This window comes from Lissotriton vulgaris, chromosome 3_1 (genome assembly GCF_964263255.1).
Source record: "Lissotriton vulgaris chromosome 3_1, aLisVul1.2, whole genome shotgun sequence".
Classification (NCBI taxonomy): Eukaryota; Metazoa; Chordata; class Amphibia; order Caudata; family Salamandridae; genus Lissotriton; species Lissotriton vulgaris.
Genome location: NC_141689.1, coordinates 1314973905 through 1316127337, shown reverse-complemented (window position 1 = coordinate 1316127337; position 1153433 = coordinate 1314973905). Strand labels below are relative to the sequence as shown.

General features: G+C 46.1%; 1 protein-coding gene, 2 long non-coding RNA genes and 1 pseudogene across 7 annotated transcripts; 2 read left to right on the top strand and 2 right to left on the bottom strand.

Annotated features, from left to right (window-relative positions):
- The first annotated feature begins 285713 nt into the window (after positions 1 to 285713).
- LOC147727826 (endogenous retrovirus group PABLB member 1 Env polyprotein-like) lies at positions 285714 to 288420 on the top strand (annotated as a pseudogene).
- Positions 288421 to 299682: 11262 nt separating this feature from the next.
- LOC147727825 (uncharacterized) lies at positions 299683 to 310904 on the bottom strand. Its single transcript, XR_015309346.1, has 3 exons — positions 310775 to 310904; positions 302449 to 302651; positions 299683 to 301968 (listed from the first exon to the last, which is right to left on the bottom strand). It is a non-coding gene; the product is annotated as an uncharacterized LOC147727825 (long non-coding RNA).
- A 16-nt stretch (positions 310905 to 310920) lies between these two features.
- PAQR3 (progestin and adipoQ receptor family member 3) lies at positions 310921 to 967863 on the top strand. 5 transcript variants are annotated; one of them, XM_086961798.1, is made up of 8 exons: positions 310921 to 311043; positions 356872 to 357123; positions 405949 to 406111; positions 439057 to 439212; positions 564369 to 564566; positions 761899 to 761989; positions 858356 to 858500; positions 966159 to 967863. In XM_086961798.1, exons 2-7 carry the CDS (start codon positions 356939 to 356941, stop codon positions 858496 to 858498), a joined length of 936 nt encoding a protein of 311 aa, XP_086817924.1. In that variant the 5' UTR covers positions 310921 to 311043; positions 356872 to 356938; the 3' UTR covers positions 858499 to 858500; positions 966159 to 967863. The 5 variants fall into 5 exon arrangements, 4 of the variants coding, with proteins under 4 accessions (XP_086817924.1, XP_086817927.1, XP_086817925.1 ...); XM_086961799.1 differs by lacking the exon at positions 966159 to 967863 and adding an exon at positions 885031 to 885154 and having other exon boundaries at positions 310931 to 311043; XR_015309345.1 differs by lacking the exon at positions 966159 to 967863 and adding an exon at positions 668384 to 668430 and having other exon boundaries at positions 310934 to 311043; positions 858356 to 858491.
- A 156495-nt stretch (positions 967864 to 1124358) lies between these two features.
- LOC147727823 (uncharacterized) lies at positions 1124359 to 1126022 on the bottom strand. The gene is made up of 3 exons (XR_015309518.1): positions 1125911 to 1126022; positions 1125066 to 1125136; positions 1124359 to 1124679 (listed from the first exon to the last, which is right to left on the bottom strand). It is a non-coding gene; the product is annotated as an uncharacterized LOC147727823 (long non-coding RNA).
- Between the last annotated feature and the right edge of the window lie 27411 nt (positions 1126023 to 1153433).

Sequence of the window (1153433 nt, the reverse complement as noted above, 5' to 3'; positions counted from 1 at the left end):
CAGGTCCAGGTGTCTCTGTTTTAAGACGAGGGCAGAGGATGTCATCTCACACCACCCTTTAGGGGCCGAACCATAATGTCCGGACAGTCAAGTCACCACTAAGCAAGAATCTCGGAGCCAAAAGATGTCCCAGTGCTGATGAGCCCGATCGACCTCCATCCAGCCAGGAAAAATAGTGCTAGCAAAAAACCGCCGCCCCAGGAGTAAGTTTAGGCTCTCATTTGAAATACATCTGTGGCGCATCACCTGTGTGCACAGAACCATGGCGACAACAGTGTGAGGTTCAAAGACAATCACACATAACGCTTCCTTGTTCAAGTGTTTCAACACTCCAGTAAATGCTGAGGAGCATCCAGAAGGAGCGGACGTCATGACCGGTGATCACATTCCAATCCACGTGACCAGCATAACATCCAGGAAGAAGTGGATGACCTATCCACCCTGTTGCCACATCAGCAGCCAGACGAGTGGCTCCTGGTCCATAACCAGATCCAACCTCTATTGCCTGCGGGGCAGCAACTGACTCAGAGCAGTCTAACAGACTGTGATGGAGAGCCTTCACAGCCAGGTTCCAGTGGTGGCAAGCAAGGGTTCCCGAGCTATTACCTCCGTCTCAAACCCAGTCCACCAAAATCATAGACTATGTGGTGGACATTTGACACTGATGAGCCATCTACCCCTTTCAGTCAGAGGGAGACCCATATCCTTTGCATAAGTGTACTGTTAATGCATTGCTTCTGTTGTGGTTTTGTTCAGCATTAGAGTGGGATAAGAAAAAAAAGATAGAACTGTTCTTGTGTTTGATTGAAAATTAAGGAGGAATGTAATGTTAGGACCACTGGAGGGGAGGTTCTCTTCCCACCCCGGAGTCCAGAAGGAAAATGGTTTCCGGCGTGGTCATGGGACCCAAGGGAGTGGTTGGTGTGTGCTGAGTTTCCATGCTGTCTCACCCTCGCAGCCCAGGCCAGATGCTAAAGACCTCAGCGTATTGCTGACGTACAAGAAGAGGTCAAACATGTTACCAAAAACATAAGTAATTAAGGAATGTATAACAAGAAGAGTTCTCTTTACTCTTCTGAAGTTCCACTTCAACTAAAACAATTACAAAAGGATACAAAGGTGACTTCCAGTTTAACCCTGGATGAAGCACTACGCTACGCTTGCGTAGTTTGCGAAGCTTGTGCTACTTCGCACTACGCAAATTGCATGTAGCACAATGCAAACACGCATAGCGTAGCGTAGTGTAGCGTAGCGTAGCATAGTGTAGCGTAGCGCAGTAGTCATTTTTTGCTTGCTCGCGGTCCTCAATGTCAAGTTGGCGACCGCGAGCGAGCAAAATTACATCCCGGCGAGACTTTTTCCTCAGCAGCAACAAGTTGCCGATCGCAAACATAGAAAATATACCTCCCGGCGAGATTCTCAACGCGGGAAGGTCAGGTTTCTCCTTGCGAGATGAGAAACTACCAGTCCGCTTTGAGAAAGCTGCAGATTGAGTAGAAATCTACTCGAGCTGCAGAAAATGACCGCTTGCCCTGTGCAAGATACGGTTTGCACTGATTGCACAGTGCGGACAAGCATCCAGCACTGTGCAATCAGTGCGAACAGCATTTTGCACAGTGCACTATGCAGTTCGCGTAGCTCGTGTAGTGCGAAGTGCACTTCGCGTAGCTACGCGTAGCGCTACTACGCAAACTACGCCCAGGGTTATAGCCAGTTGTGAGTCACTAAACCTTCTACCTGTAATCTACTTTCAGCTAAAGAGTTGAAAACTGCTAGTCAGTGCTCCCAGGAGTGCCAGTGAGAAAGGACTAGGCCAGGGTGCTCAGCTACACAGTAAAATACGGCAAAAAACGGAATCTGTAGCAGCTAACCCTGTGCTAAGCTGGAAAGGAATCCCATCAGCCCACCAAATGGCAGAACTTCATCATCTGGGATTTGAGAAACTTTTAATAGCGGAGCTCACCTTATGCAATTGAGAGCTGCCCTAAAACAAAACCACCAGTGATGGATCAAGCCGACAGACAGAGCGGGGCCTCATCACCTGAGCAGTCGCCAGGAGAGGTGAGGTTTACTCCCATGAGAAATTGGGAAAGAATCTACTCTTTGAGTACTCGTCCTGCACATTGGAATTACATGTATGGTAGGATGTATCGTATTACCTATTATTTCTTATCACACAGTATTTCGTACTTTTTGCAGTAGTGTAGTCTTAGGTCCTGAAGAAAGCCAGTGGTTTATTGTCACCTATAATGGCTGAAACATGTAGACCTCTTTAGTCAACTGACGATAGTTATCTTGACAAACTATCCACACTCTGTTTTTAGTTTTGACACTATGATAAGCCTTTACTAAAATTATCCCTGTTATCATGGTAGTCAATTTTAATTGCACATATGATTTTTTCTCACATTTAGTATCACTGCAAAATTAGTTTTTCTGCACCACAGAGCTTACAATCATGGATTGATCCATCACTGGTGGTTTTGTTTTAGGGCAGCTCTCGATTGCATAAGGTGAGCTGCGCTATTAAAAGTTTCTCAAATCCCAAATGATGAAGTTCTGCCATTTGGTGGGCTGATGGGATTCCTTTCCAGCTTAGCACAGGGTTAGCTGCTACAGATTCTGTTTTTTGCCATATTTTACTTTGTTGACAGACCAGTAGAATTCGTTTTGTTATGGTGTACTGTGGATGGAGGATAGAATACTACTTGGTCTATAAATAATCTTCCCCTTGGACCCCTTATTAATTGTGTATTCTGTGCTCAGCTACACAACTGTGTCTCAGTAAGTTATTCCTGCTAGCAGCTCCATCTCTTTGAGCCTCCCCTTCTTTGCAAGGGTGTGATTTGTGAGGTAACTCACAACAGAACTGATTAATACTTATGTCACAGCCATACATAAAAAAGCCGAGCCCCCAAAACTTTTGAGAAACCACTTAGCCTCTTCACCCCTACCAAATACTGTAATTGACCTGTTCTGAATATGAAGTCTAGACCTACCTTTACTTCATAACCAAGTAAACGAACTAGCAAGACGGAGGTGAGTACACTCCTCTTGTTTGCTGCTGTTTAACACCTGAAATGCGTACTGCAGGATGAATCTTCCATGGTTCAGGGAGATTTAATTTTACTGCTCAATTCTCGAGCAGTTGTTCAAAAGAAAAGGGACCTAAAAATCATGGAGTAAATTTTGGGTGGGAACCTGGGACTAAAAGATTCTTGAAGAACGATCACTCTTATGAGCAGATGTACTAATATTTAATTCACAAAAATGTGGTAGAAAATGGCACACTGACTTTTGGCAAATGGAATCAGATTGTGTAACCCAACCTTTGTATTAATTGGTCATTCCACAAAATAACAAACTATAGCTGTTACAGAAAGGCCTGTCAAATTAATAATCATGAGGCAGGTCACAATTTATGACCGCCTGTGATTGTCTGCAGTCATAAGAATGGTGGCTAGCAGGGGACAGCAGACCACCATCCCCATCATTGCAGCCAATCACAGTGGTCCCAGGGTGAACCTTTCCTATTTGCAAATTAGTTACCACATCTTTTGAGGAGTCAGTAATTGGACAATGGTATACAACCAGAATTGTGGTTGCAAACCATTGATGTGTTCAATATCCAACTACAATTTTAAAGAAATTCCCCTTTCATGCTCCTTCCAAATTACGATTCGGTATGGGTCTTAGAACCAATTTTACAAGTCGGGCAAAACTTTTGTGACTAGTAAAATAGATTTTGTGCATTTGAAATGACCTTTTTTGCACTTTGTGTATCACAGGATTTGTAACCGTAAAAGGGCTTCGTGCAACTGCACCTTCGTCCCCAGCCTTCAATTCAGGTGTATTTCTCCTGCGTTTATCTTTAAATCTTCTGTACATAACGTTAGCCTGAATACGCAATTGTGTTGCTTCGTTGTGCATTATAATTGAAGGAGTGGAATATTATCTGAAGGAACTTCAGAAGTTTGAAAGACGGAGGGCTAAATCTTGAGATGAATTCCATAAGAACAAAACAAGAGAAACCCTAATACATGAGTGAAGGACACTATTGTCTGCAAATTTGGCAATGGGAATCCACTTCAGTCAAATCCTATGGACGGTTCATTGGAAACACCTTAAGTTTTATTGGATGGCCTGAACGGCAAATTAAGTCAGGTCATTTGAGGGTGATAGCTGATGGTCTTTTGGTTGACAACTCCTACACATGTTTAAAATGTATTATGAGATGGATTTGGGTAGGACCGTCCCCCATCCATAAAAGAGTAAGTTGATTGCTATTCCCAAACTGCACTTCTAAAGCTACTCCATTTTGTGGCCCCAGCTTCTCAGAGCCCTAAACTGCCCAGTGAGCAAAGACAAAGAAGGTGCCAAGAACACAAAGTTTGTGCTGTGAATCTTTAAAACTGTTATTTTTTCCTCTACCCGATACTGTTCAAATGTATGTCTTGGTCTCTGTGCAAATTGTACTTTTAAACCTGCTGTTTTCTTCTATCTATGACTGTTTACATTTCTCTCCTGATTTTCTCTTACACTGTGATAAGGCCTCTAGAAGGCAATCCTCCCCACCCCCCATTTGTACAAGTTAAAAAGGCAAATACATTCCAGAGCCCCACAAGTGTGTTTAAGAGACTGCTTAATCTGCTTTGTGGTTTAAACTGTGTTTGGGATGTCTATGTAGCACTCGTTTTCGGCTAGAAAAAGGGATTTGTTTAAGTGCGAGAAAAGCAAGATTTTGAGTGCCGTTAGATTTGGGCCTCACCTGCAAGGTTAAACAGGATTGAGCCTGTCTTTCTCCAAGGAGATTCTGACTTCATGAGCACCCCCCTGCCCCTGCCCACCAGGCGGTGGTTAAGGTCACATGCCCCTTATATAAGTTTCCTACTGGCTGTTCCATCTGTGCTCTGACTGGTTCTTAGGGCTATGGTTTCTATTGAAACTAAGGTTTCTGCAGGACTTAGGGCTTAGGGTTTGAGATCTGATTGGTTAATAGAGCTAGGGTTGTGATTGGTTTATAGGGCCAGGTCTCCCATTGGCCCTAAGGCTTAGGGATAGGCATCTCACTGGCCAAAGGTCACCTGACCTAGAGTTATTAAACCTTAGGGCTCAGGGCACCTCACCTCGGGCAAAGAGTCTAAGCGGGGGTGAACAAGGGCAGGTGCCTCTTTGGGCATGTTCAGGCTAGGTCGGACCTAGGGCCAGAAATGTTGCCCATTTTTTTATTTACCAGCAACCACCTTAAGCCAACCATATCTACAAACATATTAACACACTCTCAGCGAATGAATACTACTCACTTACAACAAACAAAACCTATTGCTACTTCAAATTCTCAACAACCACTTAAAACCCTCCAGGCCTCATCTATACACACTTCTGCCCCAACTGCCACACAACGGCACCTTCACTCTCACACAAAACACTACTCTATCCTATACCACTATCAAACCCACGCATCACCAACACAACTCAAACCCACATTATACATAACCTTAATCCCTTCAAACATGTATTTCCTGTTCATACAAACACCAGCTCTAACCTCTACTTGCACCTAACAGACCCATTTCCATCGCCACCAGCCCTATGCTCAACCCTCCCTCATATCATTCACCAGTAACACCCTCCTCCTCTTTCATTCAAAAATATACAACCAAACAATCCTTACACTCCACTCCACCACACATATTACCTCTTTCTCATAGCAAACCAAACACAAACATAGCCCCTGTCCATCCCCTCTCCACACCACATACGCTCTCCTCCATCATACATAACCACCCCCTTAACAGCTGAACTTCTACTCATTAACAGTCCTCTACAGTCAAATCATTCACAGAAATTTGCTACATCAATATCTAATCTCCCTACTCCACGAAACAAAATATAACACACACACCACTACGTCGAAATCTCCCACATACAAAATGTCACACTATATTCCAACACAAATTAGAAACAAACACCCACTCCAACCCTCATGACTGCACAAACAATACACATCCTAAATCATCTTTACTCCCAAAACGTCTACTTCACCAGTGCCTAACACAAACACCCCAACAGGACAACACTCATATACCCGCTAGAGCTTTAAAACATGACCTTCATGCTCCACACCCACCCTAACCCATACACCCTCCACCATAAACAGATACAAACAAAATAAACAACATTCCACTCTTCACAACTTCACAACTCTATATCTATTACACAATAAATCTACTCTGAAAAAAACACAGCTCACCAAATTACTCTCAACCACCATCCCCGCCAAGTATGCATGCAGACCCAACACACTGCCTTCTAAACCCACTGGCAGAAGATTACAATATAGACAGAAAACATGATGGCTATCTTCATACAGTTAATACCTACTCTAATAATACACCTGCTACAAGTTGGAAGAGTACTAATCACTCTTCTAGCCAACAAAGCCACACCACCACTAAAATACGGTCTCTAGACTGCCTACTAATAAATGTGTGATCACTCTCAAAAAACAAGCATTTGCAAAGTAATAGGTCTCACATTAGAGTGTTAGAGCTATTGATACTGTCTGCACTCAACCTAAAAATTGTGAAAATGCCAATAACAGCCACAAAGTTGTGCCGTACTGCTGAGGCTAGCTACTGGGGCTGAAAGCTATTAAAGATTAATGATGTGAAATCTCCATACTTCACGTTGCTGGTGGAGGGAAATTAAGGATTTAAAAATGCCGTCACTTAAACGCTAAGGTGTAACACCTTCTCGTAATCTGTTTTACCAACAATATGCATTCTGGGATCCGAAATTTGACTTTTGCCATTATGTGTATGCTGTTTTTCAAAATATAAGGGCTGCCTAATGGTGCCACACATGAAAGCCTATGTGTGGCTACATATGGTTTTTTGAGTGTTTTGATGGTAGTATAAATAATGACTTAGCCTGTTTCAACCCAAAGGGCTTGCAGGTGTATAGCATAAGGCCCCACGCATTTATTGTATCCTAGTCGGACATAGACCTTGGGTGCATCTCCTCCTCTACAATTGAAAGCTTGCAGTGATTATTTCAAAAGTGCTCATGTTTGTGTTTGTAAATTATTATGCATTAGCCTGACATTCCCTTACCTGGTCACTGGTCGGCACCATTGTTCTGCGTGCAGTTCTGGACTAGGAAGCTGCTTGCAGTGTGGTCATTTCAAATCTGTACAGAACTGACAATAATAGACTATTTTGATGTTATAGCAAAGATCAGAGTGAAAACAAGATCTCTAATATATTGTAAAATTCCACTGCCCCATGAGGTGTCGACTGAGCACATGGATATATGCCCCATATAAATAAAGGCAACTATTTTAAAATAACATAAGAATTCAGAGCATCTATATAAATAAAAGCAACACATTTAAAATAACATAGGAATTCAAAGCAGCAAACTCAGCAAGCAGTGTCGTGCAAAGTGGGGGACGACTGCATGAGCAAAACAGCAGTGGCTTTGAAGGGGTAGTGGGACCCTGCAAACAGCATTGTGAGAGGGCTCAGGGGGAGACATGGGAGATAAGAAACTAAACAGTGTTGTGGGAAAGGTGAGGGAAGGTACACAGCAAGCAAATGAAACAACTGAAGTTCCATTGCACAAGTAAACAGAATAGTTGAGGAGGAAAGAGGCAGGCCAACTTAAAAAAAGAGTTCTCTCTAAGAATAAATGACCTGAACAGTAAGAACATATGTAAGAGGGCCAGTCTTCATGAAAGGATACAAAAGTCCAAAAATGAGAGATTAGTAAGTGTATTCACCAATGAAAAGCCATCATTTCTAAAGGATAGCAAGAGGAACCAATGAAAGAGATGGGTGTTTTTTCAAGCCCATATCCTAGCTAAAGCATGTCTTGAGGAAACAGCGAATGCCCTGCCTAGGCGAGACCTAACAAGGACCTCATCTACGACCTACTTGCTGACCGACAACCTAACTTACTCTTCATGACTGAATCCTGGTGGGGAGATGACATGGCTCCAGTGTTGCATTTAACCGTTCCTTCAGGCTATCAAACTATCACGCAAAATCGTATAGGAAAAAAAGGAGGTGGACTACCTGTTATATTCAAGGAAACAATAAATCTCAACAAAGCTGAAGTAATTTTTATACAAGGTTACTAGGCCCTCATAAGCAGATGCAATCCTACACCTACTACCTCCTGTAACGTCCTCCTTCTTTACAGACCACCACCTAGCAATGCAACATTTCTAGACATGTTTCTAGACACATCTTTAAACCTTATGGCACTACACTCCAACCTATGCATATTTGGTGACCTGAACATATGGTTTGACAGTCCCAGTATGCCCCAGCCAAGAACTATCAGCACTGGCCTAGACACACTAAACCTACATCAGATTGTCCACAAACCCATCTACATCGCTAGGCAAATCCTAGATGCTATTTTTGCAAATCCAGAGCTAGTTACCTTTCAAAGTATCTTTCCAATCACATGATAAGACCACCATTAGGCAGCTTTCCAACTCAAAACACCACAAATCAACATACCTTAGGCCACCATACATGCATCTACCTTTCGACCGTGGAACAAACCTAATTTTGAATACTTAAAAAACACAACTAACTTCCATCGCAGTTCTAGACACAATAAATTTCAACCATAAATGTTATGAGTGGCTCCAGGAAGCGTTTGACATTCTAATACACTAAGAACAATAAAACAGGACAAAAGAAAGCAAGCACATTGGAGGAATGCAGAACTTAAAAAGATAAAACAACAAATTGCAAAGCTGCAATGCACCTGGCAACCTAATTTTAGATTATAATAAATCATTTAAAATGCTAAAAATATATATACACTCAGTAAGGTGTTAAAAATATTATATATTTATTATTTTATTTTGAAATATTTTAACAAGAATTTGTTAATGTGAACATTATTGTAACATGTTTTAAATATAATTACAGTACTTATAATTAATTCTATATATCACCTTTAATAGTTATTAAAGCAGATTAAACTAGTGTTTATAGGAATTTATTATGTAATATAAACTTCTGACAAACGATTTTAATTTAGATTAGAATATGTTAATTAATTAAAAAATATTTACAAATAAAGGTAATAGTGCTCTAGCATTTATTCTTATGTTGTATATTTAAAATAAATATATACAATTACTTTATATTGACATTTAACATAAAATATTTGTGTTACTTGTTTTGAGTTACATATATTTTTTTTTAATTTTTCCTGAACTTTACCATAAGGAGACAGGGGAGATCTCCATATGGTAAAGTATAGGGAAAAAATGAAAATGTTTATTTAACTAAAAAAAAATATGGAAAATATTTTTAAATTAAATATTATTGAGACGTAATTTTATACTTGGATGACATCCTTGTATTTTCTACAGATACAGTTCTTCATGAGCTACATGTATGCACATTTTTTATTTGAGTGAAGAAGAAACACATTCTAGCAAACCCAAAAAAGTATTTCGGCCATATTGCATTGAGTACGCTAAGGGTGCCATAGGCATATGTGCCCATTTTCAGCACTTTGGTCTTACCGAAGGGACTGCAGGCACTTGTGCAGCTCTTTCTGTGATAGAGATTGTGTCAGCACACATGTAGCACCTGCTCAATCCCATGGGGGCATTCCTTTAATTCCATTAGGGCATAGCAGAGGAGCTGTCTCGGGGGGTGCCCAAAAGAGGTGGTGCACTGTCAGTGAGTCCCACCCAAGAATGAATCAGGAAAGGGTGCACAGAGGCTCACATGCGGCCCCAAACATCTCCCTGCAGGCTGGTGGACACTCACTTTCACTAACCTGCAGGTGTATATCTGTGGCTCTTTGAAAGGCAGGCTGCGTTGACACCTGCAAAGTGAAAAATTAACCGCTGCTTGAACCATCCTGTCTGCCTTTCACTAATAGACTGTCTCCAGGGCAGGTGTGAGTGTGCTACTAGCTTGAGAATAGCACATTAGTTGTAATAAGGTGAACTGACCAGGTCTGGAAACAGCACATCCACTAAAATGTGCACCACAATGCAGACCAGGGCAGTGTGAACTTCATATCAATCAATCAATCAATCAATAAAGAAATTTGTATAGCGCACTACTCACCCAGAGGGTCTCAAGGCGCTTGGAGGGGGGGGTCCGTTATTGCTCGAATAGCCAGGTCTTGAGTTGCTTCCTGAAGGAGAGGTGGTCTTGAGTAAGACGGAGATGGATGGGGAGGGAGTTCCAGGTCTTGGCTGCCAGGTAGGAGAAGGATCTTCCTCCCATGGTGGCTTTTCAGATGCGTGACACGGCGGCGAGAGCGTGGCTGGTGGATCGTAGTCGGCGGGTGGGAGTGTAGAAGGTCATGCGGTCGTTGAGGTACCTGGGGCCTAGGTCGTGGAGGGCTTTGTGTGCGTGGGTGAGGAGGCGGAACGTGATTCTTTTGCTGACGGGGAGCCAGGGCAGGTCTTTCAGGTGTCCGGAGATGTGGCTGTGGCAGGGGATGTCCAGGATAAGTCGTGCTGAGGCGTCCTGGATGCGTTTGAGTCTTTTCTGCAGTTTGGCGGTGGTTCCGGTGTAGAGGGTGTTTCCGTAGTCCAGCCGGCTGGTGACAAGTGCCTGGGTGACCGTCTTCCTGGTTTTGGTGGGGATCCAACGGAAGATCTTTCGGAGCATGTGTAGGATGTTGAAACACGAGGACGAGACAGCGTTGACTTGTCTGGTCATCGACAGGGAGGAGTCCAGGATGAAGCCCAGGTTGCGTGCGTGGTCCGTTGGTATGGGTGCGCTGCATATTGCCGGGGGCCACCAGGAGTTGTCCCAGGCAGATGGTGATGGTCCAAGGATGAGGATTTCCGTCTTGTCTGAGTTCAGTTTCAGACGGCTGTTCTTCATCCACTTTCCTACTTCTTTCATCCCTTCGTGGAGGTTGGTTCTGGCGGTGGCAGGGTCGTTGGTGAGGGAGAGGATCAGCTGGGTCTCGCCGGCATAGGAGATGATGTTGAGGCTGTGTTGGCGTGCGATGGCTGCGAGCGGGCTCATGTACACGTTGAAGAGGGTGGCGCGGAGTGATGATCCTTGCGGTACGCCGCAGATGACTTCGGTGGCCTCTGATCTGAACGGGGGGTGGCGGACTCTCTGGGTTCTTCCGGTGAGGAACGAAATGATCCACTCCAGTGCCTTCTCTTGGATTCCGACGTTGCTGAGGCGTTGTACTAGGGTGCGGTGGCAGACAGTATCGAACGCTGCGGAGAGGTCCAGGAGGATGAGGGCCACTGTTTCCCCGTTGTGGAGCAGGGTTCGGATGTCGTCGGTGGCTGCGATGAGGGCAGTCTCCGTGCTGTGATTGGCTCGGAAGCCGGACTGTGAGTGGTTGAGGGATCCGTTCGTCTCGAGGAAGGCGGCCAGCAGTTTGTTGACGGTCTTCTCGATGACTTTGGCAGGAAACCGGAGGAGCGAGATGGGGCGGTAGTTCTTGAGGTCGGTGGGGTCTGCTGATGGTTTCTTCAGAAGGGCGGTGAGTTTGGCGTGTTTCCAGCTCTCCGGGAAGGTGGTGGTGTTGAAGGAGCAGTTGATGATGTCCCGGAGTTGGGGTGCGATGACGGAGTCGGCCTTGTTGAAGACGTGGTGGGGGCATGGGTCGGTTGGTGATCCGGAGTGGATGGTGTTCATCATGCGGGTGGTGTCTTAAGTGCTGACCGGGGTCCAGTCGCGGAGGGTGGTGGTGGGGGGCGTCGGATCCGTGGTGGGGTGCGTGATCTGTTCGCCAAAGCTGTTGTGTATGTCTGCGATGTTGCTGTGGAAGAACGTGGCGAGTGAGTCGCAGAGGTCTTGTGAGGGAGTGATGTCGTTGTTTCCGGCACTGGGGTTGGAGAGCTCTTTGATGATGCTGAAGAGCTCCTTGCTGTTGTGTGCGTTGTTGTCTAGTCGTTCCTTGAATGCTGTCTTCTTGGTGGTGTGGATCAGCTGGTGGTGTTTGCGGGTGGCGTGCTTGAGGGTGGTCATGTTGTCTGTGGTTGGGTTCTTTCGCCAGGCATTCTCAAGGGTGCGACAGTTCTTCTTGGAGTTTTTGAGGTCGTCGTTGAACCACGGGGCTTTCTTGCTTCCGGGCCTGCCGGGATGGGTTTTCAGGAGTGCGAGGTCGTCGGCGCAGTTGGTGATCCACTGTGCGAGGTTGAGGGCTGCTTGGGTGAGGTCCGTTGATCTGGTGGGAGGGTTCTGATTCAGTGATGCGGTGAGCTGCTCGGTGGTGATCTTGTTCCAGTTCCTGCGGGGAACCTGTTGCGGGAGGTGGTGACTTGTGGTCTTTCTGAAGCTGAAGTGGACGCAGCTGTGATCTGTCCAGTGTAGTCCGGTGGAGTGGCTGAAGGAGATGTGCTTGCTGGCGGAGAAGATGGGGTCTAGCGTGTGACCGGCGTGGTGGGTGGGGATGTTCACCAGTTGCTTGAGTCCGAGGTTGGCGAGGTTGTCCTGGAGGGCGACAGTGTTGCTGTCATTGTTGTTCTCCAGGTGGAAGTTGAGATCTCCTAGGAGGATGTAGTCTGAGGAGGTAAGGGCGTGCTGGCTGATGAAGTCTGCGATGGCTTCGCCGAATTGTGTGCATGGTCCCGGGAGTCTGTAGACAAGAGTGCCTCTGAGGGTGGTCTTGGGGTCGGTGTGTATCTGAAAGTGGAGGTGCTCGGCGGCGGTGAGGGTGTCGTTGGTGTTGGTCGTGATTTGGATGGTGTTTTTGTGGACGATGGCGATGCCTCTTCCGGTTTGGTTGACGCGGTCCCTTTGGGTGATCTTGTAGCCCTCCGGGATGGCTATGGTGATGTAGGGGATCCAGGAGGCGTTCATCCAGGCTTCTGTGAGGAAGACGACGTCTGCTGATGTTGTGTCGAGGAAGTTCCAGAGTTCGACGGCGTGTCTGTGGATGGAGCGGGTGTTGAGCAGGATGCACTTGAGGTGATTGTTGCTGGTGCCTGGTCTTGCGGGTGCGGTGCAGGTCCGGAGGCAGGTGAATTTGCATTCTTGGCAGGTGAAGGGTTTGTGGGTGCGTTTTGGGTTGGCCCGGTAGCAGGCGGGGTTCCGGCCGGCATTGCGTGCGTTGAGGGTGGCGGCGTCGTAAGTTTGTCGCTTGGGCTGGCATCGTCGGGGGCCAGGGGTCCTGGCGCAGGGCGCGGTCCAGGCGCGGACGGGCGCAGACGGGCTTGCCTTTGGCGCGCCTTTGGCGTGCCAGCGGCGCGTCCGCTGCGCAGTCGCTTCGTGGTCTCCATAAGTGTGGAACCGGGAGGGAGGAGCAGCCCTCCCTCAGCCAGAACCCTCCCACCAACATGAGGGACCCCAACGAAGCAGCCCGCAACCTCACACAATGGCTCACCAACTGCGCCGATGTCCTCGCGCCTCTGAAGAACCCTCCCAGCAGACCCGGCAGCAAGGAAGCCTCATGGTTCACCAACGACCTCAAAAACTCCAAGAAAACCTGCCGCACCTTCGAGAAAGCCTGGCGCCACGACCAGACAACGGAGAGCATGACAGCCCTCAAGAACGCCACCTGCAATCACCACCAGCTGATCCGCACCACCAAAAGGACAACATTCAAAGAACGTCTGGACAACAACACCCACAACAGCAAGGAACTATTCAACATCGTTAAAGAGCTCTCAGACGGGGTTCCCGCTGATATGTACAAGGCACACTCTCATGTGTGGTCCGTAGTCCTTGCAAATGTTTTTAATCTAGCTTGTATGGATAAATCTAATATACCTACCACTTGGTCACACTCTATCATCATCCCAATTTTTAAGAAGGGCCAAAGGGGTGACCCTAGGTGTTACAGACCGATATCGTTGCTCGACTCGTCATTTAAGATTCTAGGCAAAGTCATTTTAAACAAAATTAATAAGTGGGAAAAAGAAAATGAAATTTTATGCAATACCCAATATGGGTTCAGAACGGGGAGGGGTACTGAGGAACAGTGTCTTAATCTGTATATGACCATTTGTAAATATACTGTTGCTGCTAGGGGGTCAATCCATCTGGCTTTTATGGACCTGTCCACAGCCTTCGACCTAGTTAATAGGTCGAAGCTGTGGACAATTCTTTTAGAGATGGGTTTGGACCATGCACTGGTGAATTTCCTAGCCTACCTGCACAGTGATCTGACTGCATCAGTGCGTATGACAATAGATGGTAAATGCACCACTGGGTTTAGATCAGCTAGAGGGGTAAGACAGGGCTGCATTTTAGCCCCCATGTTGTTTTCATTGTATATCAATTCACTGTATTCAGTTTTATCAACAGCTACACCGGATATACCTAGCATGGGTGGGTCCCCTCTGCCCGTACTGATGTATGCCAACGACACGGTCCTCATTTCCAGAACCCCAATGGGATTACAGTTGCTCCTTGACTCATTTGGGACCTTTATGCAGAAATTAGATCTGGTAGTAAATATGGAAAAATCTCACGTTATGTCAATTGGGAAAGGAAAGAAAACTACAAAAACCTTGCGATGTAATGGTGTGATATTGTCTAAAGTTAAAACATTTACATACCTAGGTGTAATTTTCGATGACCTGGGCACCTGGACCCCCCAGATTGCTAATAAAGCGATGGCTGTACGAAGGTCATTTGCAGCCATTTTGAGCTTCGCAAAGAGACTGGGAGGTAAACCTACTGAAGCCATACTTTCCCTGTATAGAGCCAAAACCCTGGCTCTGGCTAGATATGGGGCTGGGATCTGGGGATATAAGGATCTTGCCCCAATACAGAAAGAAGAGAACAAGTCCATGCGTTCTCTATTGGGTCTACCACAGTCCACTCCCTCTTTTTCTGTCCTTGCGGAATTAGGGCAAAGACATATCGAAGATGCCCTTAACCTGGCCCCACTACTTCTCTGGGTGAAATTATGGCTGAATCCTAGTCTGACTTTAAATCGTAAAATTATCAGCGACTGTATGGGGAGAGATAGAGCTAAAGACATAAAATGGCTGAAACACATTAAATCTGTAGTTACACAATTGGGCCGCCCGGAATTATATTTTAACCCCGAAAGGCTGTGTAAAGATGATGTCACATGGATCAAAGTCCAATTTATGAACTATAGAAACATCCATCGTGAAGCCCAGGAAATTGAGAAAACTACAGTAAGGGCACATTACACAGTAATTTCAACTATGACCATTCAGCCTTATTTGATGGTAGTGAATAAGCCATATCATCGGTGGCTACTGACGAAATTCCGTTTTAACCAGATGCATCTTCTATTGGGTGAATATCTGAAATGGAACAAGCCTAGGGATAATGCTCCTTGTAATTGTGATGCTTTCACTGATCAAGACTTGACACACTTTGTATTTTTTTGTCCCTTTTTTGTTGAGGGAAGGAAAAAATATATTTTACCACTTCTGAGGGACAAGGGATTTAAGCAAGTGAAACCCGCATTGTTGTTTCTACAACTCATGGAGACCCCTATCGTAAGGTTTGGGGTTGCCAACTTTTTGGTAGCAGCGATGCGCGCTAAACGGCATAGATTACTAAATACTCCAATGACGGAATGTATTATGGAATAGCCAAGGTTTAGATTTACTTTTTCTATCATGTGTTGTTCATTTTTGCTCCCTGTTGTGATCAGGCTTTCAGGATGTAGTAACATGGTAATGAAACTACCTATATATCTAATCTGATGGTTTTTAGGGTACATGAATTATTTCTAATGCTTTAATTGTTTCTGACTTTTTCCTACACAATTGTTCTTAACCGTTTTTAACCGTTTTTAACAATTGCCTGTAATTGTATTGTATTATTTATTTGTGTATATATGTGTATTCTCTTATAAATGTGTGTGTAGTATACTTTTATGATTTTAAAATAATCGAATAAAGTATTTTTGACTCTGACTCTGACTCTTAAAGAGCTCTCCAACCCCAGCGCCTGCAACAATGACATCACACCCTCGCAAGACCTCTGCGACTCACTCGCCTCGTTCTTTCACCACAAGATCGTCGACATACACGACAGCTTCGGAGCACAGACCACGCACCCAACCACCGTTCCAGCGCTCCCACCACCACCCTCTGCAACTGGACCCCGGTCAGCACCGAAGACACCACCCGCACAATGAACACCATCCACTCCGGCTCCCCCACCGACCCCTGTCCACACCACATCTTCAACAAAGCCGACTCCATCATCGCACCACAACTCCGGGACATCATTAACAGCTCCTTCGCATCCGCCACCTTCCCGGAGAGCTGGAAACATGCCAAGCTCAGCGCCCTCTTGAAGAAACCCATGGCGGACCCCACGGACCTCAAGGACTTCCGCCCCATCTCGCTCCTCCCTTTTCCTGCCAAAGTCATCGAGAAGACCGTCAACAAACAACTCTCCGCCTTCCTCGAGACAAACGGATCCCTCGACCCCTCGCAGTCCGGGTTCCGAGGAAACCACAGCACCGAGACTGCCCTCATCGCAGCTACTGATGACATCAGGTCCCTGCTCGACAACGGGGAAACAGCGGCACTCATCCTCCTGGACCTCTCAGCAGCCTTCGACACCGTATGTCACCGCACCCTGATACAACGCCTCAGCAACACCGGAATCCAAGGATCGGCCTTGGAGTGGAGCATCTCGTTCCTCGCCGGAAGAACCCAGAGAGTCCGCCTCCCCTCGTTCCGATGCGGAGCCACTGAAGTCATCTGCGGAGTTCCGCAAGGATCCTCGCTCAGCCCCACTCTCTTCAACGTCTACATGAGCCCCCTCGCAGCCATCGCACGCCAACACAACTTAAACATCATCTCCTACGGCGACGACACCCAGCTGATCCTCTCCCTCACCAACGACCCCGCCACCGCCAGAGCCAACCTCCAGGAAGGAATGAAGGACGTCGCGGAATGGATGAAGCTCAGCCGTCTGAAACTGAACTCAGACAAGACAGAAGTCCTCATCCTGGGACCTTCTCCCTCTGCCTGGGACAACTCCTGGTGGCCCCCTGCCCTGAGCACCGCCCCCAAGCCAATGGACCATGCTCGCAACATGGGCTTCATCCTGGACTCCTCCCCCACGATGTCCAAGCAAGTCAACGTCGTCTCGTCGTCCTGCTTTAACACCCTGTGCATGCTCCGAAAGATCTTCCGGTGGATCCCCACCGAAACTAGGAAGACGGTCACCCAGGCCCTCGTCACCAGCCGACTCGACTACGGAATGCCCTCTACGCCAGAACCACAACCAAACTCCAGAAAAGACTCCAGCGCATACAGAACGCTTCTGCATGACTCATCCTGGACATCCCTCGTCACAGCCACATCTCTGCCCATCTGAGAGACCTGCACTGGCTCCCCGTCAACAAGAGGATCACGTTCAGACTCCTCACCCACGCACACAAGGCTCTCCATGACATGGGCCCCAAGTACCTCAACAGCCGCCTCGCATTCTACACACCCAATCGCCAGCTCCATTCTGCCAGCCTCGCCCTCGCCACCGTCCCACGTATTCGCAGATCCACCGCCGGAGAAAGATCCTTCTCCTACCTGGCGGCCAAGACATGGAACTCCCTCCCCACCCACCTACGGCTGACCCAGGATCATCTCTCCTTCAGGAAACAACTCAAGACCTGGCTGTTCGAGCAGTAGCGAATCCCCCTCCCCCCAGCGCCTTGAGACCCTAGCGGGTGAGTAGCGCGCTCTACAAATTTCTTGATTGATTGATTGATTGCAGTATACAGGGGAGCAGCTCCACTACTTCACAGGAGTTCCTGGATCATGGGTGAAGTGCTGGCAGTTTTTCTAGACTTTTGGAGACACAGCAGGTGCAGGACAAGTTGTCTGTGGCGCAATTGTCTGGGACAGGAGGCAGGCTGACGGGGTTGGCAACAAGTCAGCTGCTTGTCTTATGTTCTGGCTTCTTGTGGCTCTCCACTTCATCTTCTTCTTCTTTTAGATGAGCAGGATGTAGGATAGTACACCCTGTCTTAGGGGTATAAGGCCTGCTGTAGCAGTGATGTATCTGGTAAACAATGTTTACCACAAATCTTTCTCCCCGCAGTGAATCACAACGCGGTCGTTAAAACGACCACGTTGTGATTCTGCACATCATTACTCTGCAAGTCGGAACAACGACTTGCGGAGGGGGGGAGGTGTTGCATTTAAAACCCAACACCTTCCCTATTGTCCGCACAGACTGGAGTTGGAATAGTAAATTATACTATTTCAACATCCAGCGCCCCCCCCCCCCCCTCCCCTGCGCAAGTCATTGTTCCGACTTGCGGAGTAATGGTATGCAGAATCACAACGCGGTCGTTGTTACGACCGAGTTGTGATTCCCTGCAGGGAGAAATACAGCGGGATAATAACATACATTCGACTTATCTATACTGCATGCAGTGTCTGCCGGAATGGCACGCAGGCTGTGTGCCATGTTATGTTTTCATTTTTGTCTCAACCAAGACACGCAGGCTGCAAGGGCAGTTTGCATGAGCTTGGTGAGGGTTCCCTTAGGGTGGCACAATTTGTGCTACAGCCTTTGGAATCCACTTTAACCTCCATGCCCTGGGTCCCAGGGTTATCATTTTACTTGGGACTTACAGGGAGTGCTAAAGGTAGTGCCAATTGAGGGAGCAATTGTAAATTTTTGGGAAAAATATCTGGCACCAGAGACCTGGTTTGCGGATACCTAGTGCACTGCCAGTCAAAGTTGCATTGAATACTAGTCAAAAAGAGTGGGTGACCATGTAAAAAAAAGGCACTTTCCAGCACAACCTCCCCAAATGAAAGTGAATGAGACTTAAGTTTTCTCAAGAGAGTCTTCATCGTCTAATTGGAAAAACCTGGAAAGGCTATCTGCATAGGCATGGTCAGCCCCACATCTCTGCTCCACTGTGAAGTTCATACACTGTAGGGAAATGGACAACCTCAACAGTTTAGGGTTTCTACCTTTCATTTGCATCAGCCATCTGAGAGGCCTGTGGTCAGTTTGAAGAACTGAGAACCAAACAAGTATGGTGTCAGCTTCTTCTGCGAACAAACCACTGCAAAGGCTTCCCATTCAATGGCACTTTATGGAATAATACTTTTTATTTGTGTTAACATAGGCATAGTAGGAGAGCTTTCAGAAGATAATTAGACAGTTGCCGATAAGAGAGGTAAAGGCCCCACAAGACCGACACAGCTGAACGTCAACAACCCGGGGCAGGCAGCAAAAACAGCTGGGTACAGTAGGCTACTTGTCTAGATATTTGCTATATTATCTTGGTTCTCTGAAGCCCCACCTCATGCAATGCGAGGGCAACTATACAACATTTAACTGTACTTGTAATATGGAAGAAAGCCATAGGAAAACGTAGAAGGGGAAGAGAAAAAGGAGAAGGGAGAAAAGGATACAGAGAGAGTGCATTAGAGAGGAGCACCCCCACCCACCACCCGTCTCGTCCGCATATCGTATTGTTCCTGTGCTGAGGTTCCAGTGAGGGCTCTTATTCGGGCCTTGTCTAGTCAGGTGTGAATTAGAATGTTGGTCCGCATCAGTGAGTCAAAGGATTTGTAACAGTTTGGGGCAAGTCACTTCTCTGAACACCTTGCTGAGGATAGTTATACAAGGAGCCCATATTTCTAGTTAAACGTCTGCTTTGCCGTCTGCTACTAGGGATAATCTCTCTATTCCCAGCACTGCCCACGGCCACCTAAGCCAAGCAGATTGATCTGGGACTTTCTCGGACCCCCAGTGAGTCAGCAACTCCAGTCAGGCGGCGTTCAGGGCTATAGCTATCTGGCTCCCTCTCATGGAGTGTAAGGAAAAAGTCACGCGGTTGGGAAGGTCTAGCAGAATGTATGCAGGGAAGTGTGGGATGGCTGTGTCGAAGGCTTCATTTATGTCTTGCAATATTAGGTCCCAGTATCTCTCTAACTTAGGGCAGTGCCAGATCAAGTGCACTAGTGAGCAGGTATGTCCGCATCCTCGCCAGCAATAGGCCGGACAGTCTTTGTTCCAATGATTGAGTCTTGCCGCCGTTAGATACCAGTATGCAGCTACCTTGTAGGAAGCTTCTGCACCTGAAATGTCATGAGCTGTATGGTGCAATCTATAAAAAATGTCCTGCCACTTTTTGTTTGTAAGAGGTCTGCCAGTTTCTTCCTCCCATCTGATATGTCCTTTAGTCTTCGCAAACGAAGTGTCTGTAGAGAGGAAAGGCGTTTGTCATCTTCTTTAGTGACAAGCCACTTTTCTAACTGTGCTAACCGTCATGAGGCCCCTGGTCTTATCTCACAGGAGGTGACCCAATGATGTGCTTGATGATATGAGTAGTAGTCCGAGGTAGTAATTTCATAGTCTACCTCAAGTTGATCGAAAGGATAATTCTGCTCTGGACAAAGAGGAATCCTACCCTTTTACAACCCTTCTCATGTCATTGCTGAAAAGGCTCTGACTTACACCCAGGCGGGAAGTCCGGGTTGTCAACAAGCGGAGTCATAGGGGAGGGAAAGGAGGTAAGCCCATGACAAATTGCCGCTGTGTCCCAAACCCTTAGGGTCGTCGCTGTAACAGGGGAGGAGGACAGTCCCCAGGCACTATGTTTACACGGAAGCCAGATTTTGCGCCAGAGATTTATTCCCGCTATCGTTTGATCCATGAACGTCCAGTGTTTCTCTGAGAGAGGACAATTCCACTCTAGAATAAAGCATAAGTGGGAAGCTTGAAAGTATTGTGACACCACTGGGATCCCCATCCCTCCCTCAGGCTTAGTCCTCACCACTTGGGAGAAACCAAGTCTTGGTTGCCCCCCCCCCCCCTCCCAACTAAAGCGATTTATGGCACGTTGAAGTCTCTGCAGAGAGGTCGGAGGGGGGGCAAGAGGAATAGTTTGAAGCATGTAGAGAATGGGTGGCATAATCATCATCTTAACTGAGACCCGGCCACGCCCACATTTCTAGAGTTTTGTTAGTCTGCTCCAAGAGAGGATCATAATTGGCTTTTAGAGTCTTGGCCGGTGTACGTGCCAGGAGAATCCCTAGATACGGTATGTGATGGCTAGCCCAGGAGAACAGCAATGGTCTGACCATTGTTTGCTCAGTGGCACGGGACGTGGATAAATTTAGTATTTACGATTTGTGGAGATTAACCTTGAATCCAGATACCTCACTAAAGCAGGAGAACTCGTCGACTAGAGCCGTTAGGGAGGCTGCCGGGTTTGTCAGAGATAGGATTACATCATCAGCATATAAGCTCATAGTGTGTGTGTCTGACCCAAGAAGGATCCCTGTGATCTCTGGATTATCTCTGAACCTCAGGGCCATTGTCTCCATGTACAGGGCAAACCACAGGGGGGAGAGCAGGCACCCCTGTTGCGTTCCTCTGCGCACTGTAAAACTCCCAGAGGAGTGACCGTTAACCCTGACTGATGCCCGAGGCATTTTATAGATGTATCCCATCCAGCCAAGATACCGTTACTCAAAGCCGAAGCGATGGAGCATCTCCATCAGGAGTGGCCAATGGACCCTATCAAAGTCTTTCTCTGCTTCTACAGACAGCAGGAGGGCCTCCTATCTGGAGCGGGCAATGAGATCTGTGAGGTGTATGAGGCGTTTCATGTTGTCCCCACATTGCATGCTGCCAGTATATCAGTGAATATTTTTGTGTCCACATTGAGCAGCGAGATCGAGCGGTATGACGTGCATTCCAGGGGTTCTCCGTAGGCTTTAAGGTGACCAAAATTGAAGCTTCTGTGAAGGAGTCAGGCAGTGTCCCAGTATCAAGAAAAGAGTTAAAAAGCAGAGTTAGTATGGGAGTGGGAGTCTGGCAAAATTTCTTATAAAATAATGGTGTGAAGCCACGGGGTTACCCAATGCACTCAAACAACAGTAGAACATATGTTATGTAACATGCAACATTTAGTACAAAAAACAAAGCGACAGAAGGTTCTCGGAAACTCCAGAGGGAGAGTAGTCCGTTGGAGTCCTTTAATATGTCAAACAGCCAGCCGACACGTGTTTCATCGTTATTGCGAATCCTCAGGGCTATAATGGCTGTGTCAAAACCAGAAGGTCGCGCAGCTGGTGATAATTCCGACCCAGCCGGGCCCGTGACCGTCGGTGTAGAGATGAGGAGAGAACAGGGAACTGGTCTCCGAACAGTGTGAGGAGGCTGTAGGCAAAATCGTCAGGTATTGAATGAGTGGTCTACTGGATAAGTGGTGATGTACACTATTAGCAAGAAGTAGCGGTCTCAAGGGGTAATATTGTCACAACACCCCAGCCTGGAGTCGGGTACGACTTCAGTTCTTATCGAGAGGACGCCAGAGTCTTAATGTTTCTAAGAGCGGCATACAACGTGTCCTCTCCCCGGGCCTTGCGGGATCCCTATATTGGTGTGAAGCCGTCTGGCCAGGTGACGTGGCTGTTTTGAGGCGGGCGATTGCAGTGATTACTTCGTCCATCTAACTAGGGCTATCGATATGGGAAGCAGCGTCCACCGGTATCGTTGTCAGCTGCACTCTGTGGAAGTAGGTGGCCGAGTCACCGCAGGGGGGTCTCTGTCCAAATAAAGTTCGGAGTAAAAGGCACTGAAGGCCTCTGCAATCCCAGCATCCGTATGAACTGTTGTCCTGGATGGGAATTTAGCTGCTTGGATCAAACCGTGGATTCTCTCTGGTGCAATTTGTAGGACAGCATGTGGCCTGAGCATTTGCCACTTAGAAATAATTTGTGCCATAGAAGTAACAGGGCATATACCGCTATATCTGTTGCAGGGATTCTTCTCCTACACAGAACTGTGCACAGAGACCCAGGACCTCAGTGAATTGTGGTGTACCAAAAAACTCATCTTAGTGCCTAGAAACCCTAACCAGCTAGCATCAGTGTCACATTAGCTCTTCGTCCTATAGCAAAAGAACCAATGATTAGACAACCCAGAACATGAGACTTAGGGTATACTCAGGAATGGTGGGAAGCAAGAGTACTCTTTTGTTATACTCTCATACCAGTCCACAACAGAAGTAAAAAAGAGACACAAGTAAGGTTAAAATCTTTATTTTAATGGCGTGCTCTAAGATGCAGTATCTTTGCTAACATAAGCAGACATATGATTAATAATAATATGATCAGCATTGTTACAATTCCATAAAACACGAAGGGAGAAATCATATTACAATGATGGTGAAAATAGGTACTGCAGCCCCTAGTAATTCACCCTCCCTAGCTAGGAACTATGGGGCATATTATCAAGGGGGTTTATCTCTGCTTTTTTGGCTTTAAAAGCCAAGAAAGCGGAGATAAAATTATCTCCCTATTACCTAGCTGTCGCTAACACCAGTTAGCGACAGCTAGTAGGAGATAGTGACCATCTTGGGCCCCGCTTTGCATGTCAGTGATATTTATCACTAATGACATGCAAAGTGGGCATGCCAAGATGTCAGTGACTGGAAACAGTCCCTAACATCGCTATCTCCTATTACCAACTTTTGGAGATATTCGCACTAAGCTTTATTTAAGCTACCAAGGTTTATTTGCGATAAAAATCGCCGCAGCTCAGCGGTAATTTTTTGTATCTAACCAAGCAATAGCGATAATTATCGCTAGTGCTTGGTAATATGCCCCTATGTTTTATAAAATATAGAAAGTCTCTTAGGCTTGTGTGGGGGACCCCATACCTCTAGAATCAGCAGGAATGGATCACACCAGGATCTGCAAAATCTCTCTGTCTCTCTGGAAAACTGGATTCTTCCATGTGTCTGAAATCATGCTTACAGTGTTATATTAAAGGCGCCAGAATGACGTTGGCTTGCAGCTGCATGTATGTTATGGCTAAAACGTGAGCCGATCAGCCTGAACAACAGCTACCTTGTTATGATAACCTTGGAGGCTTTTAGCACTCAGTGTGCAGACTAGAGTCATGATGTAAGTCTAGGGATGCTGAAAACAAGCCATTCTCATGTGAAGCATTTCACACAGCCTAACTTACAACAACAGTTATAAGCAGTGTCATGTGCAAAAGCAGCAAAAAGGTAAAAGGGCGTTTAAACTTCTAATAAGCCTATGCTAACATAGCAATGTGCGCAACAATGCCCAGCCCACACTACACCCTCCCTTAATCAGAGCACGCACAATTTTTAGAATGCAGAATTCAAGTTCGAATGAGACCGAATCCAAGTTCAAAATTTCGCCAAACTGAAAAATTGTGAGTAAAATCCGAATTAGTAAACCATAAAAATGTTTAATTCCAACATTGGCGTATGGTGTCAAAACACATACAACTAGTAGAATTAGGAAAAAAGTGAAGCTTGTCCATGAAGCAGAAAAAAAAAAAATTTGGTAGCTTCAATCCAACAGCTTATAGGCACAGTACGTTGCAACTGCCTCCAATAGGAAGTTGTTGTTCTTGTCAGTGAACATTTCAGCCATCCAATCTAATAACGGGAAAGAACACACATGTTCTTCAACAGCCGGAGCCTCTAGCACCATCAGAGGACAACTCAGGTGTTCGTCGAGATAACTGCGTGCCAGAAAGTCATGGGCTGCAGTTCATATATTCCAATTGTCCAGGACCCCATTTGCTGCTGCGCAGGCCATAATCCCGACTCCAGAACAGTCCAATTCATGAGCAACTAAGGGGCTCATTAGTAGATCATAAGGAGACACCGTATTGCAGAGACACAAATCCAGAGCCCATTCAAAATTGCAATCCAGGCAGTGGAAAACTGGCTGCATGCATGTAAAGTACGATAACCGGAAAGATAAACCATACGCTGCACTCAGAGTAGCCAGAGGTAGCGATCCATAGTATTCAAGCATCCTGTTACGAAGTTGGAGCAGCCGGGGCTGGCTGTCGTGGGGCACAGAATGTGCAACCATTTTGCAGCAAGCAAATTAACAGCAGTACACCGGAAGCCAAGGCGAGAATTAAGGGGAAACCGCCAAAGACGCTGGAGAAAATGGAATGAAAAAATGCCGGTATCACGTCAAATATAGTTTGGAATGAAGTTACAAGGCCAGAACTTACTACTTTAAAAAAGTGTGCCAAGCCTGTGGTCGAAGAGGCATTAAAGATAGTGTGAATCAATGCTCCAAAATGGAGAGGGAGATCTGTATTGAGTAAGGCATGTACCTCAGTACGTGTATTTGCCACGTGAAGGATGAATGTTTCACACGCAGATGTAAGGGAGACTTCTTTTTGAGACAAAAGACCCCTTATTTGACTCATCTTGTTGAACTCTGCTTTCAAGGTCGGAATGTAAGGCCAGATGGATATATCGAGCTTTCCATGTGTAGAAGGAAATAGTACATTTTTACAACAGACTACATGTTGGGAAACAGTCACTATGTACAGTATTCCCGCCAGCATACCACAGCAATCTTCATTATTTAATAACAAATAACTACAGTTTGCTAACATAGTGAAAGTCGGTGTAATAGCCGGGGTCGGCGTACATTTTAAAATACAGGCCAAATTCGATGTTTCCTGGTTACAAGAACTGTGCAATAGTATATTTCTACAGACCAATGAGTGATCAGGGGTGGAAGTGCAATCTTCACTTTTCAAATAAACTTATTTACCCTCCCTCAGACACCTATAGGTGAACGGAAGAGACCAGACCTCATGGAGATATGTGCTACTCAATGGTTCATATCTGCCTATGGCATAGTGTTTCATGCACGCTTAAAATTTAAACAGTGGGAAAGGTAGTTATTAACCCATGAATAAGCCAAACTGCAGAATTTGTCTCGGCCATAGAAAATGGTAAGGGTTCTAACTTTTCAATTTGCAAAACTGAAAATGTAGCATCTTTCATTGACATAAATTGTTGTTTAACAGTCAGGTTAAATGGTAAAAACAGCGAAGAAGTGTCATATAGTCCCAAGGCACTTTCCCAGCCTTCAACGTTTGGAAAGTCCATGCAAACTGCATAAAAGAACGCAATTGATTTTGCTCATGGTACAAAACTGAGACTTCATCTAGCACAATATCAACAACAGAAGACACATTATTATCTAATGTATAAATTCGGGAAGAAAGTGTGTTAATGCTATTATCTACAACTGCAAGTACTTTTTCTAAATTAACTTTATCAATAGCTCTTAGCCTAGAAGCAGGTTCAATTTGGGACAGTTTCCAAACTTCGTTGTATACAGCATAAATCCATCTTTTGGATTTGCCTGCTGCAGGACCTTTCACAAAGTCATTCAAATCAACATCATCAGACAATTTAGACAAATGCAGCTTAACTGGCGCTAAAGTGGAGTGTTTGAGCCAATTCTGACATCGCTTGCCTACAGAATAGGTAGTGACAGAATGGCCATTCTGAAAACTCGGATCAACTCTAACCTGTGTATAGCCAAGGGTGAAACCCAGAAAACAATGCTGGCATGAATCCGCACTTATGTGCCACAAGAGCCAACCTTGGGATCCAAATTGGAAATGTTAAAAAGGACCAGAGCGACCTTTTTAACATTTCCAATTTTGCCCCAAGTGTGCTCTGGTCGCAGCGGATTTGGAACATATGTTATTTTTGTGTCCTTTGCTATCTGAATTTTGGACGGCTTTAGACAAAGTAATGAAACAAAAACTGACTTACCCCGTCTCTTACTGCACCCTTAATTTTACTGGATATTTGCTCTGTTAACGTACCCCAGCAAACATGAATTTCGATTACGTTGTCATGTGCTAAGTTAACAATTGCCCGTGCATGAATCTCTCCCATTCCTCCACATATCATGGAATGGTGGTCTTTTCCTAACGAACTTTATGTGTTTTGGAATTTGCTCTGGCTAAACAAAGAGGCACAAAATCGGTAATGAAATTTGAGAAAATTTGGGACTCCTTTCTGTAAGTAAAACCTTGTAAATGTCCTAATTGCTGTTATTGCCCGCAACATCTGGTATGGTTATATGGCTTTTCTGTTTGGAGTTATATGTATGAACTCTGTATCAAATGTGATTTTCATTCTGTATTCCTCTTTTTGTGTTAATTCCCTTTTTGTCACAATGTGTATCTTCTGATCCACGAGATGCAGTAAAAAAAATTATTTAAAAAAAAGGAAATGTTAAAAAGGATGAATTTAGTAGCAGATTTTTTAAGTCACTAAGGGACCTGCTGGTGTGATTGTACCAATTGGGGTAATCTCCCAAATTAGGAAATGAGGGGGCATTTAATTTTTTAGATGTAGCCAATCCAAAGCAGGTGGTTTGTGAAATAATCGAGTTCAGAAACAACTTATGGTTCAGGATGAGACATGCACCATGCAAAGCCTCAGTGCATTGCACTTGCCAATAATCAGAACCCCAAACAGATTTAAGATCAATGGTATCTTTTCACAGCCCATAGCCTCCAATTGCCAATTGGTCGATAAAGGACTTTGAATATAATAATTTAGTGTGGGTAAGTCTAACCTTGGAAGAGGACTTCTCAGTCATATTAAAATAAAATGCATCAGGGTTGGATGGATTAAAATCAGTAAAGTAGGAAACCTTTATCAAAAGAGTTTTGGAACTTACCCCGGGAGGAGCTTCGCGTGCAACCGTGATGGCCGCGTGAGCACAGGGCTCCCAGTCCTACGCCACCTCCGGCACTTATCCTGACTATTATCCTGGTTTATGACGACGGGTCATTGAAGATGCAACCCAGCTGATATAATAGCTGTTTCCAGAAATTGATTTGGATCCAGGGAACCGATTTTATGAAACTCTGAACTTTTGCGGCCTGCTCCACGGAACTGCCCCGGGCTCGAGTCAATGGCCTGCCCGGGCAGTAATTGAACAACATCGGCCAGCCTCATTCTACTCTCTACCCAGGTCTTAGCTTTCGGTTTCGCTTTTGGCCTCGTACCCTCCCCAACATCGGTTTCGCTCCTGCCACCCAGGGTTTGCTCCACTTTGCAACTTCGCTCTAGTGCCGTGATTGAATGTCACTGTTCGTTGTCTGGCGAGTGGTAACCTGTTCTTCTGGCGAACCCCTCTGGGTGAGTTGAACATAGTCATTTTAACCAGGTCTCAAGGTCCCCTCGGGGGCGCAGCATTCAAGATGGCCGGCAAACCGGAGATCGAGAGGCAAAAGACCAAGCCTGGCCACCGTGGGGGTACCATACAATCTAACGTTATGGACAGGTACACTCATCCCAAGGGATCCCCCGGTGGGGCGAGTAGGCCTCTGGGAGATGCGGAAGACAACTTGACGGCGGGAGATGATTTGACTCTACGTGATGTCATGGGCGCCATTGCTGGCATGAAGACCTCTATTGGCCAACAATACGAGACTCTGGCCCAAAAACTTGACACCGTTGCGATCGACGTCAATCTGATCAGGGCAGATTTAGCTAAGACCAATGAAAAAGTCAAATCCCTGGACGTGAAGACCTCCAGCCTCATGACTGATGTTTCCGATCTACAAACGGAGGTCCGCAATCTGCGGTCCTCAAATGATTTCTTTTCTCGCCGACTGGAGGGTTTCGAAAGTCGTGCAAGACGAAATAACGTTCGTATTGTGGGTGTCCCTGAAAAAACAGACAGCCCAACTGTTGACCTCCTCGTGGAGGACCTCATCGTAAACCCTTCTTGCACCTAAAGGCCTGAGCAACTTCTTTGCGGTGGAACGGGCACACAGGGTGCCGGGAGGTAAACTCAAGCAGGGTGCTGCCCCGCGGCCCATAATCGCCAGGATTTTCAATTTCCGCGACAGAGACGCTATCCTGCAGTCGTCGCGCTTGGGTGGCCCCACGAAATTCGAAAATACCACGGTGAGCTTTTACCCGGACTTCACCCAGCTTGTGCAGAAACAAACAATGGGGTTCCAGGGGGGTAAGAGACGACTGAGAGACAGGGAAATGAAATAAGCAATGCTCTTTCCAGCGCGGCTACGTGTGGAATATGGAGATCGGACGTTCTTTTGTGATCATCCTGAGGCTGCAAGTGACTGGCTCGACACGCTGCCCAGGCAGCAGTAACACTCTGAACACTCTGGAGGAGCTGAAGGTGGCCCGATGGAGCAGGAATGAGAAACGGACTTGGTTCTCTGGACTACATATAGACCTTCCAGCTGTGGTTTGATGATTCTTAAACTTGCTTTGTTAGAGGTGGCTACCCAGGGGTGGCGGGGGGGGGTGAGTCTCTTCCTCCTCTGGGGTTTCTTATCGTAGATTAGTTATATGTTAGGGCGACAGGCACACTGCAAGTTGGGGTGGCTTTTGAGTCTAACGCAGGGGTGCAGGGTGGTGGGTCTGGTTTTGGGAGTTTGTTGGGGGGTGGAGGGGGGGAGTTGTTGATGTTTGGTTCATTTCAAGGCAATGTATTGATGGACTTCTGGACTTGGATGTCGCATTCATTGTGGGGTGGATGCAGCAATCATTCTTGGGATGGGGTAGGGGATTGAAATTATTGTGTTGGAATGTTAATGGGTTGGGGGACAGGATAAAACTTGGTGTGGTGTTACAACTATTACGACGCCTCTCCCCTGATGTTGTGCTGCTGCAGGAGACACACCTGATAGGAAACACATGCCATGCTATGAATCGACGGGGCTACCGTCTTCTGGTGCACTCTGGATTCACTACAGGCTCTAGGGGGGTGGGTATACTGGTCAGGGGTTCCCTCCCTCTGGAGGTCGATGACATCATCCTTGATGATAGGGGCGGTACGCCGCCATTATTGGAAGATGGGAGGGGAAAGTTATCACCCTGCTTTCTGTTTATGTGCCGCCTGGCCTCCAGACTACGACCTTTGCCGACTTAGGGAGAGTGATTCTGGGGTTCCCAGAAGGCATCCTGGTGGTGGGTGGTGATTTTAATTCGGTAGTGTCCGGAAATAGCGACCGCTACCCCCCCAGGGAACTTGTGAGGTCTCGGTCCTGGCTGGGTGGCTTCCTGGATACTTTGGGATTAATAGATTGTTGGAGACTGCTTCACCCGGGGCAGTTGCAATACACCTTTCACTCTGGTGCTCACGGTAGTCTCTCGAGACTCTATTACATACTGATGCCCGCAACACAGGCCTCCTCTGTCCGAGAGATTAGACACCTGGCCCGGGGTATTTCAGACCACTCTCCTTTATGGCTTGTCATGGAAACAAGGCTGGGAACTGAGGGCCGGGTAGCCCCGATTAACACTTGGTATCTCCGCGACCCTAAGATCCGTGCAGAGTTGGTCAAATCATTGGATCAATACTTCACGGAAAATGAGGGGTCTGTGTCATCTTCTGTCTCACTATGGGAAGCCTTCAAGACTGTTATCCGTGGCCAGGCGCTGTCATTAATCAATAGCGATAAGAAACGTAAATATGAGGCACTTGTCCGACTTGAGACTGAAATAACTGACTTAGAAAGGGAAATGGAATGTGGTGTTGCCCAGGACAAGCTCCACCTCCTCAGCCTTAAACAACTTGACTATAGAGCGCTGGTGACGGATGCCGCCAAAGTGATGAGCAGAGAGCAGCAAGGACGTCTGTATGATGTGGGTGATAAGGCGGGAAAGTTGATAGCTTGGCTAGACAAGAAGGAGAGGGCTAGTTGTGTGGTTCCTTTGATTGAGAGAGTGGATGGGGTGAGAGTAACTGACCTCACTGAGATCGTGGAGTGTTTTTCGGAATACTTCCAAACTGTATATTCCCCTGTATCAGACAGGCCGGAGCAGGACTCACATCTGCTTCTACGAGACATTGCACTGCCCCGCTTATCAGAATTAGACAGGGAACTGATGGACGCAACGCTTTCTGTCGAGGAGGTGGCGATTGCTGTCCGCTCCGTGCGGTCGGGAAAGGCCATGGGCCCTAATGGACTCCCCATTGAGCTCTACAAGCTGCGCCCGGATAAAATAGCACCGTATCTCCGATCAATGTTTTTAGAGTCGCTAGACGCAGGCTCCCTCCATTCTGTTCAACAACTTGCATCGATTGTCGTGATTCACAAGGAGGGGAAGCCGCAAGATCGTTGTGCATCGTATAGACCCATTTCGCTCTTAAACGCTGAGCCCAAGATCCTCGCAAAAGTGCTCGCGAACCGCTTGATAACCGTAATTGGCGACCTGATCCATCCAGATCAATCCGGTTTCATTCCACACCGTAACACGGCATTGAATCTTCGGCGCTTGCACGGCGCCCTCGCGAGGGCGGCGTCGTTACGTGAGCCGGCCATTTTGGCCTCTTTGGACGCCACAATGGCGTTCGATACGCTAGAGTGGCCGTACCTCTGGACAGCCCTTGCTAAGTTTGGTTTTGGCCCTGTTTTTATCGGCTTGGTGAAATTACTGTATGAGGAACCATTGGCCCAGGTGGTCGTGAATGGTCGAGTTTCTGGCTTGTTTACCCTCGGAAGAGGCACGCGCCAAGGATGCCCGTTGTCTCCGCTTCTTTTTGCCCTTGCTTTGGAACCCTTGGCAGCCTGGCTGAGGTGGGAGCCATCGATGAAGGGCATACGATGGACCCCGGACTTCGAGGACCGAGTGTCACTCTATGCGGACGATATCCTGCTGTATCTTACGTCGCCTCGGAAGTCGCTGATAGTGTTATTTGATGTGTTGAATTCTTTTGGGAAAAATTCCGGCCTCGTAATTAACTGGTCCAAGTCCTGTGTATATGTTCTTTCGGGTGAGTCTCCTCTCTTGCCACGTGGGTGCCCCATACAGGTGGTGCAGGCGGGGTTTAAATACTTGGGGCTCTTTATCGCCTTGGACCCTGCGGTCCGCTATGAACGCAACTTGCTACCCCTGCTTCAACGCCTAATGTCCGATGTCAAAGCATGGCGCAAGCTTCCGTTGCCCCCTCGCGGACGAGCGGCATCATTCAAGATGATGTCGCTACCCCGGTTTCTATATGCGTTACAGAACACATTTGACACTATCCCAGCAAGCTACTTCCGAGAGGTGGAAAATCTGCAGAGACAACTGATATGGGGCGGGCGATCCCGTATTGCCCTTGCCAAATTGACACTCCTGTGGTACAACGGTGGAATCGCACTCCCGGATATTAGGCGCTACTATTGGGCCTCCCAGCTGGGGGCGATTAATCATGGTACGTACGGTCCCGCATCGAATCCCGCGTTCGAAATGGACAAGTGGCTGTTGCCTGGTGGGGACTACAACAGGGTGCTCTATACAAAATCGGCCGGGAAGATGGTATTGTGCAAATGCTGCCATGGGATGGAAGAATAGACTGACACGAGCGACTCCACTTTACGCATCCGAGAGTCTGGGCTCCCTGTGGAAGACGAAAGGCTTCGACAGGTGGGACGTGATTGGTATATGCAGGGTGAATGACGTATAGATCAAGGACAGGGTCAAGACTTGTGAGGAGTTGAAGGTGGAGTATGATTTGTGTGACAGAGAGTTTTTCCGTTATGCGCAGATTCAGCACGCACTGCTATCGGTATTTCCGTCGGGTACTACTGTCCCGGAGGCATCCCCGCTTGAAGATTGGATACTGGATGGGTACGTCCCCGATAGTACGATCTCGCTAATTTACAAAAAACTAATAAATAATAGGGTTGACCACCTACACCGTCTCAGAGAGGCCTGGACCAGCGATGGTCTGGAGTTGGACGATGAGGACTGGCAGTCGGCGGTATCCTCGCCGAAGGAGGTTGCAATTCCGGCTCGTCTTCGGTTCGTTCAGCTCAAAATCCTTCACCGGATCTACGTGACTGGTCCTCGCCTGGTTAGCATGGGATATTCCTTGGACGGGATGTGTAGGCGTGGGTGCGGCTTCTTGGGCACTTTTCTCCACATACTCTGGGAGTGCCCGGTGGTTGTGCATTTCTGGAATAGAGTGCATGAAGTTATGGAAGAGGTCACAGGTGTTGCGTTGTTGCCTGAAGCTAGGAGATGCTTGTTGAATGTTTGGGAGCCGACTGACTATGATGTGGCGCAGACACAGTGGGCAACCCTCGGGAATATGATTGCCAAGAGAGATATAGCGCAATTATGGGGATCCCAGAGGCCGCCCACTGTTCTGGCATGGAAGGAAAATATGGAATGGTGTATGTTTATAGAGAAGACGGTATAAGTAGCACGTGGCAAGCCTCGCAAATGGGGGAAAGTCTGGGGCCAGTGGAACTCCTACCGAGGTGAAATATGTACACCTCCCTTCACACATGTAGAGACTGCCTCACCTTCCCCCTGACCCGACATTCCTACTGCTATTTCAGCTAAAATGCCTCCTGACTCGCAATTCCCCTTGCTTTCCCCATCCCGTACTGTTGTTGATCGTATCAAAATTGTATGCTTTCCTCCCTCACAGGACGCTTCACCATTTCAATGATTGTATTGCCTTGTTTCTTTATTGTTTATGTTTTAAATTTTAATAAAAAGAAAAAAAAAAAAAGAGTTTTGGAGCTGCCTTCAATAGGAGCGGGACAATGTTCCCACTGTGTATAATTAACCACATTTCTAAATGTATTTGCTTTGTGCAGAAAGTGATTGCCATAATGTTGGTAACAAAACAAATCACCATAATTCGTAGAGTCTAAATACAAATCTTCAGCATCAAAGGCAGCATAATATTTCAAATCAGAAAACAAAGCATCTATGGCTTGTACGTCCCAATCATCCGAGGGTATATTTTGTTTAACCACATCCCCCATTGAAACACGAAGTACATTCAGAACATTAATAACCTCGGTGGGTCTGTGTTTTTGAAATTTAACAGCATCCCATACCATCCCATCTAAGACAGGCCAAGCAGTGATATTCACAAAAGTCTGGTCCCTCTTCATTCTGTGCGATGAGGAGTGGGGTGCCAAAGTTCCATTAATTAGTCTAATTCCAGTTCTTTTTTTAACATAGTATCCATTCACAAAACGGAAAAAATACACCACAAAACCAATGGACATGAGTAAAGAAATAAAAAAAGCACCCGCAAATGTAAGTCCAAGGTGGAATCAAAAAAAATATTTTAAACCAAACAGCAAAAATTGAAACTTTAGAGGGTGGCTTTGATGTGGTAGAGTCAGTGTCAAATGAAAAACGTGACTGATTAGCCACACAGGTCTGCAAATCGGGCATCGATTAATCTGTGGGGTAAGTGTACTCAGTATCATCAAGAGGATTACCAGCTGGTAGATTCAAAAAAGGATTTGTAACTATATCATCTCAATGGCAACATCAGGCCTGGTGGTAGGTGCTGGAGCCAAAACTGAGTTTCGCAGCATCGCTGGACAAGAGACCGCAGGTGTCATACTAAGAAGAATCGGCCACTGTGTGTAGTTTGACATTGTCAATGGAGATGTACCTGTTTTCCTTTCGACCAGGAAGCAGAGGAAAAATGACTGTTCTTGTACCCTAGACGCCAAGCACAGGAACTGGAACACGATATTAGGGGCCAAACTCCTTCTTGTTTGTGACCTTTTCTCGGACCAGTTCAACAACTTGGGGTAGCCAGCCAACTACCAGAATCTGCAACGCAGCACAGATGTGAAGGGCAAATGTTCCTTTGCAAGACTGTCTGGGATCCTTTGTAGATTCTGGAAAACAGTACAATGTTCATCTACGTCTAAGGGAGCAGCAGACTCCGCTTGGTCTAGGCCTTTAAGGTCCGGAACAAACATTTTGATACCAAAGAGCATTTCATATGGGGTCCGCCCACCAAGAGACCTTCTAGGGAGATTATTTAGTGCATGTTGAACGCTATTGAGGTGGGCTAGCCAGCCTGTACCTAATACCCTAGCTGTCAAGGATTGCTTTAGGTCATAGTTCATCCGCTTCACAACACTATTGCCCTCAGGCCGATATGGAAACGAAAATTTGACTTGGACCCCCAATGAACGCATGGCATCCTTGTATGCCTTAGAGGCAAACGCTGGACCCTGGTCAGAATAGAAGGTACCGCATGCAAAAATTCCCACAAAGACACACAAATCCCATACGACAGTTTGAGAATCAGCACTCCTTTGGGGCCACACCCACACAAAGCGCGTGCAAGAGTCAACTGCTACTAAGATGTACTTATACGCAGTATCAGAGGAGAAAGGACAGCAGTGATCTAAATAAACACAACCAAGTGGTTTATTAGATATATACAACTGAGTCTGTGGCGGAAACGCAGCAGAAGAAGGTTTAATTTGCTGGCAGATGTCACAATGAAGGACATAATTACATGTGTGTTTGTACATCCGCGCCACCAATAACGCTGTTGTAGGAGAGATACAGTAGCCAACACTCCGGCATGCGCTGAGGCCATGCCCTCGTGAGCCGCTGTAATTAAAGTCTGCCTGCGGTCCACGTTGGGAATCAACCTGTCACCAACATCGTTAATTCTCACATAAGGAACTTTATCAGGACTTAAATGATAAGAATATTTAGAAGGGAAACTTTTCGGGTAATTACCTCCCTTTTCTGTTGCGGCAATAGCTCCCAAGATGTCATCATCAATCTTATTTTTGGAACGTGTAACTGCTGCTACTGAATATGTTGCAACTGCTGTCTTGGCCGCTTCATCAGCAAGACTGTTGCCAACAGTGTGAACTCCAACGTGCTGATGACCAAGAGTATGAATTACAAAGATGAGTGGGAGCCGTTCTTTAAGTTAAGCCACTCAAACCCAGATAATTTTATGTTTTATTGTGCGACCTTTGGAGTCACGATAGTCATTTTGAGTCCAAAAGAATAAATTGTCATTGTATGATTGAACACAGTAATAAGAGTCACTTACGACAAGACTAGTCACACTGGGATCTGCGTACTCCAATGCAAGCATCAGAGCACAAAGCTCTGCCAATTGGGCGGTACAGTCCCCTAATGTCCTGTGTATGCACGACATCGGACTTGAATTCACCATCCCCCATAGTACCAACCCCTATTGCGCAGGCCAAAGAATATGCATGCTTTGAACCCGTAGCCGCTTGTGCAGAACCGTCAGTGTAAATGATACAATGGAAATCCTCTAGTGGCCGCATGGTCAGAGAAGCAGGGTGAACAAATTCATACTGTAAAAACTCTTGAGTCTGCAAAGAGGAATCAAAAATTAACGTGACATCCGGAGATGTCAAGGACGTTGCCCATTGTATCCACCCTGGGTGCAAAGCCTTTGAATTTGGTACACTGGCTTTCGTCACTGCCTCCAAGGCAGGATACGGAGTAACAACCAAAATGTGTTTTCCCTGCGACAGTGCACGTTCTTTAAGAATCGCCATTTGCACTGCTGTCAAAACTTTTTCCACAGTGGAAAACCGCAACTCAGCCGAAGTGTACAAGTGTGACTTGTAAGCGATAGGTGAAGTAGTGTGGCTCACTGGTTAGAGGCGGCAGACCCGAGAGCAGAGGACGGCCCGGGACCAGGGTTCGATTCCCGGCGCGGCAGGTTTCTGGACCAGGGTCAGCGGACTTGATAATTCTCTCGCCTCGGTGCCCACTCTGATCAGCGATCACACTCAGCAACTCTGGGCATTAGCTTGCCTCATCTTCACTAACGGCCCCACCAGACCGCCGGGGATGCCTGGTCTCACCCTGGAGATACCCATTAAGGGACCATCTCTCAGGGAAGCCAGGAAGGGTTTCGCAGCGGTCAAAGCGCCTTGGGACCCTCCGGGTAAGTAGTGCGCTATATAAATGCCTATACATTACATTACATTACATTACTGTGTCAACCTCATTAAAATTCAGGTATGTGAAACCCACCGCCCCGGTACGATTCTTATCACCAGGTTTGTCTGGTTATCACAAGTCAATAAGAATTTAGATTCTAGAAGATCAGCCTGCAAAGATTGCAAGATGGCTGAATGTGCAGGCAGCCAGCAAGATTTGGAGAAAGTAGGTTGTACCAAAGCTTATAGAGGCTTGATCAGCTGGCCATAATGGGGAATGTATGTACGCCCGAAATTCAAAAAGCCCAGTAAAGATTGTAGTTTTTTCAGTGTTGAGGGAGCGCGCAGCTGGGTGCATTTCTCCAGGAAGTGAGGTGCCAAACCTCAACCTTCATTGTTGAGCTCATAGTCCAGAAACAACACTGTGTACTCTGCAATGTGATTTTTCGCAAAGTTAAATTTATAGCCAAAGTCCGCAAAACTGCATATTATGCGGTCAACACAACATAGATGCGGCCATAATTTGTCGTCTGTGAGATAAATGTCATCCACATACGAACATGCATCTGTGTCGAGTCCCTCTAAAAGAGAGACAATGCGGGCGGCAAACACACTTGGACTGTTCTTATAGCCCATAGCCAAACGTCGGAATTGGCGCTGTTTGCCACCACTTGTAAAAGCTGTCCATTGACTACTAATAGAGGACATATTGTGGGCAAAGAAGCCATTGGATATGTCAAGTGTGGTTTTAAACCGTTTACGCACAAGACTATCCGCTAGAGCAGAACTGTGAGTATTCTGTACCGCGCTCGAATGACAATGGGAGTTTAAGTGCCGGTAATCCAATAGCCATCAGGCTTGGTCACAGTAAAAAGAGGATTATTCATCGGAGACACACGTTTCAATCACACCTTGATATTCTAATTGTTCAAGGATTTCTGCCACGGGAGCTTTCGCTTCACGTCGCATGGGGTATTGGGGTTGAGGCTGTGGCATAGACCGTAAGGGAATCTCATGTCTGGGGAAAAATTTGTCCCACCCACAGTGAGTACGGTACAAAGCCGGCGCAAGCGCCTTAGCCCAATCTTCCGCAAAATGCAGAGCCTGCTCCTTCGGCACTGTGTGCGCGAAACTAGGGAGGATTACCTCCTCCCCTAGCGGAGCTGCTAAAACAAAAGGTGGGGGCCAGTCGACTTCTGCCAATAAAATGTCATGTGTAGTAGTTAGATTCTCCCAAAATACCCCTTTTACTGTATGTTGTATGTCATCTTCAATTAAAAGGACAATTTCAAAAAGTCTCTCAGGGGGTGCCACTCTAGTGTCAGCTGTCTCAACTTCAATGAATTTGTCAGTCGCTGTCACCTTCAGTAGTGGACGCAGCGCCTCTCGCACTATGGTAACCTCCGCCTCGCTGTTCAACAACGTCAGCGCCCATGTCAGATTCCGAAGCTGCGTTCTCACTATCTGTGGCATATCTCGCTGTTAAAGCAGAAACTTCCTTTTTCTGAAACTGGGGCCTCTGATGTGGAGAGTCATCCTGCTTGCCTTTACTGTCTGTCTTGTGGGGTTGCTCTTGCTTCGCACCCCTTCCTCCTCCCCCGTCTCCTCCACCGGTGGGTGCGACGATGAATCCTGCAAAGAGCGAGGAGAACGTTGATCAGGAACCTGAAAACGATCAAGTGACTAATCGTAGCATGGTCGCGCAATTCATAAGTGAGCTCAGTAGACACAGGTATAGGCGAGGCAGGACGGGACCCCTGTTTCTGTTGCTTTTTCCCCTGTTTTTTATTTTTAGTCCAAGCTTGTTTTGGACCTGAGGGACGATCAGCTTTGTCAGACTTCGCCGCCTGTGTTTGCTTTTGTGCTGCCTTGGCAAAAGACTTAACACCTAAACTATTACGGCCAATGGTCTTATAAGCTGCCGTAATAATGTTCGGTAACTGACGGGGTTTCTCCACGTCAGGAACATCGCGCAAAGCATTAGACACCTGGAAGCTTACCGCATCTCCCTTAAAGTTAGCAAGGACAAGATCGGAAACTATGTCAAACACTCTGATGAGTCTCATTCCCCATTCAACAGCCACCTCCGGCCTGTGCTCATCCTGAACATGTTTAATGACGGAGGGTAGGACAGACATTGACGGTGTGCCGAAGCACCTAGTTTAGACTGTCGCAAAAATCATACCCCTTGTTCCTCACTTATGCAACTGGTGCTATGCTAGGTGTTCTCGTTTCAAGTCAGGTTTCGATGTTTATTATGTAATGCAACTGGAGCCATGCTAGGCGCTCTCATTGAAAATCAGTTTTCAATGTTCCTTATGTAATACAACTGAGGCTAGGCTAAGCGGTCGGAATTGTAAGTCTGTGATCAATGTAAAGTTTAAAAGCCCTCCTTCATGGCAGTCAGCAAGGTATATATACAGTATAGTACCCATTATTCTCATTGTAGTTGCATAAACTAATCCTTGTGGAAGCACACATATCCCTGCTTGCTAAAGAGTGGTGACAACCCGGTTAGCTCGCTTTACTTTCCTGACACATTTTGTCATAGAACTTACTCGTGGAGTAAGAATGTGTCTGGTCAATATGAACGCAATGCTACACATCCATGGGGTGACCATTATTTTCTACGGAATGGTCAAACCATTGACGTTTGTCAGATTGAAACATGACTGCTTACTATTGGCGTCACATCAAGCGTTCCAAGCCGTGGTGAGGTCACATCAATATATTTCAAGTCTTTGATGTCAGTCCCGCGAGGCGCCTGCCTCATGTGTCCCTTACATACAGTATCAGTACTTGTAATGTCACTTCAATACATCCCAGGCCTTTTTGTCACAATTTTAGAAAGTGGCATATGCACGCGTATGCTGTTACACACATGAATTTGGAGTATGTGGTCAAATAGCATCTATGCACCCATCGCAAGTACACGTATGTATTGGAAGTTGGTTGTGTCACACACTAACTCTACACCGGGCTGCTTGTACAGGTATGCAATATATAATTCAGCAGTTGTGGTTATCTCAAGTGGCTATGGCTTGTGCCTAAAGGTAATTATAAGTCAATCCATTGCCACACACCACTAATTACGCCACATATTTCTTCACCCATGACATTTTCTATGACAGCATTGATAATATCACTGCAACATTTGCAGTAAAATTATTGATAAGAAAACTGTGCATGGCGGGAGCGCCAGTTATAGTTACCTCTGATCACAGGTTACAGTTGCTTGAGATTTTGTGTCTGTGGAGGCTGAGCCTAACTATGACGCCCCTGTGAGCTTTAGTTTTAAGTGAATTCACTTATCCATATGTGTACATTTCATTTTTGTTCTCTCTTCCAACCTATTGTAAAGCGCTCTGATATCCTTCAGGATCTTGTTCTCGCTATATAAAACTTTATAAATAAATAAGTGGTACAGTCAGTTACTTCAGGTACTAAGTATTTCTGCAAACTAATCTTAAGAATCCTGTGTTTCTCCACAGGAGTGGTTTTAGGAATTACTGCCTCCAGTTGGTCAAATTTCTCAGCAAGCCAAAAAGGCATTTCATCCTTATCTTGGGGACACTTGCCCATAACCGCATTAGCCATAACGGAACTAAGCTTCAACCCGTTCGGTCCAACTGGATGCGCTGCAAAACCAGGGGCCCCACCCTGCATGTTGTGCGAAATGTAATGAACCAAGACCCTTATAACCTCTACTGCAGAGTTATAAAGGGTCCTCACTTTAGCAAAGGGAGCCGTTCCAGCTCGGGGTGCAGTGTAAATCCAGCCAAAACAGGCCAAGAGGCCCCTGGGAAGGACAAAGGACCTTATCTCACCACTGTCAAAGAGTGGGGAAGGACGCCATTAAACCAAACTCGGTGCTGCCAAGCAGAAATCGGAATCTCCTGTGTCCTATAAGGAGTGTACTCCATAGGCACGGCAGTGTGAGTGTCAAACATGAAACAAATTGGCAGCTGCATTGACTGCAGGAAACGTAACCCACGAGTAGAAAAGCTCAAATGGGTAAGCCGCCTCTGCACTCACAACAAAAACAACTGCTGTGCCTTCCAAGGGACGTTAAAAGCCTGTAAATGAGTGTGAACCGCCATCCTACTATGCTGCGGGATGTCAATGTCACCCATCACGACACAGAAGAAGAAAACTCAAGACAAAGTAACATAGCACAACTGGGTAGTAATCCACTAGAAACCGCTTTAAAATATCAAGCTCGAAAAGACCTATTTAACTATAGGTAGGTTTATCCGTCACCACCGTCAACTGGAAACAATAGTGAGGGGGTCGTGGACTGATATAAGCACTACTCGAGAGTCTCACAATAAGACCACAACGTTAGGTGCGCCATGTCGCAGGGATTCTGCTCCTACACAGAACTGTGCACAGAGACCCAGGACCTCAGGGAATTGTGGTATACCAAAAAACTCACCTTAGTGCCTAGAAACCCTAACCAGCTATCATCAGTGTCACATTAGCTCCTCGTCCTATAGAAAAAGAACTAATGATTAGACAACCCAGAACATGAGACTTAGGTTATACTCAGGAATAGTGGGAAGCAAGAATACTCTTTTGTTATACTCTCATACCAGTGCACATCAGAAGTAAAAAAGAGACACGAGTAAGGTTAAAATATTTATTTTAACGGCGTGCTCTAAGATGCAGTATCTTTGCTAACATAAGCAGACATATGATTAGAAATAATATGATCAGCATTGTTACAATTCCATAAAACACGAAGGGAGAAATCATATTACAATGATGGTGAAAATAGGTACTACAGCGCCTAGTAATTCACCCTCCCTAGCTAGGAACTATGTTTTATAAAATATAGAAAGTCTCTTAGGCTTGTGTGGAGGACCCCATAACTCTAGAATCAGCAGGAATGGATCACATCAGGATCTGCAAAAGCTCTCTGTCTCTCTGGAAAAACGGGATTCTTCCATGTGTCTGAAATCATGCTTACAGTGCTATATTAATGGCGCCAGAATGACGTTGGCTTGCAGCTGCATGTATGTTATGGCTAAAACGTTAGCCGATCAGCAGGAACAACAGCTACCTTGTTATGATAACCTTGGAGGCTTTTAGCACTCAGTGTGCAGACTAGTGTCACGATGTAAGTCTTAGGATGCTGAAAACACGCCATTCTCATGTGAAGCATTTCACACAGCCTAACTTACAACAACAGTTATATGCAGTGTCGTGTGCAAAAGCAGCAAAAAGGTAAAATGGCGTTTAAACTTCTAATAAGCCTATGCTAACATAGCAATGCGTGCAACAAGGCCCAGCCCACACTACATATCGTGGTCTAGCCTGCAAAAAATTAGCCTTTTCCGCTTTAGTTCCCTCCACACCCGAGGGGCACCCGTGCGTTTCTGTATGCATTCTAATTTCCCAAAAGTTGCCTCTATCTCCTTTTTTATGTTCCTTTCTTAGCTTATTATCCCCTGCAGAGATGGCTATTAGTCCCACTACCCACAAGGGTTATTTTATTGATGGGCCCTTGGCAGTATTAAAAGCAAGGCGGCGGATGTGCGTGGAGGTGACTATGGTCTCCCACATCCTGTGTGGTCAACATGTTTCAGCCAGGCCTCATATTGATCTGGCTTTCTTCTGGACATCTATGTGAAAAAGTGGTTAAGAACGTGGTCTATAGAATATATGTGACCAGGTATGTGGCACACTCGCTAAGGTGCAATATAGGTAAGAGTAGAATTTCCTCTAATGGTTTTATACTCTGGAATTGTCAGAGAAAAACTTCATGAGTTTCCGGAAGGGGGTCCGGCTTTTAGTCACACATTCGTCAAAGCTCGATACCAGCGTATTGACCTACTTGGCCTGCATCCGAACTCCGTCGGTCTTTAATGCTTACCATAGAGAGGCTGGTCGTACCTCCTCAGTGTCATTATTAATGAGATAGTCTTTCAGTGGAGTAGAAAACGTCCCTGGTGCTCGTTTTGGAGCGTATACAGTTGCTACCGTAAGCTGTGTGCTACCCCACTGTATTCTAAGCCCTAGTGCTCTGCCCTTTTGCTCGGTGATGGTCTCAATTACTTTTCCGTGGAAACGCTGAGCAATTAGTATGGCTACCCTGCACTTCTTAGATGAATCTGAGGACCAGTACTGCCTGGGGAACTTTGGGGAATGCATGCGTGGGAGTCTTTAGCAAGCACATGGGTTCATTGTAATAAGTAGATGTTCTCCCTGGAGTGCTCTAGGTAGGATAGACTCGCTTTGTGTTTAATTGGGTTATTGAGGCCCAGACATTGAGGCTCGCTAGATGAATATCATGTATCTTAGTAGTTTGCTAGCGCGCTTGCCCCGAGAACGCTAAGATCTTGTTGCAATTGCCGGACCGGCCTAGTGTGTCCTGGTGTGAGGATTTCAGTTAATTTGCCACCCCGTAAGGACCTGGTTTGGTGCGGAGGAGGAGAAGAAAAAGAAGATAGAAAGACCCCAATAATAAACACTAAGGATACTTTAAACATAAGGAGAGAGAATAACTGGATGTCATAGTCCATCATTTCTGACGAATCAGGATGAGGCATGTTCAGCCAAGATGGAACTGCTCCAGCGAAGTACTTCTGAAGAGAACCCATAAGGGTCTGCAGGTCGTGTGGAAGGGGGGTCGTTGAGACGATCAGAGGTTTCTACCCTTCTCTGCCGCCTTAATTAGGAACACATCAGACCCATCCCTACCGCTGGGGGAAGGAGCGGCACCAGATTACGGAGTTGTTGGGGCAGCTGAATCAAAGGAAAGGGCCTGCAACACCGCTTGCCACTCTTTGTTAATGGTTTTAGAGTCTGGCTGAGGCCCGCAGCGATTGTTTGTCACCTTCTGCCAGACCGGCTGTTGACGCTTAGGGGACGAGGGCTGGTCCTCCAAGTCTTCTGGGACATCAAGAAGCAGGAGAGCACAAGCCTCTTTGAGGGATCTGATCTGGTGCAGTACCCCCTCATGTTTAAAGACACGCATATGAGATCTTGGCATTCCGCAGATGTTCTGTAACTGGGCGGAAGTCTCTGCGCTTCTGGAGGGTGATCCAAGAGAGATCCTGGGAGAAGGTTGGGCGTGACCCTTGAATTGAACTGGGTGTCAGTCCCAGGCTGCCTTGAGGATGTTTACTTTAACCTGGAAATCGTGGACACAACCAGGATGTCGGCCGGGGGACCCCTTCCTGGCTTCTCAGGGCCCACCCTGTGTACTCGATCCAGTTGTAGCAGAGAGGTCTCGGGGAGGCCCGATACATGTCTAAGGAAGGTCCGTAAGGTACTCACATAGATTGGAGCCCTCTGCTTTGGATGGCACACCTCTTATTCTGATATTGTTCTTCCTAGAGCTGTTCTTGAGATCTTCATTATGCGCTTCAAGGTCTAGTTGTTGATCTTTCAGTATCAGCACTTCTTGCTGAAGCCACACTACTTACTCCACCTGGCTCAACTCCCTGTCTTCAAGCTCAGCCACTCGGCCTCCCACTTCATCCACGTCACGACGGATTTCTCGAATATCGGAGGCAATTTTTTTTTCTCGCCTGTAGGTCCGTATGTAGAGAGGAGAACAGTGATTCCAGGTACGCTTTGGTGATCTGGCCCTCTACCTCATCCATCTCCAGTCTGGATTCCACTCTTTGGGAGGTGGGCGTATCCTCCGATCCCAGGGTGCTAGCTTTCCCAAACATTTCTCTGAGGGAGCGATCCTTCTTCGACCTTGCCCCAGCCATCCCGTCTTGTTTGTAGTCTTGGAGTTTGTGGGTGTGTGAATCAGGGCGTTTCCTTATCCCGGTGTCTGGTCGTTGCTCCTGGCCCGGGTGGGAGTGCTGACTCTACTGGTGCGCTGTTTGGGCCATTTAACGATAGGATGTAGCTGAAGGGGTACCATTGCATCCACTGGCAATATCTGTTCAGGCCAAATGAGCAGGTGTTCTTCCCTTCGCTCCTAGCTGCTCAGGTACCCCTCCCCCTCAGGTAAGCAACCCCGGAGGACGCTCACCCACTCGTGCTCTGCTTGCGGTGATCACAGGTCTCTCCTCTGCATGCCGGCTTTCTCCCTTTCTGGGGCCGCCCCGGTTTATCTTGCTTGGCCTCCTCCTCCGTTCCACCACACCTGTAGCAAGCCTGTGTTCACCGTACCCTTACGCCTGGAGGATGCAGGGAAATAGGGTTATTCTGCCCCTATTGATTGTTACCCCCGAGCTGGTCACAAATTCCTCCCAGCCTAGGCAGCTCTTTGTGCAGGTAAGTTCAGGGGGCCCCGGTCACAGCGGTCCACGCTGACTGCATTCTTGCTCGTTGAGGTCTCTCTGAAGGGGGGTAGGCCACTCTCCGCACCCCCAAATGTTCTTTCTGTGCCTCCTGGTAGCCGTGAAGTGAGTGGGGGGTGGATGTAACCACTGAGATAAGCCAAGTGTCATAGGCCCACTTCCTTAGCTGGAGCATACTTGAGCGCAGCTGTGGATCCTGGGATCCAGGTCCTGGGGTGAGTTACTCGATTGGACGGGAGAGGCCACCTCACCTCCTTGGGCCCCCTGCCCCAGCTGTGCCGCAGGTCCACCCAGCAGACGCATCAGGAAACGGTCAGACAGCACTGGCAACTCACCGCAGCTCCAGGCAGTCCGCTCACACAGAACTCGGCAGGGTCGAGGCTCAGGCTCCGGGTCCCTGGTCTCGATCTCACCCAGAGCCCGGCGTGGCCTCGTTCAAGGTGTGTCACGGGGCAGGCCTGACTCCACAGGCCATGCCCATCCCCCACTGCTCCATCGAGCGTTGCGTCTCGCGGATCTGTGCTGGGGGCCCAGGTTGTCACCCTCAGCCCACCGGTAGGTCCCTTTGCAGATGTGGATCATTGGCCCCAGTTGACACGAGGTCTCGGTACTCACACACCGTCCATTGTTAACCATGGGTCTGGCCGCTATGCGCAGGCCACGATCGCACCTCACCACTCTGTAATGTGCTGCAGTTCAGGTACCTGCGCCGGGGCCTCGGCTGCCCCACTCAGGGCCTTCCTGCACCCACCAGTGCCACCACACTGCACCCGCTGAGCTACCGGAGCCTCGCACCTTTCTCCCCACTCTGCCGGTTCGTCGCAGCGCTCCACAGCTGTGCCCCACAGCCTCGTCAGGTGCTGCCTCCAGAGGCTCGTGCTGTACCGGCTACAGGTCGTCTCCACCGGGGTCAGGCAGCAGTGTCGGTGATCGGCGTGGATATGTGAGCTCCGGGGTCGCTGGAATAAAGTCGATGGGCGCTAATAACAAGCTTTTGAAGGTGGTGGGGCGAAGCAGTTGAGAAACACGTCTTAGCCCATTGCCATCTTGGCCACGCCCCCTCAATGGCACTTTAAAGCTTCTCTCTGAGGATTAATCTCCTGCTAATGAAAACAACAGGTTGATCATGGCCATCATTATTGATTTGTGATAGGACCACTCTTGTCCCATGCTCAGGGGCATGTGTCTGCACTATGAACTGCCTAGAACAGTCTGGATCTTTCAAAATGGGTGCTGAGCACATTGTTTCCTTCAGAGATTCAACACCCTTTTGACAGCTCACTACCCAGTTTACTTTATTTGGTATTTTCTTAGAGGTCAGTTCTGTGCAGGGTGCCACAATGGCAGAAAATCCCTTCGCAAACCTCCTGTAGTACCCAGGCAAGATAAAGAATGCCCTTACTTGAATCTCGGTGTTTGGAGCGACCCAGTCCACAATTGTCTAGACCTTGGGCTGTAGAGGTTAAAGTTGGCCTTCACCTACAAGGTGGCCCAGGTATTCAACAGAGGCCTGCTCTATCCAGCATTTGCTTGCCCTGATAGTGAGGCCTACACTCTGTAGAGTTTCAAGGACCTTTGCAAGGTAGATCAGGTGATCCTGCCAAGTGGAGCTATAGACAGCAATATCATCAAAATAAATTACTCCAACCCAGCAAGGGCTTTGTTCACCAATCTATGGAAGTTGGCAGTGGTATTCTTTAGTCCAAACGGCATAACAGTGAACTGATAATGCCCATTCGAGGTTGAGAATGCTGATTTTTTTTTTGATCCTGGGATCAGACCAGTCTGCCAGTACCCTGCTTTTAAATCAAATCTACTGAAGCAGTTGGCTGCCTCTAGCCTGTAAATAAGTTATTCTGCCCTTGTGATAGGATGTGCATCTGTCTTAGTGACAGCATTGAGACCTCTATAGTCCACACAAAACCTCAGCTCTGTTTTACCACCCTTGGTGTAAGGTTCAGGGACTAAGTTCACTGGGCTGACCCAGGGACACTCGAGGGCTCAATCACCCCTACCTCCATCATCTTGCTGACTTCAGCTCTGATGCTTTCCTGCACTTGATCAGACTGTCTATACAGTTTAATTTTGACAGGCATATTATCACCAGTGTCCACATCATGAACAGTTAGCCTGACCAGGGGTGAGAAAAAGGAGCTAATCAATGATCATACTTCTCCAGGACTTGTCCGCAGTCAGTTTCCTGTTGGGAAGAGAGGGTGTTCGAAAAGATCACTCCATCAACTGACCCATCTTATGGACTGTGGGAGAGGATGTCAGGGAGAAGTTTACTCTCTTCGTCCTGATCCTCATCAGTGAACATCAGCATGGCCAAACCAGTCCAAGGTATGGTAGGGTTTAAGGTGATTCACACGGATGACCCTCTTGAGACTACTGATGTGCCAAGGTCCACCAGATAGGTGACAGCCCCTTTTCTCTCAGTGATAGGGTAAGGGCCTTTGCATTTGTCCTGAAGTGCCCTGGGAGCCACAGGCTCTTATATCCATTCCTTCGGCCCTAGTTGGAGCACCACCACTGCAGCTTTTATGTAATACCAGCGCTTCTGGAGATCTTGGCTGTCCTCGAGGTTTTTGCATGATTTTTCCATGTGCTCAGCCATCCTGGAATGGAGGCAAAGCACATTGTCCACTATCTACTGCTTAGGCTCTTTGAGAGGTCTCTCCCAGCCTTCCTCCACAAGATATAATGGTCTACTCACAGGGTGACCAAACAGACGTTCAAAGAGGGAAAATCCCTCTCCCTTCATCGGCACTTCTCTGTTGGTGAAAAGCAGGCATGGCTAAAGTACATCCCATCTCCTTCTTAGTTTTTCAGGGAGTCCCATGATCATATTTTTCATGCTTTTGTTGAACCTTTCAACTAAATCATTTGTTTGTGGGTGATATGGAGTGGTTAACTTGTATGACACCCCACGCTCAGCCCACATGGATTTAAGGTAGTCAGACATGAAATTACAACCTCTGTGTAGCACCACCTCCTTAGGAAAGCCTACTCTTGTAAGCATACTCAAGAGGGCCCTGGCAACTGCAGGATCAGTGACAGTTCTAAGGTGAATAGCTTCAGGGTACCTGGTGGCATGATCCACTACCACCAGGATAAATCTGTTCCCTGAGGCTGTTGGAGGTTCCAGGGGTACAGCAACATCAACCCCTACCCTTTCAAAAGGAAACCCCAACCAGTGGAAGTGGAATTAATGGGGCCTTTGGGTGGCTACCAGCTTTGCTGCTGGCTTGGCAGGTAGCACAGAAGTTGCAAAACTCCTTCACCTTTTGGGAGATACCTGGCTAGTAAAACTGGGTGACTAACCTACTCCAAGTTTTATTTTGACCAAGATGCCCAGTTAAGGGAATGTCATGAGCCAAACTGAGTAAGAACTCACTATACTTCTGGGGCACTACCACTCTCCTAGTGGCACCAAGGTTGGGGTCTCCGCCTCAATATATAGGAGTCCCTCCTCCCAAAATGTTCTGTGGGAGCCACTGACATTTCACTCTTCCTGATCAGCAGCTTGTTGTCTCTGGCTCTCAAGAGGGTGACAGGTCTCCTGTTCCTGGCATATATCTTTCCCAGAGGGGCCCCTAGGCCCATGAGCTCTGCTGTGTAAAGCCCAAGTTCCTGGGGCCCTGTTCCCTCTGGGGCTCACAGGTCTTCTTCATGAGGAGAAGCTACCCGAGCTTGTGTCTGATGTGAAGCTGGTTTCCCAGAATTCCTATATTTTCTCTTGGAGTGTTGGGCTAATATTCCATGAAACGAACAGTGGCTCTGCCACAACACACTTTCCAAAGCTAAATGATTTATACGTTTATTATCCCTTTCTACGTTAGGATATCAGTCAATGTTACACATATCTGTCTAAACACATACTCCAAGTAAATAGCATAAACTGATTATGTTATTCTGTAATTTATTTCAAGCAAAAAGGTTTTTGTATAATCTTACAAAAGAAAAAGAAGCAGGTCATACACACATTATTATCTGGTGTAAAGAACAAGACAGAGTGAGATAAAGTGTATAGTTTTCATAAATCACAAGACACAACAAATCCATTGAGTACATACGTAAACAACATTAACAATAAGGCACAGAGTAAAAACATGTTGTTGTTCTCAAAATGACCTCAAATTATTCCTAATTAATTAACTGGTCAAAATGGAATCTAGTGCTTCTAATTTTGCACCTACGTTTCGACCCCTGTGTATCTGTGATACATTTAAGCCTCTAATGCGGGTCTTCATCAGGACAAAACAAGATAGACTGTGTGTAGCCTTATCGATATAGCTCAAAAGTGATCCAATATGAGGAGACTTGACTGGATTCCAAGTGGGGCTCCTATGTAGCTCCTAGGTTGATGACAGACGAAAGTGGGTGGGCACAGCATGCTCTTCGACCACCTATGGCGTCACACGCTTAGTGTCATCATAGTATAAGGTAGAGGAAGGGTTGTTCCACTACCCTCCGTTTTAATGAGTCCATCGCCTTGCACGATAAACTCAGAAGATTAGGAGAGAATGTACCCACGGATATGCTGCCTGCAAACTGACTGATGAGCCCACGGGAACAAACATTAATCATGTGTGTTTCTAACACAATTTTACACAATTTTAAATATGGAACAGAAAAGCCCTTAATTAATCAAAGACTTTGCCTCAGCCCATTGGCTGGATCCAGACACCACACCTCTGAAATCTTGTAACAAGTGGCCATGCCTGCAAAGCAAACTATAAAAAAAACCACTAACTTGACCTACATCCTTTGCCATTCCAGATGGAACAGCCATCTTCATCAGAACCATAAAAACTCTTTCATCAATCATTTCCAAAGTTTCACTCTTTGACCACCACCATCACCCTTTAAGTCCATTTGCACCCTTTCAATCGCACATCCGACCCTCACTGCATTTCCAGATGCCACCCCTTCCTTTCATCACCAATCGCAACAATGACACCCTGCTCTATCCTGCTCCTTCCTCAGCCCCTCCCCCTCTCTACCTTCCCCTCCTCTTCCCTCCCTGCGTTCTTTCTGTATCCCTGCCTAGCCTCTCCCATGCCCTTTCCTCCCACTTCTCTATCCCTCCTCCTCTTCATCAGTCTCATCCTCCCCCCTCCCTCACCCATTCCTTTCTCTCACTTCCCGGACATGTAGGCTCACAGGGCGGAGGGACACCCTCTCTCTTCAAGGGTAACCAACACTGCCCCCCAATCCGTCCATTCCGCCTTTCGCCAAGAAACCACCCTTCCCCTAGCAATGGACGTGGGAACCACTCACACCAATAGTGGAGGGCTCTCTTCCCCCTCGCCGTCATCCCTGCTCTGCACCAGCCCTACTGTCTGCAACACACAGCCCCTGGAGACGCAACCCTCCGCCCCACCACTCCTCTTGTCAGGCAACGCCCTTCAGTACTCCTCCCATTGCATTCCCCCACTCGAGGGTCCCATGCCCCCGCCCCCCTCAATACATATGACTTCTGAGGGACAGGCCCATACTAGGGGATAGGAAATTCCAGGGTTATTACTGAATATCAGATTCTCTTGGATTTTGCCTATCTCCATGTATCTACACTCCCCTTCTTAGTAAACTGTATTGCACTGCTCAGTTTAGCATTGTTCAGAACTTCTACGCTTATATAATATCATAAGATGTTAATGCTGTATACCTTACCTTACTCAATCAAAAATTGCAACACAAAAAAAATTCTATTTGCACATCCTAAGCTGTTATTTCATTCTCAAATATTCTTTTCAACTCACTACACTCATATTTATTTCGCCCCTCACTATGGCCAACAAAAAAACAGCCTTCAGTGAAAGGGAGGGGAGTCTTTTCTGGCCGTGCCTAATTGCTGAAACATTGCTGGGAGATAATTTATCGTCATCCTGCTGCCCTGGTGGAGGTAGGCTGCGCAGGACGTTGTAGCGCCCCGCACCTAGCTGTCATTTTCCACAACACCGCGGGCAAGGACCACAGCCCCCAGGGTGCACCGGTGACTCTCCAACTGCCGCGAGTGAGGGGGAGGCGTGGAGTCTTTTCTGGCCGTGTTGGAGGTAGGCCGTGCAGGACGTCGCGCAAGAACCACACTCCACGCTGTTACTTGAAGCGTAAAAGGCCATTTTATTAGGACAAGGTTGCACTCCTTTAACTTTATTACATGGTACATAAATGCATCAAATATACATTCCCCATCTCTTTAAACTTTATTACATGGTACATAAATGCATCAAATATACATTCCCCATCTCCTTCAGACTCATTCTCCATTCTTCCTTCTCCAAACCATCTCACCTGTTTGACTCTTCCCCCATTCACTCGGTGACCTCCTTCCTCTAACCATTCTCACCTTCACTTGCCCTCCGCACATCCTCTGTTGAATTTCCTTTCATTGCCTCCCGCGCCCCGCTATCAGTCACCAGTGTACCGTTCTCCCCCCCCGAGGGGTGGATCCGCCCGTATTTGACTCACCACCCCTCCAAAGTACCGCAACGCCTATGCAACCTGCCCTAAACTGGCACACGCAGCCCAAAAAACACCCACGGCCATCACTCAGGACCTGTAGGGTGGGTGGGCGGACAAACTTTCTGCGACCCCCCGGTGGTGCTTAGGAGTTAAGAAGGGCTGTTTCCGCCTCTTCCCACTCCTTATAGCCTCCTAAACCCCACCCCATCCCATCCTATCCCATCCCATCCCATCCCATCCCATTCTAATCCCACCCCTACACCTTGTCCTTCCGGTCTCGCGCGAATACCCCAGGGGAAGACTGGTCTGCGACCTTTACTTCCCCTGGGGCCCGCATCGCGCAAGAACCACACTCCACGCTGTTACTTGAAGCGTAAAAGGCCATTTTATTAGGACAAGGTTGCACTCCTTTAACTTTATTACATGGTACATAAATGCATCAAATATACATTCCCCATCTCTTTAAACTTTATTACATGGTACATAAATGCATCAAATATACATTCCCCATCTCCTTCAGACTCATTCTCCATTCTTCCTTCTCCAAACCATCTCACCTGTTTGACTCTTCCCCCATTCACTCGGTGACCTCCTTCCTCTAACCATTCTCACCTTCACTTGCCCTCCACACATCCTCTGTTGAATTTCCTTTCATTGCCTCCGTGCCCCGCTATCAGTCACCAGTGTACCATTCTCCCCCCTCGAGGGGTGGATCCGCCCGTATTTGACTCACCACCCCTCCAAAGTACCGCCAACCAGGGAAACCCCGGAGGGCGGTTCCCTGCCCCACCCCCCGAGCGAAGCGAATGCCTCCGCCACCTATGTGGCCACCTGTGGCTGACCAGCCATAACCCCATCGATGCCTCAAGGGCCCCAAAATACCCTATTTCGAGGCAATCCCCGACCGGGAAAGATGCCCCCCCTGTCACAGTAAAAACACCAAGCCCATAATTGTTTGCAACCCAATAATCCAACCTTCATCGGACCAACCATGCCAGTGACAGGAGTCCCCCTTTGCCGTTGAACGACCATCCACCACTTACAACCCTGCCAGATACCAAGCACATCCTGCCAGGCCAAATCTGGGGCCGGGAAGAAGCCCGCTTCCCCCGTGCACGCCCATCCACCATCCAGGACTGCGTCCCGCATACACCAGCACATAGCATGGGCCAATCTCCACCCTTGAAAGGTGCTCCCCCTCGGGGTGAACGACCATCCACCACCACCCTCGGGCATATAAATAGCATTTTTGGCCAACTTGATAGCGGCAACCGCCCCCTTCCTGGTGAACGACCATCCACCCTTTGCATACAGCCAGAGCAACAGACCATTCCCAGGCCAAACAGTCAGTGACAAGGTCCCCCTCCTCTGTGGACGACGTCCACCCATTTCCTGTCTTCCAAGCAAAACAGCCAGGCTTCATGGGCCAATCTCCACTCTTGAAAGGAGCTCCCCCCCGCGGTGAACGACCATCCACCACCATCCCTGCCCTCAGGCAGATAAATAGCATTTCTGTCCAACTTGATAGCGGCAACCGCCCCCGTTCTGGTGAACGACCATCCACCTTTTGCATACAGCCAGAGCAACCAACCATTCACAGGCCAAGCCGTCAGTGACAAGGCCCCCCTCCTCTGTGGACGACGTCCACCCATTTCTCGTCCTCCAAGCAAAACAGCCAGGCTTCGCTGGCCAGAAATCTGCTCCTGCCAACCGCACCCCTGCGGTGAACGATCCTACCCCCTAGTGTTCGCCCCATCAGAAAACCAAATCTGAAAGTGGGACCGAAACATCGTGCGGCCGAAGTGCACCCCCACGCGGTGAATGACAATCCACCCATTATCACATCCAAATTGAAACAGACAGGATCCTCGGACCAGAAACTTGCTCACGTCAAGCGCCCCCCTGCGCGGCGAACGGCCATTCGCCCATCGGCTTGCCGACCATCAAAAACAACCACCAGAGTCCCCAGGCCACAAAACCTTGCTCACGCCAATCGCCCCCCCCCCCATCCGGGTGAACGACAATCCACCCAAGTGTTCGCCTCCATCCGCAAACAAGTTCTCCAATGGGACCAAAAATTGTGCGTCACAAGTGCACCCCCCCCACGCGGTGAATGACCATCCACCCGTCCGCTCTTCCACCTGAAACAGAGAGGACTCACAAGCCTCCACCATGCTCATGTCAAGCGCCCCCATCCTCGGTGGACGACCATCCACCCCCAGCTAGCCTTCCCTAGAAACAGCTAGGATCATCAGGCCAAAACCATGTTCATTGCAAGTGCCCCAGTTGCGATGCACGACCATCCACCCCATTGCTCGTGACACTCTTGCTTGTGACAAGGATCACCCCTGTGGTGAACGACCATCCACCATCAGTACCCCTCTCTCAGGAACAAGGAACATTCCCCTGTGGACTGGCGGGCTCCTCAACCCCGCTGACGTCCCCCAACCTCGATGCAATTCTTTCCCTTGCACCCGCGTTCAGTGTGGACAAGCGACAACTAGCAGGCCAAAATCGGCCATGACCGGTGACTCCCCCATCCCATGGACGACCGTCCACCTCGTAAATATTGCAATGTGTATCAATGCACCAACAGGCCGACCCCGGCCCAGGAACCTGCTCACCCCCTTCAGCCACCTACACCGCCCTCCAGGTCCAGAGCCCCCCCTTTTGCCCCCTCGTCATAAGGCTCTCCGCTCCAAACGGACACCAACTCGCCCCCAGCCCCACACCGTGCCCCCTTCCATAAGTCACAGTGCAAACCATATCAGAGAAATCCCACTGCACGTCTGTCTATCACCCGTACATGCAGCTCGGGCCCATCCGCTGTCACGCACCAATGCCATCCGCACTGGCCACAACACCCCCCGTCTCCCAGCATTCCTCAACCTTCTGCACTCCTCCGGGAACTGGCCATTCAGCCCCCTCCGTTGAGTCACGCCCAGGAGAAGGGGCCATTCCCCCGCCAGGCGACCGCCTGGGGTCCAGCTCCACACCCAACTCCTGTAGTAGAAAAGAACAATTAGTCCTACTTGAAGGGCATCCCCTTCCCTCATCCCCCTTTCAGCATATGCCCCGTCCCCCCAGCGTTGTTGCACCAGTATGCCGAGCCAGCAGCCCCCCCATATCTCAGACCACCCCCACTACCACTGCACCCCAACAATAAGCAACCACCAAAACCCCACCCCAAAAGCCAGGGACCCAGACCCACCAATCTCACCCGCAACAGAAACGCAAAACGTCACCCCGTTCGAGAATCATGCACCCCGCCACGTGCCCCAACAGACACGTCAGGCACCGCCCTGCCGAACACTGCCACCCCGCCCATGAAACCGCCACTCTCCATTGCCCACAGCAACCCGCCTCCTGGGGGAAACCAGAAACCAAAGACCCCTGTAACCTTAGAGCATAGCACAGCGCCAGTCATGCCACCACCACCAGCAGGCCTCACCAGAAACTTCCGTAGTACTACCCCGCTCTCCTCCAGCCCCACCCTCGCACTCAGCACCCCCCAAAAAGGACCCCCGCTGGACATTCTGCGTAAACCACCCCCTCTCCTGAGGGCCCCCCTCAAACAGACAAGCTGTAAAGACGCCTGCACCCCAGGCTCCACGTATGACACCAAGCCCCCATGGACCCCACCTCACGAGATGACCCAGAAGGACTAACCCACCCCAACGATCCCTCGCACAACGTCGCCCAGCATCCAACCTTCCTTAGCCAGTCCACCCATTCGAATGGTACTCAACCTAACTGTACGCCCTAGCCGCAGGCAAGCCATATCGCCTAAACTGACCCTCCATCCACGAGGCAGCCGGCCCCCGGGCCCCCCAAGCGCTCCGACATGCACATTGGCACAAAAACCCACAATGCTGAAATGAGAACACGCCCTGACCCAACCTCAGCTTCCCCCGCAACCGGAGTGCTCCTACAGCTTCCTGTCCCTTCCCCATACCTACCCAACATGTGCCCCCGTTCCTCCTTTTTACACTTGTTTTAAATGTTTGACAAACAGACCTCCAGCGGCCCACCGCAGCAGCCTGCATCCCCCTCAAGTAGCACAGACCAGTGCACCCCGGCCAACCAGCCGGGACCCCCCAGCCACACCGCCCCCCCCCTCCATTCTCATATCCGTACCTCAGCGTCAAACCAGGACCTTCTCCTATAGCACCGGCGCGCCCATCGCCGCCGTTCCCTTTGTGAGTCCGCACCCAGCGTAGCTCCTGTAGCAACAACAAAACAGCCGTTACCCAGAAACCCCCCCCCACCCCCCTAGTGGCCCCCACCCAACTGCCACCCCACACTCACTGCATCATCCTTCCACAAACCCACGCGCCATCCCTACCGCATCACCACAGCCACGTCAACCAAACAAACCCCACTCCTCCGCAGACACCATACACCGTCACACACTAGCAACTGCATCATCAATTCCATGAGCTGAAATGTTGTGTGCTGCGCGATCCCACGATGGAGGGGCAGGCCGCAGCGGACCCCCCTACAGCTTCTGGCCAGCGCCCCAGAGGCCGTTGTGCGCCCCCACTGGCAGTCCACGTGCCGCTGGTACAATACCGGGCTCACCAGGTTGGAGCGACCCCCCCACCAGGTCGCTCCAACCTGGTGAGCCCTGAGCACCACCGAGCCTCGCGCCGCCAGGCGGTCCCTCACCCCTACTTCCGGCGGTGCCCCCGAAACCCCCACCCGCCCGCCCGACCACCTCCCCAGGCCCTCCCACACAGCAACTCCAAAGCAAGGACTAAGCGCAAAATGCCACGCCCCCCCCCAGACATCAACTGGACCCGCCGGAAAACACACCACAATCCCGCTTCCTGCAGCCGAGACAACAGCAACAAGCGTAAAAAAAGGGGGGGGCACCAGCACCGCCCCCCCATATATCCCCCGGGCCACCCCCCCCCCACAGGGAAAAAACGTCCGAGGAAAGGGAGCACCGACAGCCCAACCAATGCCCGGCCCCCCCACAGTCCACGAGGCACACATCAAGGCTCGCCGACCCTCTCTCCCCCCCCCCGGCCCCCGCGGCCGCCAGCACGCAGTCCGAGCAGAACCAGCCCAAAACCGGGGCATACCGCCGGCAGCCACCCACCCAGGCACGAGCAGCCGAGACAGCCCCCCCCCCGCACGCCAAGGCCCCCTCCTGCTCTGCCCGGGCGCCGAAGGCCGCCCCCCCCCCGCCGGGACCAAGAAGCGTCCTACGCCTCCGCTGAAACAAGGCCCAACCAGGCCCGCCGCCCGCACACACTACCGCCGGACGCCGACACCAGGTGCCACGTACACACACTCGGAGCCCTGGTCCACAGGCCCCAATAGCAAAGCCGGCGCCCGCCCCCCCCCCGGCCGGCCCCACCCGCCCACCCCCTATCACTGTACCCGGCAACATGCACCAAATGCAGCCCACCGGACCAAACGCGAAGAGCTCCGGAACCACAGGAAATACACTCCGTCAAAATTGCAGGCACAATAAAGTATAAAACAAACGCAGACCATGAGAAAAACACCCGCACGCCCCCTACAATAGACAAATTGCAGGAACAACAAAGTATTAAAGACAAACGCAGCACCTGAGAAAAAACACCCACACGCCCCTTACCAAAGCCTACAAACTAAACACCCACCGATCGCCAAATCGGCCCACGCCCCAACCACCCACCCGCCGACGACAAACTTTCTGCGACCCCCCGGTGGTGCTTAGGAGTTAAGAAGGGCTGTTTCCGCCTCTTCCCACTCCTTATAGCCTCCTAAACCCCACCCCATCCCATCCCATCCCATTCTAATCCCACCCCTACACCTTGTCCTTCCGGTCTCGCGCGAATACCCCAGGGGAAGACTGGTCTGCGACCTTTACTTCCCCTGGGGCCCGCATTGTAGCGCCGCAGCACCTAGCTGTCATTTTCCACAACACCACTGCGAGGGAAGCAAGGCATCAGAACTTGGCCCCCTGTGTGACCTGATGATGGCACTCAGAATAAACATGATTTTTTACATCTCCCACCGGAAGCCACACCGCACACAGTTGTTTTGGCCAGCGTTCCAGTGCTCCCTGATAATACCAGGGAGCACCGTTCCACATTGAGAAACAAGGATACACTTGCTTAGCAGCAGGACTAATACAACAGAACATCTTTTCAGTGAATTTAAAATGATCTGCAGAATCCTCTTGTTTGGGAAATCCATTAAGACTCTATCTGGTAACTGCGTGGTCTTGAGTTTTCGCTCCCCACAGTTGGTTTTGCACATTCTGGAGCGTGCAGGGAATAACTTCATCAAGGCGGACGATGTTAATATCTTTCCCCTGGTTTTTTTTTACCAACCAAATAGTGTTAGGCACAGTGAGAGTAGAGGGGCTTCTCAAGCAACTGGTCACTTTCACAGTTCTGTCACCACAAACAATCGCTTTGAGATTCTTAATTCATTGGAAGATATAGATTGACAGGATATGCTCGAGAGTCCCCCTCCCACTGGACCCATAAGCTGCGTGAGCCATCTACGGACGGACTCAGTTCCTCCCACGTATTACATTGCTGGGCCAACAAAGGGTGGGGCCACAGCGGAGGCAAAGGTCATTGACATCGGCAAAATAGATACTATTAAGGGAGTGTGCCCAATGAAGGTGGATATGAATACTGGTGCAGAGGGTGATAGGCACTATTAGCGTCTCGAAAACAAATAACATCAGTAATGCAATCATAGGACCTTTAAACTCACATATGCCAATAGTCTCTTGGAACATTGCAGGTTTAGCATCAAAAATCTCCTCGACTGACTGGTCAAAATATATAGACAGCCATGACATATGGTTATTTCAAGAAACTTGGTCCTTGGCCCAAATATATCATATAGGCTTTATTAACTTTTCCAAAGCAGCAGTAGGTGGGCAGAAGGGTAGACCCAAGGGTGGTCTTACCTGTTGGGTTAGATAGTAAGCGGGTTACAAGGTGGAAGAAGTGCACATAGATGGCCCGGATGTTATGGTCCTGCGCCTACAGAAGGTGCACAAGCTTGACGTGCTGCTTGTCAATGTTTACGCTCGAGGGCTGTCTGGGGGAAGGAGATCAAATGTAGTCACCCTCCTTGACAGCTTTCTAGAAACATACCGTGGTAACTGTAACTTGCTAATAGCAGGAGATTTTAACTGCTCTTTTGAACCACTGGATAATGAAGATAGTTTGCATAGTGCTGAGGAGGATGCCCAATAGAATATCCTGCAACTAGAGCTACACCTTATTAGTAAATGGACTGAAGCTGCACTTCAACTCAAAGGGTTGTGCCTGGAAAGGGGACTGAGGGCAACGAATGGGAGGTCACAGTCTGATAGAAAGGGTTCACACACCTTTAACAATGGTCTGAGTAGCCGAATAGACTATATATTTTTAAACGTTGAATTTTGGTCATCCCTCTTGGACATGGTGGTGCAGGAGAGGACCGAAAGTGACCATAACCCGCTGGTACTTCTCCTGATGACGCCAGGTATAAGAGGCCGTAATGATAATGTTGTTGAGTACATAACAGCTGACACCAGGCTCACAAATGATATGAGGAGAGTAAGATGAGCTAGGATCGCTGATGATGACAGGGATCGGGAAAAGATGAAGGAACTGGTAGCTTGTTCGTTAACTACCCTCAGTAGATGTGACTCACAAGAGGGTATCAACCAGATTATTGCTCAGGCTCATGATGAATTGTTTTTCCAACTTGAACAATCTTTTATAAAAATTCACAAACCCAGGAAAGAATCCGGTCCCAAGGCAGCAGCCTGGTATAATAAATCCTGTAGAGAGGCCTACAGGCTGCTATCAAGGGCCATAAAATCCAAGGCTATGGGTGACATTAAAATAGCCAGGGCTAGGTACAAGATAACCCAATTGCAAGCCAAAAAGGACTGGCATGAGACGTGTTAGAAAGATTTGCTCAATGCCAGTGAAGGGAAAAACATGGTCAAATTCTGGCAACTTGTTAAAGGGGGTAGTGGTGAATCAAACCAGATTCCGCCTAACCATGTTCCTCCTGAACAGTGGGTCACCCATTTTGAGGCACAGTTTACTACTCTTATTTATAGAGACGACCCACTCCACTGGGCTACTCCAAGCAGTATCCTATGTTTTACTAGTGCCGAGGTTGAGTCTGTACTTCGTTCGATCCCGAGAGGTAGGCCCCAGGTCCCGATTGCATACCTGCGGACATGTTCATAAATGACAGGGAACTCTGAGTCACCTACATAAAATTACTGGCAAATGCTATAGCCAGTGGTGCACCCATTCCTGATACTTGGGCAGGTGCCGAGATCTTACCTATATTATGTTGAAATATCTTTATTCGGCAATTTGATCACCATAAAAGAATACATATAAAATTAATTTGCAATGCTCCCATAAAATTATTAAAATACGAATAAAAGAAAGGAGGCACCCCACAGTCACTAGATTTGCTACCAGCGGTTGTATCCTCAACCCGTTGGCCCCCCCATATGCAATTTCAATAGACGGGAGCGCGTCGTCCATGCACTACCCAAGAACTTTGCCACCCCACATATCATGAAGGGAGATGAAGAGTCCGTTGAGAGTACACGGAGTGCCTGGCTATGGCACCTCAACCCCAGTTCTCTGCAAACAGGTTTCAGCCAAAATTTCCGCGCCCCTTTGTAAGCTGGACAGGCAAAAAATAGATGGGCCACAGACTCTGTTGGTGCTGCACAGCCAGGGCATGAGCGCATGGGGGCACCAGAGTTTGCCCACCTCACCGTGAAGTCATGCACCGGAAGCGTCCCATATCGCAGTTTTAGATATAGTGCTCGATCTAAGGGTTTGGTTATCAGGTCGAGGAAGGGCTCCAATTTTCTCACACATTTAACTAACAAAAATTGGTCCGTTAGTGAGCCCCCATCCGTAACCCTCAGTGCACTACTCTGCACCCAGTCCCAATATAACTTTTTGATCACCTCCTTAGGTGGCGGCAGTTGTGACTCCCAAGCATCCCTTAGTCCTAACTCAAGAACCAGATCTTTCAATTTATTCAACCATCCTATTTTTTTACCCGTGTCCAGTTGAAGAAGCTCATCCAACCCCTCGCCATACTTTGCAAGCTCCTCAGTCCTTCTTAAACGAGTCCAAAAGAGCAACGGGCGTAGCCTTACCAGGTCCTTTAGTGCTCTTCTGCCCAAATCTAATCTCAGGGGGATTAGTGGGGTGGAAGCAAGAAGAGCCACCACCTTCCTTAGAAAATTGTTTTCCGCTGTTGAAAGATCTGAAACATTTTCGAACCCCCAGAGTTCGGAGCCGTATAATGCAGCTGGAAGAATCTGACCCTCGTAGATGGCCATAGACGGGGAGACAGGTTTACTACATGAATCACGGAGTTCCCTCAAAATCACCCCCGAAACTCTTTGGTGGCTGAGTAGCATTTTGGCCAAGTGGTCCTTCCAGGTCATTCGACTGTTTATCCGGACACCGAGATAGTCAAAAGACTCGACCAACTCCAAAGGGACACCATTAAGCAGAAAGTTATTTTTGAATCTTTTAGAGGGGGAAAGTGCCATCAGTTTAGTTTTTGAGGTATTGATGGTTAAGCCTCGGATGGTACAAAAGGAGCTAAACCGGTTCAAGAGTTTTTGTAGACCCACTGGGGATTTGGAGATTAATATGGTGTCGTCGGCGAAGAGTAAAGTGGGGATTCTTTCTCCCGCCAGGGATGGGGCATCCGTCTCCTCTCCCTTCAGATGGTCCACCACTCCATTCACGAATAGGGAGAAAAGGGTCGGAGCCATAACACAGCCCTGGCGTACACCTCGCCTCACAGGGACTCTGTCTGTTAATTGTCCCTGGGTTCCCCATCTGACCCTTGCGTAATTCCCCTCATGGAGCTTTACGATTAGGTTCAGGAGGCCACCAGGGAATCCCATCTCTCCTAGGATCTCCCATAATTTTGCGCGGAGGACCAGGTCGAACGCCGTTTTGAGATCTATAAAGGCCATGTATAAGCTGCCTTTCATGATGGTAACTGCCTTCCAATAGATAGCAAAAAAGCGAAAGACCTGGTCCATCGTGCCTACCTTTCTTCTAAACCCCGCTTGTAGGTGGGAAATAATACTGGCCTCCTCCATCCAGTCTCCTACTCTTGAGATGATGACCCTGCCGACCACTTTCTGGATTATGTCTATCAGACTGATAGGTCTGTAGTTCGCAGGGTCATCTCTTGCACCCTTCTTGCACACGGTTACTACTTCTGCCCCCTTCCAAGAGTCTGGCACCTGGTGACCTCTGGTAATCAAGTTCATTATTGCGGCGATTAATTTTGCCCAAGCCTGTGGCTCCGCTATCAACAGGTCTCCAGGAATCCCATCTTGCCCAGCTGCTTTCTTTGGGGTTAGATGTCTGAACGCCGTCACTACTTCTACGGTTGTAAATGGGGGATCGACTACCCCTAAGAAATCTCCATCACCCAAACTATCTACTCCAGGGCTGGCTGGTTCCTCATTACCTCCATATAGGGATGAGAAATGATCAAACCATTGCTGACTGGTTATATGTGCAGCCAATGGTTGCGATTTCCTCTGCCTAGTTCTATTGATCAGGTCCCAAAAAAGGTTCGGGTTCCTACTGCTCACAGCATTGGATAGGTCCTGCCAATGCTGTTCCTCCCACTCACGTTTGGCCAGTGATAATACTTTTAGGTATTCCTTCCTGGCCGCTCTAACCAGTAAAGGATCCCCAAAAATCAGGGCTTTTGTCAGGTTTTTTCTTTTGCCCTTACACTGAGCTGTATACCAAGGTTTATTGGAAGAGGGGGGTTTAACAGTATCCCTATTGCTTTTCCCTTTCGAGGTAAAGAATTGACCGACAAGATCTATTGTGGTTTTATAAGCTAAGTCAAGGGAGGGGTATGGGGACCCGCTAGTCTGACTTTCACCAACCCAGATTTCCAGATCAGAAGATAAACCCTCAACCAATGATTTTATGGCCCCTAGATCTTCCTCCTTTAGTTTAGCCTTATCCCATTTCAATCTACGGTTGTTGTTATATGGGATAATCTCTTTAGATGTTTTTAAGATGACATTCACCCTCCTGTCTTTGGTGGTACCCCAATTAAACTTACAACACAGGGGGTTGTGATCACTGTCCTGACTTGGGAGGACTTCCATATCAATAAGGTCTGCCCAGAAGCTAACATCCATTAGGATGTAGTCAATTCGGGACGGCCCAGTAAGTCTGTTGAAGGTCAGTGCCCCTGCCTGATCGGATATAGTTCTGCCATTAAGGGCTCTTAACTTGTGGTCCCTAGTCAGTGCAGTGATTTGGATTGCCCTGGCTGACCATTTCCTAATGGGGGGCAAAGATAAGGTTGGGATGGACCATTTTGAATCCTCCTCTTCAACACCCAGGGGGTCATCTCTGAGGAGGGGTTCAAACGTGCAATTAAAATCACCCCCCACGATGATTTTTGCTGATGAAGGGCAACTAGCTAGGGCGGAGTCCAGAGCTGTTAAAGTCAGAGAGGCTGAGTCCCCAGGTGACCCTCTAGCATAAACATTAAAAAGGTCAACCCTACTACCCTCCGCCTTTCCTCTTGTGGAGAGGTGGAGTATATCATTACACTCCAGGTCGTGGCGTGTAACCACCCAATCCAGATCTATTTTAATCCAGACCAAGAGGCCACCCGCCGGTCTACCCTTTCCCTTGCTTACTGCTGGCAAAAAGTGGGTGGCATACCCCGATTTGTTTAATGGTAATAGACTCCAAGTTTCCTGAAACAGGCAAACATCAAACCTCTCAATGAACGTGTGCCACTCTGGAATTTCTAGCTTCCTTTTTAACCCCGCAATGTTCCAAGAAAGGAGGTTTACTACCTGCCGTCCTTTAGGCACTATAGTATAACCCTCCCCTTTCACACCCTCATTATCTGCCAAGGGCTTGCAGCTTCCCCCCTCCTGTACCAGGGAAGTAGGGGTTACGGGGCAATCAACCATGCTGGTCATAGGCTCGACTAAGATAGAGACCTCAGCAATGTTGTTAGTAACAACAAGTTGAGCTGGCTTAGAACTACCTTCCCCTGTATCTATATTCCCACAGAGTCGTCTTTGGGCCTCCTCCCCTTGGAATTCCCTTACCTCCCCCCCTGGCACTAAATTTCAATCGCAGTCTTCCAACCCAGAAAGCTGAGAAAACCGATTGTAAGTGTCCAGTGGGGTAAAAGGTCTCAGATGATTCATCCTGGTGCCATGGTTCATTAAGTGTCTATAGGGCACCGTACACCAAGCAGAACGCTGGTCAGGCATCAAGGTAAAGTGTTGCCCAGAATGGGAATAATTGTTATTGTAGGGCAAGGTAAGAGGTGGTCTATAGGAATGAGATATGTTTGGATATTTAAATGGGGTATCCTCTGACCTGGGATAGAAGTATGTTAGGGCCCGTGGGATGATGCAAGTTCCCCTGTTTCCTGGTGGCCAGTTTAAGATATAATCAACCGCCCGAGGGTCTCTAAAGTTGACCACCACTAGGTCCCCCTCCATATTTTTTGTTCTGCTCCCCAGCCAGTTAATCCGTCTGACATGGACTATGTCTCCATCGATATTGGGCGCTATCGGCCTATGCGTCCTCAACCAATGAATAATTTTATTCTTGAGTTCAGCATATCCCTCCTTCTTATTTTCTGCTAACTGAGGGACCCCTGTCAAAACCACCACAAAGGGCACTGCTTCAGGAGGAATCTCTACTTGTGGCACCTTTTTATATGGTATTCTATTATTTTTAGCTTCCCCTAGGGCGTCCTGGTTGTTACTTGCCGGGGCCTTTAAGATTGATTTAACTGGGGCGTCACCTAATTCAGTTACTGGTGTCTTTACATGTTGTGGAGGCAATAAATTTTGGGAGGGAAGGTCAGCTCTACCCTGGGCCTGTAAAGTTTACTTGGCCTGCTGAGCTGGGGCAGATGGGTTCTTGTGAACTGAGGTAGGAGGGGGCCATCTCGCGGGTGTAGGGTGCGCCACCCCACTCCCCTGGGTTTTGGTCAGGGTGGCCATACTGGTTATGGCTGCTTCCAATATGGTCAGTCTGATTTCTACCTTTTTAATGGATTCCTTGATTGGTACAAGGAGAGATCTCAGCAAAAACTCCAAGTTCCCTATCAATGTGGGGGGAGCTAAAGTATCGGCTGCTGTATCACTACTATTGCTATCAGGAGCCACCGGCTTTATAGCTACTTCAGATGAACTATAAACCAATGGTAGTATTACTGCTGGTGCAGAGTCATGAACCGCTGCTGGGATAATCTCAGTTAAAATGGGGGTTTTTGCCCTTTTACCAAACTCAGTATGCAGGATTTTGGCTTTACCTGGAGCCACCCTTTGTTTCCTCCTTTTTTTACTAGGTGGAGGGCGGTGGATCTGAGCAGCAGTTAAGGGCTTGGGTTTCTGTTTCCTAGGTTTAGATTTAACCATAGAGCAACTTGGATTAGGGGTAGGAGAGACTATGGTGATGTTATCCAAAGGTAGGCAGGGTGTGGATACAAAGTCCCGGAACAGTAGGGGAACGCCTTCTTGGCTAGCGTTATCCTCACTCAGGTCAACAGGGCCTCCCTCCTGGGTCAATATGAGCAGGGAACTATCCGTGAGGGGTCTATGCTTCATGCTCTCAACTGAGCGGCGGCGCTCTGCCCTACGTTCTGCTAGGATAGAATCCTTTTCCCCCTCACTCTTCTTAGGGAAATAGTTCTCCAAGGACCCATTGCGTAATCTTCCTTTTTTGCCTGGGGTATCCTCCTCTGTCGTCATGTCCAGCGGGTGCGGGACAAGAACACTGAATTACAGATGTTAAGGGGTTGGCCCAGCCCGGCCTCCTCTGGCCTACGAGGGCCTTAGAGGGCCCGCCCTTTGCCCGGGCTTAGCCCCGGGCGTCCCGCACGCGTCCCGCGTAGCGGGGATCGTCTATTCCTAATAAAGGGAGGAGTCGGGGCTACAGGGAGAGCGTCCAGGTGCAGGGGATGGCTACACAGGGACTCCTGGGAATTGGAGTCCCTGTTCCCTACCTGACGCTCGCAGCCCTGTGTGAATGTTTCCTCCCGCCCTGTGGGTCACGCTGGCAAAGGTCCTGCTCCTCCACACAATGGCAGCCCAGCAACACGGGCGATGCGGGACCCGCACAGCGGGTACCGCGAGGTGCAGCGGAGGCGATGAGTCAAGCAGCAGGAGCGTTGCAGGGATTCTCCAGTCAACTCCCTGGTCAGTGGCAATCCGTTAGGTGTCTCCCAAACTTCCTTCGGTAACTGCAGCTTTAGCCCGGCGGTCGGGGGCGGGGCTACAGGGAGAGCGTCCAGGTGCAGGGGATGGCTACACAGGGACTCCTGGGAATTGGAGTCCCTGTTCCCTACCTGACGCTCGCAGCCCTGTGTGAATGTTGCCTCCCGCCCTGTGGGTCACGCTGGCAAAGGTCCTTCTCCTCCACACAATGGCAGCCCAGCAACACGGGCGATGCGGGACCCGCGCAGCGGGTACCGCGAGGTGCAGCGGAGGCGATGAGTCAAGCAGCAGGAGCGTTGCAGGGATTCTCCAGTCAACTCCCTGGTCAGTGGCAATCCGTTAGGTGTCTCCCAAACTTCCTTCGGTAACTGCAGCTTTAGCCCGGCGGTCGGGGGCGGGGCTACAGGGAGAGCGTCCAGGTGCAGGGGATGGCTACACAGGGACTCCTGGGAATTGGAGTCCCTGTTCCCTACCTGACGCTCGCAGCCCTGTGTGAATGTTTCCTCCCGCCCTGTGGGTCACGCTGGCAAAGGTCCTTCTCCTCCACACAATGGCAGCCCAGCAACACGGGCGATGCGGGACCCGCGCAGCAGGTACCGCGAGGTGCAGCGGAGGCGATGAGTCAAGCAGCAGGAGGTTGCAGGGATTCTCCAGTCAACTCCCTGGTCAGTGGCAATCCGTTAGGTGTCTCCCAAACTTCCTTCGGTAACTGCAGCTTTAGCCCGGCGGTCGGGGGCGGGGCTACAGGGAGAGCGTCCAGGTGCAGGGGATGGCTACACAGGGACTCCTGGGAATTGGAGTCCCTGTTCCCTACCTGACGCTCGCAGCCCTGTGTGAATGTTTCCTCCCGCCCTGTGGGTCACGCTGGCAAAGGTCCTTCTCCTCCACACAATGGCAGCCCAGCAACACGGGTGATGCGGGACCCGCGCAGCGGGTACCGCGAGGTGCAGCGGAGGCGATGAGTCAAGCAGCAGGAGCGTTGCAGGGATTCTCCAGTCAACTCCCTGGTCAGTGGCAATCCGTTAGGTGTCTCCCCTTATATGTCTCCCCTATATATAAAAAGGGTGATGGTTCATTACCAAGCAATTATAGGCCAAAAAGCCTCATTGACTCAATTCAGAAGGTAGTGGCCAGGTTGGTTTTAGGTAGAATTCAGGACTGGATGGAAGAGATGGATATTCTAACCCCATTGCAGGCGGGGTTTCGTGCCCACACAAGCACTATCGACCAGGTCTTCAGGTTTGTGCTCATTTACTTGAGGGTAGTCATTATCGGAGGTGGCACAATCTACGCGGCATTTGTAGATTTGAAATCTGCGTTTGATCTAGTCCCCCGTACCAAAATGTGGAGATCTTTTATGGATATGGGGATGCCGCTTGAAATACTGTCCTTTCTTGTAAAACTGCCCAAATCAAATTACGCACACGCACAGGTCTGTTGGGGAATGCACCGGCAGGTCACAGATAGGTTTGCTGTCAACAAGGGGGCTAGACAAGGGTGCGTTCTAGCCCCAACCCTGTTTTCCTTATTTGTAAATAAAGTTGTTCAGTACTACACCACTTATCCTACTAATGCTCCAACGTTAGCAGGTATGAAGATACCGCTACTCATGTTCGCGGATGACACCCTAATTATATCTAAGACCCAACAGGGCCTTCAAGCAGCTTTATCTCGCTTTGAGGTGTTTTGCCAAGAACATGAGTTACTGGTTAATGTGGAGAAAACAAAGTTTATGGTACACCACAAACACAAAGTTATAAAAGGAAGAGTGTACATGAACAATGTCTCCTTGGATCAGACAGAGGTTTGCACTTACCTGGGGATAACACTAGGGTGCCCATTAGGATGGCGGGCGGTAGCCACGCCTGGCGGGGGGCAATCCGCCCACCATCCTCACTGAAATGACCCCCCGCCACATAAGGATGGCTGGGGGGTCCGCCCCGGTCGCCTTGCAACCGGGGCGGAAAAGGTTTAATATCGTGGCGGTGTCTGTTTGACACGGCCAGCCATATTAGTATGGGCCCAATCTGATGCCTTTCCGTGGCGGCAATGACGCCACGGAAAGGCTGGCGGTCTTCACTTCGGGGGCCTCCTGCGGGCCCCCGGAGTGAAGGCGGGGTGGGAGGTGCACACGGGGGTACCTGTGGTACCCCCCAGCATTTGCATACACAAAGCGGCAGGCACCGCGCGGTGCCTGCCACTTTTGTATGCAAATGCATACATACATTTTTAGCATTGTGACGGCCGGTGCTGAGAGCACCGCCCGCCACAATGTTAAAAATGCAGGATGCGCCCGCCACTGTGGCGGGCGTATCCTAATACCCCCCACGGGACCTCCGCCCTTATGGCGGGCGGTCCCAATCCCCGGGAGGATGGCGGGCGGGCAAAGTCCGCCTGCCATCCTAATGAGGGCCTAGGTAGGGGACTGAACTGGCAGACCCAGATAGACATGCTGTCCCTTAAACACGCCCAACTGGCCTGTGTAATAATTAAAGAACTGAGGCTCTCACAGTCCAAACCCATCACCCCAGTGTTAAAGATCTACAGCTCTAAAATCAGTTCCTCCATATTGTATGGCGCTGAACTCTGGGCCTATGAGAATTTATCATCTCTGGCCTTAGCACAGAATAAATGTGTTAGATCTCTAATAGGCCTTCCTCAATCCACCCCACTTAAGCCTTTATATTTAGATCTGGAGTGTCACAGTATAGAAGATTTGGCCCGCTTTGGACCAATTGCATATTGGAGAAGGCTTTGGACAACACCGGAGCTCGCATTATATGCCAAGGCACTCATTGAAGTTAGGGAGATGGGTCATTTAAGTAGGATACCATGATTAACCAAGTTAAAAATCACCCTATCCAATATGTGGATGAGCTCTTTATGGGTGGCCCCTGAGGACACCCTATTTCCATCTAAAAGGGACCTCAAGGCAGCGTATTGGAATATGGTTAAATCCAAGTGACTTATATCAACCGCAGGGCCCTCTACGGTGAGTGATTTCTTGGAGCTCAAAGAGGAACCTAAACTTGAGTCCTATTGGGATCTAGGGCCCGATGTAGGTAGGGCGTTACCGATCGGTAACGGCCGAAAATACCGATTTTTGGCCCTTACCGATCGGTAAACAGCCATCGAGATGTAGGGAACCAAAAACAGAAAGAATCGGATAGAAAACCGAATCGGAATGAGTACCGAATGGGAAAGAATCCGATACGTACATACCGAAAATCGGATATGTAACGAATCGGAAAAACACCGATTCGGATGCAAAGACCGAATCGGTCCATGTACCGATTCGTTAGTGACACCGAATCGGAAAATCACCGATTCGGTCCAATTACCGATTCGTTAGTGACACCGAATCGGAAAATCACCGATTCGGTCCAATTACCGAATCGTTAGTGACACCGAATCGGAAAATCACCGATTCGGTCCAATTACCGATTCGTTAGTGACACCGAATCGGAAAATCGCCGATTCGGTCCATGTACCGAATCGGTACAAATACCGATTCGGACATGAGCCGAATCGGAAAACATGCCGATTCGTATGAATCTCCGATCGGGAAATTCCCCGATTCCGACAGTTGGGGAGATGTAGGGAGGCACAGAAACACCGAAATCGGCTCAAAATCGGTAGAATTCACTCGGTATTTACCATGGATTGCAATCAGGTGGTAACCAACTCCAACCCATATAAACAGTCCCAAAATGCATTGCAACTTGCAGGATGGCAGCTTTCTATGTCATTGCGAGGCGGCTACGGCTACAGCAGGAAGGACAGAGGGAATGGCTAAGAAATGAACAGGTCTACAGACAGAGGATAACCCTGTTCATGCTCACTGAGGCTGAGATCCTACAGAGATACAGGCTGGACTCTGACACCATACTTGAGCTCATCAGGGACCTTAAGCCATTCTTGGACCACCACACCCCAAGGGCACACGCCATCCCTGCGCACGTCCAGGTGCTATGCAGCCTACACCTGGTAGCGTCTGGCAGCTATCAAAGTGGAGTAGCAGCAGCAGGAGGGGTGAGCCAGAGCAGCCTGTCAAGGTTCTTCCACATATTCCTTGACGCCATGATAGACAGGATGGACCAATACATCTCTTTCCCTGCAACCCACGCAGAACTGCTACAAACTAAAGCTGACTTCTACCAGATGGCACAATTTCCCCAAATCATCGGTTGCATAGATGGCACGCACATTCCGATTTGCCCACCAGCGGACACCGAATACATATACCGCAATCGGAAATCTACACACACCATCAACGTGCAGGTGATCTGCAATGCCAAGTGCACCATCACAGACCTGGTAGCAAAATTTCCAGGAAGTACCCATGACTCCTATATATTCCAACAGAGCGGCATATATGCACGGCTGATGGCTGGCGAATTTGGAGAAGGATACCTCCTAGGTGAGACACATCATCAGACCCCCATAACACATAGTAGGTAGGTGTAATACATGTATGCATGTGTCTAATGTGACCCCTTTCTCTTCCAGGCGACAGTGCATATGCCCTCCGCTCATTCATACTCACCCCCTACCTCAACCCCTCCACACCCAGCCAAAGGAGGTATAACCGGGCCCACATACGCATCAGGAATGTTGTTGAACGGACCTTTGGCATCTGGAAAAGTAGATTCAGATGCCTGCACAAGAGTGGAGGTGCAAGGCAGTATACCCCCATCACCTGCTGCAAGATCATAGCTGTATGTGCAATGTTACACAACCTTGCGGTCAAGAAGGGCACTGAGGTGGAGTTGTCTGACTACGAGACTATGACGACGACGAAGCTGTGCCACTGACACAGCCAGCTGGGGTGTGTACGCCAAGTGATGGCAGATACAGACGTGAGGAGATCACTGAGAACTATTTCTGACTGAGTACAGATGCAAATACAGCTAAATGTTGCTTGCAAAAAACAAATTTTAATAGTGTTGCACCACAGTTACAGCACTGATGTGCATCAAAAAATGGAGTATGTAAAATCAAATAAAGTCCAGGCTTCTGGTTGCCTCATCCGCCCTTGCCAGGCTATTTTTTTGCCCGCTTGCCAGACCCACTGGGGTGTCCCTCAGCCCCCTCTGAATGCCCAGCAGCATCAGCGGATCGCCTGGTGCTCCTCCGTGGCTCAGACGCAGCGCTGGCCGGGCTGCTGCGGCTGCTGCTGTCTCCAGCATCACCCAGGTCCAGGGCAGGATTGGAGGCGGTGTTTGAAATTATCATGGCCTCCATAGCCGTGGTGATCCTGGCCATCCCCCTAGTGAGCTCAGCCGTATGCTGACTAAGCACGGATTCCTGGTTTGAGCTGCGATGGCACAGTTGTGCTGTCGCCGCTGCAAGGCGGGCCATGGCCCGGTTCAGCACCCGGGCATCCCGCCTGCGCGCCAGCTCATGCTCCTCCTGTCTGGCAGATGAGTGGGTGATGGCAGTGGTCAGCCTGCCTAACCCTGCTGCCACCTCCTTGTTGGTTTCCACAACAGCCTGGAATCCCTTCACCAACTCTCCCATCTGCATGTTGTGCTGCAGGAGCTGGCGTTGGCAGGCCATGGTGGATCTTGCCTGTTGCCTCTGGATTTTAACCATCTGTCCCTCCAGGCCCAGGAACACACTGCCCTCCCGTGCTGGTGCAGCAGTGGTGGTGATGGCACGGCGTCGGGCACTGCTGCTTCCGGCCTGCTGAGTGGGCTGGGGTGCCACTGGTGGGGGTGTGGAGCTGGCCGGTCCCTGAGCCCCTGCTCCCAGGACAGGTTGAACAGGTGGCAAGGCCACGGTTGTGGCAGGAGCTGGTGTAGGCGGAATGGTGTGCCTTGTAGGGGAGTTTTCTGGGGAGAATTGCAAGGGGGGTGTGCTGGGCAGTACTGGGGAGTGCACTGCTTGGAAGTCAATGACCAGGACTCCCTCCAAACCTAGCCCTGGGGTGTCTCCTTCCTCATCCTCCTCCTGGCCAGCCTGGCTGGTGCTCGGCCCTGCGACTGCAGTGTTGGACATTGCTGCTTCCTCTGCTGTCGCTGTTGTTCCGCCTGATGGGGCCCCTAGGTACAAAGAAGCATTTGTAAACTGAGTGCCGATGTATTACAGTCAGTACAATTATGGCATTCCACATGTCCTTGCATCTCCTTACACTGTGTCACACTGTTTCCTGTCTTGTGATTCTGCACTGACATATTTGGCTAACTTCTACTGACTACATGTACCAGGATGCTTGTCTCTTGTATGTTGGTGACAGTACAGTGCTGGGGTTTGCCTATGCATTGTGTCTAATGGGGAGGTGTCTGGTAGGGTGTGTCATGATGCGCATGCTTCTTACCTGTAGCTGTAGCTCTCGCAGAGCTGTCCAGGGTCCCGATTCCAACGACACTCTCCCTCTCAATGGTGCTGGAGACCAGTTCCTCCAGCTCGGTGAGGGGTGGCGCCGGGTTCGTGCCTCCTCCTGTGCCTCCAGCCTGCCTCTGGAACTCACCCATCTTCCTCTTAGTGAGGCTGCGGATGTCGTAAAACCTCTTTTTCAGTTCCTCAATGGACCTGGGGGTGACACCCGCAGCATTCACCTTCTGGGCGATGTCGGCCCAGATTCTCCTCTTGGTGCTGTCTGGCACGTTCAGGGACAGCTTGCCAAACAGCTGGCGGTGCACCCTCACCACCTCCTCCACCAGCACCTGCAGTTCGGTGGTGGTGAACTTGGGCTTCCTCTTCTGGGAGGACTTCTGGCTTTCAGACTGCTCTGCCATGTTCTCCAGTTCAGTTGGCAACCTCCTTCTCCCACTGCTGCTAACTGTGAGTGTTGGGCTCAGGCAGGCTTTCCAGAAACTTCTTAATTAGCTGCACCTGCCAGGGTTGCCACTCCCTGTTTGGGTGGGGGAGGGGGAGCCACCTCATTGGCTGAATCGCCTATTGCCGAATCGGCTTTTACCGATTCGGTAATATCCGAATCGGTAAAATCCGATTCGGTATTATCCGAATCGGTAAAAGCCGATTCGGTTCATTCAATGCATTCCTATGGGCTTTTTCGCCATGGGTGTGTTTTCATGGCTACGAATCTATGATTGCCGAATCGGATTTTACCGAATCGGCTTTTACCGAATCGGTATTCGCCGAATCGGGAATTTCCGAATCGGTGGTAGCCGAATCGGTGATTTCCGAATCGTTGTTGGCCGATTCGGTACTTTCCGATTCGGACCGAGCAGAATCGGAACGTACCGATTCTCATTACCGATGCCGACCGATTCGGTATTCATTCGTTTTTTTTTCCCTACATCTCGTTTTCCGATTTCAGAATACCGATTCGGCCCGCCTCGGTATTTTGAAATCGGAAAATCGCGTTTACCTACATCGGGCCCCTAATCACCAGACCAAATGATAGGAAGTTATACCATCAGTTCAGAGTGGGTACAGTTCCAGTCAAAGCTCTCACCAGCAGATGGCAGCCCCCGACTGACGATAATGGGTTTTTTTGTCCAGCCCATACTGAAACACTTGCCCATATCATTTGTGGATGTCCAGCCTATAAGTCTCCCGGGAATAAATGGCTCAAAGCAATCTGTATGAATTTGGGCACCAGATGTGCCATGGTAGCCTTCAGGATCCTAAAGAACAATACAGAGGAACCCATGGTAATAGCAGTGGCCAAGTTTCTGAGTTGGATGTGGGCCATTCGAGGCAAAAAAGAAAAACTAAATGCTCCATAACCTGTTAGACTGTTCAAAGGAGGTCAGGAGGATTAATGCTTGGTGTGGTAGATACATTCTCTACATAGGCCGGCAAGTGTTCCTAGGTTGCCACTACTGGTGTGTTTATTGTATAATCATGGGCTTAGCAGCTTGTATCAGATACATTGTATGTGGTAGTCACTTAACTCTGTTTTAAGTTTTTTACATTTCTAATCAAATGATTTTTTTTATTACTGGTGTTATCTTGCTGAGATTTTATTGTAACGATATGTTAAAATCTGCGAATGGTATTCGATGCTAATGAATTTAAGCCTAGTTGCTAGCAGATCGTAGATTACTGTATCATGACTTTTTAAATCATTTTTTAGTTGTATACTGTCTTTTATGATTGAAACAAATCGAAATAAAGACTATATTGAATTAAATTGAATTGAAGGGAATTAATAAGCACAGTGGGTGAAATCGCCAAAGTTGAGCCCCAAATTTTAGGTACCCAAGTCCAGAAAACTCTTCACAGCACGAGGTTGGAAATGTGGGAGAGGATAGTCAGCACTGTGAATGCAGTTGGAAACATCCCACACACACAGCAGTACAGCAATCACGTAATGGAGGCACAGAGAACTGGCAGAGGGCCTCCCAGCACTCCATTAAGACTCATGACATATATGGAGAAGGTCTTGTCCATCCTACACCCTTAGGGTTTGGAAGGAATACAGGGAGGAATGGACTCTGGTAAGCCATACTACAAGAACTGACAGGATGCTTGTTTCCGGTACGGGGAGGACCTGGCCTGGCAGTTCGGGCGTGACTGTTCCCTTGAGGAACAAGGTCAAGACTGATTTGCATTTGGCTGGGTCTGAACTGGGGTGGCGAAGTGAGCTAAATAACGATGATGGATTTAACCCAGATCTAATAGTGGCTGGGGTGAGTGTCTAAAAAGTTTCAGTGCTCCATCCATCATCTTATTGTGTGTGCACAATATTACAATGTCCTGTCTGCAATCAAAAGGCCTTCCCTCTCCTCATTTACATCTACTCCCTGAACACGGCATGTAGAATCTATCTCTAAAGTTGGTTTGTATGTGGCAAAGAATATTGTTGCTAACTACACTACAGATATTCAAGGTAAAAATGCTGTTATATTCAAATGTTTTCTGTAAGTGCTGCATCCAATACTACAAGAATAGAAGCATGTAATGTGGGATCATGTAAGTGTGTGTTCAATCAAAGATCTGTACAATATGCATCCATGTTACAATACCCATCACAAAAGTATTGAATACCTACATCTACCATGAGCCCTTGCCTCTTTACCACCACCCAGCATGCTACACCCATCACTCCCTCTTCTCACCTGGAAGCCATCTTGCTACTGATCTAACTCCACTCAATGAGCAGAACCCTTCTCTGCCCGTTTAACACATTTACCATGAAGCCTTGTCTCTTCAACACCATCCAGAATGTTACATCCCCACATCGCCTTCTCACCTGGCAGCCATCTTACTACTGAACTAACTCCACTCAAGGTTTACCACTCTTCTCTGCCCCTTCAACACATCTACGATTAGGCCTTGTCTCTTCATCACCACCTAGCATGCTACACCTCTCACCCCCCTTCTCAACTGGCAGCCATCTTGCTACTAAATTAACTGCACTTAAGGAGCATAACTCGTCTCTGCCCCTTCAACACACCTACAATAAGGCCTTGTCTCTTTATCACCACCCAACTTGCTACACCCCTCACCCCCTTATCACCTGCCAGACATCTTTCTTTTGAACTAACTCCAGTCAAGGAGCACAACGCTTCTATGCACCTTCAACACATCTACCATGACGCCCTGTCTCTTCACACTACCCAACATGCTACACCCTCACCCCCTTCTCACTTGGAAGCCATATTGATACTGAACTAACTCCACTAAAGGAGCACAACTCTTCTCTGCCCCTTCACCACACCTATCATGAGGCCTTGTCTCTTCAACACCACCCAGCATGCTACAACCCTTACCTCCCTTCTCACCTGGCAGTCATCTTGCTACTGAACTAACTCCACTCAAAGAGCACGGGTCTTCTATTCCCCTTCAACACATCTACCATGAGGCATTGTCTCTTCACAACCACCAAGCATGTTACATTCCTCATTCGTCCTCATCTGACATTCATCCTGCTATTGAACTAACTCCACTTAAGGAGCACAGCTCTTCACTGTCTCTTCAACACATCTACCATGAGGCCTTGTTTCTTCCCTGCCACCCAGCATACTACACCCCTCACCCCTCCTCACCTGGCAGCCATCTTGCTGCTGAAATAACTCCACTCAAGGAGCATTACTCTTCTCTGCCCCTTCAACACACTTACCATGAGGCCTTGTCCCTTCACCACCACCACCCAGCATGCTACACCCCTCTCCCCCTTCTCACCTGGCAGCCATCTTGCTACTGAACTAACACCACTCAAGGAGCACAACTCCTCTCTGTCCCTTCAACACATCTATCATGAGGCCTTGTTTCTTCACCACTCCAAAGCATGCTATACCCCAACCCCCTTCTCGCCTGACAGCCATCTTGGTACTGAACTAACTCCACTCTAGGAGCACAACTCTGCTCATCCATTAACACAGTCTCATCCAAGTGACTACATCTACTATGAGGCCTTGTCTCTTCACCACCACCCAACAAGCTACACCCTTCACACCCTTCTCACCTGGCAGCCATCTTGCTACTGACCTAACTCCATGCAAGGAGTACAACTCTTCTCTGCCCCTGCAATACATCGACCATTAGGCCTTGTCTCTACACCACCACCAATGAATTCCATACGCCTAAACCCCCTTTTCACTTTGCATGCCATCTTGCTACAGAGAAAACTCCACTCAATGAGCACAACTCTTTTCTGCCCCTTCAACACATCTACCATGAGGCTTTGTCTCTTCACCACCACCCAGCAGGCTACACCCCTCATGCCCCTTCTCACCTGGATGCCATTGTGCTACTCAAATATCATACATGAAGTCTGTCACATTGAGAAATGTACAGAAATTTAATCTGAGGTAGCCATCTTAGGTTGTTAGGGTCATGCACCACCCAGAGCTTTGTTGTCCTGAGCTACTGAATAGCACAACTTTGCAACTAAGAAATATGTGGCAAACACGACACTCAGATAATCTACAATGCCAACTGAGCCCAAGCTCACAAGTCAAAACTTTTATTGAGGACAAAGTAAGTCATCAAAGTGCAATGTTGATAACCTAGCAAACAATATGCCTTATTGCATGTACAGATATACCTTGGAACCATACCCTGTCAGTGTACGTAATTGTTGAAGACTCACTGAGGAAACTGTAACATCAAGAGAATAAGATTTTCACCTTTGAAAAAATTATATGATATATTAGCAGATTTACATCATTACTGTTGAAGATGAGCTATGCCACTAGTTACAGATATCAGTTATTCTGCTCAGCAGTGGACTGGATACAGATGTCCTAGATGTACACACATTAATGCTGCTATTAAATTTCATCTCCATTTCAATCCAAGCAACAGCTGCAAGGCAGATGGAGGAAGTTCAGCCGAGTCCCTCCCAAGACGAAGATGATGACGACAAAACCCTAAGTGACCAACAGACTTTGGGCAGACCTCAACAGTTGGCCACTCTGGGAACACACCTCCTACCACGGTTGTAACAACTCTGACAACATCTGTCCCCACTACCAATTCACCTAGCACAGAGAGTACCCTAGCTTGCCCCCCCAGTCCTGGCTACTCAGACAGCCACCCCAGTCAGTCAAGAGCCAGGACCCAGAGTGAGTGTGCAGTCTATGTCTAGGGCAGAGAGAAGTGGGGCTAGACGTCAGAGTAGGCCCAATGTGCGTCCCCAGTGTGAGTCCATTGATGAGATGGGCACCAAGGCTACCATAACCCCGGTCCTCACCCTGTACCAGGACTCTAAAGGTGCATCGGGCTAGGTTGTCACCGAAGTCAGAGAAATGAAGAGTTGCACCAGTCCACATACTTGGAGGTCGGAAACATATGGGGCTATATGGCCGGCCTCAACAATGAGATAGCGGGCCAACACACTGAGGTGGCAGCAGTCTGTACGGAAGTGGCCAGCCTATGTTCCGAGGTGGCCGCCTTTGGTAGGGGTGCTGAGGGAAATCAACAGCACCCTCTGCAGGGCTTTCCCACCAACAGCTCCCCCTCTCTGTGTGCCAAGCTTATCACCACCAACAATCTATGTAGCTGCCACATGAAGGCAAGCCCTGATAGAGGAGTTCCCACCTGTAGGCACCCTAGGCTCAGATTCCTGATCCCGTCACCCAGAAAAAGGGGATATCCCTGTAAGACTTCAAGAGGTAAGGATGGTAAGACGTGAACCACCGTCAGAGAACCACCTCGACACTAATGTCATTGCTATGAGTTCCACACATTCATGTTGACTTGACCTCCCCATATTTCCCACTCTGATGTGAGGAGTCATTTGGACTTTGGTACCCAGAAACTAGGGGCTCAACTTCAACATTTTCATCCACCATGATTGTATACCCCACTTCAAATATTTGTTTTCATCCATACTCCAGGCACTGTTATCCTCACAATCACTCATTACTTTGGGTTCGTGTAATCTCATGTAGGATGTAAAAATCAATTCACACACTCATATCAATTTGAATGACTTCAATGCATAATCAAGCTACCATACATCCCACTTACCCACAAGCAATGCCCTCTCTGGTGGGAACTGTGACATAATCCTTGGTATGTTACTGTTCTGCAGGATGAAGCTGTCATGAGCAGAGCCTGGGAAACAGCCATAGACATTGGATATGTACAGATCAGCCAAACAGACAACTTGCACATTAATGAAGTGGTAGTGTTTGAGGTTCCTGTAAACTTGATCATAGTCGTGTGGTGCCACTAAGGGAATGTGCGTACAACCAATGGATTCAATTACAAGTGGGATATGACCTAGCCCATAGAAAGCTGCCTTCACTGTGCCCAAATCATCATGGTCAGGCAACTGGATATTGGGGCTCACGTCTTTGAACAATGCAGCACGCATCTCTTTCAGGACACAACTGAACATTGCTTGTGGCATCCCACCTGAAGTGGCGACGGTAAACTAAAAATAACCAGTAGCCAAACAGTGCAAAACAGCCAAAACCTTTACAAGAAGGGTGATACTTGTGAGATATGCAATATCTGGGCGGAGATCCTGCTCTAACTGACTAGTCGGATTCAGGATGGTGAGATACTCCAATCTGTATTTCTGTATGATGTGCCTCTCCTGCATGGTTTGGAGGTCAGGGAATGGACGGAACACTGGAGGATGACTGCCTCCTCCTCTCCCAAGGTACCTGAGTGAGATAATAGTGGACCATCATTGAACTCTGCTAGCAACATCATTAACATCTTCACATGTAAAGCATTGTACGAATGTAAATGACATATGTTGTTAAGTGCAGGAAACTGGGTACTGTGAATTCATTACTGTTCAGCCTGCCTTCCCTAACAGTCACCCACAAGGTCACAATTCATAATCCGACACCTTGATCAGGCACTACATCAAGTGAAAGTAGCTGAAATGTCAAGAGGGTGACTTGTCTGACATGTTTTAACTGGTACACCATCAAACATGAAGCAAAGTTTGCCTACCTGCCATATACATCTATGCATTGCACAATGAGTATAATGTCCAAAACTTTGACTGGGATTACAAGCATGTGAAAAAGTAAGCCTTAACATGTACATGTATTGGTAGTGGTACACATACAATTGTAAACAACAGATACAACTGGGTCTGAGGCCATTGCAAACACATCACAGTCGACTGCAGACATGGCAGTTATCAGAACTTGCGCTAATAGGAAAATATAGGCGAACACCGCCAGCAAACAGACTTCACGCATGGCAGTTTCATGCACGGTGGGCCCCCTCATAGGATAAAGTTGGCTACATTTGATTGTGGTTAGCCAATGGCTATGAGTCTATCTATACATAAGTGTATGTGCCATACAAGTACTCTGCAATTCGAAAATACCCTCACTTGCCTGAAAACACTGCTGCCATTATCCACTCCTAGTGCTCAACTGCTGTGTGCCACCTCTGGGACAAACCATGCCAGGCCAAACCAGTGCGAGGGCTCCTGCCTTCACAGAAGAAGAGCTGGAGTAGAAGTCTTACAAAAGAATGGCCAGCTCTTTGGTTTACCAGAGGAACAGGTATGTTCTGACTGATGATTTGAGAATGCAGATGCCACTCTCCTCACCTGTCAAAGTCAAACATACCCGCTAGGATGTCCACAATCATATCTCTTACATCTGTCGAACTAACTTTCATAATTGTGTGTGCATGAAATATATAAGCATCTGATAGCACTTAACTTGTATGCAATTAACAAACATACTCTCGAAATATGCACTGCACCAAATCTCAGACCTGTGGCAGGGATAATCAACTGGATGAATGTCTGAATGTGGAATCCATTGGCATAGTAATGCGAAACCTGTCCAAGCCTTATTAAAAGTGGTTAGGTAACTATGCACACCAGTCGGGGAAATGGTTTAGTGCTGCATCAGAGGAATGATGGTATGTGTGTGGACATCCACACATCTCAAAACAGGTGACTCAGCATGAACTACTGTGCTAGTGTGGAAGCATTCCCAAAAGTTGTCACTATGAGCAATCCAATTCTGTTTGCCTTTTTATTAGGGACATTGGATATGCATAAAATACTGACATTCAGAAACATAAGTAGAGCTAGTGGTAATATGATGCCTAACTCACAAACAGACAATTCTGACAAGATGACACTATACCTGGGTCAACACAGCTGATGCAATTCTGTTTTGCACAGCATTGTCATGTTATCAATCACAACTACTAATGTGTGATGTCATGTACCTTTTTATCATCTGATTTGTCATACTCTCGACACTCCTATGTTTATTCCTGAGCATCAACTCCACGTCACATAATGCAACGGACCCACATGTGTCTGACAATGGCTGTAAGTCCAGAAATATATATATTTTTTGTCTTAACTATACATCTAACAGTGCTTTAAAATCCAAAATGGAAAAAACACAGTATATCCGACATTACACACAAGACCCATGTTCATGACATGTGTCACTCTCAAAGTCACAAAGATGCACACCATGTTTTATGCTGGAAGTATGAGTCGCCTCACATGGGAGCAATTCAATTTGTAAAAACATATTGGAAAATGTCACAGTAGTCAGAAATATGTGGTGTACTTCATATATGGAGTCAGAGTACTGGCTTGTCATAAACATAGTAAAGTTTGGCATTGTCATCACACCTGTACTGTACTGCCAAAGGTGTTTAGTGTGATCTTTTGACTGATTACACAGACTGAGTTGGCCCTGCTGTTTGTTTGGATGTGAAATCAGCCTGACTCCTTGACCAAGCAAATTGTATCAAAGTATTCAAAGAATATATGTGTGATGTGAACCGATGTATGTGTACCTGCACAAAAATGTTTTAAATGAACTTTATCCTGTAGCAATGTGCTTCTTGCACGTTAGTTTTCCAAAAATGTATTGATCTCTGTTGTAAAAGTCGTGTCATGCATGTGCAGTCCATTAACCATCTGTTTCATCCTTCCAGGTCAATGCCCAGCTGAAGCAAAGGCTTTGGAAAGCCATCTCCAGGAAAGTGCAGACCCAGGGTGTCTTTCACCAACACAGATTCCATTGCCGGAAGAGTTCGGAGGGCCTCAGACGTTGGAGCCGAAAGATAACCCAAGTCCAGCTGGAAAAGCCCTCTCCACTTCGAAGGGGCAAATGCCAGACACTGGCTCCCCTCATGACCCATATACTGGCAGTGGCCTATCCTGAGTTTGATGGGCAGTTGAGGCCCTAACAGCAGGTAGAAGGGGGTGATTATAGCCCATGTCACTATTCTTCCCTGAAGTGCCTGCCCAACCCATATGATGCCTCTCCAGAGAAGTGTGTTTTCAGTGTTTGTTTGGGAAGTGAAGTGCCTTGTTTCCCTTTGAGCTGCCATCAGGATTTATTGACATGTCAGAATGTCATGCCTGATGTGTTATTGTAAATAGGTGTGTTGTGATGTCTGGGTTATTCTTCAGAAATCTCAGCAGTCTGGATCTCTGTGATGTTTTTGGGCATCTCTGGTTTGTTCATGTGCATTCTTGCTTCAGAAAACAAAAATAGGAGACTGAATCAGTAAATGACAGCAATGAATGGAAACAGTTTTAGAGGTCCATGAGTTATATGGATTGACATGTTGGCACACATGGAATGAGGCAGCTCTGAATTATGTTAGTCATGTTTTATGGTTGTCATGACATTGAGGACCTGTGTGAAATTGATACTCTGGTTATGGTTTGATGTCATATCTTACAGAAGTTATTGGTCGACAAATATCACTGTTAAAAGTACTAGATACATTGTTCTTACACATGTTGACAGAGTACAACAGTCCACATGTGCACACAGGTGTACACTATTTTCACATGGCTGATCTGCCTGTGTCCTGGATCCGATATAAGCATAGTATGATGAGTAATGGCCACTGTCCACATTTCCATGACTTGCATGTCAGATAGGAATGGTTAGAACTCTCACCATGTGAATGGCCTTCACAATGCATCTGTGCCCATTGGGCCCAATTCACAAAGGTAAAAAAAGACAAAATTCTAACTTTATGACTTTCGGTATTCACAAAGGGCATTTACTACTCGTAAATGCTGTGGTACTGTAAATCCGGACCCTGCTGTTCCACAGATATCGAGGTCCAACACCCTTACACAAAATATCGTCGTACCATGACGAATTTGGTATCTACGGACCGGTAATGATTAGGACATTATCCCTATGCATTTGCGTCATGATTGAGTGATGCTAACTCCCTTAAATCGTGGTTTCCGTCCCGAACCCTCAGACTCCATTCTGTAAACGGCATCCATCTTATGACTTGCCCTCATATAGTCAATTGATTAAGACCGAGTTTGATCTGAAAGGACACGTCCACCGTAGCTGACTTCCCCATGACCTGGCCGAGCTGCCTCCATTGCCTCCAGCCAAGCTTGTTTGGGCAGCTCCTCGCCCAGTGGCCGAGCAAGATATCATCAAGGCACAACATGTCATAAACCATTTACTACATACAGACCCTGTTTTCCATACACATACACCTGTCCATGATTCTTGTTTATGACCCGTTTTATGATGGGAGGGTGCCCGACCTTATTGGTGTTTCATCGATATCTGATGGGAATTCTGGATCTGGCGGGGTAATCCATCACAAACTGGACATCTAAAATATGTGCTAACCAGCATGACTTCGCTCTTTGTATTATTGTAGAAATATGTGTATAGCCATATCATAAACTCAAGAATTCTTGCCTGCAGCTGTTATTTATGTATATAAGGAGAAGGCTGGTTCTGTAAAAACGAACAGTCTCCTGAGAACTTACGGCCCGTGCTGTCGTACTTCTAGGACACATGTTACTTGGTTGCAGCCAATAAAACTCGATCTCTGACTTCACCTAGAAGACTCCGTGTTTCTGTAAGTCCAGAACAGGGAGAACTCAGAGGTCTTCGGGTGTGGTCCCCTGGCACCACCGGGTCCCTAAAAACCCGGCACCTCAGTTGGCGCCCAACTCGAGGCGATATCAAGCGGTGACGGTCCAAGCCAGATGTTCGTGAGGAGCTTCGTGTGAAAATTCCAGAGGACGGCCAGCCACTTCAGCGACCCCTGTATGTCGACATGGTTCCGAAGGTCTTTGCTGCGAGGTTCCCCGCGTCCCGACGGCTAAGAAGGACTGCTGCCCTGACTATCGCCCTGTTTTGGACCCAGTGATCCTTGGTAGAGCGAAACGATAGACGAGTCTTCTAGTGACGTCACCGATCTTCAATATTCAGTTAAGTATGAGTGGAGCGTCTCCCAGTCCTTAGTTTGGTTCTTAGTTTTGGTATCCCAGAGATACGGTTTGTATTGGTTCTTGCAAGCACCAAAACGGAGGGATTCGTGTATTCATGATAATATCATAATTAGATAATCCCTTGAAGTTTGAAGCTAGACTAGTGAGCGAAGATGCCTGGTCTTAGCAGACTTGGAAACTTGTTTTGTCTTGGTTGTAGTAAGGACTCCCGATTAGAGGATTTGTGTCCGGTTCCTCCGATTGGAACTCCAACATATGAGTTATATATAAAGCACGGAGTAGGTCCTATCACGTATAATGAAGTGTGGATAAAATACACCCACAAGGATGGTGTTTTAAAATGGCCCCAATATGGTAGTTTTGACGCAGAAATATTAGACAACCTCGAGGTCAAATTGTTCAAGAAGAAAGCCCGGCCGGCGATGTTTGACTCTTTTCGCTTATGGCGCAAAGAAGCCAAACAGAAAGAAATCAAATTAGCAAAGAAAAATAAAAGAGGTATGTCGATGGTGCAAGCCGCCATCGCATACAGGGATAATGAGGAAGAGCAAGAAAGTGAACAAATGCTCAGAAGCAAGAAACTAGCGATAGATAAATGCTACCCGATGTTGCCCCATGAAGGACGAGACTCAAAGGGAACATCCGAGAAAGATCCATTAATGTCCCATTTATTAAACTCACCACCCCCATATACATCGAGTATTGTTGGACCACCGAGGCGTATTGTTATACCGCGCCCCGGCGCACGAAAAGCAGCTCTTGCACAAACACCAGCTCCTCTTCAGCTGGTTCCTACTTCTCCGGCGCAGCCTTCTCAAGGGCCGCCGCCTTTGCTACATACTCCATCTACTTCTACAACTTTGCCTACTGCTCCAACTATTCACTATGACACTACGTCTGCTACTGCCTCGACTTCCTCTGCTGTTGCTTCGACTTCATCTTTACATCAGCCTGTCTTTTCTGGCGCATCTGCCTCGCCGCAAGCTTCTCCTTCTGTCAGACAGAGAGTGGCAAGTACTGTCACTGGTCTATTCTCACCCTTCTTTGGGTCACCTAAAACGACCCCTAAAACAGAACGTAGACAGTTGCGTAGTCAACTACCCGACTACGAGGAAAGAGAAGTGCTGAATGAGTTAGCGCGCAAATGGGTTACCGATACTGTAAGATATGATGTTCAGTCTGTTATGGAAGTCTTCCGTCAGTGGGATTCATCCACTCAAAGATATGTATTTGAAGAGATGTGTGTGTACCTCTGGGAAGATTTACAAGACAATGACCCAAAACGCAGAATGCAGGAACTAGCCCGCATGCGATTCAAATTTTACGAAGGCATGATTATAGGTGCAGATGTTGAACGAGCAATGGATCTGTTGTTATCTTATAGGAGTAAGGGAAACAGCTCTAGATCATTTAATGAGGATGATGTGACTGGTAGGAAAAAGGCGCGACAGTACCCCATGAGAGAGGTTCCTCCGGTTTGGAGGGAAGGTGATGCGAATGCACAACCACCTGTTCCACCGCATTTCCAGCGTGTATGGGTACATGTCCCCTGGAAAAGATCTGAAGTGTTAGCACTCAAACAGACACTACCTGATCCACGTAAAAACCCAGCAGGATATTACAAGGAATTATCACAGACTGCCAGCTCATGTGTAATGAATTTAGCAGATGTAGACATGTTGTTTGGGAATGTTGTTCCGCATCCTCTATGGAGTAAAATTCGTCATGCAGATCATGATCAAGAACTAGGTGACTCATGGGCTAATATTACTGCTACTGATGCTAGACACATTGGTGGTTCTAAACCCGAGCCTTTAATAGCAGACCTTCCCGGTAGGATTATCGCGTACATGAAAACGTTAATGCCTGAATTACGCGTAAATTGGGACAAGCTATCTGCATGCAAGCAGAAGAAAGATGAGAATGTGTCTGACTTTTTCACAAGATTTGAGGAGACTTTCACTGATCATAGTGGTCAGGACATGGCTACCGAGGGTGGCCAAAGATTGTTTGTAGACAAATTTGTACATAATCTGCTTCCTGAACTGTGCAATAAATTGAAAGACTCAGAGAGTGCTTGGGCTGTTTCCACGTCAGCTCAGATTTTAGCCACAGCCCAGTACTATGAAAATAGACGCAAAGACGAGCTAGATAAGACAGACAAGAAGACTAAAGAACTAAAAACTAAAGTTCTTCTCCAGCAAGCCTATCCGCCTCGCACTCCTAGTCAGCCCAATTATCAGCAACCACAACAGTATTCGAGAAACGCGCAAGGAAACGAGTTTTCCCATCAGCGTTCTCCGTATGGCCCGAATCAATGTGCATATTGCAAAGAAGAGGGTAATTTCAAAAGTAATTGTCAAGCTCTTGCGCGACGCTTAAATGGTGTTTCCGGCGCAAGAGGTAGAGGTGTTCAACAGGCTCCTAGAGGGAGGGGCGTGGAAATTTCTCCCAGAATACCACTTCTTTTCCGCCTCAGAATTCCATGAATAGCTTTGACCAACAGAACAATATGTCTTCCAGGACAGCTCAGTACTATTCAGACGACTATTACGCAGAAAACGAGAATGAGGGTAATAATTGCTAGGACAGCCATGGGCAAAGAGAGGGAGTTGTTTCAGTTCCAGTAGATCAGAATGGACCTTATGTCGAGGTGATTACATCCGGAGTGTCGGAGCCATTTCTGCTGGATACTGGTGCTACAAAAAGTTCTATTATGCACTCAAAACTTCCTGGCGCACCTTTGTCCAGCGAAAGGAATGTTTCAGTAGGTTTTTCTGGCGCCTCTGTTAGAAACCCGATCTCCAGTCCCATGCCCCTTTCTGTTGGCCCATGCGAATTAGAAGCACCCCTCATTCTTACAACAGGTTGTGGCGAAAATGTGTTAGGTTTGGATTTGTTGAAGAGATTATATGCGACTTTGTACTGTTCTCCTTCGGGAGTACAACTCACCCTTGGTAAGAAAGTGATTTCCCCGATGTATTTGTCAAAGGAAAGAATTCCAACAGAGTTGTCATCTCTTCCAGATGTACTTTGGGGGAAGGGTTCTAATGATGTGGGTCATTTGGAGATAGCACCGTATGTCATAACATTAAAAACTAATGTTAGGTTGCCACGTATTCCCCAATATAGAATATCAAACGAATGTGAAAAGGCTTTGTTAGCGATCGTCTACGATCTGATTACGAAAGATGTCATCGAAGAGACTTCAGGCAACATTTGTAACAGTCCTGTTTTGCCTGTGTTAAAGCGTACCGATCCTTCACAGCCCCCTGTGTACCGATTTGTGATCGATCAAAGGGAAGTGAATAAGATCGTTGTACCACATTTTCCAGTCGTCCCCGACATTACTGCCTTATTGACAATGGTTCCAGCCTCAGCAAATTGGTTTTCAGTGATTGACCTGAAGAATGCCTTCTTCAGCATCCCGATTGCCGAGGAGAGCAGAGATATCTTTGGCTTCAATTTAGGAGGACGAAGCTTCCGCTTTAAACGCGCTCCTCAGGGCTACTGTGAGAGTCCATCAATATTCAGTCAGGCTCTGAAAACACAACTCGATACGATTGTTCTACCTGGTGGCGCGACTCTGATTCAGTATGTAGACGATCTACTGATCGCTGCAGATACTGAAGAGATTTGCAAGCGAGCCACATTGTCATTGCTGCGTCATTTATGCGACATGAAGCACAAAGTCTCGCTTTCCAAACTGCAATTTTGCCGACAAGAAGTAACCTACTTAGGTCACATCTTATCGAAGGAGGGAAGGAGACTGACCCCAGAAAGAATACAGGCAATTGCAGAATTGAGTGTCCCAAGGTCACAAAGAGAAGTGCGTGCCTTCTTGGGCATTACATCGTACTGTAGACAATGGATACCGAACTTCTCACTGTTGGCCAAACCCTTGCTGGCATTAATGCGTAAAGACACACCCAATCCTTTGCCTTGGTCTGAAGATTGTCAGGCGAGTTTCCATGAGTTGCGTGAGGCATTATGTTCGGCTCCTGTGTTGGGCAACCCCGACTACAGCAAGCCGTTTACATTATATGTCCACGAGAAGGAAGGTTGCGCATTATCAGTCGACACAACACTTTGGGGACAAACAACGCCCATGTGCATATTTCTCCGCGACTCTAGATCCTGTAGCCAAGGCATTACCAAGTTGCTTGAGGGCCACTGCCGCAGCAGCTGTCTGTATTCGACAGTCTGCTGGGTTAGTCATGAATAATACTCTGACCGTTATGGTCCCACATGCAGTAGATATCCTACTAAACAGGACGAAAACGCAACATCTAACTAGTGCTCGACTATCCAACTATGAATAGACCCTGTTAGCAAGTCACATTCACATAAAGAGGTGTGATACACTCAACCCTGCTACATTATTACCCATTCCAGCAGAGACAGATGAGGTCGACAAACATGATTGCTGTTTTAGGACAGAGGAAGAGACAAAAGGGAGAGTAGACTTACAGGACACTCCCCTCTCTGAATGTAATGATAATTTATGGGTTGATGGTTCATGTTTCAAGTTGCCGAATGGTGATACGACTGCAGCATATGCCGTGACAACATTACACACGATTGTAGAGACAGCTCGCATCCCCCAGAATTCTGCATAAGCAGCAGAGTTAGTCGCACTCACAAGAGCATGTGTGTTGGCGAAAGGAAAACGAGTGAGTGTGTATACTGATAGTCAGTACGCCTTTGGCGTAGCCCACAGTTTTGGAAGATTGTGGCGTGAACGTGGGTTCCTGACGTCACATGGTGCGAAAATTCAACTCGGCCAGCTAGTACACGACCTTCTCGAGTCACTGACCTTGCCCCTACAGGTTGCGATTGTGAAGTGCAGCGCGCATAGAAAGATCCGAGATGATGTTGGTCGAGGGAATGCATTTGCCGATGAGGTCGCGAAAGAGACTGCAAGGAACACAATGAGTCGGATGTATGTCGTAGGTCCTGCTAGATGGACCCCTGATGTGGGTATGTGTGAGGACACCATCGAAAGCGTGAAGTCTATACAAGCTGATGCTACTGAGAAAGAGGTGAATGAATGGAGAGAAAGCAAGGGTAGGTTAGATGCGAATGGTTGTTGGGTCGAACTGTCAGAACATCAGCGATGGTTGTTACCTAACGCCTATGTGCTCGCAGTGGTGACGATGGCCCATGGAATGGCACACATCAGTGTGAAAGTAATATGTAAACTGTTGGCCCCAGTATGGCAGAATGGTGGTATCCCAAAATGTGCAGAGAATCTGGTTAGAAATTGTATGGTGTGTTTGAAGCACAATCCCGGTAGGGGAACCCCAACCCCAGCTGGTCATTTTGCGCCTCCAACGTACCCGTTCGAGGTCTTGCAGCTCGATTTCATCCACATGGAGAGGTGCAATAACCTGAAATATGTCCTCGTTGTCGTTTGCGCCTTCTCCAGGTGGGTAGAAGCGTACCCCCTTCAGAACAACACTGCATTGTCAACTGCCAAAGCCCTTGTCAAGGAATTCTTCCCTAGATTTGGCATGCCTAGAATTGTCTGGAGTGATAATGGAAGTGAATTTGTGGGACGAGTGATGAAGAGAGTGTGTGAGTGTCTAGGCATCCACCAGAAGTTTCATGCTGCGAATCATCCCCAATCGGCAGGATTGGTAGAGTGCTATAATGGCACGCTGAAATTGAAACTGGCCAAGATCCAAGCCAGCACAGGTCTCAAGTGGCCAGACGCCCTGCCTTTAGCACTCCTGTCTACCAGGATGATTGTCCACTCCAGATTAGGACTTAGCCCACACAAGATCGTGTTTGGGCGCCCAGCAAATATATGGGGAGTACCGAGGCCCAGAAAGCTCAGGGAGATAGAGTACCCTGCACTGTTTGACTATTTGCACGAACTGACAACTAAACTGCATGCTTTACATCAACAGGTCCACAGCTCCTCTCCACCGGTGTCTGACGATCCAGGCCACGCCATCGAACCTGGCTCCTGTATCATGATTCGGAACTTCAGACGAACAAAGAACGAGGAGCCTCGCTGGACCGGACCTTTCCAGGTTTTGCTGTCCACCCGCTCGGCAGTACGTGTCCACGGGAAGAAACACTGGGTGCACGGCGCCCATTGCAAAAGGGTCCCGCTCCCCCTTCCATATGACCGATGGGTCCAGCAAGGAGTCGCTGACTCCGAAACTGAGTTTATACCTCGTTTTGTCCCCTTCAGCGATGCACGACTAAAAGGAACTGGTTCCGACAAAGAGAGCGATTGTATTTTCCAAGGATCTGTCCCACCCTCGATACAGTTGGACACTACAGAACCTGAAACATTGTTTGAAGATCACACCGTGCCTGGAAAGGAACGATATAATCTGAGGTCAAGACCAAGGAACTGACATAATCGAATTAGTACGATTTCCCTTTTTCCCCATGAACTATTTTTGATTTCACAGCTCTCTCGCCCAGGGAACTAGCTCATTTTTGATTTTCGAACCGCCATCCAGTTCTGCTGCTAAGGCCGTGGTTGAAGTCTGAGGAGTGCAGCCGGGGACGCCTAGGTCAACGGTTCTGGTCAGTCTGAGGGAATTACCCCGGACTGGACAGAGCGCACATCTTGGCAGAAGCAACCTCCCACCGCGGGCAGCAACCAGAGGATGGAGTTTCCGAGGGTAGAGAGACCTGCTAGACGCATGAACTTTAAAACAAGAATATGCACTGTAATGGCCAGGAAGAAATTCCTGATAATATGTATTTTGATGATATGTAGCATAATGATGTTCTTGATTGGTTACACCTTATCCACGTTTCAAATCACCTTTGTAAACAACACTCAGCCAACGCCTTCTCCAACTGCTTCTTTACACTCCTTTCACCCTCTTCCTAAACACGAGTCTGCCAGAAGACTAGAGTTAGTAAATAACTCCTTTATCCAGCTCCTACACCAGCACCAGTCCATAATGAACACATCGAATTGTTGGATCTGCGGACTCATGCCGCACACGACAGATAAGGGCATTCCATACTTCATCCTACCATTCAGTTATTACGGTTCTCTGTGGGCTTTCCAGACCATGTTCCTGTTCGCCCTAGAACCATACCCGCCCCGCTCCACAGAGAGCTATTCCAGCAACAAGGCACTAGTGGTAGGAATAAGAAATATGAGTAGGGATGTTGACACGTATCAAACGATTCCTAAAGATGAACTCACTCCCTACAGCCGTTGGAATGTAACTAAATACGGGATCTCTTTGAATAAAAGCCAGAAAACGAAGAAATCCTCCCCAGTCTGGATAGTGCCCCAACGAGGTCACTTGTGTCTGCAAGGTATTGGCAGGGATCCCAAAGCATAGTTGGGGAAGAGCGTATGCACGGAAACATACGTGTTTTCCTCCCGAACTTCCCCTCCATTCTTGGCGGCTAAAGGCACCTACTTCGTCTGCCATGACAAAGCCTATACATGGTTGCCCCCTGACTTCTCGGGCACATGCTTTATCTCGTTTCTGCTGCCACCCACCTACACGGCCGGGGCAGATTACCATCGGACAAGGACAGTTAGGGGTGTCGTGAGTCAAGACAACACCGCGGGTCAGGAGTTTGGAGACTTCGCAAAGGGTTTTCTGCCATTTTGGGGGCCCATGGTGAACAGCAGGAACATTCGACAATTGACTAGGATAGTTGAGTCTGCCGTGACTGAAACGGCCGGTGCCCTTAGCAACTTGACAGCTGAGCTTCAGTCGGATCGACTTATGACCCTTCAGAACAGGGTTGCCCTAGATGTCATACTTGCAGACCGTGGTGGTGTATGTAGAGTGATCCAATCTAGTTGCTGCATTTTCATCCCCGATAATGCTCCGACAGTGTACCAGGCCATCTCCAAATTACACAAAATCTCTGATTCCCTTCACATGGAGAAAGGGGATTGGTCTCTGCTAGGGTGGGCCTGGGAACTGATCTCTGCTTGGGGATGGAAAACTCTGATCTTCATCGGGATGATCTTAGCCGTTCTGTTTATGTTCTGCCTGTTTGTGCAGTGCGCTCCTGCAATATGTGGCCTCTGCGCTACTTCATGTGTAAGGAAGCCTGTATCAAGGGACGAATTGAGCAACAGAATGATGCTACAGAAGCATCTCCATGAATTCATCAATACAGATTTGGACTCAGATTAGCGTGAGTTATTGCCTAATATGAGGGCAAAAGGAGGGTCTGTGGTACTGTAAATCCGGACCCTGCTGTTCCACAGATATCGAGGTCCAACACCCTTACACAAAATATCGTCGTACCATGACGAATTTGGTATCTACGGACCGGTAATGATTAGGACATTATCCCTATGCATTTGCGTCATGATTGAGGGATGCTAACTCCCTTAAATCGTGGTTTCCGTCCCGAACCCTCAGACTCCATTCTGTAAACGGCATCCATCTTATGACTTGCCCTCATATAGTCAATTGATTAAGACCGAGTTTGATCTGAAAGGACACGTCCACCGTAGCTGACTTCCCCATGACCTGGCCGAGCTGACTCCATTGCCTCCAGCCAAGCTTGTTTGGGCAGCTCCTCGCCCAGTGGCCGAGCAAGATATCATCAAGGCACAACATATCATAAACCATTCACTACATACAGACCCTGTTTTCCATACACATACACCTGTCCATGATTCTTGTTTATGACCCGTTTTATGATGGGAGGGTGCCCGACCTTATTGGTGTTTCATCGATATTTATTTATTTATTTATTTATTTATTTACGGTTTTATATAGCGCGAACAAGATCTTTGCAGATATCAGAGCGCTTTACATAAACAGTAGGTAGGGTAAACAAGACTCTTGAAACAATATAAAATTCAGTAGTCAGTGAGTTGCAAAATAGGGTAGCAATCACACAAGAGTATGCAGACTAATAACAATCAAGAAACAATAATATGGAAGCAGTACAATGTCTAATCGGGTAAGATTATAGCACCTCAGAGGGTGAGTAAACACAGTGTGAAAGCAGAGTAGTAGTCAGTAATGGGTGCGTTGCAAGTTAGTGAGGCACTCAAGTCATAGTGTACAACCCAATAGCCAAGTTGGAAACCAATAATATAGCATCCGTGCGATGATTTAGATCCGAAAGCAGTCGAAAAGAGACTCGCATAGGTAAGCAATCAGAAGGCCAAGTACTGTCATTGTTCCAGTATCAATAGAATTCAGGTGAATTTAGCCTGAAGGATGGCCTTCACCTCTTTCTTGAAGAGTACAGTGGAAGGGATAAGCCTGGTTTCTGGCGGGAGTGCATTCCAGATCCTAGGCGCCATTCCTGAGAAGGAGCGTTTGTATGTTTTTTCCTTCCGGAATCTCCGTGGTTTCAGGAGGAGGGTTTTTGTGCTTCTGTTGGATCTTGAGCCTCCTGAAATGGTCAGCTTTTGAGTGAGGTAGTTGGGTGACTTGTGGTGTATGGCCGAGTGCGTCATACAGGCAATTTTCAGCTGAATTCTGGCTTCAATAGGCAGCCAGTTTAGGGATTTTAAATCGGGATATATGCGAGTGTTTTCTTGAGCCAGTGATGAGTCTCGCGGCCGCGTTCAGGGAGGCTCTTAGGGGAGCCGTTGTTGTAAGGGGGAGCCCGCTGAGAGCCGCAATACCGTAGTCTATCCGAGGAATGACTAAGGCTTGAACAACAGTTTGGAAGTCCTTGGGTGGAAGAAAGGGTTTGAGTTTTCTCAGCGTGTTGATTTGGAAGTTGGCTCCTTTAGTTGCTTTGCTAATATGCTGCTGCATGTCGAGATTGCAGTCCAGTGTGATGCCAAGGGATTTCGCGGAGTCCACGATGGTGGGCTGGACATTGAGTGCGGTTAGATGATTGAGCCATGTTTGGGTGATGGCCTTTTTCGTAGGAGGAGAGATCAGAAGGAACTCAGTTTTCATAGCATTTAGTTTGAGGTGATTGTCGGCCAGCCAAGCTTGGGTCTTTCTTAGTGTGGTATTCAACAGTTTGATGTCTTCAGGGGATTGAAGCTTGAGGTAGAGCTGAGTGTCATCTGCGTACATATGGAAGTGTACCTTTGAAGATTGAAGCAAGGTGGTGAGTGGTTCCATGACTAGGTTGAACAGTGTGGGGGATAGGGAGGAACCTTGTGGGACGCCTAGTGTTACTGGCACAGGTGAGGACAGAGCGTTGTTGATCTTGAACTTCTGAGACCGATTGTGCAGAAAGGATGTGAACCATTTGAGAACAGTCCCGGATATGCCCATCCTGGTGTTTAGGAGCTCCAGTAGTTTCTCGTGTTTGACAGTATCAAATGCTGAGGAGAGGTCAAGAAGGATGAGGAGGCAAGACTCATTGTGATCAAGGATTTGGAGGGCGTCATCAATTATGTGTGTCATGGCCGTTTCCGTGCTATGCTTTGCTCTGAATCCTGATTGGTGAGAGTTGAGGAGCTCAAACTGCTCAATGTGTTTTGTCAGTTGGAGTTGTACGCATTTTTCTAACAGTTTTGCCAGAGTGGGGATATTGGTGATAGGACGATAGTTGTTTAGGTCGGTCGGGTCAGCTGTGGGTTTCTTGAGTATAGGCGTGACTTGCCCAATCTTGAGGGAGTCTGGGATGAGCCCTTGTTGCAAGGAGCAGTTGATGATTTTAGTCCAGAGTGGGAGGAGCAGGGGGGTGAGGACTTTAACCGCATTGGCAGGTAGGGGGTCTGTGTGGTGATTGGCGGGTTTCAAGGTGACAAGCAGCTTGTGAATTGATTCTTCAGAATAGGTGTCGAAGGACGACCATGAAGCGTTGTTTTTAGGTTGAGTGTTAGTTATGCCTATGGAGCCGGAGTATCGACTTACATCCTTGAGGAGATCACTTCTTATAGTGTCGTTCTTTTGTTTGAAGAAAGCAGAAAAGTCTTCACAACTTGGAATAGCCTTTGTTGAGTTGTTAGGTTGTGGAGGTTGCGTTTTGGTTTGGGTTTTGACTAACTCAAACAGTTTTTTAGGTCGGTTTTTAGCTTGATCCAGCTGTTGGCTAAAGAAGACTGATTTCGAGCGTTTGATTTTTCTGAAGTAGGCGTTTCTCTTACTCTTAAGCGCTCTAAGGTGCAGTGCTGAGGGGTCAGATCTCCACGAGCGCTCAGCCATGCGCATAGCATGTCTGTCTTCATTGAGGCTGCCATCGTACCATGGGTTCGAGTTCTTGGTGGCTACTCTCTTCAGTTGCAGGGGTGCGGCTTCATTGATTATGGCAGACATGGTGTCTAGGTAGTGGTCCGTCAATGAGTGCACATCAGAGACGTCCATCGGGGGAAGGAGGAGACTGCCTGTGTGGGCAGGCAAGGAGTTTGGGTTGAGATTCTTCATGTCCCTCTTCCAAATCTTGGTTTTGGCAGGTTGAGCTGGGTTAAGTTTGACCTTTTCGTTGATGAAGAAGGTGATGATGTGGTGGTCTGACCAGTCACATGGTTCGATTGCCACCAGCTGGGTAGAGTCTTCTTTGGCGATGATAAGGTCAAGGGTAGAGCCTTTTTCATGTGTTGGACCGTTGCAGATTTGGGTGAGGTCAAGCGCGTTGAGGAAACTCTTAAGGCTCTTCACCACTGCGTCTTTCTGGTCGTTCCAGTGGAGGTTGAAATCTCCCAGGTAAATTTGATTGAGCTGTCGACCGGCGTTGATGGATATCGTGTCCATTAGTTGTTGGGAGAAGGGGAGGTTGTCCCCGGGTGGGTGGTAAATAACATGAAGGGAGCACACAGGTTTGCCCTCACTAGTAATATCAAGGCAGATGAGTTCGCAGGAGGAGAGGGAGGGGGAGGGGCCTTCATTGATAGCGAGGTTGCTCCTGTAGATGCATGCGATTCCCCCACCCGTCTTGCCATTCCTGTCTAGTCTAATAATTAGATAGTTCGGGGGACTAATATGTCCATTATAGGTGTGGATGCTTCAGTTAGCCACGTTTCAGTCAGAATGGCTAGGTCAAGGTCCCTTGATAAGATGAGATCCGCGATGCCAGGGGAGTGTCTCCGGGCCGATCTGCAGTTGAGCAAGATACACTTTAGTCTAGGGGTGAGGAGAGTGGGTGAATGTTCTAAGGAGAGGGGGATTTTTTTGAGATTACAGGGGACAGAGCTCCTGTTGTTCAGTGTGGGTGGCCTGAGGGGATTTGTAGGAATCGTGGGTATGGGGAGGTGTGTGGTGGGTGGGCGTTTTGTGGGACCTGGGCCATATGAGCAGAGTAGAGTGTGTAAGTCTCGGCCCGAGAGGGGGTTTGGGGTGCGACGGGGGCGGCCGGTGGCCTTGCGATCAGGAATAGAGGGCCAGCGCGGGGGGAGACGCGTGGAATGGTTTGAGGGGCGAGTGGAGTCCTTGTTGGGCGGGGAAGTGTAGGGTAGGGGGTGCCTGGGGTGTGTGAGAAGAAGTTCTTTGATGGTATGGAGCTCTTCTTTGACTTGTAGGAGGGTGGAGATGATCATGTCCAGAGTTGGGTTGGGGATGGAATTGGAAGCGAGAGCAGTGGGTGCGTGCTTGAGTAAGGTAATGGGATTGGCACTGGATCGAATGGGGCAGGAAGTGCGCGCGATGGAGCACGGCTCTGGGGTCCTAGTAGGTGGGGTAGCATTCGATGGGAGAGAGAGTTTGTGAGCCGGGGGCGAGGATGAGGAAAGGGGGTGGTTGATAGTGCGGGTGATGGCGCTTGTGGAATGTGGCGCAAGTGCGTTGAGGGATGAGTGTAGGCTGATATCTGATGGGAATTCTGGATCTGGCGGGGTAATCCATCACAAACTGGACATCTAAAATGTGTGCTGACCAGCATAACTTCGCTCTTTGTATTATTGTATAAATATGTGTATAGCCATATCATAAACTCAAGAATTCTTGCCTGCAGCTGTTATTTATGTATATAAGGAGAAGGCTGGTTCTGTAAAAACGAACAGTCTCCTGAGAACTTACGGCCCGTGCTGTCGTACTTCTAGGACACATGTTACTTGGTTGCAGCCAATAAAACTCGATCTCTGACTTCACCTAGAAGACTCCGTGTTTCTGTAAGTCCAGAACAGGGAGAACTCAGAGGTCTTCGGGTGTGGTCCCCTGGCACCACCGGGTCCCTAAAAACCTGGCACCTCAGTGCCCTTTGTGAATACCAAAAGTCGTAAAGTTCAACTTTTGGTATTCACAAAGGGCATTTATGAGTAGTAAATGCCTGGTGAGTGTTACGTACATTTGCTCTTAACTGCTGATTTTTAATTGCTGTTCCTTGCTTTTAAACTGTATCTCTGTCTATTTTGCACACTACAATTTTCGTATTTTTTTAAACTGCATTTCCGCCCACTTGCACACTAATATTTTAACTCATATAGAACTTTGTTCTATAAATACATTTTCGCTTAAACTACTTGCGGTGCTTACTGTGGTCTAAACTGTACCTGTGTTGGTCTTTTGCCTGGTTTCCTTCGATTTTGCACTTTGTGGTATGGCCGTTCCTAACTCCCAGCCACTCTAGCCGTACTAACGCCTCTCGTTGGTAGGTAGGCGTCACCCAGAGCGACACTCTAGCCGCTCTCTCTGGTCCCTGACTCTATTTCAGTGGCCAGATGCAAGCGCGCAGCCTGTGAGTGTTATGTACATTTGCTCTTAACTGCTGATTTTTAATTGCTGTTCCTTGTTTTTAAACTGTAACCCTGTCTAATCTGCACACTACTATTTTTTGTTTTTTAAAAACTGCATTTCGGCTTACTTGCACACTAAAATTTTAACTCATATAGAACTTTGTTCTATAAATACATTTACGCTTAAACTACTTGCGGTGCTTACTGTGGTCTAAACTGTACCTGTGTTGGTCTTTTGCCTGGTTTCCTTCGATTTTACACTTTGTGGTATGGCTGTTCTTAACTCTTAGCCACTCTAGTCGCACTAACACCTCTCGTTGGTAGGTAGGCGTCACCCAAAGCGACACTCTAGCTGCTCTCCTTGGTCCCTGGCTCTATTTCAGTGGCCAGATGCAAGCGCGCAGCCTGTGAGTGTTACGTACATTTGCTCTTAACTGCTGATTTTTAATTGCTGTTCCTTGTTTTTAAACTGTATCTCTGTCTCTTTTGCACACTACAATTTTCGTTATTTTTAAAACTGCATTTCCGCTTACTTGCACACTAAAATTTTAACTCATTTAGAACTTTGTTCTATAAATACATTTTCGTTTAAACTACTTGCGGTGCTTACTTTGGTCTAAACTGTACCTGTGTTGGTCTTTTGCCTGGTTTCCTTCGATTTTGCACTTTGTGGTATGGCCGTTCCTAACTCCCAGCCACTCTAGCCGCACTAACGCCTCTCGTTGGTAGGTAGGCGTCACCCAGAGCGACACTCTAGCCGCTCTCTCTGGTCCCTGGCTCTATTTCAGTGGCCAGATGCAAGCGCGCAGCCTGTGAGTGTTCCGTACATTTGCTCTTAACGGCTGATTTTTAATTGCTGTTCCTTGTTTTTAAGCTGTATCTCTGTCTATTTTGCACACTAGAATTTTCGTATTTTTAAAAACTGCATTTCCGCTTACTTGCACACTAAACCTTTAACTCATATAGAACTTTGTTCTATAAATACATTTTCGTTTAAACTACTTGCGGTGCTTACTTTGGTCTAAAGTGTACCTGTGTTAGTCTTTTGCCTGGTTTCCTTCGATTTTGCACTTTGTGGTATGGCCGTTCCTAACTCCCAGCCACTCTAGCCGCACTAACGCCTCTCGTTGGTAGGTAGGCGTCACCCAGAGCGACACTCTAGCCGCTCTCTCTAGTCCCTGGCTCTATTTCAGTGGCCAGATGCAAGCGCGCAGCCTGTGAGTGTTCCGTACATTTGCTCTTAACAGCTGATTTTTAATTGCTGTTCCTTGTTTTTAAACTGTATCTCTGTCTATTTTGCACACTAGAATTTTCGTATTTTTAAAAACTGCATTTCCGCTACTTGCACACTAAAACTTTAACTCATATAGAACTTTGTTCTATAAATACATATTCGTTTAAACTACTTGCGGTGCTTACTTTGGTCTAAACTGTACTTGTGTTGGTCTTTTGCCTGGTTTCCTTCGATTTTGCACTTTGTGGTATGGCCGTTCCTAACTCCCAGCCACTCTAGCCGCACCAACGCCTCTCGTTGATAGGTAGGCGTCACCCGGAGCGACACTCTAGCCGCTCTCTCTGGTCCCTGGCTCTATTTCAGTGGCCAGATGCAAGCGCGCAGCCTGTGAGTGTTACGTATATTTGCTCTTAACTGCTGATTTTTAATTGCTGTTCCTTATTTTTAAACTGTATCTCTGTCTATTTTCCACACTACAATTTTCGTTTTTTAAAAAACTGCATTTCCGCTTACTTGCACACTAAAACTTTAACTTATATAGAACTTTGTTCTATAAATACATTTTCGCTTAAACTACTTGCCGTGCTTACTTTGGTCTAAACTGTACCTGTGTTGGTCTTTTGCCTGGTTTCGTTCGATTTTGCACTTTGTGGTATGGCCGTTCCTAACTCCCAGCCACTCTAGCCACACTAACGCCTCTCGTTGGTAGGTAGGCGTCACCCAGACGGACACTCTAGCCACTCTCTCTGGTCCCTGGCTCTATTTCAGTGGCCAGATGCAAGCGCGCATCCTGTGAGTGTTACGTACATTTGCTCTTAACTGCTGATTTTTAATTGCTGTTCCTTGTTTTTAAACTGTATCTCTGTCTATTTTGCACACTACAATTTTCGTTTTTTTTAAAACTGCATTTCCGCTTACTTGCACACTAAAATTTTAACTCATATAGAACTTTGTTCTATAAATACATTTTCGCTTAAAATACTTGTGGTGCTTTCTTTGGTCTAAACTGTACCTGTGTTGGTCTTTTGCCTGGTTTCCTTCGATTTTGCACCTTGTGGTATGGCCGTTCCTAACTCCCAGCCACTCTAGCCGCACTAACGCCTCTCGTTGGTAGGTAGGCGTCACCCAGAGCGACAATCTAGCCACTCTCTCTGGTCCCGGGCTCTATTTCAGTGGCCAGATGCAAGCGCGCAGCACGCGCGCGCGCAGTGGGCCGCGGATGGCGCGCCAGAGGCGCGCCAGAGGCAAGCCAGTCTGCGCCCATCCACGTCCTGATGCGTCCGGCGGCAAGAAACTATGGCCAAAACGTGAATAAATTAAAGAAGAGAATTACATACACAGCTGCGCAATTTCATAAATACAGTAAATCCAACTCTTCTGAATGCACTGTATGTATTCCCCCATACCTTGGCTTTATTTGCTCCCAATGTAACTTTACACTGGATCCCATGCGTTCTATAAAAACTATCACCAGAACTGGTCTTCAGGTCTGTCGCAGCCCTGTACCTGCCAAGACGGCCTGTAGCCAGAATTTTCATTTTCAGAGCCTCAATTGTCGCTCTTTGGCCAAAAACAAATATAATATTTTTGATCTTCTTAGAGCGGAACTTCCAGACGCCTTATTCCTAACTGAAACCTGCTCCATGCAAGCTCCGGCCCAGATATCGCTACAGCCCTTCCACCTGGATATGTCATCGTTAGGAAAGACCGGGACACAGGCAAAGGCGGGGGGATTGCTATAATTTTTAAATCTATTTATTTCTGTAAATTTGAAGTCCTTTCAATCATAGATTGTGAAGCTGCCTTGTTCAAACTTTCTGTATCTCCTCAACTGAACCTGTCTGGTATTTTAATCAATCGCCCTCCGGGGAACCCAGGTCCCTGGGTTTCCACTTTTTCTGAGTTCATTGCACCCTTCATTTTGAAGGCAGCAAACTTTACAATTCTTGGTGATTTGAACCTCCACTTAGAGGACGATCAGAATAACATCTGCCGTACCTTTTTGTCTGAATTGGAGGTTTTAAGTTTACGGCTATGTAACCTGGGCCCTACTCACAGGGCGGGACATCTTCTTGATCCAATTTTGTCTAATCTCAGTTATGATTGCAGTATTCCTGCGTCTCGGTTAGACTGGTCCGACCATTTTTTTATCTCATTTAATTTGCAGTGTCCTACATCTAGGGTAGTAGCTTCTGTGACTAACTCAGGTAATTTCGGACTCTGGGATAAGCTGAACATGGAGTCTCTTAACACTCTCCTGGTCACTAGCATACCTAATACCACTTTATCCGTGCTCTCATTAAATGCTTCTGTTTCCAACTGGCTAACCACGGCCATTGATACTTGTTTGCCCCTTGTGTCAAAACATAGTTTCACACATCATCCTCCTGCCCCATGGTTTACAAACGACCTCAAAATCATCAAGTCTAAGTGTAAAGCTCTTGAGAGAAGATGGAGGAGATCGTACTCTCCTACTCGCAAAGATGCTTATAAAGCTGCTCTCAAAAGTTATCACTTAGACGGCAAAACGGCACGCACCTCTTATGTCGCAAGTGCAATCCCTCAGGCATCAAACCGTCCCCAGGCCTTATTTTCTGCAGTAAAGAAGCTGGCTGGTTCCGATACTACCCCCCCTCCCCCTGTTCTTGACGAAAGTCAATGCAATAATATCGCTGACTTCTTTATCCAGAAGGTTGAACTCATTCACAGGTCACTTTTGGCTTCTCCCTCCTTGTACAGTATGACTTCTCCATCTGACCTGATGAATTGCAGTACTTCCAATTTGACAGCCAAACTTTACTCCTGGGATCTTTTTGATGCGACGTCCTTTCAAAACTGCTCAAATAGCGTCAAGTCTAGCTCTCCACTCGACCCTTTTCCCATTAATATCCTACGACAGCTCTCTTTAACATCTAAAGGCGTTATTAGAGAACCTCTCAATGCCTCTATGCGGGAGGCTTCGGTTCCCCCGAGTGGAAGCGGGCCATGGTCATCCCTCTACTGAAAATGGCCAGAGCAGATTCTTCTGTACTATCGAATTTCAGGCCTATATCTCTGCTCCCTGTATCTTCCAAAATTTTGGAAAAACATATTTATACGCAACTGACTGAACACATAGAAAAAGTGGGTTATCTCCATTACTCTCAATCCTGGTTCAGAGCCAATTTCTCTACCGAAACTGCTCTGCTTGGGGTCACTGAGAAGTTGCGCCAACATCTTGACCAAGGGGAAACAGCGGCACTCATTCTATTAGACATGAGTGCCGCATTCGATACCGTGTCACATAACATCTTGCTTAATGCCCTCAGGTCACTTGGGCTCGATAGCATCGCCTTATCTTGGTTTGCCTCATTTCTCAGTGGTCGCACCTTTCAGGTCTTTTCTGCCAAATTATCATCTAAGATCTGCGCATCAGCACACAGAGTCCCACAGGGGTCCACTTTAAGCCCCTTGCTTTTTAACATCTACGTTAGACCCCTGGCTAAAATCGTGGAGGAGGCAGGATTATCTCTCTATTCGTATGCTGATGATACGCAAATTGTTTTTTCATTGTCCAGCACCAAAGACGCTACAACATCTGCGTTTCAGTGCGGCCTACGGCAAGTGATAGAGTGAATGTGCCTCAATTTATTGAAGTTGAATGGGGACAAGACGAAGGTTGTTATCCTAGGTAAGCATAAGGACCTATGGGGCCCTCACCACCGGCCTCACGAAATGGGTCCCTTTCCCGTTCGTGTCACTCTTGTCCGCAATCTGGGCTTCATCATTGATGAAAATCTTTCCATGAGACAACAGGTGGATAATGTGGCTGCCATCTGCTTTACGATCTTGAGATGTCTTTATAAGATCATCTGGATGCTCCCTGTCTCCACCCAACGCAAGGTAGTCTAGGCACTTATCACCTCTCGCCTCGATTATGGCAACGTTCTTTACCTTGGTAGTTGTCAAACGGTACTGAGAAAGTTACAGGTAGTGCAGAACTCTGCAGCACACCTTCTCTGCCAAGTTCCCAGACAGGCTTCCATCTCGTCTTATCTTCGTGACCTCCACTGGCTACGAATCGATCAAAGAATTACATTTAAAACTTTGTGTTACATCTTTAAAATCAAATAAAGGGGTTGCACCACTGTATCTGCAAGAGCTCATCCATCCCTACATTCCTTCCAGTCCCCTGCGCTCTACAGCTCATGGGGACTTTGTTATCCCCAGATTCAAATTAACAAAAATGGGAGGTTGCTCCTTCTCTTGTCTCTGCCCCAAAATCTGGAATTCTCTTCCTGTGTCTTTGAAATAGGACTCGTCTTATCTGAGCTTTCGAAGAAATCTTAAAACTTGGCCTTTTAGCAGTAAATGTGCTTTTAACTACTCGCTTTCAAGCAACTTGCGTGCTAGGCGCCGGGAAACCCTTTTTGGGTATCTGCGCGTATTACAAATTTAATTTAATAATAATAATAATAATCATAATAATAATTTGTGAATGTCAAAAGTCGTAAAGTTAGACTTTTGTCTCCGTTTCCTTTTGTGAATCAAGCTCATTATTAAGTAGTATCTGCAACAGTCTCTTGATACACAGACATGTACCCGCATGCTGGTCTGATTGTCAACATGTTCATTGGAAGCAGTCAATGTCTCACATTAAGATTGGGATAAAATCTCATATTTGACAAATTTTTCGCTGTACTGTGAACGCTATGGACAGTATTAGATACCCTCTACATACTGTACAATGCTCATACAAGTGTCTATTACAGTTGTCTTGACATAGATACCAGGGACTGGTGTAACAAATACAGAGCTAAAATCTTACATTTGTAAGGCACACTTTCTGCCCTAAAACTCACAGTTTTTAACAGACATTTGGGTATTGGAAAACCAACAAATTTGTCTGACTCCTTATCCCAAGCATCGGAGTTCTTCCTCAGTGAATTTGTATGTGGAGCATTGGATACTGACTCAGAAATGTATGAACACACTAACATGTCACATGTGGCCCCTTTCAAACAAATAGCTGACAGTGTAACCATGGTTCGACACAATAATGGTTTACATGAAGTGCCATGTATGATTTTTTTCTGTGGCAGACCCAGCATTGCTCCCCCTATTAACAAGCTGTAACCCCTCTGTCTCCATGTCAGAACATTCTTGTACGCGTGTACATTGATTAAAGCCAATCTCCTCCTGACAATCAGGCTAGTGAGTAGCGACATGCCTGAGGGGATAGCGGTCCCAATTCAAATCTGTCTGTTTTAACACACTCTGTCTCTTACACATGGGTACCTATGTGCCATGGTACCAGTGCACACAGTCTTTGTGGTCTATTCTCCGACAACTCAGTGATTCCAGACCCTGATCATGCATGTGACTTAAGTAGTGGTTATCATATGAAGATAATTACAATGGACAAGATCATGTTATAGCGTTTTACATTTCTGGACAATTGGCATTTACAGTAACAGCAGTTACCAAACTCTTATGGTCACAAATGCATCCACAAGAATTTTCACTCAGCAATGAACAAATGTGTTGTCACACAATAGTAGTCACTCATGAGTACATAAGAGAGTCAGATGGGAAGCCAGGATATGAACTCTGTCATTCATGCCCCTTTCATTAAACTTTCTGTCTCAATTTTGGGAAATATTACACATAACATTGCCAGGATTGCAAGCCTTAGTTTACCATTTGAACTTTGAAAACTAACAGTTAACAAAATGGCCACTGCCTGGCGTTGTTTCACAGACATCAAATGTCAGCCTCGCATGCAGAAGCTGTATACTTTGCATGACATTGGCACTTTTTTAAAGTTGCGAGCCAATGACGGTCTCTGTGCATGGCTAAGATCACCTTTGTTGTGTACGAATACAATGTGGTTAACGATACACTCCACTTGCCTCCTGACATTGCTGCGATCTTCATCTCCTCCAATACAGCTGCTGTTTGTCGTCTCTGTGAGCCATCTTGAGTCATGTGGAAGGTGTGAAGGCCCCAGCCTTCTACCCAGAAGAGCTGTATAGCCTGGTGGAAGAGGTTCTCCCCACTACAGTAAATGTTATGGCTCACCAGAAAAGCCGGTGAGTGCCTCACATTACTTCAACACTCTGTTGCTCTGCACATCTTTGTGTAGATCTGTTTGGAATGGTACTTATGTGGCTATTGGGTATTCTATGAGATTTTAAGGTGGCCTTGGCGGCATGCACTTGTTCAGAGATGTGATATATCGATAAGGTATGTTTACAAATTACCTTCATGATTCAGTTGAATCTACTAGTAACTACACACTCTTTGTAGCATAGGTTGCATGATACAATGAATGATGTACATGTATTTATACTCAGGTGATGTAGATGTGTTCTGTATTCATTGTTGTAATCACATGGAACAGGCATTTATTCTGAAGACATTGGCTGTAAAATTAATGTGCACGCACACACACCTACATTTGACAACTTGTGTATGTACAGGCCACTTGTGATTCATACACAATGTTTAATCATCCTGCTGTCTGGGCAAAGTCTATACTTGTGAACACTGAACTGGGATATTAAATATGCATAGCTGACAAACATGTAATGAAAACTGGAATGTATCCATGCGCATGTGAAACGACTGAGTTTCACTTTGATCTTCGAATGATTTGGATTTTCTGGCTCATGATCAAGGTTGTCTTTGGTTAGTGAGTCGGCTACTTTGAGATACAGGTCTGTGTAATTCCAACTGTTGCTCATTGCGAACTTACATACTTTTGTGAAAGCATACAGCTTCTGATTTGGCTGGCAGTGGCAACTACATTTATGTTGCTGGAAACAAGCTAAGAATGTCCAAGTTCAAGATGAAATGAACCAATCAGTGACATATCCTGATGTGCTGTGAACATATGATTCAGTGCTTCGGTACAGTGCGGCTTCTGGAGTTGAACGAACATTGGTTTTCTGTTCTTCCTTGTGTCTTTTTGTGATTTTTAAAAATCGAATAAAAGTGATTTGACTGACTGACTGTTCTTCAGGCCAGAGTGGCATCATTCCTTACAACCCGTGATCCAATGTCTAATGTGCCTGTATAAATTGACAGGGGATTTGTGTCTCGGTTTGCTAATGGGAATTTTTTACTGATCTGAATGTACTCTTGGCTCCCTTAGATGCTCATTTGACTACTGATCCCCAGTGTATACCACTTCTACTAAATGCTTATGTTGAAGTATGCGGAAATTCATCCAGTCTAAGTGCTCCCCCATTGGAAATGCATCAGTGTGGAATCCATACCTCTGTGGCTGCAGTAGCAACAGGCTGGGAACATACATGCTCAATTAACTTACTTGGACCTCCATCGTTGATACCTCCTACTGCATTTGCTGGCACCATCAATGATGCGTTGAACATTGGTCACACAGAGTTGTAATCAGGTTAAGTAGTGGGGTGGGGGTGAGACCAGTTCTCTGATCTCAGAAAACTTTCAGTCAACACAAGCTAACTAGATATGTTATTTGTGCCAGTTTTTACATTAACATTCATTCAGTGTGCTGGGACAACAAAACAACCTGACTGTCATCAGATAAAACCTGACATACTTAGTTGCTATCTGCTTTCCTACTCATTCGCCAAGTTTTTAGGTTCAGCTGGCTGAACATAATCATTAGATTTAGAAGGCAAATTTTAGGCATTTTCTTTGATTCAGTGCTATTTAGCAGTCGCTCTTTGATGCCGTCCATTTGAGTGAGATGTAGCTATCATGTATGTCCATCACGTCAAACTTTATGTAAACATTTTGTGAGACTTAGTAACTGTATGTAGGTACCACTTAGGTCTTCAAAAGAGGCAAAGAACCAATATGCAAAATGTTTCATTCAATGTGCCTTTATCGTCTCAGTTCATGAAAATAGTAATTTTGGTGGCTGAGCCTTGGACAATGACTGCTAGGATTCACAAACAGTTGTATGATGTGAGTCAAGATGACATACATGGGCTGATATGTGTGTTTCTTGCAAGTATGTTTTCCAAAATTGCATTTTGGCACCATTTTATGAATTGATGTAGCATAGAAACTCCTGGTGACATGTTTGTGTGTGCTCATGCTGAGAGTCTACCTATCAAGCTAATGTGTTTTACATAAGGAGTGTGCATGCATTGTCAACATGTTCTTGATGGACAGCAAATGTGCTATTAAATTCTTTATAGTTGCCTTCACTCAGAATAGACCTATGCATTTGTGCCAAACAAGTCTGAACAGAAATATTTTGGTGTAATTGCTAGACCAAGTTTAAGCTACCCATCAACACGAGTGAGCATGATTGGGTTGACTAGCAGTAATTTGTTTGGTAGAACTATGTGTAAGCATGTATACATGTTTACCTGTTTGAATTTGCTGATCATATGTGCATGTGGGCTATCTACTCTGTCATTGTATTTGTCTGATGTATACATCTTTGTGCCATGTGTCGACCGTGTAACATTACATTGCCATAAATGACCATGAGTTGCGCTACAGTGGTCTTCTTGTTCTATTCGCATTTTCCCAGTGAATATGTTGTATAGAGATGTTGTTTCTGAAAATGTCCGAAAGCAAACACATTTTGGTACTTGATGGTTTTACGTGGTACATGAATGTGGCTAGTGACTACTTATACAGATCATGCATGTGTAGATTGTATATGTGTATCAACAATTGCAAAGTGTATATGAAGTGCACATATCCTACAGGTAGAAAGGAAGCAGGTCATGGACATACTTGGGTATTGAGGAAGCTTGTTAGATGGCTTGAATTTCAGAGTCTATGGTGTATGTTAGTCATGTGATGCATACTTCAGTATCAAATGAGAACTGTTCACATACATTTTAACACATATTTCAAGTACTTTTTTCAAAATCATCGACATATGGTGCTTGTGAAACTCCAAAGCCTACCTCCTAATCCCACACCTAGTGGTGTCACATCTGTCATGTGCCCGGAATGCACATGTGCATTTGTGATCATGTAAATGTGTTGGTTGATGTAAAGAAAGTGCGTTTTGCTGATCATGGATTGTGTATGTATTATGCATATAGACTACCATGTCAAATGATATTGTCTGAGAGGCTGAGGATTCTGAAATTCTTTGTAAGAGTGTAACTTTGTACTCACTGTATTCAACATGTTAGTATCAAATTCAGCAGGTGTAATCCTTCAATCACACATCTTGTGATGTGGCTTTGAATTAAGAGGAATGTAGTTTTCCACGTGGTAATTCTCTGCTATAAACTAACTTGGTTAACATGGTTCATACCCAGTCAACAATGTTGATATTGGTTACTTAGTCAATTTCATTGTGCCCCGAAAATTAGTGTGTCCTGAAAGTGTCACAAGTTGACTCATTTGCATTTTTTGGGACTCTAGAACTGGTTGTGGTTAAGCAGGTACCAACAATTTTTGGATTTCTCTATGGGCCCTTCATGTGTGAGTGCCTATTATGGCAGTGGGTATGTGTTATGACGTGATTCACTGCCTGAAAATACGTTTCGCTTCTGTAGGTATGCGATATGTATGATTGTCCAACATATGATTACTATGTATGATTAGTCTATGTAAGTTTGGCACATACAAATGCATGCATTGGGTCTTCTCATTGTAGAAGTCAGTATGCACACCATTGTTAGGTAGTATGAGGCAGGTGTAAGTTGAGTGTCAGCTGAGTACAGGGTGCATGCTAACATTTTCCAGTGTCCTCACCTGTATGAAAAGCCATTATTGTTTGATTTGCACATGTTAACCACAGCAGGGTACAATACTAGAGGACATGCTTTCCATGTATTGGGTAGGCTGTGTTAGCCAGTGCGTTACACCACAAGGGTGAAGTGTAGTGCAACTTGTTTTTATAGATCGTGTCTACAGTTGGAAATGGAATTTACATTGTGTTTAGTACCTATGTTATGTGGTGAGATTTCACATACATGTTCCTACAGTTACTTCCTTTTAACATTCATGAAGTTGGTAAATTGGATTTGTTGCTACAATCTTTTGCTTCACGTCTTTTGTGTGTACTGGTCAACGCTCATCAGAAGAAGGCATTATGGAAAGCCATCGCCCGAAAAATGCAATCCATGGGGATGTATCACTGGCACAGCGTCCAGTGCAAGAAAAGGGGGAGGACATAGAACACTTGTCCCCTAAGATCATTCAAGTTCAGGTAGGGCAGTCCTCGCCATACCCTAGAAGTGTGTGCTGGAAACTGACACCCCTCATGGGCTGTATTCTGACGGGGCCCAACCCAGAGCTCAATGGGTTGTTGAAGGCCCAACAGCAGCTACAGGGGGGTACGTTTTGTACAGAGTTTGACCGTGTGATTAAACTATTTCCTTCTGTCAAAGGTAGCATTTTCCTTGCAGAAAATGTAGGTGAGTATGTGTGTGGGGATGACTTGTATTCAAGCATGTATGGGTAGTGAAGATGCAAGCATACTTTTCTTATTATACTTATGTTCAAGTTCCAGAAATCAGGTAAGTTAAATGACTTACTTTGTACTTGTAGTAATACCTGGAAGAATGATGTGTCATGTCACATACACATGTATGATGTGATATGTGTATGCGATATCCCACAGAGACCATGTATATTCTGATGTGTTGCAATGTTGACCACACAATACAGTGTATGTTGTCAGAGTAAGTTTCTGACATGTGTGATTGCCTGCATTGCACTAAGGAATAAAGGTAAGACACATAATTGGACTGTGGATCTGATGTGAGGGTGCATACATGTGTCCATGTGTATATAGTTAAATTGGAGAGGCTATTGAACACATGTTTAAGTTTTTCACGATGGATGATCTTAATTTTACAAATAATGAAGTGGGAATAGTAAAATTACTATTCCAACTCCAAAAAAATGCAATAGTAGGGTAAGCATTGAATAGCGTAGGGGTAAAAATTACAATTCCCACTCCAGAGAGTGCAACAGTAGAGAAAACGTTGGATAGCGCAGGGGTAAAAATTACTATACCAACTCCAGAGAGTGAAACAGTAGGGAAAGCGTTGGATAGCGTAGGGGTGAAAATTACTATTCCCACTCCAGAGAGTGCAACAGTAGGGAAAGCGTTTGATAGCGTAGAGGTAAAAATTACTATTCCCGCTCCAGAGAGTGCAACAGTAGAGAAAGCGTTGGATAGTGGGTGGGTAAAAATTACTATTCCCACTCCAGTGCGTGCAACAGTAGGGAAAGCGTTGGATAGCGTAGGGGTAAAAATTACTATTCCCACTCCAAAGAGTGCAACAGTAGGGAAAGCTTTGGATAGCGGGAAGGTAAAAATTACTATTCCCACTCCAGAGAGTGCAACAGTAGGGAAATCGTTGGATAGTGTAGAGGTAAAAATTACTTTTCCCAATCCAGTGAGTGCAACAGTAGGGAAAGCGTTGGATAGCGTAGAGGTAAAAATTACTATTCCCACTCCAGAGAGTGCAACAGTAGGTAAAGCGTTTAATTGGGTAGGGGCAAAAATTACTATTCCCCCTCCAGAGAGTGCAACAGGGCTGGTCGCTCCACACACTGCATGACTCCCTTTGAGTGTGCCAGGCTCCCCGCTGCTGCCTCGAGCTCGCCGCTGCCCTGCAGCTGTGCTTTTGGTTTTCCTTCGGCGGTTTCTGCCTGTGTTTTGTCGCCGCCCCTGCTAATTATTGTATTTTTGTTCCTGTATTTTGTATCTTGCCTAGTGTCTGTGCTCATTGTACTGCCCGTTTGTTGTCCTCTGTACCTGCCCCCTCGCCCGCTTTTCCCGCTCTCCTCTCCCCCGCTCCCCGCTGCTGCTCCCCTCCGGCCCCGCCCCTTTTCCTTTCTCTACCCCCATTCCCCGCCCCGCTCCCGCCTCCCAGCTGCTCCTCCCTCCCACTTCGCCTGTCCGCGCCCAGTGCCAGGACCCCTGGCCCCCGCGGATGCCAGCCACCCAGAAACGCACCCACGGACCCTTCACCTGCCAAGCCTGCAAGTTCAACAAAAAACACTACAGTAGGGGAGGACCTCGGGGAAATTTATACACCTAGCTCTGGATACAGTCCCCAAAGAACCTGAAAAACAACAGAAGGTACCAGAGGGTCTAGGGCAAAACACAGCTCAGAGGTATACCCCTGAGCTGTGTTTTGCTCTACACCCTCTGGTACCTTCTGTTGTTTTTCAAGCCTGCAAGTTCACCTGCCTCCGGACCTGCACCACACCCGCCAAGCCGAGCACCAGCAGCAACCACCTCAAGTGCATCCTGCTCAACACCCGCTCCGTCCACAGGCACGCCGTCGAACTCTGGAACCTGCTCGACACAACATCACCAGACGTCGCCTTCTTCACGGAAACCTGGATGAACGCCTCCTCAGCACCCGACATCGCCATCGCCATCCCGGACGGATACAAGATCACCCGGAGGTACCGCGTCAACCAGACTGGAGGAGGCGTCGCCATCGCACACAAGAACACCATCCGCATCACGACCAACTCCGACGACACCTTCACCACCGCCGAATACCTCCACTTCCATATACACACCGACCCCCAGATCACACTCAGAGGCACCCTCATCTACAGATCCCCAGCGACCACGCACACAATTCAGCGAAGACATCGCATACTTCATCAGCCCGCACGCCCTCAGCTCCCCAGACTATATCCTCCTAGGGGACCTCAACTTCCACCTGGAGAACAACAAGGACAGCAACACCTCCACCCTGCTGGACAACCTCATCAACCTCGGAGTCAAGCAACTGGTGAACACCCCCACCCACTACACCGGCCACACGCTTGACCCACTCTTCTCCTCCAGCAAGTACATCTCCTTCAGCTACTCCACCGGACTTCATTGGACTGATCACAGTGCGTCCACTTCAGCTTCAGAAAAACCACGACCCACCACCACCCACAACAGGTTCCTCGCAGGAGCTGGAACAAGATCACCGCCGACCAGCTCACCGCCTCCCTCAGCCAGCACCCTCCCGCCAGCACAACGGACCCCAACGAAGCAGCCAGCAACCTCACACAGTGGCTCACCAACTGCGCAGTTGACCTCGCACCACTGAAGACCCCTCCCAGCAGACCCGGCAGCAAGAAAGCCTCTTGGTTCACCGACGAACTTAGGAACTCCAAGAAGAACTGCCGCACCCTCGAGAAAGTCTGACGCAATGACCAGACCACAGACAACATGACTGCCCTCAAGCACGCCACCCGCAAACACCACCAGCTGATCCGCACCACCAAGAAGACAGCATTCAAAGAACGACTGTACAGCAACGCCCACAACAGCAAGGAGCTCTTCAGCATCGTCAAAGAGCTCTCCAACCCCAGCGCCGAAAACAACGACATCACTCCCTCGCAAGACCTCTGCGACTCTCACGCCTCGTTCTTCCACCGGAAGATCGCCGAAATACACAACAGCTTCGGCGCACCCACCACGCACCCAACCACCAAACCAACGCCCCCCACCAACACCCTCTGCGCCTGGACCCCAGTCAGCACCGAAGACACCACCCGCACGATGAACACCATCCACTCCGGATCCCCTACCGACCCCTGGCCCCACCACGTCTTCAACAAGGCCGACTCCATCATCGCACGCCAACTCCGGGACATCATCAACACCTCCTTCAACACCGCCACCTTCCCGGAGAGCTGGAAGCACGCCGAGCTCAGCGCCCTCCTAAAAAACCAACAGCTGACCCCACCGACCTCAAGAACTTCCACCCCATCTCGCTCATCCCTTTTCCTGCCAAAGTCATCAATAAGACCGTCAACAGACAGCTGGCCGCCTTCCTCGAGACGAACGGATCGCTCGACCACTCACAGTCCGGCTTCCGAGCCAACCACAGCACCGAGACCGCCCTCATCGCAGCCACTGACGACATCAGATCCCTGCTTGACAACGGAAAAACAGCGGCCCTCATCCTCCTGGACCTCTCCGCAGCGTTCGACACTGTCTGCCACCGCACCATAGTGCAGCACCTCAGCAACATCGAATCCAAGAGAAGGCACTGGAGTGGATCATCTCGTTCCTCGCCGGAAGAACCCAGAGAGTCCGCCTCCCCCCGTTCAGATCCGAGGCCACCGAAGTCATCTGCGGCGTACCACAAGGATCATCACTCAGCCCCACCCTCTTCAACGTCTACATGAGCCCCCTCGCAGCCATCGCACGCCAACACAACCTCAACATCATCTCCTACGCCAACGACACCCAGCTGATCCTCTCCCTCACCAACGACCCCGCCACCGCCAGAACCAGCCTACACGAAGGGATGAAAGACGTCGCCGAGTGGATGCAGAACAGCCGCCTAAAACTGAACTCAGACAAGACGGAAGTCCTCATCCTGGGATCATCGCCCTCCGCCTGGGACGAGTCCTGGTGGCCCCCTGCGTTGGGCACCACTCCCAAGCCAACGGACCATGCACGTAACCTGGGCTTCATCCTGGATTCCTCCCTCTCGATGACCAAACAAGTCAACGCTGTCTCAGCATCGTGCTTCAACACCCTGCGCATGCTCCGTAAGATCTTCCGTTGAATCCCCACCGAAACCAGGAAGACGGTCACCCAGGCACTCGTCACCAGCCGACTGGACTACGGAAACACCCTCTACGCCGGGACCATGGCCAAACTTCAGAAAAGACTCCAACGCATCCAGAACGCCTCCGCACGACTCGTCCTGGACGTCCCTCAACACAGCCACATCTCCGGCCACCTGAGAGACCTGCACTGGCTCCCCGTCAGCAAGAGGATCACGTTCAGACTCCTCACCCACGCACACAGGGCTCTCCACGACCTGGGCCCCAAGTACCTCAACAGCCGCCTGACCTTCTACACGCCCACCCGCCAGCTACGATCGACCAGCCTCGCCCTCGGCGCCGTACCACGCATCCGCAGAGCGACCGAAGAACCTTCTCCTACCTGGCAGCCAAGACTTGGAACTCCCTCCCCATCCACCTTCGGCTGACCCAGGACCATCTATCCTTCAGGAAGCAACTCAAGACCTGGCTTTTCGAGCAGTAACGTACCCCTCTCCCCCAGCGCCTTGAGACCCTTCCGGGTGAGTAGCGCGCTATACAAATGTTATGATTGATTGATTGAGAAAGCGTTGGATAGCAGGTGGGTAAAAATTACTATTCCCACTCCAGTGAGTGCAACAGTAGGTAAAGCGTTGGATAGCGTATGGGTAAAAATTACTATTCCCACTCCAAAGAGTGCAACAGTAAGTAAAGCGTTGGATAGCGGGAAGGTAAAAATTACTATTCCATCTCCAGAGAGTGCAACAGTAGGGAAAGCGTTGGATAGGGTAAGGGTAACAATTACTATTCCCACTCCAGTGAGTGCAACAGTAGGGAAAGAGTTGGAAAGCGGGTGGGTAAAAATTATTATTCAAACTCCAGAGAGTGAAACAGTAGGGAAAGCGTTGGATAGGATAGAAATTAAATATAACATACTTATAAATAATGTTTGTATTTAAAATAATGAATAATTTAAATTTTAAATAACTCAACATCATTTACAAATACCCATTAATAAATATTAAAAACATAAATAAAATGTAATAACTAATTAACAATAAATTAACAATAAATACCAATAAATATAAATAATTAATATTAGTTAAAAAATAATAAATATTGAATAAAATATTTTTCAAAACAAAAAACATATTTATTATTAAAAATTGATTAGCAATTAAAAAACTTTGAAAATAAAATTATTTTTATACCAAAAATTAGTTTTTAGAAAACATTAATTATCAATTATTAAAAAATGATTTCCAAATAAAAAATGTACTTACCAATTAAAAAAATGAATTACCAAATAAAAAATGAATTACCAATTAAAAAATTATTTGCTCATTACAAACATTAATTACCAATTACAAACATTAATTACCAATTAGAAAATGTAGTTACAATTAAAAAAATTAATTACCAATTACAAACATTAATTACCAATTAAAATAATTAATTAGCAATTACAAACAATAATTACCATTTAAAAAATACATTACCAATTAAAATATTTAATTGCCAATTAATAATTAATAAAAAATTAATTAATTATCAATACCAATAAATTAAAATAAATTATTACTTAATTACAATTAATATACTTCCTACCCAAATCCACTATAAACCCACTACCCACTACAAAACTTAAACGCAAAAATTCATTAAAATTAATTTGTAATTCTTAAGAAATAATAATTAATTTAATATTTTTAAATTACTTCCCACCCTATTCCCCTATAAACCCAGAACCAGCTCCAGTACTAAAACAGAAAATTGACTTAAAAATAACAATAATAATATATAAAAATAGTACACATATAATTTAAAACAAGTAAAATACTAAACAAAAAACATGTAACACATACATATTAAATACATAATAAAATACATAACAATAATACAAATATAGATATTAGTAACATCGAAATTAGTAACATCGATATATTTGATATCGATATTACTGTCTTCGATATTACTTACATCGATATAAAAAAAATTGATACTACTTACCTTAGGGTCGATATTCTGTCCAACGATATTCTTGACCTCGATATTCTTTAGATTCGATATTTCAGACTCGATATTTCTGTAGGTCGATATTACAAACTCAATATTTAGACTGTGTACCGTATAGGGTGTGAGTAGGTGCATGAGTGGTTCTGTGGCTGATGTTATCAGTGATGTCACTGGCCATGTCATGAGTGATGTAACATGTTAGGTCATAAGTAGTGCATTTTGGGGGCATAAATTTTAGTTAGCTCGGGTAATTATAACTGCTGAATTTCCTTGGTTTTGAGCAAGTGAAATATGAGCCTAAATATAACATCCCTGTAACCTTTGTTTTTTTCGGTGAATTTCCAAGGTTTTTTATTTCTATTTTCTTCCTATAACCCTTGGTTTTTCCAGTACATTTTAAAGGTTTTTTAAATTCTATTTCCTAACTCTAACATCCCTGTAACCTTTGTTTTTTTCAGTGAACTTCTACGCCTTTTTAAATTTGATTTCTGACTTACGGGGCGTGGCCAAGATGGCGGCGAAGTAGCAGGGCTTTTCCAGAGCTCTGCTCACCAAGGCTGAAAATCTGCATCCAATGGCATTCCCTGGAACCCAAACAAGACTGAATTAGTCCCGTACTCCAGGGGGGCACATAGAGAATGAGCAACGAGGTCTGGAACAGCGGCTGTGAAGGGGCCGTGACGGCGGCTCCTGGTATCCGCAAGCTGGGGGATGTGAGTAGGTGGAAGGAGAGGCCTTCCCTCTGTTTGTGCGCCGCGACCACAGGCAAAGTGAAATACCGCTCAACATGACGGAGGAGCTGTCAGAACGTGAACACCTGAGAGGGCCCGAGCCATCCAGGGGAGGGAGGAACCTGTGGGGCCAAGACCCTCACAGAAGCGGCAAATCGATGGGTGGCCTAAGAGGCAGGCCAGAACAGAACCCGACACCCAGAAGGAGCTGTGGCCCTGAGTAGTGGCTACTGGATCTCCCCCGGCTGGGGAAGAGTATTGAGACCGGTTACCGGGCATGGGGGACACATAACTGAGGTGAAAGCTGCTGGGCCAGCAGCACTGCTGTGGGTGACTGAAACGGGCCCAGCCAGGCCCAAAATATATGTGAAGGCTGCAACCCAGACACAGGTGGAACCGGGAGCTCCCTGGAGCGCTCACCAGGGGCAGATAGAACACATTTGGCAGCCCTCGAGAGTGGCAGGATTGGGCCCCACCCCCAGACATTGCTATAGCCTCCGAGAGCAGAGGGCCCAGGAAGGAATATAAAGGGGTGAAGAATTCTCCCCCTGGGTTTCTCTATTGTTTGCTGATAGCACCTACCCACAAGGGGACCGGAGAGCCAGGCGGGAAGGGCTACAACCCGTGTGTGCCTCTAACGTTTGCTGATAGCTATTTGTGACAGGGGGAGACAACAGACTTACTCAAGCGTCCTAGAGCACGACGCAGTGCATGGCCAGACGGCTGAGGCTCTAGCACTGAGCCGGGGAGAAGGAGCGGGCCTCACAGCGACCTTCAGCCCGGGGAAAAGTGACTGGTGGCTGGCTCCAAAGCGGGGGTGCATACCCATATACCAGCTAAAGGACCCATTGGCATGGGTAGGGCACCGATCTAGAGCTACCTAATTGCCGCATCACCTGCCAGACACTCACTGGGCCCCGGCAATAAGCTAATGGTAAGACAAGTAAACAGAGGGATCTGCAGACACATCAGGGGGCTTGAGAACTTAGAGGAGGCTGGGTGGAACAAAAGTGTTGCCTGAGACTCGGCACCCCATAGAGATGTCCACACACCGAACGAGAAAGGACCCGACTATCAAAGATCTCCTCCAGAAACCAAGTACCAAAAAGGCAGAGGAACGCAGCCCTAAGCAACAAGGGACCTAGCCCCAGGAGAAAGATATGGCCTCAGCAAGACAACACCCGGAGGAGGCAATCACCGCGGATTCCTTGAGCAACTGTTCGGGATGCTCAGAGAAACTTTGCAGGTTTGAGGCAGGATGTTGCCTCCGATATTAAGCAGATCAGGGCAGAGATCCAAGAAATTGGAGACTGAGTCAATTCTCAGGAAAGAAATGGTGACCGCAGGGAGGAGGAGATCACTGAACAGGCCTGTGAGTTGTTGGAGCTCAGGGACTCTACGTACGGCTAGAGGATCTTGAAAACCGTTCTAGGAGGTCTAAAATCCTTATTAAGGGCATTCGTCTCATGGCGAATGGGGGTAAGCTGGAGGACTGGGTGATTCCCTTCTTCCGGCATGCGGCACCAGCACTCGGAGACAAAGAAATCATCTTGGATCGCACACATCACGTCGGAGGGCCTGCCAAAGACCCAGGTCAACAACAAAATATCCTCACCTGTCTTCATTCCTTCTGGCAGAAGGAGATTCTTATGTCTGCAGCTAAAGATAAAGCGACCATTGCCTATGAGGGGCTTCAAGGTGGCATTTACCAGGAATTGTCGCTGCTTACTCTCCAAAGACGTAAAGCCCTGAAACCGGCCACTGCCCACCTGCTCGATAAAGGATTCAGATATAGTTGGGGTCATCCATTTCAACAAAGAGCTACACTCAGTACTCTCCATAAAAGAGGCGCAAGAGGTTCTGGGTCTTGACCTGGAGGGGGGGACATGTCCATGTCTCCAACAGAGGACACTTCCGCGCATGGACCCCTGAAGCTTGGGGGAAGACGAGGGCCAAGACAAGAGAAACCTTCTAAACCCTCCGTGATAGAAAGCCTGAGAGAAAGAGAGGCGCTTTTCCCACAGATACAGGACCAGGACGGATCTAGAGGTACGCTGACTGAATGAGCATGCACGCAGCAGTTGCCCTCTACCCTCGGGCCAAAGACTCTGATAGATGGGTCCAGGAAAGAAGAAAACCGGTCTTGGTGGAGGGGGCTCATTCTCGTCGATGAGATGACCAGCCACCGGACACATGGACCCATGCACAATAGTGCGATTTATGCCAAGTGGATGTATTTGTTAATTTACTTATTTTTTGTATTTCTTATCTTTTCTTCCTTCCTTTCTCTATGCGCGGGCCTTCGGATACATTTGGGACGGAAAGGTACCCTCAGGCTGTGGGGTTCAATACTCAAATCCAAGAGCCACAATACCAGGTTTTACACATTGGGAAGAGGAGGGGCACAGCCACGAGGGGGGCTTCTTGGGGGGAAGAGCAGTGGGAAAGACGAAGGGCAGGGATTGCTCCTACCCCTTGGCACATCAGCACATGGAGCCCGGCTCCATTGTGGGCAGAGGGGGGGACTTCGATCTTCACACAGCTCAGGGGAGCATCACGGCACATCTCCACAATTGCCCATATGTCAACATTTAAGATCAAGATAATGAGCTTCAACTTCCGAAGGGCTCAACTCACCCATTAAACGGCATGCGGTCATCATGTTGCTTAGAGAGGCCAGCTGTGATATGGGCCTGCTGCAGGAGACTCATCTACTATGTGTTGACTGGAAACGCCTCCTGTCCCAATGGTATGATAGACAATACTTCTCCTGGACCGGTGGGGGCAAAGGTAGGGGTGGCCATCCTCATCTCTTCACAGTTTCTGGGAACGGTACCGGGGGTACATGCAGAGGCGCCAGGCAGGATATTGGTGCTGGGAGTTCAATTAGGCCCGCACACATACACTATGGCTTCCATCTACAGCCCTAACGAGCACCAGGAAGTTTTCCTTCGAGATACACTAATAACCATCTTAGACTCGCAGGACGAGGACTTAGTAAATGGAGGGGACTTTAATATAGCACCTGACTCACAGCTGGATAGGTCAGTAACATGGACGGGACACTCAGGCTCTCTTTCAGATTCCATGCTCCAGAGGCTTGGGAAGGTGGGGCTGACGGACTCCAGGAGGCATCGTTATCCCTCCGCCTGGGAATACACCTTTTTCTCAGCGTCACATCAAACCTATGCAGGGATCGACTTACTCTGAACCTCTCCCCGGGTTACGGGATATAGCAAAGATGTTACGATAGGGACAGCGGCGCTATCGGACCACTCCCCAATGTCACTGGTGCTATATTTGCCCAGAGGGTCCCCCCGATAGAAGTCATGAAGACTAAACCACACACTACTCACACACGACTCCAACATCACCGGCATATGAGACGCGATACGAGACGACTTGGCACTTAATGACGGCTCGGTTCTGCTGCCCCAGTTATGGGATGCCCTGAAAGCTGTCATAAGAAAACGTTTTTTGTCCATTATGGCAGGACTGAATAAAGAAAGGAAGGAAAAAAAGGAACTACTTGATATGCAGGTTAGGGAACTTGAGGGGTTCACAGCCGCACAGGCGCGGTCCAGACAAGACGACAACGTAATACTGCACAAAAGCAAATAAGGGCTTTGGACTGTGACCGTGCAAAATACACACTTCTGGGTACTAAACAGCGCTACTATGAAGAAGGAAATAAGGCCAGGAAACTCCTAGCACACTTACTGATGTCCCAGACAAACTCATGCCGCATTCCAGGTATACGGACCCCCCAGGGATAGACTCTCCAGAGGGACATAGATATTGTAGCGAAGTTTGAAGCCTTCTACACTACACTGTACAAGGTGGAACACTCGGATTCTGCCGGGGCCTTGGACTATGTCCAGCAGGCACTAGTTGCTTCCCTCTGACCCATGAACGTGGAGGCTATGGATGCAGATATCCACCCTCAGGAGGTTATGCGGGCCTACCAGAGACTCACAGTAGGGAAGGTGCCAGGATGGCATGGATTTACAGTAGATTTCTATAAAGCTTTCTCTCACTCCTGGTTTGCCTTTTTAATACATTGAGTGAAAAAGGTGCCTTAACTCCCAATGTCTATAGCGGATGTAGTGGTGATACCTAAACCCAGGAAGGACTCTCTGGAGTGCGCCTCGTATCACTGATATCATTACTAAATGTTGATCTAAAGATCTTTACTAGCGTCTTAGCTGCCCCTCTTTCCCCACACATACAGGGCCTTGTGGACCCAGACCAATCCGGCTTTATTCCCAAACACAATTGTAGGAACGGGACGAGGCGTCGTTGTCATTTAATAGATAAAACTGAGCGCTCCCAGCAGCCTACGTTGCTTCTGTCGGTCGATGCCAAGAAGGCGTTCGACCGGGTACATTGGCCATATCTGAGACACGTCTTGGGCAGGTTTGGGATTGAGGAACTCTATCAGAGATGGGTAAACTGCATTTACAAGGCCCTGGAAGCCCACATTAGGTTGAACTGTGTCATTTCTCGCCCGGAGGTGGTAGAGAAGGGCCTTGCTTTTTGCACTCTATATGGAGCCATGTGCTGATTTAAAATCAACGTACAAAAGACACTAGCACTCAGTCTAACTCTTCCCAGAGAGGTACAGGAACAACTGAGACAGAAAATTCACATTCTCATGGGCCCAGGAGGGTGTCTCCTACTTAAGGACTGCAGATATTTCCCACAACGGAAAAGACTGCTAAGGTTACCTAGGCGTCCTTATGAGATGTGACCTGATGTGAGCTCCTCATGTGGAAGAAACATGCTATGTCTTGGCTAGGTAGACTGTTGACCATTAGGATGACCCTTCTGCTTCACATCTTGTATGTAATGCAGTCGCTACCATTGCTCCCCCCACCCCGAACATTAGCACAAATAAAACCCCTTATTGGGAATTTTATATGGGAAGGGAAGAGGACCCAAATGGCACGACATCAAACATTTCTGAAGCAGGCCGATGGGGGAGTCGTGGTCCCATACTTAGAGAAATATTTTCAAGCAGCGCCACTAAGGTTCATGGTAGAATGGTATAAATCAGAGTCCGAGAAACATTGGTGCTTTATTAACCGTGCAATTGCCGGTATGCATATTTGGAAGTTCCTGGCTACCTAGACGGCCTATGCCTGTCGGTGCATATGTCTTGCCAGTTTTGAGAGCTACCATTGGAGTGTGGGATAGAGTGCAGGAACCCCATGGCTTCTCGTCCCTCTTATCTCCATTGACCCCCTTCATTGGAAACCCAGACCTCCTCCCAGCCATGGAAGGGAACAGGTATCTGAAATGGCAAGAAGCCAACTGTAAAAGAATTGGGGACATACTTGATGAGAAAGGAATTATGGACTTCCCCGGGTTGGTGTCGGGTTTTGGAATTCCCACGGACACTTATTGGGCCTGATTCACAGAACTAACTTAAGACAAAATCCTAAACTTACTACCATTTTGGTATTCACAGAAGGCACTTACTGATTTTGGTATTCACAGAAGGCACTTACACATTTTGGTATTCACAGAAGGCACTTACTAATTGATGAGTAAGTGCCTTCAGTGAATAACTTACTCATTTTGAGTGACGTACTCATTTTGGTATTCACAGAAGGCACTTACTCATTGATGAGTAAGTGCCTTCTGTGAATACCAAAATGAGTAGGTGCCTTCTGTGAATACCAAAATGAGTAAGTGCCTTCTGTTAATACCAAAATGGTAGTAAGTTTAGGATTTTGTCTTAAGTTAGTTCTGTGAATCAAGCCCATTGGCAATATTTAGCTATCTGCCACTGGGTAACACAACCTCAGGTGCAGCACTGTGCTAGCTGCCCCCTTACTAAATTTGAGCTATGGTATATAACTCACACTTCAAACAAACGCCTGCTGTCAGATATTTATTCCTTCCTGAATAAGCCTACTGTTGTAACTTAGTCTATGGTTTCTCCCACCCTGCTGTCCCCCCCTCCTTTCTCCCCACCTTGGTTCTGCCTGAGCTGTCACCCGAAGGCAGCATTGGAATGTTGACGACACAAACTGCCGTCCAGCTGGGAGCACCTGTTATTTGAATCTTAATAAAGTCTACTGTATTTCATCAACGTGTAGTGCGTCTTTACTACACTTTTTGGCGACGAGGGTCAAGGAGCTGAGCCAGGGTCAGCGTGGTGCATTCCCTCCTGGAGCTGTTGATGCTGGGACGGAAGGGCAGTTAATCGTAAATCGACTTACCCCTGTTGGTCAACCCTCTACGGTATTACGAATATTTGGAGTGGTAGCGGCGTGACGAGGTGAAATCCATCGAAGCAACTGGTCAACTCACCACTGTCTAGCGAGCATTTGATGTGGTAGCGACATGACGAGGTGACCTCCAGCGAAGCCACGTCCACGGTGAGGGCTGCGTGTCGAATGGAGAGCCGGTGCTGTTAGAGGGAACTTCACCGCCGGGACGGAATCACAGTGGTGTGGGTTGGGAGGTTCTGGGCTTACCTTCACGGAAGTCCTGAGGTGTCCGCTATCAAAGGGAATCGCAGGCGCAGGGAGCAAAGTGAGGAAAATGAGCTGGCGTCTGTGCGGATGAGTAACCAAGAGAAGGTTGTGTGAGAAGTGCCAGTGGTGCGCGAGAGAGATCCTGAGACTTCGTTTCGTCTTCGTCTTGAGGGGGAACTTTGAGCAAGAGAGTCCGTTTTGACTTTGTCTTTTTCCCGGCGGTTTGGGGGCACAGCGCAAGAGGCATCGGACCGTAGGCGGAATGGCATGGTGTTCGGGGAGGTTCTGACGAGGCGTCGACGCTATCCACAGGAAGTTCCCGCCCAGAGCGATTGACTGTGGGGAATCAAAGAGAAAGAAAGAGGACTTGCGTGGTCTCCTCAGTGTGCTGATACAATAAGTGAAAGCTCATTTAAAATTTGTTTTTTGGTTTTCTCGTTTTCTGTGGGGGTAACCTAAATTTATTTAAGTGTCACCCATTGCTGCATGGAAAATTTTACAAGTGGGCTAAAATAGTGTAGCACTCCACCCAGCATCCTCAAGTTTACAGGATCAGCCTCCCTAGCAGCGCAGAGGATTAGAGGGTTTACTGGTTGATGGCCATGGCAGGGGCAGGAATGAGCCAGCCCCCACCCTTTCTAAATGAGCTGGGGGAGCCGGATATACCCTGGAAAAGATGGGAAGGGATATTCAAGTCCTACCTCATAGCAATAGGGGGAGGTAATTACAACAATGTGAGGAAGCAACATATTTTGTTGCATAATTTGGGCATACATGGAAGAAAAGTGTTTGAAGACATAACGGGTAGGCAAGTGGATGATGAACAAGAAGAGGTAGAAGGGGTAAATGTTTATGAGTATACCTTAATGGAATTGGAAGAACATTTTAAAATTAAACTAAATGTAGTGCTGGAAAGGCACAAATTTTACAAAAGGGCACAGAAGAAAGATGAAAAGGTCACAAATTACGTAGCGGTTCTGAGAGGCCTATCTGCAACGTGTGAATTCGGGGCATTGACGCACTCTATGATAAGAGACCAGATCGTTAGGTGCACGAATGACTCAAGGATACAAGAGGAACTCCTTACAAGGAATCCTGATCTGGAAGAGGCGCTGAGTATTGCTAAAGGGTTAGAGCACACTGCTTTGTGCATGAAAGAGATGGAAATACATGTGGGAGCAACAAGGGAAAAAAATGAGAGCAACGGGGCACATGAAGGGGAGACTGTTTGTAAAGTAGGGGAGAAGGCTAAGGTCAGTCAGCGCAGCAATCCCCAGGTATTATTTTGTTACAAATGTGGTAGCCCAAATCATCTAGCAAACAACTGGAAGTGTCCTGCAAGATATGTATTATGTAGGAAATGCAACAAAAGGGGGCATTTTTCTAAGGTGTGTAAGAATTTCAACCCGAAAGTACATATGGTGGAAAATGTTGAAATTGAGGATGGGGGAGAGAAAACTTTCATATTCCAGGTGGGAGATGATGAAGAAAATGAATGTAATGAATATCCCAAATGTGAAATTACTTTGGATGGAGAAAAAATTGACGTTTTTGCGGATTCATGCTCTCCTTACACACTTATAGACAAGAGGGAGTTTGAAGAGAAGTTTGCCAGACGTGGGGTGGTGCTAGAGAAAGCTGACATAAATCCGGTAGGGTACTTCAAGGAACGAATACCACTAGAGGGTATGACAAAAATGAGAATAACTTTTAAAGATAGGCACACGGTATGTCACCACGAGAGGTTCAAATCTCCTGGGTTGGAAGCATCAGAAGGAACTAGGAATTAAGCTAGATCCCAACAACAGTGAGCAAGTGCTTTTAGTAGAGCCCCCTAGTATTGCTGAAGATCTTACTCAGGAATTTAAGGAGGTATTTAGTAAAAAACTGGGGATGCTAAAGAACTATATGCACAGAATAACGCTCAAGGAAGGGGCAGTACCAGTAATACACAAAACGCGTTCCATTCCGCTACGTATGAAAGAGCCATTGAAAAACGAGTTGAACAAATTGGTCAGCCAAGGGCTAATCAAAGAAATAGAGACTTCTGCTTGGTTGGCTCCGGTCGTTATCACGACCAAGGATGGAGGAAAGAACATAAGGCTGTGTGTAGACCTGAGAGACTTGAACGCTAACATTCAGATAGACCGGTACCCCCTCCCGAGAATTGGAGAGATGTTGAGCACTATACAAGGGGCCAGATTCTTTAGTGTGTTGGATTTGTCCTCGGCCTACTATCAGATAGAGCTGCATCCGGAGTCACAGTCTCTGACAGCGTTCACAACTCCTTTTGGCAACTTCAAATTTCTACGGATGCCTTTTGGTTTGGCGTCGGCGGCTGCGGCCTTCCAGCGAGTGATGCAGCACATCCTCAGAGAATGCAGAAAAACAATGTGCTTCCAGGATGACATCCTTATCTATGGCTCAAATGAAGAGGAACACAGCGAGAACTTAAAAGGTGTGCTAAGGAGGTTGAAGGAAGTAGGGTTCACCACCAGGTTGAGCAAATGCAAATTGGGGGTGAGCTCAGTGGATTACTTGGGCCATACCATTTCCGAAGAGGGGATCAAACCTAAATGTGACTTGGTCAACGACGTCAGAGATGCCCCAACACCAACAAACAAAGAGGATTTGGTGTCATTTCTTGGTCTGGCAGAGTACATGGGGAAATTCATTAAAGACTTTGCTATCAGAACTTATTCATTGAGAGAACTGGTGAAGAAAGACAGCATTTTCAAATGGGGTGAGAAACAAGAAATGGCGTTCAGAGATATAAAAAATGCGATCATACAGGCACCCTTTATCGAAAAATTTGATCAAGAAAGAGAAATAATAATTACCACAGATGCAAGCAACCGGGGAATAGGCGCTACCTTATCGCAAAGAGAAGAGAAGCAAGTAAAGGTAGTGGCTTTCGCATCAAGAACTCTCACTTCCCCGGAAGCCAACTATTCTACAGTGGAGAAGGAGGCACTGGCTGTTTACTGGGCCATCAAACACTTCAAGTTCTACGTTGGGGGAGTACCATTCAAGGTGCATACGGACCACAAGCCATTGGTGCCTCTGTTCACCAAGAAGAACATGGAGGAAATGACCTCGCGCATTGCTAAGTGGGTCTTGGGCCTGCAGGGATATAATTTTAGAGCTGTATACATACCGGGACAACAGAACAGAGTGGCAGATTTTCTTTCAATGGCTCCGATTCGCAGCGATTCGGAAGATGAAAAGGTGGAGGACACCATTTTGGAGATAAGTGTAGCAGCTGTGACGAAAGAAGATTGGGAAAATCATATGGAAAAGGAGGAGACATTGAGGAAAGTGAAGAGGTACATTGTTACTGGGTGGCCACAGAAGTGCAAAGAGCTGGCAAGTGAAATCCAACCGTATTGCAAGGTAAAGGATGATCTGTCAGTGGAAGCGAATTTCGTCATGAAGTCGGGGAAACTTGTTCCACCTGAGGGAATGAGGCAGCAAGTTATCACCTTGGCCCATGAAGGTCATCTGGGCAGAAGCCTATGCAAGTCAAGATTAAGAGCAGACTATTGGTTCTCGGAGATGGACCGAGCAATGGAGGAGAAGGTACGAGATTGTTACGCTTGCAGCATCAGTGAAAAGTCCAAAGTATCCAAGCATTCTCCTTTGATTCCAGTGGAAGTACCTTTGGCACCATGGAAAAAACTGGGCTTTGGCATAACGGGACCCATTCATGGAAGAGGCTCACAAGATTGGTACCTATTGGTATTGATAGACTATTATTCCAACTGGATAACTCACAAAATTGTAGTGAATATCAACACAAAGTCATTGATACGTTTTCTAAAAGAGGTGTTCTCGAGAGAAGATATTCCCGCAACGTTAATAACGGACAATGGGGTCCAACTGGTCTCGGATGAAATTAAGGAATTTTTAAAAGACTGTTCTATATCCCATATCCGCACGCCGTTGTATTGTCCCAAGGCAAATGGCAAAGTGGAAAGGGCGAACCGTTTGCTGAAGGAGAATATCAAGCTGGGCAGCAAGTCGGGGAAAAATATGGAAGACGCTGTAATGGAAACTTTATGGGCCTACCATACCACCCCCAACTCCACCACTGGACACTCGGGGCCCGATTCACAGAATGAACTTACTACTTTTGGCATTCACAGAATGCACTTACTACTTTTGGTATTCACAGAATGAACTTACTCATTTCGGTATTCACAGAAGTTAGGACTACTAACTTTAGGACTCCTAAATGCCTTCTGTGAATACCGAAAGTCTTAAAATTAGGATTTTTCTCAATTTAGTAGTAGTAAAGTTAGGACTCCTAACTTTAGGATGCCCAAATGCCTTCTGTGAATACCGAAAGTCTTAAAATTAGGATTTTTCTCTATTTTGTAGTAGTAAAGTTAGGACTACTAACTTTACTACTACTAAATTGAGAAAAATCGTAATTTTAAGACTTTCGGTATTCACAGAAGGCATTTAGACATCCTAAAGTTAGTAGTCTTAACTTTACTACTACTAAATTGAGAAAAATCGTAATTTTAGGACTTTCGGTATTCACAGAAGGCATTTAGGCGTCCTAAAGTTAGTAGAAGAGGTTCTGACCAAACTAGACTGGCTGTACAAGGTTTGGGAGACACTGGGCATGGAGAGGATTCCGGCAGGCTTGTACTGCACCTTATCCAGATTTGACAAAACATGGGCCACCACCATTGAGTTCCACTCCTCCGAATTTATGGAAATCACCTGCCCAAGATACATCTGAGTACTGTGGCTGCAAACTGCCACCCGGGGGACCATCCCCAAGCTGAAAGATAACTCCCCCTGCTGGATATCTGTCAGCGCTACGGAACCAGAGTCTTCTTTGGGCCTCATATTTCTCAATTCTTTCTTCTATACTTTCACTTCTCTCCTTTTCTCTTTGGGTTTCCCCATCGAATGCTCACCTCTTATTGCTCCCCAGTGGCCATGGGGTGTAGGTGGCTTCTATTGTCAATCCATGCATCTTAAAAATTAATAAAAACGATTTAAACCATACATTTGATTTCCAAACTGTAGCTTGTAACCTTTAAAAATGAGTGTGGATGTGAGTGCAAGAGTTCCTCGGTGGGTGAGTGACTGAGTGCATGAATGTCTAAGTGGGTGTGTGTCTGGGTGTGCTTGTGTCTGAATGGGCCTGGAACTACCTGAATAAGTGTCTCACCAGATATGTGAGTGGGAGTGTTTCCCAATTACAAGCAATAGACACTCTGTCCAGCACCACATGACGTCAGTCTTCTCTGCTGCAGTTACAAAGTAACACTGCAGACTGCGAGAAGTGCATTTAAAATGGCTGCATTCTAAATGCCCAGCACACATGCATGGTAGCTCTCCAATCACTTACATGTGAAGTATAATGAAACACGCATGCATAGAGAATCTTCTAACATCAGGCCCGGACTGGCCGTTGTGGGCACCGGGCAATCACCCGGTGCGCTGCATGGGCGCTGCATGGGTGAGGGCCGGTTTAGCTGCAAAAACGGCCCTGTAACAAAATTGGCGGAAAACCGACCCTGGCAAAGAGCGCGGGGGCGGCCGAGCACTTGCCAGGGCCGGTTTTGGTTCCCAGTCCGGCCCTGTCTAACATGCATGCTTATCAATAGGAATGGAGACAGGGCATCTGACTGTCATAATCATCTTGTGGTCCTGCGTCTCCACGGCTACCTGACAACACCAAAATGGAATCTCACAGCCTACAATCAACGCATGCAGTGTAAACAATTGCCAAGTACAGCAGTGATCGACAAATAACACATACCTTTTGGCTATCCGAACCTGCACTTAGAAGAAAATGTTCAGGGCCAGATGTATGAAGACACCTTTTTGGGAATTCGTAATTGCGAATCCTTGCAATTCACGATTTGGAAATTGCAAAATGGCATCTATGAAAGTGTTTTGAACACTTTTTGCAATTCCCAGTGGGTCTCAAATGACCTACCTCATGATTATTAATGAGGTAGGTCGCAATTTGCAACCCATTATGAATCGCAAAAATCACAGGGATCGTAGCTTGCTGAGGTCAGCAGACCACCATATTTGTGATTGCTTTTAAATAAAGCTATTTCTTTTGTAAAGCAGCCCATTTTCCTTAAAGGAAAATGGGATGCTTTATAAAATGACAAATTGTAAGTTTTCTATTTATTTTTCAACAGCAGGCAGTGGACCACTGCCTGCACGTAAAAAAATGCTTTTACAAAAATTCACAAAGGGGAAGGGGTCCCTTGGGGACTCCTTCCCATTGGGAATGGGTTACCACCTACTTGAAGTAGCTGGTTGAATGCAAATGTTTCGCGAACCCATTTTGATGTAAAACATTCATACATACAGATGCGATTTGGTATTAGGGACACCCTAAAAGCATCTCTCCCTAATACCCAATCACAAACCCAAATTGTGATTCAGTAACAGGTTACCGAATTGTAATTTGGGTTTGTTTGATACATGTGAAGAGCCTTTTTTCCATTCGCAAATTGGCCGATTCTGTGAATCACCCATTTGCAACCTTAAAAAGGCTTCATACATGTGGCGCTCAATACTTTCTGCAGAGTTAGCCCCAATGAACAGGGAAAAGTTTAACTAGAAATCGGCACTCCACGATTATCAATTGCCATGTCCTTGTTCCACAGTCCATTCTCTCTGTTCCCATGCACAAAGAGATACCAGCGTGGTTCAGGGAGGCTCAAGACTGGCAAAAACTCCAACATCTTACTCTAGTCCCAGTCAAAAGGTGAACAGGAAAAAAGGAAGTGCAATAGGTCACACTATTCCTATATGTCTATATGGTGGGTGGAGCCTTTTGAAACTTCTAACTCTTTTTTAATGTCAAAGGGGAGATCACCTCATAAGTAATTACTGTGAATAGCACATAGTACGTAGGTATAATATTGACTTGTGCCATCTCACCTGAAGCAGTGTCTGCAAGTGTGTGTCAGCGGTCGCTGTCACGCTGTGTGCTTGGAAGTGTCAGATTTGACTGTGCAAGCACCTCTCAGACTTTGGCAGTGCCACATCAATGTATCTGAATAAAAAACCCAGGGCAGCAAAAGGAGGGTTAAAAAACAGTTTTTAAAAACATAAATGCATTGCACTGATAAAAATGAAACTCATGCTAACTTAGAGACAAATATGCTACTTACCAGTATGCATCTGTTCTTGGTATGTAGGGCTGCTGACATTCATATCTGTGCATAGATCGCCGCCTAGTGTTGGGTCCGAATGATTGCACATTGTTGTCCTGGAAGAGTCTTCGAAGTATCACGAGATAGGTGGCTCCTCCCCTGGACTACAGTGCGCATGGGCATCGACTCCATCCTCAGATTGTTTTTAGCCATTGTGGCCAAGATGGAGTGAAAGTAAGTGAATGATGACCATGCTAGAAGTATGTGTGAATTCTGCAGCTGCTACGGGCGCCGGGGAGGAGGGCGGGCGATATGAATGTCAGCAGCCCTACATGCCAAGAACAGATGCATACTGGTAAGTAGCATATTCGGTTCGAGGCATGTGGGCTGCTGAATTCATATCTGTGCATAGAATACATAGCAGTCCCTCCATTAACGGCGGCCGCCCGCGCCAGCTGCAGCAGTTTGGAAAAGTGTTTTGAGAACAGCCTGCCCTACAGCTGCCTGCTGTTTGGAGTGCACATCAACACAATAATGCTTTGTAAATGTGTGTGTGGTAGACCATGTGGCTGCTCTACATATGTCTTCCAAAGGATTGTTTCCAAGGAATGCCATAGAGGCCCCCAACTTTCTGGTGGAGTGGGCCCTTGGCGGAATGATGAGAGTACGTTTTGCTTTTTGATAGCAGATCTGGATACATTTAACGATCCACCTAGCAATACCAGCCTTGGAAATAGGGTTACCTTTGTGGTGTGGTGCAAAGGCAACAAAGAGTTGCTTAGTTTTCCTAAAATCCTCGGTCCTATCGATGTAATACATCAGGGCCCTTTTGACGTCAAGGGTGTGGAGCATTCTCTCCGCCAATGACTCTGGATTTTGGAAGAAAACAGGCAATTCGATAGTCTGGTTGATATGGAATTGCGACACGACCTTAGGAAGGAATTTAGGGTTAGTGCGCAGCACCACCCTGTTAAAATGAATTTGAATAAATGGCTCTTGGATAGTGAGGGCTTGCAGTTCACTAACTCGCCGTAGCGATGTAATCGCTATGAGGAAAGACACTTTCCACGTCAAGAACTGAATCTCGCAGGAATGCAGTGGTTCAAAAGGAGGACCCATCAGCCGGGTGAGGACCACATTGAGGTTCCAATCCGGAGCTGGTGGGGTCCGCGGAGGAATGACCCGCTTGAGACCCTCCAGAAAGGCCTTAATGGCAGGCACCCTGAAGAGTGAGAGGTGCTGTCTATTTTGGAGGTAAGCGGCCATCGCAGATAGATGTATGCGAATGGAAGCAAAGGCCAGATTACATTTGTACAGATGGAAAAGGTAACAAATGATATTTTGAATAGAAGCATCTAGCGGGTTAATGTTGTGGTCTGCACAATAAATGACAAACCGCTTCCATTTCGCCGCGTAGCATGCTCTGGTGGTGGGCTTTCTCGCCTCCCGAATGATGTCCATACAGTCAGAACGTAAGTGCAGGTAGCCAAACTCTAAGACTTCAGGAGCCAGATCGCCAGGTTGAGCTGTTGCGGATCTGGATGCTGAATGTCGCCATGGCTCTGCGTCAGAAGGCTGGGCGTGAGATGGAGCCTTTGATGCGGTACCACGGACAGTTCCAGAAACGTGGTGTACCATGGTTGGCGAGCCCACGTTGGAGCAACCAGGATAAGAGTCATCGAGTGCTGCCTGAGCTTGCGTGCCACCAGCGGTATCAGAGGTGCTGGGGGAAAAGCGTACGCAAATTTGCCTGACCAGTTCATCCAGATCGCATTGCCCTGCGACTGTGGGTGTGGGAACCTGGCGGTGAAGCTTTGGCATTTTGCGTTCTCCCTTGTGGCGAATAGGTCTATCTCCGGATGACCCCACCTTCGGAAGTACGGCTGGAGTACTGATGGATGTATCTCCCACTCGTGCATTTGGTGGCTGTGCCTGCTGAGCAGGTCTGCCATCTGATTGTCTTTGCCCGGGAGGTGTTCCGCCATGAGGAAGATGTTCCTCTGAATGGCCCACTTCCACATGCTCTGAGCCAGATGAGACAGCTGCGAAGAGTGTGTTCCTCCCTGCTTTTGAATGTAGTACATTGCTGTCATGTTGCCCGTCCGGATCAACACAACCTTGTTGCACAGATGTACTTTGAAGGCTTTGAGTGCCATGAAGATCGCCATCAGTTCGAGAACGTTGATGTGCATCTTCTGTTGCTGTAGCGTCCATAGTCCCTGCACAGTGTAATGGAGTACATGGGCTCCCCATCCCTGGAGAGAGGCGTCCGTCGTCAGGATGATCTGTGGCACAGGCTCCTGGAACGGTCGGCCCTTGCAAAGGTTTTGTGGATTCCACCAATGCAGAGAGTTGTATGCCCGACTGCTCACCAACAATAGGTCTTTTAACTGCCCGTGAGCCTGAGTCCACTGACGTGCTAAGCACTCCTGAAGCGGGCGCATATGTAGTCTCGCATGCGGGACTATGGAGATGCAGGAGGCCATCATGCCTATCAACTGCATGAACACTCTTGCTGGAAGGGAGTGTTGAGGTCTGAATTTTTGTATCAGCGATTGAATGCTGCTGACTCTCACTGAATTCGGCTGTGCTGTGGCCGCCAGAGTGTTTATGGTCGCGCCCAGATACTGCCGCACGTGGGCGGGCTGGAGATGGGATTTTGGGTAATTCAGTGAGAATCCCAGATTGTGCAGGAGGTGAATGGTGTGGGACATGTGGGCGGCACACTGCTGGGCTGACTTTGCTTGGATGAGCCAGTCGTCCAGATAAGGGTAGACGTGGATGTTCCGTCTCCTGAGATGCGCCTCCACCGTCGCTAGGCACTTGGTGAACAACCCAGGTGCCGTGGTGACACCGAAAGGCAAAACCTTGAACTGGTAGTACTGGTTTTGTATGGTGAAACTGAGGTATTTCCTGTGTGAAGGGTGCAGTGGAATGTGAAAGTACGCATCCTTTAGGTCTAAAGTTGCGAGAAAATCTCCTTGCCTGAGCAACGGGAGCACCGGCTGCAGGGTCAGCATATGGAAGTGCTCCGACAGGATGTAGTAGTTGAGTGGCCTGAGGTCCAGGATGGGCCTCAGGGACCCGTCCTTTTTCGGTATCAAGAAGTACAGGGAGTAGACCCCTGTGCCTCTTTCCTGCACTGGCACGAGCTCTATTGCTCCCTTTTGCAGCATGACGGTAACTTCTTGCTGCAACAAGTGCAAGTGCTCGGTCGACATAGGCCGGTTTTTTGGGGGAATGTTGGGTGGAGTGGATGTTGACTCCAGACAATAACCGTGTTGGATAAGTTTTCTGACCCACCTGTCCATGATGATGGACTTCCAGACGGGCAGGAACTGCTGGAGTCTCCCCCCGACCGGTAATATATGGTCGGGGGGCAGTGACAAGGCGTCACTGCTTGCTGGCGGCAGAGGACCTGGAGCTGTTGTTTCCACGACCTCTGCCCTTGGCGTTGTTACCACGATATCCACCTCGACTCTTATTGGCGTAAGTGGTCTGTGTGTTGCCCTTGTAGTATTGCGTGGACTGGGAGAGCTGGCCCCTGGAGATGCCTTTTGCGCCGGAGCGACGAAAGGACCCACCCCGGAACTGCTGGGACTGTAAGGCACCCATGGACTTAGCAGTCTTGGTGTCCTTTTTTATTTTTTCTAGGGTGGTGTCAACTTCTGGGCCAAACAGGTGATCTGGGTTAACCGTTTGGTTCAGGATGGTGGTCTGGATTTCCGGCTTAAATCCAGAGATTCGCAGCCAGGCGTGTCGCCGCAGCATAACACTAGTGTTTATAGCCCTGGCAGACATATCAGCTGCGTCCAGAGCGCACTTAATCGAGGCGTTAGAGATGAGCTTCCCTTCCTGAATCAGTATCTCAGCCCATTCCTTGTATTGATCAGGCAGGTGTTGCAACAGGGACTCTAGAGTGTCGTAGTGTGCCCTGTCATAGCGCGCCAGAAGCGCCTGCGTGGTAGAAATGCGCCAGATGTTGGCTGCCTGTGCTGCTACCCTCTTCCCCGAAGCCTCAAAGACCTTGGATTCTTTGTCTGGGGGAGGAGCATCACCCGTAGTCTGAGAATTAGCCCTCTTCCGGGCATTCGAGACGACAAGGGAGTCCAGAGGCAACTGTCCTTTGATGTAGGTAGGATCAGTAGGCGCCGACTTGTATTTCTTGTCAATCCTAGGGTTGATCACCCGTGCCCTGGTAGGTTCTTTAAAGATCTCAGCCGCATGCTTTAAAACACCTTTCAGCATAGGCAGAGTTTTAACAGTTTTTTCAGATACTGAAAAGGTGTCAAAGAGGAAATCCACATCCACAGGGTCAGCATGCAGCTGGACGTTGTGATTGGTAGCAGCCCGTTCAATGAGGGCATTAAAAGCAGTAGAGTCCTCCGTAGGGGACGTTTTTGCAGAAAAAAGCTGAGGGTCGTGTCCTGATTGAGGATCCCCAGGGTCACCACCAGCTGCCCAGGGTTCATGTGTATCCTCAAGGTCTGTATAGACTGGATAACTGCATTCATCCTCATCATCTCCCTCACCAGCGTCCACATCCTTCTTTTTCCTGAAAGGGATCTTGTAAGACTCCAGTTGGGGTTCTTGGGTGATTTTCCGCTTCAGGAGGGAAAGTCTGCCCGTTTCGGCGTCGATGAAGTGTTCCTGACGCTCGTCCCCTGAAGGTCATCGAGGGCGCGGGCCGGGGACCACCGACGACGCCTTCGGCGCCGAGGAAACTTTTTCGGGTACTCCAGCCACTGCCTTAGGAGCGAAAGCCTTCGGCGCCATCTTAGGCGGCAACGTGAAGTGGATCGACGTGGACGCCTTAAACGGTTTCTCCACAGGTGTCGCTGGCGTAGGATCGTCCTGAGCGACCGACGCGGTGCCGTCCCGGATGCGCTGCAGGGAGTCCGACACCTTTTTGGTGAACGCGGCGGATGGACGCGCCGGTTCAATGGAATCCTTCGTGGCCACTTTCGGAGTCGATCCTCGGGGCGCAGCGCCCTTGGCCTTGTCCAGCGGACGCGAGGCAGGGAGGACCTGTGGCTCATCGAGACGCTTCTTCGGGTCACAGAGAGTCTTCTTCGGCTCGCCGACAGCCTGCTTTGGGTCGACCAGACCTTTACTGGTGTCGATCGGCTTAGGCGCCGACGCGCCTGGTTCGACCACCCTCACCTCAGCCTTCTGTTGGGCTGACTTCGTCCCGACGCCCTTGACTTGAGTCTTCGGCTCAACAGCTATCTTCGGCTTCTTCGGCGCTGAAGCCTCCGAGGCCTTGGAGCCGACCAAAGCGATGCGCACTTTCTGTTTCGGTGCCGGCACCTGCGCAGTATCTGGCGTCGAGACCGTTGGTTTCACTTTCGGTTTTGTTTTGCCAGCGAGTGGCTCGGCAACAATGTCCGTGGCCGGGCCCGAAGGCGGGGCCGTGGAACCCATAGCGAGATCTTGGGTAAGGCCCGAAGGCGATCCCTCGACCTGGGCCTTATAAATCGGCACGGCTCCAGAGCCAGAAAGAGGAAGCTCCTCGTCCGAGCTATCCTCCATGGCCCCGAGGGCCCCGTTGTCGTCTCCTACCTCGTCGACGACTTCTTCGCCTTCGAACGCCTCAGGTTCTGCATTGTAGTCATCCTCGGCGTCCAACGCGGGGTGTGATTCATAAATGTCCTGGGATTCGTCCTCGACATCCCCTGCATCGAAGATGTCCACAGGCGCCGGAGCAGAGTGCTGGGCCTCCAGGCGTGCAGCTCGTCGAAGCTTAAGCGTCTTCTTAGACCTGAAGCGGGAACAATTAATACACTTGTCCTCATCGTGGTCCGGCGACAGACACTTGTTGCACACCGGGTGGACATCGATGTGGGGGTACTTCGAGTTACAGACCGGACATCTCTTAAATGGACTTCGTTCCAATGTGGACGGTCGATAGGTCAGGAGCGTCGACTGGGCCTTCCGCGCCGAGAGCACGCGGGAGTACAGAATCCGGCTCGGAGCCGAGCTAGAAGAAGTAAAGCCGAACGCAAGACAATACCGACTTATAGACTAAAGACCTTTTGGTCTCGAGAAAGTTTTCTATCGATTCCGACAAGAGGGAATTAAAGACATCCGAACCCAATGGCAGAAAAAAACAATCTGAGGATGGAGTCGATGCCCATGCGCACTGTAGTCCTGGGGAGGAGCCACCTATCTCGTGATACTTCGAAGACTCTTCCAGGACAACAATGTGCAATCATCCGAACCCAACACTAGGCGGCGATCTATGCACAGATATGAATTCAGCAGCCCACATGCCTCGAACACATATGCCTTAGCCTCCATCTTGCTTGTGCCACTTGCCAATGTTTGGATCGCATGGGTAAACTCTATTTTCATGTCTCAATAAAATAATGCTAAATATATCTTTCCGAGACAAGACAATGAGTTTCAGAGAAAAGTAAAAATTTAATGTAGAAATGTAACCTGATTTGTTCTAATACAGATCAAATTCATGGGAAGCTTTATGTTATAGAATTATGGGAGTCTTTTGTAATGTATTATCCTGCAACCATTTCACTTTGCTTAATTCTGATTAATCCACACGGTGGGAACCATTTATAACTGTGTTGAATTAATGAAATTCTTTGTTCAGAACCCTTTTACTAGTTTCTTTGATTTTGTATTCTGACTGATTTAAGCTTACTCTGTCATTTTCATGAGACCAATTGAGTTTCACATGTAAATTTTAACTGTCGTTTAGAATACCATAAGAGAACCAGATTAAGTCCAGAGCACCAAAATCCAACAGCAATTAGCACTGCTCCTGGTCCATCTGTTGCTCAAATATAAGCAAGCAGAGAGCAGGACAACAAGGGCACAGGTCACTCACTCACCTAACCCAGAACCCAAAAGACTTCCACAGGGTTCTCAGTCTGTCTGTTTTGTAGTAAGTTGTTTCCCTCACCACACAGCTCCGCCTGGTAGCTATTGCCTCCTGACCTTTCCAGATTCTTAATTAGAGGCCCTTCTCCTCCCACAGGCACCCGGCTGCACCTTATCCCTCGTGGTCAAGTGGGGAGCATCTCTGCTCTGCTGCTACTCTGGCTGCTGTATTCTGCTTTCTGCCTTTTTTCCTCCTCTGCTCTTTATTTCACCTTCCTGTTTTCTATTTCTGCTTTCTTGTCACTTTCTCGCTTTTCACCTTATTTGCTCCTTTTTCCCTTTCTCTTGCCGCTGCTCAGCCTCCGCGGTCTCGACCCCTTCCAGTGCCGTTTTCTTGCTTCCCACCTTCCAACTGTCCATCCCTCCCCAAACACTATTTATTGGCAACCGCTGTGGGACCAGCACAGCTAGTGCTTCAAAGGCAAGCCCGTCTGTGCCTGGACCGCACCCAGCACCACAGAAACTGGTCCTCGGACCATTAACTGCTAAAACTTCAGCACCCTCCATGCCCTCAACACCAGATGTTCAACCTCCTGTCACAGCATGTCACCAAAGAACACCCAAGGCCCGCTCAACTGCTGCACCTGCAACTGCACCTCAGCAGACCACTGACCACATGACCCACAAGAACCGGACGTGACCACCTCAGATGCATCCTACTCAACAGCCCCTCCCTCAAAAGACACGCCATGGAGATCTGGGACCTTCTCGACTCCATCTCCCCCAATGTTGGCTTCTTCACAGAAATTTGGATGAACTCCAACTCAGCCCTGGACATCGTAATCGCCATCCCCGACAGTTACAATATTATCGACAAGTACCCCGTCAACAGGCCGGGAGGAGGCATTGCTATTGTTTACGAAGACACCCTCTGCCTCACAACCAGCTCTCGCCACCACTCAACTGACATGGGGCACCTTCACTTCCAGATCCAGACCAACCAGATTGTCACTCACTGTGGCACCCTTGTAGACAGACCTTCCGACCCCCCCCCCTTCAGCAAAGCCATAACCTACTTCATTACTTACCACACGCTCACCTCAACGGACTACATCTTCCTTGGCTGCCTCTATTTCCACCTGGACAACCTCAAAAATCACAACACCTCATCCCTACTGGAGAACCTCGCCACCATCGGACTCAAACAACTGGTTACATTGCCAACCCACTCAGCAGGACACACACTCAACCCCATCTTCTCCGCAAGCAGCAATATTTCGATTGGGCACACCTCCGAGCCACACTGGACCAACCACCACTGCATCCACTTCTCCTTTACCGAACCCACTGTAAGCCACCATGCTCAAAACATTCCTCGCAGAAGCTGGACAAAGGTCACTGAAGACCATCTAGCTATCTCCCTCAGCAGGACCCCACCACCAACATCCACGGATGCCAACAACATCCTGGACCTCTCCCAATCAGGGTTCAGAAGCAACCACAGCACCGAGCTGGGTCTCCTCGCTGCTTCAGACGACATGCACATGCTCCTCGACTGAGGCGAGACTGCTGCCCTCATCCTCCTTGCCTCTCAGGTGCCTTCAACGCCGTCTCCCACCGCACCCTCAGCGCAAGACTCCATAACACCGGCTTCCACAACAAAGACTTGGAATGAATCCACTCCTTCCTCACCGGCCAAATGCAGAGAGTCAGACTTCCACTGTTCAACTCAGAACCCATGGAGATCAGCTGCAGAGTGCCTAAGGGATCCTCCCTGAACCCAACCCTCTTCAACATCTATATGCCATTTGTTTGAGGCCATAGTTAGAAGCCAAGGACTCAACATCATCTCCTACGCTGATGACACCCAGCTGGTTCTCTCCCCTCACAGGTGAAGCACCAAGAGCAACTTCCACAACAGGATGAATCCAGTTGCCACCTGGATTAAGGACAGCTACCTCAAGCTTAACTCAGACAAAACCAAACGCCTCATCCTGGGCTCCTCTCCCTCCACCAGGGATGACTGTTGGTGGCCCGCAGTGCTCGGTGCCTCCCCCACACCCACGGACCACGCATGAAACTTCAGAATCATCCTGGACTCCTCCTTCTCAATGAACCACCAAAGAAATGCTGTTTCATCCTCTTGCTTCCACACGCTCCACCTGCTTTGTAAGGTCTTTAAGTGAATCCCCACTGAGTCCAGGAAAACCGTCACCCATGCTCTCATCAGCAGCAGACTCAACTACGGCAATGCTCTCTATGCAGGCACTACCCAGAAACCTTTTTTAAACATGCAGAACATCCAGAATTCCTCGTTATTGAAAGATATCCTAGTGGTAGCTATGGAGAGCAGCTTTTCAGGCTAAGTCTTGAAGGAGTGTAAAGCAGCTTGGTTTACCAGATTATAGCCTCTTGAATGTCTAAATGAAAGGAGAACCACACAGGGTATATATATATATATATATATTACCTACTGGCGATAGCCAGTAGGTATATATAGTTAGGATTTTTTCCCTATGGGATTTCTGAAAATTCTATGTCTAATAACTTTGGCGTTTGTGGACGGAATCGGCTGAAATTTTCAGGAAAATGGCACATTTTGTTTCTGAGCAGCTCCTGGAAATTTGGGGGGGGTTCGTCAAGGGGGGGCCGAGAAAAAAGGGGGGTCCCAAAACGCGTTTTTCCCATGTTAATTTCCATAGGGCGGTTGGACTCACTTTTAGCCCGAACGGCTGAATGGATTTCCACGAAACTTGGCAAAATTGTAGGGACTGTTAGCCCGATGTGCCTTTGCTAGGTCTCAATATATGTGCTTCAGTGAATTTTGAGAAATTAACGTTTAAAACAAGATATATATCTGTAACAGCGCTCCGGGCAGCGCTCCGGTTCGCGAACTTTTCGCGTATCGGAACTTTGCGAAGCAAAGCTGATTGGCTCTCCGGTGTCTGTCAACATTCTAAACAGTCCGGAGCGGCCGCCATCTTGTCTCTCGGTAGGATCGAGAGACAAGAGGAGGCCAAAACAAAGGGGGAAATGAAGGAAAGGGGGCGAGGTAGACCCCTTCTGACCCCCTAGGATTGATGAGGGGGATATTATAGAGTCACGCGGGGCCCCAAAAAAAAAAAAAAAATTCCGATTTTTTCGCCGTAGAGACGCGTCCCGGTACGCGAACCGGGCAGCTAACCGGGCAGCTAACCGGGAAGCTAACCGGCAGTGTAACGGGAGTCTGAGGAGTAGCTGATTGGCTGTCAACATTGTAAACAGTCCGGAGCGGCCGCCATCTTGTCTCTATATAGTTAGGATTTTTTCTCTATGGAACTTTTGAAAATTCTATGTCTAATAACTTTGGCGTTTGTGGACGGAATTGGCTGAAATTTTCAGGAAAATGGCACATTTTGTTTCTGAGCAGCCCCTGAAAATTTGGGGGGGGGTCGTCAAGGGGGGGCCGAGAAAAAAGGAGGGTCCCAAAACGCGTTTTTCCCATTCATTTTTCCATAGGGCGGTTGGCCTCACTTTTAGCTCAAACGGCTGAATGGATTTGCACGAAACTTGGCAAAATTGTAGGGACTGTTAGCCCGATGTGCCTTTGCTAGGTCTCAATATATGTGCTCCCGTGGATTTTGAGTAATTTAGGTTCAAAAAAAGATATATATCTGGGCGGAGCCTAACCACACATCTGATCTGATTGGCTGTAAGCACTTCATCCAAGAAGTGTTGGCAGCCATCTTGGGACCAATATACATGATAGCACCTCATTAAAAAGCATTGTAGTTAATAGAGGGTTTTAGGACTTTAGTTACATTATAAAACGTTTGTGATATGTGCACGTGTGGATTTTGTCTCATTAAGGTTAAAAAAATATATATATATCTTTAAGCGTGTTCTGGTGCGCTTACGTTTTGGGTTTGGTTTGCGCTGCAGAGACGATACGTCACGGTTATGCGATGCATCATGAGGCGTCTCACGGGCTACGTGATACGTCACTTAATAAAGAATATATTTTACAGCTATAGATATTAGCTTTTAAAAAACCAATGAAATTCACAGAAAAAACCATAGGTTATAGACCATATATAGTTAGGAATTTGCATTTACAAAACCTTGAAAATTCACTGAAAAAACCATAGGTTATAGACCATATATAGTTAGGGATTAGCATTTAAAAAACCTTATTTTATTTGCACAAAACCATTGAAATTCCATATATAGTTAGTTGCACTAACTATATATCGCGGACCCGCAATCCACTGCTAATGATGTCACATATTACATCATTCATGACATGGTCAGTGACATCACTGATGACATCACTGATGACATCTCAAATGACATCACTGATGACATCACTGATGACAACACCCAGTGACTGTATGTTTCTGTAAAGTTAAAATATGTCTTACATATTGAAGAATGAGTGGATGTATAAGTGTCTGGATGAAGGATTTAGTAGCTGCATGACTGACTGTATGAGAGAATGATTAAATGTGTCTCACTGAGTGCATGGGTTAGTGATTAAAGTGTCTTAATTTGGCAATCATTATTTATGTTCTTCTGTAAACTGCTGCATGTTTAAATCAGTAGCTATATCAGTAACTATATGGGTTATTGAATGGTTGCCCAAGTATTTGTATGGGAGACTGAGTATGTGTGTGGGTGGCTGGGAGGTGTATAACTCTGTGCATAGATGTGTGAGCAGTTGATTCCCTAGGTGTATGGGTTCAAAAGTGCATGTAGAAACAGCTGTATGGACAGTTGACTGTGTGCATGAGTGTATTGGTGAGTGAATGGATATCTCAGTTCTACATGTCAAAGTAAGTACATATGTAAAACACACTCCATGTGAGAGTTGACATATATAAATAACTGAACATAAGAGCCAGTGAATGTGAGAGTGGCTGTATGAATCATTGTGAACTTGTATCAAGGATTGTATGAGAGAGTAAATATGTGTTAGTATATGTTTGAATAAGTAAGGTGTGTATAACTGTATAGTTGAGGAAATGGAGGTGTGATTGATTCTTTGCATGACTGACTAGGTGTGTGAGTAACTCCATGGATGTGTGACAGTCTGTGAGTGCCTGTTTACACTGAGTGTATCTAAGGTTATATTAGAGTCTGAAGATGTATTATCACATAAATGATATCATCAGTGATGTAATCAGTAATGTCAAATGAGATGTCAGTGATGTCATCAGTGATGTCATTTGAGATGTCATCAGTGATGTCATCAGTGATGTCATTTGAGATGTCATCAGTGATGTCATCAGTGATGTCACTGACCATGTCATGAATGATGTAATATGTGACATCATTAGCAGTGGATTGCGGGTCCGCGATATATAGTTAGTGCAACTAACTATATATGGAATTTCAATGGTTTTGTGCAAATAAAATAAGGTTTTTTAAATGCTAATCCCTAACTATATATGGTCTATAACCTATGGTTTTTTCAGTGAATTTTCAAGGTTTTGTAAATGCAAATTCCTAACTATATATGGTCTATAACCTATGGTTTTTTCTGTGAATATATATATATATATATATATATATATATATATATATATATATATATATATATATATATATTGTGTCTGCAGGGGCCCCACCCGGTACCGCGAGAATTATCCATGAAGACGAGGTCGGGGGTGTGTGAAACTTTGAGTTAAGCCACTGGGCTTTGGTCAGCCATCACTGTATGGGCTGACACCGTGAACTCAAAGTACCAGCATGCCTCTGGCCTCGACATCGTCACAGGAGGCATTACTGCTGAAAGCGGAGGCAGGGGATTTACATCTACAAAGGGAGTGACCAGAGTTATGCTCAGGACCCTGATTATCCCCAGCTGTGAAGCGCTAGAAGGAAACGAGAACCGGCACTGAGGAAAGCTAAGACACTCGCTAGAAACGCGTCTGCCTGACGTTTCCTGGACTTTTCTGTGATTTTACGCGGAATAAATCCTGGTGGGAGCCAGCATATGCTGGGCTTATTCTTTCTTTTGAGGGTGAGCGTGGTGTTCATATAAAGAGCCAGTATGCTGTTCTCTGGCTCAACCGGCATGCCCTCTTGATCTGGTGTGACACGAAAAATCAGCAACTTTGGTAACTGTATAAAACTACATCGTGTCACCCCCCCCATGCTGTCTCAAAGTATTTTGGCTGGGACTTACCGCTTTGGGGAAAGAGGCTGCAGTGTGTCTGCAGGGGCCCCACCCGGTACCGCGAGAATTATCCCTGAAGACGAGGTCGGGGGTGTGAAACTTTGAGTTAAGCCACTGGGCTTTGGCCAGCCATCACTGTATGGGCTGACACCGTGAACTCAAAGTACCAGCATGCCTCTGGTCTCGACATCGTCACAGGAGGCATTACCTGGGCTCCTCTCCCTCCACCAGGGATGACTGTTGGTGGCCCGCAGTGCTCGGTGCCTCCCCCACACCCACGGACCACGCATGAAACCTCAGAATCATCCTGGACTCCTCCTTCTCAATGAACCACCAAAGAAATGCTGTTTCATCCTCTTGCTTCCACACGCTCCACCTGCTTTGTAAGGTCTTTAAGTGAATCCCCACTGAGTCCAGGAAAACCGTCACCCATGCTCTCATCAGCAGCAGACTCAACTACGGCAATGCTCTCTATGCCGGCACCACCCAGAAACTTTTTTTAAACCTGCAGAACATCCAGAATTCCTCGTTATTGAAAGATATCCTAGTGGTAGCTATGGAGAGCAGCTTTTCAGGCTAAGTCTTGAAGGAGTGTAAAGCAGCTTGGTTTACCAGATTATAGCCTCTTGAATGTCTAAATGAAAGGAGAACCACACAGGGTATATATATATATATATATATATATATATATATATATATATATATATATATATATATATATATATATATATTACCTACTGGCGATAGCCAGTAGGTATATATAGTTAGGATTTTTTTCCTATGGGATTTTTGAAAATTCTATGTCGAATAACTTTGGCTTATGAGGACAGAATTGGCTGAAATTATCAGGAAAATGGAACATTTTGTTTCTGAGCAGCCCCTGAAAATTTGGGGGGGTTTCGTCAAGGGGGGGCCGAGAAAAAAGGGGGGTCCCAAAACGTGTTTTTCCCATGCAATTTTCCATAGGGCGGTTGGCCTCACTTTTAGCCTGAACGGCTGAATGGATTTACACCAAACTTGGCAAAATTGTAGGGACTGGTAGCCCGATGTGCCTTTGCTATGTCTCAAGATATAGGCTCCAGTGGTTTTTACGAAAATTAACTTTGAAAAATATATATTGGGCTACATTGGGCTATATATATGTTGGAGCCCAAATGTAGCCCAATGTAGCCCAATGTAGCCCAATGTAGCCCAAAGATGGCCACCAGAGACAAAAAAAACCAAATGTAGCCCAAATATCAGCCAGATGTAGCCCAACTATAGCCCAATGACAGATTGTCCCAGAGTGTTCTAAAGAACAACTAGAGTGCTAACAGTCCTACTTATTACAAAGGTATGGCACACCTGAAGCCATCTTGATTGGAATAAAGTGGTAACTCTTAAAACATTTAATTTAAAAAGGAACAAAATGAGGGGGTTCATTTTGCCATAGAAAGTATGATTAGCGAATATATGACGAAATCCCGCATACCATCAGTCCGCAAAAAAAATCCCGCATGTACTATTAGGCCGCAAATTAAAATAACGAAAACTTTTAGAACGAATATGCCTTTAGCATACACTAAACAACTAAACTACCCTAAACCCTAAAACACTACCCCCAGCATGACCCTACACTACACAAACAGTACAACACTACCCTAAACCCTAAAACACTACCCCCAGCATGACCCTACACTACACAAACAGTACAACACTACCCTAAACCCTAAAACACTACCTCCAGCATGACCCTACACTACACAAACACTACAACACTACCCTAAACCCTAAAACACTACCCCCAGCATGACCCTACACTACACAAACACTACAACACTACCCTAAACCCTAAAACACTACCCCCAGCATGACCCTACACTACACAAACACTACAACACTACCCAAAACCCTAAAACACTACACCCCAGCATGACCCTACACTACGCAAACACTACAACACTACCCTAAACCCTAAAACACTACCCCCAGCATGACCCTACACTACACAAACACTACAACACAACCCTAAACCCTAAAACACTACCCCCAGCATGACCCTACACTACGCAAACACTACAACACAACCCTAAACCCTAAAACACTACCCCCAGCATGACCCTACACTACACAAACACTACAACACTAACCTAAATCCTAAAACACTACCCCCAGCATGACCCTACACTACGCAAACACTACAACACTACCCAAAACCCTAAAACACTACACCCCAGCATGACCCTACACTACGCAAACACTACAACACTACCCTAAACCCTAAAACACTACCCCCAGCATGACCCTACACTACGCAAACACTACAACACTACCCAAAACCCTAAAACACTACACCCCAGCATGACCCTACACTACGCAAACACTACAACACTACCCTAAACCCTAAAACACTACCCCCAGCATGACCCTACACTACGCAAACACTACAACACTACCCTAAACCCTAAAACACTACCCCCAGCATGACCCTACACTACGCAAACACTACAACACTACCCTAAACCCTAAAACACTACCCCCAGCATGACCCTACACTACGCAAACACTACAACACTACCCTAAACCCTAAAACACTACCCCCAGCATGACCCTACACTACGCAAACACTACAACACTACCCTAAACCCTAAAACACTACCCCCAGCATGACCCTACACTACGCAAACACTACAACACTACCCTAAACCCTAAAACACTACCCTCAGCATGACCCTACACTACGCAAACACTACAACACTACCCAAAACCCTAAAACACTACCCCCAGCATGACCCTACACTACGCAAACACTACAACACTACCCAAAACCCTAAAACACTACCCCCCAGCATGACCCTACACTACGCAAACACTACAACACTACCCAAAACCCTAAAACACTACCCCCAGCATGACCCTACACTACGCAAACACTACAACACTACCCAAAACCCTAAAACACTACCCCCAGCATGACCCTACACTACGCAAACACTACAACACTACCCTAAACCCTAAAACACTACACCCCAGCATGACCCTACACTACGCAAACACTACAACACTACCCAAAACCCTAAAACACTACCCCCAGCATGACCCTACACTACGCAAACACTACAACACTATCCTAAACCCTAAAACACTACGCCCAGCATGACCCTACACTACGCAAACACTACAACACTACCCTAAACCCTAAAACACTAGCCCCAGCATGACCCTACACTACGCAAACACTACAACACAACCCTGAACCCTAAAACACTACCCCCAGCATGACCCTACACTACGCAAACACTACAACACTACCCTGAACCCTAAAACACTACCCCCAGCATGACCCTACACTACGCAAACACTACAACACAACCCTAAACCCTAAAACACTACCCCCAGCATGACCCTACACTAAACAACCACCACAACTCTACACTACACTAACACAACACTACACTACACAACACTACACTACACTACACAATCACTAACCCACGAAAAAATTAACACAAACCCACTTACCTCTCTCGTCATCGTGGTTTTCACAACGCAAATGCATTTACCATACATGCCTTTAAAACGTAATTCTTTGTAAAGGCATGCGCGATAAATGCACATGCGTTTTGAAAAAATGCGGGATAATGGTATGCGAGCTCAATGACCTTGCGGGATAATGGTATGCGGACTGAAAGTCTGCGGGATAAAAAATGCGGGAAAATGGCTGCAAACCATGATTAGCAGCAGACTTCCCTGGTGAGCACTAGCTTTACTACAGTGATCTAATAAGCAACTAGAGTGCTAACATTCAGAATTTATGGCAAATGTGTGACACATCTGAATGCCTTCTTGATAGAACCAAAGTAAACAAGCATTGAAAATGCAATAGATCTCGCCCTCGTTTAAGTAAAAGCCATTCTGTTTGTAATGAGGTGGCTTTTTAGCTTTGCTTTTATTAGTGTTTTTAAAACTTTCATGTAAATAACATGCATATGTATGCATATATGTATATGTATGCATGCATTTATATTTATATAGATATGCAGATTACATATGTTTATATATGTATATTACCTACTGGCGATAGCCAGTGGGTATATATAGTTAGGATTTTTTCTCTATGGGATTTCTGAAAATTCTATGTCTAATAACTTTGGCGTTTGTGGACGGAATTGGCTGAAATTTTCAGGAAAATGGCACATTGTTTTCCTGAGCAGCCCCTGAAAATTTGGTGGGGTTTCGTCAAGGGGGGGCCGAGAACAAAGGGGGGTCCCAAAACGCGTTTTTCCCATTCATTTTTCCATAGGGCGGTTGGACTCACTTTTAGCTCGAACGGCTGATTAGATTTACATGAAACTTGGCAAAATTGTAGATATGGTTTGCCCGACGTGCCTTTGCTATGTCTCAATATATGTGCTCCAGTGGATTTTGAGAAATTAATGTTTAAAAAAATATATATATCTGTGACAGCGCTCCGGTTAGCGCCCCGGTTCGCGTACCTGACGCGTAACGGAACTTCGCGAAGCGAATCTGATTGGCTCTCCGGTGTCTGTCAACATTCTAAACAAACCGGAGCGGCCGCCATCTTGTCTCTCGGTACGATCGAGAGACAAGATGTGGTGAAAAACGAAGGGGGAAATGAAGGAAAGGGGGCAAGGTAGACCACTCCTGACCCCCTAGGATTGATGAGGGGGATATTAAAGTGCCCCGCAGGGCAAAAAATTTTGCGATTTTATGCCGTAGAGGCGCGTCCCGGTACGCGAACCGGGCAGCTCACCGGGCAGCTAACCGGGCAGCTAACCGGCAGCGTAGCTGTCAACATTGTAAACAGTCCGGAGCGGCCGCCATCTTGTCTCTCGGTAGGATCGAGAGACAAGATGTGGTGAAAAAAGAAGGGGGAAATGAAGGAAAGGGGGCAAGGTAAACCCCTCCTGACCCCCTAGGATTGATGAGGGGGATATTAAAGTCCCCCGCGATTTTTCGCGGTAGAGGCGCTTCCCGGTACGCGAACCGGGCAGCTAACCGGCAGCGTAACGGGAGTCCGCCATCTTGTGTTTTTGGAGCGTCCGGTTCGCGTACCGGGTAGCGTCCCGGTAAGCGTAACAAGGGGAAAACCAAGAGAAACAGTAAAAAAAAAATTAAGGGAATAGATTTCCAGCAAACTTGGCAAAATTGTAGGGACTGTTTATTTGATGTGCCTTTGCAAGGCCTCAAGATATGTGCACGTGTGGATTTTGTCTAATTAAGGTTAAAAAAAATATATATATCTGTAAGCGTGCTCCGGCACGCTTACGTTACAGGTTTTGTTTGCGCTGCAGAACCGATACGTCACGGTTATGCGACGCGTCATGAGGCGTCTCACGTGGCTACGTGATACGTCACGTAATAAAGAATATATTTTACAGCTATAGATATTAGCTTTTAAAAAAACAATGAAATTCACTGAAAAAACCATAGGTTATAGACCATATATAGTTAGGAATTTGCATTTACAAAACCTTGAAAATTCACTGAAAAAACCATAGGTTAGAGACCATATATAGTTAGCTGGACATTTTATTGACATAAAACCAATGAAATTCCATATATAGTTAGTTGCACTAACTATATATCGCGCACCCGCAATCCACTGCTGATGATGTCACATATTACATCATTCATGACATGGTCAGTGACATCACTGATGACATCACTGATGACATCTCAAATGACATTACTGATGACATCACTGATGACATCTCAAATGACATCAGTGATGACATCATGACACACCAATACCAGTTACTACATACGCACTCACTGATTCCTACGTCTACACACACATTCACTCATTCACCCATACAATCACTCATACATACAGTCACTCATTATTACAACACTATCATATGCACTCATACACCTATGCACACACTCACACACTGCCACTCATCCATGGAGTTACTCACACACCTAGTCAGTCCTGTAAAGAATCAATCACACTTCCATTTCCTCATCTATACAGTTAAACACAGAACACCATACTTCAGTGACATCACTGATGACATCACTGATGACATCTCAAATGACATCACTGATGACATCTCAAATGACATCACTGATGACATCTCAAATGACATCACTGATGACATCATGACACACCAATACCAGTTACTACATACGCACTCACTGATTCCTACGTCTACACACACATTCACTCATTCACCCATACAATCACTCATACATACAGTCACTCATTATTACAACACTATCATATGCACTCATACACCTAGTCAGTCCTGTGAAGAATCAATCACACTTCGATTTCCTCATCTATACAGTTAAACACAGAACACCATACTTTTCACACATATACTAACACATACTTACTCTCTTATACAATCACTGATACAAGTACACATTGATATGCACAGAGTCACACACCTCCCAGCCAGCCACACACACACTCAGTCTTCCATACATCCACTCATTCTTCAATATGTAAAACATATTTCAACTTTACAAAAACACACAGACACTAGATGATGTCATCAGTGATGTCATTTGAGATGTCATCAGTGATGTCATCAGTGATGTCATTTGAGATGTCATCAGTGATGTCATCAGTGATGTCACTGACCATGTCATGAATGATGTAATATGTGACATCATCAGCAGTGGATTGCGGGTGCGCGATATATAGTTAGTGCAACTAACTATATATGGAATTTCATTGGTTTTATGTCAATAAAATGTCCAGCTAACTATATATGGTCTCTAACCTATGGTTTTTTCAGTGAATTTTCAAGGTTTTGTAAATGCAAATTCCTAACTATATATGGTCTATAACCTATGGTTTTTTCAGTGAATATATATATATATATATATATATTACCTACTGGCGATAGCCAGTAGGTATATATAGTTAGGATTTTTTCTCTATGGAACTTTTGAAAATTCTATGCCTAATAACTTTGGCGTTTGTGGACGGAATTGGCTGACATTTTCAGGAAAATGGCACATTTTGTTTCTGAGCAGCTCCTGGAAATTTGGGGGGGGTTCGTCAAGGGGGGGCCGAGAAAAAAGGGGGGTCCCAAAACGCGTTTTTCCCATGTTAATTTCCATAGGGCGGTTGGCCTCACTTTTAGCCCGAACGGCTGAATGGATTTCCACGAAACTTGGCAAAATTGTAGGGACTGTTAGCCCGATGTGCCTTTGCTAGGTCTCAATATATGTGCTTCAGTGAATTTTGAGAAATTAACGTTTAAAACAAGATATATATCTGTAACAGCGCTCCGGGCAGCGCTCCGGTTCGCGAACTTTTCGCGTATCGGAACTTTGCGAAGCGAAGCTGATTGGCTCTCCGGTGTCTGTCAACATTCTAAACAGTCCGGAGCGGCCGCCATCTTGTCTCTCGGTAGGATCGAGAGACAAGAGGAGGCCAAAACAAAGGGGGAAATGAAGGAAAGGGGGCAAGGTAGACCCCTTCTGACCCCCTAGGATTGATGAGGGGGATATTATAGAGCCACGCCGGGCCCAAAAAGAAAAAAAAAAAATCCGATTTTTTCGCCGTAGAGACGCGTCTTGGTACGCGAACCGGGCAGCTAACCGGGAAGCTAACCGGCAGTGTAACGGGAGTCTGAGGAGTAGCTGATTGGCTGACAACATTGTAAACAGTCCGGAGCAGCCGCCATCTTGTCTCTCGGTAGGATCGAGAGACAAGAGGAGGCCAAAACAAAGGGAGAAATGAAGAAAAGAGGGCAAGGTAGACCCCTTCTGACCCCCTAGGATTGATGAGGGGGATATTATAAAGCCACACGGGGCCAAAAAAAAAACAAAAAAAAATAAAAAATCCGATTTTTTCGCCGTAGAGACGCGTCTTGGTACGCGAACCGGGCAGCTAACCGGGCAGCTAACCGGGAAGCTAACCGGCAGTGTAACGGGAGTCTGAGGAGAAGCTGATTGGCTGTTATCATTGTAAACAGTCTGGAGCGGCCGCCATCTTGTCTCTCTGTGGGATCGAGAGACAAGAGGTGGAAAAAAAAAGGTGTAAATGAATGAAAGGGGTAAGGCAGACCCCTCCTGAACCCCTAGGATTGATGAGGGGGCTATTAAAGTTCCCTGGGGGGTGAAAAAAAAAATTGCGATTTTTCGCGGTAAAGGTGCTTCCTGGTACGTTAACCGGGCAGCTAACCGGCAGCGTAACGGGAGTCCGACATATTGTGTTTTTTGAACGTTTGTGATATGTGCACGTGTGGATTTTGTCTAATTAAGGTTAAAAAAATATATATATATCTTTAAGCGTGTTCTGGCGCGCTTACGTTTTGGGTTTGGTTTGCGCTGCAGAGACGATACGTCACGGTTATGCGATGCATCATGAGGCGTCTCACGGGCTACGTGATACGTCACTTAATAAAGAATATATTTTACAGCTATAGATATTAGCTTTTAAAAAACCAATGAAATTCACAGAAAAAAACCATAGGTTATAGACCATATATAGTTAGGAATTTGCATTTACAAAACCTTGAAAATTCACTGAAAAAACCATAGGTTATAGACCATATATAGTTAGGGATTAGCATTTAAAAAACCTTATTTTATTTGCACAAAACCATTGAAATTCCATATATAGTTAGTTGCACTAACTATATATCGCGGACCCGCAATCCACTGCTAATGATGTCACATATTACATCATTCATGACATGGTCAGTGACATCACTGATGACATCACTGATGACATCTCAAATGACATCACTGATGACATCACTGATGACATCTCAAATGACATCACTGATGACATCACTGACATCTCATTTGACATTACTGATTACATCACTGATGATATCATTTATGTGATAATACATCTTCAGACTGTAATATAACCTTAGATACACTCAGTGTAAACAGGCACTCACAGACTGTCACACATCCATGGAGTTACTCACACACCTAGTCAGTCATGCAAAGAATCAATCACATCTCCATTTCCTCAACTATACAGTTATACACACCTTACTTATTCAAACATATACTAACACATATTTACTCTCTTATACAATCCTTGATACAAGTTCACAATGATTCATACAGCCACTCTCACATTCACTGGCTCTTATGTTCAGTTATTTATATATGTCAACTCTCACATGGAGTGTGTTTTATATATGTACTTACTTTGACATGTAGAACTGAGATATCCATTCACTCACCAATATACTCATGCACACAGTCAACTGTCCATACAGCTGTTTCTACATGCACTTTTGAACCCATACACCTAGGGAATCAACTGCTCACACATCTAAGCACAGAGTTATACACCTCCCAGCCACCCACACACATACTCAGTCTCCCATACAAATACTTGGGCAACCATTCAATAACCCATATAGTTACTGATATAGCTACTGATTTAAACATGCAGCAGTTTACAGAAGAACATAAATAATGATTGCCAAATTAAGACACTTTAATCACTAACCCATGCACTCAGTGAGACACATTTAATCATTCTCTCATACAGTCAGTCATGCACCTACTAAATCCTTCATCCAGACACTTATACATCCACTCATTCTTCAATATGTAAGACATATTTTAACTTTACAGAAACATACAGTCACTGGGTGTTGTCATCAGTGATGTCATCAGTGATGTCAGCAACTAACTATATATGGAATTTCAATGGTTTTGTGCAAATAAAATAAGGTTTTTTAAATGCTAATCCCTAACTATATATGGTCTATAACCTATGTTTTTTTCAGTGAATATATATATATATATATATATATATATATATATATATATATTTTCCAAAAGTCGTCGTTTTGGCTTCTGCTTCCCTGCAGAACAACGAAAAGAGCAAGACCACAAAGTAGGTGCAGTTTCTTCAGTGCATTTATTCTGTGCCAAAAAGTTACAGCCTGCAATCCACCATGACGCGTTTCACCTCAAAAGAGGCTTGTTCACATAAGTGCCATGGACACAAACAAGGGAATTTAAAGTGCTAGTGCCTAATTGAGTACAGCTGTGCGTGTCACATTCTAGTAAATAGTGAAAACATACTCCACAAGGCTAGTGAAGGATAAAGGGCATAGTGCCCTGCGGGTTCTAGGGCATGTAAATACATAAATGAAGCATGTATTAATTCTAAAATCTGCATATAAATAAATAAATTCATATATATACACATTGTTAAAAAGTTATTTTCTCACTTCTACTTCATATATATATGCATTTTGATCTAAATAGACATCCCCTCGTCATAAGCACATTGGTATGGCTATATGAACCCAAATTTATCATTTTCATTCAGGACTAGAATGATATGTTGGTTACACTGTTACGGAAATCACGCCCAAGTGGGCATAGCCTGACACTGTACATACTTATAAATACAAGACGCACTATTAAATTATCCTTTTAAGGTTACTGCAGATCAAAATTTGTTATAAAGTGAAAAGTGCTGGTGCCAACATTAAAAACATACTACAGTTAACAGCAGGTAGCAGAGTCAGAGAGCGAGATCCTTTTAGGGGGAGTTGGATTAATGTACATTAAAGTGCAAAGTGACTATCAGCAGGTTAACACCAACTATTAGAGACACTGAGGGAGACACCGGGAGTTGGATTACTGTACATTAAAGTGCAAAGTGACTATCAGCAGGTAAACAACAACTACTAGAGACATGTGTATAAGTCCTCGCTGGCGTTCAGACCCCCAGGGCTCTTCGTGTTGAACTTGAGAATAAACCTGGTTTCCAGCAGGCGCAATTTGGCGTCCCGATTTCCCCCTCTTTTCAGAGGCAGGACTGAGTCAACAAGAAAGTACTGAAGGCCACTGGGGTCACTATTATGTTCTGTTTCGAAGTGCCTAGCCACAGGGTAGGCTTGGTCCTTTCCAGAAATTGCCCTGAGATGTTGTAGAATGCGCTTGTGGGCGGGTGGGCGTGTACTGCCCACATATTGTAGGCCACAAGGGCATTGCAAGACATAGACAACGTATTCTGTCTTACAAGTGAGTCTTTTGTTAATCACAAAGGGTTTCTCTGAGAAAGGGCGTGAGACCTGTGTCTTGTTAATCCCGTGGCGACAGGCTTTACACGTTAGGCACTTCTTGAAACCCGTAATTTGATCCATCCAGGACTTAGTGGGTTCTAGTGTGTTACTTACTAATGCACTGGCTAGGCTGGGGGATTTACGGAAAGTGAGGCTGGGTTTGTCCGGTACTAGGCTGCCTATGACTGGGTCACCCTTGACCAGATTCCAGTTTTTGTTCAGAATTTTTCTAATCTGGGAATGTTGGTTACTGTAAGTGACAATAGCTCTCGATTGTATTAGCTCATTGTCGGAGTTCTCTGCAATAGGTCTGATCTTGGGCACTAGGGCTTCCGCCCTTGTTGTCTTTTTAGTACGTCTAATCGCTCCATCAATTAGAGTACTACTATATCCCCTCTTCAAGAACCTGGCTCTGCTGGCTTGTTGGGCCAGATCACACTCCAAGTCAGAGCTGCAGATTCTTCGTAATCTTAGCATCTCCCCATAGGGGATGCTACGGATTAGGTGTTGGGGATGCTGGCTGCTGGCATGTAGAACTGTATTACCAGCAGTCAGTTTTCTGTGCAATTTGGTTTGCAGAGTGTTGTCCCTGATATAGACCTCCACATCTAAGAAAGTGACTTTCTCTTTATCGATATGTGATGTGAATTGAAGGTTTAAGTTGTTCATGTTAAGTTCTCTCACAAATTCTGTTGCCTCTTCAAACGACCCCCTCCAGATCATGAACAGATCATCAATATACCTTAGGTAAAGCATTACCTTGTTACACATAGTCTCTTTGTGTTGGTCCATGAGGACCCGCTCCTCCCACAGCCCCATATGTAGACAAGCGAAGCTGGGGGAGAAGCAGGCCCCCATAGCCACCCCTCTTAGTTGCTGATATATTTGATTATTGAAAATAAAAAAGTTCTGTTCCAAACATATTTTCAACATCGCAACAATCATCCTGTTGTGTTGTACACACTCAATGGGGCGTTGGTTAAGGTAATGTTCAACCGCTTTTATACCATCGCAGTGTCGGATTGATGTATACAGCGAGGTAACATCCATGGTGATAAGCAGCAGTTCATCATCCCAGGTAACTGAGGCCAATTTGCATAAGAAGTCAGTGGTGTCTCTAACATAAGAACCCAGGCTCTTTACCCATTCTTGTAAGAAGTAGTCAATATAGCGGGAAATGTTTTCCGTGGAGCTATCTATGGCCGATATTATTGGCCTGCCAGGGGGCACATTGGCATCCTTGTGCACCTTGGGCAGGAGATAGAAACTAGGGATGACTGGATGGTCTGTTTTCAAGTATTTATATTCATCAAACGAGATTAATCCACTGCTCCGCCATGCCATTAGTTTTGAATTCTGGTCATTCCATGCCGCTCTGATGGTGGGCAAATTGCTCTTTTTGTAGCAATCCGCATCACTCAGTTGTCGCTCAGCCTCTTTGATGTACTCCTCACGTTTCCAGAGAACAATGTTGCCTCCTTTATCGGCCGGCTTGACAATGATTTTATCATCGGCTCTCAATTTCTTGACCAGATTGTGATAACATTGATTTTGTCTGTTGATCACTGTTTCCTTTTTATTCGAGGCAATGTATAGTTTCTTCAAATCTCCTATGATGAGCTCGTGATATACGTCCAGGTTATCATGAGTCGATACAGGCAGGAAGGTGGACTTAGGTTTGAATGGGGTAGTACCAATCCCACTGCCCATGGCTTCATCAGTACCCAAAGGCATGTCCGTACTTTCACATTGTAATTCCCATATTTCTTGCAGTGCCGCTCCCTCACCTGCAGTCAATAGGGAGGGACTTGTTGGTGCTTTGGCTTTGGGTATTCTGTATGGATGTAGACGATGGAATTTATTCAATTTGAGCTTTCTAACATATCTGAAAATGTCCATCCGTGTGTCAGCGTAATTAAAGTCCCTAGGGGGTCAGTATGAGAGCCCCAGAGACAGAATGGCAGTTTCTTTTGTTGTTAGGGCTGTGTCTGTTAGATTGATTACTGAGGGGGCGCAGATGCCTGTCCCCGTTTCTTGTTCCATCTGCCCCTGTTTGTTTTTCTTTCTCCCCCTGTTTTTGCTGCATATATATATATATGTATATATATAATATATGTATTTATTACTAAACACTCTCTAGTAATCTCTTTATGAGATTACAGAGAAAAGTACACACTTTAAGCAAAATAGAACTTCAGTAAATACTACAATATACACTGGGCCCCAGGGGGGATCAAACCATAACTAAAGAAAGTGGTATATGAACCACGACTTGACTAGACACAAGGCCTAGAGCCTGTAGAATCGCTGGGACCACCAGGAACCACCCAAGGTAGTGACACAAGAGACCCAAGCGGGACACGTGCAGTGTGAGAACACAGCCGCGAGACGCCGTTAGCCTCTATGGGGAAAGTCGCAGTTGGAATTTTAAAGATTAGGGACACTTAAGAGAGGACTTTGAGCAATCCCCTTTAGACTTAGGGAGTTCTAGGACCAACACCCACGGGAGCACCGGAGTTCTCAAGTTACCTCACCCAGAGAAGCCGGGTGCATTGGTGTCAAATTGTGTCGGGAATCGTTGTTGATTTCAATGGCGATCTGCTGCAAAGTGCTGCTGCGGTGGAGGAGAAAAGTGTCCGGTGTGATCCAAGACTGGATCAAAGATGTGAGGAACCTGAAAGCAGAGGGGACAGAAAGAAAGCAATGCTCTTGCAACCACATTTACAACGTAATTGAGAAATTGTATCTCTATGGAGTTATGACAGTTAAGTAGTAAGCAAAAGCAAATCTTTGTATCTTTTATTCCTTTTGGAAGGATGTTTATTAGGTCCACATTCAGCCGACACGTGTTTCGTCGTGTTCAAAGTTGAGTCAACACGACTCTTGAGGGCTGGTGGAGAGACCCAAAAGTCTGTGGGTCGATAAAGAAAGAGAGCATTGCTTTCTTTAAGTTGTGAAAGTCTGTGTGATTTTCTATTGAACGGTTAAGGGCTTCCCCGTTCGCTCCTTACGCACCGCGCCCAAGTACTTTTCCAACATAGTTCTTAACGTTTACTCTAGGCAGAGCGCCCTAACTTTCTGAATTTCCTAAAAACCCTTCACAGCCTTTTCTTTAGCAGAGGGGACAGAGTCTGGGTCACTTGCCAGTGACTAGGGTCACGATAGACTAATGATGCCCACCGATGTCGGGTGCTTCAGGTGTGAAGAGGCGAAGCTTGACTCTGCAGCCACGAGGACCAGGAGGGTCGACAACGACCAGGAGCTGGATTCGAGCTTTCCCACAAGGAGTCAGGGCACGTCTGGAGCAACCAGGGAAGCCCAAGGAAAGTTTAAGTTTCCTTCTCAAGGACCCACCAGTCAACGGACCAGGGATCGCGAAGGTACCTCGAGCGAAAACACAAAGGGCCAGCTACCGGAACACTTGTGGAGTGTAGGCCAGCAATCTTCAATGGAAATGCAGATCATTGAAATTCCAGGATTCAGTATCAGAGTTTCGTCCAGGTGTAATCTAAAGTCCTGTAGTCAGGGTTTCCTATCTTATACCCAAGGAAGGGGTTGGACAAACTCTGGGGACCCACCTATGGGAGGGTTTGGAAAGAGGGGTGGCTGCATCGATTTCCTTTGTCCAGTTTCGCACCGGAGCAGGGGCTGGTAGCCCCTGCAACCGGTTTGAATTGGGCTAAGCTCAGGGACACCAAATGTGCCCCAGTGCAGACTTCAAAGCACTCTTGGAGGGCACCCACCGAGACCGGGAGGTGGTGACACCTCCCTGTGATAGGAAACCTATTGTCCAGGCCTTCCCTGCCGGAGTTTCGTCCAGCAGCAGGAAGCCAGACTTGTGTTTGTGGCTGTGGCATCCATTTTGTGATTGTATACAAAAAGAGGGAGAAACAGATCACAAAGATCAGTAGGGCAAAATTACCACTGCAACAAAGAGTGGAAGGTCCAGCCACAGTTGATGCCCTAAGTGAAAATGTTTTACAAAAGAGAACCGGGCTGTTCCTGAGGGGTTGTGTGTGTAAGGTCACAGGGGTGTGTGTGTAGTGGCCGACTCAATGGAGTGCTACCGTGGGGTATCCATTGTGTTGAATATAATGGCCTCACACACCTTTGCAGGTGTCATACTTCATCATAGGCAGTGCTCCTCGTTGGGTAGGCGGTGCAATCCCCAACGGGCAACACCTCAAAGAGGGGTTCTTTAGCGGAGATCTTTTAATCCAACTGCCTATGGGTGAAGTGTGGGTGAGGGGCCAGACTACTGTAGATGGAGTAGTGAGTTAAAATGAAGTAATGGGTACCAGAAAACAACTTTATTCGGGTGCTCCCTTGCTTCAATTAAAATCAGAGACTAGTCTGTACTCGTTGGAAGGTTAAGTTTCTTAGCTCAAGACTAGACTAGGAAGTGAAAGGTGTGGTCGACATGTTTCTCGCTAAACGTACATTGACATGCGATTCATCAGGACCTAAATAAGGGTTAACGACTATCTACAGAACATGATCTATTAAAGTATCAGTTATTCGGGGGGCGCTAGAGGGCGCACTGCGGGATGGCTGGCTGAACTGGCAGCTCCGCCGGACGGGCTCGAAAGCGTGAAATATGTCCCTTTAATGGCAACCGCCTTCAGTGACAAACGCCGTTATCTGAAAGATGAAAATGCACAGCACCTGATGGACGTGTTTGCTGACCGGGGAGGACAATGCAAACGCAGTAATTTAGTCTAAAGGACTGGAGCGTTTGCGGGCTGATACCAGGTAAGATGGCGGCTGCCGCTGCCTACTGCATCGCGCTACCTGCCCCACAGCGCTAAGTGGTTCAAATCTGAGATACTGCCACTACCATCAGAGCATGCGTTCCAAATGCGCTCCATAGCCGCAGTCTCTCCCCACGGAAAGATCACTAATTGCGGGTTCAATGGACTGCTGTGAGAGGTTCTGAAAGGAATGGCAGCTAAAATGGCTACCCCCAACAAGGACACAATACTGAGCTTGGCCAGACCCGGCACTTGTTGAGCAATGATCAACCACTCCCCAGATTAGCCTGATCATTAGCGTGTCTGCAAGCATTGCGAAGAGGCTATACTTTTATGTTTGAACAGACGATCCAAAGCGCTCGCACTAATAACTCAGAAACGGCGCGAAAGCGGCAACAAGATGGCGGCGCCCATATACGCGACTCATAACTGCCGATGTCCCGAGTATCTGCTAACCACCTATGCCAGAAGGCATTGAGGGAATAACAGAACCAAACGAGGATTGCACGAGTCCTGCAGCCCCTCACTGGAGTCTTATGGTGAATCTGTCCAAATCGTGGAGGTCGTGGAGACAGAGTCCCTTACGACGGGGTTGACTGAGGCAGAGCCCGTTATCCGCACTCCCACGGCTGCCTTTCCCCTGGGTACGGGAGCGATCCATGGGCCCTATCCTGCACCAATACTATATCCAGGCCTCCTAGAGAATGAAATGATGCGGCAAACACGCTGTGCTGGCCACTCTGCAGGTCCGAACCATCGTATGTGACTGTACGTCTCCTGAAAAGAAACGTCTGCAGTCCAGAACTCGCTGCGAGGATGCCATAGCGGATGCAGGAAGGCTCCCGACTAATAATGACTCTTTGGGAGGGGATTGTTTCCTCTGCCTCCAAATCTCAACAGCTCTCAGTGCCATTACATGTAATTTAACTGGGGACCCGGAAGGCAAACCTACCGAACATACGGATTTTTAACTGCTATACCAAGACATCGTACTTGTCACGAGTGTGCCTACCAATACACCTGTCGTGCCATACCATAACATATCTCCCTGCTGCATTCCAGCCATACTAGTGCTCCAACATGGGGAAACCGGACAGGCAACAGTCAAAGCTTAGCTTCGAGCAGCGCAGAACGACTCGTGCGCCTACGTCCCACTCAGACACAGAAACGGACACAGCGGCGGATGCCACGCGAGGGATGGAATCCATACTCAAGGCCATTCAATCCAGTCTACAGGATATAAACGGGAAACTGGACCATCTTACTTGTCGAGTAGACAATATGGCGGCAAAGCTGGATAGGCATGGCGAAAGGCTAGATGAGGCGGAGACCAGAATATCGGCAGTGGAGGACGAAGCACATACAAGCACATCTAAATGTACTGGCTTTGAGAAGATACTGGAAGTCATACGATCAAAGGCGGAGGATTTGGAAGCCAGATCAAGACGCAATAACGTGCGCATCACAGGTGTGCCCGAATCCACAAACACAGGCAAAATGGAATCCTATGTTGAGGAACTCTGTTTGGCACTCTTTGGTAAGGAAGCATTATCATCAGTCTTTATTGTGGAGAGGGCTCATCGCACCCTGGCACCACGGGGTCCACCGGGCACACCACCACGGCCAATTGTAGCACGTATTTTAAATTACAGGGACCGTGATGCGATGCTGCGGCTAGCACGGGAGCGCAGGGACCTCGTCTTCCAAAACAACCGCTTAGAGTTTTACCCCGATTACACAATGGCTGTACAACAGGCACGCAGGGAATTCAATGCAGCTAAAGCCAAACTGCGTGACCTAAAGGTGGACTACGTTATGCTGTACCCTGCACGGTTAAAGGTAACCTGGGAAGGCAAATCGACAGTGTTGTCCACACCCAAGGCGGCGAATGACTATATCAAAACCATTGTGGCCTCTCGCCGGTCCAGAGACAGACAAGACCAAGACAACGACAAGGATTGAGGAGATTTTGCGATTTAAACGCTGGTGAGGATGCAATGACTCATGAATATCACAGACCAACATGACAAGGCCTTCCCCGGAAAGGTGAGATCTACTATGAACTACAATGAACTTCTCACGAGCGGTAAGTCCATATTGTAGGATTCCATAGACTGCTATACCTCACTATTGTACAGGTCTTTAACTACACGTCTGGACAGGATCTGTCTGGATGAGTGGATGCCCTATCAGACTCGCCAGAGGGAACAATGCATTGCATGGAGGTACTGAAATATATGGCGGTGCATGCCTCTAGCCCTAGACAGCGTTGCAGAACTACACAGGGATTAGATTGACCAAGAGGGGAAGTGGGAAAAAAGGCCGGGATGAGTTACTGCCACAAACACTAACTAGTGCTATGGGGGCCTCAATTAAGACATTACACTAGAACGCTGCGATGAGTCAATTCACTCCCAGCCTTGTCTCACTTAGCAAGCTTACATACAGATATGGACTGTCATAGGACACTTATGTGGACTCTTTGCAGATTTGAACAGCAGTGACGATTGCATGTTAGTCTGTGATTGCACACTGATGTAGATTTCCTGGGCGGGATGCGGAGACGACATGGCCACAGTAAGGGAACGCAGGTCCGCCTGCCTACCAGGGCATTGACATTTCTATACAAGCACTGTCTTCATGGCCGATACCAAGTCTTGGTCACTGATCGCAAAGATATGAGGAATGACCATTAGTTGTGGAAATGCAGTGAACCGCGATGCGATCTGGAACTGGGCTGAGGCACACACATATCTGATGATACTCAATAGTCATTAACTGCTTGCTCCAACAACCGACATCACCGCTTACGCCCCACAGAGACTCTTTTACATACTGTAATACCTTACACTACTGTCAGTTAAGCTCGGATCAATACTGACTGTACGATATGTTGATCTGCTTTCATTGGTATGAAATCCCAACCCAGTGGTGCTACTGCTCACTAGTACCCAATTGCTCCTAATGTCCTGCACCACTATGTACTGTTAAGACTTGTTAAGACTCTATGCAAAGGTTGTCAATGACTAACGCAGCCCGTCCACATCCGATATCTCGGATGGAGATGTGTAGCCCAAGCGGACCCCCTATGGGAAATCCCCACGAAATGTTCTTGATTTTGGACGGTTTGTTTGGGGTATGGCATCAGCAGGATTGGGCTGCTGTTGTGGGTGGGAGGGGAAACATTTTGGGAATTGTTTTAATTTATGGATCTGTCTGCTTGAGATGCACTGCTTATACCCTGCTGATACACATTGGTTGCTCTCTCGAAGGTGCCTATATTGTGACAGAAGAGGATCTGTCTTCGAACACCATGATGATGATTGTACTATAACTACATGTTACGATGGCTAAAACTCCGTTAACTGCACAATCCTTGAATTTCCTCACCTGGAACATTAGAGGTTACACAAATCCAAAATATATGTGCCAGATATTCACGTGTCTAGATAGGTGGCACATAGATATTGTTATGTTTCAGGAGACGCATGAAGCTCCACACTCAACCGCTCAGGTGGGAAGGAGGTGGGCGGAATCCACTCACTGCTCACGATATTCCTCATATTCTAGAGGGGTTTCCATCCTAGTTAAGAAAGGCACAAACTTCAAGATAGACACAACGCTCTTAGACACGTATGGCAGATATGTCATCCTAAAAGGTAGACTGCGGGGACATCCACTAACACTGGTAAATACATACGGCCCAAACACTGATGCGCCTGATTTCTACCATGCGATATGACAGCAGCTACATTCAACTGACAAGCAAATGATACTCTGGGGAGGAGATCTTAACCTAGCTCTAGATGATAAGCTGGATAGATCGGGGACACAACGGAACATCACACACAGGCTCGCTCCAAACTACTAGACATGATGCTAGATCTACGTATCACGGATATTTGGAGAGCCCGTCATCCAGACATCAAAGAAGCGACACACACTTCAGCTGCACATGGCAGCTGGTCGCGCATAGATTACTGGCTAGGCTCCGATGCTCTACTGTTGTGGACCACAGCGGTCAAACACATGCCCAAAACCCTCTCAGACCACAACCCCATTAAACTTTCTATACATTTTCCAAACTATGTACCACCACCGTATAGCTGGAGGTTCAATGCTACAGCATTGACCAACCCAGTATATGCAGACACCACAGAGAAGGCAATTAGGGAATACTTCCAACTAAATGATAAATCCACGGAAGACGCAGGCCTCTTATGGGAGGCTTTCAAAGCTACAATACGCGGTGTCTGTATAAGCACAACAGCTGGGATACTAAAAGATATACGAGCACAATTAACCAGGTGCGAATCCAAGCTCAGTACGTTAGAACATCAATACGAGATAACGCCTCTCCCGGCAACACTTGCTGCAATACGCACCACATTAACTGAACACCAATCATTAGCGGAGGAAGAGGTTAAGTACCTGAGCAAGAGACATGTTGCCCGAGTTTATGGAGAAGGTGGACGACCCGGGCGAGTGCTAGCTACCAAAATCTGTGCTGGCCGGTTGCCCAATACAGTAACACAGATCAGAGGAGGAGATGATCAATTACACACAGATCCCGCAACCATTTTAGAATGCTTTGTTCAGAATTACGGGGACTTGTATCAATCAAGACCGGTAGCGACGCAACAAGAAACGCTCCAATACTTAGACGACATTGCCATTGCCTGGCTATCTGACTCTCAGAGGCAGTATCTATCACTGCCGATCACAGTAGAGGAGGTAACAGAAGTGATCCAATCTCTGCCCAACGGTAAGAGCCCTGGCCCGGATGGATTCACTTGTGAATTTTATAAAACATATAGGGACCTCCTGGCACCTCGACTGGTTGCTATGTTTGGGGCCGCACATGATGCTCAGCTACTACCGGCTACACTTCGAGAGGCGTTGATAGTGGCACTCCTTAAACCGGACAAGGACCCAGAAATCTGTAACTCATATCGCCCCCACTCCCTGCTCAATGTAGACTCAAAAATACTCGCTAAAATACTCGCGGTGCGACTGCAACCACTCATGCCAAATTTGGTCCTTCCAGACCAGTCAGGGTTTATACCTTCCCGCAATACTACACACAACACAAGAACACTATTTGCGGTTTCACATTATCTAGACCCGACGATGAAAGCTGTGGCGGTGATGCTGGATGCCGCCAAGGCATTTGACTCTATTGAATGGTCTTACTTAATTACTATACTACATAGGATGGGCTTTCCACTGATATACATTCAATGGATCCAACTACTATACACAAAACCCACTGCCAGAGTCAGGATCAATGGCTATGTCTCTGAAGCCTTTAACATAGGAAGAGGGACCAGACAGGGCTGCCCATTATCACCCCTACTATTTGCTCTAGCACTAGAACCTCTGGCCTGCATGGTTAGGCAGAAGAGCCATCATCTCGCTCTGGAATTTCCGAGTAGGCCCCTACACATCTCGCTATATGCAGATGATATGTTGCTATATGTTCGGGACTCGCCACGTAACCTAGATCCCCTCTTGCGTACATATATCAAATCTGGAGGTTTCTCGGGATTGCAGATAAACTGGGAGAAGTCCTTGATTATCCCACTCACAGACACCACCACACCGCACGCAGTAGAGTACCCATTGGAATGGCAAACGGACCCCATAAGATACCTAGGCATATGGTTTCATAGGGACCCGGAAATAGTCATTAGGACAAATTATGGTAGAGCGATTGAGGCCCTGTAGGACAAAACTAAAAGGTGGATTCAACTCCCATTGTCCCTAGCCGATCGAATAGCAATTGTAAAGATGCTAGTGCTCCCCAAACTTCTTTACCTCTTCAACAATATCCCCATTCAGCCGCCAAGAGAAGTATTCAAGCGCATAACTACGATGGTCTTGAGGCTGATCTGGGCAGGCAGGCAAGCATGTATCGACCTAACTACCTTGACGCTGCCACCGTCCAAAGGGGGATGGGGGGTCCCGGATATCTTCCTATATTATCTCTGCGCTCAGGCACAGTATGCAGCCTTCTGGTTTCATAGAACCCCATACATGACTCATGTAGCTGTTGAGGAGGGAGATGCGGATCCCATTCCGCTCGACACCATCATCACACACGTCAGACCGCCACTTCACGATAAGGACATCAATACCATAGATTTTACTAACGCAGCATGGAAGAGGTTAGGCCAGCTAGCCCATAAATTACCACTTTATGCTCCAGCTCTTCCCCTACATAATCACCCGGCGCTGTCGGTAGCAGCTGAACCAGTGGGTATGGGCCTATTAGCACAAGTAGGACTGGTTTCGATGGGAGATTTATATAAAGATGGAACCTTCCTCACAGAACCCGATTTAGCTTACATACAAAACCCATCATTGTTATTTCAATTTACATTCCATAGACTGAAAATGGCGATTCGGCACCTCTATCACACCTTCCCAGAGGAACCACCCACCCTGGATACACTGCAATTGCTTCTAGCGACCTCTAACACGTCTCACTTAGTATCCAGACTTTATGCATCAGCTCAAACAGAGATAGGGCATACCTCTACGAAAGCTCGGGAACGATGGAACCCGCTATTGGAGGACCATGTGTCTCACTATACTCTTTGAGTGGAGTACTCACGCCTAGTTTTAAGCACATACTAGCGGCACTCTCACTAGTATGTCACAGTGTGTTTTCTGGTCACTTGAAGTGTGAATACTGTACCTCACTTGTCAATGATGTGTTTCCATTGTCTCCCAATTTAGGCAAGAAACAGTGTTAAACAGGTACTTCATTCCAGAATTTGTGATGAATAACTGATACTTTAATAGATCATGTTCTGTAGATAGTCGTTAACCCTTATTTAGGTCCTGATGAATCGCATGTCAATGTATGTTTAGCGAGAAACATGTCGACCACACCTTTCACTTCCTGATCTAGTCTCGAGCTAAGAAACGTAACCTTCCAGCGAGTACAGACTAGTCTCTGATTTTAATTGAAGCAAGGGACCACCCAAATAAAGTTGTTTTCTGGTACCCATTACTTCATTTTAACTCACTACTCCGTCTACAGTAGTCTGGCCCCCACCCACACTTCACCCATAGGCAGTTGGATTAAAAGATCTCCGCTAAAGAGCCCCTCTTTGAGGTGTTGCTCGTTGGGGATTGCACCGCCTTCCCAACGAGGAGCACTGCCTATGATGAAGCATGACACCTGCAAAGGTGTGTGAGGCCATTATATCCAACACAGTGGATACCCCATGGTAGGACTCCATTGAGTCGGACACTACACACACACCCCTGCGACCTTACACACACAACCCCTCCAGGAACAGCCCGGTTCTCTTTTGTAAAACATCCATTTTGTGATGTCAGGGTTTTTTTAAACTGATACCAGGTATACGGGTGTGTACATGTCTTTCCCTCTAGAGGGTGGAATCATACCCCTGTCGCCAGAACTGGCGGGGGGGGGTATGATTCCAAAGTGTTTGACACCAAGCACAACATGTTTCCTTGCAGACATTACAAAGTTAGCATTTACCGTGAGGTTATAATGCACTTAAGAGTATATGATCTGGCTGCTTCACAGAACAACCCAGGAGAATAGATTCCGAAGGCTGCAGAGGGGCCCTGCTCATGCATGGGTACCCTCTCACACAAAACCCAGCACCCTGCCTTCAGGATTGATAAGGCCTGCCATAGGGGTGACTGATAGGTTTATATGTGTAGTGATTTAAGGTAGATATTAGGGACCTATATCTAAGTAAGGGGTGCACACACCACCTTAAACAGGTTGCTGTAGCAGACATGTGGTGTCATTTTGGAAGGCTACACAGGGTTGGCATAATATATGCTGCAGCCCCTGGTAGGCCTCTGGGGTAACTATGCCCTTGGTACCTAGGGTACCATATACTAGGTTCTCATAAGGGTACCCCAGTAACCAAACAGGAGTGTAGCTAAAGTACATGGAATCATTTTAGAGAGGAAGCAGCTAGGCGAGGGTCCTTGATAGAAGAGCCCCAGCCAGACTAAAGTCGAAAAACAGTAAAACATCAGCAAAAAGTGGGGGTAACTATAAGAAGCAGATCCTACTCTCCTACATACCCCCCCCCCCAAACGCAGGGACATTAAACTAACCTTGACCAGTTGAGTCTTCATGTTCTAAGTGGAAATATCTGGAGGGTCCATCTGCATTGGCATCATTACTCCGAGGTCTATGTTCCACTGTATAGTCTATCCCTGTAGCAGGGTTTCCGTTCTCCCACAGAACTGTGCACAGAGATCTAGAACCTGGGTGAGTTAGGGTGACCCACAACTCACCTTGGTTTCAGAAATCCCCTTACCAAGCTAGCTACAGTGTCTCATCGGTAGTAATAACTTACCAATGACTTAGACAATCCAGAACATGAACTTAGAGTACCTCAGGTATCGTGGAACACATGAACACTCTTTCGTTATATTATCATTCCAAACCGAAACTGGGAGGCAAAGAATACACGTGCAAGTTTGAAATGTTTATTTTTCAATGCAGCATTCTCAAACGCAGTATCTTGTATAATATCAATATACATATTATAAAAATCAGAGTCAGCAGCATAGTCACTAATCCATAGTAAGCAAAAGGTGATAGCATTTTATGATGCAAAAATCTATAGAATTCTGTATCACCTATATTTCGCGCACCCTAATTAGCATATTATATTATATCTAAGAAGGTCTCATCTGGGTTCTTAGCAGGGCGGACCCATACCTCTAATTCTCAGTAGGAGGAGATCACATCAACAGCTACCAGCTCTCAGCATGCTCAGCATCAAGTGTGTTGATTCATTCCCTGTAACTGTATCTTAAACCCACGTAGAGCCAAATGTTGGCAGAAACATTATTTGTGTTATGACTAACGTGGTGCGAGGATCAGGCCTTCAGCAACCTTGTGTTAGGTTATTCTGAGAGTGTGCAGTTCTCAGTGTGCAGACAGTTGTACCAAGTGTACCAAGCACGACTGATACCAGGGCAATAACATATTATTCTCAAATAAATCACATCTTTCGTCTAGGTTGAAAGCTACAATAACAATTAGGTGTCGTGTGCAAACCGAAGCAGAAAGAAAATATGGCGTTTAAACATTTAATAAGCACATGCTAACTTAACACAATATATAGAAACGTAGTAACCATATGACACCCCCCCAATGATCCGAGGACGGTTAAAAGAGAAAAATATAAGCCAATACTCTATGAGAGGCAAGACATGAAAGCAGAGTTCAATGATATTGAGCCAAGCTAAATGTATGTAAATGTATGTAAAATTTAAAAACACAAAAATGTATGTATGAATGCCTATAGTGGCCACACAAAATATAAAAAGTCGAACTTGAGGCCTACTTTCAGTTAATAGGCCTAGAACATATGAAAAAATCGAATGTTCGTATTGAAAAAGGCACCATTCAGAATTACTAAAAAGTCACGTGCCATAATGATGGAAGTCTTCAGAGTCACTCATCGTTGAATGAATATGCAAAATAGGTAGCTACAGCTTCCAACATGAAATCACTGCCATCATCCGAAAACAGTTCAGCCATCCAATTAAGCAATGGGAAAGAACATACGTGCTCCTCCAACACCGATTCCTCTAGCAACATCAGAGGACAACTCAGTGGGTTCTCGAGAACGCTCTGTGCCAGAAAGTCATGCGCCGCTGCGAATATGTCCCACTGACCCATTAGTCCATGCATCGCTGCTACAGCCATAACCCTTTCGCCAGAACAGACCAACTCGTGAGCCACTACGGGGTCCATCAGCTGATCAAAGTTGACGTCAGGAGAAGTCGGTAAACAGAGACACAAATCAATGGCCCAGTCGAAATCACAGCTCAGGCAATGAAACACAGGCTGGACACATGTGAAATAGGAAAATCTGAAGGATAATCCAAAAGCCGTGCTTAAGGTCGCAAGCGGCAAGGAGCCATAATAATCAAGCATCCGGTTGCGAAACTGCATCAGTAGGGGCTGAGCGTTTCCTTGCGCAGGATGGGCATCCATGTTTTATAAAATAAAATATCACCAGAACGCCTGCAGCCAAAGCCAGCAAAACAGGAAATCCGCCAAACAGGCTAGCGAATATAGAATGAAAGAACGCAGGGATAATACCAAATACTTTTTCAAATGTAGTCACGAGACCACTGCTAACCATTTTAAAAAAATGAGCCAGGCTCGTTGTGGAGGAGGCATTGAAGATTTGATGAACCAGCTCGCAGAAATGAAACGGCAAATCAGTACTTAAAAGTGCTTGTACTTCTGTGCGTGTGTTTGCTATGTGAAGGACATAAGTTTCGCGGGCAGAGCTCAGGGCCACCTGCTTTTGAGACAATAGGGCTCTTATACGGCCTAAACCATTGAACTCAGCTCTCAAGGTTGGTATTCTTGGCCAAATTAAAACTTCTGAATTCCCATGCGTGGGTGGAAACAACACATTCTTGCAGCAAACCACCCTTTCTGACACGGTAACCACATAAGCGATACCAGCCTCTAACCCACAACAAAACTCGTTATTCAAAAGTAAATAACTTCCGTTGGACAACAAAGTGAACGTGGGAACTATTGCAGGAACTGGTGTCCCTTTCAAAACACAGGCCAAATTAGGTTTGTCCTGATTACAAGAACCATGCAACTGGATGTGTCTGCATATTAGTGAGCGGTCAGGCGACTGTGTACATTCTTCACCATTCAGATTCACTTCATTTCCCTCCTTTAGGCATCTGTAAGTGTATGGTAAAGACCATGTCTCATGGAGGAAAGCGCTGCCTAATGGTTCATATCGCCCAATGGCTATATATTTCATACAATTTGTAAATTTATACAAAGCAAAAGGTAAGGTTATAACACCATGGATAAGCCATGTAGCAGCAGTCACCTCAGCCACAGAAAATGGCAGGGATTCTAATTTTTCAATGTGTAACATAGAAAATGTTGCATCTCTCATTGATAGCATGCGCTGTTTTTCAGTCAAATTAAATGGGGCAAATAGTGACGAGACGTTCATAAAATTCCATGGCACTTGACCAGACTTAAGAGTCTGTAGTGTCCAAGCAAACTGCATCACAGAACGCAATTGATTTTGACCATGATATAACACGGACACTTCATCATGTACAATGTCAACAACAGAAGACACAATATTGTTCAACGTGTAGATTCGGGAAGAAAGCGTGTTAATGCTGTTATCAACAACTGCGAGCACCTTCTCTAAATTTGCTTGATCAATAGCTCTCAGGCGTTTAGCAGCCTCAACCTGGGTAACTTTCCAAATTTCATTGTAAATCGCATACAGTCATCGTTTAGATCTACCTTTAGCTGGGCCAATTTTGTTTCTTGGACTTTTGTTGACCACTAGTTTCCGATATCTGACCCTGGGGCTGCTTCTTCTCCTTATCAGGAAAAGCTTTAACCCCCATTGCATTGTGGCCAACCATTTTGTAAGCAGCCACAATTATCCTTGCTAACCGTCGGGGTCGTTCGGCCTCGGGAACCAACGCTAATGCGTTAGCAACTTGAAAGTTCACTGCATCCCCCTTGACATTCGCAAGGATCAGATCGCAAACCACATCAAAGGAGCCACACAGGCGCATACCCAATTCAACAGCCGACTCCGGTCCGTGTTCGTCTTGAACACGTTTAAGGACCCCACCTAGATTGGTCACAGACGGGGAGCCATAGCACCTCGCATAGACCGCTGCAAAAGTCTTGCCCCAGGTCTCACAGTCAACAAGTTCAGGAGCCAAATCTTTCGGCAAACTTAGTGTAAGAATCCGGTGCTTATCACCCAGACTCGTGTTGGGAAACACAGCTTCCAGCTGGCCGAATTTCTCGGCAAGCCAGAACGGAAAATCATCCTTGTCCTGGGGCTTTTTACCCATCACGGAATTAACCATGACCGGATTGATTTTCAGACCAGCATGTTCTGCACGAAGCTGTGCGCCCCTAGCGGCCGCGTCCTGAACATTACGGCTAGTGTAATGAACAAGCGCTCTAATCACTTCCACCGCGACTTCATGAAGCCGCCGCAGATCAGCCACGTTAAAAGTGGCACGTCGAGGGTGAGGAGTAAATCCAGCCAAAGCGGGCCAAGGAGTGCCCGGAATGGACAAAGGACCTAACCTCGGAGCGGTCAAAGCGTGCGGTAGGGCGCCACCAAACCAAACTCCATGCTGCCAAGCGTCAATAGGAACTTCCAGTGCCCTGTACGGAGCGTACGCAACCGGTACATCCGAAGCAGTGTATGAGTGGAACACACCAGAATTAGCGTCCACTGCCGGAAATGTCACCCACAAATAAAACAGTTCGTACGGGTAAGCATGTTCCGCACTCACCACCAGAACCACAGCCAAGCCTTCCAGAGGAACATCATACATCCGCAAATGGTCACGCACCGCAATGCGACTATGCTGCGGGATGTCCACGGCTTGAGCCATGTCAGCACAGGAAAGTGAAAACACAAAGAATACTTTGTAGCACAACTGGGTAGTAATTCAAAGAAACCGTTTTAGATAGATTCAAGCTTGAAAAAGACCTATTTCAAAAATAGGTAGGTTTTTCCGACACTGCCGTTTTCCGGAAACGGGAATGAAGGCGTTAAGGTTTGAATGATATACTACTCGAGTGTCATGATATAAGGCCAATCAACGTATGGGCGCCATGTAGCAGGGTTTCCGTTCTCCCACAGAACTGTGCACAGAGATCTAGAACCTGGGTGAGTTAGGGTGACCCACAACTCACCTTGGTTTCAGAAATCCCCTTACCAAGCTAGCTACAGTGTCTCATCGGTAGTAATAACTTACCAATGACTTAGACAATCCAGAACATGAACTTAGAGTACCTCAGGTATCGTGGAACACATGAACACTCTTTCGTTATATTATCATTCCAAACCGAAACTGGGAGGCAAAGAATACACGTGCAAGTTTGAAATGTTTATTTTTCAATGCAGCATTCTCAAACGCAGTATCTTGTATAATATCAATATACATATTATAAAAATCAGAGTCAGCAGCATAGTCACTAATCCATAGTAAGCAAAAGGTGATAGCATTTTATGATGCAAAAATCTATAGAATTCTGTATCACCTATATTTCGCGCACCCTAATTAGCATATTATATTATATCTAAGAAGGTCTCATCTGGGTTCTTAGCAGGGCGGAACCATACCTCTAATTCTCAGTAGGAGGAGATCACATCAACAGCTACCAGCTCTCAGCATGCTCAGCATCAAGTGTGTTGATTCATTCCCTGTAACTGTATCTTAAACCCACGTAGAGCCAAATGTTGGCAGAAACATTATTTGTGTTATGACTAATGTGGTGCGAGGATCAGGCCTTCAGCAACCTTGTGTTAGGTTATTCTGAGAGTGTGCAGTTCTCAGTGTGCAGACAGTTGTACCAAGTGTACCAAGCACGACTGATACCAGGGCAATAACATATTATTCTCAAATAAATCACATCTTTCGTCTAGGTTGAAAGCTACAATAACAATTAGGTGTCGTGTGCAAACCGAAGCAGAAAGAAAATATGGCGTTTAAACATTTAATAAGCACATGCTAACTTAACACAATATATAGAAACGTAGTAACCATATGACATCCCCAGTAGAGGAATGGACCACCTCAAAAGTTTGGGGTTTTCACCCTTCATCTGTTTAGCCATAAGAGGGGCTTATGGTCTGCCTGAACAGTGAAGTGAGTGCCAAACAAGTATGGCCTCAGCTTCTTCAGAGTCCAAACCAGAGCAAAGGTCTCCCTCTCAATTGCTGACCAACGTTTCTCTCTGGAGGTCAGCCTTCTGCTGATAAAAGCTACTGGCTGGTCCTGACCTTCATCATTCAATTGTGATAACACATCCCCTACCCCGAACTCAGATGCATCTGTTTGGACAATGAATACTTTGGAGTAGTTAGGATTTTGCCGAATCGGAGCAGTGCACATGGCCTGCTTCAGGTACCGTATTTTCCGGCGTATAGGACGACCCGGCGTATAAGACGACCCCCTACTTTCATTGACAGACTGTAGGTTTAATGCTATATTCGCCGTATAAGACGACCCCCACTTCCTAACGTCCTACAGTCCCCTTTCTATCTCCATGGACTGAGATCATGTGGTACTGACGCTCCTCTCCTTCCGATGAGCGTAAGAATTACGGAAGGAGAGAGAGATCAGCACACGTGGAGGAGCGCCTCGTCTGCCTGGGGGATGTGCAGCTGCAGTCTAGGTAGGGCTCACGGCGCCATTTGTTCATTTGTTTTAGTTTAAACCTTGGGGGGATGTGCAGCTGCAGTCTAGGTAGGGCTCACGGCGCCATTTGTTTTACTTTAAACCTTGCGCAGCGTTTGAGTTGCCTCTGGCTGGCGACGGGCTGTAACTGTACAAGTACGGTAATTTATTTTCAAGACCGCCGACGGGCTGATATTGTGTTGTTGCACAGTGCAACCATCGCCTACGTTCTTTGTTGTTGTGCTGGAGTTCCCTAAGCGCCACCATTTTCAACTGAGGAGCGGTCTGACACCTTCGGGTGAAGTCCGCGCTATGTGAAATAAACCGCCAATTTTTGTATCCGGCGTATAAGACGACCCCCGACTTCCCAGAAAATTTTAAGGGGTTAAAAGGTCGTCTTATACGCCGGAAAATACGGTAATCAAATGCCTTTTGACAGCTCACTGTCCACTGAACTTTCTTTGCCATTCTCTTGGAAGTTAAGTCATTCAGGGGGGGGTCACAATCACCAACTAGTCTGATCTGCCAGTAGCCAGCTATCAGATCAAATGTGCTCAGAAACTTGGCTGAGGCCAAAATGTCTATAAGCTCATCTGCTCTAGGTATTGGATGGGCATCAGTCGTAGTGACTGCATTGAGACCCCTGTAGTCTACACAAACCTTCATCTCTTTCTTACCACCCTTGGTGTGAGGTTTGGGCACCAAGACTACTGGATTATGCCAAGGGCTATCTGAGGTTTCAATAACTCCCAAATTCAACATCTTCTAGACTTCATTCCTGATACAGTCCCTGATATAGTCAGGTTGCCTGTAAATCTTATTTTTAACAGGCAGACTGTCCCCAGTGTCCACTTCATGAGTGCACCAGGTAGTCTGACTTGGAGTCAAAGAGAACATATGTCTATACTGATTGAGCACCTGTCTGCATTCAGCTTGCTGTTGGGAAGGGATGCTGCCTGCCAAGGCTACACCATTCACTGACCCATCATCAGGGTTCTGTGAGTGCAGTTCAGGGAGTGGATCACTCTCTTCTTCCTGTCCCTCATCAGTAGCCTTGAGCAAGCCCATGTCTGCCCTGTCAACATATGGTTTCAGCCCGTTCACATGGAGCACCCTGTGGGGGCTCCTGGGAGTTCCAAGGTCTACCATGTAGGTAACATCTCCCTTCTCTTCAACAATTGTATGGGGGCCACTCCATTTGTCCTGGAGGGCTGCTGGGGCCACAGGATTCAACACCCACACCTTCTGATATGGTTGGTAAATAGTCAGCACAGCCATTTAGTCATGCCAAGCCTTTTGCAATTCCTTGCTAACCTCAAGGTTTTTGGTGGCCTTCTTCATATACTCTGCCATTCTGGAGCAGAGACCAAGTATATAGTCCACAATATCCAGTTTGAGAGGTAACTCCCATCCCTCCTTCACTAGACACAATGGTCCCCTAACAGGATGTCAAAACAGAAGTTCAAAAGGGCTGTAACCACCCCCTTCTGAGGAACCTCCCTTTAGGAAAATAGAATTCACTTTAAGGTTTTGTTGAATCTTTCAACTAAACCAATACATTATGGGTGTGTTACATTGCCATCCCACTCAGCAGAACACACGCTCAAACCCATCTTCTCCGCAAGCAACATCATCTTGATTAGGCACACCTCCGAAGTCACACTGGACCAACCACCACTGCATCCACTTCTCCTTTACCGAACCCACTGTATGCCACCATGCTCACAACATTCCTCGCAGAAGCTGGACCAAGGTCACTGAAGACCATCGAGCCTCCTCCCTCAGCAAGACCCCACCACCAACATCCACGGATGCCAACAACACAGCATGCAACCACCACCACTGGATCCTCAACTGCACCAACACACTGGCCCCCTCGGGAAACCCTCAGGCAAACAGCACTCCAAGAGAGCCAACTGGTTCTCCCCCACCATCCAAGAGTCCTGGGGCATCTGCAGACAGCTCGAGGAAAGAAGGAGGAGCACCAATATCTCTGCACACCACACAGCCTTCAAATCCCCCGTTACCTCATACCACCGCCTTATCAGAACAACAAAGAAAGCAGCCATCCAGAAACACATCAACACCAACACACACAACAGCAAAGGACTCTTCGCTGTGGTCAAAGAATTCACTAAACCCAGCACAGAGACAGCAGACATTCCCTTGTCTCAAGACCTCGGCGAAAACCTTGCCACCTTTTTCCATCGCAAGATCAAAGAGATGTACAACAGCTTCACAACCCTAGACCAACAGACCCCACCCTCAACAACCAAATTCAATGGCTCCAAACTCGAGCAGGCCATGACCAACTAGACTACCCTCACCTCTGATGAAACCCTCAGGATCATGAACAGCATCCACTCCAAAGCCCCCTCAGATCCCTGCCCTCAACACATCTTCAACAGAGCCTGCACCTCCATTGCACGAACACTCAGCCACACCATCAACTACTCCATCAAATTTGCAACCTTCCCAGAAGACTGGAAACACACAGAGATCATCCTCCTGCTGAAGAAACCCTATGCTGACCCGACAGACCTCAAAAACTACAGATCCATCTCTTTGCTCCCCTTCTCAGCCAAAGTCACTGAGAAAGCCATCAATGCCCAACTCTCCGAGTTCATGGAAATGAACAATATCCTGGACCTCTCCCAATCAGGCTTCAGAAGCAACCACAGCACTGAGCGGGGTCTCCTCGCTGCTTCGACGATTTTGGCCTGTGACCTGGTCACAGCAAACACATGTGCAGGGATTTCTAACATTTCTGCATGGGTCCTGAGCTTCACTTCAGCAAAAGCTGAAGTCTCTAAATCATTACCAAGCAAGCATTCAACAGGGAGGTCTGCACTTACCACAACCTTCTTAAGGTCAGTTACCCCTCCCCAGAAAGAATTAACAACTGCCAAGGAATGGTCAGTCCTGACATTGCTAGCATTGGTCACTTGGTACATTTCACCAAGTATGATCTGCTCCGGAGCCACAAGGTCTTGTGTCACCATTGTGACTCTTGCTCCTGTGTCCCTGAATGACAAAGCCTCTTTTCCATTAAACAAAGGCTGCTGTCTGTATTTGCCCAGATTACTGGGACTGACATCACAGATCAGTACAGCCTGAGTTGGCACTCTGACTAGGCCAGAGTCCATCTCAGAACCCAGGGTTAACCCTACTACACCCTTGTTCTGAGTACCACCACTTGGAGCTGAACTAGGGGGAAAAGTTGCATTAGGGGCAATGGTGGCTGGAGTTGAGTCTTTGGACTTTGTACAATCACTTGTCCAATGGGTTTTCTGTTTACATATGTTACACCATGGTTTCTTTTGGCCTTTTCCTTTGTTAGATTGGGACTCCCCGCCAGATGCATATTTTTGGTGACCTTGAGAAGACTTCTGGTCTTTACCCTTTTCCCCACCCTTGTCAGAGGTCTTAGAATCTTGCTTCTTAGAGTGACCTTGGTTCTGAACCTTCTGCCTCGGATCTATGACATAATATCGACAGACAGAATATAGACATACAAAAATATCGAAGCAAAAATATCGACATAAAAAATATAGAACTTCTATCTACATAAAGGTAAGTACAAAAATATCTAAACAAATATATAGTTGTACAAAAATATCGAAGTAAAAAATATTGGTTTTTTAAATGTATTAATAATAATGTAAAAATAATTACAAAATACATATAATTTAACAAATTATAGATATAAACATTAAAACATATTTAAAAAATAATAACTAATACATATACATTTAAAATAAATTACAAACTCTACATATAAATTAATATATATCTTTACCTCACATATTGCATCAGTAGGGAAAGCGTTGGATAGCGTAGGGGTAAAAATTACTATTCCCACTCCAGTGAGTGCAACAGTAGGGAAAACGTTGGATAGCGTAGGGGTAAAAATTACTATTCCAACTCCAGAGGGTGCAACAGTAGGGAAAGCGTTGGATAGCGAAGGGGTACAAATTACTATTCTCACTCCAAAGGGTGCAAAAGTAGGGAAAGCGTTGGATAGCGTAGGGGTAAAAATTACTATTCCAACTTCAAAGGGTGCAACAGTAGGGAAAGCGTTGGATAGCGTAGGGGTAAAAATGACTATTCCCACTCCAAAGGGTGCAACAGTAGGGAAAGCGTTGGATAGCTTAGGGGTAAAAGTGACTATTCCCACTCCAGAGGGTGCAACAGTAGGGAAAGTGTTGGATAGCGTAGAGGTAAAAATTACTATTCCCACTCCAAAGGGTGCAACAGTAGGGAAAGCATTGGATAGCGTGGGGGTAAAAATTACTATTCCCACTCCAGTGAGTGCAACAGTAGGGAAAGCGTTGGATAGCGTAAGGGTAAAAATTACTATTCCCACTCCAGAGAGTGCAACAGTAGGGAAAGCATTGGATAGCGTGGGGGTAAAAATTACTATTCCCACTCCAGAGAGTGCAACAGTAGGGAAAGCGCAGGAAAGCGTAGGCGTTATATTGAAATACTTATCAATTACATCTTTTTTTAAAGAAAAAAAAGATGTCATCTTTTATTTACAAAAATATATTACTAAATACCAAATATTTATAATCAATATTTACTAAAATAACAAAAAATTACTTCCCACGCTACCCCCCCTTTAACACACAACACACTACACATACAACAAAACACAATTAATCTAAATATCAATTAATCAATTAATAACAATTAATATTATTAAATTGATGTAATTATAAATTAACTAATTGACAAATATTAATTACAAATTAATAATTAATGACCAATTAATAATTAATTAACAAGAAATGTACAAGAATAAACAATATGTATTAATACATTCTTTATAATTAATATAAATTAATTAAAAAAAACGAATTACCAATTAATTAATCAATAATAAATACCAATAAATAAAAACAATCTCTTTAATTAATTTAATTTAATTATTTCACACCCTATTCCCCTATAAACACACAACCCACTACAAAAATAAATCACATGAAAATGTAATTATCATTTAATCACTTAATAATTAATTATTAATTAACAATAACAAAAAATAAAAAATATTACTACATTAACTCTAATTAATTGAATTAACTAATTAATAATAATTAATTACCAATTAATTCTTTTTTAACAAATAATTATTAATCAAAAATATTAAAAAACATAATAATTAATTAATTATAATTACATTTCTTCCCACCCTATTCCCCTATAAACCCACAACCCGCTCTGATACTAAAATGCAAAATGTAAACAAAATTACCAATTTCTAAACATACATTAAAAAACATGTTTAACAAACATATAAAATACATAATAAAATACATAACAGTAAACAAAATTTCGATATTAATGACATAGATACCTTATAATCGATATTCTGGCCATCGATATTATTGCACATCAATATTCTGTACCATCAAAATTAAAACATAGATATTATTGTATATGGATATTTTAGTTTCGATATTTTGGCTACCTACCTTCGGCCTCACCCTGGTTCTGACCCACTTGTCTGCCTTCTGACCCAATTCTTGGGAAGAGGTCAGATCAGAGTCCACCAGGTACTGATGTAACAGCTGATTTTGACAATTATTAAGGATCTGCTCCCTCATAATTCAGTTGTACAATCCTTTAAAATCACACACCTTACTGCCAAGTAACCAGCCCTCCAGAGCCTTAGTAGCACAATCTACAAAGTCAACCCAGTCTTGAGGCTGTGCCTTTTCGGTATGTTTGAACTTAATCCTATATTGTTCAGTGGTTAAGCCAACCCCTTCAATCAGAGCACTCTTCAAGACTTTGTAATTATCAGCATCCTCTTCTCTTACAGTAGGGAGCTTGTCTCTACCTTTGTCTGCAAAGGAGAGCCACAAGATTGCAGCCCACTGCTCCTGAGGGGCCCTCTGTACTTTACAGGCCCTCTCAAGTGCAGTTATCCATATGTGGATGTCATCCACACTCTGGTAGGGAGAGACAATCTTGTTCAGGTTCCTATGGTAATGAGTATGTTCTCTAACTTCACGGACACTGATGCTGCCGCCATGGGGCTCTATTCCTATCTTTTTAGAAGCTCTCTGGAGCTCCAGGGCTTCCCTGTCTAAATCTAACTGACTCTTCCGATTCTGAGTTTTAAATTCTCAAAAGCAAGCAGTCTTCTATTTCTCTCAGTGGAGGACTCTCTCCTGTAGGAGGCTGTGGTCCTTTGAGAGACAGAGGTCCCTACAGATGCACCAGAGTGATTAGACTTCACCGAGGGAGTTCTTGACCTCCTAGGTACACTGTCAATTCCACCTGAAGTGGTGAAGAGGGGACCACTGGGGTTCCCTTCTTCATCCTCAGGAAGAATTTGGTTATCCAGGTTAGAATCATGCGGATCCCCCTGGTCATCTTTAACCCCTTCGATGCGTGTGACAAAGCCATATCGTCATGGGCGTTACCTGCGCTACGCGGATGACGAGCTGGCTTTGTCACGTTACCCGCGATTTTCAAATTTCAGCGCACAGCGGGAAAACCCGCTAGCGCGCATGCGGTTAGAGTCCAGCTCCTGGAGGTTTTCACCTCCTAGCCTTTCCTCTTAAGCTGCCCCACCAAACCTGCCTGTCTCATCAGACCTAGGGGTCTTTCTGAAATCATCTAAAAGCAGTACTTCTATGAGGTGTTGAGTATCTGGGCGTCTCCCTGTCTTCAATTTCCTAGCTGTACACATGGCCCTCAATTATGGAAATGGAACATGGTCATACTTAGTTAATCTGGAGCCACTGGCTTCAGCCTTTGAAGATATACTAGTGTGGTGGGGTGTCTGCACCTACCTACTCTAGTGGGACTACTAAACTCTTTCTCGATTTGTAGAAAGGGTGTGCCAGGCCCTATGTAAGTATAGTGGTTTTCAGTTAGTTACTCAAAAAGATTAACTGGTAAAGCAATAGCAATAGCAAGCATGAATCCAACCACTCCACACCAATGTGAGAAGTTAGACTGGAATATGCTGTCCACTAGTTATAGTGGGCACCTTGCACCAGTCCAAATAACCCTTATTGATGACAGGTTCATGACAACCTTTATTGAAAGCTATCCTAGTGGTAGCTATGGAGCGCAGCCTTCAGGCTAAGTCTTGAAGGAGTGTAAAGCAGCTTGGTTTACCAGATTTTAACCTCTTGAATGTCTAAATGAAAGGAGAACTACACAAGGTATATATATCAAATATATTTATTGATTACTAAACACTCTCTAGTAATCTCTTTATGAGATTACAGAGCAATGTTCACACTTTAAGCAAAATAGAACTTCAGTAAATAGCACAATATACACTGGGCCCCAGGGGGGACCAAACCATATATTACGAAAGTGTTATAAGAACAAAGACTTGACTAGACACAAGACCCAGAGCCTGTAGAATCGCTGGGACCAACAGGAACCACCCAAGATAGTGACACAGGGGACCCACGGGGGACGCGTGCAGTGTGAGAACACAGCCGCAAGACGCCGTTAGCTTCTATGGGGAAAGTCGCGGTTGGAATTTTAAAGATTAAGGACACTTAGGAGAGGACTTTGACCAAACCCCTTTACACTTATGGAGTTCTAGGGCCAACACCCGGGAGCACCAGAGTACTCAAGTTACCTCACCCAGGGAAGCCGGGTGCATAGGTGTCAAATGGTGTCGGGAATCATCGTTGATTTCAATGGCGATCTGCTGCAAAGTGCTGCTGCAGTGGAGGAGAAAAGTGTCCAGTGTGATCCAAGCCTGGATCAAAGATGTGAGGAACCTGAAAGCAGAGGGGACAGAGTCTGGGGCACTTGCCAGTGAGCAGGGGCACGATAGACTAATGCCCACCGATGTCGGGTGCTTCAGGTGCTAAGAGGCGAAGCTTGACTCTGCAGTCACGTGGACCAGGAGGCATCGACAATGACCAGGAGCTGGATTTGAGCTGTCCCACAAAGGATGTCGAGTGCTGCAGCATCGTTGCCCAGATTGACCCAACAAGCCTTGGCAACAGCCACCCACAGAGGAAGAGAAAAGATGCTTTGGTGTGGACCAGCAAGGTCCAGGGGCCTCCCCAAGTGATGGAGAGTCAGGGCACGTCTGGAGCAAACAGGGAAGCCCAAGGAAAGTTTAGGTTGATTTCTCAGGGACCCACCAGTCAATGGACCAGGGATCATGAAGGTACCACGAGTGAAAACACAAAGGGCCGGCTCACGGAAGACTCGTGGAGTGTAGGCCAGCAATCTTTAATGGAAATGCTGCTAGGGTCCGGGCTACAAGTAACCCAATGCACAGCCTCAAAGGTTGTCAAGAAGCAGATGCCCTTGCAAATGTGCACGGTGTCATGGGGTTCCGGTTCCACGTTACTCACGAGGACTGTAGTTCTCAGCTTTGCTGGGGACTCAGGTCGGCCTCAGGGAAGTCTGGAAATCCACCTCCTGTATTGCAATATTTTCGGATTCCGGCGGGAGCTTCGGCGATGCAAACTGGTCAGATGCGTCTTTGGTGCCTGCCAAGCAGGGGAGTAACTCCTTTACTCCAAGGGAGATTCTTCAGTCATCCAGCGTCGTGCAGATCATTGAAATTCCAGGATTCAGTATCAGAGTTTCGTCCAGGTGTAATCTAAAGTCCTGTAGTCAGGGGTTCCTATCTTATATCCAAGAAAGGGGTTGGACAAAGTCTGGGGTCCCTCTATGGGAGGGTTTGGAAAGATGGGTGGCTACATCCATTTCCTTTGTCCAGTTTCGCACCAGAGCAGGGGTTAGTAGCCCCTGCAACCGGTTTGAACTGGGCTATGCTCAGGGTCACCAAATGTGCCCCCAGTGCAGACTTCAAAGCACTCTTGGAGTGCACCCTCCCAGCCTCAATACACTCCAGCCTGTCTGGGAGGTGGGGGACACCGCCCTGTGACAGGAAACCTATTGTCCAGGCCTCCCCTGCCGGAGTTTCGTCCAGCAGCAGCAGTCCAGATACGTGTCTGTGGCGTCCATTTTGTGATGCCAGGGTTTTTTTAAACTGGTACCAGGTATACCGGTGAGTACATGTCTTTCCCTCTAGAAGGGTGGAATCATACCCCTGTCGCCATAACTGGCGGGGGGTATGATTCCAAAGTGTTTGACACCAAACACAACATCTTTCCTTGCAGCCATTCCAAAGTTAGCATTCACCGCGAGGTTATAATGCACTTAAGAGTATATGGTCTGGCTGCATCACAGAACAATCCAGGAGAATAGATTCAGAAGGCTGCAGAGGGGCCCTGCTCATGCATGGGCACCCTCTCACACAAAACCCAGCACCCTGCCTTCAGGATTGATAAGGCCTGCAATAGGGGTGACTGATAGGTTTATATGTGCAGTGATTTAAGGTAGGTATTAGGAACCTATATCTAAGTAAGGGGTACACACACCACCTTACACAGGCTGCTGTAGCAGACCTGTGGTGTCATTTTGGAAGGCTACCCAGGGGTGCCATAATACATGCTGCAGCCCCTGGTAGGCCTCCGGGGTACCTATGCCCTTGGTACCTAGGGTACCATATACTAGGTTCTCATAAGGATACCCCAGTAACCAAACTGGAATGTAGCTAAAGTACATGGAATCATTTTAGAGAGGAAGCAGCTAGGCTGGGGTCCTTGATAGCAGGGCCCTAGCCAGACTAAAGTCGAAAAACAGTAAAACATCAGCAAAAAGTGGGGGTAACTATAAGAAGCAGATACTACTCTCCTACATAACCCCCCCCCCAAACGCAGGGACATTAAACTAACCTTGACCAGTTGAATCTTCATGTTCTAAGTGATAATATCTGGAGAGTCCATCTGCATTGGCATGGTTACTCCCAGGTCTATGTTCCACTGTATAGTCCATCCCCTGTAGGGGAATAGACCACCTCAAAAGTTTGTGGTTTTCACCCTTCATCTTTTTTAGCCATAAGAGGGGCTTATGGTCTGTCTGAACAGTGAAGTGAGTGTCAAACAAGTATGGCCTCAGCTTCTTCAGAGCCCAAACCACAGCAAAGGCCTCCCTCTCAATTGCTGACCAACGTTTCTCTCTGGGGGTCAGCCTTCTGCTAATAAAGGCTACTGGCTGGTCCTGACCTTCATCATTCAATTGTGATAACACAGCCCCTACCCCGAACTCAGATGCTTTTGTTTGGACAATTAATTCTTTGGCGTAGTTAGGACTTTGCTGAATGGGAGCAGTGCACATGGCCTGCTTCAGGTCATCAAATGCCTTTTGACAGCTCACTGTCCACTGAACTTTCTTTGGCATTCTCTTGGAAGTTAAGTCATTCAGGGGGTCACAATGGATCCATGCCCCTTGACAAATCTTCTGTAGTACACAGTCAGGCCCAGGAAAGCTCTGACCTGAGTCTGGGTGGTTGGAGCAACCCAGTCCATGATCGTCTGGATTTTTCTCTGCAGTAGTTGAACCTGGCCTCCACCCACAAGATGGCCCAGGTACACAACCTGACTCTGCCCTATGTGGCACTTAGTAGCCTTGATAGTTAGGCCTGCCTTCTGCAGGAACTCCAAAACATTTCTCAGGTACACCAGGTGATCCTCCCAGGTGGAGCTAAAGACAGCAATATCATCTAGATATGCTGAACTATAGTCTTCCAGGTCTGTTAGGACTTTATTCACCAACCTTTGAAAAGTGGCAGCTTCATTTTTAAAACCAAAGGGAATCACCACAAATTGTTAATGCCCACTAGGGGTAGAAAATGCTGTCTTGGGCTTTGCATGACCAGCTAGTCTGATCTGCTAGTAGCCAGCTGTCAGATCAAATGTGCTCAGAAACTTGGCTGAGGCCAAAGTGTCTATAAGCTCATCTGCTCTGGGTATTGGATGGGCATCAGTCCTAGTAACTACATTGAGACCCCTGTAGTCTACACAAAACCTCATCTCTTTCTTGCCAACCTGGGTGTGAGGTTTGGGCACCAAGACTACTGGATTCGCCCAAGGGCTATCTGAGGGTTCAATAACTCCCAAATCCAACATCTTCTGGACTTCAGTCCTGATACAGTCCATGACATGGCCAGGTTGCCAGTAAATCTTTTTTTTAACAGGCAGACTGTCTTCAGTGTCCACTTCATGAGCGCACCAGGTAGTCTGACTTGGAGTCAAAGAGAACATATGTCTATACTGATTGAGCACCTGTCTGCATTCAGCTTGCTGCTAGGCAGTGATGCTGCCTGCCAAGGCTACACCATTCACTGACCCATCATCAGGGTTCTGTGAGTGCAGGTCATGGAGTGGATCACTCTCTTCCTCCTGTCCCTCATCAGTAGCCATAAGCAAGCCCATGTCTGCCCTGTCAACATATGGTTTCAGTCTGTTGACAAGGAGCACCCTGTGGGAGCTCCTAGGAGTTCCAAGGTCTACCAGGTAGGTAACCTCTCCCTTCTCTTCAACAATTGTATGGGGGGCATTCCATTTGTCCTGGAGGGCTGCTGGGACCACAGGCTCCAACACCCACACCTTCTGATATAGCTGGTAAACAGTAAGCACAGCCTTTTGGTCATGCCAAGCCTTTTGCAATTCCTGGCTAACCTCAAACTTTTTGGTGGCCTTCTTCATACACTCTGCCATCCTGGAGCGGAGACCAACCAAGTATATAGTCCACAATATCCTGTTTGAGAGGTAACTCCCATCCCTCCTTCACTAGACACAGTGGACCCCTAACAGGATGTCCAAACAGAAGTTCAAAAGGGCTGTAACCAACCCCCTTCTGAGGAACCTCCCTGTAGTAAAATAGAAGGCAGGGCAAAAGGATGTTCCATTAGGCTTTTCTGGGAGAACTTTGATCATGCCCTTTAAGGTTTTGTTGAATCTTTCACCTAAACCATTGCATTGTGGGTGATAGGGTGTGGTGGATTTGTAATTCACTCCACACTCCTTCCACATAGCAGTCAAGTAATTAGACATAAAGTTTACACCCCTGTCTGATACTACCTCCTTAGGGAAACCCACTCTGGAAAATACTCCCAGGAGGGCTCTTGCCACCACAGGAGCTGTGGTGGTCCTAAGTGGAATGGCTTCTGGGTACCTAGTGGCATGGTCCACTGCCACCAGGATAAATCTGTGCCCAGAGGCGGTCTGAGGATCCATGGGACCAACTATGACAATCCCTACTCTTTCAAAGGGAACTCCCACCACAGGTTGTGGTATCAGGGGAGCTTTTTTGGTACCACCTGCCTTGCCACTGGCTTGACAGGTTACACAGAAGTGACAAAACTCCTTTGTGTCTTAAGATATATGGGGCCAATGAAAGTGAGGGACAATCCTGTCCCAAGTCTTGTTTTGGCCCAGGTGACCTACTAAGGTTATAACATGGGCTGGTGTTAATAGGAAGCCCCTAAACTTCAGAGGTATAACTAACCTCCTGGCTGCATCATCCCATGCCAAGCAAGCATTCAACAAGGAGGTCTGCACTTACCACAACCTTCTTGAGGCCCGTTACCACTCCCCAGAAAAAAATAACAACTGTCAAGGAATGGTCAGTCCTGACATTGCTAGCATTGGTCACTTGGTACATTTCACCAAGAATGATCTGCTCAGGAGCCACAAGGTCTTGTGTTACCATTGTGACACTTGCTCCTGTGTCCCTGATTGCCAAAGCCTCTTTTCCATTAATTAAAGGCTGCTGTCTGTATTTGCCCAGATTACTGGGACTGATATCACAGATCTGTACAGCCTGAGTTGGAACTTTGACTAGGCCAGAGTCTATCTCAGAACCCAGAGTTAACCCTACTACACCCTTATTCGGAGTACCACCACTTGGAGCTTAACTAGGGGGAACAGTTGCATTAGGGGCAATGGTGGCTGGAGTTGAGTATTTGGACTTTGTACAATCACTAGTCCAATGGGTTTTCTGTTTACAGATTTTACACTATGGTTTCTTTTGGCCGTTTCCTTTGTTAGATTGGGACTCCCCACCAGATGCAGATTTTTGGGGACCTGGAGAAGACGTCTGGTCTTTACCCTTTTCCCCACCCTTGTCAGAGTTCTTAGAATCGTGCTTCTTAAAGTCACCCTGGTTCTGACCCACTTGTCTGCCTTCTGACCCAATTCTTGGGGAGAGGTCAGATCAGAGTCCACCAGGTACTGATGCAACAGATGATTTTGACAATTATTAAGGATCTGCTCCCTCATAATTAAGTTGTACAATCCTTTAAAATCACACACCTTACTGCCAAGTAAACAGCCCTGCAGAGCCTTATTAGCACAATCTACAAAGTCAACCCAGTCTTGAGTCTGTGCCTTTTGGGTATCTCTCAACCTAATCCTATATTGTTCAGTGGTTAAGCCAAACCCTTCAATCAGAGCACTCTTCGAGACTTTGTAATTATCAGCATCCTCTTCTCTTACAGTGGGGAGCTTGTCTCTACCTTTGTTTGCAAAGGGGAGCCACAAGATTGCAGCCCACTGCTCCTGAGGGACCCTCTGTACTTTACAGGCCCTCTCAAGTACAGTTATCCATTTGTGGATGTCGTCCCCACTCTGGTAGGGAGGGACAATCTTGTTCAGGTTCCTCTGGTAATAAGTATGTTCTCTAACTCTGCGGACACTGATGCTGCCACCATGGGACTCTAGTCCCATCTTTTTAGAAGCTCTCTGGAGCTCCAGGGCTTCCCTGTCTAAATCTAACTGTGCTCTTCTGATTCTGAGTTTTTCATTCTCAAACGTAAGCAGTCTTCTATTTCTCTCAGTGGAGGACTCTCTCCTGTAGGAGGCTGTGGTCCTTTGAGAGACAGAGGTCCCTACAGATGCACCAGAGTGATTAGACTTCACTGAGGGAGTTCTTGACCTCCTAGGTACACCGTCAATTCCACCTGAAGGGGTGAAGAGGGGACCACTGGGTTCCCTTCCTCGTCATCAGGAAGAATTTGGTTATCCAGGTTAGAATCATCCTGATTCCCTGGTCAGCTTCAGAGTCCAGCTCCTGGAGGTTTTCACCTCCTAGCTTTTCCTCTTCAGCTGCCCCACCCAACCTGCCCGTCTCATCAGATCTAGGGGTCTTTCTGAGATCATCTTTAAGCAATACCTCTATGAGGCGTTGAGTATCTGGGTGTCTACATGTCTTCAATTTCCTAGCTGTACACATGGCCCTCATTCTTGAAATGGGAGATGGTCATACTTAGTTAATCTGGAGGAGCCACTGACTTCAGACTTTGAAGATATACTAGTGTGGTGGGGTGTCTGCACCTACCTACTCTAGTGGGACTACTAAAATCTCTCTTGGGTTGTAGAAAGGGTGTGCTAGACCCTTGACTCACAACTCTAAGTTCAGTAGAACTTACTTTATTCTAAACTTGATTTCTATGTACCTATGTAAGTATAGTGGTTTTCAGTTAGTCACTGAAAGAGATTATCTGGTAAAGCAATAGCAAGCTTGAATCCAACCGCTCCACACCAATGTGAGAAGTTAGACTGGCATATGCTGTCCACTAGTTATAGTGGACACCTTGCACCAGTCGAAATAACCCTTATTGATGATAGGTTTAAGACAACCTTTATTGAAAGCTATCCGAGAGGTAGCTATGGAGAGCAGCCTTCAGGCTAAGTCTTGAAGGAGTGTAAATCAGCTTGGTTTACCAGATTATAACCTCTTGAATGTCTAAATGAAAGGAGAACCACACAAGGTATATATATAAAATATATGTATTTATTACTAAACGCTCTCTAGTAATCTCTTTAGGAGATTACAGAGCAAAGTACACACTTTAAGCAAAATAGAACTTCAGTAAATAGCACAATATACACTGGGCCCAAGGGGGGGACCAAACCATATATTAAGAAAGTGGTATAAGAACCACGACTTGACTAGACACAAGGTCTAGAGCCTGTAGAATCACTGGGACCACCAGGAACCACCCAAGGTAGTGACATAGGGGACCCACTGGGGAAGCGTGCAGTGTGAGACCACAGCCGCGAGAAGCCGTTAGGTTCTATGGAGAAAGTCGCGGTTGGAATTTTAAAGATTAAGGACACTTAGGAGAGGACTTTGAGCTAACCCCTTTACACTTAAGGAGTTCTAGGGCCAACACACCCGGGAGCACCAGAGTACTCAAGTTACCTCACCCAGGGAAGCCGGGTGCATAGGTGTCATATGGTGCGGGGAATCGTTGTTGATTTCAATGGCGATCTGCTGCTGCGGTGGAGGAGAAAAGGGTCCAATGTGATCCAAGCCTGGATTGAAGATGTGAGGAAGCTGAAGGCAGAGGGGACAGAGTCTGGGTCACTTGCCAGTGACCAGGGGCACGATAGACGAATGCCCACCGATGTTGGGGGCTTCGGGTGAGAAAAGGTGAAGCTTGACTCTGTAGCAACGAGGACCAGGAGGCGTCGACAACAACCAGGAGCTGGATTCGAACTGTCCCATAAAGGATGTTGAGTGCTGCGGTGTCGGTGCCTGGATTGGACCCAACAATCCTTGGCAACAGCCACCCACACAGAGGAGAAAAGATGCTTCGGTGTGGACCAGCAACGTCCAGGGGACTCCCCAAGTGGTGGAGAGTCAAGGCATGTTTAGAACAACCAGGTAAGCCCAAGGAAAGTCAAAGTTGCCTTCTCAGGGACCCACCAGTCAACAGATCAGGGATTGCGAAGGTACCTCGAGCAAAAACACAAAGGGCCAGCTCACGGAACACTCGTGGAGTGTATGCCAGCAATCTTCGGTGGAAGTGTTGCTCGGGGTCTGGACTACAAGTAACCCAATACACAGCCTCAAGGGTTGTTGAGAAGCAGATGCACTTGCAAATGTGCACGGTGTCCAGGGGTTCCGGTTCCACGGTACTCACGAGGGCTGCAGGTCTCAGCTTTGCTGGGGACTCAGGTCGGCCTCGGAGAAGTCTGGAAATCTATCTCCTGTGTTGCAATTTCTTTGGAGTCCGGCGGGAGCTTCGGAGATGCAAACTGGTGAGATGAGTCTTTGGTGCCTGCCAAGCAGGTGAGTAACTCCTTTTCTCCAAGGGAGATTTTTCAGTCATCCAGCGTTGTGCAGATCAACGAAGTTCCAGGATTCAGTATCAGAGTTTCATCCAGATGTAATCTAAAGTCCTGTAGTCAGGGGTTCCTATCTTATACCCAAGCAAGGGGTTGGGCAAGCTCTGGGGACACACCAATGGGAGGGTTTGGAAAGAGAGGTGGTGTGAGAAGTTGGCCTGATATATGATGTTTCCAATTCTGGAACCACCTTGTATCAGTCCAAACAACCCTTATGGTGTCTGGTTGTAAGTCAACCTTATTAGACAAGCTATCCTAGGGGTAGCCTGGACTAAGCAGCCTTAAAGGCTTAACTCAAGAGGTCGTGTTAAGCGAGCTGTTTTACCAATCACAATCCTGTAATATCAAATGAAAGGACACCACACAAGTATATATTATAAAAATATATGTATTTATTACTCAAAATAATCCCCAGTACTCTTTATGAGCAAAGGGGCACAAGCGTTTAAACAAAAGCACAGTATAACATATGAAAGTTGCACAATTATGGATGAGGCCGGGTGGCCACTCAAACCATATATTAAGAAAGTGGTATAAGAGATACCAATCAAACAGTGGTCAGGCCTAGGGCATCGCTGGGACTGGTCGGGACTAGCAATGCTGAAGTCGGGAAAAGCCAGCAGGACTCGGGTGCAGCGCTTAAAGCACACGCATGCACCAATGCAAAGTCAATGGTGCGTAAAAGTTATAAAGTTACAGTTTAAGGAGACTTCCGCTTAACCTAGAAGGATGAAACTTAAGACACATACACTAGAGGTGTGTACCAGTGTGGGAACACCGGCGTTGTTGAGTTACCTCACCCACAGGAAGCGGGTGCATAGGGTCGAAATTGTGTCGGGTTTCGTCACGCAGGTTGTTGGTGCTTGAAGCTGAAGATGCTGCAGGCGATGTGAAGGAGAAGTGTCCGGTGTGATCCAAGGGTGGATCGGAGTCGCAAAGTACCTGAAAGCAGAGGGGACAGAGTCTGGGTCACTCAGTAGTGACCAGGGTGGAACCAGGACGGAACCAGGCAATGTCGGGCGCAATCAGGTGGTTGTTGAGGAGCTTCTCTCCACTGCCACGTGGGCTCTAGGGCATCTGCAACATCTAGGAGCGGGTCACGAGCTGTCCCACAAAGGCTCTCGCCGTCGGCGCAGTCGGCTTCGATATTGGAGCAAACAACACTTGGCAAGAGCAATCCACGCAGGACAGGAAGATTGCTTCTCACTCGAACCAGGAGGGTCAGAGCAAGTGCTCCTTTTCAGAGGAGCGGGTGCAAGTCTGGAGCAACCAGAATCACAAGTCATATTTCGTAGTTCGTCGGCACAGGGGCCACAAGCCAGCCGGCAAGTGACTGGGCCAACGTGTTGAGCCAAAAAATGCAGAAGGGCCCCACGCAGCACTCGGTGAGTGTGGAGGGGTGAGCTTTGGTGCAAGTGTAGCTCAGGGCTGGGGCTTCTCAACCCCGTTGTACAGCTTCAAGGGTCACTCGTGGGCTGCACGGTCAGCGTCTTGTGGTCTTTTCAAGATGGCAGGCCCCACGCTTCCGGTCGCCTCCACGGGTCTCAGCTCTGCAGGGACTGTGGATGGGGCTGTAGAAGGCAGGCAAGCTTGATCTTGTCGATCTCTGTCGCTCGAGTTCCGGCGGGAACTGCAACAAAGCAGACGTCGAGGTGCTGGATGGTACCTGTTTGTACAGGGTGGTCACTCCTTGACCACAAGGAAGATTCTTCAGTCTTCTACGTCGAGTAGGATGTCGAAGGGTCCAGAGTTTCGTTTCTTATGTTTCATCAGGATAATCTGAGCTGCATTGGCACTGCTCCCACTCTTATTCGAATCTGGTGGGCTGGATTACCTGCTAGGTCCCTCCTATGGGTGGGACCCAGGAAGGGGGTGGTTACACCCCTTTCCCTTTGTCCAGGGTCGTGCTGGGACTAGGGCTGGGAGGCCCCAGAACCGGTTTGACCGGATTATGCAAGGGGAAGCCTTGTGCTCCCCAGGCACTGTCTGGTTTCATTGAAACCTCCCTGCTACAATCAACTATCTCCTGTCTGGGGTGGTGTGACACCTCCCTGCGACAGGAAAGCCTTTGTCCAGGCCTCTTCTGCTGAGTTTCGGTCAGCAGCAGGAGGTCAGACTTGTGTCTGTGGCAGAAGCATCCATTTTGTGGATCTGAGGCTCTTTTAAAAATCAACCGCGTTTTAGCAAAGTAACATGTCGTCCCCTCTAGAGGGGTGGAATGCTATCCCCATCGACAGGACTGTCGAGGGGATAGTATTCCAAATCGTATGACACCTTACACAACATGTTTTGATAAAGCCAAACCAAAGTTGACATATAACCGCGTGGATTATAATGCACATAATAGTATAGCATTATCCTGGAACAGCTAAGGGAATTGGTCCCGACAGCTGCAGACAGGCTCAGCTCATGCTAGAGCACCATCTCACATAAAACCAAGCACTCTGCCTCCAGGATTAATAAGGCCTGCCATAGGAGTGACTGATAGGTATATATGTGTCCAGTTAGGTTTAGATATAGGCATACTATAACTAAGCTAGGGGTGATTACACCACATTGCCCCAGCTGAGTGATAAGCCAGTTGTGTCAATTTTGGATAGCCAGCCAGGGGTGGCAAAAGATATGCTGCAGCCCCTGGTAGGCCTTGGATGCACCTATGCCCTGGGCACCTATAGTGCACTGAACAGGGGCTGATAAGGTGACCCAAGCCAATTTAGTTATGTACCTAGGGTACATGGAATCCATTTTACAGACAGAGCAGATAGCCTGGGGCCCTGATTAGCAGGGAACCAGGCCAACTAAGTCGAAAACCAGCTAAACACAAGGCAAAAAATCTGGGGTAACCATAGTCAGGTAGCCACCTTCCTACACAACCCCCCCCCCCCAAACGAAAGGAGATAAGGCTATCCTTGACCAGGTAAGCCTATATTGCCTGAGTGGCCATATAAGGAAGTACCTGCACTAGCATGGGTACCCCCTGTCTCATGGTCCACTAAGCAATCCCTCACCCTTGGGGCATTTGAGGATCTCCACCATAGGGAATCACTACCTTGGGTGTGTTTTATGCCAAGTTAAAGGCTGGTTTGGATATGGAGTATTGAAGTGAGGCTCCACTAATTTAGGGCTCAGCTTCCTCCAATTATCTTCCACCATGTGTGCCTTTCTTTCTTCAACTGAGTTGCACTTAGCTCTCAGGGTCAACCTCTGGCTACCTAAAGCTGGAGGCTGGGTCCCTCTGTTTGGTTTACTGGAGGGACAGTTCAGGTTTGGGCCCTTTGGGTCCCAGGTTTGGCTGTGCCCAACAGAATCCATCTGTGGGAGGTCCCTAACTACTTTTAAGGGGGTTCCCTCAGGAGTTTTTAAAGTTTTCACCTTACTAGGGCTACTAGTTTCGGTGCCCCTAATCTGTTGATGGGGGTGCTTTATTTGACAGGGGCCCTCTGGGGTCTCACTGTCCTTCTTGTCCTCTGCAGCCCTGGGCTGACTAAGGCAAGGGAGAGAGGGGCAGGTTACCTGCTCCAGACTGGATCCCACCTGAGAAGGTGGATTGCAGGTCCTTACCCAAACATAGGGAGGAATTTGCACTCTTGATGGAAGAACGTATGCCTGACATTGTCTTCCTGGCGGAAACTTGGCTCACCTCAGACTCCGACCCGGCCCTGGTCACAGCTAAGCATGGGCGAATTTTGCGGATCTCGCGTTCGCGAATTTTGCGGATTTGCGGATTCGCAATCCGCAAAATCCGCGAATTCCCGCGAATTTGCGGATTTTTTTTTTTTTTGTGTTCGCCCGTGTTTCTGCCAGTTCGCGAGGGTTTTTACAATTTCGCAATTTGCGAACTTACCTGTCGGGTCGCAAGTTTTGCGAACTTGTTGTTTCTACGTGTCCAGCCTGTTTGGGACACTCTTCTTCATCACTGCCACTCTCTGTCACCACTGCCACTCTCTGACTACTCATGCCACCCTCTGGCCCACCCATGCCACCCTCTGTTTCATCACCACACCCTCTGGTTGTCCAGTGTACATTATTTTCGGCAAAGCAAAGCACACCTTCCCTGCCTCAAGTGACCTGAATTAATTTGGGGCTGATTAATGTGTCACAGAATATTTTTTTAGCTGGCACCTGCTTCCTTAGTGCGCCCTGATTAGTGATCTTTTGCACTTGCTAAGTGCTTTCATTGTTGCAAAATTAGTTACAACACCTGCCCTGCCCCAACTGACAATAATGAATTAGGGGCTGATTAATGGATTTTAACTTCCAGCCTGGCTCCTGCTTGTCTCCCTTAGCTGTAATTCAGGACCTTTGTGGCATATGTGTAACTATTCTGAGGTTCAGAGCAGGGTCACATAATAGTTTCAACTGGCAACTGAACTCTGGAGGGGCCCCTCAGGAAGCACTACAGGAAATGGCTACTAATGATGAGCCTGAACTTTTGAACCTGGTAAGTAGTTACTTTCAGTTTTGCTAAGATCGTATTTCTGCAATTTTGCACTTATTCGCGGGGCGCGAACTCACGCGAACAGTGCGAGCAGTGCGAGCAAAATCCGCTGCTCGCGGATTTGCGGATTTTGCGGGAGATTCGCGAATCTCGCGGATTGCGAATTTCCCGAAAATCCGCAAAATCCGCGAGCGGAACGGATTTTCCGCCCATACTTAGTCACAGCCCTTCCTCATGGCTTCCAAATCTCTCATCAGGACCGGCCTGAAGGTAAAGGAGGAGGCTCAGCAATCATCCATAAAGAGCAGGTCCTCTGCCGAGTCATCCCAGAAACCATACCGGATTGCGAGAGCCTAGCCTTCAGTCTCGAACTTTCCCCCAACAACTGCTTTTCAGGTACTCTAATTTACCGCCCCCCCCTCCCCCGGTCCCCCCAAGCAAGCAATTCCACACCCATCTTGCATCGATTGTGGCCGAACGAGCCAGCACCTCCTCTAACTTTACCCTGCTAGGAGATTTTAACTTTCACTTTGACTCTGCAGCAGACCATACGGCTACCACACTTACAGACGACCTAGCAGCGCTGCAATTACTCCAATCTGTCACCTCTCCAACCCACGTTAAGGGCCACCTGCTAGATCCAGTATTTAGCAACTGCGGAAACCTGGATACTGGCTTACCTATCCCCCTTCCATGGACTGACCACCTATTGGTCCCCTTTTCATGGACCACACCAAGGCCTTTAACCGTCAGACCCACAGTAAGAATAGCCAGACCCTGGTCTCGCCTCTCAACCGAAAAATGGACCACCAAATTGGCCAGCAACCCACCCATCCGTAACGAGGACCCCTGCTTCGCAAACCAGAAATATGAAGATTGGATCACCCAATCACTCGATCACTCCCTACCCAAAAGAAAAACCACAATCAGACGTCCCCATAAATCCGCTCCCTGGTATTCAGAAGCCCTCAGGGCAAAGAAACGCCAGTGTAGGCAAGCTGAAAGGAAATGGCGTCTGGACTCCTCACCAGGAAACAAAACTCAATACCGAAAGGTAATCAAAGAATACAAAGAAGAAATCATAGCCAGCCAAGCAGCTTACTTTTCTAACAAAATGATCTCAGCTAAATCAAAACCTAGAGAAATTTTCCAAATTGTGAAACGCCTTACCAAACTGCCACCTAGCCTGCTTGAGAACAAATCCACAGAACACTGCAACAACATGGCAGATTTCTTCCTCCAAAGATTAACAAAATCTATGAATCCTTTCCCCCCCTTTCCACCACCCCCCGACTCAGAGCAACTCTACCCTAACACCCCCTGTATCCCTACCTCCTCCCGCACTGGACCACTTCCCCCCCCTCAATCTGGCGACCCTAGAAGCCGTGGCTCGGAAAGTCAAATCAGGTTCCCCTGACGACCCAGCCCCACCAGACGTTGTCATGTCAGCTTCCCAAGTCACTCTGCCCATCATAATGGACTTCCTAAACTCTTCCATTACCGCCGGCATCGACCCGCCGGACTGGAAACGAGCCATGGTCCGAGCCCTGCTAAAAAAACCTAGCCTGGACCCCTCAGACCTCAGCAATTATCGGCCAATCTCTCTATTGCCCTGGCTAAGCAAAATCCTAGAGAGACACATCAACGGCCAACTCGTCGCCTACCTGGAAAACCATCACCTGTTAGACCCCACCCAAACAGGCTTCAGACCTAAGCATGGAACCGAAACCGCGCTCCTCATGGTAACAGAGGAATCCAGAACCATCCTGGACCAAGGAGGATCAGTGGCAGTGATCCTCCTTGACCTAAGCGCGGCCTTCGACACGGTCAGCCATGACATCTTGCTTGACCGGATGTCGAACATCGGCATAAAAGACAAAGCATGGCTATGGTTCCAGTCCTTTTTGAAGGACAGATCCTTTAGGGTATTCGACGGCGAGGCAATATCTACTAGCAGACCATTAAGATGCGGAGTACCACAAGGCTCCTCATTAAGCCCGGCGCTCTTCAACATTTATATGAGGCCACTGGCTGATGTTGTCCGTCAGTTTGGAGTTAAGATCATTTCCTACGCTGACGACACTCAGCTGGTGGTCTCATTGGCGCAAGAAGCTGACATGCCTAAGACAGCAGGGCTTAGAAAATGTCTAGAGGAGGTAAAGAGCTGGATGTCCTCCTCTTCACTCAAAACGAACGGGGACAAAACAGAGCTAATGCTTCTGGGCCCGGCCGACCCTAGATCCTTTAACGCTCTATGGCCACCTTGCCTGGGCACCCCCCCGGCCCCCAAGGACAACATCAAGAGCCTTGGGGTATGGCTGGACAGATCCCTCTCCTTTGACACCCAAGCCACCAAACTCTCAGCTACCTGTTTCGGCCTCCTTAAGATGCTAAGGAAGATCCTCCATCTTTTACCCATGGAAGCCAAACAGGTAGCCATCCAGGGCCTGATTCAGTCCCGCCTGGACTTCAACAACGCCCTTTACCTCGCTGCCCCAGAATATACACTGCGGAGACTTCAAACTGTGCAGAATTGTGCAGCCCGCACACTTCTTCAGCTCCCTCGCCGACAATCTGTCAGAAATGGTCTGATCAAGCTACACTGGCTCCCAGTCCGCCAAAGAATCCACTTTAAAGCTATGTGTATCACGCACCAGGCCTTCTGGAATACAGGACCCCTCATCACCCGTAACCTAGTCGCCCACTACCAACCTACTAGGAAGCTTCGATCAAACCAGGCCTTTCTGGCTACAACACCTAGAATAAAGAAGGCCCGAACCGGCGGCAGGACCTTCTCCCACAATGCCTCCAAGACCTGGAATACCCTGCCCCTCCATCTGAGAGCCAATTCCAACCTCTCCTCATTCCGGAAACAACTCAAAACCTTCCTCTTCAATTCCCCCCAGTAATTGTTCCACCTTCCCCCCCCACCCCCCCACCCCCCCCCCGCCGATCCCATCTCTCCCCTCTGTTGGTTCTTAGCGCTTGGACGCCCCTGGGCAGCAATCGCGCTCAATAAATCCACATACAAATACAAATACAAGGGTCCACTGCCATCAGAGGCTCTGTCAGGCCAGGCCTAACAACCTCTGGGACAGCTCCTTCATCAGGGGTAAGATCAGTACCGTGAGGAGGCTGATCCTGTCCTAATGTCTGGTGGGAGGGAGATTTCTCTTCCTCCTCAATGCTCTCAGTTTGTGTGGAGTGATCCATCATTTCAGGCTTCGCAACACATATATCTGTTTGAGTTTGGGCTGTGGCCATCACAGCCCCACCAACCTTTTCTGGAGGAGACTCAGTTTGGGTATCTGCTGTTATCATAACAGCTTTGCTATTCTGTTCAGGAAGAGCTTCTGCTAAAGATGGGGCTGAGTCTTGCACAGCCCTACCAACCTTTTCAGGAAAGACATCTTGAATTGGCGCTATAGCCAGTACAGCCCCACTAACCTTTCCATTGGCATTTACCATTCTAGAATGGATTTTCTGTTCAACCTCAGCCCAGGCTGAGATTTCCAAATCATTACCAAGTAGGCAGTCTACAGGCAAGTTTGGTGACACTGCCACTCTCTTTGGGCCAGTGACACCTCCCCAGCTGAGACTTACTACTGCCATTGGATGATTGGTTTGGATTCCATCAATGTTTGTTACCTGGTATGTGGCACCAGGTAAAAGTTGCTTAGAGGGGACTATACAGTCAGCCACCATGGTGATGCTAGCCCCTGTGTCTCTAAAGGCTTCAACTTTCAAACCATTGATGAGGGGTTCTTGTCTATATTTGCTCAAGGTATTTGGACAATCAGAGAAATTGGCAAACCCCATGCCAGTCTCATAAACAAGATCGTTTGGGGATGGGGACCTGGATAGGCCAGGGTCCACCTCTGCTCCAAAAGTAAACCCACCCAGATTTCTGGGGGTGCTCCCACTTCCTGGGGGATTACTGCTGACAGTAACAGGAGGTGTTGGAGCTGATTTTGGAGGTATGTTCTCTTTATTGCCATTCTTGGGACAACAGGTGTCTGTTTTGGAATGCCCAACCTATTTACAGGCATGACAATAAGGCTTTTTCTGAGTTGATGAAGTGTCTTGGGACCCACCCCCATCCTTGTAGTTTTGGGGCCCTGTGGAAGTCTTTTCTTTACTTTTATCCCCACCCTTATCTTGAGGCTTGGTAGACTCCTTCTTCTGGTTATTGTCCTGATTCTTAGGCCTAATCCTGGTTCTGACCCACTTATCTGCCCTCTTTCCCAATTCTTGGGAAGAGGTCAAATCTGAGTCCACCAGGTGCTGGTGTAAGAGCTGGTTCTGACAGTTACTTAGGATCTGCTCCCTCATAATCAAATTATACAATCCTGTGAAGTCATGTACTTTGCTGCCATGTAGCCAACCCTCCAGAGCCTTAGTAGCACAATCTACAAAATCAGTCCAGTCCTGAGTCTGTGTCTTCTGGGTGTCTCTGAACCTTAACCTGTATTGTTCAGTGGTTAAGCCAAACCCATCTATCAGAGCACTCTTCAGGACATTGTAATTGTTTGCATCCTCATGTCTAACAGTGAGGAGCTTATCTCTCGCTTTCTCTGAAAAGGAGAACCATAGGATTGCAGCCCACTGTTCTTCAGGAACCTGCTGTACCATGCAGGCTCTCTCCAGAGCAGTCATCCATTTGTGGATGTCATCCCCTTCCTTGTAGGGGGGGGCACAATCTTTGTCAGGTTTCTACTATCATAGGACCTGGGTTTCTCTCTAGGAATGTTGCTGCCACCAGTGGAATCTAATCCACCCAATTTTTGCTCCCTTGCTAAAGCAAGTTTAGCTTGGGCCAAGGCTACCTCTTCCCTCTCTATCTGGAGTTGGATAGCCCTCATTCTGGCCCTATGCTCTTTTCTCTGGGGGAAGGTCATTCCCCTTTGAGATCCCCTTGAGACACGAGAAACATGAGAGTCCTCTGAGGGAGATCTCAACCTTCTATTGTCTGAGGGAATTATGTTATAGGGTCTGGGGAGGTGCTGGCCCTCTCCATCCCTATGTAGGTCCAAGCTGGCTCGGCTAAGCCTCCCCACTGGTACCTGGATATCCCCTTGGTCATGATCTGACACATTACCATCTGAATCTTGGTCCACCTCATTCTCTGGGGTGTTCTCATTCTCTAGGGGAGTTACTCCATCTCCTGATCCTAAGGGAGCTATGCTAGCTTTCTCAAGGTCATCCTTTTCCAGGATGGCTATCAGGGAAGGAATGGTGGGGTTGTGACCCCTTTTTAGCCCCCTTGAAGTACACAAGGTACTCAAGTCTCTGTGGCTAAGGTTGTCATTGCGGGAAGGTGCCTTGGTAAGGTCTACCCTCACAGGTGAAGAGCCTGTAGCTCCCTCTGTGCCAGGCATGACTGCTAGTGAGGTGCAAGTGATGCACTTACCTACACTAAGTGTTTTCCTACAGTACCTTGCTAGTGAGTTGTAGGCAGGGTGTGCTAAGCCCTTTGATCTACAACTACTAAGTTCAGTAGAACTTAAATATGCTAAGCTTTTGTTTATATGTACCTAAGGTACTTGATGTGATCTTTCAATTTGATGAAAAGATTGCAATGGTAAAACAACAGCAAGCTCAAATCCGCACCGCTGCGCACCAATGTGAGAAGTTGGCCTGATATATGATGTTTCCAATTCTGGAACCACCTTGTATCATTCCAAACAACCCTTATGGTGTCTGGTTGTAAGTCAACCTTATTAGACAAGCTATCCTAGGGGTAGCATGGACTAAGCAGCCTTAAAGGCTTAACTCAAGAGGTCGTGTTAAGCGAGCTGTTTTACCAATCACAATCCTGTAATATCAAATGAAAGGACACCACACAAGTATATATTATAAAAATATATGTATTTATTACTCAAAATAATCCCCAGTACTCTTTATGAGCAAAGGGGCACAAGTGTTTAAACAAAAGCACAGTATAACATGAAAGTTGCACAATTATGGATGAGGCCGGGTGGCCACTCAAACCATATATTAAGAAAGTGGTATAAGAGATACCAATCGAATAGTGGTCAGGCCTAGGGCCTGGGGAATCGCTGGGACTGGTCGGGACTAGCAATGCTGAAGTCGGGAAAAGCCCGCGGGACTCGGGTGCAGCGCTTAAAGCACACGCATGCACCAATGCAAAGTCAAGGGTGCGTAAAAGTTATAAAGTTACAGTTTAAGGAGACTTCCGCTTAACCTAGAAGGATGAAACTTAAGACACATACACTAGAGGTGTGTACCAGTGTGGGAACACCGGCGTTGTTGAGTTACCTCACCCACAGGAAGCGGGTGCATAGGGTCGAAGTTGTGTCGGGTTTCGTCACGCAGGTTGTTGGTGCTTGAAGCTAAAGATGCTGCAGGCGATGTGAAGGAGAAGTGTCCGGTGTGATCCAAGGGTGGATCGGAGTCGCAAAGTACCTGAAAGCAGAGGGGACAGAGTCTGGGTCACTCAGTAGTGACCAGGGTGGAACCAGGACGGAACCAGGCAATGTCGGGAGCAATCAGGTGGTTGTCAAGGAGCTTCTCTCCGCAGCCACGTGGGCTCTAGGGCATCTGCGACGTCCAGGAGTGGGACATGAGCTGTCCCACAAAGGCTCTCACCGTCGGCGCAGTCGGCTTCAAGATTGGAGCAAACAACACTTGGCAAGAGCAATCCACGCATGACTGGAAGATTGCTTCTCACTCGGACCAGGAGGGTCAGAGCGGGTGCTCCTTTTCAGAGGAGCGGGTGCAAGTATGGAGCAACCAGAATCACAAGTCGTATTTTGTAGTTCGTCGGCACAGGGGCCACAAGCCAGCGGGCAAGTGACCGGGCCAACGCGTTGAGCCAAAAGATGCAGAAGGGCCCCACGCAGTACTCGGTGAGTGTGGAGGGGTGAGCTTCGGTGCAAGAGTAGCTCAGGGCTGGGGCTTCTCAAACCCCGTTGTACAGCTTCAAGGGTCACTCGTGGGCTGCACGGTCAGCGTCTCGTGGTCTTTTCAAGATGGCGGGCCCCACGCTTCCGGTCACCTCCACGGGTCTCAGCTCTGCAGGGACTGTGGATCGGGCCAATCTCTGCCGCTCGAGTTCCGGCGGTAACTGCAACAAAGCAGACATCGAGGTGCTGAATGGTACCTGTTTGCACAGGGTGGTCACTCCTTGACCACAAGGGAGATTCTTCAGTCTTCTACGTCGAGTAGGATGTCGAAGGGTCCAGAGTTTTGTTTCTTAAGTTTCATTAGGATAATCTGAGTTGCATTGGCACTGCTCCCACTCTTATTCAAATCTGGTGGGCTGGATTACCTGCTAGGTCCCTCCTATGGGTGGGACCCAGGAAGGGGGTGGTTACACCCCTTTCCCTTTGTCCAGGCTCGTGCTGGGACTGGGGCTGGGAGGCCCCAGAACCGGTTTGACCGGATTATGCAAGGGGAAGCCTTGTGCTCCCCAGGCACTGTCTGGTTTCATTGAAACCTCCCTGCTACAATCCACTATCTCCTGTCTGGGGTGGTGTGACACCTCCCTGCGACAGGAAAGCCTTTGTCCAGGCCTCTTCTGCTGAGTTTCGGTCAGCAGCAGGAGGTCAGACTCGTGTCTGTGGCAGAAGCATCCATTTTGTGGATCTGAGGCTCTTTTAAAAATCAACCGCGTTTTAGCAAAGTAACATGTCGTCCCCTCTAGAGGGGTGGAATGGTATCCCCATCGGCAGGACTGTCGAGGGGATAGTATTCCAAATCGTATGACACCTTACACGACATGTTTTGATAAAGCCAAACCAAAGTTGACATATAACCGCATGGATTATAATGCACTTAATAGTATATGGTATGGCATTATCCTGGAACAGCTAAGGGAATTGGTCCCGACAGCTGCAGACAGGCTCAGCTCATGCTAGAGCACCATCTCACATAAAACCAAGCACTCTGCCTCCAGGATTGTTAAGGCCTGCCATAGGAGTGACTGATAGGTATATATGTGTCCAGTTAGGTTTAGATATAGGCATACTATATCTAATCTAGGGGTGATTACACCACCTTGCCCCAGCTGAGTGATCAGCCAGTTGTGTCAATTTTGGATAGCCAGCCAGGGGTGGCAAAAGATATGATGCAGCCCCTGGTAGGCCTTGGATGCACCTATGCCCTGGGCACCTATAGTGCACTGTACAGGGGCTGATAAGGTGACCCAAGCCAATTTAGTTATGCACCTAGGATACATGGAATCCATTTTACAGAGAGAGCAGATAGCATGGGGCCCTGATTAGCAGGGAACCAGGCCAACTAAGTCGAAAACCAGCTAAACACAAGGCAAAAAATCTGTGGTAACCATAGTCAGGTAGCCACCTTCCTACAGGTGGATACACCCATTTCCTTTGTCCAGTTTCACGCCAAAGCAGGGGCTGGTAGCCCCTGCAACTGGTTTGATCTGGGCTATGGACAGGGACACAAAATGGGCCCCAGTGCAGACTTCAAAGCACTCTTGGAGTGCACCAACCCAGCCCCAATACACTAAAGCCTGCAGGGAGGTGGCGACAACTCCCTTTGACAGGAACCCTATTTTCCAGGCCTCACCTGCCAGAGTTTCGTCCAACAGCAGAAGGCCAGACTTGTTTCTGTGGCATCCATTGTTTGATGCCAGGGTTCTTTTAAACTGGTACAGGTTGTTCCGGTGTGTACATGTCTTTCCCTCTAAAAGGTTGGAATCATACCTCTGCCAGCAGAACTGGTGGGGGCTATGATTCCAAAGTGTTTGACACCAAACACTACATGTTTCCTTGCAGCATTCCAAAGTTAGCATTTACCGCGAGGTTACAATGTACTTAAGAGTATATGGTCTGGCTACATCACAACCCCGGATAATATATTTTGAAGGCTGCAGAAGGGCCCTGCTCATGCATGGACACCCTCTCACACAAAACCCAGCATCCTGCCTTCAGGATTGATAAGGTCTGCCATAGGGGGGGACTGATAGGTTTATATGTGTAGTGATTTAAGGTAGATATACAAAACCTATATCTAAGCAATGGGTGCACACACCACCTTACACAGGCTGCTGTAGCAGACCTGTGGTGTCTTTTTGCAAGGCTGCCCAGGGGTGGCATAATACATGCTGCAGCCCATGGTAGGCCTCTGGGGTACCTATGCCCTTGGTACCTAGGGTACCATATACTAGGGACTCATAAGGGTACCCCAGTAACCAAACTGGAGTGTACCTAAAGTACAAGGAATCCTTTTAGAGAGGAAGCAGCTAGGCTGGGGTCCTGGATAGCAGGGCCCCAGCCAGACTAAAGTAAAAAACTGTGAAACATCAGCAAAAAGTGGGGGTAACTATAAGAAGCAGATCCTACTCTCCCACAATTACTGATTGATTATTTTCACTCCCCACTCCTGAGACCACCAGTGTGTAATGTCTGACTGCTCTAAAATGTAAAAGAAATGTGCAGTTACAAGCGCAAACAACAATGGGAGTAGGGCTTAAGTCAGGGGTACGTGCAGGTAGAAGGGTGAAAGCTGCTCAACCTCCCGAAAAGTTGGGTCCCACTAAACTATGCTGTATTAGTCCCAGTGTAGGTTTCAGACACCGGTACACTTTCAGCAGTGCCTGCACTGTGTCTGCTTTCGTTCAGCGCAGCAATGTGAGATCGAGAGGAGGCTTTCAGATTTTAAATCCAGCTGGGCCCAAAACAAAGGTCGTAGTTAATGGGTTTCAGGCCTCCTTTTGTTTGAGTATCTTGGATTGGAGCTGTCTAGTGCCTCACACCTAAATGCAATGGAGGGGAAACAACGGCACACAGCTTATCACTTCACATGTACTTAAGAGAGGCATACTTTTGACTTTGTTCAGTTCCTGTACATAGGTGATGTACATGCAGTGTAAGAAATTTCAGATGTTTTGGTCTGTGCCAGTATTTATACAAATAGCAATTTAAATATCACTGACTTGTGTAATGTCTTTTATAGCACTACTCAGCCCAATTCAGATTGTCAGAGTGCTTTACATCACACATAAACAATATACATTGACAATAAATAATGTGTGGAAATCAATGCACAAGATGTGTTACTTAATTGAGTGAGGGTTACAAGGTGCAGGAGTCACATGCACTGCATAGCTCACTGTGATATATTAGAAGGATTACATTTTATGAACAGCAAGTAACAAAAGTATCGTTGTGTAAAAAGCAGTAACCCACTTACCTAGCTACATAAAATAAAATCTGTCATGTATGTGTTGCATGATGTGCTTTGCAGGAGACATGTTAAGCCTCTATGCTACTTTCATTCAAAACGGGGGCTAACGTACATCTCTCCAGAAAATGTGTTAACTCCATTTATCTTACCATTATTAATATGTCCTGAAATTAACTAGACACACAAAGAGCTCTGTCGCAAGTGCCTTAACCCTATAAGATATGTTAAAATGTAGACTTTTCAGCTAATTATTCAGAACAGAGTTACTGCCAGGTTTCTCCTTGTTGCCGATGTCTTTTTACAATTAAATGTATAAGTTGAGGCCCATATTTTGTGTCAGGTTGCGTCACTTTTTTTAAACACAACCAAGACTCAAAAGCTCACTTGTTAAATCTTGTAATGTGCTCAAATGTACCCGTGATAGAACTAACCATATTACTGAGGTTTTAAGATCTGATGTCACTTGCTACAAGGTCATAGGGGGTGATTACACTTTCTATGATGTTATTTCCTGTGATGTCATGTGCGATGTTACATGTTGTGATGTCTTATCTCATGATGTCTGTCACTAGCATAGTGCCTGACTTGGTTAGTCCCCACACTTCTGTTTTTTAGGACTTGTACCCTGAATGGGAGAGTTTCTAATTACTCTTACAAAAGGTATCTTACCACACTATAATCAACTATAAAGTGATGATCTAGTCCTATTGTTCCTATGGAATTATTGTTCTTTTTTTTATTGAACCCTCACACCCTATTGGTGTCATGCTTAATGAAGGGTCCATAATAAAGATATTTAATAATTCCATAGCAGCTTCCCTATTAATCGTTTCCTGTCAACAAAAACATCAAGAGGATACCCTACAAGGCCAAAAAGATCAGGATGGTACACAACTAGATTACATCAGCAAAAAGGGACCTTAATAAAGCTACATGGGCAATCCTCAGGCAACCGAATTATGGCCTAAATTTCTCGCAATAGTGCAGTTTAAAACTCCTGAGAAGGAAAACAAAAATGAAATATGGAAAACCAAACATACATACTATGAGGGAATATGGGCTAAATTGCATTTTGCCAGTAAAACAAGTAATCCGAAAATGTTTTGGGGACTAATAAACAACCTTGAAAATGGTGGTAGAAAAGACAACAGTTTAAATGGGGCCCCTGCAGGCAAAGCCCTGAGCAATATCATCAACTATCCCATGTCAAGTTGCTAGAGCGCGCAGTTTTCCCCAGGTCACCCGGGATACCAATTCTCTAACACGCACTGGGCCCTTGGCGCGAAGAACTCATTAATTTCGTTTGGGTGAACCTGGGTGAGGATTTCTCCTCCTGCACGCTGCTAGGAGTAATCAAGTTTGGATTTACCTCTGCCTACCATGCACCCGACTTACCACAGGCGCAATTCTTTGACGGACCTGGAGCTGTTAAGGAAAAGTAGACAGGCCTAACATCCAATACACCTTAAAATCCACAATATACTTTCCACAGTTTTGTAAAATGACCACAGACACCTGATTAAGTTCGAGTTTTTATATAAGAATTCAAAGTGAAGAAGCCAGAATAATAAGCGATACACAGAGTAATATATCAAACATCAAAATCAATACCAAAAGATAACTTTGCACAAACAATATGACCATTTAGAATATATGGGAAACTACCGGGAGAAGTTTAGCACATACTATTCACTGCAACTTTACACTAGAACATAGGATGGGAATGGGACCTAGAACACGTACTTAACCTAAGTATTTAACTATTCTTGCTACTTTCACTGCAATCCACTAAAGGAAAAGGGAAAACGGGAACATGCTATGGTTTTATAACATCGATGAATTTCTAAAGGAAAGGGGGAGAGAAGGAATCAACTAAAATTCAGGCACATATAGGTTCAATGGCAATAAGGCAATAACACAGGTACGAATGCTTTAACAGATCAGAGAGAGAGAGAGAGGAAAAAGATACGCAAACCCACAATCTATATTTACCTAATTCAGATTGAAGACCAACCCTGGCCACGGGTCAGTTGGGAAGACGGGGACAGGGACCCTCAGAAAAGGAATGCCAGACTGCGAGCAGGTACAGCTCACGGAGAGTAAGGACAGGATACCCCTCAGGTTCGGATCAAGGACTGAGCCTCCCAGGGTACGACCAACACCCACAGCTTCGGACAGCAACGCCTGCGTTACCCCCTCCTGCAAGTAATCCGCCAGAAACCCTGATTGGATTTCGAATTCCCCAGCAAAGTGCTTCGCCAGCACTTAGGATTTTCCACCCCTTGGGAGTTTGTGGAAAGTATGGACAAAGTGCTCCGCAGCACTTTCAGAATGAGCACCTATTGAGATCGTAGGGTCAGTGACAGGTCTGCTACTCGGACAAGTCGGACAATTTTCCTAAGCTAAACTAGGGTAATTATACAATTTTGGGGACCCTCAGACCACCCCCTAATGTTGCAAGTGACAGTTTCCCATATTGTGATTGGTCAGGAGAGGTGGTGTGGTCTTTACCACCTCCTAGAATTCCACTTTCGCACGTTTAATATTCAGTTTTCATACCCGCCCCCCAGGTTCACGTTCTCATGCACAGAATACAGTAATACAGGACAGTCTTTGCAATAGGTAGCAACAGTGTTGCATCTCTCAAGGTGAGACTCCGTATTCCCAGTGATGTTCCCAGGCGCATTGTGCTTCAGGTGCCAGCTGGCTAGGCTTAGCTTCTGCGCAGATGGAACTTTCTCCGGTCACGTGACAGTGCCCAGCAGAGCTTCAAGCATGGCTCCGCTCATGATTACCCAGCCCACAAAGACGCGGTACATGAAAAGTAAGCGAAAACAAATTAGAATCATACATAAAAATGATCGCACTGTATACCACGATAAGAGATAACCAACCCTTACTTTATAATAACTATAGCATTAGGGATTAATGCGAAAGAATAGATAGGCTAAAAGCTGCTGCAGTAAGCAGAGAGCGTGGTGAGAGACAAGCGGCCATATTTAGCATCAATGCGCATGAGCACAGAATCCCTCCAGAATGCGAGTGCGTCACATCACATGGGTATGACCGACGCATGCGCAGACTGAATTGTGGCAAAGCAGCCATTTTCAGTGCAAGCTTCGTTAGTACTTGAAAAGACAAACAAGCAAGCATCCTAGGGACACCCGCGTATAGGGGAAAACACGTTACAAATGACGAACAATGGTGTTAATATTATTATTCCATTTAGACAAGGGTTTTGCATACGAGCAAGGCGCTATACGTGCGAATCCTTGCTCCATCAATCCCCTCTTTGATGATATTTACTATCATCACTACATGAAGGAAACAGATGCCAACTTTTCTCATTCATTCATATCGTCCATTTCGATTTCAATAAACTTATTGTTTAGTTTTCTTTCAGCTTCCCTATGAGAGTGGTGATTTTTCGCCTTTTTATAAATTGCACTTTTCAGCTCTTCTAATTCTAATTCATCAATGTTTCTTTTCACCCCCTTCGGATTGACTGTATATTTCTTCTTACACTTCTGACATTTGCAGCAGATAAAAATGATCAATACAATCACACCTATTATGACTATTGGCATCAGTATTTTCCACAAAATATTTCTACCTAGATTAGTAAACCAACTACCTATTGAGGAGAGACCTCCAGTCAGTCTCGTCCAGGCACTGTCAACCTCCAATGGTTTGAGTTCCTTTTCCAAATTAGTTATGTTCCTCACATATTGTTTTAATTCAATACTCTTGTCAGGAATGTAGGTGCAACAATGTTGCGCCTTCAGCATTCTACAGACTCCGCCCTCTTTTGCTAATAGGGTGTCAAGGGCAAGACGGTTTTGTAAAACCATTGATCTGATCGCAACCATTTCAGTATTGACCAGCAGGAAACCAGCAGCAGTGTCCGTTGATAACCGGTCCACTACTGTAGACAATTTGCAGATTCTATGGGTGTTCAGAACTACCCCCATTCCAGGTATCAGTGCACTAAAAATATCACCTACAATTTCGCCTACACTTTCGCGTCTACTACGCACTAAGCCATTAGTTTCATCATCGCTTCCAGCTGCATTGTTCACATGGTATATTTTCGGGAAAACAATGCCAAAGTAGCAGCTCCCATACCAGTGATCCGGCAATTTGAAATAAGCCTTGTTCCCACATATATAATATATTCCGGGAAACACAGGTTCTGACCCATTTTTGAAACCCCAACCTCCAATTACCTTATAATTATGTTCACACTCGCTGGAACCGATGAATACATTGTTATAGTACTCTGTCCTTTCCCTATGGATACAAAGTTTCCCCTTTCTTTCAAAATCCAGCAACAAGGCAGGACTGGCTTCGCCTTCTGAGGTGTAATTCATGTGCTCAGCCCACTTAGGGATTCTATCCTTCTCGTCATTTGCCTTCTTCTGAAACTTTTCTCTCCTTCTGTCTGCCATCTTTATAAACATCTTTTCCTGCTCTTGCAGTGAACAGGTCAGATTGTCTTCCCTTGCTTGATCTAAGTCTATGTTACCTATAGTCAGGAAATATTCTCCCATATAGCGGGTCACGTCACTTGTAGTATGTACACGGTTCAAATGTCCTCTAACAGGAAGTTCAGAAAATACTACGTCATCATTTGAATAATAGTACTGCAAGGTGCTTCTATAGAACAAGCTAGCCAGTATACTACAGGATATTCCATAGGTCAAAGGTAGGTGGTGGTATGTCACGCCTTCAGCCACTGAAGTTGGCAGCTTCATGCAGACATAACAGTCCTCTATTTCCATAGCTTCTACATAATGCACTAACAAGTTAGCAAAAACATTTAAGTGCGTCCTGTTCTTCATTTTGTGAAAATGTAGTCCATCCTCATCTGGTGCTTCTAAATCAGGTCGTGTGTGTGTCAGTCCTACTCTTTTGTCGCGTCTCTCTAGTCTTCGTGGTGTTTCTGCAGTCGGTACAACCCCTATATCTACTGCTTCGGGTTCAGTAGGGGACAAGTTAGGATTCTTACTTATCATAAAAGGTAGAAAAACTGTTAGTCCTATCCACATTACTATTAGCATAGCTACACTACACAAGCATATCTTACAACAGGTTTTGAGACACCCACAGCGGGATCTCCCAGAGACACTCGGATCAGACATATTTAGCTTACAGGTGGCTTTTGCTACCCCTCTTCGTTTCTCTGCACCAAAGGCTCACTTCGGGCTCTCTTAAGGAGGGTCTTCGTCCGAACTCCGATCAGCAATAGACTCGTGGTCACTGTTGCCACTGTGGTGAGGCTCGTCAATTTCTTCCAACACAAAGTACGTCCACTCAGGGCTCCGATACAGTCGGTTCTGTTTCTTTATTCTGTCGCTCTTTCTCAGCGATTTGCCTTGGGCCGCACTCCTTTCACTTAAAGCCCTTTTTCGGTCTTTATCGTTTTCGTCGACTGTCTTTAGTCTGAGCCTTAGTCTCTTGACGTATCGAGGTGTATTTCTTCCTCCGTGCCTCCCAGTGGTTGAGGAGACTTCTCCTTCTCCGTGCACTCTTTTCACTTTTTGTTGTGGCACTTCTGTTGTCCTGCCTGTCTGACTAGTTCCAGGTCTTTCGTCTATTTCTTCTGCCTGGTCGCTAATCTGTTCCTGCTCAGATTCAAATCGCACTTTCTTCTTACTTTTTTTTACTGTTGTTTCCGTTGTCTGAGCACTTTGATCTAGTTCTATCTGTTCCTGTTCATGCTCTTCGATCTCTTCGTTTTCTTCTGCATGAACGTCAGCCCTAATTTCTAGCTGTCCCTCTCCCTTCTCGGGAGTTTCAGGAGGAGTGTCGATGTCCTGATCTGACCCTACTTGGCCTACTTCCTGATCAGGTGGGTTATGGCTTTCGTTGACCTGACCTGCTTCTTCTATTTCTGACTCACCTGGACTATCCCACTCACTATCTAAGTAAGAATATTTCCGGGTTCGTATTGGATCATGAACCGGTTCGTCGGCGGGATACCATTCAACGTCTTGACTTGTGCTCGGCAGTTCGATGTCAGCTAGCTCCGGACTCTCTTCCTCGGAGGTCTCTTCAGCTGTGCTGCCTTCAGCTCCAGTCGCGTTTTCTCCAGATACCCGCTTTGTGTGGCTGGCGTGGATCCACTTCGGTACACCAGCGCACTTCACAGCAGTGGTAGTGACGAGGATCACTTGTCGTCGCTTTCCCCACCTTGGCTTCAAGCAGCTGCTCCGGGTGTGTTTCTTTAACACCACCCAGTCTCCTGGCTGCAGGTTGTGTGCTGGAGTCTTTGGCCACTCGTCTTCAGTCTCTCCAATCTGCTGAGAGAGAGAACGCACTTGGTCACCCAACTGCTTGCAGTATTCTAGCACCATATCATCAGAAATGCTTAGCAGTTTGTTTCCGGGTACCCATGCCTGGCGCATCACTCTTCCCATCAACACTTCATGGGGACTCAGGCCAGTCTTTCGATTTGGGATACTTCTCAAACTCATCAGTACCAGGGGTAAAGCTTCTATCCAGTTCATTTTTGTGGAATCACACATTTTTCCCAGTCTGGACTTCAGAGTGCCATTTATTTGTTCCACTACCCCAGAAGCCTCTGGGTGGTAGGCGCAGTGCAATCTTTGCTTCATTTTGAATGCTCTACAGAGTTCCAATAGGACATCGTTGGCAAAATGCCCACCTTGGTCCGTTTCGATTGTCTCTGGGATCCCATACCTAGGTATCAACTCCCTGAGCAATAGCTTGGCTGTGGTGATAGCGTCATTTTTCTTAGCTGGATATGCTTCCACCCACCTAGAGAATAGACAAACTATGACTAAAACATATCTGTATCCGTTGCATCTGGGCATGGTTATGAAGTCTGCCTGTATTCTCACGAAGGGACCTACTGCCTTTCCAATAGTACTCTGTTTCACTACAGTCTTCTTTCCTGCATTGAATTGCTGACACACTAGGCACCTCTGGCAAAACCTTTCCGCCTGGTCCCTGAACCCTGAATTGCAGAACACTTGTTCAAACACCCGACACATCGCATCTCTTCCCATATGTGTTGGCTCATGTATCATTCTGACCATGGGGTCGATCAAGCTATCAGGCAGTACAGGCACCCCATCCGGATTTACCACCACACCATCTTCTCGCAACTCGCATTCCTTTGCGGCCCACCTGCCTTTTTCTTGCCTGTCTGTGGCTTGTTGTATCTCTCTTAATTCTTCCCACGTTGACACATTATCAAACAACATAAGTTGGCAGCTGGTTCCATCCCACCGGGCAATTTGTAGGGACATCTGGTGTCGGGCACAAAACTGTGCAATTTTGTCAGCGTACCTATTGCCGGCAGTCACGTCGTCATTTCCAGACCTGTGAGCCGCACACTTGACTACAGCCAATTCTTTGGGCAATTGGATAGCTTCCAGTAAGTTATGCACTACTTTCCCATTTCGGATAGGTGTGCCAGAGGAAGTCATGAATTCTCTTTGCAACCACAATTGGCCGAAGTCATGAACAACCCCGAAACAGTACTGACTGTCGGTGTAAACAGTAATTCTTTTGTTTTTTCCCCTCTTGCATGCTCGAGTTAACGCTATAAGCTCCGCCACCTGTGCAGATTTCACCTCGCGCATGTAAGATGCCTCGATGACTCCTGTCAGAGTAACCACAGCATAGGCAGCACTCAGACTCCCACTCTCATGTCTCAAACACGAGCCATCCACAAACATTGTTTTATCCCCGTCCCGTAGTGCTATTTCACGAATGTCAGGACGGGGCTTGGTGCTATATTCAGTCAGATCAATGCAATTATGTTCCCCACCCTCATCCGATTCTGCATCCAGAGGGACAGGTAACAGTGTCGCAGGATTTAGGACATTGCACCGGGAGATAGTTATATTTTCAGCACCAATCAAAATTCTCTCATACTTAGTCAGCCGACTAGGTGTGAGGTACTGGGTCCTAGTTCTAGTCAGTAGGATGACAACAGAGTGAGGAACATAGACAGTGACGGGATGTCCCATGACAATGCTCTCGCTCTGTTCCAGACTGACGCAAGTAGCAGCAACGGCTTTTAAGCAGCCAGGCAGTCCAGCCGCCACTGGATCTAGGGCGGCCGAAAAGTAGGCGACCGGCCTTCTGACTGATCCGTGCTCCTGGGTTAGGACTGAAAGAGCACAATTTTCTCTAGTGTCACAGAACAGTTCGAAGGGTCTATTGTACTCAGGCATACCCAATGCAGGTGCGGTACACAGACAGTTTCTCAGAGTTACCCAAGCATTCATACTTTCACTGTCCCAATGGACGGGGTCCTCCACTCCTTTCTTTGTCATATTTATCAGGGGTCGGGCTAGAGCCGCAAATCCTGCAATCCATTGCCTGCAGTAACCCACAACTCCCAAGAACATTCTCACCTCTTTCTGAGTTTTGGGCAGTTCCATTGCTCTAATTATTTAGATTCTTTCGGTAGTTACTTTCCTGATTCCTTTTTCTATCTGGTGCCCCAGATACTTCACTGAGTTTTTACAAAACTGCAATTTGTCAGGCGACACTTTATGTCCTCCCTTTCCTAGGTGATTCAGCAAGGCAATTGTGTCAGTGACACAGTCAGACTGGGTTTTAGATGCCACTAACAGGTCATCTATGTACTGCACCAAAACAGACTCTCTTGGCAGCACTAGGGATTCAAGGCACTTTTTCAGTATCTGGTTGAAAATCGATGGACTTTCAGTGTACCCCTGAGGGACACGATTCCAGACATAGATATGGCTGTCGAATTCAAAACTGAAAAGGAATTTGCTTTCAGGGTGCAATGGGATGGAAAAGAACGCGTGGCACAGATCAATGACAGTGAACCATTCTGCATTCCAGGGAATCTGGTAGAGAATGACTGCAGGGTTGGGTACAATAGGACAGCAAGGTACGACAATTTGGTTTACCTTGCGCAGATCTTGCACTACCCTGTACTTCCCACTAGGCTTTTTGATCCCAATGATAGGCGAATTACAGGGGCTGCTCAACACTTCTTCTATTATTTCTGCTTCTAGCAGCCTCGTTATTTCAGTCGCTACTCCTGCCTTCACTTCTGCACTCATTTTGTACTGTCTTGTTTTGGGGTATACAGCATTTGTTTTGATTGTTATTTTAACCGGGTCCACATTTGCCATCAGGCCTACATCCTTTCCCGTGAAATCCCACACTTCGGGTACTACTCTTAGCTGGAGTTCCTCAGGTAAATCCTCAATTGTCAAAGGCTTGATATCAGCATCTTGTCTGACTAACATTAGTTTGTACAGGCCATCTTCATCGGGGGTCTGAATTTCAACGCCATTTGGTGTGCAGTAAATGGTACAACGCATCTTGCACAACAAATCACGTCCCAGTAGGTTTACAGGACTGGAATCACAGACCACAAATCTGTGCATTTCCTTGAAATTCCCTATAGAAATTTCCATTGGTTCAGTTACAGGGGTACTTATTATCTGATTTGATACGCCCACTACTTGGATCGCTTCTCCCGAGAGGGGTAGGTTAGGAACATCCACTGTTCTTACAGTAGATCTGGTAGCACCAGTGTCCAACAGAAAGGTGACGTCTCTTCCTTCAACCTTTCCTTCAATGTATGGTCCAGTCTGGTCTACCGGTAAGGAGGCGCCAAGTACGCACTCCTCATCCTCCCCTCTCAGGCCCCGTCAATCTTGATCTTCACAAAGGAAGGTATCACTTAGCAGGTACTGTGGAATGACCGCATTTCTTTCACTCTCAACCTCCCATACTTCCGCCCTCTCATTCTGCTGACCCTGACTCTTAAAATTCTGTCTAGGAGCGCGAGGTACTGGAGGTAATTTTACCTGTTGCTGGGTTTTCCTTGTCCCCTCTTTCGGCACCTGTGGATTTAAACCATTTACAGGGGCATTACCAGCCTGTAGGTGTGGACACTCGTCTCTCCAATGCCCCATCTGACCGCACCCATGGCACGGAAACTTTTTCATGGCCTCCTCACGACTCATTTTAGGTCTGGGCTTTCCTCCCCCCCCAGAATTGGTATTCTGAACATTATTATCAGAAGTCATTTTACTTAACTGTTTTTCTTGCTGTTCAGCTAATTTCACCTGTGCCCACATCACTTTCTCCTTGAGGGCTTTCTTTTTATTTTCGATCTCATCTTCGCAGTATTTTGCATATTTCAGGACATCATCTATGGGCTTTCCCTGCCAACTGATTTTGTTATCTCGAATCCACTGTGATATTTCAGGCCTTAATCCTAGCACAAATCTGTAACTGAAATGGGTCATGTCTTTCATGTCCACATTATCAATACCACTGTAAGTTTTGAATACCTGTAGTAACCTTTCGTAAAATGAATGCACTGTCTCATCACGTTCTTGGGTTGTTCTATCTATTCGGGTCCAATCTGTCTCTTTGGCTGGCACCTTTTTCTTAAGATACTGTATGACCTGGTCATATTTCCTCATCACATCCGGTGAAGGGGCTCCCGTTCTTTCATCTCTGGGGTATTCATCATTAGGCCAATCAATTTCTATCTTACACTCCGTCCACAGATCCACAGGGACCACAATATCGAAAAACCCATCCAGGTCTTTCAACAGGCATTTCTGAACCTTTATGAACCGCTCTACCTGTCGGTACCAGTCAACTGGTTTCTCACGTAATTTTGGGAAGTCATTTGTAAATGACACAATGTCCTGTCTGGACCAAGGGACATGGACATACTTTCCTCCCGGGACCTCCCTCATGGGACACAACTTTTCTGTTGGGGTTACTTCCTTTAATACAAATTCTGAGGTTACTGACCCAGCCCTGCTGCCTTCCTTTTTCTTCGCCCACCTTGTTCTCCACTTCCCTACTTCGCCCCATTTCTGCAGGAGCTTTAATAATTCCTTTACTTGGATCTGTTTCCCCATCACATTCAGGCTTTCTAAGTCTTTGTCTGTGAAGTCTACTCTGTAAGGTTTCTGAAGAACTTTGGAGCGACTAACATCAACTCCCATTTCTGTGGCGGCATCCATTATCTTTTCGTGGAGCACCCTAGCACTCCGGGTAAGATTTTTACTGATGAATAGTAACTCCTCTTCATTATACGAGCTCAGGCGCTCAACTCCCACGTTCCCAGCCATCATTTCTTCTATTTCTATTCTTAATTTATATATTTCCAATGTTTTAGGCTGAGAAGTGGTCTCTTTCTCTATCTCCTTTGTCCACCGGTCTAATTCTTCAGGGGAAACTAAAGAGGCGTTCCTAATTCCAGATGCACTTTCAATCACCACTTCCTTTTGTCTGGGCTGACTCCTTGTCCCTATTACACTGGCCCTCGACTCCCTTATGGGCAAATCCATTAAACTTCCAGATTCACACTCACTTTCCTGATCCTCATCTATGAATACTTCTTTCCTCGGGGTCTGGCAGCTAGGAGTAGGCAGTATTGGGGTGATGACAGGAGGAAGGGGACTAATCAAGTCATTTTTATACATTGGGATAGCAGGACCAATAGTTACCGGAATGGTCAAGGCCTCAGGATGGGGATGCATCTGTGCAATGGTTCTGGCTAAATCCTCTCGTTGTTTACAGAGGACTTCTCTCTCCTTTTCCTGCAACCCCCTTTCAGCAGTATTGCCATGTAATACCTGGGGTACTAAGGAGGGATAAATACTCGGGGCAGTCGGGGTAACCAATCGAGGGGGACTTTCCCCGAATGGCTGATAATTCGGGACTGTGGACTTGGGTCTGCAAAACTCATCCCTTCCACTAGGTTTACTGCTTGTAGCTATCCTGTCTGTATCACTTTCCCTCCTACTCCGGGGGTAAGTGGTAACAGAGCTTTGAGAATGCATCGAATCTGATTCTGCTACATAGGGAGGTGGATCCTTCATTAACAAGTCTTCCAGGTGTTCATCTTCTACATCCCCCATAGGTGCTAGGTGATGGGTTTTTGCTTTACATTTTCCTTTTTTCTCCTCCAATACTCCCATCATGGGAAACAGTCCTTCAGTTAACATAGACTGCCTCCACTGTTTCATTTTCTGCTCTTTGGTCGGCGTGGGAAGTCTGGGATACCACTTACTCACTCCTTTATCCATTCGGGGTTTATCTCGCTCTGCAGCCTCAATCTCCCATTCCTCCAAAGCTTCGTACTGGGTCAACCTAGGTCTAGGGTGTAATTCATTCATGCGGGTCCTTAAGTTAAACAGGATCCGTCCATTAAATGTACCTTCAACAGGGAATGCCAGGACTCCGTCATCTATAGTATACTTTGCCCAATTTTCTAGCCAGACACAAGTGTGATACCCTTTATCAAACAACATAAAAGAGGCAGGGGTATTTGGCGGGGGAATGAGTACACCTTCTCTCGTTCTAATGGGCTTGTCAGTTTTGAAGAAATTCTTTACTTTATCCGAAAATGACAATTTTCTCTTTATTCCATACATCATGTGCGGTCTACCTCGTCTAAGCTGATCCTTATAAAATCCTAGGTATTTGGGATGAGGTATAAAATCTGGATACCACATATAATCTTCGGGACTTTCTTTGAACTCGGCTTGATCAATTTTGTTTACTTTCGTGCTTCCAATGCTAGCGCGACTTTTATTTCGCGCCACCCAATCAGGTCAGAGAATACAACTACAGTCAACCAATGGGTGCGCGGCCTTTTCGCAAGACAGAGTCTCCCGTTTCGGCACTCACCCCTCCTTCACAAATTCAGCTCCGCTACACGCCCGCTGTCCTGACCAATACCAGCGCGGCACGGAGTGACGTCAGAGCAGCTCTCCGACTGACTCCCGCCTTCACAAGGTAACGGAAACTTTTTACTCTCTCTAAAGTGCGAGTGCAAGTTTTAGTTAACAACACGCAACGTTTGCCACTATGTCTGAGTGTTCTAAAAAGAGAAAAGACTTTTCTTTCGCTACTAGTAAACCACTTCTGTCTACTTTTCATTCACTCTGGATAGACTTCTTTGCCTGTCCCTTCACACTAGTAACATAGAACCCGTTATTCTTCTAGCTCATCCACCTTAGTCGGGGATATGTACTGAGCCAGGATTTCACCAGCGAACTATTTTACTTACCAGACTAGCCTCGGAGACCCTACTACTCCTTCCGTATGCGACCCTTACTAGGTGATATCGCAATGAAAGTTTTATAACGGACTCGTAGCTATCATTCACTCCAGAAACAAAGGTCCTAATTAGTGCTTCCAGTTATCCTTAACCCTGCACTAATTATTCAAACTTAGTGACTTCAACAGCTAACCGGATTCTACTCACCGTTAGCTAAAATACTTCCCCGGGGATTCAGACTACACTGAACATTTACAAACAATTCTGGGTTAATTCAACATGCAGTATTTATAACAGCAATGCAAATTCATGAACATTTACATATAAAAACACATTTCAAAATTATTGTAAAAATACAGTAACAATCAACAGCACGTTTTTGTATTCACGGTTTGTTTATGACTATCCTGTCTACCTAATCTAACTAGTCCAAACCATCCTCTGCTAGCCAGAAATTACTGCTAGAGCGCGCAGTTTTCCCCAGGTCACCCGGGATACCAATTCTCTAACACGCACTGGGCCCTTGGCGCGAAGAACTCATTAATTTCGTTTGGGTGAACCTGGGTGAGGATTTCTCCTCCTGCACGCTGCTAGGAGTAATCAAGTTTGGATTTACCTCTGCCTACCATGCACCCGACTTACCACAGGCGCAATTCTTTGACGGACCTGGAGCTGTTAAGGAAAAGTAGACAGGCCTAACATCCAATACACCTTAAAATCCACAATATACTTTCCACAGTTTTGTAAAATGACCACAGACACCTGATTAAGTTCGAGTTTTTATATAAGAATTCAAAGTGAAGAAGCCAGAATAATAAGCGATACACAGAGTAATATATCAAACATCAAAATCAATACCAAAAGATAACTTTGCACAAACAATATGACCATTTAGAATATATGGGAAACTACCGGGAGAAGTTTAGCACATACTATTCACTGCAACTTTACACTAGAACATAGGATGGGAATGGGACCTAGAACACGTACTTAACCTAAGTATTTAACTATTCTTGCTACTTTCACTGCAATCCACTAAAGGAAAAGGGAAAACGGGAACATGCTATGGTTTTATAACATCGATGAATTTCTAAAGGAAAGGGGGAGAGAAGGAATCAACTAAAATTCAGGCACATATAGGTTCAATGGCAATAAGGCAATAACACAGGTACGAATGCTTTAACAGATCAGAGAGAGAGAGAGAGGAAAAAGATACGCAAACCCACAATCTATATTTACCTAATTCAGATTGAAGACCAACCCTGGCCACGGGTCAGTTGGGAAGACGGGGACAGGGACCCTCAGAAAAGGAATGCCAGACTGCGAGCAGGTACAGCTCACGGAGAGTAAGGACAGGATACCCCTCAGGTTCGGATCAAGGACTGGGCCTCCCAGGGTACGACCAACACCCACAGCTTCGGACAGCAACGCCTGCGTTACCCCCTCCTGCAAGTAATCCGCCAGAAACCCTGATTGGATTTCGAATTCCCCAGCAAAGTGCTTCGCCAGCACTTAGGATTTTCCACCCCTTGGGAGTTTGTGGAAAGTATGGACAAAGTGCTCCGCAGCACTTTCAGAATGAGCACCTATTGAGATCGTAGGGTCAGTGACAGGTCTGCTACTCGGACAAGTCGGACAATTTTCCTAAGCTAAACTAGGGTAATTATACAATTTTGGGGACCCTCAGACCACCCCCTAATGTTGCAAGTGACAGTTTCCCATATTGTGATTGGTCAGGAGAGGTGGTGTGGTCTTTACCACCTCCTAGAATTCCACTTTCGCACGTTTAATATTCAGTTTTCATACCCGCCCCCCAGGTTCACGTTCTCATGCACAGAATACAGTAATACAGGACAGTCTTTGCAATAGGTAGCAACAGTGTTGCATCTCTCAAGGTGAGACTCCGTATTCCCAGTGATGTTCCCAGGCGCATTGTGCTTCAGGTGCCAGCTGGCTAGGCTTAGCTTCTGCGCAGATGGAACTTTCTCCGGTCACGTGACAGTGCCCAGCAGAGCTTCAAGCATGGCTCCGCTCATGATTACCCAGCCCACAAAGACGCGGTACATGAAAAGTAAGCGAAAACAAATTAGAATCATACATAAAAATGATCGCACTGTATACCACGATAAGAGATAACCAACCCTTACTTTATAATAACTATAGCATTAGGGATTAATGCGAAAGAATAGATAGGCTAAAAGCTGCTGCAGTAAGCAGAGAGCGTGGTGAGAGACAAGCGGCCATATTTAGCATCAATGCGCATGAGCACAGAATCCCTCCAGAATGCGAGTGCGTCACATCACATGGGTATGACCGACGCATGCGCAGACTGAATTGTGGCAAAGCAGCCATTTTCAGTGCAAGCTTCGTTAGTACTTGAAAAGACAAACAAGCAAGCATCCTAGGGACACCCGCGTATAGGGGAAAACACGTTACAAATGACGAACAATGGTGTTAATATTATTATTCCATTTAGACAAGGGTTTTGCATACGAGCAAGGCGCTATACGTGCGAATCCTTGCTCCATCAAAGTCCATTAGGCAATGGTACTAGCAGAGCTATCATAAGTGACCGACAAGTCAACGAAGCCAAAACGTTAGGTATGGAAACACGGAAGGTACATAAAGTCGAAATTGCAATAAACTGGATTAGATCAAATGGTGCGCCAGGGCCCAACGGGATTCCGAACTCGGTCTTCAAGGCTAAGACAGACCTCAGGTCAGAAAACCTAACACCACTGTTTAATGATGTTGTAAAATTCAAGACGGTCCCGGATTCATGGTAGGGAAGTATAATCCAGCCAATTAACAAAAGTGGCCCGCCATGACGACGATCCAGCTAACTATAGGCTGATTGCCCTAACAGACGTGGAGGCAAACATTTTCTCAGGCTGTCTGCTCAACGATCTTGAAGAATAGTCAGCTAAAGAAGAAATCATTCCAATATTCCAAACTGGTTTTCGAAGGGGTGAATCAACAATTACTAACGCGACCTTATTGACTTTATTATCTGAAAAAGCTAAGTATAAAAAGCAAAAGTTATATTTTTTTTTTGTTGATCTTAAGGCCACTTTTGATTTTTTCCCCCTGCAGGTTACTTTGGGCGAAGCTATCTGCATGGTGCATTCCCAAACAATTGTTATATATGATTATATCGTTATATTCCAACTTGTGGGTCAAGGTTAAGGTGGGTTAAAACGTTTAGTGGTCTTAAACAAGGTTGTGCCGTAGCACTTTGGGGCATATTACCAACAAGTAGCGATATTTATCGCTAAATAGGCTTAGCGATGATTTTTTTTATCGCTGAGCATCGCCGGAATTTATCGCTGAGATAACGTGCTATTAGCAACGTTTATCTCCAAAGCAATACATTTTCCGGCGATAGCGGCGAAATGCGTGAATATCGCTGAAAATACAGCGATAATCACGCATTAGCGACGGAATGCTCTTAGCCATGTTATCCACCTCCCATTGGATAACATGGCTAAGAACTGGTCTGGGCAGGTGTTAGTATTTGGAGATATTCGCGCTTGAATATTTCCATCGCTACACCTGCCTTGCTAATAGGCGATAGCGATGTTAGCGACTGTTTTCAGTCGCTAACAGTTTGGGTACACCCTCTTTGCATGTCATTACCGATAAATATCGCTAACATGCAAAGCGGGCCCCAAACCGCGCGCTATCACCTAAGAGTTGTCACTAACTAATAGGGCGATAGAATTATCGCCGCTTAGCGGCCGAAAACGGCCGCTAAAGCGGCGAAAATTCCCTATCGCCACCCTTGATAATATGCCACTGTATCTTTTTAATCTTTTTATGGCCTACTACATTCACATGTTAAAAATGTTAATGCTCATTCACCTAACCTATACTCTCATCACGAAATAACTTCTCGCTCCCCTCCCTCACCTTCAAGAGGGTTTTCTTTGATTGTAGTGTTTCTAATTATACAGCCTCAAAAGAGAGCCCTTCCTATTGTCATGATCGCTACTGAAGCGTAGTCTAGAGTAGAACAATGGTCGTCTTCGGGCACATTGCATTAAACTGTAAGCCATGCCTCAATAAAGAATTAAAAACCGAGCAGCAATTGCGCTGTGACGCAATTAGAGCCAACCGAGCTAATGAAACCGAAAAATTGGGAAGGTCTTCACATCCGGCTTCCTGATGCACTAAACGTGACCCCTTTTTTAAATAAGTATTTCCTGCCATTTTTTTTTTTTTTTGCATATTAAGATTAATAGTACGCTTTTAGCAGAGCTTGTTAAAATGGACAATGCTGGTTTCTGCTGAGTTCAGCAAACTGAGATTTGTGATTGGTGTCGCAGCGCCCCCTTTGGGACACTGGGCGCATCTGCCGTGATGTCGCTTTTCCTTAGCAAGAGGACAGGATTAATGAGATAAGTATTTGAACGTCAATGAAGAAGATATCTCTAAAGCGTATTTCATAGTAACCCGCGTATTTCGGACATTTGCAAAGTAAATGCCTTGTATTCCAAACATCAAATTGGTAGGACATCGAGCCAACTCTGTGTCTATAGTCAGACAAAATTAACATACAATAAAAATAGCCAACCAATGAAACATTAAAATGATTTAACTAAGAAGCTTTGTTAAAATGAGACACGCTTGGCTGTCTACAGCCGTCGACAACTCAACCCCTCCCCCTCTTTTTGTATTGCTAAATATACTGACATGATTTTCAATGCATGAATAACAACGTGCCGCCTTGCCTAATGTATGATTTTTGTTGCTTCTTAAATGTCCATAGCAGTCGCATCCCCTGGGACAAAATTAGATGACAGATGCTGTGAAGGCAGATCTGACAAAGGCTCGCTCGTATACAAGCTAAAGCTGAAAGAGAATTAGCTTTTTTTGTAAAAGTACACTGCAGAGAATGGGTGCAACCAAAACTGAAACACAAAGAGCAATAATAGGGAAATTATACTCCACGAGTTATAAGATTTTTTTCCAGTGCAACACTCGAAAAATTTGGAAATGTAAAAATGATGTAACTGAGGTCTGGGGACAGGTTTATATACTGTAAACAATTTAAAATAATTTAATATTTCAATTTGGAATGTAAGTCTGCGGATTTTTTTTGTAAGGCGCCAGCCCAAATAAATAATAGTAAACCAATGAGGAAGTTGTAGTGCGCGGTAGAGCCCTACAAATGGGATTTTGGTGTGCTTGGAAGGGACGATACGGAAGAAAATACTTACAAGGTAGAAAATGTTTGGATATGAATACGATATACATATATAATGTGTGGTCACCTTAAATAATGTCTAAAGCAAAAAGCAAAACGTCTGGTCATTTTCTTTAAAGTGGGGGACAATTATGTTACAGTGGAGAAGACGGGAAATGGAAATAAGGCGCGCGGGTTCAGAAAGACGGCAAATATTAAGGATCCTTTTTTTTCCGTTCCCGCTGCACTGAGCCAAGATAGTTTTAAATTGGAACGGTTTAAACAGAGAAGGAAGATAATAATACCTAACAAAGAACATTTTACGTAATGCGTCGTCTGATGAAAAACAGACTTCCAGTGGTCATTTTATTCAACATTCCAGCGCTGATTAGTTTATTACGACTTGCCACGTTTATTTTAAAAAATGATTAATACAGCCAAGTGACCTTTACTTCGTTTTGGCTTTTTTGTATTAAGAGAGATGAGAAACAAACGACGATCGGACGGCTCGGTACAAAATTCTTAGTTAAAGATTAGGAGCCAAAGAGGAAGACCAGTTGCAGGGCACTTTCCTCATTTGCGGCACCGGAATACAGCAGGGGCCAGATTTACTACGACTTTGTTCTGTCACAAAGTGAAGCAAAGTGACACATTAGTATTTACTTTCCAGTGTAAGAAGTATAGTACCTTGAAAGGCGCCCTCTTTTCTCATTGCAAAAAGCGCTTTGCGCTAGATTGCTCTAAAAGAGGTTGTAATTGTTGCATTCATTGGGTTGACGGATCAGCACGAATACCCACTGAATGTGACACAAATTCAGATCTACTAAAGTAGCCAGACGAGTTTTTCATCAAACATCATTTAAAAAAAATAAAAAAGAACATGCATTGAATGTGTGCTGAAATGCGCAGCACTCATTCAATGTGTGTGTGTGTGTTAGAAAGTGGGTTATTAATAGAGGTAAATATGCATCTTCCACTGGTAATAAGGTCATTTACACCGTCTAAGTCTCAGTATAGGTCTCAATGAATTAGTCCCATGCTCAACCCTTGGTAGCTTGGCTGCGAGCAGGCAGGCTTAACCTAGGAAACAGGTATATAAAGCATTCAATAAAAACAATTCAGCAAAAAATTAGGCTACAACACACAGTAAAAATCCCACACCAATTTATAAAAATGGAAAATATATTATGTTATGTTATGTAAAAATTACTTGTAGAGCACATGTATACCGATTGGTTTGTTAGCGCTTAATCTAGGATGTGCTGGGGCCTTGTTGATCTATCATAAGCTTGGAATTAGTCATAGGCTTGAGTAAATAGCCAGGTCTTAAGAAGTCTTCTGAAATTCATGAGGTCTGTGCATGCTCTAAGGTTTGGTGGAGGAATTCCAAAATCCAGGGGCCAGCACTGCAAATCTGCAGCCACCTTGCCTCTTCAGTTTGAAAGAAGGTGTGATAAGAAGGTTCATATAAGATGAACGCAGGTTGCAAACAGGAATGTGCCTTTGAATAAGGTTGGAGATGAATTCTGGGCTTGAGCCATACATGGACATAAAAAAAAAACAGCAACCCACTTTAAAAGCAGATCTTCGTGAGATAGGGAATCAATGTAACTTCCTCATAAGGGGGAAACGTGTTGCCACCTGGGTTGCTGGAAGATCAATCTAGCGGCCTGGTTCTGCACTAGTTGCAGTCTCCTGATGAGATACAATGGGATGCCAAAGTATAGGGAGTTGGCATAATTTAAATGAGAAATCATTGCTAAAACAGCCTAGATTAGTGCTTCTCTAGTAAGGAGTCTGCTGATCTTCCTTATTTTTTTTAGTTGATGAAGGCAGGTCGAATTAACCAATGCAATTTGGGTTTTTATAGAGAGGTTGTTGTTAATTATCACCCCAAGGCTTTTAGCTGAGGAAGATGGAGTGGGGGAAGCACCCAACTTGGTTGGCCAGAACTGCGGGTTCCAATGATTCTGAGTACCTTCTATCAGGATAAGTTCAGCCTTATCCTGGTTGAGTTTCAACTGTTTGCTGTTCATCCAGTCCCGGATGTGCGCATGGTGGTTTGGAATTCTAGTACAGATTCAGGAGGATTATTAATTGCGAATATTAGCTGTAAATCATCTGTATAATTAAATGTACACACCTTCTTTTCTTTTAAAGACTAGATCAGTGGTACAAGAGAAAGGTTGAACAGTTGGGGAGATAACAAAGGGGTCTAAGGTGCTCCGCAAGTTACGCTCCTTTTGGATGCTGTGAACTAGTATAGGCGGATTGACTAGGAACGGTCTTCCGGGACGACCCTATCTATCTGAGTGCTAAGCCCTGAAGAGCAGTTGCACAATTATGTATGAGGCCAGGGGCCACGCAAACCATATACTAAAATAGTGGTATAAGTATCACTAATCGAACAGTGGTTAGGCCTAGGGCCTAGGGAATCGCTGGGACCAGCCGGGACTAGCAATGCTGAAGTCGGGAAAAGCCCGCAGGATTCGAGTGCAGCGCTTAAAGCACACGCATGCACCAATGCAAAGTCAATGGTGCGTAAAAGTTACAAAGTTACTGTTAAAGGAACCTTCTGACTGACCTAGAAGGACGAAACTTTAGACATATACACTAGAGGTGTGTACCAGTGCAGGAGCACTGGCGTTGCTGAGTTACCTCACCCACAGGAAGTAGGTGCACAGGTGCAAAGTAGTGTCGGGTTTCGTCATGTAGGTCGATGGTGCCTGAAGATGAAGATGCTGCAGGCGTCGAGAAGAGAAGTGTCCGGTGTGATCCAAGGGTGGATCGAAGATGTAGAGTACCTGAAAGCAGAGAGGACAGAGTCTGGGTCACTCAGCAGTGACCAGGGTGGAACCAGGAAGGAACCAGGCAATGTCGGGTGCAATCAGGTGGTTGTCGAGAAGCTTGTCTCCGCTGCCACGTGGACTCTGGGGCACCGAGGATGTCCAGGAGTGGATCACGAACTGTCCCACAAAGGCTCTCGCTGTCGGCGGTGTCGGCTTCCGGATTAGAGCTAACAAACCTTGGCAAGCGCAACCCACGCAGGATTTGAAGATCGCTTCTTACTCGGACCAGCAAGGTCAGAGCGGGTGCTCCTTTTCAGGGGAGCGGGGGGCAATCCAGAGCAACCGGACTGGCAGGTCAAATTCAAAGTTTTGTTGGTACTGGGGCCGCAAGCCAACGAGCAAGCGACCGGACCAATGCATTGAGCCAAAAGATGCAGAAGGGCCCCACGCAGCACTCGGTGAGTGTAGAGGGGTGAGCTTCGATGCAAGAGTGGCTCAGGGCTGGGGCTTCTCAAACCCTAATGCACAGCTTCGAGGGTGCCTCGGGAGCTGCACAGTCAGCGCCTCGTGGTCTTTCCAAGATGGCCGGCCCCATGCTTCAGGTCGCCTCCACGGGTCTCAGCTCTGCAGGGACTGTGGATCGGGCTGTTAGAAGGCAGGCACGCTGGGTCTTGTCGATCTCTGTTGCTCGAGTTCAGGCGGGAACTGCAACAAAGCAAATGTCGAGGTGCTGGGTGGTGCCTGTTTGCACAGGGTGGTCACTCCTTGACCACAAGGGAGATTCTTCAGTCTTCTACGTCGAGTAGGATGTCGAAGGGTCCAGAGTTTTGTTTCATAAGTTTCAGTCAGGATAATCTGAGTGCTTTAGCACTGCTCCCACTCTTATAACAAACTGGGGGGCTGGTGGGGATGCTCATGAATTGTGGTGTCTGTGGCCCAAGGAGGGGCAAAGTGTAATGCTGTGTTTTGCTGCTTATCGGGTGCTCCCGATGGTTGCCCCTGCACTGGGGGGTACTGCTCATGCTATCTTTCGACTAACGATGGAACAGTCACGATTGCAATGTCGAATGCCGCCCTGACTGATCCCACACACACCCCGCACACTCTCAAAATGATGACATGGAATGTACGGGGCCTGAATGATCACCGCAAGTTGAGGAAGGTCCTTAGTTACCTACACCGCCATAGGGTTGACCTAGCCCTTTTACAGGAAACTCATTTGCCTATCCACAGTAGGATGTTGCAGACACGAGGGTTGGCGGGACAAATAGTGGCATCTGGCTTCACGTCACACTCCCGAGGGGTACTGACCTGGGTTAGCCCGTCCTCGCAACTGAAATTGATCCCGGTGGCGATGGACACTGAGGGGCGGTATGTCTTAGCCAGATGTGTAGGTAAGGGGCTAGACCTTCTGGTTGTTAATGTTTACGGCCCTAATTATGACAATTCTGACTTCTATGCAGCCCTGTCCGCACTGTGTAGGAAGCATACACAACCTGGGATGTTATGGGGGGGTGATTTTAACTTTGTTTTTGACCCCGAGAAAGACCGCTCCTCAGGCCCTGCCCGGAGGCCGGTGGCTTCTGCTGCCTATATGAAGGCCGAATTACTCAAACTTGACTTGGTCGATGTCTGGAGGGAGAAGCACCCCACACTCGGTGGCTACACACACTACTCGGCCTTCCATAATGTCCACACTCGTATAGACTACTGGTTGGCGTCGCCTTCGGTCCAGCGTTGTATTGGCAAGTGCGAAGTGCTGCCACGCACCCTCTCTGACCACTCTCCTGTAATTATACATATCACCACAGCCAGGAGGGGTATCCCGGCATTTACCTGGAGGTTCCCCCCCTTTGCCCTGTTAGATGAGGTGTTTAGGGGCGAACTGGCGGAGGATATCGAGGGATTCTTTGCTACAAATCTGGGCTCAGTAGATCACTTTTCCACGATCTGGAAGTCGTTTAAGGTTTTCATTAGAGGCATGGCTATGTCCAAACACTCCAGCACACTGCGTACTATTAGACGAGAGTTAACCACAATGGAGGCCAAACTGGCGGACTTGGAGAATAAACAGCTCAGAGACCCTGGTCCTGACGTTGACTTGGTGCTCACCCCTTTGTTGTCTGAGTACCAGGAGCTGGCGGACAGGGAGGTCCTCTATATGGGGAAATATGCTACGGCCCATGTCTATGGAGAAGGGGATAGGCCGGGCGCCCTTCTGGCCCGTATGGTGAGGGGTTCACGCAAACCTTTAATCGTAGACGAACTGACCACCCCAGAGGGTGACGTGGTCACAGATGAGGAGCAAATTCTAGCGACCTTTCGTCAATATTATGTGGACCTCTATCAATCCAAATCTGTAGGCGCGGAGGACGCCATGGATGACTATCTAGGCCATATAGATATGCCGTTTTTGCGGAATTCCGATAGGGAGTTCCTTATGGCCCCCTTTCATGAGGACGAAATCCTGGAAGCCTTGGCAGGCATGAGAGCAGGTAGTGCACCGGGTTCTGACGGGCTCACGGTGGGCTTCTATAAAGCCTACACAGGAATTCTACTCCCTCACTTGGTCACTCTCTTCGACGAGATTTGTGAGGATGGGGAAATGCCCCTCACCATGCGGGAGGCACTGCTCGTCACCATTCCGAAGCCGGGAAAGCCGCTGAATATGTGCAGTTCATACAGGCCCCTTAGTCTGCTCAACGTAGATGCTAAAATATACGTGAAGGTACTGGCCAACCGGCTGGCCCTCCTAGTCCCGGGACTGGTGGCACCTGAACAGTCTGGGTTCGTCCCAAGTAGAAATCTGACATACAATATACGCACGGTCCTGGGCACCATGCAGCATGTGCGGCAGGAGAATGGCGCGCTGGCGATTTTCCTGGATATGGAGAAGGCGTTCGACTCAGTCGAATGGCCGTTCATGGTCCGGGTACTTCGGAAGTTGGGCCTGGGTGAACCATTTCTGCAAAGGGTCGGCGCCCTGTACCACCGTCCGTCGGCCAGGCTAAAACTGGGGATAGAGTGTCGGCACCGATACATATCAGTAGAGGGACGCGGCAAGGCTGCCCCCTGTCGCCGCTTCTTTATGCGCTGGTTGCGGAGCCACTGGCTTGTGCCATCAGGGAGTACCACAGTTTGGAGGGGATCAGCTTCCCCTGCTATAAGATAGGTATATCTACGTACGCAGATGACACCTTGCTGTATGTTCGAGACCCGGAGTCCAACCTGACATCAGTTCATAGAGAGGTGGTCCGCTTTGGCTCACTCTCAGGACTGCGTGTGAACTGGGACAAATCCATCGCATTCCCCCTCACTCCTGTGACGCAGCCCTTCACTATGGAGTACCCCCTAAGGTGGACTACGGACTCAGTAAGATACCTGGGCATCCAACTGCACACTGACCCGGAAATCCTTGTCCGCGATAACTACGGTGTGGCCTTCGCTAAACTAGTTGAGGATGTGAACGCTTGGTGCAAGCTCCCGCTGTCCCTACTGGGCAGAATTGCTATTATGAAGATGATTGTCCTACCCCGGTTTCTGTTTTTATTCACGAATCTACCAGTGGTGCTCTCGCGAGCTTTCTTTAATCAGCTCACGCAGGTTCTCATTCGACTGGCATGGGCCGGCAAACAGCCCAGAATACGGTGGGCGACACTGATTCTCCCCTGCGAAATGGGGGCCCTGGGGGCCCCGGACATGGAACGTTACTACCGTGTTGCGCAGGCGACCCACTTGCACTCTTGGGTTCACGGAGACGCGCGTACACCGCACTTGCTCCTAGAGCGACTGTTTGCAGACCCGCTCCCTCTTCCAGCAACGATAAGCCTTACACTGGATCGATCGGTCGGGCGCCTTGACTCCCTTAAGGCGACTAACCACGCATGGCATGCTCTAGTGCGCGCCCGCGACTGCAATAGATTATATTCACCCCTGATGCCGATCGAATGGGCGCTATGGGTGGGTCCCCTGAGAGAGAGAGGTGTTGTAGAATCCCTTCGCTCTTTGGGTCTGGAGAGGATGGAGGATCTATTCGCGGAGGGCACACTTAAAACTTGGGGTCAGCTAGCTCTGCAGACTGCGAGCCCCACACTGCTTCAACAATTTCAGTTCCATAGACTGCGCTCGGATTATCGGGAGGAGATGGGCCTGGCTATGGGGGAACCCGAGGAGATCCCAGAGCTGTCCTATATTATTAAAACTAAAACTTCGGCCAAGCTACTCTCGTCTGTCAACAAGTTAGGCGTAACATACCAGAGACTAATGCACTCTAAGGCCCGAGAGGCATGACAGGAGGATCTGCACTCGCCCATAGATGATGGCATGTGGAGATACTGCTGCTCCAGCACCCGTAGGATCTCACTTAATGGCAGGCACAGGCTGGTGCATTTTAAGTTTCTCCAAAGGGTGTACTATACTCCAGAGCGACTGCACCGCTATGGCCTACGACCCTCGGCGGAATGTGAGCGCTGTCGCACTCTGGTTGCCGATTTTTTCCACATGGCGTGGCTTTGCCCCGGTGTGCAAGCATTCTGGAATGGGGTGTTTGCGGAGCTTGATCAGATACTGGACGAAACGCTCCCCAGGACACCGGCGCTGGCATTGCTCGGCTTTTCTAAGCCACTCCCGCCATCGCTTCGCCGACTGGCCGATATGGCGTTATTGATTGCCAGGAGAGTAGTGGCATCCTGCTGGATGCGCGGGCCGCTGCCCACCGTGGCGAGATGGAAGAGGGATCTGCGGTTCTGCTGTACCCAAACCGAGTTGTACAGTGAATTGTTGCCACCTAGGAGTAGACCGAAAAACTTCTGGGACCTCTATAAGGAATATTTACGGAAGGGGGAGGAAAGTAGTTCTGACACGTCTGAGGTGGTGGATCTTCAGGACCAAGTTTCAGAGTAAAGGGCTGGACAGTCAGGGGATTCCCCTATGAGATGGAGAGAGGGGAGGTTGATGGGGGGGGGTGGTGGGACAAACAAGTAGTTACTTGCATGAGAGGGTTTAGCAGGGAGAGTCACTACAGGGTTAGGCGCGTGGGGGTCTGGGATAAGGGGTAGTGCGGGACATGGTATTCACACACCACGTTTATTCTAGCTTGGACTGACTTGACATTTCACGGAACACACAAGGGTGGGTGGGTAGAGTTTGGGATTGGGGTTCGGGGGGGGTTTCTGGGCGTTCTTGTTCTACTATTGACCTTACACAACAAGAGACCTTCCCTTCGAGTTGTTATCAATGAGTGATCAGTTGTCGTGCTGCGATGAGTGCTGCCTTTGTGGGGGAGCTAATAACAATAAAGCTGGGCTGGGTCCATTACATATTGCCGCCGGGCCCCCGGGATGCCGGTTACCATGGCTGTGTAACATCTTTGATTGAGAAATTGTTGTGCTCCGGGTAGCCATGCAATGTATGCTTGACAGTGCATTTGTAACGACGCTGACTTTGATGATAATAAAGGTTTCTTGAAATAAAAAAAAAATTAAAAAAATTAAAAAAAAAAAACTGGGGGGCTGGATTACCTGCTAGGTCCCTCCTGTGGGTGGGACCCAGGAAGGGGGTGGTTACACCCCTTTCCCTTTGTCCAGGGTCGCGCTGGGACTGGGGCTGATGTGACCCAGAACCGGTTTGACCGGATTATGCAAGGGGAAGCCTTGTGCTCCCCAGGCACTGTCTGGTTTCATTCAAACCTCCCTGCTACAATCCACTATCTCCTGTCTGGGGTGGCGTGACACCTCCCTGTGACAGGAAACCCTTTGTCCAGGCCTCCCCTGCCAAGTTTCAGTCAGCAGCAGGAGGTCAGACTTGTGTCTGTGGCAGAAGCGTCCATTTCGTGATGCTGAGGCTCTTTTAAAATCAACCGCGTTTTAGCAAAGTAACATGTCTTCTCCCTCTAGAAGGGTGGAATGCTACCCCCGTCGCCAGGACTGGCGAGGGGGTAGTATTCCAAAGCGTATGACACCTTACACGACATGTTTTGATAAAGCCAAACCAAAGTTAGCACATAACCGCGATGGATTATAATGCACTTAAGAGTATATGGTATGGCAATATCCCGGAACAGCTAAGGGAGTTGGTCCCGACAGCTGCAGACAGGCTCAGCTCATGCTAGAGCACCATCTCACATAAAACCAAGCACTCTGCCTCCAGGATTGTTAAGGCCTGCCATAGGAGTGACTTATAGGTATATATGTGTCCAGATAGGTTTAGATATAGGCATACTATATCTAAGCAAGGGGTGATTACACCACCTTGCCCCAGCTGAGTGATCAGCCAGTTGTGTCAATTTTTGATAGCCAGCCAGGGGTGGCAAAAGATATGCTGCAGCCCCTGGTAGGCCTTGGATGTACCTATGCCCTGGGCACCCATAGTGCACTGTACAGGGGCTGATAAGGTGACCCAAGCCAATTTAGTTATGCACCTAGGGTACATGGAATCCATTTTAAAGAGAGAACAGATAGCCTGGGGCCCTGATTAGCAGGGAGCCAGGCCAGCTAAGTTGAAAACCAGCTAAACACAAGGCAAAAAATCTGGGGTAACCATAGTCAGGTAGCCACCTTCCTACACAACACCCCCCCCCCCCAAACAAAAGGAGATAAGGCTATCTTTGTCCAGGTAAGCCTATATTGCCTGAGTGGCCATATAAGGAAGTACCTACACTAGCATGGTTACCCCCTATCTCATGGTCCAACCAATCCCTCACCCTTGGGGTATTAGAGGGTCTCCACCATAGGGAATCACTACCTAGGGTGTGTTTATGCAAAGTAAAAGGATGGTGTTGATATGAAGTTTTGAAGTGTGGCTCCACTAATGTAGGGCTCAGCTTCCTCCAATTATCTTCCACCATGTGTGCCTTTCTTTCATTGACTGCGTTGTACTGTGCTCTCAGGGTCAACCTCTGGCTGCCTAAAGCTGGAGGCTGGGTCCCTTTTGTTGGCTTACTGGAGGGACAGTTCAGGTTTGGGCCCTTTGGGTCCCAGGTTTGGCTGTGCCCAACAGAATCCATCTGTGGGAGGTCCCTAACTAATTTTAAGGGGGATCCCTCAGGAGTTTTTAAAGTTTTCACCTGGCTAGGGCTGCTAGCTTCGGTGCCCCTAATCTGCTGATGGGTGTGCTTTATTTGACAGGGGCCCTTTGGGGTCTCACTGCCCTTCTTGTCCTCTGCAGCCCTGGGCTGACTAAGGCAAGGTAGAGAGGGGCAGGTTACCTGACCAGACTGGGTCCCACCTGAGAAGGGTCCACTGACATCAGAGGCTCTATCAGGCTAGGCCTACCCACCCCTGGGCAGTTCCTTCATCAGGGGTAAGATCAGTTCCCTGAGGAGGCTGATCCTTTCCTAGAGTCTGGTGAGAGGGAGATTTCTCTTCCTCCTCCATGCTCTCTGTTTGGGTGGAGTGATCCATCATTTCAGGCTTCACAACACAGAGTTTGGGCTGTGGCCATCACAGCCCCACCAACCTTTTCAGGAGGAGACTCAGTTTGGGTATGGGCTGTTACCATCACAGCCCTGCTATTCTGTTCAGGATGGGAGTTAGCTAAAGATGGGGCTGAGTCTTGCACAGCCCTACCAACCTTTTAAGGAAGGACATCTTGGATTGGGGCTGTAGCCATCACAGCCCCACTAACCTTTCCATGGAGATTTATCATTTTAGAATGGATGTTTTGTTCAACCTCAGCCCAGGCTGAGATTTCCAAATCATTCCCCAGTAGACAGTCTACAGGCAAGTTTGGGGACACTGCCACTCTCTTTGGGCCAGTGACTCCTCCCCAGCTGAGATTTACCACTGCTATGGGATGATTTTTCTGAACACCATCAATGTTTGTCACCTGGTATGTGGCACCAGGTAAAAGTTGCCTTGAGGGGACTAGATTCTCAATCACCATGGTGATACTAGCCCCTGTGTCTCTGTAGGCCTCAGCTTTCAAACCATTGATGAGGGGTTCTTGTCTATACTTGCTCAAAGTATTTGGGCAATCAGTGAAGTTGGCAAACCCCATGCCAGTCTCATAGACAAGATCAGTTGGGGACCTGGTTAGGCCAGAGTCCTCCTGTGTTCCAAAGGTAAACCCACCCAAATTCTTGGGGGTGCTCCCACCACATGGGGGACCACTGATATCAGTGACAGGAGGTGTTGAAGCTTTACCTAGAGGTATATTTTCCTTATTACTATTCTTTGGACAACAGCTGTCTGTTTTCTAATGGCCAACCTGTTTACAGGCATGGCAATAAGGCTTTTTCTGAGTAGAGGAAGTGTCTTGGGACCCACCCCCATCCTTGGAGTTTTGGGGCCCTGGGGAAGTCTTCTCTTTTGATTTATCCCCACCCTTTTCTTGAGGCTTGGTAGACTCCTTCTTCTGGTCATTTCCCTGATTTCTAGGCCTAATCCTGGCTCTGACCCATTTATCTGCCCTCTTTCCCAATTCTTGGGGAGAGGTCAAATCTGAGTCCACCAGGTGATGGTGTAAGAGCTGGTTCTGACAATTACTTAGGATCTGCTCCCTCACAATCAAATTATACAATCTTGTATAGTCATGTACTTTGCTGCCATGTAGCCAACCCTCCAGAGCATTAGTAGCACAATCTACAAAATCAGTCCAGTCCCGAGTCTGTGTCTTCTGGGTATCTCTGAACCTTAACCTGTATTGTTCAGTGGTTAAGCCAAACCCATCTATTAGAGCACTCTTCAGGACATTGTAATTTTTAGCATCCTCAGCTCTAACTGTGAGGAGCTTATCCCCCCCTTTCTCAGAAAAGGAGTACCATAAAATTGCAGCCCTCTGATCTTGAGGAACCTGCTGTACCATGCAGGCTCTCTCCAGAGCAGTCATCCATTTGTGGATGGCATCCCCTTCCTGATAGGGGGGCACAATCTTGGTCAGGTTTCTACAATCATAGGACCTGGCTTTCTCTCTAGGAATTATGTTGCTGCCACCAGTGGAATCTAATCCACACAATTTTTGCTCCCTTGCTAAAGCAAGTTTAGCTTGGGCCAAGGCTACCTCTTCCCTCTCTATCTGGAGTTGGACAGCCCTCATTCTGACCCTATGCTCTTTTCTCTGGGGGGGAAGTCATTCCCCTTTGAGATTCCCTTGAGGCACTAGAAAGGTGAGAGTCCCTTGAAGGAGATCTATCCCTTCTATTGCCTGGAAATATTCTGGGTTGGGCCCTGGGGAGGTGCTGGCCCTATCCATTTCCCAGTAGGTCCAAGTTGGCTGGGCTAAGCCTACCAACCAGTACCTGGATACCCCTCTGATCCTGATCTGACCCTTCCTCCTCTGATTCAGGGTCCACCACCTCATCTTCTGGGGTGCTGTTCTCAGTGTCTAGGGGGTTCACTCCATCTCCTGACTCTAAGGGAGCTGTACTAGCACTCTCTAGGTCATCCTTCTCCAGGATGGCTATCAGGATGGGAATGGTGGGGTTGTGACCCCTTTTTAGCTTCCTTGCAATGCACAAGGCACTCAAGTCCTTGAAGCTGAGTTTGTCATAGCTGGAGGGTGCCTTGGTAAGGTCAACCACCACAGGTAGAGAGCTGGAAGCTTCACCTGTGCCAGACATGACTGCTAGTGAGGTGTAAGTGGTGTACTTACCTACACTAAGTGTTTTCCTACTGTACCTTGCTAGTGAGTTGTAGGCAGGGTGTGTTAAGCCCTTTGATCTACAACTACTAAGTTCAGTAGAACTTAAATATGCTAAGCTTTGTATATATGTACCTAAGGTACTTGATGTGATCTTTCAATTTGATAAAAGATTGCAATGGTAAAACAACAGCAAGCTCAAATCCGCACCGCTGCGCACCAATGTAAGAAGTTGGCCTGATATATGATGTCTCCAATTCTGGGGGCACCTTGTATCAGTCCAAACAATCCCTTATGGTGTCTGGTTGTAAGTCAACCTTATTAGACAAGCTATTCTAATGGTAGCATGGACTAAGCAGCCTTAAAGGCTTAACTCAAGAGGTTGTGTTAAGCGAGCTGTTTTACCAATCACAATCCTGTAATATCAAATGAAAGGACACCACACAAGTTATATATTATAAAAATATATGTATTTATTACTAGAATAACCCTCTATACTCTTTATGAGTCTAGAAGCACAAGCGTTTAAACACAAGCACAGTAAAACATATGAAAGTTGCACAATTATGGATGAGGCCAGGGGCCACGCAAACCATAAACTAAAATAGTGGTATAAGTATCACTAATCGAACAGTGGTTAGGCCTAGGGCCTAGGGAATTGCTGGGACCAGTCAGGACTAACAATGCTGAAGTCGGGAAAAGCCAGCGGGATTCGAGTGCAGCGCTTAAAGCACACGCATGCACCAATGCAAAGTCAATGGTGCGTAAAAGTTACAAAGTTACTGTTAAAGGAACCTTCCGAGTGACCTAGAAGGACAAAACTTTAGACATATACACTAGAGGTGTGTACCAGTGCAGGAGCACCGGCGTTGCTGAGTTACATCACCCACAGGAAGCGGGTGCACAGGTGCAAAGTAGTGTTGGGTTTCGTCACGCAGGTCGATGGTGCCTGAAGATGAAGATGCTGCAGGCATCGAGAAGAGAAGTGTCCTGTGTGATCCAAGGGTGGATCGAAGATGTAGAGTTCCTGAAAGCAGAGGGGACAGAGTCTGGGTCACTCAGCAGTGACCAGGGTGGAACCAGGAAGGAACCAGGCAATGTCGTGCGCAATCAGGTGGTTGTCGAGAAGCTTGCCTCCGCTGCCACGTGGACTCTGGGGCACCGAGGATGTCCAGGAGTGGATCACGAGCTGTCCCACGAAGTCTCTCTGTCGGCGGTGTCAGCTTCTGGATTGGAGCAAACAAACCTTGGCAAGCGCAACCCACGCAGGATTCAAAGATCGCTTCTTACTCGGACCAGCAAGGTCAGAGCGGGTGCTCCTTTTCAGGGGAGCGAGGGCCAGTCTAGAGCAACCGGACTGGCAGGTCAAATTCAAAGGTTCGACGGTACTGGGGCCGCAATCCAACGGGCAAGCGACCGGACCAACGCGTTAAGCCAAATATGCAGAAGGGCCCCACGCAGCACTCGGTGAGTGTAGAGGGGTGAGCTTCGGTGCAAGAGTGGCTCAGGGCGGGGGCTTCTCAAACCCCAATGCACAGCTTCGAGGGTGCCTCAGGAGCTGCACGGTCAGCGCCTCGTGGTCTTTCCAAGATGGCCGGCCCCTCGCTTCAGGTCGCCTCCACGGGTCTCAGCTCTGCAGGGACTGTGGATCAGGCTGTTAGAAGGCAGGCACGCTGGGTCTTGTCGATCTCTGTTGCTCGAGTTCCGGCAGGAACTGCAACAAAGCAAACGTCGAGGTGCTGGATGGTGCCTGTTTGCACAGGGTGGTCACTCCTTGACCACAAGGGAGATTCTTCAGTCTTCTACATCGAGTAGGATGTCGAAGGGTCCAGAGTTTCATTTCATAAGTTTCAGTGAGGATAATCTGAGTGCTTTGGCACTGCTCCCACTCTTATACCAAACTGGGGGGCTGGATTACCTGCTAGGTCCCTCCTATGGATGGGACCCAGGAAGGGGGTGGTTACACCCCTTTCCCTTTGTCCAGGGTCGCGCTGGGACTGGGGCTGGTGTGCCCCAGAACCGGTTTGACCGGATTATGCAAGGCTAAGCCTTGTGCTCCCCAGGCACTGTCTGATTTCATTCAAACCTCCCTGCTACAATCCACTATCTCCTGTCTGGGGTGGTGTGACACCTTCCTGTGACAGGAAACCCTTTGTCCAGGCCTCCCCTGCCAAGTTTTGGTCAGCAGCAGGAGGTCAGACGTGTGTCTGTGGCAGAAGCGTCCATTTCGTGATGCTGAGGCTCTTTTAAAATCAACCGCGTTTTAGCAAAGTAACATGTCTTCTCCCTCTAGAAGGGTGGAATGCTACCCCCGTCACCAGGACTGGTGAGGGGGTAGTATTCCAAAGCATATGACACCTTACATGACATGTTTTGATAAAGCCAAACCAAAGTTAGCACATAACCGCGATGGATTATAATGCACTTAAGAGTATATGGTATGGCAATATCCCGGAACAGCTAAGGGAGTTGGTCCCAACAGCTGCAGACAGGCTCAGCTCATGCTAGAGCACCATCTCACATAAAACCAAGCACTCTGCCTCCAGGATTGTTAAGGCCTGCCATAGGAGTGACTTATAGGTATATATGTGTCCAGATAGGTTTAGATATAGGCATACTATATCTAAGCAAGGGGTGATTACACCACCTTGCCCCAGCTGAGTGATCAGCCAGTTGTGTCAATTTTGGATAGCCAGCCAGGGGTGGCAAAAGATATGCTGCAGCCCCTGGTAGGCCTTGGATGCTTCTATGCCCTGGGCACCTATAGTGCACTGTACAGGGGCTGACAAGGTGACCCAAGCCAATTTAGTTATGCACCTAGGGTACATGGAATCCATTTTAAAGAGAGAGCAGATAGCCTGGGGCCCTGATTAGCAGGGAGCCAGGCCAACTAAGTCGAAAACCAGCTAAACACAAGGCAAAAAATCTGGGGTAACCATAGTCAGGTAGCCACCTTCCTACACTCAGCATCACAAAATGGATGCTGCTGCCACAGACATGAGTCTGACCTCCTGTTGCTGGGGGAAACTCCAGCAAGGGCGGCCTGGACAATAGGTTTCCTGTCTAGGGAGGTGCCAGCACCTCCCCAGACAGGGGTTTTGTGTATTGGGGCAGGGAGGGATGCATTCAGTGAATGCATCTAGACACTGCCTGGGCACACAAGGTGCTCCATGCATAGCCCTGTTCAAACCAGTTGCTGGGGCACTCAAACCCCAGCTCTGGCGCAAAACTGGACAAAGGGAAAGGGGTGTAACCACCCCCTTCTCAGGTACACCCATAGGAGGAACCTAGTCAGGTAATCCAGGCCCCTTTCTTAGTATAAGTATAGGAGCTGTGTCCCCAGGACTTTATATTATCCTGGACGACTCTTTGTAAGACATATCTTGGACCTTTGACATTCCATTCTGACTGGAAGATGGAGGGCATCTCCCTTGTGGTCAAGGAGTGACCACCCTGTGCAAACAGGCACCAACAGCAACTTCGCTGGTCTGCAGTTTCAAGGCTCCCGTCGGAACCCGAAGACTCCACGACTCAAGAACTGGACTTCCAGACATGGGCGTCCGCAGAAATTTTTCCAGGGGGGGGCAAAATGTTAACGTCATCACCATCCTCCGACATGATGTGTGCCAGGTGGGGCACAAGAAACACTGGGGTGCAGGAGGAGCCATGGGGGGTATGAAGCAGGCCGCATATGATCTCATACACCATAGGGTTGTTGTGCCACAGCCATCTCTTTCTTTTGTGGCACCCCAAAATCCATACCTGCCCTGGTCCCTATAATTACCCCCTAGCACCCCAAAACCCATACCCACCCTGAACCCTAAAATTACCTGATCCCCCCAAAACTCATACCCTCCCTGAACCCTAAAATTACGTCCCTGGCACCCCAAAACCCATACCCTCCCTGAACCCTAAAATTACCCCTGCCCCCCAAAAACTCATACCTGCCCTGAACCCTAAAATTACCCCCCTGGCACCCATAACCCATACCCACCCTGACCCCTAAAATTGTCCCCCTGGCACCCCAAAACCCGTACACGACCTGAACCCTAAAATTACCCCCCTGGTACCCCACAACCCATACCCACCCTGAACCCTAAAATGATCCCCCTGGCACCCAAAAAGCTGAACACTACATTCTGATTGTGTATCGCGCCGTCTCCCTGCTCAGGGAGGATCTGCTGGTCTGGATCGGCTCGCCCTGGTCTGGTTCTCCTCGCCCTTCTCTGAAGCTGTTCTGCCTGCCCTGTCCCTCTTCCGGACCCACCGAGCCTGCCTCAGTGCACACTGCTTGGACCTACTCTGTCTGGCCTGGTTCTTTCTCCTTTGGATCCGCTGTCTTCACTGGCGGAGTTAGGCCACAGGTCTCATTTCTCTGAAACTGTGCTCCCTCACCCAGACCCCCCACTCCCCCTCCACTTGCTCTCTCATCTCCCTTCCTCATTACTTCTCGGTCTCTCTTTCCCCACTGCTTCTCTCTCTCTTTCTCTCCCCGCTCTTCATTCACTCTCACCCCCACCGTATTAGTCTCCCCGATCCCACCAAGTATTCCTCTGTCTCCCCTCTCTCTACCGCCTCCTCATGTCGGTGATAGGGAGCCCGGGGCCCTCTTTGAAAATGTGAGCTGGAGGTGACGTTAAGTGTGAAAGCATCAAGGTGTGAACCTAGAGAAGAGGCGGGGAAGGAGTGGGCGGCAGGTAGAGGGTCAAATGGGGCACTGGATCTCAGAGAGGTGATAAGGGCTCGGGAGCGGCCTGAGGACAAAAACAATACCAGAGGCAGACGCTCCGCGGGGAGCCTGGTGTAAACTGAAGAAACGTACACTACTTAGCACTACAAAGCAGCCGAAGGGTGCCTTTCACTAGATCCAAGAACCTGAACCATCGCGAACAAACAGCAGCCACGGGAGAAACCAGCGGTGTCATGAAAACAACAAAGGACAGAGTGACAGACGACTGCCGCCGAAACCTGGAAGTACAACTTACACCTTTACACCTTTAAAAAAGGCAATTACTGATGCAAGCACCACACGCCAGAACACTATAAATATATCAATCCCCCATCTTTACTTCGGGAACTGGAGCAGCACCTGTGCTATCCTGGAAATCTTCCTTTCCTGAGGTTTGGGGTGTTAGTTACAACTTGTGGCGCACCCTGCCTATAAGGTCTATGTATGCGAAGGATCTCGTAAAAAGGGTCCTCAATTATGAAAATCTCAAAACCACTACATTTAGACCCTACATTCTTCTAAGCACCTACTGGCTATTTAGTTGGCTGCCTGTGTCAAATGTATGCAAAAATAAAAACACGTGTTATGGCCATTTACAACGCTTTACTGTGATTAAGAACAACTGTGAACAGATGGACAGAAAAAGAGATTCAGCCCAAAGTTGAAAAAGGATGGAAGGATGGCCTTTTTTGACGCGTTACAAAGTACCTAATTATGGATTCTCGACCTTTTGTACTGTATTTTTAGTAATTAGGGAAGGGGATGATACATGAAAATGAAACAGATGTTTCTACAACCTTTTTTACTCTATACCTCACAAATTACATTTACCTCTTGTACTGGTGTTACTTAACTTGGTTACCTTTATCAAGCTCAAACAGTCTTGGAGCATGTGTTGCAATTTTAAAATTAGGTCAGAGTGGAAGTTCGAACTGCTTGGTCATCGCTGTCCCACTAACCCCTTGTTTCTGACGTCACCAGATAGTCACTTAGTGCAGGTGAGGAATGCAGACATCTTTTTGGCAGGATGCTACGGAAATATCTTCCCAAGTTTACTCAGGAGCACCTGCTACTCTGAGTTTGTGTTATGTTTTCATACTTATTTCTGTGTCATTGCATGACTCCCCGGGTTTTACTGTTTTCTCTCTCTGACCGTCTCATTTTGACGACAGCGCAGGCTCAGTCTCCAGTGCACAGGTTGGGAGAACCTTAAGTGTGTATGAGGCACTGTCCTAGTTTTGGGGGCCTGCCAGTGGTGAGAGGTAGCTGCGTAAAGTGGCTCTGCCATCGGCCGCCAGGTGCTTTCCTCACTTTGTCTGTCTACGGTCCTCACCGAGGTCTGAACTCCCTGAGGCCACATTCACCACACAAGCACAGCCACAGCATCTTAGTCTAGAGCACACAGGTAAGGCAGGCCCAGCCTTACTCCACCAATCACACTCCACGCTGTGAGTAGAATATGAGGCACTCAGCAGGGATACCCTAACAGCAGGGCCACTGTAATTATGAGGCAGGGAGGGTCACATAAAGCGGAAGGGTTGAGTGAATTATGCTTCAAGAAAAAGCAAATTATGTGGCACATTTTGTGACAGTATAACTTCATTTTGTCATTTTTAAACTTGTTAACACTGTTTGGGTATTAGTTGCACCTCATTAGTACTAGTTAAACACCCAAATATAGCATCAAACTACAGAAAGTTGGTCAGTCAACCTTTGCAAACGACTTTCAACTGCCCGGCAACACATGTTGCTGCGTTTTTATTAACGTCCCTGCTCTGAACTACAGTGGTGACCTCACATGGACTCAGCCCCTCTCCTCTTAGCATTCACGCTTCCTAACCCATCTGGATATCCCCCTCTGTACTGACTTATGTCTAACACTTCATTTCCAATCGTTTTCTGTTTGTGTTATCTCTCTTGATAAATGCAACTTATTAAATCAAAGATCATCCATTGATGTCCACCATTTTATGTCAGAGCGGTGCCTATGTTAAAATATACTCTATTATTCAAATGTGACTATTCTTTCTGCTTAGTAATGTACTTAACAGCAATTGATCTAGGCAGTCCATCACTATAATCCAATAATTATTTGAAAAGACTTTGCCTCAATCTTGTTATTGTGTCAGAGTGCGCTATAAAGTCCCAGGTCTCCTGGCGCTTCTGACTAACTTATAAGATGGAGGGGGGGGGGGGGGGGGGGGCAGAGGGTACTCAGAAGGATCTAGAAAAGAGCAGAGTCTCCAGGTGTTGTCTAGATGTGACGTGCGATGAGATGCACAGGAGTTCACCTAGAAGAGAGTGCCTAACGGACGGTGTAGGAAAATGAAGCCTGCGTCTTGTCCTACTGAGCCCTGGGATGCAGAGGAGCTTTAGACTAGAACAGAGAGTGCGAGCTGGATAGGTACAGTGGCTGGAACACCATGTGCAATGCATAATGGCACCCAGTGTTACAATGTTAGTTGGCGCCCCCAATTACCACCTCCACCACGGATTCTCTCACTAGCACCCTTTAACAGTGACAAAGTCTCCATAACCACTCTCTCCCAGATGCATTGAATTTGTTATATAGCGCTACTCATACCATTAAAGTATGTCCGAGCACATTGCATCACACACACATTACACTGACAATCAATCATACTTGTGTAAATTAGTGTATAGGAAATGTTACATAAGCCAAAGGACTAAAAGTGTAGGAGTCACGCGTCATACTGGTAGGCAGCATAGTTTAGGGGTGCTTGGTGTGGAGAAGGACAAAGTCAGAGTCGAAAAAGAAACCGCATAGTTGAGAGTTTTCTTTAATAATAAGAATCCATTTCTACCCAAATTAACCCTTTTTGCAACATTAATCAATGTTCTATCCTTAGCAGAGTGTATGCACTTCTATGATGAAAGTTAATACCTCACTCTTCTATATTAGGACTTTAAGTTATAAATTGAAAGTAACAAAAGGATGGCTCTTTTAAAAGAAGTAACCTGCTGATCTATTTACATTAAATGCACTCTGTAATCTACTTGGTACACATTCTTTGCAGAAGGCATATTAACCCTCTGTACTACCTTCACATAAGTCAAAAACCTCAACTACACAAAACTATGATCTCTGGCCAGGAAGAACATTAATCAAAGGATTTATCTTGACATTTCTGTAAGGCCCCGTAATTGCAGGAGGAAAGAAACGGGCAGCAGGTGCTTTTAAAATCATAATTAAGTTGTAAACACGGTGCCCCAAGGAAGCCAGCACTCGGTGCGATGGCACCGGTCGTACCGCCCTAGAGCAGGCCCTGGCAGGGGGGGGCAAGGAGGGGCGCTCCAGGGGGGGCAATCGCCCCTCCTTGCCCCCCCTGCGGACGCCCATGCTTCCAGACTTCTCTGATCCTGACCCACATCCACAGCAAAGCTGAGACCCGTGGCGGACACAAGAGACGTGGGATCAGACATCTTGGACATCCTGCATTTTGCTACCTGCACTCCTTTCTTGAAGCCTCAGTAAGTTGTGCATTGGGGTACAAGAAGCCCCAGCCCGAGCACCATTTGCACAGAAGCCCAGGCCCCCACACTCCGCAAGTGTCCCGTGTGCCCCGCCTTTGCATTTGAGCTTGACGCATCTTCCCGGTTCCTTGCCCATTGGCTAGTGAGCCCCTGAAGACGCCATCTTGAATCTAACTTGCTTTCCTGGTTGCTCCAGGCTTGTTCCAGTTTCCCTGAAAAGAAGAAGTGCCACAGACCTTGCTGGTTTTCAACAGAGCCAATCTCGACATCCTGTGTGGGTTGCGGTTGCCACGGCTTGTTGGGTCCAATCCGGATACCGACACTGCAGTCATCTAGATCCATTGTGGGACAGCTCAAATCAAGCTCCTGGTCATCGTCGATGCCTCCTGGACCTCGTGGCTGAAGAGACAAACTCACCTTCTTCACCTTAAAGCACCAGACATCGCCTGGTTCCTTCCTGGTCACTGGCTAGTGACCCAGACTCTGTCCCCTCTGCTTTCAGGTTCTTCACATCTCCGATCCACCCGGACACTTTTCCTCTGGTCGCCTGCAGCACTTCTTTGCAGCTCTCCATAGAAAACGACGACGAAACCCGACACGAAAAGACACCTATGCACCCGGCTTCCCTGGGTGAGGTAACACGAGTACTCTGGTGCTCCCGTGGGTCTTGACTCTCAAAGTGTCCTAGTTTAAAAGGGTTCCATCCGGAAGTGTCCTTAAACTGTAACTTTGTAACTTTTACGAACTCCATAGAAAGTCAATGGGAACCCGCACCTGGGTTTAGACACTGCATGCGGCTCCCCTGGGTCTCCTACTTCCTAACCTTTGGTTGTTTAGTGTAGCCCCAGAGATTCTACAGGCCTTAGGCCTGCTTTCTAACTCTCACGTGGTACTTATACCACTTTCTTAGTATATGGTTTGTGAGGCCCCTAGGGCATAACATATACTGTGCAATTTATCATATATTAACTGTGTGACTTGTATTGTATTTTTCCCTCTGATCTCATAAAGAGTGCAGAGGGGTTGTGTTTAGATTAAATGCATATATATTTGATATATACCTTGTGTGGTGTCCTTTCATTTGGTATTCAAGGGATTATATATGGTAAACAACTTGCTTAACTCGCCTACTGAAGTCCTAGCCTGAAGACTGCTCTTTCATGCTACCACTAGGATAGCTTTCTATAAGGTTGACTTTACAACCACTATCAATAAGGGTTGATTAGACTGGTGCAAGGTGCCCACTAGAACTAGTGGACATCATATGCCAGTCTAACTTCTCACACCATCCACTAAAATACAGGCAAGTAATTATGAAGTTGACATGGTGGCAACCCGATGCTGTGCCCCGCTGTTGCTGAGAGGGCTTGGATCCAGCCCACGCGGAGTCCGATCGGAGTGAGGCCTGCCGGAAAAGGGAAGTTGTGGCCTTCTGCTGCTGCAGAGAGAAGCCGGACCTACACCGGAGTTTCCATACCTAGCAGAGGAGTCACTGACCGGTTGCCTGTGCGGAGTGATGCTGACCTTGGACTGCAGCTGCGGTGAGGCTGAGTGGCCCCATGGTGGGCGTGGCCGAGGTGAGGACTGGAACGCGACCCCCTCTGGGACACACAATGTGACTGGCTGGTGTGCTTCCCGAGTGCCGGCGTGAACTGTTGTGTAGTTCCTATAAATCGATATAGGATCTGCGCATTTAGACACTGTGGGATTGGTGTCCAGATTAATTCCAGACACCCCCACTGGGTATGTTCGCCTGTATACCAGCTAGCTCACAGTGCCACTGTAAACTCCTCTTACCAAGGATGGGAATAGTTCCTGACAACTTTCGAACATGACAACCCTGTCCCATCAGGGATCGTGGAAACAGTACAGTATTTTTCGCTCAGTCTCTCATGTTAATTTTGTCTCAGAGAGATACACAGAATAAACAGTGGGGACGTTTTCCAATAAGAATTTATTGAACCAGCATCATTCTAGTGTAAAATAGGATTGCTGAAACTACCATAAGACAGAAACAGATATTAATGATTATAAATACCAACAGAGTAAATAGATAGTAGATTTCTACCATAGTGCTAAAACAATGAATATAGTCAGGTATATAAATACATGACAATAATAATGCACACTCCTATGCTGCAGCCCTAACTAGATGTACCTAAGTGTACCTAGCATATATGTAGGCAGAGAGCCAAGAATCCCCCTAGGAAAGAGCCAACCACATAACCTGTTGTGGGAGAATAAAGGACTTTGTCTTAGTCTAGAGATGGACACCCCACGAGGGATGTCAGACCACTGTGGGCTGGAGTGTCTGCGTGCAGGAACCTTAGAGTCTCGCGTCAGGGTGTCAGCATGAAAGTCTTTCTCCTCTGCTTGCCCCAGCAAAGATATGATGTTTATAAACCCAAAGTTACCCTCATGGGTTCAACCTTGCTGTGTCATGTCCGCCGAGGATGACGGAAGGGATAATCCTTTTGCATAGTTATTATGCAGAAGATGATAATCCTGCTGTGATTCTGAGAATCCTCATGCATAATTGATGAGGAGAGTTTTCTGGGAAACCACACAACATTTTATGCAGCACCTAACTAGGTAAAAGGCCAAAATAAAATAAAAATTATGTAGTACAATGGCAGGGAAAATGTAGGTGAAAGGTTAGGTGACTACCAAGGCCTATATTGGGATACATTACAAAACATAACAGAACTGAGCGAACGCTGGCCTGGAAGCGACCCATGCTATACCGAAGTGTTAGCAAGACACCCGCATCCCAATTCCTGTAGCTGACTGGCGCTGAGGACGGGTGGCCGGAGGGCTGTGCGCAGGGGGCTCTGTAGGCCTGGTCCTCCGCCGGAGCCTGACCTGGAGACCGAACGGGCCGAAGAGGAGGCCGGCTGGTGAAGATTCCCTGGCTTGGTGTGGCCGAGTCGGGCAGGAGCAGCCGCTCCTGTCCTCGGCAGCTGCCAACAGAGAACGTGAGGCAGATGAGGAGAGCCTGCATGCTGCAGGGCCCCGGGGCTGATTAGGCTATATCACTGATGGCCGGTCTCGGTCCTGGACTGGACATAATCCTAGCCGGGGACCCCCTGGACTAAAGCCCCAGGAACATGGGAAGAAACAGAAGCCTCACTGTAACAGAGACAGGGCAGGAGGGGGCACCCAGAGCAAAAGCACCCCTGGCCATCCACCAGTAGTGACACTACCGGACACCAATGCATTCGCGCTGAGGGCCTGAAGGGGAGCTGGCAGTGCTGTGCACTTGAGGCTGAAACCCCGTCACTAATTCCAAAAAAAGGAGGATACCAAGTCAGAAGACAAGAAACTGAATTCTGCCTAATTCCTGGCTTAATTGCCCATGCGAAAAAAGGCACAGCAAATTAATACCCACACGAGGGGCACATAATAACCCAGCAGTCAAGCTCCTGCTGCGGGACTAGAGCAATAGGCAGTCCATGATTAGACACTGACCGATAGCATGGACCGAATAAAGAAGAATGATTATCTGACCGACAGCGCTTAGCTGAGGAGCTCACAAACACTACAGATAACGAACGGGTGCTGGGGCCCCGTACACATCAACACTGGGGTATTCAGATAGCCTCTGTAGACGAAAGGGAGGCGACCCAACACTCCCGCAGAATCATCAAAGGGACCCCGCCTCGTAACCAATGCTCCCTACAGTGGGCTGTACGGTCTCAGAATGAGCCGGGCTAAAGGAAAGCAAGTGGATCAAGGCCATTCAGGAGGAGTGCCTACAAACGATACGAATGACTCCCTTCTCTTAGTGGAAGATGAACATGTCACCCCTACGCAGGACTTACCACCCCCTAATAAACTAGACATCGTCCTAAAGGAAATGAGGGAGTCACAGCCAGGTAGTATTGAAAGTGAAACAACAACTGCCACCGTCACTACCAATGTCAAGTTGCTGAGGGCTGACCACAAGAAACTGTCGGAGAAAGTGCAACTGCACTCCACAACGCTGTCTGACATCACGCCCTGGCATAAAGAGCAAACGGAGGCCGTCACTAAGCTCCAACAGCAAGTGGAAGACCTACAAATCCGGGTGGAAGATGCAAGAAGGGCGCCACAAAGAAGTAATGTATGAAGAACAGGCAGCCCTAGAAAAGCGTAGGAAACAACCCCACGCATTTTATTGACAATGGTTGTGCACCGCAGTGGCAACAGAGGGTCTGACTGGTATGTTCAGCATCGAAAGGGCACACAGCGTTCCCACTGGGAGCCGTACGCCGGGAGCACCGCCGAGACCAATAGTGACCCAGATCTTAAATTACAAAGACAGACACACGCTGCTCCGGAAGGCATGAGAAAATGCACCCATACCGTATGAGAATACGAGACTTTCTCTATTCCTGGACTACACCGTACAAGTACAACATCAAACGGAGTCATGCATGGGAGTTAAAAAAACACCTGCAGCAATTTAACTTAAAACATGCCCAACTATTTGGGGCCCATCTCAAAATTATACACAAACATGACAGTTATTTCTTTGATGATGCTGAGGCAGCATCGTCCTGGATTGAAACCACGTTTCTGGACCTCGCAATACTGGAAGAACATAGGCGGCCACCGAAGCGCAACCCCTGCCATGGCAGAAATAAGCACAGCCGCTCGAGCCGCAGCTTTGGCATCTGAGGAATCCCTTCCTGAAGCATGGGACTTGGTACTTGAGCATCAAAGTGCACTCTCTCGGGGTTATAGTGGCATTCACTCTTCCAGTGGCTGACCCTGTTGCAAATGTGACATGATGTGACTTTCTTCAAAGCATTAATTCTTGTGCCATTCACGCTTCACCTTCCTCTACCTTGCATTGGTATACTTTCTTGATAGGGCATGGCAAACTAGCATTTTTGCGCCGCGTTAAAGACAGGGTTTAACCCTGGATTCTTTCACCATTGCTCTGTGCTAACTTTGTTTGCGCAATCATCAACCTTTACTTCAGTTTATTTAATTTATTTATTTGTTTATTTATAAAGGCTTTGCTTCTAGCGTTTCACTAAGATATTTGTAGACTGCAAAATCTCATCAAGGATCTTCCATTGCCAAAAGAATACACCATGTTGTTTCTGAAAACGAACCTTAGGTCGCAATCCGTAAACAAATGATGTGAGGAAATCTCCCATGTTTTCACCAAGCAGGTCGTTTATACCACTATGCTCACTTTAAACTTTCCTTGGGCTCTTAAGTAGTCCTACAAATCTTGGGGTAGTTCATCTCTCTCTCTGGAACCTTTGTTTTGAGGTGAGCAATCACTGCATAAAACCTGGCTTTCACTATAGGGGATGGTATGTTTGTATTTGTTACGCTTGGAGGTTCTTGGATTGGCTAATCCATGGCTGTTTACATTCAGCCCACTAGTCTATCAGGACTAACACTTCAAAAACCATTTTTAGATCTTTGACATTTCAAACACCTTTGAAATAGTGTCAATCGGATTGATTTTGGGTGTACCATTCTTCTGGGTTCCCTCTCAGCTTTGGGAGGGTATTTGTGAAGTGGAAAAGATCTGCTTGGGACCAGGGAACATGTACATAGGCTCCTGCCTGCACCTCTCTCAAAGCTTATTCTTGTACTGTTGTTCCTGCACTTTCTGCCTTTTCATTCCCTATGGCCTCTACTTTTTTTCAACTTCAACTTCTCCTTCTTCAACCACTGCTCCCTGAATTTCTGTAAGTTACTCCATTCTCTGATGCACTCAATCAGCTCCTTCACACGTCTTTACATTTTTAAATCACAGTGATTTCAAGCCTTATCACTTATAATCATCCTGAAATTTTTCACAACTTCTTTTACTGAGTCAAATCAAAGCCCCATTCTTCTGTTAGCCTTTCCATTTTTGAATACAGCTCATGCGCCGCTCTTACTGCTTCCTTAAAAAAGTAGGCTAATACATATTCGCTGTAACTGACTCTTTGTCAGTGAAATTGCTCTCCCACCCTTGCAGCTCCACCATTGAGCGAGGCCTCCCCCAGCCCCTGCACTCTCAAGTGTGAGTGTTTGAGGCCCTCCTCTACCCCCAGGTTCACCTGCGGCTCATCCCTGGTGGTCCAGTGGACCGCTGTCACCCTTTTCTCGCTCCGCTCTGTTTTTTACTAGTTTTTCACTCGTTTTCACCCTCTTCACTGAATCTATTTTTCTGCACTTTTTCTGATTTCTGCACCTTCCTGAGTTTCTGCTTGTTTCTCTGTTTTCACCTTTATTCCTCCTTTCCCTCCTTTCCCGCCTGTTTTCCCCCGCCACTGCTGCCCCGCGGCCCCTCCCCCCAGCACAACCAGCGCGACCAATCCAGCTCCCCTCACAACTCCCGCCTCCCAACTGTCCAGCCCTCCCTGACCCCTACTTAATGGCGCCGGCTGTGCAGCCACGCAGGGGGCAAGCCGCTAGTGCGCCGAAGGCCCACCAAAGGCAAGCCCTTCTGCGGCCGTTTGCGACCAGATTGCGGCCAGCGCCAGGAACCCTAGACCTCTATGCCGCCAATGCTATGACCCAGCGACACTCCACGCACTCAACCCACAACATCCTTGACTCAACAACAACTGCAGGCTAGCATCACTAGCCAACACCCACGGACCCTTCAGCTGTCACCGCTGCCGGGACTCCTGCAGGAATCCCAGCCAAACACCTACGACTACTACAACGCATCCAAAACGCCTCCGCCCGACTGATCGTCAACGTCCCCTGCCGCAGCCACATCACCCCCCACCTGAGAGACCTACACTGGCTCCCCGTCGACAAGAGGATCACCTTCAAGCTCCTCACCCACGCTCACAAAGCACTCCACAACGCCGGACCAGCCTACCTTTACAGCAGACTCAGCTTCTACACCCCAACCCGCCAGCTCCGCTCTGCCAGCCTCGCCCTCGCCGCTGTCCCCCACATCCAACGAACAACCTCCGGCGGCTGATCCTTCTCCTACCTCGCCGCCAAGACCTGGAACACCCTCCCTACATACCTATGGCGGACCCAGGACCTGCTCGCCTTCAGAAGACTCCTCAAGACCTGGCTCTTCGAGCAGTAGCGGCACCCCCTCCCCTCAGCGACTTGAGACCCTCACGGGTAAGTAGCGCGCTTTACAAGTACTCTGATTGATTGATTGATTGATTGATTGCAGCACCGCCAAGAACATGGATCCAGCAGCATAACCCGCCCACAAGAACACAACCAAACCAAAGACCCTGCAATGCATCCTCCTCAACATCTGATCCCTCCACAAACACGCCACCGAAATCTGGGACCCCCTCAACAGCACCACCCCAGATTTAGCGTTCTTCACCTGAAATCTGGACCAACACCACCTAGGGACCGGGCATCGCCATCGCATCCCCCAAGGATAAAAGATCTCCAGGAAGGACCGCCCCACCCGCCTGGCAGAAGGAATCTCCATTGTTCACAAATCCACCCTCTGCCTGAGTACACACCCCGATGAGCCCACAGACCTTATGAAAAACCTTCACTTCAAGATACTGGCCAGACCCACCGCCACCCTCTGAGGAACCCTTATCTACCGACCCCCTGGGCGCGCCAACCCTTCGCCAACTCCTTCACAGACATCATCTCCCCGCAGGCCATTGCATCCACCAACTACACCCTGCTTGGAGACCTCAACTTCCACCTCGACAACCAACTGGACCCCAACACCACATCAGTCCTATACAGCCTCCACAACATTGGACTCAGATCGTGACCGAGCCCACGCACTCTTAGGACACACTATCGACTTCCTCTTCAGTACAGAAAACTCCATCACCTTCAGTCACACCACCGAACTCCCATGGACCATCGTTGCATCCACTTCACCTTCAGAACACCCACCATCCACAGACACCAGCACCTGCTCCCACGAAGAAACTGGACCAAAGTCACTGACGACCAGCTCACCTCCTCACTCAACAATTCCACCACAACCACCACGAAAAACGACGACCCCAACACTGCAGCCCGATCCCTGCATAGATGGATCTCGGACAGCGACAACAACATTGCCCCCCTCAAGAAAAACTACAATACCTGTGCCAAGAAAGCCAGCTGGTTTACCACCGAACTTTGAGAGTCCACACCCACTTGCCACCGCCTTGAAAAGGCCTGGAGGAACACCAAATCCACAGAATCCCACAACAACCTCATAGCCGCCACCAACGCCCACCACCAACTCACCAGAGAAACGAGGACAAAAGCGATTGAAGACAGAATCTCCACCCAAGCGCACAACAGCAAAGAACTCTTCAAACTCATCTAGGAGTTCGCCCAACCCAACAGCGAGTCTACTGACATCCCTCCCTCACAAGACCTCTACAACAAACTCAGCACCTTTTTCCACCACAAAATCAAGAACATCTACGACAACTTCGATGAAGGCAACCAACACACTGAACCCTCACCAACCACCCCGACACCCGGAAACCAGAGATTGACAACTGGACAGCACTCACCACCGAAGACACACTGAAGACAATTAAGTCAATCCACTCAGGGGCCCCCACGGACCCCTGCCCTCACCACATCTTCAACAGAGCAGCGGACACCATAGCACCCATGCTCCGCCACACCATCAACTGCTCCCTGGTGACCGCCTCACTCCCAGACGACTGGAAAGATGCTGAGGTCAACCCCCTCCTGATGAAACCCTCAGCAGACCCCACTGATCTAAAAAACTACAGACCCATTTCCCTGCTCCTATTCCCAGTGAAAGTCATTGAGAAAGCCATCAACAGCTAACTCACCACATTCATCGAAGCCCACAACATACTTCACTCCTCCTAATCTAACACAGTACGGAAAACGCCCTCCTTCTCGCAACAGACGACATCCTCACCCTACTGGACAAAGGAAAAAACAGTGGCCCTCATTCTCCTCGACCTCTCAGCGGCATTCGACACAGTCTCTCACCGCACCCTAATATGCAGACTACACAATGCAGTAATCCAGGACAAGGCCCTCGACTGCTCCTTCCTCTCTGGCAGAACGCAGCGGGTCAGACTCCCCCTTTCCTCTCAGACCCCACACCTACCACCTGCGGAGTCCCCCAGGGCGCCCCCCATAGCCTGACGCTCTTCAACGCCTACATGGCCCCACATGCCCCCATCATCAGAACCTATGGACTGAACATTGTGTCATACGCAGACGACACCCAATTCAAACTCTCCTTATCCAACGAACCCAACACCGTCGGACACAACTTTAGAGAAGACATGGAAGCCGTCGCCAAATTGATGAAAAACAGCTGTCTACAACTAAACACCAACAAAACAGACCTACTCATCATGGGCCCAAACCTCAACGCCTGGAGCGACACCTGGTGGCCCCCTGCCCTCGGAAACCCGTCAACCCCCATGGACCACGCACGAAACCTGGGAATCATCCTGGACTCCGAGCTCAAAATGAACCACCAGATGAACTCCGTCTCATTGTCCTGCTTCCACACCTTCCGCCTCCTTCGTAAGACCTTCAAGTGGATCCCCCTCGGACACAGAAAGACCGTCACTCAGGCCCTGTTCACCAGCAGCCTCGACTACGGCAACGCACTCTATGCCAGAATAAACAAAAACCTCACCCGCAAGCTAAAGAAAATCCAGAACGCCGCCGCAAGACTGGTCCTCAACATGCCAAAACACTACCACATCTCGCAGCACCTGAGCACACTCCACTGGCTCCCAGTTGAGGCTAGAATCACCTTCAAGATACTCACCCACGCACCTCAAAGGATCCTACGATCAGCCCAGCTCTCCTACACCATGGTCCCCTGCACCAGAAAGACCAGATCGGGAGGCCGCTCCTTCTCCTTCCTCGTGGCCAGAGCCTGGAACACCCTTCCGCTCCACCTCAGACAGACAACATCGCTCCCCATATTAGCAAGAAACCTCAAAACCTGGCTCTTCGACAGACCCCCTCCTAAATGGACTGGAACCTGCACCTCCCCTACCCCTAGCGCCTTGAGACCCTTACGGGTAAGTAGTCATGCTTAACAAACCCCTGATTGATTGATTGATATTAGGACCCAAAAACTCTAAGTCTACATTTCCCTTCACAATCTCTTCCAGTTCGTTTTTAAATTGTGCAGCGTTTATTTCTGTGAGGGTCCTACGCTACGCTGAATGGTTGTCCCAGGAGCTACAATTGGGGCAGTCACTCCTGCAACAGGGGTGTCCGTGAGTCATCCTTCCTTACTTCTAGTGGCCACAACACTTGGTGAGTCTACACCCGTGTGGGGAATGCTTAGTGCAGGTTGGATTTGAGCCATGTTTGTGACTATAGGGATAGAGGGAAGACCCAGCCTAGTCAGGGTCTGAGACATAGTCAGGGTAATTTGAGCCATTGTGGTCTGTAAAATTCAAATCTTTTTTTAGCTCGGAAACACTTGTCTCAGCAGAGATCGATGCTCTGATCACGTTCTCAATGGAGTTCTGGGGTGTTGTCCCCATTTCTGAGGCTACATTATATGGGGGTGGTCTTGTCCTCAAGTCATCAAAAAAACGATCCTCTTCATCGCTCTCCTGGTCTGTCTCTTTCTAAGTATCCCTTTTTACTGGGGGCGTTCTCTCTCTAGTACCTCATGATCTATCATAGAGTGGGCACCTACTTTCTCAATCACTTCCTCCTGCCAACTTTTCTGCCTCTCATCATCCTGTATGTATACCGTGAATACACCTTATTGTGAGTCTGAAGCGCAAATCTTTTTCTGCTCTTTTCTTTTGCTTCCTGCTCCCAAAGGCGTAAATACTTAAATTGAGTGGGCCTAGGTTGGGGTTTCAAGACATACATTGTCCCCCTTAAGTTCTCAAGTTTAGTTATGTAAAATGATTCACACAGTGGGAACCACAACTCATCATCCTTCTCTGCATATTGATGTCACTGCTTGAGTCACATACACTTGGATAACCCACTTTTGCTGCCATCTCCCTACTAGTTGTTCCCTCTGGTTGAAATTTCCCCTCCTGATTTGAATGCTTTTTAAGGAGATATTCCCTATATTTTGTCTTAAATGTCAACAATCATCTCACTTCTCACTCCACCCGCAAGCTTCTCACTCACTGATCTCACAATTAATCTACCAATACCAGTGCAACAAAGTCAAAAGTCGTGCCAACCACAGCATGGTCCTGGCTTCTGCCGACCTATTCTTATGTGGCACCCTGTGATCTGTTTTGAAACAGAGTACAGACGATTTCCTTATGAGCTTCAAATTGACAACCTTGTAGTAAGGACGTCCAGGCTGGTTGATGTAATTCAGGAGGTTTTATTGTAGTTAGTTACATGTTCTGTAGATCAGCACCACTAGATGCTTCTCAGCCAACTCTCAACTGTGACTTCTCCTCACAGGCTCCGAACATTCCTAAGCGCATCATCACTGCAACATTCCCCGGGCTGAGTTAATGGTTAAAATGGAATGACATTAACATGGACAGGATACTACCAAACTCCTCTAAACTATCATTATCTTCTTCTTCCAATGGAAAGGAAATTTTTACAATGAAAACTCTCTTACAAGAAATACAGTCATTCAATGGCAGACTCTCAAGCAGCGGGAGTTCCATGACCAATGCGTCCACCCTTGTGCGCCGAAAAATGCACAACCATATACCTTAATTAGTACATTTACTCCTAGTGATATTTTGTCAATATTCTGGTGCAAACTAATAGAGCTTCCCAGCACACCTCACCGTAGCAGACCATTTTAGAAATGTTAATCAAGTCTCGAGATTACAACTTTCACAAGTCCTACCAAGTTAACTGTTACTTTACAAATCAAGAGTTTAGCAAAAGCAATTTATGCAACACTCTCATCAAAATTAAAAAAAGAACATTAAAAAACAGTCTCTAACAGTCCAAAGATCAAGGCCAAAAAAGATGTAAATTCAAAGTCTTGACACTGCATTCCATAGGCACTCTCTCAGTATGTAACATACTGTCTTATGCTCGTTCGGACGTTCTTATGTATTTTGGTCCCTATTGATACTCACTTTGTCATCTTTGGGCAACTGGATTGGCTGTTTCAACCCTCTACAGTCCCAAAGGGTCAGAACTGGGATGTGGACTGGGTCAATTTGAATTTCGGGGTTGAACCGCTTGTACTGTGAAGACACAGTCCTCGATTCTCTAAAGCCAATTTACCTATACAGGTCCAATCAGTACTTGACAGATCCAAAAGGAACCATCCTCTGCTACTAGATGTGACCACGTGCAAACCAACATCTTTCTCTTCTCCACTGTGCACACTGATTTTCTCGGACTGAGAGCGGTGTAGGCCCTATACAATCTTTGGTGCTCCCCGATGGACCCGTCTCTCTTTAAAGGAAATTTAGTCATGCCTTGTCTCTTAATAACATTGAAGACAGACGCGACGGTCCTAAGCTTTACAGATTTACTTTGAAAATGTTCAAAGTACGAAGGCACAAATTGAGGTTAGTCAAATAGGAATTCAGAAAAAGTACTAAGCCTAAAATACAGAAAATCGTGAAATCTGAAGAGTTCAGAGACAAACCTGACAGAGATTTGCCTTCTAAAAGGGGGGACAAGACTCCTTATAACATCATAAAATCAAACAAAGGATCATACGTTCACTACATTAGTACATGGTTCTTAGGCTCATGACCAATAGGAACCAAACACAGAGAAACATTTGTAATAGAATGCAGTCAAGGACTTTCTCACTATTACACTACATGCCTCAGGTACATGGGGACACAGTTAATACATAGTATGTTATTTAAAAGCCGGCCAGGCCTGCTGCGGCCCTGAGACTGCGGGCTCGAGGAGGTTAGCCGCGAAGCCTGGGGTGAGTTAAGGCCTGCAGGGGCCTCCGTTGTCATCCCCCGGCGGGAGCGACGGCTGAGGCCTGGCCTGATCGGCATCCGGGCCTGGTGTTGGTTTGCGGGCTGCGGCTTAGCTGTTTCCTCCCCCCGCCACTGGACTGCTTAATGCCATGCCCCCGTGGGGGGTCTGACATCCAGGCCTGGGCGGCCTTCACGTGGTGCCTAAACGCTTGGGGGTGGTGGGGGCCGGACTGGGGTTCGGGGAAGCGACGCCTGGACTTGAGCAGCCCCTTCTCTCTCCTCTACTGCAGCGAGGCACTGAGGCAGTCCCTTGCTGCAGGTGTGCATCCTTGTCTCACCCCCCACCGCCCGGCTGTGGGTGCATTGGAGGAAGTAATGGGAGATCACTGATCCACTAACATTCAGAAACGTGGCTTGGGGGCCTACATACCGGCGGACTGTGGGGCCTGACTGGGGGCCAGGGGCGGAGCTTCTGACTGGCCGTTCACCTCCACTTCTCTTCTTCCAGTGCTGCACAGCAGCACAACCAGTTGCTTGCTGGGCCCCACCTGGTTCTTCCTTCCCCGCTCACCGTGCGCAATATTGGCATTGGAGACCTGAAACATTGAAAATTGACTTATGACTGGCCTGGCACGTCGGACCGCCCTGGACACCAACCTGATATGGAGGGCGAGATAGACTCTAATATGGTGCCCCCAACACTAGACGGGGCTGCGGCTAGCATGGCAGACCTCCGCGCGGGGTTCGATGCCATAGACGACCTGTTTGACTCTCTCGCCACTAGGCTTGACAGGGTGGAGAAACGCCTTGATAAGCATGATTCGCACTTGGAAACGGTGGAGGAACAAATCTCCACACATGAAGACCAAGCCAAAGACACAACAAGCAGATTGGACAAGATGGAACGGCTAATGAAGACCATGAGGGTTAAAACGAAGACTTGGTGTGAGAAGTTGGCCTGATATATGATGTTTCCAATTCTGGAACCACCTTGTATCAGTCCAAACAACCCGTATGGTGTCTGGTTGTAAGGCAACCTTATTAGACAAGCTATCCTAGGGGTAGCATGGACTAAGCAGCCTTAAAGGCTTAACTCAAGAGGTCGTGTTAAGCGAGCTGTTTTACCAATCACAATCCTGTAATATCAAATGAAAGGACACCACACAAGTATATATTATAAAAATATATGTATTTATTGCTAAAATAATCCTCAGTACTCTTTATGAGCAAAGAGGCACAAGCGTTTAAACAAAAGCACAGTTAAACATATGAAAGTTGCACAATTATGGATGAGGCCGGGTGGCCACTCAAACCATATATTAAGAAAGTGGTATAAGAGATACCAATCGAACAGTGGTCAGGCCTAAGGCCTGGGGAATCGCTGGGACTGGTCGGGACTAGCAATGCTGAAGTCGGGAAAAGCCCGCGGAACTCGGGTGCAGCGCTTAAAGCACACGCATGCAGCAATGCAATGTCAATGGTGCGTAAAAGTTATAAAGTTACAGTTTAAGGAGACTTCCGCTTAACCTAGAAGGATGAAACTTTAGACACATACACTAGAGGTGTGTACCAGTGTGGGAACACCGGCGTTGTTGAGTTACCTCACCCACAGGAAGCGGGTGCATAGGGTCGAAGTTGTGCCGGGTTTCGTCACGCAGGTTGTTGGTGCTGGAAGCTGAAGATGCTGCAGGCGATGTGAAGGAGAAGTGTCCGGTGTGATCCAAGGGTGGATCGGAGTTGTAGAGTACCTGAAAGCAGAGGGGACAGAGTCTGGGTCACTCAGCAGTGACCAGGGTGGAACCAGGACGGAACCAGGCAATGTCGGGCGAAATCAGGTGGTTGTCGAGGACTTTCTCTCTGCTGCCACGTGGGCTCTAGGGCATCTGCGATGTCCAGGAGCGAGTCACGAGCTGTCCCACAAAGGCTCTCGCCGTCGGCGCTGTCGGCTTCAGGATTGGAGCAAACAGCACTTGGCAAGAGCAATCCACGCAGGACTGGAAGATTGCTTCTCTCTTGGACCAGGAGGGTCAGAGCGGGTGCTCCTTTTCAGAGGAGCGGGTGCAAGTCTGGAGCAACCAGAATCACAAGTCGTATTTCAAGTTTCGTTGGCACAGGGGCCACAAGCCAGCAGGCAAGTGACCGGGCCAACGCGTTCAGCCAAAAGATGCAGAAGGGCCCCACGCAGCACTCGGTGAGTGTAGAGGGGTGAGCTTCGATGTAAGAGTGGCTCAGGGCTGGGGCTTCTCAAACCCCGTTGTACAGCTTCGAGGATCACTTGTGGGCTGCACGGTCAGCGTCTCGTGGTCTTTTCAAGATGGCGGGCCCCACGCTTCCGGTCACCTCCACGGGTCTCAGCTCTGCAGGGACTGTGGATCGGGCCAATCTCTGTCGCTCGAGTTCCGGCGGGAACTGCAACAAAGCAGACATCGAGGTGCTGAATGGTACCTGTTTGCACAGGGTGGTCACTCCTTGACCACAAGGGAGATTCTTCAGTCTTCTACGTCGAGTAGGATGTCGAAGGGTCCAGAGTTTTGTTTCTTAAGTTTCATTAGGATAATCTGAGTTGCATTGGCACTGCTCCCACTCTTATTCGAATCTGGTGGGCTGGATTACCTGCTAGGTCCCTCCTATGGGTGGGACCCAGGAAGGGGGTGCTTACACCCCTTTCCCTTTGTCCAGGGTCGCGCTGGGACTGGGGCTGGGATGCCCCAGAACCGGTTTGACCGGATTATGCAAGGGGAAGCCTTGTGCTCCCCAGGCAGTGTCTGGTTTCTTTCAAACCTCCCAGATACAATCCACTATCTCTTGTCTGGGGTGGTGTAATACCTCCCTGAGACAGGAAAGCCTTTGTCCAGGCCTCCTCGGCTGAGTTTCGGTCAGCAGCAGGAGGTCAGACTTGTGTCTGTGGCAGAAGTATCCATTTTGTGGATCTGAGGCTCTTTTAAAAATCAACCGCGTCTTAGTAAAGTAACATGTCTTCTCCCTCTAGAGGGGTGGAATGCTATCTCCGTCGACAGGACTGTCGAGGGGATAGTATTCCAAATCGTATGACACCTTACACGACATGTTTTGATAAAGCCAAACCAAAGTTAACATATAACCGCGAGGATTATAATGCACTTAATAGTATATGGCTTGGCATTATCCCGGAACAGCTAAGGGAATTGGTCCCGACAGCTGCAGACAGGCTCAGCTCATGCTAGAGCACCATCTCACATAAAACCAAGCACTCTGCCTCCAGGATTGTTAAGGCCTGCCATAGGAGTCACTCACAGGTATATATGTGTCCTGATATAGGTTTAGATATAGGTATACTATATCTAAGCAAGGGGTGATTACACCAACTTGCCCCAGCTGAGTGATCAGCCAGTTGTGTCAATTTAAGAACCAGCCAGGGGTGGCAAAAGATATGCTGCAGCCCCTGGCAGGCCTTGTTGGCACCTATGCCCTGAGCACCTATAGTGCATGGTACAGGGGCTGACAAGGAGTCCATTTCCAATTGTGGTATGTACCTATAGTACATGTATGTGAATTTAGAGAGAGAACAGCAGGCTGGGGGTCTGATTAGCAGGCCCACAGCCTCAGTAAGTCGAAAACCAGTGAAGCAAAAAGCAAAAATTTGGGGTGACCATAGGATAGCAGACCCTACTCTCCTACACAACCCCCCCCCCCCAAACGCAGGGACATTAAACTTAACCTTGACCAGATAAGTCTTCATGTTCTAAGTGGAAGTACCTGGAGAGACCACCTGCATTACCACGGTCAGTCCCTGGGCGGTGCTCCACTGTAAAGTCCATCCCCTGTAGGGAAATGGACCACCTGAGCAGTTTGGGATTTTCACCCTTCATCTGATTTAGCCACAAGAGGGGCTTATGGTCTGCCTGAATTAGGAAGTGAGTTCCAAACAAGTATGGCCTCAACTTCTTCAGGGCCCAAACCACAGCAAAGGCCTCCCTCTCAATAGCTGACCAACGTTTCTCCCTGGGGGTCAGCCTTCTGCTAATAAAAGCAATGGGCTGGTCTTGACCATCTACATTAAGTTGTGAAAGCACAGCTACCACCCCCAACTCAGAAGCATCTGTCTGTACAATGAACTGTTTGGAGTAGTCAGGACTCTTCAGGATAGGTGCAGAGCACATGGCCTTCTTCAGGTCATCAAATGCCTTTTGACAGCTAACTGTCCACTGAACCTTTTTTGGCATCTTCTTGGATGTCAAGTCATTTAATGGTGTCACAATGGACCCATAGTTCTTTACACATTTTCTGTAATACCCAGTCAGGCCCAAGAAGGCTCTGACTTGTGTCTGGGTAGTTGGAGGAGCCCAGTCCTGTATGGTCTAGATCTTGCTCTCCAATGGTTGAACCTGACCCCCACCTACTAGGTGGCCCAGGTACACAACCTTGCTCTGCCCTATCTGGCACTTAGTAGCCTTGATAGTCAGGCCTACCTTTTGCAGGGCCTCCAGAACCTTCTTCAGGTGGATCAGGTGATCCTCCCAGGTGGAGCTAAAGACAGCAATATCATCTAGATATGCTGCACAAAAGTCATCCAACCCAGCAAGGACTTGATTCACCAACCTTTGGAAGGTGGCAGGTGCATTCTTCAAACCAAAGGGCATTACCACAAATTGATAATGTCCACTAGGGGTAGAGAATGCTGTTTTGTCTTTTGACTCTTCAGCTAACCTGATCTGCCAATAGCCAGCTGTCAAATCAAACGTGCTCAGAAACTTGGCAGAAGCCAATTTATCAATGAGCTCATCTGCTCTTGGAATGGGATGTACATCTGTCCTAGTGACAGCATTGAGACCTCTGTAGTCCACACAAAACCTCATTTCTCTCTTTCCATCTTGGGTATGAGGTTTTGGCACAAGGACCACTGGGCTGGCCCATGGGCTCTCAGATGGCTCAATCACTCCACGCTCCAACATCTTTTGCACCTCAGCCTTTATACAATCCCTGACATGGTCAGGTTGCCTGTAGATCTTATTCTTCACAGGCAGACTGTCACCAGTATCCACCTCATGGGTGCACCAGTTAGTTTGACTGGGTGTGAGTGAAAACATGTGTTTATGGGCCTGCAACACCTGTCTGCAGTCCATCTGTTGCCGCTCAGTGAGGCTGCCTGCCAAGGCTACTCCATCAACTGAATCATCATCAGGGTTCTGGGAAAGTAGGTCTGGGAGAGGGTCACTCTCTTCTTCCTGCTCCCCATCTGTGGCCATGAGCAAGCTCATTTCCTCCCTGTCCACAAATGCTTTCAAACGATTTACATGGAGCACCCTGTGGGGGCTCCTAGGGGTTCCAAAGTCAACCACATAGGCGACTTCTCCCTTTTTCTCAACAATAGGGTAGGGTCCAGTCCATTTGTCATGGAGTGCTGCTGGGGCCACTGGCTCCAACACCCACACCTTCTGCCCTGGCTGGAACTCAACCAGAACAGCCTTTTGGTCATGCCAAGCTTTCTGTAATTCTTGACTGGCCTCCAGGTTTTTGGATGCTCTCTCCATGTATTCAGCCATCCTGGAGCAGAGACCAAGTACATAGTCCACTACATCTAGTTTAGGCTTTTTGAGAGGTAACTCCCATCCTTCCTTCACCAAACACAATGGACCCCTCACAGGGTGGCCAAACAAAAGTTCAAAAGGGCTGTAGCCAACCCCCTTCTGTGGGACCTCTCTGTAAGCAAAGAGCAAGCAGGGTAAAAGGGTGTCCCATTTCCGCCTAAGCTTCTCTGGTAATCCTTTTATCATTCCCTTGAGGGTCTTGTTGAATCTCTCCACAAGCCCATTGCACTGTGGGTGATAGGGTGTGGTAAACTTGTAGTTTACTCCACACTCCTTCCACATTGCTTTTAAGTATCCAGACATAAAGTTGGTACCTCTGTCTGAAAGAACCTCCTTTGGAAAGCCCACTCTTGAGAGAACTGCAATGAGGGCTTTTGCCACAACAGGTGCTGTTGTGGTCCTCAGGGGAATTGCCTCTGGATACCTGGTGGCATGATCCACTACCACCAGTATAAATCTGTGCCCAGATGCTGTTTGAGGATCCATGGGACCCACAATATCTATTCCAACTCTTTCAAAGGGTACCCCCACCACAGGTAGTGGTATCAGGGGGGCCTTTGTTGTGCCACCTGACTTACCACTGGCTTGGCAAGTGACACAGGAGCGACAAAACTCCTTGACATTTTCTGACATATGAGGCCAGTGAAAGTGAGGGACAAGCCTGTCCCAAGTCTTGTTCTGGCCTAAGTGTCCTGCAAGGGGAATATCATGGGCCAAGGTAAGAAGGAAGCCCCTGAATTGCAAAGGTATGACCAACCTCCTGGTTGTACCAGGCTTGGGGTCTCTAGCCTCTGAATAAAGGAGCCCATCATCCCAATACACTCTATGGGTACCTTGAGCATTCCCTGCAGCCTCAGCAGCAGCCTGCTGTCTGAGGGGTTCAAGGGAAGGGCAAGCTAATTGGGCCTGCCCCAGGTCTGCCCTTGAGGGTCCCCCTGTCCCCAGAAACTCAACCTCATCAGGCTCAAGTTCCTCAGAGACAGTCTCCTCTTGGACTGCAGAAACAGCTCCCCGTGGAGGCTGATCCTCAACCTGGGGCACATGCGAAGGCACAGCCTTAACCCTCTTGCTCTTTCTCTTGGGTTGTGGTTGGTCTATTGTTCCAAGATCCACCACTGGTTCAGGAAGGCACTTCTTAGCCTGAGTCCTTGTCACTGCAAGGACATGTGCTGAAATCCCTAGCATTTAGGCATGAGTCCTGTACTCCACTTCTGACCAAACTTAGCTTTCCAGATCATTGCATAACAGACAGTCTACTGGGAGGTCTGCACTCACAACAACTTTCTTTAGGCCAGTTACCCCTCCCCAGGAGAAGTTCACAACAGCCACACTATGTGTAGTAGTGGAGTTGCTTGCATTGCTCACTAGGTAATTCTCACCTAGTACAATCTGTCCAGGGTCCACAAAGTCAGGTGTCACCATAGCGACACTGGCACAAGTGTCCCTGTAGGCCTGAGCCAGTCTCTCATTTATCAAAGGCGTCTGCCTATACTTGCCCAGGTTACTGGGGCTCACAGTAGTGGACAAAGATAAGTCCACATCATAAAGCAGAACAGCCTGAGTAGGGAATCTGACTAAGCCAGATTCCATCTCAGTACCCAAGGTTAACCCTACTATACCCTTTGGCTGTGTACCAACACTGCTAACTGTACTAGGGGGTGCAGGTGCTTTAGGAGCTGCAGTGGTGGGGACTGGATTTTTCTTGGGGCATTCACTGCCCCAGTGTGAAACTGATTTGCAGGTATTACACCAAGGTTTCTTTGGGCCATCATTCTTCTTTTTCTTGTTTCCATTTTGGGAACCACCCTCCTTATTACTAGTTTGGGGGCCTGCAGACTTCTGGTCCTTTTCTTTATCTTTCTGATTCCCACCCTTCTGGTCTGATTTCTTCTGGTCACCACCATGGTTCTGAGGTTTCTGCTTAATCCTTGTTCTGACCCATTTGTCCGCCTTCTTTCCCAATTCTTGGGGAGAGGTCAGATCAGAGTCAATAAGGTATTGATGCACCAGCTGGTTCTGACAGTTATTAAGGATCTGTTCTCTCATCATAAGATTGTACAATCCTGTATAGTCTGAGACTTTACTTCCCTGCAGCCAACCCTCCAGAGCCTTAGTGGCACAATCAACAAAATCAGTCCAGTCCTGGTTCTGTGCTTTTTGGGTGTGTCTGAACAACAACTTGTATTGCTCAGTGGTTAGGCCAAACCCTTCAATAAGAGCACTCTTCAGGACAGTGTAGTTTTTGGCATCCTCAGGTCTAACTGTGAGGAGCCTATCCCTCCCTTTCTCTGAAAAGGAGTACCATAAAATTGCAGCCCACTGGTCCTGAGGAACCTGCTGTACCATGCAGGCTCTCTCAAGAGCAGTCATCCATTTGTGGATGTCATCCCCTTCCTTGTAGGGGGCTACAATCTTTGTCAGGTTTCTATTATCATAGGCCCTGTCTTTCTCTCTAGGAATATTGCTGCCACCAGTGGAATCTAATCCACACAACTTTTGTTCTCTTGCTAAAGCAAGTTTAGCTTGAGCCAAGGCTATCTCTTCCCTCTCTATCTGAAGTTGGACAGCCCTCATTCTGGCCCTATGCTCTTTCCTCTGGGGGGGGAAGTCATTCCCCTTTGAGATTCCCTGGAGGCACTAGAAATGTGAGAGTCACCAGAAGGTGATCTCACTCTCCTATTACCTATAGGGATGATGTTATAGGATATGGGGAGGTGCTGGCCCTTTCCATTCCCATGTAGGTCCAAGTTGGTTTGGTTAAGCCTCCCCACTGGGACCTGGTTACCCCTCTGATCTTGATCCTCTTCTGAGTCAGGATCCTCTTCTTCTTCCTCTTCCTCCTCCTCCACCTCTGGGGTGGTTTCCTTCTCAGGGGGGTTCACTCCATTTTCTGCATCTAAGGGAGCTGCACTCGCCTTGTCTAAGTCATCCTTTTCCAGGACAGCTATCAGGGAAGGAATGGTGGGATTTTGACCCCTTTGTAGCCCTCTTGCAATGCATAAGGCACTCAAGTCTTTATTGCTAAGTTTGTCATAGCTGGAAGGTGCCTTGGTAAGGTCAACCACCAAAAGTAGAGAGCTGGAAGCTTCACCTGAGCCAGACATGACTGCTAGTGAGGTGTAAGTGGTGCACTTACCTACACTAAGTGTTTCCTACTGTACCTTGCTAGTGAGTTGTAGGCAGGGTGTGCTAAGCCCTTTGATCTACAACTACTAAGTTCAGTAGAACTTAAATATGCTAAGCTTTTGTTTATATGTACTTATATGTACCTAAGGTACTTGATGTGATCTTTCAATTTGATAAAAAGATTGCAATGGTAAAACAACAGCAAGCTCAAATCCGCACCGCTGCGCACCAATGTGAGAAGTTGGCCTGATATATGATGTTTCCAATTCTGGAAACACCTTGTATCAGTCCAAACAACCCTTATGGTGTCTGGTTGTAAGTCAACCTTATTAGACAAGCTATCCTAGGGGTAGCATGGACTAAGCAGCCTTAAAGGCTTAACTCAAGAGGTCGTGTTAAGCGAGCTGTTTTACCAATCACAATCCTGTAATATCAAATGAAAGGACACCACACAAGTATATATTATAAAAATATATGTATTTATTGCTAAAATAATCCTCAGTACTCTTTATGAGCAAAGAGGCACAAGCGTTTAAACAAAAGCACAGTTAAACATATGAAAGTTGCACAATTATGGATGAGGCAGGGTGGCCACTCAAACCATATATTAAGAAAGTGGTATAAGAGATACCAATCGAACAGTGGTCAGGCCTATGGCCTGGGGAATCGCTGGGACTGGTCGGGACTAGCAATGCTGAAGTCGGGAAAAGCCCGCGGAACTCGGGTGCAGCGCTTAAAGCACACGCATGCACCAATGCAATGTCAATAGTGCGTAAAAGTTATAAAGTTACAGTTTAAGGAGACTTCCGCTTAACCTAGAAGGATGAAACTTTAGACACATACACTAGAGGTGTGTACCAGTGTGGGAACACCGGCGTTGTTGAGTTACCTCACCCACAGGAAGCGGGTGCATAGGGTCGAAGTTGTGTCGGGTTTCGTCACGCAGGTTGTTGGTGCTTGAAGCTGAAGATGCTGCAGGCGATGTGAAGGAGAAGTGTCCGGTGTGATCCAAGGGTGGATCGGAGTTGTAGAGTACCTGAAAGCAGAGGGGACAGAGTCTGGGTCACTCAGCAGTGACCAGGGTGGAACCAGGACGGAACCAGGCAATGTCGGGCGCAATCAGGTGGTTGTCGAGGAGCTTCTCTCCGCTGCCATGTGGGCTCTAGGGCATCTGCGACGTCCAGGAGCGGGTCACGAGCTGTCCCACAAAGGCTCTCGCCGTCGGCGCTGTCGGCTTCAGGATTGGAGCAAATAACACTTGGCAAGAGCAATCCACGCAGGACTGGAAGATTGCTTCTCACTCGGACCAGGAGGGTCAGAGCGGGTGCTCCTTTTCAGAGGAGCGGGTGCAAGTCTGGAGCAACCAGAATCACAAGTCGTATTTCAAGTTTCATCGGCACAGGGGCCACAAGCCAGTGGGCAAGTGACCGGGCCAACGCGTTGAGCCAAAAGATGCAGAAGGGCACCACGCAGCACTCTGTGAGTGTAGAGGGGTGAGCTTCGATGCAAGAGCGGCTCAGGGCTGGAGCTTCTCAAACCCCGTTGTACAGCTTCGAGGGTCACTCGTGGGCTGCACGGTCAGCGACTCGTGGTCTTTTCAAGATGGCGGGCCCCACGCTTCCGGTCGCCTCCACGGGTCTCAGCTCTGCAGGGACTGTGGATCGGGCTGGTAGAAGGCAGGCAAGCTTGATCTTGTCGATCTCTGTCGCTCGAGTTCCGGCAGGAACTGCAACAAAGCAGACGTCGAGGTGCTTGATGGTACCTGTTTGCAAAGGGTGGTCACTCCTTGACCACAAGGGAGATTCTTCAGTCTTCTACGTTTCATCAGGATAATCTGAGTTGCATTGGCACTGCTCCCACTCTTATTCGAATCTGGTGGGCTGGATTACCTGCTAGGTCCCTCCTATGGGTGGGACCCAGGAAGGGGGTGCTTACACCCCTTTCCCTTTGTCCAGGGTCGCGCTGGGACTGGGGCTGGGATGCCCCAGAACCGGTTTGACCGGATTATGCAATGGGAAGCCTTGTGCTCCCCAGACAGTGTCTGGTTTCTTTCAAACCTCCCTGCTACAATCCACTATCTCCTGTCTGGGGTGGTGTAACACCTCCCTGCGACAGGAAAGCCTTTGTCCAGGCCTCCTCGGCTGAGCTTCGGTCAGCAGCAGGAGGTCAGACTTGTGTCTGTGGCAGAAGCATCCATTTTGTGGATCTGAGGCTCTTTTAAAAATCAATCGCGTTTTAGTAAAGTAACATGTCTTCTCCCTCTAGAGGGGTGGAATGCTATCCCCGTCGACAGGACTGTCGAGGGGATAGTATTCCAAATCGTATGACACCTTACACGACATGTTTTGATAAAGCCAAACCAAAGTTAACATATAACCGCGAGGATTATAATGCACTTAATAGTATATGGTTTGGCATTATCCCGGAACAGCTAAGGGAATTGGTCCCGACAGCTGCAGACAGGCTCAGCTCATGCTAGAGCACCATCTCACATAAAACCAAGCACTCTGCCTCCAGGATTGTTAAGGCCTGCCGTAGGAGTCACTCACAGGTATATATGTGTCCTGATATAGGTTTAGATATAGGTATACTATATCTAAGCAAGGGGTGATTACACCAACTTGCCCCAGCTGAGTGATCAGCCAGTTGGGTCAATTTAAGAACCAGCCAGGGGTGGCAAAAGATATGCTGCAGCCCCTGGTAGGCCTTGTTGGCACCTATGCCCTGAGCACCTATAGTGCATGGTACAGGGGCTGACAAGGAGTCCATTTCCAATTGTGGTATGTACCTATAGTACATGTACGTGAATTTAGAGAGAGAACAGCAGGCTTGGGGTCTGATTAGCTGGCACACAGCCTCAGTAAGTTGAAAACCAGTGAAGCAAAAAGCAAAAATTTGGGGTGACCATAGGATAGCAGACCCTACTCTCCTACACTTGGTGGCTAGGTCCCAGAGAAATAATATATGCAACGTAGGCCTGGCAGAATTCACAAACATCGGATGCCCAAACTTTTTGTAGAGACATTATTGGCCCAGTTATTCGGCGCTCAACACTTCTCCAAAGTTTTCTGCCTACGGGGGCCCCCCCACGACCTGTGATTGCATGCCTGCCCAACAACAGAGATTGGGACACCGCCCTGCAGTTGGCTCGAGAGAATGCACTGCTGAATTATCAGGGATTGATGCTCTCCTTTTACACGGACCACACCGCTCTCATGCAAGAAGCCCAGCGTAAATTCACAGAAGCTAAAGCATAGCTCCGTAAACTGGGCCTAAAATATGTCATGCTCTTCCCAGCGAGACTACGTTTTTGGTGGGGGGCAAGCCCCGTTTTTTCAACACCCCGGCGGATGCACGCTTCTTCTGTAAATTGCATAGAAACAACAACCGCAAGAGCCTCCTCTCCGCATCTCGGGATGCTCTTACCCGGATCAGCAGCTTGCTAGCAGTGCAGAACCTTTTCCATCGGAATAATGGCGACCTCCTCATCGGCTTGTCAAAGTGTGGCCTCCCGTGTAGATGAAACTTTCCTGTTCTCCATTTCCCTTAATCCTGACATGTGGGGGGCCCCTCCGAAGCTCTACCTTCCCCCTTTTGTTGTATCTTCTCTTGGTACTAGGCAACCGCATACCTGTTCATAAGATAGGCATATAAATAGGATATCTACTGGATATTGCAAATGTTACGAGTTATCCACTATTTCAGTTGACATTGGATCTCTGCCGGGCATCGGGATTTCTAAGTGTTGCCCGTCTCCTACAAATAAATCCATCTGTTTTAGTTTTGGGACGTTTGTTTTATAATTTGGGAAGTTGGGTATTCACTAGGTTGTTTCATACTGGTGTGGGTGGGGGGTGGACTGTTGTAAATCTTTTCTTTTACATTTGTGCTTTAGTTATTTTTCTTAGATTTCCCCCCCGTTCCCCGTTCTCCGTCCCCTCGACTGCACACGACACATCGCGGAACTCCAACATACAAGCACATTCTGTCGCACCCTCATGACAATAACTCAAAAGGCTTCTGTTGAAGCAAAACTTCTCTCTTGGAATATACTGGGGCTCAATAATCCCTGGAAGTGCAAGCTAGTACTTGCATACATGCGAATACACCACAAACAGATAGCGTTTCTATAAGAAACTCACTTACCTCCTCAACTCTCTCCCCCTTTTGCATCAACCTGGGGCCCAAATAGATTTTTCTCCAGTTATAGTACATATTCCCGCGGAGTTTGCATCTTAATATACCCTTTCCTCCCCTTCATACATCTTGACACTGTGACAGATGAGCATGGGCGATATCTCCTAGTGGTCAGATCGCTGCTGGGCAAAAATCGTCTGCTCCTTAACATTTATGTCCCCAATGTTGACACCACTGGGAAGAGTTGCATACACTGCTTCACAGACATGACTATGACATATTGCTCCTTGGTGGTGATCTCGATCTGTAGCTGGACCCCAGCCGTGACTCGATGGCCTCTGCAGAAAGTTCCAAACCACAGGCAGCACGAGCCTTTCGTGACCTCACCCATTCATTAGCACTACATGATATATGGCGATCACACTACCCTGAAGAGCCAGGCAACACATTTCACTCGCACCCCACTCAACCTAGACTAGAATAGATTATTGGTTCACAAATGCATTGGGATGCCAATGGATATGTAACATAGAAAAACTACCTCGTACCCTTTCGGACCATGCACCTGTGCTGCTGCATATGGAAATTCCCCAATCCAAGGGATGGGCTTTCCAGGCCACTGCCTTGTTAGACGCTCTTTTTAGATCCGAATTACACAATGCAATCTGGGAGTATTTTTTTATTGGTACGGGCTCTATGAGGAAATACATGGTATTATGGGATGCCTTCAAGGTGTAGATTCGGGGCATCAGCACTTCCAAACAAGTAGGTGTCCTCTGTGCAATTAGAAGCGGTTTGTCCCAACTGGAAGCTCAACTGACGCACCTTGACAACTCACCTGGTGCTCCTGACACCCGGACTAGACGTGCTGCTCTGCTACTTGAATTCAATGACCATGTAGATAGAGAAGCCACACTGTTAGCCAAGAACCATATGGCCCATAGATACAGGGAGGGGGAGCGCCCTAGGAGGACACCGGCCCGCCTGGTGTGTCCCCCTCGGGGAGCCGGGCATATTACGTCCCTGCTTCGCCCCGATGACTCCATGATTACTGGAAATACCGACATAAGAGCAGATTTAGTAGAATGCTACTGTTCTCTATATGTTACCCGGCTCCCTCCCGATTTTACACAGCACCTTGCATATCTGGAGGAGATTGTCATGGTCTGGCTTACAACGGGTAAGGCGCAATTCCTTAGCGAGCCCTTTACTGCAGATTAAATTGGTCAAGCTATCGATGTCCTTAACGGGTGTAAGGCTCCAGGATTAGATGGCCTCACAGGAGTCTTTTACAAAACATTTAAACAAACGCTTATACCCCACCTCCTTGAGGTGTATGCTGAATCCCTTACTGATTGTGTCCTCCCCCCTCCGATGACAGAGGTAGTGATTCCGCTTCTACCTAAATCTGGTAAAGACTCCACTGCCTGTAATTCTTATCGTCACTTATCCCTGATAAATTTTGACACAAAAATTCTTGCTAAAATGCTAGTGAACAGGATCTCGCTACTATTGGACCAAATTCTCTCCACAGTACAATCTGGATTTATCCCAAACCAATCAACTGCCTTAAATCTCAGAACCATTTTTTCTGTTATAAATAGGATCTCTCCTTCCACCCTAGTGGCTGTAGCTCTTCTTGATGCTGAAAAAGCATTTGACTCCGTATAGTGGACATTTCCTTTTCCTTACCTTGCAAGTTGGGCATGCCCTCTATACTCCTCACCCACAGCTAGACTCCGAGTAAATGGCTTGCTCTCTGCACCTTTCTCAATAACACCCGGCAGGGATGTCCTTTATCTCCATTGCTTTTCATAATAGCGATGGATCTTTTAGTCAGACATTTGCAGGAGAAGCACATACATTGCTGCCTCCGATTCCGCTATGGCCCTGTACTCCTATCCATGTACGTGGATGATATTCTACTCTTTACTAGATGCCCTGTAGAGAATCTGCACCGCCTTATCGCTGAGATTGGTTGATTTGGAGACATGTTGGGTCTGCACATCAAGTGGGGCAAATCCAAGCTATTCCCCCTTACAGATTTGGCCACACAGACCAACTGCATCTCCCCACTTGTGTGGGCAGAGGACACCACCAAGTACTTGGGCATACACCTACACAGGAACAAGGACCAAGTTCTTCATCTAAACTATGGACCCGCAATGGACACGCTTGCCTCACAGGTGGAGCGTTGGATTAAACTACCATTATCCATGGCCAGCCATATCGCCATCATCAAAATAAATGTACTCCCTCGCTTCTTATATTTATTTGTCAAAATTCCCATACCGTTAACTAAGGCATTCTTCTTACAACTGCGTGAACATCTAATACACCTGGTGTGGGCAGGTCTCAGGCCCTGAGTGACCTGGGCCACCCTCACGCTCCCCTATGAGCGCGGCGGGTTCACGGTCCCAGACCATTATTTATATTATCTAATCGCACAGGTCCAATTTGCATACCACTGGTTTCACACAGATGCTCGTCTACCATATAATAGACCAGAGCGTGACCAGGCGGACAACACTCCACTGGAAGCATTGTACCCATCCGGCATTAGGCTGGACCCCACTGACATACAACCTTTATCCACCACCTGCTGGGTCGGGTGAGAACTCCGTCTGTCTTTAGGTTCAGGCTCCCTTTATTCGCCTCGACTTCCTCTACTCCACAACCCATTAATACCACCAACATCTGAGAAAATAGTCCAGCACTTGCTACATTAGGTGCTGCTACGCACTCTTGAAGATCTATTCCTGGAGGGGCATGCTGTAACTCTGATGGACCTCGCTGCACGGACTGAGATGTCTTATATGGACAAATTCAATGTGACTAGAGTTTCAGGTGACCTCTGCTCGGCCCTCCTGTCCTTCCCATGACCTCCAGAGGAACTCACATAACTAACTCTTTTGATAGCAGACCAAGACGGCTCACACTTAGTCACAAAACTCTATCGTAAATGTATGACACTTAAACAGGTGAACGGAGGAGGGGCCCGAAGACACTGGGAAGAGGATCTGGGGAAACCATTGTCTAATAAAGACTGGGCTCGCAGTACTGAACAGATTAAAAGGGTGTCCCCCAAATCACAGACATAAGCTGCTACATTTCAAATGTATTCACAGAATATATGTTACCCCAATTGAAGTGGCTAAATATGACCCCCTCAAAAACTTCTCAATATCCTAAATGCAAATTTTTTGATGCAGACTTTGCCCTTATGACATGGACATGCCCACCTTTCGCTGCTTACTGGACTCCAATATTTCAGTCACTGACTGACATGATCTCCGTTCAATACACACCTAAGCCTAAACTAGCCCTGTTGGGAGTAGTGATAGATATTCAGAGCAGCCACTGTAGATTTTTAGCATTAGCATTGTTACTGGCCAAGAGAGAAATTGCAATTCCTTGGGGTGCCCGGCACTGGCCCACCAAGGAAGCACGTATACGAAGTATGTCTCACTACAAAATGCAGACCGAAATCTTTTCAACTCTTCAGCCCCCTACCTCGCGACCAATGGTTATCTGGCATATAATTTGCTCATATTTACTCAAGCAGAAGCAGGATCCCCCAACATCCCCCATGGCGCCTCTTGGGAGCCCACTGGGATCTTTCGGACCAACACACAAGCACATAAATAAGTGGGATTGGAACAAGGCACATCTTTAGATCTTCTGAATTTCAGTTGTCACATATATCATTAAATCAATCAACAACCAATCTGACACCTTCCACTGAACCATTATAAACAATAGGATCCACCTTCAGGGAGTTTTACAGAAAAAAGGGAGAATCACAATTAGCAGGTCATGTGCATTGCCTACAATGGTGGGAAGCACATAGGCCTAGATGTAGGTAAATGTGATTTACCGATTCATAAATACCGAATTTTACCGATTTGGTATTCATGAATCGGTAAATCAAATGTAGGTAAAAGTTCGGTAAAAAATACTGAATCGGTATGATTCGGTATTTACCGATTCGGCAATTACCGAATCGGTATTTGCCATTGATTCCTATGGGCCTTGAAGCCCATAGGAATCAATGGCAAATACCGAATCTGTAATTACCGAATCGGTAAAAATACCGAATTGCCAAGGGGGACAGGGTGTCACTTTGACACCCTGTTGCACCCCTGTTTCTGGCTTGTGTGCCATGTGACACACATACATGCCCTTAGGGCATGTCTGTGTGCCACATGGCACACAGATGTGCATGTACACTGGAATTCGTTTTTTACCATATAATAGTATTACATGGTAAATAACGAATCGGTAATGGCCTTTGGCACTGTTTTCAGTGCCACTTACATCTGTATTTACCGATTCGGTAAATTTACCGATTCGGTATTTTACAGAATCGGTAAATTTCCCGAATTGGTAAATATACCGATTCTGTAAATTAAGCCTACCTACATGTCAAATCCCAAATACCGGTCGGTAACGGCCGAAATCGGCCGTTACCGACCGGTAATTGGCGACCTACATCGGGCCCATAGTGTTTCTTAAATACCCCTAACACACCAAAAGGGCCCTTGGTGTTGTGCTTCATTATAGGGGTTTACGACCCACTGCGGGACGGGGTGCGCTACGACCTACGATTACATGGGAGCACTGATGCCAGGACTATGTGTGGTGTAGGAATGAGTTAAAAAAGGGTCAGTAGTGAATAGGAAAGTGAGTTAAAAAAATACCAATGTATTTACGGAAAATCTACAAAATAGATTTAAAAAAAGAGGCTATAAACCTAGAGCTCTGGATAACGCAGAGAGGAGGATTCTGATGAAACCTAGGGAGGCCACTTTACTAGATAGGGGGACCCCATGTGCCAGTCAAAACCCACCGTCTTTTATCAATTGTATTATAAAATACAATAAACAAAGCTAGGGAGTTTAATAAAATCCTCTCCAAACATTGGAAATTACTACAGGAAGTACCAGGAGTTAAGGAAGAAAACTCATTGAAACCCAAAATTACTTACCGAAGAGGCAGGACACTGAGAGACATCTTATGTCCCAGGTATGTTACATCCAAAAAACACAGGGGGCACATGGCTACCAACACAGGTACATGGTTTCTTTACCTGCACAGATTGTAACATTTGCCAATTCGGGAAAAACAAAATAAAAGTATTCAGTTACAATACCCAATGCACACATACTATCACATGTAAAACAACATATCTTACTTATGTAATAGGATGTAGCTGTAACATAATTTACGTGGGAAGTACAATCCGGGCCCTTAAGATCAGAAAATGTAGGAACATATATGGGCTATTCGGCATCAAGATACTAGATACCCGATGATAACACATATGAATGAATTCCTTGGGGCAAGGCCTGAAATCTAATTTCATGGAATTGATCATATTCCAGTGAGACCAAGGAGGGGACAGGAAGCTGGCCCTCCGACGGAACGAAGCAGGGTGGATCTGCCGTCTACGTAGCACAACAATAGGACATAATACGGATGACGAGTTCCACTACTTTATGTGATTATCTGCAAACCTTTTATTTTTTGTCTTTTTTTTTAACCAAAATGTGATGAAAAAATTGTATAGGGTCAACTTTGACTATGTTAGGCTTTTCCGAAGTATAAACACTGTAATGATATGCTAACATCGGTTAGGCGATATACCCGGCCATCTTATGTTATTGTTAGTTTTTATATATATCTAGACTTGAGTAACCAAAAGTGGTTGCTGGATGAAATGTAATAACTTGGTCGGGTCGGGGTGGGGTGGAACACAATTAAACACTGTAATGTCAAAATATGCTAACATCCGTCAGACCATATAATCAACCATTTTATGTTATTGTTATCTTTTTTATACATGTAGGTTATAATGACCGAAATGTTTGCTGAATGAAATGCAATAACATGGTAGGGTCAGTTAAACATAATTAAGGTCGGTATGGTTGAATCTTGCACTTCTATCCTTGAATCTCATTTTTCTCTCTCATTTCATATTGCATGATTGGGGGTTTGCTGTTACGTTTTGCTTATGTATTAGGTACTTTTAGGAAATAGGTATCCATTTTGGTGGCATGAGAGGCCTTTGGCTCATATAGAAGATAATTTTACAGGTCTTGGTGGAATTCTTCTTTTATTTTTACCGAAACGTGGTGTTGCCATGAAATTGCCACGAGACCTCGATGCATAGATTAACGTTGGGCATATGCGGAGCACTGATGTGCATATTCAAACCTGAAAGAAGGAGAAGGTTTTGAATTAATTTGACTGATGTCTAGTTTGTTGCCGGGTCGATGCAACTTGTATCAAAGAAATCATTGCGATACTCGGGAGTGGTCTTTGGGGTCATTTTTTGACCCTCCCTGGAGGCTTAAGGAGCGTGATTCGTACAAAAAGTTAAGTAATTTTAAGACTCCCCCCAAGCGTGCTACGACACGCGCTATGACGTAGGGCGATGTCGTTTGACGTGGTCAGGTGCTCAAATAGGGGGAGATAGACCGGGTGTCTTCTTTGAGCACTTGAAGAGCCACACATTCTGCAGCACGATACTTCGCTGTACTGGTGAGTTTGGGAGTAGACGGGGCCCAAGGGGTTAGGATTGAAAGTGATGCCTTTACATCTATGTGTCTTAGATCAGACATATTGATTAAATGCTTTTGTATGATGCCTCAGGCCTAAATGCTTTTATTGGTTGGGGACCACTAATATAAAAGCTTTTGAGGATGCCTCATGCCTAAATATTTGTATTTATTTGGAACAACTATAGGGTTCAATCCGCACAACTATTTTTTGTGCGCGGTTAGCTTAATGTTTGCTACCAGGCTTGGAAACTTTTAAAAGTTTTAATTTGTGAAAGCCCTTATGGGCGCGTAGACCTTGGTACGCATTGGACTTGGCGAAATTACGAGATGGTCTTTTCCTGTGCTTTTTAACAGGTTTAAAGTAATATGATTTGTGTTAGCATTTTTCAATTCATGAAAACTGGCAGGGGCGCTTAGATATTCAGGCGCACTCGATTTCACGCAATGATGGTACGATTTGATCCCGGTGATATTCAACAGGCAAAGATAGGCAGGAACAGCACCAGTATATTCCATCTAGTGGCGCAGACCACATAAGTGGTTCTTACTGAAACTTTAACGACTGGTTACATTTTCATGGGCCAATCCTTACTGACCCATAGCAATTATATTAGGTGTGACATATTTGAATACACCTGGCACGTTACATGGTTGGAGGTGTATTTATTTTGATGACATGGTGGTCATTGGCATTAGGGAGCTATTGCGCAAACTCTCACTCAGTATGACATTGTGAAATTATAAGCAATCACATGCCCGTCTAGTTATTGTATGACCGACACGGATTTCTCACTTGTGTCGGGGATGGGGCCTATTTTTCAATGGGGGTGGTCTCGGTAATTAGACTTGTTTCAACTCTACACTGAGGAATATAAAGAACTGATCATATCAAGTGGTACCATATACGAGCAGTAGTAGTCGTTTGTAACTTTTTTAGGCACATCAGCCATTTTTATATTATACTGCTGCCAGATTTGGACATTCATCCGGCAATTCAGCTCGATAGGTAAAGTGGTGTTCTCTGTTAATTTACATGCAAAATACAGCAGGGACTTAATTGTTAGGATACTATTACTAGAGGGTTTGCCTATTGGGATATGAGTGCAGGAAAAAATTATGTTCAGTTAATTTGTATGGTATTGGTGAATAGATTAGGTTTATAAACAAATCGATATCATATATTTTTCTAGGCACAGAAGTCATAGATTGTCTTTGTTTGTATTCACCATAACAGAGGTGACGCGGAATGGGGAGTTCTTAGTTGAACAAGTCAGATGACCTTTTCTTAGGTTTGAAATTTATAACAACATTATATTCGGTAGGTGCATTGTGCCTTTTTTCTATATGGAATGCCTTGTGTCCAAACCTGAGCCTACTAGGCAATTGATATGAACAATAGTCTACATGAGCCCCCTCGCAGCCATAGCACGCCAGCACAACGTCAACATCATGTCCTATGCCGACGACACCCAGCTGATCCTCTCTCTCACCAACGACCCAGCCACCGCCAGAGCCAACCTGCACGAAGGGATGACAGACGTAGCCAAGTGGATGATGAACAGCCGCCTGAAACTGAACTCGGACAAGACGGAAGTCCTCATCCTGGGATCCTCACCCTCCGCCTGGGACGACTCCTGGTGGCCCCCCGCCTTGGGCAGCGCACCCAAACCAACAGACCAAGCACGCAACCTGGGCTTCATCCTGGACTCCTCCCTCTCCATGACCAGACAAGTCAACGCCGTCTCCTCGTCGTGCTTCAACATCCTGCGCATGCTACGTAAGATCTTCCGCTGGATCCCCACCGAGACCAGGAAGACGGTCACCCAGGCCCTCGTCACCAGCCGTCTGGACTACGGCAACTCCCTCTACGCCGGAACCACCGCCAAACTCCAGAAGAGACTCCAGCGGATCCAGAACGCCTCAGCACGACTCATCCTGGACATCCCCCGTCGCAGCCACATCTCCGGACACCTGAGAGACCTGCACTGGCTCCCGGTCAACAAGAGAATCACCTTCTGGCTCCTCACCCACGCACACAAAGCCCTACACAACCAAGGCCCAGGATACCTCAACAGCCGCCTCAACTTCTACGCTCCCAAACGCCAGCTTCGATCGACCGACCACGCCCTCGCCGCCGTCCCCCGCATCCGAAGAGCCACCACAGGGGGAAGGTCCTTCTCCTACCTGGCCGCCAAGACTTGGAACTCCCTTCCGAACCACCTCCGGCTGACCCAGGACCACCTCGCCTTCAGGAAGCAGCTCAAGACCTGGCTGTTCGAGCAGTAGCAGCCCCCCTCCCCTAGCGCCTTGAGACCCTCCGGGTGAGTAGTGCGCTATATAAATGCTTTGATTGATTGATTGATTGATTGATTGAATAGTGCATATGGTTACTTGTAACTTTTAATATCTGTATTGTACAGTTTGGTTTGTAGAGTGTGACTGGTTTCTGTTACTTCTTCTTTTCCTTCCCTTTCCCCTCCCTCTCTTACCTGTACCTTTACTTCTTCATCCCCTTTTTTCTTTTTCGTTTTCTTTTGCAAATCCTATCCAATGACTGTTTGGTTTCATCATTGGGTAATTGAGACAAGTGTCAGGTATTATTTCATAGCTTACTATTACATGCTACTTATTTATTATTAGTGGGTGCGATTGTAAGCACTTACTATTGATGTAAGGTGAATTGTACGGCCTAGTATTGGGTGCCATATGTATTTAATATCTATTTCCCTTGCAAATGTCTATTAATAATTGATGGCTGGAATAAGAGTTTCCCTAAGGGATGACATATGTTTATTGACATTAAATGTGTCTCAATCATGTATGTTTATGATAACAAATGCTCATCATGTTAGTACATGTCAAACAAGATTGTCAAAACCTGGACTTGTGACAGTGTATCCTTGATTAACTTGTTTTTAATAAATGTCTTCTGTCTTTGCATATTTTATTTAATAAATGGTTATCCATTAATAGACGATATGTTGTATTAGTATTACATATTTGTTTTTTAAATGTTTTTACAGCCCTGATGAAGTTCTTCTAATAGAACAACACGTTTTGGCTGCTTGGTGTATATTTTCAAATAGAATGAAGAGTAAAGATTTCTGAACACTAATAACACTGGACGGACATTCGTAAAATTATTTGTTTATGGACATTTGAATTGGGTGGTGCAACCTATAGTTGGCAAAGTGAAAAAATACCTAGCTCTTGAGGATTAGAAAATGTTAATATTCAGTTGAGCCGGTATTAATAAAAAAGGTGAGTTGGAGGTGTGATGCTTTAATGTGCAATGCCTCCTGTGTGTGTCAACATGTTTCAAAGCGTGCTGCTTCTTCTTCAGGACAAGTTTCTGATCCCTTCTGCTCACAACAAACAATGTTGAAAATGTCAAAAATACATGTAAGAGTAGATAATGCTACGTGACAAACAAGACCGATTCGTCTTTAGTCAAAAATATAAAGGGCCCAGAACAACAACAGAGAGGCCCTCCTGGAGGAAAAAGTACAAAAAGAGCAAGAGGAGAGACCTTTCTGTGTCACCACATTTAACATCCACCATAAAAAAATATCTAAAATCGTGAACAAGCACAGGAGGATCCTTAACTGCGGAAGCCTGAACTTACAAAAACCTATGTTCGCCCATTAGAGGGGAAGGAACTTAAAAGACATGCTAGTCCATACGAGACCTTGCACAGGCCTACCTACAACTACTAGGAATACGCTCCTCCATCCAGACCAGGGGCATCACCCATGTGGAAATTGTAGCAATTGCCCTCTCACCAAGAAAAGCAGACAAATCAAATTCAGGAATAGCAGCGAATGGGAATAAAGAAGGTTCACAAACTGCAACAACAGGAACGTAATATACATGATCACATGCCCGTGCGGATTAGAGTACATTAGAATGACATCACAACCTATCAAAATCCGTATATGCGAGCACAAAAGCAACGTCAGATGTAAGAGGAGCACAACCAAGCCAACACACAGTGGACGACCTACAATGGACGGTCATTGAAGAATCACAAAACGAGAGTGCCCTACTTGAGAAGGAACAACAATGGTTGTTCCGTCTGGGCACCCACATAGAGGGCCTCAACGATGAAATACCCTGGATTCATTTCACTTGAATTTTTCTGTAGGGAAGCATCAGGATACTCTCGTATCGGACGTTTCGGAATTCCACAATTCTTTAATACATTGGAACCACCAATATTCAATGGATCCTTTTCCCAAGATCTTTTGTGATGTTTTTCTGAAAAACTGACCACAAGTTAATTCCCCCCAAGTAATAATTTGATTATTGGGACCCCTCATACGATATGAGGGACAACTGTGGCTATGGTGTCTCCCCACCTTTTAAGTTAACTGGGTGAATATACATTTTGCCAGCAACAATCTTAAAACCATGTTTTTTCCCCTCCAAGTGTATACCACCTATAATAAAAGTTTTTTTCTCCTAATGAGGGACACAACATATCATTTTTTATAACACCTTAGAATTTTTATAACACCTCTTTATGAACTTGGTTTCTCTTTTGAGTAATCTCCCCATTTTTTGCTTTCCTCCAACCGTTTGGAAAGCGTATAGTATTGAAAAACCCTGATTGTGCATATTTCTTATGCAGTCTAGTTTTTTCACCACTTACTGAAGTGTTCTTGTGGTTCTGAAAATTCTGGACTCGTGCAACAAACTTTGTCGTAACACGACGATTTTTATATCAAAAGACTGATAACGGCTAGTACACTATGTACAAGCATTTGCGTCATATTCGAGTGGCGATTTCACCTCTAAATCGCCATTCTCGTCCTGAACCCTTGGCTTCCATTTTACGTTCGGCAGCCATTTTGTGAGTTGCCCTTCACATAGGCTTGTAATTACAGCTGAATTCGGTATCAAAGGACACATACACCTTAATTGACTTTTCTGTGACCTAGGCAAGCTGGAACCATTGCCCCAAGACAAACCTGTTCGGTCAGTTCCTCTCCCAGTGGCCGAACGAGATAGCATCAAAGCACAACAGGCCATAAACTGTTCCCATCGCACACACACCCCCGCCAAAATCTTGCTCAGACCTGTCCCTGCTCTTTTCTCTTCTTTTGCTTTATGATGAGGAGGAGCCCGGTTTTATTGGGGGTACACCGATCTCTGATGAAAATGTTGGGCCTTGCCGGGTAATTCATCACGGACTGGACAAACTGAAATGTGGACTTGTCATCATGACTCTGCTTTTTCTTTGTAGTGAAAATATGTGAATAGCCTACTGTAAATCTAAGAATGTTTGCCTGAAGCTTAATATTTAGTATAAAAAGAGAAGCCTGGCTCTGTAATGTTGAGCAGTCTCCTGAGAATATACACACCGTGTTGTTGTACTTCTAGGACGCTTGTTACTTGGTTGCAGCCAATAAATTCGATCTTTGACTTCACCTAGAAGACTCGTGTTTCTGTGGTCTGAATCAGGAAAGTACTCGAGGTCTTTGGGTGTTGGCCCTGATACCGCTGGGTTACCGGATCAGTACCGGTTCTGAAAAACCCAGTACCTCAGTTGGCGCCCAACATGGGGCGATACCAGCGGTACCGGTCCAAGCCAGAGGTTCGTGAGGAGCTTTGTGTGAAAATTCCGGAGGACGGCCAGCCACTTCAGCGACCCCTGTATGTCGACGTGGTTCCGAAGGTCTTTGCTGCGAGGTTCCCCTCGTCCCGACGGCTACGAAGGACTGCTGCCCTGACTATCGCCCTGATTTGGACCCTTGATGTTTGGTAGAGCGAAACGATAGACGAGTCTTCTGGTGACGTCATCAATACCTCAGTTAAGTATAAGTGGAGCGCCTCCCAGTTAGTCCTTAGTTTTGTTTGGAACTTGCAAGCGCCAAAGCCGAAGGACTCGTGTATTCACGAGAATATCGTAATCGATAATCCTTTGAAGTTTGAAGCTAGACTAAAGAGCGAAGATGCCTGGTCTTAGCAGACTTGGAAATTTGTTTTGTCTTGGTTGTAATAATAGGGACTCCCGACTGGAGGACTCGTGTCCGGTTCCTCCGATTGGGACTCCAACCTATGAATTATATGTAAAACATGGAGTAGGCCCCATCACATACAATGAAGTGTGGATAAAATACACCAGAAAAGATGGTGTTTTAAAATGTCCCCAATATGGTAGCTTTGATACGGAAATCCTGGATAATCTCGAAGTTAAACTTTTTAAGAAGAAAGTCCGGCCGGTGATGTTTGACTCTTTCCGCCTATGGCGTAAGGAGGCCAAACAAAAGGAAATTAAATTAGCGAAGAAAAATAAGAGAGAAAGGGGTATCTCAATAATGCAAGCTGCTATGCAGTATAAAGACAATGAAGAAAAACAGATGAGTGAGCAGTTGCACAGGCAACGTAAAATGGTAATAGATAAATGCTACCCAGTTTTGCTGCATCTTCAGCAGGAAGCAGCAAAAGAGCTTGAAAAAGATCCCCTAATGTCGCATTTGTTAAGTTCACCACCACCCTATGTGCAGAATGCTACAGCACCTCCACAACCTTTAGTTGTGCAACCCATGGTTGTTATGCCTCCTGTTCCTCCACAGCACCCACCAGCTACTCTTCAGCTGGCTCCTGTTCCTCCGGTGCAGCCTCCCCAAAGGCCATCGGCTTTTACACCTACTCCTCCTATATTTCCTGCAACTTTAACTACTATATCGACTACCACTCCTGGTACTCCTCCTGACACTGCCTCTGCATCTGCCTCATCTCACCCTGCTTTCCCACTTGTCTTTTCATCGACTTCTCCGTCTGTCCGCCAAAGAGTGACAAGCACTGTTTCTAGTATTCTATATCCTTTGTTTGGAGCGGCAAGCCCGACTCATGCCCCTGAACACAAACAGTTGCTTAGCCAACAGCCTGATTCTAGGGAAAAAGAAACGTTAAGTCATTTGGCACATAGATGGGTGACTAACCCGATGATATATGATTTAGAATCTGTTATGGATGTCTTCCATCGGTGGGAAGCATCAAAACAGAGGTACGTTTTCGAGAAAATGTGTGTTTTTCTATGCGAAGATTTAGAAGAAAATGATTTGGACTCTAATCCGCCCGAGTTGAACCATGTACGGTTCAAATTTTCAAAAGGTACAATTGTGGGTTCGGATGTTAGGAAAGCCGTTGCGACGTTGTTATTACTTAGGACTGAAGGTGTTTCCAAGTCGTTGTTGGATTATGATTCCTCTGTCAAGAAGAAGGGAAGACAATATCCCATGAGAGAGGTTCCCCCAGTTTGGAGAGATGGGGACGCGAATGCTAACCCGATTATTCTGCCACATTTTCAGCGTGTGTGGGTACACGTCCCATGGAAGCGAGCCGAAGTTTTAGCCCTTAAGCAGACATTGCCTGATCCCCGTAAAAATCCTGCAGGGTATTACAAGGAATTGTCGCAGACTGCAGGTTCATGCATTATGAACTTAGCCGATATCGATATGTTATTTGGGAATGTTGTTCCGCAGCCTTTGTGGGGAAAGATTCGTCATACAGACCATGATCAGGAATTAGGTGACTCATGGGCTAATATTGCTGCCTCAGATGCCCAAAAAAAATGGTGGTGCTAAACCTGAGCCTTTGGTATCAGAACTCCCTGGTAGGATCATTGATTACATGAAAACTATAATGCCTGCGATGCGTGTAAATTGGGATAAGTAGTCTGCATGTAAGCAGAAGAAAGATGAAACGGTGTCCGATTTCTTCACCAGGTTTGAAGACGTTTGTCGACCACAGTGGTCAAGATATGAGCACAGAAGGTGGTCAGCGACTGTTCGTCGATAAATTCGTGCACAATCTGCTTCCAGAGTTATGTAAGAAGTTGAAGGATTCGGAGAGTTCATGGGCAGTTTCCTCTTCAGCACAGATATTGGCTACTGCACAATATTATGAAAATAGAGACAAAGATGAGAAAGATAGAGCAGAAAAGAAAACTAAAGAGTTGAAAACTAAGGTCCTGTTACAGCAAGCATACCCGCCACGTGGTGGTAGTGGTCAGAATAATGGCGGTCAGAATAACTATCAGAATAATTATCAGCAACCTCAACAGTTTCAAAAACCAAGAGTAGAATATACTCAGCCACGCGTTCCTGTGGGTCCCAATCAGTGTTCGTATTGCAAGGAAGAGGGCCATTTTAAGTATAGTTGCCCTATCCTGTTACAGCGCGCAAATGGTGTGACAAACACAAGAGGTACAGGTGTTCAGCAAACACCTAGAGGTAGAGGACGTGGAAACGTCCATCAGAATGCACGCTCTCTTCCGCCTCAGGATTCTACGAATAGGTTTGATCAGCAGAATAACGCATCTGGTAGGACAGCTCAGTACTACGCTGATGATTACTATGCAGAAGATGAGTATATGGAAGGTAATGATTGCTAGGACAGCCATAGACAAAGAGAGGGAGTTGTTTCAGTTCCAGTAGATCAGAGTGGACCATACGTTGAGGTGATTACATCAGGTGTGTCAGAACCTTTTCTGTTGGATACTGGTGCTACAAAGAGTTCTATGATGCACTCAAAACTCCCTGGCGCACCTTTGTCTGGCGAAATGAATGTTTCTGTAGGTTTTTCTGGCGCCCCGGTTAGGAACCCGATTTCTAGTCCTATGTCCCTGTCTGTTGGTCCTTGTGAATTCGAAGCACCCCTTATTCTGACAACAGGTTGTGGTGAGAACTTGTTGGGATTGGACCTGTTGAAAAGATTGTATGCGACTTTGTACTGTTCCCCTTCGGGAGTACAACTTACACTAGGTAAGGAAGTGGTCTCTCCAATGTATTTGTCAAGGGATGAATTTCCGACAGAATTGTCATCTCTACCTAATATTCTTTGGGCTACTGGTCCTAACGATGTGGGCCTCCTGGAAATACCACCATATGTTGTGACATTAAAAGCTAATGTTAGGATGCCACGAATTCCCCAACACAAAATTTCAGGTGAAGGTGAAAAAGCGTTGTTAGCGATCATTTACGATCTGATTGAAAAAGATGTGATTGAAGAGACAAGAGGCAACGTTTGCAATAGTCCTGTTCTGCCTATTTTGAAACGAACTGATCCCTCTCAGCCACCTGTGTACAGGTTTGTGATTGACCTTAGAGAGGTGAATAAAATAGTTGTGCCACAATTTCCAGTTGTTCCTGACATTACTGCCCTATTGACTATGATTCCAGCTTCTGCCACCTGGTTTTCGGTGATTGACTTGAAGAATGCCTTCTTCAGCATCCCGATTGCTGAGGAGAGTAGGGATATTTTTGGTTTCAGTTTAGGAGGACGAAGCTTCCGCTTTAAACGCGCTCCCCAGGGCTACTGCGAAAGTCCATCAATATATAGTCAAGCTCTAAAAACACAGCTTGACACGATTGTTTTACCTGAAGGCGCTACACTCATTCAGTATGTTGATGACTTACTTGTTGCTGCAGATTCGGAGGAAATCTGTAAAGAAGCCACGTTGTCTATGTTGCGTCATTTGTGTGATCTGCATCACAAAGTGTCTCCCTCAAAATTACAATATTGTCGACAAGAAGTGACCTACTTAGGTCATCTCTTATCGAAGGAGGGAAGGAAACTGACCCCAGAAAGAATTCAGGCAATAGCAAAATTAAGTGTGCCAAGAACACAGAGAGAAGTGCGTGCTTTCTTGGGTATTACATCGTACTGTAGACAGTGGATTCCAAATTTTTCTTTACTGGCCAAACCCTTGGTGGCATTAACGTGTAAAGATACACCCAATCCTGTGCCTTGGTCTGAAGAGTGTCAGAAAAGTTTTTCTGAATTGCACACAGCATTATGTTCGGCTCCTGTGTTGGGTACCCCCAACTATAGTAAGCCCTTTACATTGTATGTCCATGAGAAAGAAGGTTGTGCATTATCAGTGTTGACACAATTGTTTGGAGACAAACAGCGCCCATGTGCATATTTTTCGTCGACTTTGGACCCAGTAGCTAAAGCATTGCCAAGTTGTTTAAGAGCAACAGCGGCAGCAGCTGTTTCGATTCGACAGTCTGCTGGTTTAGTGATGAATAACACGTTAGTGGTCATGGTTCCACATGCAGTGGGCACGTTATTGAACAGAACCAAGACACAGCACTTAACTAGTGCTCGATTGTCTGGTTACGAACTAACTTTATTAGCGAGCCATGTGCGCATCAAAAGATGCAGCACACTAAACCCAGCCACGTTGTTACCAATTCCAGTTGAGACAGAGAATGCTGAAGAGCAGCATGATTGTTTTCTTAGAACAGAAGAAGAGACGAAAGGGAGAATAGACCTCCAAGATACTCCTCTTGTTGATTGCGATGGTACCTTATGGGTGGATGGTTCATGCTTCAAGCTTCCGAATGGTGACACGACTGCAGCATATACTGTCACCACTTTGCATACAGTCGTTGAAACTGCACGTATTCCACATAACTCAGCTCAAGCAGCAGAATTGATTGCACTTACAAGGGCGTGTGTGTTGTCAAAAGGAATGAAAGTAAATGTGTACACTGACAGTCAGTATGCATTTGGTGTGGCTCATAGTTTTGGACGACTGTAGCGTGAACGTGGGTTTCTGACTTCGCATGGAGCCAAGATCCAGCATGGTCAGTTGGTGAATGAGCTTCTTGAATCACTGACCTTGCTTCTACAAGTTGCGATTGTAAAATGTAGTGCTCACAAGAAGGTGACTGATGATGTTGGTCGTGGAAATGCATTTGCTGATGAAGTCGCGAAAGAGGCAGCAAGGAATGTGATGAGCAGAATGTATGTTGCAGGCTCTGCAAGGTGGGTTGGTGATGTTGGAATGTGTGAAGACACAGTAGAAAGTGTGAAATCGATCCAATCTGAGGCTACAGAGAGAGAGTTGAACATGTGGAGAGAAAGTACGGGCAGAATGGATGCAAATGGTTGTTGGGTTGAAGTGTCAGAGCAACAGAGATGGTTGCTACCCGATGCGTACGTGCTTGCAGTGGTTACAATGGCTCATGGAATGGCTCATATCAGTGTGAAAGGGATTTGCAAGTTGTTGTCTCCAGTATGGCAAAATGCTGGAATTCCTAAGTGTGCAGAGAATGTGGTCAAGAATTGCATGGTGTGTCTGAAACACAATCCTGGTAGGGGAACCCCAACTCCAGCTGGTCATTTTGCACCTCCTAGGTATCCGTTTGAGGTTTTGCAGCTAGATTTCATCCACATGGAGAGGTGCAACAATTTAAAATACGTACTTGTTGTTGTCTGTGCCTTCTCAAGATGGGTAGAAGCATATCCCCTAAAGGACAATACTGCCTTGTCCACAGCAAAAGCCCTTGTGAAAGAGTTCTTCCACAGATTCCGAATGCCTAGAATGATCTGGAGTGACAATGGGAGTGAATTTGTGGGTCAAGTAATGAAGAAAGTATGTGAAGGGCTAGGCATCCGACAGAAGTTCCATGCTGCAAATCACCCCCAATCAGCTGGACTAGTAGAATGTTATAATGGCACACTAAAGTTAAAACTAGCCAAGATGCAAGCGAGCACTGGTCTTAAGTGGCCTGACGCTCTACCCTTAGCACTCCTATCCACCAGAATGACCATGCATTCAAGAGTGAAACTTAGTCCCTATGAAATTGTCTTCGGCCGTCCTGCCAACATATGGGGGGTGCAAAGACCCACCAAGTTCAGTGAAATAGAACACCCTGTTTTGCTTGACTATTTGTACGAATTGACGGCTAAATTGCGTGTTTTACACCAACAGGTCCATGACTCTCTGCCTCTGGTCTCTGAAGCTCCAGGCCATCAAATCGATCCTGGATCCTGGGTGCTGGTGAAGAACTTTCAGCGAACAAAGAACGACCAGCCCAGGTGGACCGGCCCACACCTCGTCCTTCTTTCCACAAGATCAGCTGTTCGAGTGGAAGGAAAGAAGAACTGGATCCACGGGATCCACTGTAAACGGAGCCCCCTGCCTTTGCCCTATGACCGTTGGGTCCAGGAGGGTGTCGCCGACTCAGAGACTCAATCTGTGCCATGGTTCCTACCTTTCAGTGATGCTCGTGTAAAAGGAACAATTACTGAACAAGAGAGTGACAATATTTTGCAACCAGCTGTACCACCATCAGCCCGATTGGACACTACAGAACCTGAAGTCTTGTTTCAAGACCATACAATACCAGGAAAACAACGGTATAATCTAAGGCCAAGAAATATGAACTAATAAAAGTGAACTAATAAAAGTTTTTTCCCCAAGTACTATTTTTGAAAACGCAGCTCTCCCATCTGAGGAACTTGCTTATTTTTGTTTTTCGAACCGCCATCCGGGTTCCGCTGCTAGGGCCGCGATTGCCCAAAGTCTTTGGGGTGCAGCTGACGACGTTAGGTCGGCAGTTCTGGTTGGTCTAAGGGAGTTGCCCTGGATCAACAGAAGCATTCCTTAGCAGAATCAACCTCCCATCGCGGGCAGCATTGTAGAGAGGATGCAGTTCTTTAAGATGGAGAGACCTGCCAGAACTGTGAACTTTAAGGCCAAAATATGTGGATTAATGACTAAGAAACGTTTTTTATTATAATGCATTTTCCTGTTATTCAGTGCAATAATGTTTTTAGTAGGATATGTATTATTTTCTTTACAAGCGACATTTGCACCCACTACATCGCCCGTACCTCCTCCTACTGTTTCTGCACATTCTTTTCAACCCCTTCCTGAACATGAGTCAGCTAGGAGATTAGAGTTTATTAATAACGCTTTCATCCAGCTCTTGCACCAACACCAACTAGTAATGAACACGACTAACTGTTGGCTGTGTGGTCTTATGCCTCACACGACGGATAAAGGTATCCCTTACCTTGTCCTGCCATTCAGCCACAATGGTTCTGTGTGGGCATACAGAACAATGTTCATTTATGCACATGAAGTCTACCCCCTACGTTCTGTAACAGACAATCCTAAGAATAGTGCTCCAGTTAAGGGTATAGTGGATATGATTAAGGAAGATATTTCCTATGAGACTATTCCAAGAGATGAGACACTAGTATACATAGGATGGAACGTGACCGGATATGGAGCTACTCTGAGTGAGAAACAGCAAGCTAAGAGATCTTCCCCGATTTGGATTGTACCCCATCAGGGTCATCTGTGTCTGCAAGGTACTGGCAAGAATCCCAGAGCTCAGTTAGGGAAGAGTGTCTGTACTGAAACATATGTTTTCGCATCTCAGACTTCCCCTTCGTTTTTAGCAGCTAAGGGTACCTATTTCATCTGCCATGATAGAGCCTATACATGGTTGCCCCCTGACTTTTCGGGCACATGTTTTGTTTCGTTCCTGTTGCCTCCCACCTACACAGCAGCGGCAGATTACCATAAGACAAGGATAGTTAGAGGTGTCTTGAGTAATGAAGACACTGCAGGGCAAGAATTTGGGGATTTCGTAAAGGGTTTTCTGCCGTTCTGGGGACCGATGGTTAACAGCAGAAACATAAGGCAATTAGCAAGGGTGGTTGAATCCACCGTAATTGAAACTGCTGGTGCCCTTGGTAACCTGACTGCTGAGCTTCAGTCGGACCGTCTTATGACCCTTCAGAACAGGGTCGCATTAGATGTCATACTTGCAGACCGAGGTGGGGTATGTAAACTGATCCAATCGAGTTGCTGTGTCTTTATTCCAGATAACGCTCCAACAGTGTACCAGGCCATCTCCAAACTGCATAAAATTTCCGAATCTATTCATGTGGATAAAGGAGATTGGTCTTTTATGGGATGGTTCTGGGAACTGATATCCGGCTGGGCTGGGCTGGGGATGGAAAATTCTTATGGTCATTGGGATGGTCTTAGCCATTCTTTTTCTGTTCTGTCTGTGCGTGCAGTGTGCTCCTGCAATATGTGGCCTCTGCGCTACATCATGTGTAAGGAAGCCTGTGTGAAAAGACGAACTAAGTACCAGAATGATGTTACAGCAACATCTCAATGACTTTAGGAATATAGACCTGGACTCAGATTAGCATGAGATTAGGTTAAATTGCCTATGTAAGGGCAAAAGGAGGGTTTGTGGTTCTGAAAATTCTGGACTCGTGCAACAAACTTTGTCATAGCACGACGAATTTTATATCAAAAGACCGATAATGGCTAGTACACTATGTACAAGCATTTGCGTCATATTCGAGGGGCGATTTCACCTCTAAATCGCCATTCTCGTCCTGAACCCTTGGCTTCCATTTTACGTTCGGCAGCCATTCTGTGAGTTGCCCTTCACATAGGCTTGTAATTACAGCTGAATTCGGTATCAAAGGACACATACACCTTAATTGACTTTTCTGTGACCTAGGCAAGCTGGAACCATTGCCCCAAGCCAAACCTGTTCGGTCAGTTCCTCTCCCAGTGGCCGAACGAGATAGCATCAAAGCACAACAGGTCATAAACTGTTCCCATCACGCGCACACACACCCCCCCCCCCCCCTGTCCCTGCTCTTTTCTCTTCTTTTGCTTTATGATGAGGAGGAGCACGGTTTTATTGGGGGTACACCGATATCTGATGAAAATGTTGGGCCTTGCCGGGTAATTCTTCACAGACTGGACGAACTGAAATGTGGACTTGTCATCATGACTCTGCTTTTTCTTTGTAGTGAAAATATGTGAATAGCCTACTGTAAATCTAAGAATGTTTGTCTGAAGCTTAATATTTAGTATAAAAAGAGAAGCCTGGCTCTGTAATGTTGAGCAGTCTCCTGAGAACATACACACCGTGTTGTTGTACTTCTAGGACGCTTGTTGCAGCCAATAAATTCGATCTTTGACTTCACCTAGAAGACTCGTGTTTCTGTGGTCTGAATCAGGAAAGTACTCGAGGTCTTTGGGTGTTGCCCCTGACACCGCTGGGTTACGGGATCAGTACCGGTTCTGAAAAACCCAGTACCTCATTCTCATGTCCACGTCTGCCCTGGCAACCTATCTAACTTCCTTTTTCCCGACCTCGAGCGGTGGAGAGGTCAAGTCTACCACGAACGGAATCAGCTTGTGTCATAATAGAGTTAATGACTTGTATTACCTCACAGACTCCTGAAACTTTCCCTATAGAGTGTGTGATTTATGTTGTGTGTTTTGTATGTCTTGTATTGTCCCTTTATTTTGCAGGGCATGACACGAGTAGAAAATCCTCACGTTTAGGACCAGGGCTGGACTGGCTGTAGCAGGCACCGGGCAATTCCCCGGTGGGCCACCAGGGTGGGGCGGTTTTGGGCCCCTAGAGGCCGTTTTTGTTACCGGGGCCAGCAATATCGGCCCCCTGTAACAAAAACGGCCGAAACGGGCCCTGGCAAACAGCTTGGCAGCACCTCCCCTCCTCCCCCCAGGGGGCTGGCGGAGCTGTTTGCCAGGCCTGGTTTCAGTTCCCAGTCCGGCCTGTTTAGGACATAGTGGAATAATACACACCACTTTTTTCTTAGATCATCACAGGCTGCATTTGGCATGCATCACAACCTACGTTTTTAACTGCTGTGTTTCTCTTACAGATTACCTACTAGGAAATACCTTGGGTATTGTATATGTGTATATATATATATATATATTTTTTTTTTTTTTGGGGAATATTTTTATTAACATTGCTTATGATCTCATTCAATATACAGCAGTTTTCAAGTGGCATGAAGGAGAACAACATTTCATGGTACAATCGAAGGCAAACTTGGCAGTACAACGGACCAATTACAATTATACCCCCTGCCCAACCCCACCCCGTGTGGCTCAATACTTCCACCAAGGCCCCCATACTTTCTTCCATTTCTTTACACAGTCCCTGGACTTGTAGATCGTTTCCTTTGCCCTCTGGCACTAGTCCAGATCTCGTGGCCATTAGTCCCATTGTGGGGGTGCCTGCGCTCCCCAGCAACTGGCTATATTGCGTTTCACCACCCTGGCTGCCATTGCCAACCAGATCTCATTATACTTGGACCAGTCCGTGGCTGCTTAATCATAAGTAATAGCCAACTGGGCTCGACCGGGACGAGCGATCCCACTACTGTTGCCATCCTGTGTGCTACTTTGGTCCAGAAGGGCACTATATTCGGGCATTCCCAGAAAATACGGTAAAATGTACCTTCCCCCTGACATCCCCTCACACACAGGGGTGACAGGCTCTTGCCCCATGAGAACAGATGGGTTCACGGGTAACACACTTGATGCAAGATTTGAAATTGCACGAGACGGAACCTAGTCTGGATTGCAATTTTGCGGGGGCTTTGCAGGGCATCCTGCCAATCCTCAATCTTCCTGGCCTCTGACGTCCCATTCCCATCTCTCCCGCAGGTACACCAAGGGGTCAGGCATAATATTTATGAGCTTACGGTAAATAGTGCACGTGGGTTTTTCTAGAATGGGGTCGAGCAGGAGCCTGTCTTCCATAGGAGAATATTCTGGGATCAAAGTGTCTGTGTGTATGTGAGAGCGCGGGGTGTGTGTAAGGCGCAGATAGTAATAGTGCTGAGTCGTGTAGTTGGTACTCTTTTTTAAGATAGTCGAAGGATCTAGGGGCATTCCCTTTCCACACATCGCCCAAGTAGTCAATCCCAATTATTTTCCATCCCTTGAAGCCCGTTTGTCTTGTCACCTCCGTTAGCTGGTCTCCGAGCCAGAGTGGGTTCTACCCTTTAGGGTGCCTGCCCACCCCAGAAATGTATTGGCCTCCCTCCAGCACTGAAGCACGACCCCCATATGTGATGGTAGATCCCTGCACAGTCTTCATGAGCATAGAAGCGGCTCGCAGTTGCCTCCCGGCATGACATACCTATCTACCCTGTAAGCTGGTTCTGAACCTGCCACATATACCCAGTCGTTGATCATCTGCAGCTGGGATGCCCAATAATACAGTTGGACGTCCGAGGGGGGCCAGCCACCAGTCATACACCCCTCTTGTGAGCTTTCGCAACGCTATCCTCGGGTTCCCACCCTCCCAGAGCAGCGTCCGCAAAGCCTGGGATATGCGCCTGAACACCCCGCCGGGGACCGGGTATGGTGTGTTTTGTAGTATATATAGGAGTCGCTGCAATGCCAGCATCTTAAATAGCGCGGCACGTCCCATCAGGGAGAGAGGCAAGGACCTCCAGTGGGTCACGTCCGATTGTAGCCATGCCAGGTGAGGCTCAAGATTTTTGGTGAAGAACTCCGCCCTGTCTCTGGTGACGTACACCCCCAGATATTTGAAGGGGATTGTATATTTTTGACTAAAGACGAATCGGTCTTGTTTGTCACGTAGCATTATCTACTCATACATGTATTTTGGACATTTTCAACATTGTTTGTTGTGAGCAGAAGGGATCAGAAGCATATCCTGAAGAAGAAGCAGCAAGCTTCGAAACATGTTGAAATACACAGTAGGCATTACACATTAAAGCATCACACCTCCACTCACCTTTCTTTATAATACCGGCTCAACAGAATATTAAAATGTTCTAATCCTCAAGAGCTAGGTACTTTTTAAACTCACTTTCCTATTCACTACTGACCCTTTTTTCACTCATTCCTACACCACACATAATCGTGACATCAGTGCTCCCACGTAGTCGAAGGTTGTAGCGCGCCCCATCCCGCAGCGGGGCCGGAAGACCCCTATGATTAAGCATGACACCAAGGGCCCTTTTGGTGTGTGAGGGGTATTTAAGAAACACTATGTGCTTCCCACTATTGTAGACAATGCACCTGACCCGCTAATTGTGATTCTCCTTTTTTCCTGTAAAACTCCCTGAAGGTGGATCCTATTGTTTATTATACATTACAAGAGGAGGACGTATCCACCACCAGTGTCCATTTCGAGGACTCTACCTCTTCGCTCCCTATTTTGTTAAAAAGTGACCTTCCACTGAACCACCACTTCTCGTTCTATAGACGTGCTTGAGCAAAAATGCGACTGTGTCCTCCCAGTAGTGTCGTGCTAGGCCCTGACAATAATTAGCACAGACACACGTGTTTTAACTGTGGTGGCCAGCAACTTACTGAACCACGCCCAGAGCCTTGGGCTATTTATTTATTAGGCTGCGTGCCGGCCCGTGCGGACGCAGGACCAGCCCATTAAACTCATGCTCCGGGGGGGGGGGGGACTGCCATTATAACCCTAACAATGGGTGTCACATAGATCAGCCCGATTCGCGGGCAACATTACATTCCTCCTTTACCCAGAAATGCAAAACATTATAAACCGTAGAACAAATGAGCATTTACAATATAGTACTTCACAGTCTCTGACAAGTTTACAACACTTGGCCCAGTCTTACTTGTTCTTCACTGGTGCACTGGTTCCCCAAAACTCACGTGGCTGGCAGCGGGTAACAAAGTCTCGATGCCTCTGTGATGTCTGGGGATGGGGTCTCAGGGAATACTTGCTCTGGTTGCTTCTGAATGACGGGGTCTGGAACATGTTTTCGTAACCGTCCACTTCGAAGGTGTTTTGTCCGCCTTGCGCCCCTTGTGACGGAGGACTTTCTGGATGCATGGCCGCTTGGTGGCCCTTCCACTGGAGGCAGGTTTAAGAGTGTGATCTTCTGTCGCTAACGGGCTGCATCGTGGTCGTGTTCTCCTAGCTCTGGGAATTCTTCCCAGTCGTCCACCTGAACCTTTTTAAAGAAGGATACGTTTCTGGTGACTCTCTCTGTTCCCCGTGAGGCGGTGACTATGGTGCCCTTGATTCCTGTCACGGGCCAGGGGTCCAATTCGAAAGGTAGACGGAATTTTCCCCCATGGTGGCGATCTTTTACTAGCACCAGGTCGCCAACACCAATCGGACTGTCCACGGCTCGCCTCCTTCGGGATGCGTCTAGGTTTGTCTTGGTTCTCCACTCCATGGATTGGCTCAGGGGAATCGGAGATGTCGCCCATGTAGGGTAGTGTGGGATGGTGTCCGTTACAACCCTGCCAAAACAGAGGCGGCTTGGTGGGACACCCGTGGTGCAGTGGGGGGGGTAGGCTATACTCTTGAAGAAATTGATAGAGGTCTAGTTCAAGACTTTGGCCATCTGCTAGAGCGATTTGGATGGTCTTGTTCAGTGTTCTCATTAGCCGTTCTACTTCCCCGTTTGCCTGGGGCCACCGCGGGGTCACTCGGCAGTGCTTGATTCGGTGGGCCGACAGATATTCACTCAGTTCGATACTGTTGAAGGGTGGGCCATTGTCTGTACTCAGCTCGCCGATGAGGCCATGGGTGGCTATCACTTTCTCTAGCTTTGGTGTGACTTCTGAGGCTGCGGTGGAGGCCAAGATCTCCACTTCTGGATATGTTGAGAAGTCAGCCACCACCACGAACATGTACTTTCCGCCCGGGAGGCTGCAGAAGTCAGCACTGGCCCTTTCCCATGGAGATGTCGGGCCCTCTTCAGTGATCACTGGCGCTGGGCGGTTAGGTGAGCTGGTCGCTAGTCACACGGGGCAACGTTGGATTAAGGATTCCACTACCTGGTCTAGACCTGGAAACCAGAGTTTGCTCTTTAGGCGATTTTTCGATTTCACTATGCCTTGGTGGGCGCCGTGCGCTAGGAGAGCTGCTTGTTGAGTGAGACATTCAGGTAGCACCAGGCGGGGCCCCTCAAAAGGCAAATTTCCGTGGAAACGGACAACTCGTGGCGGACTTGATAGAGAGCCTTCAGCGTGGCTTGTGCTTCAGGTGTGCGGAATGAGGTCGGACTTTGGAGAAGCTTCCAGTTCCCTGATGTGAGGGCTTGAATAGCGATTTGGAGGCAGTCATCGTCCTTGGTGGCTCTCGCTACTTCGTCTAGGGAGATCAGGAGTGGTCTGGATCTGTCCACAATCATCCGGACATATTCCTCAGTGGCCGCAGCTTCAGCCGCCTCTGCGACCGGGCGGGCATGACGCGACAGGAAGTCGGCGGGGTTGCGGGTGCCTGGTCGATATTCCACAGTAAACTGGAACTCCTGGAGCTGAAGTACCCACTTCTCAATTCCGGGAGGAGGACGCGAGGAGGATCCATGGAACAGTGGAACCAGGGGTGTGTGGTTCGTTATCACCACAAAGGGATGCCCGTACAGGTATATGCGGAAGTGGCGGCATCCCCACAGGATCGCGATGGCCTACTTTTCGATCTGTGAGTAGCGCTGTTCCGTTGGTGTGAGGGTTCTGCTCGCGTAGGCCACGGGGGCCCACTCCTCACAGGCTTGTTGTTGGGCCAAAACAGCTCCCAGGGCAGTTGGACTAGCATCCACTACTACTTGTGACTCACGCCGGGGGTCGAAATAGGCCAGGGTCGTATCCGCGGAGAGTGCGGCTTTCGTCCTCTGGAAGGCTTCTTGTTGTTCTGTGCCCCACACCCACACGCTGGTTGACTTGGTGAGGTCACGAAGGGGGCCTGTGAGGTCTGACAGGTCTTTGATGAATCGCCCGCAGTATGTGACCATCCTGAAGAAGCTGTGCACTGCGATCACGGACGTTGGGGCGGGGGCTTTGTGGATGTCTTTGACTTTGTCGGGGTCCGGGCCTATCCCTTGGTCAGAGAAGCGATAGCCGAAGAAGCTGATGTCCTTGCGCAGGAACTCGCATTTCTCCCGGTGGAGGGTGAGGCCTCTGTCTTGAAGTCGAATGAACACGGCGTGGAGGCGTCAGATGTGCTCGTCAAGGGTGGGTGCGTGAACTAAGATGTCATAACTGACGTTTAAGACACCGTCAAGCCCTTGAAGGACGTTCTGGAATACCTCGGCAGCGCTTGATATACCAAAGTTGAGGCGTGTGTAACGCCAGAGGCCAGCGTGGGTGGAGAAAGTGGTGATCTGGCATGAATCTGGGTGGAGAGGAATCTGGTGGTACCCTGAACGCAAGTCCATTTTTGAGAACCACTTTGAGCCCGACAGCTCACCAATGATGTGGTTTATGGTCGGTGTCAGGTGGCGTTCCCGTTTGATGGCAAGGTTGGGGATTCACATATCCACACAGATGCGGATGGCGTGGGGCTGTTTTGGTTTCTTCGCCACAAGGATGGGTGACACCCACGGGGTGGGGCCGCTTACTCGATAATCCCATCTTGCTCCAGAAGGCGTAGCTCCGCTTCTACTTTGGGCCGCAGGTGAAAAGCGATGCGCCGGTGTCGAAGGGCTACTGGGGCCACTGACTTATCTATGTGAAGGCGAACAGCGGGTCCCTTCAGGCGTCCGATACCGTCGAACAGGGTTGAGAATCCTTGCAGCAGATGGTCGAGGTTGTGGGCTTGAACCGTGAGGGCAAAGTGGATCAGGCTGACATCTTGCGCTGTCCTGCATCCCAATAGGAATCCCGAGCCTTCTTGAGACACATGCACCTTGGTCTGTTGGCGGGCTGTGTCGTGTGATAGATCCGCTCGGAACACCCCGGACAGGCGGAGCGGGCGTCTGGTGCCATAGGCATATACTTGCACTCTGGTCGGCTGGAGTGCCGGGGGATTAACAAGTGTTCGGTACACGCTGGCAGCCATCAGGTTGATGGTAGCTCCTGTGTCAATGAGGGCTGCCACTGCTTGGTCGTGTACTTTGATGGTGCACATGGGTGCTGCAGACGGCGTGGCCGCGAGGGTGTTAAGCATCCGGACCACATGGACAGACGCTGTGTCCGCTTCGTCGTCATCCATGTCGCTGGTGGCGGGGCTGCTGCGAGTCATTTCCACCATTCACACCCCCCGGGGCTGGCCCCTCTGCTTCTTCCTTGGTGTTGACCGGCATACCGCCGAGAAATCATTCACTTTTCGCAGGCGCTACAGGTTTTTCCTTGTGCCGGGCAGGCGTCGTCATGGGGTGTGGGGCCTCCGCACCACACACAGGCACAGCCGCATGGTGGCTGGGCGGACTTGGGAGCTCCTCGCCAGGGAGGCTTCGGGCGGGTGCCCGAGGTGTCGGTTTGCAGGGCGCACACTGGTTCTGTCTTGACCACTACGGAGGGCGTGAGGTCCATATGCGCGGCCCTGGCTTTGGATAATTCCTTTGAGCGCCTAAGTGTAAGGATGTCTCTCATGGGCATATTGTTTTCCTTCAGAACTCTTTCTCGCAGTTTCGAGGATGCGCAGCCTTGGATGAACTGGGCGCGGATTTCATCATCTGCATCTGGGAAGGTGCACGTACAAGCTAGTTTTTGAGCCTGGCATAAACGACATCGACAGACTCCTCCGGGAGTTGGCGGGCTTGGCGGAGGAGGAATCGCTCGTAGTCAGCGCTTGCAAATGGTTCGAAATACTTGGTGATTGCGTCGCGCATGGATGCGTAGTTTCGGGGCAGGTCTGCCTCCCTGACATCTTTCGAGATCTCATGAATGAATGTACCCCCTAGGTGTAACAGCATGGAGAAGTGTGGCTCAATGGTTAGAGCGACAGACCCGGATGCAGAGGTCTGGCCCGGGACCAGGGTTCAATTTCCCGCCTCGGCCGGTCTTGGGCTCAAAATTCCACGGACCTGATAATTCTCGCCTCGGTGCCTATTCCAATCATGAAGTCCCACTCTGCAACTCTGGGCAATAGCATGCTTAATCTCCACAACGGCCCCCACAACGCTAAGGATGCCTGGCCTCCACCTTGGGGGTGCCCAGGAGTGGACGCCTCACAGGGAAAGCCAGGATGAGTTCCACAGCGGTATTCGTACAAGCGCCTTGAGACCCTTGTGAGTGAGTAGTGCGCTATACAAGTATCAATTTACATTACATTTACATTTACATGGGTCTCCGCCGCGGGGCAGCGATTTCCGCCGCTTCAAAGTAGTTTTCAAGCCGTTCCACCCACACCTTCCACCTTGCTGCTTGGGATGGTGGGGGGCCAGTGATGACAAACGGTTCCAGGGCGGGCACGGCTGCAGGCTCTGGCAGTGTGGATGGTAGATGAGCTCCTTACAGGCTCAGTGGGGCACCCTAGGGTGTGGGGCGCATCAGGCATTGTAGGACAGTCTGTTAGCAGGCTTCGCGGGGTGTGCAGTGGGGCACACAAGGGCGTGTGGCGCAGCAGGCAGCGCAGGATAGTCTATATAGGTGCCCTGTGTGGTGTGTGAAGGCGTAAGCGTAGCCAGCCGGGCTTGCAGGGCGGGGCACGTGGCACTTTCACAGCGAGGGATATGTGAGGACCCTTGCTGGAAATACCAGGCAGCTCTGCGGCGTGAATGTCCTCTCAGGGGCGACCCAGGGTATTGCCTGGTACAGTTCAATGTTTATCGTTGCCCGGTAGCAGGGGCAGATGAGAAGCGTCAGCTGGTTAAAGCGCTGTCATGCGCGCTTCAGTGCGACGTGCGCACTCACCTCCTGTGGTGCGGCCCTTACGCGGGCTGGGAAACGGAGCAGGCCAAACCTGGTGCGTGCATGCGCGGCCGGCGTGCTGGAGGGCAGGCAGCCATTAAATATAATGGGGTGGCCCAGTGACCCTCAGAACCTGGGTTCCAAGTTTTTATAAAGACAATGGTTCTGTTGGGAAAACAATCTCTTTCATAAACCTCATATGTAGGTGAATCTCTTAATTTATTCTACACTATTATTAGACAAGTTATTTCATCTAATAATAACAACACGTTGGAACAGGAGAACACCCTGTAAGAAGGGACCACACACACCTCTTTTAGAGGATTATATCCAATTATATCCAATTTTATCTTATTTTTGGAATTTTAACATCAATATATCATAAATACACATTTAAAATGGCTGTCCTAAACATAAATGACATAAAAATATATCCGTGACAGGTTTGTGTTCAAGTGAAAAGTGACAAGTGCTCTAGTTTGTGAATTGGTAAATATATACAAAAAGGTAACAATGTGACAGTCCCAAACTCAAAACAATAGTTTCAACAGATGCATTTTTCTTCTTTGTATTGAAACTTAGATAAGGACTGATCCGTATTATAACGTCGACGTTTCGACCCTAAACAATGGTGCTGATTCTATCTCAACCGGGGCGCCATTTTTTGGAAAGGTCGGTAGAGTGATTTAGAGTCCACCTGCGGGAAAAAAGCTGAGGTGATCGCAAGTGCGGCACTTACCCTGAATACATCCATATGTCTCCGCCGGCTGGTGGAGAAATCAAGAACGGTTACCTATTAAGATATCAGGATTGGTTCCTCGGTGTCAGATAGTGTCGGCTGACACATCGTTTCTGCCCTGCCTTTAATGAGATATACGCAGGACATCTTCAAAAGCAACAGGTTGTCCAACTGCACTATAGTCCTGATGAAGACCCACCCCGGTTGTGATAGAATCAGCACCATTGTTTAGGGTCAGCCGCCCGTGATGCAGGGCCACAGCGCCACACGGGAGGCGCTGAAGAGACAAGGTAGGCCGCCGGGGGGGGGGGGGCACAACGGGTCGCTCCTACGATGTCTGCGGTGGCAGCAGGCACAAATACAGCAGCGAGTGCGGCGGGGTGGCGAGACCACCTCGTCGCCAGTGTAGTGTTGTGCTAGGCCCTGACAATAATTAGCACAGACACACGTGTTTTAACTGTGGTGGCCAGCAACTTACTGAACCACGCCCAGAGCCCTGGGCTATTTATTCATTAGGCTGCGTGCCGGCCCGCGCGGACGCAGGACCAGCCCATTAAACTCACGCTCCGGGGGGGGGGGGAAGCCTGTTTGTCTTGTCACCTCCTTTAGCTGGTCTCCGAGCCAGAGTGGGGTTCTACCCTTTAGGATGCCTGCCCACCCCAGAAATGTATTGGCCTCCCTCCAGCACTGAAGCACGACCCCCGTATGTGACGGTAGATCCCTGCAGTCTTCGTGAGTATAGAAGCGGCTCGCAGTTGCCTCCCGGCATGACATACCTATCTACCCTGTAAGCTGGTTCTGAACCTACCACATATACCCAGTCGTTGATCACCTGCAGCTGGGATGCCCAATAATATAGTTGGACGTCCGGGAGGGCCAGCCCCCAGACATACAGCCCTCTTGTGATCTTTCGCAACGCTATCCTCGTGTTCCCACCCTCCCAGAGCAGCGACCGCAAAGCCTGGGATATGCACCTGAACACCCCGCCAGGGACCGGGTATGGTGTGTTTTGTAGGATATATAGGAGTCGCTGCAATGCCAGCATCTTAAATAGCGCAGCACGTCCCATCAGGAAGAGAGGCAAGGACCTCCAGTGAGTCACGTCAGATTCTAGCCGTGCCAGGTGAGGCTCAAGATTTTTGGTGAAGAACTCTGCCCTGTCTCTGGTGACGTACACCCCCAGATATTTGAAGCGTATTGTATATTTTTGACTAAAGACGAATCCGTCTTGTTTGTCATGTAGCATTATCTACTCATACATGTATTTTGGACATTTTCAACATTGTTTGTTGTGATCAGAAGCATATCCTGAAGAAGAAGCAGCAAGCTTCGAAACATGTTGAAACACACAGAAGGCATTGCACATTAAAGCATCACACCTCCTACTCACCTTTTTTAATAATACCGGCTCGACAGAATATTAAAATGTTCTAATCCTCAAGAGCTAGGTATTTTTTAAACTCACTTTCCTATTCACTACTGACCCTTTTTTCACTCATTCCTACACCACACATAGTCGTGACATCAGTGCTCCCACGTAGTCGTAGGTTGTAGCGCGCTCCATCCCGCAGTGGGGCAGGAAGACCCCTATGATTAAGCATGACACCAAGGGCCCTTTTGGTGTGTGAGGGGTATTTAAGAAACACTATGTGCTTCCCACCATTGTAGGCAATGCACCTGACCCGCTAATTGTGATTCTCCTTTTTTCCTGTAAAACTCCCTGAAGGTGGATCCTATTGTTTATTATACATTACAAGAGGAGGACGTATCCACCTCCAGTGTCCATTTCGAGGACTCTACCTCTTCGCTCCCTATTTTGTTAAAAAGTGACCTTCCACTGAACCACCACTTCTCGTTCTATAGACGTGCTTGAGCAAAAATGCGACTGTGTCCTCCCCTTTCCCTCCCCCCTTTTATTAAGTAGGTTTGATTTGTGTTATGAGTATATTGTCTTTTTTTTATGATGATGTAACGCTATAATTAGGAGAATCTGTACAACCTACTCCCCCGATGGTGCGTATCTCTAGATCCACCCCAAGCAATTACTCTCTGGAAATATAATAGGCCTCTCTGGTGGCATCGCACCTCCCTCTCTGACATTTTATTACTCATTCTTTTAGTGTTGCACACCACGAAGACCCTTTGATTGTATTTTCACATTGACACCACAATTGTATGTTGTATTGTTTTATTATGTGGCTATAAAATCAATTAAAAAAAATTGTATGTTTTTTAATATGGTACAGCTAAACTCAGGCTCGAGAAAATACATTTAGCTTTCAGTTTGCTCCGTGGAGCCTAGTAATTCTTTATTCTAGCCCAGAATGAAACATGGTGTAGTACAACATCATGTTATAGATGGATGAATAGACTAAGTGAGCTTACACTTGCAGGCGATATCTGTACCAACATTAAACTTCTATAAATTAGCATCGCCCGAAATAATCCAGACCCAATGCAATGAGACAAACATCACTGGTAGCATAAAAGGCCACTTTTATTCGTTAGATCAGGCAATTTATAAATATCTGTAAACCTTCAAACAGTTGTAATTTTACACTTATCTTCAGAACCGTTGAATTTGCATATTGTACCAAAACCATAACATTTATTTCTGCACTTGTTTGTTTATAACTGTATTGTTCCAAAACCAATATAACTTCCTTTTTCTTGAATTCCCCACCATGTTTCAAAATCTTTAACTTTTCCATCTTTTCTTTCCTTTTCCCCCCCATCCTGTACCTCCCACCACCCTCTCTCATGAAGGACGGTCAAGTCCGCTCTAGATCTTGACCTCCCCCTATTCCGCCACTCCCAGATAATAAGATACACATCAATTGCCTGACCTACAGTGGCATATTGCATGTCTAACATCTCTGTCTTTCCATACAAAGCTTGTTAACAACATAAACCATTTTATTGAACATCTTGTCATCAGAGGGTGGGTGGGCGGGCCTCGCCTAAAAACTCCCGCCTCCTATGCCTGTAAACTCCCATGGCGCCTCTCCCCTGACTAAACTCCTACGCAGCAATCTACGCGCACACCCTGTCCTAACGCGTCATTGCTCCGGGTCCGTCCACCCGGGCGAAAATCCGCGGAGGGGAGACTGCTTCGCTCTGCTCCCCCCCGAGGATCGCATTCTCAGAGACAAAAGGGGGAAGGAGAACAAGCAAAGAGATGGCATCACAACTATAAAAAATGCATAAATTAAAGTATATAGTTGCCCTAGCGGTATTTTGTGTGTAAGCGGCGGGTGCTATTTTCCGACTCTGGCCACATCCTTAGTGGCTTTAGCCAGTCAATCTTGGTTTCACTAGAGAGAGCCCGCTCTGGCTCAAGTGATTTAGTTGGAAGATTGCGGCGTGGGTGTCTGCCTTTGAAAGCCTCTGAACCCAGAATGTGGGGCTTTATAAGGTGGGGGGAGTTTGCATCGAGCCAATGCGATTAACGTCTCGGCGATATTGGACTGCGGATTTGTCATTACATGGAGCGTCCGATCGAACCTTATTAAAAGCATCACGCACTGGAGGCAGACAGCATGAAAACATTTTTCGTTTGTTATAGACTGGTGTAGAAACAGAAACGATGTCCAGAGGCAGTGTTTCGCTGCTTCTTTACTGTGGTAAGTAGGTTCCATAGTGGTACTGGTCCCTTTTGTTTCAGCATTTATTTGGATATGTATGTGGTACACTGAAGCGCCCGCCTATGTTGCCTGGTTGGTCAGTGCAGGGGTGAGATTAGACGGGTGTTTAGTAAAGTGATTATCTTTTCAACTCCGTTTATGGTTTTTGTTGTGATCGTACCCATGTCAAAAAGGAAGATCATCCTGGAGTCATTCTGGACTCATCTGATGATTACAGTCAGGCTATTCCTGCAATTATCTGGGGAAGTCATCCCAAGCCATCATGAAGTATGCCTGTAGGACAAAAAATGTAAATGTGATGACGAACCTAGACTCATCACAAAAACTACAGTAGGCTGGTGTTCTGGTGACTTCTACTGGCAGGGAGTGATTACCTTTTACAACTCCACGAATACTAATTGACAACTTCAGGATGAGGGAGAATTACTCCAGGATGGGTTCTAGCTAATTTAAGGATGACTGTCAATTATTCCAGGATGATCCTATAACCAAGTGGATTACTCTGGAATTATCCCATGACAATTTCTGGATGAGTGTGGATTATTCCTGTATGATCCTATGACAGCTTCAGGATGGCTATTGGTTACATCAGAATGGCCCCATTATATTTTCAGAATGAGTGTTGATTACTCTAGGATGAAGTGGTGAAAGGGAGGCTTGAATTTGTCCTTAATATTTGGATTTAAGCGGGGACTCCAAGACAAGTTCATTTTCACGGTCTGATGCGTCATTTTTAGTTGTGGATTTTTGATAAAGGACACTAGCCATCCCTGCTAAAAGGGCCAGGTTTTCAAGTTTCTGCAAATTCATCCGCGAACTTGCATCACCAGGCTGAGAAGTTGTGCTTTCAGCATGAGCTTTGTTACCAACTCTTATATAATCCAGTCCACTCAGCTTGGCTTTTTTGTCCTTGCATCTTTTCTCTGCAATTTCTTCCTCTTGTAGTTCGCGTAACACCCTCTTAAGTCTACCAGCGCTTCCCCGATTGCCACAGTCCATTAACATATGCTTTTTCTCCAGTGCCCTTTGAAGTAACACCTGTTTTAGACCCTCTGTTGTGCCAGAATAGCTTGCAATTATCTCTTGAAAAATATCCTGCATCATTAGACACCGTTTCTTCACTAAAAAAAAGCAAGAGAAAAAAAATATATATTTACATATAAACTTTAAAACAGAAAAGAACACATTGACCACTTGCAATATATCTTCACGGTCTAGCCATAATAAATAAAGAGGTATTGATAATAAAGGACAAATGTACAATCTATCCATAACCAAGTAAGTAAGTTTTCCTTAATAGACAGTACACATTGTAAGCCTGAACTTGAACCTCCTGAAAAAAGTTGCCTAAATAAAAGTTTATCCAAAAATGGCTGCCTTATAGTAGTGCCACAAGCTAAACGTTTCAGTCCTTTTCATAAGTGTTACATTTGTCTCTGGAGAGCAATCCAAGGCATATGTGGGGACATGCATGTTCATTTTTACTGTCCATTATTGGATTAATTAATCACAAATGTAGGTTTTTACTGAAACAGGTTGGTAATTTGTACCGTTATCCTGCAGTTGCAAACTTATTATAAAGGTTTACTTATTGTGCTTACCAGATGATTGGAACAGAATCATAGCTTTAAAATCTCTCTCTTCGGTGATTGGCCGACCAGCTTCATCTACATTTTCGACCAGCCATTTACAAATAACTTCCCCGGGATTGTCCAAAAGCAGGAAGTCACCATCTTTTCGAACACGCACAGAATGATCGCAAGTGAAAAACAGGGACGTTGAATGAAGCCATGATTATGTCCTGCTAGATATAAAAATCAGGAATTAGTTTGTGTGTGGTTTAAGTTTCAGGAGGTAAAATACAAAGCATATCAAACTGATTAACAGATTTAATTGGAGAAAAGCACCCCAAAAAGTACACTGACCTGGTGCAATTTCTATCTAATACGCCTAGATTTTGGACTACAAAGTGTTTGGGCATGCACTGAAGGCCATTGAGGAAATTACCTAATAATCATCGTTATTTTTGGAAAGCCAGAGTGTATGCTTAGGTCTTGCTGCTCAGGACAAATAGTAATAGCAAAGTAGAGGCATTATGAGAGAAATAGAAGAACTATCAATAAGTGTATCAATAAGTGAACTTTCACACTGGGGTTTGTGACGGGAAATCAAGTTACCTATCCCCACAGATGCATAGAGAGTCAGATGCCTGCTACCCTCTGCCCACCGGCACCCCCAACATGAAAGGACAAGCGTTAAAAATGCAATAGGTTTCACCTTTTATTAAGCTAAAGATATTAGCTTTGCTAGTAGTATTGTACGTTAATTGTGCAATATGTAATGGCTTTATAAATTAAACAAAAGGCATTACAATGGCAAATACATAAAGCAAAAGCATTGGCATAGCCAATAGGTCTCCCCTCTGGGACCTTATAAGTGTTTTGCCAGAGGTGTTTGGAAGTTTGGTAAGAGATGCAATTTAACATAAAGGGATCCCATACCTCGTTGACACATGCAGTACCCGCAGTTCAAATGAGAAGAGGGCATGGGGAAACCTCTTATAAGATCTCAATCAATGGGGAAGGCACGCGTTACTGCATCTTGTGCGTGCTTTCACCTTAATGCTAGAAGGGGGGGGGGGGACGGGGGGAGGGGGGAGGAGAAAGAGATATTAATGTGATTTATCTCAGGGCTCGATCCCTCTGCCCTTAGCAGTAGGTCAGGTTGTAACTGGATAATATATGGCTGGGATCGATAGAGGCACCTTTCTTTCGAGCAGAGCTGACCTTTGGACTTCAGTCCCTACCTAAGAGGAATCCCTGCATCTGAGGCCGCCGCAGCTGACAGTGTGTAAAACCTCACCGGACCCGCTTCGCGGGTCCCGCAGCGCCTTGTGTGTCAGAGGCGGCTGGCTGTGTGGGAGTGTTATAGAGGAGGCGCGGGCAGGTGAGAGCGTCGGCGGGGCTGCGAGCACGCAGGCAGGGACTCCAGTGTCCAGGAGCCCCTGCGCGCCCATTCACCACACCTGGGCTGCTCTCCCCGCTGGCCACACCCCCCTGTCCTTCAACCTATTAGCTAGCTGTAACTGAGTTTAAAGCCGACCACTCCCTCAGCGGGAGAAGCCCGGAACAAGGGCGGGACCGTCTGTGGCCGAAGGAGGCCGGGCTGGGCCACCCCACTGACATATACTGAACTGGTATTCTTCTTTGTTGGAAGTGTTAGTGACTTAACCTGCTTTTATTTATTGAGGTGGTAAGAGGGTCGCTAATATGGCTTGTTCTACAAACACTCCTACCTTGCTATCCTCTTTGAATGAGACAGGGGCTGCTATCATGGGCCCCCTAGATACCTATTTTAAACGGCTGCCTCAGGATATGGATAGGGAAATTACCCTGGCAGAAAGACGTGCGGGACGCAGGTTGTCCATTGAGCTTCTAAAAACCTCTGTTGATAAACGTCCAACCCAAAGTTTTCCATCATTGGTCACGCCTTTATCATCCATCACGCTGCCTGTTGCACAGGAAATCCCACACCTCTCTCCCCCAACAATTGAGCCATTGGCTACTTTTCCTTTGGAAATAGTAACCTCTACTTTGCCTGCAACCCCTCCTAGTGTTCTTATTAATCCATTCACTGGGCAGCAGCCTATAGCTCAACCCAGTGTTTTAATACATGTTGAAAAACCCAAACCCTGTTCCAAAAGGAAAAGGAGTGTAGTCCCAAAGAAATGTCATGCTCCAAAACAATACAGGAAATTAGGAACATGTACACGACCTCGTGATACTACTGGGAGTAATCCCAGTGGGCCACCTATGGGCGAGGGAGAAGCTGTTCCATCAGGCTCAGATCCCATAGTAATAGCATCCCCTGGGACACCACTACCATCAGGCTCAGATCCCATAGTAATAGCATCCCCTGGGACACTACCATCTAACCCGCAACTGTTCTTGGAGTTGGAAAAATTAATACGGTCCCTCCTGAACCCCTTTGAAGACAGACTTAAAAAGCTAGCTGACCAGCTAGGAGCAGGCTAGTCTAGATAATTTCTTTTCAACAAAATCACTAATCAAGTCCTGTCTTAAAACGGGCGAGAATAGGAATCACCAGCAATCAGCTGAGCGAGATGGAGGTGCCCCCTCAGTTGAACTACATCCTCCCGTGGCTAGTATTGCAACTGGCCTACGGGGGAAGGGACAAAGCAGTAAGACTACTACCGAATCGCCAGCTATCCCAAGCAAAAGCAATTGCGGGAAAACCAAGCCCCCTAGTACGGTGGTTAAAGGTAGTAAGGAATGCCCAAAAAATGTCACCCCTGCTAGTAATGTTATCCAACCTCTACCAAGTACCCTGATAGCTTGCCAGGGTCCTTCGGTTAGTGATGATAGAAATTCCTGCAAAAATAGTGTTGAAACAAATAAGTCCCATGTTCCACAAGTTCAAAACAGGGGTGGTTCTGTAACTGGTGGTAACGATAGCTTTAGGAAAAATAATGCTTCCTTGGTGTCAAATAATGCTCTCCTTCCACGCCCTGTTGTTCCAGAACAAAGCCGACCTACACCCTGTGTGACAAAACCTCCAACTAGGATACCCCCAATAAATCTTACCCAGGATTCTTATCCCTATGTGGCTATTCTTACCAATGTTCCATCTCTATTGGTAGGTCAAAGAGAAACCTTCCAGATGTTAAAAAATAAGGTTATGCACTGGTTAAGGGTTAATAGACCACTGCCCGGGGAAGTGGATGGTTTGATTATCGGGGTAAGAAGGGTTAACTGGATAGGATGTACCCCGAAAAATCTGGGGAGAGAATGTATTATAATCAACTTTCAAGATCCAAGGGTGGTAGGATTGATCACGAGGCTAGGCTGGAGCACTAGCAGTGGTGGGATTGGTATTGTAGTTCTCACCTTTTTCTATCCAAGACCAGTTGGCGCCCATCTTGGTGGGAATAACGAGCTAGGGAGATTCAGCTTTCCTCCACAGGCAGAGACCATCCCTTTTAATGTTCCTTTTCCACGACCAAATTTTTGTTATGATCAAGTTTATAACTCATGATGGGAAGAAAAATTTGAGGTGGGGATGTTGACGAAAATCGGGCGATTTCTTGGAAACTGGGGGCAACATGGCTAGGGAGGATATATCCGAGAATTTTGTGGCATCAATTATGGACGTAATAGTAAGTCCAAATGAAGTGACTATTGACGGGAAGAATGAGAATTGGAGGGGGGACAGCAGGGTGTGCATGGAAAGTTTTGGGGGTGAAATAAGGTCCATATTAAATACTGCTGTTATCCAGGGAACTGATGTTAACTGTGTGGATATTGTTGTAGACGAGGAAGGTAATTGTGAGAGTCTGGCCAACCTTCCGCCTATGCCAGTCCTCGATGCGGGAACTTGTAATGGCACTAGCCCGGGGAGGCTTTTTTCGTGGAATATCGTGGGGCTAGGTACTAGACTATTGTCCCAAAATTGGATAGACTTTGTCAACGGGTTTGAAGTGTGTCTATTTCAGGAGACATGGGCTTGCGATCCGATCTTCCTCCCAGGCTATTTAAACTTTTATATTCCAGCGAGCAGAGGCCCTAGGGGTCGACCCATGGGAGGTTTAACAGTTTGGATCAAGCAAAGTCTACAAGTTAAAATAAAAGTGCTTGACCTGGGTTGCAAGGATATCCAATTGATAAGAATGTCATCAGATAAGGGGGGTGTGATAGATATATATAACATTTATGCTAGGGGTACCAATACCGGGAATTCTCCCACCCTAGAGGCCCTATCTACCTTCCTTGAATCACAGTCCCTGGGAAATTGAGTGGTTGTGGCTGGCGATCTCAATAGGACCTTTGAACCGTTGGAGAATACGGAAAATCCGATAGGGCAAGAGGAAGACGTCCAATGGGGTGTCCCGAATCTAAATCTTGCACCAGTCAAACGGTGGACAAAAGACATACTGCTATTAAATGCACTATGTTTGGAATATGGATTGAGGGCCCTTAATGGAAGGACAAAGAGCGACCAGGGAGGCAACTGTACATTTGACAATGGTCATAGTAAAAGTAGAATAGACTATGTCATTTGTAGCCTTAATTTATGGTATCGGATAGGCGATATGGAAATAAAGGGTAGATTGGAAAGCGATCATAATCCCCTTTGTGTCACCCACACTTGGTGGACGGCCACGCCGGACAAGCTACAATCGCGTAGTGAAGTATTACCTGTTATGGCCAATGATATGCGTAGAGTCAAATGGCCAAATGTGCTGGCAAATGTAGCGTCCATGAACTATATAAGTTCCGAGGTGGATACTGCAATTGCCGCCATGGAGATAGTAAATCCCGTAATACCTGGGTCCGCTTCAACGACAGCCATACATGATAAGTTCTTTTCCCTTTTAAAACCACATTTTATGAGATTGACTAATGCAAATAGAAAAGCCCCACTCAAAATGGCTAGGTGGTTTAATAAGCAGTGCAGGTTAGCTAGATTGGAACTGGGTAGGGCAATCAGAAGTAGGGACAGGGTCTTGATTAGTGTAGCCAGGAAACACTACAATGTTAGTATTCGCCAGGCTAAGAAAAAGTGGGATGAAGAATATTGGGAAGAGTTGCTGGAAGCCTCCGGGGCAAGGGATTCCAGACTTTTCTGGAAAACTGTGAAGTGGGGCCAAGGTGGTACCCCTAACAACCCAGATAATAATGTCGACGAGGCATCCTGGATTGAGTATTTCAAACCCCAGTACGCAGAGAACAGGGAGATTGTGGTTATAGAACCAATTCCAGTTGTATTTTGCAAGGAAAACTTGTTTCCAAACAAAGAAGTAGAATTGGTAATCTCCTCTTTACAAGGGGGAAAGGCACCGGGTTTAGATGGGATACCCTCTGATATATTTAAGAATGATAAGGTACGGTGGGCTAGGTATGTGACCCTACTGGGAAACGCCTTAGCTAAAGGGGCTGTAATCCCAGAAATATGGAAGGGGGCAATAATCATACCCATCTATAAGAAAGGTGATCGGTCACTCCCGGCCAATTACAGGCCGATAAGTTTGATTGCCACTGTCCAAAAAGTGGTGGGGAAGATGGTGGTTAATAAACTTATGGACTGGGTAGAAGAGAACAATGCTCTTTCCCCTTACCAGGCAGGCTTTAGACAGGCGACCAGCACGGTAGATCAAATATTTCGATTTACCATGTTGCGGTGGGGGACGGTACTCCTTGGCGAGGGCAGCCTATATGTCGCTTTTGTAGACTTGAGGGCTGCCTTCGACCTGGTTCCAAGGAGCAAGCTCTGGGCAGTTTTGAAAGGGATAGGGGTCCCACTCGAGTTGCTCACCCTGATAATGCGACTCCACGAGTGTAACTTTGCAAAAGTCCAATGGGGGAGGAACGGGGAATCTACTGTTAACTTTCCTGTCGAGCGGGGTGTACGGCAGGGATGTGCAATGGCACCCCTGCTCTTCTCCCTATTCATCAATGGTATTGTGGATAGGATGTTGGACGCAAGCGTGGATGCACCTTCGCTAGCGGGCATCAGGGTCCCGATCCTGATGTTCGCTGACGACACCCTAATTGTGTCCAAAACCCCAGCTGGACTGCAGCGTGCCCTAAATATATTTGACACTTTTTGTAGGGAGCATGGCCTTGAAGTTGATGCTGGTAAAACTAAGCTGATGGTTTTCTCCCAAAGGTGCCGACCTCAACCAAGGGTATCTCTGAATAACATCGAGCTCGAGGTAGTAAATGTTTTTACCTATCTTGGGGTAGAGATCGAGCAAGCCAGGTTGGTCCCGCCATATAGAAAAGGCGGTACTTAGACACCAGCAGATTGCAGGGGCGCTTCGGGTAGAGCAAGCTAAATCAAAAACTAGGCCTATAAAACCGGTCCTCATCGTTTATGATGCCAAAGCTTTAGGGTCAGCCCTGTATGGGGCAGAAGTATGGGGTTTTGAGAGGTTCCCTACTCTACAAATATCAGAGAATAGGTTTCTGAGGGGAATTACGGGTCTCCCCCAGAGCGCGCCATTAATCCGCTTGGCCTTGATCTAGGGAGGAGATCGGTTAGTGACCGTGCTCGATTAAGGCCTATCCTTTATTGGAGACGGCTTTGGACAACCCCAGAGATCCGACACTAGGCTGATGGGTTTTTAGCCTTAATTAAATCAGATACTTTTCATAAAATATCATGGTTGAAGACACTCAGGGTTATCCTTGGTGAGCTTGGTCTCCCTAACCTTTGGGAAAATCCCTCCGGGGAAGTATTCCCAAGCAAAAATACCATCAAGGCCATCTATTGGGATCACGTAGAAGAAAGGCTCTGGAGGAGTACACAATCCGAAACAATGGGGGGTAGATTTCTGGAAATTAAAACGAGACCTGTATTAGAACAATACTGGGACAGTATTACTGTCCAGATAGACAGGAAGTTATTTTTCCAGCTAAGGTCAGGTTCCCTCCCCCTGAGGTCATTGACGGGTAGGTGGAGGAGTTCGAACACCTCATGCTGTCCGGTGTGTGGTGCTCCTAACGAAAGCATAGCCCACTTCTTATTTTTGTGTGAGGCCTATGCAAACCCAAGGAGAGCATGGTTGGCTCCAGTTTGTAGAAACCTTGGGGTATCTAGTGGTGTTGAGAATCATTTGTACCTCCACCGACATGCCCATTGTGCTGGGAACAGCAAAGTACTTGGGGTGGGCATGGTCCATTAGGCGGAGGGCTTCATCTCCCAATATGAATTGAAATTTTATAGTAATTCTTATCATCCTTCTTGTTAAAGCTTGCACAACTGCTCAAAATGTATTTTTATGTATGAAATATGAATTTTAACTATAATGTATTTTAAAATGTATGTATTTTAAAATGTATGTTTGTGCTTTTATGAGTCTATAACTCGAATAAAGCTTTTTCAATCAAGATAGAGGCAGATGTAACAAGAACTGCTTCATTTTTACAGAGGTCTTAGCGGTCAAGGTAAATTAGCGCAAACAGGGAATACGTAATTGGCCCTATCTAAATAATATATACAAAAGAGTTAAAAACATTGCATGCACATGGAACAAAACCAGAATGATAGCCTGTTTTGCGAAAGTAGATATTGCAAGATGTTGGAATGCGTCGGACTACGTTTCCTAAATAGGGCGTAAACCTCAATCGCCACAGGCAACCAGGCCTTTCAATTACACAAATAGCAAACAAAATAAGGAACCAGCATTACAACGGCTAAGTTATTTGAAGCATTTATCCTTATGCTTTGAAACGCATCCAGGAAAACTGCCAGTGTTTTAGAAGATGTGCTGCTCTGCACACTACACAGCTTGGGGAACGTGACCAGGATTCAACAATAGAGCACACATTCATTTAGTAATGAAAGCTCACTAAAAGTTGCAAGGACACAAGTAATGCTCAACAATATACAATATTCACATAAATAAATGTGTTTAGCCTTCTTTTATTGACAACTTTTCAGTAGATCTAAAACTGTTCCATTTGGTCGAGAATCTTGAATACACGCAGGTGCACTTGGAACCAACATGGGACCTACAATATACGGGCAATAATTTATTTTTCCTTACGGCGAAGAACTTGCTGTAAAACACATTTTTTAGGCTTTTTGCAATTTTCAACAACTTGCACAGGCACGCACTACGTCACACATACAGAAAAATACACATGCTCAAACACAAAAGGTGCATATTAAACAAGCAGGCAGGCTGATACAGACAAACATCAAACACACTTAATACACACACATTGCAATGCAGGCATTAATTATAACACGTACGAAGCACACACATGCAGGGAGCTGCGTCTGAATTTGCCCCCTTAATGAAAACTCGTGCTTTCCGAAAAATGAAGAAGCTGGTCTGGGACGTAAGCCTGGACCGAGAGCGGAAAATCGATGCTGCTCTTTTTTAACAGCTGCAGCACTTACCTGAGTATACGCTGGAATCGATGAAGGAAGTGGAGTTGGAAAAATAAAGAGACCGATGCCAATCCACCTGTCCCTTTAATGGCCATTGCACTCACTGCAGTCTTCGTTCTTGCCGCAGGACAATGACGTCACTTCCGGCGCTCCCAGATGTGCGTAGGCTTTTGCTAGAGGAATCCACCGGCTTCCGGCATATGAATAGGTGAGAGAGCTGCTCTCCATGGAGGATCTGCGGTTCGAGTCCCAGCCAGCCGGCAGACTGATGGTTTACAGTAGGTGATTTTGGCATTGTGTTCGAGGCAGCTGTGCTTTTTAAAAATGTATTTTAGTATTGTGATGGAGTGAATTCGGCAGTCACCATGACGACAAAGCTTGTTTTCCTTTGCAAGACCTATTCCTCGGGCCATGAGCAGGTCTGTCCGCAGTTGTTTAAAGAGTCTAACAATCGGATTCTACTAAACATTGGGGCAGATTTATGTCCGACTTGCGGCGCTTTTGCGCCACCGTTGCTGTGACGCAGCGGCGGCGTAAACCCTGCACCACGTTGCAACTTACATCGTGACGCATCTATGGAGATGCGTCACGGTGTAAGGCCCTGCGCCACATGAAACCTGCGTCAGGTTTCATATGGGCGTTTCCACGCAGGAGGGGGGCGTTCTGTCGCAGGAACGCCCCTGAAAAGTGACTCAGTAAAATCTATGAGATTTCACGGAGTCACTTTCCCAACGCTGATGCGTCAAAACCCTGCGCCTGCTTGAAGCAGGCGTAAGGCTTGACGCACCATGTTAACAGATAGGGCAAGTTGGCGCAGTGCTGGAGATGCGTGCCGCATGCAACACACCTTCAGCATTGCGCCAACTTCACTCCCTAGATGAGACACGCATCTGTTTATTCCTGCGACATGGTGCGCCGCATTGTAAATGCGGCGCATCATGGGTGGCGCAAGGATAAACTTGCGTGTCGTATGTTTCCTGGTGCATCTCTGCTGATTTGCAGAGATGCGTCAGGCAACATAAATCTGCCCCTATGTGTTTATGGAAATACTCTATGAAGGAAGTGCAGCCTGGGGGTACAGAAAGTATCATATCACAGCAGCGCCTCCCGGCATTCCGCATTCATAAAAAGTTTGGGGGTTTGTTGGGCTTTTGGATTTTAGGGCGTACATGGTCATTTTAGGGTTGATGGTGGGTTTGTGTTTTGGGGGGCCAGGTGTAATTTAAGGGTTTAGAGCATGTTTGGGTTTGGGGTGCGAGGGTTAATTTTAGGGTTTAGGGTTTGTTTGGGTTTTAGGGTACAAGGGTTAATATTAGGGTTTAGGGTGTGTTTGTGTTTGGTGTGCAAGGGTTAATTTGGGGGTTCAGGGTGTGTTTGGGTTTTGGGGTGCAAGGGTTAATTTGGGGGTTCAGGTTGTGTTTGGGTTTTGGGGTGCCAGGGTTAATTTTAGGGTTTAGGGTGTGTTTGGGGTGCAAGGGTTAATTTGGGGGTTCAGGGTGTGTTTGGGTTTTGGGGTGCCAGGGTTAATTTTAGGGTTTAGGGTGTGTTTGGGTTTGGGGTGCAAGGGTTAATTTGGGGTTTCAGGGTGTGTTTGGGTTTTGGGGTGCCAGGGTTAATTTTAGGGTTTAGGGTATGTTTGGGTTTTGGGGTGCAAGGGTTAATATTGGGGTTCAGGGTGTGTTTGGGTTTTGGGGTGCAAGGGTTAATTTGGGGGTTCAGGGTGTGTTTGGGTTTTGGGGTGTCGGGGTTAATTTTAGGGTTTAGGGTGTGTTTGGGTTTTGGGGTGCCAGGGTTAATTTTAGGGTTTAGGGTGTGTTTGGGTTTTGGGGTGCAAGGGTTAATTTGGGGGTTCAGGGTGTGTTTGGGTTTTGGGGTGCCAGGGTTAATATTGGGGTTCAGGGTGTGTTTTGGTTTTGGGGTGCAAGGGTTAATTTGGGGGTTCAAGGTGTGTTTTGGTTTTGGGGCTCCCAGCTGCAGGAGGTCAGACGTTTATCTGCAATTCATTGTGCAATCATCCAACAGTTTGCATTTTTCTGGAAAGCTGAAACCAAAGTGGTGGACGTGCTCTTTAACCTCTTCCATGCTTGTGACGGAACCGTTCCGTCACCAGCCATGGGTGGGCTGTGCTGGTGACAGAACGGTTCTGTCACGGCCCTGCCGCCGCGCCTGCGCGGCGCAAATTCCGCGCCTGCGCTGACGTTCTAAAGAACGGGCGGGGCCGTGACGGACCCGTTCCGTCACAAGCACAGCTCACCCGCGAGCCGTGACGGAGCAGTTCCCTCACAAGCACGGAACCGCCGCGCGGCCACCCCACCCCCTTAGCGCTGCGGCGGAATAGCCGCCGCAGCGAAGGGGTTAAATAGACAAACAATTCCTGTTAAAATCACCAGACGCAAAAACATCTTATTGAAAACACAATAGTACCTTTGAAGTATTCAGATGCTTATTTTCAAATCACCCCAAAGTTTCAGGAACAATGTCATCTTGTAAAGTTATCGGAGAGTCATTTACAAGTCATCCTCAGATCATCGGGAATAATGACACCTTCTGAAGTCAGCAGATACTAATTTTCAAGTCCTCCTTAAATCATCACAAATAATGACGCCTTCTAAAGTCATCAGATACTCATTTTCAAGTCATCCTCAAATCATCAGTCTGAGCTTCTGCAGCTTGCTGATGACTTCAAGAGCTTGATGATGTCTGATGACGTGTAAATGACTTCTAAGGTAGTTGGATGATTATCCAATGCCTCTGGGATGGCTTCTAAAGTAATCCTGTTTGACTTACCTGGTTACTGCACTGGGTTGTCCAGTCTGAGAAAACTTTTTAAAAATCTGATATTCCTAGGGTGAAGAACTGTCTGTGATGTGATGATAGACATTTGTTGCCAAACTTCTAGAAGCGAGAGGAGCGTTGGTTTAGCGCTAACGTTAAGGGCGTGGAAGTGTTCTGGTCGCAGGGTTGTTATATTTTTTGCATATATAGGTTTAATCTATTCCATAGTTTCTGAGATGTCTGGCTAGTGTAGTCTTTGTTATCTCCATTACTATCTCTGAACTTAAAAATGCATGTTGATTTGTAACAGCCCGATCATATTAAGTTTGACACTTGAATGTACTCCTGTTCCACAAGCATTTTTCTCACTTGTCCACTACCACGCACTTTCACATCCCCTAATAAAATATATGAAATAAAAAAAAAAACTGATGGTCCTAAGTTGGCATGATTGAAGAGGGAGATGGAGAGGGGATCTGCTGGGATATCATTTGTTACTATCATCCCAATCGAATTGTTATGGTGAATCGTAAATAAGCCGTCATTGTTTAAAGTTAGTTGGGATTTGCAGTAGTTCAGTAGATTAGTCTTCGATTGGTCAGGAAGCATGTGGCAGATCTTTTCAGTTTATTCTGTAGGTGATGGCTGATTTATGGACTTTAACACTAATAGGTGTTGTACAAGACCCATAGCATATACCTTATGCGATGGTAAGAGCATTAGGCCATATAAAGGAGGGTTTCCTTGTGTGAGCGACAGACAACAGTTGATTCTGGAGTGTTTTGGTATTAGGATTAGTGTGTGGCAAAAATATGTGTGAGAAAGTGTTCTCTTTCTGCATGGTTGCCCCTAGTTTTTGCAGAATTGCTGATGTGCTTTGACTGAGTGTGCCATGGGCTCCTGCTAATCAGGTACCCAGGGCCTATGTTCTTTCCCTAAAAATGGCATTGAAGCCTAACCCCAATTGGCATCTCTGGCCACAGGTCAGCCCCTGGTAAATGGTACCACAGGTACTCTGAGCACTGTGACCAGAGAAGGCCTCTAAGGGCTGCAGCACTTATTGTGCCACCCTTAGAGGTCCTGTACCATTACACTCACACACTGCCTTTGCACGCTGCGTGTTTTGGTGCAGAACAAAGTGAAGAGTCGACATGGCACATATCTCTGTCTATCTATAAACAGTGTTGATAGCCTGCATACCAAAGTATTAAATTTCACCAAACTATACAAGTTTCCAATGTTAATCCACGGTGCTGCCCTTTGATCCTGACTAGCCCCTGTTGGGTATAATAATACTCCAATAAACAAACAGATCCTGTTTGTATATAAGGACGCACTATTCACATACCCTTACGGTACTCTTTTTAAATCAATAATACATTCAAAGTAATCCCATAATCTGTGCTGTTTATAATTTTTCAGCAATGGTTATGCACGTATACCGTTACACATGTATTTCATATTTTGCATGAAAGTTTTTACATACATTTTTACACAAAATACCACAAAAATAAATATATCAATCAAATAACAATGTATTCTTGTTTGTTTTCTTGCTCATTTTTTCACTTTCTTATTTCTTCATTGTTCTGGCAAAGTATTTACATCTCCCATTGCATTTCGGTGAGATACCTTCATCAGGGGAATACTGCAAATAATACAATTTAGTCTTTTAACACAAATTCTCTTCTGTATGAAAATAATGCTCTATTGCTACTATGTGGTGAAAAGGAGTGTTGGATAAACCCCAACGGTCCCACCATAAAAAATATATTAATTGTGTTTATCTTGCTCATGCAGATCCAAAACACGCAAAATGGACACCACAGAGGTGAATGCCTAAGTGAAAGTGTGTGCACTACTGTCACCCAGTGACGCAATCAAAAGTGTTTAAACACACCTAAACAAACTCCATAACCTGTGCCAACTTAAACCTTCCACCAAAGAACCAAAAAAGCTCACCTTTGCATGGACTGAAACTGAATACACTGACAGTCTATGAAGTCTACAAAAATTGAAACATAAATTATGTACACAATGTACCAACATATACTAAAAACATATCCATCGCATGCCCCCTTCAGGGCTTTAACAAAGAGACCTACTTGTTATCCACCAGTCGTGGCTCTCGGCTTTCCTGAGAAGTGATAGTAAATCCCATCTTCTGCTGTAAATGACCAAAATAATCATTCATATTCATTCATAGTGTCACTGGGTGACAGTAGTGCACATACCTTCACTTAGGCATTCACCTCTGTGGTGTCCATTTTGCGTGTTTTGGATCTGAATGAGCAAGATAAACACAATTAATATATTTTTTATGGTGGGACCGTTTGGGTTTATCCAACACTCCTGTTCACCACATAGTGGCAATAGAGCATTGTTGTCATACAGAAGAGAATTTGTGTTAAAAGACTGAATTGTATTATTTGCAGTATTCCCCTGATGAAGGTATCTCACCGAAATTCATTGGGAGATGTAAATACATTGCCAGAACAATGAAGAAATAAGAAAATGAAAAAATGAGCAAGAAAATAAACAAGAATACATTGTTTGTTATTTGGTTGATATATTTCTTTTTGTGGTATTTTATGTAAAACCGTATGTGAAAACTTTCATGCAAAATATGAAATACATGTGTAACCGTATACGAGCATAAGCATTGCTGACAAATTATAAACAGCAATGATTATAGGATTACTTTGAACATATCTCTGTGTGCCATGCCTAAAATCCACTGCCCTGGCATAGATCAGCCACCCCTCTAGCTGGATGCTCTATAACAGTGGTGAGGGTACATGTGCATGAGCCCTGTGCCCCTACAGTGTCTTAGGCCATTCTTAGACCTTGTAAGTGTAGTGCTGCCAGTAATAGTATATGGTGCTGGGAGTTTGTCATTACGAGCTCCACAGCACCATAATGGCTTTAAAACTGAGACGTTTGGTATCAAACTAATGCCAATGTGGGATTTAACGAAAAATGCACACACAGGGCATCTTAGAGATGCACCCTGAAAACTAACCTACCACTAGTGTCCAGTCTGAGTGGCTGCTTTCATCCGCAGGGTCCTCAGGAAGGGAGTATGTAGGTTCCATACGGGCGCTGAGCTTTGGCGTATGTGTGACTATAATCAAACGCCCCCCACCCGGGCCCATGGTACAAGGTCACCGGATATTTCAAATACACATGGCTTTCACCAATTCTGAAGGCACTACTTACACCGTAAGTCATACCGGTTCTTTTTTACACCACAGGTTAGGGTGCGCCTTAGCGTGCGCATGCCGCCTTGGTGTCTTGGTCCTGACAAAAGCCTTGCAAAAAGCGAATGGAGGCAGAAACATGTTGACCACACCTTTTTCTTTTCTGTGCTATGGATGTATCTGGTCAATTTAGCCAGTTGCTATAACATCCATCACATTGTTTTTAAGTAGTGCATGGTTCTACATGAATAAAGTTTGTTTACGGAGTAACTAAGCACTTTTTAAACCACTTTTCACTTATTCACATTTGTATCACAAAAAACCAGCTCCGCTGTAATCAGGCGTTGTAGCACACTAGAAAGGCACTCTGGGCCTCTGATGGGAACCCAATGATAAAGCATGTCACCAACTAGGTTGGTGAGTGAGGGCTCTTTTAATAGACAAGAGTGACTTCTTGTGCCGTTTTTCTTTTTCTTTTGGCCACACTCTTTTGTTTTTATTTAATACTACCATTAGGGGGATTAAGAGTGACTCCTTATATTTCTCCCTCTCTCTTTGTTGATTACATATATGCTTTCAGCTGCCACCACCAGACATGTTTCTGGACCCCTGGGTCGAGAGCCTGCTGCACTCTGGGGCCTGAAACAACGCACATCCTAGGACAAGGGTGCCAAGCCTCCTCCCCCAGGATGGGCAGGGTTCACAAAGGGGAAGCTTCAAAGGCTTGCCTTCTTTGTGAGCTTCCCCAGGCCACTTGCTGCTTTTAGCAACTGTTACCCACTGGTTCTGACCCCTACTTTGGGCGGGGGAACCAGCAGGAAAAACAAGTGAGGTAGAGAGGTGTGCCCACTTCTACCAACTCCACCCTTCAGATGGGGGAGGCGAGGTGAAGCACAACTCCCAGTCCCTGCCATCTTGCTGATGGGGGGGACTCAGCCAACCAGGGAATGGCTCATGCCCCCCTCCCACTGGAGGGTGACACAATAGGGGGTGTACCCACCCCAAGGAAGGGACCCAATGGTCCCTACCCTTTTCCCTACCTGTAATCCCCCCTGAATCTAGTATTTAGGGGCACCTTGCTTCCTCAGACAAGAAGACACTACAAAGAGAAGAAGGGCCAAACAGCTGTGCAGCAGCTAACAGGAGGAAGACACCCACTGACTTGTCCCCAGCCCTACCGGCCTGTCTCCACCTCAAACCTGCTCTTGCGAAATCCTGGTGTGTCCTGCAGCTAGCAACCTTGAGAACCCCGGAGGACCTGCCTTCCTTCAACTCCAAAGATTGCGTCTCCCATGAACACCGGATTTGTTCATCTGCAATCTCTGGTTCCGGGCTGTACACAGTGGATCCGCCCCACTCTGCACCCGCTGTCTACGGCCTGAGCTCGATTGGGCAAACACCATGAGGAGGTCTCCCCGGCGATCCTGACCCGAGATCCGGCGACCCCTGACCTGCCTCAAGCCTCCAGCCGACGCCTGCAGCCTAAATCCAGAAGGTCCCCCAACCGCGACCAGGAGCTGGTAAGAAGATCCAAAAGGCACCCCTGCAGCCAACGCCCCACGGCCTCGGGTGGCCAAACTGACGGTGCCTAACCAACTCCTAACTTCCCAACTTACCTCTCGAAGTGGTGGTCGCACCCAGAAGACCTTCATCCCCAAGCCTGCAGTGCCTTTGCAAACCGGAGGTTCCCCATTGCAAACAGGGCGCCCGATGTTGATACAGCACCCTGCACCCGGCTGACCTAGTGCTGCTGAGGGTGCACCCTTGGTGCTACTTTGTTTCTCCATTTGTCCTGAGCTAAAGTCTAGAAGCTTTGCTCCCATACCCAAGTGGCCTGCTTGTCAACAGCCACCAACCGGAGGCCCCCTATCCCCCAATGGATAACATTGGGCATCAGCACACTGTACCCGGCTGCCCTAGTGCCGCTGAGGGTGTAACTAGAGTGCATCCTTGACCCCGGGGGACCCCTGAGTCTACCCCCAGAACCTCATCTCCCACTACCAAATACTTACCTCAAAACCGATAACACTATTTTCCTCCATAGGATAACATTGACTGTTTTTCTAGGAAAAGTTTCTGGTGGAGTTTGAAAACTAAAGAAATTCTTTAAAATAGTACTATTTAACTAAAACGATTTTACTTACCAGTTTACAGGAAATGTCCCAGGGTAGTATCCAGGCATACTACTCTGAATAAGAAAAGTAGTTTGAAAAGTAACTTACCTGGTATTTTACTGAAAAGCCTATTCAAGTCTATGTACTGTATTTACAAAGTATTGCATTTCTCTGCAACCATCCTGTAAATTGTAAATCAAAACAAAGTGCATATACAATTTCAACTCAAACTGTTTACAAACTAAATTACTACTGTAAAGTATTTATTGCTTACCTGTGCCAGGCTTGCTTGGGTCTACAAAATAAAATAACTAAAAGGATATTTTTATACAAAAACAATTGGTCTTTGAGTGTGTGAATTCATTTGCTGACTGAGTGTCTACAACAAATGCTTAACACTGTCCTCTGATACTGCCTTACTTCTCGACCACACTACCACAGATAGAGAGTGATGTGCTATCTAAATTTACCTCTGCCTACCTTTGGGATTCCTCTGGACTCTGTGCACACTATACCTCATTTTGGTATAGTATATACAGAGCCAGCTTCCTACAGTATGGCATTACTATTCAATACCCAGTCTTGCCATAGGTCAACCCTTCATAACTTAACTGTGCACAGAAAGTAGTGTGTTGTTTGGGCTTTTACAGATCTGCGGGCTGTAGATTGTATTTGAAGGTGCAATTATCATTATGAATTCTATCCCTGTGGAACTTATGACATTACCACGCATGCCTTTGCCACACAGCCTTTAGCATGGAAAGTAAGGCAAGTAACAGTGTTGGAGGTCATTAACTAAGTGAGTGAAATTATCCAGGAAGAGTGCGGCGTTTTTCTTTCAAAGTTGTTTGGAATTAATTGACAAAGCAGTCCTTACTTCGCCGCCGGCACCAGCATATTAGTGCTCCTCCCGTAAGGAGATATATATATATATATATATATATATATATATATATATATAGTGAAATAGGTTAAAGTTACTTTCTAATTTGGAATTGTAGTAATCTGCCACTATACAAATAAAAATCGTGGAAATTCAAAGGAAAAAAACAAAGGTGAAATGGACATTATAGTTAGCTGAAAATGGCAGTTAAGATATGCTATTTTAAACAAACTAAACACTGAAATTCACCTGTTACAGTTACCTCAAGTAACTATAACTCGCTCCCCCGCCATGGGGTATGTTGTCACTGATTTAATTTCAGATGTCAAAGTAATGTTATTAATAATGTCATAACAGATGTAATATCTGAGGTGTTTAGCAGTGCATAGTAAGGCTCAAGGTTATTGTTACTTTAGTGCATTTTTCTAGTTAACCCCTGCTGCTGCGCACGGCTGGCCAGGTCATGTACCAAATAAAAGGCATCATTTTAAGTAAGGGAGACCTACTGTCTTTGCCAAAGGCTCAACATACCTAAATAGTACTGGCTGGGCCCCTATGGACCTACTGACTATCAAGGGGTCAGCACATCAACATATTGGCTTTGCCGTAAAGTCTCTATTAACCATAATCAAATGTATATTTCATAAATTCACACATTGCAATGTTTAATAATAATGTTTATTTTTTTTAAAGCCTTTACTGAAAATATTTTATGATAATCACTAACATAGATGTCTTTTAAAAAAAACATTTTTCAAGCAACAAAGAACATAGAACCAACCATGAGAGGTTCCTGCACTCCATCTGAGGAGCACACAGCTCCCGCTTGGAGTGCTTTAAAAAAATGATGTGGACTCTCCTAGGGCCATGGATTCAATGACCTAGGAGACTTACTGTGGTTATTTTTATGTTGCTGGGGGGCTTCTGCACTCTCTGCAGCCCCCCACAACTATAAATAAAATGGTTGGTGATCCCTCTGCCTCTTGTCACCACCAGAATGAAAAAAAAATATTTTTTTAAGAAGCCGTAGGGTATTATGGGGGTGCTCCTTGCGGAGCAGTGACTAATAAATGAGTGGCTCCTGTTGCTCATTTATTATATTTTGGGGACTTTTTAAAGACGTTTTTTTGGGTTCCCCGGTGCCCACTCAGTGAATCCACACATCTTTTTTAAAATTTGTATACGTTTGGACTGTGGGGGCAGCCCTAAGGTTCCTGTGGCCCCTGCTAGCTTCCCACCAGCATCCATACTTGAAGCTGGTATTTTTTTTGTATTAAGTGGGCCCACATTCGGCCAAATGTTCGGGGGCTGCAGGCTAAGCACCTGCGGCTCCTGCCGGCTCCCCACCAGCAACAATACTGAGTACCAGTGGGAGCTAAGTGTGTGTCTGAGTGCCTACCTGGGGCACCCATATGCAGCCAAATAGTTGGAGGCCGCAGGGGTTGCCCCAATGCCCCTACAGTCCCTGCGGCTCCCCAGTCGGCACCCATTGTATAACTGGTAGAAGCTGGCTCCGTGACTTTGCTCCTGCCCGGGGGAGAGAGGCCTTTTTAGTAGAGCTGTGTTCTTTGCTCAGGAGAGGGCAGGTAGGATATGCATGAAGTCTCCCAAACAAAACCCCAAGTGTCCCAGGTATGTGGCTCCCCTCACACCACTCACATCAGGCCTCAGGGGTCAATAACTACCTTGGGGTGGGTGCCGCATGCCCCATCCCTAAAAACAAATTGACCTGAGGGAATGGGGGCACCAACGCCTCTATGAGCCTTTGGAAAGGGAGGTCTGCGCGCCCCTCCCCATCGAAATTTTTGGCCCCAGGGGATGGGGATCCCGGAGCCTAATTAAGCTTAGGGGAGGGGTAACTGTGTCCCCTTCCCCCTTTATTGAGATGCAGCCTTCAGGGATGGGGTCCCCAGGGCCTAAGAAAGGCTCATGGAGGGGAACTGTGTGCTCCTCTCCATAAATCAACTGCTGATCGCTGGGTCCTGGCCCACTCTGGGGGGCTTATTTTGAAAGCGGGCAGGAGCCTTTTTTTCCTCCCTCGGGCTGAGAAACAGCGGAGGAAAAAAAATAAAGTTTTTGGTTTGGGGGTTCGCTCTAGGAAGGGTACTCTACACTGCCTCCTATATGTTGTTTTGAGACAGGATCCCCGAAATCTAATATTGCTACATCACATCTTCATTTATGTGGTGGCAGTAAATCAGATCTCACCTAGAGGTCTGCTGGCTCTGTGGATCCTCTGCGGCATGAAATATTTATACATTTGAGTTACCTAAGATGGCGGACGCAATTTAATTCTGGCTCCAGGCCTGATCCCCCAATCAGTCTGACCATTGTCGAGTTAAACTTACTTTAACAGCGCTACAGGCACCGAGGGAGTAGCAGATATCCGCTGCACCCAGCAGTTGGCTCTCCGAGGCTGAGGGCTTATCAGCGGCAGAGTTCTTCAGGGTGCGGCCTTCCCCGACGCTTCCTCATGTACAGGCCTGTACTGCAGGCGTTGGAGCAGATTCGCTTGCACCCATGTCCAAGAGCGGGTCACCAGCAAGAGTGAGGGAAGGAATTTGTGTCGGGCTGTGACCAGAGGAGCCTAACGGATGGCGGGCATCTCACGCCTGGGACCGAGCCGGCCGGGCACAGGAGCGTTCTGGGGCTTGCGGCGGGCTGCAGCGCATCGGGGACTCTGAGACTGAGCGAGAGTGGGAGGACCCCGACCTGGCCTCCTGCTCTTGGCCTGATCAAGTGCCTCGTGGTCCCCCCACTGCCAAGAGAAGGAGCCACCCCGGCAGGCCTGTTGATCCCAGATACTGCAACCCCAGTGGAGGTGAGCCCAGCAAGCGCTTACACAGCATTTGGCTGTGGGAGGGGTCAATCAGGGCCAGGCCCCTCGGCAGGCATGATGCATAGATAAATGCGCAGCTTAGAGTAGCTGCTCTGCGCTGATGTGGAGAGACTCCAGCTGCAATAGGGGGTATTAACCTTACCGGATAAGGACAGCACAGGGGTCGCTTTGGGCCCAGGATGTCCCTCCTCCTGTCACCTACAGATTTGGGGGTCTTTGTTGCGTTACCCAGTCAGGGGGGCAGTCGGGCCTAAGTTACCTTCGGTAGATGGCACACACAGTGATAACCCACACAGCGGACCAGGCCGGATCACCATTGGGGTCACGTCGGGCCCGGGCTGTTTCCTCCCCCATGCTTGTAACATTTGTGGCTGCAGACAACCCCCTGTTTCCCAAGCGGGGGACGCTCTGTGGGGAGGGACTGCTCCGAGCCTCTCCTCACGGGCCCTTACTCTAGCTTTGCCACTTACGGCTATGCCATCAGACTACATTGTTGAGCACTGGGGCCGTTCCTTGGACTTTAGCAAGGCCCGCCATTAGGTCCTCACTCTCCCACACTTCACATCACAGCCATGCCATAAAGTTCTTTGGACTATAAAGGGGCCACATTGCACACAGGTCAGGACTAGACCGGTTCGGGTGACATCTGGGTATCTTTTGTTTGCCCCCCCTCGACAGATCCAACCACAGTCTGCGGTTGAAGATGCACTGTACTTTCGGACCTGTCTTGACTCTCCTTACGATATTCAGACCGCTTGAGCCCTCTCACAGGGCGTAATCAGTCGGGTACTGGCAATGACGCCTATGATACGATTCTGGGCTCCATGGAGCTCACATGGTTGGTAGCGGCTAACTCGCCTCCCCCTCTCAGTCACAATAATCAGGAACTGTGTACAGTCTGCTTCCTATGCCCAGTGCACTGCAACTAGCTATGGAATGTCTCCGCTCCACCAACCACCAGGGTATTCAGCCCCATGGCGCGGATGGGGGAATCGTCTAATGGGGCAGTGAATCCACCAGAGCCAAGCCGCCCTGATCTCTCAGTTAAGCTAGACCCAGTACTGGCAGCAGTGGAGAAGATCAGCGCAGCGCTGGACCTGACCTGCGCGTCTCTTGAGAGGAGGATAGACAAAATCACATCAGACGTTACGCTCTTACGGGTGGACCACCAGAAAGTGTCCGATTGCGTGCATGAAGCAGAACTCACACTGGTGAACCTTCAACCCAAATCCCACAATCACACAGTGACCCTACAGGATTTGCTATATCGGGTCTGCACCCTCGAAGAGAAACTAGACGATGCGAAAGGTAGTTTGCGTCGGAATAATGTGCGTGTAATTGGCCTAACTGAAGGGAAAGAGGGGCAGGACCTGGTTGCTTATACAGAGAACTCGTTCAAGGAGTTTCTCCCCCCAGGAACACCCCCCCCCATTTGTGGTGCAGCGCGCACACAGGGTTCCCGCCCGCAGATCACGTTGTTTTGGGCGTGCGTCTGGAAAATGAAGTCTAGTAGATCACCAAATTTGATTCTTAAATTCTTTTATTCTTTTATTTCATATGCATGAGTTAAAAGTTCCTTAAAGTCCAACCAACCCGTTTTGTTCTCTTACCGAGAACTTCATCAGGGCTTTAAAGTATGTAGAATCTCCAGAATTTCCTTATTAGCTGCCTTCTGTGCAGGGAGAATTGTGGAGCAGGGTTCAGACGTGTCCCAAAAAACTCTCTATAAGGGACCTATAAGCAACGTCCAGTATGTCGAATATTTATAAGTCGAACATCCACGGTAGAATAACAAATTGTTGCCAGAAAAATTTCTTTTATATGAAAAAATAACTTCAATCTGTGCGCCAACGGAGGATAATAAGCCTTCTTGAGTTATATAATGAATAAAACAATGATCCTCGGTGCCTCAACCAGACCTCGTCATGGTTGAATCAGGTTCAACAGATAAAAACACTGTTAGTCAGTACTCCTTGTTTTGTAAGTGCATGTATCACAGGGAACGTTCCCCCACCACGTCTTCAACAAGGCCGACGCTGTCATCGCACCCCACCTGCGGGACATCAACACCTCCTTCGACACCGCCACCTTCCCGGAGAGCTGGAAGCACGCCGAACTCAGCGCTCTACTCAAGAAACCTACAGCGGACCCCACCGAACTCAAGAATTACCGCCCCATCTCGCTCCTCCCGTTCCCAGCCAAAGTCATCGAGAAGACCGTCAACAAGCAGCTGGCCGCCTTCCTCGAGACGAATGGATCCCTCGACCCCTCACAGTCGGGCTTCCGAGCCAACCACAGCACCGAGACCGCACTCATCGCTGCTACCGATGACATCCGAGCCCTGATGGACAACGGAGAAACAGCGGCCCTCATCCTCCTAGACCTCTCCGCGGCATTCGACACTGTCTGCCACCGCACCCTAGTGCAACGCCTCAGCAACGTCGGAATCCAGGAGAAGGCACTGGATTGGATCATCTCCTTCCTCAACGGAAGAGTCCGCCTACCACCGTACAAGTCAGAGGCCACCGAAGTCATCTGCGGCGTCCCTCAAGGATCCTCGCTGAGCCCCACCCTCTTCAACGTCTACATGAGCCCCCTCGCGGCCATCACACGCCAACACAACCTGAACATCATCTCCTACGCTGACGACACCCAGCTGATCCTCTCCCTGACCAACGACCCCGCCGCCGCCAGAGCCAACCTTCACGAAGGAATGAAAGACGTAGCCGAGTGGATGACGACCAGCCGCCTGAAACTGAACTCAGACAAGACGGAGGTCCTCATCCTGGGCTCTTCACCCTCCGCCTGGGACGACTCCTGGTGGCCCCCCGCCCTGGGCAGCGCACCCAAACCGACAGACCACGCACGCAACCTGGGCTTCATCTTGGACTCCTCCCTCACCATGACCAGACAAGTCAACGCCGTCTTCTCGTCATGCTTCAACATCCTGCGCATGCTACGGAAGATCTTCCGGTGGATCCCCACCGAGACCAGGAAGACGGTCACCCAGGCCCTCGTCACCAGCCGACTGGACTACGGCAACGCCCTCTACGCCGGAACCACCGCCAAGCTCCAGAAGAGACTCCAGCGGATCCAGAACGCCTCAGCCAGACTCATCCTCGACATCCCACGACACAGCCACATCTCCGGGCATCTGAGAGACCTGCATTGGCTTCCCGTGTAAAAAGGGGTTCAAAGACAACCAGTAACCAAAGACCCTTTTTCGTTGCCCGGCGGTGTCGCCTCTATGACCCACCAATATTAATCAATGAAGAAGCAGGCGCTGGAGACTGGAAGGCAGGAAACGAGGATTTTATTCTCTCCGGAGGAGAACACATCAATTCAGACAGCAAGTATCGTCACGAGGTGCTCTAACCACATTTCTGAGGCCTGGCCTCTTATACTAGGGTTTATGACCTTTATTGCACGTAACACATTTTCGCAATACTTTGATGTTTGAAAGAACATCCTCAGAATCTCCCCTACAGGCCCGTTCCCACATACATTTACAGTTGAATTCCCCACCCCGGTCATAACAGGTGATGATTGTCGCGCAGCAGGGCATTCCGCCGATTCACGGAATGCATGGGGTTGATCGGATCTCATAGGGTGGGGGCTTTGATCGGCTCGAGGGTCTTTTGATGGGGAGGGGAAGCCTCCTACTGTACGGGGTAATAAACAGTATCCGCAGGGCCAGGTGGTGGCCTGGGAATAAGGAAGACAAACGGGGACACAGGAAAAGGGGGTTTGCATCAAAAGGATCTGAGACCATGAAAGGAATGAAGGGAGGTGTCGCGCTGGGAACAGGATGGGATTCTGTGGCGGAGCTGCGCTGACGAGGGGTTTATGACCCAAGGCATGAGAGAGCGGGGGTTGTCAACGTGCGGGGGATGTTTGCGAGGTTAGGAGAGAGAGAGAGACGCGCTGGCTATCAGCGAGGGGCCGGGAGACCATGATGCTCAAAATGGCTGCTGCCTATGCGCAAGGCATGTGAGAGTGGGAATGACCGGTGTGGGGGGGTCTTACGTGAGGGTGATTCTGATCGTGACGGCTAAAATATGGCAGATGTGCATGACGGAAAGTGTGGCATCGGAGAAAGGCAAGATGGCGTAGATAATGTTCACTAAACTGTATTGATTTTCCACAGTCCTCCCTTTAACATTTCCAAGACATCTTGCTGGCCTATTTCCTATCTATACCTATTGCAGCGGTCATAAATAAGGGAGAGGGGACTTAGGCAAATGAACTGTACATAAACATCACATTATAACCATCACATCATCTAGTAGGTGGGTTCATCGTTAAGTTGGTTGCAGAAAAAGTCATCGTAATGCAATATCAGACTAGAATTATGTAGCGAGGGCGTTGGGTACAGATCATAGATACTTATAGTCATTTGGAATAGGAACTGGTAAGTTATCATATAAGTACGTCCTTTTTGTACTCGGCGAGAGCATAGTCAGTCCAATGGTGGTTGGGAGAGGAATGAGATATAATAAAAATAAAAATCAGAGTTCACAGTGTCTTTGTCGTCTTCTGTTGGCACTGTTAAGCACCCGGATTACAATTCGTTCTGTCAACAGGAATGTTCATGTGGATTGAGCCGTTGGAGGTCTGCGGGCAGGGGTACATTTTGTTTTGTTTCGCCAGACCTCATAGGAGAAATGCATTACGGTTTTGGAGCAGGTGCATTTTCTTCCGTGACCCAGAGCATAGTTATTAGGAGGCAGAGGAAGGATTGTGATGAAAAGTGCAATTGTCTTTGAGTTGTGGGGTCTGTTTGTTTCTTGAGTCTCTGTGGTGGGTATTTCCTGTTGCTTCCATCATCATCGAGGCGTTCAGCAGCGGGTAGAACCACATACTTCGTTCATCTTCTCTTTAGGGGCGACCCTTGGTGGAGTTCTAGGTCACCGTTCTGAGATTAACATAGTTCGTGGTCTACTTAGTCGGAGCTCCCTCCCTTTTGACGCAGGGAATACCCTTCTCTGGATAGCTCAGTAGGATTTGGAGGAACTTGGAAGTTCAGGTGGAGAGGTGTGTGTGTGAACAGTCCTTATGGTAGGTCGGAGGAGGAGGGGATGGAGCAGGGCCAAGTCGGGAACAGATCAGGGGGACGGAGAATTTGAGACAGGCGGGTCCATAACCAGGTTCAGAGAGCGGGGACTTTTTGGCACACGTCGATCATAGAGCAGGGGCTTCAGGTCAGCCCTTTCCTTAGCTTTGTCTGAAACAGTGCCTCATCCTGCGACTCTTTACTGCTGTATTCTCGCCTTGGCCTCCGTCGCTGAGGTTCCACGATCCGCAGTCAGGCCGCGTGCTCTCACATCCGGTCTCTTTCTCCTCCGACAGTGGTACCCTTAAATGAGTTTGAAAAGACAGTCTTTAGAAATTTTGCAGAAGAAGGTAATTACATAAATCTATTTCTCTCCCAACACCAAGCAACTGGGGTAAACACCCGCTACATTTGAGATTTGCAGCTAACGTATAAACAATTGATGATGGGCTTGCTGGATTTCCTACAACTTCCCTTTGTGGCTAATTTTTTTGGCGTTTTGTTGGTTATCGCATTCATTTGTCGTGGTATGAGGTCTGGTACCCATTCATTGCATTCGTCTATTACAGTAGATGTCAGTTCTTCTGGTAGAGACCCATTTCCCTAGTACGAGTCTTGCAAGGCTAGGCCGGTCTTCAGGGCTTTGTATCTTACGAAAAAGTGCAACGTGCTATTCACCATAGTCTGATAGGCATCCTTCTGAGGGATGAACATAGGCTAAACGACTCTCCATTACATCAAAACATCCTATTTTCAACAAGGTTTACTGCAACAAGTTCTTTCGGTTTTCGATCTAATTTTAACTTTGCACACATCTTTCTAACTTTCTATATAAATTCTCGCAATCTTGTTACTACAAAAACTCGGGGGGGGGGCTTGCGATCATTATTAAACTTATCCTTGGGGCGGGTGGGATCTTATGGGAAACGATAGGAACACGGCGAATTGGAGCAAGGGGCGTTTTTCAGATTCTCGTTCAGGGCAGCTGATACCAAACTGGGGGCATTTTGGGAAGACGGGGGTGTCTCGATCATTTCTTACTGCTTGGGGTATGGAGACAATTTGGAATGGGGAAGGTCGCATTACCACAGACACATTTTTATCATAGAAGCCACTGACAAATAGCTCCCTGACTGTGGGTCAAATTTAGGGAACCTTAGTCGTCTTACCTGTCCCTTTCCTTATGGCCAATTTAAATTTCATCCATATTTAGCAGAAAAGGAGAGGTAGTAACGTGGTATCGATACAGTTTTGTTTAGGACGAATTTGTGCAAATACTTGTGGTATTTGGGGCCAATCAGGAGGTGCACCAGGTTCGCCAATTAGGTGCCCGTCGCTAGGAAGAGGGAAAGTGTGGAGGGGTGAAAGAGAGAGAGAGAGAGAGAGAGAGAGAGAGAGAGAGAGAGAGAGAGAGAGAGTAACAATAGGCCAAACAGTACACGTGTGACATGGAGAATGACCGTGTATTGTTTGGGCTATTCAGTGCGTTACCCAACGTTAGTCGTTTCGGGTCTGTGTTAGGATGTAGAAAGCATGCAGTTTTGAGACGGAAGAGCATTAGGTCAGGTACAAAAAAGGTCGCGCATTGGGTAGGGCGTCTTTTTTTGTGTCGTCTTGCAGCGTTAGTCCGTTTTCATGCATCGGACGTGACGCGGCTCCAGATCCCTTACGATACCCTAATCGGGACTCCAATGTAACCTGCAGAGGAAAAAAAAGGAGGAAAAGGGAGGGGGACAACATTCGAGCACATCAAATGTACGGGCACGAAAGTCCTTTACTTACCGCATACTCGTACTTATCTCCTCGGGATATAATCCCTAGGGTCTTGGTTTCTGAAGTCAAGGGGGCGGACAGTGTGATAGGTGGTTCATGGGGGGTTCGAGGATGACATTATGGATCGTGTGTAGGGAAACGTTAAAAAGAGGAATCAGAGGTGTCTAGCGCGAGGTACCCGGTTTTGTAGATGTATCTGGCCATCGGGATCCTTAAATCATTCCCAAAGCTGTGATGTTCTAAGGCATATCAGTTCTTCGGTCAACCCTGTCCCTTAGTATTTTCGACCACCATACCTTTATAACATTTTAACAATCACACCGCATTACTTTACCCATTCTCAGAAGTCGAGGTCCTTCTTCATACGTTAGTTCACACATCTTAGTTGCATATTTTGGAGGCAGCGTATCATACCTTTTGATTCGATCATCAATTCAGGGTCGAACAACCATTTCTCAGATAAAAAAAAGAGCAGAACGGTTGTGCACAGGAAAAGCCCTCCCATCAATCCCCACATTTACAAAAGCATGTGATGCCTATTCATAGTTTAGAAAACCTTTATTTGCATAATCGTTCAGTACGTAAAATGTGAGAGCGCAATCATATTCTGGTCGGACATGTCGACGATGGAAGCACATACAGTAGGGGGGTTATTTTGCGGCACAAGAACATGTTAAAAAGGCCTAATTAATTATTTGCAAGTAACTAAAAACGTTTCATTGCGTGATGAGGGATCAGGGGCATTTCAGTCCGTAAATGGAAACACAGTCAAGCTCATTGTAATCACATTTCCTAGATGTATACCATGGGTGTGCATCATAAGCGACGTTATGTACCAGTTAAAATAAATATCAAAATAAATCGTTCATTGAAATCAACATTTTTACGGGACCCCTGTCAAATGTTCGTCAAGTGAACCCTCCTCCCTTTTTCATCAAGTGCGCAAAGGTTCGTATATAAATCTTAGTACATCAAGTTTCAGTGGCTAAGGAAAACCACGAGGCATCTGTTAGTTCCTATTGATACCGGCGCCATTTTTGGGCGAAGCCGGTTTAGTCCGGAAGTAGCATCAGGGGCAAAAATGTCTCCGACGATTTGGCGGTTGGACCAGGGTCCCTTTCGGCAGTTCAAAAAAAACTGTGCTAACAGAGGGGCTGGTGGTGTGGGCCGTCAATCAAGAGAGGGAGGGGGGTAGAGTCTTTCTTACCGGGTCATGTTGATGTTCAGCCGGAACTTACTCGAGTTCGTTAGCCCATAATGATCCTGGGTGGTTCAGACGGAAGCTGATGCAGACACGAGAGCATCGCCATCTTGTTGCTGTGCCGTGGTTATTTCATTTGTGATCAATGCAGCTGTTCCCCACCGGAAGTCTGAAGGGGCTGAGGGCTCTTGGGACTTTGGTAGAATCTTCAAAGTCGAGGGGATGTTTGTCGATGGTGGGGGCTTGCGCCCAGGTGGGCAAATGCCCGAGTTGCAATTTCGGACAAAGTTACTCCAGAGGCCTAGACCCGCCTTCCGAGGGCCCAGACGCCATTTTGCGACCCTGCGGCAGCCGCCCTCCGTCGTATCTTTCAGGAGTGGAAGAAACTTCTTGTGGCGAGAATGACAGAACATCATGCTGTTGGAGCAGGACATTTTGGTTCGGGGCGCCAGGGTGCAGCAGTGGAGCCTTCATCTGGGGAGGTGAGGGAGGCTCGTCCGTGCCGCCTCCCTCTCCCGGCGCATCCTACGCCGTCCCTTCGAATCAGGGGTGCACATGATGACCACCCTACACCCCTGATTCCGACTCTTGGGGGACCATTGTACGTCCGGTGCTATTCAGGTATGCCCGTCGGACATTGTATGTCCTGTGCTGCGAAAATATACCAGCCGGACATTGTAAGTTCTGTGCAGCGCAGGTATATGGCCGTCGCCCGGCTGGAGGACATCGGCGCCGGACCAGGGCAGGGAGGCCTCCTACCTGCGGAGGCGGGAGAGGGCTCGTCCGTGTCGCCTCTCCCTCCCCGCCCACCCTGCATCCGTTCGATGGAGGAATTCGTGATGGCCGGACCAGGAGATACGAGGGAGGGGGTCATTTGCATCCGCCCCCTCCCTACTCGCGGCCCGGGGGACGCCATCCCTGGAAGGGTAGTATGGGAAGACCATTTCATTGCCTGCTTTGTGGAGCCTCCGGTACCTTCTCGCCGGTGATCTCTTTTGGTCCATGGCTGCTGGCAGGCCCCGCCCCACACGTGCTATGTGTTTCAGGTGGGCGGGACCTTCGAACTGTTACATTTCGAGGACTTCCGGAGTGAGCATAATATGTTTTGTATTTCTCCTATTAGTACAGTTTGTTTTAGAGAGAGTTCTACTAGTTATTCTATTTACCGTTGGTTGTGTGTTTTCTTTACCGTAATTAAATCCTAAGTTATATAATAGACGTTTGGCTTCCTTGAGTCCTTTCTCTAACGGGGGTTGTTTACACTGGCCTGTAATTGTGTTTGTTTTTCAGAGTGGGGGGGAGCAACAGAGAGCAATCCGTCCCAGAACTCTAACATGTCGTTAAAATTGGTCTGACGAAACCTATGCCATCGAGCATAATCAAACGGGGTGGTTCTATCTGTTCCGTCTGCACTAGTCTGATTGGTTTTTATCTCGCGCCTTTTCCCTTTCTGCCGGCCTGTTCTTTCTGTCGACCCTTCGTTCTTACCTATGCTCTGCAGAGTCGGGCATTGGGCTTTCCAGTGTCCGAGACGTCTACAGAAAGCACATTGGTTTTGTTTTAAATCTGTTCGTCCTGTGCATAGTGTCGGGGGATTACTTTCGGGTCGTCGCGTCCCGGGGTTGTCCTGTCGACACATCCCTTTATACCGTTCCCTTTTCATGTCTACTCCTCGGAGCTGTGCCATCGCTGGCCCTTCCCTTTGCCTACTAGACGTTTGGAGGGTTGTCCGCCGTGTCCCTTCACCTTTTCTGAATTCGTCGCTTTCCCTTCGTCGTGTGGCTTCTTTGCGCCACATACCGAGACTATCGAGCATAATAGGTGTTGTTTCATTCCTACGAAGGGCTATTTCTACCGTTTCTATTTTGTCAAGATCGAAGGATCCTCTCAGTGGCCACTGACTTTCTCGATCCCTTTTCGTATAATTATGCCACAGCTCACTATAGGCTATAGCGATCAATCCATGCTTCATGAACATGTCCTTATTAGGGGTGCCTTCCAGCGGAGCCGGATGGTTCATCTCTAATAAGCGGTCCGGGCTAAACAGGCTACTAACCAGGGGGGAGAAGACAGGCATGACGGATCACAATGGGATAATAGTCAGCACTACCTATCTTATCACTGCTTGCAAAGACTAGACAGAATATTTCTATTCTACGTTGTTTGCAGGTAGTGAATACCTCATGAACCAATCTTGAGCAATCAATGTTAGGTCAAAAATAAAAAATCAATATGGTCAATGGGGAGAATAAGTAGGCTCGCAAAGGTCCGCGTCACCTACTCTTTCACTATCTGCAAAGAGGGGACCTATTCTTCCCTGTTTGCAGACAGAGAATCTCCAGAAAACAATCTATAACAGTTAATCAATGGGGGAGGGGCAATTGTTCAGTGGGGGAGAAAGATAGGTCCGACGGATGCGTACCTATCCTTCGCTGTTTATAAAGGGAGAGCCTGTTGTTTCTCCGTTTGCAGACAGCGAATCTCCAAATAAATTAACAAAAAGTAATACTAGTATTTTCTCATCAATTATCAATCACTTTCAATTATCAATCACTTTCGCAATTCGTCGTGTTTACACGACCTTACCCGGACCGCATGGACAGTTTCTTGTCTTCCGAATCCAGCGCCCGATCGTCCTCTTCTCTTCGTAATCCACGTGGCACTCCTGATGGTTCCCAGTCAGGACCGCAGATCACTCGAGAGAGGTCTGTTCGGAACCAGTGAAGTTCGGATGATCGGCTGTCAGACGAGGGTCTATCGGACAGGGTACCTTCCGATCGTTGCAGTCGTTCACTCTGTCGTCAGGACCTCTCCCACTGGATCCACGAGTCGCTGATGGGCCCCACGTTGGGCGCCAATTGTAAAAAGGGGTTCAAAGACAACCAGTAACCAAAGACCCTTTTTCGTTGCCCGGCGGTGTCGCCTCTATGACCCACCAATATTAATCAATGAAGAAGCAGGCGCTGGAGACTGGAAGGCAGGAAACGAGGATTTTATTCTCTCCGGAGGAGAACACATCAATTCAGACAACAAGTATCGTCACGAGGTGCTCTAACCACATTTCTGAGGCCTGGCCTCTTATACTAGGGTTTATGACCTTTATTGCACGTAACACATTTTCGCAATACTTTGATGTTTGAAAGAACATCCTCGGAATCTCCCCTACAGGCCCGTTCCCACATACATTTACAGTTGAATTCCCCACCCCGGTCATAACAGGTGATGATTGTCGCGCAGCAGGGCATTCCGCCGATTCACGGAATGCATGGGGTTGATCGGATCTCATAGGGTGGGGGCTTTGATCGGCTCGAGGGTCTTTTGATGGGGAGGGGAAGCCTCCTACTGTACGGGGTAATAAACAGTATCCGCAGGGCCAGGTGGTGGCCTGGGAATAAGGAAGACAAACGGGGACACAGGAAAAGGGGGTTTGCATCAAAAGGATCTGAGACCATGAAAGGAATGAAGGGAGGTGTCGCGCTGGGAACAGGATGGGATTCTGTGGCGGAGCTGCGCTGACGAGGGGTTTATGACCCAAGGCATGAGAGAGCGGGGGTTGTCAACGTGCGGGGGATGTTTGCGAGGTTAGGAGAGAGAGAGAGACGCGCTGGCTATCAGCGAGGGGCCGGGAGACCATGATGCTCAAAATGGCTGCTGCCTATGCGCAAGGCATGTGAGAGTGGGAATGACCGGTGTGGGGGGGTCTTACGTGAGGGTGATTCTGATCGTGACGGCTAAAATATGGCAGATGTGCATGACGGAAAGTGTGGCATCGGAGAAAGGCAAGATGGCGTAGATAATGTTCACTAAACTGTATTGATTTTCCACACCCGTCAACAAAAGAATCACCTTCCGCCTCCTCACCCACGCACACAAAGCCCTACACGATCAAGGCCCCAGCTACCTCAACAACCGCATCAACTTCTACGCTCCCAAACGACATCTCCGATCAGCCAACCACGCCCTCGCCGCCGTCCCCCGCATCCGAAGAATGAAAACGGGAGGAAGATCCTTCTCCTACCTGGCCGCCAAGACCTGGAACTCCCTACCGACCGACCTGCGCCTGACCCAAGACCACCTCTCCTTCAGGAAGAAACTCAAGACCTGGCTTTTCGAGCAGTAGCAGCACTCCCCCCCCCCCCCCCTAGCGCCTTGAGACCCTCCGGGTAAGTAGTGCGCTATATAAATGCCTATGATTGATTGATTGATTGATAAGGCAGTGTAATGCCTATGAAATGATTCAATTCCGTGCTCCGTGGGCAGATCACCTCCTGGGGCTTACCTGCGACCCTTCCTTTTTTGCCTATGACATTTCTGTGACAGAGATGCAATATTAAGAGCGATAGGGAGACACCCAGGGCCCAAGATCCAGAATATCACGGTCTCCTTCTTCCCAGACTACACTGCCCAGGTACAGAAGAGCATGCCACCTTAGGGGCAGTGAAGCGCCAACTGCGGTATCTGGACTTATGATTCTCATTTCTCTTCCCGGTCCGCCTCTGTGATTTGAAATGGCACTGCTCGTTTTATTTTTTTACTCCCCCTCCGATGTTTGGGACTGGCAGGAGGAAAATGGATTGAAAACTTCTTCTAGATCGCATGAGGACACCGCGGTGCACAAAAGGAGCAGGCGAAGTCGACGGAGGATCACGTCGGCGGGCCTCACCAATTAATATCCCAGGTCCAGCACAGATCCTGTCCGAATGCCAGGAAGCGCTGAAGGAGGCGCCAACCCTTCAAGCCGTGAGAGCGCCATCAGTTTCCACACCATCTCGATCCAGGGGGGGCGAGGACTACATACCAGCATTGTCTGCTGACTGACTTGCTGCGCCTTCCGGATGTCACACCTCAGACAATATCTTCTAACAGCTCTGTTTGCACTAGCCCTCCATCACGGACATGATGCGCACCACCGCAGCATTTTACAATTAATCGCATCGGCCACTCCCTGATCTCCTATGCTACGCGCTCATGCCATGTCACACATATACAGAAACACTCTGAGGTACTGGGTTTTTCAGAACCAGTACTGATCCGGTAACCCAGCGGTGTCAGGGATAACACCCGAAGACCTCGAGTACTTTCCTGATTTAGACCACAGAAACACGAGTCTTCTAAGTGAAGTCAAAGTTGTAGTTTATTGGCTGCAACCAAGTAACAAGCGTCCTAGAAGTACAACAACACGGTGTGTAGGTTCTCAGGAGACTGCTCAACATGACAAAACCAGGCTTCTCTTTTTATGCCAAAAATTGGGCTTCAGGCGAGCATTCTTAGGTTTACAATACAACATTTTTAGATTTACAGTAGGCTATTCACATATTTTAACTTGAAAGAAAAAGCAAAGTCACGCTGACATTTACACATTTCAGTGTGATCGGTTCGTGATGAATTACCCGGCAAGGCCCAACATTCTCATCAGATATCAGTGTACCCCCAATAAAACCGGGCTCCTCCTCATCATAAAGCAAAGAAGAAGAGAGAGCAGGGACAGGTGTGAGCAAGATTTGGGCGGGGGGTGTGTGTGCGATGGGTACAGTTTATGGCCTGTGTGCGCTGATGCTATCTCGTTCGGCCACTGGGAGAGGAACTGACCAAACAGGTTCGGCCTGGGGCAATGGTTCCAGCTTGCCTAGGTCACGGAAAAGTCAATCTAAGGTGTACGTGTCCTTTGATATCAAATTCAGCTGTGGCTACAAGCCTATGTGACGGGCAACTCACAAAATGGCTGCCAAGCGCAAAATGGAACCCAAGGGTTTGAAACGAGAATGACGATTTCGAGGTGAAGATATTATTCGATTGTGACGCAAATGCTTGTGTATAGTGTGCTGGTCATTATCGGTATTTTGGTATGAAAATCGTCATGTTACGACAAAGTTTGTTGCACGAGTTCCAGAAATTTTTCAGGAACTACAACTCTTTGCTGCTACTCCATAATGTTACCTACTCGTGGGATGGGTTACTCTGTCCCCTCCCACCTCTCTTAAACACCCCCTCTCAGAGCCACATCTGACTAACTGTTGGTTGCCATGGTTGAGCACACCTGTTTGGGTTTACTCCCGTTAGGGGTGCGCTCTTATGTAGTTTTACGTCTTAGTTATAGCACGTTTGCCTTTCCCCTTAAAGTTACTGACACACCTAGGGCCCTGATGCCATATTACACACACTTACCCTGCATATCTGCTCTGCTGACTGAGCCCTGCTGATCATATCCGTTCCCATGACAAGTGCTAACATCATCACTTGAATGTAGGAGGCATTCCCGCGCACAGGTATTCTATTTAGGCATATTTACTGCCAGGTCTGCTGGCATTGCTTCACTCCAGGAGGCACACTTGACAAGCCTAGAGGCTACTCAGTTGCGTTGCCGCTGGCATGGGCATGTATATTTGCACTAACTTCTTTTCCCTGCCTAGATGCGTCTTGGTCTGGGTGAAAGCAGGGGTTCCTTGGGAAGAAGAGGAGGTGGTGATCGACCCCGCAGGGCGCTACGTTTTCCTTAAGGGTAAACTTAACGGGCAACCCCTTCTAATGGGCTCAATTTATGCCTCAACCTAAAGCCGAATGCCTTCCTTCGTGGCCTCTCTACATTGTTGTCTTGCTGGGGGGATATTTAATGGCTCGGGGGGTGGGGTGGGGTTTGTGTGATTTCAGTTCGGTCCTGGATGTCTTGCTAGATTGTTCCTTCTCACCTCTTAACTGCATCACAGCCTCTTCGAATGAAAGGCGTTGCGTAGCTGGCTGTGGTAGTGGTCCTTCACGGATTTGTGACGTGCACATAATCCCGACTCACGGATATATTCCTTCGACTCACCTGTCCATAACCTATATGTGTGGCTGGACCGCATACAGGCCTTAACCGCGTTCCTTCCCCTAATCCAAGACAACATGTATCTAGGTCGCACACATTCAGACCATAACCCAGAAACCTTGCTGCTTAGTTGGGAAAAGAGAACCCCCGGTCTCTACCTGGCAGTTACAAACAGCAGCACTTCAGGCCTTCCGTAACTCCCTGGAAGCGGCATTGCTTGAATACTTTGAACACAATTCTGGCTTCACGGACTCCCCTTCGATAGAATGGGAGGCATTTTAAGTCGCAACTAGGGGACACTGCCTGGGCCTCACCTGGAGCATCTGCAAACAACTAGATGCCTCTCTGGCCGCCATTGAGCAGAAGCTCCTTCGCTGGGAATGCTTGTCAGTCAACCAACCTGAAGCCAAAACACAATTAGACGCGATGCAAGAGGACCAGCTAGAACTCCTAGATAAGTTGCATTGTCACAACTACTTATCACACTCGGCACGTACCCACGCAACATCAGATAATGCGGGTAAATTATTTGCATACCTAATAAGGCAGGAACACCCCCACCGTCCCATACATTCTCTACAAGATGAGCTAAAGCGTATGAGATATACGCAATTGGACATCCAGACAGCCATGACTAGGCACTACACTACACTTTAGACGTCCAGCCCCCATGGGAACTCCCAGCAAAAAGGCACTTTCCTGGGCTCTGTTGAGTTGCCCACACTATCTCTTGACCCACATCTAGATTTGGATTCTCCCATTTCGGTAGATAAAGTGCGGGAGGCGCTCTCGACACTGGCATCCATGAAAAAATCAGGGCCGAACGGACTCCCTGCTGAGTTCTTTAAGACATACGCGGAAGTCCTCGTCCAACGCCTGCATGCTCTCTTTACCTCTGCAATAGATAGTTCTGCCCTGCCGCCGTCTCTTTGCATGGCCAATTTGGTCTCCTTATTGAAATCAGGCCGGGATTCCACAGCCCTGGGGTCCTATAGACACCTGACGATCTTAAACACAGACTATAAAATCCTGGCGAAGATTCTCGACAACTGGCTTGCGCCCCACATTCCCTCCTTGGAGCATTCGGACCATAATGGGTTTGTGCCGGCCCGAAATACCTCTCTCAATCTCTGCCAATTCTTCATAGTGAGTGAATACGCCCAGCTGACCTGGCCACGCTCGGGCTGCCTGGTGCTAGACCTTGAGAGAGCATTTGACTCTCTAGAATGGGACTATCTCTTTGCAGTACCAACGTCCTCGACCCCACGAAGAATGTGTTCCGTGCTGGTCACAGCACGGAGACTGCCCTTCTGGCAATGGTAGAACATCTGCGGAGTGTGTTGGATGCAGGTCAAACGGCAGCGCTTATTTTATTAGACCTCAGCGCTGCCTTTGACACGGTGTCCCATCGCATCCTTCTACACCGCTTGGAGGACATTGGCATCTGTGGCCTTGCTCTGCAGTGGTTCCGCTCCTTCCTTAGCGATCGCTCCTTCTGTGTTGCCATCCCTCCTTTTCAGTCCAAATTCCATCAACTGGACCTGGGGGTCCCTCAGGGCTCCTCGCTGAGTCCCACGCTTTTTAACCTGTACGTGCGGCCGCTGGCTGATGTCGCCAGGCAGTGGGGCCTAACCATGGTCTCATATGCCGACGACACGCAGCTAGCGGTCACGATCAGCGGGGATGCCGAACAGGATGCCCCCAGGTTCCGAGATGGGCTGAGAGAGATGGCCAGCTGGATGAATAACAACTGTCTCCAGCTGAACGCGAAAAAAACTGAGGTGATGATCGTTGGGAGGGGAGCGGATTGCTGGGGGGACGTCTGGTGGCCTCCGGAGTTAGGGCCGGCCCCTACACCAGTGATGGAACTAAGAAACCTGGGAGTGTGGCTAGATCACACCCTTTGCTTCACTACCCACACCAAGAAAGTGGCGGCTTGCTGTTTCGGTGTCCTGCGTGGGCTAAGGCCGGTGCTCAAATGTTTTGACGCCCCGACGAGGCAGTTGATCATCCAAGCGACGATTATCTCCCGGTTGGACTATGCCAGCTCTCTCCTGCTGGGAGTTAATCAATCTGAGATCGTCCGCTTACAGCGAGTACAGAACGCGGCCGCGAGAGCAGTGGTGGGTCTGCCGAGGTCCTGTCCTACTTCCAACACCCTGCGGTCCCTGCACTGGTTACCGATTAAAAGTCGGATCCACTTTAAGGCCCTCAGCCTTGCTTTTAAAATTCTAAAAGGATCGGCACCTGAGATCCTCAATAACCTTTTATCCGCCTATGTCCCAACGCGCTCTCTTAGATCACTTGGGCAATCTCTTGCGGTTGTTCCGCGTTTTAGGCTTAGCCGGATGGGCGGTCGTTCCTTTCGTGTGAGAGCTGCGGCTCTCTGGAACTCCCTCCCTTTGGAAATCCGCCTGTTAGAGGATCTATTAGCATTCCGTAGGGCCGTGAAAACTCACTTGTTTTAATTTCCCTCACACTGATCTCTGCACTTTTTGTTTCCTTTTGCGTTGTGTTATGTTCACCTTTTCCATGCGCCAGGACGCTCCTTAGCTGGAGCATCTGTGCGCAAAATAAATGATAATAACATAACATAACATAACAGTATTACCCAGGTTCGGCATAGGCCCCTTCTTTATTAGCCTGGTCAGGCTGCTGTATTAGCACCCGACTGTTCGTATTAAAACTGGGCCCTATATCTCAGAGCCCATAAATGTGGGCGCGGGACCGGTCAGGGCTGTCTGTTATCCTCCTCCTCCTCCTCTTCTCCTGAGCAGTGGAGCTGCTGGCTGCGTTTATCCGCTCACAGGTGGACTTGGGCATCCCCCTGGGAGATGGCATACACACAATCTCTTTGTATGCAGATGACATTCTGCTGTATGTGAAAGATCTTCACTCCATTCCCCCCTCTTTAGATTCAGCTCTTTAATTATTTGTCACACATGTCAATGCAGCGAAATCCATTCTCCTCAGATACCCTCGACCCGGGACACTCCCTAGGCGGTGTCTTTGTGCCGTGGTGTGTTGATGCCTTTCGTTACTTCGGTGTCTGAATGTATTGGAAAAAACTGATCTATTTGAGGGCAATATAGCCAGTGCCTCCTCTGCTTTTCAGTCGCAGATGGCCTTCTGGTAACGTCTTCTATTGTCTGTCTCTGGTAGAGTGGCACTCACGAAAATGGTGGTCCTTCCTCGCCTCCTTTACTACTTCACTATCCTACCCTTCTACATCTTTCCGTCTTTCTTCAGTAAATTTGAAAAGGTAATTAGAGGTTTTATCTGCGGGGCTTTATTTACCAATGGGGCAGGGCGGAATCATGGTGCCTAACTTATAGCACTATTACCTGGCCGCTCAGTTACAGTGGATAGCCAGATGGCTAGCCTCCTGTCACTTATCAGACGCAGCCACGCTACAATCTCCTGCATCACATCACACTCTACTTTACATGTTCCACCCATTTGTAAAACCCAGGAATATAGATTCCCTGCTACTCTCCATAGCATACAAATGCTACAGCAGAAGTCTATTCATAACACGCAGCACCACGCCATACGCCCCTGCGATCCCCCCCCTATTAGGGACACGAAGGAGACATTCACCCATCACAGCAACGGTACTACGCTATTGGGAAACGGCGGGTATCTGTGACACAGGGGACCTCCTTTGCCATGATACCCTTATCCCATACACTGGGCTCATTTCGGAGGAGGGTCTACACCCTGGACACTTCTTACTACCTTGGAACCTCCTACACACCATATGATTCAATACTTGCATATTATGAGGGAAGGGGGTCACCTGATCCGTTGGTTTGCATCGTCCCTCCGACAACATGCGGCGATCTCGCTGGTCCCCCTTAAAGCAGCATTGGGAGGGCAATCTGGAGTGTTCCCTCTAAGATAAGGAATGGACGGCCATATTAGTGGGCCCTACCCGCGTCCCTCGCAAGCAGCGCTTTCGCAGGATTCAGTTTTCCCAGGCATACCTCACTCCAGCCCAGATTAATAGGTACTTTCATCGCACAGACTCGGACTGCCCTCGGTATTGCTTACCCGATGCTGATTTACTATATATGCTATGGCATTGCAATGCCATGGGGAGGGGGGGCTTGGCTTGTTGCTCAGAACGTGACATCCCTTTTCACTGGGAGGTATATAATCGACAAATCTTCAAGAAGGGCATGAAGATCAGCCGCCTTATCCCTCCCAGTGCCTTCTCCTTCCATGCCTCTCTCCATTCCTTGGTTCTGGCAGCACAGGCGGCCGTGGCGGGGCTGCTCCCACGGCTGCTGCAGCAGGAAGCGGATGGCAGAGGAACAATGGCCAATAACGAAAGCGCCCGGATGGGAAGAGGAGGTTGCCTGGCCTCGTGCATGGGCGTGATCATCCATCTCAATATCGGGAGACACCAGGTAAGCACAACAAATTGCTTGGCCAAGGCGAGGCCGTCAGTGCTGCTGCAGCCGAGAAGAGGCTCTCAGGCTATAAGGAACTCTGGGAGGCACACCGTTAAAAAAAAATCTGCTCTTTGACCTTTTTTTAACAACGTGGCACGCTTGCTAGTTACAGTTTGCAGGACAACTGCTAAGATTCATTCATGGGAACCAGCGTCGATTTTTCTCCCGAGTTTCGGAAGCGTTGGATACAATGTTGATTGATGTGGGAACGAAAGTTTCTGAACCATCTCACTGACCCCCTCAACATTGCGTGGCTCAGCTGTAACTTTTTTAAATAAAAAAAACAAAACGTTTTTTGAGTCCTCTCCTGATTCTGGCTGGTACACTGTGGGTGATCTTTCTGCTGTGCTCTGGAACTCAGTCCTCCGCTTCCCAGCCACAAAACCATTTTAACCTGCAAGCAGTTGAATCGGGCCCACAGAAGAGAACGCATTCTACAACCCCCAGAATGCAGTAGGTTATTAAATGAATCTGCGCTGGTGGAAACACTGAGGGCCAGATGTAGGAAGCCTAATACCGGTCGGTAACGGCCGAAATTACCGAATTTCGGCCGTTACCGACCGGTATTAGGTTTTTCAGTTGTAGGAGGCCACATTTCCGGATTCGAATCGGTAATTTAAGAAATCAGTAAATTACCGAATTTTTAAAATACCGATTCTGTAAATTACCAAATCTGTAATGTAGGGAGCACTCAAGTGAGTGCTTCTTACATTTAAGGATTCGTTATTTACCACCAACTATTAGTTGGTGGTAAATAACGAATTCCGTTAAAAACATTTTTTTTGCTTTTTATTCAGTGTCATGTGGCAGACATACATGCCCTTAGGGCATGTATGTGTGCCACATGTGCACCCATGCACTATTCAGGGGCGCAACAGGGTGTCAATGCCTCCAGGCCCCTAGGAATGAATGGGAATTACTGAATCGGTATTTACCGATTGGGTAAATACCGAATCTGTAAATACCGATTCTTAATTACAGAATCTTACCGATTCGGTAATTTTTGCCGAAAAATTATCTACATCCCATTTACCAATTCTTAAATACCGAATCGGTAAAATTCTGTATTTAAGAATAGGTAAATTGGGATGACCTACATCTGGTCCTGAGTCTCTAAAGCCATCCAGCCCTAGCGAGTGTTATACCCTGTGAAATTGTCCACCTCACAGATTGACATTAAGTGCCCCAGCCTCTTTATTTCATGTATTTTAACCCTCTGGCCATGCAGCAAAAAAGTCTCTGCAAAGCATGTCATCTCTAAACTTTGCAAGAAGGTGTTCAGCAGGATAAACAGTACAGCATGAGTGCTACTCGCATGTGAAGGCACCCCAGATCTATGCATTCACAAAGGTTTGCTCGGGCAGAGTTAGCTCGTGCTGCAGAGCTGGGCAACTTTTTTCGAGCTTTCACCTCTTTTGAATCTGGATAACTGTGTCTACCCAGGTACGAAGTGCTGAAGGAGATAACAGCCTTGCTTATCCTAATAAAGCACTTTTTGCTGCTTATGTAAGCAGATCCTATTTTCATCTGAGACGAGCAGGGCTGTACAAGACGAGCTTGTCCAAGATCACAAATGCCTCCGAGGGAGTAGTTTATTATTTTTCTTTTCGGTTGAGTAGATATTTTTTGCACAATTTTCTCCTTTTTGTTTTTAGGATGTTGTTTTTTTCTCCCCAAAGTTGTATGTTTTAGTTCTACCCTATTATAAAATTTTGAAATGACAAAAATAGTTTCAAAAAAGTTAGAAAACATAAAATAAAGTATAGTTGTTATAAAATGGTAACAAAAACAGCTCTTTTCAGAGCTACACTATACTTTTTATTATCTATGTTCTATGTAGTATGTTACCATTTTTTCGCTTCTTAAAAAGTCATGGGAGAGGCAGGTAGACAATCCCTTGCATGCAGCCCGAGGGGGCAGTGCTGCCTGCTTTAATCTCGTGAGACTTTACCAAAATTTGAAAATCTTCTAGTAGAAAAGGTCATAAGGTTTATCAATCAAGTGTGCACCATATAGACAACAGTTGGTCACAACCTAATTTCCTTTTTTAAAGGTCAAATATCTCCCAATTACAATTGTAATTTTGCCACCCTCCCATTTATTTCTCTCCTTGTATAACTCCTGGTGTTTACTAATTTTGCTGCGCACCCCTCTTGTAACTGAGATCTGCACTTTGCACCATGGTTCGCCTCTGGATTTTTGGACACAGCTTCATCCACTGGGCTAGAGAATATGCCATTAATTGTGGTATTGACAAAAAGTTTGGATTTCCAAACTTGGACATAACTTGGATTGGCCACAGAGGTATGAAATGGCATCATTTGTTACAAATCGTTGAGAGCATTTGGATTGTGAGCACCCAGACCTCATGATAGTCCACTGTTGTGGCAATGACTTAAGTACAAAGCAAACACAAGGAGCTGATGGAGCGCTAAACCTTTTGGTTTGAAGCCGTTATCGTTCTTTAGCTCACTTCGCCACCCCAGTTCAGACCCAGCCATAAGCAAATCAGTCTTTACCCTGTTCCTCATGGGAACCGTCCACCCCGAACTGCCTAGCCAGGTTTTCCCTGGGACGGAAGCAAGCATCCTGGGACTGGTTTTAGGGTAACACCCCTCATCAGACAGGCTAGCTTGAATACAGTGGCAAAGTGAGCAAGGGACCCACGTCTGGGCATGACCTAGGTACAATCACATGGGGTTGTGATTGAAATCTAAATGAGGGAGACCTTTTCACAATTGACGTCTCTCTTTCTCACACTGGCTTTGTATATTCTAATAAGTGTCAAAGGCAAAAATGGAAATGGTCAAAAGAGTTTTGTCCTAAGGTAGAGAAGTCCGGGAAGCATGTCAGTGTAACTGTTTCTGCATTTCTTCATTGCCCTGACTTGGGCTCTGTATAATAGCAGCATCCAGTTTGATATGGGGAGCTCTTCATATGCTTTCACACCTTTTCAACCTGGATACACTGTGACGCTCAGGTACTTGCTGCTGAACAACACAATAATCCTGCTTCACTTAATAGACTCATTTTTACAGCTTAAGTAAGAAATAATTGTTTCTTTAGCTACAAGTAGGCCTGCACATGACCAGGTTATGCAAGCCCACAAATTACCCCATAGGCAATAAGAACATAATCCCTTCTGCAATTAACATTTTTTCTCATGCATTTCCACACAGTTATTTTTTCCTGTTTTTCGAAAAAGTTAACAACTTTTCTTTTTCTCCTCCATGTATTTTTGGACATGGTACTTTTTCTTTTTTACAATCAGGTTTCCATTTTCTTTCTACAAAAAGACCAAATAACTAGAAAATGTAAACTTACGTACTGGTCAATAATCAATAACTGTGATTCATCACTATATTCTCTAAACATCTCTACATCTTTCACCCACAATCTCATATTTACAACTACTTTACCACTACAGTTTCCAAATGTGACAGTTGTGATCTTGTAGACTGCACAGGTCAAAGTCCCAGTAAGTTCTCAGTTTGTTGTGGCCACTCCTTGAGTCTCATTGCCTACATAACTCTGTGTACACCTCAATTGTTTCTCAGTGGGAGAGCAACATTATATCTTTTTCTTTTCATCCAAGTATTCAAACTTCTATTGTTTTGTAGCTGTAATTACTTTTTCGATCCAAGTATCTTTGTGTAAAGACTTTCCTTTTGTGGTTAAGCAATCTCCAATCGCTTGTTTTTTTTGCATACAATAAATCCTTTATTTTTGTTGTGCCAATTTCTAAACATCTCTTTTGGCAGACCCAGCCACTAACTTGTTGTTCCTTTCCCCTTAAAAAATCCACACTATCAACCAATGCGTTCTTTATTTCACAATTAAATTATAAAATGCCATCAGCCCTGGCTCCATAAATGTTTATAAAGTAACACATCCTCTTGAAACACTTTTCCTAACAGTGAGCATGGTGTTTTACTCTAGAGTAGCAATATATACACTCAAACATCCTATGGGGTAAAGTATGTGTACAGTATGGTTCATAAAAACACTAGAGCTTGTATTTACAGATTGCAAATTTGTGTTACCTATTGAACAGTTCATTTTTCAACACAATTTACAATACTTGTCATTATCTCTCTACATTCTAATCTCTACTTTTCAGAAGCTATATTTAGAAATCTACACCGCTACTAACATCTTTTCACTCAGTAAACCTTGTTTAGAATACTTTTACCAATAGTAATGTACTTATTTATACTTCTCAACAAAGTTCATAAAATATATTACCATATACTCGAACAACACGCCGATACATTTGGCGCGTGCAACCGTTTTAAATCACAGCTGTATGCCGTCCCGCTTTTCCCCGTGCCGCCAACTCATCAAACTGCTCGTGTTTCTTGCTCATTTTTCACATAATCTTAACACTATGAGCTGCACTTTTATTCATTTGACCATAGACCATCCTAATAAACGCACTTATCTGGGTGACACTGTTTTTTTAAAATCGACCGAATGTTTGTACAGAAATGTGGCGCAGTACTAACCAGACGTCTATCTGACTATGCCACAATAATAGCAAGTTAACGAACTTAGAAATACCTGTACCGCCATGTAAATAATGCCCGTTTTTGATAAATCACTAAATACAGAATTGACTTTCCTTTTTACAACAATGTTAAAAAAATATATGTGTAAAAAAATGTGTAATTAATATGTATAGCTCGGCCATTATTTTTAATCATGTGTCCTCTTGAATATAAGAACTAAACAAACCCCTTTCAATAGAGGCCACTCATGACCTTGTTACAGGCACGTTCTAACTTAATGTTAGTTACTAGAACCATCACCAGTTTGAACTATTTACCAAGACATGATCCTTTGATGACAGTTCTCGTGATGCAGACACAATAGCCAGGTTTAACCTTATTGAATAAAAGGCACTACCCCCAATGGGTTACATCAACTTTGAGAAAATGATTTATAGTAACCATATTAACTAAAATCGCAATAACCTAATACTAATTTTGTAAGATAGCACGAACCCTGCCACTCACTTTTGCAATTTTTGTAATGTAGATAGATGTTTTTATATATTGTAAGCATGTTTATACTCTTCACAATGTTTTATCTGACATGCTATGCGAAAGATTGACTGCCAAAACAATTGTATTTACGAACTCTTCTGTTTGAATTGACAGAAAATGTTTTATTTCTGAAGAATTATATTTTCGCAATTGGGACACTGTATCTATATGGAAACCACAGCCATTTATGTCAATAAGCTAAACTAGGTATTATGATTATATTCCATCCACCACACTGTACCTTTCTCTACCCACCCATCATCTTCTGTTCTGGTACTTTGGGACTTTTTTTTTGATTGTAAAACTGAATATCGTGACACCTTTCTCTACGCTAACTAGATCTTGCCGTCCTTTTAAAAAAACTCTAAAAAAACACTAATATCGCTTCATTCTGAATTCTCTTCTGCGCGGTTCTGGTACAACTCAAATCACTACATTTGACTTCAGTTTCACCACTTTTCTTTGAGCATGTTGATAAGGCTTTTTATGCTATGACGCCACTAAATCACCCTAACCACTCCTTCACTCTAGGTGTTCTCTCTGTTCCTCTTGGGGTCAACTGCTCTCATACCACACAACTAAAATATTCTCTCTTATCCTCTTCAACAGCCTTGAGAAAGCCCCCGGCGCAAATCGCCAAGAGGGGGCGAAACACGTGTCGGCTGTCCTTGTCCTATGAATAAAAATAAAGAAACTTCACTGCAACTAAAATGTCTCTGTCCTCCGTACCACGATCTGGAAAGAATAGATATTAATCTTGCAAAATTGATGTTAATTTTTGTGGAGAACACACTTACCACTTTTCAAAACGTACTTAGAGGAGAGCTGGGAGAGAAACTTTGAGCACAGTTGTTGATTGGCGATCAGTTGTGGAGTTTTCTATTTTTGGTGGCCTTGTACCGCATTATAACGGATCTGGGCTTTACTATATCAGCGCAGAACTGAAGAAGTTATCCTCGCTATTTTTACTGCGGGACGTTTGTCTTTTGACCTCAGAGGGGCTTAGGGGCGAGTGAGCTGCTCCCTGGCAGCTCCCTGACCGCAGCATTACTGGTGACCATATTTGGGGAAACTCTGCCGCTGCCGGACACCGCGCGGCCACAGGGACCACATTCCCCAGCTTGCTTTGCGGCGGATGCCGCCCACGTGACTTACGCGCCCGGAGGCGCTTGAAATTGGAGCCCAGACACCGCGTCGCAGGATCGCGCGCGGGACGCGCCTTGAAGCCCGGGACAAGGGCGGGCCCTCTGTGGCCCTCTGTGGCCCTCTGTGGCCCTCAGAGGACTGAGGAGGACGGGACGGGGCCACCCCCTTTGGCTCTTGGTTATGAGGAGGTAAAGAAAGACTTTTGCTTCCTTTTGGTTCTCCGCTTCTTGACTTTGCCTTTCTCCAAGGACATATTCCCTTCCGAAGCGTATTTTTTTTGCCGATAACCATTCTGTTACACCCAACATCACACCATGACTCGCAAGGGGGATAATATAACCAGCTCAAATTTGTCCATTGCTAGAGAAGTCAATAAAGGTGTATCTCCCCAGCCCACAAAAACAGTAGTCGCAGAGCACGCTCTTGCATGGTTAGATGATTTAAACACCCTGTGTAAAACCAAACATGCTTTAGTGGAATCGCCGCTTCCTGCTGATAGCCCCTGTGTGTCACATGATATTGTTAGCCCCCTGCAACCCTTCCCATCAACCAAAACACCCAACATTGAAAACACTCAAAGGATAGTTTCCGCCCAATTTTCATCTGTTAAGAGGAAACGTAAGTGGGATTAATCACATTGGGAATCAATCAAAATTCCAAAAATTGTGCTCAAGCCCCACAGTTCCAGTCAGTAATTCTCCCACGACTCCTGAGGCTGCCGAGACATTAGTCATTCCAGCTTCTCCTCCACAGCGGGATTTATTATCCCTTATTGAACAACTGGTCAGCTCTATTATATCACCACTAATAGAAAAAATAAACATACTAGGGGACAGGCTGACTGGAATGGAGGAAACTATCAAATCGAACTTTCTAGCCAATAAATGCAAAAAATGCTTCATAACACCTAACTGTTCCGACCCACCTACTACTCCCAATGACCCCAAGCCAGTTACGCAAGACAAAAGGGCTGCAATCCAATCAAAAGTCCCTATCGCATCAGCCCCAATAGCCCGTAAAACTTTTTTAAAACCTCTTTTGCCACAGATTACTGTTCCTAGAGCACAGTATAAAAAAGCTACCCCTATCCAACTCCCTCCGGAGGCAGCTCCTTTTGTATCTGTCCTCGCGGGAGTACCATTACTTACACCTGGGAAAACCTAGAGACAACATGATTTGCTGAATAAGGTCAAATTTTGGTTGGCAAAAAATAGACCCTTGCCACCTAACCTTGAGGGTACAATAGTGAGTGTCAGAAGGGTGTTTTGGCTGGGGTCCCTCCCAAAAGACATTGATGGTGACCTAGTACTGGTTAGATTTAGGCAGAGAAACATCGTCCCATACCTGCGTACCTGTGCACCCCAAGTGGGTAACGGCCCAATCTCCGTCTGGGATCTGCATGATTTTTTACCCTAGAATGCCATGCATCCCCACATCTAGCCTAAAGGTAGGCTGCAACATGATAATGGGCAGAGGACTCCATGTACCGAGCGGCCGTAGCTTTCCCTCCTATACCAGACGGGAATCACCGTTTTATAGTCCCAAGTATTGGAACCCCTATTAATTACTGTTTGATCTAAGCTCAACCTGTGAAAAGAACGCTATAATTAAGATATTTATCCCCACGGGTTGGGGAAAAGCTTTTTAACCTCAAATATTATGTGTCATTGTATGTATGTTTTTACTTGTAATTGATTTTACCTGTACGCTTTTACGATTTTAAACCAAAATCGAATAAAGCTATACTGACTGACTGACTCTTGCAGGATCGTAATACACCTCATCACAGGTTCAGCAGTTTTCCATGCAGGTCTCGCAGGATCGAATGAGCCTCATGAAGCAAGCTTCATTCCCTCTCGTGGGACTCTCATGGAATTGCAGCAGTATTGTGGGTGATTTGTAGTATATGGAAAATACTACCCCTCCAATGACCACCCATTCTTGCATGATGGGTTTGCATACTAGGGTGTGAGGAGGGACTGCCCTCTCCTTTCAAACATCTCTCTTGGATGACTGGTATGCACAGTTGGTTGTGTGAAGGGGCAGGCCTCCCCACTGAGACCTCTCTCTCAGATGACGGGTGTGCGTAGTATTGAGTGGAGAGTGACTGACCTCTCCTTTGAGACCTCCCTCTGATCTGACAGGTGTGCGTAGTAGGCTGTGTGGATGGACTGGCATCTCCTTTCAGATGTCTCCCTCAGATAACAGGTGTGCATAGTAGGGTGTATGGGGAGTGAATGTCCTCTCCTTTGAGACCTCTCTAGGGTGTGGAGGCACTGGCCTGTCTGCTCAGACCCTTCTCTTGGATGATGGGTGCGCACAGTACGTAATGGATAGAGCCTTAACTCTACTATTAACTCTTCCCAAGCTCATGTGTGTAAATAGTGGACTGATAAACACCATCTTCACTAAGACTCCTTTCTACAGTAACAGTACCTGAGTTTATTCAAAGAACATGTACTCCTTTCTGTTTTTCACAATCCTGCGAGTGTTGCAAGATTGTAACATTTAAAAAAAAAAAAAGTATCCACCTTCAATGCCTCACAGTACATACGTCTTACAAACATCCTCCCAGTAACAAACACCGCAATCTGCATTTCTACTAGTAGAGTATATTGAGAACTCACCTACTCCTTTTTGCTATTCACGATCTAGCGAGAGTCCGGCAAGATTGTAATTCATTGTTACAGTACTTATACCTTAGAGACCTCCTCTCCAAATCTAGGGGGACCGTATGCATTTCTGCTTCCCCCTTATAAAGCCTTTTTACTTCATTTCCACATCACTTGCAGTTTATCACAGTTAACAGTAATGGCGGCCATTTCATTTCTAAAATTCCAACAGCCAGCCAACCAGATTGCTTGCTCTCGTAAGGCACGCAGAAGCGTTTACGCTCCTGCGAGAGTGTGAAAGCTCACGGCAAAAACGGGCCTCTCACCCAGTCAGTCTAACCTCCTTATTGGGTTAATAAAAATCATAAAAGTGCAACACATACACCATGTTACACAGCACAATAAAAAACCTCTTAACCTCATAGCTGCTATTACACATTCCTCCCCAGTGCTGCGCTGTCCATTCGAACTAGTGCTGAATGGACGTTCAATGGTCGTGCGCAGCACTGGGGAGGTAGTGCTGCCGTCGGCCAATGCACCGAGGCAGCACTTAAGGGGTTACAATATAATTCATTAATAAATGTGGGCGGCCTAAAAAACCTTTAAAAATTTTATTTCATTCAGACGTAAGAACACTTGAGTTGCCATTAATACATATATGGTAACGAATAACTGTTATACCAGACTAGCAGCCCGTCCCGACCTTGTCCGGGAGCATTCAGGCTTCCCCACCTGACCCGACATTGTCCAGCAGCCCGGGCCCCCGCCCGCCTCAACCTCCGCCCGCCCCGGCATTGTCCAGCAGCCCGGGCCCCCGGCCGCCCTGTCTACCGCCTTCCCCGTCCCCCGACCCCCGCCAGCCCCGACCCCTGTCTGCCCCGACCCCCGCCTGCCCCGACATTGTCCATGGGTCCCCCAGAGCCTTACCTCAGCCGCCGCCCCTCCCCCGCGCTCCTCAGTTCACCGCTCTGCCGCTCCTCGCCGCTTGTCACCGCTCCTCCCGCCTGTCCGCCGCTCCTCACCGCCTGTCCGCTGCTCGTCACCACACCTCCCCCGCGCCATGTCCGCCGCTCCTCCTCGCGCTCCTGGACGTCGCTCCTCACCGCGCTCCTGACGTCAGCACGCAGGTCGCGGCCGGTGCTACTTCGAAGGGACTACTTCTTTTTTAATGTACATTTTTTAAATAACGCATATTTTTATAATAGTAGTATAGATAATAGTAGTATAGATATAGATTGACCATGCTGCATGCTTGCTGTACTGCATCGCCAAAAGGGTTAGACCTGCTTGTTTCGCCAATGCTTGTTAATACGCATCTCTAAAGTGCAGTCAAGCAAGGGTGGTTCCTATGCATTTTTGTGTCGTTTGTTTTCTTTGTATCCTGAATCTAATTGTTTACTGCTAGGTTTTCAGTAGGTGACAAATTGAATTATACAGAGTATAAAAGGGGAAGGCTGCCAAATGGCCTAATGGTTGCCTTTGCAAATGCATGTAAATTTGAAGATGAAACCATATCATCACCCTCTATTTTATTAACTTTACTCCCCATATTTGCACAATATACATTTACATTTTAGGCTCATGTTTTTAATTTTTCCTATCAATGTCAAAGCTGCGCTCTCATATTTCTCTGCTGCTTTTCCACCAACTGAATTTTAAAGGAAAGTAGTGTTTTTAAAGTTGCATATACACACACACACCCATCGCTGTTAGGAAGTCACCTAAAATTGAAAGTTGTTTGTAATCGAAGCGTCAGCCGATGCCCAGTGTAGCCCTGTTCTTACAGTTCTGTTCATAACAAACAGAAGTCTTTGGAGCGCAGACACGTATACTGACTGATCTGTGCATGGCATATGCAAAGATTGATCCGGTGTCAGTGTGCAAACGTTAGAATAGTACTTCTAAATCTGTTCCTTGGCGTCTGCAATATTTTGCTACATTTTCGTTTTTGAATTGTAGTTTAATTCTTACAGGGTAGGAAGGTGGGCGCCTTTTCATCCCTGTTAACGTGATTTCGGCAAGGCATTACTTTCATTCGATCTTAAAATCAGGAATGTCAGGCAGCAACATCCCAGTGGTCCTGCTGTAGGCACACGGCTGTTTACCGATTTGTTAAAGATTCTCAGCTACTGTTTCGTACAGATGCATACTACATAATGAAGAGGCGTGCAGTTCTATGTGGGGAAGTACTGGACAGCCGTGTTCATGCTTGCATTCTGTAAACACTGATAACTGTAAAGAGCTCTGATACCCGCTGGGGTCGGGTTCGCGCTATATAAATCTCTCAATAACTCACATTTTGCAAGCACACATCCGCTGCTCCGCTCCTCTGACGCTGCTCTGACGCCGCTCCTCGACGTGGGCACGCACGTCCCGGACGGCGCTACTTTGGGGGGACTACTTTGTTTGTTTTTAAAATACATTTTTTAAATAAGGTTTATTTTTTAACTTAATCTAGCCTATAACCATCTACACACCCTGACGTTTTGTACGGTGTATCGGGTGTGTAGATTGGCGCAGTGGTTCCTGAGTTTACCCGCCTCAAAGCCTGAAAGTTTCTCCTTTATAATAGTAGTATAGATTAAAAAACAGTTCACAATTAAAAATCCAGCATTAAAACAGATCTTGTTTAATCATACAGGTGTTCTTGAGATGCTTTTCAGGGGAAGCCGATTCCTCCCAAGCCTAACGGCTGCAACTAGGTAGCTTGTAATATTAAATATCTCCCATGGGTTATTCAACAGCTGAAGATAAAGAAGAGCAGGTCAGACCTGTATAAAAGCTTTTCCCATTAAAATTGGCAATAAAAACCTGCTACAAATAACCCTGTAATGATCGCAAAACATTAAAAAGTGCATAGTATCCTGGGTTGAGTAATTGTCACAGGTACAAGCGCCCAAATGGCACGCCCTACTCCAGTCAAACGGTTCGGCTAATAAAAATGAATATGGTTAAAAAGAAACCTAGTTAAAAGTAGACGATGGAAGGGCTTGGTGACAATTGTCATATAGGGTTCAATCTGGGGACAAGTTTTTAACAGAAAATGAGCTTTAACTGAGATGTGGAATTCCTATAGCCCGACGCCCAGGACATATTGTTTGGGGTCAAGGGCAACAAGTTTCCATATGTATTTTGTCCTTGGGACAAGTAGGCCCACCCCCTGCAGCACAAACCCTTTGGCTGCCAGTTTGCAGTACCACATTATGGAGAAGGGAAGGGCACTGTTTCCAGTCAAGGTAATATTTTTGTCCATATATCAATGCTGTTCAAACTTGTATTTATGGTTCATTAGTTGAAAGCCTTAATTATTAGAGTGAGCGCTCTAAGTAAATGTTGTAAGCTCTGACTGCACTATTGATGGTAGTTCCAGTATAACAAATTTGAAAACACGTTTTCAAAGTCTAGCAATATGAGGCTCTGTATAATGCTCCCAGAATGCTCTTCGATTTGATGCAAATATTTGCTTGAAAGCAAAACTGATGATGCTTTGCTTTCAAAACAAAATGTTCATAAAAAAATGAAAGCAGAAAAAAAATCATTTTGCTAAACTACTGTAAAACTTCAGGTACCATTTCTTTGCAGCGTCATTTAGTAACATGTGATGATACATGCTAGTACTTCCCCAAAATATTCATAATGGAAAATCAGTGTAACCAGTTTCAATAAGATTATGGGAAACAAAAATAAACAAGCATTGGCAAAGCCAGTAGGTCTGAACTTGGTGGTCAGCTTTTTAGTTTTGTCAATGTGCGACTTGTTTTGGCATGGTTTATACCATGGTGGGAGCTGCCAGATCCTCACCATTCTAACAAACATTGGCAAAAGCAAATATTGTTTTTGGTCTCAAAAAGCACACACTGCCACAGAAGTTACTGGCACTGAACAAAACGACTAAGTGTGCTGATATGCTCCTTGTGAAAGAGCAGAATACTGTCACTCACAGTGAAGCCAGCCGATACAAAGAGAGAGAGACAGTATTTTAATAAACACAAAAAGTCACGGTCAACGCCAGACCAAATTAGGGGCCCAATTATTAAAGAAAGTTTTAAAAGTGCACCCTAGATATATGTCCTTGCTTTAAGTGCAGCTCTGTGGCTTTCGTGAATTACCAAGAAGTTACAGAAGTAGGACAAGAAATAGTAGTGGTAGAACATATTTGTGAACTGTATTTTAGAATGAGCAAATAAGCATGTGTAGATTTGCTCATGCGAAAATCTGAGTGTTTGCAAGTTCAATTTCCCTCCAACCACTTATTTCCCAACTCTGGAGGAAGGTTTACGTCTGCCATTGTCAGGAGTAAATTTCCAACATTTCTCAGTATTGGAAAAGATTAGAGAAGAGTTGGTGAAAACTCTTAAAACATGCAAGTTAGTAGGTTTGCACAGACTCAAAAGGCAATCTAATCCTGGAACTATTACTTACCACTACCTTCAGCACAAGTATGTAAATCTGCAGAAACGTGGCAACATAAGAGGATTGCAAGTAGTCATACACTACTATGGTATGAGCCTTGGCATGGTCAGAGAGGCTGTATCAGAGCTCTCATGTAATGAGATTGCTGCCATAATTTGTCGCCTCACTACATGGCACCAAAAAGACAAGTTGATTTTGTTACAGGACAAGTATATTTATGAAGTAACCTGCCCCATGGACTAGTCCACACCCCTGACTCCCATCTCTTCTCTCTCACTGAAAATAAATTCATGAAATGTGTTTAAACCCAACCCAGATCTTCTTTTCTTATTTTGTCTGGGAAACCGAAGGGGTCTGGTCGCCCCAATTTATGTAGGCTTTGATTAACATATTGAAGACACTGAATACGGCTGACTCTTTCCATGGAGAGACCAGACCGTCCCTGATAATCTCACCCAATCACAGGCCTGCATTTTTAAATGTACGCTCTTGCAGGACACCCATGAGGCTGTCGGGTGCCCAACCGTCCAAATATCTTTAATTTTCAGACCCTTAATATTGCAAAAATCACTTAACAAATTTACACCAAACCACAAAAAGCATACTCCGAGGACCAAGATGTCCCTTCCTGCCAAATATGGTGTAATTCTGTTCAGCAGTTTTTGCTGTAGTCTTGTCTAAAAGTGATGGGGTTGGTTCTTCCCTAGGGGATTCTTGGATATATATACATGCATATATGCTCATATGCATGCTACACCTACATATCTAGGCTAGGTACATTTAGGCAAATTACGTAGGACGTGCATTATAGGAGTATGCAAGTGCTATTGTCTTATCTGAACTGTATATGTTCATCTTCTTAGCACTATGGTAGAAATGTATCTACTGTTTACCATATTGGTACCTGGGATTTCTTTCGTATGCTTCTGTCTCCTGTTTGTCACAACAAATATGTTTTACAAGAGACTGACGCTGGACCAATTAATACTTATTGAAGCGTCCTAATCACCAACCTGTGTATTTTCTGTGAATAAGTAAGCATGAGTGTCTGAGCGAAAAATACTGTACTGTTTTCCATGATCCCTGAGGAATTGGGGTTGTCCTGTTCTGTGGTTGCCAAAAACTACCTACATCACTGTAAGATACAGGGGGATGGTAGTGGCACTATAGGGGTAGCTGGTCTAACGGCTGACCTATCCTGTGGGGGTGTCCGGAAGCAGATTGGACACCAAGCCCTCAGTTTAGGTCATTCAAAACGTGCAGGTCCTGGGATTCCTAGGAACTACACAACAACTCCTTATTCAACTTCTGGAGCTGAGGACCATCCACTTGGTGTTGAGTGCCTTCCTTCCATCCATTAAATGGAGGCTGGTACAAGTATCCATGTACAACACTACTGCCATGTTGTACTACAACAAAGTATGTGGTAATAAACACCTAACCTCATCCAGTATTGATGTTTTATTTTTAGAATGGGCAGTGGGGGTCTTAGGCATTTTTTGTTTTCGCTGCCTCTAGTAATCCCACTGTAAATCCTGTAAATTTGGCTTTAGGGGAGTATTAACAATAGCTTGAACTGGCATAGGTTTAAATGAAGCATTGACAGCCCCAGGGAATACAGCTTTGGTTGGTGGATGGTAGAGGTAAGGGATGGTGGGATTGGTTGATATTTAGGTGAACCTGAAGGAAGGGATGTTACTAGGAATGTGGTATGATGACTTATTCTGAATTAACAGGCATATAATATTAAATCTGATTAAAAACAATTCTTCGTTTTGTTTGCTTTGCAGAAATGTATCTACATCGTTTACATTTTTACTTCGGTTTTCTTGCTCTTTGAGTAGTAGTTTCAACAACATGCATCAGAAGACACAGAAGAGCTCTCATTACATTGAGCTTGGCAGTTATCAGTATTGGCCTGTTATAGTCCCACGAGGAATTCGCTTATATACCTATGAACAAATTCCTGTGTACCTCAAGGACAATCCTTACATTACTGATGGGTACAGAGCTTACCTTCCTTCTCGGCTGTGCTTAAAAAGGTAAAGTCAACTCCTTATTGTGTATATAAGTATGTAAATCAGTAGATTTTATAATGTAGACAAGCACAATAACTCAATTGAAAACAATCCATTACTGCCTGAGCAATGTTTACCAGCTGTTCTGATTGTTTTTAAACAAATATACATATTGAATAATGAATCTAAATGGAGCAAATACAGCAAAACGTCTTTGACCCATCTAGAGAGGGACAGGGAAAGACATTCCGATTATGCTGTATGAAAACATGCAATCCAAATGTATGAAGGAAAGAGCAATTCTGCACCATTTCGCTTACTATGCTGTTTTTCAAACTGAGAGAGGCAGAATTTGCAGCTCAGATCTCCATATTACTCTCCGATGATCTCAATATTGATTTGATGAAAGTCTGTTTTTCTACACAAGTGTGACTGATAATCTTCTTCCGTATCTACTTTTGTGTATTTTCTTTTTCCTGTGTGGTATAGCATTTCATTTCCTTCTTAGTTTTGTAAGACATACTTTGCCTTCCTTATGAATTTAGCTTTGGCAAGAACGCGCTCTGCCACACTTTCTACGCAATCAAGCCTTGCCTGGAGAGGCCTAATACCATACATGTGCCGAGAAACACGTTTGGAATCTATGGCATGCAGTGCTCAATCACGTACTTTTCTGGCCGTATTTTATCCCAAGGTCCTTCTCGTTTTCTTCTGTTTGGCAGTTGTATTGTGAGATCTGTGTTTGTGTTTCTTTTACAGTGACGTGGTGACCACAGGCCAGCACTAACTCTTTTTGGCGTTAGCCTCTTCCTGGTTACGTGTTAGATAGCAAAGCTTGCTAAAATGTGTTTTCTACCTACAGTAGTCACTTCCTGAGTGGGGCTATAGACTTAGCACTGTAACCACTTAAGTGCACTAAACTATAGTGCAGAGAACGTGAACAGTTTATAAAGTGGTATGGAGTGCAGTGGTTTAGAGTAGAGTGGTGTAGAGTAGACTGGAGCAGAATTAAATAGTGCAGAGTGGAGTAGATTGGCATAGAAATAGCGTAGAGTAGAGTGAAGAGGTGTGGAGTGGTGCAAGGTAGAGTGCAGTGGTATAGAGTAGTGGCATAGAGTGGAGTAGTGCAGGACTGGAGTAGTGTAGAGTGCATTGGCAAAGAGTACAGTGGTGCATAGTAGAGTATAGTGCAGTGGTGCATAGTAGTGTAGAGTGCGTTGGCATAGAGTGGTGGAGAGTAGAGAGGCGTAGTGCGCATTAGCGTAGAGTAATGCAGAGTAGAGTGCAGTGGCACAGAGTAGTGTTGGGGTGTGTATTGATGTAGAGCGCAGTGGCGTAGAGAGCAGTGGTGCAGAGTAGAGTGCAATGGTGTAGAGTCGCAGGGTAGAGCGTTGTAGAGTATAGTGGCATACAGTGTGATAGTGCAGGGTAGATTGGCGTAGAGTGCATTGGTGTAGAGTGTATTTATGAGTAAATTGGTGTAGAGTGCAGCAGCATAGAATAGAGTGGCGTAGAGTAGAGTGGCATTGAGTAGATTGTTTCAGAGTACAGTGGAGTGGCGTAGTGTGCAGTGGCATAGGGTGGAGCGAAACAGAGTAGAGTGGCATAAAGTATCGTGGCGTACAGTGCATTGGCGTAGAGTGCAGTAGATTGGTGCAGGGTAGAGTCAGTGGCATAGCCTGCAGTGGCATAAAGTAGAGTGGTGCAGAGTAGAGTTCAGTGACTTAGGGTACAGTGGCATAGAGTTCAGTGACAGTGCTGTGTTCAGAGTAGACTGTCGTAGAATGCAGTGGTGTATAGTAGAGTGACGTTGAGTGCAATGAAGGACGGTGCAGAGTAGGGTGGGGTAGAGAGCAGTGGTGCAGCGTAGAATGCAGTGGTGTATAGTAGGTTGAGTGCTGTGTATATTGGCGTCGAGTGCATTAGTTTTGAGTAAAGTGGTATAGAGTGGGTTGGTGTAGAGTGGAGTGGCGTGGCCTAGACTGGTCTAAAGTGAAATAGTGTAGAGTGTCATTTTTGCGCAAGGAGGTCTGATTATACGGCACACCAGTTTTGATGTGATTTGCAATGAAAGGGCTTATCAAGTACCTCTATTACTAAAGGGACCTCCTATTTCCCTTTACTTCAGTACAAGGGTATACACTCAGCAGCCCTTTATTTCTGGGCTTGGACTTCGTGTGATATAGAAGATAAATCTCCACTCCGGGAGGAGCTACTTAGGCTTAGCAAATTTTCTCCTATTATGCCACAGGATGCTCAAATTGAAATTCAGAGATGCCATTCAAGAGCCCCAGATGATCCATGCCCGCCCAAATTATGGAAGGTGCTACCACCCTCGTTGGTGGATGGGTTGCTACGTATTTGGTAAACATCCTTAAAAACTGGCATCTTCCCAGATAAATGGAAGCATGCGACACTTCTCCCACTGAAAAAAAAACAAAATGGAGACCCGGGCGATTTAAAAAACCTGCATCCTATTTCTCTTCTACCCGCTCCAGGAAAAATGCTGGAAAAACTGGTTCAACGCCAATTGACGAGCTTCATTGAGCAGAATGGGATTTTGCATGATACGCAATCAAGTTTTTGAGCAGGGTTTTGCACAGAGTCTGCTCAGTGGAGGTGGCAGAGTCGATTAGGTGGTCACTGGATTCAGGAGCACCGGCGCTGCTGGTGCTCCTGGATCTGTCAGCAGCTTTTGATACTGTTGACCATACTATCCTTGGTGAGCGCCTAAAAGAAGCCGGACTGGAGGGAAATGCTTTCACATGGCTGACCTCCTATTTGAGTGGATGCACTCAGAAAGTCGCCCTCACGCCATATGAATCCCAAGCGAATCAACTCTGGTGCGGGGTACCCCAGGGCTCAGCATTGAGCCCTTTACTTTTTAACCTTTACCTAGCTCCTCTGTTTTCTCTGATTGCCAACTGGGGGGTGAAGGCTATTTCCTATGCTGACGACACCCAGCTGGTTTTCTCCTTTAAAGGGCAGACGGTGGATGGTTTCAAAAATTTCAAAGGGTGCTTACGTGATATAGCTCTATGGATGAATTCTAATAAACGAAAGCTAAACGCGGAAAACACAGAGGTTCTGTTTTTTGGGCAAGGTAATGTGCCCGAGTCAGAACTTTGGTGGCGAGCTGAAATGGGCACTCCTCCATCCCCAGCCACCTCTATTCGAAACCTAGGAGTGAAATGGGAAGCAAATCTGACCTTCTCAGCCCAAATACAACAAGTCTCTGCGACCTGTTTTAGTATGTTAAAAAATTTCCGGAAAATCCTGCACCTGTTACCGGAAGATTGTCGCAAAACAGTTGTACACGCTACAGTTACATCAAGGTTAGATTATGCTAATGCATTGTACCTTGACCTCCCTAAATATATGCTATCCAACGCCTTCAAATGATTTAAAATGAGGCTGCGAGACTGGTTTGCCGGATTCCATTCCGACAACATGTCTCTCCGCATTTACACAAACTCCACTGGTTACCAGTAGCGAAAAGAATCATATTTAAGGTCATGACAATGGCCTATCGGGCTCTGAATGGAAACTGCCCAAAGTATCTGAAGGAAAGACTCTGCCCCTACAAACAAAACCGGGTGTTGCGTTCTAACTCCTTCAACTGGCTGCAGACTCCGCGCTTTGAGAAAGCATGACTGGGTGGAAGAGCATTCATGGTCAAAACAGCCATATTGTGGAACACCCTCCCAGCCACTCTCTGAAGTGCCAAGTCAGAATTCTGTTTTAAAAAAGCCTTGAAGACATGGCTTTTCAAGACAGTAGCATTGTAGACCTAAAATACGCACTCTTGCCTCTGACGCCTATCTACCTAGTGTTTTTAGCACCGGGACACCCCTGTGTGGGGCGTAGCTGTCGCGCTTAGTAAATCACAGTATTATTATATAGACACGAGACAGATAAGTTGCAGCTTCCTTTGCCACTGCATGGAGGAAGTTTAACTCGGGGGGTAATTAAATAAGTACTTACTTTTTGGTTGGGTCGGCACATTAGAGGACATATAGGGCCAGATCTAGGTAATCACATATTACCGATTCCTAAATACCAATTTTTACCGATTCGGTATTTAGGAATCGGTAAATGTGATGTAAGTAATGATTCGGTAAATGTTATCGAATCTGTAAAATTTGGTATTTACTGATTCGGTATTTACCGTTTATTCCTATGGGCCCTGAGGCCCATGGGAATGAATGGGAATTACTGGTTTGGTAAATACCGAATCGGTAATGGGGGGAAGACTTACAAGGGTGGCAGGGTGTCACTTTGACACCCTGTTGCAACCCTGAATAGTGCATGGGTGCACATGTGCCACAAGTCTGCCACATGGCACTTTTAAAAAAGCACAAAATCGCTTTTTTAATGGTTTTCGATATTTACCACCAACTTGTAGTTGGTGGTAAATAACGAATCCTTAAATGAAAAATGCACTCACTTGAGTGCTCCCTACATTAAGGATTCGGTAATTTACCAAATCGGTATTTAAATTACTGTTCGGTAAATTACCGAATTCTTAAACCTGCCTCCTACATCTCAAACCCTAAATACCGGTTGGTAATGGCCGAAATTCGGTAATTTCGTCCGTTACCGACCGGTATTGGGCTACCTACATCTAGCCCATAGACTTGTACTCAATCCTGATTAGACATAGCCTTGAAAAAGTCCCATTGTAGGGAGGAAACATGTATCAGCTTAAGGAACAACATTCTCAACACTTATGTAATCTTTTTGTAAAATGATGTCATCAAAGTGATGATATTGTTGTATTCTTGCTTATAACCACCAATAAGTGCAAATCTTTTCTACTGCCACATTTGGAAAGTTTCAGATATTTTTTTCCGAAGAATACATGCAAGTTTTTATCATACACACTGAGACATGGTATATGGACTATATGTAGATTATTACGCTTTGTAGTATACACATCTGAAGAGTGCTCTACTATTTTCTGTTTCAAATGTGCCTGGATGGAGAAATTCATTTTCTCTAATATCCATATACACGATTGCTGCTTAACATTTTTCTGTTACCACTCAAAAAGCAGAGATGTGCGACTGTTATACCATTGTTGCATTTTTGTACAAAGATAGAGTGAATTGGTGCAGGGTTGAGTGGAGTGGTGCTGGGTAGAGTTCAGTGGGATGGAGAGGCGTGGCATGGTGCAGAGTACTCTACTCTGGCATGGTGCAAAGTAGCGTGGGTGTGGCGTGGTGCAGATGAATGTGAAGTGGTGTGGAGCTGAGTAGCGTGGAGCACATTAGTGTGGAGTGGAGCAGAGTAGAGTGGATACAGAGTGGAGTGGAGTGGAGTGGAGCAGAGTGCCGTGACCGTGTGGAGTGGTGTAGTGTTGAGTGGCGCAGAGTAGAGTGCATTGGCATGGAGTGGTGTAGTGTTGTGTGGGGTAAAGTGGAGTATACATGGTTTGGTAGTGCACTACCACTACAGACAGCAGATCTTAATTTGAAATGACCTTTACATTTGCACAGATATACTGTTTTACAGATAAAAGTATACAGCGCACAAAGGATAATGTGTGCAAATTTCATCCCCTAGTGTATTGATTTGTTTTGATCATATTAAAATATTTGTTTCCATCACACTTCAGAATTACCCAAAATGTTCTTCATTAGTGCTTTCCTGATTCTGAAATATCTGCACAGTTAATTTAGACATTTACATTTTGTTGTGTACTAGATTTTTTTTTACATCGTACAGCCTTCCTCCAGCACATCCGTACTAACCAGCATAATTTTCACATAAATCCTCTCACTTTGAAGTCCGAGAAAGAAAAGTAAACACCAAGCTGCCTCCGAAGATGCACAGCAAATGTGACCAGATAAGAACAAGATTTAAAGACCTTTTTACAGAATACGAGTACTGGTGGAAGAATACAGTACATAAGGCATGGGCCGTGGCAGGGACAAGCTCAAGCTTGACAACCTAAAACAAATAAAGCCAGCAAATGGAAAGCAAGCAAATGTGAGTTACAAAACACAAAGCCAATGGCAAGCAATGGGCAGAATGCTTTCTCAGGGAAGCTTTCCAAATGTCTCTAAGATGTCATTAATAAACCAGATAGCTGTTCTGTCGGTAGGCTTTGATCTATAAAGGAGAAAAAATGGTGGGGCAGCCTGGCCATGCAATATTTCTACCCAAACCCACTCCCTCCTACCTGAGCTGGAGGAGGGGAGGGGGGAGGAGGGGGTCTGGGAATAATATTTTTTAAAAAAATGGGGAGGTCACATGTCTGCTTTGAGCCATTTGGTTATATTCCCAGCCCTAAGACCCAACAGTCTTTTGTCCCATATGGTGAAGATTGGAGTAGTTACCTCTAACCTGTGCCTGTGTGGGAGAAGAAAGCCCACTGGATGATAGGGATATTACAAACAAATTGGGGGGAGGGGGAGGGGATGACCTGTCCTGTCCTGTGATTAAGCCCATCCCTACCCTTAATGCCCCAACAGTTTTTCTCCAAACCCCAAGCATCCCCATGGCCAGCGAGAGGGCATTTTCATTCTTTGGGGCGTAGTTTTGATATAAGGGCCAGCAGATACGGGTTAAATCCCAATTTCCTCTCACTTGCTATACTGAGCGGCTGCACTATTCAGGCTCTGGATCAGCTGGCTACTAGGGAACCTTATGAACTCGGGGCATTTCTGAAACCTTGCGACACAGTTGAATCCAGAGTTGTTGTGGCTTATGTGGATCTTACTACATTTTCTTACCTAGAATGCCCTGCAGATATTAAAATATGGCTAAAATCATGTGTGTTCCTTGCATTTGTCTGAGGGAATGTTCCAGAATAAGTGGGTATCCACAAAATTCCTACCACCAGCTATCCCGACACTTTCTAATAAAAATGGTACCTCACTTGCAGGGCGTTCTGGGTAAGAAAACGTGGTGCGATCCACATGTTATACCACCATAGAGACCCCTGGGTGTCTAGTTTTCAGAAATGTCTGTGTTTGGAAGGTTTCCTTGGGTGGCAGTCGAGCATATACATAAATACCCTACTCGCCCAAATACCACAGCCATCTACATCGGCAGAATTGATCAATTTTCAAGGCAAAAACTTGATGTCTCCCCGTTGTATTTTGGGGCCTTTGCTGTTGCAGGCGATGGATCCACACACTTGAGTGAGTATCTGTTTTTATTTGTGGAAGTGTGAGAACATAGAATAGTAGAACATTTATTCTCAATTGAATTTCTCTTTATTTTTGACTTCCTAATGGAAGTCGGTGTTCAAGAAAATACATTTTGAAAAATACACTATGAACACATGTTGGTATGGATAACCCCAAATTCAAAGTTGTATAAATAACCACTATACCTAAACTCTGTTTCTTGGGTGCAGATCACAAATACAAATATTTTCTTTATTCCCATTTTTAATTCATTCGATTTTACCATATAAACTGAAGCATATTCAATGCATACACAAGAATCACTAAGTTTCAGCTCAGTTGTTGGCCATTTGTCATCACACCTTTTTGCACAACCAACAAACACAATATATATTTGCAACCAGACATGTCTGCCAGATCCACCAGTATGTTACTTTTGTAAATCAGTCATTGAGGAATACATTTACCATCAAAACTTTGTTAAATATCCAAATGTTTCCTAATTATTTTCTTCATTTCTTGCTTTAATTTATTAGTTTGTTTCGGTTAGCCATGTGAGAGTTACACAAATGATCCCTTGCTGAATTATGAATGTTGTCGCCTTCCTGGGTTCACACCTGGGTTCACACTTGGGTCACATACCTTTCCTCCACAATCTATAAGTAGGCAGAAACCACAACCAATATATAACTGTGGTTAAATATTTTTTTTACAACTTGATTGGTTCATAAAAGTCCCACAAAACATTGGTGCCTTTTGATTTTTCCCAACAAGTTCGGAAAAAAGGAAAGATATTTGGTCTGGAGACCTTTGGGGGGAAAAAAACGCGTGAAGCTTTAAAGACATCAAAAAAAGGTTGAGCCTGTGAAGAAGGGGATATGGGGGAATCTCAGCAGTTAAAGGGGTAAAATACTTTCTAATAATCTCAGAATGCTAATTGTTGCTGATGCAGTAGATTTGCTATTTTTCCACGGAACCCTTTCTTGTAGATCCGTTCTTTTTTGATTTAACATTATTATTGACTAACAGACTTCATCAACTTGTCCGGTGTATGGGAGCATTACAAGTTACTTATACATCCAGAAATTTCATGTACGTGCTACAACATACATGTACCAGTATGTCTTGGAATAGTAGTTTTTCCTCATATGACAAATAACTGCATGTTACTCTCAATTTAAAAAGAATCTATCTACCTTCCAAATATCCTGTTATGCTTTCAAGCTCCTGACCCACGCACACAAGGCTCTCTACAACACCGATCCAACCTACCTCAACGACAGACTTTCCTTCCACGCTCCCACACGCCATCTCCGCTCCGCCAACCATGCTCTCGCCACCATCCCCCGCATCCGCCGCACCACCGCCGGGGGAAGAGCCTTCTCACACCTCGCCGCCAAAACCTGGAACTCTCTACCACTCCAGCTACGCTAGAGCCAGGACATTCTAACTTTCAGGAAATGCCTCAAAACATGGCTCTTCGACCAGTAGCATCCCCCCTCCCCAGCGCCTTGAGACCCTAACGGGTGAGTAGTGTGCTTTATAAGTATACTGATTGATTGATTGATTGGTTTGTGTACACCCTCTTGCCCTGTAGAATGAGAATTCTGCCAGTGAGCATCTACCTATTCATGTCAACCATTCCTGTATTGGTGATGCTATTCTAGAACTCTACTATTTAGCTATTTTTTTTTTAACACTAGTAGTCCTATTCCTATCATTGAGCATTACCCTTTTGTATCTCCTCCTTTTTATATCATTCCCAAGAGTGCCATTTTGGGCTGGAGAGAGTTAATTGCCATCTCTTTTCTTTCTTAAAATTCTAATGGGTACACATTCCCATATAACATAGAAATATTTTTCAAGGAGGACCCACATCTTGAACTTTTAGGCAACGTACTCCTTCCACAGTCGCTCTGGATCAGCAGCCAACACATGCTATGAATGGAGTATGTTACTTACCCTGCAAACATTTATCTGTAGAGTGTAGTGCTGCAGATTCACTTGCACCCTCCCGCCTCCTAGGCAGGCATTAGATGGTGACAGATATACACACAAGTACAGCATGTTCCACAGCATCGCTAACTTAGCAGACCATGTCTTCGCGCCCTATTTGGAAGGGGAAAAAACATTATCTAACAAAGAAGCCATTGAACATGTGCAGTACCTCGAGGGAGAGGAGAGACAAACCATGATGCCAATCATAAAACTTCTTTGAGTAAAAACCACTTGTAGATTCTATGTGTATGCATAGCATGTAATCTGCAGCACTACACGCAATGAATACATGCTTACAGGATAAGTAACATTCTCCTTATTGGCTTTATCATCGCATTCCTATACCCATCCAATTACCACTACCCTCATCGATCGTTATTTGCCTTATCGCTATTCGTGTAGCTTCTATACTGCGTAGAAGGCTCCCTCTTCTAAGGGTAAAGTATCATTCCAGTCTGAGAAGTTCTGCTTCTAAATTAGGTATTGATTCTCCCTACTATAGCCATGGTGTTTAAGATAGGACCTTGTCCACCCTTTAATCATTGTGTAGCCCTTCAATAGTGTAAAAGAAAATGTGACTGAACCATCATCCATCCTGAAATGCATTTCTGTCTCCTCTTTGAGGTGGTCCATAAAATCTTGATCTGTTAACAACCATGCATTGTTATCAAATTCCCTACTGCACCCCATGGTTGTGGTCAACTGAAAGTCTGATATACCCAAATCAGTATAAGGGCACCGGAACGCCATGGCACATCAGGATCACACATAGAATAAATAATGTGGGGAAAGAATTGGGGTGTGTAGTCAATAAAGGCTTTTGTCTGTGTGTGAAAAGTGTGCCACACATCACATAGTCCAAGTCCCATCTTCCAGTTCGATAAAGGCAAGGACGTACGTAGGCTCTTCCTTCATATAGTGCTGCATATGACATTAATAATTACAGCATTGAAATCTCCTGCAGTAAAAATGTGATTCCCTTAAGGGGCCTCCGCTGTCATGCTGCTGAGGTTTTCGAGTGTTCCCTGTGTTGATAGGGTGGTATGCAAGTACTTCTGAAGAACCGTGGAGTGTGCCAGCCTCCATCACATGACTACCCTGACTCTCAGAATGTTTTAAAAATCATCAGTGGGAATGTTTTGTGCACCATTTTGTGAATTCATCATGAAACACCTGCGTGTAGCCATATTGTCTTATGAATTTACATTGTGTACTTGGCAGGTGTTTCTTGCATCATCAATGCTCCTGGGCAGTGACGCTTAGCAAATTTTAAAACTGCTCCCCTCTTAATGTGTTCATTAGGTCCATTAACGTGTCATGGCATTATACTAAACGTATACAGAACTTGTGCAGGCTCTATTTTTTTCTTTTCTTTTTACCATCCACTGCTAGTTAGTTGGTGTTAGTGGCAGTAATGACCTCACATAAATAGATTTGGATGATGGCTGGTCAATATTTACTATAACAAAATAAGAACCTTACCAGAAACATCACCCCTCCGCCTCCCCCACCTGCACTACCGCATTTGGGAGCTGAAACATATTGTTGCCCCTTCACTGTTGTGACATAAACACTTCTACAACATTTCTCCCACCCATCCATTCCACCTGGCAACTAATATAATGATTTGTTTTCTTTTTGAAGAGTTTCTTGCTTATTTATGGCCGAATACGTCCGGGCTCCCAGTTTGGGCCAGCCCCTCCTGTGATGCTCTATTCTCATGTCTTATATGATTTATATCTGAGCGTTGGGGTCTTGTCTATTTTATATTAAACTTCCATTGTATCAAGTTATCTGGGGATGGGTCGAAATGTACTAGATTATTTTGTGCATTTAGCCGTTGATTATAATGGATACGTGCCTGGATGCTATTGTCTGATCATGAGCCCATAGTATCTCAGATGGAAGTTTGGGTGACTGGTCAATGACTGCTGGGGCCCCGTCCTCCTTCAGTTCAGACCCTGCTGGCCTGAGGCTTAAGGCTGGCGTCACTTTGTGGTTTTACTTTTATGTATCCACTTTTCTCTTCATATATTCGGATATCCACGTATCCGAGTGCATGCATTTTATTTATAAATGCAGGAAGCATTTATTATAGCCTTATAGCCCGCCGTAGAGGGCTATACCAGCTATTAAAGTCCCTCTCCAGCGTTAAAGGCCCCGAGCCGAAGGCGAGGGCCTTTAACAAGGGAGAGGGACTTTAATAGCGGTATAGCCAATCTACGAAGGGCTATAAGGCTATTAGAACATTCTGTCACTAGAGGACAGAATGTTCTAACAAAAAAAACAAAGCCTTTTGGGAGCGTGAGGGGATTGGAATTCCCTCAGGCTCCCTGAAGCCTTTGTTCACAGCCAGAGCTGTGAACAAAGAAACATTGGAATGTTGGAGCTCCAGGCTTATACCAGCCATTATAAGCCCAGAGCACTCCATTGTTTTCAATGGAGCTCCCAACATTCCAATGTTCTAATATTGATTACACATGCACAGCATATAACATTTTATGTATTATAGAGTGAGAGCGCATCAATTATTCAAATATATGTATGTATTAATGTGCTTTGTAATTTGTGATTGTATTTAGTGACGGGGCTGGTGAATTCATATGCTAATTCTTGAATTTGACATCATTCATAATGAAGTCTGCTCTTTTTTAAACAATTAGAAAAGTGAATTATAGCATGGTATAGACACCTATTAGGGAGATAGAAATCTTCAGGGTCCTGGTAGATTCATGCAAGCTGAGCTCCAAAAGTCACTAGCGAAGGTCCTCTATTCTCTGGAGCCAGGGCCTTTTTATCAGCTCGGGAACACCGTGACTGAAACCGACAGGGACCTACTCCAAGCCTAGAAGCTAACTAAACAACAAGGGCCCCATTACATCTTTTGGCGGTGCGAGGGCTTGCGGCTCGCCACTGCCATGCCCCGGCACCGCCAAGAGTCTCCGCTGCCCGCCTGCCAAATGACATGTGTTTTGTAGTCTTGCGGGTGGCTCGGTCCTCCCGCAGCAAAGCTGTTTAAAAGCTCAGTATGAGCCTGAAACGGCACTGCTGCGGGACTGCCAGTGCATGTTCCAGCACAGGAAGAAATGCACCATGCCATGCATTTCTTCCTGTGCAGAAACTGGGGGTGCAGAAATACAAGTGCCCCCCTGCATGCACCCCTGTGCACAGGGGCAAGAGGGCGCCCTGTAGGGCCCTCTTTCTTTTCTCTTTGCTAGCCTTTTCATGGAGGAAGAACCTCCATGACAGGCTGATGGTGAGGAAAGTTGTAATATGCTTGCTGGTGCCTCAGGACACCACAGAGCATGTTGCAGCCCTCACACCACTGTAGGACCGCCCGGGAACAGTGGTTCCCTGGCGGTTGCGGCAGTGCAATGCCGGTCTGACCGTCGAAGTCCTAATAGGGTGGTTGGACCTCTGGTGCGGCGGTGGCTGGACCGCCCATCTCTTAATTAGGGCTGATGATTCTTTTTTTAAGCCCTGGAAAGCTGGCCAGACGACATTTAAAGAAACTTCGAAAGGCACTTTCGAGTGCTAAGAAAGCTTTGCTGGGGGCTTTAAGAGAGGGCTTAGTTACCAAAGACTGGTTGCATCTATCACTCAAATGACCTAATTGAAATACGATCACAATGTGGCAATTAATTTTAATATTTTGTCCATTAATTTCATTTGATATTTGATATTTGAGGGGGTATTTCTAAAGCGCAGCGTTCGCTCCGGAGGGAGCATCATGGCGCTGGAAATCCTGAATGCCCGGTCGAATGGTGGCGCGAGGGAGGCTAGATGGCGGCTCTGGTCCAGTCGTCGGGAAGGTTAAAAATCCACGTTTTGAGAAGTTTTCTGAAAGGCTTCTCTAGGGTCTGTTGTCTCAGGTGTTTAGGCATGCTGTTCCAGGCTTTGATGGCCAGGACGCTTAAAGTTTTCCCACCTTTTGACTTCAAGTTGTACCTGGCGGAGGACATAAGATTGTCTTGGGCAGAACGAAGGGGACGACTCGGGTTATAGTGTGGGAAGCGTCTGGTTAAGTATTTAGGGCCAGTTTTGTTAAAAGCCCGAAAAGCAACGGTAAGTATTTTGAAAAGTATTCTCTTATGGAGGGGTAGCCAATGCAGGGTATTTAGGGCTGCAGAGATTGAGGATTTGCGGGGTAATTTTAGGACCAGGCGGGCAGCCGTGTGAAGGACGCTTTGGAGTTTGGACAGAGTGGACTTTTTAGTCCCAGCAAGGAGGCCGTTACAGTAGTCAACGCACGAGATTATGAGGGCTACTGTTACAGTTTTTCTGGCCTCAAGGGGGAGAAAGTCGAAGAACTTTCTAAGAGATTTAATTATACCGAAGCATCTGCCGGCGACAGTCCTGGCATGCTGGTCGAATGATAGATCAGAGTCAAAAAGTACACCGAGGTTTCTAGCAGTAGTGACGGTCTGGGGAGGGGCAACAGAGTTATCCGGCCACCAGAGGGCTGGGCAGACGGAGGTGTTCTTTCCGATGGGGAGGATCTCTGTTTTGCTAGAGTTACATCGGAGGTGGTTAGTGTCCATCCACTGGAAGACTGCAGTTAAGCAGTTTTTAAGATTAAGCTCAGCTTTATTTGAGTTGTCCTCTAGGGGTACGATCAACTGAGTATCATCGGCATACGAGGTGACAGGTATGCCGAATGATTCAATCAAGGCAAGGAGTGGGATGAGGTAAATATTAAAAAGGAGGGGACTCAGGATGGACCCTTGGGGTACTCCAGAGGAGACCTTTTTCTCCTTAGATTGAAAAAGGCCAAGGGCGACAGTTTGGGACCTGTCGCTGAGGAATGATCTTATCCATGATAGGGCTGTGTCTGAGATCCCAATGTCCATCAATCTGTTGATCAGGATAGAGTGAGATATGGTGTCGAACGCTGCCGTGAGGTCGAGAAGTATCAGAATGGCTTTCTTCCTCTGATCTTGCAGCGTTTTGATTGTGTCAGTCAGTTCGATCAGAGCAGTTTCAGTTGAGTGTTTAGGCCGGAAACCGGATTGTTGAGGATGAAGTATGTTGTGGGTTTCCAGGTAGATTTTGAGTTCTTTATAAACTAACTGTTCGGTTATTTTTCCCAAAGCAGGGAGAAGGGTGATTGGGCGAAGATTGGTCAAGTCCACTGGGGATTTGTTAGCCTTCTTCATGAGTGGTTTGACAACACCCTTTTTCCATACGCGAGGGACAGATCCGGAACTGAGTGACGAATTGACTATGTCATTGATGGTAGGGTTCACCACATCTATGATTTGATGGAGAATCTTGGGGGGGCAGGGGTCGGAAGGGGAACCGGATTTGCAGGATAGAATAGCATCTCTGGTTTGGGCCAGAGTGACAGGGGTGAAATTTTTAAGACTGCCAACTGGCGAGCTAAGTTGGTCGGGATTAGGAGGCCCTTGGGGGGTTTGAGGAGGGGGGAAATTCCTTTGGATGGAGGCGATTTTTTCGTCGAAGTAATCTGAGATCTTGTCGCATAGATCTTGGGATGGGGGGATTTCGGGTTGGAGAGCTTTGGGCTGAGTGAAAGTTTTTACTATAGAGAACAAGGTTTTTTGTTTTTGACTGGCTTCTTTGATGGCTTTTACGTAGAAGATTCTCTTGGCCGATTTAATGTTAGAGAGGTAGTTTTTCCTCTGTTGGATAAAGGCGAGACGGTCATCATTGTCGTAGGTTCGGCGCCATTTTCGCTCAGCTTTCCTGCAAAGTAGGTGAGCGGTAGCTAATCAGGGGTGAACCAGGGAGCGTTGTTTTTTGTTTTCTTATGAATTCTGCCGGGGCGATTGGTGGGGCTCCGGTTTATAATTTCTTGTGTAATCCAGTTATGGCAGAGGTCAGCATCCCTATCAATGTTACCGGATAGAGTGGGGAAGTGGGATTGAAGGATGGGATTAAGAATAAGGTTTTCCTGGACGGTTTTCCAGTTGACAGAGTAGTCACGATGAAGATTTGTTTTATTGATAGTTTGAGGGTGGCTACTAGTGATGCGGAATGGGATCAGGCTATGATCTGTCCATATCTGGGGGAGTGGGGGCTGGGAGGTGAGAGAAGGGAGATTAGAGCAGACACCATCAAGGGTGTGTCCAAGTAAATGGGTGGGCAAAGTGACACTTTGTTGAAGATGGAAGATTTCAAGTGTCTGTAGAAAGTTAATAGTTTGTTAGTCAGCTGAGGACTCAAGGTGCATATTAAAGTCTCCTAGAAGAGTAAAGTGTGGATAACGGAGTAGGAAGTGTCCCAGAGCGTCGTTAAGGGAGTCAAGAAATTTGGAAGCATTACCGGGTGGGGGGTAGATCAGACCACCTGAGAAGGAAAGGGATTGGTTGAGTTTGATGGAGAAGCCCATACCTTCTGTGTCAGTTAAGGGGTCTAAACTGAACGTATGACAGTTGAAGGTGTTTTTCAGGATAATTGCAACGCCTCCGCCTCTTCCTTTCAATCTATCTTGTCTATGAAAGGAATAACCTTGGGGGAGGGCAATGGCTATATCTGGGTTGCTGTCTTCTGTGAGCCAGGTTTCTGTAATCATGAGACAGTCCAGATCGGAGTCTATGATGAGGTCGTGAATATCTTGGCTATGTTTACACATAGACCGAGCGTTTATCAGACCTCCTTTGAAGGGTGGCAGAGGGTTCTTGGGGAGAGGGAGGGGGGGTTGACTGGGCTGGGACGATGGTGAGTGACCAGCGGCATTGAGTGCAGCAAGCCGAGCCGGATACTTTTGACAGGTCAAGTTTGCAAGAGCAGTCGAGGTTACCTCGAAGTCGGTGGAGGTCGCTAGAAAGGTACCTGATATGTGAGGAGATTAGGGCAGAGTTTCCTGCGCCTGTCGCGGTCTTGGCGCGGACGGGCGCAGACGGGCTTGCCTTAGGCGCTCCCGCTGCGCTCGTCCGCTGCGCGTCCTATGCATGCACATATCAAGCGATGAAAGGGGGCGTGGCCTAAAAGGGGGCGGCGTCAGCGCGCACGCCTGGGCTGATGGCGGCCGCTGAGTGCGAGCGAGGAAAGGCGCACCAGCTATTAGGATCAGCTGTGCGCTGTAAGCAGGTAAAGCTCGAAGGTATGCGTGGTTTTAAAAACACAGAGAAGTGACACCACACGAAAGAAATACAATTTTCACAATTTTAAAATCAAAGTGCGAGTACCACCAGCTCCCGGCTTCCGCCTCAGGACTGGGACAGGAGTTGTCTGTCTGCCGCTAGGAATCAGCGGGTTAAATAGTGAAAGCAGAGGGGCGTGGCCTAAAAGGGGGCGGAGTCAGCGCGCACGCCTGGACTGATGGCGGCCGCTGAGTGCGAGCGAGGAAAGGCGCGCCAGCTATTAGGATCAGCTGTGCGCTGTTAGCAGGTAAAGCTCGAAGGTATGCGTGGTTTTAAAAACACAGAGAAGTGACACCACACGAAAGAAATACAGTTTTCACAATTTTAAAATCAAAGTGCGAGTACCGCCAGCTCCCGGCTTCCGCCTCAGGACTGGGACAGGAGTTGTCTGTCTGCCGCTAGGAATCAGCGGGTTAAATAGTGAAAGCAGGGGGGCGTGGCCTAAAAGTGGGCGGAGTCAGCGCACACGCCTGGACTGATGGTGGCCACTGAGTGCGAGCGAGGAAAGGCGCGCCAGCTATTAGGATCAGCTGTGCGCTGTAAGCAGGTAAAGCTCGAAGGTATGCGTGGTTTTAAAAACACAGAGAAGTGACACCACACGAAAGAATCATTGCCATTATTGTGTTTACTTTTATGTTACATCTATACATATCTGCACTAGGTTAGGACATTCATTTTTAAAAAGTCATGCAACATATAGTGTGTATTTTTTTGTGTGCGTCCATCCATGGTGCAAGTTGTATTGTAACTCACAAATACAACATATGATCTTCTAGTCTTACAGAACTAATTGTTGCCCTGGACACATCATCCTCATGTAATACATAGGTGATCTGTGAGTTATAGACTGCCCAATTCCTGTGCTCCAATTGGTAAATTGACTCAGCCTGTGCTTTGCCTGAAGGTTTAGGGTGTGTAAAAACTGGGTTATATTTTGCTAAAGAGGCAAACATGTATTACAACTATTGTCAGAGCATAACTCACCGACAAGTAAGTGTTCATGAAATGCGTTAGCATTTCTCATGGATGTTAAAGCAAAATCAGGCACTGGCAGATCCACATTGTATTCCTGCCCTCTGAAGGCTCATATTAAATGCTCCTGGTGTCGTTATGGTTTGCAGCAGTAAGGCAACATGAACTTATTAAATTACTCAACTGCCCTGCGTACGCCCCTTGAAAGTGTATCATACAGCGAACTCTCACAAGCCTGTGGAAAATGGCTGTTTTGTGACCCTTGTCATGTACAAAATCGTCTCCCAGTCCTGCCTTTTCAGCCAATGGCACTTTTAACAATGCTATTTTTTAAAATTGTACTTGCAGTTTTAAAATGGAAACTGCATTTCTCAGAATGGAAATTGGCATTGGCAAAGCCAGTAGGTATCAACTATGAAAGCTATTAACTTTGGCAATGTTTTGTAGCTATGCTGTAGAGCAGCGCGGATGCTTTGCAGTGTGGGTAAAACTGATGTAAAGAAGTGCTATGATGTAGCCAGGGCTAATATGCTATGTTTTTTGCATCCTATTCCTTTTTAGGTCTCCCCTACGCAGCATGCATGCGCTGCATTGGAGGAGACGTAATGCCATCGGTCCCCTTTTTAAGCCACAACAGTGCACGAGTTCCATTGTCTTCAATGGAAACGCGTGCATGTGTGGCTATTCCCTTGCGGGCTCGAGCGCTGACACCATATGTTTGTAATTAAATTGCAAACATATGGTGTCTTCGCTCTTTCCCGTAAGGGAAGCAGGCGCAGGCTCCCTCCTCTCTCTCTCTCTCCCCCCCCTGCTGCCAGCGCAAGGCGCAGCAAGCTCTTTTTTTATGTCAGTCCCCACGGGGCACAAGCAGGCATCCACTTCTGTCTTTTTGCTACGATCAGCTGTATTGACAGAAGTGGATGCCTGCTTGTGCCCCAGGGGAACTGCAGGACTTCAGACACAGCTGCACATGAGACATGCAGGCGTTAACACATTGGAGACTTGGAAAAGTCCGTATTATTTATTATCGCCCCAGCTGGAGTTTATTCTCCAACAGACGGGGTCCCTCTTGCCTGGTGCTCTGCAGCCCTGGGCACTTCCACGCTTGTGCCCCTAGCGGCTCAGACTCCGTGACCAAACTTTGTCCGGCTGTATTGTGAGACACCATGGGACACATCACCCAGCCTCATGAGCGTGGACAGCAGGCCGAGGCAAGAGACCCCACCGCCGCCCAAAAAGAACAGTAGAGGGGGTGTCCATGCGGGCGGTGGTTTGAGGGGAGGGGGCGACACCTGCTCAGGACTGGCATCTGCCACCGGACCTAAAGGAGAATGCCCGTCTCCTCCCTGGGCGCACTGGACTTCGGGCGCCGCGTCTGTGGGGTGAGTGTGACACACTGCTTCATTCTGGCACGGAAGGCAGGGAGGGGCAAACTGGGAGAAGGTGTAGCGCTGTGCAACAATGGGAAAACCTAGCGCTGCACAGCTGAGGTGTGCTCAGTGTCAACCTAGAGCACCGCCCTCGTTGGAGGCAAGCGAAGGAAGCCTGGGGCCTGGAGCAGCCCAGTCGAGTTGTGTTTGCATGAAACATGTTAAGACCGCATGAGAAGCGCGCCTGTGCCTAGGAGACTGGTGTGTGTGCTGGAAACCTACTGCATTCCAGTTGGAGGTGGGCGACCAAATGCAGGTCTGCTGAGATGTGCGCACCCACGGGAAAGCCAAGCTCACATGCAGACTTTAAACTTAGCGTGCGTGGGGGCATGGCTAGCATTGGTGCTGCAGATGCAGTGGCACCGGGGCCCACCTCTGACTGACTGTGGTGATGTGTGCGGACTTTAAACCTGGAGTTGGGGGGCGGAGCAGGAGTGTAGCTATCAATGGTGTGGCGGATGCTGCTGCACAAGGGCTGAGTGCATAAGGGTTGCACTGCTGTTTGTTTTAAAACCCATCTCTGAATCGTGAGGCAGAAAGGGGCGGTGGAATTGTCCTTCCTTGGGATGTGCGCACTGACTGAAAACCCGGAGTAACGCTGATGAGGTGTGCAGCATTTTAGCCAAGCGAGAGCAGCAGAGGTTTAATGGTGCAGCGGGTGCAGTTCCACCAGGACTGCACACTGCTCCTTGATTGTGGCTTCCTTTTATTCTCCGAGCCAGAACCTGGCGTCATTTTCAGTACTTGCGTTACGGCTCATTGCGCCTTGCGCACAATAAGGACTGCAAACTGGACCCTCCCTGCTGCAGTCCACCTGAAAGTGCGCCAGTGGAGCTGGGAACCTATCCCGGGGCAGCTCTTGTGTACCAACTGACTGGCAGGCCTGGCGCAGCCCACCTGAGTCGCGCGGCCTGGAAACCTATGGGGGGATTGTGCGCACTGGAACCAGATAAGAGGGCGTGTACACCATCGAGGGGATAGTGCACACTGGGAACCGAAGGGAAGGAACTTGCCCTGGAAACCTAGCTCAGCCACCTGAAGCTGAGGTGTGTGCTCGGACTAGGATATGTAGTATAGCTGTTTGCACGCACTGAGGAGCTATCTCAGCTGTTTTGTGAAGGAAGACACTGCCCAGCTGAGATGTGTGAAAAGAAAGGCAGATCCAGAGCAGACCGGCTGCAAGCTTGAAGTGCCCACTGAGAGAGGCACGCCTACAAGGTACTGCTTACCAACACTGGGAACGCAGGGGTCACTGATGTAGCGTAGCCAGGCAAATGTGGGCAAAATAGCAGGGCTTAGCTGGGGGTGTGATCACTGACATAGCAGCCAAGCGCTATACATCTGGTGTGTGCAATCTGATTTGCACACATAGGCAGGTAAACCGAGCTCAGCACTGTCGGGGTTGCACACACTGCCAGTGAGACCCACTGGTGCACCACTGGAGTTGTGCACACAAGCACAATCCTGCAGGGTGTGTGCAAACAATCAGGAAAACCAATCTGAGATCAGCTCGCGATCTGTGCACTCGGAAATGCCTACCTAGCACAACCCCCGGTGAACATACTGTCTATGCAATTTAGTTAGGCCCAGACTTTGAGGTGTGCACACTGGACAGCCAATCACTAAAAGCTGGAGGTGTTAAAACTAAAGAGGAAACCTATCGCCGTTCAGCTCGCGTTGAGCACACTCGCGCATTCAATGCACGGTCGGCTGTGCACAAAACAGCGTATAATTTACACCACCGGCCGAGGGCATGCAATTATGCATGCAGTCAAGGCAACGTGTGTGGAAGTACAGCACAGGCAGTCTTTAAGACCGTACCACCCATCAGTGTATTGTGCGTAAATCCAGCGTGTAGTGTGCTTTGACCACAGAAAGCATGCTCTCATCAAGGCTACAGTTTGTGCTGACCCGGTCAGCGACCAGCTGAAGGAGTGTTCACTGACACATTATAATATAGTGGCTTCCGGCCCGTGAATGTGTGCACACCAGCAGTGTGCACTAAATAACCCAGTATTTTTATAGCGGGAACTAATCACTCGTGAGGTTCTCGAGGCGCTTGGGGCCGCCGTGGAGATTAAGTAAACTATTGCCCAGAATCACATGATGCTGAGCCGATCTGCCTCCAGCGCTGGAGATCGAACCTCGAACCCTGAGCCCCATGCTCCGGAGTCAGCTGCTCATGCCACTGCACCACACCTCTTCCAGACTTTGATGCAGTTTGTTCACACATACTAGATATTATATAGCGTTTCTAATAACCTACCACCGTCGAGCTGAATCTGTACACAGATATAGTGTAAACCTTCCTCAAACGCATCAAACCAGCTTAAGAAGTGCCCAGGGATCCAATATGATGTGTGTGTGCTAACCCACTACAGTCCAGCGTACTCTGTGCACGCAGATGTACTGCGCGCAAGTTGCGTTGTTAAGAGTGCAGTAACACAGACACCAGCCAGTGTGCTTACCCACACAGTCTTGCACGCCCGTGCACGCGCACACACATACACAGTCACTCGAACGCGCGCGCGCATACACGCGGCATACACTCGTGCTTAGGTTCTACAGAGAGAGAGATCGCTAGCTTCTGAATAGCAGAGAATTTGGGCAGACAGCAGGGCCCTTTCAGTGTAAACTTGTGCCCTCTGGTCTAGAGAGCTGTATGCCGGAGTTAGTGATGGCCTGAGGCGGTGCACACCGCATGGAGGCTGGCTGTGTGTGTTTGGTATAGTATAGGTACGTATATACGTACCTATGTTAACTGACCCAGGTCAGAGAGTTCTTAGGGTATACCCCATTGTAAACTCACTACTGTGTGTGTTTGGTGGCGAGAAGAAAGGTCAGAGGGGGCTGGCGGGTGGATATTAGGCTAAGCACGGTTGGCGATGGAGATGATTTCTTGCGTTGAGTGAGCAGTGCCCCCCCACCTCCAGTAGAGGAAAGCTATCAAGCCTGCAGTTGTCTCTTTCCTGTGTGGGGGTGTCACACCGGTGAGTGGAGTGGTAGGCTGTAACTTGTTCCACTATCTACGCACAGGGCACCTCCGCTTTGTACAATGATTGTGAGGTTTGGGCACGGGCTTGGTTTCAATGCAGCAGTGAAGGAGGTGGGGCAGATGTGTGTTGCCCTGTTTTGTAGAGGGCCCAAAGTTAATGCTAAGGACCCTTTTCTTTAGGGGACTGGATTGATGCGTTACAGTGTGTGGGGTGCAGATGTGTTCTCTGATAAGGCACCGGCTGTGGCACCAGAGAGACGGCCGGGGTGCACTTGCTTGGTGCTCTGGGTGGACGCCCTAGATGGTTTGGGGAGTAGACTCGGTGCATTGGATTTAGACTGAGGTGAAGGCCAAAGGCTTGTTGCTCTCGATACAAAGGGCAAAGGCATGGCACATTGGCAGGGGCGTTGCCTCCAGCGGTACAGCAGGTGGAGTGACACTGGGGTCCAGAGGCCAAAGGGGGCCCTCTGAACACTGATTATTGTTGCACTTTATAATTCAAACGGCAGCCAGGGTGGTGGTGGGGGTGGGTTATCTTCCCGTCCTTGCACTAGCCCCAGTGGCTCACTGGGGAGATGAGAGCACTGAGATATAGGACGGATGTCACGGAAAATGGCTACACTTGCCTCTTGCACTGGAGTGTGAGGCAACAGGGTACTACTCTCTAATCCCAGTAGGTTGTAGATATTTAAGGCGGACTAGGATAGAGAACAAGCATTGGCATAGCCAATAGGTCTCGCTTTTGGGACCTTATGAGTGTTTAGCCATGCAACAGTTGATGTTGTTGCACCAAGGATATTATGCTAGATAACTGAACACTTATAAGGTCCCAAAAGCGAGACCTATTGGCTATGCCAATGCTGGTTTATTATTATAATTAGCCATGCTGCACAGCAGCAATGCTGCTATACGGCATGGCTACAACCCATTGTCAAAGTCAGCTATGCCCACACTGTACATCATGAACAGAAGACAATGGTAGAGCCAATAGTCTCAAAGGTAAGACTTACTGTATTTGCCAATGCTTGTTAGGTCTCGGCACAACACTCCTCCGATTCGGAGAAAATCAGTTAATCTTGCCATGTGTGGAAAAAAAATGACATCTGTTAAAAATCCTATCACAAAAACAAAGCAACTGTGCCCATGTTTGTGTCTTAGGGAAAATACATTTGGAAGTAGATGACACCTGGGTCATAGTAAAATCAGATATTGTCTATTGTCACAATAAACATTCATTTCAAAGGAGAAAAGGGCTTATTTGAAGTGAGATGCCTAGTAAAACATAGCTATAAATGACAAGAGATTCAATAAGGGCGACTGAGAAGAAGACAAAATAAAGGTGGTACCTCAATCACAGTGCGATCAGCGGAAGAACAGCAGTAAATCTGAAGCAATTAGTACTTGGTCCATGCTCCAGCTGAAAGAAGAGGAAGTGAAGCCAGCATGAGCTGGCCAACTAGAAGGCAACAAATAAGAGTGACAATGTAGCCAACAAATGTTAAGCAGTAGTCGGTCTGCAAGCCCCAAGTTGTATAATATATCTCTCGAAAGCGAGTACACATGCAGCAGAAAAGCTCACTGGGGAAGAGACCTAACAAGCATTAGAAATGCAATAGGTCTCGCAGCATTAGAGTTAGTGCTTTTAGAATTGTTTATGGGTTTTTTTGTAAATCTTTAGCATGAGGTTGAGGATGAGTGAGGGTGAGTGAGGGTGAGGGGTTGAGGGTGAGTGAGGGTGAGGCTGAGGTGTTGAGGGTGAGTGAGGGGGTGAGGGGTTGAGGGTGAGTAAGGGTGAGGGGTTGAGGGTGAGTGAGAGTGAGGGTGAGTGAGGGGTTGAGGGTGAGTGAGGGTGAGGGATTGAGGGTGAGTGAGGGTGAGGGGTTGAGGGTGAGTGAGGGTGAGGGTGAGTGAGGGTGAGGGTGAGTGAGGGTGAGTGAGGGTGATGGGTTGAGGGTGAGTGAGGGTGAGTGAGGGTGAGGGTGAGTGAGGGTGAGTGGTTGAGGGTGAGTGAGGGTGAGGGTGAGGGGTTGAGGGTGAGTGAGGGGTTGAGGGTGAGGGGGAGTGAGGGTGAGGGGGAGTGAGGGTGAGGGGGAGTGAGGGTGAGGGGTTGAGGGTGAGGGGTTGAGGGTGAGTGAGGGACCGCAAAGCTATGGGGGGCAGAAATACCACAGGAGGGGGCTATAGCATAAATACCACTGGGAGTTGATAGAGCGGGAAAACGGCCAGAGATTTGCAGGGCAGAGAGAGCACCACAGCGAGACAGCAAGGTGCGAACTCTGTGAGATATTGTGACCGGCGCACGGTGGGGCATTCCCAGGGTAGAAACGCACTGGGACAGTGGCAGGACAGAGAACCCGCGCGTAATCTCAAATGACGGGATTACGTCCAAGTCTTTAAACTTTGAATAAGCAGTGTGCCATGAAAATACGTTTCAGGAAAGAAGAATGTATGTTTCTTGACTTAGATTTCTTCTAAGAGCCAGCGGCTGTTTTTTTTTATGTTCTCGACGGGCCTGACAATGTCTTCTAAAGCACGAATTCACTTTTAAATTGTAAAATTATATAATACGGCCAATTTTTTTCATTTCTTGGTACAAAACCATGAGAAATACAATAGCTTTCTGGGGGCATTAACGTGTGTGCATGCCTGCAGTAGTAAAGGGGAGCGACGAGGGAGGAACAGGGGGAGAGAGTAGACCGAAGGACCCCCTGATGAAATAAAAAGTTAATGGGTGAGAGGGCAGCCGTGAATCGTGATGAAAGGAGACGTGAATCGTGATGAAAGGGGAGGGCAGGAGTGACAGGAGGCATGTGATGATATAATGCGAGGAGTATGGAGATAAAGGGAGCCTTAAATGAAAGAAAATACAGGGGAGGAGAAGAGAAGCACCGTTGTGATGGAAACGAAAGCATAGAAAGTAAAGAAGAACAAGTCGATGGTTTTCATTACGTTGTTTTTAAGGAGGGAAGAGAGGGGAGGGGGGAGGAGAAATGCGAGACGGCGGGAAGGGGGCAGACATGGCGGGGAGGGGGCGGAGCGGGGGAGAGGGTGTGTGTGTGTTGTTAGGAGACGGACGTGCACGCGCACGCGCTTTTAAGGTCAATGCGCATGCGCATAAGCTCAATGCGCATGCGCATTGACCTTAAAAGTCACGGGCACTGCAAGGAATCGCCACGATTCCTTGCAGTGTGGATAAAGAGTGGATAACTCGCAATAGTCTCGCTTGCTCGATGCGCATGCGCATCGACAGGCGAGACCTAAAAATGAAGCTAGCTTGGGGCTTTAGTATGACTTTGGTGGTGTGGCAGGGGGCCGCCATGCTAGCGCCCAACTGCCACACCTCCAAAGCCATATTGAGACTGCCCACCGGATTTCGAATGGAATCCAGGTCGGCCGGTCCTGCGATGGGTGGCTTGTGGCGGTGCAGTGCTAAGGCTCACACATGAGCCTTAGCAAGGCACCACAATTTTGAATGGCATTGCATGTTCCTTCAGGGCATGGACTGTCCAGTCCATGCCCTACAGGAACTGGGGGTGCATGCATACAAGGGGGCACATCATGTGGCCGCCCACCCCCACCCCCGCGTGCATCCCCTGGCGCCGATTCAACAGGGGGTGTTTCCTCACCGCCTCACTTTTCTTGGGGGGCTCACCGCCATGAAAACTACGGCAGTGAGGAAACTCCTAATATTTTTGGCGGTGACACAGCAGCCCCGCCAATATATTAGGGGCCTCAGACCACTGCAACAGCTGTCCCATGGCGGTCTGACCGCCCTACTTCCCTACTTGTAATAGGGCGGTTGGACAACTGTGGGTTTTGCACCTCTTAGCTGGAATAGGAGCTTTGGTGGTAGCTGTGGTAAGTAAACATGGTGTTAAATGTTGTGTGCATGCTTGCGGGTGAGTTCACAGTATGTGCATTAAAAGCATGTGTTGAGTGTATGTGTGCCGGACAGAAGTACAATACACGAAGGGTGAAATGTTTTTCAGCCGTGCATGCCAAGTGTGTCTGCTGGTAGTATGTGTGTATTTACAAGTAGAACACCATTGCACAATACAGAATGGAAACCTTACTAAGCATTGTTCCCAGAGTGATTGTGTGTGCTGGATGTATATACACTGAGTGCAAGTATGGGAAAGCCCAGCTGGGTGGGGCTGACTGGAGGAAGGGAGAGAGGGAGAGAGACCTACCCCTGTACACTTTAAAAGGGTGTTCTTTGATTCAGTGCTAAATTACAAGAAAAGGGCCTGGGCAAATCTCAGGAACGAGATGGGACTGGTAAGGGAATAATAAAGAGTGTGCCTTTGAGCTTGGGATTAAACATTTGATGCACATATCACTATGGCCGATGTCCAGGTGTGGACTTTGGTCACTTTGATTGCCTATGTTGTGGGACTATCAGCTTCGGATTCTCTCCTGCTGTGACCAGCAACCTTTTAAGAGGAAGGAGATAGATAAAGGTGTGCTCTTCAAGTAAAGTAGAACCCCAGCTTCAAAGACCTTAAATCATATTTGGTGTGAAGATGGACTGTAAGAAGGGGAGGTTGAGACCCCAAATTTTGTCATCAGACAATCAGCCAGTCCGGCTGTGTGTGGAGGGGAAGCTCTGCAACACTTCTGCCTGTGACTGGGACTGTGGGCCAAGACCTACAAGTCTCCCTGCTGGGTGAGGGTACATCGCCCAACAAAACCAAGATCACCTGTCCTTGAGCATCTGCACCTGCCTGTTTGCTAAGACCAGTGTGCCCTGTGAGAAAGAGTGTTGGAGGGAGCGAAGTCCACTGGGGACCCCCTGCTGAGTGAGCTCCCGGTGTGAGTGACGGCTGCGCACTGATCGGGTCATCACCCATGTGCACTAGCAAACTGTCGACCCGTGTATGCCAGGAGAAGCCTCCTGTGGACTAAGCTGTGTATTTATGCCGTGCAGGGAGCGTCAGGCCCATATCACCTTGTTGCGATGACCCCGTATGCCAGAGGGGGCCACTGTAGAATGACTGTGCCAACAAAGCGCCAGTGTGAGTCTTAGCCGTGGTATCGCTGATTCCATAGGAGAGTATACGCCTTGCCGGCGGGTAACGCAACAAGCTTGTATGCCAAGATGTCCTGCCAGTTCTGAGTATTGCCATGTATGTGCTACTACCAGGGAAAAGGGAAGCTGCTTGCTGGTCGAAATTGGGCACAGAGACCTGCCCCTGGACCAACCCCGTGGACTCCGTAGTACGCCAAGAGGACTCTGAACACTGTCAGGAGAAAGAAGATCAACTCCCTCCTCCTGTGTGAGGAGGAGCTAAACCTATTGTTCCAATAGAAGCCTGAAGCTCCTCCAATCACTGTTGAGGCTGGCAGCCCCGCTCTGGAGATAGCCTGCCAAGTGTTGCCACGATCCACTAGCAGCCCAGCTCAGCTGAGCAGGATTGAAGTATTCCGTATTGCAGGAGCAGGTAAGACTTGTGCCCTGGGGGACTCACTGTTGACGGTGCAGGAACACCTTAGAAACTTTGGACTATTTACTAGCAGTCAAAAGAGACTCTTGTGTTAGACTCTGACCCATTGCAAGGAAGAGGGTGGAACAGCAATTTGCCAGATAAACACAAGCGCCCGACTTCAAGGGGAGTGTGTTGTTGCTTACGAATGTTATCTACTTCTTTAAATTCGTAGAGTTAGAAATAACATACTTTTTTTCATATAAAAATAAGTATTTGACTCAACATTGAATTATTGACATTACTGAGTGCATTTTGAGTTATGAGTGTTGTGTTCAATTACCTGTATGTACTCTTCCCCATTCCGGGAACCTTTGACTGCTCATCCATAGCTACCACTGAAAGTCAACTGCAGGAGTACTAGGCCCAGTTGCTCAGGATCCATAGTAGATTGGGCCGTGTAATATCAGGAGTAAAAAGCCTCAACCCCCACGGTTGGGTCCAGTAGCCTCTCAGTGGCACTCTGAAAGAGTTCTGACAGTATTAGACTTTTTAGAAAAAAAATATAACTGCGTAGTGTTAAAAACAATTACTATAACCAGGTCCTGGGTCAAGTGTGTTATTCCTATGAATAGATAGTTTTAATTACTAGACTAGGTAACATTTTAATGGTTTTTCAAGGCCTGTCTATCTGACCAAGGGAGTGGCTACTGCTCCTTTCTACATTGTGTAAAATACTGACGGTGATGTGAGCAAATTTTAGCAAGAAGACACATGCCTTGTACCCTGTGCTTGCTTGTGGCACCTGTCTGCAGGGTTTCCACATGTAAGGTTCTGTCCAGTCACTGCTTTACTGCTTCTTTTGTTTTTGTTTTGCCCATTCAGGTATGTTAAGGTTGCCAGCACATCTATGTGTGTGTAGTTTCGTCTAGTGTGAGGTCCAATTGTATGGTCGGCTGGTTTAGTGATAAAGTCCATCTTACTTTACCTGTGTAGTGATGACCAAATTGTGGCTGGCTATATTTGAGGCTACTCAAGGGCTGTGCTGGACCCAAGAGCCTGCATTTTTTACATTCCTATTCTTTCTGCCCTGATTAGTTGTCACTTTGGGTAAGAGGCAGAATGTAGCCACTACCCTCATTGAGAAAGTTACTAGCCCCTCCTCTCTCCTGTTGTGATACGCATAACTTTAGTATACACCTTTTATATGTGTCTATTTGATATGTCACAAACCACTTCAAACCCGCCCAGGAGAAGCTTAAGGAGGACATCCTGCAAGTTATAATCATGCCATCCGTGGTTAGTTAAACCCCCCAGATTCAATGGATGCATTCAATTAAATTGGCTAGGCCTGTGCATAAGTACCGGGTCCCTTGACCAGTACACCAGTCTGTTTTTCCATCATCCAAGAAGTGGTTGCACACCATATATCTGCAAACATTTGCTCCAGTGTCAAGCCTGAAGAATTTGCTGCTAAAATTGACCTATGCAATTAGATGAGAAAGTCCTGTCTACCTGAAGGAAGAAGCTGAGCAGCGAAAGTGTACCAAAATAAAAAGAACATGTGGTAAGTTCAGACGTGATTTGAGGTGGACAGAGTTAGGGAAATTAGCTTGGAAACTTAAGGAATATTATTGTGAATATTAATATAGAGATTGAACCATCCGCCTGACAAAAGTGACAGTGCTGGGCTGCAAAGTGGCACAATGGAACCCCACATTCATATTGCATACAGTAGTATGTATGTGCACAAAGCTGGTACTGTGCCATTTCGGTACGATATTTTGTGCTTGGCTTAGGTCATTGAGCAGTCGGTGGAGTGAAACTCCCCCCCTCTATGTCGACTTAATCGACTATTAGAAGGCATTAGACAGCGTAGACAGAGTGACCTTTTGGAAACTCCTCCGCGACTACAGTGTGTGAGATAAACTTTACGAGGGAATGACCTGCAAGATAGTACATGGAGGACCACTCACAGAAAGAAGCCTTTAAAGAGGGGACCGGAGTCTGACAGGGTTGTTTGTTCTCAACTTTTCTCTTCCTTTCAGCCATAGACTGGGTCATGAAGACATCCACAGCAAGGAGAAGAAATTAGATCCAGTGGACACCTTGGACGCAGCTTGACAACCTGAACTTTGCAGATGACCTGACCCTACTCTCCCATACCCATCTGCAGATGCAAGAGAAGACTGACCATGTGGCAGCCGCATCAGCACAACTTCCCCTCAATATCCACAGGGGGAAAGCCAAAATCCTGAATGCCTACATGGCCAGCACAACTGCATTCACTGTTTCAGAAGATGTATCGCAAGTGGTTGAGGCTTTTATCCTCAAGGGCAAAGTAGGTGAGAACGGTGGGAGTGTAGGTTTGGCAGGCCACCAGGTGGAGTCCCATAGCGAATTGTCTTTGCCAAAAATTGCTTCTTCTGTCCTGTGTGTTGAGCTTGTGGCAGCTGGTTTTCATTCATTTGGCGACTTCAGTTATGTGTGTGTGTGTGTATGTATGGGGGAGGGCATTGGTCCAGCTGTTTGTTGTCTTTTCTGTGAGGGAGAGTATGAGCTTGGTGTCCTCTTTGAAGGATATGAAGATGATTCCATGGGTGCGGCTGATTCTTCCCATTGGAGTCATGTAGGCCTTGCACAAGGTGGAGTTGAGTGAGGATCCTTGTGGCACTCTGCAGATGATGTTGGTGGCATTGGAGGTGAAGGAGGCCAGGCTGACCAACTTCTGGTCTGTCAATGCACGTTTGTTCTGACCAGCAGCAACCTGTGGCATTCAATGCTATTCTATTCCGGGATCAAACACACAACTCTGCCTGCAGACCTCAGTACTATTACTGACCACTCTCACTCTCACCCTCACTCTCACTCTCTCTCACACTCTTGATTAACACACTCAGTTGTACTGCCCCCTCTGACCTACTGCATCCTCCACTACTCTGCCAGGCCGTGCAATTGAGCCCTGACCTACAGCACTTTATATCACTTCAGTCTCTGCTGTTCCACACCTGATGGAAGATGGCTCCTTTAGCGCTTTTCAGCAATGACCTGCAGGCAAGCAACTTCAAATGTTTCAATGTTGATGCTAATACAATCTGTAGACCCACACCAAACGATCCTACTCAGGGCTAGACTGGCAGTAACGGGCATCTGGCGTTTCCCCAGGAGGCTGGAAGGATGGGGTCTGGTTTTGTTACTGGGGGCCGATTTGGCAGTGATGCTGCAATATCAGCCCCCAGTAACAAAAGCAGCAGTGCTTCACACTTGCGCCAGAAACCTCCCCAACCCTGGCTGGTTCTATAAAATTACTAGGGCTGCTTTAAGTTCCCAATCTGGCCCTGACCCCAACACACACCCCTCAGTGAGTGACAGTGAGCTTGGCCAAGACACCTAATGTACAGCCCCCCTTCCCCCACTACTCTAGTCCCAGTTAACATGTATGTACTGGTCTGGGAATGCCCAGACATGGGTCCTGTGCTCACTATGTCACTGGAAAAAAAGTAACAACAGATAGAGCCCCAGTCAGGGTCAAGCAGATCTTAGGTTGCTTTTGTTCTGGGCCAGGACGACCTTACCTGACAGTTAAGACTGGACATTTCCTATAGGAGCAGACTCAAGACTGATTTGCATATGGCTGGATCCAAACTGAGGCAGCATGGTGAGCAAAAGAAGGATGGAGTAGAATGCTACCCTGAGCAGTTGCTTCGATTTATTGCAAGCATTCCACACACTGACTTTTGTGTGTTTAATGTACTAATGCGCCTACCACTCTGTCTGGAGTGCTAATAATTTAGATTTTCGTGGCTCACAAACTAATATTTTTGCCAGTGCACTCAATTCTGAAGTTCTAAGTGCTGCCTCAAGCAGTATGACAAGCACAGATACACGTACTAATGCACACTCACACACTCACTCACTCATGTACCGACTACACACACTCTTATGCACACACAGCATATGTATTTGTCGAAGCCCATATTCACCAGTTGGGGTATCTTGGCATTGAGTTATCTTTAAACAGCTCAGTGGTACTCATTTTATCGACCTCAGAAGGATGAAAGGCTTAATTAGACAATGAGTTAACAACCTGTAACCAGGACACACTCTGATTCCTGCACCCACACACACACTCATGTGCACATTATGCACATTCTCAAATACTCACAAATTAACATGCACTGCACTCATATGCAGATACGCTCCTGTACACTACACTTAAAAACACGTACACTTACATGCCACACTCAAGTGTACACACATACTCAGGGGAACACATCCTAAGGATGACTTTATCGGTTATACTTAATTGGAGAGAGCAGAACAGCACCCCCCTCTCCTTCCCGCAAAGAACTCCGGAAGATCCGTCTGAATGTGGCTATCGGAGTAGGGCATCTCGGCCAAAGGCTCATTAGATTGGAATCAGACAATTCCTTGTATGCGAACTTGCCATTGCTGTCTCTGATACGTCGCATGAAGTCAGTAGGGCCACTGAGATTTCAGTGACCGGTACCAGTCGGATCACAGTATCAGTTTCCTATCTTGTAGCTTGGCCCAGGACAGGACATACTCTGCACTGAGGGAAACAGTCAACTGTGAGCTATTCGATCAAACAGTCAGCGATGGTATTTTAACCGACTGACAGTAAATAGAGTGGTGGGCTGAATGTTCACTCCCCCGTTCCCCTACTCATCCCCCCACCCCAGAAGATACGAACCTGCCAACTGATCTAAAAACATTTTTTTTTAAATGAAATGAGTTATTAACCTGCTGTTTATCAAACCTTTATTTCGGCTGAGAGCCATAAAAAGCTACAATCACAAGAACATACCATTACCATTTAAGAAGTCTTTATTCGATTATTTCATCTTAAAAGACGTACATACACAATATACATAATAAAAATAACAAGTTCATATAAAACAGTTGTAACCGACATACATATAGTGGGTACAAAACATTAATTAATTATGGCATTAAAAAAGTATTAAATCAGTTGATATAGACATTCTTATAATGGGTACATAACAAGAGATTAAAAAACAATATAAAAACCAGGAAGATCAAGATCTGCAGTTAAAAGTTACTATTTAAATGTACAAAGGCAATCCTAGAACTGGTTGTTTTTTATATAACAAGTTCTAATCACCCACGCCCATCCGAGGAATTTAGCCACACCAGTAACAATAAGAGGGGTTAGATTGGTTCTTAAGAGTCTGCTAGCCTCAATAGCTGAGCGAGTACCCAGGGATCTACAGACTGGGCCGAGCCATTTGGACCTTGGAGCTGCATAAAGTGGGCAGACAAACAAGAAGTGATCAACACTTTCACTCAAACCTTGACAAAGAGGACAACATTCTGACCCCCTTGAACACCATTTGTTGGTAAATACCCTTAAAGGCAACGTACCACATCTAAGTTGATGGAACAGCTTACGGTCCATGGGTTTAGTAATTAAGTCCCAGTATTTTTCAAACTTAGAGGCATCTTTGTATTCAATGAACTTACTAGAAAGGTTGTTAGCAGGCAATCTCTGATGACGGTTTGTGGTCACCCAGTCCCAATACAATGCTTTTAATGTTTTCTTTGTGGGAAAGACCGCCGAATCAGGGGCCACCCAACGATTACTTAACCCTAAAGCAAAAAGTGACAATTTAAGATCTCTAAACCAACTTATATTCGATGAACCAGGAATGTTTCTAACATCAAGACAGGCCTTTGCATACAAGTTAAGCTCCGGCGCCAGTGGGCGAAATCTAGCCTGCTCTTCAACCGGAAGACACCCTAGATCGTACATAAGTGGGATCCTTGGTGTTGACTTTGGCAACCCTGTGGCTACCCTGAGAAATTTGTTTTGGGCTAATCTCAGAGGGTCCAAGTTGCTATACCCCCAAGTTCCGCCCCATAAAGAATATACATTTCAAATCACATTCAATAAAAGCATCATACAACGTCCTATTTACATTGGATTAAAAGAATCACCAATATATAAAATTAGTATATAGTAAATAAAACAGACCTGCTAGACCCATCAACATGAAGATAGTCATACAGACAAATATACCTCTTGGAAATAAATATTCATATGTGGTTAAAATAAGTTTGTGAATGAGCATTTAAAAAGCACTACCCTAGTGGGAGTGTTAGTGAAATTGCACATATGTGATAGTAGGACGCTGCGTAAGACAACTATGCCTTTTGCTACGAGCTGGCTAACCTGGGTGGCGCGTTATCTATAACCTTCCTCTGGCTCCAGGCACAAAGCAGATAACGTGATACTGCCAGTGCAAATAATTCCCTGGTATCACTTTCAAGAAGCCTTAATGCTTTCCTCCATTGTCTCACTCCCTTAACTTTCAGCCATTTCGTACGCGGAACTCTATACTGTGGGTATAAGAACATAAAGTGTTCAACTGTTTCTGTGATACTGGGACACATTGGGCAGAATTTAGTGTTTGAGGGCATCCTGTCCCATTTCACAGCGTGAGTTCTCAATGGCAGCATGCCACTCCTAAATTGTACATATAGACACTTTGAGCTGCATGGATACATGCGGTCCATGTAGGGCTCTGGACTATTGGAACATTTATGGAGGAGGAACAGGCCGGTGATGGTATTTTCCTGGTGTACTTTTGATGTTTGCATTACAATTTCCTCCCAGAACCGGCTTTTAACTTCACAGGCGTCACCTTTGGTGATCTGCTCTGGAGTATTCCATAAGTTGGCCATGCCTATTCTATACTTTTATCACCTTTAGTCAGGGTGTACTTAAATCCTTGTCAAGGGACACCAACTCTTTCACACAGTCCCTATACGTTACTAATTCCCTAGTAGACCAAAGTCTTATCCAGAATAGTGAGGGTTTAAGTTGGACCACTAGATGTATAGGTTTGAGAGCTAGATCAATTGTTAGTGGGGTAATAGGAACATTTGGAGGAAGATTAAAAAGACCCCTTATAAGCTTTTTTTCATTTCTTGTCAAAACTTCTGCTTGGACATGACCCCAGAGTTCTGCTCCCTAGGTTGCTGATGCTACTGCTGTTGATCTGAACACTTAGAATTACAATCGGAACCCACACAGCCAATGAGTGCTGCGTGGTCAAGCCTTTTTTTTAGCACAACATTTATTTTTAATTATAGGACAAATCTTCAAAGTTAATGGGAACGTGACATCACAGGAAAAACACACCATCAAAACAGTTAAGTCACAAAACAAAAACAAGCAATTGTATACACCATGAATACAAAATATACAGGCATGAATAATAAATCTATATACATTAAGTAGACACCAAAAAACAACTCAAAATTCCATATATACTATCCAAATCAATTGAAAATAAAGAACATATAACATAAAGAATCAATACAAGACCAGTCCTTTGACTGCAATACCGGTGGATAGGCGGAATGCAAGGTGGAAAACAGCTGCCTGCCTATCCACAAGACCTGTGACTACGTGTTCTGTCTAGTTGTACACTAGGGCCCACATCATTGGGGTAAATTGATCCCAAGTCGCACACTTCCTTCTTGTCACAGGCTGGGGGTCTACGCGTTTCGAACCGGCATAGTTCTAGGTTCTCCTCAGGACAGGGACTGGGTAAAGTATTCACTGTAGGGAAAGTTTAAAGGGATGGTGTCAAACTGGTGGTCTCACAATATACATACCCTCTCTATCTCATCATATATACATGAACAGGAAAAGTTACCTGCACCACGAGCACAGGTGGTTGCACGGGTGGCAGCAAAAACTGTAGAGCAGGACAATGGCTCTATGTGGAAATAAATAAAAGAAATGAAAGGAAAGGCAGTCAGGACGGAAGATTAATAAGCTGGGGCATACTCGCAGAGCTTGTATATAAACAATAAGAGCTCCATTACCTGAGCCAAATTGGTCGGTGTCAGAGGTTGAGAGCGTCCGCCCAGCGGTACGCTGTTGTAAAATGTAGCAAAACTCACATCCTTTTAGTATGCTGGGGAAAGAAATTCAAGGAATCATAAGTGCCCGCAGGAATCGGCAGCCGCCAGACGCATGCAAAGTAACCACAAAGCATTGTATTTAAATATGGCGTCAAGCCTACCTGAACGCCGTCTGAAAACGCGAACGGCTTCAGAGATTCTTTGACGGGTGGGGCGGGAATTAATCTGCTGCAGGGGATTACTGTAAAAGGCAAAGATCAAACACATAAAGTGTTGTATAAGAGAGCAGATGCTTCTTCTGCTAAAATCGGCGAGTAATGTCAGAATAAGACTTACATATTAGTTGGGGCTCGGGTCCGCTACTGAAGGCGTTCCAAGAGTCCTTGGCGCGGGCTCAAAAGCCAGGTGCTAAATGCTCACACGGTAAACGAAAGCGAGAAAGGACACTATTAGGGACCGGGGCTGCTGGTACTGGAAGTCCAGCGGGATGTTGGATCTTATCCCAATACTATTTAGTCAGGCGGAAAGCGTGAGCGCAACTCGGTGGAAGGGATATTTAGCGTGCATCCCAGCCTGAACGGCACGTCTTAGCACGCGCTTGTATATATCCTACACTAGTTGTGGGCCTGACCTCAATGAATGCGGCATTACACCTACGAAGCTCTTAAACAAGAAATACGTATTATAACACATTCTTATAGTATTTGTTAAAAAGCAAGTCTGGAGTGCCTTTTTACATATGTACACATCAGTAGTGGCAATGGAGAAATCAAAAATGTGGTTCTCACGGACAATGCGTCGGTGCACATAACATATATGAATTATGTATACATAAATGATATATAAACTATTACATTTCTTTAAACGAGTTACACTCGTACCATTATGTACAGTTTCAAGATGAATTAGGAAACCAAGTGAAGAGGAGCATTCACAATACATCTAGTGTTCTAAAGTTTCTATACATGCACTCACAACATTGTGTAGTTCGGTGTACAAAATCCAAGTGGTACAGGTAGTTACAACTAAGCATGGCCACTGCTGGCCAATGGGCCACTTCCCCAAACAAAATGTGAAAGTCATAATGAGTGTCAAAAATGAAAAAATGAAAAACACAGCATTTTATGAAGATGAAACAGTTACAAATCATAATCCAAGCAGCACGGCTAGAGCTAGACGCAGAAAAGAGATTAGAATTGCAGATTACCAAGTTCAGACATTTCGTTCAGCCCCGAGTTGGAGGTATCAAATTTCAAAATGAGGTAGGCCTCTTTTTGAGCGAGGCGTACATCAGGGTCTCCACTGCCACCTCTGATGACCGCAAGCGCGGTCCATTTAATGTCATTGGCTGAGTGTTTGTATTGCATAAAATGAGAAACAATGGGGGCTGTCAGAGTCTTGTTATTTATTCTGGATCGATGTTGAATGATTCGTTGACGAACCTCTTGAGTGGTCTTCCCAATGTACACCTTTTTGCACGGACATTGGATGGCGTACACTGTGTTTTTGGTTTTACAGTTCGGGTGTTCATCGTGTCTCCAAAATTTTTTACCATCTGTAAAAAGAGACCCCTCCATAGTGAGGTCACAGACAGTGCATGTACCGCATTTCCGGTGCCCCTTCACAGGATTGGACCCGAAGATGGTGCTTTGTGGATCTTTTTTGATCGGCGGCCGTGTCGATGTGATCATCTGGCCAATGCTCCGGTTCTTCTTGAGAGCAAACAAGGGAGCCCCCACGTCTGGTAGCACTTCTTCCACCAAGTGCCAGGACTTCTTGATGATTCTTTGGAGCTGGTTGGTGTGAGGCCCAAACGTGGAAACTCATACCATCCTTTGGGTTGCGGGTCTAGATCTTTTTTCAAGGAGGTGCTCCCTGGGCGTCCATCTTGCCTTTTTCATAGAATGCTTCAACAGCTTTTGGGGATACCCTCTTTCATGGAGTTTATTCACGAGTGCTTGGCCATGGAGATCAAACTGCTCAGTGGACGAACAATTCCGTCGCACCCAGAGAAATTGTCCGTATGGGAGGTTATCCCTCAGACTCCGGGGATGGTAACTTCTGTAATGAAGTGCATTGTTTTTATCGGTTTTCTTCTGATACAGGGAGCATGTAAGTTCATCTGTATTGGCTGACACCTCGACGTCCAGAAAAGGTAGCGACTTGGAATCGTAACTGAGGCTGAATTTAATGTTGGGGCTTCTATCATTCAGCCAGGTGTGGAATTCTTCAAGCAGAGCAGGGGACCCATTCCAGACACACCAAACATCGTCTATATATCTGAGCCATTGCTCAATATGGTCTCTGTAGGGGTTGTTGGTATACACGTCTCTCTCCTCGTATTGACCCATGTAGAGGATGGCCATTTCAGGCGCAAAGGGACAGCCCATAGCTGAGCCTTTGATTTGCAGGAACATTTCTTCCTCAAAGGTAAAAAAATTCTTTTTGAGAGCCAATGTTGCAAACGAGACGATGAGATCTGTGGGGACCCTGTGTGGACGAGGTCTAGTCTCCAGATAGAGTTCAATGAGTGTAGGATATATACAAGCGCGTGCTAAGACGTGCCGTTCAGGCTGGGATGCACGCTAAATATCCCTTCCACCGAGTTGCGCTCACACTTTCCGCCTGACTAAATAGTATTGGGATAAGATCCAACATCCCGCTGGACTTCCAGTACCAGCAGCCCCGGTCCCTAATAGTGTCCTTTCTCGCTTTCGTTTACCGTGTGAGCATTTAGCACCTGGCTTTTGAGCCCGCGCCAAGGACTCTTGGAACGCCTTCAGTAGCGGACCCGATCCCCAACTAATATGTAAGTCTTATTCTGACATTACTCGCCGATTTTAGCAGAAGAAGCATCTGCTCTCTTATACAACACTTTATGTGTTTGATCTTTGCCTTTTACAGTAATCCCCTGCGGCAGATTAATTCCCGCCCCACCCGTCAAAGAATCTCTGAAGCCGTTCGCGTTTTCAGACGGCGTTCAGGTAGGCTTGACGCCGCATTTAAATACAATGCTTTGTGGTTACTTTGCATGCGTCTGGCGGCTGCCAATTCCTGCGGGCACTTATGATTCCTTGAATTTCTTTCCCCAGCATACTAAAAGTATGTGAGTTTTGCTACATTTTACAACAGCGTACCACTGGGCGGACGCTCTCAACCTCTGACACCGACCAATTTGGCTCAGGTAATTGAGCTCTTATTGTTTATATACAAGCTCTGCGAGTATGCCCCAGCTTATTAATCTTCCGCCCTGACTGCCTTTCCTTTCATTTCTTTTATTTATTTCCACATAGAGCCATTGTCCTGCTCTACAGTTTTTGCTGCCACCCGTGCAACTACCTGTGCTCGTGGTGCAGGTAACTTTTCCTGTTCATGTATATATGATGAGATAGAGAGGGTATGTATATTGTGAGACCACCAGTTTTACACCATCCCTTTAAACTTTCCCTACAGTGAATACTTTACCCAGTCCCTGTCCTGAGGAGAACCTAGAACTATGCCGGTTCGAAACACGTAGACCCCCAGCCTGTGACAAGAAGGAAGTGTGCGACTTGGGATCAATTTACCCCAATGATGTGGGCCCTAGTGTGCAACTAGACAGAACACGTAGTCACAGGTCTTGTGGATAGGCAGGCAGCTGTTTTCCACCTTGCATTCCGCCTATCCACCGGTATTGCAGTCAAAGGACTGGTCTTGTATTGATTCTTTGTTATATGTTCTTGATTTTCAATTGATTTGGATAGTATGTATGGAATTTTGAGTTGTTTTTTGGTGTCTACTTAATGTATATAGATTTATTATTCATGCCTGTATATTTTGTATTCATGGTGTATACAATTGCTTGTTTTTTTTTTGTGACTTAACTGTTTTGATGGTGTGTTTTTCCTGTGATGTCACGTTCCCATTAACTTTGAAGATTTGTCCTATAATTAAAAATAAATGTTGTGCTAAAAAAAAGGCTTGACCACGCAGCACTCATTGGCTGTGTGGGTTCCGATTGTAATTCTAAGTAGTCTGGCCAGCCAAATGCTTTTCTGTTTTTGCAATTGTTGAGGTCCTGGCTGGTCAGGGTTTCGGACCCAAAACCTCCTTGTACGCACGTTGATCTGAACACGGCACAAACCGGAGACAGAGCGCCTCCAGAGGCAGCCCTAAATTTTCTCCCTATGACAGAAGTTTTCAAATGGAGGGTGGCTTTACTTTTCTCCAGTTGGGGGCCCCACGTCTGATTATCACTCAACATAACTCCCATGTACTCAAAATATCACACTTTTTCGAGGCAGGCTCTCTCTATGTGCACACTGCCTCTATATGTTCTGTGGGGGTTAATGTCATGGCTTTGAGGAATTAAGCTAAAGACCTTTTTCCTCGCAAAAGTAGATAAAAGCATTTAGTTGTGCTTGCAGCTCCGTTGAGTGAGTGAAATTAGCAGGGTGTCGTCCGCAAACATCAAGATAGGCGTCAATACACATGCTAATTTAGGGTCATCGTGAGTACAATTCATCAGTCTACTTACTGCTCCATAAATGTAGAGGCTAAATAGGGTCGGGGCAAGAACACACCCTTGTCTAGCCCCTTGGTTGATCTCAATCCTGTCTGACAGGTCCCCAGCAGTATTCCACCTTACCTTAGCATAGGTACTTGTATGCAAGACTCTCAGAATCCTAAGTGGGTCTGCAGGAATACCATATCCATCCAGTATCTCCCGCAGAGTTTCCTTTGGGACCAGCTCGAATGCCGCCCTTAAGTCTTTAAAGGCGACATATAGATGGTCACGCTTCAAGGTAACATATTTCTAGGTTATCACCTTGAAGCGGAGGACCTGGTCCAATGTACTAATCTTGGTTCCAAACCCAGCCTGTGCCTCTTCTGGGATGTTGTTCTTGTCCATCAAGTCGTTAAGTTTGAACAACACCTGCCTGCAAAATATTTGTTGGGTGTTATCCAAGAGGCTAATCAGTCTATAGTTTGAGGGGTTGGTTCTATCTCCCTTTTTAAAGATGGGTATGATAATTGCTCCATGCCATTTAGACGGGATGACATTACCTTTTAGAATACTATTACACACAGCTTTCAGATATGGTACCCAGCTGTCCGGTTGAGACAGGAAAAGATCCCCTGGTATACCATCTACCCAGACACCTTTTCTTTTTTTCATTTGCTTGACTGCTAGGTGTGTTTCATCAAAGGTAAATGTAAGGTTAGATTTTTATGTGTCTGATCTACTATACTTGTCTTGAGCTGAGATTCCCGTTGGGACACTCACAACTCCTGTCGGGCAACTTGTTGGATTGTTATGGTTCAGCTTGCCTTTGTACAGACCACTTAAGTGTGAGACCCATAGATCAGGTTGTAGAGTTAGCTCCAGATGGTTAGTGCTGGAGGAGTTAACAGGAATTAATTTCCAGAAGGTCGTGTGGTCTCCCATCTCTAAAGCTTCTGCTATAAGTAACCACTGATCCTCGTCCCAGTCTCTTTTGGCCTTTTCTAATGTAGATTTATACTTTTGCCTGGCCTTTGTGATTTCAGCTCTTTGTCCCTTTTTGATTGCATTTAATAAAAGTATTTTGTCTAAACTGCAAGATTTTGAATACCAGGTGGGGGCTCTTTTTTGGGAAGCCCCTCTTATTTGTTTTTTTTACAAAGCACGGTCTTGGTGTGACCATCAATTTTGAGTGGATAAGGACAAAGTTGATATCTGTGTCTGCAAGGTCTACCTGCTAGAGTTTCCACACAACGAGATTATATAAGTGAGTCATTCGCTTTGTATCCATCTCTATGGCTACCCATCTAATGTTTCTTAAGTTAGATGTAGGGACCATAGGTGAAAGGGTCACAACTTGGTTTGATTTTGCATCAGCAAACGCAGCCATGGAGAAGGATGCACTGAGGGCTTGGTGGTCACCATCCGGTCTGGGGATCACCTTCATGTCATATAGGTCAGCCCATAGCTCCGTGTCCAGGAGAATATAATATATTCGAGAAATACTAAAGCCTCTTTTAAAAGTTGTAAAGGGGGACAGTCTGACTTAGAATTCCCATTAACCACTCTTAGGCTATGATCTAATATAAAGTCAACAATTTGACTCACACTTTAGTTATATTGGTTACTTCACCAGAACTTGACAGTGGCGACATGGGAGTTTGTGTAATCATCCCACTTGTTGTTTCTGTAAGATTCTGCCTGACATTTGTTGTTATTTGGGTGTTAATATCACCTGCTACAATCACAAGAGCCTTCCTGTTAAACGGTCCCATCAGAGCTTCTACCTTCACCACTATAGGGGATTGGGCATAAGGGGGAACAGACCTGATCTATACGCTGACCAAAGCTATGTATCTTGGCTCTGTTTGGGTTGAGAGTTGGGTTTTGATCGCTAGTACATCACTAGAGCTAGCTGCAACTAGTCTCACAACAGGAAACAAGTCAAGGCGTAGCCATAATAATAGCCCCCCTGATGGGCGTCCAGCCTGGGAGGGGATTGCATACTCGCTAAAGGTTTGGAAGCCTGGTCAAAAATTGAATTAGTGGCCTGCTGTTTGTAGAATTAAAAAAACTATCATCCTGCTTAACTGGTAATCCCCTACAGTCCATCCTTTGTACTGTTACTACTTACTTTGTCCATTCATGCTTTTCATGATTTTTTTCGTAGTAGTAAGAATGTGGCACCGATTAAATCGAAGAACAAACTTGAATATTGTTTGCTTGTTTTTTTGCCTCATTTTTTTCTGAAGCGCTTTTTTTTTTTTTAAACAGATTTTATTAGTTGCATGGTAGAAATACATCATGTAATTCTCTGAGCACCAGAGACAATCACTAGAGCAAATGATCAATGACTAGCATGCAAACATTTTCATAGGCGGTTAATCAGGAGAAAAAGTCAAACAAAGAAATGTCCAGTTGTGCAAGAAACCCCCCCGCCCTTTTTCGCCCACCCTCAACTCTCCCCTCCCCCCTCCCATCCGTGCTGCTGCCTACTCCGTCCGTATCGTGCCATGCACCGTACATTGTTCGCCATCACAAAGGTCATAAGACCGTCAGATTAACTGTACAACCTCCTCCTCTAAGGGTGGGTCTCAGTCCAGGCCTCGATAGTCCGCCCACCGCTTCCAAATTTTATAGTGCTTGAGAGGGCTTCCCCGTGCGACATATACAGGCTGTTCCAGACCCATGCAAAAGTCCATCCCGTTCTGCCAAGCTATGAAGGAAGCAGCGCGAGGCGCCTTCCAGGATCTCGCTATGTCCCTCTTGGCCAAGGTCAGCCCCAACAGTAGTAAATGACGCTTGTATGTGTTGCCCCCAACCCCAGCCAGTACATGAAGGAGAGCCAGTTTAGGGTCCCTCTGCAGCTCCCAAGCCAGTACCTCATTCAAACACTGAAACACTCTGTCCCAAAACCTCTGAAGAGCCCCACAGCCCCACACTGTATGTAGCAACGTCCCGACCTCTGAGTTGCACCTAAGACAAGTCGGGGACGCAATCAATCCCGCCCTCCACAAGCGCTGTCTAGTGTAATATGTACGGTGAAGGTACCTTAATTGTATCAATCGCAAGCGCGTGGAAACGGCCGCTCCCCTAGGTCCTTCCAGGGCCTCCACCCAATCTTCCTCGTCGAGCTCCCCAACATCCCGCTCCTATTGGGTCCTGAGATGGGCAAGGTCCGAAGCACTGTGGCGCACCAGGGTCTGGTATATGCGGGAGATCTTTTTGTCAGGCAATTCACCCATGAAGACCTTGGCCTCAATGGGACTGAACTCTGGCATGTCTTCCACTCCCCGGATATATGGGGTTAGAGCATGCCGGAACTGGAGGTGCTTGTAAAATTGGGCATGTGGCATTTCAAACTCCTCCCGCAACATGGCAAAGGACTTGAGCGCCCCGCCAGACATGACGTCTCCCAGAGTAGATATTCCTATCGCATCCCATTGTCGAAAGCCCACCAGGGCCGCTAGTTGAGGCAGTCCACCATTCTGCCACAATGGAGTCTCCAGGGTCAGGACATTCCACCAACCTACCCAGCGCAGGGCCTGCCGCCAGATCTGAAAGACTACTCGCGTGACGGACGGTAGCGATCTCCGAAGGGGCGCCGAGTACAACAGTGTGTGTAGGGAGGCAGAGCCCATGAGGAAGCGCTCCTCCGCGTATGCAGGATCCCCCCTGTCTGCGTACCACCAGTCGTTCAGTACCAGGAGGTGAGATGCTTCATAATATGACAGTACGTCAGACGTGGCGAGACCCCCCATATAAGTGGAGCGGAAGCAAGTCCGCAACGCAACTCGTACCGCGCCTCCTTCCCACAAGAAGCCACTCAATGCCGCGTTCAGGCGTCGAAACCAAGAGTGCGGGACCAACGCCGGGTGGTTCTGTAATTGATACAATAGGCGTGGGAGCGCGACCATCTTAAAAATGGCAGATCTACCCTGAATGGAAAGCGGCATCCTGGCCCATGCCTTGAGATCTTCTCGCGTACGTTCCCAGACCGGGGTGATATTGCGCACCAGGGCCACGGAGGTGTCCTCCGTGAGGTATACCCCGAGATATTTCACACCGTCAACCGTCACCTGCAAACCATCGGGCCACTCACCCAGTGGTTGCGGACCCCCTAGAGTCCAGAGTGTGGACTTCCCAGGGTTCATATAGAGCCCCGACGTTTCTCCAAAAATTTGCAGGATCCGCATTATGCGAGGCCCAGAACGATCCAAGTTGGTAAGAAAGAATAACACATCGTCGGCGTATAGGGCTATTCTATCCGCCACACCCGGTGACCACTGGAAGCCCCTCACCTGGGCATCAATCCGCACCCACGCCGCGAGGGGTTCTATCGCGAGCGCAAAGAGGTACGGGGAGAGGGGGCACCCCTGCCTGGTTCCCCGCTGGATACTAAAAGAGCGGGAGACGCCACCTCCGACACGAACTGCTGCCGTCAGATCTGTGTAGAGGAGCCATATATATGCCATGAATCGGGGACCTAGATTTAGGCGACCCAAGAGAGCAAAGAGGTATGTCCAGCTCAAGGAGTCGAACGCCCTATCCATGTCCGCCAGCAGCAACGCAGCCCGCTCTCCCAAACCCCGCCAGGCCGAAATGGCAACCTGAGCTCGCCTGATGTTATGTCGAGCGGCCCGCTGGGGCATAAAGCCGGCCTGGTCCGGATGGACCAAGTCCGTGATGTGGGGCTTAAGCCTGTTGGAGAGGGCCTTCGCCAAGATCTTGGCCTCAGTATTGAGCAGTGAAATAGGTCTGTAGGACTCATGTCTCTCTGGGGGGCGTCCTGGTTTCAAGAAAACCACTACCTCCGCATGTCTCCAGTCCGGAGGCAGCAGACCCCTTTCACGCGCCTCCTCAATAACCGGCCGGAAGTGGGGCGTCAACTGCGTCGCGTAGTGTCTAAAAAATTCGCACGGAAATCCATTCGGGCCCGGTGCCTTGCCCGAGTTCAGCTCGCCCAGGGCAGTAGCCAGCTCGTCATCTGTCAGTGGCCGGTCCAGTAGGTCGCGAACCTCGTCTGACACGGCCCATGGCGGAAGGTCATCTATGAAGCGATGCACCATGGCGGCATCTAGGCACTCCCCGGGCGTATACAGGGACTCGTAGCAGGAGGCAAAACTGCCCGCTATCACTCCGGGCTCCAGCAGCGGCTCCCCATCAGGGGCGATAATCTGGGGCAGCGGCTGTGCATGCCTAATGCCCTGACACAGGCGATGAAGCATTTTGCACGATTTATCGCCCCATTGATATATGCGGCTAGCCAAGCCTGGCGGGCCTCATCCAATAATATCGAGGTATACTGCTGTTGTGCCAGTACTAGCTGACGTCTTAGCTGCTCATCACCGCCCCCCGACTCCTGCGCTTCAGGTCCTCCAATTCCGCATCTCGCCGCACCAGGTCCCTACGCTTTTCCCTCCGCGCTGCTGAGCACCACGAGATATCAACACCCCTCATGGTGGGTTTCATGGCCTCCCATAGTATTGCTGGGGACGCTCCTGAGCCCACATTGGCGGACAGGAAGTACGCAAGTTCACAAGTAACGTGGGCGCGATAGGAGGGCTGTGTTAACTGCCAGGGCGACAGGCGCCACCTGAAAGGCTGCCTGGTGCGCCCAGTGTCGACCACCACAGAGATCGGAGAGTAATCGGAGAGTGCCCGTGGCAAGATATCCGCAGACATGAGCCTGCCTGCCATCGCTCGCGGGAGGAAGATGTAGTCCAAGCGCGAAAACAAGTCTCGCGCGGTGGAGAAATATGTAAAGTCCCTACGCGCCCCACTCTTGTACCTCCAGGAGTCAATCCAGTCCAGCCCCGTGACCATTGCCCTCAGTCGAGACGTTTGCCCTCCCTCCCCACCACCTCGCCTGCAGCGCCCCGCCATCTGTCCCAGGAGACGTCTATGACGTCATTCCAGTCCCCCCCTACAATCGATAAAACTGTCGGCATATCAACCCATAGGGACATCAGCTTCTCCACTAGGGCCCATTGCAGCGGGGGCGGCGCATATACGCTACCAAGGACAATCATCTCACCACCAATCTCGCCCTGTACGAACACATACCTGCCCTGCGCATCCAGCCATGTGCGTCTATGAGTAGGGGACTCTCCGATGGATCAGTATGGCCACACCCGCGACCCCCTCGTAAAGCCGGCATGATATGTCTGTGTAAAACCTTGCGCTGGAGGCAGAGCGCCTTCGTACCTAACAGATGGGTTTCCCGAAGGAGCAATATGTCAGTTTCCCTGCCTTTGGCCCAAGTAAACACAGCCCCTCTCTTCACCTTATCCAGCATTCCTCTCACATTCCAGCTCAGTATACGTGTCCCACCTGGACCTAACCGAGAGCCCCCAGCATCAGATGACATTTATGTAAAGGCATATAAGTCGCACATGTCGTATCACAGCAGCACTCACCACGGATCGGACGCAGCACATCCCGCACAGACCCCTCCCCTGAACAAGAACAGTCTCAATCCCCAACAAAGCCCCCCCCCACCCCCACCCCGCACCTCCCAAACATGGAAGCACCTGTCGTGGTCAGAGAGTGGTCCCAGCCCCAACGGGCAGCCAGGGAGCACCCCTTCCAATGGATCCCCTCGGCACAACCCATGTCGAACTAGGCTGTGACCCCTTCCCAACCCTGAGTAAGCGTGGCTTCCAGCCAAGCTAATGCGCCCTGGTCAAAGAGAACGATCGATCAGATGAGCAAGTGTCCTTTCCTCCCCACAGTCAGAGCACATCTACAGAAGCTTCCTGCAAGTTCTTGCCGTTGCGCGTGCTGGATTGTGATTTTGAGCTGCGGTGCGATCGGGACCTGCCTCGTCGCTTACGTTGATCGTCAGGACCCCTACCCGAGGGCCCCCCGGTCGAGGAGTCAGACTCACCGCCTCTTACCGTATTGACACGCACCCTGACAGTCTCGTCTGTCCATTGAAAGACGGCCTCCGGGGTATCGAAGAAGAGGGTATGGGATTGGAAGACAACCCACAGTTGAGCCGGGTACAATAGGACATAGGGCAGCTTCAGGCCCCGAAGGCGGGCCTTGGCTGCGGCGAAGGACTGTCTCTGCTGTTGCACCAATTCATGTAGTCCGGGAAGATAAGAATAGGAGAATTCTCGAACATGAGCTGACCCTTCAATCTCGCCTGTTTCATAATTCAGCAATTTAGCGATCATAGGACGAGGGCGTTCTCCCACCGGGGGCTTCTGCGTCAAGGCTCGATGGGCCCTTTCCACCACGAAACAACGTGAGAGGGTATCAGTCGGCATCCACCCTTCCAGCCATTTTGTTAGGAAGCGCTCGGCATTGCCCTTTTCGCAGTCCTCTGGAAACCCCAGGAAGCGAAGATTACTGCGCCTGGCGCGTCCCTCTGCCTCCTCCGCTCTCGCCACCAGGCCTTTCTGCGTCCTCTCGAGGGCCACGACCCTCTTTTTAGGGTAGTCATGTCGTCTTCTACGGCTGAAATGCGCGTCTCCGCGCCGGTTATGCGTTCCACGGCGTTTCGCAGGTCCTGCCGAAGGAGCATAACGTCGGAGCCCACTGCCCCAATCTTGGCATCCAGGGCATCTCTGGACTGCGTGATCGTGGCCAAGAGGGCAGCATTATCTGGCACCGATGGCTGCGTCCCCTTCGCACCCACGGCCTCTGTGAACTTATCGATGGGGCCCTGTTTGCCCTGGCTTCCACTGCCACCCCGTGTCATGGTGTGATGGGGAGTGGGGTCTCTCACCGGCCGGCCGCAGCTCAAACCCCTCAGCCGCTGACCAGGATGCCCACACTATAATCCGTCAGTAGCGGCCTCGCCCCCCAGCCAGAGCCCAAATATGTCCAGGAAGCTGTATAGGGTCACTAGACTCTTGCCGGGGGGGAAGGGGAGGGTGGGGGCCACCACGCAGATCACTCCACGAATATCCGGCCCTGAGGTCCGATCCGACCCCCGAGGTGTAGCAGGGCCCCGACCACCCCGGCAGCCCCACTGTCCGGCCACCCAAGGCCCTCCGCAGCGACTTGCAGGCGCCGGTCCCGTCCTCCTCCCAGCTTGGCCTGGGTTTCTCAGGTGGCGCGGCAACTCGCCGTGCAGGGAGACAGGCAGAGGTGGGACCGGGGCCCGACACGACCCCCGAATAGCTGTGCGGCACCACACCCTCTCCACCTGTCCACCCTCTGACCTTAATCCGCCGCAGTCTCACACCAGGTCCCGGATAGGCGCCAGACAGGGTAGCGCTGCACTCCAGCGCCGATGATGATGTCCTTCGCGGGCTAAATGGCGGCCGCGCCACTCAGCTCTCCCAGCCGCCGGGACCCACCAGGCCCGCTCCGCAGCCGCCACCCGCAGCGTCTCTCTGCGGGGGCAGCCCCTCCTGGGTCCGGGGGCCGCTGCTGCTCTGCAGCACCGAAGCTCCGGTAACACTCGGAGCCGGCACTCCAGTAACTCTCGGCGCTGCTCCTCTCGCCCGGCGGGATACCCCAGAAATCGAGGCCCCGGCTCCAAAGGCTGCACCACGCAGCCCGGCTCGCGATCACTCTCTGGGGCGCTCCGCTGCCTGATGGCGCAGTGCGAGCGGCTCCAGCCGCGAAATTAAAGGGTCCCGATGTCAGGGGCCAGACCCAACTGCAGGGAGCATAGAATTTCGACCAGGGTCAGGATATAAACGGCAGGATGATGATCGGCTGGTCGGAGCTCCGGCTCTACACGACCGCCATGTTCGCTGGCCAAGCCACGCCCCCGAAGCGCTTCTTTTTTAATATTACTTTTTGATGCTGCTTATTAACCTCTTCCGTGCTCATGAAGGCCCCCCCGGCCGTCATGAGTCACAGTGAAGAGGTTAAAGCTTTTGAATATTTAAAAATACTTCGGAAAAGTTCACAGGCAAAGAATATGTACCATGCTTTCAAAGAATATCTTCATCACATGACATAATTGGATCAAAGCAGCTTTTACCTTCCATTTCAATTTTGCAATGGTGTGCTCACCAGGAAAGGAAAAACATTTTAGGGTAGAATAAAACTTGTGTGTGCAGTGGCTTTTTAGTTTGATGTAGCATCTATGCAGGCAAGCATCTACTCCGCTTTTGTATCTGGAAATTAGTGTTTTAATACTTAGTAAAGCATATACGACTGTTATTTCTATTCTGTTGATTTTGCTATTGTCAAAAACACAATTTTACCTAACGAAAGAAGTATGTATCCATGATAACGTTTGTAATGCTGTTCTTACTCTAACAAGACGTTTTCTTAACTTTTTCCCATTATGAACCTGTTTGCTCCCATTTGGTTTCGTAATTTTGCATATGGTGTTGGAGAATGGTTGAAACTGTTTGTGTTTTTTTAGAAATGCAAAATAAACTGCATTCTTATATCTAACTGTTGTTTTTATTTGGCAGTCTGTTTATTTTGTCCAATGAGACTGTCAACATATGGAGTCATCTACTGGGTTTCTTCCTCTTCTTCAGCTTGGGATTTTATGACCTGATGTTTGTGTTACCATTAGCAAATGCCTCTAGGGAGGATTTTGTCATCTGCTCCATCAGTCTGTTCTGTTTCCAGGTAAACATTTTCTGTTTAATATTGTGACTTACAGATGTTCCTCAAGACTGTTTTTTTCTTTTGTACCACCTCTAGCAGTATATTAAGTGGGTTAGTCTTTTATCCATTCAGAATTGCAATACTACATAGTAGACTCTAAATGTCATAGGAAATAATGCAGTAAATAATACATGGTACATTCATTCTCCTCTCATCTATGAAAGCAGAACATTTCAAAACTAGCAACACAATTTGGTGAAATTAAAAGATGAGAGCTAGAATATTACTCATGCCAATGACTCCCGATTCCTGCAAATGCTCCTTTGCATACAAATGTTTTTTGTTTTCTTGGCTTAGAAAGGCTGTTTTAGTATAACCGTTTAGGAAATTGTCTCTTCTTCATCTTCCATAAACTGTTTTCTCCCAGTCCATATTTCCTAGGTTTGTGGCCCCACACAAAATGTTTTGTGAAAGCCCATCATGAGGTAATGTATTGCCCATGATCTGCCACGGCTGGCGGCGCAGAACAGCAGGGGCTTCTGGGCATCAGCTTTATCAGTTGTGTTTTGTTTAAAGTGCTCTATAGTCTGGTGCAATGGTGCTTTCTAACAGATTGAAATAAATAAATATACTATGGTGGCTACGGCAATTTGTTTATTTATTTATTTTATTTATTTTTAGAGTTTTCTATAGCGCGAACTTGAACCGATTAGATTATCAGAGCGCTTTACATAGCACCAGTTCTGTTACATGTTATCACAGCACTTTACATAGAATCAGTTACGTTACACATTTCAGGAACTTGAACCGATTAGGTTATCAAAGCGCTTTACATAGCACCAGTTCCATTACATGTTATCAAGGCACTTTACATAGAATCAGTTACGTTACACATTTCAGGAACACATTTCTTTTTGTTCTAGTGAATAGGGTTATCTCTTCACACGGGGGAAGGGATACACCTGGCTATATTCCAACAGTCACACAGGCGATTAGTCGTTAAAGCTATAATTCTAAACACAGGGAGGGGATACACATGGATACAATCTAAAAATCACATAGGATACTAGTCGTTAGAGTTATCTTCTATCTACACAGGAGGGATGTGAGTGGAAACACTCTAAGGGTAACATAGGGGTGGTAGAGAGTACAAAGGTCCGCTGCAAACACTAGTGATAAGAGTCAACTACATACACATAGGAAGGGATATGACTGGTTAAACTCTAAGAGACGCATAGGGGTGGTATATGGTGTAAGGACTTCAGCGAATACCAAAGCTTAGCATTATTGCAATCGGTCTAAGATGCAGTCACAGCATAGAGGAAGGGTGGGTGGGATGCAAGGTATGGAGGGAAGGGCTAGAGTCCAACGAAAACTGTCCGAAAACAGCAGCATTCACAGCATAGAGGAAGGGTGGGTGGGATGCAAGGTATGGAGGGAAGGACTAGTCCAACGAAAAAACTGTCCGAAAACAGCATAGCATCGCCATCTTGGAGAGCCTGCGACCCTCAGAGTCCACCAGAGGCACTATCCTCTGCGTTCGTGTCCCTGGAGCCTGTGTCCGCCGGTCATAGGAAGCGTGTCCCCAAGGGCGCCATCTTGGAGTCAGGCACCGTTGGCGCGAAACAGCGTGGTCAGCAAAGGGGGGGGGCACATCTCTGCCCTCGGGCCCAGGCCCGTCTGTGGCGGAGAAAGGATGTATGGCCCCCGGAGAAGGTAAGTAGGATGGTTTCAAGGCGGCGCCGTCGTCAGCAGGGGCGCCGCCGTCAATCACCGGCCCTTTACTGGTGTGCCCATGGAATGACCGCAGAGTCTCGGCGGGTGGCAGCGGGGGACGCGGTAGGAGCCCTACATACCGCTCGGGTGATCAGCGCCTGACAGACTCGCCCCCGGTCTGCGCTCCTCTTCCTTGTTGTTGTTTAGCCCGGGCAGGTAACGGGCGGCCGCCATGTTGGGTCCCAGGCAGGGATCGGGAGCAGTCAGCCAACGCCGCTCCACAGGCACCAGCAGCGATCGGGGTAGCCCTGCAGGTGCCCCACACCTTCCGCTTCAGTTAGGAAGCGTGTGCATCGCGGGGGGCCTCCTAAGGACGCTGGGCTCCAGGCCGGAGCAGCGCGCGGGCCGGGAGCCAAGACGGTCCACGTCTGTCCCGTCTCGGCTCCTCCTGTCCCTGCCACTGATGTTCTGTGGTCCGTCCTACTATGCCTCTGCCAACTGGGACATGTAAGCCCTTTAAGCACTTGACTATCAGGGCAGTGAGGGCAATCAGTCAAAGTCTTCTCAGGAAGGTAGTATGGGGGCAAGATAGTATGGCGCAAGAGCTCTGGACTCAACCAACAGATACAATAAATGCATTGTCCAGCCCGCTGCTTATCTTATTAAAAGAAAGTTCTTTATTAGGACAGAAAACCGTAATATGACACAATTCAATGGGACTCAGTTGCAAGACCACCCTCAACACTATATACCCCTCTCCATATTACAGGAGTGTTTATGGTGTCTATAGATCTTGGCAAACACAAGGCCATGATGGACCAGGCGCTGAAGCTTTTCAGACACTCTCCCCCAGTCACAGATGTGGGTTGAATCCATCATTATTCTTTAGCTCACTTTGCCACCCCAGTTCAGACCCAGCCATATGCAAATCAGTCTTGACCCTGTTCCTCATGGGAACAGTCCAGCCCGAACTGCCAAGCCAGGTCTTCCCTGGACCGGAAACAAGCATCCTGGGACCGGTTTCTGGATTCAAGCACCCCTTATCCCCAGGCCAGCTTGAATCCAGTGACAAAGTGAGCAAGGGACCCACGTCTGGGAATAACCTGCCAACTAAGGGCGAACAAAGCAAACACAAGGAGATGATGGACAGAGCGTTCAAACCTTTCAGACACTCACTCCCAGTCACCGATCTGGGTTAAACCCATCATCATTCAAGCTAGCCTGGCTGATGAGGGGTGTTACCCTGAAAGCGGTCCCAAAATGCTTGTTTCCCATCCAGAGAAGACCTGGCTTGGCAGTTCTGGCTGGATTGTTCCCATAAGGAACAGGGTCAATACCTATTTGCATATGGCTGGGCCTTGACTGGGGTGGCAAAGTGAACTAAAGAACGATGATGGATTCAACCCAGATCTGTAATTGGGGGTGAGTGTCTGAAAAGTTTCAGTGTTCCGTCTCCATCATCTCCTTGGGTTTGCTTTGTCTATAGATCTTCAACTCTGGTGTAGTCATAGGTACAGATTAGGCACAGGTTTCCACTCATTTGAAGCTTGAGGTTCAGGCCTGTACCCAAATTATAGGCAATCATGTTGGCAATAGTCTCTAATACTTCTGCAAAACTGTCTGTGTGTCTAAATTAGACTTTTGTATGAGACAGAAAACACAATTGCTATGTCAAGGAAGCCTTTAATGGTAAAAGCTTGCATCTTCTGTTTTTTGCTTTTTTGTTGATGAGCTAGCGCCAGAAGGCTCAGCCATAAGTGATAGTGCGCTTTATAAATACCTTCTGTCTTTATCTATCTATCTATCTATCTATCTATCTATCTATCTATCTATCTACGTACCGACCTCCAGAGAATCTGAGCCTTGCTAGGTAATGGTGTGTTTGTTAGGCGCACTGCTTTGTGGGCCATACATGTATGGGTTTTTGCCCATATGTTTCCACCACCAGTCTTGCTGCTGGATGCAGGTTTGCTTTGATTGGTGCCAACCTTAATTTGAGCATGCTGAGTACATTTCCTTAACTTATCTTATTGAGGACCAAGGTTTAGGTAACTAGATGAAGGTCATTCATTGGAATGAAAGGATTCAATTTTCGTATTATCTTCATTTGACCTTTGACTGCTCTCACCATATTTTTGATCATCAAGAGGAAGACTTGTTTAGGATGAATCCCTGTGATTTATCCTTTCTTTGGCACACTCTTGTGAGATTCCATGGTATAAGCCATTTGTTTGCCATGAATTGATCTTTTGAGGACAATAGTTACAGGTATTCAAAGTTTACTGTGAAGTATAGCAGAGTATCAACAGTATATTGGTGGTACTTTATGTCCTGGTTGTTGAGGTGTTCACCCACATGAGACTGAACAACATGGGAGTGTGTAGAAAGTGTTGAGGGACACCGTGAGGTGTGGTAATAGGAGAGGAGTCGGGATTCACTGTGTGGATTTCTGATTTCTACTGGAAAGCCAAGGAGTAGACCATTTTAGTACCATATCCTCTAAACCCAATCTCTTTTTTAGGGTGTCGGGGGAGTGATGTGGTTAATATTGTCAAATGCTGCAGACAGGTCATGCAGCACTGAAACGTATAACTGTTCTCGGTCTAAGATACTTAGTGAGACACGTCCTTTTTGAGACAAGCTCTGAGGTGGAGGTGAGTCGGAAAAACTGATAGAGCTACTCGCCCAAAGCTGCAAGATTGAGGCCTGGAGAGGAAGGAGTTGAGGTCTGAGAATGTTCACATGGATTGAGGCCATGCAACGAGGCTAACCGAGTCATGCAAGCACTGGTGATGTGTGGCTCACCTGAAACTGATCCAGAGGACAAAGCAGGTGAACTGGAACATAACCAGGAACGCAAGAATGGCCGATCTGTGGAGCTGAGCAAGAGGACTGCTGTATTGAAAAGGTTGATTGTGGCCTGATATTCACCACCAAGAGCATGGGGAAAGCCAAAAGCCATGAGAACTATTGAGACTGGGACATTATCACGGCATCAGGCCCGACTGACGAAAGTGTTTGAAATGGATAAGCGACATATCACAAACCTCTCACGACCTCCAGAGGGACGAGTACGATCTCCCCATCAGTACCCCAGTTAGGTCGAGTTAATGAGTGCTGGAAATGAATCTCCTGTAGGTGCCAGTGAACGGAAGACTGCCTTCCTACAGAATGTTTTGTAAGGGAGATTTTAATTTTATAAAAGCAGTTGAGCACAAACTGTCTTCATCTATCAGCACTTTGAATAGAAAACTTGATATCACTCAAGTCTTATATCAGCACAGCCAGTTCACATTGGCAGTGTGTAAGCCCAAATCCACTAAAACTAAAGGCCTGCCTTTGCAACCTAAAGGAGCAACCTCACAATAAGTGATTATGAAACCTGGTGGTATGGCAAAATATGACTCACACAAGCAGTCCAGATATATTGGACATGATTCTTGCTGTCATCTTTACCATGAGAGGAATTCTATACAACAAGCATTTGAATGAAATAGGTCTCGCATTATAAATGTTTAAGATATTGGTATTGCAAATTATAATGCAAGTAAAATAGTTGTTAGTGTGTTAATGTGTGTTAAAGTATGTTGAAGAACTGGCAGTATTTGTGTGAGTAAACTAAACCGCACTGAACTCCTTGTTGAGTGGAGCAAAAGTAGTCAGAAAGATATCGGGCAGACAGTGGGGTTCTTGTGTATGTGCATGTAGAAAGTTGTAGGCATTGTATGATGCCTGTTATGTTGTACATGCAATTGTACAAATTGTATGTTATATTGTGGCGGGTGGTGGTGCTCACCTTCTTTTAAAAGTTGCCTCAAAGCAAATTACAATTTTTTAAATATTGCCTGATAAAGAAAGGCGGCAAGGTGCACGGCTGGTTTTATATATTAATGGTGGCATGTAAGCACAGAAACTTTCTACTGTCGAACTCCTAATGCAAATTTCATATTTATAACTTGCATGTGCTATATGTTTTATGTTTTGGCTGCCTAGTGCGCAGCAAAAAGAACAAAAATAAAACAGTATTAGTTACTATTTCTTGTTTGTGAAAGCTTCAGAAAGTTTGTAATGCTGTTAAAGATGTTTGTATTGACGTTGGCTAACAAAGTTGCTCAAATTTGTAAGACGCATGGCGAGAAAAAACAAGCATTTACAATGCAATGGTTTTGCCTTTGTTAAAGTTAGAGCTATTGGCATTGCTCTTGACATTATTTTTATTTATGGTTTTTTTTAAAAACATAAATAAATGGCATTGTCATTTATAATGCAACTAGCTTTATCTCTCGCAAATGACACCCACAAACACCCACAGAGAGCCCCCCCACACACACACAGAGCCCCCCCCCACACACACACACACACAGAGCCCCCCACACACACACCCACACAGAGCCCCTCACACACACAGCCACACAAAGCCCCCCCACACACACCCACACAGAGCCCTCCACACACACCCACACAGAGCCCTCCCACACACTGCGACCCCCATTTCAATAGATGTGTGATGCTTACCTGGTACTAAATTGGTCCCTGCAAGGCTGAAAGGTTGAAATGGTGTAGGAGGCAAGGGGACAAATGTGAGCATGGAGAGAAAGGAGTATAAGTTTGAGATTAGTGACTGGGTGAAAATAAAATCAGGAAGGACACAGGGTGGTCTTTCCAAATTAGATGGTCTATTTCAGGATGAAAATCTCAGTAGGTTCTTTGTGTTCTTGAGGGGGGATAGGTCCAACCGGCTCCATAATTGGACGTTTATTGTTTATACCCATTCACAACAGGCAACTAGGCAGGATGGTCGTCTCAGAGCCCAATCAGCAGTGAAGCAACAAGGTCCCTAAACCTCCGTAAAAGCATGTGTAACACTGAGGGCCCTCCTCACCACACACAGGGCTTGATAGAACTTAATTAGTTCCATACTGACAATTATTGCCAGACCAAAAATGTGTTTAAAACAGTAACATACACACTTGATATCTAGGAGAGCTCACCGTGTAGCACTGCAGACCCCAATTTTACCCCCATTTTTGCCTGCACACCCTAAAAAAGACCACATACAGCATGTATACACTTTACGCGTTTAATAGCTGTTGACTAGGAAGTTCAGAAAGCTTTTTACAAGCGAGTAGTCCGCCTGCTCACGTTTTTTCTGGGTTTTCCGCTGCTCGAGTTCGCATTTTTAACATGAAAAGCAAAAGGAAAAACATAAACAGACTCGATGGGCTACTCAACCTATCTAATAATATACAACCGGATATTTGCGTGTCTAAAGTTAAAAAATGGGTTTTGGCAACTTCCAACTGAGCGTTGAAGGGACTGACTGAGAAATGTGTGTCTCCGAGGCAGGGTGACAGTGTAAACAAGCATTTACAATGCAATGGTCTCGGCAATATTAAAGGTAGAGCTATTGGCATTGCTCATGAAATTTTTTTGGGGGCGTTTTTTTAAAAAAAATCATAAATAAATGGCACTGTCATTTACAATGCCAATAGCTTAATCGCTCGCAAATGCATGACCTATTGCATTTTACACCCACACAGAGCCACACACGCAAAGCCACCCACACACACATAGTCACCCACACAATCTGCACTCTGCACTCTGAATCTGCACTCTGAATCTGCACTGTGCACTCTGAATCTGCACTCTGAATCTGCACTCTGAATCTGCACTCTGCACTCTGAATCTGCATTCTGCACTCTGCACTCTGAATCTGCACTCTGAATCTGCATTCTGCACTTTGCACTCTGAATCTGCACTCTGAATCTGCATTCTGCATTCTGCACTATGCACTCTGAATCTGCACCCTGAATCTGCACTCTGAATCTGCACTCTGAATCTGCACTCTGAATCTGCACCCTGAATCTGCACTCTGAATCTGCACTCTGAATCTGCACTCTGAATCTGCACTCTGAATCTGCACTCTGAATCTGCACTCTGAATCTGCACTCTGAATCTGCACTCTGAATCTGCACTCTGAATGGAATCTGCACTCTGAATGGAATCTGCACTCTGAATCTGCACTCTGAATCTGCACTCTGAATCTGCACTCTGAATCTGCACCCTGAATCTGCACTCTGCACTCTGAATCTACACTCTGAATCTGCACTCTGCACTTATTGGCTCCTTTGAGTGTCTTTTAGATTGGTTTTCATTGGTTAACTTATTTAGTAGTCCCTCCTTCTCTCCTGTTACAGCCTCCCATGAGGACTGCCCTGGTTACATGTGTTCTTCTGGTGTACGTTTTATTTACGTTTAATGAGCACTATTTTGTTAATGTCTTTCCTAGTTGCTGTAGTAGGCACGACATGCAGAGGAGATGACATTTGTTAAAAGCTGCTGTTGAGAGTTGCTCCCGACCGTCCTCGCTCCACGGCCAGCGCATACCTCGTATCTTTGGATTTGTTTTTTTTATTATAGCTTTAACAATATCGGCCGCCCCCCTTTCTTTTGTTTAACGCGTGGCTCAGCCAACTCTTTACATATCTTTCACAAAGGCATGCTCACAATGCACAGCATTACACTCTGTGTGATGAAAATCCGGCATCCCGTTCCACCCATGCTATAAGCAAGCAGAGACATGGCGGCTGTGCGCGTTTCTTTTATATTTTACATAGTCTGCCAAAATACATGCAGAGGAGATGACATTTGTTAAAAGCTGCTGTTGAAAGTTGCTCCCTACCGTCCTCGCTCCACGGCCAGCGCATACCTCGTATCTTTGGATTTGTTTTTTTTATTATAGCTTTAACAATATCGTCCGCCCCCCTTTCTTTTGTTTAACGCGGTGGCTCAGCCAACTCTTTACATATCTTTCACAAAGGCATGCTCACAATGCACAGCATTACACTCTGTGTGATGGAAATCCGGCATCCCGTTCCACCCATGCTATAAGCAAGCAGAGACAATGGCGGCTGTGCACGTTTCTTTTATATTTTACATAGTCTGCCAAAATGCTGGTCACCAGAGCTCTGGGAGTCAGACAACCATAATCTGGCCGCCTGCATCACGTTCTTGAAGACACAAGGGATCCCCCACTAGGCTGGATGATGCCTTCAGCGCACTTTATGCTCTCACCACAGTCTGTGATGGACCCAGCAACTATCATGAAGATCCTGGGCTATCACAGGGTCAAGGGGGAGGAGAGGCGAAGAGGAGACCACGGGTGCCGTCAATGCCGGCCCAGATTCGGGGGCGTTCCCGAGAACAGGCTTTCGGCTGACGTAGCCAAAAGCCAAAAATTCTCGGGAACGCCCCGAATCTGGTCCGAGATTGACGGACAGAGCCCTCTCCCAATGGCTAGCCTCCATTTATGGAGCTAGCCAATGGGAGGAGGGGGCGTAGACCCGACTGCACACACAACTCATTAGGTTTTTTGGCGCATGCGCACGTAGTGCGCATCGCCAGTCAAAACCTAAAAATGGGACGTGCTAGTACTTGGCTTTCGTGCGCACACACATTTTGTTAATGGTGGTTTGTTGTGGACCTTATGTGAATGTTGGCATACAGCGAAGAGCAAAACAGCTATGTACACGTATTTTGAAATATCATTGGAAATGTAAGTTTTTTGGGACAATGCTAAGGAACTAATTAATTTAATACTTTTAAATATGCAGCCTGTAACTGTCTATGTTTATTGTAATTGGATTAGTGGCAGTGCGGTGTTAGCCGTGTGGTGTTTGTCACTAGTAGTTATAATATTGCGCGTTTAGGTTTTTGAGAAAGGAGGGGGGATTTGTGTTAGCGGGGCATGAGAAAGAGCAAGAGTTGTAAAATACTAATTTGGAGCTTACGAATGTAAAAATTAGAAAATTGCTTGGTATCGCCTATTAGCCGACAGACTATATCTAAGGAATTGGGGATGCTGCTTTTAACACAGGAGCAACAACTATAGAGCGGTATTGCTTTGTGAACGCTTAGCATGAATTCTGGCTAGGCTTTGAAAAACAGGTTCCGCAGGCGTGCAGGCAATGAAAATATTGTGTTAAGTAAAAATGCCTTTTGTTGCGTAGGTTGTTAATGATCAGCATGGCATTATGTAAGGGGTTGCTTTTGGGTGGTTGGTGTTTGTTGATATGGAGAACGATGAAATTGCAGGTTGTGTGGAAGTCTGGTTATTGGTAGTGGAATACAGCTTAAATGGGGAATATTAGTGAGGAAAGGGGGGGTAAAGCGAAGGGGGGAGTACTGTAATAAAGAAGTTAGAAGGCATGAGAAGGTGTTGGCTATGTAGGTTGTTGCGGGAGTCTCGTGTTGAATGTGCAGCGCCGGTTTGGGCAATTCCCCCTTAGTGGAGCATAGCTAGGTATAAAGTGCTGAAGAAACAAAAAGCTGGTGTTCCGTGTGCAAATAGTTATGATATTAGCACTGCTCAGTATATGTTTTTGTGTAGTAAAGAGCAAGTGCTGGAATTTAGCGTTTTGGGCCGACTAATAAAGGATTGAGACGGTTGCTGTGCATTGCCTAATAGCGGTTAAGGTATTTATGACGTATTGAATGCCGCTTTTAACGCTAGTGTAACGATTAGTGCTGTAATATTGCTCCGCAGACGCTTTGCATGTATATTGGCAGGGCTCTAGAAGAAGGAGTTTAAGAGCAGTTGGGCAATGTAGTGGTACTGCTATTTGAAAGTGACTTTGATTGTGCCAGATATTAACAAAAGGTATGACGCTATTGGAAGGGTTGCTTTACGGCAATTGAAGTATTTAGATAACAAGAATTGTAGGATTGTTGGCTGTGCAGAAATGGTGTTGTTTGTGAATAGGATACAGTATAAAAGACGAACATAACTAGTAAACCAGTGTAGTATTATTCACTATTTGTTAGTTCATATGTGTTTAACATACAAGTAAAGGCATTTGCAATAATGTAAGCGGCAAACTCTACGGCATGTTGCAATGAGATCATTGATTACTCCGTGCAGGCCTTGCTTACTGAAGCACTTATTTACTTCCTTTACGATTTGGTATGCAACAATTTGCACAAATATGATGTCTGAGGGCTTTTTTTTAAAATGCAAGTTTTGCTGATTATGCAGCATGTTATTGGAGGGTGAGTGGTTGCACCAGAGGTTTTGGTATTTTTATACCTTTTTGGCTCTGGCTTTTATTATGGTTGGCGAATTTAGAAGTGTACTGTTTGACGGTGGGCACTTTTACCAAATGTTTTTTACCTTGAACATTTTAGCCCTGGCCCCGGTTTTTTTTGTGGTGTACAGCAAGTTTGGCACTTTATTTGCTTAGAAAGGCATTAGTTTTAGGTTAATACTTACAGTGCCTTCGCTTGCGCAGAACATTGGTGATAGTATTGCACTATTAGAAGAGTTGCTTGTAGGCGTGTAAGTTTGGTCGATAATAATAGGTTTTTTGTTACGAATTTAGCACATTTGATCACATATATGGGTATGTAAAGTGAATACTTAATATGCCAGATCACAATAGTTCAATGTTAAAGCACGCTCACATTTTTTATATGCTTGTAAGAACCACATATGGCACCAGTTACCCGGACACTTTTTCCCCAACTGAGAGTTATTGGAAATGTACTGTTTGATGGTGGGCACTTTTATCGAATGTTTTTTACCTTGTAAGTTTTAGCGCTGGGCCTGGGTTTTTTGTTGTGTATAGCAAGTTTGGCGCTTTGTTATTTAAGAAAGGCAGTAGTTTTAGGTTAATACTTACAGTCCCTTCGCTTACGCAGAACATTGATGATACCATTGCAGTATTAGAAGGGTTGCTTGTAGGCGTTTAAGTTTGGTCGACAATAATAGTTTTTTTAGTAATAATTTAGCACACTTGCTCACATATATGGGTATGTAAAGTGAATACTTATGCCAAATAATAATAGGATAATGTTAAAGCACGCTCAAATTTTGTATATGCTTGTTACTAAACCACATAAGGCGCCAGTTAGCTGGACACTTTTTCCCACAACTGAGCGTTTCCGCACTACAAAACAGAGGCTTAAAGGTGAAACAACAAAGCAGGAAGCTCATAAACGCGGCACCAGCTAATCACATGCCTATCCCCCCAGGAGGTAAAGTAACGGCTCACAGTACACTGAAAAGCAGTAAATAACTTGCTTTTACCAGCTAATCCGCCACAATTAAGGCAACAACACGTGCCAGGCGCCAGTTGTAAACCTGCAGATTTCTCCTTTATGGACATACAAAGTCACTCTCAGAAGATGCTGAGAAGCAGAAAATAACTGGTTTTATCAGCTAATTCACTGCAAATAAGGCACTAACTTTCTTTGAACAGCAATTCCCCCACAGATGCTTACTTACACTATTTGTTACTGCCGTGTCACAAATACAAAGAATGTACTTTATTAAGTGCACTTTGTTAAAGCACACTTCCATTTCTTAGATGGCATTGCTCTGTGCACGCGTTGCTTACTGAAGCCATGGCGCCAGAAAGACGCCACTTATTCCCTTTCCTCACACTTGGTAAAAGAAAACAGAAATAAAGGCGGATTTAAAGCGCACATGTCCGAGGCGATGTTTGTACTGTACGCTGATAAAGCATTGTAGTTTGCATGTTAAAACGTTTTGTTTTGCTTTTGGCGCTCCTGACAGTTGGAAAAAGAAAACACTAATAAAGCCGAATTTGAAGGGCACGCTGACCGCACACTTCCATTTCTAGTGTGCTTGTTAGTAATTTACACAAATAAAGCAGCATTGAAAGGGCACTTGCAAATGTTGCTTAGTGCACGCCTTGCAAGCTATGGGGCCAGAAAGACGCCACTTATCTCGTATTTTGACAGGCGGGAAAAGAAAACACAAATAAAGCCGTTTTGGTTTAGTGCGGTCTGAAGAATCAGCAGCAATATGGTGTTGACCGCAATGATAGTGGCCACTGAAGACGGTCAGTTTAGAGTGCAATTTTTTTTTAGGAGGTTGGGGGGGGGGGGTGGTTGTTAAAAATACGCATGGCAAGAAGCAAGCGCAGGGACAATATGCCGTTAACGGCTACAGGACGCTAATAACGTTGTTTACTTTGCATGTTAAGGCTTAGTGTTTTTGCCTTTGGCGCTTTGTTTCATTGCGGTGCCGAGAATTAGGAGCAATATGGTGTTGTCCGTGATGATATTAGCCACTGAAGGTGATATTAGAGTGTGCTTTTTTTTTTAAAGATGTGTTGGGAAGGGGGAGTGTTAAAAGTAAGCATGACAAAAAGCAAGCGCAGGGAAGAATTGTGTGTGACCCACGAAAAGAGAATTGAGAGAATTAGTGGACATTGCCTATGAGCGAGTAGACAGCGTTTGACAAATTGGGGATGCTGCTCTGAAACCTAGTAAAACCAGCATTTGCAATGCAATAGGTCTCGCATTATTAAAGTTTGAGCTATTGGGGTTGCATTATTTACCAATGCCAATAGCTCAAACGTTAATAATGCGAGACCTATTGCATTGCAAATGTTTGTTATTGTATGTGGGAAATAGTTGAGAGGAGCTTGTTTGCGCTTGGGGCTGCTAATGCGTGGCCATACACCTGTGTGGGGTTTTGCCCAGATGTGGGGGTGGCCACCGTTGGCAGTGGGTGTTGATGTGTGCTATGGTAAAGTGGGGAAATGGTTGGGGGAGAGCTTGCTTGGACTTGGGGACATCCTGGGTTTGACCTTGCACAGATGTAGATGCTTGTTGGAGTGATGCTCAGACATAGGGTGTTCTTCATTAGCTGTGAGCGTAGAAAGGTGTTATTTTGTTTTTATGCAATGAGTAGCTTGGGAAGAGCTTTCCTTGATGTCAGTCCGTTTGGTGGTTTGATCTTGTTTGAACGTGGAGTCACTATGGGATATTGCTTGGGCAAGGGGGCAATTGCGGATGGGAGTTCAGGCCGTTGGGGTTGGTGTACCTTGAAACTGAGTTTTGGTTGGTATTGCTTTGGTTGCATGTGGTGAATGGCTATGAGGGAATCTGTGCTGATAGTAAGGTTTGTTTGTGAGAGGGTGGGTAGATATGGGGGTTGGGTTTACTCAGACACAGGGGTTGTTGGAAAGTAGGTGTTAATGGGTCTTATTTTGGTTGGATGTGGGGACTGCTTAGATCGACTTAGATGACTGGAGAGTGGGGCTGGTTCCATGTGGCATGCACGGGCGCGGGGGCTGGTTGGGAGTTGACCTTACTGGCGTCTCTGTCGGATCATGTGGGTGTTGAGGGCACTTACTTTGTTTCTCTGCTGCCAGCACGTTTTGGTGGTCATGCTCGAAGGAGGGGTGTACACCGTGTATTGAAGTGGTTTCGCTCGTATTTGAGAACTTACTAGCCGGTTCCCTCGGCAGACACTGCCAGGGAGTGACGAGCAGACGAGAGGGGGCGGGCACTGGAGCGGGGGTAGGGACAGGGAGGAGACTGGGGAGCACCGGGGAGGGCAGAGACCGAAGCCGAGCTCGGTTTGGGGGCCGAGGGGGCTCCTCTCCCCGCACACCCTCGTCCCTCGGCCGCCGCTTCGCATCCCAGATAAGGGCTTAGCCGAACATTCATTCCATTTGAAGCCTTTGTCAGGGTGATGTTACCCCCTCTTTTCGCCATTGCGGTGCTCGCTGCTGCTGCTCGCGGATTTTCGGATAATTTAGGGACGCAACAGAAGAGAGCGACGGTGCGAGGGGTCATCTGAGGTAGAAAGGAGGGTGGCGGGAAGAAGGGAAGAGGGCTCATGTGGATGATGGGGTTAGAAAAGAAGGAAGGGGTAAAAGAGGGAGCAGAGGGAAGATATGAAAGAAGGAGAAAAGGAGACGGAAAGGGCGATACGGGAGGAATGAAGGAAGGAGTCTGAAAGAATGAATGGGAAAGGAAGGCGCGGGGACGAATGAAAATAAGCAGAAAGAGGGAGAGGAAGAAAAGATGCGGGGACATAAGGGGTCATTGCGCCGAGAAAGAAGTTTGGAGAAGATGAAAGAAGAGGAAAGAATCAGAGAAAGGAGGCAGAAGGTACGAAAAGAGAGAAAGAAGGAAGTACAGAGAGAGAAGAAGCATGATGAACTAAAGATATATGACACTGGATGGGAGAGGAGCGAAGGCAGGCGAGCACTAAAGAGAGGCAAAGTGGGACCGGACTCACGCGACTTGCGTTAGCACTGCTACGCAGTGCACCGCAGGTCGCGAGACCTAAGAAAAAAGCTTGTAATTGGTAAAACGCACGCGTGCGCGCCACAGCAAGGCGTGTCATTTCTATTAGCATGCCCGTCGCTGTGTTGCTTCTCCCACGGCCTATTGGTGTCTGTTACGAGCTTCCTGCACGTAATAGACACCAATAGGCCATGCGAGGAGCAATGCTCGCGCCAAAAGCCAATAGTGTGAAGTCTTTTATTATGGAAAGAACGCCAAGGCCAATGAGGTAACACTGAACAAAAAAGCACAAGCACGAGGGTCTTAGAGTCCAAGGTGACTGCTGGAACCCCGTTTTTCGATAACAAAATGCCTCGCGCTGCGCTAAGCACTGCTACGCAGTGCAACGATAGGCGCGAGACCTAAAAAAAATAAAGCTGTGTTTGAAGCACACTCCCTTAAAGCACACTTCCATTTCTGAAATGGCATTGCTCCGTGCACGCGTTGCTTACTGAAGCTATGGCACCAGAAAGACGCCACGTTTTATTTTGTCTCTTGACACTTGGTAAAAGAAAACACAAATAAAGCCGTATTTGAAGCGCACGCTGTTAAAGCAGACTTTCAAGACTTTTATTTCTTGTATGCTTGTTAGTAAAGAACACTTCCAGTTCTTGTCTGCTTGTTACTGAAGCTATGGCGCTAGCGAGGTGCCACTTATTTCCTTTCCTGAAAGTAGAAGCCGTAAATCTTGCATGCAGATAGCAAGCACCAGCTGAACATGATTAAGAATGAAAGTAAAAGTTACAAAGTTAATAAACGGGAACGGCTCACAGTCACAGTGGATGCTAGCGAGTGTTCATGCGCTCGTCCACATATACAGTCTGGTCTTCAGCCTGCGCGTGCCCATCTCCTGTCTCCCCTGTTTCCCTTGAGAGCCAAGCCAGCGACTATAGGTCTCGGTGGCGACAGCGCTTCGCGCTGCGTCACCAGGTGCGAGACCTAAAAAGGATAAGTTACTTACCTGTAAACCTTGTTCTCTTCCAGGGGTATCCTCATCACAGTCATAAGCACATGAATATTCCCGCGAAATTTTCAAAACAAATTCTTTGTTGATATCAGCTCCTATGTTGAAAGTTTAGGGGTGATTCGTCAAGGGGGGGCCGTGAAAAAAGGGGGGTCCCAAAACGTGTTTTCTCCATGTTAATTTCTATAGGAAACTTTAGACAAGGCTACAGGTCGAACGGGTGAACGGAATTCCCCCAATATAGCAGGGAGAAGGGTCTTAGTCTAGAAAGCACGCTTTTGGTTTATTTGGTGTAAATCTGTTCAGTAGTTTTTGAGAAATATCGAAATTTACAGATATCTCTATTTGGGAATTCTGCCATCTGATTGGCTGTGGCGCTACGAGCACAAACTTGCTGCTGAGTGGCTGCGAGCGGTTGCAACTAGGAAGTGTTGGCCGCCATTTTGTGATTCAGTTGAAGCGCGCAAGGGGATAAAAGTGAGAAAGAGAAGGGTAGGAGCTATGTAACCTCTGTGGGGTGTTTAGGGTGTGCTATAGAGGGGGTGCAAAACGGAGTATTCACCCCTACCGGTGTAAAAGTGGTGGGCTACGGAACTTAAGTGAGGTGTTGCCTAGAGTGTGATGCTGCTAAGGTGAGCTCGTGCGGGACTCGGGGATTAAAGCGTGAGCCCAAATTGTGTGTCTTATACTGGGAAGTCATGTGCCATGGCCGCTGCACTACACTTGTGGAAGTAGTGTCAGCATGTGTTTATAACTACTAGGACGAACTACTGACCCATACTGGTCTGAAAGTCCTGTGGTACGGAAAATATGTGAGGTACTGTCTAGAGTCTCATGCTGCTGAGCTGAGCTGCTGCTGGATGAAAGCATAAGTCCAAACTGTGTGTTATATGCTATGAAGTCATGTGCTCTGGCCGCTGTGCCAGATCTGTCAAAGTAGTGTCAGCATGTAGTTATAGCTACTTGGATGAACTTTTGTTTCGAACATTATAGCTTGTGTATGGTGCTTAGGGGGCTTTATAGAGGGAGTGCGAAGGTAAATTTGCACGTATCACATCAATTCGGTATTTGTGAAGTGCTAATTACCCACTCCTATTAGTCTGATGGCGTAAGCTGAGATGCTGACGGATTCGGGGTAAAGCCATTGAACTACTGACCCCCACCGGTCTGAAAGTGCTGGGTACGGAAATTAAGTGAGGTATTGCCTAGAGTGTCATGCTGTTAAATTGAGCAGCTGCTGGACTCTGAGATGAAACCGTGAGCCTAAACTGTGTGTGCTATGCTGTCAAGTCATGTGCTCTGTGCTCTGGGCACTGCGCCACACGTGTTCAACTTGTATATGGTGCTTAGGTGATGTTGTATAGGGAGTGCGAAGGTAAATCAATACGGTATTTGTAAAGTGCCACCTACTCACCCTTATGGGTCAGTAAAACCGGGGATCAAAGCGAGAAGTCTGTGCTGCAAAGTGAGATGGTCTGGCCGCTTCGCCACAGCTGTGTGGAGACTAAATTTGGGCGAGGGTCCAGGAGTTGCCGTTATCTGGCCCCAAAATAGCGGGCTTAAGTTGTAAGTTATAGGGTGGCTCTAAAAAGAGCCCTTGTGTTTATTAGTTGGAGCTACATATAAGTGCAGCTGCACAACTTCAAGTAATTTAGGAAAACTCGGTTTCCCTGATCTGTGAAGTGTACTCCATCACTTCTGTATATATCCGCCATATCAAAGCGTATGTTGTTGTTGTAGATGGAGCCCATTTTGTGGTCTCTGAGGTATGCAGTGACAGCTTTGTTGACTTTCTTCTGAGATTTTTCAATCTGAGGACAAAATAGTTTGGACCATTTCCACTTCTGTCTTTGGCATATATTGGAATATACAAAGACAGTTTGAGGCAAAAATAACACCAATTGTCCAAAGGTGTCCTTCATAAGCATTTCCAAACCTACCCCAGTAAATGCGCCTAGGTCGTTTCCACCACAGTGCACAATCATGAGGTCAGTGTGTTTGAGATGGAAACAAGTTTTAACCAAAGGCAACAATTGGTGCCACTTCAATCCTCTTTGTCCAAACCATTTAATGTCCACATTTTGTAAACCTAGGTCTAAGTCAATATGTCTCTGTTCTGCATACCTCTTGCACCAGAAAACATAGCTATGTCCTACGATCCACACTAGCATTTTGAAGGTATGGCTGGAAGGTATGGAAAGATGCCTGTAGCTCATGCAGTTCATTCGTAGAATAAGAGATATGTTTAAAGATGGGGAACTAGTTTCTTTTCGCATACAAAACAGTACCTGATTGGGAGATGTAAAGCATTGTTTTTTTAGTATTAAATCTTTTTATTGAAAGATCATCGCACATACATAAAAAACATGTAGCCGCATGAGCCCCGTAGCTCATCGTATAGTGAGGACCAAAGCGCAGAAGCAACAGACAAGGCCATTCCAAGCTGCAGAGAAGGGCCCGTTGTTGGGCGTACTTTATGTACCAACAATCAGCTTTACTTAGAAGAAAGTACATAATCGAACAAAGCTCAGAAATACCCACCCTAACCCTCCCCTTCTTACCCCCACCCATGTTCCAAGTCCACCACTCAACTCGTCCAAGGGCAGCCCCCCATTAGTCTGTTGTCCACTGTTCCACATCGGGTAGTTGTAGTAAGCGCAGATAACGGGGACAGGTGACCTCCCGAAACTCCAAGGCCAACAGGGACAGAAAGGGCCGCCACAGCTCTGCGTACTTAGTTGCCTCTCCCGTCCGCGTCAGGGAGAGCTTCTCCATACCCAACACATGCCACAAACGATGGAATGCCCTGGAATGTGGGAACGCGTGTGGAGCGCCAGTGTGAAAGGATATTCTGAATGGCGGAGCCTAAAGCAATAGCAATCAAGTGGCCTCTGCGGGAGCGCAACGGATAAGTGACTGGGTTTGGCAATCCTAACAGAACGTATGAGGGAAAACGCGGGATCTCTGTATCAAAGTGTGCATCAACCTCGTCCAGAATTTGCTTCCAGTACGCCTGTAGATGGACGCAATCCCAAAGCAAGTGTACCAGTGTGCCTATCTGACCACAACCTCACCAGCACGTTGCCTCTCTAGAGTGATCCGTCGCATGCAGCTGCTCAGGGGTGTAGTACCAGTAGGTTGCAACCTTAGTTAGTGTGTCTGTAAGGCCCATGTGATCTGCACAGTGCCGTGCTCTATAAAAAACACCCTCCCATTGCTTATGGCGGAGTACCCTCCCCAATTCCCTCTCCCAGCACGCCTTCCCGCGCTATAAACATGAGTGTACTTAGCTTGTAGCAACTTGTATAAGTCCGAGATTCGTTTTTTGTCCGATTTGCATGTGATCAACCAATGTTCGTATGGTAGCAGCCGCCATTCAGCCGTAGGACGTACAAGTTCACTAAGTGCCCAGTGTCGAGCCTGTAGGTATCTAAGTTTCTCTGATTCAGGCAATCCATACTCCTGTCGGAAAAGAGGAAAGGACATGACACCGTTCTCCGCATATAAGTGGAAGAGGAACCGACACCCAGCTGGCCTCCATCTCGCGTAGGCCACTGAATCCATTGAAGTCAGGGTTGTCCATTAAGGGTGTGAGTGGGTACGGGAAGGTGGTGAGCTCATGTTTGGCATTGGTGGGGTCCCAGACTTCCATGGGGACCCTGGTGATATTCGAGGCATATAAATTGGGGGGTCTGTGCTGTCTGCGAGGGAAGGGAATTATCCTGAAGTGGGCGGCCCGACACGGCCTGATCCTGAAAAAGCCAATGCTTTTCAGACTCCCATCTGCTCCACTCCACAAGAAGCACAATTGGGCTGCTTGAAAGTAGAGGAGTAAATCAGGGAAGCCAATTCCACCCCTCTCAGGGGGAAGTGTCGCCAGATGCAACTTTAGACTCATTTTTCTTCCGTTCCAGATAAACTGAGCCAGCTCCGACTGTGTCTGTTGGATCCAACCCACAGGTGGCCGCAGGGGAATGGTGCGGAACAGGTGTAGGATCTGAGGGAGGATTGTCATCTTCACAGCCGCTACTTTGCCCAACCAGGACAAAGGATAGTGTTTCTACCTCCCCAGTTCCTGCCTAATTTTCTGACGTAGCTGGGAATAATTAATGCAAACTGTGGCCGGGAGCGAGGGAGCCAGCTGGATCCCCAAATACGGGATCGCGTCAGCCGCCTAACGAAAAGGAAATGTTCCCTGTAGAAACTCCCGGGAGGAGCCCTCTAAGGACAGATCCAGTGCCATCGACTTGCTCATGTTAACCTTAAATTCGGCCGCTTGCGCAAACAACTCCAGGTCCTCCAGGCTTGCAGGCAACGACTCTCTTGGGTGAGACAACATGAGCAGGACGTCGTCAGTATAGAGACTGATGGTGTGAACATAGGCTCCGAACTTGATTCCCTGTACCCTCGGGTTAAGTCTCAACCTCTGTGCCAACGGCTCCATGTAGAGGGCGAAGAGTAGGGGCGAAAATGGGCACTCATGCCTCATTCGATGGCGAACCGGGGGGAATTACAGCCATTAACTCGGACTGTTGCAGTCAGAAATTTGTAGCAGTTCATGGCGTAAGTTCGAAACTTCTCCCCCATCCCCACCTTCTTTAAGACCCTTTCCAGGTAGGGCCAATGGACCCGGTCGAACGCCTTCTCGGTGTCAATTGCCAGCATCATGAATTGCCCTGGGGTACGCGTAGCTTTCTCCACAAGATGCAAGGCCCTCTTGGTCTTGTCAAAAGTTTGATGTTCCGGGATGAAGTCCACTTGGTCTGGGTCGATGAGACCACTCATGTGAGGTGCAAGACGGGCCACCAGGATTCCTGTGTATAATTTAAAATCGACATTAAGGAGAGATAAGGGGCGGTAAGCCCCACATTGCATGCGATCCTTCCCCGGTTTAGGAATGACCGTAATAGTAGCTTCCAGGAGGTCCCTAGAGATCGCCCCTGGTTCTGAAAAGGAGTTGAAAAGCGCCGCAAGGAGGGGAGCCGCCTGTGCACAAAACGTCTTATAGAAGCTCTGGTGTTTTCGCCAGTTTTAAGCGAGAGATAGCTGCCCCCTCCTCTGGGTGAATGTTGCGCTCTAAGTGTTCTGCTTGGTCTTTCGTGAGGGCTGGAAGGGGAATGGAGTCAAGGAACAACTCCAGCAGAGGCCCCTGTAGAGGAACCAGCATAAAGGTTGGCATAAAAATCGTGAAAGACACTGGCGATGTCAGCATCTTCTTTAACTTGCTCACCATCCTGCCGGAGAATCTCCTGCGTGTTCTGGCATTGCCGAGCTTTGCGCAACTTATGAGCTAGTAAGCGTCCACACCTCTCCCCCCCGTGTAGTATGCATGCTTCAACCTCAGAGCCGCAAACTCTGCCCGATCTTGATCTATGGCTGTCAGCTGTTGCTGCACTGCCTTAAGCTGCCTCCAAATTCGGGGCACCCCTGTTCGCTGGTGCATTTGCTCCAGTTCCTGGGTCTGCTGTGTAAGTCCCTCCCTCTTGTGTGCGCGCTCAACATCATCTGCCGCTGAGATTGCGATAAGCTCGCCCCGTATTACCGCCTTCAGAGCCGCCCATTGTGTGGCAAGTGTGGTGTCCGCATTGCTATTATGTGAGAGATACTCAGCAATAACTCGCTGAATTCTTGTAACTACCTCCTTGCGATGCAGCAACGCTTCCCGTAGGCGCCAGCCTCCTATCCAGCACGGGGCAGGGGGAAGGGAGAGGACAACGGTCACCGGCGCATGGTCTGAAAGGGATGCAGTCCCGATTTCTACAGTGGTTGTAAGTGCTCGTACCGAAGAGGAGGCAAGCAAGTAATCTAAGCCGGCACATGTTTTGTGCGCGTTAGAGAAGTAGGAGTATTCCCGGCTACGGGGGTGGAAGCAGCTCCACAGATCTACTAAGCCTAACTCGCACAGGTGGGATAACCCCTCAGAGGAAAGGGCACCTGACTGGGATGTACGCTGGCATGACCGGTCCAAATCGTTGTCGAAGACCAAGTTAAGATCACCCCCCAGTAAAATATGACGGTCTGTCGTGTTGGAGGCTTCAGTGATATCTAGGTGAAAAAACCTCTCCTGACCTTCATTGGGGGCATAGATAGTGCCAATAGTGAACGTGGAAGTGCCCAGGGAAAATCTATATGTCAGCAACCTCTCCTTAATCTCCGCCCCCCTATGCAGCACCCTGCCCCTAAATCTCTGAGCCAACAGAATTGCAACTCCTGCAGTTTTCGTAGCATTAGAAGAAAAAAACTGTATTGGAAACCTCCGAGATTGGAGGCGATGGCAATCTTTCTGTAACAAGTGTGTCTCCTGCAGGAGGCATATGTCCGCCTGGGAATGCTCTAATAGTGGGAGGACTGCTTTGCGTTTTACCGCGTTGTTCAGCCCCCTCACGTTTAACGTAAGGACTCTAAGTTCTGCAACTGGCATCTACTCGATATGGGTCAGGGAATGCCAGGGGGGGGGGACAGACCTGTCCGCACTGATTCAGGCCATGAACATCTCGTCTCCCTAAATGGCGCAAGCAAGGGGCACCTGACTCAACCTTCAGCACTCGGTGGACTTGGAACAACCGAACCCTTCTGACTTCTAGGCCTCACAGTCCTTGCTCCTCAGGAGACGCGCCATCTGCCTCATTACTCAGGGGGAGGGCCGCACTTCAAAGCCCCTCCAGCCAGGGACCTACAATAGGCGCTGCAGCACGGTAGCCCCTATCTCCTACTAGCAAGCTGCCGCCAGTAAGAGGGCTCTCCTCACCCCCGCAGTTCCGGAGGGACTCCCGCTCTGCACCACGATGCTCCCCTCTCCGCCCTCCAGCGACCTTCACACTCCCATAGCCACCATATGGACACCTCGTCCACACCAGGAGGCCACAGGACACCAGTGCCACCACCAGCCGCCTCCGAGTCCAGGCGGGCCCAGCAGGGAGCCCCAGCCACGCCGCTCACCATCCGCTGTCTTGTGAGCCGCCGAGATCGCGGGACTCCTCACCCCCTGCGTCCTTTTCTTTTGGGGGAATGTCCCCGCTGCTTCGCCCACTCACCTCTGCGGGCACAGTCGGTGCTAGCCACAAGATGGCGGCCCGGACGAGGCCTCCCCTCGTCACTCAGGGCCCCGGCCGCCGGAATCCGACACTCCACCTCTTCTCGGGCCGCTGTAACCAACACCGGGTCCCCCACGTCCACGCCGGCACGTCCCGTTCTGCCGGGCCGCCGCCGCACTCCCCCGGGATCTCGCCTCCTGCCTCCGTGTCAGTGTTCCTCCCTGATAGCGAGGCCACGGGCCGGATGATTCCAAGTCGCGGGCACAGAGCGTCTCCTCCGTGATTACCACCGACCCCAAAACTAGCTTACGAGGCTCCCGGACAAAGGCGCCACAGATGCTTCGGCCGACGTATGCTGAATCGCCCCGAAAGCCGGTGCTAGTTTAGGCCGTCGGCGGGAGCTTCAGAGCTTTCTGTCCGCTCACGCCGCCATATTATCCACGCCCCTCAGCATTGTTTTTTAAAAGTAGGGTTTACATTCGTTTTGTGGAAAAGCATCTTTGTGATTGGTTAAGAAAAAGAAGTTTGAACGTGGAGTACATATTATAGGATAAAATATGCTCAACTCAACCACACCTGTTACTTGCATTTGAAAGGCACTGTTCGAACATAAAAAAATTGTGAACTTTTAACCTGCACGTGCCGTTAAATGTTTGAGAAAATGTTGCAAAAAAATATCGTTAGGTTTAAAAAAATTGATGAACTTTTAACCTCCACGTGTTGTATAATGTTTTAGAAAGTGTGTTGGTAGAATATGTTGCATTTCTGACTTCTGTGTATAGTTGAATATTAATAAAATTGTTTATATGGAAAATTAGACAGTAATAGAGAGAAGTTTTGAAAGCTAAAAGAATCAAGGAACTATTCTAATTTGTTCTTTATTACCTACTGGCGGTCGCCAGTAGGTAGTTATAGAGTTAGGACCGAGTTTCCATAGGAAGAGCATTTTTTGTTTTGCTTATAACTTTGGCGTCATTTAATGAATCTTCATGACATTTTGGAAATGAATTTGTTCTTCATATCAGATCCGATGTTGAAAGTTTGGGGGTGATTCGTCATGGGGGGCCGAGATCAAACGTGTTTTCTCCAATTTAATTTCCATAGGAATGTTATCCAATGGGGGATAGGGGGCCTCCGGTTGGTGGCTGCTGGCAAGCAGGCCACTGGGTTGTGGGAGCAAAGCTCCTAGGGTTAAGTTCAGGGCAAGTCGGGGACCAAAGTAGCACCAAAGGTGCACTCTCAACTGCACAAGGGTGGCCAGGTGCAGGGTGCTGTTTTGAGGTCGGGTGCCCTGTTGTTTTCAAGGGAGAACCTCAGGGACAAAGAAACACTGCGGGCTCGGGGACGAGGATCTTGTGGGTGCGACCACCACTTTGAGGGGTACTTTGGGGGGTCGTGGGTTGGTTAGGCACCGTTGGTTTGGGCACACAAGGCCGTGGGGGGTCGGGTGCAGGGGTACCTTGTGACGTTAGATTTTCTTACCTGCTCTGGTTGCGGTAGGGAGGTCATCTGGATTGAGGCTGCAGGCGTCGTCTGGGGGCTTGAAGTAGGTCAGGGTTCGCCGGAACTCTGGTCGGGATTGCCAGGGGGGACCTCCTCGTGGTATTTTTCCACTCAAGCTCGGGCCGGGTTTAGCGGGTGCTGAGTGGCATGGATTTGCGGTTCCTGACTGCCACCAGAAGCTGCAGTTTAAACACGTCCAGTGTTCATGGGAGAAACAGTCTTGGAAGTGAAGGCAGGCAGGTCCTCCGGGGTTTGTGAGGTTGCTGGCTGCTGGACACGCCGGTGTTTTGCAGGAGCAGGTTTGAGGGGGTACAGGCCTGTTGGGCTGGGGCCAATTCAGTGGGCGTCGTCGTCATGTTAGCTCTGCACAGCTTCTCGTCATTCTTCTCTTCTTTTCTTGTGGTTGCTGGTTCTGAGGAAGGAAGGTTCAGGGTGCCCCCTAAATACAAAATTTCGGGTCATTACAGGTAGGTAAAGGGCAGGGACCAATGGGTCCCTTCCCTGGGGTGGGTTCACCCCTATTCTGCCACTCTTCATTGGGAGGGGGGCAGAAGCCTCTCCCTGGTTGGCTGAGTAACCCCATCCTCAAGATGGCGGGGACTCAAGGTTGTGCTTCACCTCGCCTCCCTCACCTGAGGGGTGGAGTTGGAAGAGGTGGGCACACCTCACTTGTAGTTCCCGCCGGTTCTCCCGCCCAAAGTGGGGGGTAGAACCAGTGGGGACCAGTTGCTGAAAGCAGAAAATGGTCTGGAGAGGCTCACAAAGGCGGCATTCCTTTTGAAGCTTCACCTTCGAGAATCTTGCCCATCCTGGGGGAGGAGGCTTGGCACCTCGTCCCAGGAAGTGCATTTTTTCAGGCCCCCGAGAGCAACAAGCTCTCGACCCAGGGGTCCAGAAACATGTCTGGTGGTGGCAGCCTAAGCAGCCACTCCGTCAGATCACTAGGAGTTGGTTGAGTTTCAGGGGGCATCTCTAAGATGCCCTCTATTGTGCATTTTACATTAGGTCCCACACTGGCATCAGTGTGGGTTTAATGTGCTGAGAAGTTTGATACCATACTTCCCAGTCTTCAGTGTAGCCATGATGGTGCTGTGGAGTTCGTAATGACCCACTCCCAGCACCATATACTCTTAATGGCAGCACTGCACTTACAGTGCCCATGAATGGACTTGGGCACTGTAGGGGTACAGGGTTCATGCACCTGGACCCTCACCACTGGCATAGGGTACCCAGCTAGAGGGGTGACTGATGTATGCCAGGGCAGTGGTTTGTGGGCATGGCACAAAGGGATGTGTGCCATATCGACTCTTCACTTTGTTCTGCACCAAGACACGCAGCCTGCAAAGGCAGTCTGTGAGTGTCAGGGTACAGGGCCTCTAAGGGTGGCTAAATGAGTGATGCAGCACTTAGAGGTCTTCCCTGGTCACAGTGCCCTGTGTACCTGTGGTACCATTTACCAGGGGCTGACCTGTGGCCAGGGATGCCAATTGAGTTAGTTTTGAGGAAGAACACAGGCCCTGGGAACCTGATTGGTAGGCCCCCAGGGCACACCAAGAAAAAGTGCTGTAGTCTGGAAAAAGTGGGAGGTTACTGCAACAGAACCCCACTTTCCTACACCCCAGAGGACTTTTCTCCCGGGGCTGATAATTTCTAAATGGGGAAAGTGGCGCAGGTCTACCCCCGCCCCATAATCCTCAAAGAGGCCACAGGGACTCGCACCTCCCAGGGCCAGTGTATTTTTGGGGGGAGAGGGTGTGCCTCATTGTAGGACACTGCAGTCCTCGGCCAGGGAGAGTGCGGGCAGAATAGAAATCTATTCTCTTCTTGCGCTCTCCCAGGCCGGGAACACAACTTTGCTCCTGCCTGGGTGGAGCAGAGAAGTAAGCTGCTCCTGGCCCAGGTGTGAAAAAAGTAATAGAGCTTGCTCCCACCAGTTCCCAGTATGGTGCTGGCCGGCTGGTACCTGGAGGGCCATGATTATCTACCCCGGGGTCCCCAACATTAGAAACATTGTGGGTGTCCCGGGCACCCCCAATAATGTAAGTGGTCGACTCCTTGCCCCCCACCAGCACAAACACTTTAAAAAATAGGTGTGGATGCCCATGGTGCCCAGTGTTAAAACTAAAAATGCCATCTCCTGGTGTCTGTGTGGGTAGCCAGCAGGAACAGTGTGGGGTTCACCCGTCCCTGTGGCCTCCAAATTAAAAAAACAAAAAAAGGTGTGGGTGCCCCAGGTGGGCACAGAGGCATCAAAAATATAAAGAAAAACATGAATAATAAATGAACAGAAGAGAAGGAGGGCGCCATAATACCCTGCAAGGGCCTTTTACCTATATTTCTTGGAGCCAGATGCTTCTAGAAGGGGCAGGAGCGAAAGGCCATACACAGCGGGAGGTTGAGTGCCAGAGAGGGTTGGTCCCAGGGCCCAGGCCAGGCTCTGGTCCCAACCCCATGCTACGTGCAGCTAAGGACCATTCACTGCAGAGGGTAGGGCACCCACCACCCTTGATACGCACAGCCAAGTCTTGGACACAGTGGTGGTGGAGGTGGGGGTGGGGGGGTTGGGCGCTCACCTACACTTTGCAGACTGTGGTGAACATCTTACTTTTCATTTTTTTTTAAACATAGAAATTCACAGAAAAAAAACAGAATGATAAAGTGACGTTCTAGTTGGGAATATGACATTTCCTAGCTTTCATAATGGAAAGTTTCAGTTCCATTAAGAACACAGTGGCGAGGATTATGCTCCTATTTCGTAACTTTTTGTTGGGACGCAGCCTTGGAGCCAATAGGGAACTGCCTTTCCCATGGACCCTTGGGAAGGGGGAAGGAATGTTGCCCATTCATAGTCCTATTTCTTGTGTATATATAGTCTATCAGCACTTTCGACACCCCCTCTTTCTATGTGCAACAGTTGCCTCCCATTTTGCGATTCTCATTGTTGCTTAGCAGCTTCATTCCTTTTAAAAAAGGAAATAACTCATCCAACCCAAGGCGATCAAACCTCATCCATGAGTAAATTGTGTAAAAGTGACACAATTGCTGAATAAGTCATAAGTACAATTATGGATACAAAAGACATATCTTCATTCCAATCATCTGAATAAAGTAGCCCAAAAATGTGTTCTTATGCTTATTTCATAAGGTTCCACCGTCCATAAATCCAAGATAAGGGAAGGACAGAGAGACTCTCTGAATCAGGTGGGAATAATCCTTGCCTCCGTGTCCTTAATAGAATTGAAACTTTCCGTTATGAAAGCTAGGAAAATTAATATTCTGTGGCAGGACCAGAGAAGAGGATTTTGCTCACTCAAAGCTTAATTAGCACCAATGTCGCCATGTTGACTACAGATTTGAAATAAAACGTCTTGAACGTAGAATTTGGTGCCCAATCGCCCTCATTCAAGATATCTTTCAACCTAGCTCCCAAAGAAAAAGCTTTGGATGCCCTAGTGCCTCTCGCTGAATGTGCACCAAAGATAGAAGGGTTAATACAAGACTCCTGCATGACTCCTCTCACCCATCAAGCTATGGTGGGAGATGATACTGCCTTAAACAGTTTATGTAACGAAATTAGGAGCCAACGTTCCCCAGTTGGGCAAACCTCCTCAGTCATGGATTCATAACCCTTAATGCAGCTTACTAGACCCAGGTTTGGTACTTCATGGAAAGCAGGATGAGAGACTACTCTGGAATTACATTTAGTTCTTCTTGAAATATGAAAGGGGACCCCCTCTTGGGTGAATTTCCTACCTGTAATGTCCAGGGCTCTAACATCTGGCACTCGTCTCCATGAGGTCAGGCATACCAACATGGTCAACTTACCTGTGGATTCCTTCCTAGTGAGGTACTTATGGTGTTGCCATTAAAGAAAGTCTAAGAACTTTGTTCACATCCCAGAGCGCGGAATATCTGGGTTCTTGTGCAAAAGGCAATCTTATACCCCTCATCAATATCCTAATCAGAGGATGTTCATCCACTGGAACACCATCGAGGGTGACCTGTGCTCCAACTACTCCTTAACCAAAGAGGATACAGAGATTTAAGATGTGGATCCCTTTGCACTTCACAGGATCTGTATCCCTTTGTAAATACCAACTTAACCTTTGCTCCCAAGTGAAATCTGTACCCCTTAATTGTTGTATCTGTCCATGCTTTTGATGAGAGGCACTCTGCATCCTCTGTAATCCTCCATGTCATGTTGTGTAACGTCCCATCCTGAATCATGTGGTGGGGATTCCCCAGGGTGTCCAGAAGAATATCCAGCCTCTGGGATAGATAGTTTGGAAAATCCCAGGAAAATTCCATCACCACTGGAAACCAAACTCTCCATATTTGGATTGATCCTACCACTGTTCTTGGCCTGTCTGGGGGGGCGTTGGAGATAAAGCGGACAGTCAAGCTCCCCCTACCATGACCAGCCCCAATGAAAACCTTGGAGGGGAAAATATTTTTGATACAGACCTGTGATTTGTCGAGAGAGGTGAAAGTGGCAACAGATTTGCCTTACTCCCTGATGAAAGTCATCAAACAACCCCCCTTGGGCTATGTGGCCAGGTTCCAAAGTTGCTAAGTCCTCCAAATTTGGGTCGCCCTCGATTAGAAGAGATGCCTCACCATTGACATTGCACAATTTGCGTTGCCTAAGAATATAACTGCCCTTTGGGCCCAGCCGATACGATCTCTGGGGGTATGAGGGGCTTGGACTGTTTTTCCTCCTTGGCCATGTCTAGGATTTGGTAAGGGGTCCTTTAACATCCAACAACTTATCCGGACATGACTTCCATAAGTGGTCTATGCCCTTCTTAGGACACCTTGTATATTTGGCCAAGAATGTTGCCATGCGTGCATTGATTTTAGGGATCATAGCCACCTTGCTCTCCAGGGCTGGCAGAGGGAATTCCGCCCCTCTAGTGGGCCTGAACCTCCTTGTCCATGAGTCTCTGTAGATGCCCCACCACAGAGGATGCCACTTTCTCGTTCGGGGACCACATAGAGGACCGGGGGTGCACCAAATCTTCTGGATCTAACATGTCCGCCACCAAGTTTCCCCGACCCCGGGCTCAGGGCTCAACCGGGGTTGGGCTACCTCGTCTGAAGATGGGCACCATGGTCTAGAAGACTGCGCCAACTCATTAATCTTTCTCTCAAGGAGTGCTAGGGCTGAAGTCACCACATGGCGTTTAGAGGCATCCACAGCCTCACAAAATTCATCATCCAGGAACAGAAAGTAGGTTGACTGCCCTTCCAAATAGGCACTCTCAGATACCTGCAATTTAAAATGCCAGTATGGTGCTAAGTGACCTAGCACATTTAAGTGACTCTGGCTATCACTTCCAGATCAAATAACCCGAGTTTAAAAGGGTCACAGCCTAAGCCCGGACCAAAAATACAGACCCGCTGAAATGGGCGTAGCTGTCCCCGCACTACAACAGAAACGCTAGGGAAACCCTTCAAATACAGACCTGGGAGGACCCTCTCGACGGATCTCCATCTATGAAAAGGATTGTATCGCGTGGCCGCTGCATACCCAGAGCAATATCTGCATGGTAAGTGAGCCCCCTATAGTTGCGGGCTCTCACCAACGTGCCCGCGCATGTCCCTGAATTTCAAGGATTAAAGGCCGCGTGAAGAGAGCTGCGATCCTGTGGATGGCTTGAAAAATAAAAGTTAGTGCATACAACACAGTAAGCATCACATGAAATCCGTATAACACCCCAATGACATGGGGAATAAACAAAGCACTTCACTTCACGTCTGCTGGAGCAGTGAAGAAATAGAAGGTGTAGAAAGTGCTGATGAACTTTATACATGAAGGGAGACTATGATTGGTTAACGTTATTTATTCCCTTTTCACAAAGGTTCGTGGGAGGGGTGGTTTTCTGTTGTTTTAAGGCTGCTGTTTAGTAGAAGTGTGAAAATATGAGCATAATCCTCGCCTCCAGTCTGCAATAGAATTGTAATTATATTTGAGTTTATGTAAAAAAAAAGAAAAGAGATTCACTGAAAAAAGTCCCCCTGCCTGTGGGGGTCCCCTCTTTCGCCCGCTAGTGTGACTTGCCAAATACAGAAGAGAAGAGAGCCTGCTGCGACGGCACCGGTGAGGAGAAGGAGCCGGACGCGAACGTGGTTCACCAGTGCCCGGCCAGTCCCCGCCTGTGCCACATTGTGTAGGTACGCGGCCCCCCGTTGACTGCAAGGAGGGGGTACCTCACAAGCCTGGTGACTGAATGCCTATTTTACGCACTCCGGATTTCCCTGCTGCAATACCCACCTAATAAAGGTCCCAGTCGTGAGGAAATGGGCTAATGCACTGGCACAGGGCCGAAATGATGGGAGGGCGAGCTAGAGGGTGAGGCGGACGGCGTTTCCCAGTAACTCCGGAACTGGTGCTGCCGATGGAACTATGACGATGCCCCCATGGCTGAAACCATGAAATGTTGTAATTACAGCGGAGAACGAGCAGCCAGACATTGGACATAGTTTTTCCTTGTTCTCCCTGTTATATTTCCTATCCTCCTCCGCCCCCTCCCTCTGAGATCCTGTGACTGCCTCCTCTTTCCATCCCTTCGTGAAGACGTAGAGTCTGCTACCTTTATGGTTTTTGGATGGATTTTTTTATATCGTCATTTTGTGGCACTGCTGTCGGCTCCCTTGGGTTCTCCATCTTGCGGTTTCGGTTCTGTCCCCTTTAAGTACTTTCCCCCTTGCCGGTCTGCCTGACACTATCTACTTTCCTCACCCCCTTTTTTACCTTTCCCCCTCTACCTTCCATTCCCCATTAGACATGTGTCTTGGCTATGCTATGCGCTAATAACTCTTGTTATTGTATAATCACTGTTTTTCTCCTATGTTTATATTTGGCTCCTGTAACTGATGTCGTTTTGTAACCTGTAACTCGCTGATCCTCATGTAAAGCGCTCTGATACCTCTGGGTCTAGTGAGCGCTATATAAAACTCTGCAATTAATGATCTTAGGCTTCCCAACTCAGAAGGGACACTGGGGTTACCAAACTGACTTTGACTATTACTCAGCACAGTTGTAATGGGTGGCTAAGTGGTTTGCTTAACCATTGTCATTGGAGGTGCACCGGAGCTCATGACGAGCTGAGCTCATCATGACCGCACCTGTTAAATGGAACGCTCACACGCTGGGCTAATTCCCCTGCTGTGCTGAGTGTTCCATTGGAACGGGCGTGGTCATGACGAGTTCAGCTCGCCATGAGCACCGGAGCGCCGTGGCTCATGACGAGCTGACCTAGTCATAAGCACCGGGGTGCTGTGCGCGCCCCCACGCCCCCCAGCACAGCGGGGGGAAACAGCCACGTAGTGAAGGGGTTAAAAAAAGATAATCGCTATACTGGTGACAGGCAGATCGACATATAAGAAACTGCCAAGACTACTTAAAGTAGCTAAATACGGCTTGAAGTGGTACTTACAAATAAGAACTCCCTTGAGTTTTTATATGCTCCAGGGATCTTGATAGCAATGTTGAACAATAAGAGAGGTGAGGGCTTTAATTAATGGGACACCTGCAGTATCCCAAATTTGGGTGACCTATAGAACTCGGCCACATCCATAAGCATCCTGGATTAGACGCAGGTCCATGAGGTTGCTAAGGGACATTTCTTGTAGTTTGGCAAGTTGGCCATAACCCTACATTTACACTGGAGAGGAACGTTGCCACTGAACTGCAGTGTAGTACATTGCAATTGTTACTTGGCCTGGGAAATGGGAGGAATACAACTTTTATTGATGTACTCAAGACTGGCTTATTAGACCTCAAATAAAATGGTCATATGACATGGGGATGGAACTGTCCATGGGCGACTGGTCATCAGTGCTACGATACATGCCTAAAATTTCTAGGAATATGAGGTTTAAAAGTTTGAAATAGTAGGAGTTCTTACACAGAATGTGCTTGACAGATAAGAGGTTATCAAGGACAGTGCTCCCAAACGTCTGAGAACCATGGCCTAATTTTCATATCGACTTTTGCGACCCATCTGGTTCTAACTGAGACGAGGTGAGCAATTCTTTTAATTTTTGTTGTTGTTGTAGTAGTAGAGATGTTTTTTAAAATGCTGTGATTTACCAAATAAGAGAAATTGTTTGTAAGAAATGTTACACCTTTGACCAGAGTGGAGGAACACACAGATATGCACACCATTCTACGGCGCATGCATGGCTGCCTGATGGACATAATGATGAAAACATACAGTCTGAGTGCCCAGATGGGCATGATTTTGTGCAAGCTGTAAACATTTTGTTTCTTAGCCCTTAACCTGTCACCCTATCACCCCTGGCACTGAGGCAATAGCTTTCTGCCATCGGAGATTTTAGGCCATTAATAGGCTTGAGAGAAACTATTGGTCTTGATACATCGTCTGAGATTGAGTGTGCCATTTTTGCAGGATAAAGTAAGTATCTGTGGCCTTACTCAAAGTCTTCTGGAATACTTAAAGGCAAACATGCTGCAGTTCCTAGTAAAAATGTAGCTTTCAAGCTGTCTGTGAAGTTTATGATGATATGAGTGGGATCATATTATTTGCCACCTGAATTCTGTTTCAATGTCTGCTGTGTAGCTTGGACACAATTTTTAGTCCGAACGAAGGTTCTGATATTTAATTTTGGTTCATTTATAGGTGTGTATGCTGTGCTCAGCCGGATACCATCTGTTCTGCTGTCACCGTTCAGAAAAGACGAGCCGTCGATGGATGGCGTTGGATTATGCAGGAATTTCAATTGGTATCCTGGGTTGCTATGTATCAGGAGTGTTCTATGCGTTCTACTGTAATAGTGTAAGTGTCTGGATGTTAATGTTTGTGTGATTTTTGTTTAAAATGTATTACTGTAAAATGAATCCGCATTCTTGGGTGAAGTCGGTAATGGGCATTGTGTTGGTGCTTTAAGTAAATTTCTTTTTTTGTGAGTATGCAAGTACAACAGCAAATATAATGTGTTAAGGTGAACGCAATATTCCCTTGTGTTTTGATATACTTTCAGTGGAAATAAAATTGAGCCAACTCTGCAAATGTTTTCCTTTTTTTGGAGTCTGTGATGCATTTACACATGAGCTCCCCCAAAACGTATTTTTCCTACACCTTGGTAGAATTATTTCAGATAAGGATGACTGCACCAGATATTGAGGACTCTCTTCACTTTCCAGGTCTCGCCTAGGCAGCGCGAATGCGCTGCTTCAGGGGATGATCTTTTGAAATAGGTCTGCTCCTTTTCAAGCACACTCGTGCTTGTGCTGGCATTCACCTTGCATGAGCGAGCAGCGGGGCGCGTGCTAATTGAAAGCATATGGCTCTCGCGCCGCCGCTGCTCGCTCCCGTAAGGCGGATGACAGCACAAGCACAAGTGCTTCAAAACAGCTGCTGCTTGTGCTCTTTTGAAAGATGGGAAATGTTGGCCACAGTACAGGTTTTCAGAACATGCAGATTATTTGTTACTTGTCTTCCATGTGATTTTTTTTTTTACAGGGAAGATATGTTTTGGGGTAATTAACAGCTGTTTGCCGTCGGCCAATTGCATCTCAGCACGGTGACTGCCAGGTAGTTAAAAGAGAAAAGGAACGCCACCATAACAAAACATAAATTATTCAGAGTTTAATGGAAAAAAAATGGAGTGATTGTAGAAGGGCGTGCTTGTGGCATGCTGCCCCCCCCCCCACCCATTTGTAGTGCTTCCAGTGCCTTCATACATTTTGGTTTGTAATCTGTTTAAATATAGCCCTGCTATTGCGATTGCAAATGTTCCTGTTTTTTTGTGCTATGTACTCTGCTCCTGTTTGAATACTTTGCGAAAAATTCGGAGACTGACCCGTCTGTTTCAATTGTATTCCACTCAGTTCCACCCATATTTTGTGTTGGATGGTAAAACACAAGATTTAATCTAAATGGAGGTCGAATTCTCACATCTGTGAAAATAACACTGAATCACCTTATCTTCTAACTTTCCTGGCGCACATGGGTTTAACCCTGTTACAGTATTTTTGGCCTAGGTTTCTACTATGCAGAATCCAGAGGTTTCATGGGTTTAGTCCTGAGGTTAGCAGTATTTTTTGGCCTAGCTTTTTACCACTATACAAAATCTAGAACAAACGAAACCGTAAATCGTGGGTCACTAGTCGAAATAAGTATCGCAATCTACATTGTGTGATGGTGGCCCAGAGAAGCTGTGGGCTTTCAGACTTTTCTTTGTCTTGGGTAAGAAGCAAATTCATTTGCTAAGATAAATAGGCGCCTCTCCCAAAGGTGTTCCCAGTGGGCACTTCCTGAGGCTGGGTGTTTGGAGTGAGCTATCAGGGCCATCACACGCCGTTCCCAAGTGTTCTTCCAGAGGAAGCCCTCATTCCAGGAATGCTTTGTTTGACACCCCTGCAGCTATGAAAGGAGCGATCCACCTCTCTCTGGAATGCTGACCCTTTTATGGCCACTGGAGCTTCTGCTGACCTCTGACCCCATTTGTTGCCCTGGCCCCCCTGAAGAGCCCTTGAAATGGTATCGCACTCATCCTGTACAGTCGCCCCTATAGCTGGCGTGGTTAAATTTCGCTTTGTGTGCATGGCCGCGCTTGTTTCCATGTCCGTTCATGCGCCCACCAGGAGTTTAATGAGTCTGCCCTTCCCTTTCTCGCTCGTCCCATAACATGAGCAAACATGTTCGCTCCATTTTCATTACCGCGGTCGCTTTAACTTTCGCTTTGTGTGCATGGAAATTTTGCAGAATAATGTGCTTGCATTTTGTGCACCACATATAGTGTTTACACGATGTGTGAGTATTCCATCGGGTCTGCGCCACTCAACATGTGCTCCATAGATATGTAATACAGATCATAGTTTATAGTGTACATTGCCTTGCGTGAGTATGTATGCCTTCCATTTACGCAATATTGTGAATAATGCCACTTGATGAACAGTAGGCTGTGCTCTGTCGTCTATTTAATTTATTGTTTGTGCGTTCTGTTGATTTACAAAACAACATAGGTGGATGCCGCCTATGCAAGGCACAGGTTGTATGCATTCCGCATCTGCCTGCTGTGTGTTTAGAGTATATTGCGTGGGCGTGGCTTGTGTGTTTAGCACATGTCTGCACGCTGTTTTTAAACAGTATAGTCTGCCTGAATGATATGTGAATGCTATAGGTTGACAGTATACTATAGAGTGTACATGATGTGCTTTACAGTGTACTGCTTTTGCATGTTTGTTTTCTGTGTTGTATGTATTTTGGTGACTGTACAGTTCATTGTGCATGCAAGCTCTGTGTCTGCAGCAGCATAGTGTGTTGGAAAAACACTACAAAACACAGTGCAAGCAGTTATTTTTACAATTTGTTTGTGCTGATTGCACTGTATATTGCGTGAACGTGTTGTGTGATTTGTGTGTATACTGCTCCTGTTTGTACAGAATATTCAGTGTTCACACCGTCTCAAGGCGCTGTGCATACATTGACCTTTTTTCTTTACTGCGTTTCTCACCATTCACACGTCTTCTGGGGCTTTTCAATGTCCCCGGCCTGACCAATGGGATTCCCCGGTATTTACACATTTCAATCGGCCATTTATCACCCATGGCTGCGGACATCTTACATTGTTACTGATGTATAATGATTCAGAAAAGGGGGTGGTGATGAACAGAGTGTCTGAATTAAGCAGACCACTCTTACCCAGTCCAAAGATCAGGGCTTGATCCATCACCGTTATTTATCTCACTACACCATCCCAGCTTAGAACCTGGCTATATGCAAATCAGTCTGTCCCTGGCCCAGTGCATCATGGGAACAGGGCAGACTAAACTACCAAGCCAATTCTTCACCAGAAAGGAGACAAGCTACCGGGGACCGGTTTCTGGCATTTCAGCCGTCTTCGGCCCGGCTTGCTTGAATCCTGATGGTGCAGTGAGAAAGGGACTCATGTCTGAGTATACCCTGCCACACCTATAGTGGCCAAAAACGATTCAGAAAAGGGGGTGGTGATGAACAGAGTGTCTGAATTAAGCAGACCACTCTTACCCAGTCCAAAGATCAGGGCTTGATCCATCACCGTTATTTATCTCACTGCACCATCCCAGCTTAGAACCTGGCTATATGCAAATCAGTCTGTCCCCGGCCCAGTGCATCATGGGAACAGGGCAGACTAAACTACCAAGCCAATTCTTCACCAGAAAGGAGACAAGCTACCGGGGACCGGTTTCTGGCATTTCAGCCGTCTTCGGCCCGGCTTGCTTGAATCCTGATGGTGCAGTGAGAAAGGGACTCATGTCTGAGTATACCCTGCCACACCTATAGTGGTGAAGAATTGGCTTGGTAGTTTGGTCTGCCCTGTTCCTATGATGCACTGGGCCAGGGTCAGACTAATTTGCATATAGCCAAGTTCTGAGCTGGGATGGTGCAGTGAGCTAAAAAACGGTGATGGATCAAGCCCTGATCTTTGGACTGGGTAAGAGTGGTCTGCTTAATTCAGACACTCTGTTCATCACCACCCCCTTTTCTGAATCATTTTTGTCCACCATAAGCGTGGAAGGGTATACTCAGATGTGAGTCCCTAGCTCATTGCACCATCAGGATTCAAGCAAGCCGGGCCGAAGACGGCTGAAATGCCAGAAACCGGTCCCCGGTAGCTTGTTTCCTTCCCAGTATAAGAATTGGCTTGGTAGTTTGGTCTGCCCTGTTCCCATTATGCACTGGGCCAGGGTCAGACTAATTTGCATATAGCCAAGTTCTGAGCTGGGATGGTGCAGTGAGCTAAAAAACGGTGATGGATCAAGCCCTGATCTTTGGACTGGGTAAGAGTGGTCTGCTTAATTCAGACACTTTGTTCATCACCACCCCCTTTTCTGAATCACTGATGTATAATGGCCTAGTCTTTAGGGCACATAAGCTCAGCTGAATCCATTGTAAACGTTTTAAAACCAGGTCCACAAACGCATCAGACGTTAATCCACGTCTGAGTGTTGTGGCGAGCGGCTTGGGGGCACTGCGGGCACTGATGACTTCCATCCCACTGCATCACACCATGTGACGTGGCACTGTGCCCCTCAAATGTCTCTATATCACTGAATGCAATAGGCAAGCATCGTGATCTTGCTGTTACTCCACTAATAATGAACACCCCGGGCAAGTGTCTGTCAGTGTTTCACAGGTGGAAACAAGAGCACCCCTGTCACTTCTACGAAATAAAGAACTCCCAGACATGTCTGTCACACTGCCTCACTGCATTAAAATAGGGCACCCCCTGATATTTCTATAGCTCTGCTTGACTGCTAGAAATATAAAGAACACCGCAGATATGTCTGTCACACTGCATCACTGCAACAAACATACGGCACCCGCAGATATGTCTAGATCACTGTAATAAAAATAGAGTACCCAGATATGTCTATGATACTGCATCACTGCTACAAATATACAGCATTTGTAGATTTGTCACACTGCATCACCAAAATAAAAATAGGGGACCCCATACGTCTATTGCATTGCATATATGCTACAAATATAAGCACCGCAGACATGTCTGTCCCACAGCAACACTGCAACAAACATACATCATCTGCAGATAAGTCTATCTCACTGCATCACTGCAGAAAATATAGAGCATCCCTGAATATGTATTTCACTCTGCAGTACTCCGAGAAAGTAAGAGCATCTCCAGGCATGTCTCTCACACTGCACCACTGCAATATAAATAGAGCACCTCCAGATATGTCTGAAATATAAAGAGCACTGCAGACATGTCTGTCTCTCTGCATCTTCCCCTAAATATAACACTGTGTCAGTAACTGTGATAAATAAGAGTACCTCTGGGCATGTCTATCACTCCGCATCACAATGTCAGTTTTCAGTTTTTAACGTCTTTATTTCGAATTTTCTTCATAAAAGACATACATAGTAATACAAACCATATAACAGAATCATGAAAATTTTATACAGACAAGAAGAAATTTGTTTAAAAAAGCTCAATTAAATATACATAGGAAGACGTCTATAAAATTTTTAAAACATTTGTATATGAAAAAGACAATTCATTAATACTACCCAAATATAATAGGCTAACGGACTAATTTGATTTTTCAGCTCGAAGTACTACGAACATGCCTAGATCTAATTAACCAGGCCCACCCAAGGAATTTTGCCAGACCTATGGATAACCATTCGGATGTGTTGAATCTCAGGATGGTCAATGCTTCTCTGCTCATCCGGGTGTTTAATCTATTACATATTGGCTTCAGCCACTTATGGCGTGGCTCGTGGTAAGCAGTACATACAAATAGAAAATGACCTATAGATTCTTTGCTTTCAGTACAACAGGGACAAGAAGTGGACTCCGACTTCTGCCAACCACTAGTAAAATCCCTTAATGGCAATGTACCTATACGAAACTGATGGTAAAGTTTCCTGTCTAAGCTTTTAAGGATTACATCCCAATAGGTCTCTGTGTGTGGAACTACTTTATGAATCAAAAACAGGCCTGTCAGGTTAGGTTTTTCCGAAAGTGCAACGTGTTCTTCTTTTACCATGGACCAAAAGAGGAGTTTAAAATCTTTCTTTGAGGGAAAGATGTGAGAGCCCGGCTCGGACCAAAGCATAGGAAGGCCCATTCCAGTGAGAGTATTCTTAATTGCCTTAAACCATGGTATTTCCCCTGCCCCCTGTTGCGCTCTTACATCCTGTATCTCCTGGGCAAACATGGCAACTTCCGGGGTAGACCATAAGCGTCTCCATAACGCCACCATCCTAAAATGGGCTTGGTGTTTAATAGAATAAAAGCCCATATCCATCATGAGTGGTAATGCTGGCGTTGAGGGAGGAAGACTGACTAAATTGCGACAGAATTTATTCTGGATCCTATCAAGGACAGCCAGATCCACACTCCCCCATATGTCAGCCCCGTATAGTATGGCTGAGCTAATTTTGGCGCTATGAATTTTTAGTGCAGGTAAAACTCTTTTGGTCAAAGAACACCGTTGCTCCTTCACTAAACAGCCAGACAAACGAGCAAATTTCAAACTAAGCGCCGCTATTTGTTCTTTCCAGCGTAACCTATAGTCCATTGTAACACCTAGGTATGTCATGACTTCAACCTGTTCAAGGCTAGACCCATTCATCGTTACATGGCCCCTCAGTGGTTTATTTTTTGTCAGGACCATGAACTTGGTTTTAGAAATATTAATTTCAAGGTCATTTTCATTACAAAAGTCCACAAATTTATTAATAGCCACCTGAAGGCCCGTCTGAGTTTTAGCCAGAATTAGGGTGTCATCAGCAAAGATTAAAAGGGGGAATTTGGTCCCTTCCAGTGTTGGTGCATCTGTCGGGGTAGCTGAGAGGAACTTAACCACCTGGTTGATAAAGAGTATGAATAGGGTAGGGGCCAGGACACAGCCCTGTCTCACTCCACGGGTCACAGGGAAGGAGTCTGTAACCTGACCCTGGCGACCCCATCTGACTCTAGCAAAATGTCTTTTCACACTCCATCAGTGTGTTTTTTCACACTGCATCACTGTCTTGTCCAAGGCCACTGGAATTATGCGATTGTGTGGCTGCTGCGATTTTTGCATCATTATAGAGTTGCTGCATTTGCTGCATAATCTGTATATTTTAACCCAACAAAATGTTTCTTGCTCAAACAGTTCAAAGTTTACTAAAAATGCGACGGCACGTGTTGCTGCACAGTGGAAGAACCTTTGCAAACCTGGACAGGTCAAATATTGCTGTATTTGGGTTTTTCATTGGTACTAATGTAATGCAACCAATGCCCGAGAGTATTACCAAGTTTAACAAGCACTGTCATAGCCAATAGGTCTCACCTTTGGGACTTATGAGTATTTAGTTATGCAGCACAATATCTTTGGTGCAACAACATCAACTGTTGCATGGGTAAACACTTTTAAGGTCCCAAAGGCGAGACCTATTGGCTATGCCAATGCTTGTTTACTGTTGTTCACGGTGACAAGGCCTTCACTCTGGAAGAAGACATTCTGCTGCTTCCGGAGTGCCCTATGAGAGAAGAAGATAAAGGGCCAGGCCCAGTGGGCTGAAGTCATCATGAAGGATATCTGTTTGTGGCTAAGGGCCACAAAGCCCTTGCAAGCTGTCTGTCTTAGCCAAAAACCAGCAGTTGTTAGATCTAGATGTCTAGAATCCAAGATTGTGAGGCTGGTGGGGTTACACTTTCCACATCTTTCTGTGTACACTCGGGGAGCCCACAACTACACTGATCTTGCCCCAGAGATACTTTACCCCATGAGCTACTACTATGTGATCTAATTATTTTGCAGGTTGCTTGGTCTGTAACCTTTCTACAGCTAGTCTGCATTTAAAGTTGCAATTGACCACTGACCCTAAATCCTTTTTGTCAGTCTTGACTGAGACAGCCTGTGAGGTAAGGGAGTGTTCCAGATCTTGCAGGTGACCTACCAAACAAAAAAAACCTTGTGAGCACACCCTTCCTAAATCAGTTCTTAAAAGCGGCCCGTTCTGATGGATACTTATAACTGCAGATTCCTCAACTTTTGAATATCCTTCAGGCGCCAGACAGAATCCAGATAATTTTTTGCCATGCTCCCATGCGTAGGTTGGATGGCGTTATGGCCATATGAGACGCATATAAGTGGCACCTCTGCATACTGACATCAGTTCCTTCTTTCCACGCCTGATGCAGATTTAGAGCTCGACTCCTCACTTTTTCAGTGTTCCGACATTTCTTTGATTCTCAAAAGATAGTGTACAAGGAAGAATGTCCCTACTGATAATGCAAGGCTTTAGGCTGTGGCAAGAGTGCTGCAAGCAGATGCTATTTATGGGCCCCCACAAGATGTCTTTGCTGGTCGCCCATGTGACCAATGGGCTCTAATGCTCCTGAAGGACATACAAGGCCTGGGGCGGAGCTTTACATTTCCAACCATCAGAAGAAGTTGCACACATCACACAGTTCCCTTCCCAGTCGTGGCCCAGTCACAAGGCTCTTCCTATGACGCCCCAGTTTCTAGCCAACATTTTCAGCTAAGCCAAAATCAATCACAAGCAAGCAAAGCGGTACTGGACCCCATCCCAATAGTCGAGCTCCAGAGAGAGCGCGTAAAGAAGTCAAGTTCTAAGACACACTACCTTGAGGCAGAACAGATACCTCAGTTGGTCTAGACAAGCCCAGATTTTCTGTTGTCAACCCCCCTACACATTGTGGCCTTCAAGGAGGCCATGGTGCAAATGTTTAATGTGTTTGTCTGCGGTGCACCTCAGACCCTATGAAGCAGCATGTGGTTTCCAGTTGAGTTACTGCTGGTGGTCCCCCACCACCCCTGCCTTGGGGCAGTCTGACACCTTGCGAGCTATAACCGGGCCCATAATGACAACGGTATAATTTTTCATGCCGGCACCATGGTCGACGGCAGATTGTGCGATTCCAGTGCCGTTGCCAGCTCCACTGACCTTGATTAATGAACCTGTGCCAATGTCACTCCCCAAACTGTTGTTGTTCTGTGTTCGTCCGATGTCATGGCTACAAAATAAATAATGGATAGTCAGTTATTCTGCCTGATTCTAACTTAATGCCTCTACTCTGATGAGGTTATCAGCAGAACTCTTTTTGGCTCTGACTCGGATTCTGTACCAGAACAGGGAGTACCTGAGGATATTTATGATGATGAGGATGGTTTGTTTGATCCCCCCTCATTATATACAGATAATACCTTCTAACTGAACTTTAAAACGTGTTAGTGGGCTAGACACTACCCTGAAATAGTTTGACTTTCTACATGAGTCACCAAGGCAGAACAGTACCTTATTTGCGGTGGTAGCCTGGATGACACCTGAGGTACTAGAATTGCAATTGCCTTCCATTGACACCAAGACAAATATTCTGATGAAGAGTGTCCAAACTTGGTCAGCAATATTGGAGCCCCTACTCCCATTCATTGACGCCCTCACTGATATCTTGAGGATTATGTGGTCAAAACCATTTTCTTGCCTGCCTGTTTATCGATATGCAGCTAGTCAACACATGCCTGTCCCTGGTGATCTGGATATCCTCATCTATCATCTTGCTTCGGAAACTCTTATTGTGTAGGCTTACAACAGTAAGGTTAATTTACATACTGTTTCTGCCCAGACCTCAGGAGGAGAATCCAAAGATATTGATGCTTTCAGCATATAGGTGTTTTCTGTTGCGAGCTTTGCACAATGGTCTATTACTACAGTCTGCCTTTTGGTCTAATATATGCATTCCTTATGAGACATGTGAATGTGAGAGGGTGATCGTACTCTGGTCCAGGAAGACCTGAGGGCCTTCCTACCTCAGGCAATCCATGATGAGCAGGATGCAGGGGAATACGCTATCCACCCAGTCTTAGACACCACGGACTCTATTGGTAGAGCAGTTGGCACCAGTGACATGCTTCAGAAGTATGTCCAGATGAAATTGATCAGGTTTTCTGGCGTTGGGCAAGTATCGCTAATGGACATTACCTTTGGGGTGGTCTAGATCCTTCAGAGAGGAGGTAGACTCTGCACTGGACAGATTTAAAGCCAGTAGGGTCAGAACAGCTCCGTGGAGCTACTGATTCCTGCAATACAAGTTCCCCATCATTTCCCCAAATATACATATAGATATTACAGTCAGTGATGCAGCACACTGTTCAGCCTTTTTGGGGCCATAGACATGGCATCAGCAGAAATTACCAAGAACAGCACCGTCACCAGTACTTCAACTCCTCGCCCCTCACTGCTATAGCTACCAAGCCTCTTTAGTTTGTCCTCAATAACTCCAGTCCAACCGGTGAAAGGCAGGATTCATTATTTCCTCCCAAATTGGCAATATATCACATACAACAAATAGGTCTTACTAATTGTTCAGAGGTCTGTGCCCTGTCTTTTACTTCCTTCCCATCTCACTCTCCTCTAGCACCAGAGCAAATTTAAGAAGAGCATCTGTCCATTCTACTGCTGGAGAGACATCTGTCCAAGGGCGCCATTGAACGGGTAATAGACTCTGGGCTTTTAATCGCTGTACAGGATTGTTCCGAAAAAGAATGGTGCGTGGAATTATTGTGGACTGCTGCCTCTAAAGGCCTTCCTGCAGAAGGAATGATAAGTTCTCTAGGACTTTCTAGAGCCGCAGGGTTCAGTTTTCTGACACCCTGGCAATAAGGACTCATTCAGTGTACCAATCGTCGAATCTGAAACCCAGTTGAACTGCAACCGATACACAACCCACTGTGCAGTGTTTGCTTAAAAAGTGTTTCTATTAACGATTTGTCCTACCAGATGGGTCAGGGACAATTAGTGGACATCCAAGCCCTCTTTCGTCAGGGAATATCATACTCAACCAGCATTGGCATATCCATTAGGTCTCGCCTTTGAGACCTTGTAAGTGTTTAGCTATGCAGCACATTATCCTGAGTGCTGTGCAACTAAGGACTGAAGAGCTATACAATTGCTACACACTGGATTATGTAGTCTGATTCAGGAATACAAGCTTGCCTCAGGAAACAGTTATTGACACATTCACCATTCACCAGTGCACTGCACTCTGAGATTTCACATGTACCACCAGCGCACTTCAGTCAGAGGTGTTGCAGGTGCCACCACACACTTCACTCTGAGATCTCACATGTTAAAACCAGTGCACTGCAGTCAGACAGGTCTCAGGCACCACTGTGCACTGTACTTAGAGATGTCCTGATTTCAGAAATGTCACAAGCACCCACAACCTGCCATAATGTGAAAAATCTGAAATCTCCCAAAAATTACCTGGTGTCGCAAATGACATAAGGAGACCTAACAAGATGGCTGCCTGATTAAACACCCTCTGCTGGCATCTGCTTTACGTGTTTGGGAAGCCTTGGGCAGTATGTAGGTCTCTTGTGTTACATGGAATGTACCGATTTACCAGACAGTAACTACTTGGATTGCGTGGGTAATAAGGTTAGAAATATTTTCTGGCACATACGTTCACCTCCCTTCCCTAGCAAAGTAATAGCCCTAAAATATGTAAAGATATACAATGCAAATTGCTAATGATGTCATAAATCAATAGGTTTGAAAGAACAGGAGTATTTTTATGCACACATTGTCTGAATTGTTTAAAAAAAAACATGTGGCAGGTTAGGGTGACAAAATGGTGTGCATTCAGTTTGTGTGCTAATAGTGAGGGTAAGGGCATACTGTTTTAATGCACCTTAACTATGTGCTGATTACCAAAATTAGGATGGCATAGTGATTATTTATGTATTTGTATGGTGTAGAGTTTGCATGTGGTTACGTTATTAAATACCTGCTTTGTTTTAAGAGCATCCCCCAAATGTAAACAGAGAAGTAGTCTTTAAAACATACACCTGATAAGTAATGTATTCCAGATGCAGCACTCGTTTGACATGCTGTTAACAGGACAGTATCTGTATCTTTTTATTGTAACTTTGAGTTTGGTATAGGATTAGGTGCGCTTGAAAAAATGCACATTTGCTTTGTGTTTTGCTTCTTATGCGGCATATTATGAGAGCGTGCTTATGATTTTGTTGCTGTGTATTTATATTGTAATTGTCGTATTCAGTGAAAAGAGACAGGCTGCCAGCATGCAAGCTGTTTGGTAAGCGCTGACACCTTGTTGTCTAGGCAGTGAAGAGGGTGCGATAAGGAGGGAGGGGTAACTGAGGAGAACTGAAAGCAGAGGCATAGATATAAAGATCGCTATCGCTCTTCCACACAACAAATGGGCTTTGTTTGAATGCAGTGACGTTTCAGTTAATAAAGAAAAACGAAAAATACATATTTTAAATAAAGTGGCAATGCCATCAGCGTCCTTGATTAGTTTCAGTGCACCAATGCAGCAACAACATGCTAAAAAGGTTAAATAAAGAAAAACAAAACTCGCACTAAAATAGTCCATAAAGCGCCAGAGTCTGTTTTCTTAGTGCCCACTGAAACTAACGAGATAAACAAACCAAAGGAAAACAGAAACAGAAAAAGAAGTGCACATATCAAACGAAATAGACCGAGGAGCAATTATAAATTGACCAGGGCCAGTCACCAGGGAAAGATACCACCCACCAAAAGGAGAGACACATGCGAAAAAGAGCCACTGAACGAAAGGGATTTTTGACAAGTAAACAAGTAAACAAAATAAATAATGAAGAGTGAGGGGTGTGATTAATGTCCACTTAAGAGATACATGACGCCTTGCAGAGCAGCGCATGCGCGCTACTAGGCTCGACTTAAAAAGCACAAGGAAGCAGAATATACTTTAAAATGTTTATTTTAAAAGACATACCTAGTGCATATTATATCAATTGTAACCATACAGAAATCAAACAGCAATGTAGCAAAGCAATTTATAAGTAATGAAAAAACCAGAAATAATTCTAACATGGTTATCACATTTTTAGAGTCAACAATCTTTGTGCTGTTTAGAAGCACTATACTAGTTCTAGAAAATTGGTAAATACATTTCCCAATTTTGAGTTTCAATGGTGGTTTGCTGTTGCATTCCTGTATTTCAGACCAGTGAGTCCTTACAATTTTGTCTGGATGGGCAAAAGGCATGGATGAGCGCACAGCCGGCAAGTCGCCTGTGAAGGCCACCACCCACACAGAAACCTTCATTTGGAGTCGATGCTGAAGTTGTGCCTCTCTTGTCCGATATCCCTGGTGCAAAGCTCCTCATTAACCTATATCTTTTATGTAAGGTTTTATAATGTTTGGTGAGCGAACCTGTTGAAAATTGTTGTAGTAGATATTAAACTAAGTTTAGCCTATGAGCTTGTTGAACATTGTTAGAAAAAAACACAAAAAAAGCTTAGCCAGAGAGTTTGTTGAAAATTGTTAGAACACATTTTTTTTAAAAGTGCCCTGGCAGCCATTGCAGAATTGTTTTGTAATGTTGTCTTCTGAAAGTTAACAAGGCAGAGGGACACAGTCACTAACCTTCTAGAAACTAAGGGCCTGATTTAGATCTTTGCCAACGGGTTAGTCTCCCACAACAGTGACGGATATCCCGTCCGCCGAAATATAAACCCCATTATATCCTATGGGATTTATGTTTCATCAGTCAGTATATCTGCCACCGTTGTGGCAGAGTAACATGTCCGCCAATAACTAAAACAGGTCCTCTGTGTAATAGTAACTCTTAATTATTATATGCTCAAGCGAAAATATTTAACTGTCCTGAATGTATTTGCACAACTTGATTGTTACCATCACACATTTGTAATGTGAAAGATCATGCTATGATTGTGCGTTTGAGAAAACCATAATGATTCCCTTGTTACTTATTTGCAAAAAACACATTTCATAATGAAGTGAAAGGTCTCTATACTAGAAGAAACATAATATTTACATAATCTCCGAATGATAGTGAAGATAAATGCATAGGAAAACTTCCATTATATTCAATGATTATATGCGCAGTAATAAAGGAAAGGTACCTAAGCAAGCCATTTCATAATCGATTATTGCAGTGGGTGCAGAAAGGAATAAACGAGCAAAAATGTAAGAAAGATACAAACTGTCCCATAAAGCTTTCTTCATATAACATAAAAAAATGTGTTTTGGCCACTTTCATGGTCTCTCAGCTGGTGAGATTGACATGAACTTTCCATAATAATCGGATGTCAAAGACATATTAAGCAGTTTAGCTTCTATTGACAAAGCAGATGTTGAGATGACCTGTGAGGCGGCAGCAGTAGAATTGAACATCATAGATCAGACGTTGATGGAGAAGTGGAAGCATGTAGATTAATTAAATCAAACCGAGGAGAGCCCTTGTAGCCTTATTTGCAATAGAGCATGTGTTGGCTTTGTTGGTGGATTGAAGTTTGGTGTTGTTGATGGCTCATTAATTATTGCATACTTTGGTATGGGTAACTGCAGTGTTGGTTTGGTGCAGTCAGATCTGTTAGATTAACTTTTTTATGTTAACTTGTGCAACAGGTGACTTTTATGTTAACTTATGCAACAGATGTCATTTCCAAAGAAATGATCAAGCAAATGGTTTCATAGCAGTTCATACTTCAAAGGACTGGTCTCCCTTGTGTAGCTCCTAATTCGTGGAAAAAAAAGTGAACTGCTCGCTTTTAGCCATTCTTCTCCAAAGTAGAATGCCATGATTGCCCAGAATTGTACTTCAGTAGGATAACCATTATCCTTGTTCCTGGTCTGACTGGCTCTTTATTACTTGACATGAAAGAAAATAAGAACGACACAGCCAGCTATCAGAAATGTATAATGTTAAAAAACTTATAATGCGTTTTGCTTACACTAAAAACAATGTGTTTAACAGTTATCTACAGCAAAATGTACTGTTTTGGCTGTTTAGGGAAAAAGTTGATGCATGTTGCCTTTTTAAGCATATTTTCTTTTCAGTTTGATTGGTAAACATGAAATTATGTTACGGGATCTCACATGTGTACATTGGTATTCAGTCGTTCTTCATATAAAGTGTGCTTACAATATATCGAGTAATTGTAAGAAAATGTACTACAAAAAAACAAGTGTAAGTTGACATAGTCACTAGTCCTCTTAATATTTTCATTGAAGTACTGAACGAGAAATAGACTTCAATTTTGACATACTACTCGGATGCTAAACAAAGTATAGAAGCGTGCTTGACTTGGATGTCAATGCAAGATACAGTATTAAATCATTTTTACTAACGATGTGGAAGGTTGTGGGGTTAGAGGAATGAGGTAGGGGTTAGACAGGTGGTAGAAGGGAAAAAAGTTCATTATCATCATTAACCACATTATAATCTTTACTATTGTTATCAATTTAGTTAACAATCCCTATGGAAGTCACTAGTGCAAAGTGCCCATACTTACGACAGTTGCACATCAGGGACCTTGAAATTGAAACAGGCCCTTACTTGGACCAGTAAATATGTTGAGAACAGGTAAAAGACAATATGGCATCACATATTCAGGGTACATAAACCATGTATCCTGATCTTTTCTTTAATCTAGGAACCCCAGTTATAGTTGATGCAAGCCCATTTGGGGCACTAAAGGGTGCTGCCAGGGAATGAGGTCTTGAGGACTAATTTGCTTCTGCAGGTAGGAACAGTCAAACTGTTACCCGTTGTATAATACAGGCATGCTGTATCTTATGAATGGGGTTGCATGAAAGGATCCCATGTTTAGGAGAAAATCATCATCTGGTCCTGATCTTTCTAAATGATTTATCCAGAGTCAGCTACTTAAACATTTCAACTACCTTGTCATTGAATCGGGGATGGTCACAGGTCCCCAATAATCTGTTCCATATGATATTGTGGACCAGTAGTCTGAAATGTGTGGGCACACCCAAAATACGTGCAGTAGTTCACAATTTGGTTGGCTGCATCTTCCACAGTCCCTGTGCGGAAGGGGGCCTGTGTTATTTAATCTGTGGGGTGTCTACTATCAGTTGTGCAAACGTTTAAAATACAGGAATTTAAGGTACAATTCACAAACCTTTTTCATGCGTGGAATGTAAAAACACCCAGGCAACCTCAGGATAGTATATTCATAGGGTCATATAACAGAAATGTTTGAAAGCCTCCACAAGTGGCTTTAAAGAAAGACAGCCATTAAATACCCCCTTGAGAGCAGAGACAATTCCCCTAAAGATACAGCATGATGTAATATATTTATGGATGGGGGATTTGTGCAATACTGTGGGATTGGGGCTTTTGATATTTTCAGAAGTCATTACCATGAATGCCAAAACGTGTTACTCTGTATACCAGAAGACATGAGAATGCCCTCAGAAAACAAGTGTCTAAACCCACTAGATTACAATCTGCTCCAGTGAATGGTATTTTTCCCCATTACTTTACTAGGTGTTAGTTTGGTATGCCAAATGTGAGCAGATGATTGAAGGAAGGAGTTGACCCCAAGTAATTTACATCAGAATTGCAGTCATGGGGCAGGATTTGTATCTCTGGATTGTGTAATGTAGAGGGGAAGCTTTATGCTGATAAACCTGTGTTTCTCCTGGAGACCTATCCAATAAATACCTTTCAAACATGGCCCATATTGGAATGGAAGTGAAGCTGGGCATGCAGTAGATCAATTGCAATAGCTGGGAGGCAGTATGTTTTCCTTTCGGTTAAGTGCAGTTCACCAGCTTGCAAATGTACTTGTAGCTTTGAGTTTCATCCTTGCCTAGATATTGGTAGGGCTTCACATACCATACAAATAATTTGCTGGGGACCTCCACGTGGTCACAGATGAGATGGAATTTCGAGACAAGACAGGAAGCTAGCATTATACATAACATTTTATTCACTCCTTCCGAGCAGCAACCTTCAAAAGATTCCAAAACCGAACTTAAATCATCACAATAAATCTTTAGAACTTTCAGTCCCATAAATACTCTTTGACGTCCACCTTCCTCCTTCTTTGTTTACTGCTTCTGAGCAGATACGCATTACTGAGCCTATGAGTTTTTAGTCTGACTTCTTTGTGATTTTATTAAGGAGAGGTTTATGTAGCTACCCAATTTATGGGTACAGGTGTTTACTTATCTATGTGTGATTGAGGTGGAATGTTAAAACTTTAAAAGTGAATACAAGGCGTTAAATACATTTTATTAACCGGAATTCAGCTAGGTAAACGTTGAGGAGAGCGATTTGAGGAAGTAGCATTTGAGAATTTTACAATATCAATTGCTTAAATGGGGTTTGTTTAAAAAAGTAAATGTGCTGAGGTAGAGCAGCTCAAACTACATAGCGTGCTATTACCGGCGCTTGGAGGTTAGGTTAGACGCTTTGCTCCGAATCAAATTTGAGGGACCGTAGCGTCTCAAAGGAGTTGGCAGCTTCCTACATTCGACGCTTAATCCATGATTTCACAAGGCCTTGCTATTGGGCCTTGTAACAAAGCCCTGCATGTGCATATGATCAGCTGATCAATGCGCATGTTCGTTTTTATAGGCGTTTGGGCAACATTAAACAATACGCCCTTTCTCTAGGGGAATTAGGTATGCAAGGACTATTTTTTGCCAATCCCTAGATCCTTTTGGGGAGAAGTTGTTTGACCCAATAGACATACGGCATCCCAGAGGCAAGGACTGGTGGCCATAGGACAATATGTCTAATTAAATTAAGGCCAGATTATGTAGACCCCTTGAGAAGCAGGAGAGAAATATAATTATTGCCTAGTGTTTTCACCCTATGATTGATGATAAGGTAACAATGAGACAAAATGTAGACCCCAAACTAATTGCATATCTTTTCAAGTTGGTTAAGGACCCAAGAAAGGGATGGTATAAGTTTCTTGAGCAGTGCTAAGACAGATTTGTGAATATTCTGGAACCATTAAAAAAATAGTTGATGCTGTAGAGGAGGCTTTTTTGAAAGGTATGGATTTAGATATAAATGCATTAGGAGGATGGTGTCAGCGTGCTATTTGTTTTTTGGGGAACGCAAATGCAGTATATGGCAGAGAAGCGCAGAACTGTGCTTATGCACATTAATTCAAATTTGAGTGAATTAATTAACAAGCATTTGCAATGCAATAGGTCTCGTATTAGGAAAGTTTGAGCTATTGGTCTCGTAAATGACAATTTTATTATTTATGTGTTGGTTTTGAAAATAGCTAAACTAATAGCTTCGTCATTTACAATGCCAAAAGTTATAACTTTCGCAAATGTGACGCCTATAGCATTTGTAATGCAACATGTTTTGTATTTACGTGACTTAGATGTATTGATATTACAAATTACAATGGCTTTTAATTTTTTTAAATAATTAATACTTAAATAAAAGTGATTGTAATTTATAATGGCAATAGCTTAAACTTTTGTAAATAACTTTTGTGGAGATTATGTTCAGCGTATTTTATTGTGACGAAAATTCAAGAACAGTGAAATATTAACATATTTTTGTGACATTTGTAATAAAGCTTGAAAACATTGACAGGGCATATTTTAACCAGTTGTTGTTGAATGGTTGCTGGGGTGGCACTGAGTGATGCTGTGGTGGTGCAGAGTGGTGCTATGGTGATGCTGAGTGGTGCTGAGTGATGCTGGGGTGGTGCTGAGTGATGCTGGGGTGGTGCTGAATGATGCTGGGGTGGTGCTGAGTGATGCTGGGGTGGTGCTGAGTGATGCTGGGGTGGTGCTGAGTGATGCTGGAGTGGTGCTGAATGATGCAGTGGTGGCGACGAGTGATGCTGTGGCGTTCAGTGATGCTGTGGTAGTGCATAGTGATGCTGTGGTGCCCCTGAGTGATGCTGTGGTGGTGCGATAGATAGAGTGAGGGCAATAGATAGATAGAGGGAGGGCGATAGATACAGTGAGGGCGATAGATAGAAAAATAGAGTGAGTGCAATAGATAGATAGAGTGATGGCGATAGAGTGAGCGGGATAGATAGAGTGAGGGAGATAGATAGATGTGTGTGGTTGTGTGTGTGATTGTGTGTGTGTGATTGTGTGTGTGTGGTTGTGTGTGGTTGTGTGTGTGTGGTTGTGTGTGTGTGGTTGTGTGTAGTTGTGTGTGTGGTTGTGTGTGTTTGGGTGTGCGGTTGGGTGTGGTTGTGTGTGTGTGGTTGGGTGTGGTTGTGTGGGTGGGGTTGTGTGTGTGGTTGTGGCTGTGTGTGGCTGTGGTTGTGCTGAGTGATGCTGTGGTGATGCGATAGATAGAGTGAGTGCGATAGATAGATAGATAGATAGATAGATAGAGTGAGGGCGATAGATAGATAGAGGGCGGGCGATAGATAGATAGAGGGCGGGCGATAGATAGAGGGCGGGCGATAGATAGATAGAGGGCGGGCGATAGATAGAGTGAGGTCGATAGATAGATAGATTGAGTGAAGGCGAAAGATAGATAGATAGATGGAGTGATTGCGATAGAGTGAGTGCGATAGATAGATTGATGGATAGATAGAGTGAGGGCGATAGAGTGAGGGCGATAGAGTGAGGGCGATAGATAGAGTGAGGGCGATAGATAGAGTGAGGGCTTTAGATAGATAGAGTGAGGGCTTTAGATAGATAGAGTGAGGGCTTTAGATAGATAGAGTGAGGGCTTTAGATAGATAGAGTGAGGGCGATAGATAGAGTGAGGGCGATAGATAGAGTGAGGGCGATAGATAGAGTGAGGGCGATAGATAGAGTGAGGGCGATAGATAGAGTGAGGGCGATAGATAGAGTGAGGGTGATGGATAGAGTTAGGGTGATGGATAGAGTTAGGGTGATGGATAGAGTTAGGGCGATAGATATATAGAGTGAGGGCAATAGATATATAGAGTGAGGGCAATAGATAGAGTGAGGGCAATAGATAGAGTGAGGGCAATAGATAGAGTGAGGGCAATAGATAGAGTGAGGGCAATAGATAGAGTGAGGGCAATAGATAGAGTGAGGGCAATAGATAGAGTGAGGGCAATAGATAGAGTGAGGGCGATAGATAGATTGAGTGAGGGCGATAGATAGATTGAGTGAGTGCTTTAGATAGATAGAGTGAGGGCTTTAGATAGATAGAGTGAGGGCTTTAGATAGATAGAGTGAGGGCTTTAGATAGATAGAGTGAGGGCTTTAGATAGATAGAGTGAGGGCTTTAGATAGAGTGAGGGAGATAGATAGACAGATAGATTGAGTGAGGGTATAGATAGAGTGAGGGCGATAGATAGATAGATAGATAGATAGATAGATAGAGTGAGGGCGACAACAAAATATCCACTATAGTTTACATATATAAACAGAAGCCTAAAACAAATTAAGTGTGAGTACTTGTGTTCAATTTTATACTAGATTAATCGAGAGCGCCCTGTAAGAAATACCATGAAAACATCCCATAAAGAAAGATCTAGTGGTGACCCATCAAAAGAGCCAATTTCTTACGGTCCAATGTCAAAAGGGTAACAAAAAAGAAATAAACTAGATGTAATTTATTGATCAGCTACAAAAACGCAAGGAATCTATTTAAAAATATATAATAATGTAAATACTTCAATCAGGAATAAGAAACAGTTTACTCCAGGAAATCCTCTTGTGCCGATTTCCACAAGTAACAAGCAAGATTAGCCAGGACGGAAGGCAACCCCAGCAGGCCAACCAACAAGATGAAAACAAATGTAAAACCATGATGGAGTAGCGTTTATTGCAGTTTTATACAGCGCAAACTCCACACAAAGATATTGGATCACTGTGCGTGAGCACCAGTTGAATTACACAAGATCACATTCATGTCTTGAGGCACGGGGAGAAGTGATGTGCCCAGAATCACAGGATTTTCAGCACGCCGAGATTTAATCACTGTTCTCAAATTCCAAATGTTGCAGTTCTGGTTGTAACGCCACAGTGAACCCTGCAGCTGGACAGACATGCAGAAGCAGAAAGCGGATCAGAGAGGGAGGGAAATACAGGGGAAACGATAGAGGGGCAGAGACAGACACAGTGGAAATCACAGAGACAGGGAGGCTGATACACAGAGCAAGTCAGAGGCGGACTGTGGAAAGATAGATACAGAGACAGACACAATTGAAAAGACACAGACATTCAGGGGCAAAGATAGAGAGAAGCGAAGAATGACAGTGGAAAAGAGAGGGGCGCAGACTGAGGCACAGAGAGAGGCAGATAGCGACAGCTGAAAGGAGAGAGGCAGAGACAGGCTCAGTGGAAAAGATAGAGAAGCAAAGGCACAGAGAGAGAGAGCGATAGACAGTGGAAAAGAGGGCACGAGAGAGGCAGATATATTAGAGGAGAAAGAGCGGCGAAAGAGAGAGAAAGAAGGAGAGACAGAAACAGGAAATATTTCTGAGGTTTGTTTTGGTTCTGGCTGGCGGCGCCTCGGCCATAAATAAATGAAAGATAAAGGGAGACACTGCGGCATGGGGAGCGGGGCAGAGACGGGCTGCAGAGGAGAGAGCGCACGAGGTGGGAGGGGGTGACAGACAGTCATAGAGAGACCTCCAGCAGAGTCAGAGGAAATAGAGCGCGCGGGATAGTACCTCATACCCTCCCAAAAAAGAAATTTCGTATTAGTAAAGATCCCCAAAAGAAAATACATCTGATGCAATTCACCTGCAGGACTTTGGAATGGAGAATAATTCGATATATGTAACCCAATAAATGATTCCAGGAGGATGTTTGGCTTTGTCAATACTTTGCTTTGTCATGCTCTTTGTAAAACTGTATTGTTGGGGAAGCTGCTGTGCCGTCAACAATCCAATCAAAAAGTGGCTAACAGCTAAATATATTGTTTTGTCTTAAAGAGCAGATATTGCCACAGTTGTCCCTAACACAAAAGAAACTTTTTGGGAAGCAAATATGCTCCTTCTGAAATGGCAGAGTGCTATCCCTCACAGACAAGTTAGCTAATTGCTAAAATGGACTGACCCATTGCCCCATGTTGTGCGCTGTAGTGGTCGGGAGAAACCCTGAATTACAAGACACCAATAGATGAGGAGGGCTTTCTGAAATTCCCCTTTAGTATATTACAACTATATTTCTAAAAAAAGTTTGTAAAATTTTATAGTGCCAAATGAGCAAAACATGTATATTTGGAAACCAGTAAGGCAGTCTAGCAAAGTAAAGTTAAGTGCAAAGGGAAGCAGCGCAGCAAGTAACAGCACTGTATTTTTACGGTACTATAACTTGCTTCCCCTGGCTTAGTCATTTAGGCCAGCACCTCAATGGCTGCAATTAAGTAGATTAGTAACACAAAGGCCGTGGAGGTGCCACAGAGTTTGGTTTTGAGTTACAGACCTTAACTAGGATACACAGCTACGGGTAGAATTTAAATACATGTTCACTACTACTTCCAGAAACGGAGGCTTGTACCACGCTGTGCTTTATGCAGGGAAGAAGGGGGAGAGACAAGGGGAACCAACAGACAGACTGTGTGTCTGTTGTATCTGTGCGCATGTATGGTTGTTAGTCGGTGTGGAAGGGAGCTTGTGTGTCTGTGCGCATGTATGTTTGTTGGTCCGTGTGCAAGGGTGCTTGTTTGTCTGTGCGTATGTATGTATGTTGGTCCTTTTATAAGACGTACCTCTACTATTCTGGAGGGAATACGTTTTGCTTCTAACACAAACATCCGCATCAAGATGTCTGCACTATATGACTGTCCGTAATCCTTTGACACGGTATGTTCGAAGGTGAACCCAACAGGCCAACCCAATGCGAATGCAGATACTTAAAACAGAGGCTAAATCCGTACCAGTTCCAAATGGGGAAGCCTCAGCACTTATAGTTTCCCGGAAAGAAAACGGGAAATAAATATTGTGTTAAAATTGCGGTAAAGAAACTCGTGGCTTTCATCTCTTGCTACACAGTCACATCGCTGCTGTCAAAAGACCAGAAGTGTAAAACCCATCAAGGGCCAGATTATAGGTGCACGACCTTGAGAATTACTGTTGCATACAAGCTTCAAAGCACCGCATGAACACCCGAATGGTACACCACATTTAAACAAGGGAGGAAGGGTGACGAGACTGCTAGCTCTTTGTTTCTAGTCGTGTGAAGTTGAATAGAAAAGGAGGTTGTGGGAGGGCAGAACTCTACGGGAAAGAAAACACAAATGAAAGAGCAATGAAAGAAGGGAATGCATTACTAGCTACCAGCATTCGCTGCTTAATTTGTGCCGGTGTTTGCAAGTGTAGGCTCAGGCTATCGCTGTTAGAGTTATATTTCAACATTACACTTTGATTTACATCAAGCGAGAGAAAGGGAAGGAACGAGATAAGTAAAGACTAAGAGAAAGATAAGAAAGCAGGAATGAAAACGAAGCTGTAAGAGTGGACTACAGGCAGTAAGCGCAGGCCGTGGGACAAAGTGGCATGTGCGGGAATCAAGACTAACCCTGGTGTTTAAATGTAAGTATTCGACGGCGCCAGCAGTGGCCTTCCTATAAAAACATTTGTCTGTTACAATTATTAACAGTTTTTTATCTTCTTTACAAATGGATCCCCGTGAATTACATTGTTGTCAGTCTATGTACTAAAAAAGAGTTTACGCTGACAGTTACAAGAAACAAAACACTAATCTTATTGGTGCAATGAAACACAAATGTGACTACAGGTCTGGGAACGGCAGGTGACAGGACATGACAGAGACAAGGAAGGGTTAATCTGTAGGGATTCATCAGCAGACCAAGCATTAGGCGCATTTCAAGATGTCATTTAAAACTCAGTGGGTCATTTCGTTCCAGGAAGAAATGCTGCAGGGTAAAGCTGCACGTTTTGTTCAAGACAGGAGTTCACGTGTTAATGAAGCTGGTCGGGGCAGCGCTTTCTGGATTAGCAGCTACGTGTGAATTTGAAGGCTTGGTCTGCCAAATGCCGGAAGGCCAATTAACGCGTTATGCACACAACACAAAGGTGGCAGACTGTGGATCAGTAAAATGCAAACTATAAGCAGACAATTGTGATAATACAATGAGCTGAGCAGTCTATGGCCAGTGAAGAAACAGCTTCTGATGAGAGCCAAAATGAAGCCCGTGGAATGTCAGGCAAGAGTAAATATACGGTGAATAAAAATAACACGAGAAAGAGACATGACGAAGTGCTGTGGATGTGGCAGTATTACCCCATAACGAATAATAAAAGATGTTCAGCAACTGTAAAGCTCGACAAAGGGTTTGAAATAAACGAGTCCTACGTATACCTATACAAACAAGCAGCAAAAAGCGAAAACTAAATGCACATATATAAAACAGCTCAGAAACCGACCCAACGGTGCAGAAACACAAGCAGAAAGACAAGACAGGCAGTGGCGCTGTGTGTGAGTAGAGACAAGAGAGACAGGCAAGCTCACACGGGGAGTTATTCACAGCTGAAGTATAGACGGACGGGGTCTGAAAACAGCCGCGCTCAAGCACACATGATATGTAAGATGGCAGAAAGGCAACAGTAAGGTAGGACGAGGCGAGCCGCAAGTGTTTTTTGGGGTAAATAAGACCTACAGGGGGAGACGCAACAGAGGCAGATTGACAGTATATATGTGTATATGTATATAAGCAAAGGCTATAGACAGGCAAAACAGATAAGTAAACAGACCAGCTGTGTATGTGTGCTTGGGTAGGTATACTGACACGGGCAGCTTGACTCATGATGGAGGGAGCGCTTGATTGTAAGAGTACAACGCGGCTGAGACAGGCTAAGAAGAAGTGGAGATAGGCATGACAGACAGACATGGCAAGAACAGACAGTAGCAAACATGAGAGGCTGAGACAGGCTAAGAATAAGTGGAGATAGGCATGACAGACAGACATGGCAAGAACAGACAGTAGCAAACATGAGCAAATAAAACAAACTGACAAGCAGCAAAAAGTGAAAACTAAATGCACGTATGTAAAACAGCGCAGAAACAGGCCCAAAGGTGTAGAAACACAGGCAGAAAGACAAGACAGGCAGCGCCGCTGTGTGTGAGTAGAGACAAGAGAGACAGGCAAGCTCACACGGGGAGTTATTCACAGCTGAAGTATAGACGGACTGGGTCTGAAAACAGCTGCGCTCAAGCACACATCACAAATGTGCAAACATAAAGGCAAGCAACTGGCTGTCTAGACAAGCTGCAGCCATGAATAAGTGACAGCGGGGGGGCAGCAGAAGCCTTTAGCTGGGGAAGTAGAAGGGAGGCATGGCCGTGCAGCAGGGGGCGGAGAGCAGGGGGCGGAGCGGGAAGAGCTGCTGGCGTGGGAGGGTGATTGATGGGCGGGGGGAGGGGAAGCAGATCCCTTTGAAGCTGCTGCCTGCTTGTGGGGACTGGGATGAAGGGTGACGATATGGGAGGAGAGCGCACCATATGGAGAGGGAGGGGGGTGGGCCGAGTGCAGGAGAAATGCTGCTGGCAGGGGGAAGCCTGTGGGGAAATGCAAGCTTGTGCACGAAGGAGCTTGTGGTCACGTGATTTCACGTGAACTGTTGAGAATCCTCATCATAAAAAAGTGGATGGATAGGAAAAGGTCTCTCTACGAGACCTAAAAAGGAATATATTGAGGAAGCAAGAGGTTTGCTTTTCGGAGAGAGGATGGTGAAATCCTTAACAAAGTATGTGCAGGCTTTCAGGAGCCTGGATTGGGTGCAGTACTCAATGTGCAGAGTTCTTACTGGTAATAGTTTTTATGGCAGTTCTGGTAGAAGAGGGTTACTCTTCTGGCCGTACACACTATAGAGCTATTACCAAAATGTTGGATAGAAGGGGTATGGTTACTGCAGAGGGAACCAAGGGGATTCCCAATTACATCCCCAGGCCGAGGTTGTTCAAACCGAGGAAGAGGTCAAAGTACCAGTCAAAGTCAAAATCAAGGTGAGTACGGAGACTACTTCTTGTTCTATCCCAAAAAGTGTGGGAGGAAGGTTGAGGTTCTTCTAAGATCAATATAAAGTGTAAATAAAAGATTCATGGGTGTTACAGGTAATAATAGAAGGGTAGCAAATAGAGTTTGACACAAAACCTTATCAATTGAGTCAAACAAATTAGTATTTCAAAAGGAATTGGAGCAGATTTTGCAGGAGGAAATTGTAAAGGATACAAGTTGGTTCCGCAGGAGCGTCAGGAATCCGAAGAATATTCCACAGCCTTCCCCTACGGCCTTCCGACTCTATCAAACACTAGAGTACGAGAGACGCGCCAGGGGAAAACAGGGAGACAAAACAAGGAAAGATTGGGGGAAAAAGTGCTTGATGGTGGTCTTCAGATTGGATGCGCGGCAACTTCAATTGGGTACTGGACAACAGGTAGCCTGAAATAAAAAGTAAGTAAGCACCCTTATCTAAAGACAACACTATCCTCACATCCACTATGACACCTTTATGCATATAAACTTTTCATACCAAAGGGTTTTCTTAAGTTTCGCAAAATTGATATGTAGGATCTTGTTTAGGAAACTCGTCTGGAGCTGTGGCAAAGATGACATAACATACCAATAAGCAACTGCTTACTTCAATACAAATAAGTGAAATACGATTTGACTAGTTACACTTCTCACTCTGGTTGTTGTAGAGGGCTCAAGGTAAACATCCACTAGTCTGATGGAATGCAATGACCCTAGTGCCAACACCCCTGTTGGTTGTACAAACATCTAAGAAAACAAAACATGTATTCAGGCTACTGTCATGACATAAACCTTAACCAATATAATGTGCAGCGCAACAGCGCTGTTACCGTGATTCTACGACGTGAAGAAGTAGCTGCACCCACTCAGGTCCACGCAAGATTCACAGCAAATACGTGAAGCTAATCCCAGGATTAGATATCCAACAAGGGGAATGCTTAAACAAAAAGGGGGAGTAATAAGGAGGCAAGGGGATCCCAGAAGAAGGGAAAGGGAACTAACTAGCTACCTAAACGGATCACAAGAGAAAACCAAGCCCGGCTGCCGGGTGAAGCAACTCAAGTGGGAGTTTACAAGAATTCAACCCGGCCGGACAGCGGAGAACAAGCCCGGCTGTCGGGCGGAGCAAACAAGAAGGAAACAAGGAGGCAGAGCCCAGCCGGATGGCGGGGAACAACCCGGCCGCCGGGCGGGACTCTAGAGCGGGGAAAGACTTGTTCACGGAGGCACCCGTGAACGTGCAGCAACCACACAACAAGCGCAACAGGAGAACGCCCGTAGGAATGCTGGAAGCTGCAGAGGGAGAGATAACCGGCGCCCGTACAGGAACACGGGGGCCAGGACGCTCCCTCCGATCTGAAATGAGCCAGAAGAACACAAAAACGGAAGTCAGGCAATTAGGAACACGACAGACACTGAACCAAACGGAGCTAGACGCAAGAACGTGAAGCGTCGCTCCGTAGGTCATGGAGTCCTAAATAGCGAGAATTTAAAGGGACAGTGTGGTAGGAGGCTCGAGGCATGACAGAAATATTGCATATGTTGGAAAAGAATGTGACAATATGGATAGGAGAGAAAGAGAAGAAATTTCTAAGTACTTTGTTTCTTGTGGAGCACAAAGACAAACAATGGAGACCCGTGAGAAATCTGAGGAGTTTAAATCAGTTTGTTATGTTTAGGCTTTTCAAAATGGAAGGTATAAATTTACTAAGGGAATTGTTTCAGGATTTGGATTGGATGGTAAAGTGGCGATGATGTGCACTAGGAAGACGCCGTATTCGGGGCTGGGCAGACCGCCAGGCTACCAACGTGGAGCCAACTTGGATACTTGAAGTGACACTACCTAGTAATTTCGTACATTCAACTCTTGATGACATACCCACGTCTGTCCAGACTTTAAAATCGGCCCAAACCAATTGAGTACACCGCTACAGCGTGTCCATTGACTGTCTTTTCTCACCCGCCGAACAATCTACAGATACCCGAACTGGGTTGGAATTATCACCAGTTGTGGGGGATTAATTTTTCATATCTATTAGGATCTAGCCCTGAAGAATTGGAGTGTACTGTACTCCAATGAAACACGTTTCGGCTGGCGCATTAAAACAACGAGATCAACAAGCGTCAACTGCTTTTTTCTTCTATTCTCAAAAATTTTCATATTACATGTTTGATTGTCGTGTGTGCACAGGTTTCCTGTAAAACTATATTTTGTATTGGAGACGGATCAGAGAAATTCAGGTTAGGGAGCTACATGCTTAGGTCAGGAGACAGTTGGAGTTTGGACTCCGTTAGAGAAAAGGAACTTATAAATCTGGAGTTGCAGGCAGATTAGTTTGCACCCCAAGGTTTCAGGACGAAGTAGAAGAATTCAGTGTTATTAAAGATGGACAATATGACTGCGTTAACATATATAAACAAGTTGGGAATAAGCAGATCCAAGAAATGATCAGAATTAGCAAGATGAGGAATTTTGCCTGATGCGCAAAATAGAGTTGATAGCAGAATGTTTTCCAGGATTCACAATGTGACAGCAGACTGGAATTCGCACAATATGACAGATTTCAGAAACTGGAAGTTAAGGAAGGATATATTTCACTGGATTTAGAGGCTAATTGGGCCATAAGCGGTAGATCTTTTTGCTTCCAGACTGACTTATCAGTCACCAAGTTATGTCAGTTGGAGACCAGATCCGGGGGGTAATAGCAGTGGATGCACTTACGCAGAATTTGAAGGAAATGAGAGGGTATTTTTGATGGGGAAATACTGGCACCCTCCTAGGAGCAAAGGAATGAAACTCACCTGACATAGCAGGTTTGCTCAGAAACAGACTAAAATCTATTTATTGGTGTAGGAGAGTAGGGTCTGCAATCCTATGATCACCCAGATTTTTTGCTTTTGTTTCACTGGTTTACGACTTTCTCTGGCTGTGGGCCTGCCAATCAGACCCACAGCCTGGCTGTTCTCTTTCTAAATTACGAGATGTACCCTAGGTGCATATACCAATTGGTACTGGGCCACCTTATCAGACCCTGTAACTCAGGGCGTAGGTGTACCCAGGGCCGCCAGGGGCTGCAGCATGTATTATGCCACCCCTGGCTGGCCTCCTAAATTTGACACAACTGGCTGCACGACAGCTGGGGCGAAGACGTGTAATCACCCTTTGCTTTAGATATAGTAGCTCTATATCTAACCATACAATGGACACCCGAGTCCCTATCAGTCACTCCTATGGCAGGCCTTGACAATCCTGAAGGCAGAGTGCATGGGCTCGTGTGAACTAAGCTCTGGCCCGAGCCGAGCCCGGTTGCAGCTTGCGGAATCAAGACCCAATGGCTGTTCCATGATAACGCGTACCATATAGGTAACTTCGGTGTCGCGTTATCAAGACATGTCGAGTAAGGTGTCATACAAATCGGGATGCTGCCCTCTCATCAACTCTGGCGACGAGGTTAGCATTCCGCCCTTCTAGAGGGACACGACATGTACGTGACTGTGAACCCCGGTTAAAGTTAACGAAAGCCTCAGCTCCACAAAATGGATGCTGCCACCACAGACACAAGTCTGACCTCCTGCTGCTGGGAGTCCTTCCAGCGAGGAGCACTTGGACAAAGGGTTTCCTGTCGAGGGCAGTGTTCGCACCGTCCCAGACAGGGTTTGTGTATTCTGGGTAGGTAGGGCTTTTGCGAGAAGGTGACTGCGGAGTGGCACCCCGGTGCTCACTACGCATCTGCCGGTTAGAACCAGTTCCAGGGGCGACAGCCCTGGCCTGGGGAAAGTCCGGCAGGGGAGAGGGGTGTAACTACCCCCCTTTCTGGTCCCACCCTTAGGGCAGGACCTAGTCATGTACCCACCCCTTTCTTTAGGATAAAGGCCGGAGCGGGGACCCTTCCAAATTAGATCATCTTTGAATCAAGAATACTTTCTACGAAAGGACTTCAAGACTCTTCTCAAGATTTCTCCCTTGTGGCTAAGGAGTAGTCACCCTGCATCAGCGGGCACCATCTAAGAACTCTGCGGTTTGCTGTAAGTCCTTCCTCAAGGAATCCGACGGCCCAGCTCGACGAGAACCGGCTTCCCTGGCACCTCTGACCTCTACCCACGTCATCAGCTCAGCTGTGATCTGTGGGTGCGACGAGACCTCGAGGGACCGGCCATCATCAGAACCTGCACGCTCTTAAAAACCAGCACGACCATCGAGGTAACTCTCTGGTGAGTGCTCTGGGGTCCGAGAAGCCCCGACCCTGAGCCGCTCCAGCACCGAAGTGCAGTCTCCCAGCATCTCCACGATCTGCGTGGGGCCCTTCTGCTCGCTGCTCAGCACGTTGTCTGGTCACTTGCCGCTGGCTCGTGCCCTTCTGTGACGACGACCAAGAATCAACACTGCCGGTCTGGTTGCTCCAGACTGGCCCCTGCTTCCATCTTTTGAGAGGCACCCCGGACCCTCCTGGTCCACCCAAGACGCCGACAGCGACATCCGTCGTGGGACAGCTCGCACCTCCACCGTGGTCGCCGACAACGCCTCCTGGTCCGAGAGACTGCAGAGCCTAGCGTCGCCCACTCACCTGGTCGAGGTGACGGCCAACCGGTGCCTTCCTGGTACCCTCTGACTACTGGCTAGTAGTACGAACTTGGTCCCCTCTGCTTTCAGGTTTCATCAATCTCTACGAACTATTCAACACTGGTCGCCGGCCAGCAACTCCTTTTCTTCCGGCTCCTGGCTCGTCAGCGAAGACCCCGACGCCTGTAAGACTTGTGCAGCCGCAGCCCTCGTGGCTAGGTAACTCGGCATTTCGGTGCCTGCATAGCCTCCTTACTCTAGGGTCCCGAGTCCCTCGCTTCCGACTTGCCTTAACCTTTCCGTGTCCCCGGACACTTGTTTTAAACTGTGCACTTGAAGTATTTGCTAAAGAGATTTGGTTTGTGCTTAGTACCCTGTCCTCATAAAGAGTACAGGGCTGTTGTGATTCTTAATAAATATACTGTTTATTTTCATAACACTTGTGTGGTGTCCTTTCACTGGGTGTTCAAGGGGTACATGTGTGGTAAACAGCTGGCTTAACGCGCCCTCTCGAGTCTTTAGCCTTAGACTGCTCGTATCCATGCTACTAGGATAGCTGGTCTATAGGTTGACTTACAACCAAACACCATAAGGGTCGTTGGAACGATACATAGCGGTCGCTAGAATAGCGAACGTTGCATATCGGGCCAACTTCTCACATTGGTGAGCAGCGGTTGGGATTTGAGCTTGCTGTTGTTTTACCACACGTATCCTAAGAATATCTTGTTGAAAGATCGCACAAGTACTGTTAGTACATATAACTAAAGCTTAGAATACTCTGAGTTCTACTGAACCAGCTGTTGTAGCTCCGCAAGGCTTAGCACACCTTGGCTACAGCTCTTAGCAAGGGAAAAGTAGGAAAACACATAGTGTAGGTAGGTGCATCACTTACACCACACTAGAAACAGTATGTCGGGCCAAGGAGGAAACTCTGAGTCTCCCCTTGTGTCAGTTGACCCTCCACAGGTCATCCCTTCAGGATATACTGTGCTGAGCTTCAAGGAGTTAAGACGATTGTGTCACTCCCGGAAGATTCAGCAGGGGTCTAACCCCACAACGTCCTTTCTGATTGGTCTCTTGGAGACTTATGATGCCAGGAGAGCTGAGAAACTTCGTAGCTCTTCTAATCCAGAAGGAGACATGCCTCCCCTCGAGGGAACCCGAGACGATCCTGACCTCATTCATCTCGCAACCGAGAACGAGGATGTGGAGGAGGATGAGGATGAGGATCTCTCTGGGGACGAGGCAGATAAGGGACAGGTAGAAGTCGTCAGACTAAGCAGGTCCAACTTAAGCAAACATGATAGCGGTACTGGGGGACCCCTGGGGCCACTATCAGGTCAGCTTAACATGGGGAATGGACGAGCCAGATCTCTATCAAGAGGCTCTGGCAGATCCCTTCATACCAACGGCTCTCACAACTCTTCTCAAAGAGGGATGACGTCCCCTCAGAGGAGAGTGTACGAAGCGAAGGAAAGGGCAGCTAATCTGCGGATCGAAAGGGAAGAACTTGCCCTGGCCAAAGAAAAGCTTGCTTTCGCTAGAGAGCAACAGTTAAGTGGGGCAGTCCCCACTGGTGGCAGCAATGTACCTAGTAATAGGGAAAAGAGTTTCGATACGAAACACCTTGGGAAGATAGTGCCCCCCTTTAAGCAAGGGGACGACATCCACAAATGGATTACTGCTTTGGAGAGGGCCTGCACTGTGCAAGGCGTTCCCCAGAGTCAGTGGGCAGCTATCTTGTGGCTCTCCTTTGAAGGTAAAGGAAGAGACAAGCTCCTCACCACAAGGGTAGAGGACGCTAACAATTACCAAGTCTTGAAGAATACACTCGTTGAAGGGTTCGGCCTAACCACTGAGCAGTACAGGGTGCTGTTCAGGGATACCCAGAAAACGCAGTCTCAAGACTGGTCTGATTTTGTCGATTGTGCCACTAAGGCTTTTGAGGGCTGGTTGCTGGGCAGTAAGGTTACTGATTACAAAGGATTGTATAATTTGATGATGAGAGAACAAATTTTAAACAATTGTCAGAACCAGTTGTTGCATCAGCATCTTGTCGACTCGGATCTGACCTCTCCTCAAGAATTGGGGCAGAAGGCGGACAAATGGGTTCGTACGAGAGTTAAACAGAACCAGGGCCAGAATCAAGGTGGTCAGAAGAAAGCAGACCAGAAGGGTAAAGATTCTAAGGGGGAACAAAATGACCAGAAGTCTTCGACAGGTCCCCAACAACCCAAAGAGGGTGGGGGTCAGGCTCCCCAAAAGAAGAAAGAAGGCCAATCCAAACGTTGGTGCCAGTACTGTAAAAGTAAGTCTCACTGGTTTAGTGAGTGCACCAAGAAAGGAGGAGGGCAGACTCCTGCCACTGCAGCCCCTAAGGCACCTGTGCCCCCTAGTACAGTCAGCAGTGGTAGTGCGCCTCCCAAGGGTTTAGTAGGGTTAACCCTGGGTTCTGAGGGGCGTGACAACTTAGTTGGCACACTCACTCAGGCTGTCCTTGTCAGTACAGGGGACGCGGACGTATCCCCTGACGTAAGCCCCAATACTTTGGGCAAATACCGACAGACGCCTTTCATAAATGGAAAGATGGCTCAGGCCTATAGGGACACTTGTGCCAGCGTCACCATGGTGACGCCTAACTTTGTGGACCCTGGACAGATCATGCCAGGTACAGAATTCCTGGTGACCAATGCAAGCAATGTCACTACCAATCACAGTATGGCAATTGTAGCTTTCTCCTGGGGAGGGGTAACTGGCCAAAAGAAGGTTGTAGTTAGTCCAGACCTCCCAGTGGATTGTTTGTTGGGCAATGATTTGGAGTCGTCACAATGGTCAGAAGTGGAGCACCGGACTCACATGGAAATGTTAGGTTTGCCAGCACATGTGTTCGCTGTGACTAGGTCGCAGGTCAGGAAATGCCCCACTGAACAGGTGCTGGATCCTGGAACAACGGACCAGACACCTCCCAAGAAAAAGAGCAGTAGGGTTAAGGCTGCGCCTTCCCCCTTGCCCCAGGTCGAGGATCAAGTCTCAGAGGAGGCTGACCTACAGGAATTGAGGGAAACTGAGCCGAGAGAGTTCGAACTTGACCAAGTTGAATTCTTGGGCTCAGGGGGACCCTCAAGGGAAGATCTGGGGAAGGACCAATTAGACTGCCCTTCTCTTGAACCCCTCAGACAGCAGGCTGCTGCTGAGGCTGCTGGGAACGCCACAGGTACCCACAAGGTATACTGGGAAGATGGACTCCTGTACACTGAGGCAAGAGACCCCAAGCCTGGCATGACCAGGAGGCTGGTCGTCCCCTTGTCTCAGCGTGGTTTCCTACTTACCTTGGCCCATGAGATTCCCTTAGCAGGTCACTTAGGCCAGACGAAAACGTGGGACAGGCTTGTCTCGCACTTTCACTGGCCTCACATGAACGAGGATACCAAGGAGTTTTGCCGCTCCTGTGTCACTTGCCAAGCCAGTGGTAAGTCAGGTGGCACGACAAAGGCCCCCCTTATACCAATGCCTGTGGTGGGGGTGCCCTTTGAACGGGTGGGGATCGACATCGTCGGTCCCATGGAACCACCGACAGCATCAGGGCACAAGTTTATACTGGTGGTAGTGGATCATGCCACCAGGTATCCTGAAGCTATTCCCCTTAGGACCACTACAGCACCTGTTGTGGCAAGAGCCCTAGTTGGAGTATTCTCCAGAGTGGGCTTCCCTAAGGAGGTCGTCTCCGACAGAGGTGCAAACTTTATGTCGAGCTACTTAACTGCTATGTGGAAGGAATGTGGTGTTAACTACAAGTTCACTACCCCCTATCATCCACAATGCAATGGGCTTGTTGAGAGATTCAACAGGACCCTAAAAGGGATGATTCATGGACTACCGGAAAAGCTTCGGCGTAGATGGGACGTCCTGATCCCCTGCCTCTTGTTCGCCTACAGAGAAGTCCCACAGAAGGGGGTTGGCTACAGCCCTTTTGAACTTTTGTACGGGCATCCTGTAAGAGGACCCCTGTGTTTGGTGAAGGAAGGATGGGAGAGACCTCTCAAAAAGCCTGCAGCCAACATAGTGGACTATGTGCTCGGCCTCCGCTCGCGGATGGCTGAATACATGGAAAAGGCATCCGAAAACCTTAAGGCCAGCCAAGAACTCCAAAAAGCTTGGCATGACCAAAAGGCTGTCTTGACTGTTTATCAGCCCGGACAGAAGGTGTGGGTGTTGGAGCCAGTGGCCCCAGCAGCACTCAAGGACAAATGGTCCGGGCCCCACACCATCCTGGAGAAAAAGGGAGAGGTCACCTACCTGGTCGACCTGGGAACTCCCCGGAGCCCCCACAGGGTGCTTCATGTCAACAGGCTAAAAGCATATGTCGACAGGAAGGACATGAGTTTGCTCATGGCCATAGATGAGGGACAGGAGGAGGAGAGTGATCCTCTCCCCGACCTGCTCTCTCAGAATCCTGACGATGGCTCGGTAGATGGTGTTGTCTTTTGCGGCAGCCTCTCCGACCATCAACAGAGCGACTGTAAACAGGTTCTTCAGTCGTTCCGACATCTGTTTTCTCTGACACCCAGTCAGACCGATTGGTGCACCCATGAGGTCGACACTGGTGACAGCCTGCCCGTAAAGAGTAAAATCTACAGGCAGCCTGATCACGTCAGAGACTGCATCAAAAGTGAAGTGCAGAAAATGTTGGAGCTGGGAATCATTGAACCCTCGGATAGCCCTTGGGCTAGTCCCGTAGTTCTAGTGCCGAAACCTCACACCCAGGGTGGTAAGAGAGAGATGAGGTTCTGCGTAGACTACAGGGGTCTCAATGCAGTCACTAAGACTGACGCCCACCCAATACCAAGGGCAGACGAGCTTATTGATAGGCTGGCTTCGGCCAACTACTTAAGTACGTTTGACCTGACGGCTGGGTATTGGCAGATCAGGTTAGCTGAGGACGCCAAGCCTAAGACAGCATTTTCAACCCCTGGTGGGCATTATCAGTTCGTGGTGATGCCCTTTGGTCTGAAAAATGCACCTGCCACCTTCCAACGGTTGGTGAATCATGTCCTTACTGGGCTGGATGACTTCTGTGCGGCATATCTTGACGATATTGCTGTCTTTAGCTCCACCTGGGAGGATCACCTGGTCCACCTGCGGAAGACGTTGGAGGCACTGCAAGCAGCAGGTCTCACTATCAAGGCCACCAAGTGCCAGATAGGGCAGACACAGGTTGTATACCTGGGCCACCTTGTCGGTGGAGGTCAGGTTCAGCCACTGGAGAGCAAGATACAGTCAATCAGGGACTGGGCTCCTCCAACCACCCAGACTCAGGTTCGAGCTTTCTTGGGCCTGACTGGATACTACAGGAAGTTTGTCAGGAACTATGGGTCCATCGTGACACCGTTAAATGAACTGACAAGTAAGAAAATGCCAAAAAAGGTTCAGTGGACAGCGAGCTGTCAAAAAGCATTCGATGACCTAAAGCAGGCCATGTGCACGGCGCCTATCCTCAAGAGTCCGGACTACTCCAAACCATTCATTGTCCAAACAGATGCTTCTGAGTTGGGTGTGGGAGCTGTTCTTTCTCAACTGAATTTTGATGGTCAAGACCAGCCCATTGCTTTTATAAGTAGACGGCTGACCCCTAGAGAGAAGAATTGGTCAGCTATTGAGAGGGAGGCCTTTGCTGTGGTTTGGGCCCTGAAGAAGCTGAGGCCATACTTGTTTGGCACTCACTTCAAGATTCAGACCGACCATAAGCCCCTCTTGTGGCTAAATCAGATGAAGGGTGAAAACCCCAAACTGCTTAGGTGGTCCATTTCCCTACAGGGGATGGACTTCACAGTGGAACATAGACCTGGTACTGATCATGGCAATGCCGATGGGCTCTCCAGATATTTCCACTTAGAACAAGAAGACTTACCTGGTCAAGGTTAGTTAGTTGTTCCGACGTTTGGGGGGGGGGTCATGTAGGAGAGTAGGGTCTGCAATCCTATGATCACCCAGATTTTTTGCTTTTGTTTCACTGGTTTACGACTTTCTCTGGCTGTGGGCCTGCCAATCAGACCCACAGCCTGGCTGTTCTCTTTCTAAATTACGAGATGTACCCTAGGTGCATATACCAATTGGTACTGGGCCACCTTATCAGACCCTGTAACTCAGGGCGTAGGTGTACCCAGGGCCGCCAGGGGCTGCAGCATGTATTATGCCACCCCTGGCTGGCCTCCTAAATTTGACACAACTGGCTGCACGACAGCTGGGGCGAAGACGTGTAATCACCCTTTGCTTTAGATATAGTAGCTCTATATCTAACCATACAATGGACACCCGAGTCCCTATCAGTCACTCCTATGGCAGGCCTTGACAATCCTGAAGGCAGAGTGCATGGGCTCGTGTGAACTAAGCTCTGGCCCGAGCCGAGCCCGGTTGCAGCTTGCGGAATCAAGACCCAATGGCTGTTCCATGATAACGCGTACCATATAGGTAACTTCGGTGTCGCGTTATCAAGACATGTCGAGTAAGGTGTCATACAAATCGGGATGCTGCCCTCTCATCAACTCTGGCGACGAGGTTAGCATTCCGCCCTTCTAGAGGGACACGACATGTACGTGACTGTGAACCCCGGTTAAAGTTAACGAAAGCCTCAGCTCCACAAAATGGATGCTGCCACCACAGACACAAGTCTGACCTCCTGCTGCTGGGAGTCCTTCCAGCGAGGAGCACTTGGACAAAGGGTTTCCTGTCGAGGGCAGTGTTCGCACCGTCCCAGACAGGGTTTGTGTATTCTGGGTAGGTAGGGCTTTTGCGAGAAGGTGACTGCGGAGTGGCACCCCGGTGCTCACTACGCATCTGCCGGTTAGAACCAGTTCCAGGGGCGACAGCCCTGGCCTGGGGAAAGTCCGGCAGGGGAGAGGGGTGTAACTACCCCCCTTTCTGGTCCCACCCTTAGGGCAGGACCTAGTCATGTACCCACCCCTTTCTTTAGGATAAAGGCCGGAGCGGGGACCCTTCCAAATTAGATCATCTTTGAATCAAGAATACTTTCTACGAAAGGACTTCAAGACTCTTCTCAAGATTTCTCCCTTGTGGCTAAGGAGTAGTCACCCTGCATCAGCGGGCACCATCTAAGAACTCTGCGGTTTGCTGTAAGTCCTTCCTCAAGGAATCCGACGGCCCAGCTCGACGAGAACCGGCTTCCCTGGCACCTCTGACCTCTACCCACGTCATCAGCTCAGCTGTGATCTGTGGGTGCGACGAGACCTCGAGGGACCGGCCATCATCAGAACCTGCACGCTCTTAAAAACCAGCACGACCATCGAGGTAACTCTCTGGTGAGTGCTCTGGGGTCCGAGAAGCCCCGACCCTGAGCCGCTCCAGCACCGAAGTGCAGTCTCCCAGCATCTCCACGATCTGCGTGGGGCCCTTCTGCTCGCTGCTCAGCACGTTGTCTGGTCACTTGCCGCTGGCTCGTGCCCTTCTGTGACGACGACCAAGAATCAACACTGCCGGTCTGGTTGCTCCAGACTGGCCCCTGCTTCCATCTTTTGAGAGGCACCCCGGACCCTCCTGGTCCACCCAAGACGCCGACAGCGACATCCGTCGTGGGACAGCTCGCACCTCCACCGTGGTCGCCGACAACGCCTCCTGGTCCGAGAGACTGCAGAGCCTAGCGTCGCCCACTCACCTGGTCGAGGTGACGGCCAACCGGTGCCTTCCTGGTACCCTCTGACTACTGGCTAGTAGTACGAACTTGGTCCCCTCTGCTTTCAGGTTTCATCAATCTCTACGAACTATTCAACACTGGTCGCCGGCCAGCAACTCCTTTTCTTCCGGCTCCTGGCTCGTCAGCGAAGACCCCGACGCCTGTAAGACTTGTGCAGCCGCAGCCCTCGTGGCTAGGTAACTCGGCATTTCGGTGCCTGCATAGCCTCCTTACTCTAGGGTCCCGAGTCCCTCGCTTCCGACTTGCCTTAACCTTTCCGTGTCCCCGGACACTTGTTTTAAACTGTGCACTTGAAGTATTTGCTAAAGAGATTTGGTTTGTGCTTAGTACCCTGTCCTCATAAAGAGTACAGGGCTGTTGTGATTCTTAATAAATATACTGTTTATTTTCATAACACTTGTGTGGTGTCCTTTCACTGGGTGTTCAAGGGGTACATGTGTGGTAAACAGCTGGCTTAACGCGCCCTCTCGAGTCTTTAGCCTTAGACTGCTCGTATCCATGCTACTAGGATAGCTGGTCTATAGGTTGACTTACAACCAAACACCATAAGGGTCGTTGGAACGATACATAGCGGTCGCTAGAATAGCGAACGTTGCATATCGGGCCAACTTCTCACAATTGGTACCAAAAGCATGCATCATTGCTAATTAGCAAGCAAGAAGTCAAATCTGCCACCTTAGGGGCTCTCAGACCGCTTCTTCCCAGAGTGACAGATTTCTAGGTGCTATATACCTAAAGTAATGCCATGTCAGCGGAACTAGAATAAAGCACCAAGCCAAATATGACTGACATGGATGTGCAATGTCTGCACCATGCAAAACAGCCAGATATTGGCAGACCAAAAAGGCAGGCTCTGCACTGTGTAACACTTGCACTTTTGAGCTCCAGGCCTCATGTTAATGTGATCTTATCTAAGCATGATATCTTTTGAAGTGCATGAACATGAATTTATATGGTTCTGTAGTAGAGGATCTCTGTGTATAGTCATAATCTAGTGAATAGTCCCGCCCATGTGCGTGGACCCCGGCAATCAAAAATAATCTCTTAAGTTGTCAAATCATGCAGAAACTGCAAAGACACTTAAGAGAGAATTTAAAGACAAATAATGCAGCCTATATCCACAGGCTACACTGTCCAGTACTTCAACTAGAAATTCCACCAAACAACACCACACACAACACAGCCTGCCCAGTTTCTACCATAGAGAAACTTGCCTCTACCAGTAAAAGACTCTGGAATGATAGAGAGGAAGGCATGGACAGACAAGCCCCATAGGCTGCCATTATGTGGCTTAAATAGGTTCTCTTCCAGGGGATCCTCATCAATAGTCATAAGCATTAGAATATTCCCGCCCATGCGCGGGACCCCGGAAACACTATATTACATGTGCCCCACATATATATACTCATATATATATATAAATACATATATATATAAAAACATGCAATAGCAGCCAAATAACATCAGAGCTGAAATATGCTGTGAAGAATTTCCATCATACATGAATAATAAACATTAGAAACATGAGAAACAACACCAAAGATTATTTAGAAACTGTTTTAATGCTCAGAAAGCAGTAGAAATTCTCATAACTCACTGGAAGCATAGAAAGCTCCCAGGCTGCATTGCAAACATACAATCTAAAAAGATTGAAAAGCTAACCTGTAGCTCCATAGCAATAAACTGACACCCTGCCTTTAAGGCACCCCTGACCCCCTGTATCCCATCATGCCTCAGGGGTGACAGTTAGGTCAGTTGTTCTTTCCGGCTTCTTCAGGAAGGATCCTGGTTACACTGCTCCACTAATTTCTGTTTTCTGACAGAAAATAACTTCACTTTGAACAACTTTTTCACTTACTTTGACATTTTTCAACTAGTCAAGTAAGGAACTGCCTTTTTAAGTCAGTTTAGTGGGCATTTTCACCTGAAAATGCCTTCACTTTTTGATAAGTGTCCTTCTTGTGGCAACAAGAAAGCAAAATCAGACAACCACGATGTTTGTATCCTGTGTCTGCCTGAAGGACATGATCCAGGCACCTGTCCTCACTGCAAGCACCTGTCAGGAAGAACTCTCAAAGACAGGGAGAGAATTTGCATCTATGGCCTGGCTCATAGGTCATCCAGAGGAAGGTCTCCGGGGAAGAAGGGTTCCAAGAAGACTAAAACATCTTCAAAACACAGGTCTTCCATCCCTTCAGCTTCAGCGTCAGGCTTGGCGCTGAGGAAAGAACCACCGGTGGATCGTTTGGCTTCAAAAATGCCCTCGACGGCGGGCTCGCCGTCGAAAAGAAGAACAGGTACATCGACGACGTCGAAGGACCCAATTCCGTCGTCGAGATCCCCTCCGCCGTCAACCGGGCGACGATCGGCGTCGAGAGATGTGACTCCGCCGCCGTCAACCGGGCGACGGTCGGCGTCGAGATCAAAGGCCCCTCCGCCGTCGTCAACCAGGCGACGATCGGCGTCGAGGGAGGTCACTCCTCCGCCGTCGTCATCCAGGCGACGACCGGCGTGGAGAAGTGTGACCCCTCCGCCGTCGCCCAAGAAGCGGCGTTCGGCGTCGAGGACGAAGTCTCCGTCAGTGTCTCGTCGACGCTCGGCGTCGAGGGTGTCCAATACCCCTCCGCCGTCGTCGCACAGGCACTCGACGTCGAGGCAGAAGGCTCCATCGACGGCTGGTCATCGCCGTTCGACGTCGAGGCAGAGAACTCCGTCGACGGCCGGTCATCGCTGTTCGACGCCGAGACAGAGAGCTCCGTCGACAACTGGACATCGTCGTTCGACGTCGAGAGAGAGGCCTCCGTCGACGACTGGACATCGTCGTTCGACGTCGAGAGAGAGGGCTCCGTCGACGGCCGGGCATCGCCGTTCGACGTCGAGACAGAGGACTCAGTCGACGGCTGGTCATCGTCATTCGGCGTCGAGACAGAGAACTCCGACGGCTGGTCATCGCCGCTCGACGTCGAGACCATAGATCCTCACATTGATCGCCGTCGAGGCATTCGAAGTCGAGATTGTTTGACCCGCCGACCCCCCCAAAGGCGTTCGGCGGCGAGAGAAGAACGCTCGACGTCGAGACATTCAGAAAGAAACTCTGTGATCATGGTAACGGAGTCAGCTTCTCGTCATTCCACTTCACGGTCGTCTGGCTCCTCAACTGCATCTTCAAGGTCCAGAAGTCCTGTGCGCAGATCTCCTGTGCGTCAGCCAGATCCTTCGGCTGAGCAAGTCAGACTGTCACCTAGATGGTACAAGTCTTTGGACCATTGGCGAGATTCTGGGGCTGCCAAACGTATGCAAGAATATGTCAGCCCACAACACAGGTCTCCTCTTCAGAGTCTGGTAGAGGAGATGGACAAGCGTAGTCCTCCCAGGCGCAAATCACATGTGAGAACACCAACCAGATCTCCCAGAAGATCCCGATCTCCCAGAAGAGAAAAGCTGGTCAGGCCTCGTTCAGAAGATCGGGTCAGATCTCACTCTCCTAGAAGGGATGAGCGTTCAAAAAGATCGCGGGAGAGGAGGCACAGTGCTCACCGTAGGCGTCGACGAACTCCGTCTACTTCATCTACCTCTTCTACCAGGTCTTCCAAGAGGGATTACTCCCCTACGTTGACGGACAGTCCTACGTCCAGATCCTCCCCAGTGGATGACATTGGAACTTATCTGGATGTCCTGCAAAGAGGAGCTCAGAAGCTGAGCATTGAAATGTCTGTCCCTCAGGTTACAACGACAGTAATTTTTGAGACTTTACACAAAAAAGCTATCTCTCGTCCACTGCTGCCTTTAGTCCCGGGGATTATGGATCCTGTCAAAGAGGTTTTCCTAACTCCAGCGGCAATCAGAGCGGTACCAGCCCGCATTCAGAAGAAATACAAACCGGCCTCTTCTGACCCGGTTTTTGTAAAATCTGACCCTCCAGCAGACTCTGTAATAGTGGCAGCGGCGAGGAAGACGCACGTAGTTGCCGGTTCCTCTTCAGTCCCACCAGACAAGGACAGCAAATCTCAGGACTCCTGGGGTCGCAAGGTTTGCAATTCAGCTGCCTCCACTCTGAAGGTTTCCAGTGCGGCTGCACTTCTGGGTCGATACGACAGAGCCTTATGGGACTCCATGGAAAGGTTCAAATCCAAACTGCCGAAGGAAGACCAGCAGAATTTTGAAGAGACTGTGACAGAAGGGTGTCTGGTGGCGAATCAGATGATAAGCACAGCTGCGGATGGTGCAGTGCTTGCGGCGCATTCCTATTCACATGGGGTTTGTGCCAGGAGGTCGGCTTGGTTGCGCCTTACAGGTCTGAAGCCGGATGCTCAGCATCGCATCCTTAATCTTCCTTTTTCGGGTTCCTCTCTCTTCGGGGAACATGCTGACGGAGAGATGACCCGTATGAAGACGGAACTAGATACAGTGAAAGCGGTGGGTTTGGAAAAGAAAAAAGAATTCAAACGCCGCTTCAAGACCAACAGGGGGAGAAGGGCTCAACAGAGGGTTCAAACCCCTCAGTGGTCCCAAAGGAAGAACCAGGGTAAATCCCAGTTTCGAGGCAAAGCCAACAGAGGTAGAGGAGGTCACCAACAGTCCTCTAACACCACAAGAGGAGGAAAGGCCTGAGCAATGGCTTCCTCTGGCGCCGTTGCCCACTCCAGTGGGAGGAAGTGCTTCACAACACCTGGCAGAGTGGGTCAGCATCACAAAGGATCAGTGGGTGCTGAATATACTGCGCAATGGATACAGACTACGTTTCCGTGCGCCTCCGAAGAGCATTCCTCCAATGAACTCTTGCCCTCACCAGCTAAGCTTGCTCCGAAGAGAGGTGAAAGTTCTACTACAAAAAAGAGCTATAGAGGAAGTTCTTCCCTCTCAAAGAGGAAAGGGAGTCTACTCCAGATACTTTCATGTCCCCAAAAAAGATCAGGAGGACAAGTTCAGACCAATACTCGATCTGCGTCTATTGAACAAAGTCATCGTCAAAGAAAAGTTCCGCATGTTAGCGCTTCACCAAATATGCCCACATCTTCAAGCCGGAGATTGGATGTGTTCGGTGGATCTGCAAGATGCGTACTTTCATATCCCAATTGCTCAGCAACATCGCAAGTACTTGAGGTTTGTCGTAGGGAGCAAACACTACCAGTACAAGGTGCTACCCTTCGGTCTCAAGTCCGCACCACGAGTCTTCACCAAATGCATGGCAGTGGCGGTGGCTTGTCTTCACAAAAAGGGGCTCTTCATCTACCCATACCTGGACTACTGGCTCCTAAAAGGCCCATCTCCGGTACAGGTAACGCACGATCTACAACTTTGCCTGCACCAGTTGCACAGACTCGGCCTCCATGTGAACCTGGAGAAGTCAGTCCAGCGGCCTACACAGTCCATCCACTACCTAGGCGCCATTCTGGACATAAGATTGGGAAAAGCGTTTCCTTCGGAGGAGAGACTTTTTTCCATGAGTCAGAAATGTGGGATTCTGCTAGAGTCTCGGCTTCCAACAGCCCGACAAGTAGCATCCCTGCTGGGTTCCATGGCGTCCTGCATTTTTATCATCCCAAACGCCAGGCTGAGAATGCGTCCTCTGCAGCAGGCTCTGGAGGACCAGTGGGACGAAGCGACAGGGCGTTGGGAAGATCATATCACTCTTTCCCAAGCGACGAAGGAGGCCATCAAATGGTGGACTCGGAGAAGGAATGTGCTGGTGGGAGTACCGTTTCATCAACCTCTTCCGTCCCAGTCTATAGTGACGGATGCCTCTCTGCAAGGCTGAGGAGCGCACATGGGTCCGCTTCAAATTCAAGGCCAGTGGTCTGCGCAGGAGCAGACATACCACATCAACATGCTGGAACTCAGAGCGGTATTCCTGGCTCTCAAAGCTTTTTTTCCAGCGATCGAGTCCAACTTTGTCCTGGTTCAGACGGACAATACGACCACCATGTTCTATCTGAACAAACAAGGAGGCACACGATCTCGCCCACTCTCGAGAGAGGCTCAGACAATCTGGCATTGGCTTCTCTCTCGACACCTCACAGTAGTGGCAGTGCACCTTTAAGGCGAGTTGAACATAAAAGCAGACGCACTCAGCAGGCACTTCGAAGATCAGCCAGACTGAGTGCTAAACGACGAAGTGGTAGAAGAGCTTTTTCGTTGCTGGGGTCGTCCAACCATAGACTTGTTTGCAGACGACGAAAACGCCAAATGCAACGCCTTCGCGTCCAGGTTCCACCGGCCAGGAACGCAGGGGAATGCTCTCCTGATGGATTGAATAAACAAACAAAGGAGCCGGACAGTGTAACTTTTTAGAAACAAATGCACACCTAGTATAATGAATTGCTAGGCTGAAAAACCATTTGTGTTTAGTCACTTATTTTTTATGAAAGATTATAAACCAAGTTTTTTAGCATCAAAGGATACACCACCACATTTACAGAGGAGACAATTGTGATAACAATAAATATAGACAACAGTGCAATGCCTCAACAAATTACGTCATTGAGGCACCAATCCTGAATAAAAATTGAACAAGTGGACTGGCAAGATGAAGAACTAGCCTACTTGTTTCACCCACCACAAAATACACAGTGAATTTGTCACATGGTGCGAAAAATAGGAAGACACATAAACTATACAACAGTGTAGAAATGTGTAAGTTCTATTCCTATTACGCCCTAGTAGTTTGGTATCTGGGTGGAGCTGGACGACGACGCGTTTCGAACCCAATCAACGATTTACGGGTTCTCCTCAGGACATGGATTGGGGGGGTCGTTGTCGCTTTGAATTAAGTTAAAAAATTGTATCAATGACAAGCTAACTAGCAGCTCACTGAAACTCAAACATCATGGAGAAACGTGAAAGTACCTTATACTTGGAGTGTCAGGATACTCCCTGTGAATAAGATGGTGTAAACCTCAGTTATTATCGGTTTTGTACAAGTCCCTATGAGCCACCCTATTAAATTAATGAATTTTAGCACATACCTCGATGTGTTAGACACTTGTAAGTGGTTGGGGTGCCGGTGCACCTAAGGTGGTTTTTTTATTTTGGAGCGCCTACAAGAAGCAAAAGCACTTCTTAGTATAGTCCTGAATATTGCAACACTATATGAGGATGTAAAAAAATATATATAAAAAAAATCCTACCTTCGTGTGTAGGCATGTGGATTTATTTGTGCGCGACTGTAGGCGGCAGCCGCCGCAGGAGTTCGACAACTGCAGAGACAGAGAATGGGCGTTTTAGAACGGATCCAGTGTAGCGCTCGCTCGACAAAAAACTGATATTTGTATTGCGGGACTTACTTCCAAGACGATGGATTGAAGCTCTGCAACCGGCACCCAAGCGGCAATGAATGACAAGTCGAAGCTTGGGGGGGCGTGCCCAATTGTATTTAACACGGACAGAGTCCCGGTGCATATTGGGATATGTAGTTCGAAATTGCGTCATAGCGCAATGTCCATTGCTGGTATTGGAAAAGGGGGCTCGAAAAGGGGATTCACAGTTGGGGACCCTTGTCATTAGGATGTCAAAGGCACATGTTCGTTTAAAAAATATCGGCAGTAGAAAGTTTAGCGGACACGTGAGCAGCAGCAAGCGAAGACAGACAATCGCCGCTGACAAGATATCTACAGGCTACTAAATTCGTTGAGATCATTGAGTCCAAACATGGCAGAATTAAATCTCAAAATGAGGTATGCCTCTTTCTGGGCAAGGCGTGCATCAGGGTCCCCGCCCGCTCCTGGAGTGTTCTTAATGTTTGCTAAGATTGTCCATTTTAGATCATTGGGCGAGTGTTCCTTTTGCAAAAAATGGGATACCAAGGGTGCTGTCAAGACTTTGTTGTTAATCCGGGATCTGTGCTGGATAATGCGTTGGCGCACTTCTTGAGTTGTTTTGCCTATGTAGACTTTTCCACATGGGCACGTGATGGCATAAACTGCATATTTGGTCTTGCAATTTGTGAAGTTATCATGTCGCCAATGTTTTTGACCATCCGTAAAGAGAGTTCCTTCTGTTGTCAAATTGCACACAGAACATGTGCCACACTTGTGATGACCCTTTACCGGGCCCATGTTAGAGGGTTCCCTGTGTTTCTCTTTTGGTGGCGCCTCGTGTAGATGAGATCTGCTGTCCAATACTTCTGTTTTTTTTGAGTGCGAACAGCGGTTTACCAATATCAGGTAGGATTTCTTCCACCAGATGCCAGTTACTCCGGATGATTTTCTGTACCGGGTTGGTGTGAGGTCCAAAGGTAGAGACACAGACCATCCTTTCCACCTTAGGTTTTTCTCGCTTTTGCAATAGATGTTCCCGAGGTGTCAATCTTGCCCTCTTCATGGATTGTTTCAAGAGTTTGGCTGGATAGCCTCGCGCCTTCAATTTGTTGGTCAGTGCTTCTCCGTGGGTGATGAAATCTTCAGTTCTCGAACAGTTCCGTCTCACCCTAAGGTATTGACCGTAGGGGAGATTGTTCTTTAGACTTTTGGGGTGGAAACTTGCATAATGTAGCGCATTGTTCTTGTCAGTTTTTGTCTGGAAGAGTGTGGACTTCAGGCCTTCTGGTGTCAATTTGATCTCCACATCTAAGAATGGCATGGTTCTGCAGTCATATGCCAGACTGAATTTTATATCTGGACTATGGTTGTTCAACCATTCATGGAAATCTTCAAGAGACTGTGGTGTACCATTCCAGATACACCACACATCATCTATGTACCTGAGCCACTGCCCAATGTGGGCTCTGTGCGGGTTGTTATTATAAACATATTTCTCTTCATATTGGGCCATGTAGAGTATAGCCATTTCCGGGGCGAAGGGACACCCCATCGCCGACCCCTTTATCTGCAAAAACATTTCATCCTCGAATACAAAGAAGTTCTTCTTGAGGGCGAGAGATGCCAGGTTCACAATCAACTCAGTCGGCACTCTGTGGGGGCGAGGTCTGGAGTCGAGATACATTTCAATGACGTCCACTCCATCCTGCTGCGGAATTTGAGTGTAGAGGGATGATACGTCCATTGTCACTAGGAGCTGGGTATTTGGATCAAATTCTACTCCCTCTACCTTGGTTAAAAAATCCATGGTGTCCCGGAGGAATGAAGGGACTTTGATGGTAAATTCCTTCAAAAAGACGTCCACAAACTTCGAGATTGGCTCCAGCACCGAGTCACAGCCCGACACTATCGGGCGACCCAGTGGTACCCTTGGATCTTTGTGTACTTTTGGGAGAAAGTACAAATGTGGGGTGCGCGGAAAGCGCTTCACGAGAAATTCTGCTTCTTTAGGGCCAATGATCCCATTTTCTCTAGCGTCTTTCACCATCCGTGAAATTTCGTGGGTGATCTCAGCTGTAGGGTCTTGTATGATAGGACGGTACCAGTTGGTATTATACACATGTTTCCTTCCTTCGGCTTTGTAGAGATCTTTGGACCAGAGGACCACCGCCCCTCCTTTGTCCGCCGGTCTGATGACAGCTTCTTGCTGGTTCTTTAAGGAATTGATGGCTTGTCTCTGATCTTTTGAGAGATTTGTTGGTATAAATCTTCTCTTCTTCTCCAACCCATTGAGTGAGGATAACACTTTTTGCTCAAAAGTGATGATATTCCTCGCCATGTTGTTGCTCGGTGGACAGAAGGGGGATTTATTTCTGAGACCAGACACCTCAGTTTGTGGTTCATTAGTAGAGTCTTTGAAGAACCATCTAAGTCGTATTTTTCGGAAGAATTCAATCACCTCCAGTTTCACTTTGGTGAAATCAATGTGTGTACCCGGTACGAATGAAAGACCCAACTGTAGCAGTTCTTCTTCTACTTTCGTCAATATTTTATTAGAAATGTTGATGATAGAGGAAAAGTTCAAGACTTGTAGTTCCACTTGCGCGTTGACATTTCCCATTGCGGCTGTTTGAATTTGCTCCGCTGTTGCTGTTGGCCCTGCAAACAGCCGCAATGGGAAATGTCAACGCGCAAGCGGAACTACAAGTCTTGAACGATTCCTCTATCATCAACATTTCTATTAAAATATTGACGAAAGCAGAAGAAGAACTGCTACAGTTGGGTCTTTCATTCGTACCGGGTACACAGATTGATTTCACCAAAGTGAAACTGGAGGTGATTGAATTCTTCCGAAAAATACGACTTAGATGGTTCTTCAAAGACTCTACTAATGAACCACAAACTGAGGTGTCTGGTCTCAGAAATAAATCCCCCTTCAAGAAGCTGTCATCAGACCGGCGGACAAAGGAGGGGCGGTGGTCCTCTGGTCCAAAGATCTCTACAAAGCCGAAGGAAGGAAACATGTGTATAATACCAACTGGTACCGTCCTATCATACAAGACCCTACAGCTGAGATCACCCACGAAATTTCACGGATGGTGAAAGACGCTAGAGAAAATGGGATCATTGGCCCTAAAGAAGCAGAATTTCTCGCGAAGCGCTTTCCGCGCACCCCACATTTGTACTTTCTCCCAAAAGTACACAAAGATCCAAGTGTACCACCGGGTCGCCCGATAGTGTCGGGCTGTGACTCGGTGCTGGAGCCAATCTCGAAGTTTGTGGACGTCTTTTTGAAGGAATTTACCATCAAAGTCCCTTCATTCCTCCGGGACACCATGGATTTTTTAACCAAGGTAGAGGGAGTAGAATTTGATCCAAATACCCAGCTCCTAGTGACAATGGACGTATCATCCCTCTACACTCAAATTCCGCAGCAGGATGGAGTGGACGTCATTGAAATGTATCTCGACTCCAGACCTCGCCCCCACAGAGTGCCGACTGAGTTGATTGTGAACCTGGCATCTCTCGCCCTCAAGAAGAACTTCTTTGTATTCGAGGATGAAATGTTTTTGCAGATAAAGGGGTCGGCGATGGGGTGTCCCTTCGCCCCGGAAATGGCTATACTCTACATGGCCCAATATGAAGAGAAATATGTTTATAAGAACAACCCGCACAGAGCCCACATTGGGCAGTGGCTCAGGTACATAGATGATGTGTGGTGTATCTGGAATGGTACACCACAGTCTCTTGAAGATTTCCATGAATGGTTGAACAACCGTAGTCCAGATATAAAATTCAGTCTGGCATATGACTGCAGAACCATGCCATTCTTAGATGTGGAGATCAAATCAACACCAGAAGGCCTGAAGTCCACACTCTTCCAGAAAAAAACTGACAAGAACAATGCGCTACATTATGCAAGTTTCCACCCCAAAAGTCTAAAGAACAATCTCCCCTACGGTCAATACCTTAGGGTGAGACGGAACTGTTCGAGAACTGAAGATTTCATCACCCACGGAGAAGCACTGACCAACAAATTGAAGGCGCGAGGCTATCCAGCCAAACTCTTGAAACAATCCATGAAGAGGGCAAGATGGACACCTCGGGAACATCTATTGCAAAAGCGAGAAAAACCTAAGGTGGAAAGGATGGTCTGTGTCTCTACCTTTGGACCTCACACCAACCCGGTACAGAAAATCATCCGGAGTAACTGGCATCTGGTGGAAGAAATCCTACCTGATATTGGTAAACCGCTGTTCGCACTAAAAAAAAACAGAAGTATTGGACAGCAGATCTCATCTACACGAGGCGCCACCAAAAGAGAAACACAGGGAACCCTCTTCAACATGGGCCCGGTAAAGGGTCATCACAAGTGTGGCACATGTTCTGTGTGCAATTTGACAACAGAAGGAACTCTCTTTACGGATGGTCAAAAACATTGGCGACATGATTACTTCACAAATTGCAAGACCAAATATGCAGTTTATGCCATCACGTGCCCATGTGGAAAAGTCTACATAGGCAAAACAACTCAAGAAGTGCGCCAACGCATTATCCAGCACAGATCCCGGATTAACAACAAAGTCTTGACAGCACCCTTGGTATCCCATTTTTTGCAAAAGGAACACTCGCCCAATGATCTAAAATGGACAATCTTAGCAAACATTAAGAACACTCTAGGAGCGGGCGGGGACCCTGATGCACGCCTTGCCCAGAAAGAGGCATACCTCATTTTGAGATTTAATACTTCCATGTTTGGACTCAATGATCTCAACGAATTTAGTAGCCTGTAGATATCTTGTCCGCGGCGATTGTCTGTCTTCGCTTGCTGCTGCTCACGTGTCCGCTAAACTTTCTACTGCCGATATTTTTTAAACGAACATGTGCCTTTGACATCCTAATGACAAGGGTCCCCAACTGTGAATCCCCTTTTCGAGCCCCCTTTTCCAATACCAGCAATGGACATTGCGCTATGACGCAACTTCGAACTACATATCCCAATATGCACCGGGACTCTGTCCGTGTTAAATACAATTGGACACGCCCCCCCAAGCTTCGACTTGTCATTCATTGCCGCTTGGGTGCCGGTTGCAGAGCTTCAATCCATCGTCTTGGAAGTAAGTCCAGCAATACAAATATCAGTTTTTTGTCGAGCGAGCGCTACACTGGATCCGTTCTAAAACGCCCATTCTCTGTCTCTGCAGTTGTCGAACTCCTGCGGCGGCTGCCGCCTGCGTTCGCGCACAAATAAATCCACATGCCTACACACGAAGGTAGGATTTTTTTTTATATATATTTTTTTACATCCTCATATAGTGTTGCAATATTCAGGACTATACTAAGAAGTGCTTTTGCTTCTTTAGGCGCTCCAAAATAAAAAACCACCTTAGGTGCACCGGCACCCCAACCACTTCCCAGTGTCTAACACATCGAGGTATGTGCTAAAATTCATTAATTTAATATGGTGGCTCATAGGGACTTGTACAAAACCGATAATAACTGAGGTTTACACCATCTTATTCACAGGGAGTATCCTGACACTCCAAGTATAAGGTACTTGCACGTTTCTCCATGATGTTTGAGTTTCAGTGAGCTGCTAGTTAGCTTGTCATTGATACCATTTTTTAACTTAATTCACAGCGACAACGACCCCCCCAATCCATGTCCTGAGGAGAACCCGTAAATCGTTGATTGGGTTCGAAACGCGTCGGCGTCCAGCTCCACCCAGATACCAAACTACTAGGGCGTAATAGGAATAGAACTTACACATTTCTACACTGTTGTATAGTTTGTGTCTTCCTATTTTTCGCACCATGTGACAAATTCACTGTGTATTTTGTGGTGGGTGAAACAAGTAGGCTAGTTCTTCATCTTGCCAGTCCACTTGTTCAATTTTTATTCAGGATTGGTGCCTCAATGACGTAATATGTTGAGGCATTGCACAGTTGTCTATATTTATTGTTATCACAATTGTCTATATGTGTATCATTTGATTGAATGTATTGTGTATGGTTTATTCAATGCATTTGTGAACCTCTGTAAATGTGGTGGTGTATCCTTTGATGCTAAAAAACTTGGTTTATAATCTTTCATAAAAAATAAGTGACTAAACACAAATGGTTTTTCAGCCTAGCAATTCATTATACTAGGTGTGCATTTGTTTCTAAAAAGTTACACTGTCCGGCTCCTTTGTTTGTTTATTCTATAAGAGTGGTCCAGGCCGGCCAGGGACAGGACCCAAGCCTTTCCCCTTTTTCCTCCTGATGGATTGGTCAGGAACATTCGCTTACGCGTTTCCTCCCCTGGCTCTGATTCCGAAGGTAGTATCCAAGCTTCTCAGGTCGGACATGGAAATGATCCTGATAGCTCCGGATTGGCCAAGGCAGTGGTGGTACCCGGACCTTCTACATCTGTCTGTGTGTCCACACAGACAACTTCTTTGCAGGCCGGACCAGTTGAGCAAGATGAACGGGAGGATAATGCATCCCAACCTCCCATCACTGAACCTAACAGCATGGCTCCTAAGGTCCTGCAGTATGGACATTTGAACTTGCCTCCCGAATGAATGAACATTTTAAAGGAGGCTAAGAGGCCTTCCACGAGAGCGTCCTATGCGTTCAAGTGGAAAAGGTACTGCTTATGGTGTAGGGATCACCACTTAGATCCGACTAAAGGGCAGGAGGAGGTCATCTTGCTATACCTCCTTTCCCTGGCTACTGCTGGTTTGAAGTATACTTCTATTAGGGTGCATTTGTCAGCCATAGTACCATACAGAAAATCACCTGATCAGATTTCTTTCTTTAAGGTTCCAGTGGTTAAGGACTTCCTCCAGGGGTTGAAAAAAGTGTATCTCCCTGTGCGAAACCCTTCTCCTCCATGGGAATTGAACCTGGTTCTATCCAGGTTAATGTCACCTCCTTTCGAGCCCATCCACAAGGCCTCCTCGCAACATCTCTCTTGGAAGGCGGCCTTTTTGGTGGCGATTACCTCTGCGCTCAGAGTAAGCGAGATACAAGCGATCTGTGCGATGGAACCATATACTGTTTTCCACCACAATAGAGTAGTCCTAAGGGCTCATCCATCTTTCTTGCCTAAAGTCATTTCTGATTTTCATATAAATCAGTCCATTTCCCTCCCTTCGTTTTTTCCAAATCCTACGACCCCAGCCGAGCGGTCACTTCACTCCTTAGATCTTAAGAGAGTGCTCAAGTTCTATTTGGAAAGGACTAAAGGGATTAGGAAAACGAATCAACTGTTTGTGAACTATGGTTCAATGCGGACAGGTTTTCCAGCGGCCAAGAGGTCCATCTCCAGATGGATTGTCTCTTGCATTAAATTGGCCTATCAGCTTGCAGGCAAGCCTTTGTTGGTGTCACCCAAAGCGCATTCCACTAGAGGGAAAGCCGCTACAGTAGCTTTCTTGCATGACATTCCAATGTCAGAAATATGCAAGGCTGCAACCTGGAAATTGGTTCATACCTTTACGAGGCATTACTGTCTCGAATCTGATTCCAGGGCCGATACTCAAGTAGGGCAAGCTTCCTTGAGGAATCTGTTTGGGTAGTCTATAACCTACTCAGACTTGTTGATGAGATTACTGTCTTATCATTCCTTTGCCCGCAGGGAAGAGGAGAGGCTCGCTATTCTATTCTAATGCTTATGACTATTGAGGAGGATCCCCTGGAAGAGAAGGATTAGTTACTTACCTGTAATCCTAGTTCTCTTCCAGGGGTATCCTCCTCAAAGTCAGAGGGATTACAGGTAAGTAACTAATCCATACTGTGCCTTTAAGAGAACTTTCCAGAACTTTCTCCCAGTATCCCAGAATGCACAGCAGGTCCCTTTTACTTTCAGTTCTTTTTTCCGGCTCCTGCCAACAGGACCCTGGCATTGAGCTCTCCCCTTTTTCAAGGGTTTATTGGATTTTTTTGTCACTTTTTTGGATAAAAGTGTTTGAGTTATATTCCTTGGTGCTTCTCTTCTCTCCTGTGTGTGCGTTCAGGCTTTTTAGGGCTCTAAAATGCCTGGTCTTTTCGACAAATGCCAGCATGTGGAAGGAAGAAGGCCAAGAGTGATCCACACGACGTCTGCATTGTCTCTCTCCCTGAGGCACATGTCCCTGAAGACTGTGACATCTGCCAGCAACTTTCAGCAAGGACCCTGAGGGACAGGCTGAAGATTAGGCTTCAAGGCCTTGAAGAGAGACAACTGCAGGCTACAGGTGGGTCTCGGCAGGCTGGGAAGGTTCCCTCTGCCTCTGCTGAGGCCTCTGGGGGGCTCCCCAGAGGCAGGAAGACCAGCAAACGGTCCCGGTCTCCATCGGCGTCTATTGCATCGACGACAACGTCGAGAGGGATGACGGCGGTGTGTTCCCCATCTCCCCGGGGCTCCGGGTCGAGACGGCGTGAGGATTCAACGTCGAAGGGCCTGGATAGGCCGCCGTCGAGACCACCGCCGACTGCATCTTCATCGTCGTCGTCGACGTCAGCATCGAGCTATCGACGTCGAAGAAGGCGCTCGCCGTCGAGGCGACACCGCCGGTCGCCGTCGAGACGACGATCGGCGTCGAGGGGATCCTCTACGTCGAGAACCTCGAGAACGAGGAGTCGACGCTCGTCGTCGCAGAGGCGGCGTTCGGCGTCGAGGAAGAAGAGGTCGACCTTGCGGAGGCGGCGTTCGACGCCAGAGTCGCGGAGGCGACATTCGACGCCGGAAAAGCGACGCTCAGCGTCGAGAAGGAAGAGATCGGCGTCTAGGAGTCGTTCCAACTCTCCTAAACGGCGCAGAAGGAGTTCTGGCGCCAGAAGTCAGGCTGGATCTAGTGGAGGGCGCAGGAGAAAGCGATCGCCTGCTGGAGGGGCTGGGTCACAGTCCCCTCTCCCGAAGAAGTCACCGGGCTCGGTGTACTCGGTGGTATATACACCACCTCGGCCTAGGTCGCCCCCTCCTCCCTTACCTAAGGAGGACCCTCCCACCAACCCTCCGCTTCCACCAGGACGACCACTACCAGAGTTTCCACCGCATGGGCCCGCTCTCGGTCGGCGATACCTCCTGTTCCTCCGCCAAGGTCGTCGTCACTACCTCCTCTTCCTACACCACCTAGGGGGACTCCTAGACGAAGGCCCCAGGATGGACCACGGAAGACACCCCCACGGAAACCTGCGGAGCGTCCGCGTACCGGGAGGTCACGCTCTCGCTCCAGGAGGAAGGAGCGATCGTGCAACAGGTCGTCCACGCGGTCGAGACGCCGCCATAGGAGGCACAGATCTCGCTCTCGCACAAGGTCCTCAGGGACCAGGGACTACTCTCCGACTGTGTCGGGATCGCCGGACACAAGGGTGTCTCCGGTTGATGACCTGGTGGCGTTTCATGATGTCCTACTGAGAGGCGCTGCCAAATTGGGCATATCCTTGACGGTGCCCACGCCTAAGATATCAGTCATTTTCGAGACACTGCACCAGAAACACATGTCTCGTCCACTACTACCTCTGGTGCCGGGCCTGGAGGAACAGGCCATGGACCTTTTCCTCACCCCTGCGGTGACTAAGGCGGCCCCATCGAGATTGCAGAAAAAATACCGGGCTCCTGACTCGGACCCAGCTTTTCTAAGGATGGAACCTTCTCCGGATTCTGTGATTGTGACGGAGGCCCGCAAGCAGCATGCCACCACCCCGTCATCCACAGTCCCCCCGGACAAAGTCTAGATGGATGGATTCAACTGGGAGGAAAGTATGTGGAACATCGGCGACCTCTATGAAGGCTGCGAGTGCCACAGCTTTGTTGGGATGATACGACCGCGCCCTCTGGGACTCCCTCCAGCAGTTTGCGGAACACTTGCCTTGCGAGAAGCGGGAGGATTTCCAGGAAGTGCTAAACGAAGGGATGCTGGTAGCGAATCAAATTATCAGCGCTGCAGCAGATTAATCCCTCTTGGCGGCACATGGCTTTTGCCATGGGATTAACCAGCGACGACACGCCTGGCTCCGCCTTACGTCACTGAAACCAGATGCGCAGCAAAGGGTGGCCAATCTTCCATTCTCTGGCAGAACCCTAATTGGGAAACATGCGGATGACGAAATGGCCCGCATGAAGGCGGAGGCCGAAACACTCACTGTGGGTCTAGAGAAGCCCAAAGAAGCGAAGAAATCGTACCGCCCGTTCCAACGGTGGTTCGGTGGGCAGGGCAGAGGACGTGGCCAAGCTTCGGGACAGTCGCAGCAACAACAACAGTTCCGTAAGCCGTTCCAGAAACGCCCGAAGGGCAGAGGAGGCCAACAGTCGGCACCAGCGACCAAAGGCCCAGCCGGGTCTAGGCCCTGAGCGCTTACTTCCCCCGGATCTGTTACCCACTCCGGTAGGGGGAAGCATTCAATTTATTCTGGCAGAGTGGAGAAAAATTACTCAGGACAAGTGAGTGCTGAATATTGTTTGCAATGGATACAGTCTTCGGTTCACCAGCCCGCCTCCTGCAATTCCACCGGTCAGCTCGCAGTTTCAGCTGCGCGAGCTCCAGCCGGAGGCAGATATCCTGTTAAGGAAAAGGGCGATAGAAGATGTACCACTGTCTCAGAGAGGAAGAGGTCTGTACTCCCGGTTCTTCCTGGTTCGCAAGAAGGACCGGAACGAGTTCAGGCCCATTCTGGACTTGCGACAGGCAAACAGATGGATTCGCAGGGAAAAGTTTTGCATGCTGTCGTTGCATCAGATTTATCCTCAGTTGCAACAGGGAGACTGGCTATGTGCTATAGACCTACAGGATGTGTACTTCCATGTGCCCATTGCACACAAACACAGAAAGTTCCTGCGGTTCCAAGTCGGCGCCAATCATTATCAATACACAGTACTCCCATTCGGACTAAAGTCTGCGCCGAGAACATTCTCGAAGTGCATTGCGGTGGTAGCAGCACACCTGAGGAAGAACAAGGTGTTTGTCTACCCGTACCTGGACGATTGGTTGATCAAGGCATCCTCCTTCTCGGAAGCTCGAGCACTCTTCCAGAAGACGTGCGTTCTCTTGAACAAGCTGGGGTTGCACATCAACATGTCCAAGTCTGTCCCGACTCCGGTCCAATTCATACAGTACTTGGGAGCCTCCATCAATACGCTATCAGCAAGCGTGTCTCCTTCGGAAGAGCGACGATTATCACTCCTTCGGAAGGCTCAGGCTCTTATGACCGCTCCATCTACAACAGTGAGGACGGTGTCTTCTCTACTCGGATCGATGGCCTCTTGTATTTTCCTGACGCCACACGCACGGCTGCACATGAGACCGCAGCAGGAGTGCTTGGAGGACCAGTGGGATCAGAGGAAAGGATCTTGGGACGACAAGATACGGCTGTCTCTGCATGCTCTTCAGTCTCTGAAGTGGTGGTGTTCAGCAGAGAATCTCCTCAGAGGGGTTCCCTTCCACAAGGACATTCCCACGCAGACTGTCATGACGGATGCTTCTCTCCACGGCTGGGGAGCGCACTCCGGAAACCTACAGATTCAAGGAACGTGGTCCCCGATGGAGGCCACGTATCACATCAATTTCCTGGAACTCAGAGCTGTTCACTTGGCACTGAAGGCCTTTCTTCCGTCCTTTCAGACCAACTCTCTGCTTGTACAGACGGACAATACCACCACAATGTATTACCTCAACAAGCATGGGGGCTCGAGATCGCGCACTCTGTCACAGGGGGCGCAGACGTTCTGGCACTGGCTTCTGGCCAGAGGACTGACGATAACAGCTACCCATCTGCCAGGTGTGCAGAATGTTCAGGCGGACGCACTGAGCAGACTGATTCAGGAAAACCACGAATGGGTCATAAACGACGAAGTACTAGGAGAAGTCTTCGCAAGGTGGGGGACTCCAGACGTAGATCTGTTCGCCACCGCCGAAAACAGCAAATGCCGAGGCTTCGCCTCCAGGTACTACCAGCCGGGGACGCTGGGGAATGCGTTATGGATCAACTGGTTGAACAGCTTTCTGTACGCTTTTCCTCCCATTCCCCTGATTCCGGCAGTACTCATCAAGCTGGCCCGGTCCAGGGCTCAGATGATACTCATTGCCCCGGAATGGCCCAGACAGTGGTGGTTCACAGACCTGCTTCACCGGTCTCTCCTTCCTCACATTCGGCTGCCGTGCAGGTCGGACCTTCTCACGAAGTTCGGGGGGCAGATGTTGCACCCCAACCTCTCGTCTTGGCGGCATGGCTCCTGAGATAGTGCAATATGGCCATCTAAATCTGCCCGAGGATTGCATGGACACACTGAAGGAGTCTAAAAGACCTTCCACTCGGACTTCCTGTGCTTACAAGTGGAAGAGGTTCTGTAACTGGTGCCAGTCTAAGAACTATGACCCGACGACGTGCAAGGGAGACGTCATCCTTCCTTACCTTCTACATTTGGCGCAGTCTGGCCTTAATGTTCATTCCATTAAGGTTCATCTTGCTGCATTGACTGCCTACAGGAAATGCCCTTCACAGACTTCCTTCTTCCAGATCCCTGTGATCAAAGACTTTTTGGAAGGCTTGAAGAAAGTGTTCCCTCCTGTCAGGCTTCCTTCCCCTTCATGGGAATTGAATGTGGTGCTGTCCAGATTGATGAAGGAGCTTTTTGAACCTATTCATAAGGCTTCGTTGCAGCACCTGTCCTGGAAGGCGGCGTTCCTCGTGGCTATTACATCGGCCCGCAGGGTGAGTGAAATTCAGGCGTTGTGTTGCCAAGAACCTTATACTGTATTTCATGCTGCTAAGGTTGTTATGCGTACTCACCCTAAATTTCTTCCCAAGGTTATTTCTGATTTTCATGTCAACCAGACCATAACGTTGCCTACGTTTTTTCAGAATCCTTCATCTCCAGCGGAAAGGTCTCTACATTCCCTGGATGTTAGGAGGGTGTTGAAATTTTATCTGGATAAAACCAAAGATATTCGTAGGTCAGACCAATTATTTGTCAATTATGGATCGGTCAGGACAGGTCTTGCTACCTCTAAGCAGTCCATCTCTAGGTGGATTGTGTCCTGCATACAGTTGTGTTACCAAAAAGCTAATAAGACCTTAGGGGGTAAACCTAAGGCTCATTCCACCAGGGGAAAAGCTGCCACGACAGCTTTACTCCGTAATGTTCCGACTGCAGAGATCTGCAAGGCGGCCACTTGGAAGTCGGTTCATACCTTTGCTAAGCATTACTGTCTGGACACTGATGCCAGGGCAGATGCTCAGGTTGGGCAGGCTTCGCTGCGGAATTTGTTCGCACAATAGTGGTGTTAATTTCTTTTCTCCACCGCCGCTTTGGTGTGGGGATGGGTTTGCCATTCTATTCACTAGATTATGACTATACACAGAGATCCCCTACTACAGAAGGAGTAGTTTCTGTCCTGTAACTCCAGTTCTGTAGTAGGGGTATCTCTGTTACAGTCATAAGCGCCCGCCCTCCTCCCCGGTGGAGATAATTATTCATGTAAGGAATGCTACAGGTCTGGCGTGCTACGCCTTCAAAAAGAACTGAAAGTAAAAGGGACCTGCTGTGCATTCTTGGATACTGGGAGAGTATCCTATTTAAACCACATAATGGCAGCCTATGGGGCTTGTCTGTCCATGCCTTCCTCTCTATCATTCCAGAGTCTTTTACTGGTAGAGGCAAGTTTCTCTATGGTAGAAACTGGGCAGGCTGTGTTGTGTGTGGTGTTGTTTGGTGGAATTTCTAGTTGAAGTACTGGACAGTGTAGCCTGTGGATCTAGACTGGATTATTTGTCTTTAAATTCTCTCTTAAGTGTCTTTGCAGTTTCTGCATGATTTGACAACTTAAGAGATTATTTTTGATTGCCGGGGTCCACGCACATGGGCGGGACTATTCACTAGATTATGACTATAACAGAGATACCCCTACTACAGAACTGGAGTTACAGGAGAGAAACTACTCAATTCAATTCAATTCAAAGATAGCTTTATTCGGTTATTTGGCAAACACCATAAAAGCAGACAATACAAAATACAATCAAAAACACGACATTAGAAACCTGGGTATTAAAAAGAAATCACTACAACAAATACACTTCGTTACACTTGTCAATCAATTAATCTAGTCTTAAAAGCCATAAAATCTTTTCATAAAGATACGTTTTGATACAAAAATGAATTCATTAGGTTGGTAAAACGGTTGAGGTAAATATAACATATTTATGTATTATATGGTGTTATTAGGCACAGAATAATACTCATGCAAACCCTCAGCTTTCTAATCGCTTCTCATGGTTCCTCTACATTTTATAATGAACGACAAAAATTTTATCACCACTACAATAGTAAGCTCATCTTGGAGCAAATACAATCTATGGAGGGCAGTTTTACAGCTTCTCAAACCCCACAGCTTTAATAATGGTAGCAGGTGTTTTTTCCTCCCCCACTGATAATACTGGCAGAAAAGGATACAATGTATATTAGACTGGGTGGCTACTCCATCACACGGGCATTTTATCAATTTCCCAGACCAGTCATTTGGAGCAGGGAACGTTATTAGCCTGAAAAAAGAATCCGTCCTCAATCGTGCTAAAAGCATTCTGTGATAACATGAAAAATTTGGCGCCAGATAAGGATGAAGGCCACGATCATGGAGGATCTGGCGATGGGCTACGATGGTAGACTTATTCCCATCTAGATAATATCTCCTCTCCTCCAAAAGACCAAGGCAAGTCTCTTTTAATACTTTTTTTGACATTTGGGCACATGAGGTTGGGTTTGAAAAGAATTCTGGTTGGCCGATGGAATTCAAGAATTTTTTAACATAGGCCAGCCATGGTTGCTTAGCGCCTTTAGCTTGCTGCAGGCAATCATAAATTACTTCCCTATTGAATGTCGTGTCCTCGCATGTCCAAATCTTGTACCACAGCATGACTGGCGCTATCTTTATCAGATCACTAATATGGGATCTGTCAAGTTCCTTGTGGCATATGGTAGTAGATGTGGAACGCGGGACTCCTAAAAGATACCTCAGGAAAGCATTTTCCGCCCTTTGAATTTGAGAGCTATCTGCAAGTCCCCAGATCCCTGCCCCATAGACAGCTGTAGACACACATTTTGCTGCATAAATCTTAAGTAGTGTGTCTACCGGTTTCCCGCCGAGTTTTTTAGCAAATTGCTTGACCGCCCCTATTGAGCGGGCAAAGGCCAAGTTCCGGGAGGTAATCGCTGTGGACCATGTCCCCCTATTGTTAAAAATAATACCCAGATAAGAAAAAGTTTTAGACATTGCTATCTTTGAATCATTAACAAAGGTTTTGCAATCAGGAACTTTTTTACTGGTGGTACATGACATCGTTAAAGTTTTCCCCACGTTTATTTTTAGGCCTCTAGAGCTCATGAAGGTTGCAAAGCCCATTAGTGCCTTTTGGAGTCCCCGCTGTGTGCGGGCCATGATCACCGCATCATCGGCGTATAACAATAGTGGGACTGCGAGACCATTTATCTTGGGGTAGTCCACCTCCAGATCATTCAAGAAAGCTGCTACCTCGTTGATATACAGGTTGAATAGAAATGGCGCAAGTATGCAGCCTTGGCGAACACCCTTTGCTATGGGAAATTTTCTAGTTTGCTCGCCATTTTTGCCAAATCTCACCGTGGCGCCTGCATCTCTATACAACTCCTGGATAAAACTTAAAATATTTTTATCTATCCCCATTGTGGTCAAGGTTTTCCACAGCATTCCATGATCCAAACAATCAAACGCCGAAGTTAAATCAACGAATGTTAGGAACAGATTCCCTTTTTTTGTTTCAATATATTTATTCATTATGAGGGACAGGTTTAGACCCTGCTCTATGGTTCCCAAACCCGACTTAAAACCATATTGAAATTTTGAGAGTATCCCATTACTCTTGGACCAGGTTTGTAATTTGGTTAGCAACACCCTGCCTGCTACTTTCATTAGGTTATCTAACAAGGAGATGGGGCGATAACATTTTGGGTCTTGCCTGTCCCCTTTTTTAAATATTGGGATGACTATTGCTTCATTCCATGTATTGGGAAAACCTAGTTTGGTATAAGCATTCAATACATTTGCTAGTAAGGGGGCCCAAAGATCTACGTTCCCTTTAAACAAATCAATGGGGACTCCATCAGGTCCAGGGGCCTTTAAACTCGCACTCTGGCAAATCGCTTGTTCCACGTCTACAGGGGTAAACATTACTTTTAGTGGGAAATTTCCCTGAAACGGTAGAAGAACCCTTTGCCCCGCATCCATCTCAACTTGTGGGATCGAAGCAAGTGATTCTTTCTTATAGAGGGAGGTAAAATAATTAACCCAAACATCTTCTGATATGCCTATTTCCAGGGAGTCTACCTTCCTATCCAGAAAGAAGGGGGCATTAATTTCTTTCCAGAACGATGTATTGTCCCTTAGAGCGCTTGCCTTTATCAGGGCTTCCCAAGCTGCGTTTTTGAGTTCTTTCTTTCTGGTTAGAAGGGTCTGCTTATAAGTTTGTCTAGCCTCCTTAACTCGGCCGCTATCCCTAGGGACGATCTTTAAGGCCTGTAATAGGGCTTTGTGTGCTTTTGTACAGGCTCGATTGAACCAGCCATGTAATCTCGTGTCTTCCCCTAACTTTAATTTTTTAGTTAACTTGGCATTTATTGTGGCTTTGATCCCTTCATACGCCTGTATTATTAGCTCGGGGTTGTTACTTGGTTCCAAACAGGTGGCAAATTGTCTAGATTCTTTCTGGACCAGGTCTTTCAGAAAGTTTGTGGGTTCAATTTTTGCCCATTTAATGGCATAGCCATTTTTTCTGGCCAGCGCCACTGAACGACCATGAAGTATATTCATAGTACTTATTTTTTGGGTCCCCGATTTCCCTAGACTAATGGAAGTGCTGATAGGAAAATGGTCGCTTATTGCTAGATCCTCCGTATCAAAACCCCCCACCCAGCCTTGATTCCTGTTAGAGACTAAAATAAAGTCAATTACAGTGCCTGCCCCATGGCCAAAAAAAGTTGTCTCGAACGCTACGGGTGGCTGACAAAGTTCATTAGCGAAGGCCAAATCCCACTCATGCATGAGTTGATTTAACAGATTGCCCCCTATGGAGTGTTCAAAGTGTGTAGTAGGATCCCCTTTTAAGTCAAAAATGCCACAGTTTTTTGTTTGACTATAGGGGCATAAGTGACAATTAAAATCCCCTGCTATAAGTAAGCAGTCTGCCTCCTGCCCACCTCTCTTTAGCAATGAGTCCAACTCCGCTATTAAGGTTTTAACCTCAACTTTTGGCGCGTTGTTATAAAGGTTGATCAGGAAAAAGGAGCGACCATTTGATTTAATGAACAGGCCTTGTAATAAGCTCCCTGCGCCTGCTTTTGGTCCGCTTGCCTCATGCGTACTCTGTTCTATATTACAGAGGTTAGAGGTGAAAATACACAGTCCCCCTGAGCCTCTGCCTCGGTTGCCTTGAATCGAGGGAACATAAAAAGTGCTAAAACCCTCGATATGGGTCTCATCTAAGTCCCAGCACTCCTGTAGGCAGATTATGTCCTGCCTTTCCATGAAGGTTAGGAATAACTGGTCCCGCACTTTTTTAGCCAGCCCAGCAATATTCCATGATGTTATTTTTAACGAACATTTCCCCTCATTGGGTGGACTGGATTCTTCCTGACTAGTTAGTGGGACATTACCCACGGGCAGGGCTCCAATCTCATTGTGAATTTGAATCTTAGTCTTATCTACTGTGCTCAGATGTGGGTCCATGCTGGTGGTTTCGGTTGTGGACTCAAGTCCACTCTCCTTCAATGGCTTACTAGGTTTTTCTGTTAGACGCTGGCCTGACAAATTTCCACCACCCGTGTCATGATCTGATGTAGTCTCTATCATCACAGGATTAGTGTTTTCTACCTGGGGAGAGGCATCATGGATCTTAAATTGGGGGGCTAAGATTTCTGATACCCCTGTAGTGACCTTTATTGGTCAATCGACCATGTCTAAGCAATCGTATCTGTTCCTTGTAGGAACCCCCCCCCAATAATCAGGATTTGGGTTACCTCTGCTATGGTACCAGGGGCGAGAATCCCAGCCTCTGTTCCAGTGATTATTGCTGTTCCTGTTTCTACTTCTATTGGTGTACCCCACCTGCGTCCAAGGCCAGTCTTGGACTTCATCCCAACCAGTTGTATTACCGTAATTGGGAATATTTAACGGTGGATAGAAGAAGGAAAGACGCTGTACGTCAACCCCCCCCCTTTTTTCGAGCGCTAGCCAAGAAGAAATATAGTCAACCATGGCAGGATCGTCACAATTGACTATAACACAGTCACCCTGTAAGCTTTTTTTCGTGTCCCCAATCCAAAACACTCTTCTAACTGAGTTTATTCTGCTATGATGCGATGGCTGTATGGGTCTGTTTTAACTTAACCATTGCAGAACTTTGTTCCTTAGTGACCACGGGGGCTCATCCGAGCCGTCCGGCAGTTCTGACACCCCTGTTAGGACGACAGTGTACGGGGTAGCCTCGGGTGGCAGATGGAACGGCCGCCTGAACCTAGTGCCCGTCCTCTGTTTTCCCTGAGATTGAAGAGACTGGGTTTTTTGTGATTTGTGTGAAGTCTCCTTTAAATTAGCTAGCTGAGTATTCAAAGCCACAAGGGCTGGGGTGGGTTGCGCATTATCGCTGGTGATATCGGATTGGCCCTTCCCCTCTGCAATTAGGGGTTTAGGGGTATTTTGTGGGTTTGGTTTAACGCTTTTAGTAGTCTGGGTGTTTACTTCTTTATCTTGTACACGGGGCTTTGGACACGCAGCTGGTAAAGTAAGTGGTTGAGCCGGTTTAGCCGGTTTACTTGGCTCTTTGGTTTTCCTCTCCCCTGTATCTAGGGTGCTCAGTGACTTCTGAGTGAATGCAGGAGTATTTAATTTAGCAAGTTGTTTTTCAATTATCCTTATACTTTTTTCCAAGGGTTTCAGATGGTATTTTAACAATTCCCCCATGCTATTTGTAAGAAAGTCATGTAGTGTCACACATGTGGTGCATGGTTTGTGTATACCACCTACAGCACCTAGTGCATCCAGGTTCCCCAGTGGCGCAATGTTCTGTGGGGGCATGTTAGAGACCACTCTATTGGTGGATGGGGGGGTTTGCAATACTACAATATTGTTTCTATTCTTATTCAGGTTGCAAGGATTCACGCAGTTAGGAGGAGCCGATGTGCTCTCCTGTATAATCAACCCCTTGCTTAACCTCTTGGATATGGCACCCTCCCTTTCCCCCGTGGAGTTAGGTTCTAATGCCATGTCTTGATTGTGTAGGAGTTGTAAGTCCGGTGTTTTTTCCAAGTCCTCCACAGAATCAGATCCTAATGACAATTGTGTTGCTGACAGGTCCACAGTATTTGGAACTGTGTGAACTAGTGCACTTGCTTGATTTAACAAGGGAGTGATCGGACCCTTGTGAATTGGAGTTTGTGCTAGAGCCAAGGGGCCCATTGACGATCTTTTTCTAGCAATCTCCAGTTCATGTGACACCCGTCGATCTATCAATTGGATGGTATTATCGATAACTGCATTGGCCTTGTTTAAAAATAAGTCAATGGGTCCAGTTATGTCAGTAGTTTTATCTGTCTTTTTACTTCTAGTGGCTCTACTCATGATCGGACACTATGCGTCTCAGACTACACAAAGATGATGGGGCAAAAACAGACTGGTCTCTCTGTTGACTAGGATATGGGTGTAAGTCCCCGCAGTTTTTTCAGAACAAGTCTAAGAATAGATAGGAAAAAACACAAATACCGTGGCCCAGTCCAGTCCTGCACAGTCTATAACGGGCTGAAACGGGCCCGCCCTTGGCCCGGGCTTCGCCTCGCGCTTCTCCTCGCGCGCGTCCCGCGTTGCGTGTGATGCGGTTGATTTTGAGGGGAGGTTTAAGGGGCGTTACCGCCGGGGGAAGAGGCACCAGGTGGAAGAAGCAAAGGCTTCTGGTCCTCGCAGTCCCCCGGTGCAGGCAGCCAATGTAAATGGGGTCAAGCGCTCGCTGGGAGCTGGTAGGCACACCGTCGACCACGGAAGAGCTCCCACCAGCGGCGCGACCTCCGAGGAGTCTGGACACAGCTGAGGACGATTTGCACGGAAGTCGTCCTTCGTTCAACAGCAGCAGAGGGATCCGTCAGGTATGTGAGTGGCACCCGCGAAGCGGGTGTCACGAAAAGTAAATAGGCAGCAGCAGGTGGAGGGCGTTACCGCCGGGGGAAGAGGCACCAGGTGGAAGAAGCAAAGGCTTCTGGTCCTCGCAGTCCCCCGGTGCAGGCAGCCAATGTAAATGGGGTCAAGCGCTCGCTGGGAGCTGGTAGGCACACCGTCGACCACGGAAGAGCTCCCACCAGCGGCGCGACCTCCGAGGAGTCGGACACAGCTGAGGACGATTTGCACGGAAGTCGTCCTTCGTTCAACAGCAGCAGAGAGATCCGTCAGGTATGTGAGAAACTACTCCATATTCATATATATTTCGTAATGTTTTCCCTCCTTGGTGATTCAGAGGGTGTTACTTCAAGTGAGGAGACAAATGTCAGCTGGAACTAGTTATACCCTTTTGAAAAACCCAGGCATGGTTTCCAACATTGATGTAAATGGACGAAACATGTTTGGTAATGTCTTGCAAGGGTCTTTTGCTGGACATAGAAAACAAGAAGCATCTTTGTTGGAGTCGTGTTCACTCAACTTTCTAGTATGGAGGATATCGCGTGTTACTCCAGTATTGGAACTTTCATAGATTCACATGCCTGAATTATTCCCCGTCGTCGAGACGGGAGTCTACTGTACATAAAAAAGCAATGCATAGCAGTATAGCAAACTGAAAAGAGGCCTAGGCCCATTTCCCTTTTTCAACCCATAGCCTTTATGTAAAAAGGCCCAAACTTTTCCCTGAACCAATCAGCTGTCCTCACCCTCTAGAACACTCCTGAGAGAACCTCTTGCCCCTCAGATTTTCTACTGCACGTTGTGCTAGGGAGTCTCCTTTGAGCTCTGCTTTTCATTTTCTACTTACTTTGACTGGAATTTTGGTTTCCCGTTTTTCTAGATTGAGTTATTGGAAGCTTCTCTTTTTCTTCTACCATGGCTGACAAGGAGAAGAAAAGTTTATTTAGAGCTTGTGCCACCTGCTCTAAGAAAAGGCTTTATACAGATTATCCTCATGAAGTCTGTGTATATTGCCTTTACCCAGATCATCAGGCGAAGGATTGTAAGATTTGTCTCACTTTCTCCAATAAGACCTTGAGGGATCGTGAAGGAAGGCTCCTGCTCTGGCTCCAGAAGGTTAAGGCCAGGAAGGAGATCCTCTCAAGTGACAGCGAGGAGGAGTCAGGATCATCCAGGAGATCTCAAAAGAGGAGCAGATCTCCACAGGCTCATACCTCACGTGAGAGGCCTGAAAAACACCCTAAAAAGACCACACCAGGGTCTTCGGGTCGCAGTCCTTCAAAATCTCCTTCAAGAAAGTCTAAGGAGAAGAAGAGGAGAAACAGGCTAGGAAAACTACATCAGAGCCGTCGAAATCTGCTCCAAAGGTAACAATTACCATCAAGAAATCTTTTTCTACACCTTCTGAGGCGAAAAAATCTGAGTCGTCGACGAGGAGAACATCATCGCGACGAAAACACCATAGTCGACGAAAACTGAGGTAAAAGCTGTATCACCATCGACGACGATATCGACGACGAGTCCTTCGTCGACGAAGGCAGTAACGACCATGACTACGCTCGCGTTGTCGACGGGATCGTCGACGACGACATCGACCATGGGACCATCGACGACGGTGACAACAACGTCGACGATAGCGTTGACGGTTGTGATTTCGTCTACGGCGACGATCTCGATGACGGGCTCGGCGACGATCTCGTTAACGAGGGAAAAAACTCAGGAGAAGCAACTTTTGGCCTGGAAAAGAACAATAACCCCAGAAATTACATAATCAAATAAGGTATCACCATTGGTTCCTTCTCACCTTCTGGAGGAGGAAGATTCGGAGGAAGAGGATGATGGTGGTCCTTTTGGATATGCAAGTAGCCCATCTCAACTAAGGGTGAAGTACCAAGAGGAAGACTCACAAGATGAGTATGAGGATTTTCAAAGTCATCCCCAACAACATCACCACCAGGAACAACGAGAAGAGATGACTAGTGTGCCCTCTTCTTTACTAAAAAATCTTCAATCCATGCTGGAAGATTATAATAAAAGATAACCTACACCTCAAACGTCTAAGGAAATCCCTGACGTTACACCTCGACCACGCTCTGTACCGGGTACGCTAGTGCGTAGGCGAGAGATCTTGTCAGAGCCCCTGCCTAAGTCTCCGCCATCAAGACCTCAGCGGGATCCCGACACTACTGATGAGGAACATGAGGATGGGGAGATTACGGATCCTAGCAAGGAGTGGGACGATTATCTCATTCCTTCACCTTTGTCCCCTTCACCGAAACCCGTGGATTCCCCACCAGAGGACATTGGGGGTTTCATAACCTGATGGAAAGGGCCACTAAAAGATTCGCACTTTCCATGCAAGAGGATAAGGCTGAATGCTTCTTATGATTTTAAAGAAACCTATCGCAAATCGGTTAGATCTTTGCCGATTGTGAGTCATATTTGGGGAGAAGGCATAAAGGTGATGAAACACCAGCTAGAGTGACTCCAGTACTCGCGAGATTAGATAAAAAGTATAAAGCGCCAGCAAATGCCCCAGCCTGCCTTTTGGGTCACCCCAAACCAGACTCGGTGATTACACAAGCGGCGCAACAGAAATCAAGAAATCCGTCGGCTCCGATTACGACACCCCCGGAAGGAGGCCGGACAAGCAGGGAAGAGATTCTCCTCGATGTCAGCTCTATTGGTAAAGGCCGCACATGCTCTAGCCATCCTGGGAAGGTACGACAGGCAATTGTGGTGCCACCTGTCGCCTTATATTGATCACATGCTGGATGCGGCGAAACAAGAGGCCAGAAAGATTCTTCAGGAGGGGGAGAGGACTTCGGCTGAAGTCATAGACTGCGCTATGTATATAGCGACTACAGCTTTCAGGTCTCTAGGAGGAGCGGCTGTGCTGCACAGACAAGGGTGGTTAAGGGCTGCGGCATTTAGACCGGAGGTCCAGAATAAAATCTTGGATCTTCCGTTCAACGGCGAAGACTTATTCGGCAAGCACTTGGATGACGCGCTGCAGAGTATCAAGAAAGACACTGATACTGCGAAAGCTTCGGGAACTCTGCAATACAGAAAGGTTCCTTTTCGTGGCTCTAAGGGTAGAGGCCAAACATCATACAGAGGAGGATATCAGCAGAGGAGATATTCTTCTTATACCTCCACTTCTCAGCCCTACCGTCAGCAGTACACACAGCGACAATCAGGGGGTTATACCAAATCTGCTCCAAGAGGTAAAGGAGGTCATCAGGGTAAAGACAACGCCCGACGACAATGACAACCTTCGAATGCTGATCACACCGGATACACTGAGATCGTATGTTCCCCTGGGTGGAAAGATTGCCCGGTTTCTTCACAATTGGCAAATAACCCCGGACCGATGGGTCCTCAACAATATTCGATTCGGCCACACTCTAGAATTTTTTCAGACACCCCCTCGTACGCCACAGATGCATCACAAGGTCAATCATTTGCATCAAATCCGGAAGGAGATTCGGACAATGCTCCGGAAGGGAGCAATAGAACCGGTACCGATTCTCAAAACGGAGACGGATTTTACTCCCGATTTTTTTCTGGTCAGGAAAAGCACCCTACAATGGCGTCCTAATCTGGATCTCAGATCCCTAAATACCTTTCTCAAAAAACAGTCATTCCGGATGATTTCTCTACAGAACATCCTTCTACTTTTAAACCCGGGGGATCATATGACCACCGTAGACTTATAAGACGCGTACTTTCACGTCCCAATCCATCCGGCACACAGACAGTACCTTCGTTTCATGGTGGCTGAGGAACATTACCAATTCAGAGTACTGCCTTTTGGCCTCAAATCGGCCCCAAGAGTGTTCACAAAATGCCTGGCTCCAGTGGCGGCTGTTTTAAGGAAACAAAAACATCAGGTATTTCCTTACCTAGACGACTGGTTAGTCAAGGCACTAATAGAAGCACTAGCCAGAGCGCCAACAAGGCGTGCATAGACTTGTTCACCAAGCTGGGATTGACTCTACACGAGAAAAAATCATTCCTTCAACCAAGGAAACAGATCACTTTTGTAGGAGGAAGCGCAGAACATATGGGAATGGTGTAGGAGAGTAGGGTCTGCTTTCCTATGGTGACCTTGCTTTTTGCTTCACTGGTTTTTTACTTAATGTGGCTGTGGGCCTGCTAATCAGACCCACAGCCCTGCTGTTCTCTCTCTAAATTCACAACCATGTACTTTAGGTACATCACCAATTGGGTATTGGGTCACCTTATGAGCCCCTGTACAGTGTGCTATAGGTACCCAGAGCATAGGTGCATCCAAGGCCTACCAGGGGCTGCAGCATATCTTTTACCACCCCTGGCTGGCCATCCAAAATGACACAACTGGCTGATCACTCAGCTGGGGCAAGGTGGTGTAATCACCCCTTGCTTAGATATAGTATACCTATGTCTAAACCTATATCTGGACACATATACACCTATAAGTCACTCCTATGGCAGGCCTTAACAATCCTGGGCAAAAGGAGGTGGTGATGGACGGAGCATCTGAATCAATCAAACACTCACACCCAGTCAAAAGATCTGGGTTTAATCCATCACCGTTCTTTAGCCCACTCTGCCACCCCAGTTCAGACATGGCTATGTGCAAATCAGTCTGACCCAGTGCCTCATTGGAACAGTCCGGCCCGAACTGCTAAGCCATGTCTTCCCTGGACCGGAAACAAGCTTCCGAGGACCGGTTTCTGGCATTCCAGCCGTCTTCAGCCCGGCTTGCTTGAATCCAGTGGCAAAGTGAGCAAGGGACTCACGTCTGAGCATACCCTGCCACACTAATGGCGGCCAAAAGCGGTACAAAAGGGGGTGGTGATGGACGGAGCATCTGAATCAATCAAACACTCAAACCCAGTCAAAAGATCTGGGTTTAATCCATCACCGTTCTTTAGCCCACTCTGCCACCCAAGTTCAGACATGGCTATATGCAAATCAGTCTGACCCTGTGCCTCATGGGAACAGTCCAGCCCGAACTGCAAAGCCATGTCTTCCCTGGACCGGAAACCAGCTTCCGAGGACCGGTTTCTGGCATTCCAGACGTCTTCAGCCCGGCTTGCTTGAATCCAGTGGCAAAGTGAGCAAGGGACTCACGTCTGAGCATACCCTGCCACACTTATGGAGGCCAAAAACGGTACAAAAGGGGGTGGTGATGGACGGAGCATCTGAATCAATCAAACACTCACACCCAGTCAAAAGATCTGGGTTTAATCCATCACCGTTCTTTAGCCCACTCTGCCACCCCAGTTCAGACATGGCTATATGCAAATCAGTCTGACCCTGTGCCTCATGGGAACAGTCCAGCCCGAACTGACAACCATGTCTTCCCTGGACCGGAAACAAGCAAAAAAACAATGGATTTAGACCCAGATCTTTGTACTGGGGTGAATTTAAGACATTGTTCTGCATTCTGTCCATCAACTGTGTTTTTTGCAATTTTCACCCAGAGTGGGCTGGGTATGCTCAGACGTGAGTCCCAGGCTCTCCACATCACTGGAGTCAAGCTATCCAGGCTGAAGAAGGCTGATAGCCAGAAACCAGTCCTTGGATGCTTGATTCCGGTCTAGGAAAGACATGGCTTGGTAGTTCGGGCTGGACTGTTCCCATGAGGCACAGGGTCAAGGCTGATTTGCATATAGCCATTGTCTGACCTAGGGTGGTGTGGAGTGCAAAAAAACGATGGATTTAGGACCAGATCTTTGTACTGGGGTGAATGTAAGACATTGTTCTGCATTCTGTCCATCAACTGTGTTTTTTGCAATTAACAATCCTGGAGGCAGAGTGCTTGGTTTTATGTGAGATGGTGCTCTAGCATGAACTGAGCCTGTCTGCAGCTTTCAGAACCATGTCCTTATAGCTGTTCTGGGATATTGCCATACCATATACTCTTAAGTGCATTATAATCCTCGTGGTTACATGCTAACTATGGTTTGGCTTTATCAAAACATGTCGTGTAAGGTGTCATACGCTTTGGAATACTACCCCTTCGCCATTCCTGGCGACGGGGGTAGCATTCCACCCTTCTAGAGGGAGATGACATGTTATTCTCCTTAAACGAGGTTAAATCTAACCAGAGCCTCAGCATCACACAATGGATGCTGCTGCCACAGACACAAGTCTGACCTCCTGCTGCTGACCGAAACTCCGGCAGGGGAGGCCTGGACAAAAGGTTTCCTGTCACAGGGAGGTGTTACACCTCCCCAGACAGGAGATAGTGGATTGGGGCAGGGAGGGCTGAATGAAACTAGACAATGCCTGGTGCACACAAGGTGTCCCATGCAAAGTCCTGTTCAAACCGGTGCTGGGGCACTCCAGCCCCAGCTCTGGCACAAAACTGGACAAAGGGAAAGGGGTGTAACCACCCCCTTCCTGGGTCCCACCCATAGGAGGGACCTTGCAAGTGATCCAGCCCATTGATTTGGAATAAAGGTAGGAGCTGTGCCATAGCACATCAGATCATCCTGACTCAAACTTTGATACGAAACTCTGGACCCTTCGACATCCTACTCGACGTAGAAGACTGAAGAATCTCCCTTGTGGTCAAGGAGTGGCCACCCTGTGCAAGCAGTACAAAAGGGGGTGGTGATGGACGGAGCATCTGAACCAATCAAACACTCACACCCAGTCAAAAGATCTGGGTTTGATCTAGCAGGCACCATCAGCGCTCAAAGGTTTTCTTTGCCGTTGCTCCCGCCGGAGCTCGAACGACAGAGACCGACAAGACCTGGACTCCCAGACTTCCAACAGCCCGATCCACAGTCCTAGCAAAGCTGAGACCCGTGGAGGCGACGTGAGACGTGGGACCGGCCATCTTGGAAAGCCAGCGAAGTATTTCCTGTGCAGCTCCCGAGGCACCCTCCAAGCTGTGCATTGGGGATTGAGAAGCCCCAGCCCGAGCAGCCTGTGCACCAAAGATCACCTCTCCACACTCACCGAGTGCTGCGTGGGGCCCTTTTGCACTTTTCCTGCTCAACGCGTTGTCCGGTCGCTTGCCCGTTGGCTAGTGGCCTCTGTGACGACGATCTTCCGAATTTACATTGCTGATCTGGTTGCTCCAGACTGGTCCTCGCTCCCCTGAAAAGGAGCCACCGATCTGACCTTGCTGGTCCGATCCAGAAGCCATCTTCGATTCCTGCGTGGGCTGCATTTGCCAAGGCCTGTTGACTCCGATTCGAGAACCGACACCGCTGACAGCGAGAGCCTTCGTGGGACAGCCCGTGTTCAACTCCTGGTCATCATCGATACTTCCTGGTCCACGTGGCAGCGGAGACAAACTACTCGACATCACCTGATCGCAACCCGACATCGCCTGGTTCCTTCCTGGTTCCATACTGGTCACTGGCTAGTGACCTAGAGTCTGTCCCCTCTGCTTTCAGGTACTCTACATGTTCGATCCACCCTTGGATCCAACCGGACTCTTCTCTCCTGGTCGCCTGCAGCATCTTTTCCTCCAGGCTCCATAGAACTCCACGACAAAATCCGACGCACTTTGACACCTATGCACCCGCTTCCTGTGGGTGAGGTAACGATAGTACTCCAGTGCTCCTGTAGTGGTTTACACCTCTAGTGTCCTAGTTTTAACTGGCTAAGTTCTAGTCCAGTCGGAAGTCTCCTAAAACAGTAACTTTCTCATTTTTACGCACCATTGACTTGTATGGTAAACGCGGTTGCCTATAGACACTGCACCCGTACCATTGTTCATGACGTGGTTCTTATACCACTATTTTAGTATATGGTTTGAGTGGCCACCAGGGCCTATACATATTTGTGCAACTTTTGTATGCTGTATGAATTTCTTTGTTTAACGCTTGTGCTTCTGTGCTCATAAATAGTATAGGGGATTATTATAGTAATAAATACATATATTTTATGATATATAACTTGTGTGGTGTCCTTTTATTTGATATTAAATGGATTGCATATGGTAAAACAGCTGGCTTCACATGCCCTCTTGAGTTTAGCCTAAGACTGCTTTTGTCCATGCTACCACTAGGATAGCTGGTCTATAAGGTTGACTTACATCCAATCACCATAAGGTCATTTGGACTGGTGCAAGGTGCTCACTAGAATTAGTGATCATAATATACCAGGCCAACTTCTCACATTGGTGTGCAGCGGTTGGGATTTGAGCTTGCTGTTTGTTTTACCAATTGTAATCTTTGACAATATCATTTGAAAGATCACATCAAGTACCTTAGGTGCATATAAACAAAGCTTTAAATACTTAAGTTCTTCTGAACTTAGTGGTTGTAGAACAAAGGGCTTAGCACACCCTGACTACAACCTCTAGAGAGGTTCAAGTAGGTAAACACATAGTGTAGGTAGGTGCACACACCTTCACCTCACTAGTCATGGCTGGAACAGGTGAACCACTCAGTTCTCTACCTGTGGGTGACCCTCCCAAGGCACCATCCAGCTATGAAAAACTCAGCTTCAGAGACTTGAGTGCCTTGTGCGTCTCAAGAGGGCTGGTGGCAGCAGTATCCCTAAGGATAATGACAAGTCCTATGATCATAGAAACGTAAGTAAGATTGTACCCCCCTACAAAGTTGGGGATGACATCCACAAATGGATGACTGCTTTGGAGAGGGCCTGCATGGTACAGCAGGTTCCCCAGAGTCAGTGGGCAGCAATCTTCTGGCTTTCCTTTTCAGAAAAAGGAAGAGACAAGCTCCTCACTGTTAGACATGAGGATGCTAAAAGCTACACTGTCCTGAAGAGTGCTCTAATTGATGGGTTTGGCTTAACCACTGAACAGTACAGGTTAATGTTCAGAGATACCCAGAAGACACAGACTCAGGACTGGACTGATTTTGTAGATTGTTCTACTAAGGCTCTGGAAGGTTGGTTGCTTGGCAGCAAAGTGCATGACTATACAGGATTGTATAATTTGATTATGAGGGAGCAGATCCTTAGTAATTGTCAAAACCAGCTTTTACACCAGCACCTGGTAGACTCAGATCTGACCTCTCCACAAGAATTGGGCAAGAGGGCAGACAAATGGGTCAGAACCAGGATTAGACCTAAGAATCAGGGTGGTGACCAAAAGAAAGATAATTCCAAGACTCAAGAGAAAGGTGGGGATAAATCTAAAGAAAAGACTTCCCCAGGGCCCCAAAATTCCCAAGATGGGGGTGGGTCCCAAAACACTTCCTCTATAGTTAAGAAACCTTATTGCCATGCTTGTAAAAAGCCTGGCCCCTGGAAGACTGACAGCAGTTGCCCTAAGGCCAGCAATAAGGAGAAAATTCCTCCAAGTAATACTCCAACACCTCCTGTTACTACTAGTAGTAATCCCCCAGGTGGTTGGAGTGCCCCCAAGAATTTGGCTGGGTTTACTTGGGGAACTCAGGTGGACTCTGGCCTAACCAGGTCCCCTACCACAGCTACTCTTGTCTGTGAAAATGGCATGGGGTTTGCCAACTTCACTACTTGTCCCAACACTTTGAGCAAGTACAGACAGGAGCCCCTCATCAATGGTCTGAAAGTTGAGGCCTATAGAGACACAGGGGCTAGCATCACTATGGTGACTGAGAGCCTAGTCCCCTCAAGGCAACTTTTACCTGGAGCCACATACCAGGTGACCAACATTGATAGAGTACAGAGAGATCATCCCATGGCAGTAGTTAATCTCAGCTGGGGAGGTGTCACTGGCCCCAAGAGAGTGGCAGTGTCTACAAACTTGCCTGTGGATTGTCTACTGGGGAATGATCTGGAAATCTCAGCCTGGGCTGAGGTGGAACAAGAAACCCATTCTAAAATGGTAAATCTCCATGGAAAGGTTAGTGGGGCTGTGATGGCCACAGCCCCAACCCAAGATGTCCCTCCTTAACAGGTTGGTAGGGCTGTGCCAGTCTCAGCCCAGTCTCAAGCAGATTCCTTCCCTGAACAGGTTGGCAGGGCTGTGATGGTAACAGCCCATACCCAAACTGAGTCCCTTCCTGAAAAGGTTGGTGGGGCTGTGATGGCCACAGCCCAACTCAAACAGATTCATATGTTGTGAAGCCTGAAACTATGGATCACTCCACACAAACAGAGAGCATTGAGGAAGAAGAGAAACCTCCCTCCCACCAGACTTTAGGAAAGGATCAGCCTCCTCAGGGAACTGATCTTACCCCTGGTGAAGGAACTGCCCCAGAGGTAGTTAGGCCTAGCCTGACAGAGCCCCTGATGTCAGTGGACCCTTCCAAGGTGGGATCCAGTCTGGAGGAGGTAACCTGCCTCTCTCTACACTGCCTCCGCCAGCCCAGGGCTGCAGAGGTCAGGGAGGCCAGTGGTGGACCCCAAAGGGCCCCCTGTCCACAAAAACCACCCCATCAGCAGATTAGGGGCACCAAAGCTAGCAGCCCTAGCAAGGTGAAAAAGTCAAAAACTCCTGAGGGATCTCCCTTACACTTAGGAGCCTCTCCCAGATGGACTCTGTTGGGCACAGCCAGACCTGGGACCCAAAGGCCCCAAACCTGACCTGTCCCTTCAGTAAGCCAACAAAAGGGACCCAGCCTCCAGCTGTAGGCAGCCAGAGGTTGACCCTGAGAGCACAGTGCAACTCAGTTATGGAAAGAAAGGCATCCATGGGGGATAGTGATTGGAGGAAGCTGAGCCCAACATTAGTGGAGCCTCACTTCAATACTCCATTCCCACACCAGCCTTTTACTTTGCCAAAACACACCACAGGTAGAGATTCCCTATGGTGGAGACCCTCTGATACCCTTAGGGTGAGGGATTGCTTAGTGGACCATGAGACAGGGGGTAACCATGCTAGTGCAGGTACTTCCTTATATGGCCACTTAGGCAATATAGGCCTATCTGGTCAAGGATAGCCTTATCTCCTTTTGTTTGGGGGGGGGGGGGTTTATGTAGGAAGGTGGATACCTGACTATGGTTACCCCAGATTTTTTGCCTTGTGTTTAGCTGGTTTTCGACTTTGTTGGCCTGGGATCCTGCTAATCAGGACCCCAGGCTATCTGCTCTCTCTGTAAAATGGACTCCATGTACCTTATGAACATCTCCAATTGGGTATTGGGTCACCTTATGAGCCCCTATACAGTGTACTATAGGTTCCCAGGGCATAGGTGCATCCAAGGCCTACCAGGGGCTGCATCATATCTTTTGCCACCCCTGGCTGGCCATCCAAAATGACACAACTGGCTAATCACTCAGCTGTGGCAAGGTGGTGTAATCACCCCTTGCTTAGATATAGCATACCTATGTCTAAACCTATATCTGGACACATATACACCTATAAGTCACTCCTATGGCAGGCCTTAACAATCCTGGAGGCAGAGTGCTTGGTTTTATGTGAGATGGTACTCTAGCATGAGCTGAGCCTGTCTGCAGCTTTCGGAACCATGTCCTTATAGCTGTTCTGGGATATTGCCATACCATATACTCTTAAGTGCATTATGAACCTCGCGGTTTACTGCTAACTTTGGTTTGACTTTATCAAAACATGTCGTGTAAGGTGTCATACGCTTTGGAATACTACCCCCTCGCCAGTCCTGGCGACGGGGGTAGCATTCCACCCTTCTAGAGGGAGAAGACCTGTTACTTTCCTTAAACTCAGTTAAATGTAACCAGAGCCTCAGCATCACAAAATGGATGCTGCTGCCACAGACACAAGTCTGGCCTCCTGCTGCTGACCGAAACTCCGGCAGGGGAGGCCTGCACAAAGGGTTTCCAGTCACAGGGAGGTGTTACACCACCCCAGACAGGAGATAGTGAATTGGGGCAGGGAGGGCTGAATGAAACTAGACACTGCCTGGGGCACACTTGTGGTCAAGGAGTGGCCACCCTGTGCAAGCAGGCACCATCAGCGCACAAAGGTTTTCTTTGCCGTTGCTCCCGCCGGAGCTCGAACGACAGAGACCGACAAGACCTGGACTCCCAGACTTCCAACAGCCCGATCCACAGTCCCAGCAAAGCTGAGACCCGTGGAGGCGGCGTGAGACGTGAGACCGGCCATCTTGGAAAGCCAGCGAAGTGCTTCCTGTGCAGCTCCTGAGGCACCCTCGAAGCTGTGCATTGGGGATTGAGAAGCCCCAGCCCCGAGCAGCCTGTGCACCGAAGATCGCCTCTGCACACTCACCGAGTGCTGCGTGGGGCCCTTTTGCACTTTTCCTGCTCGACACGTTGTCCAGTCACTTGCCCGTTGGCTAGCGGCCTCTGTGACGTCGATCCTTCGAATTTACACTGCTGGTCTGGTTGCGCCAGACTGGCCCTAGCTCCCCTGAAAAGGAGCCACCGATCTGACCTTGCCGGTCAAATCCAGAAGCCATCTTCGATTCCTGCGTGGGATGCATTTGCCAAGGCCTGTTGACGCCAATTCGAGAACCTACACCGTCGACAGCGAGAGCCTTCGTGGGACAGCCCGTGTTCAACCCCTGGTCGTCATCGATACTTCCTGGTCCACGTGGCAGCGGAGACAAACTACTCAACATCACCTGATCGCAACCCAACATCGCCTGGTTCCTTCCTGGTTCCATACTGGTCACTGGCTAGTGACCTACACTCTGTCCCCTCTGCTTTCAGGTACTCTACATCTTGGATCGACCCTTGGATCCAACCGGACTCTTCTCTCCTGGTCGCCTGCAGCATCTTTTCCTCCAGGCTCCATAGAACTCCACGACGAAACCCAACGCACTTTGGCACCTATGCACCCGCTTCCTGTGGATTAGGTAACAAGAGTACTCCAGTGCTCCTGTAGTGGTTTACACCTCTAGTGTCCTAGTTTTAAGTGGCTAAGTTCTAGTCCAGTCGGAAGACTCTCAAACCTATAACTTTCTAAATTTTACGCACAATTGACTTGTATGGTAAACGCGGTTGTCTATAGACACTGCACCCGCATCCTGTGGGCCTCCTATGTCCTAACCTTCGTTAGTCCAGTTTAGGCCCAGCGATTCCCAAGGCCCTAGGCCTCTTCATTGTTCATGACGTGGTACTTATACCACTTTTTTAATATATGGTTTGAGTGGCCACCCGGCCTATCCATAATTGTGCAGCTTAGTGTATGTTATATGAAGTTCTTTGTTTAAAGCTTGTGCTCCTGTGCTCATAAAGAGTATAGGGGATTATTCTAGTAATAAATACATATATTTTATAATATATAACTTGTGTGGTGTCCTTTCATTTGATATTAAAAGGATTGCATATGGTAAAATAGCTGGCTTCACATGCCCTCTTGAGTTTAGCCTAAGACTGCTTTTGTCCATGCTACCCCTAGGATAGCTGGTCTATAAGGTTGACTTACAACCAATCACCATAAGGGTCGTTTGGACTGACGCAAGGTGCTCACTAGAATTTGTGATCATCATATACCAGGCCAACTTCTCACAACCTACAAGGAATCAGAACACCAAGCAGATTCTCTCAGCAGACTCAAAACTTCCTGCCACGAGTGGGAGTTGCACCGGGATGTCCTGGACGGCATTTTTCGGACATGGGGTAAACTAACGGTGGACCTCTTCGCCACAAGGGAGAACAAGAAATGCCGTTTCTTCGCAAGCTGGCTTACCCAGTGGGGATCCTGGGGGAATGCGTTTTCGATGGCATGGTCCAACGTCTATGCCTACGCTTTTCCCCTGATTCCCCTCCTGCCAAGGGTCCTGAGGAAGATAAAGAAGGAACCGTGCAGGCTGATCTTAATAGCCTCATGGTGGCCCAGACAACACTGGTTCGTGGAGCTTCTGCTGCTGTCGGAAGCACAGCCCATTCGCCTCCAGCCGATACCATCACTTCTGACAATGTCCTAAGTCAGAAGTGCTCCATCCGGAACCGAACTATTTGCACTTAGCAGCCTTTCTCCTGAGCACTGTGAGTTCCAACATCTGAATATTTGGCAGGAGTGCAGAAACATCCTATCGAAGGCTAGGGCAGAGAGCACAAACAAAACCTACAGAATGAAGTGGAAGAGGCTTTGTCTCTAGTGTCAACGGAATGGTCCCGATCCTCTGGTGGCGGCACCTCATGAAATCATACCATACATCTTGCTACTAGCCAAGACTGGATTAGCTCACGCTTCTTTAAAGGTGCATTTAGCGGCAATATCCCGATACAGGAGATCTGCATCAGGCCCTTCCTTATGGTCAGCTCGGATCATCAATCAATTTATGAAGGAATTAATTAGGGTTTTTTCTCCAATAAAACCTCCACCACCGCTCTGGAATCTCAACATAGTATTGTTTCAATTGATGAAACAACCTTTCGAACCCATACACAGAGCAGACGTTAAATTCCTATCTTGGAAAGTGGCGCTTCTCCTCGCCCTAACTTCAGCTAGAAGGGTAGGAGAACTACAAGCTCTCACAATTCGAGACCCTTTTTTACAGTTCGAAGAGGACGGAATAATTCTAAGGACTAATCCTAGATTTATTCCTAAAGTGCTTACTGATTTCCATTTGAATGAACCATTGGGGTTGAAGCGTTTCTTTCCTCAACCAACAACCGCGGCGGAAAGAGTCACATTCATTAGACGTTATACGATGTCTCAAGTTCTATCTTAAAGAAACCAAAGGTTTTCGAAAATCTTCACAGCTCTTTGTAGCCTTCAGTGCGCCCAGGAAGGGCTTTCTTTATCAAAACGCGGAATTGCCAGATGGATTTCCAGTGCAATTGTTTACTGTCATCAAGCTGCTGGGAACCCTCTGAACACACGAGTTTGTGTCCATTCGACGAGAGCAGTGTCCACGTCCACGGCGTTATTTGCAGAAGTGCCTATACAGGATATTTGCAGAGCAGCGACCTGGGCATCTACGCACTCATTTACCAAGCACTACTGTTTGGAAGCAGCCGCATAGACGGAAGTGGCGGTGGGAGAAGCGGTGCTGAGAAATATCATCCAGTAACGGTGAGCCTTTTTCTTTGCATCCCTCCATCCTTTTCTCTTGTTTACAAAGTCACATTTATGATATTGTACTAAGCTTTGTAATGTACAGGCTGTGTTGCAAAATGATGAAATGTAAGGAACAAATGTGCTTTGTGATGTTACTGCTCACTATTCTAATTCAGGCATGTGAATCTATGAAAGCTTTGATAGATTCACATGCACCCACCCTCCTCCCCTGAGAGGCTCACCTTGGATTCAGCACGACAAGTGTTTGGTATGCACAAGTGCGCGAAAATCTCAGGGGCAAGAGGTTCTCTCAGGAGTGTTCTAGAGGGTGAGGACAGCTGCTTGGTTCAGAGAAAAGTTTGGACCTTTTTACATAACAAAGGCTATGGGTTGCAAAAGGGAAATCAGGCATGTGAATCTATGAAAGCTTCCAATACTGGAGAACTACAGTTTCACGTAAGTAACTTGTTTTCTTCAGGAAGATTCACAGGACTTATGGGTACACCTACGAACTTAATGAGTCCTGGGCACCAGGAACTAGGAATAGGTACAGAGGTACATGGAAGGTATTGTGAGAAGTTGGCCTGATATATGATGCTCACTAGTTCTAGTGATCACCTTGTATCAGTCCAAACAACCCTTATGGTGATTGGTTGTAAAGTCAACCTTATAGACCAGCTATCCTAGTAGCGTGGACAAAAGCAGTCTTTAGGCTAAACTCTGAATGGCATGTGAAGCCAGCTGTTTTACCACATATAACCCCTTGAATACCACATCAAAGGACACCACACAGGTTATTATGAAAATAAAAGGATATTTATTAACTAACATACACCTCTGAACTCTTTGAGGTCAGAGGGCTAAGCACATGACAATACTACAAAAGAAATACGAGTTCGCACAATATTTACAAGTGCGCCTTAGGGGCACGACAAACCATATACTCAAAACAATGGAATGAGAGGAAAGAAAATACTGTAAGGAGATCCAGAGGCTGGAGGATCGCTGGGACTACGCTACAAACTGGGTAAGTAAGGAGCAGGAGGCCCACGGGACTCACATGCAGAGTGGAAACTCTCATGCGGGATGCGTACCAACGTCTATGGATGCTACAGTTTAGAAAGTTACGGATTCCAGACGAACCCGGCTGGATGGAGGGAAAACAGTGGACCTGAACAGTAGGATAGTGTACACAGACTTCAGCACTTAGGAGCTTTAGTTACCTAACCCACAGGCTGCGGTGCATAGGGCTGAAGTTGCGTCGGGTTTGCTGCGGTGATCCCGGTGATGCCTGAAACAAGGAGTTGCTGGCAGGCAGCCAGATGGAGGAGTCCGATGGTTCCAAGGATGGAACTAGGAAGAAGAAGTCCTGAAAGGGAAGGGGACAGAGTCTCGGTCACTAGCCAGTGACGGTGCTGGAACCAGGAGGGAACCAGATGCTGTCGCCGCAGTCAGGTGAAGGAAGGGTTGCTTCTCTCTGTAGCTGCGCGGACCAGGAGCTGTTCTTCACAACCAGGCTGGAGGCACGAGCTGTCCCACGTAGTCTTCTGCTGTAGGCGGTGCTGGATCATCGATCTGGTCAACAGGCCTTGGCTAATGCAAGCCACGCGGTGGAACAAAGATGGCGTCTGGTGCGGACCAGGAGGGTCCGGGGTGCTTCTCTGTCACAAGGAAGCAAGGGCCAGTCTGGGGGACCAGACCAGCAGTGTTGGATTCTTCGGGTCGTCGTCTCAGAGGTCACGAGCCAGCCGGCAAGTGACCAGACAACAAGACAAGCAGCAACCAGGCAAAAGGGCCCCACGCAGATCTCGTGGTTGCTGGGGGGCTGGTCTTTGTTGCAGGAGCTGCGTCGGTGTGGGGCTTCTCAGACCCCAAAGCACTCACTCAAGGATCCCTCGGCGGTCGTGCTGGAAGCGCTGTGCAGGTTTCTCAAGATGACCGTCTCCACGTTGCTCGTTGCACCCACGGGTCTCAGCTGTGCTGTGGATGTGGGTAGAGGTCAGAGGAGTCTGGAGGTCCGGGTCTTGTGGAGCTGGGTCGTCGGATTCCGGGATGGAAGGACTTGCAGCAAACCGCACAGGAGCTTGATGGTGCCCGCAAAGCAGGATGGTCACTCCCTGACCATAGGGGAGATTCTTCAGTCTTCTGATGTTCAGGAGGTCAAAGGTCAAGAGTTCTTCGTGGAAGTTGTCAAGATTAATCTGATTTGGAATGGGACCAGCTCCTACCTTTATTCAGCTAAAGGGGGCTGCACTACGACTAGGTCCCTCCTCTGGGTGGGACCAGGAAGGGGGGTGGTTACACCCTCTTTCCTTTGTCCGGACTGGTGCCAGATCTGGGGCTGGAGTGCCCCAGGAACTGGTTCAGACCGGTGTATGCACAGGGACACCTTCTGTGCCCCAGGCATGTCTCATTCCTTTGAGCCCTGTCCTACCTAATACACAAAATCCTGTCTGGGGTGGTGCTAGCACCTCCCAAGGCAGGAAACCCTTTGTCCAAGCCTCCCTCGCTGGAAGGACTCCCAGCAGCAGGAGGTCAGACTTGTGTCTGTGGTGGCAGCATCCATTTTGTGATGCTGAGGCTCGAGTTAACTTTAACCGGGGTTCACAGTTACATACATGTCGTGTCCCTCTAGAAGGGTGGAATGCTAACCCCGTCGCCAGAATTGGCGAGGGGTTAGTATTCCAATTCGTATGACACCTTACTCGACATGTTTTGATAATGCTATGCCAAAGTTAGCATTTGACCGCGAGGTTTATAATGCACTTATGAGTATATGTTATAGCGTTATCATGGAACAGCTATTAGGACTTGGTTCCGCAAGCTGCAAACGGGCTCAGCTCATGCCAGAGCACCATCTCACATAATTCCAAGCACTCTGCCTTCAGGATTGATAAGGCCTGCCATAGGAGTGACTGATAGGAATATATGTGTCCACTTTTAGGGTTAGATATAGGGATACTATATCTAAAGCAAAGGGTGATTACACCACCTTGCCCCAGCTGTTTGATCAGCCAGTTGTGTCAGATTGGATGGCCAGCCAGGGGTGGCATAATACATGCTGCAGCCCCTGGTAGGCCCTGAGTGCACCTATGCCCTGGGTACCTAAGGTACACTGTACAGGGGATGATAAGGTGACTCAGTATCCAATTAGATATGTACCTAGAGTACATGGAATCCATTTTACAGAGAGAGCAGTGGGCCTGGGGTCCTGAATAGCAGGGCCCCAGGTCAACTAAGTCGAAAAACCAGCAAAACACCAGGCAAAAAGTTGGGGGCAACCATAGTCAGATATCCACCTTCCTACATAACCCCCCCCCCCCCCCCCCCCCCAAACGAAAGGAGATAAGGCTATCCTTGTCCAGGTAAGCCTATATTGCCTGAGTGGCCATATGAGGTGGTATATGCACTGGCATGGTTACCCCCTATCTCATGGTCCACTAAGCAATCCCTCACCCTAAGGGTATCTGAGGGTCTCCACCATAGGGAATCTCCACCTGTGGTGTGTTTTGGCAAAGTAAAAGGCTGGTGCTGGGATGGAGTACTGAAGTGAGACTCCACTAAAGTTGGGCTCAACTTCCTCCAATCACTATCCACCATATGTGCCTTTCTTGACAAACCTGCCTTGCTGTTTGGATTGCCCGTGGATTCCTTGCATCTCCACCAACGCCTCGCGGAACCCGCTGCGCGGGTCCCGCTTCGCAGAGGGGCGCTCTCCTTCGTGGGCTGTTAGCTGCTGCTGGGGTAAGACAGGGGCTGAGGGCTGCGAGCAAGAGGGCTGGGACTACATTTCCCAAGAGTCCCAGTAACCCCGCCCGTTCCACCTGGGCTGCTCTCCCTCCCCGCCCCGCCCCCAACGACCGGGTGATCAAATACCGGCTTGCCCTGCACTTCGTGGGACACCTTGACAAACCTGCCTTGCTGTTTGGATTGCCCGTGGATTCCTTGCATCTCCACCAACGCCTTGCGAACCCGCTGCGCGGGTCCCGCTCCGCAGAGGGGCGCTCTCCTTCGTGGGCTGTTAGCTGCTGCTGGGGTAAGACAGGGGCTGAGGGCTGCGAGCAAGAGGGCTGGGACTACATTTCCCAGGAGTCCCAGTAACCCCGCCCGTTCCACCTGGGCTGCTCTCCCTCCCCGCCCCGCCCCCAACAACCGGGTGATCACCGTAAGAGCTATAAATTAACGTGTGAATACCGCTGCGCGGGAGCTCGCCGGGAGAAGCCCGGGACAAGGGCGGGACCGTCTAAGGCCGTCCAAGGCCGATCAAGGTCGGGTCGGGGCTACTCCCTTTCATCAGTGATCACAGATCTCATATTTTAAACTGTTTGGTTGTAAGTTTTAGCACTATATATTATATTATATATTTAGCTGTTTCCCAGAACTCACATGATGTCCCTGCGCTCAGGGAAGGGTAGACAGGTTACTGTAAAAACGAACAATGGGAAAGCCACTGGAACTTTAGATGATTTTATAAGTCGGGCAACTGTGATCTTAGAAAAAGAAATTGCCCTTACAGATAAGCGTTTGTCCCTAGACTTAGTAAAAGGAAAACGCTCATCCCTGGGAGATATTGCCTCTAAAATCACCCCCAATAAGCCACCTACTCTTGAGCAAAGTGCAGATAGTAACCTAGAGGCTAGTCCAAATTTAGTGGTAATTTCTGATTCACAGACCACTACGATAGTAGACCCAGGGGATTCTCAAGCTGAAGCACCTATACTCCTATACCTATTCCATCAGGTATTACGGGGGAAAATGCCTTAGATGGCAACTTGAGTAACTTGAGCAACAATGGGCCTATCCTTCCACAAGATCATGTAGTACTTTGTGAGCGGGAACCTAACAATCCAAATAAACGTAAAAGAGGGGGAAACCATAGAAAAGGAACTAGATCTAAGTCAGCTAAGCCAGCACCACCTAAAGCTTTGACAATTCCTCCCAAGCAAAAGGGCACCCACCTAGTTGATGCGGGTCAGAAAACTTTCTCATTTAATATCAATAATAATGACCGACTTCTGGGAGAAATTGAGAAAACAGTGCAGAGGCTCTTGCTGCCCGTCCTAGAGAAAATTCAAATTGTTAATTTAAAATTAGACCAATTGGAACATCTCGTCTCTCTTAACACCAATTCCCTTGAAACTTTAGCACTGAAGAATAAATTACCTGAGGAGGGGGGCATTAATAACAACAATAAAAATGGTAACACCAACATTAGTAATCCAAAAAAAGGGGGAGAAAATAAAAATGTGAGTAAAACTTTTAAAGCACTCACAACTGGTGACCCTAGGGCAGCACCGGTCCCCTTAGTATGCACAAAACCTGTACCATTAGCTCGTACTAAACCTGCAGTGGCGGTCACTGTGGGGCCCCCTAGTAAAAATATGGGTAGTGCAACACCAACACCAACACCAGAAGCTACTATCGCTAAACAGGGAACTACCCAAGGGCCCAAACAAACATGTTCACAGGGGCCTGCAGTAAGTAACGACAACGAGAGAGCACACAAAAGGAAACTACCACCTGTAAACTTGCCCCCAGACTCAGCCCCTTTTATGGTAATACTCACTGGAGTACCCCCAGTTTTGCCCAATAAAACGGAATCAATTCAGGAACTAAAAAACTAAATAATATACTGGCTTAACATTAACAGACCACTCCCTCCTGATTCCAAAACAAAAATACTTAGTGTGCGCAGAGTCCCCTGGGTGGGCCCAAGCGAGAAGGACCTAGAGGGGGACTGTATCCTGATCAACTTCAGTGATACCTGGGTAAAAAATATTATCTGCTGTAAACCGAGATTTGCTAGAGTTGGGGATATTCAATGTATAGGTCTAGAATACTTTTACCCAAATTAGATTTTTGCTCCCCCGACTTTGCTTTACAAGAACACTGGGCAGGCATTCAACAGTGAAACACACCCTGGGTGGGCCCGGAGAAATAGGGCCGTATGGCCAAATCAAAACAACTGGGGACCTCCGCAACAGAGTGATGGCTTCCATTGGGGATCAATTTATAACAATAATAACCCCTCGCAAACTTGGCACAACGACCTAAGACCAAGATATCAGGGGGAAGATTACCTAGGATGGTTCCCAAGCAATATCCCCTTAAGAAACCGTTTTGATCCACTTGCAGGTATGGAAGAGATAGATTGACCATCACAAAATCCTCCCTGTATTACTAATACCTTAACAATAGGTGAGCCCAGCCAGAAGGAGAAGGGAGAAAGTTGTAACGATAACTCACGGGAGAATGTTTTCGTTGGTGACGATCGTACTTCTAACGCCCAAGCCCCTGAGGCAGACCTTACTAAAGAAAGTGAACCAAGTTCAATCATCTTAAGGTATAACCTGGAAGTATTACCTGAACCAGTCAGAAAGAACCAAAATGAACTAAGGATGCGTCTAATTTCTTGGAACATTGCTGGGCTCGCCTCAAGGTTGGAGGATGAGGCATGGTTAGACTTTGTGGGTGACTCTGACATCTTGTGCCTTCAGGAAACATGGAGCCGATCCACCCAGAACATCGAGGGCTTCCAAGCCTTTAATACCCTAGCGATACCTTCACAAGTGGGTAGGGCAAAAGGTGGCCTAATGACAGCAACCTCCTTAAAACTATGTAAACTTGTAACTTTTATGATAGTTGACTCCCCATGGTTTCAAGTGTTGATGTTGGTTAATTTGTTTCCTGAACCATTGTTGCTGATTAACTGGTATTATAACATCTTTGACAACAATGAGACATTCGTAATGTCGAAATTGGAGTAGGCCATAGCCAGGGCACGCCAAGAGCAACCCCTATTATTTGTCATCTGGGTGGGAGATTTCAACTGTTCTTTATGCACCTATGGGGACTCGAAGGTGTGTGGCTTGAGAGACTCCCATGATCAACCCCTGTTACACTTCAAACATACACCCCAGGGGGACGCCTTAAACAACATCATTATTCTAAATGATTTATGCATAGTGGAGCCCTGGGTTGGCCTAAATTCTACTCCAATACCGACGTTTCAGGGTACCAGAGGTACGATGAGTTTTATTGACTTTGTAATTGTCTCCAGTGGGCACTTTTACTATGTTGATAAGTTGGAAGTAATTGCTAATGCTGCCAGTGACCACAACCCTCTAATACTATCCCTGCTTTGTCCTATTAAACCCACACACCCTGTTTGGGAGCAAGCTGTAAAGTATAGCAGGAACCAAGGCATTACTCTTAAATGGGGTAAAATAGATGCGGTGGGTCTTGAGGCAGAGATCCTAAATGGATATAGCTCTGAATACGAGGCATGTCTAACACCTACAACTAACCCAGAAAAGGTCATAGGAAACTTTGAATCTTTATGTAGGCATGTAGCCGAACGCCTCACAAAACCAATTGGTAAAAACAAAAGGCTAGGCCCAAGATGGTTTGATGCTGCATGTTCGGCAACAAACAGATCTCTGAAAGCGGCATTAAAACAAAAACCTAGGGATATAGAACTGGTTAGAGCATCCAGATTGGCCTATAAAGAAGCCATAAAAACAAGAAAGTCGGATTCAAAAAATCAAGCCTGGGAAGATCTAGAAAAGGCCTCGGAACTGAAGGATAGCAGGCTTTTCTGGGAAGTCATCATCGCCCCCTTTTTACAAATAATGGCAAGGACAATATTGTGATGCAGATTGCATGTGAAACATGGGAATCACATTTCGGGAACATTTTTAATCCCCATGGAACTTTACCCAACGAACTATCACCAGGAGATGCAAAGGAAACAGTGGTCTCTCAATCCTCCCTGTCCTTGAGCTCATCGCTCACCCTGCAAGAAGTGGAAGATGCTCTGTCGAAAGGCATACCATTAAAAGCACCTGGCCCTGATCTAGTGCCTTTGGACTTTTTTAAGCACAATGTTAAGGCTTGGGCCCCCGTGCTGTTAAACGTTTTTAGAGCAGTTGTCATTAGCCGTATTCCGGCATCATGGAAGGAGGCAGTAGTGGTGCCAATTTTTAAGAAGGGCGATAGATCAGACCCCCAATGCTATCGCCCAATCTCATTAATTGATGCATCATGTAAGATTCTGGGTAGGGTCATTTTAGCCAGACTAGAATCATGGGCAGACTCTGTGGGCCTTATTGTGAATTCCCAATATGGATTCAGAAAAGGCAAAGGTACTGTCGAACAGTGCCTGAACCTGGCCCTGATCATAGGGAAATACATGAAGGCAAGGAAATCTTCAATTCATCTTGCCTTCATGGACCTCTCAAGTGCATTCGACACTGTGTGTCGGAGCAAGCTGTGGCAAATGATGGAGGTCATGGGTTTCGAGGAACCCTTGGTCACTTTGCTCCGTAGACTCCATGAATCTACTACTGTAGCCATAAGGTTTGGGCCAGGGGGAGAGAAAACTAAGTCTATCCTCTCAACTGAGGGCGTCCGACAAGGATGCATATTAGCTCCTTTTTTGTTTCTTGTATACACCAATGGTCTAGAAAAATATCTGTTGGACCACTGTCATGATTTCCCAAAGGTCAACGGCAAGAGCATTCCAATGCTTTCTTACGCCGACGACACGGTACTCATGACACTCACAGCAAATAGTATGCAGAATTGTCTTGATGCCTTCCACAAATTTATGTTGGACCTAGACCTCAAGGTAAACTTTGCCAAATCCTTTGTTATGGTCTGTGGCCCAAAGGGCACTAAAAGTAGAAAGTTTGTAGTAAGTAACTCCATTATTGAAAAGGTTGAAAATTTTAATTATCTGGGAAACCTTTTCAACAACAAACTAAGCTGGGCCCCGTTAATGAAGACACGAGTTCAGAGTGCTAGTCGCTCAATAGAGGGTCTGTTTAGTTTCTGTGGCAAATTAGGCCAAAAACCTGTCATACATCTAAAAACCTTGTACAAAGCTAAATGTTTGTCGGTTGCTACCTATGGGGCAGGGCTTTGGGGGACCGATAGCCCTGACACGATACAGATTATGGAGAATAAATTTTTAAAACGTGTATTGGCTATTCCATCAGGCTCTTCAAACAGATTTGCCCATAACGAAATAGGTCTAACCTATGTGAGTGACATCATTCGCCTTTCCCCTTTATTGTTATGGGGCAAAATATGGCTATCAGAGGACTTACAGCTTACCAGAGATATCCTCCGGGACTGCTTAGAACTGGCAAATATGAATCAGATCCCCTGGCTATCTTATGTAAAAGAAATGCTCCATAGAATAGGCTTGGGAGATATATTTGACAATCCCGAAAATATACAGGGAGATATCAAAACTGTAATTAAAACAAATTACTGGAAATCACCGCTTGCGAACTCCCTGGTTAGCCCTTATGTTCCTAAGGCCACTTTGTAGCACCAGTTTTATCTAACCTTCACAAATCATGTGCAATGGCGATTTTATTTGACAAGGTTTAGGTTACACACCCTGCACTTCCTTTATGCGTTTCCTAAACAGGGGGGCTGGTGCGAGAAACTGCCCCCCTGTCCTTGTAATAACAAAGACAGCCAAAGCATGATGCATATTGTTCTTTTCTGTTCTCTATACAAGGACCCGAGAATCAGGTTTATTAAGCCGATCCTCAAGGAAAAACAACCATGCCATTACAAAGAGGGTTATGATTATTTATTATCTTTGTCATCATCTGGTGTTTGTTGTGCAATGTTAAACTTTATACAAGTGTCACTCTTGATTAGAAAACGGTATGGCTAAATATGGCCCCAAGAAGCTGACCCTTTGATCATGTATATCGTATACTGTTGCATTGTGATTTTCTATTACTTATCTTACCTGCCTTCTAATATATACCCCGGTACGAAGAATTCATGAACCATCTGAATTAATTGAAAGTAAAACTATGGGCTTTATTTGTGATTATATTAACTAATGAATTTTATAGTGTTATAACTGTAAGACTCTCTTTAAAAATGAATTTTAAATTATGTTTGTAAATGTAATTGTTCAACTTTTATGATTCTTTTGTTTTGAATCGAATAAAGTTTTTGAAACGAAAGCCTTTCTTTCCAGGACTGAGTTGCTGTGAGCTCTCAGGGTCAACCTCTGGCTACCTAAAGCTGGAGGCTGAGTCCCTCTGTTTGGCTTACTGGAGGGACAGGTCAGGTTTGGGGCCCTTAGGTCCCAGGTTTGGCTGTGCCCAACAGTGTTCATCTGTGGGAGGTCCCTAACTAAGTTTAAGGGGGATCCCTCAGGAGTTTGTTTTATTGTCACTTGGCTAGGACTACTAGCTTCAGTGCCCTTAATCTGCTTATTGGGGAGTTCTTTTGGACAGGGGGCCCTTGGGGGTCCCACTGGCCTCCCTGACCTCTACAGCCCTGGGCTGACTGAGGCAGGGTAGAGAGGGGCAGGTTACCTGCTCCAGACTGGGTCCCACCTTGGAAGGGTCCACTGACATCAGAGGCTCTGCCAGGCTGGGCCTGACTACCTCTGGGGCAGTTTCTTCACAAGGGGTCAGATCAGTTCCCTGAGGAGGCTGATCCTTTCCTAAAGTCGGGTGGGAGGGAGATTTCTCTTCCTCCTCAATGCTCTCTGTCTGAGTGGAGTGATCCATAGTTTCAGGCTTCACAACACTATTATCTGTCTGAGTTTGAGCTGTGGCCATCACAACTCCACCAACCTTTTCAGGAAGGGACTCAGTTTGGGTATGGGCTGTTACCATCACAGCCTTGCCAACCTGTTTAGGGAAGGAATCTGTCTGAGATTGGGCTGTGACTGGCACAGCCCTCCTGACCTGTTCAGGGAGGACATCTTGGACTGGGGCTGTGGCTATCACTGCCTCACTAACCTTACCATGGAGGTTTACCATTTTAAAATGGTTTCTTGCTCTATCTCAGCCCAGGCTGAGATCTCTAAATCATTCCCCAGTAGGCAATCTACAGGCAAGTTTGACACTGCCACTCTCTTGGGGCCAGTGACACCTCCCCAGCTGAGATTGACCACTGCTATGGGATGATCTCTCTGCACTCCATCAATGTTGGTCACCTGGTATGTGGCCCCTGGTAAAAGTTGCCTTGAGGGGACTAGGTTCTCAGTCACCATGGTGATGCTAGCCCCAGTATCTCTATAGGCCTCAACTTTTATACCATTGATGAGGGGCTCCTGTCTGTACTTGTCCAAAGTGTTGGGACAAGCTGTGAAGTTGGCAAACCCCATGCCTGTCTCACAGACAAGAGTATCTAAGTCAGGGGACCTGGTTAGGCCAGAGTCTCCAGGAACTCCCAAAGTAAATGCACCCAAATTCTTGGGGGCACTCCCACCACCTGCGGGATTACTACTAGTAGTAACAGGAGGCTTGGAAGTGTTACTTGGGGGTATGTTTTCCTTATTGTTGTTGGCCCTTGGGCAACTGCTGTCAGTTTTCCAATGGCCTACCTGTTTGCAGGTATGGCAATAAGGTTTCTTTTGGGTATTGGAAGGATTCTGGGACCCACCCTTTTCAGAGGATTTTTGGGGCCCTGATGTGGTTTGATCAGAAGATTTATTCCAACCCTTCTCTTGAGGCTTGGTTGATTCTTTCTTTTGCTCACCACCCTGGTTCTTAGGCCTAATCCTGGTTCTGACCCATTTGTCTGCCCTCTTACCCAATTCTTGTGGAGAGGTCAGATCAGAGTCTTCCAGGTGCTGGTGTAATAACTGGTTCTGACAATTATTTAAGACTTGCTCTCTCATAATTAGATTATACAATCCTGTGTAATCAGTAACCTTACTTCCCAGTGGCCAGCCTTCTTGAGCCTTAGTGGCACAATCAACAAAGTCAGTCCAATCCTGAGACTGAATTTTCTGGGTGTCTCTGAACAGCAACCTGTACTGCTCAGTTGTTAAGCCAAACCCATCAATCAGTGTATTCTTCAGGACTTGGTAATTGTTAGCATCCTCAGCTCTAGTAGTGAGGAGATTATCTCTACCTTTACCTTCAAAGGAGAGACACAGTATAGCTACCCACTGACTCTGGGGGATGCACTGGACAGGGCAGGCCCTCTCCAAAGCAGTCATCCATTTGTGGATGTCATCCCCTTGTTTAAAGGGGGGCACTATTTTACTCAGGTGTCTAGTATCAAAACTCCTGTCTTTATCTCTAATGATAATGCTGCCACCAGTGGGGTCTGCCCCACTCAATTTCTGCTCTCTGGCAAAGGCAAGTCTTTCTTTGGCAAGGGCAAGTTCTTCCCTCTCAATCCTCAGATTGACTTCCCTCATCTTAGCTTCATGCTCTCTTCTCTGAGGGGATGTCATCCCTTTCTGAGAAGATGCCTGAGAGACATGGGTGTGAATAGATCTGTTAGAGCCTCTGGAGTGAGATCTAACTCGTCTATTCCCAAGGTTAAGTCTACCTGAGGGTGGGCCTGGGGGTCCCCCAGTTCCATTCTCATGTATGCTTAAGTTGGTCCTGGTGAGCCTACTGACTACTACTGGACCTTTGTCTGCCTCATCCCCTGATAATTCCTCTTCCTCTTCCTCCTCTTCACTTTCTGCTCCATGGAGGTTAAGGTCAGGATCACCACGGGTTCCCTCTAAGGGGGGCATGCTCCCATCTGGATTAGAGGGGCCTGTGTTAGAAGCCCTTCTGGCATCATATGTCTCTAAGAGACCTATCAGAAAAGGAGTGGTAGAGTTAGAACCCTGTTTTAGTTTCCTGGAGGTACACAATTGTCTCATCTCCTGGAAGCTAAGGGCTGCATATCTGGAAGTGACCTGTGGAGGGTCAACAACCACAAGGGGAGTCTCTGAAGACTCTCCATGGGTAGACATGCTTCTAGTGAGGTGTAAGTGGTGCACTTACCTACACTATGGGTTTACCTACTGATCCCTTGCTAAGAGTTGTAGTCAGGGTGTGCTACTCCCTTTCTACTACAACATCTGGTTCAGTAGAACTCAGAGTATTTCTAAGCTTGTTATATGTACCTATGGTACCTTATGTGATCTTTCAAATGATATCTCAAGATTATAATTGGTAAAAACAATAGCAAGCTCAAATCCCAACCGCTGCACACCAATGTGAGACGTTGGCCTGATATATGATGCTCACTAGTTCTAGTGATCACGTTGTATCAGTCCAAACAACCCTTATGGTGATTGGTTGTAAAGTCAACCTTATAGACCAGCTATCCTAGTAGCGTGGACAAAAGCAGTCTTTCGGCTAAACTCGGAATGGCATGTGAAGCCAGCTGTTTTACCACATATAACCCCTTGAATACCACATCAAAGGACACCACACAGGTTATTATGAAAATAAAAGGATATTTATTAACTAAAATACACCTCTGAACTCTTTATGAGGTCATAGGGCTAAGCACATGACAATACTACAAAAGAAATAAGAGTTCGCACAATATTTACAAGTGCGCCTTAGGGGCACGACAAACCATATACTCAAAATAATGGAATGCGAGGAAAGAAAATACTGTATGGAAATCCAGAGGCTGGAGGATCGCTGGGACTACGCTACAAACTGGTTAAGTAAGGAGCAGGAGGCCCACGGGACTCACGTGCAGAGTGGAAACTCTCACGCGGGATGCGTACCAACGTCTATGGATGCTACAGTTTAGAAAGTTACGGATTCCGGACGAACCCGGCTGGATGGAGGGAAAACAACAGTGGACCTGAACACTAGGATAGTGTACACAGACTTCAGCACTTAGGAGCTTTAGTTACCTAACCCACAGGCTGCGGGTGCAAAGGGCTGAAGTTGCGTCGGGTTTGCTGCGGTGATCCCGGTGATGCCTGAAACAAGGAGTTGCTGGCAGGCAGCCAGATGGAGGAGTCCGGTGGTTCCAAGGATGGAACTAGGAAGAAGAAGTCCTGAAAGGGAAGGGGACAGAGTCTCGGTCACTAGCCAGTGACGGTGCTGGAACCAGGAGGGAACCAGATGCTGTCACCGCAGTCAGGTGAAGGAAGGGTTGCTTCTCTCTGTAGCTGCGCGGACCAGGAGCTGTTCTTCACGACCAGGCTGGAGGCACGAGCTGTCCCACGTAGTCTGCTGCTGTTGGCGGTGTTGGATCGTCGATCTGGTCAACAGGCCTTGGCTAATGCAAGCCACGCGGTGGAACAAAGATGGCGTCTGGTGCGGACCAGGAGGGTCCGGGGTGCTTCTCTGTCACAAGGAAGCAAGGGCCAGTCTGGGGGACCAGACCAGCAGTGTTGGATTCTTCGGGTCGTCGTCTCAGAGGTCACAAGCCAGCCGGCAAGTGACCAGACAACAGGACAAGCAGCAACCAGGCAAAAGGGCCCCACGCAGATCTCGTGGATGCTGGGGGGCTGGTCTTTGGTGCAGGAGCTGCTTCGGTGTGGGGCTTCTCAGACCCCAAAGCACTCCCTCGAGGATCCCTCGGCGGTCATGCTGGAAGCGCTGTGCAGGTTTCTCAAGATGGCCGTCTCCACGTTGCTCGTCGCACCCACGGGTCTCAGCTGTGCTGTGGATGTGGGTAGAGGTCAGAGGAGTCTGGAGGTCCAGGTCTTGTGGAGCTGAGTCGTCGGATTCCGGGATGGAAGGATTTGCAGCAAACCGCACAGGAGCTTGATGGTGCCCGCAAATCAGGATGGTCACTCCCTGACCATAGGGGAGATTCTTCAGTCTTCTGATGTTCAGGAGGTCGAAGGTCAAGAGTTCTTTGTGGAAGTTGTCAAGATTATTCTGATTTGGAATGGGACCAGCTCCTACCTTTATTCAGCTAAAGGGGGCTGCACTACGACTAGGTCCCTCCTCTGGGTGGGACCAGGAAGGGGGGTGGTTACACCCCCTTTCCTTTGTCCGGTCTGGTGCCAGGTCTGGGGCTGGAGTGCCCCAGGAACTGGTTCAGACCGGTGTATGCACAGGGACACCTTGTGTCTCATTCCTTTGAGCCCTGTCCTACCTAATACACAAAATCCTGTCTGGGGTGGTGCTAGCACCTCCCAAGGCAGGAAAACCTTTGTCCAAGCCTCCCTCGCTGGAAGGACTCCCAGCAGCAGGAGGTCAGACTTGTGTCTGTGGTGGCAGCATCCATTTTGTGATGCTGAGGCTCGAGTTAACTTTAACCGGGGTTCACAGTTACATACATGTCGTGTCCCTCTAGAAGGGTGGAATGCTAACCCTGTCGCCAGAATTGGCGAGGGGTTAGTATTCCAATTCGTATGACACCTTACTCGACATGTTTTGATAATGCTATGCCAAAGTTAGCATTTGACCGCGAGGTTCATAATGCACTTAAGAGTATATGGTATAGCGTTATCATGGAACAGCTATTAGGACTTGGTTCCGCAAGCTGCAAATGGGCTCAGCTCATGCCAGAGTACCATCTCACATAATTCCAAGCACTCTGCCTTCAGGATTGATAAGGCCTGCCATAGGAGTGACTGATAGGAATATATGTGTCCACTTTTAGGGTTAGATATAGGGATACTATATCTAAAGCAAAGGGTGATTACACCACCTTGCCCCAGCTGTTTGATCAGCCAGTTGTGTCAGATTTGGATGGCCAGCCAGGGGTGGCATAATACATGCTGCAGCCCCTGGTAGGCCCTGAGTGCACCTATGCCCTGGGTACCTAAGGTACACTGTACAGGGGCTGATAAGGTGACTCGGTATCCAATTAGATATGTACCTAGAGTACATGGAATCCATTTTACAGAGAGAGCAGTGGGCCTGGGGTCCTGAATAGCAGGGCCCCAGGTAAACTAAGTTGCAAAACACCAGGCAAAAAGTTGGGGGCAACCATAGTTAGATATCCACCTTCCTACAGGTATGGTTACGGTGGTGCGTGGAGAGGTACTTGGATCCCGTGGAGGCAGATGAAATAGAGGTGGCAAACATTTTAGCAGGGTTATTTGCTAAAAAAAATTTGCAATACAGGACAGCAAATTTTTACAGGTCGGCAGTGACAGCCTGACATTCATTACAAGCTCTGTCTGTGGGTAGAAGTCCTCTGATTTGCAGATTGATGAAAGGAATTAGGTTAAAGAGGTCATCTAATGGGAAGTATCAAACGTTGTGCAATAAGGGTTTGGTATTACAGTTATTTGTGAATTGGGCAAACAAAAGACATTTGAAGGTGAGAGAGGTAATTTGGTAGCTGTTGAAATTACTTTGCCTATTTATTTCAGAATAGTCTCAGATGTTTGTGCCTTTGTAGGATCACATAGTCTTTCAGCCAGATGGAGTAGTTTTTGAAGTATGCAAGCGGACAACTACTATGTCTGGGTCTATTTTCTACCCAAGATTTAACAATTTTCCTAATTTGTGTGTAATGAGATGTTTGAAAGAAAAGGGGTCCAGAATTTAGATTAAAGATGGGCTGGGCTAGATAACAATTGCTAGTTGTGTAAAAGCTGCATTGAGAGAAACAGGTGTAGATATGTCAACATTTACGGCTCACTCTGTCAGGTGTGCTATGACAGGTAAGTTGTGTATGATGGGAGGTTGATTGGAGGATATCATGAAAGCAGAAGATGGGTCTACTGCTCAGACGTTCAGGAGGTTTTATTTCAAAACTTTAGAACATGTTTTGAAAGACTTTGAATATGCATAATGCTAGCATCCTGTCTTGCCAAATTAATTTTTTTAACGTGTTCTTTCCCCTTGTCTGTACTAGCTCTATGCTTGCCTGTATTTATCCTCCAGAAGACCAGTGGGGTAACAATGTCCAAAGCCAAGGCTTATTTTGATTGCGGAATGATCTGATATAACTTCCTCTAAAATGTGACTGGACAACACCAAAGCCAATGTAGAGCAGTGTATGAAAAAATAATCTGTCCATGAAGATGAGCTGTGTAGCAGAAAGAGTACTCCTTTTCCTTCAGGTGGAGTAGTGTTCCTATATCAATTAATCCATGATCACCCAAGATATCCCCAATTGAAGGTCTGTCACTATTGTTACATTTGTCTACCAGACCTGATTTATTTGTTTCTATTCATTTAAAAAAAAGATAGAATTTCAGTTTTCCAGACATGTCTTTCAGCAGTCATAAAATATGAGTTTAAGGCTTTGTCCTGTGCAACATTCAGTTGGATAAAGGTGGAAAAATCAACAATAAAAACAGCTGAACAACATTTTCTGAGGGATACGTCTGCCTTCAGATTCCTCACCTGTTGAATCTTCCCAGGTGCCAGACTGGATCTGGAAATTTTACATGGATCTCGTATGCTGGTAGGGGAAGCTAGCTACACCTCTCTGCAGGAAACTTTGCAGGACTGACATCACTGGAACCATATATTGCCCGCCCAGGCGCAATGATATCAGTTACCTTTCTATGTTTCCATGCTTTTTGAAGCAAAGCTAATAAAACAGAAAAGTCATGACAGTGCAATGCAACAACTAGATTGTAAATGTGTTAAATGGTGGCCTATGGCCATCCTTGAAAATGGAGTTGGTGGCTGAGGACGATAGAGTAACCACCAGAAAGATTATTATTGAAGGTAAGTGACTTTATTCTGATGGATACTTCTACCTCCACATTTCTCACCTACCAGGGATTGAGTCTAAAAGAAAGGTCAAATAAAGAAATCCTGAAGCACAGAACATGTGAAATGGCCTTCCCACTTCTGAATCCAAGCAAAAATGCTTAGTGAAAATGAGAAGTGATGCCTATGTCAGTGGCTCACAAATGCCAGCCACTAGGACCCATTTGGCCAGCCTGTCATAGAAGATTTTGCTCTGGTGAAGTAAGCATTAATTTCCCTCAGCTGGTTCCTTCTTGGCAAGAACATAGCACATCTTTATGTACAAAATAATCTAACAAGATCCTCACATCGATTGTTATGCACTTTTTGTTGCCTACTTGCCCCCAAAGAGCTGGTCGTCAGGCCTGATCTCCTTCATGGAATCAATATAGTAGCTGACCATTTTGTGGAGGTCCACCACTTGTAATCCGTTCTCCTCCTTAGTTGTATGTGGCAGAGGGTAAAGATGGAATCATAGTGATCTTCCTCAAATCAAAAGGGATCACCGCTTCAGGAAGCAATACCACTTTAGTTCTTAGAACCTGCTTGTCTGGATAGACATACATGAAAGAAGGGTGAACGTACTGGGCCTGCACTTCACTCACATGTCTTGCTGAGGTAATGGCTACAAGTAAAACACTTTTAAAAGTAAGATGTAACGGGCAACTGTGAAGAGGTCCAAATGGAGAATCCACCAAATTTGTCAAAACCAAATTCAATTCCCATTGGGGCTTGACAAATGGTGTAGGTGGAAACCGTTGCATACTGTTTTCCAAGAGCCTGATCACAATAGAGTGCGTTCTCACAAGTGGCGAAAAGTTCCACCTGATGAATGCTATACAGAGCAAGGATGGTCTGGACCACCTTTGGGTGGCGATGCCTCTCATGGTCAGCAAAATTATGCTGACTGAGATCATTGGGCCTGTTGTTCATGGAGCGGTCTAGATGGTTGGTGACTAACCAGATAATATGCTGATGTACCCAAGTACACAGTCTCAGTGCTTCTGGACAGAGAAGGAGAGATCCCAGTCCGCCCTGCTTTTTTGACATAACACATCGCAGTTGAATTGTCAATCAACATCTGGAGAGCTCAGACACGAAGGGAAGGAAGGAAGGCTTTCAGGTCTGAGTGAAATGCCCATAGCTTGAACAGGATAATGTGAATCAATTGCTTTTCTACAGACCAAAGATCCCTGACCTCCAGCTCTGCCAGTTACGTAAACATCTCCCATAAAGGGGGATCAATCGTGGCTACTGCCGGAGGAGGTTAGAAAGACATCCCTTGTGACAGGTGCTCCTCCACTAACATTGATCTGCCACAGTGTCATAAGAAATCTGATTGTGCCCCACAGATTTCCAGCAGGCCACCGGATAGCCTTCATGTGTCAGTGTGCACACATGACCAGCAGGAGGCTGGAAGCCAGCAGAGCTAAAAGCAAAGAGCCACCAGGACTGGAACTCGATTCTTCCCTAAAAACATCAGCATCATATCCAGAATGTGTTAGATCCTCTGAGGAAGAGGAAACACTTCAATGGATGTTGTGTCCAATACTGTCTCAATGAAAAAGCAGGTGCTGAGAGGCTCTAGGTGAGACGTGGTGACTTTTGATCGAAAATCCCATGTCATAAACATAACATAATATAAACATAACATGTACTTTTGTATAGCGCACGTATCACCCGAAGGTCTCAAGGCGCTGAATAACAGATGTATATTGTTACCCAACTCAATGGTACTCATTTTATCGACCTTAAATGGATGAAAGGCTGAGTGGACCCGCCGGGATTAGAACCTGTGACCTTGAGGTCGAACACAGGCCCCTGCTGTGGATGCATTTGTCCACTTCGCCACCAGACGTGGCTGATGTCAGAGAGCAGCAATGCCGTTGCCTGCCTTTGGACTCGCATCGTCTGCTTCAAACTGGCCTTGAGCAGCAAGTTGTCTAGGTATGGGAACACAGAGACCCATGACCTTCTTAGATGAAATGCAACTACTGCCATCACCTGGGTGAAGCCTCAGGTGGTGGTGTTAGTTCATTTGTGAGGACCGTGGACTGGTAGAGAGTGGATGTTAACACTAAACTCCGGTTGCTCCTGTGTGACTGCCGGATCACCATGTAGAAATGCATGTCTTGAAATTATAGTGACACCATACAATCTTTTACTTCCAGTGCTCAGCCTGGGTGAGCATCTTGAACCTTCCTTACCCAGGAAATACATTCTAGATTACTAAGGTCTAGGGCCGGACAAAGACTTCCATGCTGCTTGCAAATCAGTAAGTACTAAAACTGGCTACCCTAACCATTGTCTTTGTCTGAGACCAACTCCGCTGCTCCTTTCTGTAACAGGAGTACTATCTCCTGCTGAAGACTCCAAAGTTGATCCTCTGGTGAAGGGACTAGAGAAGGTATGATCGGCGGAGGAGATTTTTTGAATTGGCATGCCCTTCTAATTATTATCAGTAAGTCCCACTGGTTGGAAGTTATGACCTTCTAGGGCTAACAAAAGCAGACACCATGCTTCTTTAAGAGGAAGCTAAAGCGGCTTTTCTGGTGGTGCAGGGAAGATTGAGGAGGAGGGCCGCTGTGGTCGACGACCCTGTCCTCTGCAGTGGCAAAGTAGCAGGTGTGGCTGTTGGATCGGTTAGGAGAGCTGGTGCCTGCCAAAGGAGAAACCTTTTTTTTTTTAAAACAATTTTATTGATATGAAGAATAGTCATTGGGCATATATAACACATTCCTTGCATACAGAGAGAGAGTCAAATCAAGAAATCCAGTACATTAATACATAGAAGAAGGCAATTCAGCCGTGTCAATTAGGAGGCCGTCCTCAGATCTGCACCTCCCTCCACTCTACTCCGAATCACTGTCGCTATCAAGCTGTGGTGGCTCACAAATACACCCTCGGTATTCATTCCATGCACCCCAAATCCTGACCCATTTCCGCGGACATTTGCGATTCAGATATACTGCCCTTTCAGCCACCATTGCAGTATCTAAATCTGAACACCAATCCCGGAGTGTTGGCACCAAATGAGACCCCCAGAATCTGGCAATATTTCTTTTAGCATACATGACACCCAATGTGACCCAGTCCTGCATGGAGTGATTAAGATCAGTAGGCTCCCAAATGTTTAATAAGCAACATCGCGGTTCCGGGATCAAGGAGTCTTTCACCACTTGTGATATAGTCCGCATAACCTGAGCCCAGTAATCGGCAACCCGGGGGCAGTCCCAGGCGGTATGAAAGAATGTCCCCTCCTTTCCGCAACCCCGCAGACAGTACTTATGTGCGGCTTTCCGTATCTTATGAAGGGTGACCCTAGTGTAGTAAACACGGTGTAACATTTTCAACTGTATTAATCGGAGTCTAGATAGTATGGCAACTTCCCGTGGTGAGGAGAGCGCAGTTTGCCAATCCAACTCGTCGAACTCTCCCACCTCCGTGGTCCAGGCCGCTCTGAGCTTCAGAGTGGGATCAGGCAGGTTATTAATAAGTTTGCGATAGACATACGAGGTCGCCTTTTTGGGCATATGCTCCATCAGAAGCCTATCCTCTAGTGGGGTGGATTCAGGAAAATCGTTGCCGGGGTGGACAAGCGACCTCAGGGCGTGACTACTTTGCAAATACCGGAATCGTTCCGTGTGCGCTAAATCATATTGTTCTACAAGCTGTTCAAAGGAAGAACAGCACCTCTCCTCCAGAGGTCTCCCACCGTGGAGATGCCTATCAAGTCCCAGGCCTCAAAGCCTTTACTGTTACATAGACGGCCCAGTCGACGTGACAACCAGAGTGGCGTCATCTGCGTAAGTGTATCCTTCCATTTCAAGCGGGCCGAAGCCAAATACCACAACCTCACCGTATGGGCCGTGGAGCCAAGCAAGGCACAGCACTTTTTTTGTCGTAAAGTGCGGTCAATACGCCGCCATTGCCTAGGTCATACCTGTCCGCCTTGAATGCAGGCTCAGCCTGCGGAGTGTGCAGCCATTGGTTTATGATCTTCAACTGGGCCGCCCAGTAATATAGCTGAATATCGGGGAGTGCTATGCCTCCATCAAACCAGCCCCGAACTAATTTATGTCGGGAAATGCGTGCCGGTTTGGCCCCCCAAAGGAAACCCGAGACCAGCGCGTCTATGGCCCTGAAATATTTAGGAGGTACAAGGAATGGGGTATTCTCGAGGATATAAAGTAGCCGAGGTAGAGTGATCATTTTAAATAATGCCGCCTTTCCCAGAAGAGTCAGCGGTAAGGTGTGCCAATGCTTTACGTCACTTTGAAAACGCTCGAGAGGGGGCGTCAAATTATGTCGAAAGAAGGCCTCCTGGTTGGGCGTCACCCAGACCCCCAGGTATTTAAAGGGCTCGGCAATGACCACCAACTGACAGCCAGCCAGAAGCTGCGGTGGGGGGCCTTTAAGGACAAATAAAACGGACTTGGACCAATTAATGGTATACCCCGAGGCCCATCCAAAGATTTCAAAGATGTTAAGAAGCACTATAATCGAGCGTCTGGGCAGGGTCAAATAGAGAAGGATATCATCAGCATACAATGATATGCGGTCCTCCCATGTCTCAGTCCAGCTGAGTCCTTTAATCATGGGGTCCCACCGTATCCACGCGGCCAACGGCTCAAGGATCAGGGCGAAAAGCAAGAGCGACAGGGCATCCCTGACGTGTGCCGCGACGGAGTTGGAAATCGCTGGAGATATGGCCGTTAGCCACCACATGGGCTGGGGGCTTAGTGTAGAGTAGCTTCACCCATGCACAAAATTTGGGTCCGAAGCCAAGATGCCGAAGAACCGCAAAGAGATAAGGCCATTCAACCATGTCGAACGCCATTCGGGCGTCCAACGAGAGGATCACCGCCGGCTCTGGAAGACTCGGTATCTGTGCCATCACCGCATGGAGCCGGCGCAGATTAAGAGCAGTATTTTTGTTTGGCATGAACCCAGATTGGTCCGGGTGAATCAGTGTCTCAAGATGTGGGGTCAGCCGGTGAGCTATCATTTTTGCCAGTATCTTTGCCTCCGCATTCAGTAAGATAGGACAATATGAGGTGCACAGGTCTGGGGGTTTGCCAGGTTTCGGAATAGCAATTATTGTAGCTGTTCGTTGGTCTCGTGGCAATTCCCCCTTGCTCAAACTATCTAAGAACATCCTCAATAGGTGCCGAGCAGTTAGGTCAGATACTCGCTTATAAAGTTCTATGGGATCCCATTGGGACCCAAGGATTTACCCGATTGCAAAGAGTAGACTGCAGGAAGAACTTCGTCCTTCGTGAAATCAGTGTCCAGAGCCGAGGCCTCGTCCTCCGATAGGGAAGGCATTTTTATATCCTTGATATAGGTTTGCGCTTCTTCTGTGGACATATGTGAGGTGGGGGTATAAACTGTTTCAAAATGATCAGCTAGGGCGTCTGCAATATCTGCTGGGGTAGTGACCAATACGCCCTCCGGGGTGCAGAGTTGCGCCAGCGTCCTTTGGGCCTTTTCCTTCCTATCCAACCAGGCCAGGAGCTTCCCCGCCTTATCTCCTATCTCATAAATAGTGTGCTGCGTGTGTTGGAGCCGTTGTCTAACCCGTTCCCTTTGATATTCCGTGAATTCAGATTGTTTGAGACGCAGATGTTGTGCGGTCTCTGCAGTGGGGTCGGTCTCGTGTCGAGCATGTAGCACAGACAGGTCAGTTTCGAGCATTTGCAGGTCGCTGTTTTCCGCTCGCCTGTGACCCGTTATCGAGGCTATAGCTTGTCCCCTTAGCACCGTCTTGTACGCCTCCCACAGGACACCCGGTGATTGTACCGAGTCAGTATTTTCTTGGAAATAATGCTTTGTAACAGTAATCAGCTCTTTCCTAATCTTTGAGTTGTGTAAGTAGCCGGGGGAGATCGGAAAGATAAGTCTCCGGGCTTTAACATAGGAGGTGTAGGTCATGGTGACCGGGGAATGATCGGAAATGCCGCGCGGGCCTATTCTAGTCTCCATCAAGTGAGGTAAACTGTCGGCGGAAAGGAGAAAATAATCAATTCGGGAAAGACTATTGTGAACCCCAGACTAAAGTGTATCCACAATCCCCACGATGTTGGACCCTCCACCCGTCCGTGAGACCCAGTGCATCTAGATAGCCTACCAGTCGGGACCTGCCTGCACCAGGCGTCCTGCAGGGGTAGCGGTCTAGCTCGTCATTTATAACTGCGTTGAAATCGCCTCCTATTATTAGCTCCCCATCCGGCAGCGTAAGTAAAAATGCACTTAGGGCCGGAAGCACAACGAAATGAAGGGCCGGGGGAACATAGACTGTCACCACATTAAACTTTCTCCCTCCCCACAGGCATGAGACCGCCGCAAATTGTCCCTGTGTGTCTTTCCAGACCTGCTGTACAATTAATGGGAAGCGTTTGCGTACTAGTATGCCCACCCCTCTAGAGCCCGTTGTAAACTCTGAGTGCACTACCATTGTGTACCCCCAACGGTCCATAGCTTTGCTGGACGAACCCACCAGATGTGTTTCTTGAAGCAACACCAGTGCCGGGGCCGTGCGGCAAACATACTGCAACACCAATCCCCGTTTAATTTTATCCCCCAGCCCGTGCACATTCCAGGTGAGTAAGGTCATAGGAGACACCGGGGCCATCAGGGGGGCACTAACATCCGCCGCAGTGCTCATCAAGTCCACTTCTTCCATCATAATTAAGACATCTCTGTGAACCAATCTCTGCAGCATGGATCTTAGTAGATAGAATTTTGAAATGCAGCCCAAAACTAGAAACTAAGAACAAAACTTAACAACCCGTACCCCCTCCTCTGCCTTTGCATTCAAAATCTGTGCATTGACATAGCAAACAATACCACCACCCCTCCTTACCCCTGGAACGTCCCACTGAATCCCCTCCACCCCCTCCCTGCTCCCCTGCCTGTGGACCTCAAACTGCCCACCCCCCAACGCGGCAGAGTGCCTGTGTACCCCCCAACCGTGCTAATTGTGCAGAGGTGAAGCGAGCCCCTCCCCCCGCGGCAGTCTATAAAGCCAACAATACCGTACAGCCTTCAATCGTGGATAGCATCCTAAAGAAAAATATCATGACATGTCTAGACAAATTGCAAATTAAGCACGTTACATACCCGGAACCTGTAGGCCCAAGCACCTACATACATTCACTCCTTCGGTGATACCCCCCCCCCCACCCCGCCCAGTACTTGTGAATGTCTACCCGGACTGGTCCATCAAGAGGCCACGGATGTCTCTCATTCCTGCTCAGACAGGCCGCTTGCCCCCAGCTTGGCCCCCGTCGTTGTCTTCTCAGGCCTGCCACCGGTCCTCCGCTCTGTAGTATTGCGACGGCTGCCATTCGTGTCACCAACCTTCGTCCAACCCTCTAGCCAGTCCCAGGTCGCATTAGGTGAGTCGAAAAACCATGGTTTACCGTCCCATTCAACTCTCAATTTTGCTGGAAAAAGGATCGCATATTTAATGTGTCTGCTGCGGAGTTCCTGTTTAACTGCCTGGAAACTTCATCGCTTCGCCTGGACCCTTGCCGTAAAGTCAGGGAAAAAGGAAACCTCGTAATTGTCAATCTTTAACGGAGGGCCTGCTCTGGAGGCTTGCAAAATATTATCCCGGTCTCGGAAATTGAAAACTCTGGCAATCAGGGGTCGAGGCGGGGCCCCAGGCTTGGGTCGCCCGCCCGGCACCCTATGGGCCCGCTCTATGGAGAAATAAGCAGAGAGCGCCTTGGGCTTTAGATGTTTCATGATCAGTTCCTCCACATAAAGGTCCGCTGCCTGCCCTTCCGTTTTTTCCGGAACCCCTAGGATTCTTACGTTATTTCGGCGGGCCCTCCCTTTGTAATCATCCAGCTGTTGTGCCATACGAGTCTGTTTTTTTTCCATGTCAGACATTTGGCGCTGCAGTTCGGTAGTGTCTTCTTGTAACGCCGCGTCACCACCTTGAGTTCCCACACTTCGTCGTTCATCTGCTTAAAGTCAGCACGGAGTAGGGAAACTTCCACAGTGACTGAGTCCACGGATGTGCGCATTCCCCCTATGGCCGCCAGGACGTCGTGTAGCGTGGGTTCTTTAGCAGGGGGGGACGACATTATTGCACCGTCCTTGTCCGTTCTCGGCGAATCGGGTTTGTCTCCGCTTTGGTTCGAGGCAAATTTGGACAGCTTCGTTTGAGCGCTACTCCTTGAACCTCTGCCCCCGTAGCCATTTTCCTTGCCGACATGGGAGACAAGCCAGAGATATGCACAGGAGCGACTGCGTCGGCGCTTTGCTATCCGCCTCTTGAACTGGGATCCCTGTGAGAGGCCCAGATCCACGTGCAGCAGGCCGCCGGAGAGCTTGCCGCCCGTCCCACAGCCTTTCAGAGCCAGGTCGCGCCCACCAGCCACAGCCGATCCGACAAATTGGCTCCAGCAGGATGTGACCACTAACAGGGGCACCCCTGCGGAAGTCACAGGTCCACACCGTTGGCCACAGGTCAGCACCACACTCGGTGCGCAGCAGGGCCAGGGGGCACCTCCAGGTAGGTATGAGGTGAAGAAACTAGGCTGGGTGCGCCCCTGTCGGGGGGGGAGGGGGGAAAAGATACAAGCCGTCCCGCGGCGGATCCTCCGGGGCTCCCAGGCGCCGCAATATGCAGGATGCACTGCGAATCTGGCTGTAGCCTCCAGCACTGATAGAGCCCAAAGATCGTACCCCGGGAAGCAAGCGCTGTCCCTTGAATGGCAGGTGCGCTGCCACCTGTAGAGTGCACTTTAGTAGGACTTGGGAAACACGCAGGCGGTGGACAGCGTCTCACGGGCCACGGGGGCCCCTACAATGGGGGAGGACACCAGTCAGTGCCGTCTCGAACCTGTCTGTGGCGCTCCTCTCGCCAGCTGGGTCGGGACCGCGTCACAACCTCTGTAATGCCGCCGGCCGCCGGTAGGCCTCAAAGCCGGGTCCTCGATTTTCGCCCCTCACCTGGGCTGATACCGCCACGCAGTCCGGACTGGAAACCGGAAAGCTACTGTCTCGGCTCCCCCATGGCGCTTCACCGTCGCGCTCAGGGGTCCGGGCCTTCAGCCGGGGGGGGGGGGGGGGGGGGGGGGGGGGGTTAGGGGTCCGCAGGAAGCAATCTGGGTCTCCGCTCCGGTCACCACGTCGGATTCGCCATCTTGTGTGCCTCGGCCCGCAAATCAATCGGACGTTCCAGCACCGCTTCCAGGGGGCAGAGGCCCCTCAAGCACTGCACCGGAGCCACCCCGAGGGTGCCACCATCCAGTTGGGTACTTTGGCGCGAATCGGTCCGGGTCCGCAGGCTGTACATGGATAATTCACCACGGGCAGGGCAGAGCTCGCTTAAGCTGCGGCCATTACTCTTGGCCGCTAGCCACGCCCCCAGGAGAAACCTTTTTAAAAGTTCCAGAACAGGGATTTTGGCCAGGGCAGAGACCTTGCACAACATGGTCCTGCTAAGCTTCGGTCTGCAGCTATGACCAGGCTGCAGGAGTTGCCATACAGGCCCTGTTTCAAGTATGAAGGAGTAAATATCCAGGATCCAAACCAACAAGTCCTGGTTGGAGGCTCTTAGAGCTGTACTGACGTGGAGATACTTACTGGCATTGTTGCAGGCCTTAGTTAGCAATCTTTGGGGCGGTCTCCTGGCCTGAGGCTGACAGAGCACATTGGGAGCAGAGGCACAGCTGCACCTGCAACAAGTATCAGGAGCAACAGAGTAGATGGAGGGACAGACTGAGGTACTCCACCTTCCACAGTAGAGCATAGTAGTGCTAGGCACAGAAGATTAGTTCTTGGCACTATTTGGAACTCTGGAGGGAGAGTTGAGGGAGACACGAAGGCTGGGTGTGGCTGAGCGAAGCTTGGACAAGCCAGGTAGACATTTGGCTGGCTAAAAAACAAAATTATACACCTACAGTCTTAGACATGTGTACGTAGTGTTTGTATGGTTGTCCTATCTCTCTCTAAACTAGCAAAATGTGTTATACACAAGGGAAAGGCATCCCTTAAGGATAAGACCCCTCACTCACCCGAGGGTGACATGCTTAATCATATGGGGCCTCCTTACCAGTGTGGAAAACCTAGTCACCACTGGGAGCTACTACTTCAGGATTAAGCAAGGAGCTCAGAGATGTTTTGTTAGGGAGTAGGATGGTAATCCCATATGTGTGATGATGGGTTATAGTGAGGTTTGCAGCGCTGTATGGGATGAAAATGTGAATTAAAACTGCCTAGATAGAATCACTAAGTAATTTTATTGATGTGTTCTACCTGACAGGATTAAAAAGTAACAGCACAGTGGTATGGATTTAAAACCACTGTCTCTATGAGGTCAACATGTTTCAGCCTGTTGATCAACCTGTGTATCAGCGGCTTTCTTCAGGACCAGATGTAAACATTGCTGCTGCAAAAATGTGATAAATAATAAATAGTAAATATTACTACACCACCAGTATTCCTGCTTTTTCCTTTTGGTTTGTCAGGTTATACACAGGGTATCTGTGGATGAGACACAAAAACAGGACATGTGGGAGGTTATAGAAAAGAGAGAGGAGAAGAAGCAACCAAACATTAAATCACATGAAAAATGTGCGTTGTGCTTTGTCACTTTGTCACATTAGAAGTATTGCTTATTAACTTTTCATAAGCAGAATGGACTTACCCTCAATTGTAGGATAGCCCAGCCTCACCTCTACCTGACAGGCTGCTCAGGAGGGAGGCCCCGCTCTACGGGAAAAAGAACACAAAGAAGTGTAGAGATAATTACTGATTCCTGCACTTCTTATGTTGTGAAATATCCTTAATTCTCTGTCAAAACAGGGGATCAAAAGGGCACAACTAGGTATAACAGGATTAACTCAAGTGCATTCACGCCATTTGTACAGATTGGGATGGCATTTTATGGATTTGTATGCCTGTTAATTAAAAACAAAGGCAAACAAGAAACCAATAGCCTAATATTAGTTCAGGCTATTCTAAGTATTTATACAGATTGGGTTGGCATTCTGAAGGAATCAGGATTTTTTGTGCCTTATCTTATAACTGAAAACGAAGGCATAACCCAAATGTTAATTAAAGGGGAACAAGGGGGAAAAACGCTTTAGCTAAATGAAGTTATTATAGGTTCCCCTACTCGAAACTAACCTGTCCGTCGGTACCTCGTCGCAGAAGAGCTCGCCCCGGGAGGTACTGAACGGTAGGTCTAATCGTGTTTATATGGTGGAGACTTAATTGTTCTCCGCTGTGCATCGAACAGGGGGCCTTTCATATTTAGCGGGCCGATCCATTGCCTGTAGTTTTAGTGTATCTCGCGCATGCGCCGGAGAACAGAGTTAACTTTCCGCGCATGCGCTGAAGGAGACACTATGTTGCGTGCGCATGCGCTGTTCGTCTAAAGTTGTTAATGCGCTGTTCGTCTTAAGTTGTTAATGCGTAAATTTGACGGATTGAATTAAATGGAAATGCTTATCCTGCTCCATATGTAGTGAGACCTTTTCGAAGAACGGATACGTTGTATGATGTGTAGAATTACTAAAGGGCTATGACATTGAGAGGGGAGGGCATATACAATTTTGAAAATACACAAGGATAGTTACAAAACCGTGTATGCAGTGTATGATATGTATATGTACAGATGGTAATGTCCCGTTTATAAAGCTACTCCCAGATCAGAAAATGTACAGTACGTAAAGGTTATGTCATGTATTGTAATGTAATATATTTCTGAGTGATATGTCATGGACATGCTTCTTAATCTTTATGGAGAAGGCGCAGACATTATTCTCATTCTGCCACTTGTCTGTAATTACATTATTAGATTAAGATCCAGGGTATTTCATCATTTAGACCTCCTGAGTCTGTTTTCAATTTGTATACCCACTGTTGTTCCTTGCGGAATAGAAGCTTGGTAGGATCTGTTAAATGTGGAGGGATCCAGGGTTTTTCTAAGACCACCCACTTTCGATCTGATTCAGTATGACCTGTGTCTAGAAAGTGATTGGTCAGTTTCGTTGACCGTTTCCCACACCTAATCGTGCTCTTATGTTCTTGGATGCGGATTTTGATTTTTCTAGTGGTCATTCCCACATAGCGAAGCTGACATGGACACCAGGTCAAGTAGATCAAACACTCGCTGTTACAATTGGTGTGTTTCTCGATCTTCCAAGGATGGGAAGTACCGATATCAATCTCTAAGGTTTTTTTAGGTCTCGCCTGTCGATGCGCATGCGCATCGAGCTTGCGAGACTATGGGGGCTTAAACAGACTTTAACCAACTTGCAAGGAATCGTGGCGATTCCTTGCAGTGCCCGTGAAATTCAAGCTCAATGCGCATGCGCATTGAGCTTAAAAGCGTGTGCACATGCCCCCAGCCGCCTGCGTTGCATGTATTTTCCCTCAGGCGCACTCCTCCCACACCCCCGCTCCGCCCCCTCCCCTGCCTGCCGTGTCGCATTTCTTCAGTTCCCTCAGCCGCACTCCAGGCCCCTGCTGCTTTCACACCCTCATGCCGCTCTCCCCGCTCCTCCCCCTCCCCTGCCCGCCGTGTCGCATTTCTCATCCCCCCTCCCCACAGCAATGCCCTCAGCCGGCCGTACTTTCACTTTGACGGCCGTGTTTCTCCTTGTCTCTCGTGTCACCAGGCTGTGTGTGCTGCCTCCAGGCTGATTACAATTGTTTTCGAGATTGTTTGCCTGCTGTGTTTGCATGCCTTTGTAGCTGCTCGTTTGTGTCTGGACTGTAGTGAGGTGTTTTTTTTCAATTAAACATGTTGCTCTTCTTCGAACCTGAAATAAAGATTGTTTATAAAAATAGATCTGCCATGGTTTTTGATTTGGGTTACATTTTGTGGGTCAAACGTCAGGCGGGATAATTTCCTGTGAGGTCATCTGCCCCGAAGAGCATTGGAGCTCCCTCGAGCTGCCTGTCTGATCTTGGTCCAGTGACGTCAGTGGGCACTCTTCCATGTATTTCCTGGTGTGTTTATGAAGCTTGCTTGTTTCTATACTGGTTGCCAGAAAGAGTTCCGCTTTCGGCTACAATGTTTGTTGTTAACATAGCGGTTGCTGTCCGGTCTATCGGCTTTTAGCCGCTGTGTTTCTGTTATTCGAGCCCTGGCTTCTCATTTTATTCACCTGGGACGGATGAAAGGTATTCTGAACGTGTAAATCTTCTGGGAGATGTGCATAATGCATGCATGAACAAACCAGGACACCTGCGCCTCTAGGCGCTTTCTTACTGAAGAAAGAGCAGGCAGGCTTGTTGAAGGAATTGTGTTTTCATTCGTGAAATCGTATTCTAAATATGAAAAAAAAATATTTTTTAATTTCTGTTTATTTTTTCGGGTATACAAACTCAACATCAGCATTATTGCAATCAGTTCAAAACACAGTTTGGGTCCATTTACAACATAAAATATGCATTGCTAACTCCGAAGCAAGTCTCGGTAAAGGAACAACATGGTAATGGTTAAAATAAATATGAAACTTGCTGGTTGCATACGACAACTGCGGTGACATAAAAACCATCAGAACCGTGACCTTTTTATGTGCGCCTTCATTTCTGTATCCGGTGCATTAACGCACTCCGCTGCCTCGTTGGCTTCTCGAGATATACACACAGTTTCGTCCACGGTGCTTTTTGCCGGGACTCAGCCAGTAGTCCATGTCCTCAGGAGCCTGTGTCATTGGCCTGCCTTTTTAGGGCTCGCCTGCTGTGCGCATCAAATCGCCAGTAATTCGCCAGCAGCACTCCTCCCCTGCTGCTTCTCATCCACCACCACCGCATCCACCACCACCGCATCCACCACCACCACATCAACCACCACCACTACATCCACCACCACATCCACTACAACCACCACCCCATCCACCACATCCACCACCACCGCATCCACCACCACATCCACCACCACCACCACCACCACATCCACCAACACATCCACCATCACCTCCACATCCACCATGACATCCACCGCCACAGCCACCACCGCATCCACCACCACCGCATCCACCACCACCACCACCACACCCACCACCACCACACCCACCACCACATCCACCACATCCACCACAACCACCACCCCATCCACCACTACCACCACCACCGCATCCACCACCACCACCGCATCCACCACATCCACCACCACATCCGCCATCACCACCACATCCACCATCACATCCACCATCAAATCCACCACCACCACATCCACCACCACATCCACCACCACATCCACCACCACATCCACCACCACATCCACCATCACATCCACCATCACATCCACCATGACATCCACTGCCACATCCACCACCACATCCACCACCACCACATCCACCACCACATCCACCACCACTTCACCACCGCATCCACCACCACATCCACCACCACCACATCCACCGCATCCACCCCCACATCCACCCCCACATCCACCCCCACATCCACCCCCACATCCACCCCCACATCCACCACCATCACCACCACATCCACCACCACCACCACATCCACCACCACATCCACCTCCACCATATCCCCCAGATCCACCACCACCACATCTACATGTGTGTGGCTCTGTGTGTGTAGGTGCAAATGCAATGTTCTTGGATTGTCGTCACAATAAAATACACTGAACATAATCTTCACAAAAGTTATTTACAAACGTTTAAGCTATTGCCATTATAAATTACAATAACTTTTATTTAAGTATTAATTATTTACAAAATTAAAAGCCATTGTTATTTGTAATATCAATACATCTAAGTCGCGTAAATACAACACACATTGCATTACAAATGCTATAGGTGTCACATTTGCAAAAGTTAAAACTATTGACATTGTAACTGACAAAGCTATTAATTTTGCTACTTTCAAAACCAACACATAAATAAAAAAAGTGTCATTTACAATACCAATAGCTCAAACTTTCCTAATGCGAGACCTATTGCATTTCCAATGCTTGTTTCAGTTTGGGGGCAGACAGTGCAGGACCCACAGGGAAAGTGGCCTACCACTGGAGGCATGTTCCATAGTGTGGTCTGCGCCCCAGTAATTTTTCACTCTTTGTGGGCGGGTATGGACTAGTTTGTCCCGCAGATTGGCACTCCGTTTATATGCAAAAAGTGGTCGTGGAAGCTCATTATTTGCTAGAGTCAAGATAGGCCAGTGCTTGTTTATGCTTTTTTTAACAGAGTTTGAGAAACTGGAAAAGGTGTTAACAAAAGTCATTCTTTGGTTTGTTTCTTTTTTGGTTTTTGTTCTAATAAAAATTCTCTGTTATTATTGGCCGCTCATTTGGCTGGGGCCAATCAGAACCTACATTGTCGACACCTGCACACCCGTCCCATATTTAGTTCATCTACTCTATGAGCATAATGCCCCTGGAGGTAATTGATCTGTCACAGGGATGTTTGCTCCAGCATACAGTGGGATGCGTGATTGCTGTTCCTTGGTCCTAGAGGGCCACCTGGCATGTGGTTGCTGCTTGGTTCTCCTCCTACTTGGGATAAACAAAAGGCCTGCTTTGCAGAGTGCCATTTTCTAGCTCATGCCTCATCGGATTAGCCCGGTCCCAAGGTTTTGAAGATCACTGCAAGATGACACACAAAAAAGCCCTACCAGTCATGGCGTCGCACAAAAACAAGCAGGCTAAGACCCCTCCACCATCAAAATGCTGCATATCCTGAAGCCTGACTTAAAACGTCCCAGAAAACAGCAGTAGCGAAGAAACCCATACATAAAAAAAACTGTAGACCCAAACTTGGCCAAAGCAAGAGAGACATATGGAGACATCCAGTTGTTGCACAAATTCAGGTTTGAACTCGCTGAGACCTCACCAAGATCATCTCCAAATTCAACCACTGTCTACAGAAGGTGGAGATAAAACTTGGCCTTGCCAAAACCTTCATAGCTGGCTAATCCCAAGAACAAGGCACATTGGCTCTTGATGGAAAAGCACATGCAATCTGCAGCCTGGACAAGGCTTGTATGTTGTGGCCGTGGTCCTCTCTAGTGTGGGATACCAGATGGCTCCCAACAACGCAAAAGGCGTGACTATGCAGTCAGGGTGGAGAAAGGTTTTGGGATTTTGCTGTGGTTCATAATTTTGCTGTAGGTTGTTCTGTATTGTAATGATGGTTTCACAGTGCAAGGTGACAAGGGGGTGGTGGACTTTGGTTCAAGAGAAGAATGTTATCCACAGAATTTATGGGCAGTTCATGGGAGAGCCCCTTGGACATAATGTGGGTTTGGTAAAAGGGAGAGTGGGATGGCTGCCATATCAGAGCCTGGGTCCAGACATGTACGACTCCACGGAAATAAGACTATTGATTTATGCTAGTGTTCCCTCAATGTCCAGGGTCTGCACATGTCTGTTAAATGCTGAACAGTACTAAATGACTTCCAGGTAAGGACTTTGGAGTTTGCCTTCATATAAAAATCACATCTGATCCGCCAAGATGACCATAGACTTGGAAACACAGTTTCACAATATACCGTTTCCTTCCCAGGCTGCTAACAAAACAAAAGGGGTGTTCATATTTATAGGCTATCAACTACCATTTAAATTGTTAAATACCAAGAGGCTCGTAGGATGGGAGTATGTGGCACCCTGCATGGCACTGACTTCAATATAATTTCCATATTTTAGCCAATTGAGAATGGATGTAAATTCTTTTATAATCTGATCATAGGAAAAGGAAGGTGCACTCCAATAAAGTCAGTTGTGCAAGAGGTTTGTGTAAAAGTTCTTCTCTTTATTCATTCTTTTAATAAAAAACCAGCACAGCCAACGCGTTTCATTCCCCTAGTGCCACGGGAACTTCGTCAGGGCTGCAATAATCATGTTATACACAAACATAAATATACATATTTAAAACATATATACACAGTACAAAAATAATATTGAAACACATACGACTAAACATTACATGACACGTGTATAGATCCAAGGCAAGAAATTACACAAATATATTCAAGACATACATATACATCACATTCGGATCATTAAAGCCAAAAGACAAAAAATGTCTCCTACAGGACAAAAATCTAATAATTAAAGAGCTATGTAAGGGAACAAATTAATTCCTCAATATTACAATGTACAAAGTCAGCTTCTTTGCTAAAAACATGCTCTGTTGTGATAACATCATTGAAATGCACAAATAAATAGATTTTACCAAAAGGCAGATGAGAAAAGTTAAAAAGTAGAAAAAAAGTATATAGAATAAATGGTAAAAAAAAAACAGGAGAAAAAAGAAGAAAATAACAACCAAGTCCTAATATATACATCAATGAAAGGGAATAGATTCATCCTGTGGCCTCTCACCTTACATAGAGAGCACCTAAATAATGGTAAACTTGAGACAGAAAAATGATAATCCTCACTAGGTTCCATCACCATGGCTGGGTCATCTCAGACATCCACGTTCTAACAATAGGGAAATATTTATTTTATTTTATTCATAAAGTTTTATATAGCGCAAACAGAAGTTAGTGTCTTCAACCACTTTTCCGTGCATAAAAAATAATAACAATACTACCATTTTTCAGAAAGCAAGCAAGCAGTTATTTTTTATAGAATTAAAAAATAAAGAGACATTAATATGACATGAGAACAGATAAGTTAAATGTAGATCAATAGGGTGCCATATTATCAAATCGTGTTTAGGTCAAATATATATACCTCGCAGCTAGTCACAAAGGTCAGCAATGATGATGCTTCTGAAAGAAGTGTCCTTATTCGAAAGTCAATAACTAGTATCTTCCTGTAAAAGGGGTCCTCCTATGTTCAAAATGACCACATAATCAATTCCTGTCAATACATAATAGTGGGCTAAATACAAATAGAAAGAAGATTTTTTTTTTCTTCTGATCAATATATCCCACAGTGAGGCATTAAGTCGCCCTGTAACAGTTTAGCACCAACATTATTAAGGGTACCGAAGGCTATTTTCACTTCATATCTCTAAAATATCTCACCTAATTCTTAATTCGAATTTAGAACAAAAACCCGTAGAAACGAAATTTAGCAGGAAAGTCGTTATTTTCCAAATTGCAGATTGTGGTCCAATTTCACGTTACAACTGTTTAGAGAAAATTGGCTATTAAAGGTTGAACACTGTATTCATATACTCCATACCAAAAAAGTTCTCAACTTTAAAAACACAGGACGATCAGACAATACGCAACAAGATCTAATAACTTCTCACCTATTTGTGAGCACTCTATTAAATTGAAGGTGCCAGGATTCATAGGACGTTACATCAGTATTGGCGAATCGTATCTACAACATACAAAAATTGGTGATCAACAGTGCAGCCTAAGGCTCAAAAGCAAGACTGGATCCCCTGTGGCACGTAATACATACCAAATGGAGAAGTAAAATGACAAAAAAGGGGGGAGGGAGGATGGATTGATAGTGACCCACCCTACAACAGCCCACCTAATTTGTGGCGCAATCCAGAAAGTTGAAACATATACAATCAAACAAACAGTTATTTAAGAGAATCAAAATGTCACCACAAGCACTTTGTATACCACAATTACCTCTAAAGGGTTTGCCCAAAGGGTGCAATGGTCATCGAAACACGCCCCTCCCAGTATCCGACGTCAAGAAATTTCGCAACATCTTTGCCTAGTGATGCACATAAACAAATGCAAAAAACCATGAATGGTGAGACATAGTCAATGGCAAACAGGTTGATAAGGTTCACACTTTAAACATACCTATGATAGGGCACTTTTCCAAGAAATGGAGGTGGGAAGTGGAGAATGTACGTCGCCCTCAAAGTAACCCGACGTCCACCCTATCGGTATTTCACCCGTAATGAGGATGAAGCAAGTCCACGACACCTAGAATTAAATATAGGGCGAAGTATCCATGAAAGTGCCATTAAGGGTAAACGGAGCCCCCATAGCTAAATCAATAGTCCCCCCATACCTGTGATAAGGCGCAGTCGTTACGTTCATCTGATAGCCAGCAAAGACGAAACCCGGCGTTCTGCGCCATTTTAAATTGCAATCAATCACATACTTCGCCAAGACTAGTCACGTGTTAGCAGGATCGGTCCCAATGTCTCAACTGTGTGTTCGTAACTCAATGTGGCGGCCATCTTGAGATGGAGCCTACTGCTCATAGTGTGTGTACCAATAGAGAATGCCGGGGTATGACGCATAAGTATATGATCCACGGGGATCTAGTCTCGTTTTTGAGCACCAATATATACATATAATTTTTGTTGTAGATACGATTCGCCAATACTGATGTAACGTCCTATGAATCGTGGCACCTTCAATTGAATACGGTGCTCACAAATAGGTGAGAAGTTATTAGATCTGGGTGTGTATTGTCTGATCGTCCTGTGTTTTTAAAGTTGAGAACTTTTTTGGTATAGAGTATATGAATACAGTGTCCAACCTTTAATAGCCAATTTTCTCTTAACAGTTGTAACGTGAAATTGGACCACAATCTGCAATTTGGAAAATAGCGACTTTCCTGCTAAATTTCTTTTCTACGGATTTGTGTTCTAAATTCGAATTAAGAATTAGGTGAGATATTTTAGAGATATGAAGTGAAAATAGCCTTAGGTACCCTTAATAATGTTGGTGCTAAACTGTAACAGGGCGACTTAATGCCTCACTGTGGGATATATTGATCAGAGGAAAGAAAAAAAATCGTCTTTCTATTTGTATTTAGCCCACTATTATGTATTGACAGGAATTGATTATGTGGTCATTTTGAACATAGGAGGACCCCTTTTACAAGAAGATACTAGTTATTGACTTTCGAATAAGGACACTTCTTCGAGAGGCATCATTATTGCTGACCTTTGTGACTAGTTGCGAGGTATATATATTTGACCTAAACACAATTTGATAATATGGCACCCTATTGATCTACATTTAACTTGTGTTCTTATGTCATATTAATGTCTCTTTATTTTTTAATTCTATAAAAAATAACTGCTTGCTTGGTTTCTGAAAAATGGTAGTATTGTTATTATTTTTTATGTACGGAAGAGTGGTTGAAGACACTAACTTCTGGATATTTCCCTTATGTTAGAACGTGGATGTCTGGAATCACCCAGCTGTGGTGACGGAACCTAGTGAGGATTATCATTTTTCTTTCTCAAGTTTACTGTTATTTAGGTGCTCTCTACCGTAAGGTGAGAGGCCACAGGATGAATCTATTCCCTTTTATTGATGTATATATTAGGACTTGGTCATTATTTTCTTCTTTTTTCTTCCTTCTCCTGTTTTTCCCATTTACTTTCTTCTACTTTTTAACTTTTCTCATCTGCCTTTTGTTAAAATCTATTTATTTGTGCATTTCAATGATGTTATGACAACAGAGCATGTTTTTATCAAAGAAGCTGACTTTGTACATTGTAAAATTGAGAAATTAATTTGTTCCCTTACATAGCTCTTTAATTGTTAGTTTTTGGTCCTGTTGGAGAAATTTGTTGTCTTTTGGCTTTAATAATCCGAATGTGATGTATATGTATGTCTTGAATATATTTGTGTAATTTCTTGCTTTGGATCTATACACATGTCATGTAAGGTTTAGTCGTATGTGTTGTTTCAATATTATTTTTGTACTGTGTATATATGTTTTATATATGTATATTTATGTTTGTGTATAACATGATTATTGCAGCCCTGACGAAGCTCCCGTGGCACTAGGGGAACGAAACGTGTTGGCTGTGCCTGTTTTTTATGAAAAGAGTTAATAAAGAGAAGAACTTCCTCACAAACCTCTTGGGCAAATGACTTTATTGGAGTGCACCTTCCTTTTCCTATGAACATTTTGTGTTTTATACATCCTCTGGCAGCGAGTGTTGGGAGAAGTAACACCAACGTATAAATTAAAACTGACGGAATTGATGTGCTTGACCTTGTTCTGCTGCTGTGCTTTTTGTATCTATCTCTTTTATAATCTAGTTCCAAACTTTAAAGCTTTGCAAGGGGTTGCTTAAATATTGGTGGGGGCTTCAGTGCCATGCTCATGACATAATGAATTACTTATCCTCCAGATGGGTATCTCACAGTACGTTGGAGGAGTTAGCGAGTAGTATGGAAGCCTTGGCATGTGCTGTGTACATATGAGAGAGGCTATTCTTTCTATGGAGGGGTTCATAAGACTCATTCAAGAATTGACTTTTTCTTAGTGGACAGGCACGCCTTCGATATATTACTAACAACACTGATAGACATTAGGTTGCTTTCCAATTATTCCCCAGTCACTGTAGCCCTTGGACTTCAAGTGCCTAAGCCATGGGGCTGTTGGATGTGGAGTCTAAACAAGAGCTATTTCTCAATATCACATTGAGGAAAGTAATAGCCGAGGCATGATTAAGCCATTACTTTAATTAAAATGATTCAAGCCAACTTTCGCTCTGAACGGTGTTGGATGCAGCAGAGGCAGTCATGAGAGGCAAGTTAAAATTCAGATCGCAGCCCTCCAAAAGTGTAACAGAGAGCAGAAGCAGGAGCTGAATATCCAGACTTCTGCTCCCGAACAGCAATATAAAGTAAACAACTTGTCCAAGACTTTTAAAAACGTAATTAATGCATGAGGAGAACTGGAACACTTACTAATTGGTCAAATCCCTTGACTCTACATGGACCCAAAACTTTAAATAAAGGGAGGCATGCTGACAAATTGCTTACCTGTAATTGCGAGCCGTCTACATCCGAAACTAGATATGCATGATCCTGACTGAAGCTGGGGCAGAACTGAGCTGAACGCCTGATATTTTACAAACATTCTACAAGCTCAACCCCACCTTATACCGAGACCAGGTGTTTGATGTGAATTGGCAAGATTCCTTTTTGACATCCTAAAGACTTCCCATAATGTCCTAGGAAATACTTTTAGAATTGGAACAGCCAGCCTCCCACTTGGAAGTGTAGGTATGACCTGGAATAACATCCCGGGGTCTGCTGGGTTTTTAGTGGTATTTTGGTTTTTTTAGTAGGCATTCCAAGACTCCTTAGCCGACCCATTCGCGAAACAATTCAATCATATGGAAGAGATGGTGAGAATCCCGGATACTGTGGTGGAGTCGACCATTATGTTCCTCCTAAACTGGATAAGAACCCCAAACAAATCAAATTCTATCACCCATATAGCTCTCTTTAACCTCTTCGCCGCTAATGACAAGGGTAACTCGTCATGGACTTTCCATTGATTTCAATGGAAAGTCAATGGCAATAGTAATAATGCCTTAGCAGTAAAGGGGTTAACAATGATGCCAAACTATTAACCAGGATTCTGTTCTCTAGGTTGCACCAGATCAGGACGGAATTGATGTCAACTTCCACTCGGAATTTGTGCCAGAATGGCAATGGTGCAACAACACACGGGTCAATGCCAAGCTTATACACTTATTAAGGAAGCTTAAAATCCCAATGTTCTTTCTCCAGCTTGATATGGAGAAGCCCTTCCACTGGGTTGTCTTGCACTTCCTTTCATAAATTTTGGCCAAGACGTCTATAGGCCAGGCAATGACCTCCTTAATCCTGGCCATATTCAACAGCTGATTGTATAAATCAAGATGAATGTTGAACTCGCACAGCAGATTCCACCAGCGAGGGGTCTTAGGCATCGGTGCCCTGTGTCACCCCTGTTGTTTGCCCTAGTGACAAAACTGTTGATTCAGACAGTCAATGGACCTAAGCTATAAAGAGATTATTTCAAACTATGGGACTGTGAGAAGTTGGCCTGATATACGAGGTCTCCAATTCTTGGGGCACCTTGTATCAGTCCAAACAATCCCTTATGGTGATGCTTGTAAGTCAACCTTATAGACAAGCTATCCTAAGGGTAGCATGGACTAAGCAGCCTCAAAGGCTTAACTCAAGAGGTCGTGTTAAGCGAGCTGTTTTACCAATCACAAACCTGTAATATCAAATGAAAGGATACCACACAAGTTATATATTATAAAAATATATGTATTTATTACTAGAATAATCCTCTGTACTCTTTATGAGTGCAGAGGCACAAGCGTTTAAACAAAAGCAAAGTTAAACATATAAAAGTTGCACAATTATGGATGAGGCCCAGGGGCCACGCAAACCATATATTAAGAAAGTGGTATAAGAGATACCAATCGAACAGTGGTTAGGCCTAGGGCCTAGAGAATCGCTGGGAGCAGTCGGGACTAGCAATGCTGAAGTCAGGAAAAGCCCGCGGGATTCGGGTGCAGCGCTTAAAGCACACACATGCACCAATGCAAAGTAAATGGTGCGTAAAAGTTATAAAGTTACTGCAAAAGGAGACTTCCGCTTAACCTAGAAGGACGAAACTTTAGACACATCCACTAGAGGTGTGTACCAGTGTAGGAACACCGGCGTTGCTGAGTTACCTCGCCCACAGGAAGCGGATGCACAGGTGCGAAGTAGTGTCGGGTTTCGTCACGCAGGTTGATGGTGCCTGGAGACGAAGATGCTGCAGGCGTCGTGAGAAGAAGTGTCCGGTGTGATCCAAGGGTGGATCGAAGATAAAGATGATCTGAAAGCAGAGGGGACAGAGTCTGGGTCACTCAGCAGTGACCAGGGTGGAACCAGGAAGGAACCAGGCAATGTCGGGCGCAAACAGGTCGATGTCGAGAAGCTTCTCTCCGCTGCCACGTGGACTCTGGGGCACCGAGGATGTCCAGGAGTGGATCAGGAGCTGTCCCACGAAGGCTCTCGCTGTCGGCGGTGTCGGCTTCCGGATTGGAGCAAACAACCCTTGGCAAGCGCAACCCACGCAGGATTCGAAGATGGCTTAACACTCGGACCAGGAGGGTCAGAGCGGGGGCTGCTTTTCAGGGGAGCGAGGGCAAGTTTGGAGCAACCAGACTCACGAGTAGGATTTCAAAGTTCGTCGGTACAGGGGCCACAAGCCAACGGGCAAGTGACCGGACCAACGCGTTGAGCCAAAAGATGCAGAAGGGCCCCACGCAGCACTCGGTGAGTGTAGATGGGTGAGCTTCGGTGCAAGAGAGGCTCAGGGCTGGGGCTTCTCAAACCCCAATGCACAGCTTCGAGGGGACCTCAGATGCTGCATGGTCAGTGCCTCGTGGTCTTTTCAAGATGGTGGGCCCCCCGCTTCAGGTCGCCTCCACGGGTCTCAGCTCTGCAGGGACTATGGATCGGGCTGTTAGAAGGCAGGCACACTGGGTCTTGTCGAACTCTGTCGCTCGAGTTCCGGCGGGAACTGCAACAAAGCAAACGTTGAGGTGCTGGATGGTGCCTGTTTGCACAGGGTGGTCACTCCTTGACCACAAGGGAGATTCTTCAGTCTTCTACGTCGGGTAGGATGTCGAAGGTCCAGAGTTTCGTTTCATAAGTTTCAGTCAGGATAATCTGAGTGCGTTGGCACTGCTCCCATTCTTATACCAATCTAGGGTGCTGGATTACCTGCTAGGTCCCTCCTATGGGTGGGACCCAGGAAGGGGGTGGTTACACCCCTTTCCCTTTGTCCAGGGTCGCGCTGGGACTGGGGCTGGTGAGCCCCAGAACCGGTTTGACCGGATTATGCAAGGGGAAGCCTTGTGCTCCCCAGGCACTGTCTGGTTTCTTTCAAACCTCCCTGCTACAATCCACTATCTCCTGTCTGGGGTGGTGTGACACCTCCCCGTGACAGGAAACCCTTTATCCAGGCCTCCTCGGCTGAGTTTCGGTCAGCAGCAGGAGGTCAGACTCGTGTCTGTGGCAGAAGCGTCCATTTTGTGATGCTGAGGCTCTTTTAAAAATCAACTGCGTTTCAGTAAAGTAACATGTCTTCTCCCTCTAGAAGGGTGGAATGCTATCCCTGTCGACAGGACTGTCGAGGGGATAGTATTCCAAATCGTATGACACCTTACGCGACATGTTTTGATAAAGCCAAACCAAAGTTAGCACATTACCGCGATGAATTATAATGCACTTAAGAGTATATGGTATGGCATTATCCCGGAACTGCTTAGGGAGTTGTTCCCGACAGCTGCAGACAGGCTCAGCTCATGCTCGAGCACCATCTCACGTTAAACTAAGCACTCTGCCTCCGGGATTGATAAGGCCTGCCAAAGGAGTGACTTATAGGTTTATATGTGCCCAAATATAGGTTTAGATATAGGTATACTATATCTAAGCAAGAGGTGATTACACCAACTTGCCCCAGCTGAGTGATCAGCCAGTTGTGTCAATTTAAGAACCAGCCAGGGGTGGCAAAAGCGATGCTGCAGCCCCTGGTAGGCCTTGGATGCACCTATGTCCATGGCACCTATGGTACACTGTGTAGGGGCTGACAAGGTGTCCAGTACCAATTTGGTTAGGTACCTATAGTACATGTATGTGAATTTAGAGAGAGAACAGCAGGCTATGGGTCTGATTAGCAGGCCCACAGCCACATTAAGTCGAAAACCAGTGAAGCAAAAAGCAAAAATTGGGGTGACCATAGGATAGCAGACCCTACTCTCCTACAGGGACATATAAGGCCGTCCTCTTTGCAGCTGGCATTCTGTGTTTCCTGACGGAACCAGCAATCTTGGTCCAAGATTTGGTTATGGAGTTAAAGATTACCTCTAGATTCAAATCAAATATTCTAAATCAATAGGTATAGGGGTGGCCAAATCAAGTCACACGTCAAGCCCACACTTGGTGCAGCAGAGCTTCTAATATATACGGAGTGCACCATACAATATCTAGGAACTAAAATTCATGGCAATTGTTCTGCCCTCTTTGCCTGCAATGTCCCAACTCCATTAGACACACTCTTCAAGGACCTATATTGTCGGGGTCGACTGGACCTATCCTGGTTCAGCTGTATTAATGGTGTCAAATGAACTTCCTTCCCTGTCTGCTCTGTTTTACTCAGACACTACTGCTATGATTTCCGAAAGCCATACTCAAATATCCAGTTTTGCCTACGATACTTTATATGAAGTAACAAAGCAGGGTGGTGAAGTTTATTCTTTAAAAAAAAACACTAGAAAGTGGCTTATGTTTCCCAGGCATTACACACTATATTTTGTCAGCACTTGTCTTCCCGGAATTGGAATGAAGGCATCTTCAAAGCTAAAGCTGCGCTTGGTGACGGAAGAGGCTTATTCCCCAGTCCCTCTCAAATATTTTGCGGCTGTCTCCACACCACTGACCCAAACCCAACACTCTTCTATAGGCATACATAGTTGGGTGATTGGATGAGAAGGACAATTGCACCTATATACCATTCTCTGCTGCCCTCCCTCAACTATGTTTTAAACTTTCATAGTGTGATCTTAGTCGCAAGGCAGTGGGTGGCAGTACAGGGTCAAAGATGAGAAGAAAGCCAACAAATTATACGAGGGATAGCTAGGATGTGGTGGTTAATCATTGTGACGTAGTGTTTTGTGAGTTTTCAACTCTTTTCTAAATTGGAGCAGCATCAGGACGGTCCGGATGGATAGGGATGTTGTTTCAGATCCTGAGTTCATATATGGAAAAGGCCTGCTGCCGTGTTTTTTCTTTTGTACACTTCTTGTTGATCTGCAGTCTGATGATTTACTGCCTGAGGGTGTGCCCTGCAAGATAAGCGGGGATACTGGTCATGGTGGCTTTGGAAATGATGTACCTCTTTTTGAAGATGGTGCGAGCTAGCAATGGGGGCCAATATAGTTCCATCAGAATTAAGGTGATGTGATCAAATTTTCAGGCCCTGGATCAAATGTGCTCCTGCATGTAGGATGGCTTAAGGGGTACCAGTATGGAGTCGAGGGGGCCATGGAGTAGAGCATTATCACCATCCGGATGCTAGATTAAGTGTGTGTGTGTGAACAGCTGTCCTGAAATCTCTTTCAGGAAGAAACTGCTTCATTTTCTTTTGAAGAGACAGCTGGAACCAGGCATCTTAGTTTATTTTCTTTGCAATGTATTCTTTGAGGGTGATTTTGGTGTGCAGGATGAATCAAGGTGACGTGGCAGTCTGTGAAAGTTGGGGCCCGAAGCCGCCATAAAGGTACATATGATTAAGTCTGGTTGGTACTGTTTCTTAAGCTGAGCTTCAGGTAGGCGCTGGACATCAAGTTCTGGATGATGTGCAGGCAGAGCTTTTAGACATTAGATGTCTGTAGTGTCTCTCTCTTCTTGAACAGGAATTGACAGGATCCTCAGCGGTTTGGTGAGTTCTTTAATGGGATAGACGTCAGAATAAGAACAGAATGCACAGATATCAACCGAATCTAACATAGAGACAACTTTAATGTAGCACAGGAAATGTGTTGTGAGGGAATGGGTGACCGACACACAACGAACGAAGGGAGCTGGCTCAAATAGAGACTATATTTTCACAGAAAATATGGTATGCAAGAAGATGTTTTTCATACCAATGTTCGACCCTAAGCCTGAGCTCCACCTTTGTCTGACATGATTATATGCAGAAGTTGGAGGAGGACCTAACGTGTTCTTTACCAAAGTAGAAGTGAGAGGCAATCTGAGTGAGGGCTGCAAAAAGTAGTGATTTGCAATTCTTGGCCATCTGTGAATTATTCAGACTACTTTGTGGACATGCGACTAACAGAAGTGCAGTCTGGAAAAACACATGTTAAACTTTTTATAAAGATTTAAAAGCTGATTTTAAAAACAAAACGTTTGTATGGGGTACCCGAAAATGAATTTCATTTTAATTTCTTTCTAATGAGAATTTGTGTAAACAAATCAAAATGGAATGTAAAGCGTAGTTGTCCTGAAGACATAATTCTAAATTGATTCTATAGGTAACCCTGGTTTCGTCATCATCTTGTGTGTTTTGCTGTTTCGTCTTCTTTTAGTACTGGCGGCAGATGTACTTGATCACAGTACTTGCTATGATCCTGGCTGTGTTCTTTGCTCAGATTCATCCCAGCTACTTCACCCAGCCGTGGCATAGACTACGCTCTGTTATCTTTTGCTCTGTGTCTGGATATGGAGTAATTCCTACAATACATTGGATCTGGCTGAATGGAGGATTTGGGGCACCAATCGTCCAGGTAAGGTGACAGATATGGGAAGTGCCCCTTTCTGGGCGTGCTTCATTTTTTCAAAGAGGACTCATACTGTGGATTTGCTTGAATGTCTAGAGCAAAGATTATGAACGGGGAAATATATTTGTATAGTTTTGATCCATCTTTTTTTAGATGTATGGCACATGTAGGATTGCATCTCTTCTTAAGTGTTATGACGTCATTGCTTAATTTAAAGTTCAGATTTTCATATCTCAGAAAATAATGGTGTCTGAAAGTGCACTAAAGACATTTATGTCTGTTTATTCTGTGTACTTTCCAGTTTTTTTAAACAAAATCGGTGATAAAATGACTAAAAGCACACAGGAGGAAAAAGCTTACCTTTTTCAGTCTTTTATCTTGGGAATTCAGCCTGAAACATTCCAAGCCTGTAGCTATGCAAACCTTTTAAAGTTCCTGTATTTAAAAAAAAAAGCTCAGTATTATGAATTTATGCAAGTTTTAATAGCACGTGGCCCATAGGCATTTGTGCATTGTACAGCGACAACTTAATGGTTTTATAGAGCACATTAAAAAATGGAGCACAAGTATGGGATTAAGATTGCTCATAAATTGCATATGTATAGTGCACTGGCAAAACAATATGTTCATCTGTATAGAGCGCAGTACAAAGGTAGTAGAAATTTGCTAACCGTTTACAGAGCCTTAAACCAAAAACGCATAGCATCAGTAGTACATGAATAAAGCTAAAAATAGCTTAAGTATGAACAGTACACTGATAACAAAAAGTTTATATGATGCAAAAGTATTGAACGTAAAGGAGTGGAGCAGAGCATTGGGCTACCCTCGTAAGGTCAGGTCACTTTCAATGCCCGGTTCCTATATATCCAGCTTAATATATTGCACAGAGCCTATTTAACGCCAGACAAATTACATAGAATATATCCTGCAGTGGTGCCTGAGAGCCTGAGCTGTTGGACCCCTGTGTCGGATATGCCACATATGTTCTAGAGTTTCCGCGGTTTGGGGACAGAGGTCTGTGTGACCCTCTCTCATGTCACACGCTGTTTTGACCTAGACAGTGCGGCCAGTTGCCTGCTGGGCCTCTACAGACTCCGAAAAGCGGGTGGCGCCGCAAACCGCTTCATAGATCTCACACTGATGCTTGCCAGATGGGCAGTTGCAAAGTATTGGAAGGCCTCTGCGCTCCCAATCACAGCACAGTGGTGGGGGTTGGTGGCCAGATGGTGTAGGGTGGAAGCGGTGGTGCTTCGTCGGGAGTTGGTGCAGGGACTGAGGAAGTGCTCCATGTCCACAAAATGGGACGAGCTCCTAGTGGACCTACAAAGAACTGTGGAGAGTGATGTTGGCTCTGCATAGCGGGGTGGGTCCACTAAGCAGGATAGCTTCATCGCCCGTGTCTTGATCTGTTAATCCTCCTCCAAATTCCACCCCTCTGAAACACTGCAGCGATTGTCACTTCCACTCCATTAGTTCTATCTTTAACATACAGTGGCTAGATACATGTAGTATGGTAGAGTGCCAAGTTCCTAGTCCTACATTGATAAAGGCAGCAATTAGATTGTGCCCAAGTCTCCTCATGTGAGAGGACGATAGGCTCAAGATTGTTGTTATATTCTTGTTTCAAAGCTGATACCATCTTGATATAAAGGGCTACATTGGCATTGAACATCAATGTTACATAATGATGTACCTTTACTCCTGTATTGTGATGCAACAACCAATGTACTAAAAAAGCCAATCAAGATGGTTTAAAATAAATACTGCAAAATTATAATGAGTGAATAAAACTGCTTGCAAATAACGTGAATTAGAGGGAATAGAAAGGAGTATAAGAGGGCAGGAAGCAGGTTGCTTAGAAATCTAGAGAAAAGAGGGAATTGTGGTTAAATGGGAGGTGCGAGGTAAAATAAGATGATTGCAACTGGAGCTGAAAAGGAAGTTTGAGAAGAGAATAACAAATTGAGAGGCTGGCAAGGGAATCATTGGATTAAAATATTTTAAGAGCAGATAGGATGATGCCTTTCAAACAGAAGTAGTTTCAGCCTCTTTTTCAAAGCATCGCCCACCTAAATATAAATCGGGCCCTAAGGCACTTTTGTGGAGCTTGAATTCGTTCACTGGGGCAAGGCTGCAGGCTGCAGCCAAACAGTGCTCAACAAGAATGTTTACCTTCTCCATGAGTTCCCACCAAATCGGATTTGCTGCTGCGGAAAAGCTCAGCATGGGAGCTACTTGGATCTTCAGTGTGACCGCAGCTCTCCTTTGTCAGATCGGCTTGGCAGGTTTATTCCAGTCCCTCCCCCTATTCTTGAGGAGCCTGGGGGAATTTACATCTTTTAAAAAAGGCCTGAAGACTTACCTCTTTCCCAGGGTAGTGTAATTTTGTGATTGTGTATCTGGTCAGGTAGAGTCAAAGCGCCAGGATACCCTCTGGGTGATAGTAGCGCTAAACAAGTGTGCAATACATACATACATACACTGGAAGGCTTTAGAACCAAAACGTTTCTAAGTGGCAGGTTTCAGGAGATGTTAGGAGGAGTACACTTTTGAACAAACCTTGGATTCTAGGGCCTCAAGAACAGCACTTGTGGGTCAAGAGTCACTGCAGCAGAAGCCTCAGACAGGGTCCAGGGAAGGTCCGGCTGAGCAGTTGCAGGAAAGGCCTCTTGTAGCTTGTGTCCCTGTAGCTTGAATAGGAGGTTGGCCATAAGCCCATTCCAGCCCACGTCTTTGCACAGGGTAGAAGAGGGAGAGCAAGTCTCTAGGCTCTTCTCGGGTGTCAGGGAGCAGCCTGAATCCTCTTCTGATCTTCCACAGGTCCAGTGGTGTTATCATAAGGATACTGTGGGCGTTACATCTAGGCCTATGGGTGGATGTGACTCTTGGCTGCTCCCTAACAAGTGGGATCCAAGTTCCCTGGGATTACCCAGCTAGGCTTTGTAGCACTTCATGTGTGCCTTACTGCAAAGAATACCACAGTTCCCCTCTCTGCCTATATCTAAGATGGCGAATTGCTTCTCCCCTTGTACAGATTCTGTGTGCCTTTCCCAGAGGTGTGGCTAGGGAAACGAGCAGCCCATCCCCTGTAGTCAATCGAAACGAGTTCTGCGGGCAGCTCCTGCCCACTGTGATTTGAAGCCTTCCTGTCCTAGGGGAGCAAAGAAAGGCCATGCCCATGTATCAGCTAATGCTTGCCAGTGAGAGAGTAGGCCTCTTTGAAGTTAATCAGGTTCCTAGGCACAGCCCAGATAATCATGCCAGAAGAACAGAAACGCCTACCCACACCCAAATCTGTGTTTCCTGTGTTGGGATAAGATTTCACACCTCATTCAGGAATAGGCACTCAGAGTGCTGCAGCTAGAAACTAATGGAAATGACACAGGCAAGTTTTTCTGTAACATTTCGAGGCAACAGGATGACGAACCAGTCCATGAATCCACCATCATTTGACAGTGTGGGATCTTTTCAAGATAAAAGCTACTGGCTTAGACATAGTGTGAGTACACCAACCTTGATTCGCCTGTGAAGGAACCTCCAGTACATTAATCCACCATCGTTTGAGTAGGAGGGCTCATTCCAAGAAAGAAACTGTGAGCAAATTACACATCTTTTGAGGACATCACCCTTGATTTTCCTAGGAAGGATTTCCAGATTAAACCCTCTGGTTGTGGGCCAGTACATATTCTAATGTTAATTCCACATCTAGAAGAAGGACATAATTTATGGTCAAATACATTTGCCAAATACAATAATGGTAACATCCTCATTCAAGCCTCAGACCGAAATCTCAAGAGCTTTGACAGAATATTTATGGGTATTAAAAATACACTTAATAACTCGAACCCTGCCAGTCATCATCCTATCAGTCTCCCCACTAATGCAGAACCTTTGGTTCCCTCCGCCTCTCTCTCCTCCTGCTCCGCTTCCCCCTCATTTCACATGAACAGGTCTGTCAATTCCTCCATCACGGAAGGTGAGTGTAATACCCACATACCTAACCCTGACAACCAGGTTAATCCTCACCTTGGCTCCGTTACTTACTATCAACTCACTTACCCACACTACTTTCTCCTCCCTCAGTGCGTCCCCCATCTCTTTGGATAAAATCAACTCACCCACACTACTTTCTCTTCCCACATTGCGTCACCCATCTCTTTGGATAAAATCACCTCTTGTTTTTGGATTGCTGTGTGGTGCATCTCTACACTTTATTTTGGTACATTTATCTTCTAAATTGAGCAATCTGAAAGGACCAGGGTGTGGTGGGGGTAGGCATAGTGGTCTGAAAAGTAATACAGGCACAAATGGTAAATAAAGTTGAGGCGTTCCTCTTCAACTGGTCTATCACCAATATTACTATGAATTAGCTTACATCTTAGTTGGTCACTTTTCTAACTCTAACCTGTTCCAGACATCCAGGTACGATGCTATGTTACAATGAATTTTGCCACAATTATCTCCTTTATAGATCTGGCTTGGAGACTGATTTAGCCGTTTCGGCAGCCTCCTGTTTTCCAAAAATATCCCCCTGTCTCCCTTTTCTTCATTCATTGCTCTGTTTGTGTCATTCACATTTTGCTTCCACCCACAATACCACAGGACTAATAGTCTGTTCACATCAGTCGTTGCTTCTCTTCACTTTCTTAAATTTGTACGTTTTGCATATGCACATCTGCCTAAAAACCAGTGGCTGATGGGCCTATTTCCTTTTATTGAAATGTTTGTTTTTGCAGTGGGTCGATTTTGTGGGGTTTTTTGTTTGTTTTTTTAATGTAATTTTTTAAACCTTGGTATTCCTGTAGAGACCACATTTTTATGTATTATTTCTTTTGAACCTTTTATGCCTATTGCATAGGTTTGCACACAAAAAAATAACAATAAGATGAAGATGGAATGCCAAAGCAAAAAATTTTGGCTTTGCCAATGTGTACCATCTCACCGTATTACACTCTGTTGGTTGGTTCAAACATTTGATGTAAGAGGGGTTGAGGTAAAAAGTGACCTTCTCACTCCTATTTAATTCTGCCTCCAGGGCCTCAGCACCTGCTCCTTCTGGATATAGTTAGTAGGTGCCTCAGGAAGCACAACTCCTTGTACAGGTCTACATCCGGACATGCCCAGCTTGATTGAGCTGGACTTTACTGCGTGAAGCCGACTTAGAAGCTCAGAGATGCACACATGGTTTCCAGTGTGTCACCGTACCCTAAAGTTAAGATGTGGGCTCCTAAACCATTTGCTGGATGCAGATTTCTCCCCTATCGGGGAAAAAGCCCTGATCACCTCACAGTGGCCTAGGCATGTATGTAGGTTATTTGGTTTGACAAATCCAATATGACCCATCCAAAAACAATAATCACTGGCCTAGATGCACTGAACCTGCATCAGATTGTCCACAAACCCACACACATCGCTGGACATATCCTAGATGTTATTTCTGCTAATACTAAACTAATTACCTTTCAAACTATAACTTCAGTCACATGGTCAGACCACCACTTGCTTGCTTTCCAACATAAAACAACACTAAGGGACTCACCTAAAACTAGCCTACATCCATCCACCTATCAGCCATGGAACAAACTCAATTTGGAACACTTAGAAACACAACTAACATCAAGTACAAATCTGGAAACAATAACTTCGGTTCAAAATCCATATGAGTGGCTGCAGGAAGCTTTGACATTCTGATACCTCTCAAAACCACACAACAGCACAAAAGAAAAAAGCGCCTTGGAGAAACTTAGAAATAAAGACATAAAACGACAAATTAGAAAGCTGCAACATACCTGGCTCAAAACAAATTCCAAACAAAACAAACTTCACCTACAAGAAATTAACAGATTATACAAGTCAGCTATCAAAAAAGCTAAGAAAAGGTACTACTCCTACAGAATTCAAAATGCTAAATGTGCAAATAAAGAATTCTATAAAATGCTCAATGAATTTCGCAAACCAAATTGCCTAGAAGCAATTCATCCTGTTACTCAAGATTTCACAGACAAACTGGCAAATCATTACACAGACAAAGCAGACACATTGGACTCATACTTAAAACAGAAACAAAGCACCAGCACTAACCCCTGTACAAAACAACATTCCAAGAATACTCTAATCCACCCTCTCCGTTTCTTCCAACACATCTCACACAATCATTTTATGGACCTGGTCAAAGCAAGCAAAGCAAGCAGGCCTGCCTGCAGCCCGTCTGACCCCTGTCCACCCCACACTTTCAAGACCATTCTTTTAACAACCTCTGCTGCCACTCCAGTAAGAAGAATCATCAACGATTCCTTAACTACCGGAATATTTCCAGAAGAACTAAAAAAATCGCACATACGCCCTTTACTGAAGAAAACAAACTTGGACCCATTGAACCCTGACAACTACAGACCCATTACAAATGGACCTTTCCTAGGCAAACTGATAGAAAGAGCAGTGTTCGCCCAGATGTCACAATTCATTGAAGAGAATGACATACTGTCAGACTTCCAAACAGGATTCCGTCCGGGAAGAGGCACTGAATCTGCCCTCCTTGCTATCTGGCATGACTGAAGAATACAGTTGACAGCAGCGGGGTTGCTGCGCTACTCCTCTTGGACCTCTCGGCTTCCTTTTACGCGGTTGAACTGCTCTAGACTGGATCGCATCCTAACTTCGAAACAGAACTAATGTCATCCATACCCCACCTTTCTCGTCCAAACCATACTCCACAAAAGTAGGGGTCCCTCAAGGTTCTATCATCTCACCCATGCTTTTCAACATCTACATGAAGTCATTACTGGTACTGATCAATCAATTTCACCTCACATGCTATAATAATGCAGATAACACACAAATACTCCTTCATCTGGAATGCCCCAAAGTCAATGAAAAATCCTCAATTTTCAGTTGTCTCAGAGCCGTGGATCAGTGGATGACTTGGAGCCATCTCAAATTGAAGGCTTCAAAAACAGAAATACTCACGTGTGGCGATTGGAAACATTGCGACCCGCTTGCCGCCTGGCCTGATGAACTGTGAGCACCGCCTAAAGTATCGAAGGAAGTAAGAAACCTCGGAATGACCATGGACTCCAAGCTGTCGATAAATGCCTAAGTGGACAAACTAGCAAGATCAAGCTTTGTCACTATAAAAACGCTGCGTCGAATTTTCCCCCATTTGGGATTTCCACACAAGGTCCAAGCTACCATCTCCCTTGTTTTGCCCAAACTTGATTACGCCAATAGCCTCTACCACAGTTCACCTTTAACGACCATGAAAATATTACAACTGATTCAGAACTCGGCTGCCAGAGTACTCTTGCATATCAAACTGCAAGACCACATCTCACCTGCCTTGACAGCCCTGCATTGGTTACCGGTTGCCAGAAGATCCACGTTCAAGCTACTTTGTATCACCCACAAAGCAATACATGGAATGGGACCACTCTTCATCAGGAATAAAATCACCAAACACATTCAACAAAGGAACCTACGCTCTAAAGGGGCATCACGCCTCAAAATTCCATGATACAAGAAAAAAAACACTGGTGGCACATCCTTCTCTGTTCAAGCAGCCAAACTATGGAACTCTTTACCACCAACATAAGATCCACCAACAACCACCTTATCTTCAGAAAACCATTCAAGAATTGTCTCTTCCCCCCATAATGTAAGAGAAATTTACAGCATATGCCTCTGTATGTAAGTATTTATTTTCACTATAGATCTGTACCTATCTTTGTGTATTGCTTTGTATAAACATGTATAATAATTGTTGTTGTAAATAAATAAATAAAAAATCGTCTTTGATCAGTGGTTCCCAAACGTTTGACTCCTGAGGACCCCCATTGAGTCACCACTGGAAGGCGGGGACCCCCAAGCAATTTGTAGGATTTACATTTCAAACATTAAAACAGTCATTCGGAAAAAAATTAACCCACGTGTACACACAAAACAAAAACACGAATAACTAATGATTTTAGGGGCATATTTACAAGCCCCAATCACCATGGGAACATCACTTTTTGAGACGTTCCTGTGGTGATAGGGGCTTTGCCTCATTTACAAGGCATTGTTAAGCCACTTTACATGGCTTAATGGTGCCTTGTAAATAAGACCCCCTTTCACCAATGCTTAGCGTGAAAGGGGTGGGCAGTGGGTGTTACGGTGGGCATTTCCCCTGCAACACCCATTGATTTTGACCCTGCCCCCTATTTACAAGGGCAGCGTAAATGGGAAGCAGCGCCAAAATTGAGACCAGGGAAAACCTGGCCTTAACTTGGCGAAACAAGAAGAAATGCTTTATTTCTCCTCATTTATGCAAAACGCCTTAGATTGTTTATGTTCAGGAAGGTGACCCTTCCTACACATCAACAATCTTTTTAAAAAATTACATTTTGTAACTTCCATGTGTGATACATTAAGCAGCACACATAGAAGTGACAACACAACATTTCAAGATTGTTTATGTGCAGGAAGGGGACCTTCCTGAACATAAACAATCTTCCCCTGGTAAGTGTAGCGCCAGCACAGGGGAAACGCAGGGCTGTACCATATTCTTGTAAATATGGTGCAGCCCTGCGTTTCTGAAGTGGCGGAGTGTGTTATTATGCCAAGGAGACTAGCGACACTCTCCACCACTTCTGTTGTATTATATTGAAAGAACTTGCAAGAAAATGAAAAAAGTTAATGGGAAGGTTGGTGCTGCATCTCCGTGACTAACTTTTCAATGGTTGGTTTTATTTCGCAGTACAAAGCTCCTGGACTGGAAACCCAAAGCAGCCCTGGCAAAGGATTTCAGACCCGTCCCCATACGGTGCACATCAAGTGCAGTGAGTGAGCCTGACCACTACAAAGGGGGCTTTGGGAGGCTCTCCCCTTAAGAAATTTAGTAAACAATGGTGCATTCTGCAACACATTTATCATTATATATTGAATTGTATTAGCTTTTAAAGAATAGTAAATGAAGACCTGACTATGCACAAGAATACGACAATCTTTGTGGGGGTTCTTCAATGATTCCCCCACTATCAACCTCCAACAGTGCCTCCCATCGCTCCATAGCCCGTTCGTCACATATATTTCATTTTTTATAGCATCTCTCATACCATTGTAGGATGACAGAGCACTTTACATCACACACATATAGAGACAGTGTATAGAAAATGCTACATAAGACAAAGGGGACTTCAAGGTGTAGAATTCACATGTCTTTCATACTGGTAGGCATTTTTAAAGATTACTGGACTGGAGAAGCACAACCTCAGGATTCAGAACATAACACGGTGGTTAGCATTGACTTTAACAATAAAAATGTGTTTCCACCCAAATAAACCTTTTTAGCAGCATCAGGATAACGAAAGACTGAGAAAAAAGTCACTAACTTGTACCTTGCAGTTTGCAAGCAGCTGTTGGATGACAGTTTGTAGGTCACTATGCTAGATTACGATGTCACTTATGAACTGCACTGTAACAAAAGAATCTCTCTGACAAAAGCAGTAACCCACTGACCTATGCATATAAAATACTGTTTTTTAAAATGCATGGTACATGTTCTTTGCAGTAGGCATATTAACCCTCTGTGCTCCATTAGTTAAGTCAAAGCTGCCACTGGACAAACTCTCATGCCTCTCCAGCAGAGACATTAATCACTGTTGTGTTATCTTGACACTTTTATTGGTCTTTGAAAACTGCTAATTAAACAAGATACTTTGCAGTGGTTTTACAAATGCTGCCTGCGGACCCCCTGGGAATGTGTCAGGGACCCCTGGGGGTCCGCGGACCACAGTTTGGGAAACGCTGGTCTACATGTACTTACTTCCATTGTGCATCTATGTACTTTCCATGTACTTGGATCTGTGTGTCTGTTACCTTTCTCCTGAAAAAGCATATCCAACGCACTACCCTATTTTTCATCCTGTACCTCTATCAATATCTTTAATCTATATATACTTACCTCCTCTATGCATATAAATACTTTCAATGTACTTATGGATCTATATATTTATCACTTTCCTCTAATTTAGCATTTCAAATGCACTACCCTATTTCTCAGCCTATACATTTCTCAATATATCATCTGGCCCAACATTCTGACTCATCGCAAACTTATTTCTACTACTATTTCCAAAGCACTACCTAATCTCTCACCCTATACATGTATCAATATATCCTCTACATCCCCTCGCTCATTTATTCAAAACCCAATAGCACTACAATGATCCCCAAAATAAACCTTTTCTAGACTCTCTCCTACTCTACCCCTCCTTGCATCATCCAACACCTCTTTTTACTATACTGATCCCCAAAAATAAACCTTTATAAACTTTTCCCTCTGACTCTTCCCCTCAAAAATCCCTTTTACATATCCTCCTACTGCTATGACATCAAAAGAAAAGAAAAATCTCACTCTTCTGTCCTTCCACTATCCTTTTCAATAAAAATAACAGATTAACATGTTCACTTCTCAATTTCCATATTCCACTATACTAATTCACCACCAATCCTTTATGGGTTTAAGAGTAGCGTGCTACTCGCCAATGAAGCGCCTCAAAACCCCATCAAGGGGTAGCACGCGCTATATAAATACAAACCTCTTTCCCTCTTCTATCCCGCAACCTACCCTTCGCTATCCAAATAACTGAATAACATATCCACCACTCAAATTATTTCATACTTCACTATACAATTTTTTTTCAACACTATTCCTTTATGGGTTCCAGAGTAGCGTCCTACTTGCCAGAAAAGCTCTTCAACACCCATCCGGGGTAACTGGTGCTACATGCATGCAAACCTTTCTTCCCTTTTATCCCTCCGCTACCCTTCTCACTCCAAATAACTGACTAATATCCACCACTCATATTACTTTCATATTTCACCATACTAATTCAGCACTAATCCTTTAAGGGTTTCCTGAGTAGCGTGCTTCAAGATTCTGCTATATTTCCGAATCCAAATAACTGACTAACCTATAACTGACTAACCTATCCACCACTGAACATGTACTAGCATGTTTCACTATACTAATTCAACACTAAACCTCTATGGGTCCCGGAGTAGTGTGCTACCTGCCGAAAAAGCGCTTCGACACCTCGCCAGGGGTAGTAAACGCTATATAAATGCAATTGCAATACAATACAATACGAATCAAGGATTATCTCTGCATCCGCCTACACCGTGTCCTACTACCCTCTATGCCAATCCGCATCCCCTAGTGGTTATTAAGTATAATCTCAAGACAGATTCTATCTCCCCCTACAACCTTTGTGAGGGATTTATTTTGCCATTCAACACCCCTCTTCCAAAGGGGACTTCCCCTATATCATACTCTAGGCTGACCGCTGACTGCGACAGCGTCCCTTACCTTGAGGAGAAGATGGCAGATCTCAAGCAAGATCTCCTTACTGTCAAAGATAACCTGCAGACCCTTTTACAGTACTCCCTGAAGATGGAGAAGTTTTGGAAACTTCTCCCCTACCTGAGGACCGACCAACCTAGTCCTCCCCTAAGGGCTGAACACGGAGGGGGTGAACTGTCTTCTCACATTTACCCACTTAGCCCTCTCTGGAGAACCCGACCTCTTCCAAACCACCAGTCTAAGCCCCTTAGGTTTCTGTCGCAGTTGTCGAACGGGGACACCCTCACTCTTCTTATATCATACAATGGCTCTAGGCGTGGCCCCTCTGACTCAACTTTTAACATCCCAACTATCTCCCCTAATCCTGGTAGAGAACCTAGTGTAAATCTAAGATCTATTAATAGGGATAACCTTCTTTAGATCTCCACGTCTCACAGTGAAGCAGTCACTACGAGCACACACATCAAATTGTTGCTTCTCAACTGCTGATCTGCTGTGAAACACGCAGTAGATATTTCGGATCTCATCATCTCGCAAAAATTAGACCTCTTGATCCTTACTGAAACTTTGCTTAATGACTCCTCCTCTCCAGTTCTCGACATCTTAATCCCTCCTGAGTATGACATTGTCAGATGCCATCAACCTGATAAAACTGGGTGGGGTCATGTCATTGTTTGCATATATCGCTCCAATCTCGTGCTGAAACAAACTCAAAATCATCTGATGTCCTCCTGTGAGCAACTAGTCACCGAAATCTGGAACAACAACAAGATTGTCTGTGTGCTCCACATGGTTTATCAACCACCAGGGGACAATCTTCTCTTCATCGAGCAAATGATGGAGTTCATAACCTCATGCTCCGACTAACTCAGCCATATCTTCCTTAGAGACTTTAATCTTCATTGGAACAACACTGATGATCCTTTAATATGCTCCTTTAAGGCCTTCCTCTCAGAACTCTATTTCACCCAGGTCTGTAAGGGACCTACCCACAACAAGGGCGCCACCGTCGACCTTATCATAGCTAAAGACAACATCATTAAACTTGATGACATTTTACCCTGTGACTGGTCGGCTCATCACCAAATATCCTTCCGCATGCTAGAAAAAGGCATGCACAGACTGGGCCAACCACGTAAACCCAAACAACTGTCTCATAACCTAAGAGACATCAACATTAGTTATATAACATCCATTTGCAAGAATAGTCACAAGCCACCCCCTTACATGACCAATTTGGACGACCTTACTGATCACTACATTTACTCTATTTCGAGTATTTTCGACTCTATTGCTCCAAAGCAATTCAAAGGATTCAGATGAAACAATCCAAACCCTGGTTTAATAACTCACTAAATGATGATCGTCGCAAACGTAGGCTTTCATAGAGACTTTGGAGAAACTCTCCCTCCACTACCAGCCAAGGAAGATGAGAAGCACATATTGCAAACGTATTTGCAATGCTGAAACCAATCACTTCAGGGCTCAACTTGACAGCTCTAAAAACAGACCCAATAAACTCTTTGAAATCATCAAACAGCAAATTAACCACTCTACTAACACATAACCTCCTTTTCTAGTGGGGAGGACTTCTCAACACACTTTGCAGAAAATCTAAGGAAATTTGAACTTGAGCTGCAACCTACCAATTCTAATCTGCGCCATCTGAACTCCCCTGCATCATCACAAGAACCTAGGGAACCTTATGCAGCGAGTGCACCTTCCTTCCACATAAATTGCGCTCCAAAAAACAACACATCATGGAATACTTTTATTCTACCAGATGACTCGAAGCTGCTCCAATCTATGGGTCTCTGTGGTCCTGGATCATCCAAGAATCCCTCTTACAGGGGAAGATTCCAGATTGCCTCAAGTCAGGTCAAGCCACTCCTATCCCAAAGAAGCCCAATGGCGACTTAGCTAATCTCAATAACTTCCGTCCGATCACCAGCATCATGACTAGCTAAATTGCTCAAGAAATGCGTCCACACACAGCTCTGCAACCATATTGAGAAATTTCAGCTCCTCGACCTCTACCAGTCGGGTTTCAGAGCGGGACACAGTACTGAAACAGCACTAACTCATTTGGTTACTGATGCCTTGAGATCCCTTGATCAAAACGTCCCTTGTCTTCTGATTCTTCTTTACCTGTCCTCGGCATTTGACACCCTCAAACATAAAAACCTAATTGCTCTACTTCAATATAGGATGGGAGTTTTGGGCCCCGTCTTAAACTGGTTTGCCTCTTTCTTACAGAACCGCACCCAAAGGATCAAAGTTAATCAATCCCCTTCAACCAGTACCCCGGTTACCATTGGAGTACCTCAAGGCTCTGCACTTTTGCCCACTCTTTTCAACCGTTTTATGGAACCGCTCTCCGATATTCTGAACCGCTCTAACATCCAGTACCATATGTATGTTGATGACACACAACTATATTTGAAGATCGCTTCTCCTGAAGACATACAATCTCTAAATGATGCACTCCTGAAAATTCAACAATGGTTAAACCTTACCCACCTACTGTTAAATACCCTCAAAACTGAGTTCCTTCTGATTGCCTCCAGCAACCACTCTGCACCTACCCCTGGACTGGCTCAAACATCTTACTGTGGTTAACGGCACTCCGCATGTTGTCGACTCGGCTAAATCTTTAGGTATAACCTTGGACAAATACCTAAATATGCAAGATCACAACAGTGCAACTATTAGGGAAGCCAATCTTCAGCTCAACACTCTTAGGAAAATCAAGCCTTTCCTTCCACCTGAGGACATCCAGCTTGCTGTACAATCCCTAGTTATCTCACGCCTGGAATATGGTTTGGTGACCCTTGCTGGGCTACCTAAAACTAGTTTGGCTCCATTTAGAGCCACCCTGAACGCTTCGTCCAGACTCATCTCTGGCTCCAGAAAACATTACCACATCACCCCAGCCCTAATTCAACTAAAGTGGCTGACAATTGAAGCGAGGGTCAGGTTCAAGATAGCATGCCTGAGGCACAAAGCTATTCATCACAACACCCCAGCTTTCCTGCTAAAAAAACTTGAGCTATTGCGGTACTAGTCTGAACTTAAGAAGATCTAACACCCTATTATTGAAACCTCCCAAATTCAACAAGACAAGAACTTACAATCGTGATTTCTCCAGTCTTGCTCCAAGACTATGGAACACTCTTCCCCCTGTGATCAGAACCAACCCATCTACTGCGTCTTTAAAAAAACATGTCAAATGGCTACTCCTGAATGACTTTCAACACCATTAACCTGGATACTATTGCTATCTACTTCTGTCTCTGTCTGGATACTCTTTTTAACATGGTTTTGTTTTGTTTCTTCTCTGTTGAAACCTTACAAGTCCCACTAGATAGGCAGTCTCCCCCTGCCCCCATTTGACCTTGTGTGTCCCCCCTTGACCTTTTGCTTGTTAAATTATCTCTTTTGATCCATTTTGTTGTTGTACTCACACTTTCACCGCTTTATACAGCACTTTGATACCCATCTGGGTCTTGTTCGCACTTTATAAGACTTTTCAAATGAATAAATACATTTATGTGGGGTCTTGAACTGTGGCATTCCTAATGAAGGCGCATACCGCCGAAACATGCATTGAAGAGAATTTACTGCTGTCACAAAAAAGTGCAAAAGTGAAGAGATTTTATTGTAGCCACTACTGTGTGAACAAATTAAAATGCTAAAGTTGTAATGTGGATTATTTACATGTGATTTATAAGACATATGACTATAAAGTGTATGTTGGTACAGCACCAGGAAAGAAAAAATTTGCAAATAGTGTCCTTGAAACCCAATTTCAAGCTATTGATGCTCAAGACCTGCCATACCACAATGTTCTAAGAGTTGTGTTATAGTATGGAAGGATGAATGTGTTTGTGAAAAGTGAGATAAGAGAGATGGTATGATTGATTATTTTAATTTGAATGAATTAAGAGTTTGTATTCTATTTACCTGAATGCAAAAGATTCACAATATTTATTGAGATTTCTATAAGTGACATATGAAGTATTTCTCTATTTATTCGGACAATAAGGAAGATACATAACAATAAAACATCAATAAAATAAACATTTTAATAAAATTATCTAGTATGTTCTGTTGGACCATTCATGTAAAATTGATGCATGACTTAATACCTTTTGAAAACGTGGAAGGTTGCCAAGGTTTGTTCTAAAGATAACTTTTGCCCTGCCCTTAGAACCAGGAATCTGATAGAGACGTCTAGCTGCAGATGCCTTAACTTAGAACATTCCCCAGGCGTCAGACTGGTCCGGAAAATTTTGCGCAACAGCACCTCTGCACGCCGAGGGGCGGCGCTGCAAGACTCAGCCCGACGTCATCCATGGACGTGACGTCAGCGGAGCCATATAAGCCCCGCCGCGCCGACAATAGTTTTCTTCTTTTCCGCGCGGATCCTGGAAACCAGCAGTTCCTGGCCTACTTTCGGGCCTTCTCGACACCATTGGTGTCGTACCGGAACAGTGTGCAATGCCCTCTGGGTTCAAAGCCTGTGAGGCCTGTGTTCGTCAAATGTCTGCCACTGATCCGCACCTTATTTGCATGTGGTGCCTTGGTGTGCACCACTATTCCAAGCAATGCGGCGACTGTCAACAGATGAAGCCGAAGTCCCTTCGGGAACGCCGTATGAAGCTGTTGGCCGCACGGCTGTCCGGCCCTCTTCTTCTTGTTGCCGCTCTCCCTCTCCAGAGGGAATTCGCTCCCGAGGCCGCTCAAACTCTCGTACAGGGTCAGCAACGGGCACCCGTAGGTCACCGCCTCCGTATCCTCCTTTTCCAGGAGTTGGAGCGACATGCGCCCAAATGGAGGCCTACTCCCGGACTCTTCAGGCCTACTTTGAGTCCCCCACTCTTCCTGGCGCACCTTCGGGCCCCACAGAGGCGAAGGGTACTCAGGCCGGGCCCCCGTCGGCGGATTCTTCCTCAACCAGGGTTCTGTACTCCGACGCCGAGGCGACGACGTTGGGCCGTGGCCCAGACCGCCCCGGTCGCTGTAGCACACTCCGCCAGTCAACGCATAGCTCTGTGCGGCTTCCTATGCGGATGGCGGAAGCATTGTCGGCGACGCCGGCAATTCCGGCGACCCCGGGTTTGACGCCAGTCTCACTGCCAGTCAACGCATAGCCCTGCACGGACGGCGGGGGCGGCGTCGACCACGCCGAGCTTGGAGCTGGGCTCCACGTCGGACACAAAGACGGGCTCATCGTCCAAGCCCACACCCAGCTCTAAGCCTGAGCCCACGTCTGGGGCAACACTTCATCCGAGGCCGGTCGACGTCGGGGTTGCATCCCTCGTGGAGGCCATCGACATCCAGTCAACCCCGACACGGTGCCCACCGACACCACTGTCGACACATCCATCGCCGCCGGTGTCCATCCATTCATCGACACCGGTGTCCATGCCTGAGGTTGACCTCCCTCCGGATTCCTCGTTTGTCTCCTCAGCGAGGTCGGGCGACACCGGTATCCGCTACAGCCTTTTCGGATGCTGCTGCTTTCCCTGGTCGGGAGCCACTGGTGCAGGTTCCTAGTGTGACATGGCCTTCGGGTCGTTCCCCCAGCCCCGATCTTTATGGCAACTGGGAGAATTAGTCTCCAACCGTCTCCGAAAGATGGCCTCTTGCTCCCTCTTATGCGCGGACTATCAACCGGGCAGCTGCTATCCTCGGCTTTCAGCCTCCTGTTTCTCATTCCTGATCCCTTAATGGATCTGCTTTATCTCGAGCCCATTACCGTGGGGCCCTTGCTACCCCTTGGGGGTGCTTTATTTATTGGCGCATGGGCATGGCCCTCTTCCGGGGCACCGGTTGATCAGGCCATTGCTGGTAGGCACTGTCCTGCCCCGGTGGGATCCACTTTGTCTATCCCTCCACCCTACTGCTCAGGGCCTGGTGATTCAGGCGGCCTTTAGGTTACAGGACTCCACTTTGCCCCTGATATCCTTCGGGATCAAGTTTACGCTATATAAAACTTTATAAGTAAAATAAACCCTGGAATCCAGGTGGCTGGATGCATGTGGAATACAGCTTTTTGCTTCTTCTAGTGCGGCCATCTGTGATTTAAACACCACATGCGTGTTTGCACGGGCGTCCTCCACACTTTGGGACTCCGTGGCTAACCTTATTGCTTTCTTTCCGGAGGAATTGCGCTCAAAGCTTCTCCGTCTTGTTCTTCACGGCAAGGAAATGGCACATTTTTCAATCCGCTACTCCCTGAATACCACAGACTCTGTGGGCCGTGCTCTTGCACGGTCGGTGGCTTTGCGCCGCCATGCCTGGATGCGTGACAGTTGAATCCCTGATAATATTCGGGAAAGCCTCCAAGACATGCTGTTTAACGGAATAGATCTTTTTGGGTCCCATCCAGACTCAGCGATTTCTAGGTTTCCGTCAGGGCTGCCGTAATTCTGCTGTAACTAGCTGACTTCTTCTTGGTTGCGGGTCTTTCTTTACGACCCCGTTTTTATCAGAGACGGGTTGGTGTCTTTTTATTGTCTGTACAGCTGTATGGCTGGTTGGCTTTGTTTTCAGTCCTCTGACTGTCTGTTTTGCCAAGAGGATGCCCCCTTCTTGACAGGGGTTGACCCTTGCCCTATGTAGGGTATTGGCTGGTGGCAGATGTCTGTATTCGCCTTTTGTTTGCTCCTGTGGAGTTTTCATTGTGGGTCTCCCTCTGGGATTCATATACCCCCTTACTGCGTCCCGTAGTATCGCATCGCTCTGTTGTCTGTGCTGCTTCCACTCCTGGTCTGGGTCTCTGCTGGGTCTCTGCTGTGTAGTATCTACCTCGCATGCCCTGCCATCATGCTTTTGTCACATGGTCCATTCGTTGACGCCAGCCCCTTCTGGGTTGTTCTTGCCGATGAGGAGTTGATGTGGTCCTCTCTGTTATACAATTGTTATGGGCATTTGGCTTATTCCCCAGAAGTTTTATCCACATCCCAGCTGCTTCCACATAGGGATTTCTGCGTCCTGCTGGCATTCTTAATGTGGCGGATTTGTGGAGCCGGTTCTCCCTGAACTCCGCTCTACCTGGCGTCTAGGACCCGTGAGTTGGTTCTGAGTACTCTTCTAAATTGTCCTGCAAGGGTACTACTCTCTCTCTTCCGGACTGGAGGCAAGAGCTGCTTATAGCCTGGACTACTCCCACCTTCTGAATAATGCCGGTAATTTTGAGCATTGTGAGAAGTTGGCCTGGTATATGATGTCCACTATTCTAGTGGGCACCTTGCACCAGTCCAATCGACCCTTATAAAGTCAACATTACAGAAAGCTATCCTAGTGGTAGCTGTGGAGAGCAACATTCAGGCTAAGACTTGAAGACAAGTTGTTTTACCATTTATAATCCCTTGAGTACCAAATGAAAGCACACCACACAAGGTATATATCAAATATATATGTATGTATTCTAAACACAACCCCTCTGCACTCTTTATGAGGTCAGAGGTAAAAGTACAATACAAGGAAATTAATTAGCATACGATAAGTTGCACAGTATACGTTTTGCCCTAGGGGCCTCACAAATCATATACTAAAATAGTGGTATAAGAACCACTTCTGGGATAGAAAGCAGGCCTAGGACCTGTGGAATCGCTGGGGCTTCTAGGAACAACCAAGGGTTAGGAAGTAGGAGGCCCACGGGAGATGCGTGCAGTGTCTAAACACAGCAGCGGGTTACCATTGACTTTCTATGGGAAACGAACAAGTTACAATTTTACAATTTAAGATCCCTTCTAGGTTAACTACGATGGAACCCTTTTAGACTTAGACACTTCGAGAGTCAAGAACCACAGGAGCACCGGAGTACTCGTGTTACCTCACTCAGGGAAGCCGGGTGCCCTTTTGGTGTCTGGTTTCGTCGTCGATTTAAATGAAGAGCTGCAAAGAAGTGCTGCAGGCGACCAGACGAAAAGTGTCCGGGTGGATCCAAGGGTGGATCGGAGATGTGAAGAACCTGAAAGCAGAGGAGACAGAGTCTGGGCCACTAGCCAGTGACCAGGACGGCGATTGGAAGATGCCACCAAATGTCGGGTGATTTCAGGTGAAAATGTGAAGTTTGTCTCTTCAGCCACGAGGTCCAGGAGGCGTCGACGACGACCAGGAGCTGGATTCGAGCTGTCCCACAAAGGATCTAGTTGACTGCGGTGTCTGTATCCAGATTGGACCCAACAAGCCTTGGCAAACGCAATCCACGCTGAATGTCGAGATTGGCTTCGGTTCAGACCAGCAAGGTCTGGGGCGCTTCTCCTTTGCAGGGAAGCTAGAGCAAGCCTGGAGCAACAAGGGAAGCAAAGTAGTTTCAAGATTGGTCTTCTTGGGGGCTCACTAGCCAACGGACTAGGAACCGCGAAGACTCACCGAGCTGAAATGCACAAAGCGGGCCCACGGGGCACTCGTGAAGTGTGGGCCTCTGAGCTTCGGTGCAAAAGGTGCTCTGGGCTGGGGCTTCAAGCACCCCAATGCACAACTTCGGGATACCTCGGGAAGTAGGTGTAGTTTGCAAAATGCAGGATATCCAGGAGTTCCGGTCCCACGTCTCTCGTGTCCGCTACGGGTCTCGGCTTTGCTGGGAGCTCGGTCAGTTTCAGAGATGTCTGGAAGCCCGTGTCCTGTGTCGCAGATTCTTCGGGATCCGGCGGGAGCCTCGAAAATAAAGACCGGCAAAGATGCAGTTGGTGCCTGTTTGGACAGGATGGTCACTCCTTGACCAAAAGGGAGATTTCTTCCGTCTTCCAGTCAAAATGGAATGTTGAAGGTCCAGGATATATGTTGCAGAGTTTCGTCCAGGGTAGTGTGGCTCACCGGTTAGAGGCGGCAGACCCGAGAGCAGAGGACGGCCCGGGACCAGGGTTCGATTCCCGGCGCGGCAGGTTTCTGGACCAGGGTCAGCGGACTCGATAATTCTCTCGCCTCGGTGCCCACTCTGATCAGCGATCACACTCGGCAACTCTGGGCATTAGCTTGCCTCATCTTCACTAACGGCCCCACCAGACCGCCGGGGATGCCTGGTCTCACCCTGGAGATACCCATTAAGGGACCATCTCTCAGGGAAGCCAGGAAGGGTTTCGCAGCGGTCGAAGCGCCTTGGGACCCTCCGGGTAAGTAGTGCGCTATATAAATGCCTATACATTTACATTTACATTTACAGGGTACTCTAAAGTCCTAGGGACTGGGGTTCTATACTTATAGCAAGTTTAGGGGTTGGACTACCTCTAAGGTCCCTCCTATGGGTGAACCTGGGTAGGGGGTGGTTACACCCCTTCCCCTTTGTCCAGTTTCGCACCAGAGCTGAGGCTGAGTGGCCCAGCAACCGGTTTGAACTGGGAAAATGCATGGAGCACCTTGTGTGCCCCAAGCAGTGTCTGAAAAGCATTCACTGAATGCAACCCACCCTGCCCCAATACACTAAAGCTAGCACCTCCCTGGACAGGAAACCTATTGTCCAGGCCTCCCCTGCCGGAGTTTCGTCCAGCAGCAGGAGGGCAGACTCGTGTCTGTGGCAGCAGCATCCATTTTGTGATGCTGAGGCTCTGGTTAGTTTTAACCGCGTTTAAGGAAAGTAACATGTCTTCTCCCTCTAGAAGGGTGGAATGCTACCCCCGTAGCCAGGACTGGCGAGGGGGTAGTATTCCAAAGCGTATGACAACTTACACTACATGTTTTGATAAAGCCAAACCATAGTTAGCATTTAACCGGGAGGTTCATAATGCACTTAAGAGTATATGGTATGGCAATATCCTAGAAAAGCTATAAGGACATGGTTCCGAAAGCTGCAGACAGACTCCGCTCATGCTAGAGCACCATCTCACATAAAACCAAGCACCCTGCATCTAGGATTGTTAAGGCCTGCCATAGGAATGACTTATAGGTGCATATGTGTCCAGATATAGGTTTAGACATAGGTATACTATATCTAAGCAAGGGGTGATTACACCACCTTGCCCCAGCTGAGTGATCAGCCAGTTGTGTCAATTTGGGTGGCCAGCAAGGGGTGGCATAATACATGCTGCAGCCTGTGGTAGGCCTTGGATGCACCTATGCCCTGGGTACCTATAGTACACTGTACATGGGCTCATAAGGTGACCCAATATCCAATTGGAGATGTACCTAGGGTACATGGAGTCCATTTTAAAGAGAGAGCAGATAGCCTGGGGCCCTGATTAGCAGGATCCCAGGCCAACTAAGTCGAAAACCAACTAAACACTAGGCAAAAAATCTGGGGTAACCATAGTCAGGTATCCACCTTCCTACACAACGCCCCCCCCCCCCAAACGAAAGGAGATAAGGCTATCCTTGAGCAGGTAAGCCTATATTGCCTAAGTGGCTATATAAGGAAGCACCGGGTAAACCAGTAACTACAGGTCTTCTCCCTCTAGAAGGGTGGAGTGCTACCCCCGCTGCCAGAACTGGCCGGGGGGGGGGGGGTAGTATTCCAAAGTGTTTGACACCTTACACAACATGTTTTGATAAAGCCAAACCAAAGTTAGCATTAACCGCAAGGATTATAATGCACTTAAGAGTATATGGTATGGCTATATCATAGAACAGCTATAAGGAGATGGTTTCGAAAGCTGCAGAGGGGCTCAGGTCATGCTAGGGCACCCTCTCACACAAAACCAAGCACTCTGCATCCAGGATTGTCAAGGCCAGCCATAGGGGTGACTTATAGGTATATATATATATATTCACTGAAAAAAACATAGGTTATTGACCATATATAGTTAGGGATTAGCATTTACAAAACCTTAATTTACTCGCACAAAACCATAGAAATTCGAATATATAGTTAGTTGCAATAACTATATATCGCGCACCCGCAATCCACTGCTGATGATGTCACATATTACATCATTCATGACATGGTCAGTGACATCACTGATGACATCACTGATGACATCTCAAATGACATCACTGATGACATCACTGATGACAACATCCAGTGACTGTATGTTTCTGTAAAGTTAAAATATGTCTTACATATTGAAGAATGAGTGGATGTATAAGTGTCTGGATGAAGGATTTAGTAGGTGCGTGACTGACTGTATGAGTGAGTGATTAAATGTGTCTCACTGAGTGCATGGGTTAGTGACTAAACTGTCTGAATGTGTGCATCAGTATGTCTATTGTTGTGTAAGCTGCTGCATGTGTTGATCAGTAGCTATATGAGTGGCTATATGGGTTATTGATTGGTTGCCCAAGTATTTGAATGGGAGGCTGAGTATGTGTGTGGGTGGCTGGGAGGTGTGTGACTCTGTGCATAGATGTGTAAGCAGTTGATTCACTAGGTGTATGAGTTCAAGAGTGCATGTGGAAACAGCTATATGGGCGATTGACTGTCTGCCTGGGTGTGTTGGTGAGTGAATGGATATCTCAGTGCTACATGTGCAAGTAAGTACATATGTAAAACACAGTACATGTGAGAGTTGACATATATAAATAACTGTGCATAAGAGCCAGTGAATGTGTGAGTGGCTGTATGGATCATTGTGAGCTTGTATCAGGGATTGTATAAGAGAGAAAATATGTGTTAGTATATATTTGAATAAGTAAGGTGTGTATAACTGTATAGTTGAGGAAATGGAGGTGTGATTGATTCTTTGCATGACTGACTAGGTGTGTGAGTAACTCCATGGATAAGTGACAGTCTGTGAGTGTCTGTTTACACTGATTGTATCTAAGGTTATATTAGAGTCTGAAGAGGTTCATCGTATTATCACATGAATGATATCATCATTGATGTGATTAGTAATGTCACATGAGATGTCATCAGTGATGTCATCAGTGATGTCATTTGAGATGTCATCAGTGATGTCATCAGTGATGTCACTGACCCTGTCATGAATGATGTAATATGTTACACCTTCTAACCTTCGGTTTGAAGGATGAAGAGTACCCTCAAAAACTCAATGCAATCGGAGGTGCGGTATATTTGGTTCATCCGCCCGCATTGTAGTTGTGGCAGTTATCATCGGGTTATCTTCTGTGTGTAAACTGCCAGCCTCAGCCCGAGGCACCTCTGGGTTATTTGGTGCAGTGTCCAGAGATATGAGGGTTTCCCCACTATACACAGTGCAAAGAAAAAAGTGAAAAAGTGATGTGCAAAAAATTGGTTTTAAAAAAGGGGAAATGGCCCCGTGGTTTTATTGATGGGTATATTTCCACTATGGTTAAAAAGGAGATGTACTTTGTGTAGACCGAGTTACTGGGTCTATAAGTATTTGTGAAAAAACGTCAACATGTTTCAGCTCCTTATGCCCTAGGGTCTATGGAGCTTTCGTCAGGACTTGTACAAACAAAAAACAATGAACATAGAGGTTATACTCACACTATTTGTGCGGTGTTAGATTCGCATTTTTCAATTTCTGCAAAAAGAGTTGCATGTTAGTATACATATTTGTAGTCACAGTACAGTTACTATGCATCGGGGGAACTGTGGATGAGCATTGTCCTATTATGGAACCAGTTAATCATGCACTACTTTCAGGGCAGGGTAACAATGGGGAGGGGTTCAGTCTTTACAAATGATAGGGAGATTTCGAATTTCTAGGCAGGTATTTCTGAGTTGTGAATCATTAGGGGTAGATATTATCCTTTAGGTGCACAGAATTTCAATTCACAGTATAGTACAGTTATATAGTTTGTATGGTATGATGTGTATATTAACCATTACAAAGTATGGCTTGGTAACATGCCATAGTTAATGGATATAATAAATAAAAGCAGCATAGTATGTGTTGAAAAGAGCAATGCGTTTAAGTTTTATCCCACGTTGTGCCAAGCTGTTTGAAAACATACTGCTGGGTAATCTTTAAAACTGCTCGGTAAAGCGCTGTGCAGAGCGTAGCTAAATAAAGCGTTTGAGGACAAATAATCCTGCCTTAGTAATTTACACGTTTGCCCCAGCGGAGAAGTTTCGCTATTAAGACAAGCACAGGGCTGTTTGATTAATTTAAGGCTTGTTCGGTAAGGCGCTAGGCGCTGGACATTAGCGTGCAAAGTAATGTATTTCAGGATCAAGCGTCCTACCTTAATGAATTGAGCCCTTTTTATGCCTCGGGGGAATTCGCTTTTTTGTAGAAAGCACAGAGCTGTTTAAAGGAAGGAGAAAGGAGTTTTTAAAAGAGCGCGGCTTAAGAAATAAATCTTACCGATATAGCAGTTCTCCTTCAGTCGCCATTACCCGCGTGTGGGAGGTGTCCCGACTTGTGCTGACTCTGCCCCCGGATACCAATGGTGTTCCGGCAGCTCAGTTTTAAAGGGGCATGTTGCAGAATTGCAGTCTGTTTAAAGGGGACACATTACTTACGCATTGTAGGTTTTCAAAACCAAATATACCGCACCTCCGATTGCATTGAGTTTTTGAGGGTACTCTTCATCCTTCAAACCGAAGGTTAGAAGGTGTAACAAGTGTCCATTTTTACTTTTGATTAACCTTGTCTAAATACCCAGGGGAAAGAAACGGACACTAACTTTTCCTCATCCCTCCTACCTTGATGAACATATATATAAGCAGCGCACAGCTGCGGGATTATATATAGTAATTTCAACTTTCCAGCAACCAGGGAACAATGGAGGGTAATACGGGACTCAGTTTTGATGCAAGTGACATAGATGAAATTTTGGCAGGACAACCCCTCCTACAAAATACGGACCTTGCAGAAGCACTGGCAAAAACAGATGATTGGGAATCACTAACAGAAAAAAAACGAGATCAAATAAGAACCGCCATACACGGTATAATTATGACAGAGTATTTGAGAGCTAAAACTGCACCAAAGGGACTATGGTTAAACAATGCACCGCAAATCTTCCTACACGATTTATTATTTCGCAAGGATTGGTCCTCCATCTCTTGGAAATGCACTTTAGATTACCTTGTGCTAATAATCAAGACAGCTAAACGCCTCTCAGAAGCACTCTTAGCAGAAATTCAAGAATGTGAAAACAAGCTAAAAAATGGAATAAACCCAGTAGTTTTTAAGAAAAGGTTGGATGAAATTAATAAAGAACTGGACGAAACAAAAGAATTCATCATGCAGAGTAAGCTCCAAAAATTGGGCAAAGACCTAAAAAAGTTCAGTCAGGAAAAGATGCATCCTTACACCAAGGAAGATTATAACCCTCAAGACCAGACCTCAGATGATTAATCCATTGGTAAGAACTCCTCTATTAATTCATCCCATAGCTCAGATGACAACAGTAATAATAGAGGACGGAACAATTTTAGATACCAAAGACCTAGAAGGGGCAACAGATGGCAAAGACCATACCGCCAGAACTACAACATACCATATTATCCACCGTTTAGCCCTCAATATGGTGCATGGATGGACCCTTACAACCAGGGGATGCAGCAGATGCAGCATTCTGGAGATCACCTCATGACAGGTCAACAAGGTACACATCAACAAGAGCAGCCTTTTTTATCCAGGGGCCACAACCAAACCAGAGGAAAAAGAAAATCATTAACCTGGCGCGATCAACAAAGAAATGTGCAGACACGGAGCATGGCAGCTGCCCAACCATCAACCAGCAAGACCAATCCCTAATTGTGAATCTTTCAGAGATTGATTTAACGGAGGAACAGAATGCCGTCTTGAATAAAGGCCTGGGATTTGTCCCAACCCCCAATACAGACACCTTTAAACTCAAATGCGAGTTATCAGAGTTTTGCAGAACTCTGAAATTAAAAGCCTTTTTTTCAGGAAAAGACACCTCCCAATGACGGAGACACCCAACTCAGGAGGAAATCAACCTTTAACCCACCAACAGGGAGCGTCCCTCCGGAACTCCATACGTTCGAACAAGCTCTACTAAAAGGTGCAGATGCAATAGCCAAAAATGAAAAAAGAACCTATCAGAATCTCACAAAGAAAGAACGCATAGCTCTAGAAACACTAAGGAACAACGACAACATCGTGATCAAACCTGCCGATAAGGGCGGAGGCACAATAATCCTCAACAAAACTGATTACAATCAACAGTGCCTAACCCTCTTGTCAGATACAAGGTTCTACAAAAAAATAAACACCGATCCTACAGAACGACTACAAAACGCCATTTCAATCATGGTATATGAGGCAGAGATAAAAATGTGGATCTCAAAAAAGGAAGCAGAATTCCTCATACAAAAAGAACCTAAAATTCCATATTTCTACTCTCTCACAAAAACTCATAAAAATAGGTCACCACCCCCTGGTCGACCTATTGTCTCCGGGATAGGTTCGGTCCTTGAGCCCCTGTCTAAATTTGCCGATGAATTCCTCAAACCATTGGTACAAAAAACAGAAACCTATATAAAGGATACCAGGGACCTTTTGGTGCAGATCATGGACATTCCTTTCGATCCAAACACTATGACCATGGTTGGCCTAGATGTAGAGTCATTATTCACAAGCCTACCTCATGAGGAAACGTTACAGATGTTGGAGGATGTACTCTACATGCAAGAATGGCATCACAACACACCAAGACATTTTATCCTACAATGTTGCAAAATGGCTCTAAAGGAAAAATTTTTTGAGTATGATAGTGATCTGTACATACAAATCCATGGAACTTCCATGGGCAGTGCCTTTGCCCCTTCGGTGGCCGGTTTGTATGTTAGCCAATTTGAATCACAACATGTTCTCAATGAAACCAACCCATTCTCTTCCAGTATATTATACTGGAAGAGATATATAGATGACATTTTTTTGATTTGGGACATTAAAAAAGATCTACCCAACTTCATTATTTGGCTCAACAACTTGGATCCCTGGCTCAACTTTACCTATTCCTGCGATAATCAAAAACTGGATTTCCTAGATCTAACTATCTTCACTGAAAACAATACACTGCAAACCAAGAACTTCACGAAACCAACAGCGAAAAACAGCCTATTATCGTATAAGAGCTTCCACCCTAAACCACTTAGGGATAATTTACCTTATAGCCAATTTTTAAGGCTTAAGAGAAATTGCAGTAAACGTGAGGATTATAAAATTCAATCGGAGGAACTCAGCCTAAAATTTAAAAACAGAGACTACACCGAAAAAACAATCAGGAAATGCAAGAAAAAAGCTGGCAACCAGCCGAGAGAGTGCCTCCTACAAACCCACCAAAAGGAACCAATACCAGATTTAACAACCTGTGTGACAACCTACAACCCAGCCACGTATGCCATACAGAAACTGGTAAACAAAAACTGGCACATTGTTAACACGGGCAAATTCAACTGGCCTAGACCCAGATTTGCAAACCGTAGATCGAAAAACTTAAAGGACACCCTGGTGCATACACGCCCCCAAAAACCAAAACCTATAACAGAAACAAGAGACGCCACAATGATGCCAGTAACAGGACATTACCCCTGTGGGAGTTGCATAGCCTGTAAGACTACGTCAGCCTCAAAAACACTACAACTTTCTGAAAATCTCTTGTGGACACAAAAACAACATACAACATGCAATTCTTCCCATGTCATATACATGGTGACCTGCCCTTGTAAAAAACAGTACATAGGGATGACATGTCGCAAAATTAAAACAAGAATCAGCGAACACAAAAGTAACATCAGGCTGAAGAAAAATACCACCAAAATGTGTTCACATTTTATAGAAATGAATCATTCCTGTGACGATATACACTGGACAGTAATTGAGATGTTGACCGACAAAACAAATAATGCAGAAAGGGTGCTGTATGAAAAAGAACAGCGGTGGGTTGACCGACTACGTACTTGTGAATATGGTTTAAATGATGACATCACTTGGCATCATTTTGCTCGATAAATATTAACATTTAGAGAAATGTCATCCTGCCAAAACTATTCACCCAAAATAAGAAACATATCCCTGTATCCTGCTCTTCTGATCTCAACATTGATTACCAATTCAGTCAAAAACGAGTACAGCAATATATGTGCACCTTTGATAACCTATCAGCAATATATGTGCATTTTTGAAAACCTACAATGCGTAAGTAATGTGTCCCCTTTAAACAGACTGCAATTCTGCAACATGCCCCTTTAAAACTGAGCTGCCGGAACACCATTGGTATCCGGGGGCAGAGTCAGCACAAGTCGGGACACCTCCCACACGCGGGTAATGGCGACTGAAGGAGAACTGCTATATCGGTAAGATTTATTTCTTAAGCCGTGCTCTTTTAAAAACTCCTTTCTCCTTCCTTTAAACAGCTCTGTGCTTTCTACAAAAAAGCGAATTCCCCCGAGGCAGCAAAGCGCTCAATTCATTAAGGTAGGACGCTTGATCCTGAAATACATTACTTTGCACGCTAATGTCCAGCGCCTAGCGCCTTACCGAACAAGCCTTAAATTAATCAAACAGCCCTGTGCTTGTCTTAATAGTGAAACTTCTCCGCTGGGGCAAACGTGTAAATTACTAAGGCAGGATTATTTGTCCTCAAACGCTTTATTTAGCTACGCTCTGCACAGCGCTTTACCGAGCAGTTTTAAAGATTACCCAGCAGTATGTTTTCAAACAGCTTGGCACAACGTGGGATAAAACTTAAACGCATTGCTCTTTTCAACACATACTATGCTGCTTTTATTTATTATATCCATTAACTATGGCATGTTACCAAGCCATACTTTGTAATGGTTAATATACACATCATACCATACAAACTATATAACTGTACTATACTGTGAATTGAAATTCTGTGCACCTAAAGGATAATATCTACCCCTAATGATTCACAACTCAGAAATACCTGCCTAGAAATTCGAAATCTCCCTATCATTTGTAAAGACTGAACCCCTCCCCATTGTTACCCTGCCCTGAAAGTAGTGCATGATTAACTGGTTCCATAATAGGACAATGCTCATCCACAGTTCCCCCGATGCATAGTAACTGTACTGTGACTACAAATATGTATACTAACATGTAACTCTTTTTGCAGAAATTGAAAAATGCGAATCTAATACCGCACAAATAGTGTGAGTATAACCTCTATGTTCATTGTTTTTTGTTTGTACAAGTCCTGACGAAAGCTCCATAGACCCTAGGGCATAAGGAGCTGAAACATGTCGACGTTTTTTCACAAATACTTATAGACCCAGTAACTCGGTCTACACAAAGTACATCTCCTTTTTAACCATAGTGGAAATATACCCCTCAATAAAACCACGGGGCCATTTCCCCTTTTTTAAAACCAATTTTTTGCACATCACTTTTTCACTTTTTTCTTTGCACTGTGTATAGTGGGGAAACCCTCATATCTCTGGACACTGCACCAAATAACCCAGAGGTGCCTCGGGCTGAGGCTGGCAGTTTACACACAGAAGATAACCCGATGATAACTGCCACAACTACAATGCGGGCGGATGAACCAAATATACCGCACCTCCGATTGCATTGAGTTTTTGAGGGTACTCTTCATCCTTCAAACCGAAGGTTAGAAGGTGTAACAAGTGTCCATTTTTACTTTTGATTAACCTTGTCTAAATACCCAGGGGAAAGAAACGGACACTAACTTTTCCTCATCCCTCCTACCTTGATGAACATATGATGTAATATGTGACATCATCAGCAGTGGATTGCGGGTGCGCGATATATAGTTATTGCAACTAACTATATATTCGAATTTCTATGGTTTTGTGCGAGTAAGTTAAGGTTTTGTAAATGCTAATCCCTAACTATATATGGTCTATAAGCTATGGTTTTTTCAGTGAATTTCATTGGTTTTTTAAAAGCTAATATCTATAGCTGTAACATATATTTTTATTCTAATTCACAAATATATTTTATATATATTTGTATTATATTTTTTTAATTCAATTTATATTATAGTTTAAATTATTTTTTCTTGTTTCGTTGCCGGTCCGCGAAGCGGTAAACGTTCCGTTAGTGCAAATACCGCGTTAGAAAGGCACATCGTGACGCGTCCCGTAAACGCAACATATCGCGTTACTACGTAATGCCCCTTGTGACGTGCTGCGTTAGCGCACCCGGAAGCGTTCTGGAACGCGAACCAAGGCGCGAAACGTAAAGCCCCGGAATCGATCCGAGGCGCGGCGCGGAACGTAAGCATAACAGGTCATGTGACTAGTTAATAAAACTTTTCATTGGTTGATTTTACTTTTAGTTTCCTAATGATGGAACGCTTGATCATATGACGTAAAACAAACACTTTTCATTGGTTTAGAACATTTTCTTTTCTCAAATGATGAAAGTCCCACCTTTTTTCCTCACTCCGACTTTCATTTTTATGAGAGAAAGACCTGTTTTTGTTTGCTAAGACATGGCATTTCTATTAGCTGCAGCTGGTGGATCTCCACCACCTCCACCACCACCAAAGAAGAGAGGACCGACTAGCCAGGTGATCTTTGACCAGGAAGAAGAAGAAGAGGAAGACGAGGAACAGGAGCAAGGGACAAGTGGCTTTCTGAAAGAAATGCCAAGAAGGTCCCGTGTGAAAGTGAATTTTATCTGGCAATTTTTTTCTTTTCCTTCTCATGAAAAGAAAGTTAATGCCAGGTACGTTACCTGCCTCATCTGCAAAAAAACACTCTCGAGAGGGACCGAAAAAAAATATAGCTTTGGTAATCATACCATGCATCGGCACATGGAGACTTGGCACCCTCTTAATTATTCCAAAGCACAATTTCGAGATTTGGTGGATAACCCCCGACCGGCAAAAACATCCACCAATGACTTAGCAATAAGTGAGTCAGAGGCAAGGGAAACGGTTCCAAATCTGCAAAAGAACTTTGGGCAGATGAGATTGACTTGTGTAGAGTGTGGAAAATTAATTTCATGCGGAGAAATGAGTATTACTTTAATAAATAGATCATTTGGAAATCATCAATGTCCAAAACGTCCTAGAAAGTAATTTTTTTTTTGTTGCTCCTATTGAGCCCTTTGAAGTAAATCATTTTTGTTTCCCCTTCCTCAAAAAAAATACAAAAAAAATATAAAACATCAAAAATAATAAAAAAAAGTTCTTTTCAGAACTACCTTCCCTTTTAAAAAAAATTGCTAGAATGTTTACCACTCTAGCATCCTCTATTTCTTTTGATACGCTTCCCGGTTAGCGTTCGGGTACGCGAACCGAGAGCGAAGTAAAAAAAATATTTTTTAAAAAAAGACGAGTTAATAAACAGAGAGTAATGTGAAAAGAAAGAAAAATAGAGGGAGTAACACACAGTTACTGTTGAAAGAGGGACTGATAAATGAAGTGAAAAGAGTAGTATAAATAAGTAATAGAAAAAGAAATGAAGGAAGTAGCAAAGACAGGAAACTAAGGGTTAAAAAAAAGAAGCAGAGGAACTAATAAAAGTTAAATCTGATAGACCTGTAACGTAAAGAGTACTAAACGCTTACCTTATAATTGTCATTACCGTACTGTATTATCATTTTCATACTTTTAATCTGTGTTAGAAAGAACAAAAAAATTTAAATTAATACAAGATGGTAAAAAAAGAGTGAGCATAAGACAAAATGAATGTTAAATGTGGTATACTAGTAAAGCGTACAGCTGACCCAGCAAAGAGGCGTCCCGGCGCTGTATACCACTGGGAACCCATCCTGGCTTTCCCTGTGAGATGGTCCCTCCTGAGCATCCCCAAGGTGATGCCAGGCATCCCCGGCGCTGATGGGGCTGTTAGTTGAGATTAAGCAAGCTATTACCCAAAGTTGCTGAGTGGGACCCATGGTTGGAGTAGGCACCGAGGCGAGAATTATCGAGTCCGCTGACCAAGGCCCAAGATCCTGCCATGTCAGGAATCGAACCCTGGTCCCAGGCCGACCTCTGCTTCTGGGTCTGCCGCCTCTAATCAGTGAGCCACACCAATCAATATACATTTTAGAAATCACAATTCAAAGTAGAAAATTAATTAAACATATTTAATGGTTTATTTTTGCTGTTATCAGAAAAATCAAATTTCACTGAAAACAGTGAGTTGAAGGTATTCATCATATAACAGCGGGGAAAAAAAACACAATCAAAATGATTGTGTTTAAAAAACCCAAATAATATAAATAAGCAGAAATAGGAACTTCTCCAAAGTAACTTACTTTCTATGACGTCAAAGGATATCCTATGAACAGCTTATACTCTGTTGTGCTGTTACTATTTTCTGCCCGCCACTTTCTGAAAGATAAACTCAATTGTTTTAAGAAAACTGAGACATACAAAGCAATTTGAAACAACACACTAAGTTACAGCAACACCTAGAATCATTGTAGTCCAATTACCTACCCTAAATTCTGACTTCGAAAATCAAGTTAAAAGGCAACATTGCTTCATACTCAATTAGTAATGTTTGCTGAAAGAATAGCCATTTTTTAAATTTTAAATAAGCTGTGTAATATCCAGATGTTGTCAAAGGACCAGCATATTATGTAATAACTGCAGTTGCAAATGTTCTTCCTGAAATCGATGACTGTGTAGCAAAAACATTTTTAATTAGACTGGACAACTTATTTTCTTCCAGTTTATGTAGTTGAAATTGTAAAATGACATTTCATCCATAAGTTTTCAAAAATAATGTGGACAGCATTGCAGACTTACATTTCCTCTACTCCTTATTTTGATCTGCTGCTTGATTTTGCTTATAAAAACAAACAGTCTTCGCTCTGTACTACAATTATCCACAAGGCCATATATAGTAGGAGCAATTAGAACCTCTGTAAATTCCTCTAAACAAATCCCAAGCTTCCTTTCCTAAATTTTTGGTTGTAAGAACACCAGGTAAGAATTTTGAAGGTGGAAAGGCAATCTTTTTTTAAAAGTTCAAACGGAATCATTGCAGAATGACCAACCGTTTCCAGATTTCAAATTAGCTGTGTAATGTCCTGAATTAGTCGAAGGACCGTTATGATATATAATTGCAGTAGTTTTAAAAGTCCTTCCTGATATTGACAACTGTGAAGCCACAAAATTATTAATTAAAGTTGTCAGTTTAGTTCCATCAGGCCTACATTGTTGGAACATTAAAATGACATACTGGCCATAACTTCGTAAAATTAACGTGGACAGCATTCCAGACTTACATTGGCTGCACTTCATATTTTGATCGGCTGCCTTTACTAGCTTATTGAAGGATACTGATTTACTGTCAGGCAAAGTTAAATATATAAATCTTTCTGAGTCTACACTATTAGTACTTGATAGCCTACAGTTCTCGCAGTCATGCTGCCATTGATAAGAAAGGCCAAATAGATAATCTACATCTACACCCTCATCTTGCAATACATTAAGCATATACATTAAAAACTCCTGACAATCCTGCTGAATATTTTCAGAGAATTCTGTTTGACCTGAACATTCGTCTAACAGAAAACGAATTTCAGACACACTTTCTACTCTCGTTTTATCAGCACTACATTTCTCTAACACAGAATTCAACAAACAGCATAAACTTTGTTCCGAATTGATCACAATCTGTTCTTTGAAAATCTCTAGTGAAAAGAGAACATTAACAACTACATTAGCATAGCAGTTGACACCAGAACTATTTTCAAATTTAAAACCAACAACATTTTCAACAGAATTCATTTTATTCCTGCTTCCACTTTTGGGTTCATCGACTTTTTTGGTCTTTTTGCTTCAACCTCCCTACTATTACTGATATTTCTTCGTTTCCGGCCTACCACACGTTTCTCAAACAAAGGATATTGAGGCAAATGTGGCGCATACTCTCTTCTTAACCTATTGTATTCCTTAACACAATCTAGATCTGCACAAATGTTTGTGACATCACAGTCAATCAAGTACAAACCCGATAAAGTTTTGACTCGTGACAATGCTACATAAGCCATACCCTCTTTGAATACAGAACTGCCAATATTCACTAAAGCAGTGTCTACACTTAAACCTTGCGATTTATGAATTGTCACCGCATATGCCAAGCAAACAGGAAACTGCTTACGGCGAACATATAAGTCTTTAACAAGCAAAAACCTAGCAGAGCAACGACCAATTAGCTGTACTTCCTCAATGCCATCAAATTTAATTTTTAAAAATTCTATTCCATCTCTATTTCTGTATTTCTCAAAATCAACAACATTACCCATTGATCCATTTACCAGACCTCTTTCAACATGTAAATTCCTTCTCAAAATGATTCGGCAATTTAAGCACACATTCAAAGTCTTTTCAAAACCCGCAGTTTTAGATATAGTCTTCTCTAATGAATCCAATTTAGATTTCAAATTCTCTGACAAAATAATTGTTGCTCCCATATGCTCTATTTTGTCAATAGCTTCAAGTTTCACAATCTCTTGTTTTTCTAAATTCAACATTTTGTTGTTGAAGATGGAACATTCTGCAAGAGTTGGCATCAAATATATTCCAGATTTCGTCACAGTAATTTTCTGAAACATATCCTCTGGCAAAACGTCTTCTTCTGGATATAAATTTGACAGTAAGCGTGCATGTAAAGCTTCTTTACCACGGTCAGTCACTCTCCCGATTCTAATATCTTGTAGAATATTCTTGTAATCTTCGTCCTTCGCCTGACGCATATTTTCACGCAGCTCAGCATAACTGAAGTTTAACCATATGTTAACGTTGCCAATGCTCCCTAGGCACTTCTTGGTATCTTCATGTGTAAGCAGTTTAAAAACTGGTTGTCCTTTCACTGGTGTCAGCTGCAGAAGATCACCAAAAACAATGATGTGTTTGCCACCGAATAACACATCATACTCTGTTTTAAGAACTTCCTGCATTCTTAAATGCACAAAAGCAAGCATGAGATTGGAAACCATGCTTACTTCGTCAATGATAAGAAGTTTCATCTTCTTCAAAACTCGAGATACTTCACAACAAGCATCTCCAGATAACTTGTGGTATTGTAATTTGTTATCATGCTCCACTGGCAGCATCAGTAACCAATGCAAAGTAATCCCTTTAATGTTATGAGCTGCCAGTCCAGTTTGAGCGGTCACAACACAAGACAGCGATGAATCAGTCCTTTTCTGCATATAACATGAAATTGCTTTAATAAGGAAACTTTTTCCAGTTCCTGCTTCTCCACTCACGTACAGTCGGACATGCTTCAACGACGTACATGAGCACTCTTCCTTCTCATGACTTAATCCATGCTCAATTTGGTTGGTAACTTCGACATATATTTTCCTCTGCTCAACGTTAAGTTGTCTTTCCAATTCTTCTAAGTTAACCGCATCCTTCTGAGCATGTGCCATGGCTCTTTCCACTTCAATCATGGCAGTGGCAGCTTCATTTTCAATAACTGGTTCTCCTAGTGGATCCTGACTCAATGAAACAGAACTCTGACTGTCCTGAGAACTGTCTCTAGCAATCTTGGCTGCAATTGTTGCTTCCTGCTCAATTTCTGCATTCAACATTTGTAGATATTTTGGAAAAACAGGACATTCTATGGACTCCTTGGCTGCATTGACAGAGTCTTCGTAACAGAGGAAATCCCCAAGCAGTTCCTCTTCTGCACGCCAAGGCTTGAAAAGTTGCAAAAGAGCTAAATAGAAAAACTCTTTTCTTTCGGGAGATTCGCAATCCAATTTTCGATGATTTATCAATTGACATTTTTTTTGCTTGACCAGACATCCCTCACTTCCAATTACAGCATACACTCCTTTATCAATATCTTCTTTGATGTTCCTCTTGAAAACGTAATTTTGAAGAACTTCATACAGACAAGCATTCTCCAGATGACTGCTTCTATTTAGATAATATGTATCCAACATGTTGCTCTTCAAAATATCTGTACTGTTTGGCTCCTTCTCCGCCAAATACTCAATTTCCCATACAGGTTTCAGAACTCGATTACGCTTTGTAGCAAGACCAAGACTCGCCCAAATGATACTCCTAGATTTGGCATAGAGACTTGCTGAAGATAACCGGTCAGAACATTCGTAAGCTCCAATTTCTCGATGCGACAACATCTTCAGACTGAAACTGTACAACTTCTTATTGAGGCTCTTTTCATGGGAAATATCCTCCCACATATCCTTCAATTCTGTCTTTTCTTTTTTAGTGATGTAAGACGTCACATACCGAGCCACAGCCATACAGTTGTCAGCCACAAACTGTATATCCATGTTAGCATTCCACATGGACAAAATCACTGGGTTGTAGTCGTTGATGTACTTGGACTCTTCGTTTCTTTTCAAATTGTATGTGTTTTTGGGTGATTTCCTCGTCACATTATGTCGCAGCGATGACATCAAATTGTTAACTCTTCCTTTTGATAACACCGACCGTGGAAATGCAAAACGACATTTGGTGTACTATTTGTCCTTGTTTCTGAATTTACGACGACAGTACTTTCCACAACGATGGCTTTGAAACCGTAAAACTTGTTCTCTTAGACTTTTGTCTTCGTTTGTCTTTGGAACAGCACGTGTAGCATACTGTTCTATGAAACTCATCACTAAGTCATCCGGATCTGTTCCAAATTTGGGTGCATCTTTAATCCAAAGTAGCATATGTATATGTGGAGCACCTCTTGCTTGATACTCCTTTCTCCAGAAGAAATCCAACACCTCTCCAAGAGGTGGATTTTTCTTGTTCGTGATGAAAGACATCATAGCTTCAAATCTATGATTGAAGTACCTGCAAACATTCACAGGATCCAAAGAGCACAGTTCTCCGGGTGTCTTAAATTTAATATTTTCAATGTTTCCATTTACCTCTTGTAGAAATTCAAGTAAGTCTTCCCAGCCATACTCAGCACAGCTGAGAGTGAGGAACCATGTGGGAGTTCCTAAGTTCCTCAGCATACATTTTAAGTCACCATGACGGCGGTACCAATACTCATTAGTACCACGCTGACAAGCCATGAGATTAATCAGGTGAGAATCCAAAATACTGTCTTGCACATTGACTTTATCCATAAAGTCCCTTGCCGAGATATTTCGCAGTTGTATACCACTTTTCAAGATGTGGTTCACTGCATAAGACAATCCAGAGAGATCACTTTCAAACAATAGATGAAATAAATAGGGAATGCATTGTCGAAACCTAGGATCTTCTGTATACAATCGTAAAGTCCGGTATTCTGAAGCAGGAATTTGAACAGGTCGCTCATCATAACGTCCTCCTCGACCTGTGGGAAATAACTGTGGGAAACACCGAGCTTCCAAACTTTCCTCCCAAACACTAATAGGACTCCCTTTGGCTTGTTTCATTTGAAACAACTCAATAGCATTCCCCATGACTGACTTGGAATGCAAAGGATGAACACTATAATGTTCATATATTTCTTCCTTTTTAGAGGCTTCTACTTTCTCAATTTGACCAGGACACAAATCGCTGTCCTCTTCTTCACTTACTTCCTCTTCTGCAACACATACATTCTTGTAGTACTTATTATTTTTTATCAAATACAATGTTGCCTTTTTAACTTTCCTAACATCCACTAAATCTTGCCAGATTTTCTTACTCTTTGTCGGAACACCATTAACTATGATAACCAGAGGTTCCTCTTCCACTTTCTCTACTCCAATTGTATTAATGTTTTTCTTCAAATCCAAAGGCAAATAAACAACCCTTCCCTTTAATCCTCTCTGTAAATCTGATGGAGGCAACTTCCCTGTCTTTGGCTCCATTCGTACAATAGCCTGGAAGGGATGGACACTTTGAATCAAAATAGATTCATAAGTATTTAAATCCTTCAATTCATAAGGAATGTCCTCTAATTCCAGATTATTATAAACCGCTCTAGCAGGCATCTGGTTTTGGTTTAATTTGTTATAGCAATAAGTACACATACGTTGGTCTGCTCCCAAATTAAAACAATTTTCTACCATCAAGTATGTGGCAAAATCTTTCCATTCACTATTGTTTTCCATATCACTCTTTGCATATATATCCACTAACTTAGTCTGATTCTTATAATAAGTCCGTCGACAACACACACAAGTGAAATTAGGCCTCTCACTTGATTTCACCAAAAACGTGGAAATTTCCTTGTGAAACTTATCTGTACTGAAAATCTGTTCACTGTCTTCCACATTACCATCTTCTAGTGGTTCAATATCAACATTGTTCTCTTTACCAGCAAAATAACAGAACTCAATTTCTTGACAAATATTCTTCACATCTACTTCAGAACCATGCAAAAGAGCTCTGCTTAATTTTTTAAGCATAATTGCTGGACTCTTAGCATAATACAACATTCTAACTAATTTCCTCACTTTATTATGATGCACTGCTAGCATCCTGAAATGATGAAATACACTCTGACATACTCTCCTAGAAAGACAAGCCAGTGAATGACCACGCAAACCTGTCACTTGTCTCACTCTGCAAGGATCTAATTCTTGCAACAACTTTATTTTTTGCTTTACACTTTTCTTATGAAATGTCCGTATAAAATCACAAAGCAAATTGATGGAATCCTGTCGCACACTGCAAATAGAACTACACTTCCAGGTGTACACTGGTCCCTTAGGACGTCTCCCTAAAACCTCATCACTTAGCGCCTCTTCTGCATCTGCAGACACAAGTATTTCTTTTTCAACCGGATGACCATCTTTTAACTCATATGCTCGACCACTGCTGTCAACTGCATGCACCAAAACATTGTCCTGAAAATAACTCTCCTCATTAAAAAATGCCTCACTATTTGAACTATGCATCCATTCTCCTAAGAAAACTTCACAAAAATTACTTCGATTAACGTCTCTCTTCCATCTACTATTAGATTTGAAAACATAGATTACCTTGTTTAGTTTCCTAATTCTATTAATTACCAAAATAAATAACTTTCGCTTGATTTCGAAAGCCTGATCAATAATTTTCTCTACATTTTTCTTTATCTTATAAAATGACACTTTCTGTTGACCTTTTTTAAATTGTTTTACCAAATTGACAATTACCCTGTTGCGGAACATTCGCTTACAAATGTCCCTGAAAATATTTGCCCTTCTACTGCCATGCACAGAGTTATCTCCTGCTCTAGCACAAACTTTTTTCACAGGCCTTTCCTTTCCATTTAAATTGGCTCTCTTTTTCTGGACTAAAACTTGTTCTGTAGTTATACTTTTGTTTCTACAAATGTTTTTAAGGAATGATTTCGTTCTCTTACCCGGTGTTCTCTTCGTCCGTTGAGGTAATACTAATGTAGAGGACTGCTGCAAAATGTTAGGTAACTGCTGTCTTTGACGTTTCGTAGCCTTTCGAATTCTATCCTTAGACGGCATTGTCTAATTTCCAAATAATCTGCAGTTGAATCTGTGGTGAAATATAATAAAAAATGTTATTAACCACTATTACCAAACAGTAAATCAATAACAGTAAGAACTAGATTCAACAATGCTATAAAAATAAATAAAATAAAAGTATTCAAAAGGGTGCAGGGGGTATCACTTTGACACCCTCTGGCACCCTCAAAACAGGCACAGGTGCCATGTGGCAGGCAAACCAGCCCTAAGGGCAGGTCTGCCTTTCACATGACAAAGGTGTGCGAGCACACATGTGCATGCACACCGGAATCGGTATTTTACCATGAAGTTTGATTTCATGCTAAAATACCGATTCGTTAAGGCCTTTGGGACTCAGAAGACTCCCCCCTACATAGCAAATTTACAGAATCGGTAAAATTACCGATTCGGTATTTTACCGAACAAATAATTTTTCCGATTCTGTAAATGTAGATTTACCTACATGTGGCCTTGGATTTAGACCCCTACATACCGATTGGCCATTTAACGGTCGGAAACGGCCGAAATCGGCCGTAACCGGTCGGTAAATGGCCTGAAACGACCACCTACATCTGGCCCTAAGTGTGCATGCATTTGATTTCAAACAAAGTTTTAAAACATTTTATGTAAAACAATAATACACCTACATTCAAGGGGAACAGACTTAAAATGCCCTAATATACATGAAAACGTTTTTTTAAAGAACTTGCACCTTTTTTTCAATAACTTTTAACATGGCTATGTAACTCAAACAATCAAAATAAAAATTTGCCAAGCACACATGGGGCGTATTTACAAGGGCCTTGCACTACGAGGAAAGTGACTTCAAATGACCAGACACACATGGGCACGTATTTACAAGGCCCTTGAACCCGGGGGAAGTGACTTGAAATTGCTAAGCACACATAGGAGGGTATTTACAATGCCCGTGCAACACTTATGCATCATTTTTTACATATACACCGTAACATTAACAACACAATTGCATCATATATCTGTTCCGCAAAAGCGACGCATTGCAAGAGTCACATCATTTTACCATCAAAAACAATTTTACCGATTCTGTAAATGTAGATTTACCTACATGTGGCCCTGGATTTAGGCCACCAACATACCGATTGGCCATTTACCGGTCGTAAACGGCCGAAATCGGCCGTAACCGGTCGGTAAATGACATGGAACGACCACCTACATCGGGCCCTAAGTGTGCATGCATTTGATTTCAAAAAAAGTTTTTAAACCTTTTATGTAAAACAATAATACACCTAGGGCCAGATGTAGGTAAATCACATTTACCGATTTTGAAATACCGAATATTACCGAATTTTACCGATTCGGTATTTCAAAATCGGTAAATGGGATGTAGGTACCAACATCTGATTTATTACCGATTCCTTAAAAATTCGGTATTTACCGAAAATACCGAATCTGTATTTGCTATTGAATCCTATGGGCCTTGAAGCCCATAGGATTCAATTCAAATACCGATTCGGTATTTACCGAATCGGTAAATACCGAATTTGTCAAGGGTGCAGGGGGTATCACTTTGACACCATCTAGCACCCCCAAAACGGGCATGTGTGCAATGTGGCACACAGACATGCCCTAAGGACACGTCTGTCTGTCACATGGCACATGTGTACATGCACAGATGTGCATGTACACAGGAATCAGTATTTTACCATGGATTTGTATTCCATGGTAAAATACCGATTCTGAAAGCCATGTGCCAATGGAAAATTGGCTACCCACATTTCAATCTTGCATTTTCGGTAAAATTACCGAATGTGTAAAATTACCGAATCGGTAAAATTACCGAATCGGTAAAATTACTGATTCGGTAAAATTACCAAAAACACAACATTTAAGGGCCCCTACATGTCAATGGCCATTTACCGGTCGGTGGAGTGGAGTGGAGTGGTGTGGCTCACTGGTTAGAGGCAGCAGACCCGAGAGCAGAAGTCGGCCCGGGACCAGGGTTCAATTCCCGGCACGGTAGGGTCGTGGACCAGGGTCAGCGGACTCGACAATTCTCGTCTCGGTGCCTACTCTAACCTGGGGTCCCACTCGGCAACTCTGGGCATCAGCTTGCCTAATCTCCACAACGGCCCCATCAACGCCGGGGATGCCTGGCTCCACCTTGGGGATTCCCAGTAGGGACCCTCCCACAGGGAAAGCCAGGACGGGTTCCCCAGCGGTATACAGCGCCGGGACGCCCCTTTGCTGGGGCAGCTGTGCGCTTTACAAGTATACAACATTTAACATTTAACATTTAACGGCCGAATTCGGCCGTTACCGATCGGTAAATGGCTATTTTCGGCCACCTACATCTGGCCCCTACATTCATGGGGAACAGACTTAAAATGCCCTAATACACATGAAAACGTTTTTTTAAGGAACTTGCACCTTTTTTTCAATAACTTTTAACATGGTCATGTAACTCAAACAATCAAAATGAAAATTTGCCAGGCACACATGGGGGCGTATTTACAAGGGCCTTACACTACGAGGAAAGTGACTTCAAATGACCAGACACACATGGGGACGTATTTACAAGGCCCTTGAACCCGGGGAAAGTGACTTGAAATTACTAAGCACACATAGGAGAGTATCTACAATGCCCGTGCAACACTTATGCATCATTTTTTACATGTACACCGTAACATTAACAACACAATTACATCATATATCTGTTCCGCAAAAGCAACGCATTGCAGGAGTCACATCATTTTACCATCAAAAACAATTTCACTGATTCTGTAAATGTAGATTTACCTACATGTGACCCTGGATTTAGGCGCCTACATACCTTTTAGCCATTTACAGGTCGGAAACGACCGAAATCGGCCGTAACCGGTCGGTAAATGGCCTAAACGACCACCTACATCGGGCCCTAAGTGTGCATGCATTTGATTTCAAACAAAGTTTTAAAACCTTTTATGTAAAACAATAATACACCTACATTCATGTAAGGGCAGGTCTGCCTTTCACATGACATACGTGTGCATGCACAAATGTGCATGCACACCGGAATCGGTATTTTACCATGAAGTTTGATTTCATGCTAAAATACCGATTCGTTAAATCATTTGAGACTCTGAAGACTCCCCCCTACATAGCAAATTTACAGAATCGGTAAAATTACCGATTCGGTATTTTACCGAACCAATAATTTTTCCGATTCTGTAAATGAAGAATGCAAAATCGCCTTTGAAAGCAGAATGCAAACACTTGACGCAAAACATCATTTTAAATACACAGCTGACTTTCTTATTTACGCAAAAAAGCATACTACTCTTTAACTAAAATATATAAACGATAACTCACCTTTACAAATTCTTTTTCAAATTGAAAACAGTCTCAGAAACACACCAATTATTCTGTACCAGAATTAAAGGTATGCACTCCAGAGGCTGGAACCAACAAAGGCACCGAAACGCTGATATTCAACACACATATCTCTCATGTCAGCCAATAAAAACTCTTCCCTCACTTTTTTCAAATCAACACCCTTCCCCCCTCTGCCCTTTCTACCTCTTTTCCATAGCAACTACCGCCTGCCTGACCTGTCATGGCCACAAGTTCACGCAACAATGTTTCAAATGAACTCTGAACTCTCAGTACACCTGCTAATCCACTGCAATCTTTCATAACAACATTTTTAAATAACCATTCAAAATACATCTTTCAAAGAACACATCCATGCACCCTAACTTTCTCTTTTCAGCAATGGAAATACACCAATCACTGCTAATGAATCATTTGCACTTAAACTCCACCGTTTTTTTACATTACAAGCATCACTATTTCAACTGCCATTTCATTCCCACACTTCATCTGACTGCAGCAAAAACTCCTCTAGCCATGTTTTCAGTCTGGATTCTGGGACATAGCTACATCCACCGGGCTCATAGGTATGCTGATAACAGAAATTTACACAACCTCAATTTACAAAATGTGGAAATCAAATGGATTGGTCGAAGAGGATTGAAATGTCACCAATTGATACCATTGGTGAAAACCTTTTTACATTTGCCAACCCCTGACCTCATAATAGTGCACTGTGGAGGAAACGATTTGGGCACTTTGACTGGGGTAGGTCTGGAAATGCTTTTAAAGGACACCTTTGAGCAATTGATGACACTTTTTCCTCAAACTGCCTTGGTATATTCTAATATATGCCAAAGACAAAAATGGAGGTGGTCCAATCAATTTTGTCCACAAATTGAGAAATCGAGGAAGCATGTAAATAAGTCTGTTTCAGCTTACATGAGGGACCATGGAATGGGCTACATCTACAACAATAACTTGCGTTACTACATGCAAGATATCTACAGAGGAGATGGCGTGCATTTCTCAGATGAGGGAAACAGAGTTTTCATACTAAATTTAAGAATGTGTATTGGTTCCTACTTATAAGTTTCTAGAACATACACAGAACCAAAAAGCTCTTTTCAGAGCTACCTTAACTTAGTGTACTCTTTTGAAATTTCAAATGTACCTTTTTTTCACTTATTTTCACCTATATTCGCTTCCCGGTACGTTACCCAGTTCGCGTACCTGCAGCTAACCACGCGAAAAATTATTTTTTTTTTTATCGACATATATGAGCCTCCTCAGCCACCCTCAGAAAACTTAGGGAAACAGCATACGTCTAAAGTACCCCAATCTACCCATTCTGAACATTATTTACCCTCCATCTTGTATCTCAATTCTACCGAAACAGAAAATGGAGGACTCCCGTAACACTGCAAGTTCGCGTACCGGGAAACGCACTGACAAGCACTCGTTTAAAAAAGGTGGGAAAGTAATTTACAGAAAAACCACTGGAGACACTTTCACCAATTAAACAGTAGCTCATACTACATACCAATCCCTACCATTTTCACAAATTTAGTTGGAATACCATTTAGCCATTTAGCATGTAGAACTCTCTAAAATCCCTGAGGTAAATTACTTCACAAAACATATCGAAAGTGTTGGAAATGTCAACCAATTAAAATATTACTTTCAATTTCTACTATTATATCATGACATTTGATTGGTTATGTACCTGAATATATATAAACAAAGAGAGAGAAACACAGCCATTTTGACTACTACTTCGTGAAGTGCAGAACAACAAAAAATCAACTGATAACTTCAAGTTATATTTAAAAGGTAAGATATTATTTTTAAAACTGAAGTATGTTCTGTACTGAAAGCTAATTAGAAAAACATTTTCAAACAGATTTATTCTTTCACTCTGTAATACTTATAGAATAAAATAGACTTCTCTGTTTTAGTTATGGCAGGGCCAGTCCAAGGATTTGCGAGGCCCTGAGCTAAAAGGGAACGTGCGCAAGGCCCCCTCCAAATTACATAACTGGCCACTTACAAGGAGAACATGCACAGACACTGTCGGGGCCCAATTGTCCATCATTTTGACGCCCCACAGTTTTAATTTTTAATCCACACGCATTTCTCACACCTTCATAGGTGTGAGAATTGATTGTGGTCTAAAAGTTAAAACTGAGGGTGCGCCAAAATGCTGGACAATGGGCCCCCCACAGTGTCTGTGAATGGCCTCCTTGCAATTGAAGGAGCGTCTCCTTCTTCCTCCCCTATACCTCCTGACACCATCCATGAGAGGCCCAAGGAAGGGCCCCCGCCAATGGACCTTAATTGCAGGCAACACCTTTCTTTGTGATAGATCTCCAGGAAAACAAAAGGACACATCACCAGTGCGGCCCCATGCTGGTGGGCTGAGTGCGAGGCCCTGAGCGGCAGCCCACGCTGCCCATGCCTAGCGCCGGCCCTGAGTTAAGGATAGAGTTAGACTTCTCTAGTATAATTCAGAATTGACTAAGAGTTTATTTGATAATTTTCTTCATATTTCTACTTCCAATTTGATACCATACACTGCCCAAAGAAAAAAACACTGTTTAAGTAACCAAACTGCCTGTCTGTACTGAAACCCAACAGTGCCCTTTCTGTACTGATATATTTTGTAAAAATTCATTTTTCAGAATTCAAAATGGAAGGACAAGAAAACAACTTGAAAACTGAAACGGAAAAAAAATGGAGACAGAAGTTGACAAGGATTTCTACGACGACACAATAAACAATGAACTTGTGCAATGTGTAGATGCAGTAGATTTTCTACTGAAAAATGAAGAAAAAAATGATCACGATTTTTTAGATTTTCTTTTAAATTTTGAAAAACAATCTGAAAAATAAATTATAATTTCTTAATTCAAAAATTGTTTGACACATTATTTATTTTTATATGTATATTGAAAACTAGTAGCAAATTGATTATAACGTGAAGTCGGACTTTAAATATACTGTGCAACTTTTTGGTGTTACATACTAACTTTGTTCATAGTTACTTCCTTCCTCCCACTATATTATCTCCAATGTGTATTTAACATCTCTTTATCATCTCCTGCCTCCATGTTGTTTCGGCTTTCCAGACAGACTATGGTATGAATTCCATATACCACAATAACTTCTTTAACAACAAGCAAGATATCTACAAAGGAGACGGCGTTTATTAAATTATAGACTCTACATTGATACCTACATGTAGCTACGTAAATAAAAAAAAACAAAAAAAACCCAACAAAACGAACAATCAATAAACATACAATAAGTTAAAAGTCAATCATTCTTGTTTCCTTATAGTACGCTCCCCAGACCGCTTTCCGGTACGCGATCCGGGCGCACCCCACGAAAAATACAAATTTTTTTGGGCCCCGCGGGGCACTTTAATATCCCCCTCATCAATCCTAGGGGGTCAGAAGGGGTCTACCTTGCCCCTTTCCTTCATTTCCCCCTTCGTTTTGACCTCCTCCTGTCTCTCGATCCTAACGAGAGACAAGATGGCGGCCGCTACGGTCTGTTTAGAATGTTGACAGACACTGGAGAGCCAATCAGCTTCGCTTCGCAAAGCTCCGTTACGCGAAAAGTACGAGATCTGGAGCGCTATCTAGGACGCTGTCACAGATATATCTGTTTTTTTAAACGTTAATTTCTTGAAATCCACTGGAGCACATATATTGAGACCCAGCAAAGGCACATCGGGCTAACAGTCCGTACAATTTTGCCAAGTTTCGTGCAAATCCATTCAGCCGTTCGAGCTAAAAGTGAGGCCAAAGGCCCTATGGAAAAATGAATGGGAAAAACGCGTTTTGGGACCCCCCTTTTTTCTCGGCCCCCCCTTGACGGAACCCCCCCAAATTTTCAGGGGCTGCTCAGAAACAAAATGTGCAATTTTCCTGAAAATTTCAGCCGATTCCATCCACAAACGCCAACGTTATTAGACATAGAATTTTCAAAAGTTCCATAGAGAAAAAATCCTAACTATATATACCTACTGGCTATGGCCAGTAGGTAATATATATATATATATATATATATATATATTACCTACTGGCGGTCGCCAGTAGGTAGTTATAGTTAGGATAATTTTCAATGTTAAATCTCAACATTCTATTTTGAATAACTTTGGCGCCGGTTGTCGAATCTGCCTGAAATTTTCAGGAAAATGGTCTCATGGCGGTCCGGTCCTTCCCTGAAAGTTTGGGGGGGATTCGTCAAGCGGGGGCCGAGATAAAAGGGGGGTCCCAAAACGCGTTTTCCCCATGTTAATTTCCATAGGGCGGTCGATTTCACTTTTAGCCCGAACGGCTGAATGGATTTCCACCAAACTTGGCAAAATTGTAGGGACTGGTAGCCCGATGTGCCTTTGCTATGTCTCAAGATATGTGCTCCAGTGGATTTTGAGTAATTTAGGTTCAAAAAAATATATATATCTATAGGCGCTCTCCCGTGCGCGCACGGGAGAGCGCTCCAGGCGCGACACGCGACTTGCGCGCAGGAAGCTGATTGGATCTCAGTTGTCTGTAAACATTCTAAACAGTGCGGAGCGGCCGCCATCTTGTGTCTCGGTAAAATCGAGACACAAGGGGTTTGAAAAAAAAAGGGGCAAATGACCATAAGGGGGAAGAGTAGACCCCCTCTGACCCCCTAGGTTTGATGTAGGGACTAAAATAGGGTCCTGCAGGGCATTAAAAATTTTTTTTCGTTTTGCGCGGGGATAGGCGCTCTCCCGTGCGCGCACGGGAGAGCGCTCCAGGCGCGACACGCGACTTGCGCACAGGAAGCTGATTGGATCTCAGTTGTCTGTAAACATTCTAAACAGTGCGGAGCGGCCGCCATCTTGTGTCTCGGTAAAATCGAGACACATGGGGTTTGAAAAAAAAAGGGGCAAATGACCATAAGGGGGAAGAGTAGACCCCCTCTGACCCCCTAGGTTTGATGTAGGGACTAAAATAGGGTCCTGCAGGGCAATAAAAAAATTTTTTCGTTTTGCGCGGGGGAAGCGCATGGTACGCGCACCGGAAGCACGGGGAAAATCCAGGACTATATTTATGAAGGCCTTGCGCTGTTAGTTTTGCGCTTCCTGTGCGTCAATTTTTGTGACGCACCAGCGGTGTAAAAAAATGCGCATTGTTATGCAATATTTAAAAAGTGACGCATCTATCTAGATGCGTCACTTTTTAAATATAGTGCAACGAGGTACATTTTATTACACTGCTGGTGTTATGCGTCACTTTTCTGTGCGCACTCCTTATGACGTTCCAGATGTGTCATATTTAATGTATGACGAATCATGTTGCAGATACAATATGGCGCAGAGTTTTAAAAAGTGACCCATGTACCTAGATGCGTCACTTTTTAAAAATAGCGTCAGGTATAATGTATGCAGAGGGGGTGTTCTCCCGCAAAAAGCTTTGTAATAGCGACGCAGTGAAATCTTTGAGATTTCACTGCGTCAGTTTTAGGATGCTGTTGCGTCAAAATCTTGTGCCTGCTTTACAGCAGGTGTTAGACTGAGGCAAGACCTTTCATATGCTGCTTTCCCCATTTGAAAGGACACATTACTGGAGTTGCGTCACTTTTGTGACGCACTCCAGCAATGCGTTACTTGGAATGTCATAAGGAGTGCGCACAGAAAAGTGACGCATTGCACCAGTAGTGTAAAAAAATGTGTTGCGTTGCGTTATATTTAAAAAGTGAGGTATCTAGGTAGATGGGTCACTTTTTAAAATCAAGCGCCACATTATATCTGCGTGAGGTATAATGCATGCAGAGGGGGTGTTCCCCCACAAAAAGCTTTGTAATAGCGACGCAGTGAAATGTTTGAGATTTCACTGCGTCACTTTTAGGATGCTGTTGCATCCTTTAAATATAGTGCAACGAGGCACATTTTATTACACTGCTGGTGTGATGCGTCACTTTTCTGTACACAGTCCTTATGACATTCCAGATGTGTCATATTTAATGTATGACGAATCATGTTGCAAGGAGTTACAGATACGTCAGTATTTCTGACATATGTGTAAACATAAAAGTGATGCGAGGCCGGCGCAAAATTTTGACGCAATAGCATCCTAAAAGTGACGCAGGGAAATCTCATAGATTTCAGTACGTTGTTATTACCAAGCTTTTTGCGAGGGATTGCCCCCTCTGCATACATTATACCTGATGCAGATACAATATGGCGCAGAGTTTTAAAAAGTGACCCATGTACCTAGATGCGTCACTTTTTAAAAAATAGTGTCAGGTATAATGCATGCAGAGGGGGTGTTCCTTGCAAAAAGCTTGGTAATAATGACGCAGTGAGTCACTTTTAGGATGCAGTTGCGCCAAAATCTTGCGCCTGCTTCACAGCAAACCTTTCACATGGTGCTTTTTCCATGTGAAAGGAGACATTACTGGAGTTGCGTCACTTTTGTGACGCACTCCTGCAATGCGTTACTTTTGTGTTTAGAGATATGTCAGAAATACTGACATATCTGTAACTCCTTGCGAATTGATTAGTCATATATTAAATATGACATATGTGGAATGTCATAAGGAGTGCGTCCAGATAAGTGACGCATCGCTATGACGCACTCCAGCAATGCGTTACTTGGAATGTCATAAGGAGTGCGCACAGAAAAGTGACGCATTGCACCAGTAGTGTAAAAAAATGTGTTGCGTTGCGTTATATTTAAAAAGTGAGGTATCTAGGTAGATGGGTCACTTTTTAAAATCAAGCGCCACATTATATCTGCGTGAGGTATAATGCATGCAGAGGGGGTGTTCCCCCACAAAAAGCTTTGTAATAGCGACGCAGTGAAATGTTTGAGATTTCACTGCGTCACTTTTAGGATGCTGTTGCATCCTTTAAATATAGTGCAACGAGGCACATTTTATTACACTGCTGGTGTGATGCGTCACTTTTCTGTACACAGTCCTTATGACATTCCAGATGTGTCATATTTAATGTATGACGAATCATGTTGCAAGGAGTTACAGATACGTCAGTATTTCTGACATATGTGTAAACATAAAAGTGATGCGAGGCCGGCGCAAAATTTTGACGCAATAGCATCCTAAAAGTGACGCAGGGAAATCTCATAGATTTCAGTACGTTGTTATTACCAAGCTTTTTGCGAGGGATTGCCCCCTCTGCATACATTATACCTGATGCAGATACAATATGGCGCAGAGTTTTAAAAAGTGACCCATGTACCTAGATGCGTCACTTTTTAAAAAATAGTGTCAGGTATAATGCATGCAGAGGGGGTGTTCCTTGCAAAAAGCTTGGTAATAATGACGCAGTGAGTCACTTTTAGGATGCAGTTGCGCCAAAATCTTGCGCCTGCTTCATAGCAAACCTTTCACATGGTGCTTTTTCCATGTGAAAGGACACATTACTGGAGTTGCGTCACTTTTGTGACGCACTCCTGCAATGCGTTACTTTTGTGTTTAGAGATATGTCAGAAATACTGACATATCTGTAACTCCTTGCGAATTGATTAGTCATATATTAAATATGACATATGTGGAATGTCATAAGGAGTGCGTCCAGATAAGTGACGCATCGCTATTTTCACGTAGCGATGCGTCACTTTTCAGAAATGAGGCCTCCAGTTTATTCACTGTGTCATAAATTTCTTTTCTAACACTCACCTTCTTTCAGTCCTCCTACTTCACTTCCTTTCACCTCTCATACCTTTCTGTTCTTTCTTACTCATTCTCCTTTCAATTATCAATGCACTATATTTCACTTACTCTTCATTTTTTAAGATTATAGCTCTTTGATGAGAATTGGAGGTAGTTCTGAAAAGAACTTTTGGTTTTCTTCTTTTAACTGAAGAGGAACAAAAACAGGGAATAGAAACTGCTCAACAGGAGCAAAAAGAAAAGAAAAAAATTAGGGGTGGGAAGGGCAGTGATGGTTCTCTAATGCCCGAACCATGAGCAGGACACTTTGCTCCCCATAGGTGAGGAGTTGATTGCAGTATCTGCATCTGACGACCCCATGGTTGAATGCAGGTTGGATGTTTGCTACCTGCCCCTGAGCTTGTTCTCTTCCAGAAGAAGTTGCTCCTCCGGTTGATGTAGAGGCCCCATCTCTAGGAACCTCCTGTGCCAGAGCCCTGACACTTTCCCGGGCAAAATTCTGGGGGTGCTTGGTCTCCACATGGCGAATCATGGTGAAGTTGCCAAAAGAGTATTTTTTTAGGGGGTTACCCCGTGACAGGACCTTTTTGCAGATCCTGCACTCTACTTTTGGTGCATTCACCTTTTTCTGGTCTGCAGGAAACTTAAAAAATTTCCAGATGAAATGTCCCTTCTTCTTTGGGGTAGGTGGCTCTTCATCAATGAAGTCATCTTCACTGCTGGATGATCTGGCAGCCATGATTATCCAAGAAATATGCAAGAGCAAAACAGGCAGGTCTTTCAGTCACAAAAGTGAAAGAAGAAGTGAAGGAAATGGGTGGGGATTTCATTCATTGTAAAAAAAAACTGTTAGCAACCAATGAAAAGTGTTATTTTAGGGTCACATGACCCGACGCGCTTACGCTGCGCGCTCAGGTGCACTTCCGGGTGCGTTTACGCAGCGCGATCGTAGGCGCTTCCGGGGCGCAAACGTGGCGCGATCGTAGGCGCTTCCGGGGCGCAAACGTGGCGCGATCGTAGGCGCAAACGTGGCGCGATCGTAGGCGCTTTTGCGTGCGTTTAGGAGCCGCGCACGTAGGCGCTTCCGAGGGCACGTACGTTGCGCGCCGAAGTGACGTCATCAATCTTTCATAGAAATGCATAATCATTTTCCATATTAAAAAAAAAAAATTTTATTTGTATGGTACGAAATGTTTTGCATTATTATTAACTTTTCATTCATATTTTTTTTTCACGAACGACAGTTGCGCTCTGGGTGCGCTTTCAGATGAGCGCACGGAGAAGCTTACAGGAGAGCTTAGCTGAAAGCTTCCCCGAGCGCGCACCCAGAGCGCAAAAGAAAAAAATTATAAAAAAAATGAATACTTAAAAAAAAACAGCAAATTGTAAAAAAAAAAAAGGTAAGAAACTCGATATACAAAGGAATTAGCATTTAAAAAACCTATGAAATTCACTGAAAAAACCATAGGTTTCACACCAGTTATAGTTAGGAATTAGCATTTAAAAAACCTATTAAATTCACTGAAAAAACCATAGGTTTCACACCAGTTATAGTTAGCTGGAAATTTTACTGATATAAAACCATTGAAATTCCCACGTTATAGTTAGTCGGACTCACTATAACTTGCGCGTGCAATGCACTGCTGATGACATCACATATTACATCACTCATGACATGGTCAGTGACATCACTCATGACATCACTGATGACACCATCCAGTGAATATGTGTCTTTCTGAAAAATAAATATTAGTGAGTTATGTTTAAATATTTAAATATATATATTAGTGTTTCACTTTGTGTATAAGTGGCTACATGTGTTGATAAGTAGCTACATGCGTATGTATATGGGTTATTAGATATTTTTATTAGTATCAGTATGAATGTCTATATGGTTTGGTGGGGGTATTACTTAGCACATAGATGCATGAGTGACTGACTCTTTCTTTGTATGTGTTTTGAAGACAGCATATGTACAGGACTGTATGGGTGGATGAGTGTCTATATGTGTTTGTTAGTGAGTAAATGACTGTCTCACTAGTGTCTTTATCAGTAACTACATATGTTTTAATCTAGTATATATGAATATTGATGTATATAAGTGAGTATATGTGAGAGTAAGAGATTGTAAGAGTTCCTGTTTAAATAAGTATGTGTTTCTATAAGTGATTGTTTAAGAGAATAAATATGTGTAATTTTCAATAGAAGTAAGGTGGAAGTGTGTGTATAACTCTATATTCAAATAAATGGTTGTTCAATAGTTTATTTGCACGTGTGAATATGTGTGTGAGTAACTTTTGGATGAATGTCGGTGTGTAACAGGATGTATAGGTGTATCTCTTCATATGATGAGTGAGTATATGTATGAGTGACTATATAGAACTGTTGGTGAATGAGTGGATGTGTATATAGATAGTGGAATTACTGAATTGCTTGTTGTAACTGATATAGGTATCTCCATTTTTTTAAAAATTTCAGTTTCTATTTTTGAATATGTGTCTCAAGGGTTACATTATAGTGAAAGGAGGTCTGTCAATATGTCACAAGGATGGTGTCATGAGTGATGTCACTGACCATGTCATGAGTGATGTAATATGTGATGTCATCAGCAGTGCATTGCACGCGCAAGTTATAGTGAGTCCGACTAACTATAACGTGGGAATTTCAATGGTTTTATATCAGTAAAATTTCCAGCTAACTATAACTGGTGTGAAACCTATGGTTTTTTCAGTGAATTTAATAGGTTTTTTAAATGCTAATTCCTAACTATAACTGGTGTGAAACCTATGGTTTTTTCAGTGAATATATATATATATATATATATATATATATATATATATATTCACTGAAAAAACCATAGGTTATAGACCATATATAGTTAGGAATTAGCATTTACAAAACCTTATTTTACTCACACAAAACCATTGAAATTCCATATATAGTTAGTTGCACTAACTATATATCGCGCACCCGCAATCCACTGCTGATGATGTCACATATTACATCATTCATGACATGGTCAGTGATATCACTGATGACATCACTGATGACATCTCAAATGACATCACTGGTGACATCACTGATGATATCATTCATGTGATAATACGATGAACCTCTTCCGACTCTAATATAACCTTAGATACAATCAGTGTAAACAGACACTCACAGACTGTCACTCATCCATGGAGTTACTCACACACCTAGTCAGTCATGCAAAGAATCAATCACACCTCCATTTCCTCAACTATACAGTTATACACACCTTACTTATTCAAACATATACTAACACATATTTACTCTCTTATACAATCCCTGATACAAGTTCACAATGATCCATACAGCCACTCACACATTCACTGGCTCTTATGCACAGTTATTTATATATGTCAACTCTCACATGTACTGTGTTTTACATATGTACTTACTTTGACATGTAGCACTGAGATATCCATTCACTCACCAATACACTCATGCACACAGTCAACCGCCCATACAGCTGTTTCCACATGCACTTTTGAACACATACATCTAGTGAATCAACTGCTCAGACATCTATGCACAGAGTCATACACCTCCCGCCACCCACACACACACTCAGTCTCCCATACAAATACTTGGGCAACAAATCAATAACCCATATAGTTACTCATATAGCTACTGATCAACACATGCAACAGTTTACAGAACAACAGACATAATGATGCACAAATTAAGACAGTTTAGTCACTAACCCATGCACTCAGTGAGACACATCTAATCACTCACTCATACAGTCAGTCATGCACCTACTAAATCCTTCATCCAGACACTTATACATCCACTCATTCTTCAATATGTAAGACATATTTTAACTTTACAGAAACATACAGTCACTGGATGTTGTCATCAGTGATGTCATCAGTGATGTCATTTGAGATGTCATCAGTGATGTCATCAGTGATGTCACTGACCATGTCATGAATGATGTAATATGTGACATCATCAGCAGTGGATTGCGGGTGCGCGATATATAGTTAGTGCAACTAACTATATATGGAATTTCAATGGTTTTGTGTGAGTAAAATAAGGTTTTGTAAATGCTAATTCCTAACTATATATGGTCTATAACCTATGGTTTTTTCAGTGAATTTTCAAGGTTTTGTAAATGCTAATTCCTAACTATATATGGTCTATAACCTATGGTTTTTTAAGTGAATTTCAATGGTTTTTTAAAAGCTAATATCTGTAGCTGTAAAATGTATTCTTCTTTAAATCTTAAAATATATTTTACATGTTTTTTATACAATTTAAAAAAAAACATTTTTTTGTTTCGCTCCCAGTCCGCGAACCGGTCAGCTTCCCGTTAGCTCAATTTAAAGCCGCGACTCGGTCCGCGAACCGGTAAACGTTCCTTTAGCGTAACTGTTACGTTAGAATGACGTTTTGCGTTGTCGCGTAATACGTCATTTGACGCGCCAAGTTAGCAGACCCGGAAGCGGACCGGTAAGCGGAGCAAAGCGCGAAACGTAAACACAGCAGGTCATGTGACTCGGTAATAACACTTTTCATTGGTTCATTTCACTTTTGGTTTCCTAATGATGTAATACTAGGTCATGTGATCTAAAATTAACACTTTTCATTGGTTTAGAACTTTTGCTTTTCCCAAATGATGAAAACCCCTCCTTCTTTCCTCACTCTGACTTTCATCTTGGTGAGAGAAAGACCCTTTTTCAAAGTTGAGCAATGGCTTCAGTAGTTGCTTCAGCTGGTGCACCCCCACCACCACCTTCACCTCCTCATGGGAAGAGAGGACCGCCTGCTCAAGTAATCATACAACAAGAAGAGGAAGATCAGGAAGAGGAGGAAGAGCAGGAAGAACCAGAGTTTTTGCCAGAGGAGCCCAGGAGGTATAATCGAAAAGAAAACTACATTTGGCAATTATTTAAATTTCTTGCGGGGCAAAAAAAAAGTGAATGCAAGATATGTGTTTTGCCGTATATGCGATGATAGACTGTCAAGGGGGACTGACAAAAAATACAGCTACGGCAATTACACTATGCATAGGCATATGAGTAGGTGGCACCCAAACAACTATAGTGCTGCCCAGCTTCGTGATGAGCAACAAAATCCCCCTGCGATGGCAAGAAGATCCGTTGTTCAAGAAGTGTTGGGACCAGAGGCGAGGGAGATGGTCCCAAACATTCAAATGAACTTTGGGGAAGTCAAGCAAGTGTGCGTGCGCTGTAACCAAATCATTTGCTACAGAGAAAGTAGCATTACTCTAATTATGAAAGCTATTAATAATCATGTTTGCCCGAAACGCCCCAAACAATAAATTCTTCTTTTTTTCGTTGCTCCTGTTGAGCCCTTTTCAATGAATCATTTTTGTTTCCCCCTCCCCCCAAAAAACAAAAAAATATCAAAATGTTCAGAAAATACAAAAAAATAAAAAAAATGTTCAGAAAAATAATAAAAAAAATTTAAAACAACAAAAACCAAAAAAAAAGTTCTTTTCAGAACTACCTCCCCATTATAAAAAAAATTGGTAGAATTTTTGAAACTCTGCCAACCTCTATTTCTTTTAGTTCGCTTCCCGGTTCGCACTCCGGTACGCGAACCGGGAGCGAACCAAAACATTTTTTTAAAAAAAAGAACAGTAAGTATAAGGGAAGGAAACAGACAGTTATGTTACAAGAAAGACAGCTATAGGGAGTAAACAAAAGATACTGTTACCCGCAATCCACTGCTGATCATGTCACATATTACATAATTCTTGACATGGTCAGTGACATCATCAGCAGTGGATTGCGAGTAACAGTATCTTTTGTTTACTTCCTATAGCTGTCTTTCTTGTAACATAACTGTCTGTTTCCTACCCTTATACTTACTGTTCTTGTTTTAAAAATTTTTTTGAGATCATTCAGAAACAGTAACATTAATAGAGACAGAATGAGTGAATAAGAATGAAGAAGTATGAGAAGAGAGGGACTGAGAAAAATACTGGAAGGAGTAGAATAATTAAGTAATAGAGAAAGGAATGAGGGAAATAGCAAACGCAGGAAAGTAAGGATTAAAGAAATGAAGCAGTAGAACTAATAGATGTTAAATGTGATAGATTAAATGATTGATTCAGGATGACGATAAGGTGTGGCCTCTCCAAAAGTTTGTTTAAGGTGAGGCCTACTCAGGGTTGCATATCAAATTTATGCTTGTTGAAGAATACAGAGGAGATAATACATGTGAAGGCCTACCATTGAAGTAAAACATGTCCACTTCACTCTTGAACAACGGCCAGACCTCTTCTGTGTCCATAGACAGACCTAAACTTCATCTGCACAATGTCATTCGTAAACTTAGAAAACACAAGTAATGTAATTGAAAAATGTGGAGTTTCTTTTGCTCATTTCACAATCACATCACCTGTGTTGCCTTTGCTTAGGTATCTCATAGTGCAGATGTAGTCCAGCATATGAAACAGTACGCAGAAGTGCAGCAGTGTATGCATTAATACATGTGAAGGCCTACCAATGAAGTAAGTCATGTCCACTTATTACATCATTCATGACATGGTCAGTGACATCATCAGCAGTGGATTGCGGGTAGAAAGAGTAGAAAACATTTACCTTATAATTCTTGTTAACTTTTTCAATTCTTTTTTCATACTTTCAATCTGTAAAAGAGAGAACAAACATTTCAAAAATATTAAAACATGTATTTAAAAATTAGAAAAGACAAGGGAAAAGGTTCAAGAACAAACAGTTTTTCAACAACTTTGACATTTACAAAAGCCTCTGCTTCTCTACGTCCCCTACACAATCCTAAAGATATATATTTTAAACAAATAGTATCTTGATGCTGAAAAACTGAGGCCTATTTTGGAACATGGTGCATCTTTTGCACTGCTGATGTCTCACAATAGTGATGCAATAGCAGCGCAAAAAAGATGTAAAGCCATCATAAAATTGTGTCTAACATTTTAAATGATTGTTTCAGGATGCAAATAAGATGTGTCCTTTCAAGAGGTTTCTTTGAGGTGAGGCCTATTCAGTTTTAAAAAAAAACAGTACCCAGAAGTGCAGCACTGTAAGCATTAACTTTGACACTTACAGAAGCCTCAGTTTCTCCATATCTACCTCACATTTCTAAATGTATATCATAAGTACAAAAAGTAGAACATTAATTATACATGTTAAATGGTTTATTTTTGCTGTTCTCAGAATGTATCAAATTTCACTTAAATCAGTGACTTGAAGGTATTCATCATGTAACAGCGGGGAAAAAAAAACACAATCAAAATGATTGTGTTTAAAAAACCCATATAACCTAAGAAATCTGAATTCAAAACTCCTTAAAATTAACTTACTTTCCATAACGTCGAAGGATGTCCTATGAACAGCGTACACTCTGTTGTGCTATAAATATTTTCAGCCCGCCACTTTCTGAAAGAAAACCTCCATCGTTTTGAAAAATATGTTACATACAATAAAAGACTTCTCACATTCTATCACGTTTCCACTTGGCCAAATCATGTTGCAGCGTTTTTCAACTCTTGTAATTCTTATAATGAAATCCCGTCATTTTCTATTTTCGCAACTTTCAAAAAGAAAACATTTAAGATTACTTTCACAATCCTGGACTACTAATATCTTACCCTTCTTTCTCACTCATGTTCTACTTTTCCTATGACACTGATACTGCTTACTATGAAGCAGACTTACTTGCATCAGGTTTATATAGTTGGATTTTTAAATTGACATAATTAAAAGTTTTGGACCAATAATTTAGACAGCATTGCAGACTTACATTCCCTCTACTTCATGAACCTTTTGCAATTCCTCAGAGGAAATCCCGAGATTCTTTCCTTAAAATTTTGGTTTTAAAAACACCAGGTAAGAATTTTTAAGGTCAAACGGCAATTTTTTTTTGAAAGTTACAACAGAATGGTTGCAGAATGACCAGCCGTTTCTAGACTTTAAATAAGCTGTGTAATGTCCTGATGTTGTTGAAGGACCATCGTGATAGATAATTGCTACAGTTACAAAAGTCCTTCCTGATATTGACAGCTGAGAAGCAACAACATTTTTTATTAAAGTTGACAATTTTGATCCATCAGGCCTACATCGTTGGATCATTAAAATGACATACTGGCCATATCTTCGTATAAATAATGTTGACATCATTTCAGATTTACTTTGGCTACACTCCATGTTGTGATCAGCTGCATTTACTAGCTTATTAAAGGAGACTGATTTACTGTCTGGCAAAGTTAAATATATAAATCTTTCTGAGTCTACACTAGTAGTACTTGATACCATACAGTTCTCGCAGTCATGCTGCCATTGATAAGAAAGCCCAAACAGGTGATCTACATCTACACCCTCATCTTGCAATACATCAAGCATATACATTAAAAACTCCTGACAATCCTGCTGATTATTTTCAGAGAAGTCTGTTTGACCTGAACATTCATCTAACAGATAACGAACTTCAGACACACTTTCTACTTTTGTTCGATCAGTGCTACATTTCTCTAACACAGAATTCAACAAACAGCATAAACTTTGTTCCGAATTGAACACAATCTGTTCTTTTAAAGTCTCTAGTGAAAAAAGAACATTAACCACTACATTTGCATAGCAGTTGACACCAGAACTGTTTTCAAATTGAAAACCGACAACATCTTCAACAGAATCCGTTTTCTTTCTGCTTACAATTTTCGGTTCATCGACTTTTCGGCTTTTTGCTACAACCTCCCTACTATTAGTGATATTTCTTCGTTTACGGCCTACCACACGTTTCTCAAACAAAGGATATTGAGGCAAATGTGGCGCATACTCTCTTCTTAACCTATTGTATTCCTTAACACAATCTAGATCTGCACAAATGTTTGTGACATCACAATCAATCAAGTACAATCCCGATAAAGTTCTAACTCGTGACAATGCCACATATGCCATACCCTCTTTGAACACAGAACTGCCAATATTCACCAATGCACTATCTACACTTAAACCTTGCGATTTATGGATTGTCACCGCATATGCCAAGCAAACAGGAAACTGTTTACGGCGAACATATAAGTCTTTAACAAGCAAAAACCTAGCAGAACAACGACCAATTAGCTGTACTTCCTCAATGCCATCAAATTTAATTTTTAAAAATTCAATACCATCTCTACTTCTGTATTTCTCAAAATCAACAACATTACCCATTGATCCATTTACCAGACCTCTTTCAACATGTAAATTCCTTCTCAAAATGATTCGGCAATTTAAACACACATTCAAAGTCTTTTCAAAACCCGCTGTTTTAGATATAGTCTTCTCTAATGAATCCAATTTTGATTTCAAATTCTCAGACAAAATAATTGTTGATCCCATATGCTCTATTCTGTCAATAGCTTCAAGTTTCACAATCTCTTGCTTTTCTAAATTCAACATTTTGTTGTTGAAGATGGCACATTCTGCAAGAGTTGGCATCAAACATATTCCGGATTTCTTCTCAGTAATTTTCTGAAAAATATTCTCAGGCACAATGTCTTGTTCTGGATATAAATTTGACAGTAATCGTGCATTTAAAGCTTCTTTCCCATGCTCGGTCACTTTTCCAATTCTAATATCTTGTAGAATATTCTTGTAATCTTCATCCTTTGCCTGACGCATATTTTCATGCAGTTCAGCATAATTGAAGTTTAACCATATATTGACGTTGCCAATGCTCCCTAGGCACTTCCTGGTATCTTCATGCGTGAGTATTTTGAACACAGGTTGTCCTTTTACTGGTGTCAGCTGCAGAAGATCTCCGAAAACAATGATGTGTTTGCCACCAAATAACACATCATACTCCGTTTTAAGAACTTCTTGCATTCTCAAATGCACAAAGGCAAGCATGACATTGGAAACCATGCTTACTTCGTCAATGATAAGAAGTTTCATTTTCCTCAAGACTCTTGAAACTTCACAACAAGCATCCCCAGATAACTTGTGGTATTGAAATTTGTTGTCATGCTCCACTGGCAGCATCAGTAGACGATGCAAAGTTATACCTTTAATGTTATGTGCTGCCAGTCCAGTAGGAGCGGTAACAACACAAGACAACGATGACTCAGTCCGTTCCTGCAAATAACAAGAAATTGCTTTAATAAGGAAACTTTTTCCAGTTCCCGCTTCTCCACTCACGTACAGTCGGACAGGCTTCAACGACGTACATGAGCACTCTTTCTTCTCATGACTTAATCCATGATCAATTTGCTTGGTAACTTCATCATATATTTTCCTCTGCTCAACGTTGAGTTGTTTTTCCAAGTCTTCTAAGTTAACCGCATCCTCCTGAGCATGTGCCATGGCTCTTTCCACTTCATTCATAGCAGTGGCAGCTTCATTTTCGATAATAGGTCCTCCTAGTGGATCCTGACTCAGTGAAACAGAACTCTGACTGTCCTGAGAACTGTCTCTGGCAATCTCGGCTGCAATCGTTGCTTCCTGCTCAATTTCCAAAGTCAACATTTCTTGATATTTGGGAAAAGCAGGACATTCTATGGTCTCCTTAGCAGCAGTGAAAGAGTCTTCGTAACAGAGGAAATCTCCAAGCAGTTCCTCTTCTGCACGCCAACGCTTGAAAAGTTGCAAAAGTGCTAAATAGAAAAACTCCTTTTTTTCTGGAGATTAGCCACTCAATTTTCGATGGTTTACTAATTGGCATTTTCTTTGCTTAACCAGACATCCCTCACTTCCAATTACAGCATACACTCCTTTCTCAATATCTTCTTTGATGTTCCTCTTGAATATATAATTTTGTAGAACCTCATATAGACAAACATTCTCAAGGTGACTGCTTCGATTTGGATAATATGTATCCAACATGTTGGTCTTCAAAATGTCGGTACTGTTTGGTTAATTTTCTGCAAAATACTCAATTTCCCGGACAGGTTTTAGAACTCGATTTCGCGTTGCAGCAAGACCAAGACTCGCCCAAACAATACTCCTGGATTTGGCATAGAGACTTGCTGAAGACAACCGGTCAGAACATTTGTAAGCTCCGATTCCTCGATGCGACAACATCTTCAGACTGAAACTGTACAACTTCTTGCTGAGGCTCTTTTCATGGGAAATGTCCTCCCACATATCCTTCAATTCTGTCTTTTCTTTTTTGGTGATGTAAGATGTCACATACCGAGCCACAGCCATACAGTTGTCAGCCACAAACTGTATATCCATGTTAGCATTCCACATGGACAAAATCACTGGGTTGTAGTCGTTGATGTACTTGGACTCTTCGTTCCTTTTCAAATTGTATGTATTTTTGGGTGATTTCCTTGTCACATTATGTCGCAGCGAAGACCTCAAACTGTTCACTCTTCCTTTAGAAATCACCGGTCGTGGAAAGTTGAAACGACATTTGGTGTAGAACTTGTCCTTGTTTCTGAATTTACGACGACAGTACTTTCCACAACGATGGCTTTGGAAACGTAGAACTTGTTCTCTTAGGCTTTTCTTCTCCGTTGCGTTTGGAACAGCACACGTAGAATACTGTTCTATGAAATTCATCACTAAGTCATCCGGATCTGTTCCAAATTTAGGTGCATCCTTGATCCACAGCAACATATGTATATGAGGAGCACCTCTTGCTTGGTACTCCTTTCTCCAGAAGAAATCCAACACCTCTCCAAGAGGTGGATTCTTCTTATTTGTGATGAAAGACATCATAGCTTCAAATCTATGATTGAAGTACCTGCATACATTCACTGGATCCAAAGAACACAGTTCTCCAGGTGTCTTGAATTCAATGTTTTCAATATTTCCATTTGCCTCTTGTAGAAATTCAAGTAAGTCTTCCCAGCCATACTCGGCACAGCTCAGAGTGAGGAACCATGTTGGAGTTCCTAAGTTCCTCAGCATACATTTTAAATCACCATGACGACGGTACCAGTACTCATTAGTACCACGCTGACACGCCATGAGATTAATTAGGTGAGAATCCAAAATACTGTCTTGGACATTGACTTTATGCATAAAGTCACTTGCCGAGATGTTTCGCATCTGTATACCACTTTTTAAGATGTGGTTCACTGCATATGACAGTCCAGACAGATCGCTTTCAAACAGGAGATGAAACAAATAGGGAATGCATTGACGAAACCTAGGATCTTCTGCATACAATCGTAAAGTCCGGTATTCAGACGCAGGAATTTGATGAGGTCGCTCATCATATCTTCCTCCTTGACCTGTTGGAAATAGCTGTGGGAAACACCGAGCTTCCAAACTTTCCTCCCAAACACTAATGGGACTCCCTTTGGCTTGTTTCATTTGAAACAACTCAATTGCATTCCCCATGACTTCCTTGGAATGCAAAGGATGAACACTATAATGTTCATATATTTCTTCACTTTTAGAGGCCTCTACTTTCTCAATTTGGCCAGCACACAAATCGCTATCCTCTTCATCACTTACTTCCTCTTCTGCAACATATACATTCTTATAGTACTTATTATTTTTCTTCAAATACAATGTTGCCTTTTTGACTTTCCTAACATCCACTAAATCTTGCCATATTTTCTTATTCTTTGTCGGAACCCCATTAACCAAGATAACCAGAGGTTCCTCTTCCACTTTTTCTACTCCAATTGTGTTAATGTTTTTGTTCAAATCTAGATGCAAATAAACAACTCTTCCCTTTAATCCTCTCTGTAAATCTGATGGAGGCAACTTCCCTGTCTTTGGCTCCATTCTTACAATAGCCTGAAAGGGATGGATACTTTGAATCAAAATAGATTCATAAGTATTTAAATCCTTCAATTCAGAAGGAACCTCAACCAATTCCAGATTATTATGAACCGCCCTAGCAGGCATCTGGTTTTGGTTTAATTTGTTACAACAATAAGTACACACACGTTGATCCGATCCCAAATCAAAATAATTTTCTACCATCAAGTATGTGGCAAAATCCTTCCATTCACTATTATTTTCCCTTTCACTTTTTGCATATAAATCCACTAACTTAGTCTGACTCTTATAATAAGTGCGTCGACAACACACACAAGTGAAATTAGGCCTCTCACTTGATTTCATCTGAAACGTGGCAATTTCCTTCTGAAATTTATCTGTACTAGAAACTTGTACATTATCTTCAACATTACCCTCTACTTCTGGGTCAATTTGAACATTCTCATCTTTACTTCCAAAGTAACAAAACTCAATTTCTTCACAAATATTCTTGACATCTATTTCAGAACCATGCAAAAGAGCAGCACATAATTGTTTAAGCATAATTGCTGGACTCTTAGCATGATACAACATTCTCACTAATTTTCTCACTTTATTATGATGCACTGCTAGCATCCTGAAATGATGAAAAACACTCTGGCATACTCTCCTGGAAAGACAAGCCAGTGAATGACCACGCAAACATGTCATTTGTCTCACTCTGCAAGGATCTAATTCTTGCAACAACTTCATTTTCTGCTTCAAACTTTTCTTATTAAATGTCCGTACAAAATCACAAAGCAAATTGATGGAATCCTGTCGCACACTGCAAATAGAACTACACTTCCAAATGTACACAGGACCCTTAGGACGTCTTCCTAAAACCTCATTACCTAACACCTCGTCTGTCTCTGTTGTCACTAGTTTTTCTTTTTCAACTGGACAACCATCCTTCACTTCATAAGCTCGACCACTGGTGTCAACTGCAAACACCAAATCATTATCCTGAAAATAACTCTCCTCATTAAAAAATGCCTCACAACTTGAACTATGCATCCATTCTCCGGAAAAAACTTCACAAAAGTTACTACGATTTACTACTCTCTTCCATCTACTATTTGATTTGAAATCAGAAATTACCTTGTTTAGTTTCCTAATTCTATTGATTACCAAAATAAATAACTTTCGCTTAATTTCGAAAGCATGATCAATAATTTTCTCTACATTTTTCTTCTTCTTATAAAATGCCACTTTCTGTTGGCCTTTCTTAATATTTTTTAATAAATTAACTATTATCCTGTTGCGGAACATTCGTTTTCGAATGTCCCTAAACTGTTGTTTCCTTCTACTATCATGCACAGAGTTATCTCTTGCTCTAGCAGTAACATTTTTGATTGGTCTTTCCTTTCCATTTAAATTGCTTTTCTTTTTCTGGACTGAAACTTTTTTGGGAGAAATACTTTTTTTACTACAAATATTTCTTATGAATGATTTCGTGCTCTTACCCGGAGCTTTCTTGGTGATTTCACCAGTTTTTTTGGGAGAGGACTGCTGCAATAATAGATGATCTTGCTGTCTTTGACGTTTTCTAGCCTTTCTAATTCGATTCTTAGTTGGCATTTTTCAAATTTTGAAATGATGTGCAGTTGAATCTGTGGAAAAATATAATAAAAAATGTTATTAACCACTATTACCAAACAGTAAATGAATAACAGTCATCAAAAACTTAACACCCTACTTATTATTTAACATAGCAAATCTTTTGCACCACCACTGCGTCACTAAAGTGACACACAGTGGTACAAAACAGGCATACACCTATCATAAATCTCTCCCTAACATTTTAAATGATTGATTCAGGATGACGATAAGGTGTGGCCTATCTAGAGGTTTGTTTGGGCCCAGATCTTTGGACTGGGGTGAATGTGTGTCATTGATCCACATTCGGTCCATCACCTGTTTTGTTTGTTTGAGGTGAGGCCAACACATGGTTGTAGATGAGATTTTCGCTTGTTGAAGAAAACAAAGGAGATAATACATGTGAAGGCCTACCAATGAAGTAAGTCATGTCCACTTCACTCTTGAACAAAAGGCAGACCTCTTTTGAATCTGTGGTCACACCTAAACTTCATCTGCACAATGTCATTCATAAACTTAGGAAACACTAGTGATGTAATTGAAAAATGTGAAGTTTCTTTTCCTCATTTAAGAATTACATCACCTGTGTTTCCTCATTGACTTAAAATGTCCTTAAGACACTTGAAAGCGTTTTTTTGATTGCCCTTGCACCATTTTTGGGACATTATTAACATGGCTATGTAACTCCCATAATCAAAATCTAAATTTGCCAAGCACAGGTGGGAGCGTATTTACAAGAAACTTGCCCCATGAAGAACGCTTTCCATTTAAAAAGGGAAAAATAACATCATAGACACTCAAATGCTTTATAAATATGACCCAAACAACCTATGAAGCTCTAGCAGTGTATATCCAGAAATGTAATTGATTTCAAAAAATCGTTTTTAAACACAACATATAAATGAATTGTATACCTACATTCAGTTGGAAATGAGTGTAAATGTCCTTGAGACACATGAAAGCGTTTTTTGGAATGCCCTTGCACCATTTTTGGGACATTATTAACATGGCTATGTAACTCCCATAATCAAAATCTAAATTTGCCAAGCACAGGTGGGAGCGTATTTACAAGAAACTTGCCCCATGAAGAACGCTTTCCATTTAAAAAGGGAAAAATAACATCATAGACACTCAAATGCCTTATAAATATGACCCAAACAACCTATGAAGCTCTAGCAGTACATATCCAGAAATTTAATTGATTTCAAAAAATCGTTTTTAAACACAGCATATAAATCAATTGTATACCTACATTCAAGAGGAAATGACTAAAAATGTCCTTCAGACACATGAAAGCGTTTTTTTGAATGCCCTTGCACCATTTTTGGGACATTTTTAACATGGCTATGTAACTCCCATAATCAAAATCTAAATTTGCCAAGCACAGGTGGGAGCGTATTTACAAGAAACTTGCCCCATGAAGAACGCTTTCCATTTAAAAAGGGAAAAATAACATCATAGACACTCAAATGCCTTATAAATATGACCCAAACAACCTATGAAGCTCTAGCAGTACATATCCAGAAATGTAATTGTTTTCAAAAATCGTTTTTAAACACAACATATCTGTTTCAGCTTACATGAGAGACCATGGAATGGGCTCCATGTATAACAATAACTTGTGTTACTGCATGCCAGAATGCTACACCGAATATGCAATTACAATTTCTCAAAGAAACAAAATCTATTTGTATATCACTTGAGACAAAGCCACATTTTAAAAACACAGCTTTCTTCATCATTTTCTCCTTAAATCATACTATTCTCTATCTAAATTAAATAAATCTTTTCTCACCTTAGCAAATACTTTTTGAGTTTCAAAACAGTCTCAGAAATACTCCAAATTGTCTTCAGTAGAACAAAGAGGATGCACTCCAGATGCTGCAGCTATAGAAAGCACAGAAATGCTGATATTCATTACACATATCTCTCATGTTAGCCAATCATAACTCTTCTCTCACTTTTTTCAAATCAAAACCCTTCCCCCCTCTGCCCTCTCTGCCTTTTTTGCTTAGCAACCACCTCCTGAAAGACCTCTCATGTTTGCAAGTTCACACAACAATGTTTCAATTGAACTCTGAACTCTCAGTGCACCTGCGTATCCAGGGCAATCTTTCATTAAATGTTTTTTCCTTGACCATTCAAATTACATCTTTCAAAGAACACATCCATGCACCCTAACTTTCTGTTTTCAGAAATGGAAATGCACCAATCACTGCTAATGAATCATTAGCACTGGAAATCCACAGTTTTTTTTTCTTTACAAACTCCTACTGTTTCAACTGCCCTTTCATTACCACACTTCATCTGACTGCAGCCCAACCTTCTCTCACCATGTTTAATGTCTGGATTGTTGGACATAGTTACATCTACTGGGCTCAAAGGTATGCTGAGAACAGAAATTTACCTAACCTCAATTTACAAGATGTGGAAATTAAGTGGTTGGGCCAAAGAGGATTAAAATGTCACCAATTGATACCATTGGTGAAAACCTTTATGCATTTGCCAAAACCTGACCTGTTAATTGTGCACTGTGGAGGTAATGATTTGGGCACTTTGACTGGGGTAGGTCTGGAAATGCTTTAAAAGGACACCTTTGAGCAATTAATGGCACTTTTTCCTCAAACTGCCTTGGTATATTCCAATATATGCCAAAGACAGAAATGGAGGTGGTCCAACCAATTTTGTCCACAAATTGAGAAAGCGAGGAAGCATGTAAACAAATCTGTTTCAGCTTACATGAGAGACCATGGAATGGGCTCCTTGTACAACAATAACTTGCGTTACTACATGCAAGATATCTACAGAGGAGATGGAGTTCACTTCTCAGATGAGGGCAACAGAATTTTCATTTTGAATTTAAGACTGTGCATTGGTACCTACTTATAAGTACCAAAATGTACCATAAACCCAAAAGCTCTTCTCAGAGCTACCCTACATCTGATCACTCACAATTATTATTTTTCTCTAACTTTTTTCTCTAATTTTCAACAAACTACGCTCAGAGCGCTACCCGGTACGCGAACTGGAAGCTAACCGCGCAAAATTTTAAAAAAAATGTTTTTTCCCCGCACATATGGTCCTCCTCAGCCACCCTCAGAAAACCTAGGGGGTCAAGATACATCTACCGTGCCCCCTTCTACCCATTCTGAACATTATTTGCCCTCCATCTTGTATCTTAATTCGACCGAAACACAAAATGGTGGACTCCCGTTACGCTGCTGGTTCGCGGACCGGGACGCATACCGGGAAGCGGTCCAATAAAAAAGGTGGGAAAGTAATTCACAGAAAAACGACTGGAGACACTCTCACCAAATATACATTAGCTCATACTACATAACAATCCCTTTCATTTTCACAAATTTGATTGAAATTCCATTTAGCCATTAAGCCTGTAGACCTCTCTAAATACCGTGAGGTAAATTACTTCACAAAACACATCTGAAGTGTTGGAATTGACAACCAATGAAAATGTTACTTTCATTTTCTACTTTTATTACCTGACATTTGATTGGTTATATACCAGAATATATATAAAGGAAGAGAAGAAAACACAGCCATTTTGACTGCTATTTCTTGTTGTACAATACATTTGAATAGTTACTAAACACTTCAACTTGTTTGTGAAGGTAAGTTGTTATTTTTAAAACTGAAGTATATTGTGCACTATAACTTAATATGGTAGACTTTTTCTGATAGTTATATACTATCCCTCTGTAGTAGTTATAGATTTAGATAGACTTCTCTGTTATAGTTATGGATGGAGTTAGGCTTCTCTTGGTTAAATCACATACACTTTTTTATAGTCCCATTTCCACTCTGATACTATACACTGCCAAAAGATAAATTCACTGATAAAAACTGCCTATCTAAAATTAATCCCAACAGTGCCCTATCTCTACTAATATATATTTTTTTAATCCAAATTTCAGACAAAATGGAAGGCGAGCAGCAAGTTCAATTTAAAATTGTACTGCAAGAGAGCAGCCAAGGAAACATTGATGAAAATCAAAATGAATTTATGGATGAAAGTAGGGACCAGGAACTACTACAATGTGTGGAAGCAGTGGATAACCTGCTTAAAAATGAGGACATTTTACACCCTCATAGACTTCAAAATATATTCAATGACAATTTTGAAATTTCTGACAATGAAATGTTAGAAAGTTTAATGAATTATGAAACACAATCAAAATAAAAAAAAAGCTTTAAAAATAAAGAAAACAAAAAAAATCAACAAAAACAACAAACAATTAACATACAGTATTTGAAAAGTCTATCATTCTTTTATCCTTATAGTACGCTGCCCAGAACGCTTTCCGGTTCGCGGACTAGGCGCTCACCACGCAAAAAAAAAAAAAAATATTTTTTTTTGCCCTGCTGGGCCCTTTTAAAACCTCCACATAAAACCTAGGGGGTCAATGAGGATCTACTATGCCCCCTTATGGTAATTTCCCCCTTTGTTTTGGCCTCCTCTTGTCTCTCGATCCTACCGAGAGACAAGATGGCGGACGCTCCGGACTGTTTAGAATGTTGACAGACACCAGAGAGCCAATCAGCTTCGCATCGCAAAGTTCCGTTACGCGAAAAGTACGCGAACCGGAGCGCTACCCGGAGCGCTGTTACAGATATATATCTTTTTTTGAACGTTAATTTCTCAAAATCCACTGGAGCACATATATTGAGACCTAGCAAAGGCACATCGGGCTAACAGTTCCTACAATTTTGCCAAGTTTCGTGCAAATCCATTCAGCCGTTCGGGCTAAAAGTGAGGCCAACCGCCCTATGGAAATTAACATGGGAAAAACGCGTTTTGGGACCCCCCTTTTTTCTTGGCCCCCCCTTGCCGAACCCCCCCAAATTTTCAGGGGCTGCTCAGAAACAAAATGTATATAAACAAAGAGATTCTATCAAAGTGTAATGATTTTTATTATTTTTATTGTTTTCTGTGGGTGATAAAAACTAATAAATGAGCTCTCTCTTAGGGTGGTAAAGATGAGAGCACAGTGTGCTTTTTAAAATACCCCTCACACACTAAAAAAATCCAATAGTGTCATGCTTCATCATTGGGGTCTTCCCGTCCCTCTACGGGGCGGGGCGTGCTACGACCTGACCGACTACGCGGGAGCACTAATATAGTGACAGGACTATGTGACTGTGCAAGTGTGGGTGATGTCAGTGAAGTGTAGGGACCTAATTATGTGTGGGAATAAAAAAGGTTAAAAATCCTCTGGCTAGTGGAAAAAAACAATTTATTCACTTCCCTAGCTGGGGACGTTAAGAAGGGGGTTTTGTTGAGGTAGAGCGATTCGCTACTACCTGGTCTACATGTTTCGTAGGCAGTCCCCTACTGCCTACTCATCAGGACCTTCTAATGGTCCCTACTGGAACAAAGCTCAGTTGCTAAATGTAATAAGCCTGTCGTCCTAGAAACCAGCAGTGAAAATCCACTGCTAGTTTCTGCTTCAGGGCATGAGCTGGCCCTCTATAAGCAAAAGGTATCAAAAATAATGACCTGAATGTGGTCTCTGTAAAATAAGGAGAAAAAAAAAGGGGGGGGAGAGAAACATACAGAATTATACAATGATACTGTAATCTGTCTGTGGATGCTCATTATTGTTAGCGCCACAGGTCCCACATTTTAGTAGCAATTGCCCATACCACAAACGATACACTTAAGACTTTATGGACAGAATGATGGTTCAATCCTCCATCCCCTAAATGTTTGTTTCATAACAAACATTGTCACGCCCCTTGTAATATAGGCTGTTTTTTATGGCGCGAATGATAATGCAATCTGCCATCCCCTATATGTTCGTTACTGTCGCCGAACATAGGGAAGCCCCTTGTAATTAGGGCTGTATCCATCTTCAACATACACAGACTCTCATGACTCAATACATACAACGGAATTCTGCAGGGTAAAAATAGAGGAACCCGACTTGATCAATAACAATGGTGATCTGAGAAACGATCGTTCTAAAAACCAAGGGGCACTCCCCAATCATTAAGTAGTGTGCAATACATACTGCTGTTGCGCAAAAGATATGCCCCATGAGCTGGTACTTGGTAGGTATTCAACGCGGCGTCCTGAAAAAAGAGAGACCGCGCCCTTAGCAAACTCGTCAATGTACACCCATGTCATATAGCCCTCGTCTTGATTAGCCAAGTGTTTAGCGACTTTTGGCAAAGTCAAATACTCACAGTGACCGCTATATCATTAAGGCTTACTTCTACCACGAGGTACCGCTCCGAGGACTAGTCGCATCTGCGGCTCAGTGGTTAAATGAGCTCTGCTTACGCCCCTGTGTCGCGTGGGGAATCACCCGCAAACACTAGAACGCTCACCCCAAGATGGCCGCCCTGAAATGGACCAAGCGTGTGCTAAAAACGGAAGTCTGTCTTCCGTGTCCATTAGGTAAACCAATGTGATTGAATATGAAGATATATTTTCAGAATAGCAAAATATCGCATCCTAGCTCCTTGCATTAATACCAGATTAATTAAAAAACGAACATGTCTTATTATATTACAGAGAAAATGTTAACTGAAATGCAATATAATGAAATCGGCTTCTGAGTGCCTCAGGGATGAACATCTTGGCCGAACAATTATATTACCCATGTTACCTCAGATAATTAAAACAACGATTAATACATTACAGAAAAACATGTTGTCTGAACTACAGTATTATAACACGCTTCTTCAATTTCTCAGGGGTTACTGGCGTTGCCCGACAATTATCTTAGATAAACTATAGATCTTTTTGGGATGCATACATGTCCGGATATCTAGTAGGTTGTTATGACGGAGTGCCTCAAACCGCAGGGTTGAGACCTGTGATCCCCAATGTATAACAAAATGTGGGCAATGGGTTGTAGAATGCTAAGGTGGGTATTATCAGTGGATCACTGATAGGACGCAGGGGATCTCCTCGAGGCCACGGATGAACTGCCTCTCAGTGGGATGATGGTACGAGGCTTATAGCTGACCCCATGGAATTTCATCGTTCAATCCATGTTTGTTTGACTGGACACGAAAAACCCATCTCTGTTCTTTCTCTAGTAGATGTTTCTCGTTGTCAATCTGTTCGATGACCGTCCAAGTGATATCCTCAGGTTTGTGCCCACTTTCCAGGAAGTGGTTTGTTAATTTCGTACTCGCCTTTTTACATTTAATGGTGCTCTTATGTTCGCCTATTCTCAACTTCACTGCCCTGCTTGTCATACCAATGTATTCGAGATGGCAGGGGCAAGTAATGAGATAGACGACGTTCGAACTGTTGCAGTTGGTAAAGGCTCTTTGTTCCCATGAGGTCCCGTTGTTAAAGGTTAGTTTTTTGCTCTTTTTGGTTAGGCAGCATACCTTACATCCGCCGCACGGGTGATGCCCTTGTACAAAGTTGGGATTGATTTGGGTGTTGGCTTTACTGTCCTTAGGTCTCGTGTGTACTAGTATATCTCTGACACTCTGTGCTCTTTTGTGTGAAAACATGGGTTTAGGAATGTCGAGACCTCCACTGTTCAGAATTTTCCAGTTTTTGTTGATGATCTTGCTAACTTGGTTGGAATTGGTGTTATATGTTGTAACACATATTGGTCGCTGTACTTCCACTGTTTTCACTTTTTCTTCCAGGAGGCTGTCTCTGCAGTTATTTCTCGCTCTTTTGTAAGCTTGGTCAATGGTTCTCTGTGGGTAATTTCTCAGTTGTAACTTCTTCCTTAGGTCATTAGACTGCGCTTTGAAACTAGCTACTTCTGTGCAGTTTCTACGAAGTCGCAGAAATTGACCGTAGGGTAGATTATCCCTCAGATGCCTTGGGTGGAAGCTCTGATACAGCAAGAGACAATTCTTAGAGGTGCTCTTGAAATGTGTCGTTGACATCAGTCTTCCATGTTTGGGAAAGATGTTTAAATCCAAAAATACCAGATTGGTTTTGGTGGTGACACTGGTGAATTTGAGAAACTCGTCTTGGTAGTTGAGCCACGTGAGGAACTGCTGGGCGGTCTTATCATCTCCATCCCAGATGATCAGGATATCATCAATGTACCTCTTCCAGGTCAAGATCTTTTGTCGAAAAGGGTTGCTGGTACTTAGTATTTTTGTTTCCTCAAGATGGTGAACATAGAGACCAGCTATGCTTGGAGCAAATGTGCTTCCCATGCTGGTCCCATGTTTTTGGAGGTACAGGGTCCCATTGTGCTCAAAAAAGTTCTCCTTAAGTGCCAAGGAGCAACACTCCATAACCATGTTCCGTGGGGTCTGGTACTCCCAGTCGTCTGCAAATAGTACATCTTCAATTATTGCCAAGGTGTCGTTGTGTGGCAAACTGGTGTACAGACTTTCTACATCACAGCTAATTAAGAGCTGTGTTTCTGGGTCGAATGACACCTCCTCCAGTAGGTTTAACACATCTTTTGTATCTCTCAGGTAAGTGGATGTCCTCTGTACCATAGGTCTTAAAAATGCGTCTGCAAACCTAGAGACTGGTTCGAGAACTGACCCAATCCCTGATACTATGGGTCTCCCTGGTGGGTTCTCGAGGTCCTTGTGAATCTTGGGTAGGATGTACAGGTAAGGGGTTCTAGGGTTCTTTTGGCACAGGAACTCTCCTTCCTTGTTGGTAATCCAATTGTGTGACAGTGCCTCCTCTACCATTGTTTTGATCTTATTTGGTATTTTTTCAGTTGGATTGGTCAGTAGGACTTCGTAGTTCCTTTTGTCTTGGAGCAATCTGGAACACTCCTTGTCATATTGTTCCCTTTTCATAAGGACAGTTGCACCCCCCTTGTCTGCTGGCTTTATGACAACCTGTTTGTTACTGCTCAATTCGCGGAGTGCCTGCCGTTCATCTTTAGAAACGTTTTGAAAAACCCGTTTCTGTGCTGGGTCCAGTGCTTCAAGGTCCTTCATGACCGCCTTCTCGAAGGTCAGGAGTTCAATAGGGAGAGTGTGATTCATGGGAGTGAAGGTGGACCGTGGTTTCAGTCCCGTGTCTCCCTTGTCTTGATTGTCTGTTTTATCTTTAAAGAAGACCTGCAGTTTCAGTCTCCTTATAAATTCCTGGATTTCCTTGCAAAGGTGAAATTTGTCCATGTTGGCAGTAGGAACATATCCTAGGCCTTTCTCTAGAACTTTTTTCTGTGATTCCGATAATTCACTGCCCGTAAGGTTTACAACTAGGCTTACTTCTGGTTCTTGGATGCCCCTGTCATGCTCCTCGTTGATACTCTTGGAGTTCCTTCTTCTTCGTTGCTCCAGTGTACCGAATTGCCTCTCCGGTTCCTTCCTTTGTTCTGCCCTCGGCGTGACCCTAAAAAAGGAGCCGAGTTGTCGAAATAGCCATAATCTTGCTGAAAACCCCATGGCGGATAAGGGGCATTCGGGTGTTGGAAGGGTGGTGGGCCAAATTGTTGTGGAGGGTACATCATTGGTTGGGGGTAGCTATTCCATCCTCGCATGCCACGGTGATTGGGTCGTCGGAAGTTCCTTCGATTGCCTTGATACTTGGGGCTTTTGTTACCACTAGAGTTGGAGCTGTTGGATCCAGCGTCAGATGAACCATCATTGGAAAGATTATCACTTGATGGTTTGTAGTTGTCTTTAATATAAGGATAAATCTTTTCTTTACTCCATCTGCTCGTGTCTTTCTGGAGTTTCTCATATTTACTATCTTTAAGATTTACTTCAAAATCGTTCAATGTTTGATTTAGTTCATCGAGGTACTTCTTCAGGTTGGCTGGGGATTCATAGCTCTTGAGGCGCACTTCTACAGCTTGTATCTCCACCTTTAGATCGCTAGCTAGTCTGCTTGCTGTTTTTATGATCAAAACGATCCAATCTCGTGTACATCTCCATGAGATTTGGGACCAATCGATTTTGAAGGTCTTGTCCTCGAGGAATATAAATGGTTCCTTCCGAACCACGAGGCCCGCTGGGGCCGTGTTGACCTTCAAGTATCGGACATTAGTAGTCCATGGATGGCTGTTTTTATTTGAGTCCTCCTCAACTCTTCCAGCTCATCCCAGTCACTGTTTTTTAAAGAGGGGCAACCAGAGTTCAGTCCTTCGAAAGTGCCTAGAGAGGCCATTAGATTGGAGATCTCATCTTCAGTAAATGCCAGGCCAAGGTCGGCCATTTTGGTCAGAAAAAAGGAGGGGGAACCTCTATCCTCCCTGCTGATATGCCGTCGGATGCAGAATCAAAAAAGTGGTGTAGAGAAGATGAGTCCTTTCTGTTAACTTCCGCAGCTGCACGCTGCCAGGAATTCCAAAACAGTTGAGGAAGTGAAGAGGTATTGACAGAATCACCCTCCGATCAGATATATATAAACAAAGAGATTCTATCAAAGTGTAATGATTTTTATTATTTTTATTGTTTTCTGTGGGTGATAAAAACTAATAAATGAGCTCTCTCTTAGGGTGGTAAAGATGAGAGCACAGTGTGCTTTTTAAAATACCCCTCACACACTAAAAAAATCCAATGTGTCATGCTTCATCATTGGGGTCTTCCCGTCCCTCTACGGGGCGGGGCGTGCTACGACCTGACCGACTACGCGGGAGCACTAATATAGTGACAGGACTATGTGACTGTGCAAGTGTGGGTGATGTCAGTGAAGTGTAGGGACCTAATTATGTGTGGGAATAAAAAAGGTTAAAAATCCTCTGGCTAGTGGAAAAAAACAATTTATTCACTTCCCTAGCTGGGGACGTTAAGAAGGGGGTTTTGTTGAGGTAGAGCGATTCGCTACTACCTGGTCTACATGTTTCGTAGGCAGTCCCTACTGCCTACTCATCAGGACCTTCTAATGGTCCCTACTGGAACAAAGCTCAGTTGCTAAATGTAATAAGCCTGTCGTCCTAGAAACCAGCAGTAAAAATCCACTGCTAGTTTCTGCTTCAGGGCATGAGCTGGCCCTCTATAAGCAAAAGGTATCAAAAATAATGACCTGAATGTGGTCTCTGTAAAATAAGGAGAAAAAAAAAAGGGGGGGGAGAGAAACATACAGAATTATACAATGATACTGTAATCTGTCTGTGGATGCTCATTATTGTTAGCGCCACAGGTCCCACATTTTAGTAGCAATTGCCCATACCACAAACGATACACTTAAGACTTTATGGACAGAATGATGGTTTGTTCCTACTGCCAACATGGACAAATTTCACCTTTGCAAGGAAATCCAGGAATTTATAAGGAGACTGAAACTGCAGGTCTTCTTTAAAGATAAAACAGACAATCAAGACAAGGGAGACACGAGACTGAAACCACGGTCCACCTTCACTCCCATGAATCACACTCTCCCTATTGAACTCCTGACCTTCGAGAAGGCGGTCATGAAGGACCTTGAAGCACTGGACCCAGCACAGAAACGGGTTTTTCAAAACGTTTCTAAAGATGAACGGCAGGCACTCCGCGAATTGAGCAGTAACAAACAGGTTGTCATAAAGCCAGCAGACAAGGGGGGTGCAACTGTCCTTATGAAAAGGGAACAATATGACAAGGAGTGTTCCAGATTGCTCCAAGACAAAAGGAACTACGAAGTCCTACTGACCAATCCAACTGAAAAAATAACAACTAAGATCAAAACAATGGTAGAGGAGGCACTGTCACACAATTGGATTACCAACAAGGAAGGAGAGTTCCTGTGCCAAAAGAACCCTAGAACCCCTTACCTGTACATCCTACCCAAGATTCACAAGGACCTCGAGAACCCACCAGGGAGACCCATAGTATCAGGGATTGGGTCAGTTCTCGAACCAGTCTCTAGGTTTGCAGACGCATTTTTAAGACCTATGGTACAGAGGACATCCACTTACCTGAGAGATACAAAAGATGTGTTAAACCTACTGGAGGAGGTGTCATTCGACCCAGAAACACAGCTCTTAATTAGCTGTGATGTAGAAAGTCTGTACACCAGTTTGCCACACAACGACACCTTGGCAATAATTGAAGATGTACTATTTGCAGACGACTGGGAGTACCAGACCCCACGGAACATGGTTATGGAGTGTTGCTCCTTGGCACTTAAGGAGAACTTTTTTGAGCACAATGGGACCCTGTACCTCCAAAAACATGGGACCAGCATGGGAAGCACATTTGCTCCAAGCATAGCTGGTCTCTATGTTCACCATCTTGAGGAAACAAAAATACTAAGTACCAGCAACCCTTTTCGACAAAAGATCTTGACCTGGAAGAGGTACATTGATGATATCCTGATCATCTGGGATGGAGATGATAAGACCGCCCAGCAGTTCCTCACGTGGCTCAACTACCAAGACGAGTTTCTCAAATTCACCAGTGTCACCACCAAAACCAATCTGGTATTTTTGGATTTAAACATCTTTCCCAAACATGGAAGACTGATGTCAACGACACATTTCAAGAGCACCTCTAAGAATTGTCTCTTGCTGTATCAGAGCTTCCACCCAAGGCATCTGAGGGATAATCTACCCTACGGTCAATTTCTGCGACTTCGTAGAAACTGCACAGAAGTAGCTAGTTTCAAAGCGCAGTCTAATGACCTAAGGAAGAAGTTACAACTGAGAAATTACCCACAGAGAACCATTGACCAAGCTTACAAAAGAGCGAGAAATAACTGCAGAGACAGCCTCCTGGAAGAAAAAGTGAAAACAGTGGAAGTACAGCGACCAATATGTGTTACAACATATAACACCAATTCCAACCAAGTTAGCAAGATCATCAACAAAAACTGGAAAATTCTGAACAGTGGAGGTCTCGACATTCCTAAACCCATGTTTTCACACAAAAGAGCACAGAGTGTCAGAGATATACTAGTACACACGAGACCTAAGGACAGTAAAGCCAACACCCAAATCAATCCCAACTTTGTACAAGGGCATCACCCGTGCGGCGGATGTAAGGTATGCTGCCTAACCAAAAAGAGCAAAAAACTAACCTTTAACAACGGGACCTCATGGGAACAAAGAGCCTTTACCAACTGCAACAGTTCGAACGTCGTCTATCTCATTACTTGCCCCTGCCATCTCGAATACATTGGTATGACAAGCAGGGCAGTGAAGTTGAGAATAGGCGAACATAAGAGCACCATTAAATGTAAAAAGGCGAGTACGAAATTAACAAACCACTTCCTGGAAAGTGGGCACAAACCTGAGGATATCACTTGGACGGTCATCGAACAGATTGACAACGAGAAACATCTACTAGAGAAAGAACAGAGATGGGTTTTTCGTGTCCAGTCAAACAAACATGGATTGAACGATGAAATTCCATGGGGTCAGCTATAAGCCTCGTACCATCATCCCACTGAGAGGCAGTTCATCCGTGGCCTCGAGGAGATCCCCTGCGTCCTATCAGTGATCCACTGATAATACCCACCTTAGCATTCTACAACCCATTGCCCACATTTTGTTATACATTGGGGATCACAGGTCTCAACCCTGCGGTTTGAGGCACTCCGTCATAACAACCTACTAGATATCCGGACATGTATGCATCCCAAAAAGATCTATAGTTTATCTAAGATAATTGTCCGGCAACGCCAGTAACCCCTGAGAAATTGAGGAAGCGTGTTATAATACTGTAGTTCAGACAACATGTTTTTCTGTAATGTATTAATCGTTGTTTTAATTATCTGAGGTAACATGGGTAATATAATTGTTCGGCCAAGATGTTCATCCCTGAGGCACTCAGAAGCCGATTTCATTATATTGCATTTCAGTTAACATTTTCTCTGTAATATAATAAGACATGTTCGTTTTGTAATTAATCTGGTATTAATGCAAGGAGCTAGGATGCGATATTTTGCTATTCTGAAAATATATCTTCATATTCAATCACATTGGTTTACCTAATGGACACGGAAGACAGACTTCCGTTTTTAGCACACGCTTGGTCCATTTCAGGGCGGCCATCTTGGGGTGAGCGTTCTAGTGTTTGCGGGTGATTCCCCACGCGACACAGGGGCGTAAGCAGTGCTCATTTAACCACTGAGCCGCAGACGCGACTAGTCCTCGGAGCGGTACCTCGTGGTAGAAGTAAGCCTTAATGATATAGCGGTCACTGTGAGTATTTGACTTTGCCAAAAGTCGCTAAACACTTGGCTAATCAAGACGAGGGCTATATGACATGGGTGTACATTGACGAGTTTGCTAAGGGCGCGGTCTCTCTTTTTTCAGGACGCCGCGTTGAATACCTACCAAGTACCAGCTCATGGGGCATATCTTTTGCGCAACAGCAGTATGTATTGCACACTACTTAATGATTGGGGAGTGCCCCTTGGTTTTTAGAACGATCGTTTCTCAGATCACCATTGTTATTGATCAAGTCGGGTTCCTCTATTTTTACCCTGCAGAATTCCGTTGTATGTATTGAGTCATGAGAGTGTGTGTATGTTGAAGATGGATACAGCCCTAATTACAAGGGGCTTCCCTATGTTCGGCGACAGTAACGAACATATAGGGGATGGCAGATTGCATTATCATTCGCGCCATAAAAAACAGCCTATATTACAAGGGGCGTGACAATGTTTGTTATGAAACAAACATTTAGGGGATGGAGGATTGAACCATCATTCTGTCCATAAAGTCTTAAGTGTATCGTTTGTGGTATGGGCAATTGCTACTAAAATGTGGGACCTGTGGCGCTAACAATAATGAGCATCCACAGACAGATTACAGTATCATTGTATAATTCTGTATGTTTCTCTCCCACCCCCTTTTTTTTTTCTCCTTATTTTACAGAGACCACATTCAGGTCATTATTTTTTATACCTTTTGCTTATAGAGGGCCAGCTCATGCCCTGAAGCAGAAACTAGCAGTGGATTTTTACTGCTGGTTTCTAGGACGACAGGCTTATTACATTTAGCAACTGAGCTTTGTTCCAGTAGGGACCATTAGAAGGTCCTGATGAGTAGGCAGTAGGGGACTGCCTACGAAACATGTAGACCAGGTAGTAGCGAATCGCTCTACCTCAACAAAACCCCCTTCTTAACGTCCCCAGCTAGGGAAGTGAATAAATTGTTTTTTTCCACTAGCCAGAGGATTTTTAACCTTTTTTATTCCCACACATAATTAGGTCCCTACACTTCACTGACATCACCCACACTTGCACAGTCACATAGTCCTGTCACTATATTAGTGCTCCCGCGTAGTCGGTCAGGTCGTAGCACGCCCCGCCCCGTAGAGGGACGGGAAGACCCCAATGATGAAGCATGACACTATTGGATTTTTTTAGTGTGTGTGAGAAGTTGGCCTGGTATATAATGCTCACTAGTTCTAGTGATCACTTTGTACCATGCCAAGCAACCCTTATGATGATGGTTGTAATTCAACCTTGTAGACCAGTTATCCTAGTGGTAACGTGGACAAAGCAGTCTTAGGCTAAACTCTGAAAGGCATGTGAAGCCAGCTGTTATACCATACACAACCCCCTTGAATACCAAATGAAAGGGACACCACACAGATATATATTGAAAATATATATTGATTTATTAACTATTAAAATCCCCTGGACTCTTTATGAGCACAGAAGCACAAGCGTAAAATCACAAGACAGTTTAAAATACACAAAAGTTGCACAATATGGATGAGCCCTAGGGGCCACCTAAACCATATACTAAGAAAGTGGTATAAGAGATACCAATAGGAAAGTGAAGAGGCCTAGGGCCTTGGGAATCGCTGGAGCTATTCGAGACTGGAGTTAACTAGGTCGGGAAAGGCCCACGGGACTCGGGTGCAGTGTTCAAAGTGCACGCACTTCTCAATACAAAGTCTATGGTGCGTAAAAAGCACAAAGTTAGAAAGTTAGGAACCTTCCGAGTGACCTACGGAGCTGAAACTTAAAACACAGGCCCTTGGGATGTGTACCAGTGCAGGGGCACCGGCGGAGCTGAGTTACCTCACCCACAGGAAGCGGGTGCACAGGGTCGAAGTTGTGTCGGGTTTCGTCACGCTGGTCGATGGTGCTTGGAGCTGAAGATGCTGCAGGCGGCTCGATGAGAAGAGTTCCGGTGGATCCAAGGGTGGATCTGAAGATGTGAAGACCTGAAAGCAGAGGGGACAGTGTTCAAAGTCACTAGCCAGTGACTACCGTGGAACCAGATTGGAACCAGGCGATGTCGGGTGCAAACAGGCGTTGTCGGGTAGCTTCTTTCTGCAGCCACGTGGATACCCGGGGTCGAGGACGTCCAGGAGTCGGTCACGAGCTGTCCCACGTAGGCTTCTCGCTGTTGGCGGTGTCGGCGACCTGATCGGAGCAAACAGGCCTTGGCAAATGCAAGCCACGCAGAAGTTGAAAGATGCTGTTCACTCGGACCAGCAAGGTCAGAGCGGGTGCTCCTTTTCACAGGAGCTTGGGTAGGTCTGGAGCAACCAGACCTGCTGTTTAAATCTTCGGGTTCGTCGCCAAGATGGCCGCTGACCACGTGGCTAGTGGCCGGGATGGCGCGTCGAGTGGCACAATGCAAAAGGGCCCCACGCAGATCGTGGAGATGCTGGAGGGCTGATCTTCGGTGCAAGGGCTGCTCGGTGGTGGGGGTTCTCAATCCCCAAAGCACAACGTCGAGGATGCCTCAGAAGCTGCGCAGTCAGCTTTTCGGGTGTCTTTCAAGAGGTCCGGTCCCACGTCACTCGGTGCCTCCACGGGTCCCTTCTTCGCAGGGACTGTGGATCGGGCTCTGAGAGGTCTGGGAGTCTGGTTCTTGTCGGGCTCTGGGCTCGGTCTCCGGCGGGAGGCGGCGGCAAAGCAGACGTCGAGTTGCTGGTTGGTACCTGTGTTCACAGGGTGGTCACTCCTTGGCCACAAGGGAGATTCTCTTCAGTCTTCTGTGCAGCAGAATGTCGAAGTCCAGTCTTCTTCTTGTTTAAAGTTGATTTCGGGATGATCTGCTGTGCAATGGCACTGCTCCCCCTCTTATTCCAATCTAGGGGGGTGGATCACCTACTAGGTCCCTCCTCTGGGAGGAACCAGGAAGGGGGGCGGTTACACCCCCTTTCCTTTGTCCAGCTCCGCGCCAGGACTGGGGCTGGAAGGCCCCAGAACCGGTTTGGGCTGGCCTATGCACGGGGACACCTTGTGTGCCCCGGGCATGTCTGATTCTATTCAGCCCTGTCCTACCCAATACACAAAATCCTGTCTGGGGTGGTGCTCGCACCTCCCAAGGCAGGAAACCCTTTGTCCAGGCCACCATCTGTCGAGTTTCGGTCAGCAGCAGGAGGCCAGACTTGTGTCTGTGGTGGCAGCATCCATTTTGTGAAGCTGAGGCTCTGTTTAACTTTAACCGGGGTTAAGGCTACACACATGTCGTGTCCCTCTAGAAGGGTGGAATGCTATCCCCGTCGCCAGAATTGGCGAGGGGATAGTATTCCAATTCGTATGACACCTTACTCGACATGTTTTGATAAAGCCAAACCAAAGATAGCATTTAACCGCGAGGATTATAATGCACTTAAGAGTATATGGTATGGCAATATCCCGGAACAGCTTAGGGAGTGGTTCCCGACAGCTGCAGACAGGCTCAGCTCATGCCAGAGCACCATCTCACATATTTCCAAGCACTCTGCCTCCAGGATTGATGAGGCCTTCCATAGGAGTGGCTGATAGGAACATATGTGTCCAGTTTAGGGTTAGGCACAGACATACTGTACCTAAGTAAGAGGTGATTACACCGACTTACCCCAGCTGAGTGATCAGCCAGTTGTGTCAAATATGGAGGCCAGGCCAGGGGTGGCACAATACGTGCTGCAGCCCCTGGTAGGCCTTGGATACACCTATGCCCTGGGCACCTAGGGTGCACTAGTACAGGGGCTCATAAGGTGAACCAGTTCCAATTCGTAATGCACCTAGAGTGCATTGGCAGTAATTTAGAGAGAGAACAGCAGGCTGTGGGTCTGATTAGCAGGCCCACAGCCACATTAAGTCAGAAACCAGTGAAGCAAAAAGCAAAAATTTGGGGTGACCATAGGATAGCAGACCCTACTCTCCTACATAACCCCCCCCCCAAACGCAGGGACATTAGACTAACCTTGACCAGTTGTGTCTTCATGTTCTAAGTGGAAGTACCTGGAGAGACCATCTGCGTTGCCATGGTCAGTCCCTGGGCGGTGCTCCACTGTAAAGTCCATCCCCTGTAGGGAAATGGACCACCTGAGTAGTTTGGGGTTTTCACCCTTCATCTGATTAAGCCATAGGAGGGGCTTATGGTCGGTCTGAATCTTGAAGTGAGTGCCAAATAAGTATGGTCTCAACTTCTTCAGGGCCCACACCACAGCAAAGGCCTCCCTCTCTATAGCTGACCAACGTTTCTCTCTGGGGGTCAGCCTTCTGCTAATGAAAGCAATGGGCTGGTCCTGGCCATCTACATTAAGCTGTGAAAGCACTGCTCCCACTCCCAACTCAGAAGCATCTGTTTGGACAATGAACTCTCTTGAGTAGTCAGGACTCTTCAGGATAGGTGCAGAGCACATGGCCTTCTTCAGGTCATCAAATGCCTTTTGACAGATTTCTGTCCACTGAACCTTTTTGGGCATCTTCTTGGATGTCAGATCATTAAGAGGAGTCACAATGGACCCATAGTTCTTAACAAACTTCCTGTAGTACCCAGTCAGGCCCAAGAAAGCTCTGACCTGAGTCTGGGTAGTTGGAGGGGACCAGTCCTTGATGGTCTGGATCTTACTCTCCAGTGGTTGAACTTGGCCTCCACCTACAAGGTGGCCCAGGTATACAACCTTGCTCTGCCCTATCTGGCACTTTGTTGCCTTGATAGTGAGGCCTGCCTTCTGCAGAGCCTCAAGCACTTCCTTCAGGTGGATCAGGTGATCCTCCCAGGTGGAGCTAAAGACAGCAATATCGTCCAGATAAGCTGCACAAAAGTCATCCAACCCAGTGAGGACTTGGTTCACCAACCTTTGGAAGGTGGCAGGTGCATTTTTCAAACCAAAGGGCATCACCACAAACTGATAATGCCCACTAGGGGTAGAAAATGCTGTCTTGGCTTTAGACTCCTCAGCTAACCTGATTTGCCAGTAGCCAGCTGTCAAGTCAAATGTGCTCAAATATTTGGCAGAAGCCAACTTGTCAATGAGCTCATCTGCCCTTGGAATAGGGTGTGCATCTGTCCTGGTGACAGCATTGAGTCCTCTGTAATCCACACAGAACCTCACCTCTCTCTTGCCATCTTTGGTGTGAGGTTTGGGGACCAGAACCACTGGGCTAGCCCAGGGGCTCTCTGAAGGCTCAATGACACCTAATTCCAGCATCTTTTGCACCTCAGTCTTTATACAGTCCCTGACGTGGTCAGGTTGCCTGTAAATTTTGCTTTTTACAGGAAGACTGTCACCAGTGTCCACCACATGTGTACACCAGTTAGTCTGACTGGGTGTCAATGAGAACATATGCCTGTATGCCTGTAGAACTTGTCTGCAGTCATGTTGCTGATGTTCAGTGAGGCTGCCACCTAAGGCCACACCATCAACTGAGCCATCCTCAGGGTTCTGAGTGAGCAGGTCTGGGAGAGGGTCACTCTCTTCCTCCTGTCCCTCATCTGTAGCCATGAGCAAGCCCATGTCTGCCCTGCTGACATATGCCTTCAATCTGTTCACATGGAGCACCCTGTGGGGGCTCCTGGGAGTTCCTAGGTCCACCAAGTAGGTAACCTCTCCCTTCTTTTCCAGAATTGTATGGGGTCCAGACCACTTGTCTTGGAGTGCTGCTGGGGCCACTGGCTCCAACACCCATACCTTCTGTCCAGGCTGAAATTCAACAAGGACAGCCTTTTGGTCATGCCAAGCTTTTTGTAATTCTTGGCTAGCCTCAAGGTTTTTAGATGCCTTTTCCATGTACTCTGCCATCCTGGAGCGGAGACCAAGTACATAGTCCACTATGTCCTGTTTAGGCTTTTTGAGAGGTAACTCCCATCCTTCCTTCACAAGACACAGGGGTCCTCTTACAGGGTGCCCAAACAACAATTCAAAGGGGCTGAAGCCAACCCCCTTTTGAGGGACCTCTCTGTAAGCGAACAAAAGGCAGGGCAGAAGGATGTCCCATCTTCGCCTGAGCTTTTCAGGTAATCCTTTAATCATGCCCTTTAGGGTCTTGTTAAATCTCTCAACAAGCCCATTGCATTGTGGGTGATAAGGAGTGGTGAACTTGTAGTTTACACCACATTCCTTCCACATAGCTGTCAAATATCCAGACATGAAGTTGGTACCTCTATCTGATATTACCTCCTTAGGAAACCCCACTCTGGAGAAAACTCCAAGTAAGGCCCTGGCCACAACAGGAGCTGTTGTGGTCCTAAGGGGAATTGCCTCTGGGTACCTGGTGGCATGATCCACTACCACCAGTATGAATCTGTGCCCAGATGCTGTAGGGGGATCCATTGGACCAACAATATCAATCCCCACTCTCTCAAAGGGAACCCCCACCACAGGTAGTGGTATCAGGGGGGCCTTTGTTGTTCCACCTGCTTTACCACTGGCTTGGCAGGTTTCACAGGAGCGACAAAACTCCTTGGTGTCTTCAGACATGTGAGGCCAGTGAAAGTGAGGGACAAGCCTGTCCCAAGTCTTGTTCTGGCCTAGGTGTCCTGCTAAAGGAATATCATGGGCCAAGGTGAGTAGGAAGCCCCTAAATTGCAGAGGTATAACCAACCTCCTGGTAGCACCAGGCTTGGGGTCTCTAGCCTCTGAATAAAGGAGTCCATCGTCCCAATATACTTTATGGGCACCTTGAGCATTCCCAGCAGCCTCAGCAGCAGCCTGCTGTCTGAGGGGTTCAAGAGAAGGACAGGTTAACTGAGCCTGCCCCAAGTCTGCCCTAGAAGGTCCCCCTGTCCCCAGAAACTCAACCTGATCAGGTTCCAGTTCTTCAGGGACAGTTCCTTCAGGGGTCTCAAGATCAGTTTCCTGTGAAGCCTGATCCTCACTTGTAGGCAGTTGGGAAGGCGCAGCCTTAACCCTCCTGTTCTTCTTCTTGGGAGGTACTTGGTCCATTGTTCCAGGATCCAAGACCTGAGGTTCAGAGAGGCACTTTTTGGCCTGTGACCTGGTCACAGCAAGGACATGTGATGATATCCCTAACATCTCTGCATGAGTCCTGTACTCAACTTCTGACCATAGAGAGTTCTCCAGGTCATTGCCCAACAAACATTCTACTGGGAGATCAGCACTAACCACAACTTTCTTTAGGCCAGTTACCCCTCCCCAGGAAAAGTTAACAAGTGCCACACTATGTGTAGTAGTGACATTGCTGGCATTGGTCACCAGGTAATCATCGCCTGGCATGTATTGTCCAGGGTCCACAAAGTTAGGTGTCACCATAGTGACACTGGCACATGTGTCCCTGTAAGCTTGAGCCACTTTGTTGTTAATCAAAGGTGTCTGTCTGTATTTGCCCAGGTTACTGGGACTTATGTCAGGGGTCAAATCTATGTCCCCTTCACAAACCAGAACAGCCTGTGTAAGAGTTCTGACTAGGTCAGAATCTCCTCCAGTTCCCAAAGTGATTCCCACTAAACCCTTGGCTTGAGGACCAGCACTGCTAACTGTACTAGTGGGTGCAGGTGCCTTAGGGGCTGCAGTGCTGGGGGCTCCACCCTTTTTACACTCACTTGTCCAGTGAGAGGTGTTCTTACAAGTTTTACACCAGGGTTTCTTCTGACCTTCTTTCTTCTTCTTCTTGGAAGTTTGGGACCCACCCTCTGTCTCAGTTTGGGGCCCTGTTGAAGACTTCTGGTCTTTAGCTTTCTGCTCCCCACCCTTCTGGTCTGTTTTCTTCTGGTCACCACCCTGGTTCTGGTTCTGGTTCTTTTGCTTAACTCTGGTTCTTACCCATTTATCTGCCCTCTTTCCCAATTCTTGTGGAGAGGTCAAATCTGAGTCAACCAAATGTTGATGCAACTGCTGGTTCTGACAATTATTTAAAATTTGTTCTCTCATCAGCAAATTATACAATCCTTCATAGTCTGTAACCTTGCTTCCCAGCAACCATCCCTCCAGAGCCTTAGTGGCACACTCAACAAATTCAGACCAGTCCTGAGTCTGTGTCTTCTGGGTATCTCTGAACATTAACCTGTACTGTTCAGTGGTTAAGCCTAACCCATCAATCAGAGCACTCTTCAGGACCAGGTAGTTTCTAGAATCCCCATCACTAACTGTGAGGAGTCTGTCTCGGCCTCTACCTTCAAAGGAGAGCCACAAGATTGCTGCCCACTGCTCCTGAGGGATCTGCTGTACTCTGCAGGCTCTCTCCATTGCAGTAATCCATTTATGGATGTCATCCCCAGCTTTGTAGGGGGGCACAATCTTACTCAGGTTTCTATTATCAAAAGACCTGTCTTTATCCTTGTGGATATTGCTGCCACCAGTGGGTTCTATTACCCCACTCTCTCTAGGCTGTCTTGCTCTAGCAAGTTTCTCCTTAGCCAGGGCAACCTCTAACTCTTGCCTCTGGATCCTAAGCTCAGCCTCTCTCATCTTGGCCTCATGTTCCCTTCTCTGAGGGCTAGTCATCTCCTTTCTGGAGTGACCATGAGAGCCTCTAGAGACATGGGAGGTATTGGATTCACCTGAGTGATGCCTCCTCCTCCTATGGCCCTGGTTAAGTCCACCTGAGGGTCTGAATGGGTTGTTACCTGATTCATTCCCAAGTTGACTTAAGTTAGCCTGGTTCAGTCTACTGACCAGCACCTGACTATTTCTGTCATCATCTGACTCACTGCTTTCCACCTCTTCCTCCTCTTCTTCTTCCTCTTCCTCTTCATCTACCTGAGGAGCTCCAGTGGTGGAGGCTTCCTCATCTACTAGGATGATAGGGGCAGGGGTGTCTACAGTATCATCCTCTGAAGGATGGCCTCCTTCAGCATTCCCTGTGGGGTTTGCTTTAGAGGTCTTTAGAGCCTCAGACTGATCCAAGAGCTCTCTTAGGTGGTCTGTAGTAGGGGAAGGCCCTGTCTTCAGACCCCTTAAGACACAAAGCTGTCTTAATTCCTTAAAGGGAAAAATAGCAAACTGGGATGGTGCCCTTGGAGGGTCACTCTCAACAGGAGTAAGTCCACTGGACCCCTCTGTTCCAGACATTGCTCTAGTGTGGGTGGATGTGTTGCAATCTACCTACACTGGTGTTTACCTACTAAACCTATCTAGTAGTTGTAGCTAGGGTGTGCTACTCCCTTTGCTCTACAACAACTAAGTTCAGTAGAACTTAAGTATACTAGTCTTGTTTTATATGTACCTAGCAGGTACCTGTGTGATCTTTCAGATGATAATCTCAAAGATTGTAATGGTAAAACAACAGCAAGCTCAGATCCCACCGCTGCCACCAATGTGAGAAGTTGGCCTGGTATATAATGCTCACTAGTTCTAGTGATCACTTTGTACCATGCCAAGCAACCCTTATGATGATGGTTGTAATTCAACCTTGTAGACCAGTTATCCTAGTGGTAACGTGGACAAAGCAGTCTTAGGCTAAACTCTGAAAGGCATGTGAAGCCAGCTGTTATACCATACACAACCCCCTTGAATACCAAATGAAAGGGACACCACACAGATATATATTGAAAATATATATTGATTTATTAACTATTAAAATCCCCTGGACTCTTTATGAGCACAGAAGCACAAGCGTAAAATCACAAGACAGTTTAAAATACACAAAAGTTGCACAATATGGATGAGCCCTAGGGGCCACCTAAACCATATACTAAGAAAGTGGTATAAGAGATACCAATAGGAAAGTGAAGAGGCCTAGGGCCTTGGGAATCGCTGGAGCTATTCGAGACTGGAGTTAACTAGGTCGGGAAAGGCCCACGGGACTCGGGTGCAGTGTTCAAAGTGCACGCACTTCTCAATACAAAGTCTATGGTGCGTAAAAAGCACAAAGTTAGAAAGTTAGGAACCTTCCGAGTGACCTACGGAGCTGAAACTTAAAACACAGGCCCTTGGGATGTGTACCAGTGCAGGGGCACCGGCGGAGCTGAGTTACCTCACCCACAGGAAGCGGGTGCACAGGGTCGAAGTTGTGTCGGGTTTCGTCACGCTGGTCGATGGTGCTTGGAGCTGAAGATGCTGCAGGCGGCTCGATGAGAAGAGTTCCGGTGGATCCAAGGGTGGATCTGAAGATGTGAAGACCTGAAAGCAGAGGGGACAGTGTTCAAAGTCACTAGCCAGTGACTACCGTGGAACCAGATTGGAACCAGGCGATGTCGGGTGCAAACAGGCGTTGTCGGGTAGCTTCTTTCTGCAGCCACGTGGATACCCGGGGTCGAGGACGTCCAGGAGTCGGTCACGAGCTGTCCCACGTAGGCTTCTCGCTGTTGGCGGTGTCGGCGACCTGATCGGAGCAAACAGGCCTTGGCAAATGCAAGCCACGCAGAAGTTGAAAGATGCTGTTCACTCGGACCAGCAAGGTCAGAGCGGGTGCTCCTTTTCACAGGAGCTTGGGTAGGTCTGGAGCAACCAGACCTGCTGTTTAAATCTTCGGGTTCGTCGCCAAGATGGCCGCTGACCACGTGGCTAGTGGCCGGGATGGCGCGTCGAGTGGCACAATGCAAAAGGGCCCCACGCAGATCGTGGAGATGCTGGAGGGCTGATCTTCGGTGCAAGGGCTGCTCGGTGGTGGGGGTTCTCAATCCCCAAAGCACAACGTCGAGGATGCCTCAGAAGCTGCGCAGTCAGCTTTTCGGGTGTCTTTCAAGAGGTCCGGTCCCACGTCACTCGGTGCCTCCACGGGTCCCTTCTTCGCAGGGACTGTGGATCGGGCTCTGAGAGGTCTGGGAGTCTGGTTCTTGTCGGGCTCTGGGCTCGGGCTCCGGCGGGAGGCGGCGGCAAAGCAGACGTCGAGTTGCTGGTTGGTACCTGTGTTCACAGGGTGGTCACTCCTTGGCCACAAGGGAGATTCTCTTCAGTCTTCTGTGCAGCAGAATGTCGAAGTCCAGTCTTCTTCTTGTTTAAAGTTGATTTCGGGATGATCTGCTGTGCAATGGCACTGCTCCCCCTCTTATTCCAATCTAGGGGGGTGGATCACCTACTAGGTCCCTCCTCTGGGAGGAACCAGGAAGGGGGGCGGTTACACCCCCTTTCCTTTGTCCAGCTCCGCGCCAGGACTGGGGCTGGAAGGCCCCAGAACCGGTTTGGGCTGGCCTATGCACGGGGACACCTTGTGTGCCCCGGGCATGTCTGATTCTATTCAGCCCTGTCCTACCCAATACACAAAATCCTGTCTGGGGTGGTGCTCGCACCTCCCAAGGCAGGAAACCCTTTGTCCAGGCCACCATCTGCCGAGTTTCGGTCAGCAGCAGGAGGCCAGACTTGTGTCTGTGGTGGCAGCGTCCATTTTGTGAAGCTGAGGCTCTGTTTAACTTTAACCGGGGTTAAGGCTACACACATGTCGTGTCCCTCTAGAAGGGTGGAATGCTATCCCCGTCGCCAGAATTGGCGAGGGGATAGTATTCCAATTCGTATGACACCTTACTCGACATGTTTTGATAAAGCCAAACCAAAGATAGCATTTAACCGCGAGGATTATAATGCACTTAAGAGTATATGGTATGGCAATATCCCGGAACAGCTTAGGGAGTGGTTCCCGACAGCTGCAGACAGGCTCAGCTCATGCCAGAGCACCATCTCACATATTTCCAAGCACTCTGCCTCCAGGATTGATGAGGCCTTCCATAGGAGTGGCTGATAGGAACATATGTGTCCAGTTTAGGGTTAGGCACAGACATACTGTACCTAAGTAAGAGGTGATTACACCGACTTACCCCAGCTGAGTGATCAGCCAGTTGTGTCAAATATGGAGGCCAGACCAGGGGTGGCACAATACGTGCTGCAGCCCCTGGTAGGCCTTGGATACACCTATGCCCTGGGCACCTAGGGTGCACTAGTACAGGGGCTCATAAGGTGAACCAGTTCCAATTCGTAATGCACCTAGAGTGCATTGGCAGTAATTTAGAGAGAGAACAGCAGGCTGTGGGTCTGATTAGCAGGCCCACAGCCACATTAAGTCAGAAACCAGTGAAGCAAAAAGCAAAAATTTGGGGTGACCATAGGATAGCAGACCCTACTCTCCTACAGTGTGTGAGGGGTATTTTAAAAAGCACACTGTGCTCTCATCTTTACCACCCTGAGAGCTCATTTATTAGTTTTTATCACCCACAGAAAACAATAAAAATAATAAAAATCATTACACTTTGATAGAATCTCTTTGTTTATATATATCTGATCGGAGGGTGATTCTGTCAATACCTCTTCACTTCCTCAACTGTTTCAGAAACAAAATGTGCCATTTTCCTGAAAATTTCAGCCAATTCCGTCCACATAACGCCCAAGTTATTAGTTTATATATACCTACTGGCGGTCGCCAGTAGGTATATATAGTTAGGATTTTTTCCCTATGGGATTTTTGAAAATTCTATGTCTAATAACTTTGGCGTTTGTGGACGGAATCGGCTGAAATTTTCAGGAAAATGGCACATTTTGTTTCTGAGCAGCCCCTGAAAATTTGGGGGGGTTTCGTCAAGGGGGGGCCGAGAAAAAAGGGGGGGTCCCAAAACGCGTTTTTAACATTGAGTTTTCCATAGGGCGGTTGGCCTCACTTTTAGCCCGAACGGCTGAATGGATTTGCACGAAACTTGGCAACATTGTAGGGACTGTTAGCCCGATGTGCCTTTGCTAGGTCTCAATATATGTGCTTTAGTGGATTTTGAGAAATTAACGTTCAAAAAAAGATATATATCTGTAACAGCGCTCCGGGTAGCGCTCCGGTTCGCGTACTTTTCGCGTAACGGAGCTTTGCGATGCGAAGCTGATTGGCTCTCCGGTGTCTGTCAACATTCTAAACAGTCTGGAGCGGCCGCCATCTTGTCTCTCGGTAGAATCGAGAGACAAGAGGAGGCCAAAACAAAGGGGGAAATTACCATAATGGGGCATCGTAGATCCTCGTTGACCCCCTAGGTTTTATGTGGAGGTTTTAAAAGGGCCCAGCAGGGCAAAAAAAAAAAAAAAAATTAGTTTTTGCGTGGGGCGCGCCCAGTCCGCGAACCGGAAAGCGTTCTGGGCAGCGTACTATAAGGAAAAAAGAATGATAGACTTTTCAAATACTGTATGTTAATTGTTTGTTGTTTTTGTTGATTATTTTTTATTTTCTTTATTTTTTAAGCATTTTTTTTATTGTGATTGTGTTTTATAATTTATTAAACTTTCTAACATTTCAGTGTCAGAAATTTCATAATTCTCATTGAATATACTTTGTAGTCTTTGAGGGTATAAAATGTCCTCATTTTTAAGGAGGTTATCTACTGCTTCCACACATTGCAGTAGTTCCTGGTCCCTACTTTCATCCATAAATTCATTTTCATTTTGATAAATGATTTCTTGGCTGCTCTCTTGCAGGACAATTTTAAATTCAATTTTTTGTTCGCCTTCCATTTTGCCTGAAATTTGGATAAAAAAAATATATATTAGTAGAGATAGGGCACTGTTGGGATTAATTTTAGATAGGCAGTTTTTATCAGTGAATTTATCTTTTGGCAGTGTATAGTATCAGAGTGGAAGTAGGAATATAAAAAAGTGTCTGTGATTTAACCAAGAGAAGCCTAACTCCATCCATAATTATAACAGAGAAGTCTATCTAAATCTATAACTACTACAGAGGGATAGTATATAACTATCAGAAAAAGTTTACCATATTAACTTATAGTGCACAATATACTTCAGTTTTAAAAATATCAACTTACCTTTACAAACAAGTTGAAGAGTTTAGTGATAATTCAATTGTAATGTACAACAAGAAGTAGCAGTCAAAATGGCTGTGTTTCCTTCTTTTCCTTTATATATATTCAGGTATATAACCAATCAAATGTCAGGTAATAAAAGTAGAAAATGAAAGTAACATTTTCATTGGTTGTCAATTCCAACACATTAGATGTGTTTTGTGAAGTAATTTACCTCACGGTATTTAGAGAGGTCTACAGGCTTAATGGCTAAATGGAATTTCAATCAAATTTGTGAAAATGAAAGGGATTGTTATGTAGTATGAGCTAATGTATATTTGGTGAGAATGTTTCCAGTCGTTTTTCTGTGAATTACTTTCCCACCTTTTTTATTGGACCGCTTCCCGGTATGCGTCCCGGTCCGCGAACCAGCAGCGTTACGGGAGTCCACCATTTTGTGTTTCGGTCGAATAAAGATACAAGATGGAGGGCAAATAATGTTCAGAATAGGTAGAAGGGGGCACGGTAGATGTATCTTGACCCCCTAGGTTTTCTGAGGGTGGCTGAGGAGGACCATATGTGCGGGGAAAAAACATTTTTTTTTTAAATTTTGCGCAGTTAGCTTCCAGTTCGCGTACCGGGTAGCGCTCCGGGGAGCGTAGTTTGTTGAAAATTAGAGAAAAAAGTTAGAGAAAAATAATAAATGTGAGTGATCAGATGTAAGGTAGCTCTGAGAAGAGCTTTTGGGTTTATGGTACATTTAGGTACTTATAAGTAGGTACCAATGCACAGTCTTAAATTCAAAATGAAAATTCTGTTGCCCTTATCTGAGAAGTGAACTCCATCTCCTCTGTAGATATCTTGCATGTAGTAACGCAAGTTATTGTTGTACATGGAGCCCATTCCATGGTCTCTCATGTAAGCTGAAACAGATTTGTTTACATGCTTCCTCGACTTCTCAATTTGTGGACAAAATTGGTTGGACCACCTCCATTTCTGTCTTTGGCATATATTGGAATATACCAAGGCAGTTTGAGGAAAAAGTGCCATTAATTGCTCAAAGGTGTCCTTTAAAAGCATTTCCAGACCTACCCCAGTCAAAGTGCCCAAATCATTACCTCCACAGTGCACAATTAACAGGTCAGGTTTTGGCAAATGCATAAAGGTTTTCACCAATGGTATCAATTGGTGACATTTTAATCCTCTTTGGCCCAACCACTTAATTTCCACATCTTGTAAATTGAGGTTAGGTAAATTTCTGTTCTCAGCATACCTTTGAGCCCAGTGGATGTAACTATGTCCAACAATCCAGACATTAAACATGGTGGGAGAAGGTTGTGCTGCAGTCAGATGAAGTGTGGTAATGAAAGGGCAGTTGAAACAGTAGGAGTTTGTAAAGAAAAAAAACTGTGGATTTCCAGTGCTAATGATTCATTAGCAGTGATTGGTGCATTTCCATTTCTGAAAACAGAAAGTTAGGGTGCATGGATGTGTTCTTTGAAAGATGTCATTTGAATGGTCAAGGAAAAAACATTTAATGAAAGATTGCCCTGGATACGCAGGTGCACTGAGAGTTCAGAGTTCAATTGAAACATTATTGTGTGAACTTGCAAACATGAGAGGTCTTTCAGGAGTGGTTGCTAAGCAAAAAAGGCAGAGAGGGCAGAGGGGGGAAGGGTTTTGATTTGAAAAAAGTGAGGGAAGAGTTATGATTGGCTAATATGAGAGATATGTGTAATGAATATCAGCATTTCTGTGCTTTCTATAGCTGCAGCCTCTGGAGTGCATCCTCTTTGTTCTGCTGAAGACAATTTGGTGTATTTTTGAGACTGTTTTGAAACTCAAAAAGTATTTGCTAAGGTGAGAAAAGATTTATTTAATTTAGATAGAGAATAGTATAATTGAAGGAGAAAAAGATGAAGAAAGCTGTGTTTTTAAAATGTGGCTTTGTCTCAAGTGATATACAAATAGATTTTGTTTCTTTGAGAAATTGTAATTGTATATTCTGTGTAGAAATCTGGCATGCAGTAACACAAGTTATTGTTGTACATGGAGCCCATTCCATGGTCTCTCATGTAAGCTGAAACAGATATGTTGTGTTTAAAAACGATTTTTGAAAACAATTACATTACTGGATATGTTCTGCTAGAGCTTCATAGGTTGTTTGGGCCATATTTATAAGGCATTTGAGTGTCTCTGATGTTATTGTTCCCATTTTAATTGAAGAGCTTTCTTCATGGGGCTAGTTTCTTGTAAATACGCTCCCACCTGTGCTTGGTAAATTTAGATTTTGATTATGGGAGTTACATAGCCATGTTAAAAATGTCCCAAAAATGGTGCAAGGGCATTCAAAAAAACGCTTTCATGTGTCTTAAGGACATTTTCAGTCATTTCCAACTGAATGTAGGTATACAATTGATTTATATGTTGTGTTCATAAACGTTTTTTGAAATCAATTACATTTCTGGTTATGTTCTGCTAGAGCTTCATAGGTTGTTTGGAGCATATTTATAAGGCATTTGAGTGTCTATGATGTTATTTTTCTCATTTTAATTGAAGAGCTTTCTCCATGGGGCAACTTTCTTGTAAATACACTCCCACCTGTGCTTGGCAAATTTTGATTTTGATTATGGGAGTTACATAGCCATGTTAAAAATGTCCCAAAAATGGTGCAAGGGCATTCAAAAAAACGCTTTCATGTGTCTCAAGGACATTTTTAGTCATTTCCTCTTGAATGTAGGTATACAATTGATTTATATGTTGTGTTTAAAAACGATTTTTTTTAAATCAATTACTTTTCTGGTTATGTACTGCTAGAGCTTCATAGGTTGTTTGGGCCATATTTATAAGGCATTTGAGTGTCTCTGATGTTATTGTTCCCATTTTAATTGAAGAGCTTTCTTCATGGGGCTAGTTTCTTGTAAATACGCTCCCACCTGTGCTTGGTAAATTTAGATTTTGATTATGGGAGTTACATAGCCATGTTAAAAATGTCCCAAAAATGGTGCAAGGGCATTCAAAAAAACGCTTTTATGTGTATTAAGGACATTTTAAGTCAATGAGGAAACGCAGGTGATGTAATTCTGAAATGAGGAAAAGAAACTCCACATTTTTCAATTACATCACTAGTGTTTCCTAAGTTTATGAATGACATTGTGCAGATGAAGTTTAGGTCTGACCACAGATTCAAAAGAGGTCTGCCCTTTGTTCAAGAGTGAAGTGGCCATGACTTACTTCATTGGTAGGCCTTCACATGTATTATTTCCTCTGTTTTCTTCAACAAGCGAAAATCTCATCTGCAACCGTGTGTTGGCCTCACCTCAAACAAACAAAACAGGTGATGGACCGAATGTGGATCAATGTCACACATTCACCCCAGTCCAAAGATCTGGGCCCAAACAAACCTCTAGATAGGCCACACCTTATTGTCATCCTGAATCAATCATTTAAAATGTTAGGGAGAGATTTATGATAGGTGTATGCCTGTTTTGTACCACTGTGCGTCACTTTTGTGACGCAGTGGTGGTGCAAAAGATTTGCTATGTTAAATAATAAGTAGGGTGTTAAGTTTTTGATGACTGTTATTCATTTACTCTTTGGTAATAGTGGTTAATAACATTTTTTATTATATTTTTCCACAGATTCAACTGCAGATCATTTCAAAATTTGAAAAATGCCAACTAAGAATCGAATTAGAAAGGCTAGAAAACGTCAAAGACAGCAGGATCATCTATTATTGCAGCAGTCCTCTCCCAAAAAAACTTGTGAAATCACCAAGAAAGCTCCGGGTAAGAGCACGAAATCATTCATAAGAAATATTTGTAGTAAAAAAAGTATTTCAACAAAAAATGTTTCAGTCCAGAAAAAGAGAAGCAATTTAAATGGAAAGGAAAGACCAATGAAAAATGTTACTGCTAGAGCAAGAGATAACTCTGTGCATGATAGTAGAAGGAAACAACAGTTTAGGGACATTCGAAAACGAATGTTCCGCAACAGGATAATAGTTAATTTATTAAAAAATATTAAGAAAGGCCAACAGAAAGTGGCATTTTATAAGAAAAAGAAAAATGTAGAGAAAATGATTGATCATGCTTTCGAAATTAAGCGAAAGTTGTTTATTTTGGTAATCAATAGAATTAGGACACTAAACAAGGTAATTTCTGATTTGAAATCAAATAGTAGATGGAAGAGAGTAGTTAATCATAGTAACTTTTGTGAAGTTTTTTCCTGAGAATGGATGCATAGTTCAAGTTGTGAGGCATTTTTTAATGAGGAGAGTTATTTTCAGGATAATGATTTGGTGTTTGCAGTTGACACCAGTGGTCGAGCTTATGAAGTGAAGGATGGTTGTCCAGTTGAAAAAGAAAAACTTGTGACAACAGAGATAGAAGAGGTGTTAGGTAATGAGGTTTTAGAAAGACGTCCTAAAGGTCCTGTGTACATTTGGAAGTGTAGTTCTATTTGCAGTGTGCGACAGGATTCCATCAATTTGCTTTGTGATTTTGTACGGACATTTAATAAGAAAAGTTTGAAGCAGAAAATGAAGTTGTTGCAAGAATTAGATCCTTGCAGAGTGAGACAAATGACAGGTTTGCGTGTTCATTCACTGGCTTGTCTTTCCAGGAGAGTATGCCAGAGTGTTTTTCATCATTTCAGGATGCTAGCAGTGCATCATAATAAAGTGAGGAAATTAGTGAGAATGTTGTATCATGCTAAGAGTCCAGCAATTATGCTTAAACAATTATGTGCTGCTCTTTTGCATGGTTCTGAAATAGATGTCAAGAATATTTGTGAAGAAATTGAGTTTTGTTACTTTGGAAGTAAAGATGAAAATGTTCAAATTGACCCAGAAGTAGAGAGTAATGTTGAAGATAATGTACAGGTTTCCAGTACAGATAATTTTCAGAAGGAAATTGCCACGTTTCAGATTAAATCAAGTGAGAGGCCTAATTTCACTTGTGTGTGTTGTCGACGCACTTATTACAAGAATCAGGTTAGGTTAGTGGATTTATATGCAAAAAGTGAAAGGGAAAATAATAGTGAATGGAAGGATTTTGCCACATACTTGATGGTAGAAAATTGTTTTGATTTGGGATCGGATCAACGTGTGTGTAGTTATTGTTGTAACAAATTAAACCAAAACCAGATGCCTGTTAGGGCGGTTCATAATAATCTGGAATTGGTTGAGATTCCTTCTGAATTGAAGGATTTAAATACTTATGAATCTATTTTGATTCAAAGTATCCATCCCTTTCAGGCTATTGTAAGAATGGAGCCAAAGACAGGGAAGTTGCCTCCATCAGATTTACAGAGAGGATTAAAGGGAAGAGTTGTTTATTTGCCTCTAGATTTGAACAAAAACATTAACACAATTGGAGTAGAAAAAGTGGAAGAGGAACCTCTGGTTATCTTGGTTAATGGGGTTCCGACAAAGAATAAGAAAATATGGCAAGATTTAGTGGATGTTAGGAAAGTCAAAAAGGCAACATTGTATTTGAAGAAAAATAATAAGTACTATAAGAATGTATATGTTGCAGAAGAGGAAGTAAGTGATGAAGAGGATAGGGATTTGTGTGCTGGCCAAATTGAGAAAGTAGAGGCCTCTAAAAGTGAAGAAATATATGAACATTATAGTGTTCATCCTTTGCATTCCAAGGAAGTCATGGGGAATGCTATTGAGTTGTTTCAAATGAAACAAGCCAAAGGGAGTCCCATTAGTGTTTGGGAGGAAAGTTTGGAAGCTCGGTGTTTCCCACAGCTATTTCCAACAGGTCAAGGAGGAAGATATGATGAGCAACCTCATCAAATTCCTGCGTCTGAATACCGGACTTTACGATTGTATGCAGAAGATCCTAGGTTTCGTCAATGCATTCCCTATTTGTTTCATCTCCTGTTTGAAAGCGATCTGTCTGGACTGTCATATGCAGTGAACCACATCTTAAAAAGTGGTATACAGATGCGAAACATCTCGGCAAGTGACTTTATGCATAAAGTCAATGTCCAAGACAGTATTTTGGATTCTCACCTAATTAATCTCATGGCGTGTCAGCGTGGTACTAATGAGTACTGGTACCGTCGTCATGGTGATTTAAAATGTATGCTGAGGAACTTAGGAACTCCAACATGGTTCCTCACTCGGAGCTGTGCCGAGTATGGCTGGGAAGACTTACTTGAATTTCTACGAGAGGCAAATGGAAACATTGAAAACATTGAATTCAAGACACCTGGAGAACTGTGTTCTTTGGATCCAGTGAATGTATGCAGGTACTTCAATCATAGATTTGAAGCTATGATGTCTTTCATCACAAATAAGAAGAACCCACCTCTTGGAGAGGTGTTGGATTTCTTCTGGAGAAAGGAGTACCAAGCAAGAGGTGCTCCTCATATACATATGTTGCTGTGGATCAAGGATGCACCTAAATTTGGAACAGATCCGGATGACTTAGTGATGAATTTCATAGAACAGTATTCTACGTGTGCTGTTCCAAACGCAACGGAGAAGAAAAGCCTAAGAGAACAAGTTCTACGTTTCCAAAGCCATCGTTGTGGAAAGTACTGTCGTCGTAAATTCAGAAACAAGGACAAGTTCTACACCAAATGTCGTTTCAACTTTCCACGACCGGTGATTTCTAAAGGAAGAGTGAACAGTTTGATGTCTTCTCTGCGACATAATGTGACGAGGAAATCACCCAAAAATACATACAATTTGAAAAGGAACGAAGAGTCCAAGTACATCAACGACTACAACCCAGTGATTTTGTCCATGTGGAATGCTAACATGGATATACAGTTTGTGGCTGACAACTGTATGGCTGTGGCTCGGTATGTGACATCTTACATCACCAAAAAAGAAAAGACAGAATTGAAGGATATGTGGGAGGATATTTCCCATGAAAAAAGCCTCAGCAAGAAGTTGTACAGTTTCAGTTTGAAGATGTTGTCGCATCGAGAAATCGGAGCTTACGAATGTTCTGACCGGTTGTCTTCAGCAAGTCTCTATGCCAAATCCAGGAGTATCGTTTGGGCGAGTCTTGGTCTTGCTGCAACGCGAAATCGAGTTCTAAAACCTGTCCGGGAAATTGAGTATTTGGCGGAAAAGGAGCCAAACAGTACCGACATTTTGAAGACCAACATGTTGGATACATATCCAAATCGAAGCAGTCACCTTGAGAATGTTTGTCTATATGAGGTTCTACAAAATTACATATTCAAGAGGAACATCAAAGAAGATATTGAAAAAGGAGTGTATGCTGTAATTGGAAGTGAGGGATGTCTGGTCAAGCAAAGAAAATGCCAATTAGTAAACCATCGAAAATTGAGTGGCGAATCTCCAGAAAAAAAGGAGTTTTTCTATTTAGCACTTTTGCAACTTTTCAAGCCTTGGCGTGCAGAAGAGGAACTGCTTGGAGATTTCCTCTGTTACGAAGACTCTTTCACTGCCGCTAAGGAGACCATAGAATGTCCTGCTTTTCCCAAATATCAAGAAATGTTGACTTTGGAAATTGAGCAGGAAGCAACGATTGCAGCCGAGATTGCCAGAGACAGTTCTCAGGACAGTCAGAGTTCTGTTTCATTGAGTCAGGATCCACTAGGAGGACCTATTATCGAAAATGAAGCTGCCACTGCTATGAATGAAGTGGAAAGAGCCATGGCACATGCTCAGGAGGATGCAGTTAACTTAGAAGACTTGGAAAAACAACTCAACGTTGAGCAGAGGAAAATATATGGCGAAGTTACCAAGCAAATTGATCATGGATTAAGTCATGAGAAGAAAGAGTGCTCATGTACGTTGTTGAAGCCTGTCCGACTGTACGTGAGTGGAGAAGCGGGAACTGGAAAAAGTTTTCTTATTAAAGCAATTTCTTGTTATTTGCAGGAAAGGACTGAGTCATCGCTGTCTTGTGTTGTTACTGCTCCTACTGGACTGGCAGCACATAACATTAAAGGTATTACTTTGCATCGTCTACTGATGCTGCCAGTGGAGCATGACAACAAATTACAATACCACAAGTTATCTGGGGATGCTTGTTGTGAAGTTTCAAGAGTCTTGAGGAAAATGAAACTAATTATCATTGATGAAGTAAGCATGGTTTCCAATGTCATGCTTGCCTTTGTGCATTTGAGAATGCAAGAAGTTCTTAAAACTGAGTATGATGTGTTATTTGGTGGCAAACACATCATTGTTTTCGGAGATCTTCTGCAGCTGACACCAGTAAAAGGACAACCTGTGTTCAAAATACTCACGCATGAAGATACCAGGAAGTGCCTTGGGAGCATTGGCAACGTCAATATATGGTTAAACTTCAATTATGCTGAACTGCATGAAAATATGCGTCAGGCAAAGGATGAAGATTACAAGAATATTCTACAAGATATTAGAATTGGAAAAGTGACCGAGCATGGGAAAGAAGCTTTAAATGCACGATTACTGTCAAATTTATATCCAGAACAAGACGTTGTGCCTGAGAATATTTTTCAGAAAATTACTGAGAAGAAATCCGGAATATGTTTGATGCCAACTCTTGCAGAATGTGCCATCTTCAACAACAAAATGTTGAATTTAGAAAAGCAAGAGATTGTGAAACTTGAAGCTATTGACAGAATAGAGCATATGGGATCAACAATTATTTTGTCTGAGAATTTGAAATCAAAATTAGATTCATTAGAGAAGACTATATCTAAAACTGCGGGTTTTGAAAAGACTTTGAATGTGTGTTTAAATTGCCGAATCATTTTGAGAAGGAATTTACATGTTGAAAGAGGTCTGGTAAATGGATCAATGGGTAATGTTGTTGATTTTGAGAAATACAGAAGTAGAGATGGTATTGAATTTTTAAAAATTAAATTTGATGGCATTGAGTAAGTACAGCTAATTGGCCGTTGTTCTGCTAGGTTTTTGCTTGTTAAAGACTTATATGTTCGCCGTAAACAGTTTCCTGTTTGCTTGGCATATGCGGTGACAATCCATAAATCGCAAGGTTTAAGTGTAGATAGTGCATTGATGAATATTGGAAGTTCTGTGTTCAAGGAAGGTATGGCATATGTGGCTTTGTCACGAGTTAGATCTTTATCGGGATTGTACTTGATTGACTGTGATGTCACAAACATTTGTGCGGATCTAGATTGTGTTAAGGAATACAATAGGTTAAGAAGAGAGTATGCGCCACATTTGCCTCAATATCCTTTGTTTGAGAAACGTGTGGTAGGCCGGAAACGAAGAAATATCAGTAATAGTAGGGAGGTTGTAGCAAAAAGCCCAAAAGTCGATGAACCGAAAATTGTAAGCAGAAAGAAAATGGATTCTGTTGATGATGTTGTCGGTTTTCAATTTGAAAACAGTTCTGGTGTCAACTGCTATGCTAATGTAGTGGTTAATGTTCTCTTTTCACTAGAGACTTTAAAAGAACAGATTGTGAACAATTCGGAACAAAGTTTATGCTGTTTGTTGAATTCTGTGTTAGAGAAATGTAGTGCTGATAGAACGAGAGTAGAAAGTGTGTCTGAAGTTCGTTATGTATTAGACGAATGTTCAGGTCAAACAGACTTCTCTGAAAATATTCAGCAGGATTGTCAGGAGTTTTTAATGTATATGCTTGATGTATTGCAAGATGAGGGTGTAGATGTAGATCACCTGTTTGGGCTTTCTTATCAATGGCAGCATGACTGCGAGAACTGTATGGTATCAAGTACTACTAGTGTAGACTCAGAAAGATTTATATATTTAACTTTGCCAGACAGTAAATCAGTCTCCTTTAATAAGCTAGTAAAAGCAGCTGATCACAACATGGAGTGTAGCCAATGTAAATCTGAAATGATGTCAACATTATTTATACGAAGATATGGCCAGTATGTCATTTTAATGATCCAACGATGTAGGCCTGATGGATCAAAATTGACAACTTTAATAAAAAAATTTGTTGCTTCGCAGTTGTCAATATCAGGAAGGACTTTTGTAACTGCAGCAATTATCTATCACGATGGTCCTTCAACAACATCAGGACATTACACAGCTTATTTAAAGTCTAGAAATGGCTGGTCATTTTGCAACGGTTCTGTTGTAACTTAAAAAAAAAAATTGCCGTTTGACCTTAAAAATTCTTACCTGGTGTTTTTAAAACCAAAATTTTAAGGAAAGAATCTCGGGATTTGCTCTGAGGAATTGCAAAAGGTTCATGAAGTAGAGGGAATGTAAGTCTGCAATGCTGTCTAGATTATTGGTCCAAAACTTTTAATTATAATGTCATTTTAAAAATCCAACTATATAAACCTGATGCAAGTAAGTCTGCTTCATAGTAAGCAGTATCAGTGTCATAGGAAAAGTAGAACATGAGTGAGCAAGAAGGGTAAGATATTAGTAGTCCAGGATTGTGAAAGTAATCTTAAATGTTTTCTTTCTGAAAGTTGCGAAAATAGAAAATGACGGGATTTGATTACAAGAATTACAAGAGTTGTAAATCGCTCCAACATGATTTGGCCATGTGGAAACATGTGGTAGAATGTGAGAAGTCTTTTATTGTATGTAACATATTTTTCAAAACGATGGGGGTTTTCTTTCAGAAAGTGGCGGGCTGAAAATATTAATAGCACAAAGGAGTGTAAGGTATTCATAGGACATCCTTCGACGTCATGGAAAGTAAGTTAATTTTTATGAGTTTTGAATTCAGATTTCTTATATTGTATGGGTTTTTTAAACACAATCATTTTGATTGTGTTTTTTTTTCCCCGCTGTTACATGATGAATACCTTCAAGTCACTGATTTAAGTGAAATTTGATACATTCTGAGAACAGCAAAAATAAACCATTTAACATGTATAATTAATGTTCTACTTTTTGTACTTATGATATACATTTAGAAATGTGAGGTAGATATGGAGAAACTGAGGCTTCTGTAAGTGTCAAAGTTAATGCTTACAGTGCTGCACTTCTGGGTACTGTTTTTTTTTTAAACTGAATAGGCCTCACCTCAAACAAACCTCTTGAAAGGACACATCTTATTTGCATCCTGAAACAATCATTTAAAATGTTAGACACAATTTTATGATGGCTTTACATCTCTTTTGCACTGCTATTGTATCACTATTGTGAGACATCAGCAGTGCAAAAGATGCACCATGTTCCAAAATAGGCCTCACTTCATCAGCATCAAGATACTGTTTGTTTAATATATATATCATTAGGATTGTGTAGGGGACGTAGAGAAGCAGAGGCTTCTGTAAATGTGAAAGTTGTTGAAAAACTGTTTGTTCTTGAACCTTTTCCCTTGTCTTTTTTAATTTTTAAATACATGTTTTAATATTTTTGAAATGTTTGTTCTCTCTTTCACAGATTGAAAGTATGAAAAAAGAATTGAAAAAGTTAACAAGAATTATAAGGTAAATGTTTTCTACTCTTTTCGTTACATTTCAATCACATTCACCTACTTTAGGGCTTCAGACTATAGAGCTTTAAACAAAGATTATTTAAATGTGCAAATTTGGAGCTGTGCCCGTGGGTTTTGGTTCAATACACAAGTGCATTGACCTAAAATGCGTGTGCACATTACCAAATCGCCGTCTGTTTCCTCAGGCGTACTCCTCCCACACCTTTGAAGTGAAGTTTAGCTTCACTATAAACGCCCCGGCTGCTTTACCTTCTCACTCTACTGTCCTCGCTTCGTCCCCTCTCCTGTCTGCCGTGTGCATTTCTCCTCTCCCCCCCCTCACAGTAACGTCACTCACACACGCAACGCCATTCACACACGCAACGCCATTCACACACGCAACGCCACTCACACACACAACGACACTCACACACACAACGTCACTCACACACACTACGCCATTCACACACGCAATTCATCCACGCAATGCCACTAATCCACGCAATACCACTCATCCACGCAACACCAATAATCCACACAAAGCCAATTATCCACGCAATGCCTCTCATCCACACAACGCCACTCATCCATTTGCAAAACCAAACGAACAAACTCTTCTATTGTGAAACCTATTGCATTTTCAATGCTTGATTCTTTCACTTCCTTATGTATTTTGTTTTCCACAATTATATCCTCTTCCTTCTTTTCTTAGGTAAATAAATCTATTAAACACCATTTCTGGTTTAGTCCCTATAGCTGTCTTTCTTTTTACATCACTCTCTGTTTTCTTCTCTTGTACTTACTCCTTTTTTTTTTTTTTTTTTTTTAAAAAGGGGTTAGCTCCCGGTTCGCGAACCGGAAAACGAACTAAAAAAAAACAGCTTGCCAGAGTGTTACACTTTCTAGCAATTTTTGTAAAAAGGGGAGGTAGTTCTGAAAAGAACTTTTTTTTTTTTTTGTTTTATATTTTTTTTGTATTTTTTGAACATTATTTGTTTTTTTTGTATTTTTTGAACACTTTTTTGTTTTTTTTGTTTTTTTCCAAAGGGAAAGAACAGAAAGAGGCATTGAAAAGGGCTCAACAGGAGCAAAAAAAAAAAATTAAAACTTCTTGCGTTTGGAGCATTGGTGCTTCTCGAAAGCCAGATTAATTAATTTCACACTCATGTTTGCGCATGAAATTAAGGTGCCACAATATAAGCATGTCCGCTTTAGATGGACAACATTTTTTTGTATATTTGGCACTGTTTCGTTTGCCTCTGCCACTGAGAGAGAGATATCATTAGATGTTCTGGCCACCGAAGTTGGGGGGGTTCTGTTGTAGTTCACGCATCTCTGCACGACTATAGTTGATTGGATGCCACCTCTGCATATGTCGGTGCATCGTGTAATTTACAAAGCTGTATTTTTTATTAGTTCCCCTGGATAACTTATCTTGGCAGATAAGGCACGTAGCATGGCGTGCATTGACTTTTTTCTCTCCTGGTGGAATGGAGAAAAATTGCCAGATAAAGCTTTCTTTGCGATGAGATACCCGGGGTAACTCTTGGACAAATCGTGGTCCCTCTTCTTCCTCTCCGTCTTCTTGTTCCTCTTCCTCCTCTGTGTTTCCAATAAACTGTGCAGGTGGTCCTCTGTTCCTATGAGGAGATGGTGGTGGTGGGGGTGCAGAAGCTGAAGCTACCATTGAAGCCATTTTTTAATTAGAGCAAATGATCAGGTCTTCCTTTCTCAAAGTTGAAAGTCAGAGTGAGAAAAAAGGTGGGGGCTTTCATCATTTGGGAAAAAAAATGGTTCTAAACCAATGAAAAGTGTTATTTTTAGGTCACATGACCTAGTCTTACATCATTAGGAAACCAAAAGTGAAATGAACCAATGAAAACTTTAATAAACAAGTCACATGACCTGTTCCGCTTACGTTATGTGGAGCGCACCGCGCCTCGAATCGCTTCCGGTTCGCGTTCCGGAGCACTTCCAGGAGCGCTAACGCGGCGCGTCATAAGACGCATTACGCGACAACGTGATATGTCGCGTTTCCGCGACGCGTCACGATGTTGATTTCTGATGCGGTAGTTGCGTGAACGGAACGTTTACCGGTTAGCGGACCGGGTCGCGGCATCAATTTGAGCTAACGGAAAGCTTCCCGGTTCGCGAACCAGGAGCGAACCCCAAAAATATTTTTTTTAAAAATAATCATAAGCATATAAAATATAATTTGGGATATAAAGAAAAAGACATTTTACAGCTACAGATATTAGCTTTTAAAAAACCATTGAAATTCAATGAAAAAACCATAGGTTATAGACCATATATAGTTAGGAATTAGCATTTACAAAACCATATTTTACTCACACAAAACCATTGAAATTTCATATATAGTTAGTTGCCCTAACTATATATCGCGCACCCGCAATCAACTGCTGATGATGTCACATATTACATCATTCATGACATGCTCAGTGACATCACTGATGACATCACTGATGACATCTCAAATGACATCACTGATGACATCTCAAATGACATCACTGATGACATCACTGATGACATCTCATTTGACATTACTGATCACATCACTGATGACATCATTCATGTGATAATACAATGAACCTCTTCAGACTGTAATATAACCTTAGATACACTCAGTGTAAACAGACACTCACAGACTGTCACTCATCCATGGAGTTACTCACACACCTAGTCAATCATGCAAAGAATCAATCACACCTCCATTTCCTCAACTATACAGTTATACACACCTTACTTATTCAAACATATACTAACACATATTTACTCTCTTATACAATCCCTGATACAAGCTCACAATGATATATACATTATGCACAGTTATTTATATATGTCAACTCTCACATGTACTGTGTTTTACATATGTACTTACTTTGACATGTAGCACTGAGATATCCATTCACTCACCAATACACTCATGCACACAGTCAACCGCCCATACAGCTGTTTCCACATGCACTTTTGAACCCATACATCTAGTGAATCAACTGCTCACACATCTATGCACAGAGTCATACACCTCCCAGCCACCCACACACACATCCAGTCTCCCATACAAATACTTGGGCAACCAATCAATAACCCATATAGTTACTCAAATAGCTCCTGATCAACACATGCAGCAGTTTACAGAACAACAGACATAATGATGTACAAATTAAGACAGTTTAGTCACTAACTCATGCCCTCAGTGAGACACATTTAATCACTCACTCATACAGTCAGTCATGCACCTACTAAATCCTTCATCCAGACACTTATACATCCACTCATTCTTCAATATGTAAGACATATTTTAACTTTACAGAAACACACAGTCACTGGATGTTGTCATCAGTGATGTCATCAGTGATGTCATTTGAGATGTCATCAGTGATGTCATTTGAGATGTCATCAGTGATGTCATCAGTGATGTCACTGAGCATGTCATGAATGATGTAATATGTGACATCATCAGCAGTGGATTGCGGGTGCGCGATATATAGTTAGGGCAACTAACTATATATGAAATTTCAATGGTTTTGTGAGTAAAATATGGTTTTGTAAATGCTAATTCCTAACTATATATGGTCTATAACCTATGGTTTTTTCATTGAATATATATATATATATATATATATATATATATATAAATATATCATTTCAAAATGATTCTTTGCCACAATGCGCACAACTGAGGGTGCTCTGCAGAGGGGCCGGATCGTGGCCCATTCACCAATTCAATCCAAAGATACGGCACACAGGTAGAGTAATATCACCAAATACTTTATTTACTCCATGCTCGCACCAACGCGTTTCAGCCTAGCAAAGGCTTTGTTCACTGTAAGTGGGCATGTTTCTATGTCTACTATTTATCTCAGTTAGCTATTAGGGTGCTTTCTGGGACTAGTAGTTCATTGCAATATACAGTGTAAGAAATGTGCGCATTGGGGACGCTGCTGCTACATTTATCAACTGTTTTATATTGTACATATTATTTAAATCAAAATCTGATCGCTGCTAAATTCGCGTTGCATTATTTAAATGCGTAAATTACATTGTTGCCATGCAGGGCTTTACAACCGCAATTTACAATTATGTTGACCGGGTATAGTACCCATAAAAAATAATTGTGTATACGTTATCTATCAAACTAACCATATTAGCAATATTGGCAATTGTATACAAAATATTACAGTTCATGTAATCAGGGTGTAGTACCCGGTTAGATAGTGGTTGTCACCTCTGTTATGGTTCAATCAGTTCAATTCAGATGGTAAGTTATTCAAGATGCGTCTGAGAGGGGGAAGAGTGTTGGTTTGAAAATAGTAAGGGAAGACTTTTGATTGGTTGAAATAAGGCATATGTGTGTAAAGTTAGAGATTTTCTATGCCAGTCTTGGTTTCAGTGTATTGAGTGCACACCTTTTGCTCTGCTAATGAAACATTTGTGTGTGTGTCTGACACTGTTTTCAATCTCCCAAAGCATTTGTAAAGGTAAGTAATGATTTATTTAATTTACATTGAGACTTGTTTGCTCTATGGAGAATATTTGGAAGCAGATAGTGAAGTTTCAGTAGTGAAATTGATTCCTTGTACATAGGACTTGTGCTGTGTTTGTAAAAAGTTATTTAAAAAACGATTTTGGGGTAAAAGAATGGCTTTTATATTTTTGAGAAGTAATTAATAGTGTTTGCCTCATTAAATAAATATATTTGAACCATTTAACATAATGTCACTTGCATTACCTCAGATTTGGAAGCAGATTGAGATTCTTTCTTATTGGTTTGTGGCATGTTTTTTGGAAACGCTTGCTATGAACATTTGCAAGATAGGGGATTTGTATTTTGTGAAACAGTGAGGTTTCAGTAGTGAAATTGAATGCTTTTACATAGGTCCTGTGTTGTGTTTCTAAAATGTTATTCAAAAAACGATTTTGGGGGAAAATCAATGGTATTTACATTTAGCCCTTATTTATGATTTCCTTGTGGCACCAGTGCGTCTCTTTTAACATGGGACGCACTGGTGGCGCAAGGCCTTCATAAATAAGGCCCTGAGTTTTTTTGTTGTTGGTTTGTGTCTTGCTTTTTGATAATGCTTGATATCAACATTTGCAAGATAGAGGATTCGTATTTTGTGAAATAGTGAGGGTTCAGTAGTGAAATTGAGTGCTTGTACATAGGATCTTCGCTGTGTTTCTAAAATGTTATTCAAAAAACGATTTTGGGGGAAATCAATGGTATTTTCATTTGGCCCTTATTTATGATTGCCTTGTGCTGCTGTTGCATCACTTTAAACATGTTAAAAAAGTGACGCTCTGGTGGCGCAAGGCCTTCATAAATAAGGCCCTGAGTTTGTTTGCTGTTGGTTTGTTTTTTGCTTTTTGATATTGCTTGATATGAACATTTGCAAGATAGAGGAAAAGGATTGCATCTGAAATACGTTTTTTGAAACCAGATATATTGTGCCTGCAGGAGACCCACCTTCCCTGGGAGAAAGGAGGGTTGGCCACTGAATTAGGATATGTAATTTTGGCTGCATCTAAGCAAACTAGTCTGATAAGAGGGGTAATGATTATGATAAGACCCAATCTAGGCACACTTGTACGCAGTCTATCTGACAAATGGGGTAGATGGGTAATACCAACATTAAATATAGGAGACATAAATATTACGATATGTTCTATATATGGATCTAACTTGGATGAGGGGGAAGTATTTACATATCTAAATTCTGAGCTGGCTAATTGGGATTCTCCCCTAGTGCTATGTGGTGACTTAAATATAAATTTGGTAGGGGGGGGATTAGAGGCTGGCCCAGAGAATTATAAGGGACGAAAACCTTGTGTATTTAAGGCATTATATAATCTTACTCAAGATTACGCGTTGGTTGATATATGGAGCAAAAACTTTCTAGCATTACCTGGCTATACTTATTATTCTTCACCACATAGAAAGTACGTCCGGCTGGACTACTTCTTTGCTTCAACCAGCATCCAATCATATATCCAGATTCAACTTTACCCTAGGGTAACTTCGGACCATTCCCCATTAATGATAAAGATTACCAAATTAGGTCAAAAGCGACAAAACAGAAGCTTCTCATTTGATAGAAAATTATGTTTAGATGTACAATACAGAGAATATGTGGGTAACTGGATAATAGAGTTTCTACAGAGTAATATGGGCTCCGCAAATATTGAAGTAATATGGGATACCTGGAAAGCTTGCTTTAGAGGGGAGGCAGTGAGCTTTGGACTTTATAAACAACTTTTACAACAGGGGAAGATGCGGGAATTGTATGATCAGCTGTCTAAAGCAGAAGAAAATCTGATAAAAGAAATAGAAAAGAGAGACAACTTGACTAAAATTCAGGAATATGAGGGATTAATCGCCAAATGTCGTGCTAATATAACAGGAGTCTGGAGTGAGGATATAGCTAAGAAATATATAACGTACAGAAGATATATCCATGAGTACGGAGAGTCCATAGGAAGAGCACTAGCCTTAAAATTAAAAATGAAGGACTCAGCTCGGCAGATTAAGAAAATGCAAGACCAAAATGGGCTAATGACTGAAGACCCAGAGAAAATAATGGAAATACTATATCAATTCTATTCTGAACTATATACATGTCAACCTAATCTTTCCCCTGAAGATTTTTTACAAGAGGTAATAGTCAATAAATTAACTAAAACTAAGAAAGAAGTATTAGATCAACCCTTCTCAATGGAAGAACTGGAAGAGCAGTAAAAAATATCCCGAATGGAAAAGCAGCTGGTCCCGATTATATTCCAGGGGAAGTGTATAAATGTTTTTTCGAACCCTTAAAATCTTTTAGGTTAGAGACATTTAGAAAGGCACAACTAGGGAGGGCCCCACAATCCTGGGATGATGCTACAATTGTAATATTTCCTAAAAAAGGGAAACCTCCGGAACAACCATCTTCATACCGACCCATATCCCTGCTAAATTGTGATAGCAAAATCTATTCAAAGATGTTTGCAAATGGAATATCTACGGTAATAACACCATTAGTGTCACTCAGTCAGCATGGGTTTATCCCAAATAGAGGGACCATATCACGCATTAATAAGGTGATCACCTTGATAGATATTGCAGAAACTGAGAAAAGAGATTTGGCGTTGATATTACTTGACGCTGAGAAAGCGTTCGATCGCGTAGAGTGGGCATATTTGTGGGAAGTAATGCAAAGAATAGGATTTGGCGAGTTGTTTTTAAATGCAATCAAAACACTGTGTCGCTCACCTAACGCGAGAGTTATAGCAATAGGTAGGAAATCTGAGAAGATAATTATTACAAGAGGTACTCGCCAGGGGTGTCCCTGTCCCCCACTTCTTTTTGCTCTATTTATAAACCCATTTTTATTAAAGCTTCTGCAATCACCTTACATTAAACCTTTTGTAGTTTCATCTATACCCCACTCTGTATTCGCATATGCGGACGACATCGCTATTACTACTGTAGATCCAAGACAGGTTATGACAGAGATTGAACGCCTAGCTCTTGATTTTGGAAATAGCTCTGGCTACAAATTAAATGCTGCAAAAACGCAGGTGCTTTGCTCAGATACTGTTCAGTTGAATGATTATAGGGTCACTCATGAAGTGACATATTTAGGCATTACAATCAAATCTCATACACGAGAGATAGTAGAAACCAACTGGGATAAAAATATGTCACAAATTAAACAATCTTTAGATAGATGGGGGAGACTTCAAATGACTATAATAGGGAGAGGCAACATCATCAAGATGAACATATTAGCTAAAATTCTATATTTATTTCGCAGTATTCCCTTGTGCTGCTGGTACATCACTTTAAACATGGGAAAAAAGTGACGCTCTGGTGGAGCAAGGCCTTCATAAATAAGGCTGTGAGTTTTTTTGTTGTTGGTTTGTGTCTTGCTTTTTGATAATGCTTGATATCTACATTTGCAAGATAGAGGATTTGTATTTTGTGAAATAGTGAGGGTTCAGTAGTGAAATTGAGTGCTTGTAAATAGAATCTTCGCTGGGTTTCTAAAATGTTATTCAAAAAACGATTTTGGGGGCAAATCAATGGTATTTTCATTTGGCCCTTATTTATGATTGCCTTGTGCTGCCGGTGCATCACTTTAAACATGGGAAATAAGTGACGCTCTGATGGCGCAAGGCCTTCATAAATAAGGCCCTGAGTTTGTTTGCTGTTGATTTGTTTTTTGCTTTTTGATAATGCTTGCTATGAACATTTGCAAGATAGAGGATTTGTATTTTGGGAAACAGTGAGGTTTCAGAAGTGATATTGAGTGGTTGTACATAGGTTCTGCGCAGTGTTTCTTAAATGTTATTCAAAAAACGATTTTGGGGGCAAATCAATGGTATTTACATTTGGCCCTTATTTATGATTGCCTTGTAGCACCGGTGCGTCTCTTTTAACATGGGACGCACTGGTGGCGCAAGGCCTTCATAAATAAGGCCCTGAGTTGCTGTGGTATAAACTTTAATATGTTGCAAATTAGTATTTATATTGTTTGCTTTTTGTCATTACTTTGTTGTTTGCTAATAGTGGTCTTTAATGTGTTATTTTTTTCAGAACCACAGATTGAAATCAACATTTTAAAAGCAAGCAAAAATGCCGTCAAGGCAAAGGAGTAGAAAAAATACCATACGTAAAAGAACAAAATCATCAAAGGAATTAAATGAATCCTCTACAACAAGTACTTCAAAAAACACCAGAAAAGCTCCTGGTAAGACAATTAAGTCTTTTCTTCGCAATTTATGTAGATCAACAAGAAATGTTAACGGTAATGTGAAGATCCAGAAGCAGAGAGCAAATCTAAAAAGGAAGGAGAGGCCCTCAAAAAATGTCTCTATTGAAGCAGGAGAGAAGAGTATGGATAGCAATAGAAGGTTAAATCAATTTAGGGACATTCGTAGACGAATGTTTCGCAATAGGGTAGTTTTAAATTTGCTAAAAAATGAAAAGAAAGGTAAACAGCTGCTTTTTACAAGAAAAAGAAATGTGTAGAGAAGATTGTTGATCAGGCTTTTGAAGTTAAGAAAAAATTATTTATTTTAGTAATCAATAGAATTAGGATACTTAATAAGGCAATTGATATTTTGAAATCGAACAGTAGATGGAAAAGAATTATTAATCAGACTAATTTTTGTGAAGTATTTTCTGGAGAATGGATGCATAGTTCAAGTTCTGAGCCATTTTTTAATGAGGAGAGTTACTTTCAGGAAAATGATTTGGTGCATGCAGTTGACACCAGTGGTCGAGCATATGAGGTGAAAGATGGTTGTGTGATGGAAAAAGAGAAACTTTTGTCTAGAGATGCAGAAGAGGTGTTAAGTGATGAAGTATTAGGGAGACGTACTAAGGGTCCAGTGTACACATGGAAGTGCAGTAGTATTTGTAGTGTGCGACAGGATTCAATTGATTTGCTTCGAAATTTCTTACGTACATATAGTAAGAAAAGTCTAAAACAAAAAATGAAAATCTTGCAAGAGTTAGATCCTTGCAGAGTAAGAGAAAACACAGGTTTGCATGGGCATTCACTGGCTTGTCTTTCTAGAAAAGTATGTCAGAGTGTTTTTCATCATTTTAGGATGTTAGCAGTGCATCATAATAAGGTGAGGAAATTAGTGAGAAGGTTGTATTATGCAAAAAGTCCAGCACTTAAGCTTAAACAGTTAAACAGTCCTCTTTTGCATGGATCTGAAGTAGATGTGAAGACTATTTGTGAAGAAATTGAGTTTTGTTATTTTGGGAACAAAGAGGACAGTGTAGAAATGGATATAGTAATGGATGGTAATGTAGAAGACAATGTACAGATTTCAAGTACAGAAAAGTTTGACGAGGAAATTACCAAGTTTAAGGTGAAATCAAGTGAAAGGCCTAATTTAACTTGTGTGTGTTGTCGACGGACTCATTATAAGATTCAGACTAGGTTAGTTGATTTATATGCAAAATGTGAATTGGAAAATAATAGTGAATGGAAGGATTTTGTAAGTTATTTGTTGGTGGAGAATTCTTTTGATTTGAGTTTTGATCAGCGTATTTGTAATTATTGTTTGAAAAAATTAAATGAAAATAGAATGCCTCCAAGAGCTGCTCATAATAATCTTCAGTTGATAGATATTCGTTCTGAATTGATGGATTTAAATACTTATGAATCAATTTTGATTCAATGTGTCCATCCTTTTCAAGCTATTGTTCGCATGGAGCCTAAGATAGGGAAATTACCTCCTACAGATTTACAAAGAGGATTAAAGCGAAGAGTTGTTTATTTGCCTCTAGATGTCAAGAAAAATATTGATACAATTGGTGTAGAAAGAGTAGAAGAGGATCCTCTGGTTATTCTAGTTAATGGGGTTCCGACAAAGAGTAAGAAAATCTGGCAAGATTTAGTGGATGTTAGGAAAGTCAAAAAGGCAACGTTGTATTTGGTCAAAAACAATGAGTACTATAAAGATGTAAGTGTTGGAGCAGAGGAAACAGCTACAGAAGAAGACAGTGATTGTTCAGTTGGCCAAATTGAAAAAGTTGATGTGTCTAGAAGTGAAGAAATATATGAACATTATACTGTTCATCCTTTGCATTCCAAAGAAGTAATGGGGAATGCAATTGACTTGTTTCAAATGAAAGCAGCAAAAGGAAGTCCCATTAGTGTATGGGAAGAAAGTTTAGAAGTTCGTTGTTTTCCACAGTTATTTCCAACAGGTCGTGGTGGACGATATGACGATCGACCAGTTCAAATTCCTGCAGCTGAATACCGGACTTTAAGATTATATGCTGAAGATCCAAGGTTTCGGCAATGCATTCCGAATTTGTTTCATCTACTGAATGAAAGTGATTTGTCTGGGCTTTCTTATGCAGTTAATCATATATTGAAAAGTGGAGCTCAGCTGCAAAATGTTTCAGCAAGGGACTTTATGGAGAAAGTCAATCTGCAAGACAGTATTTTGGAATCTCAGCTAATCAATCTCATGGCATGTCAGCGTGGAACAAATGAGTATTGGTTCCGTTGTCATGGGGAATTGAAATGTATGCTAAGAAACTTAGGAACTCCTACATGGTTCCTCACTCTTAGCTGTGCTGAGTATGCATGGGACGACTTACTTCAATTTCTACGAGAGGCAAATGGAAACATACAAAATATAGAATTGAAAACACCTGGAGAACTGTGTTCTTTGGATCCAGTGAATGTTTGCAGATATTTTAATCATAGATTTGAAGCTATGATGTCTTTTATTACCAACAAAAAAAATCCTCCCCTTGGAGAGGTTTTGGATTTCTTTTGGAGGAAGGAATATCAAGCGAGAGGTGCTCCTCATATACATATGTTGTTATGGATTAAAGATGCACCCAAATTTGGATTAGATTCGGATGAAACAGTGATGAGTTTCATTGAAGAGTATTCAACATGTGCTGTTCCTAAAACTACTGAAGAAAACAGTTTAAGGCAACAAGTTTTACGTTTTCAATCTCATCGTTGTGGAAAGTACTGTCGTCAAAAATTCAAAAACAAGGAAAAGTACTACACGAAATGTCGTTTTGCGTTTCCACGACCAGTGATTTCTAAGGGAAGAGTAAATAATTTGATGTCATCTCTACGATATACTGTGACGAGGAAATCTCCCAAAAATACATATAATTTAAAAAGAAACGAAGAGTCCAAGTACATCAACGACTACAACCCAGTGATTTTGTCCATGTGAAATGCTAACATGGATATTCAGTTAGTTGCTGACAACTCTATTGCTGTGGCTCGATATGTGACATCTTACATCACAAAAAAAGAAAAGACAGAACTGAAGGAAATGTGGGAGGACATTTCACATGAAAAGAGTCTAAGCAAGAAATTATACAGTTTCAGTCTGAAGATGTTGTCGCATCGAGAAATTGGAGCATATGAATGTTCTGATCGGTTATCATCAGCAAGTCTCTATGCCAAATCAAGAACAATCATTTGGGTGAGTCTAGGTCTTGCTGCAACACGAAACCGAGTTTTGAAATCTGTACAAGAAATTGAATATTTGAGGAGAAAGAACCAAACCGTACAGATATTTTGAAGACAAATATGTTGGATACATACTATCCAAATAGAAGTACTCACCTTGAGAACACTTGTTTGTATGAAGTTCTGCAAAACTACAGTTATAAGAGGAACATCACAGAAGATATCAATATGGAAAATATGCTGTCATTGGGTATGAAGGATGTCTAGTGAAGCAGAGAAAAGGCCATTTGATTAATCATCGAAAATTGAGTTGCGAAGCTCCAGACAAAAGAGAATTTTACTATTTAGCTCTTTTGCAACTCTTTAAGCCATGGCGTACAGAAGAGGAACTACTTGGAGATTTTCTCTGTTATGAAGACTCTTTTAATGCAACTAAGGATACCATAGAATGTCCTGTTTTTCCAAATTATCTGCAAATGTTGAACGAAGAAATAGAGCAAGAAACCACAATTGCTGAAGAGATTGCTAGAGACAGTTCTCAAGACAGTCAGAGTTCTACTTCATTGAGTCAGGATTCACTAGGAGTACCAATTATCCAAAATGAAGCTGCAACTGCCATGGATGAGGTGGAAAGAGCTATGGAACAAGCTCAAGAGGATGGAGTTAACTTAGAAGATTTGGTAAAGCAACTAAACGTTGAGCAGAAAAAGATATATGACGAAGTTACAGAACAGATTGAACATGGATTCAGACATGAGAAAAAAGTGTGCTCATGTACATCATTTAAGCCTGTTCGACTGTACGTAAGTGGAGAAGCGGGAACAGGAAAAAGTTTTCTGATTAAAGCCATTGCAACTTATTTGCAGAAAAGGACTGATTCACCGCTGTCTTGTGTTGTAACTGCTCCAACTGGACTGGCAGCACATAACATTAAAGGGATTACTCTACATCGTTTACTGATGCTGCCAGTTGAGCATGATAATAAATTGCATTACAACAAGTTATCTGGAGATGCGTGTTCTGAAGTTTCCAGAGTCTTGAAGAAAATGAAACTTCTTATCATTGATGAAGTAAGCATGGTCTCAAATCTAATGCTTGCTTTTGTGCATTTGAGAATGCAAGAAATTCTTAGAACAGAGTATGATGTGTTATTTGGAGGAAAACACATTATTGTTTTTGGAGATTTATTGCAGTTGACTCCAGTAAAAGGACAACCAGTGTTTAAAATGCTCACGCATGAAGATACCAGTAAGTCCCTTGGAAGCATTGGAAACGTTAATATATGGTTAAAATTTAAATATGCTGAACTGCTTCAAAATATGCGACAGGCAAAGGATGAAGATTATAAAAATATTCTACAAGATGTAAGAATCGGAAAAGTAAGTGAGCTTGGGAAAGAAGCTTTACATGCTCGATTACAAATTTGTATCCAAATGAAAACATTCTTCCAGAGAATATTTTTTAAAAAATGACTGAGAAGAAATCTGGGATATGTTTGATGCCAACTCTGCAAGAATGTTCCATCTTCAACAACAAAATGTTAAAGTTAGAAAATGAAGAGATTGTGAAACTGGAAGCAATAGATAAAATAGAGCATATGGGTGCAACAATTGTTTTGTCAGAAAATTTGAAAACAAAATTGGATTCATTAGAGAAAAGTATTTCTAAAACAGCTGGTTTTGAAAAGACTCTGAATGTGTGTTTAAATTGTCGTATCATTTTGAGAAGGAATTTAAATGTTGAAAGAGGTCTGGTAAATGGAGCAATGGGTTATGTTGTTGATTTTGTGAATTATAGAAATAGAGATGGAATTAAATTTTTAAAAATAAAATTTGATGGCATTGAGCAAGTACAACAAATCAGTCGTTGTTCTGCTAGATTTTTGCTTGTAAAAGACTTATATGTTCGCCGAAAACAGTTTCCTGTTTGTTTGGCATATGCAGTGACAATTCATAAATCTCAAGGTTTAAGTGTAGATAGTGCTTTGGTGAACATTGGAAGATCTGTGTTTAAAGAGGGTATGGCATATGTGGCATTATCACGAGTCAGAACTTTATCAGGATTGTACTTGATTGAGTGTGATGAGACAAAGATTTGTGCAGATCTAGATTGTGTTAAAGAATACAATAGGTTAAGAAGAGAGTATGCTCCACATTTGCCTCAATATCCTCTGTTTGAAAAACGTGTGGTAAGCCGAAAAAGAAGAAATGAGAATAATTGCAATGAGGTAGTAGCAAAAAGACAAAAAGTAGATGAAACTGTAATTCAAAACAGAAAGAAAAAGGATTCTGATGAAAATGTTGGATTTCAGTTTGAAAACAGTTCTGGTGTCAACTGCTATGCTAATGTAGTGGTTAATGTTGTTTTTTTTCTTCAAACTTTACAAGAACAGATTGTTGAAAATCGGGATCAAAGATTGTGTGGTTTATTGAATTCTGTGTTTGAGAAATGTAGCAGTGATAGAGCAAAAACAGAAAGTGTAACAGAAATTCGAAATATTTTAGATATGTGTTCTGGTCAAGATAAATTTTCACAGAACATTCAGCAGGATTGTCAGGAATTTTTAATGTATATATTTGGTGTTTTGGAAGATGAAGGTGTAGATGTAGATAATCTTTTCAGCCTTTCTTATCAATGGCAGCATGACTGCCACAATTGTAGTTCATCAAGTAATACTAGAATAGACACTGAAAGATTTATATATTTGACTTTACCAGACTGTAAATCAGTGTCATTTAAAAATCTAGTTAAAGCAGCAGATCATAATATGGTGTGTACCCAATGGAAGTGTCCAATGCTATCCACATTATTTATACAAAGTTATGGTCAGTATATCATTTTAGTTTTCCAACGATGTAGACCTGATGGAACTAAATTGACTACTTGTATCAAAAATTTTGTGGCTTCTCAGTTATCAATTTCAGGAAGAACCTTTACAAAGGTAGCTATTATTTATCATGACGGTGCTTCGACAACATCAGGACATTATACATGCTACTTAAAATGTAAAAAAGGTTGGAGTTACTGCAATGATTCTCATTTGAGTTATAAACTATGTCTGCCTTATGACTTTAAAAATTCTTACCTAGTGTTTTTAAAACCAAAGTTTTAGTAAAGGTAATTGGCCTTTGAAGACGGGAATAGTTAATAAAAGTTAGTTAGTTAGTTAATCTAATGTTTAAAATTATTTATCTCATATAGGTACTGTTAGTGGATCTCATAGTACAAAATACTCATATATCTGACACGATTTGGCCGTAAGGAAAGTGTAAGGTATGATGTTCTTAGATCTTTTTTCATAGGAAGTCGATGAAATGGAAGTTATAGAGAACAGCAGACTTTTTTTCCACCAAAAGGACCTTCACTATCTTCTATTTGGCCTCACGGAAAGTGAATCAAAGATTAGTGTACATATATGAGTTGTAAGTTTTTATGTTTTTTTTTTAAACACAATCTTTTAGATTGTGTTTTTTTTTCCCGCTGTTATATGATGAAGAGTTTGAACTCACTAATTTAAGTGAAATTCAATATGTTCAGCAAAAATAAACAATGTAACATATTGTATAAGTTATTCTATAGTTTGCATTTTGTAATTTATATTGTATTCCCATTGTCTCACACTCATTTTCCTTTTTCCACCCTTATTTAGCTCTCTTTACTCACTTACACTGCCTTTTTTTAACTTTGTTTCATCGCTGTTCCTTTACTCCACTTCATTCACAACTCCTCAATCCAATTTCAACTGTCTGCATTTCCTCTCTCCCTTCCACCACTTTTCATCTTTCTCACATTCTCTCAGTACCACTGCTTTAGTTCTCTTCCCCTCTCTTTCCTTCTTTTGCTCCTTTACTCTTTTTCCTTTCTCACTCATTGTACTGCAGTTTACTCAGTCCTTCCCTTTGTCTTTCTGTGTACTTACTCTCTCACTCCTTTTTCCTCTATCGTTCTATATTAACCTCATTCCTTTCATCCCTTCACTCTGTGACTCCCCTTCACTCACTCTCAGTCATCTTCTATTCCTCTTTCTTAGTAATAGTTCCTCATTTAGACTCCTCTCCATTTCACTCATTTTCCTTTTACTTTCTTCTCTTTCCAGATTTCGTTTTGGTATCTCGCATTCTTTTAGTATCTTACTTATCTTCAGTAATTTGTTCTCTTTCTATTTCTTCTTCCCTCTTTTTTCTCTTTCTACATTACTTTATTTCTGTTTTTGTATCCTTCACTATTGCTTTATTTCTTAGTAAACTTTTTTAGATTTTTTACCTCTTGACCTGTTTCTTCTATTTTAAAATATATATTTTACTAAATATAACTTGTTTTTTCCTTTGTCTTTCACAGATACAAAGTGTAGTTTAAAGATGCAAGTAAGTTTTCATTAATTATATGGTAAGTGTGACTACAAAATTTAGTTTATCATCACCCTTTGTTTTAACCTCACTACTTTTCTCGCACCCTACCTCACCCCTGTTTTCTTACTCTGCTTCCCTCACTTATTCTTATCCTCCATATTTACTTCTCTTTTCCTTACTTTCCTATCACATTCAACTTCTTTCAGTGCCCCTGCTCACCCACACTCCCTCTCTTTCCTTTTTTTTCTGCTTGACTTAGTCCCTTTCTGACACTCCTTCCTTTACTCTCTCTGTTCTTTCTTTCTGTCACTCCCCATGTCTTACCCTTATTCACTTTGTTCCACCCTCTTTCACTCCTCTTTACTTACACTCACTGCTATTTTCTTTCCCTCCGTCACCATTGTTCCTTTCTCTGGTTCCGTCACTACCTTTCATTCCTCATCCTTTACTCTCCTTCCTTTTACTGTCATCACCCATTCACATTCTCCCAGAACATCTGCTTTAGTTTTCTTCCTCTTTCTTCTCTTCTTTTGCTCCCTTATTCATTTTCCTTTTCTCAGTTACTTCCTCTTATACCTTTTCTCTGTTTTACTATCTCTTACACAGTCCCTCTGTGTTTCTCCCTCTAGCTCTCTTTCTCTTTAAACCACTCTCTTTTTTTCCCCATTCCTCATGCTCACTCCTTTTTTTTTTTCTTTTTTTTGTTGGTGCGCTGACGGGACGCGCCCTGGTACGCGCACCGGGGCGCTGACCGGTACGCGCACCGGGGCGCTGACGGTACGCGCACCGGGAGCGCTCCAGAGTGAAATATAAAAAAAATATATATACTTTTTAAAAAAAAAATATTATATTAACCCCTTGTCTGCTCGTGACGGAACCGTTCCGTCACGAGCCTCGGGTGGGCTGTGCTGGTGACAGAACGGTTCCGTCACGACCAGCTTGCAGCGCCGGCGCGGCGCGAATTCCGTGCCTGCGCTGGACATTCTATTAGGCAGGCGGGGCCGTGACGGAACCGTTCTGTCACAAGCACAGCCCACCCGAGGCTCGTGACGGAGCGGTTCCGTCGCGAACACGGGAGCGCCGCACGGCCGCCCCACCCCCTTAGCACTGCGGCGGAATAGCCGCCGCAGTGAAGGGGTTAATATACAATATAGGATTCATTTTAAGAAAAACATACCTTTCTAAACTATAGATATTTGCGAAAAAATAACCTTAGAAATTCACTAAAAAACACATAGGTATGAGTCCGTATAAAAAGTTAGGAATTAGAGTTAAAAAACCTATGAAATTCACTGAAAAAACCATAGGTTTCACACCAGTTATAGTTAGGAATTAGCATTTAAAAAACCTATGAAATTCACTGAAAAAAACATAAGTTTCATACCAGTTATAGTTAGGAATTAGCATTTAAAAAACCTATTAAATTCACTGAAAAAACCATAGGTTTCACACCAGTTATAGTTAGGTGGAAATTTTACTGACATAAAACCAATGAAATTCCCACGTTATAGTTAGTTGGACTCACTATAACTTTCGCGTGTAATGCACTGCTGATGACATCACATATTACATCACTCATGACATGGTCAGTGACATCACTCATGACATCACTGATGACACCATCCTTGTGACAGAGTGACTGACCTCCTTTCACTGTCAAGTAACCCTTGAAACACATATTCAAAAATAGAAACTAACATTTACAAAAAAGTGGAGATACCTATACCAGTTACAACAACCAATTCAGTAATTCCACCATCTATATACACATCCACTCATTCACCGACAGTTCTTTATAGTCATTCATACATATACTCACTTATCATATGTAGTGAGACGCCTTTACATCCGTTAACACACTGACAGTCTTCCAAAACTTGCTCACACACATACTCACACACGCAAATAAACTATTGAACATCCATTTTTTTGCATATACAGCTATACACACAGTACCACGTTACTTCTAAGGAAACTTACACATACTTACTCTCTTAAACAATCACTTATAGAAACACATACTTATTAAAACAAGAACTCTTTCAATCTCTCACTCTCACATATACTCACTTATATACATCAATACTCACAAATACTAGATTAAAACATATGTAGTTACTGATAAAGACACTAGTGAGACAGTCATTCACTTACGAACACATACATATACACACTCATTCACCCATGCAGTCCGGCACATATGCTGTCTTCAAAACACATACAAACAGTGAGTCAGTCATTGATGCATCTATGTGCTAAGTAACACCCCCACCAAATCAAACAGACAATCATAAAGATACTAAAAATAATCTAATAACCCATATACACACACATGTAGCTACTCACCAACCCATGCAGCCACTTATACACAAAGTGAAACACTGATACAAACATTTAAATATTTAAACAATACTCGCTAATATATGTATTCACTATGATACACTTATTAAGCCAGTTAACCAATCAATTTTTTTTTAAAAAACATCCATTAAGACACTTATTGAAACATTTATTCTTCCATCGACCTTTACATATACATATATAAAACATGTTTATTTTTCAGAAAGACACACATTCACTGGATGGTGTCATCAGTGATGTCATGAGTGATGTCACTGACAAGGGGTACAGGGGTATTTTTAGGGTTCAGGGCTAGGTTTGGGTTTTGGGGTACAGGGGTATTTTAGGGTTCAGGGCTAGGTTTGGGTTTTGGGGTACAGGTTTATTTTTAGGGTTCCGGGCTAGGTTTGGGTTTTGGGGTACAGGGGTATTTTTAGGTTTAGGCTTTGGGGTACAGGGGTATTTTTAGGGTTCAGGCCTAGGTTTGGGTTTTGAGGTACAGGGGTATTTATAGGGTACAGGGCTAGGTTTGGGTTTTGGGGTACAGGGGTATTTTTAGGGTTTAGGGATAGGTTTGGGTTTTGGGGTACAGTGTATATTTATAGTGTTAAGATGGGTTAGTGTTTAAGGGTGTTGGGGTATTTTAAGGAGTAAGGGTGGGTTATGATTATGGGGTGCAGGGGTATTTAAAGAGAGCAGGGTGGGATTAACACGCGATATGAGACATGGCATGAAGGGCGGAACGTACCACACGCCCCCAGCGTTTGTCACTTCCCCAGCACACGCCCACAGCACAACGCAAACACGCCCACAAGGGACTACTTTGCTGGCACGGTTCTTTTACCTTTTAATTGTATATGGTGGGCGTCTGCATAGCCTATGTCCTTCTGCTGCAACTGCCCTTTCCAACGCTGTATTGGGTGTTGTGATTGGTGCTGTGGTTCCTGAGATTACCCGCCTCAAAGGTTTGGGCTCTCTCTTTATTATATTAGTATGGATGAAGTCGACAAAGCCCTTAGGTCGGTCCAGGCAGATGCTCCACTAATTGTTGGCAAGTCCGTACCTGTTTTATTATATGCAGATGATGCGGTGCCTCTCTCCAGAACCCCAGTTGGTTTACAGCGACTAATGGATAACTTTAGCCTTTTTATCAATAATAAGAAATTTCTGATCAATAAGGCTAAAACCAAGAAATATAAGACTTTTTTCATAGAGAACTATCAGGTGGAAGTTGTTAATACTTTTTGTTACTTCAGGAAATGAAAAATGGTTACACAAACTTGCTAATGTTTGCTCTAAGATGGTTAAGAGGGTCCACAGGATTTGCAGATTTGCAACCAAACTAGGTAATCGTCGTATCAAGGATATGGTAGACATATATAAGGCTAGATGTGTTGCCATAGCCCTCTATTGTGCCGGGGTTTGGGGTCATAAACACAACCAGATTTTACAGCATGAGAAAACTCTTTTTTTAAATGCCTTTTGGGTCTACCCTCATCAGCATCTACCGAAATTATACACCGTGAAGTAGGCATTCACTACCTATCGGACCATATTGCTAAGCAGCCTTTATTGCTATGGAGATCCATTTGGGCGAATGAGGAGACAATAGTTTTAGTATCCCTTGGCTCAAATATATTTGTGACTCATTTAGTAACTTATTTAACCTTCAGATCCAGGGAGATCCAGGCTGTGTGACAATTTTATCAAAACAGGTGATCAAGGATACTTTTATAACTCACCAAATAGAGACTCGCAAGAGAGTGGTAGGGAAGCAACTCACTGTTATATTTTATCAGCAGTTTGAAATCAGAATGGGATTTCAAGACTACCTATCAGTAGTGACTAGGCACGCACACCGCTTTGTTTTGACTCGATTGAGAATGGGTATAGTACACCACCTAGTTGCCTTTCCCGTCATGAAAACGTGCCCATCGACCCCATGCCCCTGTGATGTTCTATCAAAGCAAAGCACTATACATTTTATGCTCTTCTGCAAGTTTTATTCATTTTAAGACGTTTTTATCTGAAACCATTGTTTCTAAAATTTTATGTGCGAACAATCCAGGCTGCTATGAACTTATTGGTTATACTTGATAATCCGGGAATATGTTTTTATGCTGCTTCTTTTATTAAAAAAACAATTGCTGCAAAGAAAGGTATCATGCTTGATAATTAATTGGACGGTTTTTATGTATTGGAATGTTTTCCACATGTGTTTTAGATGTTGCCCCTGCGTTTATGGTTGTTGTACATACCGAATAAAGCTCTTTGAATTGAATTGACTCCATAAATCATTCCAGTATCTGGGAACTATAGATTTACGGTAATGCACTTCAATTATCTTCATCAAACGTAGTGCTCAGAATATTTGGAACTAGCTGGGAAAATTGCGTCATGTGCTTCATTACTAATGCAGATCACATCCACATGATAACTAACTGTCTTGTGCTGCATCGTATTGGGTGAACATAATGATTGACATAAATACTGCAGCAAATTATCACCTGGGGGTATCCCATAAGGTATATTTATTGGGAGAATTACCTCATACCAGCTGAAAGAAGTTTGACAGGAGATTCCCTGATTTAGCCTTGCAGTTGGTGCACTCTGGAATAACTATGTGTTGGAAAGCCGTATGTTCTCTCCCCTTTGGGAAACGTTGTGTTTTGTGTAACATGGCCATCCATATATGCAGTGTGTTGTGGTACGCAATTGTAAAATTCAGTGAAGTTTGTTTAAAAAAGTCAAATGGAACACATTTCCTAGAACCTAACACATGCTTCTAGCAGTGACTTGATGTACTGTCCTATACTGTTACAGCTAACTATCAACCCATCTTCCAGCTCTCAACAACACTCACCCCTAAGAAGCACTCAACAGCACTTAGCAGGACTCATTAGACAGAACATTGTGCATACATCCAACATAGCGCAGGTGTACCATATAGTTTGGCACCACTGTGTACACAACTGCACTCGTGATCAGGACGCACTATACATTATCCTACAACAGAACACATCAAGGCACAACTCAAAATAAATCTCAATTTTACAGAAATTCAAATATGTACCTAAAATAAGACAAGCATTGCAAGTCATGACAGATCAAAAATTTGATAAACCTCATTTCATTTTTTTCAAAATATATGAAGTACATTCTCTATACCAGTAAATAATTATACCAATTATTTTCAATTCACATTCACCATTTTTGTTCAATTATTGTCACAAAAGTATCCAGCGCCCATGCATTTTTCCTAATTATAACTATTTTTCTCACCAAATGGTATCATACATTTCTTGAACCAAGGTTCCTGCTTACTGTCATTGTCTGTAAGTTTTTTTACCATCTCTGCCCATTCTGCTAAATTCCCTGTCCATTTTTCATCTATTCTTGTGGTTTTTTTATATTTTGCTCATCCGTTATAGCCTATTGAATTAGGTCCTTTCATGACTGAGATCATCAATCATGCTTGTTGCTTTTGCATTCTCAATAGCCTCCATGTTTATAAGCATTTGTCCAAACAAATCCGCACCCATCCTTAATACATAGCTTGGCGTTTTTATCAATATTTAATCTCTTCTATAGCTCTATGATTGTGTCCACTGTTTCTATTTGGCCAGCTTGGGGCTCAAGGAGGAGCAGGCAAAAATACTTCAGAATTGCATTCCCCCATGGCAACACCTTGTTCCCTCTCTGAAAGAAAGGATTTCAGAAGGGTGAGCGCAGAACCACTGATATCAAGGTTAAAAAGCTTTCAATCAGGCGGTCATGATTAACCGTGTCAAACGCCGCAGAGATCCAATAAAATAAGAGCAGCCACCCCTATCAAGTATGGACTTTAACACTTCCGATGCAACGATCTGAGACAACTGGGTACTATGAGCTCCTCTAAATCCAAATTATGTAGAATCAAGAAGCTTTTTGGCATTGATGACAGAGGCAAGTTCCAAATTCAGTGCTTTTTCTAACATTTTAGATGGAAACAATAGTCGGAAAATGGGCCTATAACTACAGGGATTCAGCAGGTTGAGGCTAGGTTTCTAGAAGAGAAGAAGAATAGAAGCTGTCCTCTATTCTGATGTAAAATATCCTGACTTGATTAGCTCATTATAGTACGGTCACATGGGCACTTATAATTTCCGTGCCAATAATGTACATATTTGGTGGACAAGGGTCTTTGGGGGGTTTAGACCTGGCTTGGTGAACTTGAGTAGGGTCAGTTCCAAGTTAGGAAAGGGTAGATTTCAGGGCTGGGAAATGTTTCACTTTGAACCTGAATGTCTGGAGTATGATGTTTACTGGTCACACAAATATTAAAGACGTCCTCCATTTTGGCTTGGAAAAAGCCCACAAGAGTGTTACAGAAGGCTTGACTGCAGTTATTGTTAATGTTCTCGGGCGGGTTTTTAGATGTAGGCCTCCAATCAGAGCAAGGGTCAGGACCGCAATATCCTCTGCATATGCAAGGATCTTTACTTCATATTGGTGCAGTCTCAGAGATTGCATCTCATCCATCCATTTAAGAGATTGGATAAATGGCTCGATATAGATAGTGAATAACTGAGGGGAAAGAAGGCATCCCTACAGTGTACCGCAGAGAACAGAAATAGGTTCAGATAATAGACCCACGCTGCGTATCTTTGCCTTGATGCCAGAGTAAAGGCTTCTGAGCCTAGAGACCAAGATGGAGCCTAAGCCAGAAGACTCCATTTTTTTTTTTTTTGTAAACAATTATTATTGCAGATCAAAGCACAGAATATATCAATCACATAATTATCATCAGTGTGAAAACCCCCCTTTCGTTTGTAAGCCCCCCATCTAGTATACACAGCCGTTCAGCCCACATCCCGGAGGTCGGGCGGCAAGATCACAAAACAGTGCAATCCTCACAGTCGGAGGTCATTGTACGGCGCATGGGGGGGGTTCCACTGTCTGCTTTTTAATTTTTGCCCTAAGCCCCACCCTCCCTGTAGTGTCTGCAACTGAACATCCCAATGACACCGCCGGTAAGGAGTTCCTTCCCCCCCCCCCAGAGCTCGCCCTCCCCCCCCGTGTCACCAATCGTTCTCGGTTAGGAATTAGGTCTGTATGACTGCAATCAGATGGCTGTAGTTATCTACTGTGTGTGTGTGACTGGTGTTGGTGCTGACGTCCCGTGGTCGTTAGTGGTAGCAGCCGTCACTTCTCGTTCATCCTCCTCCTCCTCTAATGCGCTATCTCGCAGTGCTTGCACTAAGAGTTCCCATTCCATAGCCGCCTCCAGGGCCCGTTCGTCTGCCCTTCTACGCGCCAACTGATATCTAATCGTGCTCTCGCTCGCCGCCCACTTCAAAAACTCCGCGAGCCATCTGCGATGTGTCAGGCTCGTTTTCGATTTCCGTCCCCTTGTCAGTACCCGTTTGGCTAAGAGGAGGCCCATATCAATGAACCTGCTCGACATCTTATTTTTTGGTGTGTGCGGAAACCAGTGAAGAATGCTGACAGCTGTAGTATATTGGAGGTCTCTGTCCGCGGCCTCGTTCAAGGTGTCGCCGACCTCTCTCCATTAGTCCTGTAGGTGGGGGCATTCTCTGAGCATGTGAGTCAGATCCGCCCCTAACGTATTGCAGCGTGGGCAAGCGGCCTCCTCCGCTCCAAAATATTTCTGTATGTTACCCGGGGTAAGGTAGGCTCTGTGGAGAATATAGAAATGAATGAGCTGGAAACGTGCGTTCCTCGTGCTCTTTCTAGCCCGTCCCACCAGTTGCATCCACGTGGTATCTGGGATCTCCACCTGCAGATCTGATTCCCACTTGGTCTTCAGAGTAGTCAGCGGCTGCAGTGTTTCCCTCAGCATTCTTGAATATAAGCACGTAACCGCCTTATAGGTGCCTGCCGACATCATAATGTACTGGCAGGCCTGGGCTACCGGTGGCTCTGCGAGCCCCATGCCCCAATGTCCCTGTATGGCTCGCACTACTGCCGCATGCAATAAATAGTCGCCTCGTGGGAGGTCGAAACGTTCTTGTAGCATCTGATATGGGACCAATGCTCCATCCTCGAACAAGTCTCCCACCACTTGTAGTCCCGCCTCCTCCCAGCCCTGTAGGTGTGACCAGTCTCCCCCATGCGGGAGCGCCGTCACCATGCCGAGGGGGATCTCGGGCGCATATGGGCATTTAGTCCTCGCGCGCTTCGCCGAGCGGTTCCAGCACAGGCGGAGAGTTCGCTCCTCTAGGGACAGGTCCCTCAGTGGTAACCTCTGTCGCAGGGCAATGAAGGCAAGCACATGTTGAGGGATGCCCCTGTCTCGGACTTGTTCTGGACCGCGGTAGACTCTCGCAATTTCTTGCGTTAGGGTTTGGAGCTGGGCTGCTAAATAGTTGAGCTCAAAGTCTGGGACAGCCAGGCCTCCCTCGTCCTTCGGGCGGATCAGCGTGGACAGTGCCACCCTTCGTCTGCCCGTGCCCCACAGAAAGGAGATAATCATTGATCGCAGTTGTCGGAAAATCGCGGCTGGGACCCAAATAGGCAGGGTTCGGAAATAATACAACAATCGGGGCAACGCTATCGTCTTAAGTAGCGATATGCGGCCCGTGACCGATAACGGGAGAGTGGCCCAGAAGGACATATTGCCCTTCAGGGCTCGTATACAACGTCCGACGTTCCCTTCCAGCATGTCTGCCTCTGCATGGTAAATATGCACTCCTAGGTATTCCAAGCAACTGGGTTCCCATCTAAGTAAAGGCCGGAGGAAGGGTTGGATCTCGCGCTTACGTAGTGGAAACAGGCAGGTCTTGGCCCAGTGAACCCTCAGGCCAGATATCTCCCCGAAGCGCTCTAGGAGTTTTTCCGCCCCTGACAGCGCCTCATCGGCATCCTCCAGGAAAAGAAGGTCATCCGCGTATAGCGAGATGAAATGGTGAGTCCCACTGTGGGCCAAACCCCCATAGTAAGCGCCCCTCCTAGCCATCGCCGCCAGAGGTTCCACCGCCAAGGCAAACAGCAGCGGAGATAGCGCGCAGCCCTGCCTGGTGCCACGAAGCACTTCAAATTGATCCGATATCAGGGTGCCCACCCTTACCCTCGCCTTCGCCTCAGTATATAATACTTTCGTCCACTGTATGTAGCCCTCCCCGAGCCCAAAGCACTGCAGCACTCTATAAAGGTAATCCCATTCCAGGCTATCAAACGCCTTTTCTATGTCCACCGCCAATACCAGGGGAGCTCTTGCCTCTGGCGGTGGGCTGCTCAACAGGCGGGTCAATCTCCTAATATTGTGACTGGTGTTTCGCTTGGGGATAAACCCGGATTGGTCACTATGGACCAGAGTTTGCATGTGCTGTAACAACCTGTTTGCTAACACCGTGCTCAGGATCTTATAGTCGGTGGTCAACATTGACAGCGGTCGGTAGGACGCGGTATTAGTGCTCTCTCTCCTCGGTTTCAGTAGGGGGATCATTAAAGCTTCACGCATTGAGGACGGTAGTCGTCCCTTAAGCTTAGCTTCAGCATAAATAACTTGAACCCGCGGGCCTAGCTGATCGAGATATCGCCCATAGAACTCAATCGGCAATCCATTTAGGCCTGGGGTCTTATTCCGGGCCATCCGCTTCACCGCCCCCCTGATTTCCGTTAATTCTATCGGGCCCCCCAAGGCTTTTGCCTGGTCTTGGTCTAGCCGCGGCAGCTGCAGGTCCTCTAGGAAAGCAGCTATGTCCCTCTCCTTATCGCAGAGGTCGCTCCTATATAGTTGTTCATAATAGGTCCTGAAACTATTCAGGATCGCCGACTGCGTGGTGCACATGTTGCCTTCTCCGTCTGAAATGGCCAGAATCGGGTGGCTGCGTCTGGTGGGGTTGGCCAGCCAAGCCAGCACAGTCCCCGCTTTATCCCCTTCAGCGTGCGTTTTCACCAGATACGTCTTGTAATCATAACTGCGGAGGCGTTCTAGTTCTGCCGCCACCGCTTCCCTTGCTGCACAGAGACCTCCCTGGAGGTCAGGCCGGTCCGGGTGCGCCCGTTCAATCTCGCGCAGTTTGCGTTCCGCCCTGTCCAAGTCATCTAACAATGTCTTGTGGGCTCCCGCAAATTTCCCGATGCAATGCCCGCGGATTACTACCTTAAGAGCGTCCCATTCCGTGGCTCTGGAGTTGGTGGACCCTTCATTCTCCGCAAAATACTGCTCAATCCTGTCCCCCAACGCCTCGCGGAACGGCGGGTCATCCAATGTGTCCGGGCGGAGCTGCCACGTCGGGACCTTAGAGATTTCAGTCATCCAGTCAAGCGAGAGCAATAAAGGGTTATGATCCGAGATCGTACGCGCTAGGTATTCAGTGCGGGCGACCCAAGGGAACACAAGCGGAGAGCACAAAAAGGCGTATATACGGACGTGAAGGTCGTGGAGGCCAGAGTGGAATGAGTAATCTCGCTCTAGTGGGTGCTGCGTGCGCCAAGCATCAGTTAACCCCCATTGTCCCTGCCAGTCCAATCTGCATTTCGCCAGTCTGCGTACCGGGGAGGCGTGTAGCGGGGGGTGCGATCTGTCTAGGTCAACATCAATTACCGAATTATGGTCCCCCCCCAACAGAACAGGGCCTGCAAGATAACTAGCCAATGTCCCGGAGAGCCGCGCATAATACGCAGCTTGGTCCACATTGGGCGCATACACGCTGCAAAGCACTATGTGGCGCCCTCTAAGGGTACCCTCCACCGCCACAAATCTTCCTTCCAGATCCACCACCTGCCGAGTAACTTGGAACGGGGTACCCGCCCTTACCCAAATCAAGGCTCCCCTAGCGAAGGCCGAATATGTAGTATTAAACAAGTGTCCCCTCCATCTACGCTGCAATGCTATTCCCTCCTGTTTCGTCAAGTGTGTCTCCTGCAGCAGCGCTATATGAACCCCTCTGCGAACTAGATAGGCGTGTATCTTGTGTCGTCTGGACATGGTGTGCAGCCCCCTCACATTCCAAGTCACACACTTTATCATCCCCGTATTAGTCATTGTCTCACGCAGTGTGGTACTGTGCCCTGTATCCGTACCCCCGATCACTCATGATGACACATCCCCTCCTCCCCGCAACAACAACCCCCCTCCCCCTCCCACAACTGTACCTCTGGCTACCCCAATTGCCTCGGGTCCCCCTCCCTCCCCCAGAACAGGACCTAACTGTGCTAGAGTCGCTCCCATCCAAACCATGTGCAGGCAACCTTGCCCTACCACCCACCTAATCCGCAGTCTGCACTGCGGAGGCCTTATGGGCCTTAAGAGGCGCGGGTCGGCTACGGGTTTTTGGAACTTCCGTCCGCATCCCCCGCCCTCAAAACAGTGTTACTCACAACATTATCTTCCAAGATCTGCCTGCTCCGGCCTTTAGATCAGCCAAGGTCCGCCAGCAAAGGGTAGCACCTGATCGGCAGAGCATCCTTAGCCTTCAACAATCTCCCCCGAAGTTTGCGGCGTGACCTCTGGGCCCTTTGTGCCGCCAAATTCCGATAGTTCTGTTTCAGAGTCCGTTGCTCGAGCCTCAGACCCCGAGGCTCGGTCCGATTGAGTCAGGACAGCACCCGACAAGTCAATTACCGCCTGTAGTGCGGCCTTCCGTTCACTCTCCGTCTGCGAGACCGTTGGTTTACCAGTCTTCCGTTTACAGCCCCTCACCCTTCGAGATCTTCGCAGTGGCTGCTGCAGCCGTTCATCCTCCTCACTCATACGTGCTCCATCCGTTCCGGCTTTGTATGTGTCCCACCAGGCCCATACCTCCGCTGAGAAAGGAAAGAACAGGGATTTCTCATCCACTATCACCCGCAGCCTGGCCGGAAAAAGTAGCGAGTACTGCAGGCCCTCTGTCCTCAGTTGTTTTTTGATGGATAAGAAAGAGGCTCGTAATTTCTGGGTCTCAAAGGTATAATCCGGAAACAGCGTCACCCTACAATTGTCCACTTGGAAGGGGCCCGCTGTTCTCGCCCTTTGCAGTAGCCAGTCCCTGTTCTTGTAATGTAGCAGTTTGATTACTGCAGGTCGGGGTGATTGTCCCGGACTGGGTGGTTTGGCTGGTACCCGGTGAGCCCTTTCGATGGTGAAGAAAGGGGAGAGTCCCTCAGGTGCCACTTCTGTCTGTAGCCAGGTGGTCCACAATGTCCTGGCCTTCTTTATTTTCCGGAAGGCCCACAAGGCGCACATTGTTGCGCCTGCTGCGATTTTCCGCATCCTCCGCCCGCCGCTCGAGGGCCTGTATTCGGTCCAGAGCTTCCGTTAACCGTCCTTCGACAGATTTGTGTGCGGGTACCAGCTCCTTCAGGGCCAATTCCGTGGTTTTGACCCTGTCCGACAGTTTCCCATGGTCCGCTCGCAGGAGCCCAAGGCTCGTGGCCACTTGTGCTATGTCCTGGTGCAGGGCGTCTTTTGTGGCGGTGATGGCCTCTAGGATCCGGTCCTATATCTGCTGGAGATCCGGCGGGGCCGGCAATGTGTCGTCAGGAGCCTCCGTGCCAGCACCCCCCTCTCCCTTCGGGTCTCTAGGTTTCCCCATCGTGGGCTATTATTCACAGACCGGGGCTGTACAGCACCGAGAGCGATGGCTGGCGCTCGTCCCAGCAAGGAAAGCAGCTCGCAGTTAGTAGGGGCCGATAGGTCGGTGGACCGCAGCTCACAGATATCCAGTCCGCCTCCTCTTGTCGCTCTTCGCTGGCAGCTCCCAGCGCCGTTCACCAGCGTACTCCTCGTGGCTGCAAGGGAATGCCGGCCCTGACGCTCTCCAACCAGTGATAAGCGCCCAAGGTGGCGTATGCGGGGGGCAAGGTAGCGGGCCAGGCGTGTGCGCCAATGCTTCCTGTCTGGCACACAAGTTCCGGGGGCTAGGATCAAGGGGGCTCTCCCAGAGCGGCCCTCAGCAATGCCAGTTCCCCGTTGTCTCCGCCGGGGTGGCCCGGGTCCCTCTAGTGACAGCCGGAGATCAGGCGCAGGTCAGAGGGACTTTGGCGCCCCACAGGCGTTGTGCACTCGGTAGGGCAGGCCCTAGGACATCAATTGGGTGCCTCACCGTGTGTTGTCCCCGCGAAGCTCGTGGCCGTCTGGTGAGGCTGCTGAGCAGGCGGCCCCAACGTTATGCAGCCCCAGGCAGCGTCAGTGGGCCGGTGATCGTCCGTTTCAGCGGGTCCCGGCTCTAGGGAGCCGCACCGGTGGTTTGCACCCCTGAGGCGGTCCAAAGTTTTCCCGTGCCCCCCCATCCCCGGGCGCTCCTGGCCGCCAAAGGCCGAGGCCCCGAATCAGCAAGTGTGCGGGTGGGGAGGGGTGGTGTCTGCAGGCCCAGAGGCGGACCGCACTTCCGCTGATCTTGCAACGGGGCCGCCACTCGTAGCCGGCGCCCCGCGGTCTCAGCAGTCCGAGGCGTTCAGATGATCAGGGGAATCCGGGAAGAGCAGCGCAGCCCGGCCCTCCGCACCTCCGGCCGCCGCAAGCCCCTGGAGCCGGGCAGTCGAGTTGGTCCGCTCCAGGCGGGGGGAGGGGCCTCGCTGGGGCCGCGAAGCGGCGGCAGGCACAGCCCCGGGTCAGGGGTCCAGCGACAGACGCTCGTTCCTCCGGCCTGCGCCCCGCAGCAGATCAATCCTCGCTGGCAATCCTCAGGGGTGGGCGGGCAGGCTGATCGGGAAGTGGCTCTTCGCAGGTCGCGGGATCGCCGCCATCTTATGCTCAGGCAGATCAGAGCTCCGTCGCCAGGTCGTCCCTTCTCCGCGGCGGCAGGAAATCACCTCCTAGACCGGAGCAGGCACAGGAGCGTCCTCTGGGATCACCCAAATTTCGGTGGGGATCCCAGGGCTGCAGAAGGAGAAAAGGACGGATTAGCGGGCGGGGGGCCGGGAGACTCGTTAGGCTGTGACCATCTTTGCCGGCAACAAGCCCCGCCTCCTGCCAGCAGACTCCATGACCCCCCAAAGGAAGGACCAGGATTCCCTATTGAAGGCCTTCTCAGCGTCCACAACAGATCATACCAACTGGACTCCCTCCAGGAGAGGCCACCTGCATGGCTGTGATTGCTGTATTAACATGCAAAGTTGTCTCCTGGCCAGGGATGAAGCCATGTGGGTTTTGGTCCACCTATTCCGAAATAATTACAGACAGACGATTAACGGGAACGTGCATATAGATTTTAGATTATGCATTAATTAAGGAAATTGGGTGGTATGACCTGCAAAGTGTAGGCTTTCGGCTTTTTTTTTAAAAGATGACAATATATGTCTCCCTCCAAGACGCAGGAACACTATTCAACAGATCAAAAGAATTGAACAGATCCCTTTGCACATGTGCCAGAATCTGCGAGATGGTGGCATAAAGTTCTATGGTGTCTGGTCAGGAGCCAAAGCCTTCCCACTCGCAAGAGACCTAATGGCATCTTTAACCTCGAAAAGAGTAATAGGTGCCGCCAGCTTAGATCACTGGGTGAGGGTCGCCTTATGAACTAAATGTTGTTGAATAAATCGAGAAATGTCCTTCGTGGAATAAAAAAACATTCCTCCTATAGAGGTCCTTGTAGAAAAACCTTGCAGACTGAGACTAGATCGGCAACTAAAGACCAGCTCTATTCCCTGATCTGCTGGATACTATTCGAGCTAGATCTATCTCTTACTCTGAATGCAAATTCTTCTATTACGTCACATTGCAGCCTTGATAAAGTCAGGCAATAAAGAGACAGACAATTCCAATTCCCTCAAGATTCACTGTTATTCCAGACACCATCATGCCCAACATTTCTAAGCTGATCTGAATCTTTTGTGTGACAACAGCACAAGCTCAGTGACCGAACACTGCAACTTTGTTCAGTAATCCTTGGACAATCCAAAATACCTGGTAATGCTCCAGGACATAAACAGCAGGATTCCCTCTGTGGTGAGCCTACCACATGGTCTGCCTGTGAAGTCAGAAACTAGGGAAGAAAGATTGGAAAATCCAGGCAGTTTTTCCAGAAATGGAAACTATACCTGAAATCTCAAAATCTGCATAGCCAGTATTAAGTTTGCCACTGTCTTCTCACCTGCCGTAAGCCTCATGATCATGGCTAATTGAGGGAAGACATAGAAATTCTTGCAGAAAATGCCCTTTGCCCCTGGGTCTATACTCTAGCTGAAGCACTTCGTATATTAGCACAGTTCATCTGTATTTTGAACAGATCAAGCTTGGTCCTCATCTGTCCATGAGAGCCCATAGGATGCCTGGAATCCAGCTTCCAAGACTTGAATCCTAAAACCTTGTGCACTGCCAAACTGTTATTGTATTCTGCCGGCACAGGAGATACTTCTTTTCCCGGCAGAAATGGCAACAATCAGTGGTCAAATCTGCAAGAAATATGGAGCGAGCCCTCCCCACACCATCCAGCTTTCATGTCCACTCCTGCGCCCCTAGCTGATTTTTGTAACTCAGTGCTGAGACATTCATCTTCAGCAGGATACAATAGATGACCCTGTCCTTGGTCATACAATTGGCAGAAAGAAATTCCTCACTAGAGCCAGACAGTTCTTAAGGAGCCTCCTTTCTTCTTCTGACTATTTCCCATTGGTAGAGCAATTCCCATATCTGTTCCCAAAAGCTAGGGACTGGCGTCTGACTCTATCATGGAATTAGGAGTTAAAATGAAGATCACTTTTCCGTTCTATGTTGTGAGATGTGCTTGCTTCCAATAAAACATCAATTTCCTCAAAGCCTGAGCATCAGTATTGGCCCTTCCCCACAGCAGGCCCCAGGCAGAGGGGAGGAAACGGCCCTCTCCATGCAAGAACTCTGAGGAAGGGACAAAGAAGCAACACTGTGGCATTTAATGTAGGCAGCTGTCCAAACACCGCAAAACTGCCTACTGCACATGTGATCCAGCCACCAATGGATTTAGTGAAGAGCTCTGTCAGTTCTGAATAAGTGAGGCCTCTCTTCAAATGGGGGGACTTAGACTCTCAGGGGCCCGTAACACACAGTTCTGAGGAATATCATTTGAATTGACTACCTGTGTCTGGAAACTCAGTTCCTCCTGGAACCAGCATCTTTTTGAATTCTCAGAAGCGATTTACTGGTGGTTACCAGTAATTCCAAGAAAAAGTTGCTTGAAATAAAACCCTTGGTGTACACCAGATATGACTATGGCACCTTTTATCTCCTAACAAATATTTGCTCTTCCTCTTAATAGCTGTGAGGCTGACAATAAACGGATGCCAGTTATTGTGGTAAAAACTCCCTCAAAGGTTATTGCTGATCTAAACAACATGAACAACCATGTGATCTAAGTGGTCATTGCCCACGTTAATGCCTAGCAAGATTATACAAAAGTGACAATACAGGCCCCTGTGTGTTATCCTATGGGTAGAGGCAGAGAAACCTATAGCTCTTTGAGGTTGGTAAAAAAGGAAAGAGTGAGTCAAAAGAACAAGCTCCTGAAGATTGCTGCACAATCCTGACGCTGCCCTCTAGACATACCCCTCAAGAGATACAGAATTGACTTCCTGCTTCTGGCTTATGATGGGCTGAATATGGTGATGTGCATGGTCAGATCTGTGCTCCTCCGCACACTACCTAACAACACAATTGCACGGGCTCATCATTGCTTCTCTTTGCACCTGTGACATCAGGCACCTTTAGGGACAGGAGTCCCATTCTAAGCAAGTTCTGATTGCCTGAAGGTGGAGGACAGTTTGCTAGGTATAAAAGTATGTTAGTGCGAAGCCAACACCTAGTCCAATATCCTCAAACAAGTGCCCTCATCAACACAATAAACATTTGAAATTTGCATCAAAATCAAGCTGTAATCAGAGTAGATAAGAAAGTCGTTTAACTGGCTACTGACCTGTGAAGAACATGTCCATCTACAGCACATTTAATGACCAGTGTGTCGACAAGGGTTTCCTCCATCGATTGTGACATCCGAGCTGTCTAGGTTTTTAACACACATAACACCTCATCGACTATGTTAACAACTGTGCTGTCAACGGACCCATCAATGAAGCTTACACATATCAGTCCAAATCAAACATTTCCCAGCAAGGTCTCCCCGCACCACCTGCGCACCTGGTGGAGTTGCAGGAGCCTGACAATGGCGAAGAAGAATGCCCCTGTCTCCCAGCATACAGTCCATCTCAGCTGCATGTCATATCCCAAGACAAATGATGATGATGACAACACCTACCTGGAAGGGGATTCCTCCTATACCACTAGACCGCTGACTAAAGTAAAATATATATTGAGGCATTCCAGGAAAATTACACATGTGATGACAACTACGATGAGCATGGTTATAAGGAACCTATGATGCAGATCCCTCTGGATCTGGCTACTGATCTGTGCCAAATGCTCTTTGACTACTACTACAAGAGATTTCCATTCTCTAGTATCCCACTTCCTTCCCCACAACTCAATCCTGCTCCTCAAGACTCTGCATCACCGAAACACTTCACTTTTCACACCAGTTGTGAAGACCAAAAGACCAGTAAAAGAAATCTGCCACCAAGAGTTTTGGAGCCCATCACAATCCATGATGATTGAACACAGAATGATCATGAGGTCCGGGAGGAAAGGGAAATTGTTCATGACTAGTCAGCTGCCACAGAAGATGAAGGAGATAACTGTTTGGTGCCCCTTTCAGCCCCTTCCACGCCACCAGCCGCTAATTCCCCACCTGATGAAGGTTGGACGATGTCAGAGTCTCTTAGCGCAAGCATCTAAGAGGTTTGACTTTCCGGTACTGGTTAAGCAAAAAGACTATTTCCTGTATGATTTCAAAGAGTCTGCATGCATGTTGGCGAAAGCTAATCCAATAGTAGACCACTTATGAGCCAAAGATTTGAAACTCACGAAAAACCCTGCACCAGTGGCTGCGGTAATGCCTTGCTTAGACAAGATGTAAAAGGTACCAGAGGATCTCCTGCTTGCTTTTCCAGTTATCGAAAGCCAGACTCAATGGTAATGCAAGCAGCGGCGTAAAGACAATGTAGAAAGCCTTCCACTCCTTGTTCCATGCATCCTGACAAGAGGGTAGCTGTTTAGACAATGTCTGGTAGAGATATTCTGCCTTGACTGCTACCACCATTAGGGCGTCTTAAGTCCTTGGCTATTCTGGGCAGTTGTGACCATCAAATGTGGTCTGATCTGGAAGTATGTATAAAATTGCTGCTGGAGAGCAAGCAAAAGGTGGCAAAACCCATTTTACGTGGAGGGGAAAAGTAATCAACAGAAATAATAGAAGCATGTATGGACTTAGTCTACTTTGGATTTAGGCAGATTTGCAGCGGTTCTAAGACGCCATGGGTGGGTAAAGGCGACCCTCTATCAGGACAGAGGTTGAAACAAAGGTTTTGAATATTGCTTACGATGTAGTAAACCTTTCTGGAAAACATGTGTACTAGGCACTCCGGTCTCTAAACATAGACATAGAAAGACCGCAAGGTATCCAGGAATGTTGCGACAAAGCCCTTTCACTTTGCAAGAGTGAGAGTGCAATACTCCTACAGAGGCACCTTTCCAACAGCCAGGTATCAGCGGTATATCCACAGTCTCAAGGGTATTAACAACAGTACTCACAGCAGCTATATAGAACCCCACCAGCAGCGGCTGTTTTGAGAAAAGCTTCTAGGAAAAAACTTCTAGCATCAGAAGGAGGACAACAGTTCTCTAGACAACAGTGACGACTTACATGCACCAGTCACCGCTCCACTCTACATCTCTTTTTGATAGTAAAGGACTTTCAAGATATTACAACAACTGGAATTTCATCTCCTCAGATTGCCGGGTGTTGTATCTAATACAACATGGGCACACCCTGGAATTTATTCCAAAACCTCCCCAAAATCCACCTTTGAGGCAGCCACATCAAAACCTTTGCCTCCTAAAGAAGGAAATTCAGTCACTCCTACACAAGAATGCAATAGAGGAGATACCCTTCACTAATCGAAACAAGTTTAAATTCCAGTGTTTTCCTAATAAAAGAAATATTTTGAAGATGGAGACCGGTCTTAGATTTGAGACAGTTAAATGAATATGTAAAGAAACTGTTGTTTAGGATGGTCCCATATCCGGATGCATTGCATCTGCTTAGTACAAGGATTTCATGGCATCCTTAGACCTTATGGATGCCTATTGTCACATCCCTTGCCATATAAAGCACTCAATATTGTTAAGGTTCAAGGTGGCTGGTTTTATTATCAGTTCAAGGTCCTCCCCTTTGGCCTAAAATACGCTTCCTGGATATTCACCAAATGCATGGCTCCAGTAGCGACATACTAAAGAATGAATGGACACCAGAACGTTACATTTCTAAAAGACTGGCTCATAAAATTTCAGCCATTACTGGCAGCAAAATACTCTACAACAGCTTGGCTCCAGATCTTCAAGGATTTAGGACTGAAACTGAATAAGAAAAAATCCTGCCTCAAACTTTCCAAAAAGTTAAACTTTCAGGGTGCAATGGTAGATACGGTCACATACAAAGCTTACTCCATAAGAGAAAGATAAAACATTTTACATGACTGGCATCATCTATAGAACAAGAAATGGTACTTCAGTTTCAATGTACAAATCATTCTTGGAGATGTTGTCTTCCTGCATCCCACTCATACCAAACTGTTGTCCCTGCATAAAACTCCTGCCGAAGGAGATAAACAATTGGTTCAAACGCAAGACTCCTTCAAATAAATCAGCAGAATCAGAAGATGGTTATGCCTCTGGTGGATGCAAATGCCCAACATTTCAAATGGTCTCATGTTTATAAGTCCACAATCTCCGTATGTAATAACCACAGATGCATCCGTGCGAGGTAGGGGAGCACATTTGCAGGATTTGGAAGTCAGCAGCAAATTGTCTTTGTAGAAAAGAATGCATGTAAACCTGTTGGAATTGAGAGCAGTTGCCATAGGCCTTCAATCTTTTCTCTCAAGAATACAGAGCACAGTGGTGTTAGTTCGAACCAGCAATATGACTACAATATACTCTCTGAACAAGCAGGGGGCAACACAATCTGAACTGTTATCCCTGGAAGCTCAAACACTTGGAAATTGATTTTTCAAACCCTTTTACTTTGAAGGTGGATCACGTACCAGGTATCAGTGGCAAACTTTCTCAGCAGAACGTCCACAGACTGCCCCACATGGGAGGTGGTTCAACAACAGCTGATGAGGATCTTTTAAAGATTGGAAGTCCAAAACTGGGGTAATTGGCAGCAGAAGCCAACTACAGATGATGATGTTATGCCAGCAGATATCCCCACAAAGGATTGTGGGGAAACCCCTTTACAGTATGTTATGTTATGTTATGTTATGTTATGTTAGTGCTATTTGTATTGCGCACGGCTGCTCCAGCGAAGGAGCGTCCCGGCGCACCGACAAGGTGGCGAACACAACACAACTGGGGAACAGAAATAATTATTAAGAAAATGGGGAGTGAAGGGTTTAACAAAGCTCAGAAAATAAATGAGTTTTAGCGGCCTTGCGGAAGGAGAGCAGGTCACCAAAGGTCCGGAGTTTCAAAGGGAGAGCGTTCCAGAGTGCGGCTGCCCGCACCTTAAAAGAGCGACCCCCCCACCCGACTGAGTTTGAACCGGTCGCTACCGCTAATTCTTGGTCTAGCGAGCGCAGAGTGCGGCCCGGGATGTAAGGGCGCAAGAGTTGGTGCAGTAAGGGAGGTGATAGGCCTTTCAGAATTTTGAAGGAAAGGCACAAAACTTTAAAGTGGATCCGCTGCCTAACGGGTAACCAATGCAAGGCTCGCAAAGATGGACCGGCCGAGCAAAACCTAGGAAGACCTACGATCGCTCTGGCCGCAGCGTTCTGCACTCTCTGAAGTCGGGTCAACTCAGCCTGGTTTAATCCTATAAAAAGGGAGCTGGCATAGTCCAACCGCGCCAAAACCGTTGCTTGCACCACCAATTGACGAGTTGCGGCATCGAAGTATTTAAGGGCAGGGCGCAGATTGCGCAGGATGCCGAAGCAGCAAGCCGCCGTCCTTTTGGTGTGGCCAACGAAGTTGAGGGAAGGGTCCAGCCAAACACCAAGGTTTTTGATCTCCGCAACCGGAGTAGCAGGTGCATGGATATTTGCTTAGCCATTCCCTCCCCTGCCACAAATACCAAGAATACTCAACAAAACGAAGATCGAGCCGTGTCGACTTATCCTAGTTGCCCTAGCGTGGCCAAAGCAGTTCTGGTATATGAAGCTGTTACTCCTCTCAGAGGCAGGAACATATCCCACTCAAAACTGTTTTAGGATTGATGGACATGAATAGGGATCAGGTTATGCATCCCAATCCAGAATCTCTTATATTATTGGCCTGGCTCTTGCGTAGAAAGATGAAAGATGAATGCCCCCGGGGTTCACACCAGAACTAGCAGTGCTCCACTTATCATGTAAGAAAGGTGAACGTAATTGGCGCAAAACCTACGATCCTGCCCACAAAATCCTTTATGTCCAACAGAGGAAAATATATCTAGCCTCTATCAAAATCGCTAAGAAGGAGTATTACACTAACGCTATAAGGGAAGCAAAACAAAAACAAAAAACATTATTTTCCATCGTAAAGACCTTTACGCATCCAAAAACCCTACAGCCGGAAATTCCACCCTCCTTAGAACTTTGCAATCAAATTGCAGACTTCTTTGTGGAAAAGATTGACCTTATACAAAAGGATTTCCCAATTCCTAAAGTCTACCAGCCCTCGACCCCCTTTCACCAAGGAGAAAATGCAACTGGTAATCTTAACACCTTCACACCAGTATCATTAACCCAAACCAGGGAAGTAATTCTTGCCTGCAAATCAGGTGCCCCTTCTGATTCGTGCCCCCCACAAATTCTCCATCAGGCAATCGAAGTGGTCAATCCTTTGATTAACAAGATTGTAAATACCTCTCTTAATACAGGCATAGTCCCATGCCAATGGAAACAAGCAGTCGTAAAACCACTGATGAAAAACCCAACAAACCCCCTACAGAGCTGGCCAATTTACGCCCAATCTCACTTCTCCCAGTTCTGGGCAAGATTACAGAACAGATGGTATACAAAGAACTAAAAAGATACGTAGAGACCAACAATATCTTGCATCCTCAACAATCGGGTTTTAGGCCGAGCCATTCCACAGAAACAGCCCTGATTGAACTTACTGACTCCATAAAAATCTTGCAGGACCAAGGAAAGAACGCTGTTCTAATTTTATTAGACCTCGCAGCGGCGTTCGACACCATCTCCCATACAATACTGATAGGGAGACTAAGAGATATTGGAATCTCAGGGGTAGTATTGACATGGATCATCTCTTTTCTGACGGAAAGATCACAAACAATTGCATTAGGCCCTTTCCTCTCCAAGGAAAAAAAGGTTTTGTCAGGAGTGCCTCAGGGCTCTATTCTGAGCCCACTCCTGTTCAATATTTACATGGTTCCTCTCATCTCCCTCATTGAATCATACGGCATACTTGTAACATCGTATGCCGATGATACTCAGCTCATTGTACCTCTTGAGAAGAACTCTACCAATGTTGAACAAAACCTTAAGAACTGTTTGAAGGATGTGTTTCTCTGGATGGATAAAAACCATCTTAAATGCAATGTTAATAAAACAGAGATTCTTCCTATGGGAAAGTCCCAACATTTTTGTCCCAGCAAATGGTGGCCCGAAGACTCTCCCGCTTCCCCACAAACTGTGATATCAGCAATAAATCTAGGGGTCTTATTTGACACCGAGCTTTCATTTGACCAACATGTGAGGAATGTTGCAGGAAGTTTCTTTAGCATCATCAAATCCTTAAAGAAATTCTTCGACTTCCTGCCCATCGACTCACGAAAAGCTGTCACTGTGGCCCTAATCCTCGCACGCTTGGATTACTGCAATGGCTTGATGGCCGGCGTTAAGAAAACCACACTAAAAAAACTCCAGAGTGTACAACACGCAGCGGCCAGACTTGTCCTTAAATTGCCAAGGAAATCCTCAGCGTCAGCTGCCTTAAAGACTTTACATTGGCTGCCCCTTCACAAGAGGATCTTATTTAAAATCTTGATTGTTGCCTTTCGAGCATTCAATGGTGCCGGCCCGAAATATCTCATTAAGCGTTTCCCCCATTACAATCCAACTAGGACATTATGATCCGCATGAGGAAATCTCATTAAACTGGCCAAATTCAACTTTAAAACCAAGGGGGGTAAGGCCCTAACCTTCCTAGCATCCAAGGCCTGGAATGCAATGCCCAAACACCTTAGATTGCTGACTCAGGAAAACCAGTTCAGGAAACTTCTGAAAACCTGGATCTTCAAGCTTCCAGACGAGTACGTAATGACAGCCATTTAACTCTGTACCTGTAATTGTATGCACTTTGTTTTATTAGCGCCAGGATGCTCCTTCCGGAGCGATAGTTGCGCTCTACAAATAACCAATACAAATACAAATACAAATACAAATAACAAATTCCATCTCTTAAATATTTCTCAGTACAGTAAAAATAAAATTGCCAAAGTAGATTCCATGAACAAAACTTACATAACAAAGGGGTCTCAATTTTGTACATGGTGCTCTCATAATGACATTCATTCTTTGTCTATGATGGAGCAGATCCAACCTTATCTACTCTACTTAGTACTTTACAGTCTTTCTCACAATTCAGTTAAAGTCCATCTTGCTGCGATTTCGCAGATCCCCAAATCAAAAATTGATATGGTCAAATAGACTGTTCAAAGAATTCCTAAGAGAGCTCTTTAGGATTTTCCCTCTGGTGAAAATGCCTCTTATCAATTGGCAGTTGAGTACAGCTCTGGCTCAGTTAATGAAAAGTTCCTTAGAGTGTATTCATAAAGCAGATCTGAAGTTTTTTTTATGGAAAGTGGCTGTCTTTAATCTTGCATCTGCCAAGTCATCGAGATCCAGGCATTTGCTATAAAGCTACCATATCTACATTTCAGAGATGATGGAGTTATTCTGAGGACAAATTCTCATTTTATTCCTATAGTCCTATGTAACTTTCATCTAAATGAACCAATAATTCTAAAAACGTATTTAAAACATCAATCCAACATAGCAGAACGTGTAGGCATCTTCTGATACCAAGAATATGAAGGGCTCCTTCATATTCTTAGTATCAGAAGATGCCTAAACGTCTACATTGAGAGGATTAAGTTGTTCACAAAATCTGGCCAGTTTATTTATAGCATGGCTCCATCAAAGAAATGCAACGCTCTATCCAGAAGTAGCATAGCACTTAAGGTTTTAGTGTTTATAGTTTTATGCCACGAAAAAGCTGAGCATCCTTTTTCTGGAAGGTTTTTTTTTGTCCTAATTTGCCTCAGAAACACCATTCCGTCTCCTGTTCCTGGGTTTTCCTGCCTTTTGCTGGAAAAGGGAGAACATTTTCCAAACAAGGACATACCTGTTGCCCCTGCTGACCTGCACAGTTGCTCCTGGGTCCCACATGCTGTAAGCCTCCCCGCCGCTGTCCTGCACCATCTTGCGGCCGGAGACTACAGCTCCCAGTGAGCTTTGCGGGCACTTCCGTTTTTTCGCCCTCATTGCGCCCAGAGGAGCTACTAAAGCACAGACGCTCCCTCGGTGGAGCGGGGGGACATTTTCCAAACGAGAACATACCTGCTGCCCCTGCTGACCTGCACAGTTGCTCCTGGGTCCCACATGCTGTAAGCCTCCCCGCCGCTGTCCTGCACCATCTTGCGGCCGGAGACTACAGCTCCCAGCGAGCTTTGCGGGCACTTCCGGTTTTCTGCCCTTATTGCGCCCGGAGGCGGTACTAAAGCACAGACACTCCCTCGGTGGAGCGGGGGGACATTTTCCAAACGAGGACATACCTGCTGCCCCTGCTGACCTGCACAGTTGCTCCTGGGTCCCACATGCTGTAAGCCTCCCCGCCGCTGTCCTGCACCATCTTGCGGCCGGAGACTACAGCTCCCCGCCGCTGTCCTGCACCATCTTGCGGCCGGAGACTACAGCTCCCAGCGAGCTTTGCAGGCACTTCCGGTTTTCCGCCCTCATTGCGCCCGGAGGCGCTACTAAAGCACAGACGCTCCCTTGGTGGAGCAGGGGGATATTTTCCAAACGAGGGCATACCTGCTGCCCCTGCTGACCTGCACAGTTGCTCCTGGGTCCCACATGCTGTAAGCCTCCGCGCCGCTGCCCTGCACCATCTTGCGGCCGGAGACTACAGCTCCCAGCGAGCTTTGCGGGCACTTCCGGTTTTCCGCCCTCATTGCGCCCGGAGGCGCTACTAAAGCACAGACGCTCCCTCCGCGTCGCGGGACGCGCGCGGGACCAGCCGGGCTAAGCCCGGGCAAAGGGCGGGCTCTCTACGGCCGGAGGAGGCCGGGACAGGGCACCCCCCTTTCTATTTTGAACTGTGGAAGGAAGTAAAACAAAGACATAAGGTACAGATACTCATTGACATTCCCCAGTTTATTACAGGTCCCTTCAGAGCGTCACCATAGTTGAACTTTTCCCCGGTGGTTGTTTTTGAACCGGTTTTAACTTATATAAGCCATTTCGCTATGACCCGCAAGGAGGATACCAGAAATACTCCCTCCCAGAGTGACTTGCTTAAGGGAACGATGGACTACTTCATTAAGAGGGCAACTCTCCCCATTTCCAGTGAACTAGAGAGAATGGAACGATCCCCCGTCATGGATAGTCCTTCCAGTATATGTTCTCTCGCACAGACTGCCGATGCAGCACCAGATTTATCACTGCTGGAGGAACTAAATAAATTATGCAAATCCAGGTACGCCCCTGTGGAATCAGGAATTGTGCAAATTAGTGCCCCTATTTGCACTAGAGCAACCATTAGTCCCCAGCCCTGTAGACAATCCCAACTAGCTGAAAGCTCCCAGGGTACTCCCCATTTTGTACGACCAAAGTTAAATTTCAAATCTATAGTGTCATCACAGGTCTCCTCTGCTAAAAGGAAGAGAGATGGGGTTAAACAAATGGGGAGTCAGGCAAAGCAACAAAAACTAAACCCAAATCCCCCACTGCCCAACACTCCTAGCCCTGCCACCCCTAAAGCACCTATTCGGGCTTCTTTATTGGCCTCGATCGAAAACATGTTGAAAACATTAATATCTCCCCTGATTGAAAAAATGATCAGCTTAGGGGATAGGCTCACGGGTGTCGAGGAAGCGATTAAGGCCAACTCGCAACTCATAAAAACTCTGGTAGGACCCTCTCAGCCACAGCGCCCAGCCTCCACAGAAATGCCTAAAACCACCATACAAAGTAAGACCACCCTTAACCAAATAACCCAACAAAAGACGTTAAACTCCTCGAAAGCAGGCCCAACAGCACGGAGCTCTTACTCTAGAGTAGGGCCGAACAAAGCATCTATAATACATAAGAGGTTAGCGGCTAACAGTGAGAATATGCCATATGAACCCAATCTCCTACATTTGCCACCGGAGGCCGCACCATTTGTGTGCGTCCTCTCGGGAGTACCAGAACTCACTAAGGGGAAAAACGAAAGACAACAGGACCTAAAAAATAGGGTCATGTTCTGGCTAACTAAAAATAGACCTCTGCCATCCAACATCGATGGTACTATACTAAGTGTTAGAAGGGTGGGCTGGCTAGGACCTCTTCCAAAAGACATTGCAGGCGATTTGGTAAAATTCAGGAGTAAATACGTCGTCCCACATCTTCAATCACGGCAGCCACAAATAGGAGATGGTCCTATATCCACCTGGAGCCTAAGTGATTTCTACCCCAGAACATTATATGTCCCGTCCCCATGTCAAAAAGCACAGAGTAATTACCTGATGGGTAGAAGTGGTTTTGTATCGAGTGGTTACATCATCCCCACTTTTAATCAATTTGACCCACTCTCGGGTCTATCTCTGATGGATTAAAATGTATGGACAGAGACACTATCCATATGGGAATTTTAAAAAGCAATGAATTTAAATCTTTTTCTGTAGTAATAATTCTTTTATCACTTTGTTTTTTCACAGTCTGTGACTGCGGAATTACACTTTTTACTGAAATCTTTGGTCATTTTATTTTTCCTGTGAATGTAATATTGTGTGTCATGCTTTTATGGTTATATTTCTAACCGAATAAAGTACTTTGAATTGAAATGGGAGAGCAGAGGTATTCAAAACGTTACAGCCCTTGGAATGTGGTGACCCCTTTTTCTCCTGACCGCTATTCCTACAAGCCTACTACTGCTACTGCCTGTTAGGATGTGCGCCAGCCGAGGCGGAGAAGGCCTAATCCTTGGACCCCTCTTCTGACTAACTACCTACTTTCATCTAACCAGCTTATAAATGGCTGCCAGTAATCCTATCTTTTCTTTCTATTATGTCCAGACTTGCAATACTTTTTATGGCCAATATCCAGTCTTCATGACGTGGGGGGGTTGAGACTACCCATTTTCTGCAGATTTCCCTGCGTGCCAACACCATTGTGTAAAACAACAACTTCAGGTGCCCCCTATCTTCTTTTAAATGGACCTCTAAACATCCGAATAAATCAAAGTAAAAGCTTACCTGGATTTGTAGCTTCAGGTAATCAGACCTGGTTCTACTCGTATCATCCCAGAACTGCTGAATCTTAGGGCAATGTAAAAACATCCTCCTTCAGTTGATCGCATTTCGGGAAAGCCACATCTCCTCCTTTCCCAAATTTCGATAGCCTCATTTGGGTCCAGTGCTCCCTATGGAGTGTAAACAGATGGTTTCTCCTTAAATAGACAGGTTTAACTATTTTATAACGGGTAGACATAGATACTTGCCATAGGTTCTCCAGCGTGGTCTCCGGCAAGCATCTCCCCATAGCTCCCTATCCTTCAGGTCCATCATGATCCAATACCAGAGAGATATTTCCTTTTTCACGGATAACCTTGGCAAGATAGCCATTTTTATCAAGTTAGCACGGCCAAATATGGTGAGCAGGAAATGTGACCGATTCCCCAACAATTTGCACGCTTCCTTCTTTACTTTTTCTAAATTTACCTTGGCCAACTCCGTAAAGTCTTGAGTTACCTTGATTCCCAAATACCTCATTTCTCTTTTCACTATTTCCTCCACATTCCAGGCCATTATCTCTGTCTTTCCTCTGTTGATTTCATACCCTGAGACCATGCCAAAGTCTGATGTTAATACCATGAGCTGACTCATGGTTTTCTGCAGATGTGTCATATAGATCAAGAGATCATCTGCATAGAAGGCTAGTTTCTTTTCCCAATTCTTAAATCTGAAAGGCAGGATCTCTGGGTCATTTCTTATTTTCCTCGCTAAAGGTTCGATATACAGATCGACAAGTAGTGGCGACAGAGGCCAACCTTGCCTCGTACCACTGGTTATTTTAAGAGGGTCTGTCAGAGAACAATTCACCAACACCCTTGCTGCTGGCGAGGCATAAATCCCTGCAACTGTTTTACGGAAATTAACCCCCAGGTTCAGAGATTTCATAACTGTTTGTAAAAAAAAAACAGTTGACCCGATCAAATGCTTTTGTGGCGTCTAATGCAATAACTGCGAGGGGGAGATCACATACAGTATCCAAATCTATAGAGCTGACCAGAGTATATGTCAGCTCTTTTAAATATCTCCCTTGTATAAACCCCTTTTGGCCCTTGTGAATAAGATCTGCCATGACCCCTTTCAGCCTTCCCGCAAAAATGTTAGCAAAGATTTTGTAATCATAATTTAATAGCAAGATTGGTCTATAAGCGTCACAGGTTTTTGCACTTTTCCCTAGCTTAAGAATTAGGGTGATAATGGCATTCTGGCTTCTTTCAAAAACAATTCATTAAACATCTCCATTAATATTTGAGCTAACGTACCTGCCAGCACTTTGTAGATTTCGTGGGGCTACCCATCCGGACCAGCAGCTTTCCCCAGTTTCCCATCCTTGAGAGCTTGATCCTCTTTCCTTCTGTTTATTTTCATATACAGAGTCCTACTCTTCTTTTCCGTTAGAACTTCAAAGTGCTCCAGCTTTAGCCAGTCTTCTGCCCCCTCTTCATTAATCACTCCCTCTTCCTTATAAACTTTTTCAGAGTGGCTAAAATGTAGCTAGTCTTCTGCCCCCTCTTCAGTAATCACTCCCTCTTCCTTTTAAACTTTTTCAGAGTGGCTAAAATTTAGCCAGTCTTCTGCCCCCTCTTCAGTAATCACCCCCTCTTCCTTATAAACTCTTTCAAAGTGGCTAAAAAAAGTCCTCAATCTCCTTTTTTGCCACTCAACTCGCCCCAGAGCGCTCACACTTGATCTGCTTGATTGTTTCTCACCTGCTCCCCTTTAATTTTCCATGCCAGCAGCTTGCTACAGCCCTCACCATATTCAAAATGGGCTAGCCTTCTGGCCTCCCATCTCTTTCTCACCCTGCCTTCTAATACATTCACCAAGTTAGCTTAAGCCTCTGATAATTCCAACAACAGAACCTGAAGGTCTCTCTGCTCTGATTTTAAGATGAGCAATTTCTTTTTTAATTCTCGAATTGGCTCTTCTAGACTTATAATTTTCTCCCGAAAAGTCCTTCTTTTAGCTGCAGATAAACTACCTCTTCTGCCCCTGAAATAGGCTTTTTATGCGTCCCACACTACTCCCACCGAGGAAGAGCCTAGATTAATGTAAAAAAACGTTTGTTTCCTTACTTAATAACTCAACTACCTCCTCCTCCAATAGCAGGGTGTGATCCACTGTCCACCTAGTTTGGATATTATTTGCAGCTATTCTTCGCTCTAGCATCACTGTTGAGTGGTCTGAAAGATGCGCCCCTATATGTTGGATATCTTGCACCATGTCTTTTAAGTTTACATCCATTAAAAAAAATCTATTCTTGACTGGTAACCATATTTCCTGCTGTTATATGTATAACCCCTCTTTAATTTTACCCTCTGACGCCAGATTTCACATAATCCAATTTGCTCTATGATTCACCTTATCTGTCTTGCCATTTTTAGGTTTACCACAGCTCTACTATTAGTGGATCTATCAAGAAAATTATCTAAGACTATTAAAATCCCCCTCCATAATGTTCGGATCCGAAAAGTTTAAAAGCTCTGTTAGTAACTCCTCAAGGGGGGCGATATCATCTTGATTTGGTCCGTAAAACCAACTAACGTAAATCCTTGCCCCAATATCCTGAGTTTTGCAATAACCCATCTGCCTGCACTCTCCGAGACGTTTTCCAAAATGGTAATTTGTGCATCTTCTTTTACCAAAATGGCCACTCCCTTTGTAACTAAGCCTTGTGTACACTACTTTTTGCACCCATCTTTTAGCCTTAAAAATCTCCAGACACTTTTTTTCTGTCAGATGGGTTTTCAGTAAAACTATCACCTGAGCTGGACAGTCTTTTAAATCCTGGAGCAGCCTTTCCCGTCTCCCTTTCACACATTCCCCTTCTCAACTGAGTATACCGATGTTACTGAGACCGCTGAGGATATTTTTTATTTTCTCCCTCATGCTCCCCACCCTGTGACATTACCCCTATCCCCCCTTGGAGAACCCATCACTGACTCACCTCAAGTGTGCCTATCTCTTAGTTTACAAAAGAAAAAGTGGAAAAGGAGATAATGCCCCTATCTGTCAGTATGTCACCGGAATTTATTCTGGAAAATACTCAAACCCCTGGCTTTCTGCTCTCAATGAATTCATCAACCTCCCTGACAGACCGAAAATTGTGCATTTTGTTATTTAAGATCACTCTCAAAACTGCTAGTAATTTTCGCTGAATTGGCTCCCAATTCCTTCAATGGGTCAATATTTTTTCCCAGTTCCCATTGTCAGTTGGAGGTGAGATTTGACAGGTCAGACCTAATTTCACACTTCACCCCATGTACATTCAGGGCTTTCTTACTCAAAGCCTTGAGCAGAATTTTATCTTTTAATGTACAGGTAAGAAAATTCACTAGTATTTTCCTTGGTTTTGTTCTGTTGGTATTTAGCCTGAAGGAGTCCCTGTGGATCCTCTGAATATCCTTGGCAATATATTGCTCTGACTCTTCCAACTGTAATTCGTTTTTAAACAGTTTGACTACAAAAGTCTTGAAATCTTCTCAGATTATTTTGCCTTTGGAAGTTTTCCATTCTCTCCAGTCTATCTTGCTGCTCTTGCTCCTTCAGTTCTAAGCTCTCAATCCCTGCCCTGTTATCATTCACAAATTTACTGAGGTCACTCACAGTTTTTTCCAGAAAAACTGTTCTAGCAGTTAAGTCCTTTATCTTTCTCTCCCTGTTCTCACAAGCTAGCTTTATTTCCTTTTGATTAAATTCTGACACCTCAAACCTGCATTTGATCTCAGAGGAAAGTGCTGCTAAGAGAGCCTACCGAAGGTTCTTCGCTGTTCAGGTTTCCATCTCCCCCCTGCCCCCCTCCTTTTCCTTCCAAGTACTTTCTCTCCTATGCTGCCTAGGACAAGGCCTGGGGCTTGGACATCTTAAGTTCTGGATGCTATTGCCAGAGCACTATTTCCCCCATCCCCTGCAACTGTTGAGTCATCTGATGACAAAGGTTGGAAATGATTGGGGGTTAAAGCGTCAGACAATTTTGCCATATCTGAATCTAATTCTGCCTAGGGGTCAGACCGCCCCTTATTAACAAGCCAATTAACCGATTCTTTAGTTGCCATATTCACCTTGCTGTTTTCACTTGGTAACAGAGTTTTTGGCAGAACCTTAAAATAGGTCCTAAGGGAAGGTGTGATCCTAAGTCTCTGATCTAGATTCTTCTGTTTTGTTTTTAATACCTTTTTATGGTCAGTTTGTTTAAATGTAGAAAGCTTTTTGCAAACTGTTGAGATTATGATTTTATGTTCCCCCCTCTTTATCTTCATCCCTTTCTGACTTAGTTTTAGCACCGCCAGAGACCACAGAACCTCCAATGCCACCAGCACTCTGCCCCAGCAACTCTCTTTCCCTGCGCTCCTTCAATATATAGCGAGACAGCCCTTTTCCCCCCTCCAGCATAATTTTCACCTGATGTCTTCACTTGAAAACCTCTTTAACGTCGTGCCTCCTCGGTCTGCTTTTCCAGGCGTTGTTCGCTGGAACAGGGGCCAGTCCGGAGGTGAATCTCCTATTAACTGCACCTCTGCGTCTAGAAGGTTACATCACATTCCACAATGAGTGTCACCACTTCAATGGCCATGTTCCCCAGAGTATCACTAACTGACATATGTTCGGCTCCTACATTGAAGAGCAGACATACTTTCACCAGACCTTACTATCTGGATCCCACAATGAAGAATGGCACTGCAGTGGGCCAAGCGGTTCTTTGCCATCTGTTCGTGTGAGGTAAGCTGCTTTATGTATGTGTATATGTGTGTGTTTGTGTGTGTATATATATATATATCACCAAGAAAACAAAATAGCAATATAGTTAGGGGAATTTGTCAGTGACAACATTAATGTTTTGAACTAAGAAAGCCACAGAAGTTATAGTTAGCAGTGCTAACTATAAATTACTCGACCACAATGCACTGCTTATGACCTCACATATGAATGGTCTTACTGCTAAAGTAATGTATGACAATGGTAGAAGATCATCAGTAATTGATTACATTATAGTTAACACTGAAGGTTGAGAATATGTGTATGAATTGGCTGGTATTAGAAGAGTTGAGAGTGATCATGGCCCTGTGGTTCTATGCATGAAGCTGAGCTTTCCAAGGCATACCACTATTGGCTACCTGAGTAAGGTGAATTATGGCCACAAGAGTTTTCCAACTAACAGAAAGAGCATAATACTCACATGGTGACTCCAGCTTTTGGCACTTAAAAGTACATGTTACAAAGAATCACTACACACTGCTATCACATAATTACTGGGACTCAGCAACCTCTAGCTTAATGGAATGGGAGGCCTCCAATGTGGTGATCTGTGGGCATGCAGTGCGCATGTGGCAGTCCGTGGGGGTCTGTAAGGAGCTAAATAGTGAGCTACACACATAAGATGCCACAATTCATATGAAATGCCAGAAACCGGTCCCTGGTAGCTTGTTTCCTTCCCAGTGAAAGAATTGGCTTGGTAGTTTGGTTTGCCCTGTTCCCATGATGCACTGGGCCAGGGACAGACTAATTTGCATATAGCCAGGTTCTGAGCTGGGATGGTGCAGTGAGCTAAAAAACGGTGTTGGATTAAGCCCTGATCTCTTGACTGGGTGAGAGTATTCTGCTTAATTCAGAAACTCTGTCCTTCACCACCCCCTGTTGTTTAATCAATTCATATACAGGACAATAGTTTTGGAAGGGATCCCTTCGCACATCAGAGTTTTATTGGTGAAAAGGAACGTTCCAATGCCACCCTAGAACACGTACAATGTCACGACTACAAAACTTACATAACCTGGGCACACAAGGAGGAGGGTAAATCTGAAAGAGACACGTTAGTGATAGATTCCTTACCTTAGAATATCCCCAGGCGTCAGACTGGATCCGGAAATTTTTGCGTAGCAGTACCCTTGCGCGTCGGTAGGCGTCGTCTGCGGCTCCGCGTCCGTCGTCGGCGTCGTGGGCTCCGTGATGAGGTCGTCGGAGTACTTAGACGCCGCCTCCGCGTGCTGACGTCAGTTTTTTTTTTCCACGACAGCAAGCGCAGATCTCGAAAAAGCAGTAACCCTTATTCATTTTTTGACTAACTTTTTGGTTCATTTTGATCATATTTTCGAAGTCGATCGACTCCGGACGGTGCCTAGGGATGCCTAGTTTTAAGCACTGCGAGGATTGCGACTGCACGATGTCGGTCACGGATCCTCACCGTCGGTGTCTCCTATGCCTCGGCGTCGACCACGACGACAAGACCTGCCCCGATTGCCGGGCCCTGTCTTCGAAAGCCAGGCGGGAGCGGTCCCGCAGGCGACTCGAACTCTGGCAGTCGGCCCCGCGCTGCGAAAGGTCCCGGTCCCACGGGAGGTCAAGGGACAGGTCGCGGGGTCGGAGCCATCACAGCTCCGAGAGTCGACACCACTCCTCCGGGTCGAAGTCGTCGACAGGTAAGAAACACAAGAAGTCGAAGAGACGTCATCGCTCTTCTGACTCCCCCGACGCTCGCACGACGCGGCCGGGGGTTCGGGTGGCACCGCCCACGCGGCTCCGTTGGAGTCGCGGGCGCAGAGTCCTGCTCCATAATCTCCGGCCCCTGGGCAAGACACGACGCCGGAGGAGTTCGAGTGCTTCCTCATGGCCATGAGGTCCCTCTCTCCTCCGACAGGCTTTGCGGCGCCTTCGGGCCCAGCGGACCCGTCTGGAGCCCCTAGTGGGTCGGCAGCTTCGGACCCGACGCCGTCGGGTGCTTCGGCCTCGACGCCGCCGACGCCTTCGGGCCCAGCGCCGCAGGGCCCCAGGGTCCCAACGCCGCCAGCACCTTCGGGCCCGGCGCAGCAGGGCCCCACTGGATCCGCTTCGGGATCCGGGTCGTCGCCGGTGGACCTAACGACCCCCCCGGCGTCGGTCCGTCAGGTGTCACCTCCGGCGCCGTCCTCGGGCGGCGCCGTCCCCGATGTCTCCCTCGCTCCGGTTCCGGCGTCGGAACGGCGCCGCTGGGTGCCGCTTTCGACGCCACTTGGGGAGTTTACCTTCTATGAACCGGCCTCATCGTTTGACGACCCTGACTATCAAGGGATGGGTGAAGAGGAGTATTGGGACGAGTCTGAGGACCCTCTGACCCGAGAGTGTCAGTCTCAAGAGGACTGGACAGGTGGACTTGGGGATGCGAGTGGTCTGGACACATCTCCAGACACTGGTTTTGTCTCACCTCCTACCGTGGTTTTGGAGGAGGGTGCAACCTACAGTGTGGTGTTGATGAGGGCAGCCAAGGCCTTGGGCCTTGAGCTCCCCGTCGCGGCCGTGAGGACTAACCTCTCCACTGAGGTCCTTAAACCGCAGTCATGCTCGGCCGAGCCTCTGCTGCCGTTTAATGAGGCCTTGTCCGTCGTTCTTTTGGGCACTTGGTCCAGGCCCGCTACGGGTTCGCCCGTACATAGGAACGTGGCCAGACGCCACCACCCGGCCCCGGGCGACCCATGTTTCCTGTCCACCCACCCCACCCCCGAGAGCCTGGTCATCCAGGCATCCAATTCCCAGACCGCATTCCCGTCGGCTACGCCGGACAGGGAATCCAAGAGTTATGAGCAGTACGGGAAAAAGATCTTCTCATCCCTTAGCTTGGGACTGTGGTCTTCCAACACCGCATGCCTCTTGGGCCGCTACACCCACTCTCTGTGGGATACGGTTGCGGAAGTGCTGCCAGAGTGTCCGTTGGAGGTACGGGCCAAACCCGGCCAAGCCCTTGTGGAGGGCCGGGATGCAGCCAAATATTTAATACGGTGTGGGCTGGATACCACCGACTCACTAGGTAGAGCGATGGCAACGACGGTGGCGATTAGACGCCACGCCTGGTTGAGGTCCGCCAACTTTTCGGCCGATGTCCAAAACACACTGATGGACATGCCGTTTGATGGCCGTCGCCTTTTTGGCGACAAGGCAGACCATGCGCTTGAACACTTTAAGGACTCCAGGGCTACGGCCAAGTCCTGGGGCCTCTCGGCCCCGCGCCAGCAAACGGGTGCCTTTCGCTCCTTTCGTGGCCAAGGAAGGGGCGCCCCCACACGTGCCGCCAGCCACGCACCGCAGACTAACATCCAGCGCGGTGGCGGCCGTGGAAATCGCCGTGGAGGCGGTCGGGGACAACGGCGAGGCCAGTCCACACCCTCCCCCGCAGCATCCGCGTTAAAACCCTCATAGTCTGTGCTTTTCGGCCCATGTGGCGCCAGTGGGGGGCAGGGTTCGCCATCACCACTCTCACAGGCGCACTGTCACTTCGGACAGGTGGGTGCTGCAGATCGTCCGAAGGGGCTACTCCCTCCCCTTCGAGACAACCCCTCAAGCCATGCCACCTCAACACCACCTCGTATCGGGGGATCATTTGCGGCTTCTGCAGGAGGAAGTTTCGGCCCTCTTGGCCAAGGGGGCCATTGAGCGCGTTCCTGGGCCAGAAGTAGGATGTGGTTGCTACTCCCACTACTTTCTGGTACCCAAGAAGGGCAAAGGGGGCCTACGCCCTTTCTTGGATCTACGTAACGTCAACCGCTTCCTCCGGAAGGAGAAGTTCAAAATGCTGACTCTGGCTCAGGTCTTAGCTGCCCTAGACCCAAGAGACTAATTGGTAGCGTGGGACTTGCAGGACGCTTATTTCCACATCCCCGTCCTGCCGGCCCACCGGCGCTACCCGCGGTTCATGGTAGGACACGAGCACTTTCAGTTTACCGTGCTCCCCTTCGGCATTACCAGCGCCCCACAGGTGTTCACCAAGGTGATGGCGGTGGTCGCAGCTCATCTGCGCAGGTTAGGAGTTTCAGTCTTCCCCTACCTCGATGACTGGTTGTTGAAGGCGGGCTCGCCCCAGACAGTAGTCGACCACCTCCAGAGAACGGCATACCTCTTGCACCAGCTGGGGTTCTCCATCAATGTGCCGAAGTCACACCTGTGCCCCTCTCAGAAGCTCCTTTTCATCGGAGCGGTTCTCGACTCGGCACAGTTTCGGGTTTACCCACCCGAACAGCGGGTTCGGGATATACAGGCTCTGATTCCAATCTTTCAGCCTTTATCCAGAGTTTCGGTCAGGTTGACGCTGCGGATTCTGGGGCTGATGGCTTCCTGCATCCTTCTGGTGCATCACGCCCGTTGGCGGATGCGGGCTCTGCAGTGGGACCTGAAGTTACAGTGGGCCCAGCATCAGGGCAACCTGTCCGACCATGTCCTGATCTCGGAGGGCGCTGGGAGACAGCTGCAGTGGTGGCTCACGGACCGCAATTGGGTCAGCGGCAGATCCCTCTCCCTTCCCCAACCGGAGCACGTAGTTGTGACGGACGCGTCCCTCCAGGGCTGGGGAGGCCACATGGGAGAGGCGGAGATCAGAGGCCTCTGGTCTCCGGCGGAGTCCCGGCTCCATATCAACCTTTTGGAGCTGCGGGCGATTCGTCTTGCACTGAAGGCATTCCTCCCCTCTGACTGGGGGAGTGTAGTGCAGGTGTTCACAGACAACACCACCGCCATGTGGTACTGCAACAAACAGGGCGGGGTGGGGTCGTGGACCCTCTGCCAGGAGGCTCTGCGCCTTTGGCAGTGGGTGGAACATCAGGGTGTGAGCCTGGTGGTTCAACACCTGGCATGTTCTCTGAATGCCAGGGCGGACGAACTCAGCCGCCGGTGCATGATGGATCACGAATGGCGTCTGAACTCGGATGTGGCGCAAGGCCTCTTTCAGCAGTGGGGAGAGCCTTGGTTAGATCTATTCGCCACCGAAGAGAACTCGCAATGTCATCAGTTCTGCGCGTTGGAATTTCCAAGGCGGCACTCGCTCTGAGGCGCTTTTCGTCGCGAGTGGAGTTGCGGTCTGTTGTACGCCTTTCCACCTTTACCACTTCTGCCCAGAGTGCTGAAGAAGATCAGGCGCGACCGGGCACAAGTCATCCTTGTGGCTCCGGACTGGGCACGAAGGGACTGGTATCCTGAGCTACTCAATATGTCAGTCGATCCCCCGGTTCGTCTGCCTCTTCAGGAGGACCTTCTGTCGCAGCAGCAGGGGACGGTCCTCCACCCGAACCTGTCCAGTCTCCACCTCCATGCTTGGAGATTGAGCGGCGACAGTTGAGGCCATTTGACTTGCCTCCTGAAGTCTGTAACATCATTCTGGCAGCCGGGCGTCCCTCCACAAAGTCGGTATACGCCTGCAGGTGGAACAGATTTGTGGCATGGTGCTCAGCAAAGGCTGTGGATCCTCTCTCTGCCCCTCTTTCTGAGGTTCCTGTCTTCCTTCTTTCTCTTGCCCAGCAGGGCTCTGCTCTGGGCACTATCAAGGGCTACCTTTCTGCTCTTTCAGCCTTTTTGAGGCTGCCTGATCAACCTTCTTTGTTCAAGTCCCCTATTGTTAATCGATTCTTGAAAGGCATCGCACATACGTTCCCTCCTGTTCCCTTTGTGATGCCTCAGTGGGACTTGAACTTGGTTCTTACTTTTCTGATGTGCGGTCCCTTCGAGCCACTTCACAACTGTCCATTCCGACTTCTTACATTGAAGACTGCCTTCCTGGTAGCCATCATCTCTGCCAGGAGAGTGAGTGAGCTCCAGGCTCTATCCTGTAAACCTCCTTTCCTTTCGGTCCATCCGGACAAGGTTGTGTTGCGGACAAGGCCCTCTTTCCTGCCCAAGGTAGTCACAGCCTTTCACATCAGGCAATCCATCACCTTGCCCACCTTCTTTCCGCCTCTGCATCCCTCAAGAGAGGGAGAGAGGCTCCACCGTCTGGACCCAAAACGTGCGCTCTCTTTCTATCTGGATCGCACATGCCAGTTCCAGGTGGATGTCCAACTCTTTGTTGGTTACGTGGGCGCTAAGAAGGGAAAAGCGGTACACAAGCGGGCCATCTCGCTGTGGATCATATTGTGTATCTAAGCGTGCTACTCCTTGGCTAAGAAGGAACCCCCTGTTGGGCTGAGGGCTCATTCCACTCGAGCCACGGCTACTACTACTGCCTTGGGCCGAGGAGTGCCCTTGCAGGACATTTGCCAGGCAGCTACATGGGCCTCGCTGCACACGTTTGCGAGACATTATTTCCTGGACAGCCAAGTCCGGAGGGATGGCTTCTTTGGCCGTTCCGTCCTCCAGGACTTTCTGGTGTGATTATTGGTTCGCAGACCCACCACCGGGGTTGGTATTGCTGGGGTATCTATTCTAAGGTAAGGAATCTATCACTAACGTGTCTCTTTCAGGTGCACAAGTTACTACTTGTGTAACGATATATCTGTAAGAGACATTAGTTAGTGATAGATTCCTTACCGACCCACCCATCCTCCCCGTTCTGCGAACCGATATCTAGGGTTAAGGTCATCCCATTTCAGGGCCCTAGTTTCAAGGCACCAGTGTTGGGTTTTGGCATAGCTCTGCGTTTCTGGCGCGGAAAAGCTGTGTCTAAGAACTGACGTCAGCACGCTGAGGCGGCGTCTAAGTACTCCGACGACGTCATCACGGCGCCCACGACGACGGACGCGGAGCCTCAGACGACGCCTACCGACGCGCAAGGTTACTGCTACGCAAACATTTCCGGTCCAGTCTGACGCCTGGGGATATTCTAAGATAAGGAATCTATCACTAACTAAAGTCTCTTACAGATATATCGTTACACAAGTAGTAACTTGTGCATTAGGGAGGCTCCTGGCATGGCTCATTCTCCTGGAACTGTGAGGTACATCTTTTACACACCTCCAATATGCTGCAGGAGCGCATATATATACCCAGGGGGCCACTAATGACAAGTTCAGGGCTTACTATGAGATGTTCTACCACCGTCTGGAGGCGCTACCAGAAGACTCACAAGATGACTTCCTGGAGAGACTACTGTGGGAGGCAAGGGAGGCTCTCTAAGACTCAGTCACAGTACAGGAGATAAGACATGCTATTAAGGAAATGGCCACTGGCCAGTCCCCGGGCCCTGACATACTCTGAGTATTCTGAGTAAGGTACTGCCGTGTAGGTTGTTCCCCTACCTGCCAACTTTGGTTCATAGGGATCAAAACAGTTTCAAATGAAACCAAAGCTCCGCTGTTAATCTCAGGAGACTATATCCTGTTCTTTATCACCCCGTGGGGCAGACGCTGCCAGAGGCAATGCTCATATCAGTAGACCTCGAGAAGGCCTTTGACTCGGTATGGTGGGACTTCTTGATGAAAACCATGCATAAGATCGGATTGGGGAGACTTGGATTAAATGGGTCACACCTCTCTGTTTCGGGCCGATGGCACGGTCAAGACTGGCAATACGAATTCTTTTTTTTTTTTTTAAGTTCAAAAAGGTTTTATTAAACCTTGCTTAAATACGACAGCTGTGTGCCTACAACCTGGGGGCTGGCAGCGTATATTGAGAATAATAACCTTCATGTAACACAGCCCATCAGCCGACATCCCGGGGGACCGGCAGTGGTTCAGAACTAGGCACCCCGAGAGGCTGCAGTACATGGTAGACAAAAAATGACAAATCATTTCCAGGTGAACTTTTGCTTTTTCATTTAACCAATACAACAAAAACGAAAACAATGACCCAGGCATGTGAGCAATCAAGCATCAGGGCGAGCAGCATGTGATCTTTCAGACATCAAATACACTTCGCAGCGACTGTACAACATATCCAGTACAGCAGACCAGACAGAAATTAAGGGAAAAGGGTCAGCATGCACGGGTCAGCCTCACCACACCGTCTCCTCCCATAACTAGGAACCTCCTACAGGTATGAATCAGCATCCAGAGGTGCGTTAGGGTCGGTAGCAGGGGCGATTCCCATTGGGCTATCCCGCTCCATATCAGCAGCCGCAGCAGTCCCATCTGGCTCATCTGAATGAACCGCACCTTCCAGCACTGCAGCCCAGAAGTTCTTAGGCCTATTCTTGGGGGGCAACAGGTCACTATATAGAGCCCAGTCTGGGTACAGCAATAAACCAGTTCTCTCTTCCACGCTCGCACCGTAGGCGGGGGGCCTCTCATCCAGGCTCTAGCAAGACAGTGCTTGGCCATCAAGAGCACTAGATCCACAATACGTCGCTGAGAGGAGCGCAAGGGTTTGGAGTAGCCCAGATGAGCCAGTAAGGGTTCTGGGGTTAGGTCAAGTTCACCGTCTTATTTATCTTAACATAGACTGATTGCCAAAAGGAAAATATCTCGGGACACGACCATGCAACATGAATGAAATCCGCCAGGGGGGCCCTGCACCTCTCACATTCCGAGGATACACGCAGTATCTATGAAGCCTCTCCAGCGTATAATATGTTCTGTTCAGAAATTTAAAATGCGTGAGCCTATGACGCCCATTAAGAGAGATCTTGCGAACGCTGGCGCAGCAATAGCTCCAAAGGTCTTCAGTCATCTCAGTGCCCAGGTCACGTTGCCAGGCCAGACGTGGCTTGGTATAATCCGCATACCGCTCCGTCTGGGCCAACCGATAAAGAGTGGAAACCAATCTCTGAGGAGACTTGGCCGTGACCACATGATCAAAGGTAGTTACCGTCACTGGTTCCGTCATGTCTGGTCCCAAAAGGTCCCGCAGAGCACAGCGTACCCTATGGAACTGAAAGCGCGCCATCGAGGGAGGGTTCTCCATCTCGGTGGACACCTCATCCCACGTCCGCGCCACTCCGCCTGAAAACAAGTTGCCCATGATATGTATACCGATCCGCCTCAGTGCTAAAATCACTCCCTTTTCCCTGCAGGGACTCAGCCAATAGCACCACTCAAGATCAGCGCTCGGGGAGTATAGGAGCGAGCATGCTTGGGCGTTCGCCCTATAGTGCCAGGCGTGGGTGACCAACAATAGAGAATCGACCAGGCCCGTACGTCGATCTCTAGGCCTCATTAACAGAGCCGGTAGAGGAGTCGGGTCCGCGACTATCCATTCAATACGGACGTAAGGGGCGTCCTGCGGACAGTGAATCCACGCGTAAGCCTGGGCAGCTTGCGCCGCAGGGTAGTAGAGTTCCAAATCTGGGGCATTGAGCCCGCCCGCCGCATACGGTCGTACTAAAATATGCCAAGCAACTCTAGGTTGTTTACCCGCCCAAGCGAGCCGTACCAGAAGCGATTGAAGCCTGCGGAAAAACTGGACAGAAAGGACCATGGGGATCGTGTTAAACAGAAAAAGAAACCGCAGGAGTATCACCATCTTCATTAACGCAATGCGTCCCGAAAGAGACAGTGGGAGGGAAATCCATCTCTCTACATCATCCTCCAACTTCGAGAACGCGCAGCCATAGTTTCCACGGAGAACGATCTCCGAATCGGTATGGAGTCGGATGCCAAGTTATCTGACCGCCTCGGTAGTCCACTGTAGTGGAAACTCAGGGTCAAACTGCACCGTAGCCGCTGTGAGCGGAAACATGATAGACTTCGTCCAGTTCACCCGGATGCCGGAAAGCGCGCCAAACCGGACTACCTCTCGCAATACCGGGGAAAGATGATTCTCGGGGTCTCTAACATACAGGAGCGTGTCGTCCGCGTAGGTAGAGACAATGAGCTTGTACGTAGGGAAGCGAATACCTCGGTGAGCGTTGTACTTTCGGAGGGCACATGCAAGGGGCTCAGCCACCAAAGCATAAAGCATCGGGGAGAGCGGGCATCCCTGCCTCGTGCCCCTGCCAATCTCAATGGGCTCAGAGGTGAGAGGTCCAATACGAATCCGGGCCCTTGGCTTAAAGTACAAGACCGACAACAACTGCAGGAAGAGAAGGCCAACACCCATCTTGCGAAGAACATGATGCATAAAGGTCCATTCTACAGAATCAAACGCCTTCTCCATATCTAAAAATACGGCAACAGCAGGTACCTCCGGGCGAGTATGTTGAAACGCAGCAAAGACCGTTCTAATGTTATATACAAGATTGCGTGTAGGAACAAAACCAGACTACTCTGGGGCCACCAGCGTCGTGACCATAGGATGTAGACGGTTAGAGAGCACTTTAGCAAAGATTTTCACGTCAACGTTCATCAGGGAGAGCGGGCGATACGAGGCGCAGTCATTCGGGTCCTTGCCCGGTTTAAGAATTGCCACGATTATAGCCTCGCTCATGGAGGGCGGCATAGAACCAGAATTGGCCATATCATCGAGCAGGCTCAGCAGGTGGGAAAGCAGCAAATCGGAGAAAGCCTTGTAAAAAGCCACCGTGAGACCGTCGCTACCCGGGGCGCCTCCACCCCTCATGGAGGACAGTGCCAACTCCACCTCCTCTCTCTCAAAGGGGTGAGCCAAAAACTTACGGTCCGAGTCAGAGAGCCACGGGAGCTCTATGTGCGACAAGTAGTCTACTATCCCCTCCTCCGGAGCAGGCCCCCTCGAGGCGTACAAAGCCTCGTAGTAATGTTTAAAGCGTGCAGTTATCTCATCGTTCGTCAGCGGAAGCCCAGCGTCGCAAGACCTCATAATTGGAACAGAAGAACGTGCTTTGCCCCGCCTAGCCAAGCGGGCCAGTACCGCGCCCGGGCGCTCACCCTCGCAGTAAGACCTGGCGATGGCGTACTTCCCTAAATGTTTAATCTCCAGATCTACCTCGTCGTTGTACTCCCGAAGGACCCCAGCAATCTCCCGATCGATAGATCCGTCATCAGGCCGCAAACGCAATTCTTCCAGATCTCGAAGCTTCCGCTCCAATAGCTCAAGGCGGCCCCTGATCGCCTTCAACATGCCGCTATGTTTAGAGATAGTAACACCTCTGGCATAAAGCTTAAATGCTTCCCAGACCGATTGGAACGAATCAACAGAGCCCACATTGGCCTCAAAGAAAGTCTCCAGAGCCGTAAACAGTTCCTCCTTAAAGAGAGGGTCAAGTAAAGAGTAAGGGGAAAATCGCCAAGAAAAAGGCGGAATCCGTCGCGCTGGTACCGTGAAGGTGAGTAATATAGGCGAGTGGTCCGAATAGGTCCGCAGAAGAACCTCGCAGGAGCGCACGTTCCGCAGGTAGGCAGAGGACGCGAACCAATAGTCAATCCTCGTATGGATATTGTGGGGGGCCAAGTAGTGTGTAAACCCTCCCCGCATCGGGTATCTATGCCGCCAGACATCAACCAGGTCGAGGTGAGTCAAATGTGTATCTAGTGTACGTGCAGAGGCCGAGGGCGTCCGAGGTGGACCATCCGATCTGTCCAGCGTCGGTTGCAGAGTAAGGTTAAAATCTCCTCCCCAAAAAACAACCCTGTCCTCAAACGCAGAGACCCTCTGGGCCAGTGTAGTGTAAAAGCTAGGGAGATCAAAATTGGGGCCATATGTGTTCACTATGCACATGTCAAGACCTTTACCAGAGCAGGTCGTGATCGTGAATCGACCATCACTATCAGTGGTCACCGGTGTCCAAGAAAGGGAGGATCTAGGATTGAGCCAAGTAAGAACCCCTCTAGCATGGGAGGTAAAACCGGAAGCATGGATATTATCACGGAGCCCTCTTTAAGCAAGGATGGGACTATGCGGTGCTAAGTGCGTTTCCTGCAAAATTGCAATGTCTACCCTGTTCTTTGCCAAATATTGAAGAACCCTACGGACCTTGCGATGGTCATTCAAGCCCCTCACATTCCATGTAAGGAGCCGCATTGTGTCAGGAGCCTCCACCCCATTTCTCACGTCCCCTGCCATGGAGAAGAAAAGAAAATCGTGTTGGTCCCATACAGTTTAGTAACTAGTGTGATTGGGTGCCTAACGCTGTCGCTCCTACCTATTAGATCACATGCCTCAAGCAACATCAGCCCCGCACCGCAAGGCAACAAAGAAGTCTCGAAAACCAAACCTTCCCAACCCCCCATGCATGCTTGCCCTGCCCCAACTAGGCCGCGCTCATCCATCCACCCCAACAAGCATTCCCCCCTTCCCCAAGCAAACCTCAGCTCCATAACAGTCACAAACCCTCTTGTCACCCGCATAACAACCACCCCGTCCTACCCCCCCCAAAAACCATAGGAACAGTGGTAAGCACACTAGGGCAGAGGTAGCCGATCTAGCTCGTACCAAGGGCACACAACAACAGAGCAATAATCGCCCCCGCCCCAGAACCCTGATGAAAACAAACGTGGCATCATTGCCACCACAAGCACATTTGGGAACAAAAAATAGGAGTAGCCAGGAGGTAGTACATCAGAAGAAATCGCCCCGCCCCAAGGGGGTACTAGTGTGGCCGCAGCCAGGCAGCAAACAAAGACATGAGGTATAACATATTATAAGTGGCAGTAGTAGTCCAACGAATACAGTGGTAGCCCCAAATATATATAGCCCCCCACTGAATGCAACCACACAAGAAATCGGAGTTCTAGTTGGCTCAAGTTCGGAAAAGAAGGGCTGGAAATACCTGAGAAGAAGACAGTTGGATCGACCGCCTCCAGGGCATCATGTCCTCTCGGGGCAGTCAGTACCCCCGTCAGTAAAGAGTATTGAAAACAGTACCCAAACCTGAGGTGACCCAGTCGGGCAGCAACTATCTTGGAAAGTGCCCCAATCAGTCCTGATCTTCCATGGAACCCCCATCAAGTTCAACATCATCCTGTCGTGGTTGGCGTTTCTCACGTTGCCAGTCTTTTAGGGCCTTTTGCAGCACCTTAGGGTCTGTAAAAATTAGGGACTTCCCCTGTCGATTGACACGCAGCTTCGCCGGATACAGCATCGCATAGTCCGCGCCCATATCTCGCAGCTGACGTTTCATAGGGGCAAACTGTTTCCGGGCCTCCTGAACACGAGCCGAGAAGTCAGGGTAGATAGATAAAGTGGAACTCTCAAACTGCAGTGGCTGCTTTTCTCTAGCCAACTTGAGCGCGACATCCCGATCGCGATAATTTAAAAGTTTGGCTATAATGGGTCGTGGTGGCGCACCCGGCTTGGATGCGCCCTTTCCACCATAAACATATGTAAATGTAAATGTAAATTGATACTTATATAGCGCACTACTCATCCGCAAGGGTCTCAAGGCGCTTGTACGAATACCGCTGTGGAACCCATCCTGGCTTTCCCTGTGAGGCGTCCACTCCTGGGCACCCCCAAGGTGGAGGCCAGGCATCCTTAGCGTTGTGGGGGCCGTTGTGGAGATTAAGCAAGCTATTGCCCAGAGTTGCAGAGTGGGACTCCATGATTGGAATAGGCACCGAGGCGAGAATTATCAGGTCCCAAGACCCGCCGAGGCGGGGAATTGAACCCTGGTCCCGGACTAGACCTCTGCATCAGGGTCTGCCGCTCTAATCATTGACAATACACAAAACAGTGGTCCTGGTTCAGATATGACTCATATGCTGTGTAAAGTGTCTATTACATCAAAATCACACTCACCGCAAAGTCATTTACCATACGTCAAATCACATTAGTATATATAAATTTAAACCAAGTAAATGTTTTCTATGCATTTATTTATGCATAATCCATATTGACGCAATCTTATTTTTGCGAGCTTATAGCTTGTATCAAATATAGTAAATAACACATAAAAGTTAGAATGCAATTGTATAATCATTACATTTCAATGTGCTCTCAGAAGAAAGGGAAGGGAAAGTGTGCAGGTTGTGAGGGACCGGGTAAAGGTGGTGTGACTGATTAGGAACATCACGTTAAAATCAAGATGCCTTTACACTCAGTGTATACAAGGTTCCAAAGATGCATCTAACATAGGTTTAGACTAATCAATTTCTTTATATCCTATGATGTGCTTGAGTGGCGTAGTCTACGTTTCGACCCCCGAAATACGCTGAAAGGGTAATTGCTGCCTCATGTTGGGGTCTTCATCAGGACTGTGTGATATGAGAGCCTACGAAAATATTAAGGAAATTAATTACCTGTCATAGAGCGGTGACTGTGCTAAGTATTATAGGTATTAGATAAAGGAAATTATTTACATACATCGAAGAAACGGTAGATATCTGTGCCGTCTCGGGAAGGGCCGGGTGATGCTCCTAGAAAATCTGTTGAAAGATTAACGGAGACTGGGATTCAGTCACTAGCTAGACCAGGCTGCTAGATACAGAAAGCTCATGGCTGAAAGGGGAACTTACTTGGAAACTGCTCCTTACAGGTGTAGTTAAGTTAGTCCAGGCTTACATCCTATTGTTCATAGTTCTTGAACGCGCTGTGTGGGAAAAATATTCAATAATGAATAACCACACGGATGGCTAACTGTGGTGTATTCACAGAAAAGACAATTCATTACCGAAATGATGCGCTCTGTGGCGCTAGATCTTGCATTATCAAATTGAGCAAAGTAAGCACATACAATCTATGAATGCTGTGCGCTTTAACGCGCTGAGCAATAGTGCAAAATAGACAATTTACCCTTCGGCCAATTCCTCCGTTTACGCAGGAATTGCTCCCATAAAGAGGACTTCTTCAAGGAATCTGACGATCTAATTAACCGCCTTGTGGATAGGGGATATCCACAACGCCTGGTAAAAAGATCACGCAAACGAGCCTGGTACCAAGACCGGCCATCCCTTCTGATACCGAAGGCACGGACCCTATCAAAATCAAAATCACGGATGATCTGTGTGACTACATTTTGCACTAAGAGCAATGCAATACGCAAAATAGTCAATAAACACTGGAACCTCATTGCAGACACCCTAGACAGTCCGGACCCTCCAATGCATGCTTTCAAAAAAGCAAAGAGCGTAAAGGACCATGTAGTACGCTCAATGTTGGATACCCCAGCAGCACCGAGCATACAACGAATGTGGATCTCCCGGAGGTAGTGGGCCATTTCAAATGTACAACATGCAAGGCATGCCCAACATGCTGGGAAACTAAACAATTGATGTACAATGATCTGACTATAGACCTTAAATCTTTCACAAATTGCAATACAAGTGGAGTCATCTACGCTATTCTATGCCCCTGCAATTTGATGTATGTTGGACAAACCAAACAGAAAGTAAAAAATCGGATTTTCCAGCACTCCAGCAGAATCCGATGCTCTACAGCTGGAGCGCCCCTTGTGGAACATTTTAAGGAACATAACCACACTCCTGAATCCATAAGATGGCTGGTCCTCGAAAAGATCTCACTGGGACCACGTGGGGGGAATCTAAACTCCATAATGAACATCAGAGAATGCAAATGGATGTACCTGTTGAAAACCATCAGCCACGGGCTAAATGAGATGGATGCCAACTTTGCCCAAATGGCAGGACTAAACCCGGAATGACCGCCTTTCCAACTGGCGGTTAGATATCCTGAACAAACAGCAACCACGGGCTTAACTGAACACACTCCAACTTTGACTCAATGGCTAGAATTTCTAAATGCTTGTTTTTCAAACTGATCGATTCTCTAAATGACTGCCAGCATCATGACCAAACAATCACGATTCAAATCAGATTAGTCTCTGATAACACCAAGATAACATATAGTAACAACTGTCACCAATAATAATTTAGATTACCTAACAATAGGAGAGATATCGACATTGTTTTTTGTGCTCCATCCAATAATAATAGCATCTGTAACCGTTGATGATTTATATAACAATTGCTTTTGTCTCCCAAAAAATCCATTATTTGTTGGTTAAATGATTGTATTCTGATTGCATCCATTTCGTGATTTGTCTAACCTCTACCAGAAAAATGTTGGCATTCACCGCGTTTATATCACCAACTTCCAAGATAGAGGCACTTTACAGATATTCCCACAGTCGCTCAACATGTCGACGTTTGTAGACATTCCCTTCCCCACGCAGGACACGTTAGACGAGTACGGCGCTTGAAACCCTATCTCTAAAGTGATTGGCCCTTTGCAGACGAGCCTCCAACCTGACAAGTAGTCAGCGGCTGCACCGCGAGTCGTTTAGTTCCAGCCCAGAACCCCAGAGGTCGGACATGAGACAGCATGCTAAAAGTAAGTCTCCCTTCCTGACAACTTAGCGATCGGCCTCCCACTCGCGGAATGCCTTAAACATTAGCTCATATCTCCAACGCGACCTTGTTGCTTTTAATGATTCTAATTAAAAGACGATGCACTTTGAAAATGGTTTGTGTCTGCGCTAAATAATGATTCCAGCCCAAGTCCCTTGAATCTATTTTGCACTATTGCTCAGCGCGTTAAAGCGCACAGCATTCATAGATTGTATGTGCTTACTTTGCTCAATTTGATAATGCAAGATCTAGCGCCACAGAGCGCATCATTTCGGTAATGAATTGTCTTTTCTGTGAATACACCACAGTTAGCCATCCGTGTGGTTATTCATTATTGAATATTTTTCCCACACAGCGCGTTCAAGAACTATGAACAATAGGATGTAAGCCTGGACTAACTTAACTACACCTGTAAGGAGCAGTTCCAAGTAAATTCCCCTTTCAGCCATGAGCTTTCTGTATCTAGCAGCTTGGTCTAGCTAGTGACTGAATCCCAGTCTCCGTTAATCTTTCAACAGATTTTCTAGGAGCATCACCCGGCCCTTCCCGAGACGGCACAGATATCTACCGTTTCTTCGATGTATGTAAATAATTTCCTTTATCTAATACCTATAATACTTAGCACAGTCACCGCTCTATGACAGGTAATTAATTTCCTTAATATTTTCGTAGGCTCTCATATCACACAGTCCTGATGAAGACCCCAACATGAGGCAGCAATTACCCTTTCAGCGTATTTCGGGGGTCGAAACGTAGACTACGCCACTCAAGCACATCATAGGATATAAAGAAATTGATTAGTCTAAACCTATGTTAGATGCATCTTTGGAACCTTGTATACACTGATTGTAAAGGCATCTTGATTTTAACGTGATGTTCCTAATCAGTCACACCACCTTTACCCGGTCCCTCACAACCTGCACACTTTCCCTTCCCTTTCTTCTGAGAGCACATTGAAATGTAATGATTATACAATTGCATTCTAACTTTTATGTGTTATTTACTATATTTGATACAAGCTATAAGCTCGCAAAAATAAGATTGCGTCAATATGGATTATGCATAAATAAATGCATAGAAAATATTTACTTGGTTTAAATTTATATATACTAATGTGATTTGACGTATGGTAAATGACTTTGCGGTGAGTGTGATTTTGATTTAATAGACACTTTACACAGCATATGAGTCATATCTGAACCAGGACCACTGTTTTGTGTATTGACATTTGGACCCCGGTCCTGGAGTTCTAAGGGTCTACCCCTTTACCACTCCTGCTCTAATCATTGAGCCACACTTCTCCACAGAATACATCCTCCCCCAGCAGCTTCTTTAACAGGGCCTCCATAAACAACTCCATGTTACCAGTAGGGGTACTTTCCGGAAGGCCCGTGACGCGCAGGTTACAGCGGCGCGAACGGGCTTCCAAATCCTCGGTTTTATCCAGGAGTGCCTGCATAGCCTTGCCAATCTGTCTATTGTCAGTCTCCAGCGTGGTGTGCGCCTCTTCCACCTCGGTAAGTCGGCGTTCGGACATATACAGCCGTTCCGCATGTTTGTCCAGTCGTTCCGCCATGCGGTCCATGCGGTAAGTCAGGGCGTCCAGTTTAGTGCTGATAGTCGTCATTCCTCCCTGAAGATTCTTCTCCATGGCCAGGAGTATCTCCTTAAGGTCCTGCTGCTGCGCCTCCTCTGGCTTGTTCCACACCAGTTGCGCCGCCACTTCCAGCGCAATCCACCGTCTTCGAGTTCTGCCTCGCAAAGGAAAGTTTTGGTTGTGATTTATCATAGCGCCCCATTTCAAGGCGAGGAGTTGCACCGGGCCCCCGGCGTAGAATCATGGGCTAAAAGCGCGCTAAACCAGTCACGCCTAGGCCAACAAGGGCATAATGGCGCGCAGCGTAAGGGGGAGACAGTGTCGCAGGATAGTCTGAGGCATCCGCTAACTCCACGCGGTCCGCCAGTCGTCCCTCAAAACCTCGGCACCAGTGAGGCAAGCAGCCAGCTGTAGCACCCGGGGAACCAGGCAAAGACACGCAAAGTCCAGAGAGCGCCAAACAACATGTCCGGTCTACGGGACCCGGACCGTGGAGTAGACCCAGCTCGTCTCCAGGTGAGGCTGCCTGCAGACAGATCGGGGTATAGGCGCACCAGGTCCCTCGAAGTAGTCCCAGCAGAGGAGACCCACCAGTGCAATCAACGGGGTGTTAGCCGTAGTGGGGGAATGATATCCGCCGACGTCAGGTAGGCTGCCCAGCCACCGCAAGGCAAATCGAGGCAAGAGCGGGCGCCGCCGCAACCGCGGACCTCCAGGCAGCAGCCTCGCGGCAGCGCGACCCGCCGCACCAAGGCCAGACGCTACGACACACTCCCGTACCTCGCAGGTCGCCAATGCTCCGCACGCCGATCCCGACTCAAGGAACTGGCAAGACCAAGCTTGAGGCAGGGGAAGCAGGGATGGCCCCCCCCTCACGATGAGCGCACACCCCCGTGCGCCGCAGGCTGTATGGGACGCGGCCCGCCTCCCAGCGTGGGGTCGCGTAGCTCTCAGTGCCAGGCAGCACCACCTCCGGGCCAGTCAGGGCTGCAATCGAGGCCGCGGTCTCGTGGGCCCGTCCCTCCTCACCACACCGGATCGCAGATATCCGTTCACCGGTCAGGGAGGCCGGTCTTTCCACCGTCAATGGCACCGCGATGGTCACTCTGCCTTCTGGGCTTGAAATATCGCTGTGGCAGTCCCAAATGTGCAAGATTATTCAAGGATTGTGGTTCAGAGCGCAGGAGCTCCGGACTCAGGCGGCCATCTCGGTTGCCGGCTAGCTCCGCCCCCCCCCTGGCAATATGAATTCTACCACATATGACCTATTCCCAGCAGGGTACGAGACAGGGCTGCCCCCCTGTCTCACTTGCTGTTCTTAGCCATTGAACACCTAGCAGAGTTATTTAAATGAGAGAGTGGTGGCAGTGGCATGCTGATAGACAGGCATGAACACACCATCTTGCTTTATCCAGATGACCACCTCCTGTATCTGTCTGATGGCCTACTGGATCTCCAGATATACTCTGACGCCTGGAGGAATTTGAGGCACTCTTGGCCCTACTAGTCAATGGAGCCTTCCTCGGGGTCTTGCATGGGCACCCACGACCTTTAAATACCTGGGTGCTCAGATATATTACACTCTGGATGACTTACTGGAGGGTAACCTGGGCGGAGCAAATGGCTCTCTCAAAACATTTTTCCTTTCTTTTTTAGATTACCCATTATGGCCCAACTATCAGTCTCCAGAATGGTGATTCTCCCTTACCTGTTGTATTTCCTAACAAACCTCCCAATCAGGGTGCTTGTTGCATGGTTCAGGCAATTAGATGTCCTGCTCAGGGAACTAATATTGGACGGGGCCACCACAGAGTCTCACTCGAGCTCCTGAGATGTTCACCAGAGGAAAAAGGACTGGGGTACCTGATGTTGCCATCCATCTTCCCCTTTGGTTTTGCTTTGTTCTCCCTAAGTTGGCAGGGTATGTCCAGACCTGGGTCCCTTTCTCACTTTGCCACTGGATTCAAGCTAGCCTGGGTGATGACAGCCGATTAGCCAGAAACCGGTCCCAGGATGCTTGTTTCCGGTCCAGGGAAGACATGGCTTGGCAGTTCGGGCTGGACTGTTTCCATGAGGCACAGGGTCAGACTGATTTTCATATGGCCATGTCTGAACTGGGGTGGCGGAGTGAGCTAAAGAATGATAATGGATTAAACCCAGATCAGTTGACTGGAGGTGAGTGCTTGCAATAAAAACACTCCGTCCATCATCCCCTTTGGTTTTGCTTTGTTCGCTCTAAGTTGCCAGGGTATGCGCAGACGTGGGTTCCTTGCTCACTTTACCACTGGATTCAAGCTAGCCTGGCTGATTTGCCAGAAACCGGTCCCAGGATGCTTGATTCCGGTCCAGGGAAGACCTAGCTTGACAGTTCGGGCTGGACTGTTCCCATGAGGCATAGGGTCAGACTGATTTGCATATGGCCATGTCTGAACTGGAGTGGCGGAGTGAGCTTAAGAATGATGATGGATTAAACCAGTATCAGTTGACTGGGGGTGAGTGCTTGCAATGTTCAACACTCCATCCATCATCCCCTTTGGTTTTGCTTTGTTCGCCCTAAGTTGGCAGGGTATGCCCAGACATGGGTCCCTTGCTCATTTTGCCACTGGATTCAAGCTAGCCTTGCTGATGGCAGTTGATTAGCTAGAAACCGGTCCCAGGATGCGTGTTTCCGGTCTAGGGAAGGCATGGCTTGGCAGTTCAGGCTGGACTGTTCCCATGAGGCACAGGGTCAGACTGATTTGCATATGGCCATGTCTGAACTGGGATGGCGGAGTGAGCTAAAGAATGATGATGGATTAAACCCAGATCAGTTGACTGGAGGTGAGTGCTTGCAATGTTCAACACTCCGTCCATCATCCCCTTGGTTTTGCTTTGTTCGCCCTAAGTTGGCAGGGTATGCCCAGACGTGGGTCCCTTGCTCACTTTGCCACTTTGGATTCAAGCTAGCCTTGCTGATGACGGCTGATTAGCTAGAAACCGGTCCCAGGATGCGTGTTTCCGGTCCAGGGAAGACCTAACTTAGCAGTTCGGCTGGACTGTTCCCATGAGGCACAGGGTCAGACTGATTTGCATATGGCCGTGTCTGAACTGGGGTGGCGGAGTAGGCTAAAGAAGGATGATGGATTAAACCCAGATCAGTTGACTGGAGGTGAGTGCTTGCAATGTTCAACACTCCGTCCATCATCCCCTTGGTTTTGCTTTGTTCGCCCTAAGTTGGCAGGGTATGCCCAGACGTGGGTCCCTTGCTCACTTTGCCACTTTGGATTCAAGCTAGCCTTGCTGATGACGGCTGATTAGCTAGAAACCGGTCCCAGGATGCGTGTTTCCGGTCCAGGGAAGACCTAACTTAGCAGTTCGGCTGGACTGTTCCCATGAGGCACAGGGTCAGACTGATTTGCATATGGCCGTGTCTGAACTGGGGTGGCGGAGTAGGCTAAAGAAGGATGATGGATTAAACCCAGATCAGTTGACTGGAGGTGAGTGCTTGCAATTTTCAACACTCCGTCAATCATCCCTTTTGGTTTTGCTTGGTACATGATTTTGAGCTATACTACCTGGCGGCACAACTGCAGTGGGTAGCTGATGGCTCAATGGGTCTCAGAGAGACGAGATAGATCTCCTGGGGTTGACACTCCACAAGGCAGTCTTAATGGCCCGGCTACTGCACTCAGAAGTGACTATTCTCCAACCGAGCATCCTATTACTTTTAGATCTGCAGTCTTGGTGTTGCTGCACGGTACAGACCTGTAGGCCTCTGCTTTATGCCCCTCCCTACCATTGGTGGCCCTAGGTCATGATCCTATTGTTTGTTTCACAGTTGGCCAACTCTCAGAATGAACAGGGGCTGGACTGACGGCAGTAGGTAACTGCTACCAATTAGGCTCTCTTATACCCTTAGAAGAGTTGTTGGAACAATATACACCACCCCGGGAGCATTTTCTGAACTGTGAAGCACTGGTACTGACTTTCGCAGATCTATGGAATGGTGACAGGAGGAGCCCACAACCCTTGCAGTACACCAGCTTTTGCTCTTTATGGGGTCAGCGAGGCACCTGGTGACATGGTTTTAGAAGTTTCTGACTGATATGGTGCAGAGACCTTTGGCAGCACTCGGGACAGGGTTTTAGGCTGCGAGGGGGAATGGTGTAGCATATTGGCCTATCCTGAGAAAGTATCTCACAGTACAAGACTGAAATATGTACAATTTAACTTTGTACATATGACCTATCTCACACTCCTTAGACTGCAGTTCATATATGGTGAGGAACCTTGCGTATGTCCCAGGTGTCGGCTACCTGATGCATATTTTTGTCTGATGAGATAGGGGTGCACTATTCGTCAGTCGTATTGGACTGCAGTCCTCAGATTGCATGCCTCATTGAGCTGCTCTCTCCCTCACACGATTAAGACCTGCCTCTTGAGTGGCTTCTCCAGACCCAAAGCACACATAGTGGGCAATAGATTCCTCACCCTCATTTTCTCCGAATGAAGAAGAGCAATGGTGTGGAAATCAGGGATGGGACCCGTATTTGAAGTGTGTTACCACATGTGCCAGAGCTGACGAAAGAACCCTCATTGGTGAAGACCCAAAAGGGGTTAGGAGATGCCCTATAGCTGACTTGTAGACTGAGTTGCTGGGGAACTGGGAGCTTCCGGGTGGTTATGTGCACTCAGACCAGGACACTCAGGATGATCCAGAAGATGGGCGCCACAATGGGGATCCGACTAAGAGGGAGTAGCTGATTCTCATGTAGGTGATTAGACCACTCAAGGATAGGAGAGTTTTGCACCTTACGTAGATTGTACCTTCCAGACCGTCATATTCGGTGGACCGCTCAACCCCACATCTGGATGTAGAAACTTTATTCTATGGTGTAGGAGAGTAGGGTCTGCAATCCTATGATCACCCCAGATTTTTGCTTTTTGCTTCACTGGTTTACGACTTTCCCTGGCTGTGGGCTTGCTAATCAGACCCACAGCCTAGCTGTTCTCTCTCTAAATTGACACACATGTACCTTAGGTGCATTTACCAATTGGTACTGGGCCACCTTATCAGTCCCTGTACAGCATACCTTGGGTATCCAGGGCCTACCAGGGGCTGCAGCATGTATTATGCCACCCCTGGCTGGCCATCCAAATCTGACACAACTGGCTGCACGACAGCTGGGGCAAGGTGGTGTAATCACCCTTTGCTTTAGATATAGTATTCCTATATCTAACCCTAAAATGGACACATGTATTCCTATTAGTCACTCCTATGGCAGGCCTTATCAATCCTGAAGGCAGAGTGCTTGGAATTATGTGAGATGGTGCTCTGGCATGAGCTGAGCCCGTTTGCAGCTTGCGGAACCAAGTCCTAATAGCTGTTCCATGATAACGCGTACCATATACTCTTAAGTGCCTTATAATCCTCGCGGTTATTTGCCAACTTTGGTATCGCTTCATCAAAACATGTCGAGTAAGGTGTCATACGAATTGGAATACTAACCCCTCGCCAATTCTGGCGACGGGGTTAGCATTCCACCCTTCTAGAGGGACACAACATGTATGTAACTGTGAACCCCGGTTAAAGCTTAACACAGCCTCAGCTCCACAAAATGGATGCTGCCACCACAGACACAAGTCTGACCTCCTGCTGCTGGGAGTCCTTCCAGCGAGGAGAGCTCGGACAAAGGGTTTCCTGTCAGGGGCGGTGCTAGCACCATCCCAGACAGGGTTTTGTGTATCCCAGGTAGGCAGGGCTGAGAGGAAGGTGACTGCAAGTGGCACCCCGGTGCTCACTGTGCATATGCCGGCTTAAACCAGTTCCAGGGGCACACCAGCCCCTGAGCTGGGGAAAGTCCGGACAAGGGAGAGGGGTGTAACCACCCCCCTCCTGGTCCCACCCATGGGCAGGACCTAGTCGCGTGCCAGCCCCTTTTTTTAGAATAAAGGTAGGAGCGGGCCCCCTTCCCAAATTAGATAATTCTGAATCTTGACTACTTTCCACGAAAGAACTCTTGACTATTTCCGAAGACTCTCCCTTGTGGCTAAGGAGTAGTCACCCTGCACCGGCGGGCACCATCTAAGCACTTGCGGTTTGCTGTAAGTCCATCCTCCGGATCAAGACTGCCCAGCTCGACGAGACCCGGATTCCCTGCCATCTCTGACCTCTACCTGCATCATCAGCCCAGCTGAGATTCGTGGGTGTGACGAGACCTGAAGGGACCGGCCATCTTCAAAACTGCACGACGCTTATCCAGCACGACCTCCGAGGGATCCTCGAGTGAGCGCTTTGGGGTTTGAGAAGCCCTAACCCTGAGCAGCTCCAGCACCGAAGTCCAGCCCCCCCAGCATCCACGAGATCTGCGTGGGGCCCTTCTGCTCTTTGCTGCTCACCGCGTTGTCCGGTCACTTGCCTGCTGGCTAGTGGCCCTCCTGACGACGAACCACGACGATTACATCGCTGGTCTGGTTGCTCCAGACTGGCCCTTGCTCCCTTCCAAGAGAGAAGCACCCCTGACCCTCCTGGTCCACTCCAGACGCCATCTTGATTCCGCCGCGTGGGCTTGACTTTGCCAAGGCTTGTTTCCCCAATCCTGGGTCCTTGAAACAAAAGAGGGTTCGGCTTAAGCGCAGTAAGGCTGCGCCTGAATTAGTATGAAAACAAAACAACTGCCAGTACTGCTCTTGTTATTTTATCAAAGATAAGAGGAGCTGAGTGAACCTTTCTCAGCTTCTTTGACCAATCATTCAGTCCACACCTAATGTTTGTGGGAAGGAATTTTATTTTCTACTTCCAAAAATTTGTGATTACTTTTTAATTTTTCAAAAAGTTTTTTCAAAATTTATATATATATCAAAGAAAGATCAAATGACATCAACGACAATTAGACACAAGTTTTTTCAATAAATATACTCTCAAATGGGAATAAAGTGTGGGTAATGCGGGGGTATTTACAAAACACAACAAATATCCACTACTGTTCTCTCGTAATTCACAAGCTCACCATTCATACTTCCAATCATTCTACATAGAAACACTGAGACAAGTGAGGGAATCTCGTGGGGTTATGTACAAGGGAAAAAGGGTTCTTATCTACTATATACAATTTAAATCAGCAGAAGAAATCAAAGAAGTTATATTCGACATGAAAAAATACAATCCAAAAGAATGAATGCTCGGTCGAATCAATTTAAATGCAATGTATGCATGACCTAGATAAGTCTCAATCAGCCGGATGACACAAGGTCACCATGGGGAGAAATTAAAAGGTTATTCTATCTAGAGGGGTCGACGCGTTTCGAATCCCATTATTTCTTGGGATTCTCCTCAGGACCTGAAACAGACATGGATCTGTCCGAGTTGCTTGATGAAATCTTCGAAGCAAATAGAACGTATTTTGTTGTCTCCTCCGGAGATTCACGTTTTTTGGGGTCTGATGTCAATTCGTTTGGCAATTGAATTGGGCGCCCAATTCAATTGCCAAACGAGAGACACAGACAGAGACGGCGGACGATGGTCCCATAACTGCAGGCTCCGCGTCTAACTTCTGATTGACATCAGACCCCAAAAAACGTGAATCTCCGGAGGAGACAACAAAATACGTTCTATTTGCTTCAAAGATTTCATCAAGCAACTCTGACAGATCCATGTCTGTTTCTGGTCCTGAGGAGAATCCCAAGAAATAATGGGATTCGAAACGCGTCGACCCCTCTAGATAGAATAACCTTTTAATTTCTCCCCATGGTGACCTTGTGTCATCCGGCTGATTGAGACTTATCTAGGTCATGCATACATTGCATTTAAATTGATTCGACCGAGCATTCATTCTTTTGGATTGTATTTTTTCATGTCGAATATAACTTCTTTGATTTCTTCTGCTGATTTAAATTGTATATAGTAGATAAGAACCCTTTTTCCCTTGTACATAACCCCACGAGATTCCCTCACTTGTCTCAGTGTTTCTATGTAGAATGATTGGAAGTATGAATGGTGAGCTTGTGAATTACGAGAGAACAGTAGTGGATATTTGTTGTGTTTTGTAAATACCCCCGCATTACCCACACTTTATTCCCATTTGAGAGTATATTTATTGAAAAAACTTGTGTCTAATTGTCGTTGATGTCATTTGATCTTTCTTTGATATATATATAAATTTTGAAAAAACTTTTTGAAAAATTAAGAAGTAATCACGAATTTTTGGAAGTAGAAAATAAAATTCCTTCCCACAAACATTAGGTGTGGACTGAATGATTGGTCAAAGAAGCTGAGAAAGGTTCACTCAGCTCCTCTTATCTTTGATAAAATAACAAGAGCAGTACTGGCAGTTGTTTTGTTTTCATACCAATCCTGGGTCCAGCATCGCCGACAGCCGACACCTTCGTGGGACAGCTCGCACCTCCATCCTGGTCGCCGACAACGCCTCCTGGTCCGAGAGACAGCAGAGCCCAGCGTCGCCCACTCACCTGGTCGAGGTGACTTCATCCGGTGCCATCCTGGTGCCCACCTAATCACTGGCTAGTGATTAAGAACTGAGTCCCCTCTGCTTTCAGGTCGTCTCCATCATCGATCCAGGCTTGGATACCTCCGAATATCTTCACTGGTCGCCTGCCAGCAACTTCTTCTTTCAGGCTCCATAGACTTCAACGAGGATTCCCGACGTCTTTTGAACCCTATGCAGCCGCAGCCCCTGGGCTAGGTAACCTGAGCATTTCGGTGCTCCAACTTAGGTTCACTATCCAAGTGTCCAGATCCTTTGTCGTTTTCAGTCTATCTAGTCGGATTCGTCCGATAACTGTAACTTTACGAATACTAGTATCCATAGACTTTGTCCCGCATCCCGCGTGAGAGTGCACACTCTGCACCCGAACTCCCTAGGCCTCCTGCTCCTAACCTTAGGGCTCAGTAGTGTAGTCCTAGCGATCCTGAAGCCTCTGAATCTTGTTACTTACCTGCTAGTATTTTGCATTCCACTTTTAGTGTATATGGTTTTTCGTGCCCCTCGGGCATTTGTGTAAATTGTGCAACTTAAAGTATTTTCCTAAGAGTTTTGTATTGTGCTTAGCTCCCTGACTCATAAAGAGTTCAGGGTAGACTTGTTATAAATAAATATCCTTTTATTTTCATAACAACTTGTGTGGTGTCCTTTCACTTGGTGTTCAAGGGGTATATGTGATGGTATAACAGCTGGCTTAACACGCCCTCTAGAGTTTAGCCTAAAGACTGCTCTTGTCCATGCTACTAGGATAGCTGGTCTATAAGGTTGACTTACAACCAATCATCAATAAGGGTCGTTTGGAATGATACAAAGTGATCACTAGAATAGTGAGCACTATATATCAGGCCAACTTCTCACATATGGGAGCCACAAGACTTGCATACACAACTGAGACATGCTGTGACATTTGCTCCTGGCTTATCCCCCTTCAACTGGGGGCTGAAAACCCAGAGGCACATCAGTTATACCTTTATTTCTTTTCTTTACACCCCATCTGCTATGATTTTCCCAGTTGGGGAAATTTGTTTTTGTTATTTCCCCAGTTCTTCCCTTTCTCCATACTTCTGACTCAGAGTAATTTGGGATACCTGCAACATGATTTTTACGATGCAGGCTCTGAGGTTAGGCTTGGAAGAACGTAATTGTTACATAGTTGTGAAATCGCATATGAGTGCCATGGCAGGGTTTGAAACAGAAATAAGATATACTACTCAGCTGGTAGTATATTCTAAGCTGCTTAAGGATTGATTGCTAAGTGTGTATCCTTTTAACTGCTGTTAATCTTCAACTCGCCTCACTGATTTAATGTACTGCCACCATGAAGAAATGGCCAGGCCTACTAAACAACTGTTTGTATTACCCCCACATGCTAATAAAAATATATTTAAAAAAAAGAAAACAGCAGGAAGAGCATAAGGAGGAACAAAGAGAAAAATAAACTCCCAACCCTTGAAAGTAGAGTACCAAAGTATGGAGCTACAATTTTGAATACCCCAACTGACAACAGTGAAATAACCTATTGGCATATGATGCCATGGTAAAATAACTAGAGTCTCTCTGGTCAAAGCCGATTGGGGACAATGTTGCTGGTCTTACTGGTAGGAGACAGAACAGCTGGTATGACAGTGAATGCTTTCGCCTGAAGCGACTTGTTTCACAAGCCCTGATACGGTGACATTGCAACCTGCTGAGTGAATTATTATTTCAAAGATGTAGGCAAGAGGAGCAAAAATGCCTACTAAATACTAAGAAATTGATGTTCCAAAATGTACTGCGGGCAGAACTAAGAGAGAGAGAGACCACTCTTGCAAAAAGCACTAAGATGTTTTGGGAGCCTGTCACATGTGTGGAGAAGGGGGCAGCAAATATTTTAGAGAACCACATTAGCCCTGTAGTCTGGGAAAAGCACTAGCGCTATGGTGTGTTAAGACCAAGGATCCCTCTGGTACCCAGTTAGGTTGTGAGGATCTCTATAAGGTTTACTTTGCAATTAATATCTTAGCACCAGAAGTGGAAAGAGCTCTGAGGGGTATGAAGAAACATAAAGCACCAGGCTGTGCCATAGTGCCTACTTATATCTACCAGGAGGAGCCCTACGTCTGGGCTAGAGTTCTTGCTAAAATATTTGACCCTAGCCATTAATAACGTCCCACCCTATTAACGTTCAGTTATTCTTGTACCCATATTTAAGAAGGGCGATTTTGGTACCCATTCAAACTACAGCCCGATCTCCCTTCTGAATGGAGCAGGAAAAATTCTCTGGAACGTCCTACTTAATAGGCTGCAAGGCTAGGTGGACAGCCAGAATAGCCTAACGGAGGCCCAAGCTTGTTTTAGATTACGTGGGTACAATTGATCAATAAGTCTGTCTATACATGATTTTGTACAAGTGCACTATAAAAAGAAAATCCCTCCTGTATCTAATTTTTGTGGATCTGAAGGCAGCTTCTGATCTAGTTGAGCAATAGAAGCTGTGGAAATCATTGGTAGATCAAGGGGATGATATTAGCCTGGTGCAAGCAATAATGGCGCTTCATGCAGATAATGCCGCCAGTCGGGTTTGGATCCGGAGGCGAGTGCAAAGAAACCTTTTCAGTAGAAAAGGTTGTACAGAAACTATGTGTGCTAGCGCCTCTACTCTTTAGCCTTTTTTAAGCGGCATAGTGGAATACTTCCTGGAAGAACCCATGGCTGTCCCAAATATAGCAAGGAGAAGGGTTTCAATACTATTATTTGCAGGCGATGCAGTATTAATGGTGCAAACAGAAAATGCAACCCATAGGTTACTAAGGTGTTTTGCAGACTACTGCCACAAGAAGTCCCTGTCCAATTGTTGCACCAAAACAAAAAGTAAGTTCTTGAGCCCATCTTCGCCTCAAGCGGAAGCTGCAGATAAGCGGTGCGCCCATCAAGACTGTCAAGCAGTACGACTTCTTGGGAATATAGTTCGCTGAGTAATTGCAATGGAGGAGCCATGTACAGAAGACAGCTATAATCCTGAGTCAGACTTCAGGGGCAATTTTAAAGTTTAGTCAGGTGGTTAGAGTATTAGCATTATCCTCCAACTCTATAAATGAAAGGCAGTAGCAGCAGCACTATATGGGAACCTGCACTCACTGCAAGTGGCTGAGCTCAACTTTTTAAGAGCGCTGCTGAGATTGGCCCGAGCACCCCCCAGCTAACACTCTTTGTAAAACTCAGTTTTACCCAATAGTGGAGGTAGAAGCTCTCAACCCAGTACTGTACTGGGTCAGGCTGGTGAGGAACCTAAAGTCAACAATTTTCTTAAAATCTTTGGAAGATGCAGCTTTGATAGAGGCCATGGTAGGAACACCTGGCTGTCATATGTAAAGCATACTCTAAATAAATTACAGTTGTGGTTCCTATGGTGACCCGAGCAGAGAAAGGCGGGATACTGTTAGTCTGATCAAGGAACGCTACTATGAACATAAGCAGATGAGGAATCTCTCTACGTTGAGGCCAGGGTCTATACTGGGCAACTAGTTAGCAGCGATCATGGCCCTCCTATATGTTTTACCCTGAGCGCAAGAATACACTTTATGTTAATTTTCGATTGGGTATTTTGCCAACCAGAGAATACCTAGTTGGATGCTTCAGGCACACTGCAGATACTGATTATTGTGACTGCAAATTTGGGGGAAGGACAACCTATTGCACTTTCTGCTGTTCTGCACTAAATACTATCAAGCACGTAAGAGGTAGCTCTTTAGATTATATGAGATTAAATGTGTTAAACGAACACTGCTGGTTTATATCAGAACAGATTATGAGTATGTTCTTAATTCCATGGCTTCGTACTTATGGGTAGCTTAGCCATGCTTGAGAGAGTTGCCTTAGGAATGAATATGACTCATTACAATGCATACTAATACCATGCGTGCCATTACAACACGGATATTACTACGCGTTGCAATTACAACGACATGCCATTACATCTCATACTTTTACCACGCATATACCTTTACCACGCATACCATTACAGTGCAAAGGCATGCGTTGTAAAGCTATACTCATGGTAAAAGTATGCAATGTAAGCGACCCTGCCCTGCCCTAAACCCTAATTTTGTACCCCTGCACGACCCTCCCTGACCCCCAGTACTCTCCCTACATTGACTACCCAGCGCAACCACTACCCTAAACCCAACAACACTACCCTGCAGTACACACACACGACAGGACTATCCTAAACCCTAAAACACTACAGTGCACTACATACACACCACAGCACTACCCTAAACCCAAAAACACTACCCAGCACAACCCCCTGACACTACATCAAACCCTAAAACACTACCCTGCACCACACACACACCACAGCACTACCCTAAAACACTACCTCCAGCACAACCCTCCCCCGACCCCCAGTCTGCTCCCTACACTTAAACACTACCCAGCACAATCCCCTGACACTACATCAATCCCTAAAACACTACCCTGCACCACACACACACCACAGCACTACCCTAAAACACTACCTCCAGCACAACCCTCCCCCGACCCCAGTCCGCTCCCTACACTTAAACACTACCCACACAACCCCCTGACACTACTCTGCACTACACGCACACCACAGCACTACCCTAAAACACTACCTCCAGCACGGCCCTCCCCAACCCGCTCCTTACAGTTAAACACTACCCTTCACGACCCCTCCGACACTACCTTAAACCCTAAAACACTACCCTGCACTACACACACTACAGCACTACCCTAAAACACTAACTCCAGCACGACCCTCCCCAACCCCCAGTCTGCTCCCTATACTTAAACACTACCCTGCACAACCCTGACACTACCCTAAACCCTAAAACACTATCCTGCACTACACACACACACCACAGCACTACCCTAAACCCTAAAACACTACCTCCAGCACGACCCTCCTCGGACCCCCAGTCCAGTCCCTGCACTCAAACAATACCCTGCACGACCCCCGACAGTACCCTAAACCCTAAAACACTACCTAACAGTCACAAACACCACAACACTACCTCAAACCCTAAAACAGTACCCCCAATCCCCCTTACCTTGCTCTCCTCGTGGTTCCTCTCCCTGGTTCCTGCTTCGCTTCATGTCGGCTGAGGGGCGGTGCACGATGCTAAGACTCCTGAGGCGGAAGCCGGGAGAGGTCGCATTTGCTACTTTGCACAGATTGTTTTTAAAACTTACTTTTAACTTGTGATAAAACTTGTAACACTGCGCACTTTAGGGCACGGTAGAGCGGACCTAGCGCCCACGTGACCCGAGCACCGGCTGCCTTCGCCGCTGGACACGCCCACCTTGAGGCCACGCCCACTTCCCGCCCTTAAAAGCGCTGATACGCTAGCACTCGAACAGAAGCTAAGACTCCTGAGGCGGAAGCCGGGAGAGGTCGCAATTGCTACTTTGCACAGATTGTTTTTAAAACTTACTTTTAACTTGTGATAAAACTTGTAACACTGCGCACTTTAGGGCACGGTAGAGCGGACCTAGCGCCCACGTGACCCGAGCACCGGCTGCCTTCGCCGCTGGACACGCCCACCTTGAGGCCACGCCCACTTCCCGCCCTTAAAAGCGCTGATACGCTAGCGCTCGAACAGAAGCTAAGACTCCTGAGGCGGAAGCCGGGAGAGGTCGCATTTGCTACTTTGCACAGATTGTTTTTAAAACTTACTTTTAACTTGTGATAAAACTTGTAACACTGCGCACTTTAGGGCACGGTAGAGCGGACCTAGCGCCCACGTGACCCGAGCACCGGCTGCCTTCGCCGCTGGACACGCCCACCTTGAGGCCACGCCCACTTCCCGCCCTTAAAAGCGCTGATACGCTAGCGCTCGAACAGAAGCTAAGACTCCTGAGGCGGAAGCCGGGAGAGGTCGCATTTGCTACTTTGCACAGATTGTTTTTAAAACTTACTTTTAACTTGTGATAAAACTTGTAACACTGCGCACTTTAGGGCACGGTAGAGCGGACCTAGCGCCCACGTGACCCGAGCACCGGCTGCCTTCGCCGCTGGACACGCCCACCTTGAGGCCACGCCCACTTCCCGCCCTTAAAAGCGCTGATACGCTAGCGCTCGAACAGAAGCTAAGACTCCTGAGGCGGAAGCCGGGAGAGGTCGCATTTGCTACTTTGCACAGATTGTTTTTAAAACTTACTTTTAACTTGTGATAAAACTTGTAACACTGCGCACTTTAGGGCACGGTAGAGCGGACCTAGCGCCCACGTGACCCGAGCACCGGCTGCCTTCGCCGCTGGACACGCCCACCTTGAGGCCACGCCCACTTCCCGCCCTTAAAAGCGCTGATACGCTAGCGCTCGAACAGAAGCTAAGACTCCTGAGGCGGAAGCCGGGAGAGGTCGCATTTGCTACTTTGCACAGATTGTTTTTAAAACTTACTTTTAACTTGTGATAAAACTTGTAACACTGCGCACTTTAGGGCACGGTAGAGCGGACCTAGCGCCCACGTGACCCGAGCACCGGCTGCCTTTGCCGCTGGACACGCCCACCTTGAGGCCACGCCCACTTCCCGCCCTTAAAAGCGCTGATACGCTAGCGCTCGAACAGAAGCTAAGACTCCTGAGGCGGAAGCCGGGAGAGGTCGCATTTGCTACTTTGCACAGATTGTTTTTAAAACTTACTTTTAACTTGTGATAAAACTTGTAACACTGCGCACTTTAGGGCACGGTAGAGCGGACCTAGCGCCCACGTGACCCGAGCACCGGCTGCCTTTGCCGCTGGACACGCCCACCTTGAGGCCACGCCCACTTCCCGCCCTACGGCCCACAAAGATGTGTAACCCCAGAACGCGCAGCGGACGAGCGCAGCGGGCGCGCCGTTTGCGCGCCGAAGGCGCGCCTAAGGCAAGCCCGTCTGCGCCCGTCCGCGACCTGCCGGGACCCGGGACCACAAACCCTGGCTCCCATGATATCCATAGCGGGGCATACAGCTCAGCAGCCCTACATAGCATAGGTGGGACTGCCACTTCTCAGTGTTCCCATACTTTTGCTCCGTTAGAGCTACCCGATCGATGTCCAGGGTGCAAGCACACATTCCGCAAATCCCCGCCAGCCATAGCACTAACGTACCGTATGTACGTATTAAACTGCCGCTCTCTGCCCAAGCACAGCTTACAGATTGCCATGCTGCTTGAAGAACATAGGCCAGACGTGGTGTTTCTAACAGAAACGTGGCTTACCGGGCACTCTGAGCCGGACGTAGTTCAAGCCTTACCCGTAGGATATCATATCCTTAGAGCAGATAGACCGGTAGGAAGAGGCGGAGGGCTGGCAATCATTCTGAAGAACCAGTTCCGATGTCGCTCCACAGCAGAGACCATTCCTGAATGTGAGAGCATAGCATTTCATATAGAGTTCAACGCGAACAACACTTTCTCCGGTACCTTGATCTACCGTCCACCAGAGCCTGTAAAAGAGTTTCACAGGCATCTTCCTGAGATTACAGCGGGAAGAATTTTGTCCGCTGCCAACTACACGATTTTAGGAGACCTTAACCTCCACTTCAATTCCCCTTCGGACCACATCGCCCAGGAACTACTAGAGGATCTGGAAGCCCTCCAACTGTCCCAACTGGTTTCTGCTCCGACCCATGAAAAGGGCAACTTGCTTGACCCTATATTCAGCAACTGCCCGGATTTAACGGTTGATCAACCCATCCCCCTCCCATGGTCGGACCACTTCCTAGTCCCATTCACCTGGGTCAAACACAAAACCCCCCAGCCCCCTCCCCAAAATTCCTCTAGAAGGAACTGGCCAAAACTTTCACTGGAGGCCTGGCTACATAAACTAGACTCCACCCGCCCTTCACCTTGCCCGGATCCCAATGTGGCTAATTCCAACTACGAAAAATGGATTACCCAGTCGCTAGACTCGATTCTCCCGACCCACAAATCATCCTCTAACAGACTAAAGAAAACCGCCCCCTGGTTTTCCGACTCTCTTAGACAACTAAAACGCCTTTGTAGGCAACGAGAGCGAGCCTGGCGTTTAGATTTTCTCCCAGACAAAAAGGCCTCTTATAAAGAGGCGATTAAAGTCTATAAAGAGGGGATCAGAACAGCCCAGGCAACTTATTATTCTGAGAAAATTTTAGAAGCCAAATCCAAACCTAAAGAAATTTTCCAGATAATAAAGCACTGCTCCACCACCAGCACAGCACCTCCACCTAACAAAACCAAGGATCAATGTAACGAGCTTGCGGACTTCTTCCATAATAAAGTCACAAAAATCTACTCCACCTTTCCCACCTCAGACACTACTCTGGATGTATCCCTCGCCCCCCCCACTAGAACACCTCTGCACTCAGATCAGCCTGCTCTGGATCACTTTTTTCCTCTGGATCTTGACACTTTAAGCAAAGTGGCAAAACAAGTAAAATCCGGTTCTCCCCGTGACCCTGCTCCTCCAGAAGTCCTCATGAAGGCAAGTATAGCTACTCTGCCTGTCATTCTGGATCTTCTAAATGCCTCCATATCAGCATGCTCAGTCCCCACACCCTGGAAACAGGCTATGGTGAGGGCGCTGCTGAAGAAGCCCAGCCTGGACCCAGGTGACCACTCTAGCTACCGTCCCATCTCTCTTCTCCCTTGGGCCAGAAAGGTATTAGAGAAACACATAAACACGCAGCTGGTCCAGTTCCTGGAGGACCACTCCCTCCTACACAAATCCCAGACCGGTTTTCGACCAAAACACGGTACTGAGACCGCCTTGCTGGCCGTCACCGAAGAGACTCGAAGGTTACTGGATCAGGGAGGATCAGTGGCAGTGATCCTCCTTGATCTAAGTGCGGCCTTCGATACGGTCAGCCACACCACCTTGCTGGACCGTCTCCATAACACCGGAGTCTCAGGTGACGCCTTAAGGTGGTTCGAATCCTTCCTGTCTGGGAGGTCGTTCCAGATTTTTGACGGAGAGATGGTGTCCTCGAGTAAACCCCTGAGCTGTGGAGTTCCACAGGGCTCCTCTCTGAGCCCTGTACTGTTCAACGTTTACATGGGGCCGCTGGCGGGTGTTGTCGAGCCATATGACATTAAAATTGTGTCATATGCCGACGACACCCAGCTGGTGGTCTCATTGGCCACTAAGAACAGTAGACACTCCGCAGCCGACCTCCTAAATTGCCTAGTGGATGTCAAGGGATGGATGTCCAACTCCTCCCTAAAACTCAACGGTGATAAGACGGAGCTTATGCTTCTAGGCCCTACCTCTCCCGTACCATTCACTTCACTGTGGCCCAGTGTTTTGGGCACCCCCCCCACCCCAAAGGACAGCGTCAAAAGCTTGGGGATATGGCTTGACAACAAACTCTCCTTTTCTACTCAAGCCAAAAAACTGTCCTCCACCTGCTTTGGCCTACTTAGGATCCTGAGGAAGGTCCTCCCGCTACTCCCCCTGGAGGCCAAAAAGGTGGCGGTACAAGGCCTTATCCAGTCTCGCCTGGACTCTAACAATGCCTTGTATCTAGGGGCACCAGAGATGACCTTCCGGAAATTACAGGTCATCCAAAATTGCGCAGCCCGCACCGTGTTGGAACTCCCGCGCATTCAATCAGCCAGACCTGCTATGAAAACTCTCCACTGGTTGCCAGTGAGGCAGAGAGTGACCTTCAAGGCTCTGTGCTTGGCGCACCGCGCCTTTTGGAAAACAGCCCCAGCCATCAATACTGACCTTATCACTCCTTATCAACCTAACAGGAACCTCAGGTCGACAGAGGCGTTCCTCGCGGTTGTCCCCAGAGTGAAGCGAGCCAGGTCCGGGGGCAGGATGTTCTCCTTGAACACCGCCAAGCTCTGGAATGCTCTCCCCTTCTCACTTCGTTCCAACCCGGACTTACTCTCGTTCCGTAAAGGTCTGAAGACCCTGCTGTTCGTTAACTCCGACTCCCCCTAGATCCCCTCCAGGTACTTCTGCTTCTACTCAGCGCTTGGACGCTCTCGGGCAGCAACGCGCTCTACAAATGCTTTTACAATTACAATTACGTTGTTGTGAGGAAACGGAAGAGCCTCAGTTTCCTCACAACGAGGTGGATCTCCATTACATTGCATGCATTGTAAAAGCGAATGCGATGTAATAACATGCGCAGTAAAGGCTACGCGTTGTTACATCGCATGCGTTGTAACGCTTGCGATGTAATGGTATGCAGTGTAAAAGCTGCGTTGTAATGGCTGTTTACCCTTAGGAATATAAGTTTGTTTTAGTTGAAAGATTTATTAAGGTGGGTCTTTTACTGCTTGTTTCTCTTTTTCATGCTCTTATGAACGTGCACTTTTTCAGGATGTTGATTTCTAGTTGCTGATTGCATGAATACTATTGCTTAGGCGCTATAGAGTGTTAACCATACCTATTTGATCTAATTTTACATGCCTTTACTGTATGGATCTATTACATTATCTAATTGTTTTTATCTGGAACAATTTGTGTGGATGGTCTTCTGCTGCTTGTGCCTCCTCTTCATGCTTTTATGAACACGCACCCCTACTAGGATTTTGATTGGTATTTCCTCTGTATACTTTTATGCACATGCACTATTATCAGGTTGCTGATTTATAGTTGGTAACCATATAGGCACTATTGCATATGTCCTAAAAATTGACAACCCCCCTCATTGACTGGTTTTCATCTAATTATATGTATTGATTAATCACTTTTGTCTGGAACATCTCTTACAGAGGGTCTTCTACTGCTCGTGTCTCCTCTTCATGCTGCTATGCACATGTATCTTATCAGGATTCTGATCTGTAGTTGCTGATCATACAAGTATCATACTTATATGTGATAGGTTGTCAATCTGTTTTTTCAACCGTATTACATATGTTTTTAGGTATCTTTGCATTATGAGGTGATGTATTTATTACTCTTTTTTATCTATTGTAAGGCTGGGGGCTGAAACAATAAACTTTAATTGTAATAGACCTCTAATATGGCATGACATTGTTTATGGCAACACTGATGACATCTCAGGTGACACAGATTTTGGCCCCAGGGACCCCAATCCCACAGAACCTGGCCAACAAAAGATGGGAGCCCTGGTGCCCACCCAGGGCACCCACCACACTATTGTTGGGGGCCCCAGGAGCAATATTTTGATGTTTGTTCCTGCCTGTATCGCTGCGGGTAGGGAAACAGATCTAAAGTCTACTCCCAGCAGGCAGGAGCATTTTAAAGCTCCTGCCAGCTGGGGGCGGACTTGGTGTTTGCTCCTGCAAAGCGAGAGCACACGCAGGTTTCCCTGCCCATGCTTGTGCATGCAGGAGAACAGCTATGCCTTGGGGATGGTCACCATAGGACATAGCTGCTAATTCAGCCTTGGGGTATGTGGTTCCCAAGGCCATTGATGGCTTAGGGAGGGGGCGCGTAAGCCTCCCCTCCCTTAAAAGAATCAGTCCTCAGGAGTGGACTCCCTGGGGCCTTTTCAGGCTTGGAGACGGGCCACTGGATCCCCTTCCTATTTTCTCGATTTTTAGCCCCAGGAGTGGGCTTCCCATGGCCTTTTTTAGACTTAGTGAGGGGGCCCGCGCAGCTCCATTCCCCATACAAATCTAGGTCGACTCTGGTGGTGGGCTTCCCGAGGCCTCTAATGACTCGGGAGGGGGGATGAGCTTTCTAAATAAAAATTGGTTTTGTTTCCAGGTTTAGGCTCCCCTAAAGCTTATAATAAATAAATGCGTCCCAGACTCCTCTATTTTTTTTTTATACCACGAGAGTCTTATGGGATGTTTGCTGGGTTCTTTTCTTTGTTGGCACCCCATAAGGCTTAAGGGTCAGGGATCCCTACCCTACCATACTATACCTTTTTTTTTTTTACTTCAGGATGGAGGACTGGGATCCCCTAGTCCTGTAACAAATTCCAGTAACATTGTTCTCATGTTGCTGGCAGCCAATCAGAGCGCTCACTCTCACAGGAGTCTGACTTCCACCGTAGCGAAATGGCACAAGGCAAATAAAGCTCTCTGGACCAATCAGAACACTCTATTTCTATATTGGCGCTCATGTAAAAGTCAGAGTCTCAGAGACTCTCGCGAGCCCAACTGCCAAAATATACAATTATTTTTTACCCTTAATTTCTCAAAATCTATTGAATGTATTTACACCAAATCACTAAAAGCATAACCTGCGGACCAAGATCTAGCCTCTTGATGAATTTGGTGTAATTCCGTTCAGCAGTTTTTGCTATAACCAAGAAGTCTATGGAAAATGCATGGGGATTTTATGTTTAGGGACCCCTTTTTTCTGAGCCCCGCTTGACAGATTAACCTGAAACTCTCCAGCAAGAGGGCCTGAGATGAATTAACTTGTTTTTCGTAAAGTTTTGTGAAGGTTCATCAAACGGGGCCAAATAAATAGCAATCCAAAAAAACTCTCAGTCTAGGGAAAAGCAGAACTAACTATAACTACCTAGAGGCAACCATTTACTGAAAAAAACAAAGGTTACAGGGAGATTATAGTTAGATTGACGTTTTACGCACATAAAACCATAGAAATTTAGCGGTTATAGTTATACTTATGGTAAGAAACTATAACTCGTGGCCCAAAGCTACTTAATGGCACAAGTTATCGTTTCTTCAGATAAGTATAACTATAGTTGAAAAATTGTATTTGTTTTGTGTGGGTAAAACACTAACCTAACTTTATAGTCCCTGTAACCCTTGGTTTTATCAGTTAACTTCTATTTTTTTTAAGTAAAGTAATATATAATTACTGTATGTTAATGCAAACCCCCGCATGCATCCAACCACCAAGCACGACCAAAGCAGTTTGGTGTGTGAGTAGGTGTATTTTTTTTCCACCATGGATTTCGGATCCGCAGATCCATCGCAGATAAACACTGAGAGCCACAGTAGATTTGCAGATAGGCCACAAAAAAAATCACATTTCTTATAGACCACTTCATGTGTCCAATGGTGTCAGGATCCCTCAGTCCGGACCCCTTATGTTATTGTTCTTTTTTCTTCCCCTTTCCTGGGCCAACCAAGAAACTAAATGGTGGCTGCAACTTTCCTTTCAGGTTGCGCCCAGCCAATCAGGGCTCTCCTTTTGCCTGGATCTGTGGATCCCCCCACGGGAAGATTGTGAAGACTAGGCACCGCTAGATATCAGTATTTTTCTTTCTTTAATAATTCTCAAACTACTGAACAGATTTACACAAAATTACAAAAAAGTGCTCTTTCTAGACAAAGATCTACCTTTCTGCAAAATGTTGTATAAATCTGGTCCCCCCTTTTTTTTGGCCCGCTTGACGAATTACTCTGAAACTTTAGTACCCGGTACACTGCTTTTGAAAATTAGAAAATTTGTCGAATGACAACAAAGTTGTTAGCAAAACAAAAAAACGCTTTGCCTATGAAAAAGCAGAACTAACTATAACTACCTACCCCCGCTATGCAGAGTTTTCTCATCCATAATTTCACTGCAAATGTTGGAGTGATATTATCAGTGATGTCATAGAGGATATGATGAGTGATGTAATCTGTGGGTAATTAGTGCATGGCGAGAGTGATAGTGAGTGATAGTTAACTTGGGGCACGGGTTATAGTTACTTGAGATAACTAGAACTATAACTTCTGAATTTCTATGATTTTGTGTTTGTATAATCTGAACCTAACTAGCGTCCCTAAAACCTGTTTTTTTGTGAATTTATCTTTTTTTACATTTCAATTTTCTAACTATAACACCCCTGAAACCTTTGTTTTTTGCAGTAAATTCCTAGATTATTTCAATGCCTTTTTCTAACTTTAACGTCCCTTTGGTTTATTTTTTTGAATTTCTATGGCTTTTTAATGCTATTTGCCGACTATAAAGTCACTATAACCTGGATGTGTAAGTGGGTGTAATAATGTGTGGTGGGTGCGTCAGTGCATGTGTGACTGGCTGTGTGGGTCTATCAGTGGGTGTGTGAGTAGCTGTATGGGTATTGGGTATGTGAGTGCCTCTGTGGGTGTGTGAGTGGTTCTCTGTCTCTGAGTGGGTATATGAGTCGCTGCATGAGTGTGTGAGTGCGTTTGTGACTGGCTGTGTGGGTCTGTGAGTGATGTTCTGGGTATCTGAGTTGGTGTGCAAGTGGCTGTGTGGGTGTGTTAGTGGCTAAGTGGGTGTATAAGTGAATGTGTGAGTGGGTGCATTTTTAAAAAACAAATTGAGACCTGGATCTGTGGGTCCATTGTGGATTCACACAGGGGCTGCAGTGGATCCACGAATCCTTGCGCGCCCCACAAAGAACTGGTTTTGGACAATTTCTTGCCCATGAGGAGTCCATCACAGACCCCTCGATCAGTCCCATGGGGTCAGGATACCTGTAGCCTGAACCCTTATATCCTGTTTACACTTTATTTCTCACCCACCCCCCACGTCCCCACTGCTCAGATAGCATGTCCCGATTGACTGAATGGCAGAAAGAAACCCCAAGTTTATTCTATGCTGATGACACCCTTCTTTTAAGCTAAAACTAGGATGAGGCTCCAAAATTTAGTGAGCAGGTTTAGTGGATTTTGTAAAGACTTCGGCCTGAAAGTAAATGTTGCTAAGACCAAGCTGATGGTATGTACAAAAAGAAAGAGGCTCCATGGTGTGGTTTTAATAAATAACGAGACGCTGGAAAGGGTTGCTGAGACTGATTATGTAGGTGTGAGATTGACAGACACTGGGTCCTAGCTCCCTCAGATAACTAAAAGCTCCTAGATCACAAGCCACTGTACAGGGGCCATTATTTGAATGATAAAAAAGCACAGTGGTTCCCAGTTAAACCCTGTGGTAGACATCTATTAACTGCAGGTAAGGGGCGAAACCCTATATAGGGCAGAACTCTGGGGACACAGTAATTTGAGTACCTTGAGCATCAAGGAGAATGATTTTCCGGGCAGACCTGGCCTAGCAGTTTGGGCTGGACTGTTTCCATTGGGAGCAGGGTCAAGACTGATTTGTATACGGCTGGGTTGAAACTGGAATGGCACAGTGAGCAAAAAAACAATGGTTTTAGTCCCAGATCTCTGTACTGTGTGTGAATGTTTGACATTGTGCAGCATTCCGTCCATCGATTGTTCTTTTTGCAGTTGTCATCCTCAGTGGGACAGGTATGTCCAGATATGGGTCTTTTGGTCTCCTTGCCACTAAAGTCAAGCTAGCCTGGCTTATGAGGGGTGATACCCTGAAACCTGTCCCATGATGCCTGTGTCCGATCCGGGGAGAACTTGGCCTGGTAGTTCAGTCTGGCCTGTTCCAATGGGGAACAGGGTTAAGACTGATTTGCATATGGCTGGGTCCAAACTGGAATGGCATGGTTAGCAAAAAATAATAATTTAGCCCCAAATCTCTGTACTTAGGTTAATGTTTGACATTGTTCAGCATTACACCCATCAATTGTTCTTTTTGAATTTACTGCATGCTGGGCTTCTTCAGTAGCTGGTACTAGAAGTTGCAGATTTTGCAAAAGCACTGAAGAAACAGACAAACATCAACTCTTTTTCTGTTCTAAATGCATTTTGCCCAGAAGGAGGTGGATTGCCCATTTATGTTGAAATTTGTTAATTACAGATCAAATGAATGCCCTCAGGATGGGCAAGAGTGAAACACCCCAAGTGGTAGTGGTTTCGGTCTCCAAATATCTTTTCACAGCTTGATCATCAGCCAAGAAGGATGATTGAAGCTTTAATGGCTCTTTCTCTGAAACCTAGAGTGATGTTGATATATGTAGATTACTAACCATGGGATTTATTTGATTTTATGATATTCAGTATGCTAGAACCTTTTTTATACATGTTTATCTACGTAAAGTCTTATAATCTTATAATCAGTATATGTAATTATTGAAATGAATGCTGACCTGTTTTACTTGTGATATGATGATGAAATAATTTATTTCGGCCTGTCAAACTTTGAATGGTGGCAGCAACTTCCCTCAGGTTGCATCCAGACAATCATAACATTGTCGTTGGCACATGGATCCGTGTCTCTAGGTATACATACATAATTTTTCTTTAATAGCTCCAAAACTACCGAATAGATTTGCACCCAATTACAAAAAGCACTCTTTCTGGACCAAGATCTTGCTTTCTGCCAAATCGGGTGTAATACTGTTCAGCAGTTTGGGCTGTAGTTGTATCTAAACCCCTACAGGAAATTGCACAGGGAAACCTGTTTTGAGAACTCTCACCCTTTTTCTTTGTCCTCACTTGATGAATCACCCCGAAACTCTCCAGACATCAGCTGAAGTGAGTGGCAAACTAGTTTTGAAGATTTCATGAAGATACATCAAAAGGCACCTAAGTAATTAACAAAACAAAAAACGCTTTTCCTGTAAAAACTAGTTCCCAACTATGTCTTTCATAGTTTTTTTGTTTTATGTTTTACTCTTCCCACCACAAAGTTGCAGCACATTCTGTCTAGTTTGGTACTGTTTGCTATTCGGATTCAAGCTTGTGACTCTATGAAAGATTCAATATTGGAGAAAAACAAGTTACTTACCTGTATACTAAGCTTCTCCAGTACTGATATATTTTTAGAGATTCACTTGTGACACTCCTTCCCCCTAATTTACGGAGCTCATTACATTAGATACCTCATTTATATTACCTTTACACTTGTGCTTCAAATTCTGATGTCTGGTAGCGCTTGAGGGGAATAGTGAGTCAGGGACCTCTTCCTGATTGGCTGAGTTTTGGTTTTAAAAAATAAAAATTATGTGAATTGGTTAACAGTGTCACTTTCTTAAGGTTTCCTGTTCATTGCTTTGCACTACTTTTTATAATTACTGCGTGACTCCCAACTCCATGATGATAATGATTCAAGCATGTGAATCTCTGAAAGATATCAATGCTGGAGAGCCAATATACAGCCAAGTAACTTGCTTTATATCCTAGCCAGTCAACCGGCTATGCTTGGTCATACAGTGCTAAGAGTTTTCTTCCAAACATTTGCATCATCCACAGGATAGTCACAATTTATAGAGGGTACTAATTTACATCATATGCAGAGCATGTGATTCTACAGCTACATGTGCTATGAAAAGGAAAATGTTACTTGCTCTGCAAACATCTGTCCATAGCATATAGTGCTATAGATTTGCATATGCCCACACTGCTCCCTGGAGCATGGGTCTCCTGCAAATCTCTTCTCTTATCTCAGGTTAGGGTTAGAGAGTAATAAACGAGCCTTGGTTAAGAAATCCAAAAAGGTACACTTATGTAAGAGTGAAAAGCAGTGCTCTGTGAAGACTCCATCACTTGCGATAAAAAGTAATCTGAACTGTGCTGGCTTCTAGAGAGGATCGACTGTGGAGCACATTCAGTTGATTGGCTAAAGTTTGGACAATTTCCATTGGGGTAAATGTGCTACTAAGTACCCACTTTTGTATTGTGTAAATACATGTTACATATACGATTATACTGCTACATACACGATTATCAGAAATTCTCATCCTGAAGCCTGACAATTATTCAAGCATGCGACTTTGTGCAATAAATCACTGGAGAACTGTAGTGATGGATAGTTAACTTGTTTCTTGTTCTTTATAACATTTTTAACATTTTTAACTTTGTTATTTTTTATATAAGTTGCATTATTCTAAGGAGATATGTGTGTTTTAAACCTAGGCAATCCTTTCCCCTCGAAATAATGTAAGTTTAAAAGGTATAAAAAGCTTTGATTTACTTTTTTTAGTATCCATAAAATTCACACTGATGAAGATATAAAATAAAGATTGATGTTCATAAAGATGGACATAAGGGAATGTGTAGTTGATTGTGATTGGGATTTGCAAACTTGTCTTAAGCGTGACCCTATTTTCGTTTAATAAGCACAGGTTTTAACAGCTCCATAAACCCCCTATCACAATGATATGTAGTTTTTTTAACAGTAAAACCCAATATGGTTTCATCGGGCCCCAACAATCAACTCCCAATCTAGCCTTCTACCAATCCCACAGGGTTTACCAGTCGCAGGTTTTAGATTTATATGGGATGGCCTACCTGCATTGTAGATATGAGGATATACTACCCTAAGCTACATACAGTAAAGACAGGTTTTTATATCATGGACTACTCATGGCTCCTAAATGTTTTCTTTGAACAATGCAAAGTCGGAATCTCCCTCGGTTGGGCGCAAAATAATTATACTGTGAGTTTAACAGTTAAGAGTTGAATCAGATGCCGCAAAGACGTTCTACGCACTTTCCTATTTTTTTATATAAAGATTGTATGAGTTAACCATAAATATTGTTATCAATAGTTGTGTAAAAATAAGCCTACAAAATGTTTAAAAAAAGACATTTGAATGTAGAACATGTATTTGTGTTTTGTGTACATATGTGTTCATTGTTAAGCACTTCTCGCGGCTGCATTTATACAGATATCCTGCCCAATGCTCGACTCCTCAGATTGTGTTTTTTTCTATTTTTGTAGGAGTTTACTCCCCGTGTGATTGTAATGTACTTGATTGCAGCCGTTGCTTTTCTTTTCTACATCTCTAAGGTTCCAGAGCGATATTTTCCAGGTATAAAACTTAATTCTTCAAATCTGTTATTCTTGAAATAATGTACTGAATGCTATGCACTGGTTTTTGTTTATTGTATTTTTCTGTCAGTTGAGATTATTTTACATGGTACCGGTACTATATATTATGCATCCAGTTCTTCAAAGCAGCCCTGGCAATACAATGTGAAAAATAGATGAGAAAGAAACATTCAAGGGGGCAGGTAGCACATAATCAATACATTTTAACATAACCGCTATTGAAGAAGTCAATTTATATATTTTTTAAAATAGCACCCCCTTTCGTATTTCAGCATGCTTGAACTTATATTTCAAAAAAAGAAGTGCTAATAAAACAAAATGTTTCTTCAAAATATATTGTTTTTTCGTAACAGACCTATTATGATTGTATGTCACTCCTCTTAGGAAATAATAATACAGATTTGTAAAGATCACAACTGCCCAGAGGCGTCCCAGGCACCAGATGGCTGCCAACACTTCCTGGTTTGGAGTGTTGACAACCAATTAGCATAAAGCTCGTTTTCGGGAGGATAAGCGTACCCTACTTCGTCCATAGATATATCTATTATTTACACCATTTAACAAAAAGCGTGATCTGTGAACCAAACTCTACCTTTTTGTCAAATTTGGTGTAATTCCGTTCAGCAGTTCGGGCTTTAGCCGTGGCTAAAGGTCCCTATGGAAAATTGCATCGGGGAAACACCTTTTGGGACCCCCCTTTTTCTCTCGCCCCGCTTGACGAATCACCCCGAAACTTTCAGGATAGGAGCGGAGCGCCCCATCTTCTTGGAGAATTTCACGAAGATTCGTCGACCGGCGCCAAAGTTATTCCAAATAGAATGTTGCGGATTTCCTATGGAAACTAGATCCTAATTATAACTACCTACTGGGCCTGCTTAGGGGGTCCCACAAGGACCCCCAAGGCCCAAAAATTTAATTTTATTTTTTTTAATCGCGGGATGCACGTAGGATACGCTTATCCCGCGAAAAAAAAAAACAAAGTCTGCTTTTTTTTCTAATTAACCCCCGGGGTGCCAAGTCCCAGGGGCAATGTGTTTTATAATATTGGGGGCCCAGAGGGGCCCCGGGGACTGCCACCCCCGGGGCTTTCACATTACGTATGCGGCCCCGAGGACCGCCACCCCGGGGCTTCTTTATTTTTATATTAATGGGGGGCCCGGAGGGGCCCCCTAGCCCAGGGGAATGCCCCCCCCCAGGGTTTTCACATTACGTATGCGGGGGGCTCACGGCCCCCGCAGCCCCGGGGACTGCCACCACCGGGGCTTCTATTTTTTTTAAATAAAAAAAACCTGTGTGGGGGGCTTCCGCCCCCTCCCCACGCACCCCCGGGACCGCCACCTCCCCAGGGCACTACATTTTTAAATTGGGGGGCACCCCAGCCCCGGAGAATGCCCCCCTGCAGCCCTGGGGACCGCTACCGCCTGGGACTTCTTTGTTTTTATAATAATGGGGGCTCAGAGGGGCCCCGGGGACCGCCACCCCCGGGGCTTAAACATTATGTAAGTGGGGGACTCACAGCCCCCCGCAGCCCCGGGGACTTTTGTAAATAAAAAAAACCTGTGTGGGGGGGGGCTTCAGCCCGCCCCCGGGACCCCCATCTCCCCGGGGCACTACATTTTTAAATTGGGGGTCAAAAGCAATGACGGCTCCCGCAGGACGCGGGGAGCAGGCAGGGACCGTGGGGAGTTTGGGGACCTCCCCCCACGGTCCCCAACGAAGGGGGCCAGCCCCGGGGGATGGGGGTCCCCAGGGCTAGAAGTTGCCCGGGAGGGGGGCCACGCGACACCCTCCCCAAATAATATATATATATATATATATATATATATATATATATATATATATATATATATATATATATATATATATATATATATATATATATATATATATATATATATTCATATTCATATTCATATTCCCTGGGGCTGTAAGTGACCATAGCGCACTGGAGGTATCTGGTGGGCTAGTTGGCCCCCAGGGACCCACAGGATTGATTAGGAATTAATTCTCTAACTTAAAACGCGCCACAGGGCGTGTTTGCAGACATGTCACATCAGGCCACGCCCCCTTCCTTCATCAGTGTGCAAACGCGCCCCGTGGTGCGTTTTAAGTTGGGGAATTAATTCTCTTTCAATACTGAGGTTCCCTGAGGGCCAAATAGCCCAACAGGTATCTCCAGTATGCGCCAGGGAGCTGCGTTGCAGACAGGTTTTCAGAGGCCACGCCCCTTGTTACATCTCTCTTCAACGCAGCTCTGTGGTGCTTACTGGAGGTACCTAGTGGGCTAGTTTGACCTTAGGGATCCTTAGGATTGAAGGGGACTTAATCTCTCAACTTACAACGCTGACAGGGCGCGCTTAGACAGTGGTTAAGGGAGGGGACGGGGCCTGCATGATGTGTGCAAACACACCCTGTGGCGCATTTTAAGCTGGGGAAAAAATTCAACTTCAAACCTGAGAGACCATGGGGCCCAAATAGTCCACCAGGTGCTTCCAGGAAGCGCCACTGCGCTGCGTTGCGGAGAGGTGGTGCATGCCATGCCCCTTTTTACATCTCTCTGCTAAGCAGCTCTGTAGCGCTTACTGGATGTACTACGAATTCCGATTTACTCACCTGTTATGAGGAGGGACCTCAGTGCTGTATCTTTGAGTCCACTACTGATCCTGAAAAGTAATTCTAACCATACTTACCAGTAACTTGAATTTCCTTCCATAGGCTAACATTGACTGGTTTCTCTTGGAAATTCTTCTAAGTGTGGAGTTTTGGAACTTTAAAATATTCACCTAAAATCATCCGAACAACGAATTCCGATTTACTCACCTGTTATCAGGAGAGAACCCAGTGCTGCATCTTTTAGCCCAGCACTGACCCTGAAAAATAATTGCTAACCGTACTTACCAGTAACTTGTATTTCCTTCCATAGGAATCCATTGTCTGGTTTTCACCAGAAAAGTTTCTAAGTGTCTATTTTCACAAATTAAAAATATTCCTTAAAAATCGCCTGTATGACTTAAACGCATTATTTCAACTGTTTACAGGAGATGCACCAGTGCTGGATCCAGGATCCACCACTGAGTAAGAAAAAGTAATGATAACACTACTTACTTACTAAGTAAATTTCCTTCCATAGGGTAATATTGAGTGGTTTTAAAAAGTAATTTTAACCGTACTTACCAGTAACTTGAATTTTGTTCCATAGGATATCATTGCCTGCTATATAAAATATATATGAATTTTAAAAAAAGGAAAATAAAAAAACAAATATTACAATTTCAATGTTTTTAAAAACATTTTTTTCAATTTATATAAAAAATATGTAATGTAATTAAAAAAATTAAATATCTAAAAATAAATAGAACAATGTAGTAAATCAGTATAAAAAATAACAATTAATACATTTAAAAATTATAATTTACTAAACCTTTGATATTCACTGAAAAAACCATAGGTTTCAAGTCAAGTCAAAGTATGCTTTATTCGAGGTTTCACTCATAAAAGCAGAACATTCAACATTTTAAAAATACAAATAAATTTACAGTTAATTATGTTAAGAACTAAAGCATTCATTTTACAGTTATTTGACTTGGGTTGCAATTCCAATTTTAGGAATTTAGAACAGTGCAGGATAATCAATTTGTTAAAATTAGTACAAAAGTTAAAATTTACCAGTTTAAAACAGTTATGTATATAAAAACATAGGCATAGAATACAGATAAGTTAATTGGTCAGAGAATAGTCAAATGGACTAGCAGTCTCTATCTGATCGACCATGCCCATCCAAGATACTTGGCAGTAGGTATTAATAACGATGTCAGACTGTTAGTGTGTATAATACGCAAGGCAACAGTGCTGCTAGTGGTTCCCAAGTTCTTGCACATCGGTGTTAACCAAATACGCCGTGGATCAGAATAGGCTGTGCAGGAAAATAAACAAGCATTAGAAATGCAATAGGTCTCGCAGCATTAGAGTTAGTGCTTTTAGAATTGTTTATGGGTTTTTTTGTAAATCTTTAGCATGAGGTTGAGGGTGAGTGAGGGTGAGTGAGGGTGAGGGGTTGAGGGTGAGTGAGGGTGAGGCTGAGGGGTTGAGGGTGGGTGAGGGTGAGTGAGGGGTTGAGGGTGAGTGAGGGTGAGTGAGGGTGAGGGTGGGTGAGGGTGAGGGTGGGTGAGGGTGGGTGAGGGTGAGGAGGGGTTGAGGGTGAGTGAGGGTGAGTGAGGGTGAGTGAGGGTGAGTGAGGGTGAGTGAGGGTGAGGGGTTGAGTGAGGGGTTGAGTGAGGGTGAGGGGTTGAGGGTGAGTGAGGGTGAGTGAGGGTGAGTGAGGGTGAGGGTGAGTGAGGGTGAGTGAGGGTGAGTGAGGGTGAGGGGTTGAGGGTGAGTGAGGGTGAGGGGTTGAGGGTGAGTGAGGGTGAGGAGTTGAGGGTGAGTGAGGGTGAGGGTGAGTGAGGGTGAGGGGTTGAGGGTGAGTGAGGGTGAGGGTGAGTGAGGGTGGGTGAGGGTGAGGGTGGGTGAGGGTGAGTGAGGGTGAGGGGTTGAGGGTGAGTGAGGGTGAGGGGTTGAGGGTGAGTGAGGGTGAGGGGTTGAGGGTGAGTGAGGGTGAGGGTGAGGGGTTGAGGGTGGGTGAGGGGTTGAGGGTGAGTGAGGGTGAGGGGTTGAGGGTGAGTGAGGGTGAGGGTGAGTGAGGGTGAGTGAGGGTGGGGGGTTGAGGGTGAGTGAGGGTGAGTGAGGGTGGGGGGTTGAGGGTGAGTGAGGGTGAGTGAGGGTGAGTGAGGGTGAGTGAGGGTGAGTGAGGGTGAGTGAGGGTGGGTGAGGGTGGGTGAGGGTGAGTGAGGGAGGGTGAGTGAGGGTGAGTGAGGGTGAGTGAGGGTGAGGGTGAGGAGGGGTTGAGGGTGAGTGAGGGTGAGTGAGGGTGAGTGAGGGTGAGTGAGGGTGAGTGAGGGTGAGTGAGGGTGAGGGGTTGAGTGAGGGTGAGGGGTTGAGGGTGAGTGAGGGTGAGGGTGAGTGAGGGTGAGTGAGGGTGAGGGGTTGAGGGTGGGTGAGGGTGAGTGAGGGTGAGTGAGGGTGAGTGAGGGTGAGTGAGGGTGAGTGAGGGTGAGTGAGGGTGAGTGAGGGTGAGGGTGAGGGTGGGTGAGGGTGAGGAGGGGTTGAGGGTGAGTGAGGGTGAGTGAGGGTGAGTGAGGGTGAGTGAGGGTGAGTGAGGGTGAGTGAGGGTGAGTGAGGGTGAGTGAGGGTGAGTGAGGGTGAGGGGTTGAGGGTGAGTGAGGGTGAGGGTGAGTGAGGGTGAGGGGTTGAGGGTGAGTGAGGGTGAGGGTGAGGGTGGGTGAGGGTGGGTGAGGGTGAGTGAGGGTGAGGGGTTGAGGGTGAGTGAGGGTGAGGGGTTGAGGGTGAGTGAGGGTGAGGGTGAGGGGTTGAGGGTGGGTGAGGGTGAGGGGTTGAGGGTGAGTGAGGGTGAGGGGTTGAGGGTGAGTGAGGGTGAGGGTGAGTGAGGGTGAGTGAGGGTGGGGGGTTGAGGGTGAGTGAGGGTGAGTGAGGGTGAGTGAGGGTGGGGGGTTGAGGGTGAGTGAGGGTGAGTGAGGGTGAGTGAGGGTGGGTGAGGGTGAGTGAGGGAGGGTGAGTGAGGGAGGGTGAGTGAGGGAGGGTGAGTGAGGGTGAGTGAGTGAGGGTGAGTGAGGGTGAGTGAGGGTGAGTGAGGGTGAGTGAGGGTGAGTGAGGGTGAGTGAGGGTGAGGGGTTGAGTGAGGGTGAGGGGTTGGGGGTTGAGTGAGGGTGAGGGGTTGAGGGTGAGTGAGGGTGAGTGAGGGTGTGAGGGGTTGAGTGAGGGTGAGGGGTTGAGGGTGAGTGAGGGTGAGTGAGGGTGAGGGGTTGAGGGTGAGTGAGGGTGAGGGGTTGAGGGTGAGTGAGGGTGAGGGTGAGTGAGGGTGAGGGTGGGTGAGGGTGAGTGAGGGTGAGGGTGAGTGAGGGTGAGGGGTTGAGGGTGAGTGAGGGTGAGGGGTTGAGGGTGAAAAAAATCCATAAAAGTTCTAGGCCAGTCATATCCGATAGTTAACACCACAGCATAACCTGGCTCAGCCTCGAATAATGCTAGCTCTGCGCGATTTTCCATCTGGGACAGGAGATACGATACAGTCTAAGAAAGATTTAAATAACAGCTGTGGAACTACAGAGATGTAGGAAACATCAAAGGATAAAAAAAACAATCCTAAACTAATGATAAACCCGGATATGCACATGCTTCAGTGACCGCCAGCGAGGCATTTACTGCTGAATGAAGGCCATGCACAGAGTGTGGAAATCTGTGGTCAGTGTTTAAAATGCCGTAACCAGCAACGGCATGCATTTGTAAAGAGCTCACAACATTCCTTTGAAACTAAACATTGAGAGATTTCTCTCACTCTTTGAACGAATGCTATTTTGTCCAGCAAGACTTTCTGAATTCAGTTTGGGGCTTACTGTGGTGGGCCATCCAAAAGTCACAAGAGAGAATGTGCTTGAATGTGTGTGATGGGGGAGGGGGTGTGATGAAATCATGAAGAAAGTTTCTGGTTGCACACCACGGTCTATGCCCCAGCCACCCTGTTCACTTACCATAACACTGAAAAGTTTTCATATTTTTAGAAAAATATGTTTTTAATCTAAAAAAAAATCTAAAATAAGTCTCTCCGCATACGCAGTCCGCAGTTATTGTTCATGCTTTTTTGGTATCATACTGAACGCGCCTGGTATCCATTAGTCCATAGGACAAGCAAGTGCAGCAATCCCTAATGCTCGCTTGTATGGGGGCAATGCCTATGCCAGTTCCATGTGCCAAGGACCGCTTTCATCAGACCACAGTGAAAGGAGGGGCATGCACTTATACGGACCCTTCGCAAGAAGATTACAGGCTATCCCTAACAAGACGGACGGACGGAAGAGAGGGGAGGGGGGAGGAGAAATGCGACACGGCGGGAGGGGGCGGAGCGGGTAAACATAGACGAGAGGGGAGGGGGGAGGAGACGCAGTTATTGTTCATGCTTTTTTGGTATCATACTGAACGCGCCTGGTATCCATTAGTCCATAGGACAAGCAAGTGCAGCAATCCCTAATGCTCGCTTGTATGGGGGCAATGCCTATGCCAGTTCCATGTGCCAAGGACCGCTTTCATCAGACCACAGTGAAAGGAGGGGCATGCACTTATACGGACCCTTCGCAAGAAGATTACAGGCTATCCCTAACAAGACGGACGGACGGACGGAAGAGAGGGGAGGGGGGAGGAGAAATGCGACACGGCGGGAGGGGGCGGAGCGGGTAAACATAGACGAGAGGGGAGGGGGGAGGAGACGCAGTTATTGTTCATGCTTTTTTGGTATCATACTGAACGCGCCTGGTATCCATTAGTCCATAGGACAAGCAAGTGCAGCAATCCCTAATGCTCGCTTGTATGGGGGCAATGCCTATGCCAGTTCCATGTGCCAAGGACCGCTTTCATCAGACCACAGTGAAAGGAGGGGCATGCACTTATACGGACCCTTCGCAAGAAGATTACAGGCTATCCCTAACAAGACGGACGGACGGACGGAAGAGAGGGGAGGGGGGAGGAGAAATGCGACACGGCGGGAGGGGGCGGAGCGGGTAAACATAGACGAGAGGGGAGGGGGGAGGAGAAATGCGACACGGCGGGAGGGGGCGGAGCGGGTAAACATAGACGGACGTGCACGCGCACGCGCTTTTAAGGTCAATGCGCATGCGCATAAGCTTAATGCGCATGCGCATTGACCTTAAAAGTCACGGGCACTGCAAGGAATCGCCACGATTCCTTGCAGTGTAGATAAAGAGTGGATAACTCGCAATACTCTCGCCTTGCTCGATGCGCATGCGCATCGACAGGCGAGACCTAAAAATGACCAATTGTTTCTTTGGCGATACCACAAGCAGGACAACTGTCGCTCGCTCCGCCATCCCATTTTGCTGTCAAAACTCTAAGGGGGAGTGCACCTGCTCTTATTTGGAAAAGGAGCTTTCTATCACCGGGCCTTGTTATGATATCCCAATAGGGTTCTAGGCAGGGATAAAGTTTAGCTTCTAGGAACGTTCCGGCCATAGATCCTGTATTCGAACTACCCCAGCTCCTAGAGGCTACCTTCTCCCAGTAAATTTCTTTTAAGACTCTTTTAGACGGAAAAGGAGTTCCCGCTGGGTCTTCCCAAAGTAAACCCAGACCAAACTCAGTCAAAATTGCACTGAGTGATTTGAGCCACTCAATTTTGTGAAATACATCTGCCTTAATAATGTCTCGAAACCCCTCGGCATAATGGGAAAGCTCTGGAGTCGTCCAGAGCCTTCGCCAATACAGAATCGGTCGAAGCCTGACCAAGACTGTGACAGCTTTTCTGCCCAGATCATACCTCAGGGGGAGCAAGGGAGTACTTTTGGGTACACCAGTTATTGCCCGGAAGAACTTATTTTCCGAGATTTGAAGTGCAGCTACCTTCTCAAACCCCCATAGCTCAGCACCATAAAGTGCTGAGCCGGGAGCCTTTGCTTCATATAACTGGAGGGCTGGCTTTACAGGTTTGGTCAGGGATTTTCTATGCTCTGAACTAATAGCACCTGACAGTTGTCTGTGTCTCAGTGTGGCAAGATCTATATGCTGTCTCCATCTGTTCTTGCTCGATATATGAAACCCTAAATATGTGAAAGCATTCACCATCTCTAGGGGGCGGCCATTCATAGTAATTTTAGATTTAAAACTGCGGTGGGGGTTGAAAACCATAAGTTTTGTTTGGCCACGTTGACCTCCAGGCCATGCTCCTCACAGAATAAATCAAAGATGGACAAAGCGCTCTGGAGTCCGCTCGGAGTCTTTGATAGAATGAATATGTCGTCTGCGAACATTAAAATAGGCCTTTTTATGCCAGATAATGAAGGAGCATCCACCTTCGCAGACAACATACGGGCTACAACGCCATTAATGAATAGTGTGAAGAGGGTGGGTGCCATTGAGCAACCTTGCCGGACGCCCCTCTCGACAGGGAAATCCTCAGTCACCTTACCATGTCCCCCCCACTGAATCCTAGCAAAGTTTGTTTCGTGGAGTCTTATTATTGATGACAGTAATTCTGGAGGAACACCCATAGTCTTAAGGACTGACCACAGCTTGGACCGTGGCACTAGGTCGAAGGCAGCCCGCAAATCGACAAAGGCTGCGTATAAACAGCCCCCGCCCAGTACCACGGTCCTCCATTGCAACAAGGTAAAGCGGAAAACCTGGTCCACCGTACTTGTGGACCTACGGAATCCGGCTTGGAAAGGTGACAAAGCGTTGTTCTCCTCTACCCAGTCAAGCAGCCTGTTCACAATCACACGGCCCATTACCTTTTGGATGGTGTTGATAAGGCTTATCGGCCTGTAATTGCCAGGCAGGGATCGGTCACCCTTCTTGAACACTGGTATAATTACTGCACCCTGCCAGGAAGTTGGTACCTCTGCACCCTGGGCAATAGCGTTAATAAGGAGGTAGATATACTTACACCAGCGTTCCTTATCGTTGATAAAGACATCCGCTGGAACTCCATCTAGTCCAGGAGCGCGCCCGCTGGACACAGAGCTCAAGGCAGCCATTATCTCTTTAGAGCTGAAGGATTTATCTTTAAAGTGGATTGAGCTTATACCCGCTAATGTGGTAACCTGTTAAGGCTCAGCATACTGCGTTTTAAAATATTTTATCCACTCCTCTTCTGGAATGTTGTTACCTGGGGGCTCGGGTTGCCCCTCACTACCCCACTTAACAATGCTCCAGAATAACCTAGAATAATTTCTATCACAGTCTACTTTTAGCTCAGACCAGTGATGCTCGTCCCAGTCTTTCTTTGCCTTCGCTATACTAGCCTTATACTCCTTTCTAGCAGATTTAATAGTAGTGGGCTGTCTCCCTTTTATGGCAGCTCCTAGGGCCAGTCGTGCTTCCCTGCAATGGGCATTGAACCATTTTGCTTGTTTGGGGGCTCTCGCTCTAGTGACTTTTATGGGCTTCAGAAAGTGGTTTTTAATTACACAAAAGAGTGTCATGAATTTCAACCACAGTACTTGACCCAATACTAGAGGATTTGATGTGTTCTAGGGCTAGTATTGCTTTATCTGCCTCACAATTAATGTTGGCTATGGCCTGCTGGTTGGTTGCTACATTTACCCACCTTAGCCTGCGCTTGTCATTTGTAGGGACTATTAGGGGAGGAATAAGGGCATTAGAGCCTATGGGCCCATTGGTGGAAGTCCACCATTTATGCTCTGTGCACAGAGGATTGTGGTCACTCTCGCTCCTCCGCACAACCTCCATGTCACAGACCAAAAGCCATAATTTTAGGCTACATAAGACATAGTCAATTCTGCTTTTATGGCGCCCGTTATCAAATGTACTAGACCCAATTTTGTCACTCAGAGGCCTCCCATTTAACGCTCTTAGGCCTTTTTCGTAGCATAAGGCATTCATACTAATGACATCCTCGGTCCAGCGTACAACTGGGTTCAGCTCTAATTTGGGGACTCCCCATTGCATATCTTCTTCGTCCCCAAGAAGATCGTCATCTATGGCTAAGGGTTCAAATGTTCGATAAAAATCACCTGCAATAACAATTGTGAGAAGTTGGCCTGATATATGATGTTTCCAATTCTGGAACCACCTTGTATCAGTCCAAACAATCCCTTATGGTGTCTGGTTGTAAGTCAACCTTATAGACAAGCTATCCTAGGGGTAGCATGGACTAAGCAACCTGAAAGGCTAAACTCAAGAGGTCGTGTTAAGCGAGCTGTTTGACCAATCACAATCCTGTAATATTAAATGAAATGACACCACACAAGTATATATTATAAAAAAAATATGTATTTATTACTAGAATAATCCCCAGTACTCTTTATGAGCAAAGGGGCACAAGCGTTAAAACAAAAGCACAGTTAAACATATAAAAGTTGCACAATTATGGATGAGGGCGGGTGGCCACTCAAACCATATATTAAAAAAGTGGTATAAGAGATACCAATCGAACAGTGGTTAGGCCTAGAGCCTAGGGAATCGCTGGGAGCAGTCAGGACTAGCAATGCTGAAGTCGGGAAAAGCCCGCTGGATTCGGGTGCAGCGCTTAAAGCACACGCATGCACCAATGCAAAGTCAATGGTGCGTAAAAGTTATAAAGTTACTGTTTAAGGAGACTTCCGCTTAACCTAGAAGGATGAAACTTAAGACACATACACTAGAGGTGTGTACCAGTGTGGGAACACCGGCGTTGCTAAGTTACCTCACCCACAGGAAGCGGGTGCATAGGGTCGAAGTTGTGTTGGGTTTCGTCACGCAGGTTGTTGGTGCTTGAAGCTGAAGATGCTGCAGGCGTTGTGAAGGAGAAGTGTCAGGTGTGATCCAAGGGTGGATCGGCGTTGTAGAGTACCTGAAAGCAGAGGGGACAGAGTCTGGGTCACTCAGCAGTGACCAGGGTGGAACCAGGACGGAACCAGGCAATGTCGGGCGCAATCAGATGGTTGTCGAGGAGCTTCTCTCCGCTGCCACGTGGGCTCTAGGGCATCTGCGACGTCCAGGAGCGGGTCACGAGCTGTCCCACGAAGGCTCTCGCCGTCGGCGCTGTCGGCTTCAGGATTGGAGCAAACAACACTTGGCAAGAGCAATCCACGCAGGACTGGAAGATTGCTTCTCACTCGGACCAGGAGGGTCAGAGCGGGTGCTCCTTTTCAGAGGAGCGGGTGCAAGTCTGGAGGAACCAGAATCACAAGTTAGATTTCGTAGTTCGCCGGCACAGGGGCCACAAGCCAACGGGCAAGTGACCGGGCCAACGCGTTGAGCCAAAAGAAGCAGAAGGGCCCCACGCAGCACTCGGTGAGTGTAGAGGGGTGAGCTTCGGTGCAAAAGTGGCTCAGGGCTGGGGCTTCTCAAACCCCGATGTACAGCTTCGAGGGTCACTCGTGGACTGCACGGTCAGCGTCTCGTGGTCTTTCCAAGATTGCGGGCCCCGCGCTTCCGGTCGCCTCCACGGGTCTCAGCTCTGCAGGGACTGTGGATCGGGCTGTTAGAAGGCAGGCAAACTTGATCTTGTCAATCTCTGTCGCTCGAGTTCCGGCGGGAACTGCAACAAAGCAAACGTCGAGGTGCTGGATGGTGCCTGTTTGCACAGGGTGGTCACTCCTTGACCACAAGGGAGATTCTTCAGTCTTCTACGTCGATTAGGATGTCGAAGGGTTCAGAGTTTCGTTTCATATCTTTCATCAGGATAATCTGAGTGCGTTGGCACTGCTCCCATTCTTATACCAATCTAGGGGGCTGGATTACCTGCTAGGTCCCCTCCTATGGGTGGGACCCAGGAAGGGGGTGGTTACACCCCTTTCCCTTTGTCCAGGGTCGCGCTGGGACTGGGGCTGGTGAGCCCCAGAACCGGTTTGACGGATTATGCAAGGGGAAGCCTTGTGCTCCCCAGGCAGTGTCTGGTTTCTTTCAAACCTCCCTGCTACAATCCACTATCTCCTGTCTGGGGTGGTATGACACCTCCCTGCGACAGGAAAGCCTTTGTCCAGGCCTCCTCGGCTGAGTTTCGGTCAGCAGCAGGAGCAGCAGGAGGTCAGACTCGTGTCTGTGGCAGAAGCATCCATTTTGTGGATCTGAGGCTCTTTTAAAAATCAACCGCGTTTCAGTAAAGTAACATGTCTTCTCCCTCTAGAGGGGTGGAATGCTATCCCCTGTCGAGGGGATAGCATTCCAAATCGTATGACACCTTACATGACATGTTTTGATAAAGCCAAACCAAAGTTAACATATAACCGCGAGGATTATAATGCACTTAATAGTATATGGTATGGCAATATCCCGGAAAAGCTAAGGGAATTGGTCCCGACAGCTGCAGACAGGCTCAGCTCATGCTAGAGCACCATCTCACATAAAACCACGCACTCTGCCTCCAGGATTGTTAAGGCCTGTCATAGGAGTGGCTTATAGGTTTATATGTGTCCAGATAGGTTTAGATATAGGCATACTATATCTAAGCAAGGGGTGATTAAGCCCCTTTGCCCCAGCTGAGTGCTCAGCAAGTTGTGTCAATTTTGGATAGCCAGCCAGGGGTGGCAAAAGATATGCTGCAGCCCCTGGTAGGCCTTGGATGCACCTATTCCCTGGGCACCTATAGTGCTATGTACAGGGGCTGATAAGGTGACCCAAGCCAATTTAGTTATGCACCTAGGGTACATGGAATCCATTTTACAGAGAGAGCAGATAGCCTGGGGCCCTGATTAGTAGGGAACCAGGCCAACTAAGTCGAAAACCAGCTAAACACAAGGCAGAAAATCTGGGGTAACCATAGTCAGGTAGCCACCTTCCTACAACAATGTTATGATCTTGTGAATGAGTGTCAAGGAGAGAACCCAAGGCCGCTAAAACCTCTGACCTCCCACCCTTATTACTCCATACATAAACATTGTAGATGTCAAGCGACCCCAGAGTGGCAGAGCTCATTCTGATTAGTTGTATGTCTCTATGGGAGGTATCTATTACCTTGACAGCTAGTTTTAGAGTCTGTCGGACCCAAATGGTTAAACCACCCATAGGTCTCCCCTTTGGACCCTTTAGTGCAGGCACAGAGTAATTCAGGTATCCCTGTGCAAAGGATGGATCACATAACCGTGTCTCCTGGAATATACATAAATCATAAGAATTAACAAAGAAAAGCCAGTCGCAGGAGTCCAGTTTAGAACCCAACCCAGCAATGTTCCATGAGAATAGTTTGCCCACATTATCCACAATACCAGCTGGGGGCTTCAGTAAAGAGTTCACATGGTTCACCAGAGATGAATATTGTTCCATTTCCTTTAGCAGACCTTGATGTTGATCAGAAGCAGTATCAACCGCACTCCCAAGGACCGGCTCAATGTTAGGGCTTACTATGATGGTAACATCACACTCTTCAGGACTAGGTGAGTCGTTTCTTGCCAGGCTGAGCATACCTTCCCTTTCATTGGCTCCCATCCAGTTCTCACTGCATTCTGTCTGTGAGTCCAATGATTGTCAGTCATTATTGTCTAGCCCAGAGTTAAACCTGCTACCTAGTCTTTCAGAGGGTGCAGGGGTGGACACCAAGGTGTGGGGGCATGTTTTCCTTAGCTGAATCTGAGAAGGAGATGGGGCACTACTTCTAAACTCCAGTGCGAAAAGGTTTTCTCCAAGGGTTGGGGATTTCAAAGTTAACTCTATAGAGTCACCTACAAGATTTGGAGAACTCAATCTCTTCGCCTCTACAATAGCCTCCCTAATCACCGAACGGCATCCTCTAACATGGCGCAGCCAGTGGATGGCTTTGTTCGTTCGGGAATCCGGGGGCTCGCTATTACCAGACTTTCCCTTCGTTAATTTCGGAACATTGGTCATGTATATTTTATTCTTAGAGGAGTATACTTTATTATAGAGGCTGCTTGGTTTGGGACCCAGGTTATTTGTCCCTAAAGTTGGTAGACCCTCGGAGACTTTAGCAGAGTATAAATGGGGACCAGCCGGCCCATTAACAGTTTGACTTCTTATTTGGCTGAACCCCCCTCCTCTAGGGTCTCGGGAAGGCTGGTCTGTGTTCCTCAGTTTTGTGGCTAGGCATCCGGAGCTTGATCCTACTATTTTCCCCTGTCTCTGGGTATTTGATTGGTTCGGGGTTTTAACAACAGGTGCTTTGCTTGCAACGTCAGTACGAGTTTGGGATGAATTATGTACTGGCGGCGCCACTTTGCTTATTATTTTTGGTACGCCTTTCCGTTTGTCAGTGATCATAGAGGTTAAATTTACGATCAATGACCTCAGGGCACCTATTTCATCCCTTAGTAGAATAACTAAATTGGACAGAGTACCAACGTCCATGGGCAGTATCTTATCCCTACTACTATTATCGCTAGAGTGAGAGGGAAGCTCTTCATGGACCTCGGCCAGAACTGCAAACCTATTTCCCGTAAGAACCTGCGGGGCTGAGACCAATGGCTCAGTCTCACTCTCAAAATCAGGGGGAGCAATCCTGCCTGCTGTGCTAGCAGACTCACTTGGTGCAATTATACAGTCCTCAGTAGGGTTTGTCATACTTTTCTTGGGTTTGCATTTCCTTTTTGCCTTGAACATGGCTGGTATTTTAGGATGATCATTTAGAGCATTTGATAGATTCAAAGTGACCCCAACAATATCGGTATCAAAGTTCTCTATTTGCTCGTCATCAAGGATTTCTCTACACTCGTTCACAAGGGTGTCGATACGATCCATAACATCACTATCTGCTGCTTGGCATGCCTTTTTAGATGCTCTCTTCCCCTTGTGAAGCTTTGGTGCATTGCCTGCTCCGTTCCCCCCCTCCATCGATTTTCGTTTCCCCATGTAACTAGGGTATACGGGGGATCGTCTTTACAGAGAATACAATGTGTTGCCCCTAAGGTAAAACAGTCACGGTACAATATTAAGTTCCTCTTACGGTTTTTTCTGGTATCAATGATCCTTTTTTGGGGAGGATGTTAGAGATGTGGCCCGTCCCGTCCCAGGTCGTCCCCGGACGGCCACAGACGGCCCGCCCTCTGCCCGGCGTCGCCAGCGCGCGTCCGCGACGCGGAGGGAGCTGTCTGAATTTGAGCGCCTCCAGTCGCGCTCTACAGGAAGTGGGCGGTGTCCTCTCAAAGCAGGCTGGGAGCTGTAGTCTCAACCCCGCTCCGCTGCCGAGCGTTGCCACCAGCTCGGCGGCGGGGGAAACCACAGCGTCAGGGACCCAGCGTTGTTAGGCTGCCCAAGATGGTCCAGTGGGGCAGGTAAGCTTTGTCGCCCCTCACTGTGCGCTCACTCGAATTAGTCAACGACCCCCCATAGGTTTCAGCCACGTTATAGTTAGGAATTAGCATTTTAAAAACCTTAAAAATTCACTGAAAAAACCATAGGTTTCAGCCACGTTATAGTTAGGAATTAGCATTTTAAAAACCTTAGAAATTCACTGAAAAAACCATAGGTTTCACACATGTTATAGTTAGCTGGGCATTTCACTCATACAAAACCATTGAAATTCCCCCGTTAATGTTAGTTCAGCTAACTATAACTCGCGGGCCCGCAATGCACTGCTGATGACGTCACATATTACATCACTCATGACATGGTGAGTGACATCACTCATGACAACACTGATGACATCTCAAATGACATCACTGATGACATCATCCTTGTGAAAGAGTGGCAGACCTCCTCTCACCGTAATATAACCTTTGATACACACATTCAAAAATAAAAAGTAAAATTTTCAAAAAAATGGAGATACCAACACCAGTTACTGCAACCTATTCAGTAATTCCAACATCTACATACACATCCGCTCATTCACCAACAGTTCTATATAGTCACTCATACATGTACTCACTCAGCATATGTACTCATACACCTATACATCCTGTTACACACTGATACTCTTCCATAGAGTTACTAACACATACTCACACATGCAAATAAACGATCAAACATCCATTTACTTGCATATACAGCTATACACACACACACACCACTACACCGACTTCTACAGAAATGTACACATACTTAAACAATCACTTATAGAAACACATACTTATTTATACAGGAACTCTTCCAATCTCTCACTCTCACATATACTCACTTATATACATCAATACTCATATATACTAATTTAAAACATATGTAGTTATTCATAAAGATACTATTGAAACAGTCATTCACTCACTAACACACCCTTACAGACATTCATCCACCCATACAGTCCTGCACACATGCTGTCTTCAAATCACATACAAACAGTGAGTCAGTCATTCATGCATATGTGCGCTAAGTAATACCCCCACCAAACCATACAGACACTCATACCGATAATCAAAAAAACAACTAATAACCCATATAGACACTCATGTAGCTACTCACCAACCCATGCAGCCACTTATACACAAAGTGAGACACTGATACAGATATTTACATATTTAAACATTACTCGCTAATACATGTATTCTGTAAGATACACTTAATAAGTCAGTTATACAATCAATTTTACAAACACAAAACATCCATTTAGACACTTACTTACCCTTTTATTCTTCCATCGACCTTTAGATATACATATATAAAAAATATTTCTTTTTCAGAAAGACACACATTCACTGGATGATGTCATAAGTGATGTAATATGTGACGTCATCAGCAGTGCATTGCGGGCGCGCAAGTTATAGTTAGCTGAACTAACTATAACAGGGGAATTTCAATGGTTTTGTATGAGTGAAATGTCCAGCTAACTATAGCATGTGTGAAACCTATGTTTTTTTCAGTGAATTTTTAATGTTTTTTAAATGCTAATTCCTAACTATAACGTGGCTGAAACCTATGTTTTTTTCTGTGAATATATATATAGTCCTGAGGTGAGCCTGAAATCTATGTGGCTACAGCCTACACATGTTTTTTACAAATGCTCCACGTGCAGAGCTTGCAAATTTGGAGCAGACAAGACACATTATCAAACTCCTTTTAGCACTCAGGAAATTGCTATAGCTGGCAACTTCAACTGCAAAACTGATCATGCTGTGTACGTCTTGACATGCACCTGTGGCTTGAACTATATTGGAAGTACCAAGCTACAGGTGCATGTCAGGATTTTACAATATCTTAGGGCAATTTTACACAGCGATCAATCTTATCCTGTGGCACGCCATTTTAAGAGATTTCACGACAACAATCTGACATTTTTAAAATACTATGTGGTACCGGCCATTCCTAAACTACGCGTTTCACGGTCTCACGCCGCTTCTTCGTGGGCTGCTCCTAAACACACACTAAGGCACGCATTTGATTTTGCATTTCCAGCTGAACTTTATTAACATGCTCGCCCTCAATGGGCGTGTGCTGAAGAGCATTCTTTTACTGTTGCATAATGAACTATAGAGTTCCCAAATGTGAGTCACAATTCACTTTGAGTAAGTTCAATGTGTGTCCAAATTAAGAGCAAAAATTATTTCAAACCTTTGGTAAGGGTCGGAGCATTGCTGCCAGCTAATGTGCATATTGGGTAGTGTGCTTCACGATCACGAACAGCTCGAAATCAAAGCCTCAATCAGCTAAATATCTTGCTTTTCCAGCTGGCGATGGTGCCCCCTCCATGGCAGGGATGCTGTGTGATTAGTTTTCCAACAAAGTTCCCAAAGCAATGAGAGGGCACACGACTCTGCTCAGCCATCCGGCAGTGAAATGCAGCTTGCTTTCATGCTCTCACTTAATTATTACTGCCAACGCGTTTCACGCCGCTTCTTCCTGGGCTGCTCCTAAACACACACTGAGGGACGCATTTGATTTTGTATTTCCAGCTGAACTTTTATTAACATGCTCGCCCTCAATGGGAGTGTGCTGAAGAGCATTCTTTTACTGTTGCATGATGGACTATAGAGTTCCCAAATGCGAGTCACAATCCACTTTGAGTAAGTTCAATGTGTGTCCAAATTAAGAGCAAAAATTATTTCAAACCTTTGGTTAGGGTCGGAGCATTGCTGCTAGCTAATGTGCATATTGAGCAGTGTGCTTCACGATCACGAACAGTTCGAAATCAAAGCCTCAATCAGCTAAATATCTTGCTTTTCCAGCTGGCGATGGTGCCCCCTCCATGGCAGGGATGCTGTGTGATTAGTTTTCCAACAAAGTTCCCAAAGCAATGAGAGGGCACACGACTCTGCTCAGCCATCCGGCAGTGAAATGCAGCTTGCTTTCAAGCTCCCACTTAATTATTACTGCCAACGCATTTCACGGTCTCACGCCGTTACTTCCTGGGCTGCTCCTAAACACACACTGAGGCACGCATTTGATTTTGCATCTTTCTGCTTAACCTTTAGTAACATGCTCGCCCTCAATGGGCATGTGCTGAAGAGCATTCTTTTACTGTTGCATGATGGACTATAGAGTTCCCAAATGCGAGTCACAATCCACTTTGAGTAAGTTCAATGTGTGTCCAAATTAAGAGCAAAAAGTATTTCAAACTTTTGGTAAGGGTCGGAGCATTGCTGCCAGCTAATGTGCATATTGAGCAGTGTCAAGTCAAGTATTTCTTTATTCGGTTTTTATCACAAAAAAACCATAAAAGCATTGTCACAAGTAAATTTCATTTTCACATTCTACATTAAAACGAAATACTACCAATATAAAAACTATTATTTATAAAACATGTTGTGAGAAGTTGGCCTGATATATGATGTCTCCAATTTTGGGGGCACCTTGTATCAGTCCAAACAATCCCTTATGGTGATGGTTGTAAGTCAACCTTATAGACAAGCTATCCTAAGGGTAGCATGGACTAAGCAGCCTTAAAGGCTTAACTCAAGAGGTCGTGTTAAGCGAGCTGTTTTACCAATCACAATCCTGTAATATCAAATGAAAGGACACCACTCAAGTTATATATTATAAAAGTATATGTATTTATTACTAGAATAATCCTCTGTACTCTTTATGAGTGCAGAGGCACAAACGTTTAAACAAAAGCACAGTTAAACATATAAAAGTTGCACAATTATGGATGAGGCCCAGGGGCCACGCAAACCATATATTAAAAAAGTGGTATATAAGAGATACCAATCGAACAGTGGTTAGGCCTAGGGCCTAGGGAATCGCTGGGAGCAGTCGGGACTAGCAATGCTGAAGTCGGGAAAAGCCTGCCGGATTCGGGTGCAGCGCTTAAAGCACACACATGCACCAATGCCAAGTCAATGGTGCGTAAAAGTTATAAAGTTACTGTTAAAGGAGACTTCCGCTTAACCTAGAAGGACGAAACTTTAGACACATACACTAGAGGTGTGTACCAGTGTAGGAACACCGGCGTTGTTGAGTTACCTCAACCACAGGAAGCGGGTGCACAGGTGCGAAGTAGTGTCGGGTTTTGTCACGCAGGTTGACGGTGCTTGGAGCTGAAGATGCTGCAGGCGTCGAGACCAGAAGTGTCCGGTGTGATCCAAGTGTGGATCGAAGATAAAGATGATCTGAAAGCAGAGGGAACAGAGTCTGGGTCACTCAGCAGTGACCAGGGTGGAACCAGGAAGGAACCAGGCAATGTCGGGCGCAATCAGGTCGTTGACGAGTAGCTTCTCTCCGCTGTCACGTGGACTCTGGGGCACCGAGGATGTCCAGGAGTGGATCACGAGCTGTCCCACGCAGGCTCTCGCTGTCTGCGGTGTCGGCTTCCGGATTGGAGCATACAACCCTTGGCAAGCGCAACCCACGCAGGATTCGAAGATGGCTTAACACTCGGACCAGGAGGGTCAGAGCGGGTGCTCCTTTTCAGGGGAGCGAGTGTAAGTCTGGAGCAACCAGACTCACGAGTCAGTTTTCAAGGTTCGTCGGCACAGGGGCCACAAGCCAACGGGCAAGTGACCGGGCCAACGTGTTGAGCCAAAAGATGCAGAAGTGCCCCACGCAGCACTCGGTGAGTGTAGATGGGTGAGCTTCGGTGCAAGAGAGGCTCAGGGCTGGGGCTTCTCAAACCCCATTGCACAGCTTCGAGGGTCACTCGTGGGCTGCACGGTCAGCGTCTCGTGGTCTTTCCAAGATGGCGGGCCCCACGCTTCAGGTCGCCTCCACGGGTCTCAGCTCTGCAGGGACTGTGGATCGGGCTATTAGAAGGCAGGCACGCTGGGTCTTGTCGAACTCTGTCGCTCGAATTCCGGCGGGAACTGCAACAAAGCAAACGTGGAGGTGCTGGATGGTGCCTGTTTGCACAGGGTGGTCACTCCTTCACCACAAGGGAGATTCTTCAGTCTTCTACATCGAGTAGGATGTCGAAGGGTCCAGAGTTTCATTTCATAAGTTTCAGTCAGGATAATCTGAGTGCGTTGGCACTGCTCCCATTCTTATACCAATCTAGTGGGCTGGATCACCTGTAAGGTCCCTCCTATGGGTGGGACCCAGGAAGGGGGTGGTTACACCCCTTTCCCTTTGTCCAGGGTCGCGCTGGGACTGGGGTCGGAGTGCCCCAGAACCGGTTTGACCGGATTATGCAAGGGGAAGCCTTGTGCGCCCCAGGCACTGTCTGGTTTCATTCAGCCCTCCCTGCCCCAATACACTATCTCCTGTCTGGGGTGGTGTAGCACCTCCCCGCGACAGGAAACCACTTGTCCAGGCCTCCTCTGCCAAGTTTCGGTCAGCAGCAGGAGGTCAGACTTGTGTCGGTGGCAGCAGCATCCATTTTGTGATGCTGAGGCTCTTTCAGAAATCAACCGCGTTTTAGCAAAGTAACATGTCTTCTCCCTCTAGAAGGGTGGAATGCTATCCCAGTCGACAGGACTGTTGAGGGGATAGTATTCCAAATCGTATATCACCTTACACGACATGTTTTGATAAAGCCAAACCAAAGTTAGCACATAACCGCAATGGATTATAATGCACTTAAGAGTATATGGTATGGCATTATCCCGGAACAGCTTAGGGAGTTGTTCCCGACAGCTGCAGACAGGCTCAGCTCATGCTCGAGCACCATCTCACGTTAAACCATGCACCCTACCTCCAGGATTGATAAGGCCTGCCATAGGAGTGACTTATAGGTTTATATGTGTCCAGATATAGGTTTAGATATAGGTATACTATATCTAAGCAAGAGGTGATTACACCAACTTGCCCCAGCTGAGTGATCAGCCAGTTGTGTCAATTTAAGAACCAGCCAGGGGTGGCAAAAGCTATGCTGCAGCCCCTGGTAGGCCTTGGATGCACCCATGCCCTTGGCACCTATAGTGCACTATATAGGGGCTGGCAAGGTGTCCAGTACCAATAAGGTTATGCACCTAGGGTGCATGGAGTCCATTTTAAGGAGAGAGCAGATAGCCTGGGGCCCTGATTAGCAGGGAGCCAGGCCAACTAAGTCGAAAACCAGCTAAACACAAGGCAAAAAATCTGGGGTAACCATAGTCAGGAGTCCACCTTCCTACACATATGGAATTCTAAAAAATGTATTTACAATATAATCTGTGCAACATTTCTTTTAAAAAGTTCTAGCTGTATACATGAAGCCTTAAAAAGGAACATCATCTCACTTTTTACTAGCATAATTGGATTGTTAAATTCATAATGAATACGAAGTTTGGTACAGGTTTAATCAATGTCGAAAAATACATTTCAGGAATTTGACAGTATACTTCGATATCCACTCCTCACCCAAATACTGTAAAGAAAGCAAGGCCGGACGGCATCTTCTAATGCCCATAAATTTTAGTATCGGAATCCGCCAGATCTTTCTATATTCAATATAATATTTACAGAAAAATAGGGTGTGAATGGTTGCCTGAATAGAAGTGTTATCACACGGACATGATGGTAATTCTAAGTCCCAGTTATTTCTCTTTGGAAAGGCAACCAAATGGTGAAAAACATTTAACGTAAATCTGGCCAGAAGAAATCTCTCAAACGTGGAAAAATCATGAGTTAAATAAGGCTGAATAGAAAAAGTAGTTTGAACGGCCATACAGTGTTGTACAGATGGTTTAATGGCCTCTTTAGTCATTCTTATTTCTTCCAGATGTGCGAGGCACAACACCTGTAGTGCCTTCCTTGATAGTGACCGAATTGAGGATGGTACAAGATAATATTTTTCCAACCTCAGGTCATTCAAAAAACGTTTTATATATAATAGCCAGCCGATTTTATGAGAGTGGTCCAGAGACATACAATCTAGAATGATTCCCTGTATAAAAACATTTTTATCTGAAGACCAGATTCGATGCCACAGAAGGAGTGCTAGTATTTTGGCTATATCTGATAAATGTGAAATACCCAGTTCGGTATGGCATGAGAAAGTAGCTGTGGTCCTTGGTACTGCTAAAAGAAACCTCAGGAAGGCATTTTCGACCACTTGCAAACTGTTGGTATTTACATTCCCCCACACACCAGCCCTGTACAGTGCAACTGTTTGACATTTGGCTTTATATATCTGTAGAAGCTCTACCGGGGTCCTCTTTCCCAGTTTTTTTGAAAAGTTTACGAGGGCCATAGTGGCTCTCGTAAGATGGAGTTTCCTAGACTCAATTGCTGGTTTCCAGTTGAGTCTGTGATCGATAATTATTCCCAGGTATGGATACTGATCTGTGGTGGCCAATTTCTCTTTTTCTAAATAAATATTCTTTATCCTTTTTTTCCCGGTCCTGCTGTCATGACAAAAGTTTTTTTGATATTTATACGTAAGTCCAGATTACCCATGATTTGGGAGTATCTATTTAGCGCCTTCTGTAGTTCTAGGGGGGTACGGGCCAGTATCACTGCATCGTCGGCATAGAGAAGAGCTGGAATCGGACGGTTGTTTATTAAAGGAAGGTCCCGGCTCCCATTTATCATATCCCTCTCCAAACCGTTGGTATAAAGCGTGAAGTGGAAGGGAGCCAAGACACAACCTTGTCTAACTCCTCTCTCCACTCCAAACGGTGCGGTTAACTCGCCCTGTACCCCGAACCTCACCCTAGCTGATGCGTTAGAATATAATTCACTCAAAAAATTCACCAATGGTAAATCAACCCACATTTCCAATAAAACGGACCAAAGTTTGGTGTGGCAGACGCAGTCGAAGGCTGCTGACAGATCTACGTATAACATATATATAGAGCCTGCCTTCGCACTTACGTATTTGCCTAATAGCATTGTCAGGTTTAGGGCCTGTTCAATAGTCCCTAGGCCTTCCCGGAACCCAAATTGGAGGTCCGAGAGAATCCCGCCATCGACCGCCCACTGCTGGAGGCGTTCAAGAATGACTCTGCCCGCCACTTTGCCCAGGGAGTCCAGCATTGAGATCGGGCGATAGCAGGATACCTCCTGGCGGTCCCCCTTTTTAGGTTTCGCCCTGGCCGTAGCACCTGCGAAGCAGGTGCTCCGCCCAGGGGGAAATCTGATGATCTCCAGTATCGGGCTTCGTCCCGCCTCTGTCTTCCATTGGCTAGCTCCATAAATGGAGGCTAGCCATTGGAAGACATTGGCTGTCAATCACGCTTTCCCCGTGAAAACGCGATTCTGTGTCTTTTTTCAAGTCCCGCCCTCTCCTCTTCCCATTGGCTGGAATTTTACCTTCCAGCCAATGGGAAGAGGAGAGGGCGAAAAACACGCCCCCGAATCTGCCGGCCGGGACACCCCCGTGACGTCATTCCCCGGGCCGCGCTGTGATTGGCTGCCGGCCCGGGACCTGATTTGTTCTTTCTTGAAAACACATGACTAATCCCACTAGCCAAGAGCACCATTGGATTAGCTACTAGCCTTGGGTTTAGGAGTAGCGTGCTGCTCGCCATAACATGCTTCAAACTCCTCTTCAAGGGTGGTAGACGCTATATAAATGCCATTACAATAGTCGCCGATGCATGTCACGCACGTGCGCTGACATTCGTGTATTTTTTTTTTTAAGTTTGCCGAAAATAAGGCAGTGTTTACACTTTCCCGAAACATTCACATCCTCGACACTGCCTCTGATACTTGAGGGTGCTGTGCCTCCCCGACGGGTTCCAGAACAAGCATAGAAATTTGTGCACTTTCGAGAGGCATAGACGACGGATCATAGGTGGGGTGGCTAGTACACCGAAGCAATATGTCAGCGTGCTGTAGGAAGCTATCGCTGCCGGGCCTGTTTGTTTTCCTTCCCTTTCTATGAAATATGTGTACAGTGTATGACCCATCGGCGCTGCGCAGTCCGTCCTCTGTTTTGCCGCTTGGTGCGTAGAGAGGGGAGAGGGCGGGGCGGGCCCGGCCCGGGTGTGGCCTTACATTCCTGGCAGCCTCACTCCGAGCACCGCGCGAGCAGCAGCTGTACCGCTCCAGCTGTGCTCCTCGTCGCTGCTAATCCCGCCGGTGAGTAGGGGGAACGGCTGTGATTACATGTTCTGAGGGGGCTAGAAAAGTAAGGTGGGCTACGGAAGAGTCGCCGTGGTGGGCCCCAGGGAGGGTGCAGTATAGGACTGCGGTAGCAAGGAGATATGACTGCAGCAGGAAGTGGAGACTGTGCTACCGAGGGTGCTGTGGGGCTAGCAGCTTCTGTGCTGCGCGGCCTTTGTGGGGGCTGCAGGGAGTAGTTTCAGTGGGACATTTCTGGAAGGATTATCTTTAGGGGTGTAAGTCACGAGGGTGGTCCTTTGGGGGTAACACCTTGGGGTGTGAGGGTCCTTTGAATTTATGGATTGGGGCTGTAGTGGGGGCTTTAAGAAAGAGTAGTGATAATTGTGAGCTGTGAGAAACCGCACTGTAGTACTTTTGCCCCTCGGGATACTTGCTGAGGGAAATGTCACTGTGAAAGTGGCATAAGCTCTTGCCTTCTAAATTAGTCTAATTATATATTTTTTTTCATTGGTAATACCGCTTGGAGCTATTAAATACTAACGTCTGGTTAATTTCGAAAGAGTAAATACGTGAAGTTAAATCAAAGGCCACTGTTCGAACATACCTGCAGGCGCATTAAAACAAGCCTTGTGCAGAGCATGGGTCTTACAGGCTGTTTGACTAGAGAAGTCTTATGGTCTTGTGTATTGCTATATCTAGATTCTTTTTGGGGTAAGGCTTGCACAAGAGCAGATTATTATGGTGTGTGTGTCTAGCGTGCTATATAGATTCTTTCGAGTGCTTTCCCGTAGCTTTATTTTTAACATTTGTGTCCGTGGAAGATTAGGAACCAAAGACCAGAGTGCTCATTTTAAGAGTTCACCATGTGTGTGAAGGTTTATATGTGCTGCAGTGAAACATCAGCTCTCCCTACAGTCGTAAACGTTTAGATTAACGAGCATGAGCTAAATTAGACCGTGTTAGTCCCATTGTTTACTTTTGTGTTCGTCTCTGCTGTGTAATAAAGTTTTGTTTGCGTTTTTGTCGCACATGCGCTGTGTAACCGCTTTCAGCGTTGCTAGTCATGGCATTTTCTTTGAGCTGATTTTTAGGCTTTGGTGAGTGTAGGATGCGGTTTCAGAGGCGGGCCTGTCATTGTGTTGTGAAGTAGCCTTTATTAGAAAAAGAGGTTAGGGTGGTCGTCAATACTGTATGTACCCCTTCTTACCCCCACCTACTGATCGAAAGGCATAGCCACTTCCCAACCCTTCCGTCCCGAGTAGGACTCCTGATTTCCATCTCTCTTTCTCTCGAGTTGTTGTTGATCTGAATCTGACAGTTGCTCCGCTGTCAGTTTCCTTCTCAGCCTCGGGGGCTTCATTTAAACCCCCGGCTGGCCCTTGGCCAGGTTTCCACATATCAATGTTGCTAGTATGGCTGCTCCCGAGAAAGAGGTTGACCGATCAGCCACCTGTGGAGCTCTTCTGGCAGGAAGTGAGGATAACACCTTCCTCCCTCTGAAAAGTCAGAACCCAACAACCTTTGTATACAGATCTCTAATATGTAACATAGGCACTGGAAGTAGGTTTGAAGGGGGTGCTGTAGCACCGCCAAATAACCGTGCTGGAGTCCGAAGGTGATTTAACAATAAAGGTGCCTTTTAATTTTTATTCATATGAGAATCTTGCTGGTGGGAAAAGAAATGTTGTGGGATGTCACTTGATACGCTGCTGAAGTGGGTGTATAGAGCTGCGTTTCCTTCATTGGTACGTCTACTATCTTCAGGGCCATTGAAATTATTTGGCTGCAGTTTTTTCTTCTCTTAATTAAGGATTTGCCACATAATCTTTGCCCAGACATCATTACCATGTGCAAAAATGACCAAATAATGAAATACTATCAAAATATGGACTGCATTATGTTTATAATATCTTGCCTCATAATTCATTCAACTTTTAAACATAATTTTTTGCTCCCCTGTTGCACAATTCGTTGCTCTGTCTATGTGTGTGGCTCTGTATGTGTGTGTGGCTCTGTCTGTGTGTGGCTCTGTGTGTGTGTGTGTGCAAATGCAATAGGTCTCGCATTTGTGAGAGATTAAGCTATTGGCATTGTAAATGACAATGCCATTTATTTATCTGCTTTCAAAACCAACACATAAATACAAAATTTGTCACAATGCCAATAGCTCAAACTTTTACAAAGGCAAAACTGTTGCATTGTAAATGCTTGTTGAAAATAGGGACCATGATTGATTTAGACCATGAGTCCAATAGCCCCACCTCACAAGATGCCTTAAGTACCCTAGTCACGAGTGGGGCCCACAGATCTAAGTTTGATTTAAATAAATCTATTGGGACCCCATCGGGGCCAGTGGCCTTACCGTTTTTACTAGACTTTATGGCCTGAAGTACCTCTTCAATAGTAATATCTAGAACAATTGGATAAGGAGGTGCAGGTTGAGCTAAAATTGTATTTTCTTGCCCACCAGTATTAACTGGACCTTTCGCAAAGATCTTTGAAAAGTGCTCCACCCAAACTGTTTCGTCTATGGCCACGTCAATGGTAGGTGAATCTTTGTTGTCAATTAGGTATGGGGATTTAACCACTGCCCAAAAGGCAGAACTATTTTTTTGTGTGCAGCTTTTATGTAGCTGATCCCATAGTGCCTGTTTTAATTCGGATTTCCTGTCCTTAATCGCTGTATTGTATTCCCTCCTAAGAATTTCTATTTCTTGAGGGACCCTGTTCATTTTTTGCAGGGCTATTTTCAATTTGGAGTGGGCTGCTGTATACCTATAATTTAACCACTCATTGAATGTTTTTTAATTTTACAAAAAGTGCCTCTTTTAATAATTTAAGATCACCCTGAAATTACTTAATACTTCCTCATCTGGAGTAAACAAATCTAAACATTTGAGAATTGGAAGGAATGCTGTGTTTATAACTCTCCTGGTGATCTCTGGAGGATCGACTTTCTCCCAGTTTATGGAAAATCCATTGGTTCTATCCAGGTATAGGGTGTGCTTATAGAGCGGTCGAAATGTTATACTAAGCGCACAATGGTCGCTCAGTACATTTATGTATGTTGCAAAGTTTGTGGCACGTTCTCCAGTTATATTAGATATGAGGATAAAATCAATGGTGCTCTGCCTGCCCCTACCAAGGAAGGTTGGATCGAATAGCAGAGAGGAAGCATTCTTTTTGTTTGCGATTACAAGATCCAAATCAAAAAGTATTTCATTTAAACAATTTCCAATACTTGAATGGGAAAAATGGGCTATTGGATCATCTTTTTCGTCTGTTATCCCACAAAAAATGGGGTTGCTATGATGGCATGGATGCTGGTTAAAATCACCACCCCAGATAATTGTGGCGCCTTTTACAAGTCCCCTTGTCAGGACAGATAATTGAAGACGCAACTGTCGCAATACTGTCAGCAGTTCTCCATCTGGAAAGTTGTTTTAAAAGTTTACCAAGAGAACTGTGTCCGCTTTATTAAAACGAAGACTGAGTATCTGGAAATTGGCCTCCAGTTTTATAGGGGTTATTTCCAGTCCCCCTATCAAATTAGAAATGTATATAATTAAACCACCCTTTGCTCTGCCAGATGCTACAGTTTGAGCGGAGGAAAAGTAAGTTTTATAGCCTACCAGGTGGATTTCGGTGGTAGTCCATGTCTCCTGGAGACATATTATACCAAAATTCAAAATAATTTTCAGCCAGGTGCTATTGTCTACCTTAGGACTAAGTCCAACTATATTCCAGAAAAGTATCCTAATTGAGGAATTATCTAGGCCTGGGTTATTGTCCGATGCCATTATGACCGATTTCAATGAGAATCGGCGTTCGATCTAACTTCCACAACCTTTTCCTGGGGAAGAGCGGCTGGCACTATTTCTATTGACCGGATCTGTTTACTGCCTGTTTCAGAGTTGCCTCACGCACATGGGATCCGTTGAGTTAATCAGTTCACCTTGAAGGCCAGCCTTTGGGACCACTAACATTTCTAGTTGTTTAAGTGTATAGTGGTCCCTGGGCACCTGGTTGGGGAGTCAATCTACTCATCCAAACCGGAAAGCATGGCGAAACGATTAAAGGTGGGGATGTTATAACTAGAGTTACACCTATATGGGATCCGGGGTTTTCCAACAAAGTTCCCAAAGCAATGAGAGGGCACACGACTCTGCTCAGCCATCCGGCAGTGAAATGCACCTTGCTTTCATGCTCCCACTTAAATATTACTGCCAGTGCGTTTCACCAATAGTTTAACTACTCATAATTCGGCCATTTTAAACACCTTGCTAGGGAACATTGTCACGTGATGTGACTACAAACCCAGTATAATGAACAAAAGACTTGTAGTTTTTACCATTTCGCCACTTATTTTGGCGTTAATCACAAAGTACATTTCTTTAAATGCAAAGTATCTCATATCAGTACGTATATTTATACATTAAGAGTTGGAAAAATAAATATTCCTTTCATATAGGTATTTACAAATTGACAAGGTTAACATTTCTGCCGAATTCTGTCTTTCAATAAAGTTTAAAAATAAAAACTTTTCTATGGGAAGCTTCAAAACATTATCGCTCCGTCCATACTGACACTACTGATATATTGACATGTGTAACCGTGATTACTGTGTTAAGTTAGCATGGGCTTTTTAGGAGTTTAAACGCCATTTTCCTTTCTGCTGCTTTTGCACACGACACATATCAAGTCAAGTCAATACACACAACACATATCTACTGCTTTAGCTTTGAGCCTAGTAAAATGTTTTCGGTTCATGCGAGAATAATATGTTGTTGCACTGTCTTGCTTGGCGAGCTGTGTCTGTACAGTGAATGCTGGACCTTCAAGGATATCTCAACACAGTAGTTGTTATGAGCACTGATCTTCGCACGTTCCTAGACATAACATATATGCAGCTGCAGCCAAGTTCTGGCTTTAGGCGCGTTTTATATTGCTTTGCACAAGAGCATACAAACACACTTGATGGTGCTTCGCATGCAGAGAGCTGGTTGCTGATGATGTGATCCCTTATCCCTTATCACTAGGCTCATGAGGTATGGGGCCGCTCTGCTAAAACCCACAAGAGACCTTCTTAGATATAATATAACATACTAGCTAGGGAGGGTGAGAATTAGGTTTTGTTAAACCCTATTCATTTTAGCATAATACTATGCTTTCACCGTTTGTGTTCTTTGGACTAGTGACTATGCTGATTACTTTGTTTCTTATAATATGTTTGCTTGTATTGGCTAAGATACTGCGCTTGAGAGCACGGCATTAGTGAATAAACATTTCAAATATGCACGTGTCCTCTTTTACTCCTAGTTCTGGATTGAAATGATTGTATAACGAAAGAGTGTTCATGTTTTCCACGTTACCTGAGGTGTACTAAGTTCATGTTCTGGTTTGTCTAAGCATTGGGAGTTTGTAACAACCAATGAGGCACTGTAGTTAGTCTGGTAGGGGAGTTTGGGTACTAAGGTGAGTTTTGGCACACCCTAATTCACTGAGGTTCCAAGCCTCTATGCACAGTTCTGTCTGAGCACGGAATCCCTGCGACACTACCCTTCTCAAATGCAAGGTAGGCACTTCATTGGTTATGCACGCGATCTTACTATAACCCCAGTGGGTAGTCCAGCACCTCCCTCCAACTCTCATTCTTCTTGTGAAGAGAAATATGTTTCGCTAACATCAAGCCCCAGTGGGCGAAAATTACAAATTAAAAACTCCAGTCTCCTCTAGTCAATCATACCAAAGTGCCTCACATATGACAATGTATACCCTAATACTAAAAAAAGGAAATCGTTTAAACCAAATTCATGAAGGGTGCTCATGTTCTTTATAGTTACATTACAGTTATTGTTACCTAACAGTGTACCTATACACAACTTTATATGTGTATTAAGTTCTATAATATAACAGGACTCTAGTCTCCTTGGCTTCTTTTTGCGATTGCCTCCCCGGATGTTAGATGGGACGCAGTCTGTAACAAAATAGCTTAGACCTTGAATGTTTTTGTCGTGATGAGCTTCAAAGTGGTGTGCTACTGGGTACGCCTTATCTCCATTTCGAATGGCCCTCAGATGTTGCAACACCCTCTTGTGGACAGGATGAATCGTGCTGCCCACGTACCGTAAGCCACATGGGCACTGCAGTACGTAGACCGCATACTCAGTCCTGCATGAGAGAAACCCTTTGATCTTTTTCTCTCTTTTAGATAGACCGGGTGTGTAAGTATGCATATTCTTCCCATGCCCACAGGCTTGATGTTAGCGACACGTATTGCTCTTCACAAGAAGAATGAAAGTTGGAGGGAGGTGCTGGAATACCCACTCGGGTTATAGTAAGATCGCGTGCCTTTTATTTGAGACGGGTAGTGTCAGTATAGACGGTGCGATAACGTTTTGAAGTTTCCCATTGAAAAGTTTTTATTTTAAACTTTATTGAGAGACCGAATTTGGCAGAAATGTTTTTTGTCTCTAACCTCGTGAATTTGTAAATACCTATATGAAAGAAATATTTATTTTTCCAACTCTTAATGTATAAATATACGTATTGATATGAGATACTTTACATTTAATGAAATGTACTTTGTGGTTAACGGCAAAACGAGTGGCGAAATTGTAAAAACTACAAGTATTTTGTCCATTATACTGGGTTTGTATGGGCCCTCAGGATTGAAGGGGAATTATTTCCCCAACTGAAAAGGGGCCACAGGACGTACTTGTACATGTCACCTCAGGCCCCGTCACCACTGTGTAAACACGCCCTGTGCCATTTTAAGTTGGAAGATTAAGACCCCTTGAATCCTGAGGGTCCCTAGGGTCCAACTAGCCCACTGGGTACCTCCAGTAAGCACCACAGAGCTGTGTGGCAGAGAGGTATAACAAGCATTTGCAATGCAATAGGGCTTGCATTAGTAAAGTTAGAGGTATTAGTTTTGTAAATGACAAATTTTTCATTTATGTTTTTGTTTTGAAAATAGCTAAATTAATAACTTTGTCATTTACAATGCCAATAGTGTTAACTTTTGCAAACGTGACACCTATAGCATTTGTAATGCACTATGTGTTGTATTTACATGACTTAGATGTATTAAAATTAAAAATAACAATGGGTTGTATTTTTTTCAATATTTAATACTTAAATAAAAGTTATTGTAATTTATAATGGCAATAGCTTAAACTTTTGCAAATAACCTTTTGGCAGATTATGTTTAGTTTATTTTATTGTGATGAAAATACAAAAACAGAAGTGAAATATTAAAAAAAAATTGTGACATTTTTAATAAAGTTTGAAACATTGAGAGAACATATTTGAATCAGTTGTTGTTGAATGGTTGCACAGATTGATGCTGTGGTGGCTCTGAGTGATGCTGTGGCGTTCAGTGCTGCTCTGGTAGCGCATAGTGATATTGTGGTGCCCCTGAGTGATGCTGTGGTGATGCGATGGATAGTGAGGGCGATAGATAGATAGATAGATAGATAGAGGGAGGGAGGGCGAAAGATAGATAGAGGGAGGGCGAAAGATAGATAGAGGGAGGGCGAAAGATAGATAGAGGGAGGGTGAAAGATAGATAGAGGGAGGGCGAGAGAGAGAGAGGCAGGGCAAGGGATGGAGTGTGGGCGAGGGATGGAGGTTGGGCGAGGGATGGAGTGTGGGCGAGGGATGGAGTGTGGGCGAGGGATGGAGTGTGGGCGAGGGATGGAGTGTGGGCGAGGGATGGAGTGTGGGCGAGGGATGGAGTGTGGGCGAGGGATGGAGTGTGGGCGAGGGATGGAGTGTGGGCGAGGGATGGAGTGTGGGGCGGGGGAGGGATGGAGTGTGGGGCGGGGGAGGGATGGAGTGTGGGGCGGGGGAGGGATGGAGTGTGGGGCGGGGGAGGGATGGAGTGTGGGGCGGGGATGGATGGAGTGTGGGGATGGATGGATGGAGTGCGGGGATGGATGGATGGAGGGGGGATGTGGAGTTGAGCGGTGGTGTGGAGTTGAGCGGTGGTGTGGAGCCATAAAAGCACTTCTTCTATAGCAATAGGCGCAGGCTAACTATTATTGTGCGTGACGTGTTACCACGAAGGTAACAAATTTGAAATGTGGCTCAGCGTCAGGGCTGGATTAGTATATCATGCGTCATATTGGGTATACAAATAAGCAGTACGGCATTTATTTTCATAATTTTATAATGTACTAGTAACGGCAAATGAACTGTGTGCACATTACACGTGTGTTTTTTAATATGGTGTGATAACGGCAAATGAACTGCGTGCACATTACGCACATGTGTTTTTTAATATGGTGTGATAACGGCAAATGAACTGCGTGCACATTACGCACATGTGTTTTTTAATACCACACGCATGCTGTGCTAGAAATTTAGCACAACATGCTCCTAACATATAGAGCAAAAGGGTTAAAGGCAACTTTATATACAAATGTTACTGAAGCGCTAGTAAGGGAAATAAATCACCAATATGGCGCTAGCTGGACGCGCCACATTGACTGTCTCGATGTATTTAAAAAGAGCGAAAGCTGAAGGGTGAGGCAACTTTATAGACAAAATGCTATTAACAATGCAAACTATAGGGCTCACCATAGAAAAGGTACATATAAAATGCTAAGAAACTGATAACTAGTAGATTATTGCAGCATAATGGGCATACAAATAAGCATTACAGCATTAATTTTATGGTTGATAATGCACAAATAACGGCAAACGAACTGCGTGTATATTACGCACATGTGCTTTTTAATATCACAAGCATGCTGCGCTAGTAATTTAGCACAAAATGCTTTTAACAACATATAAAGCAGAAGGCTTAAAGGCAACTTTATATGCAAAATGCCATTACCGATGCAGAGAAGAAGACGTTCTATAGAAGCACTTCTTTTGTAGCAATGGAAGCCAGCCTAACTCAATTATCGTGCGCTAGGTGTTACAAGGATAGGAACAAATGGGACATGTGGCGAGGCGCCAGGGTAACTTAATTGTTAGTGTTGAGGTGCTAGCAGGAAGGAAATAAATAACCAATATGGCGCTAGTTGTACGCGCCACATTGTCTGCCTTGATGTATTTCAAATAACTAAAGCTAAAGACTGCAAACACGCTAGCAAAGCTGCATACATAGCTAGATCGTAAATTTAGTCAATGTATTTTAAACCTGTTAAAGCCGAAAAGTGCAAATACGGCAGCTAGCTTACATAGATAAAACGCAACTTTAGCTAATGCAATTTTAATCATCGAAAATGTACAGCTGAAAAAGTGCGCGTTCACAGATTGATGTGCAACATTGTCTGCGTCCATATATTTTCAACCAAAATTTGTAAAAATGCTTAATAACGCATGTACGCCAAAGCACAAGGCCTGGCACAGAAGCAGTTTTTGTGCAGCAATGGGCGTCAGGCTAACATAAGCATTCTGCATGAGTTGTTCTCAAGAAGGGCAAATATTAGAAAAGTGTCGGGCCATAGCAATTTAAGTGCTGTATTTTGAGGCGCTAAGAAAGAGAAACAAATCACCTATATGGCGCTAGCTGGACGCGCCACATTGACTGTCTCGATGTATTTAAAAAGAGCGAAAGCTGAAGGGTGAGGCAACTTTATAGACAAAATGCTATTAACAATGCAAACTATAGGGCTCACCACAGAAAAGCTACATATAAAATGCTAAGAAACGGATAACTAGTAGATTATTGCAGCATAATGGGCATACAAATAAGCATTACAGCATTAATTTTATGGTTGATAAGGTGGGCACAAGGAAGGCCCTGATTACAACTAAAGGTTTAAAAATCGCCTCGTTCCTAAGCGAAAGGGAGTGCCAAAATAGCAAAATACATTTTATCTGAGTTTCTGAAAACACTTCTACAAGATCTATAAGCACCATGGGGCTTATTTACAAGCCCCTTGCGCTACTTCTGCGTCACTTTTAACATGGGAAAAGTGATGGAAAAGTGGCGCATGGGGCTTGTAAATCTGCCCCCATGTTCCGTTTAGCTTACCTTAGATTTGTGATGTTTATGCAGTAAGATTATTCTCTGACAGCCTCTCTGCTGCCTCTTGAGGCAGGTATGTACTAATTCAAATACCTAAAAGTAAAATGAATTAATTGACCTTATATGCAGGAGTGAGCCCAGAAGTTGCATGTGTCTAACAGATTGCCTAACTTATGCCTGAGATACCGATAGGGGAAGTTTGACTGACTGATTATTTGTTTTTTTTCTAATAGAATGTATGATGCGTTCTCCTCAAAAAGGGTTCCACAGTTCCCCTTCCAAACGCAGTAGCAGGTCGAAGAGTTATTTTTTAAAGAACATGAGCAAAGCGTAGCCCACAAGCAGGGATCCCCGAAACTGGCTACCAAGCATGTAGTGTGTGTAAACTTTGTTTTAGTGGGTAGGGAGAACTGAAAGTGCAGCTTTCTATTGCTTACGGATCCATGACAGAAAATACAAGCCAGGATGCTGTTCACAAGTGGAGCGTGTTCTTCTGATAGTAGTGTCAGAAAAACCACTAAAGGGCTTCTGTGCCTGGATCTGAGGAAGTGTAGTTTGAAATAGTGCAAAAAGCTATTTCTGTACCCGAGGACTCCTGCCGATAATGCTCCATCACCAGCAGGGGGTGCCGTTTCACCCGCAGTTACGTGCCTTGATCTTGGTTTGAATGGTTTTATATGTTTGCTCTTTCAAGTGCTTGCTTGCAAGGCTAACGCCCTTTTAAATAACCACGCAAGCAGTATTAATCGCTGGCTGATGCAAAGATCAGCAGACCGTCTGAAGGAAGAAAACAGGTTCCGATTGCGGCAGGGCCTACTTGGGATTTCATCATTCTAAAACAGATGAAATCTGGAGCAGTCTTTTTCTACACTAGACGTTCTTAAAGCTTTTGAAAAGTAGGTGACACTGGCTGACCTTAGGGTTTCCATGTTCAGCTGACTGACTGCTCAAGCGAACTTGAGAGGGCGCATTCATTATTGGGAGGATGCTCATGCGGCAGAAAGTGCACAGTCGGTGTGAGGAGGGTGCAAACTCTTCCTGAAGAGTGTACTCACTCTGGGACGATGCACGTGCTCTGTGGAGACGGCGCATACATACATTTGCAAGAGCCAGCCAGCTGTCTCGGAAGGTTGGCAGTGCGCGCAGTATGGGCCGAGGGCACATGGTTGGTGCCGGTTGGTTATCGGCTGTGGTGAAGATGAATGGATGTTGAAATACTGAATGTCCCTCCCCCGGTCTACTAGGGGTTTTCCCCCTCCGCTTGGACCACAGAGCACGCAAGTTCAGATTAGTGCTGCTTATGTTATGTGGCTACATGAAAGTCGGGAGCAGTCGGACCCCACTGAAAAAGTATAGGTGGTGAGACCTGTACTAGGGGATGGCAAATGCGTTTGCGCCCTCTTTAAGCATCATGTGCAACGTGCTGCAATGGTCACGCATTTTTTTATTAATTGTAATATTCATAGAAACAATAATAAAAAAATAATGGCATTATTAATAACCGCAGCGAAAATAACTAAGTGTGTTGAAAGGAAATATAGTAGTCCAATGGCATGGCAACACTAACATCAAATCGCTAGATAAATACAGACGGTGACATTTTCCATGGCTAAGATCTTAACCTTGAGGACACTGATTTAAGGCAATGTATTTTTTTTTTGTTAACTCTTTGTTGGCATCAGATTTCAACCAATAATTATCGTCCAACCCTGATAAAATTCGCCTACACCATGGGGCAATCTATACCGAATCCGCAACGTATATTTAACTTGTTCAGAAAGCGAAAACATAATGATAGTAATGTTATTATAAAGCGCTTCGCCAGAGGGGTTCAAAGAGCTGTACATGGCAATGGGGGTAGAGTGAGCTCCAACTTCAAATGAAAATCTGCGTGCACCTTTCTTACCGATTAGAAGCATTTCGGGAACACGATTAGTGGGTGAAATCCATTCTCGCCCCTCACTCGGCAGAGTAAGGAGAAACTCTCAGATCCAATTAATGAAAAGGAGCATGCAGCAAGTTCCTCTTTTCATAATAGCGCAGAGAAGCACTGTCAGCGCTTAGAGGCAGATGAGGCGCTACTCTACCCAGAGCACGCTCAGCCTTCTCATAGCTGAAGCTTATTTACATACGATTATTGTCAGTGCTGTTAAAGGCAGGTCATCTACTGTAAATACCACTGGGAGAAAGATAATAACGTGCTGCACTGAACCCAATGAGAAGGCAAACAATGTCACGGAAATAGAGCGACAGACGTGATGTAGGCAGAGAGTCCAGGCAGGCCCTACCACAGATCACTGGCACGTTATAGCTAATTAAGCAACATGTATATCTGTCTCCCCTGAGCCACCGCAAGAAAGTGCTGTTTGACGGGACCACCGTAAAGCCCGACAGGCCAGTTAAAAGTACAGAATGTGGCCAGGGTAAAACCACAGCCTGGGATTTAAACGGCTGAGCTAGGTTGTGAGCAATTAGACGAAAAGGGAGATTGGAGAAAGAAAATAAAGTGGGCACATTCTGGGGGTATAGAGAGTGGAGAAACAGAGGTGTAGGTAAAAGAGCGTGATAGAGAAAAGAAAATAGCAGAGAGGTGCTTAAAATAAAGAGACATGGCCTGGCGGCCGTGAATAATTAGGGGGGAGGAGAAATGTGAGACCCGGCCGTGAAAGTGAAAGTACGGGGGAAGCTTTAGAAGCCTGTGGGAGGAAGGCTGATTGCTTTGATGTGGACACGAGGAGGGGGGGGGGGGGGGGGGGGGAAGAGAGATGCACGGCCGTGAAAGTGGCTCTCGAGGCAGGCTGGTTAGGAAGCAAATGGCAAGGGAGGGAGGCTGAGGCTTTGATGTGGGGAGTCATAAGTGAAGTGAATAATTAGGGGAGGAAACTGTCAGGCTGATGGGCAGAAGGCTCAGGCAAGCTCGTGCACAAGGCGGCGTGCATTTCCCAAAATCCTCTGATAGCCCTTGGCCTTAAGAAATGGTTTGACTGCATTAGGGCTCATTTCCTATTCCTGCGTAATAGGAAAGGACGAGCCCTAAAAAGGGGCATGGCCTCTGAACACCTCTCTGCAACGCAGCTCCCTGCCCCATACTGGAGGTACCTGGTGGGCTAGTTGGCCTCCAGGGACCTCCAGTATTGAAGGGGAATTAATTCCCCATTGTAAAGCGCGCCACAGGGCACGTTTGTAGAGTATTGCTGGGATGGGGCGGGGCCTCCAGCACAATCGCAATGTTTTGCATTTTTTGCATTTTTAGAAGGGGACTGTGTGGCCCCCTTCTTTTGACTTTTTATGGGCCCTGGGGACCCCATCCCCCAGGGCCTTACCCCCATTAAAACATTTTTAAAAAGTGACCAATTCCAGCCCCGGGGACCCCATCCCCAGGGCATGGTCACATAAATATATATATTTTATTTTTTTTGGGAAGGGGGCTGCGTGGCCCCCTTCCTAAGGCTTCTATTGGCCCCGGGGACCCCATCCCCCGAGCCAGCCTTTATTTATTTATTTTGAGGTGGGCTACATGGCCCCCCTCCCGGGCCACTTCTGGGCCGGGGACCCCATCCACCGGGGCCTGGTCATAGTTATTTTAATTTATTTTGAGGAGGGGGCCGCATGGCACCCCGGGACACTGCAGGAGCTGGCCCTGGGGGGTGGCGGTCCCCAGGGCCATCACTGGCTCCAGGAGGGGTGCTGCGTGGCCCCCCTCCCAACCTTGACAAAGCCCCGGGAGGTGGTGGTCCCTGGGGCTCGGGGGTCCCCGCATTTAAATATTAGTGCCCCGTGGAAGTGGCGGTCCTAGGGGCGTGTGGGGGGGCGAGCTCCCACAAACATATTTTTTTTTAAAAGAAGCCCGAGGGGTGGGCGTCCCTGGCGAGGTGGGGGGGGCAGTGTGCCCCCACGATAAACTATTCAAAGCCCCCCGGGGTGGCAATCCCTGGGGCTTTGGGGGGCCTTGGAGGCCCCCCAAACTGTAAAAAAAAAACAAGCCCCGGGGGGTGGCGGTCCCTAGGGCTGCGGGGGGGCCATGTGTCCCCCACAAATATTTATGCAAAGCGCGGGGGTGGTGGTCTCCGGGACAGTGTGGGGGGGGAGTGGGGCCCCCAAAATGTTATTACTGCCTGTGGGCCCTGGCCCACCCGGGGGCTTAATTAAACTAAGCGCTGGAGCCCGCACTTAGTTTTTTTTTATTTTCAAGCGGCCGAATTTACGCTGGGTTCGCGAATCCGGCCGATTCGTTTTTTGTAATGCTTTTTTGGGCCCTGGGGGTCCTTGTGGGACCCGCTGAGCAGGCCTAGGGGTCAAGGTGTTTCTACCCTGCCCCCTTTTCTTGTTTTGCGTGTTTCTTTCTCTTTTTTTGTGGCTCGGTTCTACAGAGGCACAAGATGGCTGCCAACACTTCCTGGTTTGAAGTGTTGACAGCCAATTAGAATGCAGCTCGTAATCGGCAGGTTGCGCGGATCCTCCGTGCCTCTATATATCAAAACTTTTATTTTTTGATTTTCTCAGCAACTACTGAACAGATTTGCACCATTTAAGAAAAAGAGTGCTTTCTGAACCAAGCACTACCTTTTTGCCAAATTTGGTGTAATTCCGTTCAGCAGTTCCAGCTGTAGCCGTGTCTAAAGTTTCCTCTGGCAAATGCATTTTTTCACCTCTTTTTCTTGAATTTCTCAGGAACTACTGAACGGATTTACTCCATTTTACAAAAAGAGTTCTTTCTGAAACAAGGACTACATTTTTGCAAAATTTGGTGTACTTCTGTTCAGCAGTTCGGGCTGTAGCCGTGTCTAAAGTTTCTTATGGGAATTAACATTTAGAAAACACGTTTTGGGACCCCCCTTTTTTCTCGGCCTCCGCTTGGTGAATCTCCCCGAAACTTTGAAGATAGGAGCGGACCGGAGCGGGCCATACGTTTTGAGAATTTCGAGAAGATTCGTCAACCGGCGCTAAAGTTATTGGAAAAAGAAAAAACGCTTTTTGAATAGAAATAAGGTGCTAACTATAACTACCTACTTGCGACAGCCAGTAGATAATATATATATAAATATATTTATTTAATTTTTTTCACACAAAAACCAAAGATTACTCGGACTATAGTTAGCAATTATCATTTGAAAAACCATAGAAATGTAGTTAAAAAAACAAAGGGTACAGGGACGTTCTAGTTAGACTGACATTTCACTTGTACAAAACAGACAAATTCAGCCATTTTAGTTACCAGAGTTAACTATAACTTGCGCCTCTGCAATGTGCTGCTTATGACCTCACATATTATATCACTCATGACATGGTCAGTGACATCACTGATAACATCTCAAATGACATTACTGATGACATCAGTTATGACATCATCTAGTGACTGAGTGTTTTTAAAACGTTTATGAGTGTTAAATATATATTCCTAAGTGTATTGAAAATCAGTGGGTGTATGAGGGACTGTTTGGATGACTGAGTGGGTGTGTGACTGACTGTATAAGTGATTAATTAGGTGTCTCAGTTAATTTATGGATGAGTGACTGGTTGTAGGAATGTATCTGCAGTTGATGCTAAGCGGGTTTATGAGTTTGTTAGTTGGTATGTGAATGGCTATATGGGTGATTGATTGGTTGACTATCTCTATGGTTGTCTTGGTGTCTGTGTGAGTGAGGAGGTGTTTGACTGCCTGTATGGATGAGTGAGTGAGTCAGTGCATGTATGGGATAGTGAGTGCGTGTGAGAGGCTAAATGAGTGAGTGTCTGTATGGATGTGTTGGTGATTAAGTGCTTGTGTCATTATGGGTCAGGAACTGTGTATGTGAAAGGCAGTATAGGTGAGTGACTGAGTATATGAGTGGCTATGCATAAATGAGTGAATGTGAGAGTGGCTATATGGATGAATACATGGTTTTCTCGGTGACTATATAGGTGAATAAGTATGTGTTACTATTTGTATTAGCAAGTAAGTGGATGTGTATGTAACTGTTTGGGTTAGTTCGTACCTGTATGATTCACTGTATGGGTGAGTGTGTGGATATGTGAGTAGTTGTATGGGTGATCCACTTTGTGTGTGAGTGCCTGTATGTGTATAAGAGTGGATATGCCAATGGCTGTATTGGTGGCTGAGCAGGTGTATGAGTGGCAGTATCGGGGAGCAAGTGGATATATGTGTGTTGATCTATGAATTAGTGAGTGGCTGTGTAAGTACTGGAATGGCTCTGTCAATCGATTTGTGAATGGTTGTGTGGGAGTGCCAGTGGCTGTTGAAATATTCTATAGGAGTGTGAGATGTCGTGTCAGAGATGATGTAGATGACGTCATCAGTGATGGGATTTGAGATATCATCAGTGATGTCACTGACCATGTCATGAGTGATGTAATATGTGAGCAGTGCATTGCTGGGCGCAAGTTATGGTTATCTCTGGTAATTATAACGGCTGAATTTCTATGGTTTTCTATGAGTAAAATGTCAATGTAACTATAAAGTCCCTGTAACGTTTGTTTTTTGTGAATTTCTAAGGTTTTTTAAATGCTAATTCCTAACTATAACATTCGTGTAATTTGTTTTTTGTGTGTGAATTTCTAAAGTTTTTTAGCGAGCAGTCGCGTTTGCAGAGTGGTGGAGAAAGGGGGCTGGGCCTCCGACCATCTCTCAGGAATTCCGCTGCGTAGGGCTTACAGAAAGAACCAGTAGAGCTTCTTAGCCCTCAAGGTCCCTCTGGAGCCAAGGGGACTTTATCACACAACTAGTAGTGTGCCAGGAGGCACATTTGCAGAGTGGTGGAGAAAGGGGGCTTGACCTCTGACAGTTTCTCAGCAATCCTGCTGTGTGGGACTTACTGGAGGTAGCAGTAGGGGTAGTTGGCCCCCATTGATGTCCTTGGGGGCCAACTACCCCTCCCTATTACCTCCAGTAAGTCCCACACAGCAGGATTGCTGACTGATAGCACGCCACACCATCTTTCTCCACCACTCTGCAAACGCACCTCCTGGTGCGCTCTTGGTTGGGGGATGAAGTCCCCTTCGCTGCTGAGGGTCCTTAGGGGCCAACAAGCCTACCCGTTACCTCCAGTAAGCCTCACACAGTGGGATAGCTGAGTTGTGGTCGCTGGCCACGCACCTTTTTACACCACTTTGCAAACACTCGTCCTGGCATACTACTATTTGGGGGATGAAGTCCCCTTGCCTCTTGAGGGTTAATGTGGGCCAACTAGCCCTCCTGTTACCTCCAGTAAGCCCCACACAGCTGGATTGCTGAGAGGTGGTCGGAGGCCATTCCCACTTTCTCCACCACTCTGCAAACGCGCCTCCTGCCACACTGCTCCTTTGGGGATGAAGTCTACTTTAGTCCTGAGGACCTCAGGACGCAAGGGGGCCTCATCGCACCACCAGCAGTGCGCCGTGAGGTGGTGGTGCCGGGGGCAGCAGGTGGCTCGTGGCCCCGCAGTTCCATACATTAGCCCCGAAAGGTGGAGATGGCTGTGTGGGTGGCATGAGCCCCCCCCACTCTTTTTATTATAATATTAGCCCCGGGGAGATGGCGGTCCCCGGGGCTGCTGGGGCCCACAAGACCCTCATTATTACTTCAGATTGCCCCTGGAACTGGCCCACCCAGGGGCCTAGCCTAATTAAACGAAGCGTGGGAGACTACGCTTCATTTGCAACAAAAAAATTCAGCGGGATTCGCAGATCCTTTTTTTTAAATTTTTTTTGTCCTCATATATGCCACCAGAATATGTATGCTCTAGATGGGTCTCACTGTTGCCTCTTATACTGTTATTTTTTGAGTCCGCCATGGAAACAGTATCATAGCAGACAGAGATTTCCCAGAGGTAGGCTGCTTTCCTTATCCTACTCCTCCAGGCCTATTTTAGGCACCCTAGGCCTGGTGGAGGACAGGACCGACACAACCTCTGGCATAATCACAGGACCGCTCACCTATTTATCCAGACCATCAATTTAGACCAGACATTCTCAGTGTTCTCACTGCGGCCAACCTGATCCATTTTACACACTTCCATTATGTACTTCAGGCATACTGCAAATCTAGGGGGAGATGCTGACTTCCACTCCATGCAAATTTGTCTCCTTGCGATAGCTATTATGTAAAAAATGAACTGAGTATCCAAACTCTTGATATCATAGTCTTTCAATAGACCAAAGAAGACAAGTCTGCGTGAGCACATGATGGTTATTGAAAGTACATCACCCAGAAAATCCATTATCGCTTTCCAGTAGTCTTGAATGACTGGACATTCCAGAAAGATATGGATATCATCAGCAGCGTTATGGTTACAACGGGGACAATAATAGTTGTTTCGTGTAATCTTATGCAATTTGGCCGGAGTCCAATAGACTCTATAAGCCGTAAACAGGTGGTTGCGTCTTAAATTGGCTGGTTTAATTAGCCTCTGTGGGAGAGAAAAGGAATCTAACCATACTTTACTGACTTCTTTGGGGGGCTCAGATATACAATTTCCCCATAACTTTATTATCTCCGAATACAATTTACTCTCCTCTTCTTTGATCATCAAATTGTACCAAAATGAAAGCTCTTTTACCCATTTCCCCCTCTGCCAATTGCCTCAAGAATATCTGTATCTTCCTCCCTTTGCATATTTTGACTGGACCACCAGGCGGATAGTTGATAGTATTTGAACCTAGTCAACTGTCCATCTGTAAGTTGTGCTAACGAATTCCAACTCACTAGGCCCGAATCTGCCCAAAGATCCCCCCCATTTTTTAAACCCAGCTGTTTTCAGGGGTTGTGACAGTTGATCCTGGAGGCATGGAGGTGTACCAGGAGAGTCCCATATTGGGGAATGTGTATGGTAATAGGGAATATTAAATGTCTTCCTGATGAACCCCCAGTTTTTTAGTGCAGTCTGTAAAATTTTAAGGCGAATTAAAAAAAAAAAATTCTGGTCTCCAAACTTAAATATAAAGTAATCATGGTCATAAGGTGAGTCGGTTAACAAAGCTTGGAACAGGCTGCCCTGTGATGATGCATCAAGCTTATTCGCAAGAAGCCTAAAGTTTTTAAAGTGAAATGCATGACAGTATGACAAGAGATCAGGGAGGGCTAGCCCTCCTATTTTTAAACCCCTCCTCAGTTTCTTCCATGCGATTCTTGTTGACTTACAGGCCCATATAAAGGATCCGATTTTACCCTGTAGAGTATTAATGTCTTTCAATGAGAATGATAAGGGAATGCAGGTAAATAGAAAAGTCAATTTTGGAAGAATTGTCATTTTAATAAGGTTGACCCGACCATAAATGTTCAAAGGCAAGTTCCCCCATCTTGTTAAAGTTTTATTAATATCTTTAACCACCTTTTGCCAACTGAATGATGTAATATTGTTTAATGATTGAGTTAAGTAAATTCCCAGGTACCTCATATTCTGTTTTGCACCCAATATATGTGTGTTATTATTCCAACCCATAATCTCCGTTTTCTCCTTGTTAATCTGGTACCCAGACAATTTCCCAAATTCTTCCGATAGATGAAATAGCCTCGGAATTGCTACAGAGTGATCAGAGGTATATAAAAGAAGGTCGTCTGCGTACAACGCCACCTTCAAGGGCAGATTTCCAAGCTGAAATGGTTGAATGATATTGTCCTCTCTAATCCCACAAACAAAGGGCTCCATATAAATGTCAAACAAAAGGGGAGACAGAGGAGAACCCTGCCTGGTACCTCGAGATATATCAAACCACTCAGATAAAATTCCGTTAACTAAGACCTTTGCCTTTGGACTGTGGTATAAGGATCTAACCGCCTCTATGAAGATTTGAGGGAACCCAAAAGCCGCCATTGTGGCCCATAGATACTTCCAATTGACCTGATCGAAGGCCTTAGCCGCATCTATGGCAACCAGAGCCAGTGGGAGATTTTTAGCGTTGGCGTAGTCTATGGCCCCTATTGCTTGAAACGTTAGTTTGTTTAACTGTCTCCCTGGGATAAAGCCTCTCTGGTCAGGGTGAATTATAGATTTTATGACCTTCGATAGTCTAGTGGCTAAAATACCAGAGTAAATCTTCATATCCGTGTTCAGTAATGAGATGGGTCTATAGGACTCTATTCTTTTCAAGTCTTTATTTAGTTAAGGTATAAGCGTTATAATGGCTTCTCCCCATGAGGGAGGTGTAGAATAGCCATGAATCAATAAAAGATTGAAGAGTTCCCTTAATGGAGTTATTAATTGATCTTTATTATCCAAATAGATCTCCACTGGCAACCTATCTGAACCCGCAGCTTTCCCTCTTTTCATTTTCTTCAGTTGACCTAGAATTTCCCCTTCTGTTATCTCACTTTCCAAGTATGCTTTATCCGATTCGGATATTTGCGGCAGATGTTTTATAACCAGCCAGGATTCTAAATCCTCCCCCTTAGGATCTTTGTCTTCCGTGTAAAGACTCCTCATGAAGGACCTTGCTTCTTCTCTTATCTCTGGGTCTGTTTCTATCAAATCTCCTGTCTGTCTTTGCAATAGGGCTTTGATGTTATTTCTCGTTCTCTCTTCTCTGGCTTTCCAGGCAAGGAGGGCTCCACACTTCTCTCCATACTCACAATTTTTTAGTCTACTAGACTCCCATTTTTCATTAAGAGTTCTCTCATCCGAAATTTTTAATTGAAGCTGTAAGTCAATAAGTTCCTTCTCTAACAAGTGTATTTCCCTGGAGTTCGTTAAGATTGCATTTTGTAATTCGAGATCCTTTCTTGTTATTGCTGCCAAGTCTTCCCTTCTTTTTATTTTTATACTCTTTCCTTATAATACATTAGAGAACTTAAAACACCCCTCAAGTAAGCCTTATAGATTTCCCATACTACCTGGGAGGAGGAGGATCCTGAATTTATTATAAAGAATTCTGATGTTTTATCTTTAACTTCTACTTTTATCTGATTATCTAGTAGAGACGATCTCTCCAGTGTCCACCTTGGTTTTGGTGAAGTTATATTCAGTTCAATTACAGATTCTAGAACAGCGTGGTCCGATAATCCTGTAGGCGTGAAGGAAAGATAGTTAATATCTTTGAGAAGGTGTTGGTCAACTAAAAGATGGTCTATTCTAGAATAATTCTTGTATTTTTTACTATAAAAAGTGAAGCCTGGTTGAGATCTATACTTTTTTCTCCAGACATCTACTAGAGTAAAGTCTTTCATTAAGGCATCTAAAATGGCAAGTGATTTTAAGGGAGCATGGTATTTAGCCCTAGAGGTTCTATCTAGTTTTTGATCGAAGACCAGATTAAAATCCCCACCTAAGATTAGAGGGCCAGTTGTCGTAAATAATGCTAATTCTAGTTTGGACAGCGGAACCGGATTGTCCTCGTTTGGACCATAGTACACTGCGATTGTATATGGGATAGTTTGAATATATACTTCTGCGACTAGCCACCTTCCCGATTCATCTGTCTCAAAACTTCTCAAGCTTATCCCTCTGTTCGCTCGAATTATAATGGAAACTCCCCTTGTAACGCCAGATTGCCTGGAACTAATTATGTCTTGAACCCACCTATACTTCTTAAAGAGAGAATCACATAATACTGCCTCTAAGTGTGTTTCTATAAACATTATAATTTGAGCATCCGAATTTCTTAAGAATTCACGAATTCTATTCTGTTTTATTTTTTCCCCTATACCATTAATATTCCATGACAGAACCTTAAGCTTATACGGATTAATCATGAATCTGATGTACGCTCGTGCCCATCCATACCTTTATGCATCAAACATTTGTTTATATATGAGGATTTTTTATTTTTCCCCTTGACTCCCCCCACCCGTTGAACCCCTCCCCCCTGAGGAACCCCCCCAACATACCTGGCGATGACTTCGCCTTCCGGAGCAACCGAGTAGTGCCCTTGACCAGTTTACTGTATTCTAGCGAGACAAATTAAATTACAAATAAATCATCGTGTCCCCCCGTTTTGTCATACAGCCTACCTATACAATCAATTGCTTTCTCAAATTTTCCCCTGCCATTCCCCCTTTCTTTTTTTTTTTTTTTTTTAATTTCCTTTTATTATTTTCTTCCTTGAAGTAATCAGCTTATCTGCCCAGTTGTATTCCTCCTGCTCGCATCTTATTCGGTCTAAAAGATTGTCGACCTCTTCTGGCTGTGTGAAGCTATATGTCTTGTTCTTCCACATAATCCTGAGCATGGCTGGGAATCTCATCTGGACATGTGCTCCCAGTGACCTTAAATCCGGCATTCTAGTGCCCAGCTCCCATTGTCTTTGTGCAGTTCTTGCGCCAATATCGGACCTGATAAGGTAAGGACTAGACTTATAGCGTAGATCTGTTTTCGTAAGGGATCTCCCTAGGATGAGCTCTTTAACACTGTATGTCTGGAAGTTTACAAGTATTTTCCTAGGAGTTTTCCTATCTGTACGCCTCTTGTAAGGGTCTCTATGTACCCTTTGGATTTCTGCCTCCAAATCTATATCCGGACGATCTTTTAAAACACCGTCTCTCAGGAGTTTACAGACAAATCCCTTTAAGTCCTCCAGCTCTTCCCCTTCTGGTATTTTCAAGATCCTTAAGTTATTCCTCCTAGCTTGGGTCTCCAGCCGTTCAATGTCCATAACCAGTGATCTGTTCTGGGCTTTAAGAAGTTCTAAGTCCTTTTGATTTCCATGTACAGTTTTGTTCAAGGCAGCTGCTTCTATTTCAAGTTTCCCTGTGCGCTGAGTGACCTCCTCTAGCTTAGATTCTAACACATCGAATCTGTCCTGTATTGTTTTTTGATTGGCTTCCGATATCTCGAATTTCGACATCATGTCACCTCTCAAGGAACGAAAAAGATCCCCTTGTCGGTCACTTTCCTGCTCGCTTGAATCCTCAGACCTCCTCCTTATTCCTGAAGTTATTTGGGCTGAATCTGATTGATTATCTTTGCTTGCTTCTGCCTCCTTAGAGCTGCTTTGTACAAGTTTAACCGTTCCAGCCTGACTCTTAGGTCTAGTGTCTTGGTTTCCTCGCACTTTATCTACTGGGGGTGCTTTATTTGGATTAGCCGGGGCAGAAGTCCCTGGATTTAGTGTTTCTATTCCCTCATCCGCATTCTCCATATTTCCCAAATTTTCTAGGACCCCGTAGCGGTTTTTTAAAGATGTAGTGCCAATGTTGCCCTCCAACTGCACTGAGGAACGCTTAGCCTGATCTAGGACCTTAAAAAAAGATTTGAGGGATGGAGTACTTTTCACCACTTGGCCCTCATGGGATACTCCTTTAAGTTTTTTGACTAAAGTAGTCTTTTTCTTCTTGCTTTTGCAGGGGGTTAATGGCATAGGTCGCTCCCTCTCTTCAAATTGTAAAGCCCCTTTCTCTTTTAATTCTACCCTAGATCTCAGCTGGTACCTGTTTCTTCTTATTGGAAGGATATTTCCCTGTTTTACAGGAATTGAGCTTATCTCAACATTAGCTAACTCAATATTCCTAGGTATAACCGCTTCCTTTAATTCTTGCCCTCCTGTCTCAGGAAATTTCAACAGAGCCGGCTCTTGAGCTAAGACTTCAGTGTTCTTATAAACTGGGAGACCTAGCTGTGTTTGATCCATGCAACCCCTCCTCCCAGTAATAAGCCCGTGAGTCTCTACCACCTTACTCCCCCTCTCCCCACACCTTGTTACAAGAGAGTAAAGCTTCTTTCTCTCAAAGTCCGTTTTGTTGGGCTGTTGCTCGAGTGTATGTGTTACCAAACTTCCAAGTTTAAGTTTAAATAGTGCGGAGCGAAATCTGCTCCATAGGCACCGTCGGCGTTCTTCCAGCGTAAATGTTAATGAGCGCTGGTCCGTGATCAGACCAGCCTTGGCCAGCTACAACCTTAATAGAAGTAAAGTCAAGCGGGTTGTAGATTTTCTATCTTGCAGTGATTTTCTATAATACTCCAGGGACTTACTACTATCCCCCCTTGAATACCTCCTTACCGCTGATTACCGCTGAATACTGCTTTCCAATAGGACATTCTTGAATACACAGCGCGCCGATCTCAGAAGCATTAGATTTAAGGGATGCATAACCTGCAAACCCTGCATACGTTTCCTGGCCAGCCGCCTCCGTCGGCGTTCACCCGGTAGAGGCGTTTCCTCTCGCACTGAGCCGAACCAATTCTGAGACCATGCTGGTCCTAACGCCGCCTGCTGCAACACCTCCTGAGACAGCCGTTGATCCTCGGAAGAAAGAAACAGAGGAGCCGGCTTAGGATAATGATCGGCGGTTACAGGGGAAAAAGCGCGTCTATCTCTCACCTGGACAGGGGGAGACTAGCGACCTCTCGCTATCGTGCCGCGTTCATTTCGGTCATCAGGGGCGCCTCGGTGCTGCCGCGACCGGCTCTCAGCCCGCCGCCATGTTCCTCGTGGGCGTGGTCCCGGTTCCCTCCTCCCGAATTTCGGGATTCGCAGATCCACCGCGATTCCCGCCGTCATTTTTAAAAGATGCTTCTTTGGGCCCTGGGGGTCCCTGTGGGACCCCCCTGAATAGGCCCAGGGTGTCAAAGTGTTTCTGCCCTGCCCCCTTTTCTTGTCTTTTCATGTTACTCGGTTCAACCAAGTCATAAGATAGCTGCCAACATTTCCTAGTTTGAAGTGTTGGCAGCCAATCAGATCTAAAGCACGAGATCGGGAGGGTTCGTGGATCCGCTATGGCCACAGTTGTATATCTGAGAAATCTTTACATTTCTCAGGAACTACTGAACAGATATAGACCATTCAAAAAAAAAGAGTGATTTCTGAACCATGAGCTACCTTTTTGACAAATTTGGTGTAATTCCCATCAGCAGTTCTGGCTGTAGCCGTGTCTGAAGCTTCCTATAGAAATTAACATGTAGAGAAAGCGTTTTGGAACCTCCCCTTTTTCTCAGCCCCTGCTTGGCGAATCACCCTGGAACTTTCAATGCAGCAGCTGAAGTGAATGGCGTATTAGTTTTGAAAATTTCATGAAGATTTGTCAGAGGCTAAAGATATTGGCAAATGCAAAAACTCTGTTCTTATATAAACGAGGTCCTAACTATAACTACCTAGTGGCGACCGCCAGTAGGTAACATATATATAAGTATCTGTGTGTGTAAAAACACTTTATACTTAAAACATTTAATACTTACATGTACTTACCTTTAAAACTTTAACAGCCCATATGCCTTTACTATTCATGCCTTTACAACGAAATTCGTTGTAATGGCATGCGTGGTAACAGCATTTTTGTTGTAAAGACATGCTTGGTAATGGCGTGCGTGGAAGTGTTGAATGTCTGGTAAAGCCTGCGTGGTAAAGGCATGTAGGGTTCTCGCTTCACTACAAAGGTTGTTTCCCCCTTCACAGCAGGATGTACAAATACATAGTATCCTAGAGATCCCTTGAAAGAGAAAGTTTGATATGCTGCACCAGCTATATAAAACTTTATAAAGAAAGAAAAGAAAACAAATGTAACTGGTGTCTGGTGTCTGGTGTTTAGGGAAAAGAAATCTGTATTGATTTTAACAATCAATCAATTAATCGTGATAACTTTATTGCGCCACTTCAAGTGACATAAAAAGTATTCTACAATAATCAGTCAATAACATTACAAACATATAAAATATCAAATGACAAGCGGGTGCATAAAACCACATTATAAACTGCAGATTAAGAATAGAATATATAACAATAATTCATATATGTCATTACACCTGTTGCATATACACTTTGTCATTTTAATTTAATTTTCTCCACCTTAAAGCAGACAACAGAAATGAAGCTACACAGTAATAAACAAAAGGGTTTAGTAATAGTTGGAGATAATGTTTCACAGGGCGACATTGTCTAAAAGGAAGCTTCCTTTCCTCCGCATAAAACTTACAGAAGAATAGATAGTGAAGGGCATTCTGTGCAGGTTGTGCGTCACATTGACAAAGTTGCAGTGCATCAACGGAATATGTTGTAACAGGCTATTTATTTATTTATATATAGCGCCTGAATCACCCCTGAAGGGGTATCTCTACGCTTACAGACATGCGAGAAAGTGCTGATACTATGTGAGGCGTCTAGAACAGGAATGTTTTCATGGACTTTCTGAAGTGAGGATGGTCCGGGCACTGACTCAGTGTAATAGGGAGCGAATTCCAGTTCTGTGGTACAAGATAAGAGATAGCCTTCACCCCCAGTCCTAGACTTATTAATCTGGGGCACTTTGAGAAGGGATTTGGAGCTTGATCAAAGGTCTCTGAGGGGAATATATTGGCTAAATGTCTCCGCAAGATATACTGGACTATTGCCATACAGCGCCTGGTGGACGATGTAGCAAACCTTGAATTTTATGCGTTTGCGCATCGGAAGCCAGTGGAGCTTACACAGCAACGGACTCGACGATGATCTGTAGGGAATTTTCAGCACCAATCGTGCTGCTGTGTTTTGAACTACCTGTAAGCGGTCTAACGGGGCCTCGTTAGCCGAAATCAATAAAGCATTACAGTAGTCAAGACGACTCAAGACTAACGTCTGAATAAGAGTCTTCTGTGTGTGGTCAGGGAGAAACGGAAATACTCTTCTCAGCACACTCAATACATGAAAGCATGAGCTCACTGTATGAGTCACCTGCTCCTTCATATTCAGACTCTGCTCAATGCAGACCCCGAGATTTTTAACTGATGCCTTCGAGGCGGGGGGACACCCAGCTCACCTGGCCACCACTCTAGTGTCCACCACAATTCGGCCTCTATGAAGAGCATAATCTCTGTTTTCCTGGCATTTAGTTGGAGGAAGTTGTTACACATCCACTGAGATATTGCTAACATGCCGGCAGAGAAATTGGCCTGGGCTGTTGTGGAAGATTTATAAAAAGAGAAGGTAAGCTGGGTATCGACTGCATATGATATTGGTACGAACCCATATGTCCTCATAAGATTGGCCAAGGGAGCAACAAAGATATTAAATAAAGTAGGGCTTATACAAGACCCCTGCAGAACTCCCTTGGTCTGCTTCTTGGACTTAGATCTTAGATCTACAGGGTCCCAGGTTGACTGTCTGGGAACTGTCGGAAAGGAAGCTAGTCATCCACCGCAAGGCCACTCCTTTTATACCAGATTCCTCTAATCTTCTGAGCAGAGTCTGGTGGTCGACTGTGTTGAAAGCCGCAGAGAGATCTAATAGCACCAGTAAAGTGGGTTGTCCTCTATCTAGTGCTAGCCTGATGTCTGTGACATCAGTCACATTAATGGAATGCCTAACATTAATGTAATGTCTTTCAGCTGGAATCGTAACAAGACAAATAGATGCTGAGAATTAGAGACAGATGTCAGATATGAATCTGTAGAATTGTCTATACTAGGTGTTAAGGAATATTGTTTAACAGTGCTCTTGTTGCAGTTCCTTACCCATCTGTCTCTGCTCAATCTATCCAATAACCGGCCTTTCAGTTCTTTTCTAGATACTGTCATGCATAGGGTGGGATGCTTAAACATATTTCCAAGGGCAATTAGTTCTATATTTGACTCAATGTATTTTAGCCATCGGATTTTTGATATGCCATCTAAGTTCAAACAATCTTTTACATTATCTCTAGTTAGACACAGAGTTTCTTTCCTCCAGATTGAGTGCCACATTAAAGTAGGGGCAATGGAGATTTGGTCAGTAATATAGGGGAGACTAAATTCCGAATGGCATTTAAATGATGAGCAAGACTGCAGAAGGCAGCCCTGTCACTTTAAAAAAACATATTTGATACTTTGGATTTTAGGAGCCTTTGTTACACCCCATACAGCTGCTTTATAAGTGGTGACTGAAACTACCTTTGCATGATAAATCTTTTTTATAGTATCAACTAGCAGCCCGTCCCGACGGTGTCCGGGTATGAATTGCTGCCGGTCAGTAGTATATTGTTTTGTAGGATTTCGTTTTGATAGCATTTCTTATCTGTGACAGGCCTGTGAAACGCTCCGATTCACAGTGCACTGCTGATGCACTTAAGAGTGCGCGTTCAGTAGTGTGTGAACTCGAGTTTCCCTACTTTATTTTTCCTTGCAATATTATATAGCGCAAACTCGACAACATGGAATGAGCACAATTTACATTACAGAAGAACACATTCATTTGTGGTAGGCACGGGGAGACAAAGTTATTTGCCTGGAATCACAGGATGTTGAGCTGATGCCGAGATTCGAATGTAGCTCCCCAGCTCTAAAGTTCGCAATTCTAAAACTTGTGGCGGGAGGTGTGTCTAAAAGTGTATGTCGGTGCTGGCCATCAATGAGAGAGACCTGTGCATTTTTCAAATGGGTGGTGAAAAAGTACTTTACCGGGGGAGGGTAAACACCCATTATTCCGCAACTTTCTTTCCGCATACCATCACTCCGCATACTTTCATTACCAAAGTACCATGACTCCGCAATGCCATTATAACGCATGGCATTACATTTTATATGCTTTTACCACACATACATTTAAAACGAAAATCGTTGTAAATGCATGAATGGTAATAGCATGTTTTTTTTAATGTCTGGATAAGGTAAGTATGGGTATCGGGGTATATGTTTTGGGGTACTGAGGTATATGTTTTGGGGTGTTTGGGTATTTTAAGGGTTCAGATATAGTTTTGGGTTATGGGGTACAGGGGTAGTTTTAGGGTTTAGGGATAGGTATGGGTTTTGGGGTACAGGGGTATTTTTAGGGTTCAGGGATAGGTTTGGGTTTTGGTGTATAGGGGTATTTTTAGGGTTCAGGGGTAGGTTTGGGGGTTGGGGTACAGGAGTATTTTATGGGTTCAGGGCTAGGTTTAGGTTTTGGGGTACAGGGGTATTTTTAGGGTTCAGGGCTAGGTTTGGGTTTTGGGGTACAGGGGTATTTTAGGGTTCAGGGGTAGGTTTGGGTTTTGGGGTACAGGGGTATTTTTAGGGTTCAGGGGTAGGTTTGGTTTTGGAGGTACAGGGGTATTTATAGGGTTCATGGCTAGGTTTGGGTTTTGGGGTACAGGAGTATTTTAAGGATTTAGGGATAGGTTTGGGTTTTGGGGTACAGGGTATATTTATAGTGTTAAGATGGGTTAGTGTTTTAGGGTGTTGGGGTATTTTAAGGAGTAAGAGTGGGTTATAATTATGCGGTGCAGGGTTATTTAAAGGGAGCAGGGTGGGATTAGCACACAATATGAGACATGGCATGAAGGGCGGAACATACCACACGCCCCCAGCACATGCGCCCAGCACAACGCAGACACGCCCACAAGGGACTACTTTGCTGGCACGGTTCTTTTACCTTTTAAATGTATATGGTGGGTTTCTGCATAGCCTATGTCCTTCTGCTGCAACTGCCCTTTCAAACGCTGTATTGGGTGTTGTGATTGGTGCTGTGGTTCCTGAGATTACCCGCCTCAAAGGTTTGGGCTCTCTCTTTATTATTTTAGTAAGGATTGGTTTCGATCCAAGGTTTTTTTATAAACTTAAAAAGCCCTCCAATACTTTTTTCCATTTGCAACCTCCTATTAGTCACCCTACTTTTCCAATTACTCTCCCTATCAAGTCTAACCCCTAATAGTTAAAAGTATCCACGACCTCAGGGATATTTCTTACGCTTTGAACCTGCCACAAGAACAAAGGACTTCGATTCATTGACTTTTAGGGCTAAATTCCCCATAAAGCTTGTATACCCGACTACGAGTCTTTTCAATGCATTGCCAGTTCGTGCCAGCAGTACCGTGTCATCTGCATAGAGGAGTACGTGACTGCAGATGAGGTGACTAAGAGGACGCCTCTAGTCGATCCCATCAGGGCCGATTCTATGACGTTGGTGTACAGCGCAAATAAAAAAAGGGGCAAGGACGCAACCCTGTCTGATACGTCGAGTAATATTAAAGTGTCTGGTGCACTCACCCTCTCTGCCATATTGGAAGCATGCAGTAGCGTCGGTATACATCTTGTGGATAAAGTTAATAAATGTAATATCGGCTTCTATTTCTACCATGATTCCCCACAGCTTGGCATCAACTACTCAATCAAAAGCGGCCGACCGGTCCATTAAGGCCAAATAGAGATGGCCAACTTTAGCTGCAATCATGTTTAAATTTAATCACTGGTCAATTGTCCCCTTTCCTAAAACCATATTGCGGGGGAATAATGATATTCCTTTCAGCAGCCCATTCCTCCACTCTATTTGAAATTAGCCGATTAATTAGCTTGGCCGTAGTATTCAATAAGGAAATAGGTCTATAGTTTATTGGATTAGCCTTATCCCCTTATTTATAAATAGGAATAATATCTGTGTTTTTCCAAGAAGGTAGAATGGCTGTATTTATTATTACATTAGGAACATTTGTGAGAAGGGGGCCCGCAATTCCTGATTATCTAAGAAGATATCTATTGGGACTGCATCAGTCCCTGGTGCTTTCAATGTACTACACTGTTTCAGGGCACCCTTCATTTCTTCCAAGGTAAATGGTATGAGGGTTCCTATAGTGGGGACTGGTAAGCCTATTTGCAAGATAGATGTCTCTCCAAATGTTCCAAATACAGTATTGAAATGGCCCACCCAAGCATCCTCCATGACATATGGTTCTAAACTGGTTTCTGTGTCTTCTTTTAAGAAGGGAGCATAACTCAGAAACCTTTGCTGTCTCTAGTGACTACTGAGCTTTGTAATTTCTCACATGCGACCTCTTTCAGTGCCCTCAGTCTTGCTATTCTCACAAATTTATATGCCTTGCAAAGTGATCTCACAAAGATAATATCTGATGTAACGGGGTCGGGACGGGTGGCCGGGAAGACTGGTGGACCCCTGATGATACCTCCCCTTCTGCCCTACAGTCGGAAACATCGAGGGATGATTGGAACCCACGACAGGAATCAAATGAGGAAGCATCCACTGGTTCCTTTAAGTGGGCGTACGACGACTGCGGTGAGGCCCCGCCTACTACTGACGTGGACGCGTCTGGATGGCTGAAAACGGGGGAAGCCCTATACGCGGCGTGTGATGTCACCGACGGTTCGAGGGAAGGAGAAGGCGAGGAGAACCATACGGAGGAGCGCGAAGAGGACGGAGGAACCGGATTACCCGAGAGCGGAGGAGAGCCAGGAGGTCAACGACCCTGTGTTCCGCCGTGCCACACTCCCGAGGGAGGAGTGTGGCTTGCTCAGGTACGGCGGCGTTGGGCGGCCTGGGTGGGGAGAGAGTGCCCCATGTAAATAGTATACAGTTTCCCCCTACGTGACTTTCCTTTGTATTTCCCGATACCCGTTTCCCGCGCCCCCCCCTCCTTTCCCCTACCTCCCTTCCTCACCTCGCTCCTGCCTTCCCTAAGCACCAAAACACGAGTGTGCCTGTACTTTAACACCGGTGTTCCTTCACAACCACTGGGTCCCCTTGGGGGAGGATTGTTATCAGACTTGCGACTAACGGCCTCCCTCTGTCCGTCTTCTTTCCCTTGGGTTCCACCATCGCTGCACCGGGGAAGGCGATCCTGCGAGGACAACACGTGCCCAGAGCCCTGGTAGAAGACAGCCTCACCACGGATAACCGGGAGTTCGCGAAAGAGAGACTAACTTACCGGACAAGACGAACTTTGAAAATAAATCCAAGTCTAATCAAATATTCTGGTCAGCCTCTTCCTGTTGCGGCACCTGTTCCAAACATAGAGAGCGTCCCCAGCCCCTCTCCCACGCCTACACTGATGGAATAGATCGTAAAGCTACATGAAGTGATCTCTGGAATTTGGAGAAGGCATCATCAAACCACCATATTTCCTTATGGTTATTATGTGATTTTGAACAGAGTAAATTCTCTTTAATATCTATTAAGATACGGTCAGAAGCTAAAGGTATGGAGAAACCAGTTGAATCTAAATCTAAACATTTCTCAATTTCCTGCCTCCTTCTATGCAGCACTCCCCCTGTGAATTGTTTTGTATATATTTTTTCCCTTTTCACGTCGACCTGAGTGTGATGCCCCAGTTATCTGGATAGCATCTGAGGGTTGATGTTGTTACACCGAGAATTTCTCATCTGTGTATGCGGTGCTGCACTGGGGAGTATGAATGTGTGTAGTATGTGTCAGTGATATGAGTGTTAACTATGTGAATGAGGTGTCAATGTGGGGAAATTATTTTCTGTTTGTAAAATTGTGTTAGTTTACCGAGAGGAAAAGCTCAAAGAATTTCTGTACAGATTATGAGTTTTGGAACAGATTATGATCATTATAAGAAAATGTACTATTGAAACTTGTTGATATATTGCAAAGAAATAACAATGTTTAAAGAAAATGTCATAATGTAAATTAAGATCGTTATTTGATTGCTTTTAAAGAAGTGTACAGTGAAATAAAAACAAGTTTTTTAATGAAATTTAGACGCTTGTGTGGAGAAATCAGAAGTTAATGACCCGTTTATATGCTATATATTAGGAAGCACCAAAGTGATTAAGTTCATGTGGGAAGTTGGTTATTAATTTTGGGAGTTCATAAGGTGTCTGATATCAGTTTCTATCGGATCTAGTACAGTCGCCATAATTATACCAAACTTGTTATAATAATTGGTGATCCAGTCAAGCCCTTTATGCCCTTTGTAATTTTTACATAGTAGGATGTGATAGTGGGGTGAATTGGCTAGAATTATTTTTACCTTAAGCCCTAGTAAGTTAGATACGAAAGTTAATAATCCCCCGCTATGACGGCCAGCATTAGAGGGTAGAACAGGAGTTTGGTAGGAGAAATACCCATCTATGTGGACATCATCAACTTCCCATGTTTCTTGGAAACATAAAATATCATACTGCACCCCCAGGGCCAGCCAGTCAGAGTTGGCTCTTTTCTGGTTGTAGTCCGCTATATTCCAATACATGATTCTTAAATAATCAGAATCTACTTTTGGGATGGCGAGATTCACTATTGAGGTGTTACTTAGTCAATCACAAGCTTCAAGATCTTGCGATGGTGCAAATCTGAGTGGTAGGGTAGGGTTTGTTTTTCAGGGTGGCGATTTGACAGAACAGTAGCGTTAGGCAAGGAGCGTAAAGGGTTAAAAAATCTTAATTTGGCATGTACTGGAGTAATAGTAGCAAGGGGCTTATAGAAAAAGCCTAATGTTTCTGCAAAAATCTCAGTATCAAACAATAGAGAGTTAGGCAAACATTGTAATAACTCACCCTCCAAAGATTGGTTACTAAAGTTAATAACCATACAATCGCCTCCTATTGTTTTCATTGTAGGCCCCACCCACTTTACTCTTCATGCCATAATGAGGTGATGATGGATATTAGTCCCTCTAGTATAGAATTTAGACACCCAATCTACAACCTTGCTTTTCAGTTGCTCTATTGTTTAAAGTTGGTGTCATATCAGGGTTGGAGTTCAAGCTAAAAATGATAACAAAGGGGCAAGCAGCAGGAAGGAGTTCAAGAGTCTCTCCAAATCCCTGTGGAAAGTTTGGATGAAGGTTTGCGTACTCATAGTTAGTAGTGGAACTTGCAGCGCTTCGGTCTCTGGGGTCATTAGACCTTTTGGCGCGTGCCCTGATGGCGGCTCCTCTACCCATCCACCTTGGTCTGTTATCATGAATTATGTCTCCCATAGATGAACAATAGAGGTTCCCGCGGACTCTCTTCCTGCTTTCGCAGAGTCAGCTGGTTGAGTTCTTAAATCATCTACCTAGGGTCTAGCCATGAGCACTGGCTAGTTAACATGAGGTGCCAGGGCAATGGCAGGAGGAGGTAGCTGGCAAGAAAGTGGAGCATGGGAATGCACATCGGAGCCCTGCCCATCTTCCCAGAAGTCATCACCAAGGACCACTCTGGATAGCATTAATAGAGACCCCTCTATTTGAGGTAATCTGGCTTCAGTTGGCTGAAGACAAAAAGAAACAACTTGCTGTAGTTTCTGAAGGAAGTCTTCATTAACGGTGAACGAGACAGGCCCAGGAGTAGTAATTAGGTAAGCAGCCAGATAGAATCCAGAATGTTAGATCCATTTGCAACAGGGGGCTTAACAGTCTTAGGAATGTTAGTCTGGGCTCGCTTTTTTGCCCCTCCCCGCTTCTGTTTACTTGGAGGCTCTGCCTCTAAGAGTGAATCATCAGCAGAAACTCTAGGAGGACCTAACAGGACTGAAGCATGGGCAGGGGGGATGAGCGACAGCAATATTATTATCAGTTGATAAGGGTGCTGGGATAGTGAGAGGCTGCGCCCCGTAAAGCTCTATCTCCTTCGAGAGCATGTCCGCCGCTCTTGTTAATGATTCCAGGGTGTTTGTAATCCTCCCTCCTGCATCGATGGCTTTGGTCTTCCTCTTAGTCATGCTGTAGGACACAAAGTTCCGTAGATTTTAGGACAGCAGACACCCCACAGAGTAGAAGTTAGAGGGGGGGCTCAGCCCAGCCTCCTTCCTCCAGGCGATGACGGTTGTGGCCGGCCCGCCTTTGGCCCGGGCACGACGCCGTGCACGTCCCGTGCCGCGGGCCAGTGTCTCGCTAATAAGCGCATTCAGGGGGATGACAGGAGTCGTAGTTTCCCCCTGCAGCTTGCTGCTGGCGTTTCTCTCCTGTGGAATGGCCTTGGCGGCTACAAGAAGCCGCGGGTCCGGCGTTGCGCTAATAAGCGCATTCTCCTCGCAGGTGTATGACGAGAGTATTAGTCTTCCCCTGCAGCTTGCTGCTGGCGTTATTCTCCCCTCATGGGGAATGGTGTTGGTGGCTACCTTTTTTAGTGGCTTTGGCTGCTATTGATTTTAACACCTTTAGTGTGCTATGAAGATTAAACACTTTTGCTTACAGATTTTATATTTAAAAAATTCCTGATAACTTTGTACTTGCCATGCTCAGTAGATTGTATCAAGGCAGGATGAGTTGGCATTCAGTACCTTTTGGTTTTGGTGGGCTAAAGAGAGAGGAGTGGCTAACCAGTTGATAAATGTATTGTGTAATTCTCTGGTACTGAGTACTGTTTTGGATTGTTGTGCAAACGGGCAACTTAAAGTACATTTGGATATCACAGTTGCATTAGTGGTCCCCTTCTAGTTGTCTAAGTCCATGTTTTGATGGAGGGCTCTTCATGTCAATCTTGGACTCAGAGTGGATATAAAGAAAATGTCTGGCCTAGACCCTGATTTATTGCATCCCTTGTTTACTTAAGCACATCTTTAGTCATCTGTTTTATGTAGTAAGCTTTGGATTTAGTCCGTGCTTAATTTGTAAAAGATTAAGTGCCAGGGGCCTTCCCGGAAGGCCACTGCAGCCTGCACCACCCATTGGCCCTGCCAGCACTGCCAACAACAGTACCAACAGAACAACTAACCATTGCACTCTTACAACCGCGGCAGTTCAGACTATTTCAGGCCACTCAAAGCTATAATAATGGTTTAAGAGACTGCTATTATTGATTTTCAATGCAAATTGACTTAATAAACATTGGTTGTTGAACTCATCTCAGAATTAAAAAGATATTGCTACCAAGTGGTGGACTGTCACTAGAGCCAGTGCTGACAATTAGCCTTGACTTTGGTCTTCGGTGCCCCAACCTTCGGCTCAATGACCTTTTTGAGCTTCTCGGTATCGACTGCCTTTTTTGTTTCTTCGGCTCCGAGGGGTTCGAGGCCTTGGAGCCGACCAGAGCCAGCTGCACTTTCGGTTTCGGTTTTGGCAGTGATGCTTTCGGTTTCGATTTCTTTGGATCGACCGATGGCGGTTTCGATACCGATGGCTCTTTATATATGCAATCATGACTTAAAATGGCGGCTGAACACAAAATGGCGCAGCAAATGCTTACTTTACATAGAGCAATACACTGGCAGAGGGAATGCATAACATTTACATTTCAACAGCCCTCCTTTTAACATGAGCTAACGATTTGTGTTGGGAGAATAGACAGTGCAGCACAGCGTGTATACAACACTATCTTAGCTCAAGTTAGGAAAACTTTCTTCAAAGCCAAAAGGCTTTCGACACCGTCGGTATTGTTTCGTTCGGTACCGATAACTTTGCTTCGAGTGGACATCGAGGAATTAGCCGGGTTTTTTCCACACTCGACCCGATATTCGATCTACGATGGAAAGAAGCCCATTCAAAAGGTGTCCACTTTGTAATGCAAAATACCCGCACATCGATGTCTACCCGGTGTGCAACAAGTGCCTGTCCCCGGATCACAACGAAGCCAACTGTATGGCCTGTGCCCGGTTCAGGTCGAAGAAAGCTCTTCGGATTCGACGCGCGGCTCGATTTGAGTCGCAGAGATCAGCGCCTGTTCCAGAAAACCTCTTCAGGACCGAAGACGAAGAGGTCGTTGATCTGGAGGATCAGGAAGAACACTCTGATCCGGCTTCGGGCCATGACTCCGAGTATGACGCCGAAGACGAAGAGGTATTAGAAGAAGATGAAAACGTCGTAGAGAAGGTAGGAGACGACGCAGAGGCCCTTGGGGCCGTAGAAGATAGCTCAGGGGAGGAGCTAGGCCCAACCGGCTATACGGGGGCCGACGATGAAGCGCTCGATAAGGCTCAGGTCGAGGGATCGCCACAAGGCCTTACCCGAGATCTACAGAATCGTTCTACAGCCCCGCATAAATGCCCGGCTTCGAACATATATAAAGAGCCATTGGTATCGAAACCGCCATCTGTCGATCCAAAGAAATCGAAACCGAAAGCATCACTGCCAAAACCGAAACCGAAAGTGCAGCTTGCTCTGGTCGGCTCCAAGGCCTCGAACCCCTCGGAGCCGAAGAAACAAAAACAGGCCGTCGATACTGAGAAGCTCAAAAAGGTAATCGAGCCAAAGGTTGGGGCACCGAAGACCAAAGTCAAGGCTGTCGAACCAACGAAGCCGACACCGAAGGGAGTCGACACACACAAAAGGCCCGAACCAAAAGAAGGGTTCGATCCTCGGTCGAGGCCTGCGGACAAGATGAAGACTGGCTCCAAGGACCCTGTCGAGTCGACGCAGCCGAGCCCGTTCATAGCCAAAGAGGTGTCGGAGTCACTCCAACGCATCAAAGATAAGGCTACGGCGGTCGGGCCGAAGAAGGCCCCAACACCGAAGCTGGTCGGAAACATTCAGACCGCATCGACACCAATCAAATTCGGGTTGCCACCGACGGTGCGTCCGAAGATGTTCGAACCAAAGAAAGGAATCGGAGCAGTTAAAAGAGTGTCGATGGAAGTGGAGGTTACAAAGGAGCCTGAAGAACAGGAGTCGAGGCAGTTCATCGACTCGGAAACTGGTAGACTGTCCATATATAAAAGGAAGAAAATACCAGAAACACCCATGGAGTCATATAGGATTCCCTTAAAAAAGAAGAGGGATTCAACAACTTCGCCAGTTCTTGTGGAACCTCTCCAATCCTATGGCCAAGAACCTCAGACTTTTTCACCCACATACTCAGATGTGGATGCAGGGGATGACGAAAATGAGGATGACACTTATCATGTGGACACTGATCCCGATGATCAAAACCAACCATGGGCAGACCCAACTGACCCAAAAGATCCGCAGTCTGCACCTTACAGTGTAAAAACATCTCCTACTGAGAGGACACTACTGCCTTTAACGCCCTTATTGAAAGAGCAGCAAGTAACCATGACGTACAGCTACATGCTGACCCTGTGGAGGAAGACTTTCTGGTCGACACCTTTTCTACTTCAGAAAGAACAGTCAAGACCCTGCCCATGCTAAAAGGGGTCCTTTAGCATGCTGGTGACATTTTTAAAGAAACCACCAGGGCCAGGGTATTAAACCCAAGAATTGAAAAGAAATATAGACCAGCACCTGTGGACCCTACTTATATAAGAGAACAGTTGCCATTGGACTCATTAGTTGTTTCTAATGCACGTAAGAGAGCAAACTCCCAGACTACAGGTGATGCTCCTCCTCCTGACAAAGAGTCGAAAGTACTGGCAACTTCGGGGAAAAAGGGTGGCAGCGCAGGCAGCTAACATCAGGCGCATTGCCAACACTCAGGCACTCTTAGCCAGATATGACAGGTCCCATTATGATACCCTTGAGACACTGTTGCAACACCTACCAGATCAGTACAAGGAGGGTGCAGAACTACTAATCCAAGAAGGAAAGCTTATAACCAATGCTTCCATCAATTGCACGCTAGACGCGGCTGACACTGCAGCTAGGGCCATCAACACTAGCGTCATGTTAAGGAGACATGCCTGGTTAAGAATCTCAGGATTCAAACCAGAAATACAAACTTCTATCCTCAATCAGCCAGTTAACCCGGACTACTTATTTGGACCTGAGGTTGACACCACCCTTGAAAAAATTAAAAAAGACACCGAGACTGCAAAGTCTATGGGGGCTCTGCAGTCCCAGCAGTTTCGGGGTGGCTCCTTTCGTCGCTCCAATACTAGAGGACCTTCAAGAGGCCAATCCACACAGCAGACACAGTACAATAAAGGAAGTTCACAATCCACCTACAATAAAAACAACAGGGGTGGATATCGTGGAAACAACATCAAGGGCAGAGGAAGAGTAAACAACAGTTCCAGATCCTCTGCCAATAACAAACAGTGACGCCCTGTCACTGCCCCCGACCAATATAACACCTGTTGGGGGAGACTACAACAGTTCCTGCCGGTCTGGAAATCCATCACCACAGACAGGTGGGTGAGAGACATTGTCCAGTACGGGTATTGTCTGGAATTAACATCCACTCCACCCAACATACCACCAAGGCACCGTCTTATGTCTGCAGAGCACTTACACTTATTGCAGCAGGAGGTCGTCAGCATGCTGCAAAAAGGAGCCATAGAGCTCGTGCCTGTAGAAGACAGGGGTGTACTCTCTGTATTTCTTAATAACCAAAAAGGATGGGTCTCTCAGACCTATACTAGACCTCAGGCCTCTGAACAGATACATTCTGTCAGAGCATTTTCATATGCTCACCTTACAACAGGTTCTGCCGTTACTCAGTCAGGGAGACTTCCTCGCAACACTGGATCTAAAAGATGCGTATTTCCATATACCCATACACCCATCACACAGACAGTATCTCAGGTTCACTATTCAAAATCAACATTACCAGTTCAAAGTCCTCCCTTTCGGAGTAACAACGGCACCCAGGGTGTTCACAAAGTGCCTGGCGACAGTAGCAGCACACCTAAGGAGACAGCACATACATGTCTACCCTTATCTGGACGACTGGCTTATTCAAGCAAAGACGGCCCAGCAGTGTGCGAGCCACATGTCCCACACCATTCATCTTCTTCACAATCTGGGATTCTCGCTGAATTATCCAAAGTCACATCTTCAACCCGCCCACGTGCGACAGTACCTGCGCGCGATAATAAACACTCTGGCAGCCAAAGCTCAGCCAAATTTGGCGAGAATAAACAGCATGCAATTGCTGATACAAAAATGCAGACCTCAACACTCGCTTCCAGCAAAAGTGTTCATGCAGTTGATAGGTATGATGGCCTCCTGCATCTTCGTAGTCCCGCACGCGAGACTACATATGCGTCCGCTTCAGGAGTGCTTGGCACGTCAGTGGAATCAGGCTCAAGGACAATTGAAAGACCTAGTGTTGGTGAGCGGTCGGGCATACAACTATCTGCATTGGTGGAACCCACAAAACCTTTGCAAGGACCGACCGTTCCTGGAGCCTGTGCCACAGATGATACTGACGACGGACGCGTCTCTCCTGGGATGGGGAGCTCATGTACTCCACTACACAGTGCAGGGACTATGGACAGCACAGCAAAAGAAGATGCACATCAACCTTCTGGAATTGATGGCAATCTTCATGGCAATGAAGGCTTTCAAAGTACACTTGTGCAACAAAGTCGTGTTGATCCGGACGGACAACATGACTGCCATGTACTACATACAGAAGCAGGGAGGGACGCACTCTCCACAGTTGTCTCATCTGGCTCAGAGCATTTGGAAGTGGGCCATTCAAAGGAACATCTTCCTCATGGCGGAACACCTCCCGGGCAAAGACAACCAGATGGCGGATCTGCTCAGCAGGCACAGCCACCAGATGCACGAGTGGGAGATACATACATCGGTTCTCCAACCGTACTTCCAGCAGTGGTGTCATCCAGAGATAGACCTATTCGCCACAAGGGAAAACGCAAAATGCCAGAGCTTCGCTGCCAGGTTCCCACATCCGCAGTCACAGGGCAATGCGATGTGGATGAACTGGTCAGGCAGATTTGCGTACGCTTTTCCCCCAGCACCTCTAATACCGCTGGTGGCACGCAAGCTGAAGCAACACTCGATGACACTCATCCTGGTTGCTCCAACGTGGCAACGCAGGCCATGGTACACCACGCTAGTAGAACTTTCCGTGGTACCGCATCAAAGACTGCAGCTAACACCCAGACTTTTAACGCAGAGCCATGGCGAAATTCAGCACCCAGATCCGCAACAGCTCAACCTGGCGATCTGGCTCCTGAAGTCTTAGAATTTGGCTACCTCAACTTGCCACCGGAATGCATGAACATCATCAAGGAGGCAAGAAGACCCACAACCAGAGCACGTTATGCGGCTAAATGGAAGAGGTTTGTCATATATTGTAACAATAATGACATTAACCCACTGGATGCATCTATTCAAAACATTATCTGTTATTTGTTGCACTTATACAGATGTAATCTGGCGTACACTTCCATTCGTATACATTTGTCCGCAATAGCAGCTTATCTTCAAAACAGGCAGCACCTCTCACTATTCAGAGTGCCTGCCATTAAAGCTTTTCTGGAGGGACTCAAACGAGTAATCCCTCCCAGACACCCACCTTCACCTGTATGGAACCTGAATGTGGTCCTCACCAGACTGATGGGATCACCCTTTGAGCCTCTACACTCTTGTAAGATTCAATTTCTTACCTGGAAAGTTGCTTTCCTAGTAGCCATTACCTCACTAAGAAGAGTTAGTGAACTCCAGGCACTAACCATTAAAGAGCCATTCATACAGGTCCACGCAAATAGAGTTGTACTACGCACCAACCCTACAATTCATGCCTAAGGTGATTTCGCAGTTCCACATGAACCAAACCATAGAACTGCCAGTTTTCTTTCCTAATCCAGAAAATGTCACAGGGAGATCTCTACACACATTAGACGTCAAGAGAGCTCTTATGTACTATATAGACAGATGAAGCCCTGATCTTTGGACTGGGTAAGATTGGTCTGCTTAATTCAGACACTCTGTTCATCACCACCCCCTTTTCTGAATCGTTTTTGGCCACTATAGGAGTGGCAGGGTATACTCAGACATGAGTCACTTGCTCACTGCACCATCAGGATTCAAGCAAGCCGGGCCGACAACGGCTGAAATGCCAGAAACCGGTCCCCGGAAGCTTGTCTCCTTTCTGGTGAAGAATTGGCTTGGTAGTTTGGTCTGCCCTGTTCTAATGATGCACAGGGCCAGGGACAGACTAATTTGCATATAGCCAGGTTCTGAGCTGGGATGGTGCAGTGAGCTAAATAACGGTGATGGATCAAGCCCTGATCTTTGGACTGGGTAAGAGTGGTCTGCTTAATTCAGACACTCTGTTCATCACCACCCCCTTTTCTGAATCTATATACACAGAACACAGGTTTTCAGGAAAACAAAACAACTGTTTGTTGCCTTTTCTCCACAGCACAAAGGCAACCCCATTTCCAAAGCAGGAATAGCCAGATGGATAGTTAAGTGTATACAGATTTGCTACGCAAAGACTAAACGCACATTAACCCTTCCTCCAAGAGCACACTCCACACGTAAGTTAGGAGCCTCCATGGCTTTCCTGTAGAATATTCCTTTAGAAGAGATATGTAAAGCAGCCACATGGTCCACTACACATACATTTACAAAACACTACTGCGTAGATGTACATTCAAAACAGCAGGCAGCTGTAGGACAGGCTGTTCTCAAAACTCTTTTTCAGACTGCTGCAGCTGGCACGGGCAGCCGCCGCTAACAAGAGGGACTGCTATATAATCTATGCACAGATATGAATTCAGCAGCCCACATGCCTCGAACCGAATATGCTACTTACCAGTATGCATCTGTTCTTGGCATGTAGGGCTGCTGACATTCATATCGCCCGCCCTCCTCCCCGGCGCCTGTAGCAGCTGTAGCATTCAGAATTACTATGTAGCATGGACATCACTCACTGTATTACACTCCATCTCTGCCACAATGGCGAAAAACAATCTGAGGATGGAGAGGATGCCCATGCGCACTGTAGTCCAGGGGAGGAGCCACCTATCTTGTGATTCTTCGAAGACTCTTCCAGGACAACAATGTGCAATCATCCGGACCCAACACTAAGCGGCGATCTATGCACAGATTTGAATGTCAGCAGCCCTACATGCCAAGAACAGATGCATACTGGTAAGTAGCATATTCGTTAGGGGCGTGGTCTGGGATGGATACACAACAGCTACTGCCAATGACTCAAAACTCTGGTGAGTCGATGTATATTAAGACTATTAGACATAGGGCCCTAAAAGGGTACAATACCTTTTATGGCATCTATGAACTGTTGCAAAGTGGTGTCTGTCTGATCTATGTCTTCTGTAATAATAAGCCTTCTAAACCGGGCAGGTATGCACACCTACCCTGCAATCGATGGTCCTTATGGTAATTGCTCAGTGCTATATACACTGGGGGAAGAAGAAAAGAGGGATAGCATTCACCTGACCATCCCCTAAGAAGCCAAATATAAGCTTGGTAGCCGCAAACAAAATAGACATTATGTGGTGGGAGCTAAGGCGGGCTACTAGTCATGCTCAACGTATATGTGTAATTGCAAATACTCTTCCCTACTTTCACCTTTTCAATTCTGGCACTGGCATCGCCTTATCCTTTATAATACTGCATATTTGTAAAGATCGGAAATATTCAGTAGCATTAACCCCCTGAAAATCTACCCTTTCATTTCGAAGCCATATCTCGTTCTTTACCTGCTCTTATACATTCATGCAAGCTGATGGAGACAATGTACCAGGGGTCTCTTGTTCTCCTTGCCTCGGGCTATATACCCATGGTGGTAATGTATATATTCTAACACAGTGCGGGAGTCAGCAGATGTCATATTCATTGATGAGAAATGAAAATGATAATGCACCATAGTAAACAGTGCAAACCATCCCTCGCAACTTCCTAGATAGGATAATGGCATTGACAACAAAACATTACTCTTATGAGTTACTGAAGGAAGCAGTCCACAGATCCAGCAATTAGTAGCATTAGAAGTATCAAGGGCCTGGTGCAACATTTGTAAAAATACATTGTCTACATAAGTTTTCTGATGCTCTCCTTTGTGAGGGGCCAAAGTAACAAACGTGTTCAGGGGGAACGGGTGTTGTCCAAATCAAAGAACGTGTGGGATACTTTTCCTCTAAAAACCAAGATATCCCCAACACAAATATCAACGCAATTGCAATTATGGATAGAAAAACTATTTTATTTTTAGTGGACCAACCCCGCTCTGGGAGCGGAGATGCAGTAATGGGCCGACCAAATGGATACGTAGTGGAACCAGAGAAATAAGAATGCATTAAGACTAATGGCAAGGACAAATGTTTCCAGTGTCCGTTAAAGCCTCAATGGTAGACTCCTATTGTGCATCAACGTTGGCGCTATTGAGCACCGGTGGTGGAGCTGTTCGATCTTGGCTCTTGAAGAAATCCCACGGCGTCCAGGATACTATACCTCCCTCCAAGGAAGAACATTAAGTCAAACCTGTCCAATGTCCCCACAGTGCACCAATCTCGTCTTTCAATCAGTCAATCAATCAATCCTAGCATTTGTAAAGTGCACTTTATACCCGTGAGGGTTTCAAGGCGCTGGGGTGGGGATGCTGCTACTGTCCGAAAAGCCAGGTCTTGAGGAGTCTCCTGAAGGATGGAAGGTCTTCGGTCTGCCGTAGGCGGTTGAGGAGGGTGTTCCACGTCTTGGCTGCGAGGTGGGAGAATGATCTGCCGCCGCCGGTCACTCTTCGGATGCGGGGGATGGTGGTGAGGGCGTGGTCTCCAGAGCGGAGCTGGCGGGCGGGCGGGGGTGTACAGGCTGAGTCATCTGTTGAGGTACGCTGGTCCGGTGTTGTGGGGTGCCTTGTGTGCGTGGGTGAGGAGCTTGAAGGTTATCCTCCGGTTGATGGGGAGCCAGTGCAGGTCTTTCAGGTGGGGTGTGATGTGGCTGCAGTGGGGGATGTCCAGCATCAGGCGAGCGGAGGCGTTCTGGATGCGTTGGAGTCGTTTCAGGAGTTTGGACGGAGCTCCTGCGAAGAGTGCGTTGCCGTAGTCTAGTCTGCTGCTGACAGGGCCTGGGTGACCGTCCTTTTAGTTTCGGTGGGGATCCACTTGAAGATCCTGTGAAGCATGCGGAGGGTGTTGAAGCAGGAGGGGGAGACTGCGTTGACCTGCTTTGTCATGAAGAGTGTGGAGTCAAGGATGACCCCTAGGTTTCGTGCGTGGTTGGTGGGTGTTGGGGGTGCTCCTAGTGCCGTCGGCCACCAGGAGTCGTCCCAGGCCGAGGGGGTGGAGCCGAGGATGAAGACCTCCGTCTTGTCCGAGTTCAGCTTCAGTCGGCTGTTCCTCATCCAGTCGGCGAGGGCCTTCATTCCTTCGTGGAGGTTGGTTTTGGCGGTGTGGGGGTCCTTGGTGAGCGAGAGGATCAGCTGGGTGTCGTCGGCGTAGGAGATGATGTTTAGGTCGTGTTGTTGAGCGAGTGGTGCCATGTAGACGTTGAACAACGTTGGGCTGAGAGATGAGGCTTGGGCTACGCAGCAGATGATCTTGTTGGCTTCGGAGCGGAAGGTGGGGAGACGGACGCTCTGGGTATTCCCGGAGAGGAAGGAGGTGGTCCAGTCCAGGGCTTTCTCTTGGATTCCGGCATCGTGGAGGCATGCTCTTAGTGTGCGGTGGCAGACTGTGTCGAAAGCGGCTGAAAGGTCCTGGAGGATGAGGGTTGCGGTTTCTCCGTTGTCTAGAATGATCCTGATTGTAGGAAGTTGGATACCTGACTATGGTTACCCCAGATTTTTTGCCTAGTGTTTAGCTGGTTTTCGACTTAGTTGGCCTGGGATCCTGCTAATCAGGGCCCCAGGCGATCTGCTCTCTCTTTAAAATGGACTCCATGTACCCTAGGTACGTCTCCAATTGGATACTGGGTCACCTTATGAGCCCCTGTACAGTGTACTATAGGTATCCAGGGCATAGGTGCATCCAAGGCCTACCAGGGGCTGCAGCATATCTTTTGCCACCCCTGGCTGGCCATTCAAATTGACACAACTGGCTGATCACTCAGCTGGGCAAGGTGGTGTAATCACCCCTTGCTTAGATATAGTATACCTATATCTAACCTTATGTCTGGACACATATACACCTATAAGTCACTCCTATGGCAGGCCTCAACAATCCTGAAGGCAGAGTGCTTGGTTTTATGTGAGATGGTGCTCTAGCATGAGCTGAGCCTGTCTGCAGCTTTCGGAACCATGTCCTTTAGCTGTTCTGGGATATTGTCACACCATATACTCTTAAGTGCATTATAATCCTCGCGGTTAGATGCTAACTATGGTTTGGCTTTATCGAAACATGTTGAGTAATGTGTCATACCATTTTGAATACTACCCCGTCTCCATTCCTGGCGACGGGGTAGCATTCCACCCTTCTAGAGGGAGAAGACATGTTGTTCTAACAATTCCCGGTTAAAGTTAACCAGAGCCTCAGCATCCCAAAATGGATGCTGCTGCCACAGACACAAGTCTGACCTCCTGCTGCTGGGAGTCCTTCCAGCGAGGGAGGCTTGAACAATAGGTTTCCTGCCTTGGGAGGTGCTAGCACCACCCCAGACAGGACTTTGTGTATTGGGACAGGGAGGGCTGAAAGGATTGAGACACTGCCTGGGGCACACAAGGTGTCCCATGCATAGTTCAGTTCAAACCGGTGCTGGGGCTACCCTGCCCCAGCTCTGGCGCAAAACTGGACAAAGGGAAAGGGGTGTAACCACCCCCTTCCCTGGTCCCACCCATAGGAGGGACCTAGCAGGTAATCCAGCCCCTATGATTCGTATATAGGTAGGAGCTGAGTCACAGGACTTAAGATTATACTGACTGAAACTTTGAAACGAAACTCTGGACCTTCATCACTCTACTTTGGAAGAAGACGACTGAAGAATCTCCCTTGTGGTCAAGGAGTGACCACCCTGCACAAGCAGGCACCATCCAGCGATCGACGACTTGCTTTGCCGCCGACGGAGCCCGAGCCCAGAGCCTGACATGAACCGGATTCCCAGACATCCAACTGCCCGATCCACAGTCCCTGCAAAGCTGAGACCCGTGGAGGCGACGTGAGACGTGGGACCGGCCATCTTGAAAAGTCTGCGACCTGCTAACTGTGCAGCCCCCGAGGTCCCCTCAAAGCTGTGCATTGGGGATTGAAAAGCCCCAGCCCTGAGCAGCATCTGCACCGAAGATCAGCACTGCACACTCCACGAGTTCTGAGTGGGGCCCTTTTGCATTTTCCTGCTCGACGCGTCTGCCCTCTCACTTGCCCGTTGGCTAATGGCCATCTTGGCGACCATCCCGTGAAACTACGCCGCTGGTCTGGTTGCTCCAGACTGGCCCTTGCTTCCCTGAAAAGAAGCAGCCCCTCAGACCTTGCTGGTCTGAGTAAGAAGCCTACATCGATTCCTGCGTGGGGTGCCTTTGCCAAGGCTTGTTGCCTCCAATCTTGAAGCCAACACCGCCGACAGCGAGAGCCTTCGTGGGACAGCTCGTGACTCCATCCTGGTCGTCGTCGATGACTCCTGGACCGCGTGGCTGCAGAGACAAGCTTCCCATCAGCACCTGATCGCATCCCGACATCGCCAGGTTCCGTCCTGGTTCCTTCCTGGTCACTGGCTAGTGACCCAGACTCTGTCCCCTCTGCTTTCAGGTCCTCTACATCTTCGGTCCACCCTTGGATCCACCTGGACACTTCTCTTCTGGCCTTCTGCAGCATCTTTACTCCAAGGCTCCATTGATCTCCACGACGAAACCCAACACACTTTTGGACCTATGCACCCGCTTCCTGTGGGTTAGGTAACGCAAGTACTACGGTGCTCCTGTAGAGGTTTACATCCCTAGTGTCCTAGTTTCAAGAGGTTAAGTTCTATTCCAGGCGGAAGGCTCCTAATTCTTTAACTTTATAACTTTTACGCACCCATTGACTTCAATGTGTACACTTGTGTGCTTTTAGACACTGCACACTCCTCCCGTGGGCCTCTTGCTCCCTAACTATTGTTAGCTCAGTGTAGCCCCAGCGATTCCCAAGGCCCTAGGCCTTACCATTGTTTGTGTTGTGGTACTTATACCACTTTTTTGATATATGGTTTGACGGGCCACCCCGCCCTATCCATAATTGTGCAACTTTTGTCTATTCTATTAAGTTACTTGTTTTGCGCTTGTGCTTCTGTGCTCATAAAGAGTTCAGGGGTTTGTTTAGAAATAAATACATATATATTTTCAATATATATCTTGTGTGGTGTCCTTTCATTTGGTATTAAAGGGATTTCATATGGTAAAACAGCTGGCTTCACATGCCCTCTTGAGTTTAGCCTAAGACTGCTTTGTCCATGCTACCCCTAGGATAGCTGGTCTATAAGGTTCACTTTACAACCATCACCATAAGGTTTGTTTGGACTGGTGCAAGGTGCTCAGTAGAATAGTGAACATCATATACCAGGCCAACTTCTCACACTGATGTTGTCGGTGGCAGCAATGAGGGCAGTTTTGGTGCTGTGGTTGCTGCGGACCACTGACTGGGATGGGTCCAGGATGTTGTTCTCTTCGAGGAAGCTGGTCTGTTGTTTGTTGACGGCCTTTTCGATGACCTTCCCCGGGAACGGAAGCAGGGAGATGGGTCGGATGTTCTTGAGTTCCTTGGTGTCTTGCCTTGGGTTTCTTTAGTAAGGCATTGATCTCTGCGTGCTTCCAGCTCTCCGGGAAGGTCGCTGTCTCAAAGGAGGTGTTGATGGTTTTCCGGAGGTGGGGTGCGATGGTGCTGCTGACTTTGTTGAAAATTTGGTGTGGGCAGGGGTCTTCCGGGGATCCGGAGTCGACGGTGTTCATGATCTTCATGGTGTCGTCGTCGTAGATGTTGGTTCAGGCGAGCAGGCGGTTTGTGCGGGTGATGGTCGTGGGAGCAGGGGTGTCAGCTGTTGCCGGGGTGGTGACGGAGTCGAAGCTGTCGTGGATGTCTGCAATCTTGCGATGGAAGAAGGTGGCCAGCGAGTTGCACAGGTCTTGTGACGGTGGGATGTCGTTGGTGTTGGAGCTGTGATTGGAGAGTTCCTTCACGATGCTGAAGAGCTCTTCGCTGTTGTGTGCGTTGTTTAGGCGGTCTCTGAAGGCGGTCCTTTTGGCGGATCTGATGAGTTGGTGGTGTCGGCGGGTGGCGTTCCTGTGCGCTGTGTAGCTTTCCGGTGTTCTTTCGCGGGTCCTGTTTTTTTCTAGTTTTCTGCAGGTTTGCTCGGAGGCCTGGCGGTCTTCGGGGAACCAGCTGTCTCTCTTGCTGGTGTGGGTGTTGTTTTTTTTTTTGAGCGGGCGAGGGTGTTGGCGCAGTCATTGATCTATTGTTTGAGGTTGCGGGCTGCAGCGTCGGGTCGGTTGGATCTGGGGGTGGGCTCTGAGCAAGGGCGGCGGTTAGCTGGTCCTCGCTGATCTTGCCCCAGGTGCGGCAAGGCATCTGCTGGGTGTGGTGGTGTGTGGTGGGTTTCCGGAAGTTGAAGTGGATGCAGTTGTGGTTGGTCCAGTGGAGTTCGGTGGTGCGGTCGAAGATGACGTGGGTGCTTGCTGAGAAGATGGGGTGAAGCGTGTGGCCGGCGGAGAGTGTGGGTGCTATGTCGAGTTGTCTGAGCCCAAGGTTGCCGAGGTTGTGGATCAGGGTGGAGGAGTTGGCGTCGTTGTTCTCGAGGTGGAAGTTCAGGTCCCTGAAGAGGATGTAGTCCGTGGAGGCGAGGGTGTGTGTGCTGACTAGGTCGTTGATGGAGTCGCTGAACTGCGGTCGGGGCCTGGGGGTCTGTAGATGAGGGTGCCTCGGAGGGTGGTGTTGGGGTCGGTGTGGATCTGGAAGTGCAGCTGTTCGGCGGTTCAGAGGGTGTCATCGGCGTGTGTCTAGATTTTGAGTGTTTCTATGGACGATGGCAATTCCTCCCCCTATTCCGTTGGTGCGGTCCTTGCGGGTGATCTTGTAGCCTTCCGGGATGGCTATGGCGATGTCCGGTGCAGAGGAGGGGGTCAGCCAGGTCTCCGTCAGGAAGGTGACGTCTGGGGCGTTGGTGTCGAGTAGGTCCCAGAGTTCGACTGCATGTTTGCGGGTGGAGCGAGTGCTGAACAGGATACATCTGAGGAATGTGGTTTCCATGTTGGGCGGTTTGGCGGACCGGATGCTGGTGAAGCTGCAGTTCCGGCTGGAGAAGAGTCCTTGGGTGCATTTCGGGGTGGCCTGGCAGCATGTGCGAGTTTGTCCGGTGTTGAGTGCGTGGAGAGTGCTGGGGTCGTAGCGGAGGCGGGTGTCGTGGTGTGTGCGGGACCAGGGTTCCTGGCGCTGGGCGCCTACGGGCGCAGACAGGCTTGCCTTAGGCGCACCTTCGGCGCGGCCGCACATCATCCAACATATATGGGGTGGTGGGAGGGAGGAACAGCTGGGAGGTGGGAGCAGCGAATGGGCACGGGGCAGTCAGGGGGTGGGGCCGCAGGCGGCGGGGGAAACAAGTGGCACAGAAAGCAAAAAGGGGCACAAAAGAGGGGGAAACCAGTGGCACAGAAGGCAAAAACGGGGCACAAAAGAGGGGGAAAACAGTGGCACAGAAGGCAAAAACGGGGCACAAAAGAGGGGGAAAACAGTGGCACAGAAGGCAAAAACGGGGCCCAAAAGAGGGGGAAAACTGCCACAGAAAGCAAAACGGGGCACTAAAGAGGGGGAAAAAAATTGTGGCACAGAAGCAAAAAAATGGGGCACCAAAACGGAGGATGAGCACACTTACGAGCGAGACCTCAGCAGCGGCAGCTGGGGCAGGGGCACACAGGCGGAGCTGTGCAGAGGGGGAGCGACCTACCAGGAGGGTCAGGGGTCGCTCCCTAAACTACTGTTGGTACCCCAGGCAAGGTGCATCCTATTCTGCACAGTCCATCCCTACTAACCTGATTTCTCCTTTGGTGCACTGTTCCTCCGTTGTCATGTAAACACCTTCCGGAGAACAATAAATGGTCACATGCAACATCTCTAATAAATCTAAGCCCATCAAATTCTCTCTGCAATTAGATGTCAACAAAAATGTTGAATCCACAGTAAAAGGACCTATAGTCAATGTGAGAGGTTTGGGAAAGGGTCTTACAACCGATACACCAGAAAATCCTACTGAAACATTATTATGGCCAGAAGGAGCTGCCCCGGGAACCAGTGAACGGAAAATAGAGATATTCATAGCACCTGTATCCACCAAAAATTTGTTAGCTGAGCCATGCAAATCTGCAGTAAGATAAGGGCCACGCTGATCTACAGGTATCTGAGCTGGTCCCTCACCCTGTCCCTGGCTGTCCTAGCTGAGAGACATCCCCGTCACCTCATCCACGTCATAGTCATCGTGGTAGTACTGTTTGCCCCTAGGGTCATCTAAGTAGTTCTGGTCAGTGTGACCCTTTGATGTCCTAGCTGCATGAACCCTAGCTTGGCCACCGTCTCCGTGACCCCGTCCACGAGACCCTCGTCCCCTCCATCTTTTGCAAAGCACAGGTCAATCGCTGCGCCAGTGTCCCTCCTCTTTACAGTATGCACACTGATTCGGTCCTACAGGTGTGGTGTTCCTGCTAGCACGTGGAATCTGTCGGTCAGGACCACCACGTTCTCTACCATTCCCTCGAGAACCTGTTGCAACAACACTTTTGTCTTCAATTCTTTGTGCTTTTTCCCCACCTTCTCTTCATTTTCCCTGTGTTTATAATACTGTGCTCAATATTACAGAAGGGGAGGAGGTAGTCCAAGTGCTCTCCGAGGCCTGCAACTGAGTCGGGATCTCAGGAAGCAGGTTCGTAACAAATTTGTTAACAAACAATCGGGCATCTCCCTCCACCGACAAGTCCTGTCTGCTAAAATCCCATCACACACCTTCAAATCGAGTGAAAAAATCAGAAACACTTTCATCTTTCTTCTGACGACATGCCGTTAACTTGTCCCAATCTACCCATCTCAGTGGAATCAGAGAGTGCATATAGGTGATAATTCGGCCAGGCCAGGCAAGGCTAGTACTTGACCTTAGGCTTCTCACCAGGGTTCCTTTCCTGGTTCCATGCTTTAATCTGTTCCCAGGTACCACCCAATTCCGCAACATGGTTCTGTGTGTGCACCTTCCTCCAAATATCAACGGGCACCAATAAACCAAAGAACATTTCAATATCCCCAAGCGTCATCAATGTCGATGAAGCGGCCTCAGTTAATTCCTTATAAAATGCAGTAAGATTCTTCCTAGGTTCAGGTAGCTGTGTCTTGAGGGACAAATCCTCACTCCTTTTCCATGGAGTATAAACCCATTGTTCCTGGAACTAGGCCTCTACCCGGGGTATAGTACAAATGTTATGCTGATCCCGCAGCTCTGGTATTTCAGGGTGATATATAGGGTGGACTTCCCTCATCTAGAATGGGACACTGTCTTCGGGCTCTTCTCCAGCAGCCTGCCTCGATAAGCAACCAGCGTTGTGACATTATTGAAAACCTTGCTAGGTGCCATATCAGTGGCATATACATGGTCCCTAATATCTTAAATAATCTGGGGTGCTACATCATTGAAACACTGTTCCCACAGTCTAATCAAAGTAGCTGACGTGCTTAAAGGCATGCTCCTGCACAAACAACTCATAATCTCTCATCACAGTCCACACATCTTTCACACTGAAAATTGGGTAACGAGCACACTGAGCAGCCTGATTGGCTACCACCCTTTTCCCACATTAGATTGTATCAATATCCCCCTACCACAACCCCCCCCCCCCTTGTCGCTCCCTAGCAGTCGCCCAGTCTCGCTCCCCTATTACGCATACAGGCATTCCGCTACTCAGTAATGTCAGGGAATGGGGAACAGGGAAGGAGTAGTAATAGAAGTAGTAGGCACCAATGTCGCTAGTGACTGTGTCATAGGTGTGAGGACTGGCGAGAGAGATGCTGAAACAATAGGCGTAGCAGGGAGTCTGGCAGTTATAGTAGCCGCAGAAGGTGAAGCCAAAGAAAGGGCAGGAGGCGCTGTGGCCAGAATATGTTGATTAATAGTAGAAGAAACAGAGACAGCAGAGACAGAAGAAACAGATGACTGAGGCTGTGGGATAGCGGGATATATTTTCTGCGGGGCTCATGGAGGTGGAGGTCGAGCATCTATCAATTCTTCCACAAATGTATTAGTTTCTTCTCAGGCAACATAAGACTTTTCACACTGTAATCAAAACTAATTTTCTGTTCATCAGAAGGGCCAGTCAACAGCCACTGCAACTTGGCGTTGTCCCTCGTATATTTGTGCCATAACATACTAAACATAATGGGTCCAAGGCCATGTTTCACATACATGTCAACATTTGGAGTGCCTTCTGGAGGCTTTGTCTGATTTTCTTCCAATCGAGCATCAGCATAACAACAGCCCAAACAAAGCACTTTGCTGAGACACAACCTTTTCAAGAAAACAAATTCACTATTTATGTCGAGCAGATATTTGAAAATATCTTTACCAAAATTGGTCCTCAGACCTCATCAAATGCAAACCAAAGTGGTACCATGTTCACAAAGAACTCAAATAAAGGAAAGTGCTTGTCCAAAGACGGGCCTCAGACCGTACCAAATACAACTCAAAATGTCACCTTATCCACAAGGAACCAAAGCAAACTCACCTGGTGCACACAGGTCAAACGAAGGTATTCTCAACTGCCGACTCTTCAGACCAAACTGTCAAATCCAAGGGTTTTGCCGTTCAGGAACCCAGTTGGGATGACCACTGGCTGAGGCACTGCTCGGTCAGACAGACTGGGCAGCTGCGAGTACAAGACTTTCTCGTGCATGGATTCCCGGTCCGCCCGTCCAACCCGACATGGCCCCGACCTCCTCACCCCGGATGGGCCATCCGATGGAGTCCCTGTTCCGGCACCGACTGAAGGAAGTGACCTGATTAGTAACCAGGCGCTTTACAAATGGCTTCTATTCTATTCTATATTAGGGCCACCGGGGTCACTCATGACCACCTCTCAGCCTTCCTAACAAATGAAGAGTCGGTCAGACAGTAGAGAATACAAACCAAAGTATTTTATTAGTAATACACTCTAGTGTAGTTGGTCTGACCAGTCTCCTTGGATTGCTGCAGAGGGACTGACTTCTACTCCCAGGACAACGTATATTATACATTTTCAGAATCACGAAAGACACGCCCAGACTGGAATTTTCCAGTTGGTAGCTGGTGAACAAAGAAGACACACAAAGATGAGTTGCGATCCCAGGACCGGGTACATGCTATCTCAGCGTCAAGGTTTCTCTGCCTGTCCCCGCCTCTCTAAGGGTGGGAGCAGGCTTATCTAATGCGAAAGGTATGTGACTGCAAAAACAGTCTATTCATTAGTACAGCAAAACTCAAACTTGGAGAAATACAAAATTGATACTTGTAAATGTAAATTGATACTTGTATAGCGCACTACTCACTCGCAAGGGTCTCAAGGCGCTTGTACGAATACCGCTGTGGAACCCATCCTGGCTTTCCCTGTGAGGCGTCCACTCCTGGGCACCCCCAAGGTGGAGGCCAGGCATCCTTAGCGTTGTGGGGGCCGTTGTGGAGATTAAGCAAGCTATTGCCCAGAGTTGCAGAGTGGGACTCCATGATTGGAATAGGCACCGAGGCGAGAATTATCAGGTCCGTGGAATTTTGAGCCCAAGACCCGCCGAGGCGGGGAATTGAACCCTGGTCCCGGGCCAGACCTCTGCATCAGGGTCTGCCGCTCTAATCATTGAACCACACTAATTGCAGCTGCTTTCTGCTGAGTCAGACAGAGTGAGACAGAAATTAGCTTCGATCATGACTCAAAATGGCGGCTGAACACAAAATCGTGCAGCAAATGCTAACTTTACATAGAGCAATACACTGGTAGAGTGAATGCATAACATTTACATTTCAAAACAATACCACCTCAGATTAGCCCCAGTCATATATAAATCAGCTTGGATCCTGCTCCAATAGGCAAATTTCAAGCCAGGTGCTATCTGAACCAGAACACAAGCAACCCAAGACTGTTTTCTCCCTAGCTGTGCTTCACCAGTCTGGTGCAGCCTGGTTGCAGTGGCAAAGTGAGCATGAAACCTACGTCTAGGCATATCCTTTGCATTTAGGGTGTCGCACTAAAGTATACAAAAAAGTGATAGGTGGGATTCTTGAATTAATTTCAGCCACTGTTAATTACTCTGGGCTGCATCCCGCTCCATCTTTTCTTTCTGCAATGCCACTTCGGATTAGACCGAGCCAAATTCAACTCCGTATTTTTCCTGCTTCAATAGAAACAGTTCGCCCAAACGGCCAACCAAGTCCTCTCTGACCTGAAATACCAACAATTCAACAACTGTTTCACCGTCGTTGGGGCTTGCCAGTCAGGTGCAGCCGAGTTCCAATGCAATGTGAGCACGGAACCTACGTCTCCGCATACCTGTTTCACTTAGGTTGTCGCACAGAAGTATACAAAAAAGTGATAGGTGGGATGATTGAATTAATCTCACCCTCTGGTAATTACTCGAGCCGCATCCCAGTAAATCTTTTTTTTGCCTGCAATGTCACTTCAAATTAGACCCAGCCGTATGCAACTAAGCTTTGATCCTGATCCAATAGGAACAGTCCAGGCAGAACTGCCAAGAGAGGCATGGAATCCTCTACTGTTCCACAGTGGAAAGCTAACAACTGAGAGAAACCATGACCACTAAATGGTTCAATGGAAGCTTCAGTCTAAGCAAATGCTCAGTTTTGCATGAGACTCCCCTCGATGTCCTGGAGTATTGGAGCTCAGTGCAGATAACTCTCCTCACCACCCTTTAATCAAGTTATCAATGTAGAGTTTAAAGTCAGCACTGGTTTTCTGAGAAGAGAGGAGCATGAGTGCTGCCTAAGCTTTAATTAACCTAGCAGTCCATTTTTTACCGAAAGGCTGGATTATCAAAAGATTGGAGAACCAAATTTTGCACAAGAACAAATACCAAGATAAAGTAGGTTATAGAAAGGGTGTTTAAAAAGAAACTAGAGGCCTCATTTACAACAGGTTGGCTGCACCGCAATATTGGCTAATTCCCTTAGCAGTGCAGGTAATCTGAAAGCCTTCATACTGCAAAGTGGCTGGTTGGTTTTAAAATTCACAAACCTCTGCATCATTATTATTAAAAGGGCAGGGATCAGTGGCCTGTTGTGATTGGTGGGATATAAGCACGCATGATACAGAAGACCTCCATCACAGAATTCACATTGGCAAATGCCATTTTCTTGATTGGAATCCATGTCCTATGTGGCAATGGGGCTGCAATAAAGAAATAAAAACATCATGATTCAAAGAGCCCTTCCCACTGTATTCCCCGCCCACCAATGTCCTCGCCCATGCTCACAAGTGAAAGCTGTCCCTCACTGACTGCTTCCACTTTGCAAATCCACTGCCTCTTCTTTTGAAGTGACAGTATGTAATCAACGGTGTAAGGACACAACTGTCGTTGCAAATATTCATAAAGAGGGGCAGTCCCTTTCACACCTCTGTGTCCTCCTTCTGAATTTTAAGGAGGCCATAATGCACGTAGTAATTCGGAATTACTTTTCTGTCTCCCAGTATCCTGTGGTACATTAGGACTTTTAGTTGTAGGGTCGTAAAGCCCATAACTTTGGAAATTATAAACTTTGTGACCACAAACCTAAATAATGCATCATGCCGTAGATCTTTCAAAGCTCCTGTGCAGGAATAGTCCTTACACCTGCAGGATGTAAAATGGTGTGTCTTATTTCATACGCAAGAAGGCTAGGCTTTTTAAGTTGCCTACATTTAGATTGAAAAGAGTGGGAGGCTGCTAATCCTTTTTAATTACTGCCAGCGAAAACATGGAGTGAGCTTCCGCTATCTTTGCACACATTAAGTAATACACTCTTTATTGATTGGTTTAAAAAACCATTTACAATTTAAAACATGACTAAATCGAACGATAAAAATGACAGTGATAAATCTTAAAATCTGTGGATTTAAAATTACTTAAAGTTAGGGGGACCATTATGGGCTAATAATGTTCTGATGTTCTGATGAGGGACATCGCTCCGGATTTCTTGTAGTCTCTGGTTTGATTATTGAGTCTGTTAACTCAACCGCCATGCTACGATGAAGAGGATTTGGATTTGGATGTGGTTGTGGCTTCCAATAGTTTTGATGCTTTGTGGACGAATTTCGTAAGCCCAATGTTTAGCTTGATGTTGTCAGGGTTAAGAGCGGCAATTATTGCTTGGCGGTAAGATCGAACTCCCAACCTGATACATTGGCCTCGCAGCAGTGACCGTCTGGCCATGAGCAATGCAGAGCATGCACAGACGATGTGTTCCATTGTTTCAGAATGATAGCCACACAACCTGCATTCAGTGCTACTACCTGGCCGGCGCTATTCGGGAAGGTTCTTCAGAAAGGGCCAGTCACCCATCCTCAGGGCTAAAAACGTATGTTTCCAATAAAGTACGTATGTGCTTGATAGGTAGAGCGGCTGAACATCCACTTTAAAATTAGCGATTACAGCCCAAGCGTGTCTCCTCTTTGACAGTATTGCCCTGACCGAGTGAAAGGACCACAATCTAACGTTTTTTTTAATGGCGGTCTATAACACCGGGTGAAAGGGCTTTGTTTCCCAGAGGTCTTTTACACCCAGTAGCTGTAAACTGCGATCCCGGAGTTGTTGATGCTTATGGCAGGTCTGATTTTTCTGTATTTCCTGCCATAGTCGGGCCTCCAAGGAACCCTTCCGGGCACGGCGCAGTCTGTGCATTGTTTAATAAATGCGCCTGCCTCCACCCCATGATGATCTTGAAGTCCCAGTTCGAGTCCCACTTGGGCTGGCGAGGTAGATCTTGACAACCGAAAGGCTCTTTTAAAAATGTTAGTTCTTAACTTGTTTAGTAATGTACTGGTTGTGCCCTTGGTGATCTCGTGCCCATACGTCAAGGAGTTGATTATCTTAGCCTTCATTACTTTCAGCATGGGAGTTAGGCTGGGACCTAGTAGCCGTTTTGCTAATTTTGCAGCGGCCTTTTCTAACGACAGGGCTTTATTTTTCAATGCTTCTTAATGCTTGATAAAAGTGCCTCTTGTGTCGAGAAAGATGCAAAAAGTATTTATAACTGGGGGTTGATTCTTGCTTTGTTTTGTTGAAGTGACCTTTTTTGCTTCCCAAAAGATATAGTTTTGGTTTTTGACAGGTTAAGCTCTAGATGGTTTCTTGTCCTGTAAGGTAGTTGTTCATCCAGTAGCCTCTGGAGACCCACTTTTGTGTGGCTTAACAACACCAAATCATCGGCGTAAAGCAAATTGGTGATGCGGGTCCCGTCTAATTGAGGAGGATGGCAGTTTACACTGTCGAGTACTAGGAAACGGTCAGATATAAACAAATTAAAAAGAAGTGTGGCCAATACACAACCTTGTTTGACGCCAGTTTCGGTTTGAATCTTCCTGGAGAAGTGGGAGCCTTCACCCAGCTTGATTCTTATCCATGTTTCCGTGTGGAGTTGGATTATTGCTTGAAGAAGAGGCTGGGGTATGCCCCACGATTTTAGTTTCTGCCATAACAGACCCCTGGGCACACGGTCGAAGGCCGCTTTGAAGTCTACAAAGCAAGAGTGCTGCTGGAATTGTTGGACTGTCGCTTTCTCTATCAGGACTGTTAGCGTTAACAGATTGGTTGTAGTACCGGTGTTAGCCACAAAGCCTATCTGATTAAAGGGAGGCCTGTAGCTCCTCCAATAGAATGTTTGCATAGTACTTAGACTCCACGTCGAGAAGTGCAACCATTAGGTAATTTTTGGGCTAATTTCTCTTCCCGCTTTTGTAGATTGGGTGAATGATTGCACCTCACCAGTACTCTGGGGCCATGTTGTTTAGACTGCAATAGAGAAACAGGGAGGGTCAGGTATTCTGACCATAGGCTGACATCGGATTTGAACATGGACTGAGGAAGGCCATTCGGGCCGGGGGCTCCTTCAGCTCTGGCTTTTGTTATGAAGCACGAGATCTTGGTTTTTAAGACATCAGGAGTCACAGTGGGCTCTAGTGAGGTATCGTTCCTTTTCGCTGATTCCTTGTGTGTTGGATCTTCAAATGGAATTTTTACAGGGCGAGCTCGCCTCCGGCACTCCCGTCCCGGGGGGGAGATCTTACGGTTAACAGGGCTGTAGGAATTGGTGCAAGCTTTGTTTATATTAGTGTCCCCAAAGTGAAGAGATAAATACGTACTCCAAACGGCTTCACTGATATTTGCACTGCCGTACCCACTTATACTTAGTTTGCTCCTATTTACAAGAGACCAGAATTGCTTCGGGTTAGGATTGCTACTTTCATAGATGAGCTTCAGCCAGAATTGATCCAAGGCTGCACGTTTTTCCTTTCGTGTAGAGATTCTAAAAGCTGCTTGGGCTTGCTTATAGTTATTGAAATTGATTTTATTGCTGGGGTTCTTTCTTGATAGACGAAGTGCTCGGTTCCTCTCAGTTCTTACTTTCCTTGTGTCTTTTGAGATGTAGAATTGAGAGATTTGGTTTCTCGGGCCCCTCCTGATTAGCAGTTCATTGAGAAGGAGGTTTGTAAGAAAGGTCCAGCCACTAATGACATGAGTATTTAGCTCTAGAGATTGATGTAATAGGGCTCTGATTTTTTCCATCTGGGAAGGGGCCGTGGAGTCTGACCACTTAATCCACTTTAGATCCTCTGTGTGGCTGCCTGAGTGAGTATGGGCAAGTTCTTGATGGTGTGGAATGCTGGTGGATAATGTTAGCATTTGTGCCCAGTGGTCATTCTCTCTTTGTGGTGCGATTTGACAACTCTTGATCCAGGGCAGTATTTCTCTACTCCCTAGAGTGAAGTCCAAAAACGAGAAGGATCTTCCTTCTGACTGGGTCCATGCGGACGGGATGTCGGTGGGAAGGCGCCCATTAAATAAGGTAAATCCTAAGCTGCTGAACTGCATTGCCACATATTCGCCCAGTGTCGAAGATTTATTTCCAACAGGAATTGACTGGGATGTAAAGTGTGGAGGGACTCTTTGTGGGTCCGGTCCTGTGTCATCTGCAAGATTGCAGTAGAGATTTGTATTAAAATTGCCTGAGATGATGCTTGGTGTGCTGCCATCCTTGCTGATTAAGTCACAGATGGGGTTGATCAAGCTGTCCATTTTGGGGTTTTTCTTGGTGGTGCAGGGAGAGATATAGCCGTTGAGGGTGAGCAGCTGAGGATCCGTATGTGAACTTCCCAGAGTTATTCCAGAGAGCCAATGCTCCTCAAATTTAATCTGTTTAATACATTTGGATAGTTTTGTTGATACTTAAATCGAGAGACCGCCACATGGTCTGCCGAACTTGAACTGCCTGGTGGCGGGTGTCATAAACTCCAGGAAGACCACTATTGGGATACTTTCTCCTGCCCATGTTTCCTGTAAAAGGAGGGTGTCTGTCGTATTTGTTTAAAAAATCCAGGAAGCACGCTTTCTCGAGCCTCTCCGACGCCGATCCTGCATAGCTGCTAACAGCGGGGTCCCGAGGCGTCCTGCCTGCACAGTTTGTTCGGCGGAGGCTGCCGAATGCTGGCGGTGTGCTCCGGTGTCATCACCGCTGCGGAGAGTGATCGGCGGGAGCCGCCAGAGGCGATCCGAGCTGCGGCCTGCGAGGCGGCGGCCTCGCGTGAACTGGAGGCCGGAGGAGGCGGAGCAGACCCGAGCCCTGGAGCAGCGCCGGAGCCGGCCTCATCGGCTGTGCGTGTGAGGTGGGGGCGCTGGGCGCGCCGGTGGAGGAGTGATCAGCGCGGCGCCGAGGGGAGCGCTGGCGGGACGCGCTGGTGGGTGTCCGCCGCCCGGGGCTGATTGGAGAGCCGGCAGTGAGGCGTGGGGCGGGCCCTGGCCCTCGGAGCGGTTCGGAGCGCTACGGCCCGACGGAGGAAGGAAGGAGCAGGTGAAACCCACTTCTCAGGGGCAGTGAACTGAGTGCCTTCCAGCGAGGGAGGGCGAAAGCAGCAGCGAGGTGGCACGGACGGATCTCCGCGTGGGAACGCACGCCACGCTGGGGCCTACGAACATTGGACTTGGGGAGTGTCTGTGGCTGGAGAGACATCGCGTGGTCCTGCACGCGCCTGCCGCCGAGCGGAGGTCCACTCGGCCTGGTGGCCGGACCAGGTAGTGGCGGAGCCTTGGACACCATCGGATCGGTGGCACTGCTGGTGGATACTGTGGAGTGGTCTAGTGCTGCACTTTGCGGTACCTTCCGGCGGCGGGCCCATCGGCGCGACTGCGCCCCACGGCTGAGAGTGGGCACCTGGGGAGAGTGGAGTGGGCGCTGCCCGCAGGCGCAGATTTTGAGGAGCGGAGCACCCTGAGGGCACCTAGGCCCGGCTATTGGAGAGAGCGGTTCCGGAGGCCTTCCACGTGCTCACGGCTGAAGCACCGCCATCGAGGTGAGGCCCTTGCCTCGGACGCCCACTCTCCGGACTGGAGGGGGATCCCGGCGCTCGGGGCGCTGGTGAAGTAGCGGACGCTCTGGGAGGCGTGAGGCGACACTGCTGACGGGGAGTCCTGTGCGGCGGGCCATCACTCTGGGATCCTGTCGAATCCCCCCCCCCGGCAGCGACTACCTGATACCTAGAGGTGGGAGGGCGGAGGCGACTCACAGCCATGTCTACTTCACAGCGCAAGGGGACGAAAGGGGCGAAGGATGCAGCCGCCAAGTCGTCGCAGCAGCCGGCATCGCCGGGAGCCAGCGGGTCCTCGAAACAGTCGGACGACGAGGCACCAGCGACTAAAGCATTTATGAAGGAGCTCTTCGCTACCATAAAGGAGGACATCTCCGAACTTCGGACACAGCTGGCCTCGGATCTCAGGGAGGTGCGGAGGGACGTGGACGGGCTGGGCGAGAGAGTGGCGACACTGGAGGACCATGACCTTAGCGTGGCCAGTGATGTGCACCAGCTCCAACAGGACATTATACGCCTCACAGAGCAGAATTTGGATCTGCAGACCCACGCGGAGGACTTGGAGAACCGCTCCAGGCGTAACAACATTCGTATCAAAGCGGTGCCGTGGGACGGTGAGGCGGGGGATCTGCGTGGGTATGTCCAGGCCTTGTTTCTCCAGATCTTGGGGGAAGAGGAGGAGCGCGACATCCAGATGGACAGGGTGCACAGAGTGGGGCTACCTAGGAGAGGAGGGGGCCCGCCGCCGGACATCCTCGTCTGTGTGCATGACTTTCAGGTGAAAGAACAGATATTGAGGAAGGCTAGAACTATCGCCTCGTTGCAATTTAGGGGCCATCGCCCCCAGCTTTACCAGGACTTGGCGGCGACCACCTTGCAGAAACGTAGGGACTTCCGGCCGGTGACCGCCTTCCTCCGGGAGCGCGGGATATCCTACTCCTGGGGTCACCCTTTCCGGATCATCTTTCGGTGGGAGAACAGACTGAGACAGATCAACTCCTTGCGAGAGGCAAAGGATCTTCTGGGCATCGAGGACTCGGAATCTTCACAGGAGGCCCGGGGCTCGCCATTCCGGAGGCGGCGCCGCTCTTCCTCCTGGCACAGGGTGGGCCCCTCCCCGGAGCGGCGGCGACCCGACCCGGCGACTCGTGAGCAGGAGAGAGGGGCCGCGGTGGCATCGGTGGCCTCCGCCACATTGGCGGATTCCCAGATGAGCTCTGGAGCAGCGTGACCCCGAATTCATGGAGCGGCGTCGGGGGGGCTCTTGGCCTGAGGTCCCCGGGGTATAATGGTACTTTTGGTGAAGACACCCCGGACCTTGGACCTGGGGGTCACCAGGTTGACACCCCTGCCCCGATTCCAGTCCAGTGGGGGACTTTCGAACCACGACCTGCTGGAGCTGGAATTGCAGACTGCGAGGTTCAGGTTCAGTGCCTTGCGTTGTATTTTGTTGTTCCTTGTTTTTGGGGGGGTTGGGAGGGTCTGTTGGGGGCTTGGGGGTCTGGGTGGGGGATGGGGGGCCGGTGGTGGCGGCTATTGGATGTGTGTGTGGGTTGAGGTGTATGGGGATGGGTGCGTAGCACACGACTCCCTTCTGCTCCCTAGTTTCTGGGAATTCTGCCCGTCTAGCAGTTCACGATGGGGGGAAGGTAGATGGAAAGATGTAGGGCGCAGGTGGTGGGTGGACGCGGGTGAGGGCCAGGTGGATGGGCGGGAGGTGATGCCGCCGGCCTCTTTGCTGGCGTGTGACACGGCTATGAGATGTACGTTGGTTTCTTATGACTATTAGCATAGGCACCTGGAACGTGAAGGGGCTTAACTCCCCGCAGAAGCGGCAGAAGGTGTGGAAATACCTGACTGACCACCACCTGGATGTGGTGGGGCTGCAGGAAACTCATCTAGCGAGGAGGGATGAACTCAGGCTCCGTCATAGGCACTTCCCACTCATATACAGGGCATCTGCATCCACTAAGCACAGGGGGGTTGCCTTACTGTTTCGTGCGTCCCTCCACTTTCAACCTGAGGGGGTGCGGGGGGATAAAGAGGGCAGGTGGCTGATGGTAAAAGGGTCGCTCTATGGCCGAGTGTGCACGTTTGTGGTGATGTATGGACCTAATGCCTCACAGAATAGCTTTCTGCAGTCTCTGCTGGATAAGATGGGGGAGTTTGTGGAAGGCCAATTGTTTTTGCTGGGGGACTTCAACATGGTGTGGGACAAGGTCCTGGATAGCTCAAGCACGCAAAGGGCGGGGACGGGAGTCTTTACTGCTGAAACTCAGAGGCGGGTGGAGGACTTAGGGCTGATTGACGGTTGGCGCTTCCTGTACCCCCACTCCAGGGACTACACCTACTTTTCCCATGTCCATTTGTCCTATTCCCGACTTGATCACATCTTCATCAGTCAGGCCTTACGGGGGGATGTCCAGGTGTCCAGTATTTTTCCACTCTCGGTGTCGGACCACAGCTTAGTGGTGCTTGGGCTGCAGTGGTCGATGGGGGGGGACGGGTGGAGGAAATGGTACTTTCCCGAGGCACTGACCCGGGATGACGTGTCATGTAAAAAGTTAAGAGGCGCCATTCGGGAGTTTCTAGAACTCAACCCGTCTGCGGATACTTCAGTATACAACACTTGGGACGCATGTAAGGCCTCGTTGCGAGGCACCTGCATCGCTCTCAATGCCGATCTGAATAAACAGAGGAGGAAGGAGCGTGAGGCTCTTGAGTCCGAATTAGCTGCACTGGAACAGGCGCATAAGGCCAATCCGTCTCGAGTGACCCTGCGACCCTTGACAGCGGTGCGGGGGAAACTCCGGGCTCATTACAATAATAGAGCGGAATTTACGTTACTACGGCTGCGGAGGACTTCCTACTCGATGGGAAACAAGGTGGGGAGGCATCTGGCGAGGCAACTTCGGGACAAACGGGAGCGGGAGTATATTGGAGGGATCAAGGATGAGGCAGGAAAGGACCAACACAAGGATGAGGACAAGGCTGCCATATTTGGCCGCTTCTACGCTGCCCTATATGGGGGGGAGGATTTGGACCGGGCGGCTCAGTCCGCCTTCCTGGCGGGCCTTCCTATACCCCAAGTCTCAAGGGAGTGGAATGAGCTACTCTCGGCACCTGTCACGAGGGAGGAAGTGCTTGACGCCATAACAGCCCTTAAGCTCCACAAGGCCCCCGGGCCGGACGGGTACACGGCCTCATTCTATAAAACATTCGCGGGAGAGCTCTGCGAGTTCCTAGTCACCCTGTTCAATTCCATGGCTACGGAGGGGCGGACCTCAGGATCGATGGCAGAAGCTTTGGTTACCATCCTTCCCAAGCCTGGGAAAGACCCCACTCAATGTTCTTCCTACCGCCCGATTGCGCTCCTCAACTTAGACGCCAAGCTTTACTCAGGGATTCTTGCAAAGCGGCTACGAGACCTGATGCCGTCTGTCATCCATCCGGACCAGTCCGGATTTATCAAAGAGCGACAGACGCATGACAATCTGCGACGCGTGGTGCATCTGATCGAAAAGGCGGAACGGTTCCGTTTGCCTGCTGTATTGGTGGGCCTAGATGCGGAGAAGGCATTTGATCGTGTCGACTGGGGATTTCTAAACTTGACGCTGGAGGCCTTCGGGTTCTCCCCCCGCTTTGTACGAATGCTTCGAGCTAATTATGACCGGCCTACCTCTAGAGTGCTGGTTAACGGACATAGGTCTGCCTGCTTCCCCCATACCCGCGGTACGCGGCAGGGGTGTCCGCTGTCTCCACTGCTCTTCGCGCTTAGTATAGAGCCGCTGGCGCTAGCCATTCGGGAAAGGGAAGAGATTGTGGGCATTCCCTTCACTGGAGAACAGCACAAGATCTCCCTGTTCGCGGATGATGTTCTCTTATCATTGGGAGACCCGGTCCGCTCGCTGCCCCATGTCCACGGGGTTCTCTCTGACTATGAGAAGGTGGCGGGATTTAAGGTTAATATGGCCAAGTCGTACATCCTGAACTTGACATTGTCGCCAGCAGTGGTGGAACAGGTGCGTCCTCTTACGCCCCTTTCGTGGTCCTCCGCCTCCTTGCTGTACTTGGGGGTTCACTTGACCCCCACCTTGGATGGGTTGTTTGCAGCTAACTTCCCACCTACCTTCGCGGCGATCCGGGGGGACCTGGAGAAATGGAAACCGAAATTCATCTCTTGGCTCGGACGCATTCATGCGCTTAAGATGGTGCTGCTGCCCAAATTTTTGTATCTCTTCCAGGCCCTTCCCATAACGGTGCCCCTAGACTTCTTCCGGCGCTTGAAGACACTCATGCTGAAATTTGTGTGGCAGGGGGGCCGGGCTCGTCTCCCGTTTGCAGTACTTCGCCGGCCGCGGGGGGAGGGGGGAGTGGGGTTCCCAGACATGCATTTATATTACAAGGCGGCGCAATTGAGAGTGCTTGTGGAATGGTCTCAACGCATGTCAGAAAAGCACTGGCTACATATGGAGCGTAGTGTGGCTGGGAGATCCATATGGGATCTGGCCTGGAAACCGAAGGCAGATCGACCCAAGAATGCCTATATATGCACTCCTACGGGTACGGTCCTGAAAATCTGGGACACGTTGGCTGGGGATGACCGTTGGACCACCTTCCCATCTCCATTCACCCCTATACATAGGAACCCGTCCTTCCCACCGGCGGTACGCGATGGCCCGTTCGCACAGTGGAGTGAGGGGGGCTGCAGGGCGCTTACCCACCTGTTCCATGGGGCAGATCCACTTACATTTCACAATTGCATGAGGGACTATGGGGTACCTCCCACCGAACGGTTCCATCATAACCAACTTCTACACTGGGCAACCTCGCCTGGGGTGAGAGAAGCGGCCACGAGACAACTGACGGCTTTCGAGGCGTTCATTGCTCGCACCTCCTGTATGAAGGGGACAATATCCTTCATATATAGACTACTCATGGACACAGTAATATTCCCTAGGCCCCGCTATAAGGAGCATTGGGAGACCTGTCTTGGGAGGGATATTTCGGAAGCTGAATGGACTGGGTTGTGGAGGGACATCAAAACCCACAACCACTCGATTGGACTTCGGGAAGCTCATTTGAAACTTATGTATGACTGGTATCTCTATCCATCCAAGCTGCACCGCATTTTCCCATCGACCTCCGACAGATGCTGGAGAGGATGTGGCCAGCTGGGAGATTTCCGCCATATATGGTGGGATTGCCCGACCATCAGGCCTTTCTGGACAGAGATACTGGCTCACATTAAGGAGGTGATTGGGTATCCGATCCCGGAGACCGTGGACTATGTTCTATTGGGGCTTCGTGATCCGATGCTGGCGCATCAGACTAGAGCCGACAAGCGGATTATATGGCTGTGCCTGGGTGCGGCTAAATTGACACTGGCGGCGGGATGGAAGAAGCCTACGGCGCCGGCGACGTCGCTGTGGCATGCGCGGTTGTGGCGACTATTGAGTTTGGAGAGGGTTTCCGACATCTTTCTGGGCAATTTCAAGAACTTCATGTTTACGTGGGGACCCCTAGTCAGGTTCTTGTCCCGGGGTCTCCCATCGGCAGTATGCCCGTCGGGCTTGCGAGCACTACACTTGTTCCAGATCTGATAGTGGAGTGGTATACTTCCCGGTATGAATGAGGTGAGCTGCCACCACGGGGGGTGGGGGGTGGGGGGGCGGGGTTGGGGGGGGGACGGTTAAAGTTGCTGTTTACGCGACACGTAGCTGATTAATGGGCTATGGAAGACTCCGATGCGGGGACGCACCTCAGTGGCGGCTAGGCTTTGCTCTTCTGCAACTGAAGGAGGACTGATGTGAGCCACTTAGGCGAATGGACACTGACTTGGCGGTCATTACGCCCTCTAGCATTGTGTACTGTGCTAATGGCGATCCTGGAGTCTACCCGTTGGGTCTATTGCTTTTGTCGCTTTGTTGATTGTTTCTTCCTTTTTTTTTTGTGTTTGCTTTCCTGAATCAATAAAAATAAATTTGAAAAACAAAAAAAATCCAGGAAGGCTTCAGATTGGTTTTCCTGCCCAAATCCTTTGATGTTCCAGGAGCATATTGTTAGACCATAATTAATCGTGGTTCAATCGGTCCGGTTTCTGGATAGAACCCCCCCGGCAGCCATAACCAATCTGTTCAGTTGAAGTTTCGCTGGTCGGTTGCGGGCTCTGGGATTACTGTTGGTGAGCTGCCTCTTGCGGACCTCAGTACTGAAAAGGGGACTAAGGAGGAGCTGGAAGTACGGCCTGATTGTTTTCCAGTATTGAGGGGTAGCGAGGAGCACTTGGTACTATTGTTGTAATACCCCAGGATTTAAATTGGTCAGTTTTTTTCAGGACCGGATCCTGGGCTACCGGGGTACCCATGTTACTGGCGTAGCTTCACCCGTATTAGATCCGGTAGATGGAATGAATTCAATAGCGATTATGTCTCTTGATTGTAGGTGGCTTAGGTCTGGTAATGATTTGAAAAGTTTTTGTAGGTTCTGTGGCTATACTCTGTGTGCATGATTTGTTGTCCTCGACGGTAAGAAGACGAGAGAAACTAACTTCTTGTGCTGAAATCTGGGAAGATGCAGGACTCTGTTGCCTTGCTTCCAATGTTGGGTGCTTAGTTAGTGGTTGTTTAGGGCCGGGTTTTGCTTGTATTGATGGTTGCAAGGGGTGTCCCATAGCCTGAGGTAGCCCTGACTGCAGACTGGTCTGATGTGGAGGTTCTGTGTGTGGGGGCAACTGATTCGATGTTAATTGCGGGCTTGTCTGTTCTCCTTTCAAAAATAATGTTGAGGGGGCATTTCCTGGAAGCACTGTGTCGCTCATAGAGGGAATACTCATATTTGAAGTTGTAGTGTCAATTTCTTGTTTGTACTAGCTTTTTAGTTGACTTTTCTTTTCCCTTTTCGACAGCTGATGTGAATTATGATTTTTGGATGGTTCAATAAGGAGTGATTTGGCGTCTCCTATCTCCGTGAGGTACGAGGGTTTGGACTTTTGGGGGTGAGATGGGCCCTGTGCCGGGCTTGGACCCTGAGGTGAGGGGTCTGATGACTCGGTCACCGAGGGCTTCTTTATTTCCGTTAGGACAGCTGAGAGAAATTGAGGCAGAGATGATAAGGAGTCAATTATAGGGGAGCAGCAGCACACTGATTGCACCAGTTGAGTTTGGGATTGGGCTTTTTTTTATAAGACACCGACGACACCCTGAGCACCGCGAAACACCTGCACTTCCAGATCCACACCAATCCCAACACCACCCTCAGAGGAACCCTCGTCTACAGGCCCCCTGGACCCTGATCACAGTTCAGCGACTCCATTGCCGACTTCGTCAGCACACACGCCCTCGCCTCCACGGACTACATCATCCTAGGGGACCTGAACTTCCACCTCGAGAACAACAACACCAACTCCACCACCCTGATCGCCAACCTCGGACTCAGACAACTCGTCACAACTCCCACCCACACCGCCGGCCACACGCTTGACCCCATCTTCTCAGCGAGCCCCCACGTCTCCTTCAACCACACCACCGAACTCCCCTGGACCGACCATCACTACATCTACTTCACCTTCCGGAAACCCGCGCGCACCACCGCACCCAACAGATGCCTCGCTGCTGCTGGAGCAAAGTCACCGAAGACCAGCTAACAACCACCCTCTCCCAGAGCACACCCACCGACCCTGACACCACCACCCACAACCTCAGACAGTGGATCAACGACTGCGCCAACACCCTCGCCCCGCTCAAGAAACCCTCCAACAGCCACACTAGCAGGAAAGCCAGCTGGTTCACTGAAGACCTCCAGGATTTCAAGCAAACTTGCCGAAAGCTGTAGAAGAACTGGCTCCGTGAACGAACACCGGACAGCTACACAGCACACATGAACGCCACCCGCAGACACCATCGCCTCATCAGAACTGCTAAAAGGGCCTCCTTCAAAGACCAACAACGCACTCAACAGCAAAGAGCTCTTCAACATTGTGAAGGAACTCTCCAACCCCTGCTCCAACACCAACGACATCCCACCTTCGCAAAACCTGTGCGACTCGCTGGCCGTCTTCCTCCATCGCAGGATCGCAGACATCCACCACAGACATCCACAACAGCTTCAACGCCACAACCACCCCGACAACCACTGAGACCTCCGTCCCCACGACCACCACCCGCACCAACCGCCTGTTCTCCTGGACCAACATTAACGACTACACCATCTAGATCATGAACATCATCCACTCCGGATCCCCGTCAGACCCATGCACACACCACATCTTCAACTAAGCGAGCACCGCCATAGCACTCCATCACTGGAAAGCCATCAACATCTCCTTCGATACAGCAACCTTCCCGGAGAGCCTAGATCAATGCCTTACTCAAGAAACCCAAGGCAGACCCCAAGGACCTCAAGAACTTCCAGCCCATCTCCCTGCTCCCGTTCCCAGCGAAGGTCATTGAGAAGACCGTCAACAAACAACTGACCTGCTACCTCGAGGAGAACAGCATCCTGGACCCATCCCAGTCCGGGTTCCGCAGCCACCACAGCATCGATACTGCCCTAATCGCCGCCACCGATGACATCAGGACCCTGCTAGACAACGGAGAAACCGCGACCCTCATCCTCCTGGACCTGTCAGCCGCCTTCCACGTGGTCTGCCACCGCAAATGCCTCCACGACGCCGGGATCCAAGAGAAGGCCCTGGACTGGACACCTCCTTCCTCTCTGGCAGAACACAGAGCGTCCGCGTACCCCCATTCCGCTCCGAAGCCACCAAGATCATCTGCGGCGTACCCCAGGGCTCATCCCTCAGCCCAACGTTGTTTAACATCTACATGGCACCGCTCGCCCACGGCGCCCGATTGCACGACCTCAACATCTTCTCTTACGCTGATGACACCCAGCTGATCCTCTCCCTCACCAAGGACCCCAACACCACCAAAACCAACCTCCACGAAGTAATGAAGGCCGTCGCCGAATGGATGAGGAACAGCCGTCTGAAGCTGAACTCTGACAAGATGGAGGTCCTCATCCTCGGATACTCCCCTTCGACCTGGGAAGACTCCTAGTGGCCGACCGCACTGGGAACAGCTCCAAGACCAACCGACCACGCACGCAACCTATGGGGTCATCCTCAACTCCACCCTCCATGACTAAGCAGGTCAACGCCGTCTCTTCCTCCTGCTTCAACACCCTCAGCATGCTCCGCAAGATCTACAAGTGGATCCCCACCGAAACGAGAAGAACGGTCACCCAGGCCCTAGTCAGCAGCAGGTTGGACTACGAAAAACGCCCTCTACGCACGAGCCTCGACCAAACTCCTGAAACGACTTCAACGCATCCAGAACGCATCTGCACGCCTGATCCTCGACATCCCTCGCTGCAGCCACATCACACCCCACCTGAGAGACCTGCACTGGCTCCCCATCAACAAGCGGATAACCTTCAAGCTCCTCACCCACACACACAAGGCACTCCACAACACCGGACCAGCGTACCTCATCAGACGACTCAGCCTCTACACCCCCACCCGCCAGCTCCGCTCCGCAGACCTCGCCCTCGCCACAGTCCCATGCATCTGAAGAGCGACAGCCGGCAGCAGATCGTTATCCCACCTCGCCACCAAGACCTGGACACCCTCCCCACCCACCTACGGCAGACCGAAGACCTGCTGACCTTCAGAAGACTCCTCAAGACCTGGCTTTTCGAGCAGTAGCAGCATTCCCCACCCCCTAGCGCCTTGAGACCCTCGCAGGTAATTAGTGCGCTTTACAAATGATTTTTCAATTTTTTATCGATCCCATCGGTGTACACCGCATGTGTATTTAGTTGGTGCACCTGCAGGTCCATCTTGTTTGAATGATTTGTTAGTGCAGCTGACGTTGTTTGAAAGGTTTTGCGAATACTACAAATTCCTTAATTGTGAATTGCAAATTGTGATTCACAATTAAGGAATACCTCCCCATTCATTCCTATGGGCCTAGAGGCCCATAGGAATGAATGGGAAGACATTCTCAATTTGCGATTCTCATTTAGAGAATCGCAAATTGAGACTGTAATTTCAAGGGTGCCAGGGTGTCAAAAGGATACCCTGTTGCACCCCAGAAATGTGCATGTGTGCACGTGTCACACATACATGCCCTAAGGGCATGTATGTGCACCACATGGCACTTTGAAAAATGCAAAAAAGTGCATTTTTCAGAGAAATCGCAAATTACCACCAACTTCAAGTTGGTGGTAATTTGCGATTCCTTAAGGCCAAATTTTACTTTTTCTGTGCTTCTTACATTGCGTTTAAGGAATGGCAATTTGCGATTCCTTAAATGCAATCGCAAAGTAGGGAATCGCAAATTTTGCGATTCCTTATTTTGCAAGGCAGTTTTTCTTTCATACATACCACTGAGCCCAATTGCGATCGCAATTTGGAATGATACATATATATATAATACAATACCTCTCTAAATCAATAAAAAAAAATGGTTAAAAAAAATGCACGATCCATGTCAATCATTTCACCAACTAAGTGAATTTGGAAGACCTGTCTGATGATTGTATTAGCTAAGACTAAGTTGAGACTACCTGTGTGTGCCATGTGGGATGTTCTGCACAGTCCGTATATCTAAAGAGTTATAGCTCTGTGAACTTGGTCATATTTTTTAAAACCACGATACGAGAATGTTAATGCTATGTTTAAATGATGTTGCATTTTATTGGAATGATGAATGTCAACAATAGAAATGTATGGTTAAAGAACAGTGATTCGAAGTATGACGACCAGAAATGCAGAGAGAGAAGTAGAAAACCTGCAGCCATTTATCTGCCAAGCTTTGCTTTTACCTTGATGTTTTCATTTTGTTTAGTAATAGAGAGAGTACTGTGATATTAACTGTTGATAATTTGTAGAACATGCGGACTGAAGCCACTTTAAAGCATTTTTGGAGTAATACTCACAGAAGGAGTTACACGTTTTTCTCCTTTTTTCTTACAGGTCAATTAAACTACCTTGGATCAAGCCATCAATTGTGGCACATCTTTGCAGTGATAATGTTGTATTGGTGGCATCAGTCTACAGTGCATATTATGCGTTTTAGACATAGTAAACCGTGCCCTGACTTTGAAGGAAATCTGTAAGGGTAGGTATGGCAGCATGGAGAAAGTTTACATTTCCGTCCTCACTTTCTTATCCTTGTTGTTCTCAAATAAGCAACCTACGCTACTTTCCAAATATCATGACACAGTTATAAGCTAGAGGCTAGCTACCATCTTTTGTTGTTATCCTGAAACGCCTGTGCCAGCTTTGGTTGACTTTTTTGTCATCGGCATGTGCAAAGGGAGCTCTAGATGCTGACGTTTAGCTTTGACATTTCTTTATAGAAAGTATATGCTGTAAAGCGTGCTTGCACATAAACCTTTGAGGAGCCATTCTAAATGATAAACTGTAGTTTATGCTTCTTGCTATGTGCTGTTTTTGTTCAGTATTTTATTAGAATTTTGTATTACATTCAAAAAGCTTGATATTTCATCAGCAGATGACACCAAAAGGTGTCCTGTGTATCCTGAGGTATCTATGCTTCTCTCCCCAGCCATCTCCATAAAGACAGACACGTATGTATCACCTCCAATGTGGGCCTTGCGTAATGCCTTTGAACGATGTCACATACTTCCTCCCTCCTCCCCTGGGGGTGTGCAATGCCAGCAACATCTTTCACAACGTAATGTGAGGTTATTTTTCTACTGCTTCTTGTTACCTCCTTGCCTATGGATCTTCAGCACCCATCTCCTACAGTTCATACTATTGGAGTCAGTCCTCTGTCTCGTTTGGAAGTCTATCAGTTGGCTCTGTTCCACTAAACTCTGGATGAAAGGTTGCCACAGTTTTACAATTTGCTTTCTTTGCTGATGCAGGTCATTGGTAATCTCAAGGAATAGGATCTGCCAAAGATTATGTATCCATTGTGTCATTGAGGGTCTGTCAGGTCTTTTCCAGTAAGCTTCAGAAAATTATCTGGCTACCACCAGCATATGGTACAACAAATAGAATCCTTGGGGATTTTTTTCCTGCATCCCAGTGCCTAGACCCAGAAGGGTCATTCCCGGGTCCACTTTTGTAATTCTTCCAACTAAGCGCTCCCACAATAAGACTAAGAATTTCTTTCCAAAATGTTTGAATGGCTATGTACTACCCTGAGAAATGTAATGACGTCCCCGCCCGTGTACTTTAATTCCGGCACCTTTTATCTCTGTTCCCCTGTATCCTGTTGAGCCAGTCTTGAATTGGATGTCAGAGAAACATAAATGTATATGATGTCGTTCTGTGTGTAATATTTTTGTAGCTCTTCGATATATCCCTCCAATGATCTTTCCAATCAGTTTCTGAGATGTCCCTGTTTAGTATCTTTCCTCACTTCTTTTGAAAGGGCTATTTGTGTTAGGGTCCCTCCGCCTCAATAATGGCATACAAACGGCTGACCAGACATCTGGTACCCTCCACTGACTTCAAAAATTGCTCACAAGAGCTGAGCAGTCTGTTCACTAGATGTTTGATTACTGGGTAAATAACCAACTTTGTTAATTGCCATACTGCAATCTGCCCTGTTCTCTTACTTTTGTCGATTTTCAAGTTTAAAAACCCACATAGTGAAATGCTTTTCACCCGTGAGCAAGGCGGCAGGTAGGCCGAAACACGTTGGCTGTACCGTTGGTTGTCCTGGTGGCTGATTCTATGGATTGCATGAATTAAAATTTGTTTGAAGCACATTGTCTTCTTTTACCCTAGATGCGGCCTGGCTTGCCTGGACGCACACTGCTGCTGTTTTGACTTCGGGCAGGAGGCCCCTTGTGTTGCAGCAATAACAAATACATATATATATACATATTTTCATGGACACCAGGCCCCCACCGTTTTATGTTTGGTGACATAAGAATCTTTCTGGTTATTGTGCTCTTATGTCTCACAATGTAAACCTCTATATACTTTTTTGTAGGATTTTATTTCATCACCAGGAGTGGTCATCGGGAGTGGAAAATAAAAAGTAGCCATAGGATAATAGTCATTATAATCATGTTAATTTGACTCAGCCACGAGATAAAGTGGCTGCTATGTTGCCAAATCTGCTAATAGTTGGATTTTATGCAAGTACCGATTTGCAGTGTACCAGGTCTCCACTAAGCCTGCCGAGTTGGATCAATATTTAAGTGATTACTTGGCCCATTGATGAGGGTAAAAGGTTCTCAATGCAGACAATCGGTCCAAGGACATGTATATGTCCAGAACCTATGGCTTTTCCCTATTGCTTTTGAGACCTGAGGCTACCTCGAATTTAGCTAGCTTTGCATGGTTACCTGAGTGAAAGTGTCTAGTTCAGTAAGGGAAAGAAGAACATCATCAATGAATAAACTGATTTTGTGTTCTACTTCCCTATATATCAATCCCCTCACCTCCGAAGAGGTTCACATTTTAATGACCAGTAGTTTGATGACAAGAGAGGCTGTAAAGGGAAGTCCTTCCTGTTTTTTTTTGTGAAGAGCAAACCTCTTGGATAGGAAGCCAATGGCTCTGATCCTAGTTCACGGTCCTTGGTAGTTGGCCATTAACTATTCAGTCATTCATAGCTAGTGTTACCCTCATTAAGCTCCAGCTCAAATAGCCAACTGAACTCCCTGTGGCTCGGGGGGGGGGGGGGGGGGGGGGGGGGGGGCGCTAGAGAGCGCACTGCGGAATGGCTGGCGTGTAAGTCAGCTCCGCCGGACGGGTGCGGGAAAAACGGTCCCAATACCCCCAAAACTGCATCTTCACCTGCCACGAACGGAGATATGGAAATCGGAAGGTGGTGGTGATAAGACGCCGAAAACTGCAGCGCTGTGGCAGGGAACCAAAGGGAGAAAACGGCGATCCAAGATGGCGGCGACCGCGACTCAGTGCACCGAGTCGTGCAAGAGCTAGCGGCCCCTAACAACGCACTGTGTGCGGCGATACCACCACTCTGCTGAAGCGGAGACACCGCGCTGCCTGGGCCGAAGCCTTTAATGCCCCCAACAAACGGTGCCGGACCGGCGGAGGGGATGCGTTCCACGAACAGCAAAATGGCGGCCGCGGTGACACGCACAAGCGGAGGACCCGCGAACAGCGCTGCGAGCCCGCTGTGGCCCCGAGTAAGTGCCCGAGAGACTGGCAGCGGCTCATGTGTGTGAAAGACGGCTGAGAGGGGACGGCTGGAGGGGAGACGGATGATGGGAGACTCCTCCTGGAGCGCCAACATACGCCATTGAGAGGCGAGCGCTACAGTACACACACTGCGCAACGGCTGCATCCCAACGGTGCACACTACCGGGAAGGCGGCGAGGCGGCAACGCAGGGAGGCAGCCCTGACGCTCAGCCCTTCAATGCGAGTTGGGATCTACGCGGAACAGCACCTCGCAAGGCTGCCCATCACCACTTCCACCAGTAAGGGCGATACAGACGACACAGAAACGGCGCGACAGACCCCGGCCCGACGCGACAGGGTGTCCATGAGCAAACATTGCGTGTGATGCCAGGCTACCGCGACACTCGCAGGCACGACTTCTGGTGGCAGCATGAATAGTGAGTGGCCCAATGAATAAACCTGTGACGGTAGGGGCGCAAGGCATTCCACCAAGGCGTAAACGAACAACAGTAGTGCCCCCGGCCACAGCCAGTCCAGCGCAGCGCATCAGTAGTCCAACTGTGGCTTCCAGCGGCATGGGGAAGCCGGATAAAAATCAATCAAAACTACCCTTTGAAACCAGGAAACAAACGCAAAAAACCGCGCCCGCCACAGACGCGGAAGGGGATCAAGAACTGGAAGGCGGTGCCAACATGGAATCGGTACTACGTGCCATCCAGCAGAGCCTGCAGGAGATGAACACCAAGATGGACGCTGTCGTCCTGAGGGTGGACGCTATGACGGCGAAACTGGAGAACCACGAGGAACGACTGGTGGAAGCTGAACAACGGATCTCAACGGTCGAGGATCTCTCCAGGGACACATCGAAAACGTGCGGAACCATGGAAAAGACACTGGAAACCCTGAAAGCGAAGGTGGAAGATCAAGAAGCCAGGTCTCGCCGCAATAACATGCGCATTTCGGGCCTGCCGGAGACGACCAACACTGGCAAGATGGAGTCGTACGTGGAGGCAATGCTGAAAGACATATTTGGTGCGGGGAGCTTCTCAGAGGTCTTCCTGATCGAGCGCGCACACCGCTCCTTCGCGCCCACCCCGAAGCCGGGGGCCACTCTCAGGATGATCATTGCCCGCATCCTCAACTACCGAGACAGAGACACCATACTCAGACTCGCACGAGAAAAAGGCACAGTCACGTATCAGGGAAATACCCTGGAGTTCTACCCTGACCACACCATGGCGGTGCAAATGGCGCGGAAGGAATTTGCCTCAGTCAAACAGAAACTCCGGGACATGGGAGTCGGGTATGCAATGCTCTACCCCGCGAAACTCAAAATTCTTACAGAGGGCAAACCGGTAATCCTCCCGACGGTGCAAGCCGCACAAGAGTATGTAAAGAAGCTAGGCAAACGCCGCAAAGAGCGGGAAAGGGGAGACGGAATGAGCGACAACGACTGATGGCCTTAATGGCGGGCTACCGCGAGCGAGTTGGATGTTGAGTTTTAACTGGCTGCGCATGGTGTGCAGCGGATTGTTTTGTGCTGCAACAAGTGGACGGCGATCTCCCTTGGTCGCGATGAGTGCCAGCAGGAATGTTGAACAGTGAGTAGATATTACGCTACAAGATGCAGGATGGCTGTACGTAACATGTGGCTAGCAATACTCGGGATGCATAGCCTTTGAACTGCTGGGCCCACACCGCTGCACTCCTGTACTGAGTAGGACCCTCCGCTGGTGGGACACCGTGGGTGCAGTGGAGCGCACTGCCTAACACTATCCAGAACATAGTTAGACCGTTACTGGAGGTGGTGCTAGCTCATCTAAAAGTGTCACAAGGTGGGATGGTAAGGGACAAACTCTGTTACATATGCAACTGAATTCCGCACCCGTCCACATCCACTATGTGGATGGAGACGTGTGCTCTTGGCGACACCCCCATGCGGGTGTACCCCAACTCAAGTTCCGAGATTGTTTTGAAGTTTATATGGGGATGGCTTTGGCAAAGTTTGGGTGCTGAAGTGGGAGGGGGAGGAAAGGGAAGTTGGGGAATGTTCAAATATATGCACTGTGTCTGAGAGGCATTGCGACTTCATCCATTGCTTGTAATGATGTTGTTATGACTACACTCCCTGTCTGTGGACTATGGCACACACGCAGCCCGGAGCTGCAAAACCACATATCGGACGCTCTACTAGGCGCTAACGAACAGACTCAGTAGCCAGACACTCAGAAATGGCACGTCCTAGTACGCTGAACTTTATCACGTGGAACATACGAGGCCTAGGGAACCCAAAAAAGATACGACACATGTTTGCGTACTTAGATAGAAATAATGTGGATGTGGCCTTCCTACAAGAAACACACATGGCGCCCAATAACACGTCGAAGCTGGGGAGTAGGTGGGCAGAGTCGATCACTATCTCCAACTATTCAACCTTTTCAAGGGGCGTTAGTATTCTGATAAAGAAGGGGACCCACTTTCAGATCACGGACACACGCAAAGACACGGAGGGCAGATACGTGGTGGTGGTGGGAAAGGTGAGACAACAGCAGATTGCATTAGTAAATGTATATGGCCCGAATATAGATGACTCCACCTTCTACAAAAACTTGTGGCACACGCTAGCTGATGTTACTGCAGACAATGTACTGTGGGGGGGAGACTTCAATGTCACGCTTAAAGATGGGCTTGACAGAACACTGCATACCCTGGAACCACATGTAAAGGCGAGGGCGATGCTACTAGAAGTGATGACTGACTTGCGCCTGGTTGACGTGTGGAGGATAGCACACCCTGGGGAGCACATGGCGACTCACATTAATGCGGCTAATAGCAGCTGGTCCAGGTTGGACTTCTGGCTAGGCACACAGGACACATTAACATGGGTGAGAGACGTCAAGCACCTCCCCAGAACACTATCGGACCATAGCCCTGTGCTCTTAAAGCTACAAATCCCTCACTATGTCCCGCCGCCATATGTATGGAGATTTAACGCACAAGCCCTGAGAGATCCATTGTATGCTGACACAGTCCTGAAAGCGATCACAGACTATTTTGATCTAAACTCACCTACAACGGAGGACCCTTGCCTCCTGTGGGAAGCATTCAAAGCGACTATCCGAGGTGTATGCATAAGCACAACTTCTGGCATACTGAGGGACATACGACACCAATTACAGAGGCGGGAGGAGGCAATACAAGCGCTGGAACGGCGATACACGCAAACGGGGGATGCTGCTCTGTTGGGAGATATCAGGGCCCTCTTGTCAGAACACCACAAATTTGCTGCAGATGAACTGAAATATATCTTCAAACGGACGACTGCCAGGAGGTATGGTGAGGGGGGTAGACCTGGCAGGGCACTGGCTGAGAAAATCTGTAAGGGCAGGGCACCTCAGCACGTTGAGGTAATACAAACTACGACTGGCGAACGCACACACAACATACAGAATATCATGGGAGAGTTCATGGGCACATATGGGGCACTATATGGGGCACGACCAGTCATACCGCAAGAGGACCTGCTGGCCTATATGGCGGACGTAGAAATAGCGTGGTTGGCTGACGGACGCAGGGAATACTTGGCGCGCCCTATCACAACACAGGAGGTTGTAAACACCATTTGACGACTCCCCAATGGCAAAGCCCCGGGGCAGGACTGTTTTGTGATCGAATTTTACAAAGCATACGCGGACATCCTCGCGCCCCATCTAGTGAGGCTCTATGAAGCCTCACACGAAGCGCAGACACTACCGGCATCGATGAGAGAGGCGCTCCTAATTGCCGTGTTGAAGCCTGGAAAGGATGAGGAAAAATGCGACTCTTATCGCCCTCTCTCGCTAATAAATGTGGACACCAAAATACTAGCGAGCATACTGGCGGACAGACTGAAACCACTCATGCCGCTGTTGATTAGGCCTGACCAGTCTGGGTTCATCCCGGACAGATCAACCACGCATAATACCCGAACCTTGTTTGCACTGGCGCACTACCTGGCCCCGGACATAAAGGCGGTGGCGGTCCTACTGGATGCAGCCAAAGCTTTTGATACCATTGACTGGCCTTTCCTCCACGCAGTACTGATACGAATGGGTTTCCCGCCACTGTTTACAGGCTGGATTACCATGCTATACACGAATCTCACAGCGCGAATTCGGATCAATAAACACCTCTCTGACCCAATTACCATTGAACACGGCACCAGACAGGGGTGTCCGCTCTCGCCAATGTTATTTGCCCTTGTACTCGAGCCATTGGCGTGTAAGATCAGACAGCATTATCATCATTCGGCCATTCAGCTCCCAACGCGACCCATACACATATCTTTATACGCTGATGACATGGTCCTATATGTAAAAAACCCTGAACAACATCTCAACCCGCTACTGCGGGAATATATTAAATATGGCCAATACTCAGGGCTGCAAATTAATTGGTCCAAATCCCTAGTGCTGGCGCTAACTGACGGTACCAAGCCTACCGCACTGGACTATCCTCTGGAGTGGCAGGACGAGCCAACTAGATATCTAGGAGTATGGTTCCACAGGGACCCGGAATTGGTTATCCGCACTAATTACGGGAGAGCCATATCCTCGCTGGAAGATAAAATTAAAAGATGGGTTGGGCTGCCGCTGTCCTTGGCTGATAGACTCGCTATAGTGAAAATGGTGCTGCTACCTAAATTTCTGTATCTGTTCAACAACATACCTATTAAAACCCCCGCAGAGGTGTTCCGTAATATAAAATCACTCATGCTGTCATTAATATGGGCGGGTAAACAGGCCAGGATAGATTTACAAACAATGACACTGCCATACGCTCAAGGTGGGTTTAAGGTTCCAGATATTTACCTTTATTATCTCTGCGCCCAGGCGCAATTCGCGCACTACTGGTTCCATGAGATACCCTTCCTAACACACGTGGCGGTGGAAAAGGGTGACGCAGATCCAATCCCGCTGACAAGTATTCTGCCCCACAGCAGACCACGATTACATGCACATGATATCAACCCGGTAAATGCCACAATTGAAGCATGGAGATTACTAGGCAGGACAGCGCGCAGCACGCCACTTTACGCACCCGCACTCCCACTAGCTCACCATCCAGCCATATCTGTAACTCAAGAGCAAGTCGGTATGGACCTGCTAAAACAAGCTGGCATAGATAGATGGGGCGATCTATACAAGGACGGGAAGTTCGTAACGCTACACGAGCTGAGCTACATTAAAAATCCGACATTGCTCTTTAGCTTCAACTACTATAGACTACAAAGGGCGGTGAAGGAGTATTACCCGACATTCCCGGACGAGCCACAGACACTAGCCCCTCTGCAACTGGTTCTTACCTCTCCCTCACACTTGGTTTCTAGACTCTACAGCAGCGCGCAGACACACATTGGGGGTACCACTGCACGGGCCCGGGAAAGATGGTGCGCTGCGCTAGAGGATAACCTCACGGACGTGGAGTGGGAGACATCCTGTGTACTGACGGGAATGCTGACACCAAATGGCAATCTAAGACTCCTTCACTATAAATACTTGCATCAAGTGTATCACACACCTCACAGGTTGCACAGGTACGGCTTGAGGGATGACTCCAACTGGGTAAGGTGTGGGCAGGACAATGCTGACTTTATGCACTTAGCATGGCACTGTAACTTGGTAGCACAGTATTGGGTACAGGTGATACAGGCCATCAACGACATGCTGGGGGCGACGCTGCCATGCACGGCCAAGGTATGTCTGCTAGGGCTGGTGCCGCAGCTAAAAGCGCAGAGGCGGAGACTGTGCGTGATTGCCCTGCTCATGGCGAAAAGGAGAGTATCATTGCATTGGAGCAGTAAACTGAAACCTAGGGTGAAAAGCTGGTTGGAGGACTTGGCGTATTGCTGTGACACACTAGCCACATACGAGGAGGAGCTGCCAGCGGGCTCGCGCCCCAGAGACTATTGGGCGCCCTTCAGACAATACCTGGTAACGATCGAGGCGGACCGGGAACCGCAGACAGAGCTGAATTGACACTGACCGAATGTTAGAAAGGGGGATTACTCGATGAAGTGATGGAGGGGGGAGAATGCTGTGATGCAGTGCTTTATGTTTTTTAGGGGTTGTGTTGAAGTGTTCCTCTAGGTTACGGATGTTGCAACTTTAATGAACAAAATGTAAGACCATAAGCGTCACTGTACCAGCGTAACACATTGTCTAATTGCACACTTGAAAGTCGAAGCATTGACACGCCGCCGGACCTACGGTTGTCGGCTGATGGGCCGTGTATGTACAGAGATATGATCAATGACACCAACAAAAGCAGTGCCGCCCTCATCAGGTTGTAGGCGAAGTGAGTGTATATTAACTCTGTGACAATGTGAAATAAAAGTCTTGCACCAAAAAAAAAAAAAAAAAAACTCCCTGTGGCTCAATTGAATTATCCAACTCTACGGGTAAGGTGAACATTGTGAGGTTCTCCAGGAAATCTCTCTGTGCCCCCATAGTTCCTGACTCTTTGGCATAAAAGTGTCTATACAGTAAAATAAGAACATAATCCTTTCCTCTTTCGCCTGTCACCCTACTACCATCAAGCTGTTTTAGCTGGGCAATACATTTCCTAGCCTGCTGTATGTGTAGTGTCCTAGACGTTTGTCTTTTTTTCACCCATCTCATAAAAAGGTCTATTTAAATTTTTTCAATTTCTTTTTAGAGTTTTATATAGCGCAAACTTGACTTGAATCGAGTATCAGAGCGCTTTACATAGCATCAGTTGCATAACATGATGATACATTCATTTTTGTTAGGCACGGGGAGATTAAGTGATTTGCCCAGAATCACAGGATGTTCAGCGTCATTGCCCGAGACTCGAACCCATTCCCCAGATTCGAGGTCGACCACCCTAGCAGTTAGGCCAACTCCTCTCCCCAAATAGTGATACTTCAGACCTGTTCATCCTATGTGTCCAGCTATCCTTTTACGGCCTCGGTCTTACTGCTGCTCTCTGTGGTCTGGCCTTTATTGCCCTCAGTGCTAATGTGTCCCCATCAGGGTTGCTGTGAAGACACCCTAGTGTGTTTGTGGTGGGTGTATCATGACACACATTCTTTTTGTAGTATTGATGTATCTCTAACCGTATTTCAGCCCTGTAGGTTGGCTTTCCTAGTAAAGCGTTTTCATTATCTTTATTTTGGCAAATTGCCATAAAAGAACAGAATAAATACATCCAACTGTAAAATGTCAATTTTAAAGAGACGTTGAATTTAAAAACAATTTAGAATTAAAGCAAGTAGTTAACCTCTGGCAGCTTTATTCATTACGTGCAATTGCAATCGGCAGCAAAGGCTTGCACATGATCTCACTGAAGCCCAGATAAGTACAACCCCACAACAACAAATTCCTCAGACTCAAAGGCCTTTGGTGGCATCTTAACAAATGTATGTCCTAACAAACTGCCTTCCTTTTCAATACGAATTCCAGATATAAAATATAGTTTATCCATAAGTGTATGAATGCAGTCATAGAAACCACTTACGTGTGCACCACATTATAAACAAATATCTAGAAACAGCAAAGAACATAGGTTGATAGGTGTCCTATTTCAAAATCCTCAATGCCTCCTGACTGTGGAGTTCCCAGGTACCTGCACAATTGAATCAGCCACATCTGTCATATTTGCACTGTTTATGCCACAAAGTCTTGATATAAAGAAACTGCTGTCATAATAGTTAATTGCCTTCAGTGATTTGGCTTGTAGCTTAATTTCCTCTTTGTTAGGTTAACTGGAGAACTTCTTTGCAGTATATCTAGGATGCTACATTTTGCTTTTGGAGACCAACTGTATGTGCCCTCTCTATGCCAATATGGAAGTTTAGGCTGCTGTTTAGGACACCTTGAAATAGTTCTGGTAAGTATCAGCTCATGTCCTCTTCTTGAGTGTTTTCTTTCAGTCATCAATTTCAGATATTGCCTCTTAAAGACATGTCAAGACGCTTTAAATTGTCATCACACGTGGCCAATTCCAGCTTCATATTTATGTTCTAGATGTCTGCTTTGACTTAAGGAGTGTTTTTATCAATATCCTCTCTGAGCTTCATGAAGCCTTCTAGAAGTGATTCGGCAAAGTCTGACTTAAGTTCTGCAAAGTAGGCTTTTAGATCCTCTTTAGTTAGCCCACTTGTTGGTTTTGCAGTTATTGTGCTAGACATGGTGGGAAAAGTCCTTTTCCATCTTTCCTCTGACCTGAAGAAGAAATCTAAATTTTTCTGGGGGCTCTCAATACTCACTGAGATATAAGTGTGGTTCAATTCCTCCTTTTGTAGCATCTCTGCATGCTATTCATTCAATGAAGATTAACCTCATAGCTTCTTGGCACCTTGTGTCCAGTGCTGCTTAGGTTTGTTATTTATATTTTCTCTGCTGTTTTCGGGTGGGTGTGGTGGATACATGTGTTGCATCAGCATTTAGATGAATGGAACTGGGTGGGCTGCCCCGCTGTCTGTCTTATGTTCTCCTCCTGGTGTGGGCCCCAACCAGTATGCTTACCACCTCCATATGCTTCTATTTTGTGGTAGGGTGGTTAATGGGACATGTCCACATCCTTCTGCTAACAATTTTAAGGCGCCTTCCCTCTCTGCTTTGCATCTGTTCAGGGTGTGTGTTTCTATCTCTATTCACTCTTCAGCTTTCCCCATTTTGGCTTTGCTCCTGGCTGCTACGTGAGTTTCTTTTGCGAGCAGAGTTCCCATTCCTGAACTGGAACACAAACAACCCAAGACCATTTTCTTCCTGACTGGGGATCAACAATCAGGTGTGTTTGATGTAACGCTTTAAGGGTGAACCCAATCTTGGTGCTCTTCTGTTAAGGTCAGGCAGGACCTGGCCGGCAGTTCGGCTGGACGGTTCTTATTGGAACAGGGTTAGGTTTGATGGCATGGTGGGCAAACGAACATTCGGTTGTAGTGCTACCCCTAGCGATTGCCAGTGGTTAAACTTATTGCAAGCATTCCTCCCATCACCTTGTGTGTGTTTGATGTATCGCCCTAAGTGGCAAAGGTATGCCCAGTTGTGCGTCCTGTGCTCAATGTCGTGCTGGAACCAAGCTAAATGACACTGACTGCCCCAGTCAGGGTGAACCCAATGTTGGATTACTTGTGTTTCGGTTAAGAGGGGAACTGGCCTGGCAGTTCACAGTGGACTGTTCCTATTGAAGCAGGGTCAAGGCTGATTTGTAGGGGCGTAGCTTTACCACCCTAGAATATAGCAGCTCTGTGACAGAATTTTGTCCAGTTGACTCCTTGATCGATTTTGGCAGTGCGTAGTAGGGCCGGTATGGGGTATGTGCTCATCCACCCTCATCAACCATGACGGGGTTTTGAGCACCGTGCCTGCTTTAGAGAAGGCAATCAGACTCACCCCTTCACCACATCGAGATACGAGCACAGAGACACATGGCATCTACACCCTCCGGCCCATGAACAAACGCGCCTCCTTCATCCCAGGTGCCAAACCAGCAGGTGAATCCCATCAGGGGAGGCGGTAGTGGTGGTAATGAGCATCCCAGTGGACTGCCCTGAAAGTCTGACCACATTTGTCTACACTGACCTTTGAGTGGTGGAACAGTGAGGCCTAGTGGAGAGGAATCGAGGACCCCTTGACTATTTGTACTCTGATAGAGACATCCTTGCAAACCCTGATGCTTGGCCCATCTTTCTACTGCCCCTTGCCAGCCCAAGACCCTTCACCTTCATCCACTGCTAAACACCGTGACCTAGCGGGCCCCGTCTCACGTCCAGCAATGACATGGAGGACGCCACAAAACTGCACCCACAATTAGGACCCTTCCAACAGTGCAGGCCTTAGTTGTTGAGCCGAGAGTCCTAATAGACAAACATCGATGACCCTTCAACCCTCGGAACCCAAACAGTATCATCCTTGTGGACCCTGACATTTGACCCAAGGCGAGCCTAGCCTAAGTGCATTCTGACACGCCTTGACTGCCCAAGACACTTACACTCCATTAGCTGATAACCACTGTGACCTGACAAGGGCAGGTGCTCCCTGGGAACCGCTGGGGATATAAATTATGGAACATCGTTGGAGGGGCATTCCTGATCAGAACTGGAGCAAAAGTGAGACAGAGGGGGACTGAGCGCCCATAGGGATCCAGCTGAGATTGCTGCCTGTTGAGGGAGGTCTGCTACTGGACTACTGCTGGGCGCTGGATAGAGGCTGGTACGACAGTCCATATTCGGTCTGGAGAGATCACGCCGCCATAGCTTCCTCACTTCCCACAGCGCCAGGCAGCCACCGGAACCCGAGTCAAATGACACAGTGGTGTGACAGCTAGGGGCCAGGGTCACACAGCCCTGAGAGGTAGTGGCGGCCCCTCCACTAAGGTGGAGGAACATCGCCCCACTGATCTTAAGCATTGTAACTAAAGGAAAAATAAAACGATAATAACTCAATGTTATTATCATTTTATTTGTTTCTGCGGCTTTGTGGGTGGGTGCGGGTGGGGCTGTTCTGCCTTCAGAGCAGGGTAGGGGAGGAGTGGTTTATCCACACCAAGTGCGCATGAATATTTGGCCGGCCCTCTTGGGCTGGTCAAACAGCCATGCACACTTTTCATGTTCTCCACACATGCTGCATTACAGCCTTCGTGTAGAACATGCACAGGCCCTCATCCCCATCTGAGTGCGGCACTTAGACCAATCTCAACGCTGCATTGCAGCGTTGTAATTGGTCAGGGGAGCTTAGGTTCTTCCTGCTTACTGTTACGGTCCTAGTCCGATGCAGAGGAGAGACGTAAAGATGCAGCAATAAGGTAAAGTGTTTTTTAATTTAATTTGCATTCCACCCCGCCATCCCCGATCCATGCCAGCCGCCACTCCTGAGAGGGACCATCTCCCATCCACAACAAGAACAGTCCTTGCTGTATCCACCATCCATGTGGAGTACGAAGACAGCCATGCAGTTATCCTTTGATGAAGCTCTGTCGCATGGGTCCACAACAGGAGCCAGTAAACCTGATACCATGGTAGAGAGTACGCTTGCTGCTATCCTCAAATAAGTTACAACAATAAGCTCCAAAGTCACTGCTTTCAACTATACGATGAACCATTTTGCGGCGGACATTAAGCCTCTCCATTAGGGCCTAACACAGGTACACACTTGCCTAAACTCTACAGATAATAGATAAACTTGACAGACTTTACAGTTTGAAACCGGATTGGGGAACGGAAATACTCAGACTGCAGAAAAAATGTCATTATTTTAAGGTGTCAGGGACAATGTGGCAGTTGAACGCACCTTCTGAATTGCAATTACCAAATTGTTTTTTCTGCGAATTGCAATTTGGTAATTGCAAACCAGAATGTACTTATGTTGGCCGGGGGAAATTTGCGACTTTCAAATGAGTTGTTTCGTATTTTAGAAATCTTATTTAGTGATTTCCCAAATTGCAAATGTAGTCGCAATTTGCGAACAAGCTCACAAACATGACAAAGTTTTTCCTGGTTCAGGATGAAGACCCCACACCCAGGAAGTTGTGCACATCCCAAGCCAGGAAAGCAGCCAGACTGAGGATGGAGAACTACTGTATTGGTGATGTGACCTGGGGGGCATCAAATAGCAACTCCCTACAATAGGAATGGCCAGTGAAGACCTGGAGAAGTGAGGTGCCGGGTTTTTAGGAACCCGGTGGTGCCAGGGGATAACACCCGAAGACCTCTGAGTTCTCCCTGTTCCGGACCACAGAAACCAAGAGTCTTCTAGGTGAAGTCAGAGATCGAGTTTTATTGGTTGCAACCAAGTAACATGCGTCCTAGAATTACAACAACACGGGTCGTAAGTTCTCAGGAGACTGTTTGTTTTTACAGAACCAGCCTTCTCCTTTTATACACAATATTACACTTCAGGCAAGAATTCTTGAGTTTACAATACGGTCATAGACATATTTACACAATAGAGCAAAACGCACAGTCATGTTGGCCAACCCATATTTTAGGTGTCCAGTTTGTGATAGATAACCCAGCCCAGCCTGGAATTACAATCCGATATCGATGAAACCCCAATAAAACAGGGCAGCTCCTTGTCGTAAAAACCGGCCATAAACAAGGAACATGGACAGGTGTATGTGTGTAGAAAACATGGTCTGTAGGTAGTGAATGGTTTATGGCATGTTATGCATTGATGCTATCTTATTCGGCCACTGGGCGAGGAGGTGCACAAACAGGTTTGGCTGGAGGCAGTGGAGTCAGTTTGGCCAGGTCATGGGGAAGTCAGCTAAGGTGGACGTGTCTTTTTAGATCAAGCTCGACCTTAATCAATTGACTTATATGAGGGCAAGCCATAAGATGGATGCCGTTCGCAAAATGGAGTCCGAGGGTTCAGAACGGAAACCATGATTTGAGGGTGTTGGCATCGCTCAATCACGACGCAAATGCACAGGGATAATGTCCTAATCATTACCGGTCTGCCGATACCAAATTCGTCATGGTACGACGATATTTTGTGACACGAGTGTTGGACCTCTGTACCGGTATTACAGCAGGGCCCAGAATTCCAGAACCACAGTCCCTCCTTTTGCCCTCATATTAGGCAATACCTCATGCTAATCTGAGTCCAAATCTGTATTAATGAATTCATGGAGATGCTGCTGTAGCATCATCCTGTTGCTCAGTTCGTCCCTTGACACAGGCTTCCTTACACATGAAGTAGCACAGAGGCCACATATTGCAGGAACGCACTGCACAAACAGGCAGAACATAAACAGAATGGCTAAGATCATCCCAATGAAGATCAGAGTTTTCCATCCCCAGGCAGAGATCAGTTCCCAGAGCCACCCTAGCAGGGACCAATCCCCTTTTTCCACGTGAAGGGAATCAGAGATTTTGTGTAGTTTGGAGATGGCCTGGTACACTGTCGGAGCATTATCAGGGATGAAAATGCAGCAACTGGATTGGATCACTCTACATACACCACCACAGTCGGCAAGTATGACATCCAGGGCGACCCTGTTCTGAAGAGTCATAAGTCGGTCCGATTGAAGCTCAGCTGTCAAGTTACTAAGGGCACTGGCCGTTTCGGTCACGGCGGATTCGACTACCCTCGTTAACTGGCGAATGTTCCTGCTGTTCACCATAGGCCCCCAAAACGGCAGAAAACCCTTTGCGAAGTCCCCAAACTCTTGACCCGCAGTGTCGTCTTGACTCACGACACCCCTAACTGTCCTTGTCCGATGGTAATCTGCCCCGGCCGTGTAGGTGGGTGGCAGCAGAAACGAGATAAAACATGTGCCCGAGAAGTCAGGGGGCAACCATGTGTATGCTTTGTCATGGCAGACGAAGTATGTACCCTTAGCCGCTAAGAATGGAGGGGAAGTTCGGGATGCGAACACATACGTTTCCGTGCATACGCTCTTCCCCAACTGTGCTTTGGGATCCCTACCAATACCTTGCAGACATAGGTGACCTCGGTGGGGTACTATCCAAACCGGGGAGGATTTCTGTGTTTTCTGGCTCTTACTCAAAGAAATCCCATACTGAGTGCTGTTCCATCTACTGTACGGGGCAAACTCATCTTTGGGAATTGTCCGAGACGTGTCAATATCCCTGCTCATATTCCTTATTCCTGCCACTAGTGCCTTGTTGCTGGAATTGCTCCCTATGGGACGCGGGGGATATGGTTCTATGGCAAGTAGGAACATTGTCTGGAAAGCCCACAGAGACCCATAGTAACTGAATGGCAGGACGAAGTAAGGGATGCCCTTATCGGTTGTGTGCGGCATAAGTCCGCATATCCAACAGTTCGATGTGTTCATTATAGATTGGTGTTGGTGTAGGAGTTGGATGAATGAGTTATTTACAAATTCTAATTCTGGCAGACTCGTGTTCAGGTAGAGGGTGAAAGGAGTGTGTAAGAACAGTAGGAGGAGGTGTGGGCTGAGTGTTGTTCACAAAGGTGACTTGAAATGTGGATAGGGTATAGGCGATCAAGAACATCGTTATGCTACACAACATTAAAATACATAGTATCAGAAATCTTTTTCTGGTCATCACTGTGCATATTTGTTTTTTAAAGTTCGTGGGTCTAGCAGGTCTCTCTACCCTCGGAAACTCCATCCTCTAGTTGCTGCCCGCGGTGGGAGTTTGATTCTGCCAGGGAGTGCATTCTGTTCAGTCCGGGGTAATTCCCTCAGACCAACCAGAACCGTTGACCTAAACGTCTCCAGCTGCACTCTCCAGACTTCAACCGCGGCCCTAGCAGCAGAACCGGATGGCGGTTCGAAAATCAAAAATGAGCAAGTTCCCTGGACGAGAGAGCTGTAAAATCAAAAATAGTTCTTGGGGGAAAAGAAGAATTGTATTAATTTGTTTTTATTAGTCTCTTGTTCTTGACCTCAGATTATATCGTCGTTTCCCAGGTACGGTGTGGTCTTCAAACAACGTTTCAGGTTCTGTAGTGTCCAACTGCATTGACGGAGGCACGAATCCTTGCAAAATACGATCACTCTCCTTTTCTGTACCAGTTCCTTTCAATCGTGCATCGCTGAAGAGTGCAAAGCGAGGTACAGCTTCGGTCTCAGAGTCAGCGATTCCGTCCTGGACCCACCGGTCATATGGAAGAGGCAGAGGGGCCCGTTTACAGTGGGTCCCGTGGATCCAGTTCTTCTTTCCTTCCACCCGAACGGCTGATCTTGTGGAAAGAAGGACGAGGTACGGTCCGGTCCACCTGGGCTGTTTGTTGTCCGTGCGCTGAAAATTCTGCACCAGCACCCAGGTGCCGGGTTCAATGGAGTGACCTGGGTCATCAGAGGCTGGCGGAGAGGAACTGTGAATCTGTTGGTGTAAAACATGCAATTTAGTTGTCAATTCGTGTAAATAGTCAAGCAGTACAGGATGCTCTATTTCGCTTAGCCTCCTAGGCCTTGGCACACCCCAGATGTTAGCTGGGCGGCCAAATACTATCTCGTAAGGGCTAAGTCCTAATCTAGAATGGACAGTGATTCTGGTGGACAGGAGTGCTAAAGGCAGGGCGTCAGGCCATTTAAGACCTGTGCTGGCTTGGATCTTGGCTAGTTTCAACTTTAACGTGCCGTTGTAGCACTCTATTAATCCCGCTGATTGGGGGTGATTTGCAGCGTGGAATTTTTGGCGTATGCCTAGACACTCACACACTGTCTTCATCACTTGTCCCACAAATTCTCTTCCGTTATCACTCCAGACAATTCTAGGCATGCCAAATCTAGGGAAGAATTCCTTGACAAGGGCTTTGGTAGTTGACAAGGCGGTGTTGTCCTTAAGGGGATAGGCTTCCACCCACCTGGAGAAGGCGCAAACAACGACAAGCACATATTTCAGATTGTTGCACCTCTCCATGTGGATGAAATCGAGCTGCAAAACCTCGAACGGATACGTTGGAGGCGCAAAATGACCAGCTGGAGTTGGGGTTCCCCTACCGGGATTATGCTTCAAACACACCATACAGTTCCTGACCAAATTCTCCGCGCATTTTGGGATACCACTATTCTGCCATACTGGGGCCAATAGTTTACAGATTCCTTTCACACTGATGTGTGCCATTCCATGGGCCATTGTCACTACTGCGAGAACATATGCGTCAGGTAATAGCCAGCGCTGATGTTCTGACAATTCGACCCAACAACCATTTGCATCCAATCTTCCCTTGCTTTCTCTCCATTCGTTCAGCTCTTTCTCAGTGGCATCGGATTGTATAGACTTCACACTTTCAATAGTGCCTCACACATACCCACGTCAGTGATCCATCTCGCCGGACCTACAACGTACATCCGACTCATTGTGTTCCTTGCAGTCTCTTTCGCCACCTCGTCTGCAAATGCATTCCCACGACCAACATCATCTTGAATCTTTCTGTGTGCACTGCACTTCACGATCGCAACTTGTAGGGGCAAGGTCAGTGACTCGAGAAGCTCGTTAACTAATTGACCATGTTGTATTTTCGCACCATGTGACGTCAGGAACCCACGTTCACGCCACAATCTTCCAAAACTGTGGGCCACGCCGAAGGCGTATTGGCTATCAGTATACACATTCACTCGCTTTCCTGTTGCCAACACACACGCTCTTGTAAGTGCGATTAACTCTGCTGCTTGCGCAGAATTGTGGGGAATGCGTGCAGTCTCTACAATTGTGTGCAATGTTGTTACAGCATATGCTGCAGTCGTATCACCATTTGGCAACTTGAAGCATGAACCATCAACCCATAAATTATCATTACATTCGGGAAGGGGAGTGTCCTTTAAGTCTACTCTCCCTTTTGTCTCTTCTTCTGTCCTAAAACAGCAATCATGTTTTTCAGCCTTATCTGTCTTTGCCGAAATGGGTAATAACGTAGCGGGGTTCAGTGTATCACACCTCTTTATGTGTATGTGACTCGCTAACAGTGTCAACTCATAGCTGGACAGTCGAGCACTAGTTAAATGCTGTGTTTTTGTTCTGTTTAGTAAAATGTCTACTGCATGTGGGACCATAACGATCAGAGTATTATTCATGACTAACCCAGCAGTCTGTCGAATACAGACAGCTGCTGCAGCAGTGGCCCTCAAGCAACTTGGTAATGCCTTAGCTACGGGATCTAGAGTCGCTGAGAAATATGCGCATGGGCGCTGTTTGTCCCCAAAGGATTGTGTCAAGACTGATAATGCGCAACCCTCCCTCTCATGAACATATAATGTAAAAGGCTTACTGTAGTCGGGTTTGCCCAACACAGGAGCCGAACACAATGCATCACGCAACTCGTGAAAACTCTTTTGACAATCTTCAGACCAAGGCATAGGATTGGGTGTATCGTTACAGGTTAGTGCCAGCAAAGGTTTAGCCACTAGTGAAAAATTCGGTATCCATTGCCTACAGTACGATGTAATGCCCAAGAAAGCACGCACTTCTCTCTGTGTCCTTGGGACACTCAATCTTGCAATTGCCTGTATTCTCTCTGAGGTCAGTCTCCTTCCCTCCTTCGATAAGATGTGACCTAGGTAGGTCACTTCTTGTCGACAAAATTGCAGTTTTGAAAGAGAGACTTTGTGCTTCATGTCACATAAATGACGCAACAATGACAATGTCGTTTCTTTGTAAATCTCTTCAGTATCTGCAGCGATCAACAGATCGTCTACATACTGAATCAGAGTTGCACCAGTGGGTAGAGCAATTGTGTCAAGTTGTGTTTTCAGAGCCTGACTGAATATTGATGGACTTTCGCAGTAGCCTTGTGGAGCGCGCTTGAAGCGGAAGCTTCGTCCTCCTAAATTGAAGCCAAAAATATCTCTGCTCTCCTCAGCAATCGGGATGCTGAAGAAGGCGTTCTTCAGGTCAATCTCCGAAAACCAAGTGGCTGAAGCTGGAACCATTGTCAATAAGGCAGTAATGTCGGGGACAACTGGAAATTGTGGTACGACGATCTTATTCACCTCTCTGAGATCAATCACAAACCTGTACACAGGTGGCTGCGAAGGATCAGTACGCTTTAAGACAGGCAAAATAGGACTGTTACAAATGTTGCCTGTTGTCTCTTCAATGACATCTTTCTTGATCAGATCATGAATAATCGTGAACAACGCATTTTCACATTCGCTAGAGATCTTGTATTGGGGAATACGTGGCAACCTAACATTGGCTTTCAATGTTATGACATACGGTGCTATCTCCAAACGACCTACATCATTAGAACCAGTAGCCCAAAGTATATCTGGAAGAGATGACAATTCAATTGGAATATTTTCCTTTGACAAATACATTGGAGAAATCACTTTCTTACCAAGGGTAAGTTGTACTCCCGAAGGAGAACAGTACAAAGTAGCATATAATCTTTTTAACAAATCCAAACCTAACAAATTTTCGCCACAACCTGTTGTAAGGATGAGGGGTGCTTCTAATTCGCATGGGCCAACAGAAAGGGGCATAGGACTAGAGATCGGGTTTCTAACAGGGGCGCCAGAGAAACCTACTGAAATATTCATTTCGCCAGACAAAGGTGCGCCAGGAAGTTTTGAGTGCATAATAGAACTTTTTGTAGCACCAGTATCCAGCAGAAATGGCTCTGACACTCCGGATATAATCACCTCGACATAAGGTCCATTCTGATCTACTGGAACTGAGACAACTCCCTCTCTTTGTCCATGGCAGTCCTAGCAATTATTACTCTCATTCTCGTTTTCTGCGTAATAGTCATCAGCATAGTACTGAGCTGACCTAGAAGACGCATTATTCTGTTGATCGAAGCTATTCATAGAATTCTGAGGCGGAAAAGAAGTGGTATTCTTGGGGACATTTCCACGGCCCCTACCCCTAGGAGCCTGTTGAATACCTCTACCTCTTGCACCGGAAACACCATTTAGGCGTCGCGCCAGAGCTGGACAATTATTTTTGAAATGACCCTCTTCTTTGCAATAGGCACACTGATTCGGGCCGTACGGCAAACGCTGATGGGAAAACTCGTTCCCTTGTGGGTTTCTCGAATACTGCTGTGGTTGCTGATAATTAGGCTGACTAGGAGTGCGAGGCGGATAGGCTTGCTGGAGAAGAACCTTAGTTTTTAAATCTTTAGTCTTTTTGTCTGCCTTATCTAGCTCGTCTTTGCGCCTATTTTCGTAGTACTGGGCTGTGGCTAAAATCTGTGCTGACGTGGAAACAGCCCAAGCACTCTCTGAATCTTTCAATTTATTGCACAGTTCAGGAAGCAAATTATGCACAAATTTGTCTACAAACAATCTTTGGCCACCCTCGGTAGCCATATCCTGACCACTATGATCGACGAAAGTCTCTTCAAACCTTGTGAAAAAGTCAGACACATTCTCATCTTTCTTCTGCTTGCATGCAGACAACTTATCCCAATTCACACGCAATTCAGGCATTAAAGTCTTCATGTACGTGATAATTCTACCAGGAAGTTCAGCTACTAAAGGCTCAGGTTTAGAACCACCAATTTGTCTAGCATCTGTAGCAGTAATATTAGCCCATGTGTCGCCTAGTTCCTGATCATGATCTGTATGACGAATTTTACTCCATAGAGGCTGCGGAACGACGTTCCCAAACAGCATGTCTACATCTGCTAAATTCATTATACATGAGCTGGCAGTCTGTGATAATTCCTTATAGTACCCAGCAGGATTTTTACGTGGATCAGGTAATGTCTGCTTGAGTGCTAAAACTTCAGATCTTTTCCAGGGGACATGTACCCATACACGCTGGAAATGCGGTGGAACGGGTGGATGCGCATTCGCATCACCTTCCCTCCAAACTGGAGGAACCTCTCTCATGGGGAACTGTCGTGCCTTTTTCCTACCTGACACATCATCTTCGTACAATGATCTAGAGACATTTCCTTTACTCCTATAGGATAATAACAGATCTATTGCTTTTTCAACGTCGGCACCTACAATCATGCCTTCATAGAACTTAAAACGCATACGAAACAATTCCTGCATTTTGCGTTTGGGATCATTTGTCTCCAAGTCTTCGCAAAGGTATACGCACATTTCCTCGAATACATATCTCTGAGTGGGTGCATCCCATTGTCGGAAGACCTCCATAACAGACTGAACATCGTATCTAACAGTGTCAGTAACCCATTTGCGCGCTAACTCATTCCGCACTACTCTTTCCTCATAATCGGGCAGTTGACTACGCAACTGTCTACGTCCTGTTTTAGGGGTCGTTTTAGGCGACCCAAAGAAAGGTGAGAACAGACCAGTGACAGTACTTGCCACTCTCTGTCGACCAGAAGGAGAAGTTAGCGGAGAGGCAGATGTGCCGGAAAGTACAGGCTGATGTAAAGAGGAAGTCGAGGCAATAGCAGAGGAAGTCGAGGCAGTGGCAGAAGAAGTATCAGGATAAATAGTCGGAGCAGTAGGCAAAGTCGTTGAAGAAGTAGATGCAGTATGTGGCAAAGGCGGCGGCCCTTGAGAGGGCTGCGCCGGAGAAGTAGGAACCAGCTGAAGAGGAGCTGGTGTTTGTGCAAGAGCTGCATTTCGTGCGCCGGGGCGCGGTATAACAAAACGCTTCGGGGGTCCAACAATACTCGATGTATATGGGGGTGGTGAATTCAATAAATGGGACATTAATGGATCTTTCTCGGGTGTTCCCTTCGAACCTTGTTCTTCATGTGGCAACATCGGGTAGCATTTATCTACTGCTAACTTCTTGCTTCTGAGCATTTGTTCACTTTCCTGCTCTTCCTCATTATCCCTGTACGCAATGGCAGCTTGCACCATTGACATACCTCTTTTATTCTTCTTTGCTAATTTTATTTCTTTCTGTTGGGCTTCTTTGCGCCATAAGCGAAAAGAGTCAAACATCGCCGGCCGGGCTTTCTTCTTGAATAGTTTGACCTCGAGGTTATCTAAAATTTCTGCGTCAAAACTACCATATTGGGGCCATTAAACACCATCCTTGCGGGTGTATTTTATCCATACTTCATTATACGTGATAGGACCTACTCCATGCTTTAAGTACAGTTCATATGTTGGAGCCCCAATCGTTGCGCCATAAGCGAAAAGAGTCAAACATCGCCGGCCGGGCTTTCTTCTTGAATAGTTTGACCTCGAGGTTATCTAAAATTTCTGCGTCAAAACTACCATATTGGGGCCATTAAACACCATCCTTGCGGGTGTATTTTATCCATACTTCATTATACGTGATAGGACCTACTCCATGCTTTAAGTACAGTTCATATGTTGGAGTCCCAATCAGAGGAACCGGACACGAATCCTCAAATCGGGAGTCCTTACGACAACCAAGACAAAACAAGTTTCCAAGTCTGCTAAGACCAGGCATCTTCGCTCACTGGTCTAGCTTCAAACTTCAAGGGATTATCAAATTATGCTATTCGCGTGAATACACGAATCCCTCGGTTTTGGCGCTTGCAAGTTCCAAACAAGGTGTACCTCAAGGATACCAAAGACTAAGAACAAACTAAGGACTAGGAAACGCTCCACTTATACTTAACTGAAGTATTGAAGATCGATGACGTCACTAGAAGACTCGTCTATCGTTTCGCTCTACCAAGGATCACTGGGTCCAAAACAGGGCGATAGTCAGGGCAGCAGTCCTTCGTAGCCGTCGGGACGCGGGGAACCTCGCAGCAAAGACCTTCGGAACCACGTCGACATACAGGGGTCGCTGAAGTGGCTGGCCGTCCTCTGGAATTTTCACACGAACATCTGGCTTGGACCGATACCGCTTGATACCGCCCGAGTTGGGCGCCAACTGAGGTGCCGGGTTTTTAGGAACCCGGTGGTGCCAGGGGATAACACCCGAAGACCTCTGAGTACTCCCTGTTCCGGACCACAGAAACCAAGAGTCTTCTAGGTGAAGTCAGAGATCGAGTTTTATTGGTTGCAACCAAGTAACATGCGTCCTAGAATTACAACAACACAGGTCGTAAGTTCTCAGGAGACTGTTCGTTTTTACAGAACCAGCCTTCTCCTTTTATACACAATATTACACTTCAGGCAAGAATTCTTGAGTTTACAATACGGTCATAGACATATTTACACAATAGAGCAAAACGCACAGTCATGTTGGCCAACCCATATTTTAGGTGTCCAGTTTGTGATAGATGACCTAGCCCAGCCCGGAATTACAATCAGATATCGATGAAACCCCAATAAAACAGGGCACCTCCTTGTCGTAAAAACCGGCCATAAACAAGGAACATGGACAGGTGTATGTGTGTGGAAAACATGGTCTGTAGGTAGTGAATGGTTTATGGCATGTTATGCATTGATGCTATCTTATTCGGCCACTGGGCGAGGAGCTGCCCAAACAGGTTTGGCTGGAGGCAGTGGAGTCAGTTTGGCCAGGTCATGGGGAAGTCAGCTAAGGTGGACGTGTCCTTTTAGATCAAGCTCGACCTTAATCAATTGACTTATATGAGGGCAAGCCATAAGATGGATGCCGTTCGCAAAATGGAGTCCGAGGGTTCAGAACGGAAACCATGATTTGAGGGTGTTGGCATCGCTCAATCACGACGCAAATGCACAGGGATAATGTCCTAATCATTACCGGTCTGCCGATACCAAATTCGTCATGGTACGACGATATTTTGTGACACGAGTGTTGGACCTCTGTACCGGTATTACAGCAGGGCCCAGAATTCCAGAACCACAGAAGGAGGCATGGGGAAGAAAGCGTAAATTGAAGTTCTCACAAAAATAACTTGGCATTCTAACGGAAGAGTGCCGCAACAATCATGACCTTCTGTTTGGGCAGTCACCTTTGACTGTGCCAGAGACACAAAAGCGCAACATATAGCAGAATATGCAGCAAAAAGAAAGTGTACACTTGATTGAAACATTTCTTAACTTAAAACAGTCTTCTACATGCATGTAAAATTAAAACTACTACAGACATTTTAGTATGGGAAGATTCCATAGCAAAAGAACCATCTATAGTGCATTATGAGACTAGTAGTTAAGAAGAAACACATTGTAGTCAGTGTCAGACATTTATTAGAAATGTGTTCCTCATGTACCAACATTACTAATATATCTATAATTCAAAACGATGCACCTGAGGAAGACAATGTATGTACAAATAATCAGGGAGAAGAACAGGCACAAATGGTGTAGGAAGATCCAATTTTCTTAGAGAGTCAGCCCACTACACCTCATGGCCACTCCAGCAATTAGTTTTTCTCTCCACAGTCACCAATAGTTGAGGATGAGTATTCCATCCAGCTGCCCACTCGAATCCTGCAGCCAGTTGTCAGGCTCGACAGCAGTGTCCCACAGTGCGTGCTCGTAGGCGCTGTGATGCGTCTCATGGAAACCAGCCTTCTTAGTCTCCGGCAACTGCAAAAGATCAAGCGTTGTTTGGTGGGCTTGAGGCTTCCATGCTACATGTTCAGCATCTGCAGCAGAAACAAATCAAATGTTGGACAAAAATTGCAGAACATGCAGAAAAACATTTCTGTGGGTTTAAATAGAGTGACCTATCAGTTGGCAGACAATCAGTTTAAGATAGACACAAAAGTGCCCTAGAGAAACTATGTCTACAGATGGCAGAGGACAATGCCAATCAAAGGCAAAGAGAGAGGAGTAGTGCTGCACGTATGGATGAATTTACATGGTCTGTTGGAAGGCTAGTCCATGCCACCTCTACCATATCTAAGTGTACTTTGCCGCTACAGGTAGAAATGGACCACTTCAGTGGGGATGTATCAAGAGACCTTGGGCAGAGCACCACTGAATTGGAAGCCATAAAAAACTGCACAGTTTGCAATTGGGGTTTGTAGAGAACATCCTGATAGTGAGGAGTTGTCCAACGTCAGCAGCATCTCTGCCACAGATGGACGTGTGCTACGATGCAGTAGCAGACGTACACCTACACCTCAACATGGTGGCACATCCCATTCTGGACGGAGTTACAACCAACATTGCATAGCCAATAGGTCTCACCTTTGGGGTCTTGCTTTGCCAATGTATTTAAGCTATGTTGTTGAGCATTGTGGTTGCTGTAGACCATGTTGAAAAGTTATAAAAACATTTTTTTTAGGAAAGCAGTCACAGAGCACGACAAAAAGTAGAGCAGAGTGAGAGTGCAAGAATCACAAGAAGTTAAAGAGAGAGTAAAAGAGACATGCTAGATGGAGGAACGAAGCAGGTGCATGAGGCTGGCGTCCAGGAACAGTATTGGAGCTGGGTCTGCACGGTATAGTCGAAGTACTTGGCACAGGTAAGTGGGACAGGCATGGCCAGGTAGTGCTTGCTTAAAGACTGGTTAGAGCTGCAGCTGAGCTTAAGTAGCAACATGACTGGGAAGGACTTCTGGGGGCAATGGGGGCTGGACTGGAGATGGGCAGCAGGAAAAGCAGGTAGTAGTGCAGCGCTGGGAAAAAAGTTGGACGGTCACGAGGTGGTTCAGAACAGGGAGCGGAGAGCAGAAAAAGCAACAAAAAGCTGAAGTAGAGGTTAATCTTTTGTTCCTGCTATTTATGCATGAGGTTATTTTAGATTTTTGTATTAGTATTTTTAGTTTTACCTCTAGCAATTCTATGCCTTCTCCAGATAAGAAATAGTCCAGGGAAAAAGTGTTTAAATACCAAAGAGCATTGGTGGTTGTGCTCACAGTTTCATGGCATTCCCACTAGTAGAATACCCATCTCTCTATAGGAGAATTACACACACAAAATATGTATGCGCGTAAATCTTTCTGGAGTGTAGAACACGCTTTTTTAATGTCAAGTTGCATTCCGACTGTAAAAATGCTATCTTCACCTGTACACTTAACATACACTGATCCAGGGATGGCGAAGACAGCGAAGATAGCAAGATCGAAAGATGATGCATCGCGAACACTCTACTACAATGACCAGAGTCCTTAGGGGCAACTTCTGCCGGTGTGTGAGTAGTGTGCGACCCCACCCCCTTTTTGTAACTTAAAGCTCCCTTGAGCAGCGGGCTGACGAGCCTGGGATCCCGCACCTATGCGCCGGAGTGGTACTATACCTGGCAGATATTGGCAGCCATCGGCGACCCCAGAACACTGCCTATCCCTGCTGACGAGGGTTGAAAACCCGAAACACATGTCCAGGGATGGCGAAGACAGCGAAGATAGCAAGATCGAAAGATGATGCATCGCGAACACTCTACTACAATGACCAGAGTCCTTAGGGGCAACTTCCGCCGGTGTGTGAGTAGTGTGCGACCCCACCCCCTTTTTGTAACTTAAAGCTCCCTTGAGCAGCGGGCTGACGAGCCTGGGATCCCACACCTAGGCGCCGGAGTGGTACTATACCTGGCAGATATTGGCAGCCATCGGCGACCCCAGAACACTGCCTATCCCTGCTGACGAGGGTTGAAAACCCGAAACACGTGTCCAGGGATGGCGAAGACAGCGAAAATAGCAAGATCGAAAGATGATGCATCACGAACACTCTACTACAATGACCAGAGTCCTTAGGGGCAACTTCCGCCGGTGTGAGAGTAGTGTGCGACCCCACCCCCTTTTTGTAACTTAAAGCTCCCTTGAGCAGCGGGCTGACGAGCCTGGGATCCCGCACCTACGCGCCGGAGTGCTACTATACCTGGCAGATATTGGCAGCCATCGGCGACCCCAGAACACTGCCTATCCCTGCTGACGAGGGTTGAAAACCCGAAACACGTGTCCAGGGATGGCAAAGACAGCGAAGATAGCAAGATCGAAAGATGATACATCGCGAACACTCTACTACAATGACCAGAGTCCTTAGGGGCAACTTCCGCCGGTGTGTGAGTAGTGTGCGACCCCACCCCCTTTTTGTAACTTAAAGCTCCCTTGAGCAGCGGGCTGACGAGCCTGGGATCCCGCACCTACGCGCCGGAGTGGTACTATACCTGGCAGATATTGGCAGCCATCGGCGACCCCAGAACACTGCCTATCCCTGCTGACGAGGGTTGAAAATCCGAAACACGTGTCCAGGGATGGCGAAGACAGCGAAGATAGCAAGATCAAAAGATGATGCATCGCGAACACTCTACTACAAAGACCAGAGTCCTTAGGGGCAACTTCCGCCGGTGTGTGAGTAGTGTGCGACCCCACCCCCTTTTTGTACACTGATACATCCGTTTGCACTCAAGCCGAGGCTCATTTTAAGTTGTGGAAGGAGGCTTAAGCAGGTTCAATATGGAGAGTTCTGCTTGGTCTAGTATATCCGTTCATTTATATAATACATCGTGGTTTATTCCTCGCTGTTAGTTTTCCAAACTGTTGCTTTGTCAGTGACCTTTTTTGCATTTTTATTTGCATAATTGCGCTTTAACTGGAACTTTATCGTATCACATTCTAGATTTTTCCATGCCTGAAGAAGGCCGCTTTGCTAACACTACACTTAGTAAATATTTAAAATGATTATGACTGTGTGTATAGCGGCCATACTAAAAACTGTCTGTTAGCAAATAGCGTTGCTTTCCAGAAGCGAGGCAGAACAAAGTCTTTTCTCCTATAAAATTGTTGTTCAACTCTCCTTTCTTGGCAAATGAAACGAAGCCTGGGCATGCTTTTGTGAACCTAACCGGGGGAAACTGTTCTTCCAAGCGCTATGGTGAATTCCAAGCTTTGAGAATGGGACTGTCCACTCGACACAGGGGAGCAGTCAAGCATGGGTAGTCTTCTACTTGCACTGCAGAGGGACCACCCATGTCATGAGAATGCAGAGGAAACATGCACTTGTTTGAAAGTGAAGACTGGCCCATAGTAAAACCGCAATATCATTCTAAAACAAGAATGAACCATAGAACTGTGTGAATTGTTGAGCAGGGGTCAACAAATGCATTGTTACTTGCAGGAATTATACTTATAAGAATTGCATGGGGGGAGGGTGCAGCACACAACATTATGCATGAGGCTTAAGCAAGGGCCTCTGTCATTACCTGTGGCTCCGTTCTAGTTCCACAGCAGGCAATTTTGGTCTGGGAGGGACCGATCCTGCAGGGGCCCCACCTCCTGCTGGCTAGGAGGCTTGTCTGCTACCTAATGCATGAGTTCTGAGCTTCCGTTTATGTTGCGAACCCCCAGGGGACGGGCTTCCTCACACCCCCCTTGGGCTCCTACGAAAGCTGCTGGATGAAATGCTTCAAGGCGAGCAGGCTGCTGGAGGGTGCCATTGGGCGCAGGCACTCCAACTCCCCGTGGGCAGCACAAGAGTGTCTGCTGTCTCCCAGTGACACTCGATCTCTTGTATGTGCACCGCGCTGCATATCATTCAGTATATGGAATAGTGTCTGCAGGTTGTGCAGGAAAGTGCGATGGGTAGCCCCTTCATGCCCTCCGGCGGCACCAGCCGGCAAGGATCCGTGCTGAGAGCAGCAGCCATGGAGCCCTGGGCCAGGGGACTTGCCCCCTTCCGACCTCTCAACACTGGAGACGTCGCCTGGGGAGACGAGGCGCTACGACACAAAGTCCAAAGAAAGATGCACAGTGTTCCAACAAGGGCAACTTTTTTTCCACATGAAAACTGTGTTTATCCTATGAACTAGCCTACAAGATTGTTATGTCACTGGATAGAACCATGCCTCCACCTGATTGGTTAGAGTCACGAGCCCCAGTCACCATGATTGGCTTAAGTTACTCCATTCACAAGTTTGATTTTCGATGCCGGAGCAAGAGTATACCTAAAAATCAAACTAGGAATGTCTATCATTATATAAGGGTACATGCAGTAGTTTGACCAATATAGCTTTCTGACTCCCTGAAAATTTAATGGCCCTGAACATCCAGTAGATTTTGCCTCTGTTTGAACAAATGAATGCAGACAGAGCTACCAATGGGATTAAAAAATAGAGAAAACATTTTTTTGGGCTGCTCTGCCAGAGACGGAAATGGACCGTCGACTGCTTTCTGCTGCTTGTAGGTATTCTTAAACTGACTTGTTGCTGCTGTGGAACACAGTTACTCTTCGTACAATATATTTGGTATACTTAAAAACCCTACGGTTTTGCCAGTAACAAGAGCAGCTAATAGCTAAAGCTTCAAGGACTCGAAGGCAATTATAGAAAATCCTCAGGCCGAATCGGCAGACAAGCGTGAAACGAAAACACACTTTACCTGTAACGGGTCTAGAATTGGCTGCTTTGCATTTCCTTGCCATGGAAAGAGAAAGAGTACAGTTAGAGAGGTGCAAAGACAGAAATAAATTACGAACAGGGGCGAATCAGAGGGAAGAAGACAGAAAGATGTGCCGACAACAATAAGCACTCATCGGCTGCACTCCCAGGTCAGCACTGCGTGTAGGGACCTCATGAGCGTCGATGCTCGTACCCGCAGTAATACTTCATGAGAGTGAACTTTTCAGAAAAGGTGGGACATGCACCTGATAGAGCGCGCAGGTCACCCAACTAACTTTTATTTCCAAATAGTGCACACTTGGGCCCATAAGAATAATTTTCATTTATACATTAATCAGGTAACCTACACACTATTATCAGCAATTCAGTTTCACTACTTTTATATTTCCGTGTACCTGACTTACCAATCCTCGTCACAGGTACCTAAGATCACAATGGATCAGGGAGCTAGCTGTGGGAGAAATAGACAACACAAATACCATATACACATTGAATAATGTTTATACCTTTTATAATAACCACAAACTCAGGAAGTTTTGAAAACCTTTATCTAATCATCATCATCATCATATGCCATGAGCCACAAATTTACACAGATCAAACTGTCTATTACTATAAATATCGTATAGCTATGAATAAGGCTAAGAATCATTTAGAAATCGAAAAATAAAGGGAAGGAGAAATAAGGAACATGCTATTTTAGATTAACAGACTTTCACAATTTCATTAAAGGCGGGTAAAGAAAGGGAACATACTAATCAAGTAGACTTTCGAAATTCACTAACGGTTCAGAGGAAACAAAACTCTGGCTATTTGTTTATCCAGATGTACTTAATTTCTATAGGGAGGGTAAGAATGGAACAAGCTATATATGCAAACGATTTAGTACTTTACTAAAGGTAGGTAGAAAAGTGGAACATACTATAAGATCAAATAATTCATGAAAATCTCATTTATAGAGAGATAAGGAAAGGAAAGAACGTCTGCAATTATGCTTTATTTGAAACACGAAAAAGAAAGTTTAGATAGACAAACACCCACGTAGAATTTATTTTTACCTAGGACAGAATGAAGACCAACCCTGGCCACGGGTCACTTTGGAAAGGCGGGAAAGGACCCTCAAGGACTTAGGTTGCCAGTAGGCGAGCAGGTACTGCTCATGGACAGTCAGGACAGGATAACCCCAGGATTCGGATCAGGACCGGGTTCACCAAAGGGTACGACCAACACCTGCAGCTTCGGTTGCAACGCCTGCGCTACTCCCTCTCTGCAAGGAATCTGCCAGTAACCCCGATTGGGTTCTCGAATCTCCCAGCAAAGTGCTTCGCCAGCACTTAAGGTTCCCAAAACCCCGAGTGGGTCTGTGGAAATTAGGACAGAGTGCTCCGCAGCTCTCTGTATCAGTCACCTATAGAGTGCATTGGGTCAGTGACAGGTCAGCTATTCGGACAAGTCGGACAATTTCTCTAGCTAAACCTAGGCTAGTTATACTGTTTTCGGGTCAGTGTACCACCCCCCAATGTTGCAAGTGAAAGAATTCCCAAGTTCTGATTGGACAAAGGAGGAGGTTAAGTCATCACACCACCTAAATTTTAGACTTTCTCAGGCTTAATATTCAATTTTCGTACCCACCCCCTAAATTCAACTTCCCATGGCATATGTTTTATAGAGAACAATAGGGTACACAGCAGTGTAATACAATTGTAACAGTTTTAGGTACAGTTCAGCTTCGTCTTGCTGGGTTACAGGTCGGTTACCAGGAGCATCTTAGCTTCGGCTGCCAGCTTGCTGAGTTCCACTGCTGCATGATGCATAACTTTCTTTTCCCTTGTCACATGACAAGTACCATACAGGCTCTTCAAGATGGAGTAGCAAGCGCCTCCCAGGCCCATAGAATACGATACATGAAAAGCAAGCGAAAACAATTTAGAAACACAGAAAAAATGAATACACTGTATACCATAATTGGCTATACTACACCCTTTACTTTATAATAACTATTGCATTAGGGTAAGTGCAGAACAAACAGCTTTGCAAAAGCGGCTATGCAAGCTCGGAGCATGTGAGAACATAGAGCAGCCATTTTAGCTGTATTTGGCATGAGCAACAAATTCCCACCAGAACTGCGATTGCGTCACATCACATGGGTATGACCGACGCATGCGCAGACTAAATTCCCGCAAAGCAGCAACCATTTTAAAGGCAAGCGTATTACGCTTTAGAAAACACATAGGCAAGCGTCTCAGGGACACCCCGTGTAGTGTAAAATGTGCAATATTAGTAAGACAAACAGATTGATTACAAAGTTAAGGTTATTTGAGGTTCTTGATACAAGCAAGTCGCTTAACGTGCGAATACTTGCTCCATCAATCCCCTCTTTGATGATATTTACTATCATCACTATTAAAGGAACCAGATGCCAACTTTTCACATTTCGCCCAATTCAATTTCTTCAAACTTTTTGTTCAGCCTTTTTTCTGCATCCTTATTTGGATGATAATTTTTCACCCTTTTATATATCTGATTATTCAGCTCTTGTAATTCAAGTTCATCAACATTCCGTTTCATTCCTCTCTTGTTCACCGCATACTTCTTTTTGTGTTTTCGACATTTGCAGCAAATTATTATGATCAGCACGAATAAGCCTATTCCCGCTATTGGTATCAGTATTTTACTCACAAGTCTTTTACCTATGTTGGAAAACCAACTACCTATGGAGGAGAGACCATCAGTTAGTCTCTTCCAGGCACTGTCAACCTCCAGTGGTTTGAGCTCTTTTTCCAAATTAATTATTTTTCTCACATATTTCTTAATTTCAACACTTTTGTCAGGAATGTAAGTACAACAATGTTGCGCCTTCAACATTCTGCAGACTCCGCCCTCTTTTGCCAATAGAGTGTCAAGAGCAAATCTATTCTGTAAAACCATAGATCTGATCGCAACCATTTCGGTATTGACCATCAGGAAACCTGCAGCAGTGTCAGTTGATAACCGATCTACTACTGTAGATAATTTACAGATTCTGTGTGTATTCAGAGTCACTCCCACTGCAGGTATCAATGCACTAAATATATCACCCATTATTTCTGCTACACTTTCTCTTTTACTATGCACTAATCCATTAGTATTTTCATTGCTTCCAGCGACTTCATTCACATGGTATATTTTTTGGAAGACAATTCCAAAATAACAGCTTCCATACCAGTGATCCGGCAATTTGAAATAAGCCTTGTTTCCACATATATAATAAATTGCGGGAAACACAGGTTCTGACCCATTTTTGAAACCCCAACCTCCAATTACCTTGTATTTGTGTTCACATTCACTGGAACCAATGAATATGTTATTGTAATAACTAGTCTTTTCTCTGTGAAGACAAAGTTTCTCTTTCTTTTCAAAATCCAGCAACAAAGCAGGATTAGCTCCACCAATTGAGGTGCTCCCCATGTTTTCAGCCCACTTAGGAGTTTTCTGTCTTTTATCATTCGCTTTTCTTTGGAAACTTTCTCTTCTTTTCTCTGCCATATTTAGAAACATTTTCTCTTGTTCGTGTAATGAACATGTTAAGTTATCTCTATGTGCTTCACCTAAATCTATTGTACCTATGGTTAGAAAGTATTCTCCCATATAACGTGTTACATCACTTTTAGTATGTACAGGATTCAGGTTTCCACGTATAGGAAGTTCAGAAAAGATTACGTCTGAGTGAGAGTACTGTAACTGTCCTCTTTTATAGAACAAACTAGCTAAAATACTACAGGTGATTCCATATGTTAGTGGTAAATGATGATAGGTCACACCTTCAGCTACTGAAGTAGGTAGCTTCATGCAAACGTAACAGTCTTCTATTTCCATTGCTTCTACGTAGTGTACTAACAAGTTTGCAAATACATTTAAATGAGTTCTGTTCTTTATTCTGTGATAATGTAGTCCTCCCTCATCTGATGCATCTAAGTCCATTCCAGTTTGTCTAAGGCTAACTGCTCTCTCTAGTGTATCTACTCTTTGTGGTGTGTCTTTGGTTCGTTGCTCTTCTGTGTCATCTGTCACTATCTTAGTAGGGTACAAGTTAGTATCTTTACTCATTTACTCATCATGTAAGGAATAGTAATTGTTAGTCCTATCCATAATATCAGTACTAATGCTACACTACACAAACATACTTTGCAGCATGTTTTACAACAATTGCGTCTAGGTCTTCCATTCACAGTGGAATCAGACATTTTTGCTTAAAATACGTTTTTCAACCCCTCTTTGTAACTTTACACAGGTTGCTTACACGGGCAATTTTCAGGTTGGTTCCTCTTCTTCGGTAGTCTGGTCAGCAATCAGTTCTTCATCATTCTCATCACTTATATCAAGATTTTCAAATTCTTCCAACACCAGATAAGTCCATTCAGGACTCTGATACTTATTGTTCAGTCTCTTTATTTGGGCACTTCTTCTCTTAGGTTTTGCTCCAGACTGGTCAATTTCGCTGGAGTCTTGATTTTCTTGCTCAAGTTTTTCCTCTACAGTCTTCAATCTCAGTCTCAGTCTTTTGACAAATCTTGGTTCTCTATTCTTTTTCTTGAATCTTTTAACTGGGACTGTAATTTGGCTTTCTTCAAATGCTCTTTTATTTTTGTTTAGTTGTGGCACATCTGCTTCAATGTTTTCTTATTCCCTATCTGTCTGACTAGTTCCAGGTCTTAGGTCAGTTTCTTCTGCCTGGTTACTAAGCTGGCCTTGTTCAGGTGTATACTGATTTTGACTTTTGGTTGTTTCAACTTCTATTTTCTGAACACATTCATCTAGCTCTATCTGATCCTGTTCAAGCACTTCGAACTTTTGATCCTTTTCCGCTTGAACTTCCGCCCTATTTTCTATCTGTCCCTTTTCAGTCTCAGGAGTCTTTGGAGGTGTGTCGATAACCTGTTCCGTCCCTATCTGATCTTCCTCATCATCAGATTTGACATGTATTTCGATGATTTGATTATCTCCTTCTATTCCTGTCTCGTCCTCACTATCCCACTCTCTATCTAAGTAGGTTTGTCTTCTGGTTCTTATTGGGTCGAATGTCAGGTCGATTACTGGGACCCAATCATCTTGACTGGTGATCGGTTGTTCTTCTTCATCTACTTCAGGACCAATGTCTGGAGACCTCTCAGCTGCACAACCTTCAGCCTCAGTTTCTTCGTCTTCTGTCTCCTTTTTCGTATGGCTGGCATGGATCCACCGTGGCACACCCGCACACTTCACCGCTGTTGTGGTAACAAGAATCACTTATCTTTTCTTTCCACACTTCGGTGCTAGGCAACTCCGTCCGAGTGTGTTTCTTAATTACAACCCTATCACCAGGGTTCAAATCATGGGCTGGAGTTGCTGGCCTGGCGACGGCGTCTTCCCCAATCTGGTGAGAGATAGAACGCACTTGGTCACCCAGTTGCTTGCAGTACTCTAGCACCAAATCATCAGAAATGTTTATCAGTTTGTGTTCTGGCACCCATGCTTGCCGCATTACTCTTCCCATCAGAATCTCGTGGGGGCTCAGGCCTGTCTTCCGATCCGGAATACTTCTGAGTCCCATCAAGACAAGGGGCAAAGCATCTATCCATTGCTTTCCAGTACATTCACACATCTTTCCCAATCTGGACTTGATAGTGCCATTCAGTTGTTCTACCACTCCAGAAGCCTTTGGGCGATATGCACAGTATAGTTTTTGTGTAATTTTGAATGCTTCACAGATTTGGCCTATTATTTCATTCTGAAAATGCCCACCTCTGTCTGATTCAATTGTGACTGGAAAACCGTACCTAGGTATTAGTTCCCTCAGTAACAATTTAGCTACAGTGATGCCATCATTCTTTCTTGCAGGATAAGCTTCTACCCATTTTGAAAATAGGCAAACAATGACGAGGACGTACTTCATTTCTCGACAGGGGGGTAACTGAATAAAGTCAATTTGTTCTCTTATAAAAGGACCTTCTGCTTTTCCAATTCTACCTGGTAAAACTACTGTTTTCTTTCCAGGATTGAATTGATGGCATATCAAGCACCTCTGGCAGAGTGCCTTTGCTATGTTCCTGAATTTCGAATTGAACCATGTCTGTCTAAAGACACGGACCATTGCATCTCTTCCTAAATGTGTATCTCCATGTATCAATTTAGCCATAGGAGCAAGCAAGCTGTCTGGCAACACAGGCATACCATCAGTGTAAACAATGACACCATCCTCATTCCTTTGCTGACAACCAAATTTTCTCCACCTTCTCTTTTCCTTCGGTCCTGCTGCTTTCTGCAAACCTCTTAGTTCTTCCCATGTTTGTACATCTTCAAACACCATAAGTTGGCAGCTGTTTCCGCTTCCCCCCAATTTGATATTGACCGACATTCTATGTTTTGCACAATGTTGGGCCAGTTGGTCAGCATATCGATTACCTGCTGTCACATTGTCATCGCCAGATTTGTGAGCAGCACACTTGACCACTGCCAATTCTTTAGGTAACTGGATTGCTTCCAGTAGTTCTTGTACAACTTTCCCGTTTCGGATAGGAGTAACCAAAGAAGTCATACATTTTCTTTGCAGCCACAACTGGCCGAAGTCATGCACAACCCCATGACCATACTGGCTGTCGGTGTATATGGTTATTCTCTTGCTTTTCCCAAATGTACAGGCTCTTGCCAATGCAACCAATTCAGATACTTGTGCAGACTTTACTCCAAACAAATAGGATGCTTCTACTGGACCCCCTAATGTACACACAGCATAGGCAGCGCTTAGGCCTCCATCCTCATGTCTCAGACATGAGCCATCTGCAAACAGCTCGAAATCTTCTACAGTCAGGGGCATTTCCTTGATGTCTGGGCGTGGTTTTGTACTAAACTCAGTCAGATCAATGCAATTATGCTCGACCTCTCCCTTTGCTTCTGCCACGAGTGAATTTGGTAATAAGGTAGCTGGATTCAAAATATTACATCGGGTAATGGTTACATTTGCTGCACCTAATAGAATTCTCTCATACTTAGTCAGCCGACTAGGTGTGAGATACTGGGTTTTAGTTCTGGTCAGTAATATTACAACTGCATGTGGAACGTACACAGTTACAGGATGTCCCATAATGATGGATTCACTCTGTTCGAGGCTCATGCAAGTTGCAGCCACTGCTTTCAGGCATCCAGGTAATCCAGCAGCCACTGGATCCAAAGTAGCAGAAAAATATGCCACTGGACGTCTAGTCAAGCCATGCATTTGAGTTAGGACTGAAAGTGCACAATTGTCTCGTGTGTCACGAAACAGTGCAAAGTCTTTCGAGTAGTCAGGCATTCCCAATGCAGGAGCTATACACAGACATTCTCATAACTTTGTAAAAGCTGACATGCTTTCATCATCCCACTCCACTGGGTCTTTTGCTCCTTTCTTTGTCATCTTGATTAATGGTCTTGCTAGGACTGCAAATCCCACAATCCACTGTCTAGAGTATCCCACAACTCCAAGAAACATTCTGATTTCCTTTTGAGTATTTGGTATTTCCATGTTTCTGATTATTCTAATCCTTTCTGTGGTAACCTTCCTGATACCCCTCTCTATCTGGTGCCCCAGATATTTCACTTAAGAGGTACGAAACTGTAATTTGTCTGGTGATACTTTATGTCCTCCTTCACCTAAATGGTTCAGTAAGCAATGGTGTCAACAACACAGTCTTTCTGACTTTTAGACGCCACCAAGAGGTTGTCTATGTATTGCACCAGGACTGATTCCCTAGGCAATACTAAGGATTCAAGGCACTTCTTCAGAATTTGATTGAAAATCAAAGGACTTTCCGTGTACCCTTGAGGGACACGATTCCAGACGTAAACATGACTGTCGAATTCAAATGAGAAAAGAAATTTGCTGTCTGGATGCAATGGGGTTGAAAAGAATGCGTGATATAGGTCAATGACGGTAAACCATCCAGCATTCCATGGAATTTGGTACAAAATCACTGCAGGGTTTGGCACAATAGGACAACAAGGAACGACAATTTTGTTAACCTTGCGCAGGTCCTGCACTACCCTGTACTTACCACTAGGTTTCTTAATTCCAATTATGGGCGAATTACAAGGACTGCTCATTACCTTCTCCTGTATGATGTTTGCTTCTAACAATCTTTTTATTTCAATGGCAACCCCTGCTTTTACTTCTGCACTCATTTTATACTGTTTAGTATTCGGGTAAACTGCATCTTCTTTTATGGAGATTTTAATTCGGTCTACATTTGCCATTAATCCTACATCTTTTCCAGTAAAATCCCACACCTCTGGTTTCACTGTCCGTTGGAGTTCTTCAGGTAATTCTTGTATTGTCAGTCTTTTGATTTCTGAGTCAGGTCGTATTAACATTAATTTGTAAATTCCATCTTCATCTGGAGTCTGAATTTCAACGCTTTTTGGTGTGCAAAAGATGGTACAGTTCATTTTGAACAGCAAATCTCGTCCTAGTAAGTTCACAGGACTAGAATCGCAGACAACGAATCTATGCATTTCTTTGAAATTACCTATTGTGATCCCCATGGGCTCTGTAACTGAGGTACTAATTAATTGATTAGAAACGCCCACTACTTGGATCGCTTCTCCCGAGAGGGGTAGGTTTGGAACGTCTGCTGTTCTCACAGTAGAACGGGTAGCACCAGTGTCCAACAGGAAGGTGACATCATTTCCTTCAACCTTTCCTTCAATGTATGGCCCGGACTGGTCTACCGGCAAGGAGGCGCCAAGCACGCACTCCTCGTCCTCCCCCCTCAGGCACCGTCAGTAAGGTTCATCACAGAGGAATGTATCATTCAACAAAAATTGCGAAGTTGCTGCATTTCTATCCTCCCTTCCCATACCTCTGCTTCCTCACCCTGTTGTGCTTTGCTCCTATAGTTTGGCCTAGGTGCACGAGGCAACTGATTCGGTTTTACCTGTTGCTGTGTCTTCCGTGGTCCCTCATTCTGCGCCTGCGGATTTAAATCATTAATTGGCACATTATCGTTCTGCACAGCCTTACACTCGTCCCTCCAGTGCCCTATCTTTCCGCACCCGTGACAGGGGAACTTCTTTCTGGCCTCCTCTCGACTCATTTTTACTCTGGGTCTTCCTCCACCCCCAGGGTTCTGATTCTGAGTATTTGTCATTTTATTTAACTGCTGTTCTTGGTGCTCTGCCAGTTTTACTTGTGCCCACATAACTTTTTCTTTTAATTCTTTTCGTTTATTTTCCAGCTCATTTCACAATATTTGGCATACTTCAGAACTTCATCTATAGGTTTAGCTTGCCAACAGATTTTATTGTCTTTGATCCACTGGGAAATCTCAGGTATTAACCCTAACACGAATCGATAAATGAAGTGGGTCATGTCCTTCATCTCAATGTTATCTAGCCCACTGTACGTTTTGAACACCTGTAACAGTCGTTCATAATATGAATGCACAGTTTCATCTCTATTCTGGGTAATTCTATCTATTCGGGTCCAATCAGTTTCTTTTGCAGGCACCTTTCCTTTCAAGTACAGTATTACCTGGTCATACTTTCTCATCACCTCCGCTGAAGGAGCTCCTGTCTTTGTGTCTCTGGCATATTCTTCACTTGGCCAATCAACAGCAATTTTACATTCTGTCCACAAATCTACGGGAACTGCAATGTCAAAGAACCCATCTAGATCTTTCAGGAGGGATTTTTGCACTTTAACAAATCTCTCGACCTGTCTGTACCATTCTACAGGTTTCTCTCTTAATTTTGGGAAATCATTGGTAAATGACACAATATCCTGTCTGGGCCATGGGACATATCCTCCACCTGGCACTTCTCTCATAGGATACAATGTTTCTGCTTTGTCAGCTTCTTTTAGGACATATTCAGAAGTCACTGGTCTGGATCTACTGTCTTCTTTTTTTCTTTGCCCACCTGGCTTTCCATTTTTCTAGGTCTCCCCATTTCTGTAACAGGTTCAGCAATTCTCTTATCTGCACCTTTTTCCCTGACACGTTCATGTTTTCTAAATCTTTGTCAGAAAATTCTGCTCTGTAGGGTTTTTGCAAAACTTTGGATCTGCTAACATCTATTCCCATATTAGCTGCTATGTCCATTAGTTTCTCATGGAACACTCTGGTTTTTCGAGTAATACTTTTGGAATGAATAGTAATTCTTCCTCACTAAGGGTGTTCAACCTGTCTAGTTCCATGTTCCCAGCCATCAGTTCTTCCAATTCTATTCTTAATTTGGAAATATCTAATGGTTTTGGCTGAGGATTTATTTTCTCTAATTCTCGGGTCCATCGATCTATTTCTTCCGGAGTCACTACCGTGGCACTTCTAGTACCTGAATATGTCTTGATCTGGACTTCTCTTGCACCAATCTGAGAGTTCTTTCTCTGTGAATTACCTTCTGGTTCCCTTATGGTCAAATCCATTAGGGAAATTACAGACTCGCATTCACTTGCCTGGTCATCAACTATTAAGGGATCTCTTGTCGGCTGCACCACAGCTGGAGTAATAACTGGAGTCTTTGGACTAGCCTGTTTATCCCCGTAAAGAGGAACAACTGGGCCAATAGTTACTGGAATTGTCAAAGCCTCAGGACTTTTATTTAACTGGGATATTTTCTGGATAAGTTCAATTCTCTGTTTAGCTATAGCCTCTCTTTCTCGGTCCTGTAAGACCTTTTCCATGGTAGTTTCATGCACTACTTGTGGAATCAATGGAGTGTAAAGATTCGGTGCAGTCGGATTTGTCATACTTGGTCTCTCACCACAGGATGTCCTATAATATGGAATAGTCAGCTCAGACGTACTCGACCCCTGATTACAGGGAGGTCTAAAGAATGGATTTTTCGTACTCAGGGACCTAGACTCCTCATTATATGGTGGAGGATTTTTCATTAATAAATCCTCCAGGTATTCATCCTCAGAATCACCAGCAGTCATTAAGTGTCTGTTTTTTTCTGTCCTTTTTTCTCCTGCGGGTTCGTCTACTGTTAATACTGGGAACAGTCCTTCTATCATCATGTTCTGTCTCCACTGCTTCATTTTTTTCTCTTTTGCTTCTCCATGCATTTTCGGATACCATTTGCTTATCCCTTTGTCAATTCTAGGTCTATCTCGCTCAAAGGCCTCAATCTCCCATTCTTCTAAAGCCTCATATTGCGTCAATCTGGGTCTGGGATGTAAATCATTCATTCGAGCCCTCAAATTAAACACAATTCTACCATTAAAGGTACCGTCTAAAGGAAATGCTAAAATTCCGTCATCTTTGGTATATTCCACCCAATTTTCCAACCATAGACAGGTATGATACCCTATGTCAAATAACATAAATGATGCGGGAGTATTAGGTGGTGGAATGATTATACCCTCTCTAGTTTTGATGAGTTTCTCCTTCTTAAAATACTTTTTAACTTTGTCTACAAAAGTCATCTTTCTCTTGTTTCCGTACATATTGTAAGGTCTGCCTTTTAACATCTGTTCTTTCGCAAACCCTGAATATTTCGGATCAGGTAAAAATTCGGGATACCACATATACTTTGCATTCCTGTTTACTATATTCTTCCAATGCTAGCGCGTCTTTCAATTTTCAACAACCAATCAACACTGTGGTTGCAACTAGTTTCGACCAATGGGAGCGCGGCCTTTCCGTGAGACGTGTTCTCACGCTCCTGCGCTCACCCCTCCCTTACAATACCAGCTCCGTTACACACCCACTGTTTCGACCAATACCAGCGCGGCACAGAGTGACGTCAGCGCAGCTCCGCGACTGACTCCCTCCTTCACAAGGTAACGGAAACTCAATTTCTTTTCTTAAAGTGCAAGTGCTTTATTTAATTTACAACGCAAAAACATTCACCACTATAGTTGAGTGTCTAGAAAGGAAAGATTTGTTGCACTGCAAGTAAACCTCTTCTGTCTACTTTTCATATACTGCGGATAGACCCTTCTGCCTACCCTTCACACAAGCATTAGAGAACCTGCTACTTCTTTGACTCATCCACTCTTTTCGGGATATATACGAAGTCTAAAGTTTCACTAGTGAACTCTTTTGCTATCACTCAAGCTCCGATGAACCTACTACTCCTTCCGTGTGACCCTTACTAGGTTATATCACAATTGAAGTTTCATTAGCGAACTCGTTGCTATCATTTATTCAACTATTCATACAGAAAACCCTAATTAGCGCTTCCAGTTCTGCCTAACCATGCACTAATTTCCCTCCAGCCACTGACCTCACTGCGAGGTGGATTCTCCTCACCACTCGCTATTCTGCCCCCGGGGACTCCATACAAACATATACCAATCACTAACGAGTTGTTTTAGTACATGTATCAATATAGCAGCATTTCATCAAAATTATTTCAAAAACATTTCATAACATTTCAAAGCAATATTTTTACATTCGATCGATCGATAGTTTTAGCAGCAATAACATTTTAGCAGCAATTTTATTTCATACAGTTATCAGCAAATAACCTATCTACCTATCTTAACTAGTCCCTAACCATACTACTGCTACCAGAAAATTACTGATAGAGCGCGCAGGTCACAGACTAACTTTTATTACCAAATAGTGCACACTTGGGCCCATAAGAATAATTTTCATTTATGCATTAATTAGGTAACCTACACACTATTATCAGCAATTCAGTTTCACTACTTTTCTAATTCCATGTACCTGACTTACCAATCCTCGTCACAGGTACCTAAGATCACAATGGATCAGGGAGCTAGCTGTGGGGCAAATAGACAACACAAATACCATATACTCATTGAAAAATGTTTATACCTTTTATAATAACCACAAACTCAGGAAGTTTTGAAAACCTTTATCTAATCATCATCATCATCATATGCCATGAGCCACAAATTTACACAGATCAAACTGTCTATTACTAGAATTAAAAATATCCTATAGCTATGAATAAGACTAAGAATCATTTAGAAATCGAAAAATAAAGGGAAGGAGAAATAAGGAACACGCTATTTTAGATTAACAGACTTTCACAATTTCACTAAAGGCGGGTAAAGAAAGGGAACATACTAATCAAGTAGACTTTTGAAATTCACTAACGGTTCAGAGGAAACGAAACTTAGGCTATTTGTTTATCCAGATGTGCTTAATTTCTATAGGTGTGGAACAAGCTATATATGCAAACGATTTAGTACTTTACTAAAGGTAGGTAGAAAAGTGGAAAATACTAAAAGATCAAATAATTCATGAAAATCTCATTTATAGAGAGATAAGGAAAGAAAAGAACGTATGCAATTATGCTTTATTTGAAACCCGAAAAAGAAAGTTTAGATAGACAAACACCCACGTAGAATTTATATTTACCTAGGACAGAATGAAGACCAACCCTGGCCACGGGTCAGTTTGGAAAGGCGGGAAAGGACCCTCAGGGACTTAGGTTGCCAGTAGGCGAGCAGGTACCACTCATGGACAGTCAGGACAGGATAACCCCAGGATTCGGATCAGGACCGGGTTCACCAAAGGGTACGACCAACACCTGCAGCTTCGGTTGCAACGCCTGTGCTGCTCCCTCTCTGCAAGGAATCTGCCAGTAACCCCGACTGGGTTCTCCAATCTCCCAGCAAAGTGCTTTGCCAGCACTTAAGGTTCCCAAAACCCCGAGTGGGTCTGTGGAAATTAGGACAGAGTGCTCCGTAGCTCTCTGTATCAGTCACGTATAGAGTGCGTTGGGTCAGTGACAGGTCAGCTATTCGGACAAGTCGGACAATTTCTCTAGCTAAACCTAGGCTAGTTATACTGTTTTCGGGTCAGTGTACCACCCCCCAATGTTGCAAGTGAAAGAATTCCCAAGTTCTGATTGGACAAAGGATGAGGTTAAGTCATCACACCACCTGCATTTTAGACTTTCTCAGGCTTAATATTCAATTTTCGTACTCATCCCCTAAATTCTAACTTCCCTTGGCATATGTTTTATAGAGAACAATAGGGTACACAGCAGTGTAATACAATTGTAACAGTTTTAGTTACAGTTCAGCTTCGTCTTGCTGGGTTACAGGTCGGTTCCCAGGAGCATCGGTGAACCATACCATCTTATTACACCGTGTCGAACAAGCTGGTCTGCGAGGCTTGGCCCTCGGCTGGGTGAAGTTTTTTCTGAGCGACCGGACCCAGGCAGTTAAGCTCAGGAACTTTTTAGCGCCCAAATTATCCACCACCTGTGGCGTCCCGTAAGGTTCGTCACTGTCCCCCCTCCTGTTTAATCTATATCTCAAACCCCTATTACATTCCTTAAAAAACAGGAGGGTCACGATTTATAACTATGCTGACGACCTGCAGCTAATTTTCCGCCGTGGAATTCCAGGCTACCATGCTGCATATTCAACGGTGGATGGAGTTGAACCACTTAAAACTTAACCCCGGGAAGACCGAGTTGGTACTCCCAGGTAAAAGCTCGATCAGCTGAGGCCCTCATTTCTGGCCGTCAACAATGGGATCCCCTCCTACCCCCTCTCTCTCGGTGAAAAGCCTCGGGATCACCATTAACTCCGATCTCTCTCTGAAAAGTCAGGTGGGAGTGGTGATCTCGTCCAGCTTCCTTCAGTTACGCAAAATCAGAAAAATTGCCCATCTACTCACTCACCCTGCCCTCATTCAGGTGGTTCTCGCCTTGGTCCTTTCCCGATTAGACTTTTCAAACTCTATCTATTTAGGCCTGTTCTTGTCTAAACGCTTGCAAAATGTGCAAAACCAAGCGGCCAGATTAATCTTCAAGAACCGAGGTAGGAGCTCGGCGAAACCATTGCTGGCCACTCTTCACTGGCTACCCATAGCCCAAAGGGTAATGTTCAAAGTAGGATGCTTGGCCTTTAAGGCTCTTCACAGGAAAAGTCCCATGTTCATCAACAGCCTAATAATCAAACATGGGCCGATCCGCAATCTCCGCTCTGCTCATCAGTCCCTTCTCACTCTACCCTCCTTTAAACGGACTCGCCTTGGCGGATGCCGATTTGCTTATCTTGCCCCAAAGGTTTGGAACTCTTTCCCCTTGTCACTCAGGAGATGTACCAATCTCATGGAGTTCCGGGGTGCACTGAAGACCTGGCTATTCAAGCAAGCTTCAGGATAGGTTAACTGTTCTGTTATTATTCCTCACCACCAGTGCCATGAAACCTCTGGGTGCCTGTGCGCTTAACAAATTTAGAATAACATAACATAACATAACATCTTAGCTTCGGCTGCCAGCTTGCTGAGTTTCACTGCTGCATAACTTTCTTTTCCCTCGTCACATGACTAGTACCATACGGGCTCTTCAAGATGGAGTAGCAAGCGCCTCCCAGGCCCAAAGAATACGATAAATGAAAAGCAAGTGAAAACAATTTAGAAACACAGAAAATAATTGGCTATACTACACCCCTTACTTTATAATAACTATTGCATTAGGGTAAGTGCAGCACAAACAGCTTTGCAAAAGCGGCTATGCAAGCTCGGAGCATGTGAGAACATAGAGCAGCCATTTTAGCTGTATTGCGCATGAGCAACAAATTCCCACCAGAACTGCGATTGCGTCACATCACATGGGTATGACCGACGCATGCGCAGACTAAATTCCCGCAAAGCAGCAACCATTTTAAAGGCAAGCGTATTACGTTTTAGAAAACACATAGGCAAGCGCCTCTGGGACACCCCGTGTAGTGTAAAATGTGCAATATTAGCCCTTTCCGTGCTGATGACGGAACCGCTCCGTCATCAGCCGCAGTGGCGCTGTGCTGATGACGGAGCGGTTCCGTCATGGCCCTCCCGACGCGCCTGCACGGCGCGTTCTAGTAAGCGGGCGGGGCCATGACGGAACTGCTCCGTCATGAGCACAGCTCAACCGCGGCTGGTGACGGAGCGGTTCTGTCACCAGCATGTGCGCGCCGCGCCCCCCCCCCCCGCCCCCTTAGCGCTGCGGCGGAATAGCTGCCGCAGCGAAGGTGCTAGTAAGACAAACAGATTGATTACAAAGTTAAGGTTATTTGAGGTTCTTGATACAAGCAAGTCGCTTAATGTGCGAATACTTGCTCCATCACACCCACCATTAGCAACATGCAGGCTACAATTTTTAAATGACACACAAAACCAATCCAAAGCGTGGGAGGAGTCAGACCCCACAAAGTACAGACAACAGATCACCTAACAGCGCAGCACTGCCTAGGCTCGACCTACAAAGCATTGAGGGGCACCAATCGGGGAGTAAGAACAGTTTAAAAAAATTGTTTTCATGTTGGTGCTGTAACCTACTTTCATGATGACATCATGTTGCATTTTCTTGTGAAAGTTACAGATTTTTCGAAAATTGTGTGGAACACCTGACATTAAAAGTATCTTTACATTGAAATATCAAGCAATTGTGGTACCATTTTCTTTTTACATTCTGTGGAATCACATATGCCTTACCTTGAGAAGTAATGTGTGGCAATGTGGTTCTTGCACCTTCTCCCCTCCCCTCAACAGCTCTGCTCTCATCTCTAGGCTGCTGAAGACTTGTGCCATGATCTTCATCATGTGAATCTGAGTCCAAAACCACAATGTGTAGGTCTCTCCACCTGGCAATATTGTGTAGGATGGCACATGTTGCCACTATCTTACATGCAATATCTGATAGAGACATCTAGCCGCAGAACCTCCAAACCATATCGGTCCCATTCTGTCTTGAGGGTATGTAAGCTTGTTTTATAGCGTTTCCCCACTCAAAGGATTTCTATAAGCAGGCAGTTGTCTTGATGGAGCACCCTATGTGAGGTCTCATTCATGGCTCCTTGCATGACATATAAACATCAAGGAAGTATTACCTTTTTTATGAGTGCAATTTTCCCCATGAGTGAAAACTTCAATGTGTTCCAGAAAACAATGGAGGGGTGCAGGTTAGAGATCACCCGGCCGATATTCAGTTTGTATGCCTGATGTTACCCATGGTTGGTATGTATCCCAAGGTATTGAAGCCATCCGTCTTCCACGACAATCCCGCATCAGGCAGGCAATTCATCGGCAAACCCTTCATTTGCCCCAGTGGGAAAAGAGCCAACTTGGCACTGTGAACCCATAGTCTCAAGAATTCCTAATAACTCCCGGTGGAGATTAAGAAGGAGGGGTACCAAAATAATAAGGTTGGCGCAGATAAACCATTGCGTCATTTGCATGTAAAGAGACCCCATACATCATATTGCCTTCCTGCTCCCTCCAACCATGCAGTACATGACGGAGCTGACAAGACACCGGCTCAATTGCGGGGCAAAGATCAAGGAGGATAATGGACACCCCTGGCACGTACCTCTTTGTAACAGGATCTCCACCGACATAGTGTTCAGTTTGCACTCTAGTCATTAGGCTGTTAAAAAGCAGCTTAACCATCCACAGTGGGATCCAGATCCCTCCTGTCCAAAACCTGTCAGATATAGTCCCATCATATTGAGTCAATGGCTTGTTCCACATCTAAAAAGGCAAGTGCATAGGGATCATTTTCCAGGTCAGGGGCATGTAGGACACTTGACAATCAGTACAGTTTTCATAGCGTATTCTGATGCTGTCTGTATGAATCCCGATTGGTCTGTATGGATTAAGCAGGGGAGATAGACCAACACTCTGGGCACCAGAATATGACTGAGTAGTTTCTGATTCACATTCAGCATAGAGATCAGATGGAACAAGCCCACCACGAGGGGGTCCTTACCTGGTTTTGGTATTAAATCTGTATGTGCTTCCCTCTTTGAGTTTGGGAGGTACTCCTTCTCTAACGCCTCGGCATAAACTGGTATCAATCTGTCTGCAAGAGCCCCAGAGACAACCTCATAACATTTTGCTGGCAACCCATCACCCCCAGGCGATTTAGCTGTTTTCAAGGCATTCACCGCCCAAACAATTCTTGTTGAGTCAGCTGTGCCCTCACCTGGTTACAATCCTCCATGGGGAGGCACGGAAGTGGCAGCCGCGCCAGATACTCCAGGAGCAGGCGCGCCTTCATCTTCGCACCCGGTTCGGTATACATGTCACTTAAATGGGCCGAAAAACATCATTTACCGCTTGTTAGGTGTGCACCGTACGACCCCACCCATCTCAAAGTGCGAAAATTAGCTGTGTCGCGGTTTGCGATATAACCAGTCATGCCTTGTCGCCCTCCATATAAAACCTCCTATTTCTGGTATGTCGATTATGTTTTCCAGGCAGTCCCAAAGTTCACAGACCTTATGTTGTCTATCCCAGGCCCGCAGGGCTGCTAGATAACTGGACAGTGCTCTCTAGTGCAGCCTCTTGATGAATCAAATCATCTTCTAGAGTACAGGGTATACGTAGCATAGATGCCATGCATACCCCATAGAACACCACCTTCATGGTGTCCCGTTCAGTCACCCTGCTATTTGTACTGTCCCAGTTATGTTCAAAGTGATTGACCAGAGCCTCCAAGAGAACATCCCGAAATAATTGATTGGTCAAAGCATAGTCCATAGAGGCACCCTCAGCATTCACCTTTCTAGGGAGTATATAGGCAGTAAGGGTGAGTGGTCCGATTTGTAGCAGGCTAGATATTGCACATCAACCACTCTATGGATAGATTCTAAGTGGGTATAGTAGTAGTCAAGCCGGGTATGGGTCGCCACATGTAACACTAAAATGCATTTTTGTGGGTGTATTTGTCACCATATATCGGTAAGCACATCAGTATTTGTGACAGTGCTGATGTCATTCGAGGTTTTGTGTTCTTTTTTCAGCAGTCATCCATTAATCTGACCATCGAATACACACTTAAAGACACCTGCCTTGGCTACCTCTCAGTTCAGAGATACCTGAGCTGCCGCTAACAGTGTACCAAGGAAAGCACCATTGTCTGTGTTAGTAGCATAGATATTTATAAGACATAGCTCATGGCGTTCAATGTACCCTCCTAAATAACATATCTGCTGTCACGATCAGTCTGTACCTGTGTGGGCTTAAATCGAGTCCCTGGGGCCACCCAAATAAAGGCATCTTGTGCATAACCAGAGTAGGACATAGCAAAAGCCTGTCCCCTCTATCTATCCATAGATATTTTATGCAATCTCCCCACAGATTTCCTGACGAAACTCCACCAAATACACCATATCTTCATAAATATGTGCAAACTCTATTGCGCTTTATCGATCCCTGTAGGCCTCTCAAATTCCAGGTCAGTAATTTATATTTGGTACCCAGGCTAGACATACTCGACTTGAGTAGATATCCAGTATCCTACTGCCCCTGTAGTCTCCTAACCCCTCTGACCGAAGTGCCATACTGCAATGGAAGCCACTCTCCCCTACATATAAACCAGCAAAAACATGGTCACAGTTATACCAGTTCGTAAAGAATAAACTCCAACAACAACCATTCACACCACTCTTTACCGCCCACGGGCAGAATCTGTTCCCCCTACTCTACCGATGGCCGAAGAGGACCCCCCCAAACCCACCCCAGTCTCCCTCCCCGAACCACTGAGTTAGCTTGCTATTAGCACTATGTTTAGAAACAGTCCAGGTGGCTAGAACCCCATGAGTCGCAAGCCCCATTATGACACTCAACAACCTTTGGCTGTCCCAACCTCGGTCCCTCCCAACATAGAGGTATGGTGTGCCCTAAATTCTCCAGTGCAATAGTCCCAAAGTATCAGTTTGAGTCCCAGAAGAAGAAGGGTGATACCCCTGTTTTAAGTTTATATGGTACATCCTGTCCCCAAGGCACAAGACATTTCCTCATAGCCATCGTGACACCCCGCCAAGAATCTGGACCTCACCCTTTCAGCCGTCTCCACACCATCGCTTTAAGTCTCAGGAACACGACTCCACTGCGAGAATGAGTAGGGTCTTTCTAAAGACGCCAGCGCTGTCTGCAATGTACCATCCAGGCCAACAAGGATATGTTCCTGCTTCATTGATTCTGGAGAACCAATCTGCTACTGTGCTGGCTTGCAGTTCCATTGCTGGGGCAGCTGTTTTTGCGCTTTAACAAAGGGTTAACATAACATAACACACCGATTGTTGCATCCCACTAAGTTGTGTCTCTCTTCATTCAGATGTTCGTTGTCCTCGACCCATAGCCAGCGACTCGAGCCATGCCACTGCCTCCTGCTGCCTGCTGGGAGTCGTGAATATGGACTTTCCCTTCACGTTGAACCTGGGAGCCTGGCCGGAAACGTTAGACTGTACTTGATGTTGTGCTCTCGTAGCTGCCTCTTTACGGACAAAAAGGTGCTCCAAATATCATGGGCGGGGGCCCCCGTCAGTTCCCTATGAGCAGGCTCTATAGAAAAGAGGTACCTGGGTTTCATTGTGTTAACGATTAAGTCCTTCAGGAAGAGCTCTGCAGAGGGGCCCTCCGCTTGCTCTGGAAATCCTAGGAAGCGTAAGTTGTTCCTCCTTGAGCAGCCCTCGACGTCTTCCACACAACCTTCCACATGTGTTGCGCTACATTTAAGTATAGCAACGGCAGCCTGTACGTCTTTGATTTCCCTTTTAAGAATAGCAACTTCCTCTTCAGTGGTTTTGTCCATAGACATTGTTTCCATTTTGGATTCCAGTGCATGTCTGGAGCCCTGTATCGCAGCCAAGATCTCAGCCTTATCGTGTGTGGTCCTCGCGGGCTCTTGGGCTGTCCTAGGTCTCTGCTCTTTATCTTGAGGGCCAGGGACCGTATACCCTTTTATAGTTTTGGCTTGCACTGCCTTGGAGCCTTTGTCCTTCACCATTTTGAAGTCAGTGTGCCCAAGCAATCACTCAAGGGCTGATCCACACCTGCTGTGCCCCACCCCAACCCGTCATATATACTCAAGGGACCCCACAGCCTCGCTTTGGCGTCCCACCAACAGGGTAGGCTGTTGCATCAGTAAATATTTTGTGCAAGCAGAAAAGATTGCCCTCTAGGCAACTCCAATGGTCCCGGTGGTGCCATAAGTTACCTAGTATTCGCCACAAGCCCTGGCAGCGCCATAGGTGCCCTAGCATTCCCCACCAGCCTTCCCAGGGGACCATCTCCAACATTCCGCTCTCCTGTACATTGAGGAGAACCAGCCCACAGAACTCCTCCGGGGCCAATTTCATACAAACAAAGGCTCCATCATCCTCCAAGCTCCCCACTGCCTTCACCTTCCAACGGTTAAGCACAGGTGGCAGGCCACGCCGCAGCCGCCATCTAGAGGAATGAGAGTCCCCCTCCAGATGGACCTCAGTCCCAACTCCAATCCAGGCCCCAGTAACTCTGTTCGCTGTTCGCCCGCCAGAAAACACTGCCCCCAAACTGGTCACAGAGGAGGACTCCTCATTTTCAGACAATGTGTAAGTTTAAACAATGTCACAGCCACTCTGCTTCACAGTATTCGGCTGTTTCGGGCTATAATCAGTGGCAACCGGGGTGGTAGCCAGCTCAAGTTTCAATCATTCCTGGGGGGCCTCCACTCCTCCTCCAAGGGTAGGCCTTTCCTAGCTGGTACACGGACACCTTCTTGGGGCAGAGTGCCACCATCCTCTATTGGCGCTCCGCACGTTCAAACCCCACATGGGCTGTCTCCTCTGCTCCTCTGTTGCAGCTTGGCCTTAACTTTGTCTGCGCTCTCTGCCACAGCTGTTAAGACCTTTACGTGTAGGCAGCCTCGAGCCCTTGTCCAGCCCTCAATATGAGCTCACCACAGCAAGGCAGCTCTGACAGCCCCCTGATAATGCCGACCACCGGGAGTGCCACTCCGCCACAGGCTGCACTCTCAACCCTGTCTCAGGAGTCCTCCGCCATCCTGATTCAAGGGGCGAAGTGCAGTCTGTAAAAGAAATCAGGATGCCGGGGTGCAGTGCCTCAATCCGCTGGCAATCATCTTCAGTGCCACAAGATTATGCAGTATTATAGCCTTTATGGTGGGAGCTGCAGCGGGGCACAGCTACTTTGCCATCTTGGTTGGCCACGCCCCCTCACATTTGTCTGTTGCCAGCAAAACCCTCTATCTGTTGGCCATTTGTTTGAACGCAGACATCTGTCTGATGCTTGTATCTGACCTTCTCTTCTAGGATTGTTCTTGAGTTTTCAAAGACTGAACATGAAGTTTCACCGCACCTAGTGACCTGTGTCACAATAGAATTCTGTAAATGCCAGAGACTGTCTCCTGGTTTAAGTCTTCGCGAAGTGGTAGAACGTGAAGTGCTAACATAATGTTTACCTTGGCAGACAAAGTACACATTGACAGACTCTTGATTTTGGCTTTTATCTGATTTAAAAAACACAACGTCTCCCTAACACGTCTCCCTGCTTATATAATGGCTTACTGTGGGGTTAGTCCAGGAATTCTTACACCACGAGTTTCAGGCTCTTTTGACCAAAGTGAGGGTTCTGGCATCTGAAAAAGGGACTGGTTATTATTCATGTTACTTCCTGGTGCCGAAGAATAGCAGTCATCTATCCTATTCTAGAACTTTGGCCTCTCATGCCTTTCTGTGCAAAGACAAATTCAAGAGGTTCACCTGATGGCCCAGGTACTTTCTGCCTTGGATTTTGGATACTGGATGTTGAACCTGCAGGACACCTTTTTCACATCCCTGCCTACAGGCCCCCACGCACTACCTGTGGTTGAAGGTGGGTCACAAAGACTTTCAGTGTGTCATGCTCCCTTTCGGCCTCATTAGTGCTCCTCAGGTATTCATAAAGATGATGGCGGTGGTCACTACCCATCTGAGAGGAAGAGAGGGACCAGTCGTCCTCCTCCCTCAGTGACTCGCCATTTAAGGTGAGTATGCCACAGTCGGTTACGGACCTCTTTCAAGTAATGGAGAACCTCTTGACATTGTTGGGGTTCTTGATCAACCTGCTGAGGTCACATCTAACTCCTTTGCAGAGGCTTCCATTCATCTGAGCAATCCTGGATATGATGCACTATCAAGCTTTTCCTCCAGACCACCAAGTCCAGGACATTTGGGCTATAACACCAATGTTCCATCCTCTGCCCTGGGTCTCACTGTGGATGGTTCTGATGCTCCTGAGCCTATTTGCTTCCTGCATCCTGCTCACCCATCATGCCAGATGGCACATGCGACATTGCAGTGGGCACAGCACAGAGCAAACCTGTTTGATTCCTCCCAGGTGTGGACACTGCAAAAGATATGTAGTGATAGCTGCTCAATCGCAATTGGACTAGCGGTAGACCCCTCTCCCTACTCATACCCTACCCAGAACTGACGGTGGAGACAGACGCATCATACTGGGTTGGAAATGTCATCTTAAAGAGGTGGAGATCGGAGGCCTCCAGTGTCTGGCAAAGTCCCGCCTCCACTTAAACCTGTTGGAGCTACCTGTGGTTCTTATGGATAACACCACTGCCATGTGGTACTGCAACAAGGAGGGCAGGTAGGGTCCAGGGTCCTGTGCCGTGGCGGGATCTTTAAATGCCAGTGCAGACAAACTCAGTCATCAAAACCCAGTGTATTACAAATGGCAATAACATCTTAAGCTGGCACAAGGCATCTTTCGACTGTGGGGATGAACCCTAGCTAGATCTGTTTGGCACCACTGAGAACACTAAGTGTCAGCACTTTTGTACACTGGATTTCCCAAGAAGTCTCTCTCTCTGAGATGCATTCCATTTAGAGTGGAGCATGGAACTTCTGTATGCCTTCCTTCTGCTGCTTCTCCTCCCCCGATTTTTGAAGAAGATCAGGAACGACTAGGCCCAAGTCATCCTAGTAGCACCAGATTGAAACAGGTGAATGTAGTACCAGAATTTCTGGGCCTGAGCATTTGCTCCCTTATCAGGCTTTCACTATGGGAGGACCTCCTTTTGCAAGAGTAGAGCAGTGTCTTGCACTCGAGCCTGTGCATTCTACAACTCCATGTGTGGGGATTGAGTGGTGGCAGTTGAGTTCTTTTGATCTTCCTCCTGATGGCATTGATTTTATTTTAGCAGCCAGGTGCCCTTCTATGAAATCTGTATATGCAGTGCACTGGGACAAGCTTGTGGAATAGTGTTGTACATAGCAGTTGTACTCCTTTCAGGTGCACTGTCGAAAGTTGTGTTGTTCACTTGTTTTTGACCAAGTGAGGCTACACACTTGGAACATTTAAAGGTTACCTGTTGTCTCTTTCAGCATTTTTACATTTACTGGACCAGCAAGTCACCAATTGTGATGCATTTTATAAAATGTTTGTAACATATATTTCCACACATACTCTTTGTAATGCCCCAGTGGGACTTGAATTTAGTCTGCATCTGTCTGATGTGTACCCCTTTCGAACCAATGCACAGTTGTTTGTTGCGGTAAAACACCTTTACAACAAATCTTTCATCCCGCATACTATCACTCCGCATGCTTTTACAACGAAACTACCATCACTCCACAATGCAATTATAACGCATGGCATTATATCTTATATACTTTTACCAAGCATGCATTAACAACAAAATTCGTTGTAAAAGACTGAATGGTAAAAGCGTATGTTTTTAATATTTAAGTTTAAGGTAAGTATATGGTTTTAGTTTGGGGGTGTTGGGGTATATGTTTTAGGGGTTCAGGGGTATTTTATATTTATTATTTTCTCATTTATTTTATTAGATTTTAATTTTTTTAGGGTTCAGGGTGGGTTTTGGGTTTTGGGGTACAGGGGTATTTTTAGAGTTCAGGGATAGGTTTGGGTTTTGGGGTACAGGGGTATTTTTAGGGTTAAGGGTGGGTTTTGGGGTGCAGGGGTATTTTTAGGGTTCAGGGCTAGGTTTGGGTTTGGGGTATAGGAGTATTGTTAGGGTTCAGGGCTAGGTTTTGGGGTACAGGGGTATTTTTAGGGTTCAGGGCTAGGTTTGGGTTTTGGGATACAGGGGTATTTATAGGGTTCAGGGCTAGGTTTGGGTTTTAGGGTACAGGGGTATTTTTAGGGTTCAGGGCTAGGTATGGGTTTTGGGGTACAGGGTTCTTTTTAGGGTTCAGGGCTAGATATGGGTTTTGGGGTATAGGGGTATTTTTAGGGTTCAGGTCTAGGTATGGGTTTTGGGGTACAGGGGTATTTTTAGGGTTCAGGGCCAATGTTCCCTCTAACTTTTTTCCTCTGTGTGCGGCAGTGGAGGGTCTCTGTGCGCTGCAACCATGGCTATGTGCGCTAGGAGCCAGACCTTGCGTGCAGTGCTAAATGTCACCCAAAAAGTTTACTTAAAAAAGTGAAAAGATGGTGCGTTTTCACACATACAGTGCCACGTTATGGGTCTTTGTCTGTCTGACTGTGTGTCTGTCTGTGTGTCTGTGTGTGTTTGTCTGTCTGTGTTTGTCTGTCTGCGTGTGTCTGTCTGTCTGTGTGTGTGTCTGTCTGTCTGTGTGTGTGTCTGTCTGTGTGTGTCTGTCTCTGTGTCTCTGTCTGTGTGTGTCTGTCTGTGTGTGTCTCTGTCTGTGTGTGTGTGTCTGTCTGTGTCTGTCTGTGTGTGACTGTCTATGTCTGTCTGTGTGTGTCTGTGTAGTCGGCCTATGTCTGTCTGTGTCTGTCTGCCTATGTCTGCCGGTTTGTCTGTCTGTGTCTGTCTGTGTGTGTCTCTCTCTGTCTGTGTGTGTCTGTGTGTGTCTCTGTCTGTCTGTGCCTGCCTGTCTGTCTGTGTCTGTCTGTCTGTGTCTGTCTGTCTTGGTCTGTCTGTCTGTCTGGGTCTGTCTGTCTTGGTCTGTCTGTGTGTGTCTGTCTGTCTGTGTGTGTCTGTGTGTGTGTGTGTCTGTCTGTGTGTGTCTGTGTCTCTGTATGTATGTGTGTGTCTGTCTGTATGTGTCTCTGTCTGTCTGTGTGTGTCTCTGTCTGTCTGTGTGTTTCTCTGTCTGTCTGTGTGTGTGTGTGTGTGTGTGTCTGTCTATGTGTGTCTCTGTCTGTGTGTGTCTCTATCTGTGTGTGTCTCTGTCTGTGTGTGTCTGTCTGTCTCTGTGTGTCTCTGTGTGTCTGTCTGTGTCTGCCTGTCTGTGTGTGTCTCTGTCTGTCTGTGTGTGTCTCTGTCTGTGTCTGTCTGTGTGTGTCTGTCTGTGTGTGTGTCTCTGTCTGTCTGTGTGTGTCTGTCTCTCTGTGTGTGTCTGTCTGGGTCTGTCTGTCTGTGTGTCTCTGTGTCTGTCTGTGTGTGTCTCTGTCTGTGTGTGTATGTCTGTGTGTGTCTCTGTGTGTCTGTCTGTGTCTCTCTGTCTGTGTCTCTCTATCTGTGTGTGTCTGTGTCTGTATGTGTGTGTCTGCGTCTGTCTGTCTCTGTGTGTCTCTGTCTGTCTGTGTGTGTATGTCTGTGTCTGCCTGTCTGTGTGTGTCTGCCTGTCTGTGTGTGTCTGCCTGTCTGTGTGTGTCTGTCTGTCTGTCTGTGTCCGTCTGTGTGTGTCTCTGTCTGTGTGTGTATGTCTGTCTGTGTCGGTCTGTGTATGTCTGTCTGGGTCTGTCTGTCTGTGTGTGTCTGTCTGTGTCTGTGTCTGTCTGTGTCTCTCTGTCTGTGTCTGTCTGTCTGTCTGTCTGTCTGTCTGTCTGTCTGTGTCTGTCTGTCAGTCTGTGTGTGTGTGTAACCATGCAGCACAACTCACATTTTAGGCGGTACTCAATGTGCTCATTCCCCCCCCCCTTCACTTTGGGCATTGCTGCACCACAAAGACCGCCACCTCACTGCTAATTTCTGTGTTAGTTAAACTTCCAGGCAAGTTACAGACTAAGCAATAGGCAGTGGATGGCAGGTTTGGATTTGGAAAGTAATGTTATAAATCCAAAAGATGTCTAGATGGGTTTCACCTTCCACTGTGAACCTGTTTACAAACAGGACAGCCAAAAAATCAACCGTCTTTTAATCCCACTTAAAATGCCCGTTTCGATCAGCCAAGTTGCAGCATTTTGCACCTCCTGTAATCTTGCTGTCATACGGTGAGGAACGTCCTAGTACAGAGAGAGTCTGTAGTCCAATGGGAGAATATGACGACCTCCTGCAATGTTTTCGGACAATGTGAAGTAATGCATGATTCAACGATTTAAGGAGTTATAAAGAGAGATTGGTTGTGAGGATATGAAATGGCTACGGCCTGGTAGCCACCATGTGAAAAAACATAAGGAACAGAAGTATTAATGGCTTTTTGCCTCTACTCCACACTCCACTGAATTCAGAACACAATCAAAGAGGCATCAGTAGGTGTCTGTATTGTAAGCCTCAGGCCTGGCGGAAGTGACCTCAGCATTCCATGGAGGAGGCAAAGCCTCAGTGCAAAGTGTCACTCCCTACAACTGTTGTGCCTGACATATTTTTCTGTGGTTGTCGTTGTGAATGTGAAAGTGCTTTCAAGGAAGGACCCCAATGCTCTGCCCTTTACACAAACAGATGAAACAGAATAAGAGTAACACAGAAATACCTTCACCTGTTCGTATCAGTGGGCTCATTTGCATACATGCCAACATTTCAGAAGAGCAAAGAGGAAGATTTTAAAAAAGAAATCGGGAGAATGGGGCCTTGAATCGGGTTACTGGCATGTATGGGCTTTGGAAGTGTGCTGCTGCAGGATCGGACATTTGAAACACAAATGCATGTTTTTTTACCTTTCCGAAGCATGGAGCAAATGGCAGGCAGAGAGAGGGTGATGCAAGTGTTGTACACTGGCCTGGCAGGTTGCTGGCAGTGTATGCACCCCCCTCCCCGTGGCAGCCCGGGCTGAAACAGCTTCCCCTGCATACACACAGCTGCCCCCCCCCCCCCCCAGTACTTCACAGGCCAGACCCTTGTTAATGACGCTTTGTTGGTTTTTCACCTCTTCGAGAGCCCCTGCATCGCTACTCTTTGCTGGAAGAATTAGCACTTTACACTGACACATACCAAGCCCTGTCAGCTGAAACCCCCAAGGAATCGGGTTTTTGCTTGTAAATTACGTTTAAGGTCGGGAACCCGCTCGACCCGAGCATGGATGCAACTAAAAGTCCTTGAGCGGTTTCCTGCTCAGATGGCATATGGAAAAGTAGCCCCCCCCCCCCTCCACAAAACCCCCGGTACCACCCGCCGCTGTCCCGTGGCCTCCTGCATGTCTGCCATTAATGACTGCTAAGAGCCCTCAGCCTTCTCGGCGCTGTTTATATACAATAGGGTGTCACTCTTCACCAATCACGGCCGCTGGGTTTCTTTTTAAATAAATTACATATAAATGGACTCGGCGGCAGCGTCACCTCTTCTGTGCCCTTCAGCTGAATCCACAAGCGCCTGCGGCAGGTTCTATCTGCTGGGGTTAGCCACAAAAGCAAGTGCCCACATTGTAAAACTTACCTGCCACTTCAAGGTGAACACTTTCGCCGTCTTTTGTCCAGGAAATGCCAGTTTTTCGCGCCGCTCGCCTTTTAAAAGCGGCGACGCGAAAACTCTTGCGGGATGGACTGTGTGTGGGCGCTTCACACCTGGCAATGTGCGCTCGGGGCTACAGTAGTGCGCAGCCGCGCAGCTTATTGGGAACCGTGTTCAGGGCTAGGTATGGGTTTTGGGGTACAGGGGTATTTTTAGGGCTCAGGGATAAGTATGGGTTTTTGGTTACAGGGGTATTTTTAGGGTCCAGGGCTAGGTATGGGTTTGGGGTACAGGGGTATTTTTAGGGTTAAGGGCTATGTTTGGGTATTGGGGTGCAGGGTGTATTTTTAGGGTCAGGGTGCTGGGGTATTTTACGGAGTAAGGGTGGGTTATGATTATGGGGTGCAGGGGTATTTAAAGGGACCAGGGTGTGATTTTTTTTTAGGGTGTACAGGGTAATTTAAAAAAAAACATAAATATATATATATATATATATATATATATATATATATATATATATATATATATATATATATATATATATATATATATATATACATATATATATATATATATATATATATATATATATATATATATATATATAACCTACTGGCGGTCGCCAGTAGGTATATATAGTTAGGATTTTTTCTCTATGGGATTTTTGAAAATTCTATGTCTAATAACTTTGGCGTTTGTGGACGGAATTGGCTGCAATTTTCAGGAAAATTGCACATTTTGTTTCTGAGCAGCCCCTGAAAATTTGGGGGGGGTTCGTCAAGGGGGGGCTGAGAAAAAAGGGGGGTCCCAAAACGCGTTTTTCCCATTCATTTTTCCATAGGGCGGTTGGCCTCACTTTTAGCTCGAACGGCTGAATGGATTTGCACGAAACTTTGCAAAATTGTAGGGACTGTTAGCCCGATGTGCCTTTGCTAGGTCTCAATATATGTGCTCCACTGGATTTTGAGAAATTAACGTTCAAAAAAATATATATATCTGTGACAGCGCTCCGGTTCGCGTACTTTTCGCGTAACGGAACTTTGCGAAGCGAAGCTGATTGGGTCTCCGGTGTCTGTCAACATTCTAAACAGTCCGGAGCGGCCGCCATCTTGTCTCTCGGTAGGATCGAGAGACAAGAGGAGACCAAAACGAAGGGAGAAATGATCATAAGGGGGCATAGTAGATCCTCCCTGACCCCCTAGGTTTGAAGAGGAGGTTTTAAAAGGGCCCCGCGGGGCAAAAAAAAAAATTTTTTATTTTTTATTTTTTTGCGTGGGAAGCTCCCGGTTCGCGCACCGGAAAGCGGTCCGGGGAGCGTACTATGAGGAAAAACGAATGATTGACTTTCAACTTATTGTATGTTTATTGATTGTTTGTTTTGTTGTTTTTTTTAATTTATTTATTTTGGTTGTACTTCATGAATTAGATATAACAATGAATAATGACTCAAACAATTTTTAATTATTAAATAAAAATTTATTGGTCAGAATTTTCATAGTTCAATAAAACTTCCAGCATTACTTCATCTGGAATCTCCTCAAACATGCATGTTTCTATGTCTTGTAAGCATTCAATAAATTGTTCATCCAAAGACTGATCCATAAAATCTTCATCTAAAAATTCTTCATTTATAATCTCTTCAGATGTCATGTCGAAGGAAACATTGATATTTTCTTGCTCCCCTTCCATTCTTTTGCTGTAAATTGCAAAAAAAATAATTATATTAGAAGAGTTAGGGCACTGTTGGGTTTAAGTTTAGACAGGTAGTTCTGTTTTTTAAACAGTGAAGTTAAAGTAAGTAAATTCATAATTATAGCAGAGAAGTGTAAGTCAATCAATAAATATAACAGAGGAGCCTATCTGTAGCTATAACTATAGCAGGGGGACAGTAATTAATTATCAAAAAACGTTTTTACAAATTAATTAAAAGTGCCCCATACAAATTATCAATTTACTTTACAGGGAGGTGAAAATGTTCTTGATATGTAGTTCAGGAAGTAGTAGTGAAAATGGCTGTGTTTCCCTCTCTTTATATATATTCAGGTACATAACCAATCAAATGTTAGGTAAAAAAAAATTGAAAATGAAAGTAAAATTTTCATTGGTTGTCAATACACTTCAGATGTGTTTTGTGAAGTAATGTACCTCAGGGTATTTAGAGAGGTCTACAGGCTAAATGGCTAAATGTAATTCCAAACAAATTTATGAAAATGGTAGGGATTGGTATGTAGTATGAGCTAATCTATATTTGGTGAAAGTGTTTCCAGTCGTTTTTCTGTAAATTACTTTCCCACCTTTTTTAATGGAGCGCTTCCCGGGGAGCGTCCCGGTTCGCGAACCAGCAGCGTTACGGGAGTCCACCATTTTGTGTTTCAGTCGAATTAAGATACAAGATGGGGGGCAAATAATGTTGAGAATGGGTAGAAGGGGGCACGGTAGACGTATCTTGACCCCCTAGGTTTTCTGAGGGTGGCTGAGGAGGCCCATATGTGTGGGAAAAAAAACATTTTTTTTACAAATTTCGCGCGGTTAGTTTCTGGTTCGCGTACCGGGTAGCGCTCCGGGGAGCGTACTTTGTTGAAAATTAGTGAAAAAATTAGAGTAAAATAATAATTGTGAGTGATTAGATGTAGGGTAGCTCTGAGAAGAGCTTTTGGGTTTATGGTACATTTAGGTACTTATAAGTAGGTACCAATGCACAGTTTTAAATTCAAAATGAAAATTCTGTTGCCTTCATCTGAGAAGTGAACTCCATCTCGTCTGTAGATTTCTTGCATGCAGTAACGCAAGTTATTGTTGTACATGGAGCCCATTCCATGGTCTCTCATGTAAGCTGAAACAGATTTGTTTACATGCTTCCTCGACTTCTCAATTTGTGGACAAAATTGGTTCGACCACCTCCATTTCTGTCTTTGGCATATATTGGAATATACCAAGGCAGTTTGAGGAAAAAGTGTCATTAATTGCTCAAAGGTGTCCTTTAAAAGCATTTCCAGACCTACCCCAGTCAAAGTGCCCAAATCATTACCTCCACAGTGCACAATTAACAGGTCAGGTTTTGGCAAATGCATAAAGGTTTTCACTAATGGTATCAATTGGTGACATTTTAATCCTCTGTGGCCAAACCACTTAATTTCCACATCTTGTAAATTGAGGTTAGGTAAATTTCTGTTCTCAGCATACCTTTGAGCCCAGTAGATGTAACTATGTCCAACAATCCAGACAGTAAACATGATGAGTGAATTTTCTGCCGCGGTAAGATGAAGTGTGGTAATGAAATGGCAATTGAAATAGTAGGAGTTTGTGAAGAAAAAAAAACTGTGGAGTTTCAGTGCTAATGATTCACTAGCAGTGATTGGTGGCTTTCCATTTCTGAAAACAGAAAGTTAGGGTGCATGGATGTGTTCTTTGAAAGATGTAATTTGAATGGTCAAGGAAAAAACATTTAATGAAAGATTGCACTGGATACGCAGGTGCACTGAGAGTTCAGAGTTCAATTGAAACATTGTTGTGTGAACTTGCAAACATCAGAGGTCTTTCAGGAGGTGGTTGCTATGCAAAAAAAGGCAGAGAGGGCAGAGGGGGGAAGGGTTTTGATTTGAAAAAAGTGAGGGAAGAGTTTTGATTGGCTAACATAAGAGATATGTGTAATGAATATCAGCATTTCTGTGCTTTCTATAGCTGCAGCCTCTGGAGTGCATACTCTTTGTTCTGCTGAAGACAATTTGGTGTATTTCTGAGACTGTTTTGAAACTCATAAAGAATTTGTTAAGGTGAGAAAATATTTATTTAATTTAGATAGACTATAGTATGCTTTAAGGACAAAATTATGAAGAAAGCTGTGTTTTTAAAATGTTGCTTTGTCTAAAGTGTTTTACAAATAGATTTTGTTTCTTTGAGAAATTGTAATTGAAAATAATGTGAAGTATTAGCACTGTCAGGGTGTTTTTGTACATAGGAGCTGTGCAGTGTTTTCAAATTATTACTTGAAAATCGTTTTTGAGGAAAAGGAATGCTTTTAAAATTTATCACAAGGAAAAAATGGTGTCTGCTTCTTTATAAGGCATTTGAGTGTCTCTGATGTTATTTTTCTCATTTTAATTGAAGAGCTTTCTCCGTGGGGCAAGTTTCTTGTAAATATGCTCCCACCTGTGCTTGGCAAATTTAGATTTTGATTCTCTGAGTTACATAGCCATGTTAAAAGTGTCCCAAAAAATGGTGCAAGGGCAATCAAAAACCCTTTTCATGTGTCTTAAGGATATTTTAAGTCATTTCTTCTTGAATGTAGGTATACAATTGATTTATATGTTGTGTTTAAAAACGTTTTTTTAAATCAATTACATTTCTGGATATGTACTGCTAGAGCTTCATAGGTTGTTTGGGGCATATTTATAAGGCATTTAAGTGTCTCTTATGTTATTTTTCCCATTTTAATTTAAGCCTTTTCCCCGTGGTGCAAGTTCCTTGTAAATATGCTTCCATCTGTGCTTGGCAAATTTAGATTTTGATTATTTGACTTATATAGGCATGTTAAAAGTGATCCAAAAATGGTGCAAAGGCTTTAAAAAAACACTTTCATGTGTCTTGGGGCATTTTAAGTCACTTAGGAAACACAGGTGATGTGATTGTACAATGAGGAAAAGAAACTCCACATTTTTCAATTACATCACCTGTGTTTCCTAAGTTTATGAATAACATTGTGCAATTGAAGTTTAGGTCTGTCCACGGACACAAAAGAGGTCTGGCCTTTGTTCAAGAGTCAAGTGGACATGACTTACTTCATTGGTAGGCCTTCACATGTATTATCTCCTCTGTACTCTGCAGCGGTGGTGCAAAAGATTTGCTATGTGGCGACATATTTTCAACTTGATGCATCTAGACAGATGTGTCATGCTGTAAAGTCCTGTGCCACATGAAATTTGCGTTATGTTTCATATAGGTGTTTTGTTGCAGGGTGGGCATTCATTTGCATGAAAGCCCTGTAAAAGTAACACAGTGAAATTTAGAAGATTTCACTGAGTCAGCTTTATAGCATTCCTGAATCAAATCCTTATGGCTGTTTGAAACAGGCATAAGGAGTGAAGCACCATGCAATGTGTGGCTTCCACCTGTGCATTGCAGTAGACATGTCGTGTTTACGACGTGACTTGTGCAATGTGTTGCTTTTGCGGCACCGATGCGTGACGCATCTGTGCTGTTTTTATTCAATGGTGTTCCACAATGTAAATGTGCCACACCATGAGTAGCAGAGCAGTGGTGCACATTAACTGGTGCATTCCTGGGGATGTGTCAGTTAATATAAATCTGTCCCTATACATTTAAGTATGTGTAGGGGACACAGAGTCAGTGAGGCTTATCCTAGGTTAAGAAGAGATGAGTCCTGTTTACTGAAGACTTAGACATAGGCCTCACCTCTTCAGCATCGCAGGACATGGCTAAATAATAGCTGCAATATGATTCTCTTGTTAAACAATTTTACTATTCTAGCCTCTGAGATTTGTGTCTTAGTCTCCAACATCTCATTGTTGTTCTCTTTTTTTAAAGATAACGACAACATCAAGCATGAGTGATAATGAGCAATCAGTTGATCTCGATCTTATCGTTGAACTTGTCATTGAAACGTCAGTGGAAGTAGATCCTTTAGATCATTTAAATCCTGAGGATGATGAAGAATATGATGAGAATGCTGATTTGTCAAAATTGTATGATATAGGGTGGGAAGCTGATCTGCTTGAGCCTATGTAGTAAAAATGTAAACCATTTCATTTAAAATTAAACAATAGTTCAAAAATAGTATGTGTGTAGTGTCTTTATTAAAATAATTAAATATGCTCGTAAAATTAGTTCAGATTCACAAATAAAAGAACACAGGTAAAACAATTAGCAATTGCTACTATTTGTGATTTCTAAATTTGCCAATGCACTAAAAATTATTCTATGTTAAAATAACAAGCAGGGTGTTAAGTTTTTGATGACTGTTATTGATTTACTGTTTGGTAATAGTGATTAATAAATTTTTTTATTATATTTTAGCACAGATTCAACTGCAGATTATTTCAAAATTTGAAAATGCCAACTAAGAATCGAATTAGAAAGGCTACAAGACGTGAAAGACAGCAGGTCCATCAATTACTGCAGCAGTCCTCTACAAAAAAAACTTGTCAAGTCACCAAGAAAGCACCGGGTAAGACAACGAAAACATTCATAAGAAAAATTTGTAGTAAAAAAAGTATTTCTACAGAAAATGTTTCAGTCCAGAAAAAGAGAAGCAATTTAAACGGAAAGGAAGGGCCAATCAAAAATGTTACTGCTAGAGCAAGAGATAACTCTGTGCATGATAGCAGAAGGAAAGAACAGTTTAGGGACATTCGTAAACAAATGTTCCGCAACAGGATAATTGGCAATTTGTTAAAAAATATTAACAAAGGTCAACAGAAAGTGGTTTTTTATAAGAGAAAAAAAAAAGTTGAGAAAGTTATTGATCAAGCATTTGAAATTAAACGAAAGTTATTTATTTTGATAGTCAACAGAATTAGGAAGGTAAACAAGGTAATTTATGATTTCAAAACTAATAGTAGATGGAAGAGAATAATTAATCGGAGTAATTTTTGTGATGTTTTCTCAGGAGACTGGATGCATAGTTCAAGTTCTGAGGCATTTTTTAATGAGGAGAGTTATTTCCAGGATAATGATTTGGTGCATGCAGTTGACACCAGTGGTCGAGCTTATGAAGTGAAAGATGGATGTCCAGTTGAAAAAGAAAAACTTGTAACAACAGACACAGAAGAGGTGTTAGGTAATGAGGTTTTAGGAAGACGTCCTAAGGGTCCTGTGTACACCTGGAAGTGTAGTAGTATTTGTAGTGTGCGACAGGATTCAATCGATTTGCTTTGTGATTTTGTACGGACATTTAATAAGAAAAGTTTGAAGCAGAAAATGAAGTTGTTGCAAGAATTAGATCCTTGCAGAGTGAGAGAAGTGACAGTTTTGCATGGTCATTCACTGGCTTGTCTTTCCAGGAGAGTGTGCCAGAGTGTTTTTCATCATTTTAGGATGCTAGCAGTGCATCATAATAAAGTGAGGAAATTAATTAGAATGTTGTATTATGCTAAGAGTCCAGCAATTATGCTTAAACAATTATGTGCTGCTCTTTTCCATGGTTCTGAAATAGATGTGAAGAATATTTGTGAAGAAATTGAGTTTTGTTACTTTGGAAGTAAAGAGGAGAATGTTCAAATTGACCCAGAAGAAGAGGGTAATGTTGAAGATAATGTACAGGTTTCCAGTACTGATAATTTTCAGAAAGAAATTGCCACGTTTCAGGTGAAATCAAGTGAGAGGCCTAATTTCACTTGTGTGTGTTGTCGACGGACTTATTATAAGAATCAGACTAAGTTAGTGGATTTATATGCAAAAAGTGAAAGGGAAAATAATAGTGAATGGAAGGATTTCGCAACATACTTGATGGTAGAAAATTGTTTTGATTTGGGATCGGATCAACGTGTGTGTACTTATTGTTGTAACAAATTAAACCAAAACCAGATGCCAGCTAGGGCGGTTCATAATAATCTGGAATTGGTAGAGATTCCTTCTGAATTGAAGGATTTAAATACTTATGAATCTATTTTGATTCAAAGTATCCATCCCTTTCAAGCTATTGTAAGAATGGAGCCAAAGACAGGGAAGTTGCCTCCATCAGATTTACAGAGAGGATTAAAGGGAAGAGTTGTTTATTTGCCTCTAGATTTGAACAAAAACATTAACACAATTGGAGTAGAGAAAGTGGAAGAGGAACCTCTAGTTATCATAGTTAATGGTGTTCCGACAAAGAGTAAGAAAATATGGCAAGATTTAGTGGATGTTAGGAAAGTCAAAAATGCAACATTGTATTTAAAAAAAATAATAAGTACTATAAGAATGTATATGTTGCAGAAGAGGAAGTAAGTGAGGAAGAGGATAGCGATTTGTGTCCTGGTCAAATTGAAAAAGTAGAAGCCTCTAAAAAGGAAGAAATTTATGAACATTATAGTGTTCATCCTTTGCATTCCAAGGAAGCTATGGGGAATGCTATTGAGTTGTTTCAAATGAAACAAGCCTAAGGGAGTCCCATTAGTGTTTGGGAGGAAAGTTTGGAAGCTCGGTGTTTCCCACAGCTATTTCCCACAGGTCGAGGAGGACGATATGATGAGCGACCTGTTCAAATTCCTGCTTCAGAATACTGAACTTTACGATTGTATGCAGAAGATGCTAGGTTTCGACAATGCATTCCCTATTTGTTTCATCTCCTGTTTGAAAGCGATCTGTCAGGACTGTCATATGCAGTGAACCACATCTTGAAAAGTGGTATGCAGATGCGAAACATCTCGGCAAGGGACTTTATGGATAAAGTCAATGTCCAAGACAGTATTTTGGATTCTCACCTAATTAATCTCATGGCGTGTCAGCGTGGTACTAATGAGTACTGGTACCGTCGTCATGGTGATTTAAAATGTATGCTGAGGAACTTAGGAACTCCGACATGGTTCCTCACTCTCAGCTGTGCCGAGTATAGCTGGGAAGACTTACTTGAATTTCTACGAGAGGCAAATGGAAACATTGAAAATATTGAATTCAAGACACCCGGAGAACTGTGCTCTTTGGATCCAGTGAATGTATGCAGGTACTTCAATCATAGATTTGAAGCTATGATGTCTTTCATCATGAATAAGAAGAATCCACCTCTTGGAGAGGTGTTGGATTTTTTCTGGAGAAAGGAGTACCAAGCAAGAGGTGCTCCTCATATACATATGCTGCTATGGATCAAGGATGCACCTAAATTTGGAACAGATCCGGATGACTTAGTGATGAGTTTTATAGAACAGTATTCTACGTGTGCTGTTCCAAATGCAAAGGAGAAGAAAAGCCTAAGAGAACAAGTTCTACGTTTCCAAAGCCATCGTTGTGGAAAGTATTGTCGTTGTAAATTCAGAAACAAGGACAAGTTCTACACCAAATGTCGTTTCAACTTTCCACGACCGGTGATTTCTAAAGGAAGAATAAACAGTTTGATGTCTTCACTGCGACATAATGTGACGAGGAAATCACCCAAAAACACATACAATTTGAAAAGAAACGAAGAGTCCAAGTACATCAACGACTACAACCCTGTGATTTTGTCCATGTGGAATGCTAACATGGATATACAGTTTGTGGCTGACAACTGTATGGCTGTGGCTCGGTATGTGACATCTTACATCACCAAAAAAGAAAAGACAGAATTGAAGGATATGTGGGAGGATATTTCCCATGAAAAGAGCCTCAGCAAGAAGTTGTACAGTTTCAGTTTGAAGATGTTGTCGCATCGAGAAATCGGAGCTTACGGATGTTCTGACCGCTTGTCTTCAGCAAGTCTCTATGCCAAATCCAGGAGTATCGTTTGGGCGAGTCTTGGTCTTGCTGCAACGCGAAATCGAGTTTTAAAATCTGTCCGGGAAATTGAGTATTTGGCGGAAAAGGAGCCAAACAGTACCGACATTTTAAAGACCAACATGTTGGATACATATTATCCAAATCGAAGCTGTCACCTCGAGAATGTTTGTCTATATGAGGTTATACAAAATTACATATTCAAGAGGAACATCAAAGAAGATATTGAGAAAGGAGTGTATGCTGTCATTGGGAGTGAGGGATGTCTGGTCAAGCAAAGAAAATGCCACTTGGTAAACCATCGAAAATTAAGTGGCGAATCTCCAGAAAAAAAAGAGTTTTTCTATTTAGCACTCTTGCAACTTTTCAAGCCTTGGCGTGCAGAAGAAGAACTGCTTGGAGATTTTCTTTGTTACGAAGACTCTTTCAATGCCACCAAGGAAACCATAGAATGTTCTGCTTTTCCCAAATATCTAGAAATGTTGACTTTGGAAATCGAGCAGGAAGCAACGATTGCAGCCGAGATTGCCAGAGACAGTTCTCAGGACAGTCAGAGTACTGTTTCATTGAGTCAGGATCCACTAGGAGGACCTGTTATCGAAAATGAAGCCGCCACTGCCATGAATGAAGTAGAAAGAGCCATGGCACATGCTCAGGAGGATGCGGTTAACCTAGAAGACTTGGAAAGACAACTCAACGTTGAGCAGAGGAAAATATATGACGAATTTACCAAGCAAATTGAGCATGGATTAAATCATGAGAAGAAAGAGTGCTCATGTACGTCGTTGAAGCCTGTCCGATTGTACGTGAGTGGAGAAGCGGGAACTGGAAAAAGTTTCCTCATTAAAGCAATTTCTTGTTATTTGCAGGGAAGGACTGAGTCATCGCTGTCTTGTGTTGTCACTGCTCCAACTGGACTGGCAGCACATAACATTAAAGGTATTACTTTGCATCGTCTACTGATGTTGCCAGTAGAGCATGACAACAAATTACAATACCACAAGTTATCTGGGGATGCTTGTTGTGAAGTTTCAAAAGTCTTGAGGAAAATGAAACTTCTTATCATTGACGAAGTAAGCATGGTTTCAAATCTCATGCTTGCCTTTGTGCATTTGAGAATGCAAGAAGTTCTCAAAACAGAGTATGATGTGTTATTTGGTGGCAAACACATCATTGTTTTCGGAGATCTTCTGCAGCTAACACCAGTGAAAGGACAACCTGTGTTCAAAATACTCACGCATGAAGATACCAGGAAGTGCCTAGGGAGCATTGGCAATGTCAATATATGGTTAAACTTCAATTATGCTGAACTGCATGAAAATATGCGTCAGGCGAAGGATGAAGATTACAAGAATATTTTACAAGATGTTAGAATTGGAAAAGTGACCGACCATGCGAAAGAAACTTTACATGCACGATTACTGTCAAATTTATATCCAGAACAAGACATTGTGCCTGAGAATATTTTTAAGAAAATTACTGAGAAGAAATCTGGAATATGTTTGATGCCAACTCTTGCAGAATGTGCCATCTTAAACAACAAAATGTTGAATTTAGAAAAACAAGAGATTGTGAAACTTGAAGCTATTGATAAAATAGAGCATATGGGAGCAACAATTATTTTGTCTGAGAATTTGAAATCTAAATTGGATTCATTAGAGAAGACTATATCTAAAACTGCGGGTTTTGAAAAGACTTTGAATGTGTGCTTAAATTGCCGAATCATTTTGAGAAGGAATTTACATGTTGAAAGAGGTCTGGTAAATGGATCAATGGGTAATGTTGTTGATTTTGAAAAATAGAGATGGTATTGAATTTGAAAAAATTAAATTTGATGGCATTGAGGAAGTACAGCTAATTGGTCGTTCTTCTGCTAGATTTTTGCTTGTAAAAGACTTATATGTGCGCCGTAAGCAGTTTCCTGTTTGCTTGGCATATGCGGTGACAATCCATAAATCGCAAGGTTTAAGTGTAGATAGTGCTTTAGTGAATATTGGCAGTTCTGTGTTCAAGGAGGGTATGGCATATGTGGCATTGTCACGAGTTAGAACTTTATCGGGATTGTACTTGATTGACTGTGATGTCACAAACATTTGTGCAGATCTAGATTGTGTTAAGGAATACAATAGGTTAAGAAGAGAGTATGCGCCATATTTGCCTCAATATCCTTTGTTTGAGAAACGTGTGGTAGGCCGGAAACGAAGAAATGTGACCAATAGTAGGGAGGTTATAGCAAAAAGATGAAAAGTTGATGAACCTGAAATTATAAGCAGAAAGAAAATGGATTCTGTTGAAGATGTTGTTGGTTTTAAATTTGAAAATAGTTCTGGTGTCAACTGTAGTGGTTAATGTTCTCTTTTCACTAGAGACTTTCAAAGAACAGATTGTGATCAATTCGGAACAAAGTTTATGCTGTTTGTTGAATTCTGTGTTAGAGAAATGTAGTGCTGATAAAACAAGAGTAGAAAGTGTGTCTGAAATTCGTTTTCTGTTAGACGAATGTTCAGGTCAAACAGAATTCTCTGAAAATATTCAGCAGGATTGTCAGGAGTTTTTAATGTATATGCTTGATGTATTGCAAGATGAGGGTGTAGATGTAGATTATCTATTTGGCCTTTCTTATCAATGGCAGCATGACTGCGAGAATTGTAGGCTATCAAGTACTACTAGTGTAGATTCTGAAAGATTTATATATTTAACTTTGCCAGACAGTAAATCAGTGTCCTTTCATAAGCTAGTAAAAGCAGCTGATCACAACATGGAGTGTAGACAATGTAAATCTGAAATGATGTCAACATTATTTTTACGAAGATATGGCCTGTATGTCATTTTAATGTTCCAACGATGTAGGACTGATGGAACAAAATTGTCAACTTTAATAAAAAATGCTGTTGCTTCGCAGTTGTCAATATCAGGAAGGACTTTTGTAACTGCAGCAATTATATTTCATGACGGTCCTACAATAACATCAGGACATTACACAACTTATTTAAAGTCCAGAAACGGCTGGTCATTCTGCAACGATTCTGCTTTAACTTTCAAAAAGAAATTGCCTTTTGACCTTAAAAATTCTTACCTGGTGTTTTTAAAACCAAAATTTTAGGGACAGAATCTCGGGATTTGTTCTGAGCAATTTATAGAGATCCATGGAGTAGAGGGAATGTAAGTCTGCAATGCTGTCTAGATTATTTATCCAAACTTTGGATCATAATGTCATTTTAAAAATTCAAAAATATAAACCTGATGCAAGGAACTCTGCTTCATAGTAAGCAGTATCAGTGTCATAGGAAATGTAGAACATGAGTGAGCAACAAGGGTAAGATATTAATAATCCAGGATTGTGAAAGTAATCTTAAACGTTTTCTTTCTGAAAGTTGCGAAAATAGAAAATGACGGGATTTGCTTACAAGAATTCCAAGAGTTGTAAATCGCTCTAACATGATTTGGCCATGTGGAAACATGTGGTAGAATGTGAGAAGTCTTTTATCGTATGTAACATATTTTTCAAAACGATGGAGGTTTTCTTTCAGAAAGTGGCGGGCTGAAAATATTAACAGCACAACAGAGTGTAAGCTGTTCATAGGACATCCTTCGACGTCATGGAAAGTAAGTTAATTTTAAGGAGTTTTGAATTCTGATTTCTTATGTTGTATGGGTTTTTTAAACACAATCATTTTGATTGTGTTTTTTTTTCCCGCTGTTACATGATGAATACCTTCAAGTCACCGATTTTAGTGAAATTTGATACATTCTGAGAACAGCAAAAATAAACCATTTAACATGTATAATTAATTCTCTAATTTTTGTACTTATGATATACATTTAGAAATGTGAGGTAGACATGGAGAAACTGAGGCTTCTGTAAGTGTCAAAGTTAATGCATACAGTGCTGCACTTCTGGGTACTGTTTTATTTTGAAACCTGAATAGGCCTCACCTCAAACAAACCTCTGGAAAGGACACATCTTATTTGCATCCTGAAACAATCATTTAAAATGTTAGGGACAGTTTTATGATGGCTTTACATCTCTTTTGCGCTGCTATTGCATCACTGTTGAGACATCAGCAGTGCAAAAGATGCACCATGTTCCAAAATAGGCCTCACTTCATCAGCATCAAGATACTGTTAGTTTAAAATATATATCTTTAGGAGTGTGTAGGGGGCCTAGAGAAGCAGAGGCTTCTGTAAATGTCAAAGTTGTTGAAAAACTGTTTGTCCTTCAACCTTTTCCCTTGTCTTTTCTAATTTTTAAATTCATGTTTTAATATTTTTCAAATGTTTGTTCTCTCTTTCACAGATTGAAAGTATGAAAAAAAAGTGAATAAGTTAACAAGAATTATAAGGTAAATGTTTTCTACTCTTTTCGTTACATTTCTATCACATTCACCTACTATAGGGCTTCAGACTATAGAGCTTTAAACAAAGTTTAACTAAATGTGGAAATTTGGAGCTGTGCCTGCGGCTTTTAGTTCAATGCGCAAGTGCATTGACCTAAAATGCGTGTGCACATTAACAAATCGCCGTCTGTTCCCTCAGGCGCACTCCTCCCACACCTTTGAAGTGAAGATTAGCTTCACTTCAAAGGCCCCGGCTGCTTTACACCCTCATTCTGCTGTCCCCGCTCCGTCCCCTCCCCTGTCCGCCGTGTGCATTTCTCGTCCCCCCCCACAGTAACGCCACTCACACACGCAACGCCACTCACACACGCAACGCCACTCACACACACAACGTCACTCACACACACTACGCCACTCACACACGCAATTCATCCACGCAACGCCACTAATCCACGCAACGCCACTCATCCACGGAACGCCAATCATCCACACAACGCCAATCATTCACGCAACGCCACTCATCCGCGCAACGCCACTCATCCATTTGCAAAACCAAAAGGACAAACTCTTCTATTGTGAGACCTATTGCATTTTCAATGCTTGATTCTTTCACTTCCTTATCTATTTTGTTTTCCACAATTATATCCTCTTCCATCTTTTCTTCGGTAAATAAATCTATTAATCAGCATCTCTGGTTTAGTCCCTATAGCTGTCTTTCTTTTAACATTACTCTCTGTTTACTTCCCTTGTACTTACTCCTTTATTTTTTTTAAAAAAAATTTGGGGTTAGCTCCCGGTTCGCGTACCGGCGAGCGAACCGGAAAGCGAACTAAAAAAAAACAGCTTGCCAGAGTGTTACACTTTCTAGCAATTTTTGTATAAAGGGGAGGTAGTTCTGAAAAGAACTTTTTTTTATGTTTTTGTAGTTTTATATTTTTTTTTCTTTTTTGAACATTATTTGGTTTTTTTGTATTTTTTGAACAATTTTATGTTTTTTTTGTTTTTTTGAAAGGGAAAGAACAAAAAACAGGCATTGAAAAGGGCTCAACAGGAGCAAAAAAAAAATTATTGCTTGGGGCGTTTAGAGCATTGGTGTTTTTCAAATGCTAAATTAATTAATTTAACACTCATATTAGCACATGAAATTAAAGTGCCACAATATAAACAAGTAAACTTCATATGAACAAAATTTTTGGGGATATTTGGCACTGTTTCTCGTGCCTCTGCAACCGTTAGAGAAATATCAGCTGATGTCCTGGCCACAGAAGTTGGAGGGTTCTCTTGCAGGTCACGCATCTCTGCCCGGCTATAATTTAGTGGATGCCACCTCTGCATATGACGGTGCATAGTGTAGTTCCCATAACTGTACTTTTTTTCAGTGCCCCTGGATAATTCATCTTGGCATATAAGGCACGTAACATAGCGTGCATTAACTTTTTTTTTCCTGCTGGAATAGAAAAAAACTGCCAGATAAAACTATTTTTGTAATGAGATACCCGGGGTAACTCTTTCAAAAATCGTGGTGCCTCTTCTTCCTCTTCCTCTTCTGGATCCTCTTCCTCCTCTGGGTTTCCAAGGAACTGTGGAGGTGGTCCTCTCTTCTTATGAGGAGGTGGTGGTGGTGGTGGTGGGGGTCCAGCAGCTGCAGCTACTACTGAAGCCATTTTTTTCACAGAGCAGAATAGGTCTTCCTTTCTCAAAGTTGAAAGTCAGAGTGAGAAAAAAGGTGGGGGCTTTCATCATTTGGGGAAAAAAAATAGTTCTAAACCAATGAAAAGTGTTATTTTTAGGTCACATGACCTAGTCTTACATCATTAGGAAACCAAAAGTGAAATGAACCAATGAAAAGTTTTATAAACAAGTCACATGACCTGTTCCGCTCACGTTACGCGCTGCGCGCCGCGCCCCGGATCCCTTCCGGTTCGCGGTCCGGAGCACTTCCGGGAGCGCTAACGCGGCGCGTCATAAGACTCATTACGCGACAACGTGATATGTCGCGCTTCCGCGACGCGTCACGATGTTGATTTCTAATGCGGCAGTTGCGCAAACGGAACGTTTACCGGTTAGCGGACCGGGTCGCGGCATCAAATTGAGCTAACGGAAAGCTTCCCGGTTCGCGAACCGGCAGCGAAACAAAAAAAAATAATAAAAAAAAATACATAAATAAAAACATTAAATTACAAAAATTTTAAATATATTTTTGAATTAGAATAAAAATACATTTTATAGCTTTTGATATTTGCTATTAAAAAACCATTGAAATTCACTGAAAAAACCATAGGTTATAGACCATATATAGTTAGGAATTAGCATTTGCAAAACCTTGAAAATTCACTGAAAAAACCATAGGTTATAGACCATATATAGTTAGGAATTAGCATTTACAAAACCATATTTTACTCACACAAAACCATTGAAATTTCATATATAGTTAGTTGCCCTAACTATATATCGCGCACCCGCAATCCACTGCTGATGATGTCACATATTACATCATTCATGACATGGTCAGTGACATCACTGATGACATCACTGATGACATCTCAAATGACATCACTGATGACATCACTGACGATATCATCCAGTGACTGTATGTTGCAGTAAAGTAAAAATATGTCTTACATATTGAAGAATGAGTGGATGTTTAAGTGTCTGGATGAAGGATTTAGTAGGTGCATAACTGACTGTATGAGAGAGTGATTAAATGTGTGTCACTGAGTGCATGGGTTAGTGACTAAACTGTCTTATTTTGTGCATCATTATATCTGTTGTTCTGTATACTGCTGCATGTGTTGATCAGTAGCTATATGAGTAACTATATGGGTTATTGATTGTTTGCCCAAGTATTTGTATGGGAGACTGAGTATGAGTGTGAGTTGATGGAAGATGTATGACTCTGTGCATAGATGTGTGAGCAGTTGATTCACTATATGTATGGGTTCAAAAGTGCATGTGGAAACAGCTGCATGGGCAGTTGACTGTGTGCATGAGTGTATTGCTGAGTGAATGGATATCTCAGTGCTACATGTCAAAGTAAGTACATATGTAAAACACAGTACATGTGAGAGTAGACATATATAAATAACTGTGCAGAAGAGCCAGTGAATGTGTGAGTGGCTGCATGGATCATTGAAAACTTGTATCAGTGATTGTATAAGAGAGTAAAAATATGTTAGAATATGTTTGAATTAGTAAGGTGTGTATAACTGTATAGTTGAGGAAATGGAGGTGTGATTGATTCTTTGCATGACTGAGTAGGTGCATGAGTAACTCCATGGATGAGTGACAATCTGTGAGTGTCTGTTTACACTAAGTGTATCTAAGGTTATATTAGAGTCTGAAGAGGTTCATCGTATTATCACATGAATGATGTCATCAGTAATGTCATCAGTGATGTCATTTGAGATGTCATCAGTGATGTCATCAGTGATGTCACTGACCATGTCATGAATGATGTAATATGTGACATCATCAGCAGTGGATTGCGGGTGCGCGATATATAGTTAGGGCAACTAACTATATATGAAATTTCAATGGTTTTGTGTGAGTAAAATATGGTTTTGTAAATGCTAATTCCTAACTATATATGGTCTATAACCTATGGTTTTTTCAGTGAATAAATATATATATATATATATACATATATATATTACCTACTGGCGGTCGCCAGTAGGTAGTTATAGTTAGGATTATTTTCAATAGGGAAATCGCAACATTCTATTGTGAATAACTTTGGCGCCGGTTGAGGAATCTGCCTGAAAATTTCCTCAAATTTGCCTCGCGGCGCTCCGGTCCTTCCCTGAAAGTTTGGGGGGGATTTGTCAAGCGGGGGCCGAGAAAAAAGGGGGGTCCCAAAACATGTTTTCCCCATGTTAATTTCCATAGGGCGGTCGACCTCACTTTTAGCCCGAACGGCTGAATGGATTTCCACGAAACTTGGCAAAATTGTAGGGACTGGTAGCCCGATGTGCCTTTGCTATGTCTCAAGATATGTGCTCTAGTGGATTTTGAGCAATTTAGGTTCTAAAAAATATATATATCTATAAGCGCGCCCTGGTACGCGCACCGGGGCGCTAACCAGCGCGCTACGCGAGTTCGCGCGCGGAAAGCTGATTGGCTCTCGGGTGTCTTTCAACATTCCAATTAGTCCGGAGCGGCCGCCATCTTGTGTCTCGGTAGGATCGAGACACAAGAGGTGGCAAAAACAAAAGGGGAAATGTCCATAAGGGGGCAAAGTAGACCCCCTCCCTGACCTCCTAGGTTTGATGTGGGGGCTATAAAAGGGCCCCGCGGGACAAAAATATATATATATTTTTCGATTTGCGCCGGGGGAGCGCCCGGTACGCGCACCGGGGAGCGTACCATGGGGAAAAAAAGAATGACAGAGTTTTTTAAAAATGTAGCCTCTTTTTATAAATTGGAGGTAGTTCTAAAAAGAACTGTTTTTTTCTTCTTTTTGTTTTATATTCTTTTAATGTTTTTTTGAACATTTTGTACTTTTTTTGGCTTTTATGAACTATTTTATATTTTTTTATGGGGAGAAACAAAAAACAGGGAATTGTAAACGGCTCAACTGGAGCAAAAAAAAAATCAGGGGGCAATTATGGTTGTCACCAGCACGGTTGATGAGCTTTATGCTTTGCTCACCATAGGTGATGGTCTTACCACAAAATATACAAGAGATCTTGTATTCCCCAAACTGTGGTTGTATGTTTGGGACCATCTCCCTTGTCTCTGGTCCCGATGGAGTGGGTTGCTTTCGTTTGGAGGTGCTGGGTGAAGATTGGGAAGGGTTGCTGGCCAGTTCTCTCACCTCTGCCGCAGCATAGTTGTTGGGATGCTTGCGCTGCATGTGCCGAATCATGGTGTTATTGCCAAATGAGTATTTTTTATTAGGGTTCCCCCTTGAAAGTTCAATGCCACAGATTTGGCAAGTCACCTTTGGCGCATTCACTTTCTTCTTGCCCTCTGGGATGGAAAAAAACTCCCATACAATGTGCTGCTTTGGCCTTTATGGGGTATTGTCTTCTGGTAGGAATGTCCTACTCCCCTCCTCCTCCTCCTCCCCCTCTTCTTCATCTCCACCACTGTGGTGTTGTGGTGGTCCTCTTGGTGGTGGTGCAGATGCTCCAGCTGCTGCTGCTGCTACTGTAGCCATTTTAAAGTACAAAATATTAGTCACATATCTCCAAATAGGTCTTCCTCATTCAAAGGACAAAGTCAGAATAAGGAAAAAAGGTGGGGGCTTTCATCATTTGGAAAAAAAAAACTGTCCTGAACCAATGAAAAGTGTTATTTTCAGGTCACATGACCCGACGCGCTTACACTACGAGCCCCCGGGCGCGTCGCGTAAGCGTGTCGGATGCTTACGTTGCGCGATCGTATTCGCTCGAGTGCTTCCGGGTGCGCTTACGCCGTGCGTATCACGCGGACGCGGCTACGCGATGATGATGTTTTCGTTCGCGGCAATAGCGCTAACGGGACGCTCACCGGTGCGCGCCCCGGGGCGCGCCGGAAAACTGCTCTTTCCGGTGCGCTCACCGGGGCGCGCACCGGGAGCGCTCCAGGGCAAAAAAAATTAAAAAAAATAAAAATAGTATTATATAAATATACAATATAGGATTAATTATAAAAAATATTACATTTCATAGGTTTGAGGCCCTATATATAGTTAGGAATTAGCATTTAAAAAACCTATGAAATTCACTAAAAAAAACATAGGTTTCACACCAGTTATAGTTAATAATTAGTATTTAAAAAACCTATTAAATTCACTGAAAAAAACATAGGTTTCACATCAGTTATAGTTAGCTGGAAATTTTACTGACATAAAACCATTGAAATTCCAACGTTATAGTTAGTTGGACTCACTATAACAAGCGCGCCTGCAATGCACTGCTGATGACGTCACATATTACATCACTCATGACATCGTCAGTGACATCACTCATGACATCACTTATGACACCACCCTTGTGACAGAGTGACAGACCTCCTTTTAGTGTAATGTAACCCTTGAAACACATATTCAAAAATAGAAACTAACATTTTCAAAAAAATGGAGATACCCATACCAGTTACAACAACCAATTCAGTAATTCCACCATCTATATACACATCCACTCATTCACCAACAGTTATATGTAGTCACTCATACATATACTCACTCATCATATGTAGTGATACATCTATACATCCTGATATACACAGTCAACAAAAAGTTACTCACACGCATACTCACACATGCAAATAAACTATTGAACATCCATTTATTTGCATATACAACTATACACACACTACCTCCTTACTTCTAAGGAAACTTACACATACTCACTCTCTTAAAAAATCACTTATAGAAACACATACTTATTTAAACAGGAACTCTTACAATCTCTTACTCTCACATATACTCACTTATATACATCAAAACTCACATACACTAGATTAAAATATATGTTGTTACTAATAAAGACAATAGTGAGACAGTCATTCACTCACTAGCACACACACACATATACACACTCATCCACCCATACAGTCCTGCACATATACTGTTTTCAAAACACATACAAACAGTGAGTCAGTCACCAACCCATGCAGCTACTTATACACAAAGTGAAACACTGATACATATATTTCAATATTTAAAAGTTACTCGCTAATATATGTATTCAATAAAATACACTTAATAAGGCAGTTAACCAATCATTTTTTTTTTTTAAAAACATCCATTTACACACTTATTTAACCATTTATTCTTCCATCAACCTTTACAAATACATATATAAAACATATTAATTTTTCAGAAAGACACACATTCACTGGCTGGTGTCATCAGTGATGTCATGAGTGATGTCACTGACGATGTCATGAGTGATGTAATATGTGACGTCATCAGCAGTGCATTGCAGGCGCGCTTGTTATAGTGAGTCCAACTAAATATAATGTTGGAATTTCAATGGTTTTATGTCAATAAAATTTCCAGCTAACTATAACTGGTGTGAAACCTATGGTTTTTTCAGATATATATATATATATATATATTACCTACTGGCGATAGCCAGTAGGTATATATAGTTAGGATTTTTTCTCTATGGAACTTTTGAAAATTCTATGTCTAATAACTTTGGCGTTTGTGGACGGAATCTGCTGAAATTTTCAGGAAAATGGCACATTTTGTTTCTGAGCAGCCTTTGAAAATTTGGGGGGGTTCCGTCAAGGGGGGGCCGAGAAAAAAGGGGGGTCCCAAAACGCGTTTTTCCCATTCATTTTTCCATAGGGCCTTTGGCCTTACTTTTAGCTCGAACGGCTGAATGGATTTGCACGAAACTTGGCAAAATTGTAGGGACTGTTAGCCCGATGTGCCTTTGCTGGGTCTCAATATATGTGCTCCTGTGGATTTTGAGAAATTAACGTTTTAAAAAACAGATATATCTGTGACAGCGTACCCGATAGCGTACCAGTACGCGTACTTTTCGCGTAACGGAGCTTTGCGAAGTGAAGCTGATTGGCTCTCCGGTGTCTGTCAACATTCTAAACAGTCCGGAGCGGCCGCCATCTTGTCTCTCGGTAGGATCGAGAGACAAGAGGAGGCCAAAACGAAGGGGGAAATGAAGGAAAGGGGGCAAGGTAGACCTCTTCTGACCCCCTAGGATTGATGAGGGGGATATCAAAGTGCCCCGCGGGGCCAAAAAAAAAGCGATTTTTGGTCGTAGAGGCGCAAATCGGTACGTGAACCGGGCAGCTAACCGGGCAGCTAACCGGCAGCGTAACGGGAGTCTGAGGAGTAGCTGATTGGCTGTCAACATTGTAAACACTCTGGAGCGGCCGCCATCTTGTCTCTCGGTAGGATCGAGAGACAAGAGGTGGTGAAAAACGAAGGGGGAAATGAAGGAAAGGGGGCAAGGTAGACCCCTCCTGACCCCCTAGGATTGATGAGGGGGATATTAAAGTGGCCCGCGGGGCAAAAAAAAAAAAAATTGAGCTTTTTCGCCGTAGAGGCGCGTCCCGGTACGCGAACTGGGCAGCTAACTGGGCAGCTAACCGGCAGCGTAACGGGAGTCTGAGGAGAAGCTGATTGGCTGTCAACATTGTAAACAGTCCGGAGCGGCCGCCATCTTGTCTCTCGGTAGGATCGAGAGACAAGAGGTGGTGAAAAACGAAGGGGGAAATGAAGGAAAGGGCGCAAGGTAGACCCCTCCTGACCCCCTAGGATTGATGATGGGGTTATTAAAGTGCCCCGCGGGGCAAAAGAAAAAAAAAGAAAATTGCGATTTTTCGCGGTAGAGGCGCTTCCCGGTACGCCAACCGGGCAGCTAGCCGGCAGCGTAACGGGAGTCCGACATCTTGTGTTTTTGGAGCGTCCGGTTTGCGTACCGGGTAGAGTTCCGGTAAACGTAACAAGGGGAAAACCAAGAGAAACAGTAAAATAAAATTTAAAGGAATAGATTTCCACCAAACTTGGCAAAATTGTAGGGACTGTTTGTTTGTTGTGCCTTTGCAAGGCCTCAAGATATGTGCACGTGTGGATTTTGTCTAATTAAGGTTAAAAAAATATATATATATCTGTAAGCGTGCTCTGGCGCGCTTACGTTACGGGTTTTGTTTGCGCTGCAGAGACGATACGTCACGTTTATGCGACGCGTCATGAGGCGTCTCATGTGGCTACGTGATACGTCACGTAATAAAGAATATATTTTACAGCTATAGATATTAGCTTTTAAAAAACCAATGAAATTCACTGAAAAAACCATTGGTTATAGACCATATATAGTTAGGAATTTGCATTTACAAAACCATGAAAATTCACTGAAAAAACCATTGGTTATAGACCATATATAGTTAGGGATTAGCATTTACAAAACCTTAATTTACTCGCACAAAACCATAGAAGTTCGCATATATAGTTAGTTGCACTAACTATATATCGCGCACCCGCAATCCACTGCTGATGATGTCACATATTACATCATTCATGACATGGTCAGTGACATCACTGATGACATCACTGATGACATCTCAAATGACATCACTGATGACATCACTGTTGACATCTCAAATGACATCACTGATGAAATCACTGATAACATCTCATTTGACATTACTGATCACATCATTGATGATATCATTCATGTGATAATACGATGAACCTCTTCAGACTCTAATATAACCTTAGATACAATCAGTGTAAACAGACACTCACAGACTGTCACTCATCCATGGAGTTACTCACACACCTAGTCAGTCATGCAAAGAATCAATCACACCTCCATTTCCTCAACTATACAGTTATACACACCTTACTTAATCAAACATATACTAACACATATTTACTCTCTTATACAATCACTGATACAAGTTCACAATGATCCATACAGCCACTCACACATTCACTGCCTCTTATGCACAGTTATTTATATATGTCAACTCTTACATGTACTGTGTTTTACATATGTACTTACTTTGACATGTAGCACTGAGAAATCCAATCACTCACCAATACACTCATGCAGATAGTCAACCGCCCATACAGCTGTTTCCACATGCTCTTTTGAACCCATACATCTACTGAATCAACTGCTCACACATCTATGCACAGTCACATACCTCCCAGCTACCCCCACACACACACTCACTCTCCCATACAAATATTTGGGCAACCAATCAATAACCCATATAATTACTCATATAGCTACTGATCAACACATGCAGCAGTTTACAGAACTACAGAAATAATGATGCACAAATTAAGACAGTTTAGTCACTAACCCATGCACTCAGTGAGACACATTTAATCATTCTCCCATACAGTCAGTCATGCACCTACTAAATCCTTCATCCAAACACTTATACATCCACTCATTCTTCAATATGTAAGACATATTTTAACTTTACAGAAACATACAGTCACTGGATGTTGTCATCAGTGATGTCATCAGTGATGTCATTTGAGATGTCATCAGTGATGTCATCAGTGATGTCACTGACCATGTCATGAATGATGTAATATGTGACATCAGCAGTGGATTGCGGGTGTGCGATAGATAGTTAGTGCAACTAACTATATATGCGAATTTCTATGGTTTTGTGCGAGTAAATTAAGGTTTTGTAAATGCTAATCCCTAACTATATATGGTCTATAACCAATGGTTTTTTCAGTGAATATATATATATATATATATATATATAGATATATATAGATATATATATATAACCTACTGGCGGTCGCCAGTAGGTAGTTATAGTTAGGATTTTTTTCAATGTTAAATCTCAACATTCTATTTGGAATAACTTTGGCGCCGGTTGACGAATCTGCCTGAAAATTTCCTCAAAATGGCCTCGCGGCGTTCCGGTCCTTCCCTGAAAGTTTGGGGGGGATTCGTCAAGCGGGGGCCGAGATAAAAGGGGGGTCCCAAAACGCGTTTTCCCCATGTTAATTTCCATAGGGCGGTCGATTTCACTTTTAGCCCGAACGGCTGAATGGATTTCCACCAAACTTGGCAAAATTGTAGGGACTGGTAGCCCGATGTGCCTTTGCTATGTCTCAAGATATGTGCTCCAGTGGATTTTGAGTAATTAAGGTTCAAAAAAATATATATATCTATAGCAGCGCTCCGGTACGCGCACCGGTACGCGCACCGGGCGCGCCACGCGACTTGCGCGCAGAAAGCTGATTGGCTCTGGGGTGTCTGTAAACATTCTAAACAGTCCGGAGCGGCCGCCATCTTGTGTCTCGGTAGGATCGAGACACGAGAGGTGGCCAAAACAAAGAGGGAAATGACCATAAGGGGGCAGAGTAGACCCCCCCTTGACCCCCTAGGTTTGATGTGGGGGCCATAAAAGGGCCCCGCGGGGCAAAAAAAAAATTTTTTTTTTTTGATTTTCGCGGGGGGAGCGCCCGGTACGCGCACCGGGGAGCGTACCGGGGAGCTTACCATGGGGAAAAAGAATGACAGTTTTAAAAGTAGCTGTTTAGAAAAAAAAATGTTTAGTTGTTTTTTTTATACATACACATACATATATATAAATGCATATGCACATATATATATGCATATATGTCTATATGTGTTGTGTAGAGAGAGGTAGAGGTCTAGAGGTGTAGAGGTAGAGAGGTAGCGGTAGAGAGGTAGAGATTAGTAGAGAGAGAAGAAGAGAGAGGTAGAGAGGTAGAGAGTAGAGAGTGAGTAATAGAGAGTAGAGAGTGAGTAATAAAGAGTAGTAGAGAGCAGTAGAGAGAGTAGCAGAGTGAGTAGTAGAGAGTAGTAGAGTGAATAGTAGAGTGAGTAGTAGAGAGTAGTAGAGAGTGAGTAGTAGAGAGTGAGTAGTAGAGAGTAGTAGAGAGTAAGTAGTAGAGTGAGTAGTAGAGAGCAGTAGAGAGTGAGTAGTAGAGAGTAGGAGAGAGTAAGTAGTAGAGAGTAGTGGAGAATATTCCAAAGTTTGGCACAGCACCACTTTCACAATGAGTCCAATCAAATCATATCACTTAGAGTACTTATTGAAGCGCTGAATCTTGGTGTATATTCAAATGCTTTTATTTTCCTTAAGTTTATGTACCACAGCCAGCCGAAACGTTTCGTTCTGTACAACAGAACTTCTTCAGGGCGTTCTTATTTCCTTCAAGTTATGTCGGTATCCCGTTGTCATATAACTAGATATTTCTTCCAAATGTTAGACGAGACATAAGTATATTCTTATTAAAAGTGACTAGGTATCAATTTTAACCACACAATTCGGGCAGACTTGAGTAATTTATAGCATCCTCAAAGTCAGTCTTTCAAAAATTCCAAAGTATAGGACATGATAATCCAAATCCAAATGTTTCTCAAGAAAAGTCATTTACAATCGTTCGGAATATCGGTGTTTGGGCAGATATGATCCAGGGACCCCCAGTATGCAAGGGGAATTAGTCCCCCCTCTGCAAACGCGCCAGTGGCCTGCATTGCAGAGAGGTGTAACAAGGGTGTGGCCTCGTTATACTTCTCTGCAATGCAGCTCCCTCGCGCATACTGGAGGCTCCTGGTGGACTAGTTGACCCCAGGGACCCCCAGTATGCAAGGGGAATTAGTTCCCCCTCTGCAAACGCGGCAGTGGGCTGCGTTGCAGAGAGGTGTAACAAGGGGCATAGTCTCATTACACCTCTGCAATGCAGCCCCAGGCGCATACTGGAGGTTCCAGGTGGGCTAATTGGCCCCCAGGGGCCCCCAGTATGCAAGGGGAATTAGTTTCCCCTCTTCAAACATGCACGGGGGCTGCGTTGCAGAGAGGTGTAAAAAGGGTTGTGGCTTCATTACACCTCTCTGCAATGCAGTCCCCTGGTGCATACTGGAGATTCCTGGTGGGCTTTCAGGTCTTATATAGTTAGGAATTAGCATTAAAAAACCTTTGAAATTCACTGAAAAAACCATAGGTTTCACACCAGTTATAGTTAGGAATTAGCATTTAAAAAACCTTTGAAATTCACTGAAAAAACCATAGGTTTCACACCAGTTATAGTTAGGAATTAGCATTTAAAAAACCTATTAAATTCACTGACAAAACCAGTTATAGTTAGCTGGAAATTTTACTGACATAAAACCATTGAAATTCCCACGTTATAGTTAGTTGGACTCACTATAACTTGCGCGCCTGCAATGCACTGCTGATGACGTCACATATTACATCACTCATGACATGGTCAGTGACATCACTCATGACATCACTGATGACACCATCCTTGTGACAGAGTGACAGACCTAATTTCAGTGTAATGTAACGCTTGAAACACATATTCAAAAATAGAAACAAACATTTTCAAAAAAATGGAGATACCCAAACCAGTAACAACAACCAATTCAGTAATTCCACCATCTATATACTCATCCACTCATTCACCAACAGTTCTATATAGTCACTCATATATATACTCACTCATCATATGTAGTGATACACCTATACATCCTGTTACACATCAGCAGTCATCCAAAAGTTACTCACACACATACTCACACATGCACATAAACTATTGAACATCCATTTATTTGCATATACATTTATACACACACTACCACCTTACTTCTAAGGAAACTTACACATACTTACTCTCTTAAACAATCACTTATAGAAACACATACTTATTTAAACAGGAACTCCTACAATCTCTCACTATATATACTATACTCACTTATATACATCAATACTCACATATACTAGATTAAAGCATATGTCGTTACTAATGAAGACACTAGTGAGACAGTCATTCACTCACTAACACACACATATACACACTCGTCCACCCATACAGTCCTGCACATATGCTGTCTTCAAAACACATACAAACAGTGAGTCAGTCACCAACCCCTGCAGCCACTTATACACAAAGAGAAACACTGATACAAACATTTAAATATTTAAACAATACTCGCTAATATATGTATTCACTAAGATTCACTTAATAAGCCAGTTAACCAACCAATTTTTTTTAAAAAAAACATCCATTTACACACTTTTTTAAACATTTATTCTTCCATCGACCTTTACAAATACATATATAAAACAAATTTATTTTTTCAGAAAGACACACATTCACTGGATGGTGTCATCAGTGATGTCATGAGTGATGTCACTGACCATGTCATGAGTGATGTAATATGTGACGTCATCAGCAGTGCATTGCAGGCGCGCAAGTTATAGTGAGTCCAACTAACTATAACGTGGGAATTTCAATGGTTTTATGTCAGTAAAATTTCCAGCTAACTATAACTGGTTTTGTCAGTGAATTTAATAGGTTTTTTAAATGCTAATTCCTAACTATAACTGGTGTGAAACCTATGGTTTTTTCAGTGAATATATATATATATATATATATATATATATATATATATATATATATATATATATATATATATATACATATATATATAAATTCAATTTAAATTAAAATATTTTTTTAAATTAACAAAATATATATGTGTATTTTTATATATATATATATATTCACTGAAAAAAACATAGGTTTCAGGCCTTATATAGTTAGGAATTAGCATTTAAAAAACCTTTGAAATTCAGTCAAAAAAATATACGTTTTAGGGGTGTTATAGTTAGCTGGACATTTCACTCATCCAAAACCATTGAAATTGCTCCTATATAGTTAGTTGTACTAACTATATTTTGCACACCCGCAATCCACTGCTGATGTCACATATTACATCATTCATGACATGGTCAGTGTCGCAACGGATCAGGATCTGTCCATGCAGAGACCAAGTGCTACATCTGTGGCACAGAACTTAGCAAGAACAAGAGATGAGACACCTGCAAGTTCATCAACAGGACAGCCTTTTTTAGAGGCAGGCCAGGGGGACAAAATACCTCCTGACAAATCAACAACAGGAAATGGAGGACCCGCAGGGGACAAAACAAAAAAGGTTACACAGACAGAAACGGGGAGACCAAGGAGAGAAGTGAAGAATTGAGTTCGGATGAATCATTGGTAATCAATATTTCTCATAAAACACTGAATAAAACTGAACTTCAGATACTCAACAGAGGAGCATCTTTTGTACCCACGTATACCACAAATTAGTTAGAGACCGAAGTGTCTTTATTTAAATTCATGAGAAAACTAAGATTACGATGATTTTTTTCCAATCAAGCTACTAGTGAGACAGCATCTCCCACAGAACGACAATTCAAACCTAAGAGTAAATTTCTTTCTCCCATTTCTCATAAGACATTGGATAACTTTGAAATTCTCGTCAAAAAGGATTTGGAACAAGTGAGATATAGGCAACCAACCCACTGTAACTTTACCATGCAGGAAAGAAGGACTCTTAATAAAATGAAACAAGACCCCTCTATAACTGTTCAACCTGCTGATAAAGGAGGAGCCTTAGTAATACTCGACACTGAATTTTATTATCAAGGTGTAAATACACATGTCCAGAATGATGACAACTACATCCAGTTGACTCATGATCCAACACAAGAATTTCAACAGATTCTGATTAAAATCTTGGATAAAGGACTAGAGATGGGAGTGATTGACGACAAAGAATGGCAATTCTTGTTCAACCAACATCCTCAAATTCCATCAATATATATGTTGCCGAAAGTGCATAAGAACAGGGAGAATCCACCATTTCGTCCGATTGTAGCAGGGTGCGGATCCATACACAAAGCTTTCGGATATTTTCTTGACCATCATCTACAACCACTTGTTCAAACGTGGTCGACTTATGTGAAAGACACTACAGATTGCCTAAAAAAGCTTGAAGCAGTACAAAAGAGATTTCATGAAGACATACTTTTATGCACCATTGATGTAGTGGCGTTTGTGAGAAGTTGGCCTGATATATGATGTGTCCAATTCTGGAACCACCTTGTATCAGTCTAAACAATCCCTTATGGTGTCTGGTTGTAAGTCAACCTTATAGACAAGCTATCCTAATGGTAGCATGGACTAAGCAGCCTTAAAGGCTTAACTCAAGAGGTCGTGTTAAGCAAGCTGTTTTACCAATCACAATCCTGTAATATCAAATGAAAGGACACCACACAAGTATATATTATAAAAATATATGTATTTATTACTAGAATAATCCTCTGTACTCATTATGAGTGCAGGGGCACAAGCGTTTATACAAAAGCACAGTTAAACATATAAAAGTTGCACAATTATGGATGAGGCCCAGGGGACACGCAAACCATATATTAAAAAAGTGGTATAGGAGATATCAATCGAACAGTGGTTAGGCCTACTCCTAGGGAATCGCTGGGAGCAGTCGGGACTAGCAATGCTGAAGTCAGGAAAAGCCCGCGGGATTCGGGTGCAGCGCTTAAAGCACACACATGCACCAATGCAATGTCAATGGTGCGTAAAAGTTATAAAGTTATAGTTTAAGAATACTTCCGCTCAACTTAGAAGGACGAAACTTAAGACACATACACTAGAGGTGTGTACCAGTGTGGGAACACCAGCGTTGCTGAGTTACCTCACCCACAGGAAGCGGGTACACAGGTGCGAAGTAGTGTCGGGTTTTGTCACGCAGGTTGCTGGTGCTTGGAGCTGAAGATGCTGCAGGCGTCGAGACGAGAAGTGTCTGGTGTGATTCAAGGGTGGATCGAAGTTAAAGATGATCTGAAAGCAGAGGGGACAGAGTCTGGGTCACTCAGCAGTGACCAGGGTGGAACCAGAAGGAACCAGGCAATGTCAGGCGCTTTCAGGTCGCTGACGAGTCGCTTCTCTCCGCTGCCACGTGGACTCTGGGGCACCGAGGATGTCCAGGAGTGGATCACGAGCTGTCCCACGCAGGCTCTCGCTGTCGGCAGTGTCGGCTTCCGGATTGGAGCAAACAACCCTTGGCAAGGGCAACCCACGCAGGATTTGAATATGGCGTTGCACTCGGACCAGGAGAGTCAGAGCGAGCGCTCCTTTTCAGGGGAGCGAGTGCAAGTCTGGAGCAACCAGATTCACAAGTTAGTTTTAAAGGTTCGTCGGCACAGGGGCCACAAGCCAACGGGCAAGTGACCGGGCCAACGCGTTGAGCCAAAAGATGCAGATGGGCCCCACGCAGCACTCGGTGAGTGTGGAGGGGTGAGCTTCGGTGCAAGAGAGGCTCAGGGCTGGGGCTTCTCAAACCCCAATGCACAGCTTCGAGGGTCACTCGTGGGCTGCACGGTCAGCGTCTCGTGGTCTTTCCAAGATGGCGGGCCCCACACTTCAGGTCGCCTCCACGGGTCTCAGCTCTGCAGGGACTGTGGATCAGGCTGTTAGAAGGCAGGCACGCTTGGTCTTGTCGAACTCTGTCGCTCGAGTTCCGGCGGGAACTGCAACAAAGCAAACGTCGAGGTGCTGGATGGTGCCTGTTTGCACAGGGTGGTCACTCCTTGACCACAAGGGAGATTCTTCAGTCTTCTACGTCGAGTAGGATGTCGAAGGGTCCAGAGTTTCGTTTCATAAGTTTCAGTCAGGATAATCTGAGTGCTTTGGCACTGCTCCAATTCTAATACCAATCTAGGGGGCTGGATTACCTGCTAGGTCCCCTCCTAATGGTGGGACTCAGGAAGGGGGTGGTTACACCCCTTTCCCTTTGTCCAGCGTCGCGCTGGGACTGGGACTGGGGCTGGTGTGCCCCAGAACTGGTTTGACCGGATTATGCAAGGGGAAGCCTTGTGCGCCCCAGGCACTGTCTGGTTTCTTTCAAACCTCCCTGCTACAATCCACTATCTCCTGTCTGAGGTGGTGTGACACCTCCCTGTGACAGGAAAGCCTTTGTCCAGGCCTCCTCGGCTGAGTTTCGGTCAGCAGCAGGAGGTCAGACTCGTGTCTGTGGCAGAAGCGTCCATTTTGTGATGCTGAGGCTCTCAACCGCGTTTTAGCAAAGTAACATGTCTTCTCCCTCTAGAGGGGTGGAATGCTATCCCTGTCGAGGGGATAGTATTCCAAATCGTATGACACCTTACACGACATGTTTTGATAAAGCCAAACCAAAGTTAACATATAACCGCGATGGATTATAATGCACTTAATAGTATATGGTATGGCATTATCCCGGAACAGCTAAGGGAGTTGGTCCCGACAGCTGCAGACGGGCTCAGCTCATGCTAGAGCACCATCTCACATAAAACCAAGCACTCTGCCTCCAGGATTGTTAAGGCCTGCCATAGGAGTGACTTATAGGTTTATATGTGTCCAGATGTAGGTTTAGATATAGGTATACTATATCTAAGCAAGAGGTGATTACACCAACTTGCCCCAGCTGAGTGATCAGCCAGTTGTGTCAATTTAAGAACCAGCCAGGGGTGGCAAAAGCTATGCTGCAGCCCCTGGTAGGCCTTGGATGCACCTATGCCCTTGGCACCTCTAGTGCACTATATAGGGGTTGACAAGGTGTCCAGTACCAATCAGGTTATGCACCTAGGGTGCATGGAGTCCATTTTAAGGAGGGAGCAGAGAGCCTGGGGCCCTTATTAGCAGGGAACCAGGCCAACTAAGTCGAAAACCAGCTAAACACAAGGCAGCAAATCTGGGGTAACCATAGTCAGGAGTCCACCTTCCTACATAACCCCCCCCCCCCCAAACGAAAGGAGATAAGGCTATCCTTGACCAGGTAAGCCTATATTGCCTGAGTGGCCATATAAGGAAGTACCTGCACTAGCATGGTTACCCCCTGTCTCATGGTCCACTAAGCAATCCCTCACCCTTGGGGTATTAGAGGGTCTCCACCATAGGGAATCACTACCTTGGGTGTGTTTATGCAAAGTAAAAGGCTGGTGTTGATATAGAGTATTGAAGTGAGGCTCCACTAATTTAGGGCTCAGCTTCCTCCAATTATCTTCCACCATGTGTGCCTTTCTTTCTTCAACTGAGTTGCACTGTGCTCTCAGGGTCAACCTCTGGCTACCTAAAGCTGGAGGCTGGGTCCCTGGTTTTGGCTTACTGGAGGGACAGTTCAGGTTTGTGCCCTTTGGGTCCCAGGTTTGGCTGTGCCCAACAGAATCCATCTGTGGGAGGTCTCTAACTACTTTTAAGGGGGCTCCCCCAGGAGTTTTTAAAGTTTCCACCTTACTAGGGCTACTAGTTTTGGTGCCCCTAATCTGTTGATGGGGTGCTTTATTTGACAGGGGGCCCTTTGGGGCTCACTGTCCTTCTTGTCCTCTGCATCCCTGGGCTGACTAAGGCAAGGCAGAGAGGGGCAGGTTACCTGTTCCAGACTGGGTCCCACCTGAGAAGGGTCCACTGCCATCAGAGGCTCTGTCAGGCCAGGCCTAACAACCTCTGGGTCAGTTCCTTCATCAGGGGTAAGATCAGTTCCCTGAGGAGGCTGATCCTGTCCTAATGTCTGGTGAGGGGGAGATTTATCTTCCTCCTCCATGCTCTCTGTTTGTGTGGAGTGATCCATCATTTCAGGCTTCACAACACAGGTACTACACAAAATGGGAGTCTAGAGGGAAAGACAAACCGAACTAGGACGCCCTCCACTCTGAAAGCTAGTCAACAACAACAGTCCTAGTTCTCGTGGCAATTTTCCATTGTGACATTGTAAAACATCTCTGGCCCACGTGCCTAGTCCAAGAGATTTCTTTAATCTTAAGGAAATCCTGTGATGCTTCAATGTATTGCCTTTTAAAACAACAACCTCTCTGATTGAAACAAACAGGACAGCACAAACAAAAAATGTGTGAAGAAGCGAGATGGCACCTCACGGGCGCACCACCAATGGGGCCCCTGATTGGTACTCACCAGGATGGCCCTGTTCTCATCATTGGTGCCATCAAGCTAAAACCAAAAAAACCAAAAAAACGTGTCTCGAACCTCAAAAGTAAAAAGACAGTGAATGGTGCAGTGGACACAACTTATATGTGACAAAACTAACAACATTTAACATATAAATCACTGTGCAACTGGGACTATAAACTTTACTTTCATTCCCTTCTTTGTTGCAAACCAATGAACACACATATACTAAAAAGGAAGAGAGTAAATACTACCTATCGATTTACTCTCTACTCACAGCCAACATGTTTCATTGCCTTGGTTTCTATCAGGCAATTTCTTCAGGGCAATATACTTTGAATGCCACTGCAAGAGACACTGAGGCTTGGGTGCCTGCATATAGTTTTGCCTCTCATACCAGTGAAGAAGGAATGCTAAAAAACGGAATCCAGCCCCCTTAGGTGAGCATGGTCCTTACTCCCCGTTCGAGAAAGTAACGGTAGAGCAGTAGCGGTAGGCGTCCTCTCAACCCTCGAGCCGCTCGAGGGTTGAGAGGACGCCTACCGCTACTGCTCTACCGTTACTTTCTCGAACGGGGAGTAAGGACCATGCTCACCTAAGGGGGCTGGATTCCGTTTTTTAGCATTCCTTCTTCACTGGTATGAGAGGCAAAACTATATGCAGGCACCCAAGCCTCAGTGTCTCTTGCAGTGGCATTCAAAGTATATTGCCCTGAAGAAATTGCCTGATAGAAACCAAGGCAATGAAACATGTTGGCTGTGAGTAGAGAGTAAATCGATAGGTAGTATTTACTCTCTTCCTTTTTAGTATATGTGTGTTCATTGGTTTGCAACAAAGAAGGGAATGAAAGTAAAGTTTATAGTCCCAGTTGCACAGTGATTTATATGTTAAATGTTGTTAGTTTTGTCACATATAAGTTGTGTCCACTGCACCATTCACTGTCTTTTTACTTTTGAGGTTCGAGACACGTTTTTTTGGTTTTTTTGGTTTTAGCTTGATGGCACCAATGATGAGAACAGGGCCATCCTGGTGAGTACCAATCAGGGGCCCCATTGGTGGTGCGCCCGTGAGGTGCCATCTCGCTTCTTCACACATTTTTTGTTTGTGCTGTCCTGTTTGTTTCAATCAGAGAGGTTGTTGTTTTAAAAGGCAATACATTGAAGCATCACAGGATTTCCTTAAGATTAAAGAAATCTCTTGGACTAGGCACGTGGGCCAGAGATGTTTTACAATGTCACAATGGAAAATTGCCACGAGAACTAGGACTGTTGTTGTTGACTAGCCTTCACAACACAGGTGTCAGTTTGAGTTTGGGCTGTGGCCATCACAGCCCCACCAACCTTTTCAGGAGGAGACTCAGTTTGGGTATGGGCTGTTATCATGACAGCCCTGCTAATCTTTTCAGGAAGGGAGTTAGCTAAAGATGGGGCTGAGAGTTGCTCAGCCCTGCCAACTTTTTCAGGAAGGACATCTTGGATTGGGGCTGTAGCCATCACAGCCCCACTAACCTTTCCAGTGACATTTACCATTTTAGAATGGATTTCCTGTTCAACCTCAGCCCAGGGTGAGATTTCCAAATCATTTCCTAGTAGACAGTCTACAGGCAAGTTTGGTGACACTGCCACTCTCTTTGGGCCAATGACACCTCCCCAGCTGAGACTTACCACTGCCATGGGATGATTTGTTTCTATGCCATCAATGTTTGTCACCTGGTATGTGGCACCAGGTAAAAGTTGCCTTGAGGGGACTAAAATGATTCAGAAAAGGGGGTGGTGATGAACAGAGTGTCTGAATTAAGCAGACCACTCTTACCCAGTCCAAGGATCAGGGCTTGATCCATCACCGTTTTTTAGCTCACTGCACCATCCCAGCTCAGAACTTGGCTATATGCAAATTAGTCTGAACCTGGCCCAGTGCATCATGGGAACAGGGCAGACCAAACTACCAAAACAATTCTTATACTGGGAAGGAAACAAGCTACCGGGGACCGGTTTCTGGCATTTCAGCCGTCTTCGGCCCGGCTTGCTTGAATCCTGATGGTGCAATGAGCTAGGGACTCACATCTGAGTATACCCTTCCACGCTTATGGTGGACAAAAATGATTCAGAAAAGGGGGTGGTGATGAACAGAGTGTCTGAATTAAGCAGACCACTCTTACCCAGTCCAAGGATCAGGGCTTGATCCATCACCGTTTTTTAGCTCACTGCACCATCTCAGCTCAGAACTTGGCTATATGCAAATTAGTCTGAACCTGGCCCAGTGCATCATGGGAACAGGGCAGACCAAACTACCAAGCCAATTCTTATACTGGGAAGGAAACAAGCTACCGGGGACCGGTTTCTGGCATTTCAGCCATCTTCGGCCCGGCTTGCTTGAATCCTGATGGTGCAATGAGCTAGGGACTCACATCTGAGTATACCCTTCCACGCTTATGGTGGACAAAAATGATTCAGAAAAGGGGGTGGTGATGAACAGAGTGTCTGAATTAAGCAGACCACTCTTACCCAGTCCAAGGATCAGGGCTTGATCCATCACCGTTTTTTAGCTCACTGCACCATCCCAGCTCAGAACTTGGCTATATGCAAATTAGTCTGACCCTGGCCCAGTGCATCATGGGAACAGGGCAGACCAAACTACCAAGCCAATTCTTATACTGGGAAGGAAACAAGCTACCGGGGACCGGTTTCTGGCATTTCAGCCGTCTTCGGCCCGGCTTGCTTGAATCCTGATGGTGCAATGAGCTAGGGACTCACATCTGAGTATACCCTTCCACGCTTATGGTGGACAAAAATGATTCAGAAAAGGGGGTGGTGATGAACAGAGTGTCTGAATTAAGCAGACCACTCTTACCCAGTCCAAGGATCAGGGCTTGATCCATCACCGTTTTTTAGCTCACTGCACCATCCCAGCTCAGAACTTGGCTATATGCAAATTAGTCTGACCCTGGCCCAGTGCATCATGGGAACAGGGCAGACCAAACTACCAAGCCAATTCTTATACTGGGAAGGAAACAAGCTACCGGGGACCGGTTTCTGGCATTTCAGCCGTCTTCGGCCCGGCTTGCTCTAATCCTGATGGTGCAATGAGCTAGGGACTCACATCTGAGTATACCCTTCCACGCTTATGGTGGACAAAAATGATTCAGAAAAGGGGGTGGTGATGAACAGAGTGTCTGAATTAGGCAGACCACTCTTACCCAGTCCAAGGATCAGGGCTTGATCCATCACCATTTTTTAGCTCACTGCACCATCCCAGCTCAGAACTTGGCTATATGCAAATTAGTCTGACCCTGGCCCAGTGCATCATGGGAACAGGGCAGACCAAACTACCAAGCCAATTCTTATACTGGGAAGGAAACAAGCTACCGGGGACCGGTTTCTGGCATTTCAGCCGTCTTCGGCCCGGCTTGCTTGAATCCTGATGGTGCAATGAGCTAGGGACTCACATCTGAGTATACCCTTCCACGCTTATGGTGGACAAAAATGATTCAGAAAAGGGGGTGGTGATGAACAGAGTGTCTGAATTAAGCAGACCACTTTAACCCAGTCCAAGGATCAGGGCTTGATCCATCACCGTTTTTTAGCTCACCCCACCATAGATTCAGAAAAGGGGGTGGTGATGAACAGAGTGTCGATTCAGAAAAGGGGGTGGTGATGAACAGAGTGTCGATTCAGAAAAGGGGGTGGTGATGAACAGAGTGTCGATTCAGAATCATTGCACCATCAGGATTCAAGCAAGCCGGGCCGAAGACGGCTGAACTGCCAGAAACCGGTCCCCGGTAGCTAGTCTCCTTTCTGGTGAAGAATTGGCTTGGTAGTTTAGTCTGCCCTGTTCCCATGATGCACTGGGCCAGGGACAGACTGATTTGCATATAGCCAGGTTCTGAGCTGGGATGGTGCAGTAAGATAAATAACGGTGATGGATCAAGCCCTGATCTTTGGACTGGGTAAGAGTGGTCTGCTTAATTCAGACACTCTGTTCATCACCACCCCCTTTTTCTTAATCGTTTTTGGCCACTATAGGTGTGGCAGGGTATACTCAGACATGAGTCCCTTTCTCACTGCACCATCAGGATTCAAGCAAGCCGGCGCGAAGACGGCTGAAATGCCAGAAACCGGTCCCCGGTAGCTTGTCTCCTTTCTGGTGAAGAATTGGCTTGGTAGTTTAGTCTGCCCTGTTCCCATGATGCACTGGGCCAGGGACAGACTGATTTGCATATAGCCAGGTTCTGAGCTGGGATGGTGCAGTGAGATAAATAACGGTGATGGATCAAGCCCTGATCTTTGGACTGGGTAAGAGTGGTCTGCCTAATTCAGACACTGTTCATCACCACCCCCTTTTCTGAATCGTTTTTGGCCACTATAGGTGTGGCAGGGTATACTCAGACATGAGTCCCTTTCTCACTGCACCATCAGGATTCAAGCAAGCCGGCGCGAAGACGGCTGAAATGCCAGAAACCGGTCCCCGGTAGCTTGTCTCCTTTCTGGTGAAGAATTGGCTTGGTAGTTTAGTCTGCCCTGTTCCCATGATGCACTGGGCCAGGGACAGACTGATTTGCATATAGCCAGGTTCTGAGCTGGGATGGTGCAGTGAGATAAATAACGGTGATGGATCAAGCCCTGATCTTTGGACTGGGTAAGAGTGGTCTGCTTAATTCAGACACTCTGTTCATCACCACCCCCTTTTCTGAATCGTTTTTGGCCACTATAGGTGTGGCAGGGTATACTCAGACATGAGTCCCTTTCTCACTGCACCATCAGGTTTCAAGCAAGCCGGGCCGAAGACGGCTGAAATGCCAGAAACCGGTCCCCGGTAGCTTGTCTCCTTTCTGGTGAAGAATTGGCTTGGTAGTTTAGTCTGCCCTGTTCCCATGATGCACTGGGCCAGGGACAGACTGATTTGCATATAGCCAGGTTCTGAGCTGGGATGGTGCAGTGAGATAAATAACGGTGATGGATCAAGCCCTGATCTTTGGACTGGGTAAGAGTGGTCTGCTTAATTCAGACACTCTGTTCATCACCACCCCCTTTTCTGAATCGTTTTTGGCCACTATAGGTGTGGCAGGGTATACTCAGACATGAGTCCCTTTCTCACTGCACCATCAGGATTCAAGCAAGCCGGGCCGAAGACGGCTGAAATGCCAGAAACCGGTCCCCAGTAGCTTGTCTCCTTTCTGGTGAAGAATTGGCTTGGTGGTTTAGTCTGCCCTGTTCCCATGATGCACTGGGCCAGGGACAGACTGATTTGCATATAGCCAGGTTCTGAGCTGGGATGGTGCAGTGAGATAAATAACGGTGATGGATCAAGCCCTGATCTTTGGACTGGGTAAGAGTGATCTGCTTAATTCAGACACTCTGTTCATCACCACCCCCTTTTCTGAATCCTTTGAGGGGACTAGACATTCAGCCACCATGGTGATGCTAGCCCCTGTGCCTCTAAAGGCCTCAACTTTCAAACCATTGATGAGGGGCTCCTGTCTGTACTTGCTTAGAGTATTTGGGCAAGCAGTGAAATTGGCAAGCCCCATGCCATTCTCATAGACAAGAGTATCTGTGGTAGAGGACCTGGATAGGCCAGAGCCCACCTGTGCTCCAAAAGTAAACCCACCCAAATTCTTGGGGGCGCTCCCACCACCTGGGGGACCACTGCTAATAGTGACAGGAGGTGTTGGAGCTGGTTTTGGAGGAATATTTTCTTTATTGCCATTCTTTGGACAACAACTGTCTGATTTCCAATGGCCTGTTTACAGACATGGCAGTATGGCTTTTTCTGGGTAGATGAAGTGCCTTGGGACCCACCCCCATCTTTGGAGTTTTGGGGCCCTGGGGAAGTCTTTTCTTTAGATTTATCCCCACCCTTATCTTGAGGTTTGGTAGACTCCTTCTTCTGATCATTGCCTTGATTCTTAGGCCTAATCCTGGTTCTGACCCATTTGTCTGCCCTCTTACCCAATTCTTGTGGAGAGGTCATGTCTGAGTCCACCAGGTACTGGTGTAAAAGCTGGTTCTGACAATTACTTAGGATCTGCTCCCTCATAATCAAATTATACAATCCTGTAAAGTCATGTACTTTGCTGCCATGTAGCCAACCTTCCAGAGCCTTAGTAGCACAATCTACAAAATTAGTCCAGTCCTGTGTCTGTGTCTTCTGGGTATCTCTGAACTTTAACCTCTATTTTTCAGTGGTTAGGCCAACCCCATCTATTAGAGCACTCTTCAGGACATTGTAATTTTTAGCATCCTCAGGTCTAACTGTGAGGAGCTTATCTCTCCCTTTCTCAGAAAAGGAGTGCCATAAAATTGCAGCCCACTGTTCTTGCGGAACCTGCTGTACCATGCAGGCTCTCTCCAGAGCAGTCATCCATTTGTAGATGGCATCCCCTTCCTTGTAGGGGAGCACAATCTTTGTCAGGTTTCTAGTATCATAGGACCTGTCTTTCCCTTTAGGAATATTGGTGCCACCAGTGGAATCTAATCCACACAACTTTTGTTCTCTTGCTAAAGCAAGTTTAGCTTGGGCCAGAGCTATCTCTTCCCTCTCTATCTGGAGTTGGACAGCTCTCATCCTGGCCCTATGCTCTTTCCTCTGAGGGGGAAGTCATTCCCCTTTGAGATTCCCTTGAGGCACTAGAAATATGAGAATCCCTTGAGGAGGATCTCACCCTTCTATTACCTGAGGGAATTATACTATAGGATCTGGGGAGGTGCTCGCCCTCTCCATTCCTATGTAAGTCCAAGTTGGTTTGGTTAAGCCTCCCCACTAGTACCTGGTTGGTCCTCTGATCTTGATCTGAATCTTCATCTTCTTCTGATTCAGGTTCCTCCTCTATTTCTGGGGGGGTTCTCAATCTCAGGGGGGTTCACTCCATCTCCTGCATCTAAGGGAACTGTACTCGCCTTATCTAAGTCATCCTTTTCCAGGATGGCTATCAGGGAAGGAATGGTGGGGGTGTGACCCCTTTTTAGCCCTCTTGCAATGCATAAGGCACTCAAGTCTTTATGGCCAAGTTTGTCATAGCTGGAGGGTGCCTTGGTAAGGTCAACCACCGCAGGTAGAGAGCTGGAAGCTTCACCTGTGCCAGACATGACTGCTAGTGAGGTGCAAGTGGTGCACTTACCTACACTAAGTGTTTTCCTACTGTACCTTGCTAGTGAGTTGTAGGCAGGGTGTGCTAATCCCTTTGATCTACAACTACTAAGTTCATAAGAACTTAAATATGCTAAGCTTTTGTTTATATGTACCTAAGGTACTTGATGTGATCTTTCAATTTGATAAAAAGATTGCAATGGTAAAACAACAGCAAGCTCAAATCCGCACCGCTGCACACCAATGTGAGAAGTTGGCCTGATATATGATGTTTCCAATTCTGGAACCACCTTGTATCAGTCCAAACAATCCCTTATGGTGTCTGGTTGTAAGTCAACCTTATAGACAAGCTATCCTAATGGTAGCATGGACTAAGCAGCCTTAAAGGCTTAACTCAAGAGGTCACGTTAAGCAAGCTGTTTTACCAATCACAATCCTGTAATATCAAATGAAAGAACACCACACAAGTATATATTATAAAAATATATGTATTTCTTACTAGAATAATCCTCTGTACTCTTTATGAGTGCAGAGGCACAAGCGTTTAAACAAAAGCACAGTTAAACATATGAAAGTTGCACAATTATGGATGAGGCCCAGGGGCCACGCAAACCATATATTAAAAAAGTGGTATAAGAGATACCAATCGAACAGTGGTTAGGCCTAGGGCCTAGAGAATCGCTGGGAGCAGTCGGGACTAGCAATGCTGAAGTCGGGAAAAGCCCGCGGGATTCGGGTGCAGCGCTTAAAGCACACACATGCACCAATGCAATGTCAATGGTGCGTAAAAGTTATAAAGTTATAGTTTAAGAATACTTCCGCTCAACCTAGAAGGACGAAACTTAAGACACATACACTTGAGGTGTTTACTAGTGTGGGAACACCGGCGTTGCTGAGTTACCTCACCCACAGGAAGCGGGTGCACAGGTGCGAAGTAGTGTCGGGTTTTGTCACGCAGGTTGCTGGTGCTTGGAGCTGAAGATGCTGCAGGCCTCAAGACGAGAAGTGTCCGGTGTCATCCAAGGGTGGATCGAAGTTAAAGATGATCTGAAAGCAGAGGGGACAGAGTCTGGGTCACTCAGCAGTGACCAGGGTGGAACCAGAAGGAACCAGGCAATGTCGGGCACTTTCAGGTCGCTGACGAGTCGCTTCTCTCCGCTGCCACGTGGACTCTGGGGCACCGAGGATGTCCAGGAGTGGATCACGAGCTGTCCCACGCAGGCTCTCGCTGCCGGCGGTGTCGGCTTCCGGATTGGAGCAAACAACCCTTGGCAAGGGCAACCCACGCAGGATTCGAAGATGGCGTTGCACTCGGACCAGGAGGGTCAGAGCGAGCGCTCCTTTTCAGGGGAGCGAGTGCAAGTCTGGAGCAACCAGATTCACAAGTTAGTTTTCAAGGTTCGTCGGAACAGGGGCTACAAGCCAACGGGCAAGTGACCGGGACAACGCGTTGACTTAAAAGATGCAGAAGGGCCCCACGCAGCACTCGGTGAGTTTGGAGGGGTGAGCTTCGGTGCAAGAGAGGCTCAGGGCTAGGGCTTCTCAAACCCCAATGCACAGTTTCGAGGGTCACTTATGGGCTGCACGGTCAGCGTCTCGTGGTCTTTCCAAGATGGCTGGCCCCACGCTTCAGGTCGCCTCCACGGGTCTCAGCTCTGCAGGGACTGTGGATTGGGCTGTTAGAAGGCAGGCACGCTTGATCTTGTCGAACTCTGTCGCTCGAGTTCCGGCGGGAACTGCAACAAAGCAAACGTCGAGGTGCTGGATGGTGCCTGTTTGCACAGGGTGGTCACTCCTTGACCACAAGGGAGATTCTTCAGTCTTCTACGTCGAGTAGGATGTCGAAGGGTCCAGAGTTTCGTTTCATAAGTTTCAGTCAGGATAATCTGAGTGCTTTGGCACTGCTCTCATTCTTATACCAATCTAGGGGGCTGGATTACCTGCTAGGTCCCCTCCTATTGGTGGGACCCAGGAAGGGGGTGGTTACACCCCTTTCCCTTTTTTTCCAGGGTCGCGCTGGGACTGGGGCTAGTGTGCTCCAGAACCGGTTTGCCCGGATTATGCAAGGGGAAGCCTTGTGCGCCCCAGGCACTGTCTGGTTTCTTTCAAACCTCCTTGCTACAATCCACTCTCCTGTCTGGGGTGGTGTGACACCTCCCTGTGACAGGAAAGCCTTTGTCCAGGCTTCCTCGGCTGAGTTTCGGTCAGCAGCAGGAGGTCAGACTCGAGTCTGTGGCAGAAGCGTCCATTTTGTGATGCTGAGGCTCTTTTAAAATCAACCGCGTTTTAGCAAAGTAACATGTCTTCTCCCTCTAGAGGGGTGGAATGCTATCCCCGTCGACAGGACTGTCGAGGGGATAGTATTCCAAATCGTATGACACCTTACACGACATGTTTTGATAAAGCCCAACCAAAGTTAGCATATAACCGCAATGGATTATAATGCACTTAATAGTATATGGTATGGCATTATCCCAGAACAGCTAAGGGAGTTGGTCCCGACAGCTGCAGACGGGCTCAGCTCATGCGAGAGCACCATCTCACATAAAACCAAGCACTCTGCCTCCAGGATTGTTAAGGCCTGCCATAGGAGTGACTTATAGGTTTATATGTGTCCAGATATAGTTTTAGATATAGGTATACTATATCTAAGCAAGAGGTGATTACACCAACTTGCCCCAGCTAAGTGATCAGCCAGTTTTGTCAAGTTAAGAACCAGCCAGGGGTGGCAAAAGCTATGCTGCAGCCCCTGGTAGGCCTTGGATGCACCTATGCCCTTGGCACCTCTAGTGCACTATATAGGGGTTGACAAGGTGTCCAGTACCAATCGGGTTATGCACCTAGGGTGCATGGAGTCCATTTTAAGGAGGGAGCAGACAGCCTGGGGCCTTGATTAGCAGGGAACCAGGCCAACTAAGTCGAAAACCAGCTAAACACAAGGCAAAAAATCTGGGGTAACCATAGTCAGGAGTCCACCTTCCTACAGCGTTGTATACGTCCATTGCCCATGGAGAAGGACTAGAGGCAACAGAATGTAGATTACTAGATTCGGATCTTCCTGGTGACAAGTGTGTGTTTTTACTTGAACTTTTACATTTTGCCCTCTATCATAGCTACTTCCAGTGGCAGGACCAATTGTTACGTACAGAGGACAGGTACCTCAATGGGTTTTCCGGGGGCACCTGCATATGCAAATACATATATGGCATACTTAGAGCATCAGTTTATACTGAGTCATCCTGAATGGCAACAACATACTATTTTATTTATGCGATACATTGATGATATCCTTGTAATCTGGAAGGGATCTAAACAGCAGTTGGAGAGGTGTTTGGTTGAACTAAACACATACAACAACAGAATACAATTTACATCAGAGATTGACACGAACAGGATACATTTCTTGGACATTGAAATCCTTAAAACAGACAAAGGTCTTGAAACGAGAGTTTATCGCAAACCTACTGACGTGAACAGTGCTTTGCATTTTTCAACTGCTCATCCCCTAACTTTGAAACAACATCTACCGGTTTCACAACTGATGAGGATCAAGAGAATTACCTCAGATGATAATGTATGTCAACAAGAGATTGAAGAACAAATGAAACAATACAAGAAGAGAGGTTATCCTGAACTCACATTGAATGAAGCAAAAAGGACAGTGTCCACCAAGAAAAGGGATGACGTTTTGAAAAAACAAACAAAATCTTCATCCAAAAGAGAGGTGTATGTTTTAAAACAATCAGCGCAGGCTCCTAAGATAAAGTCCATAATTCGGAAAAGATGGGAACTGATAGAAAATGAGCCTGACTTTCGGAATATCTTCATGCAACCACCTTTGTTCGCACACACTCGTGCTCAGAACTTGCGAGAACTTTTGAAAAAGCCCAAAATAAAACAACGCATTAAGACATTTAAGGGCATGAGAAAATGCCACAACTGTGGCCAGTGTGGAAATGTCATCATAGGGAAGGAATTTCAACATCCAAGGACTGGAAAACCTATATCTTTGAAACACACATCCGATTGCACAACAGAGAATGTTATTCACGCAATCAAGTGCCCGTGCGGCTTATCCTACATCTGCAGGACCAGTAGAAAAATCAAAACAAGGATCATAGAACATAAAAGTCGCATTTGGAATAAAAACATGAACTCATCACTAGCAGCCCATTGGGTTAATGCCACACATACTATCCCTCAACTACGTTTCACCATCTTAGAACACATTACACCACATTCAGGCATGGACATCAACACCACACTAGCCCCCAAAGAGACAGAGTGGATAAAAAAACTGGGGACCATAATCCCGGGGGGTCTGAATGACCATTATGAACTTTTATGTTTCCTGTAACATTCATCTTGATTAATAGAGTGTAAGGGGTAATATTGCATTCTTTCGCTATATCAGGTTATTGTGTCACTTCAGCAAAAGTTTTTAAATGCACTTTTATTTCTTTTTCATCACCTTATTATTTAACACTATTACGTTGTTTTTCACTCATTTAGAAGATTTTTAGGGTAGTCTTGAACCCTGTACTGGCAATATAATTTACCCGGTTTCGGATCGCCATGTTGGAACAGGTTGCTGTTGACAATAGTCCACTTTTCATGTTTATGCTCGGGCGCACGCTTTCGTATTAACACTGAGGACGCGTGTTGTTTGCGAGTCGTCTAACTCTGGAGACAGATATCGAATGACTGGACATTAGATTTCCCCACAGGTATGGGACGCTTAAGTAACAGCGGTGTTTCTTTCGGGCTTGTAGCGTTTATAATAGACATGTACCTGACAGTTACATCTATTTCTTTAGGTGTACTTTTACCACGAGTGAAGCTTTTCAAACGGAATTCAGTAGCACTGAGAACACATAGTTTTGTCGACTCGGGCAAGAGGGAAACTGGGTCGCGATGTTGAGTCTGGAAGTAAGCCTGATTAAAAATTGTTCTTTACACTGGGTGCTTTGTAATTTTTTTTGCATAGATTTGGATTCAGGACGCCTACATTTGAGTAGAATTGAATCTCGTTGGTTCTATCCCGCAATACAAGGATGGTAGGTTGGTTGTTTAATCAGGCACTGATGTTAATGGTAAGCAGATTCACAATGGCATATATCATTTGTCTCGTTTACAGATCTATTCTAATATATAACTGATGGTTCCTTTCAACCACTCCATTGTAGTGAAGACGCTAAGGTACTCAGCGTTATAGTTCTTGGTTCTAAGCATGTCGCACTATAGTCAGAGCACGGTTATTTCACTGTCTTTAAAAATAATTTCTTTTGACACTTAACCCTTAAGGACACCACTTTATAGGGACAATTCACTAAGGGTTAGGATCTATTCATGTTCACTCCATTCTGATGACATTTTAATTTCACAGCATGGATTCTATCATTTCTTTTGGTTCTTTGATTCTCTGGCCTTTTTTACTGTCCTTACACATACCTTGATATTTAGGAGAATGCAAACGCTGAGGGTGAAGGTGTCGGTAATTACTAAATGTAACATACATTACATTCATCTAATTTTGGATACTATGTATTTCTGTTGTAGATACGTTAACTGAACCATTCCGGAGGATTTTGAATTTGAAATTTTGAAACTTTATTATAACCCCTTAGGAAGGGTTCAATAGAACCCGAAATGCATTCGGTTGCTTTAATTTGGTTAACAATCTTCACACGTTTTCAAAAAGTATCTGTTTATTGAATTTGATTTCATATATCAATGAATGAGTTTCTTTAAGAGTTATTCTATTACGTTTTTTGAGTATGTTGAAGAATTAAAAATACATGTGTTTAACATCGGAAAATGTTCGTTAAAAATCTGTTTACAACCTTGGAGGCATGATTGTCATGACTATCTGTCAGGCAACTCTGTGGGGGTCAGTGCATATGTTCACGAAGCATTACTGCCTCGACAGGTCAGTAGAGGTGGGCATTTTGCTAACTCGATTCTGCAGTACCTTTCAGTATGAGCCATTCAACAAATCTACCTCCTTAGGAGGTACTTCTTTGTTATTCATTCAAAAGGTAGAGAATCTGCTCTTAGAAGTATCCATCAGAAGAACAAGATACTGAACTTTGATAAAGTATTTATGGTAGATAATCTACCTAACCACAGATCTCTAACCACCCTCCCCATTGTGCATCATGGTCGCTTCGATCTAATAATATACCATTCTAGGAATCTGTACACTGGCTAGTTCAGTTAGCCCCATCTTAGTGCACAGAAGAGTTCCTGAAAGAAACTTATGTTAATGTACATGGGTGGCACTTATATGCGGCTCTGCTCCGGATGCGTAGTTGCACGGCCCACTTGCTGGTGTGCAGTAGCACTGCTTTGAATTTCCCGATTCCGGTCTGGCCCTTGGGGATATTGTCAAGGAGAGAAATCTGCAGTTAGAATATTCACTAATAGGAGCGTTATGAAAGGTAAGTAATTTCTCCTTTAATACCTTATATTTTTTTGTTATCACTTACCTTTTCCACTCTGGAGCAATATGCAACTGCCATTGAAAATTTTGTTTCCTAAATTACTTTGTGGACTCAGCTGGGTTTGGCATACCATATTTAATGTCTGGATAGGAAAAGATTCATTTACACAGGACACGATTATGTACTTAAGTGGTTACTGCACCTGCTGTAGAAATGTGTGTGCAACATGAAGGTTACAGCTTTACAACCCTATATTCAAACTTTACCAAGGAAATCTGAAATAGTTTTTTGGGTGAACTACTAAAAACTGATTAAACTATAGCGATTCGCAGTTTCTGAGTTGGCTGGACCAGAAAATTGCTTCTCAAAGTCAATCATGAAAAAAACCAGATGGCCATCTGATACTTTACATCTTAAGTGTGTGCCTGACCACCCTTATTAATTTCACCCTTAATTCATAGATTTATTGGTTCATGGTTACCAAAGCCCTCATTTCCATTAGCAATGAGCACGGAAGTAAATTGTACCTTTTAGAATCATTTCACCTAAGGGTACTTCAGCGACTGTGGACCTACTATGTGTATGTTTTATGTGGATTGGTAGAGCTGCTTGTGCGTGGCGAGTAAGTAAAATTCACTCTGAACCTATGAGAATAAACTTGTTTTAGGTCTTCCTTTGCCCTCTACCTGTTTAACCTAAAATTGCCTAAATAATCTGCATATAATTTGCATATGAATTCAAAAGGTGTAGTTGTTCTTTCAAATTAACAACGACAGTGGACATTGAGATGTAACCACTAGTTTTGCTGTCAGTTGCCTTCTAAATAGCTAGTAGCTGGAGCGGCACAATAAGGACATTTCAAGAAGGCTTGCACAAATGCAGGGAGCGTTTGTAAAAGGTTAGAGCATAGATAGAGGCAGCTTGAGATTGAGTATGGAGTTGTTTACTATCGGCCTTAATGCTACTTCTGGCCAAACGTCGCATTGCAATACTTTAGGGTTCATCCAGGCACCCAAAGCCGACACCTGGGTACATGATATCACATATTGTCAGGAGATGCTGACGGCATATTGGGACCTAATGCCCAAGGCCTCACGGCCCAAGGACATATGGACCCTGTTCGTGACATGGGCTGGGGCCCGCGCAGCAACAACTACCTCAACTACTACCCTAGGCCCATTGTCGCCTGTCTCCTGACCTTGACTTTCCCTCTGAGCCCTTGGAGAGAAGTGTAACACATCCAAAATACTTTACCACACCAAGACACTAGGATTGAGCCCCGTAGGCGACCTGACATATTGAAGTGCGCACGCACCCTTGGGTAAATTCAATACATGTAGGCTGGGATAAGGAACTTGGATCAAGATGTATACTGCCAAAATTTTACAATGCATAAATGCCTGCTGTCAACTTTGAAAGTACTAGCCTGTTAACATACTCCTGTTTTGCTGCAATTAGGTGCTGCCCTGTACTCGTTCATATTACTGCATGATGCAAATCTATAAATAAAAAATAAAAAAGATGATCAAACTTGCTCTTACAATGGTGGGCAAAGCGAAATGTTATTCCATTTGACGATTATCACAAAAATGGCATGATGAGAAAATGCAGTGTACCGAATTATGTATTCCTTTTTACCTTCCTCGGCATAAGGATTCTGTAATGCGCTGACCACAGGAGGAACCAAATACCAGTCCATCTAAACTTGAAACGTGTGGTGCTAATCTTTCTCTATGTTTTTCTGATGTGACTGCATGCTCTAGGCTCAATCAGCAAGCTATATCTCTGAACCATCGTTAGAACAATAATGAGATCACTACTAGGTGTGGTCATGTGTCCCAGAAACCAGGATATTTGGAGGAATTTGATATGTAAAGATGTATGTTTATTATTTTCTACATAATGTTGTTTCTATTTCCAATTATATTGTTTTATTGATATTTCGTAGGAAGGAAGAGGGTGTATCATCATACATGTACTCCTCCTCTTTATTTACATTACCTGTTATGATTTGTATTCTCGTGTGCTCTTCTTTCTCATGTGCGTTGCTTTACATGGTAACAAGTTATGTAGAATGTTCTTATGCTGCCGTTCTGACATTCGGAAGCATGCATGTGTTCTAGCTCAAGAATTTGGGGGGATTAGGCAGTTGGGAACTGAAGCTGAATTGCATGGATGGTAGCTGGTGGGCTTGCATTACTTGCTCAACCTTTACAATAAATACAAACCTGTATTGATAAAAAAAAGTATGGAGTTGTTTCAAGCATGGGAATAGACATAAAGTACTGGCAGGTCTAACCAGATGTCATTAGCTATGAAGATGTTATCGCTTATTTGCAAGTGATGTTAAATTGCCAAAACTTTCATTTCAATTTTTCAGGTTTCTGTCAGCAAAACAAAGATTTCCTTTCGGTAATCGCCCAAGCAAATCAGACAAAGGTTATACTAGGAGACCCAGTGAAGGCCCCTGACAAAGTTGGGGTAGATCACCTGGAAAAGAGGACAGTTTCCAATCAGTAAATGTCTTGCAATAAAATCGGGGTACACTTGCTTCCATACAGGAGCACTATAAGAACCGTGTTGCTGCTTTGGCTCCAGTATATGAAAGTGAAATGACAATGTGATGAAGCTCAAGAACGTGGGATGCCATGATCGTTTGGCCAATCACCAGCACGTCTTTAAAGATGATGATGATGATGACATTTTTAATCTATTCTACCATGCTTCTTAACATTTGACACTTTGAAGACCCATTTAATTTTTGCCATTGCTTTTAAGGCTCACGTACATGGGTAATGTATTGGCTTGCTGTCTTACGTGCTTGTCTAAACTGAATGATCTTCTTCCAGAGAGAGAATGAATGAGCACTATCTTGGTTCCGTGCCTTTTATCTTCTTACCTCAACTCTTGAACCTGCCTGTATTTTGCCTCTTACACGTGATCTAAACTCTGGCATTTTTTTCTTGTATCCCTCAGTTCATTCTGCACATTGCTTTTGTTCTTCTGATTTCTGCACTTTCTCTTGTGACCGAGGCTTTTAACGGACTGGGGTTAAAGACTCGGGCATGGACTAATTTCATATTTCCAGTATTGGGATAAAGTACATTGTCTGACAAAACTCTTAAAACACAGTCTGTGTATTCTGCTATTGAAATACCTTTATGCACATTCTGTGCTAAGCAGCTAAGTGCGTTGGAGAGGCACCCATTTCAATAACGATAGTAAAAGTCTTTTCTCATAGCTACACTCCATCCTTTTCACGGGGTCCATTCTTTTCTTGGGGTGCTTTTGGATAATATCTGGCAGGGCTGTCTACATATATTCAGCGCTGCAAAAATACAGTATTAAATCTTGTGTTCCAAAGTAGGTCTAAGAGGCCCAGATCCATGCCAGATTTTCAGCATACCCACTATGTACTTGAATTCCATTTAAACTAATTGTACATTTATCATATTGGAACCCCCATATTCTTGCATGGATCTAGGTTCTAAAGAACACCCTCAACTTTCACCCACATGTGGAACTCCTTTGAACACCACTAATCTGTGGATATTCTAGTCTGCAACAGTTACTGAAATCCTACTGTCCCAGTCACTCTCTTCGGTCTAGCAACCGAAACCTCTGTAAGAACCCCAGGGTTAAAAAAGCTGGCTAGAACAGTTATTCATTTTCTGATCTGAAACACGCTGCCCTATTCTCCGAGAAGCTGTCAATCTTTGACCACCTCACGTAAAAGTCTTAAAACATTGCTGTTCATCTGGTTCTTTCTGGCTAGTGACCTACCTCTGTCTAGTGCTGGGAAACCCTTTTGGGTAGCTATGCACTATATAAGACCTTATAATAATAATTTGTGATGTTGTAATTGTTTGATTAATTTGAAATATTGTGTTTTCAGTATTGTACATTAATATTGAATTCTAGCATGCCTCCTAGCAGTGATAAACTATTGCCTTTGGTTTTATTGACCTGTGAACATGTATCTAGCATGGGACAAACCTTTTATATATTTTTATCTTTGTTTTTCACTGATCTCAACCCTGAAGGGTTAAAAGGCATCAATAAAGAAAAATGTTCTGTTCACAAAACACCGTCTTTGCATCAAGAAGCCTGGGTGTCAAGTTGTAGTGGTATGCGGCTACCATGCTGCATATTCAACGGTGGATGGAGTTGAACCACTTAAAACTTAACCCCGGGAAGACCGACTTGGTACTCCCGGGTAAAAGCTCGATCAGCTGGGGCCCTCATTTCTGGCCGTCAACAATGGGATCCCCTCCTTCCCCCTCTCTCTCGGTGAAAAGCCTCGGGATCACCATCAACTCCGATCTATCTCGGAAAAGTCAGGTGGGAGCGGTGATCTCGTCCAGCTTCCTTCAGTTACACAAAATCAGAAAAATTGCCCATCTACTCACTCACTATGCCCTCATTCAGGTGGTTCTCGCCTTGGTCCTTTCCCGATTAGACTTCTCAAACTCTATCTATTTAGGCCTCCCCCTGTTCCTGTCTAAACGCTTGCAAATTGTGCAAAACCAAGCGGCCAGACTAATCTTCAAGAGCCGAGGCAGGAGCTCGGCGAAACCATTGCTGGCCGCTCTTCACTGGCTACCCATAGCCCTACGGGTAATATTCAAAGTGGGATGCTTGGCCTTTAAGGCTCTTCACGGGAAAAGTCCCATGTACATCAACAGCCTAATAATCAAACATGAGCCGACCCGCAATCTCCGCTCTGCTCATCAGTCCCTTCTCACTCTACCCTCCTTTAAACGGAAGCGCCTTGGAGGGTGCCGATTTGCTCACCTTGCACCAAAGGTTTGGAACTCTTTCCCCTTGCCGCTCAGGAGATGTACCAATCTCATGGAGTTCCGGGGTGCACTGAAGACCTGGCTATTCAAGCAAGCTTCGGGATAGGTTAACTGTTCTGTCATTCTTCCTCACCACCACGCCATGAAACCACTGGGTGCCCGTGCGCTTAACAAATTCAGAATAACATAACATAACATAACAATATTATAAATGTTAAAGTTTGTACCATGCAGTTTTGGGACATTATATCATCATTGTTGTCCTCTGGCTGGAGAGAAGCCTCATGATTACTTTTCTGCACAAGGGACATTAATACGAAAAACAGATTCTGTAGTAGGGGATCTCTGTGTGTAGTCATAATCTTGTGAATAGCCCCGCTCATGTGCGGGCACCCCGGAGCAATCGAAATAGTCTCTTAAGTTGTCTTCCTCTGCAGTCCTGCGTAGACACTTAAGAGAAAATCAAAGACAAATAATGCAGCCTAAAACTACAAGGCTACATTGGCCAGCACTTCGTCTGGAAGTGAAAAAGGATAGCCAAATAATGTCAAAATGTACACATTTTGTTAAGTTTCGCACATAGTGAGACTCCCCTTCACAAAAATCCTTTGAAATGATAGAGAGGAAGCGTTGGACAGACAAGCCACCATAGGCTGCCTTTATGTGTCTGGAAAAGGGATACCGTGCCTTTAAGGAACTCTCCAGAGACCCTCGGTATCCCAGGATGCACAGCCAAAGCCTTTTACTTTCAGTTCTTTTTTCCGGCTCCTGCTAGCAGGACCCTGGAGCATTGAGCTCTACCTATTTGGGTATCTCTTCAATTTTTGTCACTTTTCCAGTGTTTTGAGTGTTTCACTCGACGTCTGGGGTCTTCCTCTTCCAATTGCTGTGCTTTTTAGCCAGTTTTGCCACCTCTTTTTGTCGAAAATGCCAGCTTTGTTCGACAAGTGCCCTGAGTGTGGTAGGAAGAAGGCTAAATCTGACCCCCACAGAGTATGTATACTCTGCCTCCCCTCCACCCATGTCCCTGACTCCTGTGAAATCTGTCACTCTTTCTCCAGGAGGACCCTGCGTGACAGGGAGAAGATTCGTCTCCAAGGCCTGGATCAGAGGAGACACCAAGAACCAGGTGGGACTTCTGGGCATGGAGGGACTCTGTCATCGTCCTCTGCCCGTGCATCGGCCTCTGGGGGGCTCCCCAGTCAAGAAAAGGCCCAGAAAAGGCACCGGTCCCGGTCGACGTCGATGGCTTCGCAGTCGCGTCGAGAGGTATGACCACCAAATGTTCCCCGTCGACTCGGCTGTGGGTTGAAGCGGCGTTGCCGTTCGACATCGAGGGGTAGGACATCGAGACCTCGGTCGAGGACTTCACCGGCGCCGACACACCATCGACGTCGTGATGTGTCCCGAAGGCGAAGGCGCTTGCCGTTAAGGCGACGCGAAGGTCGACGTCAAGGAGAGACAAGTCGACGTCGAGGAGAAGACATTCGACGTCGAGGAGTTCGTCGACGTCTGGAAGATCGACGTCGAGAGCAGGGAAGTCGAAGAGGTCGACGTCAAGGAGAGAAAAATCGACGTTGAGGAGACACTCAAGGCCCAGGACGGTGTCCAGTGCCTCGGTGGTTAGTCTATCATCTTCATCGGCGAGTTCCCGGTCGCGGCGGCGCCTGCGCTCGTCCGCAAAGAGGTCTGCCTCCAGAGCATCCTCCTCGAGGCTTGCTTGTAAGAAGAGGAGAGGGCTTAGGTCACTGGAATCTGATTATTCACGGACCTATTTGCCCTCTAGGCCCAGGACTCCTACGCCTCCTACTCTTCCGCCACTGCCTCCAAGGAAGCCTCCGCCGCCTCCACCTCCTCCACCGCCTCCCTGGCCTCACAACCACAGCCTGGGGTTCCGGCTCAGACTCCTCCGCTTCCGCCTCCTCCAAGGCCGGCGGTTCCTGCGAGACCCAGGAGGTCTAGGTCAAGGTCCAGAGGGAGGTATCGCTCTTGCAGTGAGCGTCGCTCCTCGACAAGGTCCTGTCATCGCCATCGGAGGGAAAGGTCACGTCCCGTCACATGTACTCTTCCAGTGACCGGAGGTATTCTCCCACGTTATTGGACTCTCCTCCTACGAGAGTGTTGCCTGTGGATGACATTGTGACATTCCAGGATGTGCTGCTGAGGGGGGCAGCGAAGTTAGAGATCACTTTGACGGTACCCACTCCTTCTACCTCTGTGATCTTTGAGACTTTGCATAAAAGACATCTCTCTCACCCTTTGTTGTCTTTGGTGCCAGGACTGGAGGAGCCGGCCAGGGAGCTGTTTCTGACGCCGGCCTCGGTGAAGTCAGCGCCATCTCGACTTCAAAAGAAGTACAGTTCTGATCCGGCATTCTTGAGTTCAGATCCAGTCCCGGATTCTGTAATCGTGACAGCGGCCAAGAAGCAGCATTCGACTGCCCCTTCTTCTGCAGTCCCTCCGGACAAGGAGAGCCGTCCGATGGACTCAGCTGGACGGAAAGTCTGCAGTATGGCTGCCACCTCAATGAAAGCGGGGAGTGCCTCGGTGCTCTTGGGTCACTATGAACGCTCTTTTTGGGAGTCCCTGCAACAGTTTATTGAGCTCCTCCCGAGGGATAGGGGAGAAGACTTCCAGGAGATATTGAACGAGGGTATGATGGTCTCAAATCAAGTCATCAGCTCGGCGGCAGACGCCTCTCTCCTGGCTGCTCATGAGTACTGCCATGGCATCAACTTGATATGTCATTCCTGGTTGCGCCTTACCTCTCTTAAGCCAGAGGCGCAACAGAGGGTCGCAAATTTGCCATTCTCGGAATCAACCCCCTTCGGGACGCATGTGAATGAGGAAATGGCCCGCATGAAGGCGGAAGTAGAGACGCTGAAGGCTGTTGGTTTGGAGAAACCAAAGGAACAACGGATGTCCTTCCGTCCTTTCCAGAGGCGGTACGGTTCCCAGAGGCGAGGGCAAGGTCGTCAAGCTGGTCAGCAGCAACAACAGCAGCAGCAGCCCTTCCAGAAGTGTCAGCGGGGCAGAGGCGGCCAGCAGTCCTACTCGGCGAACAAGGGCCCGGCCGGGTCTAAGCCCTGAGGAGTTACTTCCCCCTCGTCCCTTACCTGCTTCGGTGGGGGGAAGCATACAAAATTACTTGGCAGAGTGGACTAAAATAACTCAGGACAAGGGGGGGCTGAATATTGTTTGCAATGGATACAGTTTTCGTTTTGTCAGCCCTCCTCCTGCAATTCCACCGGTTCACTAGCAGTACCAGCTGCGCGAGCTTCAAGCGGAGGCCGATACCCTGTTAAGAAAAAGGGCGATAGAAGACGTCCCTCTGTCTCAAGGGTCTATACTCAAGGTTCTTTCTGGTACGCAAGAAGGATAAAAACGAGTTCAGGCCCTTTCTGGATTTGCGACAAGCAAACAAATGGATTCGCAGGGAGAAGTTTTGCATGCTGTCTTTGCACCAGATTTATCCTCAGCTGCAAAGAGGAGACTGGCTTTGCGCGATGGATCTGCAGGATGCGTACTTCCATGTGCCCATTGCACGGAAAGACTGGAAGTTCCTACGCTTTGTTGTCGGCACCAATCACTATCAGTACACCATACTACCGTTTGGACTGAAGTCTTCACCCAGGACTTTTTCAAAATGCATGGCAGTGGTGGCAGCGCACCTGAGAAAGAACAAAGTGTTTGTCTACCCGTACCTGGACGACTGGTTGATCAAAGCCTCCACCTTCCAGGAAGCACAATTACACTTCAACAGGACGGCCGTTCTGTAGATCCAGCTGGGGTTGCGCATAACCATGTCCAAGTCTGTTTCGACTCCTGTTCAGTGCCTACAGTACTTGGGAGCCTCCATCGATACTCTCTCAGCAAGCGTGTCTCCTTTGGAGGAGCGACACTTATCGATCCTTTGGAAGGCTCAGGCTCTCATGTCCGTTCCATCTACGACAGTGAGGATGATGTCTTCTCTTCTGGGGTCGATGGCTTCTTGCATCTTCCTCACGCCGCATGCACGCCTCCACATGAGGCAGCTGCAGGAATGTCTGGAGGATCAGTGGGACCAGAAACGAGGGAGCTGGGACGACAGGATCCGCCTGTCTCTACACGCTCAACAGTCCCTGAGATCGTGTTGCTCAGCAGAGAATCTCCTCAAGGGGGTTCCATTCCACAAGGACATTCCCATTCAGACTATTGTGACGGATGCTTCTCTCCATGACTGGGGAGCGCATTCGGACCATTTACAGATCCAAGGAACGTGGTCCCCGGCGGAAATCACGTATTACATCAATTTTCTGGAACTCAGAGCTGTTCACTTGGCACTGAAGGCTTTCATCCATCCTTCCAGACCAACACCTTGCTTGTACAGACCGACAATACCACCACAATGTATTACCTCAACAAGCAGGGGGGCTCGAGATCGCGCACACTGTCACAAGAAGTGCAGGCAATCTGGCACTGGCTGCCAGCCAGAGGACTGACGATAGCGGCTACCCATCTGCCAGGTGTGCAGAATGCTCAGGCGGACGCACTCAGCAGGCTGGTCCAAGAAAATCACGAGTGGGTTCTAAACGACGAGGTGCTAGGAAACATCTTCGACAGATGGGGCAGTCCAGAAATAGATCTGTTCGCCACCGCCGAAAACAGAAAATGCAGAGACTTCGCCTCCAGGTTCTACCAACCGGGGACTCTGGGGAATGCGCTATGGATCAGCTGGTCGAACAGCTTTCTGTACGCTTTTCCACCCATTCCCCCGATTCCGTCAGTACTCATCAAGCTGTCTCAGTCCAGAGCACGAATGATCCTCATTGCTCCAGAGTGGCTTCGACCGTGGTGGTTCACAGACCTGCTCCACCGGACTCTTCAATCCCACCTGTGGCTGCTGTGTCAGCCGGACCTTCTCACGAAGTTCGGGGGAGCAGATGGTGCACCCCAACCTCTCATCGTTGAGTTTGGCGGCATGGCTCCTGAGATAGTGCAATAAGGACACCTGAATTTACCTGATAATTGCATGTAGATACTCAAGGAGGCGAAGTGACCTTCCACAAGGACCTCCTATGCCTATAAATGGAAAAGGTTCTGCATCTGGTGCAAGTCCAAGAACTATGATCCTACCACCTCCAAGGAAGATGTCATTTTTCCATACCTCTTGCATTTGGCTCAATCTGGCCTTAATTTTAATTTCATTAAGGTTCACCTCGCAGCATTAACTGCGTATATGAAATGACCTTCACAAACATCCTTCTTCCAGATTCCTGTGATTAAAGATTTTTGGGAGGGATTGAAGAAAGTGTTTCCTCCTGTTCGGCGTCCTTCACCTTCATGGGAGCTGAATGTGGTGCTGTCTCGCTTGATGAAGGAACCTTTTGAACCTATTCATAAGGCTTCTCTACATCATCTGTCCTGGAAGGCGGCCTTCCCGGTGGCTATTACATCGGCCCGCAGGGTGAGTGAAATCCAGGCCTTGTGTTGCCAAGAACCTTACAATGTATTTCATGCTTCTAAGGTAGTGATGCAAACTCATCCGAAGTTCCTTCCTAAAGTGATTTCTGATTTCCATGTCAATCAGACGATAACCGTACCTACGTTTTTTCAACATCCTTCCACTTCAGCAGAGAGGTCTCTTCATTCCCTGGATGTCAGAAGAGTGTTGAAATTCTATTTGGATGAGACTAAAGACATTCGTAGGTCAGACCAATTGTTTGCCAATTACGGACCCGTCAGGACTGGTATTGCCACTTCCAAACAGTCCCTATCTAGGTGGATTGTGTCCTGTATCCAGTTATGTTACCAAAAGGCTAACAAAACCTTAAGGGGTAGGCCTAAGGCTCATTCCACCAGGGGCAAAGCGGCTACAACGGCTTTCCTACGTAATGTTCCCATTGCAGATATCTGTAGGGCTGCCATTGGAAGTCGGTCCATACCTTTGCTAAACACTACTGTCTGGACTCTGATGCCAGGGCAGATGCTCAGGTTGGGCAGGCTTTGTTGAGAAATCGGTATGCACAGTAGGGGTGTTGTCTGTTTCCTCCACCGCTGGTTTGGTTGTTGGGATGGGCTTGACATTCTATTCACAAGATTATGACTATACACAGAGATCCCTTACTACAGAAGGAGTAGTTTCTGTCCTGTAACTCCAGTTCTGTAATAGGGGTATCTCTGTTATAGTCATAGGCGCCCGCCCTCCTCCCCGGTGGAGAAAATGATAATTGTACTGTATGCTACAGGCCTGACTTTATACACCTTCAAAAAGAACTGAAAGTAAAAGGCCTTTGGCTGTGCATCCTGGGATACCGAGTGTCTCTGGAGAGTTCCTTAAAGGCACGGTATCCCTTTTCCAGACACATAATGGCAGCATATGGGGCTTGTCTGTCCAACCCTTCCTCGTTATCATTTCCAAGGATTTTTGTGAAGGGGAGTTTCTCTATGTGTGAAACTTAACAAAATGTGTATATTTTGACATTATTTGGCTGTCCTTTTTCACTTCCAGATGAAGTGCTGGCCAATGTAGCCTTGTAGTTTTAGGCTGCATTATTTGTCTTTAGTTTTCTCTTAAGTGTCTATGCAGGACTGCAGAGGAAGACAACTTAAGAGACAATTTCGATTGCTCCTGGGTCCCCGCACATGGGCGGGACTATTCACAGGATTATGACTATAACAGAGATACCCCTACTACAGAACTGGAGTTAAAGGTAAGAAACTACTCCTTCTAATGGCCACTTGCTACCTTAATTCAACTCTTTCCCTTGCGTTAAGACTGAATCTGAAACATTTTCAAGCAATTCTGAGTAGCGGGCACTAGGTGGCACGACCTTGTGGTTATGATTAAAATGAAAAGGCTATTGAAATTCAGATTTATGGTTAGTGCCTCAATCCATAACTCGCACCACAGCCTTGCAAATCTTAAATCGCAAACCAAATGCAATACCTACTACTTCACAATATTAATAACAATAAATAACAACTAAAAGCAAAATGTAAGAACACATAACTCGACCTAAATAATGCTACTTTCATAATGGTCTCTTTTAAAATGGTTAAGGTAATGTAAAATGTAATCTCACCCCTATGATTATTGACAATATTTGTCACATTCAGGGTGAGGTTATGAGCATGACAGTCGGAACGCCCCTGAAATCTGCCTGCTATTTATTTATGTATTTTATTTGCTAAGTTGTATATACTGCTGGCTATGGTATGTATACTTTAACTCATTACACCCACCAGCAGCAAAGTGGTTTAATAAGCGTACAAGGCAATTTAAGTGATGGTAGGTGTTGCATACCATAACCTGTGAATTTCAAGGATTTTCTAGGTTTATAATCTTTGAACCACAACTTATCTCTCTGTATTTCAGTAAATATGTGTATGTATATTTTAATGAAAAAAGCAAAGGTCAAATTGAAACTCAAAAGCAACTTAAATTAACCAGTTATAGTTTACTGAGCAAAGTATAACTTGCAGAGGTTGTGGCCAAGATGACAGCAGCACTGGACGTTCATTAAGAAGCTTCCTGGCCAGCCCATGAAACATCCTTCGGTTCTCCTGACTATCCTGCAGCTACCGGCCTGGACGGACATCTCCCACTGCTGATGTACCTGGGAGGGGGGGGGAGGCTGCTGGATCACCTGGGCTTGTTGCCTTCACCTGCCTCTGTTGAAGTGTGCCTCCAGCCCGTGGCTTCTGATCAAGTGCCCCTGTATACTGTTGGAACCGGCATGGAGCGCGAGTTCAGATGGCAACTCTTGGGGAAAGCGGAAGCCTGCCTGCTCTGAATCCTGCTCCAACATAGTTCTTCAACCGCTGGCTCCATCTCCTTCCTTAACACCGGGCACTGCCTGCCGCGCAGTGGCCACCCGGCCCCTGCTCCCTCACATAGGAGCAGTAGGAGCAGCTGTAACCTATTAGCAATCATTTTTGTGTGGAATTTTACATCAACGTTAATTAAAGAGAGAGGTCTATATGAGTCACAAAGATTTGTTTGCTCATCAGGTTTTAGAAGGGAGATGATCACTGCCTCCCGCATAGTTGGTGGCAGTGATCCGCACTCTAACAATTCTTGGTACACTTCTAGCAATCGGGCTCTAGCTCTTCTGCGTATGTCTTATGGAAAGAAGTCGTTAACCTATCTAGCCCAGGTGCCTTCTTGCCTGGTAAGCTACTGATGACCTGTGTTATGTCTTCTACCCAGAAAGGTTTGTCTAGATAGGCCCCATAGGCTTTGCTGAGCCAAACAGTTCAGTGGAGTCAAAATATGTGCCTAGCTCAGGCTGAGGTGTGCTTTACGTGGCAGAATATAATGAGGAGTAGAATCTGGTAAAATGCTTATGTGTGGCTAGTTGTCCTTTGACAGGAGTTAAATATTCATCGAGTAGCTCAGCTATGAAAGTTGAAGATGTGTGTTGTTTGAGTGCATTAGTGAGGTTTTTGCCCGGCCTTCGCCGGAGCTGTGCGCTCTGGCGTTTTTCCCCAGGAAGCGGGGCTCTCTTTCTGCCTCCACCTAGAAATCTGAAATTTTCTACTGTAAGGATGCAAGATGTATGGATGCTCTTGACTGATAAAACAGCTGTTCTGTGGATCTATTGTCATTTCCCAACTTAGATAATGTTGCTTGTATGGACTTTAGAACCCCTGATTGCTTAAAGATACATGCACCTCTAATAACTGCCTTAAAGGCTTTCCACAAGGTGCAGGGGGAGTCCACTGACCCTTCATTTGTGGAAAAGAACTGGGGGATTTCAATCCCAATCTCCTCTTTAAATACAGCATCTGAAAGAGCATGTTGTGGGAGGCGCCAGCTAAACGCACAGTGCAATGTTTGTGGCTCCGCCCAGTGCAACGTGACTGAGGCATGGTCAGATAACGTGCAAGGCATGCTTGATTCCGTTCTGGGAAGGACATGGCTTTTGTAGTTCGGACTGGACTGTTCCCATGGGGCACAGGGTCAGAGCTGATTTGCATATCGCCATTGTCTAACCCAGGGTGGTGTGGAGTGCAAAAAAACGATGGATTTGGGCCCAGATCTTTGGACTGGGGTGAATGTGTGACATTGATCCACATTCTGTCCATCACCTGTTTTGTTTGCAATTGCCGCCATAAGTGCGCTGGGGATGCTCAGACGTGGGTCCCAGGCACTCCACACCACTGGAGTCAAGCTAGCCGGGCTGATGAGAGGTGTTACCTCGAAACCGGTCCGGTCCTCGGATGCTTGATTCCGTTCTGGGAAGGACATGGCTTTTGTAGTTCGGACTGGACTGTTCCCATGGGGCACAGGGTCAGAGCTGATTTGCATATCGCCATTGTCTAACCCAGGGTGGTGTGGAGTGCAAAAAAACAATGGATTTGGGCCCAGATCTTTGGACTGGGGTGAATGTGTGACATTGATCCACATTCTGTCCATCACCTGTTTTGTTTGCAATTGCCGCCATAAGTGCGCTGGGGATGCTTAGACGTGGGTCCCAGGCACTCCACACCACTGGAGTCAAGCTAGCCGGGCTGATGAGAGGTGTTACCTCGAAACCGGTCCGGTCCTCGGATGCTTGATTCCGTTCTGGGAAGTACATGGCTTTTGTAGTTCGGACTGGACTGTTCCCATGGGGCACAGGGTCAGAGCTGATTTGCATATCGCCATTGTCTAACCCAGGGTGGTGTGGAGTGCAAAAAAACGATGGATTTGGGCCCAGATCTTTGGACTGGGGTGAATGTGTGACATTGATCCACATTCTGTCCATCACCTGTTTTGTTTGCAATTGCCGCCATAAGTGCGCTGGGGATGCTCAGACGTGGGTCCCAGGCACTCCACACCACTGGAGTCAAGCTAGCCGGGCTGATGAGAGGTGTTCCCTCGAAACCGGTCCGGTCCTCGGATGCTTGATTCCGTTCTGGGAAGGACATGGCTTTTGTAGTTCGGACTGGACTGTTCCCATGGGGCACAGGGTCAGAGCTGATTTGCATATCGCCATTGTCTAACCCAGGGTGGTGTGGAGTGCAAAAAAACGATGGATTTGGGCCCAGATCTTTGGACTGGGGTGAATGTGTGACATTTATCCACATTCTGTCCATCACCTGTTTTGTTTGCAATTGCCGCCATAAGTGCGCTGGGGATGCTCAGACGTGGGTCCCAGGCACTCCACACCACTGGAGTCAAGCTAGCCGGGCTGATGAGAGGTGTTACCTCGAAACCGGTCCGGTCCTCGGATGCTTGATTCCGTTCTGGGAAGGACATGGCTTTTGTAGTTCGGACGGGACTGTTCCCATGGGGCACAGGGTCAGAGCTGATTTGCATATCGCCATTGTCTAACCCAGGGTGGTGTGGAGTGCAAAAAAACGATGGATTTGGGCCCAGATCTTTGGACTGGGGTGAATGTGTGACATTGATCCACATTCTGTCCATCACCTGTTTTGTGTGCAAGGCAAGTGCAGCACGTCTGTGGTCCAGGATGTATTGTCACATGTAACCAGCCTATAATCCAGTCTGGACCAGGCACTGTAAAGTGATCGATGTGCCCTCCCTAGCTTCCGGATTTCTGCTATACCAGATATCAATAAGACTATGGTCAAGTATAATGGTGTTTAGTTGCTGAGCTGCCCTTGTGTGTGGGCAGCGAGTGGCTCCGACCAGGTCCCATAAATTTTTTAGGGTGGCTTTAAATCCCACCCCAAACAACTGTGTCAACCCCAGTTGCCAGTGCCTTAGCCCACACGGTGAGAAAAAATTGTGGGTCATTCCGATTTGGACCATATATAGCCACTAAGGTAACCTATGTGGACATTAGGGTACCATTTAAAATAACGCAACGCAGGTTGGGGTTGATCTGCGTGTGAGTAGTTGTCCAGCCCAAGCCACGCCTGATCAGCACCCAAACTCCTCTTGCATATTTGGAGTACGTGGCCAAGTGTATCTCTCCTGAGTATCTGTTGTGAAGTTTGGGGTCAGTGCCACATTTCAAGTGAGTCTCTTGCAAGAAACACATCTATGCAGTATCAGATTAAATATGTATGCATTAATCTCAAATTTCTAAAATCATTCAGCCCTTCAATGTTCCAGGTAATGTTCCTCAGTCATGTTACAACTGGTATGTGATATAGTGTGTTACTGGTGTAGAAAAGGTGCACATTGGAGCAAAAAACAAGGCAGATGACTTTGCGAACATAACCTTGGAATTCAAATATGATTTAAAAAAAGGCTGTGAAATAAAACAAGATGTGAACTACTGTAAGCATATTCAGTATGGTTAACTACTGTATTTTGGAGAATGCTGTGAACACCCCATCCCACCCATCACCCACACCAACCTCCCAATTAGGTTGTGACATGTTGCCCCACCCCCGCAAGTCCCATATAACAAGAAAGCAAAAACACATGGGAGTTCTCCCTTAAGGGCTTAGGACGCCAACATAAACCTGCCTGATGGCAGGGAGGCCAGACTGTAACAGAGTGTAGTCTGTGAAAAAGGAGAGGGAGTTCCCCTGGTGTGTTGTAGGGCTCTTTTCTCTGGCTGCTCTGAGAATCGCGTCTCTGTCTCTATAATTCAGAAGGCGCGAGATTATGGAACGAGACGCAGTACCCACCGGTGGTCTGCGACCCAGTGAACGGTGGGCATGTTCTATAATCATCACTGACGAAAGTGCCAGCCCAAACAGTTCGCGTAGTAGGCTCTCTATATATGGGTCCATTTTCAGGATGGCAGTGGACTCTGGCAGACCAATAATTCTGAGGTTATTGCGCCTTGAGGGCGCTTTTATGTCCTTTGCTTTAATTACCGCCAGTACCTCTTCCATATTGAGTAGTCGTACCCTAGATTCGGCTTGGAAGTCCTGGGTGTCTGAAATTCTCTTCTCCAGGGTATCTAGGCAGACTTCATGAGCGTCTACTTGCTTTTTAACCTTGTCTAGGCTTGAGGTAAACATATCAATCTTATTGTCAATGCTTTTAATGCTTGAGGCACATCAAGCAATATTGTGCGCAAGTCCTCTTGATGTTCCCCAGAGGCTTTGACGCCATGATCAGTGTCCGGCTCCGATCCTGCGTCTGTCATGCAGGTTTGGTGCTTGTTTTTTCAAATGGGAGTTTAGATTGGCTAGGGTCGGTCTTCCCCATTGTAGCAGGTGGCTCGCAAGGGCGCAGGGCCATGTGGACCTTTAGATATTGCTACTGCAGTGGCACACAGCAGGTCTTGAATGGTTCAATATGTTTCTACTCTGTCCTGGGTGCCACCTCTGTGCACGCTAGTGTACTGGTACCACTGCACCAGGGTTGGTGCTCCACAACCTGAGGAGACAGAGCCTGTTGCTGAAGGAGAACATGCACCAGCGGAGATAAGGGGGGGGCCTTTACCCAAGTTGGTCCCCGAGCAGGTGCAGAAGGAGCAGTCCCCCGCACCCCCAACCCCACTCACACTATTTATACGCGTGGACAACTCCTGGAGTTAGCCTGGCAGGGGGCTCTCTCACAAAGGCTCCGCAGTCTTGCAGCGTTTTTGTGGGATACTCCGGCTACAGGCAGCAGCGCCGGCCCCTCCACTCCACGTACAACAGCTGAGATGCTGCTTGGGGCCGGGAGCCTGCAGCAGCCGACGAACCGTCTCCAACGCACTGTCTGCGGGGTCACCGCAGCCCAGCTGAAGCGTAGGGGGGCCCAGGTAAGCCTGGTTATTTTCACCCGCTACGTGGATACTTGGTGGCCATTTTCCTGCTCAAGCCAGGCGGCACCACGTCGGTTCCGATATTGTAATCCCGGCTTCACTGTCTCGCCTGCAAAGTTGCTAAAATGAAGCAGGCAGTATTTTTAAATAATTTCCCCTATTTTGCAGCGGCAGATTCCAAGTAAGAATGACGATATCTTAGGATATGTTAGCCTGGCCTGCAGAGCCCCACTAGAAGGCAGGCATACTGCAGCTCGGCGAAGCCACACCACCTTTGGCTTTTAGTTTAATGGTTCCTTGCCACATGCTTTTCCTTTGGTACTCGTCATGGAGAGAGGTCTATCTCTAATTAAGCTGAGTTACTGTGTTATGCCCTTCTTCTGGAAGGGTTGGGAATCTTTGGGCTGTATTTGGGCTGTTTTGTGCAGGTTCCACTGGGTGGTTACCTGTGTTTTTGGGCATTTCATTTTAAGAGAGGGACACAGGATGTGGCTAAATGGTCCTGTGTGGACCCCCATAGCAGCCTTCAGGGAAATTATGGTGGTGTTGCTAATCAATTTGATGGAATTTCCTATGTACAGGGGTCATGGTATTGGATTTTTCCAGTCGTTTTTTAGAATATTGCTACCATCATTGCCATCACTGCCCTCTGTGTGTTGAGGAATTGGGCTCCTGATGCCAATGCTAGAGCAGTTGCCACGTTTTGGAACTAAAGATGGGCATCCATTTGGAGGAGGGGTGAAGAAATGTTGAAGAATTAAGTTCTTTCGATTTAGGGCATGCCCTAGTGACTTGGGCAAAGGGACCTAGATGCCTACTTCTATGTAACAGCTGGGGGTGTGTCCTGTTCCCTCGTCATTCTGTCCTACCCCTGGGGGCACAGTCAGCCAACTCCTCCCTGGGGGATCAGCAGTAGTGGGGTTCCCGGACCCATGTGGGCATCCGGATGGCAGATTCTAGCTGGATTCCCAGTAGATCTAATATGGCTGCCTCGAAGTTGTCTTGTGAGTAAAGGCTTGCGTCTTCCCCACTGCTGTGTCGCAATCCCTTCTTATTGTACTGAGTTTTCTGGAGTGGGTGCTCTACCGAGGTCTTTGGTTCACTACGTACTAAGCTAGTCCTAGGGTTTGTTTGGTGGGTAGGCCAATCAAAGCAAAAGATCTTTATTTTGCTGTGTTTCCACAGCATATGAAGTGCACAGGCTAAAGGTCAAATCTAGAAAACCACTTTTAACACTTTGAAACAGTAGTTAACACCGGAAATTGACGCTTCTTAAATTGTTTAATACACTCTAACTTATAAATAAGTCTTTTAGTGTTGGGGCACAGTATTCCAGAAAAGGACAATGACAATAATGTAGGTTTTATAAAGTGCAAAGTGCCAACAAATATAAGTACCATCATATTTTGACTTTCCTCAAGGCACCCAATCTATACAAGGTCTCCTCCATTTCATAGACAATCAAAGAAATGTGGCTATTGCAGAGCATACAAATGGGTCAAAGAGTGTTTGATTAAATAAAGGGCTGGGCAACATTGTCTAAAATCGTATTTACGCAGAAGAGGGAGAATGTACCTTGTCTTTTGTTCTTTATAAAAACTTCAAAGGAAAACTTTGTGAATATCAGACTGCTCAGAACTTCTATCACATGTGCATGCTGTTAAAAGAGCTATTGAATACCACTTTGTTGGAAAGCCCATCATCAAGTGGATTAAGTTGAGTCAGAACCTCAACAAGATGAATCTTTGTGATATAACCTATCAGATAATTTTAAAAGATTTTTCTCCTTTCTATCAAATGCTGCCTTTGTGAAAAGATTTACTTTAGTCTCGCTTTGGAAAAGTTCATGTAGCTACTAGGATTTGTATATAATTTGACCAGCCCCAATGAAGTGAGTGTGAATTTCCCATACTGCAGCTAAACAATCTTATGTACATAATCCAGGGAAGGACAATCTCAAATGTTTATTTGAGTTATGTTGCCAATAGTTCTCCTCCAAATTGAATGCCATTACAGGATGAGGGCAGGCCTAATAGCATCAGACAGATATGGTAAACTGAGTTCGGTATATTATAATTTGAGCAGATGCAGGGAAGGCCCAATTATCTTTTAAGGAACATGTCCTCTAAATGTTGCAGAGAATCTATTGCCACCATCCCCCAAACCCCTGCCCCATAAATGAAGGCAGAGATGGTCTTTGCAATATAAACCTTTTTTTATTGTCTCAAAGGACTTAGACCCAAGCTTCATACTAAAACTTAAGATGGCCATCACGCTTCTCTCCATTACAGGGGTCCTATTGGCCACCATATTTAGCCATGAAAGCTTCTTATCAAACAAGACACCTAGGTATGGGAAGGTGTCCACCATCTCCAGCCTTCAAGACCCTATATGGAAAGCTGGTAGTTTATTGAAATGTGCCCTTGCCACAAGTACAAAGGATCTTGATTAATTTGCCTTTCATGAAATCTATGTACAGCACAATTAGTCTTTGTAATATCATCCCTGTTCTTGCTATTAAAACAGCATCATCTGCATACACAAATATAGGAAGAGGAACTGTGTTAAAAGAGGGGACGTCTGAAGTAGAGGATACGTCTGAAGTAGACCATAACACTTCAGCCTCTACCCTATTAGTATAAATTAGGAATAAAAAGGGGGTGAGGATGCAGCCTTGTCTGACACCCCTCAGACTCTGAAAATATCTTGTGCACTCACCATCACTGCCATAGTACACACATGCAGAGGCTTGTGAGTACTTATTGCAAAAAAAGAGGGGACCCCAAAGAAACTAGTGTGAAGTACACCTAGACAGGGAAAATACACTTATGTAAACTTTCTAGGGCTACTTCAACTTAAACAATTCCCTATAGCATAATTAAAGGGAACACAATAGTGACACTGAAACCAGATTTCTTTTTTTTGAAAAAATACAAAATATTTATAAGTGTAATTTTCTGATTATTCAATATATTATAAAACACAATTAATCACCTAAAAAGACAATGAAACAAACGATTATCATGGAGACTTTCACAGACGCACAACATACATACCACATAAGAAACAGCAAGAAAAGGCAGTAAGGATATAAATGTTGCACTACCCCCAATATACACAGAAGTCAAAGCAAAGTCTTATTTGCCAATGTTGCCCACCTCTTAGGTCCACTGCCTGAGGACCTAAATTTTACATGGAAAGAGAGAATAGAGAGGCATCAAACAATCAAGTACGATACATCAAAATTTTCAAGAAAAATATTTATCGGCGTTCACAAATGAGTAGTGGTCCTTCATTGATGTTCATCAGATATTTTTATTGCTATCTTCATAAAGTATCTTAAAATCAATACAGCCAACGCTTTTCGCCCAGATCAGGCTTCCTCAGGGCAGATAATTATAAACGACGAAAGCACGAAGGTAGGGCATTCTCAATCAATCAAGCATTTGAATAGCGCACTACTCACCCGGAGGGTCTCAAGGCGCTTGGGGAGGGGGGGGTCCTCTACTGCTCGAACAGCCAGGTCTTGAGCTGCTTCCTGAAGGCGAGGTCGTCTTGGGTCAGGCGGAGGTGGGTCAGGAGGGAGTTCCAGGTCTTGGCGGCCAGGTAAGAGAAGGACCTTCCTCCTGTGGTGGCTCTTCGGATGCGGGGGACGGCTGCGAGGGCGTGGTTGGTCGATCGAAGCTGCCGTGTGGGAGTGTAGAAGTTGAGGCGGCTGTTGAGGTATCTTGGGCCTTGGTTGTGTAGGGCTTTGTGTGCGTGGGTGAGGAGACGGAAGGTGATTCTTTTGTTGACCGGGAGCCAGTGCAGGTCTCACAGGTGTCCGGAGATGTGGCTGTGTCGGGGGATGTCAAGGATGAGTCTTGCTGAGGCGTTCTGGATCCACTGGAGTCTCCTTTGGAGTTTGGCGGTGGTTCCGGCGTAGAGGGAGTTGCCGTAGTCCAGTCGGCTGGTGACGAGGGCCTGGGTGACCGTCTTCCTGGTCTCGGTGGGGATCCACCGGAAGATCTTACGTAGCATGCACAGGATGTTGAAGCACGACGAGGAGACGGCGTTGACTTGTCTGGTCATGGAGAGGGAGGAGTCCAGGATGAAGCCCAGGTTGCGTGCGTGGTCTGTGGGTTTGGGTGCGCTGCCCAGGGCGGTGGGCCACCAGGAGTCGTTCCAGGTGGAGGGTGAAGAGCCCAGGAGGAGGACTTCCGTCTTGTCTGAGTTCAGTTTCAGGCGGCTGTTCATCATCCACTCGGCTATGTCTGTCATCCCTTCGTGTAGGTTGGCTCTGGCGGTGGCGGGTTCGTTGGTGAGGGAGAGGATCAGCTGGGTGTCGTCGGCGTAAGAGATGATGTTGAGGTTGTGTTGGCGTGCGATGGCCGCGAGGGGGCTCATGTAGACGTTGAAGAGGGTGGGGCTGAGCGAGGAGCCTTGAGGAACGCCGCAGATGACATCAGTGGCTTCTGATCTGAACGGGGGAGGCGGACTCTGTGTCCTTCCGGCGAGGAAGGAGATGATCCATTCTAGTGCCTTCTCTTGGATTCCGACGTTGCTGAGGCGCTGCACTAGGGTGCGGTGGCAGACAGTGTCGAAAGCCGCATCTATGGATGGCGCAAGTGGGTCTCTGTTTCAAGATTTGAAACGGTCTACAAATTAGGGTATCCAAGAGCTTCTTGTTTTTACTAAGAACAGCAGTGTACGCTGAGCAAATATGTAGGCCTTTCACAGAAGTGGAGCTTTCATCGGTACAGTCATTCCGACTTGGTATCAAATTTCAGTGAACTACTGCCGGCGAACACTATGATATGTGTCCCTGGATATTAGGAGTTAAAGTCGGCGTGCTGCTCCTACATCCGTCTCGTCCATTTCTCACCGGCGTATGGGTCAGAAAAAAACTGCACACGTTTTTTTTCTGACCCAAACGCCGGTGAGAAATGGATGTAGGAGCAGCACGCCGACTTTAACTCCTAATATCCAGGGACACATATCATAGTGTTCGCAGGCAGGAGTTCACTGAAATTTGATATCAAGTCGGAACGACTGTACCGATGAAAGCTCCACTTTCGTGAAAGGCCTACATATTTGCTCAGCGTACACTGCTGTTCTTAGTGAAAACAAGAAGCTCTTGGATACCCTAATTTGTAGACCGTTTCAAACCTTGAAACAGAGACCCACTTGGTCCATCCATAGAGTGCCCTACCTTCGTGCTTCCGTCGTTTATAATTATCTGCCTTGAGGAAGCCCGATCTGGGCGAAACGCGTTGGCTGTATTGATTTCAAGATACTGTATGAAGATAGCAATAAAAATATCTGTTGAACATCAAAGAAGGACCACTACTCATTTGTGAATGCCGATAAATATTTTTCTTGAAAATTTTGATGTATCGTACTTGATTGTTTGTTGCCTCTCTATTCTCTCTTTCCATACATACCACATTCATTCATTCCCATATATACTCAATTCACACAAATGCAAATATTGGAATTAATTTTCACAAGATATGCAATATGGATGAAATGCAATCTTGTAAGACCAAAAACATAATCAATTTATTTGGATGAATTGATAGGTCTTTTTGTAGAAACGGGTGCAAGGCTGACTCAACGCACGTTTCGACAGAAATACTGTCTTCATCAGGAGTTTCACCTCTAGATGTTGTGCAAGGAGTCTCAAGATAACGTTTCCGATGTAAAGGAGGAGCAACAACTGAAAGGTCTTCCACAGAAGTAATAAAATCTGATAAAAAAAGACAAAATCCTTGCAGAGCACAGGGCCCAAAATCGCGATGCTAATGATGGTTATAAATTGTGTATCGACGTTCGAGGTTCTATCTGTCCCTCTGATTAGTAGTGGACCAAACTCGAGCCCAAGAAAGGTGCACAGCGTCCAGCGATAAAAAGTGATTGACAAAATCGAGATTTGGGAGGACACAAAGCTGATGTAAGCCGGCAGCCAATTCTGGATAATTGCGAGGCCTAAGGCAATAAACGTGTAGAGACGGCACGTGGATGACGGCTGGATTCTAGATAACCGGCTGAACGGGCGGAAAGACTCTTTCCAAGATGTATCACCTGGCGAATAAAATTAATTATTGCAACATCTATCCCCATCTTCTCCATTATCAGCCATAGCTTGGGATGAGTCACGCAAAGAAATGCAGGTGACAGATCCATGAAAGTCTGCCTGCTATTGCCGCTGTATATTTTGTATTTGTCAAGCTCAAGTTCAGGCATAGATCTATCATCCTCCTACCCCTTTGGAAGCCATATTGCACTGGTTTCAAAATATTCTTCTCAAAAACCTAATCTTCCAGCCTAATCAACAGTAAGTTCCTCATCAATTTTGCAGTACTGTGTAATAGAGAAATGGGTCTATAATTCTGCGGTTAAGATTTGTCCCCTTTTATTTTTTTTATAGATGAGACCATTATGATGCTTCTCTAAGGAGCTGGGGGACCCACCTTACTTATTGCATTAAAAATGTTGGTCACAAATGGGGCCCATAATTCTTGGTGCTCTAGAAAGAAATCTATGGCCACCCCATCTGGACCTGGAGCTTTAGCGGAGCTACATTGGACCAGCCCACTACTCACTTCGACCAGCTCAATACCAGATGCCCCATAGGTGCTGACTACGTAATAATATTTGGGAAGGCCAGGAGACCATCCTCCATTCCAAAAATCTTCCCAAAATGAGATACCCGAGCATCCTCGCTAACCTGAGTGTCCAGCGTTGGGTCACTATAGTCTTTAAGGAAGGGAGCATTTATAACGTTCCAAAAAACCCTATTGTTTTTGGTGATTGCAGCATGATACAAATTCCCCCATGCATCCTACCTCAAACCCCTTATTCTAGCTTTCCGCGCTGCCCCGTACAAGTTTTTGCAGTTCCTTAATCTGACCATGGTCTCTGGGCGACGATCTGAGAGCACAATGCAGATCTCTTATGGTCTTTGTACAAGCAGCATCAAATCAGTGGATTGATTGAGTGAGTGTTAGTATTTATATAGCGCACTAATGCCGAGGCGTCTTGGCGCTATGCAAGGCGGCAAGCTGAGAGGGATGACCTCAATCCTATCTAGTAAAAAGCCACGTTTTGATTTCCTTCCTGATTGGAGGGGGCTCTTTAACAGGTTTGGACCGAATCTGATTGCATTTAATTTCACCCAATTTCACAGAAAAATATTTTAATAGACATTCTGGGTGAAGATCACAGTTTAAACTATCAATACCTCTTGTAACTTTATGGATAATATCCGTGAGACAACTTGCTCCTTATTAATTTTATCCCATTTTTGTTTAAAACCATTCTCTCTGCCAAAAATTGGCTTTGGGGCCTTTGCTGTTACCAAGGTTTTACTGCCCTCCCAGTTCATAGATGAGATATTGAATCGTGTGATCACTGTATGCAAAGAATTTGGAATGCACTTGGGTCATTTTCCCACGCACTCGTTTAGAAGCTAGGACAAAATCTATAGTTGACTCCTATTCATTGCATACAAATGTCTTTGCAAAGCCTCTTGTGACTGGATCTATCCTATTAATTATCTCCAGATTTCTAGTCCATAACATCTTTTTAACCTGTTGTCATAAACATTATGTGTAAAATGGGCAGTTGAGTCACCCTCGACATCCGCTAAACCACAGGCGGTATTCATTGTATACTTACAAGAGTGGACATTAAAATCTCCTACTCATAGGATATTAATGCGTTTTTTGTAGAATGCTCCGCAAATGGCATCAATCTGTTTTCTCAAAAAATCCACCACAGAAGCCATGTTTCCACCAAAATGTTTAATATAATAACGAATCAAAAGCCAATCCAATCTCCTTGACCTTCACATAAAAGATATGGAAATGTGACATGGCTCTCAAACTTTTTAACCTTTAGGGTCAGCGTATTTGATATTAACATCACCATACCACCTCTTGTTCTGCCTGTCGGGGAAGGGACTGCTGCTGTTTGGAGTGATCGATACCCGTCCAAAAATATTGCACCAACTGGCCAAGTCTCCTGGAAACATAAGATATCCTGCTTTGACACAATGGCTTTCCTCTCTGCATTGCCCACGTTTTGCTATTTTCAAACAGGAATCACCTTACCCTATTAAGATTGCCCCCTTCTGAATTATTGTCTCTTGCAGTTTGGCCAGATGAGGGTTTAACTCAACAGGGGGTAGTCAGTTACAGGAGTCTGGGTCTATCAGGGTTCTAAAGCGATTTTCAACCCATATACAGTAGACCTACCCACAGGTTTGTGCATTAATGGTCTATAAAAATGGACTAATGGAAGGGCAAAAATATGCATGCCCAAAGATGGGGTGTTCGGAAGTTCTCTTAGCAGGTACCCGATCACCCTTTGGTCACTAAAGTTGAATATTATACAATCTCCCATTACTTCTTTGATAGAAGGAGCCACCCACCCCACTCTTCTGGTCATAATGATTTATCTTTTGAGACCACCAACTCTTCTCATATGCCTTGTCAGCAAGTGTTATGCTTTGGTCATGAGTTGCTCCGTTGTTTCCCTGGCAGGGCTCAGATGACGAGCACCCACAAGTCCCCATGCATCATGGTGGCATCTGTAGGGCAACTTGCAAGTGCTATGCCCTTAAAAAGAAGAACTCAAGTGATTGTCACCAAGAGTTGAGCCAGAGGACGGGTGCACATACAATGGAGGGGCGCCAGACTAGTTGCGGGACTAGTCTCTCGCATCTGGCTCCAGGCATGAGGACAGAATCTGCAGGGAAGTGCGTCGGCAGAATTCTAAGCCACGCACTTCACCAACGTTCTTGTGCTGTGAGGACTTAGGCATTATTCAGGCAGGAATAGTTCCGAGTTTGTGCTAGTGTTTCATTTCGTGTCATCGGACAGTTAGTCAGGTTCCAGTTTAGGATAAAAAAGAAATGAAATTATCACTTACCTGTTGAATCTTCTCCAGAGTCTCGGGCGAAGCGCAGGTGGCAGTAATCTTCCTGAAGGTCACTGAATTTGAGATTTCTGTTGCCAGTTGTGCGCGCAACCGCAAGTATATGCCTGAAAGAAAAAATACATTTTGGGACTATTTAGTTCTCTGAATAATCTAAGATGTGAAACATTTTAAAAATCATATCCAGTCAGCTTCTCAACACTTACCTGAAGACAGCCTTGGTAGTCTTCTACTCACCTGAAAAGCTTAATAGATAAAGCTCCTTTGCATTTTGAGCTACTACTTTCGCTGATCATACAGAAACACATATAAAAACATTTCAGAAGAAAAACACGAAGATGAGCTAAAGCCTATAGCTAAATGGGTAAGAGAAGGTAGAGTTCAGCTAATTCTTTGAGAGAATCTTGGAGGGAGGTTTGGGAAGCTCTAACGTGTTGCTTGTTGTTCCTTTCCACTTCCCTCATTCGAGAGAGAAAGAGCTGAACGAGAAGTGAATAACAGACAGAAGGGCTATAAGCAGAAGCGAGTGAGGAGAACCATGGAAAGGGAGGCAGTCTCTTCTTTATCCCCTACCCCTTTCCCTGGCAGGGTTCACGCGAGTTCATGTGCTTTTGGGGATCGTTGGAAGACCTGTAGGGAAGATTGGGAATATTCTACGTTCTGCTCCCGGGAGTATTGGAATTGAAGTGAGTACTCTGTGATCAATGACATTCCCTCTGCCCCTCCCTCAATTCTGGCATTTGCCAAAACTATAATATGCAGAGAGGCGGCTGGAGGAAGATCTAATGTTTGATGCCGTTTCCCGCCTTGCCTCGCCGCACCTCTAGAAACCTCCCCCTTCGCTCTTTCCCCAACATTTGCGTTTATCTAGCCAGAGATCTAGTAGCCTCCGCAGCCCTGTCTCTTGAAGGTGCTAGACTCAGAAGATGTTGGGTCACTTCAGTGGGGAACTCTGGGGCCCTCTGGGAGCTAGAATGGATTGGATGGGTAATCATGCTCTTCCCTCCTGTGCTAACGCATTGTGCTATGAGCTCACCCAGTGGAATGAGGTGAGTTACTGATTTCAGACCCCCTGCACCCAGCATACTGGCATCCCTTCCCTTAATAAGGGCAGATAGGCTCTCCTCAATCATAGTCAATCTATGCAGTAGTGGTTGGAGGGACAGGGAAACAGCATTTTCTAGTCTTACACATAAGACATCGTTGCAGTTAGGAGGTCTGTCTTTTGTGGGAAGATCTGGGTCTGTGGTCTTAGGCACTTTGGAAGCCTTGAGCATTTTGGCATCTTAGTCTTTGCACCACTTCTTTTTCTTTTAACCAGTGGTTCTATTAGTTGTGGTGACCCAGCTTCGCAAGGGCTTGAAGAAAGACATCTAGAGAGTGTACGTGAGCCCTCTCAACTGACAATAGGCCCTCAAGGGGCTGGGGGACGCTGCTGTTAAATCTGCAACTAGCATGCCCTCCTCCAACAAAAGGTGTTCTGTCAGTTTAAGTTCCTGTTACAATATATTGTCCGGCCTTATCAGGAATGAGTCGAAAGTGTTAACTATTCCGCCCCTTCCCGGCTGCTCATAACTCGCATTTCTCTTACCAATTGATGATCGACTTACTGCAAGGAAGGCTGGGAGGAGTAGTTCATTCCCTCTCCTGGACACTCCAGCAACACAGGCTGGCTCCCCCACTGACCAGGAGTTCTCGATGCTACCAAATCTATTTGAGCATGCCCCTCAGATTCCTGGTTACAGCAGTCAAATGGCAACAATGAGGTGCCTGATATATTCTGGTGAATAGTCCACATGGTAGGGCCTGGTCCTCGCCAGTTCAACTTTGAAAAATATGGCATGGGTTCCAATGCCAGGCTATCGATCCTCTCTCTAGTAGGAGTGGGGGGTTCGTACCGCAGCTCATAGGCCCCACATATACCCTCGGTGGCCATCGAGGAAGCACACATCATTCAAAAGAGCCTCCAGTCTGCTAACGGCCCTCAAGTTCACCACCTCAGTCTGGCCGCAGTCAAATAGTCGTGGTGGCCGTCCGGGTCAGCCTTGCTCTTCTATTCACCCCGCCGGTTAGACAAGCGGGGAAAGCAGCCAAGTACTAGGACAAAGTGCAGTGCCACAAGGCAGGCGGGACCAGCCGCCTGCACTCAGCACACACCATTGGGCACAACACCTCCTCTCCTGGTCTCCCTGTGGTGACCTTGTGGTCCTCTCAACTCCCAGTCTCCCTCTGCAGCCCTGAGTCAGATGTCCTCCCGCCGGTATCCTCGGGGTAAAGAGATCAAGGCAGGTAAGTCACCTATTTAATTATTTTTTGTATAGCCTCCACCATTTGTTCCTTGGTGCAAAAACAAACAGAAATGCAGGGGATTTGGGAATTAGTGCTCAGAGTGTTCAGAATCAATTTTGCTTGAAAGAAAAAACATCCTTCGCTATCTTATCCGTTTATCGAGTGCCCTGAGTTGCTATAATCGTGGTTTGCCATACTATTTAGTTTTAGTGGAGCCCCGTGAGGTTCCCTCCAGCCAACATTAAACCCGGATCCTGGCACACACCTGCTCAAGCTACGCACCTCCAGGAGTGAACCTGGTACTCCTGGGAGGCAGGTTGGTCACTCCTTCGCTGTCTGCAGCGTCTTTCCCTGGGTTAGAACTGATGGTTTCTTGCAGTGAATTGAAGACACTAGTCAAGTGCACTCCATAACCTTTTTCTACTAAATCTTTCTACCAGCAGAATAGAATTACACGATCGCTAAGAGGGAGTTGTTAGCAATTAAATTAGCCTTACAGGGATGGTAGCACTATTTGTGGGTGGCTTGTCATGCCATCATCATTTATTCAGATCACAAGAATCAGCAGTTCTTTCAGCCCGCAAGAGCGTTGACCACACGCCAAATGAGATGGTTCCTCTTTTTGAACAAATTTGATTTCATTATAACTTACAGTCCTTGGGAAAAACGGTCAAAAGCAGATGCTTAATCCAGAATTTTCACTTTACTTCATAAGGAGAAGGCTTCTCAGAGAGAGATACCCATGATTCCAGAAAACAGAGAGACTGGTAATTGCACTACCAAATAGTTTTTTAAGAAATTAAAGGAAGTGCTCAAGGGGCAAGATCAAAACACCTTGTTCTCCAACCCACACAATTCCATTAAGGAGGGGCCCTTTTACCATGATGAGAAATTGTTTGTCCCCCCACCTCCAATTCAATAAATCAGGTTCTCCAAAGCTGCCATTCCACTTCCCTAGTGGACCAACCTGGGAAGTTGAAAACTAAGAATCTAAGTGCATGATGGTTTTGGTGGAATACCTGTAAAATCCTGTCCCGTGTGTGCTAGAAGAAAGGCTTCTCATGTCTCTCCAGCAGGTCTTCTACAACCAACTCCTGTTTCCCCAAGCATCTGGCATACCATCAGTATAGATTTTTTCACCAACCTCCCTAAAGCCAAAGGTTTCACTACATTTTCGTGGTAGTAGATTTATTTTCTAAGATGTCTCATTTTATTCCTCTCCCTAAGCTACCAACCGCAACTGAATTAGTGAACACATCATCTAATGTGATCAGACCTTATGGTTTACCTTGTGCAAAATTTTAAACCAAGGGCTCCAGTTTATTTCCACATTTTAGCAAGAGGTCAGCCCGGCCCTCTGCATACCATCCGCAGAACGATGGAATATGGAAGAAACCAACCAGTCCATGCAACAGTATAGATGTTGTTTACTCACCACAATGAGAAGTAGTTGGGTACAGGATTTGCCGTTGCCGGAGTTCACCTATATTAGCATTCAGTCAGCTCTTGGGATGTCTCCATTGTATTGTAATCATGAGTGTCATACTAGGACCCTCCCACCTTATTTGTCTCAAAGAGTGCAAGCAATTGAGATGTTCTGAAAGACTTGCAACACTTTATGACTACTGTCAAGAAACAGCTTTTGGTAGCAAAAGAACTTATGAAGAAACAGGTTGATCATTACATGCATCTAGCACCTTCTTATGTAGTGGGCAACTATGGTTGGCTACAAAGAGGCAAATAATAGAACTAGTTCAGAAATTGGCCTCAAGTCTTCATATGGTGAAATAGTAGATCAACGAACACTTATGTAAGTCTTACCTGTTGTAGTATGTAACGAGTGAATGAGCATCACACGATAACATTTGGTGAGTGACATAGGAGGAAGCACTAAATATTTTGAATTTTTGCTTATTGAAAAGTGTATTTGCTTACCATAATGTAATTTCCTCCCTGTGTTTCCTTTTGGAAAAGGGGAGCTGAGTGAGAGGCTAAGAGCACCTGACCAGCAAAGAGAAGACCTGTTTCCCAGCATCCGAACCTAGCAGAGCCGACCTAGCTGAGAGTGAAACTATTGTGTACATCCTCTTGATTCTCCTTCTCACTTTCCCAACCTCATTTCCCCTGGAGACTTATCGCCCACAGTTGCTCACGACTCAAGTGTTGAAGGTTAGCCACTCACCTGAAATTCAGGTGAGTGGTACCCTGACATCATCTCTCTTCTCTTTAGTTCTAGCTCTCTCTTGTGGTTTCTTTCTTTCTGCCTTTCCCATCGTGGTATACACCCCTATGCTCCCAATAATGCTTTCTCTCCATTCTGCTGTGAGTCTGACATCATATCCCTCCAACAATGGACCTTATTTCTGGCTTAGGTCTGACATATCTCCCTAACTTTCACATGTACTACATGCTCCCTTGTATTCAAATCCACATATAAAGCAGGTCTAGGTGGGGGTTTCATCTCAAATAACACTTGCATTACATTTTCAATTACCTGTCCTTGGGTGTCATTTAATGCACAGATATGCCCTCCAAAGGAGCCCGCTCACGTACAGGTAGTCTTGCATCATCTGTAACCAAAGCTTTGAATTTTGGAAAGGTTTAATCTTTATTCTGTACACTACACTACACAAAATTAGTAAACTTCAATTGAAAATGGTAAATTCCCAGCAAATCACAATGAAATTCTTAGTGGCAAAACCATCCAATCCTAGCACAACACCACTGAACTGACGACTCACAGCATAGTACCCAATGATGTAACGAACAATGCCAGGGTGCCCATACATCAACCGTCCAATATCAGTGTGAAACCCTATGATGTAACTCACAGCACCTCACAAGCATTCTCACTCCACAGCAATCAGCTTCGCATTGGTAAAATATTGAAAATTAAAAAACAAAACAATAATTCTTGTCTATCCCACTAAAGAAAATGTGAAGTCAACAATTATGTTAAGGGAAATGGCAAATAACGCACTCATGGAGCTATCACACACATGCAGTGAATTCTCAACCAGCTGGAAATCACCATAACCAGTTTGGTCTACCACAACCAGTTTGGTCTACTAAAGGTGCACAAAGTGTCAACCAAATACCAATCTCAGTTATTACTCTCTCAAACTAGAAGTTTAATAAGCCCCTATCTTAGTATGGTCAATAGTGCTTCTTGGTCCAATACGTCAACCATAACCGACAAGTCAAAAACTTTAATGTAACTCAATATCCATCCCGGGATATTAGATCATTACATATCCCATAACTATGTTCAGCTCTTTGCTGCAAGCACATTTATCATGAGAAGCACAAGCAATATACATGACAAAGCCTTTGAATTCTCCTGGACCCAAATTTGACCGCAAAGCTCAAGAGGCGACAACTCATCCAAAAACTGCAAACATAACTAATCTTAGTAATGCACAATCCAAAAACTCATAATAAAAACTCATAATTTTACCCATATTCAGTCCTCAGTCTCCTAGAACACTGCAACTGCTTCAGGAACGGTTGAACACTACCAATACTCTGCATGGGACCATGGAAGCTCAGGAATGCCAGCTGGGTCAAGATAATTCTAGCTCTCTCTGGGGCATGTTCTTACTCCCCAAGCCTCAGTGTAAACCATTCTCTTCTTAGAAGAGAATGGTTTACACTGAAGCTTGGGGAGTAAGAACATGTGGCGGCTCGCAGAGTGGGTCCGGTGGGGCGGGGGAGGGGCAGGGTGGGGTGTAGTGGAGTCGGTCATATGACAGCCAAGATTAAAGTAAGTAAATACATGAATAAAACTATTTACCTTGCTCTCACTGCATCTCTGAGTTTGCGATGCAGCGAGCGCAAGGTAAATAGCTTATTTATTTACTTACTTTACTCCTGGCCGTCGTATGTCCGTCTCCACTACCCCTCCACCCTGCCCCTCCCCTGCCCCACTGCCCTGCAGCACTCCCTCTGTGAGCCGCCACTGCTCTGCTACCAGATTTTGTTGCAGCATTTTGCAAACTTCTTATGCAAACTTGAATATAGGCTGCATTCAAGCTGCTGGACCTTTAGTTCTGGACTGAGGCTGACACCGCAAACCAATACATTTCAACAATGTAAGCACATTTGTCCTGACAAAGATGACAGCGTATTAGATTCAGAAACCATGAAGATTTATTAATAGATTAGCAAAGTTCCAAATCGTCAAATTAGTTGTTATTCAGTAGTCAATATATGAATGCATTAGTCAATATATAATTCAAAACAAACCAAAACCATAAATGCGAAGACAAACTATTTTAAAATTGTCTGAAAATAAACCTAATCGGACCCAGTTTCCCATGAAGGGAAAGTCTCTTCTTATCTAAGATAGAGAAGGTCAGGGTAAATTTGAGAGGAGTCAGACAGGAGTTGTCCCCTTCAATAGTCTCTAAAAGGTAGAATCGATTGAATCAAGTAAAAATCATGAGACAAGTACGCCTTTGGGCGCAAGGAATAAAAGTATCCTCTCTAAAGGGAGTAAAAAAAAGTTTCTGCTAACTAACTCTGCATTGCCTTAGTTTGAATAATCTTCCTACAGTCGATACACCTACACAATTCCCATGAAGGAAACCAATCCAGATAAACTACATTACGATAAGATTAGACTTGCTTTTTTCATAGTTGTCAATTGGGTGGTGGCCTATTCTTTTTCTTCCCTTCTGCCGCTGCTGTAGTACTCCGGTCCATGCTGGTACTGATAGTTGGGGGTGTGGGCTTTTCTTCGGCCCTGTCTTTATTGGACAACAGGTTGGGGGGTTGTTTAGCATTTCCTGGACTCCCATAGTGCGGTTGCATCTTCTGCAGGTTCGTCCATGGTGGTCTTGAACCTGTGTTGGTTTATGTCGTGGTAGTCTGCTGCTGCCCAGAGGTGTTATTGGTATCCTTTCCTTTTTCTGGGGTTGCTTGGTTTGCCCCCCCCGCCTCTTGGTGGTTGTGTTTAAGTGGACGTCTGTGGTTTGCATGCTGTTGGCCCCTGTGTTGGTTGTGGGGCAGTCATTTCTTGCTTCTATGAGGGCTTTTGGTGCGTCCAGCCGGGGTGGCCCATTTGTCTTTTTCATGGTAGGGGTTATATTGGGGTGCCTCTTCCGTGGACGTTTCCAGGATTCAACATGCGGCTGCTGTCTCTCGATCCACCCCTACCCTTGGTTTGGTATTAGTGGTAGTCATCCAGGTGGGTGGTCGATTTATCTTGTTTCCGTTGGTTTGGGCTCCTCTATGACTGTGCATTGGGTGACTCATGTAGTGGGGGATGGTTCCTATTGCTTTATGGTCCCCTCCCTATTCATGGTTAAGGCTCTCCTTGTCCGGTGTTGAACGTCTTGGCACAAGCCTCGATGATGTACTCCTGTTGCTTCTATTCGAAGGCGTTCCTTCCGGCCTATCATTCTCACTGAGGGGGCTATATTCTTTTTTCTTTTTGGTGGTTAGTCGTTCTGGTGATCTTTGTCCTGTGGTGGATTTGCAATGGTTATCCCCTTCTTCCCTCATGTGTAGATCGAGTCGCTGTCTCTTGTTACCATGGGTTGGGGGTTATATTCTTCCTTATCTGGAAAGCTTGCTGGTCTTTGCTTCTTTTTCGCAGGCAGTTCATCAGGTCTGGGTGGTTTGCACTGTGATATGGTTTCATGGTGTCAGGTGACCCTAGTGTGGTCTTGTCTGGTCATGACACTGATTCTGCCTTTCGCTGGGGTGATTTTCATTTCATGGGTCAGGTTGGTTTTCCTTCTGGTGTCCCTAGTGTTGTCCCTGGTGACGGGGATTCAGGGGGGTGTTAGAAATGGGATTTCTGGTTGGCTGGGGCTTGTACCTAAGCCAGGCAGAAACCACCACTATAGTCAGGGCAAGGGAGTTACACATAAAAGATAACCCCTGCTCACCCCCTTAGTACCTTGGCACGAGCAGTCAGGCTTATCCCGGAGGACATGTCTAAAGCATTTGCGCAACCCACACAGCAACAACATACTAGGCACACCACAAAAGGAACTCCACACAAGGTTATATCAAAAATAGCCTTTGTATTATCATAAAACACATTAGAATAGTAATCACACAATATACACTGTGCCAACTTGCACTGGGCAATATTTACAGGGGCTTATATACACATGACAGGGCCACTTGGACCACTGTCAGAACCATCACATTAGTAAAGATAGTAAATGGAGAACATTTAATAAGCATAGAACAGAACCAGTAATTACTGGCAAACACTGGACTCCACATCATCCTGTGAATAAATCATATTATGCACAGTATCCCATTAGGCGTGAAATACATCCTGCGCCAACCTCATAAGCCTATACATATTAGACCATAACCTCCTAAGCATAACTCACATTAGGAAGTAATCTCACTAGCATAAACCACAGTTGAGGATAACTCAAACATAAATACAGTATGCAAAACCTCATAATCATAAAACCACATTTAGAGGCATAAAACAGGGTGCGTAAATCATACTACCTAAATCACATTTCCTAATACCACATCCATCACATTAGGGCCTGGCGCCCTACAAACCTAACAGTCCCCCTGGCCAACTGGCCTTCTCAAAGGGGCTCAAAATGTCCTATGTCCAAAGTGCCAATGCAGCAGAATCCATGTGCGCAATTGCACAGACCTAAACGTTGCACCTCGCACTAAGTGCTGCACAGCTTTGAGAGTATGGGGCTTAAAGGTGGGCACTCAGCGGCACAGCTCCTCAGCTGCAACGGCCCACAACAGCGATAGCGATGATTTTCATAGTACGGCAAATGCGGGCACTCAGCGGCACAGCTCCTCAGCTGCAGCGGCCCACAATAGAAGCGATGATTTTGGTAACACAGGCAAATACGGGCTCTCAGCGGCAACAGCTCCTCAGCTGCAGCAGCCCACAATAGCGATAACGATGATTTTGGTAACACGGGCAAATGCAGGCTCTCAGCGGCAACAGCTCCTCCGCTGCAGCGGCCCACAATAGCGATGACTTTCAGTCCGCGTTCCCCCTCAGTAGAACCAGAGGCTCTGGAATTCTCAATAGAGGCCTCACCTGCAAGTAGAATTCCCCTCAAATAGGAATCCGGACGGCTGATGGGTGAAGTCTAATGTCCCTGAGACTTCGGTAGGAGGCAAGCTCAAATCAGGCCCTTGGGTAGTTTCTTCAGCAAGATGGATGAAAGTTTCAAAGTCTTTTTCCTCTCATTACACGGACAGAGGTTCATCTTGACATCCAGAAGGAACACGTTCCTCCTCCAGGAAATAATTAAAATATATCGCTCACAGGGCGCAGGGAGCCATACCTCCAAAAGCAAAAGTCCTCAGCAATCAAGCGGGCAATGCAAGGCCCAGGGAGGCAAGCCCTCATGGCAGTTCCTCCTGGGCCCCAGCCGTGGCATACCCCCGTAGGATCAGGAACAGCACATCATCTTAGAAGAGCACCATGGAACTGAACAATTTCATGGGGTCACAGCCCCTTTACTTATACCACCAAAAGACTTTGATCTCACAGTGGGAGGTGGAGCCATCATTCACCTTGCCAGGCATAGCCCTGCTCAGATCAAAAGGTCACCCCTCCCCATACACCAACTGCAGATCTCTATTCAACCCATGTCTGGCTCAGTCTACTCTGTCCCTCCAAAACCAGACATGCAATTCACATCAGGTAGGCAGACAAATAGCACACAGAAATGCCAACTTCTAAAAGTACTGAGAAGAGGGGTCCCAGCAAATGAAAAAGGATAACAGAAAATAGTAAAGAAACAATTAATTAACGTACATTGTTATTTATTCACAATGTAGGTATGTATTGAATAGCACAAAATTCCATATATAAATTACAAAATATTCAAAAGTGCCCCTGGGAGGAAGGGAAGTGGTATAGTGAAGGGTAGTGTGGGTAAAGGATAGTGACATAAAAAACGGCCAAGCGGCCTCACTGTGCTATGTATATTCAGTCAAACATAGACATAAAGACCATCGGTTCAAAAATTCATTATGAAAATATCATGCTACACTATTACAATCAATGTCAAGTTCATGGGGTGGAGCTAAAGAGAAAACAAAGCTGTCGACGTTTCGACCCCCTGACCGTGGCAGGCACTAATTAATTCCTTGCAGCGGGGTCTTCATCGGGACGGGGCAGGAGACCTAATTAGTAAGTAACGAATGTATGATTTAGTAAATTGCATGAGTGAAATGAATTAAGCGAATGAGCACACAAGAAAAGATAGACAAGACATACCGAAGGGTTGCTTGTCTCAGGTAGGGATGGAAGAGAGGAGGAACGCTCTTGGAGAGAGGAAACTTCAGATCCTAAAAATCAGAGAGATTATAAATAGCGGCCCAACTTAAGTGAAATGGTCAAAAAAGAAGGGGGGACGGGTTGGTTGCAAAAGGGAGACTTACTAAAATTGGTAGTGGTAAATCGGCCATCAGATTGTGGTTAAAATAGCAAGAGCGTTCTGGGTCCGCCCGTAGGTCGGGCACATCGCGGTGAAAAACGCTGCAATGTAGATAGTTGTGAAAGTGTACAACGTCTGTAAGATAGAAGGCCAGAGTCTACTTATGAAAAAAGGCAAGAACAGCCAAGAAATGTCTTGACCAGAGAACGTGTACATACCAGAAATAGGTAGAGTTAATCCGTCTCAGTACGAAGCGCGGTCAGCAATGGAGACCGGCTTCTTCCTGATTGTTGTATAGCCATGGTAACAGGAACACGTGAGCTGAGACGACGTGCTCAATCAATGGAAAAAGAAACAGGACTGGTAGAACGGGCAGTGGAGCTACGAGGAGTGAATTAAACCATGCCAGTTTGAATCGCCGGTTTTTAGCTGTAAAAATTGCAGATTGAAATCGGAGAAAAACAGTTAAATAAATACAACCTTACAATTAATTAGCAAAACTTAATGAATGACATCAGGAACCATGCAGAAGACTGATCTAGCCCCACCCCAATATATACAGTGTGTATAAAGGATAATTATACCACAATTCACATGTCAAATGAAGGTAAGGCCACATTTCAATATAGAAGCAAAATGACAAATAGCAGTTAGTAAAATCCAAGGCAGTGTAGTACATAAAAAGTATCGAGGATCATGTATGGCACAAAGAGATATTCAGTATTTCACGGCGTACCTGTCACATGACTGTAAGGCCCCATCAATGCAGAGAAAACAGTTAATAGATAGGAGTTAATGAGATGGAGATATTAGCCAGAGCAAGTTTAGAGGTGTAAAGAGTAGTGACCCCATTAGTTCAGCGTAGCTAGTTGGGTAAAGGAGCTGTCATTCTCATTCAAGCCATTTTGAATGGAATCAAAGTAAAAACATCCATTTTAGTTCACGTGTGTTAAGAATGTTGGTGATGTTGCCACCTCGGGGCCCCAACGTGGCTTTTTCAAGAATCACCCATTTGGAGCTGTCCGCAAGGTGTTGGGCAGATTTGAAATGCTCAACCAAAGGTGCGCCTTGTGCTTCACATCGTAAATGACTGGTATGCTGCAGGATTCTGACTTTGGCCTTCTGTTGGGTCTGGCCAATGTAAATCTGGTTGCAAGGGCACACTATGGCATAGATGATATTAGTTGTGTTGCAGTTGGTATGTGATTTGAGTAGCACTTTATGTTGATTATGATGAAATTCTTTGGTTTGCACCGTGGTACCACAAGCCTTGCATTGTCCACATCTATAATGGGTGGGAGATTCCACATAGTTGTTACAGTTTGTTCCTCCTTAGGTTGCATAAACGAAATCACCACATGGTCTCTTACGCTTTTCGCTTTTCTGAAAGCATGTAGGGGTGTATTCTCTTGTCCTACATCGTCCGCAACCAGTTTCCAGTGTTTATTGATAACACGTTTTATTTTGTTACTTTTGGTTGAAAATGTTGTAACGCACACAAGTCTCTGTTCATGCTGGTCTGTTTTTTCTTTGAGAGTCAATAAATGCTCGCGAGGGTTTAACCATGCACGTTTTCTTGCCTTTTGACAATTCTTTTAGGCTAGCCACGCTGTAGAAGGCGGTTACCAAGGTCGACAGATTCTTCCATATAATCTTCTTTATTTGAGCAGTTCCTACGAATACGTAGGAACTGCCCAAAAGGCAGGTTGTCTCCAAGGCTCTAGGATGGTGGCTGTTGTATTGTAGGAGTGAGTTCCTCTCAGCCGGCTTCCGGTATAGTGTGGTTTGAAGAATCCCAGCCTCCTCATAGATGGTAATGTCCAAAAAGTCAATTTTCTTGTTATCTGAGTGAATCGTGAACTTCAGATGGGGTGATTGCTGATTAAGCCATGAATGGAAAGATGCGAGTTCAGTTTGGTCGCCGTTCCGGATGAGTAGTATGTCATCTATATACCTCATCCAGAGACCAAGATGGTCTCAGAATGGATTGAAATTGTTCAGGATGACTTTGTCCTCAAACGTAGACATGTATATGATTGCTACATCAGGAGCAAATGTAGCACCCATGGCTACACCTTTAGTTTGGAGGAAGAATTGATTCTTGAAAATGAAAAAGTTTTTTGTCATGGCTATCCTTAAAAGGGCAACAATGAATTCTGTTGGCTCTGCCACAAGCACAGGGTGTTTGTCAAGAGATCTGGTTACTACTGTTAGGGCCTCCTCCTGGGGGATGCAGGTGTAGAGGGAAACCACGTCACATGTAGCTAAGATCTGCTTACTGATGTCGAACGGTAAGCCTTCCACGATATTAATGGTGTGCATTGTATCACGTAGATACTTCTTGGTTGACTCCCCAGTGGGTTTAAGAAAGAAATCCACGTATCTTCCAAGCGGTTCAAGCATGGAGCCACAGCCCGAGACAATGGGTCGTCCCGGGGGGTCTACCATGTTTTTGTGTATCTTGGGTAGTGTGTAAATCGTCAGTAACCTAGGATTCTTTTGATTCAAGTAGTCAAATTCTTGTTCCGTGAGAAAACCTTGATCGAGACCTTCTCTGGTGACTTCAAGAATTTTGAGAGCCAAAGATAGTGATGGGTCAGCCATGAGTTGTTTATAGCTAACCCCATCGTTCAATTGTCTAAGGATCTCTGATTCGTATTTAGAGACATCCTGTACGACTATCGCCCCACCCTTGTCGGCTGGTTTAATAACAACCTCTTTGTTTTTGGCAAGCGACAAGTACAAGTTCTCTGGTCAAGACATTTCTTGACTGTTCTTGACTTTTTTCGTAAGTATGACTCTGGCCTTCTATCTTACAGACTTTGTACACTTTCACGACGATCTACGTAGCAGCCTTTTTCACCTCGATGTGCCCGACCTACGGGCGAACCCGGAACGCTCTTGCTATTTTAACCACAATCTGATGGTCGATCTACCACTACCAATTTTAGTAAGTCTACCCTTTGCAACCAACCCGTCCCCACTTCTTTTTTGACCATTTCACTTAAGTTGGGCCGCTATTTATAATCTCTCTGATTTTTAGGATCTGAAGTTTGCCCCAGTATTGGAACTTTCATAGATTCCCATGCTTTGTATCATTCCCCGTCGTCGGAATGGGAGCCTCGATAGTATCACAACCATAGAAACAAAAGAGAAACATAGGCCTAGGCCTCATCTCATTTTGTATCCTATCGCTCTCTTTGTGTAAAAGAGACCAAACTTTTGCCAGGACCAATCAGAGCAGCCTCACCCCATAGAACCTTCCTGAGAGAGCTCAGAGCCTCAGATTTTTCTACCGCACGTTGTGCTAGGGAGTCTCCACTGAGCTCTGCTCAGTTTTTCTCATTCTTTCAAGTTATTTCTACAACTTTTTCAACTTCAATCAAGACATGTCTGACAAGGAGAAGAAGGCCTTATTCAGGTCCTGTGCCTCTTGTGAGAAAAAACGACTTTTTGTGGAAGATAAGCATGAAAACTGTATATGTTGCTTATACCCCGACCACAAGGCCACGGACTGCAAGATTTGTAGAACCTTCTCCACAAAAACACTTTGGGACAGAGAGGGCCGGCTGTTGACCTGGCTTCAAAAAATGAAGACTCGGAAGGAAGTGCTTTCATCAGATGAAGAGGATTCGACATCTATGGCTTCCTCTCACAGATCCAAGAAGAGGGGTAGGTCTCCTCCTTCTTCTTCAGCCGAGCCCCCTATCAAGGCCCCTCATAAGATCTCTGACAGGTCTGAGAGGGCTAGTCCCATTAAATCTCCTCACGGAAGTAAAAAGGAGAGGCAGGGACAGGCTGCTGGATTGGTTACAGCCACTAAGGATAAAAAGGAGGTTGCTTTCTCTTCTCCTCCGTCCAAAAAGGAAAAGACTGGTGAAAAACACTCTACAGTCATTCTAGGGACTGTTCCTGAGAAAAAACAGCGTCCGTCGACGACAAAAACATCAGGTACGTCGACGACGAGTACTTCTATGAGGATGTGACAATGCCAAGAGGCAATAGCGGCCTCCTGGCTCTACCTACTTTTCCTTCCCTCCCAGTAACATCAGTGGGGGGCAGGATATCCTTTTGTCTGAACAGCTGGAAGTGTATAACATCGGATCAGTGGGTCCTGAATATTGTTCAGAGTGGCCATACGTTGGAATTCCAAGATCTTCCTCCAACAAGAGCTCCGGGCACCAAACACACAAAACATCTGAGTCTGCTCCATCTCGAAGCCCACCAACTGTTCATCAAGGGGGCAATAGAACCGGTACCTCTCTCTCAGAGGGGCAGAGGTTTTTATTCCAGGTTCTTCCTGGTTCGGAAGACAGCAGAGACTTGGCGTCCCATACTAGACCTACGAGAGCTCAACACTTATCTCATCAAACTCTCTTTCAGGATGGTCACTCTCCAAGATATTCTTCCTCTTTTGAACCCAGGCGATTTTTTGGCGTCTCTGGATTTAGAAGATGTGTATTTCCACATACCAATACACCCAGCTCACAGACAATATCTACGCTGGCTCGTCAAGGCTCCATCTCTCAAGGAAACTTCTCAAGCCGTTTCAACTTGTATCCAGTTGTTCAATCACTTAGGCCTTCAGCTAAACAAACACAAGTCAGTTCTGCAGCCAGCAAGATCCACAAAGTTCCTTGGTGCCATTTTGGACACGACGCAATGCACAGCTCGTTCTTCGGAGGAACGTCAACAAAAGTTGATCGTCTCGGCTCGCCAGGTGCTCAACAAGAAATGCCTTTCAGTCCGACAATACAAGTCCCTGCTCGGGTCGATGTCATCCTGCATACCATTAATACCGCATTGCAGGTTGCGAATGCGTCCTCTGCAAGAAGAGCTAGACAAGCAATGGTGCCAGGCAGAGGGATCATTCAACGACAAGGTGTTTGTGACGCCACAAATGAGAACAGCATGCGAGTGGTGGCTAGTAAAAGACAATATCGCGAAAGGTCTGACATTCAGGATTTCACCATCCCCCCTGATTATGACTACAGATGCCTCTTTGGAAGGCTGGGGAGCAGTGCTCCGAGAGCTTCAAGTCAGCGGACACTGGAGTCCAGAGCAGCGCCAGTGCCTTATAAATTTTTTGGAGCTGACGGCCATTCAGTTGGCGTTGCAGGCTTTCCTTCCTAGAGTTCAAAATCAGACAGTGCTGGTCCGGACGGACAATACGACGGCCATGCACTACATCAACAAGCAAGGAGGAACGAAGTCACAAACTCTATCCAAAGAGGCTCAGAGAATCTGGGATTATGCTATTCTGCACGGGATCAATTTGAAGGCTGAACACCTGGCAGGTTCCCTCAACTCAGACATGAGTCCCTTTCTCACTGCTCCATCAGGATTCAAGCAAGCCGGGCCGAAGAAGGCTGAAATGCCAGAAACCGGTCCCCGGTAGCTTGTCTCCTTTCTGGTGAAGAATTGGCTTGGTAGTTTAGTCTGCCCTGTTCCCATGATGCACTGGGCCAGGGACAGACTGATTTGCATATAGCCAGGTTCTGAGCTGGGATGGGGCAGTGAGATAAATAACGGTGATGGATCAAGCCCTGATCTTTGGACTGGGTAAGAGTGGTCTGTTTAACTCAGACACTCTGTTCATCACCACCCCCTTTTCTAAAAGGTTCCCTCAATGTCACTGCGGATGCCCTGAGTCGCCAGACAGAGGCGAATCACGAATGGAAAATGAATCAGTCCATTCTGGAGAGTGTGTTCTCGGTCTGGGGGACACCGACCATCGAACTCTTTGCCTCTCCGATGAACGCCAAATGCCGGTTCTAAGCAATCAATGTTCACCATCAGGGATCTCTGGGGAACGCTCTTTCGATTGCCTGGTACGGCGCGTTCTTTTACGCTTTTCCGCCAATTCCCCTCATCCCACGAGTACTCAGGAAGATGAAGGCGGAAAGCTTGCAAGATGATTCTCATTGCACCGGCGTGGCCCCGGCAAATCTGGTACACAGAACTCCTACTCTCCCAGGATCATCCAATTCGCTTGAGACCAATTCCATCCCTATTATCGAGGAATCAGGGGCAGGTGTTCCATCCGGATCCGCAATCGCTGCACTTGACAGCGTGGCTCCTGAACACAGAGAGTTCCGTCATCTGAATCTCCCCAAGGAGTGTAGAGAAGTGTCATCCCAGGCAAGGGCACCAAGCACTAATAAAACTTACAAGGTCTCCATCCTTACAAATCTCTACTGCATCAACTTTTGCCATATATACTATCATTGGCTAAGTCTGGTTTGGCACATTCGTCTGTGAAGGTACATCTTGCAGCCATATCGAGGTTTCGGAGCAGTTCTTCAGGCCCGTCCTTATGGTCCTCTAGGATTGTTAAACAATTCTTGAAAGGCTTGTTTTGGATGTATCCTCCTGTTCGCCCTCCTCCGCCAGTTTGGCAGCTCAATCTTGTCCTGGCTCAACTCATTAAAGCTCCGTTTGAGCCGGTGCACAAGGCGGACTTGAAATTCCTGTCTTGGAAACTTGCCCTCCTCTTAGCTCTTATATCAGCGAGAAGAGTTAGTGAGCTTCAAGCCCTATCCATAGTGCATCCATTCCTTCAATTCAAAAAGGATGTGCTTATTCTTCGCACCGATCCGAAATTTATTCCGAAAGTGCCTTCTGAGTTCCACTTGAATGAGCCTTTGATTTTAAAGTCTTTCTTTCCGCACCCTTCTACGCCTGCGGAACGCACATTACATTCTTTGGACGTTCAAAGATGCTTGAAATTCTACTTAGAACGCACACGACCCTTTCGGAAATCATCCCAATTGTTTGTGTCCTACAGCGCACCACAGGGTTTCCTTTGGCAAAAAGTGGCATTTCCTCACTGGATCTCAAGTGCGATTCAATTCTGCCATCAAGAGGAGGGCAAGCCACTGAGCAGAAAGGTCCGTGCACATTCCACAAGGTCTGTGGCATTGTCTGTGGCTCTTTTCTCTGGAGTCGCCATTAAGGACATATGCAGGGCAGCAACGTGGAGCAGTACTCATTCCTTCACGAAACACTACTGCCTGGAATCTGCAGGACGAGACGATGCGGCTGTTGGTCAGGCAGTTCTGCAGAATCTTTTTCATTGAGAGGTGAGCTTTCCCTACTGTCCCTCCTTCCTGGTGAGCACATTTTGTTTCTTGTTTTTGCTATGCTATAAGTATTGCTATGTGGTTATGTGATACCATGTATTTACAAAATGTGTCTTGGTAATTTACTGCTAGCTACTCTGATACAAAGCATGGGAATCTATGAAAGTTCCAATACTGGGGCAAGAAAACAAGTTACTTACCTGTAACTTTGGTTCCCCAGTATTGGTAACTTTCATAGATTCCCATGCGCCCACCCTCCTCCCCTGGAAAAGCTCGGTCTTTTTACAGAGTTTGTGGCGGTTTGCACAACGGCTACGAAAATCTGAGGCTCTGAGCTCTCTCAGGAAGGTTCTATGGGGTGAGGCTGCTCTGATTGGTCCTGGCAAAAGTTTGGTCTCATTTACACAAACAGAGTGATAGGATACAAAATTAGATGAGGCCTAGGCCTATGTTTCTCTTTTGTTTCTATGGTTGTGATACTACTGAGGCTCCCATTCTGACGACGGGGAATGATACAAAGCATGGGAATCTATGAAAGTTACCAATACTGGGAACCAAAGTTACAGGTAAGTAACTTGTTTTCTTCCTCTCTCCAAGAGCGTTCCTTCTCTCTTCCATCCCTACCCGAGACAAGCCACCCTTCGGTATGTCTTGTCTATCTTTTCTTGTGTGCTCATTCGCTTAATTAATTTGACTCATGCAATTTACTAAATCATACATTCGTTACTTACTAATTAGGTCTCCTGCCCCATCCCCCGTCCCTGCTGCAAGGAAAAAATTAGTGCCTGCCACTGTCAGGGGGTCGAAACGTCGACAGCTTTGTTTTCTCTTTAGCTCCACCCCATGAACTTGACATTGATTGTAATATGTGGAGCATGATATTTTCATTATGCATTTTTGAACTGATGGTCTTTATGTCTATGTTTGACTGAATATACATAGCACAGTGAGGCTGCTTGGCCGTTTTTTATGTCACTATCCTTTACCCACAATACCCTGTACTATACCACTTCCCTTCCTCCCAGGGGCACTTTTGAATATTTTGTATTTATATATGGAATTTTGTGCTATTCAATACATACCTACATTGTGAATAAATAACAATGTACGTTAATTAATTGTTTCTTTACTATTTTCTGTTATCCTTTTTTGATTATTATCTTTTCATTTGCTGGGACCCCTCTTCTCAGTACTATCATTACCCAGGTCCCAGTGACTTCTAGTGGGTGAACCCTTTCTCATACCTAACTTCTAAAAGTGGCATTTCTCACATAGTCATAATAAATCTGCGCACACCATCACGAAGCATTTATTCTCACAATTTCATACGTACCAGACTTGACCATACTGCTTCTCTTATAATAGGAGTTACCACTGACACACACTGAGCAGGGAATCCCCCATGCATTCCTATGGAAGGGCAGGCCACTCTCACTCCCACTAACTGTAACAGGAAGCGCACGCACTTTGCACAGGACCAGATGGCAAAAATGCCCAGCGGCCTAAAACCACTAACACTACACAGAGAAAAAGGCTGGGAGAAATACAAAATGTTTAGGGATGAACCTGAAAAAAGGGCCAAGTCCAACAAGGGGGATGCACAGCTGTGTCCCCTGGTGCCTCCTTGGCTGTGTTTTTAGGCTCTTTTGTCTGATTCCCTTATGGTGCTTCCTTGGGGATGTCTCTGTCTGTGTCCGTTACACTGTCAGGTTTACTCCCACTGGTTACCATGTTCTCAATCTTTCCTTCCAGGTTTACCTATGACTGCGCTTGTGGGGGAGTTTTGGGTTGGTGGTTGGGAAGGTGATTACTTTTTCCTGCCCTCTTTTCCATGTTGTGCTTTCTGACATTGTGTCCATGGATGCCCGCCTTCTGGGCAGGGTGTACTGCTTTGTCGGATTTGTCTGCACAGGCGATGTGGCCATAGGTCCAGCCTACATGTTCTTCCTGCTCCAGGGACTTTGAAGCTGTTGAACTAGGACTCCTTACATCTGCCCCTCCCATGTGTGTTGTCATGTTCAGGTCTGCTCACCCTCCAGCTTGGTCTTTGGGTGTGTGCCCCCAAGGTGTAGTCCCTCTTTCGTCTGCATCTGGTCCTTTGCTGTTGGGCTGTCCTGCTGCTCTGATGTTTGTTTGCGCTTTCCTTCTCCTGGACTGTTTGCTGGGTGGCGGCACCAGGTGTGTCCCTCGCTGTGTTCTTTTTCCTTGCTAATGTCTTTGTTCCTGCGTTTGCTGCATGTTCTGAATTTTTGGGGTTCGACTTGTTCGCCTCAGGATTATATATGCCAAGCTGCCTTTCTTTTGCTCTATTCTTCCTTGCTGGGCTGCTTGGAGGGGGGGCAGAGAAAGAATATTGAGGTAAACATATCGAATTGCACAAATATTGTGGTAAAAATATCGTGGGTCAGGAATATCAACTGTAAAATCCGCCTGGTGAAGAATATCGATTTTAGGTAAGGAATATCGGTTTAAAAAATATCAAAGTGTTTAATATCGGTTTAAAAAATATAGTTAAAAATATCTTTTTTTTAAATTAATGTTATGTATTTTAGTATATATTTTATATGTGTGTGATGTTTGTTTTATTGTATAAGAATAGTTTGTATTTTTATTATATGTGTTAAACTTTTAGTAGTTAATTTTTTTTTATTGAATTTTACATTTTTAGTTCAGTAGCAAGTTGTGGGTTTATAGGGGAATAGGGTGGGAAGTAATTTAAGTATACACATTTTATTGATTATTTATAGTAGTTATTCAGTTTTTTTTTTAATTAAATTTTGTGTTTTTAGTTCCATAGCGGGTTGTGGGTTTATATGGGAATACGGTGAGAAGTAATTTACTTATATACATTTTATTGATTTTTTATAGTAGTTAATAAAAAACAATGTTTTTGAATTTTGCATTTTTAGTTCCATAGCGGGTTGTGGGTTTATAAGGGAATGGGTGGGAAGTAATTTAATTATATAAAATGTATTGAATAATTTTAATTTATTAATATTTGTTTAGTTGTGCTGTTTTAGTGCTAAATGTGTACATTAATTTATTAATAACTAGCTTACCCGTCGCGCATTGCTGCGATCTCAGAAGAAAGGAAATTTAAGGAAACTTGTTATGATAACATTCAATTTACATTGTATTATTTTTATTGAAACTTATTCATTTCAATATGGAAAACATTCTGTTTATTTATTCGAGTGCTTGTGGATACATGGTATTTTTTGTTTTTCTGTCTGGTGCGTACACGAATAAATCAGAAGTTTTTCCGATGCGTGAGCTGGCCACATACAGTTGTCCATGTGAGAAGCAGGGATTCTCCAAATCTAGTCCACACACTTGTAGCGATTGTCCTTGTGCTTTGATGATGGTCATTGCAAAAGCAAGTCGCACCGGAAACTGTAAACGTTCAGTATTGGAAAGATTATGAGGGCCCTGTGGGGCCAATATTTAACGAATTTTTCTTCTTTTTTTTTTTTTGCCAGAAACCTTCACAGGAGTGTACTCAACAACTTCCCAAAGTTTCATGCCGATCCGATGAATGGTGTAGTAATGCATAAAGGACAAACAGACAGACATACATTTGTTTATATATATATATATATATTCACTGAAAAAACCATAGGTTTCACACCGGTTATAGTTAGGAATTAGCATTTAAAAAACCTATTAAATTCACTGAAAAAACCATAGGTTTCACACCAGTTATAGTTAGCTGGAAATTTTACTGATATAAAACCATTGAAATTCCCACGTTATAGTTAGTTGGACTCACTATAACTTGCGCGTGCAATGCACTGCTGATGACATCACATATTACATCACTCATGACATGGTCAGTGACATCACTCATGACATCACTGATGACATCTCAAATGACATCACTAATGACATCGTCCAGTGAATGTGTGTCTTTCTGAAAAATAAATATATTTTATATATGTATATGTTAAGATCGATGGAAGAATAAATGTTTAAATAAGTGTCTAAATGGATGTTTTTTTTAAAAAAATTGATTGGTTAACTGGCTTATTAAGTGTATCTTAGTGAATACATATATTAGCGAGTAATGTTTAAATATTTAAATATATGTATCAGTGTTTTACTTTGTGTATAAGTGGCTGCATGGGTTGGTGAGTAGCTACATGTGTGTGTATATGGGTTATTAGATGTTTTTTAGTATCAGTATGAGTGTCTGTATGGTTTGGTGGGACTGTTACTTAGCACATAGATGCATCAATGACTGACTCACTGTTTGTATGTGTTTTGAAGACAGCATTTGTGTAGGATTGTATGGGTGGATGAGTGTGTATATGTGTGTGTTAGAGAGTGAATGCCTCTCTCACTAGTGTCTTTATGAGTAACTACATATGTTTTAATCTTGTATATATGAGAATTGATGTATATAAGTAAGTATATGTGAGAGTGAGAGATTGAAAGAGTTCCTGTTTAAATAAGTATGTGTTTCTATAAGTGATTGTTTAAGAGAGTAAGTATGTGTAAGTTTCCTTAGAAGTAATGTGCTAATGTGTGTATAGTTGTATATGCAAATAAATGGATGTTTATTAGTTTATTTGCATGTGTGAGTATATGTATGAGTAAGTTTTTGATGACTGTCAGTGTGTAACAGAATGAATAGGGGTATCACTATATATGATGAGTGAGTATATGTATGAGTGAATACATAAAACTGTTGGTGAATGTGTGAATTTGTATATAGATGGTGAAATTACTGAATTGGTTGTTGTAACTGGTATGGGTATATCCACTTTTTTGTTAATGTTAGTTTCTATTTTTGAATATGTGTTTCAAAGGTTACTTTACAGTGAAAGGAGGTCTGTCACTGTGTTACAAGGATGGTGTCATCAGTGATGTCATGAGTGATGTCACTGACCATGTCATGAGTGATGTAATATGTGATGTCATCAGCAGTGCATTGCACGCGCAAGTTATAGTGAGTCCAACTAACTATAACGTGGGAATTTCAATGGTTTTATATCAGTAAAATTTCCAGCTAACTATAACTGGTGTGAAACCTATGGTTTTTTCAGTGAATTTAATAGGTTTTTTAAATGCTAATTCCTAACTATAACCGGTGTGAAACCTATGGTTTTTTCAGTGAATTTCATAGGTTTTTTAAATGCTAATTCCTAACTATAACTGGTGTGAAACCTATGGTTTTTTCAGTGAATTTCATAGGTTTTTTTAATGCTAATTCCTAACTATAAGTCTCACTTTATAAATAAGACTGTTAGCACTCTAGTTGTTCTTTAGAACACTCTGGTACATTCTGTCATTGGGCTACAGTTGGGCTACATCTAGTTGAAATTTGGGCTACATTTACATTTTTTGGTCTCTGGTGGCCATCTTTGGGCTACATTGGGCTACATTGGACTACATTTGGGTTACATTTTGGCATTTTGGCATATATATATAGCCCAATGTAGCACAATATATATTTTATCAAAGTTAATTTTCGTAAAAACCACTTAAGAATAGGGCTACCAGTCCCTACAATTTTTCCCATTTTTTTTTTTTTATTTTTTGCTTTGGAGCGCTCCCGGTGCGCTTCCCGGGGAGCGCCCCGAAAAGCGTACTTTTATAAAGCGCCCCCGGGCGCGCTCCGAGGAGCGTCCCGTAAGCGCCAATATCGCGAACGAAAACATGATCATGACGTATCGCGTAGCCGCATCCGCGTGATATGCACAGCGTAAGCGCACCCGGAAGTACTCGAGCGAATACGATCGCGCAACGTAAACATCCGACGCGCTTACGCTACGCGACCCGAAGCGCCCCGGGGCGCGTAGCGTAAGCGCGTCGGGTCATGTGACCTGAAAATAACACTTTTCATTGGTTCATAACAGTTTTAGTTTCATAATGATGAAGCCCCTGGTCTTGTGACCTGAAAATAACACTTCTCATTGGTTCAGGACAGTTTTTTTTCTAAATGATGAAAGACCCCACCTTTTTTCCTTATTCTGACTTTGTCCTTTGACTGAGGAAGACCTGTTTGTACATCTCTGTACCTTTTTGATATTAATAATGGCTTCAGTAGCAGCAGCAGCTGGTGCATCTGCCCCACCACCACCACCACAACCACCAAGAGGACCACCTCAAGATTATATTGGTGGTCAAGAACAGGAGGAGGAGGAAGAGGAAGAGGAGGAGGGGAGGAGAAGATGGCTGCCTGAAGAAAATACTCCATACAAACCCAAGCCACACATTGTATGGGAGTTTTTTTCAATCCCAGAGGGCAAGAAAAAAGTGAATGCGCCCAAGGTAACTTGCCTAATCTGCAATGATGAACTTTCACGGGGCAACCCAAACAAAAAATATTCATTTGGTAACTATACCATGATTCGTCATATGACTAGAAAGCACCCAAACAACTACTCTCGTGCTGAGTTCAGGGAACTGGCCAGCAACCTCCCCCAGTCGTCAAGGACCACCTCCCAAACAAACCAACCCACTTCATTGGGACCAGAAACATCCGAGATGATGCCTTGCATTCAGCCAAGATTTGCTGATTTTAAAATCACTTGTTCTGCATGTGGCAAGCTTATCGCCTATGGTGAAAAAAGCGTTAAGCTCATCGTCCTTGCAGGTGATAATCACAAGTGCCCCAAAAAGAAGTAATTTTTTGGGTTTTTTATTTTTTTGCTCCAGTTGAGCCAGTTTCAATTCCCTTTTTTTGTTTCTCCCCCTAAGAAAATACAAAAAAAATATAAAACTGTTTTGAAAAGCCAAAAAAAGTTCAAAAAGTTCAAAAAACACAAAAAAAATATAAAACAACAAAAAGAAGAAAAAAAAAAGTTCTTTTTAGAACTACCTCCAATTTCTAAATAAAAACTTCATTTTTTAAAAACTCTGTCATCTTTTTTCCTCATAGTACGCTCCCCGGGCCGCTCCCCGGTGCGTGTACCGGGCGCTTCCCCCGCGCAAAACGAAAAAAAAAAAATATTTTAAATGCCCCGCGGGCCCTTTTATAGCCCCCACATCAAACCTAGGGGGTCAAGGGGGGGTCTACCCTGCCCCCTTATGGTCATTTCCCTCTTTGTTTTGCCCACCTCTCGTGTCTCGATCCTACCGAGACACAAGATGGCGGCCGCTCCAGACTGTTTCGAATGTTTACAGACACCCGAGAGCCTATCAGCTTTCCGTGTGCACCTCGCGTGGCGTGCCCGGTGCGCGTACCGGTGCACGTACCAGTGCGCGGCTATAGATATATATATTTTTTTGAACCTTAATTACTCAAAATCGACTGGAGCACATATTTTGAGACATAACAAAGGCACATCGGGCTACCAGTCCCTACAATTTTGCCAAGTTTGGTGGAAATCCATTCAGCCGTTCCGGCTAAAAGTGAAATCGACCGCCCTATGGAAATTAACATGGGGAAAACGCGTTTTGGGACCCCCCTTTTATCTCGGCCCCCGCTTGACGAATCCCCCCCAAACTTTCAGGGAAGGACCGGAACGCCGCGAGGCCATTTTGAGGGAATTTTGAGGCAGATTCGTCAACCGGCGCCAAAGTTATTCCAAATAGAATTTTGAGATTTAACATTGAAAAAAATCCTAACTATAACTACCTACTGGCGACCGCCAGTAGGTAATATATATATATATATATATATATATATATATATATATATATATATATATATATATATATATATATATATATATATATATATATATATATTGTTTAATAATTAGTGGTTAATTAATCTGAATTAATTAATTGGTAATTAATTATGGTAGTTGTGTAATTAATTTTAGGTGTGTGTTCTGGATAGTATAGTGTTAAAGAATGTGTACTCAATGAATGTTTATTATCTTTTTTATTAATATATGTTTAATTAATTAATAATTATGTTAATTGCGGAAATACATTTCAATACAAATGTTGATGTGTTTGTGAATATTTGTTCCTTTTAAATAAATATTGTTTAGAAATGTTTTTTGTATCATATTTGTACGTTTTTGTTATATGTAATTAACATTATAATATGTGTTATTTTTATATGTTTAATATATTTAATTGTATATTTTAAAAATGTTGTTTCTTTTTAAGATTTTTTTTTAATTGTTTAAATATTATTAGTAATTTTTGTTTGTCTGCTATCCAATACTTTCCCTACAGTTGCACTCACTGGAGTGGGAATAGTAATTTTTACCCCTCCGCTATCCAGCACTTTCCCTACTGTTGCACTAACTGGAGTGGGAATAGTAATCTTTAACCCTCTGCTATCCAATACTTTCCCTACTGTTGCACTCACTGGAGTGAGAATAGTAATTTTTACCCCACCGCTATCCAGCACTTTCCCTACTGTTGTACTAACTGAAGTGGGAATAGTACGTTTTTACCCCTTGCTGTCCAATACTTTCCCTACTGTTGCACTCACTGGAGTGGGAATAGTAATATGTACCCCTCCGCTATCCAATACTTTCTTCACTGTTGCACTCACTGGAGTGGAAATCCTAATTTTACCCCTCCGCTATCCAATACTTTCCCTACTGCTGCACTCACTGGAGTGGGAATAGTAATTTTTACCCCTCTGCTATCCAATTCTTTCCCTACTGTTACACTCACTGGAGTAGGAATAGTAATTTTTACCCTTTCGCTATCCAGCACTTTTCCTACTGTTGCACTCCCTGGATTGGGAATAATAATTTTTACCCCTCCGCTATCCCGCACTCTCCCTACTGTTGCACTAACTAGAGTTGGAATAGTACGTTTTTATCCCTTTGCTGTCCAATACTTTCCCTACTGTTGCACTCACTGGATTGGGAATAGTAATTGTTACCCCTCCGCTATCCAGCACTTTCCCTACTGTTGCACTTTTTGGAGTGAGAATAGTCATTTTTACCACTCCACTATCCAACACTGTCCCTACTGTTGCACTTATTGCAAATGGAATAGTAAATTTAATTGTTTCGCTATCCAACATTATCCCTTCTGTTGTATTTATTGTGTTGCAAAATGTACTTTTTAATTCTGTTTTAATAGTTTAATGTTTTAATTAATTATAAAAAAATGAAATTATTGATGTGTATATTTTTTTAATTTTTATATTATCTAAAACGTTAAAAATTAAATAAAGATAATGGTTAATACATTATTTTTAAGTAAATATATGTATATGTATAAATATTGTTTGTGTGTTTATATTTTTTAAATAAGTTTCTTTTTTATATTTAGTTAAAATGTATGTTAAATGTAATTACTTTTGTAAGATAATATTAATATTTTATATGTTTAAGATATTTTATTTTATTTATAGTTTTTAAGTCAATATTTTTTACATCTGTATTTTTTATTTCAATATTTTTTATTCAATATTTCTGTACTTACCTGTTTAAGTATAGGGAGTCGATAGTTTTGCTATCTATATTTATTTTTTGATATTTTTACCAGCAATGTTTTTACCATCGATATTCTATCAGAGAACTCTTGGAGGGTGGGCATGACTTCTTTTGTTTGCCCTCTGGACCTGTGGCCATTGCTTACCGGTGGGTTGCATGTGATTAGATTGGTCTTGGCCTTTGTGCTTCTTGTGGTTCTGGGTTGGCAGTGGCTCCCATTGCCTTCCCTTTTGTTATCCTTGACTGTCTGGCCCCATTGGGTGCCTCCTTTTTGTCTGTGCCCGCTACTGGGTCCGCGGCTCCCTGTCACCTTGTTGCAGTTGTTGCGCCTTGGGGCCTGGTTGTTGGGGGATTTGCCCTGTTTACTGGATGTGTCCCGAGTTGGGGCTGATTATTTGTGTCAGCTGTCCTCCTGTCCTTCTGTCTTGCGCACTTTTGGCCCACACTGGGATGCTTTCGGTGCTAGGTGGGATTGGATGGGTTTTGTTGCTTACGTTGTTGGACCCATGCGAGTGCTGGATTTTCTTTGGTACGCTGGTTTCGGGATGAGGTTGGCTTTTTCCTCTTTTGTGGGCTGAGTGTGAGGCTATTGAGGGAATATTGGTGTCCTTGTTTTGGTTCTCTAGTGCCCCTTATGTCCCACTTTTTCGACTCTTTTGGGCTGTGGTGCCCCGGGTCTATGGTGGTGGCACCTCATTAGGTTTTGCCTTTGTTGTTCTGTGTTTTGCATGGTAGCGGTTTTATCCTATGGTGTCAGTTAGACTGTTGTTCCTGGCAGTGGGGTTTTTGGTGGCTGTCTTGTCTGCCTGATGCATTCGTGTGTTGGGATCTCTTCTGGTAGTCATATCCTTTTTTTGTGTGTGTGTGTTTTTGGCTTCTGGTTGGTCTTTCGGCTCACCTCTACTTTTGTTGCAGGTGTTGCCTCTTATTTCCACGGCTGTGCAGTGGTTGTGCGCCCTGTGTTTTTTGTCCTGTTCCTCTCTCTGGAGTCAGAGTTTTGTTTCTTCTAATGGGCGTGTTTTCGGGTGTCCTTGTTTTGCCTGTCCCAGCCAGTGCCATTCTGGTTAGTAGTTGTTTTCTTGGTGCCTTTGGGCCCAGTGTCATTTGGGTTGATTCCCTCAGGCTCCACTCTTGGGGGTAGCTTGTGTGGTCTCAGTTGGTCACCTGGAGAACAACAACGGCAGAAACACCACCGCCCTGCTGGACAACCTCGCCAACCTCAGACTCAAGCAACTGGTGAACACCCCCACCCACTACGCCGGCCACACGCTTGACCCCGTCTTCTCATCCAGCAAGCACATCTCCTTCAGCCACGCCACCGGACTCCACTGGACTGACCACAGCTGCGTCCACTTCAGCTTCAGAAGAACTACGACCCACCACCACCCGCAACAGGTCCCCCGCCGAAGCTGGAGCAAGATCACCTCCGAGCAGCTCACCGCCTCCCTGAGCCAGAACACTCCGAACAGCACAACAGACCCCAACGAAGCAGCCAGCAACCTCACCAAGTGGCTGACCGCCTGCGCCGATGACCTCGCACAACTAAAGAACCCTCCCAGCAGACCCGGCAGCAAGAAAACCCCCTGGTTCACCGACGAACTCAAGGAATCCAAGAAGAACTGCCGCATCCTCGAGAAAGCCTGGCGGCTCACCACACCACAGACAACAGGACCGCCCTCAAGCACACCATCCGCAAACACCATCAGCTGATCCGCGCCACCAAGAAGACGGCACTCAAAGAACGACTGGACAACAACACCCACGACAGCAAGGAACTCTTCAGCATCGTCAAAGAGTTCTCCAACCCCAGCGCCGGAAACAACGACATCACTCCCTCGCAAGACCTCTGCAACTCACTCGCCTCGTTCTTCCACCGCAAGATCGCCGACATACACAACAGCTTCGACGCACAGACCATGCACCCTACCACCAAACCAGCGCCCGCCACCACCACCCTCTGCAACTGGACCCCGATCAGCACCGAAGACACCACCCGCACGATGTACTCCATCCACTCCGGATCACCAACCGACCCGTGCCCACACCATGTCTTCAACAAAGCCGACGCCACCATCGCACCCCATCTCAGAGACACCATCAACTCCTCCTTCCACACCGCCTCCTTCCCGGAGAGCTGGAAGCACGCCGAGCTGACCGCCCTCCTGAAGAAACCAACGGCGGACCCCACCGACCTCAAGAACTACCGTCCCATCTCGCTCCTTCCTTTTCCGGCCAAAGTCATCGAGAAGACCGTCAACAAACAGCTTGCCGCCTTCCTCGAGACGAACGGATCCCTCGACCCCTCGCAGTCCGGGTTTCGGGCCAACCACAGCACCGCGACCGCCCTTATCGCCGCCACCGACGACATCAGAACCCTGATCGACAACGGGGAACAGCGGCCCTCATCCTCCTGGATCTCTCTGCAGCATTCGACACCGTCTGCCACCGCACCCTAGTGAAGCGCCTCAGCAACGTCGGAATCCGAGAGAAATCGCTGGAGTGGATCATCTTGTTCCTCACTGGAAGAACCCAGAGAGTCCGCCTCCCTCCGTTCAGATCCGAGGCCACCGAAGTCATCTACGGCGTACCACAGGATCTTCACTCAGCCCAACCCTCTTCAACGTCTACATGAGCCCCCTCACTGCCATCGCACGCCAGCACAACCTCAACATCATCTCCTACGCCGACGACACCCAGCTCATCCTCTCCCTCACCAACGACCCCACCACCGCCAGAGCCAACCTACACGAAGGGATGAAAGACGTCGCTGACTGGATGAGAAACAGCTGCCTTAAACTGAACTCAGACAAGACGTAAGTCCTCATCCTGGGATCATCATTCTCCGCCTGGGACGACTCCTGGTGGCCCCTGGCCCTGGGCACCGCTCCCAAACCAACGGACCACGCATGAAACCTGGGCTTCATCCTGGACTCCTCCCTGTCAATGACCAGACAAGTCAACGCCATATCATCCTCGTGCTTCAACACCCTGCGCATGCTCCGCAAGATCTTCAGATGGATCCCCACGGAAACCAGGAAGACCGTCACCCAGGCACTCGTCACCAGCCGACTAGACTACGGGAACACCCTCTAAACCGGAACCACAGCCAAACTTCAAAAAAGACTCCAACGCATCCAGAACGCCTCCGCACAACTCATCCTCGACATCCCCCGACACAGCCACATCACCGGACACCTGAGAGACCTGCACTGGCTCCCTGTCAGCAAGAGGATCACGTTCAGACTCCTCACCCACGCACACAAGGCTCTCCACAACCTGGGCCCCAAGTACCTCAACAACCGCATGACCTTCTACACGCCCACCCACCAGCTACGATCGACTAGCCACGCACTCGCCACCGTACCACGCATCCGCAGAGCCACCGCCGGAGGAAGATCCTTCTCCTACCTGGCAGCCAAGACTTGGAACTCCCTCCCCACCCACCTTCGGCGAACCCAAGACCATCTCTCCTTCAGGAAGCAGCTCAAGACCTGGCTGTGCGAGCAGTAACCTACCCCTCCCCCAGCGCCTTGAGACCCTCCCGGGTGAGTAGCACGCTTTACAAATGTTGTGATTGATTGATTGACTTATACTCCCCTGGGCCGCGTTGTGGTCTGATTCGGGAAAGGTTGGCTGGTTCTTTGGCTGCTTCTTGGCCTGTATTCATGGGGGTGTCCATGGTGGGTGTCTGAGTTGCGGCCCTGTGGACGTCTCGCCCTACCTTTTGGTCCTCTTTCGGTTGAGGGTTGGTGGGGGAAGAGTCTCTGTCATTTGCTGCTTGTGTCCTACATTCTGCTTTGGTGTAGTATATGTGTGCGGGAATGTATTGTACTATTTTGGTTTGGACTGTGTTCTGCTGTTTCTTCCATTTGTTTCTTTTTAGACTACATTATTGAAGCCAATTCTTGCTTTGGTATCTACTCATTGTGTAATTACTGTGGCAAAGAAGACGGATAAGGAGGTAATGCCGCAGTTACTTACCGTAATCTTCATTACTCAGAGTCCTAGTCTTCCTCTCTACAGTAAAGTTTCCCATCCCTCCCTGCCCTGTTGTATATCGGTTCATGATTTTTGTTGTGGCTTCGGAGACAGGATGTGCTGTGGGTGGACTTCTTCTATAGGAGGAAGAGGAAGTTGGCCATGTAGGGGAGATGGGAGGTTAAGATGCTAACTTTTGAATTGGGAGTTTCTGTGGTAGGCTAAAGCTCACTGTGTGATTACTGTGGTGAGGAAGACTAGGGCTCGTAGTAATGAAGATTACCGGTAAGTACCCGGGGCATCACTTGTGTTTCCGATGCAGCTTGTAACTCCTGATGCGGGTCTAATTGAAATTATCAGGCCATTCTTAATGAGGGCCCAAGAAGGAAACACTAAATCAAGCTGAAATATAATAGATACATCCTGAGGTTTACTCCTACTCTCCTCCCCACTTCCCCAGTAGGGAGGAGATCAGTATCACTCTTGAATTATGAGCAGTGAGCAGCCAAGAATACATCTGTATTACTTCCAACAACATAATTAACCCCAAACCAACACTTTAACAAAGATTTCATCAATAAAGACGGTTCTGCTAAACCATTAGTGCAATACAAAAATCACAAATCCTGCAAACAAGCAACCCATCATTAAATCTGTTTATTAAAAAGCAAAGGATAAGCCATACTCAGTGAACCTAATGGATAAAACATTGTGTCTGCTACTGATATCAGAGAAGCCAACATTCTTTCTTGGAGTTGCAGAAATTCTCTACACTGTGTTTTTCCTTTTCTTTAAACTCTCCTCATCAAACCCTCACAGACACATTTTTCATGATAGCTCGGGGGGAGTTCCAAACTTTTTGAGGACAGCTACACTGCTCACATGAGTTACACATCACTGTATACAAACTCTCTTGGCTAAATGGTGGAGCAGTCCTTCTAAAAGCTCAGACTCCCTCTACAATGGTAACATCTCTTCTTCCCTTTTTACCATCTTAAAAACGTCACAAAGCATAACCAGGGATATTTATCTAAATTTGTCAAAAAATATGCTCCCCAGTCATTCTTTACAACATTTATTATTTAATCAGAGCCACTCACATCTACTCTACTCCCATCAAGTGCAGAGTATTGTAAAATAGGTGGGGTTAAATAGAAATGGTGCATTTTAGATGGACTCCCAATCCTCAAGGGTTCTGCCATGAACTGGTGCACAGATCAGGCTGCTGGAGTAAGGTGAAGCATGAGAATGCTAGCTGCATGTCTGACTCTGGCAGCGATAATGTGTGCAAGGCCACAAGGCACTTACTATAAATATAAACTCATTCTGTATGACAGCAGACTCGATTGACAAGGTTAAATTCTTGAATGAGCGGTATTGAAGATCATTTTAGCGACTATGGGCCAGATGTAGGTAGCCCTTTATCGGTCGGAAACGGCCGAAAATACCGATTTTCGGCCGTTTCCGACCGGTAAAGGGCTATGGAGATGTAGGGGCTTTAAAAACATACATTTTCGGTAATTTTACCGAATCGGTAATTTTACCGATTCGGTAAAGTTACAGAATCGGTAAATTTACCGATTCTGTACATTTTACTGATTCGGTAAATTTACCATTCGGTAAAAATACCGAAAATGTATTTTGTGATGTAGGTAGCACTTCTAACAGTGCTACAGGGCCTTTTGAATTCGGTATTTACCATGCAATACAATTGCATGGTAAATTACGAATTCCTGTGTACATGCACATCTGTGCATGTACACCTGTGCCATGTGGCACACAGACATGCCCTAAGGGCATGTATGTGTGCCACATGGCGCAAAAGCCAGTTACAGGGGTGCAACAGGGTGTCAAAGTGACACCCCCCCTTAGCAATTCGGTATTTTTACCGAATCGGTATCTGCTATTGAATCCCATGGGCTTCAAGGCCCATAGGATTCAATAGCAAATACCGATTCGGTATTTACCATGCAATACAATTGCATGGTAAATTACGAATTCCTGTGTACATGCACATCTGTGCATGTACACCTGTGCCATGTGGCACACAGACATGCCCTAAGGGCATGTATGTGTGCCACATGGCGCAAAAGCCAGTTACAGGGGTGCAACAGGGTGTCAAAGTGACACCCCCCCCTTAGCAATTCGGTATTTTTACCGAATCGGTATCTGCTATTGAATCCCATGGGCTTCAAGGCCCATAGGATTCAATAGCAAATACCGATTCGGTATTTACCGAATCGGTAAATACCGAATCTTACCGATTTTTGTAAAAAATACCGAATTTTTACCTACATCTCATTTACAGATTCATAAATACCGAATCGATAAAATTCGGTATTTATGAATCGGTAAATGAGATTTACCTACATCTGGCTCTATATCCAGAGATAAGGGTCTTGCTGGAGGAATGGTGGAGCTTATTCGGCCCACTAGTGAATCGCATTATAGGATAAATGCATACTTGAAGCATTAGAACATGAGGACTTAAAAAGCAGAACACTTGAAATAGGTATGCTCACATTATGAATAAAAATAAATATGACATATTGGTCTAATGAACTATTTGAGGTAACTGACTAAAGACTATGTCCCACTCCCCCTCTTACCTATTTCTTTATGCGTAGATCCCCGCTTACCCCTGGTTTTTATCAAAGTATAAACGGTTCTCTACCGAGTGCTTCTCAATGGTGAGTTAATCACATCTGGCTGAAAGGACTTTGTTAAGTGGTGTAAATGAGTATATGAGAGAGGGTGAAATTGAGAAACCCCACCACTTTTCCGGCAGCATTGATATTTATTGCAATGTTTTTTATGCAAAACGGCAAGGTGGATATTACGTATCTGGAGAATAATGTGCTGTTTTAAAACAAATCTCAGTCTTAAAGAAAATGTATGGGTTTGGGGATAGAGACCTATTTCCATGGTCTAGATTAATGAAAGAATGATTTATATACGTATATTTTATGTATACATGAAAATATAGATCATAAATGGTCTTCTTTTTGGGAGGTTCTATTTGCCTCAACACACCGAAACGCATCGATACTCTGTTGTTGTTAAATTTGTGCGATTCAGAATCACATCTTGGAATGAAACTGACTGTTTTCTGCAATTTGATGTCTTTACGCATGTTTACAAATTTACTTTTTGTGACAAAAGTGATTATCTTGGTATTGTATCTCCCATTTTTTAGGTTGGAAAATCTATAAGATTTATATTTTAAAGATCTTTGTATTAAATTGCACATGATGTATTTTATAACTGAATATTTTTATTAAAGTGGAACAATAAGTGTTTCTATACCCCATGTAATTCATGGTTCCTTCAAGACTGTGTTAATGCGTGTGCGTAGAGTGCATTTGGAGTGATTGAAAGATAATTGATCCTAAAGGGAATTATATATTTTATTTTTAAGCACAAAGCACTTTGAGCCAACACTGCTGACCAATGCCATTGCCACCTGATCTTTAGGTGGAGGATTTAGAAGAACCATCAGAGTGTAGATTCTGCTCTGAGAGGTAAACATGTTTTTGAAAGAAAAGTAGAGAATAGCAAGTACATTCAAGGGATGTGAAATCTGTAAAACAAAATAATCTCGTTGAGGCTGAGAGCTCAGTTATCATGACCTGCTTTAGCTGGACACATGGGTACACCTTTGGCAGAATCTTGTAGGTGCTGACCACGTTTTGAGCTAAAAACATGTTTATCAGGTGAACTCAAAGTTTGGGCCCCCTGCGCTTATGGGCATCATTTAGGGGTTGCAACTGTGACCCCTAGCTTGCTCCTTGAAACCTCTGGCACTGCCTTTGCGACCCCAGGTCTCATAGGTGGAAAAATCGGTGCCAAGAACACAATGGCAGCTCGTCCATATGATGGACGTTGGTTGAGGCTCCACTTTCCTTGTTTTCAGTCAGTTGTTTTAATCATACTAATAGTGAAGAACATCATATTATTTACTATTAATGTAGTGAAGAAAATGGAGTACAATTAACTAGAATATGACTCTATCTAGCTGTTGAGGTAAGTAAAAAATGCTTTTAAATGTAAGTTGTTTGCCGGCTTGCAGGGGAAAGTGTGCTTATGTAAGATAGTGTGTGTTTGTGAGTAAATGTGTGTGTATGTGTAAGCATGTGAGTGAAAGTAAAGTTCAAATGGTGTGTGATGTTACTTTTGCCACTCCTGGCATTTAGTGAATTGACGTCTACGCCTGGGTTGCCGAACCTGGCTTGAGGAACTGATCCACTCATAACCCAAGTGCTGTGTTCCAGCTCTGCTGACTTTTCTCAGGACAAACCTTCCAAATATGTCAGCCGCCATTTACATTAAATCCCAGTATAACCTCTTTCACCCTCACAAGAACTCCTAATCCAAGCTCTGAGTTCCATATGATACCCTGTAACGTTGTGCAGCCTCAGCCTGTGACCATCTATCACTACTGAAATGAAGGTTCAGTAACAGATGCTACAGGAAAACTGGCTCATGGGAGCTGGTGAGCATATCCAATGACCTAGATGTGTTGGATGTGTCTCATGTCCACTTCACTCATGTATTTTTTGTTGATCAAAATCCATTACCATATCATCATACTAGGCCTACATGATGCCATGGAAACTTTGTCGATACAACCTTAAGATGATCACTGCCAAAGAGCATAAAACTTCAAGGTGCCTCAGGTGGAGTTGGGTGGGAATTGGGTAATAGAAAACTTTCCCCTTTGTGGAAGAGGTGCTGATGTAATCAAGCATTGTACTGGTGGAATTACCTGCACACTAAAACAGTATAGTGGAAATAATTCTATCTGTATATTGTCCTTCAGATGTGTACTTCCTTCATAAATTGTAGGGTTTTGCACTATCATCAAACTCTAAATCAGGCTCCATATGTTAGGAAACGTCCAGGCCCAAACTGAAATGGCAATTTGAATTTGTCTTTTCATGCTCATTTTTATGGGGGCTTCACCGTTTTAGTGAAATTTAGTTAATGCTTTCCTTTTTTATTTATCTTTTGGAGTGAATCATGAAATCATTTCTCTTTTTACTGGATTCGTTTTTAGGTCGAGCATCTGCGTGCATGCGTTGTCCGCAAGACCTGCTGTAATCGCTTTTCCACTTGCTGCTTGCCATATGCTGACTCTAGCGTCCCTCATCTTTCCTGCCTCCTAGTTGGTTCACACACCTGATGGATCACTTCAGTTTCTTCCTTAGGAGCACCACTCAACCACAGATTTATTTGCATTAATATGTGGCCGTCCGCGTTGATATAGTTTCTATATTTCTTTTACCCCTCCTACCCTCTTTGCCGAGGTGTATATTTTTACGTTTTTAAGGGCAGCTGGCTGGTTTAACAATGCTTGATTCTTTTTCCTTGTTTTGCTTGTGCAGCTAAACACGCTCAGTAACGGCATGTTGTTTTTATTTTTGCGTTGGTAATGGTTTTCAGGAGGATGTGTGAGGATGCTGCTAAATGTGAATTAGTGTGTTGTTATTCTTACAGCCATCCAGGAAACAGCGTTAAAACACATCATTAAATGCACCCTTATATGGAGAGTGCATATGAAATGGGTATGAGTAAAGAATGTCATTAAAACATGTAAATCAGCTGCACCCCTAAGAGGCGCTGCCAGCACATCCTGCGAGTGAGGCACTTCCAGGCACTTGGCCCCTTCTGAGCAGGCAGAAACACTGTGTTCTCACCCGGTTCATGTGCTGCCCTACCTATAGTGCTTAAACTTTAAATGTCCATAAGACAGCTCAGCTGGTTCAAAAGAACAGCTCTTGTACACTTACCAAATTCAAGTGGAGGTGAACCTCCATATTCACGCACAGTGGGTCAGAGTAGATGTAATCCTTCCAAGTTGTGCACACACTGTGCAATATGACACCTGGTGTATTTGACATTAATATATCACACACGTTTAGAGGTACATTCGTGTCCCAATGGCAACATGCCATACTTCTGTTTCAAAGGAGGAGCGTGTAGCAGTCAAATGTCCACAACTTTAATTTATCGAAGCATCCTGAACAATCAGCACCCAATAGACTCATCCAACTGCATATTTAGGCAAAACCGTGGCCAGAAGAGACATATGCGCTGGACCGTGGAAAAGCCAGTCAAAATATATTGTACATTTTTACACAATCAAATTTTGCCCAGCTCTGCGGATTGGTGGTGCTGTAGTGTGAATAGCCAGCCATGTGGAAGTATGGCGACCTTTGTGTACTTGATGCGAAATAGTGGAATGAGGCGTTGTAATGGCTGCCTTTTTGCTGGCTCTTTGGAGAAGGAGAATGATGGAGAGTGACTCCAGCCTATCACCCCCATAGCATAGGGATTAGGACTATAGACAGGGACCCTGTCTTACATATATTAGGGCATTTTCGTGCCATTTTCCTTAAAGTAAGGCTTATGAATTTAAGTTAGGGGATAGATATATAAGTATTAGTTATGATTTGCTCATTTGCTAACATGCTGGGCTATTTTCTATGGAGCTATGTATATTGTGGGCTCCGTAGGCCTTAAACGAGACAGACTCCATTTTGCTTTCTGCCCGGTAGCCGAGAAGGCTTTCTAGGTCAAATGTAGTGTTTTAGTTTTAAGCTGTTGTTCGCTTGGAGAGAACCGGTTCAGGCTGACCCTTATCGAAGGAATGTATTTTTCTCCACTCCGAAGACACAACTTCAGGCCGGCCGGCTGGGAAAGTGTCCTTGGTACGGGGAGGTACAAGAATTTGGTGGGCGGCAGGTTACTGGCCGTGAATTTCCATGAAGGAACGGGCTTTGATATTAGCGAAGGTGTTAGTCAGTTTGTCGGTTAGTTCGTAGGCGGCATCTAGCCGTTAGCATCTCTGCCATTAATCATCTTATGGCGGACAGTCGCCATCTTTGAAGTCCGAGAAAGATTTAAGATCGAAACTCTCTGAGAAAGACTGAAGGAGAATTAGCGCGGAGCGCACTGCTACAGAGAGAGAGAGAGACGGTAGCTAATAACCAGCAAGGTTCCGGTGCCCTGGAGGGAAGCAGACGAGGTTGAGCCTAGCGGTGCAGACGTGTACTTGTGACGGCTGGGGTGTGACTGCAAGGCGAGCCAGGACACAGAGACGAGAAGGGAACCTAGATGACTGCCGAGTCCAGACTTCATATTAACCAGGTGACCTCCGTCCTTTTCCCACTTTAATCTTTACCTTTTCTTTGCAGAAGTTATGTTGCATAGTAATGTGATTTGTGTTTATTGTCAATAAATATCCTAATTCTTATAGAAATATCGTGTGCCTCGTGTTCCTGTTCAATCTCGGTAAATGCATCTTCTAGTCAGGAATTGTTTATGTGAGCGGATGTGAAATCCCGATCAGGTAAATGGTGATCGAACAAAGAGGAAGTGAGTGGACCTTTGATGCCAAGAATAGGAGGTACACTGTATAATTTGGAAACAGTACTCAAAGTTATTATTATAGTTTTACCCCGGGTAGGTAACTGAGACTTTGTCCCGATAACTGTTCATAGGAATGTGGTCGTCGTTGATATACGGCGTTAGTGAGAACACTGGGGAGGACTACCAGTGCCGATACCCACAGGATTGTGGCTTGAATAAGTGAGAGCGCTAGGGGGTCGAACTAGCGTGGAGATCGACAGGATTGTTGGTCGTTTGGAAACGGGAGCATTGGGTTCTGCAGGCCCATGTGTAGTCGCACCGGATTGTGCGCAATATCTGCCCTAGGGTAGACCGGTCTGGGTCGGGGTGGCCGCGAGACCAACCGATGTGAATAAGATATTGTAGAAAATCTATGCATGTGTATTGTTATTCCCCATCCTTAGGTGTGATTTATATATATTTCTGTATATCTACCCATTGTGAGTATATTCTAAGGAGGGAAGGTGAGTACGTTTTGGCTGGGTTATAAGAGGCCCCTGGGGGCTGATCTCATCTAAGCGGAAAATCCGGCCATAACATCTGGCGTCACGAACTGTTTACGAAGCCTGTGTGCATTGTGTTGGTTTAATCTTGTTGATTTGCGCTCGGCTTATACGTATTGAATTTTGTTTATAGTTGTATATATAATTTTTTGTGTGTCGATATGTTTGTGAAAAAATCGTCGTCGGTTTTCAAGTTACCGATTCAGATTCCCGGCTGGGAATGTACCCCTTACGAGGCCTTGGCCCGTGAGTGGGCTGATTCTACTGGTTTGAGTGAAAATTGGTCTTCATGCTTGGAGCAGGCGGAGCCTGCCGATGTGGTATTGTGCTTGCAGAAAGCGCCAGTAGTGAAGGGTGATGAGCTTCCTATTTTAGGACGCAGAGGGTGGATTGTTCTTAATGCATACAGAATATTGCATGAGAAGTTTGTTCAGCTACAGAAGCGGTTTAAAGATATGGAAGGACAGTGTGTTGAATTACAAAATGCACATACTCTGTTGCGTTGTCAAAATAAATTGCTTGCCGACAAACTTGAGACATATCAGACCATTGCCGAAAGAGCTGCGGTCCGTATTGCACGATATAAGTATAAACATCGTCGTGGTCGTGTATCTACACGCAAAGTGCGTATGGTTGTAGCGAAAGCTGGAATGGATTGGAACCCCGATGAGTGGGACGGTAATATCTGGGATTCTCATACTTCTGACTCCTCGGCTGAGGAGGGTGACAAGCCCGAGTCTTCTCGCTCCGGACGTGATTGTAAATCTGCTTCGTGTACTGATATGGGTCCCGACACCGACCGTGCTCGTTCTTCCCGTTCGGATGACGTGGCTTGCACTGATTGTGCTACTAAATCTAAGACGCGGGCTTCCTCGGAAGCTCTTCCTGAAGTTTCTGCTCACCCTGTTTTTCGACGAAAATTACAACAAGCCCCTGGTAACCCGGGTGGTATAGCTTTAGATTGTATTGAAGATTTTACTCAGCAGGAGGTTAGTGACATTTTACAACGATTTCGACAACGGCCTGGTGAGGCCTTGCTTACCTGGATGGTGCGTCTTTATGAACTTGGCGCTGCCGGTATTATGCTTGATGCTGTTGATTGCTTACGATTTTGCTCTTTAAGTTCGGATTCTACAATTCAGGATCATTTTCGAAATTATAATGGTGCTGGTCAAATTACTTTGCTCCAGCTGGCGTCTGACGGCTGTAATCATAAATATCCAACTGAATCTGATTGGCCCACTGATGAGAAACCGTGGTACACTTTGCGCGATGCGTCGCAACGTTTGAAGGAGGAAGTCATGAAAACGGCTATCTTTCTTAGTACTGCCGATAGGTTGTTGGATGGTCTTTTAACATCTTCTGTGCGCAATCGCATTATCCGTTCTTCTCCTGTTGCTTACAAGCAGGTCATGATGACTTTATTGATTAATCAAACTGGCAACCCTTTGTCTGCTGTGCTTGAGTCTGTTCGTCAGCTTAGTGAGCTGGGTGAATGGTTTAAACCTGAAAGACAATCTCGACTTGAGGGTCGTACTGGTGGTGACTATAAGTTCTCTAGACGTGACATGTTTCTTGCTCTCGTTGCTGATGGTGTCAAAAGGGAGGACATTGACGGTGAGCCTAACAATCGCTTATGGGACATGTTTCGCAAGCGTGGTTTGGATCGAAAGGAAGGTGCCCGTCGTGTGCGAAAGAATGAGTATGACCGTGGGTCGGATGACAGTGGTGATGAGAAGCGACGTGTGAATTCTGATCGCCGTGATGATCGGCGTTATGAACGTGATGGATCCCCTCGTCGTAGTGATGGGAGGGGGAGAGAGGATGACCGTGATAGGGGAAGAGATGATTATGTTTCCAACAGACGTAAATTCCCCTGACATGAGAAGGAGAGAGGATCGTAACAGACTTTCTGACCGTAATTCTCAATTTTTTGAACGTGATACTAATCCATTTCGTACTGGAGATGGATATGAACAGGATGTTTTGGTACCAAAGAAATCTGAGAGCATTTACCCTGATTTGTCTTGGCTCGCAGAACGCGGGAAAACTGACTAGGAAATAGGTCAAGCTCCGGTACACAGGTGGGCTCACAGAGATAACAGACCCTATGTAGATATTGAGATTTTTTGGAAACATCGTAATATCCAAAGGGCCCGAGCATTGGTTGATACTGGGGCGGAGGCCACTTTAATTCATGGTAAGTCGAGAACATTTCATGGACAGTCTTTTACGATTACTGTTTTGGGTGGTAAAGAGACACCCGCAGTTCAAACTGCTCTCGACATTAAAATTGGTAGGATTCCTCGTAGAGAATACTCTGTGTTGGTTGTCCCACTTTTGGAATTCATAATTGGAATTGACATTTTGAAAGGAATGACTTTACATTTGGATGATGGTTGTTATCAATTTGGAACTAGACAGTACATTTCGACCAGACCCGTACGGGTTGGCCGCTTACGCATGCCACCTATTAAAATACCTTTAGCCACGAAAGTGATTTCGCAAAAGCAATATCGTATCCCAGGTGGTCATGAGGAAATTTCTGCTACTATTCAGAATTTGGTTGACGCGGGAGTCATAACTCCGGTCACATCTGCTTGGAATAATCCTGTTTGGCCCGTGCGCAAAACTGACAATTCTTGGCGCATGACTGTTGATTATCGAGATTTGAATAAACACACACCTAAATTGACTGTTGCAGTGCCTGATATTGTCACGCTAATTCAGAGAATTCAAAAGCATCCAGGTACGTGGTATGCTTCTATCGACATTGCTAATGCCTTCTTTTCAATCCCGATTGCCCCTGAATGTCAGGAACAGTTCAGTTTTACATGGAATGGACGTCAAATGACGTTCCGGAGTCTTCCTCAAGGCTATGTACACAGTCCTACAATCTGTCACCGGCTGGTGGCGGAGCATTTGTCTGAAGTGCCCATGAATCCACGAATTCAAGTCTGTCATTATATTGACGACATTTTGATTCAAGGTGAAACGCAAGATTTGGTACAGTCCCATTTAGATCAGATCATTGACTGTTTGCGAGCGAAAGGCTGGGAAATTAATCCTGACAAATTACAAGGTCCATCCCAGAATGTGAAATTTTTAGGAATTAATTGGCATGAGGGTCACAGAGAGGTGATTCCACAGGTTAAACGAAAAATACTTGATTTTGCTGTTCCCAGAAACAGGAAAGAAGCTCAATGCTTTATTGGTTTGTTTGGATTTTGGCGTCAGCATATTCCCCATTTGAGTCAAATCTTAGCTCCACTGTATCGAGTCACTCGTAAAAAGAATGCGTTTGAATGGGGTGAACCTCAACAGACTGCTTTTAATTTGGCTAAAGAAGCTATTCAGTATGCTTTGGATTTGTGGCCCGTGAATGAAGGTGATGTGGATCTGAATGTGTCCGTGGAAGGCCTGTATGCCAATTGGAGTTTGTGGCAAAAGCAGGGCAGACAAAAGGTGCCATTAGGTTTTTGGACCAAAAAGTTACCGGAGGCTGGCGAGCGTTACTCTCCCTTTGAAAAACAATTACTTGCTTGTTTTTGGGCTCTGGTGGATACCGAGCAATTGACCATAGGACATGCTGTCATCTTGAGGCCCGAAATTCCCATTATGCAGTGGGTTTTGAGTTCACCGAAGTCCCATCGAATTGGACATGCTCAGGAGGCTAGTGTGGTTAAATGGAAATGGTACATTCAGGACAGGGCACGTGTGGGTCCGAAAGGTGTGGCGGTTTTGCATGAGCGGGTGGCGCAGGCGCCCTCCAATGAGACTGAAAGTGAGTGTTCGGTTCCCGTGGTGCAGGAGTCTCCCGTGAAGTGGGGTAAATCATTTGATGATCTGTCCGTGGAGGATAGAAAACATGTGTGGTTTACGGATGGTTCAGCGAAATTCATTGGTGACAAGAGACATTGGAAGGCTGTTTCTTATAACCCGATCACGCAGAAATAGTTGAGCACAACTGGAGATGGTAAGAGTAGCCAATATGCTGAACTCTATGCAGTTTACCAAGTTTTGAAACAGGAACTACCTGGCACATGTCATATTTTCACTGATTCCTGGTCCACTGCGAATGGACTGGCGGTATGGTTACCAACATGGCATTCTCATAATTGGGAATTGCATTCCAAGGAATTGTGGGGTAAAGAATTGTGGCAAGAAATTTGGGAGTTGCTCCCGCAGAGTACTGTAACAATCTTTCACGTGGATGCTCACACTCCATTTGACTCCCTTGACAAATTTTTCCATAACATTGCAGATGAAAAGTCTAAAGTTGCTGAGGCAGTGGTGGACATGCAGGATTCTGATTTGGTGGGATTGGCGAAGTGGGCCCATCAGAAAGCAGGACATTTTGGAGAGAAAGCCACTAGCAGGTGGGCTGCCGATAGAGGAATTCATATTCCTTTTTCCTTGATAAAAGATGTCATTTTACATTGTCCCCTTTGTCAACATTCTAGGAAAAAAGAGGTGCCTCAGATTGTTCGAGGCCACTTGCATCGAGGTAAATTGCCCGCTCAAATCTGGCAGATTGACTATATCGGTCCGCTCCCTATGAGCAGAAACTGTCAATATATTTGTACTGTGGTTGACACTTATAGTGGCCTTTTGGTCGCTTTCCCTTGTAAGAACGCTACCCAAGTGAATACCATTAAAACACTGGAGCTAATTATTCTGTACTATGGTGTCCCATTCCAAATTCAATCAGATAATGCATCCCACTTTCGTGGAAGATTGGTGCAGGAATTCTGTGCGGAAAATAATATTGATTGGGTGTTTCATATTCCATATTACCCACAGGCTTCAGGACTGATTGAGAGAGTGAATGGCTTGTTGAAAGAACAGTTGCGCAAGTTAACTGATGACCGTTACAGCCAGTGGAGAGATGTTTTACTTCAAGCTTTACTGATTCTCAATAATCGCCCTTTGTTACATGCTGAATCTCCTTTAATGCGTTTGTTTCCTCCAAATGTTGATGCAAAACCAAATTCTGTATCGAACACTGTCATGTATTGGGAAATTACCCCCGGTGCTTTGGCTCCATGTAGAGCAACCCCAGGTTCCGCAGGCCTCGACCTGCATGCTTTAAATGATGCTAAATTTCCAGGAAAGGATCGAATCATTGTTGAAACTGGCATTGGTGTCTGTATACCTGCCGGTAGTTTTGGATTGATTGCCCCTAGATCTGGCCTGGCCCTGAAAGGTGTACAAGTGCTCGGAGGAGTAATTGACAGTGACTATCAGGGAGAGATTAAGGTTCTCCTGCTTAATAGCAGTGAGACTGATTTGTTTATTAAAAAGTCTGACCGTGTTGCTCAGTTACTGATTATGCCTGTCTTCAGTGGTGAGATCAAAAAAGGCTCTGCCCCAACATTGCTAACTGTGCGAGGACAAAAAGGCTTCGGATCATCTGATCTTCCTGGAGCTAAGATATGGGTGCAATCGCCTAAAAATCCTCCTGAACAGGCTGATATTATTGCGACCGGTCATGACAACACCGTTTTGGTGATGAAGCCAGGGCAAGATGGCTGGGAAGCTGTCCCAGCTGATAAATGTTACTTACGAGAATGATTAAGGCCTGTGTTTGTATTCTTTCAGATCATTCTCTGGACTGCTGCTGCGGGATGTGTCGGCGCTGGACTCCTTTTGGCCTGCTATGCCGGGAGAGGAGAGGATCCACCGACGCCGGTTGATGGGATAATCCGAGCCCCGCGGTCTGCGTGGGCAACTTCGACTAATTTTTGGATTACACTCGCAAAGCGGGTGACGAACTCTCCACATTTCTGTCTTACGCCCATGAACTCCGTCACTGACATTTTAGCGACCTGTTTGGTTGCTGTCCCTGCATCCACTGAGACTTTACGTCATATTTTTAATATATCTAATGCCCGACCTAATGTTATTCTGGGCGACTTTGCGGCCCATGAATTTTGTCCCTCATGTACTGCTCTTCCAGACCTTGATGTCCCTATTCATTCCTGCATTACTACTTTTAATATTACCCCTGGAGACCTATGTTTCATCATGACTTGTGACCCTAAAGCTATTACTGAGTGCTTGAAGCTGAAGCTCCAAGCCGCTACTTCCTTTTCAGCTCATCAACGTTTGTTATGTTCAAAGAGACTTCCGAATTCATGTCTTTCAGTTAAAAATAATATGACCTGTAAACGTTTATTAGTAGCCACTAGCCATTATCGTTCAATGCTATTGCCAGCTGGATGGCTCTTTTCCTGTGGGAATTCATCTTGGCCCTATATTCCTGCGAATATTTCTGATGGCCCATGTGCCATCACTAGATTGAGTTTGCTAATGTTTTCCTCACATCCTACTTCACATTCCTGTATTGTACGTGATTCTATGTCATTGCATGAAGATTGTGATTCCTCTGTTCATCTCTATTCCAGATCGGAATATCTTGGTTTAGCTTTTTCTATTATTGGAGTGCCTGCATTGGCCGTTTATAATGCCAAAACAATCGGCAAAATGGCCTGCTGGATGGTTAAGTCCATTAACCAAACATCTACTGTTTTATCTGATCTTATTGGACGCCCAAGGTGAACGTAGGGCTATTTTGCAGAACAGGGCCGCCATTGATTATCTTTTGTTGAAACATGGACATGAATGTTCTGATTTTGAAGGTCTGTGCTGTTTTAATTTGTCTGACCATTCTAAAGCTATCCAATCCCATATTGACAAACTCCACAACTTGACTGCAGAAATTAGACAACATATAGATCAGGGTTTCTTTGACTGGTTTTTTAATTGGCTGCCTGACCTGCATTCCTTACGACAGATTTTAGGGGGGGTTATTGTCGCTATTTGTGTCCTGATAGCTATTTGTTGCTTTATTCAATGCATCCCTTCCCTGCTCCAATTTTTTAGACTTAGTAAGGGTCGTAGATCAGTTAGTTTTGTTTCATATTATTCTTCTACTGATGTTAGCTCCATTTAGTTTGTGGTTAATAGACTGGAGTCAAGGGGTGTAATGTAATAGCTGCCTTTTTGCTGGCTCTTTGGAGAAGGAGAATGATGGAGAGTGACTCCAGCCTATCACCCCCATAGCATAGGGATTAGGACTATAGACAGGGACCCTGTCTTACATATATTAGGGCATTTTCGTGCCATTTTCCTTAAAGTAAGGCTTATGAATTTAAGTTAGGGGATAGATATATAAGTATTAGTTATGATTTGCTCATTTGCTAACATGCTGGGCTATTTTCTATGGAGCTATGTATATTGTGGGCTCCGTAGGCCTTAAACGAGACAGACTCCATTTTGCTTTCTGCCCGGTAGCCGAGAAGGCTTTCTAGGTCAAATGTAGTGTTTTAGTTTTAAGCTGTTGTTCGCTTGGAGAGAACCGGTTCAGGCTGACCCTTATCGAAGGAATGTATTTTTCTCCACTCCGAAGACACAACTTCAGGCCGGCCGGCTGGGAAAGTGTCCTTGGTACGGGGAGGTACAAGAATTTGGTGGGCGGCAGGTTACTGGCCGTGAATTTCCATGAAGGAACGGGCTTTGATATTAGCGAAGGTGTTAGTCAGTTTGTCGGTTAGTTCGTAGGCGGCATCTAGCCGTTAGCATCTCTGCCATTAATCATCTTATGGCGGACAGTCGCCATCTTTGAAGTCCGAGAAAGATTTAAGATCGAAACTCTCTGAGAAAGACTGAAGGAGAATTAGCGCGGAGCGCACTACTACAGAGAGAGAGAGAGACGGTAGCTAATAACCAGCAAGGTTCCGGTGCCCTGGAGGGAAGCAGACGAGGTTGAGCCTAGCGGTGCAGACGTGTACTTGTGACGGCTGGGGTGTGACTGCAAGGCGAGCCAGGACACAGAGACGAGAAGGGAACCTAGATGACTGCCGAGTCCAGACTTCATATTAACCAGGTGACCTCCGTCCTTTTCCCACTTTAATCTTTACCTTTTCTTTGCAGAAGTTATGTTGCATAGTAATGTGATTTGTGTTTATTGTCAATAAATATCCTAATTCTTATAGAATTATCGTGTGCCTCGTGTTCCTGTTCAATCTCGGTAAATGCATCTTCTAGTCAGGAATTGTTTATGTGAGCGGATGTGAAATCCCGATCAGGTAAATGGTGATCGAACAAAGAGGAAGTGAGTGGACCTTTGATACCAAGAATAGGAGGTACACTGTATAATTTGGAAACAGTACTCAAAGTTATTATTATAGTTTTACCCCGGGTAGGTAACTGAGACTTTGTCCCGATAACTGTTCATAGGAATGTGGTCGTCGTTGATATACGGCGTTAGTGAGAACACTGGGGAGGACTACCAGTGCCGATACCCACAGGATTGTGGCTTGAATAAGTGAGAGCGCTAGGGGGTCGAACTAGCGTGGAGATCGACAGGATTGTTGGTCGTTTGGAAACGGGAGCATTGGGTTCTGCAGGCCCATGTGTAGTCGCACCGGATTGTGCGCAATATCTGCCCTAGGGTAGACCGGTCTGGGTCGGGGTGGCCGCGAGACCAACCGATGTGAATAAGATATTGTAGAAAATCTATGCATGTGTATTGTTATTCCCCATCCTTAGGTGTGATTTATATATATTTCTGTATATCTACCCATTGTGAGTATATTCTAAGGAGGGAAGGTGAGTACGTTTTGGCTGGGTTATAAGAGGCCCCTGGGGGCTGATCTCATCTAAGCGGAAAATCCGGCCATAACAGGCGTGCTGCTAGCGACAATGTGTACTAGAGGCAAAAGCACAGTTTTTTTGTACTGTTATTTGTACTGTTGAGTCTCTATAAAGTCTGACTGTGTCTTGGTTCATTAAAGGTTGTTTAGTTTTCAATGGTTACTGTGGGAAAAGACGGGAAACTGAGCCTGAACAATGATGGAACTACAGGGGAACATCACAATCCTTTCCTTGAAGGCAGTGGTTGTTTGCGTTTCAGTACAATGTCTCCTTTTTAGGTCTCGCCTATTAGATCCCGCACGGATTATTAGGTCTCGCCTATTATATCCCGCAGGGATTAATAGGTGAGTGTATAGTATGCAAAACAAAATCTCTACCAACTGCGGATTACGTCCAGTTCATGTGATGCACTCGTGTGAGACGTGCGTGCACGTCAAACCCATCAGCCTCGCAACAGATGTCAATGAAATGCACCCCCAAACTGCTCCCCCGCCGCTCGGCCTCACTTCTCACTCACACCCCATATGCTCGTTCCCTCCCACTCTCTCGCTCCCCTGCTCCCCCTCCCCCATCCGATTAGAAAGGAAGCAGCTTGCACACCACCTTTACACCATTTGTGCCTCGCATCACTTCAAAGGCTCCCCCGCATCAGACTACAAAGGAATGCCTCCCGCTCCCCCGCCCCCCGACTCACTAGATGCTTCCGAGGGTGCCTGTTCCTGTTCCGTGCACTTCCCCCTCTTGTCTTAAATCGGTCGCTAATTTGATGACCCATGCTTTGCAAACGCATACGTTTATCATCGTTGCTCCTCCAACTTTACGAATCGATTGTGCTCTTTCTCGATATTATTCTACGTTGTATGACGTTACTCTCATGCAGAGACTTTTCTGATACGTTTGATACCGTAGAAGTACCGTAGGGGGTAGTAAATTGTACAGAAACTGCTACGAAACATTTTACATTTGATAGTACTCATGCTATTTTCAGATACATACCAGTCATTCCAAGCACATTGACTTGTTAACAGGAAGCTGTCACCCGTTCATCTGTAACTCAGGTCGACTGTGCTCCCTCCACCTATCTGCCCAGCATGAATCTCTAGTTAAAACAAATTTAGTCTTCTAGCTAGCATATACTGGAGTGCTCACATGTTAGCAGGGCTGACGAAAGCCACTATGGTTTACCCTAATTTCACAGTTCGGGTTGCTTATATCTGTAGATCATGCATACAACCCAAACTGTACCCACCAGGTTTGTGTGTATTTGCTGCTATAATCGTACACTTGTTGCGCCTTTAATTGATACAATTTAGCTGTAACTCTCATACATTTAAGGGGTTTGTATCATGTATCCATGGGAGCCTTTTAACAATTTTGTTTACACATTTAAAACCTATGCCGTTTACTGTAATAACTGAGCGCGAAAGACTCAGTCTTTTGCTGAGCACACCAACGTTTGTTACTATATTGGCTCGTCTTCAAAAGCTCACCCCTTCATCTGCAGTGGATTCCTGTGATTGTTCTGTCCTGCTTAAACTGTACACACACTGTACAGCTTGAAGTCGAACTTTTGTCTGCAAACTAGAAGATATTCTGTAAACTTCTTGGCACTGACATCTTGTATCCGGCTCTGAACAAGCGGTATCGAGTATTGTGCCGTCGCTGTTGAATTATTTCCCACCCAGTGGTTTAAATGGTCAGGTACTCGGTACACGCACCTCTTTAAATCGGAGGGGAGAGTACTTGCACCTCATAGTTGGGTTTCAAAACCTATCACTAGAGTACCTGCTCTTCTGCTTTACAGACAGGTACTCTGGTATGCTGGGTGCCTGCACTTTTACATGTACATTTCAAGGACTGCTTCCATCAGAATGGAGGTGCTAAACTTGAGATGCACTCTTCGAGGTGCCGCGTGCCAACTTATTTGTACTGACGAGAGCGCTCACACTGTAGTTTCCTATCACTTCATTGTATACATTAAGCTTTGCCTCGGGAGACGTCAGACAGAGGTCTGACGTAATGTAATAAGAGTGCTCTACACATTTCTTTTCCACAGTTGCCACATGTTGCTGATGCATGGCCCCTGCTTTCTAGTAATGCTGAAGGCCTAACACAATTTTTTTGCAATTTTCACACTTTCCGTACGATGTTTTTGAAAAGTGAATAACCTTCGATCTGCTAACTTATCTATTTGTTAGTGGTCCTGTGCTAACAGTAAAGCGTCTGGCATCAGCCCGTGTAGGTAGCTGTGACATACAAGGTGCATTTGTTGAATGAGTGTCTTTTCTTAAATATTTTCACATTGTGTAGTGTCTGTATTGCGGTTTAAAAGTTAACTTCACAAAAATTGAATTCTTAACTGCTCCTCAATATGAAGTATTTCTTCATGGTGTGGCTCCTTTTATAATGGACAAGGTGGGCTTTTAACTTTCTATTCTGTGCAGTCATGCAATTTATCGAGCTTGAGGCCAGAGCTCCTTCAGGAGGCCCCTGTACAGCTCCTTTGCTATGGGGATTTATTGTTAGTTTTCAAAGGCAGGGCTTTTTCTCTTCTCGGGTGCTGATCTGCTGTTCTTTCACCCCGCCTCCTTCTCTAGCTCCCTGTTCTCTGCTCCTGTACTGATCTGCTGTTCTTTTCCACCACCTCCTTCTGTGACTCCCGGTTCTCTTCTCCTGTGCCGATCTGCTGCTCTCTTCCACCTTGCCTCCTTATCTAACTCCCTGTTCTCTTCTACTGTGCTAATCTTCTGCTCTCTTCCACCCCACCTCCTTCTTTAACTCCCTGTTCTCTTCTGCGGTGCTGATCTGCTCCTCTCTTCCACCCACCTCCTTCTCTAACAACCCTGTTCTCTTCTGTTCTCCCATGCTGATCTGTGGCTCTCTTCCACTCTGCCTCCTTCTCTAACTCCCTGTTCTCTTCTCTTCTCCTGTGCTGATCTGCTGCTCTCTTCCACCACTCATTGTCAGTGAAATTGCTCTCCCACCCTCTCAGCTCCACCATTAAGTGAGGTGCCCCTGCCCCTACACTCTTGAGTGTTGGTGATCGAGGCCCTCCTCGACCCACAGGTTTCCCTGCGCCTCATCCCTGGTGGTCCAGTGGACCTCTGTCTCCTTTTTCTTTCTGCTCCTTCACTCGTTTTTCTCCCCTTTCTATCTTTCACCTTTCTGCACCTCTGCTCTTTTGCGCCTTATTTCTGCCCATTTTCCCTTTCTCTCCCTCTGCTCCTTCACTCGTTTTCACTCGTTTTTTTACCCTTTCTATCTTTCACCTTTCTGCACCTCTGCTCTTTTGCGCCTTATTTCTGCCCATTTTCCCTTTCTCTCCCTATGCTCCTTCACTCGTTTCCTTCCCCTTTCTATCTTTCATCTTTCTGCACCTCTGCTCTTTTGTGCCTTATTTCTGCCCATTTTCCCTTTCTCTCCCTCTGCTCCTTCACTCGTTTTCACTCGTTTTTCTACCCTTTCTATCTTTCACCTTTCTGCTCTTTTCTGCATCTCTGCTCTTTTGTGCCTTATTTCTGCTTATTTTCGCTTTTTTCTTTATCCCTTCTTTCCTCCCTTTACCTTTCCCCGCCGCTGCTGCCCCGCGGCCCCTCCCCCCCGCGCGACCGGCCCAATCCAGCTCCCCTCCCCGCTCCCGCCTCCCAGCTGTCCAGCCCTCCCCGACCCCTACTTAATGGCGGCCACTGCGGGGACAGGCGAGCAAGACCACTGACTCATTGTCAGTGAAATTGCTCTCCCACCCTCGCAGCTCCACCATTCAGTGAGGTTCCCCTGCCCCTGCACTCTTGAGTGTTGGTGATCGAGGCCCTCCTCCACCCGCAGGTTTCCCTGCGCCTCATCCCTGGTGGTCCAGTGGACCTCTGTCTCCTTTCTTTCTTTCTGCTCCTTCACTCGTTTTTCTCCCCTTTCTATCTTTCACCTTTCTGCACCTCTGCTCTTTTGCGCCTTATTTCTGCCCATTTTCCCTTTCTCTCCCTCTGCTCCTTCACTCGTTTTCACTCGTTTTTTTCCCCTTTCTATCTTTCACCTTTCTGCACCTCTGCTCTTTTGTGCCTTATTTCTGCCCATTTTCCCTTTCTCTCCCTCTGCTCCTTCACTCGTTTTCACTCGTTTTTCTACCCTTTCTATCTTTCACCTTTCTGCTCTTTTCTGCATCTCTGCTCTTTTGTGCCTTATTTCTGCTTATTTTCCCTTTTTTCTTTATCCCTTCTTTCCTACCTTTACCTTTCCCCGCCGCTGCTGCCCCCACGGCCCCTCCCCCCCAGCGCGACCGGCCCAATCCAGCTCCCCTCCCCGCTCCCGCCTCCCAGCTGTCCAGCCCTCCCCGACCCCTACTTAATGGCGGCCACTGCGCGGCCGCACAGCGGCCGCCGGCTGCGGGCGCGCCTCTGGTGCACCGAAGGCGCGTCAAAGGCAAGCATGTCTGCGCCCGTCCGCGACCAGCACCAGGAACCCTGGACCTCCGCCCCGCCAACGCTACGACCCAGCAGCACTCCACGCACTCAACCCAGGCTGCAACAACAACTGCAAGCTAGCATCACCAGCCGACACCCATGGACCCTTCAGCTGTCACCGCTGCCGGAACACCTGCAGCACCTCCAAGATCACGGATCCAGCACAACCCGCCCACAAGAACACAACCGAACCGAAGACCCTGCAATGCATCCTCCTCAACGTCCGATCCCTCCACAAACACGCCACAGAAATCTGGGACCTCCTCGACAGCACCACCCCAGATGTAGCATTCTTCACCGAAACCTGGACCAACACCACCTCGGGACTGGACAGCGCCATCGCCATCCCCCAAGGATACAAGATCTCCTGGAAGGACCGCCCCACCCACCCAGGAGGAGGAATCGCCATCGTCCACAAATCCAGCCTCCGCCTGAGCCCACTCCCTGACGAGTCCACAGAACTGATGGAAAACCTTCACTTCAAGATACTAGCCAGCCCCACCGCCGCCCTCCGAGGAACCCTCATCTACCGACCCCCTGGACCCCGCGGACCCTTCCCCAACTCCATCACGGACATTATCTGCCCGCAGGCCATCGCATCCACCAACTACACCCTGCTGGGAGACCTCAACTTCCACCTCGACAATCAACTGGACCCCAACACCACATGCCTCCTGGACAACCTCCACAACATTGGACTCCGCCAGATCGTGACCGAGCCCACGCACTCAGCAGGACACACCCTCGACCCCCTCTTCACCACAGGAAACTCCCTCACCTTCAGCCACACCACCGAACTCCCATGGACCGACCATCGTTGCGTCCACTTCACCTTCAGAACACCCACCATCCACAGACACCAGTACCTGCTTCCACAAAGAAACTGGACCAAAATCACCGATGACCAGCTCACCTCCTCACTCAACAACTCCACCCCAACCATCGCGGAAAACGACCCCAACACCGCAGCCCGAACCCTGCATAGATGGATCTCGGACAGCACCAACACCATAGCCCCCCTCAAGAAAAACAACAATACCTGTGCCAAGAAAGCCAGATGGTTTACCACCGAACTTCGAGAGTCCAGGCGCACATGCCGCTGCCTCGAAAAGGCCTGGAGAAACACCAAATCCACAGAAGCCCACAACAACTTCAGAGCCGCCACCAACGCCCACCATCAACTCATCAGAGAAACGAGGAAAAAAGCGATTGAAGACAGAATCTCCACCCACGCACACAACAGCAAGGAACTCTTCAGCATCATCAAGGAGTTCGCCCAACCCACCAGCGAGTCTACCGACATCCCTCCCTCACAAGACCTCTGCGACAAACTCAGCATCTTTTTCCACTACAAAATCAAGAGCATCTACGACAACTTCGACGAAGACAACCAACACACTGAACCCTCACCAACCACCCCTGACACCCGGAAACCAGCGATTGATGACTGGACAGCCCTCACCACCGAAGACACACTGAAGACAATGAAGTCAATCCACTCAGGGGCCCCCACGGACCCCTGCCCCCACCACATCTTCAACAGAGCCGCCAACACCATCGCACCCATGCTCCGCCAAACCATCAACCGCTCCCTGGCGACCGCCTCGTTCCCCGACGACTGGAAACACGCCAAGGTCAACCCCCTCCTAAAGAAACCCTCAGCGGTCCCCACCGACCTCAAAAACTACAGACCCATCTCCCTGCTCCCGTTCCCAGCGAAAGTCATCGAGAAAGCCATCAACAGCCAACTCGCCACATTCATTGAAGAACACAACATTTTCGACTCCTCCCAATCCGGCTTCAGAAAAAAACACAGTACGGAAACCGCCCTCCTCGCCTCAACAGACGACATCCGCACCTTACTGGACAAAGGAGAAACAATAGCCCTCATCCTCCTCGACCTATCAGCGGCGTTCGACACAGTCTCCCACAGCACCCTAATACGCAGACTCTACGATGCAGGAATCCAGGAGAAGGCCCTCGACTGGATCTGCTCCTTCCTCTCCGGCAGGACGCAGCGGGTCAGACTCCCCCCTTTCCTCTCTGACCCCACACCTACCACCTGTGGAGTCCCGCAGGGCTCCTCCCTCAACCCGACGCTCTTCAACGTCTACATGGCTCCACTTGCCCCCATCGTCAGAACCTACGGACTCAACATTGTGTCATATGCAGACGACACCCAGCTCATCCTCTCCCTATCCAACGAGCCCAACACCGCCAGACGCAACTTTCGAGAAGGCATGGAAGCCGTCGCCAAATGGATGAAAAACAGCTGCCTACAAATAAACACCAACAAAACAGAAGTACTCATCATGGGCCCAAACCCCGATGCCTGGAGCGACACCTGGTGGCCCACGGCCCTCGGAAACCCGCCAACCCCCACAGACCACGCACGCAACCTGGGAATCATACTGGATTCCGAGCTCAAAATGGACCGCCAGATCAACTCTGTCTCATCTACCTGCTTCCACACCCTCCGCCTCCTTCGTAAGACCTTCAAATGGATCCCCCTCGAACACCGAAAGACAGTCACTCACGCCCTGGTCACCAGCAGACTCGACTACGGCAACGCACTCTACGCCGGAATAAACAAAAACCTCATCCGCAAGCTACAGAACATCCAGAACGCCGCCGCAAGACTGGTCCTCAACCTGCCAAAACACTGCCACATCTCCCAGCACCTGCGCACACTCCACTGGCTCCCCGTCGAGGCGAGAATAAACCTTTAAGATGCTCACCCACGCACACAAGGCCCTCCACGGCACCGGACCAGCATACATGGAACAGCCGACTTAAATTCCATGCACCCCAAAGGACCCTACGATCAGCCCAGCTTTCCTACGCCGTGGTCCCCCGCACCAGAAAGACCAGATCGGGAGGCCGCTCCTTCTCCTTCCTCGCGGCAAAAGCATGGAACGCCCTTCCGCTCCACCTCAGACAGACAACATCGCTCCCCATCTTCGCAAGAAACCTCAAAACCTGGCTCTTCGACAAACCCCCTCCTTGATGGAATGGAACCTGCACCCCCCCCCCCCCCCCCAACCCCTAGCGCCTTGAGACCCTTACGGGTGAGTAGTCGCGCTTTAACAAACTCCTGATTGATTAATTGAGCCTCCTTCTATAACTCCCGGTTCTCTTCTCTTGTGCTGATCTGCTGTTCTCTTCCACCCGCTTCCTTCCTTAACTCCCTGTTCTCTTCTCCTGTGCTGAACTGCTGCTCTCTTCCACCCCACCTCCTTCTTTAACTCCATGTTTTCTTCACCTGTGCTGATATGCCGATCTCTTCCACCCACCTCCTTCTTTAACTCCCTGTTTTCTTCTCCTGTGCTGAACCACACCTCCAACCACAGATACAACCACACACACAACCACACACACACAACCACACACATCTATCTATCGCCCTCAATCTATCTATCTATCGCCCTCACTCTATTTATCTATCTATCCCCTCACTCTATCTATCGCCCTCTATCTATCGCCCTTTATCTATTGCCCTTTATCTATCGCCCTCACTCCATCTATCTATCGCCCTTACTCTATCAATCTACCTAGCTATCTATCGCCCTCACTCTATCTATCTCTCTATCTATCGCCCTCACTCTATCGCCCTCACTCTATCTGCCTATCTATCGCCCTCACTCTATCTATCTATCGCCCCTCACTCTATCTGTCTATCGCCCTCACTCTATCTATCGCCCTCACTCTATCTATCTGTTTATCTCCCTCACTCTATCGCCCTCACTCTATCTGTCTATCTATCGCCCTCACTCTATCTATCTATCGCCCCTCACTCTATCTGTCTATCGCCCTCTCTATCTATCGCCATCATTCTATCTATTGCCCTCACTCTATTTATCTATCTATCTATCTATCTATCTATCTATCTATCTATCTATCTATCTATCTATCTATCGCCCTCACTCTATCTATCTTTCGTCCTCCCTCTAGCTATCTATCGCCCGCAGTATATCTATCTATCGCACCACCACAGCATCACTCAGGGGCACCACAGCATCACTCAGGGGCACCACAACATCACTCAGGGGCACCACAACATCACTATGTGCTACTACAGTATCACTGAACGCCACAACATCACTCGTCGCCCCCACAACATCACTCGTCGCCCCCACAACATCACTCGTCGCCACCACAACATCACTCGTCGCCACCACAACATCACTCGTCGCCACCACAACATCACTCAGCGCCACCACAGCATCAATCTGTGCAACTATTCAACAACAACTGGTTCAAATATGTTCTCTCAATGTTTCAAGCTTTATTACAAATGTCACAAAAATATGTTAATATTTCACTTCTGTTCTTGGATTTTCGCCACAATAAAATACACTGAACATAATCTTCACAAAAGTTATTTACTAAAGTTTAAGCTATTGCCATTATAAATTACAATAACTTTTATTTAAGTATTCATTATATAAAAAAATTAAAAGCCATTGTTATTTGTAATATCAATACATCTAAGTCACGTAAATACAAAACATGTTGCATTACAAATGCTATAGGTGTCACATTTGCAAAAGTATTGGCATTGTAAATGACAAAGCTATTAATTTCGCTATTTTCAAAACTGACACATAAATAAAAAATGTGTCATTTACAAAACCAATAGCTCAAACTTTCCTAATGTGAGACCTATTGCATTGCAAATGCTTGTTACGTCTACTTGGCATTAGTGCTGGTGACTCAGCACAGGGTCTTCAGGGCTGGACTGGCCATATGACACACTGCATACCCCAGGTAGACTAAGCCCAAGGAGGCTGTTTTTAGGGGTGGATGGACAGCAGGATCATCAGCCTGGCAAACAGCCCTGTGTGAACATATATAATTTTTTTGTAGACACATTTAATTTCCATTACATCAAATCTTCCTGGAGGCTGTCGGACTCACTCGCTACACTCACTCGATGCACTAGGGAGCCAGTACTAACCCAGCTCCACAATGTGTGGGTGTTAATGCCCAAAGATCATTTGGACTAGATCAACACAGAAAGAAAGTTGAGATACGGATGCCATTTCACTTAATCTCATCAAGGCACTATTCTTCCATTCATGACCTTTTGACTGACCGCCAAAAGCAAACTGAAAGATCTTGGTTTGTTGCCATGCTACTGAATTGGACTAATGAACCAAATAACAATAATTTGTAGTAAAAAGGCCAGGCTGGAAATCTGGAAGCCAGAGAACAAAACCCTCTGGCGGATTATAGACACCAGCAGCGATAAACTAAGGCTCTTCCACACACTAAACAACCTGAAGACACCTATTCTTTTCGAAGATTCCAAGCTTTCCAGAACTGCCTAGTGATTGCTATCAAGTGTGTAACAAAGAAGAGCGCTGGCAAAAGAATTGTGCATATTTACAACACATCGTAAGCTGGTGACATAATTTAAAATACCGCTATTTTCACACAAGCCAAATCTGATTCACACAGTATTGTCCATTTTACAAAATTATATGTATTGTGCGAAAATCACTCGAATTTTTTTTAGCTTATTATATCAACCTATTTTTATTTAGTGCTAGGATTTCATAGACTACGTTAAGTGACTTTGATTGATCTGGCTCTAGGTGTATTTTCAGGGTTTTTTCACTGTTCTGCCCTGTTACATCCACTTTGCATATTATATTATGGATTTGGCACTACCTGACACAAAGCCATGCCAGCTGCTCTTGATTCGGCTTTTGGTGCACAACTCGATTTTTGTGGGTAATTCAATCCAGGCTTCCATTTGCAACACATTGTGTCACACAAGCACCTGCTCTAAACATTAGTAAATGCAAGATACAAGACGTGTAGCCGATATTTTAATTCCAATGCCCTGTACGGATCTTCCACAGAATCCCTGCCCCATCCATTTTCGCCAGGCTGTTATAATACTTATTCAGGGTCTTAATGTGAGCCTCCACGGGCACAGGGGGCCCAACCCTTCATTGGGCCCAAGGCCAATGAATATCTGTGAGATATAATCAATCGAGATATAAGGGATATATTACCACGGCGTGGCCTGACGCCGATGGAGACAAGAGCCTGAATCGGATCTCCCGTCGGTGATCCCCTCTCTGGCCCCATCCTGACCGCTACAGGGGAGCCCCGAACGAGGAGACCGACCCTGGGGGGGGGTCGGAAACATAGAGGCATCCGGGGCGCTGGTTGCGAGGGATTGGTAGCCCTCTCCTGAAAGCTTTGGACGGATCAGCCGACAAGGCCGCGGGCTGCACAAGATGGCGGCAATACCGGCATTTGAGGTGCGGAGGAGCTGTGTGCCTGCTTGGGGGCAGTCCGGCACTAGACACGGAGGCTGGAGCAGTACCCAGGGAAGAGGTGGAGACCGGGACTGCCACTGGGGAGGAGGTTGCGTCTGGAAGAATCTCGGTGGGCCCGGTGATTGGCGTCCGCGGGCTACATAAAATGGCGGCCGTGCTGTTCTAATGCCTCCGGATGTGCAAGGGAGCTGACCTGCCAGGCGATAACCCTGCGTTCCTGCCCTGGGTGCGGGACGAGTGTCAGCGGCGGCGACAAGAGCTAGATATATTGCTGGTAAGGAGGCAGTGCGGGGAGGAGCTGCGGAGGACCCTGGTGAGTGCCCCCACACGGGAGCGGGGCCTGGAGGACGCCGGCGGCGGCAGAGATTTGGATCCCTGATGTGGCTGACACGACCTGGTGCGTGAGTAGGCAGTTGCTCCCCTTCTCATGGTAGAGAGTTTAGGGGGGAGGGCAGACAGTTGTGCGGCCTGCAGGAAGAGGAGGCAGCGCTGCGGGAAAGAGGGCACGGGGCCCTGCAGCGGCAGCCGGAAAAGCGCGAGGGGCAAGTGCCAGGAGACTACGGTGAGTCCCTAAAGTGGGAAGAGGTGAGGCCTTCGGGTGGACCGTCACGGCAGCAGCGGCGTCTGAGGGATAGAGGCGCACACAGGGCAGTGAGCCTGATTGCGGACTACCTTGCGTGGCCCTTGAGCAGCCAGCGGTGGGGGCAAAACATAGAGAGCAGCGCTGCGGGGGACGCCAGTACCAACAATTGTGGAGGCCGAGGGAGGATTCACAGTGGAGTGCGGCGGTGGGGGACGGGTGTCCCGGGGTGCTCCTGGGCGGACGGGGGAGGAGAGAAGGCAAACCGGTGAAGAGAGGCACCTGCAAGGTGAAGTGGAGAGTCCACAGCTCTGAAGAGATAGCGACGAAGTGCCCAGGGCGCCGCCTTCATTGTCTTGAATACTGCATATTGGCGGGGGTGCCTGGGGGTGGCGGGCCCCTGCTCGCCTGGCAGAGAAGACAGGTGGGACTGCATTCACCTTTATCCTGTTCTAGCTCATGCTGGGAGTACAGATTGCTGACCTTGCGGTCACCATGGGCCGGACTACCAAGAGGCGGGACGCCGAGCAACAAGAGGGGGCAAACAAGGATTACGGAGACTCTAATTCACGCCCGGGGACCAGGAAAGATGGGGGATGCCCCAGGGCGACCTCTCCCTCCAGGACATTCTGCAGGCCATAGAACGCTCACGACTGGCGATGGAAACTAAGATTGACACTCTCAGGGAAGATTTGGGCTTCCTTCGAGCGGACCATAGAAAGCTGGCTGATCGTGTTACACCACGGAAGCAGAGATAGAGAGCTTGGGGCCGCCGGTTGCGGCGACGACAAGCAAACTCACGGCCATAGAGAAAAGGGTGCAGATTCTGGAGCAGCGGGCAGAGGATGCGGAAAATAGGGCCCGCCAGAATAACATTCGAGTCAAAGGTCGAAGGGAACAATATGGTGGAGTACCTCGAGCGCTGGCTGCGCACGAAAGTGGCAGAGGAAGGGTTGTCTACATTCTTTGCGCTGGAACGGGCGCACAGAGTACCGGCCCGGATCCCGCACCCTGGCAGACCACCGAGGCCGGTGGTGGCCCGTCTCTTGTTCTACAAGGATAGAGACCATGTGCCGGGGCAGGCGCGTCTTAAAGGGCAGCTTAAAATAGATAACAGTGTGGTACGGATATTTCCCGACTTTTCACGAGAGGTACAGCAACAAAGAGCATCCTATACGGCTGTCAAACGGAAACTGCACCAGATGTGGGGGTCCTACTTTATGGTTTTCCCAGCCAAGCTACGCATCGTGCATAATGGAGGAGCCACCTTCATTACCACCCCCCAGAACGTATGGGGTTGGATTGAGGAACAAGATCCCCGAGGACAGCAGCGTGGAGGAAACGGTCCTACGGATAAAGTCTTGCCGCGCTCCCCTGACAGGGGGACAGCTTCCAAGAACCACCTGACGGCGGAGGAGGCAAATCGAGCTAGGGCCAGTGCTATCGCAGCGGTGGCCACACTGAGTGCAGCAGACACCCGGGAACCGATATCGCAGTCTCGGGAAGACCAGAGGGACTCGGACTCAGAAGCCAGCTCGAGTTCGGTGGGGGATGCCAGCCAGACCCTGCCGCACGTAACTCCCAGATCAGCAGATGACCTGATGTGAGGTAGGCCGCGCGCGCAAGTATTTCCAGAACTATGCTCGGGGCAAGAAAAGGATACTGTTGGTAATCTAATGCTACCTCTCACTTGAGGGGGCACCCTGATGCCTATCTCAGATCTGTTAGCCGGGGGGGGGGGGGTAGGGGGGATCCAGAGGGATGGAGAGAACGGCGAACCGCTCGGTGGACTTTGGCCTAACCGCCACCTCTGAACTTTGTTTGTTTGAGCACTTAAGTGTGCAGTTTGGATGGGGGAGCTGTTCTCACTTGTCCCGGGGAGGGGGTGTTGGGATGGTTTTTGTAGTGTTCGGAGGGGGTTAGTATTTTGGGTCATGGGGAGGGCTGCTGCTGTCGACGGGGGAAAGGCCACGACCTGACATTCTGTACGAGATGCCTGCAGGCTACACGAAGAGGTACTAGGTCTTGGGACATGCAATGGGGTGAACATGTGCACTCATGCAGCAGACACAGGCCACCTATAGCATAATGTCGTGGAATGTTAGGGGCATGCCCTCCATGAGTAAAAGGTATAAAATATTCTCACAACTCAATAGAAGAGGGGTGCAGATAGCGATGCTCCAAGAAACTCAAACACTGGACAGGGAAAGTGAGGCTCTGCGTAGGCACTGGAGAGGGCAGGTGTTCTCAACTCATACTCAGCATTTGCCCGGGGGGGGTCCTGATTTGCGTGCGGCGAGAGTCCCCTTCCACCCTATAGAGCACAAAATTGATCCAGAGGGAATGTATGTAATTAGTCTCCGGAAGGCTGGACGGGCAGGATGTTACCCTGGTCAATGTATATGGTCCGAATATGGATCACGCTAGGTTTCTGGAGCAGCTGTCGGGGGTTCTGGCACCGTACATGACAGGGGCAGTTCTAGTAGGGGGAGATTTTAATTGTATTGCAGATCCTGAAATGGACCGATCACACTCTTTGACACTCCCCAGTACACGTAGTGGCTAGAGATTTTAGGGATTGGCAGGCTCGTTGGGGGCTTGTGGAGGTGTGGCGCAGGGCACACCCGACAGATAGGGACTACTCGCACTTATCCCACACTCACGATTTACACGTCCGTTTAGACACCTTTCTGAGCACACTGGGCCTCTCCACCCAGCTGCGGGGGACAGAGTACCTAACTAGGACGGTCTTGTACCATAACCCACTCATGCTCCGATACAGGGGGGTAGGATTTTGCAGCCCATCCCTACATGGCGCCTCAAACCGGAAGCACTTGAAGATCAGGTCTTTGAACAAGATACTAGGGAACACATCATACAATATTTTGCTGACAATGCGGGCACCACTGACTCTAGAATCACGGAATGGGAGGCCTTCAAGGCTATGATCAGGGGGAGCTGCATGGCTACATCTATTGGGGTCCGTAAGACACTTTCCGCAGACTTGGAGAAAGCGGATGGGGACTCAGGACATTAGAGAAGAGACGGCCGGAGCACCCGGAATTGAGGCAGGAACTCCTGGAGGCTAAGGAGGAGGTGGCAGTGCAAGTAGAGCATCTATGATGCTTTGATTTCCAGAAATACATGAATAGGACGCATGATGAGCGGTACAAAGCAGAGAGATTGCTGGCATGGCTCGCTGACCCGTCCAGACGGGGCAGTACTATACTGACGATACATGACCAGGGAGGACGTCCTTTACATACGCAGGAGGAGATTAGTGGCAGGTTCAGGGAGTACTGCGCCCGCTTATATAAAAGCACTGGCAACCGCGACATGGGCAGAATAGCAGACTACTTGACACCCCTTCCGCTCCATACCCTAGCGGTGGAGGAAGCGGAGTTACTAGGAGCAGCGATTACAGAACGGGATATCAGGGGGGCAGTCAAAGCTATGGCACGGGGTAAGACTCCGGGCACAGACAGACTACCCCAGGTGTTCTATGCCACATACCTGGTAGAGCTGGCTCCCAGGCTAGTGGAATTATACATGTCTACATGGAAGAGCAGGAAGTTCCCACCCACAACGAGGGAGGCAGTAATGGTTCCCCTGTGTAAGCCTAACAAGAACCCAGCTGAGTGCTCAGTGTACGGACCGCTATCGATGCTAAACCTCGATTTTAAAATTCTCAGTAAGATATTGGCTACGAGGCTGCTAAACAAACAAGATGATGGACGGAATGTTGCACAATGGCAAAACATTCACCCCCAGTCACAGATCTGGGTTTAATCCATTGTTATTTTGCTCACCAAGCCACCCCAGTTCAGACATGGCCACATGCAAATCAGTCTTGACCCTGTGCCTCATGGGAACAGTCTAGCCTGAACTGCCAAGCCATGTCTTCCCTGGACCGGAATCAAGCATCCTAGGGCCGGTTTCTGGCTATCAGCCGTCTTCATCCAGGATAGCTTGCCTCCAGTGGTGTAGTGAGCAAGGGACCCACGTCTGGGCATACCCTTCCCACATAGGGTGAACAGCAAAACAAACAAGATGATGGACGGAATGTTGAACAATGGCAAAACATTCACCCCCAGTCACAGATCTGGGTTTAATCCATCGTTTTTTTGCTCACCAAGCCACACATGACCTCTTTGGTACATTCCGACCAAGCGGGGTTCATCCCTAGCAGAAACACCACCCTGAACATCAGGAGGCTGTTTGCAGTGTTACAGCAGGGCGCGGTAGAGGCACAGGTGATCTTTGCCATTGATATCGAGAAAGCATTCGACAGCCTTGAGTGGGAATATTTATATGCAGTTCTAGCAAAGATGGGGTTGGGGCAGGGCTTCATCCAATGGGTTAAAATATGGATCCAGTGGCGCGGGTACGGACGGACCACACCATCTCTCTGCAGTACAGTGTAGAGAGGGGTACACGGCAGGGGTGTCCCCTCCTCCCCTGTTACTCGCGCTGGCGATAGAACCACTTGCGTGTGTGGCAAGATCAGGGATGCCGTACGAGGGCATTCGGCTAGCAGAGCAAACGCACCATCTTGCATTGCATTTGCTACTTTTCCTGAAGGATGCAGTCACAGCTTTGGGGGGAGCCCGGTATATGATGGACAAGTTTGGAACGCTTTCTGGGCTCTGCCTCAACTGGCAAAAGTCACGACTCTTCCCGATAGCCGAGGAGGCCCTGCCGCCTGTGGACCTGGGAGACCTCCAGTGTGAACCACGCTGTTTTAGATACCTGGGAGTTAGAGTGTATCATGATCTCTCTGATGTTCTGGAAAGAAATATAGGGGGGGGCTCTCCGATCACTCAAAGGCAGTATGGCGTTCTGGGGGACGTTGCCCCTGTCAGTGGCGGGGCGAATATCCTTGCTGAAAATGGTGGCCTTACCTCGATTGCTATATTTTTTTACCACGCTCCCAGTATGGATCCCCAAGGCGTGGTTCTGATCCCTCGACTCTCTACTGGCCGCTTTTATCTGGGGTCCCAGCAGGCACAGAGTGGCGTTGGCTACGCTGCGCAGGGCACGGGCAGAGGGGGGCTTGCGGTGCTGGATATGGAGAATTATTATCAGGTGGGTCAGCTCCAAAGCTTCACACAGTGGGTGGTAGGAAGTCTAGATCCAGGCAGGGGGACGTCCCCGTTCACCCCGAGTAGAGCAGCTGTCCTGAGTACACTCATGGGTACCATTAAACAACGCACACTAAACACTTCAGAGCATAGGGTAATAAGAAATTGCTGGATCAGGTGTATTCAGAAAACCAAAACCAAACAACCTTACTCCCCAGAGAAGTCTATTATTATATTATAGGAGGCGCTGCCGCATGGGGGTCAGTGGATGGGGGTCAGTGGAGGGGGTTGGAGGAGTGGACACACGCGAGGGTCACTAAGGTAGGAGATTTATACGGCGATGGGGAACTTCTCACATTTGAGGCCTTCCAAGCCAATTGGGATATTCCACAGGGGCATTTTCTGCTATATGGGGCAGTCACTGGGGCCATGAGTAGACATTGGGGTCGTGGGACACTAGAACCACCTACACATTCTACATGCGAATACATAAGTCTAGCAGGAGGTGTCATTAAAGCGGTCTCATGTCTTTATAGAGCCATTAGATGGGATTCCACGGGGCCGCTAGGGAGCCTGAAAGATAAAATGGAGGCGGACATTGGAAGCCCCATAGCGGATAAGGATTGGGACAATACGCTGCTTCGAGCCACCAAGGTATCCCGCAACGCACGATTCCAATTAATTCGCTTTTATACTCTTCATAGGGCATTTATTACCCCTGACAGGATTAACCGCTATTTTGGTCGGGAGGATGCGAGTTGCCCCCGATGCCCGGAGGTAGGGGCTAGTTATCTTCACATGCTGTGGAGTTGCCCGAGGATAGAGGGATATTGGCAGGAGGTGGTTCAGGAGACAGTGCGCGTCACTGAGAAGGAGATACCATGCACCCCTGGTCATGTACTGCTAAACCTATTCCCCCACTCCGCTAAAACAAAGGTCACAGCCAGGTTCCATACATTCTGGCGAAACGTGAACTCACCAGCAAGTGGAAGGCCCCGGCAGGTCCGGGGGTTAGCAATTGGAAAAGGGAACTAGCGAAGTGGGCAAGCTGTGAACATAGAATTTTGCTTTGGAAAGCAAAAAGAGGTATAGGGCGATTGGAGAGGGCGCAGGCCTGGGGGGGTGTTGGTATATGATCTGCAGAATGAGGACCAGGAGTCGGCACCTAGCACGCCACAGGCTGGTTCTCAACTGGCTAGCCCAGGGAGATTGGACCAAGAAAGGGTTGAGGGGGAGAGATAACTGGACCATGGCACCCTAGCCTCCACATACAAGGCAAGCTCTATGAACAAGGCACAAGGATTTGACGAGTATGAATGAGACCCAGACCATGTACGTAGAAGGAGTTGACGTGGCAGGGTGGTCGATTTAGAAAAGTGGGTGGTGATGAACAGAGTGTCTGAGTTAAACAGACCACTCTTACCCAGTCCAAAGATCAGGGCTTGATCCATCACCGTTATTTATCTCACTGGCAGGGTGGTCGGCAGCAGCAGGGGAGGGGGGCGGTGGGGGGATAGTAGAGGGGGTACTGTTAGGTTGTTAACATTGCTGAGAATCCAGTACAGCAAGCACTGCATAATATAGCAAAGAGTCATAGGATAAGCAGAGAGTTGGAGGGGAGACGTAAGAACCTAATGGGACAGACTCTATGTTGGGATTTGTGGATATTTAATGCTTGGATGAAAATGTGTCTGAATATTGCTGGATGCTAAACACCAATAAAATCTGTTAAAAAAATAAAATAAGAGATATATTACACCCTGCTCTACATTATAAGAATATCGCAAGTTTCTGAGGAACTCCAAAATCATAGAGAGGAATGAGGCAGGAGGCCAAGTTCCTTTTTAAGGTCATGGAACTCCAAGGTGACTTTGAATATCCTGTAATATATGTACGCCAGGGGTAACATTAACCCGTAAATTAGATGGTCACTCCCTCAACTTTCCCACAACCAGTTAAAACATTGGTGCATAGCTATTTCATATGAAAAAGCAAGCCTGTTTGCAAGTGCAAAGAATAAAAAAAACCTCTAGTGCAGATTCAAACACATAAAAAAAACTTACATATTTGGGGCAAACAGATATTAGAAACAGTTCAATACAAATCAGTTTTATTTTTTATTTTATTAAAAAGCTGCAGTAGCTCAGGATGTGTTGAAATATGCAGAAAGATTCCAGTTTTTATCTAGGGAGTGCAAAAAATAAAAATAATTTCCATGCTTGTCCTTGTAAGCTTTTAAAATGAACCAAAAGGGAAAAAAAGCAGTGTTCAATGTTAAATGCTATAAACAACTGCTTCAGTTGTGCTCCATGACCTGACATGCTGGCTTTAGCAGTAGGCATTGTGATGTCAGTACTGAACAGTAATCACTTATAATAGTCGAGTTCTGAGTCTTTTCTTTATAATCGGTGACTGGGTGCATGACAATTCGAGAGTATAAAAAAACCAGAGACTGATGTTTTATAGGGATCACAGAATGCCATGTAGATATAATGCAATTGTTTGCCATAGAAATGTCGCAGGAATGAGATAATTATCACATATGGGCATTTCCTAATCGCGCGCTGACTCCCCGGTCCACCGCAGCTAATTGGTGCTGATTGTGTGGAGGGAGATCACAGTACACAGCACTTCCTGGTGGTGCCATTAGCGGGAGGCCATCTTGGCAGGGTGACGCTCCAGCTTTTCTAGGAACCCGGAGTATTTAGAGCCTCAGAGCGCCGACACGCAGGATCTAGAATCTGAGTTTCTCAGGTCATTGCTGCGCTAGTGCTACAGAGGCAACTACCATACTGCTGCTATTGTTTTTAACTTGTTACTTGTTATCTGTTACTCACCTTTTTAAAATTGAACTTGGGCATTTCCTAATCGCGCGCTGACTCCCCGGTCCACCGCAGCTAATTGGTGCTGATTGTGTGGTGGGAGATCACAGTACACAGCACTTTCTGATAGTGCCATTAGCGGGTGGCCATCTTGGCAGGGTGAGGCTCCAGCTTTTCTAAGAACCCAATCTACATCAAGGCACATGACACCGTCGCGCAGCGAACACACGCAGCGGGCGCGCCGCAGCCGCGCCTAAGGGAAGCCAGTCTGTGCCAGTCTGTGCCCAGCCAGGTCCAGGGGCCGTAATCCCTGGTCCGGGGACCGGAAGCTTACACACCTATGACTCTTCACGCCTATTGGAGTTACGTCCTCTTGTTAATTCGAAATGTTTACATTCTATGCGCCTTATTGCTATAACCCACTGTACACACTGTAATTGGAAGCTGTCACCCAGTTCTATCGGTAGACACTCTAATGTCAATCAGTGGAAGATGTTTCTTCCTAATTGTAGATCATTACCTAAACACTGTACTGAGATAGCTCTACTAATAGAAGAACTCAAGCCAGATGTACTCTTTTTAACCGAGGCATGGCTCCAATCGGAAGCCAACCCGGCCGTTGTGTGGGCAGTCCCCCAAGGCTACACAATAAAGAGAGCTGATCGTACTACTGGTAGAGGCGGCGGTCTAGCCATTATTTACAAAGACCTATATCAGTGTCGTAATAACCCTACTACACTCTCAGACTGTGAAGGTATGTCTTTTTCGCTAGAATTTTCCCCGATAAATACCCTCTGGCCTTTTAATTTACCGACCGCCAGGAGCTTTAGGTCAATTTATCACGAACCTTGCTGTCCTAGCTGCTACATTAGCGCTTACTTTGGCGAACTTCACTGTATTAGGCGATGTAAACCTACACTTAGATAACTCTCTTGACATCTCAGCCAATATTCTTCGGCTGAGTCTTCAGGCGATTGATCTGGCACAAAAAAGTTTTTTTCCAACACATGATAAAGGTCATCTCTTGGATCATGTGTATAGTAACATCGAAACCCTGACCACTGAAACACCCGTGCCACTTCCCTGGACAGACCACTATTTAATTCCCCTGACTTGGGTAACTGGGAGATCCCCATCCGTTCAAGAACCTAAAAAACAGTGGGGCAGAAACTCTCTTCTACTCAACGGGAATCTGCTCTCGCTGACCTTAAACCCATGAAGGTTTCGAACTCCAACACGGCCAGAAGTAATTTTAACCACTGGATCCAAAATTCCCTCGATCTAGTCCTTTCTAAGGAACCCATACATTGTATAAAGAGACAAAAGGTAGCCCCATGGTTTACATCCAAACTGAGAGACCTAAAACAATTGTGTCGTATGTTAGAGAGGAACTGGAGACAAGATCGCTCTCAGTGTAGGAAGGCAGAATATAGAACAGCGATCAGGCTATACAAAACTGAAATTAAGGCTGCACAGGCTATCTTCTACGAAACAAAAATTAATATAGCTGCCAACTCACCAAAGGAAATTTTTCAGATAGCCAAATCATTGATCACTCCCCCTCAAGAATTAATGCCATCAGAAGGAGCACTTGAACGATGCAATAATTTAGCAACGTTCTTCTATCAGAAGATTCAAACCATCTATGCCGCTTTTTCCTCTGACAATTCTGAGCTAGATCCAATGGCAATAGTTAGTTCCAGTGTCCCGACCAGCTGCATGCTGGAACAATTCACCCCTTTGGACACTGTCTCTTTGGATAAAATAATTCCCAAGGTCTCCTCAGGCTCCCCTATGGATCCAGCACCTCCACATCATCTCACCTCAGTTATTGATTCGATTCGCCCAGTTCTCCTTGAAGTCCTTAACACCTCAATTGCCTTGGGAGTAGTTCCTACATCATGGAAATGTGCAATGGTTAGGGCCCTCTTAAAAAAAACAACTTGGATCAGGGCAATCTATGCAATTACCGCCCAATCTCCCTTTTGCCCTGGATGAGCAGATTGGCTCAGAAACACATCAATAACACTTTAGTCGAGTATTTAGAGTCCAACAATCTTTGTGTAATTCTCAGACGGGCTTCCGTCCCCAACATGGAACTGAGACAGCCCCTTTGGCAGTGACAGAGGAGGCTAGGAGTCTACTGGACCGGGGAGGGAAGGCAGCCATTATATTATTAGATCTCAGTGCTGCGTTCGAAACGGTTAACCATGCCATTTTACTACACCGACTCAGTGGCATGGGAGTGTCGGGCGCAGCACTGACATGGCTCACCTCCTTCCTTGATGAACGTTTCTTTCAGGTCTTTGAGGGAGACGCCATTTCCACCAAGCAGCCACTCATCTGTGGGGTTCCTCGGGGCTCTGCCCTGAGCCCCACACTTTTTAATGTTTACATGAGGTCCCTGGCGGAGTTAGTCCATCCATTTGGCATTACAATTGTCACCTATGCAGACAACACCCAGATAGTGATCTCATTAAACCAAGCTGAGGGGTCGTCCAGCACCCTGGGTCCCTGTTTAAAGGTAGTAGCCAGATGGATGGAACTCTCCTGCCTTAGGCTAAATGGGGAAAAAACAGAAATTATGTTGCTTGGCAATCCATCGCCCAACATTCTTGTTCTCCTATGGCCAACCTGTCTGGGACCTCCCCCCCACCCCAAGTCACAGATAAAAAGCCTAGGAATTTGGCTGGACAGTTCCTTCGATTTTTCTTTCCAAGCCACTAAAACTTCATCCACCTGTTATGGCCTGATGAGAATGCTCCAGAAGATTCTCCCTCTGCTGCCGTTTCAGGTGAGGAGAATCATGGTCCAGGCATTGATACTCTCTCGCCTGGACTACGGTAATGCCCTCTATCTGGGAGCCCCCCAGGCTGCAATTAATAAGCTTCAGGTCACTAAGAACTGCGCAGCCCGACTACTCTATCAAATACCTCGCTGGCAGTATGCCAAACCTGCCCTGAAGAAACTGCATTGGCTTCCTATTGCAGCTAGGAGACAGTTTAATGCCATGTGTCTGACTCCGAAGGTTATGTGGAGGACTGGTCCAGCCTTACTGCATTCTCCAGTTACTCCCTATCTCCCTCACAGAGCCTTGCGCTCCAGCTCTCTACACCTGGCCACCTCCAATAAGATAAACAAAGCTCGTTGGGACGGCCGCCTGTTCTCTTTCAATGCTGCAAAAATTTGGAACTCCCTTCCCCTCATCCTTAGAAAGAACAGTAATCTGTTAGCATTTAGAAAGCTTTTAAAAACTCATTTGTTTGGAATCACCTGCTAGCTCCTGCCCTGTTGCTCTCTGATTCTAGCCACTAGCGCTGCGAGGCCTCAGGGTAGTTTATGCGCTATATAAATATAATTTTAATTTCATGAAACTGCTACAGGTGTCCTAGACCACAGGCCATCCCTCTCATACCTTCTTTCTCTGTCATTTTGCTGGAAAGCGCTCTTCCCTCCTTTCTTCTTTTAACCCCAAATCCACCTCTTTTAATCCCATCATAGACCTCTCTTGCTCATCTGTACTTTTGTAAGTGAGAAACTATTACCAAACATTCAGATATCTGTCAACAAAATGTGTATGTTTTATACTTGTGGAAACTCAATGGCACTACTTACAAGAAGCAAGGCTGGCAGTAAAAGAGGTACAGTTACTATCAGCCTTGCTTCTCGTAAGCAACTACTATACGTACTTGTTTACGGAAATGAAAGGCATTGTCCTTTACAATGCCAATAGCTCAAACTCTCCCAAATGCGAGACCTATTGCATTGGAAATGCTTGTTGAACTTTTGTTCATTACATCCCAAGGGCGTCCTTGAGACGTAGATCCCCATTTTAAGTTGCATAGATCAAGTGACCTGGGTATACTAGGTTTGAAATGACCATTTCCAGCTAGTATACCCACTCCAATACCAAGCAATTCCAAGTTTGAATGCCTGGAATGGGCAGTAACGTGAGTACCAGAAGAACAAGGCCCTTCTCCCCATGTCTTTTGCCTATCAAGGAGGTTTTCTGCATACAAATTCCCCCCACTTTTAGCGTAAATAATATGTGCAGAAACAAGTGGAGACACCGGGGACCAGTTTTACTATTGCTTTGTGCTGGGTTTGCAAAACGTTTGTTACACAAACCTGACACAATGTGCTAAGCAGATGTTTACTATCCAACACAAATCATTGAATTGGATAATTTACCAAAGTAGCAAAGCTGCCCTATATGCTGCTCTTCAATACTTTTTGTCAAGGGGAATTCCATGGGTGGTACATGGACATTCCCATGCAACCACCTTGGATTTCGATGTAAATCCATATCTACAAACCTCTGTAGATAGAGGTTTGTGCCAAAATCTTACTCCGCTTTGAAACACGCGCAACAAGAAGAAATGTTTAATTACTCCTCAGTTTTCCTTCTTTGCATGTGTTATGCATTGTACAGCATACATACAAAGCAAGGATAGTTTTTGAACTGCAATGTTCCCCTCCCAGTACAAAAAAGATTTCTTACGGAATGCACAACATGGTTCAAGGGTGTGTGGGTTGGCGCATGGCAGCCCAAAGTGCGACGGTGCAGGATGAGGAAAACAGGAACAAATCTCAGTAGATATGGTGGTCTGCTCTCTCCGTTTCACGCAACACAGCACGGCAACTTTAGTTGCTGATCTCCGTTGCGTGAACGTTCTGCAAATCTGGGTCAGGTGTGAGTCTAAACCTGATAACTCTTTAGGGGGAGGGCAACTAACCATCACATTATTCTTGCAAATGTTTATAAGGTCTGCCCAAAAAGATTGGCAATTAGCTGAAAAATAAAGGGTATTTGAAAAAATGCCAGCGCTTGAAGACCAATTCTTATCACAAAGAAAGACTTTAATTATGATTTCTTGATCTTAAGTGAATACAGCTAAAATACCATGGACATTTGCATGATTATGTAATAGTATGTTGCCCTTCCACTAAAGTCTTCTTATTTATTTAAGTTTTGTGGGCAGTCGAAATCCTGGGAGTAGGTGCAAGGTGCAGGAGAATTTGGAACATTGGCCGGTGCAGTCGTGAGAAACACTACTGAAATTCATTTGAGTTTTGGTGAATCCATGTCTGGTGAACTCAGAATGAGGCAGGGCCTATGCGCCATGGAGATGTTGCGCTGCCCAATTCAAAATCGGGTCCTGTGCCTTGTCTTGAGCGAACCTTCGTGTTCCAGTGACAGGCACGTTTACTTTAGGTAGTTTTTTTTTTACTTGACTGAGCTTTCCTGCAAAGAAAGGGTGTTGTGGGAGCTCCATGAAAAGTATCAAGCCACTCTCCTAGATACAGAAAAATAAACATCCAAAAACTAAAAGTGTTAACCCATGCATCTCCAAGTATACACTGTGGTCAGAGCCCTCTGTGCTTGCTATTTTTTCCGGCTCAGAGTAACAGAGACCCAGGGAGTCTCAGTCAGCAGCACCCAGTCAGCCTGAGCCTAATTTTACACTTGGCCGTAGATAGAACAAACATATTCACACTTCGGATCCAAAAGAGGAAACGGCATCTTTCACCAACATTCGGCCTCTTACTCTGAGCGCAGGATATGGTTTCCTTCAGAGCTCAGTGTTGGAGGCGTTCGTCTTCTCTTCTCACTATTACAAAATACTTTCTAAAACTCTCCATTCAAAAGTACTTTGCCTACAAGTTCTTTTCAAATTATTATGTTCGTAGTGTATTGGCATTTTTCAGTTGCAACATGTATTTATGCGCATTTATGTTCACATTAATGTGTATGTGCATGCCTATTATCACCTGTAGACAGTTTCCGTGACTACATTCCATATCGCGTTCCACACAACAATACGTTCATGAAATGTCTAATTATTTGTTGAATTAATTATAAAGAAAAATATAAGAATTATAATTCAGTGCGTTAAAAAAGTTTTACCATTTGCATCTTATTTTTTTTTTTAAATCATTCCTTCTAAGAAAAAAGTAACTTCTTCCCCCAATCCTTAATTTTCGAAGGGCATTCTATGGTTAGCCGTCCTAGCAAATTGTTGCATGTTATAGGATTTCGGTTCACTATATCAAAACAATATATAATTTCTTAATTGAAAGTCATGTGAGCTGAGCACCTCCTGCTCCCAGAACCATATTTACTCACTGATTACCTATTTAAGGCAACATTTTTATCATTGCATATACACCGGTGGGTTGTTTTTTTTTTTGCGGTGCAGAGTTCTCACATCCCTTCTGTTATCCCGTCAAATTCAAGAGGTCAAACCTGCTTGCATTTACTGGGCAATAATGTCAGGTAATTACAGAGGGATGTAGAATTTGGAGCGGTTGGCACAGATGTCCACCTGTTATGTCTTATTTCCGATTAAAAACTCAAAATATAAGATTTTAATGGGGCAAGTTGAAACCTTAATGGACGAAATTTTACCGACATAAAATTGGAGACAAAAATGTTGCCAAAAACATTGAGGAAACAAATATCAGCTTTAGGTACTTCGGGGCAGATTCACAAGCCTCTTGCGCCGCTGTTGGGTCACATTTTTGACGCAAAGTCGGCGCAAACAATTTACACTGTGACTCATCTAGGGAGATGCGTCACATTGTAAAGCCCTGCGTCACATTATACCTGCGTCAGGTATAATGTATATAGGGTGGGCATTCCCACTCAAAAACCCATGTAGAACTCGCGCAGTAAAATTTACAACATTTCAGTGCGTCACTCTGCTCCTTCACTGTGTCAAAATCCCTACGCCTGCTCAGACCAGGCATAAGTAATGACGCAGGGCTTTTTGAATATGACTCGCCTATCTGTTGGTGCGCATTGCTGGAGTTGCATCACTTTCATGAGCAACTCCAACAATACGTTACTTTTGGGCCAACAAATGCGATAGAATTTCTGACGCATCTGTTAATCCTTGCGCCATGGAATCGGGGGGAAACATGGCGGCAGCCGCTTGAGCTGCTGCAGTGCTCTGCTCGTGGGCTCCCGTTTGGGGGTTGTTAAAATGTTACCAGACTAAATTGACAATGCGGTTGTTTTAAACATGGTATGCTGCACACTTTCTTTTCAAAACGAAATTCGCTTTCTCAAGGAAAAAAAGAAGGGCTGGTGATTCATTTTTTCTTACCGTTCGTCCATTGACCTCATGTGTTTGGAAGGGGCGTGCCCATTCGTGAAGGCTGCTGCTGCGGTGATTTCCCCGACCGCTGCGGTCCCTGTGTGCCGGCGAGAGATCTTGGAGGTACGCCGGGGGTCTCTGCAGCTGACGGCCGGTCTTTGTGTGGAGCCTGGCCGCCCTGGAGCTCCGACGGGGGCGTCGGACTCGGGCCCTTCTCCCTGGAAGTCGCGGTGCAGCGGCGTGCCCCGCTTGGGGGGTGGAGGCAACCGGAGCTGCAGCGGAGAGTAGTACACCGGAAGATGAGCTGACATCGGATCAGGAGCGGTGTCAAGGAGGTGGAGGCTCCGGGATAACAGCAAGAATGGTGGTAAACGGGTAGAGAGATGCTATAACTTGAGAGGAAATAAGCACAAAAGCTGCAAAGGTGAGGTAAGAAAGGCGAAGAATAAGCACACTCAGGACACCAGGCTTTCTGTTGATGTTGGCTTAAGTTTGCCCACGGTTTCTTGTTTGGGTGAACCGAAGTCTGAGATTGAACAAGCCGGATCTGTGGGGTCCAGTAACAATATTTTCGATAAACCCAGCACGAGTAGCAAAAGGAAGCCTTCCTCCTATTTGACAGGCCAGGTTAAAGCGAAGCGCGCCTATACATGTAAGTCCTCTAAAGGGTCTAAGGGCACAAATTCCAGCTCTGTGTCGAAAATTACTCCGTCACTGAGGTCATTCTTCAAAGTGGTCCCGCAAGTGGTATTACTATCTGACAAAAACTCTCCTTTGGACAGTCTAAGAAAGCCACTAATAGATGTTACAGTCCTCGAGGGGGGAGGGAGCACTAAGATTTCGCCTAATAATAAGTGTACTCTGATTGATGTGGCACTATTATTAGATAAAAACGCTCTCTCTGGTAACTTGGAAAAGCCATCAACGGAGGTTATAGCTTTTGAAGGGGCAAGTGGCACTGAGGATTTGTCTAATTACAGTAACATCTGGATCAATATGGCCACAGGCGGTGTAGAAAGCTTTGTACATTTAGGTGCTAGCGTGGAGGATGGATTAGAACGAGTTGTGGCCACAGAGAGTGGAGGTGGAGGTGGAGACACTATTGTCTGCACTTCGGGTCATCCTCCACCTTTGGCCTTAGTCCTGGCACCCCCATTGGCTCCACCTTTTTTGATCGCCCCTTTATCTTTAACAGCCAGCTCAAGTTTACAAGATACTCGGCAAGGAGCGACACCACCAATATCTGCCACTTCAGCCACATTAGTTACTTCAGTTCCCATGTCTAGTGCTATGGCGCCCAAGACAGTAATGCAGACCTGGTTGCCACACTGCAGGCTTCGTTTCAGGGAATGTTTGCATCTCTGTCGGCCGATATTAAAAAGGGTTTTGAGACCTCAGCAGCTAATCAGGCGGATATCAGGTGTTTTTGCGAATCCCTGGATAAAAAATTAAGTGATCTCACATTGAGAACAGAGACACTTGAGGACAGAGTAACCGGTATGTCCCTATATCTCGATGAAGCTAATACGAATATCTCCATGCTTAAGAAAGACGATCAAATCCTAGCAGAAAGGATGGAGACGCTTGAGAACAATGCCCGTAGGAATAATCTCCGCATCTTGAATATTCCTGAGGATAAAGAAGGCTCGGACATTAAGCAGTTTGTTATTTCACTGCTGAAGGAAACGTTGCGATTAGATCAATCAGAGGAAGAATTAGCCCAAGACATGCAACGCATTCATAGAGAGCCTTTAAGAAAAAATCCCCAAAGAACCAAGCCCAGAAAAGTTTTGGTTAACTTTCATACATACTCCCTTAAAGAAAGCATTCTAAATCTGGCCTTAAAGCAGAAATCTGTCAGTGCGAAGGGATTCAACTTTCAAATTCGATCAGACCTGTCCAGGGTTACTCTGGACAAACAATGGGAGTTTGGGAAAAGGCTTGAGGCTTTCAGAAGCTATGGTGCAGTGGCCCAATTAGTTTTTCCGGCAGCATTGAGAGTTATGTATAACAACAGCATGCATAATATTAGATCAATGCAGGCAGCGGACGAGCTACTTCTGACTATGGGTAAAGAAAAAAAAAAGAGCGGTTAGCTAGGTGAAGCTTCCTTGAGGGGTTATCTAATAATGTTTAGTATCCTAAAAAACCAAAAGATAGAGACAAAGGGGAATCTATGTGTATGAAGAAGGAGTGAGAGTGCGGAACAAAAAAGAAGAGAAAAGGGAACGAAAATAAATAAATAAATAGGGGAATAACGAAAGAGAAAAGAGGGGGAAAAAAAGAGAAGAAAAAAAAAAGGTCAAACATGTTTGAAGTAAAACTAGCGAAAAAGACAATACTTATCATAACTAGCATGTAACACACTTCATATACCACCTAATACAACATGGATCTGGTAGTGAGTACAGGCTATATAGGATAGATTTATTTCTCTTCACTCTCATTTTTGATATTTTTTCTTCTCTCCTTGTTGTCTCTTTTTTTTTTCTTCATCCCACGGTCATAACTAAGATGGGAGTCCACGACGGACTGCTATCTTCTGGTTTTTCCAGATAGATAGAACAAGATTTTCCCATGGGAGGGGGGGGGTTAGACAGGGGTACTGGGGGGAGGGGGGTTTGCAGGGGAAAAAATTAAAAAAGAGTCCTCATTTTCGTTGTAAATTGGCTTCATACTTGATGTTGTCATTGTTGTTTTCAAAAGGATATGTCTCTGTTCAATTCTCTTTTTATAGGGGCATATCGTGTATTGGTTTCTTTAAACCAGGGGGTGTTAAAAAAGTAAAGATGTGGAACATCAGTAACATCAGTTCAATGAGTAAATTGGTTATTCTCTCCTGGAATACTAATGATTTGCGAACTAGCCTAAGGAAAAATAACATAATGCAGTATCTCCGAGATTCAACTACACAGATCATAGTACTCCAGGAGACACATTTGGCCGAGCCTGAAATGCTTGCATTAGTCAAAAGGAATAGATAGATCGTTATTTGTATAACAACTTCACAATTGACACACACTAGAGGAGTGGCAATCTTATTTAGAAAATCCATTAAAGCGAGACTGGTTTCTAAATTGGTGGACTCGGGTGGTCGCTGGGTAATAGCGTCAGTCATAATATCTGGGTCTCCGATTACTATAGTGGGATACTATGGTCCTAATCAGGATGATCCTTCGGCTTTGAAGGTTCTTTTCTCACAACTGTACCTATTTCCCGAACCAGTTATCTTAGCAGGTGATTTTAACATAGTCCTGGATCCCTCTGTTGATAAATTACCTTCTAATAGAGCTAAAGTCCTATCTAAAACCAGGTCTTATCTGCAAGATAACATGAAGCGAGTTAGGATATAATGACATCTGGAGATCAATGCATGGATCACAAAGAGGAGTCACGTTTCGAAATTACAGATTTCACCACCAGTCTCGAATTGACTTTATTTTGATTAGCCAATCCTTAGTTAACCTGGTTAAATCGGTATCTCACCTACCATTTCATCTATCAGACCACGCAGCGATACTCTTAGATTTGGAAGGGTTTCCTAAGAGTCGATCAAGTAATTGGTCCTTTGAGCATTCATTATTGTCCTCACCTAATATCATCGATGCTCTCAAGGTAGAGGTTCAGTTTTTCTTGTATGAAAACATAGGTTCTGCCTCTCCAGGTGTTACATGGGATGCACTTAAAGCATTCTTAAGAGGTCACATAAATAACAAAGCTTCATACAAGAATAACATTTATAGGGAAGCAGTGGCCTCCTTAGAATTGGAGCTGGCTAAACTCCAAATAGAAATTGCTAGTCACCCGGATGCCCTCCCACTCACAGTATATAAGTGGCAGAATAAAGCGACCATCTTAAAAGGAGAGCTAAGCTCAGTGTTAAATGCTAGGGTTTTAGGGAGATGGGAAGCCAGCAAACTGGCACATTTTGAGTATGGCGAAGGCGCCAGTAAACTGCTGGCCTGGAAGACGAAGACGGAGTTAGTTCGTAATAACATCAACTCAATTACGGACGGTGGAATAACATTCTCCACCGATGCCGACATTAGGAGAGCGCTTCGTGATTTCTTCCATGAAATATAATGTGAAAATAAGAATGTAGAGTCAAAGCAGGCTGAAGATTGGCTGGCGGGCGTCTCTCTTCCGGCCCTGTCATCAGAACAAAGTAATATACTGGAAGATCCCATTTCACAGGAGGAGGTCAGGCTAGCAGTAGCTAGTAGCAAAAAAGGTAGGGCATCAGGTCAGGTCCAGATGGTCTGCCATCTGAAATTTATAAAGCTCTGATTCCAACAATGATCCCCTTTTTGACGGAGTTGTTTAATAAGATCCTTCTTGAGGGGATGCCCCCTCCTATATCATGGGATAGTGCCCCAATAACACTGATTCTAAAACCGGGAAAATCAGCAACGAGTTGTGGGTCTTATAGACCAATCTCCATCTTAAACACAGACTACAAAATCTTTACATCTGTATTGGCAAATAGGTTGGGGGCAATGGCAACAAATATCTTGCATGTAGACCAAAAGGGCTTTGTAAGGGGTATCAGATGTACGAGTTGACCTATGATCTTATTGGTGCCATCGATATGGCGACTGTGGCGTCACTTCCTCTTGCAGTGATGACCTTGGATGCCACCAAGGCCTTCGACAGAGTTAACTGGGTTTACCTATCGGAGGTCTTGGGAAAATTTAACATTGGCAAAAAATGTAGGCACGTAATCGAACTCTTGTATAGGAATCCGTCAGCTTCTATACTCGTCAACGGAGAACTATCAGACCCATTTAAAATCTCTCGGGGTACCCGCCAAGGCTGCCCCCTCTCCCCCCTTTTATTCGATCTGTATATAGAGCATTTTGCTCAGCGGATTCGAGACAATAGTAACATCAAGTCTTTTGTGTATGAAGGGTGGGAGAGGAAGGTAGCCTTATATGCGGACGATGTTCTCATTTTTACATCTGAATTACGGTCGGCATTTCCGGCGGTAATCGCGTTGGCTGAGGAGTTCGGAGCCGTATCTGGCTACGAAGCTAATGCTGCCAAGACGGATATAATGGTCTGGAATGACCCTGTGCCTGTGGCAGGGGTACAGCTAAGTCCAGTCCTGCGGTATCTGGGCCTAAATATATACAAGGATATAAATGAGATAGTTCCAGCAAATTTCTCGCTCATTGCTAAAGAATGTCGTAGGTTAATGAAATCATGGTCTTCACTTCCACTATCCTTATTAGGCAGATCCAATCTAGTTAAAATGACGATCTTACCGAAGGTTACATTCTTATTTAACACCATTCCCCTCTTTTTTGAACCTACAATGATAGCCAAACTCCAAAGAGATATATGTTCTTTTATTTGGAATAATCGTAACCCTAGAATTGCCTGGAAGAAGATCAGGCGCCGTAGAGAGAAGGGAGGTTTAGCGGCGCCCGACCTACAGCTCTATGGGTGGGCCTTTCAGATGTCCCATGCCAGGATGTTGTTAAAATCGCTGCTAAACCTGGGATGTGGACATATGTTTGCTGCATTACTCAGAGGGGAAAAGGTTGCCGATCACAAATTTTTGTTTAAGTTTGGGGATCCCAAGTTTTAAAAAAAAGTAAAATTAAAGGTGCTGAGAGATTCATGTAGAACATGGGCTAAACGTAGGCGTACTATTAAAATTGACTATTATTCCTGTAAGGCTCCATTATGGAATTCACCTGGGTCCTCGAGCTGGCTTTTGGATAGCCTTGCAGTACCACTACGAGAGGCAGGATTAGTAGTATGGGGGGGATCTCTTTGTTGATGGTAGCCTACTTCCGTGGGAGATATTGAGTTTAAAAATAGGGACTCGGTTCTCCAGGTTTAAATACCTACAAATACAAAGCTGGGCACGCTCACAGATTTCTATTAAAGGTAGATTTCAACTAGGGGGTGATAGTACATTAGTGTCCCTCCTAACAGATAAGCCTCTATCCAAGAAAGAGGTTTCACTCTGGTACAATCTCCTATTTGATGAAATCGAGGGGGAGTTCCAGTTGCCTGATCTACTGTGGACCGCACATATTACAAATACTAATGCGGAGAACCTGTGGTTTGAATCCTTTAAGATCATGTGGAACATTGTGAAACCATCTTGGCTACGCCGAAACCACTTATTCACACTACATAGGGCCTACTATTCGCCCCAACGTTTATCGAAGTTTTCGGATAATTCACCTGTCTCATGCCCTAAATGCGGCTTGGAAGAAGCTTCCGATTTACATATGTTCCTGGATTGCCCACTTTTATCACCTTTTTGGAACTCAGTTTGCCTATCACTCTCCACCTCCCTGGGATCCCAAGTTACATTATGCCTTGCTCTTGGTATTTTTGGTGTTTCTCCAGAGTTTTATGGGCCGGCAAAAAATTTACTTTTCTTTGGCATTTTGCTGGCCAGGAGGGAAATATGTAGGAAATGGAAGGATCCGCTACCTCTTACCTTGCTTGATTGGTGCACCTCTGTGCTACAAACATCGAAGTTAGACCTTTTAAGATCAGGACATTCAGGCAAGAGAATCTTCTGGAGATTATTAAATTGGTAATGGTCTTTTAATCGATCTTGGGGTTTCCACCACCCCCCCCCCCCTTTCCCCCCCAAGGTCCAATGATTAAGCTGCTTGGCTGCTTGGCACCTTTTCTCATGTTTGACTATACCCAATAAAGTTGATCGGTATAAGATGGGTATATGAACGCAGCCTGTGTCCCTGTCGGTCGTTCGAAAGTAGCTTAGTTGGAGTTTAGCATCACTTACGGAGGGGCAATTTGGGCGGCCCTTCTCAGAGCCCCTACCAGTCTATCTGTGACAGTAAGTTTATCTCCACATGCTACTAGTTGGTTACCAAGGGCGAAATATGAGGACAAAAAAAAAATCCTTGCGCCATGGAGCACTGTATTGTAAATACAGCGCATCCATGGTGGTGCAAGGCCATTTGGCGGTGGCGCAAGGAAACTGATGCATCTCAGCAGATGTGTCAGTTCCTTGTAAATCTGCCCCTTTGTATGTAAAGTGAAAAATATATCAGTAATATCATCAGAAGATAGTAATTACAATTTTAACTTTAGAACATATATTTAATTTTAAAATAATATTTCATTCCAAAATGTATTTGTAATATAAACAAATATATAAAAAATGTACGAACATATTTTTTAAATATATACTATAAAATCACTTCTCTTATTTCGGATTGTTGCATCAAACGATCAGGTTCCCGTTTGGAAGCAGACCTGGAGGGACCTGTAGTGTCCTGCTGGACACGTTGTAGTGTTCAGGAGTGTGATGTTATACACTGTAGACCCACCCATCACAGGTGTTGCCGGTCAGGTTACCCTACTAATAAAAGGGGCCAGGCGCGTGTGCCCTCTGCCAGATGTCCAGTTCCATACCACTGTGTGCATTATTCACAAGTATGTGGAACTAGCGCCCACTACTTTACAATGGCGACAAAGGGGTCAGCCCTCCATGTGTGCTGGCAGCTGTTCTTGGTGGGGAGAAGAGTAGCCAGGTCATAAGGCATCTCACACCTACTGCCCGCACAACAGCAACTGGCACAGGGCTAGAGTAAAACCTGAAGAGTAAGCACCAGCAATGCCCAGTAACCCCCACCTGCATGCCCTGCAGCCCCTGCCGACCCCCTCAGGGAACAGAGATCTGGAGGCGGAGATAAAGTGCTGCCGCTAACACCGTGGGCCATCAATGCTTGAGGCGCCTACACACTACTGACCCAGCGTGGGAGAAGCAACCCACACCCACTGAGGTGGACCCCCACTCCAGGCGCGCAACACCCATTGGGCTCACCGGGCTTCAGCCCCCCCCCCGTCGCCTCCTCTGCCCGGGCTAAGATGACACGCACTGAAATGGTGCAGGAAGGCTGCGCATCCGATCCGAGAATGTGATTGTTTTAATGCTTTCTGAGAGGCCCAGCAGCCCGAGCCAGACAGCGAGCTTCTGAAAAGTTTCAGCGACGGAACCCCCCTGCCCTGACCTCTTGTGTTTCCTTTAGAGTGGCGCAGAGGTGAAATCCTTGCCTGAAGGCAGGGATTTCACCTAAGCACTTGATGGGTTGTGAGCATGGGGTGTGAAGATGTGCACAGCAGGGGGAAGGCATGGCCAGTTAAGGTGATGCTTTTCCTTTGTAAAGGAATTTCTGCTGGCATCTTAGCACAGGGTGTGCTGTCTGTGCACTTGTATAGATAAGTATTCCATACAAGTGCACAGACAGCAAACCCTGGGCTATGGCGCCAGCAGGAATTAATTTACAAAGGAAAAGCTTCACCTGCACTGGCCATCCCTTTCCCCCTGCTGTCTGTGCATTTGACCCACATTGATCTACACCAGGGGTACTCATAGTACGGCCCGTGGGCCAGTGGTGGCCCGGCAAGCCTTCCCTGGCGGCCCGCGGACCCCCGAGACATCATACCTGTGTTTCCCGAGTTTTTTTTTAAAGTGTCTGCAGCAGCGAGAGAGACTCTTGCTGCTTTGTGGGGGCTGCCGGCGGGCGATCCTAGGAATGGCCAGAGTAAAGCTGCAGGGGCCTAAGGAGAGGTGAAATACAAAGGCATCATTAACATGCAAATGGTCTTTTAATGACCTGTGAAGTGCTCGGGTGCGGCTGTGAGTGTGTGTGTGCCCCGGCTGGCGCACAGGCAGGGTGAGGTGACAGAAGGAGTGGGAGGGAAAGGGAGGGGGACGGAGAGGGAGAGAGAGAGAGAGAGAGAGTGAGAGGGAGTGAGTGAGTGAGAGGGAGGGAGGGAAGGAGTGAGAGGGAGGGAGGGAGTGAGTGAGTGAGTGACTGAGTAAGTGAGTGAGAGGGAGTGAGAGTGAGAGGGAGTGAGGGAGAGGGAGTGAGGGAGAGGGAGTGAGGGAGAGGGAGTGAGTGACTGAGAGGGAGTGAGAGAGAATGAGTAAATGAGTGGGAGTGAGTGAGTGGGAGTGAGTGAGTGGGAGTGAGAGGGAGAGTGAGAGGGGGAGCGAGGGAGTGAGTGAGGGAAAGGGAGTGAGTGAGGGAGAGGGAGTGAGTGAGGGAGAGGGAGTGAGTGAGGGAGAGGGAGTTAGTGGGAGTGAGTGAGTAAATGAGTTGAGTGAGTGAGTGAGAGGGAGTGAGTGAGCAGGAGTGAGTGAGAGGGATGAAGTGAGTGAGAGGGATGGAGTGAGTGGGAGGGAGGGAGTGAGTGGGAGTGAGTGAGTGAGTGAGTGAGTGAGTGAGTGAGTGAGTGAGTGAGTGAGTGAGTGAGAGGGAGGGAGTGAGAGGGAGGGAGTGAGTGAGAGTGAGTGAGTGAGAGTGAGAGGGAGGGAGTGAGTGAGAGGGAGGGAGCGAGTGAGAGAGAGGGAGAGAGTAAGAGTGAATGAGTGAGTGGGAGAGGGAGGGAGAGGGAGTGAGACGGACAGGGAGGGAGAGGGAGTGAGATGGAGACAGAGAGGGAGGTAAAGGGGGGAAGTGAGAGGGAGGGAAAGGGAAGGAGACAGAGAGGGAGGGAAAGGGAGGGAAAGGAAGGGAAATGGAGGGAGAGGGAGGGAAAGGGAGTGAAAGGGGGTGAGACAGAGAGTGAGTGAGAGGGAGGGAAAGGGAGGGGGACAGAGAGGGAGTGAGAGAGAGGGAGTGAGAGAGAGGGAGTGAGACAGTCGGAGTGAGACAGAGGAAGACAGGAGAGAGGGAGGGTGAGAGGGAGAGAGAGCTAGAGAGAGGGAGGGAGACCGAGAGAGATGTTTGTATGCCGGGACGGCTCAGTGGACGAAGGCGTCCGCTGCCGGGACCTATGATCAACCTCATGGTCAGTTTTATGTTGTTGCTATATCCCCTCCCTCTCCCCCACTGACCCTGCCCCCCCACCAATGCGGCCCTCGGACACAAACCAAACTGTAAATTTGGCCCCGAGAGAAAGTTTGTGAGTACCCATGATCTACACAGTGAGACCTTCGGGAGGGGCTGGATGCCAGGACACAGTGCTGCTGATCAGCCAGACTCCACAGTATAGTATCAGAGGAGCAGGCAGCAGTTTTTTGTGTAAGTTCCAGTAACTTTAATGCATTTTTCAGCACAGCATTACCTACTGCCTGCATATCTAGGTTACTGTGAATGTTGTTCTTGACATACATACATAGAAACGTCAAAGAGGACAGTCCCCTCCAAATATGCAAATGTAGTGTAAGTTTGTAGTGTTTATTTTTTTTTGGGGTGCTAGTGGGTAATTTTAGAGTTCAGGGTGGGTGTGGGTTTTAGAGTGCCAGTGAGTAATTTTATGGTTCAGGGTGGGTTACGGATTGGGGTGCCAGGGGGTAATTTTAGGGTTCTGAGCGGGTATGGGTTTTGGGATTCCAGAGGGCAATTTTAGGGTTCAGGGTAGGTATGGGTTTTGGGGTGCCAGGGGACATTTTAGGGTTCAGCGTGGGTATGTGTTTTGGTGTGCCAGGGGTAATTTTAGGGTTCAGGGCAGGTGTGGGTTTTGGGGTGTCAGGGGGCAATTTTAGGGTTCAGGGTGGGTATGGGTTATGGGGTGCCAGGGGGAATTTATGGTTCAGGGTGGGTATGGGTTATGGGGTGCCGGGGGAATTTATGGTTCAGCATGGGTATGGGTTTTGGGGTGCCAGGGGTAATTTTAGGGTTTAGGGCAGGTGTGGTTTTTTGGATGTCAGGGGGCTATTTTAGGGTTCAGGGTGGGTATGGGGTGCCAGGGGACATTTTAGGGTTCAGCATGGGTATGTGGTTTGGTGTGCCAGGGGTAATTTTAGGTTTCAGGGCAGGTGTGGGTTTTGGGGTGTCAGGGGGCAATTTTAGGGTTCAGGGTGGGTATGGGTTATGGGGTGCCAGCGGGGAATTTATGGTTCAGGGTGGGTATGGGTTATGGGGTGCCGGGGGGGAATTTATGGTTCAGCATGGGTATGGGGTTTGGGGTGCCAGGGGTAATTTTAAGGTACAGGGTAGGTGTGGGTTTTGGGGTGACATGGGATTAATTTTAGGGTTCAGCGTGGGTATGTGTTTTATAGTGCCTGGGGTAATTTTAGGGTTTAGGGCAGGTGTGGGTTTGGGATGTCAGGGGGCTATTTTAGGGTTCATGGTGGGTATGGGTTATGGGGTGCCAGATGGGAATTTATGGTTCAGCATGGGTATGGGTTTTGGGGTGCCTGGGGTAATTTTAAGGTTCAGGGTGGGTTTGGGTTTTGGGGGGCAAGGGGGAATTTATGGTTCAGCATGGGTATGGTTTCTGGGGTGCCAGGGGTAATTTAAGGTTCAGGGCGAGTATGGGTTTTGGGGCTCCAGGGGGTGATTTTAGGGTTCAGGGTGGTATTGGGTTTTGGGGTGCCAGGGGGTAATTTTAGGGTGTGGGGTGGGTATGGGTTTTGGGGTGCCGGGGAGGGATAATTTTAGGGATAGGATGGGATGGGTTTTGGGGTGCCAGGGGTAATTATAGATTTCAGGGCGGGTATGGGTTTTAGGGTGTGTGGGGGTTAATGTTAGGGTTCAGCGTGGGTATGTGTTTTGGTGTGCCTGGGGTAATTTTAAGATTCAGGGTGAGTATGGGTTTTGGGGGGCAATGCATCAAGCTAACAAAAATGTGTGCTTTAATTGTTGTCCAGTTTCAAATGCAGAATTCACCACATTTTTTTCTCAGCTTGACCTGAGCATTAACCAATCCTGATTATCTGCCATTTTAGCTCCGCCCCATTGATTTACATTAGCCCCACCCCTTCATCTGCCATGTTAGCCCCCCCCCCCGAAATTAAGACCTAGTTGTGCTCCTGCCCCACTCCCACATCTATAAAGCCCATGCAGGGCAAGCAGACTGCGCCCAAGTGCCAGCAACAAAGAGAAGAGAGAAAACAGCACCAGCCTGCCAATGGGACAAGAGGTAAGTCAACTGCCTGCTGAGGCCACAACCGGATCGGTTCTGGTAAGAAGACGAGCCACCCAGCCAGTCCTTCATCATGAGGCCCTCATGCCTGCATCTGCTTTCCCAGTGTGACCTACAGCCAGTGTAAGACATCTGCAGGGAAGAAAGACTTCCATCAGCTGCCCAGAAGCCTGAATAAATGAGGCTGATACCTGCCCTGAATAGTGAAGGCCGCATTCGCATCGCCCCAGTCAAGGCAATTGGATGCTGCCATAAAGCTGTACATGCCCCCATACTTGCAGTGAGCCAAGACCAAGCCCCTCCCTCTGGAATGCTACCAGCCCCAGTGTGGCTTGCAATGACTACCGCAGCGGAAGGAAATAGCCGAAGCGCCTCTGGTAAAGCTTTCCAGTCACAGCATCAGTTACTTGGTCTAGGAGACGGAAGGCGCGAGGAAGTGCTGCCGGCCAGCATAAGAAAGTGCAGCTACTCTACAGGGTGTCTCCACCGCATGTGCCTGCTTGCTGGCTGACATATATGGATCCCCTGTAGGGGAGAGAGGCATGTTCCTGGCACCAGTCCCGACAGCACCCGTGAGTTGCGGCACACCTGCAGGGTCAGAGGAGCTGCTGCGGCATCAGGAAAGATGGCATGACCTATGAATACTGCTGCACTGTCATTTAGTAGCAACGGGGAGTTACTGCACCAGTTTTAAGGGTACCTTGTCCAGACAAACTGCCTGCAGTGCTGAGAAAGCTGCCGTGGCAACCTGAGATGACTGCAGAACCCCTAGTGGCCGTTTGTCACACAGCACCCCGAGCCTGGACCCTGGAGAACAGTCTAAAAAGCCACAACAGACTAAGTTTGAGAAGCCAAGCTGCACTACCATGAGCAAATGTTATTATGGCCTGCAGTGCCCCTGCATTGAACTGAACGACTCTAAATGAAGGGGGAGAGACTGAAAATCCCCAGCAAAGAACCCTAAGAAGCCTGAAGCAGCAGAGCATAAGGAAAGGCAGCGCCTAGGAAGGGGAAGAGAAAAAAGTCAGCACGAACAACTGAGTCGCAGGTTGCAGTGCCTGTGAGGAGCACAGTGTCTAGCGACAGCAAGGCTGACTGGTCCCCAGCGAGAGTAAGAACATTTCAACACAGACATCTAGAGCCAGCAAGTACTGCTGCCACTGCATGCAGCTAGAGATCTGCTTCCACAGAGAAGGCTCACCAAGTATTATCCTGAGAGAAGATGAAAAGTCCCAGAGGAGATAAGTAAGCACTACACAAACCCTACTAGCTGTCTGACGCCACTGCAAGTGGGAAAATTGTGCCACACGCCCCAGTAGTGAACGGACACCACTGCAAGCTAGGAAACGGGGCTACCAAGTGCCACACGAGGGCACCCATGAAGGCTAAAGCATGAAGACAGAGGTGCACCGAAGCCTGCATTCAGAAACCTGACAACAGGGCAGGTGCCACTCCGAAAGGAGAAGCAATGCTGTATGGAAAAGAATGTGACAGCTGGCCACCTGCTGCACAGAATGGCACTGAACATGTCATGTGAAATGACCAACCCTGCCAAGCATGCCTCAATGGAGGCAGTAGCAAACGCTGCAATGGTGCATGCTAGAGGCGCAAGCTCTACATCCTTGAGCGAAGAAGATGGAAAAAAGGTGACCCTCCATCTGGTAGTAGAGCATGGTGATGATCCCTGAGGAAGGGATGGAGCCTGCAAGAGGTCCATGAGGAGGAGAAGCATTACCTACCGATAGGACAACCACAACCTTAGAACCGTACAAGACCAGCGAGATGTCCATGACGTCACATCACTATGAGGAAACTGGTCAGAAGTAGAGAAGAAAGTGGCATGATGCCACAGGGTGAACAACCACCACAGGTGTGAAAGAGAAAAGGGAGAAGAGCCATAAGACTGAGGACTCATGCCTCCACCGGAGAGGGTATCCATCACCATAAGCCAGCCACCGGGGTGCAGAGATGTAATTGGAGACAGCTTTGTGGGAGGACCAACTGTAAGCCACCAGCAAGCGCGAACTGCGTCCAGACCCCATTTTTCACAGTGCGACCGTCCAGTCACCTGTCAACAGCTGCATGGCATCGATGGCATCCCGGCTAGAAAGTGCACATACCAAAAAATAACTGAAATTGGCAACTAAATCCCTCCAGTCCTTCTCACTCCTAACAAGATATCACCACCTGAAGCCCAAGTGTAATATGGTAATTATCATCATGACCATGTGCATCACCAGAACAACCGAAGGAGCATAGCCCCACCAGAGTGGATCCAAACACCCGAAACATCCGGAGACCAACAAGGCATTCCTGGTGCTGTGAGAAGCTGGCCACACCGAAATCTTCTGTGAGCATACTTGACGATTTGGACCATCCACGCTTGAAGTTGCACAACTCTTGGCGGTGGTCCTGTTGGGAGCTCCTCAGCGAACACTTTGCACGGCCTACAATAGGCACCGCACAGCCAATGCAGTCCCATGGCAATCCAGAGACAAGTGCCTCAAGGGATTTCTGGTGATAGGGGAATCCGGACAAGAGAGATGCATCTGTAGCAGCTCCACCACAGACACCAGGAAGCACTGGGGTCACAGACAGATATTGCTCACCCAAACACATCCTGATGAAGTCCAGTGCACCTGAGTCCTGACAGCCAGAGCACACAGACCCTAAGACAACCACCCTTTGCGGCTGCAAGAGCGACTTGGTCGTGGTCCTGTTGGCAGTTCTTCAGTGACACCTTCGTGCAGACTATGAGAGGCCCTGCACAGCCCACACGGTCCCATAGCAGCCCGGCCGAAAGGGACTCAAGGATACTCCTGTAAGAGGGTAGTCCAGGCTAGAGAGGTAAGTCTGAAGCTGCTCCACAAGCGGGCACTTTGAAGCATCACCGCCTTCGAGTAAGACTCTAATTTCATCAGTGTTGTCCTCAGTCTTTGCAGGTTTGCTGTCCATCGGAAGCGGAGAGTCTTGAAAGAGATCTCTGCAGTGGACTCCAACACTGCTCCAGATGCACCCACATTGAACTGTGTAAATAGTCTTCAACACCGTGAGACTAGGCCGGTCTGAACTACATCTCAAAGGAGGACTAAAACCTCATGGACACTGCCCATCAGATGACCTGAAGAGACTCAGTTGTGCTGTGTTTTGTTGTTTGTTCTCTCCCATTAGTTGGACTTTGGTTCTTTTTTAATAAAGTTTGGGAGGGATGTAGTGTCCTTCAGGACACATTGTAGTGTTCAGGAGTGTGTTGTTATACACTGTACACCCACCCATCACAGGCGTCACCGGTCAGGTGACCCTCCTAATAAAAGGGGCCGGGCACGCAACCCAGGGCCAGTTGTCCATTACCATACCCCTGTATCTGCGTGCATTATTCACAAGTATGTGGGCTATTGCCTAATACTTTACAGGACCCTTAGCGTTGACTAAGTGGCCACAAAGAATAGGTGTACTACACTTTTTTCACCTCTGCTCAACTATTACACACATCAGACAGAAACTGTTACATCCTTCCCTGAGGGTCCTCCAAATCAGGTCCTGTCACCTAGCAGCAAGGGCATGGGACTTAGACGCCTTGATAAAAGCAACAGACGAAATCAGGGCAATTCTGGACCAAGGTGGGACGGTGGTTCTTATACTCTTGGATCTATCTGCCGCCTTTGACACGGTCGATCATTCCATCCTGATCGACCGTGTCGCAGCCATAGGGATCAACCATCTGGCCAAGGATCTCCTTGTATCATTCCTCCCTAACCGCACTCAAACCGTAAAACTAGGCACCTTCTACTCCCCCTTATTTACTCTGCCTTGCGGTGTACCTCAGGGATCCTCGCTAAGCCCTACGTTATTCAATAGATACGTTTCGGACTTGGCGAGGATAATGAAATCATACGGCCTGAGGCTAACCACCTACGCCGACGACACCCAACTGGTGCTAGCTGTGCACAAAGATGGGGCAGCTGGCGCGCCCAGATTTCAGGAGGGTATGCAGGCTATAAACTCCTGGATGTCAATAAACTGTTTAAAACTAAACTCGGAGAAGACCGAGGTCATGACCTTCGGCACTGTACTCCCCGTCTGGTCATCTACCTGGTGGCCCAATGACATGGGCCCCCTCCACAACCTGTCGTTAAGGTCAGAAACCTCGGGGTAATGCTTGATGACAAACTTACTTTTCATCACCACATAAACAATGTGGTATCTTCCTCTTTTTACATCCTAAGAAAAATTAAGAAGCTAATGCCATACCTCCCAGCTTCGGCAGGAAAAACCCTTGTTACCACCCTCGTCTTCTCCAAGATTGACTACTGTAATGCCCTTCTCCTTAACGCCCAAGAGAAGGTCCTGAACAAGCTTCAATCCTTTCAGAATGCGGCAGCCAGGGTTCTACTCTGCATCCCCAAAAATAACTCTACTTCCACGGCCATCCGGCAGCTCCACTGGCTACGTGTCAGAAGCCGGATCAAATTCAAGGCGCTCTGTATTGCCTATAAGGCCATTCATAACCTAGGTCCCCAGTTCCTCAAGAACGCCTTCTGTAATTATGCCCCCATCAGATCCCTTCGCTCTTCCACTGCTTTCCACCTACCAGTCCCACATACTTGAACGTCTTCCTGGGGAGACAGACGCTTTTTAGTGGCCACCGCCAGACTCTGGAACACCCTTCCCCATTCCATCAAAACCTCTCCCTCCTTCACAACTTTCAGGAAACACCTGAAGACTTGGCTTTTTAATCAATAAGTCCGTTACGGCTTTCCCATGTCCAGATACATAGTTCTCATGCGCCGAGACACCCTTGGGTAGTTGCGCGCTATAAAAATCACCCAAACATAAACATAAACAAACCGTGATTGTGCCCCTGTACGGTCACAGCATTCAGCTTTCCAGCAAGGTCATCAAGTTTCTGGTCCAAGTGAAAAGGCTGCTTCTACAGCAGACACCGGGCACCGAAAAATTCTGTTGACCATTTTCCACTGGCTGCTGTGCTGGCTGCCACATAGCTCTAGGAACTTCTCGAAGCAAAACTCTTTGCACTAGATCACATTTTAAATTACTGCCATTCATTTGACTGTCCCCTGTCATAAATGTTTTAAATGCACCTAATGTTAGCACTGGAATTTAACTTAATGCAACCTTCACACTGCAAATGTTTTAAAGAATTAATTGCTATAATTTTAACCATGCTAAAGGGAATTTATTATCATTGTTGTGTATATTCTGAAGATTTTTATCAGTCCGCAATAAAGAATTTGCTTATAATACTATAAAATCGTTGCAGAAAATAAATATATTATTTAAAAAAGAAAATGATTGTCTGCGTGCATTATTCACAAGTATGTGGGCTATTGTCCACTACTTTACAGGACACTCAGTGTCGACAAAGTGACCACAAAGAAAAGATGTACTACACTTTTTTTGTGTCTGCTCAGCTGTTACACACATCAGACAGAAATTGTGACCTCCTGCACCAAGGGTCCTCCAAATCAGGTCCTGTCACCTAGCAGTGAAGGTGCCCCTGTACGATCACAGCATTCAGCTTTCCTGCAAGGTCATCAAGTTTCTTCTCCAAGTAAAAAAGCTGCTTCTACAGCAGACCCCTGGCACCTAAAAATTCTGTTGACCATTTTCCACTGGCTGAGAAGTTGGCTGCCCCATAGCTCTAGGAACTTCTTGAAGCAAAACTCTTTGCACTAGATCACATTTTAAATTACTGCCATTCATTTGACTGTCCCCTGTCATAAATGTTTTAAATGCACCTAATGTTAGCACTGGAATTTAACTTAATGCAACCTTCACACTGCAAATGTTTTAAAGAATTAATTGCTATAATTTTAACCATGCTAAAGGGAATTTATTATCATTGTTGTGTATATTCTGAAGATTTTTATCAGTCCGCAATAAAGAATTTGCTTATAATACTATAAAATCGTTGCAGAAAATAAATATATTATTTAAAAAAGAAAATGATTGTCTGCGTGCATTATTCACAAGTATGTGGGCTATTGTCCACTACTTTACAGGACACTCAGTGTCGACTAAGTGACCACAAAGAAAAGATGTACTACACTTTTTTTGTGTCTGCTCAGCTGTTACACACATCAGACAGAAATTGTGACCTCCTGCACCAAGGGTCCTCCAAATCAGGTCCTGTCACCTAGCAGTGAAGGTGCCCCTGTACGATCACAGCATTCAGCTTTCCTGCAAGATCATCAAGTTTCTTCTCCAAGTAAAAAAGCTGCTTCTACAGCAGACCCCTGGCACCTAAAAATTCTGTTGACCATTTTCCACTGGCTGAGAAGTTGGCTGCCCCATAGCTCTAGGAACTTCTTGAAGCAAAACTCTTTGCACTAGATCACATTTTAGATTACAGCCATTCATGTGACTGTCCCCCATCATAAATGTTTTAAATGCACCTGATGTTGGCACTGGATTTTAACTAAACGGCAACCTTCACACTGCAATTTTTTTTTTTTTTTTTTTTTGGAAACCTTTATTGTGCAACAAAAGCTTACAGGTACGGGCCCACAACCATGCAGGCTGGCCGCGAAATCAAGTGGTAGCACTCTAGGCAAAATCAAAACAGCTCAGCAGTCCCTGAGTCGAGGAACAGCAATTATCCGATGCATCACATATTGGAGAAAAGAGGGGACCACTGAGTACAGGATAAGTGAGGTTAATTTTTAAAGTTATAGGTAAGAAGGATCAGACGCAGTCACTTCATCGAGAACACATGGCGGGTAATGATCCCAGCGAATCAGCAACAAACTAGGCAATAATTAGAGGATCATCAGAAGAACTTGAGGATAAGAACAAACAGTACAATACATACTGGTCAGTACCCGCCCCATGATCGTGGAACATCTTGACTAACGATAGTGGAGAGACCAAACAGCAGAGACAATAAGCAGCGCTACACCTAACCACCAACCTGACCCAAAGGAAAAAGGAAAGAGTAAGAAGAGTCAAGAGAGAAAGGAGAAAAATAAGGCCCATAGAACCAAGACGAAACAAAAGACCCACCCCCAAACCCCCCACCCAGCACGCATGCAGAGGCTACGGCCTACCCCCCCTAGCAGTGTGCCTGTCGCCCAAAAACCGAGTCCCGAAATATAGACTCAGAAAAGGGAAAAAGGAAAGGAAAAAGAAGAAAAGGGAAAGAAGAAAAAGGAACTAAGAACTGATGGGAGAGGAGACATGCAATCAAAACGATCTGCTCCCACCCTCCACCTGTGCACAATTGGAGCCTACGAGAAGAGGAAGTCACTGCAAAGTCAAATACAGGAACATGATGAGGAAGCGATCATACTTATATAATCGAAAGTACGCCATTTATCCATGCACGAAGTAGTAGTCCGCCGATGCAAGTTATCTCAACCCTGTCCCTGTCTGTCCAGGGCCATAGACACAGAGTGCACATTGAACCAGAAGCGGACGGGCCAGGAGTGAAACGCAAGAACTCCAGGCCACGAAACACAGCACCAATCATGATGGCCTCGGTTCGGACCAGCAAGAAAAAGCAACAGCAACTGCAGGCAGCACGAACAACGCCCCGCTGACCAAGAAGGGGCACTCGCTCCGCTAGAACAGACATCGGATCCCGGCTCAGCAGGGCGAGGCGAACAATCGCCGGGAGTCACGGCAAGACAGGCCCGGACTGACCCCGGCCGGAGTCCCTCAGTCATTTCCACTCCTTGGAAGCGCTCCCGACAAAACAGTGCAACGGGCATACAGACCTCCAGACAAGCGACGGCCGTAATCACATCAACCTCGGGGAAGGTCCGTGCAGCACAGTTCAGCGGTTGGCCCGCACCCGTGGGGGGCGGCTCAGCGAGCCCGTCAAGAAAATCATCATCCGGTCCAGCGGCATTCAACATCATGGCCTCACGCCAGGAACTCAAGGCAGCGAGGACGTCGCCAATCGTAGGATCACCCCTACAGTATTCAGCAAACGTGCCGTGCGGCATGCCAGTGTTCCCGTCGATGACGGTCTGAGATACAGGGCGCTGGCCACCATCTTGTCAGCACGTCGAGGCCACTGTACACCCCAGCCCCGATCCGGTGGCCAGCGGGGTCGAGCGAGAGCCAGCCGGGGACAGTCAACCGCACCAGTGGTACAGGGAAGCGGGCCACCAAAACATTGGAGGTAGTCGGCGCCTCTGGCCCATGGGCGCCGACCGCCGAGTCCGGGCGGGGGATTTCAAAATGGCCGGTTGGGAAACAAAGGGGAGACGCGTCTCCCATGCGGTCAACCCCCGTCCGTGGGATGCGGCACCCCGCCACCAGGTCCCACCAGGTCCCGGGACCACCAGCTCGGGTCCGGTCAGTCGCCACCGGTCCAACCGCACAGTGGCCTCTTCGGTCAATCCCTCTCCTCCACCAGGGGCCGGCGCAGGGACTGCGTTCCAGACGGGAGCCGCAGGCAAGTCCAGGCCCGCCCGCCTCGCAGGCTCCGAAGCGAACAAGGGCACAGCTCAGGATCCGCCGCACCTAGGAGCATCCGGAGCAGATGGTAGGTAACAGCAATCTGTCATGTTACCATATTTCCTCGAATACATCTTCTCGGGGCAGGATAGGGCACAGGATTAATAAAACAGGCGAGAAGGTCGACGGAGCCGAGCTACAAAGCGGCCATCACGGTCGCGAGCTTGGCTCCTCCCACACTGCAAATTTTTTAACCCCTTTCATGCTCATGACAAGGTCAGCTCGTCATAAGGCACAGTGGAGCTGTGCTTATGACGAGCTGACCTTGTCATGATCCATGGCCTATTTCAATTTCCAGCACAGGAGGGGAAAACCACTAGCAGCCAAGTTAAAGAACAAATTGCTGTAATTTTAACCATGCTAAATGAAATTTGGTATCATTGTTGTGTATATTGTGAAGATTTTTATCAATCAGCAATAAAGAATTGACTCATCATACTCTAAAATCATTGCAGAAAATAAACATATTATTTAAAAAAGAAAATTTAAACATGTGGAAAAATGCTAATAGAAATGTATTACAATTACAAACAATAGACATAACAAAATGTTTACAATAACAACATCAAAATACAAAAATGTAATTCAAAGAAATTACTCCAAAAAATAAATATACAATTTTACATTAAACAAACTTTTACAAGTGAAACTAAAAAATAAATATTAAAAACTATTTTAAAAATCAGATAAAAAGAAATTAGACTTGGAGGGGTCAAATTCTCAACTTCCACTCCAACCCGATGAACAGTAGAGGAAGTGTTGGAATTTGGAGGGGTCAGATCACTCTATAGTAAGCAAAAGTAGGGAAAGTGTGGGACTTTGGAGGGAATAGATTAATACATTTCACTCTGACATAAGCAACAGTAGAGAAAGTGCTGGACTTAAATGCTGTTAGATTTGTCAATCTCACTCCCACCTAAGCAACAGTAGGGAAAGTATTGGGATTTTTATGAGTTCGATTTTCTACTCCCAATCCAATGTAAACAGTAGAGAAATTGTTGGACTCTGGACGGGTTAGATTTATTAGTCCCACGTCAACATAAGCAACAGTAGAGAAAGTGCCGGATTTTTGAGGGGTTAGATTTATTATTGTCATTCCAAAGTAATCGACAGTAGAGAAAGTGTTGGGCTTCGGAGGGATTAGATTCTCAATCCCTAAAGTAATGCACAATAAATTACATATATATTGACCGAAAAAAACAAACGTTAAAATAGACGTTCTATGTAGGTGAAAATATCTGTTAAAACTTACCATTTTAAACTAACACCACTGAAATTCACAAGTTTGAGTTATCTCAAGTAAATATAACTCGTGCACCTAAAGTAACTAGCTCGCGCCCAGCCATGCACTGTCTTGTCACTACTAATATAATTTCAGATATTACAGACATGTTATCATTGATGTAATAGAACATGTCATGAGTGATAAAATGTGTGAGATTATGAGCAGTTCATGACGAGGATGTGAGTTATAGATAGATGAGGGCATGAGTTATAGTTACTTGAGATAACTATAACTGGTGAAGTTTAGTCGGTTTGTGCAATTAAAAAGGTATATTTCAACTGACATTTTCACCTAACCATACCGTCCATTTAACCTTTGTTTTTTTTCAGTGAACTTCTACGTTTTTTTTATGCAAAGCAAGATATTATTACCATACCTAACTATAACGTCACTTTAGTAATATGTTATTACCATACTTAATGTCAACCCCGCACCCAGCACGGCCTTTGGCTATGCACGGCATGGGGTTCGCCACACCAACCACCCCACAGGCATCCAACCTCATGCCACACATGGCCTTCAGCACCACACATACAAAGAGGAACACGCCTCCCTGGAGAAAAACTATCCTGCCCACATCACAGGCACCCTTGCACTGCGGCACCTGGGTGCTTGTTTTGGCGCCAGGCAGCCACAAGTGTTCCAGTGCAGGGACAGAGCTGAACAGCACCATATCTTTGTAAATATGGTGCAGTACAGCTCTCTCTTTCATACAATGCAGCCCAGCTCTGTATTGCAAGAACTGTTAATAAATCTGAGCCTAGTTCTTGAACAAGATAACCTTCTGACAGTGGTGAATAAAAATGTGGGAGTGCAGGTTTAGCCACATAACAAGCTCCAGTATCCAGTCACAGGGACCTGATCCATGTCTCAACAAGTCGTCTTCTACACAGTGCAGTATGTGGTATTTCACTAATCCAGTCCCTCATGGAAAGGCAGCAGCTACAGTGATCAGCATATGTATAGTGGAGAGAGTGGTCAATACAGAAGTTCTTTCCAAACTTGATAAGGAGGTGGGAGCACTCACAGCTCTGTCAGAAAGAAGAGGGTATTACAGTGTAATTTCCCTGTTCATTAAACACCTAATAACCTTAGAGCAGACTACAAAACATGTGGTGGTAGACCATATTATGCAAGGCACTCACTGTTATGTGTAGAAGCATGGACCTGCATCACAGCACTCTGACCACAAGGAAGAACAGGCAGGCACAATTTAATAGCATAATGAGACCTCTTCCCCTCAGCTCAGTAGGGGTTTGAGGTACCGACGGACAGGTGAGTGCAGCGCCTTATGGCACCTTTAGAATGGGCTTCTTGGAGGTCCGTTCATTCGTAGCGGTGTTTGGGGGATTCTTTTCCATTGCCATTTCTTACGGACCTTACACTTTGAAGATTTGTCCTGCTAGCGCACCTTTTTCCATTTTTCGCTCCACACCTTGGCTATACGTTTCCAACTGAGTATCCTACTCAACCATTTGTCATAGAGTATTGGTAGACCATGGTGTGAGATTGAGCGCAAAGTACTTTTTCGGGTATTACCCCTAGTCTAATTAGATAATTGCAGTTGCCAAACGGCTAAGTGGCAACTCTGCATATGCTCTTGGTTTTATCAACTTCCAATTTAACATCATCAATCATCAGCCGGCTAGGCTAGCTGAGAACCGCGGTCCTTTCCACACCCATTCTTGACACCAGGATATTCTTATGTAGTGGAATCTATACCAGAAAAGTGACTCAAAAGGTATTTTTGTTTCCATTTCTTCAGAGCGGGGCCTCATTACCTGAGCGAGTGCCAGGCAAGGTGAGGCCACTCCCAAGTAAATTTTGGGTGAGTGATTATTCAATAAAACAATAAATGAGCAATGTCTCATTGGCTGTTATATGTCTTTATCATAATGTGTTGCTTTCATCTGTTACACTGTGTGTCTGTATATACTGTTTCTTTTCAGGAGTGGAGTTTTCACAACCATGACTTCCAAAGCTACCATTCACTACACCGTCAGATGGTAGGTCATTCATGCATGGTATGTAGTCCTCACTACACTTTGGTCACAGTTGCAGTAGTGTTGTTATCATAGGTCCTGAAGAAAGCCATTTTTGTCTGAAACATGTCGACCAGTTAACTTACCATCAGGAAAGTAGTATTTGTTGAAACACTATCTACACTCTGTTTTTAACCTTGTCATCATGGTGACCGTCATAATAAAACTTATCCTTAGGCACCATGTTAGTCAATTTTAACACACCACTTATTCTACAAGCACATATTTTTTGAGCACTGCAACTTTTCTTCCCACAGCTCTTTACACCACTACTCTTTGGCTTTCCATCACTGGTGGATCCAATACTAGGGTTCACTCACGATAACAACAGTGAGTAACCTAGTGGATACCAGTTCGTACTTCAAAATCCTAGATGATGAAGTTCCGCCAATGGATGGGCTGATGGGTTTTCTTTCTTTCCCTCTTCTCACTCTTTAGTTTATACACACACCCTCCATGAGAAAGCAGACACTTTGTAGCCCATTTAGACCAGTAGTACCCCCTTGTTGTGTTTGTTGAATGTTATTTACTCCCGCAAATTTCATAGATTCACATGCCTGAATCTTTCCTTTTGTCAAGATGGGGATACCTTTACAAAATAATGTGCTAACAGAACTAGAATACAATTTAGTAACATATCCTAGTCATTATTTAAAAAATAACAAAGCTTGGGAGACAACCAATCGGATGATACCACTCTGCAGAACCATCCTGAGAGAAGCTCCAGTCCCTTGGATTTTCTACCGCACGTCATACTAGGGAGTCTCCACTAAGCTCTTTTTAGCTTTTTTCCTAAACACTTTTTTGAAATATTTCTGCAGATTTTTTTCCTTCTGCCTTCACAGATAAACTGTCTAGATCTTTCGATCTGTGTTTAGGTGCAGCAAACTGACATCCATCATGTCAGGCACACCTTAAAAAGGCCTCTTCAGACCATGTTGCACTTGCAGGAAGAAGAGATTACATATCGATGACCCACATAAAGACTGACTATATTGTCTTCATCCTTACATAAACCAAAGGATTGTAAGATATGCAGCACATTTTCTACAAAGACTTTAAAAGACCATGAAGGCCGGCTTCTTTTGTGGATGCAGAGGCTAAAAAACAGATTATCTTGTCTCTGAGGAGGAGAATGACGCCTTTTAAAAATCCTCTTCCAAAAGGCCTCCTAAGACCCCTTGATGACCATATTGGTCATTCCTCTTAGCAGCCAACAAAAAGGCACCTCAAAAAATCTTTTTAAGTTTCCCATAAGCATGGTGCTCCTAAGTTGCCTCTCAAACAGCAGCAAGTCAAGAATCCGGATTCTATAAAAAAAATTAAAAAAAACCTTTTCAGAGTCCGGCTTCAGAGCCATTTACTCCTCCAAAAGATGAAACACACGTTCAAAAAGCCTACTTCAGCTCCAGAGACGGACAGCTGTTGACAACATCCCTGACGAGAAGACCCTCTTCTACCCTTGGTGAGTCAAGTGCTGTCTTAACAGCTTCCACTGTCACCACTATCACAGTATCACCGGTGGCAGTCTCCCCAAAAAATCACCTAGCAGACCTCTCATTGATGGCTAAACTTTCTACTATGACTTCATCGTCCACGGCAGCTCCACGTTCATCGTGGCTTCCGCAGCAGCTTCACTTCGCCGACTGCTCCTTGTTGACCACGGCTACCCCACCTAAGGTACACCCTGCTCCATTGGTAAAGAAACCCTCGCCGATGACTCGACAAAGATAGAAAAAATCTGTTTTCACTAGATAATAAAGCATAACAAACATTGGCATAGCCAATAGGTCGCGCTTTTTGGACCTTATACGTATTTAGTTATGCAGCACAATATCCTTGGTGCAACAACATCAACTCTTGCATGGCTAAACACTTATAAGGTCCCAAAGGCGAGACCTATTGGCTACGCCAATGCCTCTTATAACATGCACTGTAAACATGCCGGTCCCCATAGTGCATGTGTTTTCTCTCTCTCCGTGACCGCCTCCCCACCCGTAAACATTTAGGTGTGGAATGGCCCTTGGACGAGGTTGCTATGATAAAAAAAAGAAACTGCAGTGTTAGGATCGGACTTTGAGGTGGGTAAATAGTGACATTTTTTTATGTTTTTTTTTTTTGTTTCAAATGATAACTTATGATGGACATCTCAGATTTTTTACGGCATTGCTCTGTTGCTGTGTGGGTTTAGCACTTGGTGTAGCCATACCTGGCACTGACCTTGTGTGGTGGGGGTGCTGTTATCAAAATAACTTTTCGTTTAATAGCTGATGCTACAGATTTCCTTTGGTGTCCAGCAGTGTCATGCAACAATAAAAGTGTGAAGGTAACGCTGGTGATTAATGCTCCTGCTGGAAAGAGCAGGGTTTTTCTCTAGTGGTAGTTTCAGCTCACTCTAAAGTAGAGCAAAGGGTTAAAGTGCCTGCTACAAAGACGTGTAACATGCAGGTCACAGAACTGAGTGTGAGTGAATAATTAGTAGAGTATAGTTAGTTTCTTCCCAAACTTCTCTGTCAGTTTCAAAATGACCATTACAAAAGCCTGCTCCAGTTTAGGTGGATGTCGACAGTTACTGTTGGAAAATCCCCAATGTAACATCATGAAGCACAACATAATGTCATTTCTTTAAAATAGTTGTCCATTTCATTAGACAAAAGCTTGCTGCAAGTGAATATTGAGTTGCGAAACCAAATGTGAATACTCACCTTTTATTGCAAGGAATTAAGACCTGCTTTACTTCGAAAGGCTACTGAATGCTAAGAATGTGGATCTAACATTGGGCCAGGAACAGGCTAATGTCATGTAAACAATGGACCAACCCAACCCATAAGTAGGTAATGTAGGCTCCCTGCTTGAATCAGCAGGGGTGCATTGTGCACCTGCTGCAGGAGCCTTAGTTTTAACAGAAGCATGCACAGATAGCAACTATGCAAGTCTGAATTTACCTAAGCAACACAAATTAAAAGAGCTATATTGGGACTTGTAGTGTTAGAGTCTAAGATTAAAGAGACAGCTACTGCTAACACATTCGAGCACCAAGAGAACTGACCTTAGATATTTTGATAGGATCCACAAATTGATGGAGGCTTCAGACCATCACTCAAAGAATAGGAACCTCCACTAAACTACTTGAAATAGTTGACCTGGTTTCACGAGAATACTTTGAACAAGATGAGTAACGGGTAGCTTGAACATGATAAATAGAGTAATATATAATACATCCCAGAGATATCTGAAGCAGCCACAAGACAGAGTAATAAAACGTATATGGATGTCCTAGAGTAAGGGACAGTGCAAGGCCCCTTCTAAAGAGACATGCATCAGTATCTAAATGACCTGGTGCTCTACTTGCCCTGTGGTAACTCTTGGTGCTAAAACAAAGACAGTATAGTATGGTGGAGATTAAAATAAGACCTCTCACAACTAACATTAGCAAGCATACAAAACTGCTTATTAATGCCTGTTTTTCCTACAGCACTACATGTTCAAGTTCAAGTTCGGGCATTTATATAGCGCACTACTCACCCAGAGGGTTTCAAGGCGCTTGGGAAGGGGTTCATTATTTTTCGAATAGCCAGGTTTTAAGTTCTTTTCTGAAGGAGATGTGGTTTTGAGTAAGGCGGAGTCGAGTGGGGAGTGAGTTCCAGGTCTTGGCCGCCAGGAAGGAGAAGGATCTTCCACCCATGGTGGATTTTCGGATGCGCGGGACTGCGGCGAGGGCTTGATTGGACGATCTTATTTGGTGGGTGGGTTTGTAGAAGGACAGTCGAGTGTTGAGGCATTCGGGTCCTAGGTTGTAGAGGGCCATGTGAGCGTGGGTGAGGAGACAGAATGTAATTCTTTTGTTGACAGGAAGCCAGTGGAGGTCTTTTAGGTATCCGGTGATGTGATCTTGGCGGGGGATGTTCAATATGAGTCTCGCTGATGCGTTTTGGATGCGTTGGAGTTTTTTCTGTAATTTTGCTGTGATTCCGGCGTATAGTGTGTTACCATAACCCAGTCGACTTGTGACCAGTGCGTGGGTGACAGTCTTTCTTGTCTCAAGGGGGATCCAGCGGAAGATCTTTTTGAGAGTGCGAAGTACGTTGAAGCAGGAGGATGAGACTGCGTTGATTTGTCTGGACATCGAGAGAGAGGAGTCTAGGATGAATCCAAGGTTACGTGCATGGTCTGTGGGTGTGGGTGCTGTGCCCAAAGTGGAAGGCCACCAGGAGTCGTCCCAGGCAGAGGGGGAAGATCCTAGGATGAGCACCTCCGTTTTGTCTGAGTTGAGTTTTAGGTGGCTGTGTTTCATCCATTCGGCTACTTCTTTCATGCCTTCGTGGAGATTGGTTTTGGCGGTGTTGGGGTCTTTGGTGAGGGAAAGGATTAACTGGGTGTCGTCGGCGTAAGAGATGATGTTGAGGTTGTGTTGGCGCGCGATGGATGCGAGTGGGCTCATGTAGACGTTGAAGAGGGTGGGACTGAGTGATGATCCTTGTGGTACTCCACAGATGACTTCAGTGGCCTTTGAGTTGAATGGGGGGAGTCGGACTCTCTGAGTTCTCCCGGCTAGGAACGAGGTGATCCAGTCCGGGGCTTTTCCTTGTATGCCGATGTTGCTGAGGCGTTGTATAAGGGTGCTGTGGCAGACTGTGTCGAAAGCGGCGGAGAGGTCGAGTAGAATGAGGGCCACTGTTTCTCCGTTGTCCAGTAGTGTTCTGATGTCGTCTGTTGCTGCAATGAGGGCGGTTTCGGTGCTGTGTTTGGCTCGGAATCCGGATTGAGAGGGGTCGAAGGAGTTGTTGGATTCGAGGAAGGCGGCGAGCTGGCTTTTGACGGCTTTCTCAATGACTTTGGCCGGGAATGGGAGGAGGGATATGGGTCGGTAGTTTTTAAGTTCAGAGGGGTCTGCTGTGGGTTTCTTCAAGAGGGCGCTGAGTTCGGCGTGTTTTCAGCTTTCTGGGAAGGTGGCAGAGTTGAACGAGCAGTTGATGACATCACGGAGATGGGGTGCGATGATGGAGTCAGCTTTGTTGAAGATGTGGTGGGGGCAGGGGTCGGTTGGCGAGCCAGAGTGGATTGAGTTCATTAGGCGGATGGTGTCTTCAGTGGTGATTGAGTTCCAGTCGCTTAGGTTGTTAGTTGGTGGAGTAGGATCTGAGGGGGGTGGGGAGGGTTGGTCGCTGGGAGTATTCTCGAAGCTGTTGTGGATGTCGGCAATTTTGTTGTAGAAGAAGGAGGATAAAGCATCGCAGAGGTCTTGGGAGGGGGTGATGTCGTTAGAAGCTGCGGTGGGGTTGGTGAATTCTTTGACGATGTTGAAAAGTTCCTTGCTGTTGTGAGTGTTGTTGTCGAGACGATCCTTGAGTGCTGATTTCTTGGCGGATCGGATCAGTTGGTGGTGTTTGCGGGTGGCTGCCTTAAGGGTGGTCATGTTGTCGGTGGTTGGGTTTTTTCTCCATGTTTTCTCCAGGGTGCGGCTTAGCTTCTTGGATTTTTTAAGGTCATCATTGAACCAGGGAGCCTTTTTGCTGGCTGATTTGATCTGGTGCTTTTTCAGGGGTGCTAATTCGTCTGCACTGTGGGTGATCCATTGCTTGAGATTGGTGGCCGCTTGGTTTGGGTCTATGAGAGGGAGGGAGGGTTTTGGTTGAGTGATGTGAGGAGTTGGTTGGAGGTGATTTTGTTCCAGTTTCTCCGAGGAATAGGTTGTGGGCGGTTGTGGGTCAGGGTGGTTTTGTAGCTGAAGTGAACACAGCTGTGGTCGGTCCAGTGGAGAGCTGTGGTGCGGTCGAAGGAGATGTGCTTACCGGAGGTGAAGATAGGGTCGAGCGTGTGTCCGGCTACATGGGTGGGGGTGTCGACAAGTTGTTTGAGTCCGAGGTTGGCCAGGTTGTCCAGAAGGGTGGAGGTGTTGCTGTCGTGTTTGTTTTCAAGGTGGTAGTTGAGGTCTCCTAATAGAATGTAGTTCTCGGAGACGAGGGCATGTGGGCTGATGAAGTCCGTGAAGTCATCGCTGAATTGAGTGCGGGTACCTGGAGGTCTGTAGATGAGGGTGCCTCTAAGTGTGGTCCTAGGGTCGGTGTGGATCTGAAAGTGGAGATGTTCGGCGGTTGCAAGATTATCGTCGGAGCTAGTCGTGATTTTGATGGTGTTCCTATGGATGATGGCGATGCCTCCTCCTGTTTGATTGGTGCGGTCTTTTCGGATAATCTTGTAAGAGTCCGGTATGGCTATGGCGATGTCGGGTGCTGATGATGTGTTCATCCATGTTTCTGTGAGGAAGGCAATGTCCGGTGACGCAGTGTCGAGTAGGTCCCAGAGTTCAGTTGCGTGTCTGTGTACCGAGCGGGTGTTAAGCAGGATGCACTTCAGGCGATTAGAGTCGGGGCTGTGTGTGGAGGAAGTGGAATTGGTGAGGGTCCTTATGCAGTTGAACTTGCAGGAGAGGCAGGCGAATGGGCCGTGGGTACGTCCTGGGATGGCTTCGCAGCATTGTGGTGTGCGTCCGGGGTCGAGGGCAAGGAGAGTTGCGGCATCATATGTGACTCTAGTGGATTGGGTGCGGCGGGGACCAGGGGGACAGGCGCTGGGCGCGGTACAGGCGTGGACGGGCGCAGACGGGCTTACCTTTGGCGCACCTTCGGCGCGCATGGGGCGCGACCGCTGCGCGTAAACGCTGCGCGAAGACGCCTCTGTCATAAATGGGTGGTGAGGGGGGAGGGGCGAGGGAGGAGCAGCTGGGAGGCGGGTGCGTGGTGGAGGGGGCGGGCTCCGGGCACAACAACAACAGTAATGGCGGCTAAGACAGAAGCGCCGACCAGGTTGGGGGAAATTGATTAAATATTTACGCGGTGGTCAGCGAGGCGGCTGAGGAGCGGAGCAAACAAACAATGGGTCACAGCAGCGGATTAACAAGCGATCCGGCAATGCGAGCAAGCACAGGCTCTCGAAGTCAATGTAAACAGTACAGGCAGTTCTAATTAATAAAATAATGCAGGCACGGGCACACAAACTCAATACAAACAGTACAGGCAGTTCTAATTAATAAAATAATGCAGGCACGGACAAGCGCTGTGAATATCAGCAGAGCAGCGCTAACGATACCCAGGTGGAAAAGGCAGGAGAGAGCAAGGGCAGGAGGGAGCGACCGCTACTGACGAAGTCAGGATGGTCACAGCGCTTCGGTGTCCAGGGAGGAGCCCTTGTCTCTTAGTGGGAGGGAGGAGCAGCTGGGAGGCGGGTGCGTGGTGGAGGGGGCGGGCTCCGGGCACAACAACAACAGTAATGGCGGCTAAGTCGGAAGCGCCGACCGGGTTGGGGGAAATTGATTAAATATTTACGCGGTGGTCAGCGAGGCGGCTGAGGAGCGGAGAAAACAAACAATGGGTCACAGCAGCGGATTAACAAGCGATCCGGCAATGCGAGCAAGCACAGGCTCTCGAAGTCAATGTAAACAGTACAGGCAGTTCTAATTAATAAAATAATGCAGGCACGGGCACACGAACTCAATACAAACAGTACAGGCAGTTCTAATTAATAAAATAATGCAGGCACGGCACACGAACTCAATACAAACAGTACAGGCAGTTCTAATGAATAAAATAATGCAGGCACGGACAAGCGCTGTGAATATCAGCAGAGCAGCGCTAACGATACCAAGGTCTTCTTAGAGGGTGCCAGCAGGGACATCATAATGATTCTGGGGGCCCTGGGCCTAATGTATTTTGTGGGCCCCTGTTCGGAACAGCTTTGAATTTATGATCTGTTTTCAGCTCTTACATGCCCTCTCAGGCCAGATCACTGACAGTGGACAGACTCGCTGGTCCATATTCTAAATGTGTTTGCATCTAATATTTAGGGATAGTGAGGTGTGTTTTCAATATTGTAACACAACAGCAGTTCACTAATAGTACTGCAAATAATCTCTGTGACGTATGAATATGTGAGGTCCTGCTTTGAGCTGAAAGAATGAAAAATAAACGCAACATTTCTATGCAAAATGCCTGTTTCAAATACTGTTTTCCTAAATGTATTTCGAATAGGGGTGATGTGTGAGAATCTATTACAATCTGTGTAAGAAGTATTCAGGGTCACGAGGGCAAGACTCTCTGCAGAACCAAGCTCGCTCTCTCAGGGGGCCCCCTAAAAAGCTGTGGTCCTGGGCCAGAGCTCACTTTTCCCATGCCTTAAAACTTCTCTGAGAAGATCTATAAAAATTAAATGAATGTGAGATAATGCTCGATATTTTTTCACTGAGAATCCTGATTGTTCTTTATCATATATGAAAGCATCTATAAATGCTTCCATTCAGAAAGTGCACTGTATAGAAACATTTTTGGGTTTGTTCAATAGCCCATAAAGTTTGTCAAGTAAATGTGGAGGAAGGGTGGCATAGATATCCAAGTTATCGATATCACTTCTGGTCCATCACCGCCCCTGTCGGGCACTCTAATTTTCCACAGGAGCTATGAAATTTGCGGCTGTCCTGTAAGACTCCTAGGATAGATTTCTACTGCTCTACATCTGTGGGCTTCCTTCTCTTCTTTTAGCATGCTCTTAGGTAACACATGAATCACTATGCTAAACCTGTGCAGGATGGACTTGAACAAACACATGGCATGCACCGTCACAAGTATATGGTATTGCCAGGGCCACTGAAATCATGCGATTCTGCCGGCACTGTTTTTTTGCATAATTATTAATGTGCCACATAATACATATAATCTGCAGATTTTATTAACCCAAAAAATTGTTTCTAGCTTGAACAAATCAAAAGTTACTGAAAACGGTGTGACATTTGTTTGCATATATTGAAGGCCCTTCACAAAGTTTAGCTGGTCATCTTTCAGCCGCTTATTTCTGTACTTGGTTGGTAAACTGGTACTAATGAGGTGAAATCATTTCCAAGGCTGAATTACCATGTGTAAAACAAATTATAAACTAATGAAGCACCACTAGAAAAAGTGTGCTGTAGTGTGCCACATAATTTGGCTGCTATTGCTACATAATTTAGTAAACCCTGCCAAATAATTTGGTGCTTTCCCCCACTGCATAATTCTAGTGGCCCTGGGTATTGTTTTTTTTTTTTTTTTTGGTCTTCATTTTCGCCCTTGGTTACCAAGTAGAACCGCATGGAGAGAGACATATTGTCACAGATAAACTGGTAGGGGCACAAACCTATATATAGGGTATCACCTCCCAATAATGTCTCAATGCTCCAAAAGCACCACCACATGACAACCAAAAAAGAGATTTTGCTGCAGTCGATTACCCATTGCTGATGCCGATGCCGCACTATTGGGTATACCAAATCATGAGGTTACCAAGCAGCCTAATCATTGGACCATGGGAGAAAAAAAAAAACCACAGTCTAGTATACCAATTACACCCAACTCAACAGGAGCCAAAAACGTCTCTTATCAGGATTACCCGATCTTATTAAGTCGACTTTAGAGGTTTGTAGAACTGAAGTCCGCCAATCCAGCAGGGTAGGTGGTAACGGATCTTTCCATCTTCTGCAGATTTCTCTTCTTGCCAGCAATATACAATAAAAAAGAAGATTTTTAGTTGTCCCCCGGATCTCTGGTGTAATTCCGAAAATTACGAGAGCGGAGCTAATCAAAACTTCAGAGCCCAGAGCAGTCGAGAGTGAGAGGCTTATCTCATTCCAATAAGAGAGCAAGAGGGATCACTCAAAAAAACATATGTAGATCTGAGGCAGCTATAAGCCCACCTTTGGGACATGCCACTAGAGAGTTATTTAAAAATTTTGAAAGCCTCAGTGGCGAATAGTAGGCCCTCTGTAAAGTAAAAAGATGGTTCCTGCGTAGCCAGGCAGATTTCACTATGTCCCACATGATCTTAAAAGATGCAAACCACAGATTCTCAACGTTATGGTCAGTAATGGAGGAAGCCCACAACGACTCTGGGAGTTGGAATTCGCCATCAACCTCTTCTAATAGAAGATTATACCAAAGTGAAACCTCCTTTCTGGCTGGTGGTTTATCCAGTAAAAGGGTCACTATGTTACTGTCTCCCCCTAGCTGAAATCTGCCCCTAGCGGAAATCTGTGTGTGTGTCCAACTTGCAACGTGTAGGTATTTGAACCTAGAAAGGCCCACTCCAATTTTAGAAAGTAAGATCTCCCATGAAAGCAGACACCCTTCCAAGAATAAGTCCCCCCAAACCTCCAAGCCCGCTTCTCTCAGTGGTATTGCCAGACTATCAAGAAGCCAACCCGGGCTCCCAGGTGAATTCCACAATGGTGACCTGCTCTCAAAATAGTCAATCTTTATAGAGCACCTAAGTTTCACCCATGTTTTTGCCATGTCCCGCAACACATTCGATTTCACTTTTATAAAACATTTGGGGGCACCAAACTTAAACAAAAAACCCTGCAGGGCCACTCCCTCTCCTCTAAGTAATGCTGCAAACATACATCCAATGCCAGAGGTTGTGGGCATTTTTAACAGCATCCTACAGTGGGTAGATTGAAATGCCCACGCATATAGTTGTAAATCAGGACCCGCCAAACCTCCCTTCTCTCTACGACGCCTAAGTTTTTTCCAGGCAATCCTAGGTGCATGGTCATTCCATATAAAGGATGTAATGTCACTCTGGAGTTTAGATATCATAGGGGGCTCAAAGAAAAGGGGAATGGTGTTAAACAGAGAAGAGATTTTTTGCAGTGTAGACATTTTGATTAGATTTACTCTGCCCAAAATTGATAAGGGGAGTGAAGACCAGGATCGCATAAGTCTTCGACACTCTTTGGCCACATTGGAAAAGTTTGATAGTACAATTTTATTTATGTCCTTGACAATATTAAGGCCTAGATAACGTAAGTAGAACTCAACTGAGCCCCTGCCACAGGCTTAGGATCATTCCAGACCATAATGTCTGTTTTAGAGGCATTGATCTCATAGCCGGACACTGTGCCAAAATCATGAGCTAAAGCAATAACTGATGGAAAAGCCGTACGGAGTTCTGAAGATAAAACGAGGATGTCATCCGCGTATAGTGCTACCTTCTTCTCCCACCCCCCGTAGATAAAATGTTACGCTCATCCCTTAGCCGTTGGGCGAAGGGCTCAATATATAAATCAAATAAGAGGGGCGAGAGAGGGCAAACCTGACGCGTGCCACGTGTGATGTTAAATGGATTTGACAATTCTCCGTTTACAAACAAAGAAGCAGAAGGTTTCTGGTACAGGAGTCTCACAGCTCGCTGGAATTTTTCCCCGATGTTAAATTTGCCCAAGACCCTCGACAGGTACGTCCAGTTCACCCTGTCGAAGGCCTTGGTTGCATCTAATGTAAGAACAGCCAGGGGGAGCGATTCCACAGTTGCCATATCAATGGCAGCTATGAGGTCATAGGTCAACTCATGCAACTGACGGCCCCTCACGAAACCCTTCTGGTCTAAGTGCAAAATTCCTGTTGCTACAGACCCCAGTCTGTTTGCCAGAACTGATGCAAAAATCTTATAATCCGAATTTAAGATGGAAATTGGCCTGTACGATCCACCACAGGTTGCTGATTTTTCTGGTTTCAATATTAGGGTTATGGAAGCATTATTCCATGAAATAGGAGGGGACAATCCTTCCTGAAGGATTTGGTTAAACAGAGAGGTAAGAAAGGGAAGAATTGTTATCTCCAGGGCTATATAAATCTCAGATGGCAAGCCATCTGGGCCAGTTGCCCTGCCCTTCTTACTGCTCAAGATGGCTAGGCTAACCTCTTCCTGTGTGATGTTTTGGTCCAGAGAGACACTCTGTTCTGACGACAATACAGGAAGAGATACTCCCTTCAACCAGTGCTCCACTTGCTCAGCATCAATGTTTTTATCCTCATGATATATATTACTAAAGAATTCCCGAAATGCTCTTCTGATATCTTCATCGGCAGAGTAAGTTACACCACCTGAGATAATTAAATCTATATTATTTCTGGCCTGGTCGGTTTTTGCCTTCCAGGCTAACAACTTCCCAGCCCCCTCTCCATATTGAAAGTGAGCTAACTTACTCACTTCCCACCTCTCAAGAACCCGAGCATTCAAAATTGAACCCAGCTCCCCTTTTAGAGTAACTAGCTTATTCTGCCATGCCTGTGAGGTGCTAGGCGAAACATCCGGGTGCAGGGTTATTTCAGCCTGCACTCTGGCCATCTCAGTCTCCAAAGAAGCCACTGCTTCTCTATAGATTTTTTTCTTATATGTGGCCTTGTTAGTTATCAAGCCCCTCAGAAAAGCCCTAAGTGCGTCCCATACACTCCCCGGGGAAGCTGACCCAATATTGCTCTCCAAAATATGCTGGACCTCAGATTTAAAAAAGTTAATATCCTCTGATGAGGAAAGCAATGAACGGTCAAATGACCAGTTTCTTGAGGGGCTTTTAGGAAACCCCTCCAGTTCTAGATTTTTTTTTTTTTGTAAATCTGTTTATTAGCATAGTAATTGGAGCAGTTACATACATACTCGGGCATAGCAATAATCAGTACGTCATAATCATATGCCTGCTCAATATTCACAAGCGTGTAGTAACCTTGATTTTCCATTTTCGTCTGAAATCACAGCAACTGAACAATCCCCTAACATACCCACTCCCTCCCCCGCCCGCTAAAATCCCTCCCGGCACTCCCCTCATATGCGAGTAAATGTGACATTTACATCCTGGTCACCCGTTGCTCCGTAAAGTACAGTGATTCTGACTATTCCTCTTTTTCTCCCCACACACAGTGGCCGGCGGCCATAGCATTGTCAATGGTACAGGGTTCCCCGTACCCCAGCACAGTGCACCTTACTTCATGAATGTCCCACGGGGCCGGACCCCATCATCCCGCCTGTATCAAGTCATCTGTGTCCTCCCCTTCCTCCATCCCCCCAGTTTCGAAGGCCCCCAGCACCGTGTACCAGTCCAGAGAGATCAGTGTTTTCCTGAGACCTCTGTGTTCTTCTCGTTGTAAAGCCTCGCCCTCTGCCTTGCCCCATCTAATCACCTCTGTTTTCCATAAATCCGGGTCAGGGGGTCTGGGGGACTTCCACCTCATCGTGATTGCTCGTTTTGCTAGTAGTAAGGCCAGGTCTGTGAAACGTGCCGCCACGGTCCTTGTGCGTGCCGACGGACCCAACCCCAGTAGTGTGTGTTCTATAGTGAGCGATCGGGATAGGGTTCCGGCACTCTCAAGCGAGTCAGCTATGGTGGCCCAGTAATGACCCAACTTGGGGCATTGCCAAAGCATGTGTATTAGTGATGCATCGTCAGCGTCGCACCGGGGGCAGTTGCTGCTTGTGTCGGGGAACATCATATGCAGGCGATGTGGGGTCAGGTAGGCCCTATGCAGCAGCATCAGCTGAATAAACTTGTATTTGGGGTTTCTGGCTACCTTCTTGGGGAACTGGAGGATGCGTTCCCATTCTTTGTCCCTCAGTGGCCTACCTATGTCTCCTTCCCATGCTGACCTGAGAGTTGTTAGAGGGACCGCCCTCCCTGCCTTTATGCTAGCAGTGAGCCATTTGGTTAGGTGGCTGCCCGTGCCCATGAGGTATTGCATCGTTATCAGGGGGTTGGTAGCTGGCTCCTGTCCCTCAGGTGCCCAGGTGTGTGTTATATAGTGTCTAAGGCCTGCATGTAATAGGAATGAGCCTCTAGGGACGTTATGCACAGCCCTGTAGTCTGTGAAGGACAGTAGGCGTCCCTCCGCGAACAGGTCTCCTACATGGGTCACCCCCGCGTCCTGCCATTGCGTCAGTCTGTTTGTTGTCAGTGTACCCGAGCCCAGTGGGATGCCCAGAAGCGGTATCGTGGGGGCATAAGATGTTGTGGGGGAAGTGTATTTCACTGCCTTCCGCCAGTACGACACCGCTAGCCGGAGGAGTGGCGGGGCATGTCTCGGTATGTCCGAATGGGGTAGGAGCAACTTGTGTATGTCCCCTCTTTCATGTTCCCTCTCAGTCATATTGAGCTCGTGGAGGTTGCGGCCCGCCACCCAGTAGGCCAGCCATTGTAGTTGGCACGCATAGTTGTACGCCCTAAAGTCTGGGAGGCCCATACCACCGGAAGTTGAGGGGAGCTGCAGTTTGGCTAGACCTATACGCCTGCGCCCGTGTCCCCACACAAGTTCTGTGAGCAGTGTGTCGAGATGTTGAAACGTCGCGGCCGGGATCAGGAATGGCAGGTTAGTGAAGTGGTAGACTAGGCGAGGGAGCATTACCATCTTGGAGATGGCCACTCTGCCAGCAACAGAGAGGGGCAGTGTCAGCCAGAACTGTATTTGCGCTTTCAGCGCTCTCATGGCTCTGCCAAGGTTGCCGTCAATCATCATGTCGGCTTCCCTGTAGATGTGTATCCCTAGATATCGGAAGGTGGTACCCGATATCTGGAATTCGTGTGGAGCGAAGGGTAGGGGAGTGGAAGAGTCTGTATTCCTGAAAGTGTACCCATATGACTTGGGTTCACTTATAGCAAGGCCTGAGATCTCCCTGAAGTCCTCAAACAATTGGGGTATAGGGCCCATATCTCCCCCGTAAGGTACAGTATGATGTCGTCGGCATAGGCGGACACAACGTGCGTCGTCCCATGTCTCTGGATGCCATAGCGGGGGGCCTTCGCCCTGAGGCTGCACAGCAAAGGTTCGAGGGCAAGGATAAATAGGAGAGGGGAAAGCGGGCAGCCCTGTCGGGTGCCCCTTGCTATAGCTATAGGACCCGAAATATGTCTAGAAGTACGCACTCTCGCTGTAGGGAGAGTGTACAGAAGCCTGACCCAGGCAACGAATTCGGGCGGTATCCCGAATCTCAAGAGTGTGGCAAACATGTAGTCCCATCTAAGGGAGTCGAACGCCTGTCTCAGGTCCAGTGTGATGCAGCCCTCCTGGCTCGCCCCCCCCGTGTCTCCCAACATCAGTTGGGCCAAGCGTCTGAGATTCATGGCCGTGCTCCGGCCCGGCACAAAACCACATTGGTCCGGATAAATCAACTGGGGTATATATTGAATCAGTCTTGTCGCCAGCACTTTACTCAAGATCTTCGAGTCAGTGTTCAGGAGGGACAGGGGTCTGTAGTCGGCCAGCTGGAGCCCTTCTTTACCTGGTTTTAAGAGAGATGTGATCAATGCTTGCATGGACGATTGCGGCAAGGTGGCCGTTCGTAAGGCTTCCATATAGAGAGTATGTAAACGTGGGGCCAATTGATGTATGAACGTTGTGTAGAATTCGGCCGGGAGGCCGTCGGTCCCTGGGACCTTGTTCCTGGGGAGGGCTCGTATCGCTTGTCTGATTTCCGCTAGTGAGATGTTGCGCTGTAGGGCTTTGCTTTGCATGTCGGTAAGCCGGGGCAGGACCAGGTCCCCCATAAAGGCCTCATAAGCGAACTCCGCCTGGGGCAGGGGGGGGCTATATAGTGTGGTGTAATAGTCCCTGAACGCCGTATTAATCCCTATTTGTGTGGTAGCAGGAGTGCCTGTTTGGTCCACAATTTCTAAGATTGGGTGGCATGGCGGGGAATCTCATATTATCCGGGCCAGAAGGGTACCAGCTCGGTCTGCCTGCGTATGCTGCCTATTTGTGTGTTCTCTGTAATCCAGGAGCCTCAGGTCTTCTAGAAGCTCTGCGTGTCTGATGTGGGCCTCCTGCAGTGGGGTGAAATGTGCATTGGTGCCCGCTGCCTCACTCTCCAGGGACGCTAGGGAACCCTCCACTTCCTTCAATTGACTGATGACCTCTATCTTTCTGCCCACTCGCGCGGCCATCGCCTCTCCCCTAAGACAGACCTTAAATGCGTCCCATTCGATCTGACGGGTGCTGGCTGTGTTCGCGTTCGTGGCGAAGTATGTGTCTATAGTGTCGGAAAGGGACGATCTAAAAACTGTGTCTTCAAGCAGGTCAGGGGGTAGGCGCCATGTCGGGATTGGGGGCGTCAACTTGCCCCACTGCCAGGTGAGTTCAACGGGGTTGTGGTCTGACAGGGTTTTTCCCATGTGTTGGGCCTGTACAATTGAGGTCGTCAGGGAGCGGGAGCAGAAGACATGGTCAATTCTCGTATGGAGCTGGTGGGGCGGGGAGAAAAAGGTATATTCCCTCTCCTGTGCGTGTGTGCTGCGCCATGCGTCTGCCAAGTCCCAGCCTTCAGCCCAACGTGCCAGGGCTTCCGCCTGTTTTCTGCTCTCAGTGGCCAGCAGGGGGGGGTGCGACCTATCCAGTGCAAGATCGAGTACGGCATTGAAATCCCCCCCAATAATCCACTGGTGGTCAGCCCAGTCAGCCAGCATCCCATTCAGTGTAAGCAAGAATTCAGATTGGCCTGTGTTTGGGGAGTACACACATCCTAACACAATAGCATCCCCATCCAGTGAACCCCGCACAAATACATATCGCCCCTCCTTATCAATCTTCTGTTCCAATGCCTTGAAGGGGACAGAGCTGCGAAGCCAGATCGCCGCCCCCCTTGAGAACGCAGAATAGGAGGTAGCAAAGAGCTGTCCTCTCCATTTTTTGCGTAACTTCACAGTCTCAGCACTGTTTAAATTTGTCTCTTGCAGACAAGCTATCTGTGTCCCTCTGCGGTTAAGTTGGGCCAGGATTCTGTGGCGTTTGTGTATCGAGCCCAGTCCCCGTACATTCCAGGTGCACATACGATATACATTAAGAGGTCCCATAGCCATCTGTGTGTGGTGATGGAGTGAAGCTTGTAAGTGACCATTGTAGGTTCGTCGTGGTGTCAGGTAAGAGTGCCTTGTAAACATATAACCCCTGAACTGAAAGGTTCCCAGGCCAACGGGCTCGAGAGCCAAACAAGGGTGCCCAACGTGGGCACAAGTCAGTGTGTTCCATGTTCAAAACGGGGGAAGCAGGCCTCAGTTGACTGTCTCTTGATGGCCTGCTTTGGCATGGTAGCCCTGAATAGGTTGAGCCCTCCTGCAACCCCCCATGTATGAGGAAGAGGGGCCGGTTATACTTTACCACCTGGAGAGGATCAGTCATGCCGATAGTCAGAACTCCTCTGCCATCTGGGCCGTGATCTTGGGGAACAGCTGTAGGCTGTCCACCGACCCGGAAACCTCAGTGTGGGTGTCGGTGGTGACGGTGCCCCCGTCCACGGTTGCTCCCGCGTCGTGTGCGGCCAGCGCCTCCTCTGTTAATCGCATCTGTGCTGTTGAAGTCGAAGTAGGACCCGCTGTTTGGTCCCCGGGTGATCGAGCGTTCACCTGTGCGCCTCGCGTGGGGTGGTGTCCGGAAGTGGAAGGAGTGCTTCGTCGTCCCTGTGATGCTTTGTGTCCCCCGCTGTGGTCATCTGCGAATGGGTCTTGTGAGGCCGGAGGGGTGAGTGTGACTTCCATCCATTCCTCCGCCTCTTCCGGCGAGTCGAAGAAGTGGGATTTATTGCCGTGCAGTATCTTGAGTCTTGCAGGGAATAATAGCGCATATTTCATGTCTCTGTCTCTGAGTTTGCGCTTCACCCCCAGGAAAGTGGACCGGGCTCCCTGTACCGTTGGCGTGAAGTCGGGGTACACTGATATGGTTTTGTCTTCGAAGCGTATAGGCGCCTTCTCCCTTGCCGCTCTTAAGACAGTGTCCCGATCTTTGAAATGGAGTAGGCGCGCAATCAACGGTCGAGGGGGCGCTCCCGGTTGCGGGGGGCGCGATGGCATCCTGTGTGCCCGCTCCACGCTGTACAAGGCCGTAAGGTCGTCCTGGCCCACCAGTTTCCGCAGCCAGTCCTCGACGAATCGGGTGGGGTCCCTCCCCTCGCTTCGCTCCGGAATACCTAGGATGCGGACGTTGTTGCGGCGGGCACGTCCCTCCGCATCGTCCACTCTGTCCCATAGCTGTTTGAGCTGCTTCTCCACGTCCTCAAGTTTCGAGGAATGCTCCGTCTGTTGGGGTATGAGGTCATTTAGCGCAATCTTCTGCTCCGAGACTCGCTCCGCTAGCTTGTTGTGGTCAGCCCGCAATAGGGAGAGGCCGGTCGCCATGCTATCAATGCGTGATTCCAACGCTTCGCGCGTGGCGCGTATTTCGTTGAGGATTAGGTCTAACTTGGCGTCTTGAGATCCTTTCCCCGTTGGCGGTATGATGTCCGCGTTCGAAGAGGCCAGTGGGTCTTCTGAGCCCGTGGACTGCATGTCTGCCGGGGCGCCTAAGTCCTGGTTCCTGCCCCTGTGTCTACCCATTGACCTGGTAAGCAGGGCGACGCTGGAGTATTCGTGGCCGCCGGTCTCCCCTATGCAAGTGCTCACGCAAGGGCGTCGGGCTTTGGAAGCGGGGTACCCAGGTTCCGCTGAATGCAGGTGATTGCGGCGCAGCCTTCGGGCAGTCGGGATTGTTTCAGGCCAGTTTGCGTCCGGGTGACGGCGGTCGGCGGGTCGCGGTGCCGTCACAAGGCGGAGTGGGGCTCCGCTGGTGGTCTTGAGAGCCGATAAGTGCCTGGCTGTGCAAGGTGCAGGGGGGAGTCCACAGGCCGGGGAAGGCGATGAGTAGGGGCAGCGTCAATGGCCAGTATCGCGGCAGGCGCTAGGTGTGCAGTGTGGTGTCAGGGCTCCACAGGGCGAGTCTTCTTTCCCCCACGTGTGCCCGATGCCCCCCGCTCCAGTCTGTGAGGTCACAGGAATGCCGCTGTGCTAGTAGGCACTAACCTTGGGAGTGGGCAGCCTCACGTACTCCCACCGCGGAATGTCCGCCTGCGCCGGCGTCCGAGTGTGCCAATTGCCGGGATCGAGTTCCCAATGTCCTGGACCCCGCTCCGGGGTGCAAACAAAATGGCGCCTGCAGTACCTTCTCGTTGCCGGGCTTCCCCTCGCCTCCCGGCGCGTTGTGCCGTGAGTGGACTTCACGTGTGCAGTGCCGATGGCGGGCCTTGCCTCCCACAGAGCCCGTTCTATACTCCAGTGGGGGGTCCGGGCTCAGGCGCTGCAGCTGCGTGGTGATTCTGCTATGTTGGGTCTAGAGTCCCGGCCGGCCAGAGGGTCCCGCATCAGGGGAGACCAGCGAGTGTCCGGAGGGCCGATGTAGGAGGCAGTGAGGTCACAGGTGGTGCGGGGGGGGCCCCCGCAGCATGTCCCGAGGTCGCGGGAAAGCGTCCGCCGTATCTCCAGGCCGAGGTCCCTCCCCCAGCCAGCCAATGACCTAGGGCGGGCCGGGCAGTCCACAAATCGAGGCCGAGGCTTCACTCTGTGTCACAGGCCGCAGCGGTCACCATGGTCCCGGCGCTCTCCCGGTGCGAGCTTTGGAGGAGCAGCGCCCGTCCGCCGTACGCCGGTCGCCCCCGGGTCTTCTGGGCACCGAGTGCAGGTGGGCTGCAGGGCAGGACAGCAGGATAATCAGCTTATGTTACGGGCTAAGGACGGAGCTCCGGAGCTACACGTCCACCATGATCAGCACTTGGCCACGCCCCCCCCCTCCAGTTCTAGATAAATGGCCGCATGATCTGATAAGTGAAAAGGAAGGTGGATGATAGTTTGCACTAAGTTGACCAGTTTTTGGATAATCAAGATGTAGTCAATTCTCGACTGATGATGGTACCTATAGTTGCGGAATGAAACACCTCGTTGTTGCCCTAATTTTGCTCTCCAGATGGCCACGTAGCCTAGTTGCTTCATATTATCAAGCAAAAAAGACCTAGTTTTAGACAGAGGTATAGACCTATTAGTCGGGGACTTATCTAAAAGAGGATCTAAAACTATATTAAAGTCTCCTGCCAAAATAATCGGCTCTGGAAACGAGAGTCAGTGGGAGAAGATGGTCTTGAGGACTGAAGGGTCATCTTGATTCGGACCATAGTATCCTACTATAGTAATAGGAGACCCGTCTATAATAACTGATACAATGACCCATCTACCCCTGGGTCCACCAATCTAGACACTAATCTTGCCTTTATAGGTTTTTTAAATATTATTGCAACTCCTCTGATGTGTGCTGACTGCGATGTTGATACACAAAGGTCGATCCACCTATTCTTTTTAACCACAGAAAGCATCTCACATTCAGTAAGATGTGTCTCTTGGAGTACAATAACCTGCGCATCCGAATCACGAAGGTATTGCATTATCTTACTCTTTCTAGGACTGGTGCGCAGGCCATTAATATTTCAAGAGAGGGCCCCTAACTTACTCTTTATATAAAGGTCCTCCCACCATCACCATCAGCCCAATAGCCAAGCAGCGAAAACAAACCCACCAGCACATTTGCAATAAAAAGTAATAAGTAACCACATACCTCTCCTGCAACAACAGAGACTAGAACAAAAACTAAAACAAAACCGAAAATGAGGAAATGTTTTTTTTTTCCCTTGCAACCCCTCCCCGTGTCCTACTCTACCCCACCTCCCGCCATAGGAAACCCTTGCTCTGGAAGGATCCAGAAGATAGTGCCCCTCTCTGAGTTCCCGCCCTACTTATAGCCAGAAGAAGAATTCTACCCAATGATCAAGAGCCACTAGTTTATGGAAAGTGTCCCAATATAGTAATATATGTAGTAGTCTATTCATATATCACAATGAATAACAGTGAATTACTGAGGGCCCGATATAGGTCGCCATTTATCGGCCGGTAACGGCCGATTCGGCCGTTACCGACCGGTAAATGGGTTTTCTTGATGTAGGGGGCCTATTTTACCGATTCTGTAAATTTACCGAATCAGTAAAATACCGATTCGGTATTTTTACCGATTCGGAAACTTCTATATGTAGGTGGGACTCTTCAGAGTCCCAAAGGCCTGTCAGATTCGGTATTTTACCACCCAATCCAATTAGGTGGTAAAATACCGAATCCAGGTGTGCATGCACATGTGTGCATGCGCACCTATGCCATGTGACAGACAGACATGCCCTTAGGGCATGTCTGTGTGCCACATGGCACATATGCCTGTATTTGGGGTGCTAGAGGGTGTCAAAGTGACACCCCCTGCACCCTTGCTGCACTCGGTATTTACCGAATCGGTAAATACCGATTCGGTAATGCCCATTGATTCTATGGGCTTCAAAGCCCATAGGAATCAATGGGCATTACCGATTCGGTATTTACAGAATCGGTAAATACCGAATCTCAACGATTCGGTATTTACCGAATCTGAAATACCTACATCCCCCCCTCCATTTTACCACTTCTTAAATACCGAATCGGTATGATTCGGTATTTAAGAAGTGGTAAAATGAATTTACCTACATCGGGCCCTAAATGTCTTTAAAAGAAAAAAACAATCTTTTTTCCTATTTTTTCCATTTTCTTTTTTTCTCCTCTTACCCTCCTTTGTATATATATATATTTTTTCCCTTACATCATTAACTTTCCTTCATATAGTACTTTAAACTCCTTTCCAATACTCTCATAATCCCCGCTACACTAATCCTGCCTTCCCTGATGTCCCCTTATCTTTCCCCATAGCCATCAGTAGCTCATCTGCTGCTTGCACCGATCTAATATTGTGCATGTTGTTTTTATACATAATTTTCAATGCAGCGGGAAAGACTAGTTGTGCTACAGCTCCATAGTTTCTGAAGGCTTCAAGCCTCCTCCCAAACTCCCACTGTTTGTCGATAGTGGTCCTGGACAAATCTGACCGGATCTGGAAATTAAACCCCTTCCCACTCACAGATTTCTGCTTAAGGGCTAGATTAAGAATAGCCTCCTTAAGAGAATATGTATGGAAATTAACTAACATTTTCCTTGGCTTAGTTCTTTGGGGGGTTTTCCTGAAAGGATCTCTATGGATACGCTGGATATCCAAGGCTAACTCTTCCACTGATTGGTCTAATTTTAGGGATTCTTTCAACAATAAGATGATATATTGCTTGATATCCGTGCCTTCGCTATTCTCTGGGACATTCAAAATGCGAAGAATATTGCGTCTGGCATTATTCCCAAGTGACTCCATCCTCTCAGCCAACATCAAATCTTCTTTTCTGAGCTTGATAATGTTTGCCTTTGCTTCATCCAAATGCAGAGACAGTCCCGCTACAGTATCTTCTAATACCTCTGTTCTTGTGGTTAGACCACCAATTTTGCCATCGAGAGACTCATAAAAGCTCCTGATTTCAGCCTGGTTTGCTGCTGATGTTTCAAACCCTTTTTTAATGTCCGTGGACAAAGATGTAAACATGACCTGAAAGGAGGCAGCCAATGATATCATATCACAACCCTCAGTCAGTGTACTGGAAAAAACAGATCCACGATCTTGTAAGTTATCCCCTTGTAGTAGTGTACTCCCAGAGACCCCTGGCAGGGGGGTCGATGGAACCAATAAAGATGGTAATATTGGAGCTATAGCAAAAGGCGAGGGGAGATGCAAAGACTCTGAATTTACAGAAACATGGACTCAAATCTCACACATTTTCGGGAGGTCGTCCGCTAAATTATCCATCCTTACAATCGTTTCCATCGTTTTAGCTACTCCATCGGCAGTGTCAGCCTCAACCGTAACTGCACTGGCTCCCACGACTACTGTCTTATCCGCCACCATACTCCCAGGTGTCTCCACAAGAGTCACCTCCTCGGGATCCAATGACCCCACAGAGGTGAACGTATTTTCAAGGGAATCGTTAGGGGAGTGCTGTTTTGAAAGGTGTAATACCTGAGGAATTACCTTAAAAAAGGATCGGAGTGATGGGGTTATCTTTGACCCAGTGTTATTACTAGGCTTAGAACCTTTGGAGGACCTAGCTGCTTTGCATGTATATGCTCGCTTGGCCTTAACCTGCCCAGTCAAATATGAAGAGGCTTTCTTTGTAGTAGGTTCACCTGTAAAACTTGGCTCTAATAAAGACTGCCCAGCTGCTTTATTTAAATCAGAGTCCAAGCCCAAACCAGACCTGCTACCTGTAACGATTTCTGTATTTTTTTTTTTTTGCAGCTTTGTAATTCAACCCGCGCTTACCCCTCCTTGTCTGCATTGTGATCCCCAACTTGGGCTCGAGGCTTCCGTGACCTACAGGTACAGTGCAAATCTCACCTTTGTTGCTAGATTCCCCAAGGGGAGCTTGGGGGGGGCGGCCGACCCCTGGGAGGTCCCCCCCCCGGGGCTGTTTGGGAGGGGCGGGTGGCTCCTTTTAGAGCAGCCTGGTGTTTTGGGCTGTTTTTGGGCTATTTTTAGTTGGGTTCGGAGCCCAAGCTATAAATGGGTTGGGCTCCTCCCTCCGGCCACCATTTTAGGCTTAGGTGACCTGGTGGCTGGGTGTTTTTTCTGGTAGCTTTTGTCAGGTAGTTTGGGTCAGTCATTTTTGTATTTTGTGGTAGGATTCATTGTGGTTTGTTACTGTTAATATGGCTGAGGAAGATTATCGTGTTCTGGAGGCGATTCGTCTTCTTAGTGAAGCAGGCCGTTTGGATTTGGTCATAGGTGAGAGGGAGCAGGTTGGGCCTTTGCGCCCTCAACGTTTGGCATCGGCAGGAGTGTCGGCTGTGGTGGCGGCGTGTGTCTCCCCGAAGCGCCGTCGACAGGAAGCGGTAAGTGAACGGGGCCGCTCTCGCACTAGGAAACCGGTCTCAGGTGGGAAGTCACGGTGGGGGAGTGGTTCGGGGCTTTCGGAACCTGTATGTACCCGGGCACTTACTACGGGCGGGTCAGGGGGTGCGGGCGCAGTGGAGACTGCGCCGGTTGATATACCGGTTACAGCTTTGCGTGAGAGAGCCGTTTCTGCTCCTTTACAGCGGGGTCGTCGTACCTCTCGGCAACGTGGAGGGAAGCGGCGTTCGGCCTCGGCCTCCGCAGTGACGGTTAGTGACGTCATGGGCGGGGGAGGGGTGGAGGCCTTTTTGGAGCATGACGCATCAGTTTTCATGCCGGTTCAGGGCGGCCATTTTGTGGAGGCTGTTCTTCAGGCAAAAGGGGTTGGGGAACTTGGTTCGGCAGTGGGTCATGTTAGCCCATTATTGTTTTCTCCCCAAGTTTCTGTTCGGGGTGAGATTATTTCTGTGTGCAGCGGTTCTGTGGGGGAGGGCGAGTGGGCACAGATGGGGGGTCATGAAGGTTCTTCTCTTTTTCATTCAGGTCGAGAGGATGAGTCTTTGGATGTTGCCCATTTTTCTTCTTTTTCGGGGACGGGGGATAAGGGAGGGGGGGTTCTTCTACTGTGGTGGGGCATTTGTGTGGGTCTCCTTCGGAGGCCAGGGTTCGATCTTGGGGGGGTTTGGATATTTTTCCCTCTTGGGCTGAAGGACTAAGTGACGCCAACAAGTTCCGAAGAGGTGAGGGTCAGGGGGATAAGGTTGGAATGTCTGGTGTGTTGAATTTTCCAGGTTTACAGGTTGGTGGTCGGAGTAGGGCGTCAAGTGCTTTGGAAAGGGTACATCAGGAGGGTGTGGGTCTGGGTTCTCAGGTACAGGGTCCGGCGTCTGCCATGGTTCAGGCGATGTTGGACTGGAGTAGTGACGAGGAAGCGTATGGGCCTTCCCCTCCTCCCCCGCAATTGAGTAACGTTTCTGTGGGGAGGGATCCGGTTTGTTCGGTTGATTTTCAAGGGAGTGTTCAGAATGTGGGTAGAGTAGCGGTAGAAGGGTTTACAGGTGCTGGTCAGTTTTGTAGTAAGGGACCCGGCACATCAGTCCGGCCTTTTTCTTTGCAGGTTAGGGAACGGTCTGGAGTAGCGGACTCGGTAGGGCGGAATGCAGCCCCTTTACGCCAAGGTGAAGAGAGGGTGGAGCCTTGCGCGACACGTCCCGTACCATCGAGGGATCCCATCGTGGCCATCGGAAGCAGGTTCGGTGCGACCTCGGTGGCCCCAACGAGGGAATTCAACACGGTCAGTGTGAGCAGGTCAAGCGCGACCTCCCTGGCCCCATCGAAGGATTACAGCACAGTTGTAAAGAGCAGGTTCGGCGCGACCTCTCTTGTTCCGCAGGCTCTTCAATTTCAACAAGTGGTTTTGCCGGTGGAAAAAGGTTTGGTGAGTGGTAAAAGTGGTGGTGTGTACCGGCGAGTTCAGTCGGCTTCTCCGCCACGCTCGCAGTTAAGGGTTGGTAAGGCCTGTGAGCGTTCACATACATGTGGAAAGGTGCAGAAGGATGTGGTGTTACCTGCCCCTCCCCAGTTAAATGAGTCGTTAATTCTGGACTATGATGAAGAAAGCCCTGAGGACGGTGAAGTACGTGATGTGGTGTCTGGGGGGGGGGGCATTTTCATGTCTCTCATAGTTCTTTACAGGCACCGGTGGTGCAACCTCGGGCGGCATTGTCAAGACCACGAGAGCTCGGCTCCTCGGCGGGTGGAGGACGTGTCACAGGTGGCATGGAGAGCGGAGCCAAGTCAGCCTCCTTTGTTACGTCCAGGTGAGAATGCTGATCCTCGGGCGAGGCCTAAAATGGTGTCTGTTGGGATTGGGGAGGATGTAGTATCTGGGGGGGCTGATGGTAAGTTGTACAAGGGTCGCTATGTGAAGGACCAGGGCGTGAGCACTACTGAGGTTGATAAAGTGGCAGATGCCAAGGGGGACAGTGGGTCTTCTACAGTTGGGGTGGAGACAGCGTCAGAGGCTTTACATAGTAAAGAACTAAAAATCAAGAAATTGCCCTATATGGGCGTCACTAAGCCTTTGGGGGGCCATTTAATGCTGAGCACTAAGGAGAGGATTTGGAAAGGGGAGTATGTTGAGCTTTTAAAGCTATTACATAGGGAGGTCCGTGCTAAAGAAGGTTCCAAAGAGGAGGAATATGAACTGGCCAAGCGCCCCAAGGTCCCGTTGAACATTGAAAATTCAATCAATCAGTGACACTTTGGACAAATTGGACAGCAGCCTTTTTGATTTATGCCAGCGTTTATTGTGAGAAGTTCCCTGAGCGCTGTGTCTCACTGTTTAAGTACATGGATGTGATTAGGAAAGCACAGATCACAAGGAATGATTTTGCATGGGCGCAATATGATGAGGAGTTTAGGGTGCGCATGGCTTGGGACCCTGAAGCAAAATGGGGGGAATTGGACACGGACCTTTGGCAACACACTATGGGTGCTCCGGCTAGTGGTAAAACAATATTTACAGCCAGTGGTTTTCCTTTGGTTTATCACCCCTTTCAAGCGCGGCCCACCCGTGGAGGGGTGGGGGCTACTGCATCAGCGCAGTCTAGTTTCGGGACCTGCTGGGATTTCAATAAAGGGGCATGCAATAGAGAGTTTTGTAAGTTCCGACATGAATGTTCCCAATGCCGGAGAAAAAATCACCCTTTGTCAAGATGCTGGGGGCCTAGGCCTACGGGTGGGCAACAGGGGTCCCAGCAGAGTTCAGGACTTCACTCCACAACACAGCCATCTCAAGCTCCCAGGGGAGGGAAATCTTCGTCAGGTGTTGGGCCCAAGGGCTCATTCACCGGTTAATGTGCTTCATTTGGCTGACGCTTTGCATGGTTATGGGTCTGCTGAGTTGAGAGAGTTCTTGGTGTACGGTTTTCAGGAAGGTTTTCATCTGGGTTATGTAGGGCCCCGTTTACGGCGTTGGTCAAAAAATCTTAAATCGGCAAGTGAACATAAGGCTGTGGTCCAGGAGAAACTAAATAAAGAGGTGTGTGAGGGCAGGCCCTTTTGATGATTGGCCTTTGGAGAATTTAATAATTTCACCCATTGATGTAGTCCCCAAAAAAGAACCAGGGCAGTTCCGACTCATCCACCATTTGTTGTGGCCAGAAGGTGGGTCGGTAAATGATTTTATTGGCGATGAAGCTGCTTCTGTTTCCTATTCTTCTGTTGATGTGGCCATGTCATTGGTGGTAACAGCGGGCCCTTCCGCTTTGATGGCAAAATGCGATATCAAATCAGCATTTAGACTGCTTCCAGTCCATCCTGAAGATTGGAATCTTCTGGGCATCCATTTCCTTGGGAGGTGGTACGTGGACAAAGCATTGCCAATGGGCTGCTCCATGTCATGTGCATTGTTTGAAACCTTCAGTACGTTTTTACAATGGTTTTTCACACAAAAAACTGGTCATACGTTGGTCACACACTATTTGGATGATTTCTTTTTTGTGGGTGCTGCAAATTCTTCGGAATGCCAGACGGCTTTGGTTACGTTTCAAAAACTAATGGATCATTTGGGTGTGCCTTTGGCTCCTGAGAAGACCATGGGTCCTTGCGCGACCATGTCTTTTTTGGGTATAGAGATTGACTCACAGTCCATGCAAGCTCGTTTGCCACTTGATAAGAAAATGAAAATGTTGGAATTGGTGGAAATGATGTTATCTAAACAAAAAGTTTTGGTGCGGGAGGTTCAATTTTGCTGGGTCACCTTAACTATGCATGCAGGGTGGTCAGGGCGGGCAGAACCTTCTGTAGGCGATTGGGCAGGGCTCTGTCTGGTCGTTACTTGCCACATCACCGGGTTCGCTTGTCAGCGGGGGTTAAGGAGGATTTGCGGATGTGGGTCACTTTTTTTTGCATTCTTTTAATGGTGTTCCTTTGTGCAGAGAGGTTGATTGGACTTGGGATGTTCAAATTTTTTCTGATGTAGCTGGCAGCGATGGTTTTGGTGTGTACTGGCAAGGAAAGTGGTGTGCGCAACAGTGGCCTGAGAGTTGGAAAAAGGGTGGCAGGAGCATTGCATTTTTGGAATTGTTTCCAGTTGTTGTGGCAGTTACTTTGTGGGGCCAGGATTTGGCTCACAAGAAGGTTCTTTTCAGGATTGATAATTTGGCTGTGGTGCAGGTAATCAATAGACAATCTGCTAGGGACGTGCAAGTCCTGAAATTGCTCAGGGTTTTTGTGTTGGGTTGCCTCAAGTTTGATATTTGCTTTAGAGCCCTGCACATTCCTGGTGTGGACAATGACATTGCGGATGCTTTGTCTCGTTCACAGTGGGAGAGATTCCGTGGGCTAGCTTTGGAGGCAGACGAGACGGCGACTCCCATGCCAGAGCACCTGTGGACGGTAGGCAACACAGGGTCTTTCAACTGGTGGTAGGTTCGTTAGCTCCCTCTACTAGAACAGCTTATGAGTTAGCTTGGAAAGAGTTTTTGTCCTCTGGAGCCAGTAGGAGAGAGATGCATTGGCAGAGGTCTGAGGATGTGGTTCAGTTTATTTTGTGTTTCATGGATAAGGGTTTATCCAGAGTGACTATTTCTGGGAAGTTAGCGGGCGTTTCTTTTATAGGAAAGTTGTTCTGGGGTTACTCGCCGTCTGCTGGGGAATTGGGCAGGAGAATGTTGGAAGGTTGGTCCCGGGAGCGGGAAAGTTTCCAGGCGGTGAGGTCTCCTTTGTCGTGGCAGAAATAGCAAATATTGTGGCAGTTTTGCCGGAGGTTTGCAGGGATGGATCAGAAGCTTGTCTTTTTGCTACTTTGATGGTTTGGATGTTTTTCGGGGCTTTTAGGGTGCCAGAGTTGTTGGGCAATAAGTTTAAGAAAGGTGTTGTGTGGGGGGATGTTCATTTGTCAGTTAGAGGTGTACATATTTGGAACATAATGTTTTTCAACACCTGGATGGTTCTGTGGTTACTAACTATCAATTGCGCATGGTGCTGAGGAAAGCGCTGCGTCAGCTTGGCCTTGATGAGTCATTATATGGCACGCATTCTTTTAGAATAGGAGCTGCTATAGAAGCTTTTAATAGGGGTTTGTCGACAGAGGACATTATGCGTCTAGGGCGCTGGACTTCAAACTGCTTTCAGCGCTATGTTAGACAGGAGGATGGGGATGCGCATGCGTCTGCTTCGTTTTTGCCTATCTGATGCTTCTTTTTCTTTCAGGTTCCGTGGCTGGTCCTCGTTCTGAATTCTTGACAATCTGGATTGTGGGGCACTCCTTCGTTAAAAGAGCTCAACTTCAAGCTCGTTTGAGTTATTTTGGCACTGCGCTTGGTTTTAATAAACGTTTATTCAATGTTGTTTGGAAGGGTAGGGGGGGTATGTTATGGAAGGATCTCATCCCTGCTCTTGATTCTTGGTTAGTGGGAGGGGTTTGTCCAGATGTTCTGGTTATTCATCTTGGGGAGAACGATTTGTGTGGAGTTAAGGGGGTCGTGCTGATTAGAGCCATGAAAAAAGATCTTTCTCTGCTCCATCAACAATGGGCTGGGTGTCACGTCCTTTGGACAGAACTGATTCCTAGGAGGATTCGGAGGAATGCGGTTAAACCTAAGGCTATTGACAAGTCTCGCAGGAAGATTAATCTTGAGGTATCTAGATTTTGTAGAGATTTAGGTTTTGGTCGTGTTGTTCATAGCGACATCCGTTTTGATGCTGTGGAATTTTTCAAGAGTGATGGGGTCCATTTGTCACTTATGGGTATGGATTTATATCTTTTGGAGCTGCGGGAGGTGCTGTCCCGTTGTTTGAAGGTTCAGAGTTTTGTACGTTAGTGGTTTTTTACTATCTTTCAGCCTTGCGTCCTGCTTTCACTGCTCCCCCCCCCCTGCTTCCCATTTTCTTTGGGTGGGCAGAAAGGTGGGGTCTGTGTTTCTTCCCCCACTGCTTTCTGGGTGGCGGATTATTTTGTTTTGCCAGTTTTGGGCATGATGGGAGTTGATATTTTGAATTGGGATTTTGTCAGGGGAAGTTGTGCAGGTTGAATTTTGGTTTGGAGGCATAGGCTGGGGGATTTGGACTGGCTTGGGTTGTAATTGGGTTTTGGAAATATGGTTTTGGGGACTGTTGAAGTTATAATGTTTTAATGGGGTTGTTGTATGTTTTAATATGTGATGGGGTATGTACGGGTGGGGGCGGGTTTGATGAAGGGTGAGGGGCGGGGGCGGGTTTTTGGGGGGTTGAAAAACAATACAATCATTTGGTAAAAGGTTTAGATTGTTAGGCATTTGCCGAGGTTATGCGTTGTGTAAATGTGCACCTGTTTCAATAAAGCGGCCTTTTTCACACTCTATCTGGTCTCGTGGTCTGCTCGCCCTCCCCCACCCCTCCCTCCCAAGGGGGGATTGGGGGGGGCGGACGACCCCTGGGAGGTCCCCCCCCCCCCCCCGGGCTGTTTGGGAGGGGTGGGTGGCTCCTTTTAGAGCAGCCTGGTGTTTTGGGCTGTTTTTGGGCTATTTTTAGTTGGGTTCGGAGCCCAAGCTATAAATGGATTGGGCTCCTCCCTCCGGCCACCATTTTAGGCTTAGGTGACCTGGTGGCCAGGTGTTTTTTCTGGTAGCTTTTGTCCCTCCCTCCCTCCCTTTATGGTTTTTATTCTCTCTTTTTGGTATTCTTTCTCTGCATGGCCAATTTTTTCCTCTTCTTCGTTTATGGGCAGCTGGTTGTAACAGGTGGACATGGGGTTTTGTTTTTCTGTTATTATTTGTCGTTTGGAACAGGTGCGGTGCAGATTATTTTGTTTTGCCAGTTTTGGGCATGATGGGAGTTGATATTTTGAATTGGGATTTTGTCAGGGGAAGTTGTGCAGGTTGAATTTTGGTTTGGAGGCATAGGCTGGGGGATTTGGACTGGCTTGGGTTGTAATTGGGTTTTGGAAATATGGTTTTGGGGACTGTTGAAGTTATAATGTTTTAATGGGGTTGTTGTATGTTTTAATATGTGATGGGGTATGTACGGGTGGGGGCGGGTTTGATGAAGGGTGCTGTTTTGAAAGGTGTAATACCTGAGGAATTACCTTAAAAACGGATCGGAGTGATGGGGTTATCTTTGACCCAGTGTTATTACTAGGCTTAGAACCTTTGGAGGACCTAGCTGCTTTGCATGTATATGCTCGCTTGGCCTTAACCTGCCCAGTCAAATATGAAGAGGCTTTCTTTGTAGTAGGTTCACCTGTAAAATTTGGCTCTAATAAAGACTGCCCAGCTGCTTTATTTAAATCAGAGTCCAAGCCCAAGCCAGACTTGCTACCTGTAACGATTTCTGTATTTTTTTTTTTGCAGCTTTGTAATTCAACCCGCGCTTACCCCTCCTTGTCTGCATTGTGATCCCCAACTCGAGCTCGAGGCTTCCGTGACCTACAGGTACAGTGCAAATCTCACCTTTGTTGCTAGATCCCCCAAAGGGGGCATGGGGGGGGCGGCCGACCCCTGGGAGGTCCCCCCCCCCGGGCTGTTTGGGAGGGGCGGGTGGCTCCTTTTAGAGCAGCCTGGTGTTTTGGGCTGTTTTTGGGCTATTTTTAGTTGGGTTCGGAGCCCAAGCTATAAATGGGTTGGGCTCCTCCCTCCGGCCACCATTTTAGGCTTAGGTGACCTGGTGGCCGGGTGTTTTTTCTGGTAGCTTTTGTCCCTCCCTCCCTCCCTTTATGGTTTTTATTCTCTCTTTTTGGTATTCTTTTTCTGCATGGCCAATTTTTTCCTCTTCTTCGTTTATGGGCAGCTGGTTGTGACAGGTGGACATGGGGTTTTGTTTTTCTGTTATTATTTGTCGTTTGGAACAGGTGCGGTGCGGATTCTTTTGTTTTGCCAGTTTTGGGCATGATGGGAGTTGATATTTTGAATTGGTATTTTGTCAGGGAAAGTTGTGCAGGTTGAATTTTGGTTTGGAGGCATAGGCTGGGGGATTTGGACTGGCTTGGGTTGTAATTGGGTTTTGGAAATATGGTTTTGGGGACTGTTGAAGTTATAATGTTTTAATGGGGTTGTTGTATGTTTTAATATGTGATGGGGTATGTACGGGTGGGGGCGGGTTTGATGAAGGGTGAGGGGCGGGGGCGGGTTTTTGGGGGGTTGAAAAACAATACAATCATTTGGTAAAAGGTTTAGATTGTTAGGTATTTGCCGAGGTTATGCGTTGTGTAAATGTGCACCTGTTTCAATAAAGCGGCCTTTTTCACACTCTATCTGGTCTCGTGGTCTGCTCGCCCTCCCCCACCCCTCCCTCCCAATGTCACCAGCTAATGTGCCGTCTTTGCTCATCCTCGTCTTTACCTCCACAGCGTCCTTGCCCAATTCTTAGACGAAGTTAGTGCGGGAGCCGACAGCCGTACCTCGGGGACCCAGGAGAGGGCAGCGGGTCTTTCACCCCCGTCGAAGCTCCAGGGCGGCAAGACTCCAGCGACGCAAGCCCTCAACAGCCTGCAGCGGCACCGTCCGGTTCGGAGGACGCAGGAGACTCGAGTCTGCCGATGCAGGAGAGATACGATATGCCCGTCTACACAAATGGGGCGCGACGGTACACAGCAAGCAGGAAAGTGCTAATAAAAATATCAAAAAAGATGCATCAGGCGTTTTTCAAAACTAGTAGAACATTGGACTAACAGTATTTCAATCTCCCGGCATCCCAGGAAAGTAGAACGGCTTACACAGACGGGAACCCAGGTACAGAGCGCCGCAGCAGCTCAACACGCTGCCGCCATGTTTCCCCCACTCACCGCCATGCATTGTATCGTGGCCCTGGGTATTTTTGTTCAGCTTTTGTACAGCACACAATGTGCAATTTCTATAATTCCATTGAATATATAGACATTGACAAACGTTCTCTCACTCACCTTCTCCTACTGTCTTGCTAATCATACACACACTTTCAGGCCATATGTTGTGCTCTCTCTAGCTCCCCCCAAACACCCCAACCAACAAGCCATTCAGGTTCAGAATGGACCTTTGTATGAGAAAGATAAAAAATTACTGTTTAAAAAAAAAAGCATTAGCAAAGAGGCTAGCAGCAAACTGTAGAACAACTGGCTTTTGTGTTAACCAAGCCTTTTTGGTTTTACGAAAGTTATGTGTGTTACATAGTTATAGGGCTTTTCAGCAAGTCGTCTTCCATTAGTCTGTTGTTGTGTCATTCACATTTTTCTTCCACCCATTCCAGCATGTATCATGGGGAAATGAGTCAGTTCTCTTCAGCCATTGGCTGGCTTCACTGTAAGTTACTATATGATGCCTTTTCAGAAGGAGTACAGCCACACAAAAAGTAGTTATTTTCAGAGCCAGGAATTAGCAATGTGTGTTATTTGCAGACCTAAAAATATTTTTGCCTTTAACCAATTGTTTAAGATTGATGTGGGCACACCAGCTTACCACCAAAAATAATTTTGCAAAACCAAAACAGAAAACAAAACTGAATTGCCAAAGCCAAAAGGCAGCGGCTAGCACCAGGCTGCTTGGTTTTGCTAATCTCAGTTTATTTTTGGAGCAGAAAAGATCATTGCTCAACTAAATTGCGTGATTTAATGAAAATATTTTATTTCACCGCACCTCCGTTGTGTTCATTATAATCATTAAAATGAGACCACTTTCAAACATGTGAGTACAAGATGTGCACTATACAGAAACCTTGATGTTTTTGATTTAAGTCTATAATATCCTCCAGCTACAGCACAAATCAAGCCACCAACTATTGTATACATGATAATGGACTTGCCTCTCAGTTCAGTAGCATTCATTGTAAAGACAGGACCTGGAATGTAAGGTGAAACACTTCTGTGCGTTAAGGAAATACTTTCTTAAATTTTGAATGGACCTTATTCTACTCTAATATGTTTGTTGATTGATTTAGTGCTAGAGGCAATCCTTGGCTCTGCTCTACTCATTAGAATCTTAGTTTGTCCGCCTCTACTCTGAGATTTTCCTACTCCTGTATTGCTATATTCTGGGGGCAGTGCATTAAAACTGACTGAAATGGGGATGGTAAGTGTAATTGAGTATTTTTATGTTGCTCTTTTGTCAGCCTTCCACATTACTTCATGGTTTTGTACAGGCCCTACGTGATGCATCTGTCTGTCACAAAAGCAGACATACAAGCTGCTAAATGTATTCAACAACTACATTTTATCTTTCCTTTCTCAGGTTTGCTGAGTGCTATTGACGAATACCATCCGCCATTCTTGAATGCCCAACCATTAGCATGTTTTGCATTATGTGGCTTGTCAGCCTTGTCCAACATTCAGTCATCAAGTTCAGACTGTGAACAAGGATTCAGTCTCTTGAACACTATCAAGTCGAAATCAAGAACGAGACTGGACGAGAATCACTTGGTTATGTTGATGATGGCAAAGGCCTATCTCTTAAATAGCAAAGTTGACCGTGATAGAATTTATCAGCACTTGAAGAATGGCATGGCATTTGACTTTTCTGAGTCACCCTTTCCCATAGTCTATGTTTGGCCTAGATGGGCACATTTCACACACTTCCGTTTAGCAAGGACATGAATCATTTGGTTAGAAAGCCCGTTAATCTTTTTCTAACGTTGTCTGTCTGCTTTGCTGGGGACACTGCCCACGCTAAACTTTCGCACCCGGAGGTGCTACAAAAGCGGATGCGGGCTTCCGCAGTGCGGGAAGCCCGTTAATCTTTGCCTACCGTTGCCTGCCTGCTTTGCTGGGGACTCTGCCCACGCTACACTTTCACTCCGGAGGCGCTTCAAAAGCGGGTGTGGACTCCCGGGCCAAGGGCAGGCCTGTTCACACCCGGAGGAGGCAGAGCTGGGCCATCTCCCTAACGTCTCCGACCGAGGAAGCACGCACATAAGACTCTGTTGCATTGTCAATACTCACAGACTCTATTATTGATTTTGGGCCCTCTCACTGAACCTACTCTTGTCCCTCTGACGTATATAGATCATGGGGTTGGGCTGCACTGATAGGTGTGTATATACCCTGCTTCTTGATATTTTTTCAAGCATACTCCAATAGTCTATTTTGCCTTTTGCGCTCTTCTTCCCATCTTTTGTATTATTGATCACTGCATTTATAATGGGAAAGAGGAAGGCTACCAAAGGGCCCACGGTCCCCACTAAAAAGAAAAAATCTAAAAGAACAGTTAAATCATCTGATGGGAACTGTGTAATTGATTCCATTGATACTTTTATCACCGAATGGGAGGACTTGCTACATTCTGAACCATCAGCACTTCTGGACTCTATAATCACCTCAAACCCTACTCAAGCAGGTACTTCTACATCCACTTTACAGCCACGCATACCCAGTATGTTTGGAAAGGTGGCTAAGAAGCCTATGGACACAATGGTATCAACAGGGAATTATCTTAGTCCGGAGGCATCGGGATTACCTCACCCATCATTTTCAGCAGACGTTGTCCATTGTAGAAACCGATTTTTGCCGTTACTGGACATGCCCAATGGGACCGTAGAGGGTATGGCAACCTCTGTTTCCTCTGTTTCTTCTCCTCCCAGACTCCTTTTGGGGACTGTATCATTTGACTCCCAATCCCAAATAAGCCGGGAATGTGCAATTCTAGTTAATGAACTAATGACTGAAGTGGGGGAACAAAAAACTGCCATGTATACATTGGTCCTCATTATAAACAAGTTAAAATGTGTGAATAACACCAATACATCTGTTATCTTGAACAGCCGGTACACACAGACTATCCAACCTGCCCAACCTATCCAACAGCTAGACATACAACAATCTGTATCTTTAGTTTTCGTTCGCTACCAACAAGGGGACCCGTGGCACTAAAGAGTCGGGAAGTCAGATTAGGAGGCCCCCGCCTAGCAGGCCTAATCTCCTGTATCCTCAGTATAACCAAAGTTACTCAAATAAACCTAGGATGCCTAATCCCTATCAGCTACAACCTTCCTTTTCCCCAGTTACTACTAATTCTTTGCAGGCTTTAACTAATGGAGGGTTGAACTCTAAAACTCCCTCCTACACCAGAAATATGCCTATCAATCAGGGAAATAAAATAATCATGATAAATGTACCAAAACTACAGCCACATGTGAAGTTCGAATCCGAAGATTCCCTTACAAATAAGACCACTCATTGAATAAGACATATTAGAGGATGCCGTTTGATCATCAGAGAAGATATTCTCCATGCTCAAAGGACTCCCACCACGAATCCTATAATTAACGTGATAGAATTATCTTTAAAATATGCTAAAATGGTGGATGATTTAGTGGCACTAGACTTTAGGAAAGATCCCTTAAACAATTCTCATATTAGATTCAAGTATTGTAGAGTGGGACACGATTTATTTCAGGGTTGTACATCCCGGGAAGGGCCTTCATCACCATTACGAGATGTAGATTGACTCAGCAACACCAATAACTTTACCCCTCTCACATATGTACCCTCATGCACAATACTTTCAGAGGCTGATAATACCAACGAGTCTCCCGCAGCTAATCTACATCATGTGGCAAGTAACAATGTACCCTTTTCTAGTAGTATTTCTGGTATAGTCACGGTCGTGTGCCCATTACCAACTTCCCCCTCCATTGGACTGCTTAATCCAATCATTGATAACAAGCATCTTACCGCTATAGAGACCTGCAGAGGCCCAACCATACTTAGAAGGGAGGCAAATAATGGTTTAAATATAATATCCTGGAATTTGGCAGGGATATATTCTAAACTGCAAGATACAGAATGGCACCTGTTTATAGGTTCTAATGACGTTTGCATTTTCCAAGAAACTTGGGCAGTGGATAAGTTACATATAAATGGCTACATGACTTATAGTGTGGAAGCAAAACCATCCAAAAAAAAGGGCAGAGGAAGCGGGGGACTGATAATTTTTTGTGAAGAACACTATAGCTTGTAAATACAAACAGCTGATGATAGAATCTCAAGATATACTGGGGATTCAGCTTACTTTTTCAACAGAACGGTCAATAAAGTTTTCCCCTTTGGGTGAACTTAAGAATAAACCACAGTTTTACACCAAACATACGAAAAATACACCCACTTTAACACAATAGGGATCAGTAAATGATAAACATGGATCAGTCATACAAAGACCTTGTACATTTTATTCAGGTAAATTAAAAACAGTTTTAAAACAGCAGCACATTGTGACAATTCATAATTTCCTTACATAAAAAATGGTACAGTACATAAGGAAAATAATTCCAATTAAAAAGGGGAGAAGAAAAACACCAGTTTCAATGACTTGATGAGATTACTCCAAATTGTATATTCAATTCCACAATTCTAGGAGTTCCTTATCTCTATTACTTAGTGCTTCTCCACCATAAAGAGCATCAACGCGTTTCGGTTATGGCAAATAAATGTTCAAAGCCAAAAACTTCCTCAGGAATAAAGTAATAATATCCCACTTAAACACAATATCTGCAAATAAAAATACACAAAATAAGATATACAACATATGACTGTCTAAGTTCAACATAACACCATGTTATACAGTACTGCTCCTCAAGAACCACATAACACTCAACACTCACTACATACATCTGTAGGTTTATATTACATACATTTGAGTAGTCAGGTTTTACAATATACCTTCAAAGAGTCACCAAGAGCATGTGTAGACACAGGTCACCGAAAACTTTAAACATTTATTAATAAATGAGTTGGTGACTCCTCTCAAATTCCTGTGCCTATTTGGACCAATGTTACTTAGATCTAGAGGCAATCGGTAACATAGGGTGCATAAAGTCTACCGATATAGGTGCAAAAAAGTTTTTGTGTACATCAATTTTTAGAAAAAAGGTTACCTTGATGGTTATCTAGCGAATGTTGCTTAACAGTCAACCGCTTCTATCAATCAGCCACCTCCAAGATGTGTCTATAAAGGTTGACGGATAATTAGTAATATGCACGTTGTTTAAATGTACTATACTAGCTATCTCTAATATCTAATGCATCTAATATCGTACGCTATAGCGTACCATATTATTAAATAACTTTCTCAAGAGGCATTTAATTGGGATGCACAGATATTTAAAGATCTGAAATAACTGTGTATCAGTTTCTCAAGAGGCATTTAATTAGGATGCACATATATTAAAGGTCTGAAATGAGACCTGTTTTAAACGATATCCCAAAGCTCTTGAACTTGAGAGCTAATGAGAAAAAGAGACAGTCAGATTACACATATAGAGGTCACAAAATGACAACTATCTCGATTAGTGATAGTCTTATAAGGTAGCGCGGTATACATATGGGGCTGGTTTCTGAATATTAGGAAACATTTATAATTCCGCAAAGGCCCAACCACCATGTCCCTGCTATGTATAGAGCAGAGAGAGGTCTGCAACTAAAGATCGTCGCTGTGCAAAAATAAACCTATTCTTTACAACCGGTGACAAAAGCCATTCATTAGCGTAAAGGATAAATTATCTTAAAAATCGAAGTGATGTGCGTATAAAAATATACTGCAACAACTCTATCGAGACATCGCAATCACGTCTCATATATCAGCGAACGAAGGGATGGTATTATCCTCGTTCCTAGTCAGACCGCCCGCAGTCTAGGGGATGCCAAAGGAGACACCGGATTAGTTACCAAAGTAATAACGTCTCCACCCTGAAAACCAGCTATCCCGTCAGATTTCACATACCTGCCAGTAGGCCGACTTTCACCGTAACGTGGGGTACTGCGTGGTAAATCTTCCGCTATTATCGGACGCATTTAGGACTGCGGTTTTTATATTGTAAAAACGTGCGTCGATGTAAAGGACTTTCGGTTTAAGTAAATGCTTCTGGATCAGTCGTGTAAGTAAACAGGAAATATTCAAAGACGGACTAAAAACGTCTAGCTTCTTTTACACGGCAATTTATAAATAAATCACCATTCGTGATATTTGTTTAAGTCAAGGCACCTAAATTATAACGACCTAAGATAAGTATTTTATACACAATGCTACATCTGTTATGTCACATTCCTAGATAACAACACGACGCATATTATATTTCTTAACAACAATTTTCTAATGCACCTATATGATCATGCATGGCCATCTATATATGTGTTAGTTCATAATCATGCTGTAGCGGCAAGATTAAATGACAATTGTATTCACAGATGTAATAATATACTTTGATTCGAAATACATTAACTATTAACATACATCTTTTAAACATCAGCAGAGTGCAGCATCAATTTATACAGATAATGGCTTATCCTATACATTTTTATTCTAGTTGAATAAATTACCGATATTCCATACACATTAGATGAATTTAGGTTGTTGTCTCCTGAAAAATACAGAAATGCATGGCACAAATCTGATAACAAGTTGCTTGGCACATAGCAGCCATCTATGAACAACGGCAGAGCTAGAACATACATTTATTAGAGTCGTGTGCATTTATAGGAATAACATCTTATCCTACACATCATGTTCTAGTTAGATACATAACCAATGTTTAAATTTTATTGTTAGTTTTCAGTCTATATTTCTTGAGATGTATGTTAGTACACGACATATATCTAAAGCGATGGTCAGTGCCAGGTGATCTGGAAAATAACCATACTGACCCTACTCCCTAAAATAGTTTATAGTACACTTATTCTCCCAAATACATAGATATTATAACATTATGCTACAACATATGCCAGTTTATGGAAAATTTGTCCTTCAACATACATAGGTACTATAGCATTACATTAAACCATATGCTAGTTCTTGACAACAAGTGATAACCCCCATTTTCCTGCCAGTTAAGTCCCTGTAGCAATGTGGGCGATTGCAGAGAAAGTGCCATATAGTTCTTATTACTTCGAAGGCACCTAAACCACACAATATTTGGCCATATTTACTCCATATGTGGACCAACAGCCAGTCAAGCCCATGTTTGCAATTATTAGATAGGTCTAATGAGGCGCTCCCATTCCTCTTTTGAGTTCAAACCCTTTCTTACAGTGTCTAGAAATGAAATATGCCATTGCTCACGTGATTTACGTTTCGATTGCATATTACCGCCTCTTTTTCCGATGACTATTTTTTCAAGAATAAACCATGTGAAATCATTTTCACCATGGCCTATTTCCAGAAAATTTTCCACTAATGGTGCAGTAATTTTCCTGGTTTTTATGGCTGATCTATGTTCCTGAAACCATATCCTCGCTTCTCTACCGGTTTCTCCAACATAGCCCAGTCCACACGGGCATTGCAGTAAGTACACTATATTTTTGCTCCTACAATTCGTGAAGCTTTTGGATTTTAGCACATGTCCATTAAAATGAATCTCCTTTGCTTGTACACATTGCGGACCTATATTGCAGGTGCCGCATTTATAGTTTCCTAACGCTGTGACATTATCAAGAGTTCTTTGACACGGTAGTGGTGCTTCTCTATATGTGTGAACCAAGAGATCACGTAGATTCTTATTTTTCTTAAATGCGAACATGGGTCTCTCAAGTTTATGTGGTTCATCATGGTTTTAAATGTGCCAATTTTCGTTCACAACGTTTTTAATTTGATTGCTTAAATTTGAAAACTGACTAACAAATACACATTTTTTGAGTGGTTCCTTCTCTCTTATCTCCTTTTTATTGTTGACAAGTACCTCTCTGTCGTAGAACCTGGCCCTTTTCAGGGAATGTGAAAGGAGTTTTTTGGGGTAGCCCCTATCTCTAAATTTCTTTTTCAGGATTTCAGAATGTTTATAGAAATCATTCAAATTCGAGCAGTTCCGTCTCAGTCTCAAGAACTGGCTAAATGGAATACTCTCTCTCTGAGTTTTGGGGTGAAAGCTTGTAAAGTGCAGTAGGGTATTTTTGGCTGAGGGTTTCGTGTAGAGTTCAACTTCCAAAGTGCCCTCTACATCTTTAATAGTAATATTCAAGAAGTCCACCTTGGATGTGCTGTATGATGATGTAAATCTTAGATTCGAGTCACCAAGATTCAGCCACCCAAGAAAGTTTTCCAGCATATCTGTTGGACCGTCCCAGACAAAAAAAATATCATCGATGTAGCGGTACCAGCCCGCTACATTCTCATAAAAAGGCGCTAACTCATTGTAGATGTGTTTAGTCTCAAATGCTCCAACGTAAAGGCATGCCAGACTAGGGGCACATGTGGCCCCCATGCTGGTACCCTTCAATTGTTTAAACAGATCCTCCTTAAATAAAAAAATGTTGTTAAACAGGATGAGTTCAATACATCTCACAATGAACTCCCTACTTGCACCCCCCAGATCTTGGGATTCTAGTAATTCGTCAATGACATGTACTGTATCCCTTTGGGGAATATTAGTGTAGAGAGACTCAATGTCTAGGGTGACCAGACACTGAGTCTCTCCACAGAACTTTTTTCCTTCAATCAGTGATATCAGATGGGCAGAATCCCTCACATAGGACTTCAGACTACAAACCATTGGTCTTAGAAAGTGATCTACGAACTTACTAATCGGTTCAAGAAGGGAATCAATGCTGCTCACTATCGGTCTCATAGGAGGATCCACTGGGTCCTTATGGACCTTTGGAAGTCCATATATAGCCGGGACTCTAGGTTCACTATTGTTAAGAAACTTAAACTCCTCGTTGCATATCCAGTTCTTAGTCCTGGCTTCATTTAGAAGATCCAAACAATTTTTGGATACTTTAGTGATGCTACTGCCATTAGTGCGTATATAATGTTCTTTAACTTCGAGGAGTTCATACATCTTTTTATCGTAATCCCTGGTATTAAAAAGGACAATCCCTCCTCCCTTGTCCGCCGGTTTGATGGTAAGGGAGTTATCATCTTTTAAGGAATTTAAGGCAGATCTCTCTTGTAGACTGATGTTATGGGCATTTGTTTTTTTTTTTGCTTTACAAACTAAATTATGGATATCGCTTTCCACTGCGGTTTCAAAAGCTTCTATGTTTTTTCCAACCATTGCCAACGTGGGGGTGAAAGAAGATTTGGGTTTAAACCCAGAAATAATGGTCCGTTCTCTGGGTTCTCTCTCTTCGAAGAATCGTCTAAGCCTGACCTTCCTAAAAAAGGAGCGCATGTCTTTTTCTAATTGAAAATGGTCTATGTGAGCACATGGGACAAAGCTAAGGCCTCTACTTAATACACTCATTTCTGTCTCACCGAGTGTTTTATCAGACAGATTTATTATAGGTATTCGGCCGGTCTCCAATAGCGTTTGCTCCTTGTGCTCATATATTCCTGTTGTTGTGGAGGGGCCCGGTTGTACTGACCCCTCCCTGAGTTCCCATTGTAGCGTTGCCCCCTCTTTGGGCGCGATCCTAAAAAAGAACCCTGTTCTTTCTGGAAGTTCCTACCTGTCTGTTCTTCTCTTTGCAGGCATTCATCTTCACTACTAGACCCAGAAGATTCCAAGAAGGTAACTTGTTTTCTCCCTCCCCTGTTGTATATTTGTTTATTCTGTGGTCTTTCCCAATAGGGCTCATTTTTTTGTTGATAATAGTCATCTTGGAGAAATGGATAAACTTTCTCAACAGAGAATTTCTCTATATCTTTTTTTAGTTTGTTGGTGTTCTTATTAGTTAGGTACTCGCTATATCCTTCCACATTTCTGTTAATGTCTTCTAGCTTTCTTTTTGCTTCTTCTAACGCAGGACAGTTTTTTAATTCGTTTTCCAATTTTTCAATTTCTTATTTTTGTAGTATGATTAAACCTATGGCTGTTTCAATAATTAAAAGCATCCAATCTCGGCTGCATCTATTAGATATCAAGGTCCAGGTATCAAGAAACTTTTTATTTTCAAAGAATAGGCCGGGTTCATTCCGTACCTGTAAACCTATTGGAATAATGCCTGATTTTACATATTCGCATAGAAAGTCAGCATAAGCTTCAGTCCTTATAAGTTTCTTTTTTAAATTAAGGAGTTTTCCCCAGTTTTCGCCTTTACCAGTGAGTACTGTAATCTTATTACCACTTTTGGTACTGATGATTTTATTGAGTTGGTCGTCACTGAACCCAAAGGTTCTAAACTGATCCATTTTCCGCAATATCTCACCACACAGATGAGAGAAACTCTCCAGCCACCAGGGCCGTACAATATATCTCTAACAAAAGAGAGGGACCCAAAAGACCAAAGGGGTAGGGTACCAAGAGACAAAACTGTCAATAAGGTTTTCCCCTTTGGGTGAACTTAAGAATAAACCACAGTTTTACACCAAACATACGAAAAATACACCCACTTTAACACAATAGGGAGCAGTAAATGATAAACATGGATCAGTCATACAAAGACCTTGTACATTTTATTCAGGTAAATTAAAAACAGTTTTAAAACAGCAGCACATTGTGACAATTCATAATTTCATTACATAAAAAATGGGACCGTACATAAGGAAAATAATTCCAATTAAAAAGGGGAGAAGAAAAACACCAGTTTCAATGACTTGATGAGATTACTCCAAGTTGTATATTCAATTCCACAATTCTAGGAGTTCCTTATCTCTATTACTTAGTGATTCTCCACCATAAAGAGCATCGACGCGTTTCGGTTATGGCAAATAAATGTTCAAAGCCAAAAACCTTCCTCAGGAATAAAGTAATAATATCCCACTTAAACACAATATCTGCAAATAAAAATACACAAAATAAGATATACGACTGTCTAAGTTCAACATAACACCATGTTATACAGTACTGCTCCTCAAGAACCACATAACACTCAACACTCACTACATACATCTGTAGGTTTATATTACATAAATTTGAGTAGTCAGGTTTTACAATATACCTTCAAAGTGTCACCAAGAGCATGTGTAGACACAGGTCACCGAAAACTTTAAACATTTATTAATAAATGAGTGGGTGACTCCTCTCAAATTCCTGTGCCTATTTGGACCAATGTTACTTAGATCTAGAGGCAATTGGTAACATAGGGTGCATAAAGTCTACCGATATAGGTGCAAAAAAGTTTTTGTGTACACCAATTTTTAGAAATAAGGTTACCTTGATGGTTATCTAGCGAATGTTGCTTACAGTCAACCGCTTCTATCAATCAGCCACCTCCAAGATGTGTCTATAAAGGTTGACGGATAATTAGTAATATGCACGTTGTTTAAGTGTACTATACTAGCTATCTCTAATATCTAATGCAGGCTTGAGATCAAGCTATAGCGTACAATATTATTAAATAACTTTCTCAAGAGGCATTTAATTGGGATGCACAGATATTTCAAGATCTGAAATAACTGTGTATCAGTTTCTCAAGAGGCATTTAATTAGGATGCACGTATATTAAAGGTCTGAAATGAGACCTATTTTAAACGATATCCCAAAGCTCTTGAACTTGAGAGCTAATGAGAAAAAGAGACAGTCAGATTACACATATAGAGGTCACAAAATGACAACTATCTCGATTAGTGATAGTCCTATAAGGTAGCGCGGTATACATATGGGGCTGGTTTCTGAATATTAGGAAACATTTATAATTCCGCAAAGGCCCAACCACCATGTCCCTGCTATGTATAGAGCAGAGAGAGGTCTGCAACTAAAGATCGTCGCTGTGCAAAAATAAACCTATTCTTTACAACCGGTGACCCGCCTTGCAAAGGGTTATACGGATAGCTCAAACACTCTCAGTTATCACATTCAGTCAGAGGTTTGGGTTGAGCACTGTACAACACTATATTCTAAGAACTTAGAAGCTGATTGCATATACAATATAAGAACTGAACAAACTACATCTAATATTCTCTCTGCAATGCCCACGGCTGTGCTAGTTTTTAGTTTGGAAGAGACTGTGCTAGCAATAAACAGACTTAAGGCAGGAAAGACCCATGGCGCCGATCAAATACCAAGTGACCTATAATAATCGGAACCTATGGTGTGGGCTACCTATATAAACAGCATAACAAATTGTATATCAGCTGGTGGGGCTACTCCTCCAACTTGGAGGGGAGCTGAGATAATCATCATACACAAGAAGGGTGATACTTCTGTCCCAACCAACCACAGATCAATTAGTTTAATAGAAAATCTGCAAAAAATCTTCGCACGCCACGTTCTGGATTAACTTCAGAGCTGGATGGATGAGATGATGATACTGTCCCCCTACCAAGCAGGTTTCCGCTCCAAAATCAGCATGTGCGACGAAGCTTTCAGATTTTTTCTGTTAATCTAGAAATATGTTTTACGTGGCATTTGTCAACTTAAGAGCTGCGTTCGGCCTAGTGCCACGCAAACTGTTGTGGAAAGTAATGCTTGACCTAGGGACCCCAACTGAACTGGTGGCTTTGATAGCTAGACTTCATGATGATAATTACGCCCAGGTCAGATGGGGAACACGCAGTGAATTAACTGACAAAATACTGATACATTGTGGGGTGCGCCAGAGATGCGTGGTTGCTCCTACATTATTTTCTTTGTTTATTAATGATGTGGCCAGCAGCTTACTGAATTTCAGGAATGACTCTCCTGTCATGAATGGTACAAAGGTCCCAATCCTGCTCTTTGCAGATGATTCTTTACTTATTTCCACAACCCCAATGGGCTTCCAAATCTTAGTGGATACGTTTTTGGATTTTTGCAGGAGCGGGAGTTTGGAACTAAATGTTGCCAAAACCAAATTTTTGGTGATCGGGAAAACCAAGGGCGAATCAAGAGAGGTCAGGATCACATTGGAACCTGTAGAGCGGGTGAAAAGCTTTGAATATTTGGGGATAAGACTGAGCGATACACTTGGCTGGAAGCGACAACTGGAAAAGAGCCATTTAACTCTTGTTCACAGGTAAAAATCAATACTGAGATATCACAGGCAGTCTCACACTCGATCACTGACTCCATCATTAGAAGTGTATCGAGCAAAAGCTCAGAGTGGTGCCTTGTATAGAGCAGAGATATGGGGTATATCAATACAATAAACTGACATCTGAAAATACATTTGCTAGATAACTCATCTCAGTACCCATTACCACTCCCTTAATCCTACTGTTTTTTGACGTAGGGACAAAAAGAAATGGTGATATGGCCTCATTGAAACCTTTATTGTATTGGCTGCGCTTGTGGACAACATTGCAGCTTTCTGATTATTGCAATTCTTTGAAGGAGGTTTTGAAGATTAGTGGCGCCAAAGCCTACCTTGGTTTAAGCATGTTGCAAGTTGGTTTACGACATTTGGTATGACAGAATTGTGGGAACATCCAGAGAAAGCAAACAGAGAAGATTGTTAAAAGCTGAAGATTAGGTACTGGGTGGCCGTTGGAGAACGCTAAGCCACGAGGTCACTAAATGGCCAATTAACTTCACAATTTGTATATACTAAGCCATGCCCTTCCTTTGAACCGTTCCTGGATCAAATTACGCCACCACTAGCAAAACATTTATATGTTAGATTAGGGTATGGTAACCTCCTACTACGGTTTCCTAGCAACCGGGCCACAGGTTTATCGCTAGAACTTTGCCCTGCATGTGCCACAACAGCGGAAACAGAAGAGCACATTCTTTTTTTCTGCATAAAATATCAAAAGATCCATAGAAGAGGGATACGACTGACCTGCTTAAACATTGGAGCGAGGCAACACCAGGTTGCCTACAGGATCCTGAAAACTACTGATACCACAGGACCACTAGTCTATGCAGTCGGTCATTACCTATTCTCGTTCTGGATCAAACGACAACAAGTTTTGCTCATAGCCGGTGCCGATCGTTATTAAAATGAAACCCTGTGATTTTGAAAATTGATCTATCGGCACAAATGAATTGCACGCTGTATTAAAAAATGTTGTCACTGCTTCCCTAGTATAGTGCTTTTTAAATACATGATGATTTATATGATGCTTGCTTGATTACTGTTTTTAGAATTTTAGCCACGCCCTCTTTTACCCATTTTTGTTATGTCTGAGGACTTTTTTTAATTGTTTTAGCCCCTTAGGTGCTCATGACGGAATGGTTCCGTCATAAGCACCAGTGAACCATTCCGTCATAAGGACAGGGGCACGAAATCCCTCTGCTGCTAACAGCAGAGGGATTTCCATTTTTTCTTTGGGCCTCAGGAGGAGGGGAAGAGCTTCCCCAACCTCCCGAGGCCCTTCACGTGTTTTCAGTCTAATGACGATCGTGCGCATGGCACGCTGTTGTCATTAGACTGAAAACGAAACTGAAACTTAGTTTCAGTTTGAATGTTTCAGGGCTTGTGGTGCTATCTCAGCCCCCGAGCACTGAAACACTTGGAATGGGTATCGTTGGAAAGGGGAGGATCTCCCCTTTCCAATGGTACCCTTCCCTAGTGGATCCCTGCTTGGGGATCACCCCAGGAGGGCAATCCCCAGCAGGGGTCCACCCACTAGCCACCAGATAGGGGGGAGCTGCCCCTTGGACAAGGGCCTTCATTTCCCCCATTTCATTTCCCAGTCAGCCTTTCTGCCCTTGCTGGGGGGCAATGGGGGCAGTAGCCCCCAATCTGCCCCCCTGGGGGAGGCAGAAAGCACCCTAGACACCAGGGATTTCTTTTTAAGCATCAGAGGTGGGGGTTGCCCAGAGTGGGCATGCCAAAGCCCATACCCTCCCCCCCCCCGAAAAAATAAGACTTTCTGCCCCCCTAGGAGGCAGATGGGGGCAATAGCCCCTGATCTGCCCCGGGGGCAGAAAGCCCACTAGGCCTGGGGATTTTTTTGTATATATATATATATATACGTAGGGGTGGGGGCTGCCCAGAAAGGGCATTCAAATACCCCTACAGAAAAGAAAAAATGCTAGTTTTTCTGCCTCTCCTGGGAGGCAGATGGGGCAATAGCCCCTCATCTGCCCACCCGGGGGGCAAAAAGCCCATCAGGCACCAGGGATTTCTATTTTCTCAAAGTTCGGGGCGGGGGCTGCCCAGAATGGGCACACCAATGCCTCCACCCGAACTACAAATGCCACAGTTTTTCTGCCCCCCTCAGGAGGCAGATAGGGACAGTAGCCCCTGATCTGCTCCCCCCCCCCGGAAGTGGGCAGAAAGCCCACTAGGCCACAGGGATTTGTATTTTTTATACATAGGGGTGGGGGCATGCCATTGCCCCAACCCCCAAAAAATTACCAGTCTTTCTGCCCCCCGGGAGGCAGATGGGGGCAATAGCCCTTATCTGCCCCGTCGAGGGTGCACAAACCCCACTAGTCACCAGGGGTAAAGGTTTTTCAAAATTCAGGGGTGGCGGCTGCCCAGAATGGAAATGCTCATGACCCACCCCCCACAAAAAGATGCCACTGTCTTTATGTCCCCCCAGGAGGCAAATGGGGGCAGTATCCCCTGATCTGCCGCCCCGGGGGGACAGAGAGGCCACGAGGCACCATCGATTATGCTGGCTTTTTTATACGTTGGGGTGGGGGCTGCCCAGAATGTCCCCACCCACCCGAACAAAATAGCCAGTCTTTCTTTCCCCCTTGGGTGCATATTGGGGTAATAGCCTCCGATTTTCCCCCTCCCCAGGGCAGCAGAAGGCCCACTAGGCACAGACTTTTTTGCGGAATGTGCCTACCTCTGGATTTTGGGTCCTAGCGCAGCTAACACCCAAGGAAACCTAGAAAACCTATACATTTTTTAAAACTAGATACCCAGGGTAATCCAGGATTTGGTGACTTGTGTGGCTGTCACTCGGTTCTGTTACCCAGAATCCCTTGGAAACCTCAAACTTTGTAAAAAAACGAATATTCCTCACATTTCTGTGATGAAGAGTTCTGGAATCTGTGTGGATCCACAAAATTCCACGCAATCCATGTTCCCCAAACTCTTCCGAGAAAAATGGTGCCTCACTTGTGTGGGTAGGCCTAGTGCCCATAACAGAAAACAGCCCAAAACACAAGGAGGACACGCCACACTATCACAGTGAAAACTGAATGTTGACTACTCACGATCAACCTGCAACCATGGCTCACACAAGTTGACAAGTAGAGCTGGTTCTGTCCCATGCCCTGAGCAGACCCCGAATTGGTAATTCGCTAAGAGAGAGTGTGATTCTAGATATTAAAGAGTCTTCTACTAACAAATCGTTTCTGAATCTTCACAGGAAAGGGGCCAAGCGATATAGGCCTATAATTGCTTGAGACCACTGGAAACGTAACATCACGACTGCGTACATCTTAAGATACATTAAGGCATCCCTGCATTTCTTGAAGGCAAATGGTTCCAGGATGTGCTTAAGACAGCATAAAAATAATTGACAATAACATTTACAAAAAACCATAACATTTAACAAAGATTGCTCAGCCGACCCATCGCAAGTACAGGCCGGTATGCTGCTGTCCCAGGGGTATGCCCCGTAGGAAAAGCACAAAATGCGCCACACACTACCTGCCTTGAATCTGAAAAGGAGAGACCTCTCCCACAGTGATAATTCCAGAGATAAATAAAATGCCAACTCTCCTGTTGCTAAAGAGATAAAATAGTTATGAACATGTCCTCCAGTCTTTGGGAGAGACTCAACTCTACATAACGGGACTTCACCAACCTCTTGTCAGATTTACTTATGGTACTTGGATCAGTAAACATTTGGGGGAGGCCAATTTCAGTGAAGGACTTACAGACAGATTTCATTCAGGAGATGGAAAGACCCCTGTCTAAATTAAAGCAATCTAGGATAACTTTTCTGTTAAAACTTGCTTCAATATTTGACCACATGCACACCCATAACAGTAGCGGGCCACTAAACTGTATCAGAAACATGCAACAGATTTAATTCAGGATGTAAAATTAAATGTGAGCCAGTTGGTGGAAGATTCAAGAGCTACCTGCAAATCATATTTTCTTCCACCTAAATGGTGGAAGCATTGTTGTACCCCCATATCCCTTCTCCATATGTGTTTGTCGGGACACACTGCAGGTTATGGATCTTAATATAAGAGGAAACGAGTCCCCTACCTTCCCACCGAATGAGATTGAATAAAGACCCAGCCACTCTACCTAATTTCAAGTGAGCTGCATTGAACTGGGGTTCCCAAGAGTGAGAAGAGGCAAAGGTAACACTGAGGTAACAAATATTCTGCAAGGAGCTCAAAAACTGTTCTTTAATCTGTAGGGAAAATAATTTTCTCCTGTCTGGCCTACAGACCATTACATGAGATTTCCCAAAATGTATTGACATGTCTAGACTACCCATAAATGACACAAAAAACTCTACCAAAATGTGTAAAGTATCCTAGCCATAAAACAGCATCATCAGCATATAATAGCACTGCAATGAGTAAATTAGTAGTTTTTGATACATCACTGGTGGAAGCGGACAAATGGGTAACTAATTCATTAATATAAATGATAAAGAGTAGGGGTGCCAAAACACACCCCTGCCGCACCCCTCTGGCTAGGGGAAAAGCTTCAGAAGTTTCCCCCATTTTGGCCATATCGAATCCTGGCCCTTAGATTCTCATGTAATAAGTGCAAAGTGTTTACCAGGGAAACTTTCACGTCCGGATCTATCAAACTCAGCCATAACCTAGCCCTATTCACACAACTGAATGCAATGGATAAATCCATAAAAGCCAGGTATAGCGGGCAGCATCTGACAATAGTATATGTACCCACAATCAAGTACAGGTTCAGGCACTGCTCCACTGTACCAATACCTGGATAAAAGCCATACAGACATGGGGACAAGATATCATTATCAGTGAACCAAGTCTGCAAATGATTAAAAATTACCTTACCCAGTATCTTTACTGTGCTATCAATGAGGGATATCGGCCTATAACATTTGGGTGACCCTCCATCACCTTTTTGAAAAGAGGGACAATTATTGAAAGGACCAAGAATTTGACCCCAAACATCTAAGTTATAGCTAGGTATGTCCATGGGAATTCTTTTTTTTTTTTCTTCTTTTTTTTTGGTAATCCTCATATACCATGATTGGAACTCTTGATGGGAAACTGGCGCCGCAATGCACTTTGGTCGTCCTAATCCGGCCCTTGTTGTAATCGGCCAAAAGCAAGGTGGTAAGCCTGCACCCTCAAGTAGCCACTACCTTCCCATCCAAACTCCTTTTCACCAACCTGTGGGCGCCCATGCTACTTTGGAGTCCAGGGAACCAGCAGGGCTCCAGATAAATCATTGGAAAACCAATCATCGAAGTTGCCATGTCTCCAGGGCCGCCCAAACATTAACCTGACTCGGGGGATCACAAGCCATGTCTGACTTACTAGTTAACATGATTTGCCGTAAACAGCTTGAGAAGGTGGGTGGAACTGGGTCCTTCCAGGATCTACAGATCTCACGCCTTGCAAGTAAGATGACATAAAAAACAAATTTAGTGGGGAGATCGTTAACTTTATAACCCGAAATAAGCCCTGATAGTATAGTGGGGGTAAGGATTGTGATCGACATAGAAAGAACATTTTCCAGAAATTCACTTATCTTGTCCCAATATTCTTTTAGTTCGGGACAATGGGCAAACATGTGGACATCATCCGCTTTCGGATGACCACATCTCGGGCAATGGTAAACTATGTTGGAATATTTTGCCAGTTTCTTAGGAGTTATATAGACCCTGTACATTGTGTACAAATGATTTCTTTTTAGTGCTGCTGGCTTTATTATTGCGTTTGAAATGCTAAAAGAGTCATACCAAAGATCCATAAAAGTCCCACTATCCAATGTTACAGCGTTGGACCACAGTTTATCTACCTCCGCTTCTGTCACTTCTTCGCCCTCTAGTAGTGCTGAGTACCAAAAGGATATTTAACTCTTCCACCTACCACCTCTCGTCACCACATCGAATTTGGGATTCGGGGTTTTACTATCTGAGGGTCTTATCGGCCTTGTTGCCCACCACCCAGATAATTGATAGTATTTAAATCTGGTGAGGGTACCCCTTGTCAGATTGGAAAACATATCCCAACTCCTTTCTCTCTTCTTCTCTTTGGGAGTTAGTGGCGTAGCTTCTACTCTCAAGCTACTCAGGCACCCAGTTCCAGTCCCAGTCCCAGTCCTCTGGAGTTCTAATCTAGACCTTAGCTGGTATCTATTCCTGGCCTGGGGAGGGGGGGCGCCTGTGGAAGCCCCTTAACCTTTCTCTTGAAATTGCTCTCCCCTCCCCCCACCGGGTTGCACTTAGAGGGGCCAGTCAAGGATGCTGTTTCGGTCTCAGTTATATGGGGGGGGGGGGGGGGGGGGGGGTACAAACGCACTGTGTCAGGGGTTGTGTCAGGTGTTGTGCCTGGGTCCATGCCCTTGCGCTGGTTCGAGATAACAGGGGCACACTTCACAAATTCCACGCAGCCTATACCAGCCCTTGATTACCCCTTTCCAAAAAGCCCAAAACCTACTCCACCTGCAAAATGGCAATCAAACTCGCAGATCTTCCCCCGTGCCCCCTTGACTGACCTCACATAATACGAGTATGTGTGATTGCTGCTTAAGGGTGAGCTGAGGCTGATTCTCGCAAACAGCAGCCTTGAACGCCGCCAGATACTCGCCCGGTATTCACCTCCTAAGTTACTTGCAGATTCACCGGAACGCCTCCTTGAACCGCCGAAGCCGACGTCTGCCTCTCCAGCCGCCGCTCCAGCCTCCTGATCCGCCGCACAACAGGAAGGACGTCCCCACCAGCCCATAGCCCGGGCGCTCACCTCACTTGCCTTGTCTGCAGGGTCCTAGCGCTCGTCGGATGCAGAGACAGCCAGGACGCAGCTACAGAGCGGTTAGAAAAACACAGAGAAACACACAAAGATACATCAAATCAGTGTCGCTGGAAAGGTGAGCCTTCATATGCTCTCTCACCGTTTCGGAGCCTGCAGTTCTGCTTCATAGCGGGGAAACCACCTCCCGGTCCGGAGCTCTCACGGCAGACGTCAGCCTGCCGCCATGTTCCTCCACTCGCCATCTGTCCATGGGAATTCTATCGGAATCAGGGACTTTACCACTCAAGCATTGTCTGATGGCTTCTTCCACTCCAGCAAAGAAATCTGGAATGGCGGGAAGTTATCCAAATGGGCAAGTAACATGTCATTACAAAGCATCTCCTCAGCCAGCTGTTAAATAGAGGTAAAATGCTTGAACCACTTTGAGCTGCATATACTGCAGACTAAGAGTTGGTTGAGAAGGGCATTCTGCTGGTGAAACCTGTTAGCAATATCCCATAACACTTTACTGTTATTCTGAGCAGCTGCCAATTCCAGCTCTTCCCAATCCCTTTTATTCAGGAAGTTTTTCCTATCCTTAACAATCTATTTGTAAACCCTCCTAGTCTCCCATACCTCTCCAATGTGTCTTGCTTAGACATCGATTGGATGCAAAATAATATATGGTCAAACCAGCGTGGATGGTCTCATTCTGGTTGGTGAGGTTTCATCAAATGATTCTTAATGCATAAGCATAGAAGTTGGTAGCAAGCAAATAAAGATTCCACAGGATTCTCAGTTTGGCCCCCCAAAAACTCAGATAGATGGCTTTTAAGGAGAAAACCCAGCATAGAGCTGTGATCTCTCAGAGGCCAAACCAATCTAAGCCCATCTCTAGAATGCTGATTAATTTCAATGCACACTGTGGGCCATTTGTCCTTGCCCAAGGGGAGGACCCTTTTCATTACCAATGCATTATGATCCCCATTGAGTCTCTATGATTGAAATGTTGAAGCACCACTGGAGAAAATGCCTGGGAGCAAATATATAATCCATAACGGGCGTACACCCCCTCCCCCACCCCGAAAGTGTGTTTACTTGGCCCTTCACCCTGAAAATATTTGATTACATCTACAACATCATTTGAGACTACAAGTTTCCTCAACTCTCTCCCTCTAATGTCCAGTTGTCCTACTTCCCCATACAGCCTGTGAAACCCAGTCCCCAGGTTTTGCCCTGAAGTCTCCACATAACAAAAATTGGTTGTAGTGTGGCACCGGAAACAATAGGATTCAAACTCATTACAAAGTAAAACAATTTATTAAATAAAAAACTAAAATAAATAATGAAATTATTGTTATAAAAGTTTACCAAATGAAAATAAAAAGAACCCTGACTATCTTTAATAAGCATGGTCTGGTAAGCAGGGCTTCCTGAACCAATAATTGATACTTCTATCCTGAGGTTTACTTTAACCCATACTCGGAGGCCACCCCTAGCTCTCCCATGAGAAGAGGGCAGGGGCAGCTACTCCATTAGGGCGGAGGAGCATCGACCCACCTATTGAAATGCCTCCTACGCCCCACAGATGAAAAATAAATTAGTAATACATTATTACAATTTTATTTTCAATAACCCCGTCCAAGCCAAGTGTCAGGACGGGGGCAGGACAGCTGCTGACTGGCAATAGCTGACTGAAGTTATGGGGCAGGGAGCTTAGGTTTAAAGTGTGTCATGTCCCTTTGGTCGACCGTCTTGCAATAGCCACCCAGACATGTGCTTTTTAAACGTCTCAGCCCAGCAGTCTTGGACAGCTAGGTTGAGACTGAGCAAAGGCCTCCAGTAGCCCTTGGTGCAATAAGAGAGTGTGCTCCATTCAATCCTCGCACGGCTCTCATGTTGGTTTAGAGCAGCAGCAGGATTGGTTAGTGGAGTTGCTTGGGGCCTGCGCTGGAGGTGTGAATTACACCAGACGGGAGCACGGGCAAGGTAATGGAGTTTTCTTTTTTTAAATGTTTAAAATGTATGCAATGTATCATATTGTATGTGCACAAAATCGGCGACATGCATTACATTACAGTTTAAAGTTACGATAATGTAATGCACATCTGCAATTTTGTGAGTGTAAAGTTGCAATGGCACCCACCTCCCATTTGCCCGCTAGCCACTCCCCGTAGGTGGCAGCTGCCACTGGTAAAGGGTATGGCAGGGCAAGAGTTACAGGAAAAAACCCTGCATAAAATCAATGTAATAGATCACGTTTCCTGCAAAACAACAATGTATCTATAAAATCTAGTCAATCTGGGTTTAGAATCTTATCTTTTAACCCTCCATGTTCCAACTCACAAGTGAGAAACAATACCGGCCCTACTACAAACCGCTTCTCCAAACTTGCTTCCTACTTAGGTATGTCAGTGATCAGCCTTCTGTTGGGAGACTGTGTTAGCCAATCTACTTCAGATAAAATAGGTGAGTTTCTTGCATTACTGGTTGTATCCCACTCCATTTCAGCCACATGTGGCAGTGGAGCGGGACCGAGCACTCCGTGGCCATTGTCAACAGCTTTGCTCCTTCAGTACAAGGCACCCAAAGATGAAATAGACCCAGTAAAATGCATGAGTGACACTTTCTCGCAAGCAAAATAAAACAATGAAGACGAGGGAAAAATATAAATATTGCAAATTACAACCATTTGCGCAACAAGACACTCTATACTTGCTACTCAGCGCGCCCGTTTCCAGGGCTTTAAGTGGGATTAAAAAACTGGTGGGTCTCTCAAAGGGGCGTGGCAATGTAATTAGGGGCGTGGCTTTAAAACACTTATGCTAAAAACCTGTGTTTAGCATAGTGTGCCGCCCGACTTGTATTTTGCTGTTTCTGCCATTGCATCCAGGTATGTGATACAACAAGTAACATCGTACCTACAAGAAGTAAGGACTATTGGCTTTGTCAATTGTTATAGTTGCATAAGATAAATAAGCTGCAACTATGGCTTGTTACATATAATATTGAAAACGCTTCCAATTAAAGCCCTGGTGAACCTACCACAATGTTGCTGCTCTTGCGTTTCAGAAAGAAAAGGGAAATACAGAAAGAAAATGACTCTTTAAAAGGATTTCCCTTTCCCCACAACCCTCACCTGGCATGACGTCATGCCGTAACTTCTCTGCTAGTGAGAAGTGAGCAGTGTGGGCAGCGCACATTGATGTGCCTTCTGTCTCTAAACGGGTCTCTATCGGGCTGTTTTGCGCCCTGGCTCTTTTTTCTGGACTGGAGTGACTGCAGTCTGGAAAAAACGCCAGCGCACAAAACAGAGCCCGATAGAGACCCGTTTCGAGGCCCCTTTTAAAAAACTGCCGGTGCTCAGACCCCTGGAGACCCGGCCCACTTAAAGCCCTGCCCGTTTCCCTCTGTTGCAGGGGGTGAAATGTCTGGCAGGCATTAATGCACTGCGAATAGAGGTGGACATCAGGGAAGTTTCAATAGGGGCTTCTGAAGGCTATGAAAAGCCAGTAGGCAGCGTTTTTGTGCACACTCGAGCTGAGAGACAGGAGGCGGAAAGACAGGGATTGGCTGAATCTGGGACACAGATGCAGTTGTGCACACTCCAATCGAGAGACAGGAAGGCGTAAAGATATACATTGACGGACACTGGGACACAGACACAGTAAAGTATTTACAGACACTGGGATTTAGATAGACACAGGGGCATAAATACATGGGCAGACTGCCACTGCAACTTATTGCAGAAACGGGGTAGAAAGGTTCAGGGAACTCGTACTAAAACGTAGGGACATATGGGGCAGCTTAGCATCATTGCAGGCCTGGCCTCTCTCCCATGTCTGTGACCCGGCCCCAAAGTGGGCTTGGGGGGGGGCAGCCGACCGCAGGGAGGTCCCCCCCGGGCGGTTTGGGAGGGCTGAGAGGGGTGGTTTACAGTCGTTGGGCTGGGTTTTTAATAATTGGGCTTTCTTTCTGCCCAAATGAAGCCTAGGCATAAATGCCTCAGGCTCCGCCTCACGGCCACCATTTTAGGTTTGGTGACCTGGTGGCCGGGAGGTCTTTCAGTCAGGGTGGAAATTTGTCTAGTTGGGTATATCAGTAGTCATGGCAGCCGAAGATTTTCGTGTATTGGAGGCTATCAGTCTTCTTAGTGAAGCGGGTAGATTGGACTTGGTTTTAGGGGATGTCGCGGGCCCGTCGCGGCCCCAGCGTCAGGCCTCAGCAGGAGTGGCGGCGTGGTGGCGGCTTGTCTCACACCGAAGCGTGCTCGTTCCGAAATGGTAAGTGAGCGGGGCCGCTCGCGTGTTCGCAAGGCGGCCCGACTGTTAAAGCACAGCGTTTGGAGGTTGGGGAGATGGTGCGAGATGGGGGTGATGCTGCAGAGTCTCTGGGGCGGCCTGAGGAGTTCAGAGTGGAAGTAGTTGACCCGCCGGAATTCTTACCGGGTTAGGCGCTAACTGAGCGAGCTGTGTGGCCCCCACACCACGGGGGAAATGCGGAGGAAAGCGCGGTGCTAAGAGGCGCTCCGCCTCGGTCTCAGCCATTGGAACGTTTGAAGTGAGGTCGGTTGGGGGGGGCGGGGCCAGAGCATGTGTTGCGCTCGCAGGCCCAGTCTATGTCTGAGGCTGTGTTTTTTGAAAAAGAAGCGTCGGTTGTTCCTCCTTCTGCCAAGCAGTGTGTTGGTGGTGTTATGTTGGGAGCAGGGGAGGGGGCTTCTGGTATTTCGTCTTTTCCCCCCTCAAAGTCCATTAATCTGGGCACCAGTTTGGGTTTTGAGTTTCAGGGGGTGGGTGAGGCTGCTGGTCAAGGGGCGCCTGTTCCGTGTAGCCCTCTTCTGTTTTCTCCTCAGAGTTCCCAGGGGGGTGATGGGGTGTCAGTACACAGTGGTTCTGTGGGTGAGGGGGAGTGGGCTCAGACAGGGGGATGGGGAGTATACCTTTAGTGGTTTCAGGTCATGAAGCAGTTCCCCACCCCCCCTTCTCATACTTTGGCACCTGCTAGTTTTGTACAGGAGGAGGCGGTTTGAGATTTTTCATTTTCTTCCTTTAGGGGTGGTACTATGTCTCAGGGGGTGCGTACTAGGTTTTGGGAGGGGTTGGATGTATTTCCTTCCTGGTCTGAGGGGGTTCGTGATGCTGGTTTCAATAAAGGTTATACAGGTTTTGGTCCACAGGGCACTTTTCATGGCGCTTTAGATTTTCCAGGTTTGAAAGTTGGGGAGCTCGTAAGGAGAAGGGGGTTACAGAAGGGGCCGGATCAGTAGGTGGGGAGGGGGACCGTCAGGAGTCTGGTCAGGCGTCTGTGGTGGTGCAAGCAAGGTTGGATTGGAGCAGTGGAGAGGAGTTGGGTGAGCCCTCCCCCCCACCATGTAGTGTTTCTTTTAAGGAAAATGTTGTAGATTTCCGGAGGGGCTTGCGGGAGAAGGGTATTTGGTCTGGGAATAGAGTAGCAGGTGGGAATGAGCAGTTTGACGTTCTTCATAGTAAGGGACCCGGCACATCAGTCCAGCCTTTTTCTTTTCAGGTTAGGGGTCGCCCTGGAGCAGCTGACTCAGTAGGGCGAAGTGCGGCCCATTGGCGCCGAGTTGAAGGGAGGGTGGAGCCTGGCGCGGCACACTCCGTACCGTCGGGGGATCCCGGCGCGGTCAGCAAATGGAGGTCTGGCGCGACCTCGCTGGCCCCAACATTTCCTCAACATCAACAGAAGGATCGGTCAACTGTACATCTGCATTTGAGTGGTCAATGGTGTGGGGAGTACCGGCGGGTACAGTCGGCTCCCCCGTCAAGTGGTGAAAAAAGGGTCGGTAAGGCCCATGATGGTTCTGTGCTGGCTCAAGTGAGCCCTCCCCAGTTGAAAGAGTCTTTGCTTTTGGATTATGATGATGAGAGCCCGGAGGAAGGGGAGCTGCGTGACAATGAGACTGGGGGGGGGGGCACTCTCATGCTTCTCGTAGTCTTTTGCATGCACCAGTGGTTGTGCGTCCAAAGAAGGTGGTATCAGGTCCAGGTCAAGAGCGCGGCCCCACAGTGAGGGTTCCTCGGACGGTCGATAATGTTGAGCAGATGGCATGAAGATCGGGGCCGGGGCAAGCCCCCTTGTTACAACCAGGTGAGCGTCCTGTTCCACGGCACAAACCAAATATGGTGTCTGTGGGGACGGGGGAGGAAACACCTGTTGAAGGAGTTGAAGGCAAATTGTATAAAGGACGTTTTCTTAAAGATCAGGGTGTAGGCACAGCGGATGGTGATGGAACGCTGGGCGCCAAAGTTGAAGGTAGCATGAACACTGACACAGTTGAATTGGTAACAGGAACTTTACACAGCAAAGAGCTGGAAATTAAGACATTGCCCTATATGGGTGTTACAAAGCCTTTACGTGCTCATTTAATGCTGTCCACAAAGGAGAGAATTTGGAAGGGTGAGTATGTCGAAATTTTGAAGTTATTGCATAGGGAGGTGCGTTCTAAGGATCAAAGGAGGAGTAGTATGAGTTAGCCAAGCGCCCAAAAGTCCCTCTCACAATCGAAAATTGGAAGGCGGCTTTTTTAATATACGCTAGTGTATATTGTGAAAAGTTCCCAGAGCGCTGCGTTGCTATATTTAAGTATATGGATGTTATCAGAAAGGCGCAGATAACAGGTAGTGGTTTTGCGTGGGCCCAATATGATGAGGAGTTTAGGGCCCGGATGGCTTGGGATCCAGAGGCCAAGTGAGCGGAATTGGACATGGACTTATGGCAACACACAATGGGGGCATCGGCCGGTGGTAAGACAATATTTACTGCTAGTTTGGTTTACCGGCCCTTTCAGGGAAAGCCCACCAGGGGAGGGGTGGGAAGTACATCAGTCACTCAGTCTGGGGTGGGCGCCTGCTGGGACTTTAACAAAGGTTTGTGTACCAGGGAGTTCTGTAAATATCGTCATGAGTGCTCACAATGTGGCAGGAGACACCCCATGGTTAAGTGTTGGGGGCCCCGAAATTCAGGTGGCCAGCAGTGGTCCCAACAGAGTACCAGCGCTTCAGGCACACCCCAGCACTCACAGGCTGCTAGGGGAGGGAAGCATAATTCAGGGGTTGGGCCCAAAGGCTCATACTCCGGTTAGATTGGATCACTTAATGGAAGGTTTGATGGAGTATGATGATCCTAGGGCACGACAAATTTTACTGACTGGCTTTCAAGAAGGGTTTTGGCTTGGTTACTCAGGGCCGTGGCTGCAGCGCTGGTCTAAGAATTTAAAATCAGCAGATAAACACAGGGCAATAGTACAAGATAAATTGGACAAGGAGGTAAGGGAGGGAAGGATGGCTGGTACTTTTGATGACTGGCCCCTGGATAATTTGATTATTTCCCCAATTGGTGTTGTCCCTAAAAAAGAAGCAGGGCAGTTCAGATTAATCCAACACTTGTCTTGGCCGGAAGGGTCCTCAGTTAATGACTTTATTGATGAGGAGGCAGCTTCTGTGTCTTATTCTTCCGTTGATGTGGCTATGTCATTGGTGGTGACTGCTGGCAATTCGGCTGAAATGGCAAAATGCGATATAAAATCTGCATTTCGATTGATTCCAGTCCATCCTGAAGATTGGAATCTTCTGGGCATCCATTTCAATGGAAAATGGTACGTGGACAAGGCACTGCTCATGGGTTGCTCGATTTCTTGCTCTCTTTTTGAAACGTTCAGTACTTTTTTGCAATGGTTTTTTACACACAAGTCTGGACACCAGTTAGTGACACACTATTTAGATGACTTCTTTTTTGTCGGTTCTCAGGACTCATCAGAATGCCAGGCAGCTTTGGATACATTTCAGACCCTTATGGAATTTTTAGGAGTACCATTAGCACCGGAAAAGACAATGGGTCCTTGCGCGACCATGTCTGTTTTGGCATTGAGATTGATTCACAGGCAATGCACGCTCGCTTGCCAGTGGATAAGAAGGTGAAAATGCTGGAGCTATTACAACTCATGTTGGCAAAAACAAAGGTCACAGTTAAGGAATTGCAGGTGCTGTTGGGACATCTGAATTTTGCTTGTAGGGTGGTCAGAGCTGGAAGAACTTTTTGCTGGCGTCTAGGTAGGTCCTTGTCAGGTTATCACTTGCCCCATCACCTTGTGCGCCTGTCAGCAGGGATCAAGGAAGACCGGCGCATGTGGGAAGCCTTTTTGCACTCCTTTAATGGTGTTTCTTTACACAGGGAGGATGATTGGGCTTGGGACGTCCAGATTTTCTCGGATGTAGTGGGCAGTGAGGGTTTTGGTCTGTACTGGCAAGGGAAGTGGTGTGCAGAGAAGGGCCTGTGAGGTGGATGGAGGGTGGTAGGAGTATTGCCTTCCTAGAAATGTTTCCTGTGGTTGTGGCTTTGACATTGTGGGGACAGGAGTTGGCGCACAAGAAAGTTCTCTTTCGGATTGATAATTTGGCTGTGGTTAACATCATTAATAGACAATCCGCCAGGGACACGCAGATTCTGAAATTGCTCCGAGTTTTTGTGTTAGGCTGCCTCAAGTATGACATTAGCTTTAGGGCCTTGCACATTCCTGGTGTGGACAATGACATTGCGGATTCTTTGTCTCGTTCGCAGTGGGAGAGATTCCATGGGCTGGCCTCGGAGGCGGACAGGACACCGACCCCCATGCCGGAGCACCTCTGGGATGTAGGCGACACAGGGTCTTACAGCTGGTGGTAGGTTTGTTGTCCTCGTCTACTCGGTCTGCTTATGAACTTGCTTGGAGAGAATTTTTGGCGTCAGGGGCTTGTAGGCGTGATCCTGGTTGGAGACGGACAGAAGATGTTGTGCAGTTTATTCTTGATTTGATGGACAGACAGTTATCCAAGGTTACCATTGCAGGCAAGTTAGCTGGCATTTCCTTTATGGGCAAGCTACTCTGGGGTTATTCTCCTTCTGCTGGGGAGTTGGGTAATAGAATGATAGAAGGTTGGTCTTGGGAGCGGGGAGGGGAACAGGCGGTTCAGAACCCCTTGTCATGGCAAAATTTGGCTAGAGTTGTAGAAGCTTTGCCCCAGGTGTGCAGAGATGAGTTTGAAGTGTGCCTTTTTTCCACCCTTATGGTGTGGATGTTTTTTGGTGCTTTCAGAGTTTCGGAATTGCTAAGTTCTAAGTTACATGGGGGGGTTCTTTGGGGGGATGTTCATTTGTCAGAGAGAGGTGTTCATTTATGGTTGTCCCGGTCAAAGACTGACCAGAGAGGTAAAGGTAAGGGCGTTTGGCTGGAAGCGTCTTCACCTCCTGGGACTTGCCCATTACATTGGGTGCGATGCTGGTGGTCTGTTTCTGGAGGGGCATTGGAGGTTTTTGTTTTTCAGCATGCTGATGGATCCAGGGTTACGGGTGATCAATTGCGCATGGTGCTTCGTAAGGCCTTGCGGTACATTGGTTTAGATGATAAAAAATATGGCTCTCATTCTTTTAGGATTGGGGCAGCTACGGAGGCACATAACAGGGGTTGGTCTGGCCAGGACATCATGCGCTTAGGGCGTTGGTCTTCAAAATGCTTTCAGCGCTATGTGCGAAATGAAACAGGAGAGGCGCTTGCGTCATCAGCTTTTTCTTCTATTTGATACTGCCTTTCTCGTTTCAGGTTCCGTGGCTGGCCCCCGCTCAGCAGTTCTGACCATTTGGATTGTGGGCCATTCATTCGTGAAGCGAGCATCTGTGCAAGCTCGAGATAGATATTTTGGTCCATGTTGGGTTTCAATGAGCGTTTTTTTCTCTGTAATCTGGAAGGGCAGGGGTGGGATGCTTTGGAAGGATCTAATTCCTGCCCTTAATTCTTGGTTAGCCGGGGGCCACTGCTCAGATGTCCTTGTCATTCACATGGGGGAAAATGATGTGTGCTCTGTTAAAGGTGTTGTCTTGTTGCGAGCTATGAAAAAAGACCTTTCCTTGTTGAAGCAGCAGTGGTCGGGATGCCATGTATTTTTGACTGAATTGGTTCCACGGAGGTCCTGGAGAGGTGCGATCAAGCCCAAAGCAATTGATAAGGCACGTAAGAAGATCAACCTAGAGGTTTCCAGATTTTGTAGAGGTTTGGGTTTTGGTCGAGTGACTCATGGGGACATTAGGTATGACACGGTAGAGTATTTCCGTGGTGATGGGGTTCATCTGTCTAGGATTGGAATGGATCTATATCTTCTTGAGTTGAGAGAAGTGTTGTCTCGTTGTTTGAAGATTCAGCAGTTTGCGACATAGATTTCAGTTCTTTGCTGAGTTGGTTTTGCAGTTTTGGGGGGCAGAAAGGGGTGGTGTATTTCTCCCCCCACCGCTTTCTGGGTGGCGGGGTTTTCGGTGGTTTTGTCAGGATTGTCAAGATTTGGGTTGGCATGTGTTTAAGTTGTGGCATTGGCAGGGGTATTTGGGCAGGATGATTTTTGGATAGGTTGGGGGACCTAGATTGGTTGGGGGGCAAATTGGGGAGTTGTGTTATGGTTTGGGGTTTTTGATAAGTTGAAATGTTTATGCAGGGGGTTTGCATTGTTTGGAATTTGTAATTATGTAATGTGCAGGTGGGGGCGGGGTTTGATGACGTGTTAGGGATGGGGGTGGTAATTGGGGGCTGAGGATATATTTTATTTAGGGAGGATTAGTTTTGTAAGGCGTTGGCCGAGGTTTTAATTTGTTAATGTGCACCTGTTTCAATAAAGTGGCCTTTTTCACACACAACAGTTGTCTTTGGTCTGCTCACCCCCCCACCCCTCCCTCCCAAAGGGGGCTTGGGGAAGGGGTAGCCGACCGCAGGGAGGTCCCCCCCCCGGGCAGTTTGGGAGGGCTGTGAGGGGTGGTTTGCAGTCGTTGGGCTGGGTTTTTTATAATTGGGCTTTCTTTCCACCCAAATGAAGCCCAGGCATAAATGCCTCAGGCTCCGTATCCCGGCCACCATTTTAGATTTGGTGACCTGGTGGCCGGGAGGTCTTTCAGTCAGGAAAATTCCCCCCCTCTCCCTTCTGTGTTTTCTTCCCCCCCCCCCTTTTTCTTTCCTTTTTTCTCTCTCTACTCCCCTTTTTTCCTTTTTCTCCCTTCCTTTATCTTTTCTTTGCTTCTTATATAGTAATTTTCTCTTGGGCGTTTTCGGAACAGGTGGACATGGGTTTTTTTACTGTTATATTTGTAGATTGGAACAGGTGCAGTGCGGGGTTTTCGGTGGTTTTGTCAGGATTGTCAAGATTTGGGTTGGCATGTGTTTAAGTTGTGGCATTGGCAGGGGAATTTGGGTAGGATGATTTTTGGGTAGGTTCCATAGGTTGGGGACCTAGATTGGTTGGGGGGCAAATTGGGGAGTTGTGTTATGTTTTGGGGGGTTTTGATAAGTTGAAATGTTTATGCAGGGGGTTTGCATTGTTTGGAATTTGTAATTTTGTAATGTGCGGGTGGGGTCGTGGGTTTGATGACGTGTTAGGGGTGGGGTGGTAATTGGGGGTTGAGGATATATTTTATTTAGTGAGGATTAGTATTGTAAGGCGTTGGCCGAGGTTTTAATTTGTTAATGTGCATCTGTTTCAATAAAGCGTCCTTTTCACACACAACAGTTGTCTTTGGTCTGCTCATCCCCCCCCACCCCTCCCTCCCAACAGGATATGTGCGGCCCCAACTGCAACAACACACTGATGTCTAGTGTTGCCGAGCTGGCGATAGAAAAACAAAAGACATATTGCCAGCCAACTTGTTGCTTGTCTGGTGGCAAAAGCAATCTGGAGAATACCCTCAGAATTACTCGGGCCTCTCTGTTACCTGAGAAAAATGCCTGTCCCCAAAACTGAGTCCAAATGCCCACCACCTGCAGCTGCAACCACACACATGAATAATGCACGAAACTCGCTTCACTTACTTCAAATTTGAACGTCCGTTCGTTCCCCAATGAAACCTTGAAGTACACACAGTCAAGCAGTGCCTCCTCCTTGTGTGTGCGTGTGCTACAGAGCTGATGGGGCCCCTGGAGGTAGGAACACGGGGCTGCTGTGGGGCCTAAATGACGTTTTAATCCCGACCCCATGATGTACCCCACCCTCTGAGACTCGTCCACCAACACCCACCTGATGCCTGGCCTGCAGCAACAGCGGCAGGTGCGAATGGGAGACAGGACAAAGCAAAATTTAATTATTACCGGCGGCTGCACAGTCCCTCTAAATCCTCTCCGGGATGCCTCACCTCCTCCACGGCCGCAGCCGTGTACTTTTAATACTTCTGCGCTGCGCTTGACAATGGTTAGCCCCACCCTAAGAAAGTAAAGACCACGCAGAGGTCACGTCTGCGAGCCGCTCACCATTTAATTTACTAGAGAGGCCACAGCGAGGTGCAAGCCGGTGAGCCTAATGCAAATTACGTAAACGATCACATCCCAGATGAATGTGTGGTGCTTGCTGGCTGCGCAGCCGCAAAGGGGTCCCTGGAGCGCAAGGGCCCACCCACAACACGCGGGCTGCGGGGGCCTGTGTTATGCCCCTGGCAGGACTGTGATACATTGGGGCCAAAGGCCAACACCTACTCACACTGCATGGATATCGAATGCTACCCACTGCCAGGAGCAACTTAGCACATACTGGGAACTTGTCCAGGCCCCTAGACATCTGGAAACCCTTTACCACATACGGTAGCGGCCAGTGGTGGGAATGCTGCGGGCGGTGGGGCGGGCGGGGGAGGAGCTGGGTGGGGGTAGTAAACTACGGCATACGGTCCAACAGAGGTAAGTAAACATAAATAAATTAAATGAATTTTTCATTGCGTGTGCTGCATTGCCAAATGCGATTCAGCATGCGCAACAAAATTAGTTTTATTTATTTATTTGTTTACTTGCCTCGGTTGGTCCGTATTCTATTGTTTACTACCTCCCACTCTGGTACACCCCCACCCGCCGAGCCCCACCACTCCGCAGCACTCCCACCACCAGCCGCTATTGACCACATACCTTATAAACAGAGCTTATATGGTGACAGATGGGTCTGTACTGGCTGAATAAATGGATATTTCCGGGTGGGATGCGGGAAGGGTTGGATACTTGAGGTTGTTACTATCCCACAGACTAATGTTGCACATGTATTTTTAGAACTTAAGAGATTGGTGGGACAGGGGTGCGTTAACCATAAATTGCTTGCCTGTTATAGTGTGGTGCCGACAAGTTCTTTGTTTTTTGCACAATAAAGTCTTCAAAATAATTGTTTTTTTTAAACTTCAGATAAGATATAAAACCGATTTCCTATAGGTACGTTAAAGTGGACATTATTTGGAACAGAAGAGATGACAGAGGCGCTGGATGGTATAGGGGCAGATCTTCTCTCCCAGATATCCTCAACCCTTCTCCCACTCCTCTCTGGAGAATGGGATTTTGAAAAAAAGTGCAGTTGAAAAGCGACGTTTGTAGAAAAACCCAAGAGGGACAAGGACTGTAGAGCTTACGGACAGGTAAACTCAGGATCCCGCGCAAATTAGCATGCACCACAGACAGGGATTCAAAGTTAATAATTACACAGTTCCCTTAAGAGGTGATTGGGCGCAGACCAATCCAGGTGATCCTTCGAGTAAACCAAACCTAATTAGAAAGGGCAAAAGGAAAGTTACTGTGGCACACTAACCAAGCCAGCACCTTGAGGCACAGCTTCCCATATGACTACTCACAGTGTTTCCATAGAG

Excerpts from the sequence above, each read along its gene's own strand:
- PAQR3 (XM_086961798.1), top strand. The coding sequence starts at position 356,939 with ATGCATCAGAAGACACAGAAGAGCTCTCATTACATTGAGCTTGGCAGT. Across the intron at positions 406,112-439,056 it reads TCAGTCTGTTCTGTTTCCAG|GTGTGTATGCTGTGCTCAGC; the intron begins GTAAACATTTTC and ends GTTCATTTATAG. Across the intron at positions 439,213-564,368 it reads ATGCGTTCTACTGTAATAGT|TACTGGCGGCAGATGTACTT; the intron begins GTAAGTGTCTGG and ends GTCTTCTTTTAG.